At 41.2% G+C, this 1080865-nt stretch overlaps 5 protein-coding genes and 3 long non-coding RNA genes across 22 annotated transcripts; 5 read left to right on the forward strand and 3 right to left on the reverse strand.

Annotated features, from left to right (window-relative positions):
* Positions 1 to 35010: 35010 nt before the first annotated feature.
* Positions 35011 to 44605, forward strand: LOC140199447 (uncharacterized). The gene is made up of 3 exons (XR_011886420.1): positions 35011 to 40023; positions 41846 to 41929; positions 43886 to 44605. It is a non-coding gene; the product is annotated as an uncharacterized lncRNA (long non-coding RNA).
* Positions 44606 to 78400: 33795 nt separating this feature from the next.
* On the forward strand, positions 78401 to 85799 carry LOC140199448 (uncharacterized). Of its 2 annotated transcripts, none has more exons than XR_011886421.1 (3): positions 78401 to 79620; positions 80591 to 80779; positions 84959 to 85799. It is a non-coding gene; the product is annotated as an uncharacterized lncRNA (long non-coding RNA). The 2 variants fall into 2 exon arrangements; XR_011886422.1 differs by lacking the exon at positions 78401 to 79620 and adding an exon at positions 80215 to 80379.
* Positions 85800 to 161520: 75721 nt separating this feature from the next.
* Positions 161521 to 727837, forward strand: LOC140199449 (diacylglycerol kinase beta-like). Of its 10 annotated transcripts, none has more exons than XM_072261555.1 (27): positions 161521 to 161810; positions 235132 to 235507; positions 281019 to 281095; positions 329314 to 329479; positions 341609 to 341671; positions 344628 to 344876; positions 348841 to 348948; positions 397847 to 398017; positions 429159 to 429208; positions 430335 to 430409; positions 431415 to 431534; positions 440513 to 440630; positions 443331 to 443419; positions 446119 to 446235; positions 465791 to 465889; positions 468179 to 468292; positions 478902 to 478975; positions 480774 to 480848; positions 497781 to 497866; positions 498082 to 498171; positions 499081 to 499241; positions 550853 to 550917; positions 595783 to 595873; positions 656091 to 656292; positions 717942 to 718062; positions 721307 to 721367; positions 726389 to 727837. In XM_072261555.1, exons 2-27 carry the CDS (start codon positions 235441 to 235443, stop codon positions 726485 to 726487), a joined length of 2808 nt encoding a protein of 935 aa, XP_072117656.1. In that variant the 5' UTR covers positions 161521 to 161810; positions 235132 to 235440; the 3' UTR covers positions 726488 to 727837. The 10 variants fall into 10 exon arrangements, with proteins under 10 accessions (XP_072117656.1, XP_072117658.1, XP_072117659.1 ...); XM_072261556.1 differs by lacking the exon at positions 161521 to 161810 and adding an exon at positions 162567 to 162645; XM_072261557.1 differs by lacking the exon at positions 348841 to 348948.
* Positions 517888 to 544988, reverse strand: LOC140198610 (uncharacterized). 3 transcript variants are annotated; one of them, XR_011886220.1, is made up of 3 exons: positions 544921 to 544988; positions 530852 to 530967; positions 517888 to 518492 (listed from the first exon to the last, which is right to left on the reverse strand). It is a non-coding gene; the product is annotated as an uncharacterized lncRNA (long non-coding RNA). The 3 variants fall into 3 exon arrangements; XR_011886218.1 differs by having other exon boundaries at positions 530763 to 530967; XR_011886219.1 differs by having other exon boundaries at positions 530713 to 530967.
* A 31273-nt stretch (positions 727838 to 759110) lies between the features above and the next one.
* LOC140199451 (ETS translocation variant 5-like) lies at positions 759111 to 786147 on the forward strand. 2 transcript variants are annotated; one of them, XM_072261566.1, is made up of 13 exons: positions 759114 to 759279; positions 759716 to 759878; positions 760051 to 760138; positions 760228 to 760275; positions 760408 to 760461; positions 769799 to 769925; positions 771316 to 771597; positions 773902 to 774140; positions 775554 to 775622; positions 778551 to 778619; positions 779673 to 779842; positions 783025 to 783126; positions 784270 to 786147. In XM_072261566.1, the coding sequence occupies exons 2-13, from the start codon at positions 759828 to 759830 to the stop codon at positions 784486 to 784488; spliced, it is 1518 nt and encodes a 505-aa protein (XP_072117667.1). In that variant the 5' UTR covers positions 759114 to 759279; positions 759716 to 759827; the 3' UTR covers positions 784489 to 786147. The 2 variants fall into 2 exon arrangements, with proteins under 2 accessions (XP_072117668.1, XP_072117667.1); XM_072261567.1 differs by lacking the exon at positions 771316 to 771597 and having other exon boundaries at positions 759111 to 759279.
* Positions 786148 to 813048: 26901 nt separating this feature from the next.
* LOC140198754 (nmrA-like family domain-containing protein 1) lies at positions 813049 to 830020 on the reverse strand. Its single transcript, XM_072259764.1, is given in 9 exon segments — positions 813049 to 813188; positions 814723 to 814729; positions 821197 to 821260; positions 821307 to 821373; positions 821376 to 821454; positions 822382 to 822394; positions 824545 to 824754; positions 826715 to 826737; positions 829892 to 830020. Coding segments are annotated over 9 exon segments (732 nt in total).
* Positions 830021 to 972901: 142881 nt separating this feature from the next.
* On the forward strand, positions 972902 to 1012068 carry lcmt2 (leucine carboxyl methyltransferase 2). 2 transcript variants are annotated; one of them, XM_072261568.1, is made up of 14 exons: positions 972902 to 972996; positions 984632 to 984756; positions 987754 to 987835; positions 989447 to 989636; positions 990072 to 990228; positions 991904 to 992093; positions 994061 to 994168; positions 995528 to 995615; positions 996415 to 996666; positions 1000289 to 1000513; positions 1001383 to 1001480; positions 1004826 to 1005013; positions 1007592 to 1007727; positions 1009140 to 1012068. In XM_072261568.1, exons 1-14 carry the CDS (start codon positions 972904 to 972906, stop codon positions 1009296 to 1009298), a joined length of 2091 nt encoding a protein of 696 aa, XP_072117669.1. In that variant the 5' UTR covers positions 972902 to 972903; the 3' UTR covers positions 1009299 to 1012068. The 2 variants fall into 2 exon arrangements, with proteins under 2 accessions (XP_072117669.1, XP_072117670.1); XM_072261569.1 differs by having other exon boundaries at positions 990078 to 990228.
* A 24298-nt stretch (positions 1012069 to 1036366) lies between these two features.
* tbccd1 (TBCC domain containing 1) lies at positions 1036367 to 1054662 on the reverse strand. The gene is made up of 7 exons (XM_072261570.1): positions 1054580 to 1054662; positions 1052630 to 1052967; positions 1050307 to 1050456; positions 1047305 to 1047671; positions 1040586 to 1040772; positions 1039043 to 1039540; positions 1036367 to 1037816 (listed from the first exon to the last, which is right to left on the reverse strand). The coding sequence occupies exons 2-7, from the start codon at positions 1052963 to 1052965 to the stop codon at positions 1037690 to 1037692; spliced, it is 1665 nt and encodes a 554-aa protein (XP_072117671.1). The 5' UTR covers positions 1052966 to 1052967; positions 1054580 to 1054662; the 3' UTR covers positions 1036367 to 1037689.
* Between the last annotated feature and the right edge of the window lie 26203 nt (positions 1054663 to 1080865).

The following is a 1080865-nucleotide window of genomic DNA, read 5'->3' on the forward strand; positions in this document are numbered from 1 at the left end:
TGGAACCTCCAATGTGTGTATCATCACAAAATGCATTTTTAATTAACTGAAAAACTGTTGTTATGAATTAAGACATTTACTTAAATGCAGAGAAACCACAAGAGAAGTATTTGGCGAAGTTCCTAGTTCATTAGATTGGAGAAAGTAAAAGACAATGGTGTTGCAATAAATAATAAGTTATATAAAAAGCACAGTTAATAACATTTCCCACAGTGTTTTCATCATCAATAAGTTTACATGGATCAACATCCTTTACTATGATGGGTCCTTCTTCACCTTCAATAATCATGAGGCGGTCATGATTCCTTCTTACTAAAAGCGACTTGCGTTGTCCTCTCATCTTGCAGAGTACAGCACACCCACTCCTTCCTATCATCCCTAAATTCCACCCTCTCCCCATTTCCCAGCACAGGACTTTATTGGTCCCTCTCTTTCTGACCAAAATTCACTTTGAATCCATGCTCCTCTTGTCTATTTCTCTGACAGCCAGCCAGCTTGTCAATTTGGCAAACTATTGGCAGGAAATCGACAATGAAAATTAAGAGCAACTGACAAGATGCTGAGCAAACTTAACAGGCAGGCAGAGACTGTGAAAGGAAATGGATATTGGATGTTTCAGGTTGAGATTCTAAAAGACACAATCCAGTCATTAAATGGGACCAGATTCCCACATCCCTGACCTTGGTAGGTTTATTCCCATGTTCATGCTCCATCACTCTTCCTCTCTCATCCTATCACCTTGCAAACATCACTATTTTCTTGTTATTCCCAAAGTTTACTTGTAGGAATATGTACATTTTCTGGGACCAGCTGTTGGACAAATAGCCTGACAACACAAAGGGTTTGGGAAACATGATGATGAGCTAGAACTTGGTGTTTTCGATGAATGTGGGAAGTCTGAGATAGTAAGCTGTATGGAAACATTGCCAAAGCTGTGATCTGTGTGCCATATCCCTTGCTGAGTTGACCTTGGAAGTGAGCCTGTAAGCAGCACTGTAAATGCTGGAAATGCTGGACACAGTGAGAGCTCTGGGACTCTGTCAGTGCGACACAATTCATCTTCTGCAATGCTCTAATTTGACCATTACGCTCAGTAATCATAGTAACATGGGACATAAGGTGCCAGAATGCTTGAAATACTTGTAGATATCTTAACACAGTTCTTACACACTAAAAATTATCTCCTTTCAGCTTCCAGAGCAAGATAAAAATTATTTTAGAAATTTTTATAATTTATACAAATCATCTGGATGAAGGCACTGAACACTACACTGAATGCTACATTTGTTGATGACACAAGGTTATGCTGGCAAATAAAATCAAAGGTCATAAGGAAACCTCAAAGATGCATTAAGTCATAGGGTCATGGAGTCAGAGAGTTTATAGCATAGGAACAAGCTCTTCAGTCCACCTCATCCATGATGTCTATCTATGCCAATCTTATTTGGCTTCATTAGACCTGTATCTATCCACTCTTTTGTATACGAGTAACTGTCCAAATGCGTCTTAAACATTGTAGTTGTATCCTGTTTTTACCACTTTCTCTGCAGCTTCCTCCATACACCCACCAGCCTCTGTAGATCACCTTTAAACTTCTTCTCTTTCACTTTACAACTGCATTCTAGACTCTCCCACCTTAGGAAAAAGACTAATTATCTACTCCTCTCACAATTTTATAAATCTTTATAAGGAATTTGTCATGGTCCGGTCTGTGAAGTCCGTATTCCAGTTCACGGTCCAGTCCATCGACCCTTGCTCCAGGTTTTTCTGTCTACCCTGTTTCTGTTCTTGTTGAGCTCTAATTGAGGCAGCTGATGCTTGTTGGGGCTGGCTGCATAAATACCTTCAGAGACCAGGGCGTGGCTGCTGGATTGTTCTTGTCCTTACTCCTTGTATCCCTTCCCCTGCCTTCTGTTTCCTGGCCTGAAGCCCTGCCTTGTCTTGCCGGTAACTCGCGCCTCGCCTGAAGTTCTGTCTTGCCTTGTCTTGCTGTCTTGTCCTGGAGCCACCCCGTACCTAGCTCCCTTCCTGTCCCTTGCCTCCACCAGGTAAGTCAGGCCATCTTGCCATTACCTACGGTTGGTTCTGTCCCTTCCTAACCCTTACCTCCGTCGGGTAAGCCAGGCCGTCTTGCCGTTACCTACAGTTGGTTCTGTCCCTTCCTGTCCCTTGTCTCCGTCGGGTGGAGAACCGTGCCCTGCCCAGGAGTACCACGCCCTGCCCAGGAGGAGCCTCCAGCTCCAAGCCTCACCTCAAGTCTCCAGCCTCCTGCCTAGCCTCAAGTCTCTAGTCTCCAGCCTCCTGCTAAGCCTTGCCTCGGGTCTCTAGCCTCGTCTGAAGACTCCAGCCTCCTGCCTCCTGCTAAGCCTTGCCTCGAGTCTCTAGCCTCAAGCCTGAAGACTCCAGCCTCCTGCCAAGCCTCACCTCCAGTCTCTAGCCTCAAGCCTGAAGACTCCAGCCTCCTGCCAAGCCTCACCTCCAGTCTCTAGCCCCAAGCCTGAAGACTCCAGCCTCCTGCCTCCTGCCAAGCCTCGCCTTGAGTTTCTGGCCTCTAGCTTCAAACCTGAAGACTCTAGCCTCTAGCCTGAAGACTCCAGCCTCCTGCCTCCTGCCAAGCCTCGCCTCGGGTCTCTAGCCTCTAGCCTCAAGCCTGAAGACTCCAGCCTCCTGCCAAGCCTCGCCTCGGGTCTCTGGCCTCTATCCTCAAGCCTGAAGACTCCAGCCTCCTGCCTCCTGCCAAGCCTCGCCTCGTCTCTAGCCTCCTGCCTCCTGCCAAGCCTCGCCTCAAGTCTCCTGCCTCCTGCCAAGCCTCGCCTCAAGTCTCTAAGACTCCAGCCTCGTCCTGCCTGCCAGCCAAGCCTCATCCTTGCCTAGTTCTGGGATCCGAGCCAGAGGCAAGTCCCAGGTACTGGGTCCTTGTCCAATCTCTGGCTCGGAGTCCAAGCCTGGGCTCCTAGCTTCCTTGTCCAGTCCTGTTCCGGGTTCCCGGTTTTCGTGTCCATGTCCTTGCTCTCACCCTGTATCCTAGCACTGTCCCTAGTACTTCAGTGTCTGTGTCTTGCACTTGGGTCCGTTCCCAGCCAGCACCTTATGACAGAATTAAAATCAGATTTATCACTGATATGCCATAAAATTTGTTGATTTGTAGCAGTACTGTAGAAGGCATATAAAAAATGTAGTTACAATAATAAATAACTAAATAGTGCAAAAGAAGAATGGGCTCATGGGTTCCTTAAGTGAGAAGAAACCCAGCATAACTACCACAACTCCATCCAACGTCCTGGTAAATCCCTTCTGCGCACTTTCTAGTGCTACCACATCCTTCCTGCTATGCAGAGATCAGGGCAAAGATCTGACAAATAAAGTGTAATGAGAGAAAATGTGACATTGTCCATTTTGGCAGGATAGGAAACAAAAGCATAAAGAGTCACAGAGTCATACACCACAGAAACAGGCCTTCCGCCCAGCCTGTCCTCTCTGACCAGCAAGTAGACATGTTATCTAAGTGGAGAAAGACTGCAGAACTCCGAGCTGCAGAGGAATTGAGTGCCCTATTAGATTATCATTCACAAATAGCTACTATTAGGAGTAACAGCCAAAATGTTGATTATCCTTTTGCCTCCACGGGTGTTGTTTGACCCACTGATGTCCTTCAGTAGCTTACTTTTTTATCCTAGATAGAAAAGCCAACAAAGTTTCTATCTATCGATAGGAAGAACTGAATGGAAAGGCAGAATGGTTGTAATCAGTTGTATGTGGCTTAGTGAGACGAGACAGAATACTGTACATAATAGCATTGGCCTTCTGACTTAACAATTTTAATACATTGAAGATTGCAATACAGGTTGACTGGACTAACACCAGGTACAAGAAAGTTGTCTTGTAAGGAGGAATTGAAGAACCTTACGTCCATGGCATTTTAGATGACTGAAAGGCAACTTGACAGAAACACATTAAGTCCTGAGGGGGATGTGAACAGGATGTTTCCACTTTTGGGAGACTCTCAAATTAGGGATCATTGTTTAAGAATAAGAGTTGTCCTTTTAAGATAGAAATTAAGTAAAATATTTTCTCAGAATGTTGTGACTCTGCAGAGGTACAAGGCACTGGAGATGCTGGAGTCTGAAGCAACACACAATGTTGGAGGAACCCAACTAGGCATGTATCACCTACGGTGGGAAACGGGGAGTCAATGTATTGGGTCACAACCCTCCATCTGGATTAGATGAAGGATCTTGATGCCCAATTTCCTCCATAGATGCTACCTGGCCTGCTGAGTTCCTCCACAGCTATGTGTGTTGCTGTGGATCTTTGGAGTTCTCTCCCCCCAAAGTACATGGGAAGCAAAGTGTTCGAATAGTTTTAAGACAGGGGTAGATTGATTCTTGAGAAACAATGGACAGAATAATTCCTACCAGTAGACAGGAATGCACAGTTAAGGTTACCATCAAATCAACCACGATCTGACTGTATAATGGAGCAAGTTTGAAGGCCTGCATGGTCTGCTCCTAATTTATCTGTTTGTATGTGTGGATGTGAGGAAAGACAACAGCAATTAGCAGCCACAGAGATTTTCTCCTCATAAAAAGTTCAACCGAGTTAATATTTTAAAGTCTGCATCATTGCTTCCACCTGTAAATTGTCTCAGCAGCCCCTCCCATAGGGGAGCAAGATTGACTCTATTTCTGGCTATGACAATAAACCTGGGAGGATCTGGTGCTTCTGAAGAGTGGTGCTGACACCCTTAGGGGTGGGAAGAGTTTTCTGGCACGGTTCGAGAAGCCTAAATCCAGTGAAAGCTGACAAGTGGATGACAGGCCAAGAGGCTCTCTGCTCCTATAAATTACCAACAGTTGGCTTACATGAATATCCTGTGGCAGTGACATTTTTCAGCAGAATCCATCAGCGGGCAAGTGTGAATTATGTCATAGATACAGAAGGATATTTGACTGTCAATGCAGTCTCTGAAAAAGAAATGCATGTATCAATTCCTTCCTCCAGGTATTCAGTCTGAGCTCAACAATGGTGGCCTCTTATTTCTCTTATTAACAGTCTGGTTCCCCACCATGATACTAACCTGGGTGACAGGCTGCAATTTGAGTGCAGGTAGGAGGTCTGTGGTGGGAATATGGGAAATGTGGACCTGGGGTATGGAGATGGGTCTCCCCTGATAAAGGCTTAAATCTCAGCCTTCAATCTGTAGGTATACGTTGGAGAGGAGTATGTCTGAATTAATTGGGGTGGGACACAGGACCTGAATGAACCTCTCCATAGATAACAATGCAAAGGAACTTTCTGTCACCTGTTCAAGTCTATTCCAAGTGCCAGTTCATTTCTCTGAGGCCTGGAGCACGCATTTAAAGATAGGAGCAAACTTCAATATAAAGCATACAGACTTATTGCAATACAGGTTTCCCCCGCCATCCGAAGGTAGAGCGTTCCTATGAAGCAGTTCGTAAGCCCAAATGTCGTAAAGCGAAGAAGCAGTTACCATTTATTTATATGGGAAAATTTTGTGAGCGTTCGCAGACCCAAAAATAACCTGCCAAATCATGCCAAATAACGCATAAAACCTAAAATAACAGTAACATATAGTAAAAACAGGAATGATATGATAAATACACAGCCTATATAATGTAGAAATACTTTTCCACAATCATTACTGAACTGTTCTCCATAGCGAAAATCTCACACAAGCGCCATCGGCAGAAAATCTCACGCAAGTGCTGTTGGCAAGAGCACTCTCCCCAGTAACCTTTAAGCTACAAAGCTGCCAAATCATACCAAATAACACATAAAAATACACAGCCGATATAAAGTAGAAATAATGTATGTACAGTGTAGTATCACTTACCGGAATCGGGAAGATAGCTTGCCTAGCACACAGATGATGGTGTGTTAGACTGAGTCGTCGCAGGTTGGGATGGTGCAGTGGCCCCCACCCTCCAGGCCACCGAGCGATACATTGCCACGAAGCATGCAGGAATGCAGCGGTATCCGGAAGGTACACAGCACATCTTTAAGAAAAAAGCCGAAATAAACAAGCTAATTGATTAGGTGCCACCCGACACATAATTGTCGGCCCAGATCAGTGTCGACTTTGGAAGAAGAAGTCCCGGGTTTGGATCCGGCTGGCTCCTTGCACGAGTTCCACCCGTGTTGGATTGAGCGTCGAGCTAGCAACTCATCTCGTAAAAGAGACAAACACTAAAGAAACGTCATTGTTGCCATCCAATGCTACAGCAGTGCAGTGCGAGGAGGAACTAATTAGTGAAGGGCAATTAATAAAGGCCTTGCTGACAATACCCAGATCCCCCAAAAAAACTTGTAAATGATAAAGTTTAGGACCTGAGATTTTTTTTTATTTAATTTTTATTTATTTATTACAAACAAACAAACAAACAAAAAAACCAGCACATCCACAAAAACCACAACCATAACAAAATCAAATTAAATATTGCGCAGCATAAGGGAGAAAAATCTAAAGGCAAAAGTAAACATACAAAGCCGACGTGCACTGCACTGAAAAACCTCAGTCCTCATCCCGTAAGAAAGTCCAATACAGGGTCCTATATCCTTTCAAAGATGTCCCCTGTGTCCTCATTACATAGTCTCAGTCTCTCCAAATGTAAAGTATTTGCCAGTTCTCTCAGCCACAGATCGTACGTAGGCACAGAGTCTATTTTCCACATTTGCAGGATTAACTTCTTAGCAATCATTATTCCAAACAATACAGCCATTTTTTATACATATTGGCTGAAGATAGGATGGCCTGAGATTTTATGAGAAACTTCCAGCTTCCAGGTAATATTTATTGATCCAACAAAAAAAGGGAGGGGAGTCAGAGGTTTTTTTTTTACACAGAGATTGGTGGGTGTGTGGAACATGCTGCCAGGGTGGTGGTCGAGGCAGATACATTAGTGACATCTAAGAGACTCTTAGTGAAAGAAGAATTGAGGACTATGTGGGAGGGAAAAGCTAGAATGATCTTGGAGTGGGTTGAAAGGTTAGCACAACATAATGGGCCAAAGAACCCGTAGTCTGCTGTATTGTTCTACATTCTATGTTCAAAACTTTACTTCCTGATTTTGTTTTCAAACTTGATGCAAGTTGTCTCAGTCCTGGATTCCAGATGGCTAATCCAACAACTGAACTGTTGGTCCATGATCATTCTTCACCACTCAGAGAACAGTTTAGGAAGTCTAAGCTCTGACCGGCAGGCTATGCTAACAACAGCAGCAGAGCAAAATCCTTGTGTGTCATGCTAAAACATTGATGATGGGGCTGTATGCACATACAGCCTTGCTCTGATCTATGGTGGAAACTTTCAACACACCAACATCCAGTCCAGCAGCTTAACAACAGTGGTTAAGCTTTGTAACCCCAGAAACTAATCAAAAGAAAAAACTTGGGAGTGGGATGCATGTGTACTTAGTTTCTTTCCTTTAGTGAGGACCACACATAATAACATGTGCCATTCACATACTTTTATATATAACCCATAATGAATTACATAACCAAACAAGAATGCTTAATCACACAATATATTTACAGTACTACTCAAATATTACTAAAATGTTAAATACAAAACACTCCTCCCTGCTTAGCTATAATTTCCAATCTAACATAGAATGCATCTCAACTCAAGTATGTAATGTATTGCTCTCTAGGTATCTACACATACAGTATACATAAACTGTACAGTACAACCACTGTAGAGACGTCCATAGCATAGTAAATTTTAAGTTGTCACAGTCAGGCCTAAAGATTTAATCACTGTGCAGGATTTCTCAATCTTGTAGGATGACGTTTTTCTTGACAAGGGCAGTCACTCTGCTTGACAGGAGAGACTTGTGGCTGTGAAACAATCTCAGTTTCTGCTTGTCCAGGAGTGAAACATTGAACCTACCTGTTTGTGGAGCCCTCGATTTCTCTCAACTGTTTGACCTGCATGCTCCTTTAGAGATTAAGTGTGAGGAGATCTAAACAAGAGCACAAGGGACGACCCCAGGACAGCATAGCTGCTGTGGTGTTGATCGAGGAGCGTGCTGCATTGTGATAGGTAAAGAGGAATCTGGTGAGCTTCTGATTTCGTATCAGTGTAGCGTGTTCTGCTGACGTTGCTCAGAGTGCGTTTTGGCTCTGCCAGGGCAATGCAGACCGTTCCCAGGATGGAGAGGCACTGCTCTTGGCATCTTCTGGGCGTGTTGGCATCCCGAACAGTGTATGGAAAGTTCATTCTGCTGATCAGGTCTCCAGACAAAGCTTTGAGCCAATGCTTTCATTATGACCATGCTCAGATGTCCATCTTGTAGCTCCTCCAACACTTCAGCTCACAGCGTGGATGGTACAACAACCCTAAATCCCCATATAAGGCGACCCCGTCAAGAGTAAGTTCATCCTAGTGCTGATAAAAGTGGGGGAACTGGAATTTCTTCTGCATATTCCTGCTATTTTGGGTTGCCATGTAGACCTGAAACAGCGTGGCAGCTTTTCTGATTTCCCTTTGAATCATCTCTGCCATAATAGAGAGACTTTTGATTTGCATTTGAGAGAATACATCAAGAAGAGCGCCATTTATTGCAAATTTTTCAGGTATTTCCTTTTCCAAAGGTTTACAGGACAATCCATCAGCATTTCCATGATTAGTTGTCCACTTGAATTTGATGTTGTAATTGTGTTCTCCATGAATCAGACCCATCTCTGCATTGTGCTGCTGTTGTTGGTGGAACACCCTTATGTGGGTTGAAAATGGACACTAGTGGTTGATATCAGAAATGAAGGTAAATTCTCTCCCATACAAGTACTGGTTGAAACATTTTACACCACAAACCAGACTCAAGGCCCCTCTGTTCATCTGAGTGCAATTTCTGTCTGCAGCAGTAAGGGGATGTGATGTAAAAGCTATGGGGCGTTCATTTCCATCACTCAAAACATGCGATGTGACTGCACCTACACCGTAAGGCAAGGTGTCGCAGGCATCCTTCACTGGATGATGTGAAACTACAACATCTGCCATCACCATTTCCTTTTTCTTTTTGAAAGCCACCTCACGCTGCTTTGTCCAATGCCATTTATTCCAAATCTGTGGTACTGAGTCCAAGGGGTACAGCACAGTAGCCAGGTTTGGCATGAACCTGTTATTGTCGTTAACAAATCCTAAAAAGGACCACAACTTTGATATGCCCTTTGGCCTTGGGGCATCCACCACTTCTTGAAATTTCTCAGCACACCTAATCCTTGTGCATCAATAGCATGACCACAGTAAGTGATGCTTGGCTTAAAGAATTCACACTTGTTGTGTCATGCTCTGACCCCATAATCTTCTAATCTTTTCAAAACCATTTTAAGATTTTGTAGATGTTCTTTGTCATCCTCTCTGGTACCAATGATATCATCCGGGTCACACTGAGTGTTTGGGCAGCCTTGTAGCCCTTGGTCCATAGTTTTCTGCCAGAGTGTAGGTATAGATGCTACTCCAAAAATAAGCCTATTATAGCAATAGAGCCCTTTGTGAGTGTTTATGGTGAGAAACACTTTAGAATCTTCTTCCATCTACATCCGTAGGTAGGTTTCAGCAAGGTGAACTTTGTTGAAGTCTTTTCCTCCAGAAAGGTTTGCAAAGATATCCTCTATCTTGGATTGACTGGGAGATCGTTTTGCTGAACACCTAGTCTCTGTCCGCCAGAGAAAGCAGGATCTCTCAGTGGCCACACATTTTAATTCCACATCCCATTCCCATTCTGATATGTCTATCCACGGCCTCCTCTACTGTAAAGATGAAGCCACACTCAGGTTGGAGGAACAACACCTTATATTCCGTCTGGGTAGCCTCCAACCTGATGGCATGAACATTGACTTCTCTAACTTCCGCTAATGTCCCACCTCCCCCTCGTACCCCATCCGTTATTTATTTATATACACACATTCTTTCTCTCTCTCTCCTTTTTCTCCCTCTGTCCCTCTGACTATACCCCTTGCCCATCTGGGTTTTTTCCCCCACCCTTTCCCTTTTCCTTCTCCCTGGGCCTCCTGTCCCATGATCCTCTTATATCCCTTTTGCCAATCATCTGTCCAGCTCTTGGCTCCATCCCTTCCCCCTCCTGTCTTCTCCTATCATTTTGGATCTCCCCCTCCCCCTCCCACTTTCAAATCTCTTACTAGCTCTTCTTTCAGTTAGTCCTGACGAAGGGTCTCGGCCTGAAACGTCGACTGTACCTCTTCCTAGAGATGCTGTCTGGCCTGTTGCGTTCACCAGCAACTTTGATGTGTGTTGCTTGAATTTCCAGCATCTGCAGAATTCCTCATGTTTGCGTTTTTAAACTGTATTGATCTACTTTCAGCACTGGACTGATGATAACCTTAAAATCACCACATATCCTAAGAGATCCCTTCTTTTTGGCTACTGGGACCACTGTGATTGCCACTGGGCTCCACTCAACTTTGGAAAGAATTCCTTCAGCGCCCATGCAATCTAGCTCACTGGCTACTTTTTCACAGATGGTAGAAGGAACTGGAGGGGCTTTGTAAAACTTGGATGTGGCATTTTCTCTTAACACTATTTTACCTTTGATATTCAGTTTCTTTCTTAATTCACTTCCAGTTGACTCTATTGCAGGGGATGTGGCATGCAACCTCCAATCAATTTGTAGCTGTCTTAGCCACTCAAGGCCCCCCCAGTGATGGCCCTCCTTTTTTATCTCATAAAGTTCAATGTGACTTGTTTCTTGTTGTATTTCACTGTTAGGAATGTTATTCCCTCAGGAGTTATCTTGTATCTAGTATACAGTGCCTACAAACAGTATTCACCCTCTTGGAAATTTTCATGTTTTATTGTTTTACAACATTGAATCACAGTGGATTTAATTTGACTTTTTTGACACTGATCAACAGAAAGACGGTTTCATGTCAAAATGAAAACAGATCTCTACAAAGTGATCTAAATTAATCACAAATATACAACACAAAATAATTGATTGCATAAGTATTCACCCCCTTTAATATAACACACCAAATCATCACTGGTGCAGCCAATTGGTTTTAAAAGTCACATAATTAAATGGAGATCACCTGCAGCCAAGGTATTTCAATTGATTGTAGTCACTGAATATCCCTTGGAGTACAGTTATGACACTCATCAAGAAATAGAAAGAATACGGCACGGCCGTAAATCTGCCTAAAGCAGGCCGTCCTCAAAAACTGAGTGACCGTGCAAGGGGACTAGTAAGGGAGGCTACCAAGAAACCTATGACAACTCTGGAGAAGCTACAAACTTTAGTGGCTGAGATGGGAGAGACTGTGCATACAATAACTGTTGCCCAAGTGCTTCACCAATCACAGCTGTATGAGGGAGTGGCACTGCTGAAACAAAACTCACAGGAAACCTCGGCTAGAGTTTGCCAGAAGACATGCGGGAGACGGAAGTTAGCTGGAAAAAGGTTCTATGGCCTGATGAGACCAAGATTGAGCTATTTGGCCATCAGACTAAATGTTGTGTTTGATGTAAGCCAACCACTGCGCATCATCAAAAACACACCATCCCTACTGTGAAGCACGATGGAGGCTGCATCATGCTGTGGGGTTGTTTCAAAGCAGCAGACCTTGGAAGACTTGTGAAGGTAGAGGATAAAATGAATGCATCAAAAACAGAGAAATCCGGGAGAAAACCTAATGCAGTCTGGAAGAGAACTGCAACTTGGGAGAAGATTTGCTTTCCAATATGACAGTGACCCCAAGTATAAAACCAAAGCTACACAGGAATGGCTTAAATACAACAAAGTTGAAGTCCTAGAGTAGACAAGTCAGAGTCCATAAGAACATAAGAAATAGGAGCAGGAGTAGGCCATCTGGCCCGTTGAACCTGCTCCGCCATTCAATAAGATCATGGCTGATCTGACAATGGACTTACCTCCACCTACCTGCCTTTTCCCCATAACCCTTAATTCCCCTACTATGCAAAAATCTATCCAACTTTGTCTTAAGTATATTTACTGAGGTAGCCTTCACTCCTTCATTGGGCAGAGAATTCCACAGATTCACCACTCTCTGGGAAACGCAGTTCCTCATCTCCATCCTAAATCTATTTCCCGAATCTTGAGGCTGTGTCCTCTAGTGCTAGTCTCACCTACCAGTGGAAACATCTTTCCTGCTTCTATCTTGTATAAAATTATGAAAGAGATAGATGTTTCTTTAAGATCTCCTCTCATCCTTCTGAATTCCAGCAAGTACAATCCCAGGTAACTCAATCTCTCCTCATAGTCTAACTTCCCCATCTCTGGAATCAATCTAGTGAACCTCCTCTACACCACCTCAAAGCCAATATATCCTCCCCCAAGCAAGGCGACCAGAACTGCACACAGTACTCCAGGGTAGCCTGACCAGTACCCTGTACAGTTGCAGCATAACATCCCTGCTATTAAATTCAATCCTCCTAGCAATGAAGGATAACATTCCATTTGCCTTCTTGATAGCCTGCCACACTTGCAAACCAACCTTTTGTGATTCATGCACAAACACTCCCAAGTCCTTCTGCATAGCATCATGCTGCAATCATTTACCGTTTAAATAATAATCTGATCTTCTATTTTTGCTTCCAAATTGGATGACCTCGCACTTACCAACATTGTGTTCCGTTTGCTAGCCCTTTGCCCACTAACTTAACCTATCTATATCTCTCTCTGCAGACTTTGCCTATCCTCTGCACAATTTGCATTTCCACTCAATTTAGAGTCATCAGCAAACTTAGATACACTACACCCGGTCCCCTCTTCCAGATCATTAATGTATATCGTGAACAGTGTGGGCACAGCACCGAACCCTGTGGCACACCGCACACCACTCACCACTGATTGCCAACCCGAGAAATACCCATGTATCCCAACTCTCTGCTTTTGAGAATTTGTGTCTGGACTATTCACTCACAATCCCCATGCAATCTGATAGAGCTTGTGCAATTTTGTAAAGAAGAATAAGGAAAAATTTCAGTGTCCAGATGTGCAAAGCTGACAGAGACCTATCCACACAAACTGAAGGCTGTAATTGCTGCCAAAGGTGCATCTACTAAATGCTGATTTGAATGGGGTGCATACTTAAGCAATCAATTATTTTATGTTTTATATTTGTAATTGATTTTGATCACTTTGTACAGATCTGTTTTCATTTTGACATGAAAGAGTCTCTTTCTGTAGATCAGTGTCAAAAAAGCCAAATTAAGTCCACTGTGATTCAATATTGTTAAAAAAACCATGAAAACTTTCAAGTAGGGTGAGTAGTTTTTATAGGCACTGTAAGCTCTTAGTTAGATATCTGCAAGCATCAGTTCAGTATCTTTGAAATGCTGTTCAAACACAATATGTGAAATGACTGAAACAGCTGAGCCAGGTAGCCAATTCCATTTTAATTAATTTGCCATTTCTCTCATTAGTTTTTGCATTCTCTTTTATCATTATCAGATTTTTTAACAACAGCATGTAGATTTGTGCTCTTTTTGAAAATGCAACTTGACTTTTTATCTTTTTCTCCTCCCTGTGTAGTTCACTTATTTTTGTCTTCCCAATATGTTCTTTGTATGTGTCCTTCTTTGTTTCACGTTCTGCAAGTTTCACTTTAAACCTGCATTAGTCACGTGTATGTGAGCCCCTGCCACAATGGTAACACAATTTGTTCAGCCAGCCAGGTTTCAGTTTAGTCATTGCAGTTTTGTACACACTTACCTTCGTTCCTGACTTGCAATTCAATTGTGTTTTTTGTTGCTGTTTCCATTGATACAGCAATTTCAACTGCCCTTTTAAATTAGATTATTAGATTATGAGGACACGCAGTCCTCTTTTATTGTCATTTAGTAATGCGTGCATTAAGAAATGATACAATGTTCCTCCAGAGTGATATCACAGAAACACAGGACATGTGAGTTGTGCCACAGTTAGGAGGTGTTTTTGTATTCTTTCTTGTAAGATTCCACAACTGAATTATCTCTCAGTGCATCACTAAACCCTTTGCTAAACTGATGATGCTTAGACAACTACTATAATTCAGCTATGTACGCTGAAAAATCCTTTTGAATCCAGTTATGAAACCTAAAGCCTTCTGCAACAATAATGGTTTCACTTCTCAATGTTCCTATATTGTGTTCACAATATTAGCAAAGCTCAGTCAGCTGGTTTGGTTGGAGCAGTTAAGCTTCTAAGTAAACTGTACACTTTTCCATCTGTTGCACATATCACTGGCACTCATTTTTCATTGGTTATTTCATTTGCTTCAAAATACTGCTCAGTTCATTTAGTATACATCATACAGTTATCTGCTGTGCTATTGAACACGTCTATCCTTCCAATGTAGCCAGCCGTTTTCCTTTTTTTAAATGTATTATTATTATCACCTGGTACTCACTGTTTAGGAACCTCTAAAGTCCATCCTTTTTCTATCTTTTTTAACTCAACTGTCCCTCTTCCCTTGTGAAGAAACACAAGCTACACGTTTTTTTAACTTGAACATCTCTCTCTTCCTTCAGAAGAATAACGTGCAGTGCTTCAACTGGTAAGCAGTCATTTCAGGTTCATTTTAAAAGTTAATTGACACCATGGTTATGTTTTGTAACTTCAGAAATGAAACAAGAGAAAAACATGGGAGCCAGATGCATGTGTACTTAGTTTTTTTTTCAAACTAAGTGGAGGCATGTTATATGACATGGTGGCAAAATGATGCATGCCATGCACGTTCTTCTTATATATAACTGTAATTATGTAAACGAACAAGAATGCTTAATCAAACAATGTATTCACAATATTACTCAAATATTACTGAAACATTAAGTACACTACAAATAGGGCACCCTTCAATGCATTATGCAAAATAAGCTCTCAAAAAAAATTATACAATTTTAAAAATGTACTTAAGGTCATGGAGTTACCCGAATCCTTCCATTGGTTTCTGAAGAGAACTACATTGAGTTTTATTTTTGCAGTCGAACTGGGAGATACTGGATGTGTAATGTTATAAACCCTATAGACTTATGGCAATAGACAGATAGGGACTCCAAACCCTGATGGCCACATAATAAAGCCAGTAGTTGGCAAACAAAGTTCCTCTGCCACATTATTGTATCTTCAGCTACATCCACATTCAATCCATCCCTTCCCTGGCTGCCCCTCCTTCACCAAAGAGCAAGAAGATAGACATGAGAGAATAGGACCAATCAAGCATGACAGTGGAAAGTGTGTATAGAACCAAAAGAGAAAGCAGAGGTACTTAATGAATACTTTGCTTCAGTATTCACTATGGAAAAGGACCTTGGCGATTGTAGTGATGTCTTACAGTGGACTGAAAAGCTTGAGCATATAGACATTAAGAAAGAAGATGTGCTGGAGCTTTTGGAAAGCATCAAATTGGATAAGTCACTGGCACTGGATGAGATATATCCCAAGCTACTGTAACAGGCGAGGGAAGAGGTTGCTGAGCCTCTGGAAATGATATTTGCATGGGGACGGGAGAGGTTCCAGAGGATTGGCGGGTTGCAGACATTGTTCCCTTATTGAAGAGAGGGAGTAGGGATAGCCCAGGAAATTATAGACCAGTGAGTCTTAGTTCAGTGGTTAGTAAGTTGATGGTAAAGATCCTGAGAGGAAGAATTTATGAACATTTGGAGAGGCACAGTATGATTAGGAATAGTCAGCATGGCTTTGTCAAAGGCAGGTCGTGCCTTATGAGCCTGATTGAATTTTTTGAGGATGTGACTAAACACATTGATGAAGGTAGAGCAGTAGATGTAGTGTATATGGATTTCAGCAAGGCATTTGATAAGGTACCCCATGCAAGGCTTATTGAGAAAGTAAGGAGACATGGGATCCAAGGGGACATAGCTTTGTGCATCCAGAACTGTCTTGCCCACAGAAGTGTGGTTGTAGACGGGTCATATTCTGCACGGAGATTGGTGATCAGTGGTGTGCCTCAGGGATCTGTTCTGGGACCCCTTCTCTTTGTGATTTTAATAAATGACTTGGATGAGGAAGTGGATGGATGGATTAGTAAATCTGCTGATGACACAAAAGTTGAGGCTGTTGTGGATAGTGTGGAGGGCTGTCAGAGGTTACAGGGAGACATCAATAGGATGCAAAACTGGGCTGAGAAGTGGGGTTCAACCCAGATAAGTGTGGGGTGGTTCATTTTGGTAGGGCAAATATGGCAGAATATATTACTAATGTTAAGACTCTTGGCATTGTGAAGGATCAAGGGGAACTTGGGGTCTCTGTCCATAGGACACTCAAAGCTGCTACGCAGGTTGAATGTGTGGTTAAGAAGGCATATGGTGCATTGGCCTTCATCAACCATGGGATTGAGTTCAAGAGCCAAGAGGTAATGTTACAGCTGTATAGAATCCTGGTCAGACCCCACTTGGAGTACTGTGGTCAGTTCTGGTCACCTCACTACAGGAAGGATGTGGAAACTATAGAAATGGTGCAGAGGAGATTTACAAGGATGTTGCCTGGATTAGTGAGCATGCCTTACGAGAACAGGATGAGCTAACTTGGCCTTTTTTCCTTGGAGTGACGGAGGATGACAGGTGACCTGACAGAGGTGAATAAGATGATGAGAGGCATTGATCATGTGGATAGTCAGAGGCTTTTTCTCAGGGCTGAAATGGCTAACGTGAGAGGGCACAGTTTTAAGTTGCTTGGAAGTAGGTATAGAGGGGACATCAGGGGTAAGTTTTTTACACAGAGAGTGGAATGGGCTGCCGGCGACTGTGGTGGAGGTGGATGAAATAGGGTCTTTTAAGAAGCTCCTGGATAGGTACATGGAGCTTAGAAAAATAGAGGGTTATGGGTAACCCTTGGTAATTTGTAAAGTAAGTACATGTTCCACACAGCATTGCGAGTCAAAGGGCCTGTATTGTGCTATAGGCTTTCTATGTTTCTAACTTTAACCTTCCCTTGTCAAGGCCAGGGGAAGCAGTGTGCCTGCTGGTGCCTGGTGTAAATGCCATGTTCTAAACCTCCCTTCCACTGCAAACACAAAACAGTGTTCTTCCAAGCAAATCAGTTTGATTGTGTGACGTACTTTATATGGGATTTTCTTCAGCCAGTACCTTTGACAAATCCATAAACAAACGTAAGGAATTGGCTGTGCACTCTTACACAGGGGAATCATGATGAAAAGCATTCTTGCATATTCTGATCTGCACCTGAGCTGCAGATGTTCAGAAAAAGCTGAGAGCAGACAAGGATATGTTTAGCATAAGACTTCATTTGTTCTCCTTTTTAGGACTTTTTTTTCTTGTTTTGAATGTCCTTTATGGAATGGTTCACAAAGACTTGCCTACTATTAATTCAATTCAAATCTTCACTGCACTGTTTGTACAGCTGGAGATATATATATATAGAATATATAAATATGGGGATGTAATATCATAGTTCTAGTGGTGCAGAATGGAAATTGAATCAGAAAGTTAATTTTTAATTGATATCTTACTGACCTTTCCTCAAGCCCAAAGATTTGTAGATTTATGTTTAACCTTTTTTTTAATTTTTGATGCACTTCATTGAAAGCAATAGGAAAGAGCTCAGAGGAAGGATTGCAAAAGTTTGCAACAGCTGATAAACTATTTTGAAATGTAACCTGCACCGACATTTCTTTTGTTGCCTTATTTACCTTTGAACTGGAGGTGCAGCTCTTTGACAGGAAAAGAACATGCACTTATACCAGGCCTCGCAGGATCTCAAGGCATCGGCACCGCTTTGCAGCTGGTGGAGCGCTTGTGATGTACAGTTGCTGATGGTAGTGTAGAAAATGAAATGTCATTCGAGCACATCTATGTGATGCTACTCGTATCACAGGAGGCTCTGGTTCTGCACTGAACTTCATGCCGATTGAAAGAGCCAGATTATGTCTGCGAGCCCCTACTGGGGAATTTTTTGTCATGGGTGGGTTACAAGTACAGGATGTTTGAGGCAGGAAGAGGAAAGAGCAGAACAGCACTTTACAGTTGGTTAGTTTCCACTGTATCCACGGCATTGCTGATTGTGACATCACAGTGTTCCCTCAAGCTCCATCAGGTTCTCATTGCAGAGAGAAGAGGACTCGCTCAGTACATCATGGGCACATCCTTCCTTCCCCCACCATCAGTCATACCTGCAGGAGGTGCTGCCTCGAGAAGGCAACAGTGGAAGGCCCTGTGATAATTAAAGAATATTCAATTGGTAAATTAGTTTACCCTGATATATAGTGAAAATCTTTGTTTTGTACACCATCACAACTGCACATCAAGATAGTGCATGGGAAAAGCAATGACAGAATGCAGAACATAATGTTACAGGTGCAGAGAAAGTGAATGGCGGCAGACAGTAAGATGTAAGGTCACAGCGAGGCAGCTTGTGAGGTCAAGAGGGTTCAATAATCTGATAGAAATGGGATAAAAGCTGGGCTTGAGCCTGATATTTAAAGGGACCCTGGTGGGGGGGAAGGGAGGGAATTTCTTCACTCATAGCATGGTGCAAGTGTGTAATTGGTGAATGTGGCTTCAATTGCAACACTCAAGTTTGGATGGGTACATGGATGAGAGGGGTGTGGAGGGCTATGGTCTGAGTGCAAGTAGATGGAACTAGGCAGTAAAACAGGTTAGCATAGCCTGGATGGGCAAAAGGTCTGTTTCTGTGCTGTAGTACTGTCTGGCTCTATGATTCTAGAGCAAGTCATGGACAGATCTGTTGGTGTGGGAAAGGGAAGTGGAATTGAAATAGGTGGCAACTGAGAGATCCTGGCTGTTCCAGTGATAGAGTGAAGGTGCTTGACAAATGCCTGTAATGTTAGATGGGAACTGAATAGAAATGTTTGTTACTTTGGTAAGTGAAATAAATTATGCATGTTTTAAGCTCTTCAAGACTTTGGGTGGACCCTTTGATTGCATAGATTATGCCATAAATCATGAACTTGTTTCATTGAAAGGAATAAGATCAATATTAATGGAAACCAGTGGAGAAGACATCATTGTCTCTGAACATACAAAAATAATCAGTGCAGAATGTAACAACCTCTCTTACCGACAACTATAATAAAATGTGCAGAACGTAGCTGCTACAAGACATTTGATTTTCATCTGTGCTCAGAAAATGCTGACACTGTAATAAGCTGTTGAAATAAGTGTCAGTGCCAAGAACTACTGTTGAATGACTTCTCATGCTCTCACATAGTACTATCAGAAATGAATCTAATTAATCCTCTCAAATATTCCATGTGGTAATAAATTCCATCTTCCAACTGCTCTCTATGGAAAAAAGTTTTGCTTGATACTTTCTTGAATTTTGTGAGCCATGCCTGTCCCACGTTAAGGCAATCTGTAGCACTCAATCATTTGTAATTTAAGAACACAAATTTAAGCTGACGTTCTCATGCAGCACCAAAGGAGAGCCATGTTGTACTAGGTGCCTCCTTTTAGGTGTGACATTAAACTGAGGTCCTGTCTGCTCTGGATGTATAAGATTCCATGGCACCATTTCATAGAATATCGATGATGTTTACCTTGATGTGAAATGTCTCTCTCTCACAAGCATCGCTTAAAAACACACGGTCAAGTTATCCCCACATTGCTGTTTGTGGAAATCTGTGGTTTCCAAACCAGTTGCTAGCTCTCCTAGTGACATGTCTTCAAAAGCCCTTCATAGTCTGTAAAGTGCTTAAAATGTCCTGAAAGCGCAGAAAAGACATTATAAAAATCCATGTCTTTTTCTTCATATACACAGGATTTACCAGAACCTATCCTGTGTTTCTCATCTCTAGCGGACGGTGCCCATGAATAAGAATACCTTCATCACTACTTGCACCATTCCTTCCCTATTGTTATCTCAAAACATTTTCTTTCATCGTAATCCAGCCAATTTTGTTTGCATTTGTTTGAAATGAAAAGACACATAAATATCTTCTGTTTTACTTCATTCTTAGTTTGCTGAGGCCCAGCATTTACTTCCCATCCCCTCACTGACATAAGGGAATGTTGCCACCTTCTTGAACCATGGTGGAACTTTTGGAGAATCCGTCAGGTAGGGAGGTCCTCGATTTTGACCATGTGATGAGAAATAAATGGTAAAAAATTGTAAACTAAATAATATATGAACTGGAGGGTGACCTGGAAATGGTGGAGCCCCTCGTGACCACTATTTTTGTGCATTTAGAGAAGAGTGCTGTCCCATGATCCTTAGCTGTCTGGTGTGGTGCAACTTGAAGATGGTTTACACTGCAGACTTGAAGCATAACAGAAATTTTGTGTCAATCATTAGAAATATGCCAACACAAATATTCCTGTTAGCTTTACCAGTAATATAAATGTGAAACAACCAGACATCTTGTATGCATCAATATTAGTTACACAGGAATTTTAAACATGGATTTTGATAGACCCCTCTGTCAAAATAAAATCAAAGGTAAAGGGAAATTATTGTGCCTCCCTTACATGTAGATATCCTCCAAGAAGGCTACACCCTTGTCGTAGGGCTTGGAGGCTTCCATGCCTCAGTGACCCAGAGAGCTATGTTGGCTGGAGCTTTATGCTTTGGCTCTTGGTAGGGTCGCTCATGCCAACCACATAAAAGGGTAGAGGACAGACTAAGAGTGGTCCAACAGTCCTCCAGGTTCAAGGGTTCAGCTCAGGGCTAACAACACTGATAAAGTCATTATGGGAACAGCCAAGAAGTATCGCTCTACATCTGAATGCGATAGTATTCCTGAGTTTCCACTTGGGACTTGTGTGATTGACAGCAGTGAAACCAATAGGAAGCTACCGACACAATGAAGGAAGCCCTGAACACCGCCAGAGATTAATATCTTTCTTTGCTGCCCAAAACGCCAGCAGTGTAATAGGCAGGTAAACAACTTAGATGTAGATCTATCTGATAAACAAACGTTTTCGGGAACAAATACCTATAGAGTCAGCCACTTACTACCCGCACAAGAATTTTGTTTTGACGTGTAGTGTTCTTAGCATCTTTTCTATTCAAACATTTTACAGGCATAAAGTTGTTAATGTTTCACTGAAATGAAATTCTTTATCCTAAGAAAATGGATCCAATTCATCCAAGTCTATCAAAGTTTAAAGAAAAGGTCTGGAGAGGGGTATATCTTGTACATTTCTATGCCAGGTAAGGATATTGCACAATGTGAGACAAGCAATTGTGAATATAACAAGCTTCTGCGTACATTAGTCTCATTCATGTGGCATTGTTATCAAAACATACTTGACTTACTTTAGAACCACTGAGTTCATTGAGTTCATTACTGTTTGCGGGGGGTGGAGGGGTTCTTGTACTGGGTCGTGTTGCAGAGCCAAAAAGATTAAAATACAGGAGTGTTGGCCTTCAGCTTTCAAACTGTGTTTAGAGGAGTCCAAGTGACATCATTAAGTGTAAAGTTATGGGTGACTGAGGCAGCTAACTCTCTTCTAAGCAATATAATGATTTTTTTTTCCTTCAGTTAAACATGTACAGTCATACTTCAAACCACAGGTCCTCAGATATTTTTGTAGTTTTAAACAATGTAAATTAATAGGGAAACAGTAAGAGGGCTGTTGGGGTGGGGATGGGAATCATTTTCAAGCATTTTTTTCATAGCAAGTAGATACTTTTATATAGGGGAATGCCCCAAGCTGGTTTCACAGAATTACTCTGAGAAAATTAGAAATGGTGCCTACTTTTGTGAGAGCTAGAGAAGATCACCATGATAAGCGAAATGAAGGGAATGATAACGATAAGCATTTTCTGTGATTGTTGTACAATGATTTTAGAATCATGGTGTTGCTGGACCAGAGCCCAATGAGGGCAAGCAAGCCAAAGGCCAATGTCTGAATGAGATTAGGATCAAAGTTTAGATGAACTCAAGTGCTCAGAATCACAGACCTTCCTGATAGGGAAACAGATCGTCCTTTTTTTTGTTACCAGCTCAAAATCTTGCAACCCAACTGCAGTGGTAAGAACCTTTTGACCTCAAGAACTACAATGCTTTATGAAAGTGGCTTATCACCTTCTCCAGGTCATTGGGTATGGGCACTACGTTTCTGGTTGCCGGTAATGTCTGTATCCCAATAGTGAACATAGACCTAGATAGAATAGACAAGAATGACCAAGGAGGCTCTGGAATTGTCCAGCGTAGGAGTAACAAAGGCATGGACTATTTCGAGAAATCATTTTTTTATATATCTTTTTTATAAATTACTTATTACAAACAAACAAAAAAAAAATACAGCACATCCACAAAAACCACAACCATAACAAAATCAAATTAAATATTGAGCAGCAAAAGGGAGAAAAGGGAAATCATTTTGACTTGGCTTTTATCTAAAGAAAAGATATTGTTGTGAAATATTGTACCAGATTATCTGAAGTACTGACAGCAAATCTGTCAACAGTTGCTGTTACTGTGAAACTGACAGCAACTCTGGGATTCTTGTATAGATGTGTGGAACTACATAAGTGCATGTGTTGCTCTCAGCCATTCACTCTGGGATCGCATTGTAATATGAGATTCCTCATGAAATTGGCCAAGGAAGAGAGTCAGTCAGTCAGTGGGTTCCATCCCGAATCCGGGGTTGGCAGCTATGTACCTCCATCTTCTTCGATCTTGTGACAGCACCAAGTACAGCCTCTCCTCCAGTTTGTTCTTGCTCGCCGCCTCTGCACCGCCTGCCACGAAGAGAGACCCCGTGCTAATTGCCTTGAAATTACAAATTCACACAACAATCCAGTGTCAGGTCTAATAAGGGAATCAATATATTTTTAAAATTTTAACAAAAGGGCATTATTCCTTCCCCTCCCCCTACCTCCCTATTCTGGCTTCTTCCCCCTTTCATTCTAACCCCAATGAAGGGTCTTGGGCCAAAACATCGATTCTTTATTCTTTTCCATAGATGCTACCATGGCCCACTGAGCTCATCCAGTATTCTGTGTATATTTCTCTAGATTCCCAGCATCTGCTGAATCTCTTGTGTTTACAATCTTCAATGTCTTCTTAATTTTGATTTTTTTTTAAGTGTTTAAAGGTACTTAATTGTGGAAGTTTGTAAATTTTCCAGTGGTATGTTCGAGATATTTCATGATCTTTTCATGTTCTCTACCAAGTTAAATTTTTTATATCTTTGTTTTATTTTATAATTCTTTTAGGATTTTTAATAGACTTTTTGAATATCTCAAAAATATTTAATCTATTTTAAAACACTTAAGTCTTGAAGAGCTCCAGTTCTGCCTTGCCTCTACATCAGTTTTCATCTTATAAGCCTCCCGTGTTCCAATAGAACCATCCTTGTTGCAATTTCCTACAATGCAAAGCTGCAACACATGAAACACAAGTTGAAAAAACGAATTTTTCTTTGATCTATTTACTTTTTTTACCCACATAATTCTGTGAAAATGAATTTTATTCTATATCTAAAACTTTCATTCTTCTGCTTCTACAGGGTTCTGGTGAAGATTGGTTCATCTCTGCTCATACAATATGGTATCAATCTAGTAGACCTACAGAACATTCCTTCTATCCTAAGGCAGGGAAACCAGAAATGTGCAAAATACTGCAAGAGCAGATTGACTAAAGTGCTCAAAATTGTCATCTTGTACCTAAATCCTTCCATTTGTCAGCTGTGCTGGTGTGTGCTAATTTCCAGTGATTTGTGTAACAGTGACACCTAGATCTCTCTGAACTTACCATTTTTTAAAAAAGTATAACTTTCTATTTTTTCTAACAAAGTGAACTTCAAATTGTTTTCCATTATATTCCATCTGCCAAGAACTTGCCCATTAACTAAGGTTATCTCTGCCTTTTCGAAAAAGAGGCAGAAGAGTTGCTTGAACAGCTGGCATGGAAGTGAGGAATAGCGGCCACTCTGGCTCAATCGTTCGTCTTGTTTGTGACTGCAGAGTGGGGCATATAGAGGAAGAAAATGTGGTGATGTATATTTCCACAGTCCTTCATGATGCCCAGCTTTGAACAGCTAATTCAGTTCTGAGTCTATCCCATTTCACACGATTGCAAAGCCAAGCTACATGATGAAGGTATTTCATCTGAAAAAAACAGTAATTGCAAAAGTAAGGTAAAGGTTAATAATCAAGCCCTCAGTAAGATTATTGACACGGTTGCCAATTGCAAGTGGTTCTTAAAGGTGACCTTCACATGTAAATAAAGAAACAATAATATTCTGCTGAGACTCTGCGAATATTGGGATATTTTATTCTCAATAGACAATAGGTGCAGGAGTAGGCCATTCGGCCCTTCGAGCCAGCACCGCCATTCACTGTGATCATGGCTGATCATCCACAATCAGTATCCCGTTCCTGCCTTCTCCCCATATCCCTCGACTCCACTATCATTAAGAGCTCCATCTAATGCTTTCTTGAAAGCATCCACAATCTTCTGAGGCAGAGCATTCCACAGATCCACAACTCTCTGGGTGAAAAAGTTTTTCCTCAACCCTGTTCTAAATGGCCTACCCCTTATTCTCAAATTCTGGCCTCTGGTTCTGGACTCCCCCAACATTGGGAACATGTTTCCTGCCTCTGGCGTGTCCAATCCCTTAATAATCTTATATGTTTCAATCAGATCCCCTCTCATCCTTCTAAATTCCGGTGTATACAAGCCCAGTCGCTCCAACCTTTCAACATATGACAGTTCCGCCATCCTGAGAATTAACCTCATGAACCTCTGCTGCACTCCCTCAATAGCAAGAATGTCCTTCCTCAAATTTGGAGACCAAAACCGTACACAATACTCCAGGTGTGGTCTTACCAGGGCCCTTTACAACTGCATAGGGACCTCTTTGTTCCTATACTCAACTCCCCTTGTTATGAAGGCCAACATGCCATTAGCTTTCTTCACTGCCTGCTGTACCTGCATGCTTACTTTCAGTGACTGATGAACAAGGACACCTAGATCTCGTTGTACTTCCCCTTTTCCTAACTTGACACCATTCAAATAGTAATCTGCCTTCCTGTTCTTGCCACCAAAGTGGATAACTTCACATTTATCCACATTAAACTGCAACTGCCATGCATCTGCCCACTCACCCAACCTGTCCAAGTCATCCTGCATTATCTCAACATCCTCAGCACATTTCACACTGCCACCTAGCTTTGTGTCATCTGCAAATTTGCTAATGTTACTTTTAATCCCTTCATTATCATCATACAATAATCATTAATGTATATTGTAAATAGTTGCAGTCCTAGCACTGAACCCTGCGGTACCCCACTAGTCACCGCCTGCCATTCTGAAAGGGACCCGTTAATCCCTACTCTTTGTTTTCTGTCTGCCAACCAATTTTCTATCCATGTCAGTACCCTACCCCCAATACCATGTGCTGTAACTTTGCCCACTAATCTCCTATGTGGGACCTTATCAAAGGCTTTCTGAAAGTCCAGGTACACTACATCCACTGGCTCTCCCTTGTCCATTTTCATAGTTACATCCTCAAAAAATTCCAGAAAATTAGTCAAGCATGATTTCCCCTTCGTAAATCCATGCTGACTCGGACCGATCCTGTTACTGCTATCCAAATGTGCCACTATTTCATCCTTTATAATTGCCTCCAGCATCTTCCCCACCACTGATGTCAGGCTAACTGGTCTATAATTCCCTGTTTTCTCTCTCCCTCCTTTCTTAAAAAGTGGGATAACATTAGCTACCCTCCAGTCATCAGGAACTGGTCCTGAATCTATAGGACATTGGAAAATAATTACCAATGCATCCACGATTTCTAGAGCCACCTCCTTAAGTACCCTGGGGTGCAGACCGTCAGGTCCTGGGGATTTATCAGCCTTCAGTCCCATCAGTCTATCCAACACCATTTTCTGCCTAGTGTGAATCTCCTTCAGTTCCTCCATTACCCTAGGTCCTCTGGCCACTATTACATCTGGGAGATTATTTGTGTCTTTCCTAGTGAAGACAGATCCAAAGTATCTGTTCAACTCGCCTGCCATTTCTTTGTTCCCCATAATAAATTCACCTGTTTCTGTCTTCAAGGACCCAACTTTGGTCTTAACTAATTTTTCCTCTTCACATACCTAAAGAAGCTTTTACTATCCTCCTTTATATTCTTGGCTAGCTTGCCTTCGTATCTCATCTTTTCTCCCTGTATTGCCTTTTTAGTTATCCTCTGTTGCTCTTTAAAAGTTTCCCAATCCTCTGGCTTCTCGCTCATCTTTGCTATGTTATACTTCTTCTCTTTTATTTCTATACTGCCCTTGACTTCCCTTGTCAGCCACGGTCGCCACTTACTCCCCTTCGAATCTTTCTTCCTCTTTGGAATGAACTGAATCTGCACGTTCTGTATTATTCCCAGAAATACCTGCCATTGTTTTTCCACTGTCATCCCTGCTAGGGTATCTTTCCAGTCAACTTTGGCCAGCTCCTCCCTCAGGGCTCCATAATCCCCTTTGTTCAAATGCAATACTGACACTTCCGACTTTCCCTTCTCCTTTTCAAATTGTAGATTAAAACTTATCATATTATGCTCACTAGCTCCTAATGGCTCCCTTACCTCGAGTTCCCTTATCAAATCTCGTTCATTACACAACACTAAATCCAGAATTGCCTTCTCCCTGGTAGGTTCCAATACAAGCTGCTCTAAGAATCCATCTCGGAGGCACTCCACAAACTCCCTTTCTTGGTGTCCAGTACCAACCTGATTTTCCCAGTCTACCTGCATGTTAAAATCCCCCATAACAACCGTAGCATTAGCTTTGCGACATGCCAATTTTAACTCTTGATTCAACTTGCACCCTATATCCAGGCTACTGTTTGGGGGCCTGTAGATAACTCCCATCAGGGTCTTTTTGCCCTTACAATTTCTCAGTTCAATCCATACTGACTCTACATCTCCTGATTCTATGTCACCCCTCGCAAGGGACTGAATTTCATTGCTCAGCAACAGAGTCCTCTGTAATGAACAAATGGCCAAGCTGCCAATTACAGGAAGTACTTATGAAAATAAATTAATTCTGCTTGGAAGAGTGTTAGACAGATTGGAAAAGTTGAGAATGAATGGAATCCAACCATATTTAAGGATGTTTCGTGAACGATGTGAAGATGTGTTTACAGGTCCATTTTCAAATATTAAAGCTTTTCTGTGTAGTAAAGTAAATGCCATATTGACTTGATATATGCATACTGATGTGCTAATACATACTGATATGCAAGGTTGCTCCTGGCACGTCCTTGGCTGTTAAGGTACATGGCATATTTCACTGTATGCTTCAATGTACATGTGGCAAAAATCTGAATTTGATCAATTGTAAATCTGGAGTGCTATGTGCACCAAAAATTCAGGTACAGAAGAGCCAGACTAGAGCAACAGAGAGCCTTAATGGCAATGACCCAGAAGTGATTCTGAATCACATTTATTATCACCGTTATATATGATGTGAAATTTATTGTTTTGTAGCAGCAATATAGTACAAGACATAAAATTACCATAAATTGCAAAATAAATAAATACTGCTAAAAAAGGAATAACAAAATTGTGTTCATGGGTTCTTGGATCATTTGGAAATCAGATATGGAGGGGAAGAAGTTATTTCTTAATCACTGAGTGTGGGTCTTTAAGTTCTCATACCTCCACCCTAATGGTAGTAAGGAGAGGAGGACATGTCTTAGATGGTGATGGATTCTGCCTTGTTGAGGCACTGCCTCTTAAAGATGTCCTCAGTGATGGGGAGGATTGTGATCTGAAATTTCTTATGATCCTATGCATTGGCGCCTCCATACCAGGCTTTGGTACAAACAATGAGAATGCTCTCTTCCAAATATCTATATAATTTGCAAGAATCTCCTCAAGGTTCCAACGAAGTAGTGCCATTGGCATTCTTTGTGATTGTATCAATGTGTTGGGCCCAGGATAGATCCACAGAGATGCTGGCGCCCGGAAACTTAAAGCTGCTCTCCTGTTATAGCACGACCCCCTCAATGAGGACTAGTGGGTGTTCTTCCAACTTCCCTTCATGAAGTCCACAATCAATTTCTTGGTCTTGTTGCTACGCTGAGTGAGAGTTGCTGTTGTGACACTCAATCAGCTGATCCATCTCACTCCTGTACATCTCAGATACAGCATCTGAGATTTTACCAGCAGTGGCGATGTCGCGCATGTTTATAGATAGTGCTTGAACTGCATTTAGCCACACAATTGTGAGTGCAGAGAGAATAGAGCAGAGGGCTAAGCACGTATACTCGAGGTGCATCTGTGTCAACTGTCAATGAGGAAAAGGTGTTATCACCGATCTGTACAGACTGTAGTCTCCCACTGAGGATCCAATTGCCGAGGTCCAAGACACATTTTATATCCTCTTAATTTAAGTAGTTCACTGAGGGCAATAAAATATAGCACCATTTCACCTCTCCTTACCACTCACTTTCAAATGGAGAAACCAGGAAGTTTAGTTCACGTGGAATAGGAAGCATTGAAGAAACATATTCTGGACTCCACCATTGTAATGTCAATTTATGAAGTTTCTCCCAGACTATGGGTCAATCAGAACTCAAAAAAATCTCCAAATGTTATGATGCTCATAACATAATCCTTAAAGGCATGACATCTTAAGGTACTGTTCCCTGTAATTTGCGCTGGTGCACTGCAACGCAGTATCTGAAATGCTCCCATGCGTATAGTCTTTGTTGCTGCATAGCTGCAAGTTTCTTTTATATAATTTTTTATTAAGATACCATGCAGTTTTCGGGCTGTGTAAAAATTTCCTGCTCAGAGCAAGGGTTGGTCCATGCAGGTATAAAAAGAAAGTTAGAGAGAACAATCAGTGTTTCGACTATATACCACTCCTCTTCATGTTTTATTATTATGATGTAAGAAGAGCAACTGACCAACTCATTAGAATCACAGACTTCTGTTGCCTTTGGAATAGCACGAGTGTTACCTTTGTTGAAGCTGTTGATTTATTTGGTGTATCATCTATCTTTTTTCTGAACAATGTTATCTCAGCTTGAGTCTTATGAGAAAAATAACACATTGATCCCTTTTAAACAATAGTTGGACTCGGTTCAGAAACATTTATGATCTTACAACCTTTGTTGTTTTCTCATGTATTGTTTGCAAGGATCAATGGTCAATGTAGACATCACACAAGAGATTTCTGGGAATGATATTCCTCCACTATCTCCTCAGCCTTCACAGCCACGACATCTCAGCGTCTGAATTCTGAAGCTCTTCTTTTCACTTGTGTGGTGTGATTCTTTTTTTTGGTTTAGTTGCTTCTCTTCTGCTTTCCCTTCCAAATTGAATTTGATAAGCCTCTTTCTGAGTTGCATTCCGACTCTCTTGTGATCCGCATTTCAACAGGAGCGCATATACATTTCAAAGAGCATGGCTGATTTATTATCTCTCACAGTTTGCCATTGACGAGTAGCTTAGTAGAAGCTTTGCTTAATGTTACATGTTGAAGTTCATAGCGTGCTTCTTCAATGTCATCTGTCTCTTGTGAATGTCCCCAGCAGAAGATGAGTAATGAACAGAAGTAAATCCATTGTCCACAATCAACTGTTCAGATTGAGACGTTTTGAAGAGTGGGCCATCATCTAATATGACTTCATTGGGAACACCCTCTCTGGCAAAGGTAAAACTTATCTTCTCAAGTGTATAGGACGATAAGAGGCATAGACAGAGTATACAGCCAGCACCTTTTCCCAGGGCAGCAATGATGTAAGTGTATAAGATGATAAGAGACATAGATAGAGTGGATAGTCAATGCCTTTTTTACCCGAGGTGGAAATGGCTATTATGAGACAGAGTAATTTTAAGGTGATGGCAGAAAATTATAGGAGGGGTGTCTGAGGTAGGTTTTTTATACAGAGAGTGGTGGGTGCATGGAATGGCTGGTGGTAGAGACAGATATATTAATGACATTTATGATACTCACAGATAGGCACATAAATGAAAGAAAAATGAAGGGCTGTGTTGGGGGTGGTGTTGGATTAGATTGATATTGGAATAGTTTAAAAGGTTGGCACAGCTTTGTGGGCTGAAGGGGCTGTCCAGTGCTGGACTGTTCTATATTCTCTGTTCCTCTGCTGTACACTCCATATAAGTGCATAAACACACATGGTTCCAATCACTTTGAATCATAAGACCATAAGACATAGGTGCAGAATTAGGCCATTGGACCCATTGAGTCTACTCTATCATTCCATCATGGCTGATTTATTGTCTCTTTCATCCCATTCTTCTGCCTTCTCTTCATAATCCTTGACACCCTTGTTAATAAAGAACCTATCAATCTCCACTGTAAATATACCCAATGACTTGGCCTCCACAGCTATCTGTGATAACGACTTCCACAGATTCACCACCTTCTGCCTAAAGAAATTCCTCTTCATTTATGTTCTGAAGTAGCATCCTTCTATTCTGAGTCTGTGCCCTCAGGTCCTTGACTCCCCCACACAAGGAAACATCCTCTGCACATCCACTCTGCCTAGGCTTTTCAATATTCAATAGGTTTCAGTGCGATTCCCCCTAAGAGAGCAATCTCTCCTGCAGCTTAGAAATTCTTTCATCATCATTAATACATGTCTGCTGGGTGTTTTTTGGCTTCTTTTGTACCTACCCATAGTGCAGCTTTCCCGAGCTTTCTGCAATTCCAAGTAAATCACTTCAGCTGCACACAGGCGAATTTGCATTTTTATTCAGCTTGTTGTTATTTTGATGATATCCTCTGAACATTTCCTCCAGTGGGCAAAGCTTCTCCTCCTTCAGTGGTGTTGTAGTAAGATTATCATAATGACTGCATAAATAACATTTGTGCCTCTGCAGTATCTGATTTGTTGTCAATTACAATACTTAAGGTGATGATTTTACCCCATCCTGTACAAACCCTCTCAGCAATTGAATGTCAAACATCATTGATTCTCCTTGTCCACCTGAACATGGGTCAGTTCAAGTTTTTTGGAGACCTTTGATCTTGCCAATTTAACATTTAAATCCTGAGACACCTGTGGACATCTCCTGTCATCTACATTTCTTGTAAAGGTCATTCTGTAGAGCTGGATGATCTTCAGTACACTGTTACAGCTTTCACCCAATTATTCTGTGCACTTCCACCAATATTCCAGGCCACAAGTGTCTGTTTAGTTTCTCTGTCACAGTTCTTGGTGGATTGGGTGCTGGCCTGGGTTTACAGCAGATCTGCTTGGCGTTTGACTTTTATATACAAGATTTGTAGTCTTTGATCTCTGTCATAAACACCTCTTGTTACAGTTCAAGGTTTGTTTGAATATAGGAATATAGGCGTATTCATGTTGAGTGCATTTTTAATATATGTTTATTTTTTTTCTCTCTCTAGATGGTTGATATATTGACAGGCAGTTATTATCATGAACATAAATGCTGGAGGAACACAGCAGGCCAGGCAGCGTCTATGGAAAAAAGTACAGTTTGTGTTTCGTGCCGAGACCCTTCAGCAGGAGTGGGGAGAAAAAAAAAGGCGTGGAGGAGATTTAAAAGGTGGGGGTGGAGAGGAGAGAGAAACACAAGGTGATAGGTAAAACCAGGAGGGGGAGGGATGGAGTAAAGAGTCAAGAAGCTGATCGGTGAAAGAGATACAGGGCTGGAGAAGGGGGATTCTGACCATGCAAGAAAGAAAAAAGGAGAAAAGATGAGAGAGGGAAAAGGGGATGGAGAATCGTGAAGGAAGGGTGGGGTATTACCAGTAGTTTGAGGGGTTGGAGGCTAGCCAGACGGAATACAAAGTGTTGTTCTTCCAACCTGAGTGTGGCCTGATCGCGACAGTTTAACATGGATTAGCATATTGGAATAGGAAGTAGAATTAAAATGGGTGGCCACTGGGAGATCCTGTTTCTTCTGGCAGACGTGCTCAGCACCGATATACAGGAGGCCACGCCAGGAGCACCAGACGCAGTATATGATGCCAACAGACTTGCAGGTGATGTGTCACCTCACCTGGAAGGACTGTTTAGGGCCCTGAATGGCAGTGAGGGAGGAGGTGTGGGTGCAGGTGTAGCACTTGTTCCACTTGCAAGGATAAGTGCCAGGAGGGAGATCAGTGAGGAAGGACGAATGGACAAGGAAGTCACATAGGGAGCGATCCCTGTGGAAAGCAGAAAGAGCCCCCCCCCCGCTTGGATTTCCAGCATCTGCAGATTTTTTCTTGTTAGCTATAATCGTCAGAAGCCTTCCCCTTTGCCATTGCAAAAGACTACATATTGCATTTGTCCTAATGTTTTCAGATTCTCACTCTGGTACATTATCAGTTGAATACCATTTGGATAATATAAGCTTACTAAACCTCTGATTATATGCATCCATTCCCATGGTAGAACAATTGACAGATGTGGTTTCCATAATAAAGAGTGAAATTTTGAAACTATTGTTTCTACTCTCCATCACTACTGCTAATTAAATATCCTCCACAACGTGAAAACTTCTTTGTGTTTTGTGTCCCTCTCATTGGGAGAGTACCACTCTTCAGGCTTACTGAAAGGTGAGCAACCCTGTGTTCAGAGCTGGAGCAACCTTTGCTCCTGCAGCTCTTGTGTTGAATGATTTCCATGGCAATATAACAGCCCCTTCTGTCAGACCTACTTTCCACAACCCTCATGTGACCTTGAAGTGATTCAGGTGCTCCCACCATTGTTCCCACTGCTGCTCAGCCAGCATTCTTTAAACAGTATTTTTTTTCCAACAATACTTTATTCAGAAATATTACAAAATAAAAATAATTACATACAGGAAAAGAAAACCATTCTTTAAACAGTACATCTGTAGAAGTTTGTGAGAGCATTCGGTGGGTGACATGTCAAACCTCTTTAACCTTTCTAAGAAAGCAAAGATACTGGCACACTTTACTTGTGGTAATCTGATTACTCGGCGATGACCCATATAGTTTCAGAGAAACACTGCTATCCCTTTTCAGGGAAAGAAGTTGTCCCCACTCTCTGAACTGTGAGGTAAATGAGGTGTGTCTCAGATAAAAGACCTTTTGACCCACCTGTCTACACAGATCATCAAACACCATCTACACCTATCAGAATACTATTTCTATATTCCCTCTTGCATTCTCATCATATTCCTCACCCCTGAATCCTGATTTCCCCGCCTCTCACCTACACTGGGGTAATTTACAATAGCTGATTCACTTACTTTGGCAAGTGAGAGGGAACCAGAGTGCCAAAGTCAGGAATGAACCTGGATCGCTGGAGCTGAGAGGCAGCAACACTAACCAGTACAATCAATTCTCTGATATCACTGAAACAAGTAAGGCCAGCCAGATGTTAAAGTGATGTTTCCTCTGGTTAGAGAGGAAACATAATTTGGACACTTGGAGCCTAAATCAGGAAGTTCTCCCTTCTTTGGATCCCTGTTCAATTCATCACCCCATTGAGGCCTTGTCATTGAATGTATTCAAGGCTGTGACCATTGTTCCCTCCAAGTGTGCGGGTGCGTGGCAACGCAAAAACTGAAATGTTCCCGTGCACATAGCCTTTGTTGCCACGCAGCTGGAATTTTCTTTTACATAATGTTTTATTAAAGTATCACACAGTTTTCAGCTAGTTTAAAAATTTCCTGCTCAGAGCAATGGTTGGTCCATGCAGCTGTCAAGAAAATTAGAGGGAATGTTGGTTGAGACTGAGAAACTCTGAAGAATCAAGAAATTAATAGCATTTGTGGGAAAGAGGAGCTAAGGTAGGGAATTAACCTTACTGAATAGCTGTATTGGAGGGGTTGTGACAGTCACGTGACAGCACTGCCTACTTACCTGGTCAAAAGACACATCACCCTGCCAATCAAGGTATGACCCCTCCTCACCCATCAATGCACACCTAACCATTGGCCCCTTTAATTAGTCTTGTGCTTGACCTGGGGCAATTGACCTTTGTAATCAGCTTAACCCTGCTGGCACCGAGCCATCGGCTTCCCTGTGAATCACCAGGTCTGGAGTCATCAGCCCTGCTGCACTATAAAGGAAGCCATGTGCTTGACCCTTTCTATTTCTTCCTACCTCCGAGGGACTACCCTGCCATTGGTGAGTTGTGCTTTGAATAGGGTTAGGGGTGTGGGTATCGTCCCTATTATCATAAGAGCTGTGCCTGCACAGAGTCGAGGGTGTCGGGTATGGTATTGACTTTTCCCTTGGTTGTGTGTGTGTGTGTGTGTGTACTTCATTCCCACGCGATTTTATTAATTGTCTGCATGTGTTTTATTGCTGATCCGACTACTGTAAATTGTGTGCGTGTATGTGTTGCTTCTGTTGCCATTTTCCCACATTTGCCTTCTGTAAATAAAATCCTTTACGACCAAGACTGTGTCCAGAGCCCTCGCCTTTGAGACCTATCGAATCTGTTTCCTCACTTACAACAGATTGGCTATTCAGCTTACTCCGGCTGCTACTACTTGCAAGATTCTAAGTCAGCCCCATGTTTCACATTGCTCCCAGTTTATTAACTACATTTAAAATGAACATCAGGGAAGGAACCTAAAATGAGCTGCTTCTGTGACTGCATCTTTTAAATTGCATTCCCCAATCTGAGAATAATTTATCTTCCATAACAAATATTTTAACGTTGTGCAATTAGCCATAAGTTTGTGAAGGACTCTTTAAAAACGGATTGACCTAACGATTAACAATTTCTCCAAAAGAACAGGGATTGAAAGGGTAGCTATTACATGAAAAGAAAAGAATGCAGGATTTAAGATTTGCTAACAGTTTGACAATATAATATGAATGCAGCGGCAACATAACTGAATTGAATGTTTTCTGAAGGAAATATGAAATATGTGGGTTAAACTCTGCACAGAGTAAGTTATATTATCATATTGCGGTTTTGAGGACACCGATGATACTGATAACGATTTTCAGTGAACAATAGAAACAGGTGTTTGACAATCTATCAGAGACTGTTTTACCACCAACAAAATGTTTATGCACCAGCTTCCAAGTAATTCTGCTGCAAAGTGGTATGCTGCAGAAAGATGCACAGATCATAAAAGAAACTAAATTTCTAGGTAAGCTTCTCATCTACACTTCTGGAATTTTTTTGAATTCATAAAAAAACTTCCATTGTATATTTCATGAATTCTATCTCATTTCCTAACATCATGTTGATATTGTTTCAATGTATATAATCAAGCTGATATCTTTTCAATAACTTATCAGACTTGCACATAGAAGTGTCTAATTTTTACGAGGCTGATCATCACAGTTCTGATACAACAGGAACATCCTTTCTACTTATTTTCAGATGGCATACTTCCTATACAAGTTTTTGACTAAAGGTTCCAGTCTTGTCCTTGTGTTACAATCAGCTCTATTTCTTCCTTTTGATTCTCATTGTTAAGTATCATCATCTGAAACTTTCTATTTCTCCTTTATAGTATAAAAGGAACAAAGGGTGAGTACTGAAAGTAATTGTTAGTTCTGCCACATTCAATATGAGATATTAGATTTTATCTGTAAAAGTGATATACGTAGCTTAATCATTGGAAAAATCAAGGTGATATATTATAAAATGAAATGCTGGGAACTGGTTGGATTTGACATGCACAATTTTTAACGTCTTCCAACCACTTCAAGTTGTTAACTTTTGCTCATTGCTAACATTCTTCCTTCTGAGCCAGAAGGTTGTGAAGTTGAAACTCACTCGATATAGTGAATCAGTACTGTGAAATACAGTACTTCCAAATCTACCAGATCACTGAGCAATCTCATTTGTTCATGGGGGAAAAGAATGAAAAACCAGCAAAGTATTTGTTCACATGAAGAAGAGCAGGTCAGGAGAGTGTCCTTTGTGAGTTTACTAATTCTGCCTCAAAGTGTTCAGTCCTGTAAGAAACAATTTCTTGCTGAAATCCATGCCCTGCCTCACTGGCCTAGATGTAGAGGGAGTGATTTAAGGACTGAAATAATTTAAACTCTGTAAACTGGTCTGGATTTAGTGTCTCTTTGGCAGCAAGTCAAACTAGTGGCTGAGGATGTTTGAGTTTGGATGGTAAATCCAGACCATGTCAGAGACTGTCAGCAACTCTCCAGGTGATGTGAAGACTTTTTCTAAGGCAATCAACATAGTGGGACCAATCATTTCAAGTAGCAGCCACGCCTCAGTCAGCTTGCCCAGGATTATTGATATGGAGTCTATTTTCTCTATAAAGTAACCAAAAGCAGTATGCTCTGAGTTGCCTGATAGATACATTAGAATAACACATAAATAACAATTTACAATTTTATTTAGTATGGCTTTGTGTTTAGAATCTAAACAGAGGTCAAAGCACATGAAAATCGAAGAAGAGAATCAGATATTCCTCCAATTTCTTCAGCAGCATTAGTAATTGAATGCTGTTAGCCTGATTGTGAATAATTGCCTTCCTCAGTCAGAAACCAATCCGACATCAAAGTTTCACATTCATCTGGTGCAAACTAAGTGGAAGTAAATATCTGTTCACACTGCGAGGGCACTAGTAGCATCTATTGGCACTGTTCCCTCTGAGCTATGTGGATGCATGGCCATGCAGAAAGTGAAATGCTCCCATGCACATAGCCTTTGTCATCATGCAGCTGGAATTTTCTTTGATAGAATGTTAAAATAATTTTGAAATCTAAGTTAATATAATTGTGAAATACACTAATTAATTGTGTTAATAAATTTTATCCATAAATTTCTTACAAAATAAAATTACTTTTACTTTGAAACATTTTAGGTGTTTAACGTAGTTACATTGTCAGTGTTTCAAGTTACAATGCTCTACAAATTGTAACAATAAACACAGAGGTGGAAGTCAATAGCTCATTAATAATAAACTGTCAGCTGTGGTTTACTGTTTATAAAGTGCCACACTACTTTCTGGCCATGTAAACATTTCCTGCTCATAGCAATGGTTGGTCTATGAAGCTGTAAAAGAATTAGAGGGAACATTGTCTATTGGAAAGAAAAAATGTCTCATTTGACCATTACTCCCATAGTCTGAACAGTGATTTCCATTTCTTGGCACTATCAGAGCCAATGCTGTTCCGCTTAACATGCACCTAATGTGCAGCAATTGCCAAAATGGCAGGAAGAAACATGGCAATTGGGCCTGCTTTCATCAAGGTTCTGGCCAGTTTGATGTACGTGCCTGGGAGTCCATGAGGAAGTGTATAGGAAGTCCCACCTGATATAGACAACACAATGCAGCAATTATTTGAGTGACCCTGTAAATGCTCCCAAACTGCTATTTGGGAACTCAGTTGGCAAACTCTGTGAAACAATATGCCAGCAATCTGGATTTTAAAGTTTTTAAGGCCACTCTTGGGTTAGGAACTTCATGAAACTAAATCTCTGAAGCTCCCATTGTTCTTCTCGTCCTTTATTTAATATAGTTTCTGGCTCACAGTCAGTACCTTCCAGCATTTATGATGTTGTAAGTTGCTGCACCTGAGAAATACCTAGGCCTGTTTTTTGCAGTGAAGCAGTGTACCAGCTTATAAATTATCTTTGTTAGCAGGTTAGGGCATCCATCACTAACAAGTAGTTGAAGTTTTTGATTGTACTTAAAAGGGTATTGGGAGAAAAAGAGAATAGTTGGTGAAATGATACTGGCAAATCCTGCAAGGAGGGAATAAAGAGGGAGCAGGAATATGGTGTGCAGCTTCATGGTCCAGGCTTTTTTTTGAGGCCGGGGACTGGATATCAGAAAGCCATGGTCTACTCTGTCACTATTCCGCTTTGTTAAGTGCTGCTGCATGCAGCATATCACTGTTCAATCTATCCTGAGTTGTTGCATTTTCAAAACCACTTGTGTACCAGATAGAACAAATGGCTGAAATTTGACGTCAATGAGCTGAATATTAGAAAATACCTTCCAAAAATCTTTTTCTCAAGAAATTAAATTTGGCTCTGTTCTATTTACTCAGGAATGATGAGTGAATTTATATTACAGTTGATTCCATTAATTAGAAGTGTAGCTTGAGATTTTAAACATTTTGTTGGGATGGATTGACATATCCAGACTAATAGCCAAAAGTGTTTAATTGTATTAGAAAGCGATTTTCTCAATGAAAAGTGCACACTTAACCATGTCATTTTGAGTTCTTTGAGTATTGAGGAATCAAAATGCACACCTGTTGGTTCAATGAGACCGTAATAAATTGATATACTTTGATTCATTAGTGTTTTTTTTTACATTTGTAAAGATCAATCAATACTATTCAAGGCTTGTCCTGTGCCAGCCTTACAAAAAATTCATGATTTCTCTTTTCTGAATGGGTTTATAGCGTCCCTGCACATGGTATACAGAGAAACTCTTTCACTGAATATAATATTTGTTTCCTTCTGACAACATTTTAAAACGATTCAGAAATACCATTCCAGTCAACATTTTTTTCAAATTAAGAGTACTATTGGCTCGTATTTTAGCAGTTATTTTGCAGTCATGAATGAAAGATAAATGAGGACTTGCAGTCAAAATATGTATATTAACTGCATTAACCATTACTTCAGTAAATTGCAGTTCTGTTCCCTGATGGGCCGGAACTGGTTCAAACTGATGTATGATTTTATTCTAATCATAAGTTCCTCAATATTTTGAACGACACAACATGGCCTTCATCCATCTTATTTACTTTGGATTTCCTATAGTGGGAAATACATTAACTAAAGAGCTAAATTGAATTTTTTAGGGAGAAGTGAATCATCATTAATAGTTGACAAGCATTAAAAACCGGTGCATATTAGATTTTTGTGCATCTTGCTGAGTTGAAAAACAAAAATATATTTGCAATAGCAATCATTTTCCCATTTAGTTTCAAAGACTAATAGGCCTCAGGCTTAAATTTTATAACATCTCATCATTTGGAAAGAATGTAATTAAGATGGGAAGCATTTATGATTAGAACAGGATCATGTATTTATGAAATCCTAACCTTATAAACTTAGTCCTTTTTAAGTTTTCCTGAAGTCACCAATATTGTGAGGAAAGTTAGAAGGAAATGAATTCCAAATTTGTAATAGATGCTTACTTTCTGTATGCTTTTGTTTCTAATTACCTATTTCTCTCGCTTGCTGAATGCTGCATCAAAAGCTTTCAAAGAATCCAGTCATGAATAATTCAACAAAAGGAAGTTTGCCTGGAGCCAAAGACCCTGAAGCAAATAAAATGTTGTCCCTAAATTCCCTGAGAATCATGTGAACATACAGTACAATGGGAACATATCTTCAAATGCACAATCATAAAACTTGTTTTACTGTTACTCAAAGTATTGCCAGTTTTGGGGGTTGTACAAAATGCACTTCTGCACATATGTGACATTAATTTCTTTATCTAATCAAACCTTTTCCTACAATGCAAATAATGACTAGTGAATGTCAATAACAACCATGTCTTCAGCACTGAGGCCCGAACTACACTCTGGTGCGCAGCCATGATGTTTGCATCATCGCAAGAGATTCTGTAATTGCTGGAAATCCAGAGCAACACACACAAAATGCTGGAGGAAATCAGCAGGTCAGGTACCATTTATGGAGGAGAATGAACAGTCAACATTTTGGGCCAAAACCCTTTATCAAGACTGGAAAAAAGGGGGCAGAAGCCACAATAAGGTGGGGAAGGGAATAAGAACAAGCTGGCAAGTGAAAGTAGGTGTGGGGAAGGTGTTGAATTGAGAAGCTGGGAAGTGATGGGTGGTAAAGGTAAAGGGCTGAAGAAGAAGGTAATCTGATATGAGAGGACAGTGGACCATGGGAAAAGGTAAGAAGGAAGGGGTACCAGAGTGAGATGATAGGCAAGTGAGAAGGGAAGAGGTTAGAGGGAAGCCAGAACTGGGATTGAAAAAAGAGATGCTTACATACTCAACATCTGTCTCCCAAAGCAGAAGTTCTGACACAGGATGCGATCACAAGGTAGAGAGAGAAATGGATTCAAGGTTGTCCACAGAGCATCCTTGGAAAAAAAAATCATCATCACTGACTCCTGGGAACATCTGACTGTTAATGCTTCAACTTGGAGAAGACTAGGATGCAACAAGGATCTTGTGTCCGTCCAATAGAAGCACATGAGGGGAATGCATGCGCTAGGTAAAGTGTACCACCTTAAACTACCCACCCATCCTCTGCATTAAACATCTCCTGTCCTTTCTGTTGAAGACTCCCATAGTGACCTCTGAAACCTGGCTTTTGAGTCATGGCTCCTTACCATTGACAGCTACAGTATTTTTGTAATAGCAGCAAAATGTCACAACACATAATCCCATGGCTTTATATTTAAAAGGAAAGTATATTTGAATTTGACTTAAGCTATCCTGAAAATAATTGTGAAGACTGGTACTTATTGAAACTGGCAAAGGTTGATTTTAGATAATCAGGGATATGAACATTGGTCCCTTAATAAATAAGACCAGTGAAATAATAATGGGAATCAGAGAAATGGCGGAAGTTATATTGGATGCCTCTTCACAGTAGAAGACACAATAAATATCCCAATAATAATAGATAATTAAGGGGCTATAGGGAGAGAGGAACTTAATAAATGTAAAATTTTGAAATAAAACATTACTAGGCAAACTAATAAGGCTAAAGACCCACATAATCCCCAGCCTATGTCCTAGAACATTCAGAGAAGTGGCTGCATTACTTATAAGCTACCACAATTTTTTGGCTTCTGAAGAGGTCCCAGAGCACTTGAAAACTGCAAATAAAACTCCGCTATTCCAGAAAGGTGGGAGACAGAAAGCAACAAACTATTAACCTAGCATCGGTAATTAGAAAAATGCTGCAATGGGTTATGAAGGAATTAAGAGCAAGACATTTGAAAAATCATAAGGCAATCGAACAGAGTTAACATCATTTTATGAATGGCAATTTGCATTTGAAAGACATATTAGAATTCTTTGAAGATGTAACAACAGGGTGGATGAGTGGGGAACAAACAGATGAAGTGTAATTGAATTTTAGGAAGACATTCACCAAGACATTATATAAAAGATGAGTGCCTGTGATTGGGGGAGATATCTTGACATAGAGGGGGGAGTGGCTAAAGAAAAGAAAATGGTGAGTCAGGATAAATGGACCCACCTTGTGAAATGCCACATTGATCAGTACTGAGGCTTCAACTGTTTATAACTCATATTGATGGCTTATGTGATGAGGCCTAGAGTAGTCAGATTTACTGAAGAAACATGGCTAGGTAGGTTAACAAGTGGTGAGGTGGGTGGAAAGAACCTGCAGAGGGATTGCAACATATTAAATGAGAGGGCAAGAAATTGGCAGATGGAGAATAATATGAGGAAACATAAGGTAATTCACTTTGGAAGGTAGAGTAAGGAAGCAAATTATAATTTGAGGCTAAGGATACAAATTCCAAAGGGCTCTGGCAGGTCAATGTATGGAAAACAAAAATGGACAACTTGTGGATACAGCAAATAATTGGGAATCTAGTTGACTAGTTGAAGGAAATGCTTTTCAGCTGACAAAGAAACTTACTCCTGTTCTTGACTCCTGAGAATGCTCTTCAAGTACATTTTAGAAGTACTTTGAATTCATTTTCAAGGCCTACTTGTTATCTGCATGTCTTGCACTGATTGCTTGTCAGTGATACCCTGAAAAGCTTGCAGCGAGCTACCTCATAGTCAAGGAATGCTTCAGAGCAGACCATTGAGGAGATGTCATTGTATAATTTACAAAGATAAAATTGAGGATAAACGACAAAAGCAAATTTTAATGAGGAATTAATAAAGATTAAAGTGAAAGTCTTAGAAAGCTACATAACCCTAGGAGCAAATTGTTTTAACTTTTGGCATGCACAACTCCATTTGCTTTCAAAATTCACTGAACTGCAACAAAGATTGATACCTGTTCTAACTAAGTGCCCATTTCTTAATTGCATTTACTTTGTTCTTAGGTATTCTTAGGCCTTACAACATCAAAGGAAAAAAGCTGATTTGAGGAGTTCTTTCCCATTGGCAGCAATTCCAGCAGTTGTCAGGTAAATTTACATCTTTACAGATTTACAAATTTTGCATATGGGATGGGGTTGAAAGCCTATTGATCAGTACACATCAGCTTGTGTTCTTTGAGAGTTTTAAGCCTTAATTAGACAGAGTTGAACCTGCTCTAATGAAAACCCTGGAAAACAATTATAATAAGGTGAAAGGTGCCCAGGAGTGAGTGGAAACATAGAAGAGAGGAGTAAAACCTTTAAGCCTGCTCTGTCATTCAGTGTGATCACAGCCGATTCTCTATCTCAAGATCATATTTCTGCTCTCTCTCTCCATGTCCTCTGTTGCATCTGTGTCTAAAAATAGAGTGTAAATTTAATCTCTGGATTTATGTGATATGAACAGCACTTATCAAATAATTTGCAAATATCTGAAGCCTTGGATTAATTTACAGCCCTTAATTAATTCTGTGCTGACTATTTTTCTATAACTAAAATTAAGATGAGCTGATGTACTGCACAGTGTATGAAATAGATCAGAATCAGACAGTGCTTAAACCTCAGATTAATCCCAGTACATAACATGAAATTCATTATATAATCATATCAGACCTAATGTTTGTCTCTGGACTTCTTCCAAGTACTTTCAGTGAACTTGCTTTCAGAGACAGAATGGAGGATGAGGTGACACTACTGATGTTTCCCTTTTAGTCCCTATTTCAGATTAATGCCCACTAAAAGTAGTCTGGCTAAGATCAGCAACATTACAGGAGGGAGGTCATATTTAGAAAAGATTAACATAATTTGTACAATGCAGAGAGAACCAATTTTAACTTATTGCAGCACACACAGAAGCTGGAGGAACTCAGCAGGCCAGGCAGCATCTATAGAAAACAGTACAGTTGACGTTTCAGGCCAAAACCTTTCAGCAGCACTTAGTAAATTTATTTAGCTTATTGGTCCACTCTCTGTCCCAAGATCTTCTTACTAAAGATCATCAGCCATACCACATAAATTGGTGATAACTACATATATTTCTTGCACTGTAGAATGTAATTGTATCCTCCACCCCTTGCACTCTTGTTCATGGGTCACAGCATCATTATAGATAATTTCCATTCTGTTTCATTTCATTCAGAGGACGGCAGATTCTAAACAGTCAGCATTTTAATAGTTGAGTGACATCAATTTACCAACAGTCTTATAGAGGCTGGAATTCCCATTTTAACTCATACATAGCAGGCAGAGGTTTTGAACACGGGACAATCCTAACACTTTAATAGGTTCACCAAAGTTAAGAAGTGAATGTGCTTCCCTTCAGACCTTGCATGCACTATTTATTTTCCAGATTGTGAAAAATACTTGTAGAAATAGAAATTCACACTTTCCTTTACACATTGAATCATTCAGAATATCAAGTAATAAAGGTTGATATAATCCCCGTGGGTAACCGAGTAACACTCCCTGTATCAAAGACAAGCTCTTGAAAGGTGTGTTTGAGTGGGTGGATAATGAAAATGTCAACCATGGTTGCAAAGGATGTATAACATTGCTTTTGACGTGCAATACAGCTACAAAGCACCGCCAGTTACAAAAGTGGAAAACTCAGTTTCAGTCCCGTCACTTTCCTAACTCTTGACTGAAAATACAAATGCAGTCTTGCAGTAAAGCATGCCCATCCCAATCCCATTGAGAAAAAAAACTGTAAACAATCCAGAGTCTTGCCATGAAGATTTGAACAGGCGTTTTTTAAATGGCCTGCTTTGTGGTGTTGCAATAAGAAACCAAGATGGAAAAATTAGCAAGCAATGTGTGAAAATTCTAGAAACCCTTTGCAGGTTGAATGTATTTTGTACTGCATACTGTATATCGAAGGTCTTTTCTATCTCCCTTGGAAATCATTGTAGTCATCATTGATTCTCATTTGATTTCAAAAAAAAAAGGTTACGTTTTTGTCTTTTCAATCAGTTTCATCTTTGTCATATGTATCTACCTTTCTCAAAGGTTTGGTGAAATTGAAGTGTTTCTATTCATTTATGCGACCGCTTTCGATTATCAAGAACAGGACTGGGATCGCAATGTAAAGAACAAAAAGTGTGGGTAGCAAGCAACACGCACCAGAGCACATTCTCCACCAAATGGAAGAAGATAGTGGGTGTGTACTGTCACCGCATAGACATTACAATGGCTCAAACTGTAGCAGTTATTTTTGTGCACAACTTATATTTTTTCTTTCATGTTTTACTCTATTTCGGGCCTCTGGCAACATGTTTGGCCATTGTCTGCATTGATGAGTAATTACTTGGCAACGGTGGTTGATGGCTGGCTGAAAACAAGTTAATATTTCCTGGAGTCGACCCTGCAATTCTAGAAAAAGCTATGAGCAATAAACAGGAAAAATAACAGACAGTATGAACTCAATACTGAAAAAAAGAGGCAGCATCCAAGTTATGAAGAGGTCTCTGCTGAAAATGGAGCAGTGGAAAGTGAACTCTGGTACAAAGCAAGCCTGAAGTATAACTTCTGCTTCGTAATGGGGGAGAAGATTTTTCCATGATGCTCCCAAGAGAGATATTGGCACTTTGTCCCTGATGTGAGTGTGTATCTGGGTGCAGATGGCCTCTGCGCTGCCTGACCTGCTGAGTTCCTCCAGCATTTTGTGTGGTTTACTCTGGTAACTTTGTGCTTGTTGTTAATAAGACAAACTATTTTTGAATTCCAGGTTTATTTCATTACTTTAGTTTAAATTCTCCAGCTACCATAGACGTTACTGACCATTTATTCACTTCTTGTGTCTGAATCAATAGCTCAGAGTTCTGGCTGTTTGACCAGTAACTTAATCACAGCAGGACCTTCTCTCTGATATCTTTACACAAACTGAATGGCATGAGTAATGGCAATACTTAATGCGCATTCCCACAAAAGGGCCAGTTAAAATTGAACCACATTGCTGTATGCATGGAGTAACATAAAGGTTTGTCTGGATGAGGTTTGGCCAATTTCCTTACACCCAACCAAAGAGAGGTATAGATATTGTACTTCTCGGAAAAAAACTTGTTAAGTCGTCAGCACAGATGCAGCACATCAGTTGTTATCCAAAAGCCAAAGCTTTTTCATAAAAGTTCAGACTCAATGCACATATAAAATTGTGCAATCCAATATAGTTCCCAGGCCTAGACGTTGAATTTAACTCATATTTTGATGGTTAATATGCCAGTATTTTATCAGTGAATGTGGGATTACATGCTAGTATTTCTTGCCTGTCTTTTATTACCTCTGAGAATTTGGTTCAACAACCTGAGTCCTTCTGATGAAGGTGCTCTCATACAGACGTTGGGCAGCTGTTCTAGGACTTAGTGCCTATGACTCTGACGGACCAGTGATAGACTTCCAAGTCAGTGTGGTGTGCAACTTGGAGAAAACATACATTAAATATTTTGGGATCTGAGGATCACTGGCAGGGCCACCCTCTACTGCCCATCCCTAATCACTCATGACAAGGTGACGAGGAGCTGCTGTAGTCCTTTGGGTAAACATACTCCCACAAGGGTAAAGATTCCAGGATTTAGACCCTGCCACAATGGAAGACTGGCAATATATTTCAAGGTGAAAATGATTCATGAATGTAATGGTGGTAATATTTTCTTGAGCCTGCTCCCCTGTCATCCTTCTGGATAGAAATCACAGGTTCAGGAGGTGCTGCTGGAATAGCTAGTGCAAGTGACTACAATTCTTATTTAAGGACCCTTCCCGTCCAGGATATGATCTCGTCTCATTACTGCCATCAGAGAGGAGACACAGAAGCCTGAGTACACACACTTAACATTTTAGGAGCATGCTCTTCCCCTCCACCATCAGATTTCTGAATGGACCATGAAATGTGTGATCACTACCTCACTTTTACTCTCTTTTTGCACTATTTACTTTTTTAATATATTTATTGTAAGTTAATGTCATTTCTTTGCTGCTGCAAAACTACAAATTTCATAACATATGTTAGTGATAATACCCTGGCTCTGATTATGGATGCTGCACTGATTTACAGAATGAATATTTAGAGGAAGGTACCAATTCGGTGGACTGCTTTCTCTTTACCCTCACCCATCTTTTAAATCTACTCCTCAGCTTTTTTTCTCCAATCCTGCTGAAGAGTTTCAGCCCGAAACGTCGACTGTACTTTTTTCCATAGATGCTGCCTGGCCTATTGAGTTCATCCAGCGTTTTGTGTGTGTTGCTGGGATTTCCAGCTTCTGCAGATTTTCTCTTGTCTCTGCTTTACCTTGGATGGGGTTGAGATTCTGGAGTATTATTGGAGCTGCATGTTCAACAAGGGGAAGAGTATTTCATCACACTTCCAACTTACACAGTGAAAATATTTAGGGGTACCATAAGGTGAGTCGCTCATCATAGAATATTTTGTCTCTGATTTGCTCTTGTTGTCATAGCGTCCCTCCTGTTGACGTTTTGGTCAATGTTGTCTTCCAGGATATAAATAGAGAGAGGCTCAATGGTGGGATTACTTACTGAATATTACAGTTAGTTAGTTCAATTATTTCTTGTTGGAGATGGATTAGCCTTGCATTGTGGTGAAGCAAATGTTGTTTGCTTGAATATTGTGCGTAGGCATGGGTTGATAATGGCAAGCTGTATCCATCATCGAAGACCCCCACTATCCAGTCCATGTCCTCTTCTCCCTACTAGCATCTGGTAGGAGGTACAGGAGCCTTAGGTCCCACAATGCCAGATTCAGGAACAGTTATTACCCTCCAACCATCAGGTTTCTGAATCAGCGTGGATAACTTCACTCACTAAAACTCTGAACTGGTTCTATGACCTACAGACTCACTTTCAAGGACTCTTTTCAACTCATGTTCCAAGTATGTTTTTTATTTGCACAGTTTTGTCATTGCACAATGGAGTTTGTCAGTCTCTGTCTATTCATGAGTAGTTTTTCGTAAAATTCTATTTTTATTTCTTTTTTCCTTGTAAATGACTGCAAGAAAGTGAATCTGAAGTAGCATATGGTAACATATATGTGCTTGATAATAAATTTGCTTCAAACTTTAATGAGGCAGCTGAAGGTATTTGGTTCTAGGACACTGCAGTGATATCCTTGCTTTGGGATGATTGACCTTCGATAATTACAACACTTTTTTTTTGTGAAGGTACGACAAAAGGCAGAGCAGTTTTTGATTGTAGTGACTTCAGTTTTGCTAGTGGGCCCTGTCATGAAAAGCAACCACTCTCATCTCAATTCATTTCTCTTTTCCATCTTTGGAAAAAGAATGAAGCCTAGAGTCAAGTTATGTTGGTGAGAATAATATTGACAGTACTTTCCATAAATTTGTTGATGATTGATAGCAGTGTGATGGGGCAGTAAATAGCTGGATTGTATTCGCCCAACTTTTTATGAGCAGAATGTACCTAAGCAGTTTCCCATATTGTTGGCTAGATGCCATAACCATACTGAAAGCTTGGATAGTGGCCCAACTACTTTTGGAGCAAAAATGTTCAATCCTATTTCAGGATATTGTCTGGTCCTATAGCTTTGCTGTGTCCCGTGTGCTTAGCCATTTCCTTCAATGTGTAGTAAAGGCTGTAGCCATTTGTAATGAACAGCTCCACAAAACATTCACATCATTAATCTGTGCTGCAATTGCTTTGCTCCTCTCTATTTTATCAAAAGACCAGTCACTCTACTGGAAATCCTACAGACAACTTCAGAAGTCATTCTTGTATTGTGAGAAGTGTTCATTTAGCACAGATCTATAACTCACCTTTGAAAGTAACTGCAGAATGGTAGGTGTAGGAAGTGCAATGAGAATCCAGTGCTTTGCTTTTACCTGTTTCATTTTATTTAGCAGCATTCATTATCATTAGCTTGAAAAGTTTCAGACAGCCAAAATGGGCAACTGATTGTCTGCATTTGAAAAGTATGTTTACATTGTCTGGTACAAAGTAAAACACTGGATAAAGATAAGACCACTTCTCTTAACGCAGAAAGCAAAATACCCAAACAGCACGAGAGATGGAATGTCCAAATTAATTATTTGCTGAGTTTACATTACACAATTGCAATACAAAGTGAAGGAAGCTGCCCCACTCATTATAAATCTGCAGCCAAGCATTGAGACTTGTGTCCAAATTGGTGACCACAAGGAACTTTCAATCGCAGCCATCTGGTTTAAGAATTGATGCTTAAATAATGTTCAATGTATGAAAGCTAAAAACAACTAATATATTTTTACACAGCAATAAGCCTCCATTCGTTTTTTTTCCCAGTTTCCTTGCCTCTATCACATTTGTCCCAATGCTGACGTCTTCCACTTTGCTACCTCTGAAGCGTTCTCCTTCCCACTGTTTTGTGGCTTCCTCTCCGCTACAGTGCATGGATCTCTCAACCTCATTTCTTCTAGTTGCCATCTGCCTGCTGTCACCTGCTCTAACCAGGACAGAAGAAGGGGTACTCCCTTCCACCTTCATATTCAGTGTTTTATCCATCACAGCTTCTCTCAGCTCCAACATGATCCCACCAGATGTCTAGATTTCCATTTCCTCCCCTTTCTGCATTTCAGAGAGATTGCTCACGTTGTGACTCCCCTGTCCACAAACCGCTAAGCAAACCATACAAACAGAGGAGTTCAACACCCATTCATTCACCTTTTCCCTTCCACCAACCCAGGATCCAAACATATATTCCAAGTGATTCATTTGCACTGTTTCCAATCTAGTTTGTTGTGCTCAGTATTCAGAAAGTGCTCTCGACTGCACTGGAGAAAATCTAACACGGACTGTGTGAGTGCTTTGTAGAGTGCAGCGCCTGCACTCAGTCTGCAGGGATGATCCTAAACTTCCTGTTGCATGACAATTTATTTCTCTATCCCAGTCCTATTGCAACCTGTCTTGTCAGCAACCATCCTCACTGCTACAGTGAGGCCAAATATAAACTAGATACACACTTATCTACCACATTGTTTTCTGGACACTTCGCATTCCCCAAGAAAGAACAATGAATTTTCCAACCTCAGGCATACTGCTTGCTCATTGTTCCCCATTCTCACACTTCTAGCCCCTTCTCACCCTGTTTTGTTTTAAATACCTAACAAACAGCCAACACTCCTGCTCCTTATCACCTGTTTATAAATTTATCTTCACGTAGGCTTTCATCTTATATCTCACTCCTCCTCCCAGCTTTGCTTTGAAAACTGTAAACCCTCGACTCTCACCCCCATTTCTGAGGAAAGTTTGCTGGATTCCCCTTCCATATATACTGCTTCATTAGCTGAGTTTGTCAGCATTTGTTTTTTTAATATCTTTTCTTTTATCATGTTTTTAACCAAGATAAGGAATATCGGTACTGCGAATCAAAGGACTTAAAAGTTATGTCTTACATTTCGTACCACTTGGCACCGAAACTGAGACTTAAACGGAGGTGTAATCAACTATAAATTCCATAAGGCTGTTATAGCCGGGGGTGGTAATGGGGACAAGCTTCCACTACCTATAAAATGCTCCCAAAGGTGTGCCTCAAATAACCTCTGACAACCAAGTCCAGCTCCTGGCCTTCATGTGTGGCTTAACTACTAAGCCGGGTAGAACCGTTTCTTCTGACAGGAGGAGGGGTAAAGGCGGGTTACTGGTGCTGTAAAACCAGTCACTTCGGGCAGATGGGGCTTGTCAGCCATGGTTGGCAGCTCATCTAGGTCTAATCTCAAACCTCCGCTGCCTTGCGGCCATACCCACCCATGGGGATGGCTTCGGGAGTAAACTCAGAAGGAAAACCCGGAGCTGGAGTTCCTGATGCAGTCCTACATTGAGTTCAATACTGACTGGCAACTTCTGCGACTCTTCGTGTACCAAACTATATTAGTCTCTGCCATTCCTTTGGGTTCATCAGATGCGTGGAGAGGGGGAACTTGTTACATGGGCAACAGCTTGGTAAGCTTGCCTAAGCTTGCGTATCTAGACAACTGGGTTGCAATATCCACAGTCAACTCTAACTGACGGAGGCCTTAGCAGCAGCAGCAATCAGCTATAGGATCAAGGACGACCATTGGGACCAGTTCTGGCAACTGGAAGAAAGCAGCTGACAAATATATACATGACAAAACATCTCTGAGGTTGTTTTTAGATTGTTGATCCCCACCCTCATCCCTGTCATCCCATTATCTCCTCCCCTTCTCTTCCCTCCCCAATGGTTTCTTTCGGATGAGTTCATGGGTGTAAGCAAGATTTCAGTATGAACTCATCTTCTTCATCCTCAGGATGATCACTTGGGCCAACCACTTGTTGATTCATCATTGTCAGCCTGTGGAGTGTTCAATACTGTTTGTGGACTAGTTTGCACTTTAAAATTGGCAATTTTTTTTCATGGGAAATGTTTAAATGGTTAGTGAGCGCATAGTTCCTCATGTGCCACTTCAGATGCAACTTGATTCTCCTATTGCAGGGGTGAGAAATAGCTAAAACCTCTTGTCCTTCCTGCTGACTGGCTGCCTCCAAAAGGGAATCATCCTGGGCTGAAGCAAAAGAAGAGCATGGGAATCCATTGTACCTGTGGTCTGGGTCATCTCTCTTGGAAAATATAATACTCGCAGCATTTTCCACCACAGCACTGTAAACGTTATAAATGAAAGATAATCGGAAGTAGAGTCAAACTATTTATCTGCCATGCTTGCATCACAGACGCAAAACTTGGGAAAGCTCAACACTCTACTGTACCTTTTCCTAAACAAGCTCGTTGTCTAACAGTGCACCACTTATTTCTTCAAGATCAATGAAGTATACAGCGAAGTCCTGTTTATCTGATATTTATGCAACAGTATTCTCATGCAACTGGCTGAAAAACATTAAAATATTAAACAAATTCATATTTTTTCTCAAAATGCAAAATAAGTGTGAAAAGATGATTGTAGTTTATTATCTATATACACAAGGGCAGTGCAGTTGTGGGCTGATTGGCAGTAACATCCTCTGAAGATGTGGCACTTCATGTGCCTGAGAGCATAGTCAATCACCTGATTTATTTTTGATGTATTTTTCAGCACAAGAGATTATTATATAAAAGGTTAAGGGGATGACATATGGTTCAGCAATTTATTTAAATATTTATGCAAAGAATAGTAGTGAATGAAGTACAATAATAGTTTTTGAGCAATTTTCATACAACTGACACTGCCCATAGATGTCAGCTGGCTGAGTGTATACTGCATTGAGAAATAATGAATATATGTGCAGATGTAAACACCAAACTATCTTCATTATTTTATAGTTACACACCTAAGTTAGAACCCAGCAGCTTTTTAATAGTGCCTTTGAGAAACTGAAGTATTGTATCTTGGAACTCACTGATCCATTTTGACAGGTAACACAGGTAGAAGGAATATTCTGTAAATATGACCCTACTCCTATATTTATCTTAACCTCTTGCTGCATATTTCAAAACCAACTAAGTAGACAATTGTGCTCCATAGCGTTCAACAATCTGACTTGCTCTGGTAAGGTGGCATGGTCATTTGCTTCCTATTAAAATGATGGGTTTGATTCAATGGTCTCACAAATCTTGTGGCAAATCTGTAATCTGTCACGTCATATCATTGCAAACTGCAAGCTGATTTCATCTGGCATTTCCTCCAACTGAAAGTCAGCAATCTCTGAATGTTTAAATAATAGAAAAGTAGATTAGCAAATGGTATGACAGTTACAATAGGAAGACGAGGGATTGCTGAAGATCAAAAGACTTGAGGAAACCTATGGCAAAGCACTTCAAATACTGTGCACTCAACATCTGGAAATTATCTGAGAAAAATTCCAAAATTCAAAGTAAACGTATTATCAAAGTATATATATATGTCATCATGTATAACTCCGAGATTTGTTTTCCCGCAGGCATACTCAATAAATCCAATAACTATAATGGAATCAATGAAAGACCACACCCAACAGGGCAGATAACCAGTGTGCAAAAGACAACAAACTGCAAATACAAAAGAGAAAAAAAGAAATAATAATAAATATATAAATAAGCAAACAAACATTAAATATCGAGAACATGAGATGAAGAGTCCTTGAAAGTGAGTTCATAAGTTATGGGAACATTCTGTGATGAGGCATGTGAAGTTGAGTGGAGTGAAGTGAAGTGAACCAAATGCCATTTCAATACATTTCAAATACATTTTTAATTTAGAAAATAATATGATAAATAGAATCTTAATTTGAATGCATTAACTATTATCAGATTCAAAGTAAACTAAATCCCTCAGAATCTTGTTTCAATGGGAAAAATCTTTGCTACTCCTTGGACTGGGATGAAATGCAAAATCCTTTATGTCTATCAGATGTAATGCTTTCACTGGAGATGCTGAAATAAAATTATGACAATTCTAAACTTATAGCTTTGATTCCAAGCTCCCAATGTATTTTTAAAGATCAGAAAATATGGGTGAGCAGACTCACACAGCAGTGTTTGGGGTAAATTTACAGACATGGCTGATGGTAATTTAGCCAGAGAGCATTGGAAGAGTCATGTCCGGAGTGGCCAGGTGTTAAGGGAGGGCTTCAACAGTACATGGACTGAGACAAAGGAAGCTAGGGATAAAGTTGTCAAAATAGAGACAAACAATCTCTTGTGATGCAGAAAACACAGAGCAGGACTCAACATTGAATGTTCCAGTGGAAAAACTTCAGCTCATGCAAGCCGGGTTATCAGACAATCTGTTACACACAACCAATAGGTCAGACAGCATCTGTTTAGTGAACAGAGAACAATGAAGGGAGCATAGATGCTTTGTTCGATCTGGTAACTGCAGTCCCTTCACTTTACAAACCAGAGGCCACAGCTATGTAAAGGTTGATGAAGGGTCTTGACTGCAGGATTCGAGGCTGTAGAGAGATCTAGACTTAATAGCTTGCAGAATAGCACAATGTGTATTTCATGTTCTTTTAGTTTCCTTAAACATGGAAGGAAGCCATTCTGCCCATCAAGAATGTGCTGGCTCTCAAAGCAATCTCATCAATCCTTTCCCCTTCCTTATATTGCAGGTTGGTGAACCTAACATCGGTGGTAGGAGAGTTGTTGATGGAGATGCTCTGAGAGAGAGGATTTATCTGCATTTGGTAAAACAGGGACTGATTAAGAAAAATTGGCATGGCTTTGTGTATGTGAAACCGTATCTCAAGAAATTACTTACAATTTTTTGAAGAAGAGACCAACAGGACTGATAAGGGCAGGGTGTTAGATGTTGTCTACATGCTCTTTAGCAAGGCCTTTGACAAGGTTCCACGTGGTTGACTGGTCTGAAAGGTTAGATCGCACTGGATCCAAGGTGAATAGATAGCTAGCTTGTCTCTTGCTAGTTTTTACGTTGTAATTCTCAAGGCTACACAGACCTATATCACTCTCATCATGATAAGATTTTTCATCAACAGCATGCAGATTAGTGCTCTTTTTGAAAATGTAACTTGACTTTTTAACTTTTTCTCTTCCCTGTGCAGTCTACTTATTTTTGTCTACCCGACATGGTCTTTGTAAGTGTCCTACTTTTCTGAAAGTTTTGTCTTTAAACCTGTGTTGCTCTGGTTTATGTGAGCACCTGCCACAATGTTAACACAACTGGTTCAGCAAGGCAGATTTTTTATTGACATTGAAATTTTGTTCATGCTCACTTTCTTCCTTTTTTTGGCTTGTGCGTGCATGCCTGTGCTTCTGTGCGTGTGTGTTTGCGTATGTGTATGCCTGTGCAATGTTGGAGGGACGATGTCTTTTTCATGCCTTTACAAGGCACGGAGCGAGAAAGAAAGAGAGACTGTGTGGCGCGCCACTCCTAACACAGACATTTCATAGTATTTTTTTCCTTTATTTTACGAGGTCGAGTTGCGATCTCGACACTCAGCCCAGCGCGGATGGAAAGCATACTCAGGAGTGGACACGACTAGGTTCGAACCTGGGAACCTCTGTTCCAGAGTCCAGCGCTGACATCATTATGGCACCAACCGGCCCGTTCATGTTCACTTTCATTCCCGACTGCAGCTCACTTGCGTCTCTGGCTGCTTTTTCCACTGATACAGTGATGTCAACTGCTCTTTTAAATGTGAGTTGTGTTTCAGCTAGGAGCCAATAATTTTTTTCTGTGAGTTTCCACAAATTAAACAATATCTCTGTGCATCATTAAGCCCATTACTGAACTGGCAATGCTCAGACAGTCTCTTCAATTCAGCCACATAAACTGAAATAAACTCCTCTTCCTTTTGATTTCACTTATGAAACCTAAAGTGTTCTGCAATCAAAAATGATTTTGGTTCTTAATGTACTTTCACAAAATCAGCAAAGCTCATTTTGTCTGGTTTGGTTGGAGCAGCTAAACTTCTAAGCAAAGTGTATTCTTTTCCACCAATTGCACTCAGCAAAACTGGCAGTCACTTCCCATTGGCTATTTCATTTCATTTGCTTCAATATACTACTCAATTTTCAGTATTCATAATCCAGTTATTTGTTTTGCAATCAAACATGTCTATCTTTCTGACATAGCCAGTCATTTCTGCTCTTTTTAAAAATAATTATTATTATCACTTCATTGTTTATGAACCCATGAATTTCATCCATTTTCTGCCTTTTTTAACCCAAACATCTTTCTCTCCCCCTTCTGAAGAAAATAATTGTGGTGGAGGCGATTACAATAGGATCTTTTTAGAGACTCCTGGATAGGTACATGGAGCTTAGAAAAACAGAGGGCTATGGGTAACCCTAGGTAATTTCAAAAGTAAGTGCATGTTTGGCACAGCATTGTGGGCCGAAGTGCCTGTATTGTGCTGTAGGTTTTCTGTTTCTGTACTATGAATGACTGGCATCCTGTCACACTCACCTCAATTATAAGCAAATGCTTTGAGAGGCTGGTCAAGGACTACATTTTCAGCATGCTACTGCCCACACTGGACCCTCTACAATTTACCTACTGTCACAACCAGTTGTCGGATGACACAATAGCCACAGCTCTGCACACCATCCTTACACATCTGGAGAAGGATGCTTATGTGAGAATGCTGTTCTTGGACTACAATTTGTCATTCAATACCATAATTCCCTCCAGGCTTGACAAGAAGCTCAGAGACATCAGCCTTCACCCTGCCTTGTGCAGCTGGATCCTGAACTTCCTGCCAGATCGCCGGGAGGTGGCAAGAGTGGGCTCCCTCACCTGTGCCCCTCTGACCCTCAACAATCTCAAATAATAACAAGGAAGCCTACACAGCGAAGAAGTCATCACCCTGACACAGTGGTGTCAAGAAAACAACCTCTCCCTCAATGTCGCAAAAACAAAGGAGCTGGTTGTGGACTACAGGAGGAATGGAGACAGGCTAACCCCTATTGACATCAATGGTCCTGGGGTTGAGAGGGTGAACAGCTTTAAGTTCTTCGGTATACACATTACCAAGGACCTCACGTGGTCTGTACATACTGGCTGTGTGGTGAAAAAATCACAACAGCACCTCTTTCACCTCAGACAGTCATAGGAGTTTGGCATGAGTCCCCAGATCCTCAGGACTTTCTACAGGGGCATAACTGAGAGCATCCTGACTGGCTGGTATGGGAACTGTACTTCCCTCAATTGCAGGACGCTGCAGAGAGTGGTGAGGACAGCCCAGTGCATCTGTGGATATGAACTTCCCACTATTCAGGATATTTACAGTGACAGGTGCATAAAATGGGCCAAAGGATCATCGGCGACCCGAGTCACCCCACCACAACTCTTCCAGCTGCTATCACCTGGGAAACGGTACTGCAGCATTAAAGCCAGGACCAACAGGCTGTGGGACAGCTTCTTCCACCAGGCCATCAGACTGATTAAGTTACCATGACACCATTGTATTTCTAAGCTCTATTGACTGCTGTTGTATAGCTTACTGTACATACTATTTATTACAAATTACTATAATTTGCACATTGCACATGCAGACCGAGAAATAACATAAAGATTTGTATTCCTTGTGTACATGAAGGATTTAAGTAATAAAGTCAATTCAATTTGATTCAATACAATATTTCAGACAAATCATGATAAAGCAACAATATTGACCCCAGAGAGGGATAATTCTTTGATATCAGGTCAATCCACATTCAGTGATGTCACTTCAAAAATTACACAGTACCTCTCTCTCACTATTAAATCTGTGGTATTTGTGAGTACATTAAATCAGTTCATGTTTTATTTCAAGAAAAAAGGATGCATAGTCTTGTGTGAAACATAGGATTCTTGAGTAGCACATTTGTTGCACAAGGAGAGGTTCAACAGATCAGGATCATCCTTTCTGAATTTAGAAGAACAAAAGGTGATTTTAACAGAGTGTATAAATCATCAAACTTCACAGTCTATGCACAAATTTAGATTGAACTATGCAATATAAAAACACAGCAAATTTTCTAGAATGCTTAAGTCATCATGTCTCCTGATTACAGGTCCGAACAGCACTGAGCTGAAATCATTCTATTGCATTATTAAATGCAATACCTCTCCCCTGCTGCCATCAGGCTCCTAGACTGGCTTCACATGCCTCAGAACTAAACTGGCTCCGTGACTGTGGACTCACTCACAGGGAATCTGCAGTTCATGTTTCATGCATTATTTGTTTACATTCTTTATTGCTCACATGGTCTTTTTCTGTGTGGGGATTTTTTTTTTGTGGATTCTATTGTGTTTCTTTATTTTGTGGCCGCCTGCAAGAGGATGAATTTCTACGTTGTATAGGGTATACATCCTTTGATAATAAATTTCCTTCAAAGTTTGAACTTTCACATAATTCATCCAATGGGGTTATGGTCAGTTAACTACAGCTTTGAATGTTCTTGTCCTGTTTCTACTGACAGGGCCAATGCTTTGTGTTCAAGTATTCTTGTATACTGAATATTTTCACCCTCAGCTTCTACTTTGATGTTGTTACTCACCCTGATTACTATTTCCATCCATTTGTAGTATGAATGTAATGCCTCCCTCTACTTAGTCATAACTATGTTATTGGACCAGATTACTGTTATGTTTGTTCTCAATAAAGACAAACAGTAGGAATAAAAATGCTAGCATATATTTTATTTACAGTAATGGCTTCAGCCCTACACAATACATGCCCAACTCACCAATGTCTCTTCCAGTTCCAGGTGAACTGTCCACATTGCACACTGGGAACTGAAGTTCCTTATTATGCACACATAATAACACATCTTCCCCCTTTAAAGTAAAAACAAATATAATACTATGTCATCATAAACCTGCAAGAAACAACAATGCTTTCCAACAAAGACATTTACATTAACTTCAATTGTAATGAACAAATACAGTCTCTTATTCACTCATCAATTCTCAGTCCATCTCTGTAGTGATTTCAATATCCCTTTCAGTCTGCTGTTTGTTTCCACAGATGTCTTGCTTTCATTTGCTGTGTTAATATTAATGTCTTTTTGAGAACTCTGATCAACCTGTTTCTTTCTTTCACATCCTTCTGCCAAGATCCTATCTGTTTGTCTCTGTTCTTGTTCTTGCTGTGTAGCCACAATTCACTCTGCATGCCTCATAATGGAGCCCTGGACCACATCCATGTGATCAGTGAGTCTTTGCACAAGTTCCAATTGAATCTGTCTCAAGCTCCTTCTGTTGGCTGTGTACCAACTCCTCCTGTTAGTTCAAGTTGGACTGTTGCTGTTGTTGAAATTTGGGTCTGTGTGATCTTCCCACCTTCCTTATCAACCTCAGAGATGACTGCGGAGATCTTTTTGATTTCCATTCTTTAACTGGAAGTTGATGGGGGACAGATTTTGAACCAAAGCTGCACGATGTAGAAGCTAGACTGGCAACTTCTTCATCACGATCACTCTGCTTAGCACTGGTATCCTGACTGTCATGCAGATGTAGTTGATACAGATGTCCGTGGAAGGTGGAGTTCTAGTGCCTCTCTTACATAACCAATCTGCATCTCTCTTGGATGCTGTTATGAGTTTCTTGAGTTACATCAGATAGGCATCCAAGCCCCTCAAAGACATCCGCATACTCTTCCATGAATAATGCATGATCATCTTTGGCCTGTGAAGCCGCTACAAAAACTCTTTCCACGAGATTGAGCCTTTCACATGCAGTCAGACCTAATATTGACTGTACTCGCTTTTCAGCAATCACTAACTGTGCCTTTAGGTACGGCCCCTTGTGCTTGAAGGTCACTACAGTTCCCCTCTTTACTGGAACTTTCTCTCCAGTACAGCATATAATTTTTAATTTACGTCTTGCTCTTTACTTTGCAAATCTTGTAATTATCCATAAACAATAGATTTACCTGGGCTCCAGTGTCAAACTTGAATGGAATAACTGTCTCATTCACAGTGACTGGAACAATCCAGTCTGTTTCACCAGCACTCGCAGTCTGTAAAGAGTCTACAAAGACTTCCTCCATTTCCTCAGTAACAGTGTGCACCTTTCTCTTGGTAGCGCCAGCTTTGCAGCACTTTGCAAAAAGATTCTTCTTCCCACCATTATTGCAGGACTTTCCATAAGCAGAACAGGGATGTGTCTGCCTCCACATTTGCTGCATTTGCTGTTTGAGACTACTTCTTTGCTATGCTGTTGCTTTGAGAAATGCTTTGTTCTCTGCCCTTCTGCTTTCACAGAATACACTATTGCTTCTGCCCTCACAGCATACAGAATTGTTTTTGCCCAGTGCAGCTCCTTAACTTGAGGTCATGTGGTCTTTACTATGCTACACATATCCACAGCCTTTCCCAGCATCAAATCTTTTTCACAGAGCAATCTTTCTCTGAAAAAGTTATCTGGGATTCCAAGAACTATTCTGTCTCTAACTAGTGAGTTTTCTCAAATCTACAAACTCACAGGACTTACTTAGTGTGTAAAGCTCAGTGAAGTATTGGTCAAAACTATTACCTTGCTTCTAGTCACAGGAAAATAACTTGTATCTTTGAAACATGATGTTTTTAGTTGGGATAAAATACTCCTCAAATTTTGTCATCGGAATGTAAAGGCTGTCTCATCAATTCAAAAGCTGTTATAGACGTCCAAAGCATCTTTGTCAATTGCATGTAGGAGATAGATGCTTTCAATCTTTTGTCCAGCCCCCTGGCTCTGCTTGATGCTAAATATATATTGAATCGCAGTATGAAGCATTTCCAGTTATCAGTTGGATTGCCAGTAAACTGCACTGGTGCGGGAGGACTTAGCTTATCCATGGCAGAGTTTTTGGGCTCTCTTCTGAATCGCTCTCGGTGAATTTGGTGAACAATGGCAACCTCAGGACGTAACATGCTCTCTGGCCGGCAGCTTTTCTCCAATGGAACCTAGTGTCTCTTTCTTAGTCACTCGTTGTATTCATTTACACTCCATGTATAGACCGCATGCTCATATTGTATTTACAGTAATGGCTTCAGCCCGACATGAGGGCGTGCCCTGCTCACCAATGTCACTTCCAGTTCCTGGTGAACCGCCCACATTGCACACTGGGAACTGAAGTTCCTTATTATGTACACACATAATAACACAGCATATGCAACATGAATGGAAAGCTTCCTCTTACTTTGTCATAACTATGTTATGGGACCAGACTACTATTTTGTACTGTCTGTCACTGTGTCATCCATGATGCTTGGCCTTTTATCTGCACCAGGTTTTGTGGAGTCTATTTTTCTAATCTTGCTCAAAACTTGCACACCAGATTTTCTGCAATGAATCAGAGTCTCATTGCATCATTCATCTAATGCAGTCATGAAGTCATTTGACATATTCAATGACTGTCATTACTAATGGCTGAGCGTGTTTGCCACATTTTCCTTGCCAGTGTAAGCTGCATACACTCAAAGGATTCATAACCATTAATGACGTTTACTGCAAGGTGGTACACCTGCAAGCTCATACAACATGTTTGTAGTTTATCTAAAGGCTGTTCAGAGTATGCCTTTGGAATTTGCTACAAGCAGTATTGCAGCGCAGAGAAAGATTCAATAATGATATTATCCTTAAAGGGGCAGAGCTTTCAAATAACAATTTTTGTTCACAACTCCTTTTACACGCGGGCATATTTCACTTTCAGCCTTGATTTGTAAGGCAAGTTCAAAAGATTCAACTGTTGTCTGTTGCACACTCTGTAACCTTTGCTCCACTGTGTTAAAACTGTTTTTCTTTAACTTTTGAATAGTGAAGCTGCTTCAATGTGCTTCAATAAAACCCTGATTTCCATTCACTTTCTTTTGTTTTTGCCATAAGCAGAACCTGCAATATCTTGAGTAAACACATAGCTACCTATAGCTTTATTTCAATCTGAGTGATGAAGTTTAGTATTCTTCTTCATATTAACATTAAACAACTATTGATTAGTCAGCATATTAATGCCATGTTTCATTTAAGTAAACAAATATAAAAGGTTCTACGGTCTGACATTTGCTAATTGGAATTCATGCAAATAATCACAATTTGCCATCTGCTAGCCTGCACTGTGAAACCAGTGGGGGTGTATATCGTTTGGATGGAAATTAGGTGCAAATATGGGTGAAGAAACTTTCAGGATATCAGATAAACTCATCCTCTGCAGTTCAGCTCATACAGTGCAACCAGCGTATGGAATGGATAGAGACTAGCATTTCTGAGAAGCACGTAACTTTCTTATGACACAAAGGGTTCACATAGAGAGAAAAAGTTCGGTTAGCCTGCATGCAGAATTGATTGCTTAACATTACACTAAAGGGGAAAGACATTGTTCTTCTTCGCTCTTTCAGTTTCCCTTTCAGAACCTCCAGAGGTGCTCCACAGTAACTGAAGTACTTTCAGGTTTCTGGAAGCTACAGTAAATGTCAAAAGGCCAGTTCCTCCAATCAGAGTTGGGTGGTGGGGGTGGCCTCAGGCTAAGATGGTCACTATTTTAGACTGAAAGGAGAGGAACTGCCTGTCTGGGCAGCTGTAAATCCTTGAAATTTATTCAGAATCTTCTGGCTAATTTGCTCAATGACTACCATCCAGTTGTACTCACATCAACTGTGATGGAGAGGTTGGTCATGGGCAGAATCAGCTCCTGCCTAAGCAAGAACCTAGACCCATTGCAATTTGCCTATCACCACACCAGGTCTACAGTGGATGTAATATCTCTGGCCCTCCACTTGGACAATAGCAAAACCTATGCCTGACTGCTGTTCATTGATTACAACTCAGTGTTCAACACCATCATGCACTCAGTACTAATCAGCAAGCTCCAAATCAGAGGCCTCGGTACCTCCTTCTACAGATGGATCCTTGACTTTCTCATCAGGAGACCACGGTTAGTACACATGAAAGTAACACCTCCTTCTCACTGACAATCAATACTGGTGCACCTCAAGGATGTGTGCTTAGCCCACTGCTGTCCTCTCTCTACACCCGCGACTGAGTGGCTAAGTACAGCTCAAACATCATCTAAAAATTTGCCGATGATGCAACTACTATTGGCAGAGTTTCAGATGGTGACAACGAGGCGTACAAGAGTGAGATAGATCAGCTGGTTGACTGGTATCACAAAAGGAGCCTTGCACTCAGTCAGTCAGACTTTGTACCTTGATTTTGATTTTGTACCTTGCGATGGCAAAGTCAAGGGAACACACACCAGTCTTTATCAAGGGGTCACCTGTGGAGATGAAGGAAATGTTCAACCTCACAAAACTCCCACAGAAACACCATGACTCAACCAATCCCTTCAGTCAAAGAGAAGCCAGCACCCCTGCTGCCCCAGAGTACACACAACTGTGCGATCAACCTCCTCCTGGCATACCCCTCCCTGAGGTTATCTGCTCTCTTTCTCTCCTCCTGTGACCCAAGCCATGAATGACTATATCGCCAAAGCACTGTGGCTTTATTTGATCATCCCAGTCACCAGCCAGTGCAGGATTCTTCTTTGTTAAAAAGAAAGATGGGAGTCTTCATTCCTACATTGACTACCATGGACTCAACAAAATCATCATTAAGAACTGCTACCCTCTCGCCTTGATGGATAACACATTCAAATCACTCTGCCCAGCCCAGATCTTCACCAGACTGGATCTACAGAGTGTGTATAACGTGGTCTGCATCCACCAGGGGCAGGAGTGGAAGACAACATTCCTAACACCCACTGGCCGCTACGAATACTTGGTGATGCCTTCCTGACTTTCCAACAGTCCAGCCATTTTCCAAGCTTTCATTAACAAGATGTTCCAAGACATACTATGCAGGTGTATGTTTGTCTACCTCAACAACATCATCCCCTTATCCAAGACCACATCTGTCACATCTGTTCCGTCCTTCAGCCTCTCCTCAAAAACCAACTACATTGTAAGTTAGATATATGCGTGTTCCACACCCCAGTCATCTTCTTCCTGAGCTAATTCCTTTCACCCCAGTGCATAACCATGGATCCAGAGAAAGTGCATGCTGTTGTTGAATGGCCCCAACAATGCTCCCTCAAACATCTACGGTGCTTCTTGAGTTTCCCCAATTCTACTGCTGCTTTTTCAGAAACTACAGCCAAATTGCTGCTCCTCTCACTTCCCTCACCAAGTCACCTACCTCATGGATAACCTGGCCTGCTGCCATGGACCATGCTTATGTGACCTCAAGAGAAGCTATACCACTGCTCCCATTCTGCACCATCTGAACCCTCCCGGACCTTCTGCAGCAGAAGTGGATGCATCTGATGTGGGTGCTGGGGCCATCCTCTCCCAGTGAGTGCTGGATGGTAAGACGTGCCCTTGTGCTTTCTTCTCACATAAATTCAGATCTACACAGTGCCATTATGGCATAGGAGACAGGGAGCTACTCACTTTTAAATGGACCTTGGAGGAATGGAGATATTGGCAGACAGGAACCACCTCGTATCCATACAGAAAACACATCAAATCAACTCATGTCAGGTTTGCTGGGCTCTCGACTTTGAACAATATCACTTCACCATCTCCCACCGACCCAGTTCCAGGAACACTAAAGCAGAAGCTCTGTTACTATAGTTTGACCCAGCTGAAACAGAGATCACCCCTCAGCCCCATCATTCCAACCCCTCAGATCCTCACCCTCATCATCGGGGACCTTGAGAACCAGATTCGCCAGGCCCTACAACTCGAGCCTGCTCTGGCTGACACACCTGACAACCACATGTATGTGCAAACAGCCAAGTGCTCTGATGCACTCTAGTGGGCCCACTCCTCATTACCCTCCAGACATCTCGGCGCACAATAGTATCTAATTTTCTGCGACACTGTTTTTGGTTACCCACCATAATCACAGATATAAGTCAGTCATCGCTGTTCCTGCAACCCGACTAGTCTCTTGATGCCCGTGGTCCCACATTGCCATGGCTTTCATCTTGGGTTTGTCAACTTCCGTTGGCGCCATGGTGATCGTGACAATGGTGGACCCGTTCTCCAAGGTGGCCCTCCTGATTTCCCTCCCCAAACTTCTGTCAGCTGCTGAGATGGTGGACCTGATTCTCCAGAATGTAGTTTGCCTCCACAGCTTCCCTCAGGACATCGTGTCAGACCATGGCTCACAATTCATTTCCCGCACTTCATGTTCCTGCAATGATTCACTGCCTCTAACCCTTCCGCATGAAATAAGTAAATGCTCTGCCTGGAAGAGACCATGAAGGGTCATCCTAGCTGCCAACTGCTCCTACTGCTGCCAGGCCAACCACCTGGGAATCGTGTCTAGCTGTCCACCTAAGATCTGCCCCCTGCACTAACTCCCGTATGCTCTCACCCCAGTTCATTGGTCAGTTCAACATTACCCATCACATCACTTACCATCTCCTAATCCATGATGGTTTTCACTTTATCACTTCCAACCTCCACCATCCCTCAGGATCACGCTATTTGAGGGCTCAGTGTAACCTCAGATGGGGTTGGGTTTGGGGATTGGGGTGACGCTTGAGCTTTGTTGTCATGTAATTTTTCCAAAGGTAGACTCAGAAAGTTTGCTCCAGTAGCCAATAACATCACACTCTGCAGCTCTGCAGGAGATCTGTTTCTCTGCTGAAAGCAAGCTTTGTGGAATGGGTGGCCTTCTGAGGACATATCAGGCCATTCATAGAGTCCTCCAGGAAAATGAGAAACATGGCACTGTTCTTCAGCTTCACAAAATGTTATCTTTCCAAATGAATTAATAATCATGCAATCACCACTTCTAAGTTACTACATTGAGCAATTCTCTTAGTACAAAAGTGCTGTAAGTAAAGAGTATTTGAATAATGATTTTAAAAGGACATTTGATCAACATGGTGTTCCTTTCTCTTCTTCAATATCTAACTAATAATCTATCTCTGCTTTGAATAAATTAAGCATCAGTTTCCACTTTCTTAGAGAATGGCAAAGATTCACTGTTCTCTGGATTTCTTCTTATCTTCGTGTTGTTGACCACTTTTAGCTTTAGATTGTGAACTCCCCAGCCAAAACAAAGATCAGTCCAAATCTACCCCATCAAGACCCTTAGGAATTGTGTACATTTTAGTAAGATGAAATTCTCTGAAATCTGTGCTAATAGCTCTATGCTGATTTCTAAGATACTTAAAAATTGAACCTTCAGAACAACTGGTGTGGTTTGAGATTTGTTCTTAGTGGGTGATGACCTCCTTCAAAATGCTGAGGTCTGTCCACTTACAGATTGCATTAGATAATCAATGTTGCCTGGCTCAGTGCTAACTCTCATTCACCAGACCACTAGATTGTGGTTTGTCACTTGATCCACCAGGTTTCCACCCAATTAATATGCATGCCCCAATTAAAACCACTGTTCTCCTAGTTGAAACAACTGATGCAGCCCTCAACTCTGCTCCTTATAATCCACAGGATGCAGATTCCAATGGATATGACAGACAATTGTTCTTTGGATAGTCAACATAAACCCATGTCAGGTCCTCCTTTCATCTTCTAGAACCATTCACCCTCTCTCTCCCTTACTTCCTCTATCTCTCTTTCAATAACATGAGATAGTCCTGGATTTACCTGTCACTAAGTGAGATGTGACCAACTATTACCCTCACAATAACGGAGTGATTATTAGCACAACACTCTACAGCTTCAACTGTAAGATCGGGATTCAATTCCCACTACTGTCTGTAAGGAGTTTGTACATTTTTCATGTAACTGCATGGGTTTTCTCAAGTTTCCTTCCACATTTCAATGATGTACGGTTAGGGCTAGTGAGTGGTCGGCATGCAATGTTGGCGCCAGAAGTGTGGCGACATTTGCGGGGATGCCCAATACAATGCTGATTTGATCTGACATGAAGTAGTGCTTTTCACTCATGTTCAATGATAAATAAAGCTAATCTTTATTTTTCCCCTCTCACACTAAATTCTCATGATTTTCCATTCTATAACACCAATGCTCCCTCAATGTTTTCTGTGGTTTGTTTAATTTCCAGGCCATGTCTATTAGACCTACTTTCTGCTCACTCAGTGTTATTTCTCTTGAATGAGTGATTAGTAAGTTGCTAATAGCCTAATTTCTCTTCAGAGCATACAGTATATTATGAATAGCTCTCTCCCTCTGATGATATTGTCTCTTTTCTTCAAATTCACCATCACCCAATAAATCCCACAAGCTGCCATTCCATCTCTAACCTCCCTTTCCTCTGCAAATTGTTTGAAGATGCCGTGTCCCCTATAGTTTCCATCAATCTCACCTGGAACTTTCTTATTTGATTCCCATTCTGATGATTTCCTTTGCTGCAGAATCAAACTGGCTCCAGGCAATATCCTTATGACCATATCAAAGAAAGCAATCATATTTTCCCCTTCTCAACCCACATTTCCGATTTTCTAATCCACTGTTTTTTTTTTCCGGAATCCAGAGAATGCTAGGAGATCATGCCTATTGTATCCCCTATCTCTACAATCATTTCTTTGAGAACCCTAGGAGACAGGCTATCAGGTATTTGTCAATCTTTAGTCCCGTTATTTTGACTTATACATTTTTTCCCAGTGGAAATAACTGCTTTAAGTCCTTTTTTTTTCATTCTGCCATCTGATTTCCTACTATTTATATGATGTTAGAGTTTTCTACTGTGAAGACTGATAGTTGTTAAAAGTTTTTGCCATTTTCTCATTCCTCATTACTAATTCCTAATCATCTTTGTTTGCCTCATTTCTCCTTCTTTTGTGAATACTTTCGGAAGCTCTTTATTTTTTTATTTTTCATTTTATTGAGATAGAGTGCAGAATAGGCTCCTCCGGCCCTTTGGGCCAAGCCACCCTGCAATCCCTCGATTTAGTCTTCGCCTAATCATGGGAGAATTCACAATGACCAGTACTTCTTTGAACCTCTCTCAGGTTCAGTTACTTAACACGTTCTCTGAGGAGATGCAGCTCGGTGCACCTGGTGCAGATGTGGTTATCCAAAGGGTTGGAAGTCTCACAGGATTCCCACATCTCATGCATAGAACACAATACAGCCTTTAGACCCATTCCCACTGCACTAACTCTGACCTAACAGATGAGGAATGAAGAATAAAGAAGAAGAAACTTGCCAGTTACTTACCACACCCAAGCTAGATCTCACCTAAGCCTGATGAGTCAGAACCATAGCCTCCCCACTCTAACACTGGCCCACTCACACAATAGCCACTCTAACACTGGCCCACTCACACAATGGCTGCTCCAACAATAGTTGTTCCACTTGCACCTGCCTTATTCTTATTCCCCCTTGCTAATGAATCCAGGTCACTGACTGGGCGCAGTTGAAACTCTGAAAACTGCCGCAAAGCACTGTGTCTTTTCATCTTCAATTGCAGACCAATGTGAAGTCACCTCATCTTGTCACACTCCCTTTCACTGATTGGGTGCACTTCAAACTCCATCCAAAGTGCAAGTGAACCATTGCTTCTGCTGGAATGACTATTTCAATCCCTGGATGTTGAGAAGGGAAGAGGTGAACAAATAGGTGTTGCGTCTATGTCCTTCTCAGGAATAATTCTGAGGTCTCACTTCCAAGGGCACTTCATCTCATGTTCTCAGATTTGCTGCTTATTTATTTATTATTATTATTTCCTCTTTGCATTTGCACAGTTTATTTCTTTTGCACATTTGTTGTTTGCCTGTCTTGTACGCAGTTTTTCATTGATTCCATCGTGTAACTTTGTATTTACCGTGAATGACCAAAAACATGAATCTCAGGGTTGTATATGGTGACATACGTATACTTTGATAATAAGTTTACTTCGAACTTTGAACTTAATTCCTGCCATTTTAATTTTCTATCTCATGCTATCTGTCACTGTCTGTCTGTGGTATTGTTACACTGCAGCTGAATACAAAAGTCACATAGTTACAGAGACTTTATCCGCTCAGGGGATCTCCCATCCACTGCTACCAACCTCATAGTTCCCACACCCCGCACTTCCCGTTTCTACCTCCTACCCAAGATCCACAAACCTGCCTGTCCTGGCCGACCTATTGTCTCAGCTTGCTCCTGCCCCATCGAACTCATCTCTGCATACCTCGACACTGTTTTATCACCCCTTGTTCAATCCCTTCTGAACTATGTTCGTGACACTTCTCATGTTCTTAAACTTTTCGATGATTTTAAGTTCCCTGGCCCCCACCGCTTTATTTTCACCATGGATGTCCAGTCCTTATATACTTCCATCCCCCATCAGGAAGGTCTCAAAGCTCTACGCTTCTTTTTGGATTCCAGACCTAATCAGTTCCCCTCTATCACCACTCTGCTCCGTCTAGCGGAATTAGTCCTTACTCTTAATAATTTCTCCTTTGGCTCCTCCCACTTCCTCCAAACTAAAGGTGTAGCTATGGGCACCCATATGGGTCCTAGCTATGCCTGCCTTTTTGTTGGGTTTGTGGAACAATCTATGTTCCGTGCCTATTCTGGTATCTGTCCCCCACTTTTCCCTCGCTACATCGATGACTGCATTGGTCCTGCTTCCTGCACGCATGCTGAGCTCGTTGACTTTATTAACTTTGCCTCCAACTTTCACCCTGCCCTCAAGTTTACCTGGTCCATTTCCGACACTTCCCTCCCCTTTCTAGATCCTTCTGTCTCTGTCTCTGGAGACAGCTTATCCACTGATGTCTACTATAGGCCTACTGACTCTCACAGCTATCTGGACTATTCCTCTTCTCACCCTGTCTCTTGCAAAAACGCCATCCCCTTCTCGCAATTCCTCCGTCTCCGCCGCATCTGCTCTCAGGATGAGGCTTTTCATTCTAGGACGAGGGAGATGTCTTCCTTTTTTAAAGAAAGGGGCTTCCCTTCCTCCACTATCAACTCTGCTCTTAAACGCATCTCCCTCATTTCACGTACATCTGCTCTCACTCCATCCTCTCGCCACCCCACTAGGAATAGGGTTCCCCTGGTCCTCACCTACCACCCCACCAGCCTCCGGGTCCAACATATTATTCTCCGTAACTTCCGTCACCTCCAACGGGATCCCACCACTAAGCACATCTTTCCCTCCCCCCCTCTCTCTGCATTCCGCAGGGATCGCTCCCTACACAACTCCCTTGTCCATTCGTCCCCCCCATCCCTCCCCACTGATCTCCCTCCTGGCACTTATCCGTGTAAGCGGAACAAGTGCTACACATGCCCTTACACTTCCTCCCTTACCACCATTCAGGGCTCCAAACAGTCCTTCCAGGTGAGGCAACACTTCACCTGTGAGTCGACTGGGGTGATATACTTCGTCCGGTGCTCCCGATGTGGCCTTTTATATAATGGCGAGACCCGACGCAGACTGGGAGACCGCTTTGCTGAACATCTACGCTCTGTCCGCCAGAGAAAGCAGGATCTCCCAGTGGCCACACATTTTAATTCCACATCCCATTCCCATTCTGACATGTCCATCCACGGCCTCCTCTACTGTAAAGATGAAGCCACACTCAGGTTGGAGGAACAACACCTTATATTCCATCTGTGTAGCCTCCAACCTGATGGCATGAACATTGACTTCTCTAACTTCCGCTAAGGCCCCACCTCCCCCTCGTATCCCATCTGTTACTCATTTTTATGCACACATTCTTTCTCTCACTCTCCTTTTTCTCCCTCTGTCCCTCTGAATATACCTCTTGCCCATCCTCTGGGTCCACCCCCCCCCTTGTCTTTCTTCCCGGACCTCCTGTCCCATGATCCTCTCGTATCCCCTTTTGCCTATCACCTGTGCAGCTCTTGGCTCTATCCCTCCCCCTCCTGTCTTCTCCTATCATTTTGGATCTCCCCCTCCCCCTCCAACTTTCAAATCCCTTACTCACTCTTCCTTCAGTTAGTCCTGACAAAGAGTCTCAGCCTGAAACGTCGACTGCACCTCTTCCTACAGATGCTGCCTGGCCTGCTGCGTTCACCAGCAACTTTGATGTGTGTTGCTTGAATTTCCAGCATCTGCAGAATTCCTGTTGTTTTAGTTACAGAGATAATCAGCACAGAAATAGGCCCCTTGACCCACAACATTCATGTTGAAATTTATGTCTATCTATATTAATCCCATTTTTCCAAATTAAGACCAGGTCCTTCTACAACTTGTTTATTTAAGTGTCTATATATATATTATCTTTTAACATTGACACTTTGCAAGGCAAAATTAAGGAACAACATGCCATCTCCTGTCTGAGCATATTGCAATCTTCTGGACTTGATATTCAATTCTGCAACTTCCGGTAACAAACTTTTTCTGTCTATATCAGAACCGGCCGTTTCTGTGTAAATCATCCAACTGAGATATTTCCTTCATTCACACTGCCTGGCCTGCTGGACTTTTTGACAGCACTACATTCCACAAGCTTTTACCCTCCTTCTTCTGTGCATTCACTCCCTAACTGCTGCTGTTAACCCATGAATCAGAACTAATCCTCAGAAGTCCCGGACAACCCCAGCTTCACATCTTTACAAATATTAATTTTGTCTCTCCTATCCCTCCACTTCCCCTATGTCTTCTGATGGGAATTCTTCAACCTGACACTGTTCTTCAACTGTTTCTTTTTCCACAGATGTTTCCTGTCCTATTTGAACAGACAAATGTTCCCACCATTTGTTTGTTCAAATAAATCTCTCTGGGATCTGTTTGCTGGTGAAGCGTTGTCACCAACAAATATATGCATCAATGATTCACATGGGTTCTTCATTTCTGTACTCTTAACTGTTAATGCTGTAGGTCTATATCCTTGGTAGTTCATTTTAGTCAGCAGATTTATATAAAAAAACAACTGAAGGCCCTCTCTCTGTCTGATTTGAAATGAAATATGTGATTGACATCTATGGAGACACAAAAGTCTACAGATGATGAAATTTGGACCAAAGAAAAACAAATTGTTGGAGAAGCTCGGCAGATCAGACAGCATCTGTGGAGGCGTTGTATCAAGATGCAGATACTCGCTGACCTGCTGAGCCTCTGCAGCAGTCTGTTTCTCACATCTTTGTAGTTGTCATATCTAAACAACACTTGACCAAATTCAAGTTTCTATATTTAACAAATAGCAACATATCTCTTAGCAAAAATTTCCTTCATCTAACAAATCAAATTCAAGACAGGTAAAGTAGTGTTCCATGAACTGGTGAATGATGGTAACATGTTGATCTATTGGTCATTATTACACAAGAAAAAGTTGCACCACAAGAGGACTTAGCAGGATATGCACAGTAGAAAAATAATGCGTAGAATGTTGAAGTTACAAATTAACTATGTGATCGCCTTCGAAAGCCGGAATTCTTAAAAGTGCAATTTTCAACAAGTACCATTCGATCACATAATGGAGCAGAATTAAGATTATCAGAGTAAACTTGTTGTGCATTATTGAGTTGGGTTAAATATTTGAGTAAACTGGAATTCAGAAATTCTTGACTAAAATATGTGAAGATCGCTGATCAACTGAAGAAGATCCCATGAGTGTCTCCCGTGGTGATTCTATAACTCTTGCCAGTTTCAGCTCCTTAGCTCTTCTTTGAGCAGGTTTTAACTCATCTACGGGAAAGTCATCACGCTCTCAGTAAGGCCTGAGTTATCAGTCAAGATCTACGCTGTTGCATCAGCATGAATGATTGAATGTTTTAGCAGCAACATCACACATGTATTGCATGCCAATTAGTGTCACTGTTGTTTACCCTCGAGCTTCTGCAAGGGGTATCATCAGCTACATGTCAGCCAGTGAATTAGTTTCATAATGGACACGCTGCACGCATAAAAGTTCCAACTGCATTTTGCTACCGATTCTGCTTTCAATCTCATAAAAACACACACCTCACGATGAATTACTGAGCCATTATCCTCTCTGCATTCATTTTCCTCGTTTACCATTTTAAACATAAGTCAAATTCAATGTCTGAAAATGTTATCTATAGCTGTGTGTCTCTTCAGTTTTGCTCTTCATAATTAAATTCTGAATGCTAAAATGTTAATACAATCTCTTATATTGGTTTAGCATATTTATTTTAATCTTCTTATAAAGTTAATTGGTGACATTAATTAGAACAGCAGACTCAATGGGCCAAATGGCTTAATTCTACTCCTGTGTCTCATAAATAAAATGATGGATCATGATGTTCTTTGAGAAGTAAAGCCTGCAGAGATATTACACATATTGAGTCCTGTTGTGACGTTAGGGCAGTGTTGTATTGGAGTATAAAACAGCAGTCAAGTTGAGAAAAGCCTAATTTACTATAAGAGCTGTCAGGAACATCTGAAACCCTTACGGAAAAGGGTTATCACCCCTCAAATCTCCTCTGTTCCTTAATTATTATCACCTCCTTCCTACTGCCAGATTATGTCTTTTTGGAGTATAGTAGAAAGATGTTGTTACTGTATTTCATACGAAATCTATAAGTTGCTGAAGATTCCACTCCACCACCCTTGATCATTATCAGGAAAGCACTAAATGATTTGTATAAAAAGAGTGAGTTGGGGATTTTAAAAATGTGATTACTCTTTTTGTCCTAAGACATTTAATGTAGAATGTGGAATTTCGATTTGAGAGGTAACATACTTCAGCTTTTTTTCTGGGTCTTGAAAAGCTCAAGGGTCTCTTTGATGTAACACTACAGTTGAGAAAGGGAAATAAATGTTTTTGTGCTGAGAGCTTTTTGCACTCTTTTTCGTTTCCTGCAGTATTGTTACATATTTCAACAATGACAAAAAACATGAGTTTTGTAAAAATCACTATGATTCAAGGTGAAAGCAGCGAAGAAGTACCAAGCTAGCTTTTAAAATTGTATTTGCTTTCTAGTTTACCTTAGCAGCCATGCACTATCATGAGCAGCCAATATAAAACTCCAAAGCCATGGTGATCTTTCAGTGCAGTAACAAGGTAACGTTTATGATCCAAGATGCCATCCTTCTCATCACAATTTCCCTTCAGTCACTTATACCTGTTTGCACTTTCTAGAGCAAAAAATAAAGATTTGTCTTCTTACAGGCATTCAGAGTAGAACAAAGAAATACAATAGAATCAAACTTCAAATTCAAAGTTCAAAGTAAATTTATGATCAAAGTACATACTATATTTGTAGTCATATACAACCTTGAGCTTCAATTTTGTGGGCAATCACAGTAAATACACGAAACACAATAGAATAAATCAAAGACTACACACAATAGGATGGACGACAACCAGTGTGCAAAAAAAACCTGTGCAAATACAAAATAGAAAGAAAAAAAATCATATTAAATAAGCAATAAATATCAAGAGCATTCGATGAAAAGTCCTTGAAGGAGAGTCCATAGGTTGTGGGAACAGTTCAGTGATTGGGCCAGTGAAGTTGAGTGAAGTTATCTTCTCTGGTTCAAGAGCCTGATCGTTGAGGGATAATAACTGTTCCTGAACCTGGTGGTGTAATCCTGAGGTTCCTGTACCTTTTTCCTGATGGCAGCAGCGAGAAAAGGGCATGGCCTGGATGATGGGCATCCTTGATGATGGATGCTGCTTTTTTGTAACAATGCTCCATATATACGTGCTCAGTGGTTGGGTCAGCAACCACCTGGGTAAATGCAAATTATTGCATGTCAAAATGTGGATAAGAAAGTTTTTTTCCAGAGCTTAGCACTTCAAAAGGTCAACCATCAGCTGGAATTAAGAAGTTTAGTGCAGACCCACTGTGGGGTATAGACTTCATCAGCAGGAAGGAAGCCAGGGATCAGAATTGACCTCTCATTCCGTCTGATTATTTTCACTATGCTACCAAAGGCATGTGTTCAGTTTCTTCTTTGCATATCAAATTACATTGCTCAGGCAGGATGCTCTATTTGTGGGAGAATGAAGAAAACCACAGGAAGAGATTTCTGGCAGACAGAGAAGAAGATTAGTGGATGTGTTCTAAGCCTCTCTGAGGTATTCTACTATATCAGTGTGAAGGGACCAGATGAGACTTTAGAGTTATGAATGCCAAGGAACTTGAAGCTGCCTACCATCTCTACAGCAGGTCTGATAACGAACACAGGATTGTATTCACACCACACTTTTCACCCCCTACCCTGCCCCCACCCCACTTTCTTGGGTCAATAATTAATCAAATCTTTATGAAATCTTATCCTTGTTATCAGTTTCACAAGATTTATATGAAATTACAGTTCACATTTGTTTTCCACTTTCTGAAAAATGCAGAGCCTATAGATAAATAATGTTTATCATGAATCAAATGCAGCCCAATTTCAGAGAGAACCACTGATGAAAACTTGGGTCTACTTTATACCACTCAATATATTCACTCTCTTGATGCTGATGAAAAGAATCTTCATTTGCTGTAGATTGTTGTAAGTGTCTTAACTAATTTTTTCAGAGAGTTTCTCTAACACAAAGGACTCTGCAGATATGGGAAATCTGGAGCAACACACACAAAATGATGGAGGAATTCAGCAATTCAGGTAGCATCTATGGAGGGGAATAAACAGTCAATATCCTTTGTCGGGTCTCTGGTCAGGTTCTGATATGCTCGGTGTCCTCAAACCTACCCTTCACCAAATTCCCAAAATGCCTCACAAGATTGTTGTGATTCGGAGAAAAACAGAATCTACAGTCAGTGTCTAATTATGTAATAGCACAGTAGAGAGATATTGCATTACACAGTGCTGGTGAACTTCTTTTGGCTGGGTGTTGTAATATTACAGAAATCAGTCTCAAAGAAGCAATTCAGCGATGGCCAATCATCATGATTTACACCTACTGACTGGTGGTTAAACACAGCCTTAAAAGCAGACTGTACACATTTCTTTACTACCAGGTAGATGGTGAGGAGAAAACACTTGGTATCAAGAATCCAATCAAATCAGGTTTTATTGTCATTCAAACCATACATGGACACAGCTGAATGAGACAGCATTCCTCTGGGGCTAGGGTGCAAAAACATACGTGCGCATTCAAGATAACGAGAAAGGAAAACGAAAAGAAAAAACATAGTCACGTACGAAAACATATTTTTAATCCAAATCTCTGAGCGACAAGTCCCTCAAATTGATGGTTCCTGGCAGCCCAGTCTGTAATTCCACTGATCCAACACTGGAGGGAGGCACTGATGGAAAAGACCACCACCAACCGAGCCAAGAAGCCAAACTAGAATGCAAGCCCAAGGACTGAGGCCTAATCCTCACTACAACTGAGGTGACACTTGCCACCCGTTTCTCCACCACACTAGGGAAGCAGGCCTATGGCAATCAATGTCCAACAGGCTCTCTCAATTGCAAAAGGAACATCCAAGACAGTCATTCATGGTTTCATTATACACAGGCTTCACACAAACTGGAAGGCACCAACTCTGGTGGCTCAGAGTAGCAGGCAGTAGCATGGTCTGCACCCGAGTCAGCTCTTCTGAAACCAATCCTGCTTCTACTGCAGCCTGACAACCCAACATGAATCTCCAGGCCCAACGGCCCAACTCAACATCCCCAGCCCAATGCCCTGTCTTGATTTCCCAGGCTCGACAGGCCAACTCGCAATCTCCAAACCAGCGGCCATCTCTTACAACACCCCAGCCAGCTACTCCGAACTATGAGCAACTCATTGACATGGTGAACCTGCTGTACACAAAGTTATTGGAGTCAAAAATAGCCTTACTATGTATAAAAACACATTTAACAAGGAAAATGGCAACTTCAGTTGGCCCCCGAGAGCACACTGCATGTATACCTGCCACCATCTTACCGGTAGAAAACACTGTAAAGATCTTTTGCTGAAATAATAAACAAGAGAAAATCTGCAGATGCTGGAAATCCAAGTAACACATAGAAAATGGCAGAGGAACTCAGCAGGCCAGGCAGCAAAGGGTGCAGAAAAGGGTACAGTCGACATTGCAGGCAGAGATCCTTCAGCAGGATGGCTGAGGGGTCTTGGCCCGGAACATTGACTGTCCTGTTTTCCATTGATGTTGCCTGGCTTGCTGAAATGATAATATGTTTCTTGATCAGAGTTATATATCACTTCAGTATTATCTCTATGCAGAATGAGTATGTGATTTACAGTGCTTTCATCTTTTAGCTTTTGTGCATTTGAAGCTCAAATCATACTTAACTCTGAGGTAACATTGCTGATTGCAAATCAAAGTTCATTAGAAAATACTTATCATCAGTGCAAGTGAAATAGTGTTATGGCAGCACTGGTGGTAGTATATGAAACACCCAGCAGTGATATTTCCTCATACAATGCTCTTAAAACAGCAGATTGTACTATTATTCTAAGCCTTGTCTATAACTGTTGGTGACTCATTGATAAGAATGGAAATCTCCAAGAGCACCTTGCTGTTGTTTCGTAAGTTACCCAGGATAGTACTTGCTTATGGTGCGTTTGTTGTGCATAAGTATGACCAAGTGATCAGTGCCATAAACTATCAGTGTTTGAGTGGTTTAAAATAGCTACTGAAAAAAGTTTTTGGCTGAGAATTATTCCAATATGGTGAACTTCCATGGGCTCAGTAATTGATTGGAAACCAGTTGCTCTTCCTCACCCATGAGTCATTAGGCTGCACTCAGTGAATAATGAATACCATGGTGATCCAATGGATTCAGGGCTCTTTCCTTATTTTGGATTTCCCAAAAGAAAATAATTGCTTGACCTCACCTCCTTCCTGCTGGGCTGCAGCCTACATCCTCCGTGGTGGACTAATCACAAGGGTGGCGTTAGCAACCAGGACAGCTGCCAAAGAGAAACAGTTACAAAACAAATGTCACACAGCATGGTTCCCCAGCTATTCTGTAATCTATTTGTTGTGATTTATGGAATACAGCAAAGGAAAAAGTATTTCAACCCTGGATAGATAGATAGATGAACATGTTCTTGATCCCAAAGGAAATTACAGTGTCACAGTAACATTACAAGTGCACAGATAGACAAATATTAGAAGAGAAGTAAGAAAGAATAAAAAATAAATTACCTCAAGCAGTCTAACAAGAGAGGGTCATCGCTTCCCCAGCTATAGTTTGACTCATTTAAAAGCCTAATGGCTGAGGGTAAGAATGACCTCATATAGCACTCTTTGGAGCAATGTAGTTGTCTTAGTCTTTTACTAAAAGTGCTCCCCTGTTCAGCCAAGGTGGCATGCAGAGGTTGAGAAACATTGTCCAGAATTGCCAGGATTTTCCAGAGGGTCTCTTTTTCAGAGGTTCTACCACTGCCTTTTGTGTGTCCAGCTTGACTCCAATAACAGAACCAGCCTTTCTAATCAGTTTATTGAGCCTGCTGGCATCTCTCATGTTGCCTCAGCACACCACCGCATAGAAGATTGTACTGGTGACAACAGACTGATAGAACATGTGAAGGAGAGGCCTGCATACTCCAAAGGACCTCAGTCTCTTCAGGAAGTAGAGGTGACTCTAGCCTCTGTGTTGGTGCTCCAATCAAGTCTGTCATCCAGGTGCTCCCCCAGGTACTTGTTAGTCCTCACCACATCCATGTCCTCACCATCTGTAGTAACAGGGAGCAGTGCAGGCTTAGTCATCCTAAAGTCCATCACCATCTCCTTTGTCTTACTGACGTTGAGCTGCAGATGATTCAGCTTGCACCATTTGACAAAGTCCTCCACCAGGGCCCTGTATTCATCATCCTGTCCTCCCTATATACACCTAACTATTGCTGAGTTATCAGAGAATTTCTGCAAATGACATGACTCAGTGTTGTATTTAAAGTCTGAGGTATACAGGATAAATAGGAAGGGAGCCAATACAGTCCTCAGTGGGGCCCCAGTGCTGCTTATAGCCATGTCTGACACACAGCTCTGAAGCTGCACAGACTGTGGTCTGCCAGTCAGGTAGTCCATTATCCAGGATAGAATGAAAGTGCCAACCTGAATTGAACGGAGATTATCCCCCAGCAATGAGGGCTGCATGGTATTGAAGATACTTGAGAAATCAAAAAAACATAATCCTCACAGTGTTACCCTGCTTATCCAAATGGGAGTATGCTCTGTTCAGCAGGTAGATGATAGCACCATCAACTCCAGTGTGTTCCTGGTAGACAAACTACAGGGGATCAAGGGCTGATCTGACCAGGGGTTGGAGGTGAGCCATGACCGGCCTCTCTAGTATCAGGGCCACTAGAGAGTCATTCAGGATTTTCAGCTGGCCCTTCTTGGTTACTGGGACCACACATGATGTTTTCCACACAGTCGGGACACTTTCCAAGCTGAAACTGTGCTGGAGTACACCGCACAGCTGCTCAGCACACTCCTTCGGGGCCTTGGTGTTCACACCATCTGGTCCCGATGCTTTGCCATGTCGGAGTTTCCTCAGAGATCATCTCACCTGCTCAGTAGTGCAGGTGAGTCCATGATGACTGGGGGGGGTTAGTGGAAGGTAGGGACTGGGAGAGGTGAAGATGAGAATGATAGTATGTGGAGGTATGGATGGTAGGTGCAGGGCGAGGAGAGGAAGTAGACAGTGGTTCTGTGTTGTTCATCCACATGTTGAACTGGAGGAGGGAGGAGGGGAGACGTTGATGCTGAGGGAGTACTGGGGGGGTGCCTAGACTGGAGTACTGAGGGGGGTGTGAACAGGAGGGCAGTTGTCAAACCTATTGAAGAATTGGTTTAACTCATTAGGCCATTCACAGCTGCATTCAGAGGCTCTACAGCTAGGCTGATTGAAGCCACTGATGTTCCTCATGCCTCTCCACACCTCCCATGTGCTACTCTGCCCAAGCTTGTTCTCCAGCTCTCTCCTGTGTTCCTCTTTAGCCACTTAATCTTCTCCTTTAGCTCCCTCTGCACGTTTCAATTCTTCCTCGTCTCCTGATCCTAAGCCTCTCTTTCTGTGAGTTGAGAAGAGCCTTTAGATCAGCCATTCTCAACGGGGGCCCTGGCATATGTGAAGGGGCCACCGACTGAAAACTGTGAGAAGGGGAGCCCCAAAGTTTTATGGGGGCCCTGGTAACTGAACCGATGAAACACCCAAGCAGCAGCATTCATTGGAGTCAATAGCTTCCCTCCTATTTATAATATCTTTCCAACGCACCCTTTGAATTCGGCGCACCTGGTAAATTCATCTCTTAAGCTCCCCCCACACAGCCTCAGTCGCGAATCAGACTGCACCAGGTCAACGTATTCAATCAAGGGTTCTCGCATCCATTATCGCCATTCTCTGAAGATCAGTGTGTCTTGCTAGGCCTTTTTTAGCCTAGTAACTTGAAAGTATTTGTGTTTGGATATATTATACATTAGGGTAGGTTGTGAAAAGTGTTTATTACTGCATATGAACTCACCAAAAAAAATCCCTGGCTCCAGGTGACAGCATTTTTGTCAGTAATGTATCTGTATTTCACACGCTTATTATTTTCAGAAATAATTCTACCCGTGAGTTCCTTGCTGAAAAAAAGTGTCGGCAGTATTCAGTGGAATAGTTATCATATGGTTTCATTGCATCTCCACAAAACCCATCTTTGCCCATGTGTTTGAACTGCATGACTACATTGTCAAATGAAAGCATGAGGCCAAGCAAATTGAAAAAACATTTGGATACCTCACATCCAGAGAAGAAGGATAAACACTAAGATTTCTTCAAAAACCTTCGAGATAATTTCGAGAGAAGGCCAACGCTGAAGCAAATGCTTACTCAAACGTCACAGAAATTAGAGAAGGATCTTGTTGCATAATACAAAATTAGTAAACTGATTGCTAAAACTGGAAATGCTCACAACATTGGTGAGTCGCTTATCCTGCCTTCATTGTCCGTAATAATATCTGATGTCATGAATTTGAGTGCCAGAGAAACAATTCAGGCAATTCCTTTGAGTAATTCTACTGTTGCCAGAAGAATCAATGAGATGGCACGGGACATTGAAGAGGAATTGGTCAGTTATTACAATCCAAGAAATTCTCTTTACAATTAGACAAAACTACTTTACAAGATAATGACGCACTTCTCGTGGCTTATGTGAGATTCTGGAACGGAAACAAACTGATGGAAGAGATGTTGTTTGCCAGGAAGATTAAAATGGATACTAAGGGACTGTCTATTTTTGAAGAAGTCAAAAGTTACTTAAGCAAGAACAATATTCCAATGGAGAATATAATTGCTTGTGCAACTGATGGTGCCACTTCTATGGTTGGTTGATACAGAGGATTCATCACCCATCTAAAAAGAGTTATACCTTCTGTCTTTACTATTCATTGCATCATTCACAGGGAGCACCTAGTAGCTAAAAACTTAGGAGGACATCTCAATCTTTCACTTTCAGTCGTCATAAAGGCTGTAAAGGTTGTCATCAAATTCCATGCCCTTCAGGATCACCTTATCCGGCAGCTGTGTGAAGAAAATGATGAAGACTTCCAGACGCTGCTACTGCATACCGAGGTGAGGTGGCTTCCCAAGGGAAACTGTCTAAAATGTTTTGTTACACTCTGGGACACTACAGTTTCCTTCATGTCTGATAAAGAGCATGGATAAAGACTTGTTGATGTTAAGGCGGACATATTTTGAAAGGGGGGACCCTGGAACTTGAGAAGAGCTCCTAAGGGGGACCGTGGCCAAAAAACGATTGAGAATCACTGCTTTAGATCACTGGTGACCCATGGATTGTTGTAGGGGAAGCAGCAAACAGTCCTTGATGGGATAACAGTGATGTAATCAGTGAATGGATTAGATAGATGACCATCAAGAGACGATTCAATTTCATCACCTTCTATGAAAATGCATTTCCCTTTAGCACCCCATTTCTAGTAGCAAGCTAAACTATAAAAAAAACGTAAATATTTCAAGCACGTTATGCATTCTGGAGGGACACTTACTGAAGGTGTTGCCTTGGTGCATCCAGAATCTCATTAAGGCCATGGTGGATGGGGACCCACTGCAGGACTTATCCGTACTCTTGATTGGTTTGAGAACAATTTTAAGGGCAGCAGAGTTAGAGTGCTTTTATTATTTATTGAAACAAGGGTGAGAGTGATAAGATGACAACTTACTGGCAATCATTATGTTCCCCAGGAAAGTGACGTTGATCAGTGGTGCCTTGACCACTGTGGTCTTCATGGTGAAACTAGCTCAGGGAAGTTGGAGAGAGCATGGCACAGAAATCCAAGTTACCAATGGCATTTAAAGTGAACCATTGCAAAGGTGTGTGTCGGGGGGGGGCGCGTTGCCTGGCATAATCTGTACCTGACCCAGAATCTCCACAGCTGCTTTACCCTGGAAGCCCCAGGTTCAATCTAGAAAAGTGCACAGGAGCAGTCCCCAAAGTTCATGTTGCAGTCGGGGCTGTACGTCAAACTGCTCCCTGAGTAACTCAGTGTAATTAAAGTCAATCAACATTATCCTTTATCCGCAGGTGACCTTCTCCTCACCATCATGGACAGCCAACAGCAGAAAGCATGGGTTCATCAAAGGATTAGCAGTTTCATGTTCACATCTGAAGATCTGCCCTGGGCCCAATATATTGATGCAATTACAAAGAAGGTGTGACAGCAGCTAACAAAAAGGAGAAAATCTGCAGATGCAATTAGATTGGGAAAATCAGGTTGGTATGGGATTACAAGAGGGAGAATTTCTAAAAAGCCTACAAGGTGGCTTTTTAGAGCAGATCATGACTGAGCTCACTAGGATATCAGCTATTCTGGATTGAGTGTTGTGTAATGAACTGGAAATGATTAGAGCTTAAGGTAAAAGAACCCTTATGGTTAAGTGATCATAATATGATCAAATTCACCCTGAAATTTGAGAAGGAGAAGCTAAAGTCAGATGGATCAGTATTACAGTGGAGTAAAAGGGCGAGGAAATGGCAGAAAAACTGAATAAGTATTTTGCATCAGTCTTCACTGTGGAAGATGCTAGAAGTATGGTGGAAGTTCCAGGTGCCAGGGGTCATGAAGTGTGTGAAATTACCATTACTGGAGAGAAGATTCTTGGGAAACTGAAAGGTCTGAAGGTAGGTAAGTCATCTGGACCAGATGGTTTACACACCAGGGTTCTGAAAGAAGTGGCTGAAGAGATCATGGAGGCATTAGTAATGATCTTTCAAGAATCATTAGATGCTGCAATGTTTCCGGGAGACTGGAAAATTGCAAATGTCATTCCACTCTTCAAGAACGGAGAGAGGCAGAAAAAAGGAAACCATAGGCCATTTTTTCTGACCTGAGTGGTTGGGAAAATGTTGGAATTGATTATCGAGGATGAAGTCTCAGGGTACTTGAAGGCACAGGATAAAGTAGGCCATAGTCAGCATGGTTTCCTCAAAGGAAAATCTTACCTGACAATCTGTTGGAATTCTTGCAAAAAAAATAACAAGCAGGATAGACAAAAGAGAATTGGTTGATGTTGTATTCTTGGATTTTCAGAAGGCCTTTGACAAGGTGCCACACATGAGACTGCTTAGCAAGCTATGAGCCCATGGTATTACAGGAAAGATTCTAGCATAGATAAAGCAGTGGCTGATTGGCAGGAGGCAAAGAGTGGGATTAAAGGGAGTCTTTCATGGCTGGCTGCCAGTGACTAGTGATGCTCCACAAGAGTCTGTGTTGGGACTGATTCTTTTTACGTTATATGTCAATGATTTGGATGATGGAATTGATGGCTTTGTTGCAAAGTTTGCAGGTGATATGAAGATAGGTGGAGGTTCAGGTAGTTTTGAGGAAGTAGAGAGGCTACTGAAGAATTTAGACAGATTAGGAGAATAGATAAAGAAATGGCAGATGGAATACAGTGTTGGGAAGTGTATGGTCTTGCACTTTGGTAGAAGAAATGAAAGGGTTGACTATCTTCTAAATGGAGAGAAAGTGCAAAAAACTGAGGCTCAAAGGGACTTGGGAGTCCTTGTGTAGGATACCCTAAAGGTTAATTTGCAGGTTGAGTCTGTGGTGAGGAAGGCAAATGTAATGTTAGCATTCATTTCAAGAGGACTAGAATATTAAAGCAAGAATGTAATGTTGAGACTTTATAAAGCACTGGTGAGGCTTCACTTGGAGTATTGTGAGCAGTTTTGGGCCCCTTATCTTAGAAAGGATGTGCTGAAACAAAAGAGGGTTTGAAGGAAGTTCACAAGAATGATTCCAGAATTGAATGACTTGTCATATGAAGAGTGTTTGATGGCTCTGTGGTTGTATTCACCAAAATTTAGAAGAATGAGAGGTGACCTCATTGAAATCTATCGAATGGTGAAAGGCCTTGATAGCGTGGGTGTGGAGAGGACGTTTCCTCTGGTGGAGAATCCAGAATCAAAGGACACAGTCTCAGAATAGAGGAACAAACTTTTTGAATAGGAATGAGGAGAAATTTCTATAGCCAGACAGTGATGAATGTCTGTGGAATTCTTTGCCACAGGCAGCTGTGGAGGCCCAATCTTTATGTATATTTAAAGCAGAGGTTGATAGATTCCTCACTGATCAGAGCATGAAGGGATATGGGCAGATGGCAAGAGATTGGGGCTGAGAGGAAAATTGGATCAACCATGATGAAATGGCAGACCAGACTCAATGGGCCAAATGGCCCAATTTTGCTCCAATGTCTTATGGTCTTATAGCCTTATAAAATGCTAGAGGAACTCTGCAGGCCAGTCAGTGTCAATGGAAAAGAGTAAACATTCAATATTTTGGGCCAAGACACTTCATCAGGACTGGAAAAAAGAGATAAGGTCAGAGTAAGAAGGTGGGTGGAGGAGAGGAAGTAGGTAGGTAGAGCAGATGAAACTGGGAGAAGTGGCAGGGGGTGAATAAAACAGCTGGGAAATCAATTGGTGAAAGAGATAAAGGGCTGAAGAAGGGGCGATCTGATAGGAGAGGACAGAAGGCCATGGAAGGAAGGAAAGGAAGAGGAGCGTCAGAGGGAGCTGATGGGCAGGTGAGCAAATAAGATGAGAGAGGGAATTGGGAATAGGGACTGATGAGGGTTCGGGTCAATTACTGGAAGTTTGGGGAAATCGATGTACGTGCCAACAAGTTGGAGGCTACCCAGACACAATACAAGGTGTTGCTCCTCCAACCTGTGTGACCTCATCATGGAGTAAAGGAGGCCATGGACTGACATGTTGGAATGGGAGTGGGAAGTGGTCTTGAAACGGGTTGCCACCAGGAGATCCCACTTTTCCTGGTGGATGAAGCATAGGTGCTCAGCAAAACAGTCTCCCAATCTACATTGGATCTCACTGAAACGGAGGGGGCCCCACCGGGAGCACCAAATACAGTCAATGATCCCAACAGGCATACAGGTGAAGTGTTGCCTCACCTGGAAGGATGTTTGGGGCCCTGAATAGCAGTGAGGGAGGAGGTGTAGGGGCAGGTGTTCATTGTTCCACTTGCAAGGATAAATACCAGGAGGAAGATCCATGGGGAGGGACGAATGGACAAGGGAATCATATAGGGAGCCATCCCTGTGGTAAGTAGGGGAGAGAGAAAGATATACTTAGTAGTGGGATTCCGTTGGACATGGCAGAAGTTATGAAGAATCATGTGCTGGACACGGAGCCCAGCGTTGATTGTGGAGGAAGGAAATCCCCTTTCTTTGAAGAAGGACATCTCGTTAGTTCTGGAATGAAAAGCCTCATCTTGAGAGCAGATACTACGGAGGAATTCAGAGAAGGGAATGGCATTTTTACAAATGACAGGGTGGGAAGAAATATAGTCCAGGTAGCTGTGAGATCAGTGGATGTATAAAAGACATCAGTGGATAAACTGTTTCCAGAGAGAGAGACAGAGAGATCAAGAAAGGGGAGGGTGTGTTGGAAATGGACCAGGTAAATTTGAGGGCAGGGTGGAAGTTGGAGGCAAAGTTGATGAAGTCGACGAGCTCGGGATGACTGCAGGAAGCAGAACCAATGCAGTTGTCGATGTAGTGTAGAAGAAGTGCGGGATGATCACCGGTGTAAGCTTGGAACGTAGACTGTTCCACATAGCCAACTAAAAGGCAGGTGTAGCTGGGACCCATGCAAGTGCTCATGGCTACACCTTTTGTCTGAAGGAAGTGGGAGGAGCCAAAGGAGAAATTATTGAGAGTGAGAACCAGTTCCGCCTGATGGAGAAGAGTGGTGATGGAGGGGAACTGTCCAGAAAGAAGCGGTGGGCTTTGAGGCCTTCCTGATGGGGGAATAGAGGTGTAAAGGGTCTGGATATCCATTGTGAAAGTGAGACGACCAAGGCCAGGGAACTTGAAGTTATTGAAAAGTTCAGGAGTGTTTGAAGTGTCACAGATGTAGGTAGGAAACAACTGAACCAGGGGGAGAAAACAGAGTCCAGGTTTTATCCCTGGACAAGCGCAGACCTGGCGAGGGAAATGGAATCTGGGGGAGTGCAAAATAGGCCCAATGAGAGAGGAATGATAATCAGGGTGATAAGAGGGCAGACTCGGTGAGGAAGAAGCAGGAGTCTTGGGAAGGTGAGGAGCAAAGGCCAGGTCTGCTGAAAGAAGATGTCTGTTTTGTTGCCACACATGTTACAGAAAATGCTGCAAGTCCTCAGCAGGTCAAACAGCATAGGCACCTGATGAAAAATATTGACCGTAAACATTATTGCAGATACATAGGGTCTTTTAAGAGCCTCTTAGATTTTTTACATGGAGCTTAGAAAAATAAAGGGCTATGCGCTAGGGAAATTCTAGGCAGTCTCTAAAGTAGGTTACATGGTCGCACAACTTTGTAGGCCAAAGGGCCTGTAATGTGCTGTAAATTTCTATGTTTTATGTATGTTATGTTCTGTTTCTGTCTTCACAGATGCTGACTGACCTGTTGAGCAGACCTAGCACTTTGCTTCCTATTTCAGGCTTGTATCGATTTTGCTCAAGAACAACTCCAAAGAGCTTCACTGGGTATAAAAGTAAGCTGATATCTGTACATCAGGTTGATAGAAGTTATGAGTCCAGCAATCAGAATTCACAGTGAGCCACTTATGCTTCAACCACTATCCATTGTACATAATGATGAGTAGAAGGATTAGAGAAGATATGAAGAGGAATGTTTTCACCCAAAGTTTGCAGGAACCTTGAACTTGCTGCCTGAGAGAACCATCATCACATTTAGACAGTGCTTGTAGACCCACGTGCACATCAAGCACTGAAGTGAACAACAAACCTGGTGCTGGAATGTAGGACTAAACTGCTTGGCTTATTCAGCTAATTTTTGACCAGCACAGACCCCCTCTCCATTATAAATTTTCCATGATTCGTGGTTCTACAATTGAGTATAGTGATAATATCTGTGTACGACACTGTAATAGATAATCGATTAAGCCTTCTCTACATCATCAACTCAATCATTGTGAAATGCTGCAGTTTTATGGTATTGTCACCAAAACTAATACAACTCACTGCCTATTGCTTCAAAGCCAGCTCTGTGCTAGTGTGTGTATAGAGCTTCTAAAAAGGAAGTGAATTACAATTTTACGAAGTCATTGAAAAAGCATTTAGAGTCAATTGACTGCCATAAATATGGAAAGAGATTAAAGCCATAGAACTTTATAATTAAGATTTGTAACTTATACAAAGAGGATTTTAATGCAAATAAACTACAGATTTAAACACAGGTTCATATAAAATCATTCCAATAAAGCACTCACCAAACCAATGTTTTCTCTCATACATCAATTTCCATTTCAGCAAATATGTATTTTTAGATTTTGCCGGTAAACTGGAAGTAGAGTTGAAGGCTTTTGTTTGGTTCTTCTTTGTTAATTTTAAGTCATATTATCTTGGGATTATCTGAGCATAGTCATCAGCAATGCTTAATGTACTTTACAGTACTAAAGGTCCACACGGTGCACTAAAGCTCCAAACCATTGAAAGTTGCCAAATTACTAATTTAATAATGCATAGCATTCTAAAAAATCCATAAAGCAGCAGCAAGCAATAACTGTACGCTGACAAAATATAGCTACAGTCTATTTGCAGCATGACCTGGATTCTCAGAATAGACTTCAGAAATTTAGCACAGGGCTCTTAAGCAGAATACAAATGGAATCTCCCTGGCATTGTGAATTCCAGACAGGTTCACTGGCATTAATGAGGTAAGAATCACAAGATGATTGTTTACAGACAGCTGCATTTCACTAACAATTTAAAGCACATATACCAACAAATTGTTTAAAACAGAAATTGAAAATTGTTAACAACCTTTTAAAAGTGATTCTGTGGCACTGTCTGGTAATGTATTATTTAATTACATGCTGAAGTAAGATGTTAAATTTGAACGCATTGGAAGCTCCCAGGCATATTTTACTAGGTGCAGGCACTATATAAATCTGTGGTATTGTTATATTTTTGTTTTGTTTAGGACCGTGCTGTTTTTAAATTTGTTGCTATTCACAATTTTCTATCAGGATATTTGTCAGAGTCTGAGTATAAGTTTCTTAGGTCAAGGTATGAACTAGAAATCAAGTGGAACCTTTGATGTAATTTATTGATTGAAGACACTTTGGGGATATGGCGAAACACTGAAATAATTAAGCTTCTTTATTATTCAGGTATGATAAGTATTAGAAAAGATATCATTGCATCCTCTTCAGATATCATGCTTTTAAAAGTTAAAAAAATGGAGCAGTGAGAAGTCACAAGTCAAAATCAAAGTTTATTGTCATATAAGTAAATCCATGTATGCACAGGTGCAATGAAAAACTTACAGCAGAACCACGGGGACAGTAGCATCATATAAGCAGCATTCATATAAATTAAACATACAATATACACAATTTATTACAAAAAAAGTAGAACACAATTAGAACGAGATGTGTGTGCATGAAATGGAAGGATATGGACATTATCTGGGCAGGAGGGATTAGTTTAGTGCGCATTTGAACAAACAACAAACAGCAGCACTGCATAGTACAGAACCTTCGGTCCATGATGTTGTGTCCACCTCGTATGTACTCCAAGATCAATCTAATGTTTCCCTCCCACTAAACGCTCCATTTTTCTTTCATCCATGCGTCTATCTGAGAGAATCTCAAATATCCTTAATGTATCAGCCACTTCTATCACCCCTGGAAGCACATTCTGCGCACTCAACACTCTCTCTGTACAAAACCAACCTCTGATGTAACCTCTATACTTTCTTCCAATCACCTCTCATGTTAGCCATTTCCACCCTGGAAAAAAGGCACTAGCTATCCACTCAATTTCTGCCACTTATAATCCTATACACCTCTATCAAGTTACCTATCATCCTCCTACACTAAAAATAGAAAAGCCCTAGCTCACTCAGTCTAACAAGAATGAGCAACCATAGAAAATCAGCATTTTCCAGGGGTTAAATAAACATTTCATGACCACCCAGCTTAGTCTATTGTGAGAGAAGCTCACTCCTATCATCAACACATACACTCCAAATCTGTCAGCACTAAATGTGGCCAAGGAGGACTTCTACAATGAACTCAAAAAATCTACTCTATCTATGCCTCTCATAATCTTATAAGCTTCTATCGGATATCTCCTCAACCTCCGCCGCTCCAGAGAAAATAACCCTTGTTTGCCCAATCTCTTGTAGTAGTGCATGCCCTGTAATCCATGCAGCATCCTAGTAAACCTCTTCTGCACCCACACTAAAGCCTCAACATCCTTCCTATAAGTGGATGACCAGAACCGTATGCAGCACTCCAAATGCAGCCTCGCTAGAGTTTTATAAATCTGCAACATAACTTCCTGACTTTTGTACTAAGTGCCCTGGCTAATAAAGGCAAGCATGCCATAAACCTGCTTAACCACCCTATCAACCTCTGTAGCCACTTTCAGGGAGCTGTGAACTTGGACCCCAAGATCTCTCTGCCCATCAACACGGTTAAGAATCTTACCCTTAACGCTGTACTGTCTCTATATTTGACCTACCAAGGTACAACGCTTCATATTTGACAGGGTAAATCTCCAACTTCCATTTCTCCACCCAAATCTGCAACTGTTCTATATCCCACTGATCTATAAGTCTCCTTGACCACCACACTCTGATTCAATGGGCAAGCCAGTATTGAATCCAAATGGCCAATTCACCATTGATACCATGCATTTTAATCTTCTGGATGAGCCTCCCTTCAGGGACCTTGTCAAAACGCCTTACTAAAATTCATGTAGACAACATCCACAGCTCTACCTTCATCAATCGCCCCCATCATCTCATTAAAAATTCAAGCAAGTTAGTGAAACACAACTTGTCCCATACAAAGCCATGTTGCTTCTCCCTTATTGGGCCATCGTTTTCTAAATGCTCAGAAATCCTATTTCTAAGAATTCTCTCCAATATCTTCCCTACCACTGATGTGAGACTCACTGGTCTATAGCTTCCAGAATTATCCACAGTTCTCTTCTGAACAATGGAACAACATTAGCCACTTGCCAGACCTCCAATACCTTGCCTGTGACTAGGGAGGACACAAAGATATTGGTAAGGGTCCCAGCAATTGATTGAGTTTTTTGAAGAGGTGACGAGGGTGATTGATGAAGGTTGAGCTGTGGGTGTTGTCTACATGGGTTTCAGTAAGGCATTTGACCAGGTCCCTCATGGGAGGCTCATCCAGAAAATCAAGTAAGATACTCATTAAGGAATTCAACCACATCATTCACATCCAAGCATATGTTCCCCCCACTCCTTTATCCTTAGGTAGTTCCACCTTCTCCCTAGTTGGCCTCTTGCTCTTGATATATGTATAGAATGCCTTGGGATTCTCTTTAATCATACTTGCCAAGACATTTGATGGCCTTTCCTACCTTTCTAATTTCCATTCTTAAGTTCCTTTCTGGCTTCTTTATAGCACTCAAGGATTCTGTTTGATTCTAGCTTCCTAAACTTTACACACTTTTCCTTTTCCTCCTTGACTAAATTCATCTCTGCTCTCAACATCCAAGATTCTCTTACCATGCCTTCTTTGTCTTTTCTTCTGACTGGAACATACCTGCCCTGTACTTTGTGCAGTTAGTCTTTAAATACCCTCCACAAATTGGATTTGGACTTGCCCAAAAACAGCTGTTCCTAATGAACTCTGCCTAGATCCTGCCTAATGTTCTCATAGGTTGCCCTGCTTCAGTTTAGTATCCTCCCACAAGCTCCGTGCTTATCCTTATCCATAGCTATCTTAAAACTTAAAGGAGTTGTGGTCACTGTTCCCTAGCTGCTCATGCACTGAAAGGTCAGTCACCTGGCCAGGCTCATTGCCCAACTCCAGATCCAATACAGTTGCTCCTCTTGTTGGAATATCTACACACTGATTTAAGAAATCTCCCTAGATCCACCTAGTATAGGTTCCTGTGGTCAAGATGATCCACTGCAGAGTGAAGAGCCAGAGAAATGGCACCTGCAGTTAACCTGCTGTTAGGCAAAGTGAAGTAGATCCAGGTTATCTCTCAGGCAGGAGATGACTTGCACCATAACCAACCTCTCAATAAGGTTGATGTAAGTACCACCGGACAGTGGTAATTAAGGCATGTCACCACACTCTTCTTGGCTTCCATAAGCATCCTCAAATCTGTATGATGTCTAATCCATTTCTTCTTCTTCTCCTTCGTTGCTTGGTCACATATCCTATGATTCTGTTAGCATCTAATAATTATTTGATCTCTGATACCTTGAATACTGTATATTTCACAACTAGACATTCGCAACAGTCTTGAGCAGATCATTCCAAATGTTGCTGACAATAAATTAAAATATTGCTCATTATCTCATACCTAAATAGCTAAGATGACACTCCTTAGTTCTATATTAGCCAACCAAGAAAAAAAGCCTCTCTTCTATGAACATCTCATCTATGTCCCTCTGACTTCAAGGAAAATGAATCCCACCTGAAGTACAGAGACCAGACAACACAGAATGCAGCAAGTGTGGTCTTGCCAAAAAATGTTGCATTCACACTGGGTTGGCATCTTAACAGGAGAGAGTAGTTTAAAAACATCTCTTAGTATTAATCGGATGTCTTTATAATAGAGCAACTTGTTAATTCTTTATAATGACACTTGAATGAAATCTTCTCAGAATGATAGAAGACCCATTTCTACTCCCCACTTTTTGCATCTGTATTGTTAATGTCACTGGAAAATTTTCAAGCCCTTGTGTTCAGAAAGTGGTGGCATATTCTGTTCAGAACTTTTACAGTAGAAAATTTCAGTTAAGGTGGCTCTTGAGACATCACAAACCTAGAATTTTTAAGAAAATACAAAGCAATGCAAAATTAAATGCATAAATCATGTGTCTCCCCTAATGCTCCTACAATAAATGCTTTTATTGAGTTAAATCAAATTATAATTAGAAAATGGAAAGCAGGGTTTCTTGCAAGTAAATTTACAACCTTAAGGCAATAACTTACAATATGACAGTGATTTCTGCAAAAGCTGAAACATGAATTTGAGCATTGAATCCTCAATTTTGAATTATGCAACCACTGCAAATTTACTGAGATTAAATCAACACACATCAAAGTTGCTGGTGAACGCAGCAGGCCAGGCAGCATCTGTAGGAAGAGGTGCAGTCGACGTTTCAGGCCGAGACTCTTCGTCAGGACTAACTGAAGGAAGAGTGAGTAAGGGATTTCTGAGATTAAATGTTTTTTTTTAATTGCTTCAGACAGGAAAAGAAAGACCTGCATTTCCCTAGCATCTTTTCTCATCCTCAAAGGCATTCTAGATTATTGTGTAAACAGTTAAATATTTCTAAAGTGCAGTCATGAGTGTAATGACAGAACACAGCAGTCATTCTGAAATTCCCACGAACCAGATAATGACCTCATAATCTGGCCTGGTGACATTTATTGAAGGATAAACACTGATCAACCCATCAGGGATAAGTCCTTCTCCTTACTTGAATAGGCTCATGGGAACTTTTATTATCAACTGTTTTCTTATCAAATATTTTCTTACAACATTGAAGCAGGCCATTTGGCCCATTAAGTCTATTTTAGCTCTCAGACCAATCCCATCAATTACTTTCTCCTGTGTATTTCCCTGCTAGCTGTGTTCTCTCACAGTGCATCACGCAAGAGACTCAATGGAGCTTCAGTGTAACAGCTTATCCAAAGGATGGTGCCTCGGGGAGTGCCACCCCCCTCTGTGCTGCGCTGGCGTGATCGTCTAAAGCAGGAGTGATGCGTTCAGCCAGGGCTGACACTTTAGCAGGGAGGGGAGATGGTTAATGTGATTCATAATAGATAGGTGTAATGCAGTCAACAAGTGCCAGTCTTCCACCAGACCAGGTCACAAGAAGGCTTAGGTGTCACCTTGGTGGTAATGTCAAACATAGGCAAGGCGGTGATATGTTGTATCTGTGTTTGTATTCACATTATTGCCTACTGTCTGTTCCTAGCCATGTTCTTTGTCAAAACACAATGATAACTGGATGAAAGTATCATTTTTTTCTCTCTTGGTTAGAGCTCCATTTTACTCAGATGGAGATATGAAAGGAGTGAGATAAGGTTTAAGACATTTGCTGCAATCTTCACAGCCAATTCATCATAAGTCTTATGGAAATCGTGAGTTCAGTCCAATTTGCAATATGTAGCCGAGGATGCAGCAGTAGATATGATTCTTATGTGATGTTTATGAATAATCTACTTCCATTATTAGAGCTTTTACTATGTGTGTCATGTTGCTAAAGCTTAGTAATTCATTCACAAAACATCCTTGTAATCACCTTTATGGAAGGAGTTACTTTATTTTCAGCCAGACTGATCTATTTGATCCTTTTTCTATTTTTAGATAACCATAGCAACAGACACGCATGAGAGATGAGAGTTCTTCATGAACAAAATACAAATAGCTATCTTGTAGAAAAAAAAGGCATCCACATGCTTAAAAAGCATTTGGGAGCCTAGAGTAATCAAATATGCAGGTCATTAGTGAAAGCGAGAGAGATGAGATGTGCTTTAAGCAAAATAACTGAAACTCAGAAAGGCTTATTGCACTGTGGAAGTGTACCGGACACCAACGGCTTCTATTTTTGACGAGGTAAAAGGTTTGCATTTCATATTGTAGCATTGTTTTATATTTAAATGAAACGTGAACATTTAAAGATACATCAATTCTATAAGAAAATAAGAAATAGGAGCAGGAGTCGGCCATCTGGCCCGTCAACCCTGCTCTGCCATTCAATAAGATAATGGCTGATCTGTCTGTGGGCTCAGCTTCACCTTCCTGCCTTTTTCCCATAATCCTTAATTCCCTGCTATGCAAAAATCTATCTAACTGTGTCTTAAATATACTTAACAGAGTATCACCGTCTGCTTCCCTAGACAGAGAATTCCACAGATTCACTGATCTCTGGAAAAAGCAGTTTCTCTTCACCTCCACTCTAAATCAATTTCCCCAAATCTTGAGGCTATGTCCCCTGCTTCCACTCACACTTACCAGTGGAAATAACTTTCCTACCTCTATCTGATCTATCCCTTCATTACGCTATATGTTTTGATAAGATCCCCTCGCACTCTTCTGAATTCCAACAAGTATAGTCCCAAACAACTCAACCTCTCTCTCTTCTGATCTCCAGAATCATCCTTATGAACCTCTCCTGCACTGCCTCCAAAGGCAATACATCTTTGTTCAAGTAGGGAGAACAGAACTACACACAGTACTCCAGGAGCAGCCTCACAATTACCCTGTACAGCGGCAGCATCAACCTCCTGCTCTTAAATTAAATCCCCCTCTAGCAATGAAGACCAACATTCCATTAATCTCCTTGATAATCAGTTGCACCTGAAAACCAGCCTTTTGCAATTCATGCACCAGCAGTCCAAAGTCCCTCTGTACAACAGCATGCTGCAATCTTTCGCCACTTAAATCATATTCTAATCTTCGATTTTTACTTCCAAAATAGGTGACATCACAGTTAGCAACATTGTAGTCCATCTGCTAGATGCTCACCCACTCATTTAACTCACCTCTGTTTCTCTGCAGACCCTCCGCATCCTCTGCACAATTTGCACTTCCACTCAATTTAGTGTCATCAGCAAAGTTAGATACATTACACTCGGTCCCCTCTGTTATGCTTTGTAACTCCAAAACATAAAACTAATTGAAAGGAAAACACAGAGGCTGGGAATCATGTCTATTTCATTTTACCTTACCATGGCGCATGCATATGACATGGTAGCATAATGACGTATGCCATTCACATACTTTTACATAAAACCCGTAATGATTTAAGTAAACAACAAAGAAAATGTAAACATATTTACAATATTACTCAAATATTACTGAAATATTTAATACACAACATTCCTCTCTGCTTATCTATAAACTCTAACTCAATATAGAATGCATCTCAAATTATATACTTGTCTTGTTACTTGTTACATACACCTGTTAGGGTGCATTCTCCAGTTACCCTATAAAGTAACCCTAGCCTTCAGCCAGGAGCAGATGTCATCAGGTGGTTCCCAACCTTCCCAGTGTTTCGACCCTTAACCACGGCACTCTCCAGTTGGTGGGCTGGCAGTGGTGGCCAAATCACTGCCCAGCTGTTCCTGGCTTCCAGCTTCCCTCCTCTCGCCTACTCCAAATCCAACAAGAGGCTGGGCGGGGGAGTGGAGATATGTCTCTACCAAAGGAGCTGTAAGGTGCTCCTCCCCTCTGCTAGGCTGCAGGACACCCTAGGGCAAGGTGCAGCACCTGCTTAGCCCCCGATCAGGGTCACATGAAACCATGGGAGCAGCTGGTGCATATCACAAGTCCTGATTATATGACCACTGACACCAGGCAGACAACCTCTGTAGAGTATTGATAATGGCTGGGGTAAACTATTTTGTAAGGATACTGTCTAAAAGAAGGCGATGGCGAGCCACTTCTTGAGAAAAATTCACCAAGAACAGTCATGGTCATGGAAAGACCGTGATAGCCTTCATCGTGCAACATGGCACATAAAGAACGAACTATATAATACAACTGTTATAAGGTCATCCACAACGCAGTAGTTTTTAAATCTCCTGGAGATTTAATTGTTGTAGAGGATTTCTTATTCTTGTGGGATAACATCTTTCCCAACAAGAGGGTCACTCTGCTTGGCAGGAGAGACGTGTGGCTGTGAAACAATCTCAGGTTCTGGAGCCTCCTCCGTGGTGGTTGTAAGAGTTGACTCTGGGACAGCAGGAGGTGTTTCTGACAGCTCTGGACATCCTTCTCTGTAATAATTGACTGCTCTTCTCAACCAATCGATGTATCATCTCCAGATTACATCAAAAGCAACCTCCAGTGTGTTGGAGAATGGTCCAGTTCTGTCCTTGATCTTTCCAAGTACCAATTTTTGATCTCTGGAATTCTTTGACAGCACTGCTTGTCCAGGAGTGAAACATCAAACCCCGTGGTTTTGAGGAGCCCTCAATTTCTCTCTGTTGTTTGTCCTACATACTTCTTCTGAAATTGGGTTTAAGGAGATCCAAGCGTAAATGCAAGGGATGACCCAGGAACAGCAGAGCTGGTGAGTTGTTGGCTGTGGAGTGTGCTGTATTGTGATATGCAAGGAGGAAATGGGCGAGTTTATGATTCAGTGTCAGTGTAGTGTGTTCTGCTGACGTTACTCGTATTGCTTTCTGGACCCTGGACAAAACATTCCTCCAAGCCATTTGTAGCTGGGTGGTACAGTACAGATGTTATACTTCATATTGCATTCATTTTCAGAGATGACTGAAATTGTTCTGCAACAAGCTGTGGTCCATTGTCACTGATGAAGTGCTCTGAAACACCAACCCTTGAGAAGTGGCTGGTCAAGACACGAACAGTATGAGAGGCTGTAGTGGAGGTATTGAGAACATTTCTGCTGCCTTTGTAGCTGCATCCACTACTACCAAGAAATTTGTGCCCATGAATGGAGCAGAAAAATCCACATAAATCCCCTGCCAGATCAATGCAGACCATTTCCAAAGACAGAGAGCTGTTGCTCTCGGCATCTTATAAATATGTTGGCATCCACCAATGCTTGAATTTTCTCAGTATACTTACGTAATCTTTGTACGTCAATGGTGTGACCACAGTAAGCAATGCTTGGTTTAAAGAATCACACTTGTTGCGTCATGCTCTGAGCTCATAATTTTCTAATCTTTTTAACACCATCTTGAGATTTTGCAGATGTTCTTTGTCATCCTTTATGGTAAAAATTATGTCATCCAGGTAACACTGAGTGCCTGAGCATCCTTGCAGCACCTGCTCCCAGATTTCTGCCAGAGTGCAGGTGGAGATGCTACTCTAAAAATAGGCCTATTATACTGATAAAGCCCTTTTTGAGTGCTTTTGGTGAAAAACACTTTGGACTTTTCTTCATCTCCTTCCATAGAACTTAAGCTTAGTTAAGTTCACTATCTTGGGCAGAGGGTATTGAACTACTTTCAGTACTTGGTTGATGGTGACCTTAAAATCACCACAGACCCTGACAGACCCATTCTTCATGGCTACTGGGACCATTGGTATCGCCCGTGGGCTCTACTCAACCTTGGAAAGAATTCCTTCAGCCTCAATTCAATCTAACTCACTGGCTACTTTATCACAGATGATGTAAGGAACCAGATGGACTTTGTAAAACTTGCATGTGACATTTTCATTTAACATTATTTTACCCTTCATATGTTTGAGTTTTCCAATGCCATCCTGAAACACTGCTGTGGTGACATTTTCGTCAACAGCATGCAGATTAGTGCTCTTTTTGAAACTGCAACTTGACTTTTTTATCTTTTTTTCTTCCTTGTGTAGTCCATTTATTTTTGTCTGCCACACAGGCTCTTTGTACATGTCCTACTTTGTTGTATTTTCTGCAAATGTCGTCTTTAAACCTGCATTGGCCTGTTCTATCTGAGTCTCTGCCACAATGGTAATACAACTTGTTCGGCCAGGCAGGTTTCTGTTCAGATGTTGCAATTTTGTTCATGCTCAACTTCCTTCCTGACTCCAACTCAATGGTATCTCTGGCTCACTGATACAGTGATTTCAACTGCTCTTTTGAATGTGAGTTATGATACAGTTAGGAGGCGTTTTTGAATGCTTTCTTGTAGGATTCCACAAACTAAACTACCACTCGGTGCATCATGAAGCCCATTCCTAAACTGGCATTGCTCAGACAGTTTCTCAATTTAACCATGTAAGCTAAAAAGGACTCCCCTTTCTTTTGATTCTGCTTATGAAACCTAAAGCCATCAACAATGGTTTCAGTTCTAAATGTTCCTGAATTACCTACATGATGTTTTCAAAGCTCATTTCGGCTGGTTTGGTTGTGCCAGTTAAACTTCTAAACAACCTGTATGTTTTTCCACCTCAGCACAACTGGCAAATGCTTTTCATTGGCTATTTCATTTGCCTCAGGATACTGATAAATTCATTCAGTATAATCACCCAGTTCTCCTTTGTGCAATCAAACACAATTAACTTTCCAATATAGCCAGCCATTTCTGCTTTTTTTAAGTTATTATTATTATTATACTGGGTCTTTCGCACTGAGTCTAGTGCGGTGACTCAGAAGAGGTGAAGAGGAGATTCCATAGTTAGTGGAATAGAGACGAGATTCTGTTGACGTGATAAGGACACCCAACGGGTAGGTTGCCTCCTGGACGCCAGGGTCAGGGATATCTTGGGTCAGGTCCATGGTATTCTAAAGGGGAAGCATCAGCTGCCAGAAGACTTCTGTACCTATTGGCAACATAACATAGGTAGGAAAGATGAGGAGGTCCTGAAGAGAGATTTTAGGTAGCTAGCTAGAAAGCTGAAAAGCAGGATCTCCAGGGTTGTAATCTCTGAATGGCAGCCTGTGCCGCACACCAGTGAGGATAAGAACAGGAGCATCTGGCAGATAAATGCATGGCTGAGGAATTGGTGCAGGGGCAGAAATTCAGATTTATGGGTCATTGGCATCTGTTCTGGGGAAGGTATGACCTGTACAAAAGGAATGGGTTACACCTGAAGCCGAAGGGACCCATATCTTTGCAGGCAGATTGGCTAGATTCAGCAGGGGAATGGGAACTGGAGTGATAGAGTTGAGAATGGGGTAGTTGGTTTACAAACAGAGGAAACGTGTAGTGAGACTGCTAGCAAAGACAAGTTGATCTTAGGGCAAAATTGCAGGTATGAGTTGCAATGTAAAAAGGAGACAAAATTGAAAAGAGTGATAGGTGTTATAAGGATTGAAGGTGTTATATTTCAATGCATGTAGTATACAGAATAAGGTAGGTGAACATGTAGCGCAGTTAGAGATTGGCATGTGTGATGTTGTGAGCATCACTGAATTGTAGCTTTGGGTTTAAGATGGTGCTACTGAAATTGTGTGAAAGCTTACTGGTAGTTCAGAAGGCAAGAAATATGACTAGAAACTTTGTTAACAACAATGTTAACAGAATTGTTAACACCAATTCTCAAGTAAAGTGTGGTCAACTTTCACCGCAAGCAATGAAGAAGCAAGTGGAGGCAAAGCCGATTCGAAGGATGAGCTGTGCAGGTGCATCGCATGAAGTCAAAGTGCAATGTGTTCAAGACGGAGTTGCAGGTAGAGTTGGTATCACTGTTGCTGTTGGAGTGAACGACTTGGAGAGGAGTTGCTGCAGAAGAGTTTCAGTGCCTCTCCATCTAACCCAGGTTCGAGGCAGGATTGCTCCAAGCACCAAGCTGATTTGGTGAGATCGAAAACAGCTTCGGGCTGTGTGGTTCAAACATGTCGTTGTGCTGGGATCTGGGTCATAAAGTAAGGCACTACCCGGTGCTTGGACAATTTAAATGCTAATCAAGATAGACCGGAAAGCCCAAGTGTCAGGACTGGAGGCAAAGGTTGGGCTGATTTCATTCACTCTCCCACAATGTTCATTCCTCTTTCTGTGGCGCGAGGCTCTGAACTGCTTTGATGACTGTCATCTCCGTGAGCTTTGCTGTGTTTTTGCCCTGCTGATATGATGAACTGAGATCGAGGCTTGGGCCTACACCAGCTGTTCCGGGGAGTGGATTTCAGAACGCTGTCGTTTGTTCTTATTGTTTGCATGGTGCGTGTCTGTTTTTTTCATCCTCTTTCTTAGTGCAGTGTTTGGGGTCTTTCTTGTTTTTAATTGGGATATTCAGGTTTCTTGCTTTGTGGCTGCCTGTAAGCAGACAAATTTCAAGGTTTATAATTTATACATTCTTTGATAATAAATGTACTTTGAATCTTGAAGATTATAGCTGGGAGCTTAACATCCAAGGATAATCATTGTATTGAAAGGACAGGCAGGTAGGCAGAGTGCATGGCGTGTTTCTGTTGGTAAAAAATGAAATCAAATCCTTAGAAAAAAATGACATAGGATCATAAGGTGTAGAATCATTGTGGGTAAAGCTAAGGAACTGCAAGAGTAAAAAGACCCTGATGGGAGCTATTTACAGACCTCCAAACAGTAACAATTATGTGGGCTACAAATTACAATGGGAGATAAAAAAAATGCATGTCAAAAGGGCAATGTTTTGAAAGTCATGGGAGATTTCAATATGCAGGGAGATAGGAAAAATTAGGTTGGTGCTGGATCCCTAAAGAGGGAATTTCTAGAATACCTACAAGATGGCTTTTTAGAGCAGCTTGTGGTTGAGCCCACTAGGGGATCAGCTATTCAAGATTTGGTGTTGTGCAATGAACTAGACTTGATTAGAGAGCTTAACACAAAGGAATTCTTAGGGAGCAGTGATCAAAATATGATAGAATTCGCCCTGCAGTTTGGGAAGGAGAAGCTAGAGTCAAATGTATCAGTATTACAATGAAGTAAAGGGAATTACAGAGGCATGAGAGAGGAGCTGGCCAATATTGATTGGAAGGGGACACTAGCAGATCAGTAATGGCTGGAGTTTCTGGGAAGAATTTGGAAGGCGCAGAATAGATATGTTCCAAAGAAGAAGTAATATTCTAAAGGCAGGATGAGGCATCCGTGGCTGACAAAAGAAGTCAAAGCCAACGTAAAGCCAAAGAGAGGACATATAATCGAGCAAAAATTAGTGGGAAGTTAGAGGATTTGGAAGCTTTTCAGGGTATTTCATTTTCAAACCAACATGTAATTGCATTTGATACATTGTTGGCAAGAAGAGCTATTTTATTGAAGTGGAAAGATACCTCTGCTCCTACAATAATTCAATGGTTTTCCCAAGTAATGTTATGTCTTAGTTTGGAAAAAATTAGTAGTAGAACTTTTGATCCCCGATTCGACTTTGAGAGAAGATGGAGCTCTTTTGCCAAATATTATCATTTAATATTTAATTTATATGGTTTCCTTCCAACTTTATGTTATATAAATGTGATTTGGCAGTTGTTGTTTTTTATCATTTATATATATAGATGATGTAAGACGTATTGCTCTTGGTGTGTTGGTTCCTAATGGTTTTTTTTGTAGTTAATGGGGTTTTTTTTAGTTAGTTGGGGTTCTCTTTTTTCCTTTTTTTTCTTATATAATTTTTTTTCATTAGCATATACAAGTCTTTTTCTTCAGCTTTATTAATTATATATATACTGATTTGTTGAAATTTTGTATTTTATAGCTATAGAAGATTATATATCAATAAAAAGATTTTAAAAATGAAATGAAAAGCAACAGAAGGCAACTAAAATGTCATAAATAAGGAAAAGATGAAATCCGAAGCTAGGCTAGCCAATGATATTAAGGAGAAAGGATACCAAAAGTTTCTCCTGTCATATAAAGAGTAAAAGAGAAGTGAAAGTATATATTGAATTACTGGAAAATAATGCCTGGAGAGGTAATAATTGGAGACAAGGAAATGGAGGACATAATGAATAAGTATTTTGCACCAGTCTTGACTGTGAAAGACACTAACATTATACCAGACGTTCGAGAGTCTTATTAGGGAGAAGGTGCTTGGGAAACTGAAAGGTCTGAAGGTAGATAAATCACCTGGACCATATAGTTTACACCCCTTAGTTTTGAAAGAGTTGCTGAAGGGATTATGGAAGCATTAGTAATGATCTTCCAAGAATCAGTAGATTCTGGCATGGTTCTGGAGGACTGGAAAATTGCAAACATCACTCCACTCTTCAAGAAGGGAGAGCGGCAGAAGGAAGAAAATTATAAGCCAGTTAGTCTGACCTCAGTGACTGTGCAGATGTTGGAGTCGATTGTTAAGGATGTGGTTTTAGGCTATTTGGAGGCACATAATAAAATAGGCTGAAATCAGCATGGTTTCCTTAGGGGAAAATCTTGCTTGATAAATCTGTTTGAATTCTTTGAAGAAATAACAGGCAGGATAGACAAAGAAGAATCAGTGGATGTTCTGTACTTGAATTTTCAGAAGACCTTTGATAAGGTGCCACACATGAGGCTGCTTAACAGGGAAGTACCTACTTATCCCAACTCCTTGCCTTCTATTGGTTAACCAATGTTCTATCCATGCTAATACATTGCTTCAGCTCCATGCTTCCTTATGGAAGTTTTTTTATGCGGCAACTTGTCGAATGCCTTCGAGTCATAAAGTCATAGAAAAGTAGAGCATAGAAATAGGCCCTCTGACCCATCTAATCCTTACAAAATAGTTTAAATTGCCTAGTCCCATTGACCTGCAGCAGGACCATAGCCCTCCATACCCCGACCATCCTTGTACCTATCCAAACATCACTTAAACGTTGAAATTGAGTTTGCATGCACCACTTGTACTGACAGCTCATTCCACACTCTCACAATCCTCTGAGTGAAAAAGTTTCTCTACATGTTCCCCTTAAACCTTTCACCTTTCACCCTTAACCCATGACCTCTGGTTGTAGTCTCACCCAACCTCAGTGGAAAAAGCCATCCTCTCTATACCGCTCATAATTTTGTACACTTCCATCAAATTTTCTCTCAATCTTTTATGCTCCAAGGAATAAAGTCTTAAACTCATCCATTTTTCCTTCTAGCTCAGGTCCTCCAGACACGGCAACGTCCTTGTAAGTATTCTCTGTACTCTTTCAAACTTATTACATCTTTCCCGTAGGTAGGTGACCAAAACTGCACAAAACATTCTAAATTAGGCCTCACCAATGTCTTATACAACTTCAACATAACATCCGATCTCCTGTACTCAGTACTTAGATTTATGAAGGCCAATGTGCCAAAAGCTTTCTTTACAATTCTATCTACTTGTGACACCATTTTGAATGAATTATGGACCTGTATTTCCAGATCCCTTTGTCCTCTCATGTTCCTCAGTACTGGACCATTCACTGTGTAAGACCTTCCCTGGTCAGTCCACCAAAGTGCAATACCTTGCACATCTGCATTAAATTCCATCTGTCATTTTTCAGCCCATTTTTCCAGCTGGTCCAGATCCCGCTGCAAACCATGTTAGTCTTCCTTGTTGTCCACTGCACCCCCAATCTTTGTGTTATCCACAAATATGATGATCCAGTTAACCATGTTATCATCCAGATTGTTGATATAGGTGACAAACAACAATGGACCCAGCATCAATCCCTGCAGCACTCCACAAGTCACAGACCTCCAGTCAGAGAGGCAACTACCACTCTCTGGCTTCTCCCAAAAAGACAATGTCTCATCGAAGCCTTCTGGAAATCCAGGTGTACAATATCCACCTGTTTCCCTCTATCCAATATGTCCATTATATCCACAAAGAATTGCAATAAATTTGTGAAATAGGACCTGCCCTTCGGGATTTCATGATGTGCCTGCCTGATGGAACTACTTATATCCAAATATCTCAATATTTCTTTCTTAATGATAACTTTAAGCATTTTTCCGACGATGGATGTTAGGTCAACTGGCCTATAATAACCCAGCTTTGGGCAATATCCTTTTATAAGCAGTAACATGGCATTCACTTTCTTCTAATCCACTAAAATATTCCCAGAGTCCAGGGAATATCACAAACACGTCTACTGGAACTTCCGCCATTTCTTTCAGGACATAGAATGCACTCCATTATGTCAACCTTTAGGCCCACAAGTTTGCTCATCACAATGGCAGTGACTGTATCGAGGTACTCACCTCCCATTGCATCCATCACATCTCTCTCTGGCATATTAGATGTGTCCTCCACCATGAAGACCAACACAAAATCATTCTTCAGGGCCTCAGCACATTCTTCCACATTATCCAATACGAATTCCCTTTTGTCATCTTCCAAGGGACCTACATTCACTTTATCCATACTTTTCCCCTTTATATTATCGAACTTTTATTGTCTGTGTTTATATTTTGTATTGGTTTACTTTCATAATGTACCTTCCCTTTCCTTATTGTTTGCTTATTGGTTCTTTGTTGCTTTTTAATGTTTTTTTCAATCTTCTAGTTTCCCACTATTTTTGGCAACTTTTGTATGTATAGGCTTTCAGTTTAGTTCTTTCTTTTATTTTCCTAGTTATCCAAGGCTAGTTCTCCACACACTTACTGCCCTTGTTTTTAACTGGAATATACTTCTGTTGAGCCCCGTAAGAAACTTCTTTAAAAATCTCCTGCTCCTCTACTGTTGCAGACAATATGAAGATGTGTGGAGGGGCAAGTAGTACTAAGGAAATAGAGAGGCTACAGAAAGACTGAGACAGATTAGGAGAATGGGCAAAGAAGTGGCAGATGTTGGGAAGTGTATGGTCATGCATCTTGGAGGAAGAAATAAAAAGGTAGACTATATATAACCTATTATAAATGGAGAGAAAATTCAAAACTCTGAGATGCAAAACGACTTTGGAGCCCTTGTGCAGAATTCTCTGAAGGTTAAATTGCACGCTGAGTCAGTGGTGAGGAAGGCAAATGTGATGTTTGCATTCATTTCAAGAGGACTAGAATATAAAAGCAAGGACATAATGTTGAGACTTTATAAAGCACTGGTGAGGCCTCACTTGAAGTACTGTGATCAATTTTGGGTCCCTTATCTAAGAAAGGAAGGGCTGACATTGGAGAGGATTCAAAGGAAGTTCAAAAAAAAGGTTCTGGGATTGAAAGGCTGATCATATGAGGAGCATTTGATGGCTGTGGGCCTGTGTTCACTGACATTCAAAAGAATGATGAGGGATCTCATTGAAATCTATCAAATGTTGTAAGGCCTTGATAGAGTGGATGTGGAGAAAATGTTTCCTATAGTGGGTGAGTCGAAGACCAAAGGGCACAGCCCCAGAATAGAGGGGCATCTTTTTAAAATGAAGATGAGGAAGAATTTCTTTAGCCAGGGAAAAGTGAATCTGTGGAATTTGTTGCCACAGGCAGCTGTAGAGGACAAGTCATTGGGTATATTTAAGGCAGAGTTTGATAGATTTTTGATTAGTCAGGACACGAAATGATACAGGGAGAAGGCAGGAGGTTGGAGCTGAGAGGTAAAATGGATTGGCCATAATGAAATGGCAGAGCAGACTCGATGGGCCAAATGGCCTAATTCTGCTCCTCTATCTTATGATCTTAACTGTCCCACCATACAGTCTGTGTTCTCAAACTATGTTCCCTTGTTTAATCATAATACACTGATTTTCGATTGAACTATTGTCTCTTTCCAAGAGGATCCATAACTACAAGATCGTTCATTTTACCTGTTTTATTGCACAAGGCGAGATCTAGGATACCATTTTCTCTTGTAGGTTCACTAACACGATTAGAGACAAATTCCAAAATTCCATACATTGCTTCCATGACAAGTGTGAGCTCGAAACTTTTTCCATCAAAATTTCCAGATACAAGAGGTGGAGGAAAGACATATTAAGTAAAAGTGATATGTGCCATTGGGACTTGAAAGTACATTGCTTTTAGATTATTATTCCAAATTTCTACATAGCTAACCCATTTATAAGATGTTTCTACTTAGGGCGGTGTGGTAGTGTAATGGTTAATGTAACGCTATTACATTGCCAGCGAACGGATTCAATTCTGCCACTGTCTACAAGGACTTTGTACATTCTCACCATGATCACAAGGGCTTCCTCTGCGTACCCAGATTCTTCCCATATTCTAGACATTTATGGGTTAGTGGGTGTAATTGGCCCATGCAGGCTCATTGGGCCAGAAGGACCTGTTACTGTGATGTATCCCTAAATAAAGTATAACATGCTGTTCAAGAAAGTTATCATGGATGGACACTGATTTGTGCAACACGTTTACTGAGCTTGCTTCGAATAGAATGGGCATTCAGATGAAGTGCCCTTACTCTCATTGAGCTGTTTTGGAGGGAGATGACCGCAGGCATCTCCTGCATTACCTTTCTTCTACTGCTCGGCCTGTTGGTCACTTACTCCCTGTCTTTCCCTAGCCCCTTAAACTGCAGTGTGACCAATGTATTAAATGTGTAATCCACAATATTCCCAGCATCACGGATGCTCCAAAGTGAATCCCTGTGCAGCTCTAGGGCCGTCATGTGGTCTGTCAGGAGCTGCAGCTGTACACACTTCCTGCACACGTAGTCATCAGGGACCCTAGGGGCCTCCCTGAATTCCCACGTCCAAACAAATGTTAGATTTGGGTCTGACTCAGACTTTAATTTCTGATGAACCATTTTGCTCCTTTGGACAACCTGTTTTTCCTGAAATCATATCTGAAAATTTTGGTTTTGGCTGCCCAGATTCAGAATTTGCCAGAAGTAGTACAACAGTATTAACCTGATTACTGTTGTTTCACTCTTGAGCGACGTAATTATGATGCCTGGTAATTTCCCAAAGGCTGTATAAATCTGGGGACTGTAATTTCTTCAATGTCAGTGGTTTCCACCAATTCTTTTCTTCAGACAAGGCTACGATAAGGTCTAAAAGACAAAGCCATGTTGGAATAAAGTGAGGGGAGGTATGCATTTGTTTTAAAAAAGGTGTATAAATTCCTTAACACAAGAGATCCTGCAGATGCTGGAAGTCTCCTGCAGCACACACAATATGCCGGAGGAACTCAGCAAGTCGGGCAGCATTTACTGAGGGGAATAAGCAGTCAATTTTCTAGTCAAAAACCCTTAAAATTCTTCATAGCTTAATGAGGTTATCTAAAGACTAGCTGAGCTAGACAGGAACATGACAATTATAATTACATTACCAGACTGCCTATCTATTGATTCAACAATAACTCATCTGCATATCTGTATCCAATCATAATGATCTCACCCTTGAATATATTCCATCACCCACAGGATTTTGTTGTGGGGGAAGAGTTGTAGATTCTATTTGTGTGAAAAATTGTATCTAGATTTAGCTCCTGAGCGGCCCAGTTATGATTGCCCCAATCTCTCCAACACAGGGGATGTTTCAGTTCTTAATTCCTTAAATCTGAAGACCGGAGGCATGCTAGTCATTTATCCATCAGAACTCCTGGCTCTTTTGTTACAGGTTATCTGTGATAGTGACACCTCGTCAACCTTAACCAAGTCTCAGGTGGTGAACAACTAATGGGAAATCTTGAGTCAAAACTGCCATAGTTTCACCTGTAAAATGTAACAGATCAAATTCTAATATTCTTCCACTTTCACATTAATAAGACCATAAGATATAGGAGCAGAAGTAGGCCATTCGGCCCATCAATTCTACTCTGCCATTCAATCATGGGCTGATCCAATTCTTCCAGTTATCCTCACTCCCTGCTTTCACCCCATACTCTTTAATGCCCTGGCTAATCAAGAACCTATCTATCTCTACCTTAAATACACCCAATGACTTGGCCTCCACAGCCGCTCGTGGCAACAAATTCCACAGATTTACTATCCTCTGACTAAAGTAATTTCTCCACATCTCAGTTCTAAAAGGACGTCCTTCAATCCTGAAGTCGTGCCCTCATGTCATAGAATCCCCTACCATGGGAAATAACTTTGCCATATATAATCTGTTCAGGCCTTTTAACATTCGTAATGTTTCTATGAGATCACCCCACATTTTCCTGAACTCTAGGAAATACAGCCCAAGAGCTGCCAGACATTCCTCATACAGTAAACTTTTCATTCCTGGAATCATTTTCGTGAATCTTCTCTGAACCCTCTCCAACATAAGTATATCCTTTCTAAAATAAGGAGCCCAAAACTGCACACAATACTCCAAGTGTAGTCTCACGAGTGCCTTATAGAGCCTCAACATCACATCCCTGCTCTTATATTCTATACCTCTAGAAATGAATGCCAACATTGCATTCACCTTCTTCACAACCAATTCAACCTGGAGGTTAACCTTTAGGGTATCCTGCATGAGGGCTCCCAAGTCCATTTGCACCTCTGCATTTTAAATTTTCTCCCCATCTAAATAATAGTCTGCCCGTTTATTTCTTCCACCAAAGTGCATGACCATACGCTTTCCAACATTGTATTTCATTTGCCATTTCTTTGCCCATTCCCCTAAACTATCTAAATCACTCTGCAGGGTCTCTGTTTCCTCAACACTACCCACTCCTCCAGCTATCCTTGTATCATCGGCAAATTTACCCACAAATCCATTAATACCGTAGTCCAAGCCATTGACATACCTCATAAAAGGCAGCGGTCCCAACACTGACCCCTGTGGAACTCCACTGGTAACTGGCAGCCAGCCAGAATAGGATCCCTTCATTCCCACTCTCTGTTTTCTGCCAACCAGCCAATGCTCCACCCACGCTAATAACTTCCCTATGATTCCATGGGCTCTTATTTTGTTAAGCAGCCTCATGCACGGCACCTTGTCAAAGGCCTTCTGAAAATCCAAGTACATCACGTCTACTGCATCTCCTTTGTCTTCCTTGCTTGTAATTTCCTCAAAGAATTGCAGTAGGTTAGTCAGGCAGGATTTTCCTTTCAGGAAACCATGCCGGCTTTGGCCTATCTTGACATGTGCCTCCAGATACTCCATAATCTCATCCCTAACAATCAATTCCAACAACTTCCCAACCACTAATGTCAGGCAAGCAGGTCTATAGTTCCCTTTCTGCTGCCTCCCACCCTTCTTAAATAGCGGAGAAACATTTGCAATTTTCCAGTTATCTGGTACAATGCCAGAATCTATCGATTCTTGAAAGATTATTGTTAATGCCTCTGCAATCTCTCCAGCTACTTCCTTCAGAACCCGAGGGTGCATTCCATCAGGTCCAGGAGATTTATCCACCCTCAGAACATTAAGCTTCCTGAGCACCTTTTCAGTCATAATTTTCACTGCATAAACTTCACTTCCCTGACACTCTTGAATGTCTGGTATACTGCAGATGTCTTCCACTGTGAAAACTGATGCAAAATACGCATTCAGTTCCTCTGTCATCTCTGCCTCTCTCATTACAATATCTCCAGCCTCATTTTGTGTTGGGCCTATATCTACCCTTGACTCTCTTTTACCCTTTATATACTTAAAAAAGCTTTTAGTATCTTCTTTGAGATTAGTCACCAGCTTCCTCTCGTAATTCATCTTTTCCTGCCGAATGACCTTCTTAGTTTACTTCTGCAAGTTTTTAAAAGCTCTCCAATCCTCTATCTTCCCACTAGCTCTGGCTTCCTTGTATGCCCTCTCTTTTGTTTTTACTTTGGATCTGATTTCACTTGTCATCCACAGTAGTGTCCTTTGAAAATTTCTTCTTATTTGAAATATATCTGTCTCGCACTTCCCTCATTTTTTTACAGGAACTCCAGTCATTGCTGTTCTGCTGTCTTTCCTGCAAATGTCCCTTTCCAGTCAACTTTGGCCAGTTCCCCTCTCGTGCCATTGTAATTTCCTCTATTCCACTGAAATACCGACACATTGGATTTTATGTTGTTCCCTCTCAAATTTCAATGTGAGCTCGATCATTTTGTGATCACTGTTCCCTAAGGGTTCCTTGACCTTAAGCACTTATCACCTCCGGATCATTGCACAACACCCAATCCAGCACAGCTGATCCCCTAGTGGGCTCAACAACAAGATGTTCTAAAAAGCCATCCCTTAGACATTCTCACAAACAACAGGAATTCTGCAGATGCTGGAAATTCAAGCAACACACATAAAAGTTGCTGGTGAACGCAGCAGGCCAGGCAGCATCTCTAGGAAGAGGTGCAGTCGACGTTTCAGGCCGAGACCCTTCGTCAGGACTAACTGAAGGAAGAGTGAGTAAGGGATTTGAAAGTTGGAGGGGGAGGGGGAGATGTCTTCTTTTTTTAAAGGAAGGGGCTTCCCTTCCTCCACTATCAACTCTGCTCTTAAACTCATCTCCCCCATTTCACGTACATCTGCTCTCACTCCATCCTCCCTCCACCCCACTAGGAATAGGGTTCCCCTGGTCCTCACCTACCACTCCACCAGCCTCTGGGTCCAACATATTATTCTCCGTAACTTCCACCACCTCCAACGGGATCCCACCACTAAGCACATCTTTCCCTCCCTGCCTCTCTCTGCATTCCGCAGGGATCGCTCCCTACGCGACTCCCCTGTCCATTCGTCCCCCCCATCCCTCCCCACTGATCTCCCTCCTGGCACTTATCCGTGTAAGCGGAACAAGTGCTACACATGCCCTTACACTTCCTCCCTTACCACCATTCAGGGCCCCAAACAGTCCTTCCAGGTGAGGCAACACTTCACCTGTGAGTCGACTGGGGTGATATACTGCGTCCGGTGCTCCCGATGTGGCCTTTTATATATTGGCGAGACCCGACGCAGACTGGGAGACCGCTTTGCTGAACATCTACGCTCTGTCCGCCAGAGAAAGCAGGATCTCCCAGTGGCCACACATTTTAATTCCACATCCCATTCCCATTCTGACATGTCTATCCACGGCCTCCTCTACTGTAAAGATGAAGCCACACTCAGGTTGGAGGAACAACACCTTATATTCCGTCTGAGTAGCCTCCAACCTGATGGCATGAACATCGACTTCTCTAACTTCCGCTAATGCCCTACCTCCCCCTCGTACCCCATCTGTTACTTACTTTTATACACACATTCTTTCTCTCACTCTCCTTTTTCTCCCTCTGTCCCTCTGAATATACCCCTTGCCCAACCTCTGGTTCCCCCCCCCCCTGTCTTTCTTCTGTCCCATGATCCTCTCGTATCCCTTTTGCCTATCACCTGTCCAGCTTTTTGCTCCATCCCTCCCCCTCCTGTCTTCTCCTATCATTTTGGATCTCCCCTTCCCCCTCCAACTTTCCAATCCCTTACTCACTCTTCCTTCAGTTCGTCCTGACGAAGGGTCTCGGCCTGAAACGTTGACTGCACCTCTTCCTAGAGATGCTGCCTGGCCTGCTGCATTCACCAGCAACTTTTATGTGTGTTCCTTAGATATTCTACAAGCTTTCTCTCTCGAGGACCAGTACTGGCCCAGTTTTCCCAATCCACTTTCATGTTAAAAATCCCCAGTGATTGTCATGACATTGCCTTTCTGACATGCCTTTTCTATTTCCTGCTGTAACTTGAGGTCCACATCCCGGCTGCTGTTTGGAGGCCTGTATACAACTGCCATTACGGTCCTTTTACCCTTGTCATTTATTAACTCAACCCATAGAGACTCTACACCTTCCGATCCTATGTTGTCTCTTTCCAATGATTTAATATTATTTCTTATACACAGAGCCACACCACCCCCTCTGCCTACTAACCTATCCTTCCAATATACCATATATCCTTGGACATTCAGCTCCCAATGGCAGCCATCCTTTAGCCGAGTTTCAGAGATGGTCACAATGTCATTTGCCAATCTGTAGTTGAATTTCACGATCGTCCATTTTATTCCTCATGCTGCGTGCGTTCAAATACAACACTCTCAGTCCAGTATTTGTTGCTATCTGTTTTAACTGCACCATGCCTCTGTTGCCCTGTAGATCTTACCATTGGCTGTGATTAAGCCTCATCTCCTGCCTGTTCTTTCTATCATCTCTGTTGCAATCTCTGTTTATAAAGTTTGAACTCTGGTTCATCTATTTCCACCATGCTAGCAAACTATCATTCACCCAGAAAAAGCTGGAGGAGCTCCACAGGTCAGATAGCATTCTCAGTACAAAGAAGAATAAATAGTTAATGTTTCAAGCTGAGACCCCTCACTGGGACTGGAAGGGAAGACATCAGAAACCAGAATAAGAAGGTGGGGGAGGGGAAAGACTACAAGATGACAGGTGAGACCAGGTGAGGCGGGTATGTGAGAAGCCAGGAGGTGATAGGTGGAAGAGGTAAAGGGCTGAAGAAGAAGAAATCTTATAGTTGAAGACAATGGCTAATGGAATACAGGGAAAGAGGTGGGGAACCAAGGAGAAGTGATGGGCAGTTCATGATGGTAAATGGGGAGGGGGAGGATAAAAGGGGTGTTAGGATAACCAGAGTAGAGAATGGGAAAAGGGAGGTGGGAAAGAGGGGAGTAATAATCAAAAGTTAGAGAAATCAATATTCATGCCATCAGGTTGGAAGCTACCCAGACAGAAGGTGTTGCTCCACCAAATGAGTTTGGCTTCACCATGTCAGTAAAGGAGACCATAGGTCAGGGGTTCCCAACATGGAGTCCACGGGCCCGTTGTTTAATGGTAAGGGTCCATGGAATTAAAAAGGTTGTGAACCCTTGCCATAGACAGACACATTGGTATAAGACTGGGAAGATGAATTAAAATGGATGCCCACCTGGAGATCCTGGCTGGATCATGGATGTTGCCTGACCTGCTGAGTTTTATTTTATTTGTTGTACTAAATAACACAGCACAGTAACAGCTTCTGGCCCAATGAGACTGTGCTGCCCAACTACACCTATGTGACCAATTGACCTACTAATCCGTACATCTTTGGAATGTGGGAGAAAACCAATGCACCCAGAGGAAACCCACTCAGTCATGGAGGGAATGTACGTACAGACAATATGTCTGGAAGGACGGGTATAATTCACCCCTGGTTGCTGGCATTGTAGTAGCATTTACACTGATCGGTGCACTATCACACAAGTTCCTATGGCATTTTATGTCTGTTGCTCAAGACTTCCAGCATCTGCAGAATCTGTTTCGTCTATGGTTCAGCGTGAGTCCACAATCTAAACAAATACTAAGAGACAGCTTTTACAGACATTGCAAATGATCTGGAATTCCTTGTCGCTCATGGGGACATTTCAAGTGGCCCGCATAAAATAGACTCAGCTTCTAAAACAAAACCTGTGCCCACATGCTTGTGTCAAAGCAATATTCAGCAGAAAGGTCAAAGTAAATGGCACAATTAAAACAACATGAGTCCAGATGAAGGGTTCCAACCTGACATGTCGATTGTCCATTTCAGAATCAGAATCAGGTTTAATGCCACTGCCACTTATCAGTAAATTTGTTGTTTTCAGCATTATAAGTTAACTTAGACTGTAAGTTACAATAAGAAATAAATAAAATTAAGTAAGAGCAAAAAGAGAGCAAAAAAATGGTGAGGTATCATAGATGGGTTCATTGTCCATTCAGAAATCTTGATAGCTATAGGAAAGAAGCTGTTCCTGAAACATTGAATGTGTGTCTTCAGGCTTCTTTACCTTCTTATTGATGGTCGCAATGAGAAGAGGATATGTTCTGGGTGATGGGGGTCCTTAATGGTGGATGCCACCTTCTTGTGACACTGCTTTTCAAAGGTGTCCTCGATGCTGGGGAGGCTGGTGCCCATAATGAAGCTGGCTGAGCTTACAACTTTCTGCAGCTTTTTCCGATCCTGTCCAATGGCCTCTCTATATCAGTGATGCAACCAGTTACAGTACAATGCTATCCATGGTACAGCCATAGAAGTTTGCAAGAGTCTTCAGTGACATATCAAGTCTCCTCAAATCCTAGTGAAATATAGCTGCTGAGCGCAAGGTTGCTGTTATGACCCCACTCAACCAGACTATCTATCTCGCTCCTGTATGCCTGCTCATCACCATCTAGAATTCTGCTAACTATAGTTCTGTCATCAGTAAATTTATGGATGGTGCTTGAGCTGTGCCTAGCCACACATTTATGGGTGAGTTGAGCAGTGGGCTAGGCATGCATCCTTGAGACGTGCCAGTGTTGATTGTCAGCAAAGAGGAGAGGTTATCTCCAATCTGCTCTGCCCATGGTCTCCCATTGAGGAAGACAATGATTCAGTTGCACATGGAGGTACAGAGACCCAAGTTTTGGAGCATGTTGATTAGAACTGAGGGTATGATTATGTTGAACCTCGAGCTGTAATCAATAAACAGAAGTCTGAAGTAGGTATTGCTATTGCCCAGATGATCCAAGGCGAATTGAGAGCCAGTGAGATTGCATATATTGTTAACCAATTGTGACGATCAGGTCCTTGCTTAAGTAGGAGTTGGTTTTGGCCATGACCAACCTCTCAAATCACTTCATCACAGTAGATGTGGGTGCAACTGGACGATAGTCATTAAGGCAGCTCACACTACCCTTCTTGGGCATTGGTATGATTGTAGCCCTTTTGAAGCATTTGGGATCCTCCCACTGCAGCAGTGAGAGATTGAGTCTTACCATATGATTGGCACAGCTTTTCAGTGCCCTACCAGGTACACAATCTAGGCTTGACTCCTTGTGAGGGATCACCATCTTGAAAGAATTTCTAACGTCAGCCTCCAAGACAGAGATCACAGTGTCACCAGATGCTGTAGGGATTTGCACAGTTGTAGTTTTATTCTCCCTTTCAAAATGTTCGTAAAAGGCATTATGCTCATCTGGGAGTGAAGCATCACAGCCATTCATGATGTTAGATTTTATTTTGTAGGCAATGCACAGATGTTGCCTGCCCCATTGAGTTCCTCCAGCAGGTTATTTGTTTCTCGAGATTCCAGCCTCTGCAGTCCCTGGAGTCTCTGTACCCACTCGAAATTTGTTATAAATCAGACCTTACCTCATTTGTAATTGTCACATCGATGAACTCTATTTACTCCTGTTACTGTGTACCTCAAACAAAAGTCACCCAGATTTACTAGTTTAAACATTTTGCTAGACTGATTAACTTCAAGTTGCCATAAATTTCAGATCTATAATACCCAAAATGCCAATCAGATTCATTTCATATATATATATTTATATATTTATTTTCCTCTTTCTCACTGCTACCATCAAGGAGGTGATACAGGAGCCTGAAGCCACACACTCAATGTTTCAGGATCAGCTTCTTCCTCTCCACCATCAGATTTCTGAATGGACATTGAACCTATGAATACTATCTCAGTATTTTTTTCCTGGAACATTCTCGAGAGCTGAGTGGGAAGAGTTTTCTGAAGGACAGTAGTCTGGTTTGGGGTCTTTGGGGTAAGAGTTGCAGAGAGAAGAGCACCAGGGAAGACACCCGGAGGATGCAATCCGAAGGAGAGCCCCTATTGCATTGAGCGCTTCCTGAGGTGGAGGAGTCCAAAAAGGGAAGTTCTACCTATGGTTGGTGATGGGAATTCAGCACTGTGAGTAAAGTGATACACCCAGCTACTATAGAAATGAGCTCCAATGTTTATGTACACAATTTGACTAGTTTTACTGTAATTATCTTTCTTTTTATTTCTTGGTTAACTGTTCGATAAAGTTGAAAATCGGTAAATATACTTTCTCTATAATTTTATGCTGGTGTACAATCTGTTATTTCTGGGCTACCGATAGTTGTGTATGGCCAGTATTTACACAGCATTCGCTCAGATTGAGGTTCCTGTTTGGTTGAACCACAAATCATACCAACCTGAGACGTATGATGTTTATGAAAGGTGGCCTTCAGACCACTGAGTCACATGGCTGTAAGCAGAGTTAGCGAACAAGGCAAGTACTTCCGTCAAGATGACAGCAGCAAACAACGATTCCTCAAGCGACATCTTCCAGATAGTAAATCATTTCAACTTTTCTACATTTACATTATCTTAATTTTGTTTTTGAAACTGTTGGAGTCTGCGACTTACACTCTGTAGTTTGATCGAGTGAGCTAGCGCTCTGCTGTCCTCAAGAAAACGCCAGGAGAGAAATGCAAGCATGATCTACCACAAGGAGAAGCTCAGAGATGAGACGAGGGGCCATGATTGACTACATTTCTCACCGATTAAAATGTTGACCACCGATGCAGCAGAGAGGGCCTCAAGATGGCTGTGGCTCAAAAGAGGGAAGCCATGGAGTAATAAGTAGCTAGCCATCTGGACACAAGCTGGGGTCTGATCAGCCCCGACTGGGTCACCTGGAGGAAGGTGTATGATGTTGAAAGACCCAAAACACCCGATGATTCCAGAAACATCACTGAAGATGTGTCCAGAAGCATCAATAGATGTATGTACACAGGTAGATTGAAATATCGAGGCAAATGTGGAAGAGAGCAAGCAGATCTCGAAGAGACTGTTGGTTCAAGTCATATTCCGCAAAGAGGCCATTGGTGCATGTCGCTTTCCTTGGAGAGGCTCAGTGTCGACGCCAGAGATTTTTTCTTGCTGGTGCTACAGAGGGGCTGAATTATTCAGTGATGGTGCTGAGGGATGTACCCTATGGTAATATGTATTCGCAAGGCCAGACGTGCGACGTTCAAAAGTCAGTTTCAAGCATTATGTGCCTACTATAAATGCCTCTGTTGATTCACAAGCAACAGCAATTGGTAAATATAATATAGAAGTGAACTGTGACAGTGTCAACAGCATCGGAGACAACCCGGGCTACACAGAGCATAAACAAACAAACCAACAGAGCATCCGACCCACAGCGCACTACGTGAATCAGCACCAATCCCGTAATCAGCGTCAAATGCGTGCTTTTCAACTGAAACACACAACACGAACCCATTGCTATTCGCATTACGTACACAGCAATGTCAAAAGATACACAGTTATTAAAGTCAAATAAGGCAAACAACAGATGCAAGGCTTTACCAGGAGTTGGACAAATCGTACTCTGACCATGCAATACCTCAATTAATTCGGCTACTGAACTTAAAACAAAAATCAACAGAATCACCGCTTGGAAGTCTAAGCAAAACCAGTAGGCTTAATAGACGTAAATGTAATATTTTAGGATTTGCAGGAAATATAAGGACTATGGGGTATCCACCATAAAATAATAATAATAATCAGCATTAGTCTTGGCCCAAATTTTTTAAAAAATCAACTGTACTCACCATTGAGGTTTTCAGAGAAGCACAATCCATCTGTTGCTGTGATTGGTGGCGAAAGCATCAATGATTTTCTGGATGTCAAGTGCTTTGGTCCTCTGGCTGTTTATGGCCAACAGAGCCAAGTTGCTGTTCTGAGCATCACCGCTGCTATTCCTTAGGTAGTTTTTGACGCGCCTGAGGCAAGAGAAACTCCGTTTGCATGAGGCAGATGTCACAGGTAGAGTCAGTGATATGCAGATTAGTTTGTATAAATCTATAAATGCATCGTGGTAGGGTCTCATTAGAGCTAGAAATTCCACTGTGTCATTCATTGTCTGTCCTTGCTTTTGTTTTGTTTCCAGCAGACGCCGAACCTGATGTAGCTCTACAGTCAGGTTCACTTCAGTCACTCCATAGTATTGGGCCATTGGCCAAAGACAATTCTTGTCTAGGAAGAGCTTGTGTTTGGGACTCAATGCTGAGACTCCAGTCAGAACACCCCCAGTCTCAACTGAGAACCGTCTTTTTATTTCAGACAGAAGTCTGTCTATAACCGGATAGAAACAGTGCTTCTGAAGGTCATCAGAGAATGTGATAGGTGTGCGTTCAGTTTGGGCCTCAACAACAAAATCATGTAGGCGGCGGGGTGGCTGGGCCTGTCTCCTTTCATGTGGTCTGCTCTGTATACCAGTCTTGACGCACAGGTCCCTAGCTCTTGACTGAATTTCACTCCATGATTCCTCTCCCCGTTTTGCTGAGAGTGCATCGACAACAGACTGAGCCAAGTCCACAGCGGATGAAAGCTCCAAACTGGGAGATTGTAGCTGGTTTGACATGAACTTGGTGACTCGGAATAAATCCTCAAACAGAGTGAGAAGTAAAGCAAGCTGCTCGTCAATCAGTCCATTTACAGCTCTGGCCTCCGTTTTCCTCCGTGCATTTGGTTGACCCATAATATCCTGTAGTGTAGCTAGAATGGCAGGGAGTGATTTCCTTATAGCCCACAAAGCTGTATACTGCCTTGCCCAGCATGTATCTGACAATTTCTTCAACTCCACGGGCTGTGCAGTTGATTCCATTTCTCTCTGTTTCTTCATGAAAAGATCGTGGGCAACAGAGTTTGAAAAGAAGTTGTAAAGCAGCTGCACAGTTTCAAAAAATTCACCCGCTTGTGGTACATTGCTCACAACATCCACTAAAACAAGGTTAAGTCTGTGAGCATGGCAGTGTATACATAATGCCTGCGGGACCTCTTTCCCGAATCTCTCTTGTACCCTGTTATTGCACCCGGGCATCACTGCTGCCCCGTCATAATACTGACCTATACACGCGTTCTTATCAATAACACACTGGGCGAGTGTCTGTTCAATGCTTTTAAGAAGCGACTCTGCGTCCAACCCTTCTGCTGGAGTGAAGTGCAAGAATTCTTCAAGCACAGTTTCGTTATTCAAATACCGCACCACCACTGATATTTGCTCCTTTTTACTCAGTCTTTACTTTCACCCACCATGATAGCAAAATATCCAGCCTCCTTGATTTCTGCACTTATTTGACGTCTGACCATATCTGCCATAATACCCATAATTTCATTTTGGATATCGTGATGGGTGTTTTTTGCATTTCCAGGATTGTCCTCTTTTTTTTTAGCTACAGTCTTATCAAACTTCTCCATTACACTGAGCAATTCAACAAAGTTTCCCCTATTGCCAGATCCATCATTCTCCTGGTGTCCTCGCTGGGCAATACCTTGGCACGCAGTATAGTGTAGAGACTCAACCACTGCTCTCATATACTCACGATTTTCTTGGACAATCTTTGCATGTCCTTTGTCAAGCATATTTCCCAATCTTGAACCGTCTTGTTTTCTCAATCTGAATTTGGCCCATGCCTCCATAGCAAACTTCTGAGCTGCACTTACATGGTGGGTTTTGAAAGCTGTTGTAGCTTTCCGCCAGTTGCAGTAACCGGAGACAGTGAAGGTAGACTCAGAATGGAACCCATGTCCTCCACACAGGAAATGCCTGCATGTGAAGCAGAATGTAGCATCTTTTATGATTGAATATTTCAGCCAGGAGTACAGGTCAAACCAGCCACGAATAAAACTCCTTTGCTGATTGCCAAACTGTTGCGAAGGATACTTTTTCAATGCTGGCCGACGGGGTCCTTCCTCAGGCTGCTGGCTAACATCGCTAACAGTGTTCCCACTCACACTAAGAGCAGCTTCATCCATGTTCTCTTCCGAATCCTGCTCCATTTCTTGTTCCTTTACTTCGCCCTCACACTGCTTCGATGAACTGCTGTTGTCCTCATCCCCACTTACTTCTTTCTGCATGTCACTTTCAATTAAGACATGCTCAGGCTGAGACAGCACTGATTCCTCTGGATGAGGTCGTTTTCTGACTAAAAATCGATCCATTATTCACACCAGCCAAAATAATGCACGTGCCAGGCCCACGCTCACTTTTAAAAGCACAATGTGCGCGTATGGCATCCGTTAGTCTCGTGAGACCACGGATCTCTGCCTGGATGTATACTATCAGTCTCTCGCGTGAGTGAGAGTGAGTGATGTCACCACCTCAAGTGATCTTAGATCAGCTTAACAGATCTGAGGACAGCAATGTCAAGTCATTGACAACGAACGAATAAGCAGAAGTGTAGAGTGAATCTGACAGAGTTTATAACTTTATTGCTGCGTGGGTGATATGGTAATTGGGGGCGCTGTTTCACTAGATCAACTGGAGAAACAAGCTGTATTCAAAACTATACAGAGAAAGCAAAGCAGCTGCAGTTAATTTCTTGGTGGTGCTACGCTGGTGCTATTGCAATTTCTGCTGGGGCTGTAGCCCCAGCTAGCACCACCTTAGCGCCTCCCCTGGAGAGGCTGCTGGTTCATTTTACTGCCGTCAGATGGGCCGCTGGTTCGAGTCGCTGTCGTCAGAGGGGCTGCTGGGTCCTGATGCTCTCAGAGATGTTATCGAAATTCTGAGATTAATGGATTGGACTGTAGTTCATATTGGCCTCTTTTGGTTCTATGTTATTTAGTTTTCTTGTCCATTCATTCTTGATACCAATTGACGGGCTGGGGGTTTGGGTTATCTGTTAGTTTTTTGCGAGGGAGGGGTTGGGGGTGTTCGGGGTTTGCGAGTTTTTTTCTTTTTCTTTTTGTGCAGGGGGATTGATGTCTTTCTTTCAACTATTTATATTGTTTTCTGTATTCCGTAAGACCATAAGACCATAAAACATAGGAGCAGAATTAGACCATCTGGCATATCAAGTCTGCTCCACCATTCAATCATGGCTGATCTTTTTTTTTCTCCTCCTCAAACCCAGTTCCCGGCCTCCTCCCCGTAACCTTTGATACCATGTCCAATCAAGAACCTATCAATTGCTGCCTTAAATAGATCCAACGACCTGGCCTCCACAGCTGCATGTGGCAACAAGTTCCACAAATTCGCCACCTTCTGGCTAAAGAAATTTCTCCGCACCTCTGTTTTAAAAGACCACCTCTCTATCCTGAGGCTGCTATCACAAAACAACAAATTTTACGACATATACCAGTGATATTAAACATGATTTTGATTCAGAATCAAGATTTTTGAAGTAACTTTACATGCTTTGTTGAGTTAAAGGTACTATCTGTATGCATTGGTGTTTTACAGCGTGGAGAGTTGTTATAAAGTGCCTTCACTACAAGGTAATCAAGTTGTCTAGCAGCTTCATGGCCAAAGGTAGCTGATTCAGTCTGAGGAAGTTATTGCATTTGCTAAATAGCCTGATCTATGTAATTCTTCTTGTTTTGTTTTATATTATGAGTTCCTGCAGTGATTGAACAACGTTTAATCTCAATAATTAAATTGAAGCAGAATTAGCGTATATACTGTTTGCTGTAATTGCAGCTTTCTGTGTGAAGGAGGAACTGATGCATTTGAATCGTGCTATTTTTTGCTGATGTCTTGCTGTGTAGCTTGGTAGTTTGATTCATGAGGATCATTTTGGTGTCTGATGGTAAACAGTCAACATGCTCCACAATTAAAGTTCTCAAGGTTAATGTTATGTGTGTTTATTCCAAAGGGGCCTTGTTGAACAACAGGATCGACCAAACAAGATTTGGTTGATCCTCGATTTTTATTTATGTACATAAAATTGACAGTGAACAAAGAGGATTTATTTTTAAATCTGCACCTTGAGGTCAAGTTGTAGATACCAGCCTGTTTTAGTGCTTGCAAGCACAAAGTTATAAGCTTTTGTGGCATTGGATTCTGGCATCAGCCGTCAAATAATCTAACCGCAAAGGTATTAGCAGTTCAGTTTTTAGAAGACTGAAGTTATTTTGACTATGTTTATTAAAGACATGGTTCCATATGTTATTTTCTTAAGGAGTCTGATTTTCTCCTGACACATTAGATAAGTTAAGTCATTGCTAAGCATAGACAAGAATAAAAGGTGGGGAAGCAATTTTATGTAAGCTAACGTCCCCTACCGAGTGGATGCAAAATCCAGCAGACACTGTTTCTCCAATTTCATCCCTTATCTCCTGACTCCCGCTTTCAGTTTTAGGTCCCACTGTATATTCTAACTGAGGGGTGGGAGAATGATTAAGTCTGAAGGCAAAAGCACCCTGCTGTGTGTGAAATAGGGTGAGGTTGGGTCCTATCACAGAACAATCACTGACTAGCGAGCATGCTAAGTCCCCAGGTCTGTCTTTGAGAACAGATGGGGTTGAGGATAATGCAGAGGGCATGAAACCTGTGCTGTGGGTGGGGGGCCAGAAGAAAAGCATCAGTCTGAGGTGAGTGATTTCATTTAGACATTTGAGGGCCAGTAGACCAGAGGCTAACCAAGTGATTTGAAAGCAAGGCCAATATACTTGATTGAAAGATGCTTTATTGTCTTTTCCATTTTATTTCAGCTGGTTGTTAAACTTCCAGAACTTTTTTAGCTGGGTGCAATTTGCTCCAATTTCCCTTTCATGGATCATTAAGTTCATCAGGAGGGACCATCTAAGCTACGATATTTGTGGGGGACAGGAAGACAAACTGGGTGGAATCACTGGCACCCTACCCACAGTCTGAACTCACTGTCCCGCTGGGCACACTGCAGATGGCTGAAGGGGCTGACTGAGTGTTGTCCTGCGAGGTGGAGCACGGTTTAAGCTGCAAGCAGGCCTCAGGCATCAGACCCGGAGGCCCCACCACTGCCCCAGCAGACTTTGAAACATAGAAAAGCTACTTCACAATACAGGCCCTTCGGCCCACAAATCTGTACCAAACATGTCCTTACCTTAGAACTACATAGGCTTACCCATAGCCCTCTATTTTTCTAAGCTCCATGTATCCATCCAGGAGTCTCTTAAAAAACCCTATCATTTCCGCCTCCACCACCACCACAGGCAGCCCATTCCATGCACTCACCACTCTCTGCGTAAAAAACTTACCCCTGACATCTCCTCTGTACCTACTTCCAAGCACCTTAAAACTATGCCCTCTCATGCTAGCCATTTCAGCCCTGGGAAAAAGCCTCTGACTATCCACACAATCATTGCATCTCATTATCTTGTACACCTCTATCAGGTCACCTCCCATCCTCCGTCACTCCAAGGAGAAAAGGCCGATTTCACCCAACCTATTCTCATAAAGCGTGCTCCCCAATCCAGGCAACATCCTTGTAAATCTCCTCTGCACCCTTTCTACAGTTTCCACATCCTTCCTGTAGTGAGGTGACCAGAATTGAGCACAGTACTCCAAGTGGGGTCTGACCAGGGTCCTATACAGCTGCAACATTTCGTCTCGGCTCTTAAACTCAATCCCACGATTGATGAAGGCCAATGCACCGTATGCCTTCTTAACCACACAGTCAACCTGTTTGGCAGATTTGAGTGTCCTATGGACTCGGACCCCAAGATCCCTCTGATCCTCCACGCTACTAAGAGTCTTGCCGGTAATGCTATATTCTGCCATCATATTTGACCTACCAAAATGAACCACTTCACACTTATCTGGGTTGAACTCCATCTGCCACTTCTCAGCCCAGTTTTGCATCCTATCAATGTCCCGCTATAACCTCTGACAGCCCTCCACACTATCTGCAACACCCCTAAACCTTTGTGTCATCAGCAAATTTACTAACCTATCCCTCCATTTCCTCATCCAGGTCACTTATAAAAATCACAAAGATTAGGGGTCCCAGAACAGATCCCTGAGGCACACCACTGGTCACCAACCTCCATGCGGAATATGACCTGTCTACAACTACTCTTTCCCTTCTGTGGGCAAGCCAGTTCTGGATCCACAAAGCAGTGTCCCCTTGGATCCCATGCCTCCTTACTTGTTTAAATAATTTTACAGAACAAAGATGAGTAAGTAAGAATGAGAAATAAAATATAATAAATTTATTTTAAACACCTTAAAATAAGTAATTTTTTTTTAAAAAGAAGATTATCTCTCTGCATTTTTGTCAAGGGGAGTTGAGCTTCATACACACCAGCCAGAGCTGGCAGCAAGCTGAGGACCAGGTGCAGACTATATCTGACTACCTGACCCTTTGCTCAGCAGTACCCAGTCATTGGGCTCCAGGATGAGTCTGACAGCAGAGCAGGAGCTCTGATGTGCTGGCAGCGGCATTGGAGCATGCATGCATGAGTCTGAGGCTAGCTGAAACACAGGCTGTCTGCAGCCATTAGTCTTCCACAGGACCATCAGACAGAGGTAGGCTCAGTCCCAACCATTCTCTCCACTTCCTCCTGGCACACATTCAAGTTGTAGACTGATGTAGCACATTTACACTGGCAATAATGGATTGAGGCTTTTCTCCCTGTGGGAAGTGCCAGCAACAGATTCCAGTCAGGAGTCAACATTTGCAACAGTCATTGAAAGTCAGCTACATTTAAGGCAGGTTTACGCTCAGAATTTTCTGGGAAAAGCAGTACTAAACCACACTGATGGAGGCAGTGATGCTGAGCCACACTGACCTGTGACCACCAAGCTGTAAAGAGCAGGAAGTGAGGGTGAGCCATACAATATTTCCTTGCAGGCAAGGTCAAGCAGATCCCAGGAGATAATGCTATGAAAGTTCCTCCTTGCCGAAAGTCACTTAGCACGCCCTCGATTTCAGCAGTAAAGACTGGCTACTGGGCTGCACAGCAATTTTCCTGTTCACCCTTCACAACTTCGACAGGTCCGGTTCTCTTCATGCTGGGCTGCAATTAATTGCCCCTTGCTCTCTCGGCCCTAGAGAAAGAGGCTGCTGATGATAAATTGACAATCTTGAATGACTTTTTAAATGTTTTTCACCTCTACCTGACACTCTCTCTAATTGTCCCCATCCATTTGAAAGCAAAAGGTATATCTTTCTTTCCTATGTTATATTAATTTTTTTCAGGGCAGATTCAAACACTTCCACTGTAACTTCTTAAAATAATTTTACATTTCTGGGTGATAAGTTTTTATTTGAACTTAAGTACAAAAGAGAATCCTAACTTGTTCACACATATGATCTCACATTAAGATACTCAAGGCAAAGATCCTCAACAATCTGCCTCTCTCTCCAACAATGGGTTTCACGACAAAACCCTGGGAAAAATGGAGAACTTCTTGAATCACATACATTACCTTTCAGAAAAAGCAGACACCAATGATGAAAATTGCCATTTTCTTTAACTGATTAATGACAAGAGTGTTTGACGATAAAGTCCGCACACTTGACACAAATCCCATGGTCTAAAGGGCAGAGAACCCTGCTCCCCAATGTACTTCTGAGGCCTGGATTACCTACAGCAGACACTTCATAGGATTGGAAAGATACTACCAGTGTAGTCTCCACAAAATCCTCCAAACTAACCAGGAAGATAAGCAAACAAACATTAGTGCCCTTGCCCAAGCCAAACACTGACACAGTAATGGATTGTTATAGTAGTCATAGTCATAGTCATACTTTATTGATCCCGGGGGAAATTGGTTTTCGTTGCAATTGCACCATAAATAATAAATAGTAGTAGAACCATAAATAGTTAAATAGTAATATGTAAATTATGCCAGTAAATTATGAAATAAGTCCAGGACCAGCCTATTGTCTCAGGGTGTCAGACCCTCCAAGGGGGGAGTTGTAAAGTTTGATGGCCACAGGCAGGAATGACTTCCTATGTTGCTCAGTGCTGCATCTCAGTGGAATGAGTCTCTGGCTGAATGTACTCCTGTGCCGACCCAGTACATTATGTAGAGGATGGGAAACATTGACCAAGATGGCATGCAATTTAGACAGCATCCTCTTTTCAGACACCACCATGAGACAGTCCAGTTCCATCCCCACAACATCACTGGCCTTATGGATGAGTTTGTTGATTCTGTTGGGGTCTGCCACCCTCAGCCTGCTGCCCCAGCACACAACAGCAAACATGATTCTGTTGGGGTCTGCCACCCTCAGCCTGCTGCCCCAGCACACAACAGCAAACATGATAGCACTGGCCACTACGGACTCACAGAACATCCTCAGCATCATCCGGCAGATGTTAAAGGACCTCAGTCTCCTCAGGAAATAGAGACGGCTCTGACCCTTCTTGTGGTCAAGAATGTACTCAAAGCCTCTTTGAGAAATGCTGCTGATTCCTGGAAATCACTGGCCCATGACTGCTCAAAGTGCAGAAGGATCATTCAGAGTAGGACTGGGAAATTCAAATCCATGCTTAAGACATCTGGCGTAAACAGCTAAAGAAGCATGCCAGCTCACAAAGCAATTACATCACTACCTCATCATTCATGAGAGTCACATTGGCCTCTCAGATTCCATGGAAATGGAATGGAAACAAGTTATCTTCGATCTGAAGTGTCTGCCTAAGATCATTGTAGGATGCTTTGGCACTCTGCATTTTTTCCTGGAGACAAACTTCACTCTTTATTTTATTTAGAAATACAGATCCTTCTGGCCCAATGGGCTGCACTGCTCAGCAACCCAACTGTTTAACCTTAGCCTAATCACAGGACGTTTTCCAATGACTAATTATCCTGCTAATCAGTACATCTTTGGAATATGGGAGGAAACCTGAGCACCTGGAGGAAACCCATACATTCACAGGGAGTATGTACAAGCTACTTACGAACAGCATCGGAACTGAACTCCCAATCCTAAAAGGCTTCATCATTGTACTCCAAGTCACTGATGAATTGGGCGCGATAATTTTGTGGCAAATAATTATTACACATCTATCAAGACATTACTCTTCACAGTACATTGATCTATTGTCTTATCTTAATGCATGTAATTTATATCTATTAGTAGAATGTCAATAGTGTTTACTTATATTTTACCATATTCACTTAAGCAGGATTTTTCTACAGTAATCTGTATAGTAGAAATTCAAAGTTCGAAGTAAATTTATTATTATCTTACCGTATATACCCTGAGATTCATTTTCTTCCAGGCATTGACAGGAAAGACTGAGAAATCCAACACGTAGAGGAAGACAAACTACAAATAAAAATAATAGTGAGAACATAAGCTGTAAAGAGTCATGGAAAGCGAGTCTGTAGGTCGTAGAATCAGTTCAGGGTTGTGGTGAATGAAGTTATCCACACCGGTTCAGGAGCCTGATGTTTATAGTGTAATAGCTGTTCCTGAACCTGGTCGTATGGGACCTAAGGCTTCTGTATCTCCTGCTTGATGACAACAGGACAGTCAATATAACATGGAAATACAATTGTATCAGCATGAATTAATCAGTCTGATGGCCTGGTGGTAGAAGCTGTCCCAGAGATTATTGGTCCTGGCTTTTATACTGTGATACCGTTTCCCGGATGGTAGCAGCTGGAACAGTTTGTGGTTGGGGTGACTCAGGTCCCCAATGATCCTTCAGGTCCTTTTTACACACCTGTCTTTGCATATGTCCCAAATAGTGGGAAGTTCACATCTACAGATGTGTTGGGCTGTCCACACTGCTCTCTGTAGAGTCCTGCGATTGGGGGAAGTGATGCAACCAGTCAGGATGCTCTCAATTGTGCCCCTGTAGAAAGTTTTTAGGATTTAGGGGCCTGTACCAAACTTTTTCTGATGTCTGAGGTGAAAGAGGCACTGATGTGCTCTTTTCACCACACAGCCGGTATGTACAGACCACGTGAGATCTTCAGTGATGTTTATGCCAAGTAACTTAAAGCTGTTCACCCCCTCAACCCCAGATCCATTGAAATCATTAGGGACTAGCCTGTCTCCATTCATCCTATAGTCCACAACCAGCTCCGTTGTTTTTGTGACAGTGAGGGAGAGGTTTTCTTGACCGCTGTGTCTTGGTGAGGCCCCATGTGCCACCTTGGCACTAAGGGTTCAGACAACGACGACTGTGTCAAGGTGTTGACTTCTGTGTAGGCTGCCTCATTATTATTGCAGATTAGGCCAATCAGTGTAATGTCTTCAGCAAATTTAATTAACAGTTTGGAGCTGTGGGTTGCAACACAGTCATGGGTATACAGAGAGTAAAGGAGGGAGCTTAGGACACAGTCCTGAGGGGCACGTGCTGAGGGTCAGAGGGGCAGAGGTGAGGGAGCCCACTCTTACCACCTGCTGGTGATCTGACAGAAAGTTCAGAATCCAGCTACACAAGACAGGGTGAAGGTCGAGGTCTCTGAGCTTCTTGTCGAGCCTGGTGGAAATTATGGTGTTGAATGCTGAACTGTAGTCCAAGAACAGATTTCTCACATAAGCATGCTTCTTCTCCAGATGTGTAAGGATAGTGTGTAGAGCTGTGGCTATTCTGTCATCTGCCATCGCTTGTGTCAGTAGGTGAATTGTAGGGGGCCCTGTGTGGGTGGCAGCATGCTGCAGATGAAGTCCTTGACCAGCCTTTCAAAGCATTTGCTTATTATTGAGGTGAGTGTGACAGGACTCCAGTCGTTCAGACATGTTACCTTGGTCTTTTTAGGTACAGGAACAATGGAGGGTGTTTTGAAGCAGGAGGGCACTCTACACTGGGAGAGGGAGAGATTCAAAATGTCTGTAAACACACCTGCCAGTTGTGCCATGCACACTCCGAGTGTCCGCCCTGAGATGCCATCCGGTCCAACAGCCTTGCAACTGACCACTCATTGAAAACACCTGCGTACCTCAGCCTCAGAGACGACCAAGGTGCAGGTCTCTTTGACGGCTCTCCTCAGGGGCTTAGTGTTGGCAACATCAAACTGAGAGTAAAAAAGATTTAGCTCATCTGGGAGAGTGGCAGCGATGTTAGAAACTCCACTGCGTTTAGCTTTGAAGTCTGTGAGGGTGTGCAGACCTTGCCATAAACTGTGTGTGTTGTTGGAGGAAAGTTGTGAATTGGTTGTTAAGTTCAAGTTCAAGATTATTGTCATGAGCGTACATTTTTGTTGTTCCTTTCTGCGCCTTTGCCTTTCTTCAGCATTTGTCTTATTTTTTTTTTAAACAAGGCTGAGTTGCTAGTTCAATGCTCAACCCAGCACAGACGGAAAGTGTGCTAGGACCCACTGGGTTTGAACCCGCCACCACTCACTTTGAAGTCCGTTGTGGATGTCACCACACCACCGTCTGGCTGAAGTATACATACCAAGGGTATAGATGTCTTGAAAATTAACTTTTTGCAGAAGCAGCTAAGTACATTACGGACATCAAAAGCTTAAATTACATCAACTTAAATTAATATGAATTATACATAACTTGTGCAACAAAATGAACAGAAAATAAACATAACAGCATTAGTGTAATTGAGGGAAATATGGTCCCAGGTAGAATTAGGGTTTCTCATGTCCTTTCAAGAACCTGATGGCAGAGGGGAAGAAGCTGTTGTTGAACTTGGGGTGTGGGCCTTCAGAATCAAGTACTTCCTGCATGATAGTAGCATTGAGAAGAGGGAATGGCCCAAGTGGTGGGGTCCTTAATAGATAAATAGTCTGATCTGGTGATATCTTGCCAGTGGACATCTCAAGGTAATACTGAATGGAAGATTGATCTCCTCCTTGCACAGTGCCAAGACCAAGGTAAAAGGTACAATGGATACAGATGTAGAAATTTTACAAAGCTGAATTAAATCCTTGCAACATTTGCTGGAAGCTCAGTTTGCACAAACTTGGAGCACAGGTCAAGCTATGTGGATCTACTGCATACTTAGATCTCACGGTTTGTGTTTACCAGATGGCGTACCGAAGTGTAATTTGTTCATAGTAATGGATTTGATGTTACATTCAGCTCTGGCTATGGGTTTGGCTGAGGTTTGAGGCATTGGTTTCTGCCTGCACTGTAAAGAAATGATAGATGTGAAGAGCATCAATCACTCTGATTGCAGCTGCTTCAACAAACATCTACTGACTTTTAAGGACTCCTGCTTGGGTTGTTTTGTGTCTTACAATGCAGGACATCAATCAATCTCTAGTCAATGCTAGATTGCTGCCATGTTGATTCTAAGTTGGCCTGTCCTTTGCAAGTAACAGGAACAAAGTTAAGAGATGGCTGAAAGATTCAGTCAGAAATTCAAAGGAAAGAACTTAGTAGTGATTGCAAAAGATACTGATAATAAGGATTATGGAATTAGGTGCCTGAATGCTCATGAAATCTTTTTGACTCCTGTCCATCCAGACTACCCACAAACAGCAGTGACATGACATTTCCAAACCTTCTGTTGCATTTGCTGACCACCTGTAGGGCAACAACAGCATAACGGACTAAAGCTCCAATTGTGACTCACTGTGAGTGCAACTTCCTGCTTAGGGTGCAAGGGCATGAGATCATTCTCTCACTAAATTGGAGCTTTCACTGCCACTGATGTAAGAAACTTGGCCAGGCTTTGCATTTGGGAGGAGGAGAGCCAAACCTTATGTTAAGGTCACAAGCCCATGGAAAGTCACCTAGGAGACTTGGCTTTTGGCAGATTTGTGCAGGATGGTAAAAATCAGACAGGGCTGCACTTCTTAAAAGGCTGTGGTTCACGGGGAGTGGAGAAGTAGAATGTGATAACATTGCACTCTCTGAAAAAAAAAGAGAAGGAAGGGCTGAAAGTCCTGAAGGGAGAATGTAGGGAATTCGGTAGAAAGCTGAAAAGCAGGATCTCAAGGGTAGTAATCTCTGGACTGCCTCCTGTGCCAGCCCCAATGAGAGAAGAAAAGGATGATTTGGCAGTTTAATGTTTGGCTGAGGAACGAGTGCATGGAGCAGGGTTTGAGATTTTGGATCATTAGGGTCTCTTGTGGCAAAGCTATGACCTGTAGAAAAAGGATGGGCTACACCTGAACTTGAGAAAGACCAATATCTGTGTGGGCAAGTTCGCTAGAGCCGTTGGGGTAGGTGTTTAATCTAATTTTGCAGTTATAGGAACCGGAGTGATAGAGCAGAGGATAGGATGGTTGGTGTACAAGTAGATACAGTGTATAGCTAGACTGTGAAGGAGGATAGGCTGAAGATAGGGCAAAATTGCAATGGATGAATGGAAGTGTGTCTTTAAACTAAATAGTAGGGGTGGTGAGATCAACAGTTTGGAAAAGTGAAGATAAAATAAAAGGGAAGGACAGTGCGGGAGAGGTTATGGAAGGCCCCAAAATAAATAAAATTACAATAAGTAGAGAAAGGGTTAAGAACTTAACTTCTGGTAACATTGAGGCAAAATTGAAAAGGCTGATGAATACAGGGTTGAGGGTGTTATATGTTAAAGCACTCAGTTTATGAAATAAGGTTGATGATCTTGTCCTGTGGTTTCAAATTGGCAGGTATGACATTGTTGCTGAAAGAAGATCATAATTAGGAGCTTAACATCCAAGGATACACATGGTATCGAAAGGACAGGCAGAGGGGGTGGGTGGCTCTGTTGGTAAAAGATGGAACTCAAATCCTTAAAAAAAGACATAGGATTGAAAGATGCAGAATCCTTCTGAGTAGAGTTAAGAAACTGCAAGTGTTGGGACTGCTTCTTTTCATGTTATATGTCCATGATTTGGATGATAGAATTGATGGCTTTGTGGTCAAGTTTGTGGACAATACAAAGTTAGGTGGAGGGGTAGTTAGCATGGAGGAAGCAGGGAGTCTGTAGTAGGACTTAGATTTGGAAATTGGACAAAGTGTGGCAGTGTAGGGAAGCGTATGGTCATGCACATTGGTATAAGGAATAAGGGCACAGAATATTTTCTAAACTGGAAGCAAATTTAGAAATCAGAGATACAAAGGGACTTGGAAGTCCTCGTGCAGGATTCCTTAAAGGTTAGCTTGCGGTTTGAGTCGGTGGTAAGGAAGCCCATTGCGCTGTCAGCATTCATTTCAAGAGGACAGGAATATAAAAGCAAAGATGGAATGCTGAGGCTTTATAAGGCATTAGTCAGAATGCACTTGGAGAATTATGAGCAGCTTTGGGTCCCTTATCTAAGAAAATATGTGTTGGCATTGGAGAGAGTCCAAAGATCCCAGGAAGGAGGAACATTTGATGGCTCTGAGCTTGCTCACGCTGGAGTTTAGAAGAATAAGGGAATATTTCATTGATATTGAAAAGTCTAGATAGAGTGGATGTTGGGAGAGTGTTTCCTATAGTGAAGGAGTCTAGGATCAGAAGGTACAACCTCAGAATACAAGGACATCCCTTTAGAACAGAGATGAGGAGGAATTTCTCTATCTTTCAGTTGACAGGAGATTTAAACAGCACAAGCAGTCAATAAACTTAGTTATGGCTTAATGCAAGTGCCACATTTAAAGCTTAGAACCCTGACATCAATTGACGGGACCTGCATAGATTGCCACTAAGCACAGAGGCGAGAGGGGTGTGGGGCACTCCAAAGACACATAGGCATTTATACCAGGGACTACTGCAATCAGACTAGGCATGGGTTAAGCACACAGCATGGGTTTGACACCCCTGTTTAGAAATAATTCATCGGTAGACACGTTTCTCTTGTTATTTCTCAAATGCAAGAACGTCATGGGTGAAAATCTAACTCTAAATGCTCCCAACAGTGAGCCCTGCAGTTGTGAATTACTATCATCCATCTTTGTACTCCAATTATTCTGTCCTCATTAGGGCCAGTAGTTTTTGTATATCTTTCAAATCCATTAAGAAGATGATGATGGATCTTACTTGTTTCCTTTTCCACAGATGGTGCCCAACCCATTAATTGTTTCCAAAATGCTCTGTTTTTATTTTAGATTTCAATCTGCATCTTCAGTTTTTTTGATTATCCGTTTGACTATTGCTTTGTTCTGAACTTACCTAGTACAAAGAAAGACACTCTCAGTATTCCCTAAACTCAAAGTCAGTCAAAGAATTATGAAGCTTTTCAGTCTAGGGGTGGATTGAGCAAAATATCAGTGAGTAAGTGAAGCTTCCGTAGAATCAATTAATACAGTATGTGCTCTTCTTACTCTGTCCAAAAGTCCTGAGAAACACATATTCCTCCATTGTTGGTGGAAAAAGCCAGATATCATTATGAAGAAAATAATTTCCTATTTGGTAAACGAAGCAGCTAATATTTGATATTGTGCACATGACAATAAACTTGACTACGTTTTTATGCCATAAATATAAACAGAAGATTAATTAACTGGCAATAATTATCTTTAAACAATGTTCTTTTTCCTCATTGCAGTATTGCATGGAAGATTTGTTTTAACTATTAGTGACACAACTATCCCTCAATTAAGCATTGAATTTACATAGAATCCATCAGGTGAAATGTTTATCTTATTGTCGACTACTAATTGCTACCCATGATCATGTGATGAGTATTGCACTTTGCGGATTAAAAAAAAGTTAAAGTCTGTCCCAAGCCTTGGGGCCCATCAGGTCGGTGTTTATGCCGGTTTCTGTGGTGTGAAGGATAGGGCGCCAGTCTATCGTGAAGTTAAACCCCAACATTTGCCGGTACCCATTTTCAGCTGGGCAGTGGGGTGTTAAATCACCCAATTAGCTTGCCTTTATACATCCAGGGACAATGGGGGCAAACACAAGAGCCAAAGAGCTTTTTTCTGACATTGAATCAGCTCATGGACACCCATGATTGTTTTTTTCACTTTATGTTGTTTTTTGAGTTCTGGTTGGTAATGGCAAGGCCAGCATGCATCACCCACCCTTGATTGCCATTGAGAAAATAGTGTTGAACCACCATCCTGAACCTCTGCAGTCCTTCGAATAAAAGTGCCCTACAATGTTATCGGGTTGATAGTTCCATCACTTAGATCCAGGACTCGTGATATATTTCTGAGTCAGGAAGCTGTGCACTTTTTTAAAAAATTTAAAATGTTCAGAAACAATTAAAATGTCAATGCAAATGTAATTGAAGAAAATACAAGTTACTTTTATCTGTTCCGTCACAGCCATACCTTGCTGCTGGGGTCTAACCTGACACAGATTCACTAGGCAGATCCTTTAACTTAACTTCGGAGGCTCAGCAAGATCACATTGCACTGCTGGACACTGTTCTTGGTCTCTGAACTGGGAAATACCGCGTTTCTGAGGGAATTAAAGGCCGCTATTCCATGGAGGATGCTGGAGATTCCCAGCAGGTCACACATGGCTCATTCATTTTCATGTTAGAACTTCACTACCTGGCTTTTGCATCAGCTCTGCATGGCTCCAAATCAATTATTAATAAAATCAAATTGCAAACAGCATGGTTCACGTACTGATTTATTTATTTTGTAGGTTAGAGAAGAAAATATTGAAAAACATCTATGGAAATAGTGCATCAAGAAAACAGAGGAATGTAGCTTACAGAGAATATTGCTTACAAAAGTAAAGCATGGGCTTTGAATGACAATAATTGCAAAAAAAATGCTGATCAGCTGTGGTGGATATATATCTGAAAGAACTGCGCTTTCTTATGTTATTCCGCAAAAGTTCAGTACAGCAGGCAGGCTTTCAACTTCCAGACTCATTTTTATTGGTCAGTTTTCAGGCAAGAGACAAAAACATTTTTTTTAACTAAAATAACACACACACAGTGCTGGAGGAACTTAGCAGGTCAGGCAGCATCTATGGAAATAAATAAACAGTTGACATTTCAGGCCGAGACCCTTCTTTGGGACTGAAAAGAAAGGGAGAAGACACCAGAATAAATGGTGGGGGGGGGGGGGGGGCGGAGGGGAAGGAAGATAACTAGGTGATAGGTGAAGCCAGGGGGGTTGGAAAGATGAAAGACTGGGGAAGAAGGAATCTGATAGAATAGGAAGGAGGAGGGGACCATTCCTCCTATGGTCCACTTTTCTCTCCTAACAGATTCCTTCTTCTCCAGCCCTTTATCTTTCCAACACACCTGGCTTCACCTATCACCTTCTAGCCATCTTCCTTCTCCTCCCCCACCTTTACGTTCTGGCATCTTCCACCTTCCTTTTCAGTCGCAATGAATAGTCTCGGCCTGAAATGTCAACTGTTTATTAATTCTCACAGATGCTGCTTGAACTGTTGAGTTCCTCCAGCATTTTGTGTGTCTTACTTTGGATTTCCTGCATCAGCAGACTTTCTCATGTTTATTTTTTATTAACCAGTTTCCTACCCTCCTTTCCATGCAAATTTTAATCCAGAAAATGCATATAGACCACAGTGTTCTTTAGGTCTCTCCCTGAATCAGGTCTGTCACGTCAGGTCTGTGATGTGCTCCAACACTGACTTTCCCAGATTCCATACAATCAGAAGGAAGCTATCTCACTTTGGGCTGTTCGGCAAACCCGTCATCATGAGTGACTCTGCCCCATGTTACTTGTCTGTGCATTTGGAAAACCTTGTTGCCTTTATGAAAGCTTATTCAGGTTCAAATTTATTGTTGTCATGGGAATACATACACCGGGTACAAAAGTCATGAAAGTTAACTTTATTTGGAGCAGCAGCACAAACATGCTAGAAAACCAGAGCAACATGCACACACACACACAATGCTGAAGGAACTCGTTAGGTCAGGCAACATTAGTGGAGAGGAACTGTCAACATTTTGGGCCATAACTCTTCACTAGGTCTGGATCTGATGAAGGGTCTCAGCCCAAAACGTCAACAGTTTATTCCTTTTCATAAATGCTGCCTGAGCTGATGAATTCCTCCAGCATTTAATGTGTGTTGCAGTGTGTTGAGCACTTTCTCCTTATTTCCACTGCCAAGTTTTTCTTTGGTCCCTTGTATAACAGAGAGGAGCTTGACTTTTGGAAGTAGATGCACCCTTCCAGTGACCAGGTAGCTTCTCTTCAAAAGGCTGAAACTGAATTTTATCCACTACCTCGGACCTAGCATGGTCAATAGTCATTCTACATCATGTATCGGTATCCGGTCCAACAGCAATCACAGCAAACAAAGCAAAGTAGTAGCTCCAGTATAGCAGGACCCATTCCTCAGAATCATTGCTTCATAGGGAGATGTTAAAGCTCTTGCAAGAGTGGATGATTCCAAACAAAGTTAACATCTGGAGAAACTCTTAGGTAGGTGCATGGATGATAGAAAAATGGAGGGTTAGTATGAGGGAAGGGTTACATAGAAACATAGGAAATAGGTGCAGGAGTAGGCCATTCGGCCCTTCAAGCCTGCACTGCCATTCAGTATGATCATGGCTGATCATCCATCTCAGAACCCTGCACCAGCCTTCCCTCCATAACCCCTGATCCCTTTAGCCACAAGGGCCATATCTAACTCCCTCTTAAATATAGCCAATGAACTGGCCTCAACTGTTTCCTGTGGCAGAGAATTCCACAGATTCACCACTCTCCATGTGAAGAAGTTTTTCCTAATCTCGGTCCTAAAAGGCTTCCCTTTTATCCTCAAATTGCGACCCCTCGTTCTGGACTTCCCCAACATCGGGAACAATCTTCCTGCATCTAGCCTGTCCAATCCCTTTAGGATTTTATACGTTTCAATCAGATGCCCCCTCAATCTTCTCAATACCAACGAGTATAAGCCTTTTTCATCCAGTTTTTCATCATATGAAAGTCCTGCCATCCCAGGAATCAATCTGGTGAACCTTCTTTGTACTCCCTCTATGGCAAGGATGTCTTTCCTCAGATTAGGGGACCAAAACTGCACACAATACTCCAGGTGTGGTCTCACCAAGGCCTTGTACAACTGCAGTAGTACCTCCCTGCTCCTGTACTCGAATCCTCTTGCTATAAATGCCAGCATAGCATTCACCTTTTTCACCGCCTGCTGTACCTGCATGCCCACTTTCAATGACTGGTGTATAATGACACCCAGGTCTCGTTGCACCTCTCCTTTTCCTAATTGGCCACCATTCAGATAATAATCTGTTTTCCTGTTTTTGCCACCAAAGTGGATGACTTCACATTTATCCACATTAAATTGCATCTGCCATGAATTTGCCCACTCACCTAACCTATCCAAGTCACCCTGCATCCTCTTAGCATCCTCCTCACAGCTAACACTGCCACCCAGCTTCGTGTCATCCGCAAACTTGGAGATGCTGCATTTAATTCCCTCATCCAAGTCATTAATATATATTGTAAACAACTGGGGTCCCAGCACTGAGCCTTGCGGTACCCCACTAGTCACTGCCTGACATTCTGAAAAGGTCCCATTTATTCCCAGTCTTTGCTTCCTGTCTGCCAACCAATTCTCTATCCACATCAATACCTTACCCCCAATACCGTGCTTTAAGTTTGCACACTAATCTCCTGTGTGGAACCTTGTCAAAAGCCTTTTGAAAACCCAAATATACCACATCCACTGGTTCTCCCCTATCCACTCTACTAGTTACATCCTCAAAAAATTCTATGAGATTCGTCAGACATGATTTTCCTTTCACAAATCCATGCTGACTTTGTCCGATCATTTCACCGCTTTCCAAATGTGCTGTTATCACATCTTTGATAACTGACTCCAGCAGTTTCCCTACCACCGATGTTAGGCTAACTGGTCTATAATTCCCTGGTTTCTCTCTCGCTCCTTTTTTAAAAAGTGGGGTTACATTAGCCACCCTCCAATCCTCAGGAACTAGTCCAGAATCTAAAGAGTTTTGAAAAATTATCACTAATGCATCCACTATTTCTTGGGCTACTTCCTTAAGCACTCTGGGATGCAGACCATCTGGCCCTGGGGATTTATCTGCCTTTAATCCCTTCAATTTACCTAACACCACTTCCCTACTAACATGTATTTCCCTCAGTTCCTCCATCTCACTGGACCCTCTGTCCCCTACTATTTCCGGAAGATTATTTATGTCCTCCTTAGTGAAGACAGAACCAAAGTAATTATTCAATTGGTCTGCCATGTCCTTGCTCCCCATAATCAATTCACCTATTTCTGTCTGTAGGGGACCTATATTTGTCTTAACCAATCTTTTTCTTTTCACATATCTATAAAAGCTTTTACAGTCTGTTTTTATGTTCCCTGCCAGTTTTCTCTCATAATCTTTTTTTCCCTTCCTAATTAAGCCCTTTGTCCTCCTCTACTGAACTCTGAATTTCTCCCAGTCCTCAGGTGAGCCACTTTTTCTGGCTAATTTGTATGCTTCTTCTTTGGAATTGTAGATTGATCTTAGAGTAACTTTTAAGGTTGGAACAAGTTGATGGGCTGAAGAGCCTATGCTGTGATGTAGTGGTCTATGTTCTATGTAAGAGATTACAAAACTTGGAACCAAGAGTCACTAACAATCTGCCGGAGAAACTGAGCAGGTTAAGCAACATCTGTAGAAGGGAGGGAAGTGTCAACTTTATAGGATCTAATTCAGGGTTTTGACTGTAAACATTGACAAATCCCTCCCTCCCCCACGATTGTTGCTCAAGCCATTGAGTTCCTCCTGTACCTTGTTATTCCATAAACTGAGATCTCACTTACTATGTCGATTGGAGTCTGGTACAGCTTTTGCAGAATTGCTGGGCCATGAAATATTTCTGACAAATGCAGAAGTAAATCCAAGCTCTCTATAATTATATATACTCATCTGCTTATTAACAGGGTTGAATGCTGCACTGTTAATAACAGCCAAATATGACAGGAGGTCAAGTAATAGTTAAACAATATAAATTGCAGGTGAAAATATTTGCAGAGACAACACCCACTCATGAACAAATCTGCATCCACACTGTGACTGAAAAAAATATATAAATTTCCTGGAAAAAGTCAAAATTGCTGTATCATTATTACAATTATAGTTAAATATCATGCCGTTGAATTTTTTTCCCCTCCCACCTTGATCTGATAGTTGTACACTGCCCTAACTACACTCAAAAAGGCCCAGGATATTGTCATGCAGTGCTGGATAATAGAATTATTATTCTCGAGGTCGTGACTGAAGCAGTAAAGTCTTGAGGGTGACATGTAAGGGCATTGTAGAGATATGATTCACAGGTTGCAAGGACTTCTGGTCAATACAGGAGATATATTAAAAAAATCACATATGAAATCCGAAGCTTAGGAGATGAGCTTATGTTTAAACATAAACATATCCACTTGGAGCACCTTGGGATCAAGGACAACTTGCTTCCGCTCTGGAAATCTGCCATCCTTATCTGGTTTGCTTGTCTCCATCCTGTCTCCTCAACTCAGGAGCAAGTAGAGATGAAAAACAAATATCTTTGAGTAGATAAGCAAAATAAGATCCAAGGATTTCTTTCTCCGTGAAACTGGTAAGATACTGCAATGAACACTGTGCTGCAGAGAATACGTAAAGAAGCTAGGTATTATCAACCTTAAAAGTTCAGAATCAGAATCAGGTTTAATATCACTGGCATACGTCATGAAATTTGTTGTTTTGTGGCAGCAGTACATTGCAATACATAACAATAAAAACTAAATTACAATAAGATCTATATATTTTTAAAACTAAATTAAATAAATTGTGCAAAAAGAGAGGAAAAAGAATAGTGAGATAGTATTGTCCATTTTCCACTGAGAAATTTGATGGTGGAGGGGAAGAAGCTGTTCCTGATATGTTGAGTGTGTGTCTACAGGCTCCTGTGTCTCCTGCTTGTTGTTAGCAATGAGAAAAGAGCATGTCCTGGGTGATGGGGGGCCCTTAGTGTTGGATGCCACCTTTATGAGGCATTGCCTTTTGAAGGTATCCTCTATGCTGGAGAAGCTAGTGCCCATGATGGAGGTGGCTGAGTCTACAACTTCCTCACAAAATGCTGGAGAAACTCAGAAGGCCAGGCAGCATCTATGTAATAGAGTACACAGTCAACTTCTCAGCCCAAAACATCAAATGTTTACTCTTATATAGATCCTGCCTGACCTGCTGAGTTCCTCCAGCATTTTGTGGGTGTGTGTTGCATGGATTTCCAGCATCTGCCGATTTTCTCTTGTTTGCAACTTCCTTCAGCTTTCTGGAATCCTGTGCAGTGGCCTTTCCATACCAGACACTGATGCAACCAATTAGAATGCTTTCCACCATACATCTGTAGAAATATGCGAGTGTCTTTAGTGACATACCAATTCTCCTCAAACTCTTAATGAAATTCAGCCGCTGTTGTGCCTTCTTTGTAATTGCATCGGTATGCTAGGTCCAGGATAAACACCCAGGGCCTTGAATCTGCTCACTCTTTCCACTGCTGACCCCTCAATGAGGATTGGTAAGTGCTCCCTTGACTTCCCCTTCCTGAAGTCCTCAATCAATTTCATGGTCTTACTGACAATGAGTGCGAGGTTGTTGTTACGACACCACTCAACCAGCTGATCTATCTGATTCCTGTATGCCTCCTCAATGCCATCTGAAAATCTGCCAACAACAGTTGTGTCATTGGCAAAATGGATTGCATTTGAGTTGCGTCTAGTCACTCTGTTGTGTGTGTAAAGAGTATAGCAGTGGGCTAAGCATGCATCCTTGACATGTGCCAGTGTTAATCGTCAGCAAGAAGGAAACGTTATTTCTGGTCAGCACAGACTGTGCTCTTCTAATGAGGAAATCAAGGATCCAGTTGCAGAGGGAGGTACAGAGACCCAGGATTTGTTGATTGGAACTGAGGGTATGATTGTGTTGAACACTGAGCTGTAATCAATAAAGAGCAGCCTGATGTAGGTATTACTATTGTCCAGGTGATCCGAGGCCAAGTGGAGAGCCAGTGAAATTGTATCTGCTGTAGACCTGTTATGGCAATATGCAAATTGCAGAGAGCCCAGGTTCTTGTGTAGGTAGGAGTTGATTCTTGCCAGCCAATATTTCTTTACAGCAGATGTAATGACACTGGATGATAGTTGTTCGGACAGCTCACCCTGCTCTTCTTGGCCACTGGTATGACTGTCACCCTTTTGAAACAGGTAGGAACCTCCGACCGCAACAGTGAGGGATTGAAGATGCCTTTGAACACTCCCGCCAGTTGATTGGCACGGGTTTTCAGAGTCCCACCAGGGCCTGACCCCTTCTAAGGGTTCACCCTCCTGAAAGATGTTATAACATCAGCCTTCAAGGAAGAGATCACAGTGTTACCAGATGTAAGGATTCACACACAGGTGTAGTTTTATTCTCCGTTTCAAAGCGTGCACAAAAGGCATTGAGCTCATCTGGGAGCGAAGTGTCACAGCCATTCATGATGTTAAGTTTTGCTTTGAAGGAAGTAATGTCCTGCAAACCCTGCCAGAGCTGACATACATCCTATTCCGTCTCTAACCTCAATTAGAATCGTTTTCACACTCTTAAAAGTAGCCTTCCATAGGTTATACCTGGACTTTCTGTACAATTGTGGATCATCAGTCTTGAATGCCACAGATCTAGCCCTCAGCAGGCTATGAATCTACTGGTTCATCCATGGCCTTTAGTTTGTGTTTGTCTGGTATGTTCTCCAAGGTAAAATCTCATTCAAACAGGTTTTGCTAAAGTCAGTGACAAATGTGGCATTTTCATTCAGACTCAAAGATGAATTTCTGAATATTGGCTAGTTCTCCGACTGAAAGCCATCCTGTAAATGCTCTTCCTCCTCCCTTGACCATTTCTTCTTGGTCCTGACCACTGATGCTGTGGTCTTTAGTCTTTCCCCAAATGCTAGGAGTAGAAGTACAGGCAGGTGATTGGACTTTTGAAAGCATGGGTTTGAAATGGCACAGTAAGTGTTCTTGATGGGGTTATAACAGTGGACAAGTGTTTTGTCTCCTCTGGATCCTCAGGTGCTATGTTGGTGGTAGTTGTTCAGAGACTTCCTCAGGCTGTCCTGGTTGAAATCTCCCGCAATAAGAGGAAAGGCATCAGGGTCTGCAGTTCCGTGCCTGCTGATTACATTGCTCAACTCCTCCAGTGAGTTAAGTCGTCAAAAAACATAAAAATTCATCTGCCCAGGTGTTAATTCATTGCTAATAGATATTAGTTTTCTGGCTACCATAGACTTCCAGATGGGTTTCATGAGTGAGATTCGCGCTGGGCTGACCATTATATTGTTTCAGGCCTGTTGCAGAAGTTTTAAATGACTAAATCGGTAATCTAGAGCTCAGAGCTAAAGATTCAGATATATCTGTTCGTATTCAAACCAGGTGGCTTTGACCAACTGGAATAGAAAAAAGTTAACTGGAAATCCTTCCTCAGTATTTGAAGTCAGTAGAACTAAATTTCAGAGTACAAAATGCAGAGTATAACTACTACTGATTGAATGTGAAATTTTAGGCAAGTTTCAGTAATGATGGCTATTGTAATGACACTAAAAGTAACTAGTTCATTAATATCCTTAAAAGAAAGAAATATGCTGCCCATACCCACTCGGTTGTCTTGTAAGCACTGAAATAGCACTCCATAGTACCAATATGGAGACAGAAAAGTATGCAGATGCTAGAATCTGGAGCAACAAACAAGATGCTGGAGAAACTCGACAAGTTAAGCAGCATCTATGGAGGGAAGTGGATTGTCGACATTTCAGGTTGAGACTCTTCACCTAAACTCAGTTTTTTTCTGACTACAATATTTACCATTACTGAAATCTCACTTTCAGCCTTTGGCAGGAACATTATGTATTTTGTTCTATTTTCAGGCCAGATGAAGGGTCTCAACACAAAGTATCAACTGTCTATTTGCCTCCCCAGAAGCTGCCTAATCCATTGAATTCCCCAGCCTCTTGTTTGCTTGTCTATAGTAGCAAACTAATTTTGGCCTTCCTTCACCACACAGATTGCAGTTTCTTGAGGACATCTCAGGATAGACATTAAATGCTGGACTTGCTCTGGATACCAACATCACATTAAAAAAAAAATCCCAATTCGGTCAGAATCAGAATAAGAATTAGAATCAGGTCTATTATCATTGATCTATGTTGCGAACATTATCGTTGTGTGGCAGCAGTACAATGCAAGACATTAAAAAAATTTAGAAATTACAATAAATTAATAGTGCAGAAGAGGAATAGCAAGGGTTCATGAACTGTTCAGAAATCTGTCTCAACCGCAGGCACTGTTACGAAGTCTCAGTGCCCTCACAGGCAAGTAGCTGAAAGAAGATGGTAATCATGCACACGTTCCAGCCAACTTGGAGTTTCTTTGTAATTGCATTTAACTCTCCTCCTTTTGTTTAGGTTTTGTCGAATCTAGATCAAAGCATTGTGATGACAAAGCCCTTGCTTACCTTAGTCCACATTCCAGGAAAGGAGATCAGTGATTTAGATAGACGCTGTTAAAGGAGTGGTACTAATTTAGTTCTAGGTTACTGCTTTTGAGCCACAGTGATGACGTTAATTTTTAGTTAGTTAGCAGCCCTGTTGGCCTAGCATTTATTCTTTTCCTTTATTTTGTACAGTTCCCGATAAAACTCGGTGAAATTTTCATTCCGTGCCTATGTTTCTCCCTCTGCACTTGGATCACCACTGAGCTCCTGTCAGTAAGAAATGAACATCAAAGTAGACCCAGCAGAAAGATAACAGCTGAAATCTGCCCCGAATTTCACTCGTCAGGTGGAGAAGTTAAAAGTCAACGGATAATTGTTCTCAGAGTGGCAAACCCAGTCCAAGCTGGGGAACAGGTGTTAGCTCTTGCAACAATGGTTCAGCAATTCACAACAGACATCCAGAATCAGGTGGCAGCTATTACTGCTCTCACTGTCGATATTCAGCAGCTCTCTGTCAGGGCAGCCCCACTTTCAGCACTGCATTCTCATCAGCCTCAGCTACTAATGCCCCAAATCCCTTGCCTGCTTCTGGACCTGAACACTCCCCCCACTGAGTACCCCGACAGCCACAGAAACTTTATTACCCCGTGTGAGATGACTTTCCAGGCCCAGCCAGGTCAGCTCAGTGATGATGCTCGTAAACTGGTTTGCTGGTGAATCTCCTAGATGGATCCCCACTTAGCCTGGTCAACGTTTTGCAAGAACAAGGTGTCTTCTGCCACCCAGTCTTTTCAGCAATTTGTCATCACATTCAAGAGAATGCTTGACCTTCCAGTACAGGGTCAGGTTACCCACTGACACCTGGACCTGCACCAAGGGAGAGGGTCAGTGAGAGATCACACAGCAAAGTTCCACAATCTTGTGATTGAGATGGGGTGGAACGGAAGATTTCTCATCACGGCTTCACAGTGTGGGCTGGAAGAGCCAGAACTCCGTCATGACATTGCAGCCGGGCAGCTGAGTGGAGCAGAGGGAGAATGCCCTGAGCCTCCTAATCATCAAGTCACCTCTTGTCTTCATCCCCTCTTTCATCAACCAGTACACAGTCCACAGAGGAGCCCCTGCAGATGGAGGGCCAAGGGATCTCAGGAGGAATGAGATCAGCACAGAACATGTTGCTGCCTCTGCTGTGGCTCTTCAGGACAATTCTAGGCATCATGTCCCAAGTGCCCAGTAATGGAGGAGGCCCATTAGTAGGAATTCAGACTGGTCAATTCTCCCCGCGAGTATCTTCCCCTAATCAACTAATGCTCCCAGCTTCCCTGTCTTGGGGCTCCTAGACCCATGATATTTATTCTGGGGCAGCTGAAAACCTCATGGATATCTCTCAGGCCCGAAGACGGAGACTTCTGACTTGACAAGTGAGAGAGAACATTGATATCAAGGCTCAGGCTGATCGGCCTCTGGGCACCAGCAAGACCAACCTTTGCACAGCACCTCCCACTCCCCCAGCTCCTAGAGAAGAGCCCTCCTTCTGTCTTGTGGATTCACCAGAATTGCCGATGGTGCTTGGTCTTCCCTGGTTTTCTCGGCACAATCCATGAATCGATTGGTCCCTAAAGGTGCTCTGAGAGTGGGGATCAACATGCCTGTCTACCTGACTGGGTCCAGCTCAAGTCCCTGTCAGCTTATCCCTTCCAGGGATAACTGCTAGTGTGGACCTACCTGATGGTAGCTGAATATGCTCACCTTCTTGAGGTCTTCAGTGAGAAGAGAGCCTCCTCTCTGCCTGCAGACTGACCATATGACTGCACCACTGACTCCTTACCTGGATATAGTCCTCCTCAAGGCCGACTATTTTCCTTATCTCATCCTGAAACTGTGGCCATGGAAGAATAACATCATGGAGGCAGTGGCTTTAGGATTTACCCCTCCATCTACTGCTCCCGCAGTGGTGGGCTTCTTTTTCATCAGCAAAAAGAATGGCAAGCTCCAACCCTGCATTGACTATCAGCCCCTCAGTGAACAACCGCTGCCCACTTCCCCTGCTTGCCTCTGCATTTGAACATCTCCAGAGAGCAACCATATTCTGTAAGATAGATCTGCACAATGCTTTCACCCTGGGTCTCATCCTCGTGATGCCATTTGGTGTGGCCAGTGCCCCTGCCGCTTTTCAGGCCCAAGTCAGCAAAGTGCTCCGGGACATGCCAAATCAGTTTGTTTCTGTGTATTTGGATGACAGTCTTATTTATTGCCGCTTCTCACCATGATCATATCCAGTAGGCTGAGAGGTTCTCAGACAACTTCTCAAGAACAATCTTTATGCCAGGTGTGAGTTCCATAGAGAGCCTGTGTCGTTTTTGTGGTATATCCTCAACCTTTCCAGTGTTCAAATGGACCCGTGTAAAGTTCAGGCAGTCACAGATTGGCCCAAACCAGCAACAGGTGAGGCACTTCAAGGGGTTTGCAGACTTTTATCGCCGCTTCATCAGAAACTTCAGTTCCATCACAGCTCTCATAAATGTACTTACCAAAAAGACTTCTGCAGGATTCCTGTGGACAAGTGAAGCAGACCAATGCTTGGCCACTCGTATCTACCTGTCCCATTTGTGCCCAGAACATGACATCGTAATGCTTGGCCACTCCCCAGTGCTGCAGCATCCAGACCCATTCCATTCACTCATCATTGAGGTGATGCAGCTGTTGTCGGCATTGGAACTGTACTTCCCCAGTGCTCTTCGGTGGATAATTGGCTGCACCCCTATGACTTTCTTTCCTGTCGCTTGACTCCTGCAGAATGCAACTATGATGTCAGGAACTGAGAACTTCTGACTGTCAAGGAGGCCCTGGAGACATGGCGACACTAGCTGAAGGGAGCAGAGAACTCTGTTTCTGGTATGCACAGATCACAGAACCCACTCTTACATTCGTGACACCAAGAGACCTAACTCCTGTCGAGCCCATTGGACTTTCTTCTTCGCCTGGTTTACCTTCACCTATTGTCCTGGCAGCAAGAATACCAGGACCAAGCTCTCTCCTGCCTGTTTGACATCCATGTGGACAACGCAAATCCAGAGCTCGTCCTTCCTTGCAGATGCACAGCTTCTCTGGGGAATAGAAACAGAGGATTCAAACCCAGTTGGGGACCTCCCAACCAGCTGCCTGGCCCTGCCACTGTGCACTCCAGAGTGTTGGAGTGACGCCACCCTTCCCATCTGGTTGGCCACCCAGAGATCCAACGGACCTTAGAATTTACAAAGAGATGATTTTGGAGGCCGTCTATATCTCAAGGTGTCCACGACTTCGTATCTACCTGTCCCATTTGTGCCCAGAACATGACATCGTGTCAGCTCCCTGCTGATCTGCTCTGCTAGCTGCCTGTGCCTCACCATCCTTGGTCCCACCTCTTGGTGGATTTTATCACTGGTCTGTCTCTGTCAGATGAGAACATTACCATTCTGCTGGTTGTGGACCAGTTTGCTAAAGCAGACCACTTCATTATTCTGCCCAAGCTCCTGTCAGCTCGCGAGACTGCCACCCTCACGGTTCAGCACGTGCTCCGGCTGCATGGCTTCTCAGAGCAAGGTGTCTGATTGAGGACCATAGTTCACATCCCAATTTTGGAAGGCTTTCAGCTCTCTTTTCAGAGCCATGGCCAGCATCTCATCAGGTTTCTATCCACAATCTAAAGGCCAAACTGAGTGAGTGAATCAGGAGCTGGAGGCAATCTTGTGCTGCCTTGTCTCTTCCAACTCCACAAGCTGGAACTCACAACTGGCTTGGGTAGAAATTGCCCCACAGTCCTCCCCCACCGGTATGTCCCCCTTTGAACGTCAAAAGTGATTCCAGCCACCACTCTTTCCTGACCAAGAGATAGATGTGAGAGTCCCTGCTGCTGGACAGTTGGTCCAGCGCTTCAGGAGCACATGAAGAAGGGCCAGGAACAGAAACAATATCCCCGGCAGGCTGATCAGCTCTCCCAAGAGGTGATTACCTCATTGATTGGGAGTGGTATAGCCCAGAGGAATGCTCTTGGGTTCCGGTTCTACACATCCTGGAAAAGTCTCTGATCCGAAATTTCCAGTGGGTACAACCCTCTGATAGCTCGGTAGCTGCACCAGTGGAGGAAGGCCCTGTCACAACTTCAAGTCTGGGCACCCTGACAGGTGGGCAACTGAAAGAAGTTGACAATCATGCATGTGAGAATGCACACGTTCCAGCCAACTAGGGTTTACTTGTTATTGTTTACTCCCTTCCTTTTGTTTCAGTCTTGTCAAGTCTTGATCAAAGCACAGCGATGACAACACTCCCTGCTCACTTTAGTCCACGTTCCAGAAAAGTAGATTAGTGATTCAGATAAACGCTATTAAAGGAGTGGCACTAATTTAGTTCTGTGACACTAATTTAGTTCTATGTTACTACTTTCAAGCTGCAGTGATGATGTTAATTTTTAGTTAGTTTGAGAGTTTTAGTTATCTGAGCATTTATTATTTTCCTTTGTTCTATATAGTTCCCATTAACACTCAGTGAACTGTTTGTTTATTCCTTGTCTGTCCCCCTCCACCAGCACTTGGGCCATCAATGACCTCCGATCAAAATCTGATGCCAGTGGGGAAAAACCTGTGGCTAAAGCATTGAGTGTGGTTCCACGGGCTTCTGTACCTCCTCTCTGATAGTGAAGATGAAAAGAGGGCATGTCTGCATGTAACAATTCTATGGTGAAGGCAGCTTGAAAATTGGGTGGGGGGGATATTTTCCCATCCATTTGTGCTGATACTTTCCATCCCAAAAGCTAAGTAATTTGCTGCTTGTGAAAGTTTATGAAGACCTTGGGCTCAGATCCATACAGAATTTCTCAAAAGAGGATAGGGAATATAAATAAAAAGTCAGTCCTGATGTACACTCAGTGGCCACTTTACTAGGAACCTCCTATACCTAATAAAGCAGCCAGAGTGTATGTTCATGGTCTTCTGTTGCTTTAGCCCATCAACTTCAAGGTTCAACGTGTTGTACGTTCAGAGATGCTCTTCAGCTCACCACTGTTGTAATGTGTGGTTATTCAAGTTGCTGTCACCTTGAACCAGTCTGACTCTGACCAGTCTCCTTCCCTCCTCTCTCATTAACGAGGTATTTTCACCCACAGAACTGCTGCCACATGATTGACTGATTAGATAGCTGCATTGTGGCCACAGACTGTATTTTAGCTAACGAAGGGCAGAATTCTAAATGTTACCATAGCTTCCAGAAAATTAAACCACAAACATCAAATCAACTAGTTTTTTGTTGCGCAATACAGTTAATGACATCTGTGTTTAACCTCCTCTACATTTCCCTCTTTTTTTTCCCCCAGGTTGATTCTATAAGATTAATGTTAGTAGAACTAATGGTTAACATAACACTATTACAAAATCAGGGACCTGGTTCATTTCCCACTGCTACCTGTAAGGAGATAGTATGTTCTCCTCATAACCTCATGGGTTTCTTCTATGTGTTCTATTTTCTCTCTGCATTTCAAAGATGCACTGATTAGGGTTAATGCATCGTGGCCGTGTTATGTTGGTGTTGGAAACATGGCAACAACTGCAGTCTGCCTAGCACAATCCTCGGACTGTGTTGGTCATTGATGCAAACAATGTGACTATATATTTCACTATATGTTTTGATGCTTTAATGTACATGTAACAAATAAAGCTAATATTGAAGTGGGAGACTCAGAATAGCCAGTTTTATACTGAGCCAAGCATTCGTCATACATGAGGAGTAAGTGCACAGAATTCCCCGGGGTTACACAAAAACGCAGGTACCACTCAAGCCACTGACAGTGACATTAAGGTTGTAACAGAATACAGCAGTAAACCCTTCCATGGATATAACAACTGTAAGGTAAGTTTTTAAACATATCTATGTTTCTGACCCATAGTTTTCCTGGTCCATCTTTGGTCACAAACCCAACCAACACTCCAGACCTCAACCACACTCCTGGCCCACATTCCTGACCCTTGAAGTTGTTGCCAGCTTCAAGCTTGCGAGTACCCAGATCCACAGACAGTAAGTCTTTGGATAATGAAGAGTCAGTGTACCACAAAACATCCGCACAGGGAAAAAAGTCAAAACCTGGAGTGTTGTCCTGATAGGGACAACTGATGTAAAAACCTTAGATTGATCTAAACTACAGATGGATGCTCTGATAATTATAGTAATTTGTCTTCAATTAAATAAGCAATGAGAAATAGCTTTGCTATTGTGTTAATTCTTGTGGCTTTTGGAATCTTTCACATGAGTTACAATCTAGTACTGATGAGAATTACACAAGTTTTCAAAAAAAGGAGAATAACAAGTAGGTAAACACAATACCAGCAATGCACCTGTGGTGCTTACATGGTCATAGGCAAAAGACAAACACATCTGGGTAGGGGTTTCACTTCAGTGGGAATCAATAGACAGTGGGTGCCAAAGGGACATTCAGCTACAGCAAGAACTCAAGACAGACAAGTGTGGTCAATACAATGGATATGTCAAGGGTCACAATGCTCTTGAACAACTAGATAAGTCAGGACTGCTCCATTCAGACCTACATAGACAGTGTTTTTTAAAGGAAAGAGCAACTTGCCTTTTACAAGTGGTTCCATGTGGATATTTAGCTACATTACCCAATTCCTGGAAAATCTGGACATTCCCATTGCATAATCCATCCATTTTCTTCATGAAAATTGCAATGAGCTTGAAGCATCCATTTGTCAATTTACACCAATGTAGCTTGATCAGAGTGCTGGATGTGAAAGTAATAAATCAGGAAAGGATATGAGTGTCCAGCTCTGCTGGTCATGGATTTGTCAAACAAGATACCTGAAGTCAGCTATTAAAGACTGCCCCTAACATACAGTAAGTATTGCAGTTATATGAGGTACGAAATGACTGATTTGTTTTTTGGCTTTCCCTGCTGGTTGCATTCAATTCACAAGATACTCCACAACAAAAAAATGAAATTTTCAAGTATTTTAACTTAATGTTTATTAACTTTTCCATTGAAGAAGAGGACATGTAGTAAGTTTTTTTTACACAGAGAGTGGTAAGTGCATGGAGCACACTAGCAGGGGTGGTGGGTAGAGGCAGATTCATTATGAACATTTCAGAGACTCTTAGATGGATGAAAGAAAAATGGAGGCCTGTGGGAGGGAAGGATTAGATTAATCTTGGCATAGGCTAAAAGTTAGCATAACATCGAGGGCCAAAGGGCCTGTATTGCGGTGTGCTGTTTTATCTATCCCTCAGGAAATGTGGAACTACTGACATACAAATTAATATACATGCTTTTGCCTGTTCCTGAAAAGTGTTCAAGTGCAGAAAAGGGTGACAATTATATTGTTAATTTCATCCTGCTCTCATTGTTTTACAAGACTGTAGTATGTCCAGGCTTCCCCTACTCGGCAAATCAGCAGTGTGAGACAAATCATCTTGTAGTTGTGCCTTGGAAATGAAATATTTCCCCAGAGTAGAAAACGCAAAAGCTTGTCATCACAGGAGAATCCGGGTTGAAGTATGAGGGCAGACCTGTTCAACTGCTTTTTATTCTGAGGTTGCTGCAATAAGGGATATAAAATTAGACCTAGGGTGAAAAATTATAATCAGTGACTCACCTGATATTAAATCAGGCTCAATTAAGCTCATTAATGGAGTTATCTTAGTTCAGTAATGAATGGTGAAAATCTATTCCCATTTGAACTATGAAGTATGCTGTCCTGTTCGTTATTTTATGATGTCATTAAAAGAAAAATGGACTGTTTAAAATACAAAACAAAGGAAGCTGGGAGACAATCCTTTTAAACATTACAACACCTTTTCTTCACTGCATTTAGTATCCATCCTGGTTCTGAACTGTAATTAGAAAATGTGCCACATGTGAGCAAAAATAAAGTTCTCTCTTTGGTTTGTGCTTCTGTGCAAACAAATCATGAATATGTACTCACGTGGAGAAGGAACTAAAACTAGGAAAATGTCTCTGAAATGTGCCTTGATAATCTGGGGTGTTTAAAAGATTATAAAGACTATTAGAAATTACATCAATTAGTTATTTTCTCTTTAAAAATCTTTTGTGTTTAAAGTATTCAAATCTTTTTGTAGGAAATGTGCATTCCTTCCCAAAAAAGGTGTTATGTTGCAGTCAATGCCAGTTCCAAAGAAAATATTTACATGAATATATATGCATGAAATAACAAATGAGAAAAAACAGTTTCATAAGCATGCTAAGCACTGGATAATTACAACTTCAGCAATGCTTGCTACAGTGACAACTGCTGCTCTCTAAATAGTGCACAACTTGTGCACTAAGACCTGCAGCAAGGTGGCAAGGGTATGGGTATTTGTTTCGTACCAGATACTGTACACATAAACTTAATCTTTCATTGACCTAAAGTCATTGTTCAAATCACCTATAGTTTAGTGATTTTCTTTTGTTTTGATTATTTTAACCAAATCTAAGCTGGTCAAGAATGGTGCAACAGGTCATCGGCTGAAGACAACTGACATATGCTGGTCAAAGAAGAGGTTATCTCTAAATGAAGCACCAGTTGAGGAGTAGCTTCACAACCCTGATGATTTTCACAGATTTCTGGTGCTCCTAATTATTATTTCAATCAATGCAATGATGCCATATTTTAAAATGAGCTCCAAATATACTTCCCCATTTATTGACAACATTAATTCTCAGTGTATTCTGTACAATTAAATAATTATTTGAATATGTCAATATAAGTGACACTTGACATTGATTATTTTGCTTGTAATAAATTTTAAATAGCCAGAGCACTTAAGTCCTATTTATTTTGTATTTATGAGCTTCTGAAAGAAAATCTGTGTAGTTTAAGAGAAGTTAATAAAATGAAAGAATTTCAAGATTCATTGCTCAGTCATATAAGCAAAGTAAGGAAGTCTGTTTGGAATTTGGCAAGAAAATGAATCCTATCACTTTCAGATTTCTTGGGTTAGAAACTGTATACAATTTGACAAAAAGGCAGAAGACACCCAATATGCAAAAAAAAACACAGTTAAGCAGCTAAGCAGTGTGAATGTTAAGGACAAATAGCAATTCACTCAATTTCAAAATTCACAGCAAATAATATGATCTCACAGCAAGGCAGCCTTCACAATGAAAGTTCTCAATGGGAATCACCACTTTTACCACTGGGGCTCAATCTGCATACTGAACCAGGAGTGTGGGAATGGGGAAATGTGCAGCTGTCCTGCTTCTCTGACAGACACCCAGTGTCATGGTGGTAAAAGTGGACAATTAGGCCGCATATTACAGCAGCCTCATTTCCCTATCCCAACTAAGAAAGAAAAACTCTCACCTGAAGAACTCAGAGTTATCTTGCCCATTGAACATGATTTCATGGCTGAATTCAGTGGCAGTTTCTCCAGCAGCAGTTAAGGAACGAGCAGTACTTTAAGTTACCCTTGAGCAGCTGTTTTTATATTTAGAGATCACAGGAACAGGCTGTTCTGGCCCAATGAGCCCATGCTGACCAATTACACCATGTGACTAATTACCCTCCTAACCCGGATGGGAGGAAACCGGAGCACCCAAAGGACACAGGGAAAAAGTACAAACTCATTACAGATAGTGGAAATGAGGTTACTGGCACTGTAACACTTCCCTATACCAAGGAGGTTAGCAAATAAGCTAGGAAACGCTGAACGTGTTTTACCGAATTTACCTCGTCATTCCATTCCCTATCCTGTGGCTTAGTCACAGTTTAAAATAACAGCATAGGGTGGCAATGTTCATTGCCTGGATCCTGGAGGATGCAGGTAAGCCAGATGGTTTCATGATCACCATTACTGTTTCTAGTATTCTTTAATTCCTCAGTAAACTAAATTTCCCGCCAACTGGGATGCGATTTGATTGTTTTGTCACCAGATTTCAAGTCCCATCCTCTGGATTTCTAGAATAGTAATGGAAAACACTGTGCTATCATTGCCTTTGATAAGTAATATACACATACAATCTATTGATGTTGTTCTAAAAAACATTCTATCATTAAATTCAACTTTATTTAACAAACCTCAATTCTGTCTGAACTGAGCTTAAAGAAGGCACCTAGTTTTCTTTTGAATCCTAAATTTCATTTTTTAAAAATAAAACTAACAGGCAATGCTCTTTTTTTGGTTCTGTTTCTGAATGCCACTGTTCTGCAAAGTTCAAAGTTCAAAATAAATTTTTATTATCAAAGTACATATATGTCACCATATACAACCTTGAGATTCATTTTCTTGTGGGCATACTCAATAAATCTAAAGAATAATAACTATAACAGACTCAATGATAAGAGTTTATAGCACAGGTAATTACCTTAATAAATCTGCCTGTCACATTGTCAGTTATTTTTGCTATGTCTTTCTAGTAAACACTGCAAATACAAAAGTTACTTCCAATAATCAATCATTTCAATTTATTGGTGATTCATTCCCAATTATCTGACAAAAACAAAAACAAATTATAACTTGAACTGGATTATTAACTCTTCCATGGACGGTCAGAGGGTTGGGCTTGATGGGGCTAGCAACTCCATCCTATAAAAACCCAGGGCTCTAAGTGCTACTGTCAACAGCCTTTGCCCCAGTAGGGGTGATGGGCTTAAGGGGAAGAAGAAGAAGAAGAAGAAGAATTGAATTATCAGTATTGTATTTTAGTCCTGGACATTTGATCTTTTACCATAAGGTCTGTAAGAACTACAGAACATATAACATAGCAAAAGAAAGAATGGCATCATCTTTGAAAGCAGCATACGCCCAATACTAAATAAAACTAATATGGGGCTTTGCTCCAAATTACATTGATTTACACAGGGATCCACTGGACTTCTCACTTGAATATAGTGACGAAAAGTAACTGAGCACATCTATAACTAACTTACTGTATGAGTCAGACACTTCACGATCAATTTGGGAATATGTTTGAGTACGGTTCATATTTATGCTGCCCTTTTGAATTGTTCCAAATTGGAAAAGGAAAATGTAGAAATGTGTTTGTAAAGTTTCTTGGAATAATGAAAATTTAGTCATAGTGGGGTAGAAATCAGCCAACCATGCTAATCCACTTGCTCTTCAGAATCTCCTGAGCATTGCGTATACACTAACATTACTAGTCTTCCTAAAATGCATAACCACACATTTTTCAAGATTAAATTCTATCTGGTGTTTATCTGTCCCTTTCGCCAACTGACCAATTTCAATCTGTGTGCAGTCTAGACTTTATTTTACGTTTACCTGACTGCCGTCTGTTAAGATATTAGTACATACCATTTTATAGTCTTTTTAGCATATTAATTTGTTTTATGAGCTACAATGACCTTTCTTATGGAAAAAATATATGCATTAGAACTTCTCGTAAAACAAGCAAATAACTTGAATGAAATGTTATTTTACAGGCTGCATGGAATGTTGCCACTATCCACACATAAAATGGAAATTGCTGGGTAATTTTCCCATTTGTCAGGCTTGGAGATGGCACTGCTCCAAGTGACTGCGATCTATTTTACAGAAAGTTTACTGTTCCTTAGGAGGGATCTTTTTAAATGGACTTTATAAATAGGTTTAGTTTGCTTTGATGTTTGCTACTTGAAAATGCACTGTTTGTAAGTTCTCATGGTCAAACAACACACTGGATTAATCTTGAAAGAAACATCTCAACTGCATGTGGGCGATTCTTTCAGTTATCACAAACATATTGAATACTATTATTGTTATTATTATTATCATTATGTTAATTAATATTGTCTTTAAAAATCTCCTTCTTCTCTTGGAAGTACCTAATGGTGCAATATTACAAGAGAGCTTCATAAATGAAATGAAAATATCTGCAGATGTTGGAAATCCGAAATAAAAACAAAAGGCTGGAAACACAGCATCCCAGGCAGCATCTGTGGAAAGAGAAGCAGAGTTAATGTTTCATTTCCAGATGCTTAGTTAGTTTCATTCATTTTCTGTTTTTATTTGTGAGATATTATTTGGTTACGCCGGAGTAAAATGATAGAATAAATGCAGTTCCATCAGTGAGTAGGGGCGTTCAAGAAAAATGTGGCCAATAAATGCAGCTGATTATTTGAAAATGAAAAAGAGAGTTGGACTATTATAGTAACAGTTAGAAGTAAATCAATATAGGTCAGTATTTTGATGACAAATTGAAAAAGGCTGAGGATACAGATGGATGTCAGCGTAGGACAAGATGATGATAATTCTGACAATGTGACTAGATTACTGATGATTAGCTTCTGATACCCTTGTTATGTTAGGATTTTGGTAATAATTAAATAATGCATAAAAATGACAGTAAAAAAATAGCTTTGGAATACAATGGATTCCATTTAATAGGGACATATTGGGCCCAGTACATTTTGGTCAATTAAGCAGCTGTCGTAGTTAGCCAAAGTTTCATTGAAATAGTTAAAAAGGTATAAAAAGACAACCTACCATCAATGGGGGAATTCATCGATTGTATACTGCGTGTTTTTTTGATTATCTATAAATAAGCAACATCAGCACAGACACCTAGTGCAGATAATGAACTCTCTTCATCCAATGATTTCAATGATTGCATTTTCCAAATCTTCATTTTCATTGTAAGATTCAAGATACCTTCAGATTTCAGGTCCTAACCTTCAGGTACCTTCAGGTCCTAACTTCTTGAAGTGGTGAAATTATTTTGTTTACAACCCCAGTTGTTTCTGTCATCTCCAAGCCTGAATGCTTGAAACCGTTGTCATCTCTTCAGTAAATTGAATCAATTGAATAGATGTGCAATTAAAATGGTAGCATTGGTGACAAAAAAAAAACAGGATTATAGTGGATGAAAATCCCTGGATTGCAATAGTTAATTGAACATCAAGAACTGTTGCTAATGAATAAATGGCAATTCATTATCATTTGTGAACATCATAAGTTGAAAGATCTTGCATAGCATTTTATAGATTCTAATCAAATTGCAGCACATTCAGAAAGCTTAGATATTGTCATGACAAGATGTAAACAGGCTTCATTAAATGAACTTCTAAGTTATTCAACATCTTTATCATTTGCACAGTTTTTAGTCCAAATTTGCATGGATAGTTTTTTAAAACCTGATTTTGCAATGCCTTTCAAAAAATCTATTTTCATGTACTTTTCACCTGATGGTGTTATTGAATCCACAGCTTTATATTTTAGGAATGCTTTAAATAAGATTAAAATAAGTATAGTAATACCTTGGGTAGTTCTGTCTAAAGAAGGAGGCATAAATAGAGAGTAGAATGTAGAACACAATATTTATTACATGACTGAAGTAATAACTCACGAGAGTTACTTGAGCAGGTTCCTCCTAAATTATCCCCACAACATGAAAATATCTGCACTGTATAGTCTACTATTGAACCTGCTAGTTTTGAGATTTTACATACATTATAACTTCAGCTTGTTAATTATTTAAATTTTGTTTCAGTGAGACAGTACCGGGAAGGTTTAGTGCTTACTATTTACATTGCGTTAGTTGGCAAGCAGAAATTATGTCCAACTTGAAAATCTTTGTGGCGACATAGATCCAACATAGTACAGCGTTATACACCCAGTGGTCACTTTATTAGATACAGGAGCGTACTTTATAAAGTAGCCACAGGAATGGAACTCAGCATGGTCCTTTGCTGCTGTAGCCCATCCACTTCAAGATTCGATGTGTTGTTCATTCAGAGATGTTCTTTTGCATACCACTGTTACAACATGTGATTATTTGGGTAACTGTTGCCTTCTTGTCAGTTTGAAGCAGTCTGGACATTCTCCTCTGAACTCTCACATTAACAAAGTGTTTTCACCAACAGACCTACTGCTCACTGGATGTTGTTTTTGTTTTCCACACCATTCTTTGTAAACCCTAGAGACCGTTGTGTGAAAATCCTAGAAGATCAGCATTTTCTGGGATTCTTAAACCACCCCATCTGGCACCATCTATCTACAGTCAAAGTCACTTAGATCACATTTTTCCCCCATTCTGATGTTTGGTTTGAACAACAACTGAACCTCTTGATATGGCTTTTTATACATTGAGTTGCTGCCACACGATTGGCTTATTATATTAGACCATAAGACCATAAGATATAGGAGCAGAATCAGGCCATTTAGTCAACTGAGTCTGCTCCACCATTTCATCATGGCTGGTCCAGTTTTCTTCTCAGTTCCAAACTCCTGCCTTCCCCCCATATGCCTTCAAGCCCTGACAAATCAAGAATCTATCAACCTCTGCTTTAAATATACATAAAGACTTGGCCTTCACTGCTACCTGTGGCAAAGAATTCCACAGATTCAACACTCTCTGGCTAAAGAAATTCCTCCTCATATCCTTTTTTAAAAGGACACACCTCTATTCTGAGGCTGTGTCCTCTAGTCTTAGACTCTCCCACCATAGGAAACATCCTCTCCATAGCAAGTCTATCAAGGCCTTTCACCATTCGATAGGTTTCAATGAGATCATGCTTCATTCTTCTGAATTCTAGAGAATACAGGCCCTATGCCATCTAATGTTCTTCATATGACAAGCCATTCAATCCTGGAATCATTTTGGTGAACCTCCTTTGAACTCTCTCTAGTTTCAGCACATCCTTTCTAAGATAAGGGGCCCATAGCTGCTCACAATACTCCAAATGAGGCTTTATAAACTCTCACCATTACATCCTTGCTTTTATATTCTAGTTCTCTCGAAATGAATGCTAACATCACATTTGCCTTCCTCACCACAGACTCAACCTGCAAATTAACCTTTAGGGAATCCTGCACAGGGGCTCCCAAGTCCATTTGCACCTCAGTTTTTTAAATTATCTTTCCATTTAGAAAATAGTCAATCCTTCCCTTTCTTCTACCATACACTTCCTGACACTGTATTCCATCTGCCATTTCTTTGCTCATTCTCTTAATCTGCCTAAGTCCTTGAGTAGCCTATTTCCTCAAAACTACCTGCCCCTCCACCTACCTTCATATCATCTGCAAACTTTGCAATAAAGCCATCTATCATCCAAATCATTGACATGTTTTTGACTTCTCCAGTGTGTTCAACATCATCCACCCTGCTCTGCTGGGGGAGAAGCTGGCAGCGATGCAGGTGGATGCTTCCCTGGTGTCATGGATTCTTGATTACCTGACTGGCAGACCACAGTACGTGTGCTTGTAACACTGTGTGTCTGACAGAGTGATCAGCAGCACTGGGGCTCCACAGGGGACTGTCTTGTCTCCCTTTCTCTTCACCATTTACACCTTGGACTACAACTACTGCACAGAGTCTTGTCATCTTCAGAAGTTTTCGGATGACTCTGCCATAGTTGGATGCATCAGCAAGGGAGATGAGGCTGAGTACAGGGCTACGGTAGGAAACTTTGTCACATGGTGTGAGCAGAATTACCTGCAGCTTAATGTGAAAAAGGCTAAGGAGCTAGTGGTAGACCTCAGGAGAGCTAAGGTACCAGTGACCCCTGTTTCCATCCAGGGAGTCAGTGTGGACATGGTGGAGGATTACAAATACCTGGGGATATGAATTGACAATAAACTGGACTGGTCAAAGAACACTGAGGCTGTCTACAAGAAGGGTCAGAGCCGTCTCTATTTCCTGAGGAGACTGAGGTCCTTTAACATCTGCCAGACGATGCTGAGGATGTTCTACAAGTCTGTGGTGGCCAGTGCTATCATGTTTGCTGTTGTGTGCTGGGGCAGCAGGCTGAGGGTAGCAGACACCAACAGAATCAACAAGCTCATCCGTAAGGTCAGTGATGTTGTTGGGATGGAACTGGACTCTCTGACGGTGGTGTCTGAAAAGAGGATGCTGTCCAAGTTGCATGTCATTTTGGACAATGTCTCCTATCCACTACATAATGAACTGGGTGGGTACAGGAGTACATTCAGCCAGAGACTCATTCCACCGAGATGCAACACAGAGCGTCATAGGAAGTCATTCCTGCCTGTGGCCATCAAACTTTACAACTCCTCCTTGGAGGGTCAGACACCCTGAGCCAATAGGCTGGTCCTGGACTTACTTCATAATTTACTGGCATAATTTACATATTACTATTTAACTATTTATGGTTCTATTACTATTTATTATTTATGGTGCAACTGTAACGAAAACCAATTTCCTTCGGGATCAATAAAGTATGACTATGACTATGACTATAACATAAAAAGAACTGGTCCCTACACAGACCCCTGTGGAACTCCACTAGTCAGTGGCAGCCAGACAGAAAAGGCTCCTTTTGTTCCCACACTTTGCCTTCTGCCAATCAGCCACTGCATTAACATGCTAGAATCTTTCCTGTAATACCATGGGCTCATAGTTTGTTAAACAGCCTCATGTGTGGCTCCTTGTCAAAGGCATTCTGAAAATCCAAGTACACAATGTCAACTAATTCTCCTAACTATCCTGCTTGTTATTTCTTGAAAGAATTCCAACAGATTTGTCAGGCAAGATTTTCCCTGGAGGAAACCATGCTGACTATGACCTATTTTATCATGTGTCCCTAGGTACCCCGAGGACTCATCCTTAATAATCGACTCCAACATCTTCCCAACCACTGAGGTCAGACTAACAGGCCTATAGTTCCCTTTCTTCTGGCCTAATAAAGTGGCCAGAGGGTATTTGCATTAGTTTGATGGTTTCACTGTCAAGAAGTGTCACAAATTGAAACGAATAGGACTAACGTCACATGTCTTTTTTAAGGTACATCATTTTCCTAGGTTCCACACTTCTATTGTGTTTCTTTTGCACGGCTGGGTGACCACCTCCTTAATTTCCATCAATGTCAGATTCATACAATTCTTGAAAATATCTGTAGCAATGGCTGGATAATGCTCCTGCAAAGTCAGCCTCTGATCCCCACTATGCAACTTTTTCCATGAACAAAGAGTGAAAACTTTGGATAACAAACCAGTGTTCTACAATTCCATGCACTGGAAGACAATTTAGGAATAATATAATAAATATGAATTTATAAACAATACATGCATGTCTTCTTAACCAATTTTTTTGGATTTGAAGAATACAACTCACAATGCTCTAAGCTCTATATCAGTGATGTAACTACGCTCATCACGTGTTTCGGCTCTTCCAACATGAGACACCTTCACGCAGATGACCAAAGGTATTTCAAGCACAATTCTCTCATGACTGCAGGATTTGCACACTCTCTCATCTAGAAACTCCAGAACCAGAAAATGAGACAAGTGGCCAATTAATCTGCTTTTCTCTTGATTACATTGCAGTGAGGAATACGGTCTAATAAAGCTGAGATAATTTTGTACAATGATTTTAAAATTTTATCCAAGTAAACACATAGGCGAAGAAAATCTGAAAACTGCAGAAGCCAGAGATAAGAAATGAAAGCCGCAACTGCTGGCACGGTCTGTTTAAATAGTAACTAATGTTTCAGCTCTAGGACCCTTTGTAAGAACCCCAGTTTGAAACATTAATTGTTTCTCTTTCCACATATGTTGCTCTATCAGCTGAGTATTTCCAACATTTTCTATTTTATGTCAACTTCGAGTATGACACTCTCTGAAAGTCAACATCTCAGATAATGCACGATTCTCAGTTCTGCAATGAACGCTTAACATTCAATACCAAATCAAGCCAAATGAATCAGATATGTGATAGAAACAAGAGAAAATCTGCAGATGCTGGAAATCCAAGTGACACACACAAAATGTTGGAGGAGTTCAGCAGGCAAGCAGCATCAATGGAAAAGAGTACAGTCGACGTTTCGGGCCGAGGCCTTTCAGCAGGATGGTATATGTGATAAAGCTGAGTTAACCTGACTCATTGATTAAGTACTACAGCACTGAAGCCTAAATTTCAGATTATGAGATCAGCTTTAGTGAGGCCAGCTACTCTTAGTATAGAGAACTACAGCACAGAAAAAAGGCCTTCAGCCAATCTAGTCCATGCTGAACAATTATTCTGTCTAGTTCCATCCACCTGCACCTGGACCACAGCCCTTCGTATCCCTTCCATCCATGTACTTATCCAAATTTCTCTTGGTCAATTTAAATACCATCCCAGATAGACTGAAAAGACAAGATATCAGTATCCGAGGCACAAGACGATTTTGCTTGCTCCCTGTGATGGTCACCTCTCTCTCCATGGCGCTAAGGCTATGAAAACTGCCCAGGTTGCTGTGCTCCAGGCCCGCTACTATGATGAACTGATGAGCAGGGCTTGGGGCCTTCCCCGGGGTTCGAACCTGAGGACTCAATTTGGTTTGGACTGTTGTTGTTCACTTTAGTTGTTTGCTTGATTTGTGTTTACTTTTCCTTTCTCGTGCACATTGGGTGTTGGTCTTTTTTTTCTTTAATTGGCTTCTTTTTTGGGTTTCTTGCTTTGTGGCTACCTGTAAACAAACAAAACTCAAGGTTGTATAATTCATACATTCTTTGATAATAAATGTACTTTGAATTTTTGAATCTTGAAATGCTAAAAACCGACCACACAAGCACCACTTCCATCGGTAGCTCGCTCCCCATTCTCACCGCCCTCTGAGTAAAAAAGTTCCCCCTCATGGTCCCCTTAAATATTTCACCTTTCACCCTTAACCCATGACCACTGGTTCTAGACTCACACAACCTCAGTGGAAAAAAAATCTTCTTGTATTCACCCTATCATAATTTTGTATACCTCCTTCAAATCTCCCCTCATTCTCTATGCTCCAGGAATGTATTGCCAAAATAAATTCATACTTTCTAGAATCAATTAAATGCATCAGTTTCAGTGTAATTGGTGAAATAGTTTGGTGAAAATCTGTGCAGGAATGGCATATATGGGATAATAGCAAGAAATCTACCATTTGAGGGGCAAGTTATAAATGGAAGACCCTTACTTAATGGATTTGGAGTGTGAATTATTTATTACCCCAATAAAACTAAGGGATTTGGTATTGTTAACGTCATTTTGTCTTTTAGTAAAATAGGGTAGCACATAAATAGGTACTTTATACTATAAATCTATGTTTCAGGAAATGTATTGCCAAAATAAATATCTACTTTTTGTTGTGCACTTATGTGTTATCCCATTGTACTAAAAACAACATGACGCTAGTTCTATTATTGTGCAAATTGTTCATTGTAAGACATTTTAATCATATCCTGCTACATCTCCATACCGGGAAAATCGCATAAGACAAATACACCGCAAATATTGCTGACATATTACTTCCAGCCCACGAGTACCATTGCTTCGAAATATCAGCGGATGAATAGGTTTTCACAGTTGCGAAATTACTACATTATACTATGATATATAGGAAAACTGAAAGGTTATAATGGAAATGAGTTCCAGGATTAAATCTCACACGCGGTCTTTAATTAGTACTGTTCTATAATTGAAGCGACAAAGAAACGGTAATCTTGCAGGATTGATCAACCCGCTTTGCAAGGTGACCGTGAAGATATATCTGATGAAGAATTACTTCCATCTGCTGCTACCCTTGACCATGAGGTAGCAGCACTGAGAGTTTCTCATAATGGGGGTGACTCAACCAGTCAGCAAATTCAACTCTCGACAATGTAAAACGTGTTTTTGATTGTAACCTAAATGTGTGCTGTCGCTTTGCTTTGCATTTACTGGGTAGGCTGCAAGTATTAGAATGCAGCGTTTATTTCCTCCCACTCAAAATCGGAAATGAAATAAAAAATATGATTGATTATGTGTGGATGTGTTCTTTTTGCAGAGAACACAGCAACCCCCATTCTTTTAAGCTTACGGTATTTATAAACTTTTTTTTAAAAAAAAGCTCCTGTAGCTACATGACTGCACTTTGGAAAGTAGAAAAACCTGTGGAGTCATGTCAGTTGGCGTCATATCCCAAAATATTGTGTTTACATTTGGAGGAAGTCATAGCAACGAAGACAAGCTTTGTGTTTACTTTGCATATCTGAGATGGAAGCGTATTAAATCTTTATTTATTGCAACAATAGATAATTCCGATTAATGCGTGGAAACCCGAGTTTTGCAAAAAACAGTTCAATATCACGGGTTACAGTTTCCAACAAACACGTTCCTGCTCTTTTACTGATTGGATTTAATTTAGATAGATTTATTTGTATTGAAAGCTTGGAGAATACAAGGTATACCTTGTGCCTTTGTGGACTATTGCCAGCGGCATGAGATAAATGCTAATAATTGTCAAATGCTGTGTGCTTGATTCTTTGTTGTAATCAGGGAAAAGGCGAATCTCTGAAAATGATTCTGTGTCTTGTCCCTGTGAACTGCTCTTTCTGGCAGTAAACGATTATCAGCAAAAGTGAAGGCGGTAGTAACAAATGTCTTTAAATAGATGAGAGAATTGCTGCCGAAGAGAAAACTGATGACGTGAGGCAAAGGATTCCCTTACAAACAAAATCCACATTCATATAAATTACATCAAATTGAGGATTATGAGTTCGATGCCTTATTTACATATCCAATGTTAGCTCAAAATAGATTGCGGGATCTTGCCGTGCATTTTCCTACATTATACGGGATATTACAGTGAATGCCCATCTATCCTGTGCGCTAGACTCGGAAGATCCCAATATTACTTCCAAAAAGAAAAAGGGACGTTCTCTGGATTATTGATTTCTCGGTTTACATAACAAAATAAATCAGATTTTCTGTTTATGAGAGCTTGCTGTGTACAATTTGACTGCCCCTGTCCTATATGCAACGGTCAATGTCAACTAAACTTCAGTGGCTGGAAAGAATTTGATACCTTACTGCACGGTATAATCTGCTAAAGAAAAGCAAGCTTCTAGATACAGTTATAGACTTTCGGGAGAACTGAGATCCGGCTGGAAATGACCTTTTCAGATTACAAATGAAAATATGAAAAAAAATTAAAGATGCCGGAAATCTGAAATTTTAAAATAAAAAAAACACAGGTATTTCCAACATGTATTTCCAACATGTATTTCATATTTGCAACATCTGCAGAATTTTATTTTTCATCCCTCTCTGGGCGCAATATGTCCCTTTCCAGGAACTTCTAGGCTCGCGGACACGCGCAATAGCGGCGGGGTCGGGTCTGTCGATGAGGAACATGAACACAAGCCTCAGTAGTAGAGGATGCAGCGCGCTCACGCGTAGCCAGTGATGTACTCCTGCCCAACAGACGAGCGAAGGAGACTCGTAGGGCAATTAAAAAAATAAAACAAAGTAGAAGAACATAATTTTCCATTGAACCCTCGGCAAAAGGGCAGTTCTCTGGCAGTCGGTCCTGACTTTTTTTTGCTTTCATGCACACACACACACACACGCACACACGTGAAATAAAAGGAGCTCAATGAACTCGCGGCTTATTGCAGAGAGAGGAGCAGCAAGTGGAGCCCGGTGAGAGGTGAGTGAGATGAGGGGGTGGGGGAGGTTGCAAATGTTCTTTTTTGTCATTGAGACTTTACGTTGTGGTTTGTTTGTTCAGTGTGGCGGCCGTGGAAGTGAGAGAGTAGACGAGCTGTCCCTGGGCCTGTGGAGGAGCGGTGGCGGCCGGCGGGAGGAGCAGCCCGCTGGCGGCGCCCGGCTCGGTGCCCCGCGAGCCTCCCGGGGACCGTCTCCAGCGGGTGCCGGTGCGCCCGCGCTCGCGCCCAGCCCGTTCGGTGTGCCCCGTCTGCCCTGTCCTGCACTTTGCCCACACACCCGCACCTTCAATGCTTCCTCCTAAGATATTTTCTATTTCTCTTTTTTTAAATAATAAACCAGCTCAGCGCAAAGATGCGGAAACCTAGAGCGTTGCGTGCTCGGAGCGAGTAGAGAAATTGTGTGTAATCTGCCTGAACATGATCCAAAGTTACTATTGTTACGCTTATTTTATTTTGGAAGCGAGAGGCAGATGGTTGCAATAAGCCCGTTTGCTTTTCTGTCGTCCAGTTTTCTTCTTAAATAGCCGAGTTAAATGGTGCGATGAGCGTAAAGATGTGTGATAATGTTTGGAAGACGTTTCCAACCGTGCAGCCTTACACTGAGGCTAGATGCCGTGGGCTTCTCTTGGCTCCCCGCGCCTTGAGTTCAGCACCGACGCTCCGCTGACGATGTTCGGTAGATCAGCGAGGAGTTGCTTCCGCTAGAATTGTTAGAACTGAAACTTGAGTTTTAAGGTTGCCGAAACTGTTTCAAATCCAGTTGCACCACACAACAAGCCAGTTTGAGGTTAGAGATGCCTATGCGGCCTCTTCCAGGTAGGGTTGCGATGGTTAACGCATTTGTTGACTATTTTCCCCTCCGCTAGTGTTTAACATACAAATTGCATTTGTAGAGTTTGTATACCCTCAGTTCCAATTTTAAAAACGCATCTCCTAATTAATTTCCCTAACGTATTCAAGCCTGTTCTATTGGGTGCAACTTGTCTAAATTAGAATTAATGAGATACTACTTGTCTAACATCAGTAATTTCTGGTGATGTCATTATTGGTCTTTTGATTAACAGACCAATGCCTCTTGTAATATTCAGTGGGGAAAAAAGTACTATGAAGATTAATAATCATAATGTCACAGTAATCCTTTTATTGATAAATATCACACTGATTTGGCTGTGGTATTTTAAGAATTACCTTGAGAGAATGATTAAGTGTCATCTGTGATAGCTTACAAAGGTTTGTTTTACATTTTGGTTTGTGGAACTATTGTGTTTTTGTAAATTAAGATTCATAATAGAAACCTTATGCTGGTCAGATGAAATGTCTCTTTCCAGTTATTCATATTCTGCAATTCCCAGGTCACATTTACTAAGTTAAATCCAGCTATTGTCAAATTCATCACCTATACTAGCAATTTTTTTTGTCTGTTCACTGTTTATCAATAGTCCTTGTCCTACCCTGGCGTACTACAGTATATGCTACAGAATGGAATTTTCTACAATATTTTACTTATAAAAATGCTTCTTTCCAATTTATTAATCTCAATGTATTGAGCAACTAGAAACATTGTTTATAAAAATAGAATAAAAGGAAATAACATTGTGGTTGCCTATCTAATTTATGGGAAGCATGACCTTTTTGTTTAATAGCATTTGTGCCACTGGAATTTAAATTGTCAGTTGAGTACTTTCATTAGCTAGTGGCCTTATGTTACAGGGACTGTTTTGATCTTGTGATTTACATTAATATTTTGTGACATTGCTTTGTATTTATTTGGCTCATGTGGAAATGAAGAGATTTAAACCACATTGCGAACTTGTATGCATGAATTACTAGTGGAGTATGTAGCCATGTATCAAAACTGAGATCTTAAAGTCTAATATTGCACTCTCTGTGCATGGTTGTGTGTATTTCACACCTAGGAGAAATCCATGTCTGCTGTTTCACCCACTGAATACAAGACTGTGAAAGCTATTGGTGGCTTGGCATTTGGGCAAGTGCTCCCCATACCTAATGGAGCCATGCCATATCAGAACCAGGACAGGAGGGAAGGACCCGATGAAGGGTCTTGGCCTGAAAAGTTGCCTGTTTATTTCTCTTCATAGATGCTGCCTAACCTGCTGAATTCCTCCAGCATTTTGTGTGTGATGCCCTAGTTTTCAAGCATCTGAACAATCTTGTGCGTTTGTGTTAAAACTTTCAACCTTGTCACTCAGCTTGTGTGAAAAGGGACATCAGAAATCTAGTTTTTTAATCTCTTAAAATAACTTTATAGAAAACACATAGTTTATTATTTACTTAGATTTTTAAATATTTGGTTATTTTTGTAAGTGAATGAAATGGAAATATGTCTTTTATCACAATCTCTCATTCTCTGTGCATTCCTGGTTACTCAACTTGTACCACTAGTCACTAAGACTGATAGAAAATTTAAATACTAGAATACATTAACCCTAATGCCACAATTGCTCCTCCTCCATTGCACTCCAGTGATTTTAAAAACAACAAAAGACTTTGAGTTAATTTATTAAGTTTATGACATCTTGCTTATCTCATCAGATGTGTAAAGGTTTTGATTGGGATCTTAAAACAAAATGCAAAATCTGTAGGGGAGGAAATGGGGCTTGTCATTTTCAACTTGACCCAGACTAATGTTATTAGGAGCTGACATGCGCTAGTCTTTATGCCTCTGTATACTTAAAGCTCCAGTTCCTGCACAGATGCTTTATGGACTCACTGGCGCAATGAAGCAATATCCTGCCACTAGGGATTAATTTATAGATAAATTTCCACATTAGATTTTTTTTTTTTAGCACTCCTATGAAACATCTTGGAATGTTTTGTAGATTTTAAGTAACTATGGATATGCTGTTGTAAATGTTTTTGCAAGCATACAAACACATTTTTGATTTCCTGCAAATATCCAATCAGGCCCATATAATACAACTTGATTACGTTTACGTTTCTACAATCTACACTTTAATGTTTGCTTCCTCCTTGACCATTCCATGGTGATAAGCACTACTGCTCAGTGGAGTATTGATGGGCATTGGTGGCCCAGATGGCACTTGCTTGTCTTTTACTTGTACACACAAGGAACGAGTTGACCTTCAGACTCTTTATCACCTTGTTGGTAAAAGCTGAAATGAGTACTTCACCTTGCAGGTGTGAGCAGAACCACTGACCTTGGCATTCAGTGCTGTGACTGAATGAATTGGTAATGTTCTATGATTGCTTGTCACATCATTGTTGGAGATCAACCTTGTGTGAGAAATGTAAAGTGGTCTAAATATGAGGTGATCCTTGGTGAACATAGTTTGGAACAAAACAATTAAATATACCTGCTGCTTTTTACATTAATTTGTGGTATGACCTAAATAATGGCATGTTTGGAGTTAAAAGTGAGTTTATTTTTTAGTTTCCTTTTTACTTTTTAAATTGTAATATCCCTATTCCCTTTGACACTTTTGTTTCTTAGTGTTCACTTTGTGATCCTTCTTTAAGATTTCAAAAAAAGTGAATAGACCATGATATCTAATAGTACGTATGACATGAAAATTTCAAAACTGCAGCAGTCTTTTTAATTGTCTGCTTCGTGCATGTACATGATTGGTGAGCTGATTTCATTAACATTCTGTATGTTAGCTTTATGTATGTTGCAGATCTAGTCTTGCTATGATGCCCCCTTACAGATACTGCACAATTGTCTTAACTATGATGTGCTTTCTTCATATCGCAGAACTGCCCTGGCTCTCACCTGAATTGCACATACCTGTAGCGGTAGAAGAACAGAAATCTGTAATGAATGGTGATTCAACTGGGCACCTAAACTCAGTTCTTAGCAAGGGGATAAAGGGGGGAAAATAAAGATTAATTTAAGCATGTAGCAGCATTCTTCTTGAACTAAGGAAATTTTGTTTTAAAGACACAAAAGTAGTTCTATCAATATGGTTGTAACCTTGTACAGTTACAGAGCATGAAATGGAATGCTTAAATCATACACATGACAACCATTGAATTGTTTTAGGCTCTTAAGCTGTTTTGCAAAAACACTTGTGTACCTAAAAATGAGACATGAACACGCAATTTATCCAATACATTTGGATGGAAGTTTGGGTCAAGGTGCAAGAGCTATTTCTCCAGTCTTGTCGTCTTTATTATTGACGACTAGAATTCTAACCATTAGGCTTTTTTTTGTATTATATGCCCATGACTTGATTCATTTAACATATGAATAACTGTTTATTTGCTGCACTACTTTAGTAAAAGGATGTTGCTACTTTTGAAACATCAAAAACGAATTAAGTAGTCTTGACCAAATGTATGAATAGATTAACACATTAGACAGATTGAGAAGTTTAGGACATGTAATGATGCTAAAAAGAAATTGTCTTTATAAAGGTATTTTTTTTGCTCTACCTACATTTGTTTCCCTTGTGTTTAATTCTTTAGAATTCAGATGTTTATCTGTAGTAATTTATATTACTGCATTTGTAGGTTGCATATTACAATAATAAACTATGGGAAATCTTTTCCCGTGGTTGTCAACTTCATGTTTTTGTAGTTGGGAAGTAGTTGCTTATTAAAGCAATGGTGTTTTAAGCAGGTAGTTTGGTGATAAATGGCAGTGAGATTATCAAATCAAGCTTGGTGCCCACAAACAACTGAGATTGATTTAATCCACGATGTAAGTTATTTTCCACTGACTATATCTTTAGGAAAAAAATACCCTGCTTTTAGTGGAAGAAGTTGCCACGACCTCTTTCTCCTCCAATCTTCTGGGAAAATTGATTATATTTGTTGTGAGTCATACCTCCGATCAATTTGTTCAAGCAAATTCTGTGAACAGATTGCATGTAAGTAAAAATGAAAACCTTTTCTGTTGCTAGAAATCTGAACTGAGCAACAAAATGCTGGAAACACAATTCAGATCAGACAGTTTCGGTGGAAAGAGAAATGGTTAATATTTCAGGTTGATGTATCTGTCTAACCTGGGAAAGAGAGAATAAAAGGTTATCTTAAACTGCAGAGGAGCTGGTGGATAGAGCAAAGGGGAACCTGAGATTAGGTTGAGGGATAAATTGACAATTACTGGGTAATTATGTTTTGACTATATGTATTGCTAATAGCAAGACAATGATTTATGTTCAGGCTGTACCAATGGGAGAGAACAATGAAGCCAATGTCATAGTTGGATGATTTGCAACAGAAATGGCCAGTTCTAATACAGGTAGAAAATGAATTACTGGAAGATGGAGAATGCGATACTGAGTGTGGTAGAGAGCAGTGGTCCCAGAAGGAACATGAAGTTACACTTTCTCAACCGCTGGGGCACATGTCTACCCTGTTACTAGTGTCTGGTCCAAAGGCATTAGGATTTTAAGGTTCACGGTATCCAAGCAGAGAATCTCCAAACTAGACTTCAGCCTCTTTTAAACGCCTGACTGATGGGGCAAAATGGAACTCGTGATCATTGCTCCAGATTTCCCATCCACCTGTGTTCACTTACTGACTTTATAAAGGTATATAACTTCATGAGAGGCATTGATGAGGTGGATGGCCGTAGTCTTTTCCCCAGGGTAGAAGATTAGGGTGAGAGGGGAAAGATTTAAAGGGGACCCAAGAGGCAATTTCAAACAAAACACATTGAAGTGGTGCAGGAAGGTGGAGATAGATTGGTGGGGTGGGACATAGAATAAAAGTAACAGGCAACAGGAAGCTCAAGGTTCTAATCTTTTTGCAACAGGCATGTTTTGTTGGGTGAAAGCGTGCTGAAGATGCCACGTGTTGAGTCCCACAGAATCCTGAAAACCTGCTTCAGATCCAATGACATGAACTTGTCGAATGGCAGACCTGGTGCAAGGACTGGCACGACCTTGTGCATTGTAACTGATGGACCAGAACACGGCCTGTCCGCGAAACCGCTGAGAGGATCGTTTGATGCCCAGAAAGCCAAACCCATCAGCTCTGCCATCAAAGCTGACAGTTTCTTTTAAAAAGCTTTTGAATGCTCTTGGCATTCAAAAATATTAATTGTTTAAATAATTAACATTTCAAAAGTAATTTCAAAAGGTTTTTAAAATCAATTTAAATGACTAAAATACTAATGCAAATGCTGTTAATTAGAACTGTAACTTGTTTTTACTATTTGTGCTGCCATTCCAATGCATAAGTGACTGGATCCCTTGCCAGCTTTAATCTAGTGTAGGTTTTATGGTCAAATTCCTTGGCTGACATGCTGGGGAATTCATACAGGACCAAGTCCAGCAATAGCACAGTTGGGTAATAGGCAGTACAATCTTTCTTCTGCTGGATCTCCTTGTACTTACAAGGCTAAATGCCGGGATTTCTGCAAGTTCCTTTTCATATTATGGAAAGAAAAATTAAGTTACTTCAGAACAAAATTTAAGCATCCTTTTGAAATAATGTCTACGTATGTACTCTGATACAGATATTTGAAAACAATAGATGTTAATGTGAGTCCTTGAAATATACATACAATGTTATGTTTTATTTTTACCAGACTAGTGCACAATGGAATCTTTTCCTGAATGATGAATAGATTTATAATACTTTGTGGCAAATAAAATAACTTTCTTAGTGATAATTTGTTCTTCTGTGTACTTTTGATTGCATTCATTTAATGTCTGAAAACTTTCTCAGTGAAATTTTATCAGAGGAGTTTGAGAAACATTAAGCCTGGTTAGGTGTAGCCACAAAGTAATTTACTTGGCCGCTGCATTCTTGGCATTCAGTCTGAACTGAATAACTACCATCAGCTGGATTTCATAAGCTGAATTTTTGACATTGATGTATAATTATTTTAAATTCACAAGCTGGGCATAGTCTACCTGTGCTGTTGATTTTCTTGTACAATATAAAGTGAATTAGGTTCCTAACATAGAAAATGATTGCCACACAGTTTTTTTGAAGAGTCAGCAGTGCAATTTTGAAGCACAAGCTTCACTTGGAGACAAAATCATAGCGAAGATGACTGCTGGGTCATTTTAATTTGTGCTTTAAAATGACCAAGCTCATTATTTTCCCTTTTGTAGTATCATGCCATTTTTGAAACAAGCTCAATGCTCTAACCTTGGGCAATCTTCCTGGCAGGTCTTTGTGACCCGATTTGGATATACCTTTGTCTCATTGTTTTATGTAAGTTTAAAAAAAAAAGGTGCAGTTCAGATATAGCAGAGAAGGAACTGGGTTTTTGACTTTTCCCAGCTATTGTACCAATAGGTTGTATAGAAATACACAATCTTGAATTTTGGTTCTTGTTTGTATTTTCTTTTAGTTTTGAGCTGTAATGCCACAGTGTTGTTAAAGTGCACCTAAAATCTCTTTCACAACTATGGAGATAACTGGACAAATATAGTTCAAGATAAATAGATAAAGGACAGATAGATACATTGCAAGTTGGAGTCAAACTGTTTACATGGAGAACAGGAGTGTGTTTCAGTCACTTTTAAGCAGTTTTATGTTTTTAGAGAATTTTACAGGGTAAAAGTAGCAATTGAGAAAATATCCTTGCTTCTGCATTGAGCTTGGCAAGATACCCATAGGTTGTGGGGGTTGGGTGAAGAGTGGACAGGGTGAAAGATAGAATAGCTGCATCAGGAAAGAGTGATATTGTGTGTTTTTTTAAAGCAATGAGTCATGTTTTAGCAGAACTGATGAAGGAAGGGAGAATTTGCAAAATAAGTACTTGTATTCTGCAGGAAATTATGCCCTCGTTATAAGAATATGTACCCATAAAATGCAACAGTACCCAAATCTAAATTTCTACACCAATTAACATTGGAGCCAGTTTTAATGAAAATCCTTGGTGCACTCACAGTCTGAGAATGATGTATTGAATGCCATGTAGTTTAGTTTTGAGTTTGGTCAGATTTAGAATTTTGAGGTGTTATGAAGGCCCACATTTTAAGTGGTTTTGCACAACATGTGTATGTGACAATGTGAGCCTCAACTTTCTCCTTTAAGCTGTTTTTGCCAATCACTGTTTTTCTTTCCTTTTTTTCCTGCAGATATTTGTCTGGAATATGCCAGACACTGCCCGTGCCTCGCGTTCCCACCAGTTCTCTTGCACTGGAAGCCTTCATTGTATGGCCCTTCCATGAGGTGCAGAGGACTGGGAGTGGCAACCATGTCGCAGTTGGCTCAGCCATTTGGCCTGACCTAGGGGCCTAACTACGTTTTTAGTTTAAATCTTTTCAATGGTAAGGCCCTCTCTCACTGCTCCCCCTCTGTGATCTCTGACCCTGAGCATGTGCTCACTCAGTACCTGCCATACTCCTTCCCCGCCTCACATCTTCTTATTCTGGCTTCTTCCTCTTTCCTTTCCAGTCCTGATGAAGGGCCTTGGCCTGAAATGTCAACTGTTTATTCCTTTCCATAGATTCTACCTGACCTGCTGAGTTCCTCTAGCATTTTGTGTGTTAATCTAGATTTCCAGCATCTGCGAAATCTCTTGTGGCTGTGTTTTCTGCTTTTAATTGTTAGGATTTAAATATTCAGGATATTTTTAAAAATATAGAAGTACTTATTCAACATCTAAATCTAACCTTGTAGGCCAGTTGGGTAGCATTTCCCTACAGAACAACCAATATCAGAGCTTGTTCTGGCCAAATGATGTTTTATTAGGCTAATTGCACTAGAATACCAAGGCTTTCTGTGAATCCATGTCAAGAGAGTTGTGTTTGACAGTTCTGTGGTCTTATTAGCATGCAGGAGAGTTTGTGTGATTGGCCCTTGCATGCTCTACCAGTTCCTTCCTAAAACACTTGTTTTTCCAGCATGTATCTGAAGGTTGGCTGTAGTTAATATGTCACTTTTTTAAAAATCTGAAAATACAACCATTACCTGCAGTGTTTCAAATCAATTATTTTCTTTTATCACCAATATTCATAAAGGAGCATGAATCTTTAATGAATCATAACTGGAATTTTAAAATTCATATTTCTATAAATGCAGTCCCTTTCTATTTCCCTCCCCTCACTTCAACACTGTGTACTAATTTTAAAGTTACTGTTTGATCCTCTGTAAAATTGTGTGTAAATATAATTCTAGCCTTGGGATTATAGTTGCTGGTTCTAAATGAAGAAATGAATTATCAATAAGAATTCAATGCAATATTGGATTTAATTTATAGGTTTAATTATACATTAGCTGAAGATTTTTTTTATTATGTGGAGCATTTTTCAATTGGTTGATTACTTCACATAATTCTTTGCTAATATTAAGCACTGGTGTTGTCTTTCATTTTTACAATAGAACTATGCAAACCTACCTTTCTTTTAGCCTTCATCTGACCAGTTCTTAAGTATAAAGCAAGGGGGAATGATGTGTACTGCCAAAGTCCATAAAATCGTATTTTGGAAACAGTGGTATTTTCTGTGATAGGCATTTTATGGTAGGCAACATGAAGGTTTTTCAAGAACTACTGAAAAAATACGAGAGCTCTAGTAAACAACTAATGTACAAAATTGTCAGATGACTGCGTTAAGGTCAAGGTGCTTTAATGATGTGTACAAAATTGTAAAATAAGACCCTATAGTAGTTAGTTTGTACAATTTGTTATATTAACAAAATGACACTAAATTTGAAACCAAGGTCACTTAATAGTCAGATATTAGTTAATATGTGTGTTTGTGTTTGGAGTGAGTACGATGTCACCTGCTGTAGTGTCACTTTACAAATTGTATCTGCATACATAGTGTGACTTTTGCGGCCAGTCAGAGCTGTGAAGATTGCTGTACAATTCCTTCAGTGGTTCTGATAGGGAATATAAATAATATTTTCTAATAGTTTTAATGAGTTTGCACTTTTTCACCTGGCAATAAGCAATCTGAAAAACTGCTTGGCTGAAAGGAGACGATCTGCAGATGCTGGAAATCCAAGCAACACACACACAATGATGGAGGAACTCAGCAGGCCAGGCAACATCTATGGGGGAAAAACAGTCAACGTTTTTGGCCAAGACCCTTTGGCAGGACTGGAGGAAAAAAGATCTGGAGTAGATTTAAAAGGTGGGGGAGAGGTGAGAGAAACACAATGAGATGAACCAGGAGGGGTAGGAATGAGGTAAATAGCTGGGAAGTTGATTGGTGAAAGAGATACAGCGCTGGAGAAGGGGGAGTCTGATGTGTGAGGATAAAAGACCATGGAAGAAAGAAAAGGGGGGAGGAGCATCAGAGGGAGGTGATTGGGCAGGCAATGAGATAAGGTGAGAGAAGGAAAGTGGGATTGGTGGAGGAGAGGGCGGGGGTGGGGTGGGCCATTACCAGAAGTTCAAGAAACCGATGTTCATGCCATCAGGTTGGAGGCTATCCAGACGGAATATAAGGTGTTGTTCCTCCAACCTGAGTGTGGCCTTATTGCAATAGTAGAGGAGGCCATGGATTGACATATCGGAATGGGAAGTGAATTAAAATGGGTTCCCACTGGGAGATCCCGCGGACGGAGTGTAGGTGCTTGGCGAAATGGTCTCCCCATCTACGCCAGGTCTCACTGATGTACAGGAGGCCACACTGGGAGCACCGAACGCAATATATGACCCCAACAGACTCAGAGCTGAAGTGTCGCCTCACCTGTAAGTACTGTTTGGGGCCCTGAATGGTAGTGAGGGAGGTGATGTAGATACAGGTGCAGCACTTGTTCTGCTTACAAGGATAAGTGCCAGGAGGGAGATCAGTGGGGAAGGATGAATGGACATGGGAGTCATGTAGGTGCGATCCCTGCAGAAAGTGCAGGGGTAAGGGGAGATGTGCTCGGTGGTGGTGGAAGTTTCGGAGAATTGTCTACTACATGCGGAGGCTGGTGGAGTGGTAGGTGAGGACAAGAGGAATCCTATCCCTGGGAGGATGGGGTAAGAGCAGATGTGTGTGAAATGGAAGAGATGTAGTTGAGGGCATAACTGTTCGGCTGAACAGCTATTTAAAAAAAAAAAAAATTAATTGTTTTAAGTCTTAATGGTTTTATTACAGTGAAACTTTGCAGTACTCTGGAAGTGAAACACATGTTATTTCTATCAATCTCTTAACTTTATTTTTCCCTCCAGTACTAAATAGACCATATTCATAATGCATGACTGTGTTTAAGATTTGAGCTCGCAGAGGGATCAGCAGTAGAAAGAGTGAGCAATTTCAAGTTCCTGAGTGTCAGTATCGCTTAGGATCTATTCTGGGCCCGACTTATTGATGTAGCTACAAAGAAGGCACAACAATGGCTGTATTTCATTAGAAGATTTGGTATGTCACCAAAGACACTTACAAATTTCTACAGATATACCATGGGGTGCATTCTAACTGCCTGCGTCACTGTCTGGGGTGGGGTGGCTACTGCCCAACGTCAAAATCAGCTGCAGAGAGTTTTAAACTCTGTCAGCTCCATCATGGGCTCTAGCCTGCATCATATCCAGGACAGCTTCAAGGAGCTATGCCTCAAAAAGGTGGTCTCCATCATCAAGGATGATCATCACCCAGGCTACGCCTTGTACACATTGCTACCATTAAGGAAGAGGTACAGAAGTCTGAAGGCACACAGTCAATGATTGAGGAATGACTCTTCCCCTCCGCCATCGATTTCTGAATGGACATTGAACCCATGAACACTACCTCACTACTTTTTTATTTGTATTTTTGCACTGCTTAATTAACTGTTTTATATACTTTAATTTAGTTTTTTCTCTATTATTATGTATTCCATTGTACTGCTGCTGCAAAACAAGAAGTTTCACGACATATGCTGGTGGTATTAAAGCTGATTCTGATAGGCATAAGTTCTAGACTGAGTCAGTTTCCTAAATATTTTGTTAAGATGGACAAGGCATCTGAAAATACATGGAAATAACTTCATGCGAATCTCTAATATTAAATAAAGATTTGTTTTAAGATTTCCATGTTATTGATTTCCAAATACATTGTAAAGATTTCTGTTAGTGATATAATCAACCAGTTACGCAGGTTGAGTATCCCTTATCCAAAATCTCAAACCTGAAAACTTCTTAAATTCAATTTTTTGTGCTGATGTGACATCATAAATGGAAAATTTCACAAGACTCTAGGAATGTACCTAGGCAATGTGAAAGTCTGCACAGCACAGACAGGTCTGAGAAGTGACCTGGTGTCTCATGACAGAAGTTAATGAAAAATAGAAAAACACTGCATAAAGCAAAATCGCACTGCCAGAGCAGCCATGGAGTGGTCATGATCTTAAACTGATTGGACACCTTCTGCAAGACCTCAAGATTGCTGTCCGCCACCGCTCCCCAACTAACAGCACAGCTTCAGCAATTTTGCAAGGAGGAATGGCCAATCACATTGTGCAAAGCTAATAGAGACTTGTCCCAAAAGACTACTGGCTGTAATAGCTGCAAGTGGTGGTTCAACTAAGTGCTCAGCAAAGGGTGATGAATACTTTTGAACTGTTGACATTTCAGCTTTTAAATTTTTGGTTTTTCGTGCTTTACAATTTTCCATTTTTGAGGCTCTACTGTTGGGAGGAGCATATGATTCAGAAATAAAAATTCTCAGTTAAATTAATCAAAAATCATTGTATTACTCATGTGAAGAAACAGTTGGAGACGGAATACTTTTTCAAGGCACTGTGTGCTCATCATGAAGCAGGCAAAGATCTATCACGACAAACTCAAAATTGAAGGTAATTGTGAATATTCAGCAGGCTGCTTGCAGAAATTGAAGAAAAGGCATAGCATTAAAATTTTTTTAAGTGTCTGCCGACCACGAAACTCTAGCAGCAGAACAAGCCTATGATGCTCATTCGTTTTTATTCCTTGCATAATGGCATTCAATTTTTAAAGTGTTGCTAGTGAAAATCTAACACCAGAAGTCTACAATGCTGATTGTTTTTATATCTTACTTTTTTAAAAAAGTATAGTGTACTGTAACCTTTTAATCAAAACGTGGCATTATGGGCGCTGACTGAAAGCCTGCAGTTGTTTATTGTTATTCAACAACTGATTCAGGTATTCTCCAGATGCTGCCATGCTGCTTTTTTAAAACCCTGTATGCATTATATTAATGGTATATAATTTTTACTGCTAAGTACGTGTGTGATAAGCAACTGTAAGGCAAAGATTGTTTACTGCTAGCGCACAAATTCAGAGTCGGAAATGATGTTCCCAAACTATCTCATTATATATTTTGAAGTATGAAAAAATCAAAAACGCTTCCAACCCCAAGCATTTCAGATAAATACTCAATGTGTACTTGCTTGCTCTCTGCTTTGTTGTTTGTTTGTTTGTTTGTTTTTTTTTGGAGATATTCCTCTGAAGTGTTACAATAATTTCATTTATAATATGTTTCTCTTCCCGCTATTACAGACATTTACACCACACGCTGCACCCGCAAAGCAAACAGCATTGTGAAGGACCCCACACACCCCTCATACAAACTCTTCTCCCTCCTGCCATCTGGCTAAAGGTACCAAAGCATTCGGGTTCTCACGACCAGACTGTGCAACAGTTTCTTCCCCCAAGCCATCAGACTCCTCAATACCCAGAGTCTAGACTGACATCTACATCACTTATTATTATATTGAAATTTTCCTCTACTGTGCCTATTGTCTTGTTTATTAATTAATTATTGTACTGCCCTGCACTGTTTTGTGCAATTTATGTAGTCCTGTGTAGGTCTGTAGTCTAGTGTAGTTTGTGTGTTGTTTTTTTTTACGTAGCCTAGTGTAGCCTTGAGTAGCCTTGAGTTGTCTCACATAGTCTAGTGTAGTTTTGTGTTGTTTCATATAGCACCATGGTCCTGGAGAAACGTCATTTCATTTTTACTGTGTACTGTACCAGCAGTTTATGGTTGAAATGACAATAAAAAGCAACTTGATGTTCCAGGAATATTTATCGGAGAATATTTGACTTTGAGCCAAAAAGATGTATTATGTTTGATAAATCTAAGCAATCCTGATTGTAAGAATCACAATAGAAGAGAGGAAATGTTTGGGGCAAAAGGTGAGGAATAAGGAGGGAATCTGGAGTTTTGACCAGAGTATATTTGTCAAACACCATCCTCCAGGCAAATAGTTTTGCATCAAGAGATGAAGAAAATTAAGATTACACAAGAGATTGGATTGGAGCATTGCTGAGCTCTAAATGGTTATAGCACTAGAGGTGTTTACTGTGGTTAGGAAGGTTAAGTCTATGGAGTTGTTTCAATGCCTGTAAGATCATATTGAATTAAAGGTGTTGCAAAAAATTTTGGTTGGTAAGTATTTTAGGTGATAAACTATGCTTGATCCATTTTACTATATGAACAGCAGATAGTTGGATGAGCTGGTTTAGAAAGTGAAAAGTCAGCAGAAGACTGTAGGTGTAGTTGAGTTTGGTGATAACTGAAGTATGGTGGAGCTTGCATAGGAGATGAGCTGAGACAAGTCAAGAGACAACCAATTATAGTTGACATTCAGAGGAGCTTTATAGGTCAAAGTTGACATTCAGAGGAGCTTTATAGGCTTCACCAATGAAGAATGTTAGTTAGGAGGAGTGATTTGGGTCCACTAAGTGGTTTTCTTGAAACACAGGATACCGAAGGCAGAGTTAACTGTAATAATTTTTGAGGGGCGAAAAGGTGGATGTTTTTCATCCTTTGCAGCAAATGTGGATATATTGGTATTGGATTAGAGGTGAGTTGAAGAAGGTGGTGTGTAAATGGAACTAAGAGGGGGAAAGGTTAACTCAAAGTCAAAGTAAATTTTATCATCAAGATATGTATATGTTACCATGTACTACCTTGAGATTCATTTACTTGCAGACATTTAATGGCAAATAAATATAACAGAATTTACAAAAATATATACATAAACAACCAATGTTCAAAAAAGACAAATTGTGCAAATTAAAAATACTGAGGACTGGTATAATAGGGACATGGCTGTCCAAGCGTGTGAAGTAAACTCCAGCAGACTAGCCTAATGAGATCAACAGCCAAGAAGTTTTGCAATGCTTCAAGGAGAGCGCAGGTATGATGGGGAACAGAAAAAGTTATAGTTATCCACTGTATCCAGGGAAGTCCCCAGTCTCCTGTCCCAATTAAGCGTCAATGTCCCAAATAAACAAAAGAAAACCTTGGCTATTTTCTTGGTTAGTTCTTGTTCTTTAAGAGTTTGTTCAAATTCATAATTGGCTGTCCCAGTTAGCTGATGGACCAATTAACAGTAACCCACTGCATTTGCTTTGTTGTTAGTCACTGTTGGAAGTTCCAGAAGACTGGAAGGTGGCTAATGTTGTTCCATTCTTCTAGAAGGATAACTGGGGCAGGTTAGGAAATTATAGGCCAGTGAGCCTAACTTCATTTGTAGAGAAGTTACTGGAGAGAAATCTGAAGAACAAGTCCTAGTATCACTTGGATAGTGAAGACCTGATCAGTAATATTCAGCATGGTTTTGGGAGGCCATGTCTGATTAATCTATTTGGAGTTTTTTGAGAAGAGAAGAAGAATAGCCCTTAACTTGGCAGTGGAGTTATCGGGGCACTGTCATGACGGTGTTTCCGTAGCAAGCTATCCTTGTTTTTACAAGGCCGAGTTGCTAGCTCGACGCTCAACCCGACTTGGATTTGAACTCAGGAACCTTCGCTGCAGAGTATATTATTATTATTATTATTCACTGATATTATTGCGCCAGCAAGCGGGACTGGAGTTTTTTGAAGAGGTGAGTAAAAGTATAGATGAAAGTTGGACAGCTGATGTTGTCCACATGGACTTGAATAAGGCCCTTGATAGGATCACACATGGCAAGCTGATTGGAAGGTTGGGTTACATGGGAAGAGCTAACAAGATGGATTCAGAATTGGTTCAATGATAGGAAGCAGGGAGCAATTATCTGACTGGATGCCTGTGATTAGTAGAGTGCCCCAGGGGTCACTGTTGAGACTTGGTATTCATTTTACAGTATGTGTAAGTGATTTGAATATGAAGGCATGTGGCACAATGAGCAAGTTTGCCACTGATACTGAATTGGGGGTTTTGCTGATATGCACAGGTTACAATGAATTAGAGATTTTGATCAGTTAGGAAGATTAGATGATGAATTACAAATAGATTTCAATTTAGATAAGTATGACATGATACATTTTGGATATTCAAACCAGGATAGGACCTTTACAGTGAATGGCAGGCCACTAATGAGTATTGTGGAACACAGGGATCTGGGAGTAAAAGTGCAAGTGTTGCTGAAAGTAGCTGTACAAGTAGACAGGGTGGTGGAAAATATGTTCACATGCTGGCCTTCAGTCAATGCAGAAAGTTTAGGAGTAGGGACATTATGTTGCAGTTATATAAGTTGGTGAGACTACTCTTGGAGCATTGTGTATAGTTTTGGTATCCTTTTATTAGGAAAGATATCGTCAAGCTGGAAAGGGTGCAGAAGAGCTTTACGAGGATGCTGCCTGTACTACAGGGCCTTAGAAAAAGTTGGCTATGCTGAATCTTCACTCCTTGGAGTGTAGGAGAATGAGAGGTGACCTCACAAAGTTCATAAAGTCATGAAGCATATGGATGAGGTGGACTATTCTAGCCTTTTCCTCAGAGTTGGGGAGTCCAAAGAAGAGGGCACAGATAAGGGAGAGTTTAGAGACAGAGGCAACCTCTTTGCATTGGGTAGTGAGTACTTGGAGGAAGTGGTCGCAGCAGGTAGCGCTGTAGCATTTATGAGGAATTTGGAGGAGAGGGTCTTGGAGAACTATGGGCAAGTAGTCCCAACATCCTGTCATCACAATGGGTTGCAGTAGATGCAATCCCACTGGTGCTCCAGTCAGCCTTGAGCCACCTAGACAATAGCAATATCTACATCAGACTGCTTTTTATTGATACTGCTCAGCATTGAACACAATCATATCCTTAGTTCTAATCAACAAGATCTAAAACAGATTGTATTATACACTCACTCACTCACTCTGTGGCTCTGTCTAAAGTCAGTGTCCTCTCTCAGGACAACTCTAACTCTGTGTTAGAGTTCAGTCAACTCTATTGGGCAGGCTCTGTTCACATTTTCAAGGCCTGACTTCTCCTGAAACTAACACATTTCTAACAACCATCATCGAATGGGATTAACAGAAGAATGGAAAATCATTCAAAGGTGTGGGGGAGTAAATGCACGTAGCAACTCCACTGATTTTTATGTTGTCGTGGTCTGCATTCCCCAAAGTGGGGACTGGGAATGGTACTTAGATCCTCAAGTCCAAGCTTTGTGACCATCTGGAAACTGTGTGTACAGAAGGAGTAAACCTGCCCTATAATAGGCAAGGGAGAACTCATGGATGTGCTGTTTTTGCCCTTCCAGAGACATTTGGAAAAATGCAACATGAGCTGATTCAACAAAATTAAGCAGGTGGGATTTGGAGTATATTTGGTAATCACGTTTACAATTCAACAGTAAAACTATTGGAGATAAAAGTAAAATCACTATTGATATTTACAGAGCCTAACATTTTTGGGGTTACTTTTATCTGTTTGTGTGTTGGTGTTGAATTAGAAATGTTAAGCTGCCATTCCAGCTTTTTCTTCTTGTCAAACATTAAAAATCTTAGCTGTCTCCTGCAACTCCACACACAGGCAGCACTGATGGTCTTTAAGAGGACTCAGTCTTCTCCTTGATCAGCCTTTAACTGCTACATGTTTCCCATGTGCTTCTCTTCACCTCCAACTCATTTTCCTTATTTTGTACTATTAAACATAATCATTTTTTTTTTATCAGTTTAACTTTTTGTATGCTTGGTAACTGTCATTTGCTTTAATTGAGTGGTTCACTATCCAGACTTGGTTGATGTCTGCCTTTGATTCTGGCACCAATTTCAATTGAATTTACCTTGATTCTGCTTATTTCTTCCTATTGTAATATGGTTCTTGTGTTTTACTAATGTGAGCTTTACCTGCCTGGAAGGTTGCTATCATCTAAGAAGGTGATTTTCTTGAAACAGTATTTTTTTTATGAGAATCCTGGTGATGTTTATGACTGAACTACTGAATTTCAGGAGGCAGATTTGTTTAAATATGCTAATTTTGTTCTTAGTCTTCATGTTTTGAGGTGCATACTTGATGGTATAGTGTGTAGAATTGTTCTGTGCTTTAGCAAGAGATTGGCCAGGCAGAGCTTTTTTGAGAGTAGCTCCAAATATTTTCCTTATCCTTTTAAGGAACTAGTCGTATGTTCGATTTCATTTCTTGAAAGTTGCAAACAGTGGATTAAAATAGAAAGCCACTATGAAAAGCCACAGTATCAATCTCTGCTGGCCATCCGTGAGATGTCCATTCTAACAATAAGCCAGTGTCTGCAAGCCCATTTGGACACTGGCTTATCTCTAGTATGCTTAGTAGTGGTACATGAACCCCACAACAATCCACTTCTGTTTATCAGTACAGTGGTCAAATTCTGTCCATCATGGCTTTGTCCTTTTGTATATATTTTTATATTGCCAAGTTTCCCTGGGTTTTACCTGCAATTTTGGATGAAGTTACAGTTAAGTTATTGACAACTGTGTGTAAGTTGTAACTCTATCCTCATTTTAATCTCTTGGGTAAAGCATCTATCAGTAAAAGCTGATGGAATTTTATCTTGAGTTCAGATGTTGTTTCAGTTGCTTCCTCCTTGATTTCTGCAGAACTGTCCTTGTTCTTTGTGAGTGTGAGGTGCAATTTTTGCTTTTTGTTTTGCTCATCAGTATATCTGGAGTTACAATAGGACGGTATTACATCTGGTCTGAAGCAAAAATTGCATCCTGTTACGCCATTGTAGCTGTCTCGAAGTTTTGAGGTGCTCCAAGCATCAAGTGTCCATTTGTCTCCACAGATACTAGCTGATCTGCTAAGTTCCTCCAGCTTTTTTGAGTGTTACTCCAGATTCTAGCATTTGCAGTCCTGAGTATCCATGTTATCTTATGACTAGGAACCTCAGTGTAATTTTTGAAGCATTAACACTGCATTAATAAGCATTAATATTCTTTCAACTTACCAAAAATTGTACTATTCATTACTTTCTCATTTTTGTTATTTGGCATTGATGGGCACATGTTCTTAGTGTTATGTAGTTGTCTGTATTTCATTTGCCCTCGTGTCAGAAAAGCTTCACTAGAGTAAATCTTCACTGTAACGGTGCTTTCCATTACTGGTATCTGGCTACACTTGTCAAATGCTCTTGTCTCCTTATCAGAGTATTAGTGGCAGCATAAATTTGCATATTAAGGCACAGATTGTTAATCAACATATTGATTTGAATGCAACGTTGTTTGCTTTGCTGCTTTTGGCAAGTACGGTACAATCTCCGTTCCTTGCTATCTGAATAACTATGAAGTCCTTTTGGATTGTTTCCAAAATGTCACTGAAATTGCTTTTGTAGTTCATCTTGATTTTTTGATCAGTAAACTGTGACCAAATGTGACCTGTCTTTTAAATAAGAAATACTTAGCTATTCTAAACTGAAAAGGCTGTGGTGACTGACTGCAATTGGTCTGGCCAGAACACTCTGGACTTGTAGACACGAGACCGTAGGTACTGGAACCTGGAGCAACAAGCACTCTGCCAGGTTGAGTAACATCTGCTAAGGTGCTGGGGCAGAGAAGGAGTTGTTGACATTTTTATTCAACACTGACAATTCCTTCACCAGCCCTGCCCGTCGATAGATGCTATTTGGCCCCCTGAGTTACCCCAGCAGCTTGTTACGTCAGACCTGTAACTTTGAACTTGTCTACACTTTTCCGAATCTTGACTGCAACTATACCATTCACTAGTGGTGAATGAAATTCTCTGATATTTTTGAATACCATTTCTATTAACACAATTTTACATGCAAATCCATGTTTCAAATTACGAGCATGGAACAACTTCAACGGAATTAATTCATCCAGCAGTCAACAGTGAAATACATTTTGCATTATGCAAGATCTTAAAAACTCGGCAAAACCCCAAGGACCGATAATGTTTTACTGAAACAAATAGTTGCTAATTGTCTTACTCTGCTTCTGTTATTTTGTCTTAACTTAGTGCATTAATTTTCTACTTGTTTAACGATAAAATCACAAGGTCTTTCTCACCTTGCAAAGATAAAGATTTGCTTTATTTGCCACATTTATATTGAAACATACAGTGAAATATATTTACATAAATCGGGGAGGACTGTGCAGGGAGGATCAAGTGGTGCCATGCTTCTAGTGCCAACATAGCATGCCCACAGGATACTAACCCTAATGTGTGTGGAAACCAGAGTACCCTTACAAACTCCATACAGACAATGGCGGGATTCGAACCCCCGAACAGTGATCACTGGCACTGTGCTAACCACCGTGCTACATGATGATTTGTCAGCAAGCCTATGTTTCTTGCCCAATATCTGTCAGGAGTATTGGGTGCTTATATTTGCACATCTTGTCAATTCTCACAGTATCACTTTCTCCAACCTCCAAGATTCCGCCCGCTTTAAAGAACGCCCAGTTATTTTGCGAGCTGTGTTGTTCTTGAGCTTGATTTATGTGAGCTCCTCTGAAGTAGCCTTTGTAGTGCTGTCTTGTTTGACTTCCATCAGTGACAAGGCTAAACTTGCTGTAATAATTTAACATTTCACTTCCTTGCCAGGATTACTTTTATCCAGATATTTTCATTGGTGCATGTTGAGGCCTTAGATTTATTTGGAATGGTTATAGAAAAGTGCCAAGACCAAATCAATTATGTTGTTACAAACTCCTGAATCTTGCGTAGTAAGAGTTGGCAATGTTACTTAATAATTGCAAGGATTAAGTGCCATCCTTGTTGATTTACTTTCTTTATGAATGATTTTACTAATTTTTTTATACTTATTTATTTGCAAGGCTGAATTTTAGCATAGATTTAATGTCACATGAAATGAAAATTAGAAATGCTGGAAACAATTGTGTTGGGGTGTTTCTGTAGAAAGAAACAGATTTCATGTTTTGTATTCTATCAATTCTGTTTTGCTTTTCACAGGTGCTGCCTGACCTGAGTATTTCCAAAGTTTTCTGTTTTTATTTTGGATTTCTAGCAGTTCTAATCTTTGATTTTCAGTCTAATTTTGAAGCCTGAACCACTCAGCCTTCCAGCTTAATCCCCTCCATAGTAACTTTTCAATGTGTTTCTTTGCAAATGAAACCCTCTTTTGTTTGGAGATCTCTATTGTGTCTCAATTCAGTTTTGATGGCAGGGTAAACGGGGTTTGATGTTTTTTTTTGGGATTATGATTGTTTGGAACTCTTCCTCAGTGCAGGATGGAGGACTGGTACCATGTACCGACATCGTTCCAGCTCCTGTGGCCTGCAGCTAAACTAGTCATCTGTATGTCAATGCTACAAAGCCAGGTTTCAAGTGTTTTGGTAAGACTAGGTCAGTGAAATGGTAGCGTGTTCAGGACATTGGCACAAGTGTTTGAGCATAGATGCCAATCTCATTGGCCGTCCTGCTGGGGAATTTGGTATAATACTGTACACAAAGCCCATCGTTTAAATCCCCATTGCAGATGAGGAGCCTGCGTCAGGTTAGACTTGGACTATTGGTTTATACAGCTTTGAGTTACCTATTTCAAAATCATTTGTAACTTTTTATAAGTGAGCAATTTGAGTTGTTTTGGGCATCAGATTTTCTGTAGCTTTTCTAAAAAGGAAACTTGACATCTTTGCCACAGACTGAAACTGGGACATGGCTGTTCAGTCTGTCAAAGGTTTCTCAGTATTTTCATGGCCAAAGTTTGGTCAGACCCATCCAAATGACCCTGCCATGTCTCCTTTGAAAATAATAATGGGATAGGTGAAGTTTTCCATGTGGATTTATGCAAGAAATTTCATTTTGAAATATTCTTTGGGCTTGTTAGAGGTTGTAATCCATTGAGTATTAAAAGCAGTCTAGTTAGTATCACTTATTTGGATTTCTGGAAGATCTTTGGTAAGGTTCCTCACAAGAGATTATTAAGCAAGATTACATTAAGCTATTATGGGGAATTGACTGGCATAGATTAGCTCTTGGAGTCATAAACTCGTGAAGTCCCTCGTTCACAATCTATATAAATGAGGGGTCAAGTGTAATATCTAGATTCAGTGATGATTCAGAACTGTTTCTGTATGAACTGCAAGGCAGAAAAACACAAGCTAAATGAAAAGGAAAGAATATGGTGGAATGGTACAGTGTGGGCAAATGTGAAGCATCAACCTCAAGAGAATGGACTTTTTTTCAATGTTCTAGTATACTATTGAAAGGTGTTGGTGTTCCCATTATCCCTGTGCAGAAGCCACTGGCAGTTACCATAACAGTGTAACATGCAATTAGAAAGACAGCAAGTAGGCCTGGGCTTTAAGAGGTTTTCAGCTTGATAAAAGTGGTATTTTGTGAGGCTCTATCTGGAATATTGATTAGTCATCCAGTAACCCCACTCGTGGTCGCTGCGATGCTGCAGCATGATGTGGCAATTTAAGCAGATTCATACCACCCGTCTATCCTGATGGAATTAATATAAACTTAATCCTGATAGTTAATCAAAATACTGTACTGTCATCCCACTTCAAATTCTTTCATTTTGGGTGTAAATGCACAGCAACTGGTGAACACAAGCAGTTGAATTATTAACAATACTTGGGTTTACGGTTACAAACATGTATTGATTGTACCTATAAAATATGCAAAAGAAGGATGAGAATGCAAGGCTTTTAGCAGCCAGCTGGATAATTGGTAGAATTTGTACTGGATGCCTGTTATTTTTTTTCAAAATGTTGCTGAGATTATTTGATATCAGAATCAGGTTTATTTTCACTGGCATGTGACGTGAAATTTGTGAACTTAGTAGCAGCAGTTCAATGCAATACATAATACAGAAAAAATATATAGTAGTAAGTAAATCTTATTCGGTATACTTTATACAGTATATCTATATTGAATAGATTAAAAATCATGCAAAAAAAACCAGAAATACTATTTTAAAAAAGAGGGTGTGTCCAAAGCTTCAATGTCCATTTAGGAATTGGATGGCAGAGGGGAAGAAGCTGTTCCTGAATCGCTGACTGTGTGTCTTCAGGCTTCTGTACCTCCTACCTGATGGTAACAGTCAGAAAAGGGCATTCCCTGGGTGCTGGAGGTCCTTAATAATGGACGCTGCCTTTCTGAGACACCACTTGGTGAAGATGTCTTGGGTACTTTGTAGGCTAGTCCCCAAGATGGAGCTGACCAAATTTACAACCCTCTGCAGCTGTTTTCAGTCCTGTGCAGTAGCCCCCTGCCCCCCTTACCAGACAGTGATGCAGCCTGTCAGAATGCTCTCTGTGGTATATCTATAGATGTTTTTGAGTGTATTTGTTGACATACCAAATCTCTTCAAACTCTTAATGGAGTATAGCTGCTGTCTTGCCTTCTTTATGCATCGATATGTTGGGACCAGGTTAGATCCTCAGAGATCTTCACACCCAGGAACTTGAAACTGTTTACTCTCTCCACTTCTGATCCCTCTGAGGATTGGTATGTGTTCCTCCATCTTACCCTTCCGGAAGTCCACAATCAGCTCTTTTGTCTTACTGATGTTGACTGCCAGGTTATTGCTGTGGCACCACTAATTGGCATATCTCACTCCTGTATGCCCTCTCATCACCACCTGAGATTCTACCAACAATGGTTGTATTGTCATCAAATTTATAGATGGTATTCGAGCTATGCCTAGCCACACAGTCACGTGTATATAGAGAGTAGAGCACATACCCCTGAGGTGCACCAGTGTTGATTGTCAGCGAGGAGGAGATGTTATCACCAATCCGCATAGGATCCAATTGCAGAGAGAGGTACAGAGGCCCAGGTTTTGCAACTTCTCAATTAGGATTGTGAGAATGATGGTATTAAATGTTGAATTGTTCCCTTCAAGCACATAATGAGCCATGATAGAAGCCCAGAAGTCAATGAAAGTTGATGAACAATGTGGAACATTGTGCTAAATGAATTATTTTGGGGTATGGGTGCTGATCTTCAAATCGCTTTCAAAAATGTCATCAAATTAGATTTTTTGTTATCCTCCACGTTTGCGAAGTTGTGGAATGTTAACACTTTCACATTAAGAAAACGTTCCTTTCGTTTGAATATTGACTGGAGTTTGTAGGTGAAAATATGATCTACCTTGTATATGATCACTACTTTGTTCCAAGCTGAAAGATTGTTAGGGCTTTTTTTTTTCCCAGAGAGCCTGACTGGATCAGTATAGACCAAATTCTTCATACGAGATAGTGTCAGTGTACTGCACGATACCACTGAATACTTTTTGCAGCACATTTCATAGGGAAAGAATATGTGATGTTTTAATTTGAAGAAATCCTGAGGTTCTTGCATCAACACATCTATACTTAAATGGCCAGTGCAAAAGGGTACTACAGGTTCTGTATAACACACTACTCCAATTAATTGTTTTGCACACACAGCTTTTTGTTAAAGGAGGACATACTTTAAGAATTTTTTTTGAGTGACATTACACGGAGTCTTGAGTCTGGTTCACATTCAGTACTACTGTGTCTCAACTTCAACCCCATTTCACCTGATGATTGATTACCCTTTGGTCTGAAAATCTGATTGTATTCAAAGCTGAGTGACTGAAACTTCGCTTGGACGTATGTATTGGGCACCGCAGTTGTGTGGTGGTTAGCACAACACTATCACAGCTCGTGGTGTTGGAGTTCAGAGTTCAATTCCGACGTCATCTGCAAGGAGTTTGTACATCCTTCCCGTAAAACGTGTTGGTTTTCTCTGGATGGTTTGCTTTCCTCCCACAGTCTTAAAAATCTACCAGTTAATTGGTCATTGTAATAAATTGTCCAATGATTGGGCTAGGGTTGAATCGGGGAGTTACTGGTGGCATGGCTTGAAGGACTGAAAATGCCTGTTCTCTGTGTCTCTAAACAAAATAAATTTCAGCCAACAAGTTTTTAAATAATCATTGAAATTTTAATGTATTCACATATAGGCTATATGAGTAAGAGTATAAAAGCAAGTAGATTTGTAAAAGAATGTTAAGGGTAGATTTAATGCAAATGCAATGGATTCTGGTTAATTTGGGCAATTGGTAAATCAAGGCAACCACTTATTTGGGTCAACTGTTAAAGAACAAAAACTAATCGAGGGGTGGAAGAAAGCCAGGATTCCCTTCGTTTATTTGGGACACTATGCCACTTAATTATGACAGGAGATTGTTGCCAAACAGTTTCTAATTAGCGTTAGTTGCACGCATTTGTGTAGCTGTTAGACACTACACCATGCTTAGAGTAAACAGAGCGTCAGGTGCATGTGTTTGTGTTCAAAAAATGGTGTTTTTGATCACTGATAGTTGACGAGAAATAAGCAGCAAAGTAACTCAGAACCGTTGTGCTCACTGTGGTTCCAACTCTTCAATCTTGGAGATGCCAGAAGTGGCTGGGAGTGAAAATAAAATGATTTCACTACTTCAAATTAGTAACTATGATGAATTTGAAGGTATTGGCTATCATCTTGAATGTTACAATGAAAATGAAGATTTGGAGGATGCCATTATTGAAAGCGTTGTACGAAGGCAGTCCATTATCTGCACTAGGTACCTGCACTGATTTTGTTCATTTACAGTCAATCAAAAGAACACGGTAGTGCACACTGGATGAACTATCAGGAATTTTATAGTACCTGTACTGTAGTTGTATTGGTAGTGTTCTCTAGGAAGAGGTACAGTCGACGTTTTGGGCTGAGACCCTTCGTCAGGACTAACTGAAAGAAGAGCTAGTAAGAGATTTGAGAGGGGGAGGGGGAGATCCAAAATGATGGGAGAAGACAGGGGGGGGAGGGTTGGAGCCAAGAGCTGGACAGTTGATTGGCAAAAGGGATATGAGAGTGTTCCATGATCCTCTCATATCCCTTTTGCCAATCAACTGTTCAGCTCTTGGCTCCATCCCTCCCCCTCCCACTTTCAAATCTCATTCTAGCTCTTCTTTCAGTTAGTCTTGACAAAGAGTCTCGGCCTGAAACATCGACTGTACCTCTTCCTAGAGATGCTGCCTGGCCTGCTGTGTTCACCAGCAACTTTGATGTGTGTTGCTTGAATTTCTAGTATCTGCAGAGTTCTGTGTGTTTGGTAGTGTTCTACTTGTTCAGTATTTCACTTAAATACATCATTTGTTACTCAGTTAAACAGTAGTTTGCTGCCTTTTAATACCTTTTTAACTATTTCTATGGAACATTAGATAATTGGGCCAGCCGCTTAATTGGGCCAAAATGTACTGACCCAATGTCTGTTGTGTCCCAATTAACCGGAATCTAGTGTAGTAATATTTATCATAGTTTTTGGGAGTGATATAGGAAGTTTCCTGTTCAAGAGTGTCTGAAATCAAATTATTTAAGTTAATTTGCAGAAACAAGCCACCAGTTTGTTGAGGAACATTTGAATGCATAGAGTTAGTAGGATCTGGTTCTCCCTGTCCTGAGGAATTTTGGATATTGATTCAGTATTAGGTAGAGCTGAAGAATCAGTCTGCTGTGAAGGAGAACAGCAGATGGGATTATTTGGGTAGTTTTGTTCAAAGAGCTGGCACAATTACAATGGGTATGTGCACGATGTAATTTCTACAAAAGCAACAAAAAATATATTATTTGAATGAATAATTCTCATTGAGACCTTTTTGATATTTCTATTATCAACTGATATGCTGTAAGAGTCAGGATTTTTGCATTAGATATCTGTAGACACAACATCTTAAGATTTTTGATCTGGGGGTGAACTTCTGAGATTTAGGAGATATTTTTCTTTTTGCCCCCTTGTAAAAGAAGCACTCACCTCATTTTTAATGACTGCTCACATGAATATGAACATACTCTGTGTGCCAAATGTTTGGAGAAATGCTACCCTCTATGATGAATTCAAGTAGAAGTTTTTTTTGCACATGAGGTGGACAGATATGTTTTTCAAAAATGTTTTGGCAATGGAGAAGTTGTTATCAATAGGTAGATTGCTTACTAAAGAATATTATAATTTTTCTTGATGCCAGGTTCCTTTTGAGGAGCAAAAGAGACTATACTTTATACAGTAGTTGTTATGGCATAAATTAAATATAATGAGTAACATTCAACTCTGAGTAGATTGAGCGTAGGTAACTGTAAAGTAAGCATTGGTGACAATTCAGCAAACTTTATTTCCGCTGCACAGAGTTGTATCTGGTAGTGTTATTTAAATGATGGAATCATTGTGCAGCTCACTTACAGTACTTTATTTGTGTTGCCTGAGCAAGGTTCAGGCTCTTGTACTAAAACTTCCTTAAATTAAAAGCTTGACCTGAATTTTAAAATGCTAGGAGTTGGATATTGAATTATGTGTCATGTTCCCTTTTTGTGTTGCTCAAGACTAAGTTTTTAATCTTAGCGCGCTATTTTCAATGCTTTGGTTTACCTATAAATGCTAATTTCCTGTTATGCATTTTTATTCATTTTTGTATGCAGTCAGTTTTATTCAAAATAGCAAATTTGCGAATTTTATTCAAAAGTACATAAATCGTAAGAAAGTTGATCCTTTCTGGTTTAAAGAGTAAATTACTGCACGGAATAATATCTTGAAAATTGTAGATTTTATGTTGATAACACCATTGTAGTTTTAGCACACAGTATCTGTGAAAGAATGTAAGCTGTGAATTGAAAAGCTGCTGACCCATGCTTTCTCCAGGACTTTGGACTTTCAGTTATGGAAATATTTCTGTGATTTCAGTACAACCAAAAGTACCAAATATCTGTATGAAACAATATAATCTGCATCTTCCAACACAATTCACTGCGCTTGCTTTATTATTGTCACAGTGAAAAACTTTTGTCTTGCATACTGTTGAACCAGATCAAATCATTACACAGTACATTGAGCTAGAATGAGGTAAAACAATAACAACACAGAATAAAATATAAGAGCTACCAAAAGAAGTGTGGTGCTGGTAAATAGTAAAGTGCAAGATCATAATGAGGTAGATTGTGAGGCCAAGAGTCCAACTTAACATACAAGAATCTGATAACAGTGTGGCAGAAGTTAGTCCTGACGAAGGGTCTCAGCCTGAAACGTCGACTGCACCTCTTCCTAGAGATGCTACCTGGCCTGCTGCGTTCACCAGCAACTTTTATGTGTGTTGCTTGAATTTCCAGCATCTGCAGAATTCCTGTTGTTGGCAGAAGTTGTTGTTGGTCCTGGAGCTACAGGTTTTGAGGCATCTGCATCTTCTGCTTGATGTAAGAGGGGAGAAGAGACGATGTCCAAGATGGGTATGGTTGTTAATTATGCTGACTACTTTACTGAGGCATTGAGAAGTACAGACAGTCTATTAAGTTATAGGGCACTACAGTACAGAAACAGGCTTTTTGGCCCATCCAGTCTGTCACAATGTTATTCTGCCTAATCCCATCAACTTGTTCCTGGACCATAGCCAGAGAGGAGAGGCTGGTTCCTGTGATATGCTGCAAATACAAAATATATTTTGCAAATACTTCTGTCTTACAATTATACTTTTTAATTCTGCCAATGATGGTCTGATATGAATAGAAAGAGGTGGACAGGATTGACATGAATTTGAGTCCCTTGATTTACAAGGCACATTTATGTGTGTGTGTGAGAGAGAGAGAAAAAATAAATATGTCAGAATGTCACAGTTAAAGGAGTAGAGTACTTGAAGAACTGAATGATGAAACAAACTTACTATAATATTGAGACCATGAAGTGACGTACACGTTCTTGCAGTTGGGTCTTTTGGTGGGTGGATGGTAGGGAGGAATGGGAACAACACACACAAAATGCTGGAGGAACTCAGCAGGCCAGGCAGCATCTATGGTGGTGGCTGGGGGGGGGAGAAGTACAGTCGACATTCCGGGCCGAAACCCTTCAGCAGGACTGGAGGGAAAAAAAGCTGAGTTATAGATTTGAAAGATGGGGAGAGGGGAAAGAGAATCACAGTCGATATGTGAAACTTGGAGGGGGAGGGATGAAGCAAAGAGCTGGGAGGTTGATTGGTGAAGAGACAGAAGAAAGGTGGGAGCACCAGTGGGAGATTATGTGTGGGCAAGGAGATGAGAAAAGAGAGGGACAAAGGGGTGGGAAATGGTGAAGGGGGGGAAAGCATTTTTGGAAGTTTGAGAAATTGATGTTCATGCCATCAGGTTGGAAGCTTAGTGAACGGAGTGTAGATGCTCAGTGAAGCGGTCTCCCAATCTCTGTCGGGTGTCACTGATATACAGGAGGCCACACTGGGAGCACTGAACTCAGTATATAACTCCAACAGACTCACAGGTGAAGTGTCGCCTCACCTGGAAGGACTGTTTGGGGCCCTGAATGGTAGTGAGGGAGGAGGTGTAGGGGCAGGTATAGCACTTGTTCTGCTTGCAAGGATAAGTGTCAGGAGGGAGATCAGTGGGGAGGGTCGAATGGACAAGGGGGGTCATGTAGAGAGCGATCCCTGGGGAAAGCAGAAAGTGGGGGAGGAGGGAAAGGTGTTTGGTGGTGGGATCCCATTGGAGGTGGCGGGAGTTTCTGGGAATTATGTGCTGGACGTGGAGGCTAGTGGGGTGGTAGGTGAGGACAAGGGGAACCCAGTCCCTGGTAGGGTGGTGGGAGGATGGGGTAAGAGGAGACCTGCATGAAAAAGAAGACATGCAGTTGATGGTGGAGGGTGGGAATCCTCTTTCTTTGAAAAGGGAGCACATCTCCTTCGTTCTGAAATGAAAAGCCTTATCCTGAGAGCAGAGGAATTGAGAGAAGTGGATGGCAGTTTTACAAGTAGCATGATGGGAAGAAGTATCGTCCAGGTAGCTGTGAGAGTCTGTTGGTTTGTAATGGATTTTGGTGGATAAGCTCTCTCTGGAGGTAGAGACAGTGAGATCGCGAAAGGGATAGGAAGTGTCGGAAATGGGCCAGCTGAATTTGAGGGGCCGTTGGAAGCAAAGTGGATAAAATCGACTAGTTCAGCACGGGTGCAGGAAGCAGCACCAATGCAGCTTCCTTGGGAGGAATGGGGCATGTTTTGTTGTTGTTTCTTGGTATGTTTGTTTTGTTGCGTTCCGTGTTGTCCTGCCAAGACAACATGTTGTTGCCCTCAGCCCCCACACAGAACATCCTTGGGTGTGTTGGCTGTTAACGGAAGTGCTGCATTTTATGTATGTTTCGATGTAATGTAATAAATCTGAATGCTGGGGAGAAAAGGAGCTTGTGTAGGCCACAGAGTATAAAAATAATTGGTGTGTGTGAAGTAGTAGTGGAGAAAGAATGAGTACCAAAGTGTTAGATGAGTTGGCTTATGGAGGATGGAAAATTGGGAGCTGGGCCATGGAATAAGTTTGTGCTCAGTTTTTTTAGCAGAGAGACCAAGGCAGAGGGGTTACTAATGAGTGTAGAACTGAACAATCCTCAGGATCTGGGAGTGAAATCATGGCTTAGTATTGCAAAGAGTGTTGTGGTGCAACCAAATGATCCCGACTCTTGATTCTTACAAAGCAGCCTTTCATAAGAGGAATTTTCATGCCCTATTTTGCTCAACACAGTGAATCACAATGCCAAGCCGTCCACTGAGTTTGGTTCTGTCAAAGGTACGACATATTGTTTTCTTTAATTTGTGATGGAAAGTGTCAAGACACCAACAACAACTGATATTAAAAACAGGACGTATTGGAAATACGCTGCAGGCCAAGCGGAATGTTTGAAGATAGCAGAGCTGATGTTTCAGATGGGGGAGTTGTTGATAAAGCAGTTCTTAAACTGCAGTGATGGGGGAAGGGGCAGAGAAAACAAAAGGAAGCATGTGATAGCATGAAAAGCATTAAGTTGCATTAAACAATAAACAACAGTAAGGTGCAAGTGACTGGGAATGAGATACAGTATGTGAAAGCAGAGTAACTAGGTGGACCTTAACGAAAAGGATAAGATAAAAATAAGATATTAGCAATTTGAGATATTTAATGTTGGTGTTGAATGTAGAAGGCTGTAATGTATCCAGTTGGAATTGCTTTCTTCCTTGCGCATTGATGGAATGTTAAGTGAGGCAGCAGATGGAGTTTACAATTTTGAGTTAATGAAGAATTGAAGCATCAGACTTCAAAAAATTTGGAGTGAGAAATGCTGGTTGAATGAAATTCTTCTGCAAATCATTTGCCAATCTGTATATGTTCTTCCCCAGTGTAAGGGTGACCTCATTGTGAGCAGCAAATTCAGTATGCTAAATTGAAAGAAGAGGCGACTGCTGTGTAGTAGCAAATGTAACAGTGACCTCGTTGTGAGTGGCAAATGGAGTGTACTAAAACTGAAGCTTCAGTCGTTTAGGGCTCTGAATGGCAGGAAGGGATGAGATAAAAATGGCAAGTGTTACATCTCTTGTGGTTAAACTGGAAGTTGTTGCAGGGTGGATTTAATGCTTCAGGTCAGTAAAATTTCATCAGACAAAGAGTCAGCATTTTCATTTTGTGTTTCCACTGTTCATATTTTTAAAAATTGATGCTTTTTCCCACTTACACCTTTTTGTTCCCTTGTCCAGTATTTGCTGTTTCATGCAAAACTATTACCCCCATCACCATTTTAATTTTGCTTGCTGTGCGTCACACATCTCTCTTCTTTTCTGCCACTTCCAATGTTGATATTTTAAGATGATCTTATTGCCAACTTTTCCCAGTTCTCATGCAAGCTCATCAATCTGAAACACTAACACTTGTAGATGTGTCCAGCCAGTATTTCCTGTTTATATTTGTTGTATGTCATTTGTGTTATTTTTGGAACTAGGGTGTCATAATTTATCATACTGTCTGACATGCTAAAAATGCTTAATGCATTTGCTTAACATAAAAGTTCAACAGACTTGAAACCTGCTGGTCAATAATGAAGCAATTGGGTTTGCACTGAATGATAAGGTTGAAAATAGCTTGCTGCATTTTTCCCTGGAATTTGTACCAGAGAAACTTTGCAACATTAGTTTAAATGAATTAAGGTATTGTGAGCCTGTTTTTCAAAAATATGCATAGTTTTTTTAAAAAGTGACTTGCTTTTATAGAGTATGTTCAGCGTGTACCCAGATGTTTTGTACTCCGTGAACAATTTTTGAGGTCACAAGTATTAAGTTCAAAATAAATTTATTATCGAAGTACATATGTCACCATGTACTACCCTAAGATTCATATTTTTGTGGTCATTCGCAGTAAATACAAAGAAACAACAATCAGTGAAAACTGGTTGTCTGTCTTGTGAAATGTGCATAACGTAACAAACTGCGTCTACAAAAGGGGGGGGAGGAAGAAACTAAAATAATAATAATAAGCAATAAATATAATGTACAGGAGATGAAGAGTACTTAGCAGTGAGGCCATAGGTTATGGGACCAGTTCAGTGTTGGAGTGAGTGATGTTATCCCCTCGGGTTCAAGAGCCTGATGGTTGAGGGGTAATAAATGTTGCTGAACATGGTGGTGTGGGTGTTTAGGCTCCTGTACTACTTTCCTGATAGCAGCAGTAAAAGGAGTCCTTGATGGATGCTGCTTTCCTGCAGCAGTGCTCCTTGTAGATGTGCTCAATGGTAAGGAAGGCTTTACCTGTGATGGACTGGGCTGTATCCACTACTTTCTGTAGGCTTTTTCAGTGAAGGAAATTGGTGTTTCCATACCAGGCCGTGAATCAACCATTTAGTATACTCTCCACTGCACACCGAAAGATGCTTGTCAAAGTTTTAGATGACATACTGAATTTTCACAAACTTCAAAGAAAGTAATTGAGTCATTACAAAGAATCGTGTTAATATCACTAGCATCTGTTGTGAAATGTGTGAACTTTGCGGCAGCAGTACAATGCAATACATGATATAGAAAAACAAAACTGAGTTTGTGTGTGTGTATGATATATTTTATATATAATTTTGTCTTAGAATTTTGGCTTGGGGATGAATATTGGCTTTGAGATAAATATTCTCACAAAAGAAGTAAGATACCTGCTCTTCAAAACAGGATCTTTTGAAATCTAGTTGAAAGTGTTGACTGGGACAGTGCTTCTGGTGAGGCCATCCTGCAGTAACTTTCATTCAACTAACAATCTGTTGAATTTGAACTTCCTGAGAAGGACTTAATTCACATTCCACTAAGTTCTACTATGTTGCTCTACCAGCCCCAAAAGTTATTTCACAAAAGTTAGACGCATCAAACTTGTAAATGACTTGTAAGACGTCACTTGCTGTATGGAAAGGTTAAAACATCAAAAACAGATTTGACAGTCAAATTAAATAATGGAAATAATTCAATGGAATGCAACTATCGATGTTTCTTTAATGGTCATAAACAACTTTTGCTATTCCCTCTTAGGATCATGCTCTTCATGTACAGTATATACAAATAAAATGCAGTTAGCTCAACACCTATGCCCATCGACTCCTGTAGATATTCTTGTCAAGTACAGGCAGAAACGTTGGGATAAGTTTATCCATGACCTACAGACACGCTTTCAAGGACTCTACAACTCATTTTCTCAGTATTTTTTATTTGCATAATGGTTGTTCGTCAGTCTCCATATTTTAGTTTTCATAAATTCTATTGTATTTTATTTTCCTGTAAAATGTCAGCAAGAAAAAGAATCTCAGGGTACATGGTGACATATACATTGGTAATAAATTTACTTTGACTTTGATCTTGAAAGAATAAAGCAAGTCAACAGTGTTGGGATTTCCAATCAGATATGAAAAGATTTCAACATGAAATTTACCACCTAGTTTGCCTAGTCCAAACTCTCCCAGTCTCACATAATATCGAAGGTTCAAAAGTTCATTTTATTTCTAAAGTATGCATGTATAACACAACTTTGATATTTGTCTACTGCAGATAGGCAATAAATACAGAAAGACCATGGGTGTTGATGAAAGAAAAGACACCAACCACACCCCCCCACCCAAAAGTAGACACGAAAAAGAAAAGAAACAAAACTCGCATGCCCCAAATCACTCCCCACCTACCCCTTGCTTGCAGCGAAAAAACAGCCACAATAACAAAAACTCTCTACACATTACAATCCCCGACTGCTCACTGGCAGAAAAGAACAGCAGCAGTAGCACAAAACCTTTATTCCCCTCATCCCCCCACACACACCCACCTGCCAATCATCCACAAGAAAAACACCAGGAAAACTGAAGGAAACAACTATAAAGTACATAATATTGCAGAACAATTAGTCTGTACCAACAGTGTGGTTCGTTCATCTCTTTATAAAACTTGGATGAACTTGCCTCTGAATTAATCTGTTTTGAAGTTTAACAGCATCTAGTTTCTGATGTTAGCTGGATAGCTAAGTTGCTTCAAACTAGTTACCAATCTTTATGTAGTCTTGTTACTTTCAAAGTAGAAACTGGTCATTTGAGTATTTCCAGCTAATACCCATGCTGTACACAACCTGCTGTTCCCTATTGTCTTCATTTAAACATGCCTCCAACGTATTCCCTTTATTTCCATTTGCTCACAGTACTTCAAGGTTCTCCATAATTGTCCATAAATCACATTAGCTGATCCTGTGCTAGTGGGTTCAATAATTCATTCAATATGCATAAAGTTTTTTTTTTCCTGACCTGCACATAATAAATGCAGAAGGAACTCAGCAAGTCAGGCATCATCTATAGAGGAGAACAAATGATCACCATTTCCTTAATATTAAAATTAAAGTAAGAACACTTTGTTCATTTTATTTTGGTCAAAAACATGCTCTATAAATACAATGCTTAAATTAAATTTTATTAAAGTACATGTATGTCACTATATACAACCCTGAAATTCATTTTCTTGTGGGCATACTCAATAAATCTATAAACTAATAACCACAATCAATGAAAGGCTGCAAAACTAGGGCATTCAACCAGAGTGCAGAAGATAAAGAACTGTGCAAATACTGTACAAAAAAACTAATAAATATTAAGTACATGTGATGAAGAGTCCTTGAAAGTGAGCCCATTGGTTGTGGGAATATTTCAGTGATGGGGCAAATGAAACTGAATGAAGTTATCCCCTTTGATTCAAGAGCTTGATGGCTGAGGGGTAGTAACTATTCCTGAACCTGGTGGTATGAGTCTGAAGCTTTTGCATCTTCTTCCTGATGGCAGCAATGAGTAGAGAGCATGGTTAGGTTAGATTAGATTAGATTCAACTTCAATGTCATTGTGCTGAGTACAGATACAAAGCATTATTTACAAAATAACTGCAAATAAAAAGTAAGTGCTACAGCATACAAATATAAAAGTACTGAGACAGTCCAATATGGATGCAATACTGCTTAGCACTATGATGTGAGGTTCAGCAGGGTCACAGCCTCAGGGAAGAAGCTCTTCCTGTGCCTGCTGGTGTGGGAGCGGAGACTCCTGTAGTGCCTACCGGATGGGAGGAGAGTTTAAAAAGTCCATGGTTAGGGTGAGATACATCCTTGATAATGCTTTTCGCCCTGCTCAGGCAGCGTTTATGGTAGATGTTCTCAATGGTGGGCAATTGGGTGCCGATAATCCCTGATGATGAATGTTGCTTTCCTGCGCAGATGTGTTCAATGGTTGAGAGGTCTGTACCTGTGATGGGCCAGACCATATCCACTACTTTTTGTGGGGTTTTAAGTTCAAGGGCATTTGTGTTTTTATACCAGGCTGTGATACAGCCAGTCGATATACTCTCCATTACACATCTATAAATGTTTGTCAAAGTTTTAGATGTCATGCCAAATCTCCCCAAACCTCTAAGGAAGTAGAGGTGCTGCTGTGTTTTCTGCATAATTGCACTTGCATGCTGGGCTCAGGGTAGGTCCTCCAAAATAATAACACCTAGGGATTTAAAATTGCTAATCTTCCCCACCTTGGATCCTCCAATGAGGACTGGCTCATGGACCTCTGGTTTCCTTCTCCTGAAATCAATAATCAGCTCCTTGGTCTTGCTGGCATTAAGAGGTTGTTGTTATGGCACCACTCAGCCAGATTTTCTATCTCCATCCAATGACAGCAAACTTAAATATGGCAGTGGAGCTGTGATTAACCTCACAGTCCTAAGTGTAAAGAGAGTAGGGTAGGGAGCTAAGCACACAGCCTTGTGGTGCACCTGTGCTGATGGAGATTGTGGAGGAGATGTTGCCAATCTGAACTGACTGGGGTCTGCAAGTGAGGAAATGCAGGATCCAATTGCACATATTGAGGCCAAGGTCTTATTGATTAGTTGAGAATGGATAATGGTATTGAACGCTGAGCTGTAGTCAATAAGGAACATCCTGATGTATGCATCTTTACTGTCCAGATGTTCTAGGGTTAACTGAAGAGACAATGAGATGGCATCTGCTGTGGATCTGTTCCAGTAGGCAAATTGGAGTGGATCTAAGTTGCTTCTCTGGCAGGAATTGATATGTTTCATCACCAGCCTATCAAAACACTTCATTGTGGATGTAAATGCTACTGGGCAACTGTCATTGAGGCAGGTCATCATGCTCTTCTTGGGCACTGGTATAACTGAAGCCTGCTTGAAGCAGGTGGGCACCACACACTGCCAAAGCAAGAGGTTGAAGTCCTCAGCAAACATGCTAGCCAGTTGATCAGCACAGATCTTTAGTATGTGGCCAGGTAGCCCATCTTGCCCGGATGGTTTTCGTGGATTCGCCATCCTGACGGAAACTCGTGCATTGGCTTCGGAGACTGAAATCATAGGATCATCAGGGGATATGGCTGTTCTTGATGGTTCCTCCAAGTTTTGATGGTCAAAGTGAGCACTGAAGGCAAAGTCCTACTGTCTCCTCTGTTGCTTGATTTAACTTTATAAGAGGTGATAGTACTCAAGCCCTGTCACAACTGTTGAGCATCCTTCATTGATTCAAGTTTGGTCCAGAATTCCCACTTTGCCCATGAGATGGCTTTCTGAAGATCATACCTAGACCTCTTGTAACTTCCTTGATTGCCAGATTTGAATGCCTTTGATCTGGCTGTCAGCAGATTTAGTATCTCATTGCTCATTCCAAGTTTGAATGATTCTATCTGCAGCTGTTTTGATAAAGGCCATGATAACCATGGTGTATTAATTCAGCTCCTCAGATGAGTCCTTGAATATGGCCGAATGCACCCATTACCACTCCTTTGCCTCCTGCAACCACCCCTTTGTCTTAATCTCTGGAGCTTTGCTCTTTAGCTTCTGCCTGTATGCAGGGAGGAGAAGGACAGCCAAGTGATTGATATATGTGATCTGGGCATGGAATGGTGGGCATTCCTCATCTTTGTGTAACAGGGGTGTAGTATGTTGGGACCTCTGGTGCTACAGGTTATACACTGATGTTAATTGGGCAGGGTTATCTTCGAACAAGCCTGATTGAAGTCACCGACTATGATTTATAATGTGTCAGATGGACTGTTTCATGTTTGGTGATGGCATCATGTAGTATCATCAGCACTTGATTATAATCAGCCATGGTGGTATGTAAAGTCCAGTGAGGATCACAGATGAGAACGGGTGTTCCAAGTTGGGGGAGCATGTGATCTACAAAACCACCACATCACAGCACCACTGAGAGTTTATCGTTAAACACACATCACCTCCTTTTGCCTTTTCTGAATCAGCAGTTCGATCGATCTGGTAAATTGAGAAGCCTTCAGGTCTGATCACCATATCTGGCATACTTAGCCAAGTCTTGGTCAAACATAGATTTGAAGAGGCTCTCATTTCTCCTTGATACAATGATCTTGCCCTTGAGTTCTTAAATTTGTTCTCCAGCAACTGCATAATTACCAACAAGATGCTGGATGGAAGAGGCCTCATTCCTCCATGTTTTAGCCTAGCTTGTACTCCTCAAATCACCCCCCCCCCCACTTCGAGCCATGGCAATGAACCTTTTGTCCACTTCATGTGCCTGGTGCACCCGGTCATCAGACAATTGTGTGATCTGTAGATTATGAGATTGACTTAAAAGTACATTGGTTAGAGGGAAGTTGCATGCTGCAGATTGCAGTGAGAGTAATTTGAAAGAGGTATATTTAGAAATATCGTCTATAGCCCACAAAACAGCATTGATGATCACTGATCTTGGCCAGCCCATGGTCAGTAAAAGCATGACTGAAATTTATTGTTATCAACTTAGCTGATTGAATTAATTTGTAATTATGGAATATGTTATAATTTTCAGTAGACATTCATGTAAAATGTTACTGACGATCTTTGGTGATGAAGCATGGATCAACCTCACTGATATTTTGGCTTTTGACTAGCAGAACCTTAACAGTTCTCTGAATAACTGAATCAGAATCGGGTTTAATATCACCACATGCCATAAAATTTGTTGTTTTGCATCAGGTGTATAAGATGATGAGAGGCATTGATCATGTGGATAGCCAGAGCTTTCTCCTAGGGCTGAAATGGCTAACAGGAGGGGACGTAGTTTTAAGGTGCTTGGAAATAGGTACCAAGGGGATGTCAGGGGTAAGTTTTATGCAGAGGGTGGGGGCATGGAATGTACTGTCGGCGACGGTGGTGGAAGCGGATACAATAGGGTCTTTTAAGAGCCTCTTGGATAGGTACGTGGAGATTAGAAAAATAGAGGGCTATGTGTGAGGGAAATCCTAGGCACTTCCTAGAGTGAGTTACATGTTCGGCATAATGTTGTGGGCCGAAGGGCCTGTAATGCGCTGTAAGTTTTCTATCTCCTACTGCAGTAGCAGTGCAGTACAGTACATTAAAAGAACTAAGTTGCAACAAGAAACATAAAAAATTAAATGAATTACATAACGTAAAAATAGTGCAGTGGCATTCTTGGGTTAGCTTATTGTCTGTTCAGAAATCTGCAGAGGGGAAGAGGCTGCTCCTAAAATGTTGAATGTGTGTCTACAGGCTTCTGTACCTCTTTTGATGTTAGCAGTAAGAAGAGAGCACGTCCTGGGTGACGGAAGCCCTTAATAATGGAAGCCACCTTCTCGAGACGTCTTCAGTGCTGGGGTGGATGGTGCTCATCGCGGAGCTGGTTGAGTTTGCAACCCTCTGCAGCTTTTTCAGATCTTGTACAATGGCTTGTCCAGACCAGAAGGTGATGCCAGAACTTAGAATGTTCTTCACATTGCAATCTTGGTAGAAGTATGTTTTAAACAGCTGTTTTGGGATTTAAAATAGAACCAGTTACTAGATAACAGAAATTAAACCCACATACAAGGGGTGATTGATAAGTTCATGGCCTAAGGTAGAAGCAGTCAATTTTAGAAAACCTAGCACATTTATTTTTCAACATAGTCCCCTCCTACATGTGCACACTTAGTCCAGCGGTCGTGGAGCATACGGATCCCTTCTTTGTAGAAGTGGTCCATAGGGGTGATTGATAAGTTTGTGGCCTAAGGTAGAAGAAGATGAGTTATTAACTTCAAGCTTTCTGCATTATCATTCAAAGGGTTGAACTGCACGTGCATGTAACGAGAGCGTCTTGGACCTCGAGGTGGTCCACAGCAGGGATGATTGATAAGTTCATGGCCTGAAGTAGAAGGAGATGAGTTATACTGCTCTCGTTACATGCACGTGCAGTTCAACCCTTTGAATGATAATGCAGAAAGTTTGAAGTTAGTAACTCATTTCCTTCTACCTTGGGCCACAAGCTTATCAATTACCCCGCTATGGACCACTTCTACAAAGAAGGGATCCGTATGCTCCACGACCGCTGGACTAAGTGTGTAAATGTAGGAAAAATAAATGTGCTAGGTTTTCTAAAGTTGACTCCTTCTACCTTAGGCCACAAAGTTAAAAATCACCCCTCGTAATTTCTAACTGCACGTGGCATTCACAGTTATTTAAAATCTTATTACTTAACTGCACTGTTTTTCAGTGAGAGTTGACAAGTTGACTTTGGCATGATTTGAAGGAAATGAGTTAACATCACAGTGTGAGATCTAACACTGCTAAATTAAAATGAGTTGGAGCACAGGTTTTTTTTTCCCCCCTCGGGTATACAGTGGATTTTGGTTAATTGGGCCATTGGTTAATAGGGGCAGCCACTTATTTGGGACAACTCTTGTAGAATGAAACCTAATAGAGAATAGTCAGGATTCCCTTCATTTATTTGGACACAATGCTGCTTAATTGGGAGATGAAACTGCTGCCAAGCAGTTTTAACTAACGTTAGTTGCATGCATTTGTGTGGCTGTTAGACACTACGGAGTTAACAGTTTTTAAATAGCATCAGTTACATGTGCTTGTGTTGTGTTATCTATTTATGCCGGTGAACACGGATTCAAAAAGCAGTATTTTTTTGATCATTTTGTTTATTTTGCAGGAAGGCAATGAGTGCAGTCCATTATCTGCTCTAGGTGTCTGCGCTGACTTAGTTAATTTACAGTCAACCACCAGCGACAGTGAGAACACAGCAGCGTACATGCCAGATGCATTACTTTGATAACTATTAGGAATTAATATAGTTTTGTAGTACTGCAGTAGTATTGGTAGTTCTAATTTGTTCTGTATTGCATTTGAATGCATAATTTGTTTCTCAGTTAAATGGTAGCTTGTCTTAGTTATACCTTTTTAACTATTTCCATAGAACTTTGGCTAATTGGGGCAGCTGCTTAATTGCGTTAAATGTACTGGTTCCGATATGTCCCAATTAACTGGAATCAACAGAATATGAAAATAGGGAGCTAAAGAAAATGAAAATTATGGTTATATATATACTCTACCATACTAGTCTGTGGAGAATTCTGATTTGCAATCAGAAATCTGTGCTGATTTGTTATTAAATTTTGTTAACATTTTGTAAAATAATAGCACAATACTTTTCATTTTTAGTCACCAGAATTGAGTTATCTGTAATGAATACTTAAGAAATTCAAGGATATTTTCTACAAGGAGAATATAAATACCTGACTTGTGGACAGAGTGCATATTATTACTAAATTCAAAGGAATGATTAACAAAGGGCAGAATTAGTTCTACTATCTCCACTTTTAGTAATTGTTTCTTGTTAATTATATCAAATGCTAATGTATCAAATGATTTGTGGAAAATCTGTGCATAAATATCTGAAGATATGGAGTTAATTTGTTATCCATGAGAAGTGTGTTTAATATAAACTGTATGTTGTATCTTAGGAATTCCAGACTAGGCCGCTGTCTTTTTTTTCCCTCTCTAGTTGTTTGCCTTATTTTATTGCGAATTCAAAGTTTGAGCCTAGTTTCAATTTCATTTCTTTGACTTGGGCCTGATGGAACTTTTTACTGGCGTATTACTAGCAAATGCAAGCATCTACGAAGACTTGGCCTTCCGCACAGATTTTTTTAAAAAATCACAGCTCAGGATCAGAATCAGAATCAGGTTTATTGTCACTAACAAGTTGTGAAATTTGTTTTGTGGCAGCAGTACAGTGCAGGCATAAGAAATCACTAAGGTACAATAAAAATAGAGCAAAAGAGAAAGTCTCCCTCGTTACTTGGGTCTCTACGTTTTATTTGACCTTCATAATTAATCTTACTGTGTTGAGTACAGAACATGATTCATCACAATGTGCACAATGTTCTTCTTCACTTTACTGGCCGTCAAGCAGTTCAGCACATTACAGCAGTGAGAATCTGGAGGCAATTGGAGTAAATTTTGTCACTCAAGTATTGTTGTCAATTTTTGCCTTCCCATTTTGAATCAGCTGCTTTACTAAAAAAAATATTTTTATGTATAATGTTATCCATCTATAACATTAAACTCACTATTTATTCTTTGATAAAACACGAGATTCTGCAGGTGCTGGAAATCTTGTGCAACACACAAAATGCTAGAGGAACTCAAGTCAGGCCTCATCTCTGGAGGGAAGTAAAATTATCAGGACTAGAAAGGAACAGAGAAGAAACCAGAATAAGGTGAGGGAGGGGAAGGAGTACAAACTAATAGGTGATAAGTGAGCCCAGGTGAGGGGAAAGTTCAAAGTAAAATTTATCAGAGTACCATGCATGTTACTACATATAACCCTGAGACACTCTTACTGTGGGCATACTTAGCAAATCTATAGAATAGTAACTGTAAACAAACTGTCAATTCAGATAATAAATAGCATTAAATAACAAGCATGAATTAACAAGATAAGAGTCCTTAAATGAGTGTAGTTATCTCCTTTTATTCAAAAGCCTGATGTTCGAGGGATAATAACTTTTCTTGCTCCTGTTGGAGTGAGTCCTGAGACGCTTGTACCTTCTACCTGATGACAGCAGCAAGAAGACAGCATTGCCTGGGTGGTGAGGGTCTTTGATGGATGCTGCTCTTCTACGGCAGTGTTTCATGTAGATGTCTTCAATGGTTGGGAGAGTTTTACCCATGACATACTGTGCGGAATCCACTACCATTTGTAGGATTTTATGCTCAAAGGCATTAGTGTTCCCATACCAGGCCGTAATACATCGAAGTTTGCCAAGGTTTTCAGTGATGTGCTGAACCTCCGCAGATTCCTGAGGATGTAGAGGCGCTGTCGGGCTTTCTTCACAATATTAATTATATGATGGGTCCAGGACAGGTCCTCTGAGATTAAAAACACCCAGGAATTTAAAGTTACTGACTCCACTTCCGATCCTCCAATGAGTATTGGCTCATGGACCTCTGGCTTCCCTCCCCTAAAGTTTACAATCATTTCTTTGGTCTTGACCTTGAGTGAGAGGTGGTTGTTATACACCACTCAGCCAAGTTTTCAATCTTCCTCCCCGTATGTTGATTCATCACCCCTTTTAATACAGCCCACAACAGTGGTGTCATCAGCAAACTTGTATATGGTGTTGAAGCTGTACTTAGCTTCACAGTCATAGGTGTAAAGTGAGTAGAGCACGGGGCTAAGTACACGTCCCTGCAGTGCTCCAGTGCTGATGGAGATTGTGGAGGAGATGTTTTTACCAATCCGAACTGACTGAGGTCTACAAGTGAGGAAAGGTGAGTGGTGGGGGGAGGAGGAGGATGAAGTAAGAAGCTGGGAAAAGGTGAAGGACTGAAGGAGGAATCTGATTGGGAAAGGAAAGAGGAGTGGCACCAGAGGTAGGTGATGGACAGGTGAGGAGAGGAGGAGCGGTGAGAGGAGAACCAGAATGGGGCAAAGGAGAAATAAAAGGTGGGGGGGTGGAGATAAATTACCAGAAGTTTGAGAAAGCGATGTTCGTGCCATCAGGGTTGGAAGCTACCCAGACAGAATGAGGCGTTGCTCCTCCAATCTGATTGTGGCAGTAGAGGCCATGGATTAACATATTGGAATGGGAAGTCATCCTTCCCTTCCCATTCCTATCCCATCCTCCTCCTCTGTATCTCCTTGGACCACTGTACTCCCCAATCAGATTCCTTCCCCTCCGTAGATGCTCCCCGGTGTGCTGAGTTCCTCCAGTATTTTGTGTTTTCTTAGATGCCACCTGACCTGCTGGATAATTCCAGCATTCTTTTGTTTCCAGCACTTTATGTTTTGCATCTCACTGCTCCAGTATGTTTTTTTTCCTCTCTGCAATTTCCTTGGCATCTATTATCTAGATGGCACCATGTGGTAATTTCTCCTTTGTCTCCACCTTCTTATTGTTATCTTCACTCCTCTGGCTCTCAGCAACTTAGAACATTTTACATGCTCGCTTCTACACCTGTAATGACATTTCATCGTCCTGAAATACAGACTCTATTTCTCTTTTTATAGATGCTGGTAGACCTACTGATTATGTGCAGTAGCTCCTGCTTTCAAAGTCAAAGAAAACTTATCAATGTACACGTATGTCACCAAATACTATTTGAGACTCATTTTCTTGCAGGCGTTTGCAGCACAATAAAGAAATACAATAGAATTTATGAAAAAGTATACATACAAGACTGACAAACATCCAATGTCCAAAAAAAGACAAGCTGTGCAAATAAAAAGATAATACTGAGAACGTGAGTTGTAGAGGCTCAAAAGTAATCTGTAGGTTGTGGAATCAGTTCAGAGTAGTGGTGAGTGAAGTTATGCACTCTGGTTCAGGAGTCGGATGGTGTGGAGTTATAACTTCCCGAACCTGATGGTGTCCAACCCAAGGCTCCTGTACCTCTTACCTGATGGTAGCAGTAAGAAGAGCACATGACCTGGATGGCGGGGTCCTTGATGATGGATGCTGCCTTTTTGTGGCAAAGCTCTGTAAGTGTGCTCAATGGTGGGGAGGGCTTTGCCTGTAATAGACTGAGCTGTATCCATCACTTTCTATAGACTTTTCTATTGGTGTTTCCATACTAGGCCATGATGCAACCAGTTAGTATACGCTCCATGTTCAGAATTTTCATGTTCTTTTTTAAGCCTTGGTTTGTATTCCTCAGCAAAATATAGTGAAGAATTTAAAATACTGTCTGTGTAGAAGGCTTAGTATTATTCAACATAAACAATTCAGCATGAACAGCTGTTCATCTATCTTTTTAAAGCCATTGAATGCTTTGAAAAATAAGCAATTAGAGTTGGTTTGTCCAACTGAGGTGATTTGCTTAATGTGCCTGCAGAGTTTGTAACCCAGATGGAGGATAACTGCAAAGGGCATTGATAAGAATTAAAAATACTTTTAAGTTTGTGTAATTTAGCAAGCAATAACGGTTTGCAAGGTATTGTTCACATCACTTTAAAGCACAGTGTAATTCAAGTTCCCCACTGTTCTTCATCAGGAGATGGTTTAAGATGGCGCTGGTTAAGCTCAACGGCTACTTGCTGGTGGCCATTGAAATAAAGAAAACAACTAAGTACTTTGTTAATCACACTTTTTCTGGTAAACGAGCGTCGCAAACAATAGCCTGTAACTTCCTTTAGGACTTGGAGGCAATTTGATGTGGCAGAACCATAGTGAGGTGAGGCAGCAGGCCCATCGACAGGTGCGAGGAAGTTCGATCAATGTAAGTGCTGGCTTGAATTAGAAAGGTCAGGTGCAGGCCAAATCAAGGCTGCGTTATCCAGGCCCCAGAGCATATTGAAGCAACAGAATCCGATATTTGAACAACTATTTAAGTGCCAAGCCAGATTGAAAAGGTCAGGGTGTTAGGGCCCGAGTCAACAGGTGGACCAGTTCAGCTCGATCTTCCACGACGTTTACTTGGCGTGGTGCTGAATTTAGGATCTGTGGATGGCCTCTCTTTTGTGGGGTTCAGTTCTGAATGCTATTTTCTTGTATTCGTTGTTTGCACAATTTTTTTTCTCTGCATATTGGGTGTTTGACGTTTTTTTTAATAGGTTCTTTTGGGCTTCTTTGTCTTGTGGCTGTAAGGAGATGAAACTCAAGGTTGTATAATGTATACGTACTTGGATAACTAATGTACTGTGAACTTCAAACATAAACAATTACTATTGTCTGCTAAAAGATGAGGAGAATTTTAAATGGGAATGATACTGCTATTTTCCAAAAGTCTTGGATAATTAGCTCCCCTGTGCCTTTGTCCAGGATAATTAGGAATAATCATTAAAAGCCCTACTGGCATCACAATATCCCATTACTGGGAAACAATCAAGAACCACATTTCCCCCCCCCCCCCCCCATAATTTCGTGCCTGCTTTTCACAAGATCTTCCTACTGCTTCTACACTGTCCATTATGGCAGCAACCAACCTGGTGGGGTTGGGGATGCTGCTTTTTTCCTTTTGCAGTGGAGGAGAATGCATTTAGCTGTGAAGGGCAATCTTAAATATTTCAGCTGAGGTGTCTGTCTCAGAACTGGGACATCTTCCTAATGAGGGGAAAACTGGGCCAGCTAGCTGAGAGGTGACAACAAGAACACATTGGGTCCTCAAAAGTGTCAAATGAAAGAGGGTAACAGATTTCTGCACCTTTAAAGCTTGCTGCTGTCTCCCTGGGCTGACACGTCATCCGTTCCAGGGATCTGTTAGAAGTGCTGCCGGGCCATCTTGGTAAGTCTCAATGCTCTTTTGAGATAGCAACCCTTAAAACAGATTGCTATGGACTCCACCTCCAGGAACAGCAGTGGCTCCAAGGAGCAGAAGTTACCTGCACTTTTAGGAAGTTGGTATCCAGATATTTGAAATATGAGACTGAAGATGCTGGAATCTGGAGTAAGGAACTGAGCTGAGCAGCATCTGTGGTGGGAGAGGATTTATCAATATTTTGGATTGAATTTCTGTGTCAGGACATCTTCCTCCGTGCCTTTGGCTGTTGGTTGCGCCATTGGAGTCCTTATCCAGGTCCTCTGGAACAAAGTTTGCATGTGACCTTTTCCCTCCAGAGATCAGATGCCCAAGCTACTTGTATTCACTGTGACTCATCTTTACAAATTCTTGAAACTCAGCTTCTCCTAAACTTGTCAGAATGACATTGCCTACTTCTAGTTATCAATCGGAGTGATAGAATAACTTATTCAAAATTATGCCACATTAGTGATATCTTTATATCCAAGTAGAGGGGTGCAAGTGTCCAAGGCAGAGTACAAAGTAAATGGCAGGATACTTGGTAGTGTGGAGGAGCAGAGGGATCTCGGGGTACATGTCCACAGATCCCTGAAAGTTGCCTCACAGGTGGATAGGGTAGTTACGAAAGCTTATGGGGTGTTAGCTTTCATAAGTCGAGGGATAGAATTTAAGAGTCGTGATGTAATGGTGCAGCTCTATAAAACTCTGGTTAAGCCACACTTGGAGTACTGTGTCCAGTTCTGGTCACCTCACTATAGGAAGGATGTGGAAGCATTGGAAAGGGTACAGAGGAGATTTACCAGGATGCTGCCTGGTTTAGAAAGTATGCATTATGATCAGAGATTAAGGGAGCTAGGGCTTTACTCTTTGGAGAGAAGGAGGATGAGAGGAGACATGATAGAGGTGTACAAGATAATAAGAGGAATAGATAGAATGGATAGCCAGCGCCTCTTCCCCAGGGCGCCACTGCTCAATACAAGAGGACATGGCTTTAAGGTAAGGGGTGGGAAGTTCAAGGGGGATATTAGAGGAAGGTTTTTTTACTCAGAGAGTGGTTGGCGTGTGGAATGCACTGCCGGAGTCAGTGGTGGAAGCAGGTACACTAGTGAAGTTTAAGAGACTACTAGACAGGTATATGGAGGAATCTAAGGTGGGGGCTTATATGGGAGGCAGGGTTTGAGGGTCGGCACAACATTGTGGGCTGAAGGGCCTGTACTGTGCTGTACTATTCTTAATATTAAAAAAAAAAGTGCATAATCAGGGTGAAGTGTGGGAGCAAGTACAATTTGAATTCTCAAAACATATTTTTAATCAGAATTAGTTTTGGGATAAGAAGATAGGGATATGAGGAGCGGGATTAAGTAAGCTGTCATCATTACAGTTGGTGTACTGCAGGGACTGGTGCTGGGAGCTATGTTGTTTGTCATACATACAGGTGACTGAGATGAGAATGTCAAGGATATGATTAATAAGTTTGCAAATGACTTGAAAATTAGTGGATTCATAGAAAGGGATGGAAGTTGCCCAAGGATATAATGAGCTTAAATCAACTGGAAGGTTGGGCAGTGCAGTGACAGATGGAATTTAGTTCAGACAAGTGTAAGGTAATGCACATTCAGAAGTCAATTTCTGGTAAGATATTAAGTGTAAATTGTAGAGACAGTTTTGGAGTGTTGATGTGCAGAGAAATCTTTGGCTGAAGGCAGTAGCTCCCTGGAAGTGATTATACATGGATATGGTAGTGAAAGAGGCTATTGGTCTGTTTGCCTTCATGGGTCAAGGCATTGAGTGTAAAATTGGGGTGCTCATGTTGCAGAGGTATAAAACATTGATCAGACTGCACTTAAAGTACTGTGTGCAGTTCTGGTGATCACACTACATGGAGATGCACAAGCATTAGAGATTCTACAGAGGAGTTTCACCAAGATGTTGCCTGGAATGGAGGGCTGTAGCTACAAAGAGATTGAGCCCCTCCTATCTAATCTCACTAGAATGTAGGAGTCTCCGGAGTCACTTTAGGAAATGATGAGGGATGTAGAATAGACAGTCAGAATCGATTTTCCAGTGGCAGGGTAGCCTGGAACTAGATGGCACAGGTTTAAGTTGAGAGGGGGAAATGGAGATCCGAGGGCTATGTTTTTCACATAGCATGCTGAATGTCTGCATTGAACTGCCAGAGGAGCTGGTGGCAGCAGATACAATTATAATGTTTAAAAGGTATTTAGACAGGTACTTGGATACAAAAATCGTAGAGTGATGTGAACCTTTTGCTAATTCTGTTTGACTTTATTGAAGGGCCCATTTCTTTTCTCTGTGATTCTATGATTCCTGTTGGTTAAAGATTTTAAGCATTGTTAATTCTTTTGAAATGGAAGTGATTTGGTGTGAAAATATATCGTTAAGTTGATTTAAGTTTGTAAGCTGTTTCACTTCATTTGTATATTGAGTTAAATTAGTTGATATAGGAACTATTTTGCAGTTGATGATATGTCACCATTTTCAGATGGGAATCATTTGTCAGCTATTTGCATGCACACCTTTAGTGTTGTAATTCAACCATTTCATTAGTATGATATAGGTCAGTGTAGCCACCATGGCACTTTCATCAAGGGACATGACACGTACCACAAGGTGGTAATTTTGAATAGCATTTTGGCTGACCAAGCTGTCAAAGAACAAAGAAGTTGAGCATTGAAAATAGAGAGACCTGAAATTTATAACATCTGGCTTAAAGAAAAATAATGCTCATTAGCTGATGACTTTTTATTTCATTCTCTTGATGTCCAATTATTTCCTTAATGTGATTGAACTGCAAATTCTCAATTGTTTCATGTTGCGTTATTGTTCATTAAAATCATGAAAAAAATAGTTTTGAGAATTTTGCTTAATTACTTCAAATTAGTTATTTTGTATAATTACAATTTGAAAGTAACTCAAAAAATGAAGAAATATCCAAATTTGTACACCCTGGTTTTAATCCAGGAGCTTACGTTACAGTTCAACCACTGATTTATAATGTTCTGCTCCAGGTCAGGTGAAAAGTTTGGAGATTGCCAGCTACAAATGGCTCTTGGTTTCTGCTGGTGATTGTGATCCAGAATGTTGCTCTTTTTTAAAACTCTGGATATGAACACCAAATCTAATTTGATGCCACATCCTTCGACTTTGGACTGATCGCTGCAACCATGACCCTTCACCTTTCCAGTTGTTCCAAAAAGGCATGCTGTATGCTAGAGGAACAACACCTTGTGATTTATGCACACATAGACTTCAGGACTCAAAATTGAGCTCAACAATTTCAGATCACTGACTAATCCATTTTTTTTCACACTCCATTTTCTGCACCTGTTCTAGTTATTTTCAGTTTTCAAAAAGGACTTTTGTTATTCATGTCTTCAGTGTCCTCTCACTCAACTCTGTAACCACATTTTTTAACCTTCTCAATCTGTTCAATCCTGTCAAGCCCCTGCACCTTAAGATTTGCTATATTTCTGATTTTCCTTAATTGTGAAACATTAACTTTGTTTCTCTTTAAATAGGTTTGAGATTTTTAGCACTTTGTGTTTTGTCTTTTAAATGTAATAGGGTTAGTATAACTGTAAGGTGAGAGCCGTAGTCAGATCTTTAATTTGTGGTGGTCATTCTCCAGGTCATTGGCAGACATCCCACCCGGCAAAAACTCATTTCAGGTGCTGGCAGATCATCAACTCGGTGAAAGACGCTCTTTGGTTGGCCCGAAACTTGATGATCTACCAGCACATGGAGATGTCCGTGGGAGAATGCTGCCGACTGGCACATTCTCGGCTGCAGGAGTACGTGCTGAGGGACGCACTGAAACTCGGTGCAGCCACCGCAAGGGCCCGGTGGGGAAGGACCACAGTATAGGTTTCTCCACCCGTGGGAGTGGGAGGGGTCGGTGGGTGGGGAGTATACCCCTCAATAATGATGTGGTAAGCTGAACTACTGGAGTGCCACGTGGGTGGCTATAAATACGGATATGTACTGACTATAATGGAAAAGTATGTAAAGGATGAAAAGTTATTGAATGGTTTATTGTATATATTTATTTTTGAATAAAGTATATTTTGAAATAAAAAAAAAATTTCAGGGAGGTAGCTCCATCAATTTGCTGGAGACTCCCGGAACTTCCGGGAGAGGTGGGATGTCTGCAATAGAGTAGCTCCTTAGCAGCTAGCCAGCTAGTTTAAATAACGTTAGCTGTGCTAATGAATGAATGACACCTGTTAAACTCACCTCAACATGGCTTTTACAGTCTTAACCTACCGTGGGCAATAGAAAAGTCACTGTTGCAAACAGCGCAGTGAGCAACACTGTCATTATTTTTGACCCCTATTAGGCAGGGGTACACTTTAGTGTAGTCTGGGGTGATGTATGTTTAATTTTTTGTTTTGAGTCTCTCTGTCTCTCTGTCTCTCTCTCAAAAAATATCTATTTCCGGGAAATTGTATATAACTTGCGGGCATCAGGGAGCCACTATCAATATGCGGGAGACTCCCCGAACTTCCGGGAGAGGTGGGATGTCTGTATTGGTATAAATCTCTTCCCGAGGTGTGCTATTGACTGCTGGTTCTCTTCCTCTGGTGATTTCTCTTTGACTCACTGTTCTTTTACATGCTTTTCTTTGATCTAACATTATAATTAATAGTTTCCAGAGCTACTTTTATCTCCTGTCATTTTAGTAGTACTGAAAATATTTTATTTCCTTAAGAGCGCAGTTTTTTGGCAAATGAGTTATTCCTTATTATCTTTGATTCTTTTTTCACATACTGGGACTCTGCCTGGGATTTTCATGCTTATTGACTTTGTTATTAATTTTGTTTGCATTATTGAAGTTCACACCATGTTTCCATATTTGTTAATTGATGCTCTACCCTGATTTACTTTGAGTACTATATTTCATTAGCACATTCCATGTACACTCAATTTTTGTTTAGTCTTCAATTTCAGATGTCATATTGCTTCCAATTCCTCAAGTTTGTTTTAACTGACTATCATGTTTTAAACATGTTAACAGATGTTATACTTTACCAATCTTTAACATACTATTACATAGAAATGACATTTTCATGCTGAGAGTCATTGAGTAAACCTGTCCTTCAGCCCAACTTGTCCATCCTGACCAAGATGTCCATATCCTTTTGCATGTGTTTGCCCAAATGTCTTAAACTTTGTTATAGTTCCTGCCTCTACCATTTCCTCTGGCAGCTTGTTCCATATTCACACCACCCTTTGTGTAAGGAAATTGCCCTTCAGGTCTTTTAAATATTTCCCCTCTCATCTTAAGTCTATATCCTCATAAACCCTTGCCTCCCAGGCAAACCCTCCAGGTGAGGCAACACTTCACCTGTGAATCTGCTGGGGTCGGCTGTTGTGTCCGGTGCTCCTGATGTGGCCTTCTTGACATTGGTGAGACACGTTGTAAATTGGGGGACGACTACGTCGAGCACCTCCACCCCATCTGCCACAAGCGGGACTTTCTGTTGGCTAAACATTTTAATTCCTATTCCTGTTACGATGTGTTAGGCCGTGGCTGCTTCCTGTGCCAAGATGAAGCCACCCTCTGGATGGAGGAGCAACACCTTATATTCTGTCTGGATAGCCTCCAACCTGATGGCATGAACATCAATTTCTCCTTCCATTAAACAAATTTTGCTCCTCCCCATTCTGGCCTTTTACCACTTCACGCCTCTCTATCAATTCCCCCTGGATTCCACCCCGCCCTTCCCTTTCTCCTCTGGTCCACTCTCCTTCATCAGATTCCTTCTTCTCTAGCCCTTTACTTTTCTCACCCACATGGCTTCACCTATCAGGTCCCAGCTAGTCTCCTTGCCCTCTCTCCACATTTTTATTCTGGCACCTTCCCCCTTCCTTAGTCCTGAAAAAGGGTCTCGCCCTGAAACATTGATTGTCTATTTATTTCCTTAGGTGCTGCCTGTCCTGCTAGGTTCCTCCAGCATTTTGTTCATGTTGCTCTGGACTTCCAGCATCTGCAGACTTCCTTGTGTTTATGTCCTCATGTTGTTGCTTCCCTTTTCCTGGGCAAAAAAAGACTCTGCATTCACCCTATCTGTGCCCCTTATAATTTTGTACACCTCTAAAAGGACACCTCAGTCTCATAAGCTCCATGGAATAAAGTCCTAGGCTGCCCATCATTCTCCCTAATAACTCAGGCCCTTGAGTCTTGGCACCATTTTTGGAAAGCTTCTTTGCACTCTTTCTAGCTTAATGATATCTTTCCTATAGCAAGATAATCAGATCTGTACACAATACTCCAGGTGCAGCCTCAGCAATGTCATGGACAACTATCATATAATGTGTCCTGACTGATGAAAGCCCAACTCCTTATTCACTACCATGTCTACCTATGATGCCACTTTCAGAGAACTATATATTTCTAGGTCCCTCTGTCTGTAACACTCCCCTGGGCTGTACCATTCACTGTGAAAGTCCTGCCTTAGTTTGAATTCCCAGGGTGTAGCACCTTGCGCTTACCTGATTCCTTGATCCACTTACCCAGCTGATCAAAATACCCTTGTAAGTTTTGATTATCTTCTCGCTGACTGTGATACCACCTATTTTAGTGTCATCTGCAAACTTGCTAACTGTGCCTTGTATAAATAGCTTGGATGAGAATACTTAAGTGACAAACAGCATTGGGCACAGTACTGATCCCTGTGGCACACTACATGTCACAGGCCTCCGGTCTGGAAAAATAACCTTCTGCCTTCACCATCTGCTTCCTATCATCCAGCCAATTATGTCTCCATGGTTTTCATGTGACCTAACCTTCCAGACCAACCTTTCATGAAGGACCTTGTGAAAGCCCTTGCTAAGATACATAAAGATAGCTATTGACCTGCCCTTATCAATCCTCTTGGTTACTTCTTCAACAAAAATCTTACTAGATTTGTGAAGGAAAACCTTCTATGCACAAAGCTGTTCTCACAATTCGTAATCAAGTTTTGTCAATCTAAATGCTGGCAGGTCCTATCCCTCCAGAATCCTGTTCTGTAACTTATCCACTACTGATATCAGCTTCACTGGCCTTAAGTTCCCTGGCTTGTCTTTGCTGCTTTTATGTAACAGGGTAAGATTAGTCACCTCTCCGGTCTTCTGGAGCTTTGGCTGTGGTTAAGTATGATACAAGTGTTTGTAAGGGCCTTCACAGTTCGCTAGTTTTAAGTAATGGGGCAACATTAGTCACCCTCCAGTCTTCTGCAGCTTTAGTTGTGGCTGAAGGTAATACAGATGTCTGCATGGGCCTTCCCACAAGGTCTGGGCTGCACTTGGTCAGGTGCTGGAAATTTAAGCACCTTGATGTACCTTAAGGTCATCAATAACTCCTCTGCTAACCATTCTGAAAGTTCTTTCTTTGATCCTACAGAAGCTTTGAGGTTTTCTCTTTTTTTTACAGGTTGCTCAAATATACAAGTAGTCATGTGACTAATTCCCAAGGAATTTTTTTTGAAGATTTCTCCACAGAAGTTGACCAATGAAATCAATCACTCACTGTAAATCTCAAAAGGGCAAAGTTTATGCTCCTAATTGCTGTTAAGTTTATCATGGTGATAAGTGCTTTGGTCACATAAGGCTGGAGTTGAGGTATTTAGAACTTTTTCCCAAGAAAAAAAATACAGATGCTCAATCTGAAATTTAAAAAAACAGGCAATTCTGGAAAAAACACAGTAGGTCAGGCAAACATTTAATGTTTCAGTTCAAAGATCCTTCATCTGTTATAATTTCTCAGTCGCAGATAGAACCTGGCCTGTTGGTTTTCTGGCTTTTTCTGTTTTTATTATTGTGTAAAGATCAATAAGGTCCCTGGTTTGAGAAATCAGTTGCACTCCATGTTCATTTACTAGAACAAGGAGCAGTTATATGGATTTTCAAAATTTGTAGGCTTTCTCTTGCTGATGGGTGTCTTTAACTGCACATGTGCGACTGAGTATGCTGATTTGCAACTCAAATGCATTACGTCTATAGTTTGGCACTCAGCTGGTCGGTGGCCATACTCAAAAACAAATTTGATTGACTTCAAAACAACTGAATCTGTGGGAATGACTAAGTGCATATTTAGTTTAGCATGTATGCTTCACATTAGTGACCAAAGAGGAATTCATCCATTATCAAATGTTTCAAAATGTCATGAGTTTTATCTTGATTCAATGCAAAGATCAGAAATTATTGCACAGTGTTTGTGAAATTTATCAGTTGGACTGCCAACAATCATGTGTTTCAATTCAAGCCATGTTTTTAAACAGAAAATTAGCTCCCTAGCACAATGTCAGTGCAGGATGTGCTTTTACCCAACTTATAGGTCCAAGGCCGGTCCTGGGCTGAATGAGTCTGCAGGAATCTCAGAGCCTCAAAACCATAAGACAAAGGAGCAGAAGTAGGCCATTCAGCCCATCGAGTCTGCTCCGCCATTTTATCATGAGCTGATCCATTTTATCCTATTTAGTCCCACTGCCCCGCCTTCTCACCATAACCTTTGATGCCCTGCGTACTCAGATACCTATCAATCTCTGCCTTAAAGACACCCAATGACTTGGCCTCCACTGCTGCCCGTGGCAACAAATTCCATAGATTCACCACCCTCTGACTAAAAAATTTTTTTTTGCATTTCTGTTCTGAAAGGGCGCCCTTCAATCCTGAAGTCATGCCCTCTCGTACTAGACTTCCCCATTGTGGGAAACAACTTTGCCATATCCACTCTGTCCATGTCTTTTAACATTCGAAATGTTTCTATGAGGTCTCCCCTCATTCTTCTAAACTCCAAGGAATACAGTCCAAGAGCGGACAAACGTTCCTCATATGTTAACCCTCTCATTCCCGGAATCATTCTAGTGAATCTTCTCTGTACCCTCTCCAACGTCAGCACATCCTTTCTTAAATAAGGAGACCAAAACTGCCCACAGTACTCCAAGTGAGGTCTCACCAGCGCCTTATAGAGCCTCAACATCACATCCCTGCTCCTATACTCTATTCTTCTAGAAATGAATGCCAACATTGCATTCGCCTTCTTCACTACCGACTCAACCTGGAGGTTAACTTTAAGGGAATCCTGTACGAGGGCTCCCAAGTCCCGTTGCATCTCAGAACTTTGAATTCTTTCCCCATTTAAATAATAGTCTGCCCATTTATTTTTTCTGCCAAAGTGCATAACCATACACTTTCCAACATTGTATTTCATTTGCCACTTCTCTGCCCATTCTTCCAATCTATCCAAACTCCTCTAGAAGCTGCCTAGAGTTTCCTTACTGCATAGCTCTCTAGTTTTCTAAGTTCCATATACCTGTCTAAGAGTTTCTTAGAAGAACCTATAATAAAGAACATTACAGTCAGATTTTCATCAGAAGTCACAATATTCCCAGTGCTTTTTTATTAATGCACAAGCTATCATTTCTATGTAATTACTGAACATTCAATTCATGGCCTTTTAACACATTTCAAGTGATCAGTGTGCAGTGGTAAAATGACCTTTAAACTACTGCTTTTCCCCACTGGTCCTTGGTGTATTCCCCAGTTGATCCTCGACCTTAGAAGTGTACGACTTTTCAGCACTTGGTTATGGACAGAACTTTGCTTTGGAATACCAGTGAGCTTTGAGCATGTTGCTGAAAATCACTACTTTGACTTTCCAGAAATAGTTGTTAATGTCTGTGATTATCCCTGGGAACAGTACATACGGTGAAGTGTACCGTGCTATGCAGTTGTTCAAGACAAACCTCCACAATTATTCCTGCATCTCTTCCTAGATATTCAGAATCAGGTTTAATATCAAGAGCATGTGTCTTTGTTGTCTTTGCGGCAGCAGTACAATGCAATACATGATAGGAAAAAAGTTGTACACTAAATATAAAATAGTTAAATAAGTAGTACAAAAGTAGAAATCTAAAAGTAGTGAGGTAGAGTTCATGGGTTCAATGTCCATTCAAAAATTAGATGGCAGAGGGGAAGAAAATGTTCCTGAATTGTTGAATGCGTGCCTTCAGGCTTCTATATCTGCTCCCTGATGGTAGCAATGAGAACAAGGCATGCCCTGGGTGATGCAGGTCCTTAATGATGGATGCTGCATTTTTGAGGCATTGCTTCTTGAAGGTGTCCTGGATACTGTGAAGGCTGGTGCCCATGAAGGAGCTAACTAAGTTTACCACACTCTGCAGCATATTCTGATGCTGTGCATTAGCACCCCTCTCCCCAATACCAGACGGTGATGCAGCCTGTTAAAATGCTGTCCGCATACAGTATACCTACAGAAATTTGCAAGTGTCTTTAGTGACATACCAAATCTCCTCAAACTCCTAATGAAATGTATCCGCTGTCATGACTTCTTTGCAGCAACATCGATATGTTGGGTCCAGGATAAATTCTCAGAGATATCGACACCCAGGAACTTAAAGGTGCTCACTCTTTCCACTTCTGATCCTTCTGAGGAGTAGTGTGTGTTCCCTCATTTTGGCCTTTCTGAATTGCACAATGAGCTCTATGGTTTTACTGACATTGAGTGCAAGGTGGTTGCTGTGACGCCACTGAACTAGCTGACACATCTACTCCTGTATGCCATCTCATCACTAATCTGCAATTCTACCAACAATAGTTGTATCAGCAAATTTATGGATGGTATTTGAGCTGTGCCTAGCCACACAGTCATGGGTGTCGAGAGCAGAGCAGTGGGCTAAGCACACATCCCTGAGGTGTGCTAGTGTTGATTGTTAGCGAGTTGGAGATATTATTTCCAATCCGCACAGATTGTGGTCAGGAAGTCGAGGATCCAGTTACAAAGGGAGATACAGAGGCCCAGGTTCTGGAGCTTTTCAATTAGGAATGATTAGCTGTAGTCAATAAATGACATCCTGACATAGCTACTTGTATTTTCCAGGCGATCCAAGGCTGGGTAGAGAGCCAATGAGATCACATCCGTCATAGACCTATTGTGGCGACAGGCAAATTGCAGTGGGTCCAGGTCTTTGAGGCAGGAGTTGATCCTAGCCACAATCAACTTCTCAAAGCACTTTATTACGGTAGATGTGAGTGCTACTGGGCGATAGTCATTAAGGCAGCTCACCCTGCTCTTCTTGGGCACTGGTAAAATTGTTGCCCTTTTGGAACAGGTAGGAACTTTCGACTGTAGCAATGAGAGACTGAAAATGTCTTTGAACAGCCCCCACCAGTTGGTTGACACAGGTTTTCAGAACTCATTTGGGAGTGAAGCATCATAGCCATTCAAGATGTTAGGTTCTGCTTTGTAGGAAGTAATGGCCTGCATACCCTGCCAACATTGACGTGCGTCCAATTCCTTCTCCAACCTCATTCGGAATTGGACCTTTGCCCGTGAGATAGCCCTCAGCAGGTCGTACCTGGTTTTCTTGTACAGTCTTGTGTCGCCCAACTTCAATGCCACAGATGAAGCCCTTGGCAGACGACAAAGCTCCTGGTTCATCAGCGGCTTCTGATTTGGGTATGTACAGTAAGCTGGCATAGGTGCACACTCATCCACATAGGTTTTTAATGAAGTTAGTAACAGCTGTGGCGTACTCATTCAGACTCGAATGTGAACCCCTGAATGCAGTCCAGTCCACCAATTCAAAGCGCTGCTGTAAGCGCTCCTGTGCCTCCCTTGTCCATACCTTCTTGGTCCTCACTGCTGATGCTTCAATCCTCAATCTCTGCGGATATTCAGAGAGTAGAAGGACAGCAGGTGATCAGACTTTACAAAGTGTGGGCGAGTAAGTGCTCTTGATGGTTGTATAACAGTGGTCCAGTATGTTGGTTCTTCTGGTACCACAAGTGATTTGTAGTTAATAATTAGACACTTTTTCAAGCTGACTTGGTTATAATCCTGCAAAATGACAGGTAACGGCACATTCCAGAAGGAGACGGGCAACTGTTTTGTTTACAGTCTGACCACCAGGGGAGCAGTGTGGTGATTTACCCATATTCTGTGTTTGAAATATCTAATTGAGCGGGTCTTTCTCACTCCTAGCCAAACAGAATTGGTGCTTGCTTGTAAGTTTTGGTGATGATGCATTCGGCCAAATGCTTGGAAAACCTTACCACCAATTACTTTTCCTGCAGGGCTGTTCATTCATCCAGATTATTGTGTATGTGGGATTTTCCCTTGTAACTGTGGGAAATGCAATAGCTGCCCTTAATCTTTGCCCTTCCTGCCATGCAGGAACCCAAATGGTGCAGTACTCTGCTCACCATATGACTCCCCTGTATTAGGTATGGGGTGTGGGGTGGATGGAAAAACAAGTTCTGATTTGGTGACTGCTTTGCAGAATACTTTCATTCATTTTGCAGGGACGATCTTGATTATCCTGCTACCTGTCACTTCACTTTTCCACTCCGCTGCTTCTCTGACCCTTCTGTCGTCATCCTGCTGTTTTGCTTCACTTACGTCTAGTGTAAGTGTGAGGGACATCAGCTCATCTTCTGCTTAGGCACATTATATCCATGGACCGTAACAGTAAATTAACAGTTTTGAATGAAGTCTTTTTCACACAGTCGCTGTAAATTTGTTCCACTTTGATGCTGTATCGCGTTTGTTTGAATTGTCTGTTCCTAATGTAATTATTACCTTTGCAACTTTGGTCTGCACTTATCACAGATGTTCTCTTCACTCACTCCCCCCCCCCCATCTGCAAATTAAAACGTGCTAACTTCCCCACTTTTCCTGTTCTGATGAAGGATCCTTGACCTGAGGCATTGACTTTTTTTTTCTGTCCACTGATGCAGCTTTGTAGTTGTGTGTGTGAGACAAATACTGTATCCGGTATCTGGAATATCTGGAGAGGACTGATTTGGTGCCAGTCTGTTCTGGGAGTTTTGGATGTGATCAGGGTGGGGTGATGGCAGTGTGAAGGTGATTGGGTCATGTTTTTTTTGACTTCTCCAGTGCGTTCAACACCATCCGCCCTGCTCTGCTGGGGGAGAAGCTGACAGCGATGCAGGTGGATGCTTCCCTGGTATCATAGATTCTTGATTACCTGACTGGCAGACCACAATACGTGTGCTTACAACACTGTGTGTCCGACAGAGTGATCAGCAGCACTTGGGGCTCCACGGGACTGCCTTGTCTCCCTTTCTCTTCACCATTTATTCCTCAGACTTCAACTACTGCACAGAGTGTTGTCATCTTCAGAAGTTTTCTGATGACTCTGCCATAGTTGGATGCATCAGCAAGGGAGATGAGGCTGAGTACAGGGCTACGGTAGGAAACTTTGTCACATGGTGTGAGCAGAATTATCTGCAGCTTAATGTGGAAAAGACTAAGGAGCTGGTGGTAGACCTGAGGAGATCTAAGGTACCGATGACCCCTGTTTCCATCCAGGGGGTCAGTGTGGACATGGTGGAGGATTACAAATACCTGGGGATACGAATTGACAATAAACTGGACTGGTCAAAGAACACTGAGGCTGTCTACAAGAAGGGTCAGAGCCATCTGTATTTCCTGAGGAGACTGAGGTCCTTTAACATCTGCAGGACGATACTGAGGATGCTCTACAAGTCTGTGGTGGCCATGTTTGCTGTTGTGTGCTGGGGCAGCAGGCTGAGGGTGGCAGACACCAACAGAATCAACAAAATCATTCGTAAGGCCAGTGATGTTGTGGAGATGGAACTGGACTCTCATGGTGGTGTCTGAAAAGAGGATGCTGTCCAAGTTGCATGCCGTCTTGGACAATGTCTCCCATCCACTACATAATGTACTGGGTGGGCACAGGAGTACATTCAGCCAGAGACTCATTCCACCGCAATGCAACACAGAGTGTCATAGGAAGTCATTCCTGCCTGTGGCCATCAAACTTTACAACTCCTCCCTTGGAGGGTCAGACACCCTGAGCCAATAGGCTGGTCCTGGACTTATTTCCTGGCATAATTTACATATTACTATTTACCTGTTTATGGTTTTATTACTATTTATTATTTATGGTGCAACTGTAACGAAAACCAATTTCCACCGGGATCAATAAAGTATGACTATGACAATTGAGAGATGGGAGAGAAATTTGAAGAACTGTGGAGATTATGAAAGTCAAAAGCTTGATGGATTTGGTTAGGAAGTACACTTAAGTGCTAATGACGCAAAAGGAAAGGTACAGTGTATCGTGTCAGTTGTGACTCGCTGTCAAATTGGTGTTCCTGATTTGATTTCCTGTCCTTAACTCTGATGTCTAATAAAATAATATCTAGGGTTGCATGGATGGAGATTTCCCCTGTGCAGTAGTTAGATGTACATAAACCTCCTATGACCATCTGACTGACATTGATAAATATAATCATTAATTGATCAGGTTATGATAGAAACAAGTGGATGAAAACTTGTGTTTTGCTTAATGTGAACCAAAGCTACAGTTATAAATCTTAAAATACTTTTGGGAGAAAAAAGTGAGCAACTCCAGCTATCGTTTGAAATAAGTTTGTTCTGATGTTCTTGTAGATTTTGTTTAAATCTGTCTTGGGCTTTAGTGACATTGGCAAAGCCAACATTAAATGCCAATTCCCAATCCTAGAAGGATTATTGAACTGAACTTGAGAATAACTTATTGAACTGAAGTTATTCCCCAGCTGTTGTGGTGTGACTCAAACTCTGATCTTGTGAACCAGAGGCTTGGAAAAAAAGATCCATAGTTCAGTAAATTAACCACTATGATACTGTACCTTACAGCAATTCCAACAAACCTTGGAAAATTTACTGAATATTTTAAATATAGGTTTGTTCAAATATTAATGTGTGTATTGAAATGCTACTATTGCTGGATAAACTTTGACTGTGACTTTTGTAGTTGGAGTATAGTTTCCCACCATGTTTTAAATGATAGCTAGGAATGAGCAATAATATTACCACAGCCAGCAATACCGACATCTTGCATAAGATAATATTAGTTTGCTACTTTTGCTAATGGAAAATTAGCACATACTCTTGACAGCCAGAATTTGTGTCCTTGTTTCATTTAAATATAATTTAAACACTGCAACTTTTGCCAGTGAAGTTGATCTATGCTAGTCTTCACATTTACTATTTATGTTTGTTGTAAATGAAGCCCTAGTGTTTTCTTAGGCCTGAGACACTACACGAGGTTACGTGATGCATGTTTCAATGGAAAAAGCCCTTGAAAACAATTTTCAAATAGAGAACTTATTTGTCATTATAAACAGAATATTTCCATTAGCTCCTTTTTATGGGTGACCAACGTTGCAAATATTTTCCAGTCAACCTGACTTGTGGTTTTCACATATCATATCTAGCCACAGCATAGCCTTGTTTTTATGTAACATCTTTAAACCAACGATTTGGTTGATTTGTGCTTCAGCTAGGTAATCATTAGTGCTCTTTAATACTATCAACGTGTAATTAAAGTCAAAGTAAATTTGAAATTAAGGGTTGAAAGACGGGGTCACAATTTCTAAATGTTGGACTTCTTGCCAATTTGATTCCCTAGGGCAGTGCTAAAGTCAGCCAAATTATCTGTCTGTCGCCCTGAAGTTTTATCTGTGTGATTTAATGCTGTCCTAATGAAATAAGAGAGATGACCTGCACCAACATCTCTCCCACTAGCTCTACAGTGTTTAGAAATGTTTTGAACATCATTTTTGATACAGCATGAATAGTGAGCAACAAAAAAAATTAGGCCATTATTCTTGACATGCATATCTATCCAGCTGTAAGAACAACACACACAAAATGCTGGAGGAACTCGGAAGGCTGGGCAGCATCTATGGAAAAGAGGCTCGTTGGCATTTTGGGCCGAAACCCTCCAGCAGTTCAGTCTTGGCCTGAAACATTGACTGTACACTTCTCCATGGATGCTTCCTGGCCTGCTGAGTTCCTCCAGCGTTTTGTGTATGCTGCCTGGATTTCCAGCACCTGCAGATTTTCTCTTGTTTGCGGTTCTAAGAGCCTTGTTTACAACAAAAAAAAATGTGGATTGGAGCAGACAAAGGCCACTCAATCCATCAAGCCATTTAGTAAGATTGCACTTGATCTGATTGCAACCTTAGTTCCTCTCTGTCCACACTAACTTTTCACCTGCCTATTAAATCTCAATCTGCCTCTGTTTTAAAAGTTTTCAAAGATTTTGATTCCACTACCTTTTATGGAAGAGAGTTCCAAAGCTTGAAATTTTGAGGGAAGGAGTAAAAAAAAATGCATTCTCGGACTTAAATGATAATTCCATGTTTTTAAACAGTGACCATAGTTCTAGATTTTTTTTCCCCCCACTGGTTTAAACATTCTCTCTGCATTCACCCTATCAAGATCCCTTGCCATCTTTTATGTTTTAATCGAGTCACAAGAACACTAAGTAAGAGTGTCCTGGCTCTTCAAATCTGCCATTCAAAGTGATCATGACTGATCTAGCCCAGGCTTAAACTCCTTTCCTACAGCACTGAATTCCTCAATTTTTCAAACATTTATCTATTTCCACTTTTTAAATGTTCCAATGATTTAGCTCCCTTGTCCTTCCAAGACACAGAATTCCAGGGGTTCACTATCTGTTTCAAGAAATTTCTACACCTGTTCTTTTTTTAAAAAAAAAATTCTCCCTTTTTGCTCTTCAAAACTTCAGTGGATTCAAGCTCAACCTGTCCAACCTTAAAGCATAAGATAATGCACCAATTCCCAGTATTCATCTAGTAATTCTTCTTTGAACCAGTACATTAAAATCCTTCATAAATAAGGAGACCAGTAGTAATCCAGACAGGTTCTCATTAGTGCCCTACTATAACTGCAGCTCAAGCTCCCAAACTATATTCCACCTCCTTGCAATAAATAATATCATTCTGTTACCTTTTCTAATTACCTGTTGCTGCATGCAAACCATTTGTGAATCATGCACTTTGAAATCAGGAGATTCTGCATGTCAGAACTCTGCAATCTTTTGCCATTTAGCAATATACTTGGCTGTTTATCCTATAAAAATAAGCAATATTATGTTTTTCATGTTTCGTTTCCTTTTTCCAATCTGTTTTTCTATCTTGTTTTTGGTAGCCTCCTTATCTTCTTCACAACTTGCAATCCAATTTGTGCTATCATTATACTTAACAGTTGTTATCTATGTTGAGTCGCGGTACTGATTCCTGCAACACACCATTCATTACCTCTTGACATCCAGTCTGAAATAAACAAATTGTAATGTGACGGCTTTCAGGAGAGTTCCTCATCTACGCTATCATGTAATTATATCCAAATTTCTTTTCCTTAACGTACTCTTCCTGTGTTTCACAATCCACACTGAAATCTGAGTTGTTTTGTTATCAAATTCCTGTAATTACCTACTCAAAAAAAGAAAAAAAAAAAAATTGTGGAAGCTCCTTTTCTGTTAAAGGAGGTAAAAGGGTGAGCTTTAAGGCTGGCCTTGCCTGCATTGCTCCCAAAACTCAAGTCTGACATCCTTTATTAATAACATTTCAAAGTTTTACAACTGTCCAGCATATAGTCATAGTCATACTTTATTGATCCCGGGGGAAATTGGTTTTCGTTACAGTTGCACCATAAATAATTAAATAGTAATAAAACCATAAATAATTAAATAGTAATATGTAAATTATGCCACGAAGTAAGTCCAGGACCAGCCTATTGGCTCAGGGTGTCCGACCCTCCAAGGGAGGGATTGTAAAGTTTGATGGCCACAGGCAGGAATGACTTCCTATGACGCTCTGTGCTGCATCTTGGAGGAATGAGTCTCTGGCTGAATGTACACCTGTGCCCACCCAGTACATTATGTAGTGGATGGGAGACATTGTCCAAGATGGCATGCAACTTGGACAGCATCCTCTTTTCAGACACCACCTTGAGAGAGTCCAGTTCCATCCCCACAACATCACTGGCCGTACGAATGAGTTTGTTGATTCTATTGGTGTCTGCTACCCTCAGCCTGCTGCCCCAGCACACAACAGCAAACATGATAGCACTGGCCACCACAGACTCGTAGAACATCCTCAGCATCATCTGGCAGATGTTGAAGGGCCTCAGTCTCCTCAGGAAATAGAGACGGCTCTGACCCTTCTTGTAGACAGCCTCAGTGTTCTTTGACCAGTCTGGTTTATTGTCAATTCGTATCCCAGGTATTTGTAATCCTCCACCATGTCCACACTGACACCCTGGATGGAAATAGGGGTCACCGGTACCTTAGCTCTCCTCAGGTCTACCACCAGCTCCTCAGTCTTTTCCACATTAAGCTGCAGATAATTCTGCTCACACCATGTGACAAAATTTCCTACCGTAGCCCTGTACTCAGCCTCCTCTCCCTTGCTGATGCATCCAACTATGGCAGAGTCATCCGAAAACTTCTGAAGATGACAAGACTCTGTGCAGTAGTTGAAGTCCGAGGTGTAAATGGTGAAGAGAAAGGGAGACAAGACAGTCCCCTGTGGAGCCCCAGTGCTGCTGATCACTCTGTCGGACACACAGTGTTGCAAGCACACGAACTGTGGTCTGCCAGTCAGGTAATCAAGAATCCATGATACCAGCTTCTCCCCTAGCAGAGCAGGTCGGATGGTGTTGAACGCACTGGAGAAGTCAAAAAACATGACCCTCACAGTGCTTGCTAGCTTGTCCAGATGGGCGTAGACACAGTTCAGCAGGTAGACGGTGGGATCCTCAACTCCTAGTCGGGGCTGGTAGGCGAACTGGAGGGGATCTAAGTGTGGCCTAACCATAGGCCGGAGCAGCTCCAGAACAAGTCTCTCCAAGGTCTTCATGATTTAGGTGGTCAATGCCACTGGTCTGTAGTCATTGAGGCTGCTGGGGCGCGGCGTCTTCAGCACAGGGACGAGGCAGGACGTCTTCCACAGCACAGGAATCCCCTGGAGCCTCAGGCTCAGGTTGAAGACATGGCGAAGTACTCCACATAGCTGAGGGGCACAGGCTTTGAGCACCCTGGTACTGACACCATCCGGGCCTGCAGCCTTGCTTGGGTTGAGATGTTTCAGCTGTCTTCTCACCTGTTCAGCTGTGAAGCCCACCGTGGTGGTTTTGTGTGGGGAAGTGGTATAGTTATGAGAGTGGGGTGGGGGACTGTAAGGAGGGGAGAGTGGAATATGCGTTGGTTGGGGGCTGACAACAGATGACTCATGTGGGGGATGGGCAGGGGCCACAGTGTCAAATCTGTTAAAGAACAGGTTACGTTCGTTGGCCCTGTCCACACTGCTTTCAGCTCCTCTGTTGCTAGTTTGCCGGAACCCAGTGATGGTCCACATCCCACTCCAGACCTCTCCCATGTTGTTCTGCTGGAGTTTCCACTCAAGCTTCCTCCTATACCTGTCTTTAGCCTCCCTGATCCTGGCTTTCAGGTCCCTCTGTATTGCCCTCAGCTCCTCCCTATTTCCATCTCTGAACACCCTCTTTTTGGCTTTCAGGATGTCCTTAATGTCCTTTGTCACCCATGGCTTGTTGTTTGAATAACAAAGGACAGTTCTTGTCCGAACATTGCAGTCCACACAGAAGTTGATGTAATCATCAATATCCTCTCCATGTGGCTCACAGAGTGCCTGCCAGTCTGTCACCTCAAAACAACCCTGGAGCGCCTCATAAGCCTCCTCCGACCATTTCCTCACTGTCTTCGAGGTTGCAGGTTTACTCTTCACCAGAGGCACGTAGCAGGGTTTTAGATGCACCAGGTTGTGATCTGACCTTCCCAGTGGGGGGAGGGGAGAGGAGCTGTATGCATCCTTAACATCAGCGTACATCAAATCCAGAGTCCTCTCCCCTCTGGTTGTACAGTTCACATACTGCGTGAAGTTGGGCAGTGTTCTAGCCATGGTAACCTGGTTGAAGTCACCTGAGATGGTAATGAGGGCACTCGGGTGCTGGGTTTGTAATCTGGCTATGACAGTGTAAATGATGTTACACGCCGACGTCGGGTTGGCAGAGGGAGGGATGTACACAACAACCACAATTGCATGCGAGATTTCCCTTGGCAAATAATATGGCTAGAGTCCAACAGCAAAAAGTTCAATATCCAGGCTACAAACACATTCCTTGATCGTAATATGACCAGGATTGTACCATCTGTTGTTTACCAGAACAGCAAGCCCCCCTCCTTTACGCTTACCGCTCTCAGTGCGATTCCGGTCAGCTCGAATGGTCTGGAAGCCCTCTATGGAAACGTTTTGATCGGGTATGTCCTTGTGCAGCCAAGTTTCGGTAAAACACATAACACTGCTCTCCCGAAATGTTCTCTGACTCCTGACAAGCTCTGTCAACTCGTCCATTTTATTACCCAGTGATCTCACATTGCCCATAATGAGAGAGGGGGGACACGTCTTATAACTTCTCTTCTCCATAAGCCTCTGTTCTCTCGACCCGGTCCTCTTCCCTCGCCTTTTTGATCCCCCTCTACATCCTCTGTGTTTTCCTCCAGATTTCAGCCGGAGTGTCCGCTGCTCTGTTCGCTAAACCGGCCGGCATAATCGCAATCAGCTGGTCCCTGGAATAATCAGTGCGACCATACTGCTGCCACGCTAATGAGACGTGAACGAATGTAACTATTTCCAGCGCTAAAAACCCAAATAAAACTCCCTCCACCAGCATGTTAGAGAGGGTGCAACTTCAACGTGTTACCGTGGGGGGAAAAAAAATACAACAAATAACCTAAGTTAAAAAATTATTATAAACTAACAAGTTTACTCCCTGAACATCAGCAAGGCAATCAGTTTACTGGAAGTTTTATCAAAATTTCTTCTGAATTTTACAATATCAGAATTGGTGGGACTTGTGTTGTCAAGTTAAATAAATAAATAAAGTTGTAGTTCAGAGCATGCAAGCCCTGCAGGCCAGTCTTAAGGTTCTGAATTTTGTCTGCCGACAGTTCCCAACTCCATATGTAATTTAGTGCTTTGTGTGTCTATCCCTACCCAGCAACTTCACTCTGAAACTTTGTCGGTAGGTCTCTTACAGTCCATCCTTCCCTGAGAGGCAACATAATATTGTTCAGGGTGGTTTATCATGTGCCATTGGCAAAGAAAACATTCCAAAAATGTGAAGCTCAATGAACCTGACATACTCATTGTCAAATTTAAATGAAAAACTTACTAATTAAAATTAACCCTGATGAGTCTCTTCTAATGTTTTTGATATACTGTGGGCTACCAATATTTTAAAGTCAGTACTACACTCTGTGTCTTAAAAGCTGGACGGACGGTGCATTGACTATAGAAAAATGCATTTATTTGTGGCAGTGATGTTACTGGATAATGTGAGATGAAAATACCCAGAGTAGTATAAAATCTGGTGGGGTGGCAATAGATGGCTTGTTCTGCTATATATTGTGAACATTATTGATTTAATTGCATCTTATTTAAAAACTAGAAGTTAATTCTTTTGTGTAAAAGTTAGTTTAGTAACTGAAAATGAGATTTTGTTGAATAACAATGTTCAAAAGCCACCTTGAAGTGGAAAAAAATATATAAAGCGATCAATCTTAAGCTTTTCATAGCTTTGACTTTGCTACTGCTTGAATGAAAGCTACAGTTGAATTCTGACCTTTTGTGGGGAGAACATGCTCAGATTGAATATCTTTTAAATTGCTGCTTTGATACTTCTGTATGTTTCTTAGGCAAACAAGTTGCATTTAGTTACGATTTATGTGACCTTACCAGTCTATACAGTTCTCCATTTCATAACATCCAGCTATAGTGAGATTTCCTGTGCAAAACCGGTTGGTTATCTTTGGAGCTTTTGCAAAACCGGTTGGTTATCTTTGGAGCTTTGGCCAATACACCTGTGCAAATTAGTTATATCATTAATATACAAATCACATTCGTTGTGACACCATGAAGCAATGGGATATCAGAATATCACCAATTTTCCTGCTCCTACCTGATGGTACTTCCGTTGACAATAGAAACCCAGAAATAGTTCAAAAAGGAAACTGTGCTATATAATCCTTGGGCTTGTCTTGAGCTGCAGAAGAATATTTTTTTGAGGGTCAGTAACTAATGAACAATATAGGAAACCTAAGTGTGCTTTTAAATAAATTCTCATTTCTGTGGTCCCCTTTGTGTATGAATGTCAGATAAGACCTTGAAAATATTTTCAATTAAATAAAACTTCATAGCCTTGTACACGTGTACCAGGATACTAAAATGTATTGAAATTAGGGACAGATATGTTGTTTCAATTGATTTTATTTCCTTAGACTGAGGGGAAAGTATCTAGCATATAAAATACATCATCGTACTTTTCTATATCTGCTCTGACCCTTGTCTTCTGATATATTTTTCGGTATGAGACTTCAGTGGTGTTTTACTGATGTGTTTACTTTTGGCCCAAGTCTGGGTAAAGAGGCAGAAAAGGAATTGCTTTTCATCCCCTCCACACTTGGGACTCCATACATCATCAATCATCTATTTAATTGCCAAATTGTGTCAGTGATATTTTTCAAATCAAAATTCTGCTAATAATTGCTTATTTACGTAAATGCACAAAATTGCCTGACTTTAGAGACTGCTGATAGTTCCACTGCTTAAAAAAAAAGTTCACCAATATTATGGCAAGTGTTGTCTCCACTCTCTCTGGACCACCTACAAATGCTGTAGCTTCCTCTGCAATTTTGGAAACAGCAAAAGCGGTTTGAAGAAAATATTGAGAATACTTTTGTTGTCATTTAAAATGCAAATAATAGCATGACTAACTGTTCTGTCTTGACCCCGACCAAATGAAATTTTCAGGTGAAGCATTGTTTAACAGTGGGGAAATTGATCCAAGATTCATTTAATTTTACATTTTTAAAGCCATTCATTCTGTTGTTTGTTTAAATCATGACATTCTTTATCCAATATTGCTGGGAGTGCCTTAACTGGAAGGACTGCAGCAGTGTTTTAAAATATGTATTTTCCCAGAGCCTTCTCAGGGCAATTGAGGATTGCCAATAAATTTTGCCATTAAAAGTAATGCTCGAAAAGTAATTCTCGAAATCAAATAAATTAAAAAAAAAAAAAAAATTGTATTGCATGTGTCATAAGGGGCAAAACAAGTTCCCTATCAATATTGATAAAAGGAGGAGCACACAGAAGATGGGAAGGAGCACGAGTCAATTTACAATTCAGTGCACAGCTGGGGTGGGCTGTTGCTGTACCTACATGGATGGGAAGTGGTAATTGGAGCACAAAGTTCTGTCTAGAATAGGTTGTGGTTTTAGTTTCGATCTGCCACATGCCGTGCATTATAACGTGCAGTTTGTTAAACTTGTCTTGATGTTGAAAATACCAGCGCATATAATTTTAGCTTTCTCACTTAACAAAGGCTAGATTTAACCCTGCCCTTTAAAATTTGCCTTGTATGTCTCGTTCACTTGTTCTTTGACTCCAATTTTTACAATAGCTTTTTCCATTCCCAGAGTAAACTTGATTATATTTCTTAAGCAACACACATCAAAGTTGCCGGTGAACGCAGCAGGCCGGGCAGCATCTGTAGGAAGAGGTGCAGTCGACGTTTCAGGCCGAGACCCTTCGTCAGGACTAACTGAAGGAAGAGTGAGTAAGGGATTTGAAAGTTGGAGGGGGAGGGGGAGATCCAAAATGATAGGAGAAGACAGGAGGGGGAGGGATAGAGCCAAGAGCTGGGCAGGTGATAGGCAAAAGGGGATACGAGAGGATCATGGGACAGGAGGTCCGGGAAGAAAGACAAGGGGGGGGGGGACCCAGAGGATGGGCAAGAGGTATATTCAGAGGGACAGAGGGAGAAAAAGGAGAGCGAGAGAAAGAATGTGTGCATAAAAATGAGCAGCAGATGGGGCACGAGGGGGAGGTGGGGCCTTAGCGGAAGTTAGAGAAATCAATCGACTTCTCTAACTTCCGCTAAGGCCCCACCTCCCCCTCGTGCCCCATCTGCTGCTCATTTTTATGCACACATTCTTTCTCTCGCTCTCCTTTTTCTCCCTCTGAATATACCTCTTGCCCATCCTCTGGGTCCCCCCCCCCTTGTCTTTCTTCCCGGACCTCCTGTCCCATGAACCTCTCGTATCCCCTTTTGCCTATCACCTGCCCAGCTCTTGGCTCCATCCCTCCCCCTCCTGTCTTCTCCTATCATTTTGGATCTCCCCCTCCCCCTCCAACTTTCAAATCCCTTACTCACTCTTCCTTCAGTTAGTCCTGACGAAGGGTCTCGGCCTGAAACGTCGACTGCACCTCTTCCTACAGATGCTGCCCGGCCTGCTGCGTTCACCGGCAACTTTGATGTGTGTTGCTTGAATTTCCAGCATCTGCAGAATTCCTGTTGTTTATATTTCTTAATGTTATTTACTTTAATGCCTGTTACATGTACCCTGAAAAGGAACATGAACACGTACATATGGATGCCAGTGTTCCAATAACATGCAAATAACTTTTTTTTTGAAAGAACTGGAGTAGTCATATTGAAAATGTCCACACCCCTTTTGGGGTTTCCTTTAGCTGTTATTAGTGGCAGTCACTGTTCACCTCCATTTCCTTTGCTTAACCTCCAACTCATTGCTGCCAACAATGTTCCTTCCCATTCATCCTACAGTTTTTACTTCTTTGGCAAATCATTTTCCCTAGTATCTTGTCAACATTTGCAATCTGCTTTCCCCTTGGAACACTCTGTTTGTTCTTCTGTCTCCCTGTCACCAGAGAATAAGAGCAGGAGTAGGCCACTGAGCCCCTCAAGCCTTTGCTGCCGTTCAGTATGATGCTGGATACACTGTGTTGGTCTTGTCTCCTTCTTTGCACCAATTCTCCATATCTCCCAAATCCTCGATCTATCGTTTGTCCTTTGACACCTCACCTCATTTAGGGAACACATTAGGCTTTAGAGTCTAGATAACCTTGGCATCTAGATGATTCCAATCCTGCCAAGACTTCTGGGTAATTTAAATTAACTTCATTGAATAAACGATAGGTATTTTAAAAATTTGTATCACTTATATCACTGTATCATTTATTATTATGATGCCTCCACTTGCCATTTACGAAATTATTTGTTCCACTAAATTATTATGGGAAGCTAAACTTGTCAGGGTAAGAATGATGTATAACAGAATCCAAACCTTATGTGGCATGGTTGACTCTAAGCTCTCCTCTGGAATGGCTCAGTGAGCTTGTTAGTTTTTGAGCGAATAATAAGACCATAAGACAAAAGAGCAGAAGTCAGCCATTCGGCCCATTGAGTCTGCTCTGCCATTTTATCATGGGCTGATCCATTCTCCCCTGCCTTATCACCATAACCTTTGATGCCCTGGCTACTCAGATACCTATCAGTCTCTGCCTTAAATACACTCAATGACTTGGCCTCCACTGCTGCCTGTGGCTACAAGTTCCATAGATTCACCACTCTCTGACTAAAAACATTCCTTCGCATTTCTGTTCTGAATGTGCGCCCTTCAATCCTTAAGTCATGCCCTCTCGTACTAGACTCCCCCATCATGGGAAACAATTTTGCCACATCCACTCTGTCCATGCCTTTCAACATTCGAAATATTTCTGTGAGATCTCCCCTCATTCTTCTAAACTCCAAGGAATACAGTCCAAGAGCGGACAAACGTTCCTCATATGTTAACCCTCTCATTTCCGGAATAATTCTGGTGAATCTTCTCTGTACCCTCTCCAACGTCAGCACATCCTTTCTCAAATAAGACCAAAACTGCCCACAGTACTCCAAGTGAGGTCTCACCAGCGCCTTATAGAGCCTCAACATCACATCCCTGCTCCTATACTCTATTCCCCTAGAAATGAATGCCAACATTGCATTCGCCGCCTTCACTACCGACTCAACCTGGAGGTTAACCTTAAGGGTATCTTGTACAAGGACTCCCAAGTCCCATTGCATCTCAGAACTTTGAATTCTCTCCCCATTTAAATAATAGTCTGCCCATTTATTTTTTCTGCCAAAGTGCATAACCATACACTTTCCAACATTGTACTTCATTTGCCACTTCTTTGCCCATTCTTCCAATCTATCCAAGTCTTTCTGCAGACTCTCCATTTCCTCAGCACTACCGGCCCCTCCACCTATCTTCGAATCGTCAGCAAACTTAGCCACAAAGCCATCTATTCCATAATCCAAATCGTTGATGTACAATGTAAAAAGAAGCGGCCCCAACACAGACCCCTGTGGAACACCACTGGTAACTGGCAGCCAACCAGAATAGGATCCCTTTATTCCTACTCTCTGTTTCCTGCCAATCAGCCAACGCCCTATCCACGTATGTAACTTTCCCGTAATTCCATGGGCTCTTATCTTGTTAAGCAGCCTCATGTGTGGCACCTTGTCAAAGGCCCTCTGAAAATCCAAATATACAACATCCACTGCATCTCCCTTGTCTAGCCTACTGGTAATTTCCTCAAAAAATTGTAATAGGTTTGTCAGGCAGGATTTTCCTTTAAGGAATCCATGCTGAGTTCTGCCCATCTTGTCATATGCCTCCAGGTACTCTGTAACCTCATCCTTGACAATCGACTCCAACAACTTCCCAACCACCAATGTCAAGCTAACAGGTCTATAATTTCCTTTTTGCTTCCTTGCCCCCTTCTTAAATAGCGTAGTGACATTTGCAATCTTCCATTCCTCTGGAACCATGCCAGAATCTATCGACTTTTGAAAGACCATCGCTAATGCCTCCGCAATCTCCACAGCTACTTCCTTCAGAACACGAGGGTGCATTCCATCTGGTCCGGGAGATGGGACAATGTGTTTATCATTGTCATAAATCACTCTTTACTTGATGCCTTCCAGCCTGGTTTGGTGTAATTGTTTGTTATGATGTAGTCAATTGAAGGAGAGAAGTTTTTCACTGCTTTGCTGACCAACTCCATTTGAGCCCAGAACTGATGATGACCGTGCCCAAGTATCACCCAAGTAGTATCTTACATTTTATCTGTTTCTTCTCCCTGGCCCCACCCGAATTTCATACTTCCGTCTGTGTTAGTTTTTTGGGATGGCATTCGATGTCATTTCATGGTCTCAAAACAGAATTTGCACATTTTACAAAATTAAGTGGTTGACTGAATGGCCTAAATGTCATTTGGGTAAGAGATTGAAGGTGAAAAGATCAGGTGAGCTTAAAATGCATTTAGAGGAGCTTGTAAGGAGCTTGACCAAAGTTTTTGTAAGGGAAAAGGTCTGTTTCAATGCTATACTTGCAGATTTTTTTTAATGCCACATTAGCCTTCACATTTTTTCCCTCACTTCCATTTTCTTTTTACTTTGTGATTTGGACATTGGTGGGGTTTGTGACAAGAATCAAAATTTGTATTTATTTAATCTAGTAAAGTAAAATCACTAACAGTTTTGTATTCTGTTCAGTTCTCAAGCACTTATTTCCCTCATAAACTGATATATTCCTCTCTCATTTTACAAATATATTTTGAGTTGTGATTGCTAGAAAAAAAGCCAACTGAATACACGTTGCTATAGTGTCTTGTCATTATAACCAATAAAATTCTGAGATTAGTCCAATTGTGTGGATTTGCTTGCCTTTGATTATACTTTTTGTGTTTTGTAGATTTGAGTAAAGTTCTGTGACTCGCCCATCAAAAATATGAATGGATTTCACTCGACAGATTCTATTAATGGAACAGTTCATAAGAGAAACTAAGAATGGTTTAACAAGAGGTTTCCTTGGGAAGCGATGTGTATTTGACTGGGTTTACAATCAAATGCAAACAGACATCAGCTGAACTAAAAGCATCAGAAGTGCCTCTGTCTGCTTGAGAAGAGGATGCCTTCTGCAACCATACTTTTCTAGAAGCACATCAGGATTTGTCGTGCTCTCTTCATGAGTAAGAACTTGGGCTAAGCGGATCTTTAAAAAATGTGTGATGGGACGTGGGTTATCCTAAGTCCAGCAGAGTTTGCTCAACTACAACAGTACACAGAATGTAAGTATAATCTTGATTAAAATGTCAGTTAGGCAAAAATTGTAAGAAGTCTGATTACAAATAAAACTAGAAACACAGAGAAATGAAATTGTACCTGATTTTTTCCAAGATATAGCTAATCTTTTCAGTTTGTATTGATGTGTTTTAATTTTAGAGATTTCTCATATTTGGGGAAAAAAAGATTAGTAACAGAAATTCAAGACCCACGTCTAAAATTGTGGGATGTATTAATTTTACTACTTGCTGTGATATTCTATAAGGCCTTTATCTGAAATGACCTAATATCAGTCAAGGTAGAAATATGTGAAAATGTTCCTTTCATAGTTTTAGGCAGCATTTGGAATTGGGCATTGATTTATTATTGTCACATATTGCGAGATACAGTAAAAAGCTGGCATGCTGTTCATACGGATCAATTCATTACACATTGAGGCAGTACAAGGTAAAATAATAACAGAACACAGAATAAAATGTAACAGCTACAGAGAAAGTGCAGGTAGATACTAAGGGGAAAGATTATAATGAGGTAGATTGTAAGGTCAAGAGTCCACTTTTATCATACTAGGGAACCATTCAATATTATTATGACATTGGGATAAAGGCTGTCCTTGTGCCTGGTGCTTTGTGCTTTCAGGCTTTTGTATCTTCTGGCTAATGAGAGAGGAGAGAAGAAAGTGACCGAGGTGGATGGGATCTTTGACTCAACTGCTGGCTGCCTTACTGAGGCAGTGGGAAGTATAGACAGAGTCCATGGAGGCAAGCCTGCTTTCCGTGATGTCCTTAACTTCCTGCAGTTTCTTGCACTCACAGGGAGAGCAGTTGCCATACCAAACCATTATGCATCCGGATGGGATGCTTTCTGTGGTGCATTAATTTTTTTTTAAATGGGTAAGGGTCGACCGGGTCATGCCAAATTTCTTTAGCTCTTGAGGAAGAGGTGTTGATGGGCTTTCTTGGCCATGTGGTTGGACCAAGACAGGTTGATGTTCAGTCTTTGGAACTTGAAACTGTCAACCCTTTCAATCTCAGCACTATTAATGTAAACAGGAGTGTGTGCACTTACCTCCCTTCCCACCCCGCCACCTTCAAAGACAATGACTACTCTTTGTGTTACTGGCATTGAACAAAAGGTTGCCGTGACGCCATATTACTAAGCTCTCTATCTCCCTCCATACTCTGACTTGCAATTATTTGAGATATGGATCCGTAAAGTGGTATCATCTGCAAACTTCTAGCTTGAGTTAGCGAAGAATCTGTCCACACTGTCGTGAACGTACGGAGAGTAGAGCAGGGGACTGAGGAGACAACCTTCTGGAGCACCAGTGCTGAGAATAATTGTGGTGGTGGTGTTGCAGCCTATCCTTACTGATTGTAGTCTGTTAGTCAGGAAGTCAAGCATCCAGTTGCAGGGGGAATTGTTGACTCCCAGGTCTTGGAGTTTGGTGATGTTTGCTTGGACTTATAGTAATGAAATCAGAGCTATAGTCAATAAGTAATAGTCTAATGTAGGTGTCTTTACAGTCCAGGTACCCCAGAAATGAGTGTAGGGCCAGGGAGATGACATCTGCGGTAGACCTGTTTCGGCAGTGGGCAGACTGCAGTGGGTTGAGGTTGTCTGAGAAGCTGGAGATGATGCCTGCAAGGCCAACATCCTGAAGCACTTTATGATGGTGGATGTCAGAGCCATTGGGTGGTAGTTGTTAAAGCATGTTACCTTGCTTTTCTTAAGTACTGAATTATAGTGGTCTCCATAAAGCATGTGGGAACATTAAATTGATACAGGGAGAGGTGAAAATATTCGCAAATACTCCCCCCAGCTGATCTGGACAAGATCTAAAGACACAGCCAGGGATGCCATGGAGTTCAAGCAGACCAATCTTGTGTCCATAATTGTGACTGTGGCTTCAGGTGCATTGGAAGCTGTCATGGTAGGAGGTAATATATCAATCCCCTTCTGCTCAAATTATGCATAGAATGTGTTTAGCTCACCGAGAAGCAATTATGCTGTTGGTGAAGCTGCTTGACTTTATTTTGTAGCCTGTTATAGCATGTAAGCCCTGCCACAACTGATGGTTTGGGACTCTATTTTGAATTGATATTGTTTCTTGGTAACTCTGATAGCTTTACGGAGGTCGTATCTTGACCTCTTGTAAAGGTCAGGTCATCTGATTTTTATGCAGCAGTTTAGACTTCAGTAGAGATTAGATTTCCCTGTTCACTCATGGCTTCGAAAACACTTGGATTGTCCTTTATGCTATACAATCTTCAACACACCTGCTGATAAAAGTTCATGATGGTGGTGACAGTTCCATCTGGGCCCATTTAACTGAAGTTTAACTCACTCGGCCTACTTGGAAGTTATGCAAATCAAGCTATATTTCTGAACACTGATTAAACAGCAGCTTTGTTCTGTCTGTTTACCTCCGGGTGTGGGGGCGACTATTGAAGTCTGACAAATTATCCTCTTGAGCAAAAAGGAGTGCAATGGGAGGATTGCAACCTCCTTTTTTTGAGCATATAAATGCTGAAGTATTTACAACCACCTTGGACCAGAAGCACTGAATAGATGATTCACCTTTGTTTCCTCCAGCATCACAGTATTCATTCTTCAGACATTTTGATTAGTATGTGATATAAGTAACTGGTGAGATCACGGGATGCAGCAGCCAATGAGGCCAAACAACAACATGAAGACATGCTCCAGAATTATCCCGCTAAGTTGCTTTCATACAGTTATAATGCCGAGTTGGACTTGTGTGGACAGAAGTCCAAGTCTGTTAATCTGCTCCCAATCATTAGCAGAAAGGATGGCAAGAGTCATCAACACCAGACCTGATTACAGCCCTTATTCAAACGTGGATAAAAGAACTGAGCTCCACAGATGAAATGAGAGTGACTCACCTTGATAACGAGACAGAATATACTTAAAGTGTTGTGGATGTTGGTCATCTCGGATCCAGGGTATTGTTCCGGGAGCTCATCGATGAAGTAACCTCAACCCAATCATCTTCAGCTGCTTCTTCTGATCTTCCCTTCTTAAAATGAGGTGCATGGATATTTGGTGATGACTAGAGAATTTTTCAATAAGACCATAAACATAGGAGCAGATTATTCCACTTGGCCCATTAAGTCTGCTCCGCAATTCTGTCAAGGCTGATGTATTATCTCCTTTGACTGCATTCTCCTGCCTTTTACCCCATAACCTTCTGATTAACTGACTAACCAAGAACCTATCAACCTCTGCTTTAAATATACTCAGAACTTGGCCTCCACAGCCACCTGTGGCAATGAATTCCACAGATTCACCACCCTCTGACTAAAAAAAAAAAAAAAAAAAATTTCTTCTCATCTCTGTTCTAAGTGGACATCCATCTACTTGGAGGCTGTGCTGTCTGGCCCCAGACTCTCAACTATAGGAAACATTCTCTTCACTTCCACCCTGTCTCAGTTTTCCAATATTCAGAAGGTTGCATTGAGACCCCACCTTCATTCTTCGAATGTCCAGCAAGTACAGACCCAGAGCCATCAACCGCTCCACATACATTAACCCCTTCATTCGTGGAATCATTTTCCTGGACCTCCTCTGGACTCTCTCCAATAACAGCACATCTTTTCTGAAATAAGTGGCTGAAAGCTGCTCACAATACTCGTGTAATCTGACCCACGTCTTGTAAAGCCACACCATCGTATTCTTGTTCGTATATTCTAGTGCTCTCAAAATGAATGCCAACATTGTATTTGCTGCCTTCAATACTAACTCAACCTACAAGTTGACTTTGAGGGAATCCTGTAAAGGACTCAAATCCCGTTGCACCTTGGACTTTTGAATTTTCTCCATGTTTAGAAAATAGTCTACGCCTTTATTCCTTCTCCCAAAGTGCATGACCAAACACTTCCCTGCACTATATTCCATCTGCCACTTTTCCCATTCTGTAATCTAAGTCCTTCTGCTGTCTCCTTGCTTCCTCAGCACTGCTCGTCCCTCCACCTATGTTTATATTGTCTGCAACGCCATCATCCAAATCGTTGATATAATGTGAAAAGAAGGGGTCCCAATACCAACCCCTATGGAACACCACTTGTCACTGGCAGCCAACCAGAAAAGGCCCCCCCCCCGCCTTTATTCCCACTCTTTGCTTCCTGCCAGTCAGCCAATCTTCTATCCATGCCAGTACGTTTCCTGTAATACCATGGGCTCTGGTTTAAGAAGTTTCATAAGGCTGCTTACCAAGTTAAGAGCCCATGGTATTACAGGAAAGTTACTGGTATGGTTAGAGCATTGGCTGATTGGTAGGAGGCAGCAAGTGGGAATAAAAGGATCCTTTTCTGGTTGGCTGCCAGTGACTAGTGGTGTTCCATTGGTGTTGGGACCACTTCTTTTTATGCTGTATATAAATGATTTAGATGATGGAATAGACAGATTAAGAGAATGGGCAAGAAAGTGGCAAATTAAATACAGTGTTGGAAAATACACAGTCATGCCCTTTGATAATAGAAATAAATGTGCGGACTATTTTCTAAACAGGGAGAAAATCCAGGAATCTGAGTTGCAGAGGGACTTGGGAGTTCTCGTGTAGAACGCCCTAAAGGTTAACTTGCAGGTTGAGTTGGTGGTGAAGAGGGCAAATGCCATGTTGTCATTCATTTCAAGAGGTCTAGAATACAAGAGCAAGGATCTGATGCTGAGGCTTTATAAGGCACTGGTGGGGCCTCAGCTTGAGTATTGTGAACAGTTTTGGGCCCCTCGTTAGAAAAGATGTGCTGGCATTGGAGAGGGTCCAGAGGAGGTTCACAAGGATGATTCCAGGAATGAAAGTGTTATCATACGAGGAACGTTTGATGGCTCTGGGTCTGTACTCGCTAGAATTCAGAAGGATGAGGGGGAATCTCATTGAAACCTTTCGAATGTTGAAAGGCCTAGACAAAGTAGATGTGGAAAGCATGTTTCCCATGGTGGGAGAGTCTACGACAAGAGGGCACAACCTCAGGATAGTGGGGCACCCTTTCAAAACAGAGATGCGGAGAAATTTCTTTAGCCAAAGGGTGGTGAATTTGTGGAATTTGTTGCCACATGCAGCTGTGGAGGCCAGGTCATTAGGTGTCTTTAAGGCAGAGATTGATAGGTTTTTGATTGGACATGGCATCAAAGGTTATGGGGAGAAGGCTAGAAACTAGGATTGAGGAGGAGACAGGAAAAAAAGAAGGATCAGCCATGATTGAATGGCAGAGCAGACTTGATGGGCCAGATGACCTAATTCTGCTCCTATGCCTTATGGTCTAAGTTTCATGTGCACCACGTTGATGAATGCCTTCTGAAAATCCTAGGAAACAGCATCCATTGACTCTCCTTCGTCTATCTTGCCTGTTATTTCCTCAAAGCATTCCAACAAATTTGCCTGGCATGATTTCCGCTTAAGGAAACCATGTCGACTTTGGCCTACTTTATCATGTGCTTCCAAGTACTCCGAAACCTCATCCTTGGTAATGGACATCAATGTCTTCCCAACCACTGAAGCCAGGCTAACAGCCTATACTTTCCTTTTGTGTGCCTCCCTCCCTTCTTAAAAAAGATGTGACATTTGGAATTTTCCAGTTGAGTAGTATAAGTTGGGGAGGTTATGAAATATTATATGGCTTGGATGACTTTAAAGCAAAACTGGATAAACATGAAGCTGTCTAGAAAAAAAAAAGGAAGTGACTTGAATCATTCTGCACCTTAACATTCCAGTACTGTAAGATATATGAAACCAGTAATGAGCTCGAGGGCTAGCAACCACTGTTGAGCATGACCAATATTGAGCTTTTTACTCTAGAGGAATCTGCACTTTTGGGGAAAGCTATGCAACCAGATTTTAAAGTAAGTGGCATAAAACAGTTTCTATTACATCCAGCAGATGGTAATGAGACAAACTGAAGGCTCCAGGCACTCGTGTCAGTACATGAAGCAGATACTGCCAATGTTCATTGCGTCAGCCTGGGTGCAGCTCTTCAGCACTACATCTCAGCACAGAGCAAGTTAGCCGCAGGCACCCATTATATATTGCCTTATGGGATTGTCTTCATACCGAGCCCTGTAGCGAAAGGAACCACCAACTATTTCACAGCGATAGGGGATTCACACCAGCTTCCCAACACACCCACATGCATGAAGGGTAAATATCTTATTTTAAAGTTCTGTCAGGTACATGTATGTCAGGAATACAAATGCAAGATAAAGCTGGTTTTTTTAATCAAAAGAGTTGTCTGGCATTCACTTTTTTTTTCAGTTATACTGCCCAGTCCATGCTGCCAAGCACCTTAATGGGAAGTTCTGTGATCAAAGAAAAAAACTAGATCAATTGTGTATTAATATTGAAGTAAACTGCACCTGGTACATTCAGAGTTCTCTGCAATCCCATCTATTTTCATCTCCCTATTGTTAGCTATGGCTTCGGTTAAACTCTTGTACTTTCTTTCCTTCTCCTAGACACAAAAAACTTGGTCCATGCTTTAGTATTTTTGTTGCATCTGCTCATGTCTCCTTTGGTTTGTACCAATCATTTTGTCACATTGATTTCCTTTGCAATGTTTAAGTGCTTTATTCTGTTGGTAAATGTATAAGTTTATAAATTCATGTTGTTCTTGTTCACCTTATCACCATTTTATTTACTGTTTCTCTTCATTGGTTTGAGACCAATCCAAGACTTCATTTACTTTTCCCAATTTCATGTTATCAAAGCCTTCCAGATAGAGATTTCTGGAATCCTGACACCAGAAATGTGATCCTGACAATTTGGGCATTGATTCTTTTATTAGCTATAGTTCATCATTATGGATGTGTAGGACAGAGTGTAATTGTTTTAAGTCTCAAGGAAGTGCTTTAATTAATAGCATGAATCAATTCCATGTCTACCCAAGTATGATCTGCTTTTCGTTGGGAGGATAGTTGTGTATCTTGTAGGTACTCTAGGACTAAAGAGGTTTAAAAATAGAATCTAATATTCACATTGTAGAACCAGCAGAGTTGTTTAATGCTTTTAGAATATTGTGTGAAAGTATCATGTTATTGATTGTTAATTCCAGGTGATTTTGTTATTGTTTTTGAATGTTTCAAGACTTTTTGAATATGATTTTACGTTGAAATTTTGATTCAAAATCTGTGAAATTCTGATGGGATCAGGGCTGTTCTTTCTCTGCAATATTGAAGTGATGGATGCAAAAACCTATTCAGAGTTGGTTTGCACCATTTATAGAACATTGCATTTATACAGAGCCTTTTGTAACACACTTCTTCATGACACACCCCTTTTTGTCTATTGCCCTGAAAGCTCACAAACCACTGGACTACTTTTGAAGTTTGGACAGTTAACTTGCATGTACCAAGTTTACATAAAGGGAATAATGGTTAGATAATCTGTCAATGTGTGGTGCTTTCAGTTTGCTATAGATGAAGGGTGCTAAAATACATTTTCTTTGTTTGAGCCCAATATTCCAATGTATATTTTCATTGTTGAAACTTGCTTTAGGAAGAAGGTGATGTGCACATGCATATATACTGCGATGTTGCATTAATAGCTGTTTTCAGCTAGCTTAATAAAATTTAAATTGGCAACATGAATAGTTAAGAATGATAAAATGTTTGAAGGAAATGTGTGGGCGACTACAGTTAGTATAATTTGAACAGATGGAAGGCTTGCAAAATGTCATTGTGCATTCAGTAAAGTTGTGCAGTGGAAAGCAGTATTCAGTTCTGTTCTAGAGTATTTTTTTGTCATGTTGTAAAATTGAATTTATTTTAAACAGGAAAGTATCAAGGATTGATTTGTTTTTAAGTATTGAATTTGATATATTGTTTTGCACCGTTACTGGTTTACCCAAGCCAATGGTACAACTTGTTTCATACTTGCAATTTCTTCTCTCATTATTCCTTTGTAACATCTACGTATTCTCGTTTCTGCTTGGCAGTCGAACAGCCAGTATGAGCATTCTTTTTTAAATGATGTTTTGTAAAACAAAATTGTTTTGCAAAATACATTCATGTGAGTAACTAAATGTAATTTTATATTGTCAAATTTGGTGTGAATCCCATTGTATTGTTGCACAGCCTAAAGTATTTTGATATCTATTACTACAAATTATCGTGTTCATTGACTTCTAATGTATCTGTAGAGGTCGAGGTTAAAATTTGCTTCAGTTTAATTCAACCAAGTTGTTACAATCTCTTTGATCACCAACAGGCTAACAATTTATTTATTTGCTTTCCTCTCATTAGACCTTGATATCCTTAACCAACACTAATCTGGAATCTTTTAGATTAGCAGTACAGGTATCCCCGCTTTACGAAAATTTGCTTTATGCCACTTCGCTTTTACAAAAGCCCTACATTAGTACCTGTTTTTGCTAACCGAAAGAAATCTGAAGAGGATTTTCACTTTTTAAACTTGCGTTTACCCTGAGAAAGACTACCATGACCATGAAGCCTTGCGCGGGCAGGTGTGTGCGCATGCGTGTACGTGTCGATTTTTTTTCTATGCATCGGTTTTGGCTAAATCTTCCTCATTCTGCTAAGTGAAACTACACTGTACATACATTATTTCTACTTTATATAGGCTGTGTATTTATCAGTTCATTCCTGCTTTTGCTATATGTTAGTGTTATTTATTTTCGGTTTTATGTGTTATTTGTTATGATTTGTTAGGTTATTTTTTGGGTCTGGGAACTCTCAAAAATTGTTCCCATATAAATTAATGGTAATTGCTTCTTCGCTTCACGCCATTTCGGCACAAAAGGTTTCATAAGAACACTCTACTTTCGGATAGCAGGGGAAACCTGTATATTTCATCATTTGTTCGTGATACAGCATAGGAATACATACACATCTGTCTTCTGCATCATCTATCACCAGTCTTGCGTGACCACTGCACAGGGTATTTTCTTCACTACGTCATTATTTTTCCTACTACCTATTTTTATCATCCTTTTTGCTTCATTTTCTATTTCATGCCCAGTAGGCTCTAATTTGAGCATTTGCTAAATCCAAACACTGATACCATTCTGTCACTTAAAGAACACTCTTATTGCTTTGCCTCTAGCATTTTCTGTTCCTGTATTTGCAGCTTTTAAAACTATCACTTTGTCCTGTGTCATCAAAACCCTCCTCTAGTCCCCTCTCTCTTATTGAAAGAATTATACAGCATAGAAACCCGCCGTTTGGCACACTGTACCTACGCCTGTCAGTGTGCATGTCGTCTGTGTCCTCTGCAGAAAATATTTACCTGCATGCCTGCCTATACTAATCGCATTTGCCTGCATTAATTCCATATCCCCCTTTTACCTTGCTCATTCAACTACCCATCCAGATTATCTCTCAAATGGTTACTATTTCTGCCTCAACCATCGGGCTCTTGCACGACACAGCTCATTCCAAATACCCACCAGACTTTATCTGAAGTATTCACCCCTCACATCACCTTTGAACCTCCTCTCTCTCACCTTTTAAATCTGCCTCTATTTTTAAATACCCTGTCTCTGACCTATTTATATCTCATAATTTTATATGTCACTATCATGTCATCTCTCATCTTCCTTCATTCCAGGGAAAACAGATCTAACCTATCCAATCTCTCCTGATAACTCAAGCCCTCCAATTCAGGCAATGTTCTGATGATTTTTTTTTCCCCCTCTGCACCCTGTCTCCCTTAATCACATCCTTCCCATAGTTTGGATACCAGAGCTGCACACAGTACTCAAACTGTAACATGATGTCCCAGCTTGTGTATTTTTTTTAATGCCTCAGCCAATGAAGGCCATGTACCTTCCTCACCATCCCATTTACTTGTGTTGCCATTCCTGAAACTATGTACTTGTACCCTAAGATTTGCCTATTCATCAACACTCCATAGTAGGGTCCTACCATTCCCTGTGTATGTCCTGTCCTGGTTTAACTTGCCAAGATGCATCACTTCTCACTTGTCTGAGGTAAATTCCATTGTCATCCCCTTACTCAGCTTCTAAGTTGATCTGTTGGCTCCTAAGTTGATCCGTTGATACTTTTGGTGGATAACCCTCTTCGCTGTTCACTATACCACCAATTTTGGTGTCATCTGCAAGCTCACTAATCATGGCATCCACATTCTCATCAAAATCAGAAAGATATGTTATGAAAAAACAGAGGACCTAGTACTAATTGTTGTATGACACCATTGGTCAAAATTCTGCAGTCTGAAAAGAAAGTCTGCTACTGCCCTTTGCTTCCTATCACCATCTCAATTTTGTGTCCAGTTTGCAGCCTCACCCCATGGATCTTGTGTTACTCACTGATTGTCTTAATTTTCTGGCCTAATCTTCCCTTCGTAAGCTTCTGAGCTTTCCCCTGGCATGGATATGATGGGCTGAAGGGCCTGTTTGTATGCTGCATGACTCGGAATTCAAAACTGGCTCCTATAGGGGTTGGTGGCAATGTTGTTTGTCGGAGGTCTTTGCTATTGATAAAAGTGTTTTCACTTTGGACTGGGTGAATAGTGGGAATGGCAGAGATGATACCCTTACATTCAATGTTGCTAGGAATTCCCAACCAAAGCTTTAGAACTGACTGCATCTTCGATTAGCTGCACAGGCCTCCCTTTTGGTCATGAGTAATTTGATGGTTATTGAGGACACTTGTATTTGCTGATGCCAGGACCAACAGATGGGCTATGAGAAGCTTACTTTAATAATAAAAGCCTGTTTAATCCTTTGTATTGATCATTAAATAAGCTATTTTCTTGAATATATTTGGATCTGAGCCATATTTCAATAAACCAATGTTTTGTAACAGCAGGAAGGATATAATTGTACCCGAGAGAGTCCAGAGGAAATTCACCAGGATGCTGTGTGGAGTGGAACGGAATAGTTCAGGTTGAGGAGAGATTGGAAAGGCTGGTTTGTTTTCTTGCCAGAATTCCACTGTTGCATCTGTTATCTCCAATATACCGCCTTAAGACATATCTTCGCCCTGTAATCCGTTGGTTAAAATTGATCTATCACTTAAATTTAGAATTCATTGTGGATGAACATATCAACTTACACCATCCTTGAATGAAGACGTTTTTCTCAGTTTCAGTTCTGAAATATTAGATCTGAAATATTAAAATTGAAACTTAAAAGAATGTGTGCAGATCTCACTGAAACCTGCCAGATGTTGAAAGGACTTGATGAGGTGAATGTGGAGAGGATGTTTCCTCTTGGGGGCGGGGGGGATGTTTCCAGAAATAGAGGGCACAGCCTCAATTTTGAGGGGCGACCTTTTAGAACAGAAGCAAGGAGGAATTTTTTTTTAGCCAAAGTGTGGTGAATCTGTGGAATACTCTGCCACAGACTGCGGTGGAGGCCAAGTCCATGGGTATATTCAAAGCAGAAGTTGATATATTCCTGATTGGTCGGGGCACCAAGGGACGTGGTGAGAAGGCAGGATGTAAAGGGTTGAATGGGATCCGGGATCAGCCATGATGAAGTTGCGGAGCAAACTCAATGGGCTGAATGGCCTAATTATGTTCCTATGTCTTATGATCTTACGGTCCTTGAACTTTGATTCCCTAAACAATGAAGGTGGTTTCTCTCCATCTGGAATACCTTTAAGGGACAATTTGATTACATTTTTAATGCTCTGAATTATACAGAGCTATTGCAATTTATATCATTTGTCCTAATAATTTAACCCAAATTTTAAGTATTATTCCAGTCAATTTATAATGCATTCTGGTGGGAACGATGCAGCAATACAGATATACAGAGCTTAGAGCTAAGCACAGTAACACATGCAGTATTATTTAGGCTTAATTAGACTTTTTAGGATGACTTCTACTCCATTGTGTTTGGGACTTCCAGATGCAAAGTTGTGAATTCCAATTGATCTTCCACATCTGTCCATGGCTTTATATGTGAAGCCTTCTGTTGCTCTGGACAACTTTTGTTTTTAGCTGCTAGCCATTTTACAAAAAAACCCTAATTTCTTTTTGGGTCCTAGTGGTTGACGTCACATTCCCCTACCTGGAAATCCAATTGCCAGGTTTTTGAACTTGGTGCCTCAACTAATAAAAGTAAGCATGTCAACGCTGCCTTAATCACCCCATCAACCTGTGTAGCCATTTTCAGGGAGCTATGAACTTGGACCTCAAGATCCCTCTGCTCATCCCCACAGTTAAGGGTCTTGCCGTTAACAGTGTGCTGTCTTTTTACATTTGACCTACCAAGGGCAACACTGCACAGTTGGTCAGGCTAAACTCCAATCTGCTATTTCTCTGCCCATATCCGCAACTGATCTATATCCTGCTATAATCTATGCTATCCATAGCATCACAAATCTTTTTAACATCCGCAGACTTACCAACCCACCCATCTACAGTACATTTTCATCCAGGTCATTTATATACATCATGAGCAGCAGAGGTCCCTGCGCAGATTCCTTTGGAACATCACTAATCACAGACCTTCAGCTAGAGTAAGTCCCTTCGACCATCCTCTGACTTCTATGGGAAAGCCAGTTCTAAATCCAAATAACAGGAATTCTGCAGATGCTGGAAATTCAAACAACACACCTAAAAGTTGCTGGTGAACGCAGCAGGCCAGGCAGCATCTCTAGGAAGAGGTGCTGTCGACATTTCAGGCCGAGACCCTTCGAAGGTAGTCCTGACGAAGGGTCTCGGCCTGAAACGTCGACTGCACCTCTTCCTAGAGATGCTGTCTGGCCTGCTGCGTTCACCAGCAACTTTTATGTGTGTTGTCTAAATCCAAGTGACCAATTCACTGTGGATCTCATGCATCTTAATCTGGATGAGCCTCCCATGAGAGATCTTGTGATTTTAGCCTTAATAAAATCCATGTAGACAACATCCACAGCACTACCTAATCAGTCACCCTCATCACTTCGCTAAAAATCTAGAGAGGAAGAAAAGATATTGGTCAAGGCCCCAGCAATCTCTTCACTTGCCCCTCTCAATAACCTGGGGCATATTGCATTAGGCCCTGGGGACTTATCCACCTTAATGCACCTTAAGGGATCCAAATCTACCTTGTCTCCTTTGAAATGTCCTAGCATATAAATACTCTTGCCGTGCACTGATCACCCTATCGTCGACACCCTTCTCCTTGGTGAATACTGATGTAAAGTGCTTATTAAATGTCAAAGTAAAATTTATTATCCAGGTACATACATGTCACCACATACAACCCTGAGACTCTTTTGCTGCAGATCTCACCCATGTCCTTCACCCAAACAAAAGTTTCTGTTCCCTTTCCCCCTTGTCCTTTAGTGGTCCCTCTCTCTAGTTATCCACTTGCTCCTGATGTATGTATAGAATGCCTTTGGATTATCTATAATCCTACTTGCAAAAGGCTTTTCTAGTTTCCTTCTTGAGTTATTTTCTGGGCTCTTGCAATCCTCAAGGGCTCGGTTTGATTCTAGCTTCCTCGGCTTTTCATACTTTTTCTTCTTGACTAAATTAATCGCCTCCTTCAACATCCAAGGTTCTCTTTCCTTGCCATCTTTGTCCTTCCTTTTGACCGGAACATACTTGTCATGTACGCTTTGCAGTTGGTCTTTTAACACTGTTCCTTAACTGCTCACCCACTGAAAGGTCCGTCACTTAGCCTGACTCATTACCCAACACCAGATCTAGTACAGCCCCTCTTGTTGGATATGTACATATTGATTTAAGAATCCCTCCTGGATGCACCTAACAAATTCTGCCCCAGTGAAACCACTTGGACTAAGAAGGCCCCAGTTCATATTAAGAGAAGTACTTTTACACCTTTCCTTAATCTGACGACATATCTGTTATATTTTGTAACAGCAGAACATGAAAACTAATTGAAAACAAAACATGGGAGATGGGAGGTAACTCGTGTACGTTTGTTTTTTACTCTAACTGAGACGTGCATGCATAATGTAGTAATGTGATGATATATGCCATTCACATACTTTGTACATCATCATCATCAGGTGCCGTGCCCAGTTTGAGCTTTGACTGCCATGGCCCACACACTCCTGTTTCGGGTCAAGTGGATCAATTCATTGGTATTCATTTCCAGTTCTCTGGCTGCTGTCTCCATCATCATTTGTCTTTGTCTTCCTCTTGCTTTCTTTCCTTCAATCTTTCCCATAATTACCGTGCATTCTAACTCCTCTCTCCTAATCATGCCCAATGAAGTTACATTGCCTTTGCATGATCTCATACATTATTTCTCTGTTCATGACATCCTCGGTAAATAGTCATTTCGTCCATGGTATTCTTTGCATCCTCCTCAAAAACCACATCTCTGCTGCTACAATTCGTTTCCTCATGTTACTAGATATTGTCCAACATTCTGAGCCATATAACATAACTGGATAAACGTAACATTTCAGTACTGTGAGGCGGGTTGTCATGCCTAGTTTAGTATTGGTCAGTATACCCTTCATTCTCGTAACGGTGTCTTTTGCCGTCCCTATCCTTCTTTTAATGTCCAAGTCATCTGATGTCACCCAGCTTCCTAAATACCAAAAGTTCTGTATTTGTTTTATCTCTTCCCCGTTTATTCTCAGCCTGCAGATAGGATTCTCCTTCTTTTTGGATATCACCATACATTCTGTCTTTTTGCAATTGATAGACCCATCTTTGCACTTTCTTCAACAACCATATCAATTAAGTTTTATACTTCTTCCTCCATACTTGCAATTAACACAGTGACATCTGCATGAAATTATTGATGTTTTCACCACCAACTTTGATTCCCAAGATGTTTCTTATTTTTTGTAATATTGTCTCACTGTACACATTAAATAAATCAGGGGAGAAAGCACACCCTTGTCTAACACCCCTCTTGATTTTTGTAAACTGACTCACTTCTCCATCTATTCTTACAGCGGCAGTTTGTTCCCAGTACAGATTTCTGATTAGGCGGAGTTCTTTTGAATCTGGATCTAGAGTTTCCTGTGATATTTCAAATGACTTATTGTGCTTCACTTTATCAAATGCTTTTGTGTAGTCCATAAAACAAAGAAACAAATCTTTTTGCACTTCAATAGCTTGTTCTGATAGTATCTTTAATGTCAATATTGTGTTTCTTGTACCTTTGTCTTTCACAAAACCACATTGTTCTTTACCTGTTTCAGCTTGTATCTTTTAGCTCTTGTCATCAAAATTCTTAGAAGTATCTCGGTGATATGACTCATTAAACTTATGGTCCTATGTAATTCACATTCTTTTGCTCCAGGTTTCTTCGGAAGAGTGATAAATACTGATTTTTCATCTCTTATGGTATTATTCCAGTCTCATAAATGTCATTGATTAAATCAGTAAGTTTTTCAATTCCATAATCTTCAAGGGTGATAATTTGTTCTATTACTAATTCATTAGGACTTGCTGCCTTTCCTTTCTTCATCTTATTTATTGCATTACGAACTTCAGATTTTAAAATACTTGGACCTTCAATGTTTTTCTTAATTTCTGGTTTTTCGCCTCGATCATCTTCAAGCAATTCCTGAATATACTCAGTCCATCTATTCATAATCTCATCTTTTTCCATGATAATGGTACTGTCCTTTGCTTTCAAACATCCACCTGAAGAACAGATGAGCTTTTTACCAGTGATATTCTTGATTTGTTGATGCAACCTTTTTGGATCAGTAATAGGGGTTCTTTCTATTTGCTCACATTCCTGGTTTAACCATTCCTCTTTGGCTTTTTGACGTAAGCTTTTAGCTTTGCTTTCTTCTGTCTCCTTTCTTCCATTAGATTTTTGATTTCTTTTGTCATCCATTTATTCTTTGTGCTTTTTTCTTTTTTAGGAATCACTGACTTTGCTGATTCTACCAAGGCATCCTTTAGAGAGTTAAATTTCATTTCTACATGATTGCTATAATCTTCAACAGATTCTCTTTCTAGACTTTGAAATCTATTCCTTACTTCAGTTGTAAATTTTTGCCTTATGCTTTCTTCTTTAATTAATTGCAAGTAGTCAAGGGATTGTTCAGGTTTTTGCTTCTTTCGTTTTTTAAGTTTTACTTTTACATGACATACTACTGGGTTATGGTCACTATTGCAGTCTGCACCTGGATATGTTTTGCATTGAGTCACTGAGTTTCTAAATCTTTGGTTTATAGTAATAAAGTCAATTTGATTTCTGGTGTTATCACCTGGACTTTTCCAGGTCCACAAGCATCTTGGATGGTTATTAAAGTAGGTATTCCTAATGATGTGATTATTCATCTTGCACCATTCTACCTATTTCTCACCTCTTTCACTTCTTTCCCCTAGTCCAAATTTTCCTATGGTATTTCCATCAGCACCTTGCCCTACTTTAGCATTTAGATCTCCCATGACAATAACAATATCTTGAGATTTGCATCCATTCTTTGCTTGTTCAAGCTCTTCGTAGAATTTATCTTTATCCTCATTTGTTCCATCTGTTGTTGGTGCAATATACCTGTATAATTGCTAAATCAAATGGTTGTCCTCTGAATCTAACAAGGAACACTCTTTCTGATATTGCCCAATGTCCTAAAACACTTTTTGCATGTTTCCATCCATATGAATTCCTACTCGATTAGTATGGGATGTTCCACAAGAATAAACTAGTGTTTTATTTCTAATCTGACTTTTTCCAGCACCTATCCAATGAACTTCGCTAATTCCCATGATGTTAATCTTTAGTCTTTCCATTTCTTTTGTACATAACCATGATTATGATTACTCAAATATTACTAAAATATTAAATATACAACACACTTCCCTGCTTAGTTATAAGCTCCAACTTTATTTTTTATCTTTTTCCCCCTGTTCAGTCCATTTATTTTTGTCAGCCTGACGTACTCTTTGTTGTATTTTCTGCAAGTTTCATCTTTTACATCTGCATTGGTCTGGTGTATGTGAGCCCCTGCCACAACAGTAATACAACTTATATGGCTAGGTCAGTTTCTGTTTAGATGTTGTAATTTTGTTCACGCTCATTTTCATTCGTTACTGTAACTGACTTGCATTTCTGTCTGCTGTTTCCATTGATAAAGCTATTTTAGCTGTGCTTCAGTTAGGAATTGTTTTTGAATGCTTTCTTGTAAGATTCCACAAACTAAATGATCTCTCAGTGATTAACCCCATCACTGAACTGACAATGCTCAGACAATCTCTTCAATTCGGCTATGTACGCTGAAATAGACTCCCATTCCTTTTGATTCTGCATATAAAACCTAAAATGTTCTGCAATCAACAATAGTTTTGGTCCTAAATGTTCCTGCATTATGTTCATAATATTTGCAAAGCTCATTTCAGCTGGTTTGGTTGGAGCAGTTAAATCCAATGCACTCAATAAAATTGGTACTCACTTTTTAGTGGTTATTTCATTTGCTTAAAAAGAAATTGCTCATTTTGTTTGGTATGCAAAATCCAGTTAGCTCTTGTGTAACTGAACAGTCTATCTTTCCGATGTAGCTAGTCATTTTTGCTCCTTTTTAACTTACTATTATTATTATTATTATCATCATCATCCAGTGCTCACTGTTTATGAACCCATAAATTCATCCATTTCCTACTTTTTGTTGAACTTAACATCTCACTGCACTTCAAAACATATATCCTTGTCGCCACTGTTGTTTTGTAACTCCACAACATACAAACTAATTGAAAGCAAAGCAAGGGAGCTGAGAGATAACTCATGTATATTTGTTTTTACTTTAAGCGAAGTGTGCACACAAAATGCTGTGGCATGATGCTGTATGCCATTCACATACTTTGTACATATAACTATAATGAATTGCATAAGAAACAAAGAATGCTTAATCAAACAACATTTATGATATTACTCAAAAATTACTAAAATATTAAGTAGACTATCTGTTCCTTAGTTTCCCAGGGCTATTTGTGGGGTCTGTAGTACAATCTCATCAGAGTGATTGCATTTTTCCTTTTTTAAGTTCTGCCTATATAAATTCAATGGACAAATCTTCCATTATGTCCCTTTCAGTACAGTTGTAATATTGTCCATGATTAAGCAGTGCAACTTCCCCTACCACTTTTACGTCCCTCTACCTTTTCTAAAACGTTGAAACCCTGGGGCGTTAAGCACCCATTCCTGTCTCTCTCTCAGTTAAGTCTCTGCAATGGCCACAGTATCATAGTTCCATGCTCCAAGTTCATCACATTTACCCATAATACTCCTTACATTAAACACATACACACTTCAAACTATTCATCCTATCTCTATTACTTAGCTCCTGCCTGTTTTAATTGGCCCTGACATCTACCTCCTTCTGCGTTCCTCCACTTTTTGAGCTGGTGCTTTGTTTCCCATCCCCCCTGCTGTGGACTGTTGGACCATGCAAGCCACTCTTAGTAATACTGCAAAATTCCATCCCACATCTCACAGCTTGCAAACAATGCCTGGTTGTTCCTTTGTAAAACGAGGTGGAGCACCGCCAGATGTAATAGGAGCTAACCATGCAGGAGGAAATGATACTAGGTGGTGTGTTGTTGAAGTCATCATGACTGCCAGTGCCTAACTGATCAAAGATAATGTTGTCTGTGTGCATGATCCTCCTTCCCACTTCTCACTTTCCCTTCTGTCTGCACATGTTTGTCTTAAATTAGTTGTACATGCTGTCAACAAGGTTCTTCCTGTCTCGCTTCCTAAGCACGTAACTATAAACGTCAATCCTGATGCAGGTTCTTGACCAGAAACGTCAGCTATCCCTTTAGCTCCTCAAATGTTGCTTGACCTGCTGAACACTTCCATCAGTTTATTTTGTTTCTTTTTGCTCCAGATTCCAAGATGATGCTGGTGACATAGGGTGATATTTTGTAGGCAAAACTACTAGGTACCCTGCTCAATATATTTCTGAACTGTGATCACTGCAATCTGCAGCCTATGTACTTTTGAACTGCCTAAACAAAATAGTGATTTTACAATCTTGAGAATCATGTATGGACATCGCAAGGTGGTCATTACTGGGGATGGATGCTATGTCGAGGCCTGAGAGCAGAAAGTTAACCTGTTGTAGTGACTACTTTGAAACAAACAAAAAGTAGATGAGAGGCTGTGAGGGTGTATTGCATTGTATGACACACTTGTAACCAACTGAATTCCAAGTTGAAAAGGTATGTTTAATCCTTTATTACAAACCAACAGTAATATCATTCAACTCTTCCATAATTCATGTTAAGCAAAAATGAATTTGACAAGTGTAATTGGATCAAGTTCAAACAAAGATGAGTGGTCAAAGTCGAGCATAATTTGTTCAAATTCAAACAAGGACAACCGGTCAACAAAAAAATATGTGCTCCCTACTCACCCCTTCTCTATTCTGCCAGGCAGTTGAGCAGGTGACCATATTCATCTATTTTATCACCAGCCAAACCCACGTGACAAATTACCTTCACCCAGTGTGAGGATGTGGAACACAAATACAATACAGACAGACAATAAATAGGTGCATGGCTCCTACACACGTGCTCTGCTCTGTTACTCCACGCCAATTAAAGCATTAAGCCAGTTTAAAGCATTGATGCCTGAGGGCAGAAAATGAACCAGTGTTCAGTGCCGTATGCCTGCGTTTGACCTGTCTCCCTCTCTCTTCTCGCTATCACCATCAGGTGGGAGGTACAAGTGTCTCAGATCTCATGCTGCTGGCTGGGGTTGGGAGCAGTTGTTGCCCTGCAGCCATTGGGCTCCTGGGCCAGCTTCACTCACATCAGTGCTGAACTGACTCTGCAGCTTCTGCTCGATATTATGGTTACTTTTTGTTGCTTTTTGCGTGATTTGTCCTCTTTTCCACATTGGATGTTTGTCCACCTTTGTGTGTAGTTTTTGTGGATTCTATTGATACTTTTTTCTGTGGCTGCCTGCAAGGAGAGGAATCTCCAGCTTGTTTATGATATTCATACATACTTTGATAATAAATATGAATTTTGAACTCTGGACTATGAGATTCCGGCATTGCAGTCTCTTGTTTCTACAACGTTAGATGTGTATGTGTGACCCACAACGTCATCCTTTCCAGGCGAAGCAGGAACTGCATGAAGACCAGTGATGAACACCTGTAACACTTGCAATGAACACCTTGGATACTGAGTGACAAATGCATGTCATTTGAAGATGGGAATCTGCCTGTTTGAAATCACTGGGCAGTGGCACACAACAGGAAGAAAGACTGGGATGCATGGTCACTCAGAGTTCAGCTGCAGAGGACTCTGTTAAAGACCTGGTAGGGCCAATCAATAGGGACAGGCTGAAGGTAATCCACAAAGAAATGCTTACTCCATTAGGAAGACTCTGTTCAATATCAAGGAAAAGGGAGGAGTTTGTGTCTTAATACGGATATCTTGCAGATTTGGAGATGTACAATTTTAGTTTAAATAGGATGACCATCCCGACCATGAAACATTTTCTTCAGGCTGACATTGCAGCTTCTATTAGACACAGCAGCCACCCAACACTGGGTACTAATGTTTTTGTGTAAAGTTAGCCTGCTAAATATGTAGACAGGGCTATGCAGGTTATTGGGGATTGTCCAGCAACTTGCCCTCCAATTGGTCAATGGGAGCTTCTAACTGGAGCGAGGTTGAGTAGCAATTGACATGAGCCTCACGATGTCTCCTCGCAGTCCAGTCATTCAGCATGTCCCCTTTCCTGACGCTTGCAGCTGGAATTGTTGCCACCTCCACTCTGATTTGGGCTCTAAGCCAGTTGGTTGCTTGTGATCAATTAGTTACCAAGGGCAGGCATAGGCCCTTGGGGATCTCACAAAGCCGTTAGTTGGCTTTGAGTTATGACCTACTGTCTTCTGATCTCCAGCAAGGGAAGTAATGGTTGTGGATAAACAAAAAACATCAGTGACCTCCCATACTTCACATCAAGTTGATAGAAGTATTTGTAGCTCTAGGTTGAAGGAAGCCATTTGTGTAGAAGGTCACAGCCACAACCACCATGCCAGCTGCTGATTTTGATCCTCTAATCACATACTTTTTCCATTGTTGCATTATTTTTTTGTAACACAGTGCACATCCATGGCACTAAATTTTATGTCAGCACTATTGAGAGTTTGTCAAAAGGTGGGCGTTGGTGGTGGACCCAAATGTAAGACATAGACACTGAAGTACCGGGAACAGGACTTGACTAGAGAGCTGGGATAAGAACACAGACTTGGGCTAGGGCATTGGCGAGGCAAGCAGGACCAGGTCAAGGAACTGGGATGTGACGGGGCTTGGGTTCCGCGAGGCGAGAGCGTGACAAGACTTGGGTTTGGACTCCTAGCCAGAGACTGGACAAGTACCCAGGACCTGGCAACACACATCAAAGTCGCTGGTGAACGCAGCAGGCCAGGCAGCATCTGTAGGAAGAGGTGCAGTCAACGTTTCAGGCCGAGACCCTTCGTCAGGACGAACTGAAGGAAGAGTTAGTAAGGGATTTGAAGTTGGAGGGGGAGGGGGAGATCCAAAATGATAGGAGAAGACAGGAGGGGGAGGGATGGAGCCAAGAGCTGGACAGGTGATTGGCAAAAGGGGATACGAGAGGGTCATGGGACAGGAGGTCCGGGAAGAAAGACGGGGGGGGGGGACCCAGAGGATGGGCAAGGGGTATATTCAGAGGGACAGAGGGAGAAAAAGGAGAATGAGAGAAAGAATGTGTGCATAAAAATAAGTAACAGATGGGGTACGAGGGGGAGGTGGGGCCTAGCGGAAGTTAGAGAAGTCAATGTTCATGCCATCAGGTTGGAGGCTACTCAGACGGAATATAAGGTGTTGTTCCTCCAACCTGAGTGTGGCTTCATCTTTACAGTAGAGGAGGCCGTGGATAGACATGTCAGAATGGGAATGGGATGTGGAATTAAAATGTGTGGCCACTGGGAGATCCTGCTTTCTCTGGCGGACAGAGCGTAGATGTTCAGCAAAGCGGTCTCCCAGTCTGCGTCGGGTCTCGCCAATATATAAAAGGCCACATCGGGAGCACCGGACGCAGTATATCACCCCAGTCGACTCACAGGTGAAGTGTTGCCTCACCTGGAAGGACTGTTTGGGGCCCTGAATGGTGGTAAGGGAGGAAGTGTAAGGGCATGTGTAGCACTTGTTCCGCTTACACGGATAAGTGCCAGGAGGGAGATCAGTGGGGAGGGATGGGGGGGATGAATGGACAAGTGAGTTGTGTAGGGAGCGATCCCTGCAGAATGCAGAGGGAGGTGGGGAGGGAAAGATGTGCTTAGTGGTGGGATCCCGTTGGAGGTGGTGGAAGTTACGGAGAATAATATGTTGGACCCGGAGGCTGGTGGGGTGGTAGGTGAGGACCAGGGGAACCCTATTCCTAGTGGGGTGGCGGGAGGATGGAGTGAGAGCAGATGTACGTGAAATGGGGGAGATGCGTTTAAGAGCAGAGTTGATAGTGGAGGAAGGGAAGCCCCTTTCTTTAAAAAATGAAGACATCTCCCTCGTCCTAGAATGAAAAGCCTCATCCTGAGAGCAGATGCGGCAGAGATGGAGGAATTGCGAGAAGGGGATGGCGTTTTTGCAAGAGACAGGGTGAGAAGAGGAATAGTCCAGATAGCTGTGAGAGTCAGTAGGCTTATAGTAGACATCAGTGGATAAGCTGTCTCCAGAGACAGAGACAGAAAGATCTAGAAAGGGGAGGGAGGCGTCGGAAATGGACCAGGTAAACTTGAGGGCAGGGTGAAAGTTGGAGGCAAAGTTAATAAAGTCAACGAATTCTGCATGCGTGCAGGAAGCAGCGCCAATGCAGTCGTCGATGTAGCGAAGGAAAAGTGGGGGACAGATACCAGAATAGGCACGGAACATAGATTGTTCCACAAAGCCAACAAAAAGGCAGGCATAGCTAGGACCCATACGGGTGCCCATAGCTACACCTTTAGTTTGGAGGAAGTGGGAGGAGCCAAAGGAGAAATTATTAAGAGTAAGGACTAATTCCGCTAGACGGAGCAGAGTGGTGGTAGAGGGGAACTGATTAGGTCTGGAATCCAAAAAGAAGCGTAGAGCTTTGAGACCTTCCTGATGGGGGATGGAAGTATATAAGGACTGGACATCCATGGTGAAAATAAAGCGGTGAGGGCCTGGGAACTTAAAATCATCGAAAAGTTTAAGAGCGTGAGAAGTGTCACGATCATAGGTAGGAAGGGATTGAACAAGGGGTGATAAAACAGTATCGAGGTATGCAGAAATGAGTTCGGTGGGGCAGGAGCAAGCTGAGACAATAGGTCAGCCAGGACAGGCAGGTTTGTGGATCTTGGGTAGGAGGTAGAAACGGGAAGTGCAGGGTGTGGGAACTATAAGGTTGGTAGCAGTGGATGGGAGATCCCCTGAGCGGATAAAGTCGGTGATGGTGTGGGAGACAATGGCCTGGTGCTCCTTAGTGGGGTCACGATCGAGGGGTAAATAAGAGGAGGTATCCGCGAGTTGTCGCTGTGCCTCGGCAAGGTAGAGGTCAGTACGCCAGACTACAACAGCACCCCCCTTATCGGCGGGTTTAATAATAAGGTTAGGATTAGTGCGGAGGGAGTGGAGAGCAGAGCGTTCCGAAGGAGTGAGGTTGGAATGGGGACAAGGTGCGTTGAAGTCGAGATGGTCGACTGGGGTGATATACTGCATCCGGTGCTCCCGATGTGGCCTTTTATATATTGGCGAGACCCATCGCAGACTGGGAGACCGCTTTGCTGAACATCTACGCTCTGTCCGCCAGAGAAAGCAGGATCTCCCAGTGGCCACACATTTTAATTCCACATCCCATTCCCATTCTGACATGTCTATCCACGGCCTCCTCTACTGTGAAGATGAAGCCACACTCAGGTTGGAGGAACAACACCTTATATTCCGTCTGGGTAGCCTCCAACCTGATGGCATGAACATCGACTTCTCTAACTTCCGCTAGGCCCCACCTCCCCCTCGTACCCCATCTGTTACTTATTTTTATGCACACATTCTTTCTCTCACTCTCCTTTTTCTCCCTCTATCCCTCTGAATATACCTCTTGCTCATCCTCTGGGTCTCCCCCCCCTCCTTGTCTTTCTTCCCGGACCTCCTGTCCCATGATCCTCTCGTATCCCCTTTTGCCAATCACCTGTCCAGCTCTTGACTCCATCCCTCCCCCTCCTGTCTTCTCCTATCATTTTGGATCTCGCCCTCCCCCTCCAACTTTCAAATCCCTTACTAACTCTTCCTTCAGTTCGTCCTGACGAAGGGTCTCGGCCTGAAACGTTGACTGCACCTCTTCCTACAGATGCTGCCTGGCCTGCTGCGTTCACCAGTGACTTTGATGTGTGTTGCTTGAATTTCCAGCATCTGCAGAATTCCAGTTGTTTGCCCAGAACCTGGGTCTTGACTCGGGCTTGGACTCCGGAACTAGGCAAAGGTGTGACGTGGTCTTGGGAGACAGGACTAGGTGAGGCTACAGGACAGAACGAGAGACTCCTGGGCAAGACGAGGGAACTCCAGCACGGGATGACGCACATGGACAGGACAAGGACACGAAGCCTTGACCTTGGCGAGGGAGACAGGAATGCAGAACACAGAGCCTTGGTCTTGGGAGACAGGAACCCAGAGCCTTGGACAGGAGAGGACAGGAACGCAGAGACATGGATCACAGAGCTGGGACCCCTCCTTGGGAACAGAACTTGGGGCCGGGGTTCTACACAGAGTCAGGACCCCTCCTAGGGAGCAGGATGTAGGGCTGGGTCTCATACAGAACACAGAGTGACGGTTCCCAACACAAGGTAGCAGCAAACGACCAGACCTACCTAGCGAAGGCATGGACACAGAGACAGTTCAAAACAACAATAGACAGTTCCTTATTTTGCTCCAGCGGTTGAACTTGACAGTGGTGCAAGTGAAGGTTGCAGGCAAGGGTTCCAGGTGAGGCAAGGCTCCAGACACTGGTTGCAGGGTAAAGCTTCAGGAGGCAGGGGCAGAGAAGGGGTTTGGACAGGAACAATCCAGCAACTGAAGCTGAACCAAGGAGTTATGTATGTAGCCAGCCCAAAATGTCAATCAGCTGCCTCAATTAGAGCACCCAACAGAAAAAGGGAAAACCAGAAAACCTGGAATAAGGAACGATGGGCTGGACCGTGAACCGGAATCCAGACCTCACGGACCGGACCATGACAGAATTATATGCACCATTGATGCTGTACAATTTAACAAATGTTCACTCTTTTTCACTTCTATTAATTATTGAGCTTGGCATTTTTTTTGAGGTAAAGTGCATTGTTTAGAATTGTTCAGGTATTTTGAAGCTCTCAGGAAGGCTGCACAAAATAGATTGACTAGTTACAATAATGGGTGGAATATACTGGTATCTTTATGAACGCACAGTAGAACGGGAGGATAAGACGATTGCATTATGGTTGAAGTGTCAAACTTAATTACTGCAAAAAATTTTGTAGATCAAACACAAATACTCAAAATTGCTGGTTTAAGGCAAAAATCCACAATTTGAACATGAATTACCATAATTAATCCATACAATAGTTGAGTAACGGTGGCTTGAGCAGTTTGATAGTCCAATATGATATAAATACCATAAAAGTTGGACTTTTCAGGAATGTGAAATGAAAGATTTTGCTTAAAAAAAAAGTTAAAAAAAGATCCAATAGAGCATTTGTTTGAACGTCTCAGGAAGATGGAAAAATTGCATTTTCACATTGTAAATTCGATCTGTGGATTTGAGAATTATGCCATCATTATTTTATCAGATACAGTGTTGGAGGAACTCAGGGGGTTAGGCAAGATCTATTGAGAATATGTAGGTCAGGCAGTATTTATCGATGCCTGGGGCCAAGACCCTTCATCAGGACAGGAAAGAAAGGGGTAGAAGACAGAACTAGAAGCTGGGGAAGAAGAAAGAGTACAAGCTGGCAGGTGATGGGTGAAACAAAGTGAGGGGAAAGGGGGCATCTGCAGAATCTCTTGTTTATCATTATTTTGTCTGCTTGAGCTGGGTAAAATGTCGGACACTAAATAATATCCCAATAATTTTCATAGTCACAGAAAAGTACAGCACAGCAACAAGCCCTTCAGCTCATGATTACGTCACTTGATTATTTTCCCAATTTTTTTCATATTTTAGATTTGGAGATTCAAAGCTGAAATGGCTGTTACTCTTTTAAGGGCAACTAAATTTTAAGAGCTATAAAAAGTTGGTCAATGTGGGCCATATGGCATGTAAGTAAGAAAATGGCCAATGTTATGTGTGATGTGACTATACCAATAAAAAAACATTTAATTACTTTCACCCCTGAGTACACTATCAGTTGCTGAGTATCTCTAAGGCAAAGATAATGAATTCTGAGTGTTTCAACAACTGGGACAGTTCTTACCTATGGATGCCAGAAGAAAGCATGAAAACTAAGGTCTTAGATTAACTTCAGATTTAAAATAATCCCTGTAGTATAGAACACAGAAAAAATTGCATTATTGTAAAAGCCCAACTGGTTCATCAGTAGGGTTCAGGAGACCTGTCATTACCTGGTCTGGGTTATAAATGACTCTAGAAATCTACAGCAATATGGTTGAGTCCTTATCTTCTCTCTGAAATGGGCAGCACGGTAGTGCAGTGCTCAGCATAATGATTTACAGTATGGGCAACCCAGGTTCAGTTCCTGCCGCTGCCAGTAAGGAGTTTGTAAGTTCTCCCTGTGATGGCGTGGGCTTTCTCCGGTTGCTCCAGTTTCCTCCCACAGTCCAAAGATATTAATTGGTCATTATAAATTATCCCGGTATTAGGCTAGAATTAAATTGGGGTATTGCTGGGCCATGTGGCTCAAAGGGCCTATCCTGCGGTGTATCTCAATAAATAATTGTATCAAGAAAACAAATGGGGCATCCAGATGGAAGTATCTGTCTTTAAACTAGCCAGATTAGCTGGGCATTAATTTTGAACGTGCCAAAGTGTTTCCCAGCCAAATCAACCTGGCAAAGTAATTTTTACAAGCATGTCAAGGGCTGAGGAGAGCTGTTCCAGCCTGACATAGTCCAATTTACAGAAACATTCTCTATAGATATTACACTAGACAGTCCTTGCAGGACAGGCCAATCATTGGACCAAGTTTTGGAGGGGGTGGCAATGGGAGTCCTCTGCATTGACTCAAGACTCCATGGCGTCTTACAGTATCAGGACAGATATAGAAATGGAAACTACTTTCTAATTACCATCTATTCTCCTTGTTTAGCTGTAATATAAATAGTGTCAAACAGCACTCTGGTGAAAAGGGCACAAATATATCCTTCATTGTATTGTGTGGCATTGTATCAGACAATCTGGGATAAACTCCAAAAAAGATTTGGCAGGTTGAAATTGGACACGCGTGATGTACAGCATCTAAGCCTCTATCCTTGCGAACTGGCATACCCTGCAATTTAGAATTAAGCCCAGGATCAGACTGATTCAATGAAGAGGGCAGAAGACATTTCTGAGGCAACCCCCAATGTATCCGAAAGTTTTGCCAACCTGGCAAAGTTGCAACAAGGACTGTGTTTGCAAAAGCAGCATTAAAGAGATAGCTGATGCTACAATGATTAGCTCCTTGCTCACAGTTGTGAATGGTGGGATGATATGTCTCTGAAGACAAACTTATCATTCCCCTCAGTAATGGGGCAATTCAACACATGAGTGCTAATTTCAAGGCTGAAATACTTGCACTCATTAAGTGCTAGAAATACTCAATACATCAGACAACAGCTGTTCAGAGAGAGGCTGATTAAATATTTCGGATCAATGACCCTACATCATTTGTGACTCAAGTGAAGTGTCATTGACCTGAAACAGACTTGAACATCCTGTCCTCAGCAAGTGCCTTGCCTTTGTCCTTCTCTGCCCGCACCTCAGTGAGTTCCGTCCTGCCATGATGCTGAGCTCTTCTTCGATTGCCTCCGTCTCTGAGCCCATCTCCTTGGCAAGAATCCCCCACCACTTACCGATGACCCCTATTTTCCCATTCTCCCATTTTCAACTCTCCTCCCTGTTCTCTGAGACACTGCTGTGGTTCTTCGCCTGCTCTGGATGTTTTCATCTCTAATAGTCAACTGGTTTGACTTTAGCACTCCACTCCTCTTTGAACCTTACCCCTCTGAACACACTGCCCTCCACTCTCTCTGCACTAATCCCAACCTCATCATCAAACCCACCGACAAAGGGGATGCTGTTGTAGCGTGAACTGACCTCCAACTTGCTGAGGCCAGGAGGCAACTCTCGGACACCTCCACTTCTTTTTCCCTTGATACGGACCCCACTCAGGACATTGGCTCCGACACCATCACCAACCTCATTAACTCTGGAGATCCCCTATCGACAGCCAACAACCACATAATTCCTTTACTAAGATTGCTCGTTTGTACGTCCTACCCAAGATCCACAAACCTAACTGTCCGGGTAGGCCCATTGTTTCTGCCTGCTCCTGCACCACTGAACTCATGTCCATATTCCTTGGCACGCAAGAAAGTCTACAGATACTGGAAAGCCAAGGCAACACGAATTCAGCAATAAATAAAGAAACAATTGATGTTTCAGGCTGAGACCCTTCATCAGGACCAGAAGTCAGAGTAAGAATTTGGGGAGAGGGGAGAAGTACTAGGTGATAGGTGAAACTGGAAGAGGTGAAGTAAAGAGCTAGGAAGTTGATTGGTGAAAGAGATAAAGGACTGGAGGAGGGAGAATCTGATAGGAAAGGGTAGAAGATAATGGAAGAAAGTGAAGGAGGAGTACCACAAGAGGGAAGTCATGGGTAGGTAAAGAGATGGGGGAGGAGAGGGAAACAGGAATAGGGAATGGTGAAGGTGAGGGGAAATTACCCGGTTCAAGAAATTGATGTTCTTGTCATCAGGTTGGAGCCTATCCGGATGGAATATAAGGTGTTGCACCTCCATCTTGAGTGTGGCCTCCGCAGCAGTAGAGGAGACCATGGACTGACATGTTGGAATGGGGATAGGAAGTGCAATTAAAATGGGTTGCTATGGGAGTTGCCTCTTTTTCTGACAGAAGGAGCATACGTGCTCAGAGAAGTGGTCTCCCAATCTACATTGAGTCTCAACGATATAAAAGAGGCCACACTGAGAGCACTGGATACAGTAGGTGACCCCAACAGACTATCAGATGAAGTGTCACCTTATCTGGAAGGACTATTTGGGGCCCAGAATGGTAGGGAGGGAGGATGTGTAAGGACAGGTGTGGCATTTGTTCTACTTACAAGGATAAATACTAGGAGGGAGATCAGTGGAAGGGACAAGTGGGTAAGAGAGTCACGTAGGGAGTAATCCCTGTAGGAAGTGGGGGTGGGAAAAGATGTGCGTGGTGGTGTGATCCCATTGGAGATGGTGGCAGAGGATTATGTGCTGGACATGGAGGCTGGTGGGGTAATTGATGAGGACAAGAGGAACCCTATCCCTGATGTGGCAGTAGGAAGATGGGGTGAGGGCAGACGTACACAAAATGGAAGAGATTCAGGTGACGGCAACGTGGATAGTGGAGGAAGGAAAGCCCCTATTTTTTTTTTTTTTTTGAAGAAAATCTTATTAGTTCTGGAATGAAAAGCTCCATCCTGAGAGCAGATGTGGTGGAGACAGAGGAACTGGGGGAAGGGGATGGCATTTTAGTAAGTGACAGAGGGGGAAGAGATACAGTCCAGCTAGCTGTGCTCCTCCTTCCCATTCTTCCATAATCTTCCACCCTCTCCTATCAGATTCCCCCTCCTCCAGCCCTTTATCTCTTTCACCAATCAACTTCCCAGCTTTTTATTTCACCCCTCCTCACTCCCAGTTTCACCTATCACCGACCATCTTGTACTACTCCTTCCCCCACCCCCCCCCCCACCTTCTTACTCTGATTTCCTGTCCTGCTGAGTTCCCCCACCATTTTGTGTTTTGCCTCCATATTCCTTAACTCCATTTTATCCCCCTTGGTTCATTGTTCTCCCACCAACATCTACGACACTTCACATGTTCTTGATCTCGTCAACAATGTTCAATTCCCTGGCCGTGATCACCTCATTTCCAATGTGGGTGTCCAGTCCCAATACACTCTAACCCCATCAAGAAGGCCTTAAAGCTCTCCATTTCTTTCTTGAAAACAGACCGAAACAGTTTCCCATGTTCTCTGTCAGGGAGAACTGGTCCTCACCCTCAAATTTCTCCTTCAGCTCCCCTTACTTTCTCTATGCCCCAGCTATGCCTGCTTTTTCATTGGCTAAGTGGAACAGTCCATGTTCCAAGCCTTCACTGATAATGCTCCCCACCTCTTTCTGCACTACACTGACGACTGCATTGGTGCTGCTTCGTACACTCATGCTGAGCTCATCAATTTCATCAACTTTGCCTCCAGCTTCCACCTGGCCCTTAAATTTACTTGGGCCATTTCTGACACGTCTGTCTCCTTCCTTGAACTCTTGTCTGTCTCTAACACTGGAGACAAACAGTCTACCAATATCTTTGTTTAAACCTACCAGCACCCACAGCTATCTCTTCCCACCCTACCTCCTGCCTCCTGTAAAAATGCCATTCCCTTTTCTCAGTTTCTTCATCTCCACCATATCTGTTCGCAAGATGAGACATTCCTCCTTCTTCAAAGAGCAGAGTTTCACTATTGATGCTGCCCTCACCCTCATCTCCTCCATTTCCTGGACATCTCTCTGCCCTTACCCCGTCTTTCTGCTACCTTAACAGGGATAGAGTTTCTCTTGTCCTTACCTACCACCCCATGAGTCTCCATATCCAACACATCACTCTCCACAACTTTCACCATCTTCAACAGGAGTATACCACCAAACACTTCTCTTACCCACCACCACCACTCTTCGCTTTCCACAGGGATCACTCCCTCTGTGATTCCCATTTCCATTTGTTCCTCCCAGTAATCTCCCTCCCGGCACTTACCCCTGCAAGAAGCCAAAGTGCTACACCTGCCCATTCACCTCCATTCAAGGCCCCAAACAGTCCTTCCGGGTGTGGCAACACTTCATCTGTGAATCTGTTGAGTTAATCTACTGTATTTGGTGCTCCTGATGCAGTCTCCTCTACATTGGTGAGACCTAACACAGTTCAGGGGACCACCCCCTGGTGCCCCTCCTCCTCCACTTTCTCCCATGATCCCTCCCCTCTTCTGTCAGACGTTTTCTTCTTCGGCCCTTTGCCTTTTTCACTTATCACCTCCCAGCTTCTTAATTCATTCCCCCCTCCCTACCCACCTGACTTCACTTATCACCTAGCTTGTCCTCCTTCCCTTCTCCCCACCACCTTTTTCTGGCATTTTCTCACTTCCTTTCAGTTGGCCCAAAACTTTGACTGTTTATTCATTTCAATAGATGCTGCCTGACCTACTGAGTTCCTCTAGCATTTTGTATGTGTTGACCTAAAACATTAATTTTGTTTTGCACCCCCCTCCCACGGATGCTGCCAGGCCTCCTGTGTTTGTAGCACCTAACATTTATAATTCAGATTTCCAGTATCTACAATGTCCTGATTTTCAATTGTCTTTGCTGTCATATTCACCTAGTAGTGCTTAGTGGATGAACCAATTCATTTTTTTCTTTCCAAGATTTCCACCATCTTTAAAGCTAGTTTTAGTAACGTCAATTCACTTCTCATCATCTCAAGAAATGCTTGAGAGTATTACATTAGAGACATCCTAGCTGCATTGAAGACATGCTTTTGAGAACCAGATAGATATTCTGCCAAGCTGTTAGAGCACAACTACAGTGCAGGCTTCTTTCCAACATTGTGGAAAAGAAATTGGCCATCTGTATTTATCCAGCAAATGGAAGACAAATCCAATCCACCTAATTGCTCCCCAATCAGTTGACTCTCAATCATCATCAATGTGATGGAAATGGTTGACATTGCTGCTATTATGTAGCACTTACTCATGATAACTAGCTCATTGGTGCCATGTTTGAGAAATACTGGGATCAATTTGTTCCAGACTTGATCACAGCCCAGGACTCTCGAGCTGAATTCCTCTCAGCCCACATTGTGTCGATTTATATTCTGTGCCCTTTGGTATCATCCATATCCTTCCATTCACTTTATATTCATATATCTGTATAAAAGCCTCTTAACCTCTACCAATCTGCTTGCTGCCACAAATACCCCTGGTATCCCATTCCAGGCACCTCCCACTCTGTGTTTTTAAAAAAAAAAACTAAACTAAACTTACCCCTCACATGACCGTGAGACTTCTTCAATGTCCTTCTCCAGTGAGGCAGTAATGTGTGTCAGTGATATATTTTGAAATTAGTGTTACAATTACAGACTAGAAAGACCCATCTTAGGGTTTTAAATCATGTGGTTAACTGTCTAAGCATCTTTTGAAGGAATAGGGCAATTTACTCTGGATGCCTCCAATTCCCTAAAAGCATCCTGATACTTCCAAAAATGTCCTGGACTGCAGTGTTTTCTAGGAGATGGGAGACCTTCTGCAGTTCAGTGATATCTCGCAGTGGTCTAACATCTCAATTATTTTCCAGCAAAGAAAGTGTTTACAGTACAATTTGCATTCTATTTTATGGATTCCATTACGTGGTCTGCTTGGATTTTAGTAAGGTGTTTGATAAGGTCTTTCATGGCAGGCTCATCCACAAGATTACAGAATGCAGAACCGATGACTTGGCCATTAGATTCACAATAATTTTGCCTATAGAAGACAGAGGGTAGTAGTTGGTGGAATGTATTCTGTCTGGAGGTCTATGACTAGCTGTATTACTACTGTATTACTCTGTATTACAGAGGTATCTATACTGGTACCTCACTGTCACAAACAGCAAGGTACCTGTATAAATCATCACCCTGGCACAGTATAAGGTACAAGTCATCACCCTGGCACAGTGGTGCCAAGAAAACAACCTCTCCCTCAATGTCACAAAAACAAAGGAGCTGATTGTGGACTACAGGAGGAATGGAGACAGGCTACCCCTGATTGATATCAATGAATCTGGGGTTGAGAGAGTGAACAGCTTTAAGTTCCTCGGCATAAACATTACCAAGCATCTCACATGGTCTGTACATACCAACTGTGTGGTGAAAAAGGCACAACAGCGCTTCTTACACCTCAGATGGTTGAAGTTTGGTATGGGCCTCCAAATCCTAAGGACTTTCTACATGGGCACAATTGAGAGCATCTTGACTGGCTGCATCATTGCCTGGTATGGGAGCTGTACTTCCCTCAATCTGCAGAGAGTGGTGCAGACAGCCCAGCACATCTGTAGATGTGAACTTCCCATGATTCAGGACGTGTATAAATAGAGCCCGTAGGATCATTGGAGACCTGAGTCATCCTAAACACAAACTGTCCAGCTGTTACCATCAGCATAAAAGCCAGGACCAACGGGCTCTGGAACAGCTTCTTCCACCAGGCCATCAGACTGTTTAATTCATGCTGACACAACTGTATTTGTATGTTGTATTGACTGTCCTGGTGTACATACTATTTACTATAAATTGCACATTGTACATTTAGACGGAGATGTAATGTAAAAATTTTTACGCATATGAAGGATGTTAGTAATAAATTCAATCTGTGTATGTTTGTGTTTGTATACGCAGTTGAAGTCAGGTTTACATACACCTTAGCCAAATACATTTTAACTCAGTTTTTCACAATTCCTGACATTTAATCCTAGAAAACATTCCCTGCCTTAGGTCAGTTAAGATCACTATTTTAAGAATGTGAAATGTCAGAATAATAGTAGAGAGAATGATTTATTTCAGCTTTTATTTCTTTCATCATTTTCCCAGTGGGTCAGAAGGTTACATACACTTTGTTAGTATTTGATAGCATTGCCTTTAAATTGTTTAACTGGGGTCAAATGTTTTGGGTAGCCTTCCACAAGCTTCTCACAGTAAGTTGCTGGAATTTTGTTCCATTCCTCCAGAGAGAACTGGTGTAACTGAGTCAGGTTTGTAGGCCTCCTTCCTCGCACACACTTTTTCAGTTCTGCCCACAAATTTTCTATGGGATTGAGGTCAGAAAATGATGTCAAGTCTGGTTCATCCTTGGGAGCAATTTCCAAATGCCTGAAGGTACCAGATTCATCTGTACAAACAATAGTACACAAGTATAAACACCGTGGGACCACGCAGCTGTCATACCACTCAGGAAGGAGGCGCATTCTGTCTCTTAGAGATGAACGTACTTTGGCACGAGAAGTGCAAATCAATCCCAGAACAACAGCAAAGGACCTTGTGAAGATGCTGGAGGAAACAGGTAGACAAGTATCTATATCCACAGTAAAATGAGTCTGATATCGACATGACCTGAAAGGCTGCTCAGCAAGGAAGAAGCCACTGCTCCAAAACTGCCATAAAAAAGCCAGACTACAGTTTGCAAGTGCACCTGGGGACAAAGATCTTACTTTTTGGAGAAATGTCTTCTGGTCTGATGAAACAAAAATTGAACTGTTTGGCCATAATGACCATCGTTATGTTTGGAGGAAAAAGGGTGAGGCTTGCAAGCTGAAGAACGCCATCCCAACGTGAAGCATGGGGGTGGCAGCATCATGTTGTGGGGGTGCTTTGCTGCAGGAGGGACTGGTACACTTCACAAAATAGATGGCATCATGAGGAAGGAAAATCATGTGGATATATTGAAGCAACATCTCAAGACATCAGTCAAGAAGTTAAAGCTTGGTCGCAAATGGGTCTTCCAAATGGTCAATAACCACAAGCATACCTCCAAAGTTGTGGCAAAATTGCTTGAGGACAACAAAGTCAAGGTACTGGAGTGGCCATCACAAAGCCCTGACCTCAATCCGATATAAAATTTGTGGGCAGCACTGAAAAAGCATGTGCAAGCAAGGAGGCCTACAAACCTGACTCAGTTACACCAGTTCTGTCTGGAGGAATGGAACAAAATTCCAGCAACTTACTGTGAGAAGCTTGTGGAAGGCTATCCGAAACATTTGACCCAAGTTTAAAGGCAACGCTACCAAATAGTAACAAGGTGCCTGTAAACTTCTGACCCACTGGGAAAGTGACAAAAGAAATAAAAGCTGAAATAAATCATTCTCTCTACTATTATTCTGACATTTCACATTCTTAAAATAAAGTAGTGATCCTAACTGACCTAAGACAGGGAATGTTTTCTAGGATTAAATGTCAGGAATTGTGAAAGACTGAGTTTAAATGTATTTGGCTAAGGCGTATGTAAACTTCTGACTTCAACTGTATATGGGTGAAAATGTAGCAGAACGGGTTAGTAGGTTTGCAGACAGAACAAAGATTGATGGTGTAGTGGATAGGGTAAAAGACTGCCAAAGGACACAGTGGGATATAGATTAGTTGTAGATATGGATGGAGAGATGGCTGACAGACTTTGATCCGACCCAATGTGATGTTTTTAACTTTGTCCCTTTACATTTGGTTTCCCAGTGCACTGTCATTGGCAAGACTCATACCAGAGGTGATGTGCAGAGGGATCTTGGAGTCTCAGTTCACAGCTCCCTGAAAGGTTAATCAGGCATGTGGCATGCTTGTCTTTATTAGTTGAGGAATTCATCTTGAAGTTCAAAGTAAATTTATTATCGAAGTGCCTATATGTCATCGTTTGAAACCCTGAGATTTACTTTTTTGCAGGCAATCAGGAAATACAAAAACTCAGTAGAATCAATGAAAGACTGCACCCAACAAGACAGATAGCAATGAATGTGCAAAAAGAAAAACAAACTATACAAATGCAAAAAGAAAGAGAAATCGTAATAAATAAGCAATACTAATCGAGATCATGAGATGACAAGTCCTTGAAAATGAATCCATAGTTTGTGGAAGCAATTCAGTAATTGGGCAAATGAAGTTATCCCCTCTGTTTCAAGAGCCTGATGGTTGAGGAGGGTAATAACTGTTTCTGAACCTGGTGGTGTGGGTATTGCGGTTCTTGTACCACCTTCCTGATGGCAACAAGAAGAAGAGAGCATGACCTGGATGGTGGGGTCCTTGATGATGGATACTGCTTCCCTTGACAGTGCTCCAGTGCTCAATGGTGGGAAGGGATTTACCTGTGATGGACTGGACTGTATCCACTACTTTTTGTAAGCTTTTCCATAAAAAGGCACTGGTGTTTCCATACCACTCTGTGCTGCAACCAGTCAATATACTTTCCACCACACATCTATAGAAGTTTGTCAAAGATTTAGGTGATTACTGAAACTGCTAAGAAAGCAGAGGCACTGCCGTGCTTTCTTCATGATAGCTCTTGTATTCTGGACCCAGGAAAGATCATTTGAAATGTTAATACAGAGGAATTTAAAGTTGTCAATCCTCTCTTCCTCTGATCTTCTGATGAGGACTGGCTCATTGACCTCCGGTTCCTTCCACCTGAAATCAATAATCATCTCTTTGGTCTTGCTGACATTGAGTAAGAGGTTGTTGTTGTGGCACCACTCAGCCAGATTTTCAATCTTCCCCCATATATACTGATCCATCTCCACCTTTGATTTCACCTACAAACTTGTCAGCAAACTTAAATTTGCATTGGAACTGTGCTTAGCTTCACAGTTATAAGGTGAGTAGAGAACATCAGGAGGCTAAGCACACAACCTTGTGGTGCACCTGTGCTGCTGGAGATTGTGGAGGAGTTGCTGATGCCAATTCAAACTGAATATATTCTGCAAGTTTGGAATTCGAGGATCTAATTGCACAGGAGGTATCGGGGCCTAGGATGGGAAGCTGATTGATTAGTTTTGAGGATATGATAGTATTAATTGCAGAACTGTAGTCAATGAAGTGCATCCAGATTTATGCACCTTTCTTATCCAGGTATTCCAGGATTGAGTGAAAGAGGCAATGAAATGGCATCTGTTAACCTGTTGTGCCGTTAGGCAAACTGGAGTGGATCCAAGTCACTTCTCAGGCAGGAGTTGATGTGTTTCACCATCACCCTCTCAAAGCAATTCATCACAGTGGATGCAAGTGCTGTTGGATGATGTTCCACGTTCTTCTTGGGCACTGCCATAATTGAAGCCTGTTTGACGCAGGTGGCTACCTCAGACTGCTGAATCAAGAGGTTAAAGATATTGGTGAACACTCCAACCAGTTGATCAGGACAGGTCTTTGGTACTCAGCCAGGTAGCCCCTCTGGGCTGGATCCTTTCTGTCAGTTCACCTGCTTGAAGACTGTTCTTATGTTGGCCTCAGAAACTGAAGTCACAGTGTTATGGGGGGCTGTGGAAGTTTCTGGAGATGCCTCCATGTTTTGATTGTCAAAGTGAGCACTAAAAAAAATTGAACTCATCTGGGAGGGAAATCTTATTGTCACATGTTACTTAGTTTCTTTTTGTAGGAGGTATATGGAGGAATTTAAGGTGGGGGCTTATATGGGAGGCAGGGTTTGAGGGTTGGCACAACATTGTGGGCTGAAGGGTCTGTACTGTGCTGTACTATTCTATGTTCTATGTAATAGCATTCAAACCCTGCCACAGCTGTCGAGCATACTTCAGTGATTCAAGTTTGGTCTGGAATTGCCACTTTGCGTGTCAGATGGTTTTCTGGTGATTGTACTTGGCCGTCTTGTATTTAACTTGCTTGCCAGACCTGAATGCCACTGGTCTGTATCTCAGCATATTGTGGATCTCATGGTTCATCCAGGGCTTCTAGTTAGGGATAACTAAATGATTTGGTGGGGACACACTTTTTTATAAAGTCCGTGACAACTGTGGTGTATTCATTCAGATCCTCTGAGTCCTCAAACATAGCCCAGTGTTCTCAAAGCAATCCAGTAGCCACTCCGCAGTCTCCCATGAGAACCTCTTTGTTGACCTTATCTCTGGAGCCTTCGATTTATTCTCTGCCTGTACGGAGGTAGGAGTAGGACAGCTAAGTCATCAGATTCCTGAAATGTCTTCCAGGCTTGGAACAGTCGGCATTCCTAATACAGTAGTAGTGTCAAAGTGGTAGTGTGTGTTGGGAGCCCTGATGCTACAGGTGATATGTTGACGATAATAGGGCAGAGATGCCTTCAAACGAGTCTAATTGAAATCCCCAACAATGATTTGAAAGGTGTTGGGATAGGGTGTTTTTTGTTTGCTAATCATAACATTCAATACATTGAATGCTTGCTTAATATCTTAATATCTGCCTTTGGCAGGATAACAGAGGAGAACTCTCTTGGTTATTGGAATGGTTGGCACTTAATCATCAGATATTTGAGGTCAAGGGAACAAGAGTGTGACAAGAACACTGTATCTGAGCACCGCAAAGAGGTCACGAAACACAGACCCCCACCTTTTGACTTCTCGGAATGGAATTTTGCAGTCCAGTCCATCTGGTATATTGAGAAGCCCTCAGGGCTTACTAATGTATCCATTGTGTCCAAAGTGCCCATGTCTCCATGAAACACAGCAATTCCTTATTTCCCTCCGATACAGCAATCCTCCTCTTGGGTCTTCAATCTTTCTCAGCGACTGTACATCTGCAAATAAGATGCTGGTTTCATTCTGGCTTGGAATCCTCCCGCCTTCCTCACTCTTGGCTGTGGCGATGTACCATCATCCACTAAACGATGCCAAACCTGCATGTTTGAGAGTTGAATCCGACAAGTCCTTCAGAAGGTCATGGGATTGCTAGTTCATTAAGATAGTTCAAATGTATGTTGCTTAAAGGGAAATTACAGGCTGAAGATTGCAGTGAAAGTAATTCAGAAGTATATTTAGAAGCTTTGAGAGCAGCTTGCAACACGTCGCCATCTTGGTAAGATGCTGCTGGTGAACCTCAAGAGTTAGGAAGTTATGTTGAAGTTTTATGAAACTGCATCTGGATATTGCATTCAGTTCTGTTTGCCACATTACAAGAAATGTGTTAAGGTTTTGGAGAAGGTGCAGAAGAGATTTACTTGGATGCTACCTCGATTATAGGATGAGCCTGGACTAATTTGGTTTGTTTTCTCTAAATCAACGAAGACTCGGGGGAGACCTAAAAGTGATTAATAAGATCGTGAGCCGGTATCTCTTTCCCAGGATGAAATTTCTAATACCAGAGGGTCTACAGGGGTGAGAGTGGGTAAGTTCAAAGGAAATGTGCCGAGCAAGTTTTTTTTCTGCAGTGTGGTGGGTTGCTGGGCGCTTGGAATGTGCTGCCTGGGATAGTGGTGGAGGCAAGTATGATAGAGGTGTTAAAGAGCCTCTTATATGGGCACAAGAGTATGCATAAAATGGAAGGACGTGGACATTGTGTTGACAGAAGTGATTACTTCAGTTAGGCATCTGATTACTCATTTACATTGAGGCTGAAGGACCTCACCCTTTGCTATATTTTATGTTCATTATTTAAGTATAATGGCCACACCCCAGTACAGGTATCCCCCGCTTTTTGAAAGTTCGCTTTACGCCATTTCGCTTTTACGAAAGACCTACATTAGTCCCTGTTTTCGCTAACCAAAAGAAATCCGGAGGATTTTCGCTTTTGCGAAAGTAGCGTTCAGCGTTTGTTTTGCAGCGAGCCGTTATAGAGTCAGCACGCACCCCGAGCGGTGAGAGTGGCTCCACCAAGCTCTTTCCCCGGGAACTGCACTCAGCATCTCAGCATCAAGCCGCCTTAGCTTTGAACTGTATCTGTGAGCATCCGTGCTTTATCTTGATTTATTTTGTGCATCCATTAGCAAGGTGCGTCCTAAGGTATCAGAAAAGCCTAAGAGAGCTTGTAAGGGTGTTATGCTTAGCGTAAAACTGGACGTAATTAAGCGTTTCGATGGTGGTGAACGAAATAAAGACATTGTGCGTGCCTTGAACTTGCCTGCGTCCACCATTCGTACTATTTACACGCAGAGAGAAAGAATCTTGAAAGCTGTCGATGTTACTATTGGTTCTGCTAGTAGCAAAATGGTTTCTTTTAGTCGGCATCCAGTAATGGATAAAATGGAAAGTCTACTGCTTGAGTAGATTGATGGGTGTACAAAGTGTGGTGTTCCGTTGTTATCTTATACTTAAGGAGAAATCAGTCAGTCTTTTTAATAAGCTGAAACAGAAAGCACTGGATGATGGTGATGAAAGTGTTGTGGAAGTGGAATTTAAAGGTAGTCATGGGTAGTTTGATCAGTTTTTGAGGCAAGGGCAGCTTCTTAGCTTAAAGGTTACTGGAGAGAGTGCTTCGACTCATACTGAAGCTGCCGAAAAGTTCCCAAAAGAACTGAAGAAAATAATTACAGAAGGTGGTTATTCGTATAAGCAAGTGTTTAACTGTGACGAAACTACAATTTATTGGAAAAAATTGCCGAGCAAGACATTTATTTCAACAGAAGAAAAGCAGGCTAAAGGGCACAAGGCATCGAAGGACAGGTTTACCCTAATGCCTAATATTAACGCCACTGGTGCTGCTTCCACCAGGCAATACCGAGTATGGTGGTAACATGCGTGTTGTGTTCTTACCGCCAAATATGACCTCGTTGCTGCAACCGTGTGACCAAGGCCTAATAGCCACGATTAAGGCTTACTATACGCAAAATGTGATGTGTTTTATTGTAAGTGCCATTGATAGAGAGGGCAACTCCGAAGAATCTTTGCAAGATGTCTGGAAAGTCTACAGTATAAAATTAGCAATTGCCAACCTTGGAGATGTTCCCGATAGGCTAACAGTCTCGATGAGAAATGGTGTTTGGAGGAAACTGTGTCCCGAAGTAGTGAACGATTTTAAAGGCTTCAAACCAACAATATTAAATACGGCAATAGTGACTTTGACTAAGGAGGCTGGGTTTGTGGAAGTTGACAAAGATGATGTTGAAGAGGTTTTGGCATCCCTGTACATATATAAAGTAGAAATAATGTAGGCTGTGTATTTATCATATCATTCCTGCTTTTACTATATATTAGTGTTATTTTAGGTTTTATGTGTTATTTGGTATGATTTGGTAGGTTATTTTTTGGGTCTGGGAACGCTCAAAAATTTTTCCCATATAAATTAATGGTAATTGCTTCTTCGCTTTACGCCATTTCGGCTTACAAGAGGTTTCATAGGAACGGTCTACATTCGGATAGCGGGGGAAACCTGTATACTGCTTCGGCAGGCTAAACCAGGTGAGGGTAGCTAGTAACCCTCAACACTGATGAGACAGGGATATGCCAACCCCAGCATGCGAAACCAGTTCCAGTGGACTGGGTGGTTGAGGTCAACTCTAAGATCTAACTGTCAAGAAGGTGGTGCTGCAGTGCTTCGTGGAGAGTGGAGGGCATGGCAAGGCATAGCAGGCGTCATGGCTGTCCACTTCAACCGAGGAAGTCTCTAGTTGCGATGATTTTTTGTACCAATTGGACCAAAATTTGAGGCCGAGAGAGTGGAACTGCCCCAGTGCAATTTTTTTGTACTGTGGTCTGTTCTTTATCAAATTATGGCATTGCTTTGCACTATTGTAACTATATGTTATAATTATGTGGTTTTTGTCAGTTTTTTAAGTCTTGGTTTGTCTTGTGTTTCTGTGATATCATTTTGGAGGAACATTGCATCATTTCTTAATGCATGCATTACTAAATGACAATGAAAGAGGATAATAATCTAATCTAATCTAATCCTCATTGTGATAAAGCTGCCACAGCTGGTCAAAAAGTATATCTGGCTGAAACTTTGCATCAGAACTATTCCTGCCGCAGTAGCAAGCATATAATAAGTGATTACACTCCAGATCTTCCTACATGGGGAAATCCAAACCTCAAGGTGAAGGTCTAATGGTTTGATTGTGGCTTCAGTTAAGGTTAATATTCTCCTGCACCACCGCAGATTGATTAATAAGAGGAGGATTTGCCCAGTTAGATCATCAAATTAAAACTTCACTTTGTGAGTTATGGTCATCAATGCATGTTATCTTTGATAGTTTTAATTGGCTTCCTCATTACCTACATTTAAAAAAATAGCAGATTAAGATAATGCACCTGACTTTTGTAATTAATTCTGATTTATCTTTTGTGGTACCTTGAAGACTACTGCATGTTGGTGCACTTGTATTTAATTTGCATATTTAATTTCCTTCAATTAGGTTATGATTACTAATTACTACCATTCTGTGCGCTGGAATAATACTGTGGACTCTTCAGCTAGACTGAAGCCTGTACACAACATGCTGAGGGTGATCTATTTTCCCATCTTGCCATGCTTCATATAGAGTGTCAGCAAATTTATCTATAATGCTTCATCTATTGTCGACTCATACAACATGCCTTCTTCAATAGATTTTGCTGTTTGCTTCTTTGTTGTTCGGTAGCTTCTACCTCAATTTCCTTAAGCTATAAACATGTTTATATTAAATAATATCAAGGAACTCTATTCGCCATATGCATTTAGGAATTTTCTATGGTGTGTTCTATGGCAAAAAAACAACATTCAACAATTATAAAGAATAGACAAGTATATAAAAATAAAGTTAAAGGATGGTGAGGAATAAAATGTGCATTAAACTTATAAAGTGTAAAGTGTCTACAGTGAAGTCAGCTACTTTAAATGTCTGATGCTTTAATATTAAGAATTATATTGAACTTATTCCTAAGTGTCTCAAAAGTGATGCAGCAGATAACTAATACATAATTGTAAAACAATATGATTCGATGCACTCACTGTGTATAATGCCAATACCATTACTTAGATTGGCGGTGCCCAACCCTTTTATTTTAATGCCGTAGACCAAAACCATTAAGAAGGGGTTCCACGGATCCCAGATTGGAACCTTATTTAATATGGAGTTCTGCTGAACATCATTTGTGCCATTACATGTATTATTAAATTGGTTCAAACCATCCCCAGAAATATTTGGAAATTAACTCAGAAAAATGCATGGATTTCAGTGTAAAGGTTAAATCCAGCAAAAATCTGAGTCCATTGGGAAATAGACTTCTGTCTTTTAACTTCTGCAGTTAGGTGAAGCAAAAGTTCAATTAGTTTTAATGTATTATCAGTTGACCCAAGCGATATTTCAACATAGCTTTTATTTAGTATCACATCCACAGATTTCTGTAAGTAGCCATTAATATCAAGGTGAAATCATGATAACAGTTAATGGCTGGTTAAGACACGGGGAAATATTTCAATAAATTGCTGATAAAATTATGCAAAAAGTGCAAATCTGAAGTAAGAATTGAAAATTATGGAAATGCTCAACAGGGCAGGCAGTTCATCAGAACTGGAAGATGTTGAAGGCAAAAGGTTTTAAACTGGAGCCAATAAAAATGTGTAGTGGAGGAAAAAATATAGGGGGTTTCTCAAGTATAATGGATAGAAATGATTAGCTCTGTAGCATGTGCATTCTGATTTTATTAATCTTGGTTTTTGTGATAAGGTTGATGAAAACAACTTGTGAAACTGGTTTCAAGTAAACACTGAGAAAGTAAAGAAGTAGAAATGCCGGAAGGGAAGGTCTGTGATTGCATGGGATTTAGCAGAGATAACACGTTAAAAGGGTTCAAAGCATAAACGAGTGATGTTGGAACAAGTAAAACAAAAGATGGGTTTATTGGAGAGAACAGAATCATTATCTGAAATTACTGAATTCAAATGCTGTCTCTGGAGTGCACTGGCTAGGAAACTGTTACAGTGAGAAAGGAAATGATAAACTCTTAATGTGTGGAGGAGTCAGTGGAAGAGTCTTGAATATGCGTGTGGATTGCGATGAGACCAGGAGGATTCAGAAAATAGGGGTGCATGGGATTCCGAGAGAATTGCGGGTTTGGATTCGGAACTGGCTTGCTGGTAGAAGTAAGAGTTGGATTGGATGATTGTTATTTGTGGGTGGAGGTCCGTGACCAGTGGTGTTCCACAGTGATTTGGATGAAAATGTCCAATGGGTGGATTAGCAAATTTGCAAGTGACACAAAGATTAGTGGCGCTATGTATAGTGTGAAGGACCATCAAAGGTTAGAATGGAATATAGATGAGTTACAGATATGAGCAGAGTCTTGGCAGATGGAGTTTAATCCAGGCAAGCATGAGGTGCTACACTTTGGGAGGTCAAATGAAAGGAGAAAGTATACAGTTAATGGTAGGTCCCTTAATACAGGGGTCACCTACTTTTTTTGCATCGCGGACTGGTTTAATATTGATATTCTTGTGGACCGGCTGACGGGGGCGGAGGGCTTGTTCAAGTAGGGTTGCCAACTTTCTCACTCCCAAATAATGGACAAAAGTAGCAGTCAAATATGGGACACTTGTGTTTACCCCGAGAAAGACTACCATGACCATGAAGCCTTGCGCTGGCACCTGTGTGCGCATGCGTGTACGTGCTGATTTTTTTTTCTACTAATTAGTTTTGGCTTAATCTTCCTGATTCTGTTAAGTGAAACTACACTGTACATACATTATTTCTAGTTTATATAGGCTGTGTATTTATCATATCATTCCTGCTTTTACTATATGTTAGTATTATTTTAGGTTTTATATGTTAGTTGATATGATTTGGTAGGTTGTTTTTTGGGTCTGGGAATGCTCAAAAATTTTTCCCATCTAAATTAATGGTAATTGCTTCTTCGCTTTACGTCATTTCGGCTTATGAACAATTTCATAGGAACACTCTACCTTAGCAGGGGAAATACAGGACAAGGGCAGTTCCATATGGGACAAACCAATTTAGCCCAAAATACAGAATGTCCCAGCTAATACGGGACAGTTGGCAACCCTGTGTTCAAGTTCAACAGTGCGCGACAGGGAATGAGGAAAGATGCAGCTGACTCGTATTGATTCATATTGACAAATCATATCGTTTCCTCACGGCCTGATAGCACATGCTTTGCGGCCTGGTGGTTGGGGACCACTGCCTTAATAGCATTGAGATACAGAGGGATTTTGGGATCCAGATTCATAGTTCGATGAAAGTGGGAATGGAAGTGGGTAAAACCATGAGGTATAGGAGCAGAATTAGGCCATTTGGTAGTAACGAAGGCGTATGGCATGATTGCCTTCATCGGTAGTGATGTTGAGTATTAGAGTAAAAAGAAAGTCATGCTGTAGCTACATAAAACTTTTTAGTCAAACCATACTTGGAATGCTGCATGCAGTTCTGGTCTGTTTTAGGAAGGATGTGCAGAGGGTGCTGAAGAGATTTACCAGGATGTTGCTTGGATTACTGGGTAACATCTAGTAAGAAAGGTTGGACAGACTTGGATTGTTGTCCCGACGGTTTGAAGGCTGAGAGAGATCTGATAGAGGTTTTTAAAATTGGGAGACCTAGGGAGAGTAGACAACCAAATCTGTTCTCCAGGGTAGAAACATCAAACACCAGAGGACATTGTAGACAAATTACACCATCCTTCTTTAATATTATAATTCCAAAGGTATTGTGTATTCTTGATGAACTTTGAGTAATATTTGATTAAAAAATAGACATCATTTTAATATTAAAATAAGTTTTCTAATTTCCAGTTTCTCAGAGGAAATAAAGAATCCATCAGACAGATAAGTGAACTCTAATGTACCTGCTGTTTGTGATGGAGATGGAAGTATTTGTGGTTCAATCATGTTTATATACCCCTGTGCAGGGTTTTAATAAAGAGAAGTTGAATGGGACTGATCAAAAAAAGTATACAGATATTTCTGTCCTAGGATTCAATTCAGTTAATAATTATTTCTTGAAATTTTATTTATAGATTCCTCAAAGAAATTGAAAGATGTGCTGGAGGAATTTCATGGAGATGGGGTGCTGTCCAAATACAATCCTGAACAGGTAACTATCTATAGCTCTTAACCCTTCAGGTTTGTGTGCTTTATAATAATATATGCTTGAGCTACTCTTAACATGGTGCTGAAAGTCCTTGTGCTTTCACAGTATTAGTTTTCTGTGGAATATAACAGAATAAATTCACTAAAGTAGAAAGTATGCATTATCTTTCAGTTTAAATGAAGTGAAGAAAGTTAGATATTTAGGTCATCACTAAGTGATGCTTTCCCAAAGGATGTATTGGTGTATTATTGTATTCTGTCCACTGTACCTAAATGACAGTTTCATTTGTTGTGACAATATGACGATTTATTTAGAAGACTTTGATAATTTTGCACTGTCATGGACTTGTATTTTATTCAAATTAGCAGTATCATTAGAATAATAATACAGTCTCGCATTGGATTTTATGAATGAATATCAGTATGTGTTTGTACAAATTATTTATCTCTGATCTATTATTTTGATTGAGTTCCTAAGTCCAGCTTTTCACTGTTGTACAAGTTCAGAAGTGAGCAGCATGGATTTCATGACAAGGGTTGTTTTAATTGATGGAAGGATAAAATATGGAATGAAAATGCCATATTGATCAATAAAGACTTTAGTTTTGACCTGTGATCTATAGGGCAATATGATTTAGCAGTAGAACTAGAAAAAGTTCCAGGTTTGACCTTGGATCTATTCTGGGCATACAGATTTGAGCATGGCAGTGGTTGAAATATTAAAGTTAATTGTAGGTAATAAATACAAACTGGACTACCTCAACCACTGCCACACTCAGATCTGTTGGCTCATCATAGACCCAAATTTTGACACTGGAATTTATGCTCTCATGATTAGAACCTGGCTATCCAATCCAAGTTGAAAAGGACCCTATTATATTTGGTGGGATTGAGCAGGCTGTCAAGTGTTAATTTTTTTCCAGTTGATCGCTTGATCTGCTGTGAAAGGCTGTTAGTGTTCAGTTTTCTGTTTGAGTGGACAGTTACTTGGTAATTTTTAGTAAACGTCAGAAATGTTCTCTGGTGGTCTTGTCAGTACTCATCCCTCAAACAAAACCTTAAATGGATGATCTTGTCATTGATTTTATTGCTCTTTGTTGGACTTTGCATAACCTGCTGATCAGCTTTCCAATATTGTACCCTTGATAATGCTCCTAAAATGCTTAAGCAACTATAAATGCCTCTTCGAGAATGTTGCAGTTGTAAGGGGCACTGTATCATTCTTTGTTCTTGCTATAGCTTCATCCTCTTGCTCTTTTTTTTTTTCAGACTTGTTCAAATTAAGTTGGACTTGTCTTTAAAGCCAAAAAAAGGAAGATGCAGTATGTAGTTTAGGATATTTGGGATTATTATGGTTTTATTTATGAGATTTTAAGTTTTCATTTTCGCTTCAAATCAATGTAAATGCCAGTCTTTTATGTACTATGTCAACTTGAGTTAGTTCAGTTTGATACTATTAAATTAGTACTATTCCTATAAAAGGACATAAAACTCATTTCCATCAGCAAAATAAATGAAACTGCGAAGATATAGCATTCACTAAAAACATTTATTTCTTTCAGTGTTACCTATTTTTAGCAAATATCAAATAATGAACATGCACCACTGAAATGTAATGTTTCATTTTGATATTTATGGCTTTGCATTTTATTTCTGTAGCCTTGCAAAATGATATAGTCTGAATTCTAGCTGCAGTTGATTTTATTTACGCATTTGCCTGTAGTTTTAAGTTGTTTTTACAATGATAAATTGCATTGTTTTGCAGGCTGAATATTCATGGCACCAGAATAAAGCGTAGGAGGCTGAAGGGAGGTATTAGAGCAGTATACGAAATCATGAAGGGCATAGATACAGTGAATGGTCATAGGCTTTTCCCCAGGTTCAGGGAGTCCAAAACTAAAGGACACTGGTTTAAGGTGAAAACGGAAGAATTTAAACCGGATTTGAGAGGCAAATTTTTCCACACACAGTTGATGGAACAAGCTGCTATAGGAAATGGTAACGGTGGATGCTATTACGAAATTTAAAAGACATTCGGGCAGGTACCTGGATATGAAAGGTTTAGAGCAGGCGTTCTCAACCTCCTTTTATGCCGTGGAGCCTTACCATTAACTGAGGGGTCTGTGGACCCCAGGTTGTGGATCCCTGGTTTGGAGGAATATGGGCCAAACGCAGTGAAATGAGGTTAACTTGGGAAGCTTGATTGGCATGGACAAGTTTTCTATGCTGTATAGCTGAATGACTCTAGTAGTATAAAACAATCACACACAATCAGTTTATGTAAGAACTCCATCAGTGAAATACTATTGTGCGTGATATTCTTTTTTACCCAGGATGAAGGGATCAACTTAAAGTGTGAGGAAAGATTTAAGAGGCAATTAGTTGATGCAGAAGGGGGTTGTTACATGGAGAAACTGTCAGAGGAAGCGGTACAGGTGGGTGCCATGGTACTGTAATGGTTAGCGTGACACAATTACTGCCTGGGGCTTTGGAACTCAGAGATTATTTCATCACTGTCTGTAAGAAGTTTGTACATACTCCTCGTGATTACATGGGTTTCCTCCGGGTGCTCCAGTTTCTTCCCACAATCCAAATACATAGTGGTTCGTAGGTTAATTGGTCACTGTAAATTGTCCCATGATTAGGCTAGAACAGAAGTCAAATAGGGCAGTGGAACTAGTGTTGACGGAGAGCAGCCATTAATTTTTCTTCAACTCAAAAGTTACAAATTTTAAAATCTAGGCATTGCTGTACTTGGAGGGATTGCATATTATTGACCATGGATGTAATGAGTTAACCTATCAGCTTCAGTTGAAGCTGATGAAAGCAAAGGCAATTTTTTGGAAATTGGCAGCCGAGACACAGCGTGCACAGAGTACAGATTATGGGGAGCAGGATGTGACTCAAAAGGTTCAGGAAGCATCTATGTGATATCACAAATATTTGCCACACTTATAAGACATTTGTCAATGACACAGTGATAAGCTGGCATTGTGAATAGTGTAGCTGACAACATTTCATTGCAAAGAGGTCGGAGTGGCTATAGTCCTGTATATCATGCTTTACAAATATACAAATCTCTTTGTCTCTCTCTTTCCCTCCCCCTATATTGTAAGGTTTTCCTCATCATCAATCCGTCAATTCTGTTACCCTCTCTATCATGTTCCCTACAATTATAATAGGAATTAGTTATTGTATAATATATAAAACAGAAGGCTGAACTTTGAGGGGTCTGGATGATCTATTTTTCCGTCCAATTTGTAGCTCTCTCCTGATTTAAGACCATAAGACAAAGTAGCAGAAGTAGGCCATTTGGCCCATCGAGTCTGCTCCGCCATTTTATCATGAGCTGATCCATTTTCTCCTATTTAGTCCCACTCCCCTGCCTTCTCACCATAACCTTTGATGCCCTGGCTACTCAGATACCTATCAATCTCTGCCTTAAAAACACCCAATGACTTGGCCTCCACTGCTGCCCGTGGCAACAAATTCCATAGATTCACCACCCTCTGACTAAAAAAATTTCTTCGCATTTCTGTTCTGAAAGGGTGCCCTTCAATCCTTAAGTCATGCCCTCTCGTACTAGACTCCCCCATCATGGGAAACAACTTTGCCATATCCACTCTGTCCATGCCTTTTAACATTCGAAATGTTTCTATGAGGTCTCTCCTCATTCTTCTAAACTCCAAGGAATACAGTCCAGGAGCGGACAAACGTTCCTCATATGTTAACCCTCTCATTCCCGGAATCATTCTAGTGAATCTTCTCTGTACCCTCTCCAACGTCAGCACATCCTTTCTTAAATAAGGAGACCAAAACTGCCCACAGTACTCCAAGTGAGGTCTCACCAGCGCCTTATAGAGCCTCAACATTACATCCCTGCTCCTACACTCTATTCCTCTAGAAATGAATGCCAACATTGCATTCGCTTTCCTCACTACTGACTCAACTTGGAGGTTAACTTTAAGGGTATCCTGTACGAGGACTCCCAAGTCCCGTTGCATCTCAGAACTTTGAATTCTTTCCCCATTTAAATAATAGTCTGCCCGTTTACTTTTTCTGCCAAAGTGCATAACCATACACTTTCCAACATTGTACTTCATTTGCCACTTCTCTGCCCATTCTTCCAATCTATCCAAGTCTCTCTGCAGACTCTCCATTTCCTCAGCACTACCAGCCCCCCCACCTATCTTCGTATCGTCAGCAAACTTAGCCACAAAGCCATCTATTCCATAATCTAAATCGTTGATGTACAATGTAAAAAGAAGCGGCCCCAACACTGATCCCTGCGGAACACCACTGGTAACCAGCAGCCAACCAGAATAGGATCCCTTTATTCCCACTCTGTTTCCTGCCAATCAGCCAACGCTTTATCCACGTATGTAACTTTCCCGTAATTTCATGGGCTCTTGTTAAGTAGCCTCATGTGTGGCACCTTGTCAAAGGCCTTCTGAAAATCCAAATATACAACATCCACTGCATTTCCCTTGTCTAGCCTACTGATAATTTCCTCAAAAAATTGTAATAGGTTTGTCAGGCAGGATTTTCCTTTAAGGAATCCATGCTGAGTTCTGCCTATCTTGTCATATGCCTCCAGGTACCCTGTAACCTCATCCTTGACAATGGACTCCAACTACTTCCCAACCACCAATGTCAAGCTAACAGGTCTATAATTTCCTTTTTGCTTCCTTGCCCCCTTCTTAAATAGCAGAGTGACATTTGCAATCTTCCAGTCCTCCGGAACCATGCCAGAATCTATCGACTTTTGAAAGACCATCGCTAATGCCTCCGCAATCTCCACAGCTACTTCCTTCAGAACACGAGGGTGCATTCCATCTGGTCCAGGAGATATATCTACCTTTAGCCTATTCAGCTTCCTGAGTACTTTCTCTGTCGTAATTCTGACTGCGCACACTTCTCTTCCCTGCCACCCTTGAGTGTCTGGTATACTGCTGTCTTCCTCAGTGAAGACTGATGCAAATTACTTGTTCAGTTCCTCTGCCATCTCCTCATCTCCCATTACAATTTCTCCAACATCATTTTCTATCGGTCCTATATCTACTCTCACCTGTCTTTTACTCTTTATATACTTGAAAAAGCTTTTAGTATCCTCTTTGATATTATTTGCTAGCTTCCTTTCATAGTTAATCTTTTCTCTATTACTGACCACCTTGGTTTCCTTTTGTAAGGTTTTAAAAACTTCCCAATCCTCTCTCTTCCCACTAATTTTTGCTTCCTTGTATGCCCTCTCTTTTGCTTTAACTTTGGCTTTGACTTCTCTTGTCAACCACGGTTGCATCCTTTTTCCACTCGAAAATTTCTTCTGTTTTGGAATATACCTGTCTTGCACCTTCCTCATTTCTCGCATAAACTCCAGCCACTGCTGCTGTGCTGTCTTTCCCACCAGTGTCCCTTTCCAGTCAACTTTGGCCAGTTCCTCTCTCATGCCACTGTAATTTCCTTTACTCCACTGAAATACCGACACATCAGATTTCGGCTTCTCTTTTTCTATGGGATTACGTTTTTTCTAACTTGACATGTGCAACCTTGTCAAAGATTCTTACTGAACATCAAACACACTACCTTCGTCAACCATCCTGTAGCTTTCTCGAAGGTTTAAACACAAGTCCATTCCACGTGAAGGTCTATAGTGGCCCATAAAAACTAATTAATGTAATTAGCCCACCAATTTTATTCTAGCAAACATACACACAGTGGACACTTTAATAGGTACCTACTATTCCTAATAAAGGGGCCATTGAGTGTGTGTTTATAGCCTTCTGCCCATCCACTTCAAGGTTTGATGTGTTGTGCATTCAAAGATGCTCTTCTGCATACCACTATTGTAGTGTATGGTTATTTGAGTTGTCAGCTTGAACCAGTCTGGCTGTTCTCCTCTGATATCTCTCATTAACAAAGCATTTTCACCCACAGAACTGCCAATTACTGGATGCTTTTTTGGTTTGTTTTTCACTCCATTCTCTGTAAACTCTAGAGACTGTATGTGAAAATCAGTAGTTTCTGAGATGCTCAGGCCACATCATCTGGCACCAACAATCATTCCACAGTTAAAGTCACTTAGATCACATTTCTTTCCATTCTGATGTCTGGTCTGAACAACAACCGAACCTCTTAAGTCTGTATGCTTTTATGCATTGAGTTGCTGCCACATAGTTGACTGATTAGATATTTGCTTTAACGAGCAGGTCAACCTAATAAAGTGGTCACTGAGTGTATTGCAGTATTCTTCCTTAAATACAGGGAGTGCTACATTTTATGTCTGCTTGGCTTGTCCAAGTCTGCTGGGACAGCAGAATTTTAGAAGTGGTTGAGGAGTACTGAATGGTAGAGGTAGGAATTTGTGGGAGGTAGACTGCATGAAAGGGACAAGAATGAAAATGTTGATAGAAGTCAAAGGAGGGAAAAAGAAAATAAATAAGACAAGTTGCAATTAAAAGGTCTTGATACAGAATGGTAGCTAAAATACACACTTGATAAGACACAGATGTGATTTGTGTGGTTTGGAAAGAAGATTCACATTAAGCAGTTGAGTTTTGTATTTTTGTGATTTTTTTTTAAAGAAACTTGTGATGAAAGTGACCAAACACTTCGTTCCAGGTCATTTTAATCACAAACATCAAAATCTCGACATTACAAAACTTGACCATTTGAAATGAAAAGACTGCAGATGCTGAAAATCAGGAGCAATGCATGAAATGCTGGAGGAACACAGCAGGTCAGGCAGCATCTATGGAGGGAAATGAACAGCCAGCATTTTGGCTAAGACCCTTTTATCAAGATGTCCTCCAGCATTTTGTGTGTTTCTACTTAAAATGCATCTTTTTGTTAAGGCTATTTGTCTGAATCTGAGTATCATTATTATGTGCATTTTGATGCTATCAACACTGAAGTACATTGTTAAATGTAAGAGATCTTCTTATTTCAAAGGTCAGAGTTCTTTTCTGCATTTTGACTAGTAAAATTATATTTCATTATTCAGAAATGAATTTCATTAATTTGTTAGAATGAAAACTCAGCTATTAGAGGTTTTAAAGTTTAAAATAATGTTTTGGCAATGAACAGTTGTGTTGGAAAATTGTGGTGAATACTTAGAAACAAAGTTCACTTGGACCACAAACAAGACAGAAGGATTCTATAATGGGGGTCTCAAGATTCCAAGGCCATGTAGAGAAGGCATCAATATATGATTATGACTATGAAACACATGAAGGTGAAAGAATAAGAAATTAATTAGTACACAGAGAAGTCAGTGAAATGCAGAGAGGGAAAAGTTGCTGAGACTTTAAGCAAGAACAGATCAGGTTAATTTTTCATTCTCTGATACAAAGTTGCCCTAGCCAATGGCTTCATCTCTTTCTTTATTGTCTGATTTTTTAAAAAATTAGATTGACCTCTGAACTTTGCCACTGACTCCCATTGCTTCTCCAGCACCAGGACTACTGCTGAACCCTTCATCCAGTCCTTCATTAATTTTAGGCTTGACAAGTCAGTGGTGGACAATCATTGTTCAATAGGTCTTCTCTCAGTCATCCTCAAGATAATGGTAGATATTGTCAGTCATGTTATCAAGCAACACCCAGCCGTAGAGTTCAGTTTGGGTGTTGCTCAGGTTACTGCAAAACCTCATCAGAAGCATTGACTTCCAGAGCTCATTCATATGTGATGCAAGTATGACAGGGCTTGACAAAATGTATTATTTCAGAGTTAGCCCTCAAGGAGAGATTATAAACATGAGATTCTGCAGGTGTTGGATCTGAGTAACATACACAAAATGCAAATCGGTAGCGTCTATGGAGGGGAATAAACACTCCTGATGAAAGGTCTTGGCTCTAAATGTTGACTGTTTATTCTCCTCCATCGATGCCAACTGAATCGCTGAGCTACTCAGCACATTTTGTGTGTTGATTAAAGTCGATAGCAAACTCTCTTCTGGTTGAAGATGCATTTTGTAGAAAAGAACAGAATTAAGATTCGTGGAAGATAATTATCTTGTCCCCAGGACACTGTTACAGCAGGTACTAATGGCGGTAACTTAAGCATAGTCATTATCAGCTTGTTTATCAACACCCTGCTATCCATCGTAGAGGCAGAAATGGGATGCACATTGATTGCACAGAGTTTCAATACCAGCTCTTTAGACAATGAAGCAGTTGTATCTGCCTACTGCAAGACCTGAACAACAATCATTCATGGACAAGTAATGTTCATGTCACATTGGTGATGACAGCCTCCTATACAAGAGGGCCTTAACGCTTTTCACTGAGGTTGAACAGCATCTCTATCATCAACATCTCTATCGGCATTATCCTAATGCTTACAATGTATTCAAAACTTAACTGGGCCACCTATGTAATTTCTATTCTTACCAAGATAAGTAAGGTGTGTATTCTTTTGGAAAGGATTTGCTTTCTGACACCCCAAACGTGTTCGAGTATTTTCAAAGCAGAACTTCAGTAGCACTGGAGAGACTTAACAGCTCTCAGAAATATACAAACTGCTTGACTAACATCCCATCCATCAATCAAAATATTCACTCTCCACCAGCAGTATGTGTACACTGTGTGTTTCATTTTTAACAATGCACTAAGTTTGGGCTCAAGGAAGTAGCTCATACCACCTCCACCCACATAATTAGGGATGGGTAGCGATGTTAGAGGAAGCTGTAGAGGTGGGTACAGTTGCAATATTCAGAAGACATTTAGGCAGGTATATGGACAGGAAAGTTTTAGAGGAATATGGGCTAAATAGAGGCAAATGAGACTAGCTCAGGTTGACTTAAGTTTAGCTCTAATTTTTGGAATGTGGCTTGAACTTCACAATCATCAGAAACAGTTTCAATTAGAGTTCAGAGTTAAAATAGGGAACTTCCTCAACTGTAAAGGGTGGTTGAAATTTGGATTTTTCTTACATAGAGCAGTTGTTAATTTCAAATCTGGAGTAAATTGATTTGTTTTAATTTAGGTGTGAGCCCGAGGACCAATGTGGTATTAAGTGAGAGATCTGCCCTGATCTTATCAAATGGTGGAATTGGCTTGAGGGGCTAAATGCTCTATTTCTGTCCTTGTTCACCCTTCATGTCTGTAATATGTTTACTTAATGTCAGTTCTATTGGCAAGAACTGTGATGTTCCATGCTGGTGATGCATGAATATTAATATAATGGGCTTTGATCTCATTGGCAGTGCCTTATTTATAACCATATAACAATTACAGCATGGAAACAGGCCATCTCGACCCTTCTAGTCTGTGCTGAACTCTTACCCTATCCTATTCCCACCGACCTGCACTCAGCCCATAACTCTCCATTCCTTTCCTGTCCATATATCTATCCAATTTAACTTTAAATGACAACATCGAACCTGCTTCAACCACTTCTGCTGGAAGTTCGTTCCACACAGGTACCACTCTCTGAGTAAAGAAGTTCCCCCTCATGTTACCCCTAAACTTTTGTCCTCTAATTCTCAACCCATGCCGTCTTGTTTGAATCTTTCCCACTCTCAATGGAAAAAGTCTAACCACGTCAACTCTATCAATCCCCCTCATAATTTTAAACACCTCTATCAAGTCTCCCCTCAACCTTCTACACTCCAAAGAATAAATACCTAACTTGTTCAACCTTACTCTGTAACTTAGGAGATGAAACCCAGGCAACATTTTAGTAAACCTCCTCTGTACTCTCTCAATTTTATTGACATCCTTCCTATAATTCGGTGACTGTACACAATACTCCAGATTTGGCCTTACCAATGCCCTATACAATTTCAACATTACATCCCAACTCCTACACTCAATGCTCCGATTTAACGAAGGCCAGCATACCAAAAACTTTCTTTACCACTCTATCCACATGAGATTCCATCTTCAGGGAACTATGCACCATTATTCCTAGATCCCCCTGTTCTAAAGCATTCTTTAATGCACTACCATTTACTATGTATGTCTTATTTTGATTAGTTCTACCAAAATGTAGCACCTCACATTTTTCAGCATTAAACTCCATCTGCCATCTTTCACCCCACTCTTCTAACTGGCCTAAATCTCTCTGCAAGTTTTGAACACCTACCTCATCATCCACAACACCACCTATCTTAGTATCATCTGCATACTTACTAATCCAATTTACCAGCCCATCATCCAGATCATTAATATATATTACAAACAACATTGGACCCAGTACAGATCCTTGAGGATTTTATACTCGTCTTTGGAATTTAATCTGTTTCCTTTCATCAATCAAGAAAAGAATCCTTGTCTGTTTCCTCTTCAGATTTTTAAACATATTTGACAGTGAAACATGTTAAGTTTGTTGCTGACCTTTACTGACTTACTTTTCTTCCTCTCTTGCACCACTGTTTTCAATTACGTTTTCTTACAGGCTCAGAGTCAGAACTCTGTCCATACCATTTTGGTAGCAAACTGTCATTTATCAAAGCTTAAGGTGCCCTTTTTTTAAAAAAACTTAATTCTGACACCACATTGATGAATAAAAGAGCCAGTAATCCAAATTTGCAGACCCACCACTAATGCATAATGTTCTTCTTGACTACTGGGTACCACATGGAGTCTAGGGTTCTATACTTTTCAGCGCATGATGATGTTTTTTTTTCTCCTAGCCATGTTGATTGTCTGGAAGAATTTGTATGTGAGACAGAGAGATTACAGTTTGATTGCAATCACATTGTGCACACTTGCAGTACATGGCTCTGCAGCATTTGAACACAATTGCTCTGTGTGATTCCACAGTGCTTTCCCCAAATTCTTGTAGGACTATTGCGGTTGCATGCCAACCATGGCAATGTAGAGACAATGGCATTCCAATGTGCTGATATATGGCTTTGAGCTCTGATACCTAAGTTTGGTGGTGACATTAAGGCAGGCCATATAAGCTTAATTAGAAGCACTACATTTCAGAGGTATGAGGTGAATCAAATGGGCAAAAATTGAACAGAATGCTTCCCAAATTGTATGTTTGAAGTTGTGGGGATCTGCAGAAACAGTGCACCATGTATTTAAATCATTGGTGATAAACAAGTATGGAAAATAATTGAAAAACATTATTTGAATTCTGCCTATCAGGGCTATAATACAAATAAAATCTGCTTGGTTCAGCTTGAGAGTATTAAGGCTCTGGGATAATTTTCCAGGACATTAAAGGAAGATGAGATGATAGCTATTTATGTTGATTGGGAAACTTGGGGTGAGAATTGTAGTTTTAACAACTGGGTCCATACCTTGCAGATAATGACTTAAGAAATAATTCAGCACAAGTTGGATGGTGGTGATTTGTAACTTATCAGATGGAATTTGATGCTTATCCATTTGTTAATATTAGTGTATTCTTTTAACTGGAATTACTAAGAGGTAAAATGGGAAAGCATTTATTACTGCATGGATCATTCATGAACTGTTTGAATGATGGAGAAGTTGTACATTGCCGAAGACCTTAAGTTTTGGTCAGTGAAGGGCTGCATTTATTATATCGATAGAAATGCGTGTTAGGAAACCATGCTAACAATAGTCAGAAACTATCAGTCTAAATAAAGATTGCTTTTTTGCTGAACACTTTCCTAAATAGTTGTAGATAAACTTTGTTCTATTTAAGAGTACCCATGTACCATACTAATTCTAGATCCTATTGAGTCAACAGAATTGAATTAGAATAACTCATATGTCACTACAAGTTAAAATTCACTACAAATTAAACTATTTCTATCTCCATGCACTATGTCAGAAATTTCCTAACCAGCCAGTCTCCTCTGCTTTTTGACATTGAATGTGTAGGATCAAAACTCAATGTAAGCAGATTTTTAAAAAACTGCAAGGTTTCTCTCCAGCCTCTAATTCCCCCACTCCCCCAAGGCCCCAAGTCAGGCTGTTGTTGCCCCTATGGATATGAAATTAAGATTTACATGCTGTTGAGTAATTGTCTTGTTAAAACAAGCTGTTACTCCACCTTAAAACCCTGTAAGACAACAAGAGATTTTGATTTATTGAGATTGCAACATTATTGTAGAGGAAAGACTAGTGAGGGCTGATAACTAGTAAATGGGATGTGGATTGTGCTAATGTGGTAACCAATCCACAAAGACCAGATGTAGAGAAACGGAATGCAGGAGTGACAACACACATTTCAGGAACTTCACTAATTGTGTTATAGTGTGCACCCATTCCTATAATAAAAAATGGATTTGCTGTTAGATCTGTGGATAATCATTTTATTCTGTAATCAGAGCCTAGTCTATAACTTGTGCTTTCCTGTAGCCACCATTCTGTTATCAAAAAGTAATTTTGCTGGTAATCTTGTAAACTGAGAATGTAAAAGTTGTACTGGGTTCATGGTTGAGTAGATCAGCTTTGACTGATCTCCTGGTATGCACTACTTCTTAATAAATCGCCTGCAGTTTCAAACCTCAACTCCATGTGGCCTTTTAGTTTGCTTCTCTAATTGGCGTAGTTGGCAGGATACCCCACTGGATTGCTCCTGGTTGGATGAGTATGTTTAAAATACCATCCTGTGAGGTATGGGGATAAGCCCACAGTCGACTGTGACCATAAGCTGTGGTAAAAAGAAAGATAGGAATGTGAGAAGTTTGGTGTCGGGGAACAGGGGATTGGGGTGTTTAGTAATTGGTGGACGGGGTTCTTTCCAGGGTTGTCAGGAGGGCATATACAACATGAAGTAAAGGAGTTAGCTGAAGTTGCTGAACTGCGCAGGAAGCAGCAGTCATTACAATTAAGACACACAGAAGGATAGACACCCATAAGCATTTGTTGATCAGGCAGTTAAGGCAAATGTGTAGGAACCTGGTCCAGTCCCAGTAGATGAAGTGATGAAGATTTAAAGGCAATACAAGGGGAGGCATTGTCAGAGGGAAAGTGGATTTGGGAACAGTGTGATAGGAAAATGGGATGTGGGGAGAAGGTGAACATTTGATAGCCCCAGATTGCATTTGGCATGCATTGTTAAAACCTGCCATGGTTTAACTCACATAAGGTGGAATAAGATGAGGACCCAGCTAGAAAAATGCTGCTGGTGCCTGGGACGAGGAGAGATATTGCTAAATTCTGCCAACAGTGTATAGCTTGTTGCCCACCTAGTGTGACCCAGAAAAAACGGTTGAAGTCCAACTAGGACATCAGGCCTAAAGGTCTATGGGAACAACTTCAGAGGAATCTTACAGGTTTATTACCCCAGTTGGGGTAAATGGTATTGCTTGGTGATCACTGAATACTTCACCATGGTGGGTGGAAGTATTCCTGTATTGGGATTGCTCTGCCGAGTGGGGTAGCCCATGCTCTAGCTGAGGAGGTGATACCTAGATGGGGAGTGCTGGCTGGCCTTGAGTTGGATCAGGGGACAGATTTTACTGGAATGGTGATCGAGAAGGCTAACAGGTTGTTAGGGGCCAAGCAGATGTTTCTCTTTTTCTTTCTTTTTCAATATTTTAATTGAATTCTTACATAAAAGAATAGAGAGTACGGTAAGATAATACATCGATTACAATATATTGAAATATAGTTTCATAACCCCATATCCATATACATTAAACTTAAACATAATATTGAAAAGATATATTTTGTTATATAAAAAAAATCTAATCCCACTACCAGAAAAAAAAACAGCTGCTTGGTTTAAAAAAAAAAGGAAAAAATCCTTATCATATAATAAAACATATTGTTAGCCAACATCTGTACTTAATAGCACATCAAAGATTTTGAAAATAATTCAAAAAAAGGTCCCCAGAATGTTAAAAAATCTTGTCTAGGTTCAGAAATTGAACAATGAATCTTCTCTAAATTTAAACATGACATAACATCATTTAACCAATGAGTATGAGTAGGCAGAGTCGCATCCTTCCACTTAAGCAACAAGGCTATAAGAGAAATAAAGGCCAAAATATGCAAATCATGTGACTCCAAAATAATATCATTTCCTCCAACAATACCAAATAAGGCAGTCAAAGGATTAGGTTTAAAGTTTACTTTAAAAAGCACTGAAAAAGTTTGGAACACTTCCTTCCAATATTTTTCAAGACTCGGACAAGTCCAAAACATATGAACTAGTGAAGCTTCTCCATTGTTACATCTATCACAATAGGGAGATATATCCGAATAAAAACGAGAGAGCTTATATCTTTAGTCATGTGGACCCTATGAACCAATTTAAATTGTAGCAGGGAGTGACGAGCACATAGCGATGAGGTATTAACCAATTTAAAAATTTCATTCCAAGTATCCTCAGAAATTGGAATTTGTAAATCTTGTTCCCAGAGATTTTTAATTTTGTCTAAAGAAATATTTCCTATTCCCAACAGCATGCCATAATTATTAGATATAGATCCATTATGGAAGGATTTCAAATTAAAAATTGTATCAAGTAAATTCTCATCTGGACTTTTAGGAAATGTATGTACTTGAGAACGCAAAAAGTCTCTAATTTGTAAATATCGAAAGAAGTGGGTTTTGGGTAGGTTATACTTAGTCTCTCTTCATTTGAACAATTGTCAGCTATCTCCAACAAACAAATCCTGAAAACATATAATACCCAATCTATTCCACTCTTTTAAAAACTACATCAGTCATAGAAGGTTTAAAAAAAAGTTAGAAAAAATGGGAATTGAAAGTGAAACTCAATAAACCAAAATATTTTCTAAATTGTACCCAAATTCTCAAGGAGTGTTTAACTACAAAATTATCAGTTAAATTAAATTAAGATAAAGGAATTGAGAATCCAAGAAGAGAAATGATAGAAAATTTATTAACAGAATTACCTTCTAAAGAAACCCAGACTGGACAGTCCTCTTGATTAATATAATATAACCAAAACGCAAGATTCTGTATATTGACTACCCAGTAATAAAACCTAAAATTGGGTAAAGCTGAACCTCCATTCTTTTTTGCTTTTTGAAGATGAACTTTATTTAATCGAGAAATTTTATTTTTCCATATATACGAAGATATAATAGAATCCAGAGAATCAAAAAAGGATTTAGGAATAAAAACAGGTATGGCCTGAAATAAGTATAAAAATTTAGGCAAAATGTTCATTTTAATAGAATTAATTCAGCCAACCAGCGATAAAGAGAGGGGTGACCAATTTCATAGTGCCTTCTTAACATAATTCAGAAGTGTGAAAAAAATTCTTTAAAAAGGAACTTATAACTCCTAGTAATTGCTACACCCAAATAAGTAAATCGATTTCTTACAATTTTAAAAGCAAGGTTAGTGTTAACTAATACCAAATTATTCAAAGGAAAAAGTTCACTCTTATGAAAGTTAAGTTTATATCCTGAAAACTGATTAAAGCAGGAAAGTAAAGAAAGTACGAAAGGTAAAGAAGACTTCACATTAGAGATGTAGAGCAAAAGGTCATCAGCATAAAGCGACACTTTGTGAGTAATACTTAAAACACCAGTGGTATCATTAGATTCCCGGAAAGCAACAGCTGAAGGTTCTAAGACCAAATCAAAAAGCAAAGGACAACCTTTTCTGGTTCCACATTGAAGTTTAAATGGTTTAGAATTCGGAGAGTTAGTAAGAACCTCAGCGGACGGAGACAGATAAAGTAATTTAATCCATTGAATAAAATCGGGCCCAAAGTTAAATTTTTCTAAAGTTTTAAATAAATAATTCCATTTAGCCCGATCAAAGGCTTTCTCAGCATCTAAGGATGTCACACATTCTGTTATCTCTTTAGAAGGAGGATAAATAACATTCAATAAACGACGAATATTAAAGTTGGAGTATCGACTTTTGATAAATCCAATCTGATCATTGCAAATAATAGATGGCAAAATATTTTGAATCCTGCGAGCCAGAAGTTTGGATAAAATTTTAGTATCAACATTAAGTAAGGAAATTGGTCTATAAGAAGAACATTCAGTTGGATCCTTATTCTTTTTAAGAATAAGCAAAATGGAGGCTTCATAAAAAGATTGTGACAACCTACCTAATTTAAGAGTCCGAAAGGACTAAGTATAAGTGAGGTATAAGCAAAGAGGAAAAAGCCTTATAAAACTCTGCAGAAAATCTATCAGGACCTGGAGTCTTCCCCAAGTGCAAAGAGTGAACAACCTCGGCTATGTTTAGGAGGATAGGAACTATAAAGTTTAGAATAGAATTCTCTAGAAGTATTATTTATTTCTAAATGATCAGATGTTTTATCACCATTAGCTTTACAAATTTCTTTAATTTGGCATTTAACTATAAAGGCTTTTAATTGGTTAGCCAATAGTTTACCCGTTTTATCTCCATGAACATAAAACTGACTTTTATCTTTTAAAAATTGAGTTTCAATTGGATAAGTTAAAAGCAGATCGTATTTTGTTTTAATTTCAACACATTTTTATATAAAGCAGGACCTGGAGCCAAAGCATATTTTTGGTCTAATTGTTTCAACTGATTGGCTGATTCAATTCTCTCCTTATTAGCTTTTTTTCTTAACACTTGCAGTAAAAGAAATAATTTGTTCTCTAATATAAACCTTAAAATCATTCCATAAAATAAGACTAGAAGTTTCTTCTAGCGTATTCTTTTCAAAAAAAAAAGGGAGTAATTTGTCTCTCCAAAAATTAAAAAAAATTAGATAACAGAGTTGGATTAAAACGCCAGAATCTGTTTATTCGGGAGACACTCGGAAGATTTAAAGATAAAAACACGAACATGATCTGAAACAGCAATTTCTTTATACTCACAGGATTGAACTAATTGAATCAATTGGCTATCAACAAAAAAAAATCAATCTTGGAATACGTATGATGAACATGAGAAAAAAATGAGTATTGTCTATCTGTTGGATTTAAAAAGTGCCAAACATCAACGATATCACATTTTATTAGAAAAGATTGGATAAAGGAGGCAGATCTACTACATGTCAATCATTTAGAAGAACGATCTAAAACAGGATCTAAGCAACAGTTGAAGTCTCCTCCTAAAACCAAAGAATATAAACTTAAATCTGGTAAAAACAAAAAAAAAAGTTCAAAAAAGCCTGGATCATCTATATTTGGGGCATACAAATGAGTAAAAACCATTAATTTATTATCTAATTTCCCAGATACTATAACAAAACACCCATTGGTATTAGATACTACATTATGTTGAACAAAAGAAACTGAATTGTGTATAAGAAATGAAACTCCTTTTGCCTTAGCCTGAAAGGAGGAATGGAAAGACAAACCCTCCAATGGCTGAAAAGATGTTAATTATCACATTTACAAACATGTGTTTCTTGTAATAAAAAAAAATTGAGACATTCAATTTCTTAATCTCATTAAATATCTTATTACACTTCACAGGATGGTTTAATCCTTTCACATTAAAACTAAATAAATTAAAAATATGGTCCATTTTAAATATTGCTTAAAGGAGATGTTTGAATAAAAACCGCTGGAATATATATTAAATCCAAACAATGAGCTTTAAGAAAAAGTAACCAAGCAACAAATGAAGCTAAGAGAACCAAACAGCTGATAGAAAAAAAAAGAAAACCACCCCCACCCCTGCCCAAAGAGAGAAAATCAACCAAAGGGCAGTCGACAGCTAAATCTACCATCCCTCCCAAAACAATCTACTGGCTGAGCTCCCAAAAAAAATTTTCCAAGGCAAAACTGCATTCCAACAAAACACAACAGAAAAACAGAGCAAAATTAAACATACTAAAAAAAACCTCATAAAAATTATAGTATAAAAATATTAGAAATATGAAAGTTCAGAACTTATTAACTTAGGAAGTATTAACAAAGAAAACTTACTAATATTAAATCCTTAATTTTCTAAACAAGGAAATAAAAGTACAAAAAAGATAGGAAGGTATACCAAAAGTAAAAAAAAACAATTGTTCATAAAAGAAAGTAATGAACAGTTAGACTGCTGATTCTAAAAAGATCCATCAAGCAGACGCAACATAAATTTATGTAAAGAGTTATTGAACAGTTAAACTTTTGAGCTTGATTCGGCACTCAAGAAATCCTGCACCTCTTCCGTCGAGCGAAACCATCTCTGAGAACCATTTTTCAAAATGATTCTAAGACGAGCAGGGTATCGAAGAGAGAGTTTAAAACCTTTATTATTATACAGCTCAGACATGAATTTTTTAAACTTGAAGCGTTCATTCAACACCTTGGGTGAAAAATCTTCCACAGTTCTGAACTTCTGGTCTTCATAATCAATTATCCCTTTCCAATGAGCTTCACGAATTAAAACTCTTTTGTTTGAAAGTCGTGAAGACAAATTATCACTGAACGGGGTCGTCCTCCTGGAGGTGGTCTTGGTACAGGCGATCTGTGAGCTTGATCTATTTTAGGTGGAGATTTTAAAATATTCAGAAATAATGTAGCCAAAAGGTTTGCAAAAAATTCTGAAGGCTAATTGCCTTCCAATCACTCTTTACAACCCAGAATATGTAGATTATTTCTTCTGTTTCTATTTTCTAAGTCGATAATGTTCTGTCGTAATATTTCATTAGCCTTTAACTGTTTATCACAGATCTGTTTCAGGTCGTCAATCTTCATGTCGAACATTGTCAAAATATCTTCGTTCTCTTTTATCCGTTTATCGTGCTCACTTAAAGTTTTTTGAATCGAATCCAATTTTCCATCCATCCGTTTAAATTCAGTGCTGAGTTACTGTAACTCCTCCGAGAGTTCATTTTTATGTTGCCAAAGTGTCACAAAAATAGATTCCAAAGTTACCGGAGTGTCCTCTTTTTTAGTAGCTTTAGCACGACTCATTATAAAGCAGTATTGTGTTTAAAAGTAAGTTTTCAAAACAAGTTGGAAGCAGTAAATTAAAAAGAGTAGGAGCCCAACTTTAAATGTATGGATGGCAATTACAATGGACACTTTACAAAATGGAGAAGATAACAGCATCTGTTAATCATAAGTTGGAATGATTTTATTCATACTGGAAAAAATGGTTTAACTACATAACACCTCATAGGCCTGATTTTATTCTCACAAGTCAATGAATATGTTGTAAAAAAAATCACTCTCTACTCTGTACATAGTTTTCTTCTTTTGATTGTTCTATCTTTCCTCTCCTTTCTATAAGTGTATACCTCAGATAAGTATTATGTGGAGATTTGTGACAAATATGATTATATGATATATATGTCCAGTGTCTGAAATACATCTTGTGGAAATGTTTGATGATGAAATTCAATAAAAAATAAATTACAAAAAATAGAAAATAAAAAGAGCAGGAGCACCTATAAAAGTGCTGCTACTTTATCAACAGCCAGAAGGATCCCTCCAAGCAGACGTTTCATGTTCCATACTGACCCTGGATTTCTGACATGATTGAGAGAATGAATCACACCCTAAAAGGGAGCCTAGAGAAAGCCTTGATGGAGCCTGAGGAAAGGTCGTCTAGGGTATTATCAGCATTGTTATTGAAAATATGAGGAAGTCCTGTCTGTGGGACAGGATTCACTCCCTTTGAGTTGCTGACAATATGGGTCATGCAATTACCGCAGGATGTGATAATGAGAGGATTGGGGAGCTGCGATGTAAGGAACTAATTACCCAGTTTGTACAGGAGTTGGCCACTCATCTCTGTGATCAAAAAGCAGCAGCACTCACAGTTTCATCAATCATTGATAGAGAGTGCGGACTGGGAGCATGAGAATGTCCAAGTGCAGGAGGTAAAGTAATGGTTAAGGTTGTACCAGCAAAACCAGAACAACAACTATTTATGGTAATCCTGACTGCAGAAATGTATGCCCTGGTGGAGATTAAGGAAGGGCTAAACTGGAAACACTAGTTCTACCTGAGAAGATAGCTTTGGCAGGAATGATTTAATCATGCAGACATATCTTCAGAGGAACAGTAAATATGGAACCTGACAAACTAAGCTCAAGAATTTGCATAATTGATTGTATCACTCTTTTGAGCTCTTTCTCAATAGTAAGTGAAAAGGCCACAGTGACGAGGCTTCTCACAGGTCGGCGACGCTTGTTTAGACGTACAGAAGGGACAAGCGGAGTGGCCATTGTTGGGAGTAGGCCAGTGGTGAGAGTATGAGTGTCAGGCTTTGGCTCAAAGAAGGCTTCGGCTCAAAAGAGACGTTGGCTCTGGATAAGCTCCTGTTAAGGTTCCCTTTTTGTTTATAATTTCTGTACCTAGTGTAGTAAATGGCTGTGGTCTTCATGCCGGATTTTGGAGTCCTGGGACACCCAGAGTTTCCCAGGGAACCACATCTGCATGAAGTGCATCTGGCTGCAGCTCCTTGAAGACTGTGTTAGAGATTTGGAGCAGCAGCAAGATGACCTTCAGCTTGTACAGGAGAGTGAGGAGATAATCCATCAGAGCTACAGGGAAGTAGTCACCCCGAAGTTGCAGGGTGTGACTATAAAGAGAAATGGGAATATGAATAGGCAGTTAGTGCAGAGCACCCCTGTGACCATTCCCCTCAATAGTAAGTATACTGTTTTGGATACTGTCATGGGGGATGACCTCCCAAGGGAATGCCACAGATACTGGGTTACTGGCACTGAACATGGGTCTGTGGAAAGGGGGAGAAGAGGGGAGTGATAGTGATAGGGGACTCAATAGTCAAAGGAACAGACAGGAGATTCTGTGGGCGTGAATGGGACATCTGAGTGGTATGTTGCCTCCAGATGTCAGGGTCAGGGATGTCTCGGATCGTGTCCACAACATTTTGGAGAGGGAGGGAGCGCAGACAGATGTCTTGGTACATATTGGCACCAATGGCATAGGAAGGAAAAGCAAAGAGTTCCTGAAGAGAGAATTTGGAGAGCTAGGTCGAAAGCTGGGAAGTAGGACCTGCCGGGTAGTAATTTCTGGATTGCTACCTGTGCTATGCAGCAGTGAGGTTGGAAACACGATGATTTGGCAATTTAATGCATTGCTGAGAAGTTGGTGCAGGGGCAGGGCTTCAGGTTCTTGGATCATTGAGATCTCTTCTGGGGGAGGTATGACCTGTTTAAAAGTGACAGGTTGCACCTGAACCCAAGGGTGACCAATATTCTCATGGGCAGGTTAGTTAGAGCTGTTAGGGAGGGTTTAACCTAATTTGGCAGGGGAGTGGGAACCAGAGTGAGGGGACCCAGGATAGGATGGATGGTTTAAAAAAAAAAGCAAAGATAGCATGCAGTCAGACTGCAGGGAAGGGCAGGCAGATGATAGGACATAACTGCAGACAGCAGGGTGAGTTTCAGTGCATTAGGGATGCAGAATCAAAAAGGGTAGCAAATGCAGCACTTAAAGTGTTATATTTCATTGCACAAGAGCTTAAGAAATAAGGTGGATGATCTTGTTGCAATATTACAGATTGCCAGTTATGATGTTGTGGCCATTACTGAATTGTGGCTGAAGGATGGTTGTAGTTGGGAGCTGAATGTCCCAGGTTACACATTATATCGGAAGGATAGGAAGGTAGGCAGAGGGGGTGGTGTGGCTCGGCTGGTAAAGAATGGTATCAAATCAGTAGAAAGATGTGACATAGGATCAGACGATGTTGAATCCTTGTGGGTTGAGTGAAGAAACTGCAATGGTAAAAGAACCCTGATGCCAGTTAGATACAGGCCTCCCAACAGCTGCTAGGATGTGGACCACAGATTACAACAGGAAATTGAAAAGGCGTGTCAAAAAGGCAATGTTATGATCATCATGGGAGATTTCAACATGCAGGTCGAATGGGAAAAATCAGGTTGAAAATGGATCTCAAAAGAGTGAGTTTGTTGAATGCTCACAAGGTGGCTTTTTAGAGCAGTTTGTCGTTCAGCCTACTAGAGGATCAGCTATACTGGATTGGGTGTTATGTAATGAACCAAAGATGATTAGGGAGCTTAAAGTAAAAGAACCCTTAGGAGATAGTGATCGCTAAATGATCGAGTTCAATGTGAAATTTGATAGGGAGAAAGTAAAGTCTGACGTAGCTGTATTTCAATGAAGTAAAGGAAATTACAGTGGTATGGGAGAGGATGTGGCCAAAGTAAATTGGAAGGAGGTGCTGGCAACGATGACAGCAGAGCAGCAATGGCATGAGTTTCTGGGAACAATGGGGAAGTTGCAGGATATGTGTATTCCAAAAATGACGAAATACTCAAATAGCAAAATGGTACAGCCGTGGCTGACAAGGGAAATCAAACCTAATGTAAAAGCAAAAGAGAGGGTGTACAACAAAGCAAAAATTAGTGGGAACACAGGATTGGGAAGATTAGATTAGATTATGAGAACACTCAGTCCTCATTTGTTGCCATTTAGAAATGCATGCATTAAAAAATGATACAATGTTCCTCCAGAATGATATCACAAGAAACATAGGACAAACCAAGACTAAAACTGACAAAACCACATAATTATAACATATAGTTACAACAGTGCAAAGCAATACCGTAATTTGATAAAGAGCAGACCTTGGGCACGGTTAAAAGAAAAGTCTGAAAGTCCTGATAGCCCATCATCTCACGCAGACGGCAGAAGGGAGAAACTCTCCCTGCCACGAATCTCCAAGCGCCGCAAACTTGCCGATGCAGCACCACTGGAAGCACCCGACCGCAGTGGACTCTGAGTCCGTCTGAAAACTTCGAGCCTCTGACCAGCCCTTCGACACTGAGCACCATCCTCTGCCAAGCGCTTCGACCCCGCCCTGGCCGCCAAGCAACAAGCAAAGCCGAGGACTCGGGGCCTTCCCCTCCGGAGATTTCGGGCTACACAGTAGCAGCAACAGTGAAGCAGACATTTCAGAAGTTTCACCAGATGTTCCTCCGTGCTCTCCCGTCCATCTCCAACAAATCAGGATTGTGCACGGCACCCTACTTGACAAATAACAGACATCACCACTGGAGTGGCCACTGCGCGCTGCGTCGCGCCACCATCTTCCCTCCTTTTCAAATCCTAGAGAGAGCAACCAAAAGAATCATTAGAGGGAAAGATGAAATACAAAAGCAAGCTAGCAAACAATATCAAAATGGATAGTAAAAGCTTTTTCCAATTATATTTAAATAAATAAATAAGAGAGTTGAGAGTGGATATAGGACCACTAGAAAATGAGGCTGGAGAAATAAGAACAGGGGCCAAGGAGATGGCAGATGAACTAAATGAGTATTTTGCATAAGTCTTCACTGTGGAAGACACTAGCAGTATGCTAGATGTTGAAGGGTGTGAGGGAAGAGAAGTGGGTGCAGTTACTATTACAAGGGAGAAGGTGCTCAAAAAGCTGAAAGACCTAAAGGTATGCAAGTCATGTGGGCCAGATGAACTGCATTCCAGGGTTCTGAAAGAGGTAGCGTTAGAGATTGTGGAGGCATTAGTAATGATCTTTCAAAAACCATTGGATTCTCTGCATGGTGCCAGAAAATTGCAAAGAAAGGTTGAAGGCAGCAGAAAGGAAATTATAGATCAGTTAGCCTGACCTCAGTGGTTGGGAAGATGTTGGAGTCAATTGTTAAGGATAAGATTATGCAATACTTAGAGACACAGGACAAGATACGACATAGCATGGTTTCCTTAAGGGAAAATCTTGCCTGATGAACCTGTTGGAATTCTTTGAGGAGGTTACAAGTAGGATAGATAAAGGGGATGCAGCGGATGTTGTATATTTGGAATTTCAGAAGGCCTTTGACAAGGTGCCACACATGAGGTTGCTTACCAAGTTAAGAGCCCATGGCATTACAGGAAAGTTACTGGTATGGTTAGAGCATTGACTGTTTGGTAGGAGGCAGGGAGTGGGAATAATAGGATCCTTTTCTGGTTGGCTGTCAGTGACTAGTGGTGTTCCGTAGGTGTTGGGACCATTTCTTTTATGCTGTATATAAATGATTTAGATGATGAAGCAGATAGCTTTGTTCTCAGGTTTGCAGATGATACAAAGATTGGTGGAGGGCCAGGTAGTGTTGAGGAAACAGGTAGGCTGCAGAAGGACTTGGACAGGTTAGGAGAATGGACAAGAGTGTGGTATATGAAATACAATGTTGGAAAATGCACAGTCGTGCACTTTGGTAGTAGAAATAAATGTGCAGACTATTTTCTAAATGGGGAGAAAATCCAAAAATCTGAGATGCAAAGGGACTTGGAGTCGTTGTGCAGAACACCCTGAAGTTTAACTTGCAGGTGTACAGTTAGTGGTGAGGAAGGTAAATGCAATGTTATCATTCATTTCAAGAATTCTAGACAACAAGAGCGGGGGTTTGATCCTAAAGCTTTATAAGGCATTGGTGAGTACTCACCTTGAGAATTGTGAACAGTTTTCAGCTCCACATCTAAGAAAAGATGTGCTGGCATTGGAGAAGGTTCAGAGGAGGTTCACAAGGATGATTCTAGGAATGAAAGAGTTATCATACGAAGAAGGTTTGATAGCTCTGGGTCTGTACTTGCTGGAATTTAGAAGGTTGAGGGGGATCTCATTGAAACCTTTCGAATGTTGAAACACCTAGACAGAGTGGATGTGGAAAGGATGTTTCCCATGTTGGGGTAGTCTAGGATAAGAGGGCACAGCCTCAGGATAGAGGGGTGTGCATTTAACCACAGAGATGGTGAGAAATTTCTTTAGCCAGAGGGTGGTAAATTTGTGAATTTTTTTTTTACCACAGGCAACTGTGGAGGCCAGGTCGTTGGGTGTATTTAAGGTAGAGCTTGATAGGTTCTTGATTGGACATGGCATGAAAGGTTATGGGGAGAAGGCTGGGGACTGGGGCTGAGGAGGGGGAAAGGGATCAGCCATGATTAAATGGCAGAGCAGACTCGATGGGCCAAATGGCCTAATTCTGCTCCTATGTCTTATGGTCGTATGGTCTAAGTTGCAGTCAGTAAATGGAGGGAATAATGAAGAATGACCAGTTGTGGAATGTACCAATAGTTTTCATGGATGTCATCATAGCACGAGATGTTGTGAAATGACACTTGACAAATGCACTGCACTCTGGAGGTGGGGGACATGGGAACATTCAGTGCGGAGTGGCCGTGCATGAGTGTAGCGAATAGCTGGGGGCATATTGAGAGCAGACACTGTGGGTATAGGATTAGTATTGGAAGATAAGGGCTAAAGGGTTATTCTAGTACCAGGATAAAGAGATGTGCTGGGAGTTTTTAACTTGACTGCTTTATGTTTTTGTGAGGACAGTTAGGAGTAGGGCATTCAGTCCACAGTCAATATGGTAGATATAGGAGAAATAGATACACAAGTGAGTTCCCTTCAGCAGAAGTTGAAGGGGATCATAAAACAGAAGTATGGTGGTCTGGGACAAGCTTGTGGAATGGGGAAGCAAGGGGGCAAAAGGGGAGTTGGGAACTATTCTGTTGTTGCACCAATAAGAGATGTACTGTAACTAACAAGGTTATTGATCAAGTGAACAATGTCACCCAATGCCATAATAAAAAATGCAATCTGTACAACGTATACTGTACTGCCTTGCTCTCATCTGTAGTTGGAACAAACATTCCACAGAGGCATAGGACAGAAACATCGCAGAGTCCCAGATTGGATAGCAGACAACCAGCTGAGAGAACGGGTGGGTGAAGGTGCCCCTGTGTGTCACATTCAAGATCTCTATCTGATTGATCATGTCCTGGGAGACTCCAAATATGAGAGAGGTGCACTATATATTGCTCATCCACTCTATCTAGCCTTTCAATATTCGATAAGCTTCAATGAAGTCCTTCTGCAGACACCCTGCTTCCTCAACACTACCTGACCCTCCACCTATCTTGGTATCATCTACAATCATGGCTACTAAGCCATCAATTCCGTTATTCAAATCATTGACATATAACATGAAAAGGAGTGGTCCCAAAGCCAACCCCTGCGGAACACAACTTATCACTGGCAGCCAAACAGAAAAAACCCCTTTATTCCCACTCTTTGCCTCCTGCCTGACAGCCAGTCTTCCATCCATACCAATAGCTTTCCTGCAATACTATGGACTATTATCTTGTTAAGCGGCCTCAAAGGCCTTCTGAAAATCCAAGTAACCAACATCTTATGGCTCTCCTTCTCTATCATGTTTGTTACTCCCTCAAGAAATTCCACCAGCTTCCTTAGGCAAGTTTTCCCCTTAAGAAAACATTGCTGATTTGGGCTTATTTTTCATATGCCTCAAAGTATCCCGTGTTACGTACCCCGTAACTGGGTTGCCAAACCAGCAGAAATGGATCACTCAGTTGGAGTCTGGATTACTAGAACTAAGAAAGTTTTATTAAAGAAACAAGCAACACAGTAATCAAGGATAATAAATGCAACAGTTCAGCAATGATAACCACACATGTGCACAGAATTAAAATAACAGCATCAATCAAGCTCTATCGTTGTCTAGGGGTAAATGACCAAATTTCAAAGTGACACAAAAGTTCAGTCCAATTTAGTTCAGTTCGCAGTAATTGTTGCCATGGCGATGGACAACGTGGGGGGAGGGAGAGAGAGAGAACGGGAACGACTGATCATTCAGACACGGCTTCCACTCCACAGACCGGCGATATGGCTCACAAGCAGCTTTTAGGCAGGTCCTTGGTGATGTCACCTGAGGTCACTGACTGTGACCCCTCCTCCAGATGCGGTCGATCCTCTGCAGTGAACCCGGCACCCAAGCAAGGGCGGACACACACCGGGTTCCCGCTGATCGTACCTTCCCACCCTGTGCGTTGTCCGGTACTTCCCACCGACTCGTGAGAGGCGCACCGCTTCCAGGGTCTCGTTACCTCGGGTGTCGTGTGTGTGTCTTAGTGAACTGGTCCCTTTTTATCCCCCTGCTGGGGTATCGCCTGTCCATCACTTCAAACAGTTCAGGGTTCAAAGGGGGAGCCAATCTTGGCAATACCCAGACTGATGGCTCCTTCATTAACATCTCCACATGCTGCTTCATTGTTCCTCATCTCTCCTTCCCCCCTGAGGACAGGTGGCAGACCAACTGTTGATCACACAGGACAGCTAACATCTTATCTATGTGTATTCTCGTCACACCCGAAACCAAATCCTTAATAATGGACTCCAGCATCTTCCCAACCATTGAAGTCAAGTTAACTGGCCTATAATTTCCTTTCTTCTGCCTCCCTCCCTTAGAGTGGAGTGAAATTTCCAATTTTTCAGTCCTCCAGAAACATTCCAGAACCTAGGGATCCAACGCCTCCACAATCTCTTCAGCTACCTCTTTTAGAACACTCTGGTGTAGTCCATCCAGTTCAGGTGACCTGTCTACCTTCAGACCTCTTAGCTTCCCAAACACGGTCTCTGTAGTAATAGCAACTCGAATCACTTTTGCCCCCGACACTTGAATTTCTGGCATACTGCTAATCTCTTCCACAGTGAAGACTGATGCAAAATACTTATTAGGTTCATTTGCCATTTCTTTCTCCCTCAGTACTACCTCTCCAGTGTCATTTTCCAGCAAGCTGATATCCACACTTGTCTCTCTTTTACTCTTCATATATCTGAAAAATCTTTTGGTATCCTCTTTTATATTATTGATTAGCTTGCCTTCCTATTTCATCTTTTCTCTCCTCGTGGCTTTTTAGTTCCTTTCTGTTGGCTTCTAAAAGCTTCCCAGTCCTCTAACTTCCCACTTATTTTTGCTATATAATATGCCCTCTCCAAAACATAAGACTTATCCAAATAAACACAAGGGAGTCTGGAGAAATTTATCTAACTTTGTTTTTACTTTAAGCAAGGTACGCACATATCATGTGCTGGCGTGGTGACTTATTCCATTCATGTACTTCATTCATATAACTATAATGAATTATTTAAACAAGGAATGCTTAATCAAGCAATACAGTTAAAATATTACTCAAATATTATTGATATTATTACAAAACACGCTTGTTGGTAACAGTTGCCTCATCCTACCTTTACAATACTTCTTCATCTATGGGACGTATCTATCCTACGCATTCCAAATTGCTGCCAGAAACTCCAGCCATTGCTGTTTTGCCATCATCCCTGCTCGTGTCCCCTTCCATTCTCCTTTGGCCTACTCTTCTCTCAAGTCTCTGTAATTATCTTTGCTCCACTGTAACATTGATACTTCCAGCTTTGCATTTCCTGCTCAGTGTGAATCCTATCATATTATGATCACTACCTCCTAAGAATTCCTTTACTTTAAGCTCCATACAAGATGATCTACCTTATTCGTATACTGTATGCATTCAAATATAACAGCTTCAGTCCTGTATTCATCACCATTTTCAATTGTGCCCCCATGCTGTACTGGCCGTTCCAACGTCTGCTCCCAACTGGCTGCTCTGCTTACACCTTTTTATTGCCCTTTGCTTGGATAATTAATAATTTGGCAATCTACCATTCAGCAGACAAGTCCTTACAGTCTGCAGTTGCTTTCTAAACCTAGCGCATAAAGTCCTTGATGAACTGTCTCCAACTAACTCTTTGACCTTCTGCTCGGTAGACAAATCCTGACAGGTCGGTAGTTCCGACTTGTTGTACAGTTGATTATTTAATGACTTGTCTATCGTTGTGTGCGGATTGTGGAGCAGGTAAGACTTTGGCATTAGAGGGATGGTCATTTCATAGGCCAAACCAGACTACAGTTAGGAGTCTGACATTCTAGACCAAGGGCCTGGGGGGTGGTGGGGGGACTGATGTAGAGGAAGGATTAGTAAGAGCCAATGACTAGGAAATAGGTATGTAGATTGTACTAATTGGTAACAGGGAGCTGCAGACAAAGCCTAGAATTAGAGAGATGGAATACAGCAGTGATGACATCCAGATTTCAAGAACTTCACTGGCGTGTACCCATTGTACAAAGTTGGATTTGCTGTAGACCTGTGGATAATCACTTTATTCTGTAATCAGGACCTAGTCTTATTATTTAAGTCTTCCTTCTGTTATTAAAATGTAGTTTTACTGGTAATCTCATGAACTGAGAATATAAAAGCTCAAATTCAGTCCCGAATAGATCAGCTCTGTCTGGTATCCTTATGTGCACTAGTTTTTAGTAAATCACCCATTATTTTGAATATCAACGTGTGGCCTTTCAATTTGCTCCTACAAATACTTAGTAAAGAAGCTTTCAAGGAAGCTTTCTCAAAGGCTTACAGTCTACTTATGTGATTTGCAAAATAACCATGGGAATAGTACTTGAACAACACACATCAAAGTTGCTGGTGAACGCAGCAGGCCAGGCAGCATCTGTAGGAAGAGGTGCAGTCAACGTTTCAGGCCGAGACCCTTCGTCAGGACTTGAATAGTACTTGAACATGTTTTGGATAGATTTGTGGATGACTTCTATTTGAAGACTTAAAAATTACCACGTTAAACTGATTGCTGCATTGTCTATAATTAACTGCTCTTTTTTTAGTCTTTTGAGATCAGAGAGTTATAATTCTGGAGTAAATTTGTACTCATTAGCTCATCCTGGCTTAACCTGAAGTCTCCTATGGATTGCTGAGGATATGGCAGGTCCTTGGTTTGTATCTAATGGTATATTTAACTGATCAGCTTCACTACTGTAGGTGTTGCCCGTTTGGTAATTAGAAGTTCTTGGGTCCAAGTCCCATTCTAGAGATGAATATAGAAATCTGGACTGAGACTGTAATGTAGTGCTGATAGAGTGCTTCACTGATGAAGAGATAGTCTGCAGATGAGAACTTAAACCAAAAGCCACCTATTCACTTGTGGATAGAAAGAATCCTCTGGCACTAGGTTTTAGAGATTTGTCCTTGGTGTCCTGACCAATGTCTGTCTCCCAATTTACATAAGTTTTAAAAAAAAACAGGCTGATGTTGAAAAAGAAGTTGATAAAACTGCTGCATTTTGGAGATGTGCAACTGGTGACTATCATGTTATATTATACTAACAAAGTAGTCATAGTCGTAATTAATTAGCTGTAAAATACCCTGGGACATTCTAAGGTCATTAAAGGTGCTATATAATTGCAAGTTTAATATGATGGATTCTGCTGTGCTGGATTTTGTAACAAGCAGCAATGAGTGGAATCTTGCCAGGTCAGTTGCCATTTGCAGAGAAAGTGCTGTTCTCCTCGCAAATATTGGCTGCAAGGCAGGGTTACATTCCTGTGAACTATTCATAACCTGAGCAGTTTGCAAGTCAGAAATGCAGCTGTGAACCATGTTCCCACATAGCAGAGGTTGGGTGATTGTAACCTGGGTAGAAGTAATATGTGATTCTTGTATTTTCTACCCTTGTTAAAACTATATTCCATTGAACACTGAGCAACATATCACCAGAAATAAAAACATAGGAATACATACACTCAATGGCCACTTTATTGGGTAAACCTGTACACCTAGTTAATGCAAATATGTAATCAGCCCATCATGTGACAGCATTGTTGTTCAAACCAAACATCAGAATGGGGAGGAAATGTGATCTAAGTGACTGACCATGAAATAATTGTTGGTGCCATACTGTGTGGTTGGAATATGTCAGAAACTGCTGATCTTTTGGGATTTTCATGCACAACTGCTCCAGAGATTACAGAGAATGGTGCGAGAAACAAAAACAAATCCAGTGAGCGGCAGTTTTGTAGGTAAAAACACCTTGTTAATGAGAGAGGTCAGAGGAGAATGGCCAGACTGGTTCAAGCTGGCAGGAAGATAACAGTAGCTCAAAAAGCCACATGTTACAACAGTAACCCACACAAAATGCTGGAGGGACTCAGCAGGCTGGGCAGTATCTATGGAAAAGGATAAACAGCCAGGTTTTGAACTGAGATCCTTCTTCAGGACCTGAAGAGAAAACTTTTTTAAGAAACTGTTAGAAACATTTATTTCTCCAGAGTATATTTTGAATTTGCAACTAAGTACAGCTCCAATACCATATTCAAGTTTGCTGATGCCACCACTGTTGTAGGCTGAATCAAAGGTGGCAAAGAATCAGCATATGGGAGGGGGGTTGAAAATTTGGCTGAGTGATGCCACAACAACAACAACTCACTCAAGGTCAGCAAGACCAAGGAGTTAATTAGACCAGGAGAAGGAAACTAGAGGTCCATGCGCTGGTCGTCATTAGGGGATCAGTGGTGGAGAGGGTTGGCAGATTTAAATGCTGAGGTAATATTATTTCAGAGGACTGTACTGGCCCCAGCACATAAGTACAATTATGAAGAAAGCACAGCAGCATCTCTACTTCCTTAGGAGTTCGCGGAAATTCAGCATGGCATCTAAAACTTTGACAAGCTTCTGTAGATGTGTAGTGGAGAGTATATTGACTGGATGTATCACAGCCTGGTATGGAGCCACTAATGCCCTGAATGTAAAATCCTCCAAAAAGTAGTGAATATGGCCCTGTCCCTCACGGGTAAAGCCCTCCCAACCATTGAGCGCACCTACATAAAACACTGTCATAGGAAAGCAGCATCCATCAAAAGGGACTCCCACCACCCAGGACTTGCTTTATCTCGCTGCTGCCATCAGGAAGAATGTACAAGAGCCTCAGGACTCACACCACCAGGTTCAGGAACAGTTACTACCCCTCAACCATCAGGCTCTTGAACCAAAGGGGATAACTTCACTCAACTTCACTTGCCCCACAAGTGAAATGCTCCCACAACCAACAGACTCACTATCAAGGATTCTTCATCTCAGGTTCTTGGTATTGTTTATTTATTTATTATTATTGCTTTTTGTATTTGCACAATTTGTTGTCTTTCATTGATTCTGATAAGGTTATTATTCTATAGATTCATTGAGTATGTCCATAAGGAAATGAATCTCAGGATCGTATATAGTGATGTATATGTACTTTGCTAATAAAATTTATTTTGAACTTTAATTTTGCTATTGTTTTGAATGTCAGAATGATACATTAAAAGGCAGCTCTTAAATTTGAAAAATACTATTGTTCTTCGTCTTAAGTAATCAAAATACAATGTTGAACAGAACATGGAGATGTTTACCTAGCTATTTTCTCCCTCAACTTTGCTAGTAGGCTCTTGCTGCAGTGCCTTAAAAAAGTATTCGGGCCCCAACACTTTGTTCACATAAATGAGTATTACGACCAGAGATTTTGATCAATATAACAGGATTTTTATTTGTGAACCGCATGCTACTCTTTTCACAGTAGAGTCCAAAAAACAGGGAAAATTGTAAAGCATGAAAAACTAAAAATTCAAAACCTGACATGTCAGCAGTTCAAAAGAATTCATCCCCCTTTGCTCAGCACTTAGTTGAACCACCTCTTGCAACTATTGCAGCCACTAGTCTTTTTGGATAAGTTTCCATTAGCTTGGCACAACATGATTGAGCAAGATTTGACTGTTCCTACTTGTAAAATTGCTCAATCTGTGCCAGGTTAGTTGGGGAGCAGTGATGAACAGCAATCAGAGATGTTTGATTGGGTTAAGATCAGGACTCTGACTGGGCCACTCAAGGACATCACTTTTCTTCATTTGAAGTGCATGGTTGCTCTAGCCGAGTGCTTTGGGTTGTTGTACTACTGAAAGAAGAACTTTCTCCCCAGTTTAAATTTTCTGGCAGAGGTTAGCAGGATCTTATGCACGATCTCTCTGTATTTAGCAGCATTTATCTTCACATCAATCCTACCCAGATTTCCAGTCCCTGCTGTTGAAAAAGCATCCCCATAGCATGATGCTACCTCCACCATACCTTACAGTAGCAATGATGTTACCTGGCTGATGTGCAGTGTTGGATTTATGCTAGACGTATTGCTTAGTGTTAAAGCCAAAAAGTTCCACTTTCGTCTCATCTGACTGTAAGACCTTCTTCCACATCTTGATATTATCTTCTAAATGACACTTTTCTTTTCCTGTAAAGATTTTGTAAAATGTTTTTTTAAGCCATGTCATTTTTCCTTGACTCTTTTCAATAGATACTCTTTTTGTACAAGGCCTGAGAGATTCTGGAGCCATGAACTTCATCTCCAGTTGCAGCCACTTAGATTGACTGTTGGTGTCACAGTAGACTCTCTTACAAGTGACATTCTTCTCCGGTGACTAAGTTTAGAGGGCAGCCTGACCTAGGCAAAGGTGCTTGTGGTTTCATATTTTTTCATCTTTTTCATGATGGACTCCTCTGAGGTCTATTCAGTTTCATGATGGACTGCACTGAATTCTGAGGTCTGTTCACTGCCTCTTGAAATGGTTTTGTACCCTTCCCCAAGTTTGTGCTTCTCTATTATCATTTCCCGGACTTTCCTTAAGTGCTTTGTCTTAATTTTAGTTTGATCTGTTGAAAATCTACCATAGTGTTGGATCTTACAGAGAGCGTGAGTATTTATAGTATTCTAATGAATTCATTGAAAATAGGTGATCCTCTAATTTTCTATATCAAAAATTTGGGGTGATTTGTTAAGGTAATATATTGCTACTGAGGAAAGTTAGCATAGTAATTGTAAAGGAGATTAATACTTCTTCATCCTCACCATTTTGGTTTTTAATTTTGAGTAAATTGTTGATTTGGAATTTTTATTTTACATGATGCACGATGTTTTGATTAGCTCAAAAAACTTCAATATATTTTAAATTTAGAAAATGAGATAGTAAAATATGAAATTAGTTGTGGGGGCTAAATACTTTTTTCACGTTATTCTTGGAGAGTGAACGATGGGAACAATCAAATTCAGAACACACATGTCAATGATGATGATTGACGAGCACCACGTCACTCCCTTGTGAGCCTTAGCTACATTTACGCTTGCAGTGGTTGCTAGAAACTCTTTCTTCAGGAAAGACAAAATATTTTTATTGCACCTATATCTATAAACAACTTATGTTCAGGATCAGTGATCTTTCATCAGTGACGTGTTCCAAAAGCAGATGACTTGAAATATTAATTTTCTTTTTCTACCCTCTCCACGTCTCCTGCTTTCACCTACTGCCTTGTACGTCTTCCTCCCCTCTCCCACTTTCTTACTCTGACTTCTCATCTTTTTCTTCTCCAGTCCTAGTGAAGAGTTTTGGCCTGAAATGTTGACTGTACTCTTTCCGTAGATGCTGCCTGACCTGAATTTCTTCAGCATTTTGTGTGTGTTGCTTTAATTTTCAGCATTTGCAGATTGTTCTCTTGTTTTTGAATTGTCTTTTTCTCTTTGTGTAGGTGTTGACTAACTTGCCGTGTATTTCTAGCACTTTCATTTTATATTACTGGCATGTGTAGTATTTAGCTCCGTATAATGTAGTTTACTTTTCCTTGACTATTTTGTTCAGTGTCATCTTGGGGGAAAAAAAGATGAGAACGTTGAGAAAAAGCATTGGCTCTTTAACTGCTTTTAAAAGCATTAGTTTTATCTGAGTTGGTGTTTTGGAACTCATGTACTTGGAACCTTTCCATTTGAACAGAATCACATTACAAAGCACATTCTGTTGCCATTAAGTAGCTAGAGAAAGTTGAAGCAAATTTGAAGACAAATTACAAGTATGCAAGAATGGTAAAGGTAATGATTTTGAAAAATTAACAAGAAAGTTGCCTGGACTTGAGGACCAGACTTATAGGTTAGGAATTTATTCCCTGGAGTGTATGAGAATGAGGGAAGATTTGATAGAGGTATACGAAATTGAGGGGTATAGATAGGGTAAGTGGAAGCTGTCTTTTTCCACTGAGGTTGGGTGAGACGAGAACTGAAGGTCACACATAAGGGCAAACGGTGAAATATTTAAGGAGACGAGGGAAAACCACTCAGAGGGTGGTGAGAATGTGAAATGAGCTGTCATCAGTAGTGGTGGATGCGGGTTCAGTTTCAGCATTTAAGAGAAACTTGGGTAAGTACATAGATGGCAGTGGTATAGAGGGCTATGGGTCAGGAGTGGGTGGATGGGACTAGAGAATTGAGCACGGACAACATGGTCCAAAGGGCTTGTTTCTGTGCTATAGTTCTCTGATTCTACCAGGATTATCTGACTTCATTAAAAACCAATTAGGCTTCAGTATTGTTTTCCTCCAAGTGTACCTAATATATTCTAGGTCATTCCTTCACCCATACCCTACAAGCACTGGCTGATTCCTCCTTCACCCTTGGCCCTCTTTCCATCATCTGTTAGGCTTAACTTTCAAAGTTCAAAGTAAATGTCTTATCAAAGTACAGATGTCACCATATACAACCCTGAAATTTGTTTCCTTGTGGGCATACTCAATAAATCCATAGAATAACTATGACAGAATCAATGAGGACTGCCCAATTAGGTTTCAACCAGAGTGCAGATGACAAATTGTGCAAATACAGAAGAAAAAATGATAAATAATAAAGATTGAGAACATGAGATGGAGAGTCCTTGAAAATGAGACCATTTGTTATGGGAACATTTCAAGGATGGGGGAAGTGAAATTGAATGAAGTTATCCCCTTTGGTTCAATAGCCAGATGGTTGAGGGGTGGTAACTGTTCCTGAACCTGGTGATGCAAGTCCTGAGGTTTTTTTTGTACCTTCTTTCTGATGACAGCAACGAGAGGAGAGCATATTCTGGGTGGTGGACAGCCCTGATGGTGGATGCTGCTTTCCTGCGACAGCGTTTCATGTAGATGTGCTCAATGGTTGGGAGGGCTTTACCTGTGATGGACTGAGCAACCGCTGCTTTTTGTAGGGTTTTTCATCAAGGGCATTGGTGTTTCCATACCAGGCCATGATGAAACCAGTCAATATACTCTCCACTACACAGCTATTGAAGTTTATCAAAGTTTTAGATACCATGCTGAATCACCGTAAACTCCTGAGGAAGTAGAGGCACGTACCTCTTGATGACTCCCTGAGGTCCCTCCCCTATTTCCTCAGAATATGCCAAGCAACTGCAGTGGACTTCAATACAAGTGCGAGCTGGACCCGATCCCCCATCTTGGCATCATCAGGCCAACCATCCACTCCTCTTTCCATCTCCCCAGTGCCAGTGAGACCCCAAATATCCACTCCTCTTTCCATCTTCCCAGTGCCAGTGAGACCCCAACCATCCACTCCTCTTTCCATCTCCCCAGTGCCAGTGAGACCCCAACCACATCCCCACAACACTGGCACAACTGATTCCTTCCCAGTCCCTAGTCTCTCTCAACACAAGTGCCAGTACAGTATGCCCACCTCTGTCCCTTATCTGCCAAGCACTCTGTGACACGTGCTGAACTGATTACCTGTGGTGTTGATCTGATATTTAGACATTGTTTTCCAGAGGAGTGTGAACTAGAAAATGCGGTTAATTTGTTTGTGCTTCAAGAGGAAGAAAGCCAGGAGGATCTCATGCTATTTTGTTGGAATGACAATAAGTTAATGTTAATATATTAATACATATATTAAAATTATGTGTCCTTCATAATGATTCTAGGTGAGAGTGCCCATTTAAGAGTAGGTAAAGCATCAGAGTTATGAAAATATACATCTCTTAATCAAATGCAAATTACAAAACTTGCTACAAACCTGTAAGATGCACAATGTAATAATGTACAATCAGAAAAAAATTACCAAGAATATGCATTCTTTCTATTCTTTGGCATATCTTTCTATTACTGTTCAATAACCTATTTCTTCCTTCTTTCCTTTCTTTCTTTTTGTCTGTCCTTCAATTCACACAACTCTGCAGAAGCAAGATATTCTAAAGCAAGTAAGCATGTTACAATATTTTTTGCTTTATCCTCTCTGCTTTCTGCCTGCGTTTTATCATTCACCTTTTATTCAATGGCTCAACATATTTTGAGAATTTTCAAGGAGCAGGGAAGGATATGTCATTATTTGCAATCCCTGTACCATTCTGCTGTTAATGAAGCAATTTGTACTAAAGAGCCATTGTGAAAGAAAGTAATTCTATTTGAATTTAATGAATAATCTGCAGAATAGCTCAATTCTAGCTGTGTTTCCATTGTGAACGAGAACTACAATTGCAGGTTTTTGAATTCTTCTTTCTCTGGATAGGAGACTGCAAAGTGCACGACTGAATTCTTGACATACAATCTGAATAAAATATGCTTTATTTTTTTAAAGCATTTAATAGTGCATGACCATGGCATAGTTTTATTTAGTATTGCATGTGTTCAAAATTGTTTATCCTTTTTATCTGATTGTATTAAGGAAATAGGATGGGTGGGGTAAGGGGTTATGAAACATGACTTACTGTAACTTGACAAATGTCAATCAGTGGCCGCCTCACTGAAGCCACACTCAGGCTGGAGGACCAACATCTTGTATTCTGTATGGCTAGCCTCCATCCTTATGGCATGAACATTGATTTCTTGAACTTCCGGTAATTCCCCTCCTTCACCCTTCCCCATTCCCATATCTCTCTCTCACCTTATCTCCTTACTTGCCCATCACCTCTCTCTGTTGCTCCTCCCTCTTCCTTTTCTTCCATGGCATTCTGTCCTCTTCTATTAGATCTCCCCCTTCTCGAACCCTTTATCTCTTTCACCAATCAACTTCTCAGCTCCTTACTTCACCCCTCCTCCCACCCAGTTTCACCTGTCACCTACTACCTTGTATTTATTCCTCCCTTCCTTCTACCACCTTCTTACACTGACTTCTCTTTTCCTAGTCCCGATGAAGAGCCTCAGCCCAAAATGCCGACTGTACTCTTTTCCATAGCTGCTGCCTGGCCTGCTGAGTTCCTCCAGCATTTTGTGTGTGTTGCTTAAACGTCCACTGTGCTATTTTGGAGAAAATTATGAATTTTTTTTTGTGGAAATATATATATAAATTGAATATCTGTGCTTTGTCAAAATATGATAACTTGTGATTGTGGTCTGAATGTATTTTTTCACATTGAATTAAAACTAGTCAACCTTAATAATTCCATTAACCAGATGTTCCCAAATGATATCGATTCTAGCTGCTAAAAAAAATCCATTACCTTCCTATAAGAAATCATAAGAATGCTCTGTGACACAGGGTGGTTAGTTGAAATTGCAACAAATAATATGGTAGCTTCATTTACACCCATGCTGCAATACACTTCAGTTTTCGAAGGGCTCATTTTGCCATCACATATCCACCAAAGATACCTCTTGCTCCAAATTGCACTGGATGGTAATGGCTTAGTGTAAGAAGTGCATTGTCACTACAAAGCAATCTCTATTACTATACAGTGGCATCATTGCTAAACTACTAAAGACCCAATACCAAATTTAATTTTGCTCAAGGTGTTTTTGTTATCATGAATTGTAACTTTATTGAAGAAAAGTAATTATACTTAAACATTTAACAAAGAAATGGTATGTAATTATGCAATATATTTTGTTAAATATATCTGGTCCTGCACTGAAATCTAAATATCTGAGTTTATCATTGTATCTGTAGAAACATTTTATATCTACACTAGAATATGTCTTAACCTGAAAGGAATTGGGTTAAATACTCTTTTTATGGTGCATAACACTATAAGCTATTATTAGGATTATTGAATTACATGGAAGATGAAAAGCTGTCACATTTGTGCAATCAATGCCATTCACTTCATCATCACAACCTTAAATTTTCTTTTCCACTTCCAAGTTGGCTTCATTTGGCTGAAAAGTAAACTTTTTTTTTTAAAGGTTCATTAGAATGATCACATCACAGATGTGACTGTTGGCCTATTTTGACTGTCATCTCTTTCAGAGTTAACTATCTATATCTCCCCGCCTCTGGCTCTGTCACTATAGTTTTTTAGCATACTTCAAAAACAAATGCAACTATGGTGGTGAAGTGCTTTGAGAGGTTGGTCAAGGCTAGAATCAACACCTGTCTCAGTAAGGTCCTGGAACCACAGCATTTGTCTGTCGCCACAATAGGTCTACAGCAGATGCGATCTCAATGGCTTTCCACACAGCCTTGAATCATCAAGACAATGCAAATACCTATGTCAGGATGCTGTTTATTGGCTGTGGCTCAGCATTAAAGACTATTATTCCTACAGTCCTGATCGAAAAGCTACAGAACGTAGTCCTCTGTACCTACCGCTGCAGCTGGATCCTCAACTTCCTAACCAGAAGACCAAAATCTGTGCGTATTGGAAATAACATCTCCACCTCGCTGACAATTAACACTGGTGTTCCACAGGGATGTGTGTTTCGCCCACTGCTCTAGTCTCTCTACACCCATGACTGTATGGCTAGGGTGTTGGCAGAATTTCACATAGTGATTAAAGGGCATACAGGACGGAGATAAATCAGCTAGTTGAGTGGTGTCACTGCAACAACCTTGCATTCGATCAAACAGCCGATTGTGGACTTCAGGAAGGGTGAGACTAGGAAACACGAATCAATCCTCGTAGAGGGATCAGAAGTGGAGAGAGTGAGCAATTTCAAGTTCCTGGGTGTTAATATCTGACGACCTAACCTGGATGCAACATATTGATGCAGCTATAAAGAAGGCAGAACAGCAGCTATATTTCATTAGGAGTTTGAGGAGATTTGGTTTTCAGCTAAAACACTCAAACTTCAATAAAAGTACAGTGGAGAGTTTACCAACTGGCTACATCAGCATCTGGTATGGGCGTGTGGGGGCTACTGTACAAGATCGAAATAAGTTGCAAAAACTTGTCAGCTCTATCATGGGTATCAGCCTCTACTATCCAAGACACCTTTGAGGAGTGGTGCCTTAAGAAGGTGGCGTCCATCACTTAAGGATCCTTACCACCCAGGCATGCCCTTTTCACACTGTTACTGTTGGAAAGGAAGTACAAAAGTCTCCACAATTCAAAAACAGCTTCTTCCCCTCTGCCATCTGGCATCGAACCCATGAACACCACCTCACTACTTTATTTCTATTACTTTGCACTATTATTTTAACTTATCTATTATATATATATATATATATATAGAGAGAGAGAGAGAGATACTTAATGTAACTCAGATTTTGCTCTATATTTATTTCTTTCATTGTACTGTCATAAAGTTAACAAATATGTCAGTGATATTAAATCTGATTCTGAAATGTTTTGCAGTTAATTAGAATAAATGACATTTCAGACTTCTTGCGTCTTCCTTTGAAATAGTTTAATGTTTTAATGTTAAAAAGCCAAACAAAAACCGAAAACAGCTTTGCTTAATTACATACAAGTTTAATCCACTTGTCCTTTTGGATGGAGGGACCATATTGGGGTGGATTTTGCAGTCAGCAGAGGGCGCTACGAGCTCATCACCAGCCTTCACTTATCAGAGTTGTGTGTGCTTTCTATAATTGCTGGTGAGAACAGAGGAAACTGATGAGAGGGTTCTCTGTGGCAAGTCTTCCTGCGCCCATATGGAAAGGGCTATCATTACAGAGTCATAGAATTGTTCAACACTGACTTGTCAATGATGGCCGCAATGCCTTTCTACATTAATCCAATATGTCCACTTTAGGCTGTATTGCACTGCGTCCTTCCTATCCAAGTGCCTGTCCATGTGGCTTTTAAACATTGCGGTTGTACCTGTCTCCACCACCTCTGGCAGCTTGTTCCACCAGCCTCTATGTGGAAAAGCTTGCCCCTCAGACGTCCTTTATATTTTTCACCTATCACTTTAACTGCAAGTATTCCAGGTTTAGACCGCCTTACCATAGGAAAAAGACCATCTACCCTACCTATGCTGCTCAAGTTTTATAAACATCTACAAAGTCACCACTCACCCTCCTATGTTCCGGTGAGAATAATCCAGCCTACCTAATTTCTCCTTATAACTACAGCCTTCCATTCCAGCAATGTAGTGTTGAATCTCTTCTGCACCTTTGCTAATGCTATTGCATCCTTCTGTAGTGTGGTAGCCAGAACAGCACACAATACACCAGATGCAAACAGACCGATGTTTTGTACAACTGCACGATGGCATCCCAACTCTTATACTCATCACCTCCCTTTGCAACTGGATCCTCAACTTTCTGACCAACAGACTACAATCAATAAGGATAGGCAGCAACACTACCACAATTTCCCTCAACTCTGGTGCCCTATGACACTGCGTCCTCAGCCCTTGACTTTACTCCCTATACACTCACTATTGCATGACCAGCTCCGCACTAACACCATCCACAAGTTTACAGAGGGTGGGCTGCATCTCAAATGCTGATGAGTTGGAATACAGCAAGGGGATAGAAAGCCTTGTGACATGGTGTCAACAAAACATAAGAGCTGGTCATTGACTTCAGGAAGGGGATGTGGTGCACATCCTCCTGTTACGTCAGTGGCATTGAGGTTGAGAGCTTTAAGGTCATGAGTGAACCTCACCAATAGCCTATCCTGGACCAACCACAGAAGCCATGGCCAAGGAAACTCACTGACACCCGTGTTTCTTTGGGAGGTTAAAGAAAAATGGCATATGGTCTTTGACCCTCACCAATTGTATAGATGCACTATAGAAAGCATTCTCTCCAGATACATCACTGCCTCCCCTCTGTCTACACTTTTCAGTGCTTCAGAAAAGCCCCCACCCACCTCGGCCCTTCTCTCTTCTCCCCTCTCCCATTGGGCAGAAGATACGAAAGCCTGGAATCACGTATCATCCGGCTCAAGGATAGCTTCTATCCCACTATTTGAGACTATTGAAGGGCCTCCTGTTCATTAAGGTGGATTCTTGACGTTGCAATCTACCTTGTTTAGCCTTGCACCATTTTGTCTCCCTCCTCCACGTTCTCTGTAACTGCAACAGTATGTTCTGCATTCTGTTACTGCTCTTCCATTGTACTGCCTTATTGCACTGATGTGATAAAGTGATCTGTATGGATGGCATGCATATAGATCAGCATAGTTACAATAATAAACCAATTCTCCAAGATGTGGCAGTATGAGAAAGAGTGCAGAAGAGATTCACTGGGATGTTGACTAGAATGGGGGTCTGTAGTCGTAAGGAGAGATTGGATAAGCTGGGTTTGCTCACACTGCAATATAGGCAGTTGACATGACCGTACAAAGGCCTCTGAAATTTGAGGGACATAGATAGTTGTTTTCCCAGTGTAGGGGAGTCTGGAACTTAAAGGCTTGAAGTGAGATGGGAGAAAATTAGTTTTGAGAGAAATGTTTTTTTTCATGTAGATGGTGTTAAATATCTGTAACTAGCTGCCTGAGGTGACAGTGTGGACAATACAGCTAATGTATTTAAAACGCGTTTGGACAGCTACTTGGATAGAAAAGGTTAAGGGTGATCTGGGCCTCATGTAGGTAGGTGAGATTAGGTATCATGGTTGACATGGGCACGGTGGGTCGTAAAGGCTTGTTTCTGCACTGTCCATTTCTATGATATGACTGCCTCTGGGGCTTAGTGCTCTTAAAATGTGTGTGACTTCATGTAGTGCACCTCTTAAGTTCCGGAAACATGGTTTTAGCTGTCTCTGCGTCAGCTTCAACATTTAAAATATTATCTGGAATTCTTTCTTTGATTTATATTTTCAAAATTTTAGTAGCATCATCATCAGTAAACACACATAAGTATCTTCCAGCCAAAATTCTTGCCCTCACCATTAAATGCCATGGTTTGCAGAAAGGCCTTTCCTTCATCTCTTAAGCCTTCAGGTCTATGTCGAGTTCTGTGATGGTTTACTTTGTATTCCTAATTCCTTTGTGCATCATTTATCAATGATCTGGCAGTTACAACACCTTTTATACATCCAAAAATCTCAATATTAATTTCATTTTGAAAACCAGAAGAAAATTGTTCCCTCAGTTGCTGTTTTGGTCTGTTCCTGGTGTCATTCCAGCTCTTTCCTAACTTCCTTCTGCAATGTTTTCTGGTAGGGTCATTGTGTGTGATGGTTGAAAAGGTGTAATGGCTTTGCTCAGTTTGACGAGTGTGCATAACTTAGTGACTGTGTCCACACAGAAGGTAAATTGGAATATATTTTCCTCATAAAATTGTAAGCTAGTTCTTCAGGAGTGAGTCCATATAGCATATGTTATTAAATCTGTTAGCCTCAAATGTTTCTAATTATATGAGTATAATTAGTATAATATATACTCGTAGAGTTAAGTACACCAAATTCCTGGGAACTCCCATCATGGAAGACCTCACCTGATCTCTTAATATCACCTCCCTGTAACAAGAAGTCACAGCAGAACGTCCACTTCCTAAGGAGATTGAGGTAAGTGAGGCTCACCCGTCCCCCTTATCTTAAATTAATTTTACAGGAGCACCCTTGAGAACATCTGATAAGCTGCATCTCTGTCTGGTATGGGAGCAACCTAGCATTGGACTGGAAGTCCCTACTAAGTGAGAGCAGCTGACAGGATCATAGGGGTCACCCTACCATCCATCAGGGTCATTTATCAGGAGCGCTGCATACTCCGGGGCCCTTAGTGCTATTAAAGATCCCCACTCATCCATCCAGCATCCTCTCTGCCGCATCACATTTGAAGTGTCACCAGTTAATCTATTCTGTACCTTACCATATTTAATTTACACACTTTGCTTTGTTTCTTTATGTGTAATTGATCTGGAGGTTGTGTGCTATGTGTATTACTGTGCTTTGCACCCTTGTTCAAAGAAACGTTGTCTTCTTTGATGCTATACACGTATATAGTTAAATGACAATAAACTTGACTTGAAATGGTTGGAGGAACCCAGTAGGTAGGGTTGTCAACTCTCCTGTATTAACCGGGACATTCCATATATTGGGCTAAATTGCTTTGTCCCATACGGACCGCCCTTGTCCCGTATTTCCCGCGCTATGAAACCATTTGTAAGCCAAAATGGTGTAAAGTGAAGAAGCAATTATCATTAATTTATAAGGGAAAAATTTCTGAGCGTTCCCAGACCCAAAAAGTAACCTACCAAATCATACCAAATAACACATAAAACCTAAAATAACACTAACATATAGTAAAAGCAGGAATGATATAATACACAGCCTATATAGTGTAGAAATAATGTATGTACAGTGTAGTTTCACTTAACAGAACCAGGAAGATTAAGCCAAAACCGATCTGTAGAAAAAATCGGCAGGTACACGCATGCGCACACAGGTGCCCGTGCAAGGCTTCTTGGTCATGGTAGTCTTTCTGGGGTAAACACAAGTGTCCCGTATTTGACTGTTATTTTTGTCCCTTATTTGGGAGCGAGAAAGTTGGCAACCCTACCAGTAGGTCAAGCAGCATCTGTGGAGGCAGATGGAAGGTCAACATTTCAAGCCTTCTGCTTCAGCCACAGGGTTCCTCCAGCAGTTTGCTCCAGGTTATTATATTTCATATTTGCACAATTTGCTGTCTATTGTACATGCGTTACTTGTCCGACCTATGTGTGCTTTTCATTGATCCTGTGGTGTTTCTTTGTATCTACAGTGAATGCCTGCAAGATCATGAATCCCAGGGTTGACATATATGTACTTTGATAATAAATTTACTTTGAGTCTCTCATGTCTGCAAGATAATTGAAGTTGTTAAACTTCTGAAAACAAAACTGGCCCTGATTTAGTTCAATGGTAAACATCAGCACTTAACATGTATTGCAATTAACACTTGCCAAGAACATCCTGTGGGCCCTGCATCACAACTTTCCATTTTTAGAAAGCCAAAACAGGAAGGTTTTCTGAAAAGAATAAATGACACCTGTATGAAAAGGGCATAAAGGATAAGTTTGCAGTCAGGTTGAAGAATTCTTGATACATTCAGAATCTAAACCAGGCAGTGTGAACTACAGTATTCAATTCAATGTAAAATTATGTACAGTAGACATAAGAGGGAAAGAAAGAGATAACACCTTTAAAAAAAATGACAATTGTGACTATAGTTTCCAGGACTAAGATGCCATACTTACAAAAGCAAGTTTCCCATGCCTCAATTGTTAAGACATGTTATTCCATTAAAAAATTAGCCTCATTTGAACTGACAAGTCGCAAATATTGCTAACAAGTTAAGAGATCCAACTTCACTGTATTACATGCCTGTGATTGCGGCGACCCTTGGAAAGGTATTGACAGAGAGATTCTGAATTTCCATGTTTAATGGCACATGAAAAGGCAAAGTTAGCCGCTTAGTTTACCTAAAAAAGGCAACTACTGACAGCCTTGCTGTTGCTGCCACATATTACATGCTACTTTTAAGCACTAAACATTAATGAAAAGCAACTAAATGTGTCTCAGAATGATTGTAGGTCTGTACCATTTTAGCTACACAGAGGAAGACATTGAATGAATGCTCATGTTAATTGGCCCTCATTGAAATCTTCATGATGAAATCAGGAAAGGGTGTCCGTCTCCTGTATTAAAATATCTTTAAAGATATATCCCTGCTGTTTAATAAATGGTTCAGCGTATGAATATTTGTCATTTAATATTCTGAATGCCAGAGAAAATGGTAGAGGTGGGTATGATTACAACATTTAAAAGACATTTGGAAAGTTACAAGGTACGTGGATAGGATAGGGTTAGGTTTGGTCAAAGACTCCCGTCCTGGTCTTGACCAGAAGGAGATTAGTATTTGGCTTCATTTCTTATGAACGGTCTTGGCCCGTAACGTCAACTGTTTACTCTTTACCATAGATGCTGGTTAGCCTGCTGAGTTCCTCCAGCATTTTTGTGTGTGTTACTTTGGATTTACAACATCTACAGATTTTCTCGTGTTGGGGATTGCTATCAAGTCGTTTTTCTTGAATTTAACAACAGAAGATAAACCTATCTGTCACTTCCATATCGTGAAGTAGTCCACTGTTGTAGAATCTGTAAGAAAATCCAGGCAAAAATGGATTTTGCTATGGTTGCTTCCTATAGTTAAACAGCTCTGAAGAATAGCTAACAAAGGTTCAAAGGTCCAATTTAATGTCAGAGAAATGTATACAATATACATCCTGAAATGCATTCTCTTCGCAACCATCCACAAAATCAGAGTAGTGCCCCAAAGAGTGAATGACAGTTAAGTGTTAGAACCCCAAAGTCCCCCCCCAGCATTCCTTCCTCCCATACGTAAGTGGCAGCAAGCAACAATCCCCCCCCTCCCCCCACCGGGGGAAAAAAAACATTGGCACCAGCCACCGAGCATTCAAGCATGAGCAAAACAATAGCATAGACACAGACTTGCACTTCGCATTTCACCTGGTATACGACATACCTCAGTGTGTGTGTGTGTCTCCCTCTCCCCCTCGCCCCCCCTCCCCGCCTCTCTCTCCCCCCCCCCCACTAATAAGGGAGAAGGAGATGTCTCCATTTTCCCAGCGGACAGGGAGACATAACAAACAACTTGCTGCTTTACGATGTTAAAAGTGCATTGCTTTTTTTTTGAGCTCTGTTACCAGAAAGATTTCAAAGATCCCGGGTCTCCGGGTACACAGCCGTAGATATTGCAACTCCCCCAACGACACACGGGTTTCCCGCCGTGACACCGACCCTCGATCCGCCCATCTCCAGAGCCCCGAGATCCTAGGCTTCCAAATCTGAGCCAGACTCTGAGGCTGAGCACTTGACGTGCCAAACAATGGCCGGTTATGAAACCCTGAGAGCGGGTCCCATTCCTGCAAAGAACCGAAGTGAGTGTGTAACTCCAGGTCAGGGTCTTCAAAGGAACCCTGAAAGGGAAAAATAAGGATATTAAAGATGGAAATAGAGCTGTTTCCAAAGGTGCAAGCAGAGGTGTCGCCATTTAGTGCCATCATTACTCTGCTTCGCCTCTTCTGTGGGTTACTTCCATTAACGAGGGTTACTTCCATTCCTAAATTGACCTCCAATGTGGGCAAGATCCTTTAAGAGAAAATGCAAACACAAAAATAGATTGAACAAATTACGCCCAAGATTTATGCCCTCTAGTATTATTCATGGGTAATATAAGGGAGCATAATTTTAAAGTGATTGGAAGAAATTATAGGGGAGATATTAGAGGAAGTTTCATTTCCATGGAGAGTGGTGGGTGTGTTTAACACACTGCCGGGGTGGTGGTAGAGGCAGAGAGATTAAGGGCATTTAAGAGACTTTTAGAAGGGCACATGGATGAAAGAAAATTGGAGTGCTATGTGGGAAGGGTGGGTTAGGTTATTGATCTTGGAGTAGGTTAAAAGGTTGGCTCAGTATCACAGGCCTAAGAACCTTTACTATGCTGTTCTATAAAAACATGAAAATTGATTGTAGTCGGGAAAGGGATAAAAAATGGAAAAATTAAGTAAATAAGTACATAGGGATTGGATAATTATGTCTGCGGGCAGGAGCAAGCATGAACAAATTAGGATATAAACACCTACAATGGTTGTTACATAGGCTTACATACAACATTTTGGACCAGTGGAAATGGTCCAGAAGAGTTATATGGAAACTATTATTACTATTTTTCTTAACAACTAATACCATTACTTAGCCTAATAGTTTAGAATTACCATAGTACATAATTATCTATTTAAGTGTCTAATTTCCTTTTATATCATCTCAATGTGTACTTAAGAATGTATAAATAATTATAGTTTTATACATATAAAAAAATGGAAAAGGTTATATGTGTGAAAAAAGTACATGATATTTGTGAATTCCTTATCCAAATAAAAATAAAATTTAAAAAAAAAAGAAAATTGATTGTAGTCACAGACTTTGTTTCATTGGTGTACGTCTCAATAGCTGCAATGGAATCTACCATTCCTTCCGAAGTACCAGCTAATCAATTTCAATTTTGCTATCTTTAATTTCATTAGATTTTGCAGTACAATAGAATATCATGTACTATTTGCATTAATATAAAGGAACTTTAAATTTGCTTTCAAATTTGGCATTTTTTTCTATATTGTTTTCCAATTATGTGTTCTATTTTAAATGAATTATTTAATTTTTTATGACAACAGTTGTAATCATGGTTAACGATAGCTGTGCCAGGTTCTGAAAGCTGCATGCATTATTTAGCATTGCATGAAAATATCGATGCTCATTAAATATTGGGCTTTTTGGTGTGTTTAATTCTGTGGCATATGGTCTAACCGATACTCAGTTTAATGAGTTGGCAGTAAGTATGCAGTTTATATTAATACATTCTATCATGATAAAATAATTATCAGGACAAAAAGTTTAATTGTGATAATAATAGATTCCTTTAATATAAATTATGTAGCAGATTTAGCAGTCAATGCCAGATCGTGGCCTTCTGTTTTCCTTCTACCCCTTCTGCACGGACCAATTATTTGTGGCATCATGTCAGCGTTGATTTTATAATTATGACTGAATATTTTCCTGAAGGGACCTGCATATGTAGAGTATTAATATGGAATACTAAGTATCACAAGGAAATGAAAATCACATGAGTAGAATACAGCCTGACTTTCTTCAATATTCTTCGTAAAATAATGATTCATTAAAGCAGATGACAGGAACTTGGAACTATTCTTTTTTGTTTTTTAATTCAATTTAACTTGTGACCTAACATTCAGTACCTTATATAATATAAAGTAAATTGTTAGCTTTGTATGTTTGCTTAAATACCATTTTTCCTTGTCATCAGCCTATAGATTACGAAGGTTTCAGATTATTCATGAAGACATATCTGGAGGCGGAAATCCCAGAAGAACTCTGTGAGCACTTATTCATGTCATTTAAAAGGAAGACATGCCAAAATTCACCAGAATCCCAGAAGCAGAACTCGAGTAATTCACAGTTTAATCTATTAGGTAAGGACAGAGTGAGTAGAGTATCCAGTTGTTCTGTCAAAATGCATATTTGGCTATTGGAATATGGGAAACACTTAAAAATTGCTTGGAGCATAAGACCTAAGAACGGGAGTTGCAGATCATGACTTTAAACACATCTGCATATGTTGACAAAGTAATGAATGTGGCATTGAGGTGCATTATTATATTTCAGTATTTTGATACAATTACAAATTTACTTCAGAGTGCATTCTGTCAGGTAGTTATAGAACCTGCCTGATATTGAAAGGACCGGATTCTTTGTCTAGAAAATAGCAAACAATGGAGCAAAGAATTAATTTTAATTTTTAAAAAAACTGACATTTGCCATTACTTGCACCTTTTCAGAACAACTCCACTATGTTTGATGTAAGTATACAGAATGACTAGATATTTCTTTGGTGTAACAATTCAACATTTCTATTGTGACTTAATCAGTGGACTGCAAAACTGCTATTCCATGTTAGTTTTTAGACAATTGTTTACTCTCCCAAAATGAATATTAGAAACAGGAGGAGGAACCAGGTCAGGAAAAGAATTCCACACAAAAATTATTTTTAGCGAGGATAATTCATGTGAGATAGGATGGATGGAAAGTAAAGTTGTTAAAAATAGTTGGTAAAGGAATGAACAATAGTTAGTGGGAGAATAAAACTGAAACAGAATGGAAAGAGTTATCCTCTTTGCTGCTGATGCACATACCTGCAGGCATTGGACATCCTCCCTTCGTTGTCCACTCAATACCCTAAACACTGACTGGAAAGCCATCCTCTTGGGATGACCATTTAGCAGCACTCAACATTCTTGCGTCATGGAACTAACAGCTTCTGTATTAGACACAGCACATTAAACACTGAAATACAGAAATTACTCTCTGCAGTCCCCCACCTCTCTTGTGGAGCTGTGGGCTGATTTGCGGCTTTCTCTAGTGTAGTCTTCAAATCAATGATCTGATGAGAGTGTAAGGTATTTGCAAGCAATTTGGGTTGTGAGATAATTCTGCTGTAATTACTGTTTAGCCATCTTTATCTGAATCTAAAATTAACATTTTTATCTGTGCATTGTAATTTATTAACATTTAAATATGTGAGGGAGTTTAATCTTAGAATTATTATGGTGAAGACTAAGTCAGTTTAGCCAATTGATCCAATAACAACACCTTAAAGGTCAATGCATTCTATCCTGTTGCCCTATGCTTTCTATGTGGCCCTTATAAGTGAATTTCCCACAAATGCTTATTTAATTTCTCTTTACAAAGTTCAAGCTCCATTCTGGTTCCATCATCTATTTTTTTATTATTTACTTTTGTTGAAAAGTTTAATAACTTGGCTTCATCTTGGGTATATTCTGATCATTTTTTTTCCACCGTTAAAACATTTAAAATGTTAAGAATTGTGTTTTGCTTTCTGGATAGTTGAAAAGTCACAGTGATCTTATTCAAGAGATGCATTAGAGTTGGCACTGAATAGCAACCAATACACTTTCATGAACTTTTAGGATATTGTGGTGCACAGTGCCACAGCAAGTAGCTCTGCTGTTTCACAGTTCCATTGACATGGGTTCAAGCCTCATCTCTGATGCTGTGTGGCATTTGAACATCGCTCTAGCTACATGGATTTCATTTGTCTGTTCTGGATCTAAACACGTGGGTTAGTAGATTAATTGGCCACTGTAAGTTGTGCTAGGTATAACTGAGTGGTAGAATAATGGAGGTTTGATAGGAGTATGAGGAGAGTAGAATACAGGGGAATTAAATGCTGAATGTGGTTTCTCTATGAACAAACATAAATTTGATGGGCCAAATAGCTTCCTTGACTATTATATGGAAACATAGGTTGTTTCACTTTGCTGTTGCATGTATTGTTAGTATAATTAACAATTATACTGAAGTGTTGGCGCGTGGCCAAGTGGGTAAGGCATTGGTCTAGTGATCTGAAGGTCGCTAGTTCGAGCCTCAGCTGAGGCAGCGTGTTGTGTCCTTGAGCAAGGCACTTAACCACACATTGCTCTGCGGCGACACCGGTGCCAAGCTGTATCAGCCCTAGTGCCCTTCCCTTGGACACCATCGGTAGTGTAGAGAAGGGGACTTGCAGCATCGGAACTGCCGGTCTTACATACAACCTTGCCCAGGCCTGCGCCCTGGAAACCTTCCAAGGTGCAAATCCATGGTCTCACGAGACTAACGGATGCCTATTTATAAATATAGTGATGAGTTGAAAATTTATAAATCGGCACAGAAAGGCAAAATTTCCTAGAAATTAGAAGTAATTTCCTTTCAGATTGTACCGATATTGGGAGTTGTATGCATTAAGATTTAACATAGTAAAATATAATTATGGAAATATTAATTTAATTAACAGAAGGTTGCAGAAGCATTGAACTTTGTTGGCAGTAAATGAGCCAGCAATCTCTAGCCTGGCAGGTAAATTAAAATCATTCATATTAACCTGCCAGCTGTAATTAAAATCAGTAGCCTTGTTGATTAATACAATAGATCAGTATTATTTAGGGGTGCATGTTTGAAAATTTAATTAAAGTTGTATTTTCATGTAGATATTTAACTATCAGTGCAAAAGAAACCCAAAAACTGGATAAAGGGAAAGGTGTTTTATTTGATCTTATAATTGAACATGGCTAAAATTAATGTGAAGCACATTAAGTTCAAGTTCAAATTTAATTGTCATTCAACTATACACATGTATAGAGTTAAATGATACAGCGTTCCTCCGGTGCCAAGTTGTAAAACATAGTATATATAGTTACAATAACACATACAGTCACAAAAAAATAAATATGAGCACAAGACCCTGTGTGGCATGACCTGAAGATGGTGCATGGGATGTTGTCATCAAGCCACATTTCTATGAGAACAAGTACATCACAGTTGCTCATCTTGCAGTCAGTCAGCTGCAGTCAAACACAATCCAGCTTGTCTTCCAGGGAGCAAACATTGAAGAGCAGCCCTGATGGGTGAGCCAAGCTGCAGGGGCCAGCACAGATTCCAGCATGCCAGCCACATCTCTGTTCTCTTCCACATCACCTCTGCCCCTGGCTGAATGTTACAAGCAATGCCGTGGCATGAGGGCCTAATCTGCAGGGGACGGGGCCGGGGTGGGGGCGGGGGGAGACAACAAGGTCACGCAACTTTTCAGCTGATGATCTCGCCAATGAATCATATATGCAGTATTTTATAGTACCGCTGTCTAACAGGGTCTTAGGATCACAAGAAGACATTTAAGACACACATTTACAGCCACCACCAGCTAACCAAAAAGCTGCCTTCTTCAACTGAACTGTAATAATCAGTTTTTTAATCTATTGTATTTTAACAGCAAAATGAATAATTGTGATGTGTTTAATTTAAAAAAACTAAAGCACTGTGGGATAAAATTGGTCAGTGGCAATGGTGAATAAATAGTGAACTTGGAAGTCTGTTTTATAACTAGTACAGTTTTCTTCTCTACAAAATAAACATTTATTTTATGTATTTTGTTCGTAATTTAGTAAAGTTCTTGATTTTTTCTTTAACCACATCCAACCCTAAAATGCTGGTGAACGCAGCAGGCCAGGCAGCATCTATAGGAAGAGGTACAGTCGAAGTTTCGAGCCGAGACCCTTTGTCAGGACAAAGGGTCTCGGCCCGAAACGTCGACTGTACCTCTTCCTATGGATGCTGCCTGGCCTGCTGCGTTCACCAGCATTTTTTGTGTGTGTTGCTTGAATTTTCAGCATCTGCAGATTTCCCTATGTTAGCTTCTTCCCTGTAGGTCACCTCGTTATTGTTTTTGATAGGCCAATCAATGTAGTGTCGTCGGCAAATTTAATTAGCAGATTGGAGCTGTGGGTGGCGATACAGTTATGGGTATACAGGGAGTAAAGGAGGGGACTCAGTATGCAGCCCTGAGGGGCTCCTGTATTGAGAGTCAGAGGGTTGGAGGTGAGGGAGCCCACTCTTACAACCTGCTGGCGTTCTGACAGGAAGTCCTGGATCCAGCTGCACAAAGCAGGGTCAAGGCCGAGGTCTCTTAGCTTCTTGTCGAGCCTGGATGGAACTACGGTGTTGAATGCTGAACTGTAGTCCAAGAACAGCATCCTCACATAAGCATCCTTCTTCTCCAGATGTGTAAGGACGGTGTGTAGAACAGTGGCTATTGCATCGTCTGTCAATCGATCTAGCCTGCTGCAGATGTAGTCCTTGACCAGTCTCTCAAAGCATTTGCTTATTATTGAGTTGAGTGCGACAGTTCGCCAGTCGTTAGGCATGATACCTTGGCTATTCAGTCCATCAAGTCTGCTCCACCATTCCATCATGGCTGATTTATTATCTGTCTCAACTCCAATCTCCTGCCTTCTCCCCATAACCAATGACACCCTTATTAATCAAGAACATATCAACCTCTGCTTTAAATATACCCAATGACTTGGCCTGCACGGCCTTCTATGTCAATGGATCCATAGACTCACCACCCACTGGTTAAAGAAATTCCTCCTTTGCGTTCTAAACAGACATCCTTCCATCCTGATTCTAGACTCCTCCACTATAGTAAACCTCCTCTCCACTTCCACTTTATCTAGGTCTTTTGAGTATTCAATGAGATCACACCTCTCACTCTTCAAAACTCTGGCGAGTACCGGCTCAGAGCCATCAAGCACTTCTCGTACATTAACTCTTTCATTCCCGGGATCATACTTGCAAACCTCCTATGGACTCTCCAATGCCAGCACATCCTCTCTTAGATGTGGGGCTCAGAACTGTTCACAGTACTCCAGGTGTGGTCTGACCAATGCCTTATAAAGCCTCAGTGTTACCATCTTGGTTTTATATTCTACTCCTCTTGAAATGAATGCTAATATTGCACTTGCCTTCCTTACCATCAGCTCAATTTATGTTAAAGTGTGAATCAGTTTTTTTCAGATACTAAATCCATGAATATGTTCTCTTACCTATATTATTTGTAAACTATCCTTGTAAATACAAGAAAATAATTTTTCCTTTTGAAACGAAAAGAGACACTTTGGGGGTTGTATGGGGTAAGTACGATTGGCAAGCAACAAACCCAAATTATCTTATGCAAATTGTGCAAGCAATGTAAATAAAATCACTGAAAGTTTACTTCAGCTGATTATTCTGGCACAGGATAATGTTGCGTCACCTCTTATACTTGCTGCAGGCATTGTCATAAAAACCTTCAGTAACAAACTCAAAATTGTAGCTATTCACCAAAAGCCTGCACTAAAAAAAATTGATTTCATTTAATCAGATTCATTGTTAAGTAGACTTGAAGCTCTAGGCGACCGGATAACAGTTTCTTTTCCAGAAATGACATTTCCATGCATTCTCCGTCTTCCTGTCATGCCTGAGCATCTTTGAGACTCTCTTCCCCCTTTTTGTAAAATGAATATGTACACTTGCCTTTGTTTACTTTGTATGGAAGAGCAGGTGTCTTTTTGTGTAAAGAGAGAATACTTGCAATATATCTGAGTGCATCTATGGCTGTGATTTTTAAGAATCATTGTGCTTGACTGTTAACTGTACACCCTGGCTTCCCACTCTGCTTCTCAGCTCACCCCCATCCACTCCCCTCCTCCCGTTGGAAAATTAGTGGAGGTGGATGTGTAATTATTACGCATCATACCTGATCATTGTTGCACTTCACTGATGACGTTGATTGAAGTGTGGAGAGGATCTCATGGACTACATTGGGGAAAAAGAAACACCTCTATTCTGTATGGTTTCCTATAGGCCCTGTCAACAGGCCTTCCCCCTTTATTTTCCACTTGGTGCAGCTGTAGATAGTAAGCACTGTCCTCCCCCAGTACCTGCTGCCAACTTGCTGTTGCTTACTTTGTTCCTGCTGATGTCTGAAATGTGGGTCTCGTATGTCTCCTGGCTACTTTTCCTATGCCACCAGATGATGTCTTTGGTTTGCAGGATTGTGCTGAAAGCAGTTCATAGTAAAGTTGTGATATCTACTTGTTATGGACTAGAGCCAAGAATTTCTTCCTCATCTGTGTACTGTTTTCCATGAACCTGCTGATTGTGTAGTTATCATTATATCTACACTCAGCTACAACTTCTGTAGGGTGCATTGGTGAAAGTGATCCTTCCCTCTGTGTGTACCGGTCTAAATGGCCCTTCCCACTGGGTGTACTGGTCTAAATGGCCCTTCCCTCTGGGTGTATCAGTGTCAGTGGTCCTTCCCTCTGGGTGTACCGGTCTAAATGGCCCTTCTCTCCGGGTGTGTCAGTGTAAATGGTCCTTCCTCTGGGTGTGTCGGTGTCAGTGGTCCTTGCCTCTGGGTGTGTCTGTCTAAATGGTCCTTCCCTCTGGGTGTGTCGGTGCAAATGGTCCTTCCTGTGGGTGTATCGGTGTAAGCGGTCTTTCCCTCTGTGTGTATTGGTGTCAGTGGTCTTTGTCTCTGGGTGGTGTTGGTGTCAGTGGCCTTTTCCTCTTGGTGTTGGTATCAGTGGTCCTTTTCCCTAGATAACTGAAAATATTTGCTGCATGTTCTCCCTCGGATGCAGTCCTGGAGATTTAACATTCACTGGGAGAAAATTCTTTTTTGTGATCCACTCCAGTACTGAGGGTGTATAAGGCATACTTGCTGATAAAAAGCTTTGGATTATTAATGGAAACCCTTGTGGGCATGTGTATAGTCAGGGGATGCCTGGGCTAGTGGGAAACCAGCAACACTGACAAATCCTGGTGCCTGAGATGCCTCCTGTTCCTCACTAAAATCAAGGCCAATAAATATTATCACCCAATACAGTACCGGGGAAGTCCTCGAATAACCAACACATATTGAATTGGGAGTTGCCACAGAGACCTGCAGTGCAACTTGATAAGATTCTAGGGTAAGGAAGCTGAGAGTTAGCATGATCTTCACCCTCCAAGAGAGCAGTCCAGACTCCAGGTCTGGCTGCATTATGTTATCTATCTCTCCTTTGACTCCTTTGGACTATCCTAGGCTGGAAATGCATTGTACCTTAGAAAGGTCCAGACAAGATGTGGTCTCATTGAAGATGAAAATATGCCTTCTGCCCTAATCTTCAACTCATCGATACCCAGATGTGGCTATGATGATACATTTGGTAACCTATGGTTGCCAATGATGACACCATAGGACTCTTAATAGAATGTGTATTTCACAAGCTAAGTGTGATGGAGGAAAAATTACTTAGTTGAAACATACTCAGTGGAGTTTGGAAGGTACCTGAACAGAAGATATCTGAGTCCTGAAACTGTTTAGTCAGGTGTACCAGCGTCAGCAGACAGTGCTTTTAAACACCGAGAAAAGTAAGAAATACAGTAGTTAATCTACACACTGGAGCTGTTCTACACTGGTCATAATTTGAAGCTTTGAGTTCCAGTTTATGTTGGGTGGGCAGAAGAGGCATTATGTGACTAATAGTATCAGACTTCAGTGATGTATGTTAGTGCACTTTGGACACAGAATCAGATGGTCAATCTTTGTTGGTGGAACTGACTGCTGAAAGTACCCTGATGAAGGGTCTTGGCCCAAAACGTTGACTGTTTAGTCTTTTCCAATAGATGCTCCTTGGCCTGCTGAGTTCCTCCAGCATTTTGTGTCTTGCTGAAAATATCCAGCAGTTTGACCCAGAATGTGATCACAAACTAGCCTAGGAGTAATCAGTACAGTGCTTTTTTTCCACCTTAAAATGAGTGCAACACATTTTAGTTTTTGAGCAGATTTGTGCCATGACTTGTTAACGTTGAAGATAAAGTGATAGGTACTGTATCATAAAACTGTGTTTTGGTTATGTTCAAAGCCAAAAAAAAAAGTGATTTGAAAGTATTCTGGATTTTCACAGTAAAATACACTATGTGGTATTAAGAATCTCAAAGGGTTGATAAATTAATGTGATAATGTTTTTCTTATATAGCAAGGAATTATTGTAAAACCAGTTATTTCTTCCATGCATCATCTTTCCAAAGTATAAAGTGGGAAGAAAACAACTTTAGTATATCCATCTAAAAGAAATTGAAATTTTCTTTAAGTTGAAGTGCGGATTACCACTGAATGATTTGAAGGAAGTGTGGATTACCACTGAATGATTTTACCAGGTACTGCTTAAAAATGTAAAAAGAATTATCAAACCATTGTGACATTAAAAACCAGATAGATGCCCTAAATCTTCTTCTAAATCTCTGGACTTGTACTTTTGTGCTTGTATAAGTTATTTGAAAAAGATAGGATGTAATATTTAAAACACTGTGGAGATTCTGGTCCATGTAAAGAATCTTATTCATCCACCTGTCAGTATTTTTCCAACTGAAGAAATGGAAAACTGAACATTGGGTGGAAATCTGGGCATGCTTCTGCTATGATCATAATTTGAATGGAAAATAATTTTGCATAAATTTAGCTTTTAGAGAAGATCAGGGCTTGATTATAATATTTTGATTTGGTTATGTTCTGTGCCTTAGTTCTTGCAGAGTTATGAGGGATGCTTTTTTTTCCCCTACAACACAGGCCACTTGGCCCATCGAATCTATGCGGAACTCAGAACAATGCTATTCCCCCATATTTCTCTATTATCTGTTCTCTCTTGTATGCCCACCAATTCTTCTCAGATTCTCTATTCCCCCCAACACCCCCCCCCCACCTACACTAGGGGCAATTTACAGTAGCTTATCAATCTATCAAACAGCATATCTTTCAGATATGAAACAAAATTAGAGTATCTGGGATAAGGCCAGATGGTCACAGGGAGAACATGCAAACTCCACACAGAAAGCTCCAGAGGTCAGGGTTAAACTTGATAACTGGTGCTTTGGGGCATCACTACTACTTGAAATATTTGAACGCATAAGATGTAATATTGGAAGCAAATGTCCTAGATCAGCACATGACATTGCTGTATAGCCTTTTTAGTAACTGTACCTCTGATGCATTAGGGCAAATAACCATCCAGTTGACTACATGTAGCTTCTCTCTGACAGCCCTAGAGGCTGATCACAGCAACTTAATAAAATAAGTTGAATGGTAAGTTTAAAAAGAAGGCTTAAGTGTTGGGAAGGTGTTAGTAAATCTTGCTGTTTTGGAAATGGCTTTCTGAGGTTGTAAGAGGATTCACGCCTTGTAAATTGCATGCATTTCAAAGACAGGAGAGATTTTGGAGGATTTCAGGCCTTTCAAAAGGGTCTGGATTTTATTCCCAACTTTGACCTAGATTTCCTGCTTTTGTCATTCAGCAGACTACATATATTCGTTGATGTGGAAAGGAGTACGAAATTTCTGGTATGGCGTGCTGCTGGATCCTCTACAAAATAGCTGTCTGTAAATGATAGCTGCTGATGCCAAGCATCAGGTTGGGATCCAAGCTTATTTTCCATTCAAACTATGGCCATCCTTTACAAGGTCCAATTACTTAATTTTGAGGTAGAATTTTGAGCCAGAAAACATGCTGGCTCAGCAGATGTGAAATGTAACTTAACATGGGTAGTGTCTTGGGAACCTGGCTGGAGTGCATTTTATAATGACAATTTGCTACAAATGAAAATAAATCAGCCTACCTTTCTATCTGTACCCGAAATGGAGGAAATTATTTTCCAGTTCACTTTCATGGCTTGTTTTCAGAAGCATTAGAATTGGGTATTTTTTTTATTATGTAGAATGTTGTTCGTAGAAATTTGCAATCTAAAATTTTTGGGTTTGTATTAATGAAATTTTATTTATGTAGGGCATATAAACTGGTTTACACACATCATTGAAAATTTCAGCAGCATAATAAATACTGGGCGAATTTTGAATTGATGTCCAACTAAATGGCCGTAGAACTTTGTAGTTTGTGTTTTGGATAACAGTACGTTCCATTTTGATGAATGCTCTGAATTGCAACTGTAGTATTTTTATTTTATGTATGCTTTTGGAGTGGTCCTGGAGAATACAGTCTATGTAAAACAGAATTCAGGTCCTCGGTATAGTTAAGCACCGGAAATTTTCTTTAAATTTACTGAGCCACCAATCTCTGTTGAAACTATCTTTAACCTGGACAAGTTGAGTGCTACATTTGCTTAACATATTTCTTCTGCAATTGCAGCTGAAATAAAATTCCTTCAACTTTGAAAATTTGTTGCCTGAGATTTTGTTTTTTTACTCCTCCACATTGGATGAACGGAACCTTAAATAGAGTTTAGGAAATCACTTATTACATACAATAGTTAGTGCAAGGGATAATCAAAGTAATCTTTAATAATTTAACATTAACTAGGAAGTGGCTCAATTGTGTCATACTTGTGTGTTTTACTGTGGCCACAAGTGCTTTGGATTTAAAGTCTTTTTGGATTTGGGGAAATATAATGAGTTCGTTTAGGATGCCATCATTTCCGACTGCATTTATGTTCTACTGGTAAATAGTCCTTCTCTTGCACTTGTTCATCATGTATATGCACTGATGCAGCCGTTCAGAATGTTAAATTTTCATCAGTGACGATCTTGGCAAACTCGTCAATGAATTTCTCTGCTGCTTTGAGATCAGCAGACGCTCTATCACCACAAATCTTTAAAAATTTAATGCAGTTTAATTAACAATTGCCTTCACTTTTCAGTTCTTTGTGATAGATCTTAGTTTGTTTCATGATCAGCATACAGTTATGCGGCATATGTTCACTCAGAATCTGATGAATCCATTCTTTCAATACACGATTGAGATCTTTTTATGCTTTATGCAGTGGTTTTTCTATTTTTCATTAACTTCTGTTCATTACATATGTGAGGTCACTTCTCAGAACTGTCTGTGGTGTGCAAAGACCTATGCATCACCTGGGAGCCTTCCCAGCGCATTGTGGAATTTTCTATTTGTGACGTCATGTCAGCGCTCAAAATATTTCAAACTTTGGGATTTTTGGAATTTGGAATTTCAAATAAGGGGTACTCAACCTATACTGCCTGAAACAATGGCCCCAATGCCTCTTGAGATCATCCCACACATTAGCCCCTTGGCCAGGCAGCTACCAATGACATTAAGTACTTACCTTTAAGGCACCTACTAAATTTTAATAGCATATAGAAATTCCTTGAATTTACAGATTCATTATGAATTACTCCTCATACAAAAATTGAGGAAGTATTGATGTGAAAGGGTACCCAACTAATGCTGGATCTTACCTGGCACTTCACCCTGGAGGCCCATTGGAAACTAATGCTGTAGACTCTCGCCAGCTAATATTGGCCAAAAGTTTAAAAGAAAAAAAAGTACAAATGCTAGAAATCTAAAATAAAAGCAAATTGTTGGAAATACCCAGCAAATTGGATCACATCTGTGGGAAGAGAAACAGAACTAATGTTTCAGGTTGATTTTGTCGATGTGGTTAATCCTAGCACAGATTTGGGTGCATCGACCATTCTATCATTCAGGCTTCATTTGAATATGGTGAGTGAGGTATGGCAGTCTGCTGGTTCTTGCTAGATGTGGCAGGAAGCCAGCCTCTACTTTGGGACTGTCATATGAAGATAAGAGCATTGGGTCATTTAGCTGGCCCTTGGTGCTCTCTATTATTGCATAAAACCAGAAAGATGTTTTATCCCTGCAGGATTTTTCTGCGCTAATCTCGTGTGCATTGATTCCCTTAGTGTCTAAAATTCTATTGATCTCTATCTTGCTTGCATTTGATGGCTGAAACTCTCCAGCCTTTGTGGATGAGTTACTACCCTTTGGGTGAAGAAGTGTATTCTATGAAGTTAAGATACAATTTTGTTTTATAAATTAGCCATGATTATTTAAAGATACAGTATTTTTAAATGTCCTCTGATAAAATTTCTAGATCAATTTATATTATCAGTATTCTTGGACAGAGATACTCTGGACAAGAAATGTCTGCATTTGAAAGCCCACACTAATATTTAGGCCTTTTAATTGGGGTAGTTAATGTTATGCACCCAATCGAAATCAAGGAGTTGTTCTACATTTCGGACATCGTTCACTGCAATTGCTCATTTAACAGCCTTTTGATTACAGAAATTATTCAGTTTGGTAGTATACATTGTAACTTCTCGCATATCTTTTTTAGTAATATGTAATCTATTAAAGAAGTCATGCGGCATTTAGTGATTAAATGAAACTGCTTTTAATTATTGTTTGTTATAGAACCAAAATCTCTAGATTCTGGCATCTCCTTCCAGACAGAAGTAGCATGTGCTCCTATTACAGGTACATTGTGCATCCTTCTTTCCATTGAACTTATTGTCCTTTTACTTTTGTGCATGCTGGCTATATACCAGGTTTGTGTCCAGTTGGACTGTGGGCACAGAGATAGAATTGTGCATGCTATCAATCATTTAAAGGTTTTGCTCACAATAAACATTTTCAAGAATAAGCCATTGTCTTTGGGTTCCGATCACTTGCTTACGTCCCTAGCCACCCACTCCATCACTGTCCCTAGCAACTCCTTAATTTCCTGCTCAGTAACATTGCTTAATTCAGTTCATGTGCTACTGAAATCCCCATTCATACAGTCATTGTATGCAGACTTGTATAATCCAATGTGTACACACCCAGCTGTCCATCTTCATTCAAAGCTCAGTAAACTTGAGGTCATTCAGAACTTTGCTGCCAGTGTCCTATCTAATTTACCCATTGCTTCTGTGCTTGGTGACCCTCAAACAGCTCACAGTTGAGCTCATACTCAAGCAGTGCCTCTGTTTTATAATCCTCTTTTTTTTTGTTTTTTTTTAATTGCTTCATAGTCTTTTGCCTTCCTTGTTTTTGTCCGGTCCTCTACCATGCATCTCCTTGAGTTATCTGTACACATCTGATACTTGTACAAAGTAACTTCTGCATCTTTGAATTGTATCATTCCTTAATTAGCAGGTGGGTCACCAAATGCCAGGACATGAATCTCTAAATTTTCTCTCTAAATTTTTATGTCCTTCCCTGTCTCCCTTTCTACAAGTCTGCTATCCAAACTTTTGCTTATTTCCGTAATATTTTCTTTATGCATTTCCGAAGACATTATTGCAGTTGTAAAGATGCTATATAAATGGAAGTTGTTATTACATATTTGAATTAATGTACAAAATGGTGTTATCTCATTCAGTCGCATGTAAGTAGTTCTAAAGTGGAGAACAGTTATGTTATTGAGCAAGTTATCTCCAGAGTCTTAATGATATATGTATCTCATCAAAACTTGCCATCATAACGCAGTATGACTGTATAACAAAATCACGTATTTTTGTTGGATAACTAAGATCTCAAACAGATGTCTAGTTTTATTCCACTTATAAATGATAAGCTTCTTGCAGCGTTTAAAATGTTATAAGATATTAATAGTATTGTAGAATAAGTTTGCAGAAGTATTCAGTTCTTGTATTAAATCTACAATTACCTATTAAGACATAATTGGCAGAGTGGAAGACGGAGATGAGTAATTCTGGGCTGAATCTTTTCCATTTCAGTATTTTCTTATGCGCCTATCTGTGCTGAGTGATGTTGAATACGTTGTATAATACATCCTCCTGTAGTGAACTGCATTACTTTAAAATCTGCCCATTTAAAATATGTAGTGTGGCGTTCTGTTTTCTTCCTCTTTCAAGTCTTTAGTCACTAAATATACCCCTCTAAGAGGAAGGGTAAAACAGACTGGGCTGCCATGGATATTTAGTTCAGCCATGCACTGTGACTCATGGGCTTCAGTTTAAATTGGGCACAATAATCTAGCTTGCTGTTCCAATCTTGGACTGATGGAACACTAATGTTAACAATGTAGACTTTCCAATGAGATTTAAACTACGGCCCAATCTACTCCAAAGTTGCTCATGCCTTTCCTAAATTAAAACATTGAGCACATTTTGAGGTGTAATCAGTCAGCTGAAAACCACTGTAGGACAGCCCAGGATTGTAAAAACGATTACAAACAAGTGAAAATCTGCAGATGTGGGAATTCCAAGCAACACACACAAACTGCTGGAGGAACTCAGCATGCCAGGCAGCATCTCAGCATCTATTGAAGAGTACAGACGAGGTTCTGGGCCGAGACCCTTCAGCAGGACTGGTGAAGGGTCTCTGCCTGAAACATCAACTCTACTCTTTTCCATAGATGCTGCCTGGCCTGTTGAGTTCCTCCAGCATTTTGTGTGTTGCTTTGAAAATACTGTTTTTCTTTCTGTGACCAAAGTTGATTTGCAATCAGTTAGCTGAAGGCACAGTCCAAGAAGCATTTGATCAATTATGACCCAATTCTATCCTATCTCGAGGCAGAAATGTTTGTCCTCAACATGGCATTTTATCTAATCATTAATCTGATATCTGAATTATTGAACTACTTTATGACTTGCACCAGTAGATTTATTTTGCTGGATCCTATGTTTATGCATTTAGAATAAGAATTCAAATAAAATGCTTAATCGAGAAGCCAGAATTTAATTAAAGTATTCATCAGTTAAATCTAACTAGAGATACTAAAGAGATTTAAAATGTATATTTTAAATTTAGTCTAACTATAACTTCATCCATGAAAACTATCAGCATGTTCCAAAGCAAAAATCTGATTTCTGATTAAAATTCATACCATTTGATGATTCGAAGACTGGCACATCCATTGCTGTTGATTTGTTGATGAAACAAATAGACTAAACTCACAGACTGAGTGGACTGAAGTCCAGTTCATTTCCAGGAGGGTAGGACTTGATGATTAGGACTGTGGGGGAAAAAAAACTAGACAGGATTCCCAATCATGGTCATCACAAGTAAAATCTGCCAAAAAGGAATGTATGGAATTTCCAGGTAAGGATAGGATTGACCAACATTATGTTACCCCGTGGATTGTTGACATAGGTTCATAAACTGAACATTGACATTTAGAGATACCACTGAAGAAAGTTTTAACACTTCCACTTTGTTTATTAAGGTAAAATATAAGAAATGTGCCGGGATTCTCCTCCAACCAAGGCCCTCCTGTAAATCTTTTTCCCAATATTGCTGCAATATGAGCGAAGTCCTCCAAACTGGAAGGGAGAAAAGTCAGACCTACCTGGCTTTATTGCAACTGTTTTATTTCATTCTAAACTGCTGTTCATTTCTAAACACCTTCAGGTGATTAAAAATGAAAAAATTTAACCTTTTCATCTGTTTTATGTTAATCTTTATTATCTTTGCACTAATACTGCAGGAATTAATGGCAAAAGTATTCTGAGTGCCATGAGAAGACATTCTCCAGATGGAAGGGATTCCCAGGTTAACCTCACCGATCAGCAATTTCCCAGCTTGGCTCCTATTGCTGCTGCCGCCTCAGCAACTTACTCTCCCGGTTCCTCTCGGTCTTCTTCTCAGAAATCCACTGCCGCTGCTCACTTTTCTCATAACTTCACTGGCTCCTTCAAGATTTCCTCTGCCTCATTGCTTAACTCTCAGTCTCCAGGTAGTCCTCTCATCTTCCTTTCAGGTTTGGCAAAGGATTCAGTGCTTGTTCATCTGTCAGATTAAACTTATTTACTAGAAATGCTGTGTTCATTATTATTATTTTTAAACTTGATCTTCCGTGTGAGCTGTAGGAAATGGGAATTGATTAAGAGGCCAAAATCAGCAAACCCAACTTGAAGTTTCTAAGCATTTTTATAATTTCAATGCATTTCCTCAAGCATTAGTAATTAAAACAGTGATAATATTAAAAGCCACTGCGACTCTTCATAGTCTCTGAAACTTTAAAATTGAAGTGCTTGATTCATTGCCAGACAATTGAACGTGTGCATTTTCCTTTATATATTGTTGAAATAGCAGATTATTTTTGTAACTTTGGTTTATTTTAATATAATGATGGTCTGTATTTCTTTACTTAGCAGACACTACCTTTGGAAGTTACATTAGCATAGTGTCTGGTGTCCAGTGAATGAATCAGTATTTGCAAGGGGTGCTGCCATAGAAATAATTGAATATCACTACTTCTACTCTTGTTGCAATTGAAAGTAATCACTTATCATTGAATATTCCTTTGTAGCAAAAACTTTGTTCAATTACGTATGTAGCTATAACTTTAAACATTTAAGTTGAATGCCTCTATTAATTACTGTGGAGGTCATAAACAACATGTGAAAATTAAATACTTGAGGTATGTTCTTTATTAGCTAAAATAAATAACAATTGGTTGTTATTTCTGTTTTAATTATTTAGTTTGTTTCTGTTCATATGCTGCTTGTGTGAGACTAATAGGCAGCACAGAAGATGATCAGCTTTCGCTGTAAGCAAAGCCATTTTAAACTTTTTGGCTAATGAACCAAATTTTGTTTATAAACTGTAAGTGAAAAGCACCAACATGATTTTGCCTTTAAAGTTTACATGGTTGACTTTTGACAATTACTAAAACTATATCGGGTAGACAGAAAATTGTGAATGAAATTGGCCACTTTGATTCAAATATTCTGAGAATTTTGTCTTAAATGATTCTGGGATTTTTGCCTCCAATAGTCCTGTCTGGTATAATCACTATATTCATTATTCATTGATTTTCCTGACAACTGTATTCCTACCAAAAAGATTCCTGTCAAGTTTCATTTGTTCCATGCTATATTGGCCATTTCCAATAAAAATTTAGCATAATATCAATCTTCGTTAAAATATAATCAACAGTTTCTGTTTTGTGTGTGTAGCTTTTGTTTAAATATGTTTACATGTCTTTGCCATTCTTGTCCACTTTATTTTCTGGTATTTTCTGAAATTCATTTTACTTCTCAGTAACTTTCATGTTTATTTCTAAATTATAGATAGTTATGGTTCCACTCTACACTGCCTCACTAGGTGATCTTCCTGCTTTGGCCAATACTCCTCTAATGAGTATTTATTATTTCTTCCTCCTGTTAAACCAGTTCCTTATCTTTATCTGCTGGAAGGTATTAATTTGAATCTTACCTTTTGGAGTTACTTAACAGTGTTACAAATTGAACCTTGCAAATTTAAAGGTTTTCCACATTCTCATTGGGTTGATATTCCCTTGTGGAAGTTAAGTAGAGATATCTCTGAAACCATGCTGATTGTAGCTGTGTGGATTCTCCTCGGGCTTATTTGTGATGGTTAACTATAATATATTGGAGCAGATTTAGGCCATTTGTCCCATCAAGTGCTGCACTATTCGATCTTGACTGATTTGTTTCCCTCTCAGCCCCATCTTCCTGCCTTTTCTCCATCATCTTGAAAATAAATTCTAATTGATGCTGTTGTGTTCCAATGTAGATATCCATGCCTGCATCTTACCTTTTTTTTATAAAATTTGAGAAGACATTAGTCTGCTTCATGTCCTATGGTGCATCCATTGTTTGAAGTGAATGGCCTTCTGCAGAATGTAAAGGCCTCCAAAACTACGTTATTCAACATCATTTATCCTCATGAATGTATTTGCTTTTAATCTGAGCATTGATTTCCATCTGATTAATTATGCTTAATTTATTTGGAAAGTAATTGAACAGGCGTATTTATTTCTTATTTCTGGTTATTTAGAAAATATCCACAATTCTTAGTTTCAAGTCTGTTTGCATTGTAATTTTTCACAGCATATGCTCTGTTGTTGTACTAAGCATCTTCTATATCCTTGTTTTTATTACATTTTAGTAAATCTCTGATCAAGCTCTTCATCTTCCTCTTAAACACTTCTTTCTTCCTCTTAAACACTTCTTTCTTCCTAAAGATTGCCCAGGATTTATTGTATCTTAGAATTCTTTGTTAATGTATTTAAATCATGTTGATTTGCCTGTTGAATCAGTCCTGATTACTTTATATTTTATTGTCGCCAAACAATTGATACTAGAACGTACAATCATCACAGCGATATTTGATTCTGCGCTTTGCGCTCCCTGGAGTAGAAATCGATAGTAAATATTAAAAATTTAAATTATAAATCATAAATAGAAAATAGAAAAGGGAAAGTAAGGTAGTGCAAAAAAACCGAGAGGCAGGTCAGGATATTTGGAGGGTACGGCCCAGATCCGGGTCAGGATCCGTTCAGCAGTCTTATCACAGTTGGGAAGAAGCTGTTCCCAAATCTGGCCATATTAGTCTTGCATAATCAGAATTTTATCTTTTATAAAGGTATGTTTGAACTGAACTCTCTGTAACATTGGACTAATCCTAATGATGCATATTGAAAACTGCTTCACCTGGCACCCAAGGACAAATTTAAGGAGAGAGATTTCTGCTTTCTTTTTATATTGTGTTTTGCATTTTTAGTGCTTGGAGCTAAATATTTCAAAATAATTCCATTGCACTGCTTCAAAATAAATGTGACCTGCCACTCTTAAAAACTTCAATATCTTTGGTTTTGTCTCAAGATTTTGTATAGCCAAACACCCAAGCAATCACATTGTCAATTTCGCTGACAAAACAGTGGTAGGGCTTATCACCAATAATGGTGAGATGACCTACAGAGAGGAGGTAGAGGATCTTGCGGCCTGGTGCCAGGCAAATAGCCTTTTCCTCAATGTCAACAAGACAAGTATCGATTTCAGGAAAATATCACACTGCTCACATTTCACTTCACATTGGTGGCACAGCAGTGGAAACTTTCAAACTCCTGGGAGTGCATATCTTGCATAACTTCTCATGGTCCCAGAACACATTATCCACAGTCAAGAAAGCCCACCATGTCTATCCAATTCCCATTAGGGAAGAAGATATGCAGCATTCATGCCGGAACCATCATACTCAAAACAGTTAGTTTCCTCAAGCTGTCAAACTGATCAACAGCTCCATCCATTAACCCACCCCACCACTACAACTTTATCACTTCCTGTCAGTCAGTCACCATATGTGCAAGTACTCCTGTACTTAGTGTCACTTTCAGTCAGTCCATGTATATAAGCTAATCTTATGTATTCGTATTTATCATGTTGTTTATTGTGTTTTTATGCTAAATCAGATCCAGAGTAACAAACATTTTCTTCTCCTTTACACTTGTGTACTGATGCATGACCATAAACAATCTTGAATCTTGAAGATATTTAGTAGAGCTGTGTTAAAGTGACCATTTTTCTGAGGGAGTGAATGTCTTTTTTCATAATCCAGGTGGCTTACTTGGATTTTTCTGGCCGTAAGCCTTCCTATGATCCAGACACGTGCCACTAATGCTTCACAGTGCGTCATGTTGGACTTTGAATTTGCATCTGGGGTACATCGATAAGACCTTTGGTAATTAGGACTGCTGCATTCTTAATGCTTTTCTATGCGCTAGAATGAGACTGTCAAAATCTAAACGGTTATATTTTTATAACTCCTTCAGAATTTGTTGCAAGCTTTATAAATTCCATCAGCATCAGCCAGTTTGCAGAAGAAAAGTGTGATTGTTGCAGGAAGCAACTCTTTCATGCCCCTTTTTTTTATGTCATTTGGATTGCCTCCAGACCCAGTTAATTTGAGCTTGGGAAAGAAGCCAGAATTACTTCATGATTGCACGATTGGAGCTCTAATACTTCACAGTACAGATGATGCCCTTTACCAAGGAAAAACAAGTATGTTTAACATATAGTCTAGTTAACCAAATCTGAATCTTTCCTCTAATGTTGTTACATTGCAACATGAAATACATAAAGAAACAAATCTTTCTTTAAGGTGTAGTTGATATTGGCCAATTCTGAGTGCAGAGATTTGCTTCTCTTCAATGTAGAGGTTTGTATTGCTCAAATCTTAAACATTGTCACAGGAACAAACTTTGCCACTGCAGAATTTTAAATGTTGTGAGGCTTCAGTAGTCTTGCTCATTATTTGTGAGCCTACTTTAAAATAAATATACAACAATGATTTACTTTTGATTTTCTTCTCCCAGAAGATAGATGTTGAAGTAAACTATATGACAGTTGACAAATGTGAAATAGCTATTTTGCAAAAAAAGCATAAATTATTAATGTTTTAAGAAGAGAATCAAGTTATACAATTTGTTCTTATTTGAATGGTAATGTAAACAGTTATTGTAAAGAAAGGTGCACTAAATCAGCACTAATGAATGAATTCAGCTAAACAGTGGTAGTGTTTCCATGTTTATGACATAGTTAGATTAAACTTATGTTTCTTTATTTAATAGAGGTCCGACATAGAATGCAGCGTAGTTCTTTTTTATTCAGGAGGGGGCTGTGGATTGTCAGCATGTGTTTTCCACTTTTAATTACCCTTGAGAAGGTGGCGGTGCTGTGCTTCCTAGAGTCACCACAGTTTATTTCAAGAGCTAGCTGCCACAGTGCTTTCTGCTTTGGAGTTCCAGGTTTGTGACACAGTGGCAATGAAGAAGCACTGATATATTTGCAACTCCAGATGGTGTGTGATTTGGGGGTAAATTTGGAAGTGGTTTTGTTTCCTCTTTCCTGATGTCCTTGACCCTCTGGGTGGCAGAGGTTGCTCATGGGGAAGTGTTGATGAAGCCTTGTTGAGTTGCTAAAATCCATCTTGTATACACTGCTGGTCCAGAGTACGAGTGGTAGAGGAAATGAAGATTTAATTTGGACTATAGAATGGAGTTCAAATGGGCTGTTCTGTTCAGAAGTACCAACTGGCACCTGTGTGCTACAAATGGGATTTGTCATGAATTAGCCAGTGCCTGAATGGGATGCTCCGTATTCTGAGAATCTGGAAATAGAATTGATTGCTCAGTTGTTGGGAGCATTCCATTCCTGACCTTATGATGGAAAGAAAGACACTGATGAAGTAGCTGAAAATGGTTGGAACCATGATATAAGGTGGGCGGGGGGGGGGCGTGCAGATGAGCAGTTTTGTTCCTATTGTTCTTATCTCCTGCAATGAAGTCTTGTGGAAGAGATGTCCAAGCACCACGGTCATCTTCCTCTGAGGCATGACTCCAACCAGCCAGATATTTTTCCTTTGATTCCACTGACTTCAGTTATATCAGTATTCATTTACTGCATGCTCTATTAAATGCTGCTGTGATGTTAAGCCACTCTCTCTTCTTCCCTGCTGTACAGATCTTCAGTCAGTGTTTGGTGACCGATGTGATGTGTTCCCCAACAAAACTCCAACCGGCCATTGATGGGCTGGTTATCTCTCAGGCATTACTGGATAGTTTTCCGTGTTGATGAATAGGTTCCTAATGTACCTACACAGGGACAGCTGAGCTGGCGATGCAGTTATTCCTGGATCATGTTTATAACAGCACAAAAGGGATTTCTAGAGTCATAGAGTCTTTCAGCCCATCACAAACATGCCAACATTTTCCCCATCTCCACTAATCCCTTTTGTCTTCATTAGGACTGCAACCTTCTATACCTTGTTATTTGTACTTGTCATAACTATCGTATTTGATTCCACCACCACATCTAGCAGCCCACTCCAGACATCAAGCACTTACTGTCTTAAAAAAATAACATATCCAGTTCCCTATAAAGCTGATTCATCTTAAACCTATTCCTTCTTGTTTTTGATACCTCAATTCAGGAAAAATAATTTAACTATCTACCCTCTGCCTCTCATAATGTTGTGTACTTCTTTCAGATCATCCATCAACCTCTTTCATTTGTGGAAGTAAGTAGTCCTTAATCCTGCCTATAGGAAAGGAGAAAAATCCAGAAATTATTAAAAGACAACTTACATTTCTAGAAGTTAATTTTATTAAGTAAAATGAAGGAAGATAACAAGCTATTCGACTGTATTAACCTTTCAAATCAAATGAAAGAGGTTGCACTACTCTGCCTGTTAATGCTTGCATGAAGTCACCTCTGATTTAGACATTGCAGTGTGCAGTCGCAAAACCCAGGACAACCCTGCCTTGCATGCAGGATGCAACCTTCAGTCTCTGTGAAATTCCCTGAGGGAAAAAAAGAAGTTGATGTACATATTACTGCAATATTTACTACACCAAAAAAATACTGGGAATTCAGTTCGTTTATTCACATACATGATAGTTGAAGATTGTCCTTTACACATGTTTTTAAAGTTACATCCATCCTGAAATAGTTACTTTATTCGCTGTTGATATTAGCTAATTTGTGTATTTACAAGCTAAACCAATACTGGTATAACAACATTGCATTTTTATAATTCTAGTCATCCATAATTATAATAATGAACTGTTATAATTATACCAGTATCAGAGGAAGGATAGGGAAGCTTTGGAAAGGATAGAGAGAAGTTTAGCTTGATGGATTAGAGGGCACGAGCTATAAGGACAAGTTAGACAAACGGGTTATTTTCTCTGGAGTGTCAGAGACTGATCACCATGAATACTCAAGGACACCTTAAGGTGAGAGGAGAAAGTTTAAGGAAGATGTGTGGGGCAAGTTTTATACACAGCACAACGTGTTTGGAACAGGCTGCCAGGGTTCTGATGGAAGCTGATATGACAGGGACATCTAAGAGATTTTTAGATAGACAGATGACTGAAAGGAATGGAATGATATTGGCCATCTGCAGACAGAAGGGATGTGTTGCAGCATCCAGTATACTCTGTTTAAACAGTCTCTGTTAGGTCAAAAATCTAGACCCAAAAGGCTCAGTATGTGCAAGTAGGTATTTTAAGAGGCAAACCTCACTGTAATAATATTCCAACTGAATGTTGCCCATGTGAGTTGGAGCTTTGTTGCAATAGTAATTTTGAATATATGAATATAAAATAAAAATGGTCCAAGTCGGAGAGATCAGAAGTGGAAATGAGATAGAAAACTATCATGGCAGGCAACCAGAAGTTCAAGATCGGGCAGAAGTGTTCCACATAGTGGAATCATTACAGTGGATTCTGGTTAATTGAGTCATCAGTTAATCAGACAGTTGCTTATTTGGGGCATCGCTTAAAGAACAAAACATAATCGAGAAAATTGCCAGGCTTTCCTTTGTTTACTTGGGACACTATGACGCTTAATTGGAGTAGGTGACTATTGCCGGACAGCTTTTAGCTAGTGTCAGTCACGTGCACTAGTGTGGCCATTAGACACTACAGTGTGCTTAGAACAAACAGTTTTTAAATGGCGTCAGTTGTGTGTCTTTTGTATTCAAAAAGCAGCAATTTTTGTCACTGATTGTTAGTGAGAAATAAGCAGTAAAACTATTCAGAATTGTTTTGCTCACTACAGTTTCAAGCATTTGGGCTTGCAGATGCCAGAGATGGCTGGAAGTGAAAATGAAATGATTTTACTACTTCAGCAAGTTAGGAAGTACAAAGGATTTGAAGGTATCAATGATCTCTTGAAGGTTACAATGAAAATGAAGATTTGAAGGATGCAATCATCATTAGCATTGTATGAAGGCATTCTGTTATCTCAGCTGGATGTCTGCACTGATTTTGTTCATTGCATACGCTGGGTGAATTCCTTTGTCAATAACTATTTGGAGCTGATTCATAATTGGATTTAAATTTGGAGTTTTATAGTACTATAGTGCCATTGGTAGTACTGTCCTTTGTTCTGTATATCATTTAAATATATAATTTGTTACCCAGTTCGTCTTTTTTTATACCTACTCTGAGCTTCCTTTGCATTACTGACCAAGACGAATTACACCCACCCCACGGTAACCACTGTTCCACTCATGTCATTCTTAATTGCTTTGGTACTTAAATTGCGAGTGATTTTGAAATTATTTTTGTGATAAAATATTGTATTTACTGTGCCGTAGAAATTATTTAGATAACAAGAGAATTCTGTGCTTAGATAATTTAGAAGAGAAAGTAAAATTAAATTTGCTATTTTTTTTATTAGAACAGTAAATTATTAATTTTTAGGATAAGGTGTTTTGTAGCATGTTGAGGAAAATATACTCAAAAGGTTTTCTCAAAAGTCATCAAAAAAGCTTAACAGTACAAACTTAATTTTCATGGTAATTGGGAAAATGGCAGTAGTAAAGCCCTATCTTTCTAAGTCCACAAACTTCATAAAAAGGTCAAGTAAATACTATAAGATTGTCATTGCAGGATAAAATGTAATGAAATAATACAATAATATATGCACTATAAAAGTTAATACATCTCAGTTTTAATCCTTGGTAGGCATTTTACTCTCTTGGTTTTCTAAAATTGAAGTTTATTTAAATTCAGCAATACTACTCAGTCTGCTGTGTTTGCACTGTGGATGAATATTGATACTCCTTGTTAGATTCTGTGTTGCTCAGCAGGTCATGATCTGCAGGGATGTTATTAACTGTCCACCATCAGAAGGCATGACTCTGTCAGAAACTGCTTGCTTGGCAAGGCTGACTGGTGAGCTGTCGAAGGAGATAGATTTGATCTTTGTTGGTACCAAAGTACAGCTTGGAATCGCATGTAATTGTTTGAGGGCACTAATTAAAACTTTCATTCCCTCACCAGGTTTGCCTTCCATAAACATCTTAATTAAATCTCAGCATGGATGTGGAAGTCATAGGTGTGTTACCAAAGGGCCACTATATTCAGACATACGGAAGCAAGGGAGGTTTTGCTTAGTCACAAACTCCCATCTGCCCAAATATCAAGGTCACAGTACACTTATGCAAGATGGTTTCAGGAACTCAGCAAGAGTGACTTTTCTCGCATGTTGAATTTGAAAGCACCTGCTGAATATTACTCATATCCTCAGTCAGTTTGAGCAGAAATGAGTAATCGGGGAATCTAAATCTCAATGGGGGAGTAAGGATAAAAGAAACTCCACAGAAAAATAAATCACTCCCTTATCATAAATGCAGTAAGTGGTTCTGAAAGAGGATCAAAGGTTCTTATTTAAAATGTTGTGAAGTATTTTCAAAATTTGTTTGAACATGAGTTGCAACATGTTGGTTAATAGGCGTTCTTGTTAATTTAAGGACAATTTAAACTGTGATAATATTTCTTGTTTGTCTCTTAAATTAAACAGCATGAATAATACATTAGAAATCATAAGTATTGTGAAACTTTTCAGTGCCACAATTTAGAGAACATAGTGCAGGTCAAATACACAATTTGTCGTCAGTGTGACATTTCAATTTCAATGTGATCAAACTAATTATGTTCTTTAAACATTGCAACATGTACAGAGAGTTCTTGGTATACTGAGTACAACTAATCACAGCAGGCTAATATTTTGGAGGAGTAGTTTAGAAGTAATAACTTATGAAGTGGTTTCTTGCTGTTTTTAATGAACAGTTCATTTTTTCATAAATTTAAGAAAATAAGGGATTTATTTTGTAGAGCACAATATTGTTAAATGAAAAGTTTGTATGTAGTGGTTAAACTGTATAGAACGTAATGATAGTTCAATGGAATGTTTAAATGTTTTTAGTTAACATAGTTTTACGCACACAGGCAGCAATTTTTTTCAAGTGCAGTGAGATTTATACATTCGTCACTAATTGTTTCAATTTGTATTACTTCAAAAAGTAGTCAGTGATTTTTTTTTCTTCATGGTTCATTACAATCCACATATCTTGCTGAAGTACACAAGTCAGAAAGTTAGCAAGTTTGATTCTTTTTCAGTGACATAATGACTCTCTGCTCAACTGACTCCATCCACTCCCGCCCTTGGGTGCTGTCTATTTGAAGTTTGCACATTCTCCCTGTAACCTTGAGTGTTTCCTTTGGGTGCTTTGGTTTCCATCCATGTTTCACAGATGTGTGGATTTGTAGGCGGCAGGTGAATGGTAGACGTGAGGGGAGATCAAAAATAACATTCGTGCAAGGTTTGTTTAGATATTTACTTAGTATAGACTTGATGAGCCAAAGGGCCTGTCTCCATCCTGTTTTTTCTGTGTGAGTCTATACATCACTGCTGGACTGAGAGCAGGTTTGCAGAGCTTTAAGTGCTGCCATAAGTTAAGAAGCTCTCATCCCACTTTATTGTTCAATATGCTGATCACAACAGAGGAACATAGTTGTTATCAGCATTTTTAAAGTTGGGAAAAGGATAATTAGCCAAGGTTCCAGTTCACCTTTCATTGACTTTTTGTTTGGCAGTATCCATGAATGCTACGTAAAGACCCCAGAGTATGATGTCTTTCAATATGAAATTTCCTACCAGTCCTCAGTTTCTCAAAGTTGGCCATTTGAATAAAATACAGGTATTGTTACATGTTCATATGAGCAGATGTAACATTTGATGATCTTTCCCCTATTGAAGTCATGAACTATTGGATGTAATCTCAAAATGAAGGGTCAGTCAGTTGCTTAAAATCAAGATCATGAGTAAACTGATTAGTTTATTCTCTCCCCAGATTGTGAATCTTTGGGGTAATCTGACACACAAAGTGTATTCAAAGCTGAGTTGGACTGATTTTTGACAACTGGAGAAACAAGGATTCTAGGGGCTGGGCTGGGAAATGGAGTTGGAGTTAAGGTTAAGGTCAGATCAAGCATGATGCTATTGAAAGTTGGGTTATTGGACTTACTGCAGGTCCCATTTCTTACATTGCTGTGGCGCGACATATACCCTTTATTTTATCATGTGGGGGGAAAATGGGAGTTTTAGTTTAGTTTATTGTGTCAGGTAATGTAATTGGTGGAAACATACATAATTCACAACCACTGACATTGAGTTGGGGTTTACTTGAAAAGGCTGGTCTGATGTGATGATGTAATTACGTGAATTACTGTTACCATGCTTTGCACTCAGTGTTTTGATTCCAATAAATGAGTTGTTACTTATTGTTTCTTGAACATTTAACGTCATTTATTTGCGAAAGCCTACATCCGATGCTCCAGGATGATTCTAAAGTTATTGGATATGTTGGGCAATGCAGTTGCTTTGAAACTGTTGGAGTTTTGGGAGAAAAATGCCATTGCTTGGTTTATACAAGCTGAGGCTGAATTTGCGCTGCGGGAAATCATAGCGGATCGCACCAAATTCTACGATGTGACAGCGTCGCTCAGCAGTTCCACAGCATCGAGAGTAACGAGTGTACTCAATCACCCACCTGAACATGATAAATACCAATCGCTGAAAACTCACCTTATACAGACTTATCAGAGTCTGAGCACACCAAACAGTTGCTCTGCTTGCCAGGCCTTGGTGATGCTAAGCCGGCGGAGCTAATGGACCACAAGCTGTCCCTCCTGGGATATCACCATCCTTGTGGAGTTAAGAAGATGCAAAGCTGGTCTGGCTGCCTTTGTTGGCTTCAGTCTTCCCATAACTTAGAGAAAATTAAGCTCATTGGAACTAGGTTCAGAGGCAGTGGATTGTTTTAGCATGGGAGTAAAAGTAGTGCTGAGTGCTTTAGGTGCATGGGAAAACTGGCTCAGTGGTATCAATTGGTGGCATGTGGATAAGGGAAAGGATGAGACTGATACGTCCTTGGAGATTTGAAGAACTGTTTCAGAAGTAAGAAAAATGGAATACTTTGTCACAGGACTGTTTAATTTAGTAACAGTGTAAGCAAGTGAAAGGGCGGTGCTGGAGTGTGGTTTGCTTGGAGTTCTGCAAAACGTGCCTGTGGCAACCCTTTCAAACCATGGACAGTGTAGCAAATTCATAAATCTGAAGATGACATAATGGAGACATAATCACTTTTCATAAGTGCATTAAACTAGTTAACCAAGTTTTAAACTGGACTAAGAGCTGTTGGTCCAAATCAGCCATACTGAAGGGTAGAAGAGTAGAGTGGTAAGCACACTGTCAATCATCCAGAAGGCAATAAAAAGAAACAATGTTCCATATTTCAGTTAGCAAAAATATCATCCAGGGTTTAATTTGGAGTGGATGGAGAACTACAAAAATCTGACTGGAGAGAAGTGGTGGGAAAGTTGACACAGGTCTAGAAGTGTTGATACGTTTCAGGGTGCCGGAGAGTTAGGAAATTTGGAAATGGGCCAGGAATTAGTCGGGCCAGTGGGATCTGGGCTGCTTTTTATTGGAAATGCAGGATGGTTTTAATGATTTTAACCAAAGCTAAGATTATTCTGCTTGGAGTAAATAAGGTTGATGGGGTAGTTTTCATTTATGAATGTTCAATTAATGAACTTTTGCTTTGGCACTGTTGAGTCTTCGGGCATTTCATAATTTATTACCTTCACTAAAACAGTGAATTCTGAAACCCCAGTTGTTCCCCATCCAGCTCTGGTGAAAGAAAGGGGCGAGGCAAATGGACAAGTGCAGCTGTCCAAATTAATTCATTTTTAGAGGCACTATTGATTACTTCTGATTCTCCAGGTGATGTCAAAATCAAGTTTATTATCATGTGCACAAGTACATTTATGCACAGGTGAAATGAAGAACTTAGTTTGCTGACAGCCAACACAGGTGCACCTCAAGGACGTGTGTGTAGCCCACTGCTTTACTCTCTACATTCATGACTGTGTGCCTAGCCCTAGTTCAGACACCATCTATAATTTGCCAAGGACACAACCATTGTTGGCAGAATCTTAGAGGGTGATGAGGAGGCATATAAGAGTGAGGACAACTTAACTGGTTTAGTGGTATTGCAACAACAACCCTGCACTCAAGTAAGATCAAGGAACTGAAAGTGGACTTCAAGAAGGAAAGTTAGGAGAACACTAACTAATCTTCATTGAGGAGTCAGCAGTGGAAAGGGTGAGCAGCTTCAAGTTCCTGCATGTCAACAGGTCTGAAGATCTCTTCTGAGCCCAACAATTATGAAGAAGACATACCTGTGGCTATATTTCATTAAAAGTTAGAGGAGATTTGGTATGTCACCAAAGACACTAACAAATCTCTACAGTTGTACTGTGGTTGCATCACTATCTAGTATGGAGATGCCAATACGCCGGGTCAGAAAAAGCAACAGAGGGTTGTAAGCTAAATCATGGGCACTAGCCTTCCCACCGACAAAAGCATTCAATAGATGATGACTCAAGAAGGCAGTATTCGTCACTAAGGACACTCATTGTCCAGGGCATGCCTTCTTCTCATTGCTACCATCAGGGAGGAGTTACAGAAGCCTGAAGTTACACACACAATACTTTAGAAACTGCTTCTTCCCTCCATTATTGGATTTCTAAACGGACCAATGAACACTACCCCACATTTTGCAGTTTTTTTTTCATTTCTTCCTGTAACTTAGTGTTTTTTATGTATTGCAGTGTAACAATTTCTCAATATATAGTATGTCAGTGACTATAAACCAGATTCTGATCACTTGCAGCAGCATCACAGGTTATTAAGCTTTATAGCTCTAAAATATAAAACTAATTGAAAGAAAAATACATAACAGGAAGATGTGTGTCTGATTCATTTTTTTTACTTTAGAAAGGCATACACATATCACGTGATGATGTATGCCATTCATGTCCTTTTACATATAACCTGTAATGTTATATGAACAACAAAGAATACTTTAATCCAACAATATATTTACAATATTACTCAAATATTACTGAAGTATTAAATAACACTCCTCCCTGCTTAGCTATAAACTCCAACTCAGTATATAGTGCATCTCAACTTATGTGTGTATGTATGTATGCATATCCTGACAAGGGAGATCACTCTGCTTGGCAGGTGAGACCTGGCCGTGAAATAATCTTAGGTTCTGGGGTCTCCTTTGTTGTGGTTGATTCTGGGACTGCGGAGGTGGTTCTGACAGCTCTGAACACCTTTCTTCTGGACTTGTTGGCATCCCGAATACTGCATGGTAAGCTGTTTATCTATCCCAGGACACCAGACCATACTTTGAGCTTTCATTTCGACCACCCCTAGATGACCGGCCTGTAGCTCCTCCAACACTTTAGCTCTCAGTTTGGATGGGACAATAACTTACAATCCCCACATAAGGCAACCTCCATTCTGGGCAAGTTCATCTCTGTGTTGGTAAAAATGGGTTAAGTGGGATTTCTGCTGCACATTTCAGCCATCAGGCTACGTAGACCTGAGACAGTGTGAGGTCTTTGTCTGGTTTCCCTTTGGATCATCTCTGCCGTAACAGAGGGACTTTTGATTTGCATTAGGGAGATTATATCATGAGGAATGTCCTCTTTTGTAAATTTTTCAGTTATTTCCTTTTCCAAGGGTAAATGGGACAATCCATCAGTATTTCTATGATTAGTCATCCTCTTGAATTTGATCTTGTAATTGTGTCATCCAAGGAACAGAGCCCATCTCTGCATTCGTGCTGCTGCTTCTAGTGGATCACCGGTGGCTGACGATCAGTAACAAGGGCAAACTCGCTCCCATGCAAGTATTGGTTTAAACATTTTACACTTCAGGCCAGACTCATGGCCCCTCTGTCAATCTGTGCATAATATTTCCCAGCAGTGATAAGGGAATGTAATGCACAGCTAGGGGGTGTTCAGTTCCATCACTCACGATATCTTACAAGGCTGCACCTATAGCCTAAGGCAACCTTCACTGGATGATGTGCATCATAATGTGTGTGTACAGTGTCTGACATCGCCGTTTCCTTTATCTTTTTGAAAGCCACCTCACACTGCTTTGTCCAGTGCTATTCCTGATCTGTAGTAATGAGTTCAAGTGTGGAACACAGTAGCCAGGTTTGGCAGGAACCTGTTTTGTATAGTAATTGACAAATCCTAGAAAGAACCATAGCTGTGGCAAGTCCTGTGGCCTTTGGGGCATCCACCACTGCTTGAATTTTCTCGGCACACTTGTGTTATTCTTGGCCATCAAAGTAAGTGATGCTTAGTTTAAAGAATTCACACTGTGCTCTGAGCCCATAATCTTCTAATCTTTTTAATACTGCCTTGCAATTTTGGAGAAATCTCTGTTATCCCTACCAGTAACCATGCTATCACCCAGATAACACTGAGTACCTGGGCAGCCTTGCCTCACCTGGTCCATAGTTTTCTGTCAGAGTGCAGGTGCTACTCCAAAAATAAGTAGGTTATAGTGTTAAAGCCCTTTGTGAGCACTTATGGTGAGAAACACTTTGGAATCTCCATCTGTGGGTAAGTCTCAGCTAAATCCACTTTGCTGAAGTGTTTTCCTCCAGAAATATTTGCAAAGGTATTCTCTATCCTGGGCAGAGGATATAAATGAACATGTTAAATATTATATTAATCAGCAGCAGACATGCACATTATAATTATAAAATGAGTGGTCTGGTCTGTTAGTGGGATAAGGACTCAGTTTTCATTGGATTACGGTTTACTGTTCAGAATGTAGTAGGTGGTTTGATGAGAACAATGGGCTCAGTCCTGGTTAATTATAGTTCTGTATATTAAAAAGGCTGCTTTAGTGTTGCTAAGCTATAGTGATTAGGGTTTTGCTGAATGGTTGATGGGAAGTAGTTATTCTTGAACCTCGTGGTGTGGGATGTCAGGCTTCTCTGTGTTACTTGTCCACAACATGGATCTAGATCCTACACTCACTGTCCTTTTACCAGGGGTCTAGTTCCCAGATCACCTGTCAATTCACAGGGGCCCAGTTCACACACACACGTGCGCCCCAGTCTCGTCAGTCAGTTAATTCTGTTGGCTGTGCTCACTGGAAACTGACTTGTTTGCCATGTGTTCTTTAACCTTAACTGCATCTTCTATCCTACACTCCCTTTAAATGTACTGTGTGATATTTAAAGAAAAAAAATATGATAGACCATTGATAGATTAACTACTGCTAGTACAAAAAATCTGCTAGTCTATTACCAGCAGAGTTCTGAGCGTGCCAAATTAAAGGAGTTTTACTGAACCCTTAACATACTTTCCATAGTCTTAATGATGTACAAAGTGTTACTGATCTAAACACTTTGTGAAAGGAGCAAAATCTTTTGTAAGTTGAGGGAATACTTGCACGAGATCTTAATTAGATAAGATAAAATGGTGGGAAGCTTTTCTGATTGGCAAATAGTTCAAAGTCCAAGGGTACAGATTTAAAGTTTTGATAGAAGATTTGCGAGAATTTTTTTTTTTGCAGATTGATAATGATCAGGAACTGTAACAGTAGTGGTAATAGGGAATTGATTAGCTGCTTGGAAAGGAATAATTGTCAGGGCAGTTGGAAAAGAACAGGAGAATGGAACTGATCTGATCGCTCTACCCCATGGATAAATGGCTTCTTTTAATACCATAATAATTCTATGATAACAAAAGTAATGGCCTCAACAAACAATTGAATAATATTGGATTCTATTTGTCTAATGTGGACTAATAAAAATGCCACATTGCATAAAACTGTTACTGCCAGACTTCTTTTTGCACAGTTATTTCTTTGGGTACTATTGCATGATCTAGAAATGATCCATGTATTCCTACCCAACTCTCAGGAACTGGAAATCACACTGATCTTGCTCAGAGATGCTGGTAATTTAAGTTCTATTTGGAATTGCAGAGGAGCATTAAGTCATTGTCGTAAAAATAATTTTACTCAATACATCCAGCACCAATCTGGTTTGGCCTACCTGCCCAAAATATTTTCTAAATATTATGGGCAAAGAGAGTCCAAACAGCACCAAAAAATGATCAATCATTCATAAAATGGTATCGTAGCATAAATATACTTATGCACTGATTAAATGCTGTTCACCCTTTGGCAAAAAGGGCAGTGCTTTTAATAAATAACTTTTATTTCAACCATTAATCAGAGTCAGGCATACAAAGGCCAATGTCATAAAACCAGTCGGCTAGTCTGCTAACAGTGACTGTTTTCAATTGGTATATTGATTAAAAAGTAGATAGCTAAAGGGCGATGCATGGCAATGGACTCAGTCTGGTATAGTTCGACCTCAGCAGAGCACTGTTGAAAATGGGGGCCACATGGAAATGAATCTCACGTGATCCTGTTACTTTACTATTGGATTATCTTTTACACTTTGAAATAGGCAGCCCAAAGGCTCCTTGTCTGATCAGCTAAAAAGAAGTGCCTTTCGCTGGTAGGATCCATCATTAATTTAAGAGCAAACTAAGATGATACACAAAATATACTGACTTGGCATAAGGATGTAATTACATTGATTAAATGATGACTTGCCATGGCAGGGCAGGCAAGATATTTTTATAAAGGAACATGTCAAACATTATATTACTCAGACGTGCAAATTTTAGTTATAAAATGAGTAGTCTGGTCAGTTAATGACAAAAGGACTTTGTTTTCATTGGATTATGGACAGTTTATTGTTTAGAATGTAGTAGGTACTTTGATAAGAACAATGGGCTCAGTCCTGGTTAGTTACAGTTCTGTATATTAAAAATGAACAGTGAGCACAATTAAATATTGGTAATTCCATCCCCCATCAGAAAGGTTTTCACCATGGATGTCCAGTCCCTATATACTTCCATCCCCCATCAGGAAGGTCTCAAAGCTCTCCGCTTCTTTTTGGATTCCAGACCTAATCAGTTCCCCTCTACCACCACTCTGCTCCCGTCTAGCGGAATTAGTCCTTACTCTTAATAATTTCTCTTTTGGCTCCTCCCACTTCCTCCAAACTAAAGGTGTAGCTATGGGCACCCATATGGGTCCTAGTTATGCCTGCCTTTTTGTTGGCTTTGTGGAACAATCTATGTTCCGTGCCTATTCTGGTATCTGTCCCCCACTTTTCCTTCGCTACATCAATGACTGCATTGGAGCTGCTTCCTGCACGCATGCTGAGCTCGTTGACTTTATTAACTTTGCCTCCAACTTTCACCCTGCCGTCAAGTTTACCTGGTCCATTTCCGACACCTCCCTCCCCTTTCTAGATCTTTCTGTCTCTGTCTCTGGAGGCAGCTTATCCACTGATGTCTACTATAAGCCCACTGACTCTCACAGCTATCTGGACTATTCCTCTTCTCACCCTGTCTCTTGCAAAAACGCCATCCCTTTCTCGCAATTCCTCCATCTCTGCCGCATCTGCTCTCAGGATGAGGCTTTTCATTCTAGGATGAGGGAGATGTCCTCCTTTTTTAAAGAAAGGGGCTTCCCTTCTTCCACTATCAACTCTGCTCTCAAACGCATCTCCCCCCTTTCACGTACATCTGCTCTCACTCCATCCTCCCGCCACCCCACTAGGAATAGGGTTCCCCTGGTCCTCACCTACCACCCCACCAGCCTCCAGGTCCAACATATTATTCTACGTAACTTTCACCACCTCCAACGGGATCCCACCACGAAGCACATCTTTCCCTCCCCCCCTCCCCCTCTGCTTTCCGCAGGGATCGCTTCCTATGCGACTCCCTTGTCCATTCGTCCCCCCCATCCCTCCCCACTGATCTCCCTCCTGGCACTTATCCCTGTAAGCGGAACAAGTGTTACACATGCCCTTACACTTCCTCCCTTACCACCATACAGGGCCCCAAACTGTCCTTCCAGGTGAGGCGACACTTCACCTGTGAGTTGGCTGGGGTGATATACTGCATCCGGTGCTCCCGATGTGGCCTTCTATATATTGGCGAGACCCGACGCAGACTGGGAGACTGCTTTGCTGAACACCTACGCTCTGTCCGCCAGAGAAAGCAGGATCTCCCAGTGGCCACACATTTTAGTTCCACATCCCATTCCCATTCTGACATGTCTATCCACAGCCTCCTCTACTGTAAAGATGAAGCCACACTCAGGTTGGAGGAACAACACCTTATATTCCGTCTGGGTAGCCTCCAACCTGATGGCATGAACATCGACTTCTCTAACTTCCGTTAATGCCCCACCTCCCCCTTGTACCCCATCTGTTATTTATTTTTATACACATTCTTTCTCTCACTCTCCTTTTTCTCCCTCTGTCCCTCTGACTATACCCCTTGCCCATCCTCTGGGTTCCCCTCCCCCCCTTGTCTTTCTTCCCGGATCTCCTGTCCCATGATCCTCTGATATCCCCTTTGCCAATCACCTGTCCAGCTCTTGGCTCCATCCCTCCCCCTCCTGTCTTCTCCTATCATTTTGGATCTCCCCCTCCCCCTCCCACTTTCAAATCTCTTACTAACTCTTCCTTCAGTTAGTCCTGACGAAGGGTCTCGGCCTGAAACGTCGACTGTACCTCTTCCTAGAGATGCTGCCTGGCCTGCTGCGTTCACCAGCAACTTTGATGTGTGTTGCTTGGTAATTTTATATATAGATTGGGTTATATTTTTTGTACATCTTCTAAAGGCCATTCCCAAGGTAGTGTAATCAGCTTAGGAGAATCTCTTTACGAGTAGGAGGAAAAGAACGAGATTTTAAAAATCAGGTTCCATTTCCTAAGTCTTACAACATGATGGTGCAAGGGAAGGAGCACAAAACATGGGAAACTGAAAGCTTCCTCCCTTCTCAAACAAGAGAGAATCTGCAGATGCCAGAAATCCAACTAACACACAAAATGCTGGAAGAACTCAGCAGGACAGGCAGCATCTATGGGAAAAAATACAATTGGCCTTTCGGGTCCTGCTGAAGGGCCTCGGCTCAAAACGTCACTTGGGCTTTTTTCCATAGATGCTGCCTGGCCTGCTAAGTTCCTCCAGCATTTTATGTGTGCTTCATTCCTTCTGTAAGGTTTCAAAATCATGTGCAGAAATGTAGAAATTCATGTCCAATGAGCTTGGACTGCCTGTTAACTTAAGAGTTAATCATCTCCAGGTTTAGAATCAGAATCAGGTATATTTTCACTGACACATTGTGAAATTTATTGTTCTATGGCTGCAATACAATAGAGTACATAAAGAACTATTATTAAATTACAATAAATGAATAATGCAAAAGAATGATGAGGTAGTATTCATGGATGATTCAGAAATCTGATGGCAGAGGGGAAGAAGCTAATTTTAAAGTGTTGAGTGTGAGTTTGGATGTATGAGGGCTTTATTCAGCATGACAAGCAGACATTCTGGAATAGTCTCTTGGGAAAATCTCTCTAAACCCAAAGTAAATTAAGGTTTATTACTCTTTAAAACAAGGAGATAATAGCAAGTGATCAACTGCTACAATTACAATAGTTTAATTCAACATTGTGGGTGTGGGCAAATGACTCCATAGAACTGAAAATATTCAGTGGGACCATATTTCAAATCAGAATCAGGTTTATTATCACCGGCATGTGATGTGAAATTTGTTAACTTACCAGCAGCAGTCCAATGCAGTACATAATCTAGCAGAGAGAGAAAAAATGATAAAATAAAACATCAATCATAATAAATTAACAAGTAAATCAATTATGTATATTGAATAGATTATTTAAAAATGTGCAAAAATAGAAATAATGTATATTTTAAAAAGTTTGGTAGTGTCCAAAGCTTCAAAGTCCATTCAGGAATCGGATGGCAGAGGGGAAGAAGCTGTTCCTGAATTGCTGAGTGTGTGCCTTCGGGCTTCTGAATCTCCTACCTGATGGCAACAGTGAGGAAAGGGTGTTTTCTCACCTCCAGCACTCCCTGGGTGCTGGAGGTCTTTAATAATGGACGCTGCCTTTCTGAGACACCGCTCCCTAAAGGTGTCCTGGGTACTTTGTAGGCTAGTGCCTAAGATGGAGTTGACTAGATTTACAACCTTCTGCAGCTTCTTTCGGTCCTGTGCAGTAGCCCCTCCATACCAGACAGTGATGCAGTCTGTCAGAGTGCTCTCCACGGTACAACTATAGAAGTTTTTGAGTGTATTTGTTGACACGCCAAATCCCTTCAGACTTCTAATAAAGTATAGCTGCTGTCTTGCCGCCTTTATGACTACATCGATATGTTGGGACCAGGTTAGATCCTCAGAGATTTTGACACCGAGGAACTTGAAGCTGCTCACTTTCTCCACTTCTGATCCCTCTATGAAGATTGGTATGTGTTCCTTCGTCTTATCCTTCCTGAAGTCCACAATCAGCTGTTTCATCTTACCTACATTGAGTGCCAGGTTGTTGCTGTGGCACCATTCCACTAGTTGGCATATCTCACTCCTGTAAACCCTCTCGTCACCACCTGAGATTCTACCAACAATAGTTGTATCATCCGCAAATTTGTAGACGGTATTTGAGCTATGCCTAGTCACACAGTCATGTGTATACAGAGAGTAGAGCAGTGGGCTAAGCACACACCCCTGAGGTGCGCCAGTGTTGATCGTCAGTGGGAGGATATGTTATCACCAATCCACACAAACTGTGGTCTTTGGGTTACCAAGTCAAGGATCCAATTACAGAGGCCCAGGTTCTGCAACTTCTCAATCAGGATTGTGGGAATGATGGTATTAAATGCTGAGCTATAGTCGATGAACAGCAACCTGACATAGGTGTTTGTGTTGTCCAGGTGGTCTGAAGCCGTGTGAAGAGCCATGGAGGTTGTGTCTACCGTTGACCTATTGTGGCAATAGGCAAATTGCAATGGGTCCTGCTCCTTGCTGAGGCAGGAGTTCAGTCTAGTCATAACCAACCTCTCAAAGCATTTCATCACTGTCAATGTGAGTACTACCAGGCGAGTCATTAAGGCAGCTCACATTATTCTTCTTAGGCACTGGTATAATTGTTGCCTTTTTGAAGCAAGTGGGAACTTCTGCCTGTAGTAGTGAGGGGTTGAAAATGTCCTTGAATACTCCCGCTAGTTGGTTGGCACAGGTTTTCAGAGCCTTCCCAGGTACTCCATCGGGACCTTCTGCCTTGCGAGGGTTCACTCTCTTTAAAGACAGTCTAACATCAGCCTCTGAGACAGAGAATACCTCAGCAAATTCAAACACCTTTATTGAGAATCCAGACACCCAGCTTTGCGACGTGGCTCTCTCTGCAGTCAATAGAATTTGTTTAATTACTGCTTGTATTTTACATGTGAACAAGTTTTCATCTTGAAGACTGGTTCTTGTTCTTATAAATGGCTGCAGCCCCAATCTGATTGAAAATGACATTCAAACCTAAACAACATAGAAACATAAAATATCGGTACTGTGCAAAGGGGAATTCTGTTAAACTCCCATTCTAATAATTCTTCATCTCCAGGATTAAGACCTGAACACTACTCTCTGATTTTATGGAAACGGGCCTGTCATAAGATATTGGAGCAGAATTAGGTCACTGGGCCCATTGAATATGCTCTATCATTGGTGTTTCATTATCTTTCTCAACACCATTCTCCTGGTTCCTACCCGAAATGTTTGACCAACTAAGAGCCTACCAGCCTCTACTTTAAATGTACTCAATGACTTTGCCTTCACAGCCATCTGTGGCAATGAATTCCACAGATTCGCCACCATCTAGCTAAAGAAATTCCTTCTTGTCACCGTTCTAAATGGACGCCGCTCTATTTTCAGCCTGCCTTAAACTCACCCACAATAGGAAACATTCTCTCCACATCCACTCTGTCAAAGCCTTTCAGTATTCGATAAGTTTCAATGCAATTCCTCCACATTCTTCTAAACTCCAGCAAGTACAGGCCCGGAGCCATCTATCATACGTTAACCCTTTCATTCCTCGAATTATTCTCATGAAGCCCCTCTGGACCCCCTCCAATGCCAGCATATTTTCACTTAGATAAGGGACCTAAAACTACACACAATACTCCAAGTGTGGTCTGAGCAATGCCTCAGCATTTCATCTTCCCTTTTCTATTCTGTTCCTCTCAAAATTAATGCCACATTGCATTTTCCTTCCTTGCCACTAACTCAGCCTCAGAATCAGAATCGGATTTAATATCACTGGCACGTGTCCTGAAGTTTGTTGTTATGCGGCAGCATTGCAATGCATAATAAAAACAAAAACTAAATTATAGTAGTAGGAAGAATATATTTAAGAAGTTAAGTAGTGCAAAAAATAAAAAAAAAAGTAGTGAGGTATGTTCATGGGTTCAATGTCATTCAGAAATCTGATGGAAGAGGGGAAGAAGCTCTTCCTGAACCATTAAGTTTGTGCCTTCAGGCTCCTGTACCACCTCCCCAATGGTCCTTAATGATAGATGCCACCTTTTTGAGGCATTGCTCCTTGAAGAAGTCCTGAATACTGGATGCAAGTCAACCTTTAGGAAAACCTGCACAAGGCCTCCCAAGTCCCTATACACCTCTGATTTTTGAATTTTCTCCTGGGTTAGAAAATAGTTTGTCTTTATTCCTTCTACCAGAGTGCATTATCATACACTTCTGTACACGATATTCCATCTGCCACTACTTTGGCCATTCTCCCAGTCTGGCTAATTCCTTCTGCAAACTCTCTGCCCCTCCACCTATCTTTGTATCATCTGCAAACTTGGCCACAAAGTCATCAATTCTGTCATCCAAATCATTAACACATAATGTGAAAGGAAATGCTCCTAATACTGAGCTCTGTGGAACAGCACAGGTTACCAGCAGCCAACTGGAATAATCCCCCTTTATTTCAACTCTTTGGCTCCTGCCAGTCAGTCAATTTTCCATCCATGCTAGTATATTTCCTATAGTACCCTGGGTTCTGTCCTGTTAAGAACATAGAACATAGAATAGTACAGCACATTACAGGCCCTTCGGCCCACAATGTTGTGCCGACCCTCAAACCCTGCCTCCTTGTCACCTTGTCAGATGCCTTCTGAAAATCCAAGTAAACAACATCCACAGACTCTCCTTTGTCTATCCTGCCTGTTACTTCCTCAAAGAATTCCAACAGCAAGTGTTCAGTGCTGTCTACCAGCCGCTTGCTCGCTGCTGCTGGAGGAAGGTGTGTGTGTGTGTGTATATATGTGTGTATATATGTATGTATGTGTGTGTATATATGTATGTGTGTGTATATATGTATATATATATGTGTGTATGTATGTGTGTCCCCTCCATCCCTCTCTCTCTCCATCCCCCCTCTTTCTCTCTCCATCCCCCCTCTTTCTCTCTCCATCCCCCCTCTTTCTCCCTCCCTCCCCCCTCTTTCTCCCTCCCTCCCCCCTCTTTCTCCCTCCCTCCCCCCTCTTTCTCCCTCCCTCCCCCCTCTTTCTCCCTCCCTCCCCCCTCTTTCTCCCTCCCTCCCCCCTCTTTCTCCCTCCCTCCCCCCTCTTTCTCCCTCCCTCCCCCCTCTTTCTCCCTCCCTCCCCCCTCTTTCTCCCTCCCTCCCCCCTCTTTCTCCCTCCCTCCCCCCTCTCCCTCCCTCCCCCCTCTTCCTCCCTCCCCCCTCTTCCTCCCTCCCCCCTCTTCCTCCCTCCCCCCTCTTCCTCCCTCCCCCCTCTTTCTCCCTCCCCCCTCTCTCTCCCTCCCCCCTCTCTCTCCCTCCCCCCTCTCTCTCCCTCCCCCCTCTCTCTCCCTCCCCCCTCTCTCTCCCTCCCCCCTCTCTCTCCCTCCCCCCATCCCCTCTCTCTCCCTCCCCCCATCCCCTCTCTCTCCCCCTCTCTATTCTCCACCCCCCACCCCACTGATGCTGTCGGAGGGTGGTGGCAGAGCAAGGTTTTATCATCGTGGTTTGTGGATTGGACTCTAGTTCACATTATCAAGTGTTTCTAGTTTCTGGTTGCTCCTTTTTATCGTTGCTATTTTGGGTGAATATGAATCAGAGTGGCCCACAGATAATGAACACTGAGTTCTGGGGGGGGGCGTTGATTTTTTTCTTTCAATGGGTTCCATGGTTTTTCGTTGTTTCATAGCTGTCTGTGGGGAAGACAAATCCTGGGTTGTATACTGCATACATACTTTGATAATAAATGTACTTTGAAACTTGGAGATCATCCTACCTTATTCCATATACTGTTTACATTCAAATATAAAACCTTCAGTCCTATATTTATCACCCTTTTCAATTTTGACCCCATTTTGAGCTTCGCCTCATCCCACTGACTGTAATTTCGCCCTATCATCTGCCTGTCCTGCTTCACAGTCTCACTACACACTACATCGTCTTCTACTGCAACTGCCCTATCACACCGGCTCCTATCCACCTGCCATCTGAGTTTAAACCCTCACCAATAGCTCTAGCAAACATGCCCGCACATGCTGATTCCCCTCAGATTCAGGTGTACCCCATCCTTTTTGTACAGGTCATACCTCCCCCAGAAGAGATCTTCGTGATCTAGGGATCGTAGCAGGGAATGATGCCAACTTTAGATATACTTTATTGTGGCAGCAATTAAATGCATGAAAGCATGCGGAGTTGTTGCTAAGACCAAACATCAAAATGGGGAAGAAAAGTGATAATCTAAGTGACTTTGACCCATAGAGTGGTGATTGTTGGTGCTAGACAGGGTGGTTTGAGTATCTCAGACACTGCTGATCTGCTGGGATTTTCAGGCACAGCAATCTCTATAGATTACAGAGAATGGTGTAAGAAAACAAAAAGTGTCCAATGGGCGGCAGTTCTGTGGGCAAAACCATCCTGTTATTAAGGGACGAAAGAAAATCTGCAGATGCTAGAAATCTAAGTAACACACGCACAAAATGCTGGAGGGATTCAACAGGCCAGACAGCATCTATGGAAAAATGTACAGTGGATGTTTCAGGCCAAGACCCTTCGACAGGACTGGAGAAAAAAGATGGGGGGGGTAGATTTAAAAGGTGGGGGAGGGAAGAGAGAAACAACAAGAGATAGGTGAAACCAGGAGGGGGAGGGATGAAGTAAAGAGCTGGGAAGTTGATTGGTGAAAGAGATACAGGGCTGGGAAAAGGGGAGTCTTAAGAGGAGAGGACAGAGGCCATGGAAGAAAGAAAAGGTAGGGAGGAGCACCAAAGGGAGGTGAGGGAGGGAAAAGGGGATGGGGAACGGTGGGGGGGGGGGGCATTACCAGAAGTTCAAGAAATCAGTGTTCATACCATCAGTTTGGAGGCTACCCAGACAGAATATCAGAATATAATGTGTTGTTCCTCCAACCTGAGTGTGGCACTCATTGCAACAGTAGAGGAGGCCATGATATATATTTCGGAATGAGAATGGGAAGTGGAGTTAAAATGGGTGGCCACTGGGCGATCCCACTTCTTCTGGTGGATGGAGTGTACGTGCTTAGTGAAGTGGTCTTCCAGTCTACGTCGGGTCTCTCCGATACACAGGTCGCCACACCGGGAGCACCAGACACAGTATATGACCCCAACAGATTCATAGGCACCTGGAAGGACTTTGGAGGCCCAGAATGGTAGTGAGGGAGGGGACGTAGAGGCAGGTGTAGCACTTGTTCCGCTTGCAAGGATAAGTGCCAGGAGGAACTACACGTTACAACAGTGGTGTGCAGAAGAGCATCTCTGAATGCACAGCACATCAAACCTTGAAGTGGATGGGTTACAGTGGCAGAAGATACGGACATATACTCTGTGAGTGTGCATAGTACTGTAGATTTAATTGCATAATATCAACCCATCAATTACTCCACTTGCACTCTAGTTAGTCAGTTAGTTAGAGCTTTATTGTCATTGCTGAGGACAACGTGAGTGTAGTGCTATTCCATTCAGTGCAAAAGAGCATAATGGCAATTCAATTCCTACAAAAACAATGACCAAATTTAAAATAACATTAGAGTTTTTTTAGAGTTGCAGTGGGATTAAAAACCAACAACTTGAAAATGGGGAATTGTTCAGCTGGGCGGCAGCACTGGGGGAAGAAGCTGTTTTTCAGTCTTGATGTTCATGCAGAGATGTTTCTGTATCTCCTGCTGGATGATTGGAGATTGAACAGGTGTTTACTGGTAGCACGCGCGTGTGCGCGCGCACACACACACACACACACACCTGGAGGAACTCAGCAGGTCAGGCAGCATCTATGGAAAAGAGTATAGTTGAAGTTTTGGCCCGAGACCTGTGTTTACTGGGGTGGGATGAGTCCATCACAATTTTGCAAGCCCACTGTAGACATTGTGAGTTGTGGATGGTTTCCATAAATGGTAGATTGTGTCCCAGTGATGTCTGGTGCAGTCCTGATCATTCGCTGAAGTGCTTTGTGGTCGATCTTGTTGTAACTAGTGTACCATACTGTCATGAAGTCATGCAGTAAGTCAGAGGCCACTTGGTGTCCGTTGTTAATGCGATGATGCTAAGACTTGCTCCATCAAAAGTAAACTGAGTGGACTCCATCATCCAATAGAATAATCTATGACAATACGATAAACAGCTTTTGTACGTAGTTCTGACAATTATGTAACTAGTAAATCAAAGTACCCAAAAAACATTCCCAGACCACTTCCTAATGTGGTTCATTTATTTCCTGGCCAATCTTATAGAACTGGTAGCACCAAGTATTGGGCACATTGATCATCTTCAGCCTCAGAGTGCACTGACCTCCTGACCTCAGGAGCCTGAAATGAAACTTATCTTGCACCTTCTGTGATGCTTGTGCTTTCTTGTTCAATCTCACTTATGCTGCATGTTCTGGAGTTCCTGGCATACACTGAACTGATGAGAGTATTGTCTCTCGTGTAGAGAATATTGCTAATTCCAGAAATTGAATCACATTTGGAAAACAAATAAGTGGCTAAGACATTGACAGCTGTTCTCTTGGCTACAATTGTATTTGGCTACAATTTGAATACTATAAACAAGGCTTGTTTATAGTATTCAAATTTCTGCAGGAACTCCATTCTTTGTTCCTGGGTTCTGCACAGTCTAAAACAATACTGTAATCTACAATGCCAGAAGGACACAGCCAGGTTAACAATCCACTGGAAGGCTCACAAGGGTAGTAGTACGATTCACTGAGGATAAAAATAAACTGTAGATGTTAAAAAAAATCTGAAATAAAAATGAAGTACTGGAAATGCCAGGCAGCATCAACGGGGAAACAAACAGTTGATGTTTCAAAGTTAAAACCCTCGGAAAGTTACTATTGAAACATTAACTCCATTTCTCCTTCCATGGATGCTGCCTATACTGCTGATTATTTTCTTGCATTTCCTGATTACGTTGCATTATAATTAAATGTTAATTCAAAAGCTAAACTTGCTGTATAATTTTATGCAACTAGCAAATGCTATAGCAAATCAGAGGTTTCACTTATGTTTAATTTCTACTTGGAATTTCTTAAGTGAGACTTATCTCACTGCTTTCATCTTCCATGAAACTTTCTTCTTGACCATATCGTCATCCAGAGACAGTAATTACTGCAGAGTTTAATCCTTCACTTGAGGAATTAAAATTGTTTATTCTGGCCTATGTTCCAGGATGAATGTAACCTGATTAATAGTATTCCATTAAAATTCTCTTACCCGCACCCACCAAGGTCAATTTTGTGAGTCAGCAGTCCTTGTAAAAATTGTTTCTGTATCATCTATTGATTATGTCTTTTCATGGCTAGGGAGAAAATAAGTTATGAAGATCTGGGCAGTGCTAACTCCAATAGAATGGTTCATTAGAAAAAGTACAATATGTGTTGATAAAATTAGTGCACTTTTCCATCAGTGATACCATAGACAAAGAAAGGGGGAGGGTAAGAGCAATGAAAGTTTTTTGGAAACCATGTGTCTTAAAACAAAAACAGTAAAAATTAAAGCTTTTTAATTGAAAAGTTTAATATGTGTCAATTAAAAATGAAATAAATGTTTATTACTTCTTGTAATTTTTTTCTGGCCCTTGAAGGGCACTTGTACCCAGCAATTCATACACATAAATTTCTAAGTTTCTTGCATCAGTAATGAAAAATCGTAGCACAATCCTCACAAATAGTTTTCCATTCAAAGCAAGTTTATGTTCAACAGCATAATCCTGTTTTTAAAAAGTATTATTTGTTAAGAATATTTGCAATAAGCCTTACCAACCTAAATATCACAGTAAAATCACAAAGAAGAGAAAATCTGCAGCGCTGGAAATCCGAGCAACACACACAAAATGCTGGAGGAACTCAGCAGGCCAGGCAGCATCTGTGGAAAGAAGTCCTGCTGAAGAGACTCAGCCCGCAATGTCAACTGTACTCTTTTCCATAAAAGTTGCCTGGCCTCCTGAGCTCCTCCAGCATTTTGTATGTTTCATAATAAAATGTTAACTGAGGGCAGTGAATCTAAAGAGCAAACTTTCTCAACACCTCTACATTTTTGACATAATTTGCAGGTTTGTTTGTTTTATGGAAATGCACAACTATTGATGTGAAAGTCAAGGACCATGTTAAAATATGGAAAATCTGAGATAGTCTGATGAGCCAAATGCACTTCACATTAGTATATATATGTAACACAGTCCATTTCTTCTGAATGCAGTCACTAACAGAAAGTGAAAATGCAGGAGTGCAGTTAAATATTTTATTTCTTTATGTTTTACTTTATCTTGATACTATATAATGGTGTATTTTAGGCATGCTTAATTGATTTTTAAAATCTTTTATTCCTTTTGTAATTAAAAATGATTAAGACCGTTTTTGACATATCTCTGAATAACATACTTGCCTCCGCTAGCTTCATGGAGGACTCTTAGATACAGCTTGATCTTCCCTCTTACCAGATCGGAGGCTGATTAGTACAGGTGAACACTATGGTGTTGAGTTTAGATTTTGCCCAGATCCTTCGCATTCCAACCCAATTATGTCTTTTGTATAATTTACTTACAGAAAACTGAAGGAATCTTCTCTATATTGTGGGGTACAAACTGAATAATGATAAAAGATAATATTGGATATGTTAAGTAAAGGAAATACTGCATACAATTTTAGTCTCCTACTAAAAAGATATAATAATTTTAGAGGCAGTACAAAGATGGTTCACCAAGCTTAATTAGTGGGATGAGAGAGGTTCATATTCAGAGATTAAAAATAGCTTGGGCTTGTATTCTTTGGAGTTTAGAAGAATAAGGAGACCTTACTCAAACATATCCTAAGGAGACTTGATGACTTGTTGGGATGATTTCACTGGTGTGAGAATCTTGGAAAAGGGGGACATAGTTTACAAGATAAGGAGCCGGTCTTTTTAGAACTGAGGTATGTAGAACTTTCTTTTTCGCAGAAGTTGGTGAATCTCTGCAGTTCTCTGAATAAGGTGGTGAGAGCTGGATCATTAGAAGTATTTCTGGTGGAAGTAGATAAGTATTTGAGAGATTGGGGAATAGAGGGGTATGGAAAAATGGCCTACTCCTTCAGTTTTCTTCTTTACTTGTGCATTAGTGTGCTGACGTGACAATCTTCACAAAACATTGTGTTGTTTTGGTAAGCACTGAATATTTTTCTGTTGATTGGAGATGTAATCCTACAGCATTATCAATATTGTCCTGGAATGGTAAAATTATATGACGCACATAGTAATGTATTGGTTGCCAAAAACCTGTGTGGTTAGAATTAATGGAGTTGTTAGATCTGAAGCATGCAGGTCTGATTCCCAGTCAGTGCTGAATTGTTGATTCAGTTGTAGAGCTTGTTGCAGGATAACTAAACTCGCTACCCATTTCTGATGCCTACTCTGCTGTTTGATATACAGTTTGGCAAAATGAAGATTTTTGTCTTGATTCAATTATAATACCTATCTTAGTCATATTGCATGCTGATATCTACACTCTGAGATTAGCCGTCACGAATAGCTGTTTTGGCAATGTGCCCAAGGTGTTACTGATGCTCATATCATCATAATTTAAAAAAAAATAGACTTGCAGGGGAAGATGGAAATAAGAGGAGAAATAGCATCATCAATATCAAACAGAAATATTTAATCTGAATAAAATTGTTGGAACTGGATTGTTTGGGCTTCAGCAGCTGTAGTTTAGACAGCACTTGTGCTTCAAGTATTTCATTTTATTTACCACTTAACAAAAGGGCTTTGAGCTAGAAATAAGTCTCTCATCATGATGTCACTGATTTTATCCGAAGGAGTAGCAGCAAGTTACTTTTTCGTATAATTTTAAAGTGGACTGTTGCAATTGCCATCAGCATGAATACAGTGCTTTGAGTACATGTTTTCATCTACCAGGAGGTAGGAATATTTACACCTGAGCTTACTTACAATAGAACTAAGTAGGAATGGGTGCAGTTTGCTGTGCTGAAGCAGGTAACTTTCATAGAGCATGCTTTTGCTAGTCTTTGTGCCAGTGCCTGTGGGACCGAGTGATTTGTGTAAAAGTATCATAGTATTTTAAAGCTCGTTGTACGCAAGTGGTACATGGCATTTAAGTGTCAGGAAATAACTGCACTGCATTAATCAATCTGCAATTCATTGTATTTTCCACTCAGTATTTGTCCTTATACTATATTTAGTGTTTGATGCGAGACTTAAAAGGAAACCTAAAATAAGAATAACAAATGATAGCAGTACATAGCAAAATATCAGGCTTAAAAATAGCTTAGAAATTTTGGTGAACCATTTTATCAGATGTGTATTATCGAAAGGAAAGGTGCTTTATGAAAAGTATGAAGAAGACCGAACAAATGGCTAGATTCAAAGTTCAGATTTGATAAAGGAAACCAAGACAGAAAATGAAAGAGAGACGCCATCCATTTGAAAAGCAAAAACGTAACTTAGATATAAGGCCATTGCCAGAACCAAGTCTGTTATAAAAGATTCATAATTTGTTGTGTTACTGGAATGTTAATGCCAGGATGATCTTAGTCACATGAAAGCTTTTGGAAAGATTAAAGATGAGTTAACCATAACTCCAAAACTGCAGAACAAAGTAGGGAACAATAATTCAGCTCCTGCAGGTACATGTTTGAAGCATCAACTATGTAGTGCTACCCACAGATACACAATTTTTCATCATTTTATATTTTAGATTTCCGCCAATTTTAGCATTTTTTGTTGTTCATTTCTTGTTTGATCCCGCTTTATCTGTTTTCCTACATACCAATTCCGATACTGTATTTATGATGAGGGGCTTATTAGGAGAGCAAGCTGAACAACAGAAACACCAAAGGACTCACAGGCAAACCAGATGTAATTGAAGAAACGTCAAGTGCTAGATTAGAAGAGACTGAAAGTGGTAGCTAAATTTCTACAGACAGGAGAGAAGGATGTTTGAGAAAGAAATAAACTATTTTGGTGGGGGGAGGTCTGATTTATTTGTAATATTCTGTTTTTAAAAAATCAGACCGCAAAGAGCAAACCCAGTTTAGCTTAGTTTGATCCTGTTGCTGTCCCATTTTGTCCCTTGATTATAATATTACCAATATTAGACTTCTGACTTGTGTGTGGCCTGTTAGTGGTACTTTACAATGTAATCTCTTCAACTTATAAACTCTTCCTCGTCACAAAACTCACAATAACCGATTTACAGGTTTTAAGTAAAACTTGTTGAAGCATCATTTGGGGCCAACGAATTGGCAGTGCTGATGTGCTGAAAAGAGTGTGATAAATTGAAATATATGGCACTAGCTTAAGCATAGGCTATTGAAACTAGAGTGTTATCCCAAATTAATCTCACTCATTTCATTCATTAGGATCATTGGCACAAACATTGCAGATTCTAGATGTGATAGCACTTTAGGCTTGCAGATTTGATCCGTTGATTGTGTGAATCAATTAGCTCTGTCTGCATGATACTTTTGATCATTGACTAGACTATCAGCTTATTTTTTAATATTCTTGCTATAACTCCCAGTATGCCCTTTTTCAGTCCTTATTGGACAGAGTTGATCCTTAACTTGATGATGGTGGCTGAGTGAGGGTTACACCCAGCCATATGGTTACAAGCTGTGATGGTACGCTAGTCTATTGCTGCTGACGGCAAAGTGAGCACATCATGGAAGCCCAATTTTGAGCTGGAGGAATTTTTTCAGAATCTGTCCCATTTAGCATGACACAATGGATAGTGTCTTCAGTGTGAAGATAGCACTTTATGTCACAAGGACTTTGTGGTGGCTACTTCCATCAAATGCATCTGCGATAGTGAAGTCGGTGAGAGTAAAGTCCTATAGGTTTAAACTCCTATGTTGGTTCACTCAGTGCCTGTGACAGATTCAGTATGACATCTCTGTGCTTAGCCAGCCTGGTCAGTGGTGGGACCATTAAGACATTCTTCATGATGACCACTGAAAAGGACTATTTCTGTACTCTTGTAACTTTCAGTACTTCTAACTTTATGACATGGAGTAGCATAATTTATCACCTGAGGAAGGATTGTAGGCTATTATTAGAAGGAAATTTCCTTCCTTGTACTCGATCTGATATCATGACACTTGGTAGGTCTGGAGTCAGCATTGAGGATTCCCAAGAGTCACTGTCTTTCGGTATCAGAATACAGCTATTGAGACAAGATTAATCCATCAAATGTGGTGAAGGAATCTAGCACATTGAGGAGGAGTTTTGCAAGGTCGGCTGAGCAGGGAGTGACTTCTAGTATGAAATCAGTGCCCAGCTTACTGGCTAATGGTATGTCCAGTTTAATTGTCCAGAATATGATAATGTATTAGTTTTGCAAGATCATTAGAATTATTGATTGGCTGATGTCTTTTTTTGTTTTCCAAATTCCAAATTATTAATTGGACTTAAATTCCACAGCTGTGATAATGTGATTTGATCTTGTCTCTGGATTGTTGGTCCAATACTATGATTAATATTCTCATAATTTAACACCATACTATTCTAAGTTTTTGTGGACAGTTTAATACAAAATATTAGGAGTGAGAATAGTTAGCACTTTGCCTAATAGGAGTACATTGGAGTTGATGATGCTGTCATCTACCTGCTGAACAGAACATACTCCCATTTGGGTACGTAGGGCAGCACTGTGAGGATCGTGTTTTGTGATTTCTTGAGTGCCTTCAATATCATGCAGCCCTCATTACTGGGGAAAAGCTCCGTTCCGTGCAGTTGGTACTTCCATTGCATTCTGGATAATGGATTACCTGACTGACAGACTGCAGCTTCAGAGCTGTGTGTCAGACATGGCTATAAGCAGCACTGGGGCTCCACAGGGGACTGTATTAGTTCCCTTCCTGCGTACCCTGTATACCTCAGATTTTAGATACAACACTGTCATGTCATTTGCAGAAATTCTCTGGTGACTCAGCAATAGCTGGGTGTATAAAGGGAGGATGGGAGGATGAATACAGGGTGTAAGCTGAATCATCCGCAGCTCCACATCAGTAAGATAAGGGAGATGATGGTTGAACGTAGGAAGACTAAACCTGCACTGCTCTCTGTTATTATTGGTGGTGAGCACCTACAAGTACCTAGATGACAGATTTGAGTGGAGCACCAACACAGAGGCTGTGTACAAGAAGGGCCAGAGTAGCCTCTACTTCCTGAGGAGACTGATGTCCTTTAGAGTATGCAGGGCCCCCCTCGCATGTTCTACCAGTCTGTTATCACCAGTACAATCTTCTATGCAGTGATATGCTGGTGCAATGGCATCAACACGGTTGGAAAGTTTGGCTCTGTTATAGGAGTCAAACTGCACACACTGTGGTAAACAAAGGGCCCTACGGAACATCCTGGCAACTCTGGAAAATGTTTCTTACCCTCTGCATGCCACCTTGGCTGAACAGGAGCAGTTTTAGAAATAGACTAAGACAACTGTGCTACTCCAAAGAGCTCTATATGAGATCATTCTTACCCTAGGCTGTTAGGCTCTATAATGAGTCAACCTATAGCCTCCCTCCTTTTAGATTGTCTGAGGCAGCTTGTTTCTTGTTCTTTCTTACTTCTCCTAATATTTGTATTGTAATACTATCGAGACACTGTAATTTCCTTTGGGATCAATAAAGTATCTATCTAGCTGGTATTCATTAAGTTAAATCATAAATCATCTTTAAATTTGTTTTTAATAATGTGAATGATGAAATTTGAAGGTAAGAATTAAAAACATGATTATTATATTGTTAGCCCATTCATAATAAGCAATTGTAAAAAAAAATCTTTGGCGCCACTTATGTAAGCGTAGAGATTTGGTGAAAAGATATATGAAGCTTCTCATTCATGCAATAACACTTTATGTCAATTTAAGCATTCGACATCCATTACTTTTACTATCCTTTCTAAATCCAATGCTTGTTATCCTATTTTTCCAAAGCTGGGGGAAATTATGAGGAAATGAAAAAAATTCAGTTGTTCTGAATCGTATACTTGATTCAAGTGGTATGCTCTCATCTGTTGGAAAGCTATGGGATACTAAACTGTAAATTACATTTCAGTCTCTAATCCATCATCATATTCTTGAAAATAGTGGGGGTTTTTTTCCCAGGCAATCATCAGTGCCTGGAGGTACTGTTGAAATTTAGTGCTACTCTGCAGCTACCTGAAATTTTTATAGCATCCATTAATGAATAGACTTGTGTAGCAAGTATGTTTTTCTTCCTCTGGAGTAGGTATAGAAAGATGGGTAGTTGCAAAATTCGTGCATCAGTTGACCTCATGAAATGATTATTTGCATAAAGTAAATATTACATACAATTTAACTTAATTTTATATTCAAAGCATGCATTTGCATTGCAGATAATTGGATTTGCAGCTGAAAGGTAAATCCTTTTCTAACTTTAAGCATATATCACTCTTACCAATGGTAATTTAATTTTCCCATTTGTATTTGATCTTAATTCTTAATTCTATTATTCAAGTACCAGAAACCATTTATATAACTTTCTTTAACACTTACACCCAATTGATTGCAGTATTTTTACAAAAAATTATTTTGCACACAGTCAACTCATGGCTGTTATTTCCATTATGTTCTTACCCAAAAATATATTGTAAAGGTTTAACAGTATGTAAATGCAGATGGAAATTTAAATTCATTATTCCAGATTGTCCAGAAAATGGAAATAATTGTTTATTTTCATCCTTCAGTTCACCACTCTATCCCTTTTTAAATTTTACCACTCTTAATGGTTGTAGAGAGGAGGATGAGATGATATTAATGAAGGGAAGTAACAGGGGAACAAAGGAAGAGGGGAAAACTGAGGAGAACGAAAGTAATGAACAAAGAGGAAAGAGGGTGAGAGCATAAAACATTTCTATGCTACTGTTTCTCCAATTAAACCCAGATTCAATTTTTAACTGAGTTCTTCTGACATTCTTTCTGAATTCAGAGAAGGAAGTCTGAGAATTGGAGCGGGAGTGTGGCAGAAGCCATTTTGATTTTTTATTTTATCATCGGAGTTAAGAGAGGCGGAACTGCACAGGCGTGTGACGTCGGGCAGTGAAGCGTGGAAGATTTAAAAGGTCAGAAATCCTGATTTGGGTTTGATTCGGAGAAAGAAATCTGAGAATCGGAGCGGGAGTATGGCAGAAGCCATTTTGATTTTTTCTTTTTCTCTTCGGAGTAAGAGAGGCAGGACTGTGCAGGTGTGTGATGTCAGGCAGTGAAGTGCGGAAGATTTAAAAGGAACACAGCCGTATACAGTGGGCAACATTGTTTTGTGGGCAGCGGAGTGAGCCGGGAGCAGAGTGAAGGCTTAAGGGCTTTGGCTCGACAGGCTTAGGCGGAAATGGGTGAGGCAAAGTAGGTTTTGGTTTCCAATTTTCCTTGTTATTTGTGGAAAGGGGGAAGTATGAGTGTGAGGGCAGCTTGCTGTTCTCGATGTTGGATGTGGGAGGTCCTGGAGTCTCCTAGCCTCCCGAACGTTTTCATCTGCGCCAGGTGCACCGAGCTGCAGCGCCTAAGGGACCATGTTAGGGAACTGGAGCTGCAGCTCGATGACCTTCGTCTGGACAGGGAGAGTGAGGAGTTGATAGAGAGGAGTTAGAGGCAGGTGGTCAAACCGGGGCCACGGGAGGCAGACAAGTGGGTCACGGTTAGGAGGGGTAAGGGGAAGAGTCAGGTACTAGAAAGTACCCCAGTGGCTGTGCCCCTTGACAATAAGTACTCCTGTTTGAGTACTGTTGGGGGGACAGCTTACCTGGGGGAAGCAACAGTGGCCGTGCCTCCGGCACAGAGTCCGGCCCTGTAGCTCAGAAGGGTAGGGAAAGGAAGGGGAGGGCAGTAGTAATAGGGGACTTGATAGTTAGGGGGTCAGATAGGCAATTCTGTGGACGCAGTCAGGAGACCCGAATGATAGTTTGCCTCCCTGGTGCCAGGGTCCGGGATGTTTCTGATCGTGTCCAAGATATCCTGAAGTGGAAGGGTGAGGAGCCAGAGGTCGTGGTACATATAGGCACCCAATGACGTAGGTAGGAAAAGGGACGAGGTCCTGAAAGGAGAATATGGGGAGTTAGGAAGGGAGTTGAGAAGAAGGACCGCAAAGGTAGTAATCTTGGGATTACTGCCTGTGCCACGCGACAGTGAGAGTAGGAATGGAATGAGATGGAGGATAAATGCATGGCTGAGAGATTGGAGCAGGGGGCAGGGATTAAAGTTTCTGGATCATTGAGACCTCTTTTGGCGCAGGCATGACCTGTACAAAAAGGATGGGTTGCACTTAAATCCTAGGGGGACCAATATCTGGGCGGGGAGATTTGCGAAGGCTACTGGGGAGACTTTAAACTAGAATGGTTGGGGGGTGGGAATCAAATTGAAGAGACTAGGAGAGAGGAGGTTAGTTCACAAATAGAGAAAGCTAGTAGACAGTGTGTAAGGGAGGATAGGCAGGGGACAGAGAACGGGAGCACTCAGACCGAAGATGTAAGGGAGAAGGAAGAAAAAGATAACAAAGTTGTTTGCTCCAATAATCTTCCAGAAATAGTAGGGGACAGAGGGTCCAGTGAGATGGAGGAACTGAGCGAAATACATGTTAGTAGGGAAGTGGTGTTAGGTAAATTGAAGGGATTGAAGGCAGATAAATCCCCAGGGCCGGATGGTCTGCATCCCAGGGTGCTTAAGGAAGTAGCCCAAGAAATAGTGGATGCATTAGTGATAATTTTTCAAAACTCGTTAGATTCTGGACTAGTACCTGAGGATTGGAGGGTGGCTAATGTAACTCCACTTTTTAAAAAAGGGGGGAGAGAGAAACCAGGGAATTATAGACCGGTTAGCCTAACGTCGGTGGTGGGGAAACTGCTGGAGTCAGTTATCAAGGATGTGATAACAGCACATTTGGAAAGCGGTGAAATGATCGGACAAAGTCAGCATGGATTTGTGAAAGGAAAATCATGTCTGACGAATCTCATAGAATTTTTTGAGGATGTAACTAGTAGAGTGGATAGGGGAGAACCAGTGGATGTGGTATATTTGGATTTTCAGAAGGCTTTTGACAAGGTCCCACACAGGAGATTAGTGTGCAAACTTAAAGCACACGGTATTGGGGGTAAGGTATTGGTGTGGGTGGAGAGTTGGTTAGCAGACAGGAAGCAAAGAGTGGGAATAAACGGGACCTTTTCAGAATGGCAGGCGGTGACTAGTGGGGTACCGCAAGGCTCAGTGCTGGGACCCCAGTTGTTTACAATATATATTAATGACTTGGATGAGGGAATTAAATGCAGCATCTCCAAGTTTGCGGATGACACGAAGCTGGGTGGCAGTGTTAGCTGTGAGGAGGATGCTAAGAGGATGCAGGGTGACTTGGATCGGTTGGGTGAGTGGGCAAATTCATGGCAGATGCAATTTAATGTGGATAAATGTGAAGTTATCCACTTTGGTGGCAAAAATAGGAAAGCAGATTATTATCTGAATGGTGGCCGATTAGGAAAAGGGGAGGTGCAACGTGACCTGGGTGTCATTATACACCAGTCATTGAAAGTGGGCATGCAGGTGCAGCAGGCGGTGAAAAAGGCGAATGGTATGCTGGCATTTATAGCGAGAGGATTCGAGTACAGGAGCAGGGAGGTACTACTGCAGTTGTACAAGTCCTTGGTGAGACCACACCTGGAGTATTGTGTGCACTCTTGGTCCCCTAATCTGAGGAAAGACATCCTTGCCATAGAGGGAGTACAGAGAAGGTTCACCAGATTGATTCCTGGGATGGCAGGACTTTCATATGAAGAAAGACTGGATGAACTGGGCTTGTACTCGTTGGAATTTAGAAGATTGAGGGGGGATCTGATTGAAACGTATAATATCCTAAGGGGATTGGACAGGCTAGTTGCAGGAAGATTGTTCCCGATGTTGGGGAAGTCCAGAACGAGGGGTCACAGTTTGAGGATAGAGGGGAAGCCTTTTAGGACCGAGATTAGGAAAAACTTCTTCACACAGAGAGTGGTGAATCTGTGGAATTCTCTGCCACAGGAAACAGTTGAGGCCAGTTCATTGGCTATATTTAAGAGAGAGTTAGATATGGCCCTTGTGGCTACGGGGGTCAGGGGGTATGGAGGGAAGGCTGGGGCAGTGTTCTGAGTTGGATGATCAGCCATGATCATAATAAATGACGGTGCAGGCTCGAAAGGCCGAATGGCCTACTCCTGCACCTATTTTCTTTGTTTCTATGTTTCTATTAAGGATAAACAGAGAGTAAGAGGTGGAGAGTTTCTTAAATGCATCTATTTTAATGCTTGGAGCATTGTAAGAAAGGTGGATGAGCTCAGAGCATGGATTGATACCTGGAAGTATGATGTTGTAGCTATTAGTGAAACATGGTTGCAGGAGGGGTGTGATTGGCAACTAAATATTCCTGGATTTCGTTACTTCAGGTCTGATAGAATCGGAGGGGCAAGAGGGGGAGGTGTTGCATTGCTTGTCAGAGAAAATATTACAGTGGTGCTTTGGCAGGATAGATTAGAGGACTCGTCTAGGGAGGCTATTTGGGTGGAATTGAGGAATGGGAAAGGTGTAGTAATGCTTCTAAGGGTGTATTATAGACCACCTAATGGGGAGCGAGAATTGGAGGAGCAAATTTGTAAGGAGGTAGCAGATATTTGTAGTAAGCACAAGGTTGTGATTGTGGGAGATTTTAATTTTCCACACAAAGACTGGGAAACCGATTCTGTAAAAGGGCTGGATGGTTTGGACTTTGTAAAATGTGTGCAAGATGGTTTCTTGCAGCAATACATAGAGGTACCAACTAGAGAAGGGGCAGTGTTGGATCTCCTGTTAGGGAATGAGATAGGTCAGGTGACAGAGGTATGTATTGGGGAGCACTTTGGGTCCAGTGACCACAATGCCATTAGTTTCAATATAATTATGGAGAAGGCTAGAACTGGACCCAGGATTGAGATTTTTGATTGGAGAAAGGCTAACTTTGAGGAGATGCGAAAGGATTTAGAAGGAGTGAATTGGGACAATTTGTTTTATGGGAAGGATGTAATAGAGAAATGGAGGTCATTTAAAGGTGGAATTTTGGGGGTACAGAATCTTTATGTTCCTGTTAGGTTGAAAAGGAAGGTTCAAAGTTTGAGAGCGCCATGGTTTTCAAGGGATATTGGAAACTTGGTTCAGAAAAAGAGAGAGATCTACAATAAAATATAGGCAGCTTAGAGTTAATGAGGTGCTCAAGGTATATAAAGGATGTAAAAAGAATCTTAAGAAAGAAATTAGAAAAGCTAAAAGAAGATATGAGGTTGCTTTGGCAAGTAAGGTGAAAATAAATCCAAAGGGTTTCTACCGTTATATTAATAGCAAAAGGATAGTGAGGGATAAAATTGGTCCCTTAGAGAATCAGAGTGGATGGCTATGTGCGGAGCCAAAAGAGATGGGGGACATTTTGAACAATTTCTTTTCTTCGGTATTCATTAAGGAGAAGGATATTGAATTGTGTAAGGTAAGGGAAACAAGTAGGGTAGTTATGGGAAGTATGATGATTAAAGAAGAGGAAGTACTGGCGCTTTTAAGGAATATAAAAGTGGATAAGTCTCTGGTTCCTGACAGGATATCCCCTAGGACCTTGAGGGAAGTTAGTGTGGAAATAGCAGGGGCTCTGACAGAAATATTTCAAATGTCATTAGAAACGGGGATGGTGCCAGAGGATTGGCGTATTGCTCATGTGGTTCCATTGTTTAAAAAGGGTTCTAAGAGTAAACCTAGCAATTATCGGCCTGTGAGTTTGACGTCAGTGGTGGGTAAATTGATGGAAAGTATTCTTAGAGATGGTATATATAATTATTTGGATAGACAAGGTCTGATTAGGAGCAGTCAACATGGATTTGTGTGTGGAAGGTCATGTTTAACAAATCTAATGGAATTTTTTGAGAAGGTTACCAGGAAAGTTGACAAGGGTAAAACGGTGGATGTTGTCTATATGGACTTCATTAAGGCCTTTGACAAGGTTCCACACGGAAGGTTAGTTAGGAAGGTTCAATCATTAGGTATTAATATTGAAGTAGTAAAATGGATTCAGCAGTGGCTAGGTGGGAGACGCCAGAGAGTGGTGGTGGATAACTGTTTGTCAGATTGGAGGCCGGTGACTAGTGGTGTGCCTCAGGGATCTGTACTGGGTCCAACGTTGTTTGTCATATATATTAATGATCTGGATGATGGGGTGGTAAATTGGATTAGTAAGTATGCAGATGATACTAAGATAGGTGGAGTTGTGGATAATGAAGTAGGTTTTCAAAGCTTGCAGAGAGATTTAGGCCAGTTAGAAGAGTGGGCTGAAAGATGTCAGATGGAGTTTAATGCTGATAAATGCGAGGTGCTACATTTTGGTAGGACTAATCAAAATAGGACATACATGGTATATGGTAAGGCATTGAGGAATGCAGTAGAACAGAGGGATCTAGGAATAATGGTGCATAGTTCCCTGAAGGTGGAATCTCATGTGGTTAGTGTGGTGAAGAAAGTTTTTGGTATGCTGGCCTTTATAAATCAGAGCATTGAGTATAGGAGTTGGGATGTAATGTTGAAATTGTACAAGGCATTGGTAAGGCCAAATTTGGAGTATTGTGTACAGTTCTGGTCACCGAACTATAGGAAAGATGTCAACAACATTGAGACAGTACAGGGAAGATTTACTAGAATGTTACCTGGGTTTCATCTCCTAAGTTACAGAGAAAGGTTGAACAAGTTGGGTCTTTATTCCTTGGACCGTAGAAGGTTGAGTCGGGACTTGATAGAGGTGTGTTTAAAATTATGAGGGGGATAAATAGAGTTGACGTAGATAGGCTTTTTCCATTGAGAGTGGGGGAGATTCAAACAAGAGGACATGAGTTGAGAGTTGAGGGGCATAAGTTTAGGGGTAACATGAGGGGGAACTTCTTCAATCGGAGAGTGGTAGCTGTGTGGAACGAACTTCCAGCAGAAGTGGTTGAGGCAGGTTTGATGTTGTCATTTAAAGTTAAATTGGATAGCTATATGGACAGGAAAGGAATGGAGGGTTATGGGCTGAATGCAGGTTGGTGGAGCTCGGTGAGAGTAAGAGTTCAGCACGAACTAGAAGGGCCAAGGTGGCCTGTTTCCATGCTGCAATTGTTATATGGTTATACCAATCTTTTTTTAAAAAATAAGAATAATTAATTATCCCACAAACTTTCATCATAAAGGAGTCTGCTTAGAAAAGATATTAATAAAATTGAGCTTAAATTATGATCACTAAAATTATCCTCTGGACTTTCTGGGACTCCATATTAATATTTGACAGCAATGTACTTACTTATTTAGCTGACCTCTGGGCCTGGAAAATCCTGCATAAGGGGAAATAAAGATGACTGGTTAACCGCAGCTAAAATTGAACCTGACTTTAAGTGGAAAAATCCAGTAATATTTCTAATTGTTCCTTGCCATTCATCTGCACAAGGGTGAAAAAATGGACTTGGAGTTTGTCTCACTGAAAGAAAAACTAAAACAAAATTGTGTCTGCAACGTCGATCTGAATTGGTTACTGACAGAAAAACTTTAGAAAAACTTACATATTTAAATTGATTGAGCTTATATTTGTAAATATGCAAGCTGTAGTGATTTGTATAGTGCCATCAGCATAGGAATACATCTCAACATTCTTCACAGTTGCAATATCAGACCTGATAATGAAAAGAGAACATGGTAAAGTAATTGACCCACTCTGTTTGTTTACCCGCATTGCATTTCTAAGTTTTTAACGCTGTATTCTGAATTATGTTTTCTTTTTACTACCTTGATGTACTTACATACTGTATGGCATAATCTGTCTGGTTGACAGGAAAACAATGCTTTTCACTGTGTCTCGGTATGTGTGACAGCAAAAGGCTGAAACCTTGCTGAAAGAGGCCAAGGGATTTAGGGAGTGCCAGATGCGTACATGCAAAAAAGCAGGAAAAGTAACAAGCAAATCCACAAACAACACACACAAAATGCTGGTGGAACGCAGCAGGCCAGGCAGCATCTATAGGAAGAAGTACAGTCAACGTTTTGGGCCGAGACCCTTCGTCAGGACTAACAGGAAAAAAAGAGATAGTAAGAGATTTGAAAGTGGGCGGCGGAGGGGGAGACCTGAAATGATAGGAGGAGACAGGAGGGGGAGGGATGAAGGTAAGAGCTGGGAAGTTGTTTGGCAAAAGGGATGCAAGGCTGAAGAAGGGAAAGGATCATGAGACAGAAGGCCTTGGAAGAAAGAAAGGAGGAGGGGAGCACCAGAGGAAGATGGAGAACAGGCAAGGAGCTATTGTGAGAGGGAAAGAGAGAAAAAAAAAACAAACAAATAAATTAGGGATGGGGTAAGAAGGGGAGGAAGGGCATTAACGGAAGTTAGAGAAATCAATGTTCATGCCATCAGGCTGGAGGCTACTCAGATGGAATATACGGTGGTGTTCCTCCAACCTGAGTGTGGAAAGTCCACAGTTTTCTTTGCTAGTTTTTGTTTTGTTTTGTTGTTCATTTTTGGCAACAATACTTGCAACTGTTGATTCTTACTCTGGTCATGTTACTGATGACTCAATTTATCCATAAAAATGGGGCTTGTAATAACTGAAGCAGCTTTGCATCAGCAAATATCACTGGTCATTATTACCTTTCGTTTTTAGAAACAGAGCTCCCTCCAAAAAATGTGTTTACAATTTAGAAAACTGCTTCTATTTAGAGATCGATAGTACAAGGTAAAAGATTTTAATCTCTCAAACTGTTGTGTCTGTGCACAACTACGTATCAATTAAATAAAAGCACTATGCAGAAGTTGGCTTTAACTAGTGTATTCACATTGCAACGAGAGAGAAAGAGAACAATGTACATGCTAGACAACAGCGCATGCAGGGACAACACTGGGAGAGGAGGGGGTCATTGCTTTAAAAGAAATAGATACATTACACTTCCTCCTTCTTTAAATTAATGCAACATATAACTGCATATGTACAAAACATTCAATTTCCCTTTCATCAACCCATATTCCAAATATCATCATCATAGCTTGTCACACCAGACAGCCAGCCACTCAAGTGTTGTTTGGTTGATGTTGAGCAGGTCAGTGTGTGGTAAACCATATATATATATATATATATATATATATATATATATATATATATATATAGTGTGTGTGCTGTAACTGGGTTAACTGGACACGCCCCTCTGCTGACTGCCCCTGTGGCTCCTCCCACAGAACCCTGAATAAAGGTGATTTCGCCCTGCCCCTCCCACTCAGTCCAGGGACAGACACGCAGCATGCTGGAAGTCATATTTTACTGCGAATAAAATTGAAGCACCTTCAATTATTCCAAAAACCTTTCAGTATTTACCCTACTTCAGTCTTTTGGAATAATTGAAGGTGCTTCACAGTGTCAACTAAATCAGATGAGAGTGAGCAGTTGTGCAGAATGTGTTCAATGTTCTGCACCGTTTCGCCACACTCATAGCATTCACTGGTCTTTAAACCCCACTTCACTATTTTGTCTCAGGGCAGATCGTGTCTAACAAGCCTGATAGAGTTCTTTGAGGAGGTGACCAGGCATATAGATGAGGGTAGTGCAGTGGATGTGATCTATATGGATTTTAGTAAGGCATTTGAGAAGATTCCACACGGTAGGCTTATTCAGAAAGTTAGAACGCATGGGATCCAGGGATGTTTGGCCAGGTGGATTCAGAATTGGCTTGCCTGCAGAAGGCAGGGGGTGGTGGTGGAGGGAGTACATTCAGATTGGAGGATTGTGACTAGTGGTGTCCCACAAGGATCTGTTCTGGGACCTCTACTTTTCGTGATTTTTATTAACAACCTGGATGTGGGGGTAGAAGGGTGGGTTGGCAAGTTTGCAGATGACACAAAGGTTGATGGTGTTGTAGATAGTGTAGAGGATTGTCGAAGATTGCAGAGAGACATGGATAGGATGCAGAAGTGGGCTGAGAAGTGGCAGATGGAGTTCAACCCAGAGAAGTGTGAGGTGGTACACTTTGGAAGGACAAACTCCAAGGCAGAGTACAAAGCAAATGGCAGGATACTTGGTAGTGTGGAGGAGCAGAGGGATCTCGGGGTACATGTCCACAGATCCCTGAAAGTTGCCTCACAGGTGGATAGGGTAGTTAAGAAAGCTTATGGGGTGTTAGCTTTCATAAGTCGAGGGATAGAGTTTAAGAGTCGCGATGTAATGATGCAGCTCTATAAAACTCTGGTTAGGCCACACTTGGAGTATTGTGTCCAGTTCTGGTCACCTCACTATAGGAAGGAGGTGGAAGCATTGGAAAGGGTACAGAGGAGATTTACCAGGATGCTGCCTGGTTTAGAAAGTATGCATTATGATCAGAGATTAAGGGAGCTAGGGCTTTACTCTTTGGAGAGAAGGAGGATGAGAGGAGACATGATGGAGGTGCACAAGATAATAAGAGGAATAGATAGAGTGGATAGCCAGCGCCTCTTCCCCAGGGCACCACTGCTCAATACAAGAGGACATGGCTTTAAGGTAAGGGGTGGGAAGTTCAAGGGGGATATTAGAGGAAGGTTTTTCACTCAGAGAGTGGTTGGTGCGTGGAACGCACTGCCTGAGTCAGTGGTGGAGGCAGATACACTAGTGAAGTTTAAGAGACTACTAGACAGGTATATGGAGGAATCTAAGGTGGGGGCTTATATGGGAGGCAGGGTTTGAGGGTCGGCACAACATTGTGGGCCGAAGGGCCTGTACTATTCTATGTTCTATGTCTCCTGTCCTACAAACTCCCACTCTGTTGAGAGTGCACCACTTCCGTCTGTCAAGCAGTGCCCCGTCTGGTAACATTTCTATGGGGTCTTGCACTGTATTATTTGGTGGGGTTCTGGCTTCTGTTTGTTGCCAGAGGTCAATCCTGTATGTTTGGGGGGATTTTCCGTGCGGCAGTTCCTCCACTGTAGCAAAGCTTTTGCTCAATTTTAGGCGGTTGGAAACTGGCACATGATGATGTAGTGGGTGCTGTGGATCTGAGTTCTCTTTACTTTTTCCAGTATTTATTGTAATGTGTCTTCAGATCTCTGGGGGAGCAATGCCTGCAAGTCTGTAAATGACGTTAGTGGGTGGGGGTGAGTCAGGAACGTTCATGCCATGACCCTGTTAATCCGAAAGGAGACCAATCCTGACATTACACGTCAGACCAAGTGATCCAGTGGGTGATAAAAGGATATTCCAAGTAAACATGCTTTTGCAATAACAGTTCATAATTTTGCATTTCTAAAGGTATAGTCTTTTGCGTGGCACTCTGTCTCTTTCAGGAGAGTGCCTCTGGACCTGTGGAGTGGTATCAGGTTTGGCAGGTGGCTTATCTAAGACAATGTTTTAGGTTTCCGATGTCACAGTGACATCATCATTGAGAGGTAAGGTCAGTGACTGTAATGTGTCCATCTTGTTGGATGCAATCAACTCAGGTGTGTTCTTTGGTTGAGTATCCAGTATCTGGTGCACATGACATCTCCCATGTCTGATCTTCAACATCCACTGCGTACTTCAGTGGTCCAGTTCTTGTTGCTATCCTACTGAGCGTCCACTTTTCTTCTCGGTAATCATGCCTAGGACTTCCTGTCTCACCTCAAAGCTTCTTGCTGCTTCACTTGGCAACTGGCTGAACTGTTTATTCTGCACTTCTCTCCAGAGGTCTGGTTTCAGAAGGTCTATGGGAGATCTCAGATTCCTGTTCATGAACAGCATTGCAGGTGTTTGATTTGTCGTCACATGAACAGAGTTCCAATACACAAAAAGGAAGTTGTCCACCTTGTGCTGTAGAGAAATGTCCTCCTTGTCCATTGCTTTAATGGACTTCTTGATGATCTGGATACACATTTTAGCTAACCCATTCATTTCTGAGTGGTGAGGAGCTACCTTGAAATGTCTGATACCATTTTTCCTCATGACCAGTTGGAATTCTTCTGATGTATATTGTTGTCCGTTATCACTCACTATTTGTTCTGGTAAGTGATTTCTAGTGAAGATAGTCCTCAGAGCAGAGACCGTCTCTGCTGAGATGGTTTACTTCATGGGTACAACCACTGACCACTTTGAATGAGCATCCACAGCAATCAGAAACATGGAGTCTAGGAATGGTCCAGCAAAGTCAATATGTACTCTTTGCCATGGTGACGACACTCACTCCCATGGGTGTAACAATGTCTGTGGGGGTGTACTTTGAACTTTGTAGCATCCTGAACAGCTTTTGGCCAAGCCTTCAATCTGTTTATCTATTCTCCGCCACCATCTTGACTGTACCCAGGTGTCCTTCATGCAGTTTTCTAACGCTCTAGTGCATAGTTTAGAGGGGACCACAACATGTGATCCACACATCAGCATTCCTTGACATACCAACAGTTGGTCTCACCTTGATGAGAACTCTGGAAACATGGGGTTACCATGAGCTGGCCGTCCTTGGATGATGATTTCATAGACTTTTGACAATATTAGTTCATTCCTTATTTCCCTTTGTAGTTCGGAATTTGTTACCAGCAACTGGTCCACCAATGCAGTGTGGAACACTTCTGCTGGGTCACAGTATGAAGACTTTCCTTCTTCAGTTGCCAATAGTGGAAGATGTGACAAGCCACCAGCTTTGCTGTGTTCTTTGGTACCATTGAACTCTATGTCATCAGAGTGGGCTGCTAGGAATAGTGCCCAAAGTTGCAACCAGGTAACAGTTATCACTGGAATCCCCTTCCTGGGATTGAAATGGACACAAGGGGCTGGTGATCTGCTTAGTTTTGTGTTTGAGACATTTCATGTGGTTGTGCTTTTTGTCTGCCTTGCACATTCTATGTGAACTTGTCTGTGACAATTTATGCAAACTCTTTCTTTGAACCAACTGTCATTTGCATCATGGGAGGACTTACCACCCATAATATTTTTGGTTTTTTGCACCATTCAGGGATATTTTGTGCATTTCACATTCTAACTCATTTTCTGTAGTTCTATGGCATCCTTTGCTGCAGTCTCTAACAATATTGCAATGATAGATGGCTGTTCTGGGGTTAGGCCTCTTTTCAGTGCCTTTTCTATGCATGCCACATACAAGCCTGACCCTTAATGCATCAGAAAGTCCATCTCTAAAGTCACAGTACTGGGAAAGTTTGTGCAGTTCTGCAAAGTATTCAGAAAGGCTTTCATCTTTTGACTGGTTCCTTTTGTAAATTCTAAATCTCTCAGCTATTACCTGCAGTTTAGAGCTCAAGTGATTTTGTAAAGTTGTAACAATTTCATTGAACATCTTGCTTGCTGACTTTTCGGTGGTTACTAAGTTGCATAAAAGACTACGTTCTTGGGCCCATTAAGCTAGGAAGCGTAGGGGCTTTCTTTTTCTCCTCCACGTTGTTTGTGTTACCATACAGTTCAACCCTCTTGATATATGACTCCCAGTCTTCATTAGCACTATCAAATTCGTCAATTTTCGCAACTGAAGCCATCGCCACGTTATTTTTACTTTAAATTCAGTGCGTCTTTCATGTGTTCCTTTGTTAGCATCCATGACAGCTTTCTTGTACTGTTTAGCTCTGTTTCGGTGCAGTTCATGATATTTTCTAACATTCAGGTTGGTACTCATCGCCAATTTGTTGTGTCTGTGCACGACTACATAAAAGCATGCATGCGGAAGATGGCTTTAACTGGTGTATTGTGCATACAACAGATCAATGCGTAGTGCTAAGGGGGGGGGGGTCATTGCTCTAAAAGAAATAGATCGTGCATTACACAAACCAATTATTTAATTGAAGTATTATTTCTCTGCAAAAATCACAACTGTATTTTAAGAGAGTTGTTAGAATACAAACCAAAACTGGAAGTGCTGGTGTTTTAGCTCTGAGCATCAAAGTCAGTACTGGAGGGAGACTTAGAGATCTATAAAATAATGCAAAGCACACGTTTTGTAGCTGAACAATTGAGAACAATCGGATGTAGTTGAGTGCTGAGAGAGGATCGACACACTGATCTGTTTGGCAGACGGAAGAAGGGAAGGTAATCCAGTTGAGCATGCTGGATGAATTGGCATAGAGATAAACTAGCCTGTAATCCATTGATGGCAGAGACCGTCATAGGCCTGAAAAGAAGGAAAACCTTAAGATTATGAACCAGGAATTGGGATGGTGAAAGACATTTTTTTGAAGCTTGGAGCAGAGTACAAATAAAATTGCTTCCGTTCTACTTAATTATGGATAGCTTAGCCCAGAACAGCAGTAGCAGTTAGCCTAATGAGTTACAGCGCCAGCAAACCTCAGAAAGATCAGGGTTCAACTCCAGCTGCGGTCTGTAAGCTGTTTGTACGTTCTCCACATGGGTTTCCATCAGGTACTCCAGTTTCCTTCCATATCCCAAAGATATATGAGTTAGCGTTAGTAAGTTGTGGGCATGCTATGTTGCGCCAGAGGCTTGGCGACATTTGTGGGTTGCCCCCAGCACACTCTGTTGCTCATTGACGCAAATGATGCATTTCACTGTATGTTTCAATGTACATGTGACAAATGAAATTCATCTTCGTACGGAAATTAAAACATCATGTTAACATTGGTTTCATACCAGTTAAATATTTAAAATATTTTGCGTTGAGGTAAATCTATGCATTTTAATTCTATTTTTACATAACTGAGGAGGGTTTTTGCCAAGTTGAGATTACATGATACTGTACTGTACATAGATAAACCTACAGTGGCAGCTGCTGGTAGAGAGCTGAATTACAAAAAGCAAGAAGTTTTTAAAGAAGTGTCATAGTTTATGATCAATGGGCAAATATTTACCTCCCTGAAGAAATGAGTACTTCATGGAGGAAATAATGGAAACCTTAGTAGAACTTGTGGCCACAGTGAGTGTGCTGTCAGTACTTGAAGATGTAAAACTAAGCCAGGTACTTGGAGGGGTGGGGGGGGGGAAGCAAGTGATGTGATTGCAGTTCTTTGCACACCTTATTCTTTCTGCGATCCTAAATGTGTTCTAAGGAGGTAATCAGAAATTGGTTCCAAGTGCTCTACATAGATATCTAGTGTATTCAGAATTATTGAGTGGGAAATAGATAGCTTCCCTGTCAAGTCTGGAGTCAGACAGGGTTGTCTAACCTCCCCTGTCTAGTTAGAGTGTTGCATTGAACCCTTTACTATATGCATCAGGAAAGACAAGAGAATCAGAGGAATGGCTTTGTCTGGCATTGGAAACACTCAAATAAAAACTCTGTACATGGACGATGTCACTATTTTTTGGTTGAACCTACCATTTTGCAGATTTATCAGCATCTGGAGCGAATTTGAGTTTGTATCCACAGCTGAAATCAACTGTAGAAAGAGCGAGGCTGTGCTCTTTGGTAATTGGCCCAACTGATCCAGTGACCTCTTTATAATCAGGCATGACTACCTGAAGGTGCTGGGATCTGGTTCAGAGGGGCTGAGGTGTCTTAACAAGAATTGGCTGGAACGGATTGGAAAGGTTGAACAAAAACTGGGTCTGTGGAAATGGCCTTCTCAGTCAGTAACTGGGATGAACTTGGTCATCAGGTGCAGTATACTCTCAGGGCTGATGTACTTTGTTCCTCACTCCTCTGCCTCAGAAGTCACCTGGAACATCTGGTTCATCTGGGAATCTAATGGATCACATTGCACATGTCTCCAGAGAATAAGGGCATAAGTATACCCAAAGTTGCACTCATCCTAATGACCACCTTTGCCTGCGGCTGTACCAGGCAGTGTGTGGATCCCAAGTACTGTATGTAAACACCAAGTGTCATCAGATGTCAAGATTCCACCTTTCCCTGATGTTGTGAAAAATAGGCCTGTCCCCTCTGCTGCGCAAATCCTAATCGGTTGAACATTGCCTATTACCTGTCGACTGTGGGAGAGTTCTTCCAACTAAATAGCTTTGACCCCAAGTCCATCAGGCAGTTGTCAGCACAGTGTACTGCAGACACTGTGGGACAGGGACACTCTGGATTCTGTGGGTTTCTTCCATGAGCAAACAGTCCAAACCATCTGCAGAATGTCTCATCACAAGCACCAAGATCCTGCCCATCCGGCAGTGAGAGATGCCCTCCCAGTCGGAGCCTTCCTCTGCAGACAACATATCACCCTCAATGCAAGCTGCTCGGTGCAGTTGCATGGGGAATTGTCAGTCACCCAGCTCTTTGAAGCCTGTGGATTTGCTAAAAGTACGTGGAGATGGGTGCAAGTGTAGCAGCTGTGTATCAGAGGGCTCTCTGTTCGTGAAAGCACACAACAAGGCTGAAAGGTCATCCACTCAGTGAAGCACAGACACCCTTTGATCTGCCTGACTCTTGTTAGGCTTTCAGCATAGAGAGACGTGTGGAAGGAAATTCTGCAGACTGACACAGTCTAGGCTGCAGATATATTCACTGAAGCTTGGTGCAGGATCTGTGGTGAAGGGTGACAGCGTAGGCTTCTTCCACTACTGCTCATGGAGGGGCAGATTTGGGTAGGGAAGCTCCTTGAGCAATGAGAATTGTATCACCTCAGAGTCACGTATGTGGCAACGGTGCTATGTTTGTTTGTATTGCTTTTCTTTGAAGTTTACACCACTGAATGCAACGGCCATGAAGCAAAAAGGTAATAGTGCTCTTTCTTCCTTTGTAGATTTTTAATCATGAATAAAGTCTTTGAGATAGTAATAACGGTGGCTGCCACACTGCAAAATCAAACCAGATAATGTAATGAAACTGTGTTTGCAAGCACCTTTCATCTTCATGATAACCAAAGATAGTTACAATGTTGTCAATGACCTTCAAGAATGTGCCTGTTGAAGTTGACGTCAGTAATGATCTGATAGTTAGTAGGCTTTCCATTTTTGGAAGCATTAATGCAATCCAGTCTCTGCCAAGTTATATTTCTATGATTAAATTTCATTCTTGCATTCTTCCTTGGGCAATGAGGGGATAAACACCACTAGATCACATCAGCTGCATCGTAATGGGATTCCATTCCAGCTCACCACTGTATCAGTGGATAAAAATCAGCATCAGGTTTAAAAGTTTTTTAGGTTGGTCATTCATAGGCAAAGCAAATGGCATTTGAAATTACATGGCTGTGCTGGGGTTGCTGCCTGGAAAATCCTCTCACTGTCCTAGTGTGCTCAGTGGTGTTGGGGTCCATCTCACTGACACCCCTCCCCACCCCACGGATAAGACTTTGTCTTTGTTCAAATCTGCAGCTGAATTTAACATGGTTTTAATGTTTCTTTAAATCAAAAAACTATCAAAATTGATGAAAGTAATTTAAAAATGTAAAATAATTAACATGAGAAAATTTGCAGATGTTCGAAATCCAAAGCAGCACACACAAAATATTGGAGGAACTCAGCAGATCAGGCAGAATCTTTGGAACTGAATAAACTGTTGATGATTTAGGCAGAGACCCTTCTTCAGGAAATGTAAAAAAACTAGTTTTATACTGATCTGAAATCCTATAATCCCTATTGAAATGAGGCTTTGGAAGCTGCTTCAGGGGAAATCTGATGACTGGTGTAAATGAGTGTTCCAATAAGACTGATCTGTGCTAATGGAGTCCAAGAGGAGGCCAGTGGTAGATTCAATCGCTGCCTTTCCGCAGTTTCAGAGTTTATCAGTAAGTCCAGGAGTTCTATGCTTCACAGTGAATGGGTCTAAGTTTGAGACTTAGTTCAATTTGAGTAGCTAAATTTATGATTAAATCATTTCATAATCAAATTGTCTGTCCTATTAAATCCCAAGCTTTCCCCAACCCATGCTCAAACTTCTCACTCTCTCGAACAGTTAAGGTTAATTCAACATTTGTATTTCACAGGTACAAAAAGTTTAGACAAGAAGATGAATTTATCATTTAAGAAGAATCACAGCCCTCTGAAGACACCACCCCATGTGCCACAGTCCCAGATGCCACAAGTGGTCTACCTAAAGGATATTGTCTGTTATCTGTCACTGTTGGAGCGAGGAAGAGCTGAGGATAAGTTGGAGTGTAAGTTAAACATTGTTGACCTTTATCAGAATCAGAGTTGGGTGGTTGTAATATGACTTCTTTCTAGAAAGAAATCAGTAATTTTCCACATTGCATCTACAGTATATAGTAGATTAAATGCTGCTGATTTTCCCCAAAGGGTTTCGTTATCAAGAAGTATTGGATATAGAATAAGTTGAGAAAAGGATCAATATGACCTTAGTTTTAGTTTTAGTCTTCACCAGCTTTGAAATTGTGTTTTACTATTGTCCTATCACAATGCCTGACCAGTAATTCTGGGCTTTGTTCATGTGTAATCTCCCCACAGCCCACAGATGTGCTAGATCTTATATAATTCTGTGTGTAACATTGAATCAGCAGCTGGTGTTTTCACTCATAACTGTGATGTATAGTTTAACGAAGAATAATTGAAGCAGTTGAAACAGAAAATATTTATGGGAAAAGTGTTGGATTCACTTGAAGGAGATTAAAAAGTCACATCTCAGTAATGTGCTTACACACTTCCATGAAACTTCACAATAACAGAATTTAAATACTTTTCTGTAAGTTCCTTTTTGCTACTCCATGAATTAAGCTGCAGTTTGAGAAGGTAGTAAATTTGCAATTGTCAGCCAGAAGGAGGGCCGGGAGAATGATTGGAGCATGAAAATGGGCCTATATGATTGAGTCCACAATTTTATTCGTTATATTATCTTTTTCAGCCTGAAAATCAACAATTGGAATTGGTGTCTGTCCCACAATTATTAATACATATTGGATCATTTGAATTTTGAGCTGTAGTAATATATTGTGTTTTCTGTCATTAAAGCTTGTACTTGTATAGATTAGAAATCTTTTGCTGGGCATCCAAGATTACTTTAAGTAGACAAATGATGAAATGGCCAAGCCATCCTGTGTTTGACCAGTTTGGATGAACTGTCTTTTCTCTAGTCTGCTGGCTGAGGCAGTTCAGAAATGATGACTTTTCCTGTTCCAGTCATATTTGGCAAGGAGAAGCCAAAATGAATTCTTAAATAGAAACAAGGAATCAACTGACAGTTTAATGATAAATTCTGCTCTATGTTGTACTGAAGCTCATAGTTTGCTGTTATGCATTGCTATATATAAACTCTATACTCTCATCAAAATCATTTCACCAGTAACTGTAATGAATGTTTTAAAATCTGCATTATAAACCAAACTGCCATCCAAATCTATTGCGAGGACTATTTTAATTAGTTCAATCATTTGTTGATTTTTGGGTAAAACAATGTTTCCAAGAACCAGTGGTATTAATGTATGTTCCAATATACAGTATTGACTTCGTATTTTCACATCATTTCTGCTAACATTGTCAAAGATAAGTTTCATAAATTAAATTTGATTGTTACGTGTGCTAATTGATTTTACAGCCAAGCCTAATTCAGAACATTCACAGGAAGAGGATTAATAATCAATTATGTAAATATGAACTAGGGGAGCAAACTTTTAATAAAGGCTAAGTGTGATTGAAGACAGAGTTTTTCAATAATCACAAAGTGGTTGGATGAAGGTTCTTCTTCTTCTTCTTGCGCCCTTAACTCCTGGTGGAGTCGTCGGGGCGCCGTCATGACCAGCTTTGCACCAGCTTTTTGGTGTGCTCATCATGCGGGGTGTCTTGGGCATCTGAAACCTGGTGGAGCCCATCCCTCTCCAGGTTTGACCACAGCTGATTTCCTCCAAGAAGATGGCTTGCCACGGTCACAAACACGTGGCTGTTATAGTTCATCTGAGAACCGCTCTGTCCCGGCCGGTGACTTCATCATGGAAGTCATTCGCCCAGTGGTGCCATGTTAACACCACCCCCTCATGTGGTTTAGCCTGCCAGCTGAAGCAGCTTACCAGGGTATGGCGCTTGGAGCCAACACATGAGAGATTTAGGAGATGGATGAGGACCAGTGATGCCCATCCACCCTGTCTGGTAGGGAGCAGCATGCCAGACATCAAAGGGACTACCTGTATCCAGAGCCCCCTATTCCCCATGGATGAAGGTAGTGCAGTTCAAATCAAACTGAGTTTATTGTTCACAAGTATGGTGAAGTAACAATGGAGAACTTGCAACAGGATCACAGGCACAAAAGTACAGATAACACACTTTATAAATTATACAGAAATTGTCCAACACAAAGAGAGAAATAAAAAGTGTAAAAACAAGACATTAATGCAAAAAAAGAACATTATAACAGGCAAGTCCTTGGTAGTGCTGGATATAGTAAATAGATGAGTTCATTATTGGTTACCAAAAAGTACTTTATAAAATATTGCTTGCAAGCCTGGTTAACAAATGATGCCTAGGGGATAAAAGCTGAGATAGCAAAGCATATTTTTCCCAGACTAGAGTGATGCAAAGACCACTGCCTGACAAATGTTATTGTTGATTAATATTCATGTCTTGGGGTTACCAACCATAATTTCAAAGTTTGCAAATGATACAAAGCCTGGAAATATAGCAAACAGAGAATGAAATGGAGAGGACATTGTCTGGCTTGTAGGCTGGTTTGCTAAAGCTGTTGGGGAGGGTTTAAACTAATCTGGCAGGCGGATGAGAACCAGAGTGATAGGGCTGAGGATAGGGATGTTGGTTTACAAGCAGAGGCAGTGTTTAGTGAGACTCTCAGGAAGGATAGGCAGATGATTGGGCAGAATTGCAGTGAGTGGGATGAGTTGCAGTGTAACGGGGACAAAATTGAAAAGGGTGATGAATACAGGACTGGAAGAGTTACATTTGAATGCACACGGTATATAAAATAAGATAAATGATCTTGTAGTTAATGATTGGCAGGTATGGTGTTGTGGGTATCATGGAGTCATGGTTGAAAGACGATTGTAGTTAAGGATACACAATCTATCAAAAAGACAGGCAAGTAGACAGAGGAGATGGAATGACTCTACTGGTAGAAAATTAAATCAAATCTTTAGAAAGAGATGACATAGGGTCGGAAGGTGTAGAATACCTGTGGGTAGAGTTAAGAAACCGCAAAGGTAAAAAGACCCTGATGGAAGTTATTTACAGGCCTCTGAAAAATAGCTAGGATGTCGTCTAGGAATTAGAGTGGGGGATAGAAAAAGCAATGTAACGTTAGTCATGGGGGATTTCAGTATGCAGAAAATCAAGTTGATGCTGGATCCCATTTGAGATGGCTTTTTGGAGCAGCTTGTGGTTGAGCCCACTAGGCGGTCAGCAATTCTGGATTGGATGTTGTGTAATGAACCGAGTATGATTAGAGAGCTTAAGGTGATCATTATGCAATAGAGTTCGCCCTACAATTTGAGAGGGAGAAGCTAAAGTCCGATGTAACAATATTACAGTGGAGTAAGGGTATTTACAGAGGCATGCGAGAGGAGCTGGCCAAAGTTGATTGAAAGGAGACTCTAGCAGGGATGACGGCAGAACAATAATCGCCGGAGTTTCTGGGAGCAATTCGGAAAGTGCAGGATAGATATATCTCAAAGAAGAGGAAATAATCTAAAGGAAGGAAAAGCTAAAGCAGGAGAATATAATTGAGCAAAAATTAGTGGGAAGTTAGGATTGAGAATTTTTTAAAAACCAACAGAAGGTAATTGAAAATCATAAAGGAGGAAAGATGAAATATGAAGGTAAGTTGGTCAATAATATCAAAAATGATACCTGTTGTTGCGTGAATGAAGTCACTGGATTAAAGTACTGAAAGTTATGAAGCAGCTTTTTGATTTGACACCACAAGATACCTCTGGCATCATATGGAGACACTTTTGGTCGAAAGGTCTGCCTGGCCCAACGTTAGCCTCGATGTTTTATGTGCTGAACCAAAAAAGGGGAATTCCATATTTACAATGTATGGACAATGCTTTCTTTGAAACTACACACAAATGTCACACCTCCCGATTCGTACACACATTACAAACATCTAGATGAATTTTAATCAGCATTGTCTGGTCTGGGATTCACAGCTTTTAGGAACCCATTTTTCAGAGCTGCAGTCCAAATTAAATCCACAATTTACACTCAGACCGGAAGTCATTTGCTAAATGTAAATGTGCTCAACCCAAAAATTGCTCTAACAATACCAAAAGTTTTTTCAGATATATAAAGAATGAAAGAGAGTAGATATTGGACTGTGGAAGATGACACTGGAGAGATAAGAATGGGGACAAGGTAACGGCAGACAAACTGAATAAGTATTTTGCATCAGTCTTCACTGTGGAAGACAGTAGTATGGCAGAAGTTCGAGAGTGTTAAGGAGCAGAAGTGAATGCAGTTGCTATTAATAGGGAGGTGGTGCTTAGGAAACTGAAAGGTCTAAAGCTAAATAAGTTACCTGGACTTGATGGACTACACACCAGTCTTCTCAAAGAGGTAGCTGAAGAGACTGTGGAGGCATTAGTAATGAGCTTTCAATAATCAATGGATTCAGGCATGGTTCCAGATGACTGGAAAATTGCAAAAGTCACTGCAGTCTTCAAAAAGGGAGGGAAGCAGAAGAAAGGAAAGTATAGGCCAGTTAGCCTGACCTCAGTGGTTGGGAAGATGATGAAATTGATTGTAAAGGATGTGGTTTTGGGGTACTTGGGGGCACATGACAAAATAGGCCAAAGTCAGCATGGTTTTCTGAAGGGAAAATCTTGCCTAACAAATTTGTTGGAATACTTTGAAGAAATAACAAGCAGGAGAGACAAAGGAATTGGTGGATGTTATGTACTAGGATTTTCAGAAGGCCTTTGACAAGATGCCGCACATGAGCCTGCTAAACAAGGTAAGAGCCCAGGGTATTACAGGAAGCTACTAGCATGAATAGAGCATTAGCTGATTAGCAAGAAGGAAAGAGTGGGAATAAAATGATTCTATTTGGATTGACTGCTGGCAACTAACAGTATTCCACAGGGGTCTGTGTTAGGACTGCTTCCTTTTACGTTGTATGTCAATGAATGGTGAAATTGATGGCTTTGTGTCCAAGTTTGTAGTTGATATGAAGGGAGGTGGAGGGGCAACTGGTGTGGAGGAAGCAGAGAGACTGCCAGAGACAGATTAGGAGAATGGGCAAAGAGGTGACAGATGGAATGAAGTGTCAGGAAGTGTATGGTCATGCACTTTGGTAGAAGGAATAAACACATAGACTATTTTCTAAATCGGGAGAAAATTAAAAAGTCCAAGGTGCAAAGGATTTGGGAGTCCTTGTGTAGGACTCCCTCAAAGTTAAGTTGCAGGTTGAATCTGTGGTGAGGAAGGCGAATGCAATGCGAGCATTCGTTTTGAGAGGACTAGAAAATAAAAGCAAGAATTGATGCTGAGGCTGTATGAGATACTGGTGAGGCCACACTTGGAGTATTGTGAGCAGGTTTGGGCCTATTATTCAAGAAGGGATGTGCTAACTTTGGAGAGGATTCAGAGGACATTCACAAGAACGATTCCAGGAATGAAAGGGTTATCATATGAGCAGTGATTAAGTGCTCTGAGCCTGCTCGAATTTAGAAGAATGAGAGGGATCTCATTGAAACTTATCAAATGTTGAAAGGCCCAGATAGAGTGAATGTGAAGAGGATGCTTCATTTGGTGGAGGAGTGGAGAACCAGGAGGCACAACCTCAAAATAGAGGGACATCCATTTCGAACAGAGATGAGGAGGAACTTCTTTAGCCAGAGGGTGATGAATCTGTGAAACTTGTAGCACAGGTGACTGTGGAGGCTAGGCCACTGGGTGCATTTAAGGCAGAGGTTGATAGGTTCTTGATTAGTCAGGGTGTGAAAGGTTATGGGGAGAAGGCAGGAGAATGAGGTTGAGATGAAAATGGATCAGCCATAATGAAATGATGGAATAGACTCATTGGGCCGAATGGCCTAATTCTGCTCCTGCATCTTATTGTTTTTAGAAAAGCGTATCTGTGGCAGATGAAATTCAGAAGGGAGGTTTACATCTTGGTTGGGGGAATAAGAGAAAATATACATTAAACAATACCATTATGAAGAGTGTGTAAGGTCCACAATGTTAGTGCGTAAATTTTTAAAGGTGGCAGGACAAGTTAGCCAAAACAGATCAGAATGAAGCATATCCAATCTTGAAATTGTATTTATAAAGGCATAAGGGTGGCGCAGTGGCATAGTGGTTAGAGTAACGCTTTACATCGTGAACAATGTTTAGTTCCTGCTGCTGTTTGCAAGGTGTTTGTACAGTACGTTCTCCCCATGTTTGCATTGGTTTCCTCCTGGTGCTCCGGTTTCCTCTCACATCCCAGACATACGAGTTGTGGGTATGCTACATTGACGGCGGAAGTAAGGCAACATTTGCAGGCTGCCCCCAGCACATCCTCGGGTTGTCTTGGTTGTTAACACAAATGCTGTTTTGCATTGCACCTGTATGCTTCGATGTATACGTGACAAATAATGCTCATCTTTAAATAAAATGAAACAGAACCAAATGGTTACAATAAACCAATAAAAAAATAATTTGTCCAATTCTGGCTAGAAATATTGTGGCTAACTCTGGGTACTGCACATTGAAAGGTTTGCTGAGAGAGAGGAGAAAAAGAAAGGAGTTTAATAAAATGATTCTGGTGATAAGGATTCAGAGTTAGGTGGAGAAACTGCTTGTTTTCAGTACTATGAGGAGCATAACAGCTTAGCATGTTTTAAATAGGAATGGGGTAGATGCAGTAAATAACTAGAAACTGTATTCAGTGACTGAGGGGGTTGAGAACCTGAAAAGATTTAAAATGATGTGCAAAAGAACATGGGTTTCATTGAATACCTAGCATTCAGAATGTACTTCCTGTTGGGGTGATAGGCACAGTTCAAGTAGACGAATTCTGAAGGGATTTAGGTTAACATCTTGAAAAGGAAAATAGTTCTAAATGTATGGGGAAGGCAGGGGTGTGTACCAGCTCCTCTTAAAGAGTAAACTGTCAGTGGGTTGAATAGCATCCTCCTGGGCAGTTTTATTCTAAGGTTGATGCAGGATTATAAATAGTTCATATAATCATCCAGGTCATATGCAAAGCCAATTGAAATGCAAATTGTACGTACTCATTTGTCTTTGGCAAGAACAAAAATAAATTATCGGAAGATACCTAATCTCGTCTCACATGCCAGGTTGTTTTTCTGAAAATATTTGCTGATGTGTTTAGCTTAAATCCTGAAAATGTGTTTCCACCAGCTGGTTTCAGGCAAAAGGGAATGAAAGTGGTTCATACTCCTAATGTTAAGTCGTAGCGATTACCCTTTTGCAATACTCAATGGGAAGCAGCCAGCGTCTTCTGCTTGGTAAGACTTGGATGTAAAACTATTATTGTCATGTGTAATAAGATAGTGAAACTCTTCGTTTTGCCTGCCATCCATACAGATCATTGTGCTACAGCAGGACGTTGAGTTAGCACGATGAGGGAAAGCAATGCAGAGTAAAGTTTAATGGTTGCAGAGAAAGTGCAGTGCGATCAGACGGTAAGGCGCAAGGCCATAATGTGATGGATTATGAGGTCAAGAGTCTCTCTTATTGTACTAGGGAACTGTTCAAAAGTCTTAAAAAAGGGGGGTAGAAGCTGTCCATGAGCCTGGTTGTATGTGCTTTAAGGCTTTTGTATCTTCCACCTGAAGGGAGGTGGGGTAGAGTAGAGAATGGCCAGAATAGGAGAGGTCTTTGATTATATGGCTATTTTAATGAGGCAGTGCAGAGTATAGACTGACTTCTTGGAGGGTTTCCTGGTTTCTATGATAATGAGCTGTGTCCACAACTGTGTGGTTTCTTGTGCACAGGGAATGCATGTTAATGACAGCTGGATATGGCCTCACAATGAAGTCAACAAAAGGTCTTCAGCAGCTGCCACACTGCTCCCTGGAGAAGTCTACAGCTTGAACCAACTCTATGCACACAGAACTCCTGTAGAGTTGTTGCATCAGCAAAAGAAAATCAGCATACCGAACCGTAGGTAATTCATCGTCCCTTCCAGGGGTTCAGCCTCCTGCTTGTTGTGTGCAGCTCAACAGAATAACACCAAAGCCTTTAGATGAAATGTTGAGCTCCCAAATGTGAGAGCTCAGTTATAAGGTTCCAACTACATATTTCCCAGTGGCTTAGCTTGTAGAGCTGCTGCCTCATACCAGCAATGGCCCAGGTTGGATGGTGATTTCTGATGCTGTCTGTGTGGAATTTGCACGTTCTCATGTTGGTCTCTCCCCCCCCCCCCCCCCGCCCCCAGTACTCCAGTTTCCTCCCACAGGGTTGTTTTACTAATTGGCTACTATAAATTGCCCCTAGAGTGCAGAAGAGTAACAGAATTTAGAGAGAGTTGATGGGAATGTGGGAAAAATAATGGAATTGTATCGGATTAGTGTAAAGGAGGGCTTGGTGGTCAGCATGGACATGGTAGGCTGAATGGAGAGGCGACTGAATCCAGTAGTCCTATTGTATTGAAAACCCGTTGGTCAGATTTTGGGCTTTCACATCTGTATTCTCCAGAAAATGTGTGGTGGGCAGGGAGAATGTAATTGTGTAAGAGCTACCTTTTTTTTTATCCTTGTGCAGAAGTGAAGTGCTTTAAACAGTTTCAGTTATCTCAGTTCAATTTGTTTTTGCATCCAGTTGAAAATTACTGAAACAGGAATAGATAGACATGGAAACAAAGATTATTAGAAAAAGATGTATTTCAATTGCAATTCTTCCACTGGATCATGAAGCTTTAGCAGAGAGAAATGGTTTTAAAAGAGAGCAGTTATTTATCCTTGCTTGACATGATGTGATTCCTGAAGAACTGCAGAGAAAGAATAACAATGCCAGTTTCAGTGTTTCAAGAATTATCCAAGACTGTTTTACTTGCACTACTTAATATATTTTAGGTTAGATTAGATTAACATTTGTCTTACATTAACCTTTGAAAAGCTGTGATGTCAGTTATCAAAATACCATTTGTGGTATAATGCTGAGAGGTGATATTGGCACTATTAAATAGATTCCTCTTATGGTTTCTGTGTGCTTATTGACCTCACAATCCATCTTGATATGACCTTGCCCCTTATTGTCTGCCTGTGCTGATCTTTTTTCCGTAGCTGTTACACTTTAGCCTGCACTTTGTTGTCGTTTTAACTTGTATGCACCTTCAATAAACTGTGTAATGAATTGATCTGTATGAACAGTTTGCAAGACGAGCTTTTCACTGTACTTTGGTCCATGTGACAATAATAAAACAATTCCAATTCTTGAATTATCAAGAGGGTTTTGACAAATAAAATGGCGACTGTTGGTACTTTTATTGAAGAAAATGTGGTTATGCAAATTATCTTGTCGGCCTTTGCTATGGAGGGTGTTGTAAGAAGCTTGAGAATTTATGAAGTGCCATGCCACAGTTTTCTTTCATTTCTGATTCCAGAGCAGATCCATTGACATTTCTAGGCATTAGCTACTTGGAAGTGGCCTTGTATGATTCATTTTGGTAATCTGCCTCCAAAATAAAAGCATACTGAAAATAGGACTAACTGTCAATGTTTATCACTTAAATTTCTCAACACTGATTTCAAACCTGAGTTGTTTTCATTTATACTTCCATGTTTTTTATGTTTTGCTTCAGTTTAATAGTGAGGCAGAGGGTACGTTGGACAACTTGGCTGCATGAAATATGCCTCATAGTTGCCATATATTGTGCAAATCTCAAGCTCAGTTCAAAGTTCTGTCATAAATAAAAGCTACATTTATGCCATGTAACCAGTATTTAGTTCAAAGTAAAGGGTACATCAATTATATTCAATATATGCACAAGAATTTTAATGCTGATATTGTTGCTCTGGATATATCTGTTCCTCAGAAATTTGTTAGACTTGGATTTGGAGGTGACCACACTGCCACAAAATGTACATTTATTGTGTTTTTGACTTTGAGTTAAATTTGCTGTAACCTGCTGTGAACTGCAGTGACAATGGAGGCAACATGGAAATTGATGACAATAATCCAATTTAAAATGTGTAGACTGATAGTTACATGCAGCATCACAGAGTCTGCCATTTCATGCCTGACCAGAGAAGTTTGCCTTGCAATGCAGTGGATTTGTTGCACAAATAGAAGGGAACCACAAGAAGTTGGAGAAGCTGATGTCTGCTAACACCCCTCCAACAGCCTACCTTCCCTGCTAATGCTTGCCCTGGGACAAAATAGTAACTCACTATTTATGATTTTTGCATTAAGTTTTAATTTTAGATTTTCTTAGATAGTAGAGGATGCTTTTTCCTTTACTCTGCTGTCACATCCAATTTTTTTAAACATTTAAGGTTTGAAATATGTTTGCACTTTCCACTTGTAAATACATCTGAACACAGAGAATTAATCTCACCTTTTGTGTATTAAATGTACACCTACTGCAGATAAAGGAAATGAAATTGATTTGTTTTATTCCAGAGGGGTACCACCGCAATCAGCGTGGGATTATCATACTGTAGAGAAGGCAAGCAATCAAAGCACATTGCAGAAGTTAGTCGATTGTGATTTAAAATCTGACTTGGTCAAGCAATACTTAAAATGTTAGTCAAATAAGGCATTAGATGTTTTAAAATATGTATTATTACAATTATATTAATATAAGGTTACAGCATTAAGACTATTAATGTTATTTAAACATTTCTATGAACTACAAACACGAGAAATTCTATAGATGCTAGATATCCAAAGAAGTGTCAGACAGCATCAATGGAAAAGAATAAACAGTCGAGGTTTCAGGCCAAGATGCTTCTTCGGGACTGAGAAGGAAGGGGGAAGATGCCAGAATGAAAAGGTGGGGTGAGGGAAAAGAGGCTAGCTGGAAGGTGATAGGTCAAGCCATGTGGGTGGGAAAGGTCAAGGGCTGGAGAGAAAAAAAATCTGATAAAGAGTGGAGAGTGGACCATAGGAGAAAGGGAAGGAAGAGAAAGCCAGGGAGAAGTAATTGGTCAGAGTGGAGAATAGAGGAAAGGGTTGGGGGCTGGAAGTAGAAATTGATATTCATACCATCATTTTGGAGGTTACAGAATATAAGATGCTGCTCCTCCACTCTTCTTGGCACAAGAGGAGGCCATGGATCGACGTGGCAAAATGGGAATGAGAAGCAGAATTAAAATGTTTGGCCATGTTGGAATGGGTTCGGCTCTTAGAAATTTCTACTATACGCAATTTATTTTATTTCTGTTACTTTCTGTGCCAGAAAATAGGAGGATCTTTTGAAATCCTTTTGTTGGTAGACGTGGGAATGAGTTAAAAATGAAGACTTATTTAGAAGGCATTACCAATGTTGTGATATATCAACACTGAGATTTCACATTGTTTGTAATATCTCAGTTTAATCCAGGATTCCTCACAGGAATCATACATTTTCTCTTTGTGTTTCCTCTTCTGTCACAAATTTAAGAGAAACTTGGATTAGTACGTGTTTGGGAGTGGTATGGAGGGTTATGATCCAGGTGCAGCTCAATGGGACTAGTAGAATAATCGTTTGTCATAGACTGGCTGGGCTGAAGGGCCTGTTTCCGTGCTGTAGTGCTCTATGACTCTAAATTTCATCTCCCTCAGTGCACATATACCTCATTAGTTGTAGGAATTAATACATCTGTTTGTGTTCTTTCACATGGGATAAATAAGATGTAGTGAAATATTAAAATGAGAATTTCTTCACCTGTAACTTTAAAAATATCCATAACAGTTATGTATCCCTTTTAATATCATAAAATGTCCCAGGGCATTGGGCAATATTGTTATTGAGTGAGAATTAAATCACATCCACTTTTAAGGAGCAAAGAAAGACAGCGAAATTTAGGAGGGAGTTCCAAAGTTTAAGGTCTATGAACTGGAAAGTCTAATCATCATTGTAGAGGGGTTAAATGAATAGATGCATGATGGGCCAGAATGAAGGAGTACCGTGATAGTAGATATTGATAGTAGATATTATGGCAGTACTTCAATTGCCAAGGCTGCTGGAGGGATTTGAAAATAAGGAAGAGAATTTTAAAGTATAGGTGTTGCCTGATCAGGAAAACCTAGACTGTAAAATTCTGTGTCAGCATTTCTAGGTTATAGTCAAACTCATGGGCTACAGATCTTGCATGAGATCAGCTTTACAGAAGGTCAAACATGGGCAAGCTGCAAGAGATGAATTTTGTTATGTTTAGTAACTTCAAAATATTAAACTAATTCAAATGAAGACATGGGAGTCCAGGAATGAGAGTCTAACTTCAGATTTACTTTAACTGAGGCATGCATGTATCACGTGGTAGCTTGATGATGTACGCAATTGATGTATTTATACATATTACCAGTAATTAATTATTTAAATGAACAAGAATGTTTACTCAACCAATAATATATTCATGATCACTCAAATATTACTTAAATATTAATTTGACAACACTGCTTCCTGCTTAGCTATAAATTCCAACTCAATATAGAATGCATCTCAATTATATACACAGTATACCATATAATACAGCTACTGTATACAGATCTCCACAGTATATTAAATTTAAAGTGTCCCATTCAGACCTAAAAACTTAATTGCTGTGAGGAATTTCTTATTCTTGTGGGATAACATCTTTCCTGACAAGGGGGAATCACTCTGCTTGGCAGGTGAGACTTGTGGCTGTGAAACAATCTCAGGTTCTGAGGCCTCCTCCATAGTGATTGTAGGAGTAGACCCTGAGAGTGCAGCAAATAGTTCTGATACCAGTAACCAACTTCCTTCTCTAACAATTGACTGCTCTCCTCAGCTGATCAATGCGTTGTCTCCAGATGATATCAGACACAACGTACTCCGTGTAGGAGAGTGGGCTAGTTCTGTCCTTAATCTTTCCGAGTACCCACTTTTGATCACCCCTGTAGTCCCTCGCCAGGACTGCTTGTCCAGGAGTGAAACATCAAATCTTTTTGTTTGAGGAGCCTTCAACTTGTCTCAGCTGTTTGTCCTTCATACTCCTCCTGAGGTTGGGTTTGAGGAGATCCAAGCATGAACACAAGGGACGGCCCAGGAACAGCATAGCTGGTGAGTTGTTGTTGTGGAATGTGCTGCATTACGGTATGCAAGGAGCTTCTGATTTAGTGTTTGTGTGGTGTGTTCTGCTGACATTGCTTGCAGTGCATTCTTTAAACTCTGGAACAAACTTTTCCGCCAAACCATTTGTAGCTGGATAGTACAGAGCAGATGTAATATGTCTTCTATTCATTTTTAGGAATGATTGAAACTGTTCTGCAACAAACTGATCCATTGTCACTGACTAAGTGTTCTGGAACACCAGTCCTTGCAAAGAGGCTTCTCAATACATTAACAGTGTGCGAGGTTGTAGTGGAGGCAATTGGGAACACATCTGGCCGCTTTGTAGCTGCATCCACTGCTACCAAGAAATTTGTGCTCATGAAACAGTTTGGCAAAATCCTCACAAACCCTCTGCCGGGGCAATGTAGACCAATCCCAGGGATGGAGAGGCGCTGATCGTCCCAAACAGTGCATGGCAAGCTGTTCCATCTGTTGATCTACCCCAGACCACCAGATAAAGCTTCGAGCCAATGCTCTCATCTTGACTACACCTAGGTGACCAGCATGTAGTTCCTCCAGCACTTCAGCTCTCAGCTTGGATGGTAGAACAACTTTCAATTCTTACGTAAGGCAAATGCTGTCTAGGACAAATTCATCTCAGCAGTGGTAAAAATGGGGGAACAAGAGCTTCTGCTGCACATTCCAGCCATTTTGGGTGGCCATGTGGACCTGCGACAGTTTGGGGTCTTTTCTGATTTCCCTTTTGATCATATCTGCTGTAATAGAGAGATTTCCAATTTGCACTGGGGAGAATACGTCAAGAGAAGTGTCTTTTGATTTATAAACGTTTCCAGTATTCCCTTTTCCGAGGGCAAACGGAATAATTGATCAACATTTCCATGATTAGTTGTCCTCTTGAATTTGATCTTGTAATTGTGTCCTGTAAGAAAAACAGCCATCTCTGCATTTGTGCTGCTGATGTTAGTGGAACTCCCTTCTATGGGTTGAATATGGACTCTGGTGGCTGGTGATCAGTAAAGAGGGTACACTCTTTTCCAGACAAGTACTGGTTTTGTTTTACATCCTAAACCAGACTCAAGGCCTCTCTGTTAATCTGTGCATAATTTTTCTCTGCAGCAGTAAGGGAACGTGATGACTGGTGAATGCCAGTCCCTGACACATCGGTAACACAGTTTGTTTGGCCAGGCTGGTTTCTGCTTAGACCGGATCTGCAGATCTGCCACAAGTAATTTCCTCTCCCTCTCCCTTAGAATGTTCACAGGCCACCAGCTCTATTTCCTCCCCCTCTCGGGGAACATAACAGTAGCTTGACAGTTCTGGGTGCTTCAGAGGACGACAAGAAGCTTTGTGTCCTGGCGGTTAACAGAAGAGGCAAACAGCAAACTGCTGTCTTTCTCCTGTGTAGACCCAGATGTGTTCCCAATTGCCTCCACTACAACCTCGCACACTGTCTGTAGGTCCCAGAGTACCTATACTCATAGTGGCTGTCCTCTGCTTCCATGGCTGGATTGAAACTGGCCAGACAACCCTTCTCCAGGCATTCAGGTGCTGGGCTGCAGCTAAGCCATTTGCAGGTTCAGGTTCCTGTACCCATGTACGGTCGTCTCCTTACAGCAGCAGCTCCAACATGATGACCTCTCTGTTATCCTTGGTCCAGAGCTCTGGTTTCACCCAGCGGCAATACAGTCCCTTCAGCTGGGTTGTAGGTCTCATTTGATGACTGCCCTGGTGGTGTAGAATGGGCTCAGAACTTCAACCGGTAGGTCTCTGGAGAGATGTTAAACTTGGCAAGGAGAGCCTCCTTCAACTGAGGATACTGGTTGGATGGCTCCTCGTCCATCACAGAGTAGACCTCAAGCACTTTCCCCATCAATAGTGGGATGAACTGGCAGGCCTACTGTCCCTCTGGCCAAGCCCAAGTCCTAACCAAGCACTCAAAGTGCCGCAAATAGTATCTAATGTCCTCTCCATCTTGCTCTGTTCTGTAAGTGAGGTCTCTGTGTCTCACAATGGCCTCCTGCATTGCACCTCCTTCACCTGCCTGAAGAGAGTGTCGGGGCTGGTCGGGGTAGCCTTGGGCTGGAACTTTCTGCAGATCTTAAGTGATAGCAGGAACTGCTATGGTTCTCCCCATGTCCTCTGGCTGAAGTAGCATCGTTAGACGGGCTTTCGGCTCCCTTAATTCCTGGATCAGCTGTTCCTCCTGTTCCTGCTGGACAGTCAGGAACCCGTCCAGAAGAGTCGTGACACCCGACATCTGGTGCGGTGTCGCTGGCTCAGCAGGGGGTTCTCGTGTCTTTGGATCAGCACCCGGGGCTGCATACCACTCATCTTCTGAATCCGCGGTGTCCCATCGCTCGTTGTCAGACCCATCATGCTTGGCTGAAAAAGGAGCCATTGTGTGTGAGTGCAAGCCATTCCTTTTTGTTTTGAACACTTTTATTTTCCTGCGGCTTGCCATCCCACCACTGCATCATCAGGGACATCTTGGTCTCCTTTGTGGCAGACCTGCTCTGTCATAACACTCACTTTCATTCCTGACTGCAACTCAATTGACTCTGTGTCTGCTGTTTGTGTTGATACAACAACTTCAGCTGCTCTTTTAAATGCAAGTTGTGCTTCATGAGGAGCCATTTTTGAATGTTTTCTTGTAAGATTCACAAACTAAATGATACCTTAGTGAATCGTTAAGCCTATCATTGAACTGACGATGCTCAGACAATCTCTTCAATTCAGCCACATAAGCTGAAATGGACTCCCTTTTGATTATGCTTACAAAAACCTAAAGCATTCTGCAATCAACAATAGTTGCAGTTCTAAATAAGTCTCCAGGGCCTAACGGAATATTCCCCAGGCTGCTCCACGAGGCGAGGGAAGAGATTGCTGAGCCTCTGGCTAGGACCTTTATGTCCTCGTTGTCCATGGGAAAGGTACTGGAGGATTGGAGGGAGGCGAATGTTGTCCCCTTGTTCAAAAAAGGTAGTAGGGATAGTCCGGGTAATTATAGACCAGTGAGCCTTACGTCTGTGGTGGGAAAGCTGATGGAAAAGATTCTTAGAGATAGGATCTATGGGCATTTAGAGAATCATGGTCTGATCAGGGACAGTCAGCATGGTTTTGTGAAGGGCAGATCATGTCTAACAAGCCTGATAGAGTTCTTTGAGGAGGTGACCAGGCATATAGATGAGGGTAGTGCAGTGGATGTGATCTATATGGATTTTAGTAAGGCATTCGACAAGGTTCCACACGGTAGGCTTATTCAGAAAGTCAGAAGGCATGGGATCCAGGGAAGTTTGGCCAGGTGGATTCAGAATTGGCTTGCCTACAGAAGACAGAGGGTCATGGTGGAGGGAGTACATTCAGATTGGAGGGTTGTGACTAGTGGTGTTCCACAAGGGTCTGTTCTGGGATCTCTACTTTTTGTGATTTTTATTAACAACCTGGATGTGGGGGTAGAAGGGTTTGTTGGCAAGTTTGCAGATGACACAAAGGTTGGTGGTGTTGTAGATAGTGTAGAGAATTGTCAAAGATTGCAGAGAGACATTGATAGGATGCAGAAGTGGGCTGAGAAGTGGCAGATGGAGTTCAACCCGGAGAAGTGTGAGGTGATACAATTTGGAAGGACAAACTCCAAGGCAGAGTACAAAGTAAATGGCAGGATACTTGGTAGTGTGGAGGAGCAGAGGGATCTCGGGGTACATGTCCACAGATCCCTAAAAGTTGCCTCACAGGTAGATTGGGTAGTTAAGAAAACTTATGGGGTGTTAGCTTTCATAAGTTGAGGGATGGAGTTTAAGAGTTGCGAGGTAATGATGCAGCTCTATAAAACTCTGGTTAGGCCACACTCGGAGTACTGTGTCCAGTTCTGGTTGCCTCACTATAGGAAGGATGTGGAAGTGGGTACAGAGAAGATTTACCAGGATGCTGCCTGGTTTAGAGAGTATGCATTATGATCAGAGTTTAACGGAGCTAGGGCTTTACTCTTTGGAGAGGAGGAGAATGAGAGGAGACATGATAGAGGTATACAAGATATTAAGAGGAATAGATAGAGTGGATAGCCAGTGTCTCTTCCCCAGGGCACCACTACTCAATACAAGAGGACATGGCTTTAAGGTAAAGGTAAGGGAAGTTCAAGGGGGATATTAGAGGAAGGTGTTTTACTCAGAGAGTGGTTGGTGCGTGGAATGCACTGCCTGAGTCAGTGGTGGAGGCAGATACACTAGTGAAATTTAGGAGACTACTAGACAGGTATATGGAGGTGGGTGGTTATATGGGAGGCAGGGTTTGAGGGTCGGCACAACATTGTGGGCCGAAGGGCCCATACTGTGCTGTACTATTCTATGTTCTATGTAAATGTTCCTGCATTACTTTCACAATATCAGCAAAGCTCAATTCTGATGCCTGTTTCGAAGCATCAGAAGCAGTTGGAGCAAAGCAAACTGTATACCTTTAAACCCCATGCATCCAGCAAAATTTTACATATTTCTCATTGGCTACTGCACTTGCTTAAGAATGTTGTTGAATTAGCTCAGTATACCTATTCCAGTTATCTTTTGTGTAATCAAATGTCAATTTTCCTGACATAGTCAGCCATTTCTGCTTTTATTATGAATATTATCAACCAGTATTCGCTCTTTATGAACCCACTTACTGTCTTTTTTTTAAGCTTGGCAGTTTGCATGTGCTGGGCTGCTTATTTTTCCATTCCTTGCTGCATTTTGTTTTAGTTTGAATGTCTCGCTGCTCTTCAAAAGATCGATAGCCATCTTGGGTTCATTTTAAATATACCTCGTTGCCAATGTTATGTTTTGTAATTTCAGAACATTAAACTAATTCAAAGAAAGGCACGAGAGTCTGAAAGAGCGGGTCTAACTTCGGGCTTACTTTTAAGCGAGGTACGCGTGTGTTAGTGTGATGATGTATGCATTTCACATATTTATACATATAACTCAAAATGAATTATTTAAACAAATAGGATTGCTTAATCAACAAATATATATATACAAGATCATTCAAATATTACTTAAATATTAAATAGACAACAAATTGGAAGAGGCTGGAACTAACAAAGACAAGAATGAGGCCTGTCACAGCAAAGGGTTGAGGAAGACCAGAGACAGGCAAAGCTACAAAGGTGAAGAATTCTAGTCATGGTGAATTAAATTGGGTAATGCATAGTCTGCTCAGGTTAAGGCTGAGGAGGTGGGTGGAGTAACTGATTGAAATTGGTGACTGGAGAATTAAATTAATGAACCTGTATTCATAATATTTAAAAATATCTAAACAAAATATGGGAATAAGGCTGAAAACAAATTGCACATTAATTGACTTTGATTGCCAATGTGAATTATGTTTATTTTGGAAGGAACAATTTGTTCCAAGAACTTTTACTTGTTTATAAAGCAGTAATCCCCTAAAGGCAGGCAGATTTAAAAATGGATACACTTCACAGCATTAGCTCTGAATCAGTTGAATTAGAGCAAGGTGCTTTCTTGTCATAGTAATATGTTGGCGGGGTGGGGGCGGGGAGAGAGAGCAGGGTTGTCATGTAGTGCAGTAAGATGGGAGTAAATGTGAAAGATGGAGTTTGGTTATATTATTTCTGGTGTAGTTGAGGTGCTGTAATTTATGACATACTGACCCTGGGATCCAAAAGAGGACCCATTTCCTATTCAGTGACTTTCACACTGCTTCAGGCATGTTCTGCAGATTTGGGCTAGGTGCATGTTCTAGAGCAGGGGTGGCCAACCTTTTACATTCCATGTGTCAATATTTTCACTCACGAGTTCAGATGCACCATACAACTCTTGTACCCCCATTCAATTCTTGTAAGAATATGTTAATATAGAACTCGTGCGTGAAAAAATCGCAAATGAACTCGTGCGTGAAAAAATTGACGCATGGAATGTAAGAGGTTGACCACTCCTGCTCTAGAGGGTATTCAAGACTTCTTGGCAAATCATTATGTTCATTGTGCGTGTTACCAGAGTGTTTTACCAATGATTCAAGCACTGAATGGTTTCCAGCCAGGAGTGCAACTCCTTGTTACAAACAAATGTGGGCATGGATTTCACCTTGCACTGTGACACTGAATAACTACTTCAGGAGGATATGCAAGGTTGAGGAGAGAAGCTGTAGTGACTGGGGTTGTGGGGGGGTGGGTAAGTATCTGGGTTGAAGAATGGACAGAAAACAGTTGGAAAAAAGGCAATAATTCCAATCTAAGCATTTAAATACACATTTCATTTAAATTATTCCAACCAATTCATGTCAGTCATTACTATTGGCATTAAATGATAGTGAATAAAATCAGAGAAGTTTGATACAAATGGCTGGATAGAAATCAACTGTGTTCATTCTGAGGTGCCTGCTGCAATTTGTTCTCCCCTGTCTGCCATTATCATAGTTGCCACTAGATGGAGCAGTAGTGCCACTAAAATCCTAAACCAGATTTAGAATGGGAGGCAGCTGCTAGAATCTCTTCTACATGCTGCATGCTAAAACGGTTCAGTTGTGAATTAATGACACTATAGGATATGAGTGAACAGGGAAAACAATAAGGTGCCCTGGATTTAAAGATACAGACTTAAAACTGAAAGGATGGCAACATAGTATTTGGACTTTTCATCATCAGGTAGAAGCTAAATATCACAGCTTTTTTCTCCAGATAACAATGGGAGAAATATAAATAAGACATATTACATCAGATAGGCATGTTATACTCTCAGAATTCAACAACTTCATGACTAACACGAGAGAGCACAGTTTTAAGGTGCTTGAAAGTAGGTACAGAAGAGATGTCAGGGGTAAGTTTTTTACGCAGAGAGTGGTGAGTGCGTGCAATGGGCTGCTGGCGACAGTGGTGGAGGTGGATATGATAGGGTCTTTTAAGAGACTCCTGGATAGGTAAACAGAGCTTAGAAAAATAGAGGGCTGTGTGTCACCCGAGGTAATTTCTAAAGTAAGTACATGTTCAGCACAGCATTGTGGGCTGAAGGGCCTGTATTGTGCTGTAGGTTTTCTATGTTTCAGATAACCAGCTTTCAAATTTTGTATTGGGAATGGCTATCCTGCTAAAAGGACACCAACCTGTAATATTCATTTTATTTTTCTCTTTCGAAAGATGATACCAAAACTTGCTGCATTTTTCCAGCATTCTCTTTGTTTCAGTTTTCCACCAATCTGCTCTGTTCATTATAACATAGTGATTTCCCCTTCTCCTTAGTCTCCATTCATCTGCTACTCCACACAGGTCAGCTGCCATCCACAAGCCTTCACCTCCCTCTCTGAGCCAGCACCATCATCACTTGTGCAACTTACACTCCTCTCGGTCTCCGGTTCATAAAAACTTCCCCTGTGTCATCTTCTTGCCTACCCTTCTCTACAACCTAAAACATGATTTCTAACTACTCCTTTCTCTGTTGAAAGGATCATTGAGCAGACGTACTAATTTTGCTTCATCCTGCACAAATGCTGCCTGACCCATTGGTTACTTCTGCAGTATTTATTGGAGCTGGCCCATTACTAAGTGACTTGTATGAAAGCAGAGAGACCTCAAAGGTGACTTGAAGCAGCCATCCTGCACCAATAGGAAGTGTGATCAGAGCGAGACTTACTGCACTCAGAGGTTTTAAAAAAAAGGCCTTTGGTTGTGATTTGTAAATTGGACTGCTTCATCAAGTACTTCCACTCCATCTGCCAACAGCGGAACTTCCCGGTGGCCAAACATTTTAATTCCAATTCCCATTCCCATTCTGACGTGTCGGTCCGTGGCCTCCTCTTGTGCCACGATGAGGCCACCCTCAGAGTGGAGGAGCAACACCTTATATTCTGTCTGGGTCACCTCCAGCCTGATGGTATGAATATCGATTTCTCCTTCTGATATAAGAAAAATTTCCCTCATGTGCCACTCTTCCTCTATTCTTCTCTACTCTTCCCCTTCTTCTCCAGCCCTTTACCTTTCCACCCACCTGGCTTCACCTATCACCATCGAGCTATCCTCCTTCCCCTCCCACCACTTTTTGATTCTGGTGTCTAGTGCTGAAGAAGGATCTCAGCACAAAATATTGACTGTTTATTCATTTGCATAGATGCTACGTGACTTGCTGAATTCCTCTAGTATTTTGTGAGTGTTGTTTTGAGCTTGAGGGTTTCACTAATACAATGGGAGACATGTATTTTCTATAGATTTATCATAAACCCGTGAAACTGATTGTGATATAGAATCTCTTCAAGCCCCAATGAGTCTGTACCTATGATACTTAGATTATCTAACATGGCAGAGGCTCCATGTCTTCCTAATGAAAAAACAAGCCACAGGTACACGGGATTGGGCCAAGTGTGTACTGAACTATCAACAGATCCTTTGATGGGGCGCTGTGAGGATTGCTGGCAGATTTTATTGGAGAATGGCTAAAGCAGCAGCTGGAGCTTGTTCACTGTCTTACCACATTTGGGACAAGCTTAGTGGTTTGTGGAGATTGGATTCCATGTGAAAGAAATGAAGGCACCAAAATCTGAGCTGATAAATGCTCAACTGCAGACATTCATACACACCTGGGAGAGAACAGTTATTTGATGAGAGTTGATGATTCATTCATTGTACAGGCCAAGAAAGAACTCACATGAGAACACGATGTGTTTTGATGTGGGGAGGAACTACAGCAAACTGCTGTAAATTCCATTGGCCAAGTAAGGTTGTGTCCATGAGATGTAGGTGCATAATTAGACCACTTGGTCCATTGAGTCTGGTCTGCCATTCCATCATGGCTGATTTATTATCCGTCTCCTGCCTTCTCCCTGTAACCTTTGACACCATGAATTCTCAAGAACTTATCAACCTCCACTTTAAATATATCTAATAACTTGGTCTCCACAGATTTGACACCCTCTGGCTCAAGAAATTCTTCCTTATCTCTGTTTTTAAAGGGATGGCCTTGTATTATTCCGAGTTGCAGGCTCTCGTTCTAGACTCACCATTGATAGGAAACATCCTCTCCACATCCACTGTATCTAGGCCTTTCAATATTCAATAGATTTCAATGAGACCCCCCTCTTTTTCTAAACTCCAGGGAATACAGGCCAAGAGCCATCAAATGCTTCTCATACCTTCGCAGTTTCATTTCCGGGATCAATCTCATGAACCGCCTTTGGACCTTCTCCAATGCTAGCACCTCCTTTCTTAAATAAGGGGCACAAACTTCCAACTTCCCACAGTTTGCTGCAGATCTCTGTAAAGTTTGTGTTTGGCTCGCTGATGCAGAGCGCAATCTGCTAGAAAGGCAGAGTATATTGTAAAGTTAATGTTGAAAGATTAATGGCTGTAATATTTGAGAAAAGTGAAGGAAGTAGTTGAATCAGGTACCTCAGTGTTTCGGCTTACAGAAGTACACCAAGGCTGGGGTTTAACTCTACCCCAGCCAAGACAGAACAGACAGACGGAAAACCAACACACACAGAATACTGGAGGAACTCAGCAGGCCAGGCAGCACCTTTGGGGGGAAAAAAAAGTACAGTCGACGTTTCAGGCACACATGGAAGGATCTCAGCTTCCTTAGAAAATAGAGCCTACTCATCTCCTGACGAAGGGTCTCAGCCCGAAACGTGGACTGTACCTCTTCCTATAGATGCTGCCTGGCCTGCTGTGTTTGCCACAACTTTTATGTGTGCTGTTTGAAATTCCAGCATCTGCAGATTTCCTCATGGTTGCCTACTCATCTCCTTGTTGATTCAGCCAACAACAGTGGTGTTATCAGAAAACTTAAATATGGCATTGGAGCTGTACTTAGCCTCACAGTCATAAGTATAAAGTGAGTCGAGCAGGGGGCTAAGCACACAGCCTTGTGGTGCACCTGTGCTAATGGTGATGTGGATGAGATGTTGTTGTCAATCCATTTAATTATGTTGTTTCTACATTACTGAACTGTGACATGAGATTTTCAGACTGAGGTTGTTCTCCACTGCTGTGATCATTGAGCTGCAGTTATTAAACAGGAAAAGTTCATCACTGAATGTTAAATGTGTGTTTTGCTGCACATGGTAATTAGAATTGCCTGTCTCCTGTTGTCAACCATGATTTGAATCATAACTTCTGTTTCATGAAAGTTTTAATTTACAGTGTACTGACTTCTCAGTATTTGTTAGCAAAAACTGTTAATTATACAATTCTAGTCTAAGCAATTAGATTAGGAGGAGTGTAGACTGGGAATTTAGAATAATTATGTCACAAGCTTTTCTATGCAGTCAATCAAATTACTTATGAAAGAGATGTGTAACAGCAAGAATTCACAACATAGAGTTCTGATGCTTAGAGCTCCTTCCATGTCTGTTTCTCATTGTTCAGATAGTGCATTCTTTGCATTTATGATATTTTCGAATGGGATATGAGGAGCATAGAAGCACGAGTATCGTTAGTCAAAACGGGCACATCTAGTTTGCCATTAGCATTTTTTTTTAACAGTTGTGTGATCCAATGATGGTGTTGCTGACCATTCAAAGTCTCATGATGTATCGATGTATCATGAGTAACCATTAATGACATATTGATACGTCATTAATATGGGACTTGGTTGAAGAGGAGGATGCAGTTTTATTTTATTTAGAGAGTCCGCAAGGTGCAGGCCCTTCCAGCCCAACGAGCCCATGCCACCTAAATAGACTTATGTGACCAATTGGCCTACTAGCTTGTACGTCTTTGGAATGTGGGAGATTTTGCCCCCATAATGTTCCCACTAATGACCATGCAATGGAGAAATTCCAAAGGCAGTATTCCAGCAATAGCTTTCTCTGCGTAGCTTCTCGATACAGCTCCTATTTTAGTAAGGAAATAGAACAATCCATTTAACCAAAGTTTTGCTTCTGATGCACATTCAAAATTTCAGTTCAGTTCAGCCTGAAACTGCATACCAGTGTTATCCATCACCTGTGTAACTCTGCAGTGCATCCTTCACATCTTTCACATTGTTGTAGAAAGTAAACTGGATTGTTGAGAATTACCTTGTCAACAACCTTTTTGACTTTTGGTAATTGGTTATTACCTTATTATTGTCAAATGTACTGAGATATAGTGAAAAATGTTGATTTGCATGTCATCCATACAAGTATACCACATTGGATACTGTTGGGTGGAGATGACTTAGCAGAGGAAAGCCACAGCAATCAGGTAATTGATACTGAGTCTGGCTCTGTGCCTCAGAAGGGGAAGGAGGAGAAGAGGTGAGCTGTAGTGATAAGGGATTTAATGGTTAGGGGAACAGACAAAAGGTTCTGGGGATGAGACTGAGATGCCTGGATGGTATGTTGCATCCTAGGTGATAGGATCAGGGACATCTCCGGTCGAGTCCACGGCATTCTTAAATGGGAGAGTGAGCAGCCAGAGGCCATGGTTCATGTTAGTACCAATAACATGGGTAGGAAGTGTGACGAGGTCCTGCAAAGTGACTTCAGGGAGTTAGATGCTAACTTAAAAGACAGGACGCCTAGGGTTGTGATCTCAGGGTTGCTACCAATGCCACATGCTAGTGAGGCCAGAAGTAGGAAGATAATACAGTTTAACACATCACTAAGGAGATGGTGTAGGAGGGAGGGCTTTACATTTTTGGATCATTGGGGTTTCCTCCAGCGAAGGCGGTATCTGTAACTGTCCAGTTGCACTTGAACTGGAAGGGAACTAATATCCATGTGGGAAGATTTGCTAGTGCTGCATGGGGTGGGGTGGCGGTAAACCAGAGTTTCAGAGGGATGGGAACCAGAGTGCCAGGTCAGATGGTGGAGGGGTTGTGGGGAAAGATTTGTTAAGCCTACATGCAAAGTCAGAAATTGAAAGGTTGAGCGTGGTGGGATTAATGCTCTGAGTTGTGTTTATTTCAATGCAAAGAGTATGTAGGGATGGCGGATAAGCTTAGGGCCTGGATCAGCATGTGGGTTTATGACATTGTAGCCATTAGTGTAGGAGACATTAAAGGGGGGTGTGGCATTACTAGTCAGGGAAAATGTCATGACAGTACTTAAACAGGACAGGCTGGAGAGCTCGTCTACTGAGGGTACATGTGTGGAATTGAGGAATAAGGAAGAGATGATCGTGTTAATGGGATTATATTATAGACTACGCACTTGTCAGTGGGATCTAGAGGAGCTAATTTGAAGAGAGATTGCAGATTGTTGCAAGAAACAAAGTTGTGATGGTAGTTGATTTCAACTTTCCTTTATTAATTGGGCCTCTCAACCTGTGAAAGACCTGGATGGTATAGATCAGGGGTCCCCAACCTTTTTTGCACCGCGGACCGGTTTAATATTGACGATATTCTTGCGGACCGGCCGACCGGGGGGTGGTGTCCAAGTAGGGTTAAACTCACCTCAACATGTCTTTTACAGTTAGGGTTGCCAACTTTCTCACTCCCAAATAAGGGACAAAAGTAGCAGTCAAATCCCGGGACACTTTACCCCAATAAGACTACCATGACCATGAAGCCTTGCGCGGGCACCTGTGTGCGCATGCGCGTATGTGCTGACTTTTTCCCCCACAAATCGGTTTTGCCTTAATCTTCCCGACTACACTGTACATACATTATTTCTACTTTATATAGGCTGTGTACTTATCATATCATTCCTGCTTTTACTATATGTTAGTGTTATTTATTTTCGGTTTTATGTGTTATTTGGTACGATTTGTTAGGTTATATTTTGGGTCTGGGAACCCTCAAAAATTCTTCCCATATAAATTAATGGTAATTGCTTCTTCGCTTCACGAACGGTTTCATAGGAATACTCTACCTTAGCGGGGGAAATACGGGACAAACCAACTTAGCCCAACATACGGGATGTCCAGGCAAATACAGCACAGTTGGCAACCCTCTGTTCAAATTCAACAGTGCGTGACAGGGAATGAGGAAAGGTGCATCTGACTCATATTGTTTCCTCACGGCCCAGTAGCAGATGTTTGCGGCCCGGTACCGGTCTGCAGCCCGGTGGCTGGGGACCGCTGGGATAGAGTGCGTCAAATACATTCAGGAAAGTTTCCTTAATCATTCCATAGAGATCCCAACTAGAGAGCGTGTGATACTAGATCTCCTATTAAGGAATGATAAAGGGCAGGTGACAGAAATTTGTCTAAGGGAACACTTTGCATCTAGTTATTATATTACTATTAATTTCAATATATTCATAGAGAAGGATAGGTCTGGTTCTCGAATTGAGATTCTAAATTGGAGAAAGGCCAATTTTGGTGGTATCAGAAATGATCTGGTAAATGTGAATTGGGAGTAGTTTTCAGGCAAAGAAGTGCTTGGTAAATGGGAGATTTTAAAAGTAAAATTTTCAGAGTACGGAGTTTGGAATAAAAGGCAAGAATAACAGGTTCTTGGTTTTCAAGAGATATTAAGGCTCTGGTTAAGAAGGAGGAGGAGGTACTTAGCAGGTATGGGCAGAAAGAAAACAAATAAGGTAGTTGAATATAAGAAATGTGACAAAACACTTGATCAGGAGGCCTGAAAGAAGGTATAAGATTGGTCTAGCAGACAAGGTAATGTGGAATCCCAAAGCATTCTACAGATAGTTTACAAGCCAAAGGATAGCAAGTGACACAGTTGGTCCTCTTTTGGTCATCTATCCATGGAGCCAAAAGAGACAGGTGAGATCTTAAGTGGATTTTTGTAACTGCATTTACTTTGAAAATGGACACAGTCTATAGAAGTGAGGCAAAACAACAGCAAGATTACAGAGGAGGAGGTGTTTGCTGTCTTGAGCCAAATTAGGGTGGCCTGACAAGGTGTTCCCTTAGAACTTTAGGAGGTTAATGCATAAAGTACAGGTGGCCTAGCAAAGATATTTATAACATCCTTATCAACGGATGAAGTGCAGTAGGATTGGAGGATAGACGCTGTTATTCCATCATTCAAGAAAGGCTCTAAAAATAAACTGGAAATTTTAGGCTGGTGAGCCTCACAACAGTAATGGATAAGTTACTGGAAGGTATTCTAAGGGACCAGATATATAAGTATTTGGATAGATAGCGACTGATTAACAACATGGCTTTGTGTGTGGTAGGTCATGTGTAACCAATCTTGTAGAAAGTTTTGAGGAAGATATCGGGAAAGTTGTCATACCAAGATGTGATACATCCAGGTAGGATGCTTTCTGTGGTGAATCTATAAATATTTATGTCAACTGGGATATTCCGAGCATCCCAACTTTTCTGAGGAAGTAGATGTGTTAAAATACTTTCTAAGCCATAGTATCAATGTGGATAGAGCATAACAAGCTGTTGCTCATATGTACACTTAGAAACTTGAAAGCTCCTAGCAACCTCCACCTCAGCACCATTGATGCATACAGGAACATGTGCTCCACCTTGCTTCCTGAAGAAAGGGTGGTGCATTTTTCACGTGAGCTGCCAGAAATGGTCATTGAGGCAGGCACATTGACAATGTTTAAAAGCCATCTAGACAAGTACATGGATAGGAGTGGTGTAGAGGGCTATGGGCCAAATGCAGGTGGATGGGACTCGCTCACTGGGCAAGACTGTTGGCATGGGTGAGTTTGGACAAAGGATCTGTTTCCATGCCGATTCTATGACGTTGACCACCTCTTTCGCTTTGCTGACTTTGAGGGAAAGGTTGTTGTCTTGAAACCATGCGAGTAGGCTTACATGTCCTGTCTAGACACCATCGCATTGCTATTTGAGATCCAGCTCACCATGATGGTGTCATCTGAAGCCCTTGCTGAATGTTTTGAACTAAGTTACTTTATTTCACCCAAAAATTGAATGTGCAAGTTTAGGAATCCTTATGCCTTTTACAAAAGCAGAAAAAAACGAAGTGAGCTTGAAATGATAAAGAGAGTGCAGAATTCCTTCTGACATGTTGATTAGGGCAGCTTCTTATGAGCAGTTGGTCACAGCTAACAAACTTTTAAGAATGAAGTTAACGACAATCTGTCCAAATTGCATTAATTTAAGGAGACAAATCAGTTCATGATTAGAACGCAGCAGAAAAAAAAAAACTAATTGGATTTTCATCCACAAAAATAACTTCATTCGGGACTGAGGACAATTAGCAACTTCGAAAATGTGCAAATTATCCTATGATAGGTGTAAAATGAAACTCTGAACTATGGCTGCTGATGATTGGAAAATAGAAGTTGAAAAGCTATTGATATAACAGCAACTTTCTTGTATTTCTAATAGTCTGTAAGTAAACAAAATGCCAGGCTACTACCTCACACATTATGTTTTGCATTTCTCTGAAAGAATTAAATCAATTTGAACTCTGTTTTCATGGGTTTTGTAAATAAATGTTGGAGTTAACCCATAATGTGAAATGTTTATACTCCGGTTTACTGATATGCTGTTTATAATTCTTTATCTATTCATTAACAAGGCCAACATTTCATGCTCTTGAGAAGGTGATTATGGATCCCTTCTTGAAGTGCTATGGGCTTTCTAGTTAAACTGATCCCCTAATGGTATTGGAGAGTGAGTTCTAGGCTTTAGACTCCAGCATTGATCTAAGGACAGCAGTGTATCTACAATGCCTTCCTCAAAGTTCTTCAGGCTGAGTGTAGAAGATTGGATTTGTCCCCTGTTTTTGTGAGCAAGGCATACTTAGATAATTTTCCAAACTGTTGGGTGGGTGTCTCTGTTGTAATCATGCTGGGATGGGTTGACTTGAAATTTGATAGCCCTATTATGCAGATCCAGCCAGCATGGTGTCTGGTCCCACAGCCTTCCCTGTATCATGTATTTGGTAATATGTGAATCAAATTAGCTGTGGAAGGCTGTGGTGAAGTTTCTGGCAAGCCAGTCAAGTCCTGAAGAAACATTTATCAGATTTGGTCTGTGGCAGCTAGAGTTGTCCCAGCCTTATCATTAGCACTTGACGGCTGAATCCCATCATTAGTTTCCGGGGGCCCCGTTTTCCGATTTGCTGTTTAATTTTTCACCACTATTTGCACTAGATGCAGTTGGACTGCAGGCTTTGATTGTGTGTGATGGCTTAACGTCCTCTGTTGCCTGCGGTCTCTGCAGTGTTGTTTTGTGTTGTAGCTTCACCAGAGTGGTTGCTGATTTTTATGCATAATTAGTGCATTTCCCAGCATGCCACGCTGCACTTTTTATTCAGCCAGAATTGATCACCTGACATGGCAGTAATGGAAGAGTGAGCAATGTACAGGTTATGAATTATGGTGGTTACCAGGGGTGCAGTGGTAGCCAGAGTGCTCTGAAACATGTTCAGCACCTCTTTAAGGAAAAAAGCCGAAATAAACAAGCTAATTAATTAGGTGCTGCCCAGGATGATTTGAGTCTCTCAGAAACTGCTGATCTCCTGGGATTTTTCAGAGCGCTCCGGCTATCACTGTACCCCTGGTGGTTACATTTCTTCTGTTGCTTATACCTTTGTGTGTATGTCCAGTTTTGAGTTGCAGGAACAGTTCTGAGCCAATTCCATTTAACATCATCATTGTTAACACATTGGATAGTGCCTTCAGTGCTAAGGGGAGACACTCTTTCACATGAATTGTGTTGTGGTCACTGCTATCAGTATTAACGTGGAAAGATGTATCTGCCACAGGAGGATCGATGAGGATGAGATCAAGCGGGTTTGTCCCTTATGGTGGTTCACTCACTGCCTGTGATGGACCCAGTCAGCTTAGTCATTGCTGCTGCCACCAAGTCACTTGTGTTCGACGTTGAAGATCCCCCAACCAGAATACATTCTGGTGCTTCTTCCAAGGGTCAATGAGCATGCAAGAGCAGTCATTCATCCACTGAGGAAGAGTCGTAGGTGGTAGACAGGAAGGGATTTCTTTGCCCATGTTTGCCTCACTGCTGTGAGAATTCATAGTAACCGAAGTCAGTATTGTGGACTTGCACGTCCACTTCCTCATACAGGCACACCTTTGCTCACCCACCTCTGGTGGGTCTGCTCTACCAGTGGGGCAGGATGCACCCAAGGATTATGATGACAGAGTCTGGCACATCTTCCGTCAGGTAAAATTCTGTGAAGACAACGATATCAGACTGTTGCTTGACTAATTACGACTGCTGTCCAAATTTAAGCAGCAGACCAGAGATGCTTAAGAGGAGGTCATTCCAATGTTAACTGGGCTGGAAGCCACGTCCATACTTGGTGCACAGGTTGATACTGAGGTGATCTATTTAGTTTTGTTTTTTTTCTCTCTGTTTCAACGTGGCAGTGTGGTCAACTGAATGACATGTTAGACCATTTCATTGTAACCACATCAGTAAAGACCCTTGTCTCCTGAAATAGGTAGCGTTAGTTTTAAAATTTACTTGTCTTATCGAGCATAATTGCATTGCATCATTACGTGTTTTTTTTAACCATGAGAAAGGAAGAAAATGTGACACTATTGTAATGGAGTGTGTTGGTCTGGAATATTATTGCTGTTTTGAATATAATTGAGCCCTTTTTGTTCTGTAGTGGCTATACCATCATCCTTGATTCAGTTGTGGGTGAGATACAGTTCACTTTATATCCCAACATCTTTTCAACAAAATAATTGTGTTTGGGAGCAACAAAGCAATATTATACAGATCAGTTTTGTTCAGTTGATAACTGCAACTGATATAATCTGATTGTAATGAAGCAAATTCGGTAGGAAATGGAAGGGATCTGCTGAACCTATTATACAGTTACTTACAGGAATCTGAAAATAGTCTCTCCAACTGCTTGTTACTTTTAATTATGAATCAGATTATCCTTTCTTTGTGCAATAACAACCATAAAATACAACGATCTTTGACATGAACATAATAGCAAGAACAGGTTCAGACAAGGTTGCTTTAAGAAATAACATGGAGCATATTAGATTGTGTTAGCTAGTCTTAATAAAGTAGCATTTCAACAGAAGCTTCTCGTTAGTGTTATCTGTTGTATGAACAGAGTAATAATTGGCTTCACCTCTCAAAAGTCTCTGAAGTAAATCACAAGACAACAGCAAAGAGCATTTCCATCACACCATGATTTGCTTTGAAGAGGAAGTTTTATATTTGTTCATCCCCATTGCTTGTGAAATTGCAAAAAAAATTTCAATAAATGTTGCAAATAAGTATTTATTAATGCTGCTTGTAAAAGTTAATATTACACATTCAGCACCAGACCATCTAATTATTTTAATATTGTTACTATTTTCTTCGGCAGTTATGTTTCGACTTTACGATACAGATGGAAATGGTTTCCTGGACAGCTCTGTAAGTATTTTTTAATAGTTATTAAAGCTGTAATCTTTAAGACTAGCCTGTTGTCCACAACGTAATAATAAAAAAGAGCCCATCCTTTTTACAGTTTTAAATATTTTGTTTAAAGTTTACAACTGATGTAACAGAAGAATTTAAATATGATCTAACTTTTATAATTAAGTTATAGATGATAATTAAATACCTTAACTTTTGAAATTGTTTGGAGATTACTATGCCATGTAGTTTGTGACATGAATGTTAACTACCCAATCTCCAGTCTGTGCCCACCAAGTCGATACAGACTTTTAGCGGCAGGAGCCGCTGGACAGCAGTTCAGAACACTTCCCCTTTACCACCACTGTCTTTCACTCATTTGAATAGCTAGGAAGTATTGCCAATTTTCACAACTGTTCATCAGTTTTCAGAAAAAAGAAGACCGATATTTTTGGACAATGATGTTCATATAAAATATCAGATGTTGATATTTTACAAAAATTATGAAGCATTATTTCTTCAGTCATTATACTGAGAGTGAAGAACTATCCAGCCTGAGATCGGAGTATATTCATTTTTCAATTGACGTAGAAAGGTCCATGTGTTGTGAAGGGGGGCATGTTGTCAATCAGCGGTGGGAGTGTTGGAATGATGCTATTTGAAGCAGGGTATCAAGTAGTGAAATCTTCAGGAAGGCATCCAAGGCCAGTTCTGAATTTAGTTTGACTGCCCTAACTGATGTGGTTGGGTTCAGCTAATCTAGTGTTGGATTTTCCCAGTTTGCCTGACAACATATTAACCAATCATTTGTTCTTAACCTTAGCAGTGAGGGAGAAAGCAGCATAGGTCTGATGCCTGAACGTGATGACAGGCAGGGACTTTTGCAATTTCAGTGTTCAGAAATGTGAATAATGCTAATAAAGCACAGGTTGTTTAACCAGATCATTCTAACTTCCTTTGATTCCACTAAGAACTTTTGGGATTAAGTATAAACAGCAACTATTTCCCAATACACTTAGCACCAGCAGGAGAGGTTTTCTCTTTAAATTTTCTCCCATCATATAATCTTCAGGTGAGTTCCACCTTTGTTAATCAGGCAAACAAATTATCAGTTATTTAACCCTTTTTTAAATTTTAATTTCAGGAATTAGATCGAATCATCAACCAAATGGTCCACGTTGCAGAATATTTGGAATGGGATGCTACTGAACTCAGGCCAGTAAGTGTTTTATGAAAATCCAGGTGATGTTTTGATGGCAACTATGATGGTATCGTGACATGATTATATAACCACACATATGATATCCATGTTATATTGTACTCAGTAACTCTCTGGCATCCTTTGCAAAACATGTTTCTTACAAAAGTAGAAATCTCATATCCATCCATAATTTTTGCAAAACATATCTACAAATATTCGGCATGGAATAGTTTAGTTTACTACTTCATGTTGTTGATCATTTATTTTCTGAATCCATTTCCATAAGTACACCTCCTGGTCCTAATATATTCAATAAGTCCTCTATTATTTTAAGATGTCTACAGCTTATCATGTTTGTTGTTTGTCACTGGGTGTGCCATGATTTTGGACCACTTTCTGGACATCCTCTATTCTGGCTCCAACCTCCTGTCCACCAATTCACTTCACACTCTGGAAATGTTCCACATTCCACCCGCTCTCCATCTTCTCCAAAATCCCCCCTGAAAATCTGTCCCTGGGAGCATACCATCAATCACTTTCCCAACCGTACTGTTCATGCTCGACTTTTAGTTTTGCTCCTTTGATAAACATTTGGAAAATGTTGTGTTCCATTTTACATAAATTTTATATAAATATTGAAATGAAAGATGAAGGTGTATGTGTTTATTTTGTTTATATAGTTCAATAGTTCCATTTAGTATCAGAGAATGTATACAATATACAACATGAAATTTTTATTCTTCGCAGACATCCACAAAAACAGAAGAGTGCCCTAAAGAATGAGTGACCTTAAAAACGTTAGAATCCCCAAAGCCCCCTACTCCCCCTCCTACGCACAAGCAGCAGCAAAGCATCAACCCTCTCCCTCCCCCAGTTACTTCAGCAAAAAAGCATCAGCACCCTAACCCACCAAGCAAGCAATAGCAAAGCCACCAAGAAAGACCAGGATCCGCAGTACAACATTCATTCAAAATGTAAGAAAAATGTCTTGTTAAATTATGTGTTTTCATGTGTTGCACATAGATACTAATGGAAATGATGGAGGAAATTGACTATGATCATGATGGTACAGTTACACTTGAAGAGTGGATAAGAGGAGGGATAACTACCATTCCATTACTGGTCCTCCTTGGCATGGAGACGGTAAGTATAGGGCTGTAAGCAATCATTAGTGAAAATTACAGAGCTCTTCAGAAGAAGCATTTTAAACATTGAGTCATGTTTTTAACCGCCTAAGCTGCTTCCTTCATAACAACTTGCAGTACTGAATAATCATCTTACCTGACTGTGCCAAATTTACACCAGTAATTGTAATGCATTTACAATAAAAATGTTAATGGGCCAATGAAGGAACTCCACTGTTTATATAAATACAGTTAAGTAATTTTCTTAAAATTGAAGAGATGGTTGGAATGTGAGGAGTGACTAAAGTAGTTTAGATTGCTGAGCATTGGTAAGTGCCACAGCTCATGCCCTGATGAGAAAGCCACAATGTCTGAGACACAGTATTCTGATTTATCTTTGCCACCTGCGTCATTCATACAGAACTATAATCCTTTGATTAATGTGTGATAGTGAGTTCTTCTGCAGATGTGAAAGCATTCTGCAGAGTGTTAATAATTGTACTGGTAATGCTGCAGATTACCAGTGAATTCAGTGAAAGTGAACTTAGAAAGTACCCATGTTATCAGATCCAGTTCCCCTTTGTTGGAAATGGCCTCTGAACAGCAGTTCTAAAACATGAAAGATTGTCACGGTGTTGTCCCCACCGTACTACATCACTGCTTAATGCATTCTCAGGATTCAATCTCTAAATGAATTACATGGCATTCTTTTAAAAAGGCACAATAAAAGTAATTGGTAGTCATGTAATTTGCTTTAGAGTGTTGCACATAATGTTTTATTGGTTAAGAGAATAAATCATTATATCATAGCAATAGTTTTATAAAACCAAAACCCTCAAAACTTAAAAAAAATACAGATTTACGAGACTTTTGGAGATTTTGTTCTCTTTATATTGTTTTTAAAATTGCATAGTATTTAAATCTTCATGCCATTTTATTCTTCAATAACTTCTCCAAATCTAGTGTGTAAATGATTTACGGGAGCTTTCAGGTTTTACTTCTGAGACAAGTCTTCAGAATTAGGGATAACTTGTTCCATTCTGTTGTTTATATTTTGAGGTGACTAACGAGACTATCATTGGAACCACAGACTCTTTGATGGGTCATGAGGTTACTGACAAGGCAGCTGGCTGATCAGTTTGTAAGGCACTCCTGGTGCTTAAGAGGGTTTCTAAGTGTTCAGACTGCATGCTCTCAACTTTCCTAATACATGCCACTTCTTCACTTTGAATGGTTTTGGTTCAAGGATAACAGGAATCAATTATGGGGCATTTCTTCAGGAAGGCTGTAAGCATCTTTCTCCGCCTGGTTATCTCTCCCCAAATAATATACTCTCACATTGTGACTGGCATTCCTTTGCTACATTTAATAGAGAAGTTACTTTATCAATGTAAAAATTACAGTATTTTTCTTTTATTAATCACAACATTCAAAGTAGTATATTATATTTACTGACACATGGTGATTTTGTTTTAGCGGAGTTGCAAACTACCTACTTGTCAAGCATTGGCATCAATTTGTCATTTGTTCAAAATGGTTTAAAATAATATTGCATTCAGTTTTCTGTTAGACAACATAAACTGATCTTCAGCTAAAGCAGATTGACATCAATGTGTTCCTAATGTTAATTTGATCAACCCTCCCCTTCCTGATAATTGACTCAAATGGTATTAAGGAAGTGTTATCACTATGTTAAAATTTGCAAAGTAATATTATTGTAACTGAAGTGATTTCAACACATTCTTCATCATTTATCACTGATACTATGTTGGGATAAACATTGCTGATGGTTATACTTTATCAGTTATACTTTTCTGATGAATAGTGTAGCACTGTCACTAGAAGATCACACGTGGCGCAAGTGTATATCTCAAGCCTCTCGAGCAAGGAGGTTATGAGTTTAAGACCCACTTTAACCAAGATATTTTACTGAGGGAGTGCTGACTAGAGGTGCTACCTTTCAGATGAGACGTTAGTTAAGTAAAGCTCACAGCTAGTCTGTCAAATCTGACAATGGCTTTCCCTCAGCATTATTTCACCCTACTATCCTGGCCAAAGTTTATCCCTAAACTAAAGTTGATAAAGCAAAGTGTCTGGTTGTCATTTTGCTGTTGATGGGACATATTAATTTGTGAAAAATGAAGACGCATCTTGTTTCATGCAAATTGTCTGCTGTATTTCTAATGTTGCAATCCCTGTTAAAAATGTATATGATTGGTTATAAAATAATTCTACCTGAAAAATGAAACATGTTATTAAAAGATGCCCTCCTTCCTTTGCTATGTACAATAACTGAGGAATTACAGAACCGGAATTCTTGTTAAGATGCCAATCACTGTCATACTTTTCATTGGCTGGAAGGCTTCCTTCATTACTATAAATCTTTTTCTGTTGGAAGGAAGATGCATCTTTGTTGAGTTTTGTTATAATTCCTTTTAATGTTAGTTACAGCAGTATTTTCGCAGAACATGAGGTGCTGACAAATTTATTTTATACAGTAATATTAGCTTTCCATTAAAACGTGGCCAAAACGTAAAACTGAATTGTTATTTGTGTACACTATTCTATCAGATATAAGTTGAATGCTTGTTGTGCATTTAATATTTAATGAAAATAAACTGAGCTCTAACGTCTGAAAGGACTGTATACCATGCTGCATTTTTATTCAAGGAAAGGAGGAATATAATAAGTCCAGCAATTGCAGGACAAATGGTGGGGAAATTTCTTGAGATAGTGGTCGTGCAGAATAAAAGGCAAGGTCCGGCTTAATTTTGTTAAAACAGAACTAATTCAACTAATTTAATTGAATTTTTGATGAGGCTCAGCAACAATACAGAGGCTCCTGTTTATTTTTATTAATGCCAGATTAAAAGCTAGTTTATAAAATTGAAACCAGTGGAAGAAAAGGGTCATGAAATTTAAACCTCAAAGTGAGTTTATTATCAAAGTACATATATGTCACCATATACCATCCTAAGATTCATTTTCTTGTGGGCATACTCAGTGAATCCACAGAATAATAACCATAGCAGAATCAATGAAAGACTGCACCAACTTGGGCATTCAATCAGCGTACAGATACAAAAAGAAAGAAGAAATAATAATAAATCAAGAACAGGAAGTGAAGAGTCCATAGTCCATCATTTCAGTGATGGAGCATGTGAAGTTATCCCCTCTTGTTCAAAAGCCTGATGGTTGATGGGAAGTAACTGTCCTGAGGTTCCTGTAGCACCTTCCAGATGGCAGCAGCAAGAAGAGAACATGTCCTGGGTGGTGGGGGTCCCTGATGATGGATGCTGCTTTCCTGCAACAGCGTTTCGGGTTTGTGTGCTCAGTGGTGGGGAGTGCTTCACCTATGATGGACTGGACCATATCCGCTACTTTTTGTAGGGTTTTTCTGTTCAAGGGCATTGGTATTTCAATACCAGGCTTTGATGCAGCCAGTCAATATATTCTCCACCACACATCTAAGTTTGTCAAAGTTTTAGATGTCATGCCGAATCTTCATGAACTAAGGAAATAGAGGTGCTGCCATGATTTCTTCATAATTATACTATGTGCTGGGCCCAGAACAAGTCCTCCAAAATAATAACACTGAAGAATTTGAAGTTGCTAACCCTCTCCTACTCTGATCCTCCAGTGAGGACTGGCTCATGGACTGCATTGTGGGATGCCTAGGCGCAGCTCAAGTAGCAGCAGTAGTCTCAATGGATACGATTAAATATTTCTGTTTCAGTCTGATACAGCTAAAAAGCACAACTGTTTCCAAGGTCAGTGCAGTCAACAAAGATGTCTTAATGCGTTTAAACGACGGAAGTAACACCGATTGTGGTTGGAAGCGCCCACATAGGATACCTCGGAGGAAGCACAGGTGCAGAGCAGGGTTACAAGTGTGTTTAAGGAAACTGGGTTTTAAACTCCCTATACCTACTATCTTGCTGGCAAGCATGCAGTCTCTGGTGAATAAAATCAATGATCTCAGAGCTAGGGTGTTGAATCAGAGGGACATTAGGACTGCGTGTGTCCTTTGTTTCGTGGAATCCTGGTTAACCCCTTCTTTACTGGATGCAGTGATTCAGATCGACAGGTTTACTATACACCATCAGGATAGATCTATAGAGTCTCTCAAAAGCAGAGGAGGAGGAGTATGCCTCATGATCAACTCTTCTTGATGCACAAATATATCAGTGCTGTCCTAATTCTGCTCACTAGACCTGGAATATCTAGCAGTTAAATGCCGTCCTTTTTACCTACCATGGAAGTTCTCCAGGGTCATTTTGGTAGCAGTATGCATGCCACCTCAGGCCAATGTCAATCAGGCTTTAGATGATCTAAGCAGTGGGATCAACATGCAAGAAACAGCGCACCCTAACGCCTCCACCATCGTTTTGGGAGATTTTAACCAGGCCAGTCTGAAAAAAATCACTAAGCAATTGCCATCCACAATTCACTTGCAATACCAGAGGAAACAACACACTGGATCATTGCTACACCACCATCAAGAATGCCTACTGTGCTATTCCACGCCCTCACTTCAGGATGTCTGATCATCTGGCTGTACTGCTACTCCCTGAGTATAGGCAAAAACTGAAGACTGCAGCACCAGTAGTGAGGACCAAGAAGGTATGGACAAGGGAAGCACAGGAGCACCTACAAGACTGCTTTGAATCGGTGGACTGGACTGTATTCAGGGATTCATCTTCGAACCTGGAAACCTGTGTGGATGAGTGTGCGCCCACAAAGACTTACTGTACATTCCCAAACTAAAAGCCGTGGATGAACCAAGAGGTGCGTTGTTTGCTGAAGGCTAGATCTGTGGCATTCAATTCTAGCGACCCAGGCCTGTACCAGAAAACCAGGTATGATTTGCGGAGGGCTATTTCAAAGGCGAAGAGACAATTTCGAACGAAGTTGGAGGCGACATCAGATGCACGGCAACTCTGGCAGTGTTTGCAAGACATTACTTCCTACAAAGCTAAACCTAATAGCATGAATGGCAGCGATGCTTCACTACCAGATGAACTCAACGCCTTCTATGCTCACTTTGAAAGGGAGAGCATAACTACAGCTGTGAAGATCCCTGCTGCACCTGATGACCCTGTGATCTCTGTCTCAGAGACCGATGTTAGGCTGTCTTTAAAGAGAGTGAACCCTGGCAAGGCGCAAGATCCCAATGGAGTACCTGGTAAGTCTCTGAAAACCTGTGCCAACCAACTAGCAGAAGTATTCAAGGACATTTTCAACCTATCACTGCTATGGGCAGAAGTTCTCACTTACAGTATTTCAAAAAGGCAACAATTATACCAGTGCCTAAGAAGATTAATATGAGCTGCCTTAATGACTCACCTGGTAGCACTCACATTAACAGTAATGAAATGCTTTGAGAGTTTGGTCATGACTAGACTGAACTTCTGCCTCAGCAAGGACCTGGACCCATTGCAATTTGCCTGTCATCACAATAGGTCAACGGCAGACGCAATCTCAATGGCTCTCCACATGGTTTTAGACCGCCTGGACAACACAAACACCTATGTCAGGATGCTGTTCATCGACTATAGCTCAGCATTTAATACCATCATTCCCACAATCCTGATTGAGAAGTTGCAGAACCTGGGCCTCTGTACCTGCCTCTGCAATTGGATCCTCAACTTCCTAACTGGAAGACCACAATCTGTGCAGATTAGTGATATCACATCCTCCACGCTGACTATCAACACTGGTACACCTCAGGGGTGTGTGCTTAGCCCACTGTTCTATGCTGTATATACACATGACTATGTGGCTAGGCATAGCTCAAATACCATCTGTAAATTTGGTGACGATACAACCATTGTTAGTAGACTCTCAGGTGGTGACGAGAGGGCGTACAGGAATGAGATATGCCAGCTAGTGGAGTGGTGCTGCAGCAACAACCTGGCACTCAATGTCAGTAAGACGAAAGAGCTGATTGTGGACTTCAGGAAGGGTAAAATGAAGGAACACGTATCAGTCCTCATAGAGGGATCAGAGGTGGAGAGAGTGAGCAGTTTCAAGTTCCTGCGTGTCAAAATCTCTGAGGAGCTAACCTGGTCCCAACATATTCATGTAGTTATAAAGAAAGCAAGACAGCGGCTATACGAAGGGTGATTGATAAGTTTGTGGCCTAAGGTAGAAGGAGTCAATTTTAGAAAACCTGGCACATTTCTTTTTCAGCATAGTCCCCTCCTACACTTACACAGTTAGTCCAGCGGTCGTGGAGCATACGGATCTTGGACCTCCAGGAAGTGTCCACAGCAGGGGTGATTGATGAGTTCGTAGCCTAAGGTAGAAGGAGCTGAGTTATACAGCTGTCATTACATGCACATGCAGTTCAACTCTTTGAGTGATTATACAGAAAGTTTGAATTTAATAACTCATCGGGGGTGATTGATAAGTTCATGGCCTAAAGTAAAAGGAGCTGTGTTATTAACTTCAAACTTTCTGCATGATCACTCAAAGAGTTGAACTACGTGTGCATGTAACGAGAGCTGCATAACTCATCTTCTACCTTAGGCCACAAACTTATCAATCAGCCATCTGTGGACACTTTCTGGAAGTCCAAGATCCGTATGCTCCATGACCGCTGGACTAAGTGTGTAATTGTAGGAGGGGACTATGTTGAAAAATAAATGTGCTAGGTTTTCTAAAATTGACTCCTTTGTACTTCATTTGGAGTTTGAAGAGATTTGGCTTGTCAACAAATACACTCAAAAACTTCTATAGATGTACTGTGGAGAGCATTCCGACAGGCTGCATCACTGTCTGGTATGGGGGGTGGGTGGGGCTGCTGCACAGGACCGAAAGAAGCTGCAGAGGGTTGTAAATCTAGTCAGCTCCATCTTGGGTACTAGCCTACAAAGTACCCAGGACATCTTTAGGGAGTGGTGGCTCAGAAAGGCAGCATCCATTATTAAGGACCTCCAGCACCCAGGGCATGCCCTTTTCTCACTGTTACCATCAGGTAGGAGGTACAGAAGCCTGAAAGCACACACTCAGCGATTCAGGAACAGCTTCTCCCCCTCTGCCATCCGATTCCTAAAAGGACATTGAACCCTTGGACATTACCTCACTTTTTGTAATATACAATATTTCTGTCTTCTGCATGTTTTTTAATCTATTCAATATACATATTCTGTAATTGAATTATTATTTTTTAAATTTTATTTTTTTCTCCTCTTATTATGTATTCCATTGAAATGCTGCTGCTAAGTTAACAAATTTCATGTCACATGCCAGTGATAATAAACCTGATTCTGATTCTGATCCTTGATTTCCTTCTCCTGAAGTCAATAATCTTGGTCTTGCTAACATTGATTAAAGAGGTTGTTGTTATGGCACCACTCAGCCAGATTTCCAATCTCCCTCCAAAATGTTGATTTGTCACCATCTTTGATTTGGCCAACAACAGTGGTGTCGTTGGCAAACTTAAATATATATGGCAATAGAGTTGTGTTTAGTCATAATTGTAAAGCAATTAGAGCCGGGCACTAAGCAAACAGCCATGTGTGCATCTGTGCTTAAGGAGCTCGTGGAGGAGATGTTGTTGCCAATCTGAATTGACTGGGGTCTACAAGTGAGGAAATCCAGGATCCAATTGCTCAAGGAGGTATTGAGGCCAAGGGCTTGGAACGTATTGATTAGTTTTAAGGGGATGACGGTACTAAATGCTGAGTTGTAGTCGATAAAATCACTCTGATGTATGCATCTTTGCCGTCCAGATGTTCTGGTGATTTGTTAAAAAGGAGATGGAAAACAGGCTTGTGGTGACTGGCTGTTTTCCCAGATTAGAATGAACTACATAGTGGAGGTTCCCGGGATTCAGTGCTCATAGCACTGCAGTGATGTCTAGAATTCCCTGAGTTCCAAGCCAAGCTGCTTTCCCCAACTGCTAGGTCTGTACCTGTGTGGACTCTCAAGCAGCAACTAAGCCAGCTGATCTGCAAAGGACTGTGGAACGCAGGGTTTTCCACTGCAACAGGCAAGATTGGGCAAGCCCTCAAAAAGCAAAGGAATGCTTTTACAGGTAGTTGTGCAGACTTCTAAGCTGAGCCAGCTTTCATGTTTGTGAATGGCAAAAAAATTCACAAGCATTCAAAAATGTTAATGATCACCTTACCAGGGCATCTGGGTTGAAATGGTGCAGGTTCAGTGCTCAGTTTAACTGCTGAAGAAACTTTGGAAAGTTGGTGCTTCACTTCTGGACTTATTGAGGGATCCAGCACCAGACACCAGTTGGCAACTCCTGTTGGGCATTTTACAGAAAGTTTGGGACTTAGGAGTTCACATGTGTTTGTTGCAGGATTTCCTGGAAAATGAAATTTTAATGCTAAATAGATACTGGTGGTGAAAATAAAGAATTTTATTCAAAAATAATTTGCAGTTGATGAGAATGTACACTATCTCTGAAAAATTAAGTCTAGACCTGCCTCAATTCAAGTATCGTATCCAAATGTTGCTATACCTTGGGGAAGGATATGAAGGCTAAGAATGCAGAAAGATTTACCAGAGTGGTAATGTGTATAGAAGATGGAGAAGGTAGGGTTGTTTTTCTTGGAGCAGGGAAGGCAAGGAGATTTGATAGGTGGGCATCAAATCATAGTTCAGATGAAGGAGATACCGAGATGCCGATTCCAGTGTTTATGGGGTCAATGGTCATGGAGTGAAGATTTAGTGTAATTGGTAAACAAAGTAGTGGTGATGAGGAAGAACTTTACGCAATGAGTGACCATGATTTGGAATGAGGTACCTGATTCATAATGGCTTTCACAGGGGAATGGTATAGATACATGGAATAACAAAAAGGATTAAGTCTGTCTGGGATTTTTTACTTTGTTCCAAAGGAGGTATTGCCTGTTACCTCAGATGTGATTTACTATTTTATGAATAAATGATGTACATGAGGATTAATTAAAGAGCCTCTCATTTCAATTGTATGCTTCAATCCATTCTGTTTAACTTTGTATCTTTGCCTTACTGCAGAACGTGAAAGATGATGGTCAACATGCTTGGCGATTAAAACACTTCAACAAGCCTGCCTACTGCAACTTCTGCCTGACAATCCTATTGGGTGTTAGAAAACAAGGCCTTTGCTGTTCTTGTAAGTAAATACACAACTGCAAATGCAATTAAAGGAAGGGTCTGTGTTTCAACTTTGAGTTCTGATCTTTCTGTACGTATTTATGCAGTTCTCTCTGATGTAATGTTCAGAATTCTCAATTCTCATTTTACTTATGCATTTTCAGATATATTAAATTCTTTTAATTAAAAATATCTGAAAATGTAAAGATAAAATAATTGTTTTAATTTAATGCTCAGGGCACTGCTGCCAAGGTCAGCACTCTAATTGCCCCTGAGAAGGTAGTGGTGTGGTGAGCTGCTACCTGAACCACCAGTCACTCTGGTGAAGGTATCGCATAACGCTCTTGGACAAGGAGCTCCAGGAATAAAGCAGAAAGGACCAGCAACACAGTTCCGAACTGGAGATGGTGCCTGATCTAGGGAACCTGGAGGAGGTGGTGTTCCCAGGTGCTTACTGCTCTTTTCCTCAGTGCTACGGGTCATAGGTTTGGGAACTGGGCAAATTACCAACAGTGGATTTTGCAGGTAGTAGTCACTGAGGCAAATATGCACCTACCAGGTATAGGAGCAAACATATGGAGTGCTGGATGTCGTGCCATTGGGTGGCCTGCTTTGGCCTGGACAGCATCAATCTTCTTGAGGGTTGTTGATGCACTCTTCCAAGCAAGGGGGAAGTATTATATCACTCTGCTAACTTGTGCCTTGTAGATGGTGGAATGACCTTTGAGTGTCAGGAGATTTAATTATTTTCTTAAAGTATTTAGCGATACAACATGGTAACAGGCTTTTCCCACCCAACAAGCCCACTCTGCCCATGTGACCAATTAACTGACCAATGAATCTGTGCATCTTTGGAATGTGGGAGGAAAGCAGAGCACTTGGGGAAGCTCACGCAGTCACAGGGACAACATACAAACTCCTTTCAGGCAGTGGCAGGAATTGAACCCTGATTGCTAATCGCTGTACAGCGATGCACTAACCGCTACACTACCAAGCCACCTCACACCACAGGGTCGGACTAGTTTTCTCCCAGCACAAAGTCTTTCTTGATGAGGCCAGCTGCTGCTGAGGGCCAGCCTATCCAATACTTAATGAACTGATCACTTCGAATGATCACAGTGCTCATTTCTCTCTCCGTATTCCTTGGCAATAAGCTGGCTGGTGGCATAGTGGCATCAGAAGGCTCCCGAGTTCAAACCCACCTGGCTCCCTAGGCACGCTTTCCATCCGTGCTGGGTTGAGCACTGAGCTAGCAACTCGACCTCGTAAAAAAGAAATTGCCTGCTACAGAAACATCAACAGCAAAAAGTTGATGGCCTATGTTCTCTTGTGAGCTTAAAAGGCAATTTCCTTCCTTTTTATTCCCTGGCAATATGTTCAATGGAGGTGCTGCATTAATTAGTTGCAAAATTAGCTTTAACTACCCACAAACAGTAAAGTAAATTCTGACAACCCCCATAGAGTGAATACACTTACCAATCTCCTATCTCCCCTCTGAATTTATCTGAAGAGCTCAATATTGTAGCATTCCAAAGCTCTTTTGAATAGGTCATACTTTGAAATCCTAGAATGTGATAACAAATTGTAATATCATAATTTTATTTTAAGAAATGTTATTTAAATGTAATATTATTTACATAATTGTTGTAGGTTATGATAAACGTAATAATAAAAAGGATGTAAATTATTTTTGAATGGGAAATATACCATATAACTTGTTAAAGATAAAAGGATGAAACATTCAAAGAAAGCAGCGTATGGGACTGTTAACAGCACATACTTCTTTAGCAGCTGTATTTATGTAGATAAATGATCTTGTTGAATGCTAAATACCACTAGTTAGATGAGAGATCATGTTTAATGCCTCTTGGTTTGGGATATTTAAAAAGGAATTTGTAATTGTACTTTAGAAAGAAATCACTATGAGCTTGTTGAGTTACAAAGAAAATCCAAGGTCCTGTTGCTGTTACACAATGTAAATCGCTGTATTTTCACATACATTTTTATGCAGGAAGACCAGCTTTACTTTTGACATTTCCAGACAAGTGAAAAGAATTTGAATTTCTGCAAGATGAATAAGTGTTGTGCATTTGCCTGCCCTCCAACCCCCCACTCCCCGTTTAATAAATTGACTGAGTCATGATGTGGCAAGCTTATTTTACTCTACCAGACAGGGAGACAGATGAGGGGACGTTATAGTTTTTTTTGCAGAGTTATTTTGTTAAATTTGATGAGATACAGTATATAGATAGATAAATGAATGTTCTTAGAAGTCAAGAGGTCCCATTACCAAAGTGAACTGTTATGATATATACCCTAAGGATCTATAGCTTTAAAAACCTCCAAAATGCAAGTATTTTTAAGAAATCTATGAACCAGGGTTTGAAATTAAGAAGGCAATACCCAGTCTTTTCTTTTGCAAATTGAAAATCATTTTTGAAGTTTCCCAATTGTTTATGTCTTGTAGAAGCTATTAAACCAGTTATTGAAAGACTGTATGAATTAAATAGATGCAGTTTACTTTGGTAATTGAAAGTAGATTTGTTTAAAATAATCTGAGTATCCTTAAGAACAAATTAAGCAGAGGTGAAAAGATACACAATTTCAGATTAATCAAATTAAGTAATTTGTTATTAAATACAGTGGTCTGTAATGCTATCATTAGAGAAGTGCATAAAGGACAAGAAACTGCTTTAACATTCCTCCATTTTGTTTTCAGTTTGCAAATACACAGTCCATGAAAGATGTGTCTCCAAAGATATTGCATCGTGTATAAGCACATATGTAAAATCCAAGAGAAATACTAATGTAAGTACACTTTTCCTGTGCACCCACAGTGTATGTAGAATTTATGAACTTTTTTTATGTCCAGGTACCAGAAAATCTGAAAAATGAGTGCTCAGTAATGCAGTGACACCTTATTCAAAGTGAATGTTTCTTGGAACAAATAAGTTAGCTGTTTTGAGAAAACCTTTGAGCAAAGTTCCCCACACAAACCTCAAGCTCCAAAAATCTGGACCTTGTGACTGTTAACTTTTTATGCTAATTTATCAAAATATTTATTTCCAAATGTTGGGTACTTATGCTGCTTATTTGAGAGATGTTTAATGTGAATACTTATGTAAAGAAAGTTTGTGACAAGATTTTCAAAACCTTGACCAGATTGTTATGAAGTGTTATCACAAAGGCTCCCTTTGTACAGTTGGGCACATGCAGGTTTTGCCCTGTCTGGAATCTATTCAGTAGGGCTGCTGCTGCTGTGTCAGATTGCAGCCCCAATCTGACACAACAGTGTCTGTTTGCTGAACAGGCTGTAGGACCTTTGACAAAGGTCTGTGCAAGGTAGAGCTATTAAACAAATACTCTGTGCCTATCTTTGCAGAAGATACAGTGGACCTCCCAGAAGTAGTGAACGACTACATCAACGGTATATAAAGAGTTGAAAGAAAACAGCATCATGAAAAAGAATTAACATTGCAGAAACTAAAACAAATGAAAGGTGATCAGTCCCCAGGACCTGTTAACCTGTATCACAAGGTTTTCAAGTAGATGCCGACAGAGAAAGAAGATTTCTGTTAAAAGAGCGCATAGGAATTAGGAGTGCTTCGCCAGATTTATTCTTGGTGGGAGCATTGTTGTATGAGGAGAGGTTAAGCAATCTAGTTAATGCTGTTAAGTTTATAATGATAAGAGAAGTTCTCATTGAAATATACAAAACTCACTTTTGGCTTGGCAGGGTGTGGACTGTTGGACCAAAGGTCAGAGTCTGCCATTCAGATCTGAGATGGATATACCTTCACCTAGAGGATAGCAAATCTTTAGAGGTTCTGTTGCTGAGTACATCCCAGAAAAGTAGGTAGGTTTTGAGGGGCAGAAGGAATTGAGGACAATGGAATTAGTACAGGAAAGTGGAGCTGAAGAGCGTCCTGTCTTGCTGCATCATTGTGTGGTACGGAAGCTGCAAGACATCGGACCGCTGGACCCTGCAGAGGACAGTAAAAGTTGCTAAGAGGATCACCGGGGTTTCCCTCTCCCCCCCACCCCCACTCCCAGTTGTGATATTTACCAGAAGCGTTGTAGGTGAAAGGCCCAAAGCATTGTTGAGGATCCCTACGACCCATCCCACAATCTGTTTGACTCACTACCATCAGGAAGGAGGAGGAGAGAGAGCAGTGAAAAATGATATCGTATCCGTTAAATAGGGGCCGTGGACAATTCTGATTTGATGGAGATAGACGTGAAAGCACAGAGGAACATCTGGAGAAGCTTCTGAAACGCCAGTTCGCTGCTGTTGTTACTGCGCGGTCGGGAATCTTTCCGAGGGAAGGCCTCAAAATTCCCGGCTTTGCCTGCTGTTGGCGACCAAGATTGAGGTCGAATCATCCGGACAGAGATGGCGCTCAGTTCTCGGTGTCGGAGAGCTGATCGGAGGCTCGAAGTTTTCGGATGACTCAGAGTCGGACTGTGGTTGGGAATGGCAGGGAGAGTTTTTCTTCCTTCTCCCGTCTGCGTGACATGTGGGACATTTGAGAGACTTTGAACTTTTTACTGTGCTCATGGACTTCTTCATCAAGTTATGGTATTGTTGCACTGTTGTATAATTATGTGGTTTTGTTAGTTTTTTCAGTCTTGGTCTGTCCTGTGTTTTGTGATATCACACCGGAGGAAATATTGTATCATTCTTAATGCATGCATTACTAAATGACAATAAAAGAGGACTGCGTGTCTTCATAATCTTAAAAAAAAAGGAGGTACAGGATCATCAGAACTAGGACTGTCAGACTGGGTTACAGCTTCTTCCCTCAGGCTCTGTGACTAACAAACCTTGCCACCACTGAGGGCTTGTCAGTAGGACAATAAGTTGTTTACAGTTTACTGTTAACCTGTGCAGTTCACTACATATATTTTGAATTACATTTTGTTAACTTATTTGTGGTAATATTTTGTTTTACGTGCTGTGTGTGATATGCGTTTTATGGGTGCACTGTGGTCCGAAGGAACATTGTTTCATGTGGCTGTATATATGTGCAGTCAGATGACAATAAACATTAAATGGTGGAGCAAGCTTGAGGGCCCAGCCCTCCTTAGGTCCTCGTGTACCTCTCATGCCAGAAATGAAGCACCCATCAAATTTGAAAACTTGTTCAAGAAGCCTAGCTGTAAGTTTGACCTTGTGATCTCTCCCTATCCCTTTGTGCTCTTGCAGATTGATCAGTAAAAAGTTTGCACACCTGAAAGAACTCAGAGTTTAAAATTAACCCGAACCCCAAGCGTAATTGTTATGACTGACTTTTGAGAAGGTGGTAATTTTGCAGATTACTTTTGAACACATAGTCATTCTGAAAAGATTGCCCTTTTCATGTCAGTGAAGTAATTTAATTTGTTGAGTTAATTTAGACCGAGATTGGCTTGTGAATGTTATAGAATATTCTATGAGGTTTTGATTAAATTGCGTAACTGATCTTTTAAAACGTTCTGTGCTTTTTCCATTTTCCTTTCCTGTCAAGGTTATGCAGCATGTTTGGGTGGAAGGAAACTCGCCAACCAAATGTGATAAATGCCATAAAAGCATTAAATGTTACCAGGGTCTCACCGGCCTCCACTGTGTTTGGTGCCAAATTACAGTAAGTACTGAACAAAACAATGTCCTTATTTTGGAAAACAATAAATGAGAAGCTTTTTGCAGAAACACAACAGGATTGGTTGAGCACTAGAGGGCAATCTAGTTTCTAGCTGCATCCTGTCTTAAATCCAGCTCCGAGCGAGAGGCTACAATCTCCAAAATGCAATCGCAAACAAGAATGCTGATGACTAAAGCTGTATTTGCTCTTTGCAATATTTGTATTTTGTGCAAAAATTACAGGAAGTAAGGAGGAGGAAAATAGGTTAATCATAGATTAAAGCTACAACTTTCAAGATATCGAGTAAATAAAATAAATATTATGCTCGGAACTCTGTCATTTGATGTTAGACGTTATGTATATGAGTTAATTTTCATAGTCATAATCATACTGTATTGATCCCAGGGGAAATTGGTTTTCGTTACAGTTGCACCATAAATAACTAAATAGTAATAATAAAACCATAAATAGTTAAATAGTAATATGTAAATTATGCCAGGAAATAAGTCCAGGACCAGCCTATTGGCTCAGGGTGTCTGACCCTAAGGGAGGAGTTGTAAAGTTTGACGGCCACAGGCAGGAATGACTTCCTATGACGCTCTGTGTTGCATCTCGGTGGAATGAGTCTCTGGCTGAATGTACTCCTGTGCCCACCCAGTACATAATGTAGTGGATGGGAGACATCGTCCAAGATGGCATGCAACTTGGACAGCATCCTCTTTTCAGCCACCACCGTCAGAGAGTCCAGTTCCATTCCCACAACATCACTGGCCTTACCGATGAGTTTGTTGATTCTGTTGGTGTCTGCTACCCTCAGCCTGCTGCCCCAGCACACAACAGCAAACATGATAGCACTGGCCACCACAGACTCGTAGAACATCCTCAGCATCGTCCGGCAGATGTTAAAGGACCTCAGTCTCCTCAGGAAATAGAGACAGCTCTGACCCTTCTTGTAGACAGCCTCAGTGTTCTTTGACCAGTCCAGTTTATTGTCAATTCGTATCCCCAGGTATTTGTAATCCTCCACCATGTCCACACTGACCCCCTGGATGGAAACAGGAAACAATTTTCTATGTAACGATGTTGATATGCTGCTGGAAATCAGTTTCTCAGCTGAATGTTGTCTCAGATAAGCACCATTTGCAAGGCAGTTCTACTGTGCTCCTGCTGGTGCCTCTCTTTCTAACAATAATATAATAACTCTTGTCGTATGAGCATTGACCTCTGTTCAGACAGGTCATAATGGAATGATACGGGCCTTTGAGGAAGGAGCGTGTGAATGCCGTTTCATTGTCAAATCATCCTGAATAGACTTTCCTTTGGAAAAATAATTGGTGCAAAACAGGATTTGTAACTGCGAAATGCATGGTACAGGATTTCCTGAATTGTAGGAAATTGTGCGAGAAGCTGTGATTGGGAACCCAGCTCAATTATTAGACAATCCAGCACAGTATTTCCAAAGCCAGTTGTTTCACCTAAAGTTATTATATTGTCAGCACTGATTCATGATAGATGAAAACCATTGAGATTAATGCTGCATTTCATGTTCAAAATACTGTTTTATCAATTCTTCCCTTGCTTGCATCTGCTCCATTTCCCATAGATCTGCCCACAGTATACCCTCATGCTGTCATGACAGGGATAGGGTTCCCCTTATCCTTACCTTCCTCTACTGCCACGGGCCTCTGTATCCAGCACACCGTTCTCTGTAACTTTCATTATTTCCAACGGGATCTACAGCTAACCACATTTTTTCTTCACCACCCCCCTAACCCACTGCTTTACATAGGGATCACACATGACTACCTTGTCCACTCATCCCTCCCTACTGATCTCCTTCCTGGCACTTTCCCCCGTGCTACGCCATCACCATTCAGGAGCCCAAACAGCACTTCCTGGTGAGGAAACACTTGTCAGACAAGCACACAGAACTAGAGGGGCTCAGCAGGTCAGGCAGCATCTGCAGAAATGAATAAACAGTTGACATTTTGGGCCAGGACCCTTCATCAAGACTGGAATGGACGGAGGAAGATGCTAGAATAAGAAGGTGTGGTGAGGGGAAGGAGGACAATCTAGAAGATGATAGGTGAAGCCAAGTGGGTGGGGAAGGAGGCATGAAGTAAGAAGCTGGGAGGTGATAGACGGAAAAGGCAAAGGGCTGGAAAAGAATGAAGTTTAATAGGAGAGGAGAGTAGACCATGGGAGAAAGGGAAGGAGGAGGGGCACCAGGGAGAGGTGATAGGCAGGTGAGAAGAAGAGGTGAGAGGCCAGCTTGAGGAATTGAAGAAGAGGGAAGCTGAAGAGGGGGGAAGAAAGTACCAGAGGTTGGGGATATCAGTGTTCATGCTATCAGGTCGGAGGCTATCTAGATGAAATGTAAGGTGTTGCTCTTCCAACCTGAGAGTGGCCTCACCATGGACAGTCATGTCAGAAAGGGAATGGGTTAGCAATCAAAATGGTTAGCCACCGAGGAACTCTGCTTTTTGCAGTTGGAGCAGGGGTATTCAACAAAGCTGTTCCCCAATTTACGTCAGGCCTCACCAATGTTGAGGAGGCTGCATTGGGAGCAGTGGATACAGTAGATGACCCCAGGTGAAGTGGTACCTTACCTAGCAGAACTGTTTGGAGCCCTGAATGAAGGTGAGGGAGGAGGTGAATGATTTCTGAGCGTACAGTGATAAGTGCCAGGAGAGTGATTAGTGGGGAAAGATGAATTGACAAGGGAATCACTGAGGGAGCGAACCCTGCAGAAAACAGAGATGGGAGCGGGAGGTGGAGGTTAAAAATGTATTTTGTTGTAGAGCCCTGGGGAAGATGGCGGAAGTTGCAGAGAATGGTGTATTGGATGCAGAGGCTCTTGGGCCAGTAGGTGAGGACAAGAGGAACTCTATCCCTGTTAAGGCGATGGGAAAATGGGATGAGCTTGAATGTCCAGGAAATGGAGCAGATGCGAGTGAGGGCAGCATCAATGGTGGAGACAGGGAAACCCCATTCTTTGAAGAAGGAGGATTTCTTTAATGTCCTGGAAAGGAAAGCCTCATCCTGGGAACTGAGAAAAGGGAATGGCATTTTTACAGGAAGCAGTGTAGGAAGAGGTATAGTCTAGATAATCATGGGAATCATGGGTTTATAAAAGTTTGTCTCCAGAGAAATAGACAGAAAGATCAAAAAAAGGGTGAGCGGTTCAGAAATGGACCAAGTGAATTTAAGGGCAGGATGGAAGCTGAAGGCAAAGTTGATGAAATTGACAAGCTCAGCATGGGTGCATGAAGCAGCACCAATGGAGTTGTCAGTGTAGCCCAGAAAGATTTGGGAAGCATCACCTAGGGTTGGAACATTGGCTGTGGCACATCACCAATGAAGAGGCAGGCATAGCTAAACCTCGAGTCTGGATAAAGCAGCAGGAGCCAAAAGAAATTGTTCAGGGTGAGAACCAGTTTCGCCAAAGGTGGAGGGGAACTGGTCGGGTCCGTTGTTGAGAAAGGAGTGGAGAGCTTTAAGGCCTCCTTGATCGGGGATAGAATTGTGTGGGGACTGGACATCCACAGTGAAAATAAGGAGGATCAGGGCCAGAGAATTGAAAGTTGTTGAAGAATTCAAGAGAACGTAAGGTGCTGCAGATGTAGGTGGGAAGGGGCTGAACCAAGTGGGATAAAATGGAGTCGAGGTGTGCAGACACTAATTTAGTGGGGCAGGAGCAGGCAGAAGCAATGGGCCTACCCGGACAGTCAGGTTTGTGGATCTTGGGTAGGAGGTAGAAATGAGCATTGTATGGTAAGGGAACTATGAGCATGGTGGCAGTGGTTGGGAGTTCTCCAGAGTTGATAAGATGGTGATGGTGTGGAAGATAATGGCCTGATGGTTCTGACGGTGGTCCTTTTCAAGAGGCAAGTAATAGGAGGAATTCTAATACTTGCCACCTGACCTCAGCAAGACAGAGGTCAATCTACCACACTGCAACGCCCTATCTCTGCGGGCTTGATGGTGACGTTGGATTGGTATAGAGGGCAGTGCGTTCAGAGGGATTAAGGTTCAAAGAGCACAGAGGAGTGCTGACATCAAGCCGCTTGATATCTCATTGGCTATTAGACATGAAAATATCCAGAGCAAGTGGATCTGGAATGCATATTTCTCACACAGTAACAGTTCTTGTGTTCAAAGGTATGTTGGTTTAATGCTGTAGTGTGGAACTAAGTACTTGAAACGGTTTCTAACTTCAGGAGTGTATGCTGATGAAGTTATATAGAATATCTAAAATGTTATAAGAATTAAATATTTCATGTTCCTGATGAAAATTAAATCACTGGGGATATAATTACACCTTCAGCAACCTGTATTCAACTACTTTGGCATTTTCACTTCACGTTTGCATGTTTGTACAATTTAGATTTCTTCAACTTTCATACATAATTTATTTTAAGGTATGAGAGAAAGCCAGAATCCCAGAGTTGCCTTGTCCTTTGGGTAAAAGTTGAGCTTTACTCAAAGTTTTCTAACCTATTGATGGTGATGCTGTAAAACTGAAAGAGATGCTGAAGTTAGTCAGCAGTTGTGGAGACAGAAATAAAATCGCTGGCTGGTTTGTGTAGGAAAGTGCAGAATCCAGCTAGGCAAGTTCCAGCAAGCTCAAGATCTCTGATACTAATGTTCCCAAAATCCTGGCAGCGGTCACCAGCACATACAGGGCCCTTTATGCAAACTAACAAAAGAGCACAAATTATATGGCAATAGTCTAGCAAGAATTCTCTGTTGCCCATTGGAACATCCCACACCAGGCCAAACTTGAATTTGTCATATGCACCCATACGTGCATGCACAGGTATAGTGGGAAAACGTGCTACAGCATCTCAGGTGTATAACATCTTATTTAAAAAGACACCCACAAGAAAAATAAACATAAATTATACACAATTTTTACAAATAGAACACAATTAGAATGGGAAAGAAAACCAAGTCTATTTTAGTGCAAAATGATCAGAGTTGTCAAGGTGTTGCAAAACTGTAGTGGTTATTAGAATTTTGCCAGTTGGTTAAAGGGAAATAGTTGTTCTTTAATCTGGTGGTGGAAGTACAGCTTTCTGTACCTCCTGCTTAATTGAAGCATTGAAAAGATGGAGTAGTCCAGATGGATGATGTTGCTTCCTTCTAGTGGTGCTCTCTGTAGATAGCGAGGATAGTCGGGAGGGCTAAGCCCACTGCTCTGCAACTTCTTAGATTCCTGCACGTTCAGATTGCCATACCAGACCATGATGCAACCAGCAAGGACACTTTCAACAAATACTTTCTACACCTGTTGAATTTTTTTTTTGAGTGTGTTCAGTGACAAGCCAAACCTCCTTAACCTCCTAAGGGGAAAAAAAAGGCACTGATACGCTTTCCTTATGATTGAATCTACGTGCTGGGCCCAAGGTGGGTCACCTAATATAATAATACCCCGTTTCTGAGCATTAGTATTTCCATACCAGGCCATGATGCAAGCAGTTAGAATACCCTCCTCTGTTCATCCATAGAAGTTTATCAAAGGTTTAGATGACATGCCAAATCTAGGCAAACTTCTAAGAAAGTAGAAGTGCTTTCATGCGGCCTTTGCGATGACACTTACGTGCTGATCCCAGGCCAGATCCTCTGATCTGTTAAAGCCAAAGGAATTTAAAGTGACTGACCCTCTTCATCTCCATTCCCCAAATGAGGACTGGATCATGGACCTCCAGCTTCTTCCTCCTGTAATAAATAATCAGCTCTTTGGTTTTGCTGATGTTAATTGAGAGGAGCTTGTTGTGGCACCTCTGAGCTAGATTTTCAGTCTCCTTTCTATATACCAATTTGTCACCTCCTTTGATTCAGCCAACAGTGTTGTCATCAGCAGTAGAGCTACCAGGACTTGATGTTTCAATCCCTATGGTAAATTGGCACTCTCGATGTTGGCAGTGGGCTTGGAGTGGTGACAAGGAGGGAGGGTAGTTACGTCATCGGGGTCATCAGGTGGGCACCCTCCTTCTTTGACGTTTCGTTGATAAGCCCACGATGTTTCCAGAGGGCTCAATGGTGCTACCTGGCGTCCCAGATACACCCCCCTCAGTTCCATACCCTCCTGTCTTCATCTTGCAGCCCAGTTGTTGTTTTTCCTTTTAATCCAAATCCAATTGCTGCTTTCTTCTGCTGATTTTGACAAGGACTTGATTGCTTGTTGGGGGGAGTGACCCCTCACCCCCGTCTTCTTCAATAGACTGGTCGTAGATGTAGCAACGAATCCCCAAACTTAAATACAGTGTTAATTTTTCACTGTTTTAATAGTTTCACATTTTATTCTTGAATGTTTCTGAATGTCAGGAAATTCAGAAGTTGTTGTTTTTAGCATGCAAGTCATTTGGTTAACTTGTAAACATTATTCAGTGTTCCATGGCTACTGTTTATTCTGCATCCTTGTTGAAAATCTCCCATTGACAATGAAGTCTCATTATTGATACTGAGACTGACTTCAACTTGATTATTCCCTTTGAAAGTTCTGCACAGAGAAAGCAAAAGGTTTGTAAGCAGCGCACCAGCAAGCATGTTAGCTCACAGCTAACTGCCTCATCTGGACGAGAGTTTCAGATCCTCGAGTCAGAACCGAGAAGTGTTAGAGATGTGATACGGTAGTTTCAAACAGATGCCTGGAAATGGAGTGGGCATTGGGGGGAGGGGGAGCGAAAACAAAAGAGAAAATATGTTAAGGGAAGGAGAGAGAAATTCACTGAAGATTTGTAGAAGGGAAATGTACAGGAGTAATGATAGGAAAAGACATTTGGGAGGGAACAAGCCCACAGAGGGCCATTCCCTGGCATACTGCCTGTGGGCTTGTTTCCTCATTCCACTGCCCACAGCAGAACATTCAAATGCTTCCAGTGCCTACTCATCATCTCCTGCGTGTGTGTGTGTGTTCGTGGATGTGCTAGTATCCTTGTAGCAGAGCCTTTCCCCCATTCATCTTGTCCCCCTTGTCACTGAATTAAGACCACAGTGCGTTGTCCACAAGGCAACTATCCCTCATTAAACAAAATCAGACAGGCATGCTCCATCAGAGCGGAATGCCTCCCTTCTCTGGTCGCTAATGCCAATAGCAACAGACCTTAATCCTAGGGACTTGGAGACTCTGACATTTGCCCCTCTGCCGTCAGTGCAACAGCAATGCGCAGGAGGTAGCCGGCTCAACGAGCAGCATCATGGACTCATCTTCTGGTGAAAGTGAACAAAAAGCAATGCGTGAAGGGTCTGATGAAGAGAATCAGAATTATTCCTCTCCATAGATGCAACCTGACCTGCTGAAATCCTCCAGCATTCTGTGTGTTGTTGTCTTTGTGGGAAGGGTTTTGCTATCAAGAATGAGCTACCATAGCAAATCAGCATTTTTCAGGGGTTAAATGAACATTTCATGATCGTCTAGTTTAGTCTATTGTGGGAGAAGCTCACTCTGATCATCAACACATACACTGCAAATCTACCAGCACCAAATGTGGACTTGGTGGACTTCTACAATGAACTTAAAAAATCCATCCTATCTATCATAATCTTATAAACCTCTATCAAGTATCGTGCGCAGCTCTCCGGTGAAAAATGATGTCGTATCTGTTAAATAGGGGCCTTGGACAATTTCTGATTTGATGGAGAATGGACGTGAAAGCACAGAGGAGCATCTGGAGAAATTTCTGAAACGCCCGTTCGCTATTGTCGTTACTGTGTGGTCGGGAATCTTTCGGAGGGTAGGCCTCAAAATCCCCAGCCTTGCCTGTTTTTGGCGACCGAGAAAGAGGTCGAACCGCTCGGACAGAGATGGCGCTCAGTGCTTGGTGTCGGAGAGCTGATCAGAGCTCGAAGTTTTTGGATGACTCAGAGTTGGATTGTGGTCGGCATGGCAGGGAGAGTTTTTCTTCCTTCTCCTGTCTGCGTGAGATGTGGGACATTTGAGAAACTTTGAACTTTACTGTGCTCACGGACTTTCTTCATCAAGTTATGGTATTGTGCACTGTTGTAACTATATGTATAATTATGTGGTTTTGTTAGTTTTTTCAGTCTTGGTTTGTCCTGTGTTTTTGTGATATCATATCGGAGGAATTTTGTATCATTTCCTAATGCATGCATTACTAAATGACAATAAAAGAGGACTACGTGTCTTCATTATCTAAAAAAAATTCCACCGCTCCAGAGAAAACAACCTATCTTTATCCAATCTCTCATTATAACACATGTCCACTAATCTAGGCAGCATCCTGGTAAATCTCTTCTGCACCCTCACCAAAGCCTCGACATCCTTCATATAATGGGGTGACCAAAACTGTATGCAATACTTCAGGTGTGGCCTAACAAAAGCAACATAACTTTCTGTCTTTTGAATTCAGTATCTTGATTAATAAAGGTAAGCTTGCCATATGCCTTCTTAGCCATCCTATCAACCTTTCTAGCTACTTTTAGGGAGCTATGAACTTTGACTCCAAGATCCCTCTGATTATCAGTGCTGTTAAGGGTCTTTCCCTTTACAGTGCACTGTCTCTTTATATTTGACCTACCAAGGTGCTACACTTTACATTTGTCTGGGTGAAGCTCAATCTGCCATTGCTCTGCCCATATCTGCAACTAATCTGTATCCTGCTGTATTCTTTGCCAGTCTTCTACACCATTCACAACACCATCAATCTTCCTATCATCTGCAAACTTATTAACCTACCCATTACTTTTTCATCCAGGCCATTTATGTACATCGTAAACAGCAGCAGTCCCAGTACAGATGCCTTTGGAAGAGCATTAGTCACAGACCTCCAGCTACAGTAGAAAAAGTCCCTTCAACCACTACCCCCTGTCTTCTATGGGAAAGCCAGTTCCGAATCCAGGTGACTAATTCATCTTGGATCCCATGCATCTTAATCTTCTGGATGAGCCTCCCATGAGGGACCTTGTCAAATGCTTTACTAAAATCCATGTAAAGGACATCCACAGCCCAACCTTCATCAATCACCCTCATCAAAAAAGTCATATCAAGCTAATAAGACATGACCTGTCCTGCACAAAGCTATGCTGGCTCTCCCTAATTAGGCCACTGTTCTCGAAATGCTTGTAATTCCTATCCCTAAGAATTCTCTCTGGTAACTTCCCTACTACTGACGTGAGACTCGCTGGTCTATAATTTCCAGGATTATGCCTGGTTCCCTCCTTGAATAATGGAACAACATTAGCTACTCGATAGTCGCCTGGGAACTTGCCTGTGGCCAGAGAGGACATGAAGATTTTGGTCAAGGCTCCAGCAATCTCTTCCCTTGCCACTGTCAATAACCTGGGGTCACAAAGACCCACAGGCATCATGATGACTCACAACCAATGCTATTGGACAGCTGTCTGTCCATCAAAAGTATCACCTGTGAAGAATCTCTTGGCTTTTTCTACCAGAACACACCAATGTGAGCTTGATGAGAATGACCCTACCATCCAAACACAACACAAGGGCAAGGAGGATTGAGGGACAATAGCATTGTGGATAATTTACAGAGCGAATAAACAGAAACCTGCACCATTGAACTGAAGACACAGGTCTGCTTCTCATCTGGGGAGTTCAAATTCAAATTAAATAACTATCTGAAAATGAACTATCTGAACTTGAGAAACTCAGTTACAGAGAAAGGTTGAATAGGTTAGGACTTTATTCCCTGGAGCATAGAAGAATGAGGGGAGATTTGATAGAGGTATATAAAATTATGATGGGTATTGATAGAGTGAATGCAAGCAGGCTTTTTCCACTGAGGCAAGTGGAGAAAAAAAACCAGAGGACATGGGTTAAGGGTGAGGGGGGAAAAGTTTAAAGGGAACATTAGGGGGGACTTCTTCACACAGAGAGTGGTGGGAGTATGGAATGAGCTGCCAGACGAGGTGGTAAATGTGGGTTCTTTTTTAACATTTAAGAATAAATTGGACAGATAGATGGATGGGAGGTGTATGGAGGGATATGGTCCGTGTGCAGGTCAGTGGGACTAGGCAGAAAATGGTTCGGCACAGCCAGGAAGGGCCAAAAGGCCTGTTTCTGTGCTGTAGTTTCTATGGTTTCTATGAAAAAGAGTAACATCATTTTTGGTATCTGTGTTGTTGGGTAACACGGTAGCTCAGGTCAGAGGGCCATGGCCTCACTGCACCAGGGAACTGGGTTCAATCCTGAGCTCGAATGCTGTGTGTATGGAGTTTGCATGTTCGGCCTGTGACAATGTGAGTTTCGTCCCACATCCCAGTTTCCTCCCACATTGGGTTTGGCAACTGTAAGTTACCACTTGTGTATGGTTGAGTGGTACAGTCTGGGGAGCGAAAGGGAAGGAAATCAGGAAAATTAATTCACTCTTCTGTACCATTCTATGCTGAATCATAAAGTGAATTTTCAAATGCCACAGGCATGATCCTTTAATTCCCTTCTTTACAAGAGGTTTCCTCTTAACATGAAGGGATTTAGAGAGAAGAGGAAGGAAAGTACATAAAGCTAAGAACGGAAATAAAAACAAAAATCCCTTTGGCTGCAGAAGAATGTTGAGTGGGTGTTTTCAGCAGCTGAGTGGGAGAGGGTTAACTATCAACAGACCTTGAGCTAAAAGCTGTCTAGTAATTTGATTGGAGATTGTATTGTTTGTGCCAAGGGTGGCTCATAGAAATTCAATTACTAGAGCATAAATTATGTAAGATCTAGAGTTTGTTTTCTCCATTTCTGATGCTGGGTTTATCTCTTTGAAGTGTGCACCTACTGTCCTGTAATTGCTTATCACATCCCTAGTGTGAACACTGAACCCCCACCAGGGACTATTTATCAAAAAAAAGGTTGAAATCTGTTTGTTGACAGCATATAATAAATTTTGAATAAACTATTTTGCCACAATGGGCATCTGTAACGAATACAAAAAGACCTTTGTTGTGTCATTGGCCTACATATGGAAAAATCAAGTCCACTCAAAATTCATTTAAAATGTACTCCCAAATCATTTCCAAATATTTAAGTTAAAATGAGCACAGCTATTTCTCCATCTTTGGAAATAGAATTAATATGAATGCTTTGCACTTAAATTCTTGGAAAAATATATTAATTAATTAATTGGTCTAAAAGAGGATTATCCCAAGTACATACATTTTCCTTTTTGTAGGTGGAGCTGATCCTATTATTTTCCCAACATAGATTTTAGTTTTGCCCTGTTTACATAAAAACAGAATTGCAGACACAAGATTTTTTTTCCACAAGGAATGAATGTCATGCAGTCTTTTAGGTGTCTCCAATGTCATTTGGAAGCCCATTTCAAACTCCCAGGCAAACACCAAGCATGTTCTCCAAATTAAGTCAACAAACTTTTTGCTGCAGTATCAGTCTTACTATTAAGACTGCACGAGGGGGTGGTCACATGAAACGTTCATAATCCTGATTTTTCTTCTCTTTAAATGTAGGAATCTCACTCTGGATTAAAATAAAATTGAATAGAACTCTATTGTCATTGCACAAGACAGCAAGATTGTGGTTATACTCCAGTCCCTGTAAAATAGATACTTACAATGCATGTGGTATGGCTCACTTAAAAAAAAAAATCCCATATTCACTTGCAACAACTGCCTTAGATGGTCCATAACACTCAAAGGCCATTGACAAACTGGGTGTAGCCTTATTTAGCTGCACAACAGTCTTGACTAAAGTAGTTCTATATCTCCTACCAGATGACAGGAGACTGAACAGACATTGTTTGAGATGGGATGGGTCTTTAATGATATTACAAGTGCGCCGAAGTGCACATTGTCTACGGGTCCGGTAGTTGAGTCCTAATGGTGTGCTGAGCCATCCTAATCACCTGTTGGAGTGCTTTGTGATCTGTCTTTCTGCAGATAGTGCACCACACTGTCTTTCCTTCTGTTAGTATGCTCTCTATCACTCAAAAGGAGATCAGCAATTTTTGGAACAGATTAGCTCTGCTTAAGCACCACAGGTAGTATATCCACTGTTGTCCCTTCCCTATTGGCAAGGTTGCATTAATGGACCAAGCGAGCTCCTCGGTGATGTTGATTCCCAAAAACTTGAAACTGGAGAGCCTTTCCACTACTTTACATTTATGAACAGTGGGGCTTGTTCAGGACCTCTTGCTTTGCTGAAGCCAGTTATCATTTCTGTTGTCTTATTGATGTTGAGTGATAGGTTGTGGTTCCTGCACCAATTGGACAGTTTCAGCACCTCCTCTCTACATGCAGATTCATTGTTGTTTGTGGTTAGGCCAATCGCAGTTGTGTCGTCAGCAAATTTGTTGATTTGAGTTTGTAGCATGAGCAGGGGTGCAGTCATAGGTGTGAAGAGAGTAGAGAAACGGGCTCAGTACACCCCCGTGGTACACACTGTTCAGGGTTGGGCTGGGGGGCGGGATGTTGGTTAATGTGCGTTTGCCTAGTTTCACCATCTGGGGACTATTAGTGAGGAAGTCCAAGATCGAATTACAGGTTGATGTGCCAAAACCTAGACTGTGGAGCTTGACAGCTTATTTGGTAGTTTGGTATTAAAGGCCAAGCTGTATATCAAGGAAAAGCATCCTGATGTAGTTGTCTTTGTGCTTCAGGTGTTCCAAGACTGTATGAAGGGTGATAGAAATGGCATCTATTTGCCTTGTCAGCAAACTGGTGCTGGTCCAAAGTAGCTGGGATTACATCCTCGATGTGGGACATGACCAAACTTTCTAAACACTTGGGCACCATGGGAGTGAGTGCCACCAGTCTGAAGTCATTAAGATACGTTGCCACTGACATCTTGGGGATTGGTATGATTGGTTGCTGCTTTGAAGTATGCGGATACCATAGCCTGGCACAGCGAGAGGTTGCAAAACCTGTTACAGCTTCTGCCAGCTGGTTGGCACAGTCCCTGAGGACCCAGCTATGCTGTCTGGTCCCACTGCACTGCATGCGTTGACACTACAGAGTATATACCTCACCTCGTACATGTTCAGTGTCGGCGCAGTTCCTCCGATCGATGTTAAGGCCCTCATCACTTATTATACCTATCAAAGCGAGCAAAGAAGTTGTTCAGCTCTTTGGCTAGATTGGCGTTACCATGAACAGAGCAGGAGAGCTTTCCTTTGTAATGTGAGGTGGATCTGATGCCTTCCCAAACACGTTGGGGATTGGTGGTGTTATAGAAATGTGCCTTAATCTGTACTTTATGTCTATACTTGGCGGTCTTGATCTCCTGATTCAGTCTGGCCTCACCGTACTCTTTGGTTTCACCGGATCTGTAAGCAGCATCACGAGCTTTGAGCAGGTTGTGTGCCTCGTTGTTCACCCTTGGCTTCTGGTTTGGAAGGGGCCATACATTTTTGGTGGCGATGACGTTGTCCACGCAGAATTTGATGTAGTGCATAACTGTGGTTGTGTATTCCTCTAAAACAATGCCTGTCAGGTATTGTTTGATTTGTGGGGAGCATGTGGTGTGCTGCCATCAAATATGAGCTTCTTTCCTGTATCAAAATCCAAGTTTAGCAATTCCTTTTTCACTTTGAGCAACAATGAGAGCATAAAGGCAGAGCTTGCTGAAGTGTACTGGAAGATTATGTTAACTGACATATCATGGCAGGCATTTGAAAGCATTTTTTTAATCCATAAAATAGGTACATTCCAATCAGAGAAATATTCATCAAAAAATTTAAAATATATTTGACAGCATGTAATAAATCTTAAACTGTATTTTGTGACAAAAGGCGTCTGTACCTTATACAAAACAAACACCTTTGTTGTGTCACTGTCCCACATATGGAACAATCGAGTTAATTCAAAATTCAATTAAGATCAACTCCATACACATTATTTCTAAATAGTTAAGTTAAAATGAGGAAGGGTATTTCATCCTCCACAGTGGCACAACCTAGTAGAGCTGATGGAGCCATACGTCAAGTGCATAGCAAGAGACTTTTTCTCGTGGCAGAAATGGCTAATATGAGGGGACATAATTTTAAAGTGACTGGAAGAAAGTAATGGGGGGGATGTCAGAGGCAAGGTTTTTACAAAAAAGTGGTAGTGTATGGAACACCCTGACAGGGATAGTGGTAGGGGCAGGTACATTAGAGACATTTAACAAAACTCTTAGGTAGGCACATGGATAATAGAAAAATATGGAGCTACGTCAGAGGGAGAGGTCAGATGGTGGGAGAGATAGAAATTCCAATTCTCAGGGAGGTAATACTGAGCAAGCTGTTGGATCTGCAGTCTGTCAGAACCTTTTGGACTTAGTGTTACGGTCTTCAAAGAAATGGTTGATCAGCCAGTTGATGTTTTGGTCTGTATTTTACAAAACTCCCTATCTTCGAGTATTGCTCCATTATTTTGGAAAATATCAAACTTGTTTATTCAAAAAAGGAGATAGAAAGCAGGAAACCACCAACCAGTTAACTTAATATTTGTTCCTCTGAAAACATTAGAAGTGGTTATTAAGTGTTTACAGAAGGACACTTTGAAACTGGATATTGGAGAGGCTTCAAAGGAAGTTCACAAAAATAATTGTGGGATAAAATGGCTTGTCATATGAGGAGCGTTTGGTGTTTCTGGGCCTCTACTCACTGGAATTCAGAAGAATGAGGGGTGACCTAATTGAAACCTATCGAATGTTGAAAGACACTAGTAGAATGGATGTGGAAAGGATGTTTCCTATGGTGGGGGAGTCTAAGACCAGAAGACACAGCCTCAGACTAGAGGGGCATCGTTTTAGAATGGAAATAAGGACTTTTTTAGCCAGAGAGTGGTGAATCTGTGCGATTTGTTGCCACAGCCAGTTGGGAAGGCCAAGGCATTGGGTATATTTAGAGCAGAAGTTGATAGATTCTTGATTAGTCAGGGTATGGAGGGATCCGGGGAGCAGGCAACAGATTGAGGCTGAGAGGGAAAATGAGTCAGCCATAATGAAATGGCGGAACAGAGTTGATGGACCAAATGGCCTAATTCTGCTCCTATATCTTATGGTCTTGTGGAAAACTTCAAGGTAATTAGACGAAGTCAACAGGATATTGTGAAGTGCTTGACCAATTTACTTAGAAGTAAATGTGCCGTTGTTAAAGGGGAACTGATAACTTTATCATATTTAGGGTTCAGAATACATTTGATAAGGTGTTGCATCAAAGGTTGTTTGTCACAGTGTTGAGGATGATGGGTTGGCTAGATAGAAGATCTGATGGTTTAAAGAGTTTTTTTGGTAGACAGGATGAAATAAGTACTGGGCCTCAATTTTGAGCAATTATAAATAATGGATGAAGGCAATGAAGTTAATGTTACTAAATTTACTGATATAGATACGTGGTAAGTTTTGAAGAGATACAAGGAAGCTGCAAAGAGATTTAAATGGATTGTAAGTGGGCAAAGAGATGAGAAATTGAGAATAATGAGGTAAAATGTGAAATTATCCAATCTGATAGAGAAAAAAAAGAAGCATATTATCTAAATGGTGGCAAATTGCAGAACTCTGCTGAGGGATCTAAGCGTCCTAGAACATTCTTCACAAAAGGCCAGTGTTCAGGCACAGAAAGTAATCAGAAGAGTATTGTTAGTTACTGGGGGAATTGAATGCAGAATAAAGAGGTTATACTTCAGGTGTATAGGGCTTTGGTAAGACAACTTTATGTCCAGTGTTAACCTTATTTGTAGAAGAACATCAGTGTATTGGACATTGTTCAGAGAAGGGTTATGAGATTATTTCCTGTGATGATTGCCTTAAGGAAAAGTTGGACAGTTTATACTTGTGTCCACTGGAATTTAGAAGAATGAAAGGTGACTAGATTGAAACCTAAAAGATCCTGAAGAGTCTTATTGATGTGGAGATGATGTTACTATTTATTGGAGAATCTAGCACTAGAGGTCACTGTTTAAAAAAGAAGAGGTCATTCAGTTTGTTTGTAGGGAGGAATTTTTTTGTCATTCAAAGATCATGAGTCTCTGAACCTTTGCTACAAAGGGAGGTGGAAGCAGAGCCTTTGAATATTTTAACATGGAGATAGTTTTTTCATTTTAACTAGCAGGAGAAGGGGAGTGAAAGATTGCCATGGGTAGACCAGAATATGGAGTTGAAGTTAGATCACCTATAGTCATATTGAATGGTGCAGCATAAGGGACCGTGTGGGTTCCTCCTGCTTCTCATTTGTGTGGTTGTATGTACCACTACATTATTTGTAGTCAAAAGCTCAAAGAGCTGTGTGGGAGACAATTTACCCCACTATCTGAGTATGAACTTGCTCATTCATTTCTATTTCCTGATGCTTTTCCCAAATACTTTTGAAATAGTTTTGTCAAATCTTTCCATTTTAAAAGCAATTTTGCCTAATATCAATCATGTCTTTTGCTTCAGTATTTCAAATCATTTTAGGAAATTACATGCCCAAACAAATGTCTGAATAAAGAAACATCTAACCTATCCTTCTCACAAACAAGAGAAAGTCTGCAGATGCTGGAAACCTGAGCAACACACACAGAATGCTGGAGGAGCTCAGCAGTTCAGGCAGCATCGGCCTGCTGAGTTCCTCCAGCATTCTGTGTGTGTTGCTCAAACCTATCCCTCTGTTCATGATAATGGATTTGTGCCATGTTATTGCCGATTCACCAAACAGCAATGATTGTTTCTCCATATTTGTCTTACTAATATCTTTTAATTAGGCTCATTTTTATCGGGTCTTCTGGATGGGTATTTAGATTGGAAGTCTTTACTGTGATATAGGCTTAATATTAGCAAATGAGGCCTCACATTTGGATGGACAAATAGACCGAAGGGTTCTTTGTCTGTGTTGTATCTTTCTTTAAAGGCAATTCCTGCATTACAGTTTGGGAGTAGAAATTTTCCCTTACTGCACTTGCAAATCAAAGCTACAGAATAAAATTGAATCTCATTGAAATCATCTGAGGAAAAGTTAAATAAGTAATGACAAGTCTGGATAATATAGCATATCTTCCTTAGTGCAGTTGGATAAGTTTGTTGTTTAGCTGTTGCTTTTCCAAGAGTTTTCCATATTATTTATCTTCACAATGTCTGAAGCTGGGCCACCAAGTTTAAATGCAAGTTGCAAACCTAAACGATTACTGTTATTTGTTGTGAGTTGTATCATTAAACTATGCCACCCATATTAGATATACCTACATTTAAAAGTGAATGTCTGTATTCACAGTTAAGGCTGCAGTTGCTCATGTCACCAAATAGCAACAGTTGAGATCTGGTTTGGAAATTGACAAAGTAATTTCTTAAGTGCCCCCACCCCCACTGTGAGCCAGTAGCTGCAGTACTCATCTTTAGTGTTATGAGAAAAACATCCTATAGAACTATATTTCCATTTATAACATGGGATTCCATGGGAAATAAGGCTTCACATTATAGAAAATCATGGTACAGAATGTCTGAGGAATGCAATTCTTTGTACGTGTGGGAGACACCTGTTGTAATAAAAAATACCTATGTTTTATGGTCTCAACATTGAAAACTTCTCTTTCCTAGTACCATCTTAGCAAATATCTATTCTACTCTCTTGAAGGCCTTGGTGTTGCTGGGATGGAAGGATTGTTTTGTGAGAAGGAAGGTTGGCATTTACTCGTTGGAGTTTAGAAGAATGAGACAAGATCTTATTGGAATGCATCTGGTTCTGAAGGACTGGACAGATAGGAGCTGGATGAATGCTACCCCTTATAAAGGAATCTTGAACAGGGGGTGGGTATAGTGCCAATTTAAGGGATTGCCTCACTTAAGAATGATATGAGAAGCAATTTCTCCTCACAAACAATGGAGATTCTGAGGAATTCTCTACCTAAGAGAGCCTTGAGGTATGATCTATGCTAAGACCAACAGACTGATATTTTGGTCTATAGGGTAGTGGAAGGTAATGAGAGTAAGGCAAGAAGCTGAAGGCCAAGATTTGATGAACCGCAAATCAGTTGGATTACTGGAACAACTCTAAGGGCTGAATGGTCACTTCCACCTGCTGTTTCATATTTTGTTATTGTGTTCCTAGTTAGAATGTCCTCAAGAGCAGGGGTCCCCAACCTTTTTTGTACTGCGGACCGGTTTAATATTGACAATATTCTTGCAGACCCGCTGACTGGGGGGGGGGGGGGGGGAGAGGGTGTTCAAGTAGGGTTAAACTCACCTCAACATGTCTTTTACAGTTAGGGTTGCCAACTTTCTCACTCCCAAATAATGCTACTTTTAGCAGTCAAATACGGGACACTTGTGTTTTCCCTGGGAAGGACTACCATGACCATGAAGCCTTGCGCGGGCACCTGTGTGTTCATGCGTGTACGTGTCGATTTCACCCCCCCCCAACCCCCACAAATCGGTATTGGCTTAATCTTCCCCACTATACTGTACATACATTATTTCTACTTTATGTAGGCTTTGTATTTATAATATCATTCCTGCTTTTACTATATGTTAGTGTTATTTTAGGTTTTATGTGTTATTTGGTATGATTTGGTAGGTTATTTTTTGAGTCTGAGAACGCTGAAAAAATTTTCCAATATAAATTAATAGTAATTGCTTCTTCGCTTTACGCCATTTCGGCACGAAAGGTTTCATAGGAACGCTGTACCTTAGTGGGGGGAAGTATGGGACAAACCAATTTAGCCCAATATACGGGATGTCCTGACAAATATGGGACAGTTGGCAACCCTATGTTCAAGTTCAACAGTGGGCGTGACAGGGAATGAGGAAAGGTGCAGCTGACTCGTATCGTTTCCTCGCGGCCCGGTAGCACATGCCTTGCGGCCCAGTATCAGTCCGCGGCCCGGTGGTAGGGGACTGCTGCTCAAGAGGACACGGTTTTTGACAGGCCATATAATCAGTTACTTGTCTAGTTTAACACTACCTAATTTTATGTTTACTCTCTGCAGCAGTTTATGTAAAATACCTTCCTGCCGGCAAATTTTATAGATTTTAGACATATTCTTCCATATTTAATGATTTGAGCATTGAAAACTTTGATGTTTCCTTCCCTTTTAAGGTTCCCATGTAATTTTATGTGTATCTTTTAATATGTACTGCAAAAATCTTTACTTTTGTCTGCAACCCTCCTGTGCAGAAACTTTTCAAGCACTTACTAAAAATTTCCAAATGTGGCTGCTCTGGTTTCGCAATGACTGTGGTGCGTGCCGATAGAAAGCCCTTCAGTTTTAAGTGATTGTCAGAAAAAGCAGAGGTTAAGCTGTCATCTATTCCCATTCTTTATCGTTTTCTGTTCTTATTTGACTGAGTAGCGTATAACCATATTTTTCTTAAGATGATATTTTACATGGCATCGGAGACAGCATCTGGTCAGTTATGTGCACACCAAGCATTTGGTTCTTTTTCATTCCTTTGCGGTTGTATTATTTTCATTAACCATTATTGTTTCTATGTCGTTCTAATTATTTTGATGATGTCACTTCAGTAGGGAATCCTTGAGCTTTGATTCTTGTCTTTAGTGAGCCTGAATAGATTATGCATTACTTTATTGCCTTACACCACTCATCATTATGCTTATCTTTAGCTTTTAATGATATCTAACTTCAGTGAATCATTGTTTGTGTTTTATTTTTGCTGCAGCTCCACAATAAATGTGCCTCACATATCAAGCCTGAATGTGATGGTGGCCAACTAAAAGACCACATTTTACTTCCTTCCTACATATGTCCTGTAGTTCTGGTAAGTATGGATCACAGATAGAAGCTTTAGGTTGGAAGAACTGAGCAGGTCTGAAGAGGCAAAAGTATCGTCAGCAGTTTTGGGTCAAGACTCTGCATCAGGTAGCAGGTCCTGTTGCAGAGTCTCACCCTAAAACTCTACGTCCACAGATGCTGTATGACCTATTGAATTCCTCCAGCTGTTTATTCCTTACTCCATGTTCCAGGTATCTGCAGTCTACTGCATCTGGTGCTCGTGGCGTGGCCTCCTCTGCATTGGTGAGACCCCATGTAGATTGGGGGACCCCATTGTCGAGCACTTCAACTCCATCTGCAAAAAGCAGAATTTTCCAGTGGCCAACTATTTCAATTCCTATCCTATTTTCATTTCAACATGTTGGTCCATGGCCATCTTTTCTACCATGATGAGGTCATTCTTAGGTTGGAGAAGCAACACCTCATGTTCTGTCTGGGTAGCCTCCAACCTGATGGCATGAACATTAACTTCTCCAACTTCTGGTGATTTCTCCCTTTCCCCCTTCCTTCTGCTTCATTTCCCCACTCTGACCTTTTACCTCTTCTCTTCACCTACCTATTACCTGCCTCTGGTGCCCTTCTTCATTCCCTTTCTCCCATGATCCACTCTCCCCTCCCATCAGATTCCTTCTTCTCCAGCCTTTGCCTTATCCACTTATCACTTCCCAGCTTCTTACTTCATCTCCCCTCCCCCACCCACCTGGCCTGATCTATCACCTTTTAGCTTGCCTTCCTTCCCCCACCACCTTATTCTGGCTTCTTCCCCCTTCCTTTCCAGTCCATATGAGAGGTAATCTCCCAAAAAAGCAACTGTTTATCCATTTTCATAGATGCTACCTGACCTGCTGAGTTCCACCAGCATTTTGTATGTGCTGATCTGCAGTCTTTTGTGTCTCCTGAAGTGGGTGGTTATTGCCTAAATATTGCAAGCTTCATATTGCTTTTCTTTTTGCTGATTTTTGTTTTGATTTTGCTGTTTTTAATATTCTTACTCTAGATTTCTTCTGTACAATAGATATAGGCTTAAGAGAGTGAGATAGGCATTGAGGACCAGATTTGCAGAGGAATTGCAGCGACGTACAGGAGCCAAAGATTATTGAGAAAGGGTCTTTAGCTATCCAAGTATATGCAGGAAGGGTAACAACATAATGGAAAAGAGGAGGAGGATTTCCTTCAATGTGTTCGGGAGAACTTACTTGTTCAGTTACGTTTGTTGCCTAGTGAAAAAGGCGTCATTTCAAGACAGTTGTGGGAATTGGGGCAGGCCACGTTCAGGCATGTTGGAGAGGCAACATCTAGGAAACAGCAGAATGAAGCATAAACATGAAGTTATTTACATTTGATGATTTTAGGCGGGATTGTCCCATATTTCCTGATTTTTGTTTCAGTTAAAATACGTGGAGTTGTAGAATGTTTGCTGCATAGAGGTGTACACTTTTGCCCAATAAATCCATGCAGGCTGTTTAAAAGAACTATATAGCTAGTACCAATTCCCCCCTCCCATGCTTTTCTGCAGCCTCTCCAACCTATTCTTAATTTAGGCTCATATCTTCTCAGTTTCTTTTCCAATCTTGCAGCAGGAAGCATTGAATCAAGTTCTGTGGTTCTCATTTCTTTAAAACAAATCTATGCCAAGCATTAGCTGAGGGTCATCAGGAGGGGTAACAGTGTACAAACAGCCTGCCATCTTCTGCCAGATTCCCTCATCCTCAAAGATGTGTATCACTAGTTTCCTGTGTCCATTGATTTGTTCAGTTGTTCTAAACAATTAAGGGAGATATAGCAGAAGTACTATCTGAAAGATCTATTGGAATAAGAGGATGCCCCAGGAAATCTCAGTCACCTTGAGTTTTGCTGCAGTTAACATTAGCTATAGATACAATGATACATAATTCAGACATAACATGACAATGCAGTGTTCAGTTAAATGAATAAAATTTGCATGTGGTGCTTTCTTGTACAGCTGTTGATGCTGAGTTCATGAAGAGCAAATTATTTTGGCTGACATATCTCCAAAAGGCACAAAACAAAGTTTAGGTATAAAATAGAGGCACAAGAGATTCTGCAGGTGCTGGCAGCCACACACACAAAATTCTAGAGGAACTCAGAACATTAAGCAGTACCATAGATTGTGCCTGACCTGCTGAGTTCCTCTAGGATTTTGTGTGTGGCTAACTGCATCGTTTTCGCACTGGTACATTTATGCAACTTTGTTCAAATTGGAAAAGCCGACACCAGATTCTCTTAATTGTTTGATTGATTTCCTGTTTTAAAGGATAGACAGTCCAATCAGAAAAAGGCTGAAAATCATTCACCAACAACTCCAACTTCAGATGATAATCAGGCTTTCAAATGTAATACAATGACAATGGATGGACATGGACTGCAGGTATGCTTAAAAGGATGGAATGTCTACTGCAGTATTGCTCATTTGCTAACTTTATATAGTAATAAGTTATTTCTTACCAGCTATGTTTCCATTAACAAAAAGCCGGAAGTACTCAGCAAATCAACATTATTTGTGGAGGGAAACTTGATAGTCATTTTAGGTTGTAGACCTGTCATCAGAACTGGAAAAAGTCAAGGTAGAAATCGGTCTCTCCCTCCACCCACAATCTATGCATAACACCTGATAACTCTCTCAGATATTCTTGCATTCTAATGCCAATGTCCTCAAATCTAAGAAGAGGGGGTTTGGTCATCTAGCCATCAGGTTGACCAAGTAGATTAGGTAAATTACATGAAGTGCTCATGGACTTTGCTCTATTTTTCAAAAGCTACAAACTTCCGGATCATCCAAGGACAATGAGGGGAGATTTGATAGAGGTATACAAAATTATGAGGAGTATTGATAGGGTGAATGCATGCAGCTTATTTCCTCAGGTTCAGTGAGACAACAACTAGAGGTCATAGGTTATGGTGAAAAGTGAAATAATGGAAATCTGAGGGTGTTTGTGAGTGTGGAGCGAGCTGCCAGTGGACGTGGCGGCTGGGGGTTGAATTGTAACATTTGAGAAAAGGTTGGATAGCTACATGGGTGAGAGAGGAATGAAGGGCTATGGTCTGGGTGCAAGTAGAGGGGACTGAGCAAAAAGCCTGGCCAGCACAGGTTAGCAGGGCCAAAAGGACTGTTTTGGTGCTGTAGTGCTCTGACTCTAATAATCAGCTAAAAATTGATTACATCACTGAGGATGATATTTCCCAGACCTGGGGAGCTCTGTACAAAGGCAACCAAATGATGGAATGATGCTATAGTATTTAAAAGTACACTCAGTGGTCCTTTAATGGGTAAACCTGTACACCTGCTTGTTAATGCAAATATCTAATCAGCTAATCACGGAGCAGTAAGTCAATGCATAAAAGCATGCAGACATGGTCAAGAGGTTCAGTTGTTGTCAGACCAAATATTAGAATGGGGGAAGAAATATGATCTTAGTGACTATGACCATGTAATGATTGTTAGTGCCAGACGGGGTGTTTTGAGCATCTCAGAAACTGCTGATCTCTTGGGGTTTTTGCGCACAACAATCCCTAGAGTTTTCAGAGAATGGTGCGCAAATCAAAAAAAAACATCCAGTGAGCGGCTGTTCTATAGGACAAAACACCTTGTTAATGAGAGGTGTCAGAGGAAAATGGTCAGACGGGTTCAAGCTGACAGGGTGGCGTCAGTAACTCAAATAGCAATATGTGCAATCAGTGGTGTGCAGAAGAATATCTCTGAACATAAAACACATCAAACCTTGAAGTAGATAGGCTACAGCAGAAGACGACCATGAACATGCAGTCAATGGCCACTTCATTAGGCGCAGGAGGTACCAATTTATGTCATTTCGTGTATATGCTTTGTTTAATTTGAAAGAGGACTAAATACAGAACACTCCAAGTAATAAGAAGATAGAATGGAAGGGACTCAGCCTGAAACATCGACAGTTTACTCTTTTCCATAGATGCTGCCTGGCCTGCTGATCTCTTCTAGCATATGTGTGTGTGTGTGTGTGTGTGTGTGTGTTGCTCAGATTTCCAGCATCTGCAGAATTTCTCAACAGAATGGAACACTTCCAGTTTAATACTGGTTTAAAAATACATGCGGAAGAAAAAAGTAGGACTTCAGCCAAATCTCCAGGTCCTAATGATTTCTATTCTGTTGGTAGAAGAGCCAGGTGGCGTCACTTACACTGCATTCCTGGTTTTATAAAGCTCCGTAGATTTAAGGATAGTGCAACTTCGCAACCCAGAAGCACAGTCAGCCCTTTGTTTGGGAATGGAGAAAAAGGATTAAACTAGGAAACCACTGTCTTCTCAGGTATAAGCTTAATGTCAGTTCCAGTGAAGTGACTGGACTCTTATCAGACAAAAAGTTATTGAGGAGTTGCTAGTTGGTAAAGTGATCATAGACGATGCTGATATGTGATGTGCATTTCAGGAACTAGTTGAATTTTTGAGGTTACTGGCATAAGTGAAGACAGACCTGAGAAGCAGAGGAACATCTGGAGAAATTTCTGAAATGCCTGGTTCACTGCTGCTGTTACTGTGTGATCGAGAATCTCCGGAGGGTAGGCCCGAAAATCCCCGGCTTTGCCTGCTGCTGGCGACCGAGGCTGAGGTCGAAGCATTCGGACAGAGATAGTACTTGGTGTCGGAGGGCTAATCAGAGCTCGAAGTTTTCGGATGACTCAGAGTCAGACTGTGGCCGGGCATGGCAGGGAGAGTTTTCTTCCTTCTCCTGTCTGCGTGAGATGTGGGACTTTTGAGAAACTTTGAACTTTTTTACTGTGCCATGGACTGTTCTTCATCAAGTTATGGTATTGTTGCACTGTTGTAACTATATGTTATAATTATGTAGTTTTGTTAGTTTTTCAGTCTTGGTCTGTCCTGTGTTTTTGTGATATCACACCAGAGGAATATTGTATCATTTCTTAAAGCATGCATTACTAAATGACAATAAAAGAGGACTGCGTGTCCTCATAATCTAATCTAACAACAGAAAGGGGGTGTCAGTGGATGTGTCTGTGTGCACTCAAGAGAATGCAGACATTATTGATAAAACGTAAGAAGGTTCTGAATTGGAAGTAGTTATTTGCTGTGGTTAATTAATTATTTAATAAAGAAGAAGGTGAGTGTTCTAAGTTTTTGTATATTTCATAAATTAAAATAAAGTATCAGAAGTTTGAATACCAATGTTGCAGATAAACTTAGTTGGGAGAAACAATAACTTCAATAGATGGGAATAAGAAAATTTAAAAAGACCATGAAGTGAATGGAATTGTAAACTACACAATAATGGAATAACAGTGAACTCTGTCAGGCAGAATTCAAAATCATGCAACTATTTATTTTTGATCCACGAGAAATAAACTTGAATATTGGAGAAAGAATCAGATCTGTGAATGTGCAAGGATCCTTGAATGTCCAGTTACACAGATTGCTAAAAAGTAGAGCACAGATATAAGGAGTAATTAAAAATATTAATTTGGTAAAATCATTGTAAAGGGTCTGGAAAGGAGATGATGTTGCAGTTGTGCAAAGTCCCAACCAAGCTGTCTGGAATGTCACATCGACTTTTCAGCATCCCAACCAAAGGAAGGTGTATTGACTTTGGAAAAGGATCAGTAAGGCTTACCAAACTGATACCAGTGATTATATTTTCATGTTCTTTCTCAGGGAAATCCAGAAGAAGGCAGTGGCAGTTTAAATTAAAGCTAAAATATTAATAAGTGAAATCAGAAAGCACTTATTGGAAGGGTAATAAAAATCTAAGATGCTCTTGATCGTGGATTAATTAAACATTTCCGGACTTCTTCGCTCAGTGCGTCGTGAGAGTGTGAAGTGAGCTGCCAGCACAGGTGGTCCATGCAAGCTCGATTTCAACATTTAGGAGAAGTTTGGATAGGTACATGGATAGGTGGGATATGGAGGGCTGTGGTCCAGGTGCGGATCATTGGGAGTAGGCAGTTTGAATGGTTTTCAGCATGGACTACCTGACCCGAAGGCCTGTTTCTGTGACTCTATAATGATATTTGCCCCCTTAGTAAAAGAGCCAGGTTAGGTTATTTACTATATATTTGTTATTCTTCAAAGCTCACTAGATTTCAGATAAATTTAGGGTGAAGACATCAAAGTCGATAAAAATTTAGTTTGAAGAAATCAAAGTCAATAAAAACAGTAATCTCTTCAACCGTAATCTACCTGAGTATTGAGTCAGGGGACTGAACATTCTGCTCCTATTTATGCAGGTGACCCCCACCCCCCTCCATCAAGACAATCATTTGCGTAACAGAAACTTAGCCTATCTTAAATCATTACCCAAAAATATGAGATAAAGAATGAAATTTGCTTTCACAGGATGTGAGTAAATAAGTATGTTTTTTTCCAATTCACATTTCTTGCCACGTGTAAGTGACATGACTTCACCTTACAGAAGATCCCAATGTAGATTGTTTTCTAGTAGCACAATTCCACCCCCCATAATGTTGGAGGGAGTCACACATACAGAGAGTAAAGATAACATCTGACTTCATTCTTCTATTATCATTCATGACCTTAACTGTTTACTCACATAACCTCTGACTTCATTCCCCAAACCAATAGTCACTGTGGTTGAGACCATCTCAATAAGGATGTCACATCTCTACCTTCACCTTGATCATCCTGCTAGCTTGCCTTAGATTTATTTTTCTCTGAGTTCTTTCATCCTTTCCTTTTACTCATTCCCATCCGTGATAAACAATTTCTTCTCCCTCAATCCCTTTTCCAGTTGGCCATTGACTTCCCTTCCTGACCATCATTCTCTTTTACTTATAAATTACATTTATCATCTTGAGTTTCTCCCTCTCTTTGTAATTCTTGTTAGTGTTTTCCCTTCTCAAGCAACCACCTTTGATTATGAAGTCCTTGATACTTGACCATTTCCACCTTCCTTGCATGCTAATAACCAAGCCCCGCCAGTCACGTACCTATCTTTGTCAGAGCAACAGGCCAACTTTCCCCTATTCTCCATGCCTCCACAGATGCTGCCTGCCCCACTGAATTCTTCCAGCAGTTTGTTTTCTTTTGCTCTAGATTCCAGCATCTGCAATCCTTTGTGTCCCCATTATGAAAGGGTGGTTGTGACCAAGAAAAACTTGCAATCTGCTAAAGGAAATACATTTGTTTTTAGTGTTATCTTTTAAGGTTCTTGTGGTTTCTGTCACTAGTAATGAATAAATATAAAGGCTTTATAAAGCGTCCTTTTTAATACATAAATTTATCCATTTTCAATAAAATTGTAAATGAAAACTTAGAACAGTATAGTATAGGAGCAAGCCCTTCAGTCCGCAATATTGTGCTGCATTAATTAAACGAGTACTTGCTAAAGGGTTCCCTCCTGCTTGTACAATGTCCATATCCCTCCATTCTGCACATCTTTGTGCCTATCTAAGGGCCTCATAAATGCTGCTTTTGTATTCGCCCTCACTACCTCCCTGTCAGCACATTCCAGACACCCACCACTCTCTGTGTAAAAGAAAACTTGCCTCACATATCTCCTTTGACCTTGCATACATGCCCTCTAGTATTGCACATGGGAATCATCATGCAACATTTATTTTATGTCCTTTTGGAAAGGTGAATTTTGGTGTTATTAGCCATTGGCTCTGAAAATAACATGATTAGTGCAAACTAATCATAATATACATTAAAAGTTAGCCTATATAATTATTTATCCTCAGTAAAATGTACCAAAGTTATTACAACAGTATTTGCACATAGAGGCTATAAACAGCATTTCTACGTTACAGCTCTAAAATAATTTCTGTTTGGTACAATAAATTCATGTGCTAATTATAAATGGGACAGCAACATTTACTGTGCTTTATATGTGGTATGCAATACATGTGCATAATTATATGGTTATTTAAATATAGGCTGACAAACCAGTGACAACAGTTTACAAAAAAACACATTTTCTTGAGCTAGTTATATTTAGAAGTCTTTTTCATAATTTAAGAAATAGTTGTAACAATCTGTGAATATCTTGATCATAGGTTATTACCTGACACAGTTCCATAAATAAAATTTTACATTGAAAAAGCACGGAGATACAGGAACAAATGAATGTGAATTTTGTAAAAGGGAGCGTGTTACAAAGCATCCTAAAAAAGATAAGTGAGGCAGTTTCAGAGCAAACAGTTCAGCAGCTGAAGCTTGTCAACCTTTCCTGGTGTCAGATTTTTTTTTTAAAAAACTATCATCCTTAGCTAGTATTAACAACATCTGGTCTATCATTCATTGTTTAGGTCATCCTGCCATGCTACATTTGCCTTTATTGAGCAGTTAGAATTCAAAGTAATCTATTGCATATGAAGCATTTTCAAATATGTATTAGAAATGATAAAGTACTGTATGATTTTCCTTCCTCACTAGAAGGTCATTTTATGGGGAAGGATGTTTAAAACTTCACATGTAACAATAATGTACCTGCCTATGGTCTCAACCTTTCTCTTGATGGTGGCATGGTTCCTTTCCACTTCAGCATGATGCACGCTTATTATTTTGCGTGTTGGAGCCATTACTTACAATCCTCCCGTACTACAGCTGATCACCGTGGATATTATTACACTAATCTTGCCGTGCACTTTGACCTGACTTTTTACATTGATCTCAACTATAATATCCTATGCCATTGTCGTTTCTGGAAAATTAGGTTTCATGCAGTCTATTGACTTGACATTGCAGACTGGGATATTCAGAATGGGTGAAAGGTTGCAATTTTGTTACTTGATTCTGTGCATTTATTTCTTTTTGTAAAGCACACATCATAATCTTTGATTGGCGGTTGAGATAGATGAAGTTAAGTAAACATGAGCATGAAATTCCTAATGCATGTAAATGTATATGATGAATATTGTTGATTCTTGATATGAACAAATCTCTCAATGAAGAGATTCTTTTCGATTTACTGTCTCCTTTTGTCAGTTTATATACTTTCTATTTCTGGTCACAGACCCAGTTGCTAGAGGAAGCAGTTTCTAATCATAATTTCAGAAAGCTCATTAGGTGTCTCCTTAAAGATGATACATGCAACTGCAGGCGATCCAGCTCTTGTCTTTTCATCTTTTTCTTCCTATAGTGCAGAAGTTAAATGGTTCTTCCAGGTGAAGCAGTGGTTTATTAGCACTATTAATCTAGCATTTGACCTTTGTTTTTCACAATATGGTTCCTATATTGAAGAAACCAAATACAGATGGGATGTCTGCTTTGTGAGGGACCTGTGTTCAGTCTGCCAGAGTGACCCTGAGCTTCCAGTGGCCAGCCATTTTAATTCACCATCCGAATAATCTCTCTATCTTACCACTTACAATACATTATACAGTCAAAGAGATCAATCTGTTCGCAGCTGCCACATAAACCCATTTGCACTCAACCTCTCAGAGATCTTCCTTTTGTTCTACCCATCCCTCCCCAACCTGCTACTGAAACCTAACTTCTTTCTCTCCTTTTTGCAGTTCTGATAATATGCCCTGAACTGGAAATGTTAACTGTTTCTCATTTCACAGATGCTGCCAGACACTGTTGAGTGTTTCCAGCATTTCCTGTTTCTGTTACAGGCCTCACCTTTGGCCGCTGCTCTGAAGAGAATTGTCTCAACTCACCCTGTATCACCTTGGGAAATGAGTTCATTTAACCCTAAAGTTGGCAGCTATGAAACTTCCTTTCCAGAGCTTAAAATACTTCCTAAATCATTGATATTCCCAAATCACAGAGAGATTTGAAGATGTTTAGGATTGATTGTTCTTTGTACATTCAGTGGCATATAAAGCTAAGTATTTCATGTTCTTTATTAAGTGTTTCATTACCTTTAAAAGTTTGTATGTAACATCATCCCAATCTGTACCTCAAAATAGCAGTTTACCACTGTACCATATTTTCTTTGAGACCCCTTAGCTATGGAATTTTTTAACTACCAATATCTTGGAAAATAATATTATTTTGTTCTTTTTATTTGATTTTATTATGCACAATTATGAAAGGAGCAGTTTCATAACATTACAACTTTTTAAAAAAGCAAGGTAATTAGATCTAATTAGCCAACTATATTACCATCCTCCTTTTAGCATAATCAGTAGCTTAGAGAGGGGATTTATGTTTTTTGAGTTAGAGGAGAAAGGCTATTTACAAATAACAGTTTTAATATTAAAATTGCCTAATTAGTACAAAATGTGTAATGCTACAAATAACGAGTTAATTTTCCAATTTCAGTTTGGAAGAAATGGCTATTGCAAAAGTTTGTTACTATTTTATTTATTCTGATGTGCTTGTTGAAAAGAAATAAGTGGAAAGAGTTTTGAATACGGGAAAAGATAATTCAGTCTCCAACAATCGTTGTGTTGTAATGGTTAAGTATGGGAATGTTAAAGGTATGGGTGAGGGTTTCAGCAGCAGATGAACTGAAGTAGGAGAGAAACTAAGCAGTCTTCAGCATGACATGAGGTTCCAGAAGTTTGACCTAATTGCAACGAATGAAGGTAGACATGTCCCAAAGTAAGAATGCTGTATTTCTTGAAGGAAAGCCAGATGGTTGCAATCCTGCGGATGTGATGTTGCGTGCCTGTTGTTTTTGCCTGTCCATGGTAGAAGTCATAGATTTGGAAGATTCACTTAGCCCAATAACTGCTATGTCTGTGCTAGATGCCACACATTGCAGGTAGTGATGGCGGAATGGATGTTAAGGGTCATAGATAAGATGTCAGTCATTGGGCTGCTTGCCCTGGATGGTATTGTGTTTCTTAAGAGCTTCAGACCCTGAGAAATGGTGAGTACACTGACACATTCTTAACTTATGCGTACAGATGGTGGAAAGTCTTTGAGATGTAAGGAGTTGAATGATTTGTTGAAGAATATCCACCCTCTTACCTGGTCCTGTGCCATAGTGTGAATGCAGCTGGTTTTTGGTCAATGCTGACCTGCTTCCGGGAGTTGATGGTGTGAGATTAGATAATAGTAATGTCATTAAACATCAAGAATCAATGTTTAGACACTTCTATATTCTTGGCATGGATGTTACTTGCCACTTATCAGTCCATGCCTGAGCACCGTTTGCCTCATGTGTTGGAGATATTGTTTGAGAAGTTTCAAATGGAAATGAACACAATCATCAGTGAATATTCCTGATTCTGACTTGGTGATGTAAGGAGGATCATCATAAAGTAGCTGAAGGAGGTTAAGCTTAAACCAATGTTCTGTCTATGATATGGCTGTAGACAATGCAGAGGTTTCAAAGCAACACACACACAAAACGGTGGAGCAACTCAGCAGACCAGGCAGCATCTATGGAAAAGAGTAAACAGTCAACATTTTGGTCCGAGACCCTTCATCGGGACTGGAAAGGAAGGGGAGAAATCAGAGTAAGACAGAGTGTGGTGGGTTCCTTCTCCCCATTGCTGATCTTGGAAGCTCTTCCTTCTGTCAGCTGTTTAATTGTTAAGTACCTCTGATAACTTGGTGCTGGAGAACTGCACTGTCTTGATCTGATATATTGGTTGGACATGCCAAGTTAGCCCTGTGATTTAGAGGTTAAAGATTAGCTTTAGTTGTCACGCGTATATTGAAACATCAAAACATACAGTGAAATGTGCCATTTTATCAGCGATCCGCACAGTACGAGGATATGCTGAGGGCAGCCCACAAGTGTCACCATGCTTCAGGCACCATAGCATTCCCATAATTGACTAACCCCAATCCTAATCGAATGTCGTGGTAATGTGGGAGGAAATTGGAATACCTAGAAAAAACCCACATGGTCACAGGGAGAATGTACGAACTCCTTAGTGACATTGACAGGAACTGAACCCCTACTGATGATCACTGGCATTGTCAAGCTCGGTGTCTCTTTTCAAGGTGCCTAGTGTTGCTGCAGGCACAACCCTTCTATACTCATTGAACAAGGATTAGTCTTCTAGTTTGATTATGGTAGAGAGAGGGATATGCCGACAAATGAAATGTTAGGTTGTAGTGGAAAGTATTCTACTGCTGCTAAAGGGCCACATGTATCTTAGATGCCCACTTTTGAGCTCTGTTTTTGGATGAGGCAGTCGGTAATGTGCAAAGTAGAATTAAGAAGTTGCCAAGGGTAAATCCTCTGGAGCATAAGGGCTTTCAGTGCAAAGATGAGAAGAAGTGTTGAATCAGGGCAGGTAAAAGTCACACAATTGGCTGGATATTGATCAGAGGGATTGATGGAAGATGCTATGGCCATCTGTCTGAGGAGCAGACCTACCATGTGACTAAGAATGAGAACATGCAGAAGCAGGAAGAAGCAACATACTGAATAAATTACAGAACATCTCGGAAATTGTTAGCCGGTCGAGCAGTATCTGTGGAAACAGAAGCAAGAGTTAATTTTTCAGCTTGGTGCTCTTTCAGCAGAAGGAATTACAAATATAGCATTAAAAATAGTTAAATGGAGGTTAAATAAAGATTAATTTAAGAGACAGATAAATGAACATACAGGGAAGAAAGGGAAAGAAGGAGAGTTACTTGGGAAAGGGATAGGAGGAAGTTCATGTGGAGCACTTAACACTATTTGCTTTTTGGACCCAATGCCTTATTTCTGAATTGTAAGTACCATAATTTGTAATAACATTGTGTAACTTGCATTTAAGCCATGCTGAATATTCATGATGAGTTATAACCATAGTTCAGTTCTTTTACCACAAAATATGGTGGGAATTAATGGAAATTTTTGGACATATTAATGGCTTGTACTCAAAGAGATCTGTTTTTAATATGTTTTAGTCTTTAATTGCATTTATTTTCAATGGCTGTGTTCACTACATATGGTTATAATTGTGATCAAAAACCAGATAATGCTTTCTGACTCACTCGGCTGAGGGGATAAGACTCTGGCTGGAAGTGATTGATTATAAGAGCAAATTGTTATTTGTATAAAAATGCCGGTAAATTTAATCGTAATCTGTGTGTGCTTGTCAGAATTTTATATATCAGTCCTGCTTATTTTACAGATCACATCAGTGCCCGGTACACATCCGCTTCTAGTGTTTGTCAATCCCAAAAGTGGTGGAAGGCAAGGGGAAAGGTAAATGAGAAGAATATTTTATCAAGCTTAAGTTGGTGATGATGATACTTTTTGGTTGTGGTTCATAATGTCTAACAATGCAAGTGAGGTCCTAAATGTAGGAAAATGTTCGGACATGATAAAAATTTCATGGCTAGGTTTCCTCCATCCATTTTGTAGCTGAACACTATAAAGTTGCTGTTAAATTTAATAAATACTTCTATTTTTAACAGCCATAAAGTAATAGGCTTCAATCTAAGAGAAATGAGTGACTTTTCCAACTGCACACTTACAGTATCTTGTTTGATTATTAAAAATCAGTCTGTCCTGCTTAGCGGCAGGAAACAACCTACAAATTATTTCAAAATAAGCTAAATTTTGCAGTAAGGTTATCAGACCTTACCTATATTTAAAGGATAAATTGGACAGCAGGTTCTATCAACCACACATGTATAATTAAACCTTGATAGCAGCAAGAGAGCTTCCTCCACACACTTTGTTGTAACAGTACCTTTCCATGAAACTCATCAGTGAAACATGACAAACATCAAGGAGAAGAGATATTTGCTTGCCAAACGTGATAAAAATATTAGAGCAAATTTAATCTCCTGTCTAATCTATTATCAGACTTACCCTGGTAAAGTCACATTTACTGCCCAGCAAGTTTTCTTATGTGAAAATTTTGCTTCTACAAATAAAGGATCCCATTCCTTCAATTTTTTTTTGTTTTTTTAACCATCTTCTCTTCCCTTTTATTTTACTCATTCATTTACTTTCTGCATATAATATGAAGTAAATGTTTAAACTTAGATTTTATGTGCAGAAAGGATTTTAGGTTTTAAGGGATGTGGGTTAGGGTAGGGTGAATGTAAAAGTGGGTGCTTAATAATCAGCACAGACTGCCTGGGCTGTTTCTGCGCTGTATCTCTCTATGACTGAGATATTTTCATTATTCAAGCAATCCTTGAGCCTCTGCTTTGTATTTGTCAGAACTGTAACTACCATTCCCAAATCCCAAATTTGACAGTTCGCTGTCCATAATTCAGATGCTGGAGTTCTGATGCTACCTTTGCGCATCAGGTGGAAACAGAACAGACAGTGAATTGAAATGATGAATGGGCAGATGTAAACTGTGGTTTTCCAGCAGCCCTTTCTTGAATCAAGCTTAATCTATGATCTTTTGAGGCCATAACTTCACATTTGATTTAGGGCTGGCATCAAAATAATAAGGCAAACACGAGGAAATCTGCAGATGCTGAAAATTCACGCAACACACACAAAAAAATGCTGGTGAACGCAGCAGGTCAGGCAGCATCTATAGGAAGAGGTACCTCTTCGTATAAATGCTGCCTGGCCTGCTGCATTCACCAGCAATTTTTGTGTTAAATAATAAGTATTTTTATTGCATGTTGAGCATAGGGGAAAAAAAAGCATATTTCATGAGCAAAATGAGATAAAGTATACCACAGATTGCATGAAATTCAAGTGGGCATTGGCCTTTTGTTGTACAGGCATCTTACAGTTTACTCAATTGTGACACAACACTGCTAACATCTATTTAATTAATGGACACCTTTGTCCCCTTAAGCAGCAGGTTTACCTTGTTTAATATCCATGTTTTCTTAGTGTCGTACATTGATTTTTAGACAGTGTTGAACTGTTTCAATCACAATAATTGTTAGTTATAAAAACAAATTTTCTGAATGCTATTTTCTGTCAGTTTTACTGTTACCTAGGATGAAATATAAAGATTACACCAAAACGTGCAAAATGCGTTGCCTGAAACCCAAGAATAAATTGATCTGTTCTGTTTTGATAGAGTTCTCCGAAAATTTCAGTATCTTCTCAACCCCAGACAAATTTATAATCTTGACAGGGGTGGTCCTATCTCTGGGTAAGTCTGAAAATAATGTAGATATTAGAATATGTTAATGTTTTATGGAGTGTGTTTTGCCTGTGGAAGAAATTGTTACAGAAGGTACTAAGATCAATAAGTGCCATTCAGAATGAGGTCAACTAATTTCACAGTGACTGACATCAAATTTGAAATTATTCTTGTTTGTAGTTCTAAGTACAGGCCATGCCTGGGTAACAAACTGGTTCTGGTGTTTCAGATGTCCGTAAGTCAATTTTGTCCTTAATTAGGAAGCTACACAAAAAAAATCACTCAACATGGTAATCATGCATCTGGAATGTTGCAATAACTGGCGACAAGAAGGCGTAAGAAAGAATATTTAGTGAGTGTGGGGAGAGAGAATAAACAAGTTCTGCTATTTGCAGAAACAAATTTATGTACATAGGTCAGGTTTTTGAACTCAGTACTGCTACCGGTGCTCATCCGGATACACAGGTGTCTGAGTCAGGCCGCATTGATCCGGGCATGGCCTGTACTAATTTATTAGGACTTTAGAAAATCAGCGTAACAGAATGCAGAAGCATAAAGTGATGTATTTTTTGTGCTTTTATGGTTTGCTTTAATCTTAAACTTTGAGGACAGTGTACAGTTATTGTTAAATTAGTGATTCTCAGGAAGTACTTCTGCTTTGCATCATGATAGTTTACATAAATTGAATTGAAACAGAGCTTGCTTTGCCCTGAAACTCCTGGCTACCTGCCCCCAGACCATACTGGAGCCATCACTTTGGTGTGGCCCCAACACAGCATTAAGGCTTTCTCATTTTGCACAGTCCTATCTGTTTTCTCAGCCAGATATAGCAGGCTGTCTGACTATTAGAGCTGTCATTGGTATTGAATGTATTTCATTGCCTTTAGCATCCCCAAACTTGTAGTAATACTTGTATAGAAAGAACAGCCAAAATGTAAAATATTTTATTAATAAAATGCTAAACAGCACATGTGTTTCGAAACAATTAATCTAATCTACACTTAATCTAATTAAATTTAACGAATAAGCCCCACTTCCTCTTCCTTCCTGGCAGCTGATTTCTACCATTCATTTCAATGGAGCATTTCACTGTGTGAGGTTTTACTGGCAAAGGCAGGCAGACAGGCTTCCCAACCTGATATCTAGGAAGTTTGTGCAAGTTCACACTGGCCTGTTCAACTCAGTGAGCAGCAGTGCAGAAACAGTTGACAGCACAGGTAAAAGGCCAAAACATGTCTCCACCAGATTAAAGCCATGAAACCAGTGAAACTGAGACTACCACAAGGAAACCCCTGATCTGAGGATCTAACCTAATACATTGTCATTATTCAGATCATTCGTATTTAGCCTCTGTATAACAATATATTGTTCGACAGCAACGTAAAAAATTATACCAAAGTTGCTCTAAAAGTACAATCTGCTTTGATGGAAATCGCCATTTTAACGGTGTATGTCAAATGATCTACGTTGTTAATATAACGTTGCTACAAAGCCTTGTAGCAACAGACTTAATTTGATCGTGACTTATGAAACTGTTTTTATTGGAAGATGTATAAAAAACTACCACATAAATAACACCGCAGCTGAATTTGTTTTATGTGTAATGTTCTGATGGTCTTATTCTGGCAATATTAATATGATCTCAAAAAGTATATTTCAAACAAAAGTGGATGTGGGTGCTTTGAAATGAACCTTTTATTCTTGTGTTATGGCTTACCAAGGATTTGGAAGGTTTGGGTATGAGTGCCAAAAAGATATTGTTTTCTCTTGTACAGTTACATTATTATTAATGTAGAGCACAACTTTAACAGATCACCATTGATTAAATGGAAAGTTGAGAGTTTGACAACAGTGTGAATTCACTGCTGGACGGTTAGGTGGTTCTTCTTGGTGTTTAAAGTAATCCAAGTGAATTAATTCCATAAGCTCTCAATTAGGTTCAGAGACAGCAGCGTGGAGTATGTGGGAGTTTGCAGAAAGGAGTGCAATTAGAAATAACCACATTTGTCATACATGTCTGCAATTCACGGAACTTTATATTAGCCTGATGGAGAGGGACAGTTACCTGAGCATCCTGATTCAGAAAGCACTAATTTCTCTATTGGTTAAGTTTTGGTTAGAGGTCAGGGACAAGAGGGTGCTACTATATCATGTAGTTTGGGAAGCACAGCTATAGTGGAAAAGAGCCTCAGCATTTGCTATCTTCCAGCACATTTGCAGCGCTAGTTATTTATGTGAATAAGAATAAAGTGACAAGTTGACCAGGGTACCCTGGTACAGGTAATCATTTGGGTCTGGTGAGTAAAAGGGAATATTGTTGTATTGTTGTGTCAGGAGAATGATAATTGCTATGTGCATCCATGACTTGTGGTACCAAAGTGCGCACTGGCAGCTCAGTATCACATTTAAGAACATTTCCTTACTACTATAAAGGGATCGGGAGGATCTAATTGCTCTATTTGAAAATAAGGTCTTGAATATTTATAAAATTAACTGAGCAATGATAAAGTTTGAGGTAAAGAGCAAGAAATGCTCTCTAACTCGATAAAGTTCAAGTTATGAAGTTAGAGAGCGAGTAATAGCCCAGGGTTTGGATGATTTAAGCACTGGGCCAGTTTGAAGTGATCAGGGTGTAGGGGTTGGAGGTGAGGGACAGTCCAATTCGGCTCGCTGTTCCACAGGATTTGCTCGTCTCTGTGTTGGACTGAGACAGCAGCCTGCAACTAGTGGACTTCAGGATCAGTTGTAGTGATGCATGGTTTTGTGAACTTCAGTTCTGAATGCTGTTTGCTTGCTTTTATTGTTTGCATGATTTATGTTTTTTTTTCCTTCTCTGAACACTGCGTGTTTGACAGTCTTCTTGTGTTATTAATGGGTTCTGTTGGGCTTCCTTGTTTTGTGACTGCCTGTAAGGAGATGAATTCCAAGGTTCTATAAAGTATACATACTTCGATAATAAATGTATTTTGAACTTTGGGCTGAAGTAGATTAGGAAACTCATTTGAAGATCCTAGCAGCATCAAGGATATAAATAAATAATTCATGTTTCTCATTTATGTTTGTTCCCCTGAGAAATAAATATGCTTTGAAAAGTAATAAGTTAAGCTAACAAGAGGGGAGGTCTGTGGTCCATCCAAAAATACTAAGCTTGTGATGATTTGAGAACAATTTAAAAATCAGCAAACGATGAAAGGGAAATGGTTACAGGAAGAAAATGGAAAATAAGAATGATGAAGAAATGACTGGAATGTAAAAGTCCAACATCAGTAGTAGAGCAGCTGTTATGATCATGCTAGCAGTATGATAAGAGGACTCCTGGAGCATCGCATTATGATTAGGCTGGGTCAACCCAGTTTTATTAAATACAAATCCCCTTGATAAATCTGTTATTTGATGTGTAACAAACAGGGTGGAAAAGGAGAACCTGTGCAAATAATGTATTTGGAGTTTCAGAAGATATCACGCAACAAGTAATGGCATAATTAAACTCATCAGTTTGGGATAATTTTATTAATTGCATGGCAATGAGTACATTATTTCAGTGTTTCTACAGGATGTAACTTTGAATTCTAAAAGGATCAACTGCTTGTGGATGTATCAAGTGCTCAGAGATAGTGTACTTAAGCTATTTATTGCCTGATATGTTTACATGTATATGCAGTGAAACTCATTACCATGTTTTGAGCAATTTCATTAACTATTTTTGAACAAGTTCTATTTCACTTCTGATGGGAAGTACAGCTCAGTGACAGCAGCTTCCCTTCTGGGTTTGAACGGGATTAAATTCTCATTCCAGGAACCCAGCTTGATAGCAGAAAAGTTGAGGTTCTGTTTTTCCATTGGCCTGAGGTTGCCTTCTCAGATCAAGCTTAAAGATTTCATGGCATTCTGACAATGAGGAGTGAGAACCATTTTCCTGGTCAATATCTACTGTTCAGTTGACATTCATTGAATAAATTATATAGTCATTAACATTACTGTTTGCAAGATAATATGTGTTATTTTGCAACAGTGAGTTCAGTATTTCATTTAGTGTAAAGCGCCATCAATGTTATGAAAGGCATTTTTAAAAATGCAAGTTCAGTCTTCAAGTTGAAGCTGTATTATACTGATAAATTAACCCTTTATTTAAATTGAGGTCCACAAGGACAAGAAAATCAGAAAAAAAGGAAAAAAACTGCAGATGCTTGGAATTTTAAACTAAATGCAGAAAATGCTGTAAATGATAAAGGATCTCAGACCTCAATGTCAACTATTTATCTGCCTCTATATATGCTGCCTGACTTCCTCCACCTTTTGTGTGTGTTGTTCAAGATTTCCAGCATCTGCAGAACCTCTCATGCTTATGAAATGTTCAGCAGGTCAGGCAGCATCTGTAGGAATATAATCAGTTAATGTTTTAGTCGAAGACCTTTTGTCAATGCCTGCAATTCTTCTCATGTGCCTTTGTCCTTAAACGTTAACTCTGTTTCTCTTTTAAAACTTAGTTCTCGCAGCAAATTCCTAATATATGTAAATGTATATGGCAAATAAAGCTGATCTTTAAAATTGTTCCTTCTTACAGATGAGTCTGTATACACATATATAGGTTTATATATAACCATATAACAATTACAGCACGGAAACAGGCCATCTCGGCTCTTCTAGTCCGTGCCAAACGCTTACTGTCACCAAGTCCCACCGACCTGCACTCAGCCCATAACCTTCCGTTCCTGTCCATATATCTATCCATCCCACCGACCTGCACTCAGCCCATAACCTTCCGTTCCTGTCCATATATCTATCCAATTTAACTTTAAATGACAACATCGAACCTGCCTCAACCACTTCGGCTGGAAGCTCGTTCCACACAGCTACCACTCTCTGAGTAAAGAAGTTCCCCCTCATGTTACCCCTAAACTTTTGCCCTTTAACTCTCAACTCATGTCCTCTTGTTTGAATCTCCCCTACTCTCAATGGAAAAAGCCTATCCACATCAACTCTATCTATCCCCCTCATAATTTTAAATACCTCTATCAAGTCCCCCCTCAACCTTCTACACTCCAAAGAATAAAGACCCAACTTGTTCAACCTTCCTCTGTACCTTAGGTGATGAAACCCAGGTAACATTCTAGTAAATCTTCTCTGTACTCTCTCTACTTTGTTGACATCTTTCCTATAATTCGGTGACCAGAACTGTACATAATACTCCAAATTTGGCCTTACCAATGCTTTGTACAATTTCAACATTACATCCCAACTCCTATACTCAATGCTCTGATTTACAGAGGCCAGCATACCAAAAGCTTTCTTCACCACCCTATCCACATGAGATTCCACCTTCAGGGAACTATGCACCATTATTCCTAGATCCCTCTGTTCTACTCCATTCTTCAATGCCCTACCATTTACCATGTATGTCCTATTTTGATTAGTCCTACCAAAATGTAGCACCTCACATTTATCAGCATTAAACTCCATCTGCCATCTTTTAGCCCACTCTTCTAACTGGCCTAAATCTCTCTGAAACTTTGAAAACCTACTTCATTATCCACAACTCCACCTATCTTAGTATCATCTGCATACTTATCCAATTTACCACCCCATCAACCAGATCATTAATGTATATGACAAACAACATTGGACCCAGTACAGATCTCTGGGGCGCACCACTAGTCACCGGCCTCCAATCTGACAAACAGTTTTCCACCACTACTCTCTGGCATCTCCCATCCAGCCACTGCTGAATCAGTGTTACTACTTCAATATTAATACCTAATGATTGAACCTTCCTAACTAACCTTCCATGTGGAACCTTGTCAAAGGCCTTACTGAAGTCCATATAGACAACATCCACAGATTTACCCTTGTCAACTTTCCTTGTAACCTCTTCAAAAAATTCAATAAGATTTGTCAAACATGACCTTCCACGCACAAATCCATATTGACTGTTCCTAATCAGACCTTGTCTATCCAGATAATTATATATACCATCTCTAAGAATAATCGCCATCAATCTACCCACCACTGACATCAAACTCACAGGCCAATAATTGCTAGGTTTACTCTTAGAACCCTTTTTAAACAATGGAACAACATGAGCAATACGCCAATCCTCCGGCACCATCCCCGTTTCTAATGACATTTGAAATATTTCTGTCAGAGCCTCTGCTATTTCCATACTAACTTCCCTCAAGGTCCTAGGGAATATGCTGTCAGGACCCGGAGACTTATCCACTTTTAGATTCCTTAAAAGCACCAGTACTTCCTCTTCTTCAATCATCATAGTTTCCATAACTTCCCTACCTGTTTCCCTTACCTTACACAATTCAATATCCTTCTCCTTAGTGAATACTGAAGAAAAGAAATTGTTCAGAATCTCCCCCATCTCTTTTGGCTGCACACATAGCTGTCCACTCTGATTCTCTAAGGAACAAATTTTATCCCTCACTATCCTTTTGCTATTAATATAACTGTAGAAACCCTTTGGATTTATTTTCACCTTACTTGCTAAAGCTGCCTCGTATCTTCTTTTAGCTTTTCTAATTTCTTTCTTAAGATTATTTTTACATGCTTTGTATTCCTCGAGCACCTCATTTACTCCATGCTGCCTATATTTACTGTAGATATCTCTCTTTTTCCGAACCAAGTTTCCAATATCCCTTGAAAACCATGGCTCTCTCAAACTTTTAACCTTTCCATTCAACCTAACAGGAACATAAAGATTCTGTACCCTCAAGATTTCACCTTCAAATGACCTCCATTTCTCTATTACATCCTTCCCATAAAACAAATTGTCCCAATCCACTCCTCATAAATCCTTTCGCATCTCCTTAAAGTTAGCCTTTCTCCAATCAGAAATCTCAACCCTGGGTCCAGACCTATCCTTCTCCATAATTATATCAAAACTAATGGCATTATGATCACTGGACCCGAAGTGCTCCCCAGCACATACCTCCATCACCTGACCTATCTCATTCCCTTACAAGAGATCCAACACTGCCCCTTCTCTAGTTTGTACCTCTATGTATTGCTGCAAAAAAATTATCCTACACACATTTTACAAACGCCAAGCCATCCAGCCCTTTTACAGTATGGGCTTTCCAGCCTATGTGTGGAAAATTAAAATCTCCCACAATCACAACCTTGTGCTTACTGCAAATATCTGCTATCTCCTTACAAATTTGCTCCTCTAATTCTTGCTCCCCATTTGGTAGTCTATAATACACTCCTGTAAGTGTTACTACTCCTTTCCCATTCCTCAATTCCACCCAAATAGCCTCCCTAGACGAGCCCTCTAATCTATCCTGCCAGAGTATTGCTGTAATATTTTCTCTGATGAGCAAGGCAATACCTCCCCCTCTTGTCCCTCCGATTCTATCACACCTGAAACAATGAAATCCAGGAATATTTAGTTGCCAATCACAGCCCTCCTGTATCCATGTTTCACTAATAGCCACCACATCATACTTCCAGGTATCAATCCATGCTTTAAGCTCATCCACCTTTCTTACAATGCTCCGAGCATTAAAATAAATGCATTTAAGAAATTTTCTACCTCTTACTCTCTGTTTATCACTAACGGTGCAAACAACTTTACTATTTTCTTTTTCTTCCTTCTCCCCTACATATGTTCCTACACTCTGGTTCCCCTCCCCCCTTGTATCTAGTTTAAATCCACTGGAGCGTCTCTAGCAAACCTATCTGCAAGAATATTTGTCCCCCTCCAGTTCAGATGTAAACCGTCCCGCCGGAACAGGTCCCACCTTCCCTGGAAAACTGCCCAATTATCTATAAATCTGAAGCCCTCCCTCCTGCACCATGTCTTCAGCAATGTGTTGATCTGCGCTATCTTACTATTTATATATACCTATATAAACCGGATATATTTTAGAAATAATACCTGGTATTTTATACAGCTGCAGTGCACCATAAAAGTTAGAGAAAGCTAAAGAAAAAATGTCTTCTCTCATCATTCAATGATGCATGGCTGAAATTTTCAAACTACCACGCCAAAGTAAACAGCTTTAGTCCTTCCTGCCAGTGCTCCCCAGCTCAGTGTTCAGCCATAATCATCATCCCACCAGATCTACACTGAACACTTAGAACTGCAACACAAAAGGTTTTATCTGGTTTCTAAGCAATTAGCCTGGAAGCAGCTGTTAGTTGATTAAAGGCTACAGTAAATGTTTTAGTTTTATTTACTGATTGTATGATACAGTAAAAGTACACACTCTGTGCTTTAATAAAACAACAGCCAGTTCCCATCAGTGACAGAAAACCAATAACTCTGAGCTATGGAAGCTGGATTAGTTAGTTGGTCCAGCCTTCAAAAGAGATTAACTGGTGGTTAAGAAGGAAAAACAACAAGAGGGGAAGGTGGAGAGTAAAGGAAGCATGATGCAATGTTACAGAAGTAAAGGTGCTTACCCAGTCCACTGAGTACGACAAAGTAGAAACAGAAAGCTCTGCCTCAAACAGAACCATGATATCTTGGAAGTAACACAAAACCCACAGGCATGGTATACGACTAAAATTAGGATTGTGTGAATTGGGTCAACACTCTGATGGTGGTAGGAAAGTAATTGTTCCTGAACCTGGTAGTGTGGGAATTTAAGCATCTTTATTTCTGACCCAATGGCAGCAGCAAGAAGGGGACATCGCACAGATGGTGGGGATAGTCGATAACAGATGCCACCTATTTGAGACAATGGCTCTTAGAGATGATTTCAATGATAAGGAATGCTGTGCGTATGATGGGCCAAACTGTGTCCACTATCTCTACAACCTCTTGTAACCCTGTGCATTGAAATTCCCATACCAGGTCACGATGCAATCATTTTGGATAGGTTTTACAGATCCATCTGTACAAGTACGGTTGTTAGAGTATTAAGTGATGTGCCATATACTCTTAATGCTTCTAAGAAAGTAGAGGCCAAGAAAGTTAAATAATGATACGATACAGAAGTGCACTAGAGGCAACTTCTCATGGTCCCAGAACTTATCCTCTACAGTCAAGAAAGCTCACCAATACCTCTACTTTCTGAGGAGGCTGAAGATAGCTGATCGATGCACATCAGTACCCACAACCTTTCACAGATGCACAGTGGAGAGCATTCTAACATGTTGCATCACTGTGTAGTATGGAAACTGCACTTTAGCAAACTGGAGAGCTCTATACCATGGGTAGTTAAAACTACCCAGCGCATCACCAGCACCATCAAGGACATACATTCAGAAAGCTGCCAGAGAAAGGCCAGCAATATCATGAAGAATCCCACCGACCCTGCTTATGAACTGTTTTTCCCACTGCCATCAGTGAAGAGGCTACGCAGCATCCATGCCTGGACCACCAGGCTCAAAAACAGTTTTTTCCCCCAGACTGTCTAGCTGATCAACACGTTTGCCCATTAACCAACCCCACCACCATTACGTATTCATCACTCAACATCACTTTATGTACATACAGTCAGTCTGTGTATATAACAGTTACTTCTGAGATGTGTTTTATAGGTTTACTTTTGTTTTTTCTTGTATTCTTTATGCTGCATGCGATCCAGAGTGGACAATCATTTCGTACTCCCTTACACTCGTACTGAAGAATGAGAATAAACAATCTTGAAGCTCGAGCCTTGGTCACTTGAGGAAAAGGACAATTTGTTCTCGGATTTACAAATTTGAGACTTTGGAATATTGAGCACTAAGCTGATAACATGTCCTGGTCAATGGTTTCTGTTTAATGTAGAGAGAAAACGGGTAAAACCTTGGCTGTAAGAATACATTAGCTGTTTTTAGCATACAATTTTAATATGTGGCCTTTCTAGCACCTGGATCCAACATCTGGTTAAATATTAAAACTATTGTTATTTCTGAAGATGAAGATGATCGATTACAGTAACTAACAGCAGTCCAACTTAATGAGACATCAGCAAGGGTATTATTGATCAGCAAGGCTAAAAGCCCATACTCCATAGAAGGGAGGCATTAGTCAAGCCTGGTTGAAGGCAGAGGAAAGGGTTGAGTAATTATTCAACTGGGATTTGAGAAAGAGAAAGGGAGAATTCAAAGCACCCTGACTACTGCTGTGTCCTTTCCATAAGCACCGGCACAACTTTCCAGGCTACTGTACATTTCTGTGGCAGTGCAATAATATATTGCATGCGGCAAGTAACAAACACCAAACTTGCTGACACTGATAGCTTCGTAATAAAACTTCTGTGCGTAATATCCTAGCCAAAGGAGAGTGAGTAAAGATCATGGTGGATGCAGAACAGCTTGCTCATAAAGGTAAAAAAAAATACTGAGTTAATGAACTTAACCAGTGAACACAAACATCCAGTCTTTGGTTATTCAAGTGTTTATAATGTGTTCTTTATGAATCATGTTTTATTTGCTGATCATCATGAAAATTTCAGAATCACAGGTGCTCCTGCTCCCATGTAATGTTTGCCTGTGTAATTAACAACAGAAAAATCACAACTGTCAATGCATGTATATGAAAGTAATTCACCTCAGCAAACAAACCTTGGAGAATTCCATCTCCAGTTTCTTTTCAAGTCACAGGAGAAAATAATAAAACAAGGAAATTAGACTCCTGATGTTGTAAATCCTATTGACCATAAGACAAAGGAGCAGAAGTCGGCCATTCGGCCCATCGAGTCTGCTCCGCCATTTTATCATGAGTTGATCCATTCTCCCATTTAGTCCCACTCCCCCACTTTCTCACCATAACATTTGATGCCCTGGCTACTCAGATACCCATCAATCTCTGCCTTAAATACGCCCAATGACTTGGCCTCCACTGCCGCCCGTGGCAACAAATTCCATAGATTCACCACCCTCTGGCTAAAAAAATTTCTTCGCACTTCTGTTTGAGTGGGCGCCCTTCAATCCTTAAGTCATGCCCTCTCGTACTAGACTCCCCCATCATGGGAAACAACTTTTGCCACATCCACTCTGTCCATGCCTTTCAACATTCAAAATGTTTCTATGAGGCCTCCCCTCATTCTTCTAAACTCCAAGGAATACAGTCCAAGAGCGGACAAACGTTCTCATATGTTAACCCTCTCATTTCTGGAATCATTCTGCTGAATCTTCTCTGTACCCTCTCCAACGTCAGCACATCCTTTCTCAAATAAGGAGACCAAAACTGCCCACAGTACTCCATGTGAGGTCTCACCAGCGCCTTATAGAGCCTTAACATCACATCCCTGCTCCTATACTCTATTCCTCTAGAAATGAATGCCAACATTGCATTCGCCGCCTTCACCACCGACTCAACCGGAGGTTAACCTTAAGGGTATCCTATACGAGGACTCCCAAGTCCCATTGCATCTCAGAACTTTGAATTCTCTCCCTATTTAAATAATAGTCTGCTCATTTATTTCTTCTGCCAAAGTGCATAACCATACACTTTCCAACATTGTGTTTCATTTGCCACTTCTTTGCCCATTCTTCCAATCTATCCAAGTCTTTCTGCAGACTCTCTGTTTCCTCAGCACTACCGGCCCCTCCACTTGTCTTTGTATCGTCAGCAAACTTAGCCACAAAGCCATCTATTCCATAATCCAAATCGTTGATGTACAATGTAAAAAGAAGCTGCCCCCAACACGGACCCCTTTGGAACACCACTAGTAACCGGCAGCCAACCAGAATAGGATCCCTTTATTCCCACTCTCTGTTTCCTGCCAATCAGCCAATGCTCTATCCATGTATCTAACTTTCCCGTAATTCCATGGGCTCTTATTTTGTTTAGTAGCCTCGTGTGGCACCTTGTCAAAGGCCTTCTGAAAATCCAAATATACAATATCCACTGCATCTCCCTTGTCTAGCCTACTTGTAATTTCCTCAAAAAATTGTAATAGGTTTGTCAGGCAGGATTTTCCTTTAAGGAATCCATGCTGAGTTCTGCCTATCTTGTCATATGCCTCCAGGTACTCTGTAACCTCATCCTTGACAATCGACTCCAACAACTTCCCAACCACTGATGTCAAGCTAACAGGTCTATAATTTCCTTTTTGCTTCCTTGCCCCTTCTTAAATAGTGGAGTGACATTTGCAATCTTCCAGTCCTCCGGAACCATGCCAGAATCTATCGACTTTTGAAAGATCATCGCTAATGCCTCCGCAATCTCCACAGCTACTTCCTTCAGAACACGAGGGTGCATTCCATCTGGTCCGGGAGGTTTATCTACCTTTAGACTATTCAGCTTCCTGAGTACTTCCTCTGTCGTAATTGTGACTGTGCACACTTCTCTTCCCTGCCACCCTTGAGTGTCCGGTATACTGCTCATGTCTTCCTCAGTGAAGACTGATGCAAAATACTCGTTCAGTTCCTCTGCCATCTCCTTATCTCCCATTACAATTTCTCCAGCATCATTTTCTATCAGTCCTATATCTACTCTCACCTGTCTTTTACTCTTTATATACTTGAAAAAGCTTTTAGTATCCTCTTTGATATTATTTGCTAGCTTCCTTTCATAGTTAATCTTTTCCCTCTTAATGGCCTTCTTAGTTTCCTTTTGTATGCTTTTAAAAACTTCCCAATCCTCTGTCTTCCCACTAATTTTTGCTTCCTTGTATGCCCTCTCCTTTGCTTTAACTTTGGTTTTGACTTCTCTTGTCAGCCGCGGTTGCATCCTTTTCCCATTCGAAAATTTCTTCTTTTTTGGAATATACCTGTCTTGCACCTTCCTCACTTCTCGCATAAACTCCAGCCACTGCTGCTCTGCCGTCTTTCCCGCCGGTGTCTCTTTCCAGTCAACTTTGGCCAGTTCCTCTCTCATGCCACTATAATTTCTTTTACTCCACTGAAATACCGACACATCAGATTTCGGCTTCTCTTTTTCAAATTTCACAGTGAACCCAATCATGTTATGATCACTGCCTCCGAAGGGTTCCTTCACCTCAATCTCTCTAATCACCTCCGGTTCATTACACAATACCCAATCCAGTACAGCCGATCCCCTAGTGGGCTCAACAACAAGCTGTTCTAAAACGCCATCTCGCAGACATTCTACAAATTCTCTCTCTTGAGATCCAGTACCGATTTGATTTTCCCAATCCACTCGCATGTTAAAATCCCCCACAATTATCATAACACTGCCCTTCTGACAAGCCTTTTCTATTTCCTGTTGTAATTTGTAGTCCACATCACTGCAGCTGTTTGGAGGCCTATAAATAACTGCCATCAGGGTCCTTTTACCCCTGTGATTTCTTAGCTCAACCCATAAAGATTCTGCACCTTCCGATCCTATTATCACCTCTTTCTAATGATTTAATATCATTTCTTACCAATAAAGCCACGCCTCCCCCTCTGCCTACTTTCCTATCCTTCCGATACACCGTGTATCCTTGGACGTTCAGCTCCCAGAGACATGCATCCTTTAGCCAGGTCTCAGTGATGGTCACAATATCATATCTGCCAATCTGTAGCTGTACGACAAGATCATCCACCTTATTCCTTATGCTGCGTGCATTTAAGTATAACACCTTAAGACCAGTATTTGGTACTTTTTGCTTTGATTTCACTGCAACTTTATTGCACTGTAACTCATCCCAATGGCTACAAATTTGCCCCATCACCTGCCTGTCTTTCCTGACATCTTTACTGCTCACTATCTTAGATTTATTTCTGTTTTCCCCTTCCTCCGTTCTATCATTCTGGTTCCCATCCCCCTGCCAAATTAGATTAAACCCTCCCTAACAGCTCTATTAAACCTTTCCGCCAGGGTATTGGTCCCCTTTGGGTTCAGGTGTAACCTGTCCATTTTGAACAGGTCATACTTCCTCCAGAAGAGATCCCAATGATCCAAGAATCTGAAGCCCTGCCCTCTGCACTTGTCTCTCAGCCACGCATTCATCTACCTGATCCTACTATTCTTGCCTTCGCTAGCACATGGCACAGGTAGCAATCCTGAGATTACTACCCTGGAGGTCCTGCTTCTCAGCTTCTATTGATACTCAAACTGTGATGAGAAGTTCTGTGAGCTGCCCTTCTTGAAAATGGAGAGTGCAGTTGAAAGGTCGTGAGGCAAAGGTATCTGTTCCTTTTTTTTAAGAGATCTCTGGTTTAGTGTTCTATATTAAAAGTTCATTCAAACAGTAAGTAAGATAAGCATCTCGTCCAATATATCACTTAAGTTTGGGCAATGTAAGTCATAATTACTAGAAAATAAATTGTAGTTCAGTATGTATAAAAATTAATATTTTGAGTGATTTTGGTGGCAGTGCTGCTAGTATTCAGGATACCCAACTAAACCTATCCCCTGCTGTTACAGACTTTTTAGGGTGATGGATACAGATAGTAGCTTGCATTTCTGAAAAGCATCACTCGAAATGTTTGGGCATTCTGGTTGCCATTTTTGGCTTTATGCTGTTATGGCTTTGTCAGGAAGAATCAAAATCAATATGCTCTGTAAAAGGATTCTTGCATGTCAGGCCAAGGCTGAGACTGAGAACCCGGATAACCAGATGGACCAAGGTTGTTATATGGTCTGGGGTTATGCAGTCATGGTGAAATCCAGTTTCAAAATCAGTGAGTCAAAAAGACTTGATAGCACAGTCAATGGCATCTTCCATCATCTTGTTGCTATTGAGAATAGATTGATGGGTTCTAATCAGCTGAATTGGTTTTGTCCTTTTTTTCCTGATAGTTGTATGTTAGAAGTCCTTAAATATGTGTCTTTGATAATCAGACCTGGCAGTGTTTACTCACGACTTTCAGTAATTCGAATGATGCCTGAACCTGATTTCCTCAGGCCTCTGTATTTCTCAAGAAGCATTGAAATACTGATGTATCCAGAACATGATTCTAATATTTTCAAATACTTAATACTTTTATAGCAAACAGTGAAATAAGAAGTGGATCTATATTTAAACCCATATGTGATTTGTCCATTATAAACAATACCCTGAACAGAAGTGTGAGTCTCAAAGCACATTCCTCGCTCTCATTGGTCATCACTTTCCACAATGTAAATCGTTCAAAAATATTTTGTGACTTTTGTTCCTGTTTGGAGTCTTCCCTCATTTTCTTTACACGCGTCCATCTACACCAAATGAACATTTTCCAAGAAAGTAACTAAATATTTTTTACTACAGAGAAATCCAAAGAAAGAGTAATTAGCTATTTGGCATTTTTAGGGCAGTGTAAAGATTATTCAGAAGGTAGGCTAAGTGAAATGATATATATTAAGATTCTGCCCAAATGGCACTGCGTACGGCAGCCATGTTGTGAACTCCGTTCCAACTTTATTGAGTTCAATTCAATAATGTCCAAGAAAACCAAAGTGTTGACCTCGGCATACCTTGTTTACTGGTTGACAGCTATGTACAGTTGATACATCATTTATTTAAATACTTATAATTTTTTTCAAAATGCCAAATGGATTTTGAGCTCAGAAGATATTTAATGCATCAGAAAATTTTGAGAAAATCTGGATTGTGGAGATTAATTTCAAACTGTACTATATGGTGTGGTTGAAGTATTGAGGTATTCTCCATTGTGAGGTCAATGGTGTAAGGGTTAATGCTCAAACTAGCATTGACGTTTTTCTAAAGCTCCAACTTTAAATCAGAAGCTTCTTTGTGAAGGCATCAAACATGGAGGATGCGCGTTGTGATTATCAACACGCTGTCACAGGTATAGTACATGAAGGTACTGTGTATTAACAACTCAGATATATTACTGGTATGAATATTTCAATTATCTAAGAACATTTCTTTTAACCAAAGGTCAAGATATAATACATATCCAGCTGTAGTTATCTGAAGCTCTGCTGGTTGTTTTAAATAACACAGCTTGCAAGAAACAACATAAAAGCAAAATAAAATACATGAGCTTTCAATAGAATATCTTGAAGAGCCTTTGAACATCAAAAAATCACCAGATATTGCTAGGGACCTGCAGAGAGAAAAGTGACTGGTTTAAATTGCATTTCAAAATACTGTTACTTTCTACCATTATATAAAGTCAAATTTTGTTTTTATAAAAAATTGATTTGGAGTTCCATAAAAGCTGACCACAATGATCATGCTTCTGCAGTCAAATACTTCTGTTTCAGTAACTTACATTTATATAAAGAGAGCACAATAACGAGAGCATAAACGCTTCTTGATGTGCTGCAAAAGAGGTAAGCAATAAAGCATCTTCCGATGGTGTTGACTTGGTTTGAATCCAATAATGAATTGACTGAGTCGCAACAAAATTGAAGATTGCTTCGTTTAAGGTATTAGTGATAGAATACAGAAGGGAAACAGGCCATTTGGCTCAGATTGACCAATGACCACCCATGTGTTCTAATTCCAAGTTCCAGCGCTTGGTCTGTAGCCTTCTTTGTCAAGGCCATTTAAGTATTCATCTAGACACCTCTTAAATGCTTTCAGTGATTGTGCTACCGCCTGTTTCTCTGGCAATGTATTCCGTCAATCTTGGTGAAAAGGGTCCCTCTCAGATCTCCTCAAAACCTTCTATCTCTTATAAGATCTATGTCTTCACGTCTGATGGGGGAGGGGCACATTTCTACCCTACCTTGTTGTTCCTCTCCACACCTTGTGGTGCATCGGGCAGCAACCTTACCATTTCTTTTGCATTTGTCTGTTTTATTACGAAGCCGAGTTGCTAGCTTGACACTCAACTCAGCATGAATAGGAAGCGTGCAGGGAGCTGGCTGGATTCGAACCTGGGACCACGCTCCTCAAAGTCTGGTGCAGATGCCACAATACCACAGGCTGGCTGATCTACCCTATCCATGTCCCTCATTATTTTATATCTCAGTCATGTCCCCTCTCAATCTCCTGCACTTCAGAGAAAGACCAAGCTTCTCTTGTAAACGTAGTATGTAAACGTTCACTAATTTTTGTGTTAATGATATTTATTCAGATAGGTTGATAAAAGTAATTAGCACACAATAGGTTTAAAGTTCACTATAATTTGAAATTTACATCCGTTCTTTGTTTACAGATTAAATTTTTTTCGTGACATACCTGATTTCCGAATCTTGGCCTGTGGAGGAGATGGAACCGTAGGTTGGATATTAGATTGTATTGGTATGTTCAATATTCACAAATAATATTATAAAATTTAACTATTTGTTACATACTAAATTACATTAAGTCTCGTCACTAATGTCAGAAGTAATACTTCCATGTTTTGATTCTTAACTATAGTCTTATCTTTATCTTTTATGTTAAATTACAGCTGCTCTGACTTACAGCTGCTATTTGACCTGAACTATGTATATCTGTTTTTTTTTCTGTTTCAGATAAAATGAACTTATTAAAACACCCACCTGTAGCTGTGTTACCACTGGGAACCGGAAATGACCTCGCTCGATGTTTGAGATGGGGAGGAGGTAAGAATGAAATGTGACTCATTGCCGCTCCTGTTAGATGTTTTATCGTCGAGGCTACCTCTCTTGGCTTTGATTGTGTAAATAAAGCATTTTTGTTGCCCATATTTAAACTAATGCAATTTTCCAAGGGGCAATCTTGTAACGTTTCTCCTTGGCTGTCGAAAATAGTATTGGTCCTGAATAAAGACTGAGAGGTCAAGAGCTGGATATATTGAAACCATTTAATGTTAGATTTCAAAGTGAGGTTCTTAAAATTTCTTGTTCTCAATGGCTATTAATTGCTGTCTCACTAATATTGACTTCACGTTATAATGATTGCCTAGCGCAGTGAGTCTGCGTGAATGTTGTTCTGATTGTTCCCGTTCCAAGAGATTCATCTCTGACTCCTTGCATCCCCAAATGGTCCAAATTCACCTTTATGAACCATAGCCCCTTGCTTCTAAATTACTCCCATCGTTTTCCTACTTGTGCCAGCAGGGATGTATGATGAAGCTGTCAGTTTCAAACCCCCCGCATTATAGGTAAACTCCTTGGAGTGCAGCGGGGCACACTAATGGGCTTCATATAAGCAGTGGCCTTGGACCCGGTGGATGTGAAAGCATTAAAATCGATTGCAGCAATTTCTGCCACCCCCCCCACCCCAACAAAATTCTGTCACCGGACTCGTCTTTCTTCCTCTCAGTTACTAAACAAGCCCTTCTTTCCCTCCAGTTACTGAACCAAAATCAGTGAAATGAGTATTATGTAAAGTTTGTAGCTGTGCACATGAAAACAGTTAGTTTGCCTCTGGATGTCCTTAATATCAGCATCAGATCCACAATATAAGTGGGCTGTTTAGAGATTATTTTATGTATTGTAAGCTATTTAGAGTCAAAGATTTTAAAACGCGTTTCTTTATTCATGCAAAAGGATATGAAGGTGGTAACTTAATGAAAATTCTCAAAGACATAGAAAACAGTGTAGAAATGATGTTGGACCGATGGAGTATAGAGGTGATTCCAAACAACAAAGAAGAAAAGGGTGATCCGGTGCCATACAATATTGTTAACAACTATTTCTCAATAGGTGTGGTAAGTGCCAACATACAGTAATCCTTTTATGTTCTGATGTCAAGTTTTGATATTGCCCTGTGCTTGTTGTTGGGAGATGTATAGTTTTCATGCCTATGCTGTGTCTACTGAAAGCACAAAATGTTCATTTTTAATGCTAACTAATACACTCAGAATACAGTTTAGTCATCAGTATACAGTGCCTGTTAAAAAATACTCACCTTCCCCTTGGAAATTTTCTTGTTTTATTGTTTTACAAAATTAAATCACAGTGGATTTAATGTGGTTTTTTTGGCACTGATCAACAAAAAAGGGCTTGTGTCAAAGTGAAAACAGATCTCTACAAAGCGATCTAAATTAATTACAAATATAAAACACAAAATAATTGATTGCATGAGTATTCACCCTCCTCACTTTAATATGACACACCAATTCATCGCTGCTGCAGCCAACTGGTTTTTAAAAAGTCACACTTAGTTAAATGGGGATCTGTTTTTGGAGACTTGTGTGCAGTCAAGGTTTTCCAATTGATTGTAGTAAAAAATACACATGTATCTGGAAGGTCCAGTTGCTGGTGAGTCAGTATCCTGGCAAAAACTAGACCATGAAGACAAAAGAACACTCCAAGTAACTCTGCAAAAAGGTTATTGAAAAGCACAAGTCAGGAGGTGGTTACAAGAAAATTTCCAAGTCACTGACTATCCCTTGGAGTACAGTTAAGTCAATCATCAAGAAATAGAAAGAATATGGCACAGCTGTAAGTCTGCCTAGAGCAGGCCGTCCTCAAAAACTGAGTGACCATGCAAGAAGGGGCCTAGTCAGGGAGGCCATGAAGGGACCTATGACAATCCTGGAAGAGTTACAAGCTTCAGTGGCTGAGATGGGAGTGATTACACATACAACTGCTTCACCAGTTGCAGCTTTATGGGAGAGTGGCAAAGAGAAAGCTACTGTTTAAAAAAAAAACTCACATGAAATCTTGGCTATAGTTTGCATGTGGGAGACTCTGAAGTCAGCTGGAAGAAGGTTCTATCGTATGATGAAAACAAAAGTTGAGCTTTTTGGCCATCAGACTAAACGCTATGTTTGGCATAAGTCAAACCCTGAACAGCCTCAAAAACACACCATCCCTACCATGAAGCATGGTGGTGGCTGCATCATGCTGTGGGGATGCTTCGCTGCAGCAGGGCCTGGAAGGCTTGTAAAGGTAGAGAGTAAAATGAATGCAGCAAAATACAGGGAAATCCTGGTGGAAAATCTGATGCAGTCTGAAAGAGAGCTACAACTTAGGAGATTTGTTTTCCAGCAAGACAACAATCCCGAGCATAAAGCCAAAGCCACACAGGAATGGCTTAAAAACAACAAAGTTAATGTCCTGGAGTGGCCAAGTCAGAGTCCAGACCTCAATCCAATTGAGAATTGTGGCTGGACTTGAAAATGATTCCCATGCGATCTGACAGAGCTTGAGCAGTTTTGTAAAGAAGGAGGGGGAAAAATTGCAATGTCCAGATGTTCAAAACTGATCGAGACCTATCCACGTAGACTCAAGGCTGTAATTGCTGCCAAAGGTGCATCCGCTAAATGCTGACTAGAAGGGGGTGAATACTTATGCAATCAATTATTTTGTGTTTTATGTATGTAATTAATATAGATCACCTTGAAGAGATCTGCTTTCACTGACATGAAAGAGTATTTTTCTGTTGATCAGTGTCAAAAAAGCCAAATTAAATCCACTATGGTTCAATGTTGTAAAACAATAAAACATGAAAATTTTCAAGAAGGGTGAATACTTTTTATAGGCACTGTATGTACCAAGCACCTTAATTTTACTTTGCTCATCAGAGGCATGATCATGTAATACAAGCTGAATAAAACCAATACAGAAGCAAAAATAGCAAGTAGGATGACATTTATGTTTAAGAACAATAACTGTGCAGTGGCCATTATAGATTGGTTTACCATTTTATTTCATGAAAGGTATTGAGAGTTTGTACTGTGCAGTGTCCAGACTAAACAGCAGAAAGTACATCAGGTGAACTGAGTAATGATAGTCAATGTCATGGAGCTTCTGGTCCAGCAGGATGAACTAAGTCACATGCTTATAATTAGGGAAATTGAACAATTAGAATCTTTTTGCTGGGGCTTTTAAGTAATGTGATCCACTCTCATCCTTTACCAGTTGAGAAGGGATCATTTTATTAGATGAAGTGATCCTTTGTAACCTCCCAACACTGGGTATCAGATACATTTGATTTCCAGTGTTTATATCAATTTTTAGCACTGACACAGAACAAGTTTTAGCAATTACATCAAAGGGGGACACATTTATGAAAAGACGGAGCCCTGGATGACACTGACCAGTATTCAGAATGTTTCATTTCCGGTCATATCTTATGCACAAATAATATACATTTGAATACTTCTCCTGCTTTATCTACCTTGTTCATCTCAAAATGCGGGAAATTGGAACAAAGGTAGCTCAGTTTAAGTACATTGCTTTGTATGTTTGCTTGTTTAATTGCATAATGTTGCATTATGTTTTCTAATTCAATTGAGTATAATGGTTATGAATATAATAAAGGATATTTCAGGTGAATACTAAGTTTCTTTAGAAAAATAGAAGGCTGAGGTTTTTCTTCATGGAGAAATTGTTTAAATAGATTCGTATATAGTATCCATGCTCATATGAATTTTCTAACACATTAATGTCTGGGTGAAGTTGTCTTTTGAAGAATGTCATTTCATTTAAGGTTGTTCAACATGAAGTATAATCTTTAATCTATGTCAATCCTTAGTTATTGCTTGTTATTTTTGATCAGCTGAAAATGCAGTCAATGACCACTTTATTAGATGCAGGCGGTACCTAATACTAGTACCAAATAAAGCACCACCTGTACCTAATGAAGTGGCCACTGAGTGTCTGTTTGTGGTCTTATTTATTTATTTACTTGGCAATACGGCATAGAGCAGGCCCTTCTGGCCCTTCGAGCACACTGCTCCTGCAACCCCTGACAAACCTAATTATGAGACAATTTACAAGGACCAATCAACCTACCTAGTGTGTCTTTTGACTGTGAGTGGAAGCCGGGAAATCCGCACATTGTATACAGGATGACACCAGAAATGAACTCCGAACTCCAGAAGGCCCCAAGCCGTAATAGTGATGCACTAACCACAATGCTACCCTGGTGTTGTGTAGCCCATCCATATCAAGGTTCAACACGTTGTGCTTTCAGAGATGTTCTTCTGCGTACCACTGTTATAATGCATGGTTATTTGAGTTACTGTCGACTTCTTGTGAGCTTGAATTCGGAGAGTCTGGCCATTCTCTTCTGACCTCTCTCATTAACAAGGCATTTTTGCCCACAGAACTGCCACTCACTGGATGTTTTTTTGTTTTCCCACCGTTCTCTGTAAAACTTTCTGTAGCGAGATCAGCAGTTTCTGAGATACTCAAACCACCCCATGTGGCACCAACAAGCACTCCACTGTCAAAGTCACTGAGATTACATTTCTTCCCCATTCTGATGTTTGGTCTGAACAACAACTGAATCTCTTGATCATTCTGGTGTCTTTCCCCTTCTTCTCCAGTCCTGATGAAGGGTCTTGACCCGAAATGTCAACTGTTTATTCACTTTCATAGATGCTGCCTGACCTGCTGAGTTCCTCCAGCATTTTGTGTGTGTCGATTTCTTGACCATGTCTGCATGCTTTTATGCATTGAATTGCTGCCACCCAATTGGGTGATTAGATATTTGCAGTAACAAAGGTGCACCTAAAACAAGTGGCCACTGAGTGTACATTGGGGATGGACTTGTCTAGTCATTTCCAACCTAGACTGGAACAGGTCCTGCAGTGAAAGAGATAGCTACGAATCGTTTTCTTGTTACTCACATCTTGCTTTGGATTTAGTAAAAAATGTTAAAAAGGTTAGCCATCTAACTCAAAATAACTAAAATATTCCAAATCAAGTTGAGTTATCTTTCACGAGCTTTGTATTGAGAGTGCCATGCATCATTTGACTATATATAACTTTTATGCAAAAAAGGTTATATCATTACTTTCCCAACTGTTAAAGCTGCAAATGAGGAATTGTTTTCAGATAGGAAACATTATTTAAAAGTTAACCAGTATGATAAATTGGCTTAATAGCATAAAAAGTATATGATAGATTTTGTCCTGAAAATTGGTGGTTGCTGGATACTTTCAGCAGTAATTTGGTCCTATCCTTTAATAACTTGGAATGTATAAAGTTTTGAAAGGATATGCATCAATGTCCTAACACATATTTTGTCTGTTCAATAGGTCTTTCCAATTATCATTTGCAGTTTTCTTTCCTTTTCTCCAAATCTAGTCATAGTCATAATCATACTTTATTGATCCCAGGGGAAATTGGTTTTCATTACAGTTGGTCCATAAATAACTAAATAGTAATAGAACCATAAATAGTTAAATAGTAATATGTAAATTATGCCAGTAAATTATGAAATAAGTCCAGGACCAGCCTATTGGCTCAGGATGTCTGACCCTCCAAGGGAGGAGTTGTAAAGTTTGATGGCCACAGGCAGGAATGACTTCCTGTGATGCTCTGTGCTGCATCTCGGTGGAATGAGTCTCTGGCTGAATGTACTCCTGTGCCCACCCAGTACATTATGTAGTGGATGGGAGACATTGACCAAGATGGCATGCAACTTAGACAGCATCCTCTTTTAAGACACCACCATCAGAGAGTCCAGTTCCATCCCCACAACATCACGTTTGGGTGAGATTAGAACTGGAGTGAAAGGTAAAATATTTAAGGGGAATCTGAGGGGAACCTCTTCACTCAGAAGGTGTTGAACGTGCGGAATGACCTGCCAGCAGAAGTGGTGGATGTGGGTTCATTTGTAACATTTAAGATAAATTTGTATAGGTACAAGGATGGGAGGAGTTTAGAGGGAAATGGTTTGGCTGCAGGTAAATAGGTCTAGGTTCAAGATTAGGTTGGCTTGGACTACCGTAGATGGGCGTAAGAGCCTGTTTCTGAGCTGTAGGCTCGCCCTAATGGCACAAACTAAGTCTGGTAATATGATTCTAAGCTTAATAATGCTGATCCAACATGTAGACTAGAGGCCTTACATTTGACAGCTGATGATAAAAGGTAATCCAGTCAAGTTCTCTACAAAACTGCACTCATGTTCCTTCAGCTAGCAGACACTGCAGTTTGATCAGCTTTCTAGCATCACACCAAACAATGCTAAGCATAACGATGGCACCCTGGCCATCCAGATTCTACCACTAGCACTGATTTGGAATGAGACCTAGGATTTCACTGGTCTAATCCATTTATCATAATGATAATTTACCCACTTGCCTATGTTCTTCAATAGCAGATTTGATGAATATGAATGTTACCAAGTAAATAAATTTTATATGAGCCTTAAAATTTAGAAGAAAGATGAATGTCTATTAGCAAGTTTTCGTTGTATGGAAGACATAATTATCCCACAAGATCCATAAATTTTCTTTCATTCTCAAACCACTCAGCTAGTTGAATGGTGTCATAGCAACAACATTGAACTTAGCCTCAGTAGCACCAGAGAACTGATTGTGGACTTCAGAAAGGGTAAGACAAGGGAACACACACCAGTTCTCACAGCAGGATTAGAATTGGAAAGAATGAAAAATTTCAAGTTCCAGGATGTCAATATATCCGAGGATCTCTGCTCGCCTAATACTGTATATCGATGCAACTGCAAAGAAGGCACGACAGTGGCTGTATTTCAATTGGAATTTGAGGAGATTTGATATGTCACCAAAGCCATTTGCAAATTTCTACAGATGTACCTTGGAGAACATTCTAACTGGCTGCATCACAGTCTGGTATGTGGGGGCTTCTGCACAAGATCAAAATAAGCTGCAGAGAGTTGTAAACTCAGTCAGCTCCATCATGGGCACTGGCCTCTATAGTACCCAGGACATTTTCAAAGAGTGATGCCTCATAAAGGTGGCATCCTTCATTAAGAACCCCCATTCTCCAGGACATGCCCTGTCCCTATTGCTACCATCAGGAAAGAGGTAGGAGTCTGAAGGCATACATTCAATCATTCAAGAACAGACATCCGATTTCTGAATGGACATTGAAACCCTGAACACTACCTCATCATTTTACCTTTTAATTTTTATTTTTGCACTACTTATTTAACTTAACTATTTAATATATTTTTAAAAAGGATCTAGTGCAGGGGTGGCCAACCTTTTACATTCCATGTGTCAATTTTTTCACTCACGAGTTCAGATGTGCCATAAAACTCTTGAATCCCCATTCAATTCTTGTAAAAATATGTTAATATAGAACTCGTGCAAAAATCGCATCTGATCTCATGCATGAAAAAATTGATGCATGGAATGTAAAAGGTTGGCCACCCCTGATCTTGTGTTTTCCCGGCATATATGACTCTTCTAGGGCTTTCAGCCAGGTATGGGTATTGATTATCATTGATGTTTCGATGACAATCTCCGCCATCTTCATCAGGGATGATGCCTGGGCGTGTCTAGTATGATGGTATTTATAACCCCATTGTCCATCCCTCCTGATTGGTTAGTCCTCATCCAATCAGGTTTCTGCTCTTCCACCTTGTTTACAATCGAATTCCAGTTCTTACTTAGTGACACATTGATGCACTATCAATTACTCCAAAAGACTGGAAGTAAAGTAAATACTGAAAGGCTTTTATTAACAGTAAAATGGATCCACGTCCATGCTGTATGTTTGTCCTGGACTGAGGGAGGAGCAGTGACACAATCGCCTTTATTCAGGGGTCTGTGGGAGGAACCACAGGAGCAGTCAGCAGAGGGGCGTGTCCAGACAGGTAACCCAGTTACAACCTATATACATGGTTTACCACACACCTTAAGAAATTTGCAGAAGCAGAACATTGGATTTGCAACGGCCATAGGATTGACTTCGATAGCAGAAAACTACTGAGCCACGTGAATGGCTTTTCTGGCCACCTGGTAAAGGAAGCCATTGAAATAAAACTAGAAGAAAAGAATTTTCGCCTAGATGAAGGTAAACAAGGTGGGAAAGCAGAAGCCTGATTGGATGAGGAATAACCAATCAGGAGGAAAGGATGATGGGGGTGTAACTACCACCAGACTAGACATGCCCAGGCATCATCCCTGATGAAGATGGTGGAGTTTGTATTAGAAACGTCGATTATAATCGCTATCTGTACCTGGCTGGAAGCCCGAGAAGAGTTTATTCGTATTTTTGTGTGTGTGTGTGTGTGTGTGTGTGTGTGTGTGTGTGTGCGTATTATACATTTGCTGTAATTCACAGTTTTTTTTCTCTGTTTTGTATTGCATTGTACTGCTGCCGCAAAGACAACGTTTTTCTTGACATACAGTATGCTGGTGATATTAAACCTGATTCTGATTGCAATTCATTAATTCACATGTTATAGAAGTGTAATGAGGCCTAAGAACAGAACGAGGATAAGTGATCTATTCAGTCTGTGGCATCAATTGGTGCTTTCTATGAAAGCAATGAGAAGATATTCAGTCATCTCAAATGTGGTTATAAGCCTGGGAAGACTGCTGATATGTATCTTGACTTGGTGCACCTGAGCAGAACATCAAACCAGGAACTATTTGTAGGTTATTTCTTGGATTATTCTTTCTATCTGCTAATGCAACTTCATGTTTTTGGAGTTTCCCGGTGGTTTGAACACTGCATTAATATATAGAGAATTGAAGCCTTCCACTGAGGCAGGTTGTTTGCAATCATGGATGGCTTGCTGGTGCTGACTCTGTGAGAACTATGCATGCCAGGGAGAATAAAGAAATGTCATGCTAAATAGAGCAACCTCTTCAGAAGTGGTGGGTGGAGAGACGGATTAGGGCTCTCAGCAACTGGCCACAGTTGGTCAGACTGTCCTGGGAACTCAATTACGATCTAAGCTTCAGTGATAACTAATGTGCAAGATTTCTGTAAATCACTAATAGAACTGAACTGCCTATTATTTAGCAACAGAGCATGTTGAATTGATCAGTAGATGAGATTATTGGTGCAGTTTGAAGGAGTTGCCATTTGAACGTGAGCTTCCTTCCCTTTGACAGTGTAATTTCTTCATGGTCCTCCACCACCACTTGCTGCTTTCGTCCATAATTCAACTACATCACCTAAAATCTCTGGGTATATTACCAGAAAGTTACTGCTAGAGTTCTGAACTACTAATCCATAGATGTGAGTTTGAATCCTGCCACAACACCCAGGAAATTTAATTGCGACTAAGCAAATCTGAAGTTAAGCTAATATCTAGAATTAGCAGTGGCAACAAAAAACTGTGAACTTGTTCAAAATCCAACTACTTCACTTGTGTCCCTCAGGGAAAATAATCTTAATCCTACGTAACTCTACATTGCGGAGATGGTTGATTCAGGATTGCTTCATTAAGGATGAAATAATAAATTCCAGAATATGTTGGTGAAATCCATATTTCATGAAACAAATTCTACAAAAATATATTTTATAGTATTACCCATATGTGCAACCATTCCTCAAAAGTCTCCCCTTTTCAACAAAGTTCCGCTACACTTTTTTGCCACAATGTAGTTAATGTTTAGCAGTTCAGCAGGCTGTACTTTTGGAATGCTAGGCATGTGCAGTATCTGAGCCAATCATGAACTGTGTTTTCAGTGGGCAACATGGGTAGTGCTGGCTTCATGGAGAGATTACTTAAAAAGAGCTTGCAGTTTTGAGTACTGTGCTACCTACAACCCAGTGAATGTGCACTGTTAATCGTGCATCAATAGTCTTCATCAACCAGTTCTCAGCTAATTTTTGAACTTAATATTAGAAGATTTGAGGAAAAATGAGAGGGGAAAAAACAGTTCACTCTATATGTTTATTTTATACCTGATATAAAATAAACACAGAGCTACAGCCTGCAAAGTAATTGGATCAGATGCTGGGAATGGGATTCCCCAGCTGCTTTTTGTGTGTTAGCCCAGTTAATCCACACTCACACTGTAATGAGTTGTTACATCTATAAACTACTAATATTTTAAAATGTCTATGTAATCTTTTTGTGAAGAAAAATTTGTAATTAATGCAAATATGTTATTCCATATGTTATCCTGAACCAAGGTCGATGCTGCACTAAATTGAAAATGTTCGTAATTGTATTTCACCTTCTATGCATAGAGTGGCATTTTGTTTCTAACCCTACATTTATTCTCTTAACAAAACAAGTTACTACCAGACTCTTGACTTCACTTTGATTTCTGCTTCATATTGATTAATGGTGGATGAAAGGACCCTTTTGAAGTCTGTCCCCAGTATTTCTTTTTAATGCCCAATCCATTAATGATCTGCCAGCTATAATGGATAATACTACATCATTTTGCTTGTCATTACGGGATTGGCAAAAATTGTCTGTGTGGTTTTGTGCTGAGTTTTAATCAGAACTATAAAACCCTATCTACTAACAATAATGTGAAACAATTGATTTTTATTTTGAAAGAAGCACTTTGTTGGTGCTAATAGCCATGAGAAGATGAGAAAAATATGTGTGTATACAAAGCTCTATTCACATTTACAGAATCTGCCATAGAGCTTCAGGACTAGTGAAATGGTTTTGAAGTGTAGATGCTGTAATTTTGTAGGTTTACTTTTGCCTGCTGAGGTGTCTCGGAAAGCAGTGAAACAGATGTCTTTATTGATATTCATTGTGTTACAATTGTTGGTTCGGACATTGAAAGAACTATTTTAGATCCAGCTGAACAGATGATCAGGTCTAAGATTAATGAAATTTTAAAAAATTCTCCCTCACAATGAATGGTTCCTGCAATATTGCATGCAAATAAAATATGTAACAAAAATTAGAGTCCCTGGAGCCAAGATAAGCCTGCCACCACTGCAATTAGTATGACAAGAATTAATATTTCACTATTCACAAAGTCTGCATCTGAGAAATCTGACAATCAGAAACTAAATGTACAATAACATCTCTTTGGTGCTATTAAACATAATCCTTAAACAACTTAAAACAAATGGCTTAACAATTATAATAAAGTAATGCACAGAATTTTCTGCACTTGTATTAATACGTTTCCAGGTGTGAGTTAATGCAGTGCTCTTTCTGTTCTTTTGATTCTGTTCTACATGAGGTTGATTTGTACTTTTAAATTTGTGCACCAGCTCGTTTTTATTTCACCTGTCTTAAATCACAAAAAAACACACTTAAAACAGTGAGTTTAGAAGTAATGTAATTTCATTTTGTATTTGTTTCTAAAGATATTCCAGAGCTGCAGCTACATAGTCTTGTGAAGTAAATGTGAAAGAGATACAACCACTATATATTATAACTATTATTTATTTTCATAGGTGTAACAGAGAACAACACAGACACCCCAATCCTTACTGTGGCTCTCAAAAATATATTCCGCTTAATGCATTTATTTTTATGTGATTAAATTAAGGGCAGAAAACACCATCTTTAGAAATCATTGCTGGCCCAGAGGAGCTGTCTTAGATCTCCTAATATAGATTGGTGACCTATTTATTTTCAGTGCTTTATCCTCAGCATTAAAATAACATTAAAGACTTCGTATGCGCTGTGGTTTTACTTCACAAATAAAGTTTTCAATTATCATTGGTGGTTTAAGATTTTTTTTCTACCATTTATGCACTCCTCACTTTTTCCTCAGGAAGACTGAGTTGGTTGTTCATGTCAATTTAGCTCAGTTTCAGTAGCTTTTGCTCTGAACTCAGTTCTGAGACACGTTATGAAATAAAGCAGTACCAAGCGACGGCCTGGATATTTGACATATTATCAGTTGTGCAAAGTAGAGTTACAGGGGCATTATTTAATGAAATGTGCTCTGATTGAAATTCATCGCTTAACCAAACGCACCAAAACATATTAGGCATAATCCCTCCATTTATCCCTTCAAACCCTGTGAGAATTTAGTACTGTATGTTTCATTGCAATCACCTCTTCTAAATTCAGTAGAGAATGAGCCCAGGTTGCTTAAACTCTCTTTATATCACAGTTTTGCTGTCCCAAGGATCAAAGTGGTAATCCTTTGCTGCACTCCTAATACAAATATGTTCTCCTTTATGTATGTAGATAGTGCCAAGATATGGTCTATGTTCCAGAAATCCTAGCAGGCCCTTATGAAATTGAAGCAAGTAGTCTCTATTCTTGTATTCAAGTCCTCTTGTAATAAAAGCCAATCTATGATGTGTTTTCCTAACTGCTTTGCTGTACTTGAATATTTGTGATTTGTGGACATGGTCATCCAACAATTCACACCTTTCATTGTTGCACCGCGTCAAAAAAATGTGTGTGTGTGTATATATATATATATACACGCACGCACGCACCGTGGGTAACTTTTCATTCATTTAACTTGTCTATAGTTCTGCATTCTCCTCATAGCCTGCACTGCCATTCAACCTTGTAATAACAGAGACAGAACAAAGGTAGACAAGAGCAATGAAGTTATTAATTGAGCAGAGGATCACTTTACAAGGCTGATGTGAAAGCCAGCACCCACCAGGGCTGCCAGTACAGTATTAAACAAGAAGTGAGTATCACCAGCAGTATTAAAATTCAACAAACTCTGAGACTGACATTAGGCTGGAAGTAGCTGCTTGAAATTGAATTAATGTTGGAGCAATAGCAAGCATTCAAAGAGTAGACAGTGAAAATGGTAAAAAGGGATAGATCAAATAGTTAACAGACTAGTGTGCTTACATTGGGTGGAGAGATTTCTGAAAAACATTCTGAAGCACAGAATACATAGTTGGTGAGAGAAGCACAGATTAATCAAGGATTCATTAAAATAAGCTAAAAGCTAGATATTTCAAATGCAGGAAATCTGAAATGAAACAAAACGTACTTGTAATATTCAGCAGATGTGGCACTCACTATCTTTGGAAGAAAAGGATTTGCTTTTCGAGTCAGTGAGCTTTTACTAGAATTCAAAAATGTTGGAGACAAACCTTAAGAAGCTTTATAATCTTAATACTTGTGTTATCTCAGACTTTTCCCAGTTCTGATGAAAAGTCATTGAACCAAAGCACGAACTTTATTTCTCTCTCTGCAACGGTTGCTTCACTGACTGAGTAATTCCAGCTTTTTCTTTTAATTTTGCTGAAAGAATGATATATATGATTAATAATTGAATAGTTTTGAAGAGTAGCAACTGACAGTTTCAGGATAGCAGCCACTGTTTGTTCATTTTCATGGATACTGCCTGACCTGCTGAGTTCCTCCACCATTTTGTGCAAGTTGCTTTGATATAAAATGTTTGGATTCTAACAAGTCTCTACGTGGCTGACTGATCAGAAAAGTAAAGCCCATGAGATCCAAAGTGAAATGCAAATTGGATTCAAAAAGAGTTCACTGTCAGGAAACATAGGATGTTTCAGTGACTTGCAAGCTGTTTGCAATGGGGTTCCTCAAGGTTCACTGCATTTTGACATGCATCAGCAATTAAATGTGGAGAGCCTTATTAAGTTTCCTGATGACATCAAAATGGGCTATGCACTGCTTGGTGAAGAAGAAAGCTACAGATTACAAGACAATATTAATTGACCAATGAAGGAGGCAAAAATAGGACCAAAAGACAGGAACAAATTGGCCTGCTTCACCATTTGATCATGGCTGATTTATTTCTCCCCCCAACCCCATTCTCCTGCCTTCTCCCCATAACCTTTGCTGCTATTACCAATAAAAATCTATCAGCCTGTGCTTTAAATATACCCAATGGGTTGTCTTTCACAGCTGTCTAGGGCAATGAATTTCACAGATTCACATTTCTGGCAAAAGACAGTCCTACGCATATCTGTTCTAAAGGGATGGCCTTCTATTCTGAGACTGTGCCCTCTGTTCCTAGATACTGCCACTACTGGAAACATCTCCACGTCCATTCTATCTAGGCCTTTCAGTGTTCTGTAGGCTTCAGTGAGATCCCACCTCCCAGTTCTTCTAAAGTGTAGTAAGTAGAGGTCCAGAGCCATCAAATGCTCCTCAAATGTTAACTCGTTCATTCTAGTAATCATTCTCATGAACCTCCTCTGGACCCTCTCCAAAGCCAGCACATCCTTTCTTAGATATGCAGCCCAAAACTGCTCACAATACTCCAACTGTGGTCTGACCAATTCCTTAAAAAGCCTCAGCATTTTATCCTTACTTTTATGTTTCGCTCCTTTCAAGATGAATACAAACACTGCATCTGCCTTCCTCACCACCTACTCAACCTGTAAGTTAACCTTCAGGGAATCCTGAATGGGTACTCCTAAGACCCTTTGTACCTCAGATTTCTGAATTTGCTTCCCATTTAGAAAATAGTCTGTACCTTTATTCCTTCCGCCAGAGTGCATGACCATACACTTCCCTACACTATATTCCATATGCCACTTCTTTGCCCTGTCTCCTGATCTGCCTCAGTCCTCCTGGAGACTCCCTGCCTCCTCAACACTACCTGCCCCTCCATCTATCTTTATATCAGATCAAAATTGCAGATTGCAAACATTTGAATTAATAATAAAAAACGCTAGGAATATTCTGCAGATTAGGCAATATCTGTGAAGAGGGGAAAAAGTATTTCACATCAATGCTCTTTGATCTGATCATCAGTTATCAACATCAATTGAGAGGTGCTTTGAGTTAGTTTTGTTTAACTTTCCATAATAATAATAATAGTAACAATGTGGTTAATAAATTCCTATCACTTAAACTTATACTCGGTATTTAAATGAATTTTAGTTTTTAGTCATATAAAATCCTTTCGAACAGTTCAGTGATGATCAGAAGCATCTAAAGGCTGTTGAAAGGCTTTTGATAGCAGCAAATTGAAATAATGTCATTAGGGTGTTCCAGGGACTAGACCTCAGAAAAAGGACAATAAGACGTAGGATCAGAATTAGGCCTTTCGGCCCATTAAGCCTACTTTGCCATTCCGTCATGGCTGATTTATTATCCCTCTCAACCCCATCTTCCTTCCTTTGATGTCTTGACCAATCAAGAACCTTTTAACCTCTGCTTTCAATGACTTGGTCTCCCCAGCTGTCTGTGAGGCTGTGCCCTCTGGTCCTAGACTCACCAGCTAAAACAAACATCCTCTCTACATCCACTTTATCTAGACTTTTCAATATTCGACAGGTTTCAGTAAGATTCTCCCTCCCCCCCCCCCATTCTTGTAAACCCCAGCAACTATAGGCCCAGAGCCATTAAATGCTCCTCATACCTTACCATTCCCAGAATCATTCTTGTGAACCTCCTGGACCCTCTCCAATGCCAGCACGTATATTTTCTTAGATAAGGGGCCTAAAAACTACTCACAATACTCCAAGTCCATTCTGATCAATGCCTTATAAAGCCTCAGTATCACATCCTTTACTCTTGTATTTGGTCGGCTGGTGGCGCAATGCAGTGAGATTAGTGCTGGGCTCAATCCAGTGACAGACTGCCCCCGTGCGCACTCTCCATCCGCGCCGGGTTGATGTCGAGTTCGTAACTCGGCCTCGTAAAATAATACTGCAAGATGTCTGTGCAAGGAATGGTGCCCCACACAGCCTTTCGAACTGCGCCTTGTAAGGCAGAAAATGCCCGACGCTCCCTCTCAGGTCTGAGTTGACATCGTCATCGCCATCGCCATCATCATCATCATCATACTCTTGTATTCTAGACCCCTCAAAATGAATGCTACAATTGCATTTGCCTTCCTTACCACTGGATCAACCTACAATCCTGCACAAGGACATCCAAGTCTCTTTGCACCTCTGATTTTTGAATTTTCTCCATGTTTAGAAAATAGTCTACGCCTTTATTCCTTCCACCAAAGTGCATGGCCATACACTTCCCTACACTATATTCCATCTGCCTCTTCTTTTCCCATTCTCCTAATCTGTCTCAGTCCTTCTGCAGACTCCTTCCTTCTCAACACCACCTGCCCCTCCATCTATCTTCATTTTGTTCGCAACCTTGGCCACAAAGTCCTCAATTCCCTCCTCCAAATCATTGACATAAAATGTGAAAAAAAGCAGGCCCAGCACCGACCCCTGCTGAGCACCACCAGTCACCATTTTGGGTACTAACCTCTGTAGTATTCAAGATATTTTCAAAGAGCGCTGCCTCAGAAAGGCCAAAAGGCGATGTTCATTATTAAGGACCTCCATCACCTAAGGTGTACCCTCTCCTCATTGTTACCATCAGGAAAGAGGTACAGAAGCCTGAAGGCACACAGTCAGCAATTCAGGAACAGCTTTTTCCCCACTACCATCTGATTCCTAAATGGACATTGAACTCATGAATGCCACCCCACTTTTTAAAATATATATTTCTGTTTTTGCAGTATTTTAATCTATTCTATATACGTATACTGTGTATACTTACTATAATTGATTTAGTTTTTCTTTCTATATTATCATGTATTGCATTGAACTGCTGCTGCTAAGCCAACAAATTTCATGACATATGCCAGTGATATTAAACTTGATTCTGAGAGGTAACTTGATAGAAGTATGTCAGATAGTGAGAGGCATAGATGGAGAAGACAGCCAACATCTTTGGCAATGGCTAATATCAGAGAACATCCTTTTAGGGTAGCTGGAAGGAAGTTTAAGGGAGTGGTCAGTGGCAGGCTGTTTTAAACAGGGATTGGTAAGTGCCTGGAATGCACTGCTGGAGGTGGTGATAGAGGCTGATATATTAGGGATATTTAAGAAGCACATGGATGATAGATAAATAGTGGGTGATGGGTTATGTAAGAGGGAAAATTAGATTGATCATGTAGAAGGTTAAAAGGTCAACACAACATCATAGGCCGAAGGGCCCAAACCATGCTGTCCTGTTCTATATTAAATCTCCAGGTTAGGGATAGCTGTGCAGTTAAAATTAAGAGGAGTTAGCAGGTACCATCTAACACCACATTGAGGTGATAAGAGAAACTGTAGAGTCAGGGCAAACTGTGGAGAAGCTGCTACCAGTCCCCGGCAGTGTCTGCACACATCATGCCAGCCATGGGAAAAGACCAGAGCCCCACCCTCACCACTGAGTGTCCATGCCAGTCACGATGGCCCTTAGCCCACTATGCACATTTCACAGACTTTTCATTCCAGAGTGGGCCACGGGGCAGTGAGATCACTTTAACCATTTCATTGCTGTAGAAGATGGTAGTATCTGAAATGAAGGAGCCATTTACAATATTAACAGTATAAAAACCAATGTGAACGCCCATTATCAAAGTACCCGTACTTCAAGAGCCCTGGCCATATTTTGTTATTGTTACCCATTGGCACTAAAACCAATTCAGCATTCTTACTGTGATGGCAAACATTGTTTAAAATTTAAGCATTATGATAAATGGGCTCGATGGCATAAAATATATATGATAGTTTTTTTGTCCTGAAAATCGGTGGTTGTTAGATATTTCCAGCAGTAATTATGTTATATCCTTTAAGAACTTGTGTATCAAAAACTTTGAGGATATGCATCAATGTCTTAGCATGAACTTTATGTGTGCATCAGGCCTTTATAATTATTGATTGCAGTTTTCTTTCTTTTTCTTCAATTCTTTCCCCCCTCAGGTTGGGTGAGAATAGAACTAGAGGCCAAAGGTTTATGGTGTAAGGTGAAATAAACAGCATCTGAGGGGAATGTCACTCGAGTGAGTGTGTGGAAAAGTTGCCTGTGGAAATGGTAGCTGTGGGTTCAATTGCAGTATTCCACTTGGAGTACTGTGCTCAGTTCTGGTCGCCTCACTATAGGAAGGATGTGGAAACCATAGAAAGAGTGCAGAGGAGATTTACAAGGATGTTGCCTGGATTGGGGAGCATGCCTTACATTAGATTAGATTATGAGGACACGCAGTCCTCTTTTATTGTCATTTAGCAATGCATGCATTAAGAAATGATACAATGTTCCTCCAGAATGATATCACAGAAATGCAAGACAAACCAAGACTGAAAATCTGACAAAAACCACATAATTATAACATATAGTTACAACAGTGCAAAGCAATACCGTAATTTGATAAAGAACAGACCATGGGCATGGTAAAAAAAAGTCTCAAAGTCTCTTGCAAGTCCCATCATCTCACGCAGACGATAGAAAGAAGAAAAACTCTCCCTGCCATGAGCTTCCAGCGCCGCAAACTTGCCGATGCAGCATCCTGGAAGCACCCAACCACAGTCCGACTCTCAGTCCGTCCCTCAGTCCGTCCGAAAACTTCGAGCCTCCGACCAGCCCTCCAACACTGAGCACGGAGCACCATCTCTGCCGAGTGCTTCGACCCCAGCTCCAGCAACAAGCAGTAGGCAAAGCTGAGGATTTGGGGCGTTCCCCTCCGGAGATCCTGGATCGCACAGTAGCAGCGGCAGCAAAGCAGGCATTTCAGAAGTTTCTCCAAATGTTCCTCCATGCTCCTCACGTCTGTCTGCATCAAGTCAGAACTGTGCACTGCCCCTACTTACAAGTACTTACCTACTTATGAGAATAGGTTGAGTGAACTCGGCCTTTTTTCCTTGGAGCGACGAAGGATGAGAGGTGACCTGACAGAGATGTATAAGATGATGAGAGGCATTGATCGTGTGGATAGTCAGAGGCTTTTTCCCAGGGCTGGAATGGCTAGCACGAGAGGGCACAGTTTTAAGGTGCTTGGAAGTTGGTACAGAGGAGATATCAGGGGTGAGTTTTTTTTTACACAGAGAGTGGTGAGTGCGTGGAATGGGCTGCTGGCGATGGTGGTGGAGGAGGATAGGATAGGGTCTTTTAAAGAGACTCCTGGACAGGTATATGGAGCTCAGAAAAATAGAGGGCTATGGGTAACCCTAGGTAATTTCTAAGGCAAGGACATGTTTGGCACTGCTTTGTGGGCCGAAGGGCCTGTGTTGTGCTGTAGGTTTTCTATGCTTCTGAATTTTAAGAGAGGTTTGGATAGGTACCTGGATGGTGGGGTTGGAGGGATACAGTTCAGATGCAGATGGGACTAGGCAGAAAATCAGGTTGTCATGGAGTAGTTGAGCTGATGAGCCTTTCTAGTGCTATACGACTCTGAGATCCGGACTCATAGCAATTCATATTGTTTAGCTCAAAGAAGATATTAAATGGTGGCAAATATTAGTTTGTATTCCCACAAAGCAGCAATCTTCAATTTAAGTGTGCCTAATGGTTTAACAATATAAAATGTCTGTTTTTCAGTCTTACTGCACCAGCATACTGCCCAGTTTACTTCGATCCATCATTATGGTAACTGTTCAATAATTACTAGATTATGATTCAGAGCATTGGTTTTGTTCACTTCACTGAGAATGGAATTAAGTCGAATTCTCAGAAGAGCAGCATGGAGTTGTAGGCCTTAGCACCCTAGTTAATGGAGGAGAAAAACAGAGTTTCATTTATTGCTGTAGTCAAGAAGATTATCATGGAGCTAGAATCTAACTAAATATTAAGAGAATACGTCATAAGTTAATAACTTACAAGGAAAACAGAAGGTTAAACAGACCAATTTGATGGCTCAAGTTATAGTTTGTGAAGGTAGAGATCGGGAAATTTTCTTTAGAAAGCTGTTGTTTATAGTTTACAGCAGCCATAAAGGCAAATCTTCTAATGCAACTGTCTGTAAATAATTTAAATTAGATTAGATTAGATTATGAGGACAAGCAGTCCTCTTTTATTATCATTTAGTAATGCATGTATTAAGAAATGATACAATGTTTTTCCAGAATGATAAACACATGACAAACCGACTTAAAAACTAACAAAACCACATTATTATAACATATAGTTACAACAGTGCAAAGCAATTCCGTAACTTGATAAGAACAGACCATGGCACGGTAAAAGTCTCAAAGTCTCTCGAAAGTCCCATCATCTCACGTGGACAGTGAACCTCCGGCACCACCAACTTGCCGATGCAGCATCCTGGAAGCATCTGACCACAGTTGACTCCAAGACCGTCTGAAAACTTCGAGCCTCCGACCAGCTCTCTGACACCGAGCACCATCTCTGCCGAGCGCTTCGACCCCAGCCCCAGCAACAGGCAATAGGCAAAGCTGAGGATTTGGAGCCTTGGTCTCCGGAGATTCTCGATCGCACAGTAACAGCGGCAGCAAAGCGGGCATTTCAGAAGTTACTCCAGGTGTTCCTCCGTGCTTCTCACAGCTGTCTCCGTCAAATATGGATTGTGCACGAACCCCTAGTTAACTCATACGATATTCATTCGGGACGGCTGCGCACGCTGCGTCGCACCACCATCTTCTTCTCCTCCCTCCTCCTCCTCCAAATAAAGGTCAAAGTAAATTTATTATCAAAGTCCATATATTGTACGTCACCATATACAACCCTGAGATTAATTGCTTTGCAGGCGTTCACAGTAAATCCGAGATGCACTATAGAATCAATGAAGGACCACATCTAACAGGACGGACAAACGCTGTGCAAATACGAAAGAGAAAATAATAAATGAGCAATAAGTATCAATAACATAAGTGAAGAGTCCTTGAAAGTGAGTCCATAGGTTGTAGGGACGGTTTAGTGATGGGGTGAGGGAAACTACCTCCTTTGGTTACCCCTCATGGTTGAAAGGTAATAGCTATACCTGAACCTGGTAGTGTGGGTCCTGAGGCTCCTGTACCACCTTCCTGATGGTAGCATTGGGAAGAGATCATGGCCTGCATGGTGGGGGTCCTTGATGATGGATTTTCCTTTCCTGTGATGGCGCTGCATCTGGATGTGCTCAATAATGGGCCACAGCCACTACTTACTGTAGAATTTTCCATTAAGTTTGAGATTTTAATATTCCTACTGTAATAATGATACCTTTGAAAATTAAATGGAAAATTCTTGCAATATGTTTGAAAAGAATAAACTTGATGGACAGGTTAGAATGTGGTGGAGAGTGCATGGAGTTGCAAATAGCGTGGTTCAGGATGTAGTCTGAGACGAGCGTGGAATCAGTGGGAAAGGTTCATAGTTTGTGATGCAGCCTGAGGGCAATGTCTTCCTGGATATTTTAATTTGTTTCGTTCAGAACCTTTAGTAGATACTAAAAATGTTGTATTTGTCTTGTCAATGCAATTTTGATTTATGTCATTTTTTTTTAGATGAAAGGACAACTTTCTCTAACCATTTCTAAATTAAGTATTGTATGCGTACAGGATGTTTGTTAATGAAGGTTATACAGCTGATGACAGGACTGTATTCGTGCAATAGGCATGGTGTTAATTATTGTGCAGCTGGTGCCCTGTTCCAAATTTGAACTGAGTGTGGAAGTAATTACATTTGCAAATTAGAAACCCATCAATTAATGTAACTTGAAACTTTGCATTTCATTGTTGGTTCAATTTCAAAGACATCAAAACAAAATTTGTAAGGCCAAGCATTTGTGGATGTGCTTATAAGATTTGAATCTTTGTGGATAATTGAGGCAGTTGAAATTTAGCATCATAGGACATTTGCTGTAATATGTACTTTTGAAATACAAAATTAAATTCAAATTATTTTCTATGCTTTTACATTTAAGTTTCATAAATAAGAAAATTTTATTATTGGGTCCAAAGAACAGTGTTGTACACAAAAAAGTTGCTTTCTCAGAAAAGAGTGAAGTTCATACATGTCACTTGAAAACTAAAACAATTAACCCCAAAAGATAGTAAAAAAAAGCACTAGGTGGTTTACACAGATCTCATTTTCATAATCCTCCTACTCCTACTGCTTTTATGTTACTATCACTTCCAGAAGCAGCTTTTTTTTCTCTCACCAACAGCACAGTTGCATACTCTAAGTATAATGTACTTACAACTCAAAATTCAGCCCTGGTTAGTGGTGCTAAAGTGCTAGATTGTTGCAACAAGTCGTGCACTGTTCCACCGAAAGTCATGTCTTTACAATTGTGTAATTCACAAATAGGAATAAATCCCTGGATGACTTCAAGTCGGGTGATTTGATCGGGAAAAAAAATGATTTATCATTTATTTTAAAAAGTAATTACTTATCTGAGGATGGTATACTTGAATATATAAAGCTACTATCCAAAGAACAATCTAGATGTCATGTGTCTTTAATATATGCAACTATTGCCAATGAATGGAAATGCTGAAAATGAAATACTGACTTGCTGTAAGTGGTTGTTTCCGTTCTTGCTTTAGGTGCTTTCATAAACATGGGGAATGTTTTAAGTCTGGATAGCATAATTAATCCATCATTGGGATTGATGGTATTGGTGATACTTGAAACCATCATTTACCTCATGCTGTTTCAGTCATTGATACACCAGCCCTCCAGCTGTTTGATTTATAAAGTGTTGGAAGCTGGAGAAAAATCATGCTCTCAGCCCTTGTGATTTCGATGAACTAAAGTAACGGAGATATTGATAATACTCGTGTGAGAGCTAGTCCAGGGATAAATAATACATGAATCACGGGAGGTTCAAATTCTGGTCTTAACCATCCAAACTAATAGTAATTTAATTTTTTTAAACTAAGTATATAAACATTTAACTTTTTTGAAGAGTTAACTTCACCATCAGTATGTATTAAAGTTATTTAAGAACAGAATTTAGATAACCAGTTGGTTTTTGTTACTGGTGTATATTAAGTAGCCAGGGACCCATTATGCCCACCAGATCAATTGAAAGGAAACTGGTCAAATTTTTTAATATAGTATGTTTTAATTATAAGATGGCAGGAAATTACAAGTGGAGGGAAGGAGCACCTTATACTGCCTTTGGTAGGGATGTATCTCCACCCCATCATCTATTAATGCACCCAAAAATGTTACTTAATATTTTTAAGCAAACTATTCCAAATTATTTCTTCTTTAAAAGAGATGCCAGCATACAATAGTGGGATTAACACAAGAGATTCTGCAGATGCTGGAAATCTTGAGCAACACACACAAAATGTTGAAGTCCTCTACATAGGTATATGAAGATGGTAGGATATGGATCATGTGCCGGCCAAAGAGATTTACTTTAGTTTTGCTTCATGCTTGGGACAAGTATTGTGGACAAAAAGGCCTGTCCTTGTGCTGTTCTGCTCCTTTCTCTATAGTACTGTACTACGTTGGCTGAGGTACAGACGGAAACAGCATCTTGAAATGGATAACTGAAAATGTGTATGTCAGCGGAGCAGAGAAGGAAATGGCAGGCAAACATAAAAGAACTGTGATTTAAGAGTACTTTAAAGCCTTAAAACGCCCCAAGTAATAAAAGAGATTATTTACAAACTCGATTATTTAATAATGCCTCAAAGGAGCATTGTAAATTGTTGCCTCCCTACCATGGCTCATAGTCAAGTTGCACAATCAGCATAGTAGCTCTGTGATATAAATTCAGACTTTCCTACTTAAAGGCATTATAAGACCCTAGAATAGATTCAGCTTATTTATTAAGTTCCCACAAGTCACAGTCATGAACAAAGGGCCAAATAAACATAAGTATAAGTCTATGTGCTTTTATTATAATTTTTGTCCCACTTCCACCCTGTTCACATTAATAAATTAAGGAGCAGGGGATAAAAATGCACTGAAACCCTTTGACTTTGCTCATAAACAGATAAACTTTGGCAATGACACGACCATTCCACGGCACAAACATGGCTTGTAATTGCAGAACCTGATGCAATGGTTTGTAGCGGGAGTTCTGGGCGTGTGGTGCTACAGAAGCCTTCCTTTTGCTACAGCAGCCAAACAAAGGAATAGTGACTGTGCAGGTACAAACTGAACACAGAAGGAACGGGAACAGGAGTTGGCCCCACCACCAGACGGGCTCTCCCATTCAGTAAAATCATGGTTGAGTCAGTCTTGGCCTCAACATCCCTTGCACCACCTTCTTGCTCGTAGGCTAGACCGCATAAAGATTGCAGGCTCCTTAACTCTTTGTAGCTTAAGTATACATTGATGAATTGCCTTTAACATTTTTTTGACTCTGCTTCCACAGACCAACGATTTATGACACTCCAGTAGAAGAAAATACCATCTGAAATAGACAGTTCCTTATTCAGAAACAGTGTCTCCTAGGGGATAACAACCTCTCGCATTCATCCTGTCCATCCCCTACATAAAATAACATAATGTGCTTCAATAAAATTCTCTGTATTCCACTGAGCATAGACCCATACTGCTTAGTCTTCCTTCTTACCTCATTCCCTTCATCCCAAGGAACAATCTTGTTAATCTTGCAGACATGACTTCTGATGTGTGTGCTGTATGCCATTCTTTAAATATGACTTTTGTGTTTCGTGTGCTAAAATCCCCAGAACCATTTGCACTGCCACATTTTGTAGTCTCACATTTAAAGTTTAAATAAGAACTTGCTTGATCATTCTTATCCAAAGTGAATAACCCAACAAATTTGTGCATTACACTTCATCTGCACTTTCCTGCTCGTTTAACCTATCTATATCCCTTTATGTACTCTTTATACCCTCCTGACAACATACTAACCCACCTATTTTGCCCCATCAATCAGCAAACTTGCCTACTGTACCTTCAGTCCCATCATCCAAGCAATTAACACAGACTATAAATAGTTGAGGCCCAGCAACAATTCCTCTGGTATCTCACTAATTACTGTCTGCAAATCAGAGAATGTTGCTTCATTCTCTGTTAGTTAACCACATGCCCATCATTCACCCCATTACATTATTCACAACACAGTGCATTGTACCTTGTATTGTAACATTTTATGTAGTATCTTACAGAATGCTTTCGGGATATCGAAGTACATCGCACTCACTGATTTCCCCTTTGTTTACACTAATGCATCCTTAAAGAACTCTAGTGAATTTGTCAAATTCAGTTTTCTCTTTCACAAAACCATGTTGACTCTACTTGTCATGATTTTCTAAATATCCTGCCAGTACCTCCTTAATAATGGATTACAACATTAAGCTAACTGGCATATAGTTTCCTGTTTTCTGCTCTCTCCTTTCTTGAATAGTAGTGTTACAATTACAGTTTTCAAATCCTCCAGGGCCTCCCCAGAAGCCAAGGAATTTTGGCAGATTACAACCAGTGAATCTGCTACCTCAGCAGCTCCTTCCTCTATGACCCTAGAATACATTAAGTAGATCCAAGAGACTTATCATCCTTCTGCTCCATTAGTTTGCCTAATACATTTTATTCTTGTGATCACCATTGGTTTAATTTCCCTTGATTATGTATTATTGTTAATATAGCTAGTTGGTTAAAAATCATAATTTGTGGCACGGCAGTATGTTATTGTGTGCAGTAGTCACCCAGTTACAGGAAGGATGTGAGACCTTGGAAAGGCCTGGACTAGAGGGTATGAGCTATAAAGGCAAACTTGGATTATTTTCTATGGAGTGTTGGAGGCTGAGGAAAGACCTGTCAGAAGTTTAGAAAACTATAGGAGGTATAAATAATGTAAACAAGATCTCTTACAAAGATAAGAAATGCTGAGTACTAGAGGGTATAGGTTTAACATGAGAGGAGGAAAGTTTAAAGGAGATGTGCAGGACAGGTTTTTTAGACAGAGGGTGGTAGGTGCCCAGAACAGGTTGCAAGGGGTAGTCATAGTCATACTTTATTGATCCCAGGGGGAAATTGGTTTTCGTTACAGTTGCACCATCAATAATAAATAGTAATAGAACCATAAATAGTTAAATGGTAATATGTAAATGTGGTGGTGGTGGTGTTTAGGAGGCTTTTAGATGGATACATTAATATGCGGGGAATATAGGGGTGTGGACCATGCACAGGCAGAAGAGAACCAGACTAATTCAGCGTAGTATTTAGCACAGACATTGTGAGCTGAAGGGCCTGATCCTGCACTGTCTGGACTGTGTTCTCTGCTCTAACTATTGTGGCTGGGATGCGTCTTCCAGCCATTTTTCAGTTGACCTATATAAACCTATGATGTTGAACCTTTAGAGGCTATCCTGATGGGTTTTTCCATATCATTGAATGTAACTGAATAGCAATAGTTTAGTTTAATAAACTTCTGATTTTTGTGTTCTGAGTAGCCCAATCTGAACCTGTGGGTACAAAGAACTTGAGAGGAATTCCTTTTTAAGGATACATTTTGAGAAGATGCAGTACTGTTGACTGTGCACTGTATTGCATTCTAAAGTGGCAAAGTCTTGTCAAATGGGTATGTTTTTATTCATAATATAACTTGCTTTGCTAAAGTAGTTGCCTCTTAATATCCATTCAGTTAATATGTTGCTCTTATAAAGTGTCTGCATGTACACACAAGAAATACTCAAATTCTGTAAGAGGAATATTAATAGCAAATATATGCATTGGTAAAACTATAGGCAATTTGCACTGGAAGTTGAATGTGCAAGTCTTTAAACATTTTCTTGCTCAATTGAAATCCTTAAATATAAACAAGTTTTTAATATGCTACAGCTGTCTTCCATTCTTTGTAAAACAAAAAGTGATTAACTAGATTTGTCACTTCTTTCATAACAGTAAATTTATCCAGTGAACAATTGAGCAGACTTAAGAGTGCAGTGAGGGATTCTTCTGAGCACATGGTTGTGAGCATTTGTCTATTTCTAGCCACCCCTGGGTTACTCACCTCTACAAGATCAGCAGATCAGTTTGAATAAGTTTCTGAGCCTCCAGACCCAGTTGATTAAATCCATCCAGAATATTAGCTGCTGGAGAGACAGAAGACCACGTGTAGCAGATTACTAACACATGTTGTGGAGGACTCCAGGGAGGGGACCAGATTGTTTGGCACCTCCTCACTTTTCAATTCCATATAGAAACAGCTGTTGTACGTACTCTTGTGTTGTAGAAGGGCTTTGTTTCCCTTTGGTAAGCAGGTAACACTGAGGCCTGTCTTAACGTGTCGGCGAAAAGGCACATCCTTTAGGAAGCAGCCTTTGCTCTGAGAAGACCAGTCTGACATGAGGTGGACCAATTTGAAGCATTTATAGTTGTTGTACCCTGCTAAATTTAATTTTAAATTTGAGTGAGATTGGAGTCAAGGCTGGCAGATTCCATTCTCTGCAAGAATTTAATTTGAACAATAATCCTGTAATTTTGTGATTGCTGTTACTGAGATTAGCTTTTTAAAGATTCTAGTTTTTTGTGATTACTTGAATTTAATATTCCATGTTGCAACTTAAACTTGTGTCTCTATATTAGTGTTCCAGTGAAAAGTGTTTTACATTCTTGGGTCCAGCTTCCTCCTCTTTTTATGGGCTGTCAGTAGGCACCAGTGGGCATGGTTTTGGTTAGATCTAGTCACTTGCAATAAGGACAGCTTTTGAAAGGATTGTTACATAGGACGACAAGAAATCCAGAGGCCAGCTGGACTTTGGAGTCCACTGGTACTTCACCAGAGATGACTGCAAGTCAAGTAGGTTTTGAAAGCTAAGAGGACAAACTAAATAGTTGTTTGCAATTCAAACAGAGAAACTCTGGAAGCATGTAGCTGCCTGGATCAGTGGGAGACAGTGCAGCCTGGGTCGAGGATGCAGGGTATGTAGTGAGTGAGGATTGTGGTGCAGTTGAAATGTGATAGCAATCCATTTAGTGAGGGATCTGAAGCCTGGGCTGGTGTGAAACCTGAGATCTCTCTAGGTAGAGGGGATGACCCAAGGTATGCAGGTGTTGTATACTAAAACACAAGTCAAGGGATGTGGTGAAGCTTGTGGCGCGAATACAAGATAGTTCTAAAAGTGGGTTTATAATATCTGTGGATGATGTTAGCATAGAATATACCTTCTGAGACACAAGGAGCATACTGAAGGTATCCTTTGATCAGCACGACTGTGCAGGAGGCAAACAGTAAGGCCTATATGTTTCACCAGTAAGCAACGAGTAAAGCAGATATTTCATCACAGTGATAAAGTACTATGATGGAAATAGTTGTGATTTACAGAAACAAACTGTGGAGGCAGCCATGAGGACCAGGATCAGAACTGCAAAGTGGGGTAAGCAGTAGATCAGAGAATCAGACCAGGTGAGATTTTCCAAACAAGGTGTTTAAGATGAGGGCAAGTGGAAAGGAATCTATTATAATCAATTCTAATTAAAGTATGAGCTTTATATCGCTAGTGTTAACAACTTGGGACAACATAATGCATGAAATAGATGCAAATGATATTGCAGCATAGCCTATAACCAAACCTTTACAGATATAAGGGCCAAAATACCAGCAATCTTACTGAACCATCAAATATCTTATTTGATGAATGTCACTTTAAGGATTTACCTACATAGAATTTTGATCCTCCAAATGCCTGGTCATGGGCATATTTGTTCATATACAAAACAGTGTAAACATCCCTTTTTTTTCGCTTCCTTAAATACTCATTTGTCTTTGTACATTCATATGGACCGAGAAATTTAATCAGCTAACATTGTTATTTTTGATTAAAGAAATTGAAAATGTACCTCACCCAAAGTAAACTAGTTATAGCTGTTTGTGGGTACCTTGCATCAGTCCAAAAGTTCTGGGAGACACACTCTGGTGTGAATCACACCAGCACAATTTGAGACCGTTTCAGTGTCAGACCACATCAAGTAACACTGTTCCCTATGCGTCATTTCTTTTGGTTCAAACTGTCCTGGGAGAGGCTGTTTCATGTAATTTCTGGAACAGCAAGGGCCTAGAAATTTGTTGATACAGTGCTTGTAAAAAACAGCTCTGTGTAGTTAGAAACCACACAAAACAGCCTGAAAGCAATTTTGTGCTTTTTTTGTGAATTAATGCCAGTCACTAACATCATATACTTGTTTCAGACTGAAATTTTCTGATGCCTTATCTTTATTTTCCCAATATCAAGCTCACCTAAATAATGACAAATGTCAAAATTTTCTTCCCTCTTTGGGGCTGTTCTTTCAAGAGTATTTTAAAGCAGTTTTAGGGAGCCATATTTTAATGCAAAAGAAGTGTAGCCTAGGTTTTCACTAATGCCAGATTACACTGCTAAAAATCCACCACTTACTCTCTATCCTTCAGGTCAAACCACCAAACTCCTTTATCTTCCACCAGTCTTACAAAACTTCAGATCCAACACTGACCGGTCCTCCAGTAGCAGCCATGACCCTCTGATTCTTGCTGTTCACATTGTCTGCTCTTTCTGGTCAGGACAGTGTCTACACATTGGAGACAGAAGAGCCAACAGATGCTGAAATCTGGAGCACGAAACAGTCTGCTGGAGGAACTCAGGTAGCATCCGTGTGAGGAAGTGAGTGGACGAGGTTCTGCATCAGGTCACACAGATGTTGCTCAGCCTGCAGGGTTCCTCCAGCAAATTCTCTGTCGCTCCATTGTTCACACTTAGTCCATCTTTGTCCACCCAAGTAACAATTGATAATATCTTCCCAGCCACCCCCCATCCCTCTTTTCAATGAAACAATGCTCTGTAGCTATGTTGTTTTCTATCCCATTAACCAAGTCATTAACAATTACTACACTGCTGCACCGCACTTGATCATGGTTAAAAGCACAAGAAGCAATGTTTGAGATGCGATATCGATCCCTGTTGCAGTGTGCCAGGTTTAGTCTGTTCAGCTTTCTATGGTCGCAGTAGTGTTTCTGAGTGATACAGTACATTACAGGTAAGTTTTCTGGTTCTCCTCCTGCAATACGCTTACTGTGACATGGAACATACCCAGTACAGGCCTTTCGGCCCACGATATTGTGCCGAACTTTTAACCTACCCTAAGACGAACCTAACCCTTCCCTCCCATAGAGCCTACCATTTTTGTATCATCTATGTGCCCATCTATGATGTGCCATCTTAAATGTTCCTAATGTACCTGCCTCTACCATCAGCCTTGGTAGTGCTTTCCATGCACTCTGCACTCTCTGTAAACTGAAACTTACCTCTGACGTCCCTCTATACTTTCTTCCAAACACCTTAAAATTATATCGGCGTCTGTTAGTCTCGTGAGGCCATGGATTTGCCCCTTGGAAGGTTTCCCGGGCGCAGGCCTGGGCAAGGTTGTATGGAAGGTCGGCAGTTGCCCATGCTGCAAGTCTCCCCTCTCCACGCCACCAATGGTGTCCAAGGGAAGGGCACTAGGGCCGATACAGCTTGGCACCAGTGTCATCGCAGAGCGATGTATGGTTAAATGCCTTGCTCAAGGACACAACACGCTGCCTCAGCCAAGGTTCAAACTAGCGACCTTCAGATCACCAGACAAATGCCTTAACCACGTGCGGCAACATCACCTTAAAATTATGCCACCTTGTATTAGCCATTTCCACCATGGGAGAAAATGTCTCTGGCTGTCCACTCGATCTATACCGCTTGTCATTTTATACAGCTCTATCAAATCATCTCTCATCTTCCTTTATTCCAATAAGAAAAGCCCTAGCTCACTCAAGATCATGAAGATCCTTTAAAGCCATTTGTTGTTACTTGTGGGCAGTATTTTTCTGGCTGTAATTTTTTTTTTTTACTCAGCTTAGGGTAATTAACTTGTAATCAAGGTGGTGTCTTCAGGGCCCTGAAGAGACCTCTCCAATGGGTTCAGATCTACATTGGAATTTATGGGAGTATCTTTGAGCCCTAGAAGAACAGTCCGACTCAGAAAAGTGGAATAAGAGGATCTGTGCTTTTTCACCAGAAAGAGAAGGTAATAGAGATGTTTCATGTGGCCTTTATATTTCTATGCCATCTCTGGCCATCTTGTTCACCACTCCTTGCTCCATAATCCATTGTTTCACGCGGCCACCAACTCCCCTGAGTTCTCCTGCCACCCACTAACTCCAGCCAGTTAGCATACTAACCGGAGTGACTTTGTGAAATGGGGGGAAAGAAGCAGACCACCTGGAGAAAAACCACATGGTTTCAGAATGTGCAGACTCCACACAGATCATCCTCAAGATCAACATTGATGCTAGCTCTCTGGAGCTCTGCAGCAGTGCTAACCGTTTCACCATCTATGTTCCAGATCTTGGTAAAGGACAATCCCATTCTGCCTCATTTTTTCAATGATTCTGAAGGCACAAGTTCCATAGAAGATAGAACATTACAGCACAGTACAGGCCCTTCAGCCCACAATGTTGTGCTAACCTCAACCTACTGAAAGATCAATTTAATCCTTCCCTCCTACATAGCCTTCCGCATTTTATCATCCATGTGCCTTTCTAAGACTTTCTCAATGCCCCTAGTGTATTCACCACACCTGGCAGGGAATTCCACACACCCACCACTCTCTGTTTAAAAAAAACTTACCTCTGACATCCCCCTATACTTCACTCCAATTATCTTAAAATTAGCCACCTCGTATTAGCCATTTCTACTTCAGAACAAGATTATAATAAGACTTTTGACAGATTGATATACAGGCCCAAGAGATTCTGCAGCTGCTGGAAATCCACATACAACACGCTGGAGGAACTCAGTGGGTCAGGCAGCACCTACAGAAAGAAATAAGGAGTCAAGCCGAGACCCTCCATTAGGACTGGAGAAGAAGTGAGAAGAAGGCAGGGGGTGGAGGGGGGGGAGGGAAGGAGTACAAGTTGCAAGGTGAGAGGTGAAGCCAAGTAAGGAGGAATATAGGTGGGTGGGGGAGGAGGTGATGAACTGAGAAGCGGGAGGTGATAGGTGGAAAAGATAAAGGGCTGAAAAAGAAGAAATCTGATAGGATATATGGACAGAATACAAATGATTCTACTGTGTGGTTCCAGTACGTGTACATAAACACAAAACATCTTAAAAGTAGAAGAGCTATCTGAGCATTATGAGGTTATGATGTGAGGCAACAAAAGAGACCAAAATTTAAAAAGGGACATATTTAGAAAGGAGGCAGGGTGGTTTGTAGTGAACAGCAGAGTGACAGTATTAACTAAAGGGTATCTTATGTGTTGTTAGCCATTGTAAGGGTGGCCTTGTAATAGCACAGAGTAGGAGAAAGGTTGTGTGACACCTGACTGAGCAGAGAAAGTATCTGCATCTCCTCAACCAATCAGACTGAAATTCTGAGCAGAAAGCCAAATTAGAATAGGTGAATTTTATTTGATAACTGATATAGGAAAAGAATTAAAGAGAAAGAAAATGTTGATTAAGCAAGAGAATTAAGAGGATGGGGGAAAATGTTTATAAAAGCATTTTAAATCTTAACATTTTTAATAGCTTCAAAGATTCAAAGCTTCACTTATCAAAGTATGTATGCAGCATTCTCCTTCTCCAGGTAGCCACGAAACAAAGTAAAACCATTAAACTCAGTTCAGAGAGAAACAACAAACTTTCCCCTCCTCGTACAAAAAGAATGGCAACACGATCATCAATTCCCCCCCCCAAAACCTTCCCCCGCATAGGAAATGCAACAAGAACATCGGCCCCCAAATGCCCCTCTCCCCACACAAAAACCTAACAAAAACACAAAGAACATCAACCCCCCCCACCAGACCTCCTCCTCTTGCAAAAAACGGCACAAGAACGTTGACCCCCAAATCCCCTTCCCACTGCACAAAAAAAAACAAGAAAGAACAAGCAGAAACACAAAATATAGAAACCACAAAACTGAAGTAGCCCACAGTCCAAATTCATAAATATGGAAACCTTGGTAATGTCTTCCAACATCATCGAAAGAGAGAGATACAGAGGCCTACCCTCCAGCACAGCGATATGCCACACAGGCTCCCTCGATGGCAACAGGGCGATCCCACCAGTGATCAGAAGGCAGGCAGTTGGCACTCACCCTCCACATTCGCCTCAATGTTTCAGTCTTCCTCACTGCTTTAATTGGTGCACAATGGAAACTAATCGGCGAAATGGAGTCAAACATCAGCTCACACCGCATCTCATAGTTAATACCTAAAGAAATGAGATGCACATGTGTACTAATTTTAATTGCCAGTGATATTGATTGGCAGTAATCAGAAATTGTCATGTCGTTAAAAGGATCTGTATATTTGACAACTTTGTGATGAGCTTAGTTGATATCTATCATGAGAATACAGTAATCAGACTATCTAGTACATTTCCACAGTGAGGCACTCAGCAAAATCACATTTTTGTAAAAGTATAACATTTCAGCAGCAAAATTTGGGAAGTGGCATCAGATCTCACATTTGCACCTCAGTTTAATTTCCTGTATCATTTACCCATTGCTAACATTTGAGTGCTGTCAGAATCACCCTTATTCTGGCAAGAAAATCTGACCCATTATTTTTCCCAGTGGTGACGTAGGCAAAATTAAATTGTCAAAACTGGCACATCTGAAATGGGTCCATGTGTGGGAGTGGGCATGGGGGTGTACTTATGAGTCACTCAGCTAATTTCTCTAAATTTTAGATTCATATTTTATAACACATTTATAGCTCCCTAGAGAAGCACTAGTATCTCTGCTCAAGATAGAAAATTATGATGCAACAAAATGATTCATACGAGTTCAGGACTGTACCAATTACAAAGCTGAAAGCAGTAAAATTTTGTTTGATTAATTGTATCATGATTACATCCCAGAGCACATTGAGGAGCTTAAAATGTAAGTAATGAAATCGGACCAATTCCCACAATAAGCATTCCTATTGTGTGATCCTAGCAGTGGATTTTCTTCTGGCTGCACAGATTAGTCACCAATTTTTATTTTTTCCTGTGTTTATTTCTTTCCACCACAAATTTTCACTAGTTTTCTCTTCGCTGCCCAGTAGCACATCTTTCATAACACATGCAATAATGATCATTGCAATGCAATAGGTAATAAGATTTTATAAATTCTGTCTTGCAAAATAGATACTTTTATTCTGTAAATAGAAAAACAACTTGTGCCCAATGCCACAGACACAAAATGCTGGAGGGACTCAGCAGGTCAGTCAGCATCAATTGAAATGAATTAAACAGTCAACCATTTCGGGCCAAGACACTTCATCAGAACTGAAAAGGAAGGGGGAAGAAGCCAGAATAAAAAGGTGGGGGGAGGGAAAAGAGGACAACCTAGAAGATGATAGCTAAAGCCAGATGTGGGGGAGGAGGAGATGAAGTACGAAGTTAGGAGCTGATGGGTAGAAAGGACAAAGGGCTGGAGAAAAAAGAATTTGATGGGAGAGGTGAGTGGACACTGGGAGAAAGGGAAGGAGGAGGGGCGCCAGGAGGAAGTGATGGGCATGTGAGGAGAAGAGGTAAGAGGCCAGACTGGAGAATGGAAGAAGAGGGAGAGTGAAGAGGGAAAAAATACCAGAAGGAGAAATCAAAGTTCATGCCATCGGTTTGAGGCTACCTAGACGGAATCTGAGGTGTTCCTGCTCAACCCTGAGAATGGCCTAATTATGTTAGAAGAGGAGGCGGTGGACAGACATGTCGGAACGGGAATGGGGATAGGAATTAAAATGGTCGGCCACTGGGAAATTTTCCTTTTACAGGTGACGACTCCAACAGGTTCGCAGGTGACTATTTGGGCTTATGAATGTAGGTGAGGAAGGAGGTGAGTAGACAGGCATAGTATTTCTGTCGCTTGCAGAGATACATGCTGGAAGGGAGATCAGTGAGGAGGGATGAATGGATGAAGAAATCATGGAGGGAGGGATCCCCCTGTGGAAAGCTGAGAGCGGGGGGGGGGGGGTGCAGTTTAAAGATGTTTTTGGTGATAGGGTCCTGTAGAAGATGGCAGAATTTGCAGAGAATAATGGAGAATAATGAGTTCGATGTAGTGCTCCATGGGGTGGTAGGTGAGGACAATAGAAACTCCATCCCTTAAAGACGGTGGGATGATGGGGTGAGCATGGATGTCCAGGAATTGGAGGAGGTGCAAGTGAAGGCAACATCAATGGTGGAGGAAGGGAACCCCCATACTTTGAAGAAAGAAAGGAAAGACTCATAGGAACAAATGCGCCTGAGACGAAGGAACTGAGAAAAGGGAATGGCATTTTTACAGGAGACAGGGTGGGAAGGGGTGTAGTCAAGATGGACATGGGAATCGGCAGGTTATAAAAGATATCAGTAGACAGTTTGTCCCCAAGGATGGAGACAGAGAGTTTGGTCATGGCCAGAATAAACTCCTGCCTAAGCAAGGACCTGGACCCATTGCATTTTGCCTACCACCACAGTAGGTCTGCAGCAGATCCAATCTCACTGGCCCTCCACTTGGCCTTGGATCACCTGGACAATAGTAATACCTACGTCAGGCTACTGTTTATTGATTACACCTCATCAATCAACACAATCATATCCTCAGTTCTAATCAACAAGTTTCAAATCCTGGGCCTTTGCACCTCCCACTGCAACTGCATCTTTGATTTCCTCACTGGTAGACCACAGTCTGGGCGGATCAGAAATAACATCTCCTCCTCACTGACAGTCAAAACTGGCACACCTCAAGGATACGTGCTTAAATCACTACTGAACTCTCTCTACACCCACAATTATGTTGCTAGGCACAGCTCAAGCGACATTTATAAATTTGCCAGTGACGCAGCTATTGTTGAAAGAATTTCACATGATGACAAGGAGGTGTACAGGAGTAAGATAGATTAACTGGTTAAGTGGCGTCACAACACAACCTTGCACTGAACATCAGTAAGACCAAGGAATTGATTGTGGACTTCAGGAAGGGAAAGTTGAGGGAACCCACATCACTCCTTATTGAGGGATCAGAAGTGGAAAAGATGAGCAGATTCAAGTTCCTCGAAGTGAACATCTCTGAGGATCTATCCTGGCCCCAACATATTGATGCAGGAGCTATATTTTATTAAGAGTTTGAGAAGAACTGGTATGGCACCAAAGGCACTTGTTAATTTCTACAGATGTACTATTCAAACTGGTTGCATCACCATCTGTCTTGGAGGGCCACTGCACAAGATCGGAAAAAGTTGCAGAAAGTTGTAAACTCGGCCAGCTCCATATTGGGCACCAGCCTCCCCAGCATCCAGGACACCTTCAAAAGGTGATGCCTCAAAAAGGCAGCATCCATTATTAAGGACTCCCATCACCCAAAATATGCCCTCTTTTTATTGCTACCATCAAGCAGGAGATACAGGAACACGAAGACCCGTGCTGAATGTTTCAGGAACAGCTTCTTCACCTCTACCATCATATTTCTGAATGGACAATAAATCCATGAACATTACCTCAGTATATCAGTGTTCATGCCATCAGGTTGGAGGCTACCTAGACGGCATATAAGGTGTAGCTCCTTCACCCTGAGAGTGACCTCGGGTGGCAGAAGGGGAGACCATGGACAGACATGGGGATAGGAATTAAAGTGCTTGGCCACCGGGATATTCTGCTTTTTGCAAATGGAGCAGAGGTGCTCAACAAAACAACTCCTGAATTTACATCAGGTCTCACCCTTATAGAGGAGGCCACATCAAGACACAACTTGTAGCCAATATTTGGAACAGGTGGCAGATTAAATTTGACTTTAAGTGAAAAGCACCAGTTACTCTGAATGAACTTTTAAATGCAAAGGGGTTAATTTAATTTAGTAATTTGTAAATGTATGTTCCAGATCAGCTGAAGAGCCGGGTTTTTAATTCAGCCTCAGTTAGAGTGCCATGAATGATTTGCTCAGCTAATTATTCTTCAGATTTAATGCCCTTTGCATTAAATCAATTTGGTCAATCCCTCTGGTACATCGGTGTCCACAATCCTGTGATTGGTGGGGCACAGCCTTGAGTGCAAAAACAAAATTCTGGAAACTTTCAGTGAGTCTGTGGAGTGAGAAACAGAGTTAACATTTCAGACTGAAGGGCATTTATTAGAACTGAGGATCAGAGAATTTTTATTTAAGGCTGTAAAGAACATCAGTGGACATGGAGTGAGGTGGGGATAATAACCCCATGATTATCTCCATGTCAACCCTAGCTGGTTATCATCAACATCCATTAATAGATCTGTCCAGCCAACATCAAGGGTATCAGATCTCATTGCCAAAACTGCCCATCAATAAAATTGAAACCAATCAACAATTCTAGACTACAGGAATAAGGTGTACAGCACATGAAACCCGGATGGATTAAATTGCATTTAGTATCTTATTTGGAAGTGGATATATCTTGGTGTAGTGATTGCTGCTCAAACACATGGATGGTGGTTCTGTGATATTGCTGTGAATTTCTGATCTTGGGAGTGTGGGGGGGAGGTGGGTTAAGTAAGTCAGGATGAGAAGGAAAATGAGTCTTATGGTGCACTAATGCTGAGGGTAATCATGAAGGAGATATTGTTACCTCTCTTTACTGAGATGGTTCTTATAATCCAGCGATGATGTTGCTGATTTGTAATTGACCCCCTGAAGTCGCAATCCCTCACTAAGTAAAAGCAATCAGACTCAAGCCATTCAGGGAGGCAGCTTACTTCCACCCTGTTTGACCAAGCCAGTATTACCCACATCCTGAGAATCTGTGCAACTTAAAACATAATTTTGTATCCTGGCAAAGCCTGTAGATCAAAATTACCAGAACATTTTACTATTTCATTAATAAAAATCAATATTTAAATTCCATAAAGATGATTCAGTGAGCTACAGAGCCATGCCAACCCAGAAGAACACTAGTTCAAACCCCTTCTGGGTTAGGAAGGAAAAGATAGATTAGGATTTTTGGTTGTCATCCAGTGGCTTGTCTTTGGAACACTTAGAACACTGCATACCTGGTAATGGAAAGCAGTTAACATAAATGAAAGTTTCCCAGGATAAGGGCATTTACTTGGGAAAGGAGAGAATGTTATCAGGAAGGCAGTTCTCTGGGATGAGGATGCACAACTGGGAGGGAAGAAACAGTGATCTCTCCTGAACCATGGCAGTGGAGCTCTTTGATGACTTGGACATGGGTTCTAGATATCAGACAGATCGAAATGAATTCTGTTAAAGCTAGGGTATCATGAGTTCCCCATGAAGGAGATTTTCAGATGGGAGCCAGGAAGGACATCTGAAGAATTACAGGCATCAATTAAAAAATCAATTACTTATTATAAGCATTTGATCTTCAGTTCCTCAATTGATTACACTGATCACATAATCATCTCATCTTTTGCTAACTTGCTGTTCTCTTGTAGCTTGCTCGAAGCGTGTTATAGTTGTCGAAAAACAATGTGAGATTTCTGTATTTGGCATATCATGAGAAATCTGGATTGAAGAAATAATCTTATTTCTGGGCCCAGCCTGCGCATTGTTGCCATTTGCTACAGTAGTACAGTGTTAGCTAGAATGAGTCCCATTTTCTAATCATGCAGTAATGCAATTCCTGCGAATTAGGGTATAGAGTTCAATGGGTAAAGTTCAGCATCTGCCCTTTCGAATAATCTTGACCACATTTTTCTAGCCCACAGCCCAACCAAGATATCACTGTCCCACTTTATGTACCTTCAGGCAGTGTCAGGCTTTGCCAGAGCTAAAGTGACATCATAAATTTCTCCTTTATTGATCGCAGTGTTTGAGGTTAGATTTAAAGAATAGATGATTGACCATGGTCCTTAATCTATAATGAAAATGGTAAAAGCAGACCAAACTAAAAAGAAGTGTAGACAGTATAGTGTGGAGTATCTGAAATATGGATTTATACCAACACCATGCAACCAACAGCAGACAATGTGTCTGTGGTGTGCAAACGTCTTTTTTTTCAAATGAGGCAATGAAAACGTCAGCCACTTCATGAAAACTTAGAAACGGAAAACACTTCAAAACGTGTGCTGGCACTTCAGAACAATAAAATGATAGTTTGCATACTTTATACATTTCATTGTTCATTACTAAATCTAGAAAGCCCCATTCAATTGGAGAAGAACTGATTCTGCCAGCAGTTGGGGGGCGGGGAGTGGATTCTGTGTATGGTTTTGCATAAATCACCAGTCACCAGACCAAATAATTAAAGTAATTCCACTCAGTAACAACTCTGTTCAAAGACGAATAGATGAAATGTCTGAGAATGTGGAAGACAGATTGTGCAACACACTTAGGGCAACAGAATTTGCTCTACAGTTGGATGGGTCAGCTTTGTCAGCCAGTGAATCTTTGCTTCTTGGTGATGTTCATAAAAGACGAAAGTGTGGTTCAAGAGTTGGTATTTGCAAGGGGACTGGAAACAGATAAGAAGGGGGAGTCAGTATTTCAGGTCATTGGGCAATTTTTCAAAGAGAAGGACATTCCCTTCACCAACATTCTTGCTTGTACAACAAATGGGGCTCTATCAATGACAGGACACCACCATAGGGTTATTACTTCTTTGGAAAAAAAAGCTGTACCTAACATATTTGCCATTCACTATGTAACTTACAGATGACATTTTGTCACTAAAATGCCTAAGTGATCAGCTGCACAAGTCATTAAATCACAGTGATGTAGCTGTTTTATCACAGTAGTAAATAAAATTAGCTCCCATGTTGTCATTTTTTGACTCTTTCAAGAGCTTTATATTGAGAATGATGATGGTTTGAACGCTTACTGGTATACACAGACGTCAGATGACTTGCAAAAGGAAACCACCTGACACAATTGTATGTGCTTTTTGAAACTGATAAAATTCTTTCCAGACTTGAATGCTTCATTCAGTAATCGACTCAAGAATATTAGGCATGACGTTGCTTATTTGTCAGAATTATTCCCAAAGTTTAATGAAATCAATCTTCAATTGCAAGTAAATAATGAGAATCTTATCCAAGGCAAATCAGTCGTGTCCGCATTTCTGTCCAAATTAACTCTACTTAAGTGCAATATTGATTATCGCCACTTTTTCCAATTCCCTAGCCTCTCTTGAGGTGAAAGAAAAAGAAAGAAAACCAGGTGATGATCTTCAAGTATGCTGTGCCCACCTGGGTGAGCTGGGTATGGATATGTCAGAGATACTTCAGGATCTTCTCTCAAACCAATTTCCAGATTAGGCAATAAATCCATTCCTTGTAATGAGGAATTAGCAGGAAGGATGGAGGAAGAACTGATCTTGATACAAGATATCTTTGAGCTGAAGCTTTTTTACAACATCATATTTAGTGGAGCACAGTTTCAATGCAATCTCCCAACGCCCTTCAAAACAACAAAGTAGACTTCAAATTACCGAATATGAGATCTGAGGCTCCTTCTGAGTGACATTCAGCCTGATGTTGAAAAGATGATATCGCTGCACCAAGCCCATCCATCTCATTGAACAGTGAAAAGCAATGATGTAGTAAATAATTGGACAACTAATATACACTCTAAAATTATTGTTGAAATATGTTTTTACTGTAATTAAATAATTTTTGTAGCTTTGAATTTTTATTTGTAAATTTGAATAGTTTTTGCAATTATTTGGCACTGTTTTGAATTTGCTGTTCCTATCTTCTTTCACTGTGCATCATAAATCAAAATTCTTTATTGTTTTTATGTAATAGTCAGAAAGAAGAGAGGGATGCTGGGGATGTGGTGTGGGAGCCAAACACACAGCAACCCAAAAAAGTTTGGGACCCGCTGATGTAGAATGACAGCCTGGAGGACAAAGAATATGGTTCCAAGCAAGGAGCACGGAACCCAATCTGGAGTCACAGAGGAAATGGAAAGCATTCCAGAGCATGGAATAAAGCAGAACACAGAGATGCCCTTCCAGGTGTTGCAGGTGGTCAAACACTGTAGATGATTCCTCTGCTGAGGATCAACAAAGTCAGCAATGGAAACAGCACATCGTGATAGGGAGCAAACAGTTATATTGCCAATACACCCAAGCAAAAAAAAAAACAGGAACAAATGTGTCCAGAACAACAGCTCCAACTCACCTCCAACAATCTAGGAGTGGCAATGTAAAGCAGAAAGCAAAGGAAAGTGGAATGTGTGCAGCATTTGTCCACTCCAGCTCCATGCTATGGAAGTTGGAAAGCAGGAAAGGATTTCCAGCAGGAATCAAGCAACTGCACTGCCTGCTTCACTACTCTGGAGCTCAGTCTCTGTGGGAGGTCAGAATCTGTACCTCTGCCCTCAGTAAGTGCAGAAGTCAATGCATGCTATGTGTATGCTGGGACAGAGTAATGAACCAGATCCTATTCTCAAAACACAAGGGAGTTAAAGAGTTTTTCAGGGTCAAGTCTCAGCTGCTGTCTTTGTAGAGACTGTAGCCTGTGTCGCAGTGGTGATTTCACGGGGAATCAATCTGGTTGGAAGCCAGTGATTATCATTCTCCATCCAGCTGCAGAGATACATTTTCATCATCACTGAAGTCGGAAGTTGTTAGTGGCCATCTCTTGTATTAGATGTAAAGTACAAAAATGTTTCCCACAGGTTAATCAATGTGTGTTCCCCAGCAATGAAAGACTCTTGCGCTGCTGAAGGCATTGTGGCTAACATTCTGAATGGTGACTTCAACAGCACCCTCAATGTGGCTGGACTCAGCCTGAGGTGTCAGCAAACTGTAAGTTGTGTGCAGACACCTGATCACCTGATTGCACGTATTGGCATTTTTAATCACTCATTGTCCTCAGCAACTTTCCAAATGGGCATAGGTCAGTCCAGCCCTGGACAGATGTCTGGATGAGCTGGCAAGGTCTAGTTGTGCCTGCAGGACAAATAACTCTTCAGGAGGTAGCAGCTGGCCAGTTGAGTTAGACTTGGCTCTGCTGGAATAGATCAGCTTATACCTGCTAGAAATGTTCCATGCTGTGTCGAGTTGGCAGCATGATGTATTCTGCAAGCAAGGCCTTATCCACAAGGAGGAGATTGGAAATTGGTGATCCACCACACTGCTTAATATGGATCACAGGATTCTGCCTCCTCCCCTCCCCCAATTGAATGTCAAGGTCATTTGGTAGACTGCCCCCTCACCAGAAGTTTCAAAGAAGCACTGTGACCTTGTTTGGCTGATGATGAGAGGGGGCAGATGCTTCATGCAGTGCCAGATTCAGCACTACTTCATGCTGCCCTAATGGTGGCTGTACTCATGATGCGATGGTTGTCCATCTTTTGTTTGGGGTGTGTATTTGACAAGAGGTTTGAATAGTGATGCAAGATTCCCCATGAGGGTTTACCTCAACAGCTGCATAACGTAAGCAACAAACATGGTGCTGTAGGAACTGAGAGTCAGGTTATGAGTATATAGAGGTGAAAAGAGTGGGTAAGAGGGGTAAGAGCTAGCAGTGGGTGGATCCAGGTGAGGAGGGGTAATAGGTAGTTGGAGAATGGAAGAATGGAAAGGCTGGCTTAGTACTAGCTGTACCTTTCCTCCTCCTTTCATTCCAAAAGAAAAGTCTTGATGAAATGTTAACTCCATATTTCCCACCACTGCTGCTCAACTTGCTGAATTCCTCCAGCATCTTATTTGTGCTGTAGATTCCAGCTTCTGTAATCTCTTCTGTCTGTATGACATCAGACCTTGTGCCTTTCCCAGGAGGACAAACTGAGACATCACCAGCTGCAGCAGGAGAACCGTCACCTCTGGTCTGTCTATACCACGTTCTCTCAGAGGCTTTCTGGTCCAGGTTGGCCTTTCAGTATATAAGGGAAGGCACACTCCAAAATCCAGGGCCTGTCCTGAAGGATGCACTTAAAGTTCATTGCAGCTGCTGCAAATGTCGTAGCAGAGAAGCTGCAGCTTAAGATCCTTCTATCACAGTACAGTGAAGGGCTAGAAGATGGACTCTGCTCAAAGATTATAAAGGAAAATTAATGCAATATGGCTCATACTGAGAATGATGATAAAAAATGAAAATAAATAGCAAATTTTATCAATAAAGTACATTCTTTAAATTAAAAAAGTGGTTGAAGAGATCTGGCTGAGCTGCAATAATCTGTTAGCATTCCCCAATGGGGGTGAAAACATGCCTGTGGAACAAAATCCAGCAATGAGTCGATATCATCAGGAGAGAAGAGAAGAAAATTGGCAAGAACAGCAGCAGCAGCAGGAGGAGGAAACAACTTGTTATCTTTCTTTACTGAGTAGTTTCTTGCTTCACATTTACTCAGATTCAGGAACCAGCTGTTACCAATGGGGAAAAAATAATTACTTAAATCCCAGGGTTAATCTTTGAATCCCTGTAGCATAAAGTATTTAAATGTCTACAGTAACACTGGACTCGTTATGTATACATTTGCTATCAGTAGGTCTTACAGTCTGTTTAGTCCATTCAAAACAGGCAGTCAACATTACACCTGCTGTTTACTGTGATATGTTCTACTAGAAAAGTGAAGCAGGGCCTAGATAACAGCCAGATAATGGGCTGACAAATGGAAGATTACAAGTTTGCGTAGCAGGCAATGATCATGCTTAACAAGAAAATTATTAAACCCTTTCCTAATATTTATGAATACTCTCGTCACTGTGTTCCCTAGCATCAGGTTCCTATATGCCATTGTTGGATAGAAACTGCATAGACACATGACCAAGGCAAATACTGGGATTGCCACTTCCAGTGCCTTCCCACCAGACTGGTTTGATGCTTTGCGCACCCCTTGAGGAAAATAATGAAATGCACATCATAAGGTGCCCTGGATGGGTACAGTCAAAACCATAATCCAGAAATTTGGCACCATTCAGAATCAGCTTTTTCAGCACTTTGATTCAATGCTATGCCTCATCACTGTGGCTGCATTGTGCTCAGTCTGAGGGTGATCCATAGTAACTCAGCTTTAAAGTGTTATTTCTTTCCACATACACTTGTACCATCAAAAGTGCAAAAGCTACATCATTAGGAGAATGCCATCACTTTCAAGAGCTGAGTTCTGTGCAGCTCTTAGATGAAAGGTTCTTTTTAGAGAAAAACCTGTTCATCTTCTTAGCATCTAATATGCACCAGTAGAAACTGACATGGCAGTTAAGTGGCTTTAGACCATGGCCTTTGTGCCACGCCGGGACCAGCTTGAGAGAAGTCCTATGAGAGTTTCAGGGCTTTAGCGTCTTCTCTGTGCCCACATTTGTCACTTTCCCAAAAGGTTGTGTTACGTACCCCGTAACTGGGTTGCCAAACCAGCAGAAATGGAATGCTCATTGGAGTCTGTGATTACTAGGAACTAATAAAGTTTTATTAAAGAAATAAGTAATACAGTACACTAATTGCAAGGATATAAATGTACCAGGTTAACAATGATAATACACACATATACACACAAATAGGGTAGTAGGAATCAACCAAGCTCTATCGTAGTCTAGGGGTAAAATGATCGGTGAAGCAGAGTTCAGTTCAGTTTAGTGCAGTTCAAAGTAATCGCTGTTGTTGTACCGTTGGGGAGAGAGAGTGAGAGATGCAGTTGGTTTCGGGCAGACCTTTTGATGTCTTCTAATCCTGCTGTGGTCACCGACTGTGACCCCTCCATTCCGGATACGATCGTTCTTCCACGGTGAACCCGGCACCCAGGCAAGGGCGGACACACACCCCAGGTTCCCACCGATTGTACTTTTACACCCTGTGAGCCTCTTGACCGATTCCCACGAACCGGTCCTCTAAACTCTCACCAACTTGTGGGGGCACACTGCTCTTTCCAGGGCCTCGTGGCGTGCCGTGCCTTAGCAAACCTGCTCTTTTTATCCCCCTGCTGGGGTATCACCTGTCCATCAAACCTCAGACAGTTCAGGTTTAAAGCAAACGGTCTGTCAATATCTGAATTGTGTTTCTTTCTCGTTAATCTCTCTCTTCTCTCTTATTAGCATTTTGAATGTTTCTCCATTGTCTTCCGTTATCTCTCTCATTAGCATCATCCGTCTGGTAGCTCTGCTTGGCGTCACACATGATAGTTGGCAGAAGTGAGAGATCGAAAACACCACACTGTGCACTCATTCTCCAATATGCTATAGCACAGCATAAATAATAAAGATTTTTGGAAAATTGTTCCTAAAAGTGAATGAAATCAAATGTCTTTGCAATATTGACTAGTTTTATTTTTGCTTACGCAGTTATTAGTAAAATTTTAGTTAGAATTTTTTTCATAACTAGTCTCTCCTCACAGGTTTGTCCACTTTGTAATGATTCATTCTGTCAATTAGTGGGCCATAACAAAGGATTTTTTTGTTTGATAAAGGGGCGGGGGCTTTTTGATTTCATTGCACCCACACTCACCATTCACAGTTCAAAGTTCAAGTTTAATTGTTATTCAACCATATATGAATACCCATGAATAGAACCAAACAAAACTGTGTTACCTCGTGGCCAGGGTGCAAAGCACAGTACCAACAGTCATACATATATGAGATAGTAAGCACATAGAAGATACCAGTAAAGTACTGTCATGCAAAAATTATATAGTCCAAGACCCTGAGTCCATGAATGTTGCAGCAGTCAAACACAAAATGGCTTGTTTTCTGCTGAGCACTAACTCCAGCTTAGATGCCGTGCCACACCGCCCCTTGGTGGTTATTATTTATTTCTATTAGAATTTGTTTCTAACAGAGTGGTTTCTCATGTGGATTCTTCAAGCAGCCTGAAGCAACAACACATTCTGAAGGTGCACTGTAAATGCAGATCTAACAAATGGAAAAGAGGATTTATTTATTCACTTTGTCAGACATGAGGGTCCCTTGACGTGTGCTTGGAAGACTTTACTGAGCCAGGAGCTCCTTGGCTGTGATTGAATTTGATGCTCAAGTTCCATCCAGTGCATTATTCTTTTGCTTTAACGTAGTAGTTTAATACAAGTGGGTGGCTTTCTAGGCCACTTCAGAGTCAATGTAATCGCTACAGGTCGGGAGTTGCATAAAGTCTGCTAAAGATAGCAGATTTATTACATCAGTGAACCAGTTAAAATATCAGATTATTAATTGGAAAGTAAATTCATATTTGAATTCTCATTTCTGATTTTTTTTAGTCCATGCCCACTGAACCATTAACCACCATAAATGCAATGCATTGATTGTAGTACAAGATCTTATTTGGTCAGACACCGTGGAAGTGAAGCTCAGGCCATTTATTAATGGCTTGTAAATCTAAAGGTTGCATTGCTAATCTTTAACCACCTTCTGTCTGTCCAATGTCATAAAGTTGATTGGAATTTTGAATTTGATTTTTTTTTTGTAAATTCCTTGTGAAGATGGATGTTAGCACCTTTATAATGCTGCATTGACATGTTAAAAATCTGAGATTTGGCTGAAAGGATCACATAAATGCAGGAGTTACAATTTTGTTGAGAACTGTATTTCAACCGAAGTTGAATTCATCATATCAGGTATCTTCCATTTATACTATACATTTGGTTATTTTAATAACCTTATCATAATCAAATATCAAGATGCTGTAAAGTTGATGAAAGGTAGTAACTTTAGATCTGAATGCACATGACATTACAAGACAGATGCTCTCATTTTTTTTCAGCAACACTGTCAGAAAATTGTCATTTTGTAATATGCTATACAGTATGCAGTTACATTCTTGATTGGCACTCTTATTTATGTTACATTGATATGATTTTTGAAATGTATATTTTGGAGTCACATTAGTTATTTTAGAAAGCATTAATAAACTGGTTGTGTTTATTGTGTTAGTGTATCAGTGTACCTTCAGTGCTTCAAAATTGGAAGGTTCACCTTGATTTTCTTTTAAGTCCCTCTTAGTAGGATAGAAAATTGTAGTCAAATTGTAGGTTTTAAAAGCAGAATTGAGCACTATGTGTTAATATGTTAGTAAGTTTTGTTCCTGAAAACAAATTTCTTGAGGGTCTTCATTTATCACATTAGAAAAAAATGATAAGGTTCATTTTTTTACTTAGACGCATTTAGATACAAATATATCAAATGCTTGAAAATAGTAAACTGATCAGATCTGCTGTTTAAATGTCCATGTTTAAATTTGTCTGGAAAACTATCTCCAGTAATACCTTGCATTGAGTTATCTAGGATCACATTGATCACAATGGTTTTAAATAATACAAAATAATTAATCAGATTTACATACATGTTCTGCCTTCAAAGTTTTAGTCATCCAAAGAGAATTAGTGCTCCAACCATTTTTAGAAGTCACAGCACTGCAAAAGGAAGTATTTATAACAGGAAGTTGGTTTTCAGTTACGGAGTGGATTTTTTTAAAGTCTAAATTTAGTTCTTAGTTATGTTTAAAAGTGCTCCGGGTCCCATTACACATTCTTTATTGTGTAAGATTGCAATAGATAGTCAGGGTAAATTGATATAGTTTTATTTCTAAAACTTATAACCGCTAAAGTTAACAGTGTATTTATATTAACTTTGTTTATAATATAATGTTGAAAATAATATGCCAAACGGAACATTGATTATTGTTTGTAATGAATATGTTTGTTTCTACTGTAATCCTGAGGTAATACAACAAAGCTAGTGTCTTGAGAAAAATCAAATTTAAGTGGTTGGGATCTTGTGCTCAATCACCTAACAAAAGATTGATCTAGTATCCAGAAGCATTATTGTTGCAGGGATGGGGTGGAAGGGGGGATGGAATTTACCACCCTGACCTGGTGCGGGTTTATGCAATGTGGCAGCCCATGGGAAAGGCCCACTATTTACTCAATTCAAGTAAATTATGGTTGGCATCGTTCTGGTACGACCAACAATATCCACATCATGCACTCCAGTGTAAATAAAAAAAAATCTGGATAGGAGGTAGTTACTGATTTCTGAGGTGGTTTGATTGACTTTATTTTGGTTAGTAAGAATACAGCCAGTTCTGCTGAGTTTGATAGCTTGGCTCTCTTTAGATTAGAAGATTCTACTTTTTTTTAAAAAATGGGCATTCCTTTTCATTCAATTAAGAAAGTGTTTCACAGATTACCCTACACAATGTTACTGGTAATTTGTTTGCTATCTGTTATCATTAAAAATAGACTTTAAGATTTCAGCTACCATTCATCATAGTAACCAAACGAAATATTTTAAAATATGTGTTCACCTATCATAAGAAGCATGGTCAATTCTCAAACACTTACTTGCCAGTTCCTTGAAATAATTCTGTTGACATTTTGATAACCTTCTCAGGTTATTAGTTCCCAAACCTCCTCTAAAGATTCATGCACTCAGCCATTAGATTGGAAAATATGTAATGGGGAAGTAAATTTAACATTTCAATCAACTATTTCTGGATGACAGAATATTTTAGGTCAATTTTAATGGAATGAGATATTACAAACTATTACAATCATTATTTAATTAAAATACGTATAAAATGGTTATTGGCCTCTGGGTCAATGTTTTAGACATATTTTGTTACCTGTAAAATAAGAAATCCTGCTATCATATTAAATGCTAATTAAGGCAAGGTTTTTATTCTAAAACAGTTTCTGTTGCTCTGTCAATTTTGTGTAGATGTAGTTGATGGGCTAATCTAAAGATATTGCAATAATTTTGCATAACTGTTCCCATAAATTATTGGTTTTAAACTGCAAACCAAGCATGTTATTTAAATACAGTTTTAAAAATTCCTTCAGAGTTGTTTTATAATCATGACAATACTCAAAGCATGGTAGAAGCCTCGTTAATACCCAGATTTTTTTGGTGATGTAAGCAGCGAATTTGAGGGATTTCTCTGCCACCCTGCCTGACTAATGACTTGAATTCCAGGAGGTGCTGATCATTCATAAAATTCCCTTCTACTACCCACACAAGGATAAGTTGAAATTTAACAAGGATATTACTGATTTGGGTAGCACTTTGCTGTGTATCAGAGCTGGAACCTGACAGCATTCATATTCAAAAGCCCAGTGTCAACTCATTACTTTTGTTTATGGTATCTTTCATATTACTTAACCTTTTGGGTGTACAGTTCACATTATTTACAATGTTTTCTGTAAAGAAATTATCATCTAGTGCTTGTTTAATTCGTAGAAGCTATTGCTACTTCTAAGTATTGCCAAATGTTGTCCTGCAACCTGCTGAGGTTTGCTGAATCGGTTTATTTTGCAGTCAATCCAGATTGGCTGCAGTAGTGTCCATGCAACAAAATGCAGTCTGAGTCAACTTTTGAGAATTCAGTTGGGTAGTCACCTTCTTGTAGCTGCTGACCTAAGGGAATGCTTACCAAGTTGCTTTGAAGTTGAACTTCACTGCAAAGTAGCTGGGAATTGGTTATGGGCAGCATTATTGATTGGGAACTATATGTAAACTGTTTCTAATAGCATTTCTCAAACTTGCACTAAATAATGGTACTGGTGTCTGATTCAGTGGAGTACTGGAATACACCAACAAAAATTTAACAACAATTGGTTCCTGCAGCAGCCAATTTGCTGAAAGAAGCATTATTCCAATACAATTGACATATAATGAATCATCAGAATATTAAATGACCATCAAGGTTTTGTGATATTGATGTAATATGTGATTCTGAAGAATCTAATCTCAATTAATCCAGGAAATTAGTTACTGGATGATTTAAAGCAAGCAGAACAGAACCTCTCAAATTCAAGGAGTAAACTTATTTCTTTATTCGCTTTCCTTGTATTGCAGTTCACAGCAAATCCAGAAAGTTGATCAGAGTCCCTTAATGACAGAGGGATTAGGCTGGATCTGCAAACCACAATTGGCACAGACATTTAAAAGCTTTAATCTAATGGACTGGTTCCAGGAATACTTTAAGACTGTTCCAAGGGGATTTATGTAAAATTGAACTTTCCTATGCTAACTCATTTTAATGGATTCAACTGGCATTTCAGCAGTGAATGAATATATTTGTTGTTGGAGAAGATGAATAACAAATGAGTGTTAAACATGCCATCCATTAGATAAAAATGCAAATTGTGTTTCTTTTACAATTGCAAAAAAGGTACCTTAGTAGTAGGTAGTGGGGGTTATAGAGATGAAAATAGATAATGTAGAACATATGTGAACTTTCCTGTGGATATTCTAGTTGTAAATTGTGTTTTAGTAAATCTTTCAGTGCAGAATTACAAAAAATACATCAACGTTCTGTTTGATGTAATTCAAGTGAACTCAATGTGGAGAATTCCACTGCACATGAAAATGGATTGCAAATTCTAAATTTCATTTTAATGTCCCTGTATGATACAGTTTTGGAAAAGTCAGAATTATTATCCTGTCAACTTCATTATGGCAATTCTACTGGGAGCCAGACATTTCTTGGATGTGATTGAAAACATGAAACAGAAAACTTGAGGGAATGTTAATCGAAGTACCTGAGTCTGGCCCAAGTTACAATACAAGAATATTGAAAGTATTGTTTGATTACTGAGTCTTGTTCTAAGGGATAATGTAGGGGTGAATTAATTTTGTGTTTATGTAGATATTGTTGCTAAGATACAGGCTCAGCGTATCTTTGCTGGAGTTTACATTTCATAGAATGCTCACCTCTAACTTGCTTTTAGCCCTGCTAGCACGCACATATGTGCCATTTTCACATATGTACTGGTATGTATTACTATCCAGGAGGGAATGGGAAATGCAAAGACAAATACAATCAAATTGACAAAGTTAAAATAACTTGGATTGTATTGAGGAAATGTAATCTTAGGCTTTAAAGATAAATCGAAACATGTTCTTGCTGGCAAGGACAAAGAGATTTAGCCAACCATATAAACATATTGCTTTAAAGCTTAATATACATATGTAAAACAAAACAATTAGAATTGCTAGTGTGAGCAAAAAGGCATTTATCTAGTGAAAGTTAAAATTCAAAAAGAAGAGAGTGATATTTTAGTAGTACTGTGCCTCTGTTAGACCCAGAGTACCACAGGCCTGATTTGGGGTAATTTTAGGTCTTTGGTGTATTGGAGGGCCTGTAAAACAAACTTACCTGAATTTTGCTGGAGTGTTTGAAGCCTGCCTACATTAACTTGACTAGCACTCCATAAGAAGTTTGCAATGATAAGAGAATTTAATGGGGTTGAGACAGAGAATTTAGAACAGGACATTGTGCTCTTAAAAATTGATTTCATTCCAAACTGAAATCAGAAAGCACCTTTTCAAGCAAAAATGGTAAAGTACCTCTGTCTATGGCCACAGGTCATCCCAAATAGTTGCCAGCAATAATATACTGTACGTTTGAGTTTAGTCACTATTGTAATCCAGGCAACCCATAAATCAATTTGCACACACCAAGCTGTCACAAGCATCATTTATTCCTACTTCTAATCAAGTTTGGTAACCCCTTCTAATTATAAACACAAGAGATTCTGCAGAACGACGCACACAAAATGCTGGAGCAACTCAGCAGATCAGACAGCACCTATGGAAAGGAATAAATAGTCGATATTTTGGGCCAAGTCTCAGCCTGATATGATGACTGCATATTCATTTGCATAGATGCTGTCTGACCTGTTGAGTTCTTCCAGAATTTTGTTTTCTTTTTTTGGCGTGTGCGTGCGTGCGCTTCTGTGCGTGTGCGTGCATGAGTCCGTGATTATGTCTTTTTCGTGGCTTTTTACAAGGTGTGGAACAAGAGAGAGAGAGACTGTGTGGCACACCACTCCTCACACAGACATTTTCGCAGTATTTTCCCTTTATTTTACGAGGTCAAGTTGCGATCTCGACACTCAACCCGGCACGGATGGAAAGTGCACTCGGGAGTGGACCCGACTGGTTTCGAACCCGGGGACCTCCGCTCCTGGGTCCGGCGCTGATGTCATTGCGCCACCAGCCAGCCCTCTTCCAGCATTTTCTATGTTTCCCCTTAAGATTAGTTGCAGCTGATCCATCTCTGTTGTGCTCCCTCAGCTCAGAACATTTGTGCTCTGCCCAATAGCCCCTCAATCCTGCACCAGCATTCAATAAAATAATGATTGATCTGATTGTAATCTCAACTCTGCATCCCCATCTACCAGGTCATATTTTACAAACTTGTTTATCGTGAGTCTAACTCTGCCTTAAAAATATTCAAAGATTCTGTTCTACTGCTCTTTGAAGCAGATTTCCAAAGACTCACAAGTCAATGTGAAGAAAAATTGTGCCTCATGTCTGTCTTGACTGGGCAACTTATTTTTAAACCATTTTGTGTTCTCCCTATAGAGGTAACATCCTCTCCACATACACTATGTCAAGACTGTTCAAGCTGTCTAGTTATTATACCTGTTATAAAGCAGCACATCTTCTGACTCACTGTGAAGAAAAAAGGTTCAAAGGTTCATTCTACTATCAAAGTATGTATGCGGAATACAGCTCTGAAATTTGTTTTCTCCAGATAGCTACGGAATACAGAAAACCAAATGAGTGGTTGAAAGACAGACATCAAACAAAAACTGACAAACCCCAAACACCCCCAACCCCTCTTTTGCATAAAAACTAACAGCTCACCCAAACCCCCAGCCCGCCAATTGACGACAAGAAAGCATGGGCAAGAACATGAAAAAAGCCACAAAACTGAAAGAGGCCGATATAAGCTACAGTCCAATCCATAAATCTCAGAATCTGGGTAACATCTCCGAGAGCACCAGGACTGAGCAGCCCCTCCAATGGCAGCAACTCAAACCAGCGGCCGATTCCTGGATTTTCTAGTTCATTTTAAAATATTAGCAAATTGCACAGCTGACATCAAGATCAGAATGCAAGGGCACCCCTATAGAACAGAGATGAAGAGGAATTTCTTTAGCCAGAGGGTGGTGAATCTGTGTAATTCTTTGTCACAGATGGCTGTGGAGGCCAAGTCATTGGGTATATTTAAAATGGAAGTTAGTAAAGGCATCTAATGTTACTGGGAGAAGGCAAGTACATGAGGATGAGAGCGATAATAAATCAATGTATGTTGAATGGTGGAGCAGACTTGATGGGCTGAATGGCCTAATTTGCTCCCATGTCTTGTGTCTAAGACATATGAAATTGTGCTATTTTATTCTCCACTATGGAATTGCTATGTACTAATTGTTCACCTACTTTTGCTTCCTCTGTGATGCTTACTTTTCATTCTGTTTGCATAGGATGCATCAATTGCGCACAGATTTCACGTAATGAGAGAAAAGCATCCAGAAAAATTCAACAGTAGGTAAGAAGCTGCTTTCCTTCTATTCTCCTTTCCTAGTAAAGATACTCAAACATCCAGTCAACATGTCTCAGTATAACAAGCAAGAAAATTATAATACACAATGGTAAATGGGAACATTCTTAACAATTCAAATTAGGATGCCCAGATATATTGGTTGAATGCGTGTGCTGTATTTATTTCTGCTTTCGTATGAGATATATTATCAACTTTTAGTACAATTGTGCATTCTGCATATACAAAAAAAATGGAACTTAGGAGGCTATGCAAATAAAAAACCTAAAAACTTAGTTGCTGTCTGATGGAGTAATGAACTTTGCAGATACCATGGGAATGCCTATTTTTTATAAGTTTAAGATGTTAAAGATACTTAAATACAAAAGTAAATGCAACAGACATCTTGCTGTGTTCTCTCAATTCGTTCAGCTCCGCTGCATCTGTTCTCAGGATGAGGCTTTCCATTCTAGACCATCTTAGATCCTTCTGCAAAGGATGGGGCTTCCCTTCCAGCACCACTGATGCTGCCCTCACCTGCATCTCCTGCATTTCCCGCACATCTGCCCTCACCCCATTCTCTCACCATCATAACAGGGAAAAGGGTTCCTCTTGTCCTTAACTATCACCCCATGGGTGTCTGTATCCGGCACATAATTTTCCATAACTCCATCATCTCCAATGAGATTCTACCACTAAGCACAACTTTTCCTACCCCTGGTTTCCTCAAGGATTGCTCATCATGTGACTCCCTTATCCATTCATCCCTCTCCACTGATTTCCCTCTTGTCACTTATCCCTGCAAACACGGCAACTGCTACATCTGCCCCTACACCTTCTCCCTTAACAACATTCAAGGCCCCAAACAGTTCTTCCAGATAAGGCAGCACTTTCACCTGTGAGTCTGTTGGTTTCATCTATTGTATCCGGTGCTCCCGATGTGGCCTCCTTCATGTCGGTGAGACCCAACACTGTTCATGGGACTGCATTGTCGGGCATCTTTGCTCTGCCCACTGCCAATGGCAGGATTTCCTGGTGGTTTCCGGTTTCAATTCAACTTCCCATTCCCATTCTGTCATGTCTGTCCATAGCCTCCCCTACTGCCATTATGGGACCGAGCTCAGGTTTGAGGACCAACGCCTTCTCCAACTTCTCTAACTTATGGTAATTTCTCCCCCCTCCTCCTTTCTCTTTTTTTTCCATTCCCCATTCTGTTCCCATCTCACCCCTTCTCTTTTCCTCACCGGCCCATTGCCTCTACTGTCTTCCATGGTCCGCTGTCCTCTCCTATTAGATTTCTTGTTCTTCAGCCCTTCACCTCTTTCATCTGTCCCCTCCCAGCTTCTCACTTCATCCTCCTTTTCCCACCCACCCACCTTTCCATCTGGCTTCACCCATCACCCACCTCTCCTTCCCCTTCCCCCCCCCCCACCACCTAATGTTCCTGTCTCCTTCCTTAACAGTCCTGATGAAGGGCCTCAGCCCAAAAATTCAACTGTTTATTCCCCTCCAGAGATGCTGCCTAACCTGCGGAGATCCACCAGCATTGTGTGTGTGTGTATTGCTCAATACTTCCAACATCTGGAGAGTATCTTGTGTTTGTGTTGTTTATATTCCTGACTTTACATTTACAGAACAGTGAAGCAGAGGGTTGTTTGAATGTTCTGCACCTCTCTGGTGAATAAATCAGAATGATCAGTTATTGAAATTATTTTTTAAACTGATTCTTACATTCTTAAATGAATATGAAAGGATTGATTTCTGGTTAGGAAGAAAACAGTATTGTTAATATGCTATTTTGAAATGCATTGCCTGTAATGATGGCAGCAATTTACTGGTAAATAGTAATAGAGCAAAAGAGAATTGGATAGGTACTTAAAGGAGGAAAATACAGGGCGACATGAAAAGAGCAACAAAGTATGAATAATCAGGTATTTTCTCTCAGCGCTGACTATTACTACTGGTTAATCATGTTTACATTTTAATACACTCATAAAATGCATTAGTAACAATCTCCAGGGTAGTAATCTCTAGATTGCTGTCCGTGCAATGTAACAGTGAGAGTAAGAGTAGAATGATTTGTCTGTGAAAGCAGCTAAGACGTGTATCACAGAGACACCTGGCCCACATATCCAGATGAAATCAATGTACCATTAATTTGTTTATATGTTGACTTTCAGATCCTAATTCCTATCCTCTAAATAGACAAGTTCGAACAGTACAAACCAGAAAGTAGGAAATGAAAGTCAGATTTGTGGGCCGAGTTACCTATGATCAGAGTCCACAATGCTAACAGGCCTTAGTTGGAGACTCCTAGAAACTCCTACTAAAGGAGCGCTGATGCATTAAGGATTGTCCACTAATATTGGTAACTGTTTCAGTGGTTAATTTGCCAACTGTGTAGTCATCATTATTTTCTTTTATTGTTTTTATTGAGCTAATAAGTAGTCCCGGAAAATAATACAGTTGCACTTTTAAGTCACGCCTGACAAGAATATGTTCATTGATCCATGTGGATTGATTAAGATAGCTCGAGATGACTTCAAGATGGCGACAGCAAATAAAAATGGGTTTCACATTTCTGCTGCAAAAGCCAGGCCACCAGGGAAACTTTGCCTTTATAGACATAAGAAAAAAACGGCAGCAATAGCCAATTCAGCCATTTGTAGCTGCTCCTGTGGTTAATATAGGCAGCTCCTCAGAGAACATGCTAAGCTGAATGACTTCTGGCTCATACAGAGACTAAGGAAGTGAGAGATGGAAGCTTGGAGAGGTAGTCACCCCTAGGTTGCAGGAGGCAGATCACTGGGTGACCGTCAGAAGAATGACGGGAAGTAGGCAGCCACTACTGAGTACTCCTGTGGCCATTCCCCTCAATACTAAGTATACCACTTTGGATACTGTTGAGGGGGAAGACTTACTGGGGGTAGCTGCAGCGACTAGTCTTTAGCACTGTGGCTCAGAAGAGAAGAGAGGTGAAGAGGACAGCGGTAGTTATGAGAGATTCCGTAGTTAGAATAATAGAGACGAGTTTCTGTGGATGCAGTAGAGACAGCCAGATAGTATGTTGCCTCCCAGGTGTCAGGGTCAGGGACATCTCAAATCGGGTCCATGGCATTCTAAAGGGGGAGGCTGAGCAGCCAGATGTCTGGGTTCGTATAGGCACCAATGACAGAGATAGGAAAGGTGAGTAGGGCCTGAAGAGAGATCTTGTGGAGCTAGGTAGAAAGTTGAAAAGCAGGACCTCCAGGGTAGTAATCTCTAGATTGCTGCCTGTACCAAGTGACAGTGAGGGTAAGAATAGGATGATTTGACAGATAAATGTGTGGCTAAGGAACTGATGCAGGGGGCAAGCGTTAAGATTTATGGATCATTGGGAACTCTTTTGAGTAAGGTACGACCTGTACAAGAAGGGCAGGTTGCACCTGAACCAGAGGGAAGCAAATATCCTTGTGGGCAGGTTTGCTGTAAAAGAGAGGTGAAAGTAGGTATCGGACTGCTGGAAAATGATGCTGGAGAGGTAGTAACGGGGGACAAGGAAATGGCAGACAAACTGAATAAGTATTTTACATAGATTTTACATAGAAAATAGGTGCAGGAGTAGGCCATTCGGCCCTTCGAGCCTGCACCGCCATTCATTATGATCATGGCTGATCATCCAACTCAGAACCCCGCCCCAGCCTTCCCTCCATACCCCCTGACCCCCGTAGCCACAAGGGCCATATCTAACTCCCTCTTAAATATAGCCAATGAACTGGCCTCAACTGTTTCCTGTGGCAGAGAATTCCACAGATTCACCACTCTCTGTGTGAAGAAGTTTTTCCTAATCTCGGTCCTAAAAGGCTTCCCCTCTATCCTCAAACTGTGGCCCCTCGTTCTGGACTTCCCCAACATCGGGAACAATCTTCCTGCATCTAGCCTGTCCAATCCCTTTAGGATCTTATACGTTTCAATCAGATCCCCCCCTCAATCTTCTAAATTCCAACGAGTACAAGCCCAGTTCATCCAGTCCTTCTTCATATGAAAGTCCTGCCATCCCAGGAATTAATCTGGTGAACCTTCTTTGTACTCCCTCTATGGCAAGGATGTCTTTCCTCAGATTAGGGGACCAAAACTGCACACAATACTCCAGGTGTGGTCTCACCAAGGCCTTGTACAACTGCAGTAGTACCTCCCTGCTCCTGTATTCGAATCCTCTCGCTATAAATACCAGCATACCATTCGCCTTTTTCACTGCCTGCTGTACCTGCATGCCCACTTTCAATGACTGGTGTATAATGACACCCAGGTCTCGCTGCACCTCCCCTTTTCCTAATCGGCCACCATTCAGATAATAATCTGTTTTCCTATTTTTGCCACCAAAGTGGATAACTTCACATTTATCCACATTAAATTGCATCTACCATGAACTTGCCCACTCACCCAACCTATCCAAGTCACCCTGCATCCTCTTAGCATCCTCCTCACAGCTAACACTGCCACCCAGCTTCGTGTCATCCGCAAACTTGGAGATGCTGCATTTAATTCCCTCATCCAAGTCATTAATATATATTGTAAACAACTGGGGTCCCAGCACTGAGCCTTGCGGTACCCCACTAGTCACCGCCTGCCATTCTGAAAAGGTCCCGTTTATTCCCACTCTTTGCTTCCTGTCTGCTAACCAATTCTCCACCCACACCAATACCTTACCCCCAATACCGTGTGCTTTAAGTTTGCACACTAATCTCCTGTGTGGGACCTTGTCAAAAGCCTTTTGAAAATCCAAATATACCACATCCACTGGTTCTCCCCTATCCACTCTACTAGTTACATCCTCAAAAAATTCTATGAGATTCGTCAGACATGATTTTCCTTTCACAAATCCATGCTGACTTTGTCCGATCATTTCACCGCTTTCCAAATGTGCTGTTATCACATCCTTGATAACTGACTCCAGCAGTTTCCCCACCACCGACGTTAGGCTAACCGGTCTATAATTCCCCAGTTTCTCTCTCCCTCCTTTTTTAAAAAGTGGAGTTACATTAGCCACCCTCCAATCCTCAGGAACTAGTCCAGAATCTAACGAGTTTTGAAAAATTATCACTAATGCATCCACTATTTCTTGGGCTACTTCCTTAAGCACTCTAGGATGCAGACCATCTGGCCCTGGGGATTTATCTGCCTTCAATCCCTTCAATTTACCTAACACCACTTCCCTACTAACATGTATTTCGCTCAGTTCCTCCATCTCACTGGACCCTCTGTCCCCTACTATTTTGCATCAGTCTTCAGTGTGGAAGACACTAGAGGTGTGCCAGATGTTTGAGGTGTCAGGGGAAAGAAGTGAGTGAATTTGCCATTACTAAGGAGAAGGTGCTTAGGAAACTGAAAGGTCAGAAAGTAGATAAATCCCCTGAACCAGATGGTCTACACCAAGGGTTTTGAAAGAGGTGGCTGAAGAGATTGTGGAGGCATGAGTAATGATCTTTCAAGAATCACTAGATTCTGGAATAGTTCTGGAAGACTGGAAAATTGCAAATTCACTCAAGGAGGGAGAGAGGCAGAAGAAAGGATATTATAGGCCAGTTAGTCTGATCTCAGTGGTTGGGACGATGTTGGAGTCGATTGGTAAGGATGTGATTTTGGGATACTTGGAAGCACATGATAAAATAGACCAAAGTCAGCATGGCTTCCTTAAGAGAAAATCTTGCCTGACAAATCTGTTGGAATTCTTTGAAGAAATGACAAGCAGGGTAGACAAAGGAAAATCAGTGGATGTTGTGCACGTGGATTTTCAGAGGGCCTTTGACAAATACCACACAGCAGACTCCTTAACAAGTTAAGAGCCCGTGGTATTACAGGAAAGATACTAACACGGATAGAGGATTGGCCAATTGGCAGAAGGCAAAGAGTGGGAATAAAGGAAATCTTTTCTATTTGGTTGTGGTGTTCCACAGGTTTCTGTGTTGGGACCACTTCCTTTTACGTTGTACGTCAGTAACTTGGATGATAAAAGTGATGACTTTGTTGCCAAGTTTGCGGACGATACAAAGATAGGTGGTGGAGCAGTAAGTGTTGAGGTAGCAAGGAGGCTGCAGAAAGATTTAGACAGTTTAGGAGAATGGACAAAGAAATGGCAGATGGAATACAATATCAGGAATTGTATGTTCTGGCACTTTGGTAGAAGAAATAACAGTGTAGACTATTTTCTTTATGGAGAGAAAGTTAAAAAAATACGAGGTACAAAGGGGTTTGGGAGTCCCTGTGAAAGATTCCCTGCTTAATTAGCAGGTTGAGTCAGTTGTGAGGAAGGCAAATGCGACATCAGCATTCATTTCAAGAGGACTACAATATTGAGGCTTCATAATGTATTGGTGAAGCCTCACTTGGAGTATTTTGAGCAGTTTTAGGCCCCTTATCTAAGAAAGGATGTGTTGACATTGGAGAGGGTTCAGAGGAGATTCACAAAAATTATTCCAGGATTGAATGGCTTATCATATGAAAGTTAATGGCTTTGAGCCCATACTCACTGGACTTCAGAAGAATGAGAGGGGATGTCATTGAAACCTATCAAATGTTGAAAGGTCTCCATAAAGTGGATGCTTTCTACGGTGGTGTAGTCTAAGACGAGAGGGCACACCCTCGGATTACAGGGAAGTCCATTTACAAAGGAGATGAGGAATAGATTCTTTAGCGTGAACACAGCCCAGCACATCACACAAACCAATCTTCCATCCTTGGGCTCACTTTACACTGCACGCTGTTGGAGCAGTGCTGCCAGGATAATCAAGGACACGACCCATCCAGCCAACACATTTTTCGTCCCTCTTCCCTCTGGGAAGGCTCAGGAGCTTGAAGACTTGTATGGCCAGATTTGGGAACAGCTTCTTTCCAACTGAGATAAGACTGCTGAACGGATCCTGACCCAGATCTGGGCCGTACCCTCCAAATATACAGACCTGCCTCTCGGTTTTTTTGCACTACCTTACTTTCCCTTTTCTATTTTCTATTTATGATTTATAATTTAAATTTTTAATATTTACTATTGATTTGTACTCTAGGGAGCATGAAGCGCAGAATCAAATATCATTGTGATGATTGTACGTTCTAGTATCAATTGTTTGGCGACAGTAAAGTATAAAGTATAACCGGAGAGTGGTGAATCTGCGGAATTCATTGCCGCATATGGCTGTGGAGACCAAGTTATTGGGTATATTTAAGGCAGAGGTTGATAGATTTTTAATTAGTCAGGGCATGAAGGTATAAGGGGTGAAGGCAGGAGATTGAGGCTGAGAGGGAAATGAATTACCCATAATGAAACGGTGGAGCAGACTTGATGGACCAAATGGCCCAATTCTGCTCCAATACCTTATGGTCCAGATATAATCATAACTGCCTTTTACTTCAGCACCACTTTGCTGCATTAATAATGTATCCCTTAGTTCCCTTAAAATACAAAAATCTGTCAGTCTTTGTCTCAAATACTAAGTGTCCTTATTTTGATTCTGGGAACCTTGGTTGTTGAAGCCCCAGCTATGGACAACAGCTTCCCTTTGTGTCCATTGCCAAAATCCCTAAGATTATTCTTATGTTTCAATTAAATTAACTCTCATTCTTAAAAACTCTGCAACCTGCTTAATATCTCCTCATAAGGGGCAAGCTCATCCTACCCCAAGAATCATGTGAATCTTTAGATCACCAAGTCTGCACAGACCGCCAAGCACCCAGTTTTACACAAATCCTGCATTAATCCCACTTTCTCATCAACCTTCGCCATGTTTCACCACTCACCTGTATTCTACCATTTGTCTGTGTCTGTTTCAGCACAAACACTGCTCTCCCCTCCAGCAAAGTATTTACATGCGATGCTGCCTTAGAGAGGCGGCATCTATCATCAAAGAGCCTCTCCATCTACACCGTACATTGTTTGTGCTGTAACCACCAGCCTTAAGTTCCACACCACCAGAATCAGGAACATCTCCTCGCTTAACATCTTCAGATTCTCAAGTCAGCTTGCACAGTTCTAACCCAACCCCAGCAACAGCATGCTACAGATCATTCCTTGCATCACCTTTCACTTGCCTCTGATTGTGTTGTTTGAATTAATGTTCTGTTTCACACAGTCTTTCCCTTAACCGTCTTTCATAATTCGCATTTTGTGTTGTTTGGGTCTATGGCTACGTCCACACTACGCCAGATAATTTTGAAAACAAAGCTTTTTCTCTTCGTTTTGACCCTCTGTCCACACTGAACCGGCATTTTTAGCCCCCGAAAATGGAGATTTTCAGAAACGGTCTCCAGAGTGAATAAATCTGAAAACGCCTAATATCCGTTGCAGTGTGTACGGGGTAACCAGAGCTTTTTAAAAACGCTGTCATGATGTGCCGGAACAAATGGCGGCAGCGCGGCATTTCATTGTTTTCTTCTTATTATTCTTATTATTATTATTATTATTACTACTACTACTTTATTGTTTAGAGCGTACAATCATCACAGCGATATTTGATTCTGCGTTTAGCAGAACCTAACAATTTCAGAACAGACGGCAACGAGACTGAAGCCAGAAGAGTTAGAAATGTACTCACCAAATACTTCGACCCATAGCTTACTGAATAAATAAGTATACTCACTTTGCCCTGTTTTCTGTCCTTGCTTGTATGAAGGTAAGGACAGAAAACACCCTCTGCCACTTCCAGTTTAAATTCCATGTGGAATATTTTGGAGGATCAAGAACCAAGAACTAAGAACCAAGGTGGTTTACCTATTTATGCAAGTACTTCTCTGACAATAGATGTGTAACAGCCTAATGTAACATTGTATGGAAATACAAGATAACACTGATGCAGACATGTTTTATACATTTAACAAGGTGCTTTATTAATGCAACAGGGTTAGTCAGTTTTTCAATGTTCGTCGTCAGCCGGGTCATACTGTCCATGAACTCCCTGTCGGTTGCCTCCTTACGCTCCAGTATTTGTTTTAGTCTTAAGTCCTCCTGCGCGAGAGCCAAGAGCAATTCCTTTTAAGTTTTTCTACTCTGTAACTGGATAAACATGCACCAAGTATACCGTTTCCTCTTCGCTTGTTTTCTGTGTGTCCTGCGCATGCCCAATAGGAGGAGATTCGCTCAAATATCCGTCTAATGTAGACAGAGATATTTTGAAAAACGCTTAGTGTGGACGCCTGTCGTTTTTACTCGAAACTGGCATATTCAAAATTATCCGGCGTAGTGTGGACGTAGCCTATTTGTCTGTGGTGCTGCTCCAAGCAAGCTTATCATTGTACCTGCACCTCATTGTACTTATACATATGGCAGTAAACTCCATTTAATTTACATACCAGGGCAACTTACAGTGGCCAATTAACCTACCAATCCCTACGTCTTTGGGATGTGCGAGGAAACCAGAATAACCCGAGGAAGCCCACGTTAGCAGAGGGAGAATATGCAAACTCCACACAGACCATCCAGAGGTCAGGAAGGAACCCAGGTCTTTTGTGCTGTGAGGCAGCAGCTCAACGTATTGTTTCACCTGGATTTATAATTGTCATATAACATCATTATTTTTGTATTCGAATCCTCTTGTATTAAAGGCAATATTGTTGGCACTCTTGCTTACTCTACTGCACATTATCATTCAGTGATTCATGTAACAAGGACACTCAGACCCTTCTGAGCATAAACACATTTCAATCTCACCCCTTAGGAAAATCTCTCAGCTTTTCGATGTTTTCCACCAAATAATAGAACCTCACGTGTGTTCTCATATTCCAATTGCCAAGCCCTTGCCCATTTAGTTAACCTGTTCATATTCCCCTGCATTCTCTTCACAACTTGTACTGTCATCCAGATTTGTAGCATCAGCAAATCTGGATATGTTCCCCTTGATCCTGTCATCAAGATCGTTCGTGTAGAATAGATTGTGAATGGTTAAAGACTAAGGACTAATCATATCCACCCCAACTAAAAATGACCCATTTATTCTTTTTCAGTTCTCTCTCTGTAAACTAATCCAAAGTTCCATGTGCTCAAATGTTCTTCAATAATTAATTACAGGTTTTATAGAAATTCAAATCCACTACATCTCCCAGTTACACACACAGAATGCTGAAGGAACTCAACAAGCCAGGCAGTATCTATGAGAAAAAGTACAGTCGACATTTCAGGCCAAAACGTTGACTGCATTTTTTTCCATAGTTGCTGCCTGGCCTGCTGAGCTCCTCCAGCATTTTGTGGGTGTTGCTCAGATTTCCAGCATCTGCAGATTTTCTCTTGTTTGTGGTTTGACATCTCCCAACTTCCTGTCATCCATCCTCCTAGTTGCCTGTTCTGTATCTGATGTGTGTCTATATCTGTATCTCAGTTCCCTTTCATCAATCCACTTTGATTTAGCCTAATCCTATTTTCATTTTCAAAGTGCCCTGTAATCATTTCTTCACTGATAAATTCTAGCCCATTTTCCACCATTAGTGGCAGTCTAATTGGTCTGCAATTCCAAGATTTTGTCCTCTATCATTTCTTAAATAGTTATATTTGCTCCCCTCCCACCTGTGGGAACTATTCTGAAATATGTGGAATTTTGGAATATATCAACTACTTACCTACACTAAAAGAATAAGTTAAACAACCAATTAACCCATCAATATCTATTTGCAAAGTGTGAGGAAAACAAAGCATCATGGATAGGACATGCAGACTCCACACAGACAGCACACGAGATCATGATCAAACCCAGCTTCCTAGAGCTGTGAGCCAGCAATACTATCTGCCTCACCAGGACGCTGCCCCTAGTTCAGGGGATTTATTAGGTTTCAGTCCCATTAATTTCTACGTTACTTTCTTCTCAAGTAGTACTAATTTCTTCCAGCTGCTCAATTACTCTAAACCAGTTGTTCTCCAGTGTTTCTGGGAGGGCTTCTGCCTTTGTCCCTGAAGGGGTCACAAAATATTTGTTTAATTTCTTGGCCATTTCCTTATTTCTTAATGTAATTTCCTGTCTCATAATCTGGAAGGCATGCTTTGCACAGATCACTAGAAGCCTTTACAATCAATTTTACATTTTTTCCTCGTTTCTACTTCCCCTTTTTACTTTTTAGTTCCTTGATTCTCCTTTGAAATTTTAAAAATTTTTGCAAGTTTCAGCATTGCTGCTCTTTCTTGCTGCATTCCTTTGGTAAAGTGCCAATTCAGAACCTAAACAGAGTTGGAATGAAATTGATTTTGAGCAGTTTAATTGTAAATAAGAGAAGAATTCGTGCTTTTGTTAAAGCAGGTTTATGGGGAAGTTGTTCATCAAAGTAGCCTGCAAAAGTCCTAGTGATGCAAACAGCTTTGAGTCACTTATATATGGAAGTTCATATTTGAATGTCATGGATTTTTGCATGTATCAATTAAGGTTGTGTCGACCACCATACATAGCAGGTTATGATAGCAGATAAAGTAAGTCTGCCATTATGTTCATCTAAACATCATCAGAAGCAAGTGTTTAGCAAACGTTTGTAAGATTTCTATTGAAGTTATTAATTATGAAATTGTTACTTATATCATGCTTATTGATACAACTACATTTGTACAAATCTATGATTGAGATCTTCATTTGTGATGTTGTAGCAATATGAGAGCTTTAAAATAGTTAGATTACTGGTAGATTAAGTAAATAATATGCAGAACGTAACTGGATGAAAATGTTTGGTCTTTGTCATTCACGGGTTTAGAATTTGGTTCAGACATCGTTCTCTGCATGTTGCTAAAAATAAAACCTGCATGTGCACACAATTCTGAACCCAAGCTGTAACCTCCCAGTATCTGGTTATGCTTCACTTAGCCTGGTTGCATGAAGTGTTATGAAGCAACCCCGACTCCAGCCCCTAACAGGTTTGGTGTAACAAATTTCCAGCAACTCTCGCTCTTATTGCAATATCCATTACACTACAGCAGAGTGAATGCTTCATAGCTGCAGTGACCTGGGTTCAGTCCTGATTTCCATGCTGTCTGTGTGGAGTTTGCATGTTCACCTTGTGATTATTTGGGTTTCTTCTGGTTCCGGATTCAGCGTCTTGACCAGAAATGCTGACGGTCCGTTTCCCCCCACAGGTGCTGCCTGACTTGCTGAGTTCCTTCAGCGTTTTGTTTAGTGCTGTGGATTCCAGCACCTGCAGCCTGTTGTGTCTCCTCTGGGTTACCCACATCCAAAAGATGTACTGGTTGGGTGGGTAACTGGTCACTGTAAATTACCCCTGATGTAGGTGGGTGGAAGAAGAATCAAGAGGAATTTGACAGGCATGTGAAAGAGAACAGATTGTAGATACAAGAAAATAAGTGGGGGGGGGGAGGTGTTAGTGGCATAATAAGTGGCATAGACACATTGGACTGAATAACCTCCTCATTTGTAGTATGGATGTATGAAAGATTATCTGATTCTGGCCGGTATGACAAGTAATCTAGTATTTTGTATACTTATAATAATGATTATGTAGATAATCCGAACAATAGGTTTTCCTTGAACTTAAATGCTTATTTTTACAAAGGTAATTTTAAAGCAGTTCAGACCACACTAGTTAGATCTGAGCTTAATTCATTCCCACAGAACAATAATGTGGGTTCTTCAACAGCCTAGAGGCACTTTAGAGGAGCACTGTGACAGAAAGTTGACACCAAGCCACGAAGTGAAAGTTCATTATCGGGATGTAGGTGTATCTAGTAAGGCCAGCATTTGTTATCTACCCCCAATTGCCATTGAGGAGGTAATGGTGAGCTACCTTATTGAACTTTCCAAGCAGACTACTTCACAATATGGTTGAGAAGGAAAATCCAGGATCTTGCTTCAGAGATGATGAACAGCAGTATGTTTCCAAGTCAAGAATGGGCCTTACAATAGCTTTGTGAGTTTTGCCTTTGCCAAGCTTACCAAGGAACTAGGCTGTTAGGAGCTTGTCTGGGAGACTGGCTTCTGGGTTTGGTAGTCACTCAAGGGAAGTGTGAGGTGATCAGTGATTAAACAGGGTTCAGTGGCCAGGTAATGGTCAATAAAGTGCTGGTTCAGATTGCTGGATGTGTAGTGGAGAGGTTTAGGACAAGTATTGCAAGGTTGAAACAGTGAAGGAAGGAGACCTAAAGAGCATGCTATCTGAGTTGGGTTCCCAGCGTCCAGCTGGGATCACCTCGCACAACTATGCTTTGAATCAAGCTCCATAGACGCTGTGTCAAATAGCTTTTGCAAGAGTGACATGCAAACATGAAAAAGAGCTGCAAGAAAATACCTGAAGTACTTTCTAGCCTTGGTTGCATGCAGCAGGATGCCCTGATGTACAGTATGTCCAGAGTCCTCCACATGTAATAGTACCTCAAATGAGAATTCAAGACTTCAATCAAGTTGTATGAAAATTTATTGTATTCAATTAGGTCAGTTTTTTAAATTGAAACTACATATCGCTTCTTTCCTCCCTCTTGAGTGGCTCCCTGAACCATGGTATCATAGCTAGGCTGCTAATCCTTCCTACAGCTCCCACTCTTATCTGTGGGATCAGCGGTCAAGAATCGCAGACCAGTCGGACAAGTTTAAGGGCTGAGGCTTCTCCAGCACTACCTCTTGGATTCCTCCTACCTGCTTCACTCAGTCACACCTGACCACAGATCCAATTTAAAGCGGTTAATTTAGTCCTTGATTATATGTGCTGTTCTGCCGAGGCAACAGGAAGTATAAACAGTGTCGAGGGGAGACTGACTTTCGAGAAAGACAGGGCTGCTTCCACAACTCTCTGCAATTTCTGGCAATCTTAGGCAGAGTAATTGCCATATCAAACTGTGATGCAGCTGGATAAATACTTTCTGTGTTACACCTGTAAAAATTGTTAAAGGTCTTTGAGAGACATGCTAAATTTCTTTATCCTTTTGAGGAAGTAGAGGCACTGGTGTGCTCTTTTGATTGTAGCATCTACATGGCTGGACCGGGGTAAGCTGGTGATGTTTATACTTTGGATCTTGAAGCTCTCAGCTATCTCCACCTCAGCATTGATACAATTAGGTGTAGACTCCGCTGTTCTTCTAGAAGTCAATGACCAGCTCATTGGTTTTGCCAACATCACTAATTTGTTAACACTTGCACATGTCTATTGGATAGTTGATATGAGTATGAACCTAGCTGATATTTCCAACCCCAAACTGGCACAGTAACACAATTATGAACCTCTGCAGCTACCCAGCTTGGATTAGCAAACATAATCCTGTTTAGTGATTACATTTCAGATCCTCCTGGACTAAAAGGATTATCCAGTTAATGAAATGTGGCTTGTTCCATAAACCACTTATTATTCTGACCTAAACACCTTTCTAGTTATAAACTATGTATCTTAGTAGGATATCATTTGGATCTATGTAAAACTCAATTATTTATTTTGAATGGACATGTTTTTCTTTAGGCCATAACTTTAAATCTGAAGTATTAATCAAGAACTACATCCATTTAGCAACTGCTCATATTTTCAGTTGGGCATCTTTCCTTGGGATTTCTAAATTTACATTATCAGGCACTGGTAAATGTCTATCATAAGGGTGGGAATTAATTTTTACTAAGATATTTGAGTGACTTCCTTTTAACTGCTGCATGCTGTCTTTCAATTTTTTTGTATGTACTTAACCTATTTAAACTAATGGAATGACTCACTGATACTATTCTTGCTGTTTTGGTAGTCCTCAATAGAAACATTTATTAATTTTGATTGCAAGATTATTGTCACAGTCTTAATCAAAGATTCAGGTTGTCTGTTGAGAAATAGGGCCAAGATGTTCAATGAAACATTTGTTCAAAGCAGATCACGTCAGTCTTTGAAAGTGTGCAATTGAGGGAACTCTTTCCTTTGACAGGAGGTTTAGGAAATAGTGATTTAGATAGTTGGAAAAAGGCTGGGGGATGCTGATGAAGTTTTTGCATCCAGTTGTGTTATGGTTTCTAGAATGCATTATTTCCAGCTGTCTAATGTTTAGGTTCTTCTTTGGTGTTGGTGCTTACCTTCTCAGCTTGTATGATGGAAGCAGATTCAGTAGTGAGTTTGGAAAGAGAATCTGATGCTTTCTGAAAGTGTTACAGGGGAAAAAAGTGGAGAATGAGGTGATTGGAGAGCTCCTTCTGAGGATCAGTAGGTCTTCATTAGGCTTAATGACCTTTAGTGTCGAAAGACTGTTGTAATTCCAAGGCTTCAAATATTTTAATAACATTTGTACGAGGGATGATTGATAAGTTCGAAGGAGTTAATTTTAGAAAACCTAGCACATTCATTTTTCAACATAGTCCCCTCCTACATTTGCACACTTAGTCCAGCAGTCGTGGAGAGGATGGATCTTGGACCTCCAGAAAGTGTCCACAGCAGGGGTAATTGATAAGTTCATGGCCTAACGTAGAAGGAGATGAGTTATTAACTTCAAACTTTCTACATAATCACTCAAAGAGTTGAACTGCATGTGCATGTAACGAGATCTGTAACTCGTCTCTTTCTACCTTAGGCCACGATCTGTCACTACACAGTGGCTCATGACTGTGAGTCCAGCTACATTTATCTTGGGTTACACACTGTTGTGCAGTGTTTATACTTGTGATGGATGCCCAAACCAAACTTGTATCCCATTCATCAAAATTTTACACATTAGTTTGGCATGATTTAAATGCCATTCTCTCCGCCGGTCTGTCAGAACAGATATTAGTATTCCTTATTTAGTAAGTAAAATAATTCCTACATTGTTACTGCCATGATGAGGCCACTGTCAGGCTGGCGAGCAGCACCTCCTGGGTAGCTCCCAACTTAATAGCATGAACATCAATTTCTCTAACTTCTGGTAATTTCTCGCCTCCTCCACTTTGTTTTCATTTCCCATTCTGGCTCTCCTCTCCTCTCCTATCAGATTCCTTCTTCTTCAGCCCTTTACCTCTTATACCTATCACTTACCGACTTCTTACTTCATGCCCCTTCCCCCACCCTCCACCACTCATCGGGTTTCACCTATCATTTGTCAGCTTGTACTGCTTCCCCTCCCGCCCACCCCCCCAAACCTTCTTATTCTGGCTTCTTCTCCCTTCCTTTTCAGTCCTGATGAAGGGTCTGGGCCCAAATCGTCGACAGTTTATTCCTTCCATAGATACTGCTTGACCTGCTGAGCTCCTCCAGCATTTTGTGTGTGTAGCACAGCATGGCAAGTTATGTTTGTTCTCTAATGTATAGATTCTTCAGTGGGGTTTGTTGTCAACCCCCTCAGACAATCAAGCTGGTCACTTACAGTAATCTATTCATGAGTGCATTTTTTTTTGGCTTTGAGGTATGCATCAAAAGCTTTTATTCTATTTCAAGGAAATACCTTAAATTAAAATCCTTACCTTTGGGAATCATGTAAATATTTCAGCTGCCTCCAAAGCAACATGAATGAAAATATTGGTGGTCATAAGCTCGACCATGAATGCCAACACTCACCTGTTGAACTCGTATGTTGAAAGTATGTACAAACGTACATATGAGTGCTGGCATTCGTGGTCAAGGCTGAATCAAAAATAATAACATCTGGATGAGAAACTGGAATAACCTACGTCGCAAGAATTTTTCAGGAGCAGAGAATGGGTAGGGAGAAAGCTGTCAGGAAAAAAAGAAAGATATTGATTTTTATATATTTAAAGAACCACCTGTAGCATTGAACAGTTAATGGGGAGCCATCTCTTTATAGAAATTATTGCTTTGAATAGAATCCCTAGTCAGCAGCATTAAATGTGCTGTATAGTCATGATATACTATGCCTTGGAAATTCATTCGATTGATTTCAGTGTTTGGGGATGAACTTCTAGGCGTATGTACCCTGAAACATTTTTAAGTGAAATTAAAATGAATTCAGATTTAAAATTACATTGCTTTCCAAAAGTTATGTACTTTTTTCTTGATGTAAAAATAAAATTACAGTTGGATTTGGCTTCTGAGTAAGAAGTCTATGACCAAACACTTTAACCCAAAATGATCTGATGTATGCTATTTTCTACATTACATAGTTTCATCTTTTTGTCAATTTCCAACTCAAAATATTTGCAAAAAATACCAGTTGATGACAGCTGGTATATTAAAGGGGCATAGAAGATTTTGGTAATTAATATAGCTAACAGTTTAAATGGTTAAGATTCAAAAATGGTAAAAAGCCTTTTCAAACATTGCCTTTATTTTCTGTTCAGTTGCTAACAGTTGATACCTACAGAAAGGAAATTAATTTTCAGATCCAGCAAGGATGACTGGCAGTAATTAACCAATGGAATTAATGGGATATTTAGTCATGAAGTGACTTAACTCTCCATGGATTTTACCTCGAACTACAGAATAAGTACAGGATCTTATTGATGTATCAAAAATAAGCTGCTTATCTAAGGCAAGGATTGTTACCAATTTCAACAGATACTGTTTTCTCATTTTTTTACATTTATATGTCAATGGGTACGAGCCTCATTATTTGTGAAATGCAATTTGAGGAGTAGTCCTTTGACCACTAGGATGCGCTAATTAAGGTGCTGGTTAATTTGGCAGGCAACAAGGAAACTCCTCTATAGCCAACACAATTTAAAATGGTCAAAATTACAGATGTTGAGAGGTCCCCTGGCAGGGTCTTTTGTTCTCAGATGGGGAAGATAAGATTACGAATTTGTAGCCAATGTTCTTCTCCATCAAGTTTAAAACTTTGTAATTGATGCCATCTCCTACAAAGAAAGCCTTGTCTCTTTACATTTGGCTTTGTTCATTTCTGTTGTGTATTTGATACTTCAGTAATATTTGAGTAATATTGTAAATATATTGTTTGAGCATTCTTTGTTGTTTACATAATTCATTACTGGTTATATGTAAAAGTATGTGAATGGCACACGTCATTAAGCCATCACCAGTTTCGTGAGACTGTCCTGGAGTTTCTGGAAGAAACAATTCAAAGAACTCCCCTCCCAAGATTCGGTCCTTATGAGTGACCTTGTCAATGTTTACTTTTTTCCACATTTCTATTATCAGGGAAACACACACAAACATTGACATACTGTGTACGGGCGAAGATGACAGGGATAACAATGTGGTTAGTCAGATTGTTAGTCCAGCAGTCATTTCTATTTGTTATGATGTGCGTGTCTGGACATATATATGGTGTTTTATTCATACAATATTATCTAGCTGTTGTCATTTCCTTAATTTGGGATTCTGCGGTGAAATCTTGTCAAGATAGAACGTTGGTTACAACACCAGGCCCCTGAAACAGGCACTCAATTCTTAAATCTGTTATAGCAACAGATTACCAGGTGGGTAGGGGGAAAGGTTTAAGGATATTATCAAAGCCTTCCAAGAAGTGCAATATCCCCACTAAATGATGGAAATCTCTGGCTCATGGCCACTCATTGTCAGGGAGGAGTATTGCGGATGCCCTAGAGAACCACAACACCCTTTGGCCTAAGCACAAAGAAGCCCACTATGAATTACAGAGGTGTCTCCGAACGTAGTTGTCCTCCTACCTTTCTGTCCCAGCGTTTGCACTTCCCAAACTGGCCTGGCAGTCTTGTTTGGACCTACAGAGTTAAAATGGAAGCATGCAACCTTGACTCCAAGCAATTCCCTAAGAAGAAGAATGTTCTGGTAATTAGTTTTGAGCCAATGATTCTCCTAGTTTTCAAATCACAAATGTGGCTAGCAGAATCATCTTCATAGTCAGCACAAGTAGTTAGTGAAACTTAGCATTAACATTGGAGTACTTGAGGTCATTGATTTGCCCCTGTAGTTAAGGAGTTACGCATTCTGTATCCTGGCAATGCCTTAGTCTTGGCAGACAGCAGGAAAACCCTGCCGAGTACTTTATTACAGAAGCTATGTCTGCTAATAATAAAGAATCAGGCTTCACTATGCTGGATTGTGTTAGGGTTACTTTTATTGGGCCAACGTGAACCAGTCATAAAGGCAGAATCTTGACCTCCAGTAGGAGCTAAATCTTTTACACTCACAATTTCTTCCAGATTCTCGCCCATTAAAGATGTCCCAGCACTCTGTGATAACTGGTTGATGTTTATATTTTTGAGCATTTTCTGCCACTTCGCATCCATATAAAACAGTGACAGCATTTTGACAAGGAGTTAATTGGCTGCAAAGTGCTTTGGAATGCAGCCAGAGATTTCATAAATATATATTTTCTTTCTTTCTCTCCATATTTGTGCTAACCCACTCTCTTAATTTCTATTACTTTCATTTACTAGGTCTTTTGCCTGTGTTGAATTTTCAACAACACTTTTCTGCTCCAGCCTTGCACAATATATATTTATACTGATCAAATTGCCAATTAATCACAAAACAGCTAAAAATAATAAGAACATAAGAAATAGGAGCAAGAATAGGCCATTTGACCCATCAAGCGTGCTCCACCACTCAATAAGTTCATAGCTGATCTGGCAATGGACTCATCTCCACCTACTTGCCTTTTCCACATAACTTTTAATACCCCTACTATGCAAAATTCCAACCAACCTTGTCTTAAATATAATTACTGAGGTAGCTTTCATTGCTTCATTGGGCAGAGAATTCCGCAGATTCACACTCTCTGGGAAAAGCAGTTCCTCCTCATCTCCGTCCTAAATCTACTCCCCTGAATCTTGAGGCTATGTCCCGTAGTTCTAGTCTCACCTACCAGTGGAAACTTTCCTGCCTCTATCTTATCTATCCCTTTCATAATTATAACCTCCCTGCTCTTAAATTCAATCCCTCTAGCAATGAAGGCCAACATTCCATTTGCCTTCTTGATAACCTGCTGCACTTGCAAACCAACCTTTTGTGATTCATGCACAAGCACTCCCAAGTCCCTCTGCACAGCTGCAGTATTTTTTACCCTGACGAAGGATCTCGGCCTGAAACGTCGACTGCACCTCTTCCTAGAGATGCTGCCTGGCCTGCTGCATTCACCAGCAACTTTTATGTGTGTTGCATCCATAACATCTCTATTTTGTGGGCACCGACACAAAATAGTCATTCAAAGCCTCGGCCATTTCCTCATTACCTAATATCAATTCCCCATCTCATCCTCCAAGGGACTTTAGCCACCCTTTTCCACTTTAATTTGAATAACTTTTACTATCCCTTTTTATATTTTGTAGTAGTTTATTTTCATAATCTATCTTCCAGTCCTTTATTGCTCACTTAGTGGTTCTTTGTTGCTTTTTAAAGTTTTCCCAATTTTCCAGTTTCCCACTACTCTTGATGACTTTGCACAGACAAGCTTTTAGTTTGATGCCTTCTATATGGCCACAGAATTGCGGATTCAAGCCGTTCTCCAGATTATTGCACACAAAAATCTAGACCAGCAGTTCACTGCAGCACTGAGGAAATATCGGAAGCACAATTTTTGGGCAAGATGACAAACCAGAGCTCCCATCTTCTGTCCTTTCACTCTGACATCATTTTGAAGCCTAGCAGGGGACTGCGTGCTGGTATTTTGAAGAACATTTTTAGATCAAACAACATCATAAAAGCAAGTTAGTCATACTTTATTGATCCCGGGGGAAATTGGTTAACACATTGCTACTTGTGGGAACCTTCCATGTGCATGCTGTTTGTGCTTTTCCTAAGTTACAGCAGCTACAGATCTTCCTGAAGTACTTCTTTGACCATAAAATACTTTGGGACATCCTACAGAAATGCAGTCTCTTCATCAAATGGCAATTGTGCTTACATTTTTTGCAATTAATTTGTTACCATATGGGTGTTCCTACGGCAGGAAATAATTGATTGGGAACACATGTCAATGGTCCAGTCTTCACTTTTACTTCCCCATTTGCAACAGAAACTGTGCACATGCAATGTGAAGTTTCACAGCATTGTGTAATCTTGAGCCGTTCTGAGTCATTGATCGTGGTCCTTCCTCCTCCTCTGATGTGACCCGACACATTGTTTATGTGTTTTCAAAGCACCGAAGCACAGACAAGTCTGTATAATCTCAAGTTTTTACTCATTCTTCACCAGGAATTCAAAATTATAAAATTCATGTCCCAAAATCGATTAGAACGATCACAAGAATTCTCATCAGGGTAAAGGAATTCTGAAATTCAAAGTTTTGATTTCATTTATTTTTTCATTAATACCACTTTTCTGTTTAAAGATTGGGTTTGTAACCCCATTGGGTGGCAACATTGCAGAAGAGGCAGTGGTCCAAGAGTGATCCTGAGGTAGATTGCAACATGTGATGGAACAGCAAAGCACAGTTTATTTCTGAGCCAGGCGAAAGTGATGAAGGATGACTGGGAGCATCTGTAACCACTGGTTTGAGGTTCACTGCTGAAGGTCCAGTAACCACAGAGGCAGGAATCCAGCTGAAGCTATTGTTGTTAATCTTATTTGAAGGTTTACAAACATGAATCAGTAACAGGGTAGAGTGTTGGACCTGGGGGAATGCTCCTCATCTTCAACTGCCCACAGTCCAATCCCCTTTGATATAGTTGTACAGTACTTATCTTCCCTTATCCACTTGGGGTCCTGAACACTGTTCACTCCAAGGTAAGGTGTGTACGTGTGCACACGTACACATCTTTTGCTTCTACCGCACAAAGGAATTTAAATTGCGCATAAAAGGTCATCACCTCAGCATGTTAAGTATATTTCACAATCACATACAATCACATTTCCTTTCATGGTTTCTAATGCGGTTGGTGTTGACAAAGTGGAATTTGCGATGATTTGTCTGCAGATTTTAGAACTGGCTTATTTATACTGTTTTAATTGAAGAAGTTATTGATTCACTATGTCAAATTCCAAAGAAGCAAAGGACATGAAATGCAAAAGATCTGCTAGTTCTTTTAAAGCGAAATGGCTTAATGAAACAGTAGAAGCCACGATAGTAGAAAGTTCATGAGGTCAGGAACATGCAGCTGCAAGAAATATTTATGCACAATACAGAAACTGGTGTTACCTGTGAGTATTGTCTCGATGAAAAAGTTGCTGGAGAATTTGCAAGTGGGAAGAAGTGGAGTGATATTTGGAAACTTGACTTTTTTAAGCAGCATTTAGCAAGCAAATCTCAAATGGATGGTGTGCAAAAGCTCCGATGAAAAAATCTTTCATTGTCCATTAAAGGCCTGCTATGTATGTTTTGTGAGAGTGTAAATGAGCAACAGCAAAAATGATCAAACCGAGAAAAGATCAAAGTTCCTATTGACAGCCATTTTATTTCTTTTATTGATGAACAACAAACTGGAATTGGTAGATTATTTTCCTTAGAATAGCTTCAGGTTTACTTCTACTTAAAAATTCAGTACGCCCATGTTGTTGTCACTTGGCAAAATATTGCACAAGATTTTTTTGCGCACACTGGTCATGACAAATTAGAGGGAACATTGGTCCTGAAGTCAGAACTGATCCTGGGAATTATGCGATTACAGGCTATGTACAATATCAACTATTTCATTCTATACTTATCTGCCAAAATTATTTTGAAATTCTAAGTGGCATTGGCACTTTAATTGTCAGCCCAGTTATTTACTTAAGTTCTTAAGGAATACAATTTGTACCAGTATATTCCTTTTTCTCTAATTTAGCATTGAGGACAAGCTTTGCATATTTGGTTTTCAACAGATCTCATGTAAATTTGGAGGGATTGAAAAGACCTGTCTCTTTTTAGCTAATTATCTTTCATCTTCAAAGGCAAATTTACATGTCATTTAAAATTCACTTACTTTTTTTGAATATTTTGTTTGTAGTTCCAGGCAAGGGGCCCAGACAATCTTTCTGATGTTTTATTTATTGTTTTTTTTTCTCTTTTCCCTCTGTGTAAAAGCTTACCACAAAGAAACCAATACCCTTCAACAGATTGAAATAAAACCCAATCAGTCATCATATGTCCTGTTTTATTACAGGAAACTTTACATCTATACTTAGTATATTTACCTCACAACCACTGTAAGAGGCACAGCAAATTGAGCTTGTAACTTAGCTTTGTAAAGGAAATTATTAGTTGTTAAGTCAACCACCACGTCCACAAGTTGCAGACAAGGGATAACTGAAGTTGTAGTACTTTTTTCAGTCATAGATCATCCATCTATGTGTAGTTGCATGCCTCATCAATATGTTAAAAATGTGTTGTAACCTATGGCCTGCGGTCTCTTTAAAAGAAAGTATATAGCAATGTACACAAAATCTCATCGTGCATGGCCCTGTCAGTATCTTTGTTAGTGAATACTAAAACGACCAAGTTGACTCTCAAAAAGTTCCAACATACTGTTTCTGCTAACTTTGAGAGCCAATATCCAAAAGAACTGGTCTTTCCAGTTCTGACCTTAAGTATTAACTGTTCCTCTTTCCACAAATGACTTGATGAGTATTTAAATTAATTTTCACATTACTCTTTTTCCAAGCCTTCCCTTATATTTTCAGTATTCGATCAAGAAATTAGTTTTCTCTACGCCGTTTTTCAATTCCCTTGAATTCTGATACTTCCACGATGGAAGCTTTTTTCTTGTTGAAGTTACCTCTCCCCTAGCATTGTGACACAATTGGTCATGGATGCCCAACATTTCTGTACTAACTAAAGGCTAGAACACATAGATATTCATATAAGTAGAGGTATGCAGGTTTAATTTTGGAAAATTTCCTGCCAATTACAATTTGTCAAAGTGACCACCACAGAGCACTGATAAATATGTAATTTGTCGTCAATACACTGAGGATACCGAGGATTGTGTTGAGAGGGTATGCCACTGTCCTAGATACAATATGAGGACAAAACGATTGTAATCTTCTTTATTTATTCACCAAGGAGATAACCAACCTCTGTCCTCTCAGTGTCGTATTTTTTTAAGCATGTGAGATATCAATAGGGGCACTTAGATATACAACAAAAACCAGCAAATTCTGTAAAGACTCTGGTCCCTAACAACATTCTAGTTGCAGAGCTATAGGCTTGTAACCTAGAACCAGCCATGCCTCTAGCAGTGCAACTGCCAACACTAAAAACTACTTGACAACATGAGAAATTCTTCAGGTATGTCCCATCTACAGAAATGGCAACTCCAGTGCAGTCAATTGCCACAATTCAGCTCATTCTTGGTCACCAATAAAGCGTTTCTCCCAAAACATTTTGCTCTAGATCTCATTACAACATTTTTCCAAACACTGGCAGAGGAAACAAGTTCCAGACGTGAGATTGAGAATGACTGCCCTGGATATTAGAATTGACCTATTTCAGCATCAGTAAACCAGAGCAAAACTGAAGACAACTGCAGTCAGGGAAGAAAATTCTTCATGAGCTGGAGTGATAACTAGAACAGAAAATTATGATTGTGGCTGTTGCAAACCAGTCATCTCAACTCCAGGATTTAACTGTGGTTGTTCAATATTTATCAAGTATGTCATTAGTGGCCTTAATAAGTATCAAAGTGGAATGCTTTCTTTCAATCGCACAATGGTTACTGCATTGGATTAGAATTGAAACTAAATGTTGAACACAATGCCAGTCCAATCACTATCCCGAGACCCCACCTACTCCAGACATTCTCACTTCTTTTTCGCCTTGGGCAGGAGAGACAAAAACCTGAAAGCACACATCAACTAGCTCAAGTGTAGCTTTTGCCCCACTGTTGTAAGACTATTGAATGGTTCCCTAGTACAATAAGATGGACTCTTGACCTCACAGTCTAACTCATTATTACCTTACACCTTATTGTTTACCTGCACCACACTTTAACTGTAGCTGTTACACTTTATTCTGCATTCTGTTATTGTTTTATCTTGCTTTATCAATGCTGTATGTAATGAATTGATCTGTATGAACAGTATGCAAGGCAAGCTTTTTACTGTACCTCAGTGCATGATGATAAACGGATTCCAATTCCGGTTGAAGAACAAAAAATCTACCCCTCATCTTTCCAGTTATCAATTGCTAATTCAGATACAATAACAATGCAGTAAAAAGATTCAACAGAACAAAGGATACAGTCTGACAGAATGGATAGCCCAATCTTAATAGACCATGCATTCAATGCTATGAAAATCTATCCATGTCCTTATGAGTAATCTGTTTCGTTGGATTACTGTGCTCACTCACATCACAACAATGCCCATTGTTACTGTATTCCGTGAAGTTCTAAAATACTTCTTTGAATGAGTTTATTATTTCAACAATTCCTTGTACTAAAAATCTTACAGAAGATTCAGTATTCCAAATAGACGTTCTACAAATCAATCCTCTTGTTTTAACCATTTGTTTTCAATCCCTCCTTCCCTCCCCTCTTCTCTCCTCATCACCCCACCCCACCTCCTCCGCCAATTATATTGGTATCTACTAATCATCAAGATCCTAGGTTCTGTTATTTTTTTTACCAAGTTTATTTCAAAAAGAATGCAGTATTTATTTTTTTTTTAGCACAGTAGAGTATTAGCCAGTCTTGACATTTTCCCTCCAGGAAAATAAATGAATGTCAGTGCTGTCATTCACAATATTACTGCTTCTATTTTTAACTTTCTTTTCTTGGGCTTCTTAATAAAGATACATGTAAATACGTAATTTTAATTATATCATGCTCAGAAGATGATCTTCTAATGTAGAGAGCAGAAAGTACCAATTAGTCGTAGTGAAGATATTTCTAACAGCAGAGCATATGAATGATTGCAGGAAGTAGGCTAATTGAAGAAAACAAGTAGCTATGTTGAATGTAAAGATGTAAAGCCCCATAAATGACAACATATTATGTGCATATTGAAGCTGAAGCTCTTAGCGGATGGTTTCACATTTCTGCCATTATACGCTTAACCTCCAATGTAAAGTAATCTCAGAGGATGATGCATTAAAGATGCATGTATGTAATTACAGCCTGTGCTATTGAGATCTGCCTTTGATATCCCTGGGAAGCAGTGCTGACTGTCCAATTTAGGTGCTTGCTTGCTGGTTGCCTTCAAAGGCAAAGCAACATTAAAGATGCGAAGCGCTTTACTAGATACAATATAATGCATTACTGCTGAATATTCTCTAACTGACCATGGATCAGAATAATGTATTGGGATTGATAGAGCTAATAATCAAAGTACACTGAAAATAACACTTAGTTTGATGCCATGGCAAATCAATTCAAATTCTCTTTCTGAATAAATTTGAATTTCTTGGAGCTGCAAAGCAGTTCACATTCTGCTATGTTTATGGTGAATTTAAAAACTTATCTAGAGTGTAAAATGGCAAAATTTGTGATTATTTTTCTGTTTGTCAATGTTCATTAAATAAAAAATAGTATACAGCCTTTAATCATAAAAGGTGGCTTCATTAACTTCAAACAATCATGTTTGAATTGTGGCCAGAGACCATTTAGGAGACATCAGAGAGCTGGTACAATACAAGAGCACCTTCAAATGAGTGGGCAAAATTGGATGAAGGAGGGAAATAGGGTTCGAAAAGGAGCATTGTTTCTTAGTCACAAACACGCAAAAGTCTTCAGATGCTGGTCCTGAAGATTCAGTCCTGAAGAAGGGTCTCAGCCCGAAAAGTCGACTGATTACTCTTTTCCACAGGTGCTGCCTGACATGCTGAGTTCCTCCAGCGCTCAGTGTGTGTTGCATTGTTTGTCAGTAACACTGAGTTACTGGGTGAAGTAATTAGATATGCAAATGAAATTGCACATATTTTTCTTCCAAATAAAATCAAGTGTTTATTTCATTAATTCACAACCAAGAGAAAATCTGCAGAGGCTGGAAATCCAAGCAATGCACACTAAATGCTGGAGAACTCAGCAGGCCAGGCAGCATCTATGGAAAAGAGGAAACAGTCGACGTTTCGGGCCGAAACCCTTCAGCAGACCTGGAGAAAAACAGCTGAGGAGTAGATTTAAAAGGTGGGGGGAGGGGAGAGAGAAGCACCAGGTGATAGATGAAGTCTGGAGGGGGAGGAATGAAGTAAGTAAAGAGCTGGGAAGTTGATTGGTGAAAGAGACAGAAGGCCATGGAAGAAAGAAAAAGGGGGGAGGAGCACCAGAGGGAGGCAATGGGTGGGCAAGGAGCTAAGGTGAGAGGGAGAAGGGGATGGGAAATGGTGAAGAGCTGGGGGGGGTGCGGGGGGCGGGGACGCGTAGGGTCATTACTGGAAGTTTGAGAAATCAATGTTCATGCCATCAGGCCGGAGGCATTAATTGAAACATATGCTAAAATACCTTTCAAAGTTCACTCTATTATCACATAACTCCTATGGGAGACTTGAAGAAATGGCAGACACTGTTATGCTGAGTAGCAAACATTTCTAAAAGTTAATATTTTCAGTATTAAAGACAATTTAAGTATCTCGCAATGCAAATAATCGCAACATGGATTTTCTCTGTCACTTATTTTAAGCTTAAATACAAGAAGAATGATAGAGATTTGGCAGTGGAATTAAAATAGTTCTGTGGTTGACAATGAGGAATGCAAAAGGAAGTTAAGGCATTTGGAGAGATGCATCCAGGTAAGGAAATGTGCAGTTAATGGGACAATATTGGAAAATGTTGAGAAATGAGAGGCATTAAGATACGTATCCACAGATCCACAGATCCTGAAAGAAAGCAGAGCAAATTGATAAGGTGATTGAAAAGGTATGTGGGATGCTTTTCTTTGTCAGCTGAGGCATGAAATAAGGGGAGGAAGCCTTTGCTAGAATAGTATACAGTGCTAGTAAGATCAGTATGTGAGTACAGTGTACAGTTTTGATCACAGAAAATTGTACAGTGTCGATCTGTGAGGACGTTGTCAAGACTGGAAAATTTTACTGGATAGTCTGGAGTAGAGGAATCTAAGGGAATTTTTTAATTGAAATGTCTGAAATTAATTAGGTATTTATATAGCAAATATAAGAAGGAGCCATTTCCCTGAGCAAAGGAGCCAAAAACAGAGGGCACAGATGGCAGTGATTTAAAGTAAATGGTAAAAAGATTAGACAGAAGATGAGGAAATGATTTTTCTCCCAGAGGGTAAAAAAGCCTCTGGAACTCGTTGCCTGGAATATTGATAGAAGTGGAACCCTCTTTCCATGCAAAAAATATGTATACTTGAAGAGTCATGACCTGCAGAGCTGCAGCACTAGTTCTGGAAGGTAGGATTAATTGGATAGTCTTTGACTAGCACTGACAGAATGGGCCAAATGGCTTCTTGTGTCATTACATTTTCTATGATTCTGCTTCAGAGGTACCCTTAGAATGCAGCATACTTGCGGACACGAGAATCTGCAGATGCTAGAAATCTAGAGTAAGACACACAAAACACGTGAAAAACCTTGAGGGTCCCCTTATCTATCAAAAAAGTCCTGGTGAAGGGTCCTGGCCTGAAACATCAGCTCTTTATTCCCCTCCATAGATGCTGCCTGACCTGCTGAGTTCCTCCAGCGTTTTGTGTATGTTACTGAGCATACCTGTGGAGAATAGTGTGGATGATGAAGTAAAGTGATTGGATTGCAGATGAGTTGTTAGGAGTTCCATCAGGCTATTAAGATGAACCTGAGCCTCAAGCAACCTTGATTTTCATGTTAATCAAGATCCAGTAGCCACTGCCTACTTCTGATACTGCTAGAGATAGTCTTCCATTAAATTATTTTTCCAGTTAAGAAAAACAAACATAACAATTATTGAGTGGCAGTAGTACTTCTGTTGCAGAATAAATATTGGTCCAATTTCGTTATACCTCAGTCCATATATCAGAATCAGGTTTATTATCACAGGCCTGTGACATGAAATTTGTTAACTTGGCAGCAGCAGTTCAATGCAATACATAATCTAGCAGAGAGAAAAAATAATAATAATAAACAAAATAAAACATAATAATAATAAATAAACAAGTAAATCAATTACATATAATGAATGGATTTTTAAAAAGTGCAAAAACAGAAATATTTTAGATTGAAAACAAAGTGAGGGTGTGTCCAAAGCTTCAATGTCCATTTAGGAATCGGATAGCAGAGGGGAAGAAGCTGTTCCTGAATCGCTGAGTGTGTGCCTTCAGGCTTCTGTACCTCCTACCTGATGGTAACAGTGAGAAAAGGGCATGCCCTGAGTGCTGGGGTCCTTAATAATGGACACTGCCTTTCTGAGTCACTGCTTCCTAAAGATGTACTGGGTACTTTGTAGGCTAGTACCCAAGATGCAGCTGACTAGATTTACAACCTTCTGCAACTTCTTTTGGTCCTGTGCAGTAGCCCCTCCATACCAGACAGTGATGCAGCCTGTCAGAATGCTCTCCACTGTACAACTCTAGAAGTTTTTGAGTGTATTTGTAGATATGCCAAATCTCTTCAAACTCCTAATGAAGTATAGCTGCTGTCTTGCCTTCTTTATGACTACATCGATATGTTGGGACCAGGTTATATCCTCAGAGATCTTAACACCGAGGAACTTGAAGCTGCTCACTCTCTCCGCTTCTGATCCCTCTATAAGGATTGGTATGTGTTCCTTCGTCTTACCCTTCCTGAAGTCCACAATCAGCTCTTTTGTCTTACTGATGTTGAGTGCCAGATTGTTGCTGCGGCACCATTCCACTAGTTGGCATATCTCACTCCTGTACGCCCTCTCGTCACCACCTGAGATTCTACCAACAATGGTTGTATCGTCAGCAAATTTATAGATGGTATTTGAGCTATGCCTAGCCACACAGTCATGGGTATATAGACAGTAGAGTAGTGGGTTAAGCACACACCCCTGAGGTGCACCAGTGTTGATCGTCAGCAAGGGGGATATATTATCACCAATCCACACAAACTGTGGTCTTCCGGTTAGGAAGTTGAGCATCCAATTGCAGAGGGAGGTGCAGAGGCCCAGGTTCTGCAACTTGCCAATCAAGATTGTTGGAAAGATAGTATTAAATGCTGAGCTATAGTCGATGAACAGCATTCTGACATAGGTATTTGTGTTGTTTCGGTGGTCTAAAGCCGTGTGAAGAGCCATTGAGATTGCGTCTGCCGTTGACCTATTGTGGCAATAGGCAAATTGCAATGGGTTCAGGTCCTTGCTGAGGCAGGAGTTCAGACTAGTCATGACCAACCTCTCAAAGCATTTCAACACTGTCCATGTGAGTGCTACCGGGCGATAGTCATTAAGGCAGCCCACATTATTCTTCTTAGGCACTGGTATAATTGTTGCCTTTTTGAAGCAAGTGGGAACTTCTGCCCGTAGCAGTGAGAGTTTGAAAATGTTCTTGAATTCTCCCACTAGTTGGTTGGCACAAGTTTTCAGAGCCTTACCAGGTACTTCATTGGGACCTTCCGCTTTGCGAGGGTTCAGTATCTTTAAAGACAGTCTAATTTCGGCTTCTGAGATGGAGATCACAGGGTCATCAGGTGCAGCAGGGATCTTCACAGATGTAGTTGTGTTCTCCCTTTCAAAGCGTGCATAGAAGGCGTTGAGTTCATCTGGTAGTGAAGCATTGCTGCCATTCATGCAATTGGGTTTCGTTTTATAGGATGTAATGTCTTGCAGACCCAGCCAGAGTTGCCGTGCATCTGATATCACCTCCAACCTCGTAGAAATTGCCTCTTCACCCTTGAAATAGCCCTCCTCAAATCATACCTGGTTTTCTGGTACAGGCCTGGGTTGCCAGACTTGAATGCCATAGATCTGGCCTTCAGTGGACTGCATACCTCCTGGTTCATCCACGGCTTTTGGTTTGGGAATGTACAGTAAGTCTTTGTAGGCACACACTCATCCACACAGGTTTTAATGAAGTCGGTAACAACTGCAGCATACTCATCCAGGTTCGAAGATGAATCCCCGAATACAGTCCAGTCCACCGATTCAAAGCAGTCCTGTAGGCACTCCTGTGCTTCCCTTGTCCAAACCTTCTTGATCCTCACTGCTGGTGCTGCAGTCTTCAGTCTCTGCCTAGTTGTGAGAACCAGAGAACTTGATGTTTCAGTGGAATGAATTTCATCAGATTCATCTAGCAATCATCTTTGATTCCAGCTGGAGCAAGTGGAGGAGGGGGAGGGTTGATGCTTTGCTGCTGCTTGTGCATGGGAAGGCAGTGTGGGGGCTTTGGGGTTCTAACAAATTTCTGTCATTCACTCTTTGGGGTTTCCTTCCGTTTCATAGATGTCTGTGAGGAGTAAGAATTTCAGATTGTATACTGTGCACATTCTCTGACATTAATTGGAACCATTGAACAAGGATTAATTTGATGAGACAAAGAAAGTTGATTTATATATCAGAGAGGTGATATTCTTTGAACAACATGCGTGCACCATTTCTGTACTGATGATTTTTACAAAAGTAAGTAAAATAGCTAAGTGTGACCTGTTTCTGGAAGTCAATGTGGTAAAGGGGTGGGAACCAGCTGTCAGCTCAAACCAGCTTACCTGGTTATGCCTCTTGATTGTAGGCACTGTGGTTTCTTCCAGGCACTTGTAGTTTTGAACAAAAAGTAAGCAGAAACATGCCTGTGTGTATTCCATTTTTCCCTTCTAGTAACCCATAAGCCTGAACCTGTCTTAATGTGACGTGCTTGAGAACTAATCAAAAGCAAATCAGATCGCTTGAGACACAATCTTCAATTTTTTTAAAAGAAATATACTGTTTAAAATTGTGATTGAATCCGAAAATATATTTCAATCGATCAACCCATTTCTGAAATCCTTTAAGAGAATAGTGTTAGCAGCTGGTTGCTGTGTAAGCAACTGGTTAAAAATTTATAATGGCAGTTCTCAATTATTAAAATTTATGAGCCTTTCTAATAGCTTCATCTGAACCCAACTAACCTACCATTCGATTATCTATCAAAGAAATCCTGTTAAAACTTGCATCAATATTTGTTGTCCTCCATGTTTTAGCTCAAAAAGATACTTTAACGTATTAGTAATTACATTAAAGCAGTCTGATACACCAGTCTCAAAAAACAATCACAAGAACTTCCTTGGATTAATTTTTAACTGTTACATTATTTGCATAAGTAGAGTTGACATTCATGAGTAAAAGCAGTAAAACCTATTGGAGTGGATTGAAGTGTGTTTACTATTTGCTTTAAGAAGCAGAAGGCAGTTATTTGTGTATTTTTTATTGTGCCTTGTCTCATTTAAAGCTTTTCATAAAACTCTACATAGATATCTATTGGAGAAATAATAATCATTCAGGTTTGTAAAATACTTTGTTGAATAGGTAGCTAATGACAATAATGTAAGGAGTGTCAATGGGATCTGTCGTGAGTGGAGTTCCAAAAAGCTTTTGGTGTTATTTCATAATTCAGAAGAGAGTTTAAAATCCATTGTTCTTGAATTCACTGGCACAAAAAATAACACCAAATGAAAAGACTGCAGGTCGATTTGGACAAGTCGCATGAACAGGTCGAAGCAAGTGTCAAATTCCATTTAATGTGAATAAAAGCGGTGTGATGTCCTTGAGATTAGAGATCTCCAAGCAAGCTTATTTTATCCATAAATATCTATTAAAGGTCATAAATAAAAATGGAACCACAAGGAAGATGCATTTTTGAGGGAAAGAAATTGCTGAAAATACTTAAAACAGATCAAGAGAGGGTCACCAGAAAGTTGCCTGGACAAACTTGCATTATTTTCTCTGAAGCATTGGAGGCTGAGGGACAACATGACAGAAGTATGTAAAATTATCGGAAGCATAGATATGGGAGGTAGTCAGAGTCTTTTTAACAAGATGGAAATGTCAAATACTAGCAGGAATAGCTCTTAACTTATGAGGAAGAAAGGTTTGTGAAACAAGATTTCTTTTAGCAACAGAGAGTAGAAGGTGCCTGGAATGTGCTGCCAGGGAGGTGTGGAAATATATATGATAGCAATTTTTAAAAAGACATTTAAAAAAAAATGAACCTGCAGGGAATCGAGGAGCACAGGCACGTGCTTGCAAATGGGATTAATTTAGATTGGCATTATGGTTAACAAAGATGTGGTAAATCCTAGGGCCTGGTCCTGTGCTGTGATGTTCCAGGTTCTATAGCACAAAGTATCTGCAGAGAGAGAAGTTAAAGTTTCATATGACTAACTTTTTAGGTCAGGACCATGAAGGATTACCTAGCTGAAACATTAACCTTATTGCTCTTTCCACAGATAATGGCTGACCTGTTGAGCATTTCCAGCATTTTCTGCTTCCTTAATATCTTATGTAAGAAATTAGATCGGACTTAGTTAATCTTTGAGATGCATTGGATCATTAGGCCAAGCCAACAGACATACAAAATCCATACATAAATAGCCAGCTTAAATACAAAAAAAGGTTGTTTTTCTCTTTGTTTAGGGTTCAGAACAAATTGATGAAATATATTGGAAAGAAGTGGCTATAGGCTTATAAGAAGTGGGCTTTACTGATTTCTGGAGAAAGAGGACATTTCCAGTACTCAACAATAGATTACTAATGAATTATAAACGTGATGACTGACTTGTGGACTACCTTGGCCTTCTGAAGCTCTGTAAGCCTTAGAACGACAGAGATGGTATTCCTGCATTCTGTGTTGACTCCTTGCAGGTTTTTGTCTGATGGGAGCAGCCTCGACTCATTTGGAAACATTCTACCCTCTGAGATAAGTGGGTTATGGGTGCAAGGCTAACAAAACATTGGAGTATAAAAGCCTATGCCAACGCACCTTTTATTTATTCATTTACAACATGTGGATTTTGCTGTCAATGCCATGTTTATTGTGCCATTCTAACTACTGTACCCCTGAACTGAGAGGGCAGTCATTAGTCAACTACATTGATGACTCTGAATTAGGGATGATGTCCCGGGTCCCAGTTTCCAGCTTCCCTTCCTGCCAGACGTCAGTGAAACAACTCTTGATCAGTAGTCTGGAAGTCTGGCTGCTGATCCAGTAACTTGACCATTACCCAGCGTGGAACAGAAAAAATGCTGCACTGTCAGAAGTACTTAAACCAGTGCCCAATCTACCTAGTGAGATTGTTGCGGATGATCTGTGGAAAAATCAAGGCAATTATCCTCAATGTACTAGTTAAGAGTCTTGCCTTTACCAACACTGATCATTTCTTCAATGCGATTTTCTGATCATTTCTTCAATGCTATTAATGGGAAAGATTGCTATGTGCAAATTGGCTACTAGGTTTTCAAAATGCAGCATTCATTCAGACTCTAGATAAATTACATTGATTATGAAGAAGTTTAAGATTCAGTTGGGTAATGTAAGGCATTATAAATATGTGGCTTTCCTGTTCTCCTCCTCTTTTGAGAAAATGTGCACTGAAGCAACTGGATGATACCAATGGGCATTTCTCTCTTCTGCACCTTCTTCATTGAAGCTTGCATATCAGCAATGGAGTCTGCAGATCTGGCAGATTTCAAACTGAGTTCTTGAATATGAATTTAGGATTGGTGGCAGCACAGTGCCACGTGCCAAAGGAACAGTGTAGATTTAAAAACTGCTCTCATTTCTGCACCATAATTGCAAGGTTATCGCAAATGAGATGCATAAACTGGCCACAAACAAAAACAGACAAGTTCACTCAGCAATAGTGAACCAAGGAGTTGTGATAACCATAAATAAATAATTGTTTAATATCAGAGCATGTAAGATGGCTCTGATTAAAAGTTCTCAGAATTTAGAAGACTAATATTTCAGTTTGATATTATAATACAAACAGCCTTTCTAGAGAACAATTTTTTTCTCAGGGAACAAATTCTTCATAAGACCATAAGGTCTAGGAGAAGAATTAGGCCATTTGGTCCATCTAGTCTGCTCCGGCATTTCATCATGGTTGATCTATTTTCTGTCACAGCCCCAATCTCCTGCCTTCTCCCCATATCCCTTCATACCCTGACTAATCAAGAATCTATCAAACTCTGCCCTCAATATACCCAATGACCTAGCCTCCAAAGCCAGCTGTGACAACAAATTCCACAGATTCATCACTCTCTGGCTAAAGCAATTCCTCCTCATCTCTGTTCTAGAAGGATGCCCCTCTATTCTGAGGCTGTGTCCTCTGGCATTAAGACTTCCCCACCATAGGAAACGTCCTCTCTACATCCACCCTGTCGAGGCCTTTCAACATTCCATAGGTTTCAATGAGGTCACCCCTCATTCTTCTGAATTCCAGTGCATACAAGCCCAGAGCCATCAAACATTCCTCAAGCCTTTCAGTCCTGGAATCATTTTCATGATCCTCCTTTGAACCCTCTGCAATGTTAGCACATTCTTCCTTAGAAAAGGTGCCCAAAACTGCTCGCAATTCTCCAAGTGAGGTCTCACCACTGCTTAATAAAACCTCAACATTACATCCTCGTTTTTATATTCTAGTCACCTTGAAATGAACGCTAACATTGCATTTGCCTTCCTCACCACAGACTCAAGCTGCAAATTAACCATTAGGGAATCCTGCACAAGGACTCCCAAACCCCTTTGTGCCTCAGATTTTTGAATTTTCTCTCCTTTTAAAAAATAGTCTACCCTTTTATTTCATCTACCAAAGTATATGGTAGAACTTCATTAAGAAAGCAAGTAAACATTTGAAAATGAGATATTGTTAAATGCAGGTTATTTAGTCAATGTAACAATACAGTTTTAAAACTAAATACTTTCAGGGACCTTTACAATAAACAGTTACTAGGGAGGGCTTATAATAAAATCCTTACTCCAGAGTGCAACAATTTGGACCTAAGGCTGCCGTTCTTTTTGAGCATGTTAGAATTGTTATAGTTATTTACGAAGCTAAATAAGTTTTCAAATTATTGAAAAAAATTACCACAATTGAGGACGATAGATGAAGAAAGATATAGATGATCTGGTCACTGGGAAGAAAAGTGACGAAGTCTGGAGAGATGCAAAAGGACAGACAAATTACAATCAATGGAGGATGTTGCACCGGCAGTGAGAGCCAAAGGGATCTTGAATTGTCCGTTCACGTATGCTTAAGAGTAGCAGGATGGGTCAGTAAGAAGGTCAAAGAAAGGCCATGTCTGAGTGAAAAAGGAAACCTCCAACAGGAAGTTTTAGCCAGAGGTGTGTACATCACCTGTTAGGCCACAATGAGAAAACAGTGATAAAGTTCTGGTCCATATTGCAGTGCAGACGGTGCAAAAGAGGTTTACAGGGTTATTGCTGGTCTGGGAGATTTTAGCAAAGAGAAAGGAATTGAATAGGGTGGGATTTTCTTTGGAACAGAAGAAACTGAAGAGAAATATAACCAAGTGTTCTAGATTAAGTATAAAGGAATAGCCTATATCCTTGAAAGGAAAATCAGAAACCAGTAGGACATACACAAAGCAATTGTTAAAAAAATTAAGGAAATATAAAGATTTTTTTTCACTCAGAGGGTGGGTTAGCATCTAGATAACACTGCTGGAAGGGATGGTAGAGGCAGAAATCTTCATCCCAGGCAGTATCTATATACTTAAGCCATAAGGCTGTAGACTCAATGCTGGAAAATCGTGTTAGGCAGGTTAGGGCTATACTAACTGCTATACTCTAGTTGCCATGGGCTGAAATACCCTTCTGTTCCATAAATTTTCCACAATGCTGGACCCTTGACTGATGCTGGGCCCAATTCTATTCTTATTGCTTATAAGTGAATTAAACACAGGAGTTGCAGCACAATATTAAAAAGCTTGTTACCAAAACCAGAGGAGAGGGTTTCCCTGACAGTAAGGAATATGAGAGGCCTGGAGAAAGTGAACAGGAAGGAGGTCAATAAACAGAAATGTATAGATTTAAGATTATTATTGAAACTATTAGAGTGCAGTGGAAGCATATTTTGTTTTGCAATCTGAGCTCTGCCTGAAATGGTGACAGAGGAGGAAGCACTCATTATTATTGCTATGCTCTAATCTATAGGACTGCATTATTTGCAATGTTACATTAGCCACTGAGATGAAAAGGCAATATATTGTACCAAATTTTGCTGATGATACAAAGTTTGGTGGTAAAATGAGGTGAACATAGAGTCATCTGTAGACAAGGAGGGTAAAGATTTGTGGCAATGATGGAAACTATGAGCCACATTGGTAGGGAAAATTGAAGAATGGAACATTTTTAAATGATGAGGAACTGACAAGGGTGGAGCTCAGAGGGATTTAGAGGTACGTGTTTCAAGAGATACAGAAAACAAGCATTAAGGCGCAACCATATTTTTTTTGAATGGAAGTTCAGGCTCAAAACATAGAGCAGCCTTTTCTTGCTTTTATTTCCAATGTGTTAGATTGATTTGGACAAATCTTTTCCAGGTGGACTCCTCCTGTGCCTTAACTGTCTATGCTTCTGACAGTTAGTGGAAGGGCACAAGCAGTTTAATGTACTAGACAGAAAGATAGGAGCCTAACACAGTAAAACATGATTAATACGTTTAATGGAAGGGAGAGGGAGGAACAGCAGTACAGACTTAAGTACTGAACAGTGTGCCTTGATGGGTTAACTTCTTGGAAGTATATATGTAGCCAAAAAATACTATTGATGAGAAACAATCAAGGATACAAAGCAATGAAATAATGATTTGCATCTGAATTTTGTTGCATGTGTATGTTGTGTATTTAATATTTCAATAACAATTGATTAATATTAAATATATTGTTTGATTATGCATTCTTTATTTAAATAATTTATTGCAGGCTATATATAAAAGTATGTGAGTGATATATATCATTATGTCACCGCATCACATGTGAGCGCCTCACTAAAGTAAACATGAGTTATTTCCAGTTCCTATATTTTTCTTTCAATTAATTTTATGTTTTGGAGTTACAAAACATAACAGTGGCAACAAGTAAGTTTAAAATGAACCCAAAAAAGATTACCTACAAGTTGAAACACAGTGAGACGTTTGAGTAAAAAAAAAAGCTCAGCATGCCTTTCTTCAGAAAAGGGAGAAACGTTTGAGTTTTCAAAAAGTGCAGCATGTGTTTCTTCGCAAGGGGAGAGAGATATTAAGGTTACAAAAAGGCAGAAAAGGGACAGAATTCATGGGTTCATAAACAGTTAGTACCAGGTGATAGTAATAATAAATTTTTGAAACAGAAATGGCTGGCTGCATCAGAATGATAGATGTGTTTGATTTGTACAACAGATAATTGGGTGATGTATACTGAATGAACTGAGCAGTATTTTGAAGCAAATGAAATAGCCAATGAAAAGCAAGTGCCATTTTTACTGAGTGAAATAGGTTGAAAAGTTTATGTTAACTTAGAAGTTTGACTACTCCAACTAAACCAGCAGGAATGAGCTTTGCAGATATCATGAAAGTAATGCAGGAGCATTTAGAACTGAAATCATGGTTGATTACAGAATGCTTTAGCTTTCATGAGTGGAAGCAATTGGAAGGGGAGTCCATTTCAGCTTACATAGCTGAATTAAAGAAATTGTCTGAACATTGCCTGTTCAGTAATGGGCTTAATGATGCACTGATCAATTATTTCGTTTGTGGAATCTTACAAGAACACCTTCAAAAACAGCTCCTAACTGAAACACAACTCGAATTTAAAAGAGCAGTTGAACTCATTGTAACAATGGAAGCAGCAATCAAAGACACAATTGGGTTGCAGTCAGGAATGAATGTGAGCATGATCAAAATTGCAAGTCTAAACAGAAATCTACCTGGCTGAAATAATTGTGTTACCATTGTGGCAGAGGCCCACATTCAGCAGACCAAGCCAGGTTTAAAGACAACATGTGCAGAAAATGCAACAAAGCAGGACATTTATTACAAAGAGCATTTCAGGCAGACAGGGAAGAGGAAAGGTTAAAAAAGTCAAGTTGCAGTTTCAAAAAGAGCACTAATCTACATACTGTTGGTTGAAAATCTGATAATAATAAGAGTAGCACAGGATTGAATAGCTTTAAGATTTACAACGTGGAAACTAACTAAAGAAAAGCAAAGTGACTGACACCAGAATTGAATGGCAAATTGACTAAAATGGAATTGGACATTGGCTCAGCTGTTTCAGTCATTCCACAAAATGAGTTTGAACAGTGTTTCAAAAATACCAAACAGAAGCCTGCAGATAGCCAACTTATACTGAAGAAAGCATATTCCTGTGGGAATAACAGCTGTAACAGTGAAGTACAACAACCAATGAGTGAAATTCGGTTTGTATGAGGTAAAAACAGGAGGGTCATCATTGTGGGGCTGTGTTTGACTGAGACAACCACAACTTGATTGGAGATCCATCCACCATCTGCACGCTACATTCCCTACAATAGAATCAACTGAAAGTGAATTAAGGAAAGTATTGGATGATGCCTCACAGTGTTCAAGGACGGCGTTGGAAAACTTAAATATTATCAAAGTTATAACAGTGTTAAATGGAAATGCCTCATCCAAGTTAACAATCCATCCAGTTCCCTAAACCATTCGTTATAAAGTAGCCAGAGAGCCAGATTGTATGGAGGCTGAAGGAATTCATTCCAAGTTTGAGTGAGCCCTTGGGCAATGCTAGTGGACTCAGTCACCAAGAAATATCGATATCTGTGGTGATTCTAAGGTCACCCTCAACCTAATATTGAAAGTAGGTTAATACATTCTGCCCAGGATAGAGGATATCTTTGCAAACCTCTTTGGAGGAAAACACTTCAGTAAAGTGGACTTAGCTGAGGCCTACCTACAAATGGAGATGGGTCCAAACCGTTTCTCACCGTAAACACTCACAAAGGGCTTTATCACTATCATAGGCTTAATTTTGGAGTAGCATTTGCACCTGCACTCTGGTAAAAAGCTATGGACCAGGGGCTGAAAGCTGTCCAGGCACTTTGTGCTACCTGGATGACACCATGTTACCAGCAAGGATGACAAGGAACATCTCCAAAATCTCAAGAGAGTGTTAAAAAGATTAGAAAATCTTTGGCTCAGAGCACAATACAGTACATGTGAATTATTTAAACCAAGCATCACTTACTGTGATCACACCATTAATGCACAAGGATTAGACAAGTGTGCTGAGAAAATTCAAACAGTGGTGGACACCCCAAGCCCAAAGAATATGTCACAGTTGCAGGCCTTTTTATATATAATTTGTCAATTACTACAACAGGTTCCTGCCAAACCTTGCTACTGTGCTCCATGTCTTGAACTCATCACTACAAATTGGGAAGAAATGGCAATGGTCAAAGCAGTGTGAGGTGGCTTTCCAAAAGGCAAAGGAAATTGTGAAATCAGACAATGTACTCACACATTATGATCCATATCATCCAGTGAAGCTTGCCTGTGATGTCTTGCCTTCTGGTATAGGTGCAGTCACGTCAAATGTTATGAGTGATGGAAGAGAACACGTTAGCATCATGTTCCCTATGGCTGCAGAGAGATAAATTATGCACAGGTTGACAGAGAGGCCTTGAATCTGGTTTGGGGTGTAAAACGTTTCAACCAGTACTTGCATAAGAAAGAGTTTGCCCTCATTACTGATCATCAACCACTGGTGTTCATTTTCAATCCACAGAAGGGTGTTCCATTAACAGCAACAGTACAAATGCTTTATCTCTACTTACCCCTCACCTAGCTCTGATTGCCCATTTTTCCCTTATCTATCTCCATCTATCACCCACTAGCTTCTGCCTGAACATACCTACTCCTCATTTGGCTCTACCTTTCACACACCAGCTCCATCTTATCCCTTCCCTGTCACCTCTGTATATTCACTATCATCTGTCTACCGTCTCAATCCTGATGCAGGTTCTTCACTGAAACCCCAATCACCTCTTTGCTTCCACAGACTTGTTGAATTCCTCCAACAGTTTGCTATTCTTTTTGCTCCAAATTCCAGCATCTGTTGGAATGTTTGTCTCTGTCTCAATTTCTCTCCTGCACTTTGTTTTGGAAGAACACTTCTGTTTAAAAGGTAACAGTTCTGTTTGAACTTGATGTGTTAACCTCTCATTTGTACAAGACATTGGTTGGTAGATTAGATGCTGTAATTCGCCCCAGGTGTGTAAGTACTGTAAATAATAGAACCTGGGGAAGTCAGTGAATATGTGGGGAGAATAAAATAGGATCACTGTCAGTGGGGAAGGGGTCCTGTTTCCAGGGTGTATGATACTATTGACTCTATTAAAAGTATTAACACATTATTTTTCAATGCAGGATGATTCAGCATCAAACTGAAGTATTCATTTTAAAATATAAGTAATTGTTTAAAGATCTTTTATTTAGCAACATATGTAGTTTACCATGTTACATGAGAGGGTACCATGAAAACACTAATAATTCATCTCTGAGGCTGGAAGACAGGCACCTGTTCCCAGATCCTGTAAATAGCACCCAGCATGGGGGCATACCAGGATGCAGGTCCTTGCTCCATTTCAGTCACGCTTTAGGGAACAGCTCACCCTAGAAGACACCTGACAACCTTTAAAGCTCATTGAAATATCTAAACATCACTGCTGACCACAATGTGATACGGACAACCGGCAATCTAACTACTGGCTAGCTCTGGATTGCAAAGGATTTTCTGAAAATGTATGCTGAAGAACTGAGAGAATCAAAAATCAAAATGCCCAAAAATAAATTTCATTTAAAGAATGCTGCTATTTCACTGATTATTTTGCATAATACTGTTACCATACAGGTTAATGTGAATATTGTTGGTGGTACTCCAGTAAGAACAACTGATTAATGTTGTTCATGTGAAGACTCTCTCTTCAGCACAGTTGTGTACATGTTTGGTTTTCATACAGCTCCAGTCTGCACTCAGAGCTGTTTTAGTGGAAGCTAACCCTCTCTTCTTCTAATTGTGTTGCTCCTTGGTCAGAAACTTGAATCCATACCCTGCTGCTGTCTGCGCTCCTTTGGAAGAAGCAGTGAAGTTCATCCACATCTCCTTGTCTCTGCAAACTCTTTGATAATTTTTGACCCTTGGATGAATTTTTTATGCATTTCAACCCTGTAACTGAAGGTCCATTTTACCTTATAGGGATGGAAAAAATGCAATAATACTTGTCCAGGAAACTTGAAAATAGTACCTTCATAATAATTGAAAAATAAAAACAGCTATAAATCTGAAATAAAACACGCACAAAAAGAAGTGTTGGTAATACTCAACTGAGCAGGCGGCTCACTGAAACTGAAAAGTTAAATTTTCGGGCCACAAACCCTTTATCAGTACTGTGGAAAGTGAAAAGACAGATTAGTTTTAAATTGAGAGAGGGCATGAAGGGATGGATTAGACACCTCTGATGAATTGAAGCTACAGTTCCAAAGGTAAGGAGACACAACAGAGAGCAGATGCTGGAAAGTGAGGCAACAAGCAGTCTGCTGGAGAAACCCAGCAGGCAAATTTCTTTCCTCCCACTGATGCCACTGGACACACTGAGTTGCTCCAGCAGGTTGTTTGTAGTCCCTGAGGTGGTGCAGCTGTTTACAGAGCGGTTCAGCTGATGGGTTAGTGAGGAATGAGTGAGTGAGGGAATACATACAAAGGAAACATATTAGCGGTGTGAAATTGTAAATGAAAACATACCTGAAACCAGAATTAGAATAGTGTACGTAAAATGCCCAGCAGATCGGAGGTGTCTTTGGAGAGAGAAAAACTGAATTAATCTTACACAATAGATCTGCAGATGCTGGAAATCTTGAGTAACACACACAAAAGCCTGGGGGAACTCAGCAGGTCAGGCAGCATCTATGGAGTGAAATGAATGGTCGATATTTTAGGCCGTGATGAAATCTGACGGCGGAGAAGAAGAAGCTGTTCTTAAAACGTTGAAAAATGTTTTAGCCGGTACAGGTTTATATTCTTGGTGCTCTTTTTCTGAAGAAATGGAAATACTGAAGAATTCCATTACAGCAGTTTGTGGGATCTTGTTAGGTGCAAATTGACTGCTCTACTCTCTGTTCAGCAATGACTGCACTTTAGAAGTTCTTCACTGGCTGTGCATATTGAGGGCATTCTAATGTTAAGTAAAGTGCTATATAATTGCAAGCTTTTGTATACAGTGTGTGTATATACTTTGAAAGGGTCATAGGTTCAGAGCCTGTTCCTGTTTCTCTTCCAACCCATACAGTGGCTTGTAGGTGTCCCAGTAAATTATACACAATCACCTTCAACCCACTACAAAACCTGGGCCTTAACTTGGGATTCTTTTACATTAAACACAAGAGATTCTGCAGGTGCTGGGAATCTTGAGCAACACACAAAAAATACTGGAGAAACTCAGCAGGTCAGGCAGCATCTATGGAGGAAAATGAACAGTCAGCGCCTCGGGCCGAGACACTACATCGTGACTTCTATGTTGTTTCCTCATGTCTCCTATTTATAAATAGATTCCCTCTGTTTCAATCCATCCGGATATTTTGCCATCTTCCTCATCCCCACCATTCTCACAAGGGTCCAATACTCTGAGTTTGCCATCCTACATGTTGCCTTCCTGGATTCCATGGAGATGAATATTACGATCTTTTCTGTCTCCTTGTCTTTCTCTGTAGGGTCTATGAAGATATCCTTTGCGACCTTCTTAAGTGGAGCAATGCCTGTTGCTATTTTCTGCTCCCACTCATTCTTGCATGCTCCTTGGGGCATGAACAGTTTTTCCATCTCACTACTTTCAGTATCTTAAACTCATATTCACTGTCTACACAATCTGTGTTTCCACCTCCCTTTCTTCAATCAGCATCCATCATCAAAGACACCTACCATCCAGGCCATGCTCTCTCTCGCTACCACCATTGGGCAGGAGGTATAGAAGCATTAGGTCACATACCACTAGGTTGAAGAACAGTTATTACCTGCAACCATCGGGCTCCTCAACCAACATGGATAGCCTTACTCACCATTACTCAGAACTGATTCTACAACCTACAGAGTCACTTTCAAGGACTCTTTACAACTTGTGTTCTCAGTATTTCTTTATTTGCACAACTTGTCTTTTGCACATTGGTTGTATGTCAGCATTTGTCTGTTCATGTATAGTTTTTCTTGGGTGAAATTCTATTGTATTATTTCCTTGTAAATGAATGCAGGAAAATGAATATCAAGGTTGTATAAGGTAACATATATGTACTTTGATAGTAAATTTACTTTGATCTTTTGAACTTTGGACTTCAAAATTTAAAACTATAATTCTTTAATGTTGTACCTCTACTTTATCTAGGTCAGCAACTTTACCTAATAGTACAACTCCTCGCCTCCTACTTAAACCTTCTCTGACTCTGCCATCTCATGCATTTCCCCTCCTTTAGCCCATTCACTGTTGACAAAGTCTTCAGCCGTTGTCTTCATTCCACAGTCTGGAATGCCTTACCAAAAGTCTCATCCTTATCAACAGTTAGCAATGTTAGGTGCTGTAGGATGTCCATTTGACAATTATGGCACTATATAACAAATGCCTTGTTATAAACTCTGTTTTCTCAGATTAATTTTTGAGCCAGTGATATTATGAAGATAGATCTGTTATCCGTTCCTTTGTAAGTTTAAAGGATTGCTGTTGGAAAGAGATCCATATAGATAGAGTAGAGAACATTCTCTCTGGTGGTATCACAGCCTGGAATGCACAGGATTGCAAGATTTGAAATTTATAGATTTTTATGTCTTTGCATTGTACTGCTGCTACAAAACAACAAATTTCATGTCATATGTCAATGATAACAAGTTTTATTCTGAATCTGAGGGCTGTTCATGTATCTTCATATACCTCTCCTCTGTCAACCAGGCAGAAGTGCCATTCCCTTCTCGTGGTAGCCTCTAGGCTAGTGCTAGCTTCACTCCCTAGCTCTAGCTAGTGTTGTATTTTAAATTGAACAAGTCTCTTGTAATCATTGCTGGATATCACAAGTTGGATGACTCACTCACTGTCCTTGGTTACTTTCAGTTTGGTTAGTGACTAATGGCAAAAGATCTTTGCAGTTGTGGATTCTCTCCTGCCTGTATTCTTATTATCAAGCTGCAGCAATCTGTGTTACAATCTCAACAGTAAATTCAACAAGGTGAAGTGAATTGTGTTTTCAAAATGGGTTCTTGGTTACATATAATAGTGTATGTTTCTTTATATTCTTTTCAGAATGAAAAACAAGCTATGGTATTTTGAGTTTGGAACGACAGAGACATTTTCTGCTACTTGCAAAAAGTTAAATGAATTTGTGGAAGTGGAGGTGGGTGAATTATTTTTTCTTTTCACAATATTTCATTGATGTCATTAAAGAGAAAAAAAAGGAAATTAAATAAAATAAAGGCAGAAATCACTGAATATATGCTGTAAAATTAATCAGCTGCTGGATGAGAAGGACAGGTCAAAATTATACTTAAAAACCCTTTGGGTCTTTCTCAAGAATGGTCCATACTTGGAGCATTAATGTCTCTTACAAATATTGATGGACGTACATTTCCTGAACCAAGAATATTCTGTGTAAAATTTGGAAAGCAGCAATGAGGAATTGTAAGTAAATCAATAATGCCTACCATGTATTACTCAGTCCCAGATTCTAAATCTGAGCTGAAGTTATTTGCAAAGGTTAAGCACTTTGCTTAAGATGTGATTTACTGACACATCAGACTATTAATAACAATTCCAAAAGATTACTTCCAATTTCCTTGAACTTGAAACCATATTTCACCAGGCCCCCTCAGTAATGTGTACCATCTGGTTAGAAAATAAATAACTGCAGCTGTGCATAAAAAATACCCATGGTACTTTCTCTGAATATTTGCCCAAGGGATGCTGCAAATAGTTGTATTATTAAAAGTTGTTAATTGGAGCTGAAAAATAAAGAAGAATTATTTAAGATGCTCAACACCTGGCCAACTCATTGTTACTTTACAATGCATTCTAATCTTGAGCTGTAACCTGGTTGTAAAATATTGCAATGTATATCTTCATTTTCTTAATTAAAACGATCATCCTGACCATCAATTTTAATAGAGCAATCTGTAGATTATTTAAAGGAGCCTGATTATGCTGTTTGCAGGTCACTGCTTCACACATTCTTTCCGGCTGTGAATTCATGATTTCATGAACTAATGCACCAATTTTAACCTTCTTTGCTAATGCAGTAACAACTTGGAACAGATACTAAGAATTGATGCTTGCTTTGCTTCCAAGAAATTTCACAAGCCTCAGAACAGTAGTTAAGAGTGATTTTCCAGAGCTGGAACATATCTTGGCTGGGGAGATCCATTTTCCCTCTCTGCTTTGTGTAAACATGCAGTAGAAGGCTCCAGGTGGAAAATATGGCAAACACTTCTTTCACTTAAGACATTTCAAGTAATTGTCTTGATCCAAAGTTAATTAAAGAAATGTCACTTAAATTGGAGAAATTGGGAATAAAATAAATGAGAGTTCCCTCATCGCTGGTCAGTTGTTGTTTGAATTTACAATTACAGCAGCTTTCCAGAATGGATTTGTACATCTGGATGATTTTATTGAAAGGAAGTAAGCTGTTATAGTGGGGCAGTTTCACCTAAAGAGGAAAAGAAAACCTGTGTATTCTTGTTATGGTTTGCCAAAACTGAGGAACTCTCCTTGGTTAAAAGAAGTCTGACTTCAAATTGACTTCAGTCCTAAATGGTTAATGACAGGAAAGGGCAAAAATAATTAAGTCAGATTTTTTTTCTGCTCTGTAGAGCTCTACTGGAAACAATGGCTGCAGAGAGATCGAATGAGAGGAGGATCTGGTTTGCTTCTAAGTCTTGCACAAACTGATCAAGTAATCTCTCAGTGAGACAGTATAGCAAGGAATCAAAATGTGTACAGATACTCTGAGAGTGTCTCACATTAGAACTTAATACTGATTGGCGAGGAGAAGTGGGGGTGAAGATCGGCAGACAAACAGGAAAGCAAAAATGATCAGAGTACCCAAATGATGTTGTTCATTTCCCAATCTCTTCCCTTCCATTTGAAGTGTTCATGCTATTCCCCAGCTTCTGCTGGAGCCTTGTAATCTGAATGGTGCCAAGTTCAAGGATATCTCAGAGAGGAACTTGGAGTAACAGGGAAATGACAAGTTGTTGTGATCCATGAGGAATCCAGTAACATAGATCAGACAAAGATGTCAGATCAGCCATAAGAATCACTATCAAATTTATTATCACTGGTTTATATGATGTGGAATTTGTTGTTTTCTTGCAGTAGTGGAGTGCAAAGACATTATAAAAGTTACTATTTATTACAAAATAAATAGAGAAAAACAAAAAGAATAATGAGGTAATGTTCATGGACCATTCAGAAATCTGATGGCAGAATGGAAAAGCCTGTTTCTAAGCCATTGAGTGTGGATCTTTAGGCTCCTGTACTTCCTACCTGGTGGAAGTGAAGAGGATGTGTCCCAGATGGTGAGGGTCTTCAATGACGGATATCACCTTGAGATACCTCCTCCTGAAGATGTTCTTGATGGCATGGGGGATTGTGCTTGTTGCTGCTTACAATCCTACACATCAGAGCCTCCAGATGGGACAATGATGTAACTATTCAAAGTACTCCCTATTGTATATTTATAGAGACTTACAGAAGTCTTAGGTGACATACTAAATTTCCTCAAATTCCTAAGGATGTAAAGCCACTTGCTTACCATCTTTGTGATTGCATCAATGTGCTGGGCCCAGGAGGGTTCCTCTGAGACATTGATGCCCAGCAGCTTGAAGCTGCTTATCTTTTCCACTGCTGACTACTCGATGAGGAGTGGTATGTGCTCTCCTGACTTCCCCTTCCTGAAGTCCACAGGAAGGGGAAGTACTTGCTGACAATGTTGTAGCAACAGCACTCAACCAGCCAAACTATCTCACTCCTATATGCTTCTCAGAATCAGAATCGGGTTTAATATCACTGGCATTTGTAGTGAAATTTGTGGTTTTCTGGTAGCAGTACTTTGTAATACATGTAACACTCGCTTTGCCAAGTGGCATCATCTTGGGGTGATAACCCTCTGCCCAGCCAAACCTTAGCACTCTTGTTTGGGTGAATGCTGCGTGTTGTGTCCCCTGTGTAACATCAGTACCCCAAAATAACATTCAGTCCACAATGTGCAGTTAAACGATTAAGATTTTATATTTAAGTATGGGGTTAGTAGAGAAACAAAAGAAAAGGAAACAAATAAAAGGCGCCAATAATCTCATAAAAATGTCCAGTGCACAAACGTTGGAGCTCACGGATTCCCCGGATTCCCTCTCGCTGCTCCTCCTTCGCTCGTCATCGACCCCTGGGCTCCCACCCCAAGCACAGGCCCAGCAGGTCCGACAACCGTCTCCTCAAGCCACCTCTTCTCTCTTCATCCTCTTTGCACCTTCTCCCTCGAAGCCCATGCAGACTAACAGCTTTCACACAGAGAGAAAGAATAACATCTATTTCAATTGGCTAGCAAATGAATACAAGTCCAGTTATCACTAACTGCTATAGAGAACAGTTAACAGTCTCAGCAGTTAACAGTACAGAGAAGCCATTTTATTCACCTTAGCAGTAACATAAAGAAGAAACCCTTACATACATAATAAAAAAACTATAAAGTACAATAATATATATATACAGTCTATATGAATTACATCAAATAAGTAGCGCAAAAAGATAGGGAAAAATAGTGAGGTAGTGTTCGTGGGTTCATTGTCCATTCAGAAATCTGATGGTGGAGGAGGGGAAGAAGCTGTTCCTGAAACATTCAGTGTGTGTCCACAGGCTCCTGTACCTCCACTCGGTAGCAGTGAGGAGAGGGCATGTCCTGGATGATGGATGCCACCTTTTTGAGGCATTGGCTTTTGAAGGTGTCCTCATAGTTCCCATGATGGAGCAGACTGAGTTAACAACTTTCTGCAGCTTTTTCCAATCCTGTGTAGTGGCCCCTCCACACCAGATGGTGATGCAATCAGAATGCTTTCCATGTTACATCTGTAGAAATCTGTGATTGTTCAAAGTTCAAAATAAATTTATTATCAATGTGCATATATGCCACCATATATAATCCTGAGATTCATTTTCTTGTGGGTATACACAGTAAATCCAAAAGCCATTATAGAATCAATGAAAGACTACACCCAACAGGACGGACAAACAACCAATGTGCAAAGGACAGCAAACTGTGCGAATAAAAAATATGAAAAGAAGTTATCATGATAAATGCAGTAAATAAGCAATAAATATTGTGAATATGAGATGAAGGATCCTTGAAAGAGAGTCTATAGATTGTGGGAACAGTTCAGTGATGGGGCAAGTGAAGTTGCTCCCACTGGTTCAAGAGCCTAATGGTTGAGGAGTAATAACTGTTCCTGAACCTGGTGGTGTGAGTCCTGAGGTTCTTGTATCTTCTTCCTGATGATAGCAGTGAGAAGAGAGCTTCATCTGGGTAATGGGGGACCCTGATGATAAATACTGTTTTCCGTGACAGTGCTCCATGCAGATGTGCTCAATGGTCGGGAGCACTTTACCCGTAATGAACTGGGCCGTATCCACTACTGTTGTAGGATTTTCCATTCAAGAGCATCGGCGTTTCCATACCAGGCTGTGATGCAACCAATATGTCATTGGTGACATACTGAATTTCTTCAAACTTCAAATAAAATATAGTCACTGCCATGCCTTCTTTGTAATTGCATCTATATGCTGGGCCCAGGACAGATCTTCAGACACCCAAGAGCTTGAAACTGCTCATCCTTTCCACTGTTGTTCTCTCAATGATGATTGGTGTGTGTTCCCTCGACTCCCCTTTCCCGAAGTCCACAATAAGTTCCTTGGTCTTACTGATGATGAGTGCAAGGTGGTTGTTGTGACACCACTGAACCAACTGATCTGTTTTGCTCCTGTACGCCTCCTCATCACCATCTGAAAATCTGCCAGCAACAATTTTGTCATCCACATATTTATAGATGGTGTTAAAGCTGTGCCCAGCCACCGAGTCATGGGTGTAGAGAGTAGAGCACTGGACTAAGCATGCATCCTTGACGTGCGACAGTGTTGATTGTCAGTGAGAAAGAGATGTTATTTTCGATCCACACAGACTGTGGTCTCCTGGTGAGGAAGTCAAGGATCCATTTGCAGAGGGAGGTACAGAGGCCAAGGTTTTGGAGTTTGTTGATTAGAACTGGGGACATGATTGTGTTGAAAACTGAGCTGTAATCAATCAACGGCAGCCTGACATAGTTATTACCATCGTCCGGGTGATCGAAGACTGAGTGGAGAGCCAGAGAGATTGCATCCACTGTAGACCCATTGTGATGATAGGCAAAGGTCCAGGTTCTGTAGGTCTATAAGTGTGCTAAATGATGGTCATCTAAATCATAAAAAGTCATTTTATAAAAAATTAAAAGAAAGAAATTCAAATTTATGAAAGCATAATTGGAGAAGTTAAAGAAACTGAAAGGCAGTGGATACCCAGGACCTGAAGATCTGCTTCCTAGGGATTTGAAGGAACGGATATGAAAATAGTGTCTGCACTGGTTGTTCATTTTCCACTGTCACCTGGGCTCGCGAACAGTCCCCTGATGAGTATGTATATATGTATATTTAACCCTACTATTTAAGGGATGAAGAGAGAGTAAACAGAAAGAGAGACCAATTAGTCTGACAGAAGTAGTTAGAAAATGCTAGAAATTTATGAAGTGATAGCAGAGCACTTGAAAAACAGCACTGGGGCGTTAACATAGAATTATAAGACCATAAAACATAGGAACTGAATTAGGCCATTCAACCCTCTCAGTTTGTTCCACCATTATATCATAAAGGAAAATCACACTGGACAATTCCATTAAAATGTTGTCAGGCTGTAACTTGCAGAATAGATGAAATGGAGCTGGTATATGTGTTTATTTTAATTTTCAGAAGGCCATTGGCAAGGTGCCATGAAAAGATTATTAGAGCGTATGGGATTATTAATCATATTACAAGCATGGATTGAGGATTAGGTTTAATGGACAGAAACGGAGTAGGGATAAGTTGATAACTTTGTGGTTGAGAGGATGTGACTAGTGATGTTCTGTGGGGATTGTTGCCAGAACCCCTGTTGTTCACTTATCATCAGTGACTTTGATGAGGGAGGGGTTGAAGTGTTCAGTTTGCTGATGATGGGCGGTAATGTGGGTGGATGCAGAAGATGTATACAAATGAATAGGCAACAATGTAGCGGATTGCGCATCATGTGGGAAAGTATGAGTTCATCCACTTTGGTTAGAAAAAGTAGAGAAGCTGACGTTTTTCAAATGGTGAGAAATTAAAAGGTGCTTGTGTCTAGGGAATACGAGGGGTGATTGATAAGTTCGTGGCCTAAGGTAGAAGGAGTCAATTTTAGAAAACCTAGCACATTTATTTTTCAACATAGTCCCCTGCTACACTTACACACTTAGACCAGTGGTCGTGGAGCATACAGATCCCTTCTTTGTAGAAGTCAGCGTCTTGGACCTCCAGAAAGTGGTCCACAGCAGGGATGATTGATAAGTTTGTGGCCTAAGGTAGAAGGAGATGAGTTATTAACTTCAAACTTTCTGCATAGTCACTCGATGAGTTGAACTTCACGTGCATGTAACGAGAGCTGTATAATTAATCTCCTTCTACCTTAGGCTACGAACTTATCAATCACCCCTCGTATGTTGATGCAAATACAGGATATAGAGCCCTAGTGAGACCTCATCTGGTATATTGTGTATAATTCTCCCAACGTGTGGCAGAGGGAGTTCACTGAAGATTCACTAGACTGATTCCAGCATGACGTGTTGCTCTGAACTCTTTGCTTATACTCAGCAGTTTGGAAGAATAAAATTCCTTCTCATTAAACATCCAAGACTCTTCCTGCGCTTGACAGGTTAGATAGAGAGATGTTGGGATGTCTAAATAGTTGTGCTTTGGGATGTACTGTTGAGTTTTTGTAGCTGTGTGGGTTTGGTGAATAAAAGTTTATTTCATGTTCCAGCTTTGTTCTGTCTCCTGGCTTCAGGTCTCATCAGCAGTTATAGGCAAGCAAACACAGCAAATTGGCGCTTAAGTGCTGTATTATATCAGCATGATAATTTCAGCAGAAGATATAATGCAATCCTACAACAGTGGCAAGCTCAATTTGAGGCAGCCCAGCTGAAGTTAATCAAAACCTTGACGAGCATGTAGTCAGTGAGTTCAACACTATTGGTGTCAAATACTCAACAGAACTCATGTGACTCAGTTGTTGTGTTCATTATCAGCTTCCAGTTCGATGCCGCTTTGGGAGTCACAATTCAAACATTATGAAGATATCTTCTGGGTCGCCTTCATCAGTAAAGATGACTCGTGGAAGACAAGCACTTTGCTCTGAAAATTGGGCACTGCTGAAGATGAGTGTTATTTCAACTTCCAACAGATAACAAGAATTTTTGGAGAGTAGTCATCTCTCTTTGATGTTCACTACCATTGCCTAAAACTTGTTAAACATGACACCGATAACCTCATCACAAATGCTGGTGTCGTCAATCATGAATGTGAAAAGTTCAGGCTGGGTAACATGACTGATTCACAGTTCAAATGTCCAATTTTTACTTGTGGACTTCAGGCATCTGGCAATGCAGACATTTGCCAGTGTCTCCTGTCCAGACTGGAGCAAGACCCTGATGTGACTCTGCAAGATGTCACTCAAGAATGAGAGCGGTTGATCAACCTGAAACACAATTCCAAGCTGGTTGAACAGAACTGTGTCAATGCATTTCAACGGCCCAGACACCACCACTCAGCAGATCGTCAAGTGGCCAGCCACAAGCTGTTGGCACTATGGTGCATGGCATTATGTAGGAAACAGTCAATACTTAAACACTTTTGTGGCAAATGCCATTGCTGTGGTCATGACAAAGGCTTTCACCATCCTTCACTCTTCTAGGCCAGTGAAACACAAGAGCAAGAAGTTTCAAAGGCAAACCAAAATCTACAAGGAGTTTAATGGTCACATTCAAAGTTGATTTCTCCACCAGAACGCAGTACATCAACATATTTATCAGCAGTCAGTTGGTCAAGCTACAACTCAATACAGCGTCACACATCACCATTATCTCCAAATGCATATGGCGGGTGCTTGGGTCCTCATCATACTGTTTGCTGTGCAATGGGTGGAACCCTCCAGCCGATTGGTGAACTTTACTGCATGGTGAAGCTGAATGGTAACCAAATCAACAGAGTGTGTTACCTAACAGATCAGCCAGATCTGAATGTCCTTAGCATTGACTGAATGGACAAGCTTGAGCTCTGGAACATCCTTCTGGATGAGGTCTGTAGGAAGACATTGGCTAGTTAAATCATGTTAGTTGACGCCATACCACCACCAGCTCGTGAGACCATACAACAACTGCAACAGTGCTATGCAGCAGGGTGTTTCAAGATGGTTTAGCTCGCTGCTCTGAACTGCAAGCAGAACTCCATCTCCATCCAGACGTAAAGCCAGTTTCCTGTCCCAAAAGATCGGTACCACGTGCAGCCTTAGCAATTGTGGAGCAAGAGTTAGATTGCCTGCAACAAGTTGGTGTGATCAAAGCTGTCAACTATTCACAATGGGCAGCTCCAATGGTCATCATCAAGAAAGGCAACAACACAGTGTGGTTGTGTGCGGACTTCTCAACTGGAATCACTGTGGCTCTGGTCCTATTACTGATACCTGCAAACCTCTTCACAAAAGTGAAGGGTGGTTGCCACTTTTATAAAGTTGGACTTGTCTGAAGTCTACCTCCAGGTAGAAGTGGTGAAAAATTCACAGAGCCTCTCACCTTTACAACACAGAAGGTTTGCATTCCTTCCTCCATCTACCTTTGGGGGTAAAGGCAGCTCCTTCAACTTTCCAATAGCTCATGGACACCATGCTGAGTGGTATTGAAGGTGTTACCTTGACGACATCATGGTGATGGTACAGATCAGCCAGAACTATGCCAACACCTGGAATGTGTTTTGAACAAACTACAAAACTTTGGATTGTGACTTCAGGCAGAAATATGCAGTCTCTTGATCTCTTAAATCAAATATCTGGGATTCATCATAGATGAGCACGGTCATCACCCAGATCCCAAAAACATCACTGCTGTCAGCACCTTACGATCATTTTTGGGCAAAATTAGTCATTGTTCCGCATTGCTGCCAGCAATGCACCAGCCGAGGGAGCCACTAAGTGCCCTGCTCAGCAAGTCTGCACATGGAAATGGTCCAACCATTGCCAAGTGGTCTTTGAGCAGAGGAAGTATATGCTGTGATTATGCCTTCTCTTGATGCATTTCAACCCAGAGCTGCCTACCACCATTGCAACAGATGCACCTAACTACAGGGTATGTGCTGTCATATCCCATACCTTCTCTGATCACACTATCATGCATGCAGACTGATCACTGATTGCAGCAGAAAGGAACTTTGAACAAATCGAGAAGGAAGCCTTGGGAATCATTTTCGCTGTGAAGAGGTTCCACGAGATGCGTTATGGCAGACACTTCACATTCCTGATTGATCATAAGCCACTGTTGTCCATCTTCGGGTCTAGGAAAGGCATCCCAGAGTATACAGCTAGCCATCCAGAAAGGTGGGAATGATGTTCTTAGCCTAAAAATATGAAATCAAGTACACATCAACCCAGGAACTTAGTCAGGCGGATGCCCTCTCCAGACTTATGAATCAGCAGGTTACTGAAAACGAAGATGTAGTCATGTCTGTGATTTCAGTTGATCAGATTCTGCAGAAGGTCTTCTGGTGATGGTCGACAAGATCAGAGCAGAACTGGCTGCAGAGCCTATTCTTCAGGTATTGCCAAACTCCTCATTGACCGATGGCCAGTCGAGGTTGAAGAAGATGTCATATTGCTCTATCGACATCATACATCACTCTTAACTGTGGACTTCTACCTAATGTTTGGAGACAGAATAGTGATTCCACGAACACTTCGACCAAAAGTACTGAAACAGTTCCACCAAGGTCCACCCGGGCATCAATTCAATGAAAGCCCTGTCAAGAAGCTTTGTGTACTGGTTGGCCATACACAATGATGTAAGATTTGTATGTAAGCAGTGTACTCAGTGCTGTATGACAGCAAAGGATCCAAGTGGAGCTGATCCGTAACCATGGGCTCAGGCTAACAGACCTTGAAGTCGAGTATCTATTGGCTTCACTGGCCCAATCAACAGGTGTACCTACCTCATGCTGGTTGACATCTATTCCAAATGCACAGAAGTATTACCTACAAAGTCAGCAACAACAGAGCCTACCATTCAATAGCTGCTGCAGATCTTTGTCTGCCTTTGGAGACAAGAAATGCTTGTTTCTGACAACTGCACCTCATTCAGTTCACAGCAGTTTTCTGCATTCTGTCAAAACAGTGGAATTATCCTGACCTGCTCACTCTGCTCAACTACAGTCCAATGGCTAAGCAAAGAGGTTTATAGATACCTTCAGTCACTTATAAAATGTGAAGGGGAAAGAGTATCAGTCAAGGCTCTCACACATTTCTCATGTCATATCTAATTGCACCACATCCAGGCCTTGAGGGGAATTCTCCATCTGAAGCACTTTTGGGAAGAAAACTGCGCACGGTGTTGGATGCAATGCTGCCACAACATCCAACATCTGAGACAACAGATGGTCACGTGCACACAGACAGTCGCACAGACATTGGTTGACGGGTGAAGTCGTTCAAGCCTGAGCTGCAGTGTGGTCCAGCCAGTATCACGTTAGGCAAGACCTCTGAGTACCAGGTCAGATTGTTAAATGAATGGGGAAAGTACTTTCACAAAATACTTGAGGAACTCAGCAAGCCAGGCAGCATCTATGGAAAAGAGTACAGTCGATGTTTCAGACCAAGACGACTCTACTCTTTTCCATAGATGCTGCTTGGCCAGCTGAGTTCCACCAGCATTTTGTGTGTGTTGCTTGGATTTCTAGCATCTGCAGAATTTCCCTTGTTGGGGAAAGTACTCTATCACATTATTGTAAAAGGTCATCTCTGGCGTCACCATATCAATTAGTTGCAGCCACATACTCCCAAAGGCACAACAGGCTCATCAAGCAGATCATCCATCACAGAGCTGGACCTACACCTCCCACTGGAATAGATTGATTTAGCCCGACCGAAACAACCACCTGCGCTAGCACAGCCGCAGGTAACACCATGACAACAAAGTGACAGCCTGCAACCATTAAGAAGAACTGATCACTAGTGCAAGCCAATTGTTCCAATTCAAATCAACTCTCGACTTAAATCCTACAGGTAATCATTCTTCAAGAGAGAGTTGTTATGGCGAGGCAAATCAACCAAAGCCTATTGGTCAGCTGACAACCAATCCCAAGCTGACTTTCTCTGATTGGTCGTTTTCGTAACAGTGTCTCAAATGTCCATTTAAATAGTCGTGCTTTGAGATGCATTGCTGAGTTTTTGTAGCTACACAGTTTTAGTGACTAAGATTCACTTTGTATTCCAGCTTTGTTCTATCTCCTGGCTTTCGGGGCTCATCAGTAGTTATAGGCAAGTGAACACAACAAAAACAAAAATGACAAAGTTCATTGTTGGCAGTTTGACTGTAGTGTCTCTACATTAATGTAGTGATTAAGGTTGTGCAGGTTGGTTCAAGAGCTAAATGGTTGAAGGAAAGTAGCTGATTTTGAGCCTGATAGTTATGACTTCAGGCCTCCGTACTTTCTGTCCTTTGGTAGCTGCGAGAGGAGGATATGGTACAGATATGGGAATGTTTAATGATTGATGTTACTTTCTTGAGGCAGCACTTCATGCAGATACTTCTGATGGTGAGGAAGGCTGTTCCCCTGATGCTTTGTGATAAAGCTGTTTATCATTGGTTTAGGACAATATTGACACATACCTGGGTTCTTTTCACACTGTTTATCAGAAGCTCATGCTGAAAATAGCCGTGTCCTTGTGAATGTCAGGTGAAGGCAGGATTAGACTTGAAGGTCAATTCCTTGTATTGTCAAATAATATGCTAATACAGACTGTCTAAATACACAGATCACTTAGTTAAAATTATTGATGACTTTGAGCATGCATGCAATTGTACCCCCAGTATTCTCAGAGAATGTAAAACATTTTAGGAATTTGTTTTGCATGGTATTACACAAAAGGGTCAAAGCATACATCAATGTTTAAAAAACTGCTTCACTTTAAAGGCCATCTACATGGTTGAAGAAAAAAGCCTTGTATTCTGGCCTTGAACATTGACTTCTCTAACTTCCGCTAATGTCCCACCTCCCCCTCGTACACCATCTGTTATTTACTTAAATACACACATTCTTTCTCTCTCTCTCCCTTTTCTCCCTCTGACCCTCTGACTATACCCCTTGCCCATCCTCTGGGTTTCCCCCTCCTCCTCCTTCTCCTTCTCCCTGGGCCTCCTGTCCTATGATCCTCTCATATCCCTTTTGCCAATCACCTGTCCAGCTCTGGGCTCCATTCCTCCCCCTCCTGTCTTCTCCTATCATTTTGGATCTCCCCCTCCCCCTCCCACTTTCAAATCTCTCACTAGCTCTTCCTTCAGTTAGTCCTGACGAAGTGGTCTCGGCTCAAAACATCGACTGTACCTCTTCCTAGAGATGCTGCCTGGCCTGCTGCGTTCACCAGCAACTTTTATGTGTGTTGCTTGAATTTCCAGCACCTGCAGAATTCCTCGTGTTTACATATTCTGGTCTCAGGTTTATTTTCAGTGCCCACCCAATTTATAGTGGCAGAAAAATACAACTGAAGTGAGCTGCCCAATTTTACATATCTAGGAAAAGATATTGTGAAGGATTATTTATTATGTTGAAATTGTAACATTCACTTTGGCACAGAATACTCATTGATGCAGTAAATCAACAGCAAAAGTACATACTGGAAGTCTGAAATAAGACAAAATCCAGGAAATACTCAGCAACTTCTGGGAAAGAACCAAAGTAAATGACCTTTCATTAAAACTTTAATACATTACTTTGCAAGTAATGGGGTCTGATAAAAATGACAACTGGGTCTTCTCTCCCACCATACAAAAGCTTTGCAAATATTTTTTTCAAGACATACAGTAAGTTTCCTTGGTGTGTTTTATTTTTTATTTTAAATTCTACCAGGGACATGAAGTCACTGTCTGCTCTGGCGTTGTTGAGTTTGTGCAGCAAAGCGATTTCTATTTTAGCAGCGTTCTAAAGCCACAGCATGAGAAAGTAGCACCAACAGTATACCTTTCATTTCATGTAGCTATCCAATAGATTCTTTGAAAATGCTTGCACCTGGTGTAGACAGGAAGCTTTCACCACATAAGGCAACAATCTACTAATGCAATCTTTCAACACCAAAGATAAATAATGTACTTTTCCCTTATTTAGTGCAATAAAATTGTAGCCTCTTTATTCTCAAGAATACAAAATATTCCCTTCTTGCCTTGTATCACATCTGGAAAAATGTAAATTCAGACTGCAGTTTTGCCAGAGTATTTTGTCTCATTTGTCTTTTTTCATGCTTAACAGTGGTGCTAGAAAATGTATGAACCCTGCAGAATTTTCTCTTATTTTTACATAAATATGACCTAAAATGTGATCAGGTCTTCACATAAGTCTAGATAAGGAGAACCCAATTAAATAAATAACACAACAACATTATACTTGTTCATTTACTTATTGAGAAAAATGATCCAATATTACATGTATGTGTTGGAAAAAGTATGTGAACCTCTGAGGTAATGCCTTCTACATAAGTTATTTGGAGTCAGGTTTTCCAATCAATGAGATGAGATTGGAAGTGTGGGTTGCAGACATGCCCTGCCCAATAAAAAAGACACACAGAGTCAGGCTACTGACACAGCCTGCTCTTCTCAAGAAAGATCTGTTTAAATGCACCATGCCTCGATCAAAACAACTTTCAGAGGACTTTAGAAGAAGAATTGTAGAGATTCATGAAGCTGGAAAAGGCTCCAAAAGCATTTCTAAAGACCTGAGAGTTCATCAGTCCATAGTAAGAGAAATAGTCTACAAATGGAGGAAACCCAGTACTGTTGCTGCTCTCCCTAGGAGTGGGCATCCTGCAAAGATCACACCAAGAGCACAACATGCAATGCTAAAGCAGGTGAAAAAGAACCCAAAGGTAACAGCAAAAGATTGGCAGAAATCTCTAGAACTTGCTGAAGTCTCTGTTCATGTGTCCACTATAAGAAAAACACTGAACATGAATGGTGTTCATAGAAAGACACCACAGAGGAAACCACTGCTCTCCAAAAAAAAACATTGCTGCATGTGACCATGAGAAAATCTGCAGATGCTGGAAATTCAAGCAACACACACAAAATGCTGGTAGAACACAGCAGGCCAGGCAGCATCTATAGGAAGAGGTACAGTCGACATTTCGGCCCGAGACCCTTCATCAGGACTAACTGAAACAAGACTCTCTTACTATTTCTTCTTTCAGTTAGTCCTGATGAAGGGTCTCGGCCCAAAACGTCGACTGTACCTTTTCCTATAGATGCTGCCTGGCCTGCTGTGTTCTACTAGCATTTTGTGTGTGTTGCTGCATGTGAAGTTTGCAAAAGACCACCTGGATGTTCTACAATGCTTCTGAGACAATGTTTTGTGCACAGATGAGACAAAAGTTGAACTTTACTTGGCAGAAATGCACGTTGCTATGTTTGGAGGAAAAAGGGCACTGCACACCAACACCAAAACCTCATCCAAACTGTGAAGCTTGGTGGAAGGAGCATCATGGTTTAGAGCCGCTTTGCTGCCTCAGGGCTTAGATAGCTTGCAATCATTGAGGAACGGTGAATTCAAAATTGTGTCAAGACATTTTACAGGAGAATGCCTGGGTAGCAGTCCACCACCTGAACCTTAATAGAAGTTGGATAATGCAACAAGACAATGTTCTGAAAAACAAGAGTAAATCAACAACAGAATGTTTTAAAAAGGAGTAATTTCATGTTTTGGAATGACCAAGTCTAAGTCCTGACATTAATCCTATAATTTTGTGGAAGGATCTGAAGCAATCAGTTCATGCAAGGAAACCCACCAACATCCCAGAGTTGAAGCAGTTTTGTAAGGAGAAATGACCTAAAATTCCTCCAAGCCAATGTGCAGGACTGATCAACAGTTACCAGAAACATTTGTTTAAAATTATTGCTGCACAAGGGGGTCATGCCAGTTACTGAAAGCAAAGGTTTACATACTTTTTCCAACAAATATTTGTAATATTGGATCATTTTTCCCAATAAATAAATGAACAAGTATAATGTTTTTGTGTTGTTTATTTAATTGGGTTCTCTTTAATTTTAGGACTGGATTGAAGATCTGATCACATTTAAGGTCATTGTTATGCAGAAATAGAGAAAATTCTACAGAGTTCCCAAATTTTGTGGCACCGCTGTATTACTGCATCGTACAAAGTAATTTAACACAATGTATTTTATAAGTCCTGTGAAAATCACATTCTGACGGTTTTGGCTGGCTTCTGATCAGAAAAGTAGCATACTGAATACTAGGAAATTCCCTTTTCTCATTGAAAAAATCAAATTTCTGTTTGTTCCTTTGCTTTAGCAGATCAAGAGCAATGACTTTACGCGAAATCACAGCTCATTTGAAAATAAATATTTTTGTCAGAATTTAATTGTTTAATCTTAATTGGCTATCTGTTTCCTTTTTAATGGTGCACACTAACTGAATTGCTGTAAGAAATTTTGATTCACAAATCATACTCCTTTCCATCCGGGATGTTTTCTATTTCATTCATGACTTTTGTCTTTCTATTCCATTCATGACTTTATTGTGTATAATAGACAACGTATGTCATGCAGTGCCAAGTCATCATAAATGTACAGCTCATAACACAGCCATTTAGTAAAAGCATTTTTAATGAATGATTTTCATTCATTCATCATACAGATACTCATCTGGCAGCCTGCCAAAATCTGTAAAATCTGTCATCTGTTTTACTGGTATCTGAATTTTACCCATTCACTATTGCTCGTTTTGTGATTGCTTGACCCTCCTGGTGATTGGAAGGGGCTGAAGGAAAACACTCCCCTAAATAGAAGCTAAAGGCTGTTTAGAGCAAAAATACTCAATTTTCATTGAGATTTGCATTGTAGAGAAACGGGCTGGTTCAGCCTTTGTTATTGTCTGTACACAGCTGGATTTAGGTATCATTTCTTATTCTCAGCATGTTCAATGCATAGCAGATTCTGCTGCAAAAAAAAACAATTAATTCCATGTCATTGATAGTATTAAAGAGGAAGTGCATGATTGCCCATCAAAATAAAAGATTAAGGGTTATATGGATATTAGTTGATCAATTTGATTTTTTATGAGCTTCAGGATGAGATTTGAGATGTCAGATGTGGGAAGGGTATTCATCGTTGCAATCATCATTCTTTGAAACTGGCAGAAGATGACACATTGGACTAATCAGGATTTTTTTATGTTCTAAGCATTCTTATAAATGTTCAAAATAATAGAATATTAAACACCTGACTATTATTATTTTGAAGATCTTAGCACAGATTAATGCAGAATGGTTTCAGTTATGGAAAGACAGATTTTGAAAGTGCTAAATTTTAAGTTGTGGGCATCCTCATCTAGACAGGATTGGTGTGAGAAGCGATATGATTTATAGGCCCAGGAGAGATTAAAAATGAATCATTGTGTCCCAAATATAACTTTTAACTAAGATCTTTCCTAGAAAGTACATAGGTGTGAAAGTTGTCGGGTAACATTAATATCTGATCTCTGCTTACTTAAATAATTTACCGCATTTGCAGTTTTGATTTAAACAAGATTATCTCGACTTTTTCAGGCTACCAGAAGGCAAATTGTGTTATTACAGAACCACTGAAGTGTACACAGAAATGGACCTATTCGACCCACCTGTTCCAAACCAACCCCTAATGCCTGTCTACATTAATCGTACTTGCCTGCAGTAGGCTTGTATGCTGGATCACTCCATCCTCTGTATGAAAAATGTTTCCCTCATATCCCCTTTGAATGTCTCCTCTCTCATCTTAAATCTGTGTCCCCTAGATCGAGACTCACCTCCCCAAAGATAAAGATTCTAAGTGTCAATTTAACCTATACTCCACTTCGTCTTATAAACCTCTCTGTAACCATGCCTTCCCCTCAGCACCTCACAACCTCCTAGTGAGAATAAACTCAGCATATCCAATCTTTCCTTATTATTACTGCCCTCTTGTCTGCACACTCTCCCTCACACTCCTTCCCACTGATTCTCCCCGTCCCTCTCCCTCCCTCCCTTCTCTCTCTGTCTCTTCATTCCTCTCTCTAACTCCCTCTCCCTCCCTCTGTCACTCCTTCCTTCTCTTGTTCCCTCACTCTCTCACTCCTTCCCCTCTCAATTCCTCCTACTCTCTGCCCTCCTATACTCTTCACCCTCCCTCTCTCCCCTCCCGTTCTCTCCCCCTCCCTCTGTTACTCACTCCTTCCTTCTTGCATTCCCTCTATCCCCTTTCTGGCCCCACTCACTTCTCCACTCTCCCCCTCTCTCTCCTCCTTGTTCTGACCATCTCTCCCCTCCTCTCTCTATCTCCCCACCCCATCTTCCTCTCCTCCTCCCTCCCTAGCAACCTCTCCCCCAACCATTCACTCCCGCTCTCTCTCTCTCTCCCCCTTTCCCCTCTGTCTCCCCTCTCTCCCCTCTCTTCCCCCTCTTTCCCCTCCCCGTTTCTCCCCTTTCTCTCCCCTCCCTACCAACTGCTCTCTCCCAACCTCTTCCCAACCACTCACTCCTTCTCTCTTTCTTCTCCCTCTCTCTCCCCTCCTTCCCCTCTCTCCCCTCACTCGTCCCCCTCACACGCCTCACTTTCCCCATTCGCCCATCCTCTCCCCTCACTCCCTCCCCTTCCTCTCTATCTCCTCCCACTCTTTCCACTCCCTCTCTTTCCCCCTCTTCCCCTCCCCTCCCCTCCCCTCTCTCCTTCTATCACACTCTACCACCCCTCTCACCCCTTTTAACCCCTTCTGCCCCTCTACCCCACTCTACATGCTTATACCCCTCCCATCTCCCCCCTTTCCCTTCCCCCTCCCCTTTCTCCCCTGTATCCCCCTCTCTGCCCCTCTCTCCCCCTCTCTCTGCTGCCCCTCTCTCCCCTTCTCTCCCACTCTATTCACCTCTCTCGCACCTCACTCTTCCCTCACCCCTCTCTCCCCTCTCCACCTCCTCACCTCTCATTTCTGCCCCCACCCTATCTCTCCTACCATTGACTCGATGTCCTACCAGAGTTTGACACCCAATGCATGCCTGGATTAAATTCCATCTGCCACCATTCTACCCAACTTCCCAGTTATGTATGTCCTGCTGTGTTCAGAAATATATGGTTCTGGATGGCAAGAAAGTTGCTTAAGTGTTATCTGCAGATTTACTAATTTAACCTGCACTTTCTCATCCCAAGTCATGTGTGTATGTATATGTGTATATATAACAACCCCAAGGAGTGTGAGGGAGAGTGTGCAGACAAGAGAGCAGTAGTAATAAGGAAAGATTGGATATGCTGAGTTTATTCTCACTAGGAGGTTGTGGGGTGCTGAGGGGAGGTTGTGGGGTGCTGAGGGGAAGGGATGGTTACAGAGAGGTTTATAAGACTAAGTGGAGTATAGATTAAATTGACACTTAGAATCTTTATCTTTGGGAGGTGAGTCTCGATCTAGGGGACACAGATTTAAGATGAGAGAGGAGACATTCAAAGGGGATATGAGGGAAACATTTTTCATACAGAGGATGGAGTGATCCAGCATACAAGCCTACTGCAGGCAAGTACGATGGTTTGGAACAGGTGGGTCGAATAGGTCCATTTCTGTGTACACTTCAGTGGTTCTGTAATAACACAATTTGCCTTCTGGTAGCCTGAAAAAGTCGAGATAATCTTGTTTAAATCAAAACTGCAAATGCGGTAAATTATTTAAGTAAGCAGAGATCAGATATTAATGTTACCCGACAACTTTCACACCTATGTATTTTCTAGGAGAGATCTTAGTTAAAAGTTATATTTGGGACACAATGATTCATTTTTAATCTCTCCTGGGCCTATAAATTATATCGCTTTTCACACCAATCCTGTCTAGATGAGGATGCCCACGACTTAAAAACCCTGTGGGACACCAGGTACACCACCTGCTACAAAATTACAGTCAGAAAAATACCCTCTGCCTCCTGCCACCTGGCCAGCTTCAGATTCAGTTTGCAATACATCTCTGGTTCCAATGGTTATTCTTCTGTAAGAATCAGCTAATGACTGTACCCCAAAGAAGATCAGCCAAGCAAGTCAGCTGAGATGAGTAACAAGCAGAGCTTGATTCAGAATCAGAGTCAGGTTTAATATCACTGGGATATGTCGTGAAATGTGTTCTTTTCCAGCAGCAGTACATTGCAATACATAGTAATGAAAAGAAACTACAAATTACAATGAGAAATATATATTAAAATTAAATTAAATAGTGCAAAAAGAAAGCAAAAAATAAACTGGCAAAATAGTCTCTTCCTTCAGTTAGTCCTGACGAAGGGTCTCGGCCTGAAACGTCGACTGCACCTCTTCCTAGAGATGCTGCCTGGCCTGCTGCGTTCACCAGCAACTTTGATGTGTGTTGCTTGAATTTCCAGCATCTGCAGAATTCCTGTTGTTTGTGGCAAAATAGTGTTCATGGTGCATTGTACATTCGGAAATCTGATGGTGGAAGGGAAGAAGTTGTTCCTAAGACATTAAGTATGTGTCGTTAGGCTCCTGTACTACCTCCTTGATAGTAGCAAAGGGAAGAGAGCATGCCTTGGGTGATGGAGGTCCTTAATCATGGACACGTGGCGACCCACTTTCTAGCGCACACGAACCGGCTCACAACAGCGCGCGTAGGCAGAGGGCCGGCACCAGAAAGGGCGCCAGGCCATCTTCACCAGCAGGGGAAAATCCCGCGCGCGGAAAGGGTCTGGGAATATGCATTCCCCACAGCGATCCCACCCCAGGGAGGGCGGGAATGGAAGGCTTTAAAAGCAGGCCGCGAAGTTTGAATAAATCTCTTTCATCGCAACTCTAACTCACCGACTCCGTGTGGTTATTCTAGCGCTGTGTGTAGTACACCGCTACATTTGTTGACCCCGACGGCCCAAACGATATTTGGGCCAGAGATGACCGACGCCGCATCTGTTCACACAGTTTTGTTACAACTGCCAAGCTTTTGGCCGCGGAAACCCCGTCTGTAGTTGGAACAGGCAGAAGCACAATTCCACATTCGGCAGATAACCTCGGAGTCCACTCGTTACTACTACGTGCTGAGCTCCCTCTACCAAGAGACTGCTGCACAAGTTGAGGAGTTTATACAGTCGCCTCCGGAGAACGGCAAATACACAGCATTCATTCAAAGTCCTGCTCATAAGGACTTTTGGACTCTCACGGCGCGAACAAGCTGCCCGCTTAATGCACCTGGATAGTTTGGGAGACAGGCCGCCATCGGCATTAATGAACGAAATGCTGGCCCTGGCTGAAGGACACAAACCCTGCCTCATGTTTGAGCAGGCGTTCCTAGAGCAACTGCCCGAGGACATACGCCTGCTGCTGTCCGATGCAGATTTCAGCGACCCCCGGGAGGTGGCGGCCCGAGCAGATGTGCTGTGGAATACCAAGAAGGAGAGAGGGGCATCCGTCGCACAGATCACCAAGCCGCGTGCCCAACGGCAGACCAGACCAGGCCCGGCAGCAGAGCCCAATGAACAATGGTGCTTCTACCACCAGTGGTGGGGCACAGAGGCCCGCCGCTGTAGACCACCCTGCAAATTCCCGGGAAACGCCAAGGCCCAGCCGCCGCCGATCACTACGGTGGCTGGCCATCAGGACAGCCTCCTGTACATCTGGGACAAGCAGTCGGGACGCCGATTTTTGGTCGACACCGGAGCGGAGATCAGCGTTTTACTTCCAACGAGTTACGACACCCGCAACAGAGAACCGGGACCCACCCTGAGGGCCGCAAATGGCAGCACAATACGAACCTACGGCACCCACACGGTGCGGCTACAGTTCAGCTCCAGCCGGTTCACGTGGGACTTCACACTGGCCGCCGTGGCCCAACCACTCCTGGGGGCGGATTTTCTGCGAGCCCACAGCCTGCTGGTCCACCTGCAAGGGAAGCGACTCGTCCACGCCAAGACTTTTCAAACATTCTCCCTGGGTGAAGCAAAGTTGCCAGTCCCACACCTGGACTCCATCACGCTGTCCGATGATGAATTCACCAGGGTCCTGGCGGATTTCCCATCAGTACTGACACCGCAGTTCACGGCAGCCATGCCCAGACACAGAGTACAGCAGCACATCCCGACCCAGGGACCACCCCTCCACACCCGTGCTCGAAGGCTTCCCCCGGACAAGCTCCGACTGGCGAAGGAGGAGTTCAAGAAGATGGAGGAATTGGGGATCATACGACGGTCCGACAGCCCATGGGCCTCCCCCCTGCACATGGTGCCCAAGGCAACGGGGGGCTAGAGACCATGCGGTGACTACCGCAGGCTGAACGAGGCTACAACGCCAGACCGCTACCCTGTGCCACACATTCAAGACTTCGCAGCAAATCTACACAGCGCAAGGATCTTTTCCAAGGTAGACCTCGTCCGGGGATACCATCAACTCCCTGTACATCCGGACGACATCCCCAAAACAGCACTTATCACCCCGTTCGGACTTTTCGAATTCCTCCGAATGCCGTTTGGTCTAAAGAATGCTGCACAGACTTTCCAGCGGCTAATGGACGCGGTGGGACGCGACCTGGACTTTGCATTCATCTATTTGGACGACATCCTCATAGCCAGCAGTAGTCGGCAGGAACATCTGTCCCACCTCCGCCAGCTCTACTCCCGCCTGAGCGAATTCAGCCTTACAATGAACCCAGCCAAATGCCAGTTCGGACTCGACACCATCGACTTCCTGGGCCACAGGATTACTAAAGACGGGGCAACCCCGCTGCCCGCCAAGGTAGACACGGTCCGCAACTTCCCCCGACCCAACACAATCAAAGGCTTGCAGGAATTCGTGGGTATGGTGAATTTCTACCACTGTTTCCTCCTCTCAGCAGCCCGAACCATGCGCCCCCTGTTCACTCTAATGTCGGGTAAGGGCAAGGACATTACCTGGAACGAAGAGGCCGCAACCGCTTTCGTTAAAACCAAAGAAGCCTTGGCAAACGTCGCGATGCTAGTGCACCCCTGCCCTTTAGTAGGACGTTCCTACTGCCCTCACGGTGGACGCATCCAACACAGCAGTCGGTGGAGTGCTGGAACAACTCATCAAGGGTCGCTGGCAACCTGGCGTTCTTCAGCAAACACCTACGACCACCGGAACTCAAATACAGTGCTTTTGACCAGGAGCTATTGGCACTATACCTGGCAATCTGGCATTTCAGGTACTTCTTAGAAGGTAGGCCCTTCACCGCGTTCACAGACCACAAACCGCTCACCTTTGCGTTCACGAAGGTGTCCAACCCCTGGTCGTCCCACCAGCAGCGACATCTGTCCTACATCTCCGAGTACATGACGGACATCCGGCATGTCTCGGGAAAGGACAACGTCGTGGCGGACGCACTATCCAGACCTACCATACAGGCCCTATCCCATGGGGTGGACTATGCAGCGCTGGCAGAGGCACAGCAGGGAGACGCTAAGATCCCGAGTTACAGGACTGTGGTCTCCGGTTTACAGCTCCAAGACCTCCCCGTAGGCCCAGGTGAGAGGACCCTACTATGTGACATAGCTACCGGCCAACCCCACCCCGTCGTCCCAGCAGCCTGGCGCCGGCGGGTTTTCGAATCCATTCACAACTTAGCGCACCCCTCCATCAGGACAACCGTCTGGCTGGTCGCCAACAGATTCGTGTGGCATGGGCTTCATAAACAGGTCAGGGAATGGGCCAAAACGTGCATGCAGTGCCAAACGGCCAAGGTGCAGCGGCACACCAAGGCTCCGCCACAGCAGTTCGAACCCACCCGCCGGAGGTTCGACCACATCCATGTAGATATCGTGGGGCCCCTGCCAGTGTCACGAGGAGCGTGGTATCTCCTAACTGTCGTAGACTGGTTCACCAGATGGCCAGAGGCAGTCCCGCTCACCGACACCACCTCCGAATCCTGCGCCCGAGCACTGATCGCAACCGGGTAGCCCGCTTCAGGGTACCAGCCCACATTACCTCTGACAGAGGCGCCCAGTTCACCTCCAGCCTGTGGTCGGCTATGGCCAACCTTTTAGAATCGCAGCTACACCACACAACTGTCTACCACCCACAGTCGAATGGACTAGTGGAGCGCTTACACCGTCACCTGAAATCGGCTCTCATGGCCCGCCTAGAGGGGCCTAACTGGGTGGACGAGCTTCCCTGGGTCCTGCTCGGAATCCGCACGGCGCCCAAAGAGGATCTGCACATCTCATCGGCTGAGTTGGTGTACGGCGCGCCCCTGGTCGTCCCAGGAGAGTTCATACCAGCCCCAAGGGGGCAAGAGGAAGAACCCGCAGCAGTCCTGGACAGACTACGTGAGAGGCTCGGTAACCTGGCCCCCATACTGACTTCACAGCACGGACAGAGCCCGACCTGCCTACCCAAAGACCTGCAGACTGTAAGTTTCTTTTTGTACGACGGGGCGGACACCGGGCACCGCTACAGCGGCCCTACGAGGGGCCGTTTAAGGTGATCAGGAACAACGGGTCCACGTTCGTGCTGGACACTGGGGGGAGGGAGGAGGTTTTCACGGTGGACCGACTCAAACCAGCCCATGTGGACTTGGCACAGCCGGTCCGGGCTCAGGCACCGCGGCGCAGGGGCAGACCTCCCAAACAGAGGCCGATCCAGACGGTGGACATTGGGGGAGATATCGCCGGTTCTGGGAGGGGGGGTTATGTGGCGACCCACTTTCTAGCGCACATGAACCGGCTCACAACAGCGTGCGTTGGTAGAGGGCCGGCACCAGAAAGGGTACCAGGCCATCTTCACCAGCAGGGGGAAAATCCCGCGCATGGAAAGGGTCTGGGAATATGCATTCCCCACAGCGATCCCACCCCAGGGAGGGCGGGAATGGGAAGGCTTTAAAAGCAGGCCGCGAAGTTTTAATAAATCTCTTTCATCGCAACTCTAACTCACCGACTCCGTGTGGTTATTCTAACGCTGTGTGTAGCACACCGCTACAGACACCACTTTCTAGAGGCTTAGGCTTTTGAAGGTGTCCTTGATGCTGGGGAGGCTAGTGCCCATGATGGAGCTGGCTGAGTTTAATAATCTGCAGCTTTTTCCGATCCCGTGCAGTGACCCTCCCCCCCGCCACCCCATACAAGATGCTGCTGCAACCAGTTAGAATGCTCTCCATGGCATAGCTGTAGAAATTTGCAAGTGTCTTTGGTGACATACCAATTCTCCTCAAACTCAGAATCAGAATCGGGTTTATTAGCACTAGCATGTTAACTAGCGGCAGCAGTTCAATGTAATACATAGTATAGAAGAAGAAAAAAATAAAATAATAATAAAAAAATAAGTAAATCAATTACAGTATACGTACATTGAACAGATTAAAAATCATGCAAAAACAGAAATAATATATATTTTAAAAATGAGGTAGTGTCCAAGGGTTCAATGTCCATTTAGGAATCGGATGGCAGAGGGGAAGAAGCTGTTCCTGAATCGCTGAGTGTGTGCCTTCAGACTGCTGTACCTCCTACCTGATGGTAACAGTGAGAAAAGGGCATGCCCTGGGTGCTGGAGGTCCTCAATAATGGACACTGCCTTTCTGAGACGCCGCTCTCTAAAAATGCCCTGGGTACTTTGTAGGCAACTACCCAAGATGGAGCTGACTAGATTTACTGCATTCGGCAGTTTCTTTCGGTCTTGCGCAGTAACCACCCCCCATACCAGACTGTGGTGCAGCCTGTCAAAATGCTCTCCACAGTACATCTATAGAAGTTTTTTGAGTGTATTTGTTGACATGCCAAATCTCTTCAAACTCCTAATAAAGTATAGCCACTGTCATGCCTTCTTTATAACTGCATCGATATGTTGGGACCAGGTTAGATCTTGACACCCAGGAACTTGAAACCACTCACTCTCTCCACTTCTGATCCCCCTATGGGGATTAGAATGTGTTCCTTCGTCTGACCCTTCCTGAAGTCCACAATCAACTCTTTCATCTTGCTGACACTGAGTGCCAGGATGTTGCTGCAACACACTCCATTAGTTGGCATATCTCGCTCCTGTATGCCCTCTCGTCATCATCTGAGATTCTACCAACAATGGTTGTATCATCAGCAAATTTAGGGATGGTATTTGAGCTATGCCTAGCCACACAGTCATGGGTATATAGAGAGTTGAGTAGTGGGTTAAGCACACACCCCTGAAGTGCGCCAGTGTTGATTGTCAGTGAGGAAATGTTATCACCAATCCGCAGAGATTGTGGTCTTCCGGTTAGGAAGGCAAGGATCCAATTGCAGAGGAAGGTACAGAGGCCCAAGTTCTGAAACTTCTCAGTCAGGATTGTGGTAACTCCCAATGGCTTATAGCCTCTGTCATGCTTTCTTTGTAATTGCATCAATATGTATGACCCAGATAGATCGTCAGAAATGTTGACACCCAGGAACTTAAGATTGCTTACCCTTTCCACTGCTGATCACTCAATAAAGACTGGTGTGTGTTCCCTCAACTTCCCTTTCCTGATGTCCATAATCAATTCCTTGGTCTTACTGACTTTAAATGTAAAGTTGTTGCTGCAACGCATCTCAACCAGCTGACCTGTCTTGCTCCTGTACGCCTCCTTGTCACCATCTGAAATTTGGTCAATAATAGTTGTGTCATCGGCAAATTTATAGATGGCATTTGAGATGTGCCTAGCCACACAATCATGTGCGTAGAAAGAGTAGAGCATTGGGCTAAGCACACATTCTTGAGGTACGCCGTTGTTGACTGTCAGCAAGGAGGAGATGTTACTTCCAATCCACACTGACTATGGTCTCTCGGTGAGAAAGTCAAGGATCCAGTTGCAGAGGGAGGCACATAGGCCCAGGTTTTGGAGCTTGTTGATTAGAACCGAGGGCATAATTGTGTTGAGTGCTGAGCAGTAATTAATAACCAGCAGTCTGACGTAGGTATTGTTGTTGTCCAGCTGATCCAACATCAAGTGGAGAGGGCTCAAGCTTGGTGCATCTTGCTGGGTGAGAGGTTGCATCTGCTCATTCTGACTGCACCAGATTCATACTTTAATTAATCCAGATTGCAACTTGAAAGATTGCATTATCAAGGCAGTTGGAAAATATTAAAATTATATTACAGTCAGCTTGGAATTCTGTAGCTCTTTGAGGATATGTCCAATGGAGTAGAGAATGGGAAACGAGTGGATGCGATACATTTGGATTTCACAGAAGGCCTTCAGTAAGGTCTGACACAGCATTTTGGTTAACAAGGCCAGAGCATAGTGATACATTGATATAGAATAGCAGCGGTTAACAGCTAGAAGACAATGAATGGGAATATATGTGTCTATCTCAGGTTGACAGTTTGTGACTTTTGTAATGTCACCTACTCCCAACTAGTCACAGTTAATAGCAATTAATTTTCCGTGGAACCAGATATAATATTTTCAAGTTGCCAGTAACACAAGATTAAGAGCCTACTTGATAAATCTTTTAGAGTTTAGATCATAAATTCATATTGACTCTCCCCAATCCTATTATCCTTTAGTAGGTTCTATATATAAGCAATCTTCATGAACATAGAACAGTACAACACAGGACCAGGCCCTTCTGCTCACAATGTAATGCCGAACTAACTAAACTAGTAATTAAATGCAGAACTACACAAGGTCCATATCACTCCATTCTCTGCGCATTCACGTGCCAAACTAAGAGCCTTTTAAATGCCTCTATAATACTTGCCTTGTCTACCACCCCCAGCAGCACATTCCAAGCACCCATCGCTCTGTGTAAAGGAAAAACTTGCCCCACTTGCCTCCTCTGATCTTACTCCCCATTCACCGTAAATGCTCTCTAGTTTGTATATGTCAGACCTAGGAAGAAGATGCTGGCTGTCTATTCAACCTATGCCTCTCCTGCTCTTATAAACTTTTATTGGGGCTCTCCTTGATCTCCAGTGTTCCAGAGAAAATAGCTCCTCATGCCTAACCTCTCCTCATGGTACATGCCCTCTAATCGAGGCAGGATAACAGACTGTAATTTCCTGTCCTCTCTCTTCCCTCCTTTCTTATATCGTGGGATGACATTTGCTACACTTCAGACTGCTGGAACCATTAAGCAGACTTGAGTGCCACACTCACTGGCCTCGCAAGTGACTAGTAAAACCTGGAATTACTTCCTTTATAAACTTTATGTTAGGGTGACAATGCCTTTAGGTGAGGAAGATATGTGGAAGCTGACAACAAATAAAGAAGTAAACATTACATCTCTTAGCCTTTCTTATCCTCATGGCAGCACCATCATAACTGTCTCCCATTCAACAAGACATGTTGTTTACTTTACCGGGGGACGAATGGATATAATCGGTGCTAAGAACAGATAGGAATGGATTGCATGACGTCTTAGGAAAGTGGGTTTTAAGCAGTATCCAAGAGAGAAGTGGGGGGAGAGGGAAGATTAGAAGAATTTGGATCCTGGCAGTCAATAAAATTGATGAAATGAAAGAAGCAAGAACTGGAAGAACACAGGGATTTTGGGTTGTTACAGGGCTGGGGAAAACAAAGGAGACAGAAAAGGGCACGGTTGATTTGGAGAAAAGTTTTAAAATGGATATGTATAGGACTGGGTTCCTGTGTAAGTTCATGACAGTGTTTGGCTGCTGTTTGGAACGTTTGGAAGTTCGGAATAGTGGAGTTAAATGATGAGAGCGAGGTGAGGAGTTGATGTAGCACGTCCTTTGTTATCTTCTGCTCTTCGCTAAACTCCACTGAAATTAATAAGGCACCAAAAGATCTGGGTTTATTTCAGCAAAAGTTGCAAATACCTCACCATCCTTTTCCACAGCTACAGTTCTATTATACGCAGGAGTGATATAGACAACAACTGACACAGTTGCTTCTTCAGCAGTGGCTTTGTGAACAGACACTTCTAGTTCTGGTTTGTAACTGTGTTGGAAAATGAGGCTTTGCATATTAAATTGGAATCCAATATATTTCTCCAAAAGTACACTATCTGCACCCAGCCCACAGCAGTTTGCGAGTTTATGGGCTGCCTACAGATATTCTTTTCTACTAGATTTCCCTATCTTGTGCAGCATGGGAGTAATTCCTCCATGTTTTGAGTGGTGTTTTGGCCTCATTAAAAGAACTATAATCTTCTAATTGATCTTCTTAAAGGTATAATCACCTATGACTGTCTATTATATTATTGTTCAGAAATCCTGGTGGCTCAGCACCTATCTCACCAGGCCAGGCAAAATAGGTACCAAACCATCAGGATTTCTATACAAGATTTATTGGAAAGTTTTAGAGCCGCGAAAAACAATGATATCGAAGGCAAGTTGCGATGATGCTATTGTTAATCAGCATGAAGGTGTTAGAACTCATGTAGCTTGGTGGATGACTATGAAGTGAATGGACTTGCCTGAGAAGGGGCATTAACAGAAGTTAGAGAAATCAATGTTCATGCCATCAGGTTGGAGCCTCCCTACGCGACTTGTCCATTTGTACCCCCCATCCCTTCCCACCGATCTCCCTCCTGGCACTTATCCTTGTAAGCAGAAAAAGTGCTACACCTGCCCTTACACTTCCTCCATCACCACCATTCAGGGCCCCAGACAGTCCTTCCAAGTGAGGCGACACTTCACCTGTGAGTCAGTTGGGGTGATGTACTGCATCCGGTGCTCCCCATGCAGCCTTCTATATATTGGTGAGATCCAACGCAGACTGGAAGACCGTTTCGCTGAACACCTACGCTCTGTCTGCCAGAGAAAGCAGGATCTCCCGGTGGCCACACATTTTAGTTCCACGTCCCATTCCCATTCTGATATGTCAATCCATGGCCGCCTCTACTGTCAAGATGAAGACACTCAGGTTGGAGGAACAACACCTTATATTCCGTCTGGGTAGCCTCCAACCTGATGGCATGAACATTGATTTCTCTAACTTCCATTAATGCCCCTCCTCCTCTTCTTACCCCATCCCTTATTTATTTTTATTCCCCCTCTTCTCTCTCTGTCCCTCTCACAATCACTCCTTGCCTGCTTTCCATCTTCCTCTGGGCTCCCCCCCACCTTTCTTTCTTCCTAGGCCTCCTGTCCCATGATCCTCCCCCTTCTCCAACTCTGTATCCCTTTTGCCAATCAACTTTCCTGCTCTTAGCTCCATCCCTCCCCCTCCTGTCGTCTCCTATCATTTCAGATCTTCCCCTCCCCCTCCCACTTTCTAATCTCTTACTATCTGTTCTTTCAGTTAGTCCTGACGAAGGGTCTCGGCCCGAAACGTCGACTGTACTTCTTCCTATAGATGCTGCCTGGCCTGCTGCATTCCATCAGAATTTTGTGTGTGTTGCTTGGTTATTTGGAATAAGCTGTCAGAGCTTAGATAGGAAAGGCTGACAGGGATATGGTTCTAATGCAGGCAGATGGGATTAGGGTAGATAGACATCACGGTTAGTATGGACGAGGAAGACCGTTTTTGTGCTATACGATTCTTTGTTGCTAGATCTCTGAGTGTTGCTGGTACCTGGAGTACAGTTCTGTAAAGTTAGGGTTTATCCATCACCTCAAAGAGCTAAACAAATAGCATGTCACTGCACTGACTTGATTTTTTAAAATGTTACCTTATAGACATTGAAAGATAGCTATACGAAAATCACTGAGCTTATTAATTGGTAAAAGTGCAAAAAATTCACCTATTCCCTCAACAATCACCACCTTAGATATTTGCAGTGTACAACATTTATTTCCTTTTAGATTTTCAGTATTTGGTTATGATGAGAGTTTTTGTTACTTTATAATTTCTATTCATCTAGAGAACCTAATCATTACACCATTTTAAGAGAAAATTCAGCACTCCTTTTGTTTAATATGAGTAGGAGATATCACCTTGTTAAGATTGCCATTAATATTGCACTGTTACTGAACATCTCCATGAAATTTCTTCATGTTCCAGCCGGTAGCTCTGGGTGTGGTATCTTGTAAGCATTTGCTTTATGACTGAGGTGAGCATTCACCCCCCTCCCCCACCCTTCTCTAAACTCATAAACACAAAACATTGAAAGGAAAATTAAAGTAACCTTGTGTTTCCATTTCATTTTCTCTGCAGGTTGCTCACCAGTTGTGATATGAAGTTTCTTTTTGACATTGAGATTAGAGTTTTAGAAAAGCAGAGTGATAAGTTTAACTTAATTCATAATACACAAGATGCATGCCCGGAGGATACATGCAGAAATACATGTTTGCTCAATGATTTCACAGCTTTACAAAATACATTATTTTTACTTTGCATCCCACAGTATGAGTTTATAATGTAAAGACCAGTAAGTTGTCTGAAAACTTAATGTAAGGAATGAGTAAAGTGATCAAGCTTTTCTTTTGGTTGTGCTGAGAACTTGGTATCATAGTTCAATTGAAGCAGAAGGGAAACTACAATTCCCAGGATGCACATTTCCTGATGAACAGAATTTCTGCATAGCAGCAGGAAGCTGCCAACAGCCCAGGGCCATAGTGAAGTTCACAAATCAACCCCATGCTTAAGAAAGAGGAACAGTATAAAGCAGAGGTTGGAAAACCTCTTTCAAGGATTAATTACATTCAGCATTCAGTTTTTATTATGTACCCTGACTTTAAGATCATTAGGTTGCAGATGTGCTAAAGAACAACAGAAGGTGAAAACCTAACCTGAGGCATTTTATTGATTGGTTTTAGCATGTGACAACCTTGGGGAAGGGGAAGTAGGACTTCACTGGTTACTTTCTTCAAAGATACTAGTTTTTAATATTAAGTTTAAATATTTTTAATATTGTCTCTAAATTGTTACTCATGTACTTTTCTGGTTCCTTGATGGTTCATTGGTGGCTATTTGAAGAGATGTGGCATCTCCAAAGAAACAACTTCAGAAGTGATATTTTCAGAGATGTCAAATTGTAAATTTACTTCTTAGGTTTAAAAAAACATGCAGTGAATCTAGGCACCAGATTCCCTGTTCATATTTCAGTACAAGCCTTCCAATGTACGTCTTGATGCAAGATTGCCAGTGCAAACTTGGTGCATGTCACTCAGTGCATGTCTTGATGAAAAGGGACCAGAGTGCATGTGGCTTGATTCCCAGTACAGATAAAAAGTCATCTAACACATGCTTGACCTAAAATCCCTGATCTGTACAACATGTCAAGACTCCTGACACACATACTCACCGCGGGACTAGTGATGCAGTTGATAGAATAGAAATTTGAAAATGCATTTATTCACTTTTATAATATGCAGTGTTTGAACTTTTTGGAGCACAGTGTCCAGATCCTCAACTTGCGATCTATCTGACTTCTCTGGCTGCCTGCGCATGTTGCCCTATGCAGCAAACTGCCTGTGTCCTGCAGTTCAGGATACATCTGCTGCCTTGAATCTCCTTCATCAGGGCCTGCAGTACCATGTCATTCTTATTCTGTCTATTTCAAAACTAAAATTTAACCATAATTTAAAAATACCAAAGAGTAAACACAGCACAGGGCTGTTTATATTCTTAATGTAACTTGATAAATAAATTCAGTAGTGGTAAGCATATAGTATCAATGCTACAGGTAGGTTAAGGGGCTACACACATAAAAGTTGCTGGTGAATGCAGCAGGCCAGGCAGCATCTCTAGGAAGAGGTACAGTGGACATTTCGGGCTGAGACCCTTCATCAGGACTAACCGAAAGAGGAGCTAGTAAGAGATTTGAAAGTGGGAGGGGGAGGGGGAGATCCAAAATAATAGGAGAAGACAGGAGCGGGAGGGATGGAGCCAAGAGCTGGACAGTTGATTGACAAAGGGGATATGAGAGGATCATGGGACGGGAGGCCGAGGGAGAAAGAAAAGGGGAAGGGGTGAAGCCCAAAGGATGGGCAAGGAGTATAGTGAGAGGGACAGAGGGAGAAAAAGGACGCAGACTAAAGGTGTAGCCACGGGCACCCGTATGGGTCCCAGCTATGCCTGCCTTTTTGTTGGCTTTGTGGAACAATCCATGTTCCAAACCTATACTGGTATCTGTCCCCCACTTTTCCTTCGCTCCATCGACAACTGCGTTGGAGCTGCTTCCTGCACGCATGCTGAGCTCGTTGACTTCATTAACTTTTCCTCCAACTTTCACCCTGCCCTCAAGTTTACCTACAAAAACAGGAATTCTGCAGATGCTGGAAATTCAAGCAACACACATCAAAGTTGCTGGTGAACGCAGCCGGCCAAGCAGCATCTGTAGGAAGAGGTGCAGTCGACGTTTCAGGCCGAGACCCTTCGTCCTGAGGGTCTCGGCCTGAAACGTCAACTGCACCTCTTCCTACAGATGCTGCTTGGCCTGCTGCATTCACCAGCAACTTTGATGTGTGTTGCTCAAGTTTACCTGGTCCATTTCCGACACCTCCCTCCACTTTCTAGATCTTTCTGTCTCTATCTCTGGAGACAGCTTACCTACTGATGTCTACTATAAGCCTACAGACTCTCACAGCTATCTGGACTATTCCTCTTCTCGCCCTGTCTCTTGCAAAAATGCCATCCCCTTCTCGCAGTTCCTCCATCTCCGCCGTATCTGCTCTCAGGATGAGGCTTTTCATTCCAGGACAAAGGAGATGTCCTCCTTTTTTAAAGAAAGGGGCTTCCCTTCCTCCACTATCAACTCTGCTCTCAAACACATCTCTCCCACTTCACGCACATCTGCTCTCACCCAATCCTTCCGCCACCCCACTAGGAATAGGGTTCCCCTGGTCCTCACCTACCACCTCACCAACCTCCGGGTCCAACATGTAATTCTCCGTAACTTCCGCCACCTCCAACGGGATCCCACCACTAAGCACATCTTTCCCTCCCCCCCCCGCCGCATTCCGCAGGGATTGCTCCCTATGTGTCTCCCTTATCCATTCGTCCGTCCCCCCATCGTCCCCACCCCCCACCATCCCTCCCGGCACATATCCTTGTAAGCAGAACAAGTGCTACACATGCCTTACACTTCCTCCCTCACCACCATTCAGGGCTCCAGACAGTCCTTCCAGGTGAGGTGACACGTCACCTGTGAGTCAGCTGGGGTGATATACTGCGTCCGGTGCTCCCAATGTGGCCTTCTATATATTGGCGAGACCCGGCACAGACTGGGAGACCATTTCGCTGAGCACCTACGCTCTGTTTGCCAGAGAAAGCAGGATCTCCCAGTGGCCACGCATTTTAATTCCACATCTCATTCCTATTCTGATATATTCTGATATGTCTATCCACGGCCTCCTCTACTGTAAAGATGAATCCACACTCAGGTTGGAGGAACAACACCTTATATTCCGTCTGGGTAGCCTCCAACCTGATGGCATGAGCATTGACTTCTCTAACTTACGCTAATGCCCCTCCTCCCTCTCGTACCCCATCCATTATTTATATATATTCTTTTTCTCTCTCTCTCTCTCCTTTTTCTCCATCTGTCCCTCCCACTATACTCCTTGCCCATCCTCTGGGCTTCACCCCTTCCCCTTTTCTTTCTCCCTGGGCCTCCTGTCCCATGATCCTCTCATATCCCTTTTGCCTATCAACTGTCCAGCTCTTAGCTCCACCCCTCCCTCTCCTGTCTTCTCCTATTATTTTGGATCTCCCCATCCCACTTTCAAATCTTTTACTAGCTCCTCTTTCAGTTAGTCCTGATGAAGGGTCTCGGCCCGAAACGTCGACTGTACCTCTTCCTAGAGATGCTGCCTGGCCTGTTGCTTTCACCAGCAACTTTTATGTGTGTTGCTTGAAATTCCAGCATCTGCAGATTTCCTCGTGTTTGCGAGGTTAAGGGGCTACCCTGTCAAAGTCAGCCCGTCCATGTCCAGTTGCAGAAGGACCCTAGATTATGCCCTTCCCGACAGAAATTTTGCATTGACTGCACCAAGCTCAGTACGCGCTCCTGCAGCCTGGAATGTGCGTAAGCAACAGTCCCTTACGGATACCTCACTGCTCGAACACCAGTGAGTTATGGGCAGACCAAGGGGAATCTTCCACTGAGTTGCTGATCTTCCGGCAATATTATTCTAACTCATGGTTCACCAATCTCTAGTATTTCCCAATTAGCATGACTTGTGGAGCCAGTTCCGGCCCTTATTTGAGCTGTACTGTAACCCTGCTTTAATTAATGCTGGTTCGCTTTGACTGAAGTAAGTCACTCATTATATTGGTCCCCCACCCCCCACCCCCCACCTCTGATGCATTCATTTACTGATCAGCATGTATAGCATTGGCTGAATCATAAATGAGGAGGTTTTAAAGCTGGCTTTCTTCCTGAGCTGCAGTTAACAAGGCAGGTTAATTATGTATTGAGCTGCTTGCACCTGTTTTCAGGGACATTGGAATTTGGACTCTCTCCTCATCTAACTCATTTGTTTGCTGAGGTTCTGTTTTCCTTAGCATTTGTTAAGAAACATTGATCATGCTTGGTGCTAGGGATTTCAATTGTCTTTACCACAAGTCTTTTGAGGGAGAGTTCCTACAGATTGGAATGACATCCTGCATCCCACTCAATAACATAATCGCATCCTCTGTGCAGTGTAGAAAAGGTGCTGCAGTGTCAGATTTAAGCCTCACCTGTCTGCTGATCGTACATACCAGCTGGGAGCTTTTAATTAGGAGGTTAACACTTCAATCTGCATTTTGCTGGTGCTTAATGAGGAAAAAATTATAATTTTTCATTCCTCACTGGATTATGTTATGCTAAACTGTCGGATTAGTTACGCTGTAGGACTGAAAACTGCTGCATACCATTGAGCATGACTCTTCCACTGTGAGTTGTGTTCATGTTTTCAGATGAGCTAATCGTTTTTAAAAGGTGTAATTACGTGTGTGTTTACTGAGTGTTTGTCGCTCAGGAGGTTATATATAACAAATGGCTGCTAAAATGCAATTTTCTAAAAAAAAATGTCCTCAAAGGAACTTCATGAGGCCTGTTTAATCATTGACATCTGTGCAGAATTTTCTGCTAAAGCCATCGTGGAGAATTCTGCTGTGAATATGTGACTTGGCTTTATTTGGGCATTCCTGTCACCTGCACTATTCATGAGCATAAGGAAGGAAAAAGATAGTTAGTTTGGCTGGTGACAGGTTCAATTAATTATATTGTGATCCTTGTATACTGTACTTCACTGTATGATGATGTACCATTTAGGCACTTGTGCTTGTGGGTGAGGTTGAGTTCCTCACTATTCCATTAGTTTGAAAATGATTGTTGGTTTGTCCCATTATTACCACGTGGCGACTGGGCAATCCGCCCAAGTCATCTGTAATAGAGGAGTCACCATCCATGGGGAAGTGTAAAATTAATATTTGTAATTGCTTCATCACACTCATTTGTGAGCTGAATAGATTATACACCGAAGACTGGAAGTAGTCAGTCAAATTTAGCTTTTTTTTAATGAATACTGTGTCCACCGGGTCCTCTTCCCAGTTCAGGGAGAGATGCCTTCTTGACACAGGCAGGAATTACTGCAAATGATAAAGGTTCATCAAAGCTAAATGCATTCGACTTTGCTCTGTCTTTTTTTTTTGATATACTGTGTATGGACTCATTTATTTGAAATAGGTACTTTCTCTATTAAAATAGCAACTAAATGAATGTACAAGGGTATTGGAAGCATTCATCGTATTTTATCAAACATCAAATACTAACTTCATGCACTAGAACGTGCTTGAAATGCACAGTAGATTATTTAGCGTCAAGAAGCAAGGATGACCCTTTATCAGAAGATCGTTATTATGTTTTAGTTCAATGAGTCACTCTTGAAGTCATTTAAAATTATAAGCTTGTTTAGTCAACATACTCTCGATTCTTGTAATCCTATAACTGTCTCTGTATTGTATGGAATGGACCAGGTGAGGTTAAAATGAAAATCAGTTTTGATTTTTTATTTGTGGGAGGTGTATTGCTGCATGGGAATATTGGGATTTCAGTTCATAGCATAATCAGCCAGAACTTGCATAGAAATTCTGGCGATTCTGCACTGCCCTCCTGGCCTTTCTCCATGTTAGTGCAACTGAAACAGTGTCTTCCTGCACAAATATGGAGATCCGGGATTTGCTGAATGCTCTTACAGAGCTTTTCCTTACTGTACCTTGTTACCATGTAGGTTAGTGACTTACCAATGACAGCAACGTTTGGCCCAGTTACTGTATGCTGCAATGACTTTTGTTTTAAATCATTAGATACTGTAATCAGTAACACTGGCTCTTTATAGCTCTCAGGGGAATATTTGCTGAAAGCTTTAAAGATAAGTATACAGAACATAATTCTCTAGTGTACTTCCCATAATATGGATAGAGATTGAAGCATGGTGTAAGTGCAATAATCATGCTTTTGTAACCTACTGCGATTACTGTTGGGGTAAAATGGATTGGACCCCACAGGTGACCTGGAGTTAATCCAAAGGAAAATAATAGGTTAGCGGCACATATCAGTGATAATAGACACTGATTAACATTGACAGGTTTCACTGGGGCAGGATGAGATAGTAGGATGATCAAAGAATCCTGGGCATCTGCAGATTATAGGAATGCAGAAATCAGAAGTGCAGGCTTCTCAGAGAATTGTAAACCAGAGCAAGTCATTTTGACACAGAGAGGAACACTGCAGTACTTCAATGCAAGAAACTGAAACTGGAGCTGTTGTGCCATTAGCGAACCATGATGTAAGGAAACATAGCAAAAATCAGTGCAAGAGAATGATATTCAAAGAAGCACAGTACTCAGGATTGACCGTGAAGGGAATGTGGGATAGTGCAACCATAAATTGGAAACACATGAGAGATAAAGGTGATGGTCAATGCGATGGTATGAATTACACCAATTAAATTTTTAAATTGCTTTTTAGTGTTTCAGGAAATGTCTTTTAACAGGAGTCTTAATCTTGATATAATCTTGACAAACATAAATGGTTAGGGTCAAAATTGTAATATGTGATCCATTCTTTCCCCAGTGCTTCAGGGAAACTTAAATTAACAATATTGTATTTTTAAAGTATCTGTTGTAATCTTTGACAGTTTTAGGAAGTTGGCTGTGTCTGGTATTAGGGTGCCAAGGATACCAGGTCTGATCTGCCTTTTTGACAGCAGCATGAAGAAGAGGGCATTGCATGGATGGTGGGGTCCCTAATGATAAATGTCACCTTCCTGAGACATCGAAACTTGTAGATGCCCTCGACGGTGGGGAGAGCTCCTTTCCTACTTTCTTTAGCCTCTTGCATCCCTGTACGTTAGAGTTTACATACTAGGCTGTGATGCTACCAATCAGTACTTCCCGCTGTAGAAGTCTTCAATGACATGCCCAATCTCTTTAAACATTTTAGAAAATAGATTCACTGGCACACCGCCTTCATGGTTGCGTCTGTGCGTTAGACTCAGGATAGGTCCTCTGAGATATTAACATCCAGGAACTCTAACCTGCTTAGCCTTTCCACCACAGGCTCTTCAATGAGGACTGGTATGTGTTCATCTATGTGTAATGTCTCAGTAGATCCAATAATATCTATGAAGAAGGAAAGAGAGTTATCCTATGATTATGGACTTTAGGACCTTCCCTTTCTACAATTATTTTGTTGGTTGCACTGACATTGAGTGCAAGGTAGTTGTTATAACACCATTCAATTAGCTGATCTATCTCGCTCTTCAATTATAATGACCATGTTAATTCTAAAATATATCATAATTAGCATTGAAAATAGCCAAAGATATTTTGTAGAGACAACAAGAAAGTCGTTTACAGGGCAAAGGAGAATATTAGCAAAGACAGCCAAACTTTTGATCAAGTAACTGGGTTTTGAGATGAGTCTGAAAGGATAAGAATCATCATGTAAATTCCAGTGGGCAGTACTGGGGTGACTGAAGGCATCGTCATCTACAATGAGACTAAAGAAAGGGCTACACACAAGGACAAAAACCTATGCAACACTCAAATCAAAAAATTGCAGATTATAAAAATCTGAAGTAATAATAGAAAATGCTAGATATGTTCAGCAGTTTGGGCAATATCTGTGAAGAGAGAAAAAGTATTTCAGGTCAATGCCCTTTGATCAGATCAACCTCGATTTAGAGGTGCTATTGAGTTAGTTTTGTTTTACTTTGCAAAATAATAATAATAATAATGTGGTTAATAAACATTCGCATGTTTTAAATTTTAAATAATTTTTGATTTTTTTATCATTTAAAATCCTTTTGAACAGTTCAGTGATGATCAGAAGCGTCTAAAGGCTTTTGATAGCAGCAAATTGAAATAATGTCATTAAGGTGTTCCAGGGACTAGACCTCAGAAGAAAGATATGCCTTTCTCTGCAGACAATGGAATTTGTGTAGTTACTACATGTAGTTAATGTTTGAACAAGTTTTCTTTTTGAGGACTGGTTTTAATTTGTATAAATGGATGCAAACCCAACCTGATTAAAAATGGCATTCAAACCTGAACAACATAGGAACATAAAACATCTGAACTCCCCAAAGGGCATTGATTAGCCGCTAAATTCACATTCTAAGAATTAATCGTCTCCAGGATTAAGACCTGAACAGACCTTTCTGATGTTATGGACCGTAAGACATAGGAGCAGAATTAGGCCACTTGGCCCATGAAGTCTGCTTCAGCATTCCATCATGTTTTATTATCCCCCTCAACTCCATTCTCTGGCCTTCTCCAGGTAACCTTAGACACCCTGACTAATCAAGAAACTCCAGTTTAAGTATACTCAATGACTTGGCCTTCACAGCTCTCCGAGAGGCTGTGCATTCCGGTCCTAGACTCACCCGCTATCTGAAACATCCTCTCCACATTCACTCAATCTAGGCCTTTCAATATTCAATAGGTTTCCATGAGGTTCCCCCTCCCCGCCTCATTCTTCTAACCACCAGCAGGTCCAGGCCCAGAGCCATTAAATGCTTCTCATAGTTAACCCTTTCATTCCCAAAATAACTTGTGAACCTCCTCTGGACCCTCTCCAATGTCAACACATCCTTCATAGATAAGGGCCCAAAACTGCCCACAATATTCCAATGTCTGACCAATGCCTTATAAAACCTCAGCATTATATCATTTGCTCTTATATTCCAGACCTCTTGAAATGAATTACAACATTGCATTTGCCTTCCTTACCAGCGACTCAACCTGCAATCCTGAACAAGGTCTTCCAAGTCCCTTTGCATCTCTGATTTTTGAACTTTCTTCTTGTTTAGAAAATTGTCTACACCTTTACTCCTTCCACCAAAGTGCATGACCATACACTTCCTTATACCATATTCCATTTCCCACGTCTGCTCAATCTCCCAATCTAAGTCGTTTCGCAAACTATCTGCTCAACACTACCTGCCAGCAGCCCCCCCCCAACTCTCCGCCAGGCCCCCTCCCTCACTGTCTGCCAGGCCCCACCTCTCCCCCCCCAGGCCTCCCTCTCTCTCTCCCCTTGGACTGGAATTACTGACAAGGCAGAGGACAGAGTGTTTAGAATGATTGAGACCCCAGAGTAAAATTCACCTACAGCCAAAAGTTTGGGGTCATACTTGCGGGAGAATGGAGATTTTTTTGAATTGGCCAATTTATCTGTATTGGTCTCTCCGGTATAAGGGAGGCAACATTAGCAGCAAATATAGTGTCCTAAACTGAGATATCACTGGAAAGAGATCATGGAAAACTGTCTGAGGAGGGGTGTTGTCAGGGCTAATTGAGAAATGGTTTGAAGTTTGCAGAGGGAACAATTCCTTCAAAAGGCAGAATGGGCTGGGGGTGGAACGGAGAATAGAAGTGCTGAAATGGCAAGGCTTGATTAACTGGGTGTGAAGCTACTACAGTGGACGAGGAAGTCAAACTGAACCCTTCCCTGAGTTTGGGAGGAAAGGGTAAGGGAAGGGAGAAGTTCAGGAATAAGAATGCACAATGGAGGAATATGCATGATAATAGTGTTACATTTTGATGACAAGGTTGCCTGCTAGATGTCTACCACAACAGGAAGATGAGTTGTGAGAACAATTCTATTCATGACATTGACTGCACATTTTCAAAAAGGATATTTAGACCTACTGGTTATGGCTATAGTTTTATACAACTCCAATATTCCAGGAAGTGAGCAGTAGATATCCTTCATTTCATGCATTAAGTTGCGAGTACTTATTCAAAAGGTGTCCGGAATATGAACTCTAACCTACATCTTGATTAATTAACTAAGCAGATAAAATGCAGCAATAATACCTGGAGTAATGAGATACTAATTTATGCTTGTAAATTAACTGGCATATATAACTTTGAAACTCTAAAAGAGAAGTGGAGAGCCATTTTAACTGTGTTATTCTAATTAATCTTAGGACTATATCAGGTCTGTGTCTGATCATTCAGCAAATATTTTTGTCCTTGAAAGACAACAGAGCTGGGCAGTCAACATGATTCTAATAGGCTGGGCTGAGACCTAAAGTAGCTACATTTCTGATGGCTTACAGTTTATTCTGTTACTGGCCTAGGCCTAATGCAGCATTCACTAATATCAACAAAAACAATAGCAAAGGACTACTATTAAATGAAAAGCTAGAACGGAAGTTCTATGATCAGTTTACGGTGAAGTACATAAAATCCTAGGTGTATTCAACAAGAACAGAAAATACAGGAAACAGTCAGGAGGTGAACGAGTATATGCAGCAAGAGATAAAGTTAAAGGTTCAGGTTGCCTGTCCGTTTCCCTCATCGATGCTGCCTGGCCCGCTGAGTTCCTCTAGCATTTTGCGTGTTGCTCCAGCTTCCAGCATCTGCAGTCTTCTTTGTCTCCAGTTAGTGTTTCAGGCCTGGTACCCTGAGTCAAAACTCACTTCTCTCGAAGCTTCTCAGACCTGAAAGGTTAACTCTGTTTCTCTTGCCATGGAAGGTGTCTTGTCTTGACACTTTCCATTTTTTATTTCAGGTTTCCAGATTCTTCACTTTTTTTTTGTTAATTTCAGTATATTCAACAAATTGAGCTGCAGGCTTAATTTATCACATGAGATTAAAATGTTATGGCAGTAATACAAATCTGTTTTCTTAAATTCTTTATTGTGAGGTGTCCTGAAAAGATAAGGAAGAAAAGAAAGTAGGAAGATATTAACGAATAAGCGTATTACAGCCTGGGGAGAGGGATGCCCCGAGCAGTTGAAGGAAGAATCTATCTGCTCAGCATTTAGAACATTAGACATGTGATTGAATGACTATAACTATTCCGATAGGCTGAGTGGAAAGGATAATGAGGAGCCAATTTGCAAACAAATTCAGAGAGGTGCAAAAACCAAAGTGTCCTGATAATTGTCCTAATATTGAGAGATTCAGGCGTGGATCCTCAAGATCAGAAATCTGCAACTCTTACACCTTTTTCAAAAAGCCATCAATGGAATAGCCTAGTAACTACAGACCTGTCAGTTTAACCTCAGATGGGGGAGCTATAAATGCAATAATTAAATAAACAGCCTCTTGTATATGGTTGGAGAAAAAAATAGGGATTTGTTAAAAGTAAATCATAGACCAATCAGACATAGAAGCAAAAAAATCAGGCCATTCGGCCCATCAAGTCTGCTCTGGCATTCCATCATGCCCAAAACCTTTGATGCCCTTACTAATCAAGAACTTATCAATCTCTGCTTTAAAGATATCCAGTGACTTGGACTCTACAACCGTCTGTGGCAATGAATTCCACAAATTCACCACCCTCTGGCTCAAGTAATTTCTCCTCACCTCTGAGGGACATCCTTCTATTCTGAGGCTGTGCGCACTGGTCTGAGACTCCCCAACTATAGGAAACATCGTCTTCACATCCATTCTATCTAGGTCTTTCAATATTCAATAGGCTTCAATCAGAACCCTCTCATTTTTCTAAACTCCAGCAAGTACAGGCCCAGAGCCATCAAACACTCACCCTTTCATTCCCAATATCATTCTTGTGAGCCACCTCTAGACATTCTCCAAACCTGACTTTGGCCTATTATATCATGTGATACAAGTACCCTCATCCTTAATAATGGACTCCAGCATCTTGCCAGCCACTGATGTCAGGCCAACTGGCCAGCTAATCATGTCGAATAAACTACTTTTTGATGAGTAACCGAGAGGATATGAGACTCAAGTGACTGCAGGTGGAATCTAGGGGAACAGCCTGCTGGAGGAAATCAGTCGGTTGTGTAGCATCTGTAGGAAGAAAGGAATTGTTGGCATTTCAGGTCAAAATCCTACATCAAGATAGAGTGGGAAATATGATCAATGTGAGACGTATAGACTTTCAACGTCATTTGCAAATGTGCCACAATTAGACATAGACTGAAGGTGCTGCTGCAGCATTGACAGAAAATTGGTAACCGACAGGAAACAATATTTGTGAGAAGTTTTTTCTTAGATTACATGGAAGTGAACAGTATTGAATGAGGATGATTGCTTTTTTAATAAGTGTTAAAGATTTGGATTTGGGTGTGCGTGCAACTGTTTCCCAATATTCAAACAATTCAATATTTGGTGAATTAGTAATAGACTAAGTGAAGTGGCTGGTGGTAAACCAACATGGTTCCTACAGAGATATTGACAGGCTGGTGAAATAGGCAGGTGTATGGCTGATGAGAAATGTTACAAATTTCTAGGAAAGCTGAAAAAAGACAATTTAAACCATAGGGTACAGTTCTAAAATGGAACAAGTACAGAGAGATCAGGGGTATTGGTACATAATTCGTTTGAAGTAGAAGGGCAGGTTGAGAAAATAGTTTGAAAAGCTCACAGGACCTTGTGTTTAGAAGCAATGAATACAAGAGCACGGGATTTCTCATGAATCATTCTATGCAGACCCTAATGGAGTATTGTGACCGGTACTCAATGCCATATTTTTAGTGAGGAATGCATAAGAAATTCACTAGAATGATAACCTGAGGTGAAAAAATTTAAGATATCTGGATGGAATGGATAAGTTGGTTTTGTTCTTCTTGAGATGCCAGGTCATAGGCTGTAAGTATTTGAAATCATCAAGGATATGGACCAAGTGGATAGGGAGAAACTTTTCCATTAAAGGAGGGAGTCAAGATCTACAGTAGGTGACATAGAATGAAGATGCTGGGCTAAAGGACCAAAATTACCATGAAGAAAATATCTTGCGTCACAGACGGTTAGGGTTTGGAATGCTCTGCAAGGGGTAAAGAAGTTGGCAAATTCAACTGTATTGTTCAAAAGAGGGCGTACATATCTGAAGGAAAAGAATTCTCAGAGTTATGGATATAGGGTGAGAACTGGTACTTGCAGGATTGGTGTTGAGTGGAGTTGGTGTGGGATCAGCAGACAAAATGGCCTTTCTCCATGCTGAAACCATTCCCTGATTCTATTCCTTTCTGAATAGGGAAAGGAAATCCTGCTGAGATCCCTGCTCCTTGGAGCAGATGTTAAATCAGCTTGGGATCTGACTGGATTGTGTTCCTACTATCAACTGAAAGACCTATCTACAACCAACTGAATTCAGGCACAAACAATGATCACTTAAGCTAGCTAATCGTTATGGGTATACAGTTGGCCCAGGACCCCCCCCCCGCGGATACCAAAGTTCGCGGATGCTCAAATCCCTTATATAAAAGCCTAAGAGAGCTCGTAAGGGCGTTACGAAAAGCGAAAATAGCGTTCAGCATTGGTTTTGCAGCGAGCCGTTATAGAGGCAGCGCGCACCCCAAGCAGTGAGAGTGGCGAAAAGTGAAAATAGTGTTCAGCGTGCAAAACAAACACTGAGCATCTCAACATCAAGCCACCATAGCTTTGAACTGCCTGAGATTTTCGCTCCTATTGGCAGTGCTTCAATGATTGCAGAAAAGTATGACTTTAATTTTGAAAGGACGCATAGGTTTAGGGCAGGTTTGCAGGATGTTTGAGTGCTTACAAAGAACTGTATGATAGAAAAATGCGTGAACCTTCCAGTGTGCTCGCTGTCTTCCCGATTCTGGTAAGTGAAACTACACTGTACATACATTATTTCTACTTTAGGCTGTGTATTTATCATATCATTCCTGCTTTTATTATATGTTAGTGTTATTTTAGGTTTTATGTGTTATTTGGTATGATTTGATAGGTTATTTTTTGGGTCTGGGAACGCTCAAAAACGCTCTACTTTCGGATAGCGGGGGGATCCTCTAGAATGGGAGTGCTATGTAAATAGCTGTTACTCTGTATTGTATAGGGAATAAGAAGAAAGATAGAGAACTTTAGGGTTTTTTTCTCGATCCCGATCCGCGGTTGGTTGAATCTGCGGATGCGGAACCCGCGGATACGGAAGGCCAACTGTACACACCTGCCAGAGGCAACTCCTTCAGATGACAAAGGGTGAGCTTTGAAAGAAGCAGCTCAGCCTGTTGGACAAGTTGAGTTTAAGGGCAACTTTCTGTCATTGTGGCATTGACACAGATGTATTCTTCAGACAGAATGTATTTTGTGAACATGGAGTAGATCAGTTTATTGGCCCTAACCCAAGCTCAACAGGTGCATGTATCATAAGAATGCCTGTCCCACTTTATCTCAACTGTGATTCTTGTGCTGTGTGATGTTCAAAGTATTTGCAGTCTTCAAGATGCTACTTGGTAACAGATTGTTTTTCAGAATGTACAAGTGAAACCTGATCAAATCATTTAGATTAGGTGAAATGCTTTGTGATTTTAAAAATGATTTACATCCTGATAATGGTGCAACTTACATTTTATAATGCAAATTCTGCATCAAATATTGTCCAGAATAGTGAAAAACAATATTCTGAGTCATCTTTCATAAAGAGGGTTGTTTGAATGAATGGAACTAATCTGAATAAACTTCACATGTGGCATTCAAGTGTGGATTAAGCTGTGAATTTAAGAAGTTAGCAAAGTTAGGGCATTAATGCTGAGGAGTTATAAAAACGTGCCTAAAGAATAGTTGATGTTTCAGAAATTATGCAAAATGGAATAATGGAATTTCGTCTGTTTCTCTTTTCGGTTTTTCTCTTGCGCAAGATCAACAAAAGTGTGATTTTCCATTAAGCTATTTGGATTCATGCCAGAAAATCAATCCTCCTTCCAACTGAACTCTGCCATTTTGTGACCAGTGCAGTACATGTGAACAGAGCCTGATTAAATGGCAGTTTTTCTTTCCCAGTCACACCACTGCTAAAAATATCCAGAGTTATTTACTGTTGCTTGTAGTTTATCCCCACCCTGGTTTCAGAACTTGGCTTCCTGTACGTCTCTCTTGAATGGAGACTTAGCTGAATCTTCAGATATACTGTGTTTTGTTTGGCAGCTTATGACTTTGCAATGCATTTATTAATTACCTGCAATTTAGCGTGAGAATAGCAGAGGCAATTAGCACTTACCATTATAATAGAGGGAACCTATCAGCAACAACTAAAGGTTCAGAAGCTACTGTCGGCAACTCTCTGCCCCCCACAGAGTCCACGCCATTTTATAGCCTCCAGTCAAAGAGCAGGAGAACATTGTACTGACATGAATCTCAAGAACTGGTAAACCATTCTCCCTGTTTTTAAAGCAGAAACTGAAAATGTTACACAAGGTGTCGTGGGGGATATATGAACTTCTAATGGTGTTATTAAACCATTTTCATTGCATAATACACATCCTAGAAAAGTAGTTTTGCATTTGTGGATTGACATTTTCTGAGATAAATATTTCAAACCTCCATATCTTATTGCATTAAAGTCTGTGATATTTCAACTGCCAATGTCATGTATATGTTCCCATTCGTTATTTCCACTTTGCTAAACTATTTTAAAAGTTATTTAAAAGTTGTAAATTTTGCTCACAGCTTGCCACATGTTAGTCTGATTTACTGGTCATCCTCAGAGCCATAGAACACTACAGCACAGAAACAGGCCCTTCAACCCATCTAGTCCTTGCCAAACTAATAATCTGCCTAGTCCCATTGACGTGCAACCAGACCAAAGCCCTCCAGACCTCTCCAATATACCCATCCAAATTTCTCTTAAATCAAACCCACGTCCATCCCTTCCGTGAGCAGCTCATTCAACACTCTCACCACCCTCTGGTTGAAGAAGTTCCTCACATTCCACATTTCACCCTTTGCCCATGATATCTAGTTCTAGACTCACCCAACTGCAGTGGAGAAAGCCTGCTTGAATTTACCCATATCTATACGCCTCACAATTTGGAATACCTCTCTCAAGTCTCCCCTCCTTCTCCTATGCTCTAGGGAATAAAGTGCTAAATTATTCAACCTTCCCTTATGACTCAGGTCCTTAAGTCTCAGGAACATTCTTGTAAGTTTTCTCTGCACTCTTTCAATCTTATTTACATCTTCCCTCTAGGTGGATGCCCAAAACTGGACACAATGCTCCAAATTAAGCCTCAGCAACATCGCATACAACTTCAACATAACGTCCCAACTCCTGTACTCAACACTTTGATCTGTGAAGGCTAACAAGCCAAAAGCTTTCTTTACAACCCTATCTACCTGTGATGCCACTTTCAAGGAATTATGGACCTCTATTCCAAGATCCCTCTGTACTACCTCATTCCTTAGTGCCCTGTCACTCACTGTGTAAGACCTACCTTGGCTGGCCTTCCCAAAGTATACCACCTCACACTTGTCTGTATTAAATTCCATTTGCCATTTCTCAGCTCATTTTCCCAGCTGGTCCAGAACTCACTACATGCTTTGATAGTCTTCTTTGCTGTCCACTACATCCTAATCTTGAAGTCATCTTCAAATTTGCTGATCCAGTTTCCTACATTATCATCAAGATCATTGATAATAGATGACAAATAACAACAGACTCAACACCGATTCCTGCAGTACAACAGTAATCACGAGCCTCCAATCACAGGCAACCATTTACGATTCTCTGGCTTCTCACGCAGAGCCAATGTCTAATCCAATTTACTACTTCTTCTTGAGTGCTAAGCGACTGAACCTTCTTAAAGAACCTCCTATGCAGGACCTTGTCAAAGGCCTTGCTAGAGAGAACATCCACTGCCTTGCCTTCATCAACTTTCCTGGTAACTTCCCTGAAAAACTGTGTAAGATTGGTTAGAGGTGACCTACCACACATAAAGCTATGTTGGCTACCCCTAATCAGTCCCTGCCTATCCAAACAAGACCACGAGAAATAGAAGCAGAATTAGGCCATTTGGCCCATCAAGTCTGCTCCACTTCACTAAACTACTTTTACTTGTATATCTGATCCCTTAGCATACCTTCCAATAACTTTCCCACTACTGATGTCAGGCTCACCAGCCTATAATTTCCTGTTTTATTCTTAGAGTCTTTCTTAAACAACAGAAGAACATTAGCTACCCTCCAATCCTCTGGCATCTCACCCGTGGCTAAGGATGTTTTAAATATCTCTGTTAGGCCCCTTCTTGATGACGCCATGAGCAGGCGCTTGTTGGCAATCGTGTCAGGAAAGGTGAAATCCTTACCACAGAGAATGCCAGATCTTTGTGGGACAAGTTTCTTCGAGACCAGTGCCAAGTGCCATCACTTCAACACTGACCACAAAATCCTGGCCAATATAAAACTGTCTGCTGCAGCTGGATATTCATTCAATCGTGAACTTCAACATTATTCTATTATAAGCACAATGTACCCATAATTTAGATGCTGTGACGCACTTCGTTTTCACACAGCAGTTCTCCCTCATCTGGTTATTCACTGTACACAGACGATGCTTTTGAATTGAGTCTATAATCAAATATGTTTTTCCCCTTTTCTAAAGTTAAATACAAAGAGACTGGCACTATGCCACTATAAACAGCAATAAAACATTGCAGTATGTTTATTTTATATCATGTAATATTACACATATTAGTGTAACTGTTTCCATAATTAGCAGTCTGGTACTCTTTTTCCCTTCCATCTTTTCCTCCCTTTTGAGAACATTAAATCGCTATTAGGTTACCATTGCTTGCCATCAAATACCCTCTGGCATCTAAGCAAAGGCTAACATTTATGCTCGAGCTTTCTGAACAAATGCACAATCTGTTGAACTAAGGGGACAGTTTAAGCTGGGGCGATCCTATTGATGAACAGAGGGGCATGTAACAGGGTGTTTAGACGTTGTCTGGGAGCAGAACTTCATTGACTTTCCCCTTCCTAACCCAGGAAGCTATTGGTCTCCTGGCTGAAATAGGCCAATTTAACTCTGATCTTGGATTGAACTGTGGATTTTCCTGACCAGAGAGGCTCAACTACCAAATTAAAAAATCTCTAAACCAGTGAGGGACTTCTGTAAGAATATTACAAGCCCTCTTGCAGGACTTCTGATCTATACCTGATGAAGGGTCACGTCATGATGCCAGATGCAGCCAGTTTTTGCTGGGTTCCATTGCTGTTCTATGTCCCATTAAGTGAGTATTCATCCTGCCTCTCCTAGTCTCTGTGTCTATGGATCCATGCGTGGTGGGTGTCATTTCGCCACAGAAGCAGATGACATTGTGTGCTGACCTCTTGTACTAAGAGCTCGCCTGGCAAGCATGGCTGGTGCCCTGCAGGCAATATGACTGGCATCAATTGTGAAAGGATGTCGCTATGCAGCAATCTATAGATACATAAAAGCTAGAAGGAAAGGATGAATGTTCACTTCAGTGATGTGTCTGTACAATAGTGATGCATTGAGGGTACCATGCAGTCTGCTGAATCACAACTGAAATTAAATATTGCAATTATTTTTGCTTTAGTCCACCCATTTATATCAATATACGGAAGATAAGAAGATAACTTCCTCTATAGTACAGAGTAAGAAAGCTGACATGAACTTGCATATTGGTCCAGAAACCATTTACGTTCAAAGTTTTGTGCACAGTTCTGACTTGCCACACTGCAGGAATAAAGTAGTAGTATTAGAAAGAATGCCGAAGAGGTTCACCAGGGCGTTGCCTGGAGTGGAGAGCTGTAACTATAAGGAGTGACTGGACAGGCTGGGTTTATTCTCAATGGAATGAAGGAGGATGAGGAGTGACATTGCAGCGGCTTATAAAATTGTGAGGGGCATGAATAGGGTAGGCAGATCTTTTTCCTGGTGTAGGGAGTTTAAGACTAGAGGGCAGATGTTTAAGGAGAAGAGCAGAAATTTAGAGGAGACTTGAGTGGTAGGCTTGTCACACAATGGCTGGTAAATATCTGGAACGAGCTGCTGGAGGAGGTGCCCGAGGCAGATACAGTTTCAATGTTTGAAAGACAAGTACTTGGACTGGAAAAGAGTAGAGGGATACAGACCTAATGTTACAAATGGGATTAGATGGGCATCATGGATGATATGGACAAGCTGGGCCAAAGCCCCCATTGTACAATGCTGTGGCCCTAAAGAGTGCTCAGTTACGCCAGAGTGTCTTTCTCAAGTAACATCATTAATAACATTATCTGGTCTCTCATCTCTATGATTTTTGTGGGATTTTGCCATCCTAAATTACAAGCAAAATAGCCTACATTATAGTATCTGGACTCAAGGCCTCACTATACATATTGAAAGAAGTGATAAACTAGTGTTTTTTTATATACCAAACTATGGTATTACTACAAATCACAATGTTTAAGCTCCATTTCATCATATTGTGCATCATTAGCCTAGTGAAGATGATAATTGCATTGCGTTAATTATGCATGCTTGAGAAGGTTGTATCCTTTCTTGCTATACTGTGCTTGGTTGAAAGGTTAGTTCTCTTAAATCATAGCTCTTAAATCTCAATTTTGTCTCAGTCTGTAATGAGTTGCTGACTATTATGCAGCAATGACCTTTACAGTTTAAAGTGCTTCAACAAATAGAAAATATGTTCTTGAAAGCTTTCTGCACAGAATATTTTGAAATGCCTTAATGTTGCATCTCTGTTAAATATTCTCCAGGAAAGCATTTATATTCAAATTGTTCTTGGATCAGAATTCCTGTTTCCTTTATACACCAGCATTCCAACAGAAACAAATTTAGAACAGCTTATCAGCTTCTAAACATCACTATTTTATATATATAGTCCTTTGGCTGCTGACAACAAAACCGACAAAATTGGTGTTAACAGCACCTTGTCTTAACTAGTTTCTGAACAGGGACATCTCCTGACAGCAGAACACCAACACTGCTCCTTTCACTGTGTTAATGTTGCACTAGCTGCCAAATAATTGGAAATACTTATTAGGGCAAGTTCCAAGCAGCGGCTACTAGAACTGATTAAATAATCAGTGGTGGAATTATGCTTAACATGCCCTGGCAGGCAGAAGGGCATTCCTAGAGAGCTGGGAACAAATTGCCTACTTAATCTTTTAGTTGAGAAATGGAGAGTAGTCAAGTTCTCTGATAGCCACAGATGAAGTAGAAAACCTTTTCAAAAATGGCTTACAAAACGGGAAGAATATGAAAAATGTTACTGACACAATATGTTTGATTTAAAATTACACAAATCATTTCCTAGTGAATTGTTTATGGCTGTTAATGCATGTCCACATTCTTGCACTGCATTTAGAAATGGATGTCCCTATGCCAAAAGCACTGTGCGAAGCGTAACAATTACAGTCCATTCTGGGCTTGGCAGATTTCCTGTTGAACTTGGACTAAAAACAAACTGCTGGAAGAACTTGGAGGGTCAGGCAGCACCTCTGGATGCTGCTTTATCCAAAGGTGAAAGTATAATTATTATCCAAGTGCATATTGATTTGTTTTCTTGTGGGCGTACTCAATAATCTAATAACCATAAAAGAATCAATGAAAGACCGCACCCAACAGGGCGAACAACCAGTGTGCAAAAGACAACAAACGGAGCAAACACAAAGTTTAAAAAAAAAGAAATAATAGTTATAAATAAATAAGCAATGAATATTGAGAACAAGAGATGAAGGGTCCTTGAAAGTGAGTCCATAGGTTGTAGGAACAGTTCATTGATGGAATAAGTGAAGTTGAGAGAAGTTATGAAGTTTTCCCCTCTGGTTCAAGAGCCTGATGGCTGAGGGGGTAATAACTGTTCCTGAACCTGGTGGTGTGAGTCCTGAGGCTCCTGTACTACCTTCCTGATGGCAGCAGCGAGAAGAGAGCATGGCCTGAGTGGTGGAGGAGTACCTGATGATGGATGCTGCTTTCCTGCGACAGCGCTCTGTGTAGAGGTGTTCAATGGTGGAGAGGGTTTTCCCCATGATACACTGTATCCACCCATGATACGCTATATCCACTACTTTTTGTAGGATTTTCAGTTCAAGGGCATTGGTGTTTCCATACCAGGCTATAATGGAGCCAGTCAGTATGCTCTACACCACACAACTATAGAAGTTTGTCAAAGTTTTAGATGTCATACCGAATCTTAGCTAACTCCTAAGGAAGTGGAGACACTGCCATGCATTCTTCTTCATTGGACTTGCATGCTGGGCCCAGAAATTATAACACCGAGGTTCACCCTCCCCACCTCTGATCCTTCGATGAGGGCTGGCTCATGGCCCTCGGGTTTCCTCCTCCTGAAGTCAATAATCAGCTCTTTGGTCTTGCTGATACTGAGTAAGAGGTTGTTATTGTGTCACCACTCAACCAGATTTTTAGTCTCCCTCTGATTTAGTCTCCCTCTACCTTTGATTTGGCCAGTGACTGTGGTGTCATCAGCAAACTTAAGTATGGCATTGGAGCTGTGCTTAGCCACACAGCATAAAACAAGTAGAGTGGAGGTCTAAGCACCCAGCCTTGTAGTGCACCTGTATTGATGGTGTTTGTGGAGGAGATGTTGTTGCCACTCCAAACTGACTGGGGTTTGCAAGTGAGGAAATCGAGGATCCAATTGTACTGGGAGGTATTGAGGCCTAGGTCTTATTATTGATTAGTTTTGAGGGGATGATAGTATTGAATGACGAGCTCTAGTCATTAAAGAGCATCCTGGTGTATGCATTTTCCAGCACTGAGCTCTTCCGGCAGTTCAGTTAATGCTCCACATTCCATCATCATCTCTTGTGCCCCAGTCCTTGTTGAACTTTCTTTGCTGATCAGTAGTATCACAATGGTTGATGTTTATCCCACCTTTCAACAAAATCAGTCATGTACTGTCAAGAAGGAAATGATTATACTTTTTGTTTGGCTTCAGGTGACACTGCACAATCCTGTAAGTACTTCTACAATACTGATGCTAGCTGAAAAGTGAAAGGAGAGAGAGGAAGCATCACTTTCCCTTGAAAAGAACAGCTCTCAGCAGTCAGTACATAAGTCTCTAAAGTAGAATCAGGTCCTGGTTGTTCGAACATTAATTTTTTTTTGTGTGGTGCTGATTGTAAGGAATATGTATATATTTCAAAAATTAGCATTGAAAAGTCAGTATGCTATTAGTTTTAAAAGGAGACAAAACATTAAATCATCTTATTCAACCACTGGAATGTTAAATGTGAAACCACCTCTAGAAATATTTCAACAATCGCAGCTACCTGCTACCTTTAAAAACTGAGTTTGCTTGGAACTAAACAGGCAAAGTAAAACAGCCGATAAACTTTACATAAAGCCATCAAGTGCGGATGAATAATCCGTAATTTCACAATGTTCAAAAACAATAGCCCATGTCTTTCCTTATCTTAGAAATCAAAGTATTGTTCCCTGGTAGTCTGTCCTTGAGTCATGTAAATCAAGTTTAATCTACAGCCTTCGAATCACAATTCTAACTGTAGTAAGTGTATTACAATTTTCCAGCACATAAGCAAAGGTAGATCTTAAAGGAACTATTTTATAATTCCTAATGAATCTGTTTTGTTTTGAGAAATAACATCCACCAGTAAAATAATCCAGTGTGCCTTATTCAGTTTGTTATGTTCAGGTTTGGACTTAAAGAGGTTTACTATGTTGCCAAGTAGCAAGTCTGATGATTGAGGAAGTTTTAGCATCAACAAGAAGTGACCACAAAATTATGAGAGGGAAAAGGTAGAATATGAGAATGAAGTAGAAAAAAAAATTGTGAACATTGATTTGGAGCTTCTACAATCAGTAGTGAACTAAATACGAATTTCTTCTGGAAGCAAAAGTAATCCCTTTAAAGGTCATTCCTTTCAAAATTTTGCTTTGAGAAGACCAAAAGCAACATGCAATGGTATAACTCAGCAATATCTCAAATCAACGAACCAAGTTAAAGTTCTGAAGTCCTGCCACATCTGATCATGCCTTCTGGTTTAAGATGATGCTGGTGAAATGCAGTGAAAAATTGCTGGCAGCAAACAAAACAAAAAATTACTGTATTAATCTCAGAAATGATCACTGCAATCAATAGCCTGTAACTTCCCTTTCGGAGTTGAGCTCTTGAACCACCTGTACGAGCTGGCACTTTTGTGCTGCAAACTGAGGTCTTGAAGGGAGCAGGGTGGTGTGGTGTGATGGGTATGGGCCAAATTGAGGCAGCAGGATCCGGACCCGAGAGAGTATCAAAGTGGCAGGGCCCATGTCCGAGAGCGAGGAGGGACCCGAGGTATGGCCAATTTAAGCGCCAGGCCTAACTGAAAAGATCAGGGTGTTGGGGCTGAAGGATAGGATCAGGCCGGTGATCAGCTTGCTGCTCCGTAAAGTTTACTCGTCTCTACGCTGAACTGAGGCTGTGGCCTGCAACTGACGGGCTCCTGGATCGACTGCAGTGGTGACTGACTTTGTGGCTGTGGACTCACTTTTGTGAACTTGATTTCTAACTGTTACTTGCTTACTTTTATTGTTTGCACAATTCGTTTTTCTCTGCACATTGGGTATTTGATGGGTTTTTTTTAATGGGTTGTACTGGGTTTCTTTGTTTTGTGGCTACCTGTCAGGAGATGAATCTCAAGATTGTATATAGTATATATACTTTGATAGTAAATGTACTCTGAACTTCGAACTTTGAAGGTGAAAACAATGAAAGCAGCAAGCTCCAAAAATATTTCCATTCTAAATGAGACCCCCCCCCCTTCCCCACTCTGATCTTTCACCTCTTCTCACCTACCTGTCACTTCCCCCCTGGGTCCCTTCCTCCTTCCCTCTTCTCCTGTGGTCCACTATCCTCACCTGTCAGATTCTCTCTTCTCCAAGCCTTGACCTTTCCCACCCACCTGGCTGCACCTGTCACCTTCCAGCTAGTCTCCTTCCCCTACCCCCACCTCTTTACTCTGATGTCTTCTCCCTTCGTTCTCAGTCCTGAAGAAGAGTCTCGGCCCAAAATGTTGAATGTGTATCTATTTCCATAGATGCTGCCTGTTATAGTGAGAGGGACAGAGGGAGAAAAAGGAGAGAGAGAAAAAGAATGTGTGTATATAAATAAATAACATTGATTTCTCAAACTTCCGCTAATGCCTCACCTCCCCCTTGTACCCCATCCATTATTTATTTATATACACACATTCTTTTTTTCTCTCTCTCCTTTTTTTCCCTCTGTCCCTCTCACTATACCCCTTGCCCATCCTCTGGGCTTTCCCCCCCCCTCCCCCTTTTCTTTCTCCCCGGGCCTCCTGTCCCATGATCCTCTCATATCCCTTTTGCCAATCACCTGTCCAGCTCTTGGCTCCATCCCTCCCCCTCCTGTCTTCTCCTATCATTTCGGATCTCCCCCTCCCCGTCCCACTTTCAAATCTCTTACTAGCTCTTCCTTCAGTTAGTCCTGACGAAGGGTCTCAGCCTGAAACGTCAACTGTATCTCTTCCTAGAGATGCTGCCTGGCCTGCTGCGTTCACCAGCAACTTTGATGTGTGTTACCATGGAGGGGAGGCTGTTTTCCATGATGTGCTGAGCTACATCCACAACTTCCCGTAGTTTCTTGCAGTCTTGGGTAGAGCAGTTGCCACTCCAAGCTGTGATGCATCTGAATAAGATGTTTTCTATGGTACATCAATAAAACTTAGAGAGGATCTAAGGGGTCATGCCAGATTTCTTTTACCTCCTGAGAAGTTAAAGTGACTTGAACTTCTAATAATATGCATTATTGACCATGATGTCTACACGGTTGCATGAGCACTGGCTACTGATGATATTCATTCCTAGGAACCTGAAGTTGTCAATCGCAGCACCGCTGATGTAGACAGGAGCATGTGCTCCACCCACCTCCCCCCCCTTCCCCCTGAAGTTAATGACCAGCTCTTTTGCTTTGCTAACTTTGATGGAAATGTTGTTGTCATGACAGCATGTAACTAGGTTCTCCATCTCCTTCCTGGACTCAGATTCATCATTATTTGAGATTTGGCCCACCACAGCGATGTTATCTGCAAACATGTAGGTGAAGTTAGAGCATGATCTGGCAACACAGAAGTTATAATGAGCAACTAAAAATGGCTTAGACAAATAATCTGTATCTATATTCATAGTGAAAGTCACACAGAAAACATCAGAAATAGTAAAGCATCCAAGTGTAAGAAAATTCAGGAACTTTAAGTGATTGTAGTTAAAGAAAATTCTTTGGATAACCATAAGAAACATGAACAGAAGTAGAACTATTGGCCCTGCAGAACCACTTTGCCATTCAATACAGTAATGGCTATTCCAATCTTTGCTTCAACACCTCTTAGTTCCCTTGTAGCTGAAATGTCTGTCAATCTCTACAAAGGGTGTTCTGATTGATTCCACTACCACAATTTCTGAAGTGAGTAGAGCTGCTTCCTCACCCGTCCAGCAATCCAGGTTCATTCCTGACCTCCGGTGCTATTTGTGTGGAATTTGCATGTTCTTCCTGGGTTCCCTGCAGTTTCCTCCCACATCCCAAAAGCTTGCCAGCTTAACTGGTCACTGCAGATTATCCCTAGTGTGTAGTTATCTTGGGGAGTTGGTGACCATTTGGGAAGATTAGGTTACAATGTAAATTAGTAGGGGAATGGGGTTGCTGTTCCAAGTTGCTACCTCCTGTGTTGTATGGAAACATATGAAGAATTACAATGACTGGTAACCCTCTAAGAGAAAATCCTCAATTCAAATGGCTGCACCATGATCCTGAAATCATGCCCCAGTCTCATGTTGCCCACGGGGAAAGAATTGTTTCAGCATCCATCCTGTCACCGACCCTCAAGTGGTTAAATAAGATCACTTCTTAGGTTTGTGTACTCCAACGAATGCAGATCCAAACTGCTCAACCTTTCCTCATACGTCAGCCCTTTTAACCCAAGAATTAGTTTAGTGAACTTTCCCTGCAATGCCGCCAATGGAAGTATATTCTTCCCGAAGATTAGAGACTAAAACCCCTCAATTGTCATTGAGGTGGCTACAGAGATGATGGATGCATTAGTGGTGCATTAGCTCCTTGTTCTGAAACAGTCCCAACAAAATCAGCAAAAAACAAATGTAACACCATTATTAATGTAGGGATGGAGGGATAAAGTAGGACACTGTTGATTAATTATCCTAGCATTAGTTCTCAGCAAAATTCTAGAGTCATGGTTTATTTTATGGTCATGATAACTGAACACTTAAGAAGAAAGTCATATGATTAGGAAAAGTCAATATGGTTTTATGGAAGGGAAATTCTGTTTGACACGTGATAAGGTCCTTTGAGATTGTACAGTAACTAGAAGGAGGAGTGTACTATATCTCAATTTTCAAAAGGCATTTGATAAGGGTTCCACACAAGATTACTATGTAAAAAAGGGCTCAAGGTAAGGACCTGGACTGAATAAAGCACTAGTTAGTGAAAACAGAGGGGTAATAGTGTTTATTTCAGGCTGGCAGGCCTGTGATATGCTACAATGATCAGTACTGAATTTAAGCTATTTGCATTGGATGGAAGAGAGTAACATATCCAAGTTCACTAAACTGAGAGCTAGGTAGGAAGTGAGTAGGGAGGAGGTTACAGTGGGATATAAACTGATAAATTAGATAATCTTAAGGGATTGCAGAGTGCAGGAAAACAGGAAGTTACTCACTTTGCTTGGAATAATTTTCAAGCAGAAGGAAATTAGTAAATACTGGTGAAACTAGTAAAAAGGATTTGTGATTGATGTGAGCATTAAGGTTTGGCATGCAATTATGAAAGCAAAATACTATGTTGGCCTTTGTTGTGCAGATGTTGAAATACAAAGCAATAAAAATCTTTGCTACAATTATAAATGGCTTCATTGACACCAAGCATAGAATACTAAACATGATTTAGCAGGAATACACTTGCCATAGAGTAGAGTCATGTGATTCCTTGGATGAAAGGATTGCCCTTTGAGAAAAGATTGAATGAAATTACCCTGTGTAAGAATCAGAATAAAAATTTTTTATCACTGGCATACGTCATGAAGTTTGATGTTCGGTTGCAGCAGTACAGTACAAAACTTTTTAAAAATACTAAAATTTACAATAAAAATAGATAAATATATAAATAGTGCAAAAGAGGATCAATGAGATAGTGTTCATTAGTTCATGGACTGTTCAGAAATCTGATGGTGAAGGGGAAGAAGCTGTTCCTGAAAGTTTGAGTGTGGATCTTCAGGTTCCTGTACCTCCTCCCTGTTGGTAGTAATGAGAAGAGGGTGTGTCCTGAATGGTGACACCATCTTAATGAGATTTGATCCTTTGAGATGTTATCGCCCAGGAACGTGAAGCTATTCACCCTTTCCAATACTCTTCTCTCAATGAGGACTGGTGTGTGTTCTCCCAAATTCCCTTTCCTGAAGTCCACAATCAATTCTTTAGTCTTGTTGATGTTGAAAGTAACCAGTCAAGCTACTTCATTTCTGGTATGCCTCCTTGTCACCATCTGAACATCTGAGATTATGCCAACAACAGTGCTGTCATTGGCAATTGTGCACATGGCATTTGAGAGCTGTGCCTGGCCACACAGTCCTGAAGTTAGAGAGAGTAGAGCAGTGGGCTAAGCATACATCTTTGAGGTGCACCTGTGTTGATTGTCAGCGAGATGGAGGTAGTATTACTGATCCACACTAACTTTGGTTTCCCATTAAGGAAAGCAAGGATGCAGTTGTAAAGGCAGGTACAGAGGCCCATGTTTGAAGGTTTCTGATGAGTACTAACAGGGTTATGATGTTGAATGCTGAGTTGTAATCAATAAAAAACAGCCTGACATAGGTATTGCTGGTGTTCAGGTAGTCCAAAGCTGAGTGGAGAGCAAGTGAGATTGCATCCACTGTAGGACTATTGTGAAAGTAGGCAAATTTCGATGGAATTAACTCTAGCCATGACCAACCTCTCAAAGCACTTCATCACAGTAGATGTGAGTGCTACCGGGCAATAGTCATTGAGGCATTCAATCTGTTTTTCTTCAACACCGGTATGGCAGTGCCCTTTTGAAGGAGGGGGGAAGCTCTGACTGCAGCAGTGAGAGATTGAAGTTCTCTTTGAACTCTGCAGCCAGTTGATCAGCACAGGTTTGAAGTATCCTGCCAGGTACACCATTGGGGCCTGGCACCATGTGAGTGTTCACCCTCTTGAAGGATGTTCAGATGTCAGCTTCTAAGATAGAGGTAACAGGATTGCAAGATGCTGTGGGGACTTGCAGAGCTATAGTTTTGATTTCCTTTTGAAAGCATGCATGAAATGCATTGATCTCATTGGGGAGTGAAGCATCGCGGCCATTTATGCTGTTAGGTATTGCTGTTTAGGAAGTAATGGCATGCAAACCCTGCCACAGCTGTTATACATTTGACAGTGTCTTTCCCTATTTTTACACGGAATTGCCTTTTCAATCTTATGATGGTCTTAGGTTGTACTTGAACTTCTTTTAGGGTTCTAGTTCACCAGTCTTGAAAGTCACAGATCTAGGCCTCAGCAGACTACAAATCTGTTTTTTCCGTGGCTTCTGATTTGAGTAAGTTTGGTATTGTCTTCAAGGCACACACTCATCCACGCAAGTCTTGTCGAAGTCAATGACAGTTGTGGCAGATTCGCTCAGATCCAAAGATGAATTCTTCAATATGGTCCAGTCCTCCGATTGACAGCAGTGCTGTAAACGCTCTCCTGCCTCCCTTGACCATACCTTTGTGGTAGAAGTATGGACAGCTGATTGGAATTGGTAAAGTGCAGGCATGGGATGCCATAGTGGTATAACAGTGATAATGTTTGTGTTGGCTCCTCTGGTTCCACAGGTGATGTGTTAGTGGTAGTTTGCAAGAGACTTCTTCAACCTAGCCTGGTTGAAGTCCCCCTCAATGATCAGGAAGGCATCAGGCTGTTCAGCAGAGTTCAAAAGAGGTGATCATATTGAATACTTCAAAATTCTGCGAGGGATGGAATTCTGGACTACATATGCATAGAGAGAGATTTTTAGTGTACATATCCAAAGTGCAGAGCATTGTCCTCTTATTGTTAGATGCTGGTCTCCACTGGCCTACAATTGAATCCAAAATTGGCTTAGAAATAGGAGACCGGGTGATGGAAGAGGGTTGCATTTGCCTGTGACTTGTGGTGTCACACAAGGAAGAGCACCAGAACCATTGTTGTTTGTAATATTTGTGAATGGCTTAGATGTGAATGTACTGTAGAAAGCAAGAGCAGCAAGTTCGCAGATAACATGAAGATTGGCAGAGTTGTTGATAGTGTGGAAAATGGTCTTAGGCTGCAGAGATATATTGAAATGTTGTTGAAATGGGCTGAAAGATGACAGATGGAGTTTAATCCAGACAAGTGTTGAGTTGATACAGTTTGGGAGTACTTATAAGGCTAGGAAGTACACCATCAATGGTGGGTTCTTAGGGAGTATCGAGGAAAAGAGGTTCCTTGGAGGTTGAGGGAATGTGACTGAGGTTGAGGTATATAAAATGATAAGCAAAATATACCTCAATATGGTACTGTTATTAATTTTTCGAGTGGTAAGTCAAACCTCTGTTCGCTTTCATGTGCGTCATGAGCTTAGGTAATAATTATATTGCTGCGAAACAAAAAAAAATCTACTTTTAAACTTAGAGTAATAAAGTAAATCTTGTATTTTTTAATCTTTTGGATGAAGATTATCAAGCCAAGTCAAGTTTGTTGTCATTTAACTGTCTACACGTATACTGTCACACAAGACATTTCTCTGAACCAGGATGTAAAGCACTTTAGTATACATAACACACAATAACTTATGAAAGTAAGGATGAAATCTACATATGGATCACACATAAATAAACAAACTAAAGTGTATAAAAAGGTACAGAACAGATTAACCAGTAACACTTGGAATGCAACATGGCAGGGTGTTCAGAAGCTTAATGCCTGAGGGAAGAAACTTTCTCATCCGGACCCTTGTTTTTATTCATCGGAGTCTCCAGCCTGATGGTAGAAAGTCAAAGAAGATGCTGGATGGATGGATGAAATCATAATCATTATTAAAGAGCTCTGAAACTTGTAATCATTGATGTATGACAGTATAACAGAGGTGTTGTGTGTCTTCCTTTTGACTTTGGAAGATTATGTTGATCAGTTTCACAAAAGAATGTGATGTTTTATGATTTGTATCTTCCAGTGTGATGGTATTGTCCTTGATCTAAGTAACACGTCACTAGAAGGAATCGCAATCCTCAACATTCCCAGTATGCATGGAGGCTCCAACCTTTGGGGCGAGACAAAGAAGCGAAGGAACTATAACCGTATGAGTAAAAAGGTCCCCGAGAAGCTCTTCTCAACAACGGTGATAGATGTGAAGGAACTGAAATTCTGTGTGCAAGGTAGGAAATCCAGTGTGCCATTTAATTTGTGAGTTTCTATTTCGTGTGAATCTGAGCCATCAGTCAATGTTCACATTTTAGTCACATAAATGTTGCATTGGCACATGATACAAGTATGTTTCAAGCAGTAGATTCTAGATTGTAAAATACACTTTAACTTTCCCAGTACAAGTTGTTTTGATTGATTCTGTTTCTCTGGAGCTCATCCGTGATCTTAAAAAAAAAATCATTTTTTTGTTGGTGCCATTAAATTCATGTATACCAGATACATTTCCAAGTAGCCATTCTCTTTGTGTGAACCCTTTCAATGAATATTCACTACAAGTGGCGTCACTCAATAATTCCACAGCCAATTTCCATATAGCACTTCTATTTGGGGTGGGGGGGGATTTCAATATAAAAATGAGCAAAGGAGGAATATTGTATTTTCATCTTCTTATCCCATGGTGCTGATGTGAACTGTATTTTGCCACTTCTATCAATTGTATCTGTCCAAATGCTTCAGAGATTCACCTTAGCAACAGGAGCATTGCATATGGAGATAAAATATACTGATCAAAGTAAACTGTCTAGTTGCCAGAGTTCTTTGAGCTTTCAGCATACACTTATGGAGCAGATTTGATGGGCCAAATAGCTTAATTCTGCTCCTATATCTTATGGTCTAATGATCTTATTGTGTGTCAATGAACAACTGATAGACAGCAGTGAGTATTTGATTAAAAATATGATGGCAATACCTGTACAGCAAACCTTCCCTCAGCTAGGATCAACAGGAAGGAATTAGTCATTCCTGACAACCCGGAGAGGAGGGGTGGTTAGTTGCTAAGGAGACCGGGGTCAATTAACTTTCATTTGGCAAAAGAGTCAAGTGATACAGAACAAAAGCAGGCAGATGGGGTTGAGGTACAAATCAGTCATAACATAACTGTATGTTGTTGAACAGATGGTTATGGGTGGGTCAATTCCAGAGGCAGATCTAACAATTGTGCAGGAAGACAGTGAAGATCAAGAAGTGACCCTAATAATACCATGTGAGGGATTAACAAAGAATGTTTCTTCTTTGTGAGGCAATCTAAGAAAAAGGTTAAAGTGCCATTTGGGACTGAGATGAGAACCCTTTATCTCAAAGGGCCATGTAGATGAGTAGAATTGAGACTGAATTAATGGATTTTCAGTGCGAGATATAGCAATGGGTTAGGACGGTGACCTTTGTCCCATGTTGATATGGCGACAATGCTGCTAAGTCATTGTTTGCTACTGTAATCCATTACTCTTTGCTTGGCTTGTGGCTAAATGATCTGCAGTAGATTTCTTCATTGAATAGTACAGTATGTTTTATCATATCCCTCAGATTCTGTTCTGGAACAGAGGAGATATTTGATGAAACCAGTGACATATAATCAGAAATGGCATCATGAGCTGGCAAGAATCCTGTCCAGTTACAAAGAGCTGGATGCCAGGTCTGCCCAATAATCCTGAAGCAATAACGTATAGCTCTGCACTGGTTTCAACTGCAGCCCACAATCCCCCACCCCCAGCCACCATCCTGCACCCAGTTTTTCCCAGCACTGAAGTTTAATTCTCACATGGCTTTTGGTTGAAATATCAGGTTTAAATCTCTGTGCCTACAGAGTTCCCTAGGAATAGTTATTACCCTACAACCGTCAAGCTCCTGAACCAGCGTGGATAACTTCTCTCACTGCAGCTCAGAACTGATTCAACAACTTGCAAATGTACTTTCAAGGACTTCCACAACTCATGTTCTCAGTACTATTATTATTTTAAATTTGCACAGTTTGCATTCGTTTTGTGCATTATTTGTTTGTCAGTCTTTGTCTATGTATTGTTTTTTTCATAAATTCTATTGTATTTCTTTATTTTTTTTCTGCAAATGCCAGCAAGAAAGTAAATTTCAAGTTAATATATGGCAGCATATATGTATTTTGATGACAAATTTACTCTCACTTTGAACATATCCTAGCATGAGCCTATGACTCCAGTAGGTGAAAGGAAAAACAAGAGGGTGGAGCGGGAGGGGTGGCTGCTGGGCTGCCGGGCTGCCGGGGGTGACCTTGCTCCATACTTTATGACACCCGCCTGCTTTGATGTGTTGCAATATTATACTCGCCTTTCCTACTGGAGTGACCATTTTCCCTTCAAAGTGTTGAGTACTGAGATTGCAGTGCCTGGAGACACGTTGATCTAGATTGCAGCAACAGTGACATTTCTAATGCACATCTCTAGCGCTGAAGATAATCATAAAATGTTTTGCAGAGACCTGCTCTGAAAATGGACATAAACCAGCAATTTTACATTGTGGGTATCGTGAGTTGCCGGAATGGGTGTAATTTAATCTTATTTGAATACAATGTAAATCAATTAATAGCAACACTCAGTATCATCTTTCATCAACTGTTCCAAAGGTTACCGTGCCAGACATTTATTGCTGTTGAGCCTTTGAAGCTGGGTTCAATCTACCTCAGAAAATAATTGACAAGTGCAAATTATAGGAAAAGTCCACATGCATTTTACTTCATTCTTTATCCAATCTTCTGTACTTCCCACAAAGTTGTGCTTCCTGTCTGGTGCCGATTGTTAAAAATTCAGACCAATAGCGAGGAAACAGTAAAGGTCTAGCTGTACATCAAAGAAAACAGGCACTCAGCTTTATTTGCACTGATACTGACTCCATGAAGATTTTACAACATCTTGAAATGCTGACTAGTTTTTATAATTTGTGTCTTAAAATTCCTATGATATAATGTTTCATTTCAAACATTTAGGATTAATGAATACAAGCATTTAACTTCCAGTATTGTCTGTTGCATTCTCCTGGGAAAAAGTTTCTGTGTGGATGGCAGAAACAAGCTCATGAGAAAATAGCAAGATCATTTTTTCAATAACCTTAACATGTAATTTATCCCAACTGTAGAGCTGAACAAATTTACCTCTTAAGACAACATCTGACTCTTTCTTCAATGAGCTCAGTGTACTAGCCATAAACCACACTCTATGTCTATGACAACAACTTGAAACTGTTGATCTTGTTCTGGTTAAATCAATAAACATCTGCTAGTAACCTAAATTTAGCCTTCAGAATCCTTCACCAGCCAGTTTATTCTTGCTGTTTAGGCATAGCTAAAGGTATTCTTTCAGATCTGCTTTCTGGGGTTATTAGGGCATAACAGCAAGCCAGGCAGCCCAATTCTCCCATCTGTTCAGCTTCATTACAGGAGAGTCACCTTTCCAGGGAATTAAACACAACCGATTGGTTAGTGTAGTTCATCTGCTACCTAACATGATGATGAGGTCATAGTCATGCTCCTTCCCATCATCCCTTTGACCGTAAGGAGTAGAATTGGGTCATTTGGCCCACTGAGTCTGCTCTCCCATTTGATCATGGCTAATTTATTATTCCTCTCAACCACGTTCTCCTTCCTTCTCCCCGTAACTTTTGATGCTCTTACTAATCAAGAACCTTTCCACCTCCACTTTAAATATACCTATTGCTGCAACAAAGATGCTGATCCCTCCTCAGCAAAACCAAGCTCCCACTTCCCACATTGCCATGGTAATCTTCCCTTCCCTCTGTCAATGTCAGTAGCTTCATAAGGCTATATGCTTTGTATTCTTTCTGTAACTATGAATGATTTCAAAGAATTGTTCTTTGCTTATTGTTGGGACTCATGCCTCCCCCACTGCTTCCCTCTAAACTCTATCTACTTGAGGCATCCCTGCAGAGATTATTAATGCATCACAAAAAAATTTGACTTCTCAAGAGTCATGCTCTCCACCACTAGGCAACAAATTTATCAAAAGGTGGTCTGGCATTATTTTGTTCCCATTTTACTTATCTAGCTTCTAAAATAGGCTGATTTGCATTGGACAGCTCACTGTTTACACATAGGAATGAGACATTCGCATTAAACATTTTCTCTTAACCCATAACCGCCACTAATGCATTCCCTGAATTACAGCAAATTCTCATAACACATAATTTCAATCAATGATAACGCTGTCAGAACTGAAATGCTGTTGATCTATCACCAGCCTTACAGATTCCAGCACTCTTGATTTTTGCCTTCTGGTTTGCAAACCCCAGATACTGAAACGGGCACATTTGCAGTGCATTGCACAACTTGGTCGATGCATCGACAATTTTTTTTTACATCTACGCAATGAACAGCTGCAGAGCAGGAGGTGGAGAAGCAAGGTGAAGGGAGAAGACAGACTATGGCTACCCACAAGTTCTCTGTAAAAACTCAACTAACGACTCATTGTGCACCACTGAAAGAATGCCATTCATCAAACACTGAGAGCCACATGCCCTCTTATAAAGGCGGTCATATTAGCTCCTTTAATCCCCAGGTTGCATCATGGTTAATCACAGTAAGAGACAGCAATTCAGAAATGATGGTCAACATCACTTGGCTGAGATCATGTGGTTCTACCTGTCTTCCCGTTTGGATGCTGATGCCTGAAAATGTGCATCACCCTTTCCATAAATAGGCACAGATTAATCGAACACTGGTTATCAAATTAGCTCTGAGAATCTATTAATGTCTGGTTTGCATTGCAGTTGGTTACTGGCATTTTCTTTCCATGTAACAATCTTCCATAGTAATTGTACATGATTTTAATATAATGCGATCTGACCAAACATTTGGTAAAGGTGCATTTGTGTTGTTTCCCTTAAAGATCGATTTCTCCTATTTGCGTATTGAGGTTGATACCACAGATCTGTGAACATCTCTCAAGGCAATAAAGAAAAAGAAAGTTGCAACCAGTTCATATCCAATCATATGTCTTCAGTCATTGTGCTAATACTGTATATAGTTTCTTTACATTGTGTAAATATTTCTCATGTCTGAATTAAAACAAAATCACATTGGGCAATGTAAAACACTTGCTATTTGAAATGCACAAAGGTTTGTCTAGACTTATTATCATCAGAGGAGCCACCTGCAGACTGCCCTGTTCACAGTGTACATCAACACTGTACAAATGCCCAAAGGTGAATGGATGTTTCCAAAGATTTTCTGCATCACTAACATCTCATTGTGATATTAATGCACCAGCAGCAATTTGTAGTGGTATAGCACCTGAAATGTACAAAGGAATGTCACAGAATTGTTATCAAAAAACAGTGAGCTACAGGTGGAAATACCACATTAGAATACCATGAATTTGGTCCAGGTGGATTTTAAGAAACATTTTAAAGGAGGAAATAGAATTTTAGAGAGGTAATTCCAGAGCTTGGCTACTGAGGGGATGGTCGATGAGATTTAGTCATACTTTATTGATCCCGGGGGAAATGTTTCGAAGATGACGAAACACGAAGATGTTTCCTGCTTGACATTGCTGTCTGCTGCACCTCCCTTAAGTCAGCTGTAGGGTCATCAGCTGGGGACAACCATTCACTTCCTTAGCCCTGGTACATCTCCTGGTGGTGGAGCAGTGGCAGGGACATCTCCCTGTCACCCCCTGCAGCTTTCAATGGGATTAGTCAGTTCCCCCAATTTCTGTCCTTCCTCCTCAGCCACAGTCAAAAGTTGCCCTTTTCTGCCTCTTCAGCCAACTCTCTGGTGGCCCTCCTGAGCCTCACTCCAGTCATTGCCATATTCAGAGTAACCTTGTCGTTGATGCACTGATGAAGCCCCGGCATCCTAACTCCACAGGGTAGATGATGGTCCTCCAGCCAGTTTCCTTCCATTCAGCTGCCTGGTCTGAGTACTTCAGCTTCTTCCACTTGTGGGCAGGCTCCAATCCTTCCTCCCATGGGATGGTTAACTCGATGAGGAGGAGTGTCTTGGCGGCCGTGGACCACAGTACTATGTCTGGGAGGAGAGAGACTGAAAATATTTCTCAGGCTGAAAATATTTATGCATTTCTAACTGTAGCAGTATTTTACTTTTCCAGTGTGATTCTGATGAAATAAATACAGTACTGTACAAATTTCTTAGGCACATCTACTTAGGTGCCTAAGACTTTTTCACAGAACTGTAGTAATTTTATTTGTTCCTTTGTATTGCTGCCCACAAAAAAGGCAACTTTCATGATGTATGTGAGTGATGATAGACCTAATTCTGATATGGGTCTCCATAGTGGACTGGGAGTGGGAAGGGGGCAAGGAGAGGGAAATCATGGTTAGGAAAAGGGAAGGGAGAGGAGAGGGAGTGGGAAGCACCAGAGCAACATTCTGTAATGATCAATAAACCAATTGTTTGGAATCAACTGACTTTGCCTCCACCCACTCCACCCCATGTCCCTGGCACTTCTCATCTGCCCACACCCCTTCTGCAGCACTCCACCCTCGCCATTCCCAACATCCTTTGTTTCTGTCAGGTTTACTAACTCACTCTCCGCTCAGTACTATGATTTTAACTCATCACTGTGATTTTTATTTTATAAAGGTAGAGTCTGATTAAAAATATATCAACATAAAGGTGAGAGACAAATGCTCTGATTTGAATCAAGTGCTTTATCATGATGCAGTGCAGGGATTATGGGCGGATAGGATGGTGTAAACTAGGACAAGAGCTGTAGTTTTTGGATGGCATCTTATTTAAAGAGGGTAGAATGAGGGAAGTCAGAAGGGAGTGTGTTGGAGTTGTCCAGTTTCAGGACATGGATGAAGGTTTCAGTAGTAGAAGAGCTGAGGGTGGACAAAGCTGGGTAATGTTATACAGGTAGAAATAGTGATCCTGCTGTCACCGTGTCACCTAGTTCTGAACAGTCAAATTCAGATTCAGACAGCTGGCATGATCACCAGGGAACAGATTAGTGATCCATTTTTCTCACCTATTAGTGAGGAAGAAACATTTGTACATCCAGTAGTGGATGTCAGGTAGATAGTGATTCAATTTTGGTTGAGAGGTGTACGGCTGAGTGCTGTCAGTATACATGTGCTTTCAGGTGATTTTATCGGGAGACAGCAATGGGACAACAGGTAAGTGTGGGCCAGTGACCAATCCACATAGGTGTAACTGTCTGTAAGCAGCGACTAATGAGAGTTTAGGTAAGATGCTCACCAATTTGGAAGGCTATAACATATTCAGCGACCCTGGTGAAGATCAGAAACAGGCTGGTAGTGTGCGAAGACGGAGGGGTTAAGGTTGCTTTTATTTTAAGTGCATTGACGACAGAATTGAAAAGGAAAGGAAAAGAGTGGCATATAGCACAATATTCTGTGCTTTCCTTCATGGCTTCAGTGACCTGTGTTCAGTTCAGACCTCATCTGTCACCTGTGTAACATTTGCACGTCCTCCCCTTGAGTTAGTCCTGACGAAGGGTCTCAGCCCAAAACGTCGACTGTACCTCTTCCTAGAGATGCTGCCTGGCCTGCTGCATTCACCAGCATCTTTGATGTGTGGTGCTCCCCTTGAGTGCATGGGTTTTCCCAGATGTGGCAGTTTCTCCCAGTATCTTAAAGACATGTAAATTGCAAGTTGGTCCATAGTGTACGGAGGTAACAAAATAAATAAGAGTGGTCAGCAAGTGAGAATAAGTGGCAGGCTGCAAGGAAATGAGGAGAAAGAGAATAGGACTGCTGGGGCTAGCAATAGATCTGATGGGCTGAATGGTGGTTATTTTTTCACTTTTACAAAATTACACAGGAAACAGAGCTGCTGACCACTGAACACATCTTTTCTTCCACTCCTCTCTCCTCCTTCCACCAGGATTGCTTTCTAGATGACTCCCTTGTCCTCTTGTCCTGCTCCACAGACCTCCTGGGCCTTATCACTGTAAATGCTACACCTTTCCCTATACCTCCTCCATCACCACCATTCAGGGCCTCAAATAGTTCCTCCAAATCTGGTGGCACAGCACCTACAAATCTGACGAGTCATCCACTGTATCCAGTGCTCCCGGTGCAGCTGAACCCGCCCCCCCACCCCCCCACACACACACACACACACACACACACACATTGGTGAGACCCACCGTAGATCGGGGGACTTCTTCCTTGAGCACCTTCACTCCGTCCTCCACAAAAGGCAGGATTTCCTGGTGGCCACCCATTTCAGCTCAACTTCCCATTCTCATTCCAGCATGTCAGTCCATGGCCTCATCTACGGCCACTCTCAATATGGAGGAGCAACACCTCATCTTCCATCTGGGTAACCTCAGCCTCAGCATGAACATTGATTTCTCTAATTCCAGGAATTTCTCCCCACTCCTCCTCCTTTTTTTCCATTCCTCATTCTGGCACCCCTCTCACCTCTTCTCTTCATCCACCCATCATATCCCTCCGGTGCCCCCCTTCCCTTTCTCATATGGTCCAATGTCCCCTCCTTTCAGATTCCTTCTTCTTTAGCACTTTACCTCCTCCATCTATCACATCCCAGCTTCTCGCTTCATCCCGTCTCCCCCACCCATCCACCTGGTTTCACTTATCACCTGCCAACGTACTCCTTCCCCTCCACCACCTTCTTATTTTGGCTTCTTCCCCCTTCCTTTCCAGTCCTAACGAAGGGTCTCAGCCAAAACTTGATGACTTTATTCCTCCACATAGATGCTGCCTGACCTATTCCAACAGCGTTTTGTGTGTGTGTTTCTCTTGATTTCCAGCAACTGTAGACTCCTCTGTGCTGATGATTCACTGCATAACCAATGAGGGAAGACTGAGACAATGATGCTGAATGGTCTGGTGTAGTGGCTCCATCTTTGGTCCATAATGTACATAGACAGTTGTCCATGATATCACCCAAAGTATGTTTTGGCCAAAGGCAGGGTGCTCTTTTGCTGGCTGCAGTTCATGCGAAACAATATTACTTAACAAACTAAGTGAGGCAGTTTGAGATCAACAGGTTTCCTGCTTTATCCAGACAGAAGTGATAGTGCACAATCTACACTAGATCACAGCTTCTTACAGCATGGGAAACTGTGAATGGCAGATGGCTGTGTCTGTGTGTTAACCTCAGGATTAGTTTTCTTTCAACTGCAGAGTTGTCTGTGGCCACGTGTTACTCAGATCCATGCATTAAAGGAGACCAGTGCTGCAAGGCTCTGAAACAGTGAGTGATTATCTCAGGCGCCATACCTCAACAGGAAATTATGTCTTCCTAGAGGAGAAAATTGGGCAAGGGTAGGAGAAACTCTGCTGGACAAGTAACAGCTGTTTTAACATTGGATTGGCAAAACAGTTGATGTAACTGATCAAACATACGTTATTTGTTAAGCGAGAGTTTAATAGTGGCTTTGCTAGTCTTTTGCTGTTTTTGCATTGCATTCAGTTGTCAGTTAAAGCAAATTCCCCACCTGTACTGAGAAAATTCACATGGATAAGCATTCCAGAATTGTTCCCCATTTACACTCCACTAGAAACAACAGGTCAGATCCATGAGAAGCAGCTGACATCACACACAATAGAGCCACAACCCCTCCTTCCCACCCCACTGCCAGGATCTACAGCATCGCTTATCTCAACTTTTTTTTGTGTGTATTTCAAAGCTGTTATGCAGCCAGCAGGCACAGACTGCAACAAAATGATTCATCCTCACACAAAGGAAGAATTTGAATTTATCACATCCTCAGGGCATCCCATGTGCTTTGCAGCCTCTGAACACTTATTCATGCAGTCAAAAAGGATTCTAATGCTTTGTAGAAAGTCTAGTGATTTCTGACAAGGTCATGGTGATGAAGACCAGTAGGCAAACTTAACTCACTTCTCTTTAAAACCGCCAAAATATGCCTTAACTGTATTCCAGTTGTCTCTTAAATGGCTTTGTAACTTTTGTCCGTGGTACTGTATGTAAAAGTTAATTCCATGTGTTGATCACCTGTGATGCAAAGTACTTCCTGGCACCTGCTCTCAGTTTTCCTTATGCTAGTTTGAACCTGCCAACTTGTTCTCATGCTTTCATTACTCTTTAATTTTATAAGTAGTTTTCTCTATCTAAACTTTGCATTCCAATGTAAACTTCTAAATTACAAGACCCACAGCGGTCTAGTTTCAAAACTAAAAAGCCTCAAGGCTATAAATGTTCAGTTTGTTGTTGAATGGGTCTGTAAAACTGATTGCTAAGTGGGATCAGCACTAGGAAATTTAAACAAAAGAGATTAAGTAGATGCTGGAAATCTTGAGCAACACAAACAAAATGCTGGCAGAGCTCAGCAAGTTAGGCTGCATCCGTGAAGGGGAATGAACAGTTGACATTTCAGGCCTAGACCCTTCATCAGAACGGGAAAAGAAGGCAGCAGAAACCAAAGTAAAAAGGCAAGTGGTGATGGGTGATCCAAGGTGAGGGGAATGAAGTAAGAAACTGGGGGGGGGGGGATGAGGGAAGGGGCTGAAGAAGGAGGAATCCAGTTGGAGAGGAGAGTGGACCGTGGAAGAACGCGCAGGAGGAGGGGAACCAGAGGGAGGTGACAGGCAGGTGAGGAGGGAACCAGAGGGAGGTGACAGGCAGGTGAGGAGGGGAACCAGAAGAAGGTGACAGGCAGGCGAGGAGGGGAACCAGAGGGAGGTGACAGGCAGGTGAGGAGGGGAACCAGAAGGAGGTAACAGGCAGGCGAGGAGAAAGGGTGAGAGGGTAGCCAGAATGGGAACTGGAAAATGGTAAAAGAAAGAGGAGAGAGAAATTACTGGAAGTTGAAATCAGTGATATTGGAAATTAAAGAAGGCAATGTCACACTCTTCTCATGATGATTATATACGTGAACCTTTGGCCCTCCCACAGTGCTTTCAGTTGGCATGTATTGCAAGCTTAGCTTTGCTGATGCAGCGCCATTGTGTCTTTATGGGAAGGAGAAACAGTTTAGGCCTCAACCAAGAAAACAGATATTAGAGGAAGGCCTGCTTGAATATTGTTTTTTTCTTTCAATATTTTTATTAAAGTTATATAAATTGCATAGATACAGATACAAAATTCATAAGGATACAAGTAAGTAATATGAATTACATTACATTTAAATCACAGTAATATGATCACAGCATCCCATATTCTAAATCAATCATGTAGAAGAAAAAGATTGAATTATGAAATGAAATAAAATAAAATAATGATATTTTATTTTAGAAAGTCTACCCCCACTACCAAGATGAGCTGGTTGGTAAAAAAAAAGAGAAAAAAAAAGAAATACCTTACCATATAATATTATAATAATAATAATGGCTCAGATCCATACTTTAATAACAGTTCAAAGATTATGAAAATAACTCAGAAAGGGTCCCCGTAACATTAGAAAATCACGTCTAGAATCAGAAATCGAACAATGAATCTTCTCTAGATCTAGGCACAACATAACATCAGATAGCCATTGAACATAAGCGGATGGTGCGGCCTCCTTCCACTTGAGCAAGATCGCCCTCCTGGCCATAAGAGACATAAAGGCCAATACCCGCAAATTAGATGGCTTAAGTATTGTAGCACTATCCTCAACAATACCATAGCAGTCAAAGGATTGGGCTTAAAACTGACATTGAAAAGTACAGAAAAAATTTGAACTACATCTTTCCAAAATTTTTCAAGGCTTGGACAAGTCCAATGAATTAGTGTGGCCACTCCATTAGTACATCTATCACAGTAAGGGGAAATATCTGCGTAGAAATGAGAGAGCTTGCCTTTAGACATATGAATACTGTTTAAGTACATCTGGGTTCTTTCCCGGTCCACTCAAAGGGAATCACTATAGAGGACAACATTGATTACAGATTATCGTCTGATGCATCAATGATTCACCTACAGTTGCATTTTGCAGGTAACGACCTTCCCTTGGAGGATGTGACCCCACCTCCTAATCTCTCCGATCCTGGCCCTGAGAGCCCACCCAGATATCCGATCACCCTGTTATTCCTACCAAAGGGCAATACCTTTCCTCACTCCTCCAGAGGTTGCCGCTGCTTTATATGCTCCTGTAGTAGGAAGAGAGTGTGCCAGTAAATGTATCTTCCTTCTGCAATTACTGACATTTTGCAAGATTATTTTATCACTTAAGACTGAGCAGCTGTGCCATTTACATGTACAATTCCAGGCATACTGGAGCAGAAAATCCATTCTCCACCTTCCTAGAAGAAACAGACATGAGGTCTTCTGGCAACATTCTTTTACTACACGATTCTATGCACCAACCTATTTCTAGCCCCAAGCTTTGTAGCCATTTCCTTGTTCACTCAAAACAAGCTATGTCTGGGAGGCTAAATTTAGCACTAATGAGGTGTTGGAGAATCATGGTCCTGAACCACTGTGATGCTTAGGGTGAAAGTGCTCCCAAGCTGATAATCGCTAAAGAAAGATTAGCTTTTCAATAACCATAGAGAAGTGGGGACATATCCAAATCAAAATCTCACTCACCCTGGCAAGTAGGATTTAGGAAAACCCCCAAGGCATTCTACACATGTGCCAAGGACAGGAGGATGACTGCGGTGAGAGTGGAACCAGTCAGGGATAGTAGAGGAAACGTGCTTGGGGTCTGAGGTGGTAGGGGAGGTCCTTAAAGAATACCTTGTTTCAATATTCACCAGTGAGAGGGGTCTTGATGGTTTTGAGGATAAGCATAATATAGGCTGCTAGGCTGGCAGATGTTGAAGTTTAAAAAAAGGATGTGCTGGAACTGTTGAAAAATACTAGTACAGATACATTCTGTCTGCCAGAAGAAGCAGGATCTCCCAGTGGCCACATTCCACTTCCCATTCCCGTTCCGATATGTCAATCCATTGCCTCCTCTACTGTCACAATGAGGCCATACTCAGGTTGAAGGAACAACACTTTATATTCCATCTGGGTAGCCCCAAACCTGATGGCATGAATATTGATTTCTCAAACTTCCAGCAATGCCCCCCCTTCACCATTCCTCATCCCTTTTTCCCTCTCTCACTTTATCTCCTTGCCTGCCCATCACCTCCCTCGGGTTCTCCTCCCCCCTTTTCTTTCTTCCATGGCCTTCTGTTTTCTCCTATCAGAATTCCCATTCACCAATCATATTTCTGTTTCACCAATCAACTTCACAGCTCTTTACTTCATCCCTCCCCCTCCCGGTTTCACCTATTACCTTCTCTCTCCCCTCCCCACCTTTTAAATCTACTCCTCATCTCTTTACCTCCAGTCCTGCCAAAGGATCTCAGCCTACAACGTCGACTGTACTCTTTTCCAAAGATGCTGCCTGGTCTGCTGAGTTCCTCCAACGTTTTGTGTGTGTTGCTTGGATTTCCAGCATCTGCAGATTTTCTCTTGGTTGAGTCCCTGGGGCTGGATGGGATATACCTCAGATTAATAAGGGAGCAGGAGTAGTACCAAATGATTTTAAGGTGGCAAATACTATTCCTTTGTTCAAGAAAGAGAGTAGGGATCACCCTGGAAATTAAAAACCAGTGAGTCTTACTTCATTGTTGGGTAAATTATTCGAAAAGGTTCTTAGAGACAGAATTCACGAGCATTTGGAGAAGCAATGTCTGATTAGGGATAGCCTGCATGGCTTTGTGAGGGGTAGATGAAGCCTCATGAGCCTGATTGAATTCTGAGGATGTGCAAAGCACAATGATGAAGGTAGAGCAGTGAATATGGTGTAAAGGGTTTATTAAGGTTCCCCATGGTAGGTTCATTCAGAAACTCATGAGATCCAGAGAAACATGGCTTTCCCATAGAAGGCAGAAGATGGTCGTAGATGGAGTATATTCTGTCTGGAGGTCAGTAGTCAGTGGTTCTGCACAGGGGTCTGTTCCAGGACCACTGCTCATTGTGTTTTTATAAATAATGAATGAAGAACTGGAAGGTTGGGTTAGTTTCAAAGCAAATGTATTATCAAAGTACATCTATGTTACCATATGCAGCCCGGAGAATAATTTTCTTGAGGGCACGCTCAATAAATCCAAGAAACATAATAGAATTAATGAAAGACCATGCCCATCAGATGAACAAACAACCAATCTGCCAAAGACAACATACTGTGCAAGTACAAAAGAAATTATAAAGTAGTAAATAATTAAGCAATAAATATCAAGAACATAAGATGAAGAGTCCTTGAAAGTGGGATCAGATTGTGGGAACCGTTCAGTGATGGGGCAAGTGACTTTGAGTGAAGTTATCCCCACTGGTTCAAGATCCTGATGGTTGAGGGGTAATAACTGTTCCTGAACCTGGTGGTGAGGGTCCTGAGGCTCTTATACCTTCTTCCTGATGGTGGCAACGAGAAGAGAGCATGGCCTGGGTAGTTGGGGTCCTCGATGATAGATGCTGCTTTCCTGCAACAGGACTCCATGTGGGTGTGCTCAGTATTGGGGAGGGCTTTACTATGATGGACTGGGCCATATTTTTGTAAGATTTTCCATTCAAGGGTATCGGCATTTCCGTTCCATGCCATGATGCAACCAGTCGATATGCTCTCCACCACATATCTATTGAAGTTTTTCAAAATTTTAGATATCGTGCTGAATCTTCACAAACTTCACAGGAAGTAGAGGTGCTGCCATGCTTTTTTTTCATAATTGTCCTTACGTGCCTGGGCCAAGACATATCCTCTGAAATGATAACACCAAGGAATTTAAAGTTGCTTATGCTCTCCACCTGTGAACCCCTGATGTGGACTTGCTCATAGACCTTCGATTTCCTCCTCCCCTTGAAGTCAATAATGAGCTCCTTGTTCTTGCTGACATTGAGTGAGAGGTTGTTGTTATGTCACCAGTCAGCCAGATTTTCAATCTCCCTCCTATATGGTGATTCATCACCACCTTTGATTCAGCCTGCAGCAGTGGTGTCGTCAGCAAACTTGAATATGCAGTTGCAGCTGTGCTTAGCCTCACAGTCATAAGTGTAAAACAAGTAGAGTGGGGGACTAAACACAGCCATGTGGTGCACCTGTTCTGCTGGAGATTGTGGAGGCGATATTGTTGTCAATCCAAACTGACTGGAGACTGCAAGTGAGGAAATCAAGGATCCAATTGCACAAGAAGGTATTGGGGCCAACGTCTTGAAGCTTATTTATTAGTTTTCAGGGGAGAATAGTATCAAATGTATAGCTGTAATCAATAAAGAGCACACTGATTTATGCATCTTTGATCTCCAGATGTTTCACGGTTAAGTGAAGAGCCAATGAAATGGTATCTACTGTGTTCTTATTGTTCCAGTAGGCAGATTGGAGCTGATCCAAGTCGCATCTCAAGCAGGAGTTAATGTATTTCATCACCAACCTCTCAAAGCACTTCATCACAGTGGATGTAAGTGCTGCTGGACAATAGTCATGAAGGCAGGTTATCCATGAAATTCTTAGGCACTGGTATAATTGAAGCCTGCTTGAAGCAGGTTGGTACCTCAGACTGCTGAAGTGAGAGGTTAAAGATATCAATGATCACTCTAGCCAGTTGATCAGGACAGGTCTTTGGTGCACAGCCAGGGCTGGATTATTTCTGTGGGTTCACTGTCCTAACTAAATACTTTACTTATAATACATTTCTTAAAAAAAATCTATAGTAAATGTTGGAGAGGCAAATGAAGGCAAAGCTGAGTCGAGAATCAAAGTGTTTCAGTGTGAGGCGAGGTTGAGGCATGTTCAAGACAAAGTTGGGGCAAGTGGAGCAGCAGAGAGGCAGATTCGAGACCCGTCCCCCCAAACTGAGAGTGAGGTCTGGTCGATTGAAGCACTGAGCCAGTTTGGAAAGGTCAGGTACGGGCTGAAACGTAGCAGCATGGCCCGGGCCCGGAGAGTATCGATGTGACAGAGCCCGGGTCCTAGATCAAGGAACACCTGATGTTTGGATGATTTAACAACTGGGCCAAATAGATTGAAAAGGCCGGGTGTCAGGACCAGAGGTGAAAGTCAAGCTGGTTCTGTTCACTGCTCCAAAACGTTCACTCCACTCTTCCCTGGGCTGAGGCTGTGACCCGCTCAGGCTGCTGCAGGCTCTGCGACGTTTACTCCGCTATGTGACTACTCCGCTCTGCGACGTTTACTCCGCTATGTGACTACTTCGCTCTGCGATGTTTACTCCGCTCTGCGACATTTACTCCGCTATGTGACATTTACTCCACTCTGCGACGTTTACTCCACTGTGTGACGTTTACTGCGCTATGTAACATTTACTGCGCTATGTGACATTTACTCTGCTATGTGACTACTCCGCTCTGCGATGTTTACTCTGCTATGCGCTGAACTGAGGCTCAGGCTGCTCTAGGCTTTAAGTCTGAGGACTCACTTACATTCTAAATGCTTTGTGATTACTTTTTCTGTTCGCACAATTCGCTTTTTTCTCTCTCTGCACATTAGGTGTTTGACGGGCGTAGTTTTTTATGGTCTTTTTTTTGGGTTTCTTGTTTAATGGCTGCCTGTAAGGAGACAAATCTCAAGGTTGTGTAACGTACACATACTTTGATAATAAATATACTTTGATCTTGAACTACAGGATGCCGTCCCATCATTTCTCAGGCTGGAAATGGCTAACACGAAGCAGCATAATATTAAGGTGACTGGAGGAAAGTAAAGTGGGGATGTCAGAGACAAGTTCTTTACACAGAGAGTGGTGGGTGCATGCAACTCCTGCTATGGCTGGTAGCAGAGACGGATACAGTAGGTACATTTAAGAAACTCTTAGATAGACACATGGATGAGAGAAAAATGGAGTACAATGTAGGAGGGAAGGGTTAGATTGATATTATAGTACGTTGAAAGATCAGCACAATATTGTGGACCGAAAGGCCTATACTGTTCTGTGTTCTAAAATGCTATTCCTGTAAAGTTTTTGGCATGTTCTTGAAGTGATCTTCCAGGAGTTATTGTAGATCCTATCAATCGTACATTCTGCACTGGTGGTGAAGGAGTACTGACCATGCAGACCAGTCAGTCGCATATGATGTATTGTACTATTGTTAATAATTAGTCCCATGTGTGCAAATGCTGAGCATTCTATACGTCTCACTGTAAATGCTGCCAAAATTTGAAGGGTGAAAAGGTGAGCCATTTCATACAGAGTCCTTTATCAACAGACTTACTATCTATGAGGCTTGCAAGGATGACCATGTACTACTGACAGTATTAATAACTATAATCTGTTTGTGTTTGATGAACCCTGTTTACTATGTGTTGGATTGCAGTTGATGTCTTGTGCTGGCAAGTAGCGAAATGTAAATAGCCTAGGTGTAGCCAAAGTCAGGGTCAGAGTCAGGAACACTGAGGAATCAGCAATGTGAGTAGGTTTGTGGCTGGAACGAGAGCTGGGAGAACAGACCAAGTGTGTGGCGAAAGCCAGAACTGACTGCTTCAGTACATACTTGGATCGTCACATAGTTGTTTCCAGACTTATACTTTTCCATTGCTTTCATGGGAGTCCCAAATCTAAATCAAGAAATACATCTTAATAATTAACAGGCTGCAAATGCAAAGCTGCATTAATATACAAAATAACCCATAACCTGGCTACTTAAAGTCCTTTTGGATAACGAATTTTTACTGTTCTGTTGCAATTACTTCTCACGTTTGATTCACTGATTAAGAATATTCATGCAATGTACGCAGAATTTTTATCTCTTAATTATGTATACTTTTGTAATGAAAATGTTCCAGATTGGAAGCTGATTCAATCTTTCACTCCATTAGGTAAATAATTATGAATTTTGTTTTATTTGCCCTTTGTGACTTGGGTTGAGTATTGCAAACGGAGTTACAGTTCAAATATCCCAATTCCTTCAGGAAAAACAAATTAAGAGGAGATTCCCTCAAACTTGATCTATCATGGCTGACCTAATATTTGGCTTCAACACCACTTTCCCACCTGATTCCCATTTAGTTGAAAAAACTATTCCAGCTTTGAATGTACTTGTCAATTCAACATCCAGAGCACTCATGAGCAGGGAATTGCAGAAAGAATATTGCATTGTTCTGAGAGATAAAATTCTTCTTCATCTCTGTTAACTGACTGAATCCTCATTCTCTAATGAGGTACCTCCCACCAAGAGAACCATCCCAGTAACAGCCACCCTACCTAGCCCTCTCAGAATGTTTCAATGAAATCTCCTCACATTCTCTGCATCTCAGAGGGCCACAATCTCATTTTCCTCACAGGACAACCCCATTCTTCCAGCATTATTCACCAATTATACTGAGGTTCAGGAGCAAGTGGTGATCCTGATTCACCACTCTGGGCATGCGATACTGAGTTCTTATTGAAACCTGCAAATTAGAACAAAGGTGGTCAACATTAGCCGTTAATGTCTATTCACTGGTTTACAAAACATTACTTTAATTTCTTCCTTTTACTTTTTGCATTGCAGTTCACTTTTCATGTTAAGCTTACACTCAGAATGCACTGATGGTGTCAGCAATCTATCAATAAGTCTGCCAAGTAGTTATTCACATATGTGAGCCAGATGAGATGTGGGTTGCTACTCTGACATTGAAGTGTTATAAGCAAGTTCATTGCCTTCACCTAAACAGCCACAAATGTGTACTTTACAATCAATATAAACTTGATAAGTAATGGGATTCCTTTCTATCCCGGGGCATCTTTTTTGTATTACCCGCTAACAAACTCAGTCAATAGCGTTTCATCTCTGTGATGACATGGTACAGAATCACATCACCTCCATCTTCTCAGTCCTCTTGACTGGTTATCTCATACTCCATCCCGGTAATTTCCAACATGATGGAATGAACATTTGATTTCTCTACCTTCCAGTAATCACTCCTCTCTGCTCCCTACCTCCCCACCCCCATTTTCCCTTATCCCTGTGGCCCCCATTACCCCTTCCCTTTCCCCTCCCCCACACTCAGGACCTATGCATCTCCTTCCTTCATCTGATTCCCCACCTCCTTCCCTTTATTCCATGTCATCTCCTTTCGAATTCCTTCTGCTTCAGTCCTTTGCCCCTCACAGCTTCTCATTTTATTCCCTTCCCACCCCCCCACCTCTCATCTGGATTCATGCACCTCCCCCTCGTACTCCCCTTAACCTTTTATTCTATTTACTCCCCCCTTCCAGTCTCGAGGAAGGGTCTCAGACTGAAATGTTGACTGTACATTTCCCACCATAGGCTCTGCTTAACCTGCTGAGATCCTCCAGTATTTAGTGTGTGATGCTCCGGATTTTCAACATTACAGAATCTCCTGTGTCTGTGTATCTGTATCTCTAGATTTTGTGAATCTTTCCTATCTCCTCCATTGTTTGAGTGTACTCCGATTACCTCAGTAATCTCAACAGGGCAGACACCAATAATATGCAGTCTTTAAACATTAATTCACATGATGTCTTGTAGCTTCAAAGCATTAAACTAATCCAAAGGAAGACACCTTACTATTTGTTAATTTATTTGTGGTAATATTACTTTATGCTTTATGTATGTGAGTTATGTGTACTGCGTTGTGCTCCTTGATCCGGAGGATCATTGTCTCATTTGGTGGTATACATGGGTATGGTTGAATGACAATGAACTTCAACAAACATTGCTCTTTGCAGTGAGGTTTCTCATACTTATTTGGTGGTCCTGCTTGAATATTGTGGTTAAGAAGATTTAGAAGGAATGCTTTGAAATGCTGACACAAGAGACTGCAAATGCTGGAATCTGAAGCATAAAACAAGCTACTCAAGAAACTCAGCAGGTCAGGCAGCAACTGTGCAGAGAAATAGGCAGTCCAGGTGAAGGGCTTTAACCTGAAACATTGCCTATCCATTTCCCCCCACAGGTGCTGCTTAACTGAGTTCCTCGAGTAGTTTATTTTTTGCTTTTAAATGCTGTTGCTTCATCAGTGAATGAATTCCAATTGGAATACCAATATCAGTGTATCCGAATTGACTAAACTAATGGGAATATGATTTAAATTTTATAAATAGACATTGAGAACCATATCTTCACACTGCCTCCCAAGACAAAGGTCTGTGACATAGATGTTAACCCTTTTTCTTTTGATCAGCTGGGAAATGCAGGGTGGTGAGGGTTCTGAAGGGAAGAAGGAATAAGATGAAGCATTCCTGCTTCTCCTGGCCCAATTGTAGTGTCATAAAACCATGTACCTTTTCCACAGAAATGGGTAATAGGAATTAATAAAAATGAAGCATTCTTTGTCTCCTCTTTATAACCTGAATCTCAACAACACACCCTCTTTATTATATTTAAATCATGAATCTAGCTCCTAGGGACAGGTTTTTTGCCACCTTTATGTTCCATCTCCATTACAACCCAGCAGTAGTCAGCTAGAAAAGCAAAATCCTGCCTGAAGTACTCCAGAAAATGTCAGAGACAATCGGTAGATCAGACAATATCTGCGGAGTGATGAAAACAAGAGTTAACACTTCAAAGTGATTGCTCTGTTTTTTTCTTTCTCTGCAGATGCTGCCTAACCTGAGCATTTCTGACATTCTTTTAAAAATCTTGTTAGATGGCCCAGGGCTGGGTTTTGACATTAATAAGTTTTACCATCTTTTGCATCTCACAGTTTTCCTGTTCCTCTGGTTAATATTCATCCCTATCATGGACTAGGCACAGTATAAGCATGTTTAGAAGATAAAAGATTTTGATTTTAATCCATTTTAAGCTCCAATAATAAAAGCCACCTTCTCTGCAAGTCCATTCAGCAACAGGATGGAGCAGTTGACTTCTGTGAGGCAGTAGCAACATAATTGGCCTCTTTGCATGTAGATTGCCTTTGAACTGATGCTTGAATGCAGGAGAGAACAGTCCATATGGTAATCAAAGCTGCCTAAGCTGCTGGCCATGCCGCATGGTTGACATCATCGCTTTGTCTGACTCATCTTGCCGATTGCTTGATGCTGAAACCAGTAGATGGGAATGCAAGGAACATGTTAGGCTTGAAGACAGATGCAGGTTCTGACAGATCAGTGAAAACATCTCTTTGCAGAACAGTTTTAATAATCATCACCATGGTGGCTGACTAAACTTCACTACATTGCACTTAGCAATTCTGCTGGTGTTTGCCGTGATTTATTTTAATATTGTGTTTCCCAAAATAGAATGTACAGTGGCAACCCGATGCCTATCCGTGAGGTAAACAACAATATTGTGTTTAATTAGGTGATTATAAAAGGGCTTTCAATACCATTGCCAGCAATTTCAGGAACAAAGATTAGTTTTTCATATGAAAAAAGTAAGTAGTAATTTAACTTCATTCTTTCAATCATAATTCTTTGTCCACTCTTCTACTCCACTCTTCCTGGATGTCCCTTCTGTTTTCTGTGACACTGTACTTCACTGAGTAAAAAAAACAGATATATTTTCACACGGGGCAGTGGGTAGGGCTGAGAAACAGGTTAAAAAGCATCGTGGGTCAGAACGCTCACTGAGGTTCTCCCGTTCTCCCAAAACTAACAAAACGACATAAATCATTTGATCTGTACAAAGTAAAAGACATCTATGCTCGTTATTAATAGCCTTGCAGCGATGATTTTCTTTTCTGCTATGCTGGTTTCAGCTTAATTTCGTCAGTACAAATGACTAAGATACACTGCGATTTTAGTCAACACTAATGCTTGAAACAGCAACCTGCAGATGGAACTCAATGGCTTGAGCAGAATCTGTGGGAGGAAAGGAATTGTTGACATTTAGGGTCAAAACACAGCATCAGGCCACATAGATATACTATATGTGATACTGATTCCTTAGAGGCTTTTCTACCTTCCTTTACTGAAGATACTATGGATTATCTTTCTTGAGAGCCCTCAGCCCGTTGACCAAGCCAATGTTCTTCATGTGTAACACACATAAAAGTTGCTGGTGAACGCAGCAGGCCAGGCAGCATCTCTAGGAAGAGGTGCAGTCGACGTTTCAGGCCGAGACCCTTTGTCAGGACATTTGTTTGCGTTCTTCACGTGTATAAGCCTGGACGGCAGAATTGATAAAGTATTGTGTGATGAAGATTGTTTCCACTCAATCCAATCTCTGTCAGATCTGGTGTTTCCAAAGGCAATATGATGCACGGGTTAGAGAGCAGTGGCTGATTTGTAATAATTTTGAAAATTGCAAATTAGTTGTCAGTAAGATTGGAAACAGCAAAAACTAGGAGGACAGACAACATCTCTGCTGTGGTACTCTATTACAGGATAAGTTGCAGCCCTAGCTAAGCTGTTCTAGTACACAGCATCTACACGATAAAGTTGAAAACTACTCTTGTTGTACTGTGCATGAGAAGCAGGGCAAATCTAAATCTAATCCAGTTTGTTGCCACTCAGTCTACTTTCAATTTATCAGCAATGGAAGCTGTTCATTCGCACCAAGACCAGTTGGCTCTAGCTTTGGTCTAAACATGGACCAGTCACATACTGTAGGTACCATGATTCCAAGAGCAAGTAAAAGATTGAGGTATTCTGCAGCAAATAACTTACCTCTTAACACCCCTTTGGCCTTTCCACTCTTCACGTGGCATAGGTGAGATGGATTAAGGTGTCATCTTATTTGCCTGGATTACCTCCACTGTAGATTTCTCAAAAAGCCAAGACAAAGCAGTTCGCTTGACTGGCATCGCATCTACCAACCTGAATATTGCCTCCTTATATAGGGCACAGCAGTTACCATCTACAAAATGGATTGTAGTTACTTGCTCAGACTACTGCAGCAACACTTCCCAAAACCACACCTTCTACCACTGAGGACAAAGGCAGATGGGAACACCACCATTTGCAGGTTCCTACCCAGATGACATATTATTACAGATCTGGAAGTTCACCGGTACTTTAGTGCTGCTGGGCCTAATTCCTGGAACTTCTTCCTCAACTGCCCTGTGGACGTACCTTCACTAGGACGAATGCAATGGTTCAACACTCGCCACTCAAGGACAATTATGGAGGGGCAATAAATTTCCACTATATCTACATCCTGGAAAATAAATTTAAAAAAGGCTTCACTATATTTTATGAGTAAACCTTGATCATCTTCTGTTCAAAGTTACTACTGAAAGAGTGAACAGCCAATAAATAACCTCAAACAAGACGACCCCTTATACAATGGAGGAGAAATTTCAACTGGATTTAATTACCATGTTGGTGGAAAGAATATATTTTTCTTAAGGAAATGGCCTTTTTCAACTACTCACACACGTTTCTAGCACTGAGGGTGAGATGTTTTTCCTTATCAGCTTCAAGCAAAGCTGCAAGCCATTCTTTAACGTTGTGCTGAGTCACAAACACTTTAAATGGGAAGTTGTTCTAGAACATGCTGTAAAAGAGCACTCTATCTACAGAGAGCGTGGAGAAAATTTGAACAGAGTTGTGTATCTCCCTAACTAGTCACGTTGAAGAATCGGGTCAGGATACATGCAGTATCGTGTCAGGATCCTGTAAACGTTAGTTTGAATGATGAGTTCAAAGCCAAATCAAGTGGACCCAAAGCAAAAGAGAGACAATGTGATTAGCAGTCAAAGGAAAAAGTGAAATGCATGGAGTGAAATCAGGAAGAATGAGACTTCAACTAGTTAATGTTAATCATCAATGCTAGTGGGTTTGTTTGACAGAAACTAAGATTTATTAAGACTTGTATTTAGAGTTATGCAGCAATGGAACAGGCCCACTGTGTCTGCACTGACAATCAAGAACTGAACCCATGTTTCTCTTCTTCCCACATTCTCATCAATCCCCTCTGATTCCACCACACCAACTAACCAACCAACTCACACATCTCTAGAATGTGGGAGGAAATGCACGCAGCCACAAGAAGAGCATGTAGACGCCAGGCAGCTCTGGAGGTCAGGTTGAAACACAAGTCATGCAAGCTTTTGTGCTGCCAATTGCCGTTTATGGAATTTTGCTGTATGCAATTAGACTGTTTTCCCCGTCTGAAACAGTAATAATATTTCAAATATTGAATACATTGGCTATTAAACATCTTGTAACAACCTGAGATACGATATAAATGGAAGTTATTTTCCCTATGCTTGAGGGAGTTTTGCGGGTCATTCATTTGATAGTTTTCTGAACATCATTCATTTCTGTCATTCTCCTGCAGTTCCAGCCTCTTGCTCACCTTTGAGTGGAATGGCTCATCTGCCAAGATCTGAAGCTTTAGAGTTTCCTTTCTAAACTTATCATCCTTACCATTTCTTTTCCTTTGAGATTTCCCATTAAGCCTCCCAGATCTTTTATCATCTGCTGTAGTACCTTCCTACGTGTCCATGACAGGTAAAGCCCCCCCCCCCCACCATTGAGCACATCTGTATGGAGCAGCATCCATCATCAGGGGCCCCCACCAACCCAGGCCATGCTCTCTTCTCGCTGCTGCCACCAGGAAGAAGGTACAGGAGCCTCAGGACCCGCACCACCAGGCTCAGGAACAGTTATTACTCTTCAGCCATCAGTCTCTTGGATCAGAGGGATAAATTCACTCAACTTCATTTGCTGAAGTGAACTGTTTCCTCTGAACTAGACTCTTCATCTCATGATCTCTAAGGTTATTGCTTATTTATTTATTATTCTTATTTATTATTTTTCTCTCCTTTTTGTACTTGCAGTTGTATTTTTTTGCACATTGGTTGTTGTCCCCCTGTTGGGTGCAGTCTTTCATTCATTCTATTGTGTTTCTTGTATTTCCTGTGATTGCCCACAAGAAAGGGAATCTCAGGGTTGTCTATGGTGACATATATGTCCTTTAATAATAAATTTACTTTGAACTTCATAAATTTTATAAACCTCTTGGAACTATTGCTTTTGTTAAAGATGCTCTATTAATGGATGCTGTAGTTCTATTTTTGAAAACTTCATATTACGGCAAAATGGGTATCCATCATGTAAATACTACAATTTCACATTGTTGCATGTACTTGGATATCATCTTTCAGAAACATAAATTATGGAGTAACAAAGCTTCCGAAGCAGAAGTCTCCAGATTTCTATATTTAGCTATGCAAGTTCAGAAAGAAAATTTGTGATCTGATTTACAATTTAGTACCATTGACAGGTTTGGGCTCCCTGTTGTTTCTACATCTTGGTCCATGAGAAAGTCACAGCTGAAATAGATTTGAATGTACACGTGACTCTTACAAATGCACTGGCATGAATTTCCTGATCAAATGAACATTTGTGATTTATGAAACTGCAAGTTATATCATTATTGACATATGCAAATAATACAACCAAAGTTAGCTACTGAATGCAATATATTTCCATGAATCTTATGCAGTTTTATTCCCCAAATTTGTAGCAATGTCAGGAACAAGTAGGGTATTCTGCTGTGAATGATTGTGCACAGCTCTGACACTCTCTAACACCATTAAAATGTCAAGAAACCCTAGAACTTTCACAGGAATGGTGAAAGAATATAGCTCCACATTTCACACATCCAATGTCACGTAAAATAACAGATACCAACAGTGACTAAAGATGTTCCAAACTAATAACAGAAGTCAGATAATATTGTCCAAACTACTCGATCAGTTTGCAACTTACTTGCACATTCTTTTATGGTGATTAAGCTGCTTGGGATGGGAAATGGTGCTCCCAGGATTTCAGGGAATAGGTCATTTGGGGAGGAGCACGAAGTGGATGCAATGCATCTGGATAAAGCTCAGCAGAGTTACTCCAGATGCATAAGGAAACCTGGGATTTTTAAAAACTTGGCCCATACTCCAGTCCTGGCAAGTCTAGCCATCACTACTCCCTGCTTGGATCTCTGACTGGAACTATATTAGTGTAAAAAAGGCATTCCATCCATGGATGGGATATTTCCAAAGTTCTCGACAGAGAGTTAGATAAAATGTCATTTTGTGGAGCAGAAGGGCAGGGAGCTTAAACAAACAACATAATTACAATACTACTGAAATACACAACACTCCTCCCTGCTTAGCTATAAACTCCAACTCAATATAGCATGCATCTCAACTCAAATATGTAATGTGTTGCTCTCCAGTTATATATAGAAGGGCCACTCTGCTTGGCAGGTGAGACAAATGGCTGTGAAATAATCTCAGGTTCTGGAACCTCCTCTGTGGTGGTTGTAGGAGTTAACTCTGGGACTGCAGGAAGTGGTTCTGACAGCTCTGCACACCTTTCTTCTCTAACAATTGACTCTGCTGTCTTCAACTTTTCATCTCCAGATGACATCAGACGCAATCTTCACTGCGTATGTGTGTGGTCCAGCTCTGTCCTGAATCTTTCCAAGCACCCACTTTTGATTGCCTCAGATTCTTCATAGTTTCTAAGTTGTTAAAGTAGTGAAATAGTTTCATTTTCACTCCCAGCCTTTTCTGGCATCTTCAAGACTGAATGCTTGAAACTGTATTGGGCAAAACAGGGCTGAATTTTCTTACCGCTTATTTCTCGCCAACTATCAGTGACAAAAATCACTGCTTTTTGAACACTAGCACACACAACTGATACTATTTAAAAACTAACACACACAAAATGCTGGAGGAACTCAGCAGACCAAGCAGCATCTATGGAAAAAGTAAACAATCGATGTTTTGGGCCAAGGCAATTTTGTGTGTATTGCTTTGGATTTCCAGCATCTCCTGATTTTCTTGTGTTTGTGATACTATTTGAAAACTGTTCACTTTAAGCGCTGTGTAGTGTCTAATGGCCACACAAGTGCACACATCTGACGTTAGATAGAAACTGTTTGGCAACAGTCTCCTTCCCCAATGAAGTGGCATAATGTCCTAAATAAAGAGAAGGAATTATGGCTATTTCCTCAATTAGTTTTTGTTCTTTAGGAGTTGTCCCAAATAAGCGGCTGTCCCGATACCCGATGGCCCAATTAACCAGGATCCACTGTAGTTTGGAAAGCAGGAACATTCCATCTGTGAACTCCGTTAACTGGCATTGTTCCAGCAACATCATAAGTAAAAAAAATTGGCTCCTCCGTCCTCCAGTTACAGAGGCAAATGCAGCCAGCGTCTTTACCCTGGGCTGCTACATGATGAATGCCTGTTTATCCGTTCTGAAGAAAATACTATTTAGCTAATGAGTGGCACATATATAAAAAAAAGTGTCAAAGCTCAAACCTGCAGGTCTGTTAGAGATAATGGGTTGAAGCAATGAGTAATGACGATCTGTCCACTTGATCTTTTCTCTTTGCTGGTGATTGTCTGGCCAATGCAAATGAATTGTAAAAGATTACAGATGTGTCCAGCTGAAGATACCAAATAAGGTTCCCATTGAGCAAATTCTTTATCCTTCAGGATTATTTTTCATTAGATTTTGTCATGTGATTTCAGTAGAAAGAGGTGACAGCAAAATAGGTTTTTAACTTGTCAATACTTGTGCAATTCAAGTTGCCATATTAAATGAAAGCAAAAAGAATACTCTGTGGCAACCCACTTTCAACGCAGGCGAACCGGCTCACAAAATGGCGTGCGCGTCGGCAGAGTGGCCAGCCCCAAAATGGCACTGGGCCGCCTTCTTCACCAGCAAGGGGAGAAAGACCACGTGTGGGAAGAGACTTTTGTGATGCACCTCTGACATTATTTCCACCTGGAGAGGGTGGGAACAGAACTGCGTAAAGGCCAGTGCCACGAAGTTTGAATAAACTAGTCTCGAGTGCAATTTTCAGACTGCGTGTCGTTATTTCTAGCTCTGTGTGTAGCACGGCGCAACATTGGTGACCCCGATAGTCCAAACAGGATTTGGACCAAAGATGATCGACTCGTCATCTGTTCACGCAGTTTCGCTAAAACTACCAACTTTCTGGATACTGCGACCACACGTGTGGTTTGACCAAGCAGAAGCCCAGTTCCAGATTCAGCAGGTATCTTCTGATTCCACGCATTACTATTACGTGGTGAGCTCCCTTGACCAGGAGACTGGTCCATGCCAAGACTTTCCAGACATTCTCCCTGGGTGAAGCCAAGTTGCCGGCCCCACACCTGGATTCCATCACGCTGTCTGACAACGAATTCTCCAGAATCCTGGCGGACTTTCCATCGGTTCTGGCACCTCAGTTCACGGCAGCCATGCCCAGGCACGGAGTACAGCACCACATTCCAACCCAGGGACCACCCCTCCATGCCCGTGCACGAAGGCTCCCCCTGGACAAGCTCCGCCTGGCGAAGGAGGAGTTCAAGAGGATGGAAGAATTGGGGATCGTACGGCGGTCCGACAGCTCATGGGCCTCCCCCCTGCACATGGTGCCCAAAGCAGCCGGGGGCTGGAGACCATGCGGCGACTACCGCAGATTGAACGAGGCTACAACGCTAGACCGCTATCCCATGCCGCATATACAGGACTTTGCAGCAAACCTGCATGGGGCAAGCACCTTTTCCAAGGTAGACCTCATCTGGGGATACCATCAAATCCCAGTACACCCTGAAGACATCCCCAAAACAGCACTCATCACCCCGTTCGGCCTGTTTGAATTCCTCCGAATGCCATTTGCCCTGAAGAATGCCACACAGACGTTCCAGCAACTAATGGATGCGGTGGGACATGACCTGGAGTTTGCGTTCATCTACTTGGACAGCATCCGAATAGCCAGCAGTAGTTGTCAGGAGCATCTATCCCACCTCCGCCAACTCTACTCCCGCCTGAGTGATTTCGGCCTCAAGATCAACCCGGCCCAATGCCAGTTCGGACTCGACACCATCGACTTCCTGGGCCACAGGATTACCAAAGATGGGACAACACCTCTGCCCGCCAAGGTAGACGCGATCCGCCACTTCGCCCGGCCCAACACAGTCAAAGGCCTGCAGGAGTTCGTTGGTATGGTGAACTTCTACCACCGCCTCCTCCCCTCAGCAGCCCGTATCATGCCCCCTTTGTTCACCCTGATGTTGGGTAAAGGCAAGGACATTACTTGGGATGAAGAGGCCACGGCCGCTTTCGTTAAAGCCAAGGAAGCCTTGGCAGATGCCGCGATGCTGATGCACCCCAGAACAGATGTTCCAACCGCCCTCACAGTGGACGCATCCAACACAGCAGTCGGTAGGGTGCTGGAGCAACTCATCGAGGGGCGCTGGCAACCCCTGGCGTTCTTCAGCAGGCACGTACGGCCACCTGAACTCAAGTACAGTGCCTTCGACCAGGAGCTGTTGGCACTATACCTGGCAATCCGGCATTTCAGGTACTTCTTAGAAGGCAGGCCATTCACCGCGTTCACGGACCACAAACCGTTGATCTTCGCGTTCACGAAGGTGTCGGATCCCTGGTCAGCCCACCAGCAGCGACATCTGTCATACATCTCCGAATACACGACGGACATCCAGCATGTCTCAGGAAAGGACAACGTCGTGGCGGACACACTATCCAGACCAGCTATCCAGGCCCTGTCCCGGGGGTGGACTATGCAGCACTGGCGGAGGCGCAGCAGGCAGACGACAAGATGCCCAGCTAAAGGACCGCAGTCTCGGGTTTGCAGCTGCAAGACTTCCTCGTAGGCCCAGGTGAGAGGACCCTCCTGTGTGACGTGGCTACCAGCCAACCTCGCCACATCATCCGGCAGCCTGGCAGCTGCGAGTTTTCTTCTCCATACACAGCTTGGCGCACAACCGTCCGGATGATCTCCAGCAAGTTCGTGTGGCACGGACTTCGCAAACAGGTCAGCGAATGGGCCAAAACGTGCACGCAGTGCCAAACAGCCAAGGTGCAGTGGCACACCAAAGCCCTGCCACAGCAGTTCGTACCCACCCGCGGGAGGTTCGACCACATTCATGTGGATATCGTGGGGCCCCTGCCAGTGTTGCGAGGAGCGCGGTACCTCCTAACTATGGTAGACTGGTACACAAGATGGCCCGAGGCGGTCCCGCTCACCCACACCACCGCCGATTCCTGCGCCCGAGCACCGATTGCAACCTGGGTAGCACGCTTCGGGATACCGGCCCACATTACCTCCGACAGAGGCCTCTAGCCTGTGGTCGGCTGTGGCCAGCCTGTTGGGAACACAGCTACACTACACAACTGTCTACCACCCACAGTCGAATGGACTAGTGGAGCGCTTCCACCGTCACCTGAAATCGGCTCTCATGGCCCGCCTGGAGGGGCCTAACTGGGTGGACGAGCTTCCCTGGGTCCTGCTCGGAATCCGCACGGCGCCCAAGGAGGATCTACACACCTCGTCGGCCGAGTTGGTGTATGGCACACCCCTGGTAGTCCCAGGAGTGTTCATACCGGCCCCAAGGGGGCAAGAGGAAGAACCCGCAGCAGTCCTGAACAGACTATGCGAAAGGTTCGGCAACCTGGCCCCCGTACCGACTTCACAGCACGGACAGATCCCGACCTGCGTACCCAAAGACCTGCAGAACTGTAAGTTTGTATTTGTACGAAGGGGCGCACACCGGGCACCGCTACAGCGGCCTTACAAGGGGCCGTTCAAGGTGATCAGGAACAACGGGTCCATGTATGTTCTGGACATTGGGGGGAGAGAGGAGGTTTTCACGGCGGACCCACTCAAACCAGCCCATGTGGACTTGGCGCAGCCGGTCAAGGTTCAGGCACCACGGCGCAGGGGCAGACCTCCCAAACAGAGACTGATCCGGACTGTGGACATTGGAGGGTGTATCACCGGTTCTGGGTGGGGGTTATGTACGACCCACTTTCTACGCAGGCGAATCGGCTCACAAAATGGTGCACGTGTCGGCAGAGAGGCCAGCCCCAAAATGGCGCTGGGCCTTCTTCACCAGCAAGGGAAAAAAGCCCGCGCGCGGGAAGAGACTTTTGTAATGCACCTCTGACGTCATTTCCACCCGGAGAGGGCGGGAACGGAACTGCGTAAAAGCCAGTGCCGCGAAGTTTGAATAAACTAGTCTTGAGTGCAACTTACAGACTGCGTGTCATTATTTCTAGCTCTGTGCCCGCAACAACTCGTTTTATGATGAGCAACAGTGTCTCTGTACATTGAATGCCATGTTTGGTTCCAATGGATTGAAATGAGCAAGAATTCATTTAGTACAAGTGTAATTGATCATCTTTGCCTGGCTATTCCATTCTGTGCCAAGTAACAAAATTTCACTTTATCCATGCATATCTCAATGTTGCTACTCATTGTCTCCACAACACATTCTTTCAAAGGACAGCAGAGAACATGTTGAGTCAAATAAGGCGCAAATTACCACAAAACCACATGTAACAAAGAACTGTGAATTTTAGGAAGTGCCCTAAATAAAAGCTTGCAGATACAAACCTCTTCACAAAATGTTAATTTACAAAGGGTTTAATTAACAAGCCAATGCCCTTTCTTTCTAAGCAAAAAACCTATGTTCAGGCATGACCAGAAAAAATACTTTTCTATAAAGACAGGAATAATGTTTAATGCTTTATATAATTTTTAAAAGATCTCTATGATAATATACATGTGGACCAGCTTTGACTCAACAGGCTTGGACAAGAACAATCGCAGACTAGAAATAATACTTGAGAATTTAGAGGGGTAACAAGTGTAGTCAGGTGTGGAAAGGTGAAACAACAGAGTGCCACATGGGTGGCTAAGAGTATGGAAATGTATAGACCGTAATGGAAACATCTGTAAAGGATTGACAGACATTGAATAGTTTATTGTACATAATTTTATTTTTGAATAAAGTGTATTTTAGTAAAAAAAAACAAGTGTAGTCAGAATGGTAGTTCAGGCAGTAGAATGCTACTCTCCTGAGATGTGGGATTGCAGGGTACCTAATGGTCTCCATAATAACTACATCTGCAGGAAATGCACCCAACTTCAGCTCCTGACTGACAAGGTCAAGGAACTGGAGTTAGAGAAAATCTGAAGATGCTGAAAATCCAAGCAATACACACAAAATGCTGGAGAAACTCAGCAGGCCAGGCAGCATCTATAGGAGAGAGTACAGTTAATGTTTCGCCCAAAACCCTTCAGCAGGACTTGAAGAGGAGGACCGCCAAGGTAGTAATCTCCTGATAACTTCAATTACCAGTTGCTAGTCAGGGCAGGAATAAGATAATGGAGGTCCTACATGGTCAGGGTCAACCATGGATGTTGTGTCCCAGTTGTCTACATCGATATGCAAGCCAGGGCAGTACAATATAGAGAGCAATCTGTCACCTTTGCAGCAGGCTTCTCCTGTCGACACAGTTGATGAACCCAAAGGAACGGTAGAGGCTGATACAGTTTGGTACCAGCGGTATCGCAGGAGTTGCCAGTGAGCGTTGAACTCAACGTAGGACTGCCTTAGGGACTCCAGCTCCAGATTTTTCCCTTGGCATTTACTCCCGAAGCCTTCTCCGTGAGTGGGTCTAGCTGCAAGATACCAGAGGCTTGAGATCGGAGTTTTCATTCTCCTAGGTGAGCTGTCAACCATGGCTGATGAGCCCCATCTGCCTGAAGTGACTAGTTTTAAGGCAGCAGTAATCCACCTTTCCCCTTCTCCTGTCAGTAGAAATAATTCCACCGGGCTTAGTACTTAAAGCACATGTGAAGGCCAGGAGCTGGCCTTGGTTGTCAGGGGCTATTTAAGATACATGCCATTGGGAGTACTTAATAGGTAGTGGGAACTTATCTCCCACTCTCCTCCCCAACCTTAAGGAATATAAGGAATAGGATGGTAGTACAGATGAATGAGTGGCTGAGGAAGTGGTGCAGGGTTTCAGTTTTCTAGATCAATGGAATCTCTTCTGCAGAAGGTATGTCCTGTACAAAAAGGACAGGTTACACTTGAACCTGAAGGGGACCAATATCCTTGCGGGCAGGTTTACGAGAGCTGTTGGGGAGGGTTTAAACTAAGTTGGCAGGGGGATGAGAACCGGAATGGTAGAGCTAAGGATAGGGGCAGTTCGTATACGAGTTGATGCAGCATGTTGTTGGGCAGGACAGGCTGATGTAAGGTAAAATTGCAGTCAGTAAAATGAGTTGAAGTGTAACATGGGGACAAAATCAAAAGGGTGATGAATACAGGACTAAAGATGTTGTACTTGAATGCACACAGTATACGGAATAAGGTAGATGATCTCGTAGCACAGTTAGAGATTGGCAAGTATGATTTCATATACGACAGGGTCATAGCTGAAAGAAGGTAGTTGGGAGCATAACATCCAAGGGTAGTTCTTGTTTTGAAAGAGCAGGCAGATAGGCAGACGGGGTCAGGTGGCTCTGTTGGTAAAAAATTAAATCAAATCCTTAGAAACAGGTGATATAGGATCGGAAGATAGAGAATCTTTGTGGGTAGTGTTGAAAAACTGCAAGGTTAAAAAGACCCTGATGGGATTTGGAGTTGTATACTGGCCTCCAAACTGTTGCCAGGATGTGGGACATAAATTTCAATGGGAAATAGAGAAGGCATGTAATAAAGGCAATGTTACAATAGTCATGGGGGATTTCACTATGCAGCTAGATTGAGAAATCAGATTGGTGCTGGATAAACCAAGTGAGGAAATTTGTAGGATGCCTGCAAGACGGCTTTTTAGAGCAGTTTGTTTTTGAGCCCACTATGGGAAAGATAATTGTGGATTGGGTGTTGTGTAATGAATGAGGTTTAATTAGGGAGTTTAAGGTAAAGGAAGCCTTTGGAAACGGTGAGCATAATATGAAATATTTCATCCTGCAGTTTGAAAGGGAGCAGATAAAGTCAGATGTATCAGTATTACAATGGAGTAAAGGGAATTAGAGATGTGAGAGAGGAGCTGGCCAAAGTTGACTGGAAGCAGGTGCTATCAGGTATGATGACAGATTAGCAACGCTGAAGTTTCTGGGGGCAATTCGGAAGGCTCAGGATAGATACAACCCAAAGATGAAGACCTATTCTAAATGGTGGATGAGGTAACCATGGCTGACAAGGGAAGTCAAAGACAACGTAGAAGCAAAGGAGAGGGAATATAATAGAGCAAAGATTAGTGGGAATTTAGAGGATTGGGACACTTTTTAAAAACCTAAAGAAGGCAACTAAACACCGTCAGGTGAGCAAAGGTGAAATATGAAAGTAAGCTAGCCAAAAATATCGAAGAGGATATCAGATGTTTTTATTCCCAGATATATACAGAGTAAAACAGAGGTGAAAGTGGGCATTGGACCAGTGGAAAATGACACTAGGGAGGTAGTAATGGAGGACAAAGAAATGATGGAGGGACTTAATAAGTATTTTGCATCAATATCCACTCTGGAAGACACCAGCAGTATTCCAGAAATTTGAGTGTGTCGGGGGACAGAAGTTAAATGTATTTGCTATTAGTAAGGAGAAGGTGATTGGGAATCAGCCATTGTGAGATAGCAGAGCAGACTCGATAGGCCGAATGACCTAATTCTGCTCTGGTGTCTTATGCAAATCTGTTACAGTGTAACAAGGAATTAAATGACCTCCCAAAGGAGTAGAACCAAGTCACCTGTAGGTAGTTATCCAATAAGATAGTAATAATAGTGGGAGGAAATGAATGTTGTGATAAAAATTGAGTTCATACTTTAGTAGAATACAGAACTGAATACAGTATGTTACACAAGCAAAGTAGAAGAAAGAGAACAATCAGACTGTAAAAGAAATCTGCTTGGGAAGCACAGGGCTTGGCTAAGGTACTGAAGGAATACTTGCATTTGTTTCACTAAAGCAGACATTGCTAAGTTAAGGTAAAAAATATAATATAAAAATTGAATAGGAATAAAAAAAAAGGTATTTGAAAGGTTGACTGTGTTAAAACCTGAAAAGTAATGGCAGGGCTGCATAATATTACCTGCTTTCTGTCTATTAGTAAATATCATATCCAGGGAGCCACTCTTGTTCAATCCTACAGACTTCCAACTTTTCTAACCCATTATATGGTGCTTTTTGAAACATATTTTAGAAATTCACACACAATTTGAACCATAACAGCTTTCAGGGAAAATTGGGAAGGTAACTGGGTAATCTGATGCTTTATCCAAAAAGAAGATTGGGAAAAGCCCAGAATTAGTTAATTTTATTCCAATCATTTTAGCATTGATCTGGGACTTTGGGACAGTAAAAATGGGTGATACCTACAAAAATACTTCCCTTGCTCCTTGTCCTGCCCCTTCCTACTAGATCTCCTCTTGTTTACTTCTATATTTGCCTCAACCTTCTCAGCTGCCACAGTACTGCTGTAATCTGATAAAATTACAATGTTTAAGAGGCACTTAAACAGATGTTTTTATAGGCAAAAAGAAAGATCCAGTCATTATGCAGACAAATGGGATTGTTGTATATCGGCAAAAAGGTTGGCATGGATGTGGTGTGCTGAAGGGCCCAGATCTGTGCTGTAGACTTAGACTTTTCTTGACAAGCTAGCAGAGATCATCAAGGGGTGATGTAGATAAGAGTATGATATATTTTGATATTTAATGCATTGGATTTAAGCATGCAGGAAATAATTTAAAAGACTAGACTATACTGAGCACTGGGGAGAATAGTACAGATAGCCTGGTGAAATGGGCAGCATAGACAAAGTTTAGTGCAGACAAGTGTAAAGTAATTCCTTTCGAAGGAAAGAAAGAAATATAATGTTAACTCCATAGTTAATTTTAAAGAGGATGACAGTAAAAGACCTGGGACTGTACATACAAGTAATACAAATTTTTCAAGGAGGTAGTACAGATTGATAGAACTGACAATAAACTTGCATGTGTTCTTTAGCTCAATAAATGAGAGACATAAAATCCAAAAGCAAAGAAGTTAAGCTATACCTGTATAAGATATTGGTGAATGTCGAGTTAGATTATTATGGTTAAGTTTGCCATTGTATAAATACATAACTTCACCTTGAACTTTGAACTTCAGAAAATATGTAAAACGTACTTGGAGAGGATGCAGAAGTGATCCACAACAATCATATCAGGGATATTGTATTTCATTTAAAAGAAGAGACAAAAATAAAGATTATTGTTTTCCTCAGAGGAGAGAAGGTTAAGAGAATATTTGTCACAAAAACATAAAGCACTTGGACAGGGTAACTAATACGGAGGCTAGTACTCATAATGGACCTGACTAATTCTACAACTTTTTGTAGCTTCTTTCAATGTTATGCTGAAACTTCCCTCCCCCACCCCATAACAGACAGTGGTGCAGCCTGTCAGAATGCTCTCAATGGTACATCTGTAGAAGTTTTCAAGTGTTTTAGGTGACAAACCAGATCTTCTCAAACTCCTAATGAAATTTAGCCATTGTCGTGCTTTCTTTATAGCTGCATCGATATGTTGGGACCATGTTGGATCCACAGAGACATTGACACCCACAAACTTGAAAATGCTCACTCTCTCCAATTCTGATCCCTCTATGAGGATCAGTTTGTATATCCCCCTTCTTACCCTCTCTGAAGTCCACAATCACTTTTTGGTCTTACTGAAGTTGAGTGCAGTGTTGCTGCGACACCACTCACCTAGCTGGTATATCTCACTCCTGTACACCCTCTCATCTCCATCTGAGATTCTGCCAGCAATGTTGAATCATCAGCAAATTGATCAATAGGCATAGCTCAAATGCCAGACACACTCACATGGGTGTAGTGAGAGTAGATCAGTGGGCTAAGCACACGTCCCTGGGGTGCACCAGTGTTGATCGTCAGCAAGGAGGAGATGTTATTCCCAATCTGCACAGATTGTGGTCTTCCAGTTAGGAAGTCGAGGATCCAATCGCAGAGGGAGGTACGGAGGTCCAGGTTCTGTGGCTTATCAGTCAGGATTGTAGGAACGATGGTTTTCAACACTGAGCTATAGTCAATGAACAGCATCCTGACATAGGGTATTTGTATTCCCCTGGTTATCTAAGGCCATGTGGAGAGCCATTGAGATTGCATCTGCCATAGACCTATTGAGGTAATAGGCAAATTGCAGTGGGTCCAGATCCTTGCTGAGGCAAGGGTTGATTCTAGCCATGACCAACCTCTCAAAGCATTTCAACATTGTAGATGTGAGTGCTACTGGACAATAGTCATTAAGGCAGCTCACACTGCTGTTCTTGGGCACTGGTGTAATTGTTGGCCTTTATTATTTAGGTAGAGTAAAACACGTTGATATATATCCTTTCAACTAATACAAATACAAAGACAGAGGGATCTCCAATTTTGAGAAGGCTTTATTTCATCTGAGTGGATAAATACCTTTGTTTGAGAGAATTAAGAGTCATGTTTGAACTGAATTGACTTTACTTCTTACATCCTTCACATACTTGAGGAGTAAAAACCTTTATGTTATGTCTCCACCTAAAAGTACAATCATAGTAATTATAATAATTTATAATAAATAGAACAGTCAATGTAACATAGAAATACACTCAAATCAGCATGAGTTCATCAGTCCGATGGCCTGGTGGAAGAAGCTGTCCCGGAGCCTGTTGGTCCTGGCTTTTATGCTGCGGTACCGTTTCCCAGATGGTAGCAGCTGGAATAGATTGTGGTTGGGTTGATTCGGGTCGCCAATGATCCTACGGGCCCTTTTTACACGCCTGTCTTTGTAAGTGTCCTGAATCATTGGAAGTTCACAACTACAGATGCGTTGGGCTGTCCGCACTACTCTCTGTAGAGTCCTGCAATTAAGGGAGGTACAATTCCCATACCAGGCAGTGATGCAGCCAGTCAGGATGCTCTCAACTGTGCCCCTGTAGAAAGTTCTTAGGATTTGGGGGCCCATACCAAACTTTCTCAACCGCCTAAGGTGAAAGAGGTGCTGTTGTGCCTTTTTCACCACACAGCTGGTGTGTACAGACCACGTGAGGTCCTTGGTGATGTGGTTTCCAAGGAACTTGAAGCTGTTTATCCTCTCAACCCCAGATCCATTGATGTCAATAGGAGTTAGCCCGTCTCCATTCCTCCTGTAATCCACAACCAGCCCCTTTGTTTTTGTGACATTGAGGGAGAGGTTGTTTTCTTGACACCACTGTGTCAGAGAGATGACTTCTTCCCTGTAGGCCACCTCATTATTGTTTGAGATAAGGCCAATCAATGTAGTGTCGTCGGCAAATTTACTTAGCAGATTGGAGCTGTGGGTGGTGATACAGTCATGGGTACACAGGGAGTAAAAGAGAGGATTTAGTACACAGCCCTGAGGGGCTCCTGTATTGAGAGTCAGAGGGCTGGAGGTGAGGGAGCTCATTCTTACAACCTGCTGGCAATCTGAAAGGAAGTCCAGGATCCAGCTGCACAAGGCAGGGTCAAGGCCGAGGTCTCTGAGCTTCTTGTCAAGCCTGGATGGAACTATAGTGTTGAATGCTGAACTGTAGTCCAAGGACAGCATTCTCACATAAGCATCCTTCTTCTCTAGATGTGTAAGGACAGTATGGAGAGCAGTAGCTATTGCATTATCTGTCAATCAGTTGTGTCGGCAGGCAAACTGTAGGGGGTCCAGTTTGGGTGGTAGCAAGCTGCAGATGTAATCCTTGATCAGCCTCTCAAAGCATTTGCTTATTATTGAGGTGAGTGTGACAGGATGCCAGTCTTTCAGGCATGTTACCTTGGTCTTTTTGGTACAGGGACAATGGTGGTTAATTTGAAAGAAGATGGCACTCCACACTGGGAGAGGGAGAAATTAAATATGACTGTAAACACTCCTGCCAGTTGTGCTGTGTGCATCCTGAGTACTCGCCCTGGGACGCCGTCCAGTCCCGCAGCCTTGCGGCTGTCCACTCGTTGGAAGCATCTGTGTACCTCAGTCTCAGAGATGAGCAGGTTGCAGGTTGTAGCGGTGGCTTTCCTCGGAGGCTCAGAGTTAGCGACATTGAACCGAGCGTAAAAACGATTGAGCTCATCTGGGAGAGAGGCCGCAATGTTAGCAGCACCACAACATTTGGCTTTAAGGCCTGCAATGGTATGCAGCCTTCGCCACAAGTCACATGTGCTATTCGTTGTGAATCTTGACTTAACCTTGTCCCTGTATTGTTGTTTTGCAGCCTTCATAACTTTGCGCAGATCGTAGCTGCTTTTCTTGAGATCTAACTGATTGCCAGCGATGTAAGCTCTATGTCGTGCAGTGAGTGCTGCTCGCACAGAACTATTGATCCAGGGTTTCTGGTTTGGGAAGACCCTGCCTGACTTCTGGGGGACAACATCGTTGGTGCACTTCCAGATGAAGCACATCACTCCATCAGTGAACTTGAAGACATCCTCATCATGGAAGACATTCCAGTCGACGTCATCGAGGCAGTCCTGCAGCATGGAGGCCGATTGGTCGGATCAACAGTGGATGGTTTTAACTATGGCCACTCTTGTTTCAGCTTCTGCCTGTATGTCGGCAAAAGCAGGATCAAAGAGTGATCTGCTTTTCCAAAAGCTGGGGGAAGGAGAGCTTTGTAAGCATTGCGGAAGGGAGTGTAACAGTGGTCAAGTGTGTGATCTCCAGGAGTGCTCACCCAGATGTGCTGACACTTTGGAGGAACTTTCGTCAGCGACGCTCGTTTAAAGTCACTGGCGACGATAAAGGCAGCCTCTGGGTGTGCAGGTTCCAGCATGTTGATGGTCTCATAAGTTCCTTGAGAGCCAGGTCAGTATCAGCCTGCTGGGGAACGTACACCACTGTGATGATAACAGCCGTGAACTCCCTAGGCAGCCAATGGGGTCTGCACAGCAGCACCAGGTATTCCAGGTCTGGAGAACAAAAGGATTTGAGTGCATGCACATTTAGATTAGAGTATGAGGACACTCAGTACTCGTTTATTGTCATTTAGAAATGCATGCATTAAAAAATGATACAACTTTCCTCCAGAATGATATCACAAGAAAACACAGCAACCCACAAAACTGACCAAACCACATAATTATAACATATAGTTACAACAGTGCAAAGCAATACCATAATTTGATAAAGAGCAGACCATGGGCACGGTAAAAAAGGTCTCAAAGTCCCGATAGACTCATTATCTCACACAGGCGGTAGAAGGGAGGAACTCTTCCTGCTATGAACCTCCAAGTGCTGCCAACTTGCCGATGCAGCACCATTGGAAGCACACAACCGCAGCCGACTCGGAGTCCGTCCGAAAACTTCGAGCCTCCGACCAGCCGCTCCGACACAGCCTCTCTGAGCACCATCCTCTACCGAGCACTTCGACCCTGCCTCGGCCGCCGAGCAACAAGTAAAGCCGAGGACTCGGGGCCTTCTCCTCCAGAGATTCTGGACCACACAGTAGCAGCAACAGCGAAGCAGGCATTTCAGAAGTTTCACCAGATGTTCCTCAGTACTCTCACATCCGTCTCCATCAAATCAGGATTGTGCACAGTACCCTACTTGACAAGTAACAGATATCACCACCAGAGTGGCCGCTGTGAGCTGCATCGCGCCGCCATCTCCTCCTCCCATTCTGGGGGTTGCACCAAGTATTGCTGACCATGAAGCATAACCCACCTCCTTTACTCTTCCCAGTGAGGTTTATCGACCTGTCTGCCCGGAACAGGGAGAACCCAGAGGACTCGATGGCATGATCCAGTATCTCCTCCGTCAGCCAGTATCTCAGCTACAAAAGCATCAGCAGATTTTCTCTTGTTTGTCAGTAATTCTCACTTGTGATAGTGGAGGAGGAAGAGCTTCACACAGCAGACCTGTTACCTGGTAGAGTGTTGTACGAAAGAGATCTTGCAGAGACTTTTCCTCCCTTACATTCCGGGGATTTGGTGAAGGTATCATAACTTTGGATGCTGGGACTTTTGTGTGAATAGACAGATAGATCATGGTTCCAAAGGTTCAATGCAAGCAATTCTTCTATTCAAGCTGCAGAGTCAGATGGCTCAGAGAGACAAATCTTTGGATTACTGGGCATAGCAGGTTAATGGGCTGAGTGCATGAGATTAACACAGATGGCAGGTGTGGATATAATGGGCCAGTTGGCCCGCTCCTAGTTCTCTAGGACTATGACTTTAATGGGAGTATGCTTTTACAAACTTAAGGGAGAAAGTAAAATTCAGAAGGTCCATCAAGACATGAATAATTCTAAGGCACAGTGTCAAGAAACATTCAAATCTCAGCCAACTGCACTAACAAACCCTTGGGAAAAAGAAAATAAAATAAAAACTTGGGATGTTCAAAATGACAACAAAATCAGTAAAGTTCCTTTCTGACCTCTTAGATTCACAGATTCATTTATAAGATTAAATGACCAGGCATCCGTATACTGCAAAATCATTTGGCATTGTTTGAGATTCCTGTCTTAAGTAAGTGCCATTTATCTTCAAAAAATCAACATGTGCCACTTATGATTGCAGGTCTCCATTGCAATAACTTAGAGCTATGTTGTCCTTTTATGTAATAAAATGTTCCAAAATGGTAAATAAAAGTTGGGCCCAAGGAACAATTTTTAATCAGCTTCTTAAAGAAGAAAGAAAGCAGGAATATAAGGGATTTAGTAAAATAATCACAGAATTTAGAACAAACACAAGAAAATCTGCAAATGTTTCAAACCCAAGCAACACACATAAAATGCTGGAGAAACTCAGCAGGCCAGGCAGCATCTTAGAAAAGAGTAAACGATCGATGTTTTGGGCTGAGACCCTTCACGTGGACTCCTTACTCTTTTCATAGCTGCTGCCTTATCTGCTGAGTTCCTCCAGCATTTTGTGTGTGCTGTACAAAATTTAGAACCTAAACAAGGCAATTCTAGCAATAGTGTATCAACAAACATCAAAATCTAGAGAAATTGTAGGGATTTGGAGGAGGCTGCAGAGATTTATGAGCAGCAGGACTGAAACATCGACTGTACTTTTTTCCATAGATGCTGCCTGGCCCACTACATTCCTCCACCACTTTGTGTGTATTGCTAAGAATTACTGATCTTTCATCCTCTCTCACAAATGAGAAAAGGAGGTATTTTCTTAATATGGCATTTCAGTGAGTCAGTGGGTCATTTCATAAAACAGTTATTTTTGGATGGTTGTATGTTGTTATTGTAGACAAGCAGAGAAGCTGTACCAGGCCGATAATTCTCTCCACATAATGACGAATCAATCTGCTTTATTGGTATTGAAAAACATTGTAAGTACTCTCCACTCTACTTTCAGTAGAGCTATTGAGCCTTTAATAGCTACCTGAACAGGAAAACTGCTCTGATTTAGTGCTTTCAGCACTCCCTTTGTATTCTGCTGTTAAAGTCACTCCATTCCTATAGGTACGCTTCCTAAATTTTTGATATGAAGTCCCTAAAACTGCTATTGAACCCAAGACTTTTCAATGAGAGGATTCTACCAAAAGCCACAAGCAACATTTTGCATCCTACCAAAATTCTTATAGCTTCATAAGTGCTTTTACACGTGTGAAGTGCTCGCAAAATGCATTAACTGTTACTGAATAGACAAACCCAGGAATCAGCTTTCACATAGCAAGATTCTACAAACAGGAATCCAGATTTATAAACAACTGTTAGTGATGCCTCAGTGGATATCTTCCAGGACACTGAAGTGCCTTCCCCCTCATCTTCACCCAGTCATGGGATATTTAACAGTCTGTAGGGACTCGTTAATTTCATTGGGGAGAATTCACCCAGACTATTAAGGGTTAAGCTCGCCACGAACATTACGTGTTATGTTCTACATTATTACGTTTTGGGGGCAGGTTTTTTTAATATATACAATGTTGCTATTTGTTTGCGGTTTGAATAAAGTGTACTTTAGAAGTAATTACACTCGTGTCGATTTTTGTTGACAATCCTACAGCTCTTTAGAGTTAGCTGTGTTTTTGGTTCAGCAGCTCAAGTGTAACACATGGTGATAAAGACAATTGATTCACTGGATTTTACTCCAGTGAATCTGGCCAAGAGATAGATATACTACTTGTTCCAGTGTAAGTGGCATCCATTCGGCCCATTAAGCTCGCGCCAGCAGAGCAGTCCTATCAGTCCCATTCCTCCTCATCCTATTCCACTGTGGCCCTGTAACTTATCCCTTCTCATGTGCCTACAAACTACCTCCTTTGGTTCTTTGTCACCTGGGGTAACTTATGAGCAATGAACCTAGCAGGGCCCCTTTGGGATGTAGCAGGAAGCCAGAGGAAGGAATTCACAGTCACAAGGAAAATATGCAGACTCCGCGCAAACTCCACCCTTGGTCAAGAGGGTAAATTTCGGATCTTAGGCCGCAGAAGCGATGTACAGGACTGCAGTAATCTTGTAAGGTTTTAGGTTGTTGGCAACGGAGTTAGGGGCCATGAGGGATATGAAAACAAGGATGGGAATTTTAAAGTAGAGACCTTGCCACACTGGTAGCCTATATGGAATAGAAAGCTTCGGGTTGATGAATGATTGAGACCTGGTGCGAGTCAGAATGCAGGTCCAGCGGTCCACATTCAATGTTAACTTCCTGCACTGTCTGTGTGGAGTTTGCAAGTCCTCCCCGTGATCACCTGGGTCTACCCAGGGGCTCTGATTTCCTTCCATGTCGCTAAGCTGTGTTGGTTGTTGGATTGTGAGGAGAGTTGAGGGGAGTTGCAGGGTGAGGAGAATACAGGGAAATAGGTGGGGGTGGGGGGAAAGGGTGTGTTGGTACAACTGACGGAGTTGCTGTGAGAACTGTATTATGTTGAAGACAAATGAGCAAGTTCTGGAACATTTGAGTAGAGTGGAAGCAAAAGCATGGATGAATGTGACTGTTTCCACTACACCACAGCTTTCAGGGCTTTGGAAGGATTGCACAGGGAAGCTTTGCGACCTCACAACCATTCAGCAAAAAGATCTTTTGACTAATTGAGTGAATGGTCTGGTCAGGGAAAAAAAACAATTGTGCCTACTTTCTCTCACCCCTCAGGTCCTGCTCTGCAACGACTCCCAAAAGGAGCAAGAGGAGGGGGGGATGCTTTATACATTGGATCAAATAGGTCGGTGAATACAATGGCAGTGTGTATGGAAAAGGGCCAGAATAGGGCTGTGAAGAATACACTATAACTATTTCTAAAAGGCCAGGAGCACCAAGGCCCCTCAAATAAACCACAGACTGCCCTTTCATTCTCTTTCTCCACAGTACACTCAGGTCCTGATTTTTCTGAGCACGCTGTGTTGCACGAAGCTCTATTGCTCAAATTCATAATGACTGATTTGTTCCAACAAAATACCTGCATGTGGTGGGGGTGGGGGTGGGGAGCTGTTCTGTACTTTGAAATGTGCTTAGAATCTTTGAATCTCTCTCTCGCTCTCTTGCTCTCGCTCTCTCGCTCTCTCTCTCTTCACTGTGCCACCTCCAGCAGCACTACATCCTGTTTTTCATTCATGAATTCTTGGCAAACACGGCCATCAGCTGTTGATGCCCTGGGCTTGTTATGCCTTAGGTTGTTGCCACATAAGGAACCAAGATTCTACAAGATGCCAACAGCGTTACAAGGTTCCATTATGCAACTCGAACAAAGTATAAAAGCTGATTTCACAGTGAGTTTCATTGCATTTTAAAAGCAATCTGCATCAAGCAGTGCTAAGAGGATGCAAACTAGGTTTCTTCTTAAAAGTTAACGAATATACTAAGATTTAAACAGCTTGTAGAATTACTACTAAATACTATTGACTCTTTTTAGTATAGGCATGTTGTGAATAATTTTGCCTATGGTTACTTTGCCCCCACATGTTTTTAGAACAAAAATACTGACAGTTCACTAGACGTATCCTGGGGGCAGATAAACCATAAACCAGTTCTTATCGTGGACGTCGACCTTTGCAGTTACAATTAACCAGTGTTCTGGATTAAAAAAGGAATTATCAAGCAGAGTTTGTGTTCCTGAATGAAATCCAAAGCCTCCCCTACTGTAGGTATGCATCTGTGGGCATTTGAGGAGGACAGGAACAGGCACAGTTGTAATGTCAGATAGATTGCCAACACTGTGAAGTCTTCCAAGTAACAACCATTTGGCTGAATGACAAGAAATCCAAGAAATCTACCCCCACCATGAAAAGAGTAAATCTTCCTCAGAGCTAAGGGTGGGAAGGCAGTGCGATGGATAATGGCTTAAAGTAATATAAGATACTTTTTCCAAATTTAGCAAATTCTTCCTTTTATCAAGTTCTGAACATTGCATTAAAATACTTGACCATTTATTTCCTAAAAGAGTCAAGAAAATAAATATTTGCTTCCTGGCTAAGGCATTTAGTGTAACCTGAATGCGTGTCTTGTTTAGATTCCCAAGTGTGTCTCTGATACGCTGTTTGCAACAGCAGTTCAAGTGGTTTTAACTTTAACCACAAAATAACTGCAGCGCTCAACAAACGCAGTATCACATGAGAATCCTGGTAATTGAAAAGCCTAACCTGCTTCTATTCCAGAGTTAGAATTGATTTCTGTCAATACACCTTCTATAATGCTTTTAACTTGGATTGGTATTTCAGTGGCCAGGGAGGGAGTGCTGCAAAATTTCTGGTGCTTTGGTGACTCGCTAATTGACTGAAAATAGTTGAATAAAATAAGACTATGTTGCGTCACTACGTGCCAGGAAGGAGAAAATTATTACACAAAAATTATAGCCACTCAGCCCAGCAACTATATGCTGCTATTTATCTCTTCTATTCCTCCTTCCTCCTGTACTTACCAGATTCCTCTGAAATGCATTGTCTCGATTACTCCAATTGGCGCAGGGTGGTGATGCTTCTCCTGTATTCTTACTGTGTTTATTTGAAGTTATCTTATACTCTTGATCGTAAACTTTGACGTTAACCTCCTCACCCTACCTCCGATCACACTAAACCTCATATCTAAAATTGATTTATTCTTGAATGAGATGCAGATGTAGAAGACAATCACCATCTGAGTGTTTGAAATTGTTAAAGATATTATGGTGTGAAAGAATGATTTGTTTTATTGGCCTCGCTAAACATTCCCCTCCCCTCAAGGTCTGTTAAAAGCTGCTTATTCATCATTTATGGGATGTTACTATGTGTAAGTTAACCTCTGCAACAAATAAAGAATGCTTGAAGTAATCCAGTACAGCCATTCTGTGTAATCCGACAAAACATCATTTACTTTAGTCAAATCCATCCTAACCCGCACCAATTATTTGTTCGAATGTACTCCCTCTTTTGTATTGTATGGTGTCTGCAAAATGAGACAGGTCACATTCAGATTTATTTATCATACTGTATGTACATCGAGCATATGGTGCAATGCGTTGTTTGCGTTAACAATAACACAGTTAACGTGTGCTGAGGGCAGCCTGCCAGCACTGCCACACGTTCTGGCGCCAACATTGAAACCACAATGCTCGGCAAATGCGGGTCATTGTCCACCTGGCAGCACAGCTGGTAGGCGTTTAAACTGGACTGGCATTTCCATGGCCACTGAGGGGATGCTGTATTGTTTTTGGTCCTTCAGTGCGGGTATAGTACGTTCTCTTCCACTTCCACTCTCCATCATGTAGTGTTGGTGCTGTATCATGACATAGTAATGCTTTTGTGTTGGATAGCAAACGGAATGCAGTTCCAAACTCCCACCAATAAAGAGATTTAAATTATTGACCTTGTCCAATATTGCAAAATTGCCTTGAAATTATACTAACTAGGACACCAAAAGTTATTGACTTTCAATTTAAGCTCCCTAGACTCTAAATCATTTTGCAATAAAAGGCCAGCTTGAAAAAGTCACTAAATAATTATCATCAACAAATCACTTGTAGTACTAGAGGAAGCAACACATTGGACCACTGCTACACCACCATCTCAGACTTTGGTAAGTCTGATCACCTTGCTGTACTTCTACTCCCTGAGTATAGGCAGAGACTGAAGACTGCAGCACCTGTAGTAAGGACCAAGAAGGTTTGGGTAAGGGAAGCACAGGACTGGTTTGAATTGGTGGACTGGACCGTATTCAGGGATTCATCTTCAAATCTGGATGAGTATGCTGCAATTGTTACCGACTTCATTAAAACCTATGTGGATGAGTGTGTACTTAAAAATCTTGCTGTACATTCCCAAACCAAAAGCCATGGATGAACCAGGAGGTTCGTCATCTGCTAGATCTGAGGCATTTAAATTTGATGATCAAGACCTGTACAAGAAAACCAGGTATGACTTGCAGAGGGCTATTTCAAGAGCAAAGACACAATTCTGAGTGAGGTTAGAGGCGACATCGGCTGCATATCAACTCTGACAGGGTTTGCAGGACATCACTTCCTACAAAGCAAAACCCAACTTCATGATTGGCAGCGATACTTCACTACCAGATGAGGTCAACACTTTTTATGCCCACTTTGAAAGGGAGAATATGTCTACAGCTGTGAGGATCTCTGTTATACCCAGTGACCTTGTGATCTCTGTCTCAGAGGCTAACGTCAAATTGTCTTTCGGGGGGTGGGGGGTGAACCCTGGCAAGGTGGCAGGCCCTGATGAGTACCTGGTAAGGCTCTGAAAACTTGTGCAGGCCAGTTGTGGGGTGTATTCAAAGACATTTTCAACCTCTCACTGCTACAGTTGGAAGTTCCCACCAGCTTCAACAGGGTAACAATTATACCAGTGCCTAAGAAGTGTAGTGTGAGCTGCCTTAATAACTGTTGTCCAGTAGCACTCAGATCTATGGTGATGAAATGCTTTGAGAGGTTGGTCATGGCTAGAATCAGCTCCTGTCTCAGCAAGGACCTGGACCCACTGCAATTTTCCTTTCACCACAATAGGTCAACGGCAGATGTAGGCTCAGTGGCTCTCCATGCAGCCTTAGATCACCTTGGCAATACAAATACCTATTCATGCTGTCCATTGACTATAGCTCAGTGTTTAACACCATCATTCCTACAATCCTGATCAAAAAGCTACAGAACCTGGGTCTCTGTACCTCCTTCTGCAATTGGATCCTGGATTTCCTAACTGGAAAACCATAATCTGTGCAGATTGGTAATCACATCTCCTTCTCACTGACAATCAACACTGGCACACCTCAGGGATGTGTACTTAGCCCACTGCTCTATTCCCTCTATACCCATATCACTGCACAGCCCAAATGCCATCTATAAATATGCTGATGATACAATCATTGTTGGTAGAATCTCAGATGGAGACAAGAGGGCGTACAGGAGTGAGATATACCAGCTAGTTGAGTGGTGTCACAGCAACACTGCACTCAACATCAGTAAGACCAAGGAGCTGATTGTGGACTTCAGAAAGGGGAGGACGAGGGAACACAAACCAGCCCTCACAGGGGCATCAGAAGTGGAGAGGGTGAGCAATTCCAAGTTCCTGGGTGTCAGTATCTCTGAGGATCTAACCTGGTCCCAGCATATCGATGCAGCTAGAAAGAACGCAAGACAGTGGCTATATTTCACAAGGAGTTTGAGGAGATTTGGTTTGTCACCTAAAACACACAAAAACTTCTATAGATGCACCAAGAAGAGCATTCTGACAGGCTGCATCACTCTCTGGTATGGGGGGTGGGGGAGAGGAGGCGGGGACTACTGCACAGGATCATAAGAAGCTACACAAAGTTGTAAAATTAGTCAGCTCCATCATGGGTGCTAGCTTTCAAGGTACCCAAGGCAGCTTCAAGGAGCAGTACCTCTGAAAGCTGACATCCATTATTAAGGACCCTCATCAGCCAGGACATGCCCTCTTCTTATCGTTACTGTGGGGAAGGAGGTACAGAAGCCTGAAGGTACACACTCAGTGATTCAGGAACAAATTCTTCCCTCTGCAACCGATTTCTAAATAGACATTGAACCCATAGATACTACCTCACTTTTATTCTGTTTGCACTATTTTTAATTTAACTATTTAATATAAATATATATACTTACTGTAATTGATTTTTTCTATATTAATCATGTGTTGCATTGTACTGCTGCTGCTAAGTTAACAAATTTCACGACATATGCTGATGATATTAAATCTGATTCTGATCTGGCAAAACACCAAATTCAATCCCAAACAGTGTGGATTTATCTAAACCATAACAATTCAGTTAGCTCAACTGGCTCAGTTCCACTGAGGTGAATAGCCAGCTGCTGTTTCTATTTATGATTTTTATAAAGTAATTTTATCTGGAAATTTAACACTCCGGACTTTAAGTGGGTACAGGATTAGATTTAACTGTGATTCCTTCTCGGGTTGAATAATATGTCAGTATCAGTCAGTGTTAAATTTGCATATAATGAAAGGCGACTGGCTGAGGTATGCAAAGACTTCCACATGCCTTATGACCCAGATTCTTTTGGGATTTGAGAAAGTTGACAACTGATGTTCTAAGCAACAGCACTTTTGCAAAAAGGTGACAGATAACACATACTGCTTGTTAAGATTCATGACTGTGTATCCAAGCAGAAGTTTTAAACTGTGAGGAGATGTTGTGAACACTGTGGTGTGTAAGGGTGGGCTTGTCTGGCTGGAGGGTATGGTGGTTTTGGACTAACAGGCTGAAGTTCTTGTCATATATCACTTAGTCATAACTACATATAGTACATAACCTGCCTTCTCTTTCACCTCATCCAGATGACGTTACCAGTGGTGTGGATGGTTTGGATAAGGAAGGCAAATGCAATGTTAGCATTCATTTCAAGAGGACTGCGTAAAGCAAGGCTGTAATGCTGAGGCTTTATAAGGCTTTGGTCAGAGCACATTTGGAGTATTGTGAGCAGTTTTGGGTGTCATATCTAGGACAGGATGCGCTGACATTGGAGCGGGTCCAGAGGACGTTCATAAGAATGATCTCAGGAATGAAATAGTTAACGTTTGAGGAGCGTTTGATGGCTTTGGGTCTGTACTCATTAGAATTTAGTAGAATGAGGGGGATCTCATTGAAACCTGCTGAATATTGAAAGGCCTAGATAGAGTGGACGTGGAGAGGATGTTTCCAATAGTGGAAGAGTCTAGGACCAGAGAACAACCTCAGAATAGAAGGACATCCCTTTAGGAAAGAGGAGGACAATGATAATGTGGAATTCAATGTCACAGACTGCTGTGGAGCACAAGTCATTGGGTATATTTAAAACGCAGGTTGATAAGTTCTTAATTAGTAAGGGCAACAAAGGCTAAGGTGAGAAGGAATTAAAAATGGGTTTGAGAGTGACAGTGATTGTTTGGCAGAGAAGAATCGATAGGCCAAATAGTCTAATTCTGACCATATGTCTTATGGATTTTATCATGGAGGGAAGTTAACAACTGAGTTTTTAATCAGCGTTCTCAAGACAGAGAGACTGTATCCTTTTATAGAATACTGGGATTATTTGTGGTGGCAAACAAAGTCAATATATTTTACAAATGTTTTGTTTCCCAGTGCTGGGGAGCAAAAGGAGCAATCACTTCCCTTGAGAATGGAATTTATAATATGCTGCCAAGATGGCTTTTTGAGCAAGTGTATAGAAATAAAGGAAGAGACAGCCCTGAACCTAATCTTAGAGAGTGGAGCCGTGCCAGTAGTTGATAGGTTAACTGGTGAACGCTTTGGAGAGAGTGGCCATAAATGTCATGGACAGTGTAAGCATAGTACAGAAACTAATGTTCTGAACTGGAGGAAAACTGATTTCAGCATCATAAGAAAGTAGACTGGGGAGAAGTTACAAATTCACTCAAAGTGAAATAATGAGAGTACAGGGGGCACTGTGTGAGGGAGTGAAAGATGAAGACAGCTAGACTGTGGAATCCTAGATGTCGAGGGCTGGCTAAAGGTAAAGAAAGTATGATGGAGATACAGGAGTCCACAGATGCTGGAAAGCTGTGTGTTGCAAAAGGAAGTTTATGGCAGGAACGGACAACTCTCAGGCATGCTAGGAGCCACACTCACTTCCCCATCTACATCAACAGAGCTGTAGTGGATTGTGTATCAAGCTTCAAATTCCTTGGTGTCTACATTTCCGAGGATCTCACCTGGTCCCTGAACTCCTCCATCCTGATCAAAAAGGCGCAACAGCGCCTTTATTTCCTGCGGAGCATCAAGAAAGCTCACCCCTGTCCCAGGATACTGACTTACTTTTACCGCTGTACCATTGAGAGCATACTCACCAACTGCATCTCAGTGTGGTATGGCAATTGTCCTGTATCGGACCGCAAAGCACTCCAGCGTGTGGTGAAAACTGCCCAGCGGATTATCAGCACCCAATTGCCCACCATGTAGAACATCTACCATAACCACTGCCTGGGCAGGGTGAAAAGCATTATCAAGGATGCATCTCACCCTAACCATGGACTTTTTACTCTCCTCCCATCCAGTAGGCACTACAGGAGCCTCCACTCCCGCACCGGCAGGCACAGGAAGAGCTTCTTCCCTGAGGTTGTGACCCTGCTAAACCTCTCATCACAGCACTCAGTATTGCACCCATATTGTACTGTCTCAGTACTTTTATATTTGTGTGCTGTAGCACTTTTTATTCGCAGTTATTTTGTAAGTAACACTATTCTTTGCATTTCTGGTCAGATGCTAACTGCATTTCATTGACTTTGTATCTGTACTCGGCACAATGACAATAAGGTTGAATCTAATCTAATCTAAACAATGAAAAGTGTAGGTATTAATACTGGTTCATTTTTATCACGTGTAGATAACAGTGAAAAACTTGTGCTGCCATGCCGTCCAGGTGAAAATGTAGGGACCAAGACAAAGTATATGGAAGGCTATGATTTGTCTTTAACAAGTGAGAAGTCTGTTCAAAAGTCTGATAACAGTGTGATAGAAGCTGTCCTTGAGTTTTGTGGTAGGTGCTTTCAAAATTTTGTATCTCCTGCCCGACAAGAGAGGGAAGAAGAGAAAATGACCAGGGTGGAAGGGGGCTCTTGATTATATTGGCTGATTTCCAAACATAGCAGGAAGTAGAGACTGAGTAAATGGAGGGAAGGTTGGTTTAAGTGATGGACTGGGCTGCATTTGCATCTCTGCTATTTTATCCAGTCTTGAGAAGAGCAGTTGCTATGCCAAGTCATGATGTATCTGGACAGCAACACACATAAAAGTTGCTGGTGAACGCAGCAGGCCAGGCAGCATCTCTAGGAAGAGGTACAGTTGACGTTTCGGGCCGAGACCCTTCATCAGGACTGGTATCTGGATAGGATGCTTTTTATGGTGCCTATGTAAAATTTGTTAATGTTCATTAGGGACATACCGAATTTCTTTAGCCTAGTGACATTGGTTTGCTTTCTTGGATATAGATTCAATATGGTTGAATTTGTACTCAAATTATTGATATTTACATCAAGGAACTTGAAGCTCTTGTACATCTTAGGGGTAAAGGAAATGCTGGGGACTACTGGCAAAGGAAATTGGGAGTGCTTGGGGAATGGCTTTCTAGGGTAAGATCCTGTCGTCAAACTTGATTGAATTTTTTGAAGAGATAGCAAAATGTATTGATAAGGGCAATGTGGTTGATGTGGTCTATGTGGACTTTAATAAGACCTTTGACAAGGTTCCTGACGAAGGGTCTCAGCCCAAAATGTCGTAATGTTTATTTATTTCTATAGATGCTGTCTTTCCCGCCGAGTTCCTCCAACATTGTGCGTCTGTTGCTCTGGATTTCCAGCTCCTGCAGACCTCCTGTGTTTGTGGTGATGGTTGAAAGCTGCTTTTGTGACTGGAAGCCTGCAAAGCAAGGGCATGAAGTATTTCTGGCCGCCAAGATTAGGAAAAACCCCTAAGTGTATTTTTTTTTAAGTTTTTTAAGCAAGAGGGTAACTTGGAAAGGAGTAGGGCCTATTAGAGACCAAAATGTCAGTCCTTATGTGGAGCCAGAGGACTTAGATAAAGTCTTAAGTGAAAATGTTACATCTGCATTTACAGTGCCTATTAAAAGTATTCAGACCCCCTGATGCACTATCAATTACTCCAAAAGACTAGAAATAGAGTAAATACTGAAAAGCTTTTATTAACAGTAAATGGACCAACGTCCATGCTGAGTATCTGTCCTGGACTGAGGGAGGAGCACTGACACAATCGCCTTTATTCAGGGGTCTGTGGAAGGAGCCACAGGAGCAGTCAGCAGAGGGGCGTGTCCAGACAGGTAACTCAGTTACAACCTATATCTATGGTTTACCACAACCCCACCCCTCCCCGTTGGAAGTTTTCATGTTTTATTATTTTACAACATTGAATCACAGTGGATTTAATTTGTCTTTTTTAACACTAATCAACAGAAAAATACTCTTTTGTGTCAAAGTGGAAATAGTTCTCTACAAAGTGATCTAAATTAATTACAAATGTAAAACACATAATAATTGATTGTATAAGTATTCACCCCCCCCCCCTTTTAATATGACACACCAAATCATCGCTGGTGCAGCCAGTTGGTTTTAGAAGTCACATAATTAGTTAAATGGCGATCTGTTTTTGGAGACCTGTGTGCATTCAAGGTATTTAAATTAATTGCAGTAAAATACATCTGTATCTGGAAGGTCCAACTGCTGGTGAGTCAGTATCCTGGCAAAAACTAGACCATGAAGACAAAAGAACACTCCAGAAGAAAGGAATGACGCAGTTAAAAAAAAGTTTGGCAACTATATTAATTAAACCAAAAAAAAACTTTTCTGCCCTCATATAAAGCAAAAAAAAATTAAACCGAACAGATTAACTGCCTCCGATCAAACAGAGATAATTTAATAGTGCGATTAAGATGTTGAAGGCAAGAGTTGATCCAGGTAACTCTGGGCTTCCGATGGAGAGTCGAAAAAACGGGAAGACCCATCAGACAATCGAATCCTCAAACGTGCGGGATAAAGCAACATTGGTTTTAAATCCATCTTGTAGAATTCCGACATCACAGATCTGTAACGGACACGTTGATCACGAACCTGCTTACTAAAATCTTCCACCAATCGAAAGCGAAGATCCGAAAAATCAATGTAACCTTTAGGTCGAGCAAAGCGAAGCAACTTCTCCTTGTCTTGAAAATAATGAAGTCATAAAATAACATGCCGAGGTTTATCTGACTTAGGAGAATATAATGGGACTCTGTGAGCCCGAGCCAATAGTGGTGGTTGATCAGGAAATAAGGTGGGAAATGAATCTTTTAAAAGTTGAGAGAAAAACTTTATAGGGTCATCAGATTCAGCAGCTTCACGAATACCAATAATTCAAATGTTCTGTCATCGCATTCTGCATTGTAAGTCAGAATTTTTAAAGGTCAGAAAGTGAAGTTTTTTCTTCATTACAGTAATTGTTTCTTCCATTTTCCCCATCTTGAGTTCATTTTGTTGCGTGGATTTTTGGAGATTAGATATAGCAGTCTGATGTTCAGTGATAGATGTTTTCATCTTATCAATTTCATCGATAATTTTCTGCAGTTTAGTTGAAATTTCCGCACGAATCAGATCCGATAGAGTAGTTGAAATTTCCGTATGGATCAGATCCGATATAGCTTGCATAGTTACGTTGGTTCAATCGGAGGAGGGTCGGTAACTTTCGGTCTAACCGGAGGTTTGCCATCTTTCCCGTTCTTAGACATAGCGGACCTTAAAAGCATCCAAATATATAATAGCAATCCACTGCAAGGTATTGTAAAAATCGGTGCCTTAAAAATTAGCTTAAATCTAGCTGATCATAGGATAAAGCTCAGAGGTAATGGAGCGAGTCAAGAACACGACTTCACTCCATGAGCTCTACCGGAGTCAGTATGTCAGTCAGTATCCTGGCAAAAACTAGACCATGAAGACAAAAGAACACTCCAAGCAGCTCTGCAGAAAGGTTATTGAAAAGCACGTCAGGAGATGGATACTAGAAAATTTCCAAGTCACTGAATATTCCTTGGAGTACAGTTAAGTCAATCATTAAGAAGTGGAAAGAATATGGCACAGCTGTAGATCTGCCTAGAGCAGGCCATCGTCAAAAACTGAGTGACTGTGCAAGAAGGGGACTAGTAAGGGAGGCCACCAAGAGACTGATGACAACTCTGGAGGAGTTCCAAGCTTCAGTGGCTGAGTTGGGATAGACTGCGCATATAACAACTGTTGCCCGGGTGCTTCACCAGTTGCAGTTTTATGGGAGAGTGGCAAAGAGAAAGCCACTGTTGAAAAAAACTGACATGAAATCTCAGCTAGAGTTTGCCAGAAGGCATGTGGGAGACTCTGAAGTGACCTGGAAGAACGTTTTATGGTCTGATGAAACCAAAATTGAGCTTTTTGGCCATCAGACTAAACGCTATGCACATCAACAAAAACGTGCCATCCCTACAGTGAAGATTAGTGGTGGCTGCATCATGCTGTGGGGATGCTTCACTGCAGCAGGCCCTGGAAGGCTTGTGAAGGTAGAGGGTAAAATTAATGCAGCAAAATACAGGGAAGTTCTGGAGGAAAATTTGATGCAGTCTGCAAAGAGGAAGATTTGTTTTCCAGCAAGGTAATGACCCCAAGCATAAAGCCAAAGCTATACAGGACAGGCTTAAAACAACAAAGTTAGAGTCCTGGAGTAGCCTTGTCAGAGTCCAGATTTCAGTCCAATTGCGAATTTGTGGCTGGACTTGAAAAGGGCTTTTCACTCACAATCCTTTTGCAATCTGACAGAGCTTGAGCAGTTTTGTAAAGAAGAATGGGGAAAAATTGCCATGCCCAGATATGCAAAGCTGATAGAGACCTATCCACATAGACTCAAGGCTGTAATTGCTGCCAAGGGTGCATCTACTAAATACTGACTTGAAGGGGGTGAATACTTATGCAATCAATTTTGTGTTTTATATTTATAATTAAATTAGATCACTTTGTAGAGATCTGTTTTCACTTACCCCTGAAAGACACTTTTTCTGTTGATCAGTGTCAAAAAAGCCAAATTATATCCACTGTGATTCAATGTTGTAAAACAATAAAACATGAAAACTTCCAGGGGTGAATACTTCCTATAGGCACTGTATGAAGGAACATTGTAGCTGGAGAATCTATTATGACAAAGGTCTTGGATGCCGTAGCTTGCTTAAAAGTGGAGAAACCTCCAAGCCCCAGGAAGAGGTACACGGGCCACAATGGGAGGCAAAGGAGGAACCTGCTGGGGCCCTAACAGAGCTTCTAAAATTTTCACTGGGCACAGACAAAGTGTTACTTGATGAGAGGACAACCAATGTGGCACTTGTATTCAACAAAGATAACTGAGAATCTTGGTAATTTATAGGCTCTTGCATCTAATGTCAGTGACAGAGAAGTCATTGGAAACAATCCTGAGCGGTGGGATTAGTACACTTGGAATTATTCAAACAGAGTTAGCATGGCTTTCTAGGGGAACATCCTGTCTGACAAGATGGAATTTTTTGAAAAGGTAACAAATGTATTGATGACAGCAACGTGGTTGATGTGATCTGTGTAAAATTTAATAAGGTCTTTGAGAAGATCGCACATGGGAGATTGGTCAAAAAGGGTCGAAGCCCATGATAGCCAGCACAAGTTGGCTAAATTGGATCCAAAACTGGTTTGGCAATAGGAAACAGAGGATGATGGTGAAAGGCTGTTTGTGTGATTGGAAGTCTGTGACCAGTGCTGGGACTCTTGCTATTTGGTAATGAAGGCAGGAGAGGCATTGTAAGTAATGATGATGCAAAAATGACCAATGTTGATATCAAGGAGGATAGTCATGGGCTATGAAAGTGATCAGTTGGTAATATGGGCAGAGCAATGACAGATGGAATTTACTCTTGATAAGTGCAAGTTAATGCACTTTGGGAGGGCCAGTGGGGGGAGGATGTACCCACTGAATTGTCAGGAGTACTGAAGAAAAAGAGACCTTTGGTGTACAAGTCCAACGATCCCTGAAACAGGCAGCACAGACAGATAAGGTGAAGAAAGTGCATGTGTATTATTTGTCCTCATTAGTCAGGACATAGAATACAAGAACATATAGGTTATGGTAAACTTTTTACAGCTGTAAATTGTGTATAGTTCTGGTTGCCACACTACGCAGTAGGATGTGATGCAGAGGAAATTCACCAGCAAGATGCATTTCAGTTAGGAGGAGAGGCTGGTTTTGCTTTTCTTGAATTGGAAGAATTGATAGAAGGGAAACAAAATTATGAGGGACATAGATAAAGTTGAGAGTAGGACATTTTTGCTGTAGCAGAGGTGTCTGGAAATAAAGGAAATGGGTTAACGATTGAGAGGATTAGAGGGGATCTGCAGAGGAATGTTTCCACCTAGAGTGTAGTTAGAATCTGGAACACGTTATCTGAGTGAGTGGCAGAGGTGCTCTCACAACACTTAAGAATTATCCATATGACCACTTAAATCATCAAAGCACGCAAGGTTATGGACCAAATTCTGATCGATGGGATTAGTATAGATAGGTATTTGATGGTCAGTATGGACATGGTGGGCAGTGCTGTATGACTATGAGAAGGATGTATTGACAGAGTGAGATGAAATTCATTCACATAGAGGGTTAACATTCTGACACGCACCCATCATCTTGAATAATTCAGTGCAAAGTTCCAATTGGTTTAATATTGATGTAAATGTGCAGCATTCTTGCCTAAACACAAGAGATTTCCTCAAACTTTTTAGAACATAATTTCCTAGAACTTTAACATAGTACCAGGGATTCCTGAAAAATAGTTATCATGATCTAATTACATTATTTTGCAGGTAAGCAGAATGTATGCAGCTGTTTATTCAGCAAATATAGCAAATTGATGGGATCAGTTAAAGTGCTGTCAAAGAGTGGCTGATTTCCCAGCTGGAAAGTGCTTTCCCTGAGTTTTTATATCCTGAGTCCTTTTGCTACTAACAAATTTTCTAATTTTTTTAGAACATTTTGTAAATCAGTGTATTTTGACAAATCTTTTGTGTACTATGTAACCTTGACCTTAAATTTATCTTTTCCACAAAAGCAGCTTTGATAACTCTATATTTTCCATTGTCAGTCATAGTAGGATAAGACAGCTGAGTGGCATAGTGATTACATTATTGAACTAGCAGCTAGACCTCTGGTCAACTGATCTGGAGTTGTGTTGGTAACTGGGGAATTTAAATTCAACAAGATAAATAAATCTGGAATTTAAAAAAAAATCTGCTCTCTGGTAACAGTAACCATGAAACCACACTGGACTGCTGTCAAAAACGCGGTTCTTTTTGATTGGAACAAGGAATTATTGTGTTCTGTATTTTACTAAGATGTGGCTTACTCAGAGTACACCAGATACTGGTATCAGACCCAAAGGCTTCTCGATGCACAGGATGGACTGAACTGCTGATTTGGAAAAGGCAAAAGGTGGAGGTATATGTTTCATGGTAAACTCTCTGTGGTGCTCTGATGTGGCGGTTTTGTCATACTTGTGTTACCCCGACCTTGAACACTTAACGATTAAGTGCCAACCATTCTATTTACTTAGAGAGTTTTCCTCCATGATCCTGACCGCTGTTTATATACCACCAGCAGCCGACTATAACCAAGTGCTTGAGATACCGCATGATGCCGTCACCAAACAAGGAACAGTCCAACCTGATGCATTTCATATCGTAATCACAGATTTCAACCAGGCTTGTTTGAAGAAATCCCTGCCCAATTACAATCGGCATGTAACCTGCAGCACCAAAGGTCCCAACACACTAGACCAGAGCTATACTAAGATAAGGAATTCCATGCCCAGACCGCATTTCAGAAAATCTGATCACTTGGCTGTCCTTCTCCGACCTGCATACAGGCAGAGGCTGAAGTACAAGGCTCTAGAGACTAGGCAGCAAAGAGATGTCCATGGGAGGCCGAGGAGTGGTGATGGGACTGCATCGAGTCAGCGGACCGGGCCGTGTTCAAGCACTCATCTGTGCATCTGAATGAATACGCCATGGTTGTCACAGACCTTATTAAAACTCGTAGATGAGTGTGTCCCCACAAAATCATTCAGAGTCTTCCCCAACTAGAAGCCCTGGATGAACCATGAGATCTGCGGTCTGCTGAGGGCCAGATCAGAGGCACTCAAGTCTGGTGACCCAGCAAGGTTCAAGAGGTCCAGGTCCAATCTGCCGAAAGCCACCTCAAGGGTGAAGTGGCATTTCCAGAATAAACTTGAATCAACGAAGGATGCTGGACAGCTGTAGCAGGGCTTGAATGCTATCAAGGGAAATCAGGCTCTGCTTCCAGACGAGTTCAGTGCTTTCTGTGCTCACTTTGACCATCAGAACATGGAGAAACTATCACAAACTACACCCCCACCCCCCCCACCATTTCCCTGTGATTTCAGTCTCTGAGGCTGACATAAGAGCATCCTTCAGGAGGATGAATCAGTGGAAAACATCTGGCCCAGATGGGGTATTTGGCCAAATTCTAAAAACCTGTGCTGATTAATTGGCTGGAGTGTTCACTGAGAGCTTTAACCTCTCGCTTTGGCAGTCTGAGGTACTCACCTGCTACAAGCAGGCTTCAATTATACCAGTGCCCAAGAAGAACGTGGTAACCTTCCTTGATGGCTTACATCCAGAATTTTGAGAGGTATAGTGATGAAACATATCAATACCTGCCCAAGAAGTGACTTGTATCTGCCTCAATTTACCTACCGTCAACAGGTCCACAGCAGCTGCCACCTCACCAGCATCTCCATTCAATCCTGGAGCATCTTGTCAGCAAAGTTGCATACATCTGGATACTCTTTATTGACTACAGTTGAGTATTCAATACTATCATCCCCCCAAAATTAATCAATAAGCTTAAAGATCTAGGCCTCCTTGTGCAATTGGATCCTTGGTTTCCTCATTTGCAGACCCCAGTCAGTTCAGATTGGCAACAACATCTCCACCACAATCTCCACAAGGCTGCGCCTAGCCCCTTGCTCTACTCACTTTACACTGTGTGGCTACGCACAGCTCCAAAGCCATCTTCAAGTTTGCTGACAATAGCACTGTCGTAGGCCGAATCAAAGGTGGTGATGAATTAGCATATTGGAGGGAGATTGAAACTCTGGCTGAATGGTGCCACAACAAACCCTTACTCAATGTCCGCAAAGCAAAAGAGCTTATTATTGACTTCAGGAGAAGAAAACTGAAGGTCTATGAGCCAGTCTTCATAGGAGGATCCGAGCCGGAGAGGGCCAGCAACTTTAAATTCCTTCGTGTTAGTATTTCAGAGGACCTATCCCGGGTCCAGCAGGTAAGTTCGGTTATGAAGAAAGCATGACAGCAGCTCTACTTCCTTAGAAGTTTGCAAAGATTTGGCATGACATCTTGTGTGGTGCGAAGTATATTGACTGGCTGCATCGCAACCTGGTATGGAAAAACCAATGCCCTTGAACAGAAAAAAGGTAGTGGATACAGCTCAGTCCATCACAGGTAAAGCCCTCCCCACCATTGTGCATAACTACATAGAGCATGGTCAAAGAAAAGCAGTACAGTATCCATCATCAGAGACCCCCCACCACCCAGATCATGCTCTTTTATCACTGCTGCCATCAGGAAGAAGATACAGGAGCCTCAGGACCCTCAACACCAGGTTCAGGAACAGTTATCACCCCTCAACCATCAGGCTCTTGAACCAAAGGGGATAACTTCAGTAAACTTCACTTGCCCCATCACTGAAATCATCCCACAACATACACACACACACACACATCTGAACAGTTTGTTGTGTTTTGCACACTGGTTATCCACTCTGTTGGTGTGGCCTTTCATGGATTCTATTAAGGTGATTGGATTTATACAGTATTTGGTGACATATATGTACTTTGATAACAAATTAACTTTGAACTTTTGAACTTTGATGTCTTTGAGGGAAGAGAATCTGCAATCTTTACCTGTTCTCGCCTATATACTATATGACTCCAACCCCATAGATATGACTAATTCTTCACTGGCTGATAATTCAAAGGCAATTATGGATAGCTAATAAATATTGGTATGGCCAGCTTTGACCATATCCCTCGAATAAACTAACAAATAAATAGATTCTACTTGTCCTCAGAGCAAAGCTGAGTTTCACAGAGGAGGGCAGTGAAACTTACAGCTTTAGTGAGCAGACAACAGGCTATTTTGTTACTGGAATTGACAAGAAAATAGAATTCCTTGAGATTTTCCAATTCCCTAACCACCAAAGTGCTTGTGCATTTTCCACTGGCACTGCAGTTCATTGCTTGTTAAATGAAGGCCAGGAGTCAGTGTCTCCACTTAGGTACTTGAATGTAATATGTTAAGTCACAGTGCATGCTTAGATTTGTTAATAATTCTGTCCTTTTGACTCAGAAAACACAAGTGCATAAAATAAGAAATTAAAGCAGAAAATGCCCGTTGGTAACCTACCTTCAGCCTCTCTCCACAGACGGTATTCTTGTCCTGAGTTCTCTAGCAGAGGAGGAGATTCTAAGCAACTTGACTGTGTCAGGTGTTTAACAGAGCAATGGAAAGTGTTCTGCACCCAACCATCCGTCACTCCGTGTTTCCTTTCAAGTAGATGCTGAAACTGTTTTATTCACCCTTCCAGGCAATGCATTCCAAGTACAGCAAAACAAGATGCTCCTCATCTTGATCCATAACTCCCACCCCCCCCCAAAAAAATTTATGGTATTTTCTCCAATTATCTCAAGTTTATGGCTTCTGATTACAACTCTCGTGTCGGTGGAAACAATTTCACCTGTATTTTTACTTTTAAGCTGGATACTTCAGGCTGAAACTTAATGATCCCACCAATGTTGCCTTCTGCACAGCAGATGTGCGGGACAGAGAACATCACATCATCACACTGCAGTGCAACTGGCACAAGAGAAGAAGTATTTTATGGTCATCTTTACTCACAGAAAGAACTTGATTTATTATTTCAAGATTTTATAAAATTGCTTTAGAGTTTAGAGGTTTTTTTTCAATCTATTTAACACAATTTTTAGGGTGGCAGGGCGGTCTGCCAATGGAGGTGTAAGTTGTTCCTTCCCTCCACTAGGTCACCCTTGGGCAAGGTGTAGCACCTGCCTCACCCTCCCCAGTCAGGGTCACGTGAAGCCATGGGAGCAGGTGGTACACATCACAAGTCATACAACAGGGCACATAACTAACAAAGGTCTTAAAAACTTGTGATTGCTTATACGCAGCATGTGAAGAGAAGTGTGGTACTTCATTGTGACTGTCACAGTCATTGCCTTCAAATGGAGCTGACTTTTCCTTTCTATTTTGTTCAGACTTTAGTGATCAGCTGCTTGAGGTTGTTGGCCTTGAGGGTGCCATGGAGATGGGACAAATCTACACTGGACTGAAGAGTGCTGGGAAGCGACTGGCTCAGTGTGCTTGCGTCACCATCAGGTAGCTATCCAAACCTGCTCACTCATTACTTCGGCATTAAATCGGTCACATACGCTGGAGTTTCTGTACGACTCACTGGAAACTTTACCCGAGGTACTTTGAATTATGGAATGAGGGTGCTGGGAAATTTCAATCTGGTTAATTAAATCTCTAATAAGAAGTTAGTACTGATCATGTGATCAGCAAACTACTGGACTGTCATTAGAATTCATCACATTCACCAATAACCTTTGGGGAAGATCTGATGTTCTTACTGATTTTTGACCAATTATAACGTGAGATCAAATTTTACCTGTTCTCTCAGTTATCTCATGCAAGTAGGAGGAGTAGTAATTAAACTGAACACCAGCATCAAGTTAGCCACACAGAATTACAAAGGTAAAGGTCCCCTCAGAAATATCTGAGATTGTGCATTTGCTTACTAGGACACAGGAGATTGTTATTCACCCATTGCTCCCAGCTGAACAACCTCATTGGTCCTGTTCCCTTTCTCATTATTTCCCTGTGTTCCTGTCTCAAATGCACACCATCTCCCCTTATACTTTCTTCACGATGATCCAAATAATTTTCCTACTTTGGAACACGGGAGGGAAGTGGAGCAGCTGACAGAACCACAGAAGCAGAATACATTCAATACTCAAGGTAAGGATCATCCAGGTTGAACCATTCTCAGACTCAGACTTTCAGTCAACATTCCTAAGCCAAGGTGGTGTAATGGCTTCAGCACCGGACTTCGAGGCCAATAGTCCCGAGTTTGAATCCGATGGCTCCTTGCACGCTCTCCATCCACGCTGGGTTGAGCATCGAGCTTGCAACTCGGCCTCGTAAAATCAGTCAAATGCTATGGAAGTGGCATTTTTGCCACAATACGTGAACAACAACAGCATTCCAGACCCTAATACTATCCCAGGCTATATCCTATTCAACTAGCAGGAGAGATGAATTGCAAAGTTGGAAAGGAGAGGTCCTGGAAATCATCACTAATTAATCTTGGCTTAATTACGGCCTAATAATGAGATTATTGATCAATCTGCCCCACAGCCTGAAGGATAAAGGCTCTATAACTAAGTCTGCAGAAATAGGAGACATATATCTTGTTGTAATTTATAGTTTTTTATTATTATGTAGCGCAATGTGAGCCGGCTGGTGGCGTAGTGGGATCAGCGCTGGACTGCGGGGCGGAGGTTCCCAAGTTCAAACCCAGCCGGCTCCGTCCGGCACTCTTTCCATCCGTGCGGGGTTAAGAGCTGGTGATTTCTTTTTAAAAAAAATTCACCGGGCAGAAGGCAATGGCAAACCACTGCTGTAACTTGCCTCGTACGTGAGTTCCAACTACGTCAGAGTGGTGTGGGAGGAAGTCGTCCGCTACCTGGAAAAATTATGGGGAGAAGGCAGGAAAAGGGTATTGATTGTGGATGATCAGCCATGATCACAGTGAATGGTGGTGCTGGCTCAAAGGGCTGAATGGCCTACTCCTGCACCTATTGTCTATTGTCTGTTGACCTACATTATTATTAGCGCAATGTACTATTGTACTGCTGCCACAAAACAAGAAATTTCATGGCCCATTCCAGCGATATCAGACCTGATTCTGATTCTGAAGTCAACATGCAGCAAGAAGTTATTTGCCATTGCCCCCAACAATGTACTTGACATGGATGCTTCTGTCCTTGATGTGATTGGTAGGAGTGATCATAGCAGAGACCTTGAGCAGATGAGACCCCATTTTCACATCAAAGACTCTGATGTTCTGTCACACCGATATGGATTAGGTGGGACATGTTCTGAACGTGAACAAATCCAGAAGTTCAAAGTCAGCAAGTAGATAAATTGGGATCCACTTCATTCTGTAACTTCATGGCCTGACATGCTTGTATCCTTCACACTGTTGATGAGCGGGAGTTTGCACAAAGGGAAACCAAGCAGCAGCAGTGGTCACAAGGTTATAAACAATTCTGGTCCAGGACAAAAGGAACCATGTGTATTCTATTCAAAAGGCTGGTACGTTAGTCTCACACATGCCTTGAAGGGACCATAAACGGTGGAGAGGAACGTGGAGGAGCAGCAACAGGTCTGCCTAAAGATGAGATGCCACTTTGGTGAAATGACAACACGGGACTACATGCAAGGGAAACAAGGGAAATATTCTGCAGCTAGAGCAAAACCACAACTGTAGCAGTCTACTGAATAGTCAATGGAAAGAAGATGCTGCATAATCTTTACATCTTTGTGCATTGATGTAGAACACAAGCTTGGGAGCATAACTTAAATTCACCATTTCACCCCCCAGCCCAACTTCTCCGTCTATCAACAACATTCTGGGATCACCAGAAATTTAACTTCACCAGTCACTAAGATATACTGAGAGCAGATCAGAGGCTCAAATATTCTTCAGCAGGTGACCATTCACTTGCCTGGATGACTGAAGCATTAGAACAGCACGACACCATCTAGGACTGAGCTGTCAAATTGATTGACACCCATCCATCACTTTAGCATTCATACCCTTCATCAACAGTGCACTCAGGCCGCAGTATGTACAACTTGCTACCAGCTAGAAGGACAAGTGCAAAGGCTCATAGAACACCAGTACCTTGAAGGACTCCTCCAAGTCACACCTAAACAGGACATAGAGTAAAACTCTGCTAATTCCTTAAAGTTCAAAGCCTTTAAGCTTTGGTTGGACCAGACCAGCAGATCTCCTAGACTGTTGAATGTTCCTTATACTAATACACACACTATTTTATTCTACTTTTCCCTTAATATGTTATTACATGGTAATATCATGTTTTTTTTTACTGAATGCTGAGTTTAAAAAGAGCAGGAAATGTACGGGCATTCTATATCATGGCTCTGGCCACACACCGACCTATGACACTGACTGCTGGCGTTCTAGGAAACACACGCTCTTGCTCTCTGGAGCCCTGACTCAGTGACTGAGCCAGGTACAACAACATTAGGGTTTCCAAGCAACTGGGTGCTGGATTATCAGAGATATATGTGTACATTGCTGATCTGGTAATATCACTGTATCAAAATCTTAAATGTACCTTCATTAAATGGGCTACTACAGTGTTCAAGGAAGGGGACAGCTCTGGACTGACATTAGATGTTTCCTTTACCCATAGTACCTTATGAATAAAGAGAAATATTCTTACATTATTAGTATTGTGGTTATATCACCCTTTAAAAGTATGTATACTACAGTAAAAGTTCTGAGCTAACTGCAGGTAATTATTTATAGAACAACTAAGCTGCTGCCTATGCAGATTGATGGGGAGCCCTGGATGCAGCCTCCTTGTACTGTAAGTGTGAATTTTCCTTATTTCTATAGCTGTGCGATGAATTGATGCATTCCTATCAATGATATTTGTTTGATTTCTAATTGAAACTTCCTATTAATGCCAACTGTTCCTTTGTTTTACTTAATGTTAAAACCTCCAAACAAATACCATGGCAAAACCCAACAACTCGTTACTGTTTTAAAAAAACTGTCGGGAGGATTTTCTTTAATATTCCTTGAATCAAAGATTGTAGATTCATACTATCACTTTAATCCATAAAACTCTGAAAGTCTCCATGATGTGCAATATATAGGGAATGTTGCAGTCAGGAAAATAAGTAAGAAGTTACACCAAGATTGGTGCAGTTATTCAAAGAGATGCAGGAATATGTCCTGCTGGCCTGATCAATCATACCTCCTCAAGCAACACGAGAAATTGATGAATAACACCAGTGAGGTTATGGGATCTTAACAACTACTGGATTTGTCTGCATGAGAACACTGATTACAAGTCATAGTTGCAAAGCACCTTGAGACAGTTTAATGGGTTTCATGCAATGCAACATTAACTCTTGGTTAGGATATACGTAGTTCCATGCCGTAAAATTAGATTCCTGCCCTGGGGTTATGAAAATTCACAAGGGTTCCTTTCATTATTGCCAGTGCTATTTTTTACTCGAGTGAACGTAGGGTTACGGTTTGCTCCTGTATCCACTTTCCCTGCCTGTGCCCATGTAGTTCAGCAGTTTAAGAGTTTTCACGACAAAGGATCACACATGACAATAGCTGCTTGAGGAAGACCCAGCACTGTCAGTGCCTGTAAGAAGGCAGAATGTTAGCAAGAAGGTAATGTTTGTCAGACAACAGGGAAGAAATCCATTGACTTTTCAGAAAAAGGAAGACTTTAGCTTTCCTTGTCACTGATATTCCTGTCTATATCAACAGTGTTGAGATTGAGAGAATGTAGAGATTCAGGTTCCCAGGAGTAAACAGCACCAAGCACCTGTCCTGATCCAACCATGTAATAACCACAGACAAGAAAGCTCACCAACACTTTTACTTCCTCAGGAGGCTAAAGAAATTTAGCAAATCTCTGTTGAACCTTACCGATTTTTATCAATGCACCAATCTGGATGCATCACAGCCTGGTATGGCAACTACTCTGCCATGATCCCAAGAAACTGCAGAGAGTCATGGACACAGGTCAGCACATCGTGGAGAACAGCCTCCCCTCCATGGGCTATCTACACATCTTGCTGTCTCAGTAAAACAGCCAGCATAATCAGAGACCTCACCCACTCTGAACATTTTCTTTTCCTTTTTCCAATCAGGCAGAAGATATAAAAGCCTGAAAGCACCTACCACCAGGCTCTGACAGCTTCTACGTTGCTGTCATAGAACCATAGAAAGCCTTCAGCACAATACAGGTCCTTCAGCCCAAAAGGCTGTGCCGAACATGTCCCTACCTTAGAAATTACCTAGGCTTACCCATATTCCTCTATTTTACTGAGCTCCATGTACCTGTCCAGGAGTCTCTTAAAAGACCTTATCGTATCTGCCTCCACCACCATTGCCAGCAGCCCATGCCATGCACTCACCACTCTCTGTGTAAAAAAAACCTACCCCCAACATCTCCTCTGTACCTGCTTCCAAGCACCTTAAAACTGTGCCCTCTCATGCTAGCCATTTCAGCCCTGGGAAAAAGCCTCTGACTATCCACACAATCAATGTTTCTCGGTATATAACTATTGAATGATTCCCTGCTCATCTGAAATCCTTAAAGTGGAGGTTGATATGTTCTTGATTAGTAAGGACATCAACAGTTATGGGAAGGAGGCTGCAGGGTTGGGTTGAGGGGGAAAATAAATCAGCCGTGATCAAATGGTGGAGCAGACTCAATGGATCAATTCTGCTTCTGTGCCGTAGGGTCTCACAAGATGGACTCTTGACTTCACAATCTATCTTCACATGATCTTGCACTTTTCTGTCTACCTGCACTACATTTTATCTTTAGCTGTTACACTTCACTCTGCACTGCATAATGATTTGATCTGTATGAACAGCATGCAAGACAAGCTTTTCACTGTAGCGCTGTACATGTGCCAATAATAAACTAATTACAATTCAAAGCACAGGAAGAGTCACGGACAGTAGAAATCACTTATCTCTGAGCTACAACATAAGAAACTAGATCCGCAATTTCAGGAAGTTTGGTGTGAAATCAAAGTTACATGTGCAAGTACTACAAAACAGACCATCAACAATACAACAGTATTATTATAGTCAACAATCTGTAGACTCCTCTAATCCCTGATGTCTTCTGGCAGTGCCTCTCATGGGAAGTTAAGTTTATTGTCATGTACACAAGTATGGTGAGGTATAGTTCAATGAAAAATTTGTAACAGAAGCAAAGGCACACAGGTATTGACAACACACAGAATACAAAGTTGTACATAATTGTATAATCATACATAAATTATACTCCATTGAGAGATGTTCCATTTTAGAGTTCACCAGTCGTAAGAGTTGCAGATTCTGGCGTCCTCTACTTCCTACCAATATATTTCACAGTTGAACATTAATGGAAGGCATCAGTGGATGGAGCAGTCTCCAAATGAGATCGGGACATGATCACATGACAGAGAGCACTGTAGCTCCGTAGAGTAACCATGTTACTTACATTCCCCACTTCACCTTTGGAGCTTTCTTCAGATAATTTTTGCTAACATTCAACTTCAGTAGAGACACGAAACAAGTGGTTCCAGATTAGACATGCTACACCTTAACAGATTTCACATCTATTAATGACCTCCCAAGGATAAATTAGTAACTGCTGTTGAAAACTTTACGATACCATTGACAGAACAGAATTTAAGTAACAATATGCCCCTTTTCATCCTCACTAATTTTCTTGCTTGTATGGTTCTACCAACATAACTTGCTTAGAACATTTAATTTTTATCTCTATAAAACCACATAAAACTATATTTAATCCTTCCTTTTGGATTTCTCTCAACACCCAGCAACCTATTTCCAGCCTTCTGCCAAATCTGGCCTAGATCTGACCAATAGGACACGTGCACGAGCAGTCCTGGTGTGTAGAGAAGCAGCTTACCATCTGCTCAATGCTTCACCTTGTTGGCATGGTCAAGGTCGGGAATCACCACTAAACACGTTAACCCCAAAACCACCAAGGAGTTTGGCGTGCCAGTATAGACTTTCAGGCGTCAGCAGCAAGTAACTGAAATGTAGGTGGCAGGTTAGCACTGCCCAGTTCACATATAACATTACCTGCACCTAAATGTCCAATGTGCCACGACCTAGCACATATGCACTACATCCAGAATTTATGTTCTGTATAGTTGTGTCTAAAAGCAATGTGTAAAATTTATCCTAGGAATATTTAACTTCCCCTCCTTTTATTAACAATAGGCAAATACAAAAATCATTTTTTATCGTTGTATTTTTTATTTAGAAATAATTCCTCCTAGCAGCATAAATGGGAAGATCAGTGAAAAGTTATTTTTGGTTCAACAGAACTGTTGACATCCTCTGCCTATGGTTGAGATTTTAACTAAAATTTACCTTTAAAATGTCATACAGTGGATGCCGTTTAATTGTGCCATTGCTTAATCGGGGCATCTGCTTACTTGGGGCAATTCTTAAAGAACAAAAACAAATTGAGAAAATAGCCAGGATTCCCTTTGCTTATTTGGGATGCTATGCCACTTAATTAGGGCAAGCAACTGTCACCAAAAATTTTTCTAATTAGCGTCAGTCACATGCACGTCATGTGGCTATTAGACATTATACCGTGCTTAGAGCAAACCATTTTTAAGTAGCATCACTTGTGTGTTTGTGTTCAAAACACAGTGATTTTTGTCACTGATAGTTGCTGAATAATAAACAGTAAGACAATTCAGAACTATTTTCCTCACTGCGGTTTCAAGCATTCAGGCTTGAAGATGCCAGAAACGGCCAGGAGTGAAAATGAAATAATTTCTCTAATTCAACAAGTTAGGAACTATGAAGAATTTGAAGGTATCAACAGTCACCTTAAATGTTACATTTGAAAGGAAGAGTTTAAGGTTGCATTCGTCAAAAGCACTGTTTAAAGACAGTCCAATATCTGCACTATGTGTCTGCATTAATTTTGTTCATTTATAGTCAATCAGAATACATCAGCATACACTGAATGAATTCCTCCTTCAATACCTATTAGGAACTAATACAGTTTTATAGTCCTTATTAGTTTCTAATGTATTCTGTATTTAATTTAAATGCATAATTTGTTACTCAGTTATAGGGTAGTTTGTCTTTTTTTTTAATATACCTTCTTAACTGTTCCATGAAACTTCAGCTAATTTGGGACAGCTGATTAATTGGGCCAAAATGTATTGATCCCAATGTGTCCCAATTAACCAGAATCCACTGAATTTATTTGTTAATCACAACTACAGAATGTTATAATAATCTTTACAGGTTATTCGAATTTTGGAGATGGGAATGGCTAGAGTTAGTGTTAGAGTACATAGCTACAAAATGTGGAACTGAACATTTAGACATGATATCAGGAAGAATTCATTTTTACATTGAGAATTCCCAACTTGAGAGATCTGTGAATGCACAGCCATTGAATATATCGGGATTGATACATTTTTGGAATTTAAAGAATGTTGAGATTCAGGGATTAGTCAGGGGACTAGAGTCAGTGCATAAAATCAACCGTGATCTTGTTAAATGGAACAGTAACAGGAATGGGCCATGTGACTGTGTTTTTGTTCTTGTAGATGCAGAAAGAGGGCCAAGTGATATCTGAGGATAATGTAAATTTCTGTCATTTAAATAATTATTACTAACAATTTGCAGATCAAATATGGATTTATTTAATTTTAACCCTTAGCAACCTTTGGGGCTCCCGCTCCATAAGCGCTGTTTTGTTGAATATCATAAACACATTCAGCTGAATGTCATGATGTACAAATATAGTATTACTTAACAATTACCCAGTTTAAGACTCATCTGTAATATTTTATTTTCCAGATTAGAATTACTCACAAAAACCAGGTCCCTATGCTGTTGGGACCTCCTGCAAAGGCAAGTCTACTTTTCTGGAAAAGGAGAAATCGCAGCAGAGATTAAATGTGCAGGAAAATGTTACAGCTGAAGATCATAATGTTACAGGAAAGCCCTCTGGACAAATGAATATTTTCTTTTTACTTTAGATGTTTTATTTTTATTCTACATTTATACCACAGAGTCACCGGACTTAAACACTGTACAGTAACAATATATAAAACTTGGACTTCAATGAAAATAACTTTGTACTATTTAAAATGAATCTATGAAGCAAAGTCATAAACTTTCCAAGAATGAACAGAATCAGTAAATACTTTGGTGTTTTCATTTGCCATGTTTCAGATGTTTGTTCTAGTATCCTAGGAACAATGGAGCAAAGAGAGAAGCAAAGCTCCAGGATGCAATCCAAACTCACCCATACTACAACAGTAAAACAATTGACTTAAGCTGTTGCATACTGACCAATGCCTATTGCCTAACAAAGTTACACTTCCAGGTCATCATCTCAGAGCTGCAGGCAGTTCTGGGACAGCAGCAAGGAATTTGCATTCTGGGATTGTGTACGTAGGAACGTTTTGAAATTGCAAGTTCCGTACCTTGCACTTTGATTGAACAGCTCATGGTTTCAGGTCAAAACATGACAGTACATAATGATGAATTGTTTTTTTCCTGCTGTGATATCATTGCCATAGCTATATAACATTTATGATAAACTATAATTAACTGGCTGCACCAATATTCCTAATATTGGTAAAGACTGAGAAACTTGTAAACTAGTTGAACCGACATTCAGAGAAAGCTGTGCTTAGAAGCCTGACCTGTGTGTGTGTGTGCATCATATACATGGTTGCAAAACATCACTGGTATTCAAGTTAAACATATGCATCAGCAGTGGTTGTGTTTACGTGTAGATTATCATTCTTGATGTAGTATATCAGTGGCAACAGTAGGCTTGTGTGTTCTGTGTGTCTGTTTACAATCATCAGCCTTAACAATGTGTCTGAACATAAAAAGGTGCAATAATTATTGAAAAAAAATCAATAGATCTTACATCGTAAAAGAAGCCAAATATATAGCACTTGTTTTTTATATTCTTTGTGTTAGCTGCATTTAAATAGAAATGCCACTAAACACACTACTAGTATAGTGAGAGGGTCCATATCTATTTTGAATGTACTGTAAAGCTGTTAGAAAATACTTACTTTTAGCCATTTGGATAATTTAGGGTTTTCATACCAGTATATTGTTAAGAATTTGAAATTTATGTAAAATAAAGTTACCAATGTAATGTTGCCCCTCGTCTGTTGAATTGCTTTTGGCTGCTTGCATGGTATTGTGTAGATCTGTTATGTACCATGTTTATATGTAACCCAAAATGGATATTGTTTTAGAACAAATAAACTGAAAAGCATCTTCTTTGTGCTGAATATCATTATTACATAGCGGGCATATAACCTTTAATTTTACCTGTTTTTTTTGTTGACTAATATGAGATAGCACCAGGCCAATAGATTATTCCTGTAATCTCAGAAGAAGATGATAATGAAGTAATTCAACGGGGTAGACTGAACGAATACACTGCCATCACCAAGATCTCATCACTAGGACAGCGAGGTGTTTACTGTTCACCTGTGCTGCATACTACATGCATTTTGAATTATGTTGTATTAACATATTTATGGTAATATTTTGTTTTATGTGCTGTGTGTGATATATGTTTTGTGGGTGCACCGTGGTCTGGAGGAATGTTGTTTTGTTTAGTTGTATATATGTAAGGTCAGACGATGGTAACCCTGAACGTGAACGTAATCAAGAAGAGTCCAGTCAATGACCTTGCATCAGAACCAGGGAGAAGAAAGGTAGAAGTATAGAAAGCAAATGGAATGGAAACAACCTGAAAGGGTGGAAGACAAAAGTCAAAGGTCCAAGACAAAAAGGTGGTAATGAGGGGATAAGAAATAGAAGCAAGGTCTGAGGCAGAAAAAGAGAAACAGCAGAATTATTTTCTGAAACCGTTGATCCCAAAGGATGCAATGCATTGTTCTTCCAGCAGGCATTGAAGATTATTGAAATACCATAGGGTGAGGAATTTCAGTGGTAGGTGGCACCTTAGGGTTACACTGAAGAGAAGCAGTAGCACAATCTGGAGTCAGTCTTCTCAGTGTATAGGAGATCATACTGTGACGAGCATAGTATATTCAACTGGAAGTAATGAAGGGAAATCACTGTTTCTGGGTGAGAGTGGTTGAAACCATTTGCAATAGGAAAGAAAAGTAAACAAAAAGGGGAAGATATTGTAACTTCTGTGCCTGCACGATGAAATGTTATGTGGATGGAAACGGACAGAAGAAAAAAAATCAGGGTTGTGGAAGGAAAACAACACAGATGTGGAGGTCAAAGAAGATGTATTTGATGGTGATGCAATGTGCAGAAGAAACCAAAAATGTGACAACTGGAGGGGCAGATGGTGAAAAGAGAAGTTCTGTTATAATTATTGGAAAGAGGGAGGCCAGAAATGTGGGAAATGGAACAGATGTACTCAGGCCTAAGCTGGAGAGTTTGTGTTAGAGGAGAAAAGCACGCATATTAGAGGTTCTTTTTTAGAAAGTGGAAAGGTCACTCCTGTATTGCTTTCTGAAACTATAATATTCAATAACAGGCAATACATTATGTTAGGTTACTTAAAGGATTCCATTGGAATTGGGAAAATAATTTTTTCTTGAAAACAAATGATTTTTTTAATACAGTCTCATGCCCTTAAGATTGCAAATAAATGGTTATGGATGTCATTGGAGAATGATAAATTGATCATTGTTATTAAAAAGCATACCATTGATTAATACGTAATTAAATCTGTTGTTTCCAAAAATAATTATTTTGGTTTAGAGAAATTCTTATTATGCTTTCTTTGATAGTTATCAACATGGCTGAGTACGTCTAACCAGCACTGATAGTTGTGCTTTACCCTGAAAAATTAACTGTTTCTCTTTCCACAGATGTTGCCTGATCTGAGTGCTTCTAGCATTTTTTGCTTGTAACCAGTTTTATTATGCACATTTAGTAACTCTTCTAATTGTAGAAGCCACCCTAAATGGTTTCAACAATTAAGAAAAACACCAAAGGTGAATTTATTCAAGTGTGAAAGCTACATTTTCTGGGAGACTCGACTTTTGAAAAAACATAGTTGGAAGCCATTGCCCTGAGCGTTTTGGCTGCAATTAGATATTTAACAATCTAATCCAAAGCTTCCTCTTTCCATTAAATTAGACAATGAGGATAATATTTGAAACAATAATCTTAAAGTAATTTTTTTTTCTCAGTGCTACTGCGTGCCTCCCCTGTGAAAATGCATATTTCTTGCTGGGAGACATTACTTCTGCATGTCATCTATTATATATTTATGATCCTCCACAGTGTGATTCACAGCAGAACCCAATTTCAAGCTTTCAGAAGGATCTATAGATGGGAAAGCAAGGGCTGAGCCAAGGTTCCCAACCAATGCAAACTGCCTGTTTTTACAACACTATCTGTCCCTTCACCTATCTTTGTATTACCGACAAACACAACCACAAAGCCATCAATTCCATCATCCAGATCATTAACATATAAAAAGTAACAAACCCAACACTGACCCCTGCGGAACACCACTAGTCACTGGCAGTGAACAAAAAAATGCCCCCTTTATTCTCACTTCTGCCAGTCAGCCAATCTTCAATCCATGCTCGTATCTTCCCTGTAATACCATGGGATCCTGTTTAGCAGCCTTAAATGTGGCACCTTGTCAAAGGCCTTCTGAAAATCGAAGTAAATAACATCCACTGACTCTCCATTATCTATCCTGCCTACTATTTCCTCAAAAATTACCAACAGATTTGTTAGGCAAGCTTCTCCTTAAAGAAACCATTCTAACTTCACACACAAAATGCTGGTGGAACGCATCATGGTTGTTAGGTATAGTCTTCCTCTTAGAGATGAACCAATCCCATCTCTTCCAAATTATTTGCAGAAACTCTAGCCAGTGCTGCTCTACCATTGTCACTGCTTGTGTCCCTTCCAATCAAAACAAATAATGACCAAACCTTTCATCTGATGAAGCATCTTTGACCTGAAGGTTAGTTCTGTTTCTCTTTCTACAGATACTGCCTGACCTGCTGAATGTGACATATCTATACATGCAGTACCAATAACTATATTATATCCCTAGGGACTTCATAAAAGGCAAATTGACCCTAAGTCACATAGTGAGCTACCATGATGTGTGACCAATACTTTGGCATAAATGCATTTTAAAAGATGACATAGAAGGGAGTGAAAGAGAGAAAGAAATTCCAGACCTTGCAGCTCAAACAGCAGGACGGTAGATTGATGAAAACTTATGGACATCATAAAGGCCAGAATGCAGAGATCTTAGGTTGACATTTCTGGAGGTACCCAAAATATAGGGAGGGGTACGGCTGTGAAGAGCTGCAAGGATCAGAACCTGAAATTGAGTAATTAAACTGGGCAGAAAGTCAACGCAATTCAGTAACCACAGAACCAATGGCTGACAGGACTTGATGCAGCTCTTACTATCTATGATTATCCTGCTAAGGTCAGCTGATCCAGTCCACAGCTGGAATTAAATCAGGAACACATCTGGACAATTTAGTTAGAGGTTGCTTTAACCAACAGAAATTCAACTAAAGCTGGAAGTATCTTTCAGTTTCGTACAACTATAGAAAGCAGTCCAGTCATTTTGCTTGAAATTCACACTGGCAAAATCAGTACTGCAAATAAATAGCAATGAGGTAAAGAATGTATTGAAGAATCTTTCAGCTTTACAACATAGAACAATACAGCATAGTACTGTAAAGGCCTTTTGTCCCATGATATCACGCTGACCTTTTAACCTACTCCAAAATCAATCTATTGGTCTCTCCAAATACTCCTCCATTTTTCTTTTATCCATGTGGCTATCTTAGAGTCTCCTAAATATCTCTAATGTACAGTATGTATCTGCCTCCACCACCATCTCAGGCAGCTTGTTCCAGGTACACACCACTCTGTGTAAAAAAACTACCTTTGATATCCCCAACTAAACTTTCCTCCAATCACTTTAAAATTACGGTATCTTGTAATTTCTGTCCTGGGGAAAAGGCACTGGCATCCACTCTGTCAATGCCTCTTATCAACTTGTATACCTCGATCAAGTCACCTCTCATCCTCCTTCACTCCAAAGAGAAAATCCCTAACTTGCTCAACCTTTCATCATAAGACATACTTTCTAATCCAGGCAGCATCTCTCTCTGCACCCTCTCTAAAGCTTCCATATTCAACCTATAATGAGGCAACCAGAACTAAAGACAATACTCCTAGAGTGGTCTAACCAGAGCTTCAGAGAGCTGCATCATTACCTCATGGTTCTTGAACCCAATCCCCACTAATGAAGACCAACACACTATACACCTTCTTAACCACCCTACAACTTAATCCCCAAGATCCCGCTGTTCCTCCACATCGTTAAGAATCCTGCCATTAACCCTGTACCCTGCCTTCAAGTTCAAACTTCCAAAATGAATGACTTCATACTTCTTCAGACTGAAGTCCATCAGCCACTTCTCAGCCCAGCTCTCTGTCCTGTCAATGTCCTGCTGTAACCTATGACAACCTTCTACACCAGCCACAACACCACCAACATTTTTCAGTCAAAATTACTGAAGACTCACAGTGATTGCAAACTACAATTCTGGATGGATGTGGAGAGGTGGAAGATTGGCTGCCTACAGGGAAAACCAGAACATAAAGGGGTTTTTTGCTTGGTGACAAAATATAACTTGTGATCTCAGCCTTTACCAATTTATACAAATGACCTGGGCAAAGGAACCAAAGGTATAAATGTTAAATTTACTGATGACACAAAAATAAGTAGGAAGGTAGGTTCTGAAGAGGATTGACATAGCAAAACAGAAAGAGCTACAGATGAGTTAAACGAGCTGGAAGAGATCTGGCAACTGGAGTATATTGTGAGAAATTATTCATTATGTTTAGAAAATTTAAACAAAATATTATCTAAATAATGAGAGGTTGCAGAGGACTGAGACGTAGAGGAAACATTATGTGCATGTTTCTCAAAGGCTGGTATGCGGGTGCAGTGAGTAACTGGGAAAACTAACAGAACATAATAGTTTATTGTGACAAGAATTCAATGCAAAAGTAAGGAGATTATGCTTCAGATGCAAAGGGCATTAGCTGACTTATAGAGAAATGTCCACAGTCTTGCTTTCCTGATTTAAGGAAGACTTTTCACTCATTGGAAGCAGGCCAGGGAAGGTTTACTAGACTGACAACTGGAATGTGCAGTTTTCCTATGAGGAAAGTCTGAAGAATCTAGATTTGTATCCCTGGTGTTTAGAACTGTAAGAGGCAATCTCATCTCACTGATACATAATTCCAGAGAGGTCTTGACAGAGTAGAGGTAAAAGAGATGAATCCTCGTGTGAGAAAATCTAGAAATGAGGTTTATTATTTAAAAATAAAGGGTAATTCATTTAAGATAACAGTTTTTTTTCTTGCAGGCGGTGTGAGTCTTGGGAACTTTCTCCCTCAGAGGGTAATGGAAGAAGAGTCTTTGAATATTTACAGTATAAGCCAACTTCAAATAGATGGAATCAGGTTGTGGATACAGTCTGATCAAGTGTGATTCGCGGAATGGCACAGCAGGCTGAACGGGCGCCTCACTCATACATTGAAATGTTATTTGCTCAAAGCTAAAGGTTCAAGGAATCATTTTTATATAGCAAGCTAGATTCTTTTAACAGTAACCTTGCATTAATATTGACATTCTTGGCCTGCACTGCTGTGATTCTAACACTAATCCTTCACACACTATCAACAGAAGTTAAGAATGCAATAAGTGAATACCAAATAAATAATGAAATTGGCAGTGAGACAAACTTACCATGAGAAACCCTATCATTGACTGAGATAAGAAGGAATGTGTTACTGACCACAGAGGCATAAAGCCAAACCCAATATTGTCCTCAGTCAATGACCACAACAGTGTATGTCAGCCTCTCCACTAAGAGCTTCTCATCTTGGTCTGATATTTAGTTAGAAAGGCTCAGTCAATAGTGCTGTTGCTTCTGAGACAGAAAGTTATGAGTTCAAGTCCCACTCCAGGAAAAAGACGGCAGTACCTTGGAATGTCTGGAAAACTTTGCAGTCGTACCTTTGAGTGCTGTTTTTCCAGTCGTGAAAGTACTCCAGATAGCATTGTAAGGGATTGATGGCCTTGAAATTGTGTCCTAACTTACTCGTGCACAAACATTCATGAAAATGAGGTAGCACAGTAGCACAGCAGTTAGCGTAACACTGTCAGTCCTGACAAAGGGTTCTGGCCCGAAACATTGACTGATCGTTTCCACGGATGCCGCCCGACCTGCTGAGTTCCTCCAGCGAGTTGTGAGTGAGCATAACACTGTTACAGTACCAGCAACCCTGGCTCAATTCCACCTCTATCTGTAAGGAGTCTGTATGTCCCACCCGCGACGGTACGTCCCAGCCGCGACGGTGTGTCCCAGCCGCGACGGTGTGTTTCCTCTGAATGTTTTGGTTTCCTCCCACATTCCAAAGGGATATGGGCTAGCAAGTCAATTAGTCACATGGGTATAACTGGGCAGCAGGGGCTCATTGGACCAGAAAAGCCTGTTACCATGCAGTATCTCTAAATAAATATGATAAATAAGTAATTTACATGAGGTTACCCAGGCGCAATTCTCATTTCAAATTATTGATACTGGGCTGATTTGAAATTACCACAGTTCCAAATGTATTTATTAAAACTGACCATGTTCAGACAGCAGTTGAGGGATTTCAGTCTGATCCACTCTAAGGAGCTTCCAAACCACGCAAGGTATTAAAATATCCCCTTTTTTTTTACATTTCATATCTCAATGTGGTTGCTGCAAGAAGGATGCATCTAGAAAGCAATGGTATTTACTCACTATCTCTACAGCAATACAGCATGGTAGCAAAATCACAAATGGCCTCCTTTTGATGCCAATCCCTATGAAAGAATCTGAGTAATCATTAGAATTGGTGATTCAATAGGCAAATCTATTTACCCACTGTGTTTACAGACAATTTCCAGCACATTCAAACCTGACAGGTTTCATCAAACCAGCATTTTTGCAGATGTCAGAATGGGAGATTAAACACTTGGCCCATGTAGAAGACTTTTAGGCAGGGGCCTAAAAGGCAAAATGAAAAGGTAAAAGGGAGAAAAAGTTTAGATCTGTAAAAACATGGTCAGCAACACTGAAGGTGTGTGTGTGTGTGTGTGTGTGTGTGTGTGTGTGTGTGGTTGGTGGGGTGGGGAGGAAGGTATACAGCAAGCAGACCTGGGTTGAAGGAATGCAGATCTCAGAGGACAGTGAGGAAGGAGGTGAACTGCACAGCAGCTGCAAGAGTGTGGTAAGGAAGAATGCATCAAACCCCAGAGGCAGCGTCATGAGCAGGCACCTCAAGAAGGTGGCAATTGATCACTAAAGTCCATCACCATCCAGAACAGCCTTCTCCTTACTACCACTGGGGAGGAGGTGCAGGGGCCAGATCTCAATAACAGTAGAGATGAGTAGAGTAAGGAGATAGAGAGCCTAGTGGCATAGTGTCAGGACAACAACCTTTCCCTTAATGCCAGCAAAACAAAAGAGCTGGTCATTGACTACAGGAAATGAACAGGCTGCACATACTCCTATTTGTATTAATGGGGCTGAGGAAGAGATGGTTTGAGAACTCCAGGTTACCAAGTGTACACATCACAAATCGTTTGCTTGGTCCAACCAAGTAGACATTTTGGCGACGAAAGCACGCCAGTGCCTCTACTTCCTCAGAAGGAAAATGGAATTCAGCATGTCCCGGTTGACCCCCATCAGCTTTTGTAGATGTACGTACCATAGAGAGCACCCAAACAAGATGGATCATGGCTCGGTATGGCAACGGCAGAGGGTTGCGGACAGAGTTCAGTATATCATGGAAACAAACTCTCCCCTTCAATTCTGTTAATACTTCTCGCTGCCTCAAGTAGCCAACATAATCAAAGATTCCTCCCACCCCTAACATTCTCTCTTCTCTTCCCCCCACCCCCACCTTTCATTAGGCAGAAAAGCTTGAAAACATAGACCAGCCTCAAGGACAGCTTCTGTCTCATTGTTATATGACTGCCGAATGGATCTCTTATATGTTAAAAGTCAGAATCAAACTCAGTTTATAGTCATATGCACAAGTACATGCAATGAAAAGATAACTTGCAGCAGCATCACAGGCACATAGCGAAATACAAGCAGCATTCGTAAGGTGAATTCTTGACTTCACATTCTATCTTGTCATGTGCCTTGCACCTTTGTCTACCTGCACTGCACTATGTATTCTGCATCCTATTACTGACTTTCTCTTGTGCTACATTGTTGTACTTTTGTATTAAAATAAATTGTATGGATGGTTTGCAAAACCAAGTTTTTCACTGTACCTTGGTAGATGTGACAATAGTCAACAAATACCACAGCAAGCTCCCACAAACAATGTTGTGATAATGCCCAGATAATCTGTTTCACTGAGATCTGTTGGTGGATAAAACACTAGCCAGGGCTTTGAGATAACTCCCTCACTCTCCTTAAAAACTGTGTACATGATGCAAGAGCTTCAAAGAATTCTAAGTCACTGGAGGCTGTTCCACTTATCAAATCTATACCAGCAGTTCATTCAGCAAACTATTCTGTCCCAAAAAGGATCCAGTGTTTTAGGACTCTGTTCCATTTCACTTCTCTTTCCCTGATTGTTTCTACCACCGTTAAAGACAATGAGCTTCACAATCAAGCCCTTACATAAAAGAATGACCATTCAATACTTACCCAAGTCTTTTGCCATCCACTAGTTCCTGAATCACCTGCTAAAGAAACTACTTCCTTATATTTATCATATCTAAATCTATTATTTTCTTTAACAAATCCTCTTTTAACCTGTCTTCTAAAAGTTTACCAAATTCTTCGTTCCTAGAAGAATTCTAATAAAACAGTTCTGCCCTGTCGCTGACATCTTCACATCTCTCCTAAAATATGGCAACAACAGATAAATATAAGAAGACAGTCATACAGCACAGAAACAGGTTCATTGGCACAGCATGATTTTACTGACCACCAAAGACCCATCTATACTGATTCCATTTACCAGCACATGGCTGTAGTCTGCTATGCTTTGGCAATTCAAGTTTTGGTCTACAGGCTTCTTCAACATTGTGAGAGTTCCTGCCGCTCCAAAAAGCTGTGCCTCAAGAAGACGCGCCCATCATTAAGGATCTTGACCACCCCAGAACATGCCCTCTTCTCATCACTACCATCAGGGAGGAAGCAGCCACCCTGAAGACCCACACTTAACGTTTTAAGATCAGCTTCTTTCCCTCTGCTATCCCACAAACCCATGAACACTGCCTCACTATCTTGGTGTCTTTTAGCATTATTTACTCATTATTGTAACTTAGAGTATATTTCATGTATTGCACTGTACTGCTGCTGCAAAACTATGAATTTTGCAATATGCGCCAGTGATATTAAACCTGATTCTGAATTGCTTCCTGCTCTATCAAATATGTTGGGCAACAAACGGGGAGACCGTTCCTTTGCTCTGACACAGCGGACAGGACGGTGACATGATTCCTGCTCCATCAGCTAGAGTGGGAAGAACAGAAGATGTGGGCAGGGCACTGAGAAGTATTTCCTTCTTTTTTAAGTGCAGCCAACAGGAAGCAAAGATCCACCTATGAAATACAGTGGATGGGACATAGGACACGTGGGAATTACAAAGGGCAGGACATGGTTTCTCTATCAAATATGTTAGGAGCATACTAGAATACAAAGTCAGCTGGAATTTGGGCAAGTTGATAGAAGTTGGTCCAATGCAAATATCTATTCTAATTTCCCTTCAGGCTATTGTCTTTCATCAGCACCAGGGAGCCTTTACTTCATTCTGCCTCTCCCAAAGCTTTCCACTGAAATATGTATTTATATCAAGAATGCTAATGAGTCTCAGAAAGAAAAAGTACCAAACCAGCACAGGACAATTTATTAACTTAAATACTACATTTTGAGTATTAACTGAAACAGATTTGGAAACCAATGTTGGAAATCACACTCCTACCTGAATACATTAGGAACATGAATTACAATTATTGGCTGACAAATGACTACTTTGTCAAAACTCCATACATGAGTTATGAATTATATTGCATTGTTTAAGTTTAAGACTAAGATTGTTTAATGTCACTTCCAGTACAGAAGTGCAAGGGAAAAAAAATGATTATTGCTCCAGATCCAATTCAGCACAAAAATACACACTAAGATATTGAACGCAATAACAAAGAACACAATAAATATAGATACGTAAGACAGCTTATGTACAGAGAGATCGTCCGTCCATAAAATAATGCTAGACGCAGGAGTGTCTGTACATAAGGTGAATGACAGGGAATGATAAAATAGTGGTGCTTGGGGGTGTGAAGGGGTGGGTTAGTGGGTGGATATGTTGATCTTACTGCTTGTGGAAAGTAACTGTTTTTGAGTCTGGTGGTCCTAATATGGATGCTATGTAGCCTCCTTCCTGATGGGAGTGGGACAAACAGTCCATGAGCAGACATGGGGAGGGGAATCCTTCATGATATTACTGGCTCTTTACTGGCACCTTTTCTTATACATGTCGTCAATGGCGGGTTGAAAAACTATTAAACTCACTCCCCATTGAGATGTTAGATGTACAAATGGGCCCTGCATGGATTTTGTTTCTCAATGCATTTTTAGCAGTTACTGATGCAGTTTTTAAGTTTATTCTAGGGACACAAATGATAAAGGTACCTTTGTCAGCCATTCCTGGTTGCCCGCTGAAAGACGCTGATGGCCATATTGCAATTCTTGCACGATGGTGTAGGGAACTGATGTGTTTGCTCAGTATCACTGACAAATTAGCTTTGTATACCCAAGTCAGGGTATTCCATAACTCAGAAGTGATAGTGATGATTCCTGTAAGATGGCAGCACGCACATACGCAGCGGCCACTCTGGATACAATCAAATGTGAATTTGTTTGTCTTGTATGTCCTTTTCACAACTGCAAGTCACTGCTGAATACTAAGAACATCAAAGTCTTGTAGGACTATCCCATCAGTGAGTTGCTCGATAGCGATGGAGCTGGACATATTGTGCACCGTTGTTGTGTTGTCGCCTGGACTTGGATGGTGCGCAGTGCAAATGATTGTCTTGAACATTATTTATTGCAATCACAAGACCCTGTTGAATGTTGGTAACAGACAAAAATGCAAGTCCGGTTCACTGATTCATTGGCAAGGCCGATGGCAGGGGAGCTCCATTGCCTCAGTTGTGGCGAGGACAAGGCGAAGGAGTCGCCTGTTACAGCCGACCAGGAGAGGAGACGCCAAGGCTGTATGGCAGAGCCCTGCGGGGCGCGCTGGAATCTGTACTTGGGTTGGGAGCTGGACCCTTCCATCAGTGCTGCCCTATGGTGTTCGCTCAGTAGAAGAACAAACTGGATCAGGACAACTTCCCATCAATTTTACAGTCATGCCAGTCAGGATCATGGGCCATATTATTTTCTTTGTGACTCAATGTTTTTTCTGAAATCATAACCATATGTGATATTTCTGCTATATGCTATGTGTAGTGTGCTGCGTGCTGTTGGTAATGTGTTTTGCACTTTGGCCCTGGAGGAATGCTACTACGTTTGGCTATATTTATGTATGCTTGAATAATCTTTAAACTTGAACATGAACTTCTCAGGATGTTATCCTGTTTCTTCTTCTCAGTGATGAATGCTATAGAACACAAAGTATAGTTTAAAAAAATAGCAAATTGCTGCAAGTCATCTAGATTGCAGACACTGTGCACATTGGGGTCAGAGAATGGACAGTGAGTCTGATAGTGCAGCACCAATCTAATGGACTATTTTGATCCAGGTAGAAATGATTCTCACAGATCTGTCTATAGCTATGACTATACAGGGATGCCAAATATTGCATCAGAGACCTAACTTAACTTCTGCTGGTAATGGAGATCGTCTGAAAAACCAGGAGACGAGTCACTTATAAAAGACTGTCTGGCCACTTTTCAGAAGCTACAGGCACATTACCATCAGTGGATTAAATCATGCTCCAATCAATTATGACTTGCAGGATGTAGATAGTTATAGAATTTAAGGGCATAGGTGCTGCTAAAGGTCAAGAGGTATTAAATGAGCCTATTTTTGTTATGATAATCACTGACTACCAATACACATGGCATTCACGTTATCTGTCACCTGTAAACTCAATTGCTCAAATCTCGTATTAAGGGGAAAAGTCCATGTTTAGACTATAAGATATAGGAGCAGAATTAGGCCATTTGGCCCATTGATTCTGCCCTGCCATTTTATCATGACAAATCCAATTTTCCTCTCAGCTCCAATCTTCTGCCTTCTTCCTGTATCCCTTCATGTCCTGACCAATCAAGAACCTATCAACCACTGCCTTAAATATACATAAAGACCTGGCCTCAACAGCTGCCTGTGGCAAAGAATTCCACAGATTCACCACTCATATTCCACCTTTACCTTCTTAATGACTTTTTTTAGTTGCTTTCTGTTGGTTTTTAGAAAGTTTCCCGATCCTCTAACTTCCTATTAATTTTTGCTCTATTATATGTCCTCTCTTTGGCTTTTCTGTTGGCTTTGGCTTCTCTTGTTAGCCATAGTTGTGTCATCCTGACCTTAGAATACTTTTTCCTCTTTGGGATGTATATATTCTGTGCCTTTCAAATTGCTTCCAGAAATTCCAGCCATTGCTGCTCACCATGCTCTTCTTGGGCACTGGTATAATTGTCACCCTTCTGAAGCAGACGGGAACCCCAATCTGTAGTAGTCAAAGATTGAAGATGTCTTTGAACACTCCCGCCAGTTGGTTGACACAGTGTTTCAGGGCCCTACCATGTACACCATCAGGGCCTGACACCTGATAAAGGTTCAACGTCTTGAAAGATATTCTGACATTGGCCTCAGAGGCAGAGAGCACAGGGTCACCAGGTGCTGCAGGGATCAGGAGGAGTTTTATTCTCCATTTCAAAGCATGCATAAAAGGCATTGAGGTAATCTGGGAGCGAAGCATTCATGATTCATGATGTTAGATTTCGCTTCGTCGGAATTAATGGCCTGAAAACACTGCCAGAGCTGATGTGCTTTTGATTCTGTTTCTAAACTCAATTAGAATTGTTTTATCACCCTTAAATTTGACTTTTGTAGGTCATATCCAGACTTTTCATATAGTTCTGGACACCAGCTTTGAATGGCAGAGATCTAGTCCGCAGCAGAGTGTGATTTATCACCTGGTTCATCCATAGCTTTCGATTTGGGTATGTTCAGTATGTTCTCGACGACTCATCCACACGGGTTTTGATGAAGTCAGTGACAACTGTGTCATATTCATTCAGACTCGAAGATGAATCTCTGAACGCTGTCCGGTCTACTGACTCAAAGCAGTCCTGCAAGGGCTCCTCCACCTCCCCTGACCATATCTTCCTGGTCCTCACCACTGGTGCTGTGGTCTTTAGTCTCTGCCTGTACGTAGGGAGTAAAAGTACAGCCGGGTGATTGGACTTGTGGGTTGGCATGGTAAAGTGGCTGTGGAATGGCATGGTAAACCTTCTTGGTATAACGGTGGTCAAGTGTTCTGGCTCCTCTGCTTCCACAGGTGATATGTAGGTGGCAGTTGTTCAGAAACTTCTTCAAGCTGACCTGGTCGAAATCTCTCGCAATGATAGGGAAGACAGCATGGTGTGCGGTTTTGTGCTTGCTGATTACATTACTCACTCCTCCAGAACCTGCCTGGCGTTGACCTAGGGTGGAATCTACACCACTATCAAGAAGGTGGAGGGGAAAAAAAACCCTCGGCAGATAGGTCATTTCTAATGATGCAAATAGCAGATGTCCTTGCTCCTATATCCAGAGCCAAACATTGCAACATATGGGCAATGCTAAGCTGCAGCTGGTCCATAGCTCCAACCAATGAGCTTTCAGAAAACAGTGGATAAATTTCAACATGGATCGATTGGGATGTTTTCAAAATAATGAGGGGTGGGTTGGGGAGGAGTGGCAAAGGGATTTTGGGGTGAAAATATTCATTAACCTGATGGAGGTATATTTGCCATAAAGGTTGGTTGAGGTAAGTTAACTGTTGATGGGTTACTTTTCCCCTGGTCTATCAGACTACAGCAAGACCATAGAATTTAAAAGGATAACATGTTGTGGCATGCTTGTCTTTATTAGTCGAGACAGTGAATTCAGGAGTAAGGAAATCATGTCGTAGCTTTATAAAATTCTAGACCACATCTGGAGTATTGTGTTCAGTCCTAGTTGCCTTGTTTAGAAGGGATATGGAAAAGGTGCAGAAATATGGTACCCTACTTGAGGGCATGCTCAACAAGGAGAGGTTAACTTGTTTTTTTCCCTGGATTGGTGGAGGCTGATGGGAGATCTGATGGAAGTTATAAAATTATGAGAGGCATAGATATCTTTAGAGACATATGAGAGGCCAGTATCTTTTCTCCCCAGGGTCAAAGTGTCTTACACTAGAGAGGATGCATTTTTGTTCAAAGAGGGAATGTTCAAAGCAATGTGCAGGGCAAGTTTTTGCTCAAGCACAGAGAAATAAAACCAAAGAAATAAATGCTAACTCAGAATGAATGAGGTAAAAACATTTTTGTTTGAATACTTGCTCAATACAGTTGTATTGTACTCAGGTTTCAACGTTCAGCTCCATTAACTTCAATGATCCTAAATTTTGAAAGGCAAGTCCAATATGCAGCTGTTATTAAAACATGTGCTTAGGGCCCTGAGGACAAATTTTTTTATGCACAGAGTGGTTAAATTGTGGAATTCTCCGTCACAAACGAAAGACGGTCTTTTTTTAAAAACTAAATAGAGACTTGAAAACAACAAGGAATGTTGAAAGGTGTGGAGGGCGAGCAGGAAGGTAGGATTAATCGGCTCAGCTCCAATGCAAAAATTCACTGGCATGGATCCATTGCACAAAATGGCCTGTTTCTGCACCATAGCACCCGATGATTTGGTAAACAAGTTAAGTGTTCCTGATAAGTCAAGTATATTTCCTATCATTCTGAAGTTTAAAAAAAAGTTGTACCACAAGGAACAGCCAAGTCATGGCATTGAGCACATTTACAAGGAGCACTGCCACAAAAAAAACCAGCATCCATCATTAAGGGTCCCCACTATGCTCCCTTCTCGCTACTACCATCAGGAGAAAGGACAGGAGCCTTTGGTCCCACACTACCAGGTTCAGGAACAGTTATTACCCTTCAACCATCAGGCTCCTGAACCAGCAGGAGTAACTTCACTCACCTGAACTCTACAACCTGTAGAGTCACTTTCAAAGACTCATCAACTCATGTTCTCAGTATTATTTATTTACTTATTTTTTTTATTTGCACAGTTTGCCTTCTTTTGTTCAGCGATTGATTGTCAGTCTTTGTTTACGTATAACATAAATTCTGTTGTAATTCTTCCTGTAAATGCCTGCAAGAAAATTACTCTTCAGGTAGTACATGGTGCCATACAGTAAATGTACTTTGATAATAAACTAAGTCTGACTATTACCTGTGTTTATGAAATGTGAATGTCAGTGTTGCCACGTTACAGATCTAGAACACAAAAGTAAGTAGAGCCCAGCCTTCAGAAAAATCAAAGGAAAAAGAGATTCAGGAAACCATAAAGCTGGTTTCAAAAAAAGAAACAGAAAGGCCAATAGGTATAGGAAAAAGAAGAGGATACTGAAACATAGGAGGATAGATTTGATCACCAATTCCTAATACCATCTGTGACTCTGACTGGCAGATAGCATTAATGAAGAGGAGGTACTCGATACTACTCATTAATTTCAGTCACTGTGGGCACCCTTTCAGCTGCGGAAATCGGTCAAGAAGGTGACTAAAGTGAAGAGGAATAATATCAGGTTAGCAGATGGGAGCCAATTAGAAGCCTTTGACCTGCCATCAATAAGATGTTGCTTTGTCCTCACTGTATTAGCAACGTTTTGCACCCATTGTATACTTCATGACTCTGAGGAGTGCATTTTTAAATAAGTGTCAATTTAGCAACCTCTCCACTCTTCGGCCTCACACATTGAAGCTGGATTTTCTCAACAATTACTTGCTTCGGAGCTACCTTAAATTTAAAGTCAGTTGGAAATGACAGGAAAAGGGGAACTTATTATCAAGATTCTCGCCTCCCCCTGTGGGAGCTCAGGACTGGCTGTTTCACTGATGCTCCCAGTGCTGCTATCATACTGGACTACAGGGAGCAACACCAAGGGCAGCCTCTGTGCATTTCTTACTTTCATAACTGAAAGCCCGCAGTCTGCACCACGGCCTCGGATTGCTACTCAGTCTCCAGCTGTCAGGAGCTACACCTCAATCTTGTTTGCCACTACTGCATTCCTAAAATTCATGGCCTCAGACTGGTGAGGCAGAGAGTTGGGCAGTAGCATCAAATACCTACTGGAATTTGAGGCAGTGGAGAGGAAAGATTTTGTGCCCACCTTCTAATGATACCCTCGGTCACCAGCAAACATGATGACCTACACTCTCAGAGCTGACAGACAACAGCCAGCATTGGGATGGATCACAAATGGGAAATAGGCATCCACAGACCTTCCACAGAGTAAGGAGAGTGAAATTAAACACTGGAGAGATAAAATACTAACGGTGCTTGAGCTGAGTGGATGCTACAAATCTAGCTGGGGACGGTTTAAAAGCCACTGAGGTGAAGTGTTGACTATTATTGATTTAATGTCACATATTCCAATAAAGGGCAATTTGTGGAAAGCTTGTAGTGCCTCATATTGTTGTTTTCCATCTTGTGCCTCGAGCAAATGCAACTTTTAATGAAATTTTAATGTAATTTCCCCCAAACAATTAACACAATAGATATAGATCATGTAATTTTAAAATTTGCTCAAGTCTAATCCTCCTCCTCCTCTTCAACCCTCAGGGCAATCTCAGTACTAAACTGATGACTACCTTCTCTGGCTCCTATGTTAATTATCCACTTCTCTCTTCTCACGTGCTGTCTCTCTCTTAAGTCTTCCCCTTGCCTAAATAAACAACCTTTGAACCCCTGGTCCTTACCTTCTGCTACCCATCCCAAACTCACTCTCTAACCCAAATGTCCAGTAGCCACTGAAATTGGCTGTCCTCCTTTCCAGAAATCCTCAACCAAATTCTTCCACCCAGGTTCTTGATCCAACCTAGCACAACATCAAAACAGCTCTAGACCAAGTCACTATTGAAATGAATTGTCACAACAAAGTTAACCTGTCTTTTTTTCCTTCTCAACCCACTCACTACATCTTAACTCAGTTGATTCTACCATCTTTCTCCCACACCTTTGAACCGTGGCACACCTATGAAGGTTGGTTCCAGCCTTCTCCATTCAGTCATAGTCAAGGGTAATCAGCAATGACTGATCTCCCTGATTCATTCTATTACCTGCGGATTTCCCTAACAATTCTTGCTTGCTCTCTTCGATCTTACAATTCCCCTTAGCAACATCACTTTTAAACAATGTTAGTTTCCACCATCCTCACTATGTCTAAACTAACAAATTAATTGTCAGTTATTAAGCATAAAGCGTAGATATAGTGGAGAGGATGTTTCTTACAGTGGAAGAGTCTAGGACCTCAGAATACAAGGATGTCCCTTTAGAACAGAGATGAGGGGGAATCTCTTCAGCCAGATGGCGGTGAGTCTGTGGAATTCATTGCCACAGACAGCTGTGGAGGCCAAATCATTGAGTATATTTAAAGGAGAGGTTAATAGGTTCTTGATTCGTAAGGGTGTCAAAGGTTACGGGGAGAAGGCAGGAGAATTGAGTTAATGAATCAATTATAATGGAATGGTGAAGCAAACTTGATAGGCCGAATGGTCTTATTCTGCTCCTATGTCTTATGGTCTTATTAGGTGAACAGACATTTCTTCTAAATAAATGTTGGGAAGACTAAAGCTTCCATCTTCAGTCCTTACCTTTAACTTTGTTTTTTTTTTTACTTCACACCACATTCCTCGTCTTGGAGTCATCTGAAACTGTCTGTTCACAATACTATCGTATTTGATTTGGATGGGATCACGAAGTCGAAGCCTTTGCTAAGATTACATAACATTTGCATGCTAAGATTACATAGCATTTGCACGTTACGATTATATAACACTTACGCATGCAGTTCCACCCTTCCGTTGGTTCATTCGTTCCTAAAGCCCTGATCATCAACTCTTCTCCAGGCTTGACTTTTTCCAACAAACAGTACTTCTGGCCACCCTCTCCCCAAACATGAGCTTGTACAAAAGCAATTTGCCCATCTCCTAATATGATCAGCCCTTTCACTCATCTTCATGTGGGTGTCTGGCCTAGGTTCATGTAAGGCCATGGTTTTGAAATTGTCGTCTCAAGTCTCCTCCACTGTATTGCAGCTTTTCATCCCCGTAATCGCCTATTGTCCAACAATCCAACATGTGCTCCTTATTCAACCTTCAGATTATAACTTCAATGTTGCTGCTGCGTTTCAGCTGCTGAGAGCCAAGTTCTGGAATTCCCTCCTACATGTCTACATTTTACCCCTTTAAGAAGCTCTCAAAGTTCTGTCTTTCTGACCACTCTTCCAGTCATCGAATATTTTCCAACAGATAATACTCCACTGAATCTCTGAGCTACATTAAACAGTATGTGACTACAAGTTTTGGGTGGAATTGCTGAAGTATTATAGCACAGTAAAGACCAGTCAACCTATCAAGAGTAGAACAATCCCACAGACTCCTATAAACCCTTTCCTAGTTCCTTCTGCAAAGCCCTGGTGTTCACCAGAACTTCACTATTTTACTTACACCCACTGGAAAAATCCAATTGACCTACCTACCAAAGAAATATAATGTGTTAGAGGCAACTAGAAATTGGAAATCCAGCCTTAAAGACTGGGAATGGAATGATTGAAGTGTCATGCTGAAGATACTGCAGCTAATTAGGAAAATATTTGCCTCATTAATCTGACAGATTCATGACCATTGTGGCCTCTGTGGATTTCTGACATTCAGGTTTTCAAGGTGTTATAGGAGTCATTAGACTTGCCAATCTTCTGAGCTTCAGCGTGCAGCATGGAACATAGAGCAAAGCAGCACCGTACAGGCCCTTCGTCCCTTTTTAACCTACTCCAAGATCATTTTAATGCATCCCTCCCACATAGAAAAACGTAGGGCCATCATCAGTGTGTCTAAGAGTCTCTTAAAAAGTTTCTATTTTATCTGCTTCTACCACCACCCTGGCACTGCATTCTACACACTTAATGTTCTTTATGAAAAAATCTACCTCTGACATCTCTGCTATACTTTCCTGCAATCACCTTTAAATCATGCCTGCTCATATTAGCCACTCTGGGACAAAAGGTGCTGGCTGTCCACTCCATCTGTGGCTCTTATCATTTTTTTACACCTCTATCAATTCAACTCTCATCCTTCTTTGCTCCGAGAGGAAATCCCTATCTCGCCCAGTCTTTCCTCATTAGGCATGCCCTCTAATCCAGGCAGCATCCTGGTAAATCTCCACTGAACCCCCTCTAAAGCTTCCACACCGTTCCTGTAGTGAGGTGACCAGAACTGAATACAATATCCAGGGATGCCCACCCTGAAAAGTTTAAATCTTCCCTTCGATGGGAGTTCAGTGAAACCCTCTCTCACTGCTCCCCCTCTGTGATCTCTGCTGCTCCCTGACTCTTCGACCATGTGTTTGCCCAGACCCTCTACTACAGTCACGTATCCTTTCTGGAAGCATGTCTTCGCCGTCAGCTTGCACCACACGGTTTACAGATTTGTTTTCAAGGTTCTTGATATGGACCCTCTGAGGACCCCAGGTACTCACATTCAACTGACTGTTTCTCCCGCTGCCTCTCCCACTGTGTTCTACACACCACGTTTTCCGCCATGAGGAGATACCTGGTGTCCCTATACCAGTCACTTCCACAACTCTGGAATTCTCTCTCTGCCGTAATGAACCTGTACGATACTTTATCTTCCACCAGATCCACGCTTTGAATCATTGGTACTTTGACACCAGCATTTTGTGTGTTGCTTGGATTTCCAGCATCTGCAGATTTTCTCTTGTTTGTGACAATATTACAAGTATGGTCTGACCAAAGTTTTATAGAGTTCCATTATCTTGCAACACTGGAACTCAATTCCTTGACAAATGAAGGTGAGCATACCATATGCCTTCTTAGCCTCCCTATGAACTTGCACGGCAACTTTGAGGGTCTATGGATCCTGCCATTAACCCTGTGCTCTGCTTTCAAGTTCGATCTTCCAAAGTGTATCACTCCAAACTTTTCAGGATTAAACTCCATCTGTTAAGTCTCATCCCAGGTCCGCATCCCATCAGTGTTCTGTTACGATCTACGACAACCTTCTACACCATCTGCAACACCACCAACGTTCCTGTCATCCGCAGTATAACAAGAGTCTCTGAGCCTGCGCTCCTTCAGAACAATGTGCTTGCAGCACAGCAACAGCATATACAGCACACTGCCCAGGCACAAGGTCCGAACACGCAGCCTGAAGCGGCACTCTTTCAAGACCAAACTACTCACTTGGTGGGGAAAGAGACAGCTAAGCAGCTTGTGATACTTGCCATGAGGTAACATCATGGAGAGAGGGGCAGTTATAGAGACATACAGCACCGACCAGTCCCACCAGCTCAAGGAGCCACTCCAGCCACCTACCAGCCAGTTACACTAACCTCACATTAATCCGATTTTCTTTTCCCTCCAATCTTGTCAACACATCCCAGACTATACCACACCATACACACTAGGGAAATGTACAATGACAAACTTAACCCACTTCCACACTCCTTGGGTATGTGGGAGGAAACCAGAGCACTCAGCAGAAACTCACGTGTCATCGGCAGAACATGCAAACTCCACACAGACAGCACCGAAGGTCAGGGTCAATTATGGCACTGTGAAGGAGCAACTCGACTCAGTGAACTGTGCAGCCCATGATTTCATGCAGTAATAGAAAAGGGGTTAGCTTCTGTACACTGCAGTTTCTTGTATAAAAGACAAATGTTTTGCTATGTTAACCAGCGTGTTCAGAGTACAGGCATCCCCCGCTACCCAAAGGTGGAGCATTCCTATGAAACTGTTTGTAAGCCAAAATGTTGTAAAGCAAAGAAGCAATTACCATTAATTTATATGGGAAATTTTTTTGAGCATTCCCAGGCCCAAAAAATAATCTACCAAATCATAATAAATAACACACAAGACCTAAAATAACATGAACACATAGTAGAAGCAGAAATGATATGATAAATACACAGCATATATAATGTATGTACAGTGTAGTTTCACTCATCAGAACCGGGAAGACAGCGAGCCAAAATCAATTTGGAGAAAAAAAAATCAGCATATACACACATGTGCACGTATACACCTACGCACATACACGCCTATGCACGTACACACATGCGCACACAACTGTCCGCACAAGGCCTCACAGTCATGGTAGTCTTTCTCGGGGTAAACACACGTATAAAGCGGGCATCTTTTTTTAGTAAACACATTTATAAAACGGGCATTTTTTTTAGTAAACACATTTATAAAGCGGGCATCTTTTTTTTGCTAACCAAAATCCTCTTTGGTTAGCGAAAACAGGTACTAATGTAGGTCTTTCATAACAGCGAGCTGCTGTAAAGCGAACGTTCGAAAAACGGGGACCACCTGTACTCTGAAATGCATCCTCATATCACGCTGACTTTATTCATACAATTTATACGGTACTTACAATATTTATTTCAGGCTATTCCAATATAGTGTCATCAGACACAAAAATAGATGAGTATTTTGTGACATGAAGATAATAACAATTCCTGAACAATTACTTCTTCAAGATATGCATGAGAGAAGAGATAAGCAATGTAGGTTCCTCATCAGATCCTTTCCCACTTCATTGAAAGCCTACCCAGATAAAAGTCAAGACTTTGTTGTAATGAAGTGCAAGCTTTAGGCAAGCAGAAAAGGCTTAAAACACACTAGGGAGGTTCTCAGATTGAAAACTGGGCATCTTAGTGACCATTCTGTAGATGCGTAATAAATTAATCAGAGGCAAATACAAATTCATTCATCTTATTTAAATTGAATGCAAAATAACATTTGATTAACAGGAGTTAAAAAAAGGATTAATTATGAAATAAAACCACTGTAACAGTCAATACACCTTTTACAGGTGATACCTTGCTTGCCCAAACACCTCAAAGTGACAATGTAAGCCTTCCAAACACAGTTTGATACAGTTCAACAAATGACTGTTAATTAAACTCAAAACTTAACCATTAAATTTGAGTTGCAGAATGAAAGGAGATATCCCAGGAGCAAAATACACCCAGTAGCCACTTTATTAGGTACAGGAGTGGAACCGGTGTGGTCTTCTGCCCACCAGTTCAAGGTTCAAAGTGTTGAATGTTCAGAGATGATCTTCTGCACACCACTGTTGTAACACATGGTTATTTGAGTTACTGTTGCCTTCCTGTCAGCTTGAACCAGTCCAACCACTCTCCTCTGACCTCTCTCATCAACAAGGGCACTCTGCATGGCACAATGATTCCACAGTCAAAGTCACTTGGATCACATTTCTTCCCCATTCTGATGTTTAGTTTAAACAACAACTGAACCTCTTGAGCATGCCTGTATGCTTTTATGCACTGAGTTGCTGCCACACGATTGGCTGATTAGATACTTGCGTGAACGAGCAAGTGTACCAGTGTACCTAATAAAGTGACTACTGAGGGTATGTGAGCAGCGTAAAAATGCTGAACAGGTATAAGTCAATAAGGAAATGTCGGAAAGAACAGCTAACATGCAAACTTCATAAAGAGTGTGGGTAAAGCTAAGAAGCAAATTGAAAACAAAACCTAAACGCCTCAGTAAGTTCAACATCCTAGGCTAATGAACTGCAACAGACATCAAACTAGAATATTATCAAGCTGCATGATCATTTAAATCAGCTCAACTGGATCTTTGACGACCTAAAGCTTTTCCTAAACTGTTTTAGTTTTTGATTCTCTCCAAAAGTAATTGTCCAAAGCTCAGCTGAATGTCACAGACATTTAAGTACAAATTAAATTTGTGCTATAGTTTATATTATCTGAAAACAGTATTTCTCTACAACCACACCTTAGTCACAAATCACTCTTACCACTGTTTTTAATTTGTGACCTACTGAGGAACATAGCACACCTATAGTACATACACCTACTCTATGATCCCTTTCCTCCTACATAACCCATAACCCTCCATTTTTCTTTCATCCATGTGCCTAACAAAGCATCTTTAAATGTTCCTATTGTATCAGCCTCTACCACCACCCCAAGCAGTGTGTTCCAGACAATTATAACTCTCTGTGTAAGAAACCAACCTCTGATATCTCCCTGACAAACAAGAGAAAATTTGCAGATGCTGGAAATCCAAGCAGCACACTCAAAATGCTGGAGGATCTCAGCATCTATGGCTAGGCAGCATCTATGGCCAGGCAGCATCTATGGAAAAGAGTACAGTCGACGTTTCAGGCCAAGACTCTTCAGCAAGACTGGAGAGAAAAAAAAAATGAGGGGTAGAGTTAAAAAGTGGGGGGAGGTGAGGGAGAAACACAAGGTGATAGGTGAAATCAGGAGGGGGAGGCGTAAAGCAAAGAGGTGGGAAGTTGATTCGTGAAAGAGATACAGGGCTGGAGAAGGAGAAGGGGGACACTGACAGGAGAGAACAGAAGGCCATGGAAGAAAGATGGGGGGGAGGGTTGAGAGGGAAGGAGCACCAGAGGGAGGCGATGGGCAGACAAGGAGTTAAGGTGAGAGAGGGAAAAGTGGATGGGGGACTGGTGAAGGGGGGAAGTGGGGGGGGATTACCATCTGGGTAGCCTCCAACCTGATGGCATAAATATCGATTTCTCAAACTTCTAGTAATGGCACCCCCCCTTCACCATTCCCCAACCTCTTTTCCCTCTCTTACCATATCTCCTTGCCTGCCCATCGTCTCCATCTGGCGCTCCTCCCCCCTTTTCTTTCTTCCATGACCTTCTGCCCTCTCCTATCAGATTCCCCCTTCTCCAGCCCTGTATCTCTTTCACCATCAACTTCCCAGCTCGTTACTTCATCCCTCCCCCTCTCGGTTTCACCTGTCACCTTGTGGTTCTCTCTCCCTTCCCCCCCACCTTTTAACTCTACCCCTCATCTTATTTTTCTTCAGTCCCACCGTAGGGTTCGGCCCAAAACGTCGATTGTAATCTTTTCCTAGCTGCTGCCTGGTCTGCTGAGTTCCTCCAGCATTTTGTGTGTGTTGCTCTGACATCTCCCTGACACCTTCCTCCACTCCCATTTAAAGGATTTCCTCTGGTGTTAGTCATTGCTGCCTAGCAAAACAGTGCTGGCTGACCGTGCTACCTGTGTCCCTTATAATCTTATACACCATTGTCAAGTCACCTCTCAACCTCCTTCACTTCAAAGGGAAAAGCGCTGGCTTTCCACACAAGACGTGTTCTCTAATCCAGGCAACATCCTTGTAAATCTCCTCTGCATCCTCTTTAATGCTTCCACATTTTTCCTATAATGAAGCAACCAGAACTGAACACAATACTCCAAGTGTGGTTTGACCAGAATTTTATAGAGCTGCAATATAACCTACAGCTCTTGGACTCAGTACCCTGACCAATAAAGGCCAGCACACCATAGGTCTTCTTAAACACTTGTTCAATTCTCATGACAACTTTGGGGAATCTATGGACTTGGACTCCAAGATCCATCTGTTCCAGCACATTAACTTTGTACCCAGCCTTCAAGTTTGACAAGTTTGTTAACTTAAAATTAATCTTTTACTCATAAGGATATAAACAATCATTTTTAAAAAAAGCTTCTGAATGAATTTTTTAAATTCATCAAGAGAATAGTTTCTGCATATCTTAACTAGAAAATGTTTGTAAACAGATCTTTTTGAGACATTTTCAGTTTACATCAATTCAGTAACAGTTTTGTTAATATACACACCAATTAATGTGGTTCTTGTTTTCAATAATATTTTCAGCTGTTGTAATGAAACTGCAAATAAGCCCAATTCCAAATATAGTTTCTAAAACAAATTACATTCTAAGCCACATTCTAGATACTGTGCCTATTTGCAACTTATTTTCTCTTTGATATATTGAAAAGTGTTTATGTGGAAGCTCAAGTTGAATCAAATTTTTTTCAACAATGTGCAATTTGGCTGCAATCAAATCACTTAGTACATACAAAGGGGAAACTGTGACCAGGTCAAGTCCTAAGGAACTAGAGAAATGTTGAGCACTGAAAACTTTCAAGAATAAGAGTCTGCAACAGGGATCTGACTTCCAGGGAAAAAAATCTGAGAATCTAGGGCCTAAAAACTGTTCCACAGCAGGAACAAAGTCCATTAACTTGCCTATGTGAAGGATGTCAGTATGAACTTTATGTGTGGGTCTGTCTACTCCAATATTTTGCCAAATATTTTGTCTCTATTACTGTAGTAATTTTAGATATTAAGAAACTCAAAGGGTGCAAGGTTAGTACAGCAATTGGTGTTGAGGTAAAAGATTGGCCACCAATCTACAAAATGGAGGAACAGATGGGAGGGGCCTAATTGCCTTCTCCTACAACTACTCCTTTTTATTGCCGTTATGTACACAAAAAGCTCAGGGACTTGCACTCTTTACTTACACGAAGGGTTTCCCTTTATCATCTCTGTCTATTTAGGAACGAGATCACAGTTCACAAGTCTGATAGATGTCAAATACTCATGGGATTGGGTAGGATTATCATAAGATCATAAGATACAGGAACAGAATTAGTTCAATTGGCCTATCATGCCTGCTCCACCATCTCATCATGGCTGATCCAATTTTCCTCTCAACCCCAATCTCCTACCTTCTCCCTGTATCCCTTCATGCCCTGACCAATCAAGAATCTATCAATCTCTGCCTTAAATATACATAAAGACTTGGCCTCCACAACTACCTGTGGGAAAGAATTCCACAGATTCACCATTCTCTGGCTCAAGAAATTTCTCCTCATCTCCATTCTAAAAGGACGCTTCTCTATTCTGAGGCTGTGTCCTCTGATCTGAGACTCTCCCACCATAGGAAACATACTCTCCACATCCATTCTAACAAGGCTTTTCACCATTCGATAGGTTTCAATGAGGTCACCTCTCATTCTTCTGAACTCTAGTGAATACAGCCCCGGAACCATCAAACGCTTCATATGACAAGCCGTTCAATCCTGGAATCATTTTCATGAACCTCCTTTGAACCCTCTCCAGTTTCAGCACATCCTTTATAATATTTAAGGGGCCCAAACCTGCTCAGAATACTCCAAGTAAGCCTCACCAGTGCTTTAAAAAGTCTCAACATTACATCCTTGCTTTTATATTCTAATCCCATCGAAATGAATGCTAACATTGCACTTGCCTTCCTCACCACAGACTCAACCAGAAAATTAAATTTTAGGGAATCCTGCACAAGGACTCCCAAGTCCCTTTGCACCTCAGTTTTTTGAATTTTCTCTCCATTTAGAAAGTAGTCATCCCTTTCACTTCTACCGAAGTGCATGACCAGACACTTCCCCAGACTGTATTCCATCTGCCATTTCTTTGCCCATTGTCCTAATCTGTCTAAGTCCTTCTGTAGCCTCTCTACTTCTTCAAAACTCCCTTCCCCTCCACCTATCTTCATATCCTCTGCAAACTTTGCAACAAAGCCATCAATTCCATCATCCAAATCATTAACATAGAACGTAAAAGTAATTGGTCCCAACACAGACTCCTGTGGAACAATACTAGTTACCGGCAGACAGCCACGAAAGGCTCCCTTTATCCCACTCTACCTCATGCAAATCTGCCACTGCTTTATGAGCTAGAATGTTTCCTGTAATACCACGGGCTCATAGCTTGTTTAGTCATCTCATGTCTGGCACCTTGTCAAAGGCCCTCTGAAAATCCAAGTACACAGCATCAACTGATTCTCCTTTGTCTATGCTGTTTGTTATTTCTTCAAAGAATTCCAACCGATTTGAGAGGCAAGATTTTCCCTTGAGGAAACCAATCTAACTACAGCCTATTTGATCATGTGCCTCCAAGTACCCTGAGACCTCATCCTTAATAATTGACTCCAATATCTTCCCAACCACTGAGGTCAGACTAACAGGCCTATAGCTTCCTTTCTTCTGCTCCTCTCCCTTCTTGAAGAGTGGAGTGACATTTGCAATTTTCCAGTTTTCCAGAGCCATTCCAGTTCTAGTGATTCTTGAAAGGTGACTAGTGCCTCCACAATCTCTTCAGCCGCCTCTTTCCAAACTCTGAGGTGTATCTACCTTCAGGCCTTTCAGTTTCCCAAGAATCCTCTCTCTAGTTGTGGTAACTTCACACTCTTCATGCCCCCTTGACACCTGAAACTTCCACCTTATTGCTATTGTCTTCCACAGTGAAGACTGATGTAAAATACTTACTCAGTCCATGCACCATTCCACTGTCCCTTCATTACTACTTCTCCAGCAGTGTTTTCCAGCGGCTGGATATCCCTTCTCACCTCTTTTACATGTTATGTATCTGAAGAATGCATATTCAATCAGAGTGTTCAGGAAAAAATATATATCTCCAAGGGTCACTCTGTGACAGGAAGTGTCATGATTGGACAGAGCCTAAATTACAATTGTCGGAAGGAGGGTGTGTTTGTGTGCACGGAGTCAAGCTTCAGACTCCACAACCTCAGGTGTGTCTGCTATGAGTTCTTCCTGAAACTGGCAAAAATAAAGCTGCAAGGATTTCAATTTCAACATGGAAGTCACAGAAACATTGTGCTTTCTATTATATTTTCAAGGCCCAGCTTTTACAGCTTAGAACAAAGAGAAATGCTCTTATAGAAATATATAAGACATAGAAATGCTAATCTAACAGGGTGGTTTATATTAAAGAGGCACACATTCTTAATGGTTACAAAATAACATTAGGACTTCCAATTGGAGGCTTTTCTTTGCCAGGAAGTCTTGAATTTACTCAATTCACTAAAGGTTGCAGTGGAGGGAATATCGGCTTTTTCTTTTCAAATGAAATTAGAATGGCCTTTCACATCTTTAAGATTCTTACACTTATATGTAAGAGAAAATATGATTTCATGTTTTAATGTTGGTCTTAGGTAATGGGGGAGTATTTAATCCACCATTTTCATTTGTCAACTATCTGATTACTACCATTTATAAATTCCAGAAGTACAATCAGTTCACTTTGCCCCTTAGACTTTGCTTCCAAGTCAAGTGACACTGCTAAATTTCCACTTACAGCTCAGTTAACAATAAGTAATAAGAGAAGTGATAAGCACATACAATATATACAGTACAAATAAAGTTAGAATTGTAATGTTGAAAATACTTGCAAAAAGCTTCCTTTTCTGCTTTCCTGTCTCGACTCCAGATTTGTTTTTCTTCGGTCCGAGTTCAGAGGATTGGCAATTCCAGCTTCCAATGCCAAACCCGGAATGGGGTAGACAGGGGAGAGGAAAAGGGGATAGGTGTATTATGCAAATTGTAGTCACAATCCCCTTGAACACCTTTCCTCAAATAAATACTCAATTTTAAGAAGTACAACAAAATTACAATGCATATGATAGTTTTTTTTAAAATGGGAAGGACAGGAAAGTTTATTATTTATTATGTGGTTTTGGTCACATGATATAGAAAAGGCAGCCTGGATGATTCTAAAACAATAAGCTGAGCAATATTTCAGTGAGGCTGTTGATTCATTTTCAAAATTTGCTATCTCCCAATTAAAGAAAAATGCTGTGCAGTTAACACAATCTATCTTGAGAACTGAACATCACCAGTAAAGACCAGTGCACTTGAACTGTAACATTCTTGGCCAATCCAAGTAAGAATCAACCATTTTGATCTGAATTTGGAGACACAAAGGATTGGTCCATAAAATTAGAAACTTTTGACATCAGAGTTTTAAGTCCCTATTTATGTAGTTAATCAAATTACTAATTGACACTGTGAATGATCATTAAATGCTAGACCAATAACACCATGACACCATACTCTTCACAAGCAACAGTTTCAATAATAAAATGTTTCTTGCTTCCAAACTGCAAGTAACAAAACTGTACGTTTAATTCTCACCCTGATCAGAATGGATTAATTTCAGCAGTGCTGGGGATACGCACTAGAGGTGCAGTGGCCAGTTTAAACTCTCCTGAGTTAAGGAGAGAATTTTGTTCCCACTCACTATAAGATATGTGCATCCATGCAAGGACTGCAAAGGGATCCAAAAATCACGTGGATGCTGAAAATCTGGAAAAAGAAACAACACTGCAAATTATCACACAGCATTTTGGATGTAACTAAAAATAATACCAGTAGATGACTGTTCATTTCAGTTTTGGACTCAAATGTAACTCTGTTTTTGTGTCCTTAGAGAGAGAGCAGCCCACAATGTCGACTCATTCGAAACCCAATGATACACGTCACTGGGGAAGTTGCTCAAAGCGATGGTTGGCTGGAGTCGAAGAGGGAACTTCTCTTTGCAGGGGGGCTTTCACTTTAAGTGTCAGCCTCGACAATAATATGTTAACTAGAAGTCATTACAATTACATTCCTTGTAACCCGGAGATACACAAAGAGATCAAAGTATTCTCCCTCCCACCGCACTGACATTATTACTGGTCTCCAATCTACAACACGGGGGGGGGGGGGGGGGAATCCTGTAACGGGTATAATTTACAGTCTGGTTCCAACAACCTCAGGTTACTCGATTTATACCATCAAGTTTATGACAGAGTGAATCTGGTCCATTGATAGTCACAATAAATCTATCCGCCAGCTCCACATTCTCGTTTCTGAGTCGGTGTTGTGGTATAACACTCATTCATGAACTGGGAAACTGCTGCACTGCCGGAGATGCTGCCTTTTAAAAGAGAATATTATAATAAGTTTCTCTATCCTCTTAGGTGAGCATAATAACACCACCCCATCTAGATTTAAAAACGAACTGTATGCTTAGCGAATGGAGTCCCGGCTATTTTTCATCGCTCAGTAGATATCACCAAAACAGATAGTATTATTTCTTTAGATTAGTTGTATGCAACTGGTTGCCCCGTTCCTGCATTTCCAGCAATGAGTGCATGTTATCCACTGAACCGCAGAGCCGCCCAGGTAGCCTCCATTTTCCCCACAGCGGGGAGATACGAAGGCAACACCTAAACAGTAAACGCTGTAAGCTACCGACAGCCCACTCACCATTTGTGAGAAGAGGCAAGTTGACCAAATCATTAAGAAAAGGGTCTGGATGGGAGTGTGCCTGCCCACCTTGCGGATCTGCTAATTGCTTCCAGTTTCTGGGGCCCTCGTTGTCCTGGGACGAGCGAGCTTCATTTATTAAGGGGAAAGTTCAGGAAATAGTCGGAGTCTAACCTTGTGGGGCGCAGTTCTAGCGGAATTAGTTAACAGGTCTACTGTATTGCTGAATATTATTGATCGAATGTTAGCGAAAGATCGGTCACAGAAATACCTGGCAGATATGGGCCATGGCTGATTGGTTAGGCTGTTGTTTTAAGTAACACTAATGGAACTAGAGGGGAGATTAGGAAGAAAAACTGGACTCTGGAATTAATGAAACACGCGGGATACGAGAAACCTCGTCCTGAACCCGAGATGTTGTCATTTCTAATATGTTTTCGTTCCTCCCACTCTTACCACATATCAGCTTTAAATGTCGCCCGGGAGCCTAAGGCTGAGGCTGCCCAATCCGTGTGCACTGGAAGCCCTTAAATGGCCAGCACCTGAAAATATGTTTCCAAACTTTCTGCCAAGAATGGTTTTATTTTCAAACGACCTATATGTGGTGCATGCAGAGCGTTGAATCAGCAGACAAAAAAAATCTACAGGCTATTTAATACTTTTAAACAAAATACTGTTGATTTTTAAAAACAATCTTCCAAAATTGCCAAAGTAGAATAAATATCCTTTGTTCATGTACATTCTTCTACTTTTAAAAAACAAATTTCCTCTGACATTTAACAATGCAATGTGCGTTTAGCCGAATGATTTTCCGAGATGCGCATTTTTAAAAGTATAATAAAAGACCAGATCCTACTCAAAAAGTATGAATAAAACGGTGTCTAATTTTACAGCACAACTGATTAAGCTTTGATTAATCTGTTCTATATGCTTTTAATGCTGTGGTGACCTTGCATGGGATCAAGATACATCGAGTTGCTATTGTGATCTCCAATCCTTCAATGGCGCAGTTACTCAGCCCTGACCAAATTTTCGTGAATGAAACCCATCAACAGGCCAGTTATCAATCAAAGACACGCCCAGTTTTCTGATTGGTTTATGGAAGTTATTTTTGCGCTTGTCGAGGCACCATCCGTTTTTGACCAATAGGCTTTAGAAGTTTCCTTTTGCTATTGAGCAATTGGTTCACATGTCCCTTCAACGCTGACCAATGAAATGCTTCGCTTTGTGACAAGCGTGCGATCTGTCCAGTCAGTGCGCAGGCGAGATGCGCGAGCCCGAGTTGCCTCTGGGGAAAAGAAATCGCGTTCACTTAAACTGAGCAAAAAAACCCATTCAACTTTTTTTTCTGACGGCGACTCGTGAGTCTGAATGTGTGGTGTTTTTATTTTTTAAAGATGGTGTATTTTTAAAAAGTAATTTTTAAATACAGTACAAATAATTTCACAGGTAAGCAGAAAATATATCCGAGTCTACAATATCATTTCGAATAAAGTTTGTTTTTTTTTTAATGCGCGTAAGACTTAGAAAGGGAATGAAAGTGTTGCATTTTACTGCTAAAGATAGATACTAACGAGAGCTTGGCTAGAAAAATGTTCGCCATTTTTCTTGAATACGTCTCTGCAATTGGTAAAAAAACTGTTCCGCCGTCTGTGAGGCCGATTTTTTTTTTGCAGACAATCTCTGGAGCTTGGGGCGATTGCTTTTCCAGCGGCCTTTAAACTCAATGCGAGTTGTTGTTTGCTGTGTGGGAGGCGGTGGGCGGTGGGGCTCAGCTGCGTGTGTGTGTTTTTTGTGAATGGGGCGCTCGGATCCCGTTACGCTCATACCTGACGCCAGCCAGCCTGCCTGCCCCATTCATAATTTTTGCTCTGTCGTCTCTTAGGAGCTGTGGAGAAAGAGCGAAACAAAACAACCTGAAAAAAAATCTCGACTGTGCTCTGCGAGTCCATGTTAAAGGATTGTAGGTCGACTTATAATAGAAGATCAGCTACAAAATGGACGGATTTTACGATCAGCAAGTTCCTTTTATGGTGCACAATATACCGGTAAGTAAACCATTTATTCCCACTTTATTTTTTTAAGGCAACTATTTTCAGAATTCATTCTTAAATATGAACAAAGTTGGATCGATTTGTGCATTAAATAGGGGACGGGTGTTACTGTAAAATTTGCGCTTCTTTGCTCGATTTTCTATGTGAGTTTATTTGATTTTCACAGAAAACTCGCGGGGAAGAACTTCGTGGGCGACAAATAAACGAGAGAAAGAGGAAATTAGTGGAGACTGACCTTGCCCACGATTCGGAAGGTAATAACTGTTCTGGATTTACTGCGGATTGTAGAACCAATCGCACAGACTTGTCTTGTTTATGCTTGTGATTTGTTTCGCTTCCCCAGAACTTTTCCAAGATTTAAGCCAGTTGCAAGAAACATGGCTAGCAGAAGGTATGTATAAATCACCCATCTCAGATCACAGTAATTGCACGTTTATGCTAGACAGCTAAGCGCTTTGCTGAGTAAAATAGAACAGTGAACTATTTCAAGCGAACGTGATTGTTTTTCTCTTTCTTTGCGCAGCTCAGGTTCCCGAAGATGATGAGCAGTTTGTACCAGACTTCCAATCGGTTAATTGTAAGTATATCTCTTTTGCTGTTTTAAGATAGTGGCTATTTTAGTGGAAAGAATAACCAGGCCGGAAAATGCTGTATTTAATACATATCTGTGCCGAAGAGTTGACAATTCTCTGAGATTTCACGGGAAGGCTGACGATTAATTTTAAATATCCAGGCAAAGTGCAGCCCTGTGCGCCGACCCCGGCCTGGGAAAACTACCTGTCTGTATTTAAATTAACTGTAACATCAAATACTGAATAAAAAATTTACGTTATTTTCTGTTTTAACGATTACCATTTATGTTTGTATCCCTCCTGTGTTCGGGATCCTGTTGAGATGCAAATTACTTGGGGAGGTGGCGCTAATCTTGGCTCATCTTTGGCTGCACCAGAAGCTTTTGATGAAATGATATTACTAGGGCAAAGGAGCTCTCAAATATATTAATTTCTAATTTTTTTTTCAATCTTGCAATTTAACGCTCGTAAATAATAATGTATTTAGTAATAGTAAATAGTCTCCTTAAAGCTGCTTATGTTTGGATAATAGTACAAACGGGCATTTTCCGAGTGTTTATCACCTGGGGCAGAAGATCATCAGAGTGGAGTACGTTTGGAGTGACTGTTCCTGGGGCCGGGGGGGGGGGGGTGTAACTGGTTAATTGTAGGTTTTCAAGGTCAGTGTGCATCTAAGCTTCCCATCACAGAGAAAGTGCAGGGAATAGACTTTGAAGAATCAGGTTTAGGTCATAATTCGGTATTTATTGTTATAGACAGAAGTCGTGAAATTAGTTGTTCTGTGACAGCAGTATGGGGCAGACATTACAAATTACTATAAGTTATATTCGTAATAAAATTAGTAGAGCAAATGTATGAAGTTATAGGAAATGAATCTTTGCTGTACAACTTGACTTTCAAATTGACCATCAAAATTCACATTCCTGGAAAATGAAACTTTTTTTTGCTGAATCTAACAAAGACAGGCTTCTTCACTGGAAGAATTTTTTTTTCAATTTGATGCAACTTCTAAATTTAGCATTTTAACATTTTTTTGTCTAAGTCCATGTACTGACACATAACAGATCGCTCACTTCAGAGTGTTTTACCTTGATGGTCGCAGTTTGTTAGGACTGCCAAAAGAGGCTGTGGATTTGGATGGGATTCTTTGCCTACATTCTACGAGTTGCTTCATTGACAAAGATTATATAAATAGAACTGAATGGAAAATAGGAATGGGATTTGTTGTTTTCCTTTTAGTCCATTTATTCTTGGCTACTCTGGCCACATGGGAAATTGTAGACTCCACTAAAGGTCATGTGACTGGTTTGATATTGGATGGGGAGGAGGAATTGGCACCAAGCCAGTAGTCCTGGGTTATGTCCATTCTGATTTATGGTTCCTGTGACTATTTGGCATTTAACTCCTGGTCAGACTTTTGACATGAGCTAACCACGAACGGCAGTTTATTCCATCCCAATGTTATTTGCGCCACAAAGACCTTAATCAGGTCTGTTACAGATTTTGGCTCTACGGTTATATAATGATCTGACTGATTTTTTAAAAAACAGTATAACTGAAACTTGGCCATCTGTTACCAGCTTTAGATAGCATTAGTCATTTTGATTTTTTCTGCACATGGAAAGCTACCAATGCACTTTAAAAAAAAATGTCCTTTGTTGTGGTGAAGTTTACTGGGACAGAGCAGTGATAGTAAGTGAAAGATTTGTACTTTTGAAGCATTTTTCCTAATCTCAAAGCATGTGTATAGCCAGTGAAGCTCCTTATGCTGTACACTACTGCTTTGTGCAATAGTATTGAATTTTATTTCTGCTACCCTAACTCTTTAGTCAATTCTGATCATTTCAAAAGCAAGAAGAGTTGTTCACCATTTGTACTCTAGCATTTCTTCACTATGCTTTCCTTTGTTTGACCTATTTAGCAACACTTTAAAGTAGAATTTTAATTAATTGTGTTTGATTTTGCTTTATGTTAAACCCGAATATTAAGTATGATTTAAGTACACAGTATGGGCATTTAAAAATGAGGCATTGATTGGAGAGGTTCCCAACAGCAAATGTGCTTCACTTGGGAACCTTCATTGTAAAATATTGGGATAGCTGGCAAGCTGGCTTGTGCGAGTCTGCTCTTCATGCACTCTTTGGGTCCAGCACATCAGTGTGTATTATTGAATCCTTGTGGAATTTCCCGTCCATGCTGCACTTGCTCTACCACGTGGTCAAGTGCAAAGTCACCTTCCAGTACATTCATGAAGGTGCCTTGCAGAATAATGAGTGGGTGGGGAATTGCTGTTAGCATAGTGACAAGACAGGAAAGGAGTTACAGATGGGAATTGAGGAAGGAGGGGTAATTCTCTAGGAATAATCAGGATGGGGGTGGGGAGAATGGAGAACTGGTCCACAAATTAGTTCAACCTGCAGTGATTTTCTCCTAAAGACATACAAAAATTGAGACTTTCTGTGAAATCTGGGAATTGTGTAATGTTTGTCTTGTCTACTTTTACTGACTTCCACGGCCTCGACAAATGCTGTATTATTTTCTCTCACCCCACTGCTAAAGTTGCCTGCTCGCTTCTATTTCTCACTGAAAATTGGCTTAAGTGCCAAAATAAAAATACTACCCTAGGCAAAGTCTCTTTCTGTACTGTCCAGCAGTGGATAGTATTTAAATAAAATTCATTTCTTCTGGTGTTGAAGCAAAATTTATCCTTAGTAACAATGATGTTTTAATTGAAAAGGCAATGATCTCCTGCTAAATTGAGTCAGAGTTTTATATAGAATTCTCTTTGCTGAAGGCATTTGTCTTCCTCATTCCTCACTCTCAGATGTCAGTCCTAATGGTTTTTGTAGGAAGTCAAATGAGTGTCAACTTAAACCGAGCTAGTAACGCGGGTTGCTATTTCTGGTACAACACATGACTTGCCACTTTAATTATGCTTAATGAAACATACAAAACTGTCCTTGATTGTAATAGGATATGAAATCAATTTAAAAGATCAACATTGTAAATAATTATTTTTCTGATCAGACTAAGTGATCAACAACCTAGAATTTACCATTTGATGGTTAAGGGAGACAGTCATCAAACAATTCCTTATCAGGAAAACATCTTAAAAACAAATTTTAAATTAGATTAGGCCTGCCTTTTTGAAGAGCTTTTCTAGAAAACATTATATTGTAAGAACATAGACTAATGTTGAAGGCTGAATTCTGCTTTGCATTATTGTTTGTTACTGAATTATCTTTGTAACTATAGAGATTTCACTGAAGTTATTGGCTTCCTGTAGTGTCTTCAGTCTTCTTTCCAAAATTGTTTTCTGTTGTGGTGGTGATGTGGCAAGTCAGTCTGCTGTTTGCCTTAAAGTCCTCTGATTTCCCTCAGGAGCAGAGAGATGTACTTGGAACATATGTGGCTATAATGATTCTTTGGCACACTGCAGCAAATTCAAATTCAGTGTAATTGGACCTGTTCTATTGAGTGCAGTATTTTATGGCGGAGATACTGCCATCCCTGTAATGTGACATCTCATGCCAATGTAACCTCAGCTGTTGATACACATAACATTTTTATGGGGTTCACAAAAAACTCATCTAGCATAGTGCATCCCCATCAATATCCCCAGCGTAAAAGACATACCCTGGGAAATGAACCTCCAGTACAAAGTACCTGGGAGAGATGGTGCACAACAGGTATGCCTTTTTGTTCTTGCCTTTAACTGTGAGTTATGGATTATACTAAATCAATGTTGAGGAAGTGCCAGTACGGCAGTGAGAAGTTTAGTTGCTGCTGCTTTTGCGTTTATGAGCGGACAGTTGGTTCAACGCATCATGACTCTCATGTTCAAAGTTCAAAAGAAATTCATTATCAAAGTGTGTGCACTGGGATTCTGCCACGAGAGGCAGATTAAAGAAAGACTATCTTAATTCACATAATCCTCGCTCTGTTGAATTTTTGTGCTAGCCTCTCCTCTACCCTGGTGATCTGTACTAGAGGTGTGGAGTAAAGGTTACTGACGTTGAATTTTGCCAACATGTAAGATGGAGAAGAAAAATTAACCTTGAGAGTAATTTTCTGTACGTATTGTGGCTAGTGAGATAGCCATCTCTAACTAGTTCAGTGATTCTTTGATTATGTGGTATGGTTGGAACAACACACTTGATTAGGGAAGAAATTAATTTTCTTTTAAACTCAGAAAATATATTCTAATTGACTCTAGCTGTAACTTAAAGCCATTGTATATTAAGCATATCCATGCAGTATTAATAATATCTGTATAAATCTTGTAATAAAGTTGTTGATGTCATGACCACCATCAACAAAACTAGATTTTCATGTTGTGTAACTGTAGTGTCCTCATTTTTTTTAATGATCACCACATATTGAATTCCTTTGGCACTTATTTACAGTTCATCCCTGAAGAGCTTTTACTCCAGCACTCTATCTGCTAATCAGTAAAATAGAAATATGCTGCTTTACTTTTGCAGAGCTGGTTGCGGTATAAGTCTAAAGAAAATTAAATTACACAATGTTAAATCTCACTACTTAACTAGGGTTTACAATTGAAATTTTGGTGAATGAATTGAGTCAGATTTTCACTGATCACACTTGACTACAGGAACGTGTCCTCTCTGTGGGATGCGTGTAATTTCTCCGGGTCCTCTGGTTTCCTCCCACAGTCCAAAGACAGACCGGATAGGATAATTGGTCATTGTGAATTGTCCCGTGATTAGGTTAGTGATAAATCAGGGTTGTTGGGTGTTACTAAACTATATGGCTCAAGGGGCCAGATAGGTCTATTCCACGCTGTATCTCTAAATAAACTGGAAAAAAAATCAACTGGTGAGAACCTGTATCGTGTCGTGTAATTGCCTTTGAGTGCGCCAGTGAGTGCAAATGAGAGATTTTGGTTGCTGAGTTCCCTTTAAACATGCAACAGAAAAAACAGTTTTTTTAAAATCCAAGCTAGTGCCCAGTAAAAGCCATTCCAGAAAGTGCAGTGTTGATTTAATAAAATCATTTCCTTTGAACTATGTGTCTATAAACAAAACAACACATATTTAAATGCAAAGTGGATTTTTAAAATATCATTGTGCACTCACATTTAAAACACAGGGAAGGAACCCCAGTTTTATCACTGATTGTAAATGCTTCTCCATTAGAGATCTATCATGGATTGAGTCAGGTATTTGGTTACTTTTGCTTATCTGCTTTCAGTCCTGTTAGCACTGCCATCATCAACCATACCACCAACCTCATGCAACTGAAATCGCCATTCATCTGTACACTGGCACATTCCAGTGCTCCCCGACTCCCATCTCTACTTTCTATGAATTTGAGTCCTGTTCAATCTCTATAGAGTTGGATAGCAGAGAAAGAACCCCTTCTGCCCACTGAATCTGTGTCAACTATTAAACATTTAATCCTATAGTGATTCCATTTTATTCTCCCACTTTCTCATCAACTCTGCAGATTCCACCATTCATCTGCACACTAGGAACAATTTTGTGGCTACCAACCATATGATGGAGCAGACTCGATGGGCCAAATAGCCTAATTCTGCTCCAATATTGTATGGCTTTTGGGATATGAGGGAAGTGAAGCAATTTGAGGAAGCACGCGTGGACACATAAAGAATATGCAAACTCCACGTAGTTAGTACCCAGTCTTAGGGTAGAAAACTTGGTTAGTGGAGCAGTGAGACAGCTGCATCATCATGCTACCCCTGTTCTTGCTGTCTTTAAAGTTTTCATCTGCAGTTCAAATTCTTCTCTTCACCTCTCCACTCGCCATCTCTGTAGTGTCTTCAAGGTGCCACAATTGTCCATGTATTTGAACTATAGACTCTTGCCCTTTGTTGCCCTGTCCCTTCACACCACTATTGGTGATGTGGCTTCAGTTGTTAGGTCCGCAGCTATCTACATCTCTCTCAAACTCAGCCCCATTTCTAATGATCTTCCCCTGTTAGATGGGACAGCGCGGTAGTGGTTAGCTCAACACTTTACAGTGCCAGCGAACACCGATATGGGTTTAATTACCGCTGCTACCTGTAAGGAGTTTGTACGTTCTCCCTGTGACTGCATAGGTTTCCTCCAGGTGCTCCTGTTTCTTCCCACTTTCTAAAGACGTATGGGTAGGGTTAGTAAGTTGTGGTCATGCTAGGTTGGAAGCATGGTTACACTTGTGGGTTCCCCGTACAATCCTTGTTGATTTGACACAAGCGATGCATTTCACTGTACATGTGACAAAAAAAGCAAATCATTAAAACTCTTTAGAACTTCTCAAGCCACCAATGCTGATGTCTCCTCTGGCACAGAGACTGCTGATTATTCTTAAAATGTTTCTTAGTTTTACTAATTCAAAGATGGCATTATTGCTTTAAAATATCAAATAATGCTCCACATATTACTTGTAGTTAATTAAGAACAAATCTTGAACTTTATGTGAAACGTGTCCTGTAATATTTAATTTACTACCATGTGATGCTTTGCTGGGTGTAAAGACAATATGGAGCACAAAATGTAAGCACTCATTTGGCTTTGGTGTTGTTGATGACCGTGGCACTGAAATTTGTTGTTGCCTGACAACAGATTATTCCACAAATGTCAAACCACCCACTACAACTGCAGAATAAAGGTCCAGTGTTGACCTTGACTATCCGTGATGACTAAAAGTCGGCAAAACATGAAAGACTTGGAACAGCAGTTTGATCCTTGCAGACTGCAGAGATAATTAGCACATTAAAGGATCCATTGACTCTCCTCTTTCTCCTGGTTTACTGTCCCAGCTGACCACCAGAAAATAATGTCCTCAAGCAGGAAAACAACTTTAAAAGAAAATGGGAGATCTGTAAGGAACATTTGGTTTGATTTCCACCAAATGCAGCACTTTTGTCCTGTTAAATGGCACTTTGCAATTTTCCTCAACTGGCAAGCATAAAGATGATTTTTTAAAACTTGCCTTTGTAACTACAAGGAGGATTATCGTTTTTGTCCAGTTATTGTAAGCATTTTTTTATTTGCATAGTTGAATTCCTTCGGTCAGCTGCCAGCTGCGTTTGTGCAGTTTATCAGATTATTCAACAGTGGGCAAGTCATCTCTAGTGATCTGTTGCATCATTCTCTTGGGAAAGATGGATGGAAGCAATTAACCCAGGGCACCACCTTTCATGTAGTTTGTTCACTGGGTTCACGTGGAAGTGCCTAAGTGATCTTTGGTTCTGATTGTATCTCAGTGGTTCTGTACTAAAATTCACAACATTAGGAATTCTCTTCATGCTCTTAACATGACTTCAGGAGTTGTCTTCTGTAAAGATTTGGCTGTGGAATCTATTGAATTTCCTCCTGTGTCGCCAAGTTTATTAGGACACCTTCAGCCACCCACCTGCCATCAGGTCAGGTGAGGTGATGTCTTCTAATGGTATTAATATTGTCTTTCCTCTGTTCAAGGGATTATTCACGGGGAGATGAGCTGGTCACAGCTTGTAGTCCTCTGTACCCTGAAGTGTGTGCATTTAGGTATTAATGAAATCTATTTTTTAAAAACCCTATAGAATCTCATTATTCAAAAATTTTAAATGCCACTGTTGCTCAGTTGTTAGCACTCCTGGACCTAACTCAGTGATTAATTTGTTCCAAGTTCCATTTGAGAGAACGGAGCAACATGAACGTAAACTGATATTCCAGTGTTGTCCTGACAGAGATGGTGTCTTTCTTGCATGAGTACTGTATAAATGTCCTGATACTTTCTAGTATGGTTTTCTAATTAACACTGTGACCACAGTACAGAAGTACTTTTTAGCACTAAATTGCATTGGGATGCCCTGAAGCATTGGAAGATACTATATAAATGCAAGTCTTTCTCCACCGTGCATCTGTTTTGAAATGTCACGTGCATAAAATATGTAACCATTGTTAGACTGTTCTGGTGATTTGCAGCTGCCACCATTTTGCAGCTGTGCACCATTTTCATCCTGGATCATTTAACCTTAGACTGCAGCTATGGGGATAACAATTGACGTGTGTTCAGTGCTGAGTGGTGATTTTGTAAAATGATACAACTGCTGACAGTAGGGAAGAGATAAATGATAGGTTCTTTTGGAAAAGCAAAATCTTAAAAAAAAAATGTGGAAAACTTGCTAGTTCCTCATTTTTCATAGTTAATTGCAACATTATATGGGAATTGCTAAGAAAATATGTGATGGTACATGGGCTAAATATTAAAGGCACTGTATAAAGTACAGGTCGTAAAACTGAGCAGCCTTTGTTACAGGTGTTGAAAATCTGTTTTGCCTGCATGGTTCAGAAAAGGCACGTCCTTAACAAAGGTAACTATTATCTGCCACTGAACTTTGACTACAACCAGGATGTGGGCATTAAGGAATAAAAGCAAACTACTGCAGATTCTAGAGGTCTGAAATGGAAGCAGAAATGCTGGAAATACACATGTCGAGCAGGAACTGTGAAATGAGAAACAGAGTTAATGTTTCAGTTGGCTGGCTGAGAATTTCTAGCATTTGCTGTTTTCACTTAGCAAAAATAATGACTGGGATAAAGTGCACTGTCTACAAATACTTTAATGGTTACATTTTAATCCTGGGCCTTACTTAATGAAGTAAACTGGGTTACGTCAGAGTAACCCTGGAGTTGGGCTGTTCTGTTTTCAAGAAGATCTACATTCTTTCAAGGATTGGAATCTCTCCTTGTGAAGTGAAATTCAATCTTTGTAAGGTCTTTAACTTTCTCACAAGATGTAAGGGCCAATGTCTGGCCTCCATCTGTAAACCATTCACTGTCTCTGTAAGAATGTTTCCTCACAGTAAATTTCGAGGTTTGGAACACACCTGTTAGCTCAATGATTCTGTTGCACCGCTGTGTGAGAATTCATATCTGCACACATGCACTTTCGCTCTTGGTGAGTTTTTAATGAGTTGATATCAAAGTAAAACCTGACAGCTGATCTGCACAAAGAGTATGTATTTTTATTGACTTTTAAGGGAGTGTAGGTCATTCTTAAAACCGTTGTTGTGAAACATTGCAAATTGGCAAATGAAGCATCTTTTTCTAGATTATGTGTGTCTGTAAGATATGAGGACATCCATCATCAGTTCATTCCCAATGCTTTACCAGTCATTCTTCATTAATCTACGTTAAAGCTGACACTTTGATAAAGAGGAATGGATCTGTTTCAGCTTCCCCCACTCACGCACTTGCATCCGGACAATTATGCTTGCCCCCTTAACGCCCGATCAAATGCTAGTTAGTACGTGCTTGTCATTGGCTATCTTAGTTTTGCATCTGTCACTGTCTACGGCTAGAGTTACAAAGTGAACTTATTTTATTTCAGTGGTATTTCATGGACCTTCCCCGGCAAAGATCAAGCGCGAAACTCAGAGCCCGAATACGGAAGTGTCCTGCCGTCACAAGCAGAGTCTCAGTTCCGGCTATGGAGAAAATTGCCTCTACAGTTACAGGTACGCAATGACTTATTCTTAGTTTTGGACAGCCCTCCTGTCTGCATGATGACAGTGACTGTGCTTCACAGCTAAACCATTGGCAGTGAAGATTTGCACAGAGTTAGTTAACATTTTACATTCTTACTGGGAGCCTCTGAGCGCATCAAAGGTGCTTTAGTGGTTAGTGCGGTAGTGGCAAAAGTCAGTTCTTTTGCTCCTGTCAGCTTAGACTTCATTTTCCTGGTCTCTTGTCCCGTTATTTGGCTTTATTACTTAACTGCTCTTGGTTGTGTCATAACTCTTGACAGAGCTAATCCTCCCACCATCTTTATTCCATTTCTGTGTTTCTTTCCCCATTGTTGGCACTTGTTTCAGCAGTTGACGAAACGGTATTTACTTCTCACAATGATGACGTTGCCTTCTTTTTAGGTAACATGTAAGTAGTTTATAGAAGCATTTTTTAAAAAATCTCTTGTCCAATGCAGGCTTCAATACAGTTTTATGACTTTTTTGCAGTTTTTAAATGTTCCTGACAATCATCACAAATAGTAGCATCCAGGATTTACCATTGAATGGGATATTCTGATGAACCTCAAACAAGAGAAAATCTGCAGATGCTGGAAATCCAAGCAACACACACAAAATGCCTAAGGAACTCAGCAGGCCAGGCAGCATCTATGGAAAAGAATAAGCAGTCGATGTTTGGGGCCAAGACCCTTAAGCAGGATTCTGAAGAACCTTAGCAGTATACTCTTGTTCCATATAGTATGGTAATCACAGATCTAGTTGAATGTAAACTCAGGACATGAGGGGGAGCAGTAGTATGTAGCAGGAGCCCTCATGGTCATGAAGAATGTGCAAACCCCACACAAACAGTAGCCCCAGGCCAGAACTGAACCTGGGTTTGCCCGGTTTGTCAGGCAGCAGCACAAACTCTACCACCCTTTCATGTGTCTTGCGTGGGCACGCATGCACAGAAGCGAGTGCTCAGGGGAAGCTCGCCTGGCCACAGGGAGAATAGGCAACCCCGCAGGAGGTCAGGATTGAACCCACCTGCTGCTCTTCCTGTTGCCGCACTGCGCTGCCCAGATACTGAAGCTTACAAATCTGGCCTTTGCTTTTGTGAAAATCAGGACTCGGCATCTTTTGGAAAGGTGATAAAGGAACTCTGTAACACGAGAGATTCTGCAGGTGCTGGAAATGCCGAGTTCCTCCAGCACTTTTCTGTGTGTTGCTCGGGAATTCTGTGCTGGGGAGTGGAGAGCTGTTGGAGGGACAGTGTGATCCTCACACCGTTAACACCTACTTATGGTGCTGATTTGCTAACAACGGTGTGAGCCACGGACTTGCTAAGTGCATCACCAGCAAAGTGTCTGAATCTTCCTTGCCTTTTGGTTTTTATTTGCAGTGCCTACGACAGGAAGCCCCTCGCTGGGTTCAAGCCATTATCTCCACCAGCCACCCCCATCTCTCCAGGTCATCAGAACTCCCCTCTGCCTCACCTCACTCCTGCTGCAGTGCCACCGCCAACCCATGGCCCCACTTCGTCCCCAGTGCAGGCTGCACCCCCTGCGACTGTTCCGCCACCACCGCCGCCGCAGCAGCAAAGCTTCGCAGTACCTCAGGCACCTCACCCCCCACTCCAGATGCCCCAGACCTTGCCCGAGTCCCAGTACGCTCCAGAGCACAGGTAAGTGAGTGACAAATCACTTTGCTGTCTTGTCATGCAAGTGAAGGAGTTTAGTGAGAGAAGCTTGTAGTCTGCAGGATCTGCCCCGTTTCCTTTCCCAGAATTTATTCTTTCACATCAGTTTTGTTCCTCCAGGGTGGGCTTTCTGCTGTCTGTGCTGAATTCAGGCAATTGTGAGGATGTCACAGTTGGTGTTTGTTCCCCTGAACTAGAGAGGAAAGCAAGGGAGACACAAGAGATCGCTGATGCTGGAATCTGGAGCAACAGGCAGTCGACTTCCATTTCTCTCCTTAAAAGCTGCCTGACATGCTGAGTTCCTCCAGTGTTTTAAGGTTATAAGACTTGGGAGCAGAGTTAGGCCATTTAGACCATTGAGTTTTGCGGGTTGCTGGGGAGGAAATGAACTGGACTTCTCTATGTGCAGTAGATCCTTGCGGTGAGCCAAACATGCAGCCTGCTTAGGTGTTTATAAGGTTTAGCAGTTTGACTGAAGAGTTCTGTAGCAATGGTACACCAGCTGAGGCGTTACGAGGAGTCAAAGAATTAGCAGAGGAAGGGAACATTTTAGCAGGAAAAGCTTCTCTTCTTGATTTCACAGCACATTGGCTTTAGTTTACCAGAGAAAGACAACAAATACACTGTCTTGTGTTCAATTATTAAGTAAGAAAGAGAAGCAGCACTAGGCCATGTGTCCTCTCAAGCCTCGTTCACCATTCAACATCATCATGACTGATTTGACCTTTGGCCTTGCCACCATTTCCTCCCCAACTTTCTTCTCTTCTCTCCCCCCCCCCCACTTCAAAACCTATAGTCCAACAGCCCAGGGTTGAACATACCCAGTGGCTCAGTATCCTCTGCTCTCTGTGGTAGAGAATTTCACAGAATCACAATCCTCTTAGAAAAGAAATGACTTCAAATCTCAGTCTTAAGTGGTTGGGTCGTTTTTTTTGAGATGATGTCTCAAGGTTCTCAAGTCCCCCAGTGAGGAGAAATATCCTTATAACTGCCTCCCCCTAACAAACTCGGTCAAAATCCGAGCTATTGTCATAAATATTAGACGCACCATTCTGCAGAGAGGAGAGAAATTTTATTCTAAAGGTTAAGCCCTCCATCTCTGCATTGCCATGTTATCCTGGAGGTATTTTAGGAGCCTTGGCAGAATAAATAAAAGTTCTGTCATGCTTCTGAAATCTCAAAGGATTTCAGAAAGATGGTATTTTGGGCAGTGGCAGCTCCCTTGACGGCAACTGCCTTTGTGCTTCCCACAGCTCTTGGTTTTCACCTCTGCCAACTGGTATGTGCGGGACGCTGGCTGGAGACCATCTGGAAGTGTTTGTTCCGATGGAGGCATACCAGCAGAGCTATAGATTACAGTTTGGCAGGCAGGTTGATGCAAAGTGGAAATGGGACTAATCTGAATGCGATCAGCTGTGAAGGATCATTTTACATGGAAAGTGGTCCCGAGGACCTGGGTGATTTGCAGAGAGCTGATCTATGTGGGATCGCCTTTCAAGGTGCTAAATGATTCTCAAGAGTTCTATTTTGGAATTGTGCTGACAAATCTTCCAAAAGGGAAGTAATGATAAAGCCAAAGCAACATTCCTTTAGTGTGATAATCCTCTTCTATAATAATTTAGCCTGTACATTCTGTTCAGGCTGTTCAGATGTTCACTTTTCCTAATGCACAGCCTTTTACTAAATAAACGATTCTTTAAAAAAAATCATGACATAGTCCCACATATCTAACCAGACAAGAAGGTTAAAGATGACCTTGTATAATTATTTGCTAAGGATTAGAGGTTCATATAGTTTGACTTCCAGATAGTTGTCTGTAAATTTGCATGTAAATTTGATGTCAGCAATTTTTTGCCAATTCTGATATGGCAATCATACAACCTAGATGGCATGTACCAAAGTAAAACTTTTGTAGTCAATTTACTGGGCAGGCTGGTGGGGTGGTGGCGTCAGTGCTGGACTTCAAGGCAGATGTTCAAACCCGGCCGGGTCCCAGCCTGGGCATTGGCAGTATCTGCGTGAAAGAAAGGCCTGACAATCTACTTCCGTATCTTGCCATGAAAACCCTATGGACCCTATGGTCCATGGGGTCACGAAGAGTCGTACTCGACTTAACAACTCAACAACAAAACAAGCCAATTTAAATAATTGTGTATGACGGGGTGCATGTACAACTGGCATTTTATTTTCTGGCATATATAATTCTCATTCAATATTTTATATCTGGTGATAATGTTTGTGCTGTGAGAGGCAACCAAATATATCTAGTTTTGCTTCTCGTCATCAAAGGTTCCAGCGACAGATGTCCGAGCCATGCCACCCATATCCGCATCAGTCAGGAGTCCCCAACGACAGTCGGCAAGTTTATCAGCGACAACTGTCAGAGCCCATGCCTTCACCATCCCTTCAGACCTTCAAGCAGGAGTACCACGACTCACATTACGATCATGTCAGTGGTCCCAGCAGGCAGAATTTCCAACCCCCTCTTGGGATTAAGCAAGAACCAAGAGACTACTGCTATGACTCAGGTAGGTTCTCTTCTTGTGCGAGTACTGAAGCGTTCTGATCTGTGGCTCCATTCTGAGTAATCCATTCTCCACTGGTTGGCTAATAATTGTGTGCTGATCGTTTGAAGGAACAAACCTGGGCCTTCTTCCTACCCTAGATTATTTTGCATGGCCTTTTGTTATCTTTTGAAATTGGCAAGATGAGAGATTTGTTACCATGGCGATGGGCCTTGGTTGACATTTCACAATTTAAATTTATGTAGGTAGCTTGACAGACATGGGAGATAAAGGAAACCATCACACCATCTACTATTTAGAATAATTACTCTGTATTGATTTCTCAGATAGATGATTTGCCCTCTGCTTGGTGGATCCTTTCGTTTTTTAAGGGGAAAAAGCATCCAAGCTTAGCTTGGATATTTAAAGGATCATGCTTTTATATGTGGCTTGCCAAACTCTTTCTTCAAGGGTGTTATTAATTTGATGCTCGGTGACGTAACTGTAAAATCTTCTAATCAGCTTAGGCCTATTAATACTAAAACCTAATAGGAGGCGGTGATTGGGGATCTGCTGTAAAGCCAAGCAGATGGTTAAGATTTAAATCTAAAGGACAACATTTACCAATGACTAAGGGTTTAACAGAACAAATTTTTAAAATGTAGGTCAAGGTTTCCTGCATCTTATGTCTCTAATCACCAGTTAAAGATCATTGGTCCGTTTGTCAGACCGGCAGAGAGATCCTACTTAAAACTGACAACAACCAAGAAGCAAAGTTCAGTCAGCCCAATGGCCGCACCTTGCAGTTTGTTCTGTGACACAGCTGACCAAACTTCAGGTGTAAACGTGCTTGACTCAGCACTGGAGATAATTAGACTTCCCCTCTCCGCTAAAAACCTGAGTTTAATTCAATACACTGTCTGGCTCATCTGCTTTTCCAGTGCAAAATGTTGTGGGTCACATGGATCTCAACGGGTCAGAGATGGCAAAGATCTCTTGATGGTCAGTCTTTTCATGCCAATCTGACCTACATTTCAAAGGAAACGTGGGTTAAACAATTGTAATTGGCCGTGAGTGCTCTTTAGGACTTCACCATGGATAGAGGCAAGAATCAGCATTTCACAAATGGGGTAGGTTATTAGTGAGGTGTGCATTCCACTCTCCCATCTGCTTTCTGTCAAAGACCTTACAATGATTACAGGGCCAATACCTGTTTTTATTGTCCCTTAAAGGTCATTTAAGTTGCGTTTTCCTGTTGCGGACGATTTTCAATGTAACTTTCATGTGTCCTAATGTATGAGCTATTATTCTATGTTGTTTGCCCTGAAATTTTCCATGGATTATAATCCTTGCATTTAAATAAACTGTTGTTGCGGTCTAGTAATGTTCTGGCCTCCATCTGAAAATCCTTTTGTTTTGATTAATATTTCTGTTTAGAAGTGCCTAACTGCCAATCCTCGTATCTGACGGGAGGAAGCTATTACACTGCACCCACCAACCAGGAGGGTAAGTGGCACTGATTTCTCCATTCTACTGTCTAATGCAATAAAAGCAAACAACCTATGCTGTCAGAAACAACTTTCCAAGCTCCAACCAAAGGTCATTGAACCGGAAAACCTGTTTCCCTCTCCACAGACGCTGCCTGATCTGCTGACTGTTTTCATTTCAATTTCCCAGCATTTGCTGTTATTTACTTTTGCCAATGTTGTGCTGAGGGATATGGAAACCCAGCTGATGTGCAATGCCACAATCACCCGAGGAATCTAGAAACAAATTTGTCTCACGGTCTGGTTTTAATAGCTAAAGCATAGTTTGGAATTTCAAAGTTGGTATTTTAGTTAGATCCTCTGGCCCAACTCATTCATGCGGACCATGGTACCCACGAAACTAGTCCCATTTGGCTCACATTCCCTCTAAACCCCACCTATCAATGTACTAAGCCAAATGACTATTCAATGTTATTGTACCATCCTCAACAGCTTTTTCTGACAGCTCAATCCACATACGTAATCCACTCTACGTGGAGAAGCTGCCTATCGAGTCTTTCACCTCTTGCCTTTAACCTATGCCTTCTGGATTTTAGCCCTTCCCTGGGGAGAAAGATCATGTACATTTGTCCTATCTATGCCCTTTATGAATCTGTGCAGAGGATGTACAAATAGAATTTATTAAGACCATTGATTTAAATAGGATATGAATCCTGTACATAGAACAGATTCCAATGTTTTCATCACAAAGAAGGGCATCAAAGTATTTTTTTCCTGCTACCTTGAATAGTTATGGCTGGCTACTCTGATCTTTCGAACCACCTCAGCAAAGCGTGGGTAAGGAAGACATTTGAGTGATGGGTTTTTAAAAGAAACAGAATCCAGAACTGAGGCAAAACTGTAAGCCCCTCCATAGGCTGATATGCTCTTCAGTACAACTCCCATTCTATTTCGTCAAGTAGCTGGTGGGAATTTTGTTTAAAGAGCTCCTTGAGCTGAAGTTACCATGGAAAATGAGGAACAACTTGCAGCAAGTACCCAGCCATAAATTTTTATACCTGTTACTTTACAAAAAAATTAAATATAGATTGTACTTTTCAGATGCTTTTTGAAGACAGTGTTTACTGGCAAGCTGAACAATGTTTCTTCAATTTAACTTGCTGAAACTTATCTGATTGAAAAATGCAGGTGTAAAAATAAAATTATTTTGGAACCATCAGGGTTTAACGGATCTACAAAGATCTCAGGCAGCTGTTGGTTAGCTGCTTGTTCCTGTTTCTCCTCGTATGCTTTCTACCAAGCAATGTTATCTGCTGTGGCTGATGCATCTGTTGCAACTGTACCTCAGCCTTCTGACGAAGTATTGCTCAGTTACATATTTAGAAAAATACAAGATTGCCGAAAACCTCAATGTAAAATTCAGGCTGCCTTTCTTTGTGTCTGTGTGTGCATTTTAATTGGCACTGAGTTATATGTACTTTTATTCATTGATAACATCTAGAAGGAAGACATTCGGCCCATTGAACCTATGCTAGCTGTTGGAGCATTCCCAAAGATGAACCCCCCCCCCCCACCAACACTTATTTCCATGGACCCTATTCTCTCGCATGCCCATCTACTCCATAATTTTCCTCCCACTCACCTGCACAAGGGGCATCTTGCAGTAGCAAATGAATATACCTTTGTATGTACAGGGGAAGCGGGAGCACTTGGAGGAAATGTGTACATTCACGGGGTTAAAGCTGGATCACTGGAAAAAGCAATGACTGCTGCTCCAACGTGCCACTCGTGCACAAGAGCTAATTACCACTTCTCCTGGATAATCACAAGTTTCCACTGGCACCGTAGTACATCAGGAAGTGCTGCTGTTGCACTGATCCGTTAACCCAGGCTCAGTCCTGATCACTGCTGCTCCAAGTCTGGTGCTTGTATGTGCTTGTATGGATTTCCCCCTGGGTGCTCCCACATCCCAGAGATCTGTAGGTTAATCGGTTACTGTAAAATACTCCTAGTGTAGATCAGCGGTAAGAGAATCAGGGAGGGGGTTAGTGGGTGTTTGAGAGAGGATAGGTTAAAGGTAAATCAGTAGGGACATGGGATTGAATGGAAGGCTTTTGGGCAGCGTTGCTCATTGGGCAGAATAGACACAAGGAAATATGGTAAACGCCTTCAGTGTTAAAGTATAACATTCAATAACATATAACACAAGGATAGTTGTTCATTAGAAACGCTGTGGCTTTTTAAATCCCTCTCTCTTCCATGCCCTTGGAAGGTAAAATCACAAATCAATAAATTCTTCCATCTGGGACCAATAGGATTGATGCAGTGATCTCAAGTTATTCCTCTGGTTACTAAGTGGAATAATAATGTGACCATGTCACTGGGATTTATCTTTCGGCTATCCGATTTAGAATGCTAAGCAACACTGAAGGTCTACCCAAGGTTATATTGTAGAATATAATCAGAAGAAATTAAAAGTGCAGGAGTAGGTTGCCAACTTGAGAGGAGCATTTTATTGCATTGCACAAGAACTCATCCCAACACCATTTCTTTTAGTGCTTTATGTTAATTAAAATAAAGGCCACCATGAAGTTCACAGACTTGATGTCACTTTAATGGGATTTTTGTTACGCCTGATGGTCCAGTTTTCTCCAGCACATATAAACGTTAGTCTTCACTCTATTAACACCCTTACTATTTACTTTTCAAAACCCCCAGTATTTTTCATTTATCTACGTTTTCCTCCCTTACACCTATCTCTAAATTTGTCAGATGTTCTGGAGAATGCTTGTACAATATGGTATCCCATTGCACTCTGTCACTACACACACTATAAGATTCCTACAAAGGCAGTATTTGCTTTATAAAAGCAAACTAGACAAGTAGATTGCCAATGAAAATTAATTTCTAACTGATTTGACAATCTGTATCTTTTTCCTTTTCCCAGGTTTTCCTTATGAAAAGGATCCCCGAATGTACTATGACGATACATGCGTGGTACCAGATAGGATTGACAGTAAGTTATATACATACTTAACATATCTCAGATCTGGTTAAGGTTGATTGGAAAGACATTCTTCAGCGTTTCAGTATAGAAAGCATCAGTTTTGACTTTGGTGTCTCTGTTTTTACTTGGTTGATCTCAACTGGGACATTGATAGGACGCAACCGATGGCGTAGAAGGGCATCACTCGAGCCCTGCTTCTTGGTACCATTCAGCTGGAAATTCCTCGTGTTTGGCATAAACCAGATTTAGCATGTGGATAGATTTTACACTATCATCCCCTCGTCTAGTCACTTTACCTATATAGATGCATGCAAAATGACTCAGTAGCAGATTGCCCTTGGGAATGGCAGACTCCTGTGAGTCCCATTTCTTTACTGGAGGGGAAATATGAGCCATATCTTTCAAGATGCAGTCCATTCTGTTAAGACGCCCTTTGCTAATAAATACCTAAGATTTGCTTTTAACATTATTGGGCTCATAACCAAGACTTGAAGTTTTGTTTTGATTTTACAACTACCATCAGATTGAGTCAAGTCATTTGGGTTGATGATCACTTTAATAAGACGAATAATACTGATTCAGCAATTATGTAAAGATCGTCATTGTTTCATGTTAACCAAAAATACACACCAGAAGGATTGGGATCCTTCTATTCACACTGGCATTGTGCAACAAGGTCAGTGCCCTGTTAGTGAATATTTTTGTTGAAAGGGATAACATTGAGTCATTCATAATTGCTTACAGAGTGCACCAGGAACTGAGTTTGAGCCAATCATGTTCAATGTGGGCCTCTCTCATGTTTTTTCAAGTGACTTGTTCCTCTCAATGGAATTTTTGTTTGCTCTTGAAGGAGCTGAACATGTGGAAAAATTAAATCTCTACAGACGTTCTTTGCCAATATAAAATATACAAAGTTCTAACCCCTCTGTTGGGCAGATTTATATAAGGCAAGATTTTATTTTTGGAAGTGGTTTAATTCAGTGTGACTACCCATTCTGTTAAAGAATGGGAAATGATTCAAGAAAATGGCAACCAGCTTCTCACTTTTGGTGTGTTTAACAGATAAAGTCAAACAAGAATCCCCAGTGTACAGAGAAAATCTGCCCTACCAACGACGTGGTTCTTTACAGCTGTGGCAGTTCCTAGTAACGCTGCTGGATGATCCATCAAATTCCCACTTCATCGCATGGACAGGCAGAGGCATGGAATTCAAGTTAATTGAGCCCGAGGAGGTTTGTACTCCACTTTTTAGTGAGCTTTGCATGCTCTGGCATCTTGCACACCCTGGATTTTCACTGCTCCACTATTGGCAGACCTGCTTTCAATTGCCTAGGATCTGATCACTGGAATTCTATCCTTAAGCCCCTGCATCTCAAATAATCCTCCTTATAGACATTCCTTAACATTTAATCCTTATTTTGTCCACCTTCTGCTGGCTTTTGTTTGCTGATGGTGCTCTTAAACATTTAGACTATACTATTACAGAGAAAGGGTACAACTCACAGTCTGGTGTACAAATTTTCTCCTCCTTGTGGAGTTTAACCATTCCACAACTTTTTTTTTAACATTGCTATGATTTATTTTTGTCCTTGAGAGAAGTTGTGGCACAGTAGCTCTGCAGGCTGCTTTGTGGCCTCGGTGATCCAGGTGCTTACTGTGTGGTGTTTTCCTATCTCTCCGTTTCTCCTGGCCACTCCTGTTTTCTCCCACGTTCCCAAAACATGGTGGTTGGAAGGCTGATTGACAACCACAACTCACCCAGTTGTAGGTGGCTGGTGGGCGTTAGGAGCAAGTGTGATCAGGTTAGAGAAGTGATTGATGGCATCGCAGTGAGAGCTTGCATAGCAGCTTCCTATGCCAAAAGGAACATAAAGATAAACTTATATATGAATGAGAGGAGCAAGCAAATTGATTTTATCTCTGGAATAGTTCATCTAATTATTATGTTCCTTCAAAAGCATTATTTGAAGAAAATGATCTGTGTTGAACTTATTCCCTGCTAGATTTTTATCAGTCATACAGCTGAAGGCAACAGCACAAAGTAACTATTCGAAGAACACGGTCTGTTTTTAACTCTACTTCTTTTATGTAACCCTGAATCAGCCCTCTCTCTCCATTGTGATTTCACAGAACTAAACCAGAATTCCACCCCCCCCCCCATGAATTAGTGTTACCCGGAAACAGTACATTTTACCTGGGAATCGGATTCTGTGGTGCTCTAGAACATATTCCTGGAAAACAGAAAGACTAACAAGTATGCTCTGGAGCCCTGTTACCAAGGAGATGGGCCTGCTTTAATATTTTCACATGCTAGTGTTTCTGTTGCTCTAGGATCTTAATAAAACTGTTCATCTGTTTTGCTGGGGTGTGACCACATTTATGAATGAGAATCTGTGACCACACCCTGTCATTAAAGACAAATAACTTCATTAAAAGCCTGGGACACTGCAGAAATTATGAATGAAGCAGTAACAGGAGCAGTCACATCTCTGCAGTGGCTTCTTACAAACCTTTGTCTGCTAGAGCTGCTTGTCGTATTTTTAAATTTGTGTGGGTGGTGTGTGCGATGGCATCAGCCATTTTAATTTGCTGACTTAATTTGTGCAGGAGCACAGTCTGGAATGGTTGTGGAGTCCACAGGTGATTTCAAGAATGAAATAGCAAAATGATCTAGTCTCATTCAGAAAATATTTCCTCTTTGACTGTTTTCTGTAGCACAGTTGCTCATTGTTCGAGTAGAGGACAGGTTTTACTGACGACATTTTTCTGAACTACTAACAGCTGTAAACAAAATGAGATTGCTGAAAAGTAGGGATATGAGTGAATTTTGGTGATCAACATGTTATAGCTTTGTTATACATTAGACTGATGTAAATCATTTGTTATACTTAATCAGTTCTTGTTCATTACTTGACTATGTACTGTATTCAGACCCGAGCAAGAAAGTCTGGGCTTTTCCTTTGAGTGGCATGAATATTCAAAATGTAATGTTTAAATGTAAGGTTCCCATTAAAATTAGCGTCAGACACCGAGTACTGCCATATCTTGATGTTCTGACTTGGGAAACAGTAACCCTAAAGACAATAACAACCGTTTCCAAACCTAGAGTCCTGCGGAATCCAAGCAGACCAATGCAGCTAACATGTAAACACAACACAAGTGCCCAGAATGTAGGAGGGAAGGTAGCTCTCTTGATGCAATGCTTGGAATAGGGCACTTTGTCTCCTTTATTACCAGAGAATATCACATGGTTTTAGCTTCCTTTGAAGTAAATTGTATAGCTCAGCATATCCCACTACATTTTTTTTAATCCAATCCTTTTCTCTTTAAATGTGAGTGCAGGACATTAGACTGTTCCGTCAGTCTACAACTTGGTTTTATCACCAAAAATGGGAAGGAGTGTTAGGAGGTCATGATCTGTGAAAGTGGCCTTTGTTGTTGCAATAACAGTGAACGATTTAAAGCAAAATCAACATTTCAGGAACTGGATAATTCTGCTGTAGAACAGCAGGATCTGTATTAAGTGACTATCATGCAATTGATGTAAAGGTTATGGATGCCTGTGTTTTCAACACAACATGGCTGAAGACCATAGCTTCACGTTACTGAAGAAGCAGCCTTGTGACTTTAAAAATGCATGAAATGAAAGACACTTAGGCACTGGCCAAATTTCATTTGAATTGAAAGCTTCTTTATCTGATTTGTATGTCGGTGGTGAAGATGATGAGCTAATGTTCAGTGCTAATTATAGAGGACATGAGCTAAAATGAAGGAAGCAGTATTACAACTAACCTTGGTTGTTGTGTACACTTATGATAAATGCATGGTGGATGCATCTTGTTCATTTGATCACTTGGAGCTCTCCAAGGGAATTGAAGCCTGCATTAAGTTGCAACAATTGATGGCCACTGTGCTAATTTTAGGACCTCTAAAGGCTGCTTGAATTTTAAGAATACTTGTTACTCTTTTTTTTAAATTTACATTGTTTCTTCCAGTCGTGTTTCACAATTTTGTATTTGTGCTCTCAATTAATTTGGTCAAAATATTGGAAAGGATTTCCATGAAAGCAAAAGAGCTACCATTGTCACCCTTGTTGAAGGGTAGCTGAGCAGATAAGTGCTATATGCTCTCCAGAATCTCATTAAAATCATGCTATCACATCAACAAGCCCATTAGTAAGTAGCTGATGCAGTGCTACTGTTACAGTAATGACCTATGGGGTTTCCATTGATTGCTAAATTCATACTCCTGCCTTTGCTAAGATGTGCACTAATGAGAGAAAGATCAATAGCATATAAACACAATCTTGCGGTCATTTTACCCGTTGCTTCCTTTTAAGAGTTCATATGCCCTGTTTCCTTAACTACAAGCATTATCAACAGATTTTCTTCTCTCCTCCCCTGTCCTGCCGCAGGTCGCCCGCCGCTGGGGCATCCAGAAGAACCGCCCTGCAATGAACTATGACAAATTGAGCCGTTCACTGCGCTATTATTATGAAAAGGGGATCATGCAAAAGGTAAGGAGGTCAGCATTTATAAAATACAGCAGCACTTCCTGCGCGTGGGCATCTGCTGTCCCTGTGCAGGCCTTGCTAAAAGTGGCAGCATCTGTGGTATCAGATCTGCACAATTATTATCCAATCAGCATGGTTAATAAAAGGGTGGAACATGGTTCTTCTTCACGTACACTAAATGTCAGTGTATTTTCAGTGGAACTGAACTCTGGGATTTTTTTGTGTGAATAAACCTGCAGTCCAGCTGCTGTTAATTTGGGCATTATGTACATGTGTCTAGGGACTCATTTTTACCATGCTTTATTTTAACCCCTCTGTAACTCTGTTTGCATTTGAATTCTGCTTTAGTCCAAAATGCAGATCTTGAGCTGTGTTCAGGTTTTCAAAACATAGATTTTCTGCTTGGGAATCTCCAGCTAGCTTCTGAAATGCTGGCTTTTGTCTTTATGACGGTACAGTGTCTTCACTGGGGCAACTGCTTCTCCATCAGACTCCCCATGTGTAGTGAAATGTGTAGGACTAATTCCACAGATTTCCTTGTACTTAATCTAAGAAATTTGCCCACTGTGCCGAGTACAGCCATTGCAATCATTTTAAGGGGATGGGGCAGTCTTCGATCGAAATACAAGGAATTCCATTCTTGTTAGCCAAATTCATTTAGCTGTATTTAGTTGTTTTAAGTGTTCTTAATTTTGTTTCAATTTAACTTTAACATCTTTTGAATAGTTTTGCCTCCTCAGGAATTTAGACATTCAGTCTCCTTTATGTTTTGACATGCTGCAGTGAGGCTTGGCGGTTTTAACTGGAGTGGCACAGTTACTAGGCTTTGCCAATAAATTGGCTGTGGTCTCTTGAAAATTTCTACATGGGGACCCTTCTCCAGGTAGCAGTGGGCTCCAAGGACAGGTGACCAACCACTTCAAGGAGCTTGTTGGTTGGTTGGTAGAAGATCTAGGCTCACTCTTTATATTCTGGCACTATCTTGTCTAATTATTTTTTTTAAAAAAACCCTTTAATGGATTCCATTGTACTGGGATATTGAAAGTATTTTGTCTTCTGCTTAATCATTTTAATTTAGAATTATAGATATAAATCCATCTCTAGTTTGGTTGAATAACTTAATGTGTCTGTTTCTTTGCAATCCAGGTTGCGGGGGAGCGGTATGTGTACAAGTTTGTGTGTGATCCCGAGGCACTTTTCTCTATGGCCTTCCCAGACAATCAGCGTCCCTTTCTGAAGACTGAAATCGACTGTCACATTAAGGAGGATACCGTTCCTCTAACACATTTTGATGATAATGCAGCCTTCTTGCTGGAGGTGGATCACTGCAACAATCTTCAGTATTCAGAGGGCTTTGCATATTGACTGAATCACAGCAGCTCTTGTGACTGACTGCATCACCGTCCAGCTGATAAAGTGCACCCTATGTGGTACTTTTGCACTTGGCTGTATTAAGAATCCAGCTCTTCAGAACATGCAAAAGTTGTACGGTAGCATCACACTACTGAAGAAGCTGCCACGTGCTTCACTGATGATGCACTAACAAGTGTGACTTAATTTGCCTAAGTCCTCCACTTTGATAGCCGTGGGTACTGGGAGGGGGGGTGGGAGGGAAGCCTAGCAACCAGGCTGTGTGTTGCTATCAGAAATGCATTCAGGTGTGGCATTTGTGATTGTTCAGTGTGGCATTCACAGAGCTTGGATAGACCGTGTGGCTAGCGTTTGTAATGACAATCTGCTTTGTGTAGAACACAGTTCTTTCAGCTGCCTTTTTGATGTTAAAGGGCTTCAACTTGCACAATCCCACAGTTGTATCATGGGTCAGACGCGAAAAGGAAACTGTGTGCACTATAGCATGTGGATCTGTTCCCTGGACTGGATACAAACTGGTGCTGTATTAAAATAGCTAAAGACGAAAGTCCTGTCTACCTGAGACTTAAATAGAGTACAGCTTGTAGTTTATTTTGTTTTTTTAAAATGCTTAGATGTTCTAAATCTTTGAAACCTGAAGTCTTTGGCACCTTGTAAACATTTTTTTGTGTCTTGCTCCTTTTCTAAACTACACATGTAAATGTAGCAATTTCCAAATGTTTAAAACCCATTGTATTTATCAAATGAAAAAAAAGGCCTTTATTCAAGTTTAAAACTGCATTTGATATTTTCTCTTCCCCCCCCACCTGTGTTCACATTCCCAATCTCTGCTGCCCTGCCTCCTCTTTCGGCATCTAATCTTTGTAGAAAAAAAAGAAAAAAAAGCTAGTATCAAATGTTTGATGGCTTGATCTAACTCTAGAGAATGTAGTTGTATTGCATAACATCTGTACATACAATGCTCCCCATAAGCAGCTCTACCTGCGTAATATTCTATCATTTTCATTTAGAGTGGGTGAGAAGGTAAGATAGGGAAAAGGGAAGAAATCTGCAGGTATTTTTCAAAATATTTTCAAAAAAAATTTATTAAATTTGTAATTTGTTTTGTCTTTATACTCAAGACAAAATCTTTTTGTTAATGACACTGCACTCTAAAGGTTAGAGTTCCAATATTTTGATGTTACTGCTTTAATCAGGGGGTTAGGGCTTACTGTGTAAAACAGTTCATTCAGCTGCAGGTTATACACGCCTGCTTCAAGCTTTGCACCGAATATCTTTTACAGTTTAATCTTTGGAAATGAAATAATGGTATGACTGTTTCTGCTCATTGTATCTTGCAATGGCATACTGCAATTGTATAATTGCAACATATCCACATTGTTTCAGTTTGTGACATTTTATGTATAAAGTCCCCAGGATCTATATTTTTTTTTTGGAAACAAAATTATTTTTACACCAGGTCTCGATTGTATTTTATTTTGGGAGTTCAAATGTTTTGCTTTTACTTTTGAATCGTTTGCTCGAAGTCCATTGATAACCATCAAGCAAATTTACCTTTATTTTCAAATCCAGTTGCGCATTTAAGGAAAACTCTCATGTACACCAAATAAATGTTTGATCTCTCTGTGTACAATAAAGTGTTTCTTGGCCTCATACTCATTTATATTTTATGTCTTTGTCAAATAAAGTATAAGGTTCTATGTTAGTAGTTTGGTGACACTCAAAAGTACACTTCCCAGATTGCCAAGGGAAGTTGAGACGTAGAGGCTATTCTATGTAACCATAAGCTTCCAATCTAACATTAGTGGCATAAATAAATTCTAGAATCAAAGATCATGCTCGTAGTTAATAGTAGCTTGGAAAAATATGGGTTAATCTGCCAGACATTATAGATAAATGCAATAGAGAAGGTTGATAACAGTAATGAAGTTGATGTGTGTACTGACCTTGGTATTTGATAGAATGCCATATATTTGACCTGTAAGCAATATTGAAAGACAAAAGGCCATGGTAATATTAGTAGAAAATAGGATGAATGACAAAGCAGAGCGGTGATGATTCACAGTTACCAGCCTGGAAGAAGGTAAACTGTGAAGTTACACAGGGTCATGTGAAGATTCCTATTGTTTTAATACTGCGAAACATGTCCAGCCTAACTAGTTCCACAACCTATGGCCTCTCCTTCAAGGACTTTAATATTTATTACTTATTTATTATCTTGTTATTTTTCTTTTTGTTCTGTATTTGCACAATTTGTTATCTTTTGCTCCTTGGTTGTTTGTCTGTCTTGCAGTTTTTAATTGATTCTATTGTGTTTCTTTGTATTTATTGTGAATGCCCCCAAGAAAATGAACCTCCGGGTAGTATATGGTGATATATATGAACTTTGATAATAAATTTACTTTGAACTTTAAAATATCGAAACATCACGAAGCAAGCAACTCTTGAGGACATTTATCACATTAACAAATACAGTAACATTCTAGGACAAAATATTAACAACTTCTCCAAAGTCATCCTGGTTAGATGGATACTTCATTGATCCCAAACAAAATTACAGTCTCACAGTAGCATTACAAGTGCAGCAATATAAATATTAGAAGAGAAGTAGAAAGACAAAGTTATTTACCTCAAGCAGTCTAACAGAAGGGTGTCATCACTTCCCTGGCTATAGGTTGACTCATTATAGAGCCTAATAGCTGAGGGTAAGAATGACCTCTTACGGCACTCTTTGGAGCAGTGCAGTTGCCTTAGTCTATTACTAAAAGTACTCCTCTGTTCAGCCAGGGTGGCATGCAGAGGGTGAGAAACATTGTTCAGAATTTTCTGTCGGGTCCTTTGTTCTATCACAGGCTCCATCGTGTCCAGTTTGACTCCAGTAACAGAGCTGGCCATTCTAATTAGTTTATTGATCTGTTGGCACCACCCATGTTGATGCCATTGTCTCTATCTCCCAGTTTCCAGTGCAATGTTCCCGACCTTCTGATCTCACTTAGTAGGAAGATGGTAGATATCAACAGGGGTATGCTGGTCCAGTGGCTTGTGACCAGTTGGTCACATCACTGTAAAATGTCCCTAGGAATGTGGCAGTTACCCATCTGTCAGGCTTGGCCAATTCACTGGAAATATCATGGGTTCGGTGATTAAATGCATGCATTACTAAATGACAATAAAAGGGGACTATGTGTCCTCCGAATCATAATCATAATGGTGGACTTGATGCACTCCAGAATCTGTTAGTGACCCTGTTCTGTTAGAAGATGGCAGAAACATGTCTGATATGGACTGCAAAGGTGGGAGCTGATAAGCCTTTCTCTCCTGCTTTTGATGTGTTGTCAGCATAGAGGCGTGTACCAAGGATGTGGGCGTGATATACTGCTTTCTCATTCTTTGACCTTTATCAATGTAAACCAAGGCATTTATTTGTGTGATTCTCACTGCCGTTGGTCGACACTTGCTCAGCTTAGACAAAACAGCTGCAGCTTTTGCAATGTGCGTGTTGATTTCAGCATCAAATGACAGATTGCTGGTGATTGTGGAGCTTGGATTTGTGAAGCTGTCAACAACCTCCAGTAACACATTATCAGTGCTAATTGATCGTGGTGTAACAGCATCCTGGGCCATGACATTCAGCTTCCTGATGCTGATGGCTCTTTACAGATGTCAGAGTGTTGTCCATTAGTGGCGAGAGGTGTGGGAGGCTGCTTTAATATCACCTGCACAGAGAAACTCTGAGGAAGACCTGGAGCACTTTGTACTCTCTAGCTCTCATGGCTCTCCGCGTAGATCTGAATGACATTTCATTGGTTCTGATGTATAAATAGATGCTCTCTGTGTATCTATTTACACAGCAGAACCGCTGTGCCATCTCCCTGTTGCCATTGAGAGAGAGGTACAAAGGCCTAGGTCAAAAGCTCAAGTTAATTTATTTTCAGTGTTTGTGTGTGCACGTATATATATATATACACACACACATGCACATCCATACATACATACACACACACACACACACACACACACACACACACAGCCCTGAGATTCATTTTCTTGAGGGCATACTCCAAAAATTCAAGAAACATAATGGAATCAATGAAAGACTGCACCCAACAGGACAGATGAACAACCAATGTGCATAAGAAACCAAACAGCAAATACAAAAGAAAAAAAAAGGAAATAATAAATAAATAAGCAGTAAGTATAAAGAACATGAGATGAAGAGTCTTTGAAACTGAGTCCATAGGTTGTGGGAACAGTACTGTGATGGGGTGAGTGAAGTTATCCCCACTGGTTCAGGAGCCTGATGGTTGGGGAGGTAATAACTGTTCCTGAACCTGGTAATGTGGGTCCTGAGGCTCCTGTACCATCTTCCTGATGGCAGCAGCTAGAAGAGAGAGCATAGACTGCGAGGGGAGGGAGTGGTGGTAGTTCTCGATGGATGCTGATTTCCTGTAACAGTGCTCCGTGTAGATGTACTCAATGGTGGAGAGGGCTTTATCCATAATGGTCTGGGCCATATCCACTAATTTCTGTAAAGGAACAGTTAGTATCCTTCAACCATCAGGCTCCTAAACCAGCACGGATAACTTCACTCCCCTCGATGTTAATCTGATTCCACAACCTATGGACTCACTTTTGGGGATGCTATAACTCATGTACCTAGTATTGATTAATTAATTGCACAGTTTGTCTTTTGCACATTAGTTGATGGCAGTCTTGGTGTGTAATTTTTCATTTTCAATTCTATTGTATTTCTCTGATCTATTGTGAATGCTGCAAGTAAGTGAATCTCAAGGTGACATATATGTACTACGGTAATAAATTTACTTTGAACTTTCAACCAGTAGAAAACTGAATGAGCTGGCACCACATGAGAGCGGCAGAGATAAGAACATGAGCCAAAGCATGGATGTAGACGTCGCTCTGCTTAACCCAGAGGTGGATCAGGCACAATTCAAGTGTTCCCCCACATTAGCTGGCTCTCTGTGCTTGTTGTTTTCATGTGAGAAGTCGATCACTCTGAGTGGCTTCAGCAGGTTGAGTAAATTGCTCCCGCTCATACTGACCTTGGTGAGGCCAATAAAGGTAATATTTGATGGTCTTTGCTCCCGGCATTTCTCGTGCAGCATCTGCATTGAGCAGCTGGGCCAGGTTGTGGATGTTCAGTTCCAAAATCATCCTGGGATTTGGGTAAGTGCGTTCAGCTAAGATTCTGCACTCTGGTCAGAGAAACACAGACAAATATTCTCCTTGATAGATACTCAGTGGGGAAAAGTCTAGATACACGTTACAGTTTATGCAGTTGAATTTTTATGATGTTCGTGATTTTTGCATCTATCAATCCTGTGGAATGGCGATCTCCTTCTAACAGGGACAGAGAAGTTCCAGCAGATATTGTAGGAGCATCAACTTCCTGTGCTTGATAATTCAGGTAGAATCATTATCACCTGGGACCTTTTCCATCCTAGTATGCTGATAACTTCACTAGTCCTTCCCTGACATAAGCTCTTTCCTGACACATAGAATCTCCTTTAGTTATGATAATTCCTCTGGGGTACAGAGCAGTGTTCCACTCAACTACCTGTCTGTTCATTGCCTGAACTATGAGCTCTTTCCATAGCTGCTGCATGACTTGCTGCCTTTTATAATTTTTTTTATATCACTCATCTGTTTGTCACCATTAATTTGACAGAATTTGCAATGACCTGGAAGTGATGTTGCTTCATTGTTCATTCCTTTGAGCTCTCTGCAATGTCAGCACATCCTTCCTTAGATAAGGGGTCCAAAACGCCTCACAATACTCCAAGTGAGGCCTCACCAGTGCCTTATAAATCCTCAACATTACATCCTTGCTTTTATATTCTAGTTCTCTCAAAATGAATGCTAACATTGCATTTGGCTTTCTCACCACCGATTCAACCTACAAGTTTACTTTCAGGGAATCATGCGTGAGGATCCTAGGTCCCTTTGCATCTCAGAATTTTTAATTTTCTTCCTGTTTATAAAATATTCTACACTTTTACTCCTTCTACCTAAGCTCATGACTATGCACTTCCCTACTCTATATTCCACCTGTCACTTCTTTACCCATTCTCATAATCTGTCCAAGTCTTTCAGCAGACTCCCTGCTTCCTCAGTATTACCTGCCCCTCTGCCTATCTTCATATCGTCCACAAAATTGGCCACAAAGCCATCAGCTTTCATCCAAATCTTTGACATACAACATAAAAAAAAGCGGTCTCAACACTGACCCCTGCAGAACACCACTAGTCACTGGTAATCAATTGGAAAAGACTCCCTTTATTCCCACTTTTTGCCTTCTGCCAATCAGCCAATGTTCTATCCATCCTGGAATCTTTCCTGTAATGCCATGGGCTCTTAACATGCTAAGCAGCCTCATGTGTGGCACCTTATCCGAGGACATCTGAGAATCAAAGTACACAACTATCTTGCTTGTTATTCCCCCAAAGAGTTCTAACAGATTTGTCAGGCAAGGTTTTCCTTTAAGGAAACCATGTTGACTTTGGTCTGTTTATTGATGTGCCTCCAAGTACCCCAAAACCTCATCCTTGACGACTGACTCCAACATCTTCCCAACCACTGAGGTCAGGCTAATTGGCTGATAATTTCCTTTCTTCTGCCTTCATGAAGAATGGAGTGACATGAGACTGGCTCTTCAGTTATTGCCAGACTAAACATGATTTATTCATCAAACTAGTCAATAAACAAGCATGGCTTAAAATATCAAATATCAGAAAGAATCTTGACCAAAGAAACACAAATAACGTCATCATTATCCCACACTGATCTAATTATCCAGTTCTTGCTTGGGTAGGATCAGAGATTTCAAAGTGGTTCAGATGATCAAAGACACAGTCTATCAATCAATGCAAGGGGCTAGTGAAATCAGAAGGTTTTCTGTAACAAATATGTTTATATCACTAGTCATACATATTTAGAGTTCGTTAACGTTGCTATATTTTTAGACTTAATTCCAAATGTTCCAGTTTTTTTGTGGGGAGGAGACCCTGTCAAATCATTCAAGTCTTTACTCCCTGTGAACTGAATTATGCCTTTTCTTCAAAGTTTAAAGTAAATTTATTATCATAGTACATATATTTCACCATATACATACACTGACATTCATTTTCTTGTGAGCATTCACAGCAAATACAAAGAAACAATAGAAGCAATGATAAACTACATACAAAGACAGACAAATGAACAATGTGCAAAAGACAGCAAACTGTTCAAATAAAAAAGAACATCAAAATAATAATAAATAATTTTGGTCTACAATAAATAATATTCCAAGTTCAAAGTGTATTTATTGTCAAAGTATATATATGTCACCATATACCATCCTGAGATTCCTTTTCTTGCAGGCAATCGCAGTAAGTACAAGAACCATAATAGAATCAATGAAACATAGAAACATAGAAAATAGGTGCAGGAGTGGGCCATTCGGCCCTTCGAGCCTGCACCGCCATTTATTATGCTCATGGCTGATCATCCAACTCAGAACACTGCCCCAGCCTTCCCTCCATACCCCCTGACCCCCGTAGCCACAAGGGCCACATCTAATAGGGTGGACAAACAAACAATGTGCAAAAAAACATCAAACTGACCAAATACAAAAGGGAGAGAAAAAGAAAATAATAATAATAAATAAATAATCTATGAACATCAAGAACATGAGATGAAGAGTCCTTGAAAGTTGAGTCCATAGGTTGTGGGAACCATCCCATGACTGGGCAAGTGAAGTTGAATGAAGTTATCCCCACTAGTTCAAGAGCCTGGTGGTTGATGGGTAATAACTATTCCTGAACATGGTAGTGTGAGTTCTGAGGCTCCTGAACCTTCTTCCTGATGGCAGCAGTGTGAAGAAAGCATGAGCTGGGTGACTGGGGATCCCTGATAATGGATGCTGCTTTCCTGCGATAGTGCTCATGGAGATGTGCTCAGCGGAGGAGAAGGCTTTACCCATGATGGACTGGGCCATATCCACAACAATTGAGAAGATTTTCCATTCAAGGGTATCGGTGCTTCCGTACCAGGCTGTGATACAACCAGTCAATATACTCTACAGCACACGTCAATAGATGTCATGCCAAATCTTTGCAAGCTTCCAAGGAAGTAGAGGCATAACCGTACTTTCTTCATTAATGTGGTTACGTGCTGGGCCCAGGACACATCCTCTAAAATGATAACACCAAACAATTTAAAGTTGCTGACTCTCTCCACCTCTGATCTCCCATTGAGAACAGACTCATGGACCTCAGTTTTCCTCCTCCTGAAGTCAATAATCAGCTCCTTGGTCTTGTTGACATTGAGTGAGAGGTCGTTATTATGGCACCACGCAGCCTGATTTTCAATCTCTCTCCCCTATATGCTGATTTGTCACCACCTTGGATTTGTCCTAATACAGAGGTGCCATCAGCAAACTTGAAAATGGCATTGGAGCTGTGTTCAGCCTTACAGTCATAAGTAAAAAGCGAGTTGAGCAGGAAGCTAAGCACACAGCTTTGTGATGCGCCTGTGTTAATGGAGATTGTGGAGGAGATATTGTTGCAAATCCAAACTGACTGGGGTATGCAAGTGAGGAAATCGAGGATCCAATTGCACAATGTATTAAGGCATGCTATATAATATCTCCTCTATTAAGGCATGCTGACATAAAACTATTTTGATTTGTTGTTATACCACATGCAATTATTCTTATTTTTAAGGCAAGGGATAAAATGCTCAACCTGGTCACAGTTTCAGTTGTCATGAACCAAATAGGCTCTTCAAAACTACTGAAAGCTTTCCACAGTAGTTGCTAAGAGGGTCGGAGATACCAACTTTTAGATGAGCTGTTTAATCAAAGCCTTTGAGGAACATGTAAAAAAAATACTACGGCATTATTTCAAAGAAGATCTGGGAAGTTCTCCCTGGTCCATCATTATCACATTGTTTACTGGGAGAGTTTACTGGCCTGAAACGTCGGCTGCACCTCTTCCTACAGATGCCTGCTGCGTTCACCAGCAACTTTGATGTGTGTTGCTTGAATTTCCAGCATCTGCAGAATTCCTGTTGTTTGAGTTTACTGGCAGCATGTTTTCTACTACCCCATCTTATATTTTGAGCAAAGAAGTTATACTATCCATCTCCAGCCTCAAATACTTTTTTCATGTTTGTATCTATTTCCACAATGAAGGCAAAGAACAAAGTATTCCCCAGTAACAGAGTGTTTCATTGAAACAGGTAGGCCCATTGAGTGTTGAAGGTTTAGAGAAGAGCAGCTGCCTTTGTGCATGGAGGACAGAAGCTCCTAACTGCTTCACTCACCAGCTGCAGTAATTCATGTGCCATTAACCAGACATGCTATGAGTGAGTCTATTGGTTGGATATTGGTAAGTGGAGCTATCAACACAAAGGTTATAAATGGATTGCAATCGTACTTAATATCTCTTGTTTCCTTTGCTTACTGATGCACAGTTTCTCTTGTTTTAACCAAATCCAAAACACACTTTTACTTCTTTCTTCTAAAATCAAGGAGGCCGAGCCAATCTCGAGAAGAATGTATAATTTTATTTACTTATTTATTGAGAGTTCCGGCCCACCTATTTAACACTCGCCTGATCACAGGGCATTTACAATGACCATTTAACCTACTAACTGGTACGTCTTTGAGCTGTGGGAGGAAACCAGAGCACTCGGCGGAAACCCACAGTCACATGGGGAGAGCAGACGTACTCTTTGCAGACGCTGCCAGAAATGAACTCTGAACTCTGGAACACCCTAGGCTGTAAGATCATCTCTCGACCTGAAAGATGGAAAATTTGCAAACGTTTGCACTGCTCATTTGGAGTCTACGCAGAAGCCACCAACACAGCACAGAATGCGTTACTGTACTGAGTTGGAGGCAGTGCTTCGTTTTGGAATTGCCAAGTATGGTCATTTCTACTAACATGTCCATCATAGGATCTCAGTGGCCCTCTGACTCATAGCCCACCAAATCATTAAACTTAAATGTGTTATTTTTGTGTTTGATGCCCCATGACAAAGGGCAACCTTGCACAGGCCTGCACATCTTCAGATTTGTCCTCTATTGTTTCTTTGCCAGCCACAGGCAACAGTGTTGTCAACCATCTGGATGTTAAATACTGAACCTCTGTTTCAGCAGGGCATTCATTAAAACTCATTTTGCCAAGCTGTTGGCTGCTTAATATAATTTCTTCCTGAGCTGCTCGGTTTTAAATGTTACCTGAATTGTTTCCATTGAGATATTTTACAGTACCACATTAAAAAGGTAATGTTAATCCATGCTGTTGGTCTTGAGAAGATTCTTGGAAACAGAGACAGGAAACAAGAAAGGAACATATATTAGAACAGTGCTGTGCAATATATTCTCCTCACCTGCCTATCACCTCCCTCTGGTGCCTCTCCTTCTTCCTTTTCTCCCATGCTTCACTCTCCTCTCCTCTCAGATCCCTTCTTTACCTTTTCCACCTACCAGCTCTGAGCTTCTCACTTAATTCCCCCCTCCACTACCCACTTACCCTCCCCCACCTTCTTATTCTGGCTCCTTCCCCCTTCTTTCCCAATCCTGATGAAGGATCTCGACCTGAAATGTTGACTTTTTATTCCTTTTCATAGATGCTGCCTGACTTGCAGAGTTCCACCAGCATTTTGTGTGTGTTACTGTGCAATATATTTTCTGTGACTAGTACTGAATACTTGCAATATAGAAACAATACTAATGAGCGATATATTTCTTAAAATGTATTAGTTACTTCATGTAAAGTGACCATGGTTCTTGACATTTGTCAAGGTCGCTGTCAAAGTAAGTTTATTATCAAAGTTACCTTGAGATTCATTTTCTTGCAGGAAAATAAAGAAGTACAATATAATTCATGAAAAACTATACATTAACAACCAATGTGCAAAAGGAGACAAATTGTGCAAATATAAACAGAATAAATAATGCCAAGAACATGAGTTGTAGAGTCCTTGAAAGTGAGATTGTAGGTTGTGGAACCAGTTCAGAGTTGTGGTGAGCCATTTCAGGAGCCTGACGGTTGTAGGGCAATGACCCTGGACCTGGTAGTCTGGGACCTAAGGGTCCTGAACATCCTGCCTGATGGTGTCAGTGAGAGCAGGGTCTTGATGGCAGGGGCGTCGATGATGGGTTTTGCGTTCTTTTGACAGCATTCCATGTAAATTTGCTCAGTGGTTGGAAGAGTATTTCCTGTGATATACTTCACTGTATCCGCCACATTCTGTTGGCTTTTCCATGCCTGGGCATTGGTATTTCCATACCAGACCATGATTCAACTCGTTATGATACTCCCTACTGTGCATCTATAGATGTTTGTCAAATTTTTAGGTGACAAACCGGACCTATGCAAACTTCTAATAAAGTTGAGGCACTGCCGTGTCTTCTTTGTGATGTCACTTAGTTGCTGGTTCCCGAATAGTTCCAAACTTAATTCTATACATTGACTAGACACTGAAACAATAAATCATAGAGCACTTCAGCACGGAAGCAGCCCAGTTGGCCATCTAGCTGCAGCTTTGGTTGTTTGGATGGATAGTAAAGAAGGCAAATGCAATATTAGCATTCATTTTGAGAGGACTAGAATATGAAAGCAAAGATGTAATGCTTTATAAGGCATTGGTCAGACCACATTTTGAGTTTTGTGAGCAGATTTGAGCGCCATATTTAGGAAAGAACATGCTGGCATTGGAGAAGGTCCAGAGGTTTATGAAAATGCTCCTGGGAATGAAAGGGTCATATATGAGGAGCGTACTCCCTGTATTCACTGGAATTTAGAAGAATAAGGGGACAGAAGGATCTCATTGAAACATAACAAATATAAAAAGGCCTAGATAGAGTGTATGCGGAGAGGATGTTTCCATTAATGAGACAGTCTAGGACCAGAGGACATAAGCTCTGAGTAGGCGAACATCCTTTTAGAACAGAGAAGGGGAAGAATTTCTTTAGCCAGAGGGTGATGAATCCGTGGAATTCATTGCCACATATGACTGTGGAGGTCAAGTCATTGAGTATATTTAAAGCAGAGATTGATAGGATCTAGATTAGTCGGGGGCGTCAAAGCTTACTGGGAGAAGATAGGAGAATGGGGTTTAGAGGACTAATAAATCAGCAGTGATCGAATGGCAGAGCAGACCTGATAGGCCAAATGGCTGAATTCTGGTCTTATGTCTTATGGATCCATTCCCTTGTTCTGGTTTGATGTAAATTTCCACTACAATATGATTTCTTAAGAGACCATCTCAAAAAAATCTGAAAAAAATTATATGTTAAAAAATGAGGGAGTTGATGCAATCAATCTAAGATTAACCAGCTCATGATTTCACATTTATTTCAATCAAGCACATGTTGATTGCAAAGAATTAATCTGACTTCATAAATTCATAGGGATGGATTAAATCAAGCCCACACGTTGTCAACCCAAAAGATCTGCATTGGTTTAACCCCTTCTCCTTCGGAGCCCGTGACTAAAACTGGCAAATTGTTCAGTCCCAGAGTTGCTATTTAAAGTTTTCTGTCTCCCTACTACTCTTCCCTTCTTTGAGGAGATCTTTGACCAAGCTTTTGACCACTTGTCATGGGTCACCATCAAATACTTTTGTTTAATGTAATTTATTCATTATACATTTCATTATTCATTTTACATTTTTAGGTTGCAGCTACAGTATCCCAACTGCTTGATCATCTCGAAGTACTCTGGAGAATTTGGTGGTGAACTGCCTTCTTGAGGTTTTGTAGTCCTACTTTCACACTGTTGTGGGGGATAGAATTACAATGAGGAAATACCATACAGTATTCCCAAGTCAGAATAGTTCGCAACTTAAAGGTAACTCTATCTTCCCATGCACCTGTCCTTCTTGGTAGTAGAGGGCATGGATTTAGTTGAAGCATTCAGATTTTCTGGACAAGCAATAGCAGGTGAAGCATACAAATGTTTATACTATCAAGATTCAGTAGTTGTTTTGTTCTGGATGGTGTTAAGCTTCTAGACACTAGAAATGCATTCATCCAGGCAAGTAGAGAGTATTCCCATATACCCAATACTTAAGGCCATAAGACCATAAGATATAGGAGCACCATTTAGATTATGAGAACACTCAATCCTCTTTTATTGTCACTTAGAAATGCATACATGCATTAAGAAATTATACAATGTTTCTCCGGAGTGATATCACAGAAAACAGGACAAACCAAAGACTAACACTGACAGAACCACATAATTATAACATATAGTTACAGCAGTGCAAAGCAATACCATAATTTGATGAAGAACAAACCATGGGCACGGTAAAAAAAGTCTCAAAAGTCCCCGAGTTGATCGACTCCCGAGTCCCTGATTGCAGGCGGCAAAAGGGAGAAACTCCCTGCCTTAAACCGACATTGAATCCATCGGTCCGAAAACTTCAAGCCTCCAACCAGCCCCTCCGATACAGCCTCCCGAGCGCCATCCTCTGCCAAACGCCTTCGACCTTGCCCCAGCCACTGAAACAAGCAAAGCAGAGGATTTCGGGGCCTTCAGCTCCGGAGATTCCAGTTACCACACAGTAGCAGCGGCAGCGAAGCGGGCATTTCATAAGTTTTCCAGATGTTCCTCCATACTCTCACATCCGTCTCCATCAAATCAGAATTGTGCACGGTCCCCTACTTGACAAAAAAACAGATATTCACCACCAGAGAGGCCACGTGCACTGCCGTCGCGTCGTCATCTTCTCCTCCTCATTTCAGAACAGAAGTAGACCATTAGGCCCATTGAGTCTGCTCTGCCATTCAATCATGGGCTGATCCAATTCTTCCAGTCATCCCCACTCCCCTGCCTTCTCCCCATACCTTTTGATGCCCTGGTTGTGGACTTGTGCCTTATGGTTGAGGAAAGGCACTGGGATATCAGATGTGAGTCACTCATTGGAGGATATCCAAAAATGTAGACAAGGTATTTATTTGACTGGTTCAGTTGAGATTCTGGTCAATGGTTACCCCTAGGATGTAGGTAATGCCAATGAACACCAAGAGTAAATGGTTAGAGTATTTTTGGAGATGGTGATCTATGCCAGAATGCTGTCTAGGACTTGCATACCCATGCATAGACTGCACTAACTTTTGCCCAGTTGCAACAGAAATTGAACATTATTCATTCACCAGCAAAAGCCTCTATGTCTGGCTGCACTGTGAAGAGACAGTCATTGATAGAGCAGTTGAATATGCTTGGGCCTAGGAAGCTTGGAGTCTTTTTCCCATGTCTACTAACCTGGGCTCTCACTAGGACTTCTTGATTCCTCATCAGACAACTGCTTCCCCGTATCAAGGGCAGTCATTCTCAGCTAACCCTGGGAACTTAGCTCATTGGTCCATGTTTGAACGTAGACTCAGTCATTCAGCCAGTGTCCCTGAAGAGAGAAGTAAACTTAACATTTCAAGTCAATAATCTTTCATCTGAATGTTTCCATTGTAGGGTCATTGGAGGGCAATTCTCTGGATTCTTTCAAAAAAGAGTTAGATAGAGCTCTTAAAGATAGCAGAGTGAAGGGATATGGGGAGAAGGCAGGAACAGAATGCTGATTGTGGATGATCAGCCATGATCACAGTGAATGGTGGTGCTGGCTCGAAGGGCTGAATGGCCTACTCCTGCACCTATTGTCTATTGTCATCAAGATGACCTGCTAAGGACTTTTGGGATTTACTGTTTTATATCAAATTACCAGCATCTACAGTTTTGTGCTTTTCGGTTAAGTTCACTTTATATTAAATTTAGATTAAGGTTACACCTTAGCTTTTCCTGGGTTTCAAGGATTTGATAAAATCTCAGCTGGTACTCAGTCAATGTGACCTTAGTGGCTGAAGCCAAAATGATTTGCTTCTCCTTTGCTCAAAATTAAATCACTTTTCTGTGATAAACTCTAAGCATCTGAGACCATAGCAACCAATACAGTTAACCAATGGAAACAGAGATATCACAAGAAATGGATGTGCTGTTAAACTTTCACACTGTAGAAGAGATTTAATTAATTATAAAATTACTTTCAGAATATGCACCATGCCATGTCAATCAGAAAGTGTCAGGGTTCATTTCTGATCAATGCTGCACTAATTGATCTGAAGCTGGACATGATACATTTCCACTGTTTCAGCTCAACTACTTCTGAAGTGCTCATTCATGCTATTTAACCTCTAATATCTCCAATATTCTCCTGCCTAGCTTCTCTCGCCACATTCTCCATCAACTTGAAGTCAATTAAACCTCTACTGACGATGTTCAACTCGTTTCTAAAAATCAAAAAGAAACTGCAGATACATTTCACCCATTAGCCCTGTTCGGTTCCCATTAGGTAAAGCATCTTTATACTTTATACTTTATTGTCGCCAAACAATTGATACTAGAACGTACAATCATCACAGTGATATTTGATTCTGCGCTTCCCACTCCCTGGATTACAAATCGATAGTAAACATTAAAAATTTAAATTATAAATCATAAATAGAAAATAGAAAAATGGAAAGTAAGGTAGTGCAAAAAAACCAAGAGGCAGGTCCAGATATTTGGAGGGTACGGCCCAGATCCGGGTCATTAGATATTTTATTTTCGCTTTCAGATCCTTCCATGGTCTCACCCCTCTGTTTCTCTGTATTCACCTCAAGCAAACTGCATTTATGGAGTCATAATCATACAGCTCAAAACAGGCCCTTCTGCCCACTGAAATCACAACTACTGATTTACATGAATCCTTTGTGTATTCTCAAACTTAATCATTCTCCCATTTCTGGCTGTGTCTTCATTTCCTTTGCTCCTAAGTTCTAGAGTTCTTTCCTTAAACATTTCTAATTCCTTAACTCTTTTTCCTGCTTTAAAGCACTCCTTACAATTACTTCTTTGATAAAGCTTTCTATCATCTGCTTTAGAGTCACTGTTGGAGACCGTCAGGTTTTGTTTCGCAACACTCCCCAGGAGCATCATGGGAAGTTTTGTCTCATTAAAGCTGCTATAAAATTGTATTTAAGATTGTTATTATTCCTATTGATTCGGAAGAGAGCTAATTGACCACAGTACCGAACCCTGTTATCTTCTTGCAAAGGATTTGTGTAAATGAGTGGTTGGTGTGGATTCAGTGGGTAAAGGGTCTGCTTCAAGCTGTATGATTCTATGACTCCATAACTGTAGATTGTTTGCAGATTATGGTTCAGTGATTACTAAAGAATAATCTTTTTATAATAGTAGGGTGTGAGAGCGATCAGCACGAACTGTTATTCCTGCATGGTTAAAACTGCAAGCATTCACTTCTCAGGCAAGGCTGACTTGAGTCAGAATCAGAATCAGGCTTAATACCACACGCTTAGGTCGTAAGATTTGTTGTTTTGCGGCAGCAGTAAATTGCAATATATATTAATAAAAAATGATAAATACTGTAAGTGTATATAAAAATTGAATTAATTAAGTAGTGCAAAAAGAGAGCAAAAAAAGTGAGGCAGCATTCCTGTGTTCATTGTCCATTCAGAAATCTAATGGTGCAGGGGGAGAAGCGGTTCCTGAAATGCTGAGTGTGTGTCTTCAGGCTTCTGTACCCTGATGGTAGCAATGAGAAGAGGGCTTGTCCTGGGTTACGGGGGTTCCTAATGATGAATGCTCCCTCTTTGAAGCATTGCCTTTTGAAGGTGTCATCAATGCTGGGGAGGCTACTGCCCATGATAGAGCTGGCAGAGTTTACAACCCCTTGCAGCTTTTTCCAATCCTACAGAGTGGCCCCTCCATACCAGACAGTGATGAAACCAGTCATCACTGTAGAAATTTGAGATGTATGTATTCATTCAACTTCTCCCTCCTGAAGCCCACAATCAATTTTTTGGTCTTACTGATGTTCAGTGCAAGGTTGTTGTGACACCACTCAACTATCTTGCTCCCGTACACCTTCTTATCACCACCTGAAATTCTGCCAACAATAGTGGTATCATCAGCAAATTTATAGATGGTGTTTTAACTACACAGTAATGACTGTAGAGAGAGTGGAGCAGTGGCTAAGCACACATCCCTGAGGTGTGCCCATGTTGATTGTCAGCAAGGAGGAGCTGTTATTACTGATCGGCACTGACTGTGGTCTATGGAAGTGCACCCCAGCATGAGGAGGCAGCTTCTTTCACACCAACATGAATAACTCACAGAACCAGGGGTAATGGGAAAAGTACTTACTTGATGCAGCTAAATATTTGCATCAAACAATGGTTTCTCAAATGGATATTAGAAGCAGACATTAATATTTCATTGATGAATAATAGTTTGAACTACAAGCTTTCAAAATGTCAAAACAAATGAGTAGCATTTTTATATCAACATACGTTATGGAAATGGGAATCAATAAGTCTTACACAATTGTCTGTTTAATTATATGTAACTTTCCAAACAAAGGCATTCTTAAACAGGTATTTTCAAGATATCCGCATGTGAACTCAACAGTTTGACTGTTTAGACAATAAACGACAGAAAATCTTATGGTGAATAGGAACAAATTTCCATGAAGAAAGAAAGGTTTTATTTCAGAACAACATTTCCAGCACAACAGAATTAAAATAAATTAGCTGCCTGTTAAATTTTGAACAGAACTGCAGGCATTTTCCTCAAGTACCAACAAATGACCTCTGACCTCGAAGGTTTTACTTTAAAAGGGAAGACACTAAGTTGCTTTTAACAGGAATAATCTTTCATAGCTGCTGCAGTTCATTCTACCTCTTTAACCATGTTAGCAACTTGAATACAATCTAACAGGGTACAGGAAGTGCCCTTGTGTTGTGCCAAACACAGTAGGATGTATGACTCACCAGCATCTGCTTCTGTGAAGAGTAGACTAAGATTATGAAACAGAGAGCTGCAGCAAGGAATCAAATCTGTTTCTCCCTGGGTCCACAGCTTTCAAACAGAGCCAAAGCGTGGATCTCACACCACAAATATTATTAAAAAAAGTTCCACAATTTCATGAGGAAAACATGTCCAATTTGGAATAACAGCTCATCAGGGTTTACAAGGCCATATGCTTTTATTAGATTTCAAAATGTTTGGAGTAATGAGGTACATGTGCCATTCAAAAGGTATTACACATTAAATAAGTTTCAAACAAGCTTCTTAAAGGGATCCTGGGAGAAATACAAACTATGTATGGCCACTTAGCAAAGCCAAATAACCAATCAGTAGAATGGAAATAGTGCAAAATCTACAACAGTCAGCAATCAGGTTTGCTAGTTTACTTAAGTACTTGCAAATTCTTTGAATATCTTCATCTAAGTAACGATGAAAGAGAAAGCAAAGTTGGTCCACACAACAGAGATGCCTTATGCTTCAAAACATGCATTTGAATGGAAGGTTACTTTCAATTTAACAGGAGAGATAACAGACTGATAAGTCATTGTCTGCAAATACTGAACAATTTAAAGTAATTTTCAACCAAGTAGACCATATTGTTCATTGTGCACTGCTCTATGGCAGGACATAAATCATGTATGGAAACACAAAAATCATATGTTTTCTATCTCCAACAAAAGAAAAGTTTTCAAGGATTTTATTTTCATTAAGATGCTTTTGTTGCATCACTTACATATTTTCATTGATGCCAGGAAAGGTAATGAAGAAGTACTCACAACCAACAGAAAGCACAAGGATCTGTGTTGGTAGACAAGGTGTTGATAATTACACCACAGAAACTTCAAAGAATGCTAGTGGACTGGAAGGACTGGCTGGGGTCCTGAATGGTGGTAAGGGAGGAAGTATAAGGGCATGTGTAGCACTTGTTCTGCTTACAAGGATAAGTGCCAGGAGGGAGACACTTCCAGGTGAGGCGACACTTCACCTGTGAGTCGGCTAGGGTGATATACTGCATCCAGTGCTCCCGATGTGGCCTTCTATATATTGGCGAGACCCGACGCAGACTGGGAGATCGTTTTGCTGAACACCTACGCTCTGCCCGCCAAAGAAAGCAGGATCTCCCAGTGGCCACACACTTTGATTCCACATCCCATTCCTATTCTGAAATGTCTATCCACGGCCTCCTCTACTGTAGATGAAGCCACACTCAGGTAGGAAGAACAACACCTTATATTCCCTCTGGGTAGCCTCCAACCTGATGGCATGAACATTGACTTCTCTAACTTCCGCTAATGGCTCACCTCCCCCTCGTACCCCATCCGTTATTTATTTATATACACACATTCTTTCTCTCTCTCTCCTTTTTCTCCCTCTATCCCCCCGGCTATACCCCTTGCCCATCCTCTGGGTTCTTCCCCCCTCCCCCTTTTCCTTCTCCTTGGGCCTCCTGTCCCATGATCCTTTCATGTCCCTTTTGCCAATCACCTGTCCAGCTTTTGGCTCCATCCCTCCCCCTCCTGTCTTCTCCTATCATTTTGGATCTCCCCCTCCCCCTCCCACTTTCAAATCTCTTACTAGCTCTTCCTTCAGTTAGTCCTGATGAAGGGTCTCGGCCCGAAACATCGACTGTACCGCTTCCTAGAGATGCTGCCTGGCCTGCTGCTTTCACCAGCAACTTTGATGTGTGTAGCTTGAATTTCCAGCATCTGCAGAATCCTCATGTTAATGTAGAGAGATCAGTTTTGGAAAAAGATCTAGAACCCAGAAACTAGACAAAAATGAAACACTTGCCAAATAAAACATATACAAATTCATGAGCAGCTGTAATTCCTTTTTCATTTGTTCCTCTGTGGCAAAATTTACCAGATTGTTCACAGGTCCTGTTTGTTACTGCGAAATCTTTGTAATCCAGTAGAATCATTCATATTCAGCTCCACTGCTACATGTTACTTGCTCGTATTAGAATGAGCCCAATTTAATTTCCATTAAAATCAGTAGAAATAAAGGTAAGGAAATTGCCACATTAGTCATTCAAAGTACCCTGCTGGTTTATCTCACCCAGAGTGTGATCTTGGGAAATGCTCTCATTTAATCTTGTTCTCAACTATCCAATTAATCACACACCCTTTTTTGCTATGTTTTACCTCTTTATATACTTATCTAATTCTCTTGTGAAAAATATTTTGAATTTGATGCTGTCATGCTTTCATATAGTCCTTTCAAGTTACCAATTTATATCCTCCTTAAGTTTACTTAATTTATTTAACACCATCATTCCTACAGTCCTGGTAGAAAAACTGCAGAACCTGGGCCTTTGTACTTCTCTCAGCAATTGGGTCCTCAACTTCCTAACTGGAAGACCACAATCTGTGTGGACTGGAGATAACACCTCCACCTTGCTGGCAATCAATACTGGTGCATGTCAGGGGTGTGTTCTTAGCCCACTGCTCTACTCTCTCTACACCCATGTGAGTGTGCCTAGGCACAGCTCAAATGCCACCTATATATTTGCTGATGATATAACCATTGTTGGCAGAACCTCAGATGGAGATGAGAGGGTATACAAGAGTGAGATATACCAGCTAGTTGAGTGGTGTGGCAGCAACAACCTTGCACTCAAAGAGCTGGAAGACCAAAGAACTGATTGTGGACTTCAGAAAGGGTAAGTTGAGGAAACATACACCAGTCCTCATAGAAGGATCAGAAATGGAGAGAGTGAGCAGTTTCAAGTTCCTGGGTGTTAATATCTCTGAGGACCTTACCTGGACCTAACATATCAATGCAGCTATCAAGGAGGCAAGACAGATGCTATATTTCATTTGGAGTTTGAGGAGATTTGGTTTCTCAGCTAAAACACTCGCAAATTTCTACAGGTGTACCGTGGTGAGCATTCTGACGGGCTACTTCACTGTCCGGCATGCAGGGGAGGGGAGGCTACTGCACAGGAATAGGCTGCAGAGAGTGGTGAAATTAGTCAGGTCCATCGTGGACACGAGCCTCCATGGTATCCAAGATATCTTCAAGGAGCAGTGCCTCAAAAAGGAAGAGCCCATCATAAGGAGTCCCACCACACAGGACATGTCCTCTTCTCATGGTTATCATCAGGGAGGAGGCACAGAAGCCTGAAGGCACACACTCACTGACTCAGGAACAGCTTCTGTCCCTCTGCCATCTGGTTTCTGAATGGACAGAGAACCCATGAGCAGTACCTCACTACTTTTTTACTTTCATTTTTGCACTACTTATTTAAAGTAACTATTATTTATCCATACTTACTGCATTTCAGTTTTTTCTATATTATCATGTATTGCACTGTACTGCTGCCCCAAAGTTAATGAATTTCACAACATATGCAGTGATATTATGCCTGATTCTCATTCTAACATATTATCTTAAATCTGCCAGCCTTTCCACAACAGGAAGGAAAAACAAATTCCCCCGTGACAGGAATGCACTATATTTTATGGATTGGACAATGCAGTACTGAGAATCTGAACCTGTTCAGAGAGCCTCTCTTGGAAGTGCAGAAGTACTCTGCTTCCTCAGGAGTTTTCAGTCTGAGCATTTTCTGATGGGAGACTCAACCTGGAGCTCCAACCTCCTGCAGTTTCCCAGGATTTCCAGTGAAGCATCTGGACAGCAGCCCTGTGCAAACACCAGACTGATACCCAGTGGGGCACAGCACACCTTCAGTTTGCTATGGCTGAACTTTGGAACACTACTTACTGGCTTTGACAAGCAAGATACCATTAAAAAAATTGTAGAAATAATTCAGAAAAATATTTTTAAAATAAAGCTGTTACAGTCATATAAAATTACAAACAGGAAATAAATTTTATTTTAAAAAAGTACATGTTTCCACTAACAGGGAATATGACAGAGATTTTCAGAATTCAGGACTATTTTGAGAAAGCAGTTGTAACCATTTGTTTCTATTGATAAATAAATAATAAGTCACTATATCTGAATTGTCAAAGGAGAAAATATTAGAATATACAGTATTCTATCTGAAAGGTTATCATAACATTAATATATTGTCATCTATTTACCGTAGTATCATATAAAAAGGAAATAAAGAAATATTTGAAAAAGAAGGGAATAACATGATATTAGAAGAAGAAAACGGTCTGCTGCTCTCTGGTGGGGAAGGCATATTTTCTCCTTACACCTCCTCCCTCACTACCACTCAGGGCCCTAAACAGTCCTTCCAGATGGGGCGACACTTCACCTGTGAGTCTGTTGAGGTCATATACCGTGTCCAGTGCTCCCAGGGTGGCCTCCTGTATATCGGTGAGACACGACGTAGATTGGGAGACCGCTTTGCCAAGCACCTACGCTCTGTCCGCCAGAAAAAGCGAGATCTCTCAGTGGCCACCCATTTTAATTCCACATTCCATTCCCATTCGGATACTTCCATCCATGCCCTCCTCCACTGTTGTGATGAGGCCACACTTTAGGTTGGAGGAACAAAACCTTATATTCCTTTTGGTTAGCCTCCAACCTGATGGCATTAACATTGATTTCTCAAACTTCCAGCAATTCCCCCACACACCCCCCATTCACCATTTCCCATCCCCTTTTCTCTCTCTCACCTTACGTTCTTGCCCGCCCCATTGCCTCTCCCAGTGCTCCTCCCCCTTTTCTTTGTTCCATGGTCTTCTGTCTCTTTTACCAATCAACTTCCCAGCTCTTTACTTCATCCCTCCTCTCCACGTTTCACCTACCACCTTATGTTTCTCTCTCCCCCCCACCTTTTAAATCTACTCCTCAGTTTTTATTCTCCAGTCCTGCCAAAGGGTTTCAGCCCAAAATGTCACCTGTACTCTTTTCCTAGATGCTGCCTGGCCTGCTGAGTTCCTCCAGCATTATGTGTCTGCTGCAAAGTATACAGTACTTCTCTCACAAACATTCAGAACCCATTCAGGCTTTAGCAAATGTTTAAAGCAGCAGTTCTTGATTATTCATTATTTGATGAAGCTTTATTTCTTCTCTTTAATACCTATCACTTATCAAATAATCAGTGAAAATGTAAAAGAATTGAAAGCCTCTGTTTGCTATTTTCCGGGCACCTGGTGCACATCAGAGAAGTGTGCTTAGCCCACTGCTCTACCCTCTCTGCACTCTTGGCTATGTGGCTAGGCACAGCTCAAATACTATCTATAAAAGTGCTGCAGTTGGCAGAATTTCAGATAGTGACAAGGGAGCATACAGGAGTGAGTTATATCAGCTAGTTGAATGGTGCTGCAGCAATAACTTTGCACTCATTGTCAGTAAGACCAAAGAACTGATTGTAGACTTCAGAAAAGGTAAGATAAGGGAATACACTCCAGTCCACATTGAGGAATCAGAAGTGAAAAGAGTAAGCAATTTCAAGTTCCTGGGTGTCAATATCTCTGAGTATCTATTCTAGAGACAACTTATCAATGCAGTTACAGAAAAGGCACAACAGCGGCTATATTTCATTAGCAGTGTGAGAACTGGTATGTCACCAAGCACCTTTGCAAATTTCTACAGATGTGCTGTGGAGAACATTCTAACTGTCTGCATCACCGTCTGGTGTGGTGGTGGGGGGGACTGCACAGGATCGAAATAAACTGCAGAGAGTTGTAAACTCAGCCAGCTCCACCGTGGGCACTGGTCTGCCCAGCATCCCGGCATCCTGGACATCTTCAAGGAGCATTGTCTCAAAAAGGCAACACCCATCATTAAGGATACCCATCACCCAGGTCATGTCTGGTTCTCATTGCTACCCTTAGGGAGGAGGTACAGGAGCCTGAAAACACACACAATGATTCAGGAGTAACTTCTGTCTCTCTGCCATTGATTTCTAAGTGGACATTAAACCCATGAACACCACCTCACTACTTATTTTCTCTTTTTGATCTACTTATTTAACTTTTTAAATATATATATATATATACTTCTTACTGTAATTTGCATTTCTTTATTATTATATATGCAATGCACTGCTGCAACGTAACAACAAATTTCACAGCATATGCCAGCGATACTAAACCTGATTCTGAGGTAGTAGCAGACGTGATAGCAACATTTAGACAGACAGAGATACAGACCGTGTGAAGTCAGATGGATTACTTAGATTAGTCTGGAAGATGGATCAAAGAACTTATTCCTGTGCTTTACTGTTCTATGTTTTCCAGGTTGCAGGCTGAGAATCATCATTGAAATGAACAGCTTCTCACTTCTTACGCATATCATAAAACAAACTTCAGATGCTAGAAACTTGAAAGGGACTTACCTCAGTGTTGATTGCTGAATGCCAGTGTTTCCCTTCAGAACTATCAGTCATAGCCTGGAAGATCTGAGCCGATGCATTTATAAAACCTCTCCGCGCCTCATGGCTCATCGGGCGGCAACTTTGCTGTTTCTTTAGCATTTGCCTATTTTCTTTACAAGGCCAAGTTGATAGCTCGACACTCAACAGACGGAAAGCATGCAAGGAGCAGCAGGATTCGAACCCGGGACACTTGCCCTGAAGTTTGGTGCGGATGTCATTACACCACCAGCTAACTTAAACCATTTATACCTGACAACTAATAACTTACATCTTTAATCCATATCTATACTTCAGAAAGAGTATTCTTTAGATTTGAGATGGAATTTTTAAACAACTCGTTCTCAAAGATCCAAAATATCAATTTACTGAACTTTGTGAGAAGGATGTTTGATATAGCATGTTTCTATACTTTTCTTTAATGAGTTCGTTTAAAAATTTGTTTCCTGGATGTCAAAAAATAAAGCAAGAGTGGTCTGTCATATAGTTAATTATACTGATGAACTCTTTCAGATGTGTGCAGGTGAAGCTGTTGCCTTTATGCTATAATACTGGATGCAATTTCTCAACTGCCTCCCACATTATAACACCACCCAGCTGATGACTTGTGGTCCAACATCACAGGAAGAACTGTCATTGTTGGCAGAAGGTACCACCCACGCAAGAATTTCTATGAATGAACTACTCAAGCAAAGACGTAACAGGTTTCAAATCATCACTACTTATTAATTGGTTTAAAAATGAAGCTTTAAAATGCTCAAAGTTTTGCAACTAACACTAATCTATGACTCATTTTCCAAATAATACTTAACAGTTCTTGTGATATCAGTACTCTACAGTGGATTGAAAGCAAATAGAATGAGATTTCATTGCTTGAGGATATACATTTATAAAGCACTTTCACATCCTTATGAAGATATTCTAAAGTGCTTTATAGTCAAGGCAATACACTTCAAGTGCATTTATTGTTATGGTGAAGGAAAAACAGTAGCTGAATTTACGTATCTCCACAAGTCTGCGGGGGAAGCTGGGGCCAGTATCTGTGAACCCACGAGTGCACTGGAGACTGACGACAACCTGTCCTGGGGGCAGCATGGTAGCGTAGTGGTTAGCACAATGCTTTACGGTTCCAGCGACCTGGGTCCAATTCCCACAGTTGCCTGTAAGGAGTTTGTACGTTCTCCCCATGACTGCATGTGTTTCCTTCGGGTGCTCCAGTTTCCTTCCACTGTCCAAAGGAGCGCCGGTTGGTAGGTTAACTGGTCATTGTAAATTATCCTGTGCCTAGGCTGGGATTAAGTTGGGGGTTACTGGGTGGTGTGTCAATAAATAAATGAATGTGTGTGTGGGGGTGGGTGGTAAGGAGGGAGGAACAAGGCTTGTTCTGCTGTTGTTGCTTGCTTTGCTGTGTTTCTCTGTTCTGCAGAACATTGTGGGCATGCTATGTGCGAGCTGGAATGCATGCTGCCTGCAGCACACCTTTGGGTGTGTTGGTTGTTAATGCAAATGACACATTTCACTGTATGCTTCGATGTACTTGTGAAAAATATATCTAAATCAAAACAGATGTATTGAGCTAGAAAAGAACAAAGCACAAAGCTGCCAGGGTTATATCAGTGGTAATAGAATTAAGTTATGTCAATGCTTGCACTCGCAGTGCCCGGAGGCTGAGCTTCAAGCCATCAACACATTTAGCTGAAGCATTGGAGAGAATGGACCTTACGCTCAACATCCACGAGACAAAAGTCCTCTTCGAACTTACCTCCGGCACCACAGTGCCCTGTAACAACAAGACCTTATACAATTTATTTCTCATATTCAGGAGCCACCTCTTGGCAGACATCATTGATGGAGTTCACCATTGTCTTCTGTGTCCCAGCACTGAAAAGGGTAGTTGAAGGTCAAGATCACAGACCTTGCACAAAACTGGTCAACCAGCAGCAACAACTCCTGCCCTTCTTTATGCTTCTGAGAACTGGACCATCTACAACAGCATTCACAAGGGGGAAGGATGGGCAGGGTGGTGAGTTAGGGCGGAGGTGTACAGTGATCGTCTGGAACATGGATGTATGGAAAGGAAGTATCAGAGATATTTATTCACATTAAGGCGGACAAATCCCCAGGGCCTGATGAAATCTATCCCAGTGTGGTGGGGAAAGCAAGGGTGGAGATTGCGGGGCTCTGATAGAGATTTCTGCAACATCTTTAGAAACTGTTGAGGTAGTAGAAGACTGGAAGGTAGCTTATTTTCTTCCCATATTCAAGAAGAGTGGTAGAGAAATTGTGGGAAACTACAAGGCAGTGAAGCTTCAGTTGTGAGAAGACAACTGGAAAAAAAATCTTAGGAACAGGATTTATGATCTTTTGGAAAGGCATGGATTAATTGGGGTGGGGGAGGGGTGGTATCAGTGTGGTTTTCCACATGGAAAAGCCTACCTCACAAGCCTGACTGAGGTTTTTATGCAGATTATGAAGAAATATATGAAGACCAGGTGTTAACATGGTAACATGAACCTTAGCATGGTTTTTGACAAGGTCCTGGATGATAGGCTGGTCCAGAAAGTTGGACCACATGGGATTCAAGCTGATTTGGGAAGCTGGATCCAAAATTAGCTTGGTGATAGGAGGCAGAGATTGTTGAATGGTTGTTCTTCTGGCTGGAAGTGTAACCTGTGCTGCAGACTTTGGTTGGTTCAAATATGGAATATTGTATGCAGTTCTGGGCAAGCCTCTAAAGGATTTGATCATTCTAGAAAGAGTGCTGAAGAGAGTCACCTAGGATTTTGCCTGAAATGGAGTGCTTTACTTACAAGAAAAGGTTGGACAAGCTAGGATTGTTCTCCATGGGGCATGGGAAGCTGAGGGGTGAATTTCTTTCTTTCTTTCCTCTTCTTTCTATAAGATAAATATTATGTGGAGATTTGTGATAAATATGATTATATGATAGATATGTACAGTATCTGAATTACATCTTATGGAAATGTTTGTTTGATGATGAAATTCAATAAAAAATAAATTACAAAAAAAAAGAAAATTATAAGTAGCATAGATAGGGTAGATGGCCACAGTTTTTTTTCAAAGGGTAGGATAATCTAAAACTAAAAAGCATAGGTTTAAGACAAAAGGGGAAATATTTAAAGAAGGTCTGGGGGATAAGTTTTGCAGGGTGGTGCGTATCAGGAACAAACTGCCAGAGCAGATGGTAGAGGTGGATACAATCACAATTAAACATTTCGACAGGTACATGGATCGGAAAGGAATAGAGGGATACGGGTAAAATGTCAGTAAGTGAGATTGGCATAAAAGGCATGTCAATCAGCATATACAAGCAAGGCTGAAGGGCCTATTTCCATTCTGTACAAATCCGCAACTTCAAAGTTCAAAGTTCACTTTATTATCAACTTTTTTACAACCTTTATCCTTACAGGCAGCCATGAAACAAAGAACCCAATAGAATCCATTAAAAACAAAAGACCGTCAAACACCCTGAGCGCAGAGAGAGGAAAAACAAATCGTGCAAACAATGAAAGCAAGCAAACAGTTTTCAGAACTGAAGTTCACAAAACCAGGCATCACTACAACTGATCCTGAAGCCCACTAGTTGCAGGCCGCTGTCTCAGTCCAGCACAGAGGCTCTAAATGACTCTAAATGTCTCATCATACATTAACTACAACTTTAATGCTTTTTGACACCTCATGTAAGTGTCTTTTGAAATTTAACCATTTCCTATTCTACATGTGCACTTAACAAATCATTTCATTTACTTTTCTCTTCTCATGTGGCTGCTGCTTCTTTCTTTATATATCCTTTCCCTGCTTCTGTTTACGTGACACTTAGATTTCCTTACTGATCAGGTAAAGAACTCAACGTAGAAAGGTCCTTGATTCAGCTTCCTACAGTGCAGAGGCAGCACTTTCTGACTTCCTTTTACACATGTTCAGAATTTAACATTACATGTTTTCTGTATTCTTCAAATTCTCATTTGAAATCTTTAGAGTACGTAGTGGTTACACAAAAGCATTAAGTTCATAATGCAAGCATACACAATGTAAAATATTCAGCCATTTACAAGGTGCTTCAAAAACAATATAAATAATTATTAATAAAGAAAAGGTGACCAAAAGCTTGACCAAGGAACTCGGAGTTAAGGATAATCCTATGAAGGGAGAGAGAGTCACTTCCAGTGAATATTCAGTTACTGAGATAAGCAGCAACTCTTGAAAGGTATTATATTAAGAATGTTCTATAAATATGTGGCGAAAATGCTTGGCTGTGGCTTGTTTGAATAATGTTTCAAAGCTAACACATGAATAGTACACAGGTAAGCTGCTTGTCCCAAGAGGTTTATGCAAGTTCTATTTTTTCCACATTGAAAATGAATCTCAATCATTCACAAAGGCATTCTTGGTTTTTGACATCCACTCAAAGGATTTTGCATTCGGATTTGATTTCAATGTCAGGTCCTTATTGTGAGCAGGTAGTTTCATGTAAAATTGGAACATTTTGGTAAGTTCTTGGTCTCCTGGAAAAATTGAGTTTTGCATAATCTTCAACTGAGATCTGAAAGAATGGAAATCTGTAATCTCTCTCCAAGCCAGAGGTTATTCCCATCCAAGAAATGCTGTGTAGCAGTCATAACTAATTTATTATTGCACAATGATGGATTAAGCATTAATAAGAAAAATATCCTGTCACTAAAGGAAACAAATTTCATTTATTATCTGAGCAAACAAGGCTGTAGTTTAATCAAACACTTACATTTATGTCAAATGTATTTCTTAGAAAAATAATTAAATGTTTAAACACTCCGTGATTCAGTATAATAATGAAAATCTGCTTTTCATGTCTTCATGGTGTCATACAGGTCTCAGTTCGATAACAGGTCAGTTGACACATCCCGCTCTCATATAAAGCAAGGACTGCAGCAAATTACTGTTGTGCACACAACTAATTTGATTTGCTGTCTGTCGTGCTGTTTGTACAAGCATCGCTAAAACTATAACATTTGCTTTGAAGGAGCTTGGTCCCTTAGAGGTCTGGGTTCAAAGGCAGCCTTGGCTTGTGACTGATAATGGCAGGCAACAGAAAGGGTACCGATGTGTTAGGAGTGTAAATGCCGCCAGTCTGAGGGAGGACAATAGGCTTGTGTTCCAGTACCACCAAAGTGTCACCAACAACATTTTAAACAATGGCCTCTGTCATCTCCTCCGTGGCCAGCAGAGAATCTGGGAGCACTTACTCCTGCTGCTTTTGATTATATTCCACCTCTTCTTGTAAAAGAGAGGAAAGTGTCAGTGCAATGTATCAGAGTGAATAGGAGGCATTATGTGTGAGCTTGCGATGTGGGTGTGAGGCACTAGAGTATGCATGGGGTGATGTGAACTCATTAATGTCAAGTATCAATGTGGTATAGTTAGAAAGAAAAAGAGTTTGAGGGCTTAATCACTGACCATTACCAAGCATGTGCAGTTGCTTCAGTTCTTGCAACAGAGTATCTATGTCCTCTAGGTCTTACTCCCAAATTTCATCTTCATGGCTATTTGGTCTCAAGTCCTTTTAAGATTTAGCCTAGAGGGCCTCCTATTGAAAGGGCAAACCTCTCCATTTGTAAATCTTGGAACTTGTTCTTTGTCATGATGTGCCATTTTATGGATTTTGCACGTCAGATTGAATTCCACTACTTTTTCCACCTGCTCCAACCACAGTGCAGCTCCACTTTAAAAGGTGCAGGCTAGTTTGGCAGTGCGGTGCTTAAAGTGTAAAAGCGGTGCTCGAAACAAGGTAAGTACTGTGTCTGCAAGGTGGCCGCTGCCTGTAAGAGATTACACTACCTTAAGTAGTGTAGGTTGGCACAAGCAATTCAGGCTAGCTCTAAGTAGTCGAAAGAAATGCAGATAAACTATAAATAGCGGAGGCTGGGTTTAAGAGACACAGAGAGTGTCTCACTGTACGTGGTGCAGATCTTTCACAATTCAAAGTCCTTTGTTGAAGCAATCATCCACCCAACAGTTAACACTGGGTGCACACTATTAAGTAACAATCAGAAAGGGTTTTACCTTCCTGCTGCAGAAACAACAGGTGCTCATTAATTACACATTGCAATCTGCAGTCCCAGTTTCAGGGTCTACTGAACTTAACCCACACGCAGTCTTGACGAATTCTTTGTGCATGACAAATGGTGCAGAGATACAGTTGACAGTACATATTAACCCCGCTGCTTTGGTATCAATGGGCTTAAAGCTAAACTTGAAGCTAAAAGTATACCATACTTTTCTAAAATCATTTGAGGACACCAGGGAATGAAGGCTCAGCCTTTCTTCTGTCAGGCATTATAGTTTAGCAGAAACAGTGTATTTGACTAATTAAATAATCTAAATCAAAAGCTGATTTTGGTTTTTAAAGTAGGTACGTACTTCAAACTGTTTTCAAGGTGCACCTTGATATGAATGCTCCAGATTTTAACTAATTTGTTCTTGTACAGAGCAATTTCAAAAATCAGAAGTTGCGAGCTCCAATCCAGTGATGGATACCATCCTAGTTTCCACCAGGAAAACAATCTGAACACCTCTACCCAAAGTGACCTTCTCAATTGTTCAATAATTGGTGATGTTAATAACTTCTGAAATGGCAGAGCACGTCACCCATTATATGGAATCTTTGTTCAACCAGAAGATTGTGGGATACGAGTAGGGAAGAGGTCCACAAAAGGAATTATAGACAAAGTCAGAGAATTAGAGAGTCACAGAAAGATACAGCATGGAACAGACCTTCCATCCAATCAAGTCTGTGCCAATCATCAACCTCCCACCTACACTAGTCTCACATTAATCCTATTTGTATTCTCTCCGTATTCTCTACTCCTCCCGATTCTACACTGCCACACAAGAGGTGATTTAACCTTCCAGACCACATGTCTTTGGGATATGGGAGAAAACCAGAATACCTGAAGAAAAGTCAATTGGTCATTGGGAAAATGTCCATTTGGTCTTTGGGGCAGAGAAGGAGCAGCTCTACTAGCTGTGTGACTGTGCCTCCCAACGTCAATTAGTGTTACTAGAAAATCACTTGAATTCCAGATTTCATCATAATGTTGAGACACATATAAATGCAATACAGGTTACGACAGGATTCTATTCCTGAGAACTATTTGTAATTGGAACAGTTTGCAAGTCAGAAAGGTAAGCACTAACGTAGTTCAAACACAGCGGAGGATGCATGCAGCCCTGCAGCCCTGCAGGTCCAGAGCAACACACACACACACACACACACACACACACACACACACACTGCTGGAGGGGCTCAGCAGGTCAGACAGCATCCATGGAAATGAACAAACAGTCAACGTTTCAGTCTGAGACCCTTCTTCAGGATTGGAAAAGGAAGGGGGAAGATGCCAGAGTAAAAAGTGCGGGGAGGGAAAGAAGGACTAGCTAGAAGGTGATGGCTAAAGCCAGGTGGGTGGGAAAGGCGGAGGGCTGGAGAAGAAGGAATCTGATAAAGAGGAGAGTGGGCAATGGGAGAAAGGGAAGAAGGAGGGGCATCAGAGGGAGGTAATAAGCAGTTGGGGAGAAGAGATAAGAGGCCCAAGTGGGGAATAGAAGAAGAGGGAAAGGGGAGGGAAAATAATTACTGGAAGGAGAAAGTGATGTTCATGCCATCAGGTTGGAGGCCACCTACACAGCGTATGAGGTGTTGTTTTTCCACCCTGAGAGTGGCCTCATTGTGACAAAAGAGAAAGCCATGGACCGACATGTTGGAGCAGGAACGGGGATAGGAATCAAAATGGTTGGCCACTGGGGAATTCTGGTTTTGGCAGATGGGGCAGAGATGCTTGACAAAGCGGTTACCCTAATTTATGTCAGGTCTTACCAATGCAGAGGAGGTCATATCAGAAGCACCAGATACAACAGACAACCCCAACAGATTTGCAGGTGAATTGTTACCTCACCTGGAATGACTGTTTGCACCCCTGAATGGAAGTGAGAGAGGAGATGAATGGGTAGGTGTAGCATTTCTGTCACTTTCAAGGATATGTGCCAGGTGGGAGATTAGTGGGGAGGGAAGATGGGGTTAGCGCAGATGTCCAGGAAATGGACAGCATCAATGTGGAGGGAGGGATACCCTGCCCTTTGAAGGAAGAGATCTCTGATATCTTGAAAAGAAAACCCTCATCCTGGGAACAGATGCAGGAGAGACGAAGGAACTGAGAAACGGGAATGGCATTTTACAGGAGACGGGTAGGGAAAACATATAGTCAAGATAGCTATGGGAATCTGCAGCACTTTGTGAGGTGAGGCAATGCTTCACCTGCAAATCTTTTGGGGTCACCTATTGTATCCGGTGCTCCTGATGCGGCCTCCTCTACATTGGTGAGACCCAACGTAAATTGGAGGACCTCTTTGTCAAGCACCTCCATTCCATCGGCAAAAAGTGAAATTTCCCACTGGCCAAACATTTTAATTCCTAACTCCAGCAACACACACAAAATGCTGCCTGGCCAGCTGCATTCCACCAGCATTTTGTGTGTGTTGCTTGAATTTCCAGCATCTGCAGATCTTCTCGTGTTTGCATAATTCCTAATGCCATTCCCTTTCCAACATGTCGGTCCATGGCCTCCTCTTTTGCCATTTTGAGGCTACCTTCAGGGTGGAGGAGCAACATCTCATATTCCAACTAGGTAGCCTCCAACCTGATGACATGAACATTGATTTCTTCTTCCGGTAAATTGTTTCCTCTCCCCCTTCTCTCTTCTTCTATTCCCCACTCTCGGCCTCTTACTTCTTCTCCTCGCCTGTCTATCATCTCCCCCATGCCCCTCCTTCTTCCCTTTCTCCCATGGTCAACTCTCCTCTTCTATCAGATTCCCTCTTCTCCATACTTTTATCTTTCCCACCCACCTGGCTTCACCTATCATCTAGCTACCCTCCTTCCCCTTCCCCCTCAGTTTTATTCTGGCATCTTCCCCCTGTCTTTCCAGTCCTGAAGAAGGGACTCAGGCCAAAATGTCAACATTTTAATCATTTCCACAGATCCTGCCTGACCTGCTGAGTCCCTTGAGAATTTTGTGTGTGTTGCTCTGGATTTCCAGCATCTACAGAATATCTTGTGTTTATGATTAGCCAGCAGATCCATGCTGATCTTCCAAGAGCTCATTTATATCTATGGACAGGATGTAAATTGGGTTTGTAAGCTAGGGTGAACTTGTAATGGAACACAGTATTGATAAGAGTAACCACATTTGACATCCAACGTACCAGAGCACCTCTGTCCCATAAGTAACCTCGGCGCTATAACGAGCAAGAGTAGTAATGCTATGGGAACACCAACATTTTTAATTTCCCCTTTGAGTCACACTCTGCCCTGGATGGACACCTACTGTCGGTTGTTCTTTGTTACTGAGTCAATGTCCTTGTTTTCCTTTCTGGTGAAAGTGATTCAATTTCACCTTCTCAATAAATGATGGATACTAAGTAATCCATCAGCCTTGCCACATCTTGAGGACAAAGATAACATTTTTTCAAATCTCTTGCTACATTTAAAGACCACCAATAAGTTCCAGCATAAAATAAACATCCTTGAATGCTGGGATTTGCTGATGCTCCACAAAATAAGTACGGTGCAGTTCAAGGCCGGACGGAAAGTGTAAGTCAATTCAAAACACTATGGGGAAGACATGGGAGGACTGATTCACCAGCTCTTTCGAAGAACTGGGATAGGAATGACAGGCTGAACTGCTTCCTTATACCTGTAGATTTTATGATTCTCTACTCTTTTAATTTGCTCATATCTTAAAGTTGTAATACAAACATACATATGAGTGTGTGAATTAAGAATAGCTGTAGACCAAAGAGTCACAGAGAAGTACAGCACAGAAACAGGCCCTTTGGCCCATCTAGTCCATGCCAAAGCAATTGAAATTGCCTACTCCCATCAACCTGCACCCGGACCATAGCCCTCCATACCCGTTACCTTCCATGTACCTATCCAAACTTTGCTTAAACGTTGAAATTGAGCTAGCAAGCACCATTTGTTCCACACCCTCACGACCCTCTGAGTGAAGAAGTTCATTTCATGTTCTACTTAAACTTTTCACCTTTCATCCTTAACCCATGACCTCTGGTTGTCGTCCCACCCAACCTCAGTGGAAAAAGCCTGCTTGCATTTATCCTATTTATACTCCTCATAATTTTGTATACCTCTATCAAATCTCCTCTCAATCTTTTATGTTTTAAGGAATAAAGTCCTAACCTATTCAATCTTTCTTTATAACTTAGGTCCTCCACACCCTGCAACATCCTTGTAAATTTTCTCTGTACTCTCAACTTTATTTACATCTTTCCTGTAGGCAGGTAACTAAAAGTGTACTCAGTACTCCAAATTAGGCCTCACCAATGTCTTATACAACTTCAACATAACATCCTATCTTCTGCACTCAATACTTTGACCACTGGCCTTCAAGAGTCCTCTGCCATTAAATAGTGATTTTTTTTTACTTTAACTACAAATTCCCATCTACCTACTCATAAGCTTTCCACTCCTTGGTCATAAAAAATATATCTATGTTTTTGTACCTTAAAATATTCAAGGACTATGCTTTCACTGTCGCCTGAGGAGGAAAATTTCAAAGGACTGAAAACATTTCGAGAAAACAATCAATTTATCTCCATCTTAAATGGGCAACTCCTTGTTTTTTAAACATCTGCGAGTTCTAGTTTCTTCTACAAGAGGAAATATCTGTTCCAGATTCATCCTGTCAAGACTACTCAGGATCTTATATATTTCAACTATATTCACTCTTCAGCAGATATAAGCCAAGCCCATCCAACCTTTCCTCATGTGATAACTTGCTAATTCTAGTTAGGAATCCACACTTAGGAAGGTTTCTCTGAACTCCTCCCAACATATTCTTAAATGATCTTCTTAAAACATCCTTCCTTAATAAGGAGTCCAATACTGTACACAATTCTCCAAATGAGCTCTCACTACTGCACTCTACTGTACGAGGGGTGATTGATAAGTTCATGGCCTAAGGTAGAAGGAGCCAATTTTAGAAAACCTAGCACATTTATTTTTCCTACATTTACACACTTAGTCCAGCAGTTGTGGAGCATATCGATCCCTTTTTTGTAGGAGTCGGCGTCTTGGGGCCTCCAGAAAGTGATCCACAGCCCGGGTGATTGATAAGTTTGTGGCCTAAGGTAGAAGGAGCTGAGCTGAAACTTCAAACTTTCTGCATTTTCACGCAAAGAGTTGAACTGCACGTGCATGTAATAAGAGCTGTATAACTCATCTCCTTCTACCTTAGGCCACGAACTTATCAATCCACCTGGAGGTCCAAGACGCTCTCGTTACATGCACGTGCAATTCAACTCTTTGAGTGATAATGCAGAAAGTTTGAGGTTAGTAACTCAACTCCTTCTACCTTAGGCCACAAACTTATCAATCACCCCTGCTGTGGACCACTTCTACAAAGAAGGGATCCGTATGCTCCACGACCGCTGGACTGTGTGTGTAAATGTAGGAGGGGACTATGTTGAAAAATCAATGTGCTAGGTTTTCTCCTTCTACTGAACTTATCAATTACCCCTCATATAACCTTCTTATTTTCAGTATTCATTTCCCACAACACTAAACAATAACAATCTATTGGCTTTTGCATTTAACTGCTGGACTTGCACATTACCCTTTTGTAAATCACACAGTGACACTTGCAGCTCTGTAAGCTCTCGTCATTCAGATAATATGATTTCTATTTTTCTTGGTGAATTGGACAATTTCACATTTTCCACATTATATTCCACTTGTCAGATCTTTGCCCACTCATTTAAACTTGCTGCATAATCTCCTTACACCCTCATCACAATTTACTTCTCCGCATATCTTTGTATCATCAGTAATTTTAGCAACCTACCTTTGGTGCCTTGACCCAGATCAGTCAACCAGATGCAATTTAATATTAATCCACTGCTGTGATTAAATTTTCCCAACTGCCTGGCCCACAGGATACAGCAGAAAAAAGAACTAGCACAGTAACTGTGAATGTAAATAGTACGAGTCGTCCAGGTCTCAATACTCAGGCTTTGTCAATGACTTGATAGAAGTTTATAAGGTGATGAGAGACATTGATCGTGTGGTAGCCACAGCTTTTTCCCAGGGCTGAAATGGTTAACATGAGGGGAAGAAGTTTTAAGCTGCTTGGAAGTAGGTACAGAGAGAATGTCAGGGGTAAGTTTTTCATACAGAGAGTGGTGGGTGTGTGGAATGTACTGCTGGTTACAGTGGTGGAGGCGGATGCAATAGGGTCTTTTAAGAGCCTCTTAGATAGGTACATGGAGCTTAGAAAAATAGAGGGCTATGCGGTAGGGAAATTCTAGGTAGTTTCTAAAGTAGGTTGCATGGTCGGCCCAACATTGTGGGCCAAAAGGCCTGTAATGTGCTGTAGACGTCTATGTTCTATGTCCTTCAGTTTGAGATGTCTGACTTAGGTGTCGTTTATTACTTTTTACAAAATGAGAATAATTTAAACTAACCTTAGAGTCATTGATCATTTTCCCAGTATGTTTGTGCATAATTCAAACATATTTTTTAATTGCCGGCCCCCTAGGCCTGAGTCGACATAGTAGTAGTAGTTTTAATTGCAAGCCTGTCAGTACTGAGGCCTATCTGTTTCCAAATATGCTCTGCAGGGTTTTTCAAGATGGCCAGCAAACCCCACCCAAGTCTCCGACAGACATCCCATCTAGTGAGATTACCTCCACTGGAGTATCTTGGAAAAAACATTTAATTACCTGGATAGTTATAAGCACATAATTTGAAAATAAATTCAAAGTTTGCAGCTGCAAGAAAATCTAAAGTTTTTATTAGCATAGTAGCAGTAAAGGGATTGTCAGACTAGGTTCAGTAGGGGACAAAAATGAATATCTATCGGTAAAAGTAAGTGTGCACTTTGCCTTATTGCTTATCAAGCAATAGTTATGGCAAATACTATGGATGTTTGGATCCATGATGAGTTAATTGTAGCAGGAAAAAAGAAGTTTTGTGGTGTTGTAGATAACAAGGAGGATTATCTTAGACTAGGCCCATGATATTGATCAGTTGGAAAGTGGGGCAGATCAATGGCAAATGGAATTTATTCCTGGCAAGTCTGAGGTGATGTATTTTGGAAGGTTGAATAAGGGTAGAATGTGCACAATAACTGGTAGGGTCTTAGGGAGTGTTGATGAACAGAGGGACCTTAGGGTGCAAAGTCCACAGATTCGTGGAGGTGATACCATGAGTAGAAAGGGTGGAGGAAGAAGGCAGATGTGATGCTTGTCTTCATCAAACATGGCATGGCATAAAAGATGTGGGATGAGAAGGTTCAGCACTGGAAGTGCTGGTCTCTTTCATTGACTTTGGCGTACAGGAGACAATTTCAACATTTGCAGATGACATGAAACTTGGAAGTGTAGCAAATGCTGTAGGAGATAACAATCAACTTCAAGAAGCCATAGGTAGGATGAACACATAGTAGATGAAATATAATGCAAGCTTAAAGGGATAAGGAAAAAAGAAATGTAGGGGGTGTTTACACACGAGTCATTGAAGATTAAAAGGATAATACTTGGAAACAATATTTAGGAATTTACACATAGAGACACAAATTATAAAAGGCAAAGGTGATACTAAAGTATGGGTTAAGTCTCTATAGGGGTGCTGTGTCCAGTTCTGGGCACTTCAGTCATGGACCTGTCAGATTGCAAACAACATAGAAACGATCAAGTAGAATTTGTTCTAATGATGAGAACTATAGTTGCTGGATGCTTTGGAGAATTAGGTACTTCAACAGGCATGAGAAGGTTAGGAGGAAATTTGATAAGAAAGTTTTTTAAAAAAATCATGAGGAGCCTTTTTTCTTCAGGAAGATGAAGATAGGTGGAAGTTCCAATACCAAAGAGTAGAGATTTAATGTGATTTGCATAAGAGGTGAAGAGAATGCAAGATTTTTTAAAAATCCAATGCACGGTTGGAATTTGAAATACTCAAACTAGTGAATTTGAGACTCCTAACTCAATATCCAAGGAAAATTGAATAAATACCTGTAGGGATATTGGGTAAGAGCAGGAGGAGGGGCAGAGGCGGAGTGAGCGAATGGTTTGCCCTTCCAAACAAACTAGCTCAGGTCAATAGGGTAAGTGGTTCACCTCTACAACAACAAATATATTGATACCTAATCTGCTCTGTTTAATATCTCCTTCTCAAATCTTCTCTGCAATTTAATGCACAATTTAGACATTTTTTCAAACAGGTGCAGAGACCAAAGTAAATGAAGTGCTGTTACAATCAATTACATAAAATTGCTTTCATAACAAATTAATTCTCATTTAGCCAAAACATTTTCTCTTATCACAGTGAAACCTTGCTGATACTTGACAATCAAGGCTGAATGAAATGAAATGCGAATGGTAACTCCATATTAACCTTATTCTATTATCCTGCAGACTTTCAATGGATTTTCAAAATATTCGAGCTGAAATAATGAAATTCAGCGATTAAGCACATTAATCAACCCTCTATTAATTAGAAACCCTCTATTGGAAGTTGTCATTTAACAGTTGTGGGTTTCATCAACTAATATTCTTTAGCACTAGGAACATAACTGCTCCATATTCTAGGTTCAATCCTCACATTGTACTGAGTTTCTGGCTTTCAGCCAGAGTAACAATTGGTTGTCCAAAATGATTTTATTTCTTGTAGCCTCAGAGAATAAAAATGTCACCTGGGGCCTCTGTCTCTGATTGCTCTCTAAATTCACCCTCAGATATGTTTCTGGGACAGGACTGACTGGATAGTAATGCCTTCCAGAATAAACTGGGTCATCAATGTATTTCACCTGGGCACAAACGATACCATTTAGTTAAGGTACTGGAAAGCTCATGGCTACCACAGGTAATATTCCAAAAGAGGAAGAGGAAGTAGAAGAAGTAAATTGGAGAAACAAATTAAATCAAACCTGATTATGATTTAATGTCAAAATTGATAAGGGTATTAACATGCAATTTAATAATACATAACAGACTTGCAATTAATTGTTATAATAGAACAATTATACATAACTGTGAGACCTTGGGGTAAAAGTATACACTTGCCTGAAAGTGGAAACACAGGTAAATAGAATGGTGAAGAAGGCATATAGAATGTTATCTTCATAGGCTGAGACATTGATTGTTGGAGTTGACAAGTCATGTTACATTGGTACAAACTATTGATCCCCCCACACTTGTGTGTGCATTTGTGAATGCCATACTATAAGAAGGATGTGATTAAGCTAGAGGGGGTACTGAAAAGATTCACAGAAATGTTGCCTGAACTGGAGAGTTTGATTTACAAGGAAAGACTGGATCAGCTGCGACTGTATTCCCTGGAACAAAGGAGGCTGATGGATGACATGACAGATGTAAGCAAAATTATGAGAGGTTTAGATAGGTTAGATAGCCAGAGTCTTCCTCCCAGGTTAGGGGTATCAAATGCTGGAGAGTATAGGTTGAAGGTGAAAAGGAAAAATATTTCAAGGGGATCAGAGGGATAAGGTTTTCCACACAGAGGGTGATATGTACATGGAACAATATACCACAGGAGGTGGTAAAAAGGTGGACACAATTAAAATATTTAAAAAAGATTTGGATTGGTACATAGACAGGAAGGGGTTAGAGGGATAGAGCTAAATGCAGGCAAATGGGATTAGCGTAGACAGACATCTTAGATGGCATTGACATTGAACTGAATGGCCTGTTTCTGTGCTGTATAACTCTATGCATCTACACATGGCAAAATGACAATTTGGAATTTCCATCCACCTACCCAAAACATAGCAGTCCTTGCCTGATTTACTGGGTTACAAGGATTCAAGAAAATTTTCAAAATAATCTGGCATTCTAATGCTTGCCATGGGAGCACCAAGTTCCCTAAAGCAAGCTTCCATCTCTCCCTTCCCATCAAAATGTGGCATATTGAGCCTTGCTTTGATCTGCTTTTTCACATTCTCCAGTGCACTGTATACAACATTTTTCACACCAAGTTTCCTGGAAATGCCAGCTATTCTCTTCCTCCTGACAAAGAAAAAGAGCAAAGTACTCCTCTAAATACCAGTGGTCAGTTTGTGATAATCATCCATGCCACTTCGTCAATGGCCCAGCAAGCGAGCCTCACGAGCAGTAGTTTGATCTTGCTCTGTGCTGAGTTAACTGATATTTGAGTTGTGAATGGTTAGAGGACTTTCCAGTTGTCAATCAGTAAGTGTGCATGTAAGGCAGGATCAGATTTAGGTATAATGCTTGTTGCTGACTGTGTGAATGATCACACTGTACACAATTCTCCAACGTGGGGGAGCACCTTGAAGAAAGATCAGAGAAATAGTGAAAAAATACTTACCTATAGAAAAGACTCAAGGCACCATAATGAAAAGTAGTAATTACCGAAAGAAAAACATTTGTTATGCCCTTAAACCATTTATTAGATTTGTTAAGGCTGTGAACAAAGGGAATTTTCATCAATATACATCACCTGTACATTTCATCAATTTTCATCACCTGTACATTTTGGCCCAATTAAGCAACTTCCCCAATTATCCAGTTTCAGGGAAATAGTTAAAAAGTTATAAAGAAAGACAAACTGGGTAACACATTATGAATTTAAATGAAATACAGAACTCTACCAATACTACTTACTATAAAACTCTATTTTAGTTCCTGATCGTTATTGACAGAGGAATTCATCCAGTGTACGCTGCCATGTACTTTTGACTGTAAATGAACAAAGTCAATGCAGACATGTAGTGCAGATGATGGACTGCCCTCATACAATGCTGTCGACAATTGCATCCTCCAAATCTTCATTTTCATTGTAACATTCACAATGATTGTTGATACCTTCAAATTTTTCATAGTTCCTAACTTGTTGAAGTAGTGAAATCATTTTGTTTTCACTCCCAGCTGCTTCTGGCATCTCCAAGCCTGAATGATTGAAAGTGCAGTGAGCAAAACAGTTCAGAATTATCTTACTGTTTATTTCCCACCAACCATTGGTGGCAAAAATCATTACCTTTTGAACATAAACACAAGCAACTGACAGTTTAAAAACTGTTCGCTTTAAGCATGGTGTCGTGACTCAACGGCCATGCAAGTGCATATGACTGTCGCTAGTCAGAAACTGTTTAGCAACAGTCTTCTGCCCCAATTAAATGAAGGGAATCCCAGCTATTTTCTTGATTTGTGTTAGATCTTTGACTTGTCCCAAATAAGTGGCTGCACTGATTAACCCATGGGCTAATTAACTGGTATCCATGGCATTTTCATGTTTGAAAAAAGCATTCTATACTTTCAGCACAATACTCTTAAAAATTCTCCTAATTTTTTTGTCCCCTGCAATATATTATTTGCTAGCCTCAACTAATACCATATGTAAAACATTACATTTGTTTTGTGGTGAGCTTTGCATTTCTGATGTGGCATATGGGGAGGTAACTTACCACATGCTGAGGATTTTCATATGCAGAATGAGAAGGATAATCAGAGGCCATTATTTAACCGAACTTCCGACCAGCTGTTTAATTCCTGCCCACTGGAATTCCCTCCTTAAATCTCAGTCCTTGAACATCCTTTCCAGTTTCCAGATCTCTTTCAAAATCCATGTCTTTGGGCATGTCTTCAGTCACTGCTCTTCGTATTGGCTCAACTTAACTGATCAACTATGAAGTACCTTGGGGGTGCTCCTTACACAAAGCCACAAATCAAAAACAGATTATTACTTCTGTGTGTGCGATGGCATCCTTCATTGGAAACAATAAACAATTTATCCCTATACCTTCCAGCTAAACTTTTGCATGGTCTGAAGGCACGGCCTTTGGAGTCCGTCCCTGTCGATTCTCTGATCACTCATTCCTCTCCCTGTAGCAGTCTCAGGCTGAATAAATCATTGCATCATACTTGTCTCCCTGAAGGGTTTTGCACCAAATATCCATGGCTTTACCATGATCACCAAATTCCACCTCTGTAGCAAATGCCTGCTCACCGCTTCAGCTCCTTATCTTTGCCCTTTGTTATCTCTAGACCTTACCTGCTCGTCATACTCCATACACTTGAAGCCATCTAAACTTAGCTGTCTATCTCTTAGCTCACATTGTGTTAGTGAATAATGTTGCACTCACATGCTTCATCAGAGCCAAGTGGATTTCACCTGTGATCAAATTGTGTTCATAGTAGACATTTTATGAAAAACACTTTTAGAAAAATGAACATATTAATCTTGCATGATTTGGTATCAGTCCTTTAGAAGTGTTTTTAAGTACACAAAAAAAATGTTGAATTCCCACAATCAAAGATTGGATCAATCTAACTAGGTTCTGCCCAATAATGAAAAATCTGAAAGAGTCTGGAGGTTAATTGATAGACAAAATGTCCATTGACAAGCTCACACTGCAAGCTTTTACTCGGACAGGGCGAAAACCTTTGTGTTCCAATCTCAGGAAAAGGCAACACTAAATAAATATATTGAACATTCTGGGAATAGCAATCTGAAGCTAAGTTTATAGTATCTGATACAAGAGGTAGATATGTAACCTAGAAATCCCGAATGTATTATTCTTGATGTTACATAAACAGTGAATGTAGGATATTCTACTGGTTGTTGAATATCCTACATTATAGCACTTGCACAGCGAACTGCTGTACAGATCATTACAGTCTTAAAACAGATATGATTGTAAAAAGCTCTTTTGTTCAATTATTCTCCTAGTAATCAGGAATGGTCAAGTGATGGAACTCAGAATTAGAAGATTTGCTAAAATCTAGATTTGCTAGAAATTGTACGTCTAATAAAAAATGACGGGCCTCTACCTGTGACTTGCTCTATTAATTAAAGCACAAATGGTTCAAATAAATGACTGATATTAACCACTTACAATCTATGTGGAAAGAATTAAAATATGAAAACAATTTCCCTTTTCCTTCTGATTTGTAGACCTAGAATCTCTAATGAAATCACTGAGGTCTCATATCCTACTACTGCTGGCGAAACGAGTAAGACTCAACTCGGATACCAAACTCAACGTGGAGTTCACAATGCAGTAACAGATTTGCTTGTTCAAATCTGTTGGAAGGCACCAGGCTTACAGCGTATGTAATTAACAGGCAAATAATTTGGCGCATGATTCTATTTCCACGCAACTAAGACCAGCCAGGTCAGCGAATACTAAAACTAGGGAGTACTTGGATTCGTGTGTTGGAGGGTGGAAGGGGGAGGGGGAATACAGAATTATAGTTAAAGAGCACAAGGAAGAAAAATGATTGTGATTAAATAATAACTAGAATTATAACGTCATTAGATCTGGTAACTTTAGATAGTTCTAAACCTGAATTTAGTTCTAAATTTCATTCAGAATAAGAAATGATGTAATTTTGTTATAAACCATGAAGAAATAATAAAATGAAAGGCACAGATGTTCATCAACAATATAAAGATGCAAAACAGAACCAGGCATCATCGTGATAAATTCACTTTTAATTTTTATGCAGTGAAAGATATACAGGATTTAATTCCATGTGTAATAAATTAAAATCCAAACTGCAGATATTCAATACAGACAACACTTTTATATTACAGTTATGCTGAGCACAAATTGAACTTATCCCAAGAATTTGTGGTCAGCAGATTTAAGTTGCATGTGCATGAGTGGGGGAGAAGGAAGCCACTTAGAAACTATAAACAAGTTTCGGTCTTGATAGGGGAGGAGAAATCCTCTCATCGCTAATAAGAATCTATGAATATACTCATTCCAATTCAAAAGATTTTCTGCAGAAGTTCAAAGTAAATTTATTATGAAAGTACATAGATGGCACCATTTACAACTCTATGATTCATTTTCTTTTTGCTGAGGGCATACTCAATAAATCCATAAATGAATAATAACCTTAAAAGAAACAATGAAAGACTGCATCAACTTGGGCACTCAACCAGTGTGCAAAAGAAATAATAATTATAAATAAATAAGCAATAAATATTGAGAACATGAGATGAAGAGTCCTTCAAAGTGGGTCCAAAGGTTGGGGGAACATTTCAATGATGGGGCAACTGAAGTTGAGTGAAATTACTCCCTTAGGTTCAAGGGCTTGGTCATTGAGGGGTAATAACTGTTCCTGAACCTGGTGGTGTGAGTCCTGAGACTCCTGTATCTTCTTCCTGATGGCAACAGCAGGAAGAGAGCATGACCTGAGAGCCTGGGAGTTCCTGATGGTGGATACCATTTTCCTGCGACTACATTTTGTGTAAATGTGTGAAGGGTTTTAACCATGATACATTGGACTGTATCCACTACTTTTTGTAGGATTTTCCACTCAAGGGCTTTGGTGTTTCCATACCAGGCTGTGATGTAGCCAGACCATATACTCTCCATTACACATCTATAGAAGTTTGTCAAAGTTTTAGATGTCATGCCGAATCCTCACAAACTCCTAAGGAAGCAGAGACGCTGCCATGCTTTCTTTGTAATTGCATTTACATGCTGGGTCTAGGACAGTTTCTCTGAAACAATAATACAGAGGAATTCAAGGTCGCTGACCCTCTCCACTTCTGATCCTCCGATGAGGACTGGCTCGTGGACCTCTGATTTCTTTCTCCTGCAATCAATAATCAGCTCCTTGGTCTTGCTAGCATTGATTAAGAGGCTGTTGTTATGACACTACTCAACTAGATAATCAATCTCCCTCTTATATGCTGACTCATCACCACTTTGATTCAGTCGACGACAGTGGTATCATCAGCAAACTTAAATATGGCTAAGCTCATAGTTTTGAGGTGCACCCGTGCCAGTGGAGAATGTGGAAAAGATGTTGTCGCTATCCACACTGACTGGAGCCTACAAGTGAGGAAATCAAGGATCCAACTGCACAAGGAGCTATTGAGGCCAAGGTCTTGGAGCTTATTGATTAGAGGGGATGATAGTATTGAATGCTGAGTGGCAGACAATAAATAGCATCCAGATGTATGCATCTTTGCTGTTCAAATGTTCAAGGGTTGAATGAAGAGCCAATGAAAAGGCATCTGCTGTGGACCTGTTGCTCGGCTAGGCAAATTGGAGAGATCCACGTAGCCTTCCAGGCAGGAGTAAATATGTTTCATCACTAACCTCGCAATACACTTCTTCACTGTGGTTGTAAGTGCTACTGGACAGTAGTCACTGAGGCAGGTTACCATGTGCTTCTCGGGCACCAGTGTAATTGAAGCCTGCTTGAAGCAGGTGGGTGTCACAGTCTGGCGAAGCGAGGGGTTAAAGATCTCAGAGAACACTCCAGCCAGTTGATCAGCGTAGGTGTAAGGCATTGTTTCATATTTTTACTGTTATGCTGTAGGTATTTCCTTTAGCAGTTCTGTAAGAGCAGTCTGTTCTGCTGTCAGCCTGTTTGGGTTATTGCTGAAGATAAGGGATGATGAGGGATGTGTGCCATCCAATCAGGATGGTAGAACTGAGGGGAGGTTTCTCTGGTGAGGGACACAAAGGTTGGGCTTGGGCTTTTGCTGGGCGGGAAATGAAGAGAGAAGACGCTGGAGAGAACAGTTTGTAGGATTCGACCCAGACCGTGATTTGATGAAGCTAGGGGCGATGATCAATTGAGGATCGGTGAACATGGTGAAACATTGTGTACTGTTTAATTAAAATGGGCCCTTTTCTTTTTGTTTTTCTTTACTAACCCTTTGGTTAAGTTAAGATTCATAAATATAATTCCTTTAATTGTATGCAGTGTACTGTCTGTCATTTTGTGGCACTAATTTGTAACGGTAACAAATTACACAGCATCCACACAAACCAACGTTTGGGATGGGACAGCTGTCTCAATCTCACAGGTTTGGCGGGACCGGAGAATGTCTTCCCTAGCCTTACATAACCAAGGAAACCAGGGGGTTCACAGGTTTTTAGTACTTGGCCGGGTACCACGTATAGGTCAGATGCTTATCGTGGGTTCACCCTCCGAAAGGCTGCTAGCATGTTGGCCTCAGAGATTGAAATCACAGGATCAGCAGGGACTTTGGGAGTTCATAATGGGTCCTCCATACTTTGATGGTCAAAATGAGCGTAGAAGGCATTGATCTCATCTGGAAGTGAAGCACTGCTCTCACCTATGTTGCTTGATTTAACTTTATAAGAGGTGGTAGTATCCAAGCTCTGCCACAACTGTCAAGCACCCTTCATTGATTCAAGTTTAGTCCAGTAATACTGCTTTGCCTGTGAGATGGCTTTCTGGAGATTGTATCTGGACCTGTTGTAACTTTCTTGATCACCGGACATGATGCCTCTGATCTGGCCCTCAGCAGATCGCGGATCTCACGGTTCATCCAGGACTCCTAGTTGGGGAAGATTCTGAATGATCTTGTGGGAACACACTCATCCATGACTACTTTAATAAAGTCCATGACTGCCAGGATGTATTCGTTCAGATTCACAGATGAGTCCTTGAACACGGCCCAGTGCACTAACTCGTGCAATCCCACAGCTGACCCTCTGCCTTCTGCGATCACCTCTTTGTTGTCCTAATCTCCAGAGCTTTGCGTTATAGCTTCTGCCTGTAAACAGGTAGGAGAAGAACAGCCAAGTGATCAGACTTTCCAAAATACCATCTGGGAACAAAACTATAGGCATTCCTTATCTTAGTATAGCAGTGGTCTAGTCTGCTGGTATCTGTGGGTGCTACAAGTTATATGTTGATGGTAATTAGGCAGGGCTTTCTTCAAACAAGCCTGGTCGAAGTCCCCAACTATGATTTGAAATACATCGGGGTGGACTGTTTCTTGTTTGGAGACGACATCTTGCAGTATCTCAAGTGCTTGATTATAGTCGGCTGCTGCTGGTATGAAAACTGTGGTTAGGCTTATGGAAAAGAACTCCCTAGGTAAATAGATCAGATAGCATTTGACCATTAGGTGTTCAAGGCCTCGTGAACATGAGTTTCACAAAATCACATTACAATTACTATTTTACATAGCAATACAAAAATGTATTGCTATGTAAGATAGTTTTAAATGAGCAGGATTTAGTGCAGTAATTATTTTCCTTTCTAATAAGTTATTCTTTCTAAAGTTTGTAATAAGATGAAAATATTCCTTCCCCCACTGAAGATTATATTGGACTAAATCAAGTTTATTAACAAAGTAAAATTACTGGATATAATTATTTAAATCATTATTTAATTGCAATCACTTGAAATTTGTCATAAATATTCCATTGATAACTTCATCCCCCCCACAATATAAATCCAAGTAGCCCTAAGATTTAATAAAATAGCAGTCTAATTTTAATAATTAGAAATCTGATCTTGAATTTTATTGGCAGGAAAAATAATGGGCCAAACCTTGCTTGCTAGGTCTTGTGATTGCAAGTGGAATACCGATGTTCAGCCTCTTGAGCTGAAGTCCCTGACTTGAGTGCACTGTGGGTTTGGGATGTAGTGACAGGTTCAAGCAGGTGGGGCAGTGGTGAGTTATCATTAAATTTAGACCCCACACGCAGTCCAACAGGGGTTGGGGTAGTTGACCAGTCTTGCTGGTGTTCTCCAACAGTTCTGTCAGTATTCACCTCTCAGGATTTGAGGTCCCTTTGATCCCAATGGTGACCTTAGATTCACTTCACAGGGTCTGAGGGACCACTGAATCCAATGGGGACCTTGGATTAGAAAGCAAAGGGTAAGCTAGGTCATTATTTTCCACTTATTTTGCTAGAGTAATTGTTTAAAATTATTTATCTGTGTTGTCAAAGCAAGATTTGGATCACTTGCCCCTATGGCCACATCAGTACTGAATAAAGATGACAAAATTTGAGCCAGAATCCATATGAGGTGTCCTTGCTTCAACAGTACAAGTGCAAACTTTTAAAAATATATCCCCTCATTACTGGATAACTAACTAATGTTCCTGTGGATCCTACAATACCTTAAATTATAGAAACTGCTGATCCCAGAAATCCAAAATAAAAATGGAAAAGTGCTGCAAATATTCAGTAGGTCAGGCAGATCTCTGAAAAGAGAAAAACAGTAAAAATTTCAAGTTGAAGATTCTTTGTTGAATTCCTGTAGCAGTAATAGAACGAAACAACACAGAAACAGGCACTTCAGCCCACTCAGTTCAGTTTTACACCAAATCATCACGGATCCCATTTTATTTTCTCCCCCTATTCTACCACGCCCGACACATTAAGAGCAATTTACAATGGCCAATTAATCTACCAACCCACTCATCTTATGGGATATATCAGGAAACTGGAGGATATCCACCTGATCACAGGAAGACGTGCAAACACCACATAGACAGCTCTGGATTTTAAGATTGAACCCAAGCTGCTGAAACCGTGAAGGAACAGCACTACTAACTAGGCCACAACAGTACTGGCTGACTTGGACATATAATGAAAGCATCAAATCACATCTTAACTCAATTTTTAAAGAACACACAATGAAAATTGTGGATGGGCATTTGCAGTGGTCATTGTAGTCATCGGTTTAATAATAATCATAAACTGGCTGCAGGGTAGAAAGCTCAGAGTACTCAGAAGACAACAAGTTCCAGTTTGAGATTATCTGATGGTAAAGTTCACACATTTCTACAGCCACATGTTTAGTTTTCATTTTCTGCTCTTTGAAGGAGTTAAAGAAAAAGTAACAGCGTCAGCAGTATCCATTTGCACTTCCACCGTCAGAGCGGCTGTATCTAAAAGAGCCTTGAGAAACAACAGGCTGATCATCATTCCCACTTCCTCTTGCAGCCACATCACCACTTAACATTATTACATTATTTGTCATCATTGTTCGTGCCATTACTGCCAACTACATTAATAAAATGTCGTAAGACTTATTTTCATTCCAGCTTTATCAAAAGTACATCTGTGTAATATTGACAAAGTGGTAAGAGATACATTAAAAGAAATAAAAACAGAAAATGCTGTAAGCACTTAGTGAGTCTAAACCAAGATTAAAAGAAATACCTGATCGAGGGATGCTTAATTAGATTAAATAATAAACTATTTACTTTGATATGGCACCATCAATGTTTTACAAAGGTACAAATAGCCAATTTAGTACATCATAGCCAATTACTTACATTGTGGCTGTTATAAAAAAATAAAATTGGTTTGTGCAGACAGAATGGTCCCACTAACAATGTAAATGACAGATAATGTGTTATGGTGATAATGGTCAAGAGATAAATATTAGGCATTTCACAAGAAAACAAAATTTCAAAGAATGTTATGTGATATTTTATCCTATCTTAGGTAAATGGTGAGGCCGTGACTTAATATTTCATCAAAACATACAGCGACTGAAACAGCTGTGCACTCTTTCCATGTCGGACTGTACTGCCCTCCCAGTCTAGATTACATACTCAGAGGGACGAGAACCCAAAATCTTCTGCTGCCAGAAAGACACCACTCAGCCATGGGCACACACTAACCACCAAATAAAACACATTAACATCACTCTACAAAATGTTATGGCTGCCAACTTTACACACTTATATCACTTCCAGAACATATATGCATCTGAAATCCATATATCAAGGCCAATTAAGGCGCAGACTCAAAAATGAATTCTGAACTCTACAGAATGTAACTATGAACACTGAAGAAATCTGTCCACTTCCAGTCCTTTCCCAGCATCTTAAGACCGCTTCTAATACAATATGAGCTCCTCTCTCCAAAAGGGCAGGTCATGCCTTACGAGCCTGATTGAATTTTTTGAGGATGTGCCTAAACACATTGAAGAAGGAAGAGCAGTAGATGTAGTGTATATGGATTTCAGCAAGGCATTTGATAAGGCTTATTGAGAAAGTTAGGAGGCATGGGATACAAGGGGATATTGCTTTGTGGATCCAGAACTGGCTTGCCCACAGAAGACAGAGTGGTTGTAGATGGGTCATATTCTGCATGGAGGTCGGTGACCACTGGTGTGCCTCAGGGATCTGTTCTGGGACCCCTTCTCTTCATGATTTTTATAAATGACCTGGATGAGGAAGTGGAGGGATGGGTTAGTAAGTTTGCTGATGACACAAAGGTTGGAGGTGTTGTGGATAGTGTGGAGGGTTGTCAGAGGTTACAGCAGGACATTGATAGGATGCAAAACTGGGCTGAGAAGTGGCAGATGGAGTTCAACCCAGATAAGTGTGAAGTGGTTCATTTTGGTAGGTTAAATATGATGGCAGAATATAGTATTAAAGGTAAGATTCTTGGCAGTGTGGAGGATCAGAGGGATCTTGGGGTCCGAGTCCATAGGGTGCTCAAAGAAGCTGCGCAGGCTGACTCTGTGGTTAAGAAGATGTACGGCGTATTGGCCTTCATCAATGGTGGAATTGAATTTAGGAGCTGACAAGTAATGTTGCAACTATATAAGACCCTGGTCAGACCCCACTTGGAGTACTGTGCTCAGTTCTGGTCGCCTCACTACAGGAAGGATGTGGAAGCCATAGAAAGGGTGCAGAGGAGATTTACAAGGGTGTTGCCTGGATTGGGGAGCATGCCTTATGAGAATAGGTTGAGTGAACTCAGCCTTTTCTCCTTAGAGCGACGGAGGATGAGAGGTGACCTGATAGAGGTGTATAAGAAGATGAGAGGCATTGATTGTGTGGATAGTCAGAGGCTTTTTCCCAAAGCTGAAATGGTTGCCACAAGAGGACACAGGTTTTAAAGTGCTGGGGAGCAGGTACAGAGGAGATGTCAGGGATAAGTGTTTTATGCAGAGAGTGGTGAGTGTGTGGAATGGGCTGCCGGCAGCAGTGGTGGAGGCAGATACGATAGGGTCTTTTAAGAGACTTTTGGATAGGTACATGGAGCTTAGAAAAATAGAGGGCTATGGGTAAGCCTAGTAATTTCTAAGGTAGGGAAATGTTCGGCACAACTTTGAGGGCCGAAGGGCCTGTATTGTGCTGTAGGTTTTCTATGTTTCTACATTTTGGCCCAATTAAGCAGCTGCCCCAATTAGCCAAAGTTTCATGGAAATAGTTAAAAAGGTATAAAGAATGCAAACTACCACATAACTGAATAACAACTTATGAATTTAAATTAAATACAGAATAAATTAGAACATTAGCAATACTATAAAACCATGTATTGGTTCCTAATAGTTATCGGTGGAGGAATTCAATCAGTATACACTACCGTGTTCTATTGATTGACTGTAAATGAGCAAAATGAATGCAGACACCTAGCGCAGATAATGGACTGCTTTGATAGAAACCATTCAACAATTTCATCTTCCAAATTGGCATTTTCGTTGTAACATGCAAGATGATTGTCGATACCTTCAAATTCCTTGTAGGTGAAGTAGTGAAATCATTTTATTTTCACTGCTAGCCGTTTCTGGCATCTCCAAGCCTGAATGCTTGAAGCCACAGTAAGCAAAACAGTTCTGAATTGTCTTACTGCTTATTTCTCACCAACTATTAGTGACAAAAATCACTGCTTTTTGAAAACAAACACACACAACAATCGCTACTTAAAAACTGTTCACTCAAAGCACAGAGTCTTGTCTAATGGCCGTGCAAGTGCATATGACTGACACTAGTTCGAAACTGGCAACAGTCCCCTGTCCCAATTAAGAAGCACAGTGTCCCAAATTTTCTCAATATGCTCTTGTTCTTTAAGACTTGTCCCAAATATGTGGCTGACCCATTTAACGGATGGCCCTATTAACTGGAACCCACTGTATTCCTCAATCACAAACAATCTCGGAAGACTAGGGTTCAGATGAGTGGGTGTATGAAAAGAATAAATGTGTAGAGTTGTAGGATATTGTATTTTATTTAGGACTTACAGAAGAATTATCAGATAACAATTATTAATTGCATCTTGTCTCAATCTCAGGTATCAGGGCCACAGTTCATCTTTTACCCACTTAAATGACCAGTTTCAAAAAGGACTTTCTAATCTGCTGATAGCCCTTGTTTTCACCATAGGATATATGAGGGCCATTCAGCCCATTGATTCTATGCCAGCTCTCAGAGCATTCTCTAACTTCCATTCCCCTCACTTATTCCCATGTAAGCTATCCTCCCATCCTCCTGATTTGCCTGCTACCCACTTACCATGGGCAATTTATAATACAAACTTAACCTATCAATGTGTCTTTGTGATGTGGGAAGAAACACACACAAGATCCACACAGACATCACAGGAAGTCAGGGTTGAACCTGGGTATCTGGAGCACACTAACTGCTGTGCCTCTGCCTGCCTGCGATAAGTTAATGTAAAGCATATCCTCCTCAGATCAGCGGGAAAAACTGAGGATTTTAGAGTCATTAGTACCACAGAGTGAAGGCTACATATACAGTTATGGAGGCTGGCTGAATAGTGTCACTATTGGCAGTAGCCATAACAACCACATGGCTATACAGTTCCTCTGTGATGGTAAGAATAAGGTCAAGAAGAAGCTGCAACAGGGATGTCCGGCTCTAGTCAATGTTAAAAGAGGTGGAATATTTGAAGAAGTAACCAAAGAGGAATATTGTATTATTGACTAAAGGAAGGAAGAAGCATGTCTTTGAAGGTCTTCATATGAGTCTGGATAGATAATCATTCTTCTTTTAGAAATAAAAGATGAATGGTTAATTTGCAGCAATTATACTGCAGCCCCCTAACAGTCAGTGGGAGATAGACTGGCAAATCATAGACAGGTTTAAAATGATGCAATTCAGTAACTCACCAAGTCTCCTTAGCATCTTCCAAACCCACAATCTCTACCAGCTGGAAGGACAAAAGCACAGGAACACCATCTGTAAATTGCTCTCCAAGTCATACACCACCTTCACTTGGAACTCTATTGCCATTCCATCACAGCCGTTGTAAACTCCGTCTCTCACGGCTTTGTGGGCATAGCCACACTAGACTGCACCAGTTCAAGAGGACTGCTCACTTCCACCTTCTCAAAAGGCATTTAGGTATGGGCAATTAAATGCTAAGCTCGGCTTGCAAAACCCATTTCCCTTGATTGAATATATTTTAAAAAATCACGAGGATTATACATAGTTCTGGTCACCACAATATCCAGAAGGATGAGAATGCACCGGAGAGGACGCAGAAGAGATTTACCACTATGTTATCTGGGATGGACAGTTTCAGTTACAAGGAGAAACTGGATAGGCTGTGACTGGTTTCCCTTTAAATAAAATCAGTAATTTATACAACACTGTGGAGTTGTAGTAGGCTGTGGGGGGCCTGATAGAGGTTTACAGAATTAATAAAAGTATGGATAAGAGAGATAATGAGAAACTTTTCACCATTACAAAAGTCTCTAAAATTAGAAGGCTAGGTTTTAAGTGAGGAATAAGTGGGTTAGCGTGAAAATGAGGAAAAATAATTTCACCTACAGGGTGGTTACAATCTGAAATGCATTGCCTGAGAAGGTGGTGGAGGCAGATCCTCTCACATCACAAAAAAAAAGTATTTGGGTAATTAAACTAGAAGATTCCAGTTTGAAAAATGGGATTTGTGCAGATGAGAGCTCAAAGCTGAAGGGACTATTTTTGTGCCATGTGACTTTAGGTCATGGAAGGACAAGCAAGAATGGAAAAAGTTAACAAGAAATAAGTGATAATGAAAGAATCTCAGAAGAATGCAAGTGAAGTGGAATCTCCAGAGCAAGGTCAATATTTATCTCTCAACCATCATAATCACAAGAAATTGTCCAATCGTAATCAATGTGTGCAAAACCATTTTTGTCCTTTTCTGCATCCATAAATAAAGTAATTAGTCATATTCTGTCTAGAAAAAAATGATTTACAAAAAAATTCTGACACAGCTTTAAGAGAAATTGTTCTGGTGGCAACCGACTTTTCTCATGAGAGTTCTGCATGATTTTCAGCTGTATCTTCTCCTGAGCTGTGAAAGCTTTCTTGGAAATGATTTGGAATTTGGATTTAATTTGAATTAATCCTCATTGACCTTAACCTATCATATTAATTGTACAACACCAACATCTATTAGCTAGCGAGTGGTGTAGTGACATCAGCATCGGACTTCAAGGTGAATGGTCCCAAGTTCAAACCCATCCAGCACCTTGCATCTTGCATCAACACTGGGTTGAGTGTTTTGGCTAGGAATTTGGCCTAATTAATCAAATGCTACAGAAACAGCAAAAATGCCACCCGCTGTACCACAAGGCATGAAAAGGAACAAGAACAACAACAACGAATTTCTTTAACTGAAGTCAACATTGTACTTGGCTCTCTGCCTGCTCTTCCATGGATTAGAATTAGCTTTCTTATGAGAGTGACAATTAAGGGTATTTATAGGATACCTGATCCCCAACCAGATATGAATAACAACTTGGTTGAGAACTTTGCAAACAGCAAGTGAAAAGCACAAAACATAAACTGGCAAAATCTTTGAATCAGTTAGTTCATGTCTTCTTTTGACTTCAAAAAGCATCATACAGGTAACATGGAAACATATTATTGTTTATTAAAATGCTGCATTGTTAAATGGCAGAATGAAATGTGCAGCTGCACGTTAAAATTTCATCTATGGTGGTGGGTGGAAAGGCTGACAATAAATCTGCATGTAGATGTCAAGTCCAAATGGTACTGCTTGTCCTCATGATCTTTTGCTCCAACTCCTAAGAGTGAATAGGATTGGCCTGGTTCCAAGAGCTTAATACTTTGCAAACTGCTTGTGCAATGATAAGTTCATTATCTGTTATGAATCTTATCAATATGATTTTTGAACCAATAATTGAAATGTAACATACAATTTTCAATGTTTGAGCTGGATTGAACATCTGAGGCATAAGCTTTTTATTTTCCGTGTATAGTTGAATTAACTAGTCCCTTTGCAATCTGGTCAAATACACACGAGTTCAATATTTTTCATTACATTTCATTGTTTATTTGACCTGCTATTGTGCATTTAGAAGTGGATCTGAAATTGTCATTGATATAAAATCTATATGTCAGATTTCCCTGGATTATCTCAAGACAGCCGTAGTAGATCCCTGGAATCTATGAGTGAGCGTCACTGGAAGTATTTCCTAAAGAAAGAAAGGTCATCGTTTGAACCTTAGGCAGACAAGACAGCAAGAAACACAGGGCATTACACACAGCCTCTGGCCCTGAGAACAGCGGGGAAACAAAATCAGCAGGTTCTATCTTACTCCTTATCACTATAATATCAACTTTCTCTGGTTCCCTGGTAATTCAAATGAATTCTTTCTTTCAAAAGGACAGATGGGAAAATGAGAAAGCAGGAATAAAAGCAAAGTTTCTAAAATGCCAAACTGATAGGCAAACATATTTAAACAGTGTTAGTTTCCATTTTAAGCATTTGTTTTAATTTTGACTCTTGTAGGATTTTACAGACTTTTCACCCATCACAGCAACTTACCTTCGGCAAGATATGCAGCAAGCTGTTAGTTTGCTCATTTGAAGGCCAGGGACTAATTTTTAAATAAAAATTGTTTTTAGTGTTATAACAACACTCAATAACTGCTTGTCACATAAATTACACAATGTGAGTCACTTGCTGTGTTTCAGCATTCATATTCCCAAATGTAATAACTGATGAAACCCCTCTGTGAAACCATCCAAACAGTTGCTAATTTACTCTTTCTTTTGAGGATTACATTTTCATTATATACAAAAAATTAACAAGTTTAGGAAGCAAAGTTTATTCACTGAAAAGTTGTGATTTGATGAGCTGGGATTTGTTAAACATTTAACTTCCTTTCCTTTAAGTTTCCCACACAATCATTGATAAAAGAATAGTTTGATGTTCAAGCTTTGGCTCAGTTTGATCTACAATATTACAGTAGAGGCTTTAGAAAAGTCTTAACCCAATTTAAACCTTTAAACACAAAATGATGTTGGTGAAAAATGAAATCAAGTTAAAATTACACTACCAAGCCTCTTGTGAACCCATATTTTTCTTGGTGCTTCAGAGTTAAGAACTCCTGTTGTACAAACAACTTGTCCTGTCAGTGTGGGTCTCATTCCATTGAGAAAGTACTTTATTGTTAATTATTTGCATTGGAGCTGTGATTTATGTGAGGAATTGTTGGATTGCTCATTGAAGGAATTCACTACAACACTAATCACTGCATTTATTGGAAATTAGTTGTCATAATATGCTGCACCTACATTACTGGAGAAAAGTAGGACTACTGTATATACTTATCTAAAATTCTGCTTGCTGTACTTGAAGTATTCAATTCCAAATGAAATTTTATCATGTTTAATCCATTATCTCAGTTTTAAAGAACTACACACACCAGTGAATTTTCAAAACATTAAACCAAAATAGAAGCAGAATCCTTCTTGAAGTTTGCCTGCAGGAGGCCTCCTTTTCATCTGCCATAAAATCCAGATTCCAAAAAATATGACACATTCTCCCTAAGGAGTTCCACAAACTGCAAAGTCGACTCAGATTTATACTGTCCCTTTCATGATCACAGGAAATCCCAAAGCACTACGGCCAATGAAGTGTTTTTGAAGGTCAGTCATCGTTAAAGTATGTGGACTGTGACTGCCAGTAATGACAAACTGTGAAATAATTTAAGGTGAGGTTAAGAGTTTAAACAAGGAACTGTGTTTATAAGGAGCCAATGTAGTTCATCAGAGGCTGCCTGTGATCTTGGTTTCCTTATTTTGGAACAAATGATCACTCTGAAATGAAGTACTATCATGTTTAGGTAGATTGTTGCTTTGGGACCAAGGGTATCACATCAGTAACAGCTCTTTGCACCTTGACAAAACCAAGAAGAAATCATGTTCTATTCTGAGAAAGTTGAATCATGACAGAGCATATCAAATAAATGCGCTAGCAGTTCAGGGAGTAAGTTATCCAACTCTGTAAAAAAAATTCTGTAACCATTATAGTCTCTATATATACCTCTTAGGCAGCACTTCCATACAAAGAGTCATTGCATAGGAAGAAGAGGTTTGATCGTAATGCAAACTAAAATACGTCACTGAAAGCACGTGTTAAAAGGATGTCAGTATTTAATGTAGCAGACTATGCTGTTTTTGAACAATTAAAATGTTGAATATACAATACTGCAGTGGCGCTTGATTTTGTACATTACCTAGCAAATTTAGAGTTCCATATCAGATGTCTATAAATACTCAAGAAGTGTTTTGTGACAATCTTCACTGTGGAAGACACCAGCAGTATGCCAGAAGATTGAGAGTGTCAGGGGCGGAGATGAGTGTAGTTGTACTTAGTAAAGAGAAGGTACTTGGGAAGCTGGAAGGTAGATAATTCACGTGCATCTGATGGACTAAACCTCAGGGTTCTGAAAGAGGTAGCTGAAGAGATTGTGAAGGCATTAGTAGTTATCTTCTAAGAATCATTAGATTCTGGAATGGTTCCAGTGGACAGGAAAATAACAAATCTTACACTACTATTTAAGAAGGGAGGGAGACAGAAGACAGGAAATTATGGGCCAGTTTACTTGACTTCCGTAGTCGGGAAGATGTTGGAGTCCATTAAGGATGAAATTTTGGGGTACTTGCAGGCACATGAGAAAATAGGCCTAAGTCAGCATGGTTTCCTTGAGGGAAAATCTTGTCTGACAAATCTGTTGGAATTTTTTGAGGAAATAACGGGCAGAAAAGACAGAGGAGAGACTGTGGATGTTGTTTACTTGGATTTTCAAAGAGCTTTTGACAAGGTGCTGCAAATGATGCTTCTAAATAAGATTACAGCCCATAGTACTAGAGGAAAGGTTCTGGCATGGATGAAAGATTGGTTGACTGCCAGGAGGCAAAGACTGAGAATAAAGGGGGCCTTTTTTGGTTGGTTGCTGGTTGGTGCTCCACAGGGGCCAGTGTTCTTTTCACTTTCTACGTCAATCATTTGGATGACAGAATTGATGGCTTTGAGGCCAAATTTGCATATGATATGAAGATAGATGGAGGGGCAGGTAGTTTTGAGGAAGCAGCGAATCTGCAGAAGGACTTTGACAGACAAGGAGAATGGGCAAAGAAGTGGCAGATATAGTGCAGGGAAATATATAGTCTTGCACTTTGGTGAAAGGAATAAAGTCATAGACTAGTTTCTAAATGAGAAGCAAATTCAGAAATCAGAGGCACAAAGGTCTTGGGAGTCCTCATATTCCCTAAAGGTTAACTTGCAGGTTAAGTCAGTGGTAAGGAAGGAAAATGCAATGTTAGCATTCATTTTGAGAGGACTAGAATATAAAAGCAAGGATGTGGTGCTGAGGGTCTATAAAGCATTGTTTGGACTGCACTGGGAGTATTATGAGCAGTTTTGCGCCCCATATCTAAGAAAAGATGTGCTAGCATTGAAGAGGGTCCAGAGGAGGTTTCCAACAATGATCTCAGGAATGAAAGGGTTAATGTGTGAGGAGTGTTTGATGACTCTGGGTCTGTACCAATTAGTGTTTAGAAGAATGGGGGAGGGGTGAAATCTTATTGAAGCCCATCAAATATTGAAGGGTCTAGATACAGTGGACAAAGAGAGGATGTTTCCCTGTCAGAATCCAGTAAAAATACCCTCAAAATTTTCTGCCTCTACGTTCAATCATGAACTGCTGAATTGAATAAGGGCATGCTCAGAGTGTTGGGGAGCTGGTGGTAGCTTCAATTGTTTCAGTAGGATCTACTGTCTTGTTATCTACATCAAACTTTGTAATTCATTACTGTACTGCAAGTTCAACAGGACTGAGATATTTTTACATCACTATGTTCTCTTAATAATGTAGCTGTTCCCAAAGTAACAGAGTTCACAAACGATTGTCTAGAATTTGGACTTCGCATTTTTTGTTATGTTAAACCTGTGCAACATATAGCAAATAGACAAAATTGAACCCTTTATTAAAAATTAAGGTAATTGTCCACAAGGACCAGAATTGTTCAAAACAGCAATAGGTTGCACAAAAAGGCTCCAGGTTATGTCAGTACAGATAGAAATGGGTGAAAATTAACAGTAGGATAATTAGATGCATAATGCTAACACGTTTAGTATTTGGAAGTGCCTGGTGCAATTTCCAACACACACTTCTTTACCTGGGAATGATCACTAGGATGATCTACTCCAAAATTCATCAATTTTTTGTAGATTTTTGAATGAAACAGAAACAGCCATACACCAGACCAAGTGAAATAGCAGAGTGAGTGAAAGTACTTAACAAAGCAGTACTCCAATTTGCGTCAGTCTCACCAATATAGAGGAGGCCTCACGAGAGGCACTGGATTCAGTAGTGAGTCAGGTGGGTGAAGTTCGTAGGATCTCCCGATGGCTATCCATTTCAATTCCACTTCCCATTCCCATTCCTACATTTATATCCATGGCCTCCTCCACAGCCGTGATGAGGCCAAGCTCAGGTTGAAGGAGCAATACTTCATATTCTGTCTGGGTAGTGTCCAACTTGATGGCATGGATATCAATTACTCTAACTTCTAGATTCTCACACTTCCCTCCTTCTCTCTTTTTCCATTCCTCATTCTGTTACCCCTTCTTTACTCCTCACTTACCCATCACCTCCCTCTGGTTCCCCACCTCCTTCCTTTTCTTCCACAATGCACTGTCCTCTCCTATTAGATTCCTTCTTCACCCCTTTAGCTCTTCCACCTATCATCTTCCAGATTCTTTTTTCACTCATCTGCCTTTCCCCTCACCTGCTCTCACCAATCACCTGTCAGCTTGTATTCCTTCCCCTCTCCCCACCTTATTTTGAATTCTGCCCCCCTTTCCTGATGAAGGATTTTAGCCCAGAATACCAACTGTTTATTCCTCCCTATAGATGCTATCAGACTTGCTGAACTCTTCCAGCAGTTTCTGTGTGTTGTTCAAGTTTACCAGCATCTGCAGGATCTCTTGTCATCTTTACCCAGCATGCCCTTCTGTGAATCAACAATGGAATTGTACCTTAGCTACATCCTCAGTCTTGAAACTCTGGCTTTAGGCAGGTGCCATGATCACACATGCTTAAAACCTCAATTAAAAAGCACGTTATATTTTTTGTATATATAGGGTTTTATTGAAAAGAATTAGAACAGACTAGTTGAACCACAAAGGACAAGTCAGTATTCTGCAATGTATAAACATTCTGATGTCTTGTAAGACATTTAAAGCAGGATTTGATCTTTCTCTCATTTCTTATTCTAGCATAGGTAGAGTGCATTCCAATTTTGTTTCAAGACTAAACACTGAAGACCAATGCAGGATCTGGGGGCTACACTATAGCACCCAAAAGCAGACTCATAATGTACATTTAGTCTACATCCATTGCTGGGAAGCCCTACATCTGAAGATGTCTCATAACTCTGTCAGGGACACACTTGGTAAATGAATGTTGGAGGTCACTGCCACATGTCAACGTCAACAAGTCGGATGCACTGTTACAAGAACATCAATCACCACACCTACAGTAAGTGCTGAAGGTCAGTGATGTCCTCAGGTATTAACATCCCTTCTACTGGCCCCCAAGCTGCTCAAGACATCATCCCTAACACCTACAATGTCCTCCAGCAAAAGTCAACAGCTTCCAACAGCTTTGCTGCAGCCAGGATGTAGCAGTACTATGGCAAAATATAAGGAGACAAGCATTAAGGACAATGAATTGATATTTGGGTATCATTAGGTTTTAAATTTCTTTATAAAATTGGTTCTGTGTATCTTGAGTTGGCTTTTATTTTTGTATTGTGGCCAACTGGATATTTATTCACTGAAGCATCTGTAAACTATAAAGAAATAAATCTCCAGCTTCAACCTAGATGAAAAGTACCACAGTCATTTGTCAACTGTTGTCAGTGTGCAATTTACCGAGCATTGTGCTCTATGCTGTGATGGCTAGTGATGGCAGGTTTTAGCAAGGGCACCCTTATTAAATTACTACCATCTCACATGTTTTTCAGGTGGAAGAAATGCTCACTAGACATCCTGGGCTTCCTGAAAGGTCTCCCTAGAAGCTTCCAGAAATCAGTCCTCTGTACACGTCGCTCATTTTCAGTTGTGATGTATTCCAAAGGGAATACCTATCAGGAGCAACTGATCTGGGCAGAGGCCATGACATCAGCAAAAAATCCTTAGGAACCTACAGCGCAGCTCCCTGTAGACTTCTGAAATTTAATACAACTTCAGAAGCATCAGGCTACTGTAGAGAAACAGAACGTTGCAAGGACTCAGCGGTCAAAGCAGTATTTCGAGAAGGCAAAAGGTGTAAGTCAGTATTTTGGGGCAAGATTCCATGTCATGGCTGAGATGAGATGGGACTTGGCCAGTATATAGCTGTACCTGGGGTGGGGGGAGGGGGGTTGGCTGATGTATGGGTGGGATAGAAGCTAGTAGAGTGGAGTGGAGCTAGATGGGGAGGGGTTGATGGATGGAATCTTTGGGGACTGGGTGGGTGGGCAAAGGCTGATAGATGATAGGTAGAGCCAGATGGGGAGGAGATGATTGGCAGATGGAACCACATGGGTGGAGTGCATGGAAAGGATGAACAAAAGAAATAAACTAGGTGGACAGTTAATTGTGCGAGAGAGAACACTGGAGATGTGGCTTATCTGAAATTGGAAAATTTGGTATTTGTACTATTGCTAACAAATGATAAGCTACCCATGGAATCTGAGATGTTCTTGCACTTGCACTCAAACTACTGTACCACCAGCTAAATTAATCAGCAACAAACCTGCAAGTACTTGATATTCCCTTTTAAATAGTGCTTGTGAGAGTTACTCCCTGCAGCTGAACACAAACTGAGCCACACAAATTTAATATTTTAGACATCAATGTTAGTTGGAATATAAATGCCACCATTGAGGACATCTTCAAAAGGCAGTACCTCAGGAAGGCGGCATCCACTGCTGGGGACCCTCTCCCTTCCAGACATGCCCCCTTCTGCCTACTATCATCAGGGAAGAGGTACAGGTACCTGAAGATGCACACTCAATGTTGTAGGAAAAGCTTCTTCCCCTCAACCATCATATTTTTGAACAGACCATGAACCCATGGACCCTACATCAATATTATGTTTTCTTTTTGGACTATTGACTTTTTAATATATTTCCTATTATAACCTATACTAATTCTTTAACATATTGCACTGTACCACTGCCGCAAAACAACAGATTTCACAATATACACTCAGTGGCCACTTTTATTAGGACAGGGGAGGAATCAGGTGTGATCTTCTGCTGCTGTAGCCCATCCAGTTCAAGGTTCAATGTGCTGTGCATTCCAATTTGCTCTTCAGCACACCACTCTTGTAACATGTGGTTATTTGAGTTACTGTCGCCTTCCTGTCAGCTTGATCCAGTCTGGCCATTCTCCTCTGACCTCTCTCATTAGCATGGTGTTTTTGTCCACGGAACTGTTGCTCACTGGATGTGTTCTTTTGTTTTTTGGCACTATTCTCTATAAACTCTAGAGAGTGCATGAAAATCCCAGTATATCAGCAGTTTCTGTGATACTCAAACCACCTCGTCTGGCACCATCATTCAATGATGGAAGTCACTTAGATCACATTTCTTCCCCATTCTGATGTTAGGTCTGAACAACAATTGGACCTTTTGACCATGTCTGCGTGCTTTTATGCATTGAGATGCTGCCACATGATTGGCTGATTAGATATTGCATTAACGAGCAGGTGTGCAGGTGTACCTAATAAAACAGCCATTGACTAAACGTCAGTGATGATAAACCTGATTCTGAATGTTTAAAATAATAGTGCAAGTATCAAACCATCACTGGCCACTGAGAGATTAACTATTCAAATGTCTCATTAATAATTCCTTATGAAAATTGAGTTGAAGACAAGGAATCAATGGTGCAGTACATTACATACAGAGAAAACACGGAAAGTGGGGAATGACTCAATGCTCAGATTTAAATTAATGAAAATATTGCAAAGAGAAAAATAAATTAGTAAGACCTGAATTCCAAGATATTGAGGGTCTGGAGAAAACTCTAAGCATTTGGTAACTCCTGTTTTCAACACAATAGGAATAGGAAGAATACTGCACTAAGATTAATCAAAACAGAGGTTGAGCTAGGCATCAAATTCTGAATTGAACCCAGCAAGCCTTACAGTATTTAAACCTGACCCAAGCCTGCGAACTTATATTTTTTCTCTATTGCTGACACAGCCATCAAACACATTATGTTGATTTGTTAGAGGTGAAACATGAAGCTTTAATCAGAAACAGGGGACACATGCAGTGATACTGAGCAAAGCATTTTCACCTGGATCAGGTGCAGAGACAGGCTGACATGCCACAACCTGACCCAATACCATCTCATATTTTTTCACAGAACGCATACCTAATCTGACTCAAACTCGACACATATAGTCAGATTCTACTGGACTTCTGTTCAGCAGCCAGGTCTAGATCAAAAGCCTACATTCAATGAACATTAATCAAAGAGAAGAGGCTGGAAATCAGCAGATCAGTTCGCTTTTTGGGGAAAAGAAGTAGCGTCAACGTTTCAGGTTGAGTACCAATTCTCAGAACTGAAATGATGACAAAAGAAGCTCATTTAGCTGCCGGGAGGGTGGGAGAAGGGGTGTCTCCAACAGGGTGAAACCAAGGTGACCACAGGGAAAAGCTTCAGAGTGGTCATCTGGTCAGTGGATGAATGGGAGGAAGATGGAGTTGCAAAATGCAGATCAGGTCAAGTCCAGAAGATCAGACAAGGTATGTATGGCTCAAGGTGAGAAAAAAAGGAAACTTGCTAATATCACAGATATATACTGAGAAATCAAGTTACCTGAAACCGTAGAATTCATTATTGAGCCCACAATACTTAATCTCAGGAGGGTGGTGATTAACAGCCATCATAAGTCTATCAAATACTGCAGCTATCTCCACTCCTCTTTGTCCCAATTTGCTTCCTCTAAGGATTCTATTCCATTTTCCCAGTTCCCTTGATGAGGAGACTTCAGTATAGATGCCTCTGAAATATCTTCTTCCCTTCTCTACCATTCTCGCCTGTAGCTTTCCATCTACCATTGTTAAGATAGCCCTTGACCACATCTCATCGACCTCCCAAGCCTCTGCTTTCACCCCACCCCTCTCCTCTTGGGCAGAGCAAAGATAGATTTCCCTTGGTCATCACCTTTCGCCTCACCAGCCTTTACAGTCAACAGATCATTCGCCATAACTTCAGCCACTTCCCCTGCCAGACACACACACACCCCCTTTCCTGCCCTTTCAACATTTTGCTGGGACTGTTCACTTTGTGACTTCTGCATGTACTCTTCTGTTCCCACCAACTACCCCACCTCTCACAGCAAGAGGTAACACTGCACTTGCCTTTTCACCTCTTTCCTTCCCACTCTTCAGGACTCAGTCTTTACAGGTTAAGCAGCAATTCACTTGCATGTATTCCACTCAGTGCTCACGATATGGTCTCCCCTACAACAGAGAAACAAAACACAGATTGGGAAATTACTTTACAGAATAACCATGTTTCAGGGCAACTCTACAATTTCCAGTCCCACTCTAACCTATCAGTTTATAACCTCCTCTACAGTCACAGAAGGGCCCAACACAAACATGGAACAGCCCCCTTTCTCTTCTGTCTGGGCATTTTGTAGCTTCTAGACCCAATATTGAACTCTTTGAATTCAGGTAATTTCACTTATCAGTCTCTATCAGTGATATTAGCTCATATTGCTTTCCACCCCAATCCCCATCCTCTTCTTCTCTCTCCCTCTCAGAAAGAGAGACATGGCCAACCTACTGGACATGTCCTCTTGCTCTGCATTTTGCAATTCCCATTTTAGCTTGTCTATCTTCTCACTCTCTGAACCATTCATCCACTGACCAGATAACCTGCTTACAGCTTATGTCCCTGGTTCACTTTATCTGACATGCCCCACCTCTAACCTCCCTGTAACATAAGCTTTTTTTTGTCTTTGATAAAAAGAGCTTCCAATATGAAACATTGTTTCACTTTCCACAGATTCAACTTGTCCTGCTGGGTATTTTCAGCAGTTTTGTTTTCAGTTTAGATCTCCAGCATCAGTGGGTTTTTAACTTACCCCATGGTGTACTGTGCCTCAATATATGCTGAACTATGTAAATGTGGATAATGCACAAAAAGAAACTATCATAACTCACTGCAAAGCTCAGTTAAAGCATCAAACTTCTTTGAAAATCTAAAAACAGCTAAAATTTTGATTTCAGTGGAAGTACTATTAAAACTGACTAAAGGCATTCAGGTCTGTTTAATGGAAACACCCTATCTCATGAGTGGAGCACTGCTTTGATCCAGTTGTTTGTGATAAATAACCAGTACAAACTCTCCATGCTCTGAATCTGATTTGGAGTGAGAGTTTTGTAAAGATCCAAAGATTAGCCATGAAATTACATAATTTCAACAGAAGCATTATATTATACGTAGTGTAATACTGTTACACTGAGCTCATTCTGAATCAGCACACCACACAGAAACAGTACTCTGATTGCACTGCCTATGTTTCATTTTAAGTGACGGGCAAAAAAAAAACAGAATGCAAGAAAAGAATGAATTGATAAAGAGGTAAATTGATCACTGCCTACAAGTGCTGGGGAAGCAGCATCAATTAGGACTTCCATAAAGGAGTGGAAGGAAATAATACATAGGACTAAAGGGAAACAGTTGTGATTGAGCCAGGCAGGATAGCTCTACAAAGGGCAAGTGCAGACTCCATGGGGCAAATGGTCTTTTTGCAAGGAAAAAAACACAATTCTTTTCATTTGTTGCATTCTTATTCTAATGAGTAATGATTAGAGATTTCATTTTTCATCATGATTTTTCAACGTGCAAGTTAACTTTCCAATTGTCTTCAGAGCTGACAATCAATCAATTCCATTTTACATTATGCCATGAACAAATGCTATATATGAATGTGTTCTGAATAAGTTTTTGCAACAATAACAACAAACCATGGTGATCATGAATTCATTTTCACCACAAGACTGGCAGTCAAATAGTATGGCAACCGCTCCCACCAGGCAACCAGGGGCAGGAACTAATTCACCTGTGCCAAGCTGAAAAGAAAACAAAAAGCAACTGGAAGTTACAACCAGGCCCCAGTTAGGAATCAACACTATCAGGAGATCAAGAAGCTAACTGGAGTGGGGATGAAAAGATGAAATATATATATATGTACACACACAAACAAACCACGGACTAACTAGGTTTTTATTGAGTCTCATTAGAGCTACACATGGCCTCTGACATTAGCAATTTCTCTACTCTTCTAATGGTCTCATCAGGATTCATTCTCTGCAACTAATATCTTCATTAATGATTGACTTTTGACAAGAAAGTATGATGTCCATGCACAATATTGATGATGCCTGTAATCTGAAACATTATATTCTTTCCTAAGTGAGCCAGATGGATGTGGGTTTTTAAAACTGAATTAGTATCGATTGCATTACAATTAAACAACAATCCACAGCTGCTATCAATAACAATACCACTTAGTTGATCACTAACTAGCATTTTTATTATTAAATTACATCCTAACACTCAGCTGGAGAAACACAGGGCTAACACTCATTTGTGAATCATTCAGCCATATTAACATTACTGATCAGGCACCAGTGACTAAAGGATGATTAATTGTCATCTGATTCGTATTTTTGTTACAGATGCTATCTTTACTGAACTTTCATACATTAGGGATATTTCCAGGGTAAATTATTAGATAAGACCGGATCAAATCCCTGCAATCATACCCAGAACCTCTGGTGAACGGTGGGATGGCAAAGCTCTATGCATATCTCCAATCTTAACAACTCAGAGCAAAAGAATTGCAACATCTTCACCCAGAAATAATAAGCAGATGAATAATCTTATCTTCCTCCTGTCCCCACTATCCTTGTTAGCTTTCTGCCACCTCGGTTCACTCCACATGGCTTCGTATAATTTAAAAATTGTGTCCCTTTGTTCTGCATTTCCTCATCAGAGGATACGATTTCTCTGTGACAGCCCTATCAAATTTCTATTGCATTTTAAACAACTTAATTATATAATCTGATAAATTCAAGGGAATGTAGTGTTTATGCCACCCACCCTCATATTTTAACTCTTTGATGCCTGTGACCATTCTATTAATTCCCTCCAAGGGCAAATATAGTTTTCCAAGGCTTGGGCCAAAAGAATGCAATATTCCAGAAAGGGTCTGACCAATGCTATTGACAACTGAAGCATCACTTGAGGCACTTCTGGATTCAAGGAGGGCACATTTGCACTTTCCCACAATAAATTTTCTTCCTATGTTCATTTCCCTCACTTGGCCCGTCTGCATCCTTTCATGCATTTTCTTCCAACTGCGCCTCACTTCGATTCCGACCTCTTTTGTGTCGGAATCAGAAGTTTATACTCAAGCTAACTCCAGCAATTTGAACACTAAGTTCAAAGGACTTTCCAGTACCACACTGGAATGCTGCACTGTTATTCTATATATTCAAATATCAAGGTTTCATAAGCGTTCTGATTAATGTAAAAGAATAAAGATTGGTCAGGGGACTTACCCAATATTCTCTTAATCAACATTCTCTTTATTGTTATTACCGCATTGCTTTTGTGGGAGCTTGCCATGCACAGATTGGCAGCCATGTTATTATAATGGTGATTACGTTCCTGCAAGTACTTCATTGTATGCAAACTGTTTTGATGTGTGAAGGGATGTGCAATATCTAAATGCAAGTTTCTCTTCCTTTCTTTCCTGTGCACATGCACACAATTTATCATGTCTTCAATCATAACAATATCCACAATTTTGATGTATAACTCTGCAATCTTTAATTAAAATAATTTATCATTTTGTGAAATGCTCTGTCTGCATTACTTATCCACAGAGAACACTACTTACCACATCCTAGCATGCAGAGGACATTCACTTTATTTCTAGTTTATCTTCTGGCTCCCATTGAACTACTAATTCAAATCACAAGTGCTTCCAATTCTACGAGCTTTATTTCTCATATTAATCTATTTTACAGAATCTTATAAAATGTGTCAAATAAAGGATCAACAAAATCCATTGACATCCTACTTCCACAGTTCAGCTTGTAGAGTTCAGGTATTCAGTAAATTCAGGTAGTTAAGCATATTATTTCCTTCACAAATCAACGTAAAATCTGATCAGCTGAAAGCTGTCCATGCCCAGCCACTATATCTAGCAGCTCTACTTGGTTAGGAGTTTGAGGAGATTTGGTATGTCACCAAAGGCTCGTGCAGATTTCTATAGGTGGAAGGAGGAGAGCACTCTGTCGTGGACTGGTATGGAAGCAGCAATGCATAGGATCGCAAGAGGCTGCAGAGGGTCCTAGACTCAGCCCTCTGGGAACAACCCTTCCCACCATCGAGGACATTTTCAAAAGGTGGTGCCTCGAGAAGGCGCATCCATCACTAAAGAACCTCAGCATCCAGGACATACCCTCTTCTTGTTATTACCATTAGGGACGAGAGACAGAAGTCTGAGAACATACACGCAATGATTCAGGAACAGCTTCTTCCCATCCACCATCAGATCTTATGAATGGTCCAGGAACAAATATCTGCAACAGGGTGGAGATCCTTAATATAATTTTGAGTAATTTTTCCAAAACCAATGTAAACCAACATGCCTTTAGTTACCTGGTTTCTTTTTTGTTTCATTTTTATATAAGTGCCATTTATAGTTTCTGAATCCATAATATTCGAATCTCAGTAGTTTTGTAAAATGATACCTAATCTATCTACAATATCTTTTGTTATTTATTTTAACACATTGCTGGTGAGGATGGGTCATTTATTAAACAGAAAATATGTTTATCACTTCTCCCCTGGTATCGGTTCATTATTGTCACATGTACTGAGAAACAATGAAAAGTTTTGTTCCAGATCATGCCTCACATGATTACATCAAGGGAGTTAAAAGAAAACAGAATGCAGAATATTGTATTGCATTTACAGATAAAGCGCAGTGCAGGAAGTCAGCAATTATAAGATTTCCTCACAAGTTGTTTGCTCCGTATTCCTGCAGTTGCTGTTTGTAATTCAGCACAGCGATCATCTTTCTCCACAGCACTCATGAGAAATCACTTGAACTGATACAATCTCAAGCTACTTGAGAAGCCTTGCTATAAAATGCCCTGAAAACTGCAATATGACTTTATAACACCACTTAGCGAACCATATCACCCTAACCTAAAAAACCCATACAGGATGACAGCAGGCCTTTCAGCCCACTGAGTCTATACCAATTATCAACCACCCATTTACATTTATCTCATTTTATTCCCCACCACGTTCCCATCAACGTACTCAGACTTTACCACTTACCTGCATATGAAGGGGAATTTGCAATGTCTCATGAACTAGCCTGGGGTGTGGTAGGGAACCTAAGTGGTCACAGGGAGAACATGAGAACTCCGCAAGACAACACTGGATGTCAGGTTGAACCAGAACTGCTGGAACTATGAGGCAGCAACTCTATTAGCTCTGCCTCGATACTACCTTACTTTTGTGTATTGTTGTTTCAATAAGTAAATCATTTAAAAATATAAATATCAAAAATTTACATTACTTTGGCTTCTAATTTAATCTTATACATGTGCCAATTGTAGGTTGTTTAAATCATTAATTAAAGATTTTACATTGTGTTTTTGAAGTTGCTGTCTGTAAAACTTTAGCATTCCTCCTCAGACATCATAGTCTCAGATTACTGTAATATACCCAGATTTTTCCTTATTGTCTTTCTTCATTCATATATTTCTGAAAGAAATGCTGTTAATTTCATTTGTAAGTTCACTGTTATATCTATTTTATAAATCTCAGAACATTTTGCTGTTTCTTATGGCTGGATTTGTATGATTTCCTTCAGTGATGTAAGTCTTTTAAATTGATGCCCTCCCTTGTCTCACACATTGACCATCAATTCTTTCCTAATAATCTTAAAAACTATGACTTTATGTAGATACTTTTCATTGTGCCAAATACTTCTTTCAACAGTTTAGTTCATTGCTTACACTAAACCTTATCTTATCTGCTTTCAAATCAAGAAAATTGATCTTGAGGATGATTTCAATAAAACACTTAGTGGAATGAATAGCTGTATGTTAAAATCATACAATTACTACATAATTGTTGATTTATGCTTCCTTCATCTCTATACTTATGCATCCACAAATATTATTATCACACATCAAGTGAACCATCCCGATCAGTCTCGAATCCTTTCCTGTTCCTTAATCCTTCCTACAGCACATCCACTTCTGTTCAAATTACTCCCTTACAGCAAATGCAATAATTATATCTTTTATAATACTGCCGCCCATTCTCCTTTTGATAAGTCCATCTAGAAACACTGACTACTCACTCATCTCCAAGTCCAGGTCAATGTAACAAGGAGTTCATCATACCCTTTAAACCGAATTTGCACGTCTATTCATTTGTTTTATTCTTTAAACTTGTATATCTGTCAATCATAATTTATATGGGGTAATCACCTTTATCTTGCCTAATTTTCTAAACTTTTCCTCAAATTTCTACAGATATACTGTGGAGAGAATTCTAACTGGCTGCATCACCGTCTGGTGTGGCAGGGGTGGGGGTGCGGTGCTCGGCACAGGATTGAAATAAGTTGCAGAAAGTTGTAAACTCAGTCCGCTCCATCATTGGGCATGAGCCTCCTCAGCATCCAGGACATCTTCAGGGAGTGAAGCCTCCAAAAGGTGACATCAGTATTAAGGACCCCCATCACCCAGGACATGCCCTCTTCCCATTGCCACCATCAGTGAGGAGGTACAGAAGCCTGAAGGCACACACTCAGTGATTCAGGAACAGTTTCTTCCCCTCTGCCATCAGATTTCTGAATGGATATTGAACCCAAGAACACTACTTTATTGCACTAACACAGTTTTTATTATTATGTTTTGCAACGTACTGCTGCCACATAACAACAAATATCATGACATATGCCAATGATATTAAACCAGAATCTGATTTGGAAACTCTAATTTGCAGCAAGTGAGAAATGAATACACTGGCAATGGGAAGTGGAATTAAAATGGTGGCCACTAGGAGATCCCACTTCTTCTGGCAGATATAGCGTAGCTGCTCAGGGAAGCGGTCTCCCAATCTATGTCGTGTCTCGCCAATATACAGGAGTCCACACCTGGAGCACCGGACACAGTATATGACCCCAACAGACTGACAGGTGAAGAGTCGCCTCACCTGGAAGGACTGTTTGAGGCCCAGAATGGCAGTGAGGGAGGAGGTGTAGGGGCAGGTGTAGCACTTGTTCTGCTTGCAAGGATAAGTGCCGGGAGAGAGATCAGTGGGGAGGAACAGTCGGACAAGGGAATCACAAAGGGAGCCACAAAGGGAGCAATCTCTGCAGAAAGCAGTAAGTGGAGGGAATATGGAAAAATGTGCTTGGTGGTGGGATCCTGTTGGAGATGGCAGATGTTACGGTGAATTATGTGCAGGATGTGGAGGCTGGTGGGTGGTAGGTGAGGGCAAGAGGAACTCTATCCCTGGTGGGGTGGTGGGAGGATGGATGAGGGCAGACGTGTGCCAAATGGGAGAGATGCAGGTGAGGGCAGTGTTGATGGTAGAGGAAGGAAAAACCCTTTCTTTGAAAAAGGAGGACATCTCCTTTGTTCTAGAATGAAAAGCCTCATCTTGAGAGCAGATGTGGCAGAGTCGGAGGAAATGAGAGAAGGGGAAGGCATTTTATAAATAACAGGGGGGGAAGAGGTATTGTCCTGGTAGCTGTGAGGGTCTGTGGGTTTATAACAGACATCAGTAGATAATCTGTCTCTAGAGATAGATTCAGTGAGATCAAGAAAGGGGAGGAAGGTGTCGGAAATGGACCAGGTAAACTTGAGGGCAGGGTGGAAGTTGGAGGCAAAGTGGATGCAGTCGACGAACTCGGTATGGGTGCAGGAAGCAGCACCAATGCAGTTGTCGATGTAGCAAAGGAAAAATGGGGGATGAATGTCAGTATAGGCTTGGAACATAGACTGTTCCACGTAGCTGACAAAAAGGAAGGCATAGCTAGGACCCATGTGGGTGCCCATGGGCACACCTTTTGTTTGAAGGAAGTGGGAGGAGACAAAGGAGAAATTATTAAGAGTGAGGACAAGTTCTGCTGGACAGATGAGAGTGGTGGTGGAGGGGAACTTGTTGAGTTGGGTGTCCAGAGAGAAATGGAGAGCTTTGAGACCTTCCTGGTGGGGGATGGAGGTATATAGGGACTGGACATCCACAGTGAAAATAAGATGATGAGACCAGGGTACTTTTTTTCAGAAAGAAACGGAGAGCTGTGAGGTCTTCCTGGTGGTCTCCAGTCCTGCCAAAGGATCTCGGCCCAAAACGTCAACTGTACTTTTTTCCATAGATGGTGCCTGGCCTGCTGAGTTCCTCCAGCATTTTGTGTGTGTTTACTGATTAGCCGTGATTTATGAAAATGTGGAGATGTCGCTTCCCACATGACCCATATCTGTCAATATCTTATTACCCAGTGGGATAGAGTTTATAGAATCCAGAAACATTATGTCTACACTGACCTCTCTGTAGATGCTACAGAATGCAATGGTTGTATGGGTTTTCAAATTAGGAAGTGGAAAAGTCATCTATCCCTGACCACTAGCCAAAAATGCAAAAGACATGCTGAATTATATATGGACCTCTCCCGGGCAAGGATAAAATTAAATTTAATGATGACACTTCCACAGCAGAATGATCTTCCTTCTTTCCATCCCTTACACCCACCTCTTCTCCCCAGCCCTCTGTGAACCATTATTTTAGTCATTTATAGAGCATAGAGACATAGAACATAGAACATAGAAAACCTACAGCACAATACAAGCCCTTCGGCCCTCAAAGTTGTGCCGAACATGTCCCTACCTTAGAAATTACTAGATTTACCCATAGCCCTCTATTTTTCTAAGCTCCATATATCTATCCAAAAGTCTCTTAAAAGACCCTATCGTATCTGCCTCCACCACCGTTGTCAGCAGCCCATTCCACACACTCACCACTCTCTGAGTAAAAAACTTACCTCTGACATCTCCTCTGTACCTACTCCCAAACACCTTAAACCTGTGTCCTCTTGTGGCAACCATTTCAGCCCTGGGAAAAAGCCTCTGACTATCCACACGATCAATGCCTCTCATCATCTTATACATCTCTATCAGGTCACCTCTCATCCTCCAACGCTCCAAGGAGAAAAGGCCGAGTTCACTCCACCTGTTTTCATAAGGCATGCTCCCCAATCCAGGCAGCATCCTTGTAAATCTCCTCTGCACCCTTTCTATGGCTTCCACATCCTTCCTGTAGACCAGAACTGAGCACAGTACTCCAAGTGGGGTCTGACCAGGGTCCTATATAGCTGCAACATTACCTCTCGGCTCCTAAGTTCAATTCCACGATTAATGAAGGCCAATATACTGTATGCCTTCTTAACCACAGAGTCAACCTGCACAGCAGGTGATGAATAGTCATTTGGCAAAGCACCAAAACAAAAGCAAGAGATTATGCAACACCTTTATGAAAGGAGACAAGAAGATCTGCAAAAAGAATACTTGCCTTTTCAGTATACTAACATGCAGAAAAGTGAAAAATGTTATCCTAATAATTACAGCACAGAAGCCACCTCAATACTTTTAACCGCTATAAAAAATCTGCAGATAATACTTTTATGAAAGACATTGTATCTCTAGAGATAGCAAATAAAATAATGCATTAATTTTTAATACTTTCCTAATTATCTTTGTCAAGGATAGTAGAACATTACTTTCAAAATGTATGGTTAGATAAGTCAAACAATATGCTCAATGTGTTGCCTTGATTTTCTGCATAAATATGGCTCCTTTCACAAAAATGATACATGGGAAGAAACGTCCCAATTTGCAAGCAGCTGATGGGACCTATCTGTTGTTAACTTATTGCATATGGCATGGTCCAGAGAATCTTAACGCAAGACGGAAAATAACTTGATTATACTTAACACATTATTCCTGCTATGGAACATGTGATACTTTGCAAAGGAAGAGATAGCAAGAGGTTAATTTGAAGAAAATTTTCATCTGTGTTGCTTGGTTGATATCTTGATAGAATATTTATGTATTAGTAAAATTAACTGAACAAAAATCAGGAGGGTTCTATAAAGAGTAGACAGACTGCTTCAACAGGTTACAGCTCATTGATGTTTGGGGGATCACATTCACCAAATGCTTGAATAGATAGCAGAATAACATTACAAAACATAGCGGATTCAAGGATGGCAAAGCGAAGTAACATCGGATGAGCATTTCCAAGAAATGGGATATAACCGTTTAAATAGGGAGAATGATAGAATGTATGGCAAGAGCAACAGAGGACATAGCTGAAGCAAATACTGAGAGATTTTTCCACTAACTGTGGACAGAGTGGGGACTATTAGTGATCAAAAAGTTAACCCATGTGTAGATGAAAAGGAAGATGAGTAGGCACTTAATGAGTATTTCAAATCAAAGAATAGGAAACAAAAGCAGAAAATGCTCGAGACACTCAGAAGGTCAAGCAGCATCTGTGACTAGAACTCAACGTTTCAGTTTGAACACCCAGCATCAGTACTGGGTACGTGAGTGAACATTTAAAGTTATGTTTCAGTTGCAAAGAGGGAAGGGAAGGGATGACTGGATAGGATGTAGAGAATATCTCTAATAAAGTGAAGCCAGGATCAGTCAGATGATTCCAACGTTTATGTGTTTAGTTGAAAGATTAATGAGTGCAATTAGAGAGGAAAAGAAATTATGAAATCAAAAGGAAAATGCTGACAATGCCCAGTAGATCAGACAACTTCTGCACAGAGAAACAAAAGCTTGGTTAATATTACAGCTTGATAATCCTACTGGGAAGTTACTAAAGAAGCAGGAAAAGGCTACTTATCTGAAATTGCTAAATTCAACATTATGTCCTGTAGGCAGCAGTCTGCCTTTACAGGAGATAGTGATGTTCTTCAAGATATGCAATCCCGTCCCTAAGAGTGTGTGGTAGAACACAGAACAGTACAGCATAGTACAGACCCTTCAGCCCACGATGTCATGCTGGCCTTTTAACCTACTCTAAAATCAATCTAATGCTTCCTTCCCACATAGCCCTCTGTTTTTCTTTCATCCATGTGCCCAGGCATCTCCTAGATATCCCTAATGTATCTGCCTCTATCTGCAGTGCATTCCATGTGTTTACCACTCTGTGTAAATAAAAAACTTCTTCTGACACCCCCTTATGCTTTCTTCCCATCCTAAAATTATTCCTTTTTATTAGCTATTGCCATCGTGGGAAAATTAGTGTTGGCCATCTACTCTATCTTTGCCTCTTATCATCCTATACACCTGTATCAAGTGACCTCTCATCTTCCTCCTTTGCTCCAAAGAGTAAAGCCCTAGCTCATTCAAACTTTCCTCTTAAGACATGCACTCCACTCCAGGCAACATCCTGGTAAATTTCTGCACCCTCTCTAAAGTTTCTACATCCTTCCTATAATGATGCAACCAGAGCTAACCACAGCATGCTCAGTGTGGACTAACCAGAATTTTATAAAGTTGCAACATTACCTCACAGCTCTTGAACTCTATCTCCCAGCTAATGAAGGCCAACACACCATATGCCTTCCTAACCCCTTATATCAACTTACACAGCAAAATTAAGGGATCTATGGATGTGGACTCCAAGATTTTTCTGTTCCTCCCCACTGCTAACATCTCATTGTAGCCAACAGCAGCCTTCTACACTATCCATAGCATGACAAACCTTCGTGTCACCTCCAAACTTATGAACCCACCCTTCCACTTGTTCATCCAAGTTGCTTATAAAAATCACAAACAGCAGGTTTCAGAACAGAGCCCTGCAGAACATCAGTAGTCATGGACTTCCAGGTGGAATGCGCTCCATGTGCAAGCCAATTCTGAATGCACTCAGCCAAGTTTTCCTGGATGCCAAGCCTCCTGAGTTTTGGACCTCTAATCTTCTGGTACTACCTCTGGGATATAGAGAGAGCTTTATTCTGTATCTCAGCTCTAACTCTCACTGACCAGACCCTGTTTGACAGTGTACTGTTGAGGGACCTTTACTGTAAATAAGTGAGGAGAAAGAGGAGTGATCTTATAGAGGGGTATAAAATCACAAGGGATACAGAATGCACACTGTCTTTTCCCCAGGGTTGAGGGATCAAAACTGGGAGGATATAGGTTTAGGGTGAATGGGGAGAGATTTAATAGGAATCTAAGACTTCTTGTTCACCTAGGGGGTTGTCTGTATATGAAATGAGCTCAGAAGCAAGAAGCAAAAGGTAAAAGTGACTTTTTTTTGTGACCATAAGGCTGTTCCTCATGGGATACCACAAGTTATGTGTTACTAGGGTGTTTTTAAAATAAAAGCACATGCTAAACTTTGCTTGCTAGTTTGAGGAGGACCAATAGAACATCCAACAAGTTATACCTGAATTGCATACAATGCAATTTAGGCGACGGCTTGGAAACTGCATACAGTTCTGGTCACATTATCACAGGAAAGGTGTCATTGCATTTGAATGACAAATGCATTGACAAGGATATTGCAGACAACAGGAATTCTGCAGATGCTGGAAATTCAAGCAACACACATCAAAGTTGCTGGTGAACGCAGCAGGCCAGGCAGCATCTCTAGGAAGAGGTACAGTCGATGTTTCAGGACAAGACCCTTCGTCAGGACTAACTGAAGGAAGAGTGAGTAAGAGATTTGAAAGTTGGAGGGGGAGGGGGAAGTCCAAAATGATAGGAGAAGACAGGAGGGGGAGGGATGGAGCCAAGAGCTGGACAGGTGATTGGCAAAGGGGATATGAGAGGATCATGGGACAGGAGGCCCAGGAAGAAAGACAATGGGGGGGGGGACCCAGAGGATGGGCAAGGGGTATAGTCAGAGGGACAGAGGGAGAAAAAGGAGAGTGAGAGAAAGAATGTGTGTATAAAAATAAATAATGGATGGGGTACGAGGGGGAGGCGGGGCATTAGCGGAAGTTAGAGAAGTCAATGTTCATGCCATCAGGTTGGAGGCTACCCAGACGGAATATAAGGTGTTGTTCCACCAACCTGAGTGTGGCTTCATCTTTACAGTAGAGGAGGCCGTGGATAGACATGTCAGAATGGGAATGGGACGTGGAATTAAAATGTGTGGCCACTGGGAGATCCTGCTTTCTCTCCCCCTCCCCCTCCCACTTTCAAATCTCTTACTAACTCTTCCTTCAGTTAGTCCTGACGAAGGGTCTCGGCCTGAAACATCAACTGTACCTCTTCCTAGAGATGCTGCCTGGCCTGCTGCGTTCACCAGCAACTTTGATGTGTGTGACAAGGATATTGGCTGCATTGAAAAACTTGAGTTCATATACAGCCTCGAGATTTGCGTTCTTGCAGGCAGCCACAAAACAAAGAAACACAATAGAATCCACAAAATAAAACTCACACAACAAAGTTTGCCAAACACCCAATATGCCAAAACAAGAACAGATTGTAAAAACAATGAAGAATGCAAACAAATAAGACACACAACATGAACAGCCGAGTCCCCGGAACGGCAATGGAGCCAGTCCAGGAGCCCGATGGCTGCAGGCAACAGCAATGGAGCCGGTCCAGGAACCCAATGGCTGCAGGCAACCGCAATGGAGCCAGTCCAGGAGCTCGATGGCTGCAGGCAACCGCAATGGAGCCGGTCCAGGAGCCCGATGGCTGCAGGCAACAGCAATGGAGCCAGTCCAGGAGCTTGATGGCAGCAGGCAACAGCAATGGAGCCGGTCCAGGAGCCCGGTGGCTACAGGCAACAGCAATGGAGCCGGTCAAAAGCTCGATAGCCGCCAGCCACAGCAATGCAGCTGGTCCAGGAGGCCGATGGCTGCAGGTAACAGCAATGGAGCCAGTACAGGAGCCCAGTGGCTGCAGGCAACAGCAATGGAGCCAGTCCAGGAGCCCAATGGCTGCAGGCAACAGCAATGGAGCCAGTCCAGGAGCCCAGTGGCTGCAGGCAACAGGAATGGAGCCAGTCTAGGTGCGCAATGGCTGCAGACAACAGCAATAGAGCCTGTCCAGGAGCCCGATGGCTGCAGGCAACAGCAATGCAGCCAGTTCAGGAGCCCAATGGCTGCAGGCAACAGCAATGGAGCCAGTCCAGGAGCCCAGTGGCTGCAGGCAACAGGAATGGAGCCAGTCTAGGTGCGCAATGGCTGCAGACAACAGCAATAGAGCCTGTCCAGAAGCCCGATGGCTGCAGGCAACAGCAATGGATCCAGTCCAGGAGCTCGATGGCTGCAGGCAACAGAAATGGAGCCAGTCCAGGAGCTCGATGGCTGAAGGTAACAGCAATGAAGCCGGTCCAGGAGCTCAATGGCTGCAGGCAACAACAATGAAGCCAGTCCAGGAGCTCGTTGGCTGCAGGCAACGGCAATGGAGCTGGTCCAGGAGCCGGATGGCTGCAGGCAACAGCAATGGATCCAGTCCAGGAGCTCGATGGCTGCAGGCAACAGCAATGGAGCCAGTCCAGGAGGCCAATGGCTACAGGAAACAGCAATGGAGCCAGTCCAGGAGCCCACTGGCTGCAGGCAACAGCAATGGCGCCAATCCAGGAGCCCGATGGCTGCAGGCAACAGCAATGGAGCCGGTCCAGGAACCCAATGGCTGCAGGCAACCGCAATGGAGCCAGTCCAGGAGCTCGATGGCTGCAGGCAACCGCAATGGAGCCGGTCCAGGAGCCCGATGGCTGCAGGCAACAGCAATGGAGCCAGTCCAGGAGCTTGATGGCAGCAGGCAACAGCAATGGAGCCGGTCCAGGAGCCCGGTGGCTACGGGCAACAGCAATGGAGCCGGTCAAAAGCTCGATAGCCGCCAGCCACAGCAATGCAGCTGGTCCAGGAGGCCGATGGCTGCAGGTAACAGCAATGGAGCCAGTACAGGAGCCCAGTGGCTGCAGGCAACAGCAATGGAGCCAGTCCAGGAGCCCAATGGCTGCAGGCAACAGCAATGGAGCCAGTCCAGGAGCCCAGTGGCTGCAGGCAACAGGAATGGAGCCAGTCTAGGTGCGCAATGGCTGCAGACAACAGCAATAGAGCCTGTCCAGGAGCCCGATGGCTGCAGAAAACAGCAATGCAGCCAGTTCAGGAGCCCAATGGCTGCAGGCAACAGCAATGGAGCCAGTCCAGGAGCCCAGTGGCTGCAGGCAACAGGAATGGAGCCAGTCTAGGTGCGCAATGGCTGCAGACAACAGCAATAGAGCCTGTCCAGAAGCCTGATGGCTGCAGGCAACAGCAATGGATCCAGTCCAGGAGCTCGATGGCTGCAGGCAACAGAAATGGAGCCAGTCCAGGAGCTCGATGGCTGAAGGTAACAGCAATGAAGCCGGTCCAGGAGCTCAATGGCTGCAGGCAACAACAATGAAGCCAGTCCAGGAGCTCGTTGGCTGCAGGCAACGGCAATGGAGCTGGTCCAGGAGCCCGATGGCTGCAGGCAACAGCAATGGATCCAGTCCAGGAGCTCGATGGCTGCAGGCAACAGCAATGGAGCCAGTCCAGGAGGCCAATGGCTACAGGAAACAGCAATGGAGCCAGTCCAGGAGCCCACTGGCTGCAGGCAACAGCAATGGCGCCAGTCCAGGAGCCCAATGGCTGCAGGCAATAGCAATGGAGCCGGTCCAGGAGCCCCATGGCTGCAGGCAATAGCAATGGAGCCGGTCCAGGAGCCCCATGGCTGCAGGCAACAGCAATGGAGCCGGTCCAGGAGCCCAATGGCTGCAGGCAACAGCACTGGAGCCGGTCCAGAGCCCGATGGCTGCAGGCAAAGGCAATGGAGCGGGTCCAGGAGCCCAATGGCTGCACACAAGAGCAATGCAGCCAGTCCAGAAGCCCAATGGCTGCAGGCAACAGCAATGGAGTCGGTCCAGGAGCCCACTGGCTGCAGGCAACAGCAATGGCGCCAGTCCAGGAGCCCCATGGCTGCAGGCAATAGCAATGGAGCCGGTCCGGGAGCCTGATGGCTGCAGGCAACAGCAATGGAGCCGGTCCAGGAGCCCAAAGGCTGCAGGCAACAGCACTGGAGCCGGTCCAGAGCCCGATGGCTGCAGGCAAAGGCAATGGTGCGGATCCAGGAGCCCAATGGCTGCACACAAGAGCAATGCAGCCAGTCCAGAAGCCCGATGGCTGCAGGCAACAGCAATGGAGCTGGTCCAGGAGCCCGATGGCTGCAGGCAACAGCAATGGAGTCGGTCCAGGAGCCCGATGGCTGCAGGCAACAGCAATGGAGTCGGTCCAGGAGCCCGATAGCTGCAGGCAACGCAATGGAGCCGGTCCAGGAGCCCGATGGCTGCAGGCAACAGCAATGGAGTCGGTCCAGGAGCCCGATGGCTGCAGGCAACAGCAATGGAGCAGGTCCAGGAGCCCGATGGCTGCAGGCAACAGCAATGGCGCCAGTCCAGGAGCCCAATGGCTGCAGGCAATAGCAATGGAGCCGGTCCAGGAGCCCGATGGCTGCAGGCAACAGCAATGGAGTCGGTCCAGGAGCCCAATGACTGCAGGCAACAGCACTGGAGCCGGTCCAGAGCCCGATGGCTGCAGGCAAAGGCAATGGAGCGGGTCCAGGAGCTCGATAGCTGAAGGCAACGGCAATGGAGCTGATCCAGGAGCTCGATGGCTGCAGGCAACAGCAATGGAGCCAGTCCAGGAGGCCAATGGCTACAGGAAACAGCAATGGAGCCAGTCCAGGAGCCCACTGGCTGCAGGCAACAGCAATGGCGCCAGTCCAGGAGCCCAATGGCTGCAGGCAATAGCAATGGAGCCGGTCCAGGAGCCCCATGGCTGCAGGCAATAGCAATGGAGCCGGTCCAGGAGCCCCATGGCTGCAGGCAACAGCAATGGAGCCGGTCCAGGAGCCCAATGTCTGCAGGCAACAGCACTGGAGCCGGTCCAGAGCCCGATGGCTGCAGGCAAAGGCAATGGAGCGGGTCCAGGAGCCCAATGGCTGCACACAAGAGCAATGCAGCCAGTCCAGAAGCCCGATGGCTGCAGGCAACAGCAATGGAGTCGGTCCAGGAGCCCACTGGCTGCAGGCAACAGCAATGGCGCCAGTCCAGGAGCCCCATGGCTGCAGGCAATAGCAATGGAGCCGGTCCAGGAGCCCGATGGCTGCAGGCAAAGGCAATGGAGTGGGTCCAGGAACCCGATGGCTGCAGGCAACAGCAATGGAGCCAGTCCAGGAGGCCAATGGCTACAGGAAACAGCAATGGCGCCAGTCCAGGAGCCCAATGGCTGCAGGCAATAGCAATGGAGCCGGTCCAGGAGCCCGATGGCTGCAGGCAACAGCAATGGAGTCGGTCCAGGAGCCCAATGACTGCAGGCAACAGCACTGGAGCCGGTCCAGAGCCCGATGGCTGCAGGCAAAGGCAATGGAGCGGGTCCAGGAGCCCAATGGCTGCACACAAGAGCAATGCAGCCAGTCCAGAAGCCCGATGGCTGCAGGCAACAGCAATGGAGCTGGTCCAGGAGCCTGATGGATGCAGGCAACAGCAATGGAGTCGGTCCAGGAGCCCGATGGCTGCAGGCAACAGCAATGGATCCAGTCCAGGAGCTCGATGGCTGCAGGCAACAGAAATGGAGCCAGTCCAGGAGCTCGATGGCTGAAGGTAACAGCAATGAAGCCGGTCCAGGAGCTCAATGGCTGCAGGCAACAACAATGAAGCCAGTCCAGGAGCTCGTTGGCTGCAGGCAACGGCAATGGAGCTGGTCCAGGAGCCCGATGGCTGCAGGCAACAGCAATGGAGTCGGTCCAGGAGCCCGATGGCTGCAGGCAACAGCAATGGAGCTGGTCCAGGAGCTCGATAGCTGAAGGCAACGGCAATGGAGCTGATCCAGGAGCTCGATGGCTGCAGGCACCAGCAATGGAGCCAGTCCAGGAGGCCAATGGCTACAGGAAACAGCAATGGAGCCAGTCCAGGAGCCCACTGGCTGCAGGCAACAGCAATGGCGCCAGTCCAGGAGCCCAATGGCTGCAGGCAATAGCAATGGAGCCGGTCCAGGAGCCCCATGGCTGCAGGCAACAGCAATGGAGCCGGTCCAGGAGCCCAATGGCTGCAGGCAACAGCACTGGAGCCGGTCCAGAGCCCGATGGCTGCAGGCAAAGGCAATGGAGCGGGTCCAGGAGCCCAATGGCTGCACACAAGAGCAATGCAGCCAGTCCAGAAGCCCGATGGCTGCAGGCAACAGCAATGGAGTCGGTCCAGGAGCCCACTGGCTGCAGGCAACAGCAATGGCGCCAGTCCAGGAGCCCCATGGCTGCAGGCAACAGCAATGGAGCTGGTCCAGGAGCTCGATGGCTGAAGGCAACGGCAATGGAGCTGATCCAGGAGCTCGATGGCTGCAGGCAACAGCAATGGAGCCAGTCCAGGAGGCCAATGGCCGCAGGCAACAGAAATGGAGCCGGTCCAGGAGCCCAATGGCTGCAGGCAACAGCAATGGAGCCAGTCCAGGAGCCCAATGGCTGCAGGCAATAGCAATGGAGCCGGTCCAGGAGCCCCATGGCTGCAGGCAACAGCAATGGAGCCGGTCCAGGAGCCCAATGGCTGCAGGCAACAGCACTGGAGCCGGTCCAGAGCCCGATGGCTGCAGGCAACAGCAATGGAGCCGGTCCAGGAGCCCAAAGGCTGCAGGCAACAGCAATGGAGTCGGTCCAGGAGCCCGATGGCTGCAGGCAAAGGCAATGGAGCCGGTCCGGGAGCCCGATGGCTGCAGGCAACAGCAATGGAGTCGGTCCAGGAGCCCGATGGCTGCAGGCAAAGGCAATGGAGTGGGTCCAGGATCCCGATGGCTGCAGGCAACAGCAATGGAGCCAGTCCAGGAGGCCAATGGCTACAGGAAACAGCAATGGAGCCAGTCCAGGAGCCCACTGGCTGCAGGCAACAGCAATGGCGCCAGTCCAGGAGCCCAATGGCTGCAGGCAATAGCAATGGAGTCGGTCCAGGAGCCCGATGGCTGCAGGCAACGCAATGGAGCCGGTCCAGGAGCCCGATGGCTGCAGGCAACAGCAATGGATCCAGTCCAGGAGCTCGATGGCTGCAGGCAACAGAAATGGAGCCAGTCCAGGAGCTCGATGGCTGAAGGTAACAGCAATGAAGCCGGTCCAGGAGCTCAATGGCTGCAGGCAACAACAATGAAGCCAGTCCAGGAGCTCGTTGGCTGCAGGCAACAACAATGGAGCTGGTCCAGGAGCCCGTTGGCTGCAGGCAACGACAATGGAGCTGGTCCAGGAGCTCGATAGCTGCAGGCAACGGCAATGGAGCTGATCCAGGTGCTCGATGGCTGAAGGTAACAGCAATGAAGCCGGTCCAGGAGCTCAATGGCTGCAGGCAACAACAATGAAGCCAGTTCAGGAGCTCGTTGGCTGCAGGCAACGGCAATGGAGCTGGTCCAGGAGCCCGATGGCTGCAGGCAACAGCAATGGATCCAGTCCAGGAGCTCGATGGCTGCAGGCAACAGAAATGGAGCCAGTCCAGGAGCTCGATGGCTGAAGGTAACAGCAATGAAGCCGGTCCAGGAGCTCAATGGCTGCAGGCAACAACAATGAAGCCAGTCCAGGAGCTCGTTGGCTGCAGGCAACGACAATGGAGCTGGTCCAGGAGCCCGTTGGCTGCAGGCAACGACAATGGAGCTGGTCCAGGAGCTCGATAGCTGCAGGCAACGGCAATGGAGCTGATCCAGGTGCTCGATGGCTGCAGGCAACAGCAATAGAGCCGGTTCAGGAGCCCAATGGCTGCAGGCAACAGCAATGGAGCCAGTCTAGGAGCCTGATGGCTGAAGGCAACAGCAATGGAGCCGGTCCAGGAGCCCGATGGATGCAGACAAGAGCAATGGAGCCAGTCCAGGAGCACAATGGCCGCAGGCAACAGAAATGGAGCCGGTCCAGGAGCCCAATGGCTGCAGGCAACAGCAATGGAGCCAGTCCAGGAGCACAATGGCTGCAAACAACAGCAATAGAGTCAGTTCAGGAGCCCAATGGCTGCAGGCAACAGCAATGGAGCCGGTCTAGGAGCCCGATGGCTGAAGGCAACAGCAATGGAGCCGGTCCAGGAGCCTGATGGCTGCAGGCAATGGCAATGCAGCTGTTCCAGGAGCCCGATGGCTGCAGGCAACAGCAATGGAGCCAGTCCAGGAGCTCGATGGCTGCAGGCAACAGCAATGGAGCCAGTCCAGGAGCTCGATAGCTGCAAGCCACAGCAATGGAGCTGGTCCAGGAGCTCGATGGCTGCAGGCAACAGCAATGGAACCAGTCCAGGAGCTTAATGGCTGCAGGCAACGGCAATGAAGCCAGTCCAGGAGCCCAATGGCTACAGACAACAGCAATGGAGCCAGTCCAGGAGTCCAATGCTGCAGGCAACAACAATGAAGCCAGTCCAGGAGCTCGATGGCTGCAGGCAACAGCATTGGAGCTGGTCCAGGAGCTCGATGGCTGCAGGCAACAGCAATGGAACCAGTCCAGGAGCTCAATAGCTGCAGGCAACAGCAATGGAGCCAGTCCAGGAGCTCGTTGGCTGCAGGCAACGGCAATGGAGCTGGTCCAGGAGCCCGATGGCTGCAGGCAACAGCAATGGAGCTGGTCCAGGAGCTCGATAGCTGCAGGCAACGGCAATGGAGCTGATCCAGGAGCCCAATGGCTGCAGGCAACAGCAATGGAGCCGGTCCAGGAGCCCGATGTCTGCAGGCAACAGCAATGGAGCCGGTCCAGGAGCCTGATGGCTGCAAGCCACAGCCACGGAGCCATTTTGATGCTGAGGGAAGTAAAGCTGAACACTGGTTCATTCTTTGCCTCGACACTTTTACCATTCTAATCTGGCTCAGCAGTTAAATCAGCTAATTATCACCTTGTTTCTGTGCGGTTATGAGGAAAGAACAGAGAAGTTGGGGTTGTTTTCTTTAGAGCAAGTACTGGAAAGAGACTTCATTGAGCTGTACTATTGGTCATAGGCAAATAAGCAGTAAGGACTTATTCCACTTTGAAAAGTGGCGAGGGTCATAAATGTAAAGTGAAATAATAAAAAATGCTGACATCTGGAAAAAAAAAACAAGATGCTAGAAACCCGCACAAAATGATGGAGGAACTCCGTGGGCCAGGCAGCATCTATGGAAAAGAGTACAGTCGACATTTCAGGCCGAGACCCTTCAAAAATGCTGGAAGTAATAGGCAGATCAGGCTGTATCTATGGCAAGGAAAGAACAGAGTTGATGTTTAAGGTTGGAACCCCTTTGTCAGATTTGAAGTGATAGGTTGAGACATTAGAAAGAGATTTTTTTTCACCCTAGATCTAGAACTCTTTGCCTGAAGGAATAGTAAAAGCATCAATCACACTTAAAGTACCTGGCTGCATGCACAGATTGCTGATTAACTGCTGGAAAATGCTTTCAGCCACCACAAAAGTCTGAATGGTCTCATTATAATAGATAGATTGAGTGTGCCTGTCTTGATTGTACAAAATTTATTATTCACTGGAAACAGATTTCAGTTTTTATCAACTTTTATTTAATTCTAAATGTGTATTTAATTAATTAAAAATGAAGTTCCTTTTATCCATAGAAACATAGAAAACTTACAGCACAATACAGGCCCTTCGGCCCAGAAAGCTGTGCTGAACATGTCCCTACCTTAGAACTACCTAGGCTTTACCCATAGCCCTCTATTTTTCTAAGCTCCATGTAACCATCCAGGAGTCTCATAACAGACCCTATCATTTCCGCCTCCACCACCACCACAGGCAGCCCATTCCATGCACTCACCACTCTCTGCGTAAAAAACTTACCCTGTCATCTCCTCTGTATCTACTTCCAAGCACCTTAAAACTATGCCCTCTTGTGCTAGCCATTTCAGCCCTGGGGAAAAGCCTCTGGCTATCCACAAGATCAATGCCTCTCATTATCTTGTACACCTCTATCAAGTCACCTCTCATCCTCTGTTACTCCAAGGAGAAAAGGCCGAGTTCGCTCAACCTTATCTCATAACGCATGCTCCCCAATCCAGGCAACATCCTTGTAAATCTCCTCTGCACCCTTTCTATAGTTTCCACATCCTACCTGAGGTGATCAGAACTGAGCACAGTACTCTCAGTGGGGTCTGACCAGGGTCCTATATAGCTGTAACATTACCTCTCAACTCTTAAACTCAATCCCACGGTTGATGAAGGCCAATGCACCACATGCCTTCTTAACCACACAGTCAACCTGCGCAGCAGCTTTGAATTTCCTATGGACTCGGACCCCAAGATCCCTCTGATCCTCCACACTGCCGAGAGTCTTACCATTAATACTATATTCTGCCATCATATTTGACCCACCAAAATGAACCACTTCACACTTATCTGGGTTGAACTCCATCTCCCACTTCTCAGCCCAGTTTTGCATCCTATCGCTATCCCGTTGTAACCTCTGACAGCCCTCCACAGTATCCACAACACCCCCAAACCTTTGTGTCATCAGCAAATTTACTAACCCATCCCCCACTTCCTCATCAAGGTCATCTATAAAAATCACAAATAGTAGGGGTCCCAGAACAGATCCTTGAGGCACGTCACTGGTCATTGGCCTCCATGCAGAATATGACCCGTCTACAACCACTCTTTGCCTTCTGTGGGCAGGCCAATTCTGGATCCATAAAGCAAGGTCCCCTTGGATCCCATGCCTCCTTACTTTCTCAATAAGCCTTGCATGGGATACCTTATTAAGTGCCTTGCTAAAATCCATATACACTACATCTATGGCTCTACCTTCATCAATGTACTTAGTCACATCCTCAAAAAATCAGTCATGCTCATAAGGCATGACCTGCCTTTGACAAAGCCATGCTGACTATTCCTAATCATATTATGCCTCTCCAAATGTTCATAAATCCTGCCTCTCAGGATCCTCTCCATCAACTTACCAACCACTGAAGTAAGACTCACTGGCCTATAATTTCCTGGGCTATCCTTACTCCTTTTTTTTTTCTTTTCAAACCTCTCCCATCCTCACTGATGATGCAAAGATCATTGCCAGATGTTCAGCAATCTCCTTCCTCGCTTCCCACAGTAGCCTAGGGTACATCCCATCCAGTCCCAGTGACTTATCCAACTTGATACTTTCCGAAAGCTCCAGCACATCCTATTTCTTAACATCTACATTCTCAAGCTTTTCAGTCCACTGCAAGCCATGCCTACAATCGCAAAGATCCTTTTCTGTAGTAAATACTGAAGCAAAGTATTCATTAAGTACCTACGCTATTTGCTCCGATTCCATACACACTTTTCCATTGTCACACTTGATTGGTCCTATTCTCTCACATCTTATCCTCTTGCTCTTCACATACTTGTAGAATGCCTTGGGGTTTTCCTTAATCCTGTCCGCCAAGGTCTTCTCATGGCCCCTCTGGCTCTCCTAATTTCATTCCTAAGCTCCTTCCTGCTAGACTTATAATCTTCTAGATTCATATCATGTTCTAGTTTTCTGAACCTTTTGTAAGCTCTTCTTTTCTTCTTGACTAGATTTACAACAGCCTTTGTGCACCAGGGATCTTGTACCCTACCATCCTTTCCATGTCTCATTGGAACATACCTGCTCAGAACCCCACACAAATATCCCCTGAACATTTGCCACATTTCTTCGGTATGTTTCCCTGAGAACACCTGTTTCCAATCTATGCTTCCAAGTTCCTGCCTGATAGCCTCACAGTTCCCCTTACTCCAAATTAAACATTTCCCTAACTTGTTTGTTCCTATCCCTCTCCAATGCTATGGTAAAGGAGATAGAATTGTGATCATTATCTCCAAAATACTCTCCCACCGAGAGATCTGACACCTGACCAGGTTCATTTCCCAATACCAAATCAAGTACAGCCTCTCCTCTTGTAGGCTTATCTACATATTGTGTCAAGAAACCTGCCTGAACACACCTAACAATCTCCACCCCATCTAAACCCCTCACTCTAGGGAAATGCCAATCAATATTTGGGAAATTAAAATCTCCCACCACAACAACCCTGTTATTATTACTCCTTTCCAGAATCTGTCTCCCTATCTGCTCCTCAATGTCCTCTGCGAGTTGTTCATAAACTTATCCCATAAAAGTTGAGCCAAAAGAGCCCAATTTGATTGAGACTGTTGTTGGTTGACCTCATTCATGCTGTTCACTCAACTATTGCAACATCATTTTGCCAGCTTTTTCAGCCAATGATTAGTGACGTTCCCACCTCAAAATGTCAAATACCCCTAATGAATATACAGTATATATCAATGCAGCAGGGGTAAACACAACTTTGTTCCTGTCAATACAGCTGTATCAATAACAAGATCAAGCTAACAATTTGTACTGACTGCACCTGTCACTTTCTTATGGTCGACCACATTAGCCTCCATTCACTTCTGCAAGGGAGGCTAAATGAGAAGTGGATCAGGCTCCAATATGGTTTGGTACCCATGCTTTCATAATCTAAAGTACTAGCTGTCAAGGTCCACCCATGAATGAGTACCTTCTGGATTAAATAATTGAGGATGACAACTCAAGAATGTGGAAGATTTTCCAACAAAGTCAAGGTTTTCTTGGCAAAAGTGTGGAAGAATAGTACTGGCACAAAGAACCGAGCAGCTTTTACCTGTGCTAAGTATTGCATGGATTTGTGATGGCAAGGACCAAGGTTTATAACATTCAGGCACCAAAATGAGAATATAGTTGGGGAGGTTGTTTTAGTAGTAAACTATTCAACTACAGTATCTATTGCCATAATAAAAAATGGTGATCTAAAAACTAAAACTACAAAAATTCTGTATCCCCCCCCCCCCCCGCCACAAAGTGTTCTACAATTGAAAATTGACTTTAGGCACAATATATACCTGGATTGTCACACACTGTTTTAGAAAACTGACATGTGAAATGTTAATATGAAATTTATGCAATTTCCATATCAGTCACATGTTAGAATATTAGAAAGTTTCCAACAAGAATAGGCCATTTGGCCTAACAAAGCTTGCCAAACTCCTACTCACATATTTGCGCATGGCACGATGTTACTCCCTTGGCGATCCTTCTTTTGGAGCACTGGTAACCAATAAGACCAATTTGTCCCAACACAGTCATATAACATTCCAGGGGGAAAACCATGGTTTACAGATACACAAGAAACTGTTGGTGCTGGAATCTAAAGTAAAAAAAAATTGCTGGAGGAACTCAATAGATTCAGCAGCAACTGTTGGGGGATGGGGGGGAGCAAATTGTTGGCCTTTCAGGTCAAGTTCCTCCAGCAATTGAGAAGCCTGTGGGATATCCATTATTTAACTTTGATCTACAGAATTCCCCATTCTTCCTCGGCACCACAAGACAGTACACATATTCCAAGTCCACAAGTCTGCTTCTGACCTTGCAACAGTGAGACCCTGATTTTCCCTGATTCAATAATCCCAGCCCTCCCTAGCATCTGATCAGGGGCCCATGGCACTCCAATCCCTGAAGCTCAAGACTTGCCAACCCTCCAAGGTTCCTCTAATCCCACCACCCAACCACCTGATCGGCCCATATCCCTAAACAAGTAACATCTTGCCTCACTGGCTGTGACTACCAATTAAATCCCCTGTTTCCATCCCCTCCTCTTACTTTCACTGGGGAATTCAGCACCGATTCTTATCCAGGTCGGTAAACCAAATGGCACGTGCAAAAATATTGTTGGTATGTGACATGCATGCTGCCCTTCAATTATTCAAACCCTACCCCTAACATAAAGAAACATAATGACTATCATCACTGTCAAATGAGCAGTGAATGATTTGTTACAGCCCAGGAGCAGTGAGATAGATATTTTCACAGAAGAAGTCTTACACTGGCTTGACGCCAGCTTGTGAGAACATGTGATGTTGGATACAGTACATGTTTTGAAATCCTCACAGACCTGGTTCACACATCGGTAACTGGATAGCAAATGTTTACAATAACAATATGATTTAGAAATTACATATTTTTTCAATTGTCTTTTAAAATATTAATATTAATAATTTTTGAATAGATTTTCTATAAAACTGCATTTGTTTCAATCTGTCTGTTATACTTTTATTAATATTAAAACAATTGAATAAACATAAATAAGCAACAGTACTCATCTTTTTTCCTTAAAATGTCCATTATCATTGATTAATGAATTAGTAACAATAATTATTTCTACTCAAAATTACCATGGCATGCGAGAGAATTTTTTTTTAGATATCACCAAATTGCGTGCAGTCTCCCAAAATGGCTCACCACCCCTGTTCTAGACTCTATCCTCTCAGGTCTTACATATTATAGAAATATATCAAGTTTATTCTGTAAAATTTACAATGGCACCTACATGACTGAAATGTTGCTTACTGCCCCAGTACAACACATTCGTCGTGCACCTTTTAGGGCACAGTAGAACTTCTACAACGGTATTCTGGACACAAAATTTCTCAGTGAATGAGAAACTTTCCACATAAATGGCTTAACATTCTTTTTAGCTGGCAACTGATAGGATCAATAGCCTCACGAGTTCTCATGAAACAGATTAAATGCCAATTCCAACAAGGATGACAACGAGCAGGAAGATAATTATATATTATATTTCAAAACATATTAAACTGCAAAAATGTTTTTGTGAGGCAGCAGTTTTTCCTTTCCTGGGCTTACATTTAATAAGTGATCAGTGACAAAAAAATCTTGAAATTCTATTTATGATTAGATTAGTTTTCTATATCAAAATGATAGAAAACACTTAAAATGTTTAATGGTTTTACTCTATAGATGTTCAAAATCTTAATTTCTGATCTTTCATTTCATCAATTATAATATTTAACGTTCCCAAGTATTAAAAGAATTTTGTTGTTTAATGCAGAATGTTCATAGGTACTATCAACTTCTGCTACCTCCACCAGCAAGTTTGCTGACAACACCACCATTGTGGGCTGGATCTGAAATGAAGAGACAGAGTACTAGACGGAGAAAGTCTATTGCCATGGCAACAATCATTCCCTCAAACTCAGCAAAACAAAAGAGCTCGTCATTGACTGTAGGAAGTGGGGCAAAGCACATGCCCCTTATGTATAAATGATGCTTCAGCAGAGATGGTTGAGAGCTTAAGTTCCTAAGTGTAAACATCACCAAAAGTTTGTCCTTGTCCAAGCACATAAATGCTATGGCAAAGAAAGCACACCAGTGCCTCTGCTTCCTCAGAAGGCTGAGGAAATTCAGCATGTCTCCATTTTTTATAGAGGCACATAGAAAACATCCTATTCAGATGCATCACAGTCTGGTATGACAACTGCTCTGCTCACGAAAACAAGAAATTGTACAGAGTTGTGAACATAGCTCACACCCTCACAAAAGTCAGTCTCCCTCCATTGACTCTGTTTACACTTCACACAACTTCAGAAGGTAACACAGCGGGTGCACATGGTCCTGTTTACTGAGATCGAGAGGGTTGAGAATTTGAAGGAGTGATCATGTTCAACTTCCTGTCTTGGTCCAAGCACTTTGTTGCCACAGCCACGAAAGCTCATCAGTGCCTCTACTTCTTCAGGAGTGTAAAGAATTTTGGCATATTCCCTTTGACCAACAGCATTTTATAACTGCGGCAGCACAGAAAGGATTCTACCTGGATGCGTCACAGCTTGTTATATCAGCTACTCTACACATGACTGCAAGGAACTGCAGGGAATTGTGGCGCAGCTCAGTGCATTCAGGAAAGCATCCTCCCCTCCATGTACTCTGTCTGGACTTCTTGCTGCCTCAATAAAGCAGCTAGCAAAATCAAAGATCCTACAGTCAACGGCCACTTTATTAGGTACCTCCTATACCCAATGAAGTGGCCACTGGGTATATGTTCATGGTCTTCTACTGCTGTAGCTCATCCACTTCAAGGTTCAATGTGTGTGTGTTCAGAGATGCTCTTCCGCACACCACTCTCGTAATGTGCATGGTTATTTGAGTTACTGTCATCTTTCTGTTAACTTGAAACAGTCTGGCCAGTCTAGCCATTTTCTGACCTCTTTCATTAACAAGGCGTTTTCACCTACAGAACTGCCACTCACTGGATGTCTTGGTTTTTGCACTAGTCTCTGTAAATTCTGGAGACCCTTGTGTGTGAAAATCCCAGGAGGTTAGCAGTTTCTAAGATACTCAAACCCCCTATCTGGCACCACAATTATTCCATGCACCTCGTCACAGGAAGTACCACCAGGCTCAAAGACAGCTTCTATCCCACTAAGTCTATTGAATGTTTCCCTCATATAAAAATTGAACTCTTGACTTCACAATCTGTGACCTTGAACTTTATTGTCTACCTGCACTGCACTGCCTCTGTACTGTAGCAGTTTATTCTGCTCTCTGTTACTGTTTTTACCTTGTACTATCTCTATGCACTGTTGTATTAATTCACCTTTATGGACACCACGCAAGACAAGTTTTTCACTGTATCTCAGTACATGTGACAATAATAAACCGATTTACCAAAAGCAGCCAACATAATCAAAGTACATTCTCTTTTCTTCACCCTTCCATTGGGCAGAAGATAGAAAATTTTGAAAACATGCATCACAGGACTCAAAACAGCTTCTATCATGCTGTTATAGGACTGCTGAATGGACCCCATCATTTATTAAATATAAACTCTTGACCTCACAATCTACCTCATCATGACCCTTGTAACTTACAGTCTATTAGCACTGTACTTTCTCCATAAATGCACTGTAACACCATATTCTGCATTCCGTTTTGGTTTTTGCTTGTACTACCTTTACGTGTTTATGTTTTAAAGCAGATGCATGGATGGCTTGCAGTACTGATGTAAACCAGTTCCAATTCCATCATAAATATCTTCATCAGTATTTGCCTCTAAATCACAAATACATGGCCTGCAACCAATATAGGTAGATGAGAAAACATGCATGCTTTTGGGAAAAAAATGTTATTTACTGGCTAATGCTGAAACCAGCCGGATGCCAGTCATATTCATCTTCTGCAATTTTGATTTAGATGGAGCTGACTACAGTTAATGCATGACAAGTGACTGATGGCTTTAACAGGAGCCACAAGTGACTAAATACTCATTATTAAATTGTACCAGTTTCAATGTACACTCCAGACTTCTTTTTCTTGTCATAACAACCACATGATGTGTAATTGAGACAGCTTTAGCCATCTGACTTTTTGGGCTTTTGATTTATTCATGAAGCCTAGGATACAGGAATAAAACAGCAAGCAGAAGCAAAGTATTGAGACTTAGTCATGGAAAATTCTACTTGCAAACCGAACTGGTATGAGGCTGTTTTATTGGTTTGGCAAGCTAAAAGAATATATCTACTCCATAGCATACAACTCCTATGTGTTTATTTCTCTAGGTTCAACACTTCAATTTTTTCATTATTTTTCAAAATCTAATGTCTTATGTTCTAGTGTTTTGTTTTCCTGCCTCACTTATTAACGTATTGATATCAGTTCGACATTACATCTTTCCGGATCATTCACAGGACAGGCTCATTTTCAAGCAGATACAATCACCACCTTTTCCCCTCTGCAGACACTGTTGGATACTTTCAGGTATTGTTCTTGTTCTTGCATTCCAATTCTACTTGTAAAGAGAATGAGAATACCACCACGGTTTTACTTTCAGAACAAATCACAGGTTAAACTGTGTGAATTTACTTGCTCTTACCTTTGGAGTGTGAACTGTCACATGTGATTATCAGTTTCAATACCATGACAGTAAAGCAGGTGGGTGGCAGATTATTATATAATTACTAACACTGGGATTGTCTCAGCAACTATCTGGTAATTAAAAGTTAGAATATTTTTGTAGGCACCAAGTCTGTCCTGAATTATAAACAAAAAGAACCATTTTTTAAAAAGTATTACAATAGCTACTGAGCAAATATGAAACATTAGTGTGTGAGAGTTTCCTATAACTGCTGTGCTTACTACTACATGGCACTCCTGTGTGGATGCAAAGTAGAACAGGTAAATCTCAGGTGTGATATCTACTTCCATGATTTTAGCATCACACACTGAGTAAGACACGACAGGCACGAGGCAACCAGTCTGAGGAACAAAGTGGATACAACATCTGGAGAAGTAAACTGGTGGAGAAATGACAGTCGAGTGAGCCAGTCTAATGTTCAGATGACTTCACCTCAGAAGTAATTAACATTTTAAGACCCTTCTAGTTACTCTAACGTGAAAATAACACACTATGAGGATCAGTGCACATGCTCCAACCCTCAAAGCTTCAGATGAGACTACAGAGGACTTCTCTGACAACTTTTTGCTCATCCCAAAGGAAAACAAAATGATCTACCTGGGAGACTTCAATGCCAGATGAGAAAGAACACTACACTCTGGTGATGTGTGATCAGCAAGAAAGGCCAACTTCACTGGGGTCCCTTTCGTGACAAAATCTTGGTGCATGGTCTTGCCATAATGAGCATCCTAATTTGTCAGAAGGACAAGCTCATGACACCTTGGCAACACTGCTGGTCCAAGCAGAAGCACCTATTATTGTCTGAATGTGGGATCATAAAGATGTTGGCATCACATGTGCCATGAGAAGCACTAATGCCTGCTGCACTGACAATTGTTTAATCTATTATTTCCAACATTGGGCCCCAAGATATCAGTGCAAACAAAAAAATCAGAGTCAAAACCCTCAATGATTTCACAAAGTAGCTCTTATCTGACAGTGCCTCATTCATTTTCAGACTTCAGGAGCTGTAGAGTATGCACAGCTATAATCCACAGATACAGAGTTAGCTATAATTGGTACCCGTGAAGACACACCCCAGGAAGAAGCAAGACCTGTTTGATGAGTATTACAAGAGATCAAGAAGCTAATCAATCACAAATACAAGACATCCTCACTGAAATCCTAAAAATCAACCATAAAAAACTTCAGTCACAAGCCCTAGTTACCTTTGGTCAGCTATGCTGGACATGCTCAACACTTGACTCTTCAAACAGATTCTCCATTTCAAGCTCTGACAATGGAAGAGATTACCAGGATGACAGAGAAAAAGATTCAAGAGTTGCTCAAAGCTTCCCTGAAGAAGTGAAACATTTCCCTCGAAACCTCTGCCCTGGAGTCGAGGGAAATGTTGCATATTTGAGGGGCATTTGAAATGGTGTTGAGCACCCAGAACACACATAAATCCTACCTAAGTGGCAAAAGGATCACATTGACACAAGAACTACCCATTCACCTGCCCCATCAGCCATCTCCTGACCTATGTACAGAAGATTCTGTGTTTTACATTAGCCACATTGTAACTCACAAAGTGGTTGGGAGCAAGTCATCCTCAACCCAAAATCTCTGCCAAAGAAGAGAAGAACCTACTCTCATGATTGATTAATTTACTGAAAAGCTAAGCCATGGGCATTGTCATACAGACGGAAAAGTTGTCATACTAATGATGTAGACGTTGCAAAGGTCTTTTTTGGAATGGGATAAAGCATTCTCCCACCTCCTCTGAATTATTCATTCCCAACAATAATCTCATTGCTAACATCCCCAGATAGTTGCAGAAGTTGTCAAGAAAGTGTGCTTGTTAAATTGATGGCTTGTCAATGTGCAGCTAGCAATCATGTCTCATCCAGCTTGTGATTATAACTCCTGCAGTCTGGGGGGGGGGAAAGGGGAAGGGAATAAAGTTAGTTCATTGATGAATCATGTCATATAGGCCACAAGCAATCAGAAATCTAGCATCCTCCAACAGCAATCACTACAAAGCCACTTTACAGCTTTTAAGAGCAATAAAATGTTTCAATGTGCTTTTCAATGGCATAGTGAGAAAAAAAACTACAACCAAAGGAAGACGTTCAGACACAGAGGGAAAAACAGTGAAAGAATTAGGTTTTAAGGAAGTGATAAAGGAGGAGAGATTTATTGGGTGAGTTTCAGAGCCGATGTGGCTAAGGGAATTAACGTTTTAGCTGCCAATGTTGTCTCCTTTCCTCCTGTACTGCAAGATGACCTCAAAAAAATTGCATGATGCTGTGGAGTGAGTGGCTGTAGGTGTCAACCCATTTATATTGTCATACTGCCAATAATAACAAGACCTGTTGCTAGTACTTAACCAGTGACGTAAATATATCAGCAACTTTAAATTTAACCTTGGTCCACTGGCTGATGTGCTCCTATAGTTTGTCCTCAGTGAAAATAGTTGTCATTGCCATACATCGAATGCACAACACAGAAACAGTTCATCCAGTCAAACAGTCTATCAAAGTTTTTATGCTCCACATCCTCCTTCTCTCGTCCTCCTTTCTGAGCCTACCAAACATTTTCTCCTTCTGTTCTTTTTTTATCCAGCTTTCTCTTAAGTGCATTTAAAATATTTTCCTCAATCTCTCCCTCTGTTATTCATTCTACATTTCTACCAATCTTTAGGTGAAGAGATTCCTCTAGAATTCTCAACTGAATCTTTTAGTGAATCTCACATTCATGGCCCCTAGATTTGGAATACTATTAAACACTTTCACTGTCTGAAAGCCCTCCACTCAATTACTTCACAGCATCCCTGTCCTCTCCTCCTACTAAGATAAAGGGTTCCCAAACCAACCATATACCCACTTCTAAAATGTCCTCATGAATGTGTCCTCACGTCAGGGACTGATAAGGCAGAGTGAGCATGGTTTTGTGCAAGTGAAATCATGTTTCACAAATCTGATTTGCTTTTTTGAGGAGGTAATTAAGAAATGTAATGAAGGCAGAGCAGTGCATGTGGTTTCCATGGACTCCAGTAAGGCTTTGGACAAGATCTTACACAATAAGTTAATCCAGAAAGTTAAGGGATCTGCAGCATGTTGACAAACTGGATCCAAAAATGGGTTGATAATCAGAGACAAAGGATACTGACGGATAGGTGTTTTCCTGACTGTAACAAGTGCTATACTGCGGGGGTTAGTGTTTAAACCTTTCTTGTTTTTAATACATAAAATGACTCAGATGAGAATGTAGATGGTACAATGAATCAGTTTGCACCATAATTATTGGTGGAGTCACAGATGGTGCAGAAAGTCGTCTAATAATGCATAGAACAAGACAGTACAGTAAAGCAAACAACAGGAATCCTGCAGATGCTGGAAATTCAAGCAACACACCTCAAAGTTGCTGGTGAACACAGCAGGCCAGGCAGCATCTCTAGGAAGAGATACAGTCGACGTTTCAGGCCGAGACCCTTCGTCAGGACTTCGTCATCCTGACGAAGGGTCTCAGCCTGAAACGTCGACTGTACCTCTTCCTAGAGATGCTGCCTGGCCTGCTACGTTCACCAGCAACTTTGATGTGTGGTACAGCAAAGCAGATGAACAGGCACTATGGCCCATATCTTTGCTAACTATGATGCCATTTTAAATTTCATATCAGCCAGCATGTAGTCTATATCCCTCAGTTACCTGTTTATTAATGTTTATCACTTCCTCTTAAATGTTGTTATTATATCTACTTCTACAACCTCCCCTGGGAGCATATTCCAGGCACCACCTTCTCTCTGTGCAAAAAAAAATCATATAAGTCCCCTTTAAAATTTCAACCTCACACTTAAAGCCAAGCCTTCTAGCATATGACATTTCCGTCATGGGGAAGAGACTCTGGTTAATATTGCCTCTCATAGTTTTACATACTTTTGTGATGGTCCAGAGAAAGCAACCCAAGTTTGCCCGAACCCTCCTTATAGGTAATACTTTCTAGTCCAGGTAACATTCTGGAGAACCTCATCTACAGAGCCTCCACATCCTTCCTATGCTGCAGAGACAAGACTCCAAATGTAGCCTGACAAGATTAGATTATGAGGACACACAGTCCTCTTTTATTGTCATTTAGTAATGCATGCATTAAGAAATTATACAATGTTCTTCCAGAATGATATCACAAAAGAAACACAAGACAAACCAAGTCTGAAAAACTGACAAAAACCACATAATTATAACATATAGTTACAACAGTGCAAAGCAATACCGTAATTTGATAAAGAACAGACCATGGGTACGGTAAAAAACAGTCTCAAAATCTCTCGAAAGTCCCATCATCTCACGCAGACGGTAGAAGGAAGAAAAACTCTCCCTGCCATGAGCTTCCAGCACCGCAAACTTGCCGATGCAGCACCCTGGAAGCACTCGACCACAGCCGACTCTTGAGTCTGTCCGAAAACTTTGAGCCTCTGACCAGCCTTCCGACACCGAGCACCGAGCACCATCTCTGCCAAGCGCTTCGACCCTGGCCCCGACAACAGGCAATAGGCAAAGCCGAGGATTTGGGGCCTTCCCCTCTGGAGGTTCTCGATCGCCATGCAACATGACTTCCAAATGCTTACACTCAACACTCATCTGATAAAGGCGATTATGTTGTATACCTACTTGACACCCTTTCTCCTTGCATTGCCAAGTCTTTTGACTACCCTCCTCACTATCTATAATCTACTAATCAAACTGCCTACATTTTCTTCCAGTTCTATATAATAGACACAGCTGGTGTCCACATTATTAGGTACAGGAGTAAAACACAGTGGGGTCTTCGTTGTTGCAGCCCATCCACTTCAAGATTCAATGTGGTGCTCATTCAGAGATGCTCTTCTGCACACCACTGTTGTAGCGCATGGTTATTTGAGTTACTGTCGCCTTTATGGCAACCAGTCTGGTCATTCTCCTCTGACTTTGCTCACTAACAAGGCATTTTTGCTCACAGAACTGCCAATCATTGCTTTGATTTTCACCCCATCTTCTGCAAAGTTCACAGACTGCTGAGCATAAAAATCCCAGGAGATCAGCAATTTCTGAGATACTCAAACCATCCCAACTGGCACCAACAACCATTCCAGTCACTTGGATCACATTTCTTCCACATTCTAATGTTTGGTCTGAACAACAACTGAACCTCTTGACCTTGTCTGCATGTTTTCTATGCATTGACTTGCTGCCACATGATTGGCTGAATAGCTATTTGCATTAATGAACAGGTGTACAGGTGTACCTAATAAAGTGGCCTCTGTGTCTGTGTATGTTATATACCTCAATCCCATGTGCCTTAGTATTCTGTATTGGTGTTCCACAAGGGACCTCAATGAAAGCTTTGCGGATGAAGTAGTGTGACATAGAGCAGCTGTTCGTATTGGAAGAGCGGGGCAGACGAAAGTTAAATGAAATTCTAGTCAGACACATAGAGCAACATAGGAGCGTTGATGTACAGAGAGACCTTCTGCTACATGTCCATAGATCCCTGAAAGTGGCAACACTAGTAAATGGGGAAGTGAAGAAGGTATTCAGAATGTTTGCCTTCATTGGCTCAATCACTGAGTAGAAGAGCTAGAGTACCTGTACAGACTTACTTAGACCACACTGCATCCAGCTCTGGTCGCCACACCACAGGAAAGATGTGATATTAACTGAAAGAGAGCAGAAGAGATTAATCAGGATAGTGCCAAAAAAGAAGGGCTGAAGTTATAAGGAGTGTTTGGGTGATGTGGGTTTATTCACACGAGGAACGTTAGGGCCTGAGGGGTGACCATATCAATAATTATGAAATTATAGATAGAACATTAGTTGGGGTCCTTCCACAAGATCAGAGATACCTAGAACTTGAGGATGCAGTTCTAAGGTGAGGAGGAGAGATTTTAAAAAGATCTAAGGGGTACAGGGGGTGGCATTTCACCGGAATAAGCTGTCAGAAAAGGTGACAGAGACAGATACAATTGCAATCTTTAAAAAGCCAGGCGCTTGTATTGAAAAACATAGAGGAATACAAGTCTAAGGCAGGCAACAGGGATTAGCAAAGATAAACATCACATGGTTAAGGTGGGTCAAAGGGGCCCATTTCTGTGCTGTATGATTGATTCACAACACAAGCACCATCACCACAGATGACATTTGTGCCACGAGGAAAAATAAGGGGCATACCGTGGTACACCTCAAAAGGAGCCAGTTCCTGGACAATATGGAAGCAGACCAGTCCTCTGGACACTCTAGATTACAAAGACCAGGCTCTTCAAATAAAAAAAAATAATTTGCTGACATCAATTGCAAATATTAACGCAAGTACATTTTTAAAAATAATTGATTTATGTAACTCTTTTACAGTCACTCTCTGGGCATACTAAGCCCATCATTTTGTTGTAGAACCAAAAGTTAGATTTTCTCAACTGTCAGGTATCTATTTTGAAACAGGCGGATAGGCTCAGAAACAGAGATATTTATTGCATGCCTCAATTAGTGTCAATCTCTGTTGGGGTTCAACATGCCGAGATCCCATTTCTTGCTGCTTCCTAAGAAGTGACTTGCAATGAATAGCAAACATTGAAAAAATGTGATGGTAAAAATCAGTATCCAAGGAAACACATGCACCAACTCATTTAACCTCTGCTGCTATAGTTACAAACCTGGTCAACAAAGAGTGTGCTAAAGGCAGATTAACGGAATTGAGATGGCAAAAGGTGACATCTGTTTACTCTGTTTTATGGTGTTACAAATTACATCCTCTAAATTCAACGTTTTCATAATTTACACTTGGGACATTAAACAATTGTAACTGTGGCTTCAATTGCCAATTTAAGATGTAATGAAATACTTCTCAAGTACACTCACTATGATCCATGAACAGTTACATTTTAATATCAATATCAAGCATGTGTGTAAACCATTTAGCAACATTAAACCCAGAACTCCTAAAATACTCTCTATGAAAATAAAATTGTCACCCTCATAATTTGGGCAATGAGTGAGCGGTAGATGTACCATTTCTAGTTAAAATGTAAGGAACATAATTTGCCTGCCTATTCCTTTTTTATACAGATACCATATACAGTTATTGTTTACATTCATAAACAAATGTTATTTTCAGTGCATGCAATTAGAAAAGGGGCAACCGGAGACAAAAATTAACTTTGCTGATTGTTTAATACACGTAAGCTTCATGGAAATTATCTTGGGGTACAAAGGCCTACTGACTGGCTGTTTGTGCAACATTTGCTTCAGTAAACCTAGTAACGGTTACTGCCCTAGCTCATGCTTTAATTATTTCTTTATAAAGAATAACTTTCCATAATTTCCATAATGCAATATGCCATTTACACATTTTACATATAACCAGTAAAGCATTATTTAAACAAAGGATGCTTAATTGAACAATATATATGTATACACAATATTACTCATATTACTGAATTATTAAATACATAACACTTCGCCCTGTTTAGCTATAAGCTTCAACTCAATATAGAATGCATCTTAACATATAAATATATACACGCACATACACAATATTCTATGTGTATGATACCACTACTATACAGACCTCTACAACATAATAAATTTTAAATTCTTCCATCCAGGCCTAAAGGTTTAATCACTGTGGAGGCTTTCTGACTCCTGTGGGATAATGTCTTTCCTGTCAAAAGAGACGACTCTGCTTGGCAGGCTGAGAAAGCAATCTCAGGTTCTGGGGCCTGCTCCATGGTGGATGTAGGAGTTGACTCTGAGACTGCAGGAGGTAGTTTCGACAGATCTACATCTTTCTTCGGCTTTTCTTTCTGGACCTACTTTGATCCTTGCTTCTCTCCTGGTCCCAGCTTTCTTCATTCTCCTTAACTCACTCTCGATCCCTTTCTCAGTCTCATTCACAGCCCTGATCCTGCTCACGGTCTCATTCCCACTCTTTTTCTTTCTCGCATCCTGGTCTCTTTCACACTTTCTCACTCACTTTATTTCTCTCTATCCCTTCTCTCCTTTTCTCACCTTCCTTCTTCTAGTTTTGTTGTGAGTATCTCTGAATCTGCTAATTTGAGAAATTAGATCTTGTTTATCCTCTTCCATTTCCATAGCACAGATGTCATCTTCCCTTTTCTTTTCCTTTTCTTCTTTCTGGTTTGTGGATCTGGATCTTGGCAAGATGCTTTTAGTTCACTGGAATATTCTCTTATTAATCCTGCTATTGCTTCCTTTATGATCTGATCTCTCCTCTTGGTTTCTTCATCCACAACATGATGAATCATCTGTTTTCATATCTCCATTGACTCCATTCTTGGCCTTCCATTCCGCTAGCTGGGCTTTGGTCTTTTATATACTTTTACTGAGCAGCTTTTTGTTGAAGTTCACCCAGAGTAGATTTTGATTCTTTATACTCACAAAACCTGAATGCTTGCAACTTTCCTGTAGCTCCGTGAACTCTCTTCCAGTTTAAAACCAAGCTACATTTTACAAGTAGCTCCCTGATCAACATATCAGAAACTTCCTTGGATATGGTCCCTGCAAAAACTGTTGTAATTGGACCACTGATTCTGATACTTCCATGATTCCCCTGAGCAGCATGGTCCTTCCTTGGTCTAATGTGCTTTATAACCAGAGGCAAAGAGGCTGGCACCAACACCTGTTTTCCCTCTGCTGTGTAAAAGTTCATGGTGTACAGCATGGAGACAGTCGTGCCATCATCCAGTACCTTTCTTAATTCACTTTCAGTTTACTCTATCACACGAGATGTGACATGCAAATGGTGGATGGATCTCCAATCAAGCCATCCTGTTTTTACCACATACAGTACAAGCCCAATGTGGCTCATTGGTTGTTGTATTTCATTATTACAAATGTCATTCTACAGAAGTTATCTTTTCTCCAGTATAAGTTCTTAGTTAGATATCTGCACTCAGTATCTTTGAAATGCCATTCAAACACTTCTTGTGGAATGACTGAAACAGCCAAGCCCATGTCCAATTCCATTTTGATTAATTTCTGGTATCAGCCATATTGCTTGCCTATTGTTAGTTTTCACATTATAAACCTCAAGGCTATGCACTCCAGTCTTCATCATTATCAGACTTTTCATCAACAGCATGCAGATTAGTGCTGTATTTGAAACTGTAACTTGAGTTGTTATTCCTTTCTCTTCCCTGTGCAGTCCATTTATTTTTGTCTGCCCAGCATGCCCTTTGTATATGTTCTACTCAGTTGCATTTTCTGTAAGTTGCACCTTTAAACCTGCATTGGTCTGGTGCATGTCAGCTACTACCACAATGATAATTCAATTTGTTCCTCTCAGGCCAGTTTCAGTTTAGACATTGCAGTTTTCTCCATGCTCACTTCCATTCCTCATTGCAACTCAGTTGTGTCTCTGTCTGTTGCCTCCATTGATACAGCTATTTCAACTACCCTTTTAAAAGCAAGTTGTGCTTCTGATAGGAGCTATTTTTGAATGCTTTCTTGTAAGATTCCACAAACTAAATAATCTCCCAATTCATCATTAATCCCACCATTGAATTGACAATGCTCAGCTCAGCCAACTTCTTCAATTGGCCACATTAGCTGAAATGGAGTCCCCCTTCCTTTTGATTTCGCTTATGAAATCTAAAGCAGTCTACAATCCATAATGGTTTTGTTCTAAATATTTCTGCATTACTTTCATGATATCAGCAAAGCTCATTACATCTGGCTTGGTTGGAGCAGTCAAACGTCTAAACAAACTGTATGCCTTTAAACCCAATGCACCCAGCAAAACTGGTACTCGCTTCTCATTGGCTATTTTACTTGCTTCAAAAATTTAGCTCAATTCAGTCAGTAGATCTGTGTAAAGTCTTAGGCGCGTGTGCACGCGCACACACACACACACATTTTTTCTCACCCCTTATGGGCAGTGTGCATGCATATTTTCCCCTCTACCAAAGGCCTGGAGCTTGAGGGTTCAGTGCAGCATCCTTGCTGTTCCTAGTCATGCGCTCTTCTATCTGTTCTTTTAAGCCCTGGTATTTCTCCAGCTTTGCATATTCTTTCTTCCTTATGTCCCTGTCATTCGGGATTGCCACATCCATTACTATTGCTTTCTTCTGTTCCTTGTCCATTATTACAATGTCTGGTTTGTTGGCCGGTACCTGCTTATCGGTTTGTATTTGAAAGTCCCACAGGATCTTAGCTCTGTCATTCTCCATTACCTTTTCCGATATTTCCGATTGGGCTGGGAATCCATACTCAGCACAGATGTTCCTGTACACAATTCCTGCAACATGGTTGTGCCGTTCATTGTATGCTGTCCCTGCCTGCATCTTGCACCCTGTTACTATCAGTGGATTCCTCGCACAGTCTGCATCTTGGGTCTTGCCTGGTGTGATAGACCTCTACTTCTATTGCTCTTGTGCTCAGCACCTGTTCTTGTGTAGCCAGGAGCAGTGCCTCTGTGCTGCCCCTCAGGCCTGCCATTTCCAGGTATTGGTAGGACTTTCTTAAGTCAGCCATCCCTGATATCTGGCAATGGTACATCCCATGCAGTGGCTTGTCCTTCCATGGCCTCTGGGCCTCTGGCTCTGCTTCACCCACTTCCATTTCCATGTCCCCTGCCTGCTGTCTGAAGTAGATCGTCCTTAGGAGGCACCTTCCTGACACACTCATGGATGTTCCGCATTTCTTCCAGGACTGTGAGCCTTATATGTATGTACATATATAGCTAGGGTGCCTAAGACAGTTCGGTAGTAATTTTATATATTGTACTGTACTGTAAAAAGACAAATTTCATTACATGTGTGAGTGATGATAAAACTGATTCTGATATGAGTCTCTGCTGTGGACTGAGAGAGGGAAGGGTGCAGGGAGAGGGGAGGGAGTGGGAAGCACCAGGGAAACATTTTGTAATGATCAATAAACCAATTGTATGGAATCAAATGAATTTGCCTTGTGCCTCATGGCTGGGTGTGTCAGCACCCACGCCACCCCACTTCCCCCCCCTACCCAGCTCCTGGCATTCCTTCTCAGAACCTGCACCCACACCAAATCCTGCCCCTCCCATGGCACTCCACCATCACCATTCTGAACGTCCTTTGCCAGATTTACAAATTTGTTCTCCACTTTGGCAAATATAGTGCTCTGCAAAAGTCTTAGGCACCCTAGCTATATATATGTACCTAAGATTTTTGCCACAGTACTGTACATATTTCTGTTATCTCTTGGGTAATTGAATGTGTCTATCTCCCCGATGTAGCCAGTCATTTCTGCTCTTTTATTTTATTTATGATTATTGTCATCTGGAACTCACTGTTTATGAACTTGTGAATTTAGTCCATTTTCTGCCACTTGTATTTCTCAAATGTCCGTCTCCTTCCAACGAAGCATATGCTGTGCTATTTTTTCACTCAACCATTTCTCGCTGTGCTTTTTGTACTCTAACGTATCGCTGCACTTCAACAGGTAGGTAGTTTTCTTGAGTTCATTTAAAACTTCCTTGTTGCCACTGTTAGGTTTTCTAACTCTGAAACATAAAACTAATTGCAAAAAAAACAAAGGAGTTCGAAAGACTAGTCTAACTTCATTTTTACTTTAAGAGAAGCACATATGTAATGACGTGGTGGTATGATGATGTGTGCCATTTACGTACTTTTACATATAGCCCGTAATTAATTACTAAAAACAAATAAAGAATGCTCAATCAAACTATATGTGAGTGTATATACACACAATATTAATTAAATATTACTAAAATATTAAATACACAAAGGGCTGTAACTGAATGACAAGCATTTATCTAAGCAAAGTAAAATCTGCCTGGATTTCTCCCTAAGGATAAATTTGAAACAAAGTACTCTGAGATTAAGCAATTTATAAGAATTTAAAAAATTAAGCAGCACATGTTCATACCAATGAAAACACCTTAGCTTGCTGAATGAAAAACATTATTCATCTATGAAATGCAGGAGAACAGTTAAAAATGAAATCAGGAAGGCTAAAAGAAGGCATGAGGATGCTCTAGCAGATAAGGTGAAGGAGAATCCCAAGGTTTTCTACAGATATGTTAAGAGCAAAAGGATTGCAAGAGACAAAATTGGTTCTCTGGAAGATCAGAATGGTAATCCATGCACGGAGCCAAAAGAGATGGGGGAAATCTTAAATGGATTTTTTGCATCTGTATTTACTCAGGGTGCAGCTATGTGTCTACCAAAGGAGTTGGTCCTTCCTTCCACTGGGCAAGGTGCAGCACCTGCTTAGCTCTCCGATCAGGGTTACATGAAGCCATGAGCAGGTGGTGAATGGTCATATGAGCAGCTAGTGCATATCACAAATCCTGGTTATGTGACCACTGACGCCAGGCAGACAACCTCTGAAGAGCATTGAAAATGGCTGGGGTCACCTGTCTTGTAAAGACACTACCTAAAAGAAGGCAATGGCAAACAACTTTGGTAGAAAAAATTGTCAAGAACAATCATGGTCATAGATACGACATGTAATGATGATGGTGATGATGTTTATCAATTACCAATATACTGTCTTCTGCAATTTGAATGATTGATTTCCAAAAATATTTTGTTAGCAATTATCTTTCAAGCATTATTATCATAGAGTGTCATATAATTGATGGTTCCAGGGTTCGGTGTGATATCAGAAGCAAATTAGCATCAGTTACTAATCCTTCTTATATTTTTACCAGTAAATTTTCTCATCCAAAACTTCCTTTTTAAAGTGTGCAATAATTTCATATAATATTGCTTACCAAGAGAAAAAAGAATGTTTCACCTTTTTAATAACAACTCATAATTCTTCGTTGAAATACATATATAAAGACAGATTGTTGCCAAGCACTTAGATTTAAATTTGTAAACGCAGGCTTTATTTTGTACCTTCAGTTTTTCCTACTATCCCTTGGGAAAATGGTGATTTATTGTCGTCCTCCTCAACCTTGTACCGCATGGTCATTATCCACACAGAAGTTTAGAGGACAGGTTTAATATTGGAGCCTTATTACAGTTTGGCTTGCATTACAGCTCCTGCTTATGCAATGCCAGATAGAAAGACAACTCTCACTACTTACTTATCCAGAGTAAGAATATAACAGGAGGGTAAGGGAGATGGAGTGGAAGCAGAAGGAGGGGCTTGATGTAATCTGTGAGGGAGGGGGATACTAATGAGGGGATAAGGTGAGCCACAGAATGAATCAGGAGGTGAGGTCAGGCCAGGCCAAGAGTGGGTCTAGGGCAGAGCTGTTTTTGAGAATGCGGTAAGAAGAGTGGAGCCTAGGCAGAGGAGAGGAATGGCTTGGGAGCTGAGGTAAGGCCAGTCCTGGGCTGATCTAAGGTGGAGGCTATTGAGGGTGGATGTGAGGTCCAGTGGAGGTAAGGCCAGTTGAGGGTGGATTTGGAATGGATGTAGATTGGATCGAGAGTCCAGAGAGAGTTGGGGGTGCTGGATGAGAGCTGGAATCTGGAGAGGGGTGGTGGGGTAGATGGACAGAGGGATATGATGGGAATGAGAGTGGAGGGAATGAGAGGAGATGTGGGAAGAGTGGGCATAGAAAGTGAGTAATGAATGCACGGTGCAGAAAGCACAGGGCACAGGGGATGAGTGCGGGCTTTCGCCTGGCTGCGATTTCCGTGGCAGTGGGTGCTAAGGCCACAGTTCCTCCCTCCAGTTGAGAGTCTGTCAACGGCTCCATAGATCCACACTTCCTTCTCCTTCACCCGATAACAGCAGCTGTCAGCAGTGTGGCACTGCAGCAATTGCAGCCATGTGCCCCTCACTATCTTTCTGTATCTGCCCCTTCTATTTCATTACCGCGTTCTAATCCCATTTCTCTTTCCCCAGAAATATACTGCTGTTATAATATTTATGATTCCTAAGTGACTTCCCAGTCAAACTAAGCCACGATTCTCATCTACAATTTGCCCTTTAAATGAACTCAGTACTCATTCCAAGAATCCTCATTATTTACATCTTCCTGGATTCAAGAAATAAACAGGTTCACTTTATTTTCAATTGTTCAATGCTGCTATCATTATGCATATTCCTTTTCTTGCTATAGGAAGCCCTTAATATTAATGAAGAGAGAAATTCAATATTTAATGTACGTATGAACTTTCTAATTTAAGTTTCTACATATCAGAAGAAAACATAAAATTAAGCCTTGAAAGTTCAAAAAATAGTTTCAGATGGTTGAAATCTGAAATCAAAACAGAAAATGCTAGAAACACTCAGGGGTGGCGGGGGGGCGGGGGAAGGTTTAGTCAGGCAACATCTATAGAGAAAGAAAATATTTCAGGCGTAGGACTCTTCTTTTTAAAATCAAGCCTGTCTATTTTGTCATTGGTCGTGTACCAGGAAGGAGAACACACACCAGTAGTCATCGAGGGCTCAGCACTGCTAAAGATGATCAGCATCAAGTTCCAGTGGGTCAACATCTTAGAAGATCTATTCAGGGCCCAACATCAAGAAGGCAGCACACCAGCAGCTCTACTCCACTAGGACTTTGAGGAGATTTAACCAAAGACTCATGCAAATTTCTTCAAATATGTAGCAGAGAGTATCCTGACTGGCTGTACCACAGACTGATAAGGAGCCTCCAATGCACAGGATTGCAAGAGGCAGCAGAGGCTTAAAGACTCAGCCAGTTCCTTCACAGCACAACTTTCCCCAAAACTGAAAGCATCTTCGAGAGGAGGTACCTCCAGGAGGCAGCAGCCACCTGGGCCATGCTCTCTTCACATTACTATCATTGAGGAGGTACAGAAGCCTGATGACCTACGCTCAATATTTTAAGTACACTTTCTTCTGGGGGGAAGACACAAAGCACAGCGGTTAGCTCTCGCCACTGTCTGTAAAGAGTTGTACATTCTCCCCATGACTGTGTGGGTCTCCTCTGGGTGTTCCCGTTTCCTTCTACATTCCAAAAGACATACACGAGAGTTAGGGAGCTGTATGTTGGTGCTGGAAGCAAGCAGACACTTCCCAATCCCCTGATCTGATTTAATGCAAATGCATGTTTTGATGTACCTATGACAAATAAAACTAAACTTATTATCAGATTTCTGAAAATTCCATGAGCACTGCCTTGTTATTTGGCTTTTACAATATTTATTTATTTGTAACTTGGAGACATTTTTATGTCTTGAACTCTACTACTGCCATAAGACAACAAATTTCAGGACATATGTTAGTGATAATAAACCTGACTCTGATTCTTTGTTCTGAAGTGGGTGCGAAAGATTTGGAAAACTGTCTGAAAGAAGCACAGATTGCCTTGGTATCAGATTGCTTTCTGTGGTAATGGTAACAATGCATTTTCTACACTACAAGAGTGACTATATTTGAAAAGTAGTTTATTGGCTGTAAAAGGCCTTGGGATAATCTAATGTCATTAAAGTGACATTACAGATTGGTACCTCACTTAAGGTTGAGAACACATTCCCAGGAAAATGATAGCAGAAAGCCTCAAGGGAAAGTCAGAGCTTCCAACGTGGATCAGCAAATGAAATTATGATATTATTGCAAATAAGGAAATATAGTTCAGTGAAGACCAGTACTGCAGCTTCATGTTACACGGTGTAGAGGTTTTGGGCAGGACAGGTATGCAGAAGGAGGAGGGAAACCACACTGCTGATTTGGCAGGACATCACATCAGTTTGTAGAGAGCGTACCCTGAAGGGATTCACCCAACGTAGCTGCATGGGTCGAGTTTAGGAATAAGAGAGGGGCTGGGTTTATGTTAATGTAAGAGTCGGGATGTTACATTGCAACTTTACAAAACACTGGTTAGGTTGAATTTGGGATATCCTGTGCATTTCTAGTAATCACACTAGAGGAAAGATGTGATTGCACTGGAGAGAATACGGAGGAGATTCACAAGGATGTTCCCTGGATTGGAAGATTTTAGTTACGGAGAGAGAATGGGTTGGCTTGGGTTGTTTTCCCCAGAGTAAGGGAGGATGAAGTATATAAAATTATGAGAGGCATAGACAGTGTAGATAATCAAAGAATTCCACTCCCTGCCCACCTCCCCCCCCCCCGGGTAGGGAAGTCAAAACAAGACAGCGTAAGCGTAAGTTTAAGGCAAGCAAAGGAAGATTAAAGGGGATTTGAGAGGTATGTATTTTTTCCACATCGAGAGTGGTGGACATCTGGAACATGTTGCCAGAGGAAGTGGTGGAATCAGTTAGAATTACTACATTTAAGACAGTTAAATAGGCATGTTTCAGAAGGATACAAAGTTCAAAGTAAATTTATTATCAAAGTATGCTTATGTTACCACACTGCCTTGAGATTCATTTGTCTTGCAGGCTTTTATAGGAAAAAAAGAGATATATACAATAGAAATACAATAGAGTTTTATGGAAAACTATCTAAACAAAGACTGACAATAACCAATGTGCACAAGAAGACAAGCTGTGCAAATAAAAATAATGTTGAGATCTCATGAGCTGTAGAAAGTCCTAGAAAGTAAATCTGTAGGTCAACAATCAGTTCATATTAGTGATGAATGCAGTTATCCATGCAGGGTGTCCTAATGTGGGTAAACTGGATTACTATAGACGGGCAAAAGGGCCAGCATTGATGTGATGGGCTAAAGGGCCCTTTCTATGCTGTACACTTTGTGATCCTATGATTTGCATTCCCCTGGACTAGATGTTAAGAACAAACTTCACAGGTGTGACTGATAAGCCAGAACACCAGCAATATTGAACAGTATCACCAGTGTCCGGCAACAGGGAAAGTGAAAGATGTGACCCACCCCTCCATGCTCCATTTGGTAAGGCTCAATATGGTGGTCCCAGGAATGCCAATGACTTAATTCCTTGAACCCCAGTAGCTTTCATTAGAACCATTAGTCACAGCCAAAAGATTTGCCCCAATTAACATTGCAAAATAAGCTTAATCGCTCAACCACCAAAACTCCTTCTTTCCAAATCATCAAAAGCTTCAGTGCTTAACTGTAAATAGTCATATATTATCAAAGCCAAAGGAGATCAGAATATACAACCTCAAAATGGTGACTAAATGATATTTGTGAGCCTGTTCCAAAAACGTATGCTCTATGATTTCATATGCAGACTACACTTGCTCAGAATCCTCATGAAAAATGTATTCGGAAGAGAACCAATCGATATAAATACACCCCCCCCCCCCCACACACACACACACACACACACACACAAAACCTACTTTGCAAATACAGGAATTGTATTTACATGTTGCTCTGGATATTCTCCCTTTATCACACTTGCACCAGTCTTCAAATTTCACTTTCATCAAACATCAAAAAACCACAAGTGCATTAGATAGTAAAAGTAACAATCAGCAAGTAACAGGAAGGAATAAAAGCCGTCAAAAGGTTATAAAGGAAAAAAGTCATCAATAACTGATGGCATGTAACAGCAACATATTTTCTACCCTATCTGTGAACTTAAAAGAAAGCAAGCTACAACAAAATACAAGGGATATAATATTTACCTCAGTGCTAGATCTCAAACAGACATGGAAATTTCTACCTACTGTATGATATTGAATTTTGTTGTTGTTTGGAGGAAATTTCTTTTAGCATGGCATTTTCAAAATGTAGAGTATAAGCTTTTCATTTAAGTATCTTAAAGATGTGGTATACAATGTAGTATTGATTTTGTGGAAATATCAATAGCAGCAAAAGAGAGAGCTCAAAGAGAAAACTGCATAGATGTACAGGAGGATGGCACTTAGATGCAGTCTATACATTTCAACGATTAAGATTTGCTTTATTTGTTACATGTACTTCGAAACATAAAAACATCCAGTGAAATGCATCATTTTGCATCAACAACCAACACAGCACGAGGATTGAATTGGAACAGACCACAAGTACTGCCATGCTTCTGAAGCCATCACAGATTGCCCACAACTCACTAACCCTAACCCGAACCATATGCCTTTGGACTGTGTAAGGAAACCCCTGCAGTAACGGGGAGAACATACAAGCTCCTTACAAACAGAGATGAGAATTGAACCCCAATCGGTGATCAATGACGCTGTAAGGCAATTGTGCTTACCCCTACACTACCACACCACCATTCATAACGCTTTCGAAGTGGAAACAGTGAATGTAACTGTTCTTGCTGTTGAGATCAATAGCTATCACTAATTAACGAATAGTGAAATCTGAAAGGATAGATTAATTACTTGTCTAGGAAGGAGATGCTGAATAAATTAATATTCTCATATTTTCTCATGTTGAAAGAGGCCTTCTAGCCCCTCAAGTCACAGCCAGCTGTCACACATTCTCACAACTTGCATTCCCTCATTTATTTCCCTATGAGCACTTCTCTCTCATACGTCCATCAACCACCCCACCCCCATTATGCTGCCAATTACTTATACCAGTGATTTGGTAATTGAAGTAACAAACTGCCCTACCAACAACCAACTCTTTAGCATGTAGCCAGACCACTTCCCTATCACGGGTGCAAACTCCACATAGAGAACACCTAGAGTCAGGATTGAGTGTGGGTCACTGGAGTTGTGTGGCAGCAGCACTAATTGTTATACTATTGTATATACATAATTGGACAGATTATATTGACCATTGAGGTCTCCATCGGTCAGGGTCGACCATGGATGTTACATCCTAGCTGTCTAGATATGCAGCCTGGGCAGTACGAGGTGGAGGGCAAGCTGTTGCCCATGTAGCAAGCTACTCCTCTCCACGCATCTGATGAACCCAAAGGAACAGCAGAGACCAATACAGTTTGGCACCGGCAGCATTGCAAGAGTTGCCAGTCAGCATTGAACTCAACGGAGGACTGCCTTAGGGACTCCAGCTTCGGATATTTGCCTCTGGGTTTACTCCCGAAGCCTTCCTCTGAGTGGGTATAGCCACAAGGCAGTGGAGATCAAAGTTTTCCTACTCCTAGATGAGCTGACAACCACGGCTGAGGAGCCCCATCTGTCCAAACCAACTGCACTAGTAACCCACCTTTGCTCCTCCTCCTGTCAGTAGAAACTGTTCCGCCAGGCGTAGTAGTTCAGCCACACGTGAAAGCCAGGAGTTGGATTTGGTTGTCAGAGGCTGTTTGAGACGCACATCTTTGGGAGCATTTAATAGGTAGTGAGAGCTTATTCTCCCAGCCGTAACAACTGTAAGGAACCAAATTGCTAATACTCTTTGTAAAAATACTTGGCTAATAAGGATAGCTGAACATTAGTTTTTACCTGTAGTATAAATTGCTTGCAGCTTTGCCAATAAAAATTTAAGAAAATAAAATTTTCGTGAGATGTATTAGGGCTTTTGGGTAAAGCGTGAGGACTGTTGTCCTCTGAATCTGAATGAATTATGACTTTATTCCAGAAAGGTTATTGCATAATAAAAAGTATATTACATGCACGGCAAACTAAACTACTTATAGGTTGCAACTGGGTGTTACCTATAGTTATGTACCTACACTCATTGACCATTTTATTAGGCTAATAAAGTGGCCACTGAATATATTTCTGTACATTCATTGCCTTCTGCTGCTGTAGGCCATGAACTTTAAAGTTTGATGTGTTGTGCATTCTAGACATCCCACCCTGCAAAAACTCATTTCAGGGAGGTAGCTCCATCAATTTGCGGGAGACTCCCGGAACTTCCGGGAGAGGTGGGATGTCTGCAATAGAGTAGCTCCTTAGCAGCTAGCCAGCTAGTTTAAATAACATTAGCTATGCTAATGAATGAATGACACCTGTTAAACTCACCTCAACATGCCTTTTACAGTCTTAACCCACCATGGGCAATAGAAAAATCACTGTTGCAAACAGTGCAGCGAGCAACACGGTCATTATTTTTGACCCCTATTAGGCAGGGGTACACTTTAGTGTAGTCTGGGGTGACGTACGCTTTATATTTTCTTTTTTTGGAATACTCTGCCATGGCGTGCTCTCTCTCTCTCTCTCTCATGGTCACTCTTTCTCTCGCTCTCTCTCTCTTGTGCGCTCTCTCGCTCTCTCTCTCTCACACCCTCTCTCGCTTGCTCCCTCTCACGCACTCTCTCAAAAAAATTGATTTCTGGGACATTGTATATAATTTGCGGGCATCAGGGAGCCACTATTAATATGCGGGAGACTCCCGGAACTTCCGGGAGAGGTGGGATGTCTGGCATTCAGAGATGGTCTTTTGCACACTACTGGTGTAAAGTGTGACTATTTGAGTTTCTGTCTCCTGCCTGTCAGTTTGAACCAGTCTGGCCATTCTCCTGTGACCTCTCTCATTAATAGAGAGTATTTGCCCACAGAACTGCTGCTCACCGGATGTAATTTGTTTATCACGCCATTCTCTGTAAGCTCTAGAAAGTGTTGTGCATGAAAATCCCAGGAGATCAGTAGCTTCTGAGATACTCAAACCTCCCTGTCTGGTAGCAACCATCATTCCATGGTCAAAGTCATTTGTTCCCATTCTGATGTCTGGTCTGAACAACAATTGAACCTCTTGCATGCTTTTACTCATTGCGTTGCTGCCACAAGATTGACTGACTAGATACTTGCATTAATGAGCAGGTGTACAGGTGTATCTAATAAAGTGGCCACTGAGTGTATAGGTGGGAATTATTGATGCAAATGTGTGATTTACTCATGCATCAATATCCTTCCCACTGATATTCTTATACCACAGGAAAATCTCTATCAATCCAGAGGGAGAATCTTATTCAAATTTGGCTGCCATCAGAAGTTCACTTCCATTCTACATCTGCTAAGCAATGATGTACATACAAGCCACGATTCTAGTCAAAGGGTCTACCACAGACCCAAATGCAGAACAAACTGAGGTCAAGTAAGGCTGTATCATAGCTCTATCTCTCCTCTCAGTGTTCTGTACTTGACATTGCAGCACACCTCCAACAAGCTTCCTGCTGGAGTGGAGCTGACGTACAAGATAAGCAGAAAATTGCTCAAACATCAAAAATGCTCTATCATTATTTGCTATTCCTCTCCTAACCTGCTTTCATTGCACAACTCTGCATCTAATGATAAAGATAGAGAGCAAGGCTCTGGAAAACATGAATCATATTGTATATTCTAGAAGTCATGTCTCAGAAATCAATGATATCATTGACAAAAATTCATCACTGGTTTGCCTTTGAGGAAAAGAGTGTTAGCAAATCAAGACCTCAAATCCAGCACCGAGTTCATGATCCACTAGAGACAAAGTGAGACCCATTCTCCTGTGTGCTAAAGAGGGAGTTACCCTTATGATAATAGTGTAAGCAGATTGGGTCTGTAGAGTTGGAAAGAGTGAACTTATTGAAAATTATAAACATTCTCACAGGGCTTGACAGGATAGATTCATGAATAATAATTCACTTGGTTGATATAAATGATCAGCTATGACTTATTGAATACAAGGCCAAATGGTTTGTTCTTGATCAACTTCTTGTGTGCTTTCATGTTCGTGTGTTCTTCAAAGATAACTAGTACCTAGATAAGGTTCTTCAAATCAGTGAAAAGATATCACCAGCATTGTCTCTGCAAAATTATCTAAATCCAATGGTAGAATGAGTGAAACAAATTCAGAATTCTCTCCCAGACCAATATACACAGCATAGAAGCTCTGTTTATGCCTAGGCACCTCTCTCTGAAAGACATACTTAACACAGTTCTCCCAGCAGGACAAAGGAAATTCTGGCACCTGTCTGCTCAAAATGGAGATATATTCAGGAGGACTTTGACCATCTCGAGTCACCTTGACAGGTGCATATTGAGGCCAAGGAAAATTTGCAAAAAGGAGTGCAGAACCTTCAGCAACTTTCAGCAGAAAAAGGATTTGAATTATGGATGCTGCCTGGCCTGCTGAGTTCCACCAGCATTTTGTGTGTGTTGCTTGAATTTCCAGCATCTGCAGATATTCTCGTGTTTGAATTTCCATAGCACTTTTCACAAAATCAGACTCTCCTAATGCATTTCACACCTAAAAGGATACTTCTGAGTATCAAAAACCTGGAGATGCTTAAAATACTTACAGTAGCGGATCGGGCAATAGCAGTGGGAAAGGAATGGTTAACAGTTCAGAACTCCCATTGGAAATGCAGTATTTCTGAAATGCATTAACAGTTGTATTGGAGAACAATAAGGCAGGCAATTTGTACAGAGCGAACTCCCATAACAAGATAAATATTAGTAACCAGATAAATAGGCTTTCAATGGTTGATTGAGGCATAAGTATTGAAGAGGACACTGAGAACAATTGGAGGCACAAGAGATTGCAGATGCTGGAATCTGGAGCAAAAAAAAACTGCTCAAGGAACTCAAGTAGTTAGATATTATCTGTGAAGGTAAAACGGTGATGGAACTCAGCAACCATTAGCCCATCCCTCTGCCGCTATAGTTCCTGCCTGACCCACGGGAATTCTCCAGGAGTCGTTTTTTTTAAAAGTGGGAACAGCTTTCTGCACTTTAAGAAATAACATTATAGATTATTTAACATCCAAATGAAAAAGCTGATGGTGCCTAGGTTTAGTTGAACCTTTATCAGAATCAGAATCAGGTTTCAATATCTCTGGCATATGTCATGAAGTTTGTTTTGCAGCAGCAGTTCATTACAATTCATAATAATTTTAAAACTATAATTACAATAATAAATCTATTTTTTAAATTAGAAAAATAATAAATTAAGTAAGTAGTTCAAAAAGAGAACAAAAACAAGAAAAATAGTGAGGTAATGTACATGGATTCTTTGTCCATTCAGAAATCTGATGGTAGAGGAGAAGAAGCTGTTCCTAAAACGTTCAGTGTGTGCCTTCAGGTTCCTGCACCTCCTGCTTGATGGTAGCAATGAGAAGAGGGCATGACCTGGACGATAAGTGTCCTTAATTATGGATGTCACCCTTTTAAGACACTGCCTCTTGAAGGTGTCCTGGATGCTGAGGAGGCTAGTGTGCAAGATGAAGCTGTCTGAGTTTGCAGCTTTCTGCAGTTTTTAACGATCCTGTGCAGTGGCCCCTCCATACCAAACGGTGATGCAACCAGTTAGAATGCTTTCCACTGCACATCTGTAGAAAACTGCCAGAGCCTTTGGTGACATACCAGTTCTCCTCAAATGAAATATATATGCTGTTGTGCCTTCTTTGTAATTGCATCACCATGTTAGCCCAGGATAGATCTTTAGAGATGCTGGTATGCAGGAACTTGAAACTGCTCATCCTTACCATTGCTGGTCCCTCAATGAGGACTAGTGTATGTACCTTTGTCTTACCCTTTCTGAAGTCCACAATCAACTCCTTGGGCTTACTGATGTTGACTGAAAGGTTGTTGTTGCGACACAACTTGACAAGCTGATCTATCCCACTCCAGTATGTGTCCACATCACCAAACATTTTTGTTTTAGTCTTTGGAGTAGATCTCAAACGCTTCTGACTCAGAGGTGAAAATGGTACCAGCTAACCTTCCTGGTCATAAAAATCATCCCTTTAGAGGTTTGTTAGAAGCAGGTTAGAGATCAATTATAATTTATTTAACATTAAATTTGGAATAAAGGGAACTACAAAGGCATGAGAGAGGAGCCTGCCCAGGTGGATTGGAGGAGGATACTGGCAGGGATGACGGCAGAGCAGAGATGGCTGAAGTTTCTGGGAATAGTTCACAAGGCATCGGATAGATACATTCTCAAATGGCAGGTGTAGGCAACCGTGGCTGACAAGGGAAGTTAAGGACCGCACAAAAGCCATGGAAAGGGCATATCAGTTAGCAAAAGTGCGTGAGAAGTTAGATGATTGGGAAGCTTTTAAAATCCAACAAAACACAACTTAAAGAGCTATAAGAAGGGAAAAGATGAAATATAAGGGCAAACTAGCCAATAGTATAAAGCAGGATACTAAAAGTTTTTTTCAATTATATAAAGTGTAAAAGGGAGATGAGAGTTGATATTGAACCACTGGAAAATAACGTTGGTGAGGTAGTAATGGGGGACAAAGAAATGGCAGATAAAACTTAATAAATACTTTGCATCAGTATTCAGTGTGGAAGACACGAGCAGTGTGCCAGAGGTCCGTAAGTGTCAGGGAACAGAAGTGAGTGCCATTACTATTACAAAGGAAAAAGTGCTGGGCAAAGTCAAAAGTTTTAAGGTGGATAAGTCACCTGGACCGGATGGACTTCATCCCAGAGTCCTGAGAGAGGTTGCTGAAAAGATAATGGATGTATTGGTCATGACCTTTCAAGAATCACTTAATTCTGGCGTGGTCAGAGAGGACTGGAAGATTGGAAGTGTCACTCAACTCTTTAAGAAGGGAGGAAGGCAAAAGAAAGGAAATTAAAGACCAGTTAGCCTAACCTCAGTGGTTAGGAAAGTGTTGGGGTCTATTATTAAGGATGTGGTTTCAGGATACTTGGAGACCAATGATAAAATAAGTCAAAGTCAGCATGGTTTCTGTAAAGGGAAATCTTGCCTGACAAATCTGTTAGAGTTCTTCAAGGAAGTAACAAGCAAGGTGGACAAAGGAGAGGCAATGGATGTCACTTACTTGGATTTTCAAAAGACATTTGATAAGATGCCTAACATGAGGCTGCTTAATGAGATAAAATCCTATGGCATTACAGGAAAGATATTGGCAATGGATAGAGGAATGGCTGACAGGCAGGAGACAGCGTGTGGGAATAAAGGGGTTCTTTTCTGGTTGGCTGACAGTGACTACTGGTGTTCCTCAGGGTTCAGTATTGGGACTGCTACTTTTCACATTGTTTGTCAATGATTTAGATAATGGAGTTGATAGCTTTGTGGCATAATTTGCAGATGATACAAAGATAGGTGGAGGGGTAGGTAGTGCTGAGGAAGCAATACGATTGCAGTAGGACTTGGATAAGTTGGAAGAATTGGCAAAAAAGTGGCAGATGGAATACAGTGTTGGGAAATGTACTGTAACGCTTTTAGTAAAAGGAACAATAGTGCAGACTATTACCTAAATGGGGCAACACACATCAAAGTTGCTGGTGAACGCAGCAGGCCAGGCAGCATCTGTAGGAAGAGGTGCAGTCGACGTTTCAGGCCGAGACCCTTCGTCAGGACTAACTGAAGGAAGAGTGAGTAAGGGATTTGAAAGTTGGAGGGGGAGGGGGAGATCCAAAATGAACCTAAATGGGGAGAAGGTTCAAAGATTGGAGGTGCAGAGGGACATAGGAACCCTCATGCAAGACTCCCAGAAGGTTAATTTACAGGTTGAGTCTGTGATAAAGAAAGCAGATAGAGATGCAGCTCTCTCCAGTAAGACTCGCGGTGGTGGCTTGTGTGTTTACATCAATACAGAATGGTGAAAGAACTCTGTGCTGGTTTCCAGATATTGTTCATCACTAGTGGAGTTTGTGACTGTTAGATGCAGACCATTTTACTTACCACGGGAATTCACCACTGTCATTATAGTCGGTGTGTACATTCCCCCCAGCGCTAATGCTAAGGAGGCGCTCTGTGAACTGTATGGGGCTATTAGCGAACCACAGAATGCACACCCTGACGGACAGTTTATTGTCGCTGGAGATTTTAATCATGCGAACCTTAAGTCAGTGCTCCCCAGATTTGATCAGAACGTGGACTTTGCAACGAGGGGGGAGAATGCATTGGATCTTGTTTACACAAACATTCCCGATGCGTACCGGGCAGAGCCCTGCCCCCACCTCGGTTACTCAGACCACATCTCTGTTATGCTAATCCCAGCATAAAGACCACTCGTCAGGCGCTCCAGACCAGTTCAGAAGCAGGTGAAAACTTGGCGAGCAGGAGCCATCTCTGCTCTTCAAGACTGCTTTGAGCACACTGACTGGCACATGTTCAGGGAGGTTGCAACCAATGGCAACTCTACCAACTTGGAAGAGTACACGGCATCAGTGACTAGCTACATCAGCAAGTGCATTGATGATGTCACTGTGGCCGAGACCATCACTACATGCTCTAACCAGAAGCCATGGATGACAATGGAGGTGCATGTGCTGCTGAGGACCCGTGACCCCGCGTTCAGAGCAGGCGCCAAGGCAGCCCTAACAATAGTGAGGGCCAAATTGTCTCAGGCCATCAGAGAGGCAAAGCGTGCACATGCCCAGCGAATCCACAGCCACTTTCAGGACAGCGGAGACACGTGGTGCATATGGAAGGGCATTCAGGACATCACCAATGACAAGACAACATCACCTGACTGTGCGGGTGATGCCTCCCTCCCAGATGCGCTGAATTACTTCTATGCTCAGTTTGAGGCAGATAGTGACGTGGCGGCGAGGAAGACCACCCCTCCTCTCAATGACCAGGTGCTATGTCTTACCGTGGCCGATGTGAGGAGAACCCTGCGCAGGGTCGACCCACGGAAGGCTGTTGGACCAGACAATATTCCCGGCAGAGTGCTTAGAGGATGTGCAGACCAGCTAGCAGATATTCTCACTGACATCTTCAACATCTCCCTGAGCAGCGCTGTCGTTCCTATGTGCTTCAAGGACGCCACCATCGTCTCCGTGCCAAAGAAGTCTTCAGTGTTCTGCCTCAATGATTACCGTCCCGTTGCACTCACATCCATCATCATGAAGTGTTTCGAGAGGCTCGTCATGAGACACATCAAGACCCTGCTTCCCCCCTCACTGGACCCCCTGCAGTTCGCATACCATCCCAACCATTCAACAGACGATGCCATTTCCATCACCCTCCACCTGGCCCTAACCCACCTGGACAAAAAAGACACGTACGTTCGAATGCTGTTCATAGACTTCAGTTCAACATTCAACACAATCATTCCTCAGAAACTGATTGGAAAGCTGAGCCTCCTGGTCCTGAACACCTCCCCCTGCAACTGGATCCTAGACTTCCTGACTGGGAGACCTCAGTCAGTCCGGATTGGAAGCAGCATCTCCAACACCATCATACTGAGCACAGGGCCCCCCCAGGCTGTGTGCTCAGTCCACTGCTGTTCACTCTGCTGACCCACAACTGTGCTGCAACACACAGCTCGAACCACATCATCAAGTTCGCCAATGACACGACCGTGGTGGGTCACATCAGCAAGAACGATGAGTCAGCATACAGAGAGGAGGTGCAGTGGCTAATGGACTGGTGCAGAGCCAACAACCTGTCTCTGAATGTGAACAAAATAAAAGAGATAGTTGTTGACTTCAGGAGAGCACAGAGCGACCACTCTCCGCTGAACATCGACGACTCCTCCATAGAGATCGTTAAGAGCACCAAATTTCTTGGTGTTCACCTGGCGGAGAATCTCACCTGGTCCCTCAACACCAGCTCCATAGCAAAGAAAGCCCAGCAGCATCTCTACTTTCTGCAAAGACTGAGAAAAGTCCATCTCCCACTCCACCATCCTCACCACATTCTACAGAGGTTGTATTGAGAGCATCCTGAGCAGCTGCATCATGGCCTGGTTCGGAAATTGCACCATCTCGGATCGCAAGACCCTGCAGCGGATAGTGAGGTCAGCTGAGAAGGTCATCAGGGTCTCGCTTCCTGCCAACACAGACATTTACACCACACGCTGCATCCGCAAAGCAAACTGCATTATGAAGGACCCCACGCACCCCTCATATGAACTCTTCTCCCTCCTGCCATCTGGAAAAAGGCATCGAAGCATTCGGGCTCTCACGACCAGACTAAGTAACAGTTTTTTCCCCCAAGCCATCAAACTCCTCAATACCCAGAGCCTGGACTGACAGCAACCTACTATACCTTCTACTATGCCTACTGTCTTGTTTATTATTTATTATTATTTATTCTAGTGCCTGCACTGTTTTGTGCGCTTTATGCAGTCCTAGATAGGTCTGTAGTCTAGTGTAGTTTTTGTGTTTTTTCTTACGTAGTTCAGTGTAGTTTTTGTATTGTTTCATGTAGCACCATGGTCCTGGAAAACGTTGTCTCATTTTTACTATATTCTGTACCAGCAGTTATGGTTGAAATGACAAAAAAAGTGACTTGACTTGAAATGCAATGTTGGTATTTACTTCAAGGGGAATAGAAAAAAAAAGCAAGGAGATAATGCTGAGGCATTGTAAGACACTCATCAGAATGCACTTGGAGTATTGTCAACGATTTTGAGCCCCATTTCTCCAAAAGGATATGTTGTCATTGGAGAGAGTCCAGAGCAGGTACATGAGGATTATTCCAGGAATGAAGGGGTTAACATATTTGGTAGCTTTGGGCCTGTACTCACAGGAATTTAGAAGAATGCGTGGGGATCTCATTGAAACCTACTGAATGTTGAAAGGACTAGATAAGGTGGATGTGGAGAGGTTTATTATTATTTATTGGTGGGGGTATCCAGAACTTACGAGCATAGCCTCAAAACTGAGGAGTAACCCTTTAGAACAGAGGTAAGGAGGAATTTTTTCAGCCAGAGAGTTATGAATCTGTGGAATGCTCTGCCACTGACTGCAGTGGAGGCCAAGTCCGTGGGTATATTTAAGGTAGAAGTTGACAGTTTCCTGATCGGTCAGGGCATCAAAGGATATGGAGAGAAGGCAGGTGTATGGGGTTGATTGCGATGTGGGATCAGCCATGATGGGATAGGGGAGAAGACTTGATGGGCTGAATGGCCTAATTCTGCTCCTAATGGTTTTATTATTTGGGCTGGAGGAGGAACATTATGGCTCTCACAATGCCTCACAGCTTATTCTTAAGTTATGGTTTCCATTTTGCCCCTGTATGACTCAAGCTTCTTCTTTAATCTGTTATTCTACCTTCTGAATGGCATGCTGTAATTTCCACCTTCCAAAATTGCCAGGCTGTCTATTAACCTCAAAGTATAATAGCAGCTTGCCAATTGATTGCAAATAAATGAAAAAATGTTTTGGGACTCTAGCTGGTGACATCACCAGGTGTTGCAATTATTCCATCTGTTATCCATCAGTATTACAGTGTTGAAGTTGAGAGTTTCAAGTTCCTAGGTGTGACCATCACCAACAGCCTGTCCTGGTCCCACTATGTTGATATCACCACCAAGAAAACTCACCAATGCCTCTCCTTCAGCACGTCCCAGACGATTTTTACCAATTTTTATCAATGGATCATAGAAAGTATTATGTTTGGATGCATAGCAGCTTAGTATGGTAACTGCCCTGCATGTGACTGCAAGAAACTGCAGAGAGTTGTGGACACAGCTCAGCACATCACAGGATCCAGCCTCCCCTCTATGGGCTCTGTCCGTATCTATCACTGCCTCAGTAAAGCAACCAGCATAATCAAAGACCTCACCCACCCAAACATAATTTCTTCTTTGCTCTCCTACTGGGCAGAAGATAAAAACACTTAAGAGCACATATCACATCAGGCTCACGGACAACTGTGATCCCAATCTTGAACAGAACTCTTGTAGGATATGGTGGATTCTTGGCCTCACATTCTATCTCATTATGATCTGGAACTTCTATCGTTTTACCTGCATCACACTCTTCCAGTAGCTTTGCATTTTATTCTGCATTCTTATTGTTTTACCTGATGATTTGATCTGTATTGCAAGACGAGCTTTGGAGGACCAAAAGCCATACTCAGTTCCTATCTCTGCTATCCCTTCTTTATTGGGAAGTGTGCTGGACATACAAATCAGAGAAACATACCCTAATACCATTATTCACAATAAAGATCAGACAGATCTTCAGACAGGTTTCATTAACTATTTGTTTAATGCTACAAGGTATTGTTTTCATTGAACTGAGCTGACTTGGCAAGATAATAGTATTTGCTTATTCCTTTATATCTTTTGTGGTGCCTACAATAACTCCAGTGCAAACAACATTGTCTGCAGTGGAAACACATGCCATGAATAAATATTTGGAAATTCCCCCACATTATTGAACAACAGGCTAACACTATGATCTTTACCACAGATATTTACACTCTTTTCCGATGCCAAAACCATTTCCCTTTAAAACTGTGATCATCCATCAAGCATGTCATTGTGCTGAAGTAATATTTTTGAAGCAAGATACTTACTACCCAGATATTATAATCAGTGTGTTGAATGCAGTGAGATAAATATGCAGGCTTGCATTCGCATGCTAAACCTGACTACCCATTGTGATTGATCATAATTTTCCCTATGCTTGTCACTCTCCATTGGTTTTGTCATTTTGTTACAGGAACAAGATAGTTCTCTGTTTTGATTAACCATGCACTGACCTATATTGAATTGAATCTTGTGAACTCGTTTTGGCATTAGATCTTCCTGTTCTATGAAGAATTAGCCAAGGTAGGCATTGCAATTTGTCTCTTACTGCTGGGATTAGAAGACTGAAGTCAGCCGCAACCTTCATTAAGTGTATGATCCTGTAGGAAAGTGAGTGCATCAGGATGTATGAAAAAACATACATTGGCAGTTGAATAGCCTAATATTATGCATCTGAAGATGGAACAGGGTCTACCAGCTACAGTGGAAGCTAGTGGTGGAATATTGTACGCCAGCAAAAAGTCAGTATCTTCATTAAAAAGTGGAGATGAGAGAAATGCTAGTCTTTTGACACTCAAGAAAGTTTCTGAAGAAAAATTATAGGTACAAATTGTAATAACCACACACAACATACATGAACATGTATATCAGGAGTTTTTTGTCAACTTTTTCCTGTCCTTTTCTCTGTATTCATTCCTTGTTAGGATAGTGAAGTATTCTGACACTTTATTCTTTATGAAAGAGTCTGGACTGTGGTCATTGGCAATTTGTTCAACCTCCGAAGTCCATGGTCAAGCCTGATTCAATTTTTAGTTACTTTCCAGTAGAGTAGTATTCGGCTTTGCAAGGTCCATGAGCCAGTGGCAGCACCCATTGAGCCTATGGACAATTCAGGAGCTGGGAACTAAAGAATAGCTGGAAACACGGGTGGATGTGCAAACTGAGCACAGCCAGGAATGGACCAGGTGTGATGACGGAGGTGGCCCAGAACAAAGCCAGCAGATACTGCCCATTAATGATGCCAGAAATGTGGGCAGATATACAGCTGGGAGCTATGTGATGGCGCATGGCTGGAATCGGGGCTAGAGACAGGAGGATGGTCATAAACGTGGCAAGTGTGCTTAGAAGGATCAGAGAGAGATCACACAGGGTGGGATTCAGGAACTGGAAGGATTGCATGTATGTAGGGAGAGTGGGTGAGGGGTTGAGAAGGAAGGAGGGCAGCAATGGAAAAAGTGACACAGAGGTAGGTTCATGAGTACTTATTAATATTAGCAAAATGACCATAAGTGCATCTATGTTCATCTATTGTACTATAACATTAATATTAATATTAAATTATTTGCATTGGTGCATTTTCAATTTCATATATTTTCCATGAATTTAGATACATGTAGGTGTTTGTAACATCTATAGCTCAAACTTATTTATGATTTGTTTGATAACCAAGAAGCTGTATTTTAATTCAAGCTTCTTTCTATTGGTATGAATCAGCTGTTCTTTAATCTATGTGAGAGTACATGGAATTAAAAGAAGTATGGTTCAATGGCTAAAGCAGATTTTGGTTTAGTTACACAAGAGGATCCATAAAACTATATCATAATGGATCAGTATTTAAGTATTTAAGATTGATGACAACCACCACTGTTGTTGGCTGAATCAAACATGGTGACGAGATTGGCATTTAGGAGGAAGATTGACAATCTGATTGAATAGTCCTACAACAACAAACTCTCACTCAGTGTCAGCAAAACAAAGAGCTGATTTTTGACCACAGGAGGAAGATGTCAGAGGCGCATGAACCAGTCTTCATTAGGGGACCAGAGGTGGAAACCAGCACGTAAGTCTTATCACAAAGAAGCCACGACAGTGCCTCTATTTTCTTAGAAGTTTGCAAGATTTAGATGTCACATAAAATTTTGTTAAACTTCTACAGATGCACAGTGGAAATAATCATAATTGGTTGTATCATGGCCTGGTAGGTAAACACCAATGTCCAGGAATGAAAAAGTCATCAGAAAGTGATGGGTGCAGCCTTCCCCATCACAAGAAATGTTCTCCCCACCAATGAGCACATTTCCATGTGTCATGCTGTCACAAGAAAGCAGCACCCATCATCAAAGACACCCATCATCCAGGCCACACTCTCTTTTCGCTACGACCATCAGGCAGTACTTTGAAAATAAATTTACTTTGACTCTAAGCCAGGAGCAAAAGGCTCATTTTATAGTCAATATGGACTCACTTTGAAGATCTCTGTAAAGATTGCTTCTGCTTAAAAATTGATAAAGGCCTACAGTACATACACTGCAAAGTTGATTTTACAAATCTAACAGGTGCATGTAGGTGTAACTCCTATAGCTCAATCCCATTTCTAAGTTGTTTGATAGCCAAGGAACTGTATTTTAATTCAAGCCTCTCCAGCTGAATGAATCAGTTGTTCTTTACTCCATGGAAGAGTAATAGAGAGGATTTTAAAAAAATATGCCCATGGTTTTAAATGTCATGCTTGTTGGTGTACATAAACAGGGGAGATATGAGACCCTTGGCAGTGTGGAGAATCAGAGAGATCTTGGGGTCCATGTCCATAGGATACTCGAAGCTGCTGCACAGGTTGACTGTGTGGTTAAGAAGGTGTATGGTGTGTTGGCATTCATCAGCCGTGGGGATGAGTTCAACAGCCATGAGGTAATGTTACAGCTATGTAAGACCTTAGTCAGATTCCACTTGGAGTACTGTGTTCAGTTCCGGTCACCGCACTACAGAAAGGATATGGATACTATAGAGTGCAGAGGAGATTTACAAGGATGTTCCCTGGATTGGAGAGCATGCCTTATGAGAATAGGTTGAGTGAACTTGGCCTTTTCTCCTTGGAGCGATGGAAGATGAGTGGTGACCTGATAGAGGTGTATAAGATGATGAGAGGCATTGATCGTGTGGATAGCTAGAAGCTTTTTCCCAGGGCTGAAGTGGTTAACATGAGAGGGCATAGCTTTAAGGTGCTTGGAAGTAGGTACGGGGAGGGGTTTTTCACACAGAGAGTGGTGGTTGCGTGGAATGCACTGCCAGTGAAGGTGGTGAGGTGGATGCGATAGGGTCTTTTAAGAGACTCTTTGATAGGTACATGGAGCTTAGAGGGCCATGTGGTAGGGTAATTCTAGGCAGTTTCTAGAGTAGGTTACATGATCGGCACAACATTGTGGGCCGAAGGGCTTGTAATGTGCTGCATAGTTCTATGTTCTAAGTTCAATTAGATTGCCTTCTAAATTGACTACTGAGGATTTCCCATTTCCTTTAGCTTTCAGGTAATAAGTAGTTTTTAAAATCAAGTTTATATTTAACACTATCAAGAAAGGCTGAAAATGAAAGTTGTGTCAATCCAAAAGTAATTTTAGAATATGATTGCTTCAGATGAATGGGCAAAGAGCTTGCATAAATCCAGCACCTTTCACAACCTCAAAGTGTCCCAATGAACCAAACATTCAGTGGAAGCTATTTCTGTCATATAGCACAGTATCAGCAAACTTTCCATTCATGACTTGATATTCCTTTGACACAAACCCTGAATGATGCACAGGAAGCTTCCACTTCAGGCCATGAGAGTTCTACATAAAATGTGTTTTCCAAATCTCTTTGGACCTACAACATAAATGGACCATAATTTAACATTACTTCAATAAGGCCTTCAATGCAGTATAAGTGCTCTCAATGATAAATGGAGAATTCTCTTGCAGTTAATGACACTCTCTCATATAAGGCTGATGATCTACAGAGAGATGACAACTTTGGAGACTAACGTTTTAATGAAAACCACAAACAATGTCAGTCTCTCGTTACCTCTTTGTAGTAAGAGTTCTTGAGAGCAGCACATCAAGCTTGTGTGTCTCATTATTTCGAGCTGTTTATATTAAGGATTAAAAGGACTGTAAGCCATTATCACCAACCCCACAGTTTCTTTCTGTAGTAAAGGAAGACAGGCACAATTCATTACCTGAGCAACACTGAAAATATTCTTCACTTCTTTAGCAATATACATCTATTGTGTTTAGTAGATATTCAGCCAACCAGATGTAATATTTACCACCCCATATAATCATATTTTAGTAATGCAGTATCGCTCATTTCTAAAGTTCAACATTTTTCATGTGCAGACATAATGAACTCATTTAGCTCATGGTACCTCTCTCAGTTTGTTAAAGATATATTTACTCCTGTTACCTGACTATGCTCTATTACATGCAATTTTGTTTCGCTCAATTATTTCACTAAACTTCTCTTGAAAGACACTTAATGGTCAGTTTCTATTAGACAACTTACATACATTGCTTTTGTTACACGTATTAAAATACACAAACTTTTTTGTTGAAATTTTATTAGTTAAACATGTAATACCCCTGACGACAACTGGAAGAATGATTCATGGATTCAACTCGTCTGGGGAATTGTTATTAAGGGCACAGAGGCAAATTTTATGTAAAACCAAAATCATATCTGTAAGAGAAGCAGATATCTAATTGAGACTTAAAGAATAATTTTATTGCAAGGAGGTGATAATTGCTTTAGACAATTGTGTAGAGAACACAGAAAGAGAACGTATTTGTATGAAACCTGATGCTTCCTGGTTATTATCTACTACTACTACTGCTACTACTATAAAGCTGAAACCTTTATCTCTCAGATTGACTATTCCAAAACTACTGCTGGCCAGCTTTCCTTTGTCCACTTTCCATAAGCTCTTGCTCTTGTTCTGGTCAAGTCCTATTCATAGGGAAGATTTAGAGGATACGGATGAAATGTAGGAAATGAGTTAGGCAACTTGGTCAGTGAGGAAGGGTTGGGCCAAAGGGCCTGTTTACTGTGCTGGACAGCTCTATAACTCTATGCCGATCTCTGCTCTGCTCACTGACTTGCATTGTTCCCTAGTAGTAAGGGAGAATTGAAGTAAATGATGTCACTGTAGCTATTGAAACTGCATTGAGTCACCTACAGTTACCATTGATCTTAAGGGTATAAAAACATGATGTACCTTTGGGTTTGTGAACCTCTAACCTCTCCTGAGAGTGTCTCCAGAATCAAGCCTGCTTGTTGTGACGAAGAAAGGCTTCTATGTTACCAGCCTTAGTGTCTCTCTAATGACTTCAATCACAGTCACAACACTAATTAAGCAATCCTTCAACTTAAACATTCTCAGCTTTATTTTCAAATACCTCCAAAGGCAATATATAAATAAAATTATACGTTTCCATATTTTAATGCAGTATCCTAATGCAAAATAAATTGGCTCCAATTGATCACTAATTTTATTGTTTCCAAATATGACATGTAGGAAGCAATTTGTCATTACAGCTAATAAACATGATGAGTATTAGCAGATGTGATTTGTCTATTTCTGTAACAGGCAGCACTTACACTAGGGAAACTTAAATGGTTACTTCCGAACAACTCACAGTGCTGTCTTACCAGATGGTTAGCACCAGCAACAACTCTTGATCAATCAAAAACAAATTAAACAGAAGAATCATCTGATGATCAATCTCTTATTTTTGTTGTGAATATATGTTAATTTGAAGCTGTTCATGGTCATTAAAATAAATTTTTAATAGTTATCCATTTGCCACTCGTGACTGAGTGTCACCTGCAAATTTAAAAATATCATTGACAGAAAAGCCTTCTGCTAGTGAATAGTTTTCATTCATCAACATAATAAGATTTCTCTTAAGGTTTCATTTTCAACTGTATTTTGGGTGGACATTTATTCACAATTACCAGCTTTATCAGATTTTATATAATAAAATATGGAAATAATATTTCTTTTTAGTTTATATATTAAGATGACTCCTGTCCTACTTTTATCTTTGTTGTGACAATTAAATGAACACAAAAACAGAAAATAAAACTTTTTGGGCAAAACTTACATAAAGCAGTTAAACAAGATGATCAAAAGATGCAAGAAACAAATGAGGAAAAAGGGTGTCAGAGAAAAAAGGCTCTGGGCATTGGTGAAGAGATTAAAATCCAGGCCTGAGTGGGAGGAGCACAAATATTTTGGTGCATTCAAACGTTGGAGAAAATTACAGAGATAGCACAGGGGAAGACCAAGGGGGTATTTGAAAAATTTACAACATTGAAGGCCATTGACATCATTGAAATTTGGAACAACTGATGTAGGTAATGACTGCCACACAAATTACCAGGTGGTTATATAAACCCATTTGACTCAGTAATGGAAGGCAAACTACCATCAATTCCCAGTTCAACTATATATGACGTCAGTTCTAGCAACCCCATAAGCCACTTTCTGAAGTAACTTAGCAAGGCCAGCAGATGTACTATGACTGCTACAGTCAAAAAGAGAAAGAATAGAATTGGATGGACTATCAAGCAGAAAGTACCACTAACTTTTGCAACCAAACTAGTGGCTGAAAGTACTAGATAGATGCAGCAAAGAATAAAGGACCAGACAACATCCCATCTGCAGGTACAAGAACAAGTTGTACAGTACATCTAGCCAATCTGTTCCGGTACTGTTACAATACCACTGCCCACCTGAAAATGTGGAAGTTTGCCCAGATAACTCCTGTTCACAAAAAGTTAAGCTAATTATTTCCCAACCAATCTACTCTTAGACATCAGTGAAGTCATGGAAGCTGCCATTAACAGTGTTATCGAGCAGCACCTGCTCATGTCCAGCTACATTTTGCATTCCATTCCAGACCTCATCACAGCCTTGGTCCAAACATAGACCAAAGAGCTCAGTTCCAGAAATGAGGCGAGATGCCCCTGATATCAATGCAGAATTCAACAGAGTACGGCATCAAGGTGCTCGGATAAAACTGAAGCCTATGGACATCAGAGGAAAATACTTAACTGCTAGGAATTATATTCCCATAAAATTTGGTTGTGGTTGTTGCAGGTCAATCATTCCAGTTCCAGGGCATCACCGCAGGGAAGTGTGTTCAATCATATTCAGCTGAATTGAATTAAATTGACTTTATTACTTATAACCTTCAAATACTGTACATGAGGAGTAAACATCTTTACATTATGTCTCCATCTAAACGTGCAATGTGCAATTTATAGTAACTTGTAATAACTAGTATGTACAACAGGACAGTCAATATAACATAGAAATACAGTTGCGTCAACATGGATTAAACAGTCTGATGGCCTGGTGGAAGAAGCTGCTCCGGAGACTGTTGGTCCTGGCTTTTAAGCTGTGCTACCAGTTCCCAGATGGTAGCAGCTGGAACAGTTTGTGGTTGGAGTAACTCAGGTCCCCAATGACTCTTCAGTCCCTTTTTATACACCTGTCTTTGTAAATGTCTCGAATAGTGGGAAGTTCACACCTACAGATGCGCTGGGCTGTCCGCATCACTCTCTACAGAGTCCGGCGATTGAGGGAAGTACCGTTCGCATACCAGGCAGTGATGCAGCTAGTCAGAATGCTCTCAATTGTGCCCCTGTAAAAATTTCTTAGTATTTGGGTGCCCATACCAAACTTCTTCAACTGTCTTGAGGTGAAAGAGGTGCTGTTGTGCCTTTTTCACCACACAGCCGGTATGTACAGACCACGTGAGATCCTCGGTGATGTTTATGCCAAGGAACTTAAAGCTGTTCACCCTCTCAACCCCAGATCCATTGATGTCAATAGGGGTTAGCCTATTTCCATTTCTCCTGTAGTCCACAATCAGCTCCTTTGTTTTTTACGACATTGAGGGAGAGGTTGTTTTCTTGACACCACTGTCAGGGCAATGACTTCTTCACTGTAGGCTGCCTTATTATAATTGGAGATTAGGCCAATCAGTATAGTGTCATCAGCAAATTCAATTAGCAGATTGGAGCTGTCGATGGCGACACAGTCATGGGAAAAGGAGGGGTCTTAAGACACAGTCCTGAAGGGCTCCTGTGTTGAGGGTCAGAGGGGCAGAGGTGAGGGAGCCCACTCTTACCACTTGTCGGTGATCTTCATCATGGGGCCTCTTTTCTATAATAAGATCAGAAGTCAGGATGTAGGCTGATGATTGCTCAACATTAAATCCTATTCACTATTTATTGGCAAATAAAATAGTCTAGGCCTGCATGCACTAAGATGTACATAAACATTAAGGCATGAGCTAATAATTGTTAAGTAACATCCATGACACAAAAATGCTAAGCAATAGCCATTCCAACAAGAGAGAGTGGAAACACCTGCCTTTGATATTGAATGATATTACTATTGTTGAGTTCTCCATCTGTATCCTGATGGTCATCAATAACCAGTTATTAAGAGGAACAGAACATAAATATCATAGCTATCGGAGCTGGTCAGAGGCTGGGTATCTTGTGGTGAGCAGTTCTCCTGCTGACACTCTAAAGTCTTTCTTCCCTCCATCGATAAGGCAAAAGATACGAGTATGATGGAACTCTCCACTTACCTTATGAGCTCCTCTCCAAAATGAACAAAAAGCTCCAGGATAATACAGTGTACCCAAACAATGAAAAAAATTGCAAATATAGGAAATCTAAAATAAAAATGGAAGCTGCCTAGAAATGTCCAGAACATCTGAAGAAGTATTTTGAACCTGAAACTGTGACTGTCGCTATTTCCATAGATACTGCTTGCCCCACTTGATTGGTTCTCCATCCACCACCTTGAGCATTCAGTCCTTCCATGATGGGCATCTGTTGGCTGCAGCATTTACCATCTACACTACAGGTTACTCCATGTGCATCTTCAAGTCCCTGGACCTTTCCACTGAGATGAACATGGGCAACGGGTGTAGGGGAAAACATCTTAACTTGGAAGCTTACTGTCATCTCTTCATTATCATTGGAACTTCCTACACTAAAAAAGTGTGTAAAGAACCTTCACGAAAAAGACTACAGTAATGCAAGAAGGTTGCAAACCACAACCTTCTCAAGGGAAATTAAGGTTGGATGATAAATGTTGTTTTTTGCCAATAAAGATGACTGAAAATGGATAAATATCAAAATATTTAAATTTGTGAGTGAAAGGGCTGGCCTAGTCCATTAAAATACTAATGCACAGAAATATCTGCATTGTTCTCCTAGTTTTGCCCTTTTATAAGTGAATTTAAACATGTATTTTCCAAATTAATTTTCCCCTGATGATTAAACATCCTGCTGTTCATTAAAAAGGGGAAAATTGGGTTTGAGGTGCCTTTATGTACCACAGTAAAGATTTTGTTGGACAAACCATTGCAGATAAAGGCTGTTTGGCCCTATTTATTTCTTTCATACATTCAGGCATCTGAGGAGACTCAGATATGAGAGCACAGATAAGATATATCTTAAATGATAAATTGCTCATGCAAGGGCAGACTTGCTTGGCCACTGGTACTGATAACTAAGTATATTAGTGTCATTCTCATAGCCCACAGTTATTCTTCTGTTTGGTAAGGAGAGAGTGGATCATGGCTACCAAGAGGGATTGGGTTGGCTCAGAAACTGAAGGATTAAATTCCCCTGTTTTTCAGTCTGCTTGTCTCTATGTTACATCTAATCAAAGAGAGAAAAAAGCTGTTTTTTATTCATTTCTTCACAGGATGCTGGCACCACTAGGAAGACTGGCATTTATTTGTCTTCTAAAGAGAATATGAGCTCCCTTCTTTAAATTCTACAGTTCATGTAGTGAAAACAAAATCTATCACAGTCCTGTTAGATAAGGAATTCCACAATTTTTAACACAGCAACAGTGAAGAGCTAATGCAAAATATTTTCTATCAGGATAATGTGTGACCCCAAAAGGGAATTTACATATGGTGGTATTTCAATACAATTGTTGCCCTTGTCCTTTCGGGTTGCAGATCCTGTGAACTAAAAAAGTGCATATTATTGATCAGCACCCTTACGTATGTTGGTGGTTGTTGAAATGAGTATTTAAGTTCTTTATGGGTGACCGAAAAGCTAGCTTCTTTTTCTTGCATGCTTTTGAATTAAGGAGTGATTCAAGCTGCAAAGTTCAAAGTTGAAATTAATTTATTATCAAAGTACATATATCTCACCACTAGAACCTGAGATTCATTTTCTTGTGGGCATACTCAAAAACTCCATAATAGAATAATATTGAAAATCAAATCAATGAAAGACCGCACCAACTTGGGCATTTAACCAGTGTGCAAAAGACAACAAGCTGTGCAAATACAGAAAGAAAGAAATAATAATAATAATAGATAAATAAGTAATAACTATCAAGAATGTGAGATGAAGAGTCCTTTAAAATGAGTCCATAGATTTTGGGAACATCTCAATGATGGAACAAGTAAAGTTATCCTCTTTGGTTCAAGTGCCAGACGGTTGAGGGGTAATAACTGTTCCTGAATCTGGTGGTGTGAGTCCAGAGGCTCCTGCATCTTCTTCCTGATGGCAGCAGCGAGAAGAGAACATGTCCTATGTGGTGGTGGACACATCAAAACAAATAGAAATGATTCTATTATACTCCTGATTTGTACTTTATGGTTGATGACAACCATCAACCAGCGGGAGGAGAAGATGGTGGTGCAACACAGCTCGCAGCGGCCACTCCGGTGGTGATGTCTGTTATTTGTCAAGTCAGGTGCCGTGCACAATCCTGATTTGATGGAGACGGATGTGAGAGCACGGAGGAACATCTGGTGAAACTTCTGAAATGCCTACTTCGCTGCTGCTGCTACTGTGTGATCCAAAAATCTCCGGAGAAGAAGGCCACGAGTCCTCAGCTTTGCTTGTTGCTCAGTGGCTGGGGTGGGGTCAAAGCGCTCGGCAGAGGATGATGCTCGGAGAGGCTGTATCGGAGGGGCTGGTCGGAGGCTCGAAGTTTTCGGACGGACTCAGAGTCGGCTGCTTCCAATGCATTGGCAATTTGTCGGCGCATGGAGGTTCATGGCAGGGACAGTTTCTCCCTTCTGCCACCTGTGTTAGATGATGAGTCGATTGGGACTTTGAGACTTTTTTTTTACCGTGCCCATGGTCTGCTCTTTGTCAAATTATGGTATTGCTTTGCACTGTTGTAACTATATGTTATAATTATGTGGTTTTGTCAGTTTTAGTCTTGGTTTGTCCTGTTGTTCTTGTGATATTATTTTGGAGTAACATTGTATCATTTTTTAACGCATGCATTTCTAAATGACAATAAACGAGGATTGACTGTCCTCATAATCTAATAATTCTTTATAGACGGAGTGAAAAAGCATGCAGTCTAGTCAGCCTCTGACCTGATGTTGTAGCCACAGCTGCATCTGTCCGTGATTGTATTGGTAGGAGAATAGCATTTATATGGCTTGTCCAGATAAGCTTCTGGCTAAGCAAACTATAAAGAAGGGGATTTGATAAAACCAAAGTCATTGATTGCCAGAAATCTTCTTTGATGAGTTTGGTCACTATCCAGAATATATTTTCAATTTACCAGTTCAAGTCTGAATACTATACACCTTGCTGCGTGGGGTGGGAGGGGGGAAGTTAACAAAACCAAACAGGGAACAATCATGAATAATTACCTGCATTTCTGAACTTATGATCCAAAGTTCATAGATGAAGCTACTGATACATTTCCACCCTAATGCACCTGGAACTGATATGAGTAGCTTCCAGAAATGATTCAATATTGTTTAATTTCATTTCCTGTACACAAGTGTAAAGGAGAAAGAAATAATATGCATTATGACACGTAGGCTCGTAAGGGAAGATTGGGTAGATTTTTCCTTCCTCTTGCTTCTCTCACTACTGCCACAGGTCTCTTTGGCAGCTGTATCCACCAGGAATTTGCTAAATCAATCTGCAGTGATGCTATTGTGATGATACACCTTGAGGGAAAAAAACCCAAGGCTGGAAATCATTTTGTATCCTTGCCACTGTCATTTTTTCTGTGACGTTCTCTTCAACGTGTAAGATTTCTGATTCGCTATCACATGAGGGAACGCAGTGCATGATAATCGTTCAGAATTTTATATGCCTGTACTTGACCCGATACAATGCCACTTGACTGGGTTCAAAGTCAGGACTGAGGAGTATCTCCATGCTGCCTATTTTGGGCTAACTCGTCTCACCAAAGTGACCCGATGGTGACCCAGGAGATTGGGACGTTGGAAGTCATGATTCTACATTACATTGTAATATTGTAACATGATTGGAGTGTGGAACAGTGTCGTGAAAATTGTTAATTTAATGGCAGCAGTACAATGATAAATATAGAAAAAATTAAATTACAGCAAGTATATGTATATGTACTTAAATTAAAATAGTAGTGCAAAAACAGAAATAATTAAAATAAATAAGGTGCTGTTCATTGGCTCAATGTCCATTTAGAAATCGGACAGTGAAATAAAAATATAGAAACATAGAAAACCTACAGCACAATACAGGCCCTTTGGCCCACAAAGTTGTGCCGAACATGTCCCTACCTTAGAAATTACTGGGGTTACCCATAGCCCTCTATTTTTCTAAGCTCTATGTACTATCCAAAAGTCTCTTAGAAGACCCTATCGTATCCCCCTCCACCACCATTGCCGGCAGCCCATGCCACGCACACACCGCTCTCTGTGTAAAAAACTTACCCCTGACATCTCCTCTGTACCTACTCCCAAGCACCTTAAACCTGTGCCCTCCTGTGGCAGCCATTTCAGCCCTGGGAAAAAGCCTCTGACTATCCACATGATCAATGCCTCTCAACATCTTATACACTTCTATCAGGTCACCTCTCATCCTCTGTCACTCCAAGCAGAAAAGGCCGAGTTCACTCAACCTGTTTTCATAATACATGCTCCCCAATCCAGGCAACATCCTTGTAAATCTCCTCTGCACCCTTTCTATGGTTTCCACATCCTTCCTATAGTGACTCCAAGTGGGGTCTGACCGGGGTCCTATATAGCTGCAACATTATCTCTTGGCTCCTGAACTTAATTCCATGATTGATGAAGGCGAATATACCGTATGCCTTCTTAACCACAGAGTCAACCTGCACAGCTGCTTTGAGCGTCCTATGGACTCGGACCCCAAGATCCCTCTGATCCTCCACACTGCCAAGAGGCTTACCATTAATACTATATTCTGCCATCATATTTGACCTACCAAAATGAACCACTTCACACTTATCTGGGTTGAACTCCATCAGCCACTTCTCAGCCCAGTTTTGCATCCTATCAATGTCCCGCTGTAACCTCTGACAGTCCTCCACACTATCCACAACACCCCCAACCTTTGTGTCGTCAACAAATTTACTAACCCATCCCTCCACTTCCTCATCCAGGTCATTTATAAAAATCACGAAGAGTAGGGGTCCCAGAACAGATCCCTGAGGCACACCACTGGTCACCGACCTCCATGCAGAATATGACCCGTCTACAACCACTCTTTGCCTTCTGTGGGCAAGCCAGTTCTGGATCCACAAAGCAATGTCCCCTTGGATCCCATGCCTCCTTACTTTCTCAATAAGCCTTGCATGGGGTCCTTATCAAGTGCCTTGCTGAAACCCATATACACTACATCTACTGCTCTTCCTTCATCAATGTTTTAGTCACATCCCCAAAAAATTCAATCAGGCTCATAAGGCACAACCTGCCTTTCACAAAGCCATGCTGACTATTCCTAATCATATTATACCTCTTCAAATGTTCATAAGTCCTGCCTCTCAGGATCTTCTCCATCAACTTCCCAACCACTGAAGTAAGACACACTGGCCTTTAATTTCCTGGGTTAGCTCTACTCCCTTTCTTGAATAAGGGAACAACATCCGCAACCCTCCAATCCTACAGAACCTCTCCAGTCCCCACTGATGATGCAAAGATCATCGTCAGAGACTCAGCAATCTCCTCCCTCACCTCCCACAGTAGCCTGGGGTACATCTTATCCTGTCCCGGTGACTTATCCAACTTGATGCTTTCCAAAAGCTCCAGCACATCCTCTTTCTTAATATCTACATGCTCAAGCTTTTAAGTCCGCTGCAAGTTATCACTACAATCACCAAGATCCTTTTCCATAGTGAATACTGAAGTATTTCCTCCGGTTCTATACACACTTTCCCACTGTCACACACATAATAGGTCCTACCCTTTCACATCTTATTCTCTTGCTCTTCACATACTTGTAGAATGCCTTGGGGTTTTCCTTAATCCTGCCTGCAAGGCCTTCGCATAGCCCCTTCTGGCTCTCCTAATTTCCTTCTTAAGCTCCTTCCTGTTAGTCTTATAATCTTCTAGATCTCTAACATTACCTAGCTCTCTGAAACTTTCATAAGCTTTTCTTATCTTCTTGACTAGATTTACTACAGTCTTTGTACACCATGGTTCCTGTACCCTACCATAACTTCCCTGTCTCATTGGAACGTACCTATGCAGAATTCCACACAAATATCCCCTGAACATTTGCCACATTTCTTGCGTACCTTTCCCTGAGAATATCTGTTCCCAATTTAAGCTTCCAAGTTCCTGCTTGATAGTCCCATAATTTCCCTTACTCCAATTAAACGCTTTTCTATCTTGTCTTTTCCTATCTCTCTCCAATGCTATTGTAAAGGAGATAGAATTATGATCACTATCTCCAAAATGCTCTCCCATTGCGAGATCTGACACCTGACCAGGTTCATTTCCCAATACCAAATCAAGTACAGTCTCTCCTCTTGTAGGCTTTACATATTGTGTCAAGAAACCTTCCTGAATATACCTCACGAACTCCACCTCATCTAAACTCCTTGCTCTAGGGAGATGCCAATCGATATTTGGGAAATTAAAATCTCCCACCACAACAACTCTGTTATTATCACACCTTTCCAGGATCTGTTTCCCTATCTGCTCCTCATTATCCCTGTTACTATTGGGCGGCCTATAAAAAATACCGAGCAGAGTTACCGACCCCTTCCTGCTCCTAACCTCCACCCACAGAGACACCCTTAACAATCCCTCCATGATGTCCACTTTTTCTGCAGCTGTGACACTATCTCTGATCAACAGTGCCACGCCCCCACCTCTTTTGCCTCCCTCCCTGTCCTTTCTGAAACATCTAAAACCCGGCACTTGAAGTACCATTCCTGTCCCTGAGCCATCCAAGTCTCTGTAATGGCTCCAAGTACTGATCCACGCTCTAAGCTCATCCGCTTTGTTCACAATACTCCTTGCGTTAAAATAGACACATCTCAAACCGACGGTCTGAGCGCGTCCCTTCTCTATCACCGGCCTATCCTCCCTCACACACTGTCTCCAAGCTTTCTCTATTTGTGAGCCTACCGCCTCTTCCCCAGTCTCTTCACTTCGGTTCCCACCCGCCAACAATTCTAGTTTAAATAAGACAGTAGTAAACCAAATGGAAGTTACTGCAGAAGCTGGAAATCAGTATGTTTTGAAATACTTCACAGATTCAACATCTTTGTTCACTCAGAAGATTACTGTTGCAAAATCTATCTTTAGAATTAAAATCTTTTCTTCATAGGCAGGGTCCTTAACTGGCAGCAAGAAGAAACACAAGGAAGTATGTGACAAACACGAGGAAGTCTGCAAATCCAGAGCAACACACACAAAATGCTAGAGGAACTCAGCCAGCCAGGCAGTGTCTATGGAAAAGGGTAAACAGTCGACGTTTCAGGCAGAGACCTTTAGTAAAAATAAGTGTTGCTTCCTTCCTGTGGGATTTTACTATGCAACATGCCTTTGCAATGGCTCCTCAGTACAAAATGATGTCTAAATATCATCAACGGGTTAGTGGAGGTGAAAGGTTGATAAATATTCAGAGAAATTCGGAAAGAGTACAAAAACCAGCGTTTTTAAGAAGGCAGGAAGGGAAATTAAATTTAAACTCCTGTAATATAGCAAGTACTTTACACATCACGAGTATGTCTTCCCTATGCTAAGCATCACATTCACCTACAAACCAAGATAGGATATCTGGAAATTTTAACATTCTTTCCTTTCATGTAGGGATTCTATAATGTGATTTTATGCTTAAACATCTCGTTGCACTGAAAGCCAAGACAAAAGTTATCAGGCATCACACATTGTCAAGGTCACTTTGCTACGTTGAGCCTATAACAGTCACCTTTTTGTTGTGACTCTGATCAAAGTCACCAGAGAGACCCTGAAGCTGGTGATATAGGAGTCATTATTCATCACAACATGTAGGCATTCTCTCGGAACCGTTGTGGTAGAGCCTCACAAATCCGAAAGTACATCACATTTCTATACCCTTAAGATCAAAAGGAACAGCGGGTGATTCAGTACAATTTCAATAGTTACAATATCGTTTATTTCAATATTTGGATTGATAATGCTTTCTTTGAATTGCATATCTATAGTGGGAGACACGTCTGAACGTTCAAATTCTTTGCTAATTGCAAGCTTCCCTGAATTTATTTACAATGGTGCAAATTACTTAAACCTATATTTTTCTGCATTGCTGCAGGGCAATTAACACAGCCCCATTGTCTTAACACTTGGTTGATGCATACGCAAACATCTCACAGTCACCATGTTGTAAACCATTTCTCTTAGTCTGTGGACAAGTTTAACTTCAAATTACTGCTTGCAATTTACAATAAGAACTGAAGACAGGTTCTTGCTTGAGTTAATATCTGCTACATTAACGTAACTCCCTAAATATGAAATATTTACTGTTAGCATTTCAAATTGGAAGTCATGGTAAGGGTTATGATTGAAGGTGCTGCTTCTCTCTTCATGGATGCTGTCATCATTTTAGAGGAAAATAGAAACTCCAGTTGATATTTACATTCCCTGATTAACCAATCTCAAGGTCTGAAAACTGGTGTCCAGTTCTCTGCAAGTAATTTAAATATAACAGATTCATTTAAGAACAAAAGAATCTATCATTATGAAGATTGTTGGTAGTTTAAGTGTTTAAAAATACAAACTAAATGCTCAGTGACAGCAACCTATCTAAAATGAAAATACAAACCATTGTGAGGCCTAGCAGCACAAGATCAAATGATATACTTACGATGCACAGATTTATGTGTCTGTAAAACATATAACCCAGTTTAGAATGATGTTCTTAATTATTGTTTTGTGTTTCCATAATACTATAGTTTACTTCTTAGATCTATATGCCTGGATATGCAAAGCTTTTGTCCTTATCTGTCTGTCTATAATGTTTTGCGGTCCTGTAAGGTTTTCAAAAATGATCCACATAATGGCTAGAAACACAGTTGTTCCTCCATAGCAACTGTACCTATAGTAATATTAATCTACCTCCAGCCTAAAGACATGGAGACAAGTTATATTTATGAGCCAAATTGTAGAAGAAGATGTCATTGGAATGCTGGTAATCAGTGAATGTACTTTCAGATAACATTTCAGTACTCTGGGTTCACACTAAGTGCATTACATATTAATGCAACTTCTAAACAAAGTAGCTCAAAATGCTGAAGCCATTGTTCACTGTGTGAGTTGGAATATGAGTCATTAAAGCTGGCATTACTTTGCCTTTGGTATTATGTGTCAACAAACAATTTGAGATGAAGGTATATCAATGCAAGAGCTGGGCAAGCCATGGAAACACTCGATGAGAAATGATTTCTGATATTGTGTTTGGTTCTGATTGTTAATAGAATAATGTTGACTCTGTGTACAATTCCACACCTATAGACATAACTCTTTATTTTTGTCAGTGTTCCTCCCCACCATCCTCTTTTTTTGCTGTGTTTCTTTGTATGGGAATTTTGACAGCATAGTTCCTTGTTGGGGAGAATTGGGTTCTTGATATTAAGAATAAATGATATCTGTCGTCCATCACTAAGGACCCACACCATCCAAGACACGTCCTTTTTCCTTTACTATCACCGTGGAGGTGGTATAGCAGCCTGAAGATCCACATTCAGTGATTTAAGAACAAATTCTTCAAATTTGCAGATGATACAACCATTGTTGACAGAATCTCAGATGCTGACAGGTGGGCATACAGGAGCGGGATATGCCAACTTGTTGAGTGGTGTCACAATAACAATGTCATTAAGACCAAAGAGCTGATTGGGGACTTCAGAAAGAGTGAGAGGAGGGAACACAAACTATAATCCTCATAGAGGGATCAGAAGTGGCGAGGGTGAGCAATTTTAAGTTCCTGGATGTCAAGATCTCCGAGGATCTAACCTGGTCCCGACATATCAATGCAGCTATAGAAAAGGCAAGACAGCAGCTATATTTCATCAGGTGCTTGAGGAGATTTGTTTTGTCACCTAAAATACTCAAAAACTTCTATAGATGTACCGTGGACAGCATTCTGACTGGCTGCATCACTGTCTGGTAGGCAGGGGCATCTACTGAGCAGGATCATAGTAAGCTGCAGAGAGTTGTAAAATTAGTCATCCCCAGCATGGGTACTAGACGCCATAGTACCCAAGACATCTGCAAGAGCGGTGCCTCAGAAAAGTGGCATCCATCATCAAGGACCCTCATCACCCAGGACGTGTCCTCTTCTCATTGTTACCATCAGGAAGGAAGTACAGAGGCCTGAAGGCACACACTCAGTGATTCAGGAACAGCTTCTTCCCCTCTGTCATCCGATTCCTAAATGGACATTGAACGCACGAATATTATCTCACTACATTTTTTTAATTTTGATTTTTTTGCACGACTTACCTTAATATACCTATTTAATATACATATATATACTTACTGCAATTCAGATATTTTTGTTTATTTTATTATGTATTGCATTGTACTGCTGCCACAAAGTTAACAAATTTCACGACATATGCCAGTGATATTAAACCTGACTCTAATTCTGATTCTTCTGTCTTCAGATCTCTGAGTGATTCAAGAACACATAAAGACTACCTCTTTTTTCCTTTATTTTGGCACTATATATTTATTTTGTAATTTATAGTAATTTTATGTCATTGCACTGTACTGCTGCCACAAAACAACAAATTTCACATCATATGTCAGTAATAATAAACCCGATTCTGATCCTGATTCATTGTGTTTTTATTCATAAAATTATGTAAAATTCCCAAAAAATGTGGTTGTGTTTCACATTTTGACAGATTTTTAGGCTACCTTCTTCTCAAAAATATCTTATGCTTTCATACTTATTCAGGTATACATTAATATATATACTATGTACAGGCATCTATATATATATATATATATATATACACACACACACATACATACATACATACATACATACATACATACATACATACATTGCATAGTGGTGTAAGTAAAACAACCAGAAGTGTTAACTCCATTTATTTCTCTACAGATATTCCAGACCCATTTGGTATTTCTAGGATTTTATTCACACTTCATATTTCAAGTATTTAGTTTTTCATTTTTGTCTTTGAAAAATAAGATTAAGCTTTACTTGTGAATCTATCTGAAGAGAGGAAATCTGTCATTATCATTTTCAAACATCAATATGCTGACATCTAAGAACCACCAAGCTCAGTGAACATTGAAGTACCAGCATTGTCAAGAAAGGTTTTTATTTTTAGATTTAAATCTTTAAAAATTACTATGCTACTGTCAAATCTGGTTGCTCAGTAGTGCTAAGCAATCTGTGCTCAGTACCATGCCATCCAGTTGTCCTGGAACTTGACACTTCATAAATTGTACTGGCTTTTCCTTCCTAAGTATGCCTAAGGATTGAATATTTTGGCTTTTATTTTTGATTTGGTTCATTAGATTAAAAAATATATTAATCATGGAAAATTATTAAAACTAGTAGTTTTTATGACTAATAAAAATTAGATAATTTAGTTATTTTAAAGATTTACTAAAGGGGTGTATCGACTTGTGGTCCCATTAAGTCACAGCCACCAAAATCAGTAATAAAAACAATAACCAGTTAATTTAGCCCTTAATTACTTCTTCAATAAAGTCTTCATTTCTTAAAAGGAATCAAAAGCATAAGACATTGGACCAGAATTAGGCTGTTCAGCCCATCATGTCTGCTCTGCTATTTGATCATGGCTGATTTACTCTCTCTCAACTCCATTCTCCTACCTTCTCCGCGTACTAATCAAGAAGCTATCAACCTCCGCTTTAAACATGCCAAATGACTTGGCCTCCACAACCATCTGTGGCAATGAATTTGATAAATTAACATCTTGCTAAACAAATTCCTCCTCATCTCTGTTCTAAAGTAGTCCTTCTATTCTACGGCTGTGCCCTCTGGTCCTAGACTCTCCCACTATTGGAAACATCCTCTCCACATCTATTTTATATAGGCCTTTCAATATTCCATAGGTTATCATGAGAAACATAGATGTTTCTCACCCCACTTCAGCCCAATAACTATTCCAGCCTTTTTTGATCACTGTTTTGCCATTGACCAGCACATCTACCAGAAAAGTAACATTAATCCGTTTGGTCACTTTGAAAAACATCATGTGGTATCCTGAGAGCAAACTGAAAGACAATGCAAATTCTGCAAGGTTGACGTTTATTGCCAACATAATTTACCGAAGAAAATAAATTCTCCAAGTAGACATTTTATGCTTAATTGGTTAAAATATAAAAATTTGACCCCCAATTAGCTGCAAAGGAAGTTCTATTGCTGACCTCCAGCCCTTGGTTAAGTGCATTTTTATATACTTGTTTCATGATGGTACAAAGAACAAGAATATTGGTCCTAACTTTCCTAGCTAAGAGGCCTTGCAGAGTGAACAGCGTAAGCTGTCTGGCAGTGGATGAAACTGCCTGTTATCTGGCCCTTACTGGCAGATGAGCTGTGTTGTCAGATGCTCTTCATAGATTGAATTACAGTTTTAAAAACAGCACTGCACAAACTGTGCTTCATTAAAATCATTCACTTTGCCAATTACTTGAAACTTCTCAGAAAGGAATACCTGTCATCAGCACTGTTTACTTACCGGAAAGCACTTGAGCAGCAATAAAGCGACGGAAGTCAGTTTCCCACCATCCCCCTACTCCCTCCCCTGCCGAGTAAGCCAAAGAACCGGAAATAGGTAATATTCCACGGAATGTGCTTAGATTAGTAACGCACCTAAAATGAAAACACCAGATAATCTATTATAACATTTCTCAAAATTTGTTAAAACATTTCATCCCCCCCCAACACAGCTCCCCACCACCTCCACTTGTGAGCTAGGTGATTAAAAGGTTTTTCAGAAGTGTGTGTACCATTTATAAAATGCACCTTCGTTACTCATCAAAACTGTTCCAACTGCACTTCCTAGATGTACAGTCTCCAACACCAAGAAAATCAAAGGCAATGGGTACATAGGAATCTCACTATTCACAGCTAATCCTCCAAGTCTCATGCCATCCTGACTTGTAAATATGTCATCATTCCTTCATTATCCTGAGTTCAAATTGCAGAATTACCTAACGTATTGTATTTATAAATTACTTCACTACAGCTTGCTGTAATCCAGGAAGAGAGCTCACCATCACCTTCTCTAGGACAGGACAATTATAACCCTTCTGAGCAGATGGGTTTGCAAGCAGGCAAGTGTTATCAACAGAAACCAATGAAAGTTGAAATCCAGCATTACGGTAATAAGACCATAAGATTGTAAGATATAGGAGCAGAATTAAACTATTTGGCCCATCAAATCTGCTCTGCCATTTCATCATGGCTGATCCATTTCCCTCTCAGCTCCAGCCTTCTCCCTGTAACCCTTCATGCCCTGACTAATCAAGAACCTGTCAACCTCTGCCTTAATGGCTTGGGCTCTACAGTCACCGGCGGCAATGTATTCCACATATTTGTCACTCTCTGGCTAAAGAAATTCCTCCTCATCATTCTAAAAGGATGTCCCTCTACTCTCAGGCTGTGTCCTCTGGTCTTAGACACCCCACCACAGGAAACATCCTCTCCACATCCACTCTATTGAGGACTTTCAATGGTCATTAGATTTCAATGAGATCCTCCCTCCTTCTCCAGAATTCCACTGGGTTCCACAGCAATTAAATGCTCCACATATGATAAGCCTTTCAATCCCAGAATCATTTTTGTGACCCTCCTTTGAACCCTCTCCATTTACAGTACCTCCTTTATCAGATAAGGGGCACAAAACTCCTCACAATATTCCAAGAGAGGTTTCACCACTGCCTTATAAAGCCTCAATGGTACATCCTTGCTTTTATATTCTAATCCTCTCCAAATGAATGCTAATATCACATTGGCCTTCTTCGCCACCGATCCAATCTGCAAATTAGCATTTAGGGAATCCCACACAAGGAATCCCAAGTCCCTTTGCACTTCAGATTTTTGAATTTTCTTCCCATATAGAAAATAGACTATGATTTTATTTCTTCTGCCAAAGTGCATGACCATACACTTCCTGACACTGTATTCCATCTGCCACTTTTTGCCCATTCTGCTAATCTGCCTTTCTATAGCCTTTTCTGCTTCATCAACACTACCTGCTCCTCCAACTATCTTTGTATTATCTGCAAACTTGGCCATAAAGCCATCAATTCCATCATCCAAAAGAAGTGGTCCCAACACAGACCCCTGTGGAACATCACTAGTCAATGGCAGCCAATCAGAAAAGCTTCCTTTTATTCCCACTCTTTGGCTCCCGCCTATGTTCTATTGGTGCTAGTACCTTCCCTGTAATACCATGGGCTACTAACTTGTTAAGCAGTCTTATGTGTGGCACCTTGTCAAAGGTCTTCTGAAAATCCAAGTATACCACATTAGCCAATTCTCTTTTGTCAATCCTGCTTGTTATTTCTTCAAAGAATTCCAATAGATTTGTCAGGCAAGATTTTCCCTTTAGGAAACCATGCAGACTTCTGCCTATTTTATCATGTACCTCCAAGTACCTCGAAACCATATCCTTGACAATCGACTCCAACGTCTTCCCAACAACTGAGGTCAGACTAATTGGCCTATAATTTCCTTTCTTATGCCTCTCTCCCAGCTTGAAGAGTGGTAATATTTTCTTGTCCTCAGGAACCATGCCAGAATCTATTAATTCTTGAAAGATCATTACTAACGCCTCCACAATCTCTTCAGCCAAAGGATCATCGAGGACCCCAACCACAAACTGTTCCAGCTGCTACCATCCGGGAAACAGTACGGCAGCATTAAAATCAGGACCAACAGACTCTGGGACAGCTTCTTCCACTAGGCCATCAGATTGATTAATTCACACGGACACAATTGTATTTCTAAGCTATATTGACTGTTCTGTTGTATATCTTACTATATTATTACAAATACTGTTCGATTTGCTCTACTATTTATTACAAATTACTAATTTGCACATTATGTTGCAACGAATGAGGCGAACCCAAGCACAGGACACAAGCATGGAGATTTAGTTAGGATGCATACGCGGGCATGAGCATTGAACGGCAAACAGGTGGGAGAGCAGGAAGGCAGGAGACAGGCAGAATTTACCTTGACACGGAGAGACTGGGTTTCACTGGTAAACCTCGGAACTGGAGTAGAAACTAGAAAACTTATCTTAACACGGAGAGACTGAGTTTCACAGATAAATCTTGGTACTGAAGCAAAACTTAGGACGCACAATCCTAAGTGGCCAGGAAGCGTTAATTACCACACTGGCAAAACCAACGATCTGGCAACTAGTGGGTGCAAAGCCGGGGTTCTTTTGCTGCAGGTGTTGATGAAAACCAGGTGCGTCGTCATCAAAGGGAATTAGGAGAAAATGGGGAATTAATGGTCGGGACTGTGACATTATCCCCCCACCCCCCCAATCGGGGCCTACAGATGAACCACCAGGCTTATCCGGATTATCTCAATGGAAATCACGGATGAGGGAAGTGTCCAGGATGAAGGAGCAGGGAATCCAGGTGCGCTCCTCAGGGCCGTATCCCTCCCAACCGACCAGGTACTGGAGACCCCTGCCTCGGCAGTGCACATCCAGTATTCGCCGGATGGTGTACGCTGGGTAGTCGTCAATGATCTGGGTGGGTGGAAGAGGTTCAACAGGAGGGCACAAAGGGCTGACAGACACAGGTTTCAATTGGGAGACGTGGAATGTGGGATGAATATGCATGGATCTGGGCATTTTGAGTCTGACCACCAAGGGGTTGATGATGCTTTCAATTTTGAATGGTCCAAGGTAACGAGGGGCGAGTTTCTTGGGTTCATTCTTGAGGGGGATGTCTTTAGAAGAGAGCCAAACCTTCTGACCAGGCTGATAATTAGGTGCAGGAATTCGATAGCAATCGGCAATCCTCTGGTTGCGGTCAGCTGAGCAGAGCAGTGCCGCGCATGCAACCTTCCAGATCTTGCAGCACCGGCAGAGATGGGCCTGAACTGAAGGCACAGCAATGTCACCTTCATGTGCAGGAAACAGAGAGGGTTGATAACCGAGGGAGCATTCGAAAGGAGACATTCCAGTGGCGGCGCTGACCAGGGAGTTGTGGGCGTACTCTACCCAAGTGAGATGGGTGCTCCAGAATGACGGGTTGTTGGCGGTTATGAAGCACAGTGCTTCTTCCAAATCCTGGTTTGCTCATTCTGTTTGACCATTAGTCTGCGGATGGAAGCCAGAAGACAGGCTTACTAAGGCTCCAAGGGCTTGACAAAAAGATCTTCAGACTTGAGAGATGAATTGGGGGCCCCGGTCAGAAATGATGTCAGAGGGAATTCCATGAAGGTGGAAGACGTGTTGGACAAGGAGGTCAGCTGTTTCACGGGCTGTATGGAGTTTGGGAAGGGCTACAAAGTGCACGGCTTTGGAGAAGCAGTCCACCACGTTGAGTACAGCAGTGTTCCCATATGAAGAGGGTAGTCCAGTGACAAAATCCAGAGCAATGTAAGAACAAGGGCAGCTCGGGACAGGTAGGAGACAAAGCAACCCAGTAGGTGGTCGATGGGAGGCTTTTCTGCGGGCACATATCGAACAGGCAGAGATGAAGCTGCGAGTGTCAGCATCCATGGACGGCCACCAGAAATGTCTCTTCAGAAGGGACAGAGTTCGATCGGTTCCAGGATGGCAGGCGAAACGAGAAGTATGACCCCACTGGAGAACCCGAGACCGAACAGAGTCAGGCACTAAAAGGCGAGTGGGGTCAGGTTGAGTCCATTGGGCCTCTTTAGCTATGGATTCAATCTCCCAGGTGAGGGCAGCCACCACACAGGATGGTGGAAGGATGGTCTCAGGGTTGGGTAGGCCCTCCTCAGAGATGTATTGACGAAAGAGAGCATCGGGCTTCCCATTCTTGGAACTAGGACAATACGTGAGTGTGAATCTGAAACGGCCAAAAAATAATGCCCAACGGGCTTGGCGGGAATCTAGGCATTTGGCAATTTGGATGTATGCGAGGTTCATGTGGTCCGTCCAGATGATGAATGGATGTTCAGCTCCCTCCAGCCAATGCCTCCACTCCTCAAAAGCGAGTTTGACGGCCAGTAACTCCCAGTTCCCAACATCATAGTTCCGTTCTGTGGGGGGTAGACGATGAGAGAAGAAGGCGCAGGGATGGAGCTTTTGGTCTGGGCCAGAGCATTGGGAGAGGACCGCTCCCCCCCAGAGTTGGAGGCGTCAACTTCCACAATGAATTGACGAGAGGGGTCAGGTTGGGCCAGGATGGGAACAGAAGTGAAATGTCTCTTTAGCTCCAAGAAGGCTGAGTCCGCTTCGGGGGTCCAATGAAAAGGGGTCACAGGAGAGGTGAGTTGAGTAAGGGGCGCTGCCATCCGGCTGTGTCCCTGATGAGGTGACGGTAGAAGTTTGCGAACCCCAAAAATCGCTGGAGTTGCTTGAGCATTGTGGGTTTTGGCCACTCCACCACCTCCCAGATCTTTTCGGGATCCGCCCTCACTTGCCCACTCTCAATGATGTACCCTAAGAAACTGACAGAAGGGACATGGAACTCGCGCTTACCTGCCTTAATGAATAGCTTGTTCTCCAAAAGCCACTGAAGAACCTGACGGACATGCTGGGTGCGTTCCTGAAAACTGTGGGAGAAGATTAGGATGTCGTTCAAATAAACGAAAATGAAATGGTTAATAAAGTCCCTAAGGACATCGCTTACCAGGGCTTGGAAGACGGCAGGGGGCATTGGTGAGACCGAATGGCATGACCAGATATTCAAAATGACCAAGAGGGGTGTTACAAGCTGTTTTCCACTCATCTCCCTCCCTAATCCTAACCAGGTGATAGGCACTCCACAGGTCCAATTTAGGGAAAATTAGGCTCGTGAAGGGGCTCGAAAGCAGAGTTGATAAGGGACAATGGATACTTATTCTTTATGCTGATGCTATTCAGGCCACGGTAGTCAATGCAGGGGCACAGTGAGCCGTCTTTCTTCCCTGCAAAGAAGAAACATGCGCCTACAGGGGAAGATGAGGGTCATCGCCAGCCGCCAGAGAGTCAATTAGGTAAGCCTCCATTGCTTCCCTTTCAGGCCGGGACAGGTTATACAGCCAACTGGTGGATAGAGGGGCTTCGGGGAGAAGGTCAATTGCGCAATCGTAAGAGCGGTGTGGAGGCAGGGAAAGAGCCCGTTGTCTGTTAAACACTTCTCCCAGATCATGATACTCTGCTGGAACTTTGGATAAGTCGGGGGGTTCAGAGGCAGACGAGGTCGCGGTGACTTCCACTGGGGAAAGGGCCGATTGTAGACAAGTGGAGTGACAGAACGAACTCCAGCTGACTATCCTCCCAGTAGACCAGTCAATGTGGGGGTTTTGACAGCTTAACCAGGGGTAACCAAGAACTATGGGAGCTTGAGGAGGGGAAATTAAATTGAATCGTACCTGTTCCCGATGGTTCCTGGAGAGAAGGCGAGACAAGGGTGGCGTGCAGTGTGTGACTTGGGCCAGTAGTCTACCATCCAGTGCTTGGGCTTCCAGGGGGGCACTCAATGACTCACGAGGAACTCCGGCCCAGAAAGCTAAGCCTTCATCCAAAAAGTTTCCCTCAGCGCCGGAGTCTACTAGTGCTGACAGAGACAGGGACTGTTGGTAGTAACGTAAAGTAGCTGGAAGCTGCAACCAGGTTCGGGGAACAGAAGGGAATGTTGTCTGGCTCACCAGGGTCCCCCTCTCTACTGGTGAGCCTTCCCTTTTTGGCCGAAGGGGACAGGTAGCACGGAAGTGGCCGGACTGGCTGCAATATAGACATTCACCCACACTCAATCACCGTAGTCGTTCTGTTGGGGAAAGACGGTTCTGTCCCAGCTGCATGGGTTCCTCTCCCAGGGCAGTGGAAACGGACGGGCTGGGAGCTACTCTAGGAGGAGGAGGAGAGAGGCTTGTTCTGGCGGGAGGCGGAAATGAGTGCCATGGAGTGGCCAAAGGTGGTGGACAACCAGTTCTTTCTCTATGGCGTTCTCGGAGACGATTGTCCAACCTGGTGGCTAGGGAGATCAAGGAACCCAGGCTGGCAGTGTCGTCTCTTGCCGCCAACTCGTCTTTTACCATGTGCTGAGACCATTCCGAAATATCCCTTGGAGTGCCTCATCGTTCCACCCCAAGTTGGCCGCTAACGTCCGGAACTCCACTGAATATTCGGCAACACTGCGTGAGCCCTGACTAAGAGTGAGTAGACGCTTGGCGGCATCTCTACCACAGACGGGGTAGTCAAAGTTCTTTCTCATTTCCGCGATAAAGGTGGCGAAAGAAGAGCAGATATCCGGTTCGTTATCCCAAACAGCTGTGGCTCACGCTAAGGCACTTCCTTGCAACAACCCCACGATGTAAGCAACCTTTGACTTATCTGTGGAATACGTGGACGACTGCTGTTCGAACATCAAGGAGCACTGAAGGAGGAAGACCCGGCACTTCCCCAAATCCTCAGCCTAGCCTCCAGTTCAGGTACGTGAGGCTCTCTTGGTGGGGATGTTGCTGACACGTAGGGGGGTTGCCACTACAGGCTGTCTGGGCGGGTTAGACAGGGTTCCAGGAGTAGATGGGGTAAAATGAGTGGATACACGGTCCACCTGGTCACTGATCTTCGTTACATCAGCTGACAGGGAACGGAGGTTCTCCATGACCTCCCAGAGGAGTTGGTTGTGCAGACCCAGAAGGGAACCCTGGCTGGGGAGGGCTTGTTGAAGGGTAATCGTGTCCGCTGGGTCCATAGCGGCCAGATCATTCTGTTGCAATGAATGAGGCGAACCCAAGTGCAGAACACAGACACAGAGATTTAGTTAGGATGCAGACACGGGCGTGAATGTTGAACGGCAAACAGGAGGGAGAGAGCAGGAAGACAGGAGACAGGCAGAATTTATCTTGACACGGAGAGACTGGGTTTCACAGGTAAACCTCGGAACTGGAGTGGAACTTAGAAAGCTGATCTTGACACGGAGAAACTGAGTTTCACAGATAAATCTCGGTACTGAAGCAAAACTTAGGACACACAATCCTAAGCAGCCGGGAAGCATTAATTACCACACTGGCAAAGCCAACGACCTGGCAACTAGTGGGTGCAAAGCCGGGGTTCTTTTGCTGCAGGTCTTGATGAAAACCAGGTGTGCCATCATCAAAGGGAATTAGGAGAAAATGGGGAATTAACGGTCAGGATTGTGACAAATTGCACATTCAGACGGAGGCGTAACATAAAGGTTTTTACTCCTCATGTATGTGAAGGATATAAGAAATAAAGTCATTTCAATTCAGTTCAAAACCCTGGGGTGTAAACCATTTCATCTAGGTAATATGTCAGTCTTCAGACCTTTCAGTTTCCCAAGCACCTTCTCTCAAGTAATGAAAACTTCACTCACTTCAGCCCTCTAAAGCTTTCAAACTTCCTGCATACTGATCATGTCTTCCACACTGAAGACTGATACAAAATACAGTAATTATTCAATTTATCCACCACTTCCTTGTCCTCCATTATTATCTCTCCAGCATCCTTTTACAGTGGTCCAATATCTACTCCCATCTCTCTTTTACCCTTTATATATCTGAAGGAACATTTGGTATCCTCTTTAATATTACGGCTAGCTTTCCTTCGTATTCCATTTTTTCCTTCCTTATGACTTTTTTTTAGAAGCCTTAAAAGGTTCCCAATCCTCTAACTTCCCATTAAGTTTTGCTCTATTATGTGCCCTCTCTTTGGCTTTTATGTTGGCTTTGACTTCTCTTGTCAGCCATGGTTACATCATCCTGCCTTTAGAACAGTTCTTCTTTGGGATGCATTTATCCTGCACCTCCTGAATTGCTCCTAGAAATTCCAGCCATTGCTGCTCGGCCATCATCTTTGCTGTGTGTCCCCTTCCAATCAACTTTAGCCAGCTCCTCTCTCATGCCTCTGTAATTCCTTCTACTGTAATACTGATACATCTGACTTTAGATTCGCCCTCTCAAATTGCAGAGTGAATTCTATAATATTATCATCACACTCCCCTAAGGGTTCCTTTACCTCAAGCTCTTTAATCAATTCTGGTTCGTTGCACAACATCCAATCCAGCATAGCTGATGCCCTAGTGGGCTCAATGACGAGCTGCTCCAAGAAGCCTTGTTGTAGGCATTCTACAAATTCTTCCTCTTGGGATCCACCATCAACCTGACTTCCCCATGACTATCGTAACATTGCCCTTTTGACATGCATTTCCTATCTCCGGTTGTAATTTGTAGACCACATCTTTGCTGCTGTTCAGAGATCTGTATATAACTCCCATCAGGGTCTTTTTACCCTTGCAGTTTCTTAGCTCTACCCACAATGATTCTGCACCCTCTGATCTTATGTCATCTCTTGCTAAGGATTTGATTTCATTTTTTACCAACAGAGCCACGCCATGACTTCCGCCTACCTGCCTGTCCTTTGATACAATGTGTATCCTTGGATGTTAAGCTCCCTGCTACAAGTTCATCTACCTTGTTTTGTACATTGCATGCATTCAAATATAACACCTTCAGTCCTGTATTCATCAGCTTTTTCAATTTTATCCCACTTTTACATTGCAACTTATCTCATTGACTGCAATGTTTGCCCTATTGTCAGCCTGTCCTTGCAAGCAGTCTCACAACACACTGCCTCTGTTTGCAAACCCACTGCCCATCCCTCAGCCCTATTGCTCCAGTTCCTATGGAGGGCAGAGCAAAGTTGAGATGGCACTAATCAGCGTCTCCTTTGCTTGCACCTTCGGAAACAGCTCTATTTCTATCTTGGATATCTCTTTTTTTCCTTTTCAAGGTTCTTTTAAAGACCCTGACCTGGAGTTGCACTCTGACTTCAGTTCTTTGCACAAATGGGCCTCACTCTTAGGGCCTCACAACTGGCCACTTCTTGATATATCAAGGCCGCGGCCTGGAAGACTAGCACACCTTCAGGGTGCCAAGTTTTCGTGGCTCTGGAGATGGGTTGATTCAAGGCCGGTGCCCCCAACTGAGGCATGGCAGGAGAACAAGGAACATCAGGAACTGTGTGTCAAGAGCTGATTCTCTGCACGCAGAGCTCAGAAAAAGTGACACAACAGACTTTTAACATCATAAATCAGTGAGCTGTTTGTTAGTCTTTGGGGTATTGCAAGTCTGTATCTTTACTGATGCTTTGCTGCACGCTTGAGTGCTTGGTGGAGGGTGCTGACGATTTTTGGTTGGTAGGGGAAGAGTGGGGGTCGTTGCCTTGCTGCTGCTTGCGCGTGGGAGGGGGGGCTTTGGGGTTCTAACATTTTATTTTTCTCCCATTTATTGTGTATTTTTTTGCCCTGTTTACACTTTGAAATGGTAGATGGAAATGTAAGAAAATACATAGGAGGATAGAAACGGTGTAAGGACCGATGTGTTGGAGGAGACAAAGAGGCAATTTGAGGGGCTAGAGTCGGAGGTACGTTATTTTATTTAGGGATACAGCCTGGAATAGGCCCTTCTGACCCATGAGCCATGCCACCCAGCAACCTAATCACAGGACAATTTACAATGACCAATTAACCTACTAAGCAGCACAGGTAAATGTATAAATGTACTTAGCTTTTTTGGCCTGGTGAAATCATTAAAATATTTATAATATAGAACTCTAGTATGGAGGAACACATTGCTACTCCAACTCCAACTTAAAGCAAACTTTCTTCATAATTTAGTCCTTGGATACAGGTATCATTCTGTTTGGGTCTAGATACCATTCTGTTTTTAGGTTTTCCTGCACAATATATTGGTACAGATGTATGACAATTATACAAACTGTACATACATGCAAAACTACCTATTACCTACCTATCATTTGTTGTTCTTACATCTACAAAACTGTTAGAAAATGCAACAGATCCTAACTATACACTCCAGAAGAAGAAACAAATCTACTTTTCTTGTTGAGATTTCATCTTTGGAAATGTTTTATTTTTGCATGTTTATGATCTTGCATGAAATAGCACATGATAGAAATTCTGCCCTATAATATTCTTCTCACAGGTAATGGCACGGAATAAACTTTAAGAATCACTTGCACCAAAGAAATTGATACTCAATGCGCTCTATCAAAAAAAGCTCCATTTACCACTGTACAACTTAACCGTGTCCTTTCACTTCTCTGTTTATTTAGCTTCTACTCCCTCTATGCTTTTTGATTCTGTGTTACTGCCCTTTATTTTTAATATGTATTCTCGTCCCCTAACTTGATTCTCTTTTCCCTGACATCATAATGACCAGGGGACTGTCTTGTCTCCCTTTCTCTTCACCACTTACACCTCGGACTTCAACTACTGCATAGAGTCATGTCATCTTCAGAAGTTTTCGGATGACTCTGCCATAGTTGGATACATCAGCAAGGGAGATGAGGCTGAGTACAGGGCTACGGGGCTTTGTCACATGGTGTGAGCAGAATTATCTGCAGCTTAATGTGAAAAAGACTAAGGAACTGGTGGTAGACCTGAGGAGAGCTAAGGTACCGGTGACCCCTGTTTCCATCCAGGGGGTCAGTGTGGACATGGTGGAGGATTACAAATACCTGGGGATACAAATTGACAATAAACTGGACTGGTCAAAGAACACTGAGGCTGTTTATAAGAAGGGTCAGAGCCATCTCTATTTCCTGAGGAGACTGAGGTCCTTTAACATCTGCCGGACGATGCTGAGGATGTTCTACGAGTCTGTGGTGGCCAGTGCTATCATGTTTGCTGTTGTGTGCTGGAGCAGCAGGCTGAGGGTGGCAGACACCAACAGAATCAACAAACTCATTCGTAAGGCCAGTGATGTTGTGGGGATGGAACTGGACTCTCTGACGGTGGTGTCTGAAAAGAGGATGCTGTCTAAGTTGCATGCCATCTTGATCAATGTCTGCCATCCACTACATAATGTACTGGGTGGGCACAGGAGTACATTCAGCCAGAGACTCATTCCACCGAGATGCAGCACTGAGCATCATAGGAAGTCATTCCTGCCTGTAGCCATCAAACTTTACAACTCCTCCCTTGGAGGGTCAGACATCCTGAGCCAATAGGCTGATCCTGGACTTATTTCATAATTTACTGGCATAATTTACATATTATTATTTAATTATTTATGGTTCTATTACTATTTATTATTTATGGAGCAACTGTAACGAAAACCAATTTCCCCTGGGATTAATAAAGTATGACTATGACTATGACTATGAGGAACTGAATACTAACTTACATGTGTTTTCCTTACCACACTTGGCTGTTATCATCAACCACTTCTACATGATGAAAAGAAGCAGCAGTTTACTTACTGCTCTAGATGTCTGATGCAGGGTCAAAGTGTATGTACTTCACGGCTGCTCGGTAGCCTCTAAGCATCACTGTAAGAGTTCCTCGGGGCAGTGTCATTGGCCAACCATCGTCAAGTGCTTCAGTAATATCTTTCCCTCTGTTCTAAGGTCAGAAGTGGAGATATGGATGATAATTCAGGGTTGAGTTCCATTTGCAACTTCTCAGATAATCAGCCTGAGTATGCCTGAATGCATCAAGACATGGGCATCATCTAGCATTGGTCTGATATCTTGCAAATAACATTCTCATCTCTCAAGTGTCAGGCAATTATTATATCCAACTAGTAGAGACACATTGTCCAGAAAGTTGATTGGACCAGCAACATAAAGTGTGCCTGCAAAAATAAAAGCCAGAAGCTGAGGCATGAAGTTTGCTTTCTGACTTCCCAGACCCTTTCCATCATGAATAAGGCAAGATTTACCTGGCATGCTTTCCTTAAGTTCTGTTACAACAATGCTCAAGTTTAACTCAAGTTTAGCTCTGTGAAATGTTGTAGAACAGAAGGACCTGGGAGTACTAATATATGGTTCATTGAAAGTGAAGTCAAATACAAAGGATGGTGAAGAAAGCTTTCATAAGTCAGTGCATTGAGTATAAAACAAGGGAGGTCATGGTGCATTATGAAGGATGCCCATCATCCAGGAAATGCCCTCTTCTCATTGTTACCTTCAGGAAAGAGGTACAGAAGCCTGAAGTCAAACACTCAGTGATTCAGGAGCAGCTTCTTCCCCTCTGCTGTCCAATTTCTAAATGGACATTGAACCCATGAACATTACCTTACTACTTCTTTTCTTTCTACTTTTGTACTATTCATTTAATTTAACTATTTTATATATAGTGCCTATAAATAGAACCCCCCCCCCCCCCAGGAGCAACACACACAAAATTCTAGAGGAACTCAGTAGGCCAGGCAGCATCTATGGAAAAGAGTGCAGTCGATGTTTCAGCCCGAACATCCCTTGGAATACAGTTAAGTCACTCATCAAGAAATGGAAAGAATACAGCACAGCTGTAAATCTGCCTATACCAGGCTGTCCTCAAAAACTGAGTGGCCATGCAAGAAGGGGATGAGTGAGGGTGGCCACCAAGAGACCTATAACAACTCTGGAGAAGTTACAAGCTTCAATGGCTGAGATGGGAGAGACTGTGCATACAATAACTGTTAGCCGGGTACTTCACCAGTCGTAGCTTTCTGGGAAAGAGGTAAAGAGAAAGCCATTGTTGAAAAAAAAACTCAGATGAAATCTCAGCTAGAGTTTGCCAGAAGGCAAGTGGGAGACTTTGAAGTCAGCTGGAAGAAGGTTCTATGGTCTGATGAAACCAAGATTGAGTTTTTTGGCCATCAGACTAAACACCACACCATCCCTACCACAAAGCATGGTGTGGGGATGCTTCACTGCAGCAAGGCCTGAAAGGCTTGTGAAGGTAGAGAGTAAAATGAATGCAGCAAAGTACAGGGAAATCCTCGATGAAAACCTGATGCAGTCTGAAAGAGAACTACAACTTGGGAGAAGATTTGTTTTCCAGCAAGACAATGACCCCAAGTATAAAGCCAAAGCTACACAGGAATGGCTTAAAAACAACAAAGTTAATGTCCTGGAGTGGCCAACTCAGAGTCCAGACCTCAATTCAGTTGTAAGTTTGTGGCTGAACTTGAAAAGGGCTGTTCAATCATGATCCCTATGCAATCTGACTGAGCCTGAGCAGTTTTATAAAGAAGAATGGGGAAAAATTGCAGTGTCCATATGTGCAAAGCCGATAGAGACCTATCCACGCAGACTCAAGGCTGTATATATATATACACCTCTGCTGCAACGACATCAACAAATTTCACAACATATGCTGGTGATATTAAACCTGATTCTGATTCTGATTTATTATGCCTCTCAATCCCATTCTCCTGCCTTCTCCCTGTAACCTTTGATGCCCTTACTAATCAAGAACCGATCAACCTCTGCTTTAAATATACCAAATGACTTGGCCTTCACACAGAATTCCACAGATTCGCCATCCTCTGGCTAAAAGAATTCCTCCTTATCTCTGTCCTAAAGTAAATCGCTCTATTATGAGGCTATGCCTTTTGGTCCTAGATTTCCCCACTTCAGAAAACATCCACTCTACTTCCACTCTATCTAGGCCTTTCAGCACTAGATAGGTTTCAATGAATTCCCCCCTCATTCTTTTAAACTCTAGTGGGTATAGGCGCACAGCCATGGAACGCTCCTCATATGTTAACCCTTTATGTTAACATTCTCCAATGTAAGCACAACTTTTCTAAGATAAGGAGACCAAAACTGCTCACAATACTCCAAGTGTGGTCTGACCAATTCCTTATAAAGCGTCAGTGTTACATCCTTGCTCTTATGTTCTAGTCCTCTCGAAATGAATACATTTGCCTTCCTTTCCACCAACTTCACCTGCAAATTAACCTTTAGGAAATCCTTCACAAGGACTCCCAAGACTCTTTGGACCCCTGATTTCTAAATTTTCTGGAGCTTAGAAAATAGTCTACACCTTTATTCCTTCTATCAAAGTGCATGACCATATTCTCCTCTACAATATATTCTATCTGCCACTTCTTTGTCCATTCTCCTAATCTGTCTAAGTCCTTCTGCAGACTGCCTGCTTTCTCAACACTACCTGGCCATGCACCTATCTTTGTATTGTCCACAAACTACAAAGCCAACAATTGCATCATCTAAATCATTGACATTAAAAGTGTGCAACTCCACTCACGTCTTCCCCCAATTTCTGGCATTTGAAGTTTTGAGGAAAGTAGAAGTGGCCACAATTTTGTTTTGTAGAATTCAGCATAGATTCACTGGGCCAATGACACACTAAATAAATAAATCAAGGTTAAAGGCATCACTTATATACAGGCAATTAGACCTATCAAGGTCTCGTGTATAACTTAAATTCAAACAAGTGGCAAAATTGGCTGTCTTATCAACCCACAATCAATTTATTGTGAACAATCCCACGAGATCTCAAATGGAATGAGGATAAAATTCTACATAATTTGAAGATAATGAAGAATAGTACTGCCAAACAGAGATGAATATTAAATTGTCCATGTTTCTCTGATGACAGGAGTTTATAATATAAACGCTGGTTATCTCAGATTCTGTTTGCCACAACTAATTACAGCCATAGTAGCCTGATTAGCGAAAACAATAGTTGTTGCTGAACTGACCTTGAACTCTAATCTCTACTGTCAAAATATGCATCTGTAGAAATTGGATAAGGCTCGAATAGGATAAATATACTATCATGGTCAAATAACTAACCAATGTTAATTGTCTAGATTCATTCATATAAATAGCCGCTTGCACACAATCATAGGAGGCTTTCTTAGCACTGTAATCAGCAGCAATATGTTAAGAGTGGGAAGGAGTGGAGAAAATTGGCTGTGTATTTAATAAATTTGAAATATGTCTACTTATGCATTACTGCTTGTCTAACTGCTACAATGCTGCTTTAGTCCTGGTCACCTCCAATATTTGGATACTTTTGTCCATTAATGAGATGTTCTTGGTAAGGGTAGGTGATGATTGCTACATTTCAAAAAATCATGGGAAGCAGACTATGATTTTCTGGCCATTGGTACGTGATTATGCCTCCTACATTGAGATTGGTGGATACCTGTATAACAAATGAATTAAAAGAAATGAGGGAAAAATTAGTATACAGAGGAAGGTCATAGATCAAAGTTCTGAAATGACCAACACCTGTTCCACCTGTGAGCAAAGGCTCTAGAAGTCCACCATCTGAACTAATAATGAACAAAGAGCGAAATTTACATTAAAAGCACTTATGTGAACTTAATCGGTACTATAAGATCCTCACCGTTCACAAAGGATAGAGGTATAAACATGCTGTGGACAATAAAAAACCCAGATACCGCTAGAGATTTCTCCTTTGCACTTATTTCACACCCAAAAGCCATACATATAACCTGAGGTCTTCGTTGGTCAAGGTCAACTGTGGATGTTTTGCATCCTAGCTGTCTAGATATGCAAAGCTAGGACAGTAAAATATGGCAGCAAGCTGTTGCCCATGTAGCAAGCTCCTCTTCTCCACGTAGCTGATGAACTCGAAGGAACAGCAGACACCGATATAGTTTGGCATAAGCAGTGTCACAGAAGTTGCCAGTCAGAATTGAACTCAATTTAGGACTGCCTTAGGGGCTCCAGCTCTGGATTTTTCCCTCAGGGTTTACTCCCAAAGCTTTTCCCAGGAGTGAGTATAACCATAAGGCAGCGGAGGTTTGAAATTGAAGTTTGCCTTCTCCTAGATGAGCTGCCAAGCATGGCTGACAAGCCCCATCTGCCCAAAGCAACTGGTTTTAATGTGTCAGTAACCCGCCTTTGCCCCTTCTTCTGTCAGTAGAAATGATTCCACTAGGCTTAGCAGCTAAGGCATACATGAAGACCAGGAGAAGGACTTGGTTGTCAAAGAATATTTGAGAAGCACACGTTGGGAGCATTTAATAGGTAGTGAGAGCTTCCCACAATCCTGATTGAGAATTTGAAGATCCTGAGCCTCTGTAATTAGATCCTCGACTTCCTAACCGGAAGACCACAGTTTGTGTGGATTGGTGATAACATATCCTCCTCGCTGACGATCAACACCGGCGCACCTCAGGGGTGTGTGCTTAGCCCACTGCTCTACTCTCTATATACACATGACTGTGTGGCCAGGCATAGCTCAAATACCATCTACAAATTTGCTGACAATACAACCATTGTTGGTAGAATCTCAGGTGGTGACGAGAGGGCGTACGGGAGTGAGATATGCCAACTAGTGGAATGGTGCCGCAGCAACAACATGGCACTCAATGTCAGTAAGACAAAGGAGCTGATTGTGGACTTCAGGAAGGGTAAGACGAAGGAACACATACCAATCCTCATAGAGGGATCAGAAGTGGAGAGAATGAGCAGTTTCAAGTTCCTCGGTGTCAAGATCTCTGAGGATCTAACCTGGTCCCAACATATCGATGTAGTCATAAAGAAGGCAAGACAGCGGCTATACTTTATTAGGAGTTTGAAGAGATTTGGCATGTCAACAAATATACTCAAAAACTTCTGTAGACGTACCGTGGAGAGCATTCTGACAAGCTGCATCACTGTCTGGTATGGAGGGGCTACTGCACCGGACTGAAAGAAGCTGCAGAAGGTTGTAAATCTAGTCAGCTCCATCTTGGGTGCTATCCTACAAAGTACCCAGGACGTCTTTAGGGAGTGGTGTCCAGAAAGGCAGCATCCATTATTAAGGACCTCCAGCACCCAGGGCATGCCCGTTTCTCACTGTTACCATCAGGTAGGAGATACAGAAGCCTGAAAGCAAACACTCAGTGATTCAGGAACAGCTTCTTCCCCTCTGCCATCTGATTCCTAAATGGACATTGAAGCTTTGGACACTACCTCACTTTTTCTTAAATATACAGTATTTCTGTTTTTCCACGTTTTTAAAAAATCTATTCAACATATGTAATTGATTTACTTGTTTATTTATTATTATTTTTATTTTGCTGCTGCTGTTAACAAATTTCACGTCACATGCTGGTGATAATAAACCTGATTCTGATTCTGATGCAGACATTCAATCTATAGAAATTTGTCAAAGTTTCAGTAAATCCAAGAAACATTATAGAATCAATGAAAGACCGCACCAAACAGGATGGACAAACAACCAACGTGCAAAAAGAACAAACTATGTAAATACAACAGAAAAAAGAAATAACAATAATAAATAAATAAGCAATAAATAATTGAGAATATGAGATATAGAGTACTTGAAAGGGAGTTCATAGGTTGTGGGAATAATTCAGTGATGGGGCAAGTGAAGCTGAGTGAAGTTATCCCCTCTGGTTCAAGATCCCAATGGTTTCAGGATAATAACTGTTCGTGAAACCGGTGGTGTGAGTCCTGAAGCTCCCCTACCTTCTTGTTGATGGCACCAGTGAGAAGAGAGCATGGCCTGGGTGGCGGGATCCTGTTGATGGATGCTGCTTTCCTACAACAGTGCTCTGTGTAGATGTGTTCAACAGTGGGGAGGGCTTTACCCATGATCCATATCCATATGCTCTGGGCCATATCCATTACTTCTTGTAGGATTTTCCACTCAAAGGCACTGGTATTTCCACACCAGGCTGTGATGCAGCCAGTCAGTATACTCTCCACCACACATCTAAAGAAGCTTGTCAAAGTTTCAGATGTTATGCCATCATTGTGAACTCCTAAGGAAGTAGGTGCACTGCCATGCTTTCTTCATAATTGCACTTGTGTGCTGGGCTCAGGACAGGTCCTCCGAAATAATCACACCAAGGAATTTAAAGTTATTCACCCTCTCCACCTCTGATCCCCCAATGAAGACTGGCTCATGGACATTCAGTTTCTTCCTGAAGTCAATAATCATCTCCTTGTTCTTGCTGACATTCAGTAAGGAGTTGTTGTTGTGGCACCAATCAGCCAGATTTTCATTCTCCCTCCAAAATGCTGATTTGTCACCAACTTTGATTCAGTGGTGTCGTCAGCCAACTTGAATATGATATTGGAGCCGTGCTTAGCCGCATGGTCATAAGCCTAAAGCAAGTAGAGCAGGGGACTAAGTACACAGCCTTGTGGTGCATATGTGCTGATGGATATTATAGAGGAGATATTTTCCCAATCTGAACTGACTGAGGTCTGCAAGTGAGGGAATCGAGGATCCAATTGCACAAGGAAATATTGAGACCAAGGTCTTGTAGAGAATAGTGGTTTTTTAAATATATAAAAATTATAAAAGTTTCTTTATCTTTTTTTTCTTTTTATGAAATAAGAGGAGAATTGATTATCTATTTTTTATTATATACTACTAGATTAATACTATGTATGATCTTGACGTTTATTTTACCTTTTATATGTACTGTTATCAATATAGATATCTGAGATAATCCTCCTCGTTTGTATATATGTGCTTCTTTAAATTAATAAAAAGATTGATAAAGAAAGAGACCAAGGTCTTGAAGCTTATTGATTAGTTTTGAAGGGCTGATAGTATTGAATGCCAAGCTGTAGTCCATAATAGCATCCTGTTGTACACACCTTCACTGTCCAGATGTTTCAGGGTTGTGTGAAGAGCCAATGAGATGGCATCTGTTGTAGACCTATTGTGCCGGTAGGCAAACTGGAGCAGATCCAAGTCGCTTCTCAGGCAGGTATCAATATGTTTCATTACCAACCTCTCAAAACACTTCATCACTGTGGATGTACTGTAAGAGCAACTATACAATAGTCAATGAGGGAGGTTACTCCGTTCTTCTTAGGCACTGGTATAATTGAAGCCTGCTTGACGCATGTGGATACCTCAGACTGCTGAAGTGAGAGATTAAAGATCTCAGTGAACACTCCAGTCAGTTCATCAGCACAGGTCTTTAGTACTTAGCCAAAGACCCCAACTGGAATGGATGCTTTCCATGGGTTCACCCTCCTGAAGGATGCTCCTACGTCAGCTGCAGAGACTGAAATCACAGCATCATTATGGACTGAGGGAGTTTGTGATGGTTCCTCCATGTTTTGACAATCAAGGTGAGCACAGAAGGCTTGCCACATAAAATCACAAGATGTATGCATAAATAAGGCCACTTTCTATTTGAACGGTGACAGCAGGGAGCCACTTAACACAAATGGTATAGAATCTGATTACCCTTTTTATACAGATAATGATTGGTCTTAATATCTATGTATATGTTGTTCAAAAAATTCTAGATGGGAATTGGAGTTGACTAATTCCCATCAGCACTTGTCCACTGATAACAAACCAGCAGAAAATGAGGACTGAATGTAATGGTCAGTACTTTAAGCTGTTCATTTCATACTGATTCTTGTGAGAGAAGTTTTATTTCATTTATTTTGAATTTTTATATTTCTGAATAGCAATGATTTATTTGTTCTCAGTGTTTAAGTAGTCCAATTATATTGACTAAAATAATCCTTTCAGTAAGGAATATAAAAGAAAGATTATGCATTTCTCATAATGTTTTCAGGATGTTTTAATGCACTTTTCACAATGTCAGAATCAAAACCAGAATCACATTTAGTATCACTGGCATATGTCATGATATTTATTATTTTGCAGCAGCAGTGCATTGCAATACATAATAATAAGAAAACTATAATTTACAATAAGAAATTGAGAAATTAAATTAACTCATACAAAAAGAGAGCAAGAAATAGTGAAGTAGCGTTGAAGGGTTCATTATCATTTCAAGTACCTGACAGCAGAGGGGAAGAGGCTGTTCTTGAAACACTGCATCTTCAGGCTCCTATACCTCCACCCTGATGGTAGCAATGAGAACAGGGCATGTCCTGGGTGATGGGGGTCCTTAATGATAGATGCCATCTTCTTGAGGGATTGCCTTTTGAATGTGTTGTTGATGCTGGGGAGGCTGGTGCCCATGATGAAGCAGGCTGAGTTTACAACTTTCTGCAGATTTTTTCCAATCCTGAACCCTCCATACCAGATGGTGATGCAACCCATTAGAATTCTGTCTCTACGGTACAGCTGTAGAAGTTCGTGTGTGCCTTTCATGACATATCTGATCTCCTAAAACTCCTAATGAAATATAGCTGTTGTTGTGCGTTCTTTGTAATTGCATCAAATGTTGGTCCCAGGATAGATCTTCAGAGATGTTGACACCCAAGAGCTTGAAGCTGCTCACTTTTTTCACTTCTGGTCCCTCAATGAGCAGTGGTGCGTGTTCCTCAACTTCCCCTACCTGAAGTCCACAATCAATTCCTTGGTACTACTGACGATGAGTGCAAGCTTGTTGGTGTGACACCACTCAACCAGCTGATTTATCTCGCTCCTGTATGTCTCCTCAACTCCAGATGAAATTCTGCCAACAATAGTAGTGCCGTTGGCAAATTTATAGATGGCATCTGAGCTGTGCCTGGCCACACAGTCGTGGATGTAGAGAGAGTAGCACTGTGGACTAAGCATGCGCCAGAGTTGGTCGTCAGTGGGGAAGAGACTTTATTCCTCATCCGGACTGACTGTGGTCTCCCGGTGAGGATGTCAAGGATCCAGCTGCAGAGAGAGGTACAGAGGCCCATATTTTGGAGTTTGTTGATTAGAACTGAGAGCATGATTACTTTGAGCACTGAGCTGTAATCAGTAAACAGCAGCTTAGCGTAGGTATTGCTGTGCCCGGGTGATTCAAAGCCGAGTGCAAAGCCTACAAGATTGCATCCACTGTAGGCCTATTGTGGTGATAGGCAAAGTGCAGCGGGTCCAGGTCCTTGCTTAGGCAGGAGTTGATTCTGGCCATGACCAACCTCTCAAAGTACTTCGTCACAGTAGATGTGAGTGAAATTGGGCAATAGTTGTTGAGGCAGTTAATCCTGCCTCATCAACTAGTTGTTGGGCATTGGTACAATTGTCACCCTTTTGAAGCAGGTGGGAACCTTGGACTACAGCAGTGAGAGATTGAAGTTGTCCATAAAAATTCCAGCCAGTTGGTTGGCACAGGTTTTCAACGCCTTACCAGGTACACCATCAGGGCCTGACACCTTGCGAGGGTTCACCCTCTTCAAAGATGTTCTGATGTTGGCCTCTGAGTCAGAGAGCACTGGGGCCACCAGAGGTTGCAGGCATTTGCACAGGTATAGTTTTATTCTACCTTACAAAGTGTAGGTAAAAGGCATTGAGCTCATCTGAAAGCGAAGCATCACAGCCATTCACGATGTTAGTTTTCACCGTGTAGGAAATAATGGTCTGCAAACCCTGCCAGTGCTGACATCCATCTGATTCCATCTCCAACTTCGATTGAAATTGTTTTCTTGCTCTTAAAATAGCCTTCCGTAGGTCATACCTTTGTGGGCACGTGGCCAAGGTGGTTAAGGCATTGGATTAGCGACCTGAAGGTCGTGAGTTCGAGCCCCAGCCAAGGCAACGTGTTGTGTCCATGAGCAAGGCACTTAATCACACATTGCTCTGCGACGACACTGGTGCCAAGCTGTATGGGTCCTAATGCCCTTCCCTTGGACAACATTGGTGTCGTGGAGAGGGGTGACTTACAGCATGGACAACTGCTGGTCTTCCATACAACCTTGCCCAGGCCTACGCCCTGGAGAGTGAAGACTTTCCAGGTGCAGATCCATGGTCTCGCAAGACTAACGGATGCCTTTTTTTAAGGTCATACCTGGAGTTCTTGTATAGTTCTGGCTCACAGGTCTTGAATGCCATAGATCTATCCCATAGCAGATTACAAATCTCCTGAATCATCCACAGCTTTTGGTTTGGGGTACAGGTGTCCCCTGCTTTTCGAACGCTCGCTTTACGAAACCTCACTGTTACGAAAGACCTACAGTAGTACCCTGTTTTCACTTTCAGAAAGTGTTTTCACTGTTACGAAAAAAAAGCAGCACGCCATAAAAAATTCAGCGCGCGATAAAAGGCAGCGTGCACCCCGAGCAGCCACTCTCTCCCAGATTCGAAATGGCGTTGCTTTAACACGTGCCTGTGAGCAGTCGTTTGCAAGATGAGTTCTATGGTGTCGGAAAAGCCTAAAAGAGCTCGTAAGGGTGTTACACTTAGCGTAAAACTAGACATAATTAAGCGTTTCAATCATGGTGAACAAAGCAAGGACAAAGTGAGTCTGGCTTGTGGAAGTTGACGAAGATGATGTTGAAGAGGTTTTAGCATCCCATGACCAAGAACTGACAGATGAAGAGCTGATGCAATTGGAAGAGGAAAAGATAACAATCCAAGCCGAACGCAGTAGCAAAAGTGAAGCAACTATGTGAGATTTTCGCTGCAATGATAAAGTACGACTTTAATTTTGAAAGGATACGTAGGTTTAGGGGATATTTGCAAGATGGTTTGAGTGCTTACAAACAACTGTATGATAGAAAAATGCGCGAGGCTCAGCAGTCAAGCAAGCCTTCCACGTCAGCCACAGCAGACGACGAACCTCAACCTTCGACATCGAGTCAGGCAGTCATAGGAGAAGATGAGCTGCCTGCTCTGATGGAAACAGATGATGAGATGACACCCCAGTGCCCCACCACCCCAACACCCAGGCTGCGGACAGATACTGTACCGATTCATGGAGAATGCAGCAGTAGCCGGGAGGCACACAGCAAATCTTTAAGAAAAAAGCCGAAATAAACATGCTAATTAATTAGGTGCCGCCCCACACGTAAATGTTGGCCTAGATCAAAGGCGATGCAATCGGCAATGGGCACTGATCTGGGCTGACAACTACGTGCTGGGTGGCACCTAATTAATTAGCATGTTTACTTCGGCTTTTATCTTAAAGATGTGCTGTGTGCCTTCCGACTACCGCTGGACCCCTGCGTGCCTCGCGGCAATGTATCTGTTGGTGGCCCGGAGGGTGGGGGCCACGGCACCACCCAACCTGCGACAACTCAGCCTAACACACCATCATCTGTGTGCTCAGCGCTGTCTTCCCAATTCCAGTAAGTGATACTACACTGTAAATACATTATTTCTACTTTATATCGGCTGTGTATTTTTACATCTTATTTGGTATGATTTGGCAGCTTTGTAGCTTAAAGGTTACTGGAAAGCGTTTGTGCCATGCTTTTGCCAACAGCGCTTGCGTGAGATTTTTGCTACGGAGAACAGTTGTGGAAATAGATTGTGGAAAAGTATTTCTACTTTATATAGCAAACAACAGGAATTCTGCAGATGCTGGAAATTCAAGCAACACACATAAAAGTTGCTAGTGAACGCAGCAGGCCAGGCAGCATCTCTAGGAAGAGGTGCAGTCGACGTTTCAGGCCGAGGCCCTTCGTCAGGACTTATGTTACGTACCCCTTAACATAATACCCGGTAATACCCCGTAACTGGGTTGCCAAACCAGCAGAAATGGATCACTCAGTTGGAGTCTGGATTACTGGAACTAAGAAAGTTTTATTAAAGAAATAAGCAACACAGTACTCTAATAGTGAGGATATAAATGCAACAGGTTAGCATTGAATAAACACACATGTACACAGAACTAGAATAATAGGATCAATCAAGCTCTATCGCAGTCTAGGGGTAAAATGTTCAATCACAAGTGACAGAGTTCAGTTTAGTTCAGTTCGCAGCAATCGTTGTTGTGCCGTTGAAGAGAGAGAGAGAGAGCAAATGCTGATATTCAAAATCGGATTCAACAGACCTTTGATATTTCTCGCAGTTAGCTTTCGGGCGAGCCCTTTGTAATGTCTTCGAGGTCACCGACTGTGAACCCTCCGTTTTCAGATACGATCGTTCCTCTGTGGTGAACCCGGCACCCAGGCAAGGGTGGACACATACACCAGGTTCCCGCCGACCGGATCTTTCCACCGTGCGTCTATGGCTGGTTCCGTGATCAGCCCTCCAAAACTCCCACTGACTTGTGGGGGCGCACCGCTTCCAGGGTCTCGATACCTCGTGGTGTTGTGAGTGGTGTCTCGTGTGGTGTCTGTTGCCTTAGCGAACCTGACCCTTTTTATCCCCCCCCCCCCCCCGTTGGGGTATCGCCTGTCCATCACTTCAAACAGTTCAGGATCAAAGGAGCCGGTCTTGACAATCCTCAGACCGGTGTCTCCTTCCGTTAAACTCTCTCGTCTCTTCATTAACATTTCCAAATGCTGCTCCATTGTCTTACTTATCTCTCTCTCCTGAAGACAGGTGGCCGATCAACTGATGATCCTACTTGTGATAGCACAGGACAGTTAACATCTTCGTCCTGACGAAGGGTCTCGGCCTGAAACGTCAACTGCACCTCTTCCTAGAGATGCTGCCTGGCCTGCTGCGTTCACCAGCAACTTTTATGTGTGTTGCTCTACTTTATATAGGCTGTGTATTTATCATATCATTCCTGCTTTTACTATGTGTTACTGTTATTTTAGGTTTTATGTGTTATTTGGCATGATTTGGTAGGTTATTTTTGGGTCTGCGAACGCTCACAAAATTTTCCCATATAAATAAATGGTAATTGCTTCTTCACTTTACGACATTTTGGCTTACGAACCGTTTCATAGGAACACTCTACCTTCTGATGGCGGGGGAAACCTGTATGTCCAATATGTTCTCAAAGGCACACACTCATCTACATTGGCTTTGATGAGTCCCTATTACATGGAAACAGAGAAGCCAACTTACTTGCAGCAAGACACAATAGCACATTTTTATAATGAGCAATTACTTTCTGGTGTTGTTTGGGAGCTAAATATTGGCAACATCCTAGGCATAGTTCTCTCTGAATATTGCCATAAGATGTCTTGCATCCTTTTGACCAGAACAGATAGGAACTCAGTTTAATGCCTCAGTATTTGCAACCATGCATTACTCCCTCAACATGCAAGTATGTTACGTCGATTAATATGCATTGAGTATTAAAATATTATGGTAACATCAATAACAAGGAACGGAGTAACCAATCATAATAGTAAAAATACAAATTAAGAGCTGAAGTAATTGAAATAAAAGCAGAGAGAATAGAATGAAAAATTTCCAAGAGAGATGTGGATACTTCAGTGCTGAGAGTGACTAAACTGGACTAATTTGACTTTGTCCTGTTGTAGTAGTTAAAGCAGTTAGTAAAATGCACAGCAGTCATACTCAACACAATTAGCGACTACTCTTTTCCTGTCTGGAAAAGTTCAGATGTCCGTCTGGCCAGCACTGTTGTTCCAGAACACGTTTTGAGTTTGGAACATTGCCTGTGTAATTAGTCAGATCCTATAAATGATCTGGCTGAAGACCTTTGGAGTGAAAATGTGAAATTTTCCCAGAGGTACTTTTTTTCTGTTTGTTTTGTGCCTATTTTCATTATTTGGCAATTGAACGACCTCTCCTCTCCTGGAAATCTGGTTAGGTATTTATAAAATAAACCTTTCAGACTCTTCTTCAATTGAATTAGGAACCATACAAACTGCTAATGATTAATGATCTGCATGTACATTCTAGGTGGATCCAAAAGGAAACTCAAATCCATGTATGCTATGAGCATGTGAACAAGTCACACTATTTATTGATATGCTCTGAGGGCTGCACCATGTGGCCTGGATGAGAAAAGCAAGACATTGTTGTTAAACCCCAAACAGCAATCAATACTCTGCCCAATACATACCTCACTTTCGATCAAAACACTATCGATTCTCTTTCCAAAACTAGAAAATTAGCACAAATTAACAGGCTTCACAGAAAATGTTACTTTTAAGCACAAGAGGGCGAAAGGAATAAAAAAAATTGCTGATAAAGGTGAAATAGGATGGAAGCAGGTTTGTGTAGAGCACAAATAATAGCGAAGATCGGTGGAGCTAAATGCACAGCTTCAGTGCTATAATTAGTATTTAAGGAACAATTATCACTTTCAAAAAGGACGAGAGAACAGACACAGACAATTACAGATCCATGGATCTTACTCTCATTACATACAAATTAACAGAAGTGATTATTGAGAGCTTACTTGAAGATAGCAAATAAATTAACGGGATTGATTATCTTGTGTTAACTTGATGATGATAGTGCAATGGTTACTTGGTTAACAGCATTTATTCAGAACAGTAAAATTGCCCAGTGAAAATGGCCTAAAGATCTTTAAGGAAATGGTAATTCAAGTGCAGCAGGTTCAGCTCCATCTATGACAAATGACTGAACCGCAGAGATACTAAACAATCGTCCTTTTTACCACAGACACATTCAGCTGAAAATAATGTACATTTCCAAAGAGAGTTAAGCAGTAACAGGAGTAAAATGGGGCAGTGTGACTCATGGTCATAATCTGGATCAAAATTTCACTTTCTTAAAACCACAGGTTCTTAGACTGATGACTTACCTAAACAAGGAAAAGCATATACCAGAGCACTTCGTAGAAGCTTTATCATCAGACTTGTCTCAGTCCTACTTACAAGGAATGTCCTGGAATATCTAGTGGTCAAATGTCATCCATTTTAACTGCTGAGGGAGTTTTCTGTCATCATCCTGGTAGCAGTGTACGTTCCACCTCAGGGCAAACCAGCAGGCACTGGAGGAGCTGAGCAACATAATCAGCAGGCACAAAACTGCCAACTATCATTTCGACCAGGTCAGCTTGAAGAAGTCTCTGAACAACTACCACTAACATATCACCTGTGGAACCAGAGGAGTCAACACACTTGACTACTGTTATACCACCATCAACAACGCTTACCGTGCTAATCCACGCCCATACTTTGGAACATCCGATCACCTAACTGCACATTTGCTTCCAGGGTAGAAGCAGAGACTAAACACTGCAGCACTAGAGGTGAGGACCAAGAAAGGAGGCAGAGGAGTGCTTTCAGCTGGTGGACTGGACAATATTCAAGTCTGAATGAATACACCACAGTAGCCACCAAATTTATCATGAACTGTGAGGATGAGTATGCCTTCGAGAACATACCGGACATACTCAAACCAAAAGCCGTGGATGAACCAGGAGATTTGTAGTCTACTGAGAACTCAATCTGTGGCATTCAAGTCTGGTGATCCAGAACTATATAAGAAGTACAGGTATGACCTACAGAAGGCTATTTTAAGAGTGAAAGAACAATTCCAAATGAGGTTAGAAATGGAATCAGATTCACGTCAGTTCTGGCAGGGTTTGCTGACCGTTAGTTCCTACAAAGTAAAGCCTAACATCATGAATGGCTGTGATGGTTCACTCCCAGATAAGCTCAATGTCTTTTATGCACACGTTGAAAGGGAGAGTGAAACTACACCTGTGCAATTCCCTGCAACATCTGGATTCTGTGATCTCTTCCTTGGAGGCTGATGTCAGAACATCCTTCAAGAGGGTGAGTACTCACAAGGAGTCAGGCCCTTATCATGTACCTGTAGGGCTCTGAAAACCTATGCTAACCATCTGGTGGGAGTGTTCAAGGACATCTTTAATCTCTGCACCTGCACAAGAGTAATACCTTGTGGTGGACCCCACACACGGGACTCGAACCGCCATCGGGAGCCGCGAGCAGACACGAGGTATCGCGTTTGGAACTACCCACTCGGGGTGGACCTTCCAGGGGCAGTCTGACGTCACGTCTGCCCCACGGGTCGCAGGGGCCCATGGGAGGGGAGATTTAAGCGCGCAATTTTGCATCAGTAAAGGCATTCTGAGTTCAGCTCTCTCTGCCTCCGTGAGTTTCTTTAAGTGCATTTGCATGCGACTACATTGGTGACCCCGACGTTCCAGACAGCATCTGGAGCCGGCGACTCAGTGACCAGCTATGAGTTTGAGCAACTCGCACAGTGCGGTCTCTCTGAAGCTTCCGACTTTCTGGGCCACTCAGCCCCACGTTTGGCTCAAGCAGGCTGAGGCCCAGTTCAATATCAGAGACATTATAGCCGACGCCACGCGGTACTACTACATGGTCAGCACACTCGACCAGGAGACGGCAGGCTGGGTCATCGACTTCCTACACCAGCCACCAACGGAGGACAGGTACACTAAGCTTAAGGCGCTCTTGATCCATACCTTCGGACTCTCCCACTGCGAACTGGAAGGAGGCCCTGCGGAGACTATAGAAGGCTCAACGACGCCACAACCGCCGACAGATATCCGGTACCCCACATCCAGGACTTCACGGCAAACCAACACGGAGCGACCATCTTCTCGAAAATCAATCTGGTCAGGGGATACCATCAGATCCCAGTGCACCCCGACGACGTGCCCATGACAGCCCTCATCACCCCGTTCAGCTTGTTTGAATTCCTGAGGATGCTTTTCGGTCTCAAGGATGCAGCCCAAACTTTCCAAAGGCTCATGGACTCGGTGGGACGCGGCCTGGATTTCTTTTTCATTTACTTGGACGATATCCTGGTGGCCAGCAGTTCCCACCAAGCGCACGTAGCACATTTGCGCCAGCTCTGCCAACGCCTGAGCGACCACGGACTGGCAATCAATCCGGCGAAGTGCCAGTTCGGGCTGACAGAGATCGACTTCTTGGGCCACAGAGTCAACCGACATGGTGCAGTTCCCCTACCGGACAAGGTCCAGGCCGTCCGCCAGTTCCCCAAGCCCAACACGGTCAAGGGCCTGCAGGAGTTCATAGGGATGGTCAACTTTTATCATCGGTTTGTGCTGGCGGCAGCACACATCATGAGACCCTTGTTCAGCCTGATGGCCGGCAAGGCCAAAGAAGTGGCATGGGACACGGAGCCCACGGAGGCATTCGAGCAGGCCAAGGAGCTGCTGGCAAAGGCTGCCCTCCTAGTGCATCTGAGAGTCGATGTACCCACGGCACTCACAGTCGACGCTTCCGACATGGCAGTCGGCGGAGCCCTGGAGCAGCTCGGCGAGGACCAGGGACGACCACTCGCTTTCTTCAGCCGGCACCTACAGCCACCAGAGATGAAGTACAGCGCTTTCGACAGAGAGCTGCTAGTGCTCTACCTGGCTGTCCGGCATTTACGGTACTTCCTCAAGGGAAGGGAGTTCACCGTGTATATGGACCACAAGCCCCTCACCTTTGCACTGGCCAAGGTATCGGACCCATGGTCCGCTCGGCAGCAGAGGCACCTGTCCTTTATTTCAGAATTCACCACGGACGTCCGCCACATCGCAGGGAAGAACAACGTCGTCGCCGACACACTGTCTCGCCCCTGCCTCCACTCAGTAGGCATATCGTCCTCAGGAATAGACTACCCAGCACTGGCGGAAGCACAACGGTCAGACACCGGGATCCTGGCTTACTGCACCGCTGTTTCGGGGCTCCAGTTGGAGGACGTCTCCATCGGCCCAGCAGCGAATCGACTCCTGTGCGATGTGTCTACCGGCAAACCCCAACCCGTGCTACCAGCAGCATGGAGGCCCCGGGTGTTCGACACACTGCATGACCTGGCCCACCCGTCCATCCAGGCGTCCATCAAGCTGGTAGCGGACAGATTCGTCTGGCACGGTTTGTGCAAACAGGTCAGACTCTGGGCCAGGACCTGCGTACACTGCCAGATCGCCAAAGTCCAGCGGCACGTGAAGGCTCCCCTCCAGCAGTTCCAGCCGATGCATAGGAGGTTCCAACACATCCACGTGGACATCGTTGGCCCCCTGCCAGTCTCCCGGGCGCCAGGTATATCTTCACCATGGTAGACAGGTTCACCAGATGGCCGGAAGCCGTACTGCTCGCAGACACGTCCACTGAGTCCTGCGCCAGGACGCTCATTGCAAACTGAATCGCCAGGTTCGGCCTCCCAACAGACATCACCTCTGACAGAGGGGCGCAGTTCATGTCTGGTTTGTGGACAGCACTGGCACAGCTCCTGGGCACCCAGCTGCATCACACCACAGCGTACCATCCCCCATCCAACGGTTTGGTAGAGCGATTCCACCGGCATCTCAAGTTGGCCCTGATGGCGCGTCTCAGGGGCCCCAGCTGGACAGATGAGCTTCCCTGGGTCCTACTGGGCATCCGCACAGCCCTCAAGGAGGACCTGGACACCTCCTCAGCAGAATTGGTCTACAGCACCCCCCCCCCCCCACCGACGGTTCCAGGCGAGTTCGTACCAGAGGCCCGAGGTTCGGAAGAAACTCCAGCAGTGGTACTAACGAGGCTGCGGGACAAGGTAGGGACCCTGGCACCGGTCCCGACCTCCAGGCATGGTCCCATGCCATCCTTCACCCCTAAAGACCTGCGAGACAGTGAGTATGTTTCTATTCGCAGGGGCATGCACAGGTCACCTCTACAGCAGCCATACGAGGGACCCTTCAAGGTGATCCGGCACAACAGAACCATGTGTGTCGTGGAGGTGGGTGGCCAGGAAGAGACTTTTACAGTGGACCGCCTCAAACTGGCACACTTGGACGTTGAGCAACCAGTGAGGGTACCCACACCGTGCCAGCGAGGCCGGCCACCCAAGCAAGCCACACAGACTGGGGGCTCCACTCCCCCGATGGACATTTCTGGGGGGGGGGTGGCAGCCCACACATGCAGGACTTGAACCGCCATCGGGAGCCGCGGGCAGACACGTGGTAGCGCATTTGGAACTACCCGCTCGGGGCGGACCTTCCGGGGACAGTCTGACATCACATCCGCCTCGCGGGTCGCAGGGGCCCATGGGAGGGGAGATTCAATCACGCGATTTTGAATCAGTAAAGGCATTCTGAGCTCAGCTCTGTCTGCCTCCGTGTGTTTCTTTAGTAGCGCGTTTGCGCGTGACTACAACCTACAGCATGTTGCTCTTTATTGACTACAGCTCAACATGCAACACAATATATCTTCAGTTCTAATCAACAAGCTCAAAAATCTGGGACTCTGTACCTCCCTCTAAGATACCTAAAATCTAAGATTGTGAGCAGTAAAGATGACAGGAAAGACAGGCAGGTGATGGGGCAAATGTGTAGCCATTGGGATGAGTTGCAGTGCAATAAGGTTGCAGTGAAATCAAAGCAAAAGGTATCAAATACTCGTCTTAAGGTGTTGTACTTAAATGCACTCAGCATAAGAAATAAGGTGGATGATCTTGTTGTACAGCTACAGATTGGCAGGTATGATATTGTGGCCATCACTGAGACCTGGCTAAAGGATGCATGTCTCTGGGAGCTGAACGTCCAAGGATACACGGTGTATCGGAAGGATAGGAAGGTAGGCAGAGGGCGAGGCGTGGCTTTATTGGAAAGAAATGATATTAAATCATTAGAAAGAGGTGATATAGGATCGGAAGGTGCAGAATCTTTATGGGTTGAGCTAAGGAATAGCAGGAGTAAAAGGACCCTGATGGCAGTTATTTATAGGCCTCCAAACAGCTGCAGGGATGTGGACTACAAATTACAACTGGAAATAGAAAAGGCTTGTCAGAAGGGCAGTGTTATGATAATTGTGGGGGATTTTAACATGCGAGTAGATTGGAAAAATCAGGTCGGTACTGGATCTCAAGAGAGAGAACTTGTAGAATGTCTGCGAGATGGCTTTTTAGAACAGCTTGTTGTTGAGCCCACTAGGGGATCGGCTGTACTGGATTGGGTATTGTGTAATGAACCGGAGGTGATTGGAGAGATTGAGGTGAAAGAACCCTTAGGAGGCAGTGATCATAACATGATTGAGTTCACTGTGAAATTAGAAAAAGAGAAGCCGAAATCTGATGTGTCGGTGTTTCAGTGGAGTAAAGGAAACTACTGTGGCATGAGAGAGGAACTGGCCAAAGTTGACTGGAAAGAGACACTGGCGGGAAAGACGGCAGAGCAGCAGTGGCTGGAGTTTATGCGAGAAATGAGGAATGTGCAAGACAAGTATATTCCAAAAAAGAAGAAATTTTCGAGTGGAAAAAGGATGCAACCGTGGTTGACAAGAGAAGTCAAAGCCAAAGTTAAAGCTAAGGAGAGGGCATACAAGGAAGCAAAAATTAGTGGGAAGACAGAGGATTGGGAAGTCTTTAAAACCTTACAAAAGGAAACCAAGAAGGTCATTAAGAGAGAAAAGATTAACTATGAAAGGAAACTAGCAAATAATATCAAAGAGGATACTAAAAGCTTTTTCAAGTATATAAAGAGTAAAAGACAGGTGAGAGTAGATATAGGACCGATAGAAAATGATACTGGAGAAATTGTAATGGGAGATGAGGAGATGGCAGAGGAACTGAACAAGTATTTTGCATCAGTCTTCACTGAGGAAGACAGCAGGATACCGGACACTCAAGGGTGGCAGGGAAGAGAAGTGTGCGCAGTCACAATTACCACAGAGAAAGTACTCAGGAAGCTGAGTAGGCTAAAGGTCGATAAATCTCCTGGACCAGATGGAATGCGCTCTCGTGTTCTGAAGGAAGTAGCTGTGGAGATTTCAGAGGCATTAGCGATGATCTTTCAAAAGTCGATAGATTCTGGCATGGTTCCGGAGGACTGGAAGATTGCAAATGTCACTCCGCTATTTAAGAAGGGGGCAAGGAAGCAAAAAGGAAATTATAGACCTGTTAGCTTGACGTCGGTGGTTGGGAAGTTGTTGGGAGTCGATTGTCAAGGATGAGGTTACAGAGTACCTGGAGGCATATGACAAGATAGGCAGAACTCAGCATGGATTCCTTAAAGGAAAATCCTGCCTGACAAACCTATTACAATTTTTTGAGGAAATTACCAGTAGGCTAGACAAGGGAGATGCAGTGGATGTTGTATATTTGGATTTTCAGAAGGCCTTTGACAAGGTGCCACACATGAGGCTGCTTAACAAGATAAGAGCCCATGGAATTACAGGTAAGTTACATACGTGGATAGAGCATTGGCTGTTTGGCAGGAAACAGAGAGTGGGAATAAAGGGATCCTATTCTGGTTGGCTGCCGGTTACCAGTGGTATTCCACAGGGATCAGTGTTGGGGCCGCTTCTTTTTACATTGTACATCAACGATTTGGATTATGGAATAGATGGCTTTGTGGCTAAGCTTGCTGATGATACAAAGATAGGTGGAGGGGCCGGTAGTGCTGAGGAAACGGAGAGTCTGCAGAGAGACTTGGATAGATTGGAAGAATGGGCAGAGAAGTGGCAAATGAAGTACAATGTTGGAAAGTGTATGGTTATGCACTTTGGCAGAAAAAATAAACGGGCAGACTATTATTTAAATGGGGAAAGAATTCAAAGTTCTGAGATGCAACGGGACTTGGGAGTCCTCGTACAGGATTCCCTTAAAGTTAACCTCCAGGTTGAGTCGGTAGTGAAGAAGGCGAATGCAATGTTGGCATTCATTTCTAGAGGAATAGAGTATAGGAGCAGGGATGTGATGTTGAGGCTCTATAAGGCACTGGTGAGACCTCACGTGGAGTACTGTGGGCAGTTTTGGTCTCCTTATTTAAAAAGGGATGTGCTGACGTTGGAGAGGGTACAGAGAAGATTCACTAGAATGATTCCGGGAATGAGAGGGTTAACATATGAGGAACGTTTGTCCGCTCTTGGACTGTATTCCTTGGAGTTTAGAAGAATGAGGGGAGACCTCATAGAAACATTTCCAATGTTAAAAGGCATGGACAGAGTGGATCTGGCAAAGTTGTTTCCCATGATGGGGGAGTCTAGTACGAGAGGGCATGACTTCAGGATTGAAGGGCGCCCTTTCAGAACAGAAATGCGAAAAAATTTTTTTAGTCAGAGGGTGGTGAATCTATGGAATTTGTTGCCACGGGCAGCAGTGGAGGCCAAGTCATTGGGTGTATTTAAGGCAGAGATTGATAGGTATCTGAGTAGCCAGGGCATCAAAGGTTATGGTGAGAAGGCGGGGCAGTGGGACTAAATAGGATAAAATGGATCAGCTCATGATAAAATGGCGGAGCAGACTCAATGGGCCGAATGGCCTACTTCTGCTCCATTGTCTTATGGTCTTATGGTCTCTGAACTCCTGATGAGGAAGTCTTGACTTCCGCACCAGGAGACCAGGGTCAGTGCAGATAAGAAATAACATCTCAACCTTGCTAACAATCAACACTGGCACACTCAAGGACGCATGCTCAACCCACTGCTCTGCTCACTCTATACCCACAATTGTGTCGCTAGGTACAGCACAAACGCCATCTATAAATTTGTAAATGACACAATTACTTTTGGTAGAATTTCAGATAGTGATGAGAAGGCATACAGCATAAAGATAGATCAGTTTGTTAAGTGTTGTTGCAACAACCTTGCACTCAACGTCAGTAAGACCAAAGAATTGATGGGGAATTTCAGAAAGGGGAAGTTGAAGGAACACACACCAGTGCTTATTGAGAAATCGGAAGTGGAAAGTGTGAGCAGTTTAAAGTTCCTGCGTGTCAATGTCTCTGAGGAGCACAAAATATTGATGCAATTACAAAGAAAGCATGACAGTGGCTATATCTCATAATTGGTATGTCACCAAAAACACTCGGAAATTTCTACAGATCTACCATGGAGAGCATTCTAACTGGTTGCACCACCATCTGGTATGGAAGAGCCACTGCACAGGATTGGCAAAGGTTGCAGAAAGTTGTAAACTTAGGCAGCTCCATCATGGGCATCAGCAACATCCAGGACACCTTTAAAAGGCAATGCCTCAAAAAGGAGGCATACATCATTAAAGATCCTGATCAGCCAGGACATACCCTCTTTCCATTGGTACCATCAAGGAGATGGTATATGAGCCTGAAGAACACACAACCAACATATTTCTAACAGCTTATTTCCTCCATCATCAGATTTCTGAATGGACAATGAACCTATGAACAGTGCCTCAGCTTTTCCCTCACTTTTTGCACTACCTATATATATATTTATAAAAAATATATAACTATATATGTAGTTATATAGTATTTTTGTTGGCACGTGGCCAAGTGGTTAAGGTGTTTGTCTAGTGATCTGAAGGTCGCTAGTTCGAGCCTTGGCTGAGGCAGCGTGTCTGTCCTTGAGCAAGGCACTTAACCACACCTTGCTTTGCGATGACACCGGTGCCAAGCTGTATGGGTCCTAATGCCCTCCCCTTGGACAACATCGGTGGTGTGGAGAGGGGAGACTTGCAGCATGGGCAACTGCCAGTCTTCCATACAACCCTGCCCAGGCCTGCACCCTGGAAACTTTCCAAGGTGCAAATCCATGGTCTCATAAGACTAACGGATGCCTATAGATATTTTTATAAATTATAATATAAATTCTGTTATTAAAATATATATACACATAAGTATTATTGTGATTTTTACTTATTATTATTATGTATTGCAATGTACTGCTGCCAAAAAACAAGTTTCACTACATATGCCAGTGATATTAAACCTGATCCTGAAATAGGGAAGGCATGCTAGCTAAGTACCTGCTTGTGCAGACAAAAAGCTTAGTCAGAGGTGGATTTTCAGCAGCTTCTTAAAGAGAGTATAATATTCAGTGACTGTGATAGTGGTGGGTGGGGATGTGGGAGGAAGGTTGCCGCAAAAGTTTGATTAATTCCAGAGCTTAGAATCTTAAACATTGAAAGAACACCCACCAATGGCAGAGCAACTACAGTCAAGAATACTCCAGAGGCAAGAATTGGAATAGTGCAAATATCTTTGAGGATTACTGACCGGAGGGACATTTCAGAGTTAGAAAAGGGCAAAGCTACTGAGGGATTTGAAAACAAGAATGACAATTGTTTACTTTAGGTCTATCTTAATCAGGAGTCAGTGCAAGGTTTGAGGAGTTTGCAGAGATAGAAAGGGCCAGATGATGGGAGGATGTAAAATCCCTTGCACTCTTGGTTAATATCTTTAAGGAGTTTCAAGTAATAAGGTTTATATTCTTTAAGGAAGAATGCTGAAGTTGCCTTAAATCTGACTTTAGCTGATTGAACATGCAAAAATCTACAGTCTACTGAATAAGAAGTCCACCGAATTATGAGCCTATTTCTTTTTTTGTTTCCACATATGAACACTAAATAATGACACTATGATTCAGCATTTTACTGAATTCATTGGATTTCACATTCTTCCACCCAGCTCTCATCCAAATTCAAAAAGGCTGCAAAGCTCTCCATTGCTCTTAAATGTAGGCCACAAGTGAGGCAGTCAACCCAGGAATGAGTCTGATGAATTATTGGAGCTACATATAGAGATATAACAATTGCTAGCGGCTTACTCAAGAGTATAACTTTGAAATCCTTTGTGCCTCTTATATTATGCTGAAAGTGGGCCTGGAAATTATGCCCTCATTAAAATGTACCCCAAGTTCTCCTGAGAAATTGGAGTACAAAAACAGCCTTGTTGTTCTCAATTCAAATGAATATGATCAAATGTGACTGACTACACCACACCCTAATATTGCACTTAATAGCTGAAGTGAGAAGAAAGAAGAAATAATTAATTACTTGTGTTTGCCACTGTGCTTTCTTACTGTAACTCTCAGACTCACCCAGTTCATGTTCGTCTAGGGGAAACACTACATACCTGTAGCCCTGACACACTACCTTCATGTGTAACCACTCTGTAAGCTTTAGGTCAACATGGAAGAATGAAAGGATTATTGTATGAGGAACGTCCAGCAGCTCTCGGGCTGTATTCCCTGGAGTTCAGAAGAATGGGGGGTGGGGGAATCTCATAAAAACATTCCGAATGTTAAAAGACCTGAACAGATTAGATATGGCAAAGTTATTTCCCGTGGTAGGGGATTCTAGGACAAGAGGACAGGACTTCAGGGTTAAAGGACGTCCTTTTAGAACCCAGATGCGGAGAAATTGCTTTAGTCAGAGGGTGGTAAATCTGTGGAATTTGTTGCCACAAGTGGCTGTGGAGGCCAAGTCATTGGGTGTATTTAATGCAGAGATAGATAGGTTCTTGATTAGCCAGGGCATCAAAGAGTATGGGGTGAAAGCAGGGGAGTGGAGATGACCCGAAGAACTGGATCAGCCCATGACTGAATGGTGGAGCAGATTCAATGGGCTGAATGGCCTACTTCTGCTCCTATATCTTATGGTCTTATACAAGTGCTGATCTAATATAAAGACCCACATGAATGGATCTCCCTCTAATAATTCAGTTGAACAACCTGCCTCAACTCTTGCACACTCTTTGGGTGAAACAGCAATTACATAGAACATATGATGAAACTCTGTCAACAGATTTAAAACATGCAAAATACAGAGATTTTGTGTATGGTTTATGATTTAGCATTCTAGAGATGTGTTTTACAAAACAGGTTGGACATCAGGAATTTGGATAATGAGACGATAGTGTTGTTTGTGATTTTTGTTTTTGTTCAGTTAGCTTTATCAATCTGGATGTCCAGTGCTGACTTGGCCACTTTCAGTTCCCCTGCTTTGTCTCCACTTAAATGAACCCACAAATACTATCTCATTTCTGGACAATGTTTCCCACCCTCTGCATGCATGCATGCCACCTTGGCTGAACAGAGGAGCACTTTTAGTAATAGATGAAGACAACTACACTGCTCCAAAGAGCACTATATACAATCATTCTTACTTTCAGTCACTAGACTCTATAATGAGTCAACCTATAGCCGGGGAAGTGATGATCCCCTCCTGTTGGACTGTTTGAGATAACTTATTTTTTATTATTTTTATTTCTCTTCTAATATTTATATCTGTGCACTGTAATGTCACTGTGACACTGTAATTTCCTTTAGGATCAATAAAATATCAATCTATCTATCCATCTATTATTCCTCTTCAAAGGTTCAAAGGTCCAATTTAATGTCAGAGAAATGCACACAATATACATCCTGAAATGCTTTTTCTTCGCAAAACATCCACAAAAACAGAAAAGTGCCCCAAAGAATGAACGACAGTTAAACGTGAGAACCCCAAAAGACCCCCCCCCCAGCTCCCCCCCCACGCGCAAGCAGCGGCGAGAAACAATCCCTATCGGCAAAAAACAGCAAGCATCAGCACCATCACCAAGCACTCAAGCATGAGCAAAGCAATAGCAAAGACACAGATTTGCAGTTACCCCAAAGACTTCACATTTCATCTGGCATTCGACATACCACAGGTTCTCTCTCTCCCTAATAAGGGAGAAAGAAATGTCTCCGTTTCACAGCGAGCAGGGAGACATAACAAACAACTCACTGGTTTACAATGTTAAAAATCCTTTATGTCGCTTTTTTCGACGCTTTTTGCAGTATTTATTTATTTTGTAATTTACAGTAATTGTACTACTGCTGCAAAACAACAAATTGCACAACACAGTCAGTGATTATAAACCTGATTCCGATATTGACATGTTATACATTAAGCAGCTGTATGAAGTTCTTGTGAAAGGATGATATATTTATCTGGATATAATGGCATTTGTATCCAGTCAACACTTTAATTTTTTTTAAAGCACACTCAAGCTATCAACTCCACCACGGATGGTCCCGAGTCCGGCTGAGAAAGGAGGAGGGTTGGGAATGTGGCTTGCAACCTCATCCTGTAAAAGCCCAGAGCTGCAGAAATGCCAGCAGAAGCTCCAAAGACGTCATCCCTGGGAGAGGAAGGACCTTCACTTAGAAGAACTATAAAGTCATGTGGTGAAAGCGGAAGCCACTGAGCCGATAAACATTTGGCCCAGGACAGCTGATGTCAGTGACCTATGCTCCAATAGAGGTGATGGGCTTAAGAAGATGAAGACACTCAAACTATCAACAACATGGCGAGATGAAACATGGTTAATCTGCCTTTTAGATTGAAAGCTATTTCCCAAGTCACTGGCATGGTTGACTAGTATGCGTCTTACTTTAGAATAAAAGACCAAGGAGCAGGGTATGATTTAAATGTCACAGATAGTAGCAATTAATGGGCCACTTACTTGCAATACTATATTACACTTCTGGTATTGTTCCTTTATAGCAAGGAACCCAGCAGGGAACCCACACAATTAAATATTTCAAAGACAGCATTGGCATTTCTTCACTAAAGTAAATCAAGGTAATAATGCTATATTCTCTTCAGAGAATCATTAGAAGTTATGCAGCCTTGGTACCACAAACAGCCAAAAATAGTCTACTTCAGCCAGAAACATTTTCACTACAGTAAATATAATGGAATACAATGTTTGCAGACAAATATCTTTTCAGATTCTTATTATAACTTCCATCCTTGGTTAATTTCAGTGTAATCATCCCACTAACAAATTATTTATGGTAACACTCTGAAAAGTTGTTTCTAAAGCTTGACAATCCTTTTAAAATTGTCCTCACTTAATACCTTTCATTATTGAAATGGATCATGCACCGTAAATTTCCCCCCTTTAGTGCAAACAACCACCATTTCTTCCATCTTGTAATCCTCACATTGAAAATAGTCTTTCCAAAGTGACACCAATAACCTAACCAATGCACTCTAGTATTTGATCCTCCAATATAACTGCCCGTAGCTGGAGTATCACTGGCTGTGCATCTCTTCCTATGTAACACACACAAAATGTTGGGAATCTCATTGGGTTAGGCAGCATCTATGGAGAGGAATAGAGTCAACATTTTGGGCCATGACCCTTCATCACTTCGTCACCCCTCTGCTGCCCACCTACCATCCCTCTCTCCTGGCTTCACCCATCATCTGCTATCTTTTAATCCTTCCTCACTCCTCCCCCCCCCACCTTCATATTCTAGACTCTTCCCATGTCATTCTAGTCCTGATGAAAGGTCTCAGACTGAAATATTGACTCTTTATTACTCTCTATAGATGCTGCCTCACCTGCTGAGTTCCTCCAGAATTTTGTGTGTGTTACTGTGGATTTCCATCATCTGCAGAATCTCTTGTGTTAATGCATCTCTTCCTAGCCTATCCAGGACATCTGGAGACTCCTAATAATCTATTCTTGATATCTTCCTCTTTTATACATACTACATCATCTGGTGATAAAAGGTCAGGTTCCTTTTCCGTATTTGCACTAACCAGCTCTTCACCACCATGACCTCTTTTGACCCTTCTGTAGCCTCTGTCTGATATCCAGATTTGGACATGATGTATTTGCCTGTGATCAAACCATTGCAAAATCAAAATGCAGATCTCCAATTTCCTTTCACATTACTCCGCTACTTTCCATTATTTCAAAAATTCTGTTTGCAGCCATGATGTATCCTGTTGTGACTATGAAACAACAAGATTACAGTATTGTGGGAAAAAAACCCTCATATTCACTGATGCACTGTTTCTCTAAAGCCAGTTCACAGACTGGTGATCATCCACAGCATTGTCATCAGAGGTCCATGAGAGTAAATAAAAATACATTTTTAAAGAAAAAGTGGCTAAAACTTCTTAGATTTCTGAATTCAAAGGTTCATTTACGATCAAAGTACAGTGGCATGCAAAGGTTTGGGCACCCCGGTCAAAATTTCTTTTACTGTGAATAGCTAAGCGAGTAAAAGATGAACTGATATCCAATAGGCATAAAGTTAAAGATGATACATTACTTTAATATTTTAAGCAAGAAATTTTTTTTATTTCCATCTTTTACAGTTTCAAAATAACAAAAGAAGAAAAGAGCCCAAAGCAAAAGTTTGGGCACCCTACATGGCAGTACTTAGTAACACCCCCTTTGGCAAGTATCACAGCTTGTAAATGCTTTTTGTAGCCAGCTAAGAGTCTTTCAGTTCTTGTTTGGGGGATTTTCACCCATTCTTTCTTGCAAAAGGCTTCTAGTTCTGTGAGATTCTTGGGCCGTCTTGCATGCGCTGCTCTTTTGAGGTCTATCCACAGATTCTCGATGATGTTTAGGTCAGGGGACTGTGAGGGCCATGGCAAAACCTTCAGCTTGCACCTCTTGAGGTAGTCCATTGTGGACTTTGAGGTGTGTTTAGGATCATTATCCTGTTGCAGAAGCCATCCTCTTTTCACCTTCGGCTTTCTTACAGACGGTGTGATGTTTGCTTCTAGAATTTGCTGGTATTTAATTGAATTCATTCTTCCCTTTACCAGTAAATGTTCCCTGTGCCACTGGTTGCAACACAAGCCCAAAGCACGATCGATCCACCCCTGTGCTTATACAGTTGCAGAGGGGTTCTTTTCATGAAATTCTGCACCCTTTTTCCTCCAAACATACCTTTGCACATTGTGGCCAAAAAGTTCCATTCAAAAGGTTCAAAGGAACAGCTAAACAAGTCCTGTGGACTGATGAAGTTAAAATAGAACTTTTTGGCCGCAAAAACAGGAGGCCACACTGGGAGAACCAGATACAGTAATGACCCCAACAGACTCAGAGATGAAGTGTCGCCTCACCTGGAAGGACTGTTTGGGGCCCAGAATGGTAGTGAGGGAGGAGGTGCAGGGGCAGGTGTAGCACTTGTTCCGTTTGCAAGGATAAGTACCAGGAGGGAGATAAGTGGGAAGGGATGAATAGACAAGGGATTCGTGTAAGGAATGATGCCTGCAGAATGTAGAAAGTGGCGGAGGAGGGATTCTCCTAACTTCCGCCATCTCCAACAGGATCCAATCACCAAGCACATTTTTCCCTCCCCCCTCCACTTTCTGCTTGGTGAGACCTGACCCAGTGGCCACCCATTTTAATTCCACTTCCCATTCCCATTCTGACATGTCCATCCATGGCCTCCTCTACTGTAGCAATGAAGCCACACTCAGGTTGGAAGAGCAACACCTTATGTTCCATCTGGGTAGCCTCCAACCTGATGGAATAAACATTGATTTCCTGAACTTCCGGTAATGCCCCCTCTCTCCTTCACCACATCACTCTCTCACCTTCTCTCCTTACCTGCCCATTACTATCTTTTGGTGCTCCTCCCCCTTTTCTCTCTTTCATGGCCTTCTGTCCTCTCCTATGAAGATTCCCCCTTCTCCAACTCTATATCTCTGTCACCAATCAACTTCTCAGTTCTTTACGTCACCCTCCCCCCTCCCGTTTTCACCTGTCACCTTGTGTTTCTTCCTCCCTCCTCCCACCTTCTGATTCTGACTTCTCATCTTGTTTTCTCCAGTCCTGATGAAGGGTCTCAGCCTGAAGCATCGACTAAACTCTTTTCCATAGATGCTGCCTGGCCTACTGAGTTTCTCCAGCATTTTGTGTGTGGTTTGGATTTCCAGCATCTGCAGAATTTCTCTTGTTTGAAAAAGAGCTGGTCATTGACTTTAGGAAGAGGGTCAGTGCAGCGTTCTGGCAGGTTGAGAGTTTCAAGTTCAAGATTATTATCAAAGTACATACACACCACCATATACAACCCTGAGATCTGTTTTCTTGCAGGCAAACTCAATAAATCCAAGAACTACAAGAGAATCAATGAAAGACTACACCAACATGGCAGACAAAAAAAAACAATGTGCAAAAGACAATAAGCTGTGCAAATACAAAAGAAAATACAATAATCATAAATAAATAAGCAATAAATTTTGGGAACATGAGATGAAGAGTCTTTGAAAGTGCATTAAAAATTGTGGGAACAGTTCAGTGAGGGGGCAGGTGAAGCTGAGTGAAGTTATCCCCACTGGTTCAAGAGTCTGATGGTTGAAGGATAATAACAGTTCCTGAATCTGGTGGTGTGAGTCTTCAGGCTCCTCCTGTACCTTCTTTCTGATGGCAGCAACAGGAAGAGAGCATGAACTGCATGGTGGGGGTCCCTGATGATGGATGTTGCTTTCCCACGACAGTGCCCCATGAAGATGGACTGTATCCACTACTTTTTTATAGGATTTTCCATTCAAGGGCATTGATATTTCCGTAACAGGGTGTAATACAACCAGTCAGTATACTCTCTACCACACATCTATAGAAGTTTGTCAAAGTATTAGATATCATGCTGAACCTTCACGAACTCCTAAGGAAGTTGAGATACTGCCACGCTTTCTTCATAATAGCACTTACGTTTTGGGCCAAGGACATGTCCTCTAAAATGATAACACTGAAGAATTTAAAGTTGCTAAACCCACTCCACCTCTGATCTGACCAAGGAGCTGAACTGATTAAGAGGTTGTTGTTACGGCACCACTCAGTCAGATTTTCAATCTCCCTTCAATATGATGTATCATCAGCACCTTTGATTGAGCCTAAGATAGTGGTGTCATCAGCAAACTTGAATTTGGCATTGAAGCTGTGCTAAGCAACACAGTCATAAAGTGTAAAGTGCTGATAGAGATCGTGGAGGAGATGTTGTTGCCAATCTGAACTAACTGGGGTCTACAATTGAGGAAATCGAGGATCCATTGTACAAGGAGATATTGAGGCCAAGTTCTTGAAGCTTACTGGTAATTTTTGAGGGGATGATGGTAACGAATGCTGAGCTGTATTTGACCTGCTTAATATTCCCCGTATTTATTGATTTTATTCTAGTTTTTCACCATTTGCAGTTTTAAAAAAAATTTTCAATCTACCTGACAGTCAATGGTTATGGAGAATAGGTAGCAAAATTGGACCAAATTCAAATCAGCCATTATCTTACTGAAAGGCAAGAGACTGCATGAACAACTCCCACTTATGATATCCTTTTCCGTTAAAAAACATCTTTAGTTAAAAGAATCGTAGTTCTGTTATTGGTACTGTTATCTATTTCGAAAGACTTGCAAGTGACTAGGTAAAATAAACTCGAATACCTTTCTGTAATGGTACTGCTACCGAAACAGATTGCGCTGCTGAGCAAACCAAAGCAAATACATCAAAGGCATTGAGCCGGTTTCCTTTTTAATGCGCAGGCGTATTTCTCGTAGACGGTGCGCATGTGCAAATCTTGGCCGGCCTCCCTGGCTGTGGGCATGCGTCGAGTCCGTCGCCTGTTGCAGCAATGAGCTTGCAGGATGGGAGTGAGGAAGGCCACTCAGTCAGCGCCATAAATAGGAGATGCAGGAATAAGAAGCAGGCCGGGAAGGATGCAGCTGTGAGTGATGGTCGCTCTGTGATAAAGGGCGGGATTGCAAGTCCTTTGGGCAGATTTCACTTCAGTCCATGTGTTTAAGTGGGCCAGCTCCAGGCTGTTGGGTGCTCCGTAGAGGGAACATAAGTGGAGGTGCTGCTCAGTCGATGGGATGAGTTCAGGCTTTAGGGAGTCAGAGGGTGAGGGCAAGGCAATGCACAGAGACTGGCTGAAGATTCTTTCCGCTGATGATGGAGTAGAGTGTATAGACCGCAGTGCAGGCCTTCTCGGTCTTCTGAGCTCCAGTGAATGTAAATCTACTTAACGTTAACGTCTCTGCATATGGCAGTCACACCATCCCCGGAATCAATTTCTAGACTATGCTATTCTAGGAATATGGGAATATTGAAGCAACATTGATGCAGTGGTAGATGATCGGCCATGATCTTGATGAACAATGGAGCAGGTTTGAGAGGCCATGGGACATTCTCATTTCTTTTGCAAGTGGGCATCGCTGTTTAGCATCTCATCTGAAAGATGCATCTGAGCGCTGCAGCGCTCTCAGTACTGCCCTACATCGTTCACTTAGTTTATGTGCTCCTTTCTCTGCTGAGAAACTCGTGATTTGAGTTGCAGTGATGATGAAGGCTGTGGATTTTAGCAGGGAGATCTGGAATCTGACTGGCAGGTCAAGTGTAGATATGAAGTAATTAGGGATGTGTTTTGATTGATAAGATGGGGAAATACTGTATTTGGTTAATGACATAAAAGATCTATGTAATAATTCAGTTTTGGATTAGAAAATCTGTTAAGGTTACACATAATCTGCTGAAGAAAGTGCAGAAGAGGTTCACCAAGATCTGGGCCAGATTTGAGAGTATTAGCTATAAAGTAAAGTTGGGCAAACTTGGGATTGTTTTCTCTGGAGTGTATGAGGCTGAGTGGTGAATTGATAAAAGCATATAAAAATTATGAGAAGTGTAGATAGAATGGGTTGTTAGGTTCTCTTTCCTGGGGTGGAAATGTCAAGTATATTTGAAGTGATAGTTATATAATCATACAGCAGAGGACAGGCTCTTCAGTCCAACTGGTTCATGCTGAACTCGGTGTCCTGTCCAAGCTTGTCCCATCTGCCAGTGTTTGGCCCATAAACTAAACCTTTTCAATTCATGTACCTGTCCAGCTGTCGTTTAAATATAAATGCACCCCACAACCATCAGGCTACCGAACCAGTGTGGATAACTTCACTTAGCTCAATGCTGAACTGATTCTACAGGCTCCCTTTCAAGGACTCCACAACTATGGACTCAGTTTTATTTTTATTTGCATAATTTGTCTTTTGCACTGTCTTTGTAGTTTTTCGTCATTTCTATTGTATTTCTTTATTTTCCTGTAAGTGCCTGCAAGAAAATGAGTCTCAAGGTTGTATATGATGACACATACGTGGTTTGATAAGAAACTTACTTTCAATTTGACGTTGAAATGTTGTTATTGTACTTCCCTCAACCTCTTCCTCTGGTAGCTCATTCCACATAGATCACACCTGTTTGGTGTTATTTTTAAGTTGCCCCTTGAATTCTCTTCTCACCTTAAATCTCTGTATTCTAGTTCTTGGTTCTCTCACCATGATAAAGAAAGAGTGTACTTATCCTCCTCTCTAAGGAGAAAGTTGAAGGCAATGTGCTGCCAGGAAAGTGCTAGAAGCAGATATGATAGCCACATTTAAAAGACATTTAGAAACATTCACAGCCGGTGAATGGCACAGTGGTTATTACATGTAGGCAGATGGAATTGTTGAAATTGGCATGGTCACCATAGATATTTTCAGACAAAGTGTCTCTGCCTGTGCGGTGCTGTTCTATTAAGGTGGATAGAATTTGTGATTGCAGTATGTAATTCTTGGCAGAACTAAAAGAACACTTGTTCGTCTTGTTCTGTTGAAGAAAATAGGGGTTTCTTCAGACTGATGGAATCAGATTAGCATACAGCAAGAAATGGGCACACAACTACACTAATCCTCATTTACCTGCACTTTTTCTGTAGTCAGATTTGTTTTGGTGATTCAAGTGCTTGTATAAATACTTGAATATTGTGAGAATCTCAACTTTTCATCAGAGTGTGTATTCTCAACCCCAACAACCTTGCTTTCTTTTGTATCACCTCTAATTCTGTTGCCCCTTACTGCAATCATATGCTCCCAGTTATGGACATCTCTGAATTTCTCAGTCTAGTCTGCCTCTGCCCATCTTGATTTAATACACCTCTATCAGCACTCCTTTCGGCTTTGTGAGGTGGTTAAAAGGAAACCAGGTGCAGATAGCCATAAACTTTTCCCATGTCAGCTGTCTAAAAGTGGATTTACAGTGAAGAGTGAGAGGTTTAACAACGACCTGAGGAAGAACTGTTTCACAGGGGTAGTGGTTGAAATCTGGAATGCTCTGCCTGATTGGCTGGTGAAGGCGGATATTTCACAGTATTTAAGTATTTAGATAAACATTTAGTTCACCAGCACGTAGACTGAAGTGCTGGTAAATGGGACTAGTATACATTGGTACTTGAGTGGATGTGGTGGGCTGAAAGCCCTACTTCTGTGGTTCCATGAATCGTGCTTGTGATATCAGAAAGATAAAATCCAGAATGTTGTAATGAGGCAACTTAAATTGCATAAAACCGCCACGATTTGGATCTAGCACTGCCCATTTATATGCATGTGACCAATTAACATGTACAACTGTGGAACGTGGAAGGAAAATGGATCACCCGGAGAAAACCCACACTGTAACAGGGAAAATGTACAAACTCCTTGCAGTGGTGGAATTAAACCCCAGACACTGATGGTGTAATGGTGGTACATTAATCGCTATGATGCTGTGACACCCCAAGACAATAGCCAATCATTTGGAGTTAGTCAGGGGGCATAACTGAATCTTTCGGTCTTTCTGTCTGTGGATAGCTGATGATTCAGGCAGTGCCAAGATGAGTCAGTGCAAAGGGACTGCTAAATACTAGGTCAGTGAAATGCCAAGGAACAAGGTCTCTTGATACTGAGTATCTTGGTTAGTTAGGAGAACACAAAGGAGCTTCTGTGGACAAGGATGAGATTCCTGGATGGTATGTTGCCTCCTGCGTGTCAGGGTGAGCGACACCTCAAGATCAGCGTTCTTAGGTGGGAGGGTGACCAGCTAGAAGTCATGGTCTATGTAGGTACCAATGACATGGGTAGGAAGAGGGATGAGGTTCTGCAAAGTGAGTTCAGGGAGTCAGGTGCTAAGTTAAAGGATAGGACCTCCAGGGTTGAGGTCTCAGGATCGCTACCCATGCAAGTGCTAGTGAGGCCAGAAATAGGGAAGATCATACAGTTTATCAGGTGGCTAACAAGTTGGTGTAAAAGGGAGAGAGTAAGATTTCTGGATCATTTGGCACTGTTCCAGGGAAGGTGGGACCTGTGCAGAAGAGAAGGTTTGCATCTAAACTGGAGGGGATCTAATATACCAGAGGAAGGCTTGTTAGTTTACATGGGGGGTGGTTTAAACCAGAGTTGCAGGGGGATGGGGGCCAGAGTGCCAGAACAAATAGTGGAGTTGTTGTAGAGATGTCGTTTAGACTTTAGACAGAGTCAGGAAAAAGATTGAGCATGGTGTGATTAGTGTCCTGAGCTGCATATATTTCAATGCAAGAAGTATTGTAGGAAAGGCAGATGAGCTCAGGGCATGGATCAACACATGGAATTGTGATATTGTAGCCATTAGTGAGACCTGGTTGCAGAGGGACAAGACTGGCAGCTCAATACTACGGGGTTCCGTTGTTTTAGATGTGATAGAGTAGGAGGGATTAAGGTGGCAGGGGTGACGTTACTAATCAGAGAAAATGTCACAGCACTGCTTAGTCAGGACACGCTGGAGAACTCGTCTAGTGAGGCTTAGAAGTTGGAACTGATGAATAAGATAGGTATGACCACGTTAATGAGTCTGTATTATAGACCATCCAACAGTCCTTGGGATTTAGAGGAAAAAATTGTAGTGAGGTCTCAAGACTGTTGCAAGAAATGTAAGGTTGTGATAGTAGATGATTTTAACTTTCCATATATTGACTAGGACTCCTATACTGTAAAAGGACTGGATGGGATAGAGTTTGTCAGATGTGTTCTGGAAAGTACATAGAAGTCCCAAAGAGAGTGTGCAATATTTGATCTATTAGAGAACGAGATAGGGCAAGTGACAGAAGTTTGTGTAGGGGAACACTTTGCATCTAGGATCATTATGCCATTAGTTTCATAGAAAAGGATAGGTATGATCCTCAGGTTGAGGTTCTAAATTGGACAAAAGCCAATTTTGATGGCATCAGAAAGCATTTGGCAAGTGTGGATTGCAACAGGCTGTTTTTTGGCAAAGGTGTACTTGGTAAGTGAGAGGCCTTTAAAAGTGTATTTTTGAGAGTACAAAGCTTATATGTGCCTGTCAGAATAAAAGATAAAGATAACAAGTGTGGGAACCTTGGTTTTCGAGAGACATTGAGACCCTGGTTAAGGAAAAAAAAAGGGGGTGCATAGCAAATGTAGGCATGTAAGATCAAATGAAGTACTTGAGTATGAGAAATGCAAGAGAACACTAGAGAAAGAAATCAGGAGGGCTAAAAGAAGGCATGAAGTTGCTGTAGCAGATAAGGTGAAGCAGAATCCTAAGGGCTTCTACAGATAGGTTAAGAGCAGAAAGATTGCAGGAGACAAAATTGGTCCTTTGGAAGATCAGAATGGTAATCTATTTGTGCAGCCAGAAGAGATGGGGGAAATGGATTTTTTACATCTGTATTTACTTGGGTTGCCATGGTAGAGATACATCTCAACCAAAGGAAGTGTAAGGTGCTCCTTCCCTCCACTATCCTGCAGGTTACGCTTGGGCAAGGTGTGGCACCTGCTTCACCCCCTAATCAGGGTCACATGAAGCCATGGGACCAGGCAGTGGATATCACAAGTTCTGGTTATGCGACGACTGATGCCAAGCAGACAATCCTTGAAGAGTATTGATAATAGCTGGGGTCATCTGTCTCGTAAAGGCAGTGCCCAGAAGGCAATGGTAAACCACTGCTGTGAAAAAAATTGCCAAGAGCAATCATAGTCACGGATACCATGATATCCTACGTCATATGGCACAGCACATAATGATGCTGATGGTTACTCAAGAGGCGGACACAGAGTCTATAGAAGTGACGGAAAACAGCAAGGTCATGTACCCTATAAACATTACAGAGGAGGAGGTGTTTAATGTCTTGAGGCAAATTAAGGTGGACATATCACCAGGGTCTGACAAGGTATTCCCTTGGACCCTGTGGGAGGTAAGTGTAGAAATTGCAGGGGCCTTAGCAAAGATAGTTAAATCATCCTTAATGATAGTTGGGGTACCAGAGGATCGGAGAATAGCTAACGTTGTACTGCTGTTTAAGAGAGACTCCAAAGATAAACCAGGAAGTTGTAGACCAGTGAACCTGACATCAGTAGTGGGAAAATTACTGGAAAGTGTTCTAACAGACTGGATCTCTGAGTATTTGGATAGACATAGACTGATTACGAACATTCAGCATAGCTTTGTGCGTGGTAGTTCATGTCTAACCAACCTTAAAGAGTTGTTTGAAGAAGTTACCAGGAAAGTTAGTGAAGTCAAGGCAGTGGATATTGTGTACATGGACTTAGCAAGGCATTTGACAAGGTCCCGCATGGGAAGTTGGTCATGAAAGTTCAATCGCTTAGCATTCAAGATGCAGGAGTAAATTGGATGAGATATTAGCTTTGTGGGAGAAGCCAGAGAGTGGTAGTAGATGATTGCCTCTGACTGGAGGCCTGTGACTAGTGGAGTGCTGCAAGGATCGGCGCTGTGTCCCTTGTTCTTTGTCATCTATATCAGCAATCTGGATGATAATGTGATTAACTGGATCTGCAAATTTGCTGATGACACCAAGATTGGGGTCTAGTGGACAGCAAAGAAGATTGTCAAAACTTGTAGCGGAATCTGGACCAGTTGAAAAATGGCAGATGGAATTTAATGTAGACAAGTGTGAGGTGTTGCACTTGAGGACCCACTAGGGTAGGGCAGTGAGGAGTGCGGTAAAACAAAAGGACCATAATTCATTGAAGGTGGTGTCACAGGTAGATAGGGTTGTGAAGAAAGCTTTTGGCACATTGGCCTTCAAAAATCAAAGCATTGAGAACAGGAGTTGGGATGTTATGTTCAAATTGTGTAAGACATTGGTGAGGTCTAATTTGGAAGATTGTGTACAGTTTTGCTTACCTACCTACAGGAAAGATGTAAATAAGATTGAAATAGTACAGAGTACATTCACAAGCCTGTTGCCTGGACTGGAGGACCTGAGTTATAAGGAAAGATTGAATAGATTAGAAATTTATTCCTTAGAACATAGAAGATTGAGGGGAGATTTGATAAGAGGGTACACAAAATTATGAAGGGTGTAGATAGAGTAAATGCAACTGGGCTTTTATTGCTCAGGTTGGATGAGACTGCAACTAGAGGTTATGGGTTAAGGGTAAAAAGTGAAATGTATAAGGAGAACAAAGGGTGGTGAGAGTGTGAAATAGGCTGTCAGTGCAAGCGGTGGATGCGGGTTTGATTTCAACGTTTAAGAGAAGTTTGGATAGGTACATGAATTGGAGGGGGTATAGAGAGCTGTGGTCCGGGTATAGATTGGTAGGACTAGGCAGTTAAATGGTTTGGCACAGACAAATGCTCAGAAGATCCTGTTTCTGTGCTGAGTTTTCTATGACTCTGAGCCAGTCTGAAAGTGGGATGAAGGATCATCTATTTAGATTGGGGATCTGGGTAGAGAAGCCACACGTTAACACAGCTAGACAGATATAATATATCATTGTCATATGAATAATGTTCCCATCTTTTTCACTGCCTCATTGCATTCTGAGTTGGTTGAACCTCAGCACTTTAACCTGTTACTGAACCGTATTCAGTAGTTAATCAAAATCTTGCTCCCAAGATCCATCATATCTGCAGAACAAGTAAAGAAGGAAAATACTTTACAGAATATGATCTGTGATTGAATGTCCATGGATTCATTGGAAACAATTTGATATAATGTACTCCAGAGGGCAGGATTAAACCTGGGTTATTGGATCTATGAGCCTGAAGTTCTATTTAGCTGCACCACTGTGCTATCCTACTTAATTTAATTCAGGAATACGCAGAATGCCACCTTTCATTTGATTTGAATATAATGCATTGCAAAAATCATTTTATAAGAAAATTACCTTTATGCGTCTGTAAATGTAGCTGTTAACAGAATAAGCAGGCAGATTAATGAGATAGGGGAAAATGTGCACTGAAGATTATTTTAAAGAGGTTGAAAGGTGATGGATCAAAACAGTAAAAGTTCTAAGGATTGTAAAACTAGCAGTGAAAAAAACTGCAGATGCTGTAAATCTGAAGTATTCTCACAAAGGACCTTCTTCCTAAAACATTAAGTCCCTTCCTCTTTTCAAGTGCTGCCTTTCCAGAATTTTCTGCGATTTATCTATCACAGTTTCAAAAATGGGGTAATGTATGATTAAAGAGGTTAATTTTGCACTGTACAATGATACTTTGCAAATGAGTCCCTGTGAATGGATGTATGACATGTCATAATTCCAGATAAAATCTTTGAATTAGCACAAGTCTGCAATAAAGACAGATCGCACATACTGTCATTATCAGCACAATGAGTAGTCAAATGGAGTCATAGAATGATTATAACATTCAAGGAGGTCATTTATGGTTATTAATAAACATTTAAAAAAAGCAACTGTTCTGATATGGATTCCTGCAGAGGGCCACAATATTCTTTACTCCAGCTCATATAACTACCATTCACCATGACCCTCTATTGTCCGTAACACAACCAACTTCATTTCCAAGCTATTAATATCCTTTCTGAGTTTTGAACTTCAGCTTTACTGATAAACCTGTTACGTAGTACCTTACTGAAAGTCCTTTGGATGACTACGTACATCATCAGATGCATTACCTTCATCAACTGTGTTACTTTATGAAGGAATACTATCATATTGATTTGGAAGATTGACAGAAATTGTCAGAAATAAAAAAATTGTTTTGCATTACAGCTATATATAATTTGGAAATGGTGAGCAGTTTGGGATATCTATTGAATGTTTAATATCAAAAATTGTTGGAATGATTCAGCATATCTGTTGGCTTCCAGAAGCACCTTATTTTTTCAACTATTAATAGGCCGGTGTGTTGCATTATGTTGCTTAAAGCTAGTTTTTTTTCAATCCATTTAAGATAATCATTTTTGTTAGGATTGGCATATACAAGTAAACCTGAGGTAAATGATCATTCAAAATCTAAGTAGGCACGAGGGGCTCAATGGTCAATTCTTGCTCCTAATGGTTGTGTTCTTATGTTTGGTTATCATGGAAATTCTGTTTTATTCAGTGCTATATGACTCAGTGTGAAATACTACATGCTGCAATAAATTATGCTGGAACACATGCACCACCTAGTAATCTGATGGAGTTCTTGCAGTAACTTGTACTTGCAATAATAATATAGCAAGATTGGTGAAGTTGCTTACAAATTATAGATTAAAGAAAGGATTGTGTGAGGCCCAGCAGGTCTTTATGGATTGTGACAGTTTCTCTATATGTAGCATAGTAATCACTCATTGGTGCTGACAGTCGTTCATTTTGATAACATATTTGGCTTATTTATTTGTTATTTATTAAAATGTAATGGATCTTTGTATTTATTTCATATGTCATCCTTGTTGATCATATGCTGCTATGCGTACAATGGGATGTGTATTACATATTCTGTACTCCCACATTTTTACAGTTGATTAATTCATAAAATTATGCAGTACAGAGAGGCAGTTCAGTTTATTGTACAAAGTTGGTTATTTGGAAGTGCTGTCCAATAAATCCCACTCCATTGCCTTTTATTCACCCTTATATTTATTTCTGTTTACCCTTCAGCTATTTCTTCAACTCCCTTATCAATGTTGCTGCTGCTTAGCTGTGCTTCCACTACTCTTTCAGATTTTGATTTCAAGGCTGATACACATGACTGAAAAAGTTCCTCATGTCTCTGGTTGTACTGCTAATCACTTTTAATCTCTGACTGGCTACTTACTTTTACAATCCAAGAGATAGTTTCAATTATATCCTCTGTTAAAACGTTCTTGATTTTAAGTAACTCTAAACATTTCTCTTCTTGCCTGCTGTGAAGGTGACAACTCCATTTTCTATGATCACTCTACATAGCTGAAGTCCCTCAACCTTCTTATGGACCATTGTTACTGCACTGTATCTTTATCACTTCATAATTTGTAATTCCCTCAGTTTGAACATGTTGTTCCTGCTGAGGCCTAACAATATTTTACAAAGATTGAAATCAATTGTCTTTTTTTTGAACACTTTTCCTCCTTTAATAAAGCTAAAATTATACTTTTGATCAATCGTGCCAGCCGTTAACTTCAAAGCTTTAGATGCTTGCCTGTTTCTCAGTTCCTTTAGAATGTCCAGTTTAGTTCATTTATCAATTTTAAAAAACAGGTGTGGCAAGCACACAAAGGAGAGAAAATATTAATATTTCAGCTAAGTAAGTAATCCTCCATCAGAATTAGCCAAGATCCTCTGACTCAAAGCTTTAACTAGGATTTTCTGCCTACAGTATGCTGTCTAACTTGCTTATTGTTTCGCTTTTCTCTTTTGTTTTAGTTTACGTTGGATGGCATCACACTTTTCTGTGCTAAATTTTACTTACCATCTTTCTGCCCATCTCTAATGTTGACATCTCCCTAAAAATGTACAGTTTTTCTGAATGTCTTGTAGGTAATATAAGAATTGGAAATATAACAAAATGAAATTGTGTCCCATTTGCACAACTTCAAATCATGTTGAGAACAGCAGTGGCTCTAATAGGAACCTGTGGGAAACACCACTGCACATTCCCTCCAGACTAAGAAATGATTGTTTACTAATACCCCGCCTTCTGTTCCTTGTCCTTGTTATAATCTTGCAATAAAATTTACGGAAATCAATCAGACATAGAGAGTCAAAAGCCAAATAGCACAGTGACAGGCCTTTAGTCCATCAAAGCTCTGCCAACTATCAAGTACTCATTTATACTAATCCAACAATAATCTCATTACAATAAAATATGATAATTCACTCTCTGATTTTAGGAAATCTTGGCAGTTCATCATCTAGTTTACAGGCTACTGATGCTCACAGTCCCTTTTAATTCACCAGGGCCCTGGTTGTCACAGGCTCTTCAAACTTACTGGGGATTTTATCATATGGCTCTGTAACATCTAAAAGAAGAGAGTATTAAAAGTGTGTTGGAATACCATTCAGTTGCCTGGACAGCCTGCTAGTTCAGCACCACCACAGTGTCCCAGGTTAATCATGTTTTATGATAATTCTGCCCACATGCCCATGTGGGTAAATGACTATAAAGCACCATTAACCTAGGAATTCTCGACCACTGCAACCCCCCACCCACCCCGCTTCTGCCAATACACGTATGGAATGTAGAGAGAGGAGACAGAAGCACCGAGGAGAATGTACAAGCTCCACAGAGATGACACCAGTGATCAGGATTGAATCTGGATTACGGGAACTTTGAGACAATTCTAAAAGTAAAATCATAATTACTCTAAAGATGCCATTTGTATTGGGAAGACAAGCAGGTGCTGTATGGAAATGCTTCGTGTAAGAAAACTAGGTATTCAGTGTTCATAAAGTGATTGAATTCTCAGCCTAATAATCACAAGCTGGTCTAACAATCCAGAGACCTCAGTCAAATCCCATCACCATCACTGTGGTATTTCAGTTAATAATCAACAATGCCCACAACACAATCAGATTATTGTAAAAACCCACTAATGTCCATTAGGGTTTGAAAGGGTGGGGTGTATTCTGCTGTCCTTTCCTTACCTGGTTTGTATTTGACTTCATATCCACCAGCATGATTGACTCTTAAAGCGTCTCTGAAATTGCTTATTAAACCACCACGAGAGAATGCTGGTCAATAAATACTGGCCTTGCCCAGATCCTGAAGAATAATTTTTTTTAAAAAACTATCTTTGAAAATCTACTGCAGAAATATGCTGATGATAAAAGGGTTGACAGAAATGCAGCAATCTTACTTGCAGTTAATGCAGGCTCTTAGATTGGATATTTTTAACATTAAACTTTAATGCAAAATAGAGGCTGCCAAAAAGAAATTAGAGCAATATGCAAATAGTGAGCTGTTATTACAATGTGTTTTTTAGGCAAACTGCACTGTATCAAAAAGATTTTACTTTGTTGTTCTCTACTCTGCACTCTGAACCTGCGGCCTAATTTCAATGCAATCTAAGTGGGGTTTTTTTGGGTTCTTTTGACTGCATCTCAAGATCCATACATCAGTTACATTCTGCTGCAAGCCTTGGTTTTGCAGCTGCCTGTAAAATTTCAACAAGCCATACTATTCAAACCTAATAAAAATACATTGCAAAAGACAGACAGACACACACGCACGCACGCATATTCAAAATTGACTTTCAGTTACGTGGGCAGATGTTCCTTTATGTGTATGTCTGTTTGCTTTCAGCATTGTGAAGTTGCCCATTTTCAGTATCACTGTTGATCTTCCTGCAGGTCCAGGGTACAAATGACAGCAGTATTGTCAGCAAGTATTCAATGGTCAATTTGGGCTACTTCACTGATGGATTCCTGAAAGAATTTGTTCATAAGACCAATAGAAGAGCTCCACTCATAAATCGGTACGGTACTGTATTAAATGTTTTTAGTTATATTGCAAAATTATTTTGGCACCCTGAACCTTGCATATTGAGGGTGGTGACTTTGGTATAATTATATTTGAGAGTTGTTTTGCTAACAAGATGGTGCTTTTTAATGATTTCCTCAACCCTCTGAAAGAATTGACTGGGCGCGTTCTTTTGTGGATCTTACCCGACAGCAGCAGCCATTGCAGAGGTGTGAGTTAGATCAGGTTAGTTTATTATGAGATGCACCAGGATGCAATGAAATCCCTAGCTTGCATGAAGCTCACAGAGTAAATGGTATACAGATAGTAAATACAACAATAAATATGAAGTGCAAAACTACAGAGTGGTGGAAAGATTGTTCTGCTGAACATTGTGGGCATGCTTCGTTACCGCCAAAGTGTGTGGCAATATTTGTGGGCTGCCCCCACCACATTCTCGTTGAGTTGATTGTTAATGCAAATGACAGATTTCGCTGTATGTTTTGATGTGCCTGTGATTAATAATAAATCTGAAGACTCTAGTGTAGGTCTGAAGTAGTACAGAAGATGCTGAAGTAATAACAAAATAGCCAAGAGAGGCAGAGTTAAGAGAATGAGAATGCAACCGTACCACTGGGAAGGGGGTGTGATTGAGCTGATTGGTTCAAATGTGTGATAGTAGAGGAGAGAAAAAGACTGCTCTAAGTCTAGCCATACAGTGAGAGCATTAGCAGGCTTTTCACAATGTTCCGTACTGACTGCAGATAATCCCAGCAGAGAGAAGTGGAGTGGAAACTCAAGATGATTCAGCACATCCTTGCCAAAAGTGCTGAAGCCAGAGTAGAATTTAATGTACAAATTCAGATGATATTAGTTAATTCAGCACAGTCTATGATGGTATAGCTTAGCAAATGCTTTTTAGCATGTCTAGTGAATGAAAAAGTTCAAGATTGTTTAATGCCATTTCCTGTACACAAGTGCAAAGAAGAACAAAATAATTGTTACTCCAGATCAAAAGTACCACAAAAAACACAGAAGGTAAAGAACACAATAACAATAATAATAAAAAAATATAAATACAGAAGATGGCTTATATACACAGATTGATTGTGTGTCTATAAAGTGATGGTAGGCACAGGAGTGTCTATACACAAAGAGACTGATAGAAAATAATGAAGTGGTGGAGATTGGGAACTTGGAGAGTTGGGTTAGTGAGTGGAGATGTTGATCAACTTTACTGCTTGTGGAAAGTAACTGTTTTTGAGTCTGGTGGTCCTAGTGTGGATGCTACGTAGCCTCCGTCCTGATGGGAGTGTGATAAGCAGTCCATGAGCAACGTAGATGGGATCCTTCGTGATGTTGCTGGCCCTTTCCCTGCACCATTTGTGTATACATGTCTTTGCTGGTGGGTAGGTTGGTGCCGGTGATGCGTTGGGCAGGTTTGACAGCCCGTTATAGAGCCTTCCTGTCCGTCGTAGTGCAGCTTGTTAGAATGCTCTCTATGGCTCATTTGTAGAATGACATAAGTATGGATGTGCATAGTCCAGCTCTCTTCAGCCACCTCAGAAAGGTTTCCTGACTGTGTAGAATGTGTTCTGGAACCACAGGAGGTTGTGTGAGATGTGGCTCCCAGAAGTTTGAAATTGCTTGTAGTTACCACAGCTGTATCACCAATATAAAGGGAGGAGTGAGTGGTGCAAGTTTTCATGAAGTCAGTAACCATCTCCTTTGTTTTGTTGACATTCAGGAAGAGGTTATTTACCTGGCACCAAGCCTCAAGCTCCTCCACCTCCTCTCCACTACTCTCATTGTTATGGGGATGAGCCCCACCACTGTTGTGTCATTGGCAAACTTGACAATGTGATTATTTGGGTGTAGTCTATGTCCTTTTAAAGTCAGAGTAAATCTGTTCTTTGTAGAAACCAATTTAAAGAACTATGGACATTAATAAAATCTAACAATATAAATAAAATTAATAATATAAAATTAGGATCCATTGTTAAGCTTTCCTTGTTTGATTTCTGGCCATATATTTTTAGTAATGCTGAGGACAGGCAGTTTTAGAAGGAAGGTAGTATCAATCAGTTTAGAAGTCGATAAAAGTTAGATGATGTTGCGATACAATGAGGATGCGTATAGCATTTGTGACAATATAAGAACTTAAGGCATCTGTTATGTATATTCTTATGAATGAAATACTTTAGAATACACCACAATATACAAAGCTAGTCTTAGTGGATTTTGTTTCTCTCTCATGACAGTCAAAAAATTCTGCCCAATATTGTCTTTTGATATGATTAGAAATGTGCTAAGATATTCATGGATAATTAGAAGAAAATAAATTAAATTTGTAGAAATGTAACAATGGGTCTTGTCACAACTGTTGGTCATTATGGAAACCTTGAGCTACTTTTAACCTGGTGCTTATTCAGATGAAATTCTCACTGATAGATGTCAGTCTTCTCCGTGCACTTCTACAGATAAATCTAGCTGAGCTTGTATCCTGCTAGCCACCTTGTTGGACCACAAAGAACAGTCTTTGACATTGTGGCAGTGCATGAAAGCCAGTTACAGAATCTAGATCAAATATACAGCAGCAAAAAAAAAAAAGGCTTCAGATGGGTAGTAATTTTTATGTGTTTTTTAGAACACTGCTAAGGCTGTTAATAACCAAGAAATCATGCAACATTTTGAGAGTTGTGAACCAAGCTGAGAAATGCTTTAAGCAATTAGGGTTGCTGGTTCTGTTTCAGGCTTAATGAATTCAGGCTTGAATGGAAGTTTGACGTTTTGCAAGAAATTTTCAAACTGACAAGTGGTAGAGAGAAAACCACCCTGGCTCCTGAAAATCACAAAGGATGCCACAAGAAGGAGTCCTTTCTGCTGGCAGAGTCCAAATCAGCTAAATCTAAAAGATTTAACAATAACAGCTTCGGGGAGATGTCTTATTAGAATACGTTGATTATTTTTCTTTGCATCACAATAAATGGAAATTCTTTCTTTCCCTTTAAAGTGGATACTATGTGAGGGCAAAGGCAGTGGATTATAGTGTGCGTTACTTCTTAAAACATACCGAAAATTACCCTTGTAGACAAGTGAGTACACTGTTTTATTCTATTTTTATTGTATTTTATCCATTATTAAAGCAATATTAACATTATTTAGTTTAGCAATACTAATGTATTGAATTGATGAGAGAAAAAGAAGATGAATCATGTGCAATGTACATTTCCTAATATCATTATGTGGCTCTTCTCAGTGAATTAGTTTCTTTCGTCCCTCTCTGTTTCTGTGAGGAAACAACTAGTTTTCTGTTTAGTAGTTCACTCAGGTAGACCATCCATTGTTGGATGTAAAGGAACCACAAACATAAATCAGCATTTTGTTACGGTAAATAGTACTCATCTCATAGAATTAAAAATATGGTAGCAATTCAGATGCTAAATTATCAAGCTTGTAATCCATACAACCAAGTTCAATTCCCATTGTGGTTGCTATGGGAATATAAACTTTAGTTAACAATCTGTACTTTAAAAAAATGTAAAAAAAACTGTTGCAAAAGTCCATCTGGTTGACTAATGTCCTTCAAGGGAAAAATCTGTCCTGTCTGTCCTGTATGTGACATTAGGCTCACAAACATGAATGTCACTTAAAGACCTCCAAAGTGGTCTTACTAACCACACAGTTCAATAGAAATTAGGAGACGTGTGGGACTGCTGATGCTGGAATCCAGAGCAATAAGCAATCTGCTGGAGGGAGTCAGTGGATTGTGCAATATCTGTGAGAGATAAGGAATTGTTGATGCTTTGGATCAGAAACCAGCATGAAGACTGAGTGTAGAGAGGGGAGATAGCCATTATAAGTAGGAGAGAGGGAATGGTGAGTTAAGTGCCGAGGGTGGACTGAGGAAGGGTGCAAGATGACAGGTAAGTAGCACCAAATAGGAGAGGAGAGAAGGAATGGGTGATTGCTGGACTGAGGAAGGGTGCAAAGTGACAGGTGGGTAGCACCAAGCAGGGGAGCAGAGAGGTATGATGGTAAGGGAGGAGGTAAAAGAACAAGTGTAAATTTCCCGTGATTACAAAGGAAAGTGTCTGAGGTCACGGAGCAGTGACTGCTTCAATTCTTCATCCATCTACCACTCTCCTAACTCCACCTCTCCTCCCATCACTGCTTGATAGAAACTGCTCAATATCTTACACCCCAGCTGAGTCCATCAATCTCCTGGGGCTGCTGTCTTATCACTTCCCCTTTCCTCTCCTCTCCTCTTTATACTGGCCATCTGCCCTTTCCTTTGTCCACTCTCAGTCTTGAAGTAGGCCTTTGGCCTAAATTGTTGACAGTTCTTTTTCTTTTACTGATGCTACTCAACTCACTGAGTTCTTCCAGTAGATTGTTTATTACAAAAAGAATGGGCCTTAAATGCTACCCCAAGCAATGATGTCCAGATCTTAAAAATTGATTAAGGTGCGACTAGTAACTTGCAGAGTATGAGTTTCAAGATACAGTATTCAAAATGTTCTGTAATGTGTTGTCCATACATATTTTCAGGTACAAGCATTTGGTGCAGATTATTCTTTCTAAAAGCATAAATGTAGCTAAACTGTGAGACTTTGTATACTTAGATCAGAATCATTGTCGTATGAACATTTGTGTTCTGACAGTGACTAAGGGTAGTATATTAGAGCTTGTTATGTGTTCTGCAGATCCTCTCACTTGGAGCTGGTTTTGATTCCTTGTACTTCCGGCTGAAGGCAAGTGGTGAGCTGAAAAATGTAATTATGTATGAGGTGGATTTTCCAGATGTCGTTCAACGCAAAGCCATTCTGATTAAAAACAAGCAGGAACTTGTGGAGCTCATAGGCTGCACTGATGAAATGGGACTTGCCCAAACGGGTATGATTGATTTCCAAGTACATGTTTCATTGAAGATGCTTGCTGACTTTGGCGCAGCTTTTGACAGTGATACAATAGGCAAGTTAAATAAGGCCCTCTTGCTGAACAGGTTTATTGTCAGCATAATACAATCACTGAGCTTTGTGTTTTTTAAAGGAAGAATTGCTTGCTGGGCTTTTTTCATGTTATGTTTATTGGCAAGAGTTGCAGAAAATGTTTAAATATAAAATTAACAAAATATGTCTGCACAATGAACATTCATTTTGTCTTTTATAGATAATGGATACTGATTTGTTCAGTGATGCAAAAAACTGAATCATAAAAATAGAACAATACACATTAAATTACAGTATATTACAAAAAATGCTTTCTTAATGCCTTTGTTTGAATGTCCAACTGTCTGATGCACATTATAATTGGATTTCTTTTTTGAAGTTGCAGGTCATCTGTACGGTATGGATTACAAGCTGCTAGGTATTGATCTTACTGAAATAACTAAGTTAGATAGCACACTGATGGAAATTGGCCTAAACCATGCTTGCCCAACCTTATTGCTGTCAGAAGTTGTGCTGACATATATGAAAAATGAAAGGTAACTACAATGGATTTGTAAGTTTATTTGAAGGACTTGTCAATGACCATGCAGCTATTTTTAGAACAAGTAAGCAGCGAAGGAGTTTCTCATTAGAAAACTGTGGCAGCTTCTATGCTACTGGACAGGTATTAAATTGAGAGAAAGTGGAAAAATATAGTCAAAGTGTTTAAACTTTGTAATTGGGTCAGTGGGAGATTTTCAAGCTTAAAATTCAATTGGTACCTGAGCTTGGTGCTCATTATTTGTTCAAGTTAATGTATTCCAGATAATTAGAAGCAGGTAGAAAAAAATTGCAGTAAGAATAGATAAAATTCATTCTCAAAACACAGCGGAGGAATAGTTGCGAAACTTCAGGAGTTGCAGCCAGCTACTTATACTTTCAATTAAAAGGACTGTTGTAGATTCCAGGAAGAAGGACCAAGGTAAATAAAAATGCTATCCAATTCATAGATATAAGAATGCAATCTTGTCAATGACAGAGGATTCTGGTTAATTGGACTAATCGTAAATCAAGGTAGCTACTTATGTGGGACAACCCTTAAAGAACAAAAACTAAACAAGGAAGTAGCCAGGATTCCCTTTGTTTATTTGGGACACTATGTGCTTAAATGGGGCAGGAAACTGTTGATGAAGAGTTTCTATGTAGCATCAACCATGTGACTTGCACGGCCATTGACACAACACCATACTTCAAGCAAGCAGTTTTTAAATAGCATCAGTTGTCTGCATTTGTGTTTAAAATCAGTGATTTTTGTCACTGATAGTTGGCAAGAATTAAGCAGTAAGACAATTTGGAACTGTTTAGCCCACTGCGGTTTCAAGCATTCAGGCTTGGAGGTGCCAGAAATGGCCCGGTGTGAAGATGAAGCGATTTCACTACTTCAACAAGTTAGAAACTTGATGAATTTGAAGGTGTCGACATCATCTTGAATGTACAATGAAAATAAAAATTTGGAGGATGCAATCACTGGCAGCATTGTATGAAGGCAGTGCATTACCTACACTTAAGTGTGTTGATTTTGTTCGTACAGTCAAAAGAACACAACACAGCTGAATTCCTCAGTGACAAGTATTGGGAACTAATACATAGTTTTATATTACTGCAGTAGTATCAGTAGTCTTCTAATTTGTTCCATATTTCATTTAAAAACATAATTTGTTACCCAATTTGTCTTTTGTATACCTTTTTAACTATTTCCATGAAACTTTGGCTAATTGGGATAGCAGCTTAATTGGGCCAAAATTACTGGTCCTGAAGTGACCAATTAACTGGAATCCACTGTATTATGGTTTTAAAAGTCCTACAAATTTTTAGTGTGTAAAATGAGCAATAGAAGAATCACGGATGTTAACTGGTATGAATTGTCACAGACAAAAGTCCATATTTCATTTTCTGAGAGAAAGAAAGTTACAGTGTTTATCATCCTGGTGTGCCTGAACATCTCTCAGAACAACTTAGCATTTGTAGTTAACCCTGACAATTCCAGCAATTTGTTCTTAGAAATTCCAAATCCAAACTCAGAGAAACAGCAGGCAGTTGTGAATAGAATGGTCATCTTTTCTAATAAATTCTTTTTTTGTTCCAAGTTGGGCCATTTTCAGAGGACTCGTGTATTAAATAAAGAGTTTTGGTTTTCTGATTGCTCACTGACAAAGTTAAACTATTATCTAGCTCTTCAGCTGTAATCCGTTGGGCAGCGGAGCGATTTTCGTCAGCAGTGTTTGTTGTCTATGAACAGATACGTCCAAATGATCCCTTTGGTCAAGTGATGCAGCAGCACTTTGTGCAGTTGAACTCCACTCTGCATGCACTTGTTCAGTTCCCTGGAAAGGAGGCTCAGCAGAATCGTTTTTTGAAGGAGGTTAGTGGGGAATTGCACATTTTCCATTTATAAAAATTATGATAGTGTAGGTGTTCTAAAACTAAATATGTCACAGTATGAATCATTGAATTTCTTTCATTTGGTTCAGGTGCAGGTGTTTTATTCATCTACAGGTTGTCTAACTAGTAGAAGAAGGCATATCTGTGACAGTGTGGATTTGTCCATTGTTTTATGTTGAGCAGCCTGTTTCATGTAGCAGCAACAATTTCCTCCAGATATTAGTGAACTTCGACTGTTGACAGCAGGCAGTTTCACATAGCATAGTCACACAAATAGTATTGCATTAGTAGCCAGACGGCCTGACGTAGTGGTGTTAGTTGAGAAGTAAATATTGGCCAAGACAGCTGGATAGGTTGTCTACTGTCCTCCAGATTAGTGCTTTGGGTTCTTCTGTGTCCACTTGAAGGACCAGTGAAGACCATGGTTTAATGTCTCATGTGAAAGCTGGTGGCTCTGTCAGTATGCTCTCAGCCAATATTTTGTGCTCAGGGTTCTGCGTGGAGCTTGAACTTACTGTTTCCTGCACAAAGGGAAAGTGCTGTGATCACTTTAGCTAACACTTTGCTTTACATATTGCTTTGTAAAAGTAGGTTGGAGGTAACTGCAAATTTCATTTGATATTGCTCCAAATGTAAGAGCACAGAAAACTTGAGTCTCAGGTAGTTTTGAATTCCTGAACTCTTGGGAGAATTTTCTCTACATTTGTTGTTAGGACATTGGCAACACAAACAAATTGATATTTGGTGTTCCAAGACTCTAAGAGTCAGCCATGCACTGTTGAACTGGAGACAAATATACCCCAAATGATGTAGGGCTGACAAGTTCCTTTATGATGGTATAAGTGGTCGAAAGGGCCGGCCAGTGGTGTAGTGGCATCAGTTCTGCGCTTAGAGGCAGATGGTCCTGAGTTAGAATCCAGCCAGGTGCCAAACTGGGCAGTAGCTGTATCTGTGCAGAGGAAAGGCCTGGCAGTCTACTTCCGTATCTTGCCACGAAAACTCTATTGACAACCGCACTATCCATAGGATCGCCATGAGTGGGCGACGACTCAATGGCACTCAACAAGTGCTCTAAGAGCAAATTTATCACAGTATGAATCATTGAAATTCTTTAATTTGGTGCAGGTGCAGGAGTTTTATTCATCTACAGGTTCTCAAACCAGTAGGAGGCATATCTATGACAGTGTGGATTTGTCCATGGTACAGTAGACTATTTGTGCTTTCTCAGTAACTCAGTGCATTCACAATTATTTCTCGCTGCTGGCTTCCAAGTTATTGTTTTATTGAATTCAGTTAATTGCTACAATGGGATTCTGACTTATGCACTGCTCGATCAATACAACACATTGATTACTATACCTATAACATTTGTGTGTGTAATTTAAAATAACAGGTGGGAATGAACAGAGCTGAGGAAGGGTCTTTATCGGAAATGTTGACTGTTTATTACTCTCCTTGGACGCTGCCTGGCCGCTGAGTTCCTCCAGCATTTTGTGTGTGATACTCAGGATTTCCAGCATCTGTAGAATTTCTTGTTAATAAACACAGCAGCTACCCATCAGTCAACTTGGGTGGTTGGGAAACCTCTAAAGAAAAAAAAAATCGTGGATAGAATTAATCGTTAAGTTCAGCTAGCTTCATTGAATTCTTTGACAAAGCCGCAGAGAGGGTGGGTAATAGTAGTGCAGTTGATTTGTAGATGTGGTTTCATGTAGCATTTGATACCTCAAGTATCGCCTGGTAGACGCTAGGAAAATTAACCCCATGGCTGTGCAAATATAATGTTGTCAAAGGGACAGAAAGCAGAGTATTAGGGAGTGGTGCTTTTTTTGTATTACATACAATAGTTTGTGTCTTTAGAATTTATGTCTGGATTAATATACAGAAGCAGTCTGTGGTCAAAGTGATAAATTTATTTGTCTTCATTTCCTTACGTGTCTGTTTCAGGGCTGGGAGGAATGCTTTTGTATTGACATGAACGAATTTTATGTCAGATATATTCCAGAGCAAGAGAAGCAAAGGATTGAACTGTTGGAACCTTTTGATGAGTATGAGGTGAATCTAACTTTAGATATATCAACTGTTTGAAAAGACTAGAACTATGCTTTAATTTTCAAATAGACCATTCTAACTCAAAACTTATGTGAAAAATATTTTGAAAATAAAATTATGAAAGATGTAGATTGAAGAACTACTTAATGATTTTTTTTAAAAAGGTATTTCACCCACAACATCGGATCGGCAGTGGGATGTTTGGGGTCTGGAACTTACTCCATTATTCAGTGTGATCATCACTGATCTGTGACTAAACTCAGATATTTGCCTTTTTCTTGCATCCCTTAATGTCTCACTTCATTCTTGAAAGGCCTGGCTCTAATTTTGTAGATTATGTCCACATGTCCCAGACTCCTCAGATAGTAAAAATAGTTTCACTCATTTACCTTTCTGTTTCCTCTATTATCTTTAAAGCATCAGTCAGATCAACCCTTAAACTTCTAAATTCAAGGAAAATAGTCTAATTTATTTAACGTGTCCTTGATACTTTAACCTTTGGAGACTTATCATCATTTTGATAAATCTGTGCTGCATTCTTTCCAAGACCATAATATTTTTCCTAAAATGTGTTGCCTATAATCGCTTCCAGTAGTCCAGCATGGGTCTAGCCAGGATGTAATATAGCTGTAGTAAATCTATGTGCACTCTGACCCATTTTTTAGCTTTCTTTTTCCTTTACCTTTCTATGACATTTTAATAATTTTTGTACTTGAATCCTTATGTCACCTTGAATGAACATAAAACATTGAACTGTGCAGCATAGGAGCAAGCCCTTCACCCCACAATGTTGTATCGAACTAAATAAATGAGTGATCAAATGTCTAAATAATCCCTTCTGCCTATGCAATGCCCTTATCCTTTCACTTCTTGCAAATTCATGTACATATAAGAACCTCTTGAATCCCTCTATCATATTTGCCTCCACCGCCACCCGAAGCAGCACATTCAGGCACACATCACTGAGAAAAACATTGTCCAGCACATTTCCTCTGAACGTGCCTCCTCTCACCTTAAATGGTATTAGAGTGTCTATTAGACTCAGATGATTTATCACATTTCAGGAGAAATTAGAAATAAAAGTAAATATATGCTGTTAATAAATACCTACTAAAATTCACTTTGAAGAGGCTTAACTAGTCAATCATTAATATTTATCCACATAAATCAGATAAATAATTCAATCCATATGTACCAGCATGGATGTGATGGATGTAATGGCCCCCTTCTATAAACATCTATGACACTATTGTTACAGGTTTATTTCATAGAATGTTAAATAGTTTTTTTAAATAGATATTTTAAAGGTTGCTTAACTTGACAGATATTTCTTTTCATTCTCATCATCTCCTTTTGACCAAGGAATGGCATTTGAAGTGTTCTCACTATATGATTCTGTGTGCCTCAAAAGGAGATTTGATAAAGTATCTGCCATTTACTCCCCATCCAGGTAAGGTCGGCAAAATTTCACATGGTAACAAACTAGAAAGGGTAATAATTTGCATGTGTTCTTTGGTGCCTAGCCATCTTTACTACATGGAGCTGTCAATCATAGAAAATCTGCCAAAGCACCAGCGGCAGTTAAAACACGTCTTTCTTTAACTGATGTATGGTAATATGATCACCAGATGCCATGCTCCCGGTCTTGCCTGCTGTTAAGTATGTTAAGGGCTTTGAATGCTTCTGAATGTCCCTGATATTGAGAAACATTTGACGAATGCAAAAACTATTAAAGTTTAGTGATTCAATAAAGAAAGGTTAAGTTATTAAAACATTTTAAAAATTAAAGTGCCAAAAAATCATTAAAAATGTGACATTAAGTGCATTATTAACAGCAGACTGTAGGTAAGCAGTTGTCTAATGTGTAAAAGAATGTAAAGACTGAAGAAGATAGTGAGTATTAATGGATCAGATGTTGATATTGGCAGGAGTTGAACCTGAGAAGTGAAATGCCTTCAATAATAGCATGGCATTTTCTGTATCAGGTTTCATGAAAAAAAATCCACATCTGATGCAGAATTCAGCAAAAGATCTTAGTTTTCTGTGTTCATGTCTGAGCAAACCTATGTTGTAATATTCACAATAATTGCATTCTTGTGGGCATGGAATTAAATTTAAAATTGCTGGAAGATTCAACTTGGTGGTTGCCTGTTTGAAACTATGATGTGTAATGGTATTGCCATCCTTTTGAACATTGGTTAAATATTGTTTTCTTTTTCAGTCTATGTACACTTTTGTTTCCTCTTCAGATTTCTGCACCAAGTTAGATATTCTTGACTCATTGCAACTTTCGGTCTCTCTGTGTGAGACAGAAACACAGAGTCCTCATCTGAGGAGATTTGCCCATTGCTCTGTACTACTTGGCCCATATACAGTTGTTACCACTGGAGGATTTGGCAACAGAATTGGTCAGCATGGACGCCTTAAAGATATATCACTTTTGGCTAAAAGTGGGCCAGTTTGGAAATCTACCTCCTTTAGGGATGCAGACGGTTTATTGAGTAAGTTTAAAAATAATAAAATTTGCTTTAAATTATTTTTTGAATTATTGTTATCCATGTTGTACTACGAAAGCCTAAACTGCTAAAAGAAGTAGTAATTTCTCTCTCACACTCTGTGCTTGATATTAGGGCTTTGATGTTAATTTATCAGAAAAGCAGCAAGAACCATCAAAAGTTAAAAGTCTGTTCATTGTTGCCTCTTTTCATTTGAAGATATTTTCTTGGCTCAGCTTCACAGATGTCTGCAAAACTATGATAGCTTGTTCTTAATCTGCGAGCTCAGGCAATGAATCCCAGAAGCTATTTAGCTTTTGGAACCATTACAGCTGAGAATTTTTCATGATCTAGCCTGATGCCTTGACATTTGCCCAACTTGCTAAAGATCTATGGTGATCAAAATCAGGTTTAATATCACCGGAGTATGTCTTGAAATTTGTTGACTTTACGGCAGCAATATAATGTAATACATAACAGAGAAAGCAAGCTGTGAATTACATTTAAAAAATTATATATATATATAATAGTTTAATTAAGTAGTGCAAAAATAGAAATAAAAAAGTAGTGAGGTAGTGTTCATGGGTTCAATGTCCATTCAAAAATCAGATAGCAGATGGGAACAAGCTGTTCCTGAATCATTGAGTGTGTGCCTTCGTGTTTCTGTACCTCCTTTCTGATGGTAGCAATGAGAACAAGGCATACCCTGGGTGATGGGGGTCCTTAATGATGGGACGCCTCCTTTTTGAGGGCAGGGTTCCTTGAAGATGTCCTGGATACTTCAGAAGCTAGTGCTTATGATGGAGCTGACAAAGTTTACAACTCTGCAGCTTACTTCAATCCTGTGCAGTAGCCCCCCCCCCCACAATACCAGACAAAGATGCAGCCAGTTAGAATGCTCTCCACAGTATTTTCAAGTGGTTTGGTGACATACCAAATCTTCTCAAACTCCAAATGAAATCTAGCCAGTGTCATGCCTTCTTTGTAGCTGCATCGATATGTTGGGATACGTTATGATCTGAAGAAGCAGTTGTGACCTTTCTCCTGGAGTGTATTATTTAAACTTTTAGAATCCCAAGTATGAACTTGGTGTGCAATGGGAACATATTGGAAAAAAATCAGTATATAGGTGATATCTATGTTATGAGGTTGGGGAGGGGGTTTGCATTTCTAGAAAGTACAGCATACAGGTTTCCCCCGCTTTCTGAAGGTAGAGCATTCCTATGAAACCGTTCTTAAGCCAAAATGGCGTAAAGCGAAGAAGCAATTACCACTAATTTATATGGGAAAAATTTTTGAGCGTTCCCAGACCCAAAAAATAACCTGCCAAATCATACCAAATAGCACATAAAACCTAAAATAACACTAATATATAGCACAAGCAGGAATGATATGATAAATACACAGCCTATATAAAGTAGAAATAATGTATGTACAATGTAGTTTCACTTAACAGAATCAGGAAGATTTAACCAAAATTGATTTGTAGAAAAAAATTGGCACATACACACATGCGCACATACCTGCCCACGCAAGGCTTTACGGTCGTGGTAGTCTTTCTAGGGGTAAACACAAAATTAAAGCAGGCATCTTTTTTCGTAAAAGCAAAAATTCTCTTTCGGTTAGCGAAAACAGGTACTAATGTAGGTCTTTCATAAAAGCGAAGTGATGTAAAGTGAACCTTCGTGAAGCAGGGGCACCTGTATTGCAATCTTCTGTAATATAAAGGCACATCACCTGAACATGCATCAAGAAACACAAATTGGAAAAGTATATTTTGTGTTTATTTTTTTCACGTAAGTTATGTAAGAGCCAATTTTATTCTGTATCTCAATTTTTTTGGTAGTTATTTTTGAATTCTGTAAGGGTAGTTTCTAAAACCTGAATGGCTATAATGTAAAGTTTGCCTGCACTCCATACATAACTATAATATTAAGTGGCAAAAAACACCTGTTTCTCAACATCATGGTTGTTAATTTAAAGTTGAACACCAATTGCAAATTTGTGTGAAGTAACTATGAGAGAGTCTAACCACTTCCCTTTCCCATTCAATAGAATTTCCATCAGAATCACATTCAATCAGTAAGTCCCTCACCATCGATATCTTGGGAGTTACACTTAACCAGAAGCTAAACTGGACCAGCCACATCAATGCTGTGGCTACTAGAACAAGCCAGAGGCTGGTATCTTGCAATGAGTGACTCATCCCCCGATACCCAAAGGCCTTTCCACAACCTACAAAGGAGCATTATGTAAAACTCTCCACTTGAATACAGCACCAACAGCATCCAATAAAGATTGATGCCATCCAGAACAAAATAGTCTCCTTGATTGACACCTCATCAACCTCCCTAAGTATTCATTCCAACCATCCCTGGTGCACAAGGGCTACAATCTGTACCATCTACAAAATGCTCTGCTGTTAATCTCCTAGTCTTTCTCACTTACAGCTGCTCCCAGTCCTGCAATGTTTACCACCAAGAAAGGTAAGAGCTACATCTGCAATAGAAAACCCCACCTTCAGGTTCCCCTCCAAGTTGCCCACAATCCTAACTTGGTAATATATTACTTGTCCTTCATTATTGAGTCTAAATCCTGGAATTCTCTGCCCACCAGCATTATGAGTGTATCTTAATTAGAAGGACTGTGGTGGTTCAAAGAATAGCCCATTACCACCTAATTGTATGCTGGCCTTGGAAGTAATACCTGAATCCTGAAAATGAATGTTAAAAGATTTATGGTGTAAATTGGTATGAGCATTTGTTCATAAAATGTACATGTTTGTCACTATATTTATATTGTAACCTCTAATGCGTGTGTGAATATGTCCTTGTTTGTATTTCTGACTTCCCTATGGGTTAGCAAGTTCATCTTGCTAATAACTGAGCTGTTACTAGGATACACTGCTATTTCAGCTTCTGCTCCTCTCAATTTGTTGATTTGAGTGATCTTGGTTCTCCAGTAAATGAAAATCATAAAACTGCAAATGGTGGAAACACTCAGCAGGTCAAGCGACATCTGTGGAAAGGCAAACAGATTGGTAAAATTAATTCTGTTTCTCTTTGCATGAGTACTGCCTGATTCGCTGAACATTTTCAGCAGTTTCTATTTTTAATTCTGGTTCTCCAGTTGGCTGTGTAGATTCCAACTTGGTTTCACTGATCTCTGCTGGAGGCACTTGTATGTGGTTGCTGTTGAGAGCTCAGTTGGGCTTGGCTGCATTGCCCCCTGCTGTTAAAGAGGCCAATCACTATTTTAAAACAAATTATTGCTATTTATTTAGTCATTGAACTTCAATGAACAAAACAGTCAGCTCTTAGTAAACCATTTGGTAAGTAAATTTTAAAAAGTAATTCTTCTTGATCATCATACAATTCAATCCTTGTTTTTCTGTATGCAGTACATAATAGTCTGTTTCTAATGTATTCCTAATTACTACTTTTAAAATCAAAAGATAATTCAGGGAAACCTATTTAGAAACAATGTAAATTTGGTGAATTTTGCTAAAATCTGTCAGCTTTGATGGCACTTAAGAGTCTTTATTCTTGATAGGTTAACTAAACATTCTTTTAAACTGCAACCTATTCTGTTTGTGCATTGAACTTGTAATTTTTTTGTTTATTTTCAGCTGAGCGAATGTTTCACAGCATGACCGCACTCAGTGATGGTCGTTGTATAATCATTGGCGGCCGCACGTCTCCACTGAAGCCAGTCACAAGTGTTCTTTGTTTGAGATGTGACACAGGCAATGGTGGCATCTCCAATGTCAGCTTGTCATTAAAGGCAATTGAATGCAGTGGCACCATGCCGTCACCACGCTGGCGGCACACAGCAACAGAAGTGATTTACAAAGGTAAAAATAAAACACAAGAACAAGTCATGTAAGATATAAGGGACTATTAATTACAAAACAACTAGACAAAAGGCTGAAAGATTTCAAATCATTCTGTCTATTTCTCCTCTGATTTATAGCTTCATGAATGCTCACTGATAATTTTTTTAAAAAACAAAAAAAGGGAAAGAAGTCAGCTGTTTAGATAGAAGAAATCTATCAAAATCCCCTATTTGGTAATCTGGACAAATTTTAAGATACTGTCCTAGCAGGTCAATGGTAACATTATATAAAATTTGACCTGACACATAAAAAGGGAAACTTAATTACATGGAAGGAATACTGTATGGAAAGACCCTCAGATTTGTTTTTTTTGTAAAATGTTATTAAAGAAAGATTTGAAGTTATATAGTGTGTTACACAAGCTCAAGGCTTTATAAATTTCTTTACAGCCAATGAGATATTCTAAAAAATTGTAATATACCCCCAGTTTTTACAAAGCAATATCCTATTAAATAAAAACAGATTAACCATATAATCCATTCTTTGAAGTTTTGGTTTAAGAGATTAACGTTAGCCAGAATACCAGGATTACTTCTTCTGTATTTGAAGTAGTACCTTAGGACCTATAATGTTTGAGAAAGGAATCCAAAACTTAGATCACAAATTCCTCTGTTTGGCATCTGCCTACAAGGTACTTCTGTTGGAGGTTTAGCTTTAGAGCCAATTCCAATTAGGGATCAGTGACTGAGTTTCAAAATGACAAAGAGTTCACTGTCTCCAAAGGCCTCCAGATTCTGTTTTATTACTTTGATAAGGAACTCTAGAAAATAATAGATCTAAAGAATATATTTATCTCTAATTGAAGGTCAATGCATTTTCTTTTAAAGACCAGAACTATCTGTTCATTTATGGTGGTCGCTCGTCCAAAGAGTTGGTACTAGGTGACTGGCATTTCCTCAATCTGAAAGATTACAGCTGGACAAATGTAAGTTCAGAAATCAAAACATGAACTGCTGCAAATATTCAACATTACAGTGAGTTTATGTGGAGAAAGCAAGATAATTAATATTTTGGGAGTAGACTTTAATGAAAATCCAAGTAAATAACATCCACTGACTCTCCTGAGTCTATTCTGCTTGTTACTTCCTCAAAGAATTCCAACAGATTTGCCAGACAAGATCTCCCCTTAAGTACACCATACTGACTTCGGAATATTTTATCATGTGCTTCCAAGTAGCCTGAAACCTCATCCTTAATAATGGAATTGCTGACTCTGGTGATTCTTGAAAGATGCCTCCACATTCTCTTCAGCTACCCCTTTCAGAACCCTGGTGTTTTGTCCATCAGGTCCAGGTGACTTTTCCACCATCAAACTTTTTCAACGTCCCAAGTAGCTTCTCTTCAATAATGGTGATTCTACACACTTCTGCTCCCTGACTCTCAAATTTCTGGCATGTTGCTGGTATCTTCCACAGTAAATATTGACACAAATACTTCTTCAGTTTATCCACCATTTCTTTGTTTCCCATTACTATTATTTCTCCAGCAACATGTTCCAGGAGTCCAATGTCCACTCTTGCTTCTCGTTTGCTCTTAATATATCTGAAAAAAGCCTTTGGATTCCTCTTATATCTGCATTTTTCATCTTTTCTCACCTTATTAATTTTTGGTTGCTTTCTGTTAGTTTTTAGAATCCTCCAAATCCTCTGTTTTCCTGTTGTTTGTTGTGCTGTTTTAAAGGTAAAAAGGTCAGCTTTTTTAAGTCACATGTACATCAAAACATTAAAACATACAGTGAAATGCATCAAACAAGAGAAAACCTGCAGATGCTGGGAATCCAAGCAACACACACAAAGATGCTGGCGGAACTCAGCAAGCCAAGTAGCATCTGGAAAAGAGTACAGTCAAAGTTTTGGGCCGAGACCCTTTGTTTGGACTGGAGAAAAAAAAGATGAGGAGTCAAAGTTAGAAGGAGGGAGGAGGGGAGGAGAATCACAAGGTGAAAGGTGAATGCTAGAGGGGGAGGGGTGAAATAAAGAGCTGGGAGGTTGATTGGTGAAAGAGATACAGGGCTGGAGGAGGGGGAATCTGATAAGAGAGGACAGAAGGTCATGGAAGAAAGAAAAGGGGGGAAGGAGCACCAGAAGGAGATGATGGGCAGGTAAGGAGATAAGGTGAGAGAGCGGAAAGGGAATGCGGAATGGAGAAGGGTAGGTTGGTGGGGGAGCATGACTGAAAGTTGAAGAAATCGATGTTCATGTCATCAGGTTGGAGGCTACCCAGACAGAATATAAGGTGTTGCTCCTCCAAGCTGAGTGTGGCCACACTGCAGCAGTAGAGGAGGCCAGGGACTGATGTGTCAGAATGGGAATGGGATGTGGAATTAAAATGGGTGGCCACTGGGAGATCCCTCTTTTTCTGGGGATGGAACGTAGGTGCTGGGCGAAGCAGTCTCCCAATCTACGTCGGGTCTCACCGATATACAAGGGGCCACTCTGGGAGCACCAGACACAATAGATGACCCCAATAGACGCGCAGGTGATGTGTCATCTGACCGGGAAGGACAGTTCGGGGCCCTGAATGGTAGGGAGGAGGTATAGCACTTGTTCCACTTGCAAGGGTAAGTGCCAGGAGGGAGATCAGTGGGGAGGGACAAGGGAGTCGTGTAGGGAAAGATCCCTGTGGAAAGCAGAAAGTGGGGGGGATGGAAAGATGTGCTTGATGGTGCAATCCTGTTGGAGATGGTGGAATTCATAGAGAATTATTTGCTGAATGTGGAGGCTGCTGGGATGGTAAGTGAAGACAAGAGGAACCCTATCCCTGGCGGGGTAGTGAGAGGATGGAGTGAGGACAGACGTGCGTGAAAAGGAAGAGATGCAGTTGAGGGCAGTATTGATGGTGGAGGAAGGGAAGCTCCCTTCTTTGAAGAAGGACGACATCTCCATTCTGGAATGAAATGTGTAATTTGGCTCAACACAAATCAGCAAGGACTGTGCTGAGCAGGCCACAAATGTCACCACGCTTCTAACATCAACATAGCATGCCAACAACTCACTAATCCATCTGTGTGTCTTTGGAATGTGGGAGGAATCCCACATGGCCACCGGGAGGATGTACAAACACCTTACAGACAGTGGCAGGAATCGAACCGCGATCTTACAGCTACTGCTGTAAAGCGATATGCCAACTGCTGTGCTGCCTTTATGTTACTTTTGACTTCTCTTGTCAACCACGGTTGCTTCATCCTCCCTTTAGAATGTTTCTTCTTCAGGATAAAATGAACCTGTGTCTTCCGAATTACTCCCAGAAACCCCTGCTTCTTCACCATCACCCTTGTTAGGGTCTCCTTTGAGTCAGCTTTGGCCAACTCCTCTGTCATGCCACTGTAGTTGCCTTTAGTCGATTGCAGTGCCTTTCTTCTATCCATTTGTTGGCACCTTCAAGGATTCAATCTTTAATAAACGTTTCTAAAACTTGATTTATTTTAAGGAAATTAAAGGGTCCCCTAAGGTGATATAATCTTGCGTGACCAAGGAAGGGGAGATATGTAAAATCAAGTCACATTCTTGGCATTTACAAAGGAGACTGGAAAGATGTTTGAGTGAAGGAAGTTATGAAGTAAACACAAATGGAATATAGACAGGCTGGGAGTCAACCTAAACTGGAATTGCACACAGCTTGCACAGTATCCTTCAGACCACTTGGGTTTGCTCTGGGTGTGCCAGTTCATTCTCACAGCCCAAAGACAAATGTGTTGGTAAGCGTAAATCTCCTCCACTGTACAGGTGAATGGCAGAGTGCAAGAAGAGTTGTAGAGACTGATGGGAGAATAAAAACATGTTTAATGTAGGATTAGTGTAAATGAGTGGTTGATGCTTGGTGGTGACTCAGTGAGACAAGGTTTCTCTTTCTATGCTGTATATCACTGATTCTGTACTGCAATCCTTTACAATAGATTTTATGCAAGAATACTCATGAAGTGACTAATAGGTATTTGACAATATATGCAGAATGTGGAAGAGGAAAAGTTGATTGGGAAGTTGTTAATATAATGTTGATATTTAAAAGACAGCACAGGGATAACCCAATATAGTCTAGGCTAGAAAGTCTAATTCCTTTTGTGGAGTAAGTTTGATAAAGCAACCTCAAAGATAGGGTAATGACATACCTAGACTCATTTACTATGCTAAATATTTCACTAGTGTCCTCCATTAGAACTTAAGTATCCATTAGGAAAAACAGTTAACAGTTTGAAATTGGTTGATGTTCATATTCTAAAAACAAAGCAAAACAGCCTGCTAATCTGTTACACAATGTGTGTGCTTTACAGATCCCAGTGGATGGTCCTCCGCCGGAAGGCAGTCATTCCCACAGTGCGTGTGCGTGGAAGGGTGGTGTTGTGATTACTGGTGGATTGGGAACAGCACAAGTTCCTTTGGGATCTGTCTTCTATCTTAAACCAACTTTGTCTGGTTTTGTTTGGGAAAGAATACAAATGATTTCTTCTGTCATTCCGCGGTAATAATATGGATTATTTTAATAGCAAAAAATAAAATTGCTATTTTCCTCTCCCCTCTCCCCCTCCCCCTCTCCCCCTCCCCCTCTCCCCCTCCCCCTCTCCCCCTCCCCCTCTCCTCCTCCCCCTCTCCCCCTCCCCCTCCCCCTCCCCCTCCCCTCTCCCCCTCCCCCTCCCCCTCCCCCTCCCCCTCCCCCTCTCCCCTCTCCCCCTGTCCCCTCTCCCCCTGTCCCTGTCCCTCCTCCCTCCTCTCCACCCCCTCTCCCCTCATCCTCACCCTCTCTTCCTCTCTCCCTCCTTCTCCCTCTTGTTTCCTCTGCCCTTCATACTTTTGCCTACATCTTCAGATGATGACAGGTTGATCTGTGTACAACCCACGTTCAGGTCTGAAGACTGGCTAGTGCTATGATATATTTTCCATATATCGTAACTCCAGAATACGCCCTAACAGTCCCAGGGCTCTTAACTTCAGATTCTCAGATGAGTAAGATTTATTTTGTGTGGAAGACCTGGAAGGATTACCATGTATGTGAAATATCAACAAATACTGATTTAATTTTTACTTTTTATGTGCTTTCAAATTGATACTTATAACTTTTTAATACAGAGTACCCATTGTCAGAATGGTTAAAACTACAAGAAGTAAGCCTGAGTGAGTCTTTACATTTTAAGGAAAAGCAGTCATTATTCAAGTATCTATCCTGTGAAGACTTAAGCAAATTAAATACTTCCTGGTAAATAATACAGTATAGAGGAAAATTGGAAGTTTACCCGAATGCATATGTGATGTGATTTTTAACACCGGAGATTTTTAGAAACATAGAAAAACCTACAGCGCAATACAGGCCCTTCGGCCCACAAAGCTGAGCCACACATGTACGTACTTTAGAAATTATGTAGGGTTACCCATAGCTTTCTATTTTTCTGAGTTCCATGTATCCATCCAGGAGTCTCTTAAAAGACCCCATCGTTTCCGCCTCCACCACCGTCACCAGCAACCCATTCCACGCACTCACCACTCTCTGTGTAAAAAAACTTACCCCTGACATCTCCTCTGTACCTACTTCGAAGCACCTTAAAACTGTGCCCTCTCATGTTAGCCATTTCAGCCCTGGGAAAAAAAGCCTCTGACTATCCACACAATCAATGCCTCTCATCATCTTATACACCTCTATCAGGTCACCTCTCGTCCCCCAGCGCTCCAAGGAGAAAAGATCAAGTTCACTCAACCTTTTTTTTCATAGGGCATGCCCCCAATCCAGGCAACATCCTTGTAAATCTCTGCGTCCTTTCTATGGTTTCCACATCCTTCCTGTAGTGAGGTGACCAGAACTGTCTGACCAGGGTCCTATATAGCTGTAACACTACCTCTCGGCTCTTGAACTCAATCCCATGGTTGATGAAGGCCAATACACCGTATGCCTTCTTAACCAAACAGTCAACCTGCGCAGCAGCTTTGAGTGTCCTTTGGGCTTGGACCCCAAGATCCCTCTGATCCTCCACACTGCCAAGAGCCTTACCATTAATACTATATTCTGCCATCATATTTGACCTATTAAAATGAACCAACTCACAATTATCTGGGTTGAACTCTATCTGCCACTTCTCAGCCCAGTTTTGCATCCTATTAGTGTCCTGCTATAACCTCTAACAGCCCTCCACACTATCCACAACACCCCCAACCTTTGAGTCATCAGCAAATTTACTAACCCATCCCTCCACTTCCTCATCCAGGTCATTTATAAAAATCACGAAGAGAAGGAGTCCCAGAACAGATCCCTGAGGCACACCACTGGTCACCGGCCTCCATGCAGAATATGACCCATCTACAAACACTCCTTGCCTTCTGTGGGCAAGCCAGTTCTGGATTCGCAAAGCAATATCCCCTTGGATCCCATGTCTCCTTGCTTTCTCAATAAGCCTTGCATGGGGTACCTTCTCAAATGTTTTGCTGAAATCCATATACACTACATTTACTGCTCTACCTTCATCAATGTGTTTAGTCACATCCTCAAAAAATTCAGTCAGGCTCATAAGGCACAACATGCCTTTGGCAAAGCCATGCTGGCTATTCCTAATCATATTATTCCTCTCCAAATGTTCATAAATCCTGCTTCTCAGGATCTTCTCTTTTTTGAATAAGAAAATTGGACAATCTTATATCCCCAGATTTGTTATCACCCTATCACCAGCCACTTCCTGTGAAGAACAGATATAATTTGTCTGGAAGTGGCTGCTGACCTTTGCAATCTTGTATGACTTGCAGCTTCCCAGCTTCCCAATACTGATGGAACAATATGGAGGAGTTTGGGCTGGGAGGTCCTTCTCCTTTCCACCCAGAAAGGAAGCTGGAAATTCACTTCATTGTTATATTACTATGATTCTAGAGAAAAGTCCAAATTGGTTTCCCTGCTCAAGCCTGGGTTAAAATTTCACTTGGGTTAGGGTTGCAACATTACTGGACCTTAACATACATGTTGAAAGAAGGACTTTCCAGTATCAGAGGGCAGGAGGAACAAGGGGTGGTTGATGACCAGTGACATTAAAATTGCCTTCAAGTTGTTTGCATTTATTTTTCAGGTACTCGCACACAGCACATATTCTTGATGATAAACTTATTTTGCTTGGAGGAGTATCAATCCACACAGATTCAAATCCTGAAGTAACTCTTATTGATTTAAAAGCAGGACGGAGTTGTAACTACTACATCAGCACGGCAAGTAATCAGTGTTAGAGCAATATATCTGATAAAAACAGAACATCTGTTGTATTGGGCTCAGGAATTTTCCCCTCCAGCATATTTACATATTTTGCTTCCTGTTGGTAATAATCAAAGGTACAGCACGCGAATGACCAACTTATTCCAAAGAAGCTCATTCCCTGAAATGTTGTCATATGGCAGTGGCACGACATAGCTGTAAACATATTTTTCTAGATTATGTTGAAACTGTGAGTAAGACTGTGAATAATGTATAATTGTATTCTCTTGTGGATTTGCTTTATTAATTTTAATGGCTGGAGGAGAAAATGTCTAATTTTTATTCCCAGCTGTTACAATTTTATACCGTAGCTTTTTAAGTTGTGTTTTTTTTTACTGCTGGTAACCTTATTCCTGAGTAGCTCAAATGTCAGGAGCAGAGAGGACAAGGATTTTTTTCCCAAGATTAGTAATGAATTGTAATGGCAGATTACCCTTTGAAGACTGTGTATCCGATGACTTTTCTTGTTGGTGACAATTACTAGTGAAGGTAAAAGGATGTAGCTCTATATTTTAGAATAAAATAACCTACTTAATCAGAAAGAAAGCAAGAATTTGTCATTCAAGCTCTATCCCTGCAAGACCTTGATATTGTTCCAGAAGCCCAGATCAATTTGTTATTTTGTTATAGCTACAAATTTTGGTGAACAGAGACCCTGTCAGTATCTTGACTTGGTATTAAATGCTACTTTACCTTTCATGATCCGGCCCATGGTCATTTGGTAGACACACAAATGTTCAGACTGCCCTCTGTTATCACAAGTCACTGAGCATGACAGATCAGTGAACAAAAAAATACCTCAAATTATTGAGACTAAAAGTAACGATTTGTTACCATTAACAAGATAATTATAATTCTATAATATTTCTCTGAGTGCTTTAAAGCTGAAGTATTTATTTATGACTATGCATATTGGATGCCCCAGGGGACATAAAGGATGAAGCAACAAACCGGAGAAGTAGATAAGAGAGTGAGGAAATTGGGGGAGGAGTCAGGGGTTAAAGGTGAGGTGTAGAGCACAAGAGGAAAAATGTTCAACCATTCAAAGTTCAACCAGTCAAGCCTAAAAAGTTAGATTGCCAAGAAGGTTTTGGAACTGAGTATCTAAAAGTACATGTCTCTTTGCAGGAGTTCCTAAATGATTAATCCTTACTTAATTTAGTATTAAGTGAATAAATAAAAGATAATTATTGCCACTAAAAGTTGTAACCAGAATGACAACAAAATGTTGGCCTTGAATTTTTCATTTAATATATTTATGTCACATTCCTCCATGCACCAACAAGGGTAAAATGGAAAGAAATTCACCATATGGCAGACTATTATGTGACATTAGTCTTCAGATTATTAATTATTTTCTCTATTACAGAACCCTGTGAAGTGGCCACTAATGTTACACAATCACAGTAGTCTGCTGTTGGCAAAGGAACGCCAAGTACTGGTCATAGGAGGAGGAGGGAACTGCTTCTCATTTGGAACACACCTGAATTACCAACCAGTCTTGTTACAGTTACCTGAGATTAGCTGACCCAACAAAATGAAACACAACAGTAAAATTAGAGTACAGTTTGTAGCTTTTATGAAATAATACTTCTCCTGGAGGCCTAAAGCCAACAGCTGAATCTGCTGAATATCATAAAGGTGACAAATGAAATATTGTGAACTTAATTATCGGTGACCCTGGCTACACCATGAGACTTTGCCAGATTTATGAGTATTGGTTTTATATTACATCACATTTGTCTTATCCTCACTAAATATGAAGGAATGTCAACCTGTAATTGTTTGAGTAATTAGTCAACATTCATGGTATTGTATTTGAGCTACTTTCTAAATTAAATTGTCCATCATTTGGTGGCTGGCATAGATTTAATACACTCAGTTGCCACTTTATTAGGCACCTCCTGTACCTAATAAATTTGTCACTTAGTGTATGTTCGTGTTTTTGTGTTGCTGTAACCCATCCACTTCAAGGTTCAATGTGTTGTGTGTTCAGAGATGCTCTTCTGCACACCGCTTTTGTTATGGTTATGGTCATGGTTATTCGCCTTCCTCTCAGCTTGAACTAGTCTGGCCATTCTCTGACCTCTCTCATTAACACGGCATTCTCACCCACAGAACTGCTGCTCACTGGATGTTTTTTTGGTGTTTCTCACACCATTCTCTGTAAAATCTTGAGAATGTTGTGCGTGAAAATCCTAGGAGTTGATAGCAGTTTCTGAGATACTCAAACCACCCTATCTGGCATCAACAGTCATTTCATGGTCAAAGTCACTTAGATCACATTTCTTCCCCATTCTGATGTTTGGCCTGAACAACAACTGAATCTCTTGGCCATTATAAGGAGAACAAATAATTGTTACTCCAGATCTGAAACAGCATAAAAGAACAGAAAACATAAAGAAAAAGAATAATAATAGAAAAAAATGCAATAAATATAAATGCCTGATACCTTTAATACATAGTGATTGTGTCCATAAAGTGACACGAGGCTGTACATAAGGTGACTAACACAAAATAATAAAGTCATGGTGGAGTTAATGGGTGGAGGTGTTGATCAGCCTTACAGCTTGGGGAAAGTAACTATTTATGCATTGAGTTGCCGCCACATGCTTGGCTGATCAGATATTTCCATTAATGAGTGTGTGTACAGGTGTACCTAATAAAATGGCCGTTGAGTATATGTGAATGGTTTGAACCTGCGGATTTGATTTGAACAATGAGCTGTTGTGTTCTCAAGCAAAATACCTATAACTTTTAGAAGGAAACTCACTCTCGTGAACACAAAATTCTTAAAATTTTGCCTCTGGAAAATACGTATTTTCTTATTTTTTGGATAATAATTTTATACTCTAACACAGGAAATGATACCCATAACAGGCTGTTTCAAATTGATGTTAAGAATGTGACCAATTTGAGGGTGTGCAGATGCAAATATAATTAAGAGAATCTCTTATATTTATCTGTTGATAATATATCAGATATTCATTTCTTGACATATTTCTAATGTCATACCATTAAATACATACTTGTTAATGACTTGTGACAAATTATGATCTAACCCATCTATTAAAATTTGCATTGCCTTTCAAACAGTTATAGTAAATTATTAAATTGAGGGATTTCTGTACACAGTCAAAGGAATAAATTTAAAAAGTGCTCCATATTGGAGGATAACTTGTACTTCCTTACATTGTTTATGTTGTTAAGTGAAATTTCATTGGCATGTTGAAACAATACAAAATGACCAACAGTAAATGAATGTGTTTTCTTCAAAGGGTCAGACAAATCAGGGTTACCACCATGATGGGCAATAATTTTGTTTCCCTGTAACTATAAAACAGTGAAATTAGGAGCAGAATTACATCATTCAACCCATCGAGTCTGCTGCACCATTCAATCATGGCAGATTTATTTTCCCTCAAACCCATTCTCCTGCCTTTTCTCTGTAAAGCATCACAGTACAGTAATATGCAAACTGAACTTTTTTTTATGTTTTGCTTGAACATTAATTCACTTTTCTTTCCAAAAGGGGACAAACAAAATTTTTATTTTTAGGAAGCTATAGGAAAATAGACTTTAGACCATAAGACATAGGAGCAGAATTAAGCCATCTGGCCCATAGACCCTACTCCACCATTCAATCATGGCTGATCCTTTTTTTTTCTCTTCCTCAACCCCAATTCCTGGCCTTTTCCCCATAACGTTTGATGCCATGTCCAATCAAGAACCTATCAATCTCTGCCTCCCAATGATCTGGCCTCCACAGCTGCATGTGGCAACAAATTCCACAAATTCACCACTCTCTGGCTAAAGAAATTTCTCCGCATCTCTGTTTTGAAAGGGTGCCCCTCTATCCTGAGGCTGTGCCCTCTTGTCCTAGATTCTCCCACCATGGAAAACATCCTTTCCACATCTACTCCGTCTAGGCCTTTCAACATTTGAAAGGTTTCAATGAGATTCCCCCTCATCCTTCTGAATTCCAGCGAGTAAAGACCCAGAGCCATCAAATGTTCTTCGTATGATAACCCTTTCATTCCTGGAATCATCCTTGTGAACCTCTTCTGAACCCTTTTAATGCCAGCACGTCTTTTCTGAGATGAGGGGCCCAAAACTGTTCACGATACTCAAGATGAGGCCTCACCAGTGACAAGGCTTTAGACAATATAACAATTAAATTGGAAAGATTAAGATTTTTGCTTCTGGCAGTGTGTTGAACTATATGATCTGATCTGTTGGTAATTACCCTGTCCTATCTATTCAGCTTTAACTTGGCCTTTCTTTATATTGCCTGACTTATGCATGAGACAATTTTGTTATCAATAAAAGGCAATGGATATTTCTTGGGCATGACTGAAATTCTGCAACAATAATGTAATTAAGGGAGATTAATTTTCACAAATGAATTGAAAGGAAAGGATTTGTCTTTCTTCTGGACCAATTATTCTTCAATTGGGATCTGAAAGAATTGATGTCAAAGTGTAGAGATTGTATATTCCCATTTGACTAGACTTTGTGTTAATAGCTGTTCTCTGATATAGTTGAGATGGGAAAAGTCCAGTGTTTTCCAATTGGAAACAAGCCAAACATTTTATCTAAGCATGACATGTCAACTATGATTCAATGATAGCATTCTCATCTCCAAAGAAAGCCAAGGGTTTACGTTCCACTTCAGCGATTTGAGCACAAAGTTACGTCAGCACATCACTGCAGGACCAAGGTGTGCTGTAGGTATTGTCCTGCAAGCAGAACTCTTACCACTCAGATGTGTTTTAAATCTTTCCCCTCTCCCCTTAAATTTCTGCCTTCTAGTTTTAGACTTCCCTGTCCTGGGAAGTAAACTACGACTATTCATATTATCTGTGATCCTGCGAAAGTGAGGATAGGAATAGAATGAGGTGGCAGATAAATGCATAGCTGAAGAATTGGAGTGGGGACAAGGATTCAGATTTCTGGATAATCGGAACCTCTTCTCGGGCAGGTGTGACCTATACAAAAGGGACGGGTTGCACTTGAATCCAAAGGGAGCCAATATTCTTGCGGGCACGTTTACTAGTGCTGTTGGGAGTGGTTAAAACTAATATGGCAGGGGAATGGAACCAGGATGTTAGAGCTGAGGATGTAGCCAGCAGGTTTACAAGTAGATGATGGGTGTAATATGAATGTAAGAACGGACAAGCCAATGATTGGGTACAACTGCAGACAGAGCAAAGAGTTGTACCACAGAGGCAAAATTCATAAGGGTGAAGAATGAAGAACTGGAGGTGCTGTATCTCAATGCACATAGCGTTCAGAATAAGGTGGACAAACTCGTGGTGCAATTAGAGATTAGTTGGTATGATACTGTAGGCATCACTGAGTCATAGCTGAAAGAAGGCAATAGTTGGGAATTTACATCAAAGGATATACTTTGTATCAAAAGGACAGGCAGGAAGGCATAGGTTGGTAAGAGATGGAATTACATCTTTAGAAGGAGGACATTGAGAACATTGAATCTTTGTGGGCAGAGTTAAGAAATTGCAAGGGTGAAAAAACCATAATGGGAACCATGTATAGGCCTCTGGTAGCAGCCAAGACGTGGAGTTGAGATTGCAAAGGGAGCAGGGAAGAGCATGTAATAAAGGTAATGTCACAGTTGTAATGGGGGGCTTCAATATGCAAGGGGGTGTGAAAACCTGGTTGGTGTTGGATCGTAAGAGAGGGAATTTGTTGAATGCCTACGAGATGGCTTTTGAGAGCAGCATGTGCTCGTGTCTACTGGGGAAAGGCTCTCTTAGATTGGGTGTTGTGTAATAACCCAGATTTTATTAGTCAGCTTAACGTGAAGGAACCCTTAGGAGGCAGTGATCATAATATGATTGAATTCATACTGCAATTTGAGAGGGAGAAGCACAGGTTGCATGTATCAGTATCACAATGGAATAAAGGGAATTACAGAGGCATAAGAGAGGAGCTTGCCCAGGTGGATTGCAGGGGGATACTAGCAGGGAAGACGGCAGAACAGAGGTGGCTGAAGTTTCTGGGAATAGTTCACAAGGCTCAGGATAGATATGTCCCACAGAATTTGCTCTCAAATGTCGGCTGGGCAACCATAGCTGACAAGGCAAGATAAGGTCTGCATAAAAGCCAATCAAAGGGCACATAATGTAGCAAAAGTGAGTGGGAAACTTTTAAAATCCAACAAAATGCAACTAAAAACAGTTATAAGAATGGAAAAGATGAAATACAAGGGCAAACTAGCTGATAATATAAAGCAGGATATTAAAAGTTTTTTTTTCAGTTATATAAAGAATAAAAGGGAGGTGAGAGTTGATGTGGACCACTGGAAAATGATACTGGTGAGGTAGTAATAGGCAGCAAAGAAATAGCAGGTGAACTTAATAGGTACTTTGCGTCAGTCTTTACTGTGGAAGACACTAGATGTATGCTGGAGGTCCATGAATGTCAGAAAACAGGAGTGACTGTCATTGCTATACAAAGGAAAAAGTGCTAGGTAAACTGAAAGGTCTTAAGGTGGGTAAGTCACCTGGCCCAAATGGACAACATCCCAGAGTCCTGAATGAGGTTGCTGAAGAGATAACAGATGCAATGGTCATGATCTTTCAAGAATCACTTGATTCTGGCATGTTCACGGAGGACTGGAAAACTGCAAATGTCTCCACTCTTTAAGAAGGGAGGAAGACAAAGGAGGAAATTATAGGCCAGTTAGCCTAATCTCAATGGTTGGGACTGTGTTGGAGTCCATTATTAAGGATGAGGTTTCAGGGAATTTGAAGACTAATGATAAAATAAGTCAAAGTCAGCATGGTTTTTGTTAAGGGATACCTTGCCTGACAAGGCTGTTAGAATTCTTCGAGGTAATAACAAGGTGGACAAAGGAGAGGCAGTAGATGTCATTTACTTAAATTTTCAGAAGACATTGATAAGGCGGCACACGAGGCTGCTTAACAAGGTAATGTCCTGTGGTTTTACAGGAAATACTGGCATAGATAGAAGAATGGCTGACAGGCAGGAGATAGCAAGTGGGAATAAAGGAGGCCTTTACTGGTTGGCAGCCAGTGACTAGTGGTGTTCCTCAGGGGTCAGTATTGGGATCACTACTTCTCACATTGTTTGTCAATGATTTAGATAGTGGAATTGATGGCTTTGTGGCAAAGTTTGCAGATGATACTAAGATAGCTGGACAGGTAGGTAGTGCTGAGGAAGCAATGCGATTGCAGCAGGACTTTGACAAATTGGAAGGATGGACAACAAAGTGGCAGATGGAATACAGTGTTGGGAAATCTATGATAACGCATTTTGGCAAAAGGAACAATAGTGTGGACTATCATCTAAATGGGGAGAATATTCAAATATCAGAGGTGCAAAGGGACTTAATCCTCATGCAAGACTCCCAGAGGGTTAATTCACAGGTTGAGTCTATGGTAAAGAAGGCAGATGCAATTGTGACGAAAGAGGGTTACAAAAGTACACATAGACTAAGATGTTAACTGTCCTGTGCTGGCACCAGTGGGATCAACAGTTGATCTGCCACCTGTCTTCAGGAGAGAGAGATAAGTAAGACAATGGAGCAGCATTTGGAAATGTTAACAAAGAGACGAGAGAGTTTATCGGAAGGAGACACCGGTCTGAGTATTGTCAAGACCGGCTCCTTTTGAACCCTGAACTGTTTGAAGTGTGATGGACAGGCAATACCCCAGCAGGGGGATAAAAAGGGGCAGGTTCGCTAAGACTACACACACACGACTCCACAAGGTAACAAGACCCTGAAAGCGGTGTGCCCCCCCCCCACTAGTTGGTGGGAGTATTTTGGAGGTCTGGTCGCGGGACCAGCCATAGACACACAGGGTGGAAAGGTATGGATCGGCGGGAACCTGGTGTGTGTGTCTGCCCTTGCCTGGGTGCTGGGTTCACCGCAGAAGAACGATCGTATCTGGAACAGAGGGGTCACAGTCGGTGACCTCAGAAGACATTACAAAGGGCTCGCCCAAAAGCTGACTGCGAGGAATATCGAAGGTCTGTTTGGAATCCGATTTGAATATTCATTCGTTCTCTCTCTCCCCCCGCTGCCCCCAACGGCACAACAGTGATTACTGTGAACTGAACTAAACTCAGTTGAACTGAACTTTGCGTCACTTGAAACTGGTCATTTACCCCTAGACGGCGATAGAGCTTGATTGATCCTATTATCCTAGTTCTGCGTACATGTGTGTTTATCATTGCTGAACTGTTGCATTTATTATACTTTTGATTAGAGTACTGTGTTGCTTATTTCTTTAATGAAACTTTCTTAGTTCCAGTAATCCAGACTCCAACTGAGTGGTCCATTTCTGCTGGTTTGGCAACCCAGTTATGGGGTACGTAACATAAGGTTGGCATTTATTTCAAAGGGAATAGAATATAAAAACAAGGATATAATGCTGAAGCTTTATAAGACAGAAGTCAGGCCACACTTGGAGTATTGTCAACAATTTTGGGCCCCATATCTCAGAAAGGATGTATGTCATTGAAGAGAGTCCAGAGGAAGTTTACGAGGATGATTCTGGGAATGAAGGGGTTAACAGTGGGCCTGCAGTCACTGGAATTTAGAAGAAAGCATGGGGATAACTTTGAAACCAACCAAATGTTGAAAGGACTAGATAAGGTGGATGTGGAGAGGATGTTTCCTCTGGTGGGGGTATCCAGAACTAGAGGGCACAGCCTCAAAATTGAGGGGAGACCTTTTAGAACAAAAGTAATATGGAACTTTTTTAGCCAAAGAGTGATGAATCTGCGGAATGTTCTGCCACTGACTGCAGTGGAGGCCAAGTCCAAAGCGGAAGTTGATAGGTTCCTGATTGGTCGGGGCATCAAGTGATATGGTGAGAGGGCATTTTGTAATGGGGTTGAATGGGATCTGGGATCAGCCATGATGAAATGGTGGAGTGGACTCAGGTTGGATAGCCTAATTCTGCTCCTATGTCTTACGGACCTGCCTGATGTCATATATGTTTATAATGTCACCCCTCAATGTCCTATGCTCCAGGGAAAAAAATTGCAGCTTATCCAACCTCTTATAACTCAAGCTTTCCAGTTCTGGTAACACCTTTGTGAATTTTTTTCTGCATCCTTTCCAGCTTAATAATATCCTTCCTATAACTGGGCAAATCGAACTGCACATAATACTGCCAAGAGTGGTCTCAACAGCAGCTTGCATAGTTGAAACATCACATCCCAAATCCTGACTGATGAGTATGCCAAAAACCTTGACCTCTTGTACCGGATCATTTCCCTGCACTGCACTCTTAGTACATTAGATTAACAATGCATTGTTCTTGTTATTGTTTTACCTTATTTAGTTCAGTGCACTGTATAATAATCTCAATGATCTGTATAACAATATGCAAGACAAGCTTTTCATGGGATTTTGGTACTGTACACGTGACGATAATAAACCAATACAATGCCAACACCGTTGTTTGATCAACTTCCCCAGTTTGTTTAGCTCTCATTGCAATCTTAGATAGTCCTCTTCACTGCCCACTATACCACCAATATTATTGTCATTTGTAAATTTACTAACCAGGCCAACTACATGCTCATCCAATTTATTAATTTATATGATGAACAGTACCCAGCACCAATCCCTGTGGCACATCACAGATCACAGGCTTTCAAACTGAAAAACAAACTTCCACTATGACCTTCTTACCCCCACATTAAGCCAATTTTATAGCTCACCCTGAATCCCATGTGATCTCACTTTGCAAACTAGCCCATCATCCAGGTCTTTGTCAATGCTTTGCTAAAGTCCATACAGACAACGTTTACCACCTTGCTCTCATCAACCAACTGTCACCTCTTCAACAAGTTCAGATTTGTGACACACGATTTCCCAGCACAAGGTCGTGTTGACTATCCCTAATCAGTCCTTGCCTTTCCAAATGCAAGTATTATAGATTGTTCCTCAGAATCCTCTCCAGTAATTTTTCCACCTGGTTAGTAAATTAGGCTCACAGACCTGTAGTTCCTCTTGTGGTATCACAAGGACCTCTTTTGTCCTTGTAACCCTTTTTAAAATACAGTGTTTGCCATCCTCCTCCTGTGGTATCACACCTGTGGCTAAACATGATACAAATGTCTCCATGGGGCCCTGGAATTTCTTTTCTACCTTCCCAAAATGCCCTAGGGATACACTTAGTTAAGCCCCAGGGGGTTATCCATCTTAATATAATTTAAGACTAGCCACACTTTCTCTTTTGTAATGTAGATAAGTTCCAAGACTGAAGTATCATTTCCCTTAGTTCCTTAGTTTCCTGCTCCATGGTAAATGTAGATAGTCATAGTCATAGTCATAGTCATACTTTATTGATCCGGGGAGAAATTGGTTTTCATTACAGTTGCACCATAAGTAATAAATAGTAATAAAACCATAAATACTTAAATAGTAATATGTAAATTATGCCAGGAAATAAGTCCAGGACCAGCCTATTGGCTCAGGGTATCTGACCCTCCAAGGGAGGAGTTGTAAAGTTTGATGGCCACAGGCAGGAATGACTTCCTATGATGCTCTGTGTTGCATCTCGGTGGAATGAGTCTCTGGCTGAATGTAGTGGATGGGAGACATTGTCCAAGATGGCATGCAACTTGGACAGCATCCTCTTTTCAGACACCACCGTGAGAGAGTCCAGTTCCATCCCCACACAACATCACTGGCCTTACGAATGAGTTTGTTGATTCTGTTGGTGTCTGCTACCCTCAGCCTGCTGCCCCAGCACACAACAGCAAACATGATAGCACTGGCCACCACAGACTCATAGAAGATCCTCAGCATTGTCTGGCAGATGTTAAAGGACCTCAGTCTCCTCAGAAAATAGAGACGGCTCTGACCCTTCTTGTAGACAGCCTCAGTGTTCTTTGACCAGTCCAGTTTATTGTCAATTCGTATCCCCAGGTATTTGTAATCCTCCACCATGTCCACACTGACCCCCTGGATGGAAACAGGGGTCGCCAGTACCTTAGCTCTCCTCAGGTCTACCACCAGCTCCTTAGTCTTTTTCACATTAAGCTGCAGATAATTCTGCTCACACCATGTGACAAAGTTTCCTACCGTAGCCCTGTACTCAGCCTCATCTCCCTTGCTGATGCATCCAACTATGGCAGAGTCATCAGAAAACTTCTGAAGATGACAAGACTCTGTGCAGTAGTTGAAGTCCAAGGTGTAAATGGTGAAGAGAAAGGGAGACAAGACCGTCCCCTGTGGAGCCCCAGTGCTGCTGATCACTCTGTCGGACACACAGTGTTGCAAGCACACGTACTGTGGTCTGCCAGTCAGGTAATCAAGAATCCATGACACCAGGAAAGCATCCACCTGCATCGCTGTCAGCTTCAGATGAGAAATATTCACTTAAGACTGTCCATATCTTGTGGCTCCACACATAAATGACCATATCAATCTGTAAGAGGAACTATTTTCTCCTTATTATCCCTTTGCCCTCCTGTTTTCCCGCTTAAGTGTAGTCCTATCTCTCTTGTACTTCTCAAAGGATTTGCTAAAGGAGTGTAAGAGATATAGGAGTAGATTATGTAGATTTTGTACTCACTTGGATGGCTCATCCAGGACACTATGTGATCTAACCTTCCGGACTAGCCAACTAGCTGTCTATACCTGTCATGAGCCTCCTTTTTCCTGACTAGAGGCCCAATATCCATTGTCAATCAGGACTCTCCGTTCCTGCCAGACTTGCCATTCATTCTAAACGGAACATGCTGTCCCTGAACTCTATCTCATTTTTAAAGGCCTCCTACTTGCCAGGCTTCCGCAAACATACCAAAACTAATAGAATCATGGTCACCGGTCCCAAAGTGCTCCCCCACCCCCAATTTACCATGTTGTGTAGGTGAGTGGTTGAATTTGAGGGGGAGTTGATGAAAATGTGTCAAGTACATTTTACAGGGAAAAATTATTGAGGAAAAAGGTTACTCTGTGAATTAACATAGACAGGATGGTCTGAAGTGACTTAAGGAAATATGAAAGCTAATTTGATAAATAGATCATCCGATCATTTAATTTAATTTCCATATGTGGACTTTGCCATGCACAAATGGCAGCTGCCAGTTCTACAATGGGGACAATATCTAATTGCCTGGAAATGGCCATGTGTGCCCTGAGATTGTTAAAGGTACGGTTTTATTCAGATTTTTAAAACTATGTACCTTGCCAATTCTGGGATTGAAGATAATGCGAATTTACAATGGAGGGTAAGAACGTTCTCATGAAGCTGCAGGAGACTGCAGTTGCTGGAAGTTGCAGCAACAAACAAAAAACTGGAAGAAATCAGTGGGCCAAGCAGCATCTGTGGAGATTCTAATGCCCAGCAACTGTATTCTTCACAAACAAGAGAAAGTCTGCAGATGCTGGCAATCCGAGCAACACACACAAAATATTTGAGGAATACCGGGGAAATGCCGGCCGGCTGAGTTCCTCCAGTATTTTGTGTGTGTTTAACTGTATCCTTCCACTGTATATGAATGAAGGTTCTTTTCTCATAGTTTGTATGTTTCTGATTCATTCTTTTCTCTGGTTTGGAATACCTGAAGGAACTAATTTAACATAACTCCTGCATTTGCCACTTTGAGTAATAGGTACAAAATGTGATAAAACTGGATCAATAACTTAGTTAACACAGCAAAGTTTGAATGCCAAAATGGTCATATGTCATTCTATCCTTATTTTAGTCCCATCTTCATTTTAGCATGACCTATTAATGATATGTGATGTTTTAAGTGGTTGTACAGTACGCATCCTACAGGTAAGTTTGTATCTTTTTCCATTCCTTGTATTTAAAGAAAGATGGTTGTGGCTCTCCTTGAACTGCTGTGTCATTGTCTTAATGTTGCTCCCTTAGTGTTATGGATACGTGTGCTATGATATATTTCTATTAAGCCAAATCAGACTTTGTGACCTTTTCTATTCCTGGTAATGATGCTTCCTTGTATCATAAGTTTAAAACAACATTTCAAAACAGACTAACGTAAATGTCTCATGAAATTAACCCTAGAAATTACTGGAAACAGTGAAAAGTTTCACACAATTTTTTTTATTTCAGAAGAAATGCTGAACTTTAGAGTCATAGAAAAGCACAGCACAGAAACAGGCCCTTCGTCCCATCTAGTCCATGCTGAACCATTTAAACCTCCGTATTCATTTTGTAGTCTACCAGGTTGCTGTTGCAAATATCTAATCAGCTAATCACGTGACAGCAACTCAATGTATAAAAGCATGCAGACATGGTCAAGAGGTTCAGTTGCTGTTCAGAACCAAATATCAGAATGGGGGAAGGAATGTGGTCCAAGTGACCTTGTCCATGGAACTATTGTTAGTCTCAGACGGGGTGGTTTGATTATCACAGAAACTCCTGCTTTCCTGGGATTTTCACATGCAAAGGTCTCTAGAGATTACAAAAATGGTGCAAGAAACAAAAAACATGTATTGAGCGGCAGTTCAATGAGTGAAAATGCTTTTGTTAATGAGAGGGATCAGAGGAGAATGGCCAGATTGGTTCAAGCTGACAGGAAGGTGACAGTAACTCAAATAACCACACATTACAACAGTGGTGTGCAGAGGAGCATCTTTGAATGCACAACATGGTGAACTTTGAAGTGGTTGGACTACAGCAGCAAAAGACCATGAATGTACACTTAGTGACCACTTCATTAGGTACAGGAGGGACCTGATAATGTGGCTTCTGAGTGTCGTTCCAGGTAATGAACTTAACCGCAGGAAGATCAGGAAAAGGTCAATTGCTAACAGTCCTTTAAAAAAATGATGGAAATCGGTTTACCTGATAATTACTTTCACATTAACAAACAGAAAGCACGGGGCTTATTTCAGAAGATCTATTTTAATTTGAGTAAATTAGATAGTTCCAAAGATTTTCCATAAGCTTATGTTAAACACATAATCACTGATGTTAACAGTTGATTGTAATAATGCTGTTAATTAAGCCTTTATCAGCTGTGCACTTTAAAGCATTGAAACTCCAACTAATATAGTTCAATTCTTTTATGCAGCAAGTTGAACTTCAGGGTACAGTTGGCATTTGTTTCCACTGGTTATATCAGTACTACCAACTCACTGAATTTTAAACCCAGCTGTGTTGCAAGCAAAACTACTTGGACACAAGTTTTCCACACAATATCACTTGGGACCTCACCCACAAGCCCGAACATGTCTCCTGTATCAAAATATGAAGCCCTGGCAATTGCGTTGTTTCCGCAGACTATACATAGCTACTTAAAATGAATATTTAATTATTAAATATTTGTTTTAAGTAAATATGTATCACATGATTTTAAAGCTGATTATTCAGAGGGTTATAATCACCTTTGTGGCAGATTCTGATCTGGTAATTACCTGCATCTGCCTGCAAAACATAAAGTGTTTGTGAAGACAGTGCCATCAAATAACTGGTAAAAACAACCTTAATTTCTATGATCTTGACCTTGTACCGTTAGCTTCCTGGATCCTTCAAAGGAACATCTCCTTGCAAGAGTGTGGTCCTGTGGTGCTCACACAAATGCCATTGGTTTGACAGGTCTACACTGCTATATATTAACTGACTACTTTAACAATGAGGGCATTGTAGCATGAGATGATCTTATCAGTTGGCAATGAAGAGCAACATTTTGTGGTCTTCCTCCTTACCCATCCCGGATACTGCTGGAGGGGAGTGACCTATCAGAGCACGGCAGCAGCGGCCAGACCAATGGCAACAATATTTTGTGTGCTGTTTTCATCCAGCTTGTGTTCCCATGACATTGAACACTGAACAATCAAATGCCATTTGCTCTATTTACCGAGGGAGTTCTCATCCGTGATCCACACTGGAGTTTACATACCACCAGGGGTCGACTATAATCAAGCGCCTGAGATACGGCGTGCTGCTGTCACCAAAGGAGAAACAGTCCACTCCAATGCGTTTCAAATTATAGTCAGGGATTTCAACCAGGCTTGTTTGAAGAAATCCCTGATCAATTACCATCAGCATGTAACTTGATGCCCTACTACTACCTGCACACAGGTAGAGGCTGAAGAGCAAGGCTCCAAAGTGTCAAACAATAAAGGTAGACACAGGCTGCAGAGGGGTGGCGATGGGATTGCATTGAGTTGGCGGACTGAGGCTGTGTTCAAGCGTTCATCCACGGATCTGAATGAATACACTGTGATTGTCACAGACTTTATAAAAACAGTTGTAGATAAGTGTGTCCCCACAAAATCACAGGATCTCATCAGGAGCCCTGGAAGAACCATGAGATCCACAATCTACTGAGGGCCCAGATCAGAGGCATTCAAGTTTGGTGACCAGAAAATTACAAAAGGTCCAGGTACAATCTCCAGAAAGCCACCCCGTGGGCAAAGTGGCAATTCTGGACTAAACTTGAATCAACAAAGGATGCTGGACAGTTGTGGTAGGGCTTAAATACTATCATCTCTTATAAAGTAAAATCAAGTGACATAGGCAACAACGCTTCACTTCCAGATGAGCTCAATGCCTTCTATTCTCATTTTGACCATCAAAACATGGAGGGACCATCACAAATTCCCACAGCCCCCAATGATCCTGTGATTTCAGTCTCTGAGGCCAACAAGCAGGCATCCTTCAGGAGGGTGAACCCAAAAAAAGCATCTGACCCAGAACTGAAGACCTGTGCTGACCAACTGATTTGAGTGTTCACTGATATCTTCAACCTCTCACTTTGCGAGTCTCCAAGCAGGCTTCAATTATACTGGTACCTAAGAAGTAAGAGGTAACCTGCATCTATGACTATCAATCAGTCGCACCTACATCCACAGTGAAAAAGTGTTTGAGAGATTGGTGATGGAACATATCAACGCCTTCCTGAGAATCGACTTGGATCCACTCCTATTTGCCTACTGGTGCAGCAGATGCAATTTCATTGGCTTTTCACTTGACCCTTGATCATCAATATTTATTTATTATTATTATTTCTTCTTTTTGGAGTTGCACAGTTTTTTTGTCTTTTGCACAGTGGTTGAATGTCCAATTGGTGAGGTCTTTCACTGATTCTATTACAGTTATTATTCTAATTCCATTTATGAAATTATTGAGTATGCCCGCTGGAAAATGAATCTCAGGGTTGTATATGGTGACATACATATACTTTGATAATAAATTTACTTTGAACTTTCGAATGTGGCCAGCTTTGAAGCTCAGCAGGGAAGGGTAAAGTCAGCCAGCGCAGTAGTAATAGGTGACTTGATAGTTAGGGGACAGACAGCAGGTTCTGTGCCCATGAAAGAGAAGCCAGGTGCTATGGTCCAGGATGTCTCAGAGCGGCTGCAGAAGATTCTCAAGAGGGAGGGTGAGCAGCCAGAGGTCATGGTGCACATTGGCACCAATGACATAGGTAGAATGGGGAAAGTGGTCCTACACTGTGAGTGTAGGGAGTTAGGGAAGAGGCTGAAGAGCAGGACCTCCAAGGTAGTAATTTCTGAATTACTTCAGTATAACGTGTTAGTCGGGGCAGGAATAGGATATAGTACAGTTGATTGAGTGGTTGAGGAAGTGGTGCTGGGGGCAGGATTTCAGACTTCTGGATTATTGGGATCGTTTCTGGTGGAAGTATTATCCGTACAAAAAGGATGGGTTACACCCGAATCCAAGGGAGGCCAACATTCTTGTGGGCAGGTTTGCTAGAGCTGTTGGGGAGGGTTTAAACAAACTTGCAGGGGGAACAGAAACCAGAGTGAAAGGGCTTTGGATGGGGCAGTTGGTATACAAGTTGATGCAGTGTGTAGTGGAATTGTGAGGAAGGACAGGCAGATGATATGGCAAATTTGCAGGCAGTGGGATGAGGTGAGGCATAACATGGGGGCAAAATTGTAAAAGGTAATGGAAACAAGATTGAAGGTCTGGATGCACACAGTTTTCGGAATAAGATAGATAACCTTGTAGCACAGTTAGTTATTGGCAGGTATGATGTTGTGTGCATTACTGAGTCATGGCTGAAAGAAGATCATTGTTGTGAGCTTAACATCCACCTTGTGTCAAAAGCAGAGGGAGTGGGGAGACTCTGTGGGTAAAAAATGAAATCTAATCCTTGGAAAGAGGTGGCATAAGATTGAAAGATGTAGAATCCTTGTGATGAGAGAGGGCATATAATATGGAAGAAATTAGTGGGAAGTTAGAGGATTGGGATGCTTTTAAAAACCAACAGAGGGCAACTGAAAAAAAACCGTAAGGAGAGAAAAGATGAAATATGAAAGTAAGCTAGCCAATAATAGCAAAGAGGATACCAAAAGTTTTTTTTCAGATATAGTATATAAAGAGTAAAGGAGAGGCAAAAATGGATATTGGTCCACTGGAAAGTTACACTGGAGAGGTAATAATGGGGGACAAAGAAATGGCAGACGAACTTAATAACTATTTTGTGTTAGTCTTCACTGTGGAAGACACCAGCAGTATGCTAGAAATTCGAGTGTCAGGGGGCAGAAGTGAGTGTAGTTGCTATTACTAAGAAGGTGCTTAGGAAGCTAAAAGGTCTGAAGGTCCACCTGGACCAGATAGACTACACCCCAGGGTTCTGAAGAGATTGTGGAAGCACTAGTAATGATCTTTCAACAGCCAGTAGATTCTGGAATGGTTCTGGAGGACTGGAAATTGTAAATGTCAATCCACTTATTAAGAAGGGAGGGAGGCAGAAGAGAGGAAATTATAGGCCAGTTAGCCTGACTCAGCGGTTGGGAAGATATTGGATTCCATTATTAAGGATGAAGTTTCGGCATACTTGGAGGCACATGATAAAATAGGCCAAAGTTAGTATGGTTTCCTTAAGTGGAAGTCTTGCCAGACAAATCTATTGGAATTCTTTGAGGAAATAATAGGTAGGATAGACAAAGGAGAGTCAGTGGATATTGATTACTTGGATTTTTAGGGTTTGACACCGTGCCGCACATGAGGCTGCTTAACAAGATAAAAACTCATGGTATTACAAGAAAATTACTAGCATGGATATAAGATTGACAAAGCATCAGAATAAAGGAGGTCTATTCTGGTTAGCTACCTGTGACTCGTAGTGTTTTACATTGGTCGGTATTGGCCCTGCTTCTTTTCAAGTTATGTGTTAACGACTTGCATGATGGAATTGATGGCTTTGTGTCCAAATTTACAGATGATACAAAGATAGGTGGAGAGGCAAGAAGTACTGTGGAAGCAGGGAGACTGCAGAAGAAGTTGAACAGATTGAGAGAACGAGCAAAGAAGTGGCTGATGGGATGGACATAGTGTAAGGAGGTATACGGTCATGCACTTTGACAGAAAGAATAGGGAGAAAATAGGGAGAAATAGGGGGAAAATTCAATAATCAGAGGTGCAAAGGGACTTGGGAGTCCTTGTGCAGGATTCCCTAAAGGTTAACTTGCAGGTTGAGGCAGTGGTAAAGAAGGCAAATGTAATGTTAACATTCATTTCGAGAAGACTGGAATATATAAGCAAGGATGTAATGCCGAGACTTCATAAGGCATTAGTCAGACTGCACTTAGAGTATTGTGAGCAGTTTTGGGCCCCTCATCAGCGCGCACAGCTCTCGGGTGAAATGATATCGTATCTGTTAATTAGGGGCTGTGGACAATTCTGATTTGATGCAGACAGACGTGAGAAGCAGAGGAACATCTCAAGAAATTTCTGAAATGCCTGGTTCACTGCTGTTGTTACTGGGTGATCAAGAATCTCCGGGGGGTAGGCCCCAAAATCCCTGGCTTTGCCTGCTGCTGGCAACCGAGGCTGAGGTCGAAGCATTCGTATAGTGATGGTGCTTGGTACTCGGTGTCAGAGGGCTGATCAGAGTTCAAAGTTTTCGGAAGACTCAGAGTCAGACTGTGGCCAGGCATGGCAGGGAGAGTTTTCTTCCTTCTCCTGTCTGTGTGAGATGTGGGACTTCCGAGAAACTTTGAACTTTTTTACTGTGCCATGGACTGTTCTTCATCAAGTTATGGTATTGTTGCACTGTTGTAACTATATGTTATAATTATGTGGTTTTGTTAGTTTTTCAGTCTTGGTCTGTCCTGTGTTTTTGTGATATCACACCGGAGGAATATTGTATCATTTCTTAATGCATGCATTACTAAATAACAATAAAAGAGGACTGCGTGTCCTCATAATCTAATCTAATCTAAGAAAGGATGTGCTAGCATTGGAGAAAGTCCAGAGGAGGTTCACAAGAATTACTCAGGGAATGAAAGGGTTAACATATGAAGAGTATTTGATGTCTCTGGGCCTCTACATACTTGCTGAAGTTCAGAAGGATGACAGGGGATCTTGTTGAAACCAATCGTTTCAAATTAATCAGATTTATAATCAAAATGATCAACTGATACTTGAACAACAGGAATTCTGCAGATGCTGGAAATTCAAGCAACACACATCAAAGCTGCTGGTGAACGCAGCAGGCCAGGCAGCATCTCTAGGAAGAGGTGCAGTCAACGTTTCGGGCCGAGACCCTTCGTCAGGACTAACTGAAGGAAGAGTGAGTAAGGAATTTGAAAGTTGGAGGGGAAGGGGGAGATCCAAAGTGATAGGAGAAGACAGGAGGGGGAGGGATGGAGCCAAGAGCTGGACAGGTGACAGGCAAAAGGGATATGAGAGGATCATGGGACAGGAGGTCCGGGAAGAAAGACAAGGGGGGGGGGAACCCAGAGGATGGGCAAGAGGTATATTCAGAGGGACAGAGGGAGAAAAAGGAGAGTGAGAGAAAGAATGTGTGCATAAAAATAAGTAACAGATGGGGTACGAGGGGGAGGTGGGGCCTTAGCGGAAGTTAGAGAAGTCGATGTTCATGCCATCAGGTTGGAGGCTACCCAGACGGAATACAAGGTGTTGTTCCTCCAACCTGAGTGTGGCTTCATCTTTACAGTAGAGGAGGCCGTGGATAGACATGTCAGAATGGGAATGGGATGTGGAATTAAAATGTGTGGCCACTGGGAGATCCTGCTTTCTCTGGCAGACAGAGCGTAGATGTTCAGCAAAGCGGTCTCCCAGTCTGTGTCGGGTCTCGCCAATATATAAAAGTCCACATCGGGAGCACCGGATGCAGTATATCACCCCAGTCGACTCACAGGTGAAGTGTTGCCTCACCTGGAAGGACTGTTTGGGGCCCTGAATGGTGGTAAGGGAGGAAGTGTAAGGGCATGTGTAGCACTTGTTCTGCTTACACGGATAAGTGCCAGGAGGGAGATCAGTGGGGAGGGATGGGGGGGACGAATGGACAAGGGAGTTGTGTAGGGAGCAATCCCTGCGGAATGTAGGGGGGGGGGAGGGAAAGATGTGCTTAGTGGTGGGATCCCGTTGGAGGTGGTGGAAGTTACGGAGAATAATACGTTGGACCCGGAGGCTGGTGGGGTGGTAGGTGAGGACCAGGGGAACCCTATTCCTAGTGGGGTGGCAGGAGGATGGAGTGAGAGCAGATGTACGTGAAATGGGGGAGATGCATTTAAGAGCAGAGTTGATAGTGGAGGAAGGGAAGCCCCTTTCTTTAAAAAATGAAGACATCTCCCTCGTCCTAGAATGAAAAGCCTCATCCTGAGAGCAGATGCGGCGGAGATGGAGAAATTGCGAGAAGGGGATGGTGTTTTTGCAAGAGACAGGGTGAGAAGAGGAATAGTCCAGATAGCTGTGAGAGTCAGTAGGCTTATAGTAGACATCAGTGGATAAGCTGTCTCCAGAGACAGAGACAGAAAGATCTAGAAAGGGGAGGGAGGTGTCGGAAATGGACCAGGTAAATTTGAGGGCAGGGTGAAAGTTGGAGGCAAAGTTAATAAAGTCAACGAGTTCTGCATGCGTGCAGGAAGCAGCGCCAATGCAGTCGTCGATGTAGCGAAGGAAAAGTGGGGGACAGATGCCAGAATAGGCACGGAACATAGATTGTTCCACAAAGCCAACAAAAAGGCAGGTATAGCTAGGACCCATACGGGTGCCCATAGCTACACCTTTAGTTTGGAGGAAGTGGGAGGAGCCAAAGGAGAAATTATTAAGAGTGAGGACTAATTCCGCTAGACGGAGTAGAGTGGTGGTCGAGGGGAACTGATTAGGTCTGGAATCCAAAAAGAAGCGGAGAGCTTTGAGACCTTCCTGATGGGGGGATGGAAGTATATAAGGACTGGACATCCATGGTGAAAATAAAGCGGTGGGGGCCAGGGAACTTAAAATCATCGAAAAGTTTAAGAGCGTGAGAAGTGTCACAAACGTAGGTCGGAAGGGATTGAACAAGGGGTGATAAAACAGTGTCGAGGTATGCAGAAATGAGTTCGGTGGGGCAGGAGCAAGCTGAGACAATAGGTCAGCCAGGACAGGCAGGTTTGTGGATCTTGGGTAGGAGGTAGAAACGGGAAGTGCGGGGTGTGGGAACTATAAGGTTGGTAGCAGTGGATGGGAGATCCCCTGAGCGGATAAAGTCGGTGATGGTGTGGGAGACACTGGCCTGGTGCTCCTTAGTGGGGTCACGATCGAAGGGTAAATAAGAGGAGGTATCCGCGAGTTGTCGCTGTGCCTCGGCAAGGTAGATGTCAGTACGCCAGACTACAACAGCACCCCCCTTATCGGCGGGTTTAATAATGTTAGGATTAGTGCGGAGGGAGTGGAGAGCAGAGCGTTCGGAAGGAGTGAGGTTGGAATGGGGACAAGGTGCGGTGAAGTCGAGACGGTTGATGTCCCGTCGGCAATTAGCGATAAAGAGATCCAGAGCAGGCAGAAGACCAGAGCGGGGTGTCCATGAAGAAGAGGAGGGTTGAAGACGGGAGAAGGGGTCATCGGTGGGGGTGGAAGAGTCCTTGCCGAAGAAGTAGGCTCGGAGACGGAGATGGCGGAAGAAAAGTTCCGCATCGTGGCGAACACGGAACTCGCTGAGGTGTGGGCGAAGGGGGACAAAGGTGAGGCCCTTACTGAGGACCGAGCGTTCTGCCTCCGACAGTTGAAGGTCGGAGGGGATGGTAAAGACCCGGCACGGATGAGAGCTGGGATCAGAGAGGGGAGGGGGGAGGCTGGGGGTGTCAATGGAGAGGGGAGGGTTGGGGTGAGAGGAAGATGGAGCCTCTGAGGACCCAGGAGCTGACGATGGGATCTGAAGGAGACGGAGTTGCAGAGTATTGGTGGGGGAAGGGGAGACGGGAGTCACAACAGCAGCACATAAAGACCCGGCTTGGAGTTCAAGGCTGGCGTCGCGGTTGGTGGTTATACTTGATCAAGTAACTGATACTTGATCATGCTGAGATTAATCAAGCCTTTTTTGATTTTTATTCCTCCTTATATCAATCAGAGTCTTTACGAGACTCTAAATATATGAATGACTTTTTAGATAACCTAGATTTCCCTAAGATTTCACAGGATATATCCTCTATGCTAGATACTCCCATTACCACTGATGAGATTAAGAATGTTATTTTTTCTATGAACCTGGGGAAAGCTCCTGGCCCTGATGGGTTTACCGCGGAATTTTATAAATTTTTCGCACCTTCATTAATCCCTTGGTTTTTTAGGGTTCTGGAGGCTTCATTAAAACTTGGTAAACTTCCCGAATCCTTCTATAGAGCGTCAATTTCTCTAATATTAAAGAAGGATAAAGATCCTGCTCAATGTGCATCTTATAGACCAATATCTTTATTAAATGTTGATTCTAAATTTTTTTTTAAATTATTAGCAAACAGATTAGAAAAAGCACTTCCTTATATTATCTCGGAAGACCAAACGGGTTTTATTAAAGGTCGTTACTCTTTCTATAACATTCGCACACTCTTAAATATTGTTTATACTCCTTAACAAAATGTTCCTGAGTGCGTTATTTCTTTAGATGCTGAAAAAGCCTTTGACAGAGTAGAATGGCCTTATTTATTTAAGGTGCTTGAAATGTTTAATTTTAGCTCGAAATTTATATCCTGGATTAAATTGTTATATCATTCTCCTATGGCCTCAGTTCGTACTAACTCTTTAAGTTCACCCTTTTTCCCTCTTTCTCAAGGTACTAGACAAGGTTGTCCTCTTAGTCCTTTATTATTTGACATTGCATTAGAACCTCTTGCAATTGCTATTCAAGAATCTCCAAATATCATTGGGATAACTCGGGGCTTAAAGTCTCATAAAGTATCACTTTATGCTGATGACTTACTTTTATATATTTCTAATCCTCAAAAATCTATCCCTGCTGCTTTAGATTTATTAGCACAATTTAGTCTTTTTTCCGGTTACAAGTTAAATCTCAGTAAGAGTGAACTTTTCCCGATTAATAAGCAACTTCCTTTGTATCATAACCTTCCGTTTAAATTGATTAATAATTATTTTTCATATCTTGGGATTAAAATTACTTGTAAACACAAAGATCTATTTAAGACTAATTTTTTACCCTTAATTGATCATATTACTCAACTTTCATTTAAATGGTCTCTATTATATTTAACTTTGATCGGTCGTATTAATGCAGTTAAGATGTTTATTCGGCCAAAATTTTTATATATATTTCAGGCATTACCGATTTTTGTTCCAAAATCTTTTCTTGATAAAGTTGACTCTAAAATCTCTTCATTTATTTGGCAAAATAAAAACCCGAGACTGGGTAAAATACATTTACAGAAAGCTAAGAGAGATGGAGGTTTAGCATTACCCAACTTTAGATTCTATTATAGGGCAATTAATATTCGACACATGAAATTTTGGTTACTTGACCAAGATACACTATCCATTCCTAAATGGGTAGCATTGGAATTACAATCTGCTCAAGGTTATGCACTTGGTTCTATTTTAGGTTCTTCTCTTCCTTTTGATTTGAAACGCCACAAAGAGGTCTGTAACCCGATAGTTAAATATACCTTACGTATTTGGTTTCAATTCAGAAAATTTTTCGATCTTAACCAATTTGGGCTAGCGATCCCTATTTTAGGTAACATTTTTTTTCCTCCCTCTTTCACAGATCGTGCTTTTCAAATTTGGAAGACTAAGGGTATTTCACGGTTTTTGGATTTATTTTTAGATGGTTCCCTTATGTCTTTTGAACAATTATCTAATAAATATAGTTTACCAAGAATACATTTTTTTAGATATCTCCAAGTTAGAAATTTCCTAAGTACTATACTTTCTTCCTTTCCAATGCTCCCTCCTACATATATTTTAGATACTATAATTAACCTTAATCCATGTCAGAAAGGTGCAACGGCTATTATTTATAATATTATTATGAAACTTAGGAAAGTTCCATTTGATAAGATTAGGTCAGATTGGGAACAGGAATTGGGTTTTATTATTTCGGCGGGTGACTGGGTGCAGATTTTACAACTAGTCAATACTTCCTCTATCTGTGCTAAATATTCCCTAATTCAATTTAAAGTTGTCCATGGAGCACATATGTCCAAAGATGAATTAGCTCGTTTCTATTCTCATATTAATCCTTTTTGTGATAGATGTCAGGGGCAGATAGCCTCTTTAACTCATATGTTTCGGTCCTGTCCTACTCTGGAAACGTTTTAGAGAGACATTTTTAATATTATCTCAAAGGTATTGAATATAGATATTTCTCTTCATCCTATTACTGCTATCTTTGGATTGCCTAAAATTTCCAGTAATCTTTCTCCTTCAGCCCGTAGAATGATTGCATTTCTTACTTTAATGGCGAAAAGATGTATTTTACAACATTAGAAAGAGACTAATGCTCCAACTATGTTTTTTTGGTTTTCCCAGATGATATTATGCTTAAATTTGGAGAAAATTAGAAGTAATCTTTATGATTCTTCAGTTAAATTCGATCAGACCTGGAGATCTTTTATTCAACATTTTCATTTAATGTAATTTTTTTTCTCTTGGTCCATATTTATATTCCCTTTTTTTTTAACTGTTTTTAATGGAGGTCGGGTTTGAGGACGTGATTTTAAGTTCTTTAACTCTACTTGTTTCCTAGTTAGCCCATTGCTTTGCTTTGCTTTTTAGTTTAGTTGCACGGTGGGGTTTTTTTTGGGGGGGGTTGGGTTTTTTTTCTTTTTCTATTGATATATATAAAAATTGGTATACTATTATATTACCTTGTTATTTTATGTTTAAATTGCACTGTTTGTATTAATTTTTTTCTGTATTAATATTTCCTGTAATATATTATATTCTAACAGTGTAGTAGTGCCTATATGGTTTATCTTCTGTGTACTTATTCAATAAAAAGATTTAAAAAGAAAGAAACCAATCGAATATTGAAAGGTCCAGATAAGAGTGGATGTGGAAAGGATGCTTTCTATAGTGGGTGAATCTAGGACCAAGGGGCACAGCCTCAGAACTGGATATTCCTTTAGAACAAAGATTAGGAGGAATTTCATTGGCCTGAGGGTTGTGAATCTGTGGAATTTATTGCCACAGATGGTGTGAAGGCCAAATACTTAAAGCCCAGTTTGATAGGTTCTTGATTAGTAAGTGCATCAAGGGTCACGGGGAGAAGGCAGGAGAATGGGGCTGAGAGAGATAATAAATCAGCCATGATGGAATGGTGGAGCAGATTTGAGGAGCCAAATGGATTAATTCTGCTCCTGTGTCATAAAGTTTTAATTTGAAATTGTATGCTGTATTTGCAACAGGAAAATGTGAAAAAGTGTTTTCTCAAACCCCACTTTTTGTACTAACAAGCTATATAGTGTAACTGGACAGGAAAATAACAGGCTGTCAAATCTTTTATGTGATTATTGCAGAATTAAGTACTGACATATTTTAGATAGTTCATGCCGGATACCAATGATACATCAAAAAGACCATTATTTAACACTTCAAGTTCCTGTGAAAATATACAGAGGTGAAATCGGCAGAGGTATATTTTAGACGTACTTACTTTCACCATCTTTGGAAACCTTTTGTGAACAATTGTGTTGCTAAGTAAGTAGAGCCTGCTTTCATAGGCTGCAGTGTTTACAAGGAGCAACACTTTTGTTGTGGAAATTCAATTAAAATATTGACTCAGTCATTTCAAATCCAATCAAGTTTTCTTGAATACTTGATGGGATAACAAAATAATCAGGGTATGAATTCTTCTTAATTGTTTGTTGCACTTGTTGGATTAATGTTGTGCATAAACCTTACTTGTTTTGCTGAGTTATTTCAACAAAATAATGCAGATAATCTGAGAAAGAGTAATTAGTGTAGTTTGCTCCAACGATATTGCTGAACAACAATAAAATTCTGAACAGATGTCCTGCTGGCTCATAGGTAAAATTGTCATCAGTCAATTCTCTGTTTCTATTAGCAAGTCTGTTCCAAGTTTCTTGACTTAAAATAAAGCAATTTGCTAAGGCAGGGAAATTTAGGGAACATTTTAGGGAAAAGGTTAGGGAAGGGAACATTGTCCACAATACTTAAATCAGTTGACAGAAACCTTAAGTATTGGTGACAAAGTTGAATATTTAATAACTCTACAAATGTATTTGTCATTCCCTTATTTTTATCAGCTGTTTTGCTTTAAATTGCCTATTTTGGCACTGACCTGGTTTATCAGGTAGCATGAGACTCCTAAGGCCCATCATCTATTGTTTCAGCAGAAAGTATAACTTCCAATGGAAGTCTCAACTCAGTTTTTGACCATAAGACATAGGAACAGAATTAGGCCATTCAGTCCATGAAGTCTGTTCCACCATGGCTGATTTATCATCACACTCAACCACCATTCTCTTGCCTGATTTCCTCCTATTGCTTCTTTAACTTCCAGACTGAGGCTCAACCAAGATGTCACCAATTGCTCTCTCTCTCTCTCTCTTACAAGATTTAGGAATCCATTAACTTGGATCATTGCTCTGAATTTCTCTAGCTATTGCTACCAGTTTTTATAGAAACTATGGAAATACAAACCTGTTTTACTTACTGTTTTTCTAAGTACGATGAAGTGAAAGGGAAGTGCCTGACACTAACCTCACAGAAATGTACCCACAAAGACCCAGCAATATGAAAGATTTTGATGTTGCCTTTCTGACATCATTTGTAGACAGATATCAGTTCAATGAAATACTTGTGACTCAGCTTGAATTGTGTCATTAAGCCTGACGACCTACCAATCACTTTGAAGGATTCTCAGAGGTAGAAACCAGAGAGTAAGAAGGCTTTATCTTTATATATTTAATTCAATTAGAATAAAGGTTGGAACTTGCACTTGGAGGTTAAGATATAAATTGATATGTAATTACAATTACTTTAAACTCCTTTATTTTGAAATCTAAAACTATCTACTGCTGTGTGATTAGTATTTTGGGACTGAAGAGTTTGCTAAGCAATAATTTCAGTTTATCGTTAAAAACTCAAGTAGATGCCATGCAACAAAGCATGTTTTTTTTCAGGCTTACTAGTAGAAACTGAAGGATGAATATTTTACATATGGGTCAGTTTAAGTATTGTAAATACTGAATTTGTCAATTTTGCCACAGAAGGCTTTGAATTATACCCAACAGCAGAGCAGGAAGCACTGATTGCAATGTAGATTTACACCTTTAACTGTGCCCATATTCTTCAGAGCTTGGTCAGATATAGTCCACTGTTATTGAAATCCTAAGATCCAAACCTTTGTTTCATGTTTTACTGCCATATAATTTGGTATGAGTATAGAGATCATTCTATAATTTAATCTTTCTCTGTCAATTTCTATGATTGCAGAGTTACTTCCATTGTCTCTTGACATCATTGCCCAAATAGACAAGAACTGAATTTAAAAGGGAAGATGAAGGTGACAGCCTTGATATCAAAGCAATATTGGGTTGAATGTGGCATTAATAAAACTGATGTCCGAAAGTTAGGGCAAAAATTCTTCACTGGTTGAAGTCATACTTTGCTACAAAGGGAGATTGATAAGTTCATGGCCCAAGGTAGAAGTCAATTTTAGAAAACCTAGCACAATTGTTTTTCAACATAGTCCCCTCCTACATTTACATACTTAGTCCAGCGGTCATGGAGCATACGGATCCCTTCTTTATAGAAGTTGGCGTCTTGGGCCTCCAGAAAGTGGTCCACAGCAGGGTTGATTGATATGTTTGTGGCCTAAGGTAGAAGGGGATGAATCATTAACTTCAAACTTCCTGCATAATTACTCAGAGTTGAACTGCATGTGCATGTAATGAGAGCTCTATAACTCATCTCCTTCTTCCTTAGGCCACGAACTCATCAATCACCCCTGCTGTGGACCACTTCCTGGAGGTCCAAGATGCCGACTTCTACAAAGAAGGGATCCGTATGCTCCACAACCGCTGGACTAAGTGTGTAAGTGTAGGAGGGGACTATGTTGAAAAATAAATGTGTTAGGTTTTTCAAAATTGACTCCTTCTACCTTAGGCCACAAACTTATCAATTACCCCTAGTAGGTTAGTGTTATTTTGGGAAGACATTAAATTCAGTCCCAGGATGTCACTGCAGTCCCTACTCACAGCTGTGCTTTAGATCAAACCATCTTCACCTGGTTCATCAATAACATTCCCTCCCTCATAAGGCAAAAAGACCAAGTATAAGCTGATGATTACATAATATTAAATTCCAATAACCCACAGTTCTGTTTTGTGTAGATAAAACTGAGTATGACTCCATATTTGAGTTAACAGTTTGTATTTTGTTGAAATAATTTGAGCATTCATCTTTAACTTCAATTAATACTGAAACAGTGTTTTGTTTGCATTACAGAATGTTATTCAATATTTATAGTACAACGCAAATATTCGCAAAAATGATAGTCATCAAACATTACCAATAACAGTTTAAAGGCATGTGCAGGAAATAGTTCTTGAAGTAAATGTTGAGGAACTTGGGCTTTCAAATTGAATAAAAAAAAATATTTGGAAGAGAAAGTTCAGAATGTGGTTTGCTGCATCAATGGAACTTGAAAGGACCAAATTTAAATCCCAGCAACAGAAATGATACAATTTCCACATCTGAATGCCAGCCATCAACTGTACTGCAATATGCACATATACACATGTAGAAGTCAAGTAAAGAATACACTGAGCCTGAACATACAGAATCAACTGGTTTGCCAGTGTGTTGCCAAAGCTCGTGTGCCATAGGCACATGGAAAAAATAACTGTTGACGAGACTGAGAATTGCACAGAGGTAAATTAATGAGAGAAAGAAACTGAAGTTAAAATTATCTCAACTGCTTTAAAAATTAAAAATATATGTGAATCAGCAGAAAAGTGAAGAACCATAGGCAAGGATATGTGACAAGTCTAATGGTTCTGTTCACAGAATAGTTTGCTGTGGAACCAAGGATGTATTCAAGTCACTCAGACCAAAAAAACAGTTTCAGCAGAAACACATTATATGAGACAATTATTTTTTTTTAATTATAAAAAAAATAAACTCAAGGCAAATTGATTGCTGAATTGATCATGATATCCTAAACTTAAGGGAATACAGTAAAGGCTTTCAAAATTTCCCTTAGAGCACATGGTGTCAGGAATCCTATCCAGACTTTAATTCCAAAAAATTAGCAAGGGGAAGGGGAAATGTTGATATGTACATTTCAAAAAGACATAAAGGTACTGAAGTTGTCATGTTAAATATTTTTCCCTGATATTCAAATCCATGTCCATAGCCAGAGGATATGTTCTCAAGGTTCCTCAAATGTAAAGTGAATTTCAATTAGACCCAAGCACAAAGTACATCATGAATAAAAAAAACCTCTATGAACTCATGCAAGCATACTTATGCTCAAAACAATAAACTTTTAAATATAATTAGAAATGTTTTAAAATTGTATTTTAATTCTATTTGAAATACAGTTATTAGCACATATTTCTGAATTGTACACTTAAGTTAAAATAACCAATTATTGAGGACCAACATTGGAGCCCACTACAACTAAGTGTGCTGAGGAAATGAGCCCATTAATTCAGTAATGGCCATGGGCTTATTTCCTCAGCACAGAGCCCAGTAGGAATTAAGACGTAGTCTGTTTTGGGGAAGGTACTGGAATAAGACTGTCCAGCTGCTGGCGATGCCCAGTTTGATCCAACCATTCACAGAATTTCTTTTCCACCAGGTTCTGAAACAACTTCCGATGTTCTCTAGAAAACAGGAGAAAATATTAAGAAAGATCTGATAATGTTATAATTTTTCAACTGGGAAAACCATAAAATGAAATCTGTTCCACCCTGACAAATTTAAACCATGCTTGATAGAATATAGCTTGCCAATGGTCTTGAATTTAATTGTTTTCTTTTCATTGAAATACTGGGGTGTAATTCCCATTAAAAAAGAAATCAATTTAATAGGACACAGTATTCACTATCATTATACTGCTGAGCAAAATAAATTAATACTTTTGTGCCAACACTCAGAATCTGAATGATTCAGTGATCAAGTTATGGAGCACCTTTGCATTTAAATGACAGCATTTCAGACAATTTGGCACAAAACATGCAAATTACCTGAGAATAACATCAGGGATAAAGCTAGTTGAAGGATTAGCCGATCAAAATGACTTAATACCTCTAAATAATCCTACAATATCAACTATTTTTTTTAAGAAATGTGCTGAAGTGATTTAGTTCCAAAGGACTTGCCAGTATTGAACAAAAATACAGTATCATATGGATGAATAAAGTATGAACAATTATGATGTTTTTCTGGAAAGCTGCAATAAATGGAAAGATGCCAAAATACATTGTGGTTGAAAGCTAAACTCCTCCAATATTTACACAGAAATTCTTAACAGAAGATTTTTACTGAAATGATCACCACTGAATGAGGGACCTTTTCAAAAATGCCCATTGCCTACAAGTGGTTATTCTCCATTCTCAAATGCACTAAATAACAATTAGAAAAGGAACCAACGGTCTGAGTCTTTACACCTAATTCTGACAGCTGCACCTGACCACATTACAACTGAAATCAACCTTTCTGTGAGATAGCCTAGAGTATAGAATTACAGAGATATGAATTACTGAACTCCATTTTTGTCAGGACTCCAGTTCATTATCAATTTGTATTGAGTTCATTGATTTCAGCACTGGTGTTACAAAGAACCTTGTAAAAATAATTCAGTGGAGTACTAAACTATTAAAAACAAACATGTTACATGTCCTAAAGACATGATATTAGTAATTTTTATGGTTCTGCAAATAGTCCTGACAAACATTGCTAGGACTAAAATACTGCATTTAGAGTAACATACTTGGGTACTACTGATATACATAAAGCAGTTTTCAGCAAATTGCTGCTTTCAAAAGGAATGGAGAAGACCTATGTCATTCTGGAATTAATAATCTATTTTCAGTATACATGTACTAACTTGCTAAGTCCTGCTTCCTTAACAGTCTTCTGCCAGTTCTGAATTTTCTGCTCTCTGTGTTTTATGGCCTTTTCATATGGCGGCGGCAATCCTCCAGGAATCTCCATGGTGTCTCCCTCCATTTCAAATGGAATCACAAATACATAGAAGGCCTTGGGATGTAACAGCTGATAGACAGGTACTTCATTGTTGTCCACACCAATACATATTGGCTTATTCCAATAATTGGGAATTGTGGCTATCCCTGTTCTTGCCATGTGATCCTCCAACAATGGATAATAGGTATGGTATGGGGCAAATGTTAAGCTCGAGTTCCCAGACATTATAAGAGGGCGGGTAGTTGTGAGACAGTAGAAAGTACACGAAGATGACGATGAGATTGAAAGTCTGCGGCAGATAGCTATTACTTTCACATCATTACAGCCATGGATGTGGATGGTTGTTTGGACAGGGCCAAGAACAAAGGTGGTGTTTCTGCATTTCTCAATACTGACAGACCTGCAATGAGAAACCAATATACATATGATGTACATAAAAATGAAAACAAAATCTTCATAACTATTCATCTCATTCCAATCTACATTTTCTGCTGGATATACAAATAACTAAATTCTTTACTACAAAGCACTACTTTCTAGCCTGAGAATGAGCAAGTTACTTTCTTCAAGACCATATCCGGAGGTGTTATCTTGAACGTAGTCCAAACTGATTTTGCGTATGGACTCCAATTTGTGCTGCCATCAGTTATCAGCAATAACTCACTATTTGGGGTGAGGTGGGAGTATAGAGGTGAATTAAAAATAGGCTCAAACTAAATTTTACCATGTCATGATATGTGCAGTTCTTGTCATCTACCCTCAGGAAAATTATTAATAAGATTGAAAGAGTGCAGACAAAATTCACAAGGTTGGTGCCAGGGCTTGAGGACCCAAGTTACAGGGAAAAGTTGAATAAGACAGAATATTTTCCCAAAGCATAGGAGAATGAGGAGATTTTATAGAAGTATACAAAATTGTGAGAGGTTTACAACATTCAGGAGAAATTTGGATGGAAGGGATATGGAGGGCTATGCTCCAGGTGTGGGTCAATGAAACAAGCAGAATAACAGTATAGCATGGACTAGATGGGCTGCAGGGCCTGTCTCTATGCTGCAGTGTTCTATGACTCCATGATGCAACATGTTATTGCATCAATTTTCTGAGCAGGGCAGTTTATTCAAAATGCATTTCGTGCACATTTGCTGAGTTTTCAGATTGTCTATTTAAACTCAGTACTAATGGCTTTTTCAATAACATGAAGTATAAAGATCCCTACACTAAAGTAGTTATCATTGACCTAAGACTAATTACCTCATTGCCTATTTGCTTTTTTCAAAAACCTTTTATTCAGACATTCAACCATAACACCAAAAAACTACAACTGCATAAAGCAATATAAATATACTAATATAGCCAATGAAATTGCTGAATGAGTCTGTCCTTTATTGGAATGAGTGTAAAAATGTCCTTCTTCAAAACTTTTACTTCAGAAACACTAATCTTACCTTAAAGGAGATAGCAGATATATGAAGCAGTCATTGCAGCGATGAATTTTAACATGAGCTCCAACCAGCTGATCTGAACTCTTCGCCAGGGTCTGTTTGTACACTTGTGTCATTATCACCACCTTGTGGCCTTTAGGTGCTGTGTAAGTATTGCATGAAATCTTCGCCCGCTTTGTTGTACCTTCAACTTAGAAAGAGAGAAAGCAGCTCAGTTACATATAGATAGTCCAAATGTCTGGACGTCACAAGTTAGTGGTTGGACACGCTAAAGCAAACCTACTTTAATACCATGACACCACAAATTCAACTGCAACAACCCAGTTATAAATCCGATCAACTAAATGAATAGCAAAATGAATGCCTGTTTTAAATGTTTCAGAAATACTAATGTAATACTGATTCCATTTAATTTGATGAGCACTAGAACTACAGAAATAAAGATGATATTGCCCACTACAAACAATGCTTTGCTGTAAGATTATTTCCAATAAGACTACTGCGCTGTTCCAAAAAGAGAACAGATGAGGTCATTCTTACCCTCGGCCATTAGGCTATATAATAAGTCAACCTATAGCCAGGGAAGTGATGACCCCCGCCACTAGACTGTTTGAGGAAACTTATTTTTTATTCTTTCTTACTTCTCTTCTAATATTTGGATATCTGTGCACTTGTAATTTCCTTTGGAACCAATAACATATCTATCTACTCAGATATGGAAACTCTGCTAAAAGGCCACCATCTTTATAAATATTTATTTACTGGGTCCATGCTGGTTTCAGGCAGATTAATCATCCCATCCTACCATTAATAATCCAGGTTTATTGACACAGGCATACATGCTCATGGTACATGCCAAGTAAATACATATTTCCAATATTCCTGCAACTTCTTCTATCAAGCCCATCAACTCCCTTTTAATTTTTTTGCCACTAATTAATCTATCCAAGGATCTTCGATATGCTGGAATAAATTGGGGGAAACCCAGGGAATAGTGTTCATTATTCTCTTAGGGAACAGAACTTCAGCACCTGAAGTCAAGATTGAACCAACCTGTTGTACCAAACCTGTGGGGTAACATGCAAACTCCACAGACAGCATCCAAGATCAGAAGCAAACTGCAGCCCCTGGAGCATGAGGCAGCAACATTAACTACTGTGCTACCACGTTACCCAGTTCATTTAACCTCATTTTCAAGAATTATGCTTCGCCGATATGACGTTTTGTTGTTCCAGAAATGTGGATTATGCCTTCCCTACCGTTGAGCACATCTACTGTTTACGGAGCCCTGTCACAGGAAAATAGGAAAGCAGCATCTATCATCTCGCCATGTTCTCCTCACGCTGCTGCCACAGGGGCTTCAGGATACACACCACCAGGTTCAGGAACAATTACCCCTCGACCATCAGGTGCTCGAACCAGAGGGGATAACTTCACTCACCCCATGACTGAACTGCTAACACAACCTACTGACTTAATTCAATAACTCCATCTCATGTTCTCGATATTTATTATTACTTATTGTTTTTCTTTTTGTATTTGCACAGTTTGTCATCTTTTGTACATTGATCGTTTGTCCATCCTGTTGGGGAGACGTCTTTCATTGATTCTATTGTGTTTCTTCTACCTGTTGTAAATGTCGATAAGAAAATGAATCACAGTGTTGTATATGGTGACATATGTACTTTGATAATAAATTTACTTTGAACTTTACTGAATGTGCTCAGTCAGTGCTGTTCAGCAAGGATGGTCATCAGGTTGAAGTAGTTGGTGGACATGAGCAAGGTCAATGCCTTCTTGAATAAGATAGTTGAGGACCAGCTATTTATTTCCAAATTAGGATGCCCTGTGACGCGGAGAAAAAAAATAATATGCCTACGCTCCAGCTTTAACTTGCAGCTACACTCTAGCCTTCTAAACTGGGCAGGGTGAGGGGAATAGTTTGATTGTGTTGCTGATGCAACCTAGATAAAATGCAGATATCCATCTGCATACTGCAATCAAGATGTATCAACTACGAAAGAAGCAAACCAAGAGCAAGGTGGAGAAACTACTTAGGATTACTTTTGATGTGCTGATAAATTGGAATGCTTTGTCTGACATGGCTCTAACACATCTTGAAACTTTTGGCGCTGCACACATCCTGAGGCAGACCCAGTTCACTACAATGGACACACAAGACACTTCAGATGCTAGAATAGAGAACAAACGATATGCTGGAGGAACTCAGCAGGTCGAGCAGCATCTGAAGAGGAAAATAAATTGTTGTTTTCTCTGGAAATCCTGCATCAGGACTGACCCGTTGAGCTCCTCCAGCAAATTGTTTATTACAATGCAGGCTTGGGTCTTGTAGGCAGTGAAAAGATCCTGAGGAATCTTGCTTTGCTGAACACAGTCACTTTTCTGCTTTGTAACCAGTTAACATGGACACTATAGTTAGGTTTCTGGTCTCTACTTCACTTTGGGTTATTGTATTCCTCAATATGAATGAGAATAATACCATTACATGTCAAGAAATGATAAGACCCTTATTTGAAGTGGCACACAGTATTTTCTGCAATAATCAATTAGCTGGAATGTTGATGATATGAGAAAAATTATCAGAAAAATTGTGAATGAAGTAAAAGACTACAGTCATCAGCAAAATCCATGACCGCTTCTTGAACTTGCTGGTATTCTATCCTCAACATCACTGACCTGTCATTTTAACATTGCTGTTTAGGGGTTTACTATACACAGAATAACTTCCATATTTCAAAGTGATCAGACTGTGGAAGTATTTGAATGGCAAAAAAAAAACTAGGACCGCACTGAAGTTGTGCAAGACACTATATAAAATGTCTCATTCTGGAGAAAAGGTTACCAATAAATTAACTGATAATTGTATGCCTAGGACATTGTGCCCAAGGAACTCCTGGAATAATGTATTATGGAGAAAAGATTATTAATAAATTAACTGATGATTGTATGCCTAGGATACTGTGCCCAAGGAATACCTGGAAGAATGTATTTTCATATTTTTAACTCTGATAGCCACCAGTTTTTTTTTGAAATTCATTATACTTAAATTTTAAAATATGTGTGACTAAATTAAAATAGATTTTCTTGCATATTTAAATACCTCATGCTTTACTGACAATTTACTGACTATTAGTCAGGTATGCTTGTTATAAAGCCAGGAAAGAATTGACAAGAAAAACAGCCGACAATTACTTGTTTGAGCACCTTAATCATTTTTGTGGTTCCTGACGACCATGGAATGTGGACATTCAATTATGAAGTTAGAAGTCAATGGTTGTGAATCATTGGTATTAATTATCACTCAAGCAATGTACTTTTAATTAGAATTGATTAGCAGCATTTTCTAACAACACAGAGACCCCTTCGGACAGAGTTAGAAAGCAATTATGGAGTTACGGAGTTTTCCCTCAGATGATTTCCCACAACAGACTGTATTGACAATAAACGGTTCAGAAGATTCCAGCTTTCATATTCCAAATATAAAAAGACCAGCTTAATTCTTGTAATTATGTTATAATTGATATTATACTTTATTGTCACCAAACAATTGATACAGAACATACAATCATCACAGCGATACTTGATTCTGTGCTTCACACACCCTGGATTACAAATATTAAATATTAAAAATAGTAAAAATTAGTAAATATTAAAAATTTAAATTATAAATCATAAATAGAAAAATGGAAAGTAAGGTAGTGCAAAAAAACCAAGAGGCAGGTCCGGATATTTGGAGGGTACGGCCCAGATCCGGGTCAGGGTCCGTTCAGCAGTCTATCACAGTTGGAAAAAAGCTGTTCCCAAATCTGGCCGTACAAGTCTTCAAACTCCTGAGCCTTCTCCCGGAGGGAAGAGGGATGAAAAGTGTGTTGCCTGGGTGGGTCGTGTCCTTGATTATCCTGGCAGCACTGCTCCGACAGCGTGTGGTATAAAGTGAGTCCAAGGATGGAAGATTGGTTAGTGTGATGTGCTGTGCCGTGTTCACGATCTTCTGCAGCTTTTTTCGGTCTAGGACTGGACAACTTCCATACCAGGTTGTGATGCACCCAAGAAGAATGCTTTCTACGGTGCATCTATAAAAATTAGTGAGGGTTTTAGGGGACAGGCCACATTTCTTTAGTTTTCTCAGGAAGTAAAGGCGCTGGTGGGCCTTCTTGACAGTGAACTCTGCTTGATTGGACCAAGTCAGGTCATTTGTGATATTGACCCCGAGGAACTTAAAGCTTTTGACCTGTTCCACTTGCGCACCACCGATGTAAATGGGGACGTGTGGTCTGCTACTCCTTCTGAAGTCAACAACCAATTTCTTCGTCTTGCTGACGTTGAAGGATAGGTTATTGTCTTCACACCATGCCACCAGGTTCTTAATTTCCTCTCTGTACTCAAACTCATCATTACCCGAGATACGGCCTACAATTGTTGTGTCATCAGCAAACTTATATATTGAGATTGATGGAAACTTGGCTACACAATCATGAGTGTACAGTGAGTACAGCAGGGAGCTGAGTACACAGCCTTGTAGGACACCGGTGCTCAGAGTGATTGTGGAGGAGAGCTCGTCCCCTATTTTTACAGCCTGGGTCCTGTCTGTGAGGAAGTTGAAGATCCAGCTACAGATCTGAGTGCTAAGGCCCAGGTCCTGGAGTTAGGAATCAGATTATTTGGAATGATGGTATTAAAGGCAGAGCTGTAGTCAACGAAAAGGAGCCCTACGTATGCGTCTTTATTCTCCAGGTGTTCTAAGGAGGAATGTAGGGCCAGAGAGATGGCATCTGCCGTTGACCTGTTGCTCCAGTAGGTGAATTGCAAAGCGTCAAGGTTGACCAGTAGGCTGTGGTTGATGTGTGCCATAACCACTCTCTCGAAGCACTCCATAGCAATTGATGTCAGAGCCACAGGTCGATAGTCATTCAGGTGTGCCACCTTGCTCTTCTTCAGCACTGGGATTATCGTTGCCTTCTTAAAACACGAGGGGATCTTAGACTGAAGCAAGGAGCAGTTGAAGATGTCAGCAAACACTCCAGCTAGCTTGCTTGCACAGGCCCAGAGAACCCATCCTGGGACGCCATCTGGGCCCATCGCCTTCCTTGGATTTATCTTCAGGAAGGCCCTTCTAACGTCCTCCTCGGTGATGATGAATCTCGATGCCACCAGGTCCAGTTCATCTGGAGGGAGCAGGACGCTCCTCTTCTGTTCGAATCTTGCCTAGAATACGTTAAGTTCATCAGGAAGAGAAGCGCCACAGTTAATGATATTCCCAGCCTTTTCTTTGCGCCCAGTGATCTCATTTAGACCATGCCATAGTCTACTGGCATCCCTCTGGTTAGCCTTGGCTTCCAACTTGGCTTGATATTGCCTCTTGGTGCCCTTAATGGCTTTCTGGAGTTCACGCCTGGATTCCATGTAGCGACCGGTATCCCCGGACCTAAAAACCGCAGCTCTAGCCTTTATAAGGGACTTGACCTCATAATTCATCCGAGGTTTCTGGTTAGGGAATACCCAGATCATCTTGCAAGACACACAGTCCTCCGTGCATTTCCAAATAAAGTCCGTGACAGCTGAGGCATACTCATTGAGGTTAGCTGCCGAGTCCTTGAATACTAACCAGTCCACCGATTCAAAGCAGTCATGGAAGACCTCAACCGTTTCCTCCGTCCAACGCAACACTACTTTTGACACCGTGACCTCCTGCTTCAGTTTCTGTTTGTAAGCCAGGAGGAGAAGTACAGCCTGATGGTCCGATTTTCCAAAGTGAGGTCGTGGGACGGAACGGTAGGCATCCTTGACTGCTGTGTAGAGGTGATCAAGTATATTCGGGCCTCTAGTGGGTAGGAGACATGGTGGTATAACTTTGGCAGCGCCTTTCTGAGGTTGGTCTGGTTAAAGTCCCCGGCTGTAATGAGCAAAGCCTCTGGATACCTGGTCTCAAGTTCACTGATGTTGGCATACAGTATGTTCAGAGCACACTCCACGTCCGCCTGGGGAGGAATGTAGACTGCTGTCAGTATGACCCAGGTGAATTCCCATGGCAGGTAGTAGGGACGACACTTCACCGACAGGTGTTCCAGGTCCGGGCAGCAGGAGCTTGTCAGTGCCACTGTGTCCGAGCACCACGCAGTGTTGATCAGTAGGCAAGCACCACCTCTCCTCGTCTTGCCTGAAGACGCCGTGTGGTCCATCCGATGGATTGAAAATCCCTCCGGTCAGATGGCACAGTCGGGGGTGGCAGGGGAGAGCCAGGTCTCGGTGAAACAGAATACACGGCAGTTCTGCATCTCCCTACAGTAGGTGAGTCTCCCTTTAACATCATCCACCTTGTTCTCTATGGCTTGCACATTAGCTAGTAGGATGGTGGGCATAGGGACCCTGAAGCCCTTCAGCTTCAATCTGACCAGCAGCCCAGCTCTTTTCCCACGCTTCCTCAGTAAGAAGTGCATCTTTCCAGGTTTCCATCGATGCAGTGTGTTGTCAGCTCTTTGCGGTTGGTGGATGCATCCCACCTGGATCGATCGGATTACCAGGCTCAGCCCTTTCAGTAGGTTGGGGAAATGCCCAAAAAAGAATATATTTTTCAAAAAACAACTTCTACTTACTACTAGCACCTAACAGCCCATGTAAACTTACAACTTTTGAAAAAAAATATAGTATCTTGTCACAGATTGCAATAAATTAAACATCAAGATCAAGTCCTCAAAAATTACCTTGCTGTGCCCATGCTAATTTCTTTCCTTTTTGGAAACAGAGGGCAGTGCCAAATGGATTAGGTCCAAGCACACTTCTCAGCCAGACTTCCAGCTTATGAAAATGGAACATCTTGGAAAGCTTGGAATAGCCAGTAGTACCCAGGATTGGTTGCCAACGAGCCAGTTCATGCACAGGGTATATTGCTTCATTCCGACCGATACTTCCTTCAAAGAGAAAGTTCAAGGCTCTAACTGCTTCCGCAGATATCATGCTGTCATGGGTTGTGTGGGCTGAAATGGTAAGCTGTTCAGGGTCTAGCAGAAGTTCCAACAACTCTGACAAGTGGCTCAGAGCAAATGTTAGATGGTTATGGTCATCCATGTTCTAGATTACACAAAAACAAGATAAAAGGCTTTGAATAAATATTTCAGTACTAGCATTTTTTAAACATTCCGCTACATAAGACATTGTTATGCAAAGTTAAGTTGCATTATTTTGTGTAGAATGAATAGATGGTTGCAAAACTGTTCAAGAGAAAGCAAAGGATGTTTTAAAATAGCTTTGTTTCCCTATTGGATTCCACCATAATGTATGCTGCCGTATCCTCTTCTGCTCTCTAAGCTCAAAAATCTGGAGAAGTATGTTAACAGCACAGTTAATCATTAATGATAACAAATTGCATGACAAGTCCAGCTTTAAAAAGTTGGTAGTAGACATAGGGGCAGAATTAGACCATTTGGCTCATCAAGTCTGATCTATTATCCCTCTCAACCCCATTCTCCCGCCTTCTCACCGTAACTTTTAATGCCCTTACTAATCAATCCCTGCTTCAAAGATACACAATGGCTTGGCCTCCACAGCCATCTGTGGCAATGAATTCCACAGGTTCACCACCCAGTGGATAAAGAAATTCCTCATATGTTCTAATGGGACATCCTGGTATTCTGAGGTTGTATCCTCTGGTTCTAGACTCCCCCACTATAGGAAACGTCAGCTCCATGTCCACTCTATCCAAGTCTTTCAATATTCGATAGGTTTTATTAAGATTACCCTCTTTCTTCTAAACTCCAGTGAGTACAGGCCCAGAGCCATCCAATGCTCCTAATATTTTAACCCTTCATTCCCAGGATCATTTTTGTGAACCTCCTCTGGACTCTCTCCAATGCAAGCACATCTTTTGTTAGATAAGCGGCCCAAGGCTGCTCACAATACTTCAAGTGCGGTCTGACCAATGCCTTAAAAAGCCTCAGCATTACATCCTTGATTTTATTTTGTCCTCTCGAAACAGTGTGCTTGCCTTCCTTACCACCATATCAACCTGCAAGTTAATCTTTAGGGAATCACAAATGGAAATGGAAGTGTATAGACATAGGCACATGTATTTAAAAAGGACATTTAATTGGAGCATAGAATATAACATGAGTGAGTGTTCTTTGATAACAATAGATGGAAAAATTCATGACAACGTTCACAGAAGACTCCTTTAAAGCTTCCAACACAAGCAGGTTTTGGAAACTATTCATAAGAATTTAGGACAAGCAATTGGGAGTACTATAACAGGGTTATACAAATACTTAATAAGATTTCATTTGCCAGCTTTTTAAAAATCAGTGTTATTGATCCCTTTTGAAACAGTTTATTATGAATCCTGAGAACCACGCGCATTACACTGCAGAGGGATGTCAAAGAGTCCACTGCATCTTTGCTGGCTCTTTACAATAACAACACAAAATCCACACTTGAGCATCAAGAGTTTCTCCAATTTTTGTGGGGATTGCTTACAAAGCCCACCATTTATGATTCATTCCTAACTGCCCATGTGATGACAGGCCATGGTTACCATAAAAATGAATTATTTCCTCAGCCATTTCATGGCGTAGTAAGAGCCTAGAGTCACACCAGAACAACAAAAGCAACAGATTTCTTCCCCTAAAGGCATTTGGCAATGAATTGTGTTTTTTTCAGTAAACAAGTTGTTGCTGGCCATAGTTTAATGGACTTAAAAGTAATTAAGCTCTACAGCTGCTACAGTAGGACTTGAACTCTGATCATGGAACTTTTAGTCCAGAATTTTAATTACTAATCTGGTATTTTAAACATTGCAGTATCATGGGGAACTGATTCACATAGATGGTTAGAAAGAAATAACACAAAACCACTGCTTTTAGAGTTGATGGAAAGAGGCTTAACCATATAAAGAGGAATCAAGTAGAAAATTTGAGTGTCGAAAAATTGCAGTGACTAACCAAGGAAATAGAACTTCAAAAAGGTAGAAAAAACACTAACTGCAGGAAAAATTGGCAATCACTAACAAATCATTCTGGATAATTAAAGATCTAGGACTAAAGTGAGCTGAATAAGGATTTCTCTGTAAATACATTAAGTAGTCTACAAGGAAGAGGGCAATAGCAAACTCTCAATGGGCCATACATTTTACTAGTTTTAGAGATATAATCTGCCTGGAAAAATTTAATTTATATATTCAGTAACAGAACTACAAATTACTAATGTTTACTTGACGATGATTTAGAATGCAATACATTTTAAATCTGCTCATCACGTTTGATCAAAATTCATATTTTACTTGAACAAACAGCAAACTAATATAATCTTAAGAATAGATTTACCAAGTAAGTAGCTCTTTCTATGAAATAAGATGCCAAGACTCTTGATTTTTGATTGCAGCTGTTGACACTGAAAAACCACTATTTACTTGGACTCAAAATCATTGGAAGATTTCAGCAGTAGAGCCTTTAATTATGTTTTGGAAAGGACGATGGAGAAGAACAAACAGCAGTCGATAATTGGAGTTGATTTTTGGCTTGGAATTCCTATACCTTTATTACTGTTACTGAAATGGGGAAATGAAGAATCGTCTCTTGCCAACTGTGTTACATTTTCTGCTCGACAGCAAGTAAGCAACGCACAATACAGAGCTGAAGCTTACATCCAATGTAATAAAGTTAAGTGCATTTCCTTTCATTTGGTAGGTGTATAGGCATTTTATTGGTAAGCCTACCTTGCTCTGAGAATTAGATTTTACATCCAGATCAGGTGATCGTGACCTGGGGCTTGGCCATTCCTCTCCAATCAAGGATGTACGTAGAGAAACTTTGTTCAGCTGTTGAACATAAAGAAACAGCAGGAACTGCAGTGTATCCACTGATAACTGTGCGAAAAAATAAAATTATGTGTTTTAAAACTACACAACTAATTAAAATATTGTACATTTTGTATCACATTTATGTGTTACACAAGACATCGCAACCTTTTACAAAACTTGTGTCAGTAAAATTACTCCAATATACTTAACTACCTTTTATATCAGAAATATTATCTTCCATGTATAAAGTTAATGCTGTGAAACTATCCGCTTTGAAAACTTCTCAACCATTACAGGAAATTAGAACAAAGTGTAACATTCAGAGTTCTTAATATTATTTCCTGCTGTCTTCTCAAAAAAAAAAATCAGGTTATCAAGCTAAATGAACAAATTATTAATTTTTCATAAAATGTTATATTCCTTAGATTTCCATGTCTGCACACTTTGTCTTTACTTGGTCCTCCTAACATAGTAACCCAAAAGTAGAAAGAGCATTCTAGTTCAAACCCTTACCAGCTTTCATACTTTTTGTAATGAGCATTCTTTGAAATATATTCTTATGAGTACCAATTTGCATGAGACGACTACTAAAGTGTATTTTTACAATCACAATCATTAATGGAAAGTATAAACTAATCAAAACGTATCTGCACTAATCAATGTTTTTCTAAAGTATCAGGTAGTATATGGAGGCAGCTTTAAATAAAGACGTTCCCAGAATGTGCCAAGTCAGATAATCTGTCAGAAAATTCTGAGGCTCTGAAAAGGCTGAAGCAACACAACCATGAATGTCAATTACACTATAAACTGGATATAATGCAAATAATCTTTCTAAAACCATGTCAGTGCTGGAATTAAGTAATTCACAAACTTGCTCCATTATGACTCATCTAACAAGCCTGGTTCTTTAGCTACAGATATAGAATTGGTAAAACTGAAGCCTTTGCATGTCTTCTCCATCGGTTAACTATAAATGCATTTTCAGGAAATAGTAGATTCATTTCCATACGCCACCAAGAAGAATCTGTACCAAACACTTCCATAGCCTCTGATGAATATGGGTGACTAGGATTCCAACGAAATTATTCTCCATGTTAGTAGGAGTCAAAACTCTATCAGAGGGCCAGCTAGTGACGCAATGACATCAGTGCCCGACTCCGGAACGAAGGTTCCCATGTTTGAATCCAGTCGGGGCCGCTCCTGAGAAGGCTTTACATCCATGCCGGGTTGAGTGTCGAGATCACAACTCGACCTCATAAAATAAAGGGAAAAATACTGCAAAATGACTGTGTGAGGAGTGGCACACCACACAGTCTCTCTCTCACTCCGCGCCTTGTAAAGGTATGAAAAAGACATCGCGCCAACATCGTACACACACGCACATGCAAAAAAAAACTCTATTAAAGTGTTGTGTCACTTTTTACTATTCTGCAAAAACTGGGATTTCAAAAGCTCCCTCATAATTCTACATATAACATATAATAACCTGATAAGTTCATAAGGCAATAATCTTTGTTGAAGAATCCCAGCAAAATGGTAGACATTATTGAGAGGTAGAAGAGAAGAGGTTAGCTAAAACAGCTGGCCTGGCTAAACAAGGGGCCTGGACCCGGTGGGAGAGTGTTGAACAACGACACCTATCTTGGAATGTTCTGTGGCAGATGGAACCGCTCCATATTTCTTTTCTATGCAGAGCAGCGTACGATCTGCTCCCAACACCTGCCAACCTCAGCACCTGGTATGAAGGTAAGACAAGACAGGTATGCTGCTTGTGGCGAGAAGGGAACACTTCAACATATTTTGAGTACATGCAGAGTCAATCTTTCCAGCGGCATGTACACTTGGAGACATAACAACGTTCTCAAAGTTGTAACAGAAGCGATTGAGCGGAGAGTACTGCAGCACAACTTATCTCATGCCCCATGCTGCACAGAACATCGCATATCATTTGTGAAAGAAGGCTCCAAGTCGAGGGTGTACAGCGCAGGCTCACGATCAAGCATACTTTCTTCAGCCAATGATTGGTGTGTCAAGGCCGACCTGGACGGGAAAGGCAGTTTCCCGGAGCAAATAGCTTTCACCACACTGCGTCCAGATATAATCGTATGGTCTGACACCAGTAGAGAAGTGGTTATGAGTAGAGAAGTGGTTAGAGGAGTTTTATGATTGATTAAAATAAAAGGCTATAATTTCTCCACTACCAAAAAAGAATTACAAATTCTTAAAAAAAAATTCATGCCTTGTTTTTAAGTTTGTCAATTTCTTCTTCCGATCTGCAGCGGGATACCTCTTCAGCCCACTGTAACCTCTCCTCTGCCGTTTTCTCAAGAAGAATGTCAAATGTTTCAAAGTACAGCCATGCCAAATTTTCAGCTAGCTGCAACTTTCCACAGGCAATATGCCTCCACATAGGCCAGGAAAGCCTGGGATAACTGCCATCTCCTCCCTTTGTTCGAACGTATGTTGCCATCTTTCGAAGATAGTGCATGCTGAATTTTGATGGAGGTGGGATCTGCAAGACGCCGACAACAAAGGTTTCATATTTTGCCCACAGCCGGACAAGTGGTTGCTCCATTTCTGTGTAAATGGAAATATACAGTATTTTACTTCACAGTTCACTTAATGACAAAATAACTTAAATATATTTATATTTTAAAATAATCATTACATGTACTCCTTTTGCTTAATTATTAAAAATCACTTGAAAATCTCCCTCCAAGTCACTCACCATCCTGACTTGGAAACATATCACCATTCCTTCATTGTCGCTCAGTCAAACCCATGGGATTCTCTCCTTAACAGCACTGTGGGTGTACCTACACCTCAAGGACTGCAGTGGTTCAAGAAGGCAGCTCATCATCATCTTCTCAGGGGCAACTAGGTATGGCCATTAAATGCTGGCTTAGCTGGTGACACCCACATCCCATAAGTGAATAAATAAAAAAAATTAAATATACACTGATTTCATTCAGGTCCAAATGATAAATGCAGTTAATTTAAACTTCCTTTTCTATGGATGTCCTTTTCTTTAGCTCTATCAAAAGATAACCTTATTGAAACATCCCAAAACAAAAATATACGTAAAGTTGGTCACTTAAATGATCTGAAAAAATTAACTGTACAGAGCAAATACCTGCCTAAGACTTAGACTGTACAGTCATTTGGATTACTTCACCCTTCCAAAACTCACAAATCATTACCCAGAACTTGGAGATATGGAAAAAATTTACTCACTAAATTTATGTGAAAAACGTAAACAAATCAACACCAAATTTTATCTTTTTCAACTTGAACTTCTTTGCATTATGGAAGATTGTAATACAGTCCCATTTTAGTCCAAATGAGGTACCAGTATTAAACGTGTTACCTGTGAAAAATACTTGTAGCACTGGGTAATTTAAGCAATGAAGTTTTTTTCAGAGGAAAACATAAGCTCAACATGCATTTGCAGCAATATGTAAATACATAAAGATTAATATTTATGGATAACATTTTCCTAGTTTTTCTCTCACCAGTCATTTCCTCTTCTCTCTTCCCCACCCGCCCCCCTTTCTGTCGGGCAGAAGAATTAGCGAAGGTAGTATTTGAGAGCGTCCATCACCACACTCAAGGCAGCTTCTATCCCACTGATATCGGATTCTCTTCTTGCTCAATCTCCTAATCTACCTCATCGACTTTGCATTTTAGCTAACTATAACGATTTCCTTTCACACCTCCTCGATCTACCTACGGATCAAATGATGTTTCTAGATTGCATGCAAAACAAGCTTTTCACTGCATCTCAGTACATGGGACGCAAATAAATCAATTATCAGTATTCCAAAGTAAGTCATAGCCAATAAAGTTTCTTGTCACTTTTACGATTCTATAGCAACTAGCGGGGCAGGAGATGAGTGTCCCCTCGAGATCAAACAACACCTCCGACATCACGACACGCCACTGCCCCACACCAGGGTTCTGCTGTGACACTTGAACCGCGAGTACTACAAGTAAATGCATCAGACAGGAGGCCCGGTAGCAGCGGGCAGGGAGACCGGAATGGGGCCGGGGGCCACGGCCTCTGCACCGCCGTTCCACCTGCACAGTGGCAGGAACCCAGAGTGGCACGTATAGCCTCGGTTCCTCTCTCCGCCTACTCGCAGCTCTGGACTCGGAGATACCCAGTCCACCTGGGAAGGTTAGTCCTTACCGGCGAAGCCACTGCCGACCCCGCGGGGCCACCACTCCGCCGCCCGTCGGTTAGTGCCGCCTTGGTGCACGCACCAACAACTCGCCGCTTGACAGGCGCCAAGAGGCACCGTTCGCCGGGTGGGGGCGGGAAGAGGCGACGCAAAGGAAGCAGCGCCGCCCCAGTGGCGGGACTCGGGAGAGCAACAGGCAATGCAGGTGTCGGGACTCGAAAGGTCGGCTGTCCATTTCCCTCCTCGGCTGCTGAAGTCCACCAGCATCTTGCTTAACGTTTTTCCACCCGCGGACAGAAGGCGTTTAGAAAAGTCCAACGACAAATGAAAATGGAGGTCAAGAAACCGCAGATGTTGGATTCAAGAGCAAACAATAAATCCCAACCGGTATCCTTTCCAGAGTTCAGCAAGTCTGCTGCCAGGCTTATTTATTAAATGCATTTTGGGACAGGGCTCGATTTTACGTCAGTCTCCTTACTGACACTTACAAGTGTCCTAACTGAGATGATCTGAGTGGTCTAATTCTCATTCACGACTTCCATCTCCTAAACAGTATCTTGACACGGAGCTGAGGGTTCTGTGGTACTAATGTGGGACCTGCACACGCTGCCACAAGTAGAGCAGAAGGCGTATGATGGGACAAATGGGTGGGTAACATGTTTTAATTATATTAGGTATCCTGCTGGTCCTGCCTATTCCTGAAACATGTACTTGAGGTTCTCTGTCAACATGAATGCATCTTTAACACTGTTTGGTGATGGACTAGGCAAGGGTGGAGAGTCGGTGGGGCTGCTACATATTTTCAAGAACACTTTTAAGAATATTTGTGAATACTTTTCTCTGTCCACCCACAATGACAGAACTGGAGCTTCAAGAGTCTGGTATTGGACACCCAAAAAAATATGGCCTATCCATTGGAGCAGAGAGAGCAGAAATCAGCTCTTAAATTGGGGAACCTGGGTGCGGGAAAGGACATTAAAGTTTAGTAGATTTGGCAGGTTTTATGGAGGCAGCATAGGTGATGTCTCTCCTGCGTTTTGTATTGCCTGTTATAAGTAGTGCTAGCAGAAAAACATGGATTACAGCTGCTTCAGAATTTAGATCATAATGGGCAGACATCCATGGGACAGTTTAACTCGCAAACACGAGGAATTCTGCAGGTGCTGGACCACATTTTAAATCCACATCCCATTCCCATTCTGATATGTCTATCCATGGCCTCCTCTACTGTAAAGATGAAGCCACACTCAGGTTGGAGGAACAACACCTTATATTCCATCTGGGTAGCCTCCAACCTGAAGGCATGAACACTGACTTCTCTAACTTCCGCTAATGTCCCACCTCCCCCTCATACCCCATCCGTTATTTATTTATATAAACACATTCTTTCTCTCTCTCCTTTTTCTCCCTCTGTCCCTCTGACTATACCCCTTGCCCGTCCACTGGGTTTTCCCCCCCTCCCCCTTTTCCTTCTCCCTGGGCCTCCTGTCCCATGTCCTCTCATATCCCTTTTGCCAATCATCTGTCCAGTTCTTGGCTCCATCCCTCCCCCTCCTGTCTTCTCCTATCATTTTGGATCTCCCCCTCCCCCTCCCACTTTCAAATCTCTTACTAGCTGTTCCTTCAGTTAGTCCTGACGAAGGATCTCGGACTGAAACGTCGACTGTACCTCTTCCTAGAGATGCTGCCTGGCCTGCTGCGTTCACCAGCAACTTTGATGTGTGTTGCTTGGACAGTTGAACTGACAGGTCAGATTTATTGAGACAGGCCACTCTGATGTGAAACTGTAATGGACAGAACTTCACCCTGCATTTAACCTGTTCTGATGAAACATCATTGATTTGAAACACTAACTGTATTTTTTTCTCATGCCACAGACGCTGCCTAGTTGAGTTTTTCCAGCATTTCCAGTATTTTTAAAAATCTTTTAAAATGTTGTTTTAGCTTTTTGATAGTGCTGTGTTTTCTGTGTTTTGGTCATCCCTGGTTAATGAATGGGTTCTCTTTTTACAGATGCCCACAAGTTGATTTTTGTCCAGAAGTCAGAAAATACACAAAAATATATAGATATGGGTAATCCTCAAAACGTTGCAAGGAATGGCATCAAAGGCACATAAGACTAAAGAAAGACCAGTTACTAAAAAGCCGAGAAAGAAACTAGTTCTGCAATTCATAGGAGTGAATGTAGATCAAACTTTTGAATTTAATAACGATAAGAACTCACTCGTATCTAGGGATTTCCACAAGTTGGATATTCGTAACTGATATAATCTATATATTTATGGTGTTGATGTTGAATTTGAAAGTATTGAATTCAAAATGTTTGCACTGATCCCAAAACTTCCCCATCCCCACCCACAGGGGATTTAGGAAAAGTTCATTAGTGAACTTTCTGGAGACTTATAAGGATGATATGCAATGGGATAGTTACCAGAGTCTAACATGTGATTTACTTACAGAGTGCTTGCACAGGGGATGCAAGAAATATATGTCCCTTGATTGGGGAATCTAGAAGCAGGGTTCACAGCCTCAGAATAAGAGGTAGGCCATTTAGGGCAGTGATGAGAAGTCACATGTATCAGTATTACAGTGGAGTAAAGGGCATTACAGAGGCGTGAGAGAGGAGTTGGCCAGAATTGATTGGAAAAGAACACTGGCAGGGATGATGACAGAGCAGCAATGGCTGGAATTTCTGGAAGCAATTCAAAAGCCCAGCACATCACACAAACCAATCTTCCGTCCTTGGACCCACTTTACACCGCACGCTGTCGGAGCAGTGCTGCCAGGATAATCAAGGACACGACCCACCCAGCCAACACACTTTTCGTCCCTCTTCCCTCCGGGAGAAGGCTCAGGAACTTGAAGACTCGTACGGCCAGATTTGGGAACAGCTTCTTTCCAACTGTGATAAGACTGCTGAACGGATCCTGACCCGGATCTGGGCCATACCCTCCAAATATCCGGACCTGCCTCTCGGTTTTTTGCACTACCTTACTTTCCCTTTTCTATTTTCAAATTTATGATTTATAATTTATATTTTTAATATTTACTATAGATTTGTACTCCAGGAAGTGCAAAGCGCAGAATCAAATATCGCTGTGATGATTGTACGTTCTAGTATCAATTGTTTGGCGACAATAAAGTATAAAGTATAAAAGGCACGGGACATATACATCCCAGAGAGGAAGAAGTATTCTAAAGGAAAGATGACACAACTGTGGCTAACAAGAGTAGCCACGGTCAACATAAAAGCCAAAGAGAGGGCATATCATAGGGCAAAAATTAAAAATTAGTGGGAAGTTAGAGGATTGGAAAGCTTTTAAAAACCAACAGGTGGCAACTAAAAAAAGTCATTAAGAAGGTAAAGATAGAATAGGAAAGTAAGCTAGCCAATAATATTAAAGAGGATACCAAAAGTTTCTTCAGATACATAAAGTGTAAAAGAGAGGAGAAAGTGGATATTGGACTGCTGGCGAGGTAGTAATTGGGGACAAAAAAATAGCGGACAAACTGAATAAGTATTTTGCATCAGTCTTCACTGTGGAAGACACTAGAAGTATGGTTGGAAGTTTCAGGTGTCGGGGGCATGAAACATGTGAAGTTACCATAACTAGACAGAGGTTTCTTGGGAAACTGAAAGATCCAAAGGTAAATAAGTCACCTGGACCAGATGGTGTACATCCCAGAGTTCTGAAAAAGGTGGCTGAAAAGATCGTGGAGGCACGAGTAATAATCTTTCAAGAATCACTAGATTCTGGAATGGTTCCAGAAGACTGGAAAATTGGCAACGTCACTCAACTCTTCAAGAAGGAAGAGAGCCAGAAGAAAGAAAACTATAGGCCAGTTAGTCTGACATCAGTGGTTGGGAAGATGTTGAAGTCAATTATTAAGAATGAGGGGTGATCTCATTGAAACCTATTGAAGGGTGAAAGGCCTTGACAGAGTACATGTGGAGAGAATGTTTCCTGTGGTGAGAGAGTCTAAGACCAGAAGATACAGCCTCAGAATAGAGGGGTGTCTTTTTAGAATGGAGATGAGAAGGTATTTCTTTAGCCAGATGGTGGTAAATCTGTGGAATTCGTTGCCACAGGCAGCTATGGAGACCAAGCCTTTATGTATATTTAAGGCAGAGGTTGATAGTTTCTTGGTTGGTCAGGACGTGAAGCAATACAGGGAGAAGGCAGGAGTTTGGAGCTGAGAGGAAAATTGGATCAGCCATGATGAAATGGTGGAGCAGACTTGAAGGGCCAAATGGCCTAATTCTCCTTCTTTTTCTTCTTATGATCCTCTTCTTATTATTCTTATGATCTTTCTCATTCAGTGAGTGGCAAGTAGAATTCTCTGCCTGGAGGGCTGTGTGGGATGTTCAGACATTGAGTTCATTTAATAAAGAGATTGCTATTTTTCTAGATTTTAACGATGAAATTGAAAAATGGAATATGTACAGGAAAATAGTGCTGAGACAAAGATCATCAGTAACCAATGTATGGTGGGGTCTAAAGGGCCAAATGCCTATTCCTGTAACAAATTCATATGTTATCTAATCTCTACCAATTCCAGTCCTCTTAAGAGCAGTGAGGCATAAGAAAGCACTATTAAAAGCAATACTTTGATAAAAGAAGAAAAATCAAAGTAAAGTTTATTGTCATTATGCAAGTAAATGTGTACAATGAAAAATTGACCTGCAGCAAGATCATAGGCATATTATATCACAAGTGTAAAAATCATCAGCTGTTAAACAGTATGAAATTGATAGCATAAATTCTGGATCTATATTATCAATGTTCCATTAAGGGCCACAACACAAATGGCAAACTTAAATGTTTTTGGAGATGCGGACAGCCCGCCTAAGCAGGTTGAAGAAGTCTCTGACAAACTACCAACAGCAGGTCACCTGTGAAACCAAACAAGCTAACACACTCAGTCACTGTTACACCACATCAGGGTCACTTGCCGAGCCATCCCATGCCCACACATTGGCAAGTCTGATGACCCGGCTGTACTTCTACTCCTAGCATATAGAGAAGGACTGAGGACAGCATCACCAGTGGGGGGGACCACAAAGGTTTGGTCAAGGAAAGTGGAAAAGCTTCAGCTTTCAATCAGTAGATGGGACTTTATTAAGGGATTCATCTTCGGATCAAAATGAATATGCTCCAGCTGTCACTGACTTCATCAAGACCTATGTGGATGAATGTGTGCATTTGTGAACATACCAAGTCCTCCCAAACCAGAATTCCTGGATGCAGTCTGCTGAGAATTGGATCTGTGGTGTTCAAGACCAGCAATACAGAACCCTACAGAAAGTCGTGGTATATGTTGGTTCCAACAACATGGGACGGGGAAAGAAATGAGATATTGAAGAGACAATATAGGGAGCTAGGACCGCAAAGGTAGTAATCTCTGCGTTATTGCCTGTGCCACACGTAGTTAGGGTAGGAATAGGATGATTTGACGGTTGAATGTATGCTGAAGAATTGGTGCAGGAGGAAGAGTTTCAGATTTTTGGATCACAGGGATCTCTTCTGTGGATCGTATGACCTATCTAAAGGGGATGGATTACACCTGAACTCAAGAGAGACCAATGTCCTTGCGGGCAGGTTTACTGAAGCTGGTGGGGAGGGTTTAAGCTAGTTTTGGCAGGGGGATGGGAACCAGAATGATAGGTCAGAGGAGGGGGGACGTGGTGTAAAGGCAGATGCAGTGTGTAGAGGGACTGTGACGAAGGATAGGCCATGGCTAGGGCGTAGTTGCGGTCGGATGCATGGGTTTAAATGTGTCTGCTTTAATGCAAGAAATACCTTGAACAAAGTTAACACACACAAAATGCTGGAGGAACTCAGCAGCTTAGGCAACATCTATAAACAGTTGACCTTTCAGGCCAAGGAACTTTATGAAGACTGGAAAGAAAGGGGGAAGAAGCCAGAATAAGGAGGTGGGGGGAGAGGAAGGAGGATAAGCTAGCAGGTGATAGTTGGAGCCAAATTCTCCAACATCATATTTTGTCTAGGTAGCCTCCAACCCGAGCATCAATTTTTACAACTTCCAGTAATTCCCCACTCTGGCTCAACCCCGCTGGTGCCCCTCCTCTTTCCCTTTCTCCAATGGTCCACTCTCCTCCCCTATCAGAATCCTTCTTCTTCAGTCCTTTACCTTTTCCACCTTTCACATCGCAGCTTCTCACTTCATCCCCCCTTCCCCACACCCCTTCCCCACCTAGCTACTTTCCCTCTCACCTGGCTTCACCTATCACCCAGTGGCTTGTAAATCTTTCCCTACCCCCACCACCTTATTCTGGCTTCTAGCCCTTTCATTTCCAGTCCTGGTGAAAGGTATCGGCTCGAAATGTTAACTGTTTATTTCTCTTCATAGCTGCTGCCGGACCTGCTGAGTTTCTCCGGCATTTTGTATGTGCTACCCTGGATTTCCAGCATCTACAGAATCGTTTGTTTGGGGTCAGGAACAAGGACGATAAACGTAAGGGAGTGGATTAGTACACAGAACTACGATATTGTGGCCATACAGAGACATGGGCAAGAATGGCTGCTGAATGTTCCAGGGTTTAGATGTTTCTCTGCTCCTCTTGAAACATCTAAACCCTGGAACATTCAGCAGCCATTCTTGCCCATGTCTCTGTATGGCCACAATATCGTAGTTCTGTGTACTAATCCACTCCCTTACGTTTATCGTCCTTGTTCCTGACCCCAAACAAACGATTCTGTAGAGGGAAAAAGAAGTGGGGGAGAGGCATTGCTAATTAGGGATAGTATCAAAGCTGTAGAAAGGGAGAATGTCGTGGAGGGATTGTCTACCAAGTCAGTGTGAGTGGAAGTCAGAAACAGGAAGGGAGCGATTACTCTATTGGGAGTTTTCTTTACACCCCCCCCCCCAATAGCACCAGAAACACTGAGGAGTAGATTGGAAGGTAGATTTTGGAAAGTTGCAAAAAATAGCAGGATTGTTGCCATGGGTAACTTCCCTAATATTGATTGGCACCTAATATTGATCATTGCAAAAAGATTTAGGTGGGGTGGAATTTGTTAGGTGTGTCCTAACAAATACGTAGACAGGCTGACTAGAGAGAAGATCATACTAGATCTGGTACTAGACAATGAACCTCGTCAGATGACACATCTCTCAGTCAGAGAGCATTTCAGACGCAGTGACTACAACTCCCTGACCTTTACAATAACCTTGGAGAGGGATCGGAGCATAAGGTATGTGAAAGTATTTAATTGAGGGAGGGCAAATTATGATGCTATTAGACAGGAATTTGGGAGCACAAGTTGTGAGCTGATGTGAGAACAATGGTAATGTGGAGGTTGTTTAGAGAGTACTTGTATGGAGTTCTGGATAGGCTTGTCCCATTGAGATAGGGAAGGATGATAGGGTGAAGGAATGATGGCTGACAAGTGATGTAGATAATCTATTCCAGAGGGAGAAAGTTAGTTACTGCCATTATGCTGCTGGCACTTGGGGGAGCACTGAAAGTCCTCCATCTCTGTCTGTCCTTCACTGCTGCTTTTGTAATGATTTGTTTTACCAGTCAGGGCTGTTAGCTCTGAGCTGAACCCCCGAACCTGGATGACTGGTGGACCACTCTCTGTCTGGCCTCTATTCTTTGACCTATTTTTTTCAAGGGTGATCCCACCAAGAGTCAAGGCCAACATAGATCTCTAAGTCATTGAGGCATGCAAGCCTCCAAACCCTACGACAAGGTGTGATCCTCTTGGAGGAAGAGGGAAAAAGAAGCATACTTAAGGTTTAGGAAAGAACGATCAGATGGGGCTCTAGAGACTTACTAGGGAGCCAGGACATAGCTGAATAATGGAGAGCTAGAAGGGTACATGAGGAGGCCTTGGTGAGTAAGATTTAGGAAACCACCAAGGCATTCTACATGTAATGTATATGAAGAACAGGATGATGACTAGATTGAGAGCAGGGCTAATCAGGGATAAAAGAGGACACACTTTGGAAGGTTGAACTTGAAGGCAGAGTATAGGGTTATTTCAAAGTACATTTATTGTCAACGTACATATCTGTCACTATATACCACCCTGATATATGACCATTTTCTTGTGGGCATTCACAGTAAATACAAAGAAACACAGTAGAATCAATGAAGAACCACACACAACAAAGATGGACAGACAACCAATCTGCAAAAGACAGCAAAACTGTGCAAATACCAAAAAAAGGAGAAAAATAAATAAATACGCCATATCGAGAGCGTGAGTTGTAGAGTACTTAAAAGTGAGTCCATTGGTTGTTGAGTCAGTATAGTGTGGGGGGTGGAATGAAATTATCCCTGACAGTGTTCTGAAGGAACAGAATGATCAAGTCCATATATCCTTCAAAGTTCTATAAAAATTGAAAGGGTGGTTAAGAAAGCATTGGATATGTTGGCCCTCATTAGTCAGAGGACTGAGTTCAAGAGCCGTAAGGTAATGTTACAGCTCTATAAAATTCTGATAGACCATTCTTGGAGTATCGTGTTCAGTCCTGGTTGCCCCAATATAGAAATGATGTGGAAACTTTAGAGAGAGTGCAGAGGAGATTTTCCACAATACTACCTGAATTAAAGAGAATGTCTTTTGAGGATAGGATGAGTGAGCCAAGGCTTTTCCGTTTGGACTGAAGAAAGATGAGAGATGATTTGACACAGTGTACAAGATGATGAGGGCGAGAGTGAGTGGACAGCCAGAGAGTTTTTCCCAAGGCTGCAATAGCTAATACGGGGAGGCATAATTTTAAGACGATTAGAGAAAAGCATAGGGTGGATGACAGAAGAAGTTTCTGAGGCCAAAATCCAAGCAGCCTTTTGAAGGGTCAACCCAGGAAAATCATCTGCCCCAAATGGGGTAACTGGCCAAGTACTAAAAACTTGTGCTGATCAACTGGCTAGAGTGTTCACTAAGATTTTTAATCACTCGCTTTGGCAGTCTGAGTTATCCACCTGCTTGAAGCAGGCTTCAATCTTACTTCAGTAGTTGCTAAGTTGATGGAGAAGATCTTGAGAGGCAGAATTTATGAACATTTGGTGAGGCATAATATGATTAGGAATAGCCAGCATGGCTTCATCAAAGGCAGGTTGTGCTTTATGAGCCTGATTGAACTTTTTGAGGATGTGACTAAACACATTGATGAAGGTAGAGAAGTAGATGTAGTGTGTATAGATTTCAGCAAGGCATTTGATAAGGTATCCCATGCAAGGCTTATTGAGAAAGTAAGGAGGCATGGAATCCAAGGGTATCTTGCTTTGTGGATCCAGAATTGCTTTGCCCACAGAAGGCAAAGAGTGGTTGTGGAGGGGGCATATTCAGCATGGAGGCCAGTGACCAGTGGTGTGCCTCAGGGATCTGTTCTGGGACCCCTTCATGTTGTGATTTTTTTAAATGACCTGGATGAGGAAGTGGAGGGATGGGTTAGTAAATTTGCTGATGACACAAAGGTTGGGGATGTTGTGGATAATGTGGAGGGTTGTCAAAGGTTACAGTGGGACATGGATAGGATACAAAACTGAGATAAGAAATGGCAGATGGAGTTCAACCCAGATAAGTGTGAGATGGTTCATTTTGGTAGGTCAAATATGATGGCAGAAGATAGTATTAATGGTAAGACTCTTGGCAGTGTGGTGGATCAGAGGGATCTTGGGGTCCATGTCCATAAGATACTCAAAGCTGCTGCAAAGGTTGACTGTGTGGTTAAGAAAGTATATGGTGCATTGGCCTTCATCAACCACAGGATTGAGTTCAAGAGCCGAGAGGTAATGTTACAGCTTTATAGGACCCTGGTCAGACCCCACTTGAAGTATTGTGCTCAGTTCTGGTCACCTCACTACAAAAGGATGTGGAAACAATAGAAAGGGTGCGGAGGATTGGATTGGGGACCATGCCTTATGAGAATAGGTTGAGTGAACGTGGCCTTTTCTCCTTGGAGCGGCAGAGGATTAGAGGTGACCTGATAGAGGTGTTTAAGATGATGAGAGGCATTGATCAAGTGGATAGTCAGAGGCTTTTTCCCAGGGCTGAAATGGCTAACACGAGTGGGCACAGTTTTAAGGTGCTTGGAAGTAGGTATAGAGGAGAGGTCAGGGATAAGTTTTATATGCAAAGAGTGGTGAGTACGTGGAATGGGCTACCAGCGACGGTAGTGGAGACAGATACAATAGGGTCTTTTAAGAGGCTCCTGGATAGGCACATGGAGTTTAGAAAAATAGAGGGCTATGGGTAACCGTAGGTAATTTCTAAAGTAAGTACATGTTTGGCACAGCTTTGTGGGCTGAAGGGTCTGTATTGTGCTGTAGGGTTTCTAATAACAGTGCCTAAAAAGGACATGGTAACCTGAATGCATGCCTATCATCCAGTCGCACTTACATCCTAGTGATGAAGTGTTTTGATAGGTTGGTGATGAAACATACCAACTCCTGCCTGAGAAGCGACTTGGTTCTGTTCCAATTTATGTTCTAAAACAATAGATCCACAGCAGATCCCATCTTATTGACTTGTCACTCAACCCTGGAACATGTGGACAACAAAGATGCATCCATCAGGATGCTCTTTATCAACTATAGCTCAGTATTCAATACCACATCCCCTCAAAACTAATCAATAATCTCCAGAACCTCGGACTCAATACCTCCTTGAGCAATTGGATCGTCAATTTCCTCACTTGCAGACCCCAGTGAGTTCGGATTGGCAATGGCATCTCCTCCATAGTCTCCCACCAGCACGGATGCACCACTAGGCTGTGTGCTTAGCCTCCTGCAAGATTAAGGAGCTGATTATTGATTTCAGGTCAAGGTAACCAGAGGTTCATGAGCCAGTCCTCATTGGAGGATCTGAGGTGGAGAGGGTCAGAACTTTAAAGTCCTCGGTGGCGTTATTTCAGAGGACCTGTCTTGGGCCCAGCACGTAAGTGCAATTGCAAAGCACAGCAGTACCTCTGCTTCCATAAGAGTTTGCGGTGATTTGGCATGACATCTAAAACTTTGACAAACCTCTATAGAAATGCAGTGGAGAGTATATTGACTATTGACTTGCTGCATCGCAGCGTGGGATTGAAACACCAATGTGCATAAATGGAAAATCCTACAAAAATCAGTGGATATAGCGCAGTCTATCATGAGTAAAGCCCACCATTCAGCACACCTAGATGAAACATTGTTGCAGGAAAGCAGCATCCATCATCAAGGACTCCCTCCACCCAGGACATGCTTTCTTCTTATTGCTGCCATCAGGAAGAAGGTACAGGAACCTCAAGACTCATGCCACCAGATTTAGGACCAGTTATTACCCCTCATCCATCAGGGTCTTGAACCAAAAGTGATAACTTCACTCAACTTCACTTGCCTCATCATTGAAATGTTCCCACAATCTATGGACTCACTTTCAAGGACTCTTCATAGACTCATAGAAAGCTACAGCACAGAAACATTCCCTTCGGTTTATCTAGTCCATGCTGAACCATTTTAACTGCCTAGTGCTTTCGACCTGCACCCAGACTATAGCTGTCCATAATACTCCTACCAGGTACATATTCAAACTTCTCTTAAACATTGAAATTGAAATCGCACCCACCACTCGTGCTGGCAGCTCATTCCACACTCTCACCACCATCTGAGTGAAGAAGTTTCCTCTCACGCTCTCCTTAAACATTTCACCTTCCACCCTTAACCCATGACCTCTAGTTGTATTCTCATCCAACCTTAGTTGGGAAAACCTGCTTGTATTTACCCTATCTATACCCATCACAATTTCGTATCCCTGTATGAATCTTCTACATTCTAGGGAATAAAGTTATAACCCTATTGAATCTTTCCTTATAACTCAGGTCCTCCAGTCCCAGCAACATCCTTGTAAATTTTCTCTGGACTCTTGCAACCTATTTACATCTTTCCTGTAGGTAGGTGTCCAAAGCTGCACACAATACTCCAAACTAGGCCTCACCAATGTCTTATATAACATAACATCCCATCTCCTATACTCAATACTTTGATCTTTGAAGAGGGCCAACGTGCTAAAAGCTTTCTTTAAGACTCTGTCTACCTGTCATATCAATGAATTATGGACCTGTATTCCCATATCCCTTTGTTCTACCAGACTCTTCAGTGCCCTAACGCTCACTGTAGTTGGTCCTCCTAAAGTGCCACACCTCACACTTGTCTGCATTAAATTCCAATGTGTTGCCATTTTTCCAGCTGGTCCAGATCCCACTGCAAGCTTTGATAGTCTTCCTCACTGTCCACTACACCCCAGATCTTGGTATCATCCACAAATTTGCTGGATTTGCTGTTTCAGTTAACCACATTATCATCCAGATCATTGATATAGATGACAAACAACAATGGACTCAGCACCCATCTCTGCGGCACTCCAACAGTCATAGGCCCCCAGTCAGAGGCAACCATTTACTACTGACTGCTCTCTGGCTTCTCCCACAAAGCCAATGTCTAATCCAATATACTACCTCAAATTGACTGCCAAGCAACTGAACCTTCTTGACCAACCCCTCCCCCACTCATGTAGGACCTTATCAAATGCCTTGCTGAAGTCCATGTAGGCAACACCCACTGCCTTGCCTTCATCAACTTTCCTGGTAACATCCTTGAAAAACTCTTCTAGATTGGTTAGACACAACCTACCACGCACAAAACCATGCTGATTATCCTTACTCATTCCTTGTCTATCCAAATAACTATATATGATTGTCACACATGCCAAACTGGTCAAAGGGTAGAGGATAGACTAAGAGTGGTCCACGAGTCCTCCAGACAGTAAGTAAATAAGTATCCCATCTAGTCCTTTTACAGTATGGGAATCCCAGTAAATATGTGAAAAGTTAAACATTTCTCACAACAGTCTGCGATCTCTACAAATTTTTTCCTCTAAATCCCACATACTGTTGTGATTTAGAGCCAATTAATGTGGTCATACCTTTCTTATTCCTCAGTTCCACCCATTAGGCCTCACTGGATGAGTTCTCTAGTCTGTCCTGACTGAACGCTGATGTGTCATTTTGCTTCCTAGCAACACCACCCCTCCCTCCCCCTTTAATCCCTCCTGCTCAATCACCTCTAAACAACAGAACCCCAGAATACTGAGCTGCCGTACCGCCTCTCCTGCAGATAAGTTTCACTGATAGCTGCAATATCATAATTCCATATGTTGATCCATGCCCTGAGCTCATTTGATTTTCCTACAATACTTCTTTCTTTGATATATATGCAACTCAGAATATTAGTCCCACCATGCTCAACCCAGGAGGCAACACACCATCTGGGAATCTCATTCTCATCCACTGACCTCCTTTCTGTTCCCCTAAATGACAAGTCCCCTATCACCACAGCTCGTCTCTTCTCTCTCCCCCCCCCACATTCTTTTCTGAGCCACAGAGCCAGACCTGACAGCTGTGACTTTCCTCTGCTGAGCCAGAGACCTGACCACTGTGACATCTCCCACCCCCCACCCAGCAGAAGACAAAGTGGTATACCTTCTGTTGAGGGGGATGGCCACAGGAGTACACTGCACTGGCTGTTTAATTCTTTTCCCCTTCCTGATTGTCATCCAGTTTCCTGTGACCCGCAACTTGTGTATAACCACCTCTCTTTAAGTCCTGTCTATCACACCCTCAGCCTCCCAGATGATCCGGAGTTCATTCAATTCCATAATGCGAAGTAGTAGAAGCTGTAACTGGATGCACTACTTGTAGGTGAAGTCGTCAGGGACACTGGAAGTCTCCCTACCTTCCCACATCCTACAAGAGAAGCTTTCAACTACCCTACCTGGCATCACTACTGCTCTAACTGTGCAATTATAAAGAAGGAAACAATAAATAAACTGAAAAATCTACCTACAGTATTCTGTTATCGATACTTATTGTTTATTTTAAAGCAAAGATTGATAGATTCTTTTTTGGACACTGCATCAAAGGTTACGGGGAGAAGGCCGGGAAATGGGGTTGAGGAGGGGAAAGAAGGATCAACCATGACTGAATGGCAGAGCAGACTTGATGGGCTGAATAGCCTAATTCTGCTCCTATGTCTTAAGGTCTTATTATTTATTATTTTTCTTTCACTTTGTATTTGCAGTTTGTTGTCTTTTGCACACTGCTTGAGTGCCCAAATTGGAGCAATCCTGACTGAGAAGTTGCAGAACCTGGGCCTCTGTACCTCCCTCTGCAAATGGATCCTTGACTTCCTAACCGGAAGACCACAGTCTGTGCAGATTGGTGATAACATATCCTCCCGCTGACGATCAACACTGGCACACCTCAGGGGTGTGTGCTTAGCCCACTGCTGTACTCTCTATGCACTCATGACTGTGTGGCTAGGCATAGCTCAAATACCACCTATAAATTTGCTGACGATACAACCATTGTTGGTAGAATCTCAGGTGGTGACGAGAGGGTTTACAGGGGTGAGATATGCCAACTAGTGGAATGGTGCCGCAGCAACAACATGGCACTCAATGTCAGGAAGACAAAAGAGGTGATTGTGGACTTCAGGAAGGGTAAGACGAAGGAACACATACCAATCCTTATAGAGGGATCAGAAGTGGAGAGAGTGAGCAGCTTCAAGTTCCTGGGTGACAAGATCTCTGAGGATTTAACCTGGTCCCAGCATATCGATGTAGTTATAAAGAAGGCAAGACAGCGGCTATACTTTATTAGGAGTTTGAAGAGATTCAGCATGTCAACAAGTACACTCAAAAACTTCTATAGTTGTACAGTGGAGAGCATTCTGTCAGGCTGCATCACTGTCTAGTATGGAGGGGCTACTACACAGGACGAAAAGAAGCTGCAGAAGGTTGTAAATCTAGTCAGCTCCATCTTGGGCACTAGCCTACAAAGTATCCAGGACATTTTCAGAGAGTGATGTCTCAGAAAGGTATTATCCATTATTAAGGACCCCAGCACCCAGGGCCTGCCCTTTTCTCACTGTTACCATCAGGTAGGAGGTACAGAAACCTGAAGGCACACACTCAGTGTTTCAGGAACAGCTTCTTCCCCTCTGCTATCCGATTCCTAAATGGACATTGCAGCTTTGGACACTATCTCACTTTTTTTTAATATACAGTATTTCTGTTTTTGCACGATTTTTAAATCTATTCAATATATGCAATTGATTTACTGGTTTAGTTATTATTATTATGTTTTATTTATTATTATTATTTTTTTCTCTGCTAGATTATGTATTGCATTGAACTGCTGCTGCTAAGTTAACAAATTTCATGTCACATGCTGGTGATAATAAACCTGATTCTGATTCTTTCATTGATTCTGTTACCCTTATTATTCTACTGTGGATTAATGGAGTATGCCCGCATGAAATTGAATCTCAGGGTTGTATATGGTGACATATATGTGCTTTGATAGTGCATTTTCTTTGAACTTTGAGAGTGATAGCTGCATTGTACCTGCTCCCATGTGTGGTGGTAGAGGCAAATACATCAGGGACATTTAAGAGACTCCTAGACAGGCACGTGAATGAAAGAAAAATGGAGGGTTAGGTGAGAGGGAAGAGTTAGATTGACCTTGTTAAAAGGTTGGAACAACATCATGAGTGAAGAGCCTGTACTGTACTATACCATTTTCTGTTTGAAGTTGTAACCTACCGAAGGCCAATGTGAGAGCGTAAAGGTAAACCCCTGTGAAGTTAGATATGCATTCAGATGCACGACAGCTGTGGCAGGGTTTGAATACCATTACTTCCTATAAGCCGAAACCTAATGGCAGAAATAGTGGTGATGCCTTACTCCCTTTTACGCCCACTTTGAAAGGGGAAACAAACTTCACCTGTGCGATCCCATACAGCATCTGGTGATTCTGTGATCTCTGTCTCAGAGGCTAACATCAGAACATCTTTCAAGTGGATGAACTCTTGCAAGGCCTCATTCCCGCACGAGGTACCTGCTAGGGTACCAAAAGCCTGTGCCAACCAATGGGCTGGAGTGTTCAAGGACACCTCTGACCTTCCCCACTGCTGCGGTTGGAGGTCCCCCACTGCTTCGACAGGGCATGGATCACACCAGTGCCCAAAACAGCGGCCTCAAGAACTATCACACTCACATCGACTGTGATGAAGTGGTTTGAGAGGTTAGTCATAGCTGGAATTAATGCCTGCCTGAGCAAGGACCTGTGCCCACTGCAACTTGTCTATCACCACAACCCGTATATAGTGAATGCTACCTCACCGGCTCTTCACTCTGCTTTGGAGCACCTCGGCAACAGCAATTCATACATCAGGCTGCTCTCAGGCTCATACGGGAGATTGAGGAGATGGCAAAAAGGAACTACAGGGAGGCAGTCACCTCTAAGTTGCAGAAGGTAGGTACCTGCATGACTGGCAGAAGAGGGAAGGGAAATGGACAGCCGGTGCAGAGTACTCCTGTGGCCATTCTCTTCAATGATAAGTATACTGTTTTGTATACTGTTGAGGGGGACAACCTACTGGAGGTGGGGCGTAGGTACACCAACCGAGTCTCTAGTACTGAGTCTGGTGCTGTGGCTCAGAAGGGAAGGGGGGTGGAGAAGAGGGGTGCAATAGTGATAGTGGATTCCATAGTTAGAGGAATAGACACAAGATTCTGAGAATGTGATACAGTCACCTGGATGGTCTGTTGTTGCTCAGGTGCCAGGGTCAGGGATGTCTCAGATCAGGTCCACGGTATTCTTATGGGGAAGGGGGAGCAGCCAGAAGTCTTGGTACATATTGGCTCCAATGACATAGGTAAGAAAATTGAGGAGATCCTGAAGAGAGAATGTAGGGAGCTAGGTAGAAAGCTGAAAAGCAGGACCTCCAGCATAGCAATCTGCCACATGCCATTGAGGGTAAGAGTAGGATGATTTGGCAGAGAATGTGTGGCTAGGAATGGTACAAGGGGCAGGGTTTCAGGTTCTGGATCATTGGGATCTCTTCTGGGGAAGGTATGACCTGCACAAAAGGGACACATCCCACACTGAACCCAAGGGGGACCAACATCCTTGAGGGCAGGTTTGTCAGAGCTGTTGGGGAGATTTCTGATCGTGTCCAAGATATCCTGAAGTGGGAGGGTGAGGAGCCAGAGGTCGTGGTACATATAGGTACTAATGACATAGGTAGGAAAAGGGATGAGGTCCTGAAAGGAGAATATAGGGAGCTAGGAAGGGAGTTGAGAAAAAGGACCGCAAAGGTAGTAATCTCGGGATTACTGCCTGTGCCACGCGACAGTGAGAGTAGGAATGCGATGAGGTGGAGGATAAATGCGTGGCTGAGGGATTGGAGCAGGGGGCAGGGATTCAAGTTTTTGGATCATTGGGACCTCTTTTGGCGCAGGCGTGACCTGTACAAAAAGGACGGGTTGCACTTGAATCCTAGGGGGACCAATATCCTGGCAGGGAGATTAGCGGGGGCTACTGAGGTGACTTTAAACTAGAATGGTTGGGGGGTGGGAATCAAATTAAGAGGCTAGGCGTGAGGAGGTTTGTTCACAACAGGGGGATGGGAATCAGTGCAGAGAGACAGAGGGGTGTAAAGTGAGGGTAGAAGCAAAAAGTACTACGGAGAAAAGTAAAAGCGGCAGGCCGACAAATCCAGGGCAAGCATTAAAAAGGGCCACTTTTCAGCATAATTGTATAAGGGCTAAGAGAGTTGTAAAAGAGCGCCTGAAGGCTTTGTGTGTCAATGCAAGGAGCATTCGTAATAAGGTGGATGAATTGAAAGTGCAGATTGTTATTAATGATTATGATATAGTTGGGATCACAGAGACATGGCTCCAGGCTGACCAGAGATGGGAGCTCAACGTTCAGGGATATTCAATATTCAGGAGGGATAGACATGAAGGAAGGGGAGGTGGGGTGGCGTTGCTGGTTAAAGAAGATATTAACGCAATAGAAAGGAAGGACATAAGCCGGGAAGATGTGGAATCGATATGGGTAGAGCTGCGTAACACTATGGGGCAGAAGACACTGGTGGGAGTTGTGTACAGGCCACCTAACAGTAGTAGTGAGGTCGGAGATGGTATTAAACAGGAAATTAGAAATGTGTGCAATAAAGGAACAGCAGTTATAATGGGTGACTTCAATCTACATGTAGATTGGGTGAACCAAATTGGTAAAGGTGCTGAGGAAGAGGATTTCTTGGAATGTATGCGGGATGGTTTTTTGAACCAACATGTCGAGGAACCAACTAGAGAGCAGGCTATTCTGGACTGGGTTTTGAGCAATGAGGAAGGGTTAATTAGCAATCTTGTCGTGAGAGGCCCCTTGGGTAAGAGTGACCATAATATGGTGGAATTCTTCATTAAGATGGAGACTGACATAGTTAATTCAGAAACAAAGGTTCTGAACTTAAAGAGGGGTAACTTTGAAGGTATGAGACGTGAATTAGCTAAGATAGACTGGCAAATGACACTTAAAGGATTGACGGTGGATATGCAATGGCAAGCATTTAAAGGTTGCATGGATGAACTACAACAATTGTTCATCCCAGTTTGGCAAAAGAATAAATCAAGGAAGGTAGTGCACCTGTGGCTGACAAGAGAAATTAGGGATAGTATCAATTTCAAGGAAGAAGCATACAAATTAGCCAGGGAAAGTGGCTCACCTGAGGACTGGGAGAAATTCAGAGTTCAGCAGAGGAGGACAAAGGGCTTAATTAGGAAGGGGAAAAAAGATTATGAGAGAAAAATGGCAGGGAACATAAAAACGGACTGTAAAAGCTTTTATAGATATGTAAAAAGGTAAAGACTGGTAAAGACAAATGTAGGTCCCCTGCATACAGAAACGGGTGAATTGATTATGGGGAGCAAGGACATGGCAGACCAATTGAATAATTACTTTGGTTCTGTCTTCACTAAGGAGGACATAAATAATCTTCCAGAAATAGTAGGGGACAGAGAGTCCAGTGAGATGGAGGAACTGAGTGAAATACATGTTAGTAGGGAGGTGGTGTTAGGTAAATTGAAGGGATTGAAGGCAGATAAATCCCCAGGGCCAGATGGTCTGCATCCTAGAGTGCTTAAGGAAGTAGCCCAAGAAATAGTGGATGCATTAGTGATAATTTTTCAAAACTCGTTAGATTCTGGACTAGTTCCTGAGGATTGGAGGGTGGCTAATGTAACTCCACTTTTTAAAAAAGGAGGGAGAGAGAAACCGGGGAATTATAGACCGGTTAGCCTAATGTCGGTGGTGGGGAAATTGCTGGAGTCAGTTATCAAGGATGTGATAACAGCACATTTGGAAAGCGGTGAAATGATCGGACAAAGTCGGCATGGATTTGTGAAAGGAAAATCATGTCTGACGAATCTCATAGAATTTTTTGAGGATGTAACTAGTAGAGTGGATAGGGGAGAACCAGTGGATGTGGTATATTTGGATTTTCAAAAGGCTTTTGACAAGGTCCCACACAGGAGATTAGTGTGCAAACTTAAAGCACACGGTATTGGGGGTAAGGTATTGGTGTGGGTGGAGAATTGGTTAGCAGACAGGAAGCAAAGAGTGGGAATAAACGGGACCTTTTCAGAATGGCAGGCGGTGACTAGTGGGGTACCACAAGGCTCAGTGCTGGGACCCCAGTTGTTTACAATATATATTAATGACTTGGATGAGGGAATTAAATGCAGCATCTCCAAGTTTGCGGATGACACGAAGCTGGGTGGCAGTGTTAGCTGTGAGGAGGATGCTAAGAGGATGCAGGGTGACTTGGATAGGTTGGGTGAGTGGGCAAGTTCATGGCAGATGCAATTTAATGTGGATAAATGTGAAGTTATCCACTTTGGTGGCAAAAATAGGAAAACAGATTATTATCTGAATGGTGGCCGATTAGGAAAGGGGGAGGTGCAACGAGACCTGGGTGTCATTATACACCAGTCATTGAAAATGGGCATGCAGGTACAGCAGGCGGTGAAAAAGGCGAATGGTATGCTGGCATTTATAGCGAGAAGATTTGAGTACAGGAGCAGGGAGGTACTACTGCAGTTGTACAAGGCCTTGGTGAGACCACACCTGGAGTATTGTGTGCAGTTTTGGTCCCCTAATCTGAGGAAAGACATCCTTGCCATAGAGGGAGTACAAAGAAGCTTCACCAGATTGATTCCTGGGATGGCAGGACTTTCATATGAAGAAAGACTGGATGAACTGGGCTTGTACTCGTTGGAATTTAGAAGATTGAGGGGGGATCTGATTGAAACGTATAAGATCCTAAAGGGATTGGACAGGCTAGATGCAGGAAGATTATTCCCGATGTTGGGGAAGTCCAGAACGAGGGGCCACAGTTTGAGGATAGAGGGGAAGCCTTTTAGGACCGAGATTAGGAAAAACTTCTTCACACAGAGAGTGGTGAATCTGTGGAATTCTCTGCCACAGGAAACAGTTGAGGCCAGTTCATTGGCTATATTTAAGAGGGAGTTAGATATGGCCCTTGTGGCTACGGGGGTCAGGGGGTTTGGAGGGAAGGCTGGGGCGGGGTTCTGAGTTGGATGATCAGCCATGATCATAATGAATGGCGGTGCAGGCTCGAAGGGCCGAATGGCCTACTCCTGCACCTATTTTTTTTTCTATTTCAAACTAATTTGGCAGAGCGATGGGAACTGGAGTGTTAGGGCTGTTGGTTTACAAGCAGAGGCAGTGTGTAGTGAGACACTGGCAGATGATAAGACAAAATTGCAGTCAGTGGGATGAATTGCAGTGTAAAGGGGTGACAAAATTGAAAATGGTGATGGATACAGGATTGAAGGGGTTATATTTGAATATATGCAGTTTATGGAATAAGGTAGAGGATCTTGTAACACATTTAGAGATTGGCAGGTATAATGTTGTGGCCATCACTGAGTCATGACTATAAGAAGATTATAGTTGGGAGCCTAACATACAAGGATACACATTGTATTGAACAGGCAGGTACACAGAGGGAGTGGTGTCGAACTGTTGGTCAAAAAAAATGAAATCAAATCCTAAGAAAGAAGTGACATAGGATCAGAAGATGTAGAATCCTAGTGGGCAGAGTAAGAAACTGCAGAGGTTAAAAAACCCTGACAGGAGTTATATACAGGCCTCTGAACAATAGGCAGGACGTGGGCTACATATTACAATGGAAGATAGAAAAGGCATGTCAAATGGGCAATGTTATGATAGTCATGGGGGAATTTTAATATACAGGTAAATTGGGAAAATCAGGTTGGCGCTGGTTTCCAAGAGAGAGAATTTGTAGAATGCCTACAAGATGGCTTTTTAGAGCAGTTTGTGGTTGAGCCTTCTAGGGGATTAGCTATTCTGGATTGGGTGTTGAAACTATTAGGGATGACAGCATTACAGTATTGGCTGGTGTTTCTGGGGGAAATTCAGAAGGTGCAGGAAAGATACATCCCAAAGGAGAAGTATTCTAAAGGCAGGATGACGCAACTGTGCTGACAAGGGAAGTCAAAGCCAATGTGAAAGCTAACGAGAGGGCATATAATAGAGCAAAAATTAGTGGGAAGTTAGAGAATTGGGAAACTTAAAAACTGACAGAAGGCAACTAAAAAGGGAAGGGGGAAAGATGAAATGTAAGGGTAAGCAAGCCAACAATATCAAACAGGATACCAAAAGTTTTTTCAGATATATGAAGTGTAAAAGAGAGGCAAGAGTAAATATTAGACTGCTAGAACATGATGCTGGAGAGATAGTAATGGGGGCAAGGAAATGGTAGATGAAGTGACTAAGCATTTTCCATCAGTCTTCATTGTGGAAGACGCTGGCAGTATGGTTTACAAGCAGAGGCAGTGTGCAATGAGACTGGCAGATGTTATGAGAATGCAGGGTGACTTGGACAGGCTGGGTGAGTGGGCAGATGCATGGCAGATGCAGTTTAATGTGGATAAATGTGAGTGATAAGAACGGGAAGGCAGATTATTATCTAAATGGAGTCAAGTTAGGAAAAGGGGAAGCACAACGAGATCTAGGTGTTCTTGTACATCAGTCACTGAAAGCAAGCATGCAAGTACAGCAGGCAGTGAAGAAAGCTAATTGCATGCTGGCCTTCATAACAAGAGGAATTGAGTATAAGAGCAAAGAGGTCCTCCTGCAGTTGTACAGGGCCCTGGTGAGACCACACCTGGAGTACTGTGCGCAGTTTTGGTCTCCAAATTTGAGGAAGGACATTCTTGCTATTGAGGGAGTGCAGCGTAGGTTCACAAGGTTAATTCCCGGGATGGCGGGACTGTCATATGTTGAAAGGTTGTAGCGACTGGGCTTGTATGCTCTGGAATTTAGAAGGCTGAGAGGGGATCTTATTGAAACATATAAGATTATTAAGGGATTGGACATGCTGGAGGCAGGAAGCATGTTCCCGCTGATGGGTGAGTCCAGAACCAGAGGCCACAGTTTAAGAATTAGGGGTAGGCCATTTAGAACAGAGTTGAGGGAAAACTTTTTCACCCAGAGATTGATGGATATATGGAATGCTCTGCCCCAGAAGGCTGTGGAGGCCAAGTCTCTGGATGCCTTCAAAAAAAAGATGGATAGAGCTCTTAAAGATAGCAGAATCAAAGGTTATGGGGATAAGGCAGGAACTGGATACCGATTGTGGATGATCAGCCATGATCACAGTGAATGGCAGTGCTGGCTCGAAGGGCCGAATGGCCTACTCCTGCACCTATTGTCTATTGTCCATAAGTTTGAGAGCATCAGCAGGCAGAAGTGAGTACAGTTGCAATAGGAAGAAGATGTTTGGGAAACTGAAAGGTCTGAAGGTAGATAAGTCACCTGGACCAGGAGGACTACACCCCAAAGTTCTGAAGGAGGTAGCCGAAGAGATTGTGCAGGCATTAGTGATGATCTTTCAAGAATCACTAGATTTTGGAATGGTTCTGGAGGACAGGAAAATTGCAAATGTTACTCCACTCTCCACTGGGAGGAGGTCTGACCCCTGCACATGAAGTACACAGGCCCTCTGGTGTGCGGACACGCCCTGGTGCTCATGAACAAGATCCCCAGCTACGGGTAGATAGCCCCACTGCCTTGTGGGCAGCCTTGGGAGAGATGAAGGCTACAGGAGTAAACCCAGACAGCAAATCCAGAGTGGAGTTCCTAAGGCGGCTGGATGTCATTGAACAAACTTCCGGCAGCTCCTGCAGGCAGGCTGATGCCAAATGTATTGCTTCATAAGCTTTTCTTTGGACTACACTGGTGAGGCCAAGAGGGCAGTCTTGGCAACTCAGCATCTCAGGATCTACATACCTCCTGCCCAGGCTTGTGATGATGATTATCATCACCCATTGTCCTTCGAGACAGACAGATACCAACTGTTCTCCTCTTCAAGAAGGGATGGAAGCAGAAGAATGGAAATTAAAGGGCAGTGCCTGACCTCAATTGTTTGGAAGATGTTGAGTTGATTGTTAAGGATGTGCTTTTGGGGTACTTGGAGGCACATGATAAAATAAGGCCAAAGTCAGCATGGTTTCCTTAAGGGAAATCTTGCCTGACAAATCTGTTAGAGTTCTTTCAGGAAATAACAAGCAGGATAGACAAAGGAAAATTGGTAAACGCAAACACGAGGAAATCTGCAGATGCGGGAATTTCAAGCAACACACATAAAAGTTGCTGGTGAACACAGCAGGCCAGGCAGCATCTCTAGGAAGAGGTACAGTTGACGTTTTGGGCTGAGACCCTTCGTCAGGACTAACTGAAAGAAGAGCTAGTAAGAGATTTGAAAGAGGGATGGGGAGGAGGAGATCCAAAATGATAGGAAAAGACAGGAGGGGGAGGGATGGAGCCAAGAGCTGGACAGTTGATTGGCGAAAGAGATATGAGAGGATTATGGGACAGGAGGCCTATGGAGAAAGAAAAGGGGGGGGGGAGCCCAGAGGATGGGCAAGGAGTATAGTGAGAGGAACACAGGGAGAAAAAGGAGAGAGAGAAAAAGAAAAAAAAAAGGAGAATTGGTGGTTGTTGTGTATTTTGATTTTCAGGCCTTTGACAAGGTGCCATACATGAGGCTGCTTAACAAGATAGGAACCTATGGTATTCCAGAAAAGGTGCTAGCATGTTTAGAGCATTGGGTGATTGGCAGGAAGCAAAGGGGTCCTTTTCTGATTGGCTGCTTGTGACTAATGGTGTTCCACAGAGGTCGGTGTTGGGACCGCTTTTGTTTACGTTGTATGTCAATGATTTGGGTGATGGAATTGATGGCTTTGTGGCCAGGTTTGTGGACAATATGAAGATAGGTGGAGGGGCAGGTAGTGTTGAGGAAGCAGGGAGACTGCAGAAGGATGTGGACACATTAGGAGAACGGGTGATTGTCAACATCCTGACTGGCTGCATCACAGCCTGGTATGGGAAGCTTCAGAGCCAGGACTCTGCAGAGAGTGGTGCGGACAGCCCAGCACATCTGTAAATGTGAACTTCACCCTATTCAGGACAGTTACAAGACAGGTGTGTAAAAAGAGCCTGAAGGATCACTGGGGACCCGAGTCGCCCCAACCACAAACTGTTCCAGCTGCTACCATCCAGGAAATGGTACCACAGCATAAAAGCCAGGACCAACAGGCTTGGGGACGGCTTCTTCCACCAGGCCATCAGACTGATTAATTCATGCTGATACAATTGTATTTCTATGTTAAAGTTGACTGTCCTGTTGTACATACTACTTATTATAAATTACTATAAATTGCACATTTAGACAGACATAATGTAAGGATTTTTACTCCTCATGTATATGAAGGATGTAAGTAATAAAGTCAATTCAATTCAAATGGAATACGGGAAGTGTATGGTCATGCATCTTGGTAAAAGGAATAAAAGCATAGACTATTTTCTAAATGGAGAGAAAGCTCAAAAATCTGAGGTGCAATGGTACTTGGGAATCTTGGTGCACAATTCCCTAAAAATTAATTTGCAAGTTGAGTCGATGGTGAGGAAAAAGTAGAATATAAAAGCAAAGATGTAATGCTGTGGCATTAAAGGGCACTGGAGAGGTCTCACTTTGAGTATTGTGAACATTTTTGGGCCCGTCATTTAAGAAAGGATATGCTGACGTTGGAGAGGGTTCAGCGGCGGTTCACAAGAATGATTCCAGGAATGAAAGGTTTATTAAATTAGATTAGATTATAAGGACACTCAGTCCTCATTTATTGTCATTTAGTAATGCATGCATTAAGAAATGATACAATGTTCCTCCGGTATGATATCACAGAAACACATTGTATGAGAAGTGATTGATGACTCTGGGCATTTACTCACTGGAATTTAAAAGGATGAGGGGAATCTCATTGAAACCCAATGAATTTTGGTTTTCCATACAGTGGATGTGGTGAGGATGTTTCCAATAGTTGGGTAGTCTAGGACCAGAGGGCACAGTCTCATAATGGAGATACATCCATTTAGAATGGAAATCAGGAGGAATTCCTTTAGCCAGAGGGTTGTAGATCTGTGGAATTTGTTGCCACAGGCGGCTGTGGAGGCCAGATCATTGGGTGTGTTTAAGGTGGAGGTTAATAGGTTCTTTATTAGTCACGGCATGAAAGGTTACGGGAGAAGGTATGAGAATGGGGTTGAGAGGGAAATGGCTCAGCTATGTCGAAATGGCACAGCAGACTCGATGGGCTGAATGGCTTAACTCTGCTCCTATATCTTATGGTTCATTGATTACAACTCAGCGTTCAACACGATCATCTTTTCAGTACCAATCAAAAAGCTTCAAAACCTGAGCCTCCGTACCTCTGTCTGCAACTGGATCCTTGACTTCCTCATCAGGAAACCAGTCAGTGCAGATTGATAATAATATCTGCTCACCGCGTGCAATCAACACAAGTGCCCCTCGCTTTGCCCACTGCTCTACTCTGTCTACACTCAGCTTAAGTGGTATTTATAACTACCCCAATGATTAGATGACGATGAGGAGGTACATAGCAGTGAAATTAATCAGATGATTGAGTGGTTTTGCAACTACAATCTTGCACTGAACATCAGCAAGACAAAAGTATTGATTGTACACTTCAAGAAAGGGAAGTCAGTATAATATACACTAGTCCTCTTTGAGGGATCAGCAGTAGAAAGTGTGACCAAATTCAAGTTCTTAGGTGTCAATATCTCTAAGGAACTGTCCTGGGCCCAATACATTGATGCAAACACAAAGAAGGCTCATCAGCAGCTCTACTTCATTAGAAGTTTGAGGAGATTTGGTATGTTAACACAGACTCTTGGAATGGCTTCTTCCCTTCCACCATCAGATTTCTGAGCAAGTCATGGACCCATGAACACTACCTTAGTATTCTTTTTTTTTATAGCATTGTTTATTGATTATGTACTTAGTTAAGCCCATCACCCCATAGGCCACTGAC

Source organism: Mobula birostris, chromosome 6 (genome assembly GCF_030028105.1).
Source record: "Mobula birostris isolate sMobBir1 chromosome 6, sMobBir1.hap1, whole genome shotgun sequence".
Lineage (NCBI taxonomy): Eukaryota > Metazoa > Chordata > Chondrichthyes > Myliobatiformes > Myliobatidae > Mobula > Mobula birostris.

Bases quoted from the DNA above. Each gene is read 5' to 3' on its own strand.
- LOC140199451 (XM_072261566.1), top strand. From the start codon at position 759,828: ATGGACGGATTTTACGATCAGCAAGTTCCTTTTATGGTGCACAATATA. The intron at 771,598-773,901 runs GTAAGTGAGTGA...TCGTCATCAAAG, and splicing joins CAGTACGCTCCAGAGCACAG to GTTCCAGCGACAGATGTCCG. The intron at 775,623-778,550 runs GTAAGTGGCACT...TCCTTTTCCCAG, and splicing joins TGCACCCACCAACCAGGAGG to GTTTTCCTTATGAAAAGGAT.
- lcmt2 (XM_072261568.1), top strand. From the start codon at position 972,904: ATGAGCTTGCAGGATGGGAGTGAGGAAGGCCACTCAGTCAGCGCCATA. The intron at 989,637-990,071 runs GTATGATTGATT...TCTTTTTTGAAG, and splicing joins AATGGGACTTGCCCAAACGG to TTGCAGGTCATCTGTACGGT. The intron at 1,007,728-1,009,139 runs GCAAGTAATCAG...TCTCTATTACAG, and splicing joins GTAACTACTACATCAGCACG to AACCCTGTGAAGTGGCCACT.
- tbccd1 (XM_072261570.1), bottom strand. From the start codon at position 1,052,965: ATGGAGCAACCACTTGTCCGGCTGTGGGCAAAATATGAAACCTTTGTT. The intron at 1,050,457-1,052,629 runs GCATGAATTTTT...TTTTTCGCACAG, and splicing joins TTGACAAACTTAAAAACAAG to TTATCAGTGGATACACTGCA. The intron at 1,040,773-1,047,304 runs GTAATTTTTGAG...TCTCTTTCTAAG, and splicing joins ATTAGCATGGGCACAGCAAG to TTGAAGGTACAACAAAGCGG.
- LOC140199449 (XM_072261555.1), top strand. From the start codon at position 235,441: ATGTGTGATGGGACGTGGGTTATCCTAAGTCCAGCAGAGTTTGCTCAA. The intron at 429,209-430,334 runs GTAAGTATTTTT...TTTTAATTTCAG, and splicing joins ATGGTTTCCTGGACAGCTCT to GAATTAGATCGAATCATCAA. The intron at 478,976-480,773 runs GTAAATGAGAAG...CTGTTTTGATAG, and splicing joins GGTGGAAGGCAAGGGGAAAG to AGTTCTCCGAAAATTTCAGT.